This window comes from Gorilla gorilla, chromosome 9, assembly GCF_029281585.2.
Source record: "Gorilla gorilla gorilla isolate KB3781 chromosome 9, NHGRI_mGorGor1-v2.1_pri, whole genome shotgun sequence".
Lineage (NCBI taxonomy): Eukaryota > Metazoa > Chordata > Mammalia > Primates > Hominidae > Gorilla > Gorilla gorilla.
Window position 1 is genome coordinate 86,471,264 of NC_073233.2, and position 1,153,433 is coordinate 87,624,696.

A 1,153,433-nucleotide genomic window follows, 5' to 3' on the forward strand; every position below is an offset into this window, starting at 1 on the left:
CACACACACACACACACAACAACTTTAAGGGGCCCCCAAAGTTGGCACACTTTGGGCATTAAAACTATTATCTGTAATTACTGGAAACATCAAATACATAAACCTCTAAGAAATTATAAGTATTAATACTTACAAAAAGCATTTAATGGCCACTTCTAGAGATTGTTAGGACACCAATTTATTATTCTAAAAATTGGTAAATAACAGCAAAAAAACAAGCATTTGTCTGACCTTTCCTGAACTGAGTTTCAGGGTAACCAAATAGTTAATACAGTTCTTGAACCTTATTTTTCTACACTGAAGAATTCCAACTAATAAATGCAAAGGGAATGATGAAAGTAGAAAATAAGCATTTTACAATATTTAGTGAAACATCTAAGCAACAATCATCAGTGGATGCCGAAACCATTAGGACAAATAACAATAGGGAGCTTTATAAGCAATGGACCAGGCTTATAAAGCTCACTAAAAGTGTGACAATGAAACATTACAGTATATGCCTCCCAGTGTGATGCAGCAGGACATACTTAGTATACCTAGAATATGATGTGAAGTATTCTTACAAATAAAAACAAACAAACAAAAAGTAAAACTTAAATTGGATCAAGTCTTTAGATCTGGGGTGGACAAACTTTCTGTAAAAGGCCAGATAGTAAATATTTCAGGCTTTGTGGGCTACATGCAATCTTATTAAATATTCTTGTTTTTCCTTGTGTTTTAACAACTATTTAAAAATATAAAAATGTCCAATGGAACAGAATAGAAAACCCGGAAATAAATCCACCTATTTATGGTCAATTGATCTTTCATGAAGATACCAAAAACATCCCGTGGGGAAGGGAAAATCTCTTCAATAAATGGTGCTGGGAAAACTGGATATTCACATGCAGAAGTATCAAATTGGACTCTTATCTCACCCCATATACAAAAATCAACTCAAAATAGATTAAAAACTTAAATTTGAGACCTGAAACTGTAAACTACTAGAAGAAAACATAGGGAAATAGCTTTTTGACATTGGTGTTGGCAAAGATTTTAAAAATATAGCCCCAAAAGCACAGGCAACAAAAGGATGGGTACACAAATCGAACTGCATGAAACTAAAAAGCTACACAGCACAGGAAACAAGTAACAGAGTGAAGAGACAACCAAAAGAGTGGGAGAAAGTATTTGCAAAGCATACATCTGATATGGAGCTAATAGCCATAATATATAAGGAACTCAAACAATCCAATTGCGAAAAAACAACCAGATTTTAAAACGGGCAAAGTACCTCAATAGAGACGTCTCTAAAGAAGACACACAAATAGTCAATATATATATGAAAAAATGTTCAACATTCCTAATCATCAGCGACATGCAAATTAATTAAATATCACCTCACACCTGTTAGAAGAACTACTATCAGAAAGATGAAAGACAAGTCTGGAGAGGATACAGAGAAAAGGAACTCTTATACATTGCTGGTGGGAATATAAATTAATACAGTCATTATGGAAAACCAGTATGAAGATTCCTCTTCAAAAAATTAAAAATAGAACTATTATCATATGATTCAACAATTCTACTTCCGAGTATATATCCAAAGAAAATGAAAACAGTATATGAAAGACATATCTGCACTCCTATGTTCAATGAAGCGTTATTTACAATAGCCAAGACACGGAATCAATCTAAATGTTCATTAACAGATTAATGGATAAAGAAAATGTACGTGCACACAATGGAATACTATTCAGCTCTTTAAAAGAAGGAAATCCTGTCATTTGTGACAACATGAATGAACCTGGAAAACATTATGCTACGTGAAATAAGCAAGGTGTAGAAAGACAAATATTGCATGGTCTTACGACTCTAAAAACAGTCAAACTGAGATGCAGAGAGTAGAATGGTGATTACCAGGGTCTGGTTATGAGGAATGGGGAGATGCTGATAAAAAGGTACAAAGTTTCAGTTAGACACAAGTAAGTTCTGGTGATCTATTGTAAAAATGGTGACTACAGCTAATAATAATGTACTGTGTACTTGAAAATTGCTAAGAGAGGCTGGGCGTGGTGGCTCACGCCTGTAATCCCAGCACTTTGTGAGGCCAAGGCCGGCGAATCACTTGAGGTCAGGAGTTCTAGACCAGCCTGGCCAAGATGGTGATACCCCATCTCTACTAAAAATACAAAAATTAGCTGGGCATGGTGGCACGTGCCTGTGATTCCAGCTATTTGCAAGGCTGAGGTGGGAGAATTGCTTGAACCCAGGAGATGGAGGTTACAGTGAGCCAAGATCATGCCACTGCACTCCAGCCTGGGCGACAGAGCTAGACTCCATCTCAAAAAAAAGAGAGGAGACATTATGGATTAAAGGAAAAATAAAAGACATAGCAATCAAATGTAATGCATGAATGCTTACTTGGATTATGACTTAAGTCAACAGAGAAAAGATATATTTTTTAAAGACATAAAAATAGCTCAACAGCACAGAGTATTATTTTTTGAGAGTTTCTCTAAGATTGATATTATTTCCTTTTTAAGTGTTTGAATATAATTCATTGTGTAGTCATGTGGGCCTAGAGCTTCCTTCATGAGAAGGTTAAATTAAATTAAATTAATTAATTATTTTAGAGACAAGGTCTTGCTATGTTCCCCATGCTGGTCTTGAACTTCTGGGCTCAAGCAATCCCCCCTCCTCAGCCTTCCAGAGTTCTGAGATTATAGGCATAGGCCACTGCACTCGGCCTATGAGACGGTTTTGAATTACAGATTTAACATGTTTAATAAATATGATGTTGTGCAGATTTTGTATTTCTTTTTCCGTCAGTTTTTGTAAGTTGTATGTTTTGAGAAATTTATCTAAGCTGCTAAATTTCTTGGCATAAAATTGTTCCTATTATTCTTTCAGTGTCTGTAGGATCTGTAATGACGTCCTTTAATTCCTAATATTAGTTGATATTGAGGAATTATGCACAAAATACTTCGCTGTTAAAGATACAATCCTAAAGAATTTATAGGTGAATTGTGATATCTAGAATTTGGTTTTAGATATTTCAGAAAAAAAATAAAACAGTATAGATGGAATAGATGAAATAGGACTGGTAACATGTTGAAAAATATTGAAGTTGGGTAACATACACAGGAATTCATTGTACTATTCATGTTGGAGATTTTTCTATAATAAAAACGGTATGTAAAAAAGAATGGAAGAAGAGAAATTGGAGACAGGGTTTTCAAGAAGTTTTGTTGTAAGGGGAGCAGAAAAACTGAGGTGGTAACTGGTGGAAGAATGTGGTCATGAAAGAGGTCTTCTTTAATACGTGAGAAATAATAGCATGTTTGTCTGGTGATAAGAAAGATCTGCTTTTTCCATTAGAGCCCTTAGCATATTAATCACCATTGTTTTAAATTCCTGGTCTAATAATTCTAACATCTCTGCCATACCTGAGTCTGATTCTAATGCTTGCTCTGTCTCTTCAAACTGTTTTTTTTTTGTCTTTTAGTTTATCTTGTAATTTTACTTTTTTAAATCTTTATCTTTACTTTTTTTGTTGAAAGTTGGACATAATGTAGTGGATAAAAGGAACTGAGGTAAATACATCTTTATTTTCATTTATTTATTTAATTATTTTGAGATGGAGTCTCGGTCTGTTACCCAGACCGAAGTGCAGAGGCGTGATCTCGGCACACTGCAACCTCAGCCTCCTGGGTTCAGGTGATTCTCCTGCCTCAGTCTCCCAAGTAGCTGGAACTACAGGCACGAGCCATCACACCTGGGCTAATTTTTGTATTTTTAGTAGAGATGGGATTTCACCATGTTGGCCAGGCTGGTCTCAAACTCCTGACCTCAAGTGATCCACCCTCCTTGGCCTCCCAAAGTGCTGGGATTACAGGTGTGAGCCACCACACCCGGCCTGTAAATAAGTCTTCAGTGGGAAGTTTTATATTTATCTTATTTATCTAGTTAGAAGTTAGGCTGTGTTTACTGTTTGTTGTAGCTGTGGGAGTCAGAGGCAAAAATTTCCTCTGGTGTCCTTGTTTTTGACTCACCTGTTATCTTTGGATTTCCCTAGAGACTTCTTGGGAGGTCTCAGAAATAACATGCAGTTATTTCTGTTGTACTCCCTTATTATCATACAGATAAGTCCTGTTGATACAGTGGTGAGGTGTGGAGAGAGGAAGAATTCTATAGACCTGTGATTAGGTCTTAGACTTTTAGTGAGCCTGTGCTCCTGGGCTGCACCTTTCACAAGCGCTTCTCAGTTTTTTCCCGCTTTAGTTGGCGAAAAGGGGCTGGAGTTGGGTATTTTCCTTCCCCTATGATTAGTCTCTGGTAAAACCCAGTCAGCTAGCCTCTGATAACATAGTTTCCATTGAGAGCAGGCTTTGTTAAGAAGAGCTGGACACTTTGGCATATTTCGAATGGCTATTTTTCCCCTCCTCTTGCCAGAAGCATGAGGATTTTTTTTTTTTTTTTTTTTTTTTTTGCTGATCTTCACCCTGAGAACCTGGTAGGGTTCTTGGAGATAAAACTCACGAAAGTGGAGGTAAAATCCAGTATGACTGGCCACATGCCCTGGAGTTTTTAACTTTCAAACTTGTCCACACAGAGCCTCCAGCAATTCATCTATTATAGTTTGGGTTTTTCGTTCCCCAGTACTTGCTCTTGCAGAGTTTTCTGCCCCCGGGCTTCTATTCCAGTAAGTTGTGATTCTCTGTACTTACCCATTTGTCTCTCCAGTTTGGGGGACAGCAGTGTGCCCTGTTACTTCAACTGATTTTCAGTTTATTTAGCTTTTTTATTGTTGTGAAGACAGGAGTGATGACTTCCAAGCTCCTTACTTGCTAGACCAGAAACCGGAAGGGAAAGATCTAGAAGAGAGGAAAACTTGACACAGGAAAGACAGAAGAAAATTCCTAGTGCTGACGAGTTTGAATTGGTGAAAGGGGGTGTGATCTAGTGTTCAAGTGGAGGGCTAGCCTTAGCAGATAACATCATGAGCACTTTATATTAGCACAGAGAAGCTAGAGGACATGGGCGCACATGCAGATTGATGGGTATGTGGGGGTATATATGATAGTGGGAACTTGTAGAGACATCCTCTTTAATTTGCTTCTATTTCACAATGAAATAGGAAGGAAGGTTTTCTGTAGAGAAAGACAGATGGACAGACACACACACGAGAGAGAGAGAGAATGGCAAAGTAGATGTTAGAGTTTTGAAAAGAGGAAAAAGATTATGAAAGAATGATTTGGATCATTTAGGAGAGTGGGAGAGTTAATGGACTAGAGAAAGGTTGCAGGGCAGAATTGGGGCCCATCTGACGCTTATGGGTCACAGTTTTGAAGTGATGCCCCTGGACTCAGAAAACAATATTTTAAATTCATTAGAGTAAAATGTACTAGTATTATCCAATATCCATTTTCCTCCTTTTAATAACAGAAGCCCAGAATTGTAGTTGGGTACATGTCCCTCCCCCACCCCCCACAAAGACATTTCTCAGCTTCCCTTGCAGGTAGGCGTGGTCATGTAACAGTCAATTGTGTTCCGGTAAATAGAATATAGCACAAGTGGTTTGTGTAATTTCTTGAAACTGTCTTTACAAAATTGTATCAGAGAGAAAATTATGTGAATCGGGGAGATCTGATCTAGCCAACCCCCCTCTTGCCTTTAGCCTTTGGCCTGCCTTTGATTATTCCTGGGCTGGCTTTGGGAGACATCCAGTTTAAAGTTTAAGTGAAAATAACCCTTCCCCCAAAACTCAACCACCTTTATAAAGCTGAGAGGTCACCAGGCTAGGAGGATAGAGGACCCTGAATTTTGCTAAGGTGTAGACATAAATGACTGCCAGCCATTATTCCAGAGGTCATGAGATTTGCAACCTCCCCAGTTGCTCCTGCAGATAACGTCACTATTGTAGAACCTAAGATTGGCCTTTTGAGATATCCTCTCAGGTTTCCTGCATGTCTGACACCTGTGACCCCATCAGGATCCACAGACCAATGGTGGCTCCACCTGGACCTACCCACTACTCCTGTCCCACCCAGAAGCCACTTAGCATGCTGGAGGGTCATTCCTGACATGCCTATGATTGTACCCCTGAGCCAATCAGCAGCCACCCTCACCCCTTCTACCTTTGAAAAACCCTAGCCTCTGAATTCTTGGGAAGACTGATTTGGGTAATAATAAAACTCCAGTCTCCCATTCAGCCAGCTCTTCATGAATTAAATTCTTTCTCCATTGCAATTCCTCTGCCTTGGTAAATTGGCTCTATCTGGGCAGTGGGCAATAAGAACTCATTGGGCAGCTACATTCTGGGAAGAATCATTAAAGGGAGGGTTTATCACTAAGAGTGAGGATGGAGAAAGATGTAAATGATTGAAAGAGAGAAAAGCCATGAAAGTATTATCTAGGAGGGTAGAAGAGTGAACAAACTGGAGAAATGTATGATTATTAGGCAGCATTAGGAATTTCTCTTGGAAGTTAGTGGCCATGATGGAAGGACTATTTAACAGGCTATTTTATGCGAGTTGGTTGACATGGAGGAAAAAACATTTTTTTTTCCTCTGCTTTCATGCCACAGCAATCAACAAAGAAGACTTCTGTGACCTCTGGTTGTTAGAGTAGTTAGTGAGGCAGGTCAGGAGAGGCCCCCTAACCAACCCCCAGGAATGTCAGGCGACCATCACGTGATCGTCAGGCGGTTGTTAAACTGTCTCTCTAAAATGATAATTGGTCACAGCTGGCATCAGTGGACGACCGTCTCCCAAAAGATAGAAAACACCTTGAGCTGGTGATCAGCAGCTTCCACATAAGATCTCAGGAGTTGGGCAAGTGGGCTTGAGTATGTGCTCTAACTGGCGAAATATCAGATGTACGACCTTCCTTTAGGGGTGTTAGACTGGTAAAATAAAATCGCCCCTAGAGAGCATGTGCACAACCTCAGTAAATGCACTTTGCATGTGGTCACCCCCTTGAGTGCTGACTGACACCTCGCATGCAGCGGTTGAACAACAGCCTACCCCAAGGGAAAAATTAAGGGAGGAGAAAGTAAAGCCCCCAAACCATGCCAATGTATAAAACCCCAAGTCAAGGACCAAATGGGGTACTTGGATCTCTCAAGTTGCCCGCTTGTCCCTCTTCCAAGTGTACTTTGCTTCCTTTTGCTCCTTTTCTAAAACATTTTTTTTTTTAATTTGAGAGGTTTTGTTAGATGGTGGGAGTTTGAAGCTTTTAATTTTTTCTAATTTTTTTTTTACAATGAACACATACAGCTTCTGTAATCATTAAAGTAGTCATTTTAAAATGAATGATGATGGATTTTTAGAAAATTTTTTCTTAAGCACCTACAGTGAACTAGGTACTGTTTTTGATGTTTGTTCACATCACTGCATGGAGCTTAATGTTCTAGCATGGATGGAGACGATAAATAATGCTCTGTACACATAATAAACACATTATTAGGATATTAGAATCCACTGAGAACATGGAGAAAAGAAAAAGTAAAGTAGAGCAAGGGGGGTTGGGAGTGCTCAGTGGGGTGGGAATGCAGATTGCAGATTGGGCTTCATTGAGGAAAAAGCAGGAAGTCAGGAGTTGGCCCTGGGCATGTTCCAGGTAGAGGAAGCAGTGGATGCAAAGGCCCTAAGGAGGGAACACTGCTGGGGTGTTCCAGCCACAGCCAGGAGTCTGTGCTGGAGCAGTGATTGGGAAGGTCAGGTCCACAGGAAAACATGACACTTCTTGGTTTAGATGATTAAGAAAGGTTGCCTTGTTTTCTTCCTGTCTACCTGATTTGTTCTGTTTCCTCTGCAGTTAAAGTACACTTACTCCCCCTGCCCCCAACACACACACACACACACAAACACAATACATACATTAGGCCTCTAGTACCATATTAATTTGCTAGGGCTGCCATAACGAATTAGGCAAAGAGAAAGAGCTGAAAACAACAGAAATGTATTGTTTTACAGGTCTGTCGGCTAGAAGTACAAAATCAAGTTAGGGCCATGCTCCCTGTGAGACACGTCAGCAGGAAACCTTCCTTGGCTCTTCCTAGCTTCTGGTGGTTGTTGGCAATCCTCAGCGTTCCTGGGCTGCAGCTGCATTCCTCCAATCTCTGCTTCCATCATCACCCGGCATTCTCACTGTGTGTCTGTGTCTTTACATGGGTATCTTCCCTCTTCTTTTTTTTTTTAAAGGCAAATGAAGAAAGTATTTATTTATACTAACACAGTATAAAGCAATTAATCCTCGCTATTAGCCATAATTAAATTCCTCAAAATGAAGAATTTCAACTTGTGAGCTGGAGCAAATCTCCCTCTATGGCTTCCTGGGGAGGGCAGGCATCTTCTCCGGCTCCTCTCTGCACTGCCACACTGGGCTGGTGCTACTCTGTTCCTATTGATTCCAAAGAGTTCCTCAAGGTGAGAGACTGGTGAATTGACTTTGCAAGTTTTTTTTTTTTTTTTAAATTATACTTTAAGTTCTGGGATACATGTGCAGAATATGCAGGTTTGTTACATAGGAATACATATGCCATGGTGGTTTGCTGCACCCATAACCTGTCATCTACATTAGGTATTTCTCCTAATGCTATCCCTCCCCTAGCACCCCCCACCCCAAACAGGCCCCGGTGTGTGATGTTCCCCTCCCTGTGTCCATGTGTTCTCCTTGTTCAACTCTCACTTATGAGTGAGAACATGCGGTGTTTGGTTTTCTGTTCCTGTGTTAGTTTGCTGAGAATGATGGTTTTCAGCTTCATCCATGTCCCTGCAAAGAACATGAACTCATCCTTTTTTATGGCTGCATAGTATTCCTGGTGTATATGTGTCACATTTTCCTTATCCAGTCTATCACTGATGGGCATTTGGGTTGGTTCCAAGTCTTTGCTATTGTGAACAGTGCCACAATAAACATACGTGTGCATGTGTCTTTATAGCAGAATCATTTATTATCCTTTGGATATATACCCAGTAATGGGATTGCTGGGTCAAATAGTATTTCTGGTTCTAGATCCTTGAGGAATCACCACAGTGTCTTCCACAATGGTTGAACTAATTTACGCTCCCACCAACAGTGTAAAAGTGTTTCTATTTCTCCACATCCTCTCCAGCATGTTGTTTCCTGACTTTTTAATGATTGCCATTCTAACTGGCATGAGATGGTATCTCATTGTGGTTTTGATATGCATTTCTCTAATGACCAGTGATGGTGAGCATTTTTTCATATTTTTGTTGGCTACGTAAATGTCTTCTTTTGAGAAGTGTCTGTTCATATCCTTCACCCACTTTTTTGGGGTTTTTTCTTGTAAATTTGTTTAAGTTCCTTATAGATTCTGGATATTAGCCCTTTGTCAGATGGATAGATTGCAAGTTTTCTCCCATTCTGTAGGTTGCCTGTTCACCCTGATGATAGTTTCTTTTGCTGTGCAGAAGCTCTTTAGTTTAATTAGATCCCATTTGTCCATTTTGGCTTTTGTTCCCATTGCTTTTGGTGTTTTAGTCATGAATTCTTTGTCCATGCCTATGTCCTGAATGGTATTGCCTAGGTTTTCTTCTAGGGTTTTTATGATTTTAGGTCTTACATTTAAGTCTTTAATCCATCTTGAGTTAATTTTTGTATAAGGTGTAAGGAAGGGGTCCAGTTTTAGTTTTCTGCATATGGCTAGCCAGTTTTCCCAACACCATTTATTAAATAGGGAATCCTTTCCCCATTTCTTGTTTTTGTCAGGTTTGTCAAAGATCAGATAGTTGTAGATGTGTGGTGTTATTTCTGAGGCCTCTGTTCTGTTCCATTGGTCTGTATATCTGTTTTGGTACCAGTACCATGCTGTTTTGGTTACCGTAGCCTTGTAGTGTGGTTTGAAGTCAGGTAGCATGATGCCTCCAGCTTTGTTGTTTTTGCTTAGGATTGTCTCAGCTATATGGGCTCTTTTTTTGTTCCATATGAAATTTATAGTAGTTTTTTTTTTTAATTCTGTGAAGAATGTCAATGGTAGCTTGATGGGGATAGCACTGAATCTACAAGGTACTTTGGGCAGTATGGCCATTTTCATGATATTGATTCTTCCTATCCATGACCATGGAATTTTTTTTTCCATTTGTGTCATCTCTTACTTCCTTGAGCAGTGGTTTGTAGTTCTCCTTGAAGAGGTCCTTCACATCCCCTAAAAGGTGTATTCCTAGGTATTTTATTCTCTTTGTGGCATTTGTGAATGGGAGTTCACTCATGATTTGGCTCTCTATTATTGGTGTATAGGAATGCTTGTGATTTTTGCACATTGATTTTGTATCCTGAGACTTTGCTGAAGTTGCTTATCAGCTTAAGGAGACTTTGGGCTGAGACGATGGGGTTTTCTAAATATACAAACATGTCATCTCCAAACAGAGACAATTTGACTTCCTCTCTTCCTATTTGAATACGCTTTATTTCTTTCTCTTGCCTGATTGCCCTGGACAGAACTTCAATAATAGTATTCAACAATACTATGTTGAATAGGAGTGGTGAGAGAGGGCATCCTTGTCTTGTGCCAGTTTTCAAAGGGAATGCTTCCAGCTTTTCCCCATTCAGTATGATATTGGCTATGGGTTTGTCATAAATAGCTCTTATTATTTTGAGACACATTCCATCGATACCTAGTTTATTGACAGTTTTTAGCATGAAGGGGTGTTGAATTTTATTGAAGGCCTTTTCTGCATCTATTGAGATACTCATGTGGTTTTTGTCATTGGTTCTGTTTATGTGATGGATTACATTTATTGATTTGCATGTATGTTAAACCCGCCTTGCATCCCAGGGATGAAGCCCATTTGATCATGGTGGATAAGCTTTTTGATGTGCAGCTGGATTCGGTTTGCCAGTATTTTATTGAAGATTTTCACATCGATGTTCATCAGGGATATTGACCTGAAATTTTCTTTTTTTTTGTTGTGTCTCTGCCAGGTTTTGGTATCAGGATGATGCAGGCTTCATAAAATGAGTTATGGAGGAGTCCCTCTTTTTCTATTGTTTGGAATAATTTCAGAAGGAATGGTACCAGCTCCTCTTTGTACCCCTGGTAGAATTCGGCTGTGAATCCATCCAGTTCTGTTTTTTTTTTTTTTGGTTGGTAGGCTATTAATTACTGCCTCAATTTCAGAACTTGTTATTGGTCTATTTATGGATTTGACTTCTTCCTGGTTTAGTCTTGGGAGGGTGTATGTGTCCAGGATTTTATCCATTTCTTCTAGATTTTCTAGTTTATTTGCATAGAGGTGTTTATAGTATTCTCTGATGGTAGTTTGCATTTCTGTGGGATCAGTGGTGATATCCCCTTATCTTTTTTATTGTGTCTATTTGATTCTTCTCTCTTTTATATTAGTCTGGCTAGCAGTCTATCTATTTTGTTAATCTTTTCAAAAAACCAGCTCCTGGATTCATTGATTTTTTGAAGGGTTTTTCGTGTCTCTATCTCCTTCAGTTCTCCTCTGATCTTAGTTATTTCTTGTCTTCTGCTAGCTTTTGAATTTGTTTGCTCTTGCTTCTCTAGTTCTTTTCATTGTGATGTTAGGGTGTTGATTTTAGATCCTTCCTGCTTTGTCTTGCTGACATTTCATGCTGTCAATTTCCCTCTACACACTGCTTTAAATGTGTCCCAGAGATTCTGGTACATTGTGTGTTTGTTCTCATTGGTTTCAAAGAACATCTTTATTTCTGCCTCCATTTTTTATTTACCCAGTAGTCATTCAGGAGCAGGTTGTTCAGTTTCCATGTAGTTGAGTGGTTTTGAGTGAGTTTCTTATTCCTGAGTTCTAATTTGATTGCACTGTGGTCTGAGAGACCGTTTGTTATGATTTCTGTTCTTTTGCATTTGCTGAGGAGTATTCTACTTCCAATTATGTGGTCAATTTTAGAATAAGTGCAATGTGATGCTGAGAAGAATGTATATTCTGTTGATTTGGGGTGGAGAGTTCTGTAGATGTCTATTAGGTCCACTTGATTCAGAGCTGAGTTCAAGTCCTGAATATCATTGTTAATTTTCTGTCTCATTGATCTATTGTTGACAGTGGGGTGTTAAAGTCTCCCACTATTACTGTGTGGGAGTCTAGGTCTTTTTGTATGTCTCTAAGAACTTGCTTTATGAATCTAGTGCTTCTCTATTAGGTGCATATATATTTAGGATAGTTAGCTCTTCTTGTTGCATTGATCCCTTTACCATTACGTAATGCCCTTCTTTGTCCCTTTTGATCTTTGTTGGTTTAAAGTCTGTTTTATCAGAGACTAGGATTGCAACCCCTGCTTTTTTTTGCTTTCCATTTGCTTGGTAAATATTACTCCATCCCTTTATTTTGAGCCTATGTGTGTCTTTGCACGTGAGATGGGTCTCCTGAATACACCATTGGGTCTTGACTCTTTATGCAATTTGCTGGTCTGTGTCTTTTAATTGGGGCATTTAGCCCATTTACATTTAAGGTTAATATTATTATGTGTGAATTTGATCCTGTCATTATGATGCTAGCTGGTTATTTTGCCCGTTAGTTGACGCAGTTTCTTCATAGTGTTGATGGTCTTTACAATTTGGTATGTTTTTGCAGTGGCTGGTACTGGTTGTTCCTTTCCATATTTAGTGCTTCCTTCAGGAGCTCGTGTAAGGCAAGCCTGGTGGTGGCAAAATCTCTCAGCATTTGCTTGTCTGTAAAGGATTTTATTTCTCTTTCACTTATGAAGCTTAGTTTGGATGGATATGAAATTCTGGGTTGAAAATTCTTTTCTTTAAGAATGTTGAATATTGGCTCCCACTCTCTCCTGGCTTGTAGGGTTTCTGCAGAGAGATCCGCTGTTGTCTGATGGGCTTCCCTTTGTGGGTAACCCGACCTTTCTCTCTGGCTGCTGTTAACATTTTTTCATTCATTTTAACCTTGGTGAACCTGACAATTATGTGTCTTGGGGTTGCTCTTCTCGAGGAGTATCTTTGTGGTGTTCTCTGTATTTCCTGAATTTGAATGTTTGCCTGTCTTGCTAGGTTGGGGAAGTTCTCCTGGATAATATCCTGAAGAGTGTTTTCCAACTTGGTTCTGTTCTCCCTGTCACTTTCAGGCACACCAATCAAATTTACATTTGGTCTTTTCACATAGTCCCATATTTCTTGGAGGCTTTGTTCATTCCTTTTCATTCTTTTTTCTCTAATCTTGTCTTCACACTTTATTAAGTTGATCTTCAATCTCTAATATCCTTTCTTCCACTTGATTTATTTGGCTATTGATACTTGTATATGCTTCACGACATTCTTGTGCTGTGTTTTTCAGCTCCATCGGGCCATTTATGTTCTTCTTTAAACTGGTTATTCTAGTTAGCAATTCGTCTAACCTTTTTTCAAGGTTCTTAGCTTGCTTGCATTGGGTTAGAACATGCTTTTTTAGCTCGGAGAAGTTTGTTATTACCCACCTTTTGAAGCCTACTTCTGTAAATTAATCAAATTTATTCTCCGTCCAGTTTTGTTCCCTTGGTGGTGTGGAGTTGTGATCCTTTGGAGGAGAAGAGGTGTTCTTCTTTTTGGAATTTTCAGCCTTTTGCGCTGGTTTTTCCTCATCTTTGTGGATTTATCTACCTTTGGTCTTTGACGTTGGTGACCTTCAGATGGGGTTTCTGTGTGGACGTCCTTTTTGTTGATGTTGATGATATTCCCTTCTGTTTGTTAGTTTTCCTTCTAACAGTCAGGTCCCTCTGCTGCAGGTCTGCTGGAGGTCCACTCCAGACCCTTTTTGCCTGGGTACCACCAGCGGAGCCTGCAGAACAGCAAAGATTGCTGCCTGTTTCTTCCTTTGGAAGCTTCGTCCCAGAGGGGCACCTGCCAGATGCCAGCAGGAGCTCTCCTGTGTGAGGTGTCTGTCGACTCCTGCTGGGAGGTGTCTCCCAGTCAGGAGGCACGGGGGTCAGGGACCCACTTGAGGAGGCAGTCTGTCCCTTAGCAGAGCTCAAGTGCTGTGCTGGGAGATCCGCTGCTCTCTTCAGAGCCAGCATGCAGGAACATTTAAGTCTGCTGAAGCTGCGCCCACAGCTGCCCCTTCCCCCCAGGTGCTCTGTCCCAGGGAGATGGGAGTTTTATCTATAAGGTCCTGATTGAGGCTGCTGCCTTTCTTTCACAGATTCCCTGCCCAGAGAGGAGGAATCTAGAGAGGCAGTCTGGCTACCGCGGCTTTGCAGAGCTGCAGTGGGCTCTGCCCAGTTCGAACTTCCTGGCGGCTTTGTTTACACTGTGAGGGGAAAATCACCTACTCAAGTCTCAGTAATGGTGGATGCCCCTCCCTGCACCAAGTTCAAGTGTCCCAGGTTGACTTCAGACTGCTGGGCTGGCAGCAAGAATTTCAAGCCAGTGGATCTTAGCTTGCTGGGCTCCATGGGGTGGGATCTGCTGAGCTAGACCACTTGGCTCTCTGGCTTCAGCCCCCTTTCCAGGGTAGTGAATGGTTCTGTCTCACTGGCATTCCAAACACCACTGAGGTACGAAAAAAAACTCCTGCAGCTAGCTCGGTGTCTGCCCAAATTGGCTGCCCAGTTTTGTGCTTGAAACCCAGGGCCCTGATGGTGTAGGCACCCGAGGGAATCTCCTGGTCTGCGGGTTGCAAAGACTGTGGGAAAAGCATAGTGTCTTTTTCAAATGGCTTTGGAAAAAAATATTTACATGTATATAAATGATTACATGTATATAAAATGTACATATATGTGACATATATACATGTATATATAATGCATGCTTACACATAGAGACAGAGAGAAAGCATAAAAGTAAACATGGCAAAATATTAATAATTAGTGTATAATATACATCCATATGTATATGTATATGTAAAAAGAAATTTCTTTTTCCTGGGATTGTGAGTCATGTACAAAATGATGAAAAAAAAGGAAGAGACTTATTTTTACCAGTGTTATACTCTGATAGTTGAATAGTACCTGTCCTGGTTCCCGAGTAGTTTCTAAGCCTGATGTAACTGCCCAGTGGGTTCTTCTGGCCCACTGCCCAGATAGAGCCAATTTATCAAGACAGGGGAATTGCAATAAAGAAAGAGTTTTACACACATAGAGCTACTAATCAGAAGACTGGAGTTTTATTATTATTCAAATCAGCCTCCCTGAAAATTCGGAGGTTAGGGTTTTTCAAAGAGAGTTTGGGAGAAGCAGGGGACAGGGGGATGGCCAGGCAATGGGTGCTTATTACTGATTGGTTAGAGGTACAATCACAGGGGTGTGTGAAATGGTCCTCACGTGTACTGAGTTACTACTGGGTGGGGTCACAGGTTGGCATGTCCAGATGGAGCCATCTGCTCTCAGACATCCACAAAACCTGAAAAGATATCTCAAAGGCCAATCTTAGGTTCTACAATAGTGATGTTATCTGCAGGAGTAATTGGGAATGGGGAAGTTGCATATCTTGTGACCTCTGGAATAATGGCTGGCAACTGTTGATGACTACACCTTAGCAGAATTCAGGGTCCTCTATCCTCTCAGCGTGGTGACCTCTCATTAGCTTTACAAAGGCACTTGAGTTATGGAAAAAGGCTATTATCACTTAAACTAAACTCAATGTCTCCCAAAGTTAGCTTGACCCAAGCCCAGGAATAATTAAGGGCAGCTTGAAGACCAAAGGCAAGAGGAGGGGTGGCCACATCAGATCTCCATCACTGCCATAATTTTCACACTGTTATAATTTGCCATTCTTCCTTTTCGAGAGCTCCAAGTTTCTTCCAATATATTAACCCTTTTTTCTTTTTAAAATTTTTATTTGGAAATTATTTCTAAGTCGTATATATGAATAGTTCAAAGAATTCCCACATTCTTTACTCAGATTCGCTAATTATTACTATTTTGCCATGTTTACTTTATTGCTTTCTCTTTGTCTCTTTATAAATGTGTGTGCATGCATTACATATGGATGTATATTATACACTAATTGTTAATATTTTGCCATATTTACTTTTTTGCTTTCTCTCTGTCTCTATGTGTAAGCATGCATTATATATACATGTATATATGTCACATATATGTACATTTTATATACATGTAATCATTTATATACATGTAAATATTTTTTTCCAAAGTCATTTGAGAGTTTCAGACATCATGCTCCTTTACCTCCATATCCCACATTGTGTGTTTCCTAAAAGCAAGGATATTCTCTTATATAAATGCCATATAATGATCAAATTCAGAAAATATAAGATTAGCTAACACTATTTTATAAGATATAGTCCATTTTTCAGATTATGCTAATTGTTCCAATAATATCCTTTATATAAATTTCCCTCTCTGACCCAGGATCTAATCCCAGATTACACATTGCATTTTGTTGTTATGTCTTCTTTCGCCACTCAAGTTAGCCAGAGTTTATTTCTATTGCTCATAACCAAAGAATCTTAAAAATACAATTTCCTTTTGTTTATGATACAGGAGTGCTGGGAAGGGAAGAGTGTGGTCACTTTAAATGATACAGACGCAGGGAAGGGAAGTGCTGAGTAGAGGAGGGCATGGTCCCTGGCTAGGGCTCCACCCCCATGGACCTAGGTGAGGACAGGCACTCCTGCTTTTGCTCCCAAATGTTGCATTTTCCAAGACCACCCTGTCCCCTCACACCCCCATCCTGGGCCTGTAAAAACCAGAGACCCTAGCGGGCAGACACACAGGCAGCCAGATATTGAGAGGAACACTTTGGCGGAAGAAGACACGAGTGGCTGGTCGAGAGCACGCTGGTGGAAGAGCCCACCGACAGACGCCAGCATGCTGGCACACCATCAACAGGTGGGATAAGGCAGAGTTTGGCCGGGACCACCGAGCAGCCCAAATCCAGGGAAAACCATCTCCCTTCTGGCTCCCCCATTGGCGGAGAGTTACTTCCACTCAGTAAAACTTTGCAGTTATTCTCCAGGCCCACGTGTGATCCGATTCTTCCGGTACACCAAGGCAGGAACTCCGCGTACAGAAAGCCCTCTGTCCTTGCGGCAAGGTGGAGGGTCTAATTGAGCTGGTTAACACAAGCTGCCTATAGACGGCAAACTAAGAGAGAACCCTGTAACACCGTGTCCACTGGGACAAGTTGTAAACATCCACCCCTAGACACTGCTGTGGAATCGGAGACCCACAGCCTGCCCATGTGTATGCTCCTCTAGAGGTTAAGCAGCGGGGCACTGAAGAAGTGAGACACACCCCATCGCATGCCCTGGGAGGGGGACAAGGGAACCTTTCACGTTTCACTTATAACCATTCATTTATAACCTTTATGATATAGTAAATCATATCATTTAATCTTTTCTTTTTTCTTTTTGGTTGAGACAGGGTCTTGGCTTTTTCACCCAGGCTGGAGTGCAGTGGCACGATCTTGGCTCACGACAGCCTCGGACTCCTGGGATCAAGCCTTCCTCCCACCTCAGCTCCCCAAGTAGCTGGGACTACAGGCACAGGCCACAGTGCCCGGGTAATTTTTTTTTTTTTTTTGTATTTTTTTGTAGAGATGGGTTTTTGCTATATTTCCCAGGCTGGTTTTGAACTACTGAGCTCAAGCAATCCACTTGCCTCAGCCTCCCAAAGTGCTGGGATTACAGGTGTGAGTCGCTCTACCCGGCCTATTTCATTTATTCTTAATCAAGTCTTCTAGGTAGTTATTTAAATCCCTGTTTTAAAAATCAGTACTATGAGACTCAGAGAAGTTAAAAAACTTGCCCATCATGACACAGTTAAATTCTAGGGTCAGGATTTTAATCCAAGTCTTTTTTATTCTGAATTCCCTCCTTATTCCATTGCAGGCCTGGCAGATATTCGTAAACCACAATCCTTGCATCAGGAATCCTACAGGCTAGTGTGAAGTGAGACAGATAAACAGATAATGTTATTTGTTTGGCAGTAACACCTAACCACAACAGTATGTACAAGGTATAGTGGAACACAGTCAATGAACTGATTTCAAGAATGATGAGAAATATGGGCAGGGCTTCAACAGGAATAGAAGGAAATAGTATCTATTTTATTGCTTGATGCAAACTGGGTGTTTACAGATTGTATGTCTACTGTCCAAAGCATGATTAAAATAAATGCTAATCCACTAACCTCCAGCGTATGCTCAGGAAGTTCCTCGTTTAGCTGGCTAACATTGTTAACTTTGACATCTACTAATGCAACATTACCTCCTGAATGTTAGGGACTCAAATAGTTCCTATACCATTTCAATTCTTAGTTGGCTATTTTGATTAATGTTGACATTATCTAGTTCTGACATTTAGCTGAAACATATTGCTAAGATCCTAATCTGTAAACTTGCTTAAAATATGTCCTGTTTAGTTTGATAGTTTTAAAATATTGACATTATAAAAGGATTTCTGAAGGTAAAGGGTCTGATCCCTTCAAGAAATCTAGAGTCCTTTCCTTTCTTTGTGTAAAAAATCAAATGAAAAGTATTAGGAGTAGGGAAAACCAGAGTTACAAAATGAGAGCAAATAGCATCTCCCATTTTGTGGCTTTAGATCCAAACCTGGTGACAAAGAGAACATACGTAAAGGTCAGGAGCTTAGATGGCATCCAGGGAGCTGAAGCTTGAAACAGTTATGAGTAGTCTCAGAGTAATAGGAAGGTGTTAGTCCATCAATGGGCCCCTGTGCTCTGTCAGAAGTCTTAGAATTTTCTGGGGACCCTTAAAGGGACCTGAGCAGTCTAGGAAGAAGAGGAAGATCTGGATAAGTATTCATTGATAATTATCTGTTACTGATAAGAATATTTCATTTGTACTTAGTAGACAGGTCTTCTTTTAGTACTTAGCTCTCATGGTAAGTTATTCATAAGTAACATGCCTGGCAACAGTTGGTGCTCAAGTAATGTTGAATTGGATTAAGCTAAAAGTGGCTGATAAGGCCATCCACACAGATTTATCTTAGTGTGGCAGGGGCCAGGCACTCAACCACCAAAGGCAAGGTGGGAGTGGTCACCATAATAAACAGCAGAATCAAAGCAACCAGCTGAATAGTCTGACTCCTGTAGAACTACAGCATTGCTAGTTGATCATGGTGTTCCTGGAAGTGAAATATTTGGTTAGTACAAGGGTAATTTCAATTACAATTGAAAGTAATGGCAAAAAACTGGAATTACATTTGCACCAACTTAATAGATAGGAAGCCTACCAAATTTTTACCTGATCTATATAAGTTGAAAAGTTCCAGGTCAAGTGAAAAAAAAAGTCTAATCTGAATCCTAAAAACAGAGAATTATGGCCCTTAAACAATTCCCAGACTTGAGCCTGTTTATAGACCTAGAATGAAAGGAAGACCAGGTTCCCTGGAGGAAAGACCCCATATGCTACTGAATATTTATACTGTTAATCTTTCCCCTGGCCTTCCCCAAAGGGACCTACAGCCTTTTATGGAGTAACTCCGCATTGGGGAAGGGAAATAATCAGACCTTTCAGGGACTACTAGACACTGGTTCTGAACTGACACTAATTCCGGGAGACCCAAAATATCACTGTGATTCACAGTCAATGTGTGGAAGTCAGGTGATTAATGGAATTTTAGCCTAGGTCTATCTTACAGTGGTCCTGTACCTTCACAGTGTGAAAATACATAGTGGACCAGTGGGTCCCTGAACCCGTCTTGTGGTTATTTCCCCAATTCTAGAAGGCATAATTGGAATAGACATATCTAGTAGCTGACAGAAGCCTCCACATTAGTTCCCTAACCTGTGGAGTGAGGGCTATCATGGTGGGACAGACCAAATGAAAGCTATTAGGGCTGCTTCTACCTAGGAAAATAGTAAACCAAAAGCAATACTGCATTCCTGGAGGAATGGCAGAGATTAGCGCCACCATCAAAGACTTGCAAGATACGGGGGTGATGATTCCCACCACATTCTCATTCAGCTCTCGTCTTTGGCCTGTGCAGAAGACAGATGGATCTTGGAAAATGATAGTGGATTATTGTAAGTTTAACCAGGTGATGATTCCAATTGTAGTAGCTTTACCAGATGTGGTTTCATTTTTTACACAAATTAACACATCCCCTAGTACCTGGCAGACAGCTAATGAATTTGGCAGATGCCTTTTCTCCATTTCTGTTAACAAAGATTTCTAGAAGCAGTTTTCTTTCAGCTGGCAAGGCCAGTAATACCCCTTCACTCTCCTACCTTAGGAGTGCATGAACTCTCCAACTCTGTGACATACTTTTTTTATTTTTTTTTGTGATGGAGTCTGTGTCGCCCAGGCTGGAGTGCAATGGCATGATCTCGGCTCACTGCAACCTCCATCTCCCAGGTTCAAGTGATTCTCCTGCCTCAGCCTCCAGAGTAGTTGGGATTACAGGTGCCTGCCACCATGCCTGGCTAATTTTTTTATTTTTAAGTAGAGACGGGGTTTCGCCATGTTGGCCAGGCTGGTCTTGAACTCCTGACCTCAAGTGATTCACCCGCCTCGGCCTCCCAAAGTGTTGGGATTACAGGCATGAGCCACCACGCCTGGCCTGTGACATACTTTAGTTTGCAGGAATCTTGTTCATCTTTCCCTTTCTCAAGATATCACACTGGCCCATCACATTCCTGACACTATGCTAATTAGTCTTAGTAAGCAAGAAGTAGCAACTACTCTAGACTTGTTGGTAAGACATTTGTGTGTCAGAGAGTGGGAAATAAATTTGACAAAAATTCAAGAGCCTTGGTGAAATATCTAGGGGATCAATGGTATGGGACAAGTCATATCACTCTAAGGTGAATAATAAGTGTTGCATCTGGCCCCTTCAACAACCAAAAAAGACATACAATGCCTAGTGGGCCTCTTTGTATTTTGGAAGTGATATATTCCTTATTTGGGTGTCTGGCTCACTTACCCAGTGACCCAAAAAGCTGCTAATTCTGAGTGGGGCCCAGAACAAGAGAAGGCTGTTCAACAGGTCCAGGCTGCTGTGTAAGCTATGCCATTTGAGCCATATGACCAACCAGATACAATGGTGCTTGAAGTGTCAGTGGCAGAGAGGGAGGCTGTTTGGAACCTTTGGCAGGCCTCTATAGGTGAATTGCAGTGGAGGACCTTCAGATTTTGGAACAAAGCCATGCTATCCTCTTTGAATAACCACCTCCTCCTCCTCCTCCTCCTCCTCCTCCTCCTCCTCCTCCTCCTCCTCCTCCTCCTCCTCCTCCTCTCCTTCTCCTTCTTCTTCCTCCTTCTCCTTCTTCTGATGGAGTCCTGCTCTGTCGTCAGGCTGGAGTGTAGTGGTGTGATCTCAGTTCACTGCAGCCTCTGACTCCCTGGTTCAAGCGACTCTCCTGCCTCAGCCTCCGGAGTAGCTGAGATAACAGGCACGCACCACCACGCCCAGCTAATTTTTGTATTTTTAGTAGAGACAGGGTTTCTCCATGTTGGCCAGGATGGTCTCTATCTCCTGACCTTGTGATCCGCCTGCCTCCACCTCCCAAAGTGCTAGGATTACAAGCATGAAACTATTCTTCTTTTGAGTAACAGCTCTTGGCCTGATACTGGGCCTTAGAGGCTGGACACTTAACTGTAGGCCACCATAGTATCACCCACCTGAGCTGTCTATCATGAACTGGATGTTATCCAACTCACCAAGCCATAAAATTTGGCATGCACAGCACACTCCATCACCAAACGGAAGTGGTATATACATGATTGGACCTGAGCAGGCCCTGAAGTTACAAGTAAGTTATTTTATTATTATTAATTAATTTATTTATTTTTGAGACAGAGTCTTGCTCTGTCGCCCAGGCTGGAGTGCAGTGGCACGATCTCAGCTCATTGTAAGCTCCACTTCCCAGGTTCACACCATTCTCCTGCCTCCGCCTCCTGAGTAGCTGGGACTACAGGCGCCCGCCACCACGCCCGGCTAATTTTTTTTTTGGTATTTTTTTAGTAGAGATGGGGTTTCACCGTGTTAGCCAGGATGGTCTCGATCTCCTGACCTTGTGATCTGCCCGCCTTGGCCTCCCAAAGTGCTGGGATTACAGGCGTGAGCCACTGCGCCCGGTCACAGGTAAGTTATTAATACGTGAATTTGTAGCCCAAATAAATGTTCATGGTCCCGATTCCTGCTATTAGGTTGGTGCAAAAGTAATTGTGGTTTTAACCATTACTCTTAACAGCAAAAACAGCAATTACTTTTGCGTCAACCTAAATATATCATCCTCTCTTTCTTAGCCCACACCCATGAGGCCACAGGGAGTTCCCTCCAATCATTTGACAGAAGAAAATAAAAGTTTTAGGCCTGGTTTACAGATAGTTCTTTAAGATGGGCTGGAATCATATGAAAGTACACAGCTGCAGCACTGCGGTACCTTTTCTGGGACATTCCTTAAGACAGTGGTGAAGGAAAATCCTTCCAGTGGGCAGAACTCTGAGCAGTGTGCCTGGATGTTCATTTTGCTTGGGAGGAGAAATGGCCAGATATGATTATATACTAATTCATGGGCTGTAGACAATAGTTTGGCTGGATGATCTGGGACTTGGAAGGGATGTGATTAGAAAACTTTTGACAAGGAAATTTGAGGAAAAGGTATGTGAATGGACCCTCCATAATAGGCAAAAAATCATGAAGACAGTTGTGTCCCATGTGAATGCTCACCAAAGGGTGACCTCAGCAGAGGAAATTTTAATAATCACGTAGATAGAATAACTTGTTCTGTGGACACCAGTCAGCCTCTTTTCCAGCAACCCCCTATCACCTAGTGTGCTCATGAACAAAATTAACCATGTTGGCATGGCAAGGATGGAGGTTATGCACGGGCTCAGCAATATGGACTTCTACTCACCAAGGCTGACCTGGCTATGGCCACTGCTGAGTGACCCATTTGTTAGCAGCAGAGGCCAACACTGAACCCCAGATATGGCACAATTCCCTAGGGCAACAAGCCAGCTACCTGGTGGGTAGTTGGTTACACTGGACCATTTCCATCATGGAAGGGGCAGTGTTTGTTCTTACTGGAATAGACACTTACTCTGGGTATGTATTTGTCTTTCACGCAAAACGTGCTTCTGTCAAAACTACTATTGTGGACTTACAGAATACCTTATCCACTGTCATGGTATTCCATACAGCACTGTTTTATCAAATAATTTACTTTATAGCAAATGAAGTGCAGCAATGGGCCCATGAGCATGGAATTCACTGTTCTTACCATGTTCCCCACCATCCTGAAGCAGCTGGCTGAGTAGAACATTGGAATGGTCTTTTGAAGTCTCAATTACAGGGCCAGGTAGGTGTCAATACTTTGCAAGGGCAGGGCAAGGTCCTCCAGAAGGCCATATATGCTCTGAATTAGTGCCCAATATATGGTGCTATTTCTCCCAAAGCCAGAATTAATAGGTCTGGAAATTAAGGGGTAGAAATAAGAGTGGCACCACAATTACCCCTCATAACCCACTAGCAAAATTGTTGCTTCCTCTTCCTATGACTTTATGCTTGCCTGGCCTAGAAGACTTAGTCCCAAATGGAGGAATGCTTCCACAAAGAGACACAGAATGATTCCATTGAACTGGAAGTTAAGACTGTTGCCCACCCATCTTGGGCTCCTTGTGCCTCTGAATCAACAGGCAAAGAAGAGAGTTACTGTGTTGGCTGAGTGTTAATCCTGACTACCAAGGGGGAAATTGGACTACTATTTCACCATGGAGATAAGAAACAGTATGTTTGGAATACAGGATACCCCTTTAGGACATGTCTTAATGTTACCATGCCCTGTGATTTAAGTCAGTTTCAAACTACAATGAACCAGTCCAGGCAGGACTACTAATGGCCAGACCCCTTAGGAATGAAGGTCTGGGTCACCCCACCTGTCAAAAAACTGACTAGTTGAGGTGCTTGAAGGCAAAGGGAATAAGGAATGTGTACTGGAAAAAGGTAGTTATATATACCAGCTGTGACCACATGACTAGTTAAAGAAATGAAGACCTTAGTTGTCATGAGTATTTCTTCCTTATTTTGGTATGGAGGAAGTGTGTGTGTGTAGGCAAATATCTTTTTTTCTTCCCTATATCATCCCCTTATCATGTAACTAAGATGTATGACTTTATATCATAGTCTTTAAGTATTGTTAACTTTACGTAACAGTATTTAAGTTTTGAGATAGCAAGAAGATTAAACATCACTCAAGGAAAGGGGGTTAGTGTGTTTTGGTTATACACAGTATCATGTTAGGTGGAATTATGTTCTTGCTATTGACTTCGTTTGGAGATTAAGTATGCATAGGAGTGCCAAGTTGGCAAGGGTTGGACTCGTGATGGTTAATTTTGTGTGTCAACCTGATTGACCCTCAGGGTACCTAGATATTTAGTCAAACATTATTCTGAGTGTTCCTGTAATGGTGTTTTTGAATGAGATTAACATTTAATTTACCTTGGTAGATTGAGTAAGCAGATTGCCCTTCCTGACATGGGTGGGCCTCATCCAATCAATTGAAGTCCTAAGTAGAACCAAATGGCTGACATTCCTCATGTAAGAGAGAATTCCTCCTGCTGGCCTGTCTGCCTTTGAACTGGGATGTGGACTTTTCCCTGCCTTCACATTCAAACTCAAAGATAGGCTTTTCCTGGTTCCCAAACCTGCCAGTCTTTGGACTGGAACTACATCATCAGTTCTGGGTCTCAGGCCTTTGGACTCAAACCAGAACAACATAATTGGCTCTCTTGAGTCTCTAACTTCCCGACTCACCCTGCAGGTCTTGGAAATTAAGACCAGCCTGGGCAACAAAGCAAGATCTCGTCATTACAAATAATAATAACAAAGTTAGCCGGGCATGGTGGCATGCACCTGTAGTCCCAGCTACTTGGGAAGCTGAGGTGTGAGTATTGCTTGAGCCCAGGAGGCCGAGGCTGCAGTGAACTATGATTGTGCCACTGTACTTAAACCTGGGTGACCAAGTGAAACAGTGAGACCCTGTCTCAATTTTTTTTCTTTTTGTCTTTGATTTTCTGCAGTTTCAATATAATATGCCTGTGTGTAAATGTCTTGATATATATCCTGCTTGGTGTTTTCTGGGCTTCTTGGATCTGTGGTATGGTGTCTATCATTATTCTGGAAAATTCTTAGTCATTTGGAGTAATTATTTTGTTCCTTTCTTCTCCTTCTGATATTCCCTTTACATGTATGTTATACCATTTGTAATTGCCCCACATTTCTTGGCTATTACATTCTATTCCTCCCCCCCCCCCACTTGCTTCCAATTTACTTTTCATTTTGGGGTTTTTATTGACATATCTTTAAGTTCATTGATTATTTCCTCATCTGTGTCCAGTCTACTGGTGAGGCCATCAAAGGCATTCTTCATTTCTGTTATATATTTTTTTATTTTAAAAATTCCTTTTGAATTATTTTTACAGTTCCTATTTCTCTGCTTACATAACCATCTGTTTTACATGTTGGTAACATTTTCATTAGAGCTCTTAGCATATTAATTATAGTTCTTTCAAGTTTCTTGTCTGATAGTTCCAAATTTTGTGTCATACCTGAGTCTGGTTCTGAAGCTTGTTCTAGCTCTTAGACTATGTTTCTGCTTTCTAGCATGCCTTGCCATTTTTGTTCAAAGCTGGACATGATGTATTGACTAAAAGAAACTGAGTTAAATAGGCTTGTATCGTGAGGTTTTGTGTTTATCTGGCTAAAAGCTAGGTTAGGTTTACTATTTGCCATAGCTGTAGGTGTCAGAGGCTAAAACTTGCTCTAATGTCCTTGTTTCTGTCTCCCTGTTGTCTTTGGATTTTTTTCTTTCTTTTCTTTTCTCTTTTTTCCTTTCTTTTTTTTTTTTGAGACAGAGTCTTACTCTGTTGCTCAGCTGGAGTGCACTGGCGCAATGCAACTTCCGCCTCCTGGGTTCAAGCAATTCTCCTGACTCAGCCTCCCAAGTAGTTGGGGTTACAGTCATGCGCCACCACGCCCAGATAATTTTTGTATTTTTAGTAGAGATAGGGTTTCACCATGTTGGCCAGGCTAGTCTCGAACTCCTGACCTCAGGTGATCCACCTGCCTCAGCCTCCCAAAGTGCTGGGATTATAGGCAGGAGCCACCGTACCCGGCCTGTCTTTGGATTTCTTTAGAGACTCCTTCCAAAACCAGCCTGAGCCTTGAAGTTATTTCAGTTGTAATCCCCTGTTATTATGTAGGAGCCTGACTGATGTGGTGGTAAGGAGAGGTGTATTAGGATTCTCTAGAGGGTCAGCATTAATAGAATAGATATATATATGAAGGGGAGTTTATTAAGGAGTATTGACTCACACGATCACAAGGTGAGTCCCATAACAGGCAGTCTGCAAGTTGAGGAGCAAGGAAGCTAGTCCAAGTCCCAAAACCTCAAAAGTAGGGAAGTCAACAGTGCAACCTTCAGTTGTGGCTGAAGGCCCGAGATCCCCTGGCAAACCACTGGTATAAGTGCAAGAGTCCAAAAGCTGAAGAACTTGGAGTCCGATGTTCGGGGACAGGAAGTATCCAGCACAGGAGAAAGAGGAAGGCCGGAAGATTCAGTAAAGTCAAGTCCTTCCGTATTCTTCTTCTGCCTGCTTTTATCCTAGCCATGCTGGCAGTTGATTAGATGGTGCCTATCCAGATTGAGGGTGGATCTGCTTCTCCCAGTCCACCCACTCAAATGTTAACCTCCTTTGGCAATAGTCTCACAGACACACCCAGGAACAATACTTTGTATCTTTCAATCCAATGAAGTTGACACTCAATATTAACCATCACAACAGAGGAAGCATTCTATAATTCTAATGTTATGTCTTATTCTGCTAGTCTTTTATTGAGCCTATGTCCTAGGGCTATAACCTTCCCAAGTGCTTCTCAGCTCTTTTTCCTCCCTTAGGTAGGGCAAGAAGGCTAGAAGGTTTTGGAATTGGGTATTTTTCATTCTCTGGGTAGGTAAGGCTCTGGAAAATAATTTCCCTGAGGGAAGGCTTTTGTTAAGAAGAACAGAATGCTGTAGGTGTATTTCATAGTCATTGCTTTTTCCTCCCCCTGGTGGAAGCATGAAAGGATTTTTCTCTGAGAACCTGGTGGGGTTCCTAAGGACAAACTCATAAAAGTGTGGGGATCTCCCTAAAATTGAGCCCCCAGAGTTTTAACTCTCAAACTAGTCCACAGGGAGCCTCCAGTAATTTGCCAATTACAGTTTGCTTAAGCATTCCTACCACATTAACAACTTCAGTGAGATAACTTTCATGTGACTCAAAATTGAGAAGAAATGAAAGAAAATGTTGATAATTTGTGTATTAAAAATTCCTTAGCACAGCAAAACTCATTGCAAACAAAGTTAAAAGACAAATGACAGCTAGGAAAATATTTGCTACTCAAACGACAAATAAAGGCCTAAATATTTTAAAAATTGAGAAAAAAGGACAATTATTTAGAAAAGTGGACAAAAGATAGAAACATACATTTTACAGAAACAAAAGCTTTTCCATATGTGAAAACATGCTTAACCTCAGTCATGAGATATACAAATTAAAACTTGCTTATGTTGTTGATTTATCAGTTTTCATTTATCAGATTGGTAAACATCCAGAATTTCAACAACATAGTCTATTGGGAAGGCTGTATGGGAATTAGGCACTCTGGCACTCTAACACATTTCTGGGAGAATTGTGAATGACACAACTTTGGAATGGAATTTGGCAACATACTAGCAAAATTCATTTACTTTTTTATTGTTGTTTAGAGACAGGGTCACCAAGTCCCCCAGGCTGGTCCTGAACCTCTGGCCCCAAGTGATCCTCCCACCTTGACCCCACAAAGTGCTAAGACCACAGACATGAGCCACCAAGCTTGGCCTCATTTACCTTTTGACTCAGCAATCTTACTTCCAGAAGTATGGAAGTGTGATTCCAGAAGTGTGATTCCAAAGATATTATCAACAAAAATAAAATACAACTTATGCATTTCATTGTGATTTAATTTATAATAACAAATAATTGGGGATATCTCAAATGTTTGTTAATAGGGGACTAGTTGAAGAAATGATGGTACAACCACACAATGAAGTACTAGGAAGCCATGAAAACTGATGAAAAGATCACTGTATATTGATATAGAGTCATTTCTAGAATATATTGTTAGGTGGGGGAAAAATTAAGGTACAAAACAAGTTTTAGTATGCCAATTTTTGCAAAATAAAATAAAATAGAATAAAATAAAATAGCAAACCAAAATCTATTAAGGTGTTCCATGTGAAGAGAGCATGTAGAAGAACAGCATGTAGAAGATAGCCATAGTAGTGAGATTTCTGTAAATTTAGGTTATATAGTTTTGACTTTGAAACCATGTAAATGTTTTACATGCTTAAGAAAAGATTAAATGAAGAAAAAATCATACCAGTCCTTAACAATACAAAATTTCTTCAAGTGATGCAATTTTGTTTTGATACAACAAGAACAAAAAAAGCTATAAAAATCTTAAATGACATTCAGTAGTCTTATTGTCATTTTGAAACTCTAAGTTTATTGTAGAATAAAGCAAATAAGTAATTATGTTGTGTTTTGAAATCAAGGTTTTCAACATAAGAAAGAAAACTAAGTATGAAATCAAAAGAGTTTAGTAAAAACCATGTAATTTGTCCAGGCACAGTGGCTCACACCTATAATCCCAGTACTCAGGGGACCAAGATGGGAGAATTACTTGGGTCCAGGAGTTTGAAACCAGCCTGGGCAACATAGGGAGATCTTGTCTCTACCAAAAAAAAACAAAAAAAAACCCAAAAAAACATTAGTTGAGTGTGGCGATATGCACCTGTAGTAGTCCCAACTACCTAGGAGGCTGAGGTGGGTGGATAGTTTGAGCTCAGAAGTCTGAGGCTGCAGTGAGCTATGATGGTGCCACTGCACTCCAGCCTAGGCAACAGACTGAGACCCTGTCTGAAAAACAAACAAACAAAAAACTATATAATTTTATATTTAAACCAGAAATACAGTAAGAATTTTATTCCCATTAAAAAATAATTTTTCTAGTTCTGTTCACCGAAAAAGTCTGTAAGCCATGACAACCCTGTGGCAATAAGCATTCATATATTCCAGAATGTCATATATGAATACAGTTTCTCAATAAAAGGAACCAGGGATCTGATTCCAATTCTTTGGCTGTACTAATTTTCATTCTGAAATGCAGCGTATAAGGGTTTTCCTTTCCTACATCCTCAGTAACATGTGTTATTTCTGTCTTTTTGATAATGGCCATTTAAACTGGGGTGAGATGAGATCTCCTTGTGGTTTTGATTTGCATTTCTCTAATCACTAATGATGTTGAGCACTTTTTTCATATATCTGTTGGCCATTCGTATGTCTTCTTTTGATAAATATCTATTCAGATCTTTTGCCCATTTTATGTTGGATTACTTGGTTTTTGGTATTAAGGTGTTTGAGATCCTTATATATTCTGGTTATTAATGCCTTGTCGAATGAACAGTTTACAAATATTTTCTCTCATTCTTTAGACTGTCTCTTCACTTCATTGATGCTTTCCTTTGCTGTACAGAAACTTTTTATCTTGATTTGATCCCATTTGTCAAGTTTTGCTTTGGTTACCAGGGCTTTCGAGGTCTGCGATTGTTAATACTGAGTTTCAACTTGATTGGATTGAAGGATACAAAGTATTGATCCAGAATGTGTGTGTGAGGGTGTTGCCAAAGGATATTAACATTTGAGTCAGTGGGCTGGGAAAGGCAGACCCACCCTTAATCTGGGTGGGCACCATCTAATCAGCTGCCAGTGAGACTAGAATATAAGCAGGCAGAAAAATGGGAAAGGAGAGACTGGCCTAGCCTCCCAGCCTATGTCTTTCTCTTGTGCTGCACGCTTCCTGCCCTCAAACATCAGACTCCCAGTTCTTTAGATTTGGAACTTGGACTAGCTCTCCTTGCTCTTCAGCCTGCAGACAGCCTATTGTGGGACCTTGTGATCATGTGAGTTAATACTTAATAAAATCCCCTTTATATATATATCGATTCCATTAGTTGTGTCCCTCTAGAGAACCCTGACTAAGACAGATTTTGGTACCAGGAGTGGTTCTATGGGAACAGAATATTAAGGATGGAGTTCTTTCATTGGTTTTGGGGTTTCTGGAGTTGGCTGCTTAATATAATTCGACCCCCAAATGCTAAGGACTGTACTTCTAATAGTATGGAGAACACTGATAGTCCTTGGCATAAACTATTTAGAGAGTTATACAAAATAAATGCATTTGGCACTTCTGATTCACCACTTGTGAGAGGCAAAGGGTTTAGTTACTCTATACATAATACCTTTGACCATATGTGGAGAACCAAGGAACATAACAAAGCTAGTTGGTTGCTCCTAAGTTCAGTGGACAGTGATGAAAGAAAATGATGAACTCAGGGATTCTGTCTCCTGGCTTCAGCAGCAGATACTGAGCCTCAAATCTGCTAAGATTGCCCTGAGTGAGAGCCTTACCTCCTGTAGAGTAAGAGCTGAAATTGTGGAAAAACAGACACAAGCTTTTATCATGCAAGGGGCTGACCTGTAAGGAAAGGTGCATGGACAGCCTTGCCAGGTGTCTACTGTTAAAGTGAGGGCATTAATTGGAAAAGAATGGGACCCTGCAACTTGGAATGGGGGTGTGTGGGAGGACCCTGATGAAACTGGGGACACGGAGTTTGTAAACTCTGATGAACCTTTTTTGCCAGAAGAAACAGCTCCCCCACCTCCAGTAGTGGCAACATCCCCTCCCCAACCCATGCTGCCATCAGTCTTTCCACTTTTGTCTGAGGAGATAAACCCTGCACTGCCTGAGGCAACAGTGATGGCCTCCCAAGGCAATTGCCAGGCAAGATAATGTTGATTCTCCTCAGAAGCCACCCCCAACACCTGTTTGCTTCTAGACCTATGACTAAAGTCCCAGTGGGACCCTAGAGGTGAGGTTGAGCATGTGACCCATGAGGAAGTACACTTGAAAAGAACTGCTTGAGTTTTCTAATTTATATAAACAGAAATCTGGGCAACAGGCATGGGAATGGAGATTAAGGGTGTGGGATAATGGTGGAAGGAACATAGAGGTGGATCAGGCTGAAAGTATTGATTTGGGCCCACTAAATACGGATTCTGCATTTAATGTTGCAGCTTGGGGAGTTAAAAAAGTTTCTAATAGTTTGTTTGCTTGGTTAGCTGAAATATGGATTAAAAGATGGCCCACTGTGAGTGAGTTGAAAATGCCTGACCTCCCTTGGTTTAGTGTAGAGGAAGGGACCCAAAGGCTTAGGGAGATTGGGATGTGAAGTGAATTAGTCACTTTTGACCTACTCATCTCAGTTGGGAGAGTCCAGAAGTTATACACTTGATTAATGCCTTGTGAAATAGATCTGTGAGGGCAGCACCTGCATCTTTGAAGAGCCCTGTAATTGCTTTTCTCTGTATGTCAGATCTAACAGTGGGAACCACAGTCACTCAACTACAAAATTTAAATACAATGGGAATAATAGGATCCCAAGGTTGCAGGGGCCAAGAGATTGCACTCAACAATCAAAGGCAAGGTGGGCATAGCTGCCATAATGGACAGTAGAGGCAAAGTAGCAATCAGAATAGTCGGACTTGTGTAGAGCTCTCACATTGGCTAATTAATCAAGGTATTACTAGAAGTGAAATTGATAGGAAGCCTACTGTATTCTGACTTAATTTATACAAGCAGAAAATTTCTAGGTCGAATGGACAAAAGACTAATTTGAATTATAAAAACAGAATCATGGCTCCTCGATCAATTTCCAGACTTAACCCATTTTACAGACCCAGAATCCCTTGAATGAGGGGGAGGCTGGGTCCCCTTGAGGAAGGACCCACTACATTACCAACAATTTATCTGATGAATTCTTCTTCCATCCTTCCCCAAGGAGACCTCTGGCTTTTTACCAGGGTAACTGTGCACTGGGGAAAGGGAAATGATCAGACATTTCAGGGAATACTGGATATTGGCTCTGAGCTGATGTTGATTCCGGGGGACCCAAAATGTCATTGTGGTCTTCCAGTTAAAGTAGGGGCTTATGGAGGTCAGGTAATTCATGGAGTTTTAGCTCAGGTCCAACTTACAGCAGGTCCAGTGGGTCTCTGGACTCATCCTGTGGTCATTTTCCTAGTGCCAGAATGCATAATTGGCATAGACATACTTAGCAGCTGGCGGAACCCCCACAATGGCTCCCTGACTGGTAGGGTGAGGGCTGTTATGGTGGGAATGGCCAAATGGAAGCCATTAGAGCTGCCTCTATCTAGAAAAATAGTAAATCAAAAACAATATCACATCCCTGGAGGGAATGCAGAGATAGTGACACCATGAAGAACTTGAAAGACACGGGAGTGGTGATTCCCACCACATCCCCATTCAACTCTCTCATTTGGCCCATGCAGAAGACAGATGGATCTTGGAGAATGACGGTGGATTATTATAAGCTTAACCAAGTGGTGATTCCAATTGCAGCTGCTGCACCAGATGTGGTTTCATTGCTTGAGCAAATTAACACATCTCCTGGTACCTGGTGTGCAGCCATTGACTTGGCAAATGCCTTTTCCCCCAGGCCTATCCATAAGGCTCACCGGAAGCAATTTGCCTTCAGCAGGCAAGGCCAGCAATATACCTTTACTGTCCTACCTCAGGGGTATATCAACTCTCCAGTTTGTGTTATAATCTTATTTGGAGAGACCATGATCGCTTTTTGCTTCCACAAGCTATCACACTGGTCCATTACATTGATGACATTATGCTGATTAGATCCAGTGAGCAAGAAATAGCAAACACACTGGACTTATTGGTGAGATATTTGCGTGCCAGAAGATGGGAAATAAATCTGAGTAAAATTCAGGGAACTTTTACCTCAGTAGAATTTCTAGGGGTCCAGTGGTATGGGGCCTGTCAAGATATGCCTTCTAAGGTTAAGTTGCTGCACTTGGCCCCTCCTACAACCAAGAAAGAGGCACAACGCCTGGTGATCCTGTTTGGATTTTGGAGGCAACACATTCCTCATTTGGGTGTTACTTTGGCCCATTTATCGAGTGACCTGAAAAGCTTCCAGTTTTGACTGGGGTCCGGAGCAAGAGAAGGCTCTGCAACAGGTCCAGGCTGCTGTGCAAGCTGCTCTGCCACTTGGGCCATATGACCTAGAAGATCCAACGGTGCTTGAGGTGTCAGTGGGAGATAGGGATGCTGTTTAGAGTCTTTGGCAGGCCCCCATAGGTGAATCACAGTGGACACCTCTAGGATTTTGGAGCAAGTCCCTGCCATCTTCTGCAGATAAGTATTCTCCTTTTGAGAGACAGCTCTTGGCCTGTTACTGGGCTTTGGTGGAAACTGAACGTTTGATTATGGGTTATCAAGTCACCATGTGATCTGAACTGTCTATCATGAACTGGGTGCTTTCTGACTCATCTAGCCATAAAGTGGGTCATGAGTAGCAGCATTCTATCATCAAATGGAAGTGGTATATATGTGACTGGGCTCGAGCAGGTCCTGAAGGCACAAGTAAGTTACATGAAGAAGTGGCTCAAATGCCCAAGGTCTTCTCTCCTGCCACCCTGCCTTCTCTCCCCCAGCCTGCACAGATGGCCTCATGGGGAGTTCTCTATGATCAGTTGACAGAGAAAGAGAATACTAGGGCCTGGTTCACAGATGGTTCTGCATGATATGCAGGCACCACCTGAAAGTGGACAGCTGCAGCACTACAGCCCCTTTCTAGGACATCCCTGAATTACAGCAGTGAAGGAAAATCTTCCCAGTGGGCAGAACTTCGAGTGGTGCACCTGGTTGTGCACTTTGCATAGAGGGAGAAATGGCCAGATATGTGATTATATACTGATTCATGGGCTGTAGCCAATAGTTTGGCTGGATGGTCAGGGACTTGGAAAAACCACAATTGGAAAATTGGTGACAAAGAAATCTGGGGGAGAGGTACGTGGACGGACCTGAATCATCAAAAACTGTGAAGATATTTGTATCCCATGTGAGTGCTCACCAGTGGGTGACCTCAGTAGAGGAGAATTTTAATAATCAATTGGATAGAATGACCCATTCTGTGGACACCACTTAGCCTCTTTCCCCAGCCACTCCTGTCATCATGCAATGGACCCATGAACAACGTGGCCATGGTGGCAGGGATGGAGATTACGCATGGGCTCAGCAACACGGGCGTCCACTCACCAAGCCTGATCTGGCTACAGCCACTGCCGAGTGCCCAATTTGCCAGCAGCAGAGACCAACACTGAGCCCTCGATGTGGCACCATTCCTTGGGTGATCAGCCAGCTACCTGGTGGCAGGTTGATTATATTGGACCTCTTCCATCATGGAAAGGGCAGAGGTTTGTCCTCACTGGAATAGACACTTACTCTGGATATGGGTTTGCCTATCCTGCACGGAATGCTTCTGCCTAGACTACCATCCATGGACTAACAGAATGCCTTATCCACCGTCATGGTATTCCACACAGTATTGCCTCTGACGAAGGCACTCTGCTGCTAAAGAAGTGTGACAGTGGGCTCATGCTCATGGAATTCACTGATCTTACCATGTTTCCCACCATCCTGAAGCAGCTGGATTGATAGAATGGTGGAATGGCCTTTTGAAGTCACAATTACAATGCCAACTAGGTGACAGTACTTTGCAGGGCTGGGGCAAAGTTCTCCAGAAGGCTGTGTATGCCCTGAATCAGCATCCAATGTATAGCACTGCTTCTCCCATAGCCAGGATTCATGGGTCCAGGAATCAAGGGGTGGAAGTGGAAGTGGCACCACTAACCATCACCCCTAGTGATCCACAAGCAACATTTTTGGTTCCTGTTCCTGTAACATTATGTTCTGTTGGCTTAGAGGTCTTAGTTTCAGAGGGAGGAACACTGACACCAGGAGATACAACGATTCCATTAAACTGGAAGTTAAGATTGCCACCTGGACACTTTGGGCTCCTCTTACCTTCAAGTCAACAGGCTAATAAGGGAGTTACAGTGTTGGCTGGGGTGACTGACCCAGACTATCAAGATGAAATCAGTCTACTACCCCACAATGGAGGTAAGGAAGAGTATGCATGGAATACAGGAGATCCATTAGGGCACCTTAGTATTAACATTCCCTGTAATTAAGGTCAATGGGAAACTACAGCAGCCCAATCCAGGCAGGACTACAAATGGCCCAGACCCTTCAGTAATGAAGTTTTGGATCACTCCACCAGGAAAAAAACCACGACTTGCTGAGGTGCTTTCTGAAGGCAACGGGAATACAAAATGGGTAGTAGAAAAAGGTAGTCATCAATACCAGCTATGACCACATGATCAGCTGCAGAAATGAGAACTGTAATTGTCATAAGTATTTCCTCCTTCTTTTGTTAAAAACATGCTTATGCAAGTATATATTTGTACTAAGAAAATATCTTCACTTTATTTCGTTTCTCCTTTATCATATGACATAAGATTTATTGACCTCACATCAGCATTTAAATATTGTTAACTTTATGTAATAGTATTTGGGTTGGGGGCTGGTGCATTTCTGATTATACAAAGGATAGTTATATTATGTTAGAAGCAATGATGACCTTATTATTGTCTTTATTTGAAGATTATATATGACCTCAGGAGATGCATATGGGTCCGAATTGACAAGGAGTGGACTTGTGATGGTTAATGCTGAGTGTCAACTTGATTGGATTGAAGGATACAAAGTATTAACCCCAGGTGTGTGTGTGAGGGTGTTTCCAAAGGAGATTAGCATTTGAGTCAGTGGGCTAGGAAAGGCAGACCTACCCTTAATCTGGGTGAGCACAATCTAAGCAGTTGCCAGCATGACTAGAATATAAGCAGGCAGAAAAATGTGAAAAGACAGACTGGCCTAGTCTCCCAGCCTACATCTTTCTCCCGTGCTGGATGCTTGCTGCCCTCGAACGTCGGATTCCAAGATCTTCAGTTTGGGAACTCGGACTGGCTCTCCTTGCTCCTCAGCCTGCAGATAGCCTATTGTGGGACCGTGTGATCATGTGAGCTAATGCTTAATAAATTCCCCTTTATATATTTATCTATTCTATTAGTTCTGTCCCTCTAGAGAACCCTAATATGAGGTCCTACTCAAGAAATCTTTGCCCAGACAATGTACTGAAGTATTTCCTCAATGTTTTCTTCTAGCAGTTTCATAGTTTCAGGTCTTACATTTAAGTCTTTAATCCATTTCAGCTTGAGTTTTGCATATAGTAAAAGATAGGGGTCTAGTTTCATTCTTCTGCTCATGGATATCCAGTTTTCCCAGCACCATTTACTGAAGAGGGTATTCTTTCCCCAATGTACGTTCTTGGAATCTTTGTCAAAAATGAGTTGGCTATAAATACATAGATTTATTTCTGCATTCTCTATTTTGTTCCCTTGGTCTGTGTGTCTGTTTTTATGACAGTACCATGTGGTTTTGGTTACTACAGCATTGTAGTATATTTTGCAGTTAGGTAATGTGATGCCTCCAGTTTTGTTTTGTTGCTCAAGATAGCTTTGGCTATCTGGGGTCTTTTGTGATCCATACAAATTTTAGAATTGTTTTTTCTGTTTCTGTGAAGAGCGTCATTGGTATTTTGATATGGATTGCACTGAATCTGTAAATCGCTTTGGATTAAGCAGACATTTTAATAATATTAATTCTTCCAACCCATGAATATGGGATATCCTTCCATTTTTTGTGTACATTCTTTTCAATTTCTTTCATCAGTGTTTTATAGTTTTCACTGTAGAAATCTTTCACTTCCCTGTTGAGTTTATTCCTAGGGTTTTTTTGGTAACTATTGTAAATGGGATTGCTTTCTTGATTTCTTTTTTAGATTGTTTCCCGTTGGTATACAGAAATGCTATTGATTTTTGCATGTTGATTTTGTATCCTGCAACTTAACTGAATTCCTTTATCTCAATTGAAACTGTTTTTTGGTGGAAACTTTCATTTTTTCTTTTTCTTTCTTTCTTTCTTTTTTTTTTTTTTTTGAGACAGGTTCTCACTCTGTTACCTAGGCTGGAGTGCAGTGGCATGATCTCGGCTCACTGCAGCTTCCGCCTCCCAGGTTCAAGCAATTCTCCCACCCTAGCCTCCTGAGTAGCTGGGATTACAAGTGCACCACCATGCCCAGCTAATTTTTGTATTTTTAGTAGAAATGGGGTTTCACCATGTTGGCCAGGCTGGTCTTGAACTCCTGACCTCAGATGATCCACTCTCCTTAGCCTCCCAAACTGCTGAGATTACAGGCATGAGCCATCGCACCTGGCCAACTTTTGCTTTTTCTAAATATAAGATCATATCATGTGATACGATCAAACAAGGACAACTGAACTTTTTCCTTTACAATTTAGATGCCCTTTCTTTCTCTTGCCTAATTGCTTTAGCTATGACTTCTAGTACTATGTTGAGTAAAAGCGTTAAAAGTGAGCATCCTTGTCTTGTTCCAGTTCTTAAAGGAAAGGCTTTCAATTTTTCCCAATTCAGTATGATGCTAGTTGTGGGTTTGTCATATGTGGCCTTTATTGTTTTGAGGTATGTTCATTTCCTACCCAGATTGTTGAGAATTTTTATCAAAAAGAGATACTAAATTTTATCAAATGCTTTTTCAACATTTATTGAAATGATCAGTTTTATCTTTGATTATATTAATGTGATGTATAACATTTAGATTTTTTATATGTTGAACTATCTTTGCATCCCCGGAATGAATCCCACTTGATCATGATGAATGATCTTTTTAAAGTGTTGTTGAATTTGGTTTGCTAGTATTTGTTGAGGATTTTTGCATCTATTCTCATCAGGGATATTGACCTATAGTTTTCTTTTCTGTGTGTGTCCCTGTCTGGTTTTGGTATTAGGATAATATTGGCCTTGTAGAATGAATTTGGAAGTATTTCCTTTTCATCAGTTTCTTGGAACAGTTTAAGAATAGTTGGCATTAATTCTTTAAATGTATGGTAGAATTCAGCAGTGAAGCCATCTAGTCCTCAGCTTTTCTTTGTTGGGAGACTTTTTATTACTATGCCTGTCTGATTACTTGCTATTGGCCTGTTCAGGTTTTCTATTTCTTCCTGGCTCAATGTTGGTACATTTAATACATCTAGAAATTTATCCATTTCTTCTAGGTTTTTCAATTTGTTGGTATATAGTTGCTCATAATAGCCTGTAATAATCCTTTGATGTCTTTTTTTTGTCTCACATTTTGTTTATTTGGGACTTTTCTCTATTTTTCTTAGTCTAGCTAGTGGTTTATTGATTTTCTTTATCTTCTCATAAAACCAACTTTTCATTTCATTTATCATTTGTATTTTATTTTTAGTCACAATTGCATTTACGCTTGTTCTGATCTTTATTATTATTTTTTGAGACAGAGTCTTGTTCTGTCTCCCAGGCTGGAGTGCAGTGGCACAATCTTGGCTCACTGCAACCTCCGCCTCCCAGGTTCAAGCAATTCTCCTGCCTCAGCCTCCTGAGTTGCTGAGATTACAGGCACCTGGCACCATGCACAGCTAATTTTTCTATTTTTAGTAGAGATGGGGTTTCACCATGTTGGCCAGGCTGGTCTTGAACTTCTGACTTCAAGTAATTCACCTGACTCAGCCTCCCAAAGTGCTGGGATTACAGGCATGAGCCACCATGCCTGGCCCCGATGTTTAATGTTTCTTTCCTTCTATTAGTTTTGGGTTTGGTTTGTTTTTCTAATTTGTTAAGGTGCATTGTTAGGTTGTTTATGTGAAGTCTTTATACTTTTTTTCCTTTTCTTTTCCTCACCCATAGACTCAGGTCACAATCTACTTTTTTGGTGTAGGCATTTATTCCTATAATGTTCCTCTTACTACTGCTCTTTCTGTATCCCATAAATTTTACTATGTTGTGTTTCAATTTTTATTTGTTTAAATAACTATTTTTATTTCCTTCTTAATTTGTTCATTGACCCAATGGTAGTTCGTGAGAATGTCATTTAATTTCCATGTATTTGTTTAGTTTCCAAAGTTCCTCTTGTTATCGATTTCTCATTTAATTCCATTTTGGCTAGAAAAGATACTTGATATGATTTTGATAATTTTAAATTTGTTGAGATTTGTTTCGTCGTCTAATATATGGTCTATCCTGGAGAATGTTCCATGTGCTGATGAGAAGAATGTCTAGTCTGTAGTTGTTGGATGAAAGGTTAAGTGGAATTTAAGTCCAGTTGGTCTAGATTGTTAATTCTGACATTTCCTTGTTGATTTTCTGTCTGGATGATGTTTTTTGAGTGATCTATTGTTGAAAGTGGGTTTCTGAAGTTCCCTACTATTATTGTACTGCAGTCTATCGCTCCCTTTTGATTTACTAATATTTGCTTTATATGTTTGGGTGCTCTGATGTTGGTTGTGTATACATTTACAGTTGTTATATCCTCTTGCCTCTTCTTATAGTTTTGACTTCAAATCTATTTTATCTAATGTAAGTACAGATACTCCTGCTCTTTTGTGATTTCCATTTTCATGGAATACCTTTTTCTGTCCCTTTACTTTAAGTGTATGTATGTCTTTATAAATGAAATAAATGAAGTAAGTTTCTTGTAGGCAGCATATAGTTAGGTTTTTTTAAACTTTATTCAGCCACTCTATGTCTTTTAATTGGAGAATTTCATCAACTTACATTCATTGTTATTATTGATGGATAAGAACTTACTACTGACATTTTCTTATTTGTTTTCTAGTTGTTTTGTAAGTCATTCTTTTCCTTGATTACTGGCTTTGATTGTGGATAAGTGACTTTCTCTGGTAGTATGTTAGTATGTTTCAATTCCTTGTGTTTTTTTTTTGTTTGTTTTTTTGTTTTTTTTTGAGACAGAGTTTGCTCCATCATCCAGGCTGTAGTGCAGTGGTGTGATCTTGGCTCACTGCAACCTCTGCCTCCTGGGCTGAGTAGTTGGGATTACAGGCGCACGCCACCACATCCAGCTAATTTTTGTGTTTTTAGTAGAGATGGGATTTCACCATGTTGGTCAGGCTGGTCTTGAACTCCTGACCTCGTGATCTGCCCACATTGGCCTCCCAAAGTGCTGGGATTACAGGCGTGAGCCACTGCACCCTGCCCCTTTTTAAAAAATTTTTGGATACTTATTGTAAGTTTTTGCTTTGTAGTTACCATGAGGCTTGCCAAAAAACATATTATAGTTATAACAAGTTAAATTGAGGACTATGTAACATTGATCACAAAGAAAAGAAAGAAAACGAAAACTCTACACTTTAATTTCACTTCTCCACTTTTGGACTTTTTATTGTCTATCTTTTTGTATTGTCTACTGCTTAATAAATTGCTGTAGTTTTTGATAGATTTGTCTTTTAGCCTTCATACTAAAGATATCAGTGGTTTATATTCCACAATTACAGTATTAGAGTTTTATGAATTCATCTGTGTACTTATTTTTACCAATCAGTTTTATACCTTCAGATGATTTCTTGTTGCAATATTAGCATCTTTTTCTTTCAGATTGAAGAACTCTCTTCAGCATTTTTTGTAAGATAGGTGATGAATTCCCTCGGCTTTTTTTTTTTTTTTTTTTTTTGTCTTGGAAAATCTATTTCTCACTCACATTTGAAGTATAGCTTTGCTGGATACAGTATTCTTAGCTGAAAGCTTTTTTTTTTCTTCTTCTTCTTCAGCTCTTTAAATATGTCATCCCACTCCCTCCTGGCCTATAAGGTTCCCACTGAGAAGTGTGTTACCAGATGTATCAGAGCTCCTTTATAAGTTATTTGCTTCTTTCCTTTTGGTGCTTTTAGGATACTTTTGATGCTTTACCCTTGAGAGTTTTATTATTATATGCCTTGAGATAGTCTTATGTGGGTTGAATCTGCTTGGTGTTCTTTCACCTTCTTGCTCCTGGATATTCATATCTTCCTCTAGGTTTGGAAAACTCTGTGTTATTATTTCTTTGAGTAAACTTTTACCCTGATCCTTTTCTCTACATCTTCTTTAAGGCCCGTAACTCTTAGGTTTGCATGTTTGAGGTTATTTTCTAGATCTTGTAAGTGTACTTCATTATGTTTCATTCTTTTTTCTCCTTTCTGTATTTTCAAATAGGCCGACTTCAAGCTCACTAGTTGTTTCTTTTGCCTGATCAATTCCGCTAGTGAGAGAATGATGCATTTTTTAGTTCATCAACTGAATTTTTCAGCTCTAGGACTTATGTTAGAGTTTTAAAATTTCACTTTTTAAGTTTCTCTGATAGAGTTCTGAATTCCTTCTTTGTGTTATGTTGAAACTTATTGAACTTTCTCAGAACAGCTATTTTGAATTCTCTGAGAAGTCACATGTCTTCATCACTTTAGGATTGGCCACTGGTGTCTTATTTTGTCTGCTTGGTGAGATCATATTTTCTTGGGTGTTCTTATTGCTTGTGGATGTTCACTGATATTGGGTCATTGAAGAATTATGTATTTATTCTGGTCATCACAATCTGGCTTTGTTTGTACCTGTCCTTCTTCAGAGGGCTTTCCAGGAATTCAAAGGGGACTGGGTGTTAAATTACCTAAGCCTGTGGTCATTGCAGCGTTACAGCATTAAAGGGTGCTGTAAGCCCAGGTACAATGTGACTCTTGCAGACTCCTTGATACCCAGCCCTGATGGACTTGGGTAGTACAAGGGAGAATTTCCTGGGTTCTCAAGCACAGTTTCTCACTCTTTTCCCTCTCTTTGTCCCCTGTGGAAGGAATCTGTCTAATCATTAGGCTGCCTGGAGTTAGAGGGGTGATATGAACACTCTTGTGGCCACCACAGCTGGCACTGTTTTGGGTTACACATGAAGCCCATGATCTCCCAGACCAGCACAGTACTGGGGCTCACCCAAGGCCTGTAGCCACTAGTGCTAGACTGGCAGTGATGTTTATTCAAAGTCAGAGGTCACTTCAGTCAGCAGGTGGTGAAGCTTACTAGGACTCGAGTCCATTCCACCAGGGCAGCTGATTCTCTTCTGGCCTGGGGTGGACCTAGAAGCACCATCTGGGAGCAATGGCCTGAAATCAGGGGCTTCTGGATTCTATCTGGTACTATATTTTACAGTGGCTGGGCTGGTAACCAGTTGCAAGACAAAGTTTCCTGTACTTGTCCCTTCTTTCCCACAAGTGGAAGGAGCCTCTCTTTGTGTTTCACTGCCTGGAGTTGGAAGAGGGGTGATGCAGGTACTCCTATGGCTGCCACAACCAGTGTTGCATTGGGTTGCACGGCAAAACTACAGCTTCTGAGATCAGTACAGTACCAGGGCTCACCCAAAGACTGCAGTTGCTATGGCCTGCCTGCCACTAAAATTTGTAGGTGCCTCAGGCCACATTAATAAATTGCTGGTGAAGTGGGCTGAGACTTGGATTCCTCCTGCTTGGGCAGCAGATTCCCCTCTGGCCCAGTGATTTTCTAAATAATTCCTGTGTAAATACCAGTGAAATTCTTCCCAGTGCTTTATTCCACTGTGACAGAGTGAAACTGAGTTCCAATGCAAACTCCCACACTCGCTTTGCTGTGCCTTCCCTAAGCACACAGATTCTCTCCTGTGGCTGTGCTGCCTGGGGATGTAGGCTGCAGGACAGTGGCGGAGGCAATATAGGACTGCCCTTCTTACTCTCTTCAATGTGTCTTGGCTTGTTTTCATTTTCTTTCTCTCTCTCTCTCTCTTTTTTTTTTTTGATAAGGTGTGGCTCTGTGGACCAGGCTAGAGTGTAGTGGCACAATCCTGGCTCACTGCAACCTCCTCCTCCTGGGCTCAAGCCATTCTCCCACCTCAGCCCCCTGAGTAGGTGGGACTACAGGCACATTCCACCAAGCCCAGATAATTTCTGTATTTTTTTTTTTTTTTTTTGTAGAGATTGAGTTTTGCCATGTTGCCCAGGCTTGTCTTGAACTCCTGGGCTCAAGTGATCCATTTGCTTTGGACTCCCAAAGTGTTGTGATTACAGGCATGAGGCACCAGCCCATCTTTCCTTGTTATCAGGCCAAAACCAGATACTGTGAATGCTCAGCTGATATCTGGTTCTTATGAAGGTGTAGTATCTTGCAAAGATAGTTGTTTAATCCGATGTTCCTGTGACTGTTGGGGGGTAAGGGGAACGATTGCTGGAGGGTTCTATTCAGCCATCTTGCTCTTCCTCCTGAGCAATAATTCTAGTCTGAGTTCTTAAAAAAATGCCCAATTGTTTCAATACTGTTTCTTGAAAAGACTATAAATAACCATTAAATTTCTTTAGCACCTTTGTCAAAAATCAATTGACTGTGTGGGTCTATTTCTGGTCTCTGTTCCATTCCGTTATTCTTTTGTCTGTCCCTTTGCCAATACATATCATACTGTCTTGATTACTGTTGCTTTATTATAAGTCTTAAAATTAGGTAACATATGGTCATATAACTTGGTAAATTTATTAAATCATTGGATTGTATACTTGAGGTAGTTGAATCAAATAATATGAAAATGTCTCAATAAAGTTATATATTAAAAATCAGGTTGTGAACTTTTCCAACTTTGTTTTTGTTTTTAAAAATTGTTTTTGGGTAAACCATCAAGGTGACTGACTAGAGAAACCCGGCATCCACCTCCTCCACAAAGAAGGATCAAAACAGTGAGTGGTAATCACATATTGAATAGATAATTACATGTCAAACATAGAACCTAAGAAAAAATACCAGAATTCAGCAGGGAAATGATAGAGAACCTCTGAGCCACAGAAGGAGAAGGGAGAGAAGCAGCCAGCGTGGCTAGGATCAGCTCAGAGTCAGGATAAACTCCTCAGTGTGGGGAAAGGATAAATGAGAGATCCTCAGTGGTTCACATTTCCACTGTGGACTCTTGCAATGCTAGCCACAGGAGAGGCCCTCAGCCTTTGTGGGTTCCGAGACTAGTATAAGGAGCTGTGTAGTCTTTGTGATGGCATTTTTCCAGAGAGGGAGTTTATGCTGGGTCCCACGCATCTCCTTAAGGCCCAAGCAGCTGCAGCACAATTACATTTTGAGAGCCCAACCCCAACACACTACATCCTTCCCTGAGGCTTAACACCCCCTACATTTTCACATCCCTGGAGCCCTGCAGACATCCTCCCTGTATCCATCCAGAAGGCGACAATATTGTGACACCAGCTAGACAAAGCAGTATACGTTGGTCCCTAGCACTGTAGCCCATACAATGTCCTACACCCTGGGAAACTGGTGATACAGTACACTGGGGACATTTGTCCCTAGGAAAAAGGGAGCTGAAATGCATGTTCCACAGATCCTGATAGACACCTATCTGGGGAAGATTTCACGGACAGCAGCAGGGCTACCGAGTGCCAGCATGCACTTTCAGGGGCCGGAAGACAGGCCCACCTCACCCATTGCCAAGACTGCTGACCGAGAGTGCCACCCAAGGGCCTGGGGATTGACCCACCCCACGTGTCACAGCTTATGCACGCCATGGTGGGGGGTGGCTCTGAGCACAGGCCTGTCCTGCCTAGCCTGCTGCTATGACAGTCATTCTGCATGCACCACTTGGGAGCCTGGGAACTGGCCTACTCAACTCACCTGTGTCACTGCTGGCACCAGCATGTGCCACCTGGAGGCCCAAGGGGGTTGGCCTACCACTGCTACTGCCGTTGCTGATGCACACATGCCTCCTGTCCCTCTGGATAAGGTCCTGAGGACCCACTACCTCATCCCACTCTTGCAACTTCTGGCATTTGAGTAAGCCACCTGGGTGCCCAAGGGCCAGCCTGCCCAGACCTGCTACCACTGCTATTTGTGTATGCTGCTAGGGGACCCAAAGACAAACATGCTTGGCCTACTTGTGCAACCACCTACTAGTGCCCAAAGACCAGCCTGCCTAGCATCCCCAACCCCAGCAAGCCCTCATCTCAGCCTCCATTAACAACCACAGCCTAAGCCACCGAGGAACTCACTGACATCACTGATACTAATTACAGCCCAAGCAATCATATAGAGACTATGCTACTGTACCCACCCACCCACCCAGAATCAAAGCCAAAGCACCCTACCCAACCAACACTATAGATGTATCTACAGAAAATGTCTTTCCCTGTGAAAGGCAATGCACACATTTGAAAGAAGCAACTCTTACTCCACATGCATAGATATGAACATACAGACACAAGAAATGTGAAAAAACAAGAAACATGACACCTCAAAAAAAAAAAAAAAAAAAGAAACCACAAACATTCTGCAACAGATTCCAAAGAAAAAGAAAAAGACATCTATGAAATATCTGAAAAGGAATTCAAAATAATGACATTAAAGAAGCTCAGTGAGATATAAGACAACACAGATAAACAATACAAAAAAAAAACCAGTTTATAATCTGAATGAGAAATGCAACAGAGACAGATATCATTTAAAAAGTACCAAATATAAATCTGATGTCTGAAAATTCAATGAATGAAATAAAAAATAAAATAGAGAGTTTCGAGTATAGATTAGATCAAGCAGTGTAAAGACTTTCTGAACTTGAAGACAAGTCTTTTGAAATAACATAGGCAGACAAAAAAGGAAAAATACATAAATAAGAATGAAGAAAGCCTGTGTGACATATGAGATACCATAAAGCAACCCAAATTTCAAACTTGGCCAGGCGTGGTGGCTCACACCTGTAATCCCACCACTTTGGGAGGCTGAGGTGGGAGGATTGCTTGAGGCCAGGAGTTTGAGACAAGCCTGGGCAACATAGCAAGACCCTGTCTCTACAAACAATAAAAACAATTAAAGAAAGCTAAAGCACTTCTTTGACTGGGCACAGTGGCTCACATCTATAATCTTAGCACTTTGGGAGGCTGAGGCAGGACTGCTTGAGCCCAGGAGTTTGAGACTAGCCTGAGCAATATACTGAGATCCTGTTTCTATTTTTAAGAATTAAAGAAAAAAATTTTAAAAAGAAGGAAAAATCCTCAAATGTTATGTGTTTCAGGATAAGAGATGGGCAAAGTCATAGAAAACCTATTTAACAAAATAATAGCTGAAAACTATTCAAGTCTTGCAAGAGATATAGATATTCAGATACAGGAAGCTCAAGGATCTGCAAAAAGATTCAAGCCATAGTGGTCTTCTGCAGGGCACACTGTAGTCCAGCTGTCAAAAGTCAAAGACAAAGAGAGAATTCTAAAAACAGCAAGAGAAAAGCATCAAATCACATCTGAGGAAATCCCCATCAGACTAACAGTGGATTTCTCAGCAGAAACCTTATGAGCCAGGAGAGAATGGGATGATATATTCAAAGTGCTGAAATAAAATAAATTTAAAAAAACCTGCAAGGAATAATACCATACCAAAAAACCACCCTTCAGAAATGAAGAAGAGACCAGGCGCGGTGGCTCACACCTGTAATCCCAGCACTTTGGGAGGCCAAGGCGGGCAGATTGCCTGAGCTCAGGAGTTCCAGACCAGCCTGGGTAACACGGTAAAACCCCATCTCTACCAAAATACAAAAAATTAGCCGGGTGTGGTGGTGTGCACCTGTAATCTCAGCTACTCGGGAGGCTGAGGCAGGAGAATCACTTGAACCCGGGAGATGGAGGTTGCAGTGAGCCGAGATTGAGCCATGGCACTCCAACCTGAGCAACAGAGCGAGACCCCGTCTCCAAAAATTAAAAAAAAAAAAAAAAAAAAAAAGAAATGAAGAAGAAATAAAGTCTTTCCCAGACAAGAAAAACTGAGGGAATGTATCACCGCTAGACCAAACTTAAAGAAATTCTTAAGGGACTCCTAAATATGCATGCAAAAAGACAATATCTACAATCATGAAAACACATGAAAGCTTAAGACTCACTGGTAGAGCAGATGCACAAATGAGAAAGAGAAAACCCTGAAACAATACCACTATAGAAAACCACCAAACTGCAATGATAATAAGAGAGGAAGAAAAAAAGCATATACACAATAATCAGAAAAAATGAACAAAATAACAGAAATAAGTCCTGACCTATCAGTAATAACCTTGAATTTAAACTGGTTAAATTCCCCAGTTAAAAGATATAGACTAGCTGGATAGAAAAAAAGACCCAACTGTGTTACCTACACAAAACTCACTTCACCTGCAAAGACACATATAGACTGACAGTGAAGGGGTGGAAAAAGATATTCCACGCAAACCGAAACCAAAAGCAAGTGGGAGTAACTACACTCATATCAGACAAAATAGACGTTAAGTCAAAAAGTTAAAAGAGGCAAGGTCATTATATAAGGATAAAAGGGTTGATTCAACAAAAATATATAACAATTACAAATATATTTGTACCCAACACTTGAGCACCTAGATACATAAAGCAAATATCATTAGATCTAAAGGGAGAGATAGACTTCAATACAATAATAGTTGGGAACTTCACTACCACAGTCTCAGCATTGGACAGATCATCTAGACAGAAAATCAACAAAGAAATTGAATTTAAACTGAACTTTAGACCAAATGATACTAACAGACATTTACAGAACATTTCACCCAATGGCTGCAGCATACACATTCTTCCATCAGCACATGGAACATTCTCCAGATAGACTATATATGGCCACAAAACAAGTCTCATTAAAATTTTAAAAATTAAAATCATATCAATTATCTTCTTAGAATACAACGAAATAAAACTAGAAATCAATAGCAAGAGGAACTTTGGAAACTAAACAGGTACATGGAAATTAAACAACATTCTCGTGAATGACCATTGGGTCAATGAAAAAACTAAGCAGGAAGTCAAAATATTTCTTAAAACAAATGAATATGAAAACACAATATACCAAAACCTATGGGATACAGCAAAAGCAGGGCTAAGAGGGAAGTTTATAGCAATAAAAGCCTACATTAAAAAGGGAGAAAGATTTCAGATAAACAACCTAGTAATATATCTTAAAGTACTAGAAAAACAAGAAAAAGCAAACCCCAGGTTAGAAGATAAGAAATAATAAAGATCAGAGCCAAACTAAATAAAACAGAAACTAAAAAGAAAATACAAAAGATCAATAAAATGAAATGTTGGTTTTTGGAAAAGATAAACAAAATCAATAAACCACTAGTGAGACTAATGAGACAGAGAGAGATCAAATAAAATCATAAACAAAAAAGGATATATTACAATTGATGCCACAGAAATACAAAGGATCATCAGATACTATTGTCAACAACTATATGCTAATGAATTGGAAAACTCAGAGGAAATGGATGCATTTCTGGACATGTATAATAACCTACCAAGAGTGAACCAGGAACAAATAGAAAACTTCAACAGACTAGTAACAGGAAGTAAGACTGAGGCCGGGCGGGATGGCTTACGCCTGTAATCCCAGCATTTTCGGTGGCCAAGGCAGGCAGACCACCTGAGGTCAGGAGTTCATCACCAGCCTGGCCAACATGGTGAAAGCCCATCTCCACTAAAAATACAAAAATTAATTAGCCAGTAGCCAGGCGTGGTGGCATGTGCCTGTAATCCCAGCTACTTGGGAGGCTGAGGCAGAAGAATTGCTTGAACCTGTGGGGCGGAGGTTGCAGTGAGCCGAGATTGCGCCATTGCACTCGAGCCTGGGCGACAGAGCCAGACTTCATCTAAAAAAAAAAAAAAAAAAAAAAGATTGAGTTAGTAATAGAAAGTTTCCCAACAAAGAAAATTCCAGGACTGAATGGCTTTACTGCTGAACTCTACCAAACTTATAAAGAAGAATGAATGGTAATTCTTTTCAAACTCCTCCAAAAAATTGAAGAGGAGGGAATTCTTCCTATTTCATTCTTTTTTTTTTTGAAACAGAGTCTTGCTCTGTTGCCCACACTGGAGTACAGTGGCATGACCTCCACTCACTGCAACCTCTGCTTCTTGGGTTTGAACGATCCTCCTACCTTGGCCTCCTGAGAATCTGGGACTACAGCATGCACCACCACACCTAGCTCATTTTCATATTTTTTGTAGAGACTGGGTTTTTCCATGTTGTGTAGGCTGGTCTTGAACTCCTGAACTCAAGCCATCTGCCCATCTTGGCTGCCCAAAGTGTTGAGATTACAGGCGTGAGCCACTGCACCCAGCCTTCTATTTCATTCTGAGGCCAGCACTACCCTGCTACTAAAGCGAGACAAGAACATGAAAAAAACAAAAAACCAAAAACCACTACAGGACAATATCCCTGAATAACACAAAAACAAAAATTCTCAACAAAACATTAGTGAACTGAATCCAACAATACATCAAAAAGATAATCCATGATCAAGTGTGATTTTTCCTAGGGATGCAAAAATGGTTCAACCTATACAAATCAGTAAATGTGACACATCACATCGATAGAATGAAGGACAAAAACCATGTAATTATCTCAATCAATGCAGAAAAAGCATTTGATTAAATCTAACATTGCTTCATGATAAAAACTCTGAACAAACTGGCTATAAAATGAACATACCTCAAAACAATAAAGACTATATGTGACAAACCCACAACTAACATCCTACCAAACAGGGAAAAATTGAAAGTCTTTCTGAGAGGTGACAGCATGCTGGCAGCCCTTGCTCGCTCTTGGTGACTCCTCAGCCTCAGCGCCCACTCTGGCCGCGCTTGAGGAGCCCTTCAGCCCACCGCTGCACTGTGGGAGCCCCTCTCTGGGCTGGCCAAGGCCGGAGCTGCCTCCCTCTGCTTGCGGGGAGGTGTGGAGGGACAGGTGCAGGTGGGAACCGGGGCTGAGCGCGGCGCTAGCGCGCCAGCGAGAGTTCCAGGTGGGTGTGGGCTTGGCGGGCCCTGCACTTGGAGCAGCCAGCCGGCCAGTGCTGCCGGCCCAGGCAGTGAGGGGCTTAGCACCTGGGCCAGCAGCTGCGGAGTGTGCGCTGGGTCCCCCAGCAGTGCCGGCCCGCTGGCGCTGCACTCGAATTCTAGCTGGGCCTCAGCTGCCTCCCCGTGGGGCAGGGCTCAGGACCTGCAGCCCGCCATGCCCAAGCCTCCCCCCAGACCCCCCGCCATGGGCTCCTGTGTGGCCTGAGCCTCCCCGACGAGCGCTGCCCCCTGCTCCGTGGTGCCCGATCCCATGGACTGCCCAAGGGCTGAGGAGTGTGGGTGCACAGCGCAGGACTGGCGGGCGGCTCCGCCTGCAGCCCTGTGCAGGATCCACTAGGTGAAGCCAGCTGGGCTCCTGAGTCTAGAGGGGACTTGGAGAACCTTTATGTCTAGCTAAGGGATTGTAAATACACCAATCAGCACTCTGTATCTAGCTCAAGGTTTGTAAATGCACCAATCAGTACTCTGTATCTAGCTAATCTGGTGGGGACTTGGAGAAACTTTATGTCTAGCTAAGGGATTGTAAACACACCAATTGGCACTCTGTGTCTAGCTCAAGGTTTGTAAACACACCCATCAGCACCCTGTGTCTACCTCAAGGTTTGTAAATGCACCAATCAGCACTCTGTGTCTAGCTCAAGGTTTGTAAACACACCAATCAGCACTCTGTATCTAGCTAATCTGGTGGGGACTTGGAGAACCTTTATATCTAGCTAAAGGATTGTAAACACACCAATCAGCACCCTGTGTCTAGCTCAAGGTTTGTAAATGCACCAATCAGTGCTTTGTGTCTAGCTAATCTAGTGGGGACTTGGAGAACTTTTGTGTCTAGCTCAGGGATTGTAAACGCACCAATCAGAGCCCTGTCAAAATGGACCAATCAGCTCTCTGTAAAACAGACCAATCACCTCTCTGTAAAATGGACCAATCAGCAGCATGTGGGTGGGGCCAGATAAGGAAATAAAAGCAGGCTGCCCGAGCCAGCAGTGGTATCCGGCTTGGGTTGTCTTCTACGCTGTGGATGCTTTGTTGTTTTGGTCTTTGCGATAAATCTTGCTGCTGCTCACTCTTTGGGTCTACACTGCCTTTATGAGCTGTAACCCTCACTGCGAAGGTCTGCAGCTTCACTCCTGAGCCAGCAAGACCACAAACCCACCATGAGGAATGAACAACTCCAGACGCGCCACCTTAAGAGCTGTAACGCTCACCACGAAGGTCTGCAGCTTCACTCCTGAAGCCAGAGAGACCACGAGCCCACCAGAAGGACGAAACTCCGAACACGTCCGAACATCAGAAGGAACAAACTCTGGACACACCAACTTTAAGAACTGTAACACTCACTGTGAGGGTCCGCAGCTTCATTCTTGAAGTCAGTGAGACCAAGAACCCACCAATTTTGGACACATTTACTTTAAGAACTGGAACAAGACAAGGATGCTCACTTTCACCACTCTTACTCACATAATACTGAAATCTAGCCAGAGTGGTCAGGCAAGAAAAAAAAAAGGCATCCATATTAACAGGAAGTCAAATTGTCCCTCTTTGCATACAATGTTATTTTTTTATATAGTAAGACTTAAAGATTCTACCAAAAAAAAGGTAGAATGGATAAAGTCAGTAAAGTTGCAGGATACAATATCAACATACAGAAATCAGCAGCATTTCTATACGCTAATAATGAACTAGCTGTAAAAGGCATCAAGAAAGCAATCCCATTTATAATAGTTAGAAAAATTACCCAGGAGTAAATTAACTAAGGAGATGAAAGATGCTTACAAGGAAAACTACTAAACGCAGATAAAAGAACTTGAAGAGGACACAAACAAATGGAAAGGCATCTCATGCTCATGGATCAGAAGGATATGTTTTAAAAGAACATACTCTCCAAAGCAATCAACATATTCAATACAATCCCTATCAAAATACCGATGACATTTTTTATAGTAATAGAGACAACAATCCAAAAATTTCTATGGAATCACAAAGACCTGGAATAGCCAAAGCAATTCTGAGCAAAAAGCTGGAAGTATCACACTACCTGACTTCATATGTACTACAAATCAGTCTCAGCTACTCAGGAGGCTGAGTGGAAGGATCTCTTGAGCCTAGGAGTTCGAGGCTGCAGTGAGCTATGATCACACTACTGCACTGCAGCCTGGACAACAAAATGAGACCCTATCTCAAAGAACAAAAAAGAAAAGAGAAGAAAAGAATAGTTACATTTATAGAAACCATTTTATCCTGAAGGAATCTGCAACTCTTTCAATAAAACTATGAATTCAATTTATTAATAATTATTATAGTACTATGGAAGTTATTTATTCCATCTTGAGTGTTTTGGTAGCTTATAATTTCCAAAAAATTGACTTATTTCATTGAAGTTGTTGAAATTATATGTGTAGTATTGTGTGTGTAGAAATTATGTATTCATATTCTCTAATTATCTTTTAATTTCTGTTGGATTTGTAGTGATAGCCTGTTTATTCCTAATATTGGTAATTTGTGTCTTCTCCCTTTTTTGTCTTACTACAAGTTTTATAGTTTTATTCATCTTTTTAAATAACTAAGTTTCAGTATTTTTGTTGGTTTATTTGATTTCTGCTCTTTATTATTTCCTTTTTTTTCTGCTTGCTTTCTGTTAATTTTCCTCTTATTTTCTTGTTTCTTAGGGTAGAAAGTTTAGATTCTTGATTTGAGAACATACTCTTTCAATTATCTTAAAATTGTGAAAACTTATTTTATGACCCAGGATGTGGTTTATCCTGGTGAATGTTTCAGGTGCACTTGAAAAGAATGTGCGTTCTGCTGTTGTTGGGCAGAGTATTATAAAAGTGTTAAATCTAGTTGGTTGATGGTTTAGTACAGTTCTTCTATATCCTTGCTGATTTTCTGTCCATTAATTCTATGGATTACTAAAAATGGCATGTGGAACTCTCCAACTATAATTGTGGATTTGTTGATTTTTTCTTTCAGTTCTGCCAGTTTTCGCTTCATGCATTTTGAACCTCTGTTGTTAAATGCATGCACATCTAAGTTTGTTGCATCTTCTTGGTGAATTGACCCTTTTATCGTGATAATTTATCTCTGGTAATTTGCTTTGAAGTCTGCTTTGTTTGATATTAATAATCACTGTGGCTTTTTGATTAATGTTTTCACAGTATTTTTATCATTTTTCTTTTTTTTTTGAGATGGAGTCTTGCTCTGTCACCCAGGTTGGAGTGTAGTGGCATGATTTCGGCTCAGTGCAACCTCCATCTCCCAGGTTCAAGCGATTTTCCTGCCTCAGACTCCTGAGTAGCTGGGATTACAGGTGCCCACCACCATGACTGGCTAATTTTTGTATTTTCAGTAGAGACGGGGTTTCACCACGTTGGCCAGGCTGGTCTCAATCTCCTGACCTCGCGATCTGCTCGCCTCGGCCTCCCAAAGTGCTGAAATTACAGGTGCGAGCCACGGTACTAGGCCATCATTTTACTTTTAACTTATGCATAGCTTTATATTTAAGATGATTTTTAAAATACAACATATAGTTGGGTCATATATTTTTATCCTGATATCTCTTTTAGTTGATGTGCTTAAATCATTTGTATTTATTGTAATTATTGACATCTTTGTATTTACGCCTTCTATTTTATTATTTGCTTTTTCTTTGTTTTTCATTTTCTGTCTTCTTTTGGGTTCTTTGAACATTTTTTTCTTGTATTTAAATTATTGTGTTTTTACTATATGTCTTTTAGTCATTACTCGAGATTGGAATAGATGTTCTCAATTTTTTGCTCAGAAATAATAAGAAATATTCACGACTTCAAGTGGAATGTAGAAAGATTACTATTATGTAGTTCTTTTTACCCTCCCTCCTCTGTACTGAAACCTTTTGAGACTCTTTTACTTTCAGACTCTTTTACTTTCAACAATCAAACATATTTTAAAGTACTTAAGAGAAGAATAATCTGTCATGTTTACACAATTATCATTTTTTGTTGCTCTTTTCCAACTCCTGATGTTCCAAGAGTTCTGTCCAGTTATCATTTCCTTTGTCTGAAGAACTTCCCTGAGCAGTTGTTGCAGAGCTGATTGCTGATGAAAAATTCTCTTAGTTTTACTTCATTTGTGAATTCTTACTTTTACCTTCATTCCTAAAGGTTATTTTCACTGGACTTAGAATTCTGAGTTGACATTTGCTTTCTTTGAGCACTTTAGAATGTTCTGTTTTCTGGCTTTCATGGGTTTTGATGCAAAGTTCACAGTCACTTGAATCATTGTTTCCCTATAAGTAATGTGTTATTTTTTTCTGGACATTCTTTTTTTTTCTTTTGCTTTTAATTTCAGTAGTTTGGTTATAATGTCTAGGAATGAATTTCTTTGAATTTGTCTTGCTTGGAGTTTCCGGGGCTTCCTGAATCTGTAAGTTTGTTTTTCTCCAAATTTGGAAAGTTTTCAGTTTTTATTTCTGTAAGCATGTTTTCTGCACTGCACTGTCTCTTCTCTTTCTCTGACTCAAATGGCACAATTAGACATTTTCATGTGGTCCCATACATCCCTGAGGCTGTATTCATTGTTTCCAGTCTTTTTTCCTCTGTGTTGTTTAAATTGGCTATTTTAAAATGTCTGTCTTCAAGCTGATTCATTCTTTTTCTGTCATCTCCATTCTGCCATATTGAGCCCATCCAGTGAATGTTTAAACTTTTGATCATTGTGTTTTTTTAGTTGTCAGATTTTCATTTGGTTTTTCTTTATATCTTTTATTTCTTTTCTGAGACTTCATACCTTTCATTTGTTTCAAGTATGTTCCTTCTCACTTTTGGAGCACTTTTATATTAGCTGCTTTAGTCTTTCATAGATAAGGTCAACATATGTGTCATCTCAGTATTGGCTAAGATTTTCCCCATAGGCCAAGTGTCTTGACTACTTCAAATGTTATAACACTGGATCTTAATTCTATGGAGAGTTTTTTTTTTTTTTTTGCAAGCATTTGACTAGATTGGGTTCAGAACATGTTTTGACCAACCTTCTATAGATTGTGGTTTCAATGTCTGCTTGGTTTTCCAAGACACTGTCAGGCTATTCAAATCTGTTCTGCATGTGTGCCACCCAATGGGCAGTCTGGGACCAGAGCCATGGACTCTTTTCTGAGTTCACTTCTCAAAGTTTATGGCATACTGCTTAGGATCAGATCTATGCATGCGATGCTCAGGGATGAGTCTGGGCATTCACAAACGACTTTACCACTGTCTTGAGCTCCTCCATCATCACCATCTCCCTTGGTATTTTTCATTGCCCTGAGGCCCACATTTTAGGTTTTCCAGCCAGAAATCTCAGGCTTTATTTGCCTCTCTCTGACACACACTTGCTGCAACTACTGCACCTGCATCTAGGACCAATTGGTGAAAGGACAGAGAGAAAATGTAGTGGAGGTTCACCCATACTCTTGACACCCCCGCTCCTCCAATCAGAGAGAAGCTTCCCCCATGTCTACGGGCCTCCGCTGTTAATGCTGCCACTCTCAGGGGGCCCCTTCCCACTCCTCGAGGTGAAATAGAGGTTTCTTTTGGATGCACACCTCTGGACTTTCAACTACCTGAGTCAAGGCGTGGGGATACCAGAGTGGAAAAGGGAGGTGAATTCTGCCAATTCAGTGGCCCTCCAAATTTTGTTCTTCTCCAATCTGGCTGCCACTATTTGCTTTTCGGCTCCACATAGCTGCTCTATGCAGCCTGTGCAGGTTCTCTAACTGCTCCACTTACTTGGATATTTTACTTATTTAAAGAAGAGTTCCAGTTAATGAAGGAATAATAGACTAAGAAGTCAGCATTTTTTTATTTAACGTCACCAAATCTTATCACTAGAAGTAGAATAATCAAACACTATGTGTCCCCCATTAGATGTAATAGAAAGTACCTATGAGTTAGTCTTGCTTAAAATAATTGAACCTGAATTTAATTAAGCCTTTAGTGCTACATGCCAGCTTCTAGGAATTATGAGGCCTGAGAACAAGTAAAGTGACACCATGAAGAACTAGCCGCTAAATCCAGGTTGTGAGATATCCAGGAGTACAAATAACCTTTTTATTTAATAAATAAATAGCATTAAAAAGAAGGGAAAACTATTATAGAATGGAGAGACTTCAGAAACACAACACATAAAGGGGGGATAAGTAATAGTACTCATGAGATTCTTAAGATTCAGTTAGAAGAGCAATGTGAAGTGCTTTTCACAGTGCCTGGCAAATGGTCAATGGAAATGATCACTACCTTGTGCCACCTCTCAGAGTCTCAGTATCCTTTTGTTTGTAACACACTAGGAGATGACAGCCTCCCCCTGTCTTAACAGTTAAGGAATTCAGCCACCTTAGGCCTCCATCCCTCTGTACCTGGTCAAGAAGGTGGCCTTGGCAGTATTTGCTGCAGTGTGCAGAGTTGGCCGGTAGATGGCAGCTCAGGCCAGTTTATCTGGAGCCTTGGACCCAGGAAGAGCTAGTTCTGTTTTTGCTGCAAGAAGCTAGGTCCTGCTTGACCACCCACCAGACAGTATTCACCTTCTCTTCCTAGGTAGGAGGCATAAAGCTAAAGGAAGAGAATCAGTGGAGCTTTTTAGATATAATAAGGGCTAGCAGTTTGCTGAGAATTCCTTATCTGCTGGGCAGAGAGGTATACTTCAGACCCCATTAGACCAGGGCTTGGGCACTGCCTGGCCAGCTGTCCCCAAACTCTGTTTCTCATCCCGTGAGTCCCAGTGCCTGCTGCCTCATCCTGAATCACTGGTGTGCAGGTACAACCTGGCTTAGCTTCTCTTCCCACCAGACTGAGGGAATTAACACCTACACACTCATCCACACTTGGTGTAAGATGTCCTTGAGGGAAAGTTTGCAGAATGAGTAAGTAAGTGAATGCCTTATGGACCTTCAGTTATATATCTCTCTTCCCAAGTAGACCAGTAAATTCCAGGACAGTGTGTACACATTTTCTTTTTGTCTCAGCCTAGGAGGGAGTCTGGGTAGTGATGAATTGTGCAAGCCTGGAACTAGGTTGCTCAGCTTCAACTCCCAGTTCCTCCATCTGCTTGCTACCTCACATGCCCTTGGCAAGTGCCTGCCTCTCCGCCTGAAAACTGGATACTAACAGTACCTCTCTTGTTGTACTGTGGTGAGTAATAAATGAGCAAATGCATTCAAAGTGCCTAGGAAACTGCTTGACACATTGTAGGCACCCAGTACATGTTAATTGCCATCTGAAGCTTTCCTTGCAGTGGGAAAGATTTAATGAACTTACAAAAATGCATTCAAGGAAGAAGTGTAAAAGGCCTAGTGTGGTTGTCTGGTAGAGGGAATGGCTCTCAAGAAATAGCTCCTTCTCCTCCTCCTTGTTCTACTTGTTATTGCTGTTAGCATCATTGATTGTTTAAAGATGCCTAAGGTAAATCTCTCCAAGCTCCATGAGTCGTGAGTGCTGTTTTGTCCACCTTTTTCCAACCTCAGGCACAGCAGCGGCCTCTGTAGTTGTCTGTATGGTGCTGGGGGCAGCACATTCAGAACTGAAGGATCCTCTTCACATTGGCCCAGGGAGCAGAAGGAAGATAGGGACTGCTAGAGCTAATTTTCCTGCTTTTCCTTTCTGGTGTGAGAGTGTGAGGTGCTTTTAGGGCATCATCTGAGAGTCATTGCTGAACCTTGGGACTGTTGTACAGGTCGAAAGGGTTCTCGTATGGAGGTCGTCTGAACTCTAGGAAGTACAGGAGCAGGACAAGGGATGAGCATGATCTTACCTGATCTCACCCATGTTTTTCTGCCTATCAGTTTGGAGGAATGGGAAAGTGTGACAGGTGGCCACTAGGTGGCGTTATCAATGTGAAGAAATCAGGGGTGTGTTAAGTACATCACCTGTCCTGTACAGTAGAGTGGAAGAGCAGATAAACGCCTAGCTGGAGAAAATAAAGCTTCTCATATAAATGCTTCCCAGCCATCTGGCAAGATTTTGGGTGGAAATGGAGACTAACCCAGGAGAATGTGCATGGTGTGTGCATGAATATTTAAGAAAACCAGAGGAGGAGGAGGAAAAGTCAAGCCTACCTGATTGGCCTCTGCCCACCTGTTCAGCCCTAACTCTTAAGGCCCCTCCCCTGGCTCCCCCACGATATGCCAAGCCACCCGCAGGACACATTGGTACCTTAACTCTACGACACCCTCCACCTGGAATGCTCTTCTTCATTTCTTTCTCTGAACAGTCAAGGGGTTGCCTTCCTCTAGAAGCCTCTCCTGATTTATCCTCCCCTAGGCAGAACTGGTTTGTAGCTTCTTTGTGCCCCATAGTCTTTACCTGTGCTCCAAGTCTTTGCCACTTAATGGACTTAGATGTTTACCACTGAGTGGGGGTTTCCTGGCTTGGAGCTGGTGGGAAGGTCTCAGCTGGTTCTATCCAGTCCTGACCCAACATGTATGGAAGGGCTTTCCTGCCCACAGCTTCCCCACCCATTTGGGGGGCTCCAGGGCTCATCCTCTGCCTCAGGTTCTTGAGAATGTCCTAGAATGCTGAAAGTTTGTTCACACTGGGTAAGCAGTGTGGACAGGGCTGCCTCCATAACTTGCACAGCCCAGTACAAAGTGAAAACACAGGACCTTGTTCAAAAATTAAGTGTTTCAAGATGCCAACAGCAGAGCATTAAACCAAGAGTGGGCCCTGAGTGCAGGACCCTGTGTGACTACACAGGTCGCATGCCCTTGGAGCCAGCCCTAAATTTGGAGTTGAGCAAAGTCTCAGGTGAGCCTTGTGTCTGTGGATGGGTGACCTTCTGGGCACTGGAAAGGTGGTTGTCCCTCTTCAGATGTCAATGTATGAAGCCTGTCACATCAGAAACTCCCTCACTCCTGAGCTTTAAGATGTAAGATCGATAGCCTAGAACTTGGAGTTAGGTAAATCTGGACTGATTCTGATTCTATCATTTAATAGCACAAACCATCTCTGGGTCTTATAAAGCTCATCTGCAAAATGGAAGGTAATAATACCTACCATGAATTTTGCTGTAGGTTCAAATGAGATTAAATGTAGGAAGTACTGAGTCTGCAGCCCACACCGATCGTGTCTACTGAGCCACACTGCTTGTCCTCAGAAGCATCTGATTAGAGAGAACAGGGCAGACGTTGGGCCTAACAGTTGGGTGGCACTTGCTCAGTGAGGTGGGTCACCATGTGATGAAGCCCCAGTGAGCTCCTCCTGAGTGCTCTGTGGTCTCAGGCAGCATCAACTGAGTCAGGCAAGAACTGACGGGGGGAACTAGGGAGACCTGGAGAAGCTCTCAGATAACAACATCACCATGGGGAGATCCATTTATCATTTATCCAACAAACGTGTATACAAGGTTCCTGTGCCAGGTACCAGGGATACAGTGGTAAACCAAATAGGTGGGGTCCCCCCACCCCTGCGTCAGCTTTAATGCATGTGATTATTGTGTCCTGTTCTCTTGGATGCATCCTTTGCTAGCCAATAAGCAACCAGCATTTACTAGGTGCCTACTGCGGCGTAGGATATGAGATTTCAGTAGATGCTGCGAGACTCCTTCAACCCTCTTGGATGGAAATGAATGAAGCCCGTGCGCTTTCATTCCCAGCAGCTAACACCTGGGAGTCTTTGTAGGCAGTCTGTCCTCAGGCTGCCAGAGCTCATTTTGCCTGAGTGCACGGAGAGCCAGAAGTGCCTGGGTAAAGACAGTCCCAGGAGCAGCCCTTAACTGATGACTGGCAGGTGCAGAGGTGTCAAAAGCCCAGCTGCCTGCCCCCAGGGGGAAGACTCCCAGGTGTGACTTGTTATGTTTCCACAACTCTCCTGCAGGACTTAGCCAAAATTATTCTCCTGGAACTTTGCTGGATTTTCACACCCTTGATCGGCCCTATTTCCTCTCCCTCATCTCTATTTGTGTACCCATTTTCCCTGGGACCACTTCCTAATAACCTACTTTCAGACACATCCTCATCTCAGGATCTGTTTATGGGGAACTCCCTGACCCACAACAGAAAGAGGAGAAAAAAGGAGGTAGCAATTGTTCTTGGTCTTTGTGTTACTACAAACAGTGAAGCAATGGGCCAGGAGTCAGTCATTATGAATACTAAAGTACTACTTGGCAAATTATTTTTGCTATAAATTAGCATGCCTTCAGAATTGTCCCTGTAACGTGATCTTTCTCTCTCTTGCTTGCATTCTGAGATGCTTTAGGGGTGGGGGAAAAAGAAGAGGTGTTTCTGCGTGCTGGGATTTGCAGATCACCGCCACCCACATCATCGCAAATCTAGGCATACCTATGGGAGTGGGTCCTACATCAAACATCAACCATTGTGGGTTTTGCAGTGTGAAAAAAGTGGAGACATGCTGGATTGGAGCCCCAGGAAATTTTGGCTTCATGCTTACTGGACTTGGTTTCCAGAAGTGAGGCTCGGAGGCCCAGGCTCCCCCAGGTCCACATGAAAAACACACTTTCCTCTCACCTAATCTTTTCTCACTAAATCCACCTCTTCCAGGAAATTTTCTCGGGTTCCTTCCTCTCTTCACTCAGCCCTCCCTGAGTTCTCCTTTGGCACCGTGGAAAGTGGGTTTTGTTGGAGCTACTTTCTTAGCACTTGGGTACTCCCCCTCTCTCCACCCCCAAGCCAGCTGGAGGCGCTGAGTTTTTAGCCCAGATCACAGGCTGATAGAGCACATTAGGAAACTTAGCCATGGGCAGGACGTGGGGGCTGGGGCTGGTCCTGCTGTCACAGAATCATGGCTATGGGCAGGTGATGAGATTGTGTCCCCCAGAGCTTGGTTCTCCCCACCACCAAACCCATGTGAGTCGAGTGTGGACACCAGGGCACTTGTGCCCATCTCACTGCCACGTTATCACCTTGCCCTGCTTGTTCCTCTAGCCCCTCTGCCTAGACTGACACCTCCAGGGTCTGGACCAGACTCTTGGGTGTTGATGGGATTCTGCTGCCAACAGAATTCTGCTCCTGTACCATCCAGTCTGCACCCTCACACTCCGTAGTGTTGGAGCCCTGGCTGCTGTAAAACTGGCAATGTCTCAGACGCCAGACTGAGCTCGAGCTAATGGAGCCTCTTGAGTCCACTGGGTGGGCCTCAGGCCACCTCTCTGAGATTTCTGGGTTCTAGCAAGCTTGGATGCCGAGGCTTCTGGAATAGTGACACAGAGCACATGTTCCTTAGTATCACAGAGTCTGTTTTCTGAATCTTTCTAGACTCCCTGATTGAGTGGTGATGCTTATCAGCAAGGGGTCCTGTCTTACATCTTCAGGTTTTCTGAGGCTGCTTAGGCTGGGATCTTGTATATATGAAGTGCTCATTAAATGGCTGTTGACTGATTGTAATTCCTCCTCCAGGCCTTGTCAAGGGCCTGGCTGTGGTGTTTATTCATACAGTCATCCATTCTCTACTCATCCATCTACTCACTCATATAATAAATATCCAAATCTGAAAGAATGACCCCATTTCCTCTATTCTCATATCATAGGTTGTTACCCTAAGAACTTAGATATTCATCAGAAGGAATTTCAAAGCTCTACTGCGTCTTGGCCCAGGTGAGGGGTACAATTCCTAAGTCTGGTAGTCCTGGGAGTGGGCCTATTTTGAAAGCTCTACATACAATGGCAGCTTCTGACGTCCTTTGGGACAGGATGGGCTTGCAGATTACAGGGCAGATAGGAGAATGCTTCTGTTCTTCTCCTTGGGTTTAAGGCTGCATTGCTCCTGAGAAGTGATATTCGTCCTTGCAAGGTGTGTGCGTGTAACTCCACATATATGTTTTGGATTCTTGAAAGGGTGAAGAATGTATTTGCAACTCCTATTGCCCATGAGACATTGGAAGGGGGCTGGTCTGGGGGTGGGAACTGGGGCCCACCCTGGGGTTATTCCAGACTGATTAATTCAGGCTTGAGAAATTAATTGCTAGATTGCCTGACACGGGCAGGGGTGGGCCCTTGTGTATGGATGGAGTTTCCCAGGGTCTGGGGAGAGATTTCTAGTGTGAAGGTTGGAAGGAGAGCCTCCCACAGAGGTGACTATGAGGACCAGGAACAAGGTCAGGGTGGGATGTGACCAAGCGGGAAGCCCCTGTAAGATGTTTAACGTTTAACTTCTTAGACGCTTCTCTGGATATGGGAAAGAAAGAGTAGTACTCACTTTTAAGGTCTTTTTCCTCCTATGTTGTAATTTTCTCCACAGCCTCCGATGGATCAGCAAAGTCCTAATTACCCACACAACTTTGAGGGCAGGATTTTAGCGGGACCTGAGGACCTGGGGCTGGCGGGGAAGGAGAGGCCCTGGTTCTTACCTCTTCCTCCTTCCTGAGGGCCTTGCACAGCTGCAGCAGCTTTGCGAGGAGAGCGGCTGAGGTGGTGTGGGTGGGGGGCAGGGAGCGGGCAGCCCGTTCAGAGGAGGCGTGGCCTCCATTCGGAAGGGCACAGGAGACAAGGCCCTCTTTCTCAAATACATCAGAGGGAGTGGGATCTTCGAAGAAAGCAAAAGCTGACCTTAGGGTGACCCACAGCTGAGAAGCTGTTTTGGGTACTGGGAAACACACAGGAAATTAGACAGCCTCTTTGGCCTGGAGGAGCTCACATGCAAGAATTATCCAGTCCTGAAAGGGCATGTGCATGGCAGATGCTCAGGGAGCGCCTTTCCAGAGGGGAATGAGCAGCAAGAGTTTATTTCAGCTGGGCTCAAGGCAGCAGCTCGTGCAAAGGCCCATGTGGGTCAAAGTCTAGAAACAACTGTGGGCTGGTGCATGACCCATGCAGCAGACTGAGGCTATGTGGGGAAGAGAAGGGGCATTGATTGAGCGTATTGTCATTGATTCAGGGTATCTGAAGTGCCAGGCTCAGTGGCTTATTCTGTACAGTATAAAGGATAGTGTAGTTGGCAGTGGCTCTCAAGCCTGATGGGGCATCAGAATCACCTGGGAACCTGTTAGCATTGCAGATTATAAGGCTGCACCCAGAACCACTGATTGAGAAATTCTGGTGGTGGAACCTAGCAATCTGTGCTTTAATAAGACTTCTGGGTGATTTGGATGCAGCCCAAAGTTCGAGAACCACTGGTGTGGTGGAAACAGTACTAGGCTTTGGAAGGTGGGGTGGGCTGGTGAGGGAGGGAGGTGTGACGGGGACAACTCACATTGGGCACTGGAGAAAGTCTGCTGTGTTCTGAGTCATGGGCTACATTACTCGCATGTTCTTTCAAGTGCTCTAAGCAGTGACTGGGGGTGCTGGTGGGGGGTCTATATCACCATACTCTCAGCATAGATGGAAAATCCAAAGCTTAGAGGGGTTAAATGACTTGCCAAAGATCACACAGTACTAGAGCTGCATTCTGCACCAAATTTGGCTTGATTCCCAGAGCGAGATTGTCAGTGCCTATTGGGACCACTGACCCACCAACGTGCAATGGTCTGGGCAGCAAGGCCTGGAGAACCCACAGGGGCCTGGGTGGAAGGAAGAGCCCCAAAGCTTGCAGCTCCTTCCCTGAGGACCTGGTGGTGACCAGTCCTGAGGCTGATGGGCGAGAGATGAGGACTTCTATTCTAATTCCTGTCCTCAAAGGACAATTATTTGAATTTTCACAAGGTTTGCCATTCACACCAGGGAGCTGGGCTTAGCACGTGTACTCTTTCAAGAGACCAGCTGTTGTCCCTGACTCCTAGGGCTGATAGGTTCAACATGAGGTTAAGTGAGAAAAGCAGGGTGAAAAATGACCCGTATGCTGTGACGACAACACCTTAGATAAAAAACAACAACATTAAGAACACACAGAGGCGGGGAAAGCCCGAAGTAATTTTCTTCCTTTCTCATTTCCCAAGGTGTATTATGTAGTTACAATTATTTGTATGATGAATATACAGTCATTTATTTTTAAAGTGCAATGGCTCACATCCCTTGTGGAAGGCAGTGGCATGGTGGATGACTCTGTGTGCCCAGTGGTGGAGCAAGACTCCCTCCTCTGGGAGGGTTGGGTTCGTTGGCCCCTTCAGCCTGTCCCTGAACGAGGGCAGCAGTGGAATGGGGAGCCACGCTGCACTAGTGATGTCAGAGGAGCTGTGATATTTATTCCTGTCATGCAATTGCAAAGTCAAGCTTCAGGGTCTTAGAGACCCTCTGGACATCCCTCTTGACAGAGCTGCAGCCTGGAGGGATTTAGAGGGACCCTGGGGCCTGGAACTGAGTCCTCTCCCAGGTCATCCTGATAGCAGCCAGCAGGGAAGTGCAAACCCAGGATGGCTCGGGGGCTGGGACAGGCAAGAGGAAGCCTCTATCTCCAAGCAAAGGCCACCAGACACCTGTAAACACAAAATAGTCTTTATTTGTCAACGAAGGCTACACGGGATCACTTCTGGTTTTGTTTTTATGCCTTTTTTTTTTTTCTAGAAGGTATCTACATCTGCATTTATTTACAGCCTTGTTGGTATTTACACAGTCAAGATACAGTGTTAGAAACACAAAAGTGTTGAGAAAAAAACTTCTCAAAATTAGTTCCAGACTTCAGGAAAATGATTTCCACATGGTAAGGCCAGAGTCTCCAGTGTTGGTCATCCAGAGGCAGCTTGGTACAGACTCCTTTTGCCGAAGCTGCGGGTTCAGAGGTCCTCAGAACAACAGGTGGATTTAGAAAAGTGGGATTCTGGTTTTGGGTGAATCCAGGGCTGCTGGGGCACCGCCAGACACCTGAGGCTCAGCTCCTGCCAGGACGGCCGAGCGTGCTCCAGACTAGTCCTCCCTTGGCTGTTCGCCCTCAGAATAAATCACATTTTCTTGGGGACCAGGAGGTCACCTAGTACCTTGCCTTTGGCATTTCAGAGGGGGTAAGAAACACAACATTGGCCCTCGCCCGGGCCTTCCCACACTCTGATCTTCCACATTCGTAATGAAACCTAAGAGTCACCACTGTCTAGGGCAGTCAAGTACACAAGGATGGTTTTTGTGAATGTAAAGGTTGGAGAGGATAAGGTTTCTCTCTATCACCTCAGCAATGAGTCTTTAAAATGAGTTTGCTGTTTTTGGAAGGTTAAATGAAAGGGCCTTGAACTGCAGAGTTCTTTTTTAATTCCCTTTCCTCCAGTAAAATATAGACAAGTGTATAAACCTAGCTGGGAATGATGTGCCTTAAATAGAGAGGTTTTCATTCTAACAAGGACCCCAAGGGAAAGGAAAGACTGGGTTCTTTCTGGGATCCCTCAGGAGATGTGTCCCCGGGCCAGGTCTGGCTCCTGGGCTTAGTGGCTGCCGTGAGGACTGGAGAATAGCCTGGACTTTGAGCAGTGGATGCTCAAATCCCCAAGCCTGACACCCTGCTGAGAGCTTGAAAGCTCATTCCTCCTCGGCAGAAAGCTCAGCATCACCGCCCTCACCACATGGCCACCACAAATACAAGACTGCAAGTGGTAAAACTGCATTCTAAGATTTCACTTGAAATCTTAGATTCCATTTGCATAATGGAAATCCCTGCCATCTATAAAGGTGATACTTTAAAGTTGCAGCTGAGAAGATTTGTTTTTCTTCTTTTTTCAAATTCTGATTCTTTGTTCTGTGTCTACAAAACACTGCCCAGTCTGCCTTGCCATCATCTTCTGTGCCCCCTCCTGGTTATTTGGACACACACCTCCTGGCCATTCTCACCCTCAGTCAGTTCCTTAGGGATCGTTTCCAATCCTCTCTCCCTAAGTAGAAATCAGGCACTGGTGTGGTCCTTGGGTTAATTCTCAGCCAACAATTCTGAGAGATGAGGGTCAGAGGCTGACAAGGCAGTAATTTACCTGCATGCCTTCCCCTTCCTCCAGTCTGCCCTCCAGCAATGTCTGTTTGGGTGTGGGGGGTGGGATAAAAAGGAAATCTCATCCTACAAAAAAACAAAGTTGGAGAATCAGTAAAGTCCTATTTAAGGTGGTGGCAGAGGGGCTGAGGATGTAGGACCAGTTGGCAGCTGTGCGGGGTAGGAGAGAAGGCAGGAACTGTAGGATCATACACCTGGGCAGGTGAGGGAGGCCTGGTCACTCTATCAAATGAACAGATTTGGTTGGTGAGTGTCAAAAGGGCCGGTCCTCTCAGGATGGGAGTTGATGCTTGGAGCCTATTACATAGGCACGGGGTTATGCCTTCACACTCACCCTTGCCATAGGTTTGTGACTGCTGGTCTTAGCAGGAGGACAGCTTGAGGAGGGAGTCACTGAGTCACCTGCAGCCCAAATGGAAACCAACTCAAAAGGGCCAAGGCCAGAAGCACCACCTTCAATACAACAGCACCAATGTGGCAGTGAGGTGCATAACACTGCCTGTGCCACAGCTGAGATCCTTTTTCTAAAGCTTCGGGATCCTTCAACTTCTCTCCCCACAGAAGCTGGGCTGCTGTGGTGGTATGTAGCCCAGGAAAAATATAAGATCCTTTAAAGAAACAAACACTCAGTCCAGCCTCAGTGGCTCACACCTGTAACCCCAGCACTTCAGGAGGCCAAGGTGGATCGCCTGAGGCCAGGAGTTTGAGAACAGCCTGGGCAACATAGTGAGACCCCATCTCTATGAAAAAAAAGAAAAAAGAAACGAAACACCCAATAATTCTGTTTTTGATCCCTAAAAGTCCACCCTATTCCTTTGGGGAGGGAGCTGTGGAGGAGGGACAGGGCGTTCGGGAAGCGTAGGGAGCTGGTTCCCGTGGACCGCATGCCATTCCTGACCTCTGAGCAGACATCCCCAGCAGGTCTTCACTGATGTCGGGCAGCCAGGATGGGACTGATCAACTGGGCAGGAGCACTTTGCCCAAGGGCCCTTGGTATGAAGAGTACATTTTGAGAGGCATAAGTCCCTTCTGGAGGACAAAACTTGTGTTCTTCAGGCCAAACTGTTTTCCATCTCATCCAAGAATGATCCTGCCAGATGGGAGCCCCCATCTCCAGCTCATGCCTCCCACGGCAGGCCTGCAGAGCACTGTATCTGACTCAGTACAGCTCTGGATCCAGGGGCAATGGGCAACCAGTGGACAAGCAGGCCAAGGCGCACTGCTGCAGCAGGGTGACTTTTTTTTTTGGAAACAGGAAGAGCACTTAGCGAAACACATCCTCTAATCCCAGTGGGATGACGTTAAGGCGAAATCTCCTCTCCCCAAGAAGTTTTGGTTGCCTCCCTCTGCCAGGCAGAACCCAGACTACATGCTGCTCCGATCCTCATGCAGTCAGACCTTCTCAGTTTCATTAACTTGTGTAATATTCTGAAGACTCTGTGAGTAAGGCTATAGAGGTGCCATGAGCTTATCAGTCCAACAAGGTTTCCACGGGGAATAGCTCAGACTCAGAATTCATTTTCCACACTTAATGTAAATGTAACCCATAAAAGTTCCATTTTCTAAGAAGCCCAGCTTAAAAGGAAGCATTTGGCTTCCCCTCCCATCTCCCAGAGCCTCCTGTGAGTGGTAATGACAATGGTAATTAGGTGGATGAACCAGGAATGGAATCCTTGAACAAGGGGCTCCCAGCTCTGGCTGTGACTCCCCCTGCCCTCACTGCTCCCCCAGCCTGCTGGCTGCTGCCTCAGCTTGGGCGTGCTCTTCAGGTGTGGGCTGTCCCTGCTTCTGAGAGGGCTCAGGCCTCTCCCTGACGACACAGGCACAGTTCTTCACAGGAATCATGCCAGCCTGGCCTCCCAGATCTACGGGCACCCGCCTTGGGAACTGCCCTGCTCCTGGTGGGGTTGTATGATATGGGCAGGCCACACCACATCAGCTCTTCCCTCCTTTCTTCCTGTCACTAAAAAACACATTGGGTGGGCTTTTCTAGAGGGGAACCTGTTTCAGAACTTCAGGAATTTCCTGGAAGCCCAGCCTGCCCCAGTCCAGCTCTGCGATCAGCTTGTACATGGAGGCAGATGGGACTTTGGGAACTGGTTAGAAGGATGCTTAGCTTATGCCTTCCTCTCTTTGGCTGGCTTTTTTTGTTAAGCATTTTTCCAGAATCAAAGGCCACCAAGCACCTCCCTCCACATTCCTACGTCTCAGTGGTGGCGGCTGAGCGGTGGAGGGAAGATACTCAAAGTCATAGAGAGAGGGCTTTGCCTCGGAAGGCAGGCTGGTGCCCTCGCCACCACTGCCATCCCTTTGCCATGGGTGGCCTTCCGTTCTGTGGACATGGTGCCCACATTGAAGGCTTGCTGTGCAGTGCTCGTTCTCACATCTGGCTTTGGGAGAAAGGAGGAGATGAACAGGAACATCATGGAGGACCAACCAATCACAGGCATCCTGGGTGCTTTCCCTCCCGGGAGGATGGGACTCTGAGCCCAGGATGTTATGTCACTGGTCTGGGGGAAAGGACCTGGGAGACACTTTCTCTATCCCAGCATGGGGGTGGCACCGACAACTACACAGGATTTGCAAAAGTGGTAGGGGGTTTCATTTAGCATCAAAATAGAAAGCTTGAACAGGAGTTTGGGGCAGCTTAAAAAAGGTGCTGAACAACACCATGAAATTCCCTGGAGCAAGATGAAGCCATCTGTGATCCTCTGGAGGCAGAGAACAAGGTGAGAAGAAATCCACCACTCTTCTGCAGGAGCCCTGCCAAGGAGCCTCAGGTCCTACAGACCCTCCTCCCAGGCCCCCTTGGAAGGGGTGTTGTACTGGCCCATCACTCCGTTTACTCCTGCCCGACCCCAATCGAAGAAGAAAGGGTTGCACATGAGACAAGTTAGCACAGACATTCATGTCCCACATCACACTGGGTACCTAGGGACAGACGAGGACACACCCCAGGAGATGCATCTCAGAGAAGAGATACACACCCCAAACGACAAGGGAAAAATCCTCAAGGAAAAAGGGAACAAAAGACAATAAAGTTTTCATTGTGATCACACTACAGAAAAAAATACCTTCTGTTCTTTGCAAAAAATGTGCGAAGGCCAAATCTGTGTTTTTCTTTTCTAAAAAAAAGGATGTTGCATGAGTTACAATGCAACCAGTATCTTTTTGTTTCTGCACTTGTTAAAAAATCATTTTTTTTAAAGTACAACACAGTCAGGTATGCGGCCACAAAAGAGTAGCTGTCTTTGGCAAGAAGTCCAGGCCTTGGTCCTCTCTGTCACCTCCGGCCCATCTCGCTCTGTCTCATGAAGTGGATGTTGTTGGCGCTGTCTGACAGTTCTGGGTACTGCTCCACAGAGATCACGAAAAAGCCGTCGTAGCCTTGCACCCGCCCTGTGCTCAGCATCTGCTGCTTCTCCCCCTCTGTCCAGGCCCGCAGGCCTTCCTCCCCTTCCCGCAGTCTCTGCTGCTCGCGGGCCCATGCTTGGCGCACGGCTCTCTGCCGGGCCAGCTCCAGAACCCGTGCCTTCTCCTCATCCAATGTTGTCCCGTAGCGTGTGTTCAAGCACAGTGCCCCGTACTGGAGCTGGATGTCTGTGTAGCGTCTAGTCCTGCCATTAAGCACTGTGTTGATCTGGGACACAGTGACGTTGACCCCATTCTCCAGGGTTCGCCGCCCCCCACTGAGGCCCAGGATGGCCAGGTCACCTTCTGAAGGTCCTGGCTTCACAAAGTAATGGGTATCCACTCCATCAATGGTGAAGTGCAGGTTCTCTAGGTAGTGGGCGTTGTTCAAGATGGCAGCAACCCTTCGCCCATCCTCATTGGCCACACTGATGATGTCTGTGGTCACTCGGCCATCCTTCAAGGCAAACTTGACCCCCTTGCCAAAGACTGAGCCGCTGGATGCAAACTTCTTGGTCTTTGGAGCCTGCTGGCAGCTGGTGATTGTGGAGCCATAGAGCTGGTCAAACCGTTCTAAGGTGACAAAGGCCTTGAGCTGCTTCTGTACTTCACACTGTACCCCGAGGATAGACTGATGGGGGAGGAGAGTGAGAGAGAGAGTAAGACAAAGGGGAAAAAACCCTGAGAACCTGGAGAATCAGCTTAAATAATGAAGTCAAAACCACACATATTTATTAACCTGCGGCGTGTAGCTCTACCGCTGACCACCAGAACATCCAGGTGGTCGCCAGAAGGTCAGAACGTCTGCTGACCTTCATCCATCCATCCACCCACCCTTCCATTTAGAAACTGTTCAGGGGGTATCTAATCTGTGCCAGGTCCTTTTGTGAGCACTGGTGACAGAAAAATGAATCAGACATCATCCTTGCTCTTAAAGAACTCATCATTTAGTTGGGAAAGACAGATATGACAACAATAATTGCAATCAAATGTGATCACTGGTGGCCTAAGAGAGGAACTAGTAATAGCCATAGCTAACATTTCTTGATGTTTCAGCCAAATAATTACCACTCATTATCTCAGTGATCTTCACAATCACCTTATACGGTAGGTGCTGTCATTATTCCAATTTCATGTCTAAGGAAACCAAGGCTCAAAGAGGTTGTCACTGGCTCACAGTCATACAACTAATAACAAGTCAACCTGCAAGCCCAGGTCTGTCCAATTCTAGAGGTTCAGTTTCAAGGGCTGCTGGAGAAGGAAGGAGCAAACAAAGCTGAGAAGAATCTTGGCCTGAAGGTGGAGGAGGTGGGGTTTGAGGACAGGCTCAGGCTTGAGTTGGGACCTGAAGGATGGGTGGGGGTGGTGGGATGCTGTCAGATGGAGGATAGGCAAGAAATGCATTCTTGGCAAGAAGGCATAACATGGTGAGAGGCAGTGACTGTTATTAACCCTCCCACCCTGCTTCACTGCTCTCCACTGCATTTACATCTGATTTCTAACGAAGGCCTCTGCCCCACCATGCTTCCTTGGGGCTCCTGGGGTGCCCCTACTCTTGGCTGCTTTGGGGGACAGGTTGGGCCCTGCCAGCTTGGCATATCATCTACCTGTCCCTTCTGTGGCTCACAGAGCTTGGAGAAGCCACACTCAGGAAGGCTCCAGGGCCTTATCAGCAAGTTAGGGAAATGGCTTTAGCAACAGGCCCATCGGCTTCTCACTGAAATTAAGTCCTCTTTATAATTAATAGAACCCTGTCTGTGAACAATTATTTCCTAGAGTTTCACGAAAGCTGGAGTGCTCGACAACAAAGATCTCCGATGCTTGCCAAGGGCAGAAATCAATAATTCATTGACAGGCGAGGTTGGCAGACAGGCAGTCAGAGACCGGGGCTCTCTGGAGTGCAAGAGGGAGCCTGGTGAGGGAGGAGGAGCTGTGCTGCAGTGCTCAGCCCTGGGAAGAGCAAATGCCAGGATATCTGGGCGGGGCCTGGAGGTGGTGGGAACAGGAGAGGCTGGGCAGCAGAAAGACGATGGGCTCTGGGGCCAGGCTGACTTGGGTTCTCCATTGAATTCTGCTGCTTTCAAACCCTGGTCCCCTCACCTGTAAAATGGGGAAATGTCTGGGCTGTTTACTTCTTTCAGCCATTTATTTATTTAGCAAAAATGCTTCATGCACCTACTGTGTGCTATCCTGTATGCTGGGTACTAAATGAGACCCAGTACTTACCCTCTTGGGGCTCATAGTCTAGTAGCGAGACAAGAAAGAGGCATTAAAGTACAGCGTGGGAGTGCCACCAGCGTACAGGGGTGCAGAATCCCATTCTCCGGGGTCTGGTAGGAGATAGCTATGCTGAGGCCTAAAGGAATCAATCTGGAGTAAGAAATATGGATATGAAAGTTTCTGACCTCCAGCAGCAAGCCATCTGGCAACCTGCTTTCCTCCTTAGTCTGTCATCCCCTGGGCAAGCATCCCTTGAAGGCTTAGTCTCTGCCTGATTCATCCCTGCGTTCACTGGGCACAGCATGGGGCTTGGCACAGAGTCGGGTTCTCATAGAGAATTTATGAATGGATTGGGGTAGTAGGGAGGGGAGAAGTGAGCAAATGAATGCATGAAGTGAGCGGGTGGGATGAGACTGTTTTTAAAGACCTTTCCAGCTATACAATTCTGAGTCTTTGAAATTGGGTTATAAAAGCGAGACAAGAGAAAGTAAGTCTTTTTGAGCACCTACAGTATGCCAGGCACTGTACTCAGCAAGAGGATACAGAACAGGCACATCTGGGTTTGAATCCCAGCTCTACCCCTTCCTTGCCGTGTGGCACTGGGAAAGCCTCAGGCACGAGTCTGTAAAATGAGAACAATACGGCTGTGGGATCTTTGTGTGTTACATAGAATAACTCACATAAGGCCAGGTGCATTGAAGTACTCAGAAAATGTCACATTTTTATTTAGAACCCACCTTCTCTCCCTGTGCTTTTGTTCTGGATAGTGACCAAGGCTTATTATTTTTGTGGAACTCCAAACTCAGTGTAACACACAAAGCTCCTTACTGCAGCTTGTAAGCGTCTGTGTGTGGTCATGGCTGCGTCCCTAGCAGCTTCCTAGTGGTGGGTTACTAAGTAGTTGTTGAACAGTCTCTGGCAGGCACTGTGGAGGCACCGCACTGGTGTCTATCACTGGCCCATGCTTTTCTGAAAAGCTGAAGGGACCCCCTCCAGTAATGTCTGAGTGGCCTGAGGAGTGGCAGCCTCGTGCAGGAATTACCTTGCTGTTGTCCCACTCCTGCGTTTTCATCTGTGTGTGGATGAGCTCGTAGGAGGGTTCCATGGCATCCATGTCTGGTTTGGGATAACCAGGGATCACGTTGTGTAGCTGGAATCCAAAGGTGAGCAGCCAGCTGTTAACATCTGGATGGGAGGGAAGCAGAAACATCTCCGTGGAGTGAGTGGACCTCAGATGCAACCCATCCCCATCACACAGCCTACAGTTAGCTGCAGCGTGTGGTGAGGGTGTGGATTGCTGCTGGTGGGAGAGTCAACTGCTACATACACTTTTCACTCTATGAAAGCCAAATGTACTCCTGGGATCCAGCAATCCCCATCCCAAGTATATACCCAAGACTGATGACACTGAAATAGAACCCAGGTTTCCGGACTTCCTTTTCTATTTTCACTTCAACTCCCAGGACCTCTAGCTTCATACCCGGGGCAGCTGTTGACAGATGAAGATCCCTCCCTTTCACCCCAACATCCATAGGAGATACTTACAAAGTACAGCCAGACCCACCAAAAGAAAAGATTTTAATTATTGACTTGCAAAGAGACAATTCACTTAAGAAACACACTCCCCTGCTCTCCCACCCTCCTGTGCAGTGATTAGAGCTTCAGGGTCAAAGTCCCACGGGTTACAGAGATGGCCTAGGCTGCGATCAGAGTCTTCCCTCTGCTTCTACCTTTTATACTCTGACAGCCCAAGGATGCCGCAACCTCCCTGTGCCTTCATTTTCTTTCCTTTTTTTTTTTGAGATGGAGTCTTGCTCTGTCACCGAGGCTGGAGTGCAGTGGCGTGATCTTGGCTCACTGCAACCTCTGTCTCCTGGGTTCAAGCAATTTCCTGTGTCAGCCTCCCGAGTAGCTGGGATTATAGGTGCCCGCCACCATGCCCGGCTAATTTTTGTATTTTTAGTAGAGACAAGGTTTTACCATCTTGGTCAGGCTGGTCTTGAACTCCTGACCTTGTCATCCCCCTGCCTCAGCCCCCAAAGTGCTGGGATTACAGGTGTGAGCCACCATGCCCGGCCACCTTTATTTTCTAGTCTTTACATTGGGCTTGGGGATCAAGTCCCATAGGCATGGGAGTAATTGATTTGATAACATTCCTTGGGGTTACTAATTATAAAATATTAGGTGTGGGGATAGATAGGATTTTGCCATGAACATCTGGCTCACTGGAGAATGGAATCAGGAAGCCAAGACATGAGGAAATGAAGAGGACCAATCACCTGGCCCACTATTGCTGAGTATCTTCTATGTGCCCAGGACTATGCCGTTGAGACCCTCATCTCACATACAACTCTGAAGGAGAGATGAGACATGGGCATGAATAACGTTGATACAAGGAAAAAGATTAGAGGAAGGCGGAAGCCTTTCATTTAGACAGGCTGACAAGACCACATGCAGAAGGTGGCATTTAAGCCAGTTACTGAAAGCTGTGCCATTTTTCTCAGGCACTGGCAGAGATGAAGTGGGCCCTTCAGGCAAAGATGACTATACTAGGCAAGGCCTAGAGAGGGAAGGTGTGGGTACAGGGAGTGTTCAGGTAACCAGAGAGCAGCTCAGCAAGGTTGAGAAAGAGCCAGAAAGGATGACTGTGGCCGGAGCAAGAAGAGCTTCAGATGGCAGGGGGAGGTGAACTGGGGCCAGAGGGAGACAGACAGACAGACAGACAGCCTGTGTCCCAGCAGGCTCAGCCTTCCTCAGGAAGGCATAGCTGAAGATGCCAAAGCAGATGTCAATCAGAGACTAAGAATCCAAATTCTTGGGGAGGCAGGATTTTGATTTGAGCCTTAGAGCCAAGGCTGATTATGGCTTCTTTCAAGTGGAGATAGAACCCTGATCACAGAAGTCCTGTTTAGGTTCTAGGATGATATAGTTTGAATATTTGTCCCCTCCAAATCTCACGGTGAAATTTGATCCCCAATGTTGGAGGTGGCCTAATGGGAGGAGTTTGGGTCATGATGGCAGATCCTTCATGAATGGCTTGGTGCCCTCCCGAGGTAATGAGTGAATTCTTGCTCTATTAGTTCATGCAAGAGTTGGCTGTTTAAAAGCGTGTGGCACCCCTCCCTTCTCTCTTGCTACCTCTCTTGCCATGGCCACACTGGCTCCCCTTGCCTTCCGCTATGAGTAAAAGCTTCCTGACACTGAGCAGATGTGGCTGCCATGCTTATACGGCCTGCAGAACTGTGAGCTTAGTTCCTTATAAATTACCCATGAGCCTCTTTTCCTTATAAATTACCCATGCTCAGGTATTCCTCTATGGCAGCATAAAACAGACTGAGACATAGGTAGGTTTAGGCAAAATTGCCACCTGCCACCCACTGAGTTCATCCTGCTGGTGTGAGTGACTGTGTCCCTGTCACCACTGGGTTCCATGTTACCATCCCATTCAAGAACCTCATGTTTGCCTTTGTTTTTGTTTTGTTTTCGGGTTGTCTGGGGCCCCCTCTCCTGAGTGTGCAACTTGGTGGTGCTGAGGTGGAGTGGTGGTAGAAAGGGAAATTTGGAGCCCAGTTCTACTTGTTTCAGCCTTACTAGGCAAAATCATAGGAAAGAACATGGTAGCTGAAGCAAGACAAACCCAGTGTCCAAATTCTGGCTCCCCAACTTACAAACTGTGTGAACTCGGACAGTTTACTTAACCTCTTCGAGATTTAGTTTCCTTATCCGCATATTGACAATGGAAATGGTTTTAACCATACTTCTATGGAGAAGAATACAAAGTGTTACCATTTGGTGGCAGTTATCGCGTGGCAGGAGCTATTCTAAGCTTATATATAAATTACTGGATTTAATGTATTTTGATTTTTTTTTGAGACGGGATCTTGCTCTGTCACCCAGGCTGGAGTTGAGTGGCATGGGTTCAAGAGATTCTCCCACCTCAGCCTCCGGCGTAGCCAGGACCACGGGCGTGCCATCATCCCTAGCTAATTTTTTGTAGAGATGGGGTCTCACTGTGTTGCCCAGGCTGGTTTGGAACCCCCAGGCTAAGCAATCTGCCTGTCTTGGCCTTCCAAAGTACTGGGATTACAGATGTGAGCCACTGCACCTGGCAGATTTAATGTATTTTGAAGAATACAGCTCAGTACCCACTCACAGAAGATTTTCTCTATTTTCTGCCAACCCATGCTTCCACATCCCAGGACCTCCATTTTCTCCTCTCTAACAGAAGGAGCTTGGACTAACTTTTCTTCAAAGTCCCTCTTCTCACTGAGTTTTTAAGAGTCTTTGATTCTATAATCATGGCAGATGGTTCTTTGGGAAATTAAAACAAACAGAACAGGAGGAAAAAATGCCCTATAAAGCCATTTTGCCTGAGGCTAAGAACTTGCATCTGAATTTGTAGTTGCAAAGGAAAGCTTCTATAAGGAATACTGCAAATTCTCAGGAAACTAGGGGGCTGAGAAGAGGGCTGGGCCTTAATTACAAGTGACGGAAGGTGGAAAACTTTCCTATTTTGCCTTTAGGAAAAAATGCTGAAAATGAATTTATTCATAAGTTTTTCTTCAGTGCTCCTCTGAAGAGCTGGGAATTTTACTCTTCCTTCTTACCATATCAGAAGTAGATACTTCCCTCAAGTTAAAAAATTCCTCTTCACTCATCCATCCCAGAGTTTGATGTTGTCACAGGGGAGTGATGAAATGTAGGCAACAATAATCTCCTTCCTTCCTTCTTTCTTTTCTTTTCTTTCTTTCTCTTTCTTTTCTTTTTCTCTCTTTCTTTTCCTTTCTTTTTATTTTCTTTTTCTTTCTTTCTTTTCTTTTTCTTTCTCTCTCTTTTCTTTTTCATTTTTTTCCCTCTGTCTCTTTCTTTCCTTTTTTTGACAGGGTCTCACTGTCACCCAGGCTGGAGTGCAGTGGCATGATCTTGACTCACTGCAACCTCCGCATCCCAGGCTGAAGCAATCCTCCTGCCTCAGCCTCCCAAGTAGTTGGTATTACAGGTGTGCGCCACCACGCCCAGCTAAGTTTTGTATTTTTAGCAGAGACGAGATTTCGCCATGTTGGCCAGGGTGGTCTTGAACTCCTGACCTCAAGTGATCTGCCCACCTTGGCCTCCCAAAGTGTTGGGATTGCAGGCATGAGCCACGGCACCCAGCCAATAATCTCTTTCATGTGTGTGGTTTTGTTCTTTACAAAATGTATTTGAATCCAAGAATGAGGGTTTTGGAATCAGAGCAGAGTTCTAATCCAGCCTTGCCACTTCTTAGTGGGCCAGTTACTTTAGCTCTCTGAACCTCAGAACCTCACTTTTCTCCTTTGTAAATGGGGTCAGTGATCCTACCTCACAAGCATCAAGTGAAGATAGAGTGCAATGATGTACATGATATATCTGTAGTGGACATTTTTTGGTTGCCTTCCCAGCAGTCCATTCTGCCTTCTCTTTCCTTTCTGGAGTATTAGTGTAATTATAGGGAAGTTGAATCCACCTAAGGGGTTGGCATGTGACCTAGGCTAAGCCAATCAGTGCATCCTTTCCCTCTAGCCACCAGTAAGTGCTTCAGGGATTGTCCAGTGACCTAAGCCTATCTCACTGGAATGCATCTCAGGATCCTTGAAGAAATTTTTGGGAAAAAAAGAATTTTTTGTTGTTGTTGTTGCTGGATGGGAATGAAGATGCAGGTAGTCTACCTGGATGCTAAGAGGTAAGGTTTAGTGAGAAGTAATAGTATCTTGGTTCTTCGTGATTGCAAATCTTTTTAAATTTGCTAAAAACTTAACTGCTTATATGAAATCTCTTCTTTGCACACCATGGGTTTTCAAACTGTAGGATATGACCCACTATGCAATGAAATCAATTTTGTGAATCATGACCAGCATTTTTATTGAAATGGAACAGACTACATTAGAAAATGAGTGCATCACACTTAAGTATTCTTTTGCAAACCTTTTGTCTTCGTGTTTTATTGCAATGTAAAATCTTTTTCTTATGGTGGGTTCATAGTCAAAGAAATTTGAGAAAAGCTGTCTTGGACCCTCTGATCTATGAAGGTGGGTATTATACCTCACTCCTCTCTGGATCCTTAATACAGGTTTGGCAAGGAGTAAGTATAAATAATATACTCTTTGCTGGATTTAACTGACTGGAATATAGAACCTAAACTGAAAATGTTAGGTGCCCCTTGGTGGTTGGTTGCTTTGTTAAAAGCTGGATTTGGAGGCCAGCATGATTGTAGTGGAAGGTGTTCTAGAGTCAGAGAGCCCTGGATTAGAGTCCTAGCTCTGTGGTCTACATCTGTGTGACTCTGGGCAAACCCTTCATTGGAGCCTTGAATGACATTTGGAGTCTCATCTGCAGAAAGGAGATAATGATGGTGATCTCACAGTTGTTGCAAAGTTTAAAGGAGAGCATATCTGCCAAGTGCCAGATAGCATAGAGAGTTAGTCATGTTAGTGCTATTCTGGAAGGAGACCATATGTATATGGTGCTGTACAAAGGAAAAGGGGTGAGGGAGTAATATTTTGGCAAGATGCAATGATTTTTTTTGATAGAAAAGTACATTTCCTATTGCACCATATTTTTTTTCAGCTACAGTAACCTGCCAAGACATCTCACAGGAAACTCATTGGAGGGTGAGGCAGGGGGTGTGCTTAATGCAGACAGATGTAATGGAAATGTCATCTCAATCTGTCAAGTTTCTCTAGAACTAGCAGCCAAGTTGAGCATGGTGAAGGCTGTGAAACATTGTTAGCATATTCATGTTTATCCATAGGCCCCAAGTCTGTTTTCATCACACCTGTCCACCACCTTGTTCTCCCTTCTTCCCTATGCTTGGGATGCTATTCTCCCCTCTTTCCTATGCTTGGGATGCCTGCTCTCAATGTGTGACAACATGGAACTCTTCTTGAAAAAGGAATTCTTCTACTGCTGTCAGCAGAAACAGGGTCCAGGTGGGGGCTACCAAGTTTGGGAGCTGGGAAGCCACGTCTGTAAGGGGCATTCATGTGAGCTGTCATGTTGCTCCTCTACACTTTTGTATTATATGTGCTGCCTTCCCTCTCTGGAATGCCTTTCTCCCCCATTACCTGGTGAACACCAGCTCAGGAGCTGGCCTCAAATGTCAGCTACTTTGTGAAGACTTCCCAGAATGCTCTGGGCAGAGCAGGTGGCTTCTCCTCTGTGCTTCAATGGGCATCTATGCAAACCTTTGTCATGGTCCTCCCGTCTTGACAGCAGTTGCCTGTCTCTCCCCTTACAGTGAGAATTCCTGGAATGCAGGGATCATTTTTCTATCCTCAATGCCTGAAACAGTGGCTGCACAGAAGAAGCACTTGTAGAATGAAGGAAACTGCCATAAAAGAGGGCAAGAGGATTGAATCGCACGACAAAAGAGGGGAGAGACTACTGGCTTTGCAAGTTGGGATGTAACCAACTTTTGCCTATCACAAACTCTCTTATGTAAAAAGTGTGGGCTTTACCCAAACCCCCACCCACTCTCTGTGGGGTTGAGGGCCTCTGTGGCTAACCTGGGACTGGCTGCTTGCTGGGAGGGCTGTGGCTGCTGGAGACATCCCTGCCTGTGGGACCCTGGGACACTTTATACTCAAGTTGGTTTCATGGTAATGGAAGGCAGAGCTCACTTTTCAAGTCAGGGGGTAAAGGAAAGGGAACCAACACGAGCCAGGCACTGCGCTAAGTACCTCATGAAATGTATTTCATTTCACCCTTGCAACTACCCTACCAGGTAGGTGTTAGTTTCTATTGTTGCATGTGTTCCTTATTCTTTTTTTTCCCTCTTTTCCTGCCCTCTTTAGATTATTTTCTTGTCTTCCATTTTATCTCCACTGTTGACTTATTAGCTAGGACTCTTTTTTTAGTTTTTATCTTTTTAGTGGTTTCTCTAGGGTTTATAATACACATATTTAATTATAGGTAGATGTTCTAACTTCAATTTACGTATCAGGAAACTGGAATTCAGGGCAGTTAAATAATTTTTGTAACATGTCATAGCTTCAAACTGGTGGATACTTCACTCCATTCTTACATTATCCCAAATTGAGAACTAATTTTTTTTTAAAGCCATAGCTTAACCCAATCAAGGACTCATAAGCAGTTTGATTTGTGTGTCAGAAACTCCTAAAGTGCAATCCATGGGATGTATCCCATGAGATATTAGGATTTCATGGTGAAAAAAGGGCTTTTACGGTCAAATAAGTTTGAGAAATAGTGGGCAAATATATTAAATAGTTCACTTTTATAGCACTTCCCAGAGCTTATCATACACTGAAATGTACTATGAAAATGTAATAATGGTGGTGACCCTGACAAATTTATTTGATGCTGGAACCATTTTTCCAGAGTATTTTCTGAACTAGTGTTTCTTCAAATGGACTTCGGAAAATGCCGCTCTAAGAGAAAGTCAGTGTTTCCTGTTACCTTATGCCAGCTTTCTCAAAGAAGACTAAGTATTGTTAGGTAGTAAGAGCACTTTATGGGTCCTGCCCCTGAGTGAGCCGTGGTCCTTACCTGTCATGAAGCACTTGATGTCCTGGGAGTTGCTGATGGGGTTGTTGTTTTTGAACATATAGAGATTAAAAGGCATGACGTTGCTGCTACTAAGGTGCTTCCACAGCTCGTGGTCTGGGCTAGTCCAGCGTCCGGCCAGCACATCATAATCTCGCCGGCCCATGTGGACAAGCTTGGTGAGTGGATCATAGAGGCCACCATGGTAGCCTATGATGATCTGAAAGTTGGGGTTGGTATCCATGTAGATCTCCCCATAGGCTGTGTACAGGATTTGCTTGATCATCAAACCTGTTCCACTAAAGACAGCAAGAGGGGTCCCGATGTTGTCACAAGCTATGTAAAACTCGTCACCACTGCTCAGCTCCATGGCAAAGAGGTGTCCTTGCAAGTCGTAGTAGAGGGAGGTGATCTCAGAGCTGGAGTGGTTGTACAGGTGGGTGACCTTGGTGGGGTTGGTCAGGTCTGCATAGAAGAACTGCAGGTGGTGGCTGTGGCTGCTCTTGCTGGACACCCGCCGCCCCAGGCCATCGTAGCGGTACCTGACACTCCAGCTGCCAGCCCGGTTGTAGGCCTTGATGAGTAGGCCAGCTGAGTTGTACTCAAAGATATCACCGCCCCGCTGCCTCAGGAAGCCATCCTCATCCATCTTGTATTGCACGTCACCCAGCCGAGTGATGCGGTCGCGGATGTCATACCGTAGTGGTGTGAGCCGTGCACTGTTCCCAGGGCTCAGTAAGTGCAGGTTCCCATTGAGGTCATAGCTGTAGCGCCAGAGTGGCTTGTCATTGATGGAGACTGTCTGCAGCTGGCCGTCAGCATCATACTCATAGGAGTAGCGAGTGGTATTGGCGTAGGGTCCTACCTTCAGCTCTTTCTTCACTACTCGCCCCATGTTATCATACTGGACGGTCATCCAGTACATGAGTGAGCGGAAGATCTCATACTGCACTTCCTTCATCCTGCCATATGCATCAAAATGCTTGGTGTGGGTCATGACAGCTGTGGTGATGATCTGGTTAATGTCATAGTAAATGACACCAAACTTCCCAAACTGCTCTGTCTTGCCTGACACATCATCATAGCGATAGAGATCAATGGGCAGTGGGGTCTCGTTGATCACAGCCTGCATGCTGGTCACCCGGAAGCTGTTGTCATAGTTGTAGTCAAAACGGGCGTTGACCATGCCTTCCTCGGTGAAGCGGAAGATCTGTCGGTCAATCAGGGGCCCAATCTGACGGTAGCGGATGGTGCAGGTGAAGCCCTCATTCTGTAGGTTGATGGTCTTCAGCATGCCTGCCGTCTCGTCATAGGTGAAACTGACCTTGGTGGTGTCATAGAGCGTCTCTGCCAGCTTTGACAGTTTGCCATACTTGTATATCACCCTGCGGCCAGTGCCCAGGTAGAAGGTGTGGAGGAGGTGCCCATCCTCAGTGAAGTCCTGTATGACTGAGGCATTGCCCTCAGGGGGCTGATAGATGTTTCTGTAGTAGCCCACTGAGCGGATGGTCTCTAGTGTCTGCCGCGCCACGTTGGGCATCGTCACAGAAGAGAGGCGGTCATTCTTGTCGAACTCAAAGATATACTGCCTCTGGCTGTGTAGTAGCAGCACCATGGACTGGAGGGAGAGGAAAACCAAGAGATGAGAGGAGGGTGGCGAGGAGAAAGGGTAGGTCTACATACCCGAGACTTAAAGGGATGGAATGAATGTCCAAGGAGAATCCTGAGTTTCCATGGTTCTCTTGAGTTATGCTCCAACCAGAGCTCTCCAACAGGAGTGCCACGGGATACTGCAAATAGGTTACAGATGTGCCAAGATGAGGCTTTCTCTCAGCCTCATCTTAGCACAGCTTTAACCTTAGCACACCTGTAACCTACCTGGGGCCTAGGCCTCCAGGTACTCAGGCCATTTGCTGTCCTATGGTGAGCAGCCTCGTGGGTTTGCCCCTTTGTGCAGTACAGACCTGGTTACTTTTGTGCGTGGTGGGGTGTGAGAACGGCCGAGAAGCTTTGGCCTGAAGTATGTACAGCAGTCTGGCTTCCTTGCCCCGGACTTCTCAAACCAATCTTCCTATTCAGGCAAGAATGAGCTCCCCCAAACACAGTCTCACAATTTCTTTTACCTGCTAAACAGTTTCTGCTGACTCTCTGTGGCTTACAGCATGAAGACCATATTTGAGAAGGGCATTTAAGGCTTTGCACAATGACAGGTCATAAGCCTACTCTGGGATAGGGCAGGCTGTGATGGGAATGGGAGAACCTGGTTTCTAACAATAGACTCCTTCTGTGGCCCTGGGAAAGTTCTTCCCCTCTCTGGGTTTGGGTTTTCAGTATGTTGGATGACCTCCAAGGTCTCTCTCTCTCTTAGTACTAACGCAGAATGTCACTTTTGGGGGTACTCAACCAGTGGGTAGAGGAGACCCACCTCAGAGCAAGCACAGCCTATGCCCTGGACAGGTCATCAGGGTCAGGAAACAAAGCAGGGATCTGGGTACTTGAAATGGGGCATGCAGTGCACTTGTTCTCAGGAAAAGATCAGCAGATAAAAGGCCTAGAGGCTTTATGCTGCAAAGCTACCATTTTTTCCTATTTGAGACCAACTTTTGATTTTAGGTCATTTCTGATTCTTACCCCTGGGATGACATGAGTTCTGACCCTAGAGCAGAATAGATTTACTAAGGCCATGCCCAGCACTTGAAGCTCAGGAGTAAGTGCCTCCTGCCTATGTACTGATGCCTAGGCTTCTGCCTGGTTCTCCACAACTGGATTGTACCGCATGCCCTAGACCTGGGAGCAGACCCTTGGCCTGGGTCTGAACCCTGAGTCCTGCTCTGCAAATCCAGTGAGTATTTGGGCCTCTACTCTATCAGGCAGGTCTTTCATGTTCTCCTGCCCTAGGACCACCACCTGCCATGCTATCTCCCTGATCCATCCTGATGCCTCTTGGGACCCCCTGCCCTCTGTGGCAGACTTTCCTGAACATTTCCTTTTGGTGACATGGGTCAGATACAGCCCACTGAGGCCACCAGGCTGGGCTTGGCTGTGAATGATTGGCCTTCTGTATGGCAAGGCCAGTGATGCAGGGAGACAGACACCTGCCTTCTCTAAGTATGTGTAGCTCCATGTCTTCCCATCAGCGAAGATCCTGGATGTGATGCGGCCCGCCTGGTCGTATTCCATTCTTTCAGACATGATGCCCCTCTGGATGCCAGCAATGTGACCCCCAGTGGAGTATGTCACGTTGACACCATTCAGCCTGCTGCTGGGTGACCAGAGGCTGGGCCGCCCCGCCTGGTCGTACAGAATCCGAAGGGTGAACTTGCGGTGGTCATCATAGATCTTCTCTGTGCGTGTTACGCGGTCAAAGTCCAGAGATAGGAGATTTCGGTTGTGAACCTGGAGAAAGGGTTGGAAGGAAAGAGAAAATTAATCTGGACCATGAGAACTTTGGTCTGATGGGCCACGTTGCTCTCAGCTCTGCTGGGAAGCTCTTGAGTAGAGGAGGGAGCACAGTCCTGCGCAGCAACAGACATGGGTTTGAATCCTGGCTCTGTCATTTGTCAGCTCTGTGAAGTTTCCTCACCTGTAAAATGGGGACAATAATGCCAATTGCACAGGGTTGTTGTGAGGATGAAGACGATGCCTATGTTGAGAAATCAGTAGCTGTGACCAAAGAGGATCTGCAAGTTTTCTAATGTGATTCTTCTAATGAGGACACGTTTTAAAAGGCAGATCCTTCTTGACTCCCTGCTGAAAAGAGACCCACCAAGTGAGCCCAGAAAATAAACTGACCCATCTCTTCCACACCAGACACTGCGGAGACCAAAGCTCAGGGAGGTGAAGGGATTTACCCTGGATCTCATGGCTGGTGAGTGACGGAGTCTGGACTTGACTCTCACACATACAACGTGCCCCCAAACACTCAGTGGCCCTCTGAGCAATTCGTGGCCTTCTGGGGGCTCTGAACTTCCCAGCCCCTGTCGGGTGTCTCCTGCTTGCCACTACAATCAGGGCTTCTTGATTGCCACAGTCAGTACCCAAGACATATTCTTCCCAGAGGTGCTGGGAGGCAGTGAGTGTTTGTCACTGGGATGGCTTTTCTGCCTGTGGGCCAAATGGGGACACAGTCCTGGCTTTGAGGCACTTTGCTCCTGCCTTCAGGATTGGGAGTGCCTTGTATAAACTCCACCTGGACTGCTAGGCCAGCACACAGTTCAATTTCCTTTCAGAGTCAGAAAGACAGGGCTCCTACAGACGTAGTGGTAAGTTAGGGTTTTTTATATTTTAATAAAGAAATATACTTCAGGGGCCTGTTTCTGTATTTGGATCTGCCCTGTAGGCATTGGTGGCCCCTGAAATATTGCCAAGTATTCTGGAACTAAAATACTGGTTCCTGCTAATTGGTGTCTGGCCTTATGGGACATTTGGGCACATTTTCTGTCTCTTCCACTAGTCATTGCTTAAGGTTGACAAGTAATAAGGAAGACCCAAGAGGAAAGCAGATAATTAGGTCATGTGATGCAAAATGGCATGTGTGGACCGAGGCAATGAAAGGCCCTCTGGATCCCTGCGTGGTTAAAAAAAATGGGTGCAGGTCTAGGAACGAAGGCCAGGATTCTAGCTGCAACTTTGTGACCAACTTTTCTATCAACCTTGGGCAAGTGCCTTCCCCTCTCTGAGTCTCAGTTTCTTACTCTGTATAACAAGAGTTGTTGTGAAGGTTGAAGAAACTTAGTAAGTCAGTGGAGTGCTAGGCACATAGAAGGTACTGAATAGATGGTTGGAATTATTTCCATTAAATGACAGCAAACGATCGTGGTCATATCCCAGGAAGGAGAGATGTGTGTGTTTTCTCCTTCTCCCACACAAATTCTAAGGCCTTGAAAATAACGATTTATAATGATGATGCTGACTTTAGCTGTGAATGACCTGGTTATAATAAGGTTACCTTCTCTGGGGTAATCAAACACAATTGCAGATGCAAAAACAGTGTGGCAGATGATTCCCATGAAAAATCAGAGGCATTGGAGGCTGAAGCTGTGTTATTTGCAGACAGGGCACAGGAAGATACTGGGGCTGTGCCACCAACAATGACAGAGGCCTTTTTAAAGTATCTTTTGGAAGGTCCCCCTGTGACTCCCCTCAGGGTGGTGCCACCCAGCCAGCTGCCCCCCTTTCTCCCTGGAGGATCTCTAGTGAAGGGGAGCTGTACCTTTTTGGCAAAATTAATAAAATTAAACAGCTCACTGGGGAGCCGCCTAATGCGTCCTGTGCTCGGCAGTGGCGGCAATGAGATTATTTCACCTCTTTATTAAAAAAGTTCCCAGTTGTATAAAAAATGAACTCCATTATGGGGAGGCACATCCGGCTAACATTCTAATTCCACCTGCCACCACTGTGGGTGGCCATTTATTTGGGAGGACATGTAGACGTGGCCACCTGTCCCAATCTCAGGTTGGGAGAGGGACCAATTAAAGCCTGGGAAACTTTTGGTCCAGTTCACACAGCAGAGAGGAAATCCTAATCATGCTAATCGCTGCCATTTATTGGGCACCTGGAGTCTACCTGTGCTGGGCTAGGTGCGTTGATTGTATCATCTTGTTTCTGCAGAGGCACCTGAGGCTCAGAGGAGCTGCTCAAGGCTCCACATGGCACAGGCAGGAATCAAACCCAGGTCAAACTTCCCATTGAGGACACTGCCTCAGAGGCGCATGCAGGAGTCTGCGAATTCAGACGGGGGTGCTCAGTGAGGCCACAGAGAACAAAGACAGCTAGGCCTTCCTCGGGGAGCTAGTGCAAGGCTGTTTCCCACAGTAGATAGTCGCTAGAGCTCTTGGCTGTTGAGGGAACAAACGAAGCCTGGTTTTCTGGGTTCCAGTTGTGTGATATTGGATAAATCACTTACTGTTTCTGTAGCTGCTGTGGGCCTATTTTTTAGTCTTTTTTTTTTTTTTTTTTTGAGACAGAGTCTTACTCTGTCACCCAGGCTGGAGTGCAGCGGCGCGATCTTGGCTCATTGCAACCTCTGCCTCCCAGGTTCAAGCAATTATCCTGCCTCAGCCTCCTGAGTAGCTAGGATTACTGGTGTCCCCCATCATACCCAGCTAATTTTTTATATTTTTAGTAGAGATGAAGTTTCACCATGTTGGCCAGGCTGGTCTCGAACTCCTGACCTCAAGCAATCCACCTGCCTCAGCCTCCCAAAGTGCTGGGATTACAGGTATGAGCTGCTGCGCCTGGCCTATTTTCTAGTCTTTACCACCACCTCGCTATGAGACTCTGGAAAAATCGTTTACCCTCTCTGGATCTCGATTGTCTCATGTGTAAAAGAGGGGCTTCAATGAACTTTCGTTGCTGAAGGGCAGGGGACTTAAGGGAGTCTGAGCTGTGTTGCTATGAGGATGCTTCTGGAAAGTTAGGAACATGTAGCTCAGTTCTGTAGTTTGTTTCATCTCAGCAGGTATCTCCTGAGCACCCATGGTGTGCAAGGTGCTGTGCTGAAAGCCATGGCTAGTTCATTAACTTTCCCTCTGTTCATCACCTGCCTTTCTCAAGGTGGAGGAAAAAGAAGCTGGGCACTCAGGCCCTGGCAGAGGCTGTACTCTACAGAAACACAGGATGTGAGGCAGACAAGGAGCTGGCTCAGGGCATCCACATATTCAAAAGCACTCTGAATGTCAGACCATGATGCCAGCCCCAGCAGTGATGGCTCGGGTGAGGTCATTTTGGAGAATGTAGCTTAGGTTCTAAGTAGCTGAGCTGAATTTTGGGACATGCTAGCAATAGTAATAGCAATAATGGTAATAAATCATAACAATAACAATAAGAGTAGCTATTATTGACCACTTGCTATGAGCCAGACTCTAAGATGCTTAATATATTACTTCTAATCCTTGTAGCAACTTGTAAAATTGGCCTTGTCCTTCCCATTTTATAGATGATGAAATTGAGGCTCTAAGATTACTGATCTGTTCAAACTCACTCAGGGAATAATATAAGCTGGAAATTCAACTCAGACCTGTCTAACACCACAGCCAGTAGTCTTTCGACAAGTAAAAACTAAAAAGACACACAAGGGTCTCTGATCACACATGGTTCCCTGCTTCAGTTCTCCCCTTTTGCAGATGAGTGAACTGAGGTCCCAGGGAATTTCAAGAACAGAGCCCCGTTCTCCCGTTCCCCATTCTTTCCCCCCAGGACGCAGCCACCTCCAGAGGCCTCGCTCACCCGCAGCCGGCGCCCGAAGACAGTGACCTGGCCCCGAGCCTGCTCTTTGCGCTGGCGCCACTCCACCAGGTTGAGGCCGTTGTCGATGGGCAGCGTGACATTCCTCTTGCCCACGGTGGGGTTGACCGTGCCAGCCAGCAAGTGGGGCTCAGTCTGCAGCGCCACCTCCATGCCGTTGGCCAGCAGCAGCCGCAAGGAGCCATCGGCCCCGATGTAGTAGCTGTTCCGGACTTGGTCTGCAGGAGAGGACAAGCACAGACTGCTCAGAAGGAACGAAGGTGGAGGGAGGTGTGAGGACAGCAGAGGCGGTGGAGGGGACTTTAAAGGATGCTTTTCCTAACTATGAAAGCAATACATCATCACTGAAGAAAGCGAGGAAAATACATGGAGAAGACCATCCAGATTCTCCGTATCCAAAGAAAACCATTGTAAATATTTTGTATATTTGTAGATTTTAGGATATTTCCAAATGCCCTTACAGTTTAAAATAGATAAGAGTTTTAAAACAGTTATACAGTTTTTCACTGATCATTGTATTATATCATGTTACTGAATATTTTTCATAAACATTTTTCTTAATGACCATACAATATTCCACTGTATGAAAATACTTTAAGTTATTTAACCAAGCCTCAAATAGATATTCAGTTTGATTCCAGTTTTTCAGAATTATAAGTACCACTGTATATATTTAGTTTAAACATTATTCTAAGTGAAAAAGAAGTCACATGTAAAAGGCTACATATTGTTTGACTCCACTTATATGAAATGTCCAGAATAGGCAAAAATCTCTAGAGACGGTGGTTGCCAAAGGCTGAGGGGCAGGAGGGAATGTGGAGCAGCTGCGAATGGGTATGGGATTTCTCTTTGGGGTGATAAACATGTTCCAGAATTGGATCACAGTGATGATTGCACAGCTTTATAAATATACTAAAAGCCACTCAATTGTATGTTTTTAAAGAGTAAATCTTATGCTATGTGAATTCTACCTCAAAAATACTTTTTAGATAAATCAATATCCAATATCTTCATTTTAGATTTTCAAATCAAAATAGATTCCTAAAAGTAGGATTACTAGAGAAAAGGGTTGAACTTTTTTTTTTTTTTTTTGGAGACAGGGTCTTGCTCTGTTGCCCAGGCTGTAGTGCAGTAGTACAATGTGATCATAGCTCACTGTAACCTCATACTCCTCGGCCCAAGCAATCCTCCAACCTCAGCCTCCCAAGTAGCTAGGACTATAGACATGCATCACCACACCCGGCTAATTTTTGAAATATTTTGTAGAGACCAGGTTTCAATATTTGACCAGGCAGGTCTTGAACTCCTGGGCTCAAGCAATCCTTCCACCTTAGCCTCCAAAAGCAATGGGATTACAAGTGTGAGCCACCATACCTGGCAGGTTGAATATTTTTAAGGCTCTTGAATCACTCTAAGGTAAAAATGTTTTTTATAACAAGGTGAAAAATAACTTTGACACTTAAACCACTGACAGGATGACAAAAAAAATACATAAATATAAACATATTTTAAATCATTGTCACAGGCATATGACAATGATTTAAATATACATATGATTTGAAATTTTAAATTTGATTTAAAACATTTTAACTTAGATTCTTAACTAAATGAAACTTATGGTGAAAAAAGCAAATTTCAGCTGTAAAATACACATAGAGTTTCTTTCTATAGATGAAAATACTATCTCTGGATTTGTGCTGCACTCTCCTGTCTCTGGCCCTTCCTTGGCTGTTTACTCTGCACTGCCCCCGTCTTCAGTAAGTGCTGGCTTAAGACTCCCTCCAGGCTCTGCTAAAATGTCATCTCTTTCCAGAAGCTTCCCCTGTCCCACTGGCCAGAATGTATGACTCCCTGTCCTGTACACCCCTCAGCCTTTCTATGGGCCTCCTCAGTGGTCTTGCAGCTGAGGGGTGTGGGAGTCACTGCTCCGTTAATGAACAAATTCTCCAATATTTGAGTGCGTGCTGTGAGAGGCACTATGGCACAGAGATTAGGAGCTTGGCTTTGGAGCCAGGCTACTTCGGCTCAGGTTCCAGCTCTGTGGCTGCCTTGCTGTAAGACCTTGGCCAAATTCTTAACCTTCCATGCCTCTGGTACTTCATCAGTACACTAGGACAATAATTGTACCCTGCTTTGCAGGATGCTCTGAGGATTGAGTGAGATCATGAATATGAAGAGCTGAGAACTGTACTTGGCATATAGTGTTATGTAAATGTTAGCTGTCACTGGTTTTATGTGCCTGGCACTGTGCTAGTCACTGTCATGTGTGTCTCTTGTCTCTCCTCTATCTCCACCATCCCATTTCTGTCTCTCTCACAAACACACACACACACACACAGACACACACACACATATCTTGGTGAACTTCTCTAGTGCTGATCATGGTCCTGGAATAGGGCCCCTTGTCTTTAGATTGGCAGTTAAGAGAATAGGTTCTATAGAGCCTGTTTGCCTGGGTCCAAACACCCAATTAGGTGTGTGACTGGGGCAAGCTACCTAACCTCCGAGTGCCTCTCACTGCCTTCATGCAGAAAACAGAGACAATAATACTTACCTCCTAGGCATATGCGGTACTATATGAGGTACCTTATGAGGTACTGCTTAATGTAAAATGCTGAAAATATGCTTTGCAGTTAATAAGTGCTCCAAAAATGTTAGCTATCATCATCGTTAGGATTATATGTGCTCAGTAAATTTTTGCTGGATGAAACTAGTTATGTTCCAGGCTATGTCAAGCACTAAAGATAGTTATTAAGCAATAGTTTTCATGGGAAACCCTCACTGAATCTTTTCTGCTAGAATGGCATCAAACAGGCCCCCCCCCCACTCCCTCCTCTCTCCATCTTTCTCTCTCACACATGCAAAAATTCTAAAATCTGCCTCAAACTTGCTATGCATTATTCACTGACAATCTATATTTTTCTGCCTTTGAACAGTGAAAAAGCCTGTGTCAATTTATCCTTTAAAGCCGCTCCTAGCTGAATCCACATATATCCATTCATGGTGACTTGGAGGGAACAGCATCTGTAGAGGCCCATCTCAGACGATCCCATTTAATGTGGGCTGTGACTTCCCAAGGCCACTGCTCATTAGCAGCTACTTCTTATTACTTCCCGCAGTTTAAACAGAAGATGAAACCGAAAGAGCTTTTCACAAAGACTCTAGTGAGGCAGCTGCAAAACTAAGCATCTGAGCCTGGTACTCAAGAAGGATAGAGCTTGGCAGAGCTACCAAAGAGGAAAAACAGGTACCATGTTTCCTGGATTCCAAGAAGTGATTTTTCTTTTCACATTTTAATGTTTTTTTGAAATTGGAATGTGTCCACGTATGCCTTTTGAGCAGTATGACTTTTTTCCCTCGGCCTAAAAAGTTGTTATTAAATTGATGAATACATTTAAAAACTGAGGAATGTGGCACTTTCAAATTTTAAAAAGTTGCCCAAATATAAGAAAGCCCACATGAACCTTTGAGAAAAATACAGCCAGTTTAGCAGTATGGAATGGATGGATAATTCTTAATCACAGGGAACAAGACAGGCCTGAAGGACAAGGTGTCTGAGTAATTGGTGGTCCTGCAGTCCTTGGTCAGGCAAGATCTTGGCTGCCTCAGAAATTGTACCTTCTCTTGGCAATAATCCAGTCAGAGCATAAATCCCTGGGGTCTGTCCCAACCCACTTGTGATATTATGATTATATATCCACGGTTCCCAGCTCATAACTCCTATACCCCTTCTCATAGTCTTTGGTTCTAATGTTGAGGCACTTCAGGACTCAGAAGCAGGCCTTAGGAAACAATCTCTCTGCCTCTCTCTCTGACCTTCTCCTGCCCTCCTCTCCAAGGCAGGACTCTAATCTGACTGTGGGTCATAAGACGTACATTTCAGAGGGGATCCTGCTCCATACCCTGGAGGAAGGAATGAGTGCTGCACAGAGAGGCCAAGAAGAATCTGAAGAGACAGGCCTTGCTGGGTCCGATCACATTTCTACATGGTTGTCAATCATGCCTATCCAATGAAGCCTTCGTAAAAGGCCCAAGAAGACAGAGTTTGGGGAGCTGAACATACAGAGGTCCATGGAGGGGTGAGGGTGATGTGCCTGGGGAGGGTGTGAAAGCCCCACGCCCCTTACCCTATATCTTGTCATACACATCTCTTCGTCTATACCCTTGGTAATGTCCTTTATGATCAACTGGTAAATATAAGTATTTCTCTAGTCCTGTGAGCTGTTCCAGTAAATTAACTGAACCCAAAGAAGCAGTCATGAAAATCTCAACTAGAAGCCAGTCAGATAGAAGTTCCAGAGGCCCAGACTTGTGACTAGTGTCTGAAGTATGGTAGATGGGGTGGGGTTGGGGGGACAGTTTTGGGGACTGAGCCCTCAACCTGTGGGATTTGAGGCCATCTCCAGGTAGATAGTGTTGGAATTGAGTTGAAGGACACCCAGCGGGTGTCCACTGCAGAGCTGACTGCTTGCTTCATGGTGGGGAGAACCCCACCTCTGCCTATATTTGGTCACAGAAGTCTTCTGTTGATGACTATTGTGTGAGAACAGAAGAAACACTGAGTTTTCCTCAAAAACCACGGTTAAAGGTGCTTGATGAAGAAGGAATTCCAGTGTGTGGTTTCTCTTTCTTTGAGAACCTTTATTGTTCTTGGAGCTCTTTGAAAGGCAAAGGACTAAATTTGGGAATAAAAGTGGTTGTAAGAATATACAGACATTTATTTTCTCATGGTAAGTTAAACTGCTTGCTAATTAATTAATTACTTAATGAATCCAATAGTATTGCTTATTGAGCAATAGTACGTGCTTGGCTCATGCTAGTCACTACATTGTCTAAAGAGATCGACTGAGCAGCCCTGTGGGGCAGGTGTTAAAATTCAGCCCCATTTCCCAGACCCAGAGACCAAGGCTCAGAGAAGAAGAGTGACCCCAGCCAGTTCACACAGGTGGGAACTGGCATGGTGGGCACAGGGCCCCAAATTGTCCACCCAGAACCCCTGCTCTTCTCACTGCTCCACCCCATTCCACACAGCTTCAGCTTGCTTCCTTTTCCTGGAGAAGAAACCAAGGGTCACGGTGGGTGATGTGGTGGCAGAGTCAGAACTAGAACTTGGGCTTCTGACTCTTACCCTGAGGCTCCTTTCACTGCTTCGTGTGAAAGCCTTTGGAGGTACAAAGAGCCATCCAGCGGGCAGGAAAGAATCAGGCAGAGCTTTCCCTGGTGATGGCTTCTTTCTTTTCAAGTTTACTAAATCCCACAAAGCTGCAAGCCCACCTGGGTCACCATATCCCATGAGAACAATTGAGGCAGATAATTAACAGCAAGATTTCATCATTGTGAAATCTTTTTACTTGAAGCTAAAAGACCAACCCATAACAGGATGATTTGACAAATGCAAAGAAGGGTCTCTTTTCTATGAAATCCTAGAAGAAGAGGCACAAACCTTCTCACCTGGGCTTCAGGAAGGACTTCTCCATAATCAAATCCCTTTCATAATTATGCATAATTATTTTTGTCCTTTGTCCTCACCTACACTAGTGTGTGTCTGTTAATCTGGGAGTCATTAGGATGGCAGAATAGCAAGGTCACCTGGATTAGCAGCTAATGAATTCCCTACCCTTTGTTCTGATAACAGGATAGGACAATAAAATATTATTCTTAAGCTTCTGAGAGGGAATTTACTTGACTCAGGCTGGTATATTTTGCAAATTAGGTGATAATACAGAGAGTTGAAATGCTTTCCTGTTCTTGGGCAGCTCCAGCAGCAGCCTATTTCTTGTGCCATCCTCCTCCAAAGGGGTCTTCCCACCCCTCTGCCTCAAAGTCCCCTGGCCCCCACCTGACTTACCTTGCAGCAGTGTGTAGAAGGCACCTGAGGCAGACAGGTTGGTGGTTATGGTGACATCATCCTTGCTGGAGGTCTCTACCTGGACATGCACTGAACTGTCTGTATCACTTCGGAAACTGCTCACCTGGCCAGTAGGGAAGGTCACATTTGTCAGGCGGCCAAAGCTGTCGTACCTGGAAACCAAGGGGTGGCACTGAGTAGTAGAAATATAATGGTGCTCTAGCTGGAACTTGGTGCATTCTACCTCATGCCATGGTTTTGCTGTGCTCTGCTTTTCTTTCTGGCTGGATACATTCCCATGTCTCCCACATATCTTGCACAGGACCTGGTACATAGATTTCAGGATGTGACTCCACCTGCTGATATCCAGCTGCAGGAAAATAACTGACCTCTCTGAGTCTCCCTTCCCTAACCCAGTGGGGATGATACCACTGACCTGCCTACTGCCCAGGAGTACAGCTATAAACTAGAATTCAGTTGTGAGGGGGAGAGATGATGGTGGCCATAATGAGACAGCTGACCCAGAATCTTAGAACTGGGGGACTCCCCAGAAATGATGTAGTCAAGCTTGATTGATGCCTGAATACCCTCTGCAAAACCCGCAAGAACTGGTTATACAGGTTTTTCCTGAAAAACACTAGAAATGGGAGCTATTACCCAGGGGTTTCCTAGGTTTCTACACATCCTGGGGAAAGGGGATTCTGAATTCAAACCAGGACTTAGCCTAGATAAATGGTGTCTTGCCTCTTGCAACCCCTTCCATCTAGATTTTACATCTGGCACTAAGCATTTTTGTAACTGCAACTCTTAGAACCCCCACAGCTTTGCTCAGGTATGGTCTTTCTAAAGCATCATAATTGAATCTTAATCCTCTTTACTATTCTCCTGATAATAATAAAAGAAATACCTACCATCACTGAACACCTCCAATATTCGAGGCATGGTGCTAGTTGCTTTTCATGCATTTTCATGTAATCCTCATTTAATACATTTTTCATGTAATCCTCATTTAATCCTTGTCTAAAAGGTATGTATTATCTCTTTTTTGGAGAATCAGAAATTGAGGCTTGGAAAAGTGAAGTCACCTGCTCAAGGTCACACAGCTAATTAAGTGTGGGTAGAATCAAAATTCAAACTCAGATCTATTTGCTTCCAAACTGCCACCTGCCTCTCTGTCTTCAATGAACATTTCTGTACCGTCCATTTGCAAGTATTCAACACATGCGCTCCTCCCTGGCAGGAGTGGGCTATTAACATTTTAATTATTGTTTTTAATTAGGGGAGGATGAAGTGTAAAAAGGCAGGCTTAAATAGCCTTTTTGCACTTGTGTGTGAATGGGGACACAGTTCTTCCTCTACATGGCAATATTCCTGACTGACTTCCTGGACACGGTTGCCCCTGTGTACTTCAGGTCTCCCTACTGGCTTTTTTTTTTTTAAACTGTTTTGTTTTTACTTCTGGGGTAAAGCTGGCCCCTGGGTTCCTGTGAGGGTTTTCACAATGGGGCAATGAAAGGTCAGAGAGTTCAGCTCTGTCCAGGCTCTTCCTTCAGCTGGGCCTGGCTTCTTGCTGGGATTCCTGGGTCTGCAGCTCCTATGGTATCAGGGGAGACTTGGTGGGTGAGATTAGGCAGGTCTTTGCTCAGGAATTCTCTGCCCAAGGTCAGACTTGGGTGCTGCACTACAGACTCTGCCATTTGCCAACTGTTTCCGTGCCTGAGCCTGGCACAGATCACAGCACTCTACACTGAATCTAACAGTCCCTGGCACACTCTGCCACAGAGGAGGCATTGGTAGAGGTCTTCTGAATAAATCACCCCTGTTTTTGTCCTAAGACCAATTCTGGGGGAGGGGCCGGTGGCCTTTGGGGAAGTTGGATGCCTCTGCGGCTGGGGCTTTTTCAGGATGGCAGGCAGTGCTGTGGCCTCGAATACACTCCCTGGGCAGGGCTGCAGGCAAGGCTGTGGCTCTATCAGAGGCTCTCCTGTGGGTGGTTGGGGGCTTCAAAAACCCATGTCCTGCCATGATTTCTCCTTTCTCTTTCTTAGTACAGAGTCAGGTTCTGCCAGGAAAAGTTCAGTCTGGCCTAGGGGAGGCTGAAACCTGGAATGGGTGGTCAAAGCGGTGGACTGCCTCGCAGAGCTAAGTGAGCAGTAGTTCTGAGAGATGGCGGCTAGGAAGGAGGGTGTCTTGGAGTAAAGATCTGAGATGCATGTCCAGAGACTTCTCTCACATGGAGACCCTCTCAGAGCTCTGCTCCCTTCAACTGTGAGAGAGGCTGGGATTCTTTTTAACCATTTGTGGCCACTGGAAATTTGAATAGGAAGGAAACATACAAAAATATTGACAGTGGTTATCTCTGGGAGGTAGAATTACAGGTGATGTGAATTGCTTATTTATTTCCATGATTTAAAAATAATAAACATGGATTATTTTCATAATCAGAAAGTGTTGTGACAAGCAAGGTAAAACCACATGTGAGAGCTCATGAGCATGGCCATCTGGGGAGGCAGATGCCTTAAATTCCAGGCTGTGCATAGGAGTCTCACTTATAGGGCAAGTTGAAGATAACAATTTCCAGGCATTTTCAGCAAAATATTACTAGGGTACTCCAAGTTTTTGAGCTAAAAATCAAGACCCCCAAAACTGGTTTTGCCCTGGTCATCTTAACTGTATCTGTGATTCATGATTAAGCTGGGTCCAGTCAGATCCTGAGTCATCTTTTAAATCAACAGGAAGATCCATTTCAGTCCAGCAGTTTAATGGGATGGGGATGCTGTTCTAGGCTGACTCTTCGAACACCTGTAATCCCTGTACATACTCTTTAATAAAATAAGACTATTCACTTGGACTGTCTATTTTCCTGACGTAACCACATGAAAAAGATTTTTTTATACCATGCAAGACACTGCAAAGCCATTTGTGGAGTTTTATAGATAAGAATTGATAGATTGTTAATTAGGAGTCAGATGTCACTTTGACACCACTTCTACCATGGCCTCGCTCAAATGCCACCTCCTAAAGCCCTCCCTGGTTTTTCCTGTCCCTTCTCCCAGTGATATCCTGTGCACAGCTCTGTCCTAGAATGCCTCCCCTGCACTGCAGTGTTGATGTACAAGTCGTCCCCCTCTTTGGACTGTGAGTGCTTGAGGTCAGAACAGGTCTGTGGAGTCTGCGGATTGACACCACCTGGGTTCTGCCACCTGCCAGCAGCGTGACCCTGGAGGACTGGCTCTCAGTTCATCTCTGCTTCACCAGCATTGGAACTGGCATAGAGAGGACGGGCAGGGATTGCTGGCTGAACAAATAAATGAATGCAGGATTGGATGTGCAAGGCCTCTTTCCTGCTTTGTGGGAGAGGAGACACCATGATTCATTCACACATTCACTCCTACAGGACTTGGCACAAGCTGGACACACAGTAGGTACATGATAAACACTTGCTGAATGCCAAAATATGGAAAAAACAACTCTTACTAAATAACACTTTGGCAATCTCCCTAGGTATCTCACTAGAGTTTTAGTCTTGAAGACAGAAAGAGGCTTTGTATAAAGGCAGACAATTGCAATTATTATTGAAGGTAGCTTGTAAGGCATAATTAAATTGATCCTAAAGTAGATACAATGAAAAGGCCCCATGCCTTCAAGATCTGGTTTTCATTTTATATGAGAGGGTCAAAAAAACAGTAATTTCCACTCTTCACATTTTCCATTAGAAGGACTGAATGTCTTAATTAAATGAACATCATATAGAGCAACCAATTTATAAAATTTTCTTGTCTCCTATTCATTCATTGTAGTACCTTCCAGAGCTTGGGAAATGACCTGGATCTCTTTGCTGCTTGATTGATACCTGTAATTATCCCACCAGAACTGCTCCTTCTGACTGTGGATGGGAAGAAGTAGGGTTGCCAGTCCTCTGAGCCCCGCACACCTTTGCCCCGTGAGCCACCTCTACAGAACCCTTTCTTCTCCACCACAGAGCCGCCACAACAAAGTGCAGGGACCTGGAAGGGGCAGTTCTCTGAACTCTCTGGGCTCCAAGTGGCTGCCTCAAGTCCTGGCCCCATGATTAGGTGGCATCTGGACAATGGCTTAGTTACATTTGTGACAGCTTTCATTATGGGAACCCACAAAGTACTGGCAAATTTTCTTTCTTTCTAACCAAGAGGAATGAAAGGAATAGTTTTTTAAAAAGGTCTCTGGAGCTAGATAGTCTAGGCTTTGCATCCTGGCTCTACACTTGCCAGTAATGTGATCTAGAGGATGGGCACTTGGCTCTGTGTTCCTCCTAACTATCAAGTCTCCACCACAAATGATACAATTTCAGGCAGGCTATATCATATAACCTCGGTGAGCCTCTGTTTTCTCTTCTATAAATGGGGATAATGATCCTGTTTCATAGAGACACAGGAAGACCAAAAGACGTAACCTACTTAAAATGAAAGGGAAACTTCTTCCCAGGGCCCCCAGGACCCCAGGAGATCGCCCTCAGTGGAATGTCAACTCCCTGAGGGCAGGGACTTCATTTGGACCCTGCTGTATCCCTGTAGCTTAGAGTGTGTGGCATATAGCATGTGCTTCCTTGTGTCAATGAACGTTGGCTGAATGTTGGCTCCTTCCTGCCTTTCTTTCTGACTTCACCTGGAACGTCACTCTCAGCACGTTCTTCTTCTCCCTGTATCTGCTTCTAGTCCCCAAACATGCCAAAGTCAGTGCATGCTGGGGTGCTCATGCTTCCCGTTCCCTCTGCGGGAATGCTCTTCCCTCCAGTGTTGGTATGGCTTGTTCCTGTCATCAATCATGTTTCAGATCAAATGTTATCACTTCAGTGAGGTCTTCCCTGACCACCGCTTCTAAGACAGATAAGTCCCCCCAACCTTTGTATCGTATTTTCTTGTTGACCTCACTATACTTATTATTTATTTGTTCTTTGTTTTCTGTCTCCTCCTAATATCAGCTCCATGAGGACAGAGACCTTGTCTGTATTCTTAGTGCCCAGAGGAGTACCCAGCAGGTAGACAGTACTCAGTACATGTTTACTTAATGAATAAATATATAAGTAAATAATAGATATTATTGTTGATTCAAGACACGGGCTGAGAGCAACGAAGAAATTCATTTGTTTTACCTTTCCTTGTCCAAATGAGGTGGAGAAAGGTCACTAATATTCATGTGGTACCTTTTAGGTACCAAGCATCATGCTCATCATCATCTTCTGATGTAGGCATTATTATTATCATCATTTCACAAATGGTGAAGAGGAGGCTCAGAGAGGATAAGCAACTTGCCTAAGATCACACAGCTCGTAGAGGAATATAAATTCAAAGTCAGGTCTGTCTAATCTTAAATAATGTGTTTTATTCATCAAGCTTCCCATAAAAATGATGCTGTTTCAAATAAAAATCTTTGGGTTCATCACTGCGGTATATAGAAAACACTGTTTTTCCAAGTCTCAGGTGGGTCAAGAAGACTGGCAGTTGTTTTATTTTCAGGATGCTTTGCTTGCTACCACTGCAATTGACTTTGCAGTGATGCCAAGCCCCCAGTTGGGGGGTATGATAGGGATGACCAGATGACTGGCTTTTCATTATTTCCTCCCACTGATTTTTCTTCATTCCATTTATCCAAAGCATCTTTGGAGCACAGTGAAAGAAAACACATAGATTCATATAGGCCAGGCGCAGTGGCTCACGCCTGTAATCCCAGCACTTTGGGAGGCCAAGGTGGGGTGGATCACTTGAGGTCAGGAGTTCGAGACCAGCCTGGCCAACATGGTGAAACTGTGTCTCTACTAGAAATATAAAAATTAGCTATGCACGGTGGCTGGATGCCTGTAATCCCAGCTACTCGGGAGGCTGAGGCAGGAGATTTGATTGAACCCGGGAGACAGAGGTTGCCGTGAGCCGAGATCGCACCATCGCACTCCAGCCTGGGCGACAGAGTGAGACTCCATCTCAAAAAAAAAAAAAGATTCATATAGTTGCTGTGAACTTGGCTCTCAGAAGAGGATTGTCAAAGGACATCTTCACACACACTGCAAGGCTTTCTTTTTCACACTCAATACTTCATCTTGAGCCACTTACTATGCATGGCTGGCAAGGAAAACGCCGAATTGCCCTCTGATACTAAACTTTTGCTGATCTTAACTTTTTGGTTAAAAAATAAGATTTGATTTGTATGACTTTCATTTCTGATTGTTTCAAACAACACCATCACCATGTCAGGGAACTGGGCACTGTATTGTCTGTGGATAATTATGGTTCCTGGCCCAGGCACACCAATAGTTCCCCTGACCCATGTCACTGTAATAGATGTCATCACGACATCATTAGCTACTCCAAAACTGGATCAGAGCCAGAGCACTTTGTGGCTTCTGCATTAAAACCTTGTACTTGCTGTCCATTTCCTACAAAATTAAGTACCCAAAATGAATTCTAGCCCTCAGGATTCCCAAGATCTGGCCCACTCTGCCATACTGTACTTGAGGTGGTGCCTCTGGTGGGAACTGCTTAGGGTTCAGGCAGATCTGGGGCTGAACCCTGGCTTGGCGACTCATGGCTAACATGTCACACAGCCAGTCAGTCTCTGTGCTGGTTATTCTCTGTTCCCCCTACCTCCCAGATCCATTCTCTGTTCTCTCTCTGCCCAGAGCAGCTGACCCCTGCAGACTGTGTCACTGGAGCACTCTCACTGGCTCACTTCTGGTTAAGCTAAGTCCGTGGTAGGCACGGGCAAGAGACCGGAATTCAGAAGGTTTTCCTCACTCCTCACTCCTTTCCTCCAGTGCCGAATCTCTAACAGTGGCTGCGTGGATCCATGATTTCAGCTTCAACTAGGGGGCTTCTCCATCATTACAGCTCCCACTGGACTTCAGTCATGATATCCTTCAACTTTCCCACCTTGCTCTGCAGCCTGGGGGTTGGTAATGGCTATTCACTGTTTTTAGTGCCTGGGTGCCTCAGCGTCCTTTATTTTTATTTTTAGTTAATTAATTAATTTGCTTAGGGACAGGATCTCACTCTGTTGCCCAGGCTGGAGTGCAGTGGTGTAATTATCGATCACTGCAGCCTTGAACTCCTGGGCTGAAAAGTGCTCTTCCTGCCTCAACCTCCTGAGTAGCTAGGAGTGCAGGTGTGTGCCACTACATCCAGCTAATTAAAAATTTTTTTTGGTAGAGATGGGTATTGCTATGTTGCCCAGGCTATTAGCATCCTTTCTAGGTTCCCTTACCCCTCCCTATACCTCTATAACATGTCTTCATTTGAAAGATATTTTTGTTGAGTATAATATCTGAGTGGACAATTTTTTTTTTTTTTTTTTTTTTGTGAGACAGAGTTTCACTCTTGTTGCCCAGGCTGGAGTGCAATGGCACATCTCAGCTCATTGCAACCTCCACCTCCTGGATTCAAGCGATTCTCCTGCCTCAGCCTCCTGAGTAGCTGGGACTACAGGTGCGCACCACCATGCCCAGCTAATTTTGTATTTTTAGTAGAGGTGGGGTTTCACCATGTTGGCCAGGCTGGTCTCGAACTCCTGACCTCAGGTGATCCACCTGCCTTGGCCTCCCAAAGTGCTGGGATTACAGGTGTGAGCCACTGCACCTGGCTGTGGACAGTTTTTCTTTTTTTTTTTTTTCTTTCAGCACTTCTGTCTTCTGGCTTGCACAGTTTCTGATGAGAAGTCTGCTGTAATTCTTACCTTCATTCCTCTTATAAAATGCTTTTTTTTTTTTTCCTGGCTGCTTTTAAGGTTTTCTGTCTCTCCTTTTTAATTCAGCCATTTGAATATATGGCTAGAAATGTGTGTGTGTATGTGTGTGTGTGTGTATGTACTTATTCTGCTTGGTGTTTTCTGAGCTTTTTGGATCTGTGGTTTGGTGTCCATTATTAATTATGGGTAATTCTCTGCCATTATTTCCTCAAATATTTCTTCTGCCCTATTTTTTCCCTCTTCTCCTGGAATTCCAATTACATGTATATCAGACTATTGGATGTTGTCCCACAGATCTTGAATGCCATGTTCTGCATTTTCCACTCTTTTTTTTCCTCTCTGTATTTTAGTTTGGGTAATTTCTATTAACCATCTTCTTTCCTCAGCTGTGTCATGCTGTGTCCTCCGGAGAGAACAGCCCATCAAAGGCATTTCTCATCCTTATAACCGTGGTTTTCATTTCTAACAATTCCATTTGATTCTTTCTTATCGTTTCTGTCTCTCTGCTAAAATTATCCATCTGATCTTGCACATTGTTCACCTTTTCCATTAGAGCCTTTAAAATAATTATAGTTATTTTAAATTCTCTGACAGATAGTTTCAACACCTGTGTCATACCTGAACGTGATTCTGATGATTTCTTTGCCTCTCGGGAATGTGTTGCCTTTTCTTGCCCTTTTGTACGTTCAGTTGAAAGCGTGACATCTTGTGTAGCATGGTAGAGCCTGAGTGACAGGTTTATGCCTGGAAATGGGTGTGAGTTTCCTTGTGCTAGGATTTTGTGAGGGGGTTTGGGTTAACCTAGGATTTGAAGTTTGTTTATGGTTAGCCTCTGGGTATCATAGGTTTTAAATTCCCTTAGCAATTCCCTGTGTTTAGGATGTGAAACTGGTTTGCCAGAGGGTTTTTTTCCCTCAAGGTCCACAGTTCAGCCCTTGGGTCCTCCCTTTGTGCTGACTCAGAGGTGGTCTCTTTCCATGTTCCTGCCGTTCTCTAACTCCCTCCCAGCAGTCTTCTGCCCTTCACTGATGCTTTTAGCCTTTCAGCTAACTATGGTGGTGGCAAAGCCTTTGCTAGGGTTCTGACTCTCAGGTATGTGGGATTTTTTTTTTTTTTTCCATTTCTTTTCTTCCCTCATTCAGCTGAAAGGATTTTCCCCAGTGCCTAGGCAGGACAGTGTTCGCTGCCCTTCTCTTCACAGATGAAGGGTGTTGTTCCTGATGGAAGATGAGGTGAGCAGGGTCTGGGTAGAGTGGTCAGGGGTGTGTGCTCCTCCCTCAGCAGCTGCTGTGACCTTCCCCCAGGTCTACCACAAGGGACACTTTCTTCTTAAATCTTTCCTCACTCTTTTCTGTGGGAAAACTCCTGGTGGGATTTGTAGAGAAAAAAGTCCCTAAGAAGACATGGACCTGCCCAATTGCTACAGCCTCCAAGGGCTTCAGACTCTCTTGCCAGTACACACTTAGCCTTTGTAAATTCACCAGCCATCCCAGCTGAACTCTTTCTCCCCAGGGCTGGTGCATCTGCCCCAGCCAAGCCAGGGCCCACATCTTGTCTCTTTCTGCAAGACTCTGTCTCTCCTTGGATTTGACCTCAGAGAAGGAGTTCAAGGAAACACAAGAATTTACCTTTTGTCTGGCTTATTTTCATGATAAGGTTGGGAATGATGCACTTTCCAGCTTTCCTATCCCCAGGTAAAAACCAGAGGCCAGATCTCTTCATTTGACCCATTTCAGTTGAATTCTACGTCCCGTTGGGAGCACTGGCAGTGCTGGTGCTCAGACGTGAATCTAGCATTCTTCTCACTACAGCATATCTTTTCTTCCTGTCTCTATTTCCCTTCCATTCTGAATTTACGTGTCATTACAAAATATTGACTATCTGTCAGCCGACTAGTTGGCAAACCCTAAGCTTGATGCAAAGACAAATTTGTAAGGGTCTCACAGTAGTTAAGGTGAGCATAATTATAATAGGAGTTGTCACAGGGCACTGTGGGAGGCCAGAGCCCCTTCCCCTATGAAATTCAGGGAAGGGGGTTGCTCATATCCGTCCAGCAAGTCAATTCTGGAAACTGCTTCATACTTATGAGGCCATTTTCTCAGCCACCAAATGCCATCTGACCAGGAGCTAAGTCTGAGAGTAACGATGCCACACTTGGGAGACGGGGACTGCATTTCAGACTCCTTTGAGGTTCCTACCAGCAGACCTGTGGGCTGAGGGGAGGAAAGTAACCTTGATTCTCCAAAACTGTGAACTCTGTAAATCAAGGTGCTCTGAAGTGTGTGATGTTTATGTTAGGTGTACTATTTAATCTTTTAAGAGAATTGGCAAAGCTGACTTAAAACTTGTTTCAGGCCGGGTGCGGTGGCTCATGCCTGTAATCCCAGCACTTTGGGAGGCCTAGGTGGGCGGATCACTTGAGGTCAGGAGTTTGAGACCAGCCTGGCCAATATAGTGAAACCCCATCTTTACTAAAAATACAAAAATTAGCCGGGCGTCGTGGCAGATGCCTGTAATCCCAGCTATTCAGGAGGCTGAGGCAGGAGAACTGTGGAGGTTGCAGTGAGCCAAGATCGCACCATTGCACTCCAGCCTGGGCAACAGAGCGAGACTCCATTTCAAAAACCAAACCAAACCAAACCAAACCAACCAACCAACCAACCAACCAACCAACCAAACAAACAAACAAACAAATAAACAAACAGCTTGTTTCAATAATAGCCTATGTCACAGGCAAGCCTGGGCAATTTTTTTTTTAGAAAAATAGAACATTTCGGTTATAATCTACTAAACTGCCTCGTTAAGCTAAAGGTAGAAAATTCACTAGATTAATGGTTCATTGGCAAAATCTGTCCAAATCCTTGTTAAGAAACACCATAATGAAATATCTGTACACCTCTAATTCTAGACAGTCTCACAGTTTGCAAAGTATTTTTACTTTCAGTATTTATTTAGTTTTTTAGTCCTCATAATGGCCCAGAAATGGGGTAGGGCAGGGGATTATTTCTGTCTGGTTGAGACTTGGGTCTGGAGGCCAGCTAGCCTGTCCCTGAGTCACATGGCTCGCAGCCAGTGAAAATAGGTGTCTGGCACCCTTGCTTCATTCTCAGTCTGAGCTGGACCATTTTGCCTTGGGTGGCTCTGCGTGTTATTTTCCAGCCGACTTTGGATATTCTCAGGGATCTGACTTCTTTCTTAGTTCATTTCTTGATCTCTCATACTTGATTCTGCTCTTCTCACCTGACCTCTGATTCCTACCTACCTCAATTAAAACGTTTGTCTACTCTTTTGATTAGTTTACTTGCAATTGCTCCTGGGAAATACCTTTCACACCCAAACAACACTTCTGCAATTACTGGTACCGCCACTAATATTGCTTGCATTAACAACAACAACAACTGCAGCAACTATCATTTGAGTACTTATAATCAATCAGACACTGAGCTTTCCATATTTTATCTCACTGAAATTTTGAACCTCATACTATTCCTATGAAATACATAACTATTTTCATCTCTATCGTACAGATAAGTCACAAAGAATGTAGGTGACCCTAGCCAGTACAGTTGAAAGAACAGGGACTTGTGTTCTGGTTCTGCTACATACTCACTGTGTGGTTTCAGGCTTGTTATCTAATCTCTCTGTACTTCATATGTAAAAAATGTGGATGATAATTCCTGCCATCTGAGGTTGCTGTGAAGATTAAATGGGAAAGAGCCTGGCACATAGTAGGATCTCAGAAAACAAAAACAAAAACAAAAACAAACTAGTTTCCCTTTCTATTTTAGGACTTTTATCTACCACTTCTGGTTTGTGTTAACAAGGATAACCACTCTTGGGTACTGCTATGAAGTGCAGTCTTTGGAATTCCAGATGCCATTTTATAAAAAAGCAACTGTAAAAACTTTTCCTTCTTCACTAAACATCAACTATATATAGCTGTATATTTCATCAAGGAAAGAAAGGGAGGGATCTTTCCCGGTAGAAGTGTAGGAAACCGTTTTAGATTTCAGGGGTGGTGGAGCGTAACGGATGCAGTGATGTGTGAGCATTCAGTTTGGGATCTGAGGGAGTGACTTTGGGAACTAATTGAGTGCACAGACGTGCTCTGACAAAGAAACCCCTGTATTGGCTAAATAATGTATAAGAGATTTCCATCGGGCAATGGGCAAAATGGAATTATTTAGCGTATTTCCATTCCAATGAGTTAATCAAGATAATTGCTGTTTTCCTGGATCTTTGTCTTTTCTTTGTAATTAACAAGGTCCTTGTTTGGAGAAAGGAATTTAGCCAGTGAACTTTGTACAAATCACTGTGACACGTTTGTTCAAATTATATTTAAAAATCCACTACAGATCCTTTTCCTTTGGATTCTGCTAGGACTGTTAGAAACTGATGCTTGATCAAGCTTGAGAAAAACTTTAAAGAGTCAGGTTCATTTGGAATTAACAAACTCAGTGTGGCACTGGTGCGGGGGTAGGATGCAGGGAGGGCAGCACTGAGAAAGCCCAAGCTCTGGCATCAGACTTGGACTGCGATCCCTGTTCTGCCACATCTCACTATCAAACAGTGGGCAAAGGAGCCTTCAGAGCCTCAGTTTCTATGTCTGTAAAATGGATAATGTCATCCATCCTCAGAGCTGTTGTGCAGATTAAATGCAGTGGTGTAGCTCCTAGCCCACAGCTAATACTCAGCAAGGCTAGTTCCTTCCCCACCTCTCACATGTTTATCTAATGGTGACATATTCAGCAATCTCAGTCGTTTGAACCATGGCTAAGACCTCAAAAAGCAGCTTAAAAAAATCTAAGTAGAAAGAGCGATGTTAGTCCATTCATTAAAATATCTCTTAGAGGAACACCCCAGATATAGATATTTAATTGTTGCTAGGATTATAATAAGCTGAACTTCTGGTTCTCTGATCACACCTCTTAAGAAGTCCTCCACTGGATGAAGAATAGAGAAATGAGCTACTTGAGGTGGGCACTAGGACTGAAATAAATAGTGACACCACAGCACAACCCTGAGGGAGGAGGCAGAGAAACCTACCCTTTAGATACAGGGCCTAATAAAGTAATGGTTTAAAATCACTTCAGGCAGGGGCAAAGGGGTCTATATCCTCATTTCCCCACTTCCTGAAAGCTCTCTTCATATTACAGCATCATATGCAATTGTTGTTCCTTATTAATGACCCTGAATCAGAAAAAGAAAGGTTTCATTATGTCTGTGTAGTGTGTTTGAGAAGGGAGGTATGCAATACAGTTCATAAGAAAAGTCCCATGCAAAATGGTTAAAATGAAAAGGGTTTTTTTTGGAATTTGAAGACATGAGCTTCAATTATGTGGAAAATTCATCCACATGTGCCTGTTCCTTCTCCCCTTGCCACATTTGTGGACAGTGGTCATATGAAGATGCTAGCACTTCATCAGGTAAGTACTTTTCATCTACACCATCTCCCTGTGGTATGCTGGGCAGGTATCCACTGTATTCATTCTACAGATGTGGAAACTGAGGCCAAGAAGGATTAAGTCCATGGTAGAGTGGGAACTGACGCCCAGCTCCTCTGACTCCAAAGCTTATGCCTTCTCCACTAGACCATTTCCTTCCTAGGAGAAATCATGTGGAATATGAACATGTAGAATGTATTATAAGTAATAGTTTTTATCCCAAATCCTGAATTAAAATAAAATACTCGATCAATTTACCTCCAATCCTACAATGAATTAATGAAACAAAATCATCAAATGGCCCTGTTTTAGTACTTACTCATAAAATGTTGTCCATCCGTTTTCATTGCTTTTGGTTGCCAGAAGGCCAGAATTGCCATGGTATGTCATCATGGCCAACTCGTGTCCTTGTGTGGTCACACTCTTGAGTGCACTGTTGGTGCCCATGGTCACCCAGTACACCTGGCCATCTGGGACCACCAGCCAGAGGGGCATCCCAGTAGAGTCTCGGCGGACATTTACCATGTTGCCATTGTTGTCTGTGATGAGTGTGATGTCACCGTCCCCAGTGTAGGTGAAGTTGTACAGGTAGTCTCCTGTGGGCAGGCTTTGGGTGTACAGGTGCTTGCCAGTGGTATCAAACAGATAGAGCTCCTGGTCAATTGGTGAAGACAGCTCATACATATTCTGGGTGTTGAGGAAAGGCTTGTTCTTCCGGATAAACCGAATTCGGATGTTCCCAAGGTCGGCCACGTAGAGCTCCCCATCAGCACACACAGCCAAGGAAGATGGGGTATTTAACTTTGCATCCTTGGCATAACCATCGTCTCCAGAAAAACAATCACAGTTGGCATCATTTTTACAGTCACAGCCACTGGGGGCCCCAGCAACGAGTGAGATCTCTCCACTAGTGGTGACCTGCCTGATGCGGTTGATCTTTTTCTCATCAGTCTCAGCAATATACAGGACCCCATTGTGTGAAACAGCCAAAGCGGTGGCTGACTCCAGGGTTGCGTGGATGGCCACCTTGCTTAGCAGGAAGTGGTCAATGCCAGGGACCTGGCAGTGCATGGGCCTCCCGGCGACAATGCGCACCTGGTGGTTTTCAGAGATTTGCAGGACCACATTGTTGTCGAGGACATAAAGTGAGTTGTCCATTGGGTTGATGGCTAAGTCTGTGGGCCACTCCAGGTGAACCTGACAATGAAGACACCGATACTCAAATGACTGGCAAGATGCCCACCACTAATCCATCCCATAGCCCATGTAGCCCATAACAGTGTCCAAAGTGGCTTCATATACAGTCTTGCTTGATCCTCATGCAGCCTATCATCAACAATGAAGCGTCAGCCCCCTGATCACCGGGAAACCATGAAAGAGCTGCCACTGAGACATGTGATGGTCTCATTAGACTGACAAAACATGAAGAAGGAGTTAACAACAACAAAATAGTAGGCAAAAGGGTAGACTTTGGAGTCAAATAGGCCTGAGTTCAGAGCATAGTCCACTGCTTATGACTGTGGGCAAGTTACTTTGCCTCTCTGAGCTTCAATAGTCACATATGGGAAATGGGAATGACAAGAGCACAGAGTCCCTGACCCACCATAACCCACCAAATAATGGCAGCTGATGTTCTAAGATGGGAGGGAAAGGCAGAGAGAGTCTGGAGGCTGAAGTAGGAGTTGTTCAGAGGCTTAAGAAAGATTCTTCATGCATGGGTGATACGATACATGTATGATTTCTCAATTCTTTGAGTTCATGGATTAACAGCTGGCTAGCTGCTAGAGATATAAAGACAAGCTAACCATGGCCTCTGTCTGTCATAGTTCTAGACCAGTGATTCTCAAATCTGGCCTCACATTCAAATTATCTGTGGCGATTTTAGAAAATAATGGTGGGCAAACCCCACCCTTGGTGAGTGAAATCAGATCCCTGGGCTTGGAGCTTGGGCACTGGCATTATTTCGAAAAGCTTCCTGAGTGATCCTGATGTGGGCTTGAGAATCATGACTGGATCCTTGCTCCTCATGTGTGGTCATCAGCATCAGCTCACCTAGGAGCTGAGCATAAACGCAGAATGACAGGCCTCCTCCAAACCTACTGAATCAGTATCTGCACTTAAGCAAAATCCCCAGGTGATTTCTGTGCACACTAAGATTTATGAAGCCCTGCTCCAGACAGTGGTTCTAGTACCTCAGAGAACAGGTCCACCTGGAAAGGATTACTGAAGCTGGTTGTAGGAACTAGGAGTTCAGAAGTGCTGGGCCCCATGTGGAACCTCCTCTGAGCCAGGCTGGGAAACTGGCATAGGTCATGGTGAGTCTTCAAGTGGGCACCCAGGAGATTGTAGCTGGCATGGTCTGAGGGGAGGAGTGTTTTCTTCAGTGGACTTGAAGGCTGGATTGTTGGATCTATCACACTAGGAGGTATTGGCACTAAGGGGAACCCTTTGCCACCTGTGTCTCTAGGAGGTCCAGCCATGTTTTGTGTGGGCTGGAAGTGCCAACAGGTGCACCCTACTGCTGATTTTTCCACCCCACCTAAAAATTCATTGCCTTAGACTTCCTGAGCCCCCTATAAACCCTTGATATTTGGTCCAATCTGGGGTGTGCTTAAGCAAGTGTATACCTTTATTTTAATTTACTTATGTATGTATGTATGTGTATGACAGGGTCTCACTCTGTCACCCGGGCTGGAGTGAAGTGGTACAATCTTGACTCACTGCAGCCTCCACCTTCCAGGCTAAAGCGATCCTCCCACCTCAGCCTCCTGAGTAGCTGGTACTACAGGCATGTGCCACCACATATATATATATATATATATATATATATATATATATATATACACACACACACACACACACACACACATACATACATATATATAAATATATACATACATATATGTATGTATGTGTGTGTGTCTATATATATATATACACATGTGTATGTCTATGTGTATGTATGTGTGTCTATATATATATATATATATTTGTAGAGACAGGGCTTTGCTATGTTACCCAGGCTGGTATCAAACTCCTGGGCTCAAGCAATTTGCCTACCGTGGCCTTCCGAAGTACAGGGATTACAGGTGTAAGCCACTGTGTTTGGCCTAAGTGTATGCTTTTAGATAAGAAGTTTTTCTTCCAGGAATTTACTTTTGTATACCATTGTCTATAAGAGTGCTTTTAATAATGATGAAGCCATTTTTAATAATGACAAAGACCGAGAACCAACTCAAATGCCCAACAACTGAGAACTGGCTAAATAATAGTACATTTAGTTTGCTCATAAATTGGAATACTGTGTGTAGTTGTTAAAAGTGATGTTATAGATGGATATTTAATGACTTGGAGAAATGTTTGCTATATATTAAGTAGAAAGAACAGGTTACAGAACTGTAAGCACAGTGGGATACCAATTGGGGAAAAATATAAGAAGTTTAGCTAGATTATAGATAAAGAGGAGATTAAGTGCTTGAGGGATGGGATATATATCAAAATGTTAACCATAGTAAGATTAAAGGTGATTTTAATTTCCTTCTTTGTGATTTCTAATTTCTTAGATTTTCTACAATGTACATGTGGTAGTTTACCAATGTAAAAAGAAACCCCAATACATTATATACACACGAGTGAGGCCACCTCCATCTGTCCCTGCAGCTCAGGGACATTCTCAGGAGGGGGCAGGCCCTTTCTCAGTTCTTTAGAGCATGATCTTCCGGTCCTGCTTTCTAAAGTCTTCTTGTCCCCTTACTCCCAGCTCCCTCTGTCCCTGCAGAGCCAGGGAGCCTGCAAACTCGCCAGGGCCGCTGCCGGCCAGTGCTGCTGCTTCACACTCCCCTTGCTCTCTGGGCAGTGTCATGGCAGCTTTTGGCTGCATCAGGAACACAGTTTGCTCTAAAGTGACAGGGAAATTTTCAATTTCTTAAAACCCACTTCTTGTCAACTCTGGCCGCTAAATATTTTATGCCTTCTGGTCCTGTGGCACCTTGGGGACCTGCTTGTGGAGACCTTTCTGCCTGTCGTTATGATGAAAAGATGGTTCCTTGATGGGACGACTAGGGGGAGACAGAGTCAGTGGAGGGAGAGAGGAGAGGAAAGAGAGGAAGGAATGTAGAGCAAGTGCTTTCCTACACTTTCCCCTTATGCCATGTGCACAGAGGTGCCTGGGAAAGGAGAAGGGGCATTGCTCTTGGAGTCAGTCCTCACTCTGTCACACTGCCCGTGTGATGATCCTGCACCAGACCAACTACCTCAGCCTCTCTTGTTTCACCACCCTATTAGTGATGATCGTGCTGAGACTTGATTTCCCATCCCCAGAATGAATGGACTAGACTTGATAATTTCAGAGGTCTTGCAGCTCCCACGTTCTATGGTTCCAGTGTGGAATGGGACCCTCTTCCCTGTCCATCTGAGCATTCTGTGCCTTTATTAAAGCACTTGGAGCTGGCTGCCTTGTTGCAGAGTGATTTTCTTGCAAAAATGGATTGTCAAATGAATGAATGAAGGAAGGAAGGACCAGCAAATGGCATAGAGGGAGTGAGAGATTGGGGTCAGGACACCTCACTTCCTATTCCAGTTCCACAATTGCTACGTGTGTCACCTACCTCAAGTTTCTTAAACACTGAACGTCTTTCTCTATATCTAAAAGGGGATAATACATATTACATAGGGTAGTTGTAAAGCTTAAATGAGACAATGTACAAGGAAGTTATTTGTGGATTTTAAAGGGAACTAGTATTCACATCCTATTACTAGCTGCTGGGCACTGTACTAGACAATTTGTGTATATAATTTCATAAAAAAATTCATTTCCATATCTCTGATGGAACCTGGTACAGGGCTCTACATTTATAAATGCACTTTCATTCATCACACCTCAGTATTCTTATCTATAAAATGGGGTAGATCAGCTCTACCCTACGAGACTATTGTGATAGCTAAGTAAGAAAAGAGAAGTTGTACTTATCCTGTACCCCCATTTCTAACAGAGCGCCTAGCCCATACTAAGTTCTTATTTTGGATCCTAAGCATAGAGTTATTCTCTGTCGGTGGTGGCCATCTCCACTTCTTAACAGGTTGCAACAACTTCCTTCTGTTCCTTCTCTGCTCTGTGCCTCTCTCTTTAGTTTCTTTTTGGGCCTGGGTTTGTCTCCTCCCAAAGGAGCTGGTCCAAGTTCCTTGGCTCTCGCCTTCTCACTCATGCCTCTGAGCTGTGTGCTCTCCCTTGCTTACCTCCCTGCTCCCCATGGGGTGGCAGAGTAGAGAGGAAGCTCTGAGAATGAAAGCCAGTGACACCTGCACATATGTGTCTGTAAAACAGATGCCAGTATTGGAGAGTTTGGTTAAAGAAAATCCCATGCTGACATTCAGACAAAGGTAGTGAGGGCCTTTAGAGATTTCAGTCCAGGATTTCTGAATCTAAGTGTGGGTTTTAGCATTTTTTTCCCCCTCCGCCATATGCCAGTTGTCTTCCAAGCCTTTGATCCGGCTGCTTGGCAGTACCTCTATCTAAAGTTAAACAATTTTCTGATGTGTGGACTGAAAATTTTCGGCACCCTGTGCTGGCTGGTTGAGGGCCCATTTTGAGAATTGAAAATACTTGTATGCACATCCTTAGGCCATGGCTTCCTGATGGGTAATTCAAGCTTGCTCACAGACTGGAGAGGGAAACTCACTAGCCAGCAAGGGTAAGCCTGCCAAAACTGCAAAGACGAGTGGCAGAGAACAGCATCCATTCTGGAGTGTAATAATCACATTAGCTGGCGCAGAGGGAAACCATCCCAGCATGCGATGGGGAGGTGACATGAGTGCTGGGACCTCCAGCAGCATCCACAAGGCTCTGTGGAACGACTTAGCGATACATGTCAGTAACAGAGGTAGGCATGACCAGAAAGGCTGGAAGCAGGTGACACAGTCAGTGGAAAAGGGCCTGTGTGTGCAGCCTCCCCTGAAAATGAAGGGGTTTAAAAAGCTAAATGTTGCTGGAGCTGAAATCAATTTGCAATTTGATGTAACTCAATGCTTCTGATTTCCCAGGTTTTGGTAATGTTGGCAAGATTCAGCACAGGCCACTGAATCAGCATGGGCCTGGCCTAGCCAAAGGATCCAGCAACAAAGGACATACCCTTGCCAAGTCATCACAGGATGTACTAAGGACATGCTGGATAGCCAGTCACTTGTGTCTCTTTTTGACCTATAATGGGTTCCTGGTGTCCACCTGCAAATGTGCAAACTCTTTGGCATGGTACAACAGGGTCCTTCCCTTCCTGGACCCAAACCATGCTTCTTGTTTTAACTGCGGCCACCTGCTTCCAAGCACCCTATGCTATGGTTTTCAATTTTCCACTATTCTTTGAGTGTACCAGCCTCATTAACATCTTTGTGCCTTTGCACATGCTGTTTCCTTTGTGTGAAATGTCTCCTTTTCTTTCTTGCCACTCAGCAAACCCCTATTTTATTCAACCTGTAAAACTTGCATAAATGTCACCTCTTGTGTGAAAGCAGGCACTCTAACTTTTGTTCATTCATCACCTCTGAAGGGCCAAGCAATGCTAGGAGTCGTGGATGCATTGTTTCATGTATCTTCAGGGTAATCCTACTGGGCCGATGTGAATTATTTCCATTTCACAGATATAAAAAGTGAGGCTCAAAAGAAAGTTACTGAGTGAGTGAGTGGCAAAAGCTAGGATTCAATCAATCAATTAATCAATCAGCAAGTATAGACTGTGCCCAAATTTGGGTAGCCAGGCACCCTGGTTACTGACAGCATTTCTGTCCTCACATAGCTTAGAAAGAGAACAGGCAATGTACAAATACCCATCAGTGTTACCAAAGAGGAAGTTCAGGTGGCAATGGATTTAATGTCACGTGGTGTAAAGCTCTGTCTATCCTACTCTGCTGCTGTTGAGGTTTCCTTAGGGAGATTTCTTCACTGTCCCCTGGGCTTCCACTTGTTACTCCTGATGGTGAACTCCCAGGACATGGCTGTATCTTACTTGTCTTTGTGTCCTTGGTGCTCATCACAGCCTGGCACCAAGTAGGTGCTCTTTAAAGGCTTATCAGTGCAAAGATGAATGGCCAGCAGGCTGGCTGGGTGGCAGATGAGAGGATGAGTGGGCAGTCCCAGGGCTTTGGTAGATGAAGCCATCTTACCTGGGAAATATCCATGACAGAATCACAGCTGAGTGGCCGGGCTGATGTGAGATCATTAGAGCCGAGCAGGGTGGAGATGATCCCATTCTGATCGATGCGTCTGATCATGGTGCCATCCACGAAATAGATCAGCCCAAACTTGTCCACTGTAATGCCTGGGGCAGAGAAGCCAAAACAGGAACTCAGCATCAGAGATGACAATGACCCGCACATTCCTGGAGCCTTGCTAGCTGACAGAGCACCTCCTCTACATGATTGGGTTTGAGCCTCCCACGACCTTCATTCCTCTCTCAAAGAGGAGGAGTCTCAGGCTCAGAGGCCTTGAGTGACTTGTTCAAAGCAGGGATTAGAACTTTTTCAGATCTTCCAGGGCTCTGGTCCTCCCACCTTGCTGCCTCCTGAGACTTTAATCTATCACCTTAGCCATCCACTAAACCTGGATTCATAACTTCTGGGGGTTTTTAAGCACTACAGATACAGTGGTAAGGAGGATCTTTTTCAATATTAACACTGTGAATTATTTAAATTCACCTATTTCTGAAACTCTGTAATTATAATAATTAGTTCCCCTTTTTGGTAACCATTTTTCTTTTCTTTCTTTCTTTCTTTTTTTTTTTTAAAAGAGTCTCGTTCTGTCACCCAGGCTGGATAGCAGTGGCGCGATCTTGGCTCACTGCAACCTCTGCCTCCCAGGTTCAAGCAATTCTTCTGCCTTAGCCTCCCAGTTAGCTGGGACTACAGGCATGTGCCACCATGCCTGGCTAATTTTTTTTTTGTTTGTTTTAGTAGAGATGAGATTTCACCATGTTGGTCTTGAACTACTGACCTCAGGTGATCCACCCGCCTTGGCCTCCCAAAGTGCTAGGATTACAGGCGTGAGCCACCATGCCCGGCCCGTCCTTCATGCTTTTCTATTCTTATTATTTTAGTCTCACTGATCATTACAAAAGTACGGAATCTGAATAGAATCCTATGGATTTGTGTAGAGAATATTGTTGAATTGAATTTCTAAAGGCGGCACACTGAGGAGAGGAGTCAGAATCATTACTCAACATCACCTGCTCCATTCACTAGACTGTCTCACCCTGTTAACTTTCTCCCTGACCCAACTTGTGTGACCTCGGGCAAGTCACTGAGCATCTCTGTGTTTGTCTTCCCAGCTGTCAAACAATGAGATTGTTCCAAATCTTTATTTCTCACTCTTGGATGTGTATGGGAATCCCCTGGGGAGTTTTCTAAACTGCACCCCCCAGGTAGCTGCTTCAAAATATCTCAAGTGGAGTCTGAGCTACTATCTGCATTTTTGACAGCACCTTGGGTGATAATGACACAAACCAGAGTCTGAGAACCACTCCACTGTATCAGTACCTCTCAGCCTGTGATGTGCATCAGAGGCACCTGAAGAGGTTTTTCAGTATACACCTGCTGGCCTAACTCCTGGAAATACGAATTCAGCGGGTGGCTGGGACCAGGACCAGGGTGCTTTAATAGTGTTCATGGGTGATAGTAATTTCCATCCCAGGTTCAGAATCGCAAGAATCAGACATAACCATGAACTGTCGTGGGATACAGATGAGACATGGCCCTGGGCAGCACCCAGTTTAGATGGAAAGGCACAGGAATGAATCAGTACCATGTGAGCAGCACAAGAAAGGACAGACTCAAGAGGGTCATGGTAAAATACAGGAGATTCTGGTCACTTTTGTTTCACTATGTTTTCTCTGGGGAAGGCAGTGGAAGGAGGGTCAGGAAGGCTTCACCAAGGTGGAGAGACTTGAATTATAAAATTTTCTGGTCGTATTAACTTGGGCATATTACTTCACTTTGAAGTCTTCATTTTCTCATTGATAAAACAGGGATTCTAACATCTGACTTGTAGTAACTAGCCCTCAATAATTATTAATGACCATTGTAATAATGAGAAAGTGGCTGGCACTTTGTGAGTTTCAAGGCCTTTGCTCCGGGGACCCACGTGTCTCTCACTGGCCAGCAGGGTGCTTTAAGATGCCCAGGGGCCTCTGAGTGCTGAGAACCTGCTGGAGCACCAACTGTTCCTTCTTAGGCTGGTCAGGCTGGAGAGTGATTTCACACAGAGGACCAGGCAGCCTCAAGGCTGGGAAGCCTTTCTCATGGTCCTGTCGTGAATGTACATTAATTTCATTCTGTAAGTGCCAAGACAGGCGTTTTCTTGTCTGCCTAGCTATGCCCTGTCTTTCTCTTCCATCTGTTTGGACTGATGAGTGCTCCAAGAATAGTTGGGTTTCTTGTTTACAGAGTTGGCTGCACAGGCTAATAGAAGTGATCTGTACCCTGATTAATTACCTAATTTTTTCTCCTTTTGTTGTGTTAAATAGACGGACATCTTTTCTCCTCCCTGCTGCAAAGTGCCTGCATATCGTGTGGCACCCTTGTCATTTCTATGTGGGTTAATCACAGGCTTTTGGGTAAATGCACTGCCACTTCATCTGTGTGAGGGTGGGGGGCCACGAGGGCGGGGAAGAGAACACACGTGTGGAGAACAACTGAAAAGCCCTGGAGAGAATAAAAATTCTCAGAAAAAACTGTTTTAAACCTAAGAGAGTAGAATGTTGTGGCTGCAAAGGGTCTTGGGGATTATTTAGCCCAACCTGTTCATTAATTGACCAATGGGGAAACTGAGGCCCAGAGGAGGAGGTCCCAGGGCCAGCCAGTAGCGGAGGAAAACCATATAGGACTTCTAAGTGCAAGCCTAGTGTTCTTTCCACTCCTGGCTACTCTCTCAGTATTTGAAAATCATAATTAGGCAGGATTAGCCTTTGTTGATACAATATTTACCCCACACAACTACCACCTGACACTCCAGGTATGTGGTAGAGACAATGTGACTTGATATGATGTGATGTGATAGAATGGAACAACAATAATAGGAATCATCATTTATGGGATGTTTACCATGTGCGGGGTACTGCTGAGCTAAGCATTTACATTCCTAATATTCAATCTGTACCACAACTGTGCAGCATATCCCTATTACACAGATAAGGAAAATGATGCTCAGAGAACTTCAATGATTTGCCCAAAGTCACTCAGCTGTAGATGACAAAGTCTGAATTTGAATGCCTGATTTCACTAGAATCTCCTGCTTTGATTTGAAACTAGGCCCTGAAATCTGGGACTATTTAATAATACAATCACTTATAATGTTTCTACAGGTTATTATTAAACATATTAATTTTGACCATCAGAATAAACCTAGGAGGTAGACACGGATGGCATTATTACCCCCATTCAATCAGTGAGGACCCTGGGGCTGAGACACTGTAAATCACTGGCTATAGGGTTGCAACCCAGTGAACACTCCACTGAGTGTGGATAATGATGGCTTCTCCAAAAAGCTTTCCCAGTCTCCAAGGCACAGGGGTCTCTCTTGGCTCTAAACCCCCATGAACAGCTCTTTCTTCTTGCCTCTCAGAGAGCACCTCTTCCTCTCACCCATGTCACAGTGATTCACACTCAAGTCTTATTTATTCTGCTGCAACAAACTTATCTATGCAACCACTCTATGTACTTGAATATTTGCTGAATAAGAGAATAACAAATTGTGATTGTGGGCATTTAGAGGTTCAACTTTTTGAGGGACTCAGAATTGAGACCTACAGTTAACCCACCCGATAGCATATGAACATATGAAAACACGATACACTAAAATGTTTTTGTGTAACAATAACATGAGAGGCAGCATATATGTCCAATAGTAGAGGATTGGGACATCCATTTGCTGGAATACTATATAGTCATTAAAAATGAGTACACAGAAACAATTTAATGACATGGAGAAATGTTAATGACCTAGCATTTAGGGAAAAAAAGCAGTTTTCTTAATGTGATCTCATTTTGTTTGTTTTTAGTAAACACTACATACACACAAACACTTTGAAAAAAGACTAGGAGAGAAGACAGGAAATGTTAACTGGGAGTATTTCTGGCAGGTGGAATTATCACAGTTTTTACCATCCTCCATATATTTCTTGGTATTTTCCAAAAATTTTTGCAATATTAATCACGCATGTTTTTCTGAAAAGGAAAATACCCCAATAAATGTTATTGACAATGTCTCTAAGGCAAGGCCTTACCCCTGGGATTGGTGAGTGTGGCTTCTGTGGCCTTCCCACCATCCCCGCAGCGAGTGTCATCAAAGGGGAGGCACTGGTCACCTGTCCCCGCAACCACCTCAGAGTTCTTGACAAGGTCCTTCACCACCACAGTGGACTTGATTTTAAAGACCCGCCGGCTGCTGCTGTCGGAAAGGAAGACGGCCCCACTCATGGGGTCTGTGGTCAGGTAGTATTTGTGTGCTGGACTGTGACTAGAAAACAAAGACATGGCCAACTGGTGAGCATTTTCTTCTTTCCTATGAGTAGCTGGAGATGTACAGATGAACCCCTGGCCCTTTAGAATCCAAGCAAAAATATCTTATGGGGATGATGCCCCTATTTTGGGTGATGGTTCCCCAATTTTTCTGACCTCAGTCATTGGCTTAACTATCCTTCCCACCCACTATTCTTGCAAAAACCCCTTGCAATTCTTGCAAGAACCCCTTGCACTATTCTTGCAAAAACCCCTTCAAGATGAAATGATTAAGATGACCCGCTCAGTGCCATGTTTGTATCAGGTGCTAAATACATGTTTTCTTAAGAAGGTGATCACTGAGGCCTACCACTGGTGTCCCGTTCATTCAAGCTAGAAGGATGGATGCTCCTGACTTTAAAAAAACACTTCAAGAGTTCAAAAACACAAGCCCTTTTCCACAGGATCTTTACAGCAATCCCTCATCTCCATCTTGGGACTGATGGATGAAACCCTGGCTGGCTCTGACTCCCGGTCAGCAGCATCAACACCGTCTTCAGTGGATACTCATGTTACACTTATCAGGAGCCCAGGAGTCTCCCTCTGGCAGTCAGATATAAGTGAACTGCAGGATTAGTTTGTAATTTGCAGTGAAACCCAAGGAAAAAAAATAAGCAACACAGAAGAGCAGTGCTAATGATGGTTCTGTTTCTGGAAAACAGTTATAAAGATCAGGCTGTGCCAACAGAGGAGAGAGAAGCTTGACTACAGAGATGCCTTGGGGAGACAAAGCACTGCCTCTAGCCACAGGGTGAGGAAACGGCACAGGATTTGGAATCAGAACAGTCTGGGTTCCAAGTCTAGCTCTGTAATTTCCTGGTTCTGAAACTTGGGCAAGTTACCCGACCTCCTGAGCCTCGAATTGTCTTTATGTGCAAAATAGGGGTGTTAACAGCTACCTTGCTAGTATATTGGGGAAACCAGAGAGAAAATAAAAAATGCCAAGTAGCATAGTGTAGTAGATGCTCAATAATAATTATTATTTTAATTACCAATGATTGTGTCTCTTCTTGCACTTGGAGATGACTACGTAGTAGATATCTCTTATTAAGCCTGAATTTTTTTATCCCCTGGTACTGACATACAATTTCTTTCAAGTCTAGGGCACATTGGAGTTGAACTTGGTGCTTCTGAGAAGCTAATTTTAAGTTCCTGTGCATGGCCTGAACATTTGCCGGGCCCTAAAACTGCATCTCAATATTGGCAGCCCCTTCCAAGTCTCCGGAAGGTATTTTGATTCAAAGGAAGCTCTGTTTGGACCGGATGGTCTGGTGCTGGCCATTTTCACTGCACAGTGAGGCATAAACTGTGCTAAGGGACTCGGGACAGACTGAGCAGTGATGAGAGCACCAGCAGGGCCAGAGCACTGCAGACCCCCTTCAAGATGAAAGCAAGAGAATTTGAAAAGTCTAGAAAGAAGCTATTTTGCATTTATCAGGTAGGTAAGTTTGGGGTCCTTTTGAAAAGCAAAATTTTATTTTACAGATTTGTATTTTTTGAATTCCCTATGAAGGCTGGGGCACCATAATCTTTTCAGTATGTAAGTCACTGAAGGTCTTAATCTGGCCCTGGCAGGTTTGTCATTATAAATGTCTCTTGCCTTGGACAGTGTCCTTGGGGACTGGCTACCTCGAAAGGGGCCAGGCATCCAGATCCAAGGCTTTCCTTCCTTGGTTTTCTCTCCCTGAATTCAACTAACCTGATATGATTTTCTCCAACTGTCCTTCCTCTTTAACCCTAATACTACTGTCCCGTCACATCCTTCTCGAACCAAGGGGAGGTCTCTCCGCCTGTAGCCTGGGTCCTCTTCAAGCCATTCTTGATCTAACCCAAATACCAACCTGCCATTTCAATGCTTTCCCTTCAAGGATTCCTTAACTCTTACAGAGAAGTTAGGAGCTCCCTGCCCCTGCACAAATCCCAGCTTTCTGCTGTGCTGCTCCACCCTCCCATCCTCCCTCCCTACACTACACCTCCCAGATACCCTACACCTGGCCACAGACCTGTCCCTGCAGCATGCCTCAAGTCTGCCTGCACGTGCTGCTCCTGCTCTGCAGTGTGCCCCGCCCCTCCCTTTCCTACTCACCCTTCACCTGTCAGTTCAAATGCTCCCTCCTCTGCAAACCTTCCCCAGCCTTCTCCCTGTGCATGGAGATTTGCATCCATTCATTGCTGGACGATAGGACATAATGCTGTGACTGTTCTTTTATGTGTGTGCCTCCAAAACCCAATCGTCAATACTTGAAGGGAAGAGACTGGATTTTGTTCATTTCTGTTTTTCCAATGTTCTGCTTCGTGCCTTCTAGCCCATAGCAGCCACTTGTTTTAAGTAGATGGCATGTCTATTTTTAGATTACTTAAGTAGTGTTTGCATTCGCATTATTTAGCTCTTCTTTTACTTCTTTTCTGGGGTTAGCAGTAAACAGGACAGGTATCCTGTCTATTTTGAAATGTCCCCTGAGACTTACCCTATAATGTAGCACAGATTTAAGCTTCCCAGATGACATCAATTCTGGCTACATAAAATGCGGTGACCTTAGATCCTACTGTGTAATCCTGGGGCAGCCTTGATCTTTCTGCTTTTCTGATGACAGCTCTGAGGCGGGGTGATTTTTTTCATTTCTTTGCACATCACTCATGATAAACTGGTGCTATTTACCTTGGCAGAAAAGGGTCCCTGAGGGGGTATGGTGAGGAGGCCCTGTCCACTTAGATTAGCCCCCTGAGTTTCCAGCTCCTGTCTCCCTGCACTGCTCCAGAGAAGTGTCACTCATGTGGAATTTCTCAGATCAGTGAATTCCAGGACAGGGTGGCATTGGCAGGATTATCTCAGAGTCTATAAGAGCTGTGGCTGCATCTTTCAGCCCAAGGACAAATCTGAGGTCTGCTGGTAAGTTAAGCATAGGGAAAACAACAACTAGCTTTGAGCTTAGAAGGTGTAGGCTCTCATTTAGGTGAGTCACCTAAATAGTTCAAATCATAGGTCCCTTAGCTGTCGAATGACTAAGTCCCTGCTCGGCTAGGCTCACAGGCTTGTCATTGGGATCAAATGAAATTATACATCTCAACAGCCCTTTCTAGTTTGCAGAGCTCTCTGAACATTCAACTCATTTCGTCCTCCTGCCACCTGGCCCTGGGAGCTGCAGCTGCATCTATGATGCCCATCTAGACTCCACCAGGCTGCAGCGCCACCTGTCTGCAGAACAGAGCTGCAGAGATGACTACCACTGATAAGAATGCATCTGTGACCACCTAGGGATGCCCATTCTGTCCCAGACACTGCGCTAGCACTTGATGCACACATGACCTCATTTTCTTCACAACTACCATATAAGGTAGGTACTTTCCTCCCTTATATTTCAGAAAACTGAGACTGGAAGAGGTGAAGTGACTTGACTGGGACCACAGATTCCTAAGTGGCAGGATGAAATTCCAACCAAGTTCTGCTTGACTCCAAAGTCTGTGTTCTTTCTACTTCCCCACCCTGCTGCTCAGGATCTAAAAGGTTCCTCTGCCCATATTCACCTGGGAGTACCTGCTCATCTTCTGAGGTTCAGCTCATCTGTAATCCCATTCCTGAACCCCCTCTTCTTCCCCACTGGTAAAACTGGCCTCTTCCTTCATTGTGTCTCCACTAGAGCGTACAAAGTTTATACTTTTAGTATCTGTAGCACCAATTAAATTTTTCTGTTTAATTGTCTGTCTTTTGGATGAAACCTTGAACTCCTCAAGAGGAGGGACTGATTACCAGTCTCTGCTGCTTTGAACTGGGCTGATGCAGAATAAGTACTCCAGAAAGTTCTGCTGAATCAGCCTCCCTGTCTGGAGTATACATAGGAAACGCTCACTGCTAACAATCTTAGAGTGATGGTTCTCAAACATGGCTACACATCAGAATGGCCTGGAGAGATTTAAAAATAGCCTTACCCATAATGATTGAAGGGTGTGGGCATCTATACCTTTGAGATCTCTCCAAGTGACTTGGAGGCACAGCCAGATTTGGGAACCATGGCCTTCGAGCAGTTCTTTTTAAACTTTAATGTGCCACCTGAAGCCTTTGCTAAAATGCACATTTCAATTCTGTAGTTCTGGGGCGGGGAACTTGAGAGTCCACATTTCTAACAATTCCCAGAGCATGCCAATGTTGCTTGTCTGTATTTTGAGCAGCAAGGCCTTAGAATACTCTACAAATCATAAATGTCTCAGAGCATGAGACGGAAGACGGCCTTCAGTGGAGGCCTCAGGCCTGGTTGTGTGGACAGGGAGCATTTCCTGGAAACGGACCATGTCTGATTCTGATTCAATTCTGATGCCCAGTATCCTGAGCAGGGCTGGACACAGAGTAAGATCACAGCTTCATTTTCAGTTTGCTGTAGAAGTCTCTAAGGACCCACATTCTCTTCTAGTTCCTCAAACATAACCTTAGTTTCTCTGGAAGTGATGTAAAATCAAGAGGCCTTCAGGGTACTATTCCTGAAGTTAATGAGCTGAAGCCAAGCTTCACTCTGCCCTCATTCTGGATGGTGTTTGGAGTTTCCCAGTAGGACCTGGGAATCTAGGAGTCTGTAGGGACATACAGGCTCACTTGCTTCTGAGTGAGAATTCTCTTTGTCTCTAAGTAAGGTCTGCCTCATGCAAAGGAGTGTCCTTCAATGACAGCAGTTGGCAGCCCTGGCAGAATTTGATTCCCTGGTTCTCAGAACCAGTGGGAAGAGGTTGAGTGTTGGAGCCACACAGTCAAGGGTTCAAATACCAGTTCTACCATCCACTTGGCTAAGTGACCCTGGTCACATCACTTCTATAGCCTCAGTTTTCTTAAGCTGAGAAATGGGGATAGTCACACCTATTTCAAAGGATTATTTTGAGGACAAAATTGCATGAAGAATATAAACCTCTGAGCATAGTGCCTGTTCCACTAAAAAATAAAATACCCAATAAATGGCAGCTTTTAAGCAAAGCTGGTTCCTTTAGAAACTACTAGAAGATTTCGTGCATAGTGGAAACACTAAGTATGTCAGACTTTATTTTGCCCTGCTCAACCTATTTCCCGGGACAGTTAAGGGCTCTGAGTTAATATAATATGTGTAGCTGGGTTTGATGGACACTGGAGTTCAAATGTACTTCTGAAGAAAAGGCTTCAAACATCTTCCATGACCCTAGGGAAGAGCTCTGGGACGAGGCAAAGATGCTTATTTCCTGAAGGAGTCCATAGAGGAAGATGCCCCATGGATTATGGGTTTCTGTACTGAGCATGCCTGACACAGCAGGCTGGCACTGAGGCTGGAAAAGCAAAAGGCAGACATGAGTCTGCTCCGGGGAAGCACACACACAGGCTACAGTTGCCAGTCATGGGGCCAGCCGTATTACTGGGAGTGGCTGAGACAGTTAATGGAGGAAGAGATACAACTCTATCATTTTTAAAATCCATCTCCAACATTTACTGATGGGGACACTGAAGCCCAGAGAGAGGAAGAGATTTGCCAATATCCAGGTGGCAGTTAATATCAGAGCTGAACCCAGGCTCTCTGTCTTCTGGTTGTCTTTAGAAAACTGCAAGGCAGAAAGTGATTCATTTTTTCCTTTCTACTTTGGTTCATCTTAGAAAGTTTTTAGTACCGAAGAAAACAATTAATTGACGAAGGGTTTAAAGTCATACCATGGATATATAAAAAGATCACTGAACATCAGAAACAAAATGTTCCCAAACCACAAACTCTTTCAGTTTATAGATGCGACTGGAAACCAGAAACGCCAGGTAACCAGCCCAAGGCCATATGGTGAATGTGCAGCAGGGCTGGACAGCACCTGGCCTTCTGACTCTTCCCAGCTATGTCCTCCTGGGTCATGGCTGTGTCCTACGCAGCCGCCACCACTAACTGAATGTGTCAACATTAAATGCTAGGCTTTAATCCAAGACCTTCATGTGAAATGTACTTCTGTGTTTTCTGTACAACTGAAGTTGAAGGCATGGGTCATTACATAGTTCAGTATCATCCATACAAATCTCATTGAAAATCTCAGATTTCATTGTCAGGAAAAAAATTTTCTCTTCTGAGAAATGGGCATGTTTTCAATTTCTGATACCATAAAGTATGAAAATAATTATGTTTTCTTATTTACACTGGCTGCCAGGAAGCTCAGAGCTTAATCAATAAATAATCACATATATGTTTCCTCCTTTTTTCTTTTGTTACCAATTTCTATTTGATTTACTTTAATACATGTGCCTTTGGGTGTAAGAGGATTTAATTCCTTTTTGGGGAAGATGGAGACATCATAATTATCATATAATAATAATTGTTATGATAATAAATTATAATACTGTTAGCTCTATAGGATGTTATCATTATTATTACTACTACTACTATTTCTGGAGCTCCTCCCTGTGCCTAAAAGTACTGAATAGTTTACAAATATCTTCTGTGATCATTACAACAAGACTCCAAGGGAGATTTTATTAACCTTATGTTAGAAACTAAAGCTTAGAGAGATGAAGGAATTTTTTCAAGGCCACATAATTGGGGAGCTTCAGTTTTCTCATCTGTCTACTGGATATAATAATGGATATCTGCTTCACAGAGTGGTTTGGGGATAGAATGCTACAGTCCATGTAAAGGACATAACCCTCTATCTGCTACATAGTAAATGTTCTATACATGTGAATTATTAAATAATTATATTTACTACTTATATAATAAATGTTATCTTAAAATAACACATACAATTATTACATGAATAATGTAGCTACTTCAATTGAAAGAGATAGAATCATTATTAGATTCTGGGTCTGTCTGACTCTTTCCACCACCCCTAAGACTTTCTTTCATCCCAACTTAGCACCACCCTCATGCCACTTTGATCTGAGCTGCAGGTGGATAACTGAGAGCCACTTCTGTGGCCACGCAAGCTGCAGCTCTATCTGCCCATGGTTACTTTCCAAGTCACCACAATGTGTGCGAGGTCAGGGGACTCTGAGGTGACTGCTATCCAGGAGTCAGGTGAATGCCATAGTGACAGGTGATGCTGACAGGCAGACACTTCTCTTGGTGTGCCTGACTAGACCCATTTCTGTTTACTGCATGTCGCTGTGAGTCTACATGACAAACCTACTCTGGGACAAAGTTCCTATCTGGGGATTGATCTCTGCAGTTGGTTCCTGGAGTCTGCTTTCTCATTGATGGCAAGCCTTTTGGGTGGGGTTGCCTGGCATCCCCAAGCTGAGGCACCTTGAATGCCCACAGAAGTGTAAATGTGAAATCTGTCTTCTTCCAGATTGTTCACCTGATCAAGATGTTCTCAGGACTTCCTATCATGACTATCAAAGTCGCTCAATGCAGTTAGGATGACATCCTCATTTATTCTAAGGATAAGCAGGCTGTAGCATTCAAATTACTATTCCAAGGTTCAAATTCTTTCCCATATTACTTTCAGACTATCAAAGTAACTGCCTCACTTTGCAACAGATCCAAGGAGTTCAGGCTCCTGCCACCCATTCCTGCCATTATTAATGACTTCCTCCCATTGCAACTGATTACCCCAATCAATTCCAATCACACAGGATTCTTTTGCCATACAGCCATCTGAAATTGACATGTGCAGCTTACCATACAGCATGCAACAAGGCAAGGGTGAGGTAGGAAATTCTCCACTGGTTGGCTTACCTATGTCTGAAATCTTTATTTCTGACAGAAGACAGGAGAGCAGGGAATAGAAGAAAGAATGAGGTGTTAGCAGCAGGGTTAGAAGCATTATTAGCAGCCTGAAAACTTGACAGCAATGGTACTATACAATACTGTAATAAATAAAGACTTAGCAGCTGTGACACTGATGTATTTTATATTGGATATTACTTGTCAGTAAGTTCACTTACAAGCAGCTACATATCACAGAAGAGGCATGGTTTCACCTGCACCACTACTGCTGACTTTGGGGGAAGAGGACTAGGTTGACACATTCTGCTGCTTTAACAAGGGCTAAGACAGAGATTGGAATAGTGGATTCTCTCCTCTGTACAGACACATACCCAGAGATACACATGCTTACTGCTCTGTGTCTCCACATGCACACCTCCCTACAAAGAGTTACCCAAATTTGGGTCACTTCCCAGGAGCCTCCTCATAATAGAATACAGAATTGGAGACAGACTATAATTAGAAGGGAGGGTATGACACAGAAACAGGCCTAGGAAAAAAAGACTGGAAGAAAAAATATATCAAAATGATAATATACTTCTAAATTTATTTTTTTCAAATTTCACTTATATCTCCCTTCCTCACCCACTGTCATGATCTCCCCAACAACTGTGGGAGGGAGGCAGGGAAAATGGGGTCTCTTATTGGAAAGAGGTGAAAACGGAGGTCCAGGGAGGTTCAGTGATTAGTCCAAAGTTGCACAGCTTCTCTGCCGAGGCGAGCTGATTTCCTCGTCCATGGCGCTTTCTGTTGTGGTCCATATATGCAGCCGACTGACACAAATATGCTCAAAGGATCCTTCTTCCTTGACAGATGTCTGTGCCAGTCAGACTCATAATAGACAGCAGAAGGGCAGAGAATATTCCACTGGTGGTCCTCTTCTCATTCAGCCGATATCTGATTTCCTATGAACCTACCGCGTGTGTGCTTGTCTGGCCCTGTGTGTGGGGCCAATACTAACTCTTCTCTTTAGGGCTTATGGCTGTTGGCCCTGCCTTCCTTTCACGCATGCGCCTCAGAGTGAGATTCTTGCAGTAGGATCTTACCTCCAGGGAGGAACTTAACAAGGCATTAAGTCGAAGTGGCTCTCATTGGGCCAGGTGACAAGGCTTTGGTGAGGCAGAGGTGTGTAATGATCTCTGGATTCGGGTCCACCATTCTAGAAGCTGGACCTCAGGCAGGTTCTTTAAATTCCCTAAGCCTCCATCTTTTCATTTACCAAAGGGGAATAATAATAAACACCTTACAGAATTGTTATGCTTGGCAAATAGTAGGAACCCAGCAAAAGTGAGTTTTCTTTTCCCCTGCCCACTGCGGAGGAAGGCTTTCCAGCTCTAGGGCCTGTCCTGCTCACATGCACCCTGGCCCAGAAGACAGGCAGATTCCATTCCCTAAAGGAGTTGGGAGGCAGCTTGGTGCAATTCCTCTTGAAAGGGAGTGTGAGGCTCCCTTATCTCTAAAGCACAACTCTTCCATGACCCCTCAGCCCACCCTATGACAGTGCCCTGGTTCTAAAATGATCTAGGTTAGGGAGGCATAGAGAAAAATCCAACATATCAGGTCCTTCCCTGAGCTATAAGCGTGGCTGTGCTCCATCACTCAGGGTCAGGATGGGGAAAGAGGCTGACTCAGCTGCTTCTGCAGCACCTGAGGAGCAGAGAGGTCAGTTTTCTCGATATTGGTCAGTTGAAGGGAACTGCCCTTGGGCTCAAGGGATCCTCCTGCCTGAACCTCCTGAGTAGCTAGGACTACAGGCAGGTGCCACCACACCCAGCTAATTTTTTAAATTATTTTTTTGCAGATGGGGGTCTCATCAGGTTGCACAAGCTGATCTCAAACGACTGGCCTCAAGTGATCCTTCTGCTTTGGTCTTCCAAGGTGCTAGGATTACAGGTATGAGCAATGGCACCCAGCCCCTTGTTTTTATAAAAAAGGTTCATGTGACTCATTCTAATCAGTTTACTTCTAGGAAACAGAAAGAAGATTCAATGGCTTCTAAGGAGTCTAATTTTTGGCTGCTAGCAGCCTTCTATGTCACAGATGTACTCTGGATTCCAGGGACATCTCCCTGTCCTGGGTAGCTTGTCTTCACTGTAGTGCACTGGGGAAGCAGCACCTGCTTGAGCTGGGAGGTGAAAAGTCTCAGAGTCTGACAGGCAAGGCTCTGTCCTATCCCACTTCCCTGGGCTCAGCAGGTAATGTGGTGGGGCCCAAAGGATGGCAAAGGCATATTATTAGGAACTATGAAGAAAGCATCACCTTACATACCTCAGCTCTAGGATGTTGGTGACATTTCCAGAGGGGAAGATCCTTCTAATGTAGTTGAAATCACCCACATAGAGGCTCCCGTCGGAGCCACAGGTGAGGGCCACTGGGGCCAGGAGCTTGTTGCCATCAGCAAGGCCGTTGCAGCTGGGGCAGGAGATGCTTCTCCGGCGCCCATTGCCCATGATGCTCCCAATGACAGGAGGCTGCTGAGACACAAACTGGTTCTCCCCATTCCCTTTGTGCAGGATGCCTGGGACAAGGAAAGAACAGAATTGCCTATGGAGCAGGAAATGGGTATCTTTTCCTGTGGTTGACCACAGAGTCACCTGATTTTGCAAGGCATGCAAGATCTCCATCAACCATTTCCAGGATCATAGCCCAAGGCTTTGCCTCACCCCCCTAATGGAACCCAGATTGTCCTAAACAAGTCATACAGATTTAATTCACTCCATAGCTCTGTAAGATAGACACTATTATTATCCCTACTGTAACAGGGGACTGTCCAGGTAACTTAACCGACCTTACCCAAAGTCACACAGAAGATAAGTGGAAGAGCTCCAGAGTCTGGGCGCTTAGCCATTCACCTACACTGCCTCTCAGGTAGGTTGTCCATATCTCATGTACCCAGTCCATAGCTCTATGACAGCATGAATTATTTATCATACTTACTTGTTTTTCTCTTTCAATTGATACCATTTCAAGTGTGGAGACTATGTCTTTTTCCTTTCTGTATCCCCAGTGCTTAGCGCAGAGCTTGACAGAGTAGATACCAATGAACGTATATAGAAATGAATGAGTGAAACTCACAGTCTCTTCTCATCAAAGGAGAGTCAAGAAGCGACAGGATTTTACCCGGCTTTGTTATTAGTGGGCTGATCCCAGCTCCTGTATAGATCTCTTTACTGCTTTAACTGCCCTTGGGCCTGTTTCCCCACCAACAAAATGAGGGGATTGACCTCAATGATGCAAAAGCTTCTTCCCATATCCATCCTGTTTCTTTTTAGTCTGGATCCTCCTTTTTCCTCATGCACACTTCACAGCCTCCAAACTGGACCATCTGCCCGCTGCCTCACCTCTTCCATACTGAAGCCCAAGTGAGCTGTGCTCTTACAGATCATCAGGATCTTCTCCCAAACTGTTACCTGTTAGCTTTGTCAAAGCTGTCCTTTGTTCAATGGATAGCTTTAATTTTTACATACTCTAATCAATCATTTTTCTACCTTAAAGTTTGTACTTTGTTAGGTTTTAGGAAATCCTTTCCTGAGATTTTTACAAGTACTCCACTAATTAATTAATTAATTACTTTCTTTCTTTTCTTTTTCTTTCTTTCTTTCTTGCCTACCCTCCCTCCCTTCCTTTCTCCTCTCCTCTCCTTTCCTCTCTCTTCTTTTCTTTTTTCTTTCCTTTCTTCTTTTTAATTGAGACAGGGTCTCACTCTGTTGCCCAGGCTAGAGTATAGTGGCATGTTCTTGACTTACTGTAGCCTTGAACTCCTGAGCTCAAGTGATCCTCCCACCTCAGCCTCCTGAGTAGCTGGGACCACAAGCATGTGCAACCACAGCCAGCTAATTTTTTAATAACAATTATTTTAGTAGAGATGGGGTCTCACTATGTTGCCAGGCTAGTCTCAAACTCCTGGCCTCAAGCGATCCTCTCGCCTTAGCTTCCCAAAGTGCTGGGATTATAGGCATGAGCCACAGTGCCTGGCCTTTTAAATATTTTCTTCCATCAATTTTAAAGTGTTATCTTTCACATTTAGATGTTTAAGAAAACATCTGAATTTATTTTATATATAGTGTGAAGTGAGGACTTAATTTATCTCTACATATTGAGCCAATTTTCCCAATACTAAGTTCTAAAACACCCATCCATTCTCCACTGATATATGATGCTATCTCTGTCATGTTCCAAGTTCTTATATACACATGGTATGTGGCAGAAACTTCTCCTTCCTATCCACCCTTTCCTTCTTTTGCAGTTACAGAATCCCTGCTATTTAGCTGGGCACGTGACTGCCTGGAACAGACCACGATCCCTGGCTCCAAGGCAGCTACATCCACGACTAAGTTCTTGCAATGGCATGTAAGTAAAAGTGATATGGGCAGCTTCTGGGAGGTGTCCTGACAATGCAAGGGACTTGCTCTTCATCCTTGACCTCCTTCCTGCTGGCTGGAAAGTGGATGTGAAGGCTGGACCTGAAGTGGTCCCCTTGGATCATGACTTTGGAGATGAAAGCCTGAGTGGAGCACAGAGAGAGAGGAGCCTGGGTCTCAGACCCTGCAGCCCTGGATTATCTACCTCCAGACTTGCAGAGTGAGAAGTAAGGTGAGTGAGAAGCAAACTTTATTTCCAATTCAGTTATTTTGGCTTTTCTGAAACTTGGGGCCAAAGCTTAGTTTAATTACTCTTCCCAGGTCAGTTTCTGAATGCGTTCTATTCCATGGAATCAATTTATCTGTTCCTGTGCCAGCACCACACAGTTTTAGATAATATGGTTTTTCTAGGATAGCTTAATATCTGGTGGGTCCCTCTTCTTTGTTCTTAAAGGCTGCATTAGCTATTTACAAGTCTGTATTCTATCGTAAATTTTAGAATTAGTTTGTCAATTCCCCCTGAAAACATGCTGTGGCTTTGATGGGCATTCACTGCCTTTTTAGATCAGGCAGGTGATATCTGACATCATTACCATATTTAGCTGTCCCATCCCGGCTCATGGTCAGAGTGAGTTATCTATAATACAGATCTGATGGTGCCACTCGCATGCATTAGTCCCTGCAGAGGCTTGACATTTGCCATGGATGAAGTTGAAAGTCCTAATCTTCTTACCCTGGGTTCCAGCTGCTCACACCCAAGTTTTGTCTTTTGCTGTTCCCTTCATGTCATCCTCTGCTTAAATCACAATGAACCTTCTCTCTAGTAACTTTCTTTTAGCCTTCAGCGCTTTGGCACATACTGTACCTTCTGCCTAAAATGTTCTCCCTACTTGATACACAGGGCTAATCCTATAGACCCTCTGAGACTCATTTCAGGAGTTCTTGCCAGACACATTCATGAACCAAGACGCTGGGTGAGGTGCTCTTCTTCTAGCCTTCATAGTGCCCCGTGCCTCCCTCTGTGATGTCAGGGTGCATATGGCACAACATTGAAACTGCCTGGTGAGTATTTGTGTCTCACAGGCATAAAGCCTTGAGGCCATTCATTTCTACATCCCCAGTGCCTAGCACAGTGACAGGCTCAGAGGAGGTATCCAAGCACTATCTGTTGACTGAGCTCTCTGACCACATAGGAGCCTATGGGATTCAAAATGTGAATTTTTTGTTTGGCAGGGCACAAGGGATATGAGACAAGGTTCCACCCCAGCCTGGTTCAAGCAATTCTATTAATCCACTTACCACTTTGAATGTTGAGGGCATGATGTTTGTCTAGGCTCCATCCTCCAAGCTTGGACGCATCAATTTCATAGCCCTGCAGCACTGCTGTTCTTTTTTCCCACAGGATTAGATCTGGGCAGGATTCATATTCATAACCCACAGAAACTGTAGGTGACAGAATGAGGCAAAATGCATAAGTGAGCAAAGCCCACTCTTTGGCCTTTAGACCTGTAGGCAAGGCCCCTGGCTTATCTTTTGTAGAAGAGGAAAAAAGGATCATATTTCTAAGTGGCAACCAGAACGATGTGAAACACTAACACAAGGTTGCTGAGCCTTAATTATTTTTTCTTTTTTTTTGGAAGATCAATTTTACATTTGGGGAAAAGTTAAAACAAATGTACCAATTACTTTAAAAGGATCTAAGTGAATCCCTTCCAAGGAAATAATCTTTAGTACGTGATAGGGTTTGTTTCTGTGTTCCCAACCCAAATCTCACGTTTAATTGTAATCCCCAGTGTTGGAGGTGGGGCCTGGTGGGAGGTGATTGGATCATGGGGTGGATTCTCATGAATGGCTTGGCACCATCCTCTTGGTGCTGTTCTCATCACGGTGAGCAAGTTCTCCTGAGATCCAGATGTTTAAAAGTGTGTAGCACCTCCTCCCACCACCCCAGGTCCTGCTCCTGCCATGTAAGATGGCTGCTCCCGCTTTGCCTTCTGCCATGAGTCAAAGCTCCCTGAGGCCTCCCCAGAAGCAGATGCTGCCAGGCTTCCTGTACAGCCTGCAGAACCATGAGCCAATTAAACCTCTTTTCTTATAAATTACCCAGTCTCAGGTATTTATAACAACACGAGAACGGACTAATATAGTATGGAAAATACTTTGTGCACAAAAGTCTTCACCACATTACTTAATATTGGAAAGTTAGATGTAATCTAAAGGTTCAAGAGGGGTGAGAGGGTGAGCAAACCCAAGTGCATCCACCGTAGGAATACTATGACGCCACTGGAAATCACAGTGAAGAAGAATGTGGTGACCTGGGAAATGCTTATGGAGCAATGCTCAGTTGAAAAGACTGGTTATATATGGTAATTTGCATTAAAAGAAATTATGGGTTGGGCGTGGTGGCTCACGCCTGTAATCCCAGCACTTTGAGAGGCCAAGGCGGGCGGATCACGAGGTCAGGAGATGGAGACCATCCTGGCTAACATGGTGAAACCTCGTCTCTACTAAAAATACAAAAATTAGCTGGGTGTGGTGGCGGGCGCCTGTAGTCCCAGCTACTCGGGAGGCTGAGGCAGGAGAATCGCTTGAACCCAGGAGGCAGAGGTTGCAGTGAGCCACTGCATTCCATCCTGATGACAGAGCGAGACTCCGTCTCAAAAAAAAAAAAAAAAAAAGAAATTACGTATGAAAAAAGAAAACTAGTTGTATTTGTTTACAGAATCACATATGACTTTTTTCTATTTTTGTCCATTTTTCAAATTTTTATTAACGACTATGGTGTTTTTTAAATTAGGAAAAATGTTTAAAGTCATTTACAATGAACATATAGAAAAGGAACTTAGTTGGATTACTTTTAAAAAGCTGGAAGTTACTTTGAGGTTTCAAAGCTTGGAAATCCCCTGGATTTATTTTTGTTTCATAAATCCAGGACCCCTTAGAAGGTCATTGGGATGAAGGCTAAACATGACAGCCTCCCTGACCCTGGGTGTGTAAAAAGTCCTGTAACTGGACTATGGAAAGGAACCAGCAGAGACAGGAATGCTATTTCTTCCAAGCGTCTTTCTGGGCAGGCACTATTTTCCAGTGGACAATATTCTACTACATGTTCAAGACAGGAATTAACAACTGAGCAGCTCCTTAAAGTTTCTTGTAGATGCCATAAAAGACTGCTGACCATTTATGGCAACGGGGGAATGGGCTGGAAGACGTCCCTGTGACCCCTTCCCCCATGGCCTTGAGTTCCTTAAGCAGCCACTGCGGTCACTTGTGATCTTAGGAAAGTGACTGCAGCCCAGTCACTTCCCTTTTTAACTGACTGGCGGGCACTAGAAGTGCTCATTTTTTCTCAAGAGGTTATAAGGCCTCATTTTAAAAAAGATGACAGAAGTGGCTTGATCTACAGAAGGGATCATGAACAGTGAGAGATGGCACCTTTGCTCCCACTGTGCCCTTGTTTGGTAGGATTGTATGCGAACCCATAGGAAAGATCTGGAATAAATCCAGCTCTGTTCCTTTCTAGCTGTGCATCTCACTGGGAAGTCATCTCACTGGGCCTCAGCTTCTTAATGCAGAATTTGGGGGTGACAATTTTTGACTCACAGAGTATAAGGATTAATGGAGATACTAATGTACAGGGGCACACATTGCCCACAGTAGGTGCTCAAGCAACATTCTTTTATTTCCTTCCCACGTCTCTCCTCCTCTTCTTCCCCCCTCTTCCTCCCTCCCTTCCTTGCTTCTCCTCCCTCCCTCCCTTCCCTCTTCCCGCCTCCTTCCCTCCCTCTCTTCCTCTTCCTCCTTCCCTCCCTTCCTTCCCCACTTCCTTCCTTTCTAAAAACATTACTCTCTGCTTCCTCATTCTGCCTTTGCTGAATCTCTACCTTTGCTGAACCTAAGGGAATGAAATTGGAGTGGGGTTCAAGACGAGAAGGGATTTGCTGGATGGTTACTCTTAAGTGCTTGGTGGATCAGCTCCGCAGGCTTAGGCCTGCTGAGAGTCTAGCTCTGAGCCCTTCCTAGGACCTCCTCTAATCTGGAAGCAGAAATGCATACAGCCAGCCCCTGGAAGCCCAAGCGCCAAGAGAGGCTAGGACTCCAGGTGAGGCTACAGCCAACTTCTGTTTCATCTTACAAAGAGATAGCAATTACAAAAACAAAGAGATGACCTCTCTGACTGGGTAAAGAGGCCAAAAAGCATTTTTGATGGAGGAAGAATCTTAGTTACTGCACCTCAAAAAAAAAAAAAAATGAAAGAAACCATTTTTTAGCTCTCCTATTTTAATGGGTAAGTTCCCACAGGATGGCTGTGGGGTGGCCAGGCAATGTCCACCTGGCCCTGCCTTTGTGGCACATGACCTCTTTTAGCCCCTCACAAGCCAGCACAGCACTTTTCAGGGCCCTTTGGTTCTGTAGCCTCATTGTAATGGTCGGGTTTTCTACATTCAGGTCGTTCAGTTCACATTCTTTTAGGTCCTGGCCAGTCACGGACAGGTCTTAAAGGTCAATTAAGCCTTAGGTATTTTTGATCTGAGAAGAGGAAGGAAGGAAGAAGGAACTAGGGAGGTAGAAAGAGTCCTCCCTGCAAGTGCTATTCTCTGAGTCCCGCAGCCGGGAGGCTTACCAAAGGCTTCTGAAAGCCCAAACACCTTCTGGTTGTAGACGTCTGTCTTGTCCCAAATGAAATAATAGGACAGGTCTGGGGCTGCAGCGAACCACTTCCTGAAGAGGCGGCCCTCCACCGCTACCATGAGGTGCACCTTCATGAGGTTGAAGGGGATGGTCGGGTGGGTGAGGCTGATCCTCAGGACAGATTTGTAGCCAGGGGTCCGGCTGCTCAGGTAGCTCAGCCTCATCTTGCAGCCAGAGATAGAGATTTCCTCCTGCAAAGCCTAGAAAGCAGAGGCAGATCACAGCAAGGGACGGTCGTCGACTCACCCAGTGGAGGGAAGATGGTGTGGCCCCATGGACTCTGGGTGTTCAGGGGGTAGAGGGAAAGGTAGAAGGAGAGAGGAGGGGAAAAAAAGAGGAGACAGTGGAAAGAAGAGGGGAAGCAGAGGGTGAAGAGAAGCAGGAGGAGGAGGAGGAAGGGAAAAGCATAAATGAGATGGGAGAAAGATTGGGGAGGAGTAAAACATGTCAGAGGACCTGGTATCTGGGGCCAGTTTTCATGTGGTGACCCTGCAGGAGTCACCTCACCTTGCCAAGCCTCAGCCTCCTGCTCTGTACAACAGGGATGACAGCACTCATGTCACTGCAGTTTTGAGAGGAATACATAGGATATGCATATAAAATACTTAGATCACATTGCCACTGGTTCTCAAGCTGTGTTATCCTAGAAAGCTCACAGAACCTCTGCATCTCAGTCTCCTCACTGGCTTTGTGTGAGGACTGAGAAAGGTCACATAGGTAAAGTGCCTAGCACAGAAACGCTGTCAGGTGGCACGCAGTGCTGCTGCTGCTGGTGGTGGTGCTGGCAGCAGGGATGCCATGAAGACAGACTGCTGCGGCCAGCTGCCTAAGCAGGAAGGATGGTTTCTCTCTCAAAACTTTCCTCAAATGAGATCTGTTCCAAATGACTTTCTTTTCGGGAAATTAAACAGAGACTACGCGATGTTGACCAAACAAATAATTATGCAGAGTTCAGACCACAGCCTGGCAGGACCTGTGGTTCACAGCCCCAGCTCATCCACAGAGAGAGGTTGGACTGGCTGCATGGAGCTTCTGGCCACTCTGGGCCCCAGCTCCAGTGCCAGATGGACAGAGTGGGGAAGGCTATGACCCGGGGAATGCTCAGGTCACTTAGCTACTGGGTGCAATGAGCCTAGTTCTAAGTTGGAAAGTTTAAATGAATGCCAGCATGCCCAAGCAGACAGCAAAAGCAGATAACTTTATCAGCTTGATGCTCTGGGCTCTGTTTCAAGAAAGGAACATTAAATCAATTGAGGCTAATGTATCTATTCAAGGGACAATGGCTATTCTACCCTACGTTTACAGTGGATCTGGGCCTTTTTCATCCTGTCCATTTCATAGACAAGTGTGAACGTTTACCCTCACCCCATTCTCCTGAACACAGGAAATTTTAGGGATTGGGCTTAAACTAAGGCGATCTTCCTAAACTACAGCTTATAAGTTTGAGGCAAAGCAGGACTTATACCCTGGTGAGCCCCTGGCATGACTGAAGTGCCATCCTGATGCTCTCAAAAATATTTACCTTCTTTAACATACCCTTTAAAATTCATATCTCCCAGCACTTGCAAAGGCTAACCTGTGAGAGGACTGGGAAAATCCAAGAGTTTGTTTATGTGTATTTCATGAATCTGATAATAAGCAAGATTTTTGCCCTAACTGAATGTGCAGGCACCCAGCTCAGGGAGCACTGTAAAGAGGGTGTGACCTTTAACCCCATTTGTTCCAGAGTCCCTGCTCCTGGGAAAAATGTCTAGCTGGAGCTGAGCCAGGGTTGAGTAACAAATTACTTCTCTCCAGCAAGCTCTGTCTCCACTGACAACCATTTCATAAGAAAGGTCAGCCTGGTAGTTGAGACAGGAGACAGGCGCTGAATCTCTGAAAAGGAGGTTTCAACCTGTGAGTGCAATGAGAATTTCAAAATGATTGTATGTCCTTCTTGTTGGCTGGCATCGGAAGCCACTCAACAGGGTATGCACGGAAAGGTGTTTGCTCAGCCAGGCATGAAATATACACAAAAAAATGTATAAACTCCCTGCTCCACCAGCGCCCGCAATCCATTAATAGGCACATTGCCTGAGTTCTCATCAGGCAGGTGAGACAACCGGGACTTCTCCTGGGCTTCTACACTGACATCTCTCCTCTTCCTCAGGCCTTCACTGCTGCCGTTAGAAACTGGGCTGGGGACAGCGAATGAAATTCAACTGGCAGAGCTTTGTTAGGTGAAAATATCTATCTTGATTTCCATCAGATTAAAATGCATCTTTCCCAATTACTTTCTTTTAATGATAGTTAAGTAAAGCAGTTGTACGTACAGATTCGAGCCAAGGCAATCCTTAATTGGCATGAAGGCAGCGTGTGTTAAATAATCTTAATAATAATAGCTAAAATTTATTGAGTACTTATTAGGTGACAGACATTGTGCTAAGCATCTCATATACATTTTTCTCATTTAATCTTTATTATAATGCTCACTCTTCGGGATCCTTTGGCACATTCCTCTTGGTAGAACCATTTATTTTAAATAGTTTTAACAGAAATAATGAGAGAGGGACACAGGAGGCTGGGGAAAAGGAAAGTAGGCAGAAGTGAACTAACCAGGAGAGAGAATTTAGTATAAACCAGAGTGTGCCAGGCAGTTCCAGGCACTCATGTGTTTTCCATGTGTAAGAGGGGTGCCCCTCATGCCCTTACACCATGCCTGCTGTGGGGTTTGGTGGCTGGATTTTGCATAATAGGCTGATGGGACCTGACCCAAGCCCTACAGAGGTGTTTTTTCTCTTTCCACTGTCTCTGAGATCCTCCTCCACCCCCAAAATGAAATAAAAGCATGGTGGAATGCAATTAGGAAAGCTGGGTACCTGAATTTCTGGCACAATGGGGCCTTTCTCTGCACAGGAGCTGGCGAAGGACGTCAGTGGGGATGGAGAGACGACTGGGTTGGGGCGGGCAAAATTGCTCAGGTCACAGCTGGGAATCTCATTCTCCTCATGTCTCATGATGATGGTTTCCATGACAAAGAAGCGATCCCATGGCAGCCAGAGGGTGTGCTCCTGTGTGATGAAAGGTGCCCGCTCAAACCGCAGGATGATGGAGATGCCGCCATTTGTCACCAAGTCAAAGCTGTTTGGGAGGGGAAGGTTGAGAAGGGGCGGGGAGCAGGAAGAGCAGGAACCAGGATGAGAAAGAGAGAGACAAAAAAAGGGTAGAAAATTACACCAAAGGGTCTCAGCATTTCTTGAGGGAGGCTCTAATGCCTAAATATTTGACTGCAGCTCCAAACAATGGCAGTGATTTTAGAAAGCAGTTTTTTTTTTTACCCCATACAATGATTCACATAGAGAATTTGCTGAAATGAACCACTGCTATGGAGAGCCATTTTTCAGGATACACAAGAGCTGACAGTGGTGCTGCTGGTACTTAGGGCCTTTCAACCATGTCAGAGCTGAAGCCCAGTGAAAAGTCAGTGAATAAAGTGGGGCAAGCCCTGATCTGGGTGTTAGAACCCCAAGCCTGGTCCTGGCTCTGTCTTCAACTATTATGTGATCTTGGGTAAGTCACTTAGCCTCTTTGATCCTCATTTTTTTCATCTGTAAAATGCAAAGGCTCAAATGGATTATTCTTAAGTCTCTAAGATTCTATGACTCCACAGCAATCTTAGCTCTAATTGTGATAGATTACTCAACAAAGGCCTTTGCAATTACAAAATAGCTAAGCAGTTTAAAGATGGCTCAATTAGAAACACAGTATCTTACAAGTGAAAGGAGAACCAGAAGACCGAGTGCCAGCCTCCTAGTTGAGATGAGATCACTGTGACAGCATCTGGAGAGCTGGCAGCCCAGCCTCTGTTCATCAGCCTCTGAGGATGCTGGGGAGGTCTGAGGAGAAACCTGCCTTCCTAGTCCTAGTTCTGTCTTCAATGTGACACCAAATGGGTTTGCTCTATGATGGTCTCCAGGCCTTCCCTGATCCTAGATGACCCCCTGCTAAGCCCCTCTTGTTTCAGGCTTGTGGGGATTGTACAGGCAGAGTCTTCCTTGCCTCACCCCAGAATATCTTGTGCCCAAACAGGACCCAGCCAGAAACATACTGGCAGCTCTGTTTGGTGCTGGCATCTTAACTCCAATCACTTGCAGACAAACCTAGCAAGGCACTTTCCCATCCAAACCTTGGCATGCACTTTTACTTTCTGAACATTGAAGAAAACTGAGTTCCTCCCTATTTGTACACCCAATGTTTCTGACACTGCCCAGCCCCACATGGAACCTGATTTGAGGGTTCTACAGCCACATGTTTAGAAGCCAGGTGGACTCAAATTATAGATAATGGGAAAAGAGGGCCACATGTGAACCAAGGTACATCACTAATCCGGCAGGCTGGGTCTGCTGAATTAAGAAGAGGGTATAGCACGGCTGCTACTTAAAGCCCTATCATGCAATAAGACATAAGACTAGGCCAGGCATGGTGGCTCACATCTGTAATCCCAGCACTTTGGGAGGCCGAGGAGGGCGGATTACCTGAGATCAGGAGTTCGAGACCAGCCTGGTCAACATGCTAAAACCCCGTCTCTACTAAAAATACAAAAGTGATGTGAACTGAAAATACAAAAGGGAGTGATGGTGGGCGCCTGTAATCCCAGCTACTCGGGAGGCTGAGGCAGGAGAATGGCTTGAACCTGGGAGGCAGAGGTTGCAGTGAGTTGAGATTGCACCACTGCACTCCAGCCTGGGTGACAGAGTGAAACCTGTCTCAAAAAAATAAAAAATAAAAAATAAAAAGATGTAAGACTAGAATTTTGTGTCCTTTCTCTTCTTAAAACAGAAAGTTGAAATCAAGTAATAGGTGAACCACTGGAGAGGAACTTAATGGTCATCTGACCTAGCTCCCCTCCCATCTGATGCATCAGTTCCTTCTATAGAACCACCATCAAGGGCTCATTCAGTTCCTACGTATGCAATTCCAGAGATGAGGAGATTGCTATATCCACAGGAGGACTGTTCTGTTTTAGGTTAGTTCTGACTGTTAGAACTTTTTTTTTTTTTAAATTGAGTGTGGGTCCCTCTCTTTCCAGCTTCTTATTCACTGGGCCTGATGTCTATCTCCTGGGTGACTTCAAACTAGTCCATTCCTTCTGTCACACCCTGGCTGTAGTAGGCATTTTCAAAGCCTGTCTTAATTGGCTTTGTTGGATGGAGAACTCCTAAGTATCAAACTGGATAGCTCAAACTTCACCTCCCCCACACAGCCTTACCCAGTCAGAATTCCAGCTTCCTCCCTGGGTTCCACCGCCCCACACACATGGCATTGCACTGTCATTGCTTGTTGAGCTCTCTGGCCCAGGGACATCGAGTCCTCTGTCTTTTCAGAAACTAGCCCAGTGCTTGATGCTTAAAAGTTGATGCAATAAATGCATGAGTGACAGCATCAGCTGCTCCTGAACTGACATCTACTAAACACCCTACCTCCCTTCTTACTTTGGCTGTTACTGCAGTTAAATCTAAGGTTCATCTGTGCAGTTGGTGTGAGAGACCTCAATGCAGGATCTGATCTTGACTCTGATAAATCCACCATGTGGGAATGGGCCCATTGCTGCAGCTTGCTCTTCTCTCCTCCAGAGACTGCAAGGATTCCGCATGGAACCATCCTGTCCTAGTGTCAAGTTCTGCTCTTGGTAGATGGCATCCCCAGATTCGGGGCTGCAAGCTCCAAAGCCTGACTCTTCCACCCTTTGCAGGAGCTATCACCCGTTTGCCTGTTCCTCATTCACTTAGGTGAAGTTGAGTACCACCATCATTCAATGATAGAGAAACACCTGGGGTGGGGTTTATTTTGAATCAATAATTCAGGTTTTGGCTCTCCAGGAGAGTACCCATGGTTTTGGGGAAATACTCAAAGAACAATTTTTCTGTCACAGAACTGAATAGCATCTGTGCCTTGATAGAACATTTTTAACTGTCAAACAGAATTTTAGCCAGACTTATAAGCTCCCTTCATGAGAGGTTGTATGTGAGGAGGGAGGAAAGACAAACATGAAAAGACATATTCCCAAGGCAGTGAGCAAGCAGGGGGCAGCTGGCCTTGCCAAGAGCAAGTAATGAGCTGGGGCTAGGCCCGCTCCTCTGGAGGGGAAACCCTGCTTTGGACATGAATGTGAATGTGACCCCAAAGGGAAGGCCTGGTTATCATATGAAGCCCAAACAGCGCAGGGCCATTCTGAACACTACTACTTGCTCCATGGGTGAATTATATCACCTTTCCAAGCCTCAGTTTTCTCATTTGTAAAATGAAGCTGATGATCATAATCATTTGGCAGGGTTATTGATTATACACATGGGATAATAGATGGGAAAAGCACAGGGCCTCACACATTCCCTTGTCTTGGCTCCCACCCCTCCCCTCCCCTCCTCTCCTCTCCTTTCTTTTCTTCCTTTCCCCCTTTCTCCCTTTCCTTTCCCCTTTTCTCCCTTTCTCTCTTTTCTCTTTCTTTCTCTCTCTCTTTTTTTTTTTTGAGACAGGGTTTCACTCTGTCACCCAGGCTGGAGTGCAGGAGTACAGTGGGGCAATCATGGCTCACTGAAGCCTTGACCTCCCTGGGCTCAAGCAATCCTCCCACCTCTGCCTCCTGGGTTGCTGGGACTACAGGTGCATGCCACCACACCCAGCTAATTTTTGTATGTTTTTTTGATAGACACATGGTTTTGCCATGCTGCCTAGGCTGGTCTTGAACGCCCAGGCTGGTCTTGAACTCCTGTGCTCAAGTGATCCTTACGCCGTGGCCTACCAAAGTGCTGGGATTACAGATGTGAGCCACTGCACCTGGCCCCCAATTTTTAATTCAATGAGCCTAATCTACATCTCTTGCCTGCTATTCTTTTAGTTTTTCTTCATGGCCTCTATTTTCCATTTTTTAAATGATCTCTTTGGCTAACTTCTCTGCTACTGTTTTCTGTTTGTAAGCTCCTGTTAAGGTGTGAAGTCTGGGATTTCAGCAAGTGTGTGTGTGTGTGTGTGTATGTGTGTGTGTGTGTGCGCGCGCGTGCAAGCGCATGTGAGTAGGGGTGGGGGAGCTGGATGAGGGCAAGTATCATGGTGCCTTCCTGGAAAGCGAAGAATACATGTCCCTGGACTTTCAGTCCACTTGTGCACACTGTTGTTTCCAGACTATATCTCTTAGTCTTATGGTTTTTCCTACGGTACTGGAGGTAAGAAAGAAGGTGAGTTAAGGAAGGGTGGAAGGGCAGTGATAACTGTTCACATATAACAAACAGAGATTTTTGGATACTAAGAGAACAAGTGATAACTTTCCCATACATTATGCAGTGGCTGAGTTGGGAAGAAAATTTGAGCCCCAAAATGCATTGGTAAGAATTGATCTGAAATTCAAGCTGTGTTGCAGCAATTCTGGCTACGTGATGTAATTTAGGAGGATGATGCAGGAAACAGGGCTGATATTTAGCTCCATGCTCTCAGTGGGCAGTAGAAATTGTAGAGGAAGCACAAACAGGAGGAATCAGGAAGTGTCAGAGACTGAGCTTTCCCCAAAGGCCACTGAACTTATGCCAGACTCGGTGTGTTTTATGAATCTACTCTAACCAACCACAACAGGGCATAAGGACTGACGATTTGCCATCTCACAGGAGTGACTGGCAAGTTTCATGGCAAAAGTCAGCCCTGAAAGACTCCTTTTGGATGAATGTTTCACAGCAGGTAATAATGTGGTCAGAATACCTGTTGCCTAGGAGGCTCACATCTGCCACTTTCATACAGCAGGCAGCATCCTTCATGCTGTAGTGGGAGTCTTCACGAGGGCCTTCCTGGGTGGGAAGGTGTATAGGGTAGGGAACAGTGGCCTGGCCTGGCCAGTTTATCCCTGAAGACTGGCCACTAATGTCTTCCAGCTGGGCCTCTTCCTATTCACATGGAGTGAGAGGTGGGGAGGGGGCACCCCATGCCAAGCTTGCCAACCCCATCTAAGAGGCACACATGTCTACAAACAGATGAGCCTCTACTTCATTATCACCTCGGCCGGGACATGTTCACATCTGATATTGGATTAAAGAGGTGCTAAAATCAATCAAGCTGGAGCATAATTTCCAACACAGAGTGAAAATCAACCTTATGGGCCCACGCTTAGCCAGATGGACTGCCACCACCTGGTTTTATTAAAAATAGAGGACTTGTCACCACTGACAGCCTAAATATTCCACTTTCCTCCTTTTTTCCTTTTCTCCAAAATATTCTCATTGCCTGTCCTGTCACCATCACTTACTCATTCAATAATCTGCAATTTTAACAAATAGCTAATATTTATTGTATACTTACTATGTGCCAGACACTGGAAATACAGCAATGAATCGAAGTGGGGTGGGGAACTAAGATTTGTTAACCACGTACTATGCGCCAGGTGCTTCCCCATCCACCATATCTTCTAACCCTCAAAACCAATCTGTGAGATAAACAGCATTAGGACCATTTAACAGATGAAGCCAAGACACAGAGAGGTAAGGAGAGTTAGCCTAGGACACACAGCAGGTGGGAGAGCTAGGGCCATTAAGGAAGCTTTATTTCATTCTGCTGATGGTTCTTGGAGGAATTCAAAGGTCAGAATTCTGTCATTACCCAAATGGCTTGCATAGATCTAAGCAGCTGCAGGATGGAAACCACACAACAGGAATGGCTGAGATTTCTCAAGCTGTCTGTTCTGTAGAAAGTGGTTTGCATGACTGTTTTATATCATAAGTCATGGAGCAGGATATGTATAAGGTACCCTCTCCTTACTCTGAGAACCAAATGAGAAGAAACTGCTAAATCTAGAGTCAAAGGGACATAGGCCAGAGTTAGGTACCAGGTCATACAATTAGTAAGCTGCAGAGCTGGGCATTTGAATTCAGGCCCTCTGAATCCAAGACCCATCCTCTTTCCACATTATCTGTCCAGCAGCAGCTATATGGCAAGACCACAAGAGCGGGACCTTCACTGTTTCTGGCTCATAGAAGGTCTCCTACCTGCCATCTTGCCTGCTGATTGTATATCCAAAGAGAGGGTTATTGACAAAACTGATGTTCACACCAACCAGGGGGGTTCCATCCGATGTCATCACTTGGCCACGAATAACACAAGCATGCCTGTGGGAAGAGAAGAGAGAATAAACATGATACACCTTTCATGGTCAGAGCCCTGGCTGGCAGGGAACCCCGAGAGGCCAGAAGCCAGAAAATCAGTCACTCAGACACATCTTGTACCCAGGGGCTCATGGTGTTCACTCAAGATGCATAATAATCTTTAAAAAATATCACCTCAGTTTAGGGCATCAAAGTGTCCTTGAGAGAATTACTATTGGCAGGTGATTCAATGATGTCACTCGGAGGTTATTTTCTAAGGATACTGTATTATGCTGTAAGGAGATACAGCTGATCACAGAGGGCAATATCGCCTAGTCCTGTGTGTGGATGTGTAGTTCAATGATCTGGGTTCTAATCTTGGCTCTGCCACTTCCTAGCTCTCTGAACTTCAGTAGGCATGTGCCAGTTCTTTGAGGCTTTGTTTTTTCATCCTGGTATAGGGTAAGCTCCACAAATTACAATGGCTATTACTGTTACTAACAGTCTCATTGGAAGTGAACATACAAAAAAGTGAGCAGGAGAGAAGGTACTTCCTTTCATCTGACATTCGAGACAGGAGAAGGACAGATGCTAGCATGCTCTCAGAGTGAGTTTTGGAACCTGACACTTCTCCCAATATCCCTCCTCCCACTCTTACTCTATATTTTGGACAAGAAATTACCTGCTTTTCCCAAACTTGCCAGGCAAATGTTGCTTAGTGCCTCTGTCTGTGCAACGTTCTTCCATCTGCCTAAAATGTCATTCCTGCACTCCTCTCCCAACTATCTCACCCTTGAAGAGCCAACTATTAATGACACCTCTTCCTTGAAGCCTTTCTTGATGTCCCTAATCAGAACTAGTTCCTCTCTCCCACAAAACCTGATGCAGACACCTTGATACTCTACCAAACCATACACACTTCTCCCTTCCACTAGATCCTGAGCTCTTTGAGGGTAGGTCAAGATTTCTTTCTTTCTCCTCACAGTGCCTGAACTATGTCTAACAAATGCTAGGTTGCCATTGAAAATACGGTGGTTGAGCAAATAAATGGGACAACTAGAGATCATCTAGAATGGTGGCTTTTCAAACATTAAGAAACAGAAACGTTAGGGTAGATGACATTTTATAAGGACTCCAAAGTGGAAAACGAATGAAAAGATCTACCCTGGATGAAGTCGGGGTGGAGGCCTCCTCTCCCTTGGGGTGATTTTGAAGGCAACTCTGTGGAGTTTCCATGTCTGCAGAAGTCAGTTGGAAGATCCCTAAGTTAGTGGAACTTTCTTATTGTATGGAAGAGGAAACTGGTTTCCAGAGAGGTTATATTATGTGCCCAAAGCTCCATAGAAAGCAGGTGACAGAGGCAGGACTTGAACCTGGGCCTCACCACTCCGGGTCCCACTCTAACCAGTCACTTGCCACTGGCCATGGGTGGAAATGAAGGCACTGGCTGGTGCAATGTCCTCAAGGATCCACACATTGGGGAGAAAGCCCTCGCTGAAAGACATCTGAGTCAAAAACGCAGGTGCTGCGCACCACATAACCTTCTCTATTCACCTCAGGTGAGAAGGCTTTTTCTTCTGGCCTAGGGAAGAGCTACTGACGAGGCCCATGGGCATTCATTAAAAAAAGATCTCAAATTCAGTAACTGCCGTATGAAGTACCCACACCTCTACCTTCCTAGAGTGATAAACTTTTCTCTGTTGGATGAGAAAAGCAATTAACACCAGGCTTGTAAAGCATCTGGTCTCACTAGTGTCAGCTTGTCCTTTCTGAAGGCAAGAACAACTACCCACAATGCACCAGACTCCCCACCCCACCCCACCCTCCTCACCTCACTCCACACAATCTGGTTAATGCTAATTCAGTCAGTGGTTTCCTTCCGAGGCCCTTGGTCTAAATGCAATTACACAGCAAACAAGTTAAGCGGGTGAGGCTCAGCAAAGACTTTCAATTCTGCTCTGAAGGTCTTCCAATGTGTTTATGTGAAATTATCTCTCCGCTAATGGGGAAGATTTATTCCACCGATTGTATTCAGCTGGTGCTGAGAGATGTTTTCTTTAATGGAGGACAATTGAATTTCGTATTGCTGGAACTCTGTCCTTCCAGAGAATTACTGACAGATCTCATCTCCTGACGCTGGCCACCATCCAGCCTTCTCCAGACATATGTGCCTCTGGATTCTGCCTGGACAGAAACCAGTCCTGGGGGGATGGCTTCCTTTCTGGGGCTGTCCTGGCTGCTGCCCCTAATACACATGCAGGCCAGCCTCCTCTGACTGATCTCTCTTTGGGGATTTCCTGATAATTGGGAAACATTGAATCGGCACCATTTGGCTACCATGTAGCCTCCAACTCGGCAAGCCAGAGCAGATGCAAGTTTAGCCTGGGCTCCCGTGGATTGCTTTTGGATTCTGGGGAAGATTAGGTTGACTCCCTGGACGCTGATAGGCCATAGAGGCCTCTTGCCAACACAGGCATTTGGCTCAGGAATTAAATCCTGGAGAAAAACACTTCCATCCCTGTTCTGTTTTCATGATTTTCAGTTGTCAGGAAAGCCCAGATTAACATAAAGCCTTCCCTGGAACAAAGGAGATGGGAAGTCAGCTTGGTGGGGGCCTCTGAATTGTGTCTTGTGCCACATGCATTTGTCCTGGGAGGTTTGAAAAGATGTGAGTGCTGGGCTTCCCAGTGCTTGCTTTCTGCATCCATTTATTTAATGGATACTATCAGTGGGGTGCTGGCAAATGTTTAATGACCGACTTTTGAAAAAAAAAAAGAAAGAAAAAGAAAAGAAAACCAGCTTCAGTTGCAGCGTTTGCTCATTTCTGTGGTGTAAATACTCTCATCATGGCTGTTTTCAAGCTACCAATGAGATGCCACTGAACACAGAGGTGGGAAGAGACACACAGGAGGATGCCATTATGCGGTACTGCCACCGTGGAGACGCGATGGTCCTGAGTAACCTCAAGAGCAAACGTAACATCAAACATGGCAAAATAATTAGAAAGTAGTAAGTTTTGAGTATTTTTTACCTTTGTTTTTAATGTACCTTATTTAATTTTATATAATTTAATTTTTAATAATGGCTGTGTTTAACAACCAGCTTGCAGAATTTCTGAACATTTAATAATCAGTTCTTGCGAACTGGTTCAAGCTGGCTTCTGCATGCCACTGGAACACTGACCCTACACTGAGGGTTGGGCACTCGCTCAGGGCTGGAGATGTGGCTAAGAAATAGCTGCTGCTTTGAACATAGAACTCCACAATGGAAGACTGCCTTAACTGCCTTAGTGAAAAACCATTAACGTGGGAGCAAATCACTGTGACCAACTTGGCTTCCCAGCTAGCTCATATGATCCTCTATTACCAGTCCTCTATTTGACATGATTTGCTTCCTCATGGTCACTGTCTTGGTGTAATGGAGTTTTGGGCTGTTATTTTCTACTCGTCCTTAGAGTCTCATCTAAGCTGTCACCACCTCAGTAAGGTTGTCATCAACTTTTCCTGACACAATGAATCACCCCCTCCTTTGGGCTTTTATACACCTTATAAGTATCTCTCTAATATTTGATGGTCATATGTTTATGACCATCATTATATGACCATTCGCATTATATAGCCATCTCACATGTTTACGTGTGAGCCAGAGGAGGGCTGGACCACATCTCCAGAGAGGACAAGCATGGGATGCTGCTCTCAGAGTGTTTGTTAAGTGAAAAACAATCAAGTAACTGAAAGAGAGAAGAAGACTTGCTCGAGGTCACCCAGAAATGAATTCACTTGGCTGAGCTGACACTAAAGCTAGGTCTTCTTACTTCTAAGGCCTTAATCTTACTACTGTGTTATGTACCTGCAGTCACTAAAATTCCTTTAACTTCACAAAAAATCAGGCGCCTACTATGAGCCAGGCTCTGTGTTAGGTTCTGAGTTCCAGAAATGTATGAATTACGATCTCCACTTACTTGCTAGAGCTCACAAAAGCCAACGTGAAATGCCCCCGTGTAGTTTTCTCTGACACCAGTGAGTCAACACTTGGGTTTGGCATATGTCAGGCAGCTGGGATATAAAACAAGCAATTAGGCTAGGTGAACTCTGCCAGGAGGGAGCGCTTGTGCCAAGCCAAGGGTGGTGTCAAACATACTGGCATGAGTCCAACCACACACTCAGGGCCTGACTGAGGTGCCCTTGCCGACGCCAACAAGGGAGAAGATCTGCCTGACTGCTTCCTGAAGAGAGTGACAAGGTTTGGGATCAACAGAAGAATCTGCTGGAGAGACAAAACCACTCCAAAACAAAATCAAGCAAATAAAAAGCCAATCTCAACTGTTGCTCAGGGAAAAGTGGTAGGGCTGTGGTGGCAAGAGCACTAGGCTGGGAGTCATAGTTCCCAGTTCTGACTCTGGGAACTAACTGTATGATTTTGGAGTCATCTGACCTCTCTGAACCTCCATTCTCACATCTGTCAAATGCAGGCTGAAGTTTTTCCCAACCTGGTATAAAATAGAATTCAACATATGTTTAAGAATTTATAACTGTTTTAATCTCATACTACCCAATCCAGCTAAAGCAGCCCTACTGCACGTGGCTTCAGAATCTTAATGGAGCTCATGCAATACTTATACTTATCACTAAATTGTTCCCTCTATCTGGAAACTTCCACCTCTCCTAGGGCATTCACCAAGCAGTATACACCACTCTTGCTCCTTCTGGGCTACTCCTCATGAACTCTGAGTGCTGTTGCTCTGCCAGGACAATCTTTTCCCCAGCAGAACATGAGCTCCACGAAGACAGGGACCAACCACATGTCCCTTACTGCTATATTCCTAGCATTGATCATGGTTGATGGTCATTTCTGAGTGGGGAAAAGAAAACCTCCTCCAAAACAGGTGTTTGCTCTGGAATTTGAATGCAGGGCACAGAGTAATTTCTTGATAAATTATTTATGCAATGAATAAAGAGCTTATGTGCTTCTGTTACTTAAGGTGAGGGCAATGTTAGAGAACTTTGAGCTACTTGACCTTGACAGGGATATGGTTAGAGAACCTAGGGCTGGAAGTGTTGTGCCCTTTCAAGAGGCCAGCCCGCACTCTCCCTCAAGGCTTGGGTACCTTCCCCTGGAAGACTCACTTGCCTCAGCCTAGCCCTGACCCTTTGATTCTATACCCTCCTCATCTGTACCACCTGTGATTTGAAAAACTTTGAAAAAGAATACCAGAAACAAAGTTAGATTGATTATTCAATGTATACTATACAAGCAGATAAAGGAAGGCAAAGGGAGAAAAACTGCAGCTTTTATTATTTTGTGTGTGTGTTATTTTGTTATTAAGTGAAAGCAGCTACTTTGGTATTCAGGAGACGGGAATATCATTTCGGATCTAGGTGGCAAATGACAAATCTAGCCTTTCTCTCCTTTAAAGTATTTGCTAGTCTATGCCATTACTGATTATGTAAATCACTCCTTTGCATTGTGTATTTTAAACAGGTTTTTTTGCCTGACTTGTGTAAATCCTTAAACTGTTTTCTGCTAACTTCTGCTGATTGAATGGGGATCTTTCCAGCATCTACTACAATTTATCTGAAGTCTTGTAAGAACATTACCTGGGCCCAAATGAGAAGCCTCACTTCAGAGCCTGTCAAATTACTGCCACTGAAGGTGTTTCCAGTCACAGCCTGACATTGTCCTCTCTGCAGCTCCCAAGACCATCTTTCAAGCCCAGCCACCAGGCTGATCTGTAGCTCTCTCTTCCTAGTTTTCCATCTGACGCTCTGCCTCAGTTTCTTGAACCAGCTTTTCCAGCCCAACATCTTCTGCCTATATACGTATTCTTGGGAAACCCCTGATTATGAAACATTCGAGTCAGAAGAACGCTTCCTGATCACCTCTTTCAAACTTCTTTTGGTAAAGGTGAGAAAATAAAGTTCAGACAGGGAATGGACTTGCCCATTCTTGCAGACTTGTGGGGAGCCAGGACTGAATCAAATGCAGGATTCGCCATGATAACTTGGGAGAGTCACTCCACCTCTTAAGATACTTGCAGTCTGACCGACATGTACTGAAATAATTGAGAATCCCAATTTGTCTTGGCTTCACAATTCAGGGTTCACATAATTAGAGCCGGGTTCTGGAACCATTTTTGATTGCACGCCCTTTCTGTAAACATTTTTGAGCAGGCTCCTTCAATGTACTTGCATTCATTTATAAATCGCACACATGTGCTACCATCGCTGGTTCACCTTGGGAAGCGTAACATACATTTGGTGCAAGGTTTGATGAGTATTCATATTTCAAATAGCCTTCTTGATAATTTTGACTCTTTAAGTAAACTGTTAAGATTGTTGATCATTTTGAATCTCTTAGTTAACTTTTCGTTCAGTCTTGTGAAAATAATCATTTTTAACCTCATAGCGAGGTTGAGGAAAGTATTTAATATTAGGAGTAGAAGAAGTATCAGCTCTGCCATTTTTTTTGTTTGCTTGTACTTGCACTATTAGTATTATCTTCCATTTGTATTTACCTTGCAAGAAACCTTTAAAGCCACTTTACCATTTTATGAGTAGGTTTGGTTAACACTAGATTTTATACAGATACACAGACAGACACGCATACAAACAATTATGATGTAATATACTATTACATCATAATACACAATAATACACAACAAACCAGTGTGGGTCCACTGTCCCTCTTTCTTTTTTTTCTTTTTTCCTTTTTTTTTTTTTTGAGACTAAGTCTGACTCTGTTGTCCAGGCTGGAGTACAGTGGCGTGATCTCGGCTCACTGGAACCTCCACCTACTGGATTCAAGCGATTCTTGTGCCTCAGCCTCCTGAGTAGCTGGGATTAAAGGTGTGCACCACCATGGCCCAGCTAATTTTTTGTATTTTTAGTAGAGACAGGGTTTTGCCATGTTGGCCAGGCTGGTCTTGAAACTCCTGGCCTCAAGTGACCCACCTGCCTTGGCCTCTCAAAGTGGTAGGATTACAGGCATGAGCCACTGTGCCCGTCCACTGTCCCTCTTTCTGTGGAGTAGATCTTGATCTCCCTCAGAATGCCTCATGTGCTGGTCCAGACATGTAACCAAGTAACACAGAGACCAAAGGAACAAATCGGTGAGAATCCAGCATTCTATAGAAATAAACCAGTCTTGCTTTCTTATTTCTTAAGATAAAAGAAACACTGTATAGATAGAGCCCCTAAAATTTTCTTCGTGTTCTCATGGCCCACCTTCGGTATCCACCTTGGGACTATGATAGTGTGTATGTGACTTTTTTGTATACAAAATAAACTTGAATATGCTATTTATTATTATACCCCAAAGCCAACTTCTCATTGTGCTTCAATCTTTATAACTTATTTCAAAGCTCATCCTATATTTACCATGTATATTTTCCAATAGCCTTATGCCCAAACCAGTAAAACTTGATCTAGTCCCTTTTTTAATTTTTTTGAGACAGGGTCTTGCTCTGTCGCCCCAGCTGGAGTGCAGTGGCATGATCTTGGCTCACTGCAACCTCTACCTCCAGGGTTCAAGAGATTCTTCTGCCTCAGCCTCCCCAGTAGCTGGGGTTACAGGCTCCATAGTCTCCTTCAGATTGACAGGAGGGAGGAGTTTACCTTTTAAGTTACAGGGGTCTTCTGAGTGACTGAGTCCACGTTCCTCATGTACAGGTGAGGTCAGTGATATCTGAAGGTGGGGCATCCCTTCCATCACTCCTTGAGGATGGGGTACCACCAGCTCCGCCATGGTGCCATGACGCCACCTGGGGCCATCTAACAGCAAGATGGCCCAGCACTTACTAGTGTCTTCAGGGACCTGAGGCTGTGCTTCCTGCAGAGCCCAGAAACCACTGTTCTGTGGCCTCCTAGCTAAGCATGGCTGTTGAGCTCCTTCAGACACCAAGGGAGCGTAAGCTCCCAGGCTGCAGAATCAATCTGTTAAGGCTGTGGGCAGCCTGGCTGCTCAATGCTGATGCTTCAGGCTGAGTCCTCTCCCATAGGAATCTTCTGGAGTATTTTCTGCTGGCTGATAAAGGTGTACACAAGACCAGAGCCCTTGACTTGTCCACCATACTATGCTTCCAGGGAACTGAGCCCATCAACTATGGTGAGGGAGAAGCAGGACTGAGACAGTCTGGCCAGCAGGGAGCAAGGCCCTTGTCCCAGGTAAGTGGGTTGGTCATGTCTGGGGACATGGCTCAGAAATACCGTCGTTGTGCCTGGGGACATGGGATATGTGGTGCATGTTAAGATAGGCTGTTTTCTATGCTGTGTGGCCAGAAGCTTGTTTCAAAGAAGACTTTTCAGGTGATGGTTTGTGCTGTTAGAAAAATACAAGGCAGCTCTGCTAAAATGTGACTCTAGCCACAGTCTCTCAGCAGACAAGTTCATTTCATGACCATGTGTCTTGCCTTCTGTCAGGGCACAGGGCAGGTCCTGCTTCACCAGGAAAGGGGAAACTAGAATGAACCGTGATCAGACCCACTTCATGGGCAAGGGGCTGATGCCAGGCAGAAACGCAGCTAAGGGAGTCTGCACAAAGTTCAGCTCAATAGGCTGGAGCTGAGGTGTGCAGCAATACACAGCTGGCCTGTAATGGAAATAATAATTCAAAGGATGAGGGAGGAGGGGCTGACAGGAAGACAGGCATGGTGAAGGGGCTCCCAGAGGCATCTGGATGTGGACGTCCCATGTGTCACTAGGTTATCATGCCCAGGTACAGCAGGGATGGAGCTCCAGACCCAGATGTGGCAGGGATGGGAGCCTGTCAAAAGAGGGCAAGGTTTGAGTCCTTTGGTGCCAGGGCACTAGGCTGCTGAAGTCAGACACAGAAAGTGGGGCCAGGATTCAGGGACAAGGCAGAAAGCCATTTGGCACAGCTGGCAAGTCATGGGTCAGACAGACAACAGTAGGAAGGATGTGAGGTTGAGCAGCCGGGGCTGCTCTAAGCCCTTCTTCTCAGATTGGGATTGGTCCTAGAGGCCTGCAGCGTTAGACCCGCAGGGTGGACTCACATGGCCCCCACTGTGGTGGGAGGAGGAGATCCAGGCAGGGGAGGCATGAGGGGCTGGATCTCTCCCCTCTAGCAAAATGCCACACAGAGGCCGCATCCCTCCCTGTCAAGCCCCTCACTGTGGGATTTGCTTGGAGCAAACTCTTAATGCCTCTGAGATCTAATTGGAGGGCCAGTTAGACTACATGCAGAGGTGTCTGCAAGGCCTGATCCTATATTCTCTATTGAGGGCAATATTAGTAATGTGAAACATGGCTCTCTAAATATTTTAACTTCTTATTGCTTAAAATTTCTCAGTGTTGGATAAAAATGCAGAAAGTCTTTGATTTACAAACAGCAGAATTACAGTTTATAGTTTGAGATATACGAACCTTCACTTGGGACTCCAGGTTCTCTGGGACTCAGGCCTGGCTACTAACTTGCTGAGCCAGGGGCTCTCTCTGGCCTTGGAGGTTCCTCTTCCAGCACAGAGGGCTGATGGTCTGGAAGGTCCATTCACCCCTGCCATCCTAAGGTGCTAGGATATTTGCCCCAATTACACAACTACACCGATGCTTCAGGTTAAGATTCTCATTTTTCTCCCAGTTCTCAACAGTGACGCTAAAACCTGTATGTATACTAATGCTATAGCTAATGCTAATATTAACCTTACTGCTATTTAGTGACAGTGGCCACTATCACTTAAATGAATGCTTACTGCCCTAATACCTAAGGGTTTTACATGTGCTAACTTAATCCCCACAAAATCCCCATGAGATATGGATTATTATTTTCATAGTGTAGAGGAGGGAAGTGAGGCACAGAAAGATTAAGAGACTTGTCTAAGGTCACACAGCTAGCAAACAGTGAGGCTGAGAGTCCAGCCTCTGAAGTCAGTGCTCTTCAGCATGAAGCCTTACTGCACATGGGTTTTTTATGACGTAGTAGAATATTGGAGAGAAAGTCAGGGCCAGGTGGGGTGCTAGGGTTGTAGTGGCACCACAATGTATGGATTTCTGAACTGAAGATGCTGAGCAGGGAACATAAAGGACTCTGCGGAGAAGAAGACAGGCTCAGTACATGGGCTCTAGAGCCAACTGGGCTTGGCTTCCAATGATGGCTCTGCTATTACAAGCCCTATGACCATGGCCCAGATTACTTAACTTCTCAGTAGCTCAGTTTTCATTGCTTAAAACAAGGGTGATAAAGTCCCTATATCATATGGTCTGCCAGAGATTTAAAGGTGTTACTACCTATAAAATATTCCAAATAGAATATCCTTGGTAAATGTTAGGTGTTAGTACTGAACGCATGCTATGAGCCAGACATCGGGCTTCTGGGTATTTTATCTCATTTAATCTTCCAAACAACCTGGCAGGGTGGAATTAGCGACCCCACATCAGAGGGGAGGAAGTTGAGTCTCACCAGCCCAAGGTCCCATGCTCTCACTTTCCCAAGGACTTGAATCCAGGCTCTCTCCCTCTAACCCAAGTTGTTCCCGCTGCACCACAGCATCCTGGGCTAATGCTTTCTGTGATGGACAACTAGGAACAAGCTCAAGCTACAAAGCAAACAGAGATCGTAATTCGTTTTTGAAATCAATAAAGGGATGATCAAGTGGCAGAGGAGGAGTTGTTAGCTGCTCATCAGGATGATGTGAGAAGTCGTTGCCTGCATCCTGAATTGAATCACCTAGTTGCTTTATCATCATAAACATTCATTTCAATGCGGGGAGGGATTTTTAAAAAACCAACATGAATAATATATAATGGCTGACATTTTGGAGGAAGCAGGATCTTTGCCTTCTTCTATCTTCCATCAGGTAATTTATCATTGTCTTTCTTTCCTTTTTTTTTTTTTTTTTAAACTGATGGGGTACCCTGTCAGCTCAGCTTGTTCTGAAAATGCAGGAGTATAATTCAATAATAAATTCGCTCAGAGGCCAGCTGTCAGGAAGTTGGTGTTTATTTGAAGTCCATTAGATGATCTCTGCTGCTCGCCCTCTTGAGGGCTTCCTGAAGGCTGTCTAAGGCCTGGGTGGAGGTGGGGGGTGGGGAGCAAATGCTCTTCTGAAACTGCTACGCCACTGACGCTTGCATATGGCTTTAGGTTCACAGTGGGCTGATAAAAAATCATATTGCATACATGGTCATTTCTCTTTTCCATCATTTTTCACTCTTGAAAACTCTTGCTTTTAAAATTCCTGGAAGCTTTGTGCCTTTCTATAGGGTGTGAAAGGAATTCTAAGACTTAGGTGGAATCAAGGTTTTTTCACTCCTGTTTAGAGCCAGTTTTAGGTCCTGATTGAGATGAAACGCTGGAACTTGGTTAGTGAACGGGTGAGGGTCAGATCTTTCTCACTTCCTGCCCCTAACCCACTTTTCTGGCCTCACACACAGTTCCCTATGTTCTTCTTTCTCCCACATGCCCCCTTTGCTCACCATGCTCATATACCACAGATTTCCTAAGCCCATCTTGATTTCAAATGTCAGAGCACGTCTTCTGACCTTTGATGTGGAAAATAATGTCGCCATAATTATCCTCCAGACACATTAAAATTTTCTCCATTCTCTGATTGTCCTGGAAAGTTATGCTGTTGCTCACACTGGTTCTGCAGTATAGAATGCTTTCTACAATCCTGTTCAACTGAAACCCACAGTAAGCAATACAGCTTATCCAGTAGTTCATGCGTACACATACACATGTAACTGAAATAAGTTTCATGAAATACATATTCTTTTTACAGTGATGCACTGATAATTTCTATTTCCTTCTACTCCATTCCAGTTAAATTTACTTCTCTTTTTGAAAAGAATAGTTTCGACTTGCTGAATTGATTTCATAAGGTACTAATGGGTTTGTTGTGACCTGCAATTTGATAAATGATGCTCTAATGGCCAACTCTCCTGACTCAAATTTTTGTCTCAGGCTGAAGGCCATCTCCTGCCAGAAGTCTTCATTTGTTCATTTGTTTTCAACAGCAAACTTTAATATTGCCTACTCTAAGCCCGCCCTGCGTTACATGCTGGAGAAGCAAAGCTGTAGGAGAGGCAGCTCTCATGGTGTAGGCTCAGGGGGCAGACGTGCAGTGAGAGTGATGGTCTTGCCTTTGAGCTCACAGAGCACTTTTGTCTCTACTTCTCTTCAGGCACTCAGCAGGGACTGGCTAATTCATTGATTTATTCTATCATTCACTGTGGTTCACTCTGTGCCAATTCCTTTGGGTTCAATGACAAACAAGGCATGGGACCCACAAAGAGCCCCCAAAGTAATGGGGTGAGATATCTTCTTCTTCCACACCTAGTACAGAGTAGGTGCTGGTCAATATTTACCAAATGAAGCTTGTGTGTGTCTGTGTGTCTGTGTGTCTGTGTTTTGAGACAGGGTCTGGCTCTGTCACCCAGGCTGGAGTGCAATGGAGTGATCTCTGCTCTCTGCAACCTCTGCCTCCTGGGTTCAAGTGATTCTCCCACCTCAGCTTCCTGAGTAGCAGGGACCACAGGCGTGCACCACCACACCTGGCTAGTTTTTTGTATTTTTCATAGAGATGGGGTTTTGCCACATTGCCCAGGCTGGCCTTGAACTTCTGAACTCAAGCGATCCATCTGCCTCGGCCTCCCAAAATGCTGGGATTACAGGCGTGAGCCAGCATGCTTGGGCAGCTTGTGTGTTTTTCTCTGCTCTGTCCCTCGCTAAGCCTGCCCAGTCTCTCCTCCTCATAGGCTCTGACCCTCTGTATAGGATACGATTCTCTGCCTCCTTTGGGGTAAATTCTCTGGTCACCCATCCTTCCTTTTGCTAAAGTCCCCTGACTTCTTGAGCCTTTTCTCTTGGGGCTCAGTGTCTCCTGTCAGCTGAGTCTTGTAGCTCCCTGTCCACAACCATCTATTGCCTGATGGAGCCAATAACCTATCAGAATTAGAGGAACCCAGCAAGATTTGCCATCACATGATTTCTCAAATTCCCTTCCTCAAATAATGATTCAAGAATCTAAACCTGCCTCCTTTCTGGGTGGTTGTAATACTGTGTCCTCAAACCTATTCTGAATCTATATTTGAATAACCTGGGGGTGGTTCGTCAGAACCTCTTCCTGTAACTTGCTAACCTGTCCGGCATCGGCAACCTGTAACTATTCACTGAGGGGATATCTGACCCACATCCAGCCCTTTCAGTCAGAGGAGTCCTCCCCAAGAGCACAGATGCACCCAACAACGGGAAACAGCTCTGGCTCGAGTGCTTGCCCAGGAGATGTCTCACGTTGCCCTCCCTTTCCCAGCTCTCTGATCCCAAACCCCACAGTGTGTGTCCCGGACTCTTTGTATGGACAGTGCAGTTGGAGGTCCTGCAGACCTCAGAGCTCCTCCTCTCCTAAGTGTCAATAGTGGACACCCTTCACTGTATTCTCCCCATGACTCCATGGGGAGTATTCCACTAGGCAGATGGGACCCGGGCATCCAGGCCAGGAGAGAATGGTGGTATTCAAACCACTTAATCTGGTGACAGTGGTTCCGTGCCTACTCTGTCCCCTCCTACTTTAGGTCATCTCTGTCACTCTCCATCACAGCTCTGTCACTTTCTGTGGGTTTGAGGACAGCAGTGGCAGGATGTCAGATAGAGCTACTGTATTCATTAAACCTGCATTCAACACCTGCTCTGGACCCAGCACTGTGCTGGGCCCTGGGGACACAGATGAACCAGAGAGGGCCCCTCAGGGAGGCCTTCATCACTCCAGGAGATGGGGTCTGGCGTCTGAGGAAGTGAGTCTTGGGGAGAGCCCTGGGTGCTGGGGACTGGCTTGCTTGCTTTCACACCCATGGTAGGCCAGTTGGCTCCAAGCCCTGGCCTTGAATTCCCCTCCCTCCTCTGGTCCCAGCAGCTGAGGTCCCAGTGTGCCTCATACTTGAGGCTCCCTGAGGCTGACCCAGCTGGGAATCTGCAGAGAGAAGGAGCTCCACTCTGAGGCCTGCCTTTCCTTGCTGGTCTCAGAAATGCTGTTGGGTTCTGGGTGAAAACCTGCTTCCTGGAGGCTGTTAAATGAAATCTCAAACTACAAATTGTGGCACAGCACATGGGGTGCAGGAGAATATGGGGTTTCGTTGGTTGGACACAGGCCTAATTGTCATACACAGGCACCAAGTCAGGTCTGCCTCCCCATCAGAAATTCCACTCTTTGGAGAAACGCCACTGGGCTCCACTCTAACAAGGATCCCAACTGACAGCTGGCTGGCAAGAACGCCTCCTTTTCCCTTCCTCAAATAATGATTCAACAGCCTAAACTTGCCTCCTTTCTGGGTGGTCGCTGGACCTGGAGGGCAGGTTCCTCTCAAGTTTTACTTCCAATTAAGGAAGTGGATTTGGAAACTCTTTTTAATTAACATCATCATCACCGCCATGTAATTAGCAAGCAAGTTTTTGTGTGGCAGGTACTAGGTTGAGACTTTATGTACTTTTTGTTCCCATTTAATTCTCATAGCAATCCCTAGACACATAGACGTTAACACCCTAATCTTACAGATGAGCAAGTTGGAGCTCATATAAGTGAACAATTTAGGAATTTTCCTAAGGTTACAAAACTAGAAAGTGGATGCAACAGCCTTTTAATCTTGGTCTGTCAGATTCCCAGGCTTGTGCTATTTTCACTGTGATATGCGGCTGCTACAAAAGCCACCATTTACTGATCACCTAATATGTACCAAGCCCTGGGCCAGGTGCTTTATTTTAGTTTACCCTTTCAACAGCTTTCATGAAAGAGTACCATTATTGCCAATTTATAACTAGAGCCACCTACACAAAGGTTAAATCATTTCCCTGAGGTCACACACAGCTAGTGGGAGGTAAAGCCAGGATTGTAACTCTGGGCACTTGCTATTATACCAAACTCCCTCATATGACAGGACAGAAAGCAACTACTTAAACTGGGTAGTTGATTTCACTTTATCCCAGCTGTGCAAATAAGCACTGTCCTACTGGTCCAGACCAAGATCATCGAATACCAAGTAGTTAGTCTAATGAGAAAAGCATCTGCTGCCTCATGTTTCTACATTTCTAGTCACTTGGGCATATTTTACACAGGAATCTGTTTGGGGGTCCTTCCTGATAGCTGTTTCTTCTGAATCTAGATCAGTGAAGAGCTGGTACATAATGATTCTGGCAAATGTTAGGTAAAAGGAATTTTTACAGTAACTTTTTTTTTTTTTTTTTAAAGAGACAGTAACATTTTGGAAGCTTCCATTATCTATTCATTTGTAGAGCAAATACTATATCCCTGGCCCTGGCCAAAGTATTACAGGTTTGGAGAGATGAATGGTCTCTGTTTTCAAAGTGTATATAACCAACTGAAGGTGACAGATATATAAACAATGATCTGCAAAGTTGACTTCTTCTGCTTCTGTGACTAATCTGTAATGTGATTTTTAGCAGGTGATTTAACCTCTCTGGACTCTGAATCCTCAGTATAAAATTAGGTAAAATAGATAATATGTCCATCCTTCCTCCCTCCCTCAGTTCTTCCATTTCTTTATTCTTCAAGGCAATTTATATGTATATGTTTTCAGCAACTACTAAGTGCTAAAATGTGTAAGATGAAGTGTTTCCCTGGAGGACTTGGTTTAGAGGGGTTGACAGACATTTACAGGATGCACTCTATTAAGCTACTTGTCCAGAGCTATGTATCTAGAGCGGCAGAGCCAGGATCTGAAGCCCAAGTTGGCCTCTCTCTGAGGCCTGTATCTTTCCTACTGCTGAGGGGTCCATTTTCCCCAGCACAGGCTTCTCAAACTCCATACTTGGCTGGCTCCTTGAGGCCAGTCAGACCTGCTGGAGCAACAATACCGAGACCTGTGTGCAGGTCCCACAGTGGCTCATGGCGCTTAAGCAGCAGGCTCAGAAAGTGACCAGGAGGACATATAGGGGACGTGTCCCTGCTAGCATTGATCAGGCTGGCATGGCAAGGGCATCCAGTAAGCAGAACAGCCATAGGCAGCCAACAAGCCATGGCCCTAACTGGATCCAATAATGCGCCCCGTAAAGAATGACTGAGCAAGTGACAATTTCCTTGGTAGGAATACTAGCTATATCTCTAGTGGATTAAAAAACTCACGCTGTGGGAAGGCCTACAAGCATACATACAATATCACACAACTGAAGAAAATAGCAGGAAGCTTCCTACCCAGAGACAGAAGCAGCATTTCTGGCCAAGATAAATGAATAGGTTTTCTCCTCACTCCGGCTCTGCCACTTGACTAGCCTTGTGAATTTGGGAAAGTTACTTAACCTCTCAGCTTCTCAGTACTCTGGGGGTAAGTTGGAGGGTTCGGACCATTAAGTAGCTTCACCTCTAGAAAGGTGGAGGTTTGAATTCTGCCACACACTTGCTGGGCTTCCTCCATCTCACCTTTCTCATCTCGTCACGACTCCTTGCAAGGATGGGCTAGGGTGGTGGAAAGTGCAGGGGCTCTTTCCCGAGTCTGACAGACCTGCATGTCTGCATCCCGCTCCATCATGTTGCCGCAGTGAGGCCTTCTCTTTGGCTTCCCTTGTCACACTCTGGGGATGACAGCAGCTGCCTCACAGGGAGGCTCCCCATGGCTTCTTCTTCAGTCCTTGCTCTTTCCTCATTACATATTCCCCTTGAGCAAGGTTTTTTTTTCTCCCTGAGATGGGGTCTTGCTCTGTCACCCAGGCTGGAGTGCAGTGGGACGGTCTTGGCTCACTGCAGCCTCAACCTTCTGGGCTCAAGTGATCCTCCCACCTCAGCCTCCTGAGTAGCTGGGAGTATAGGTACCTGCCACCACACCCAACTAATTTTTGTTTTGTCTTTTTTGGAGAGATGGGGTTTTGCCATGTTGACCAGGCTGGTCTCGAACTCCCGGGCTCAAGTGATCTGCCCGCCTGAGCCTCCCAGGGTGTTGGGATTACAGGCATGAGCCACTGCGCCCGGCCTCCTCGGGCAACCTTTTGTGTGCTCATGGTTTCAACTGCTTGTTCATTGATGGCTCCCAAATCAAGAACTCTAAGCCCTAACTCTAAATGAGCTCCAGAATTACTAACTGCAGATGGACATTTACTCGTGGGTGGCCTACTGTGGTGTGTCCCTTTATCACCTTGCTCCCACCCTGCTCCTGCTCTCTGCTCCTCAGCCTGGTGAAAATACCACCATCTACCCAGGCATCCAAGCGGGAGACTCCTCTCTGCAGCATCCCGCAGACACAATCAGTTACCAAGTCCTGCTGATTTCCCCTTTAAATAGAGCTTGAAAATGTCCCTTACCCTTCCTACCCCCATCACTACCCCATTGTTCCCTCAGGACAGGGACCCTCTGGCACAGAAAAATGAACATACGAGGTGCACAGTGACTGCTGAATTAACCACACGGACTTTTAGAGAAAGTTCTGCACGTATGAGGCACCACTACATTGGAAGACATTCAAAAGAAATGATTATAAATCCCTGCTCTTGGATACGCTGTACTGGTTCACTGCCCTGATCTAGGGTGCAGAGATTAGAGAGCTATTTTGTGTCTCTGGGTCTTTGCATGAGCTCTTCCTTCTCCCTGGCACACTCTCTCCCTTCCTTGCCTAGTTAACCATCTCTCCTCTTTAAGACTTGATTCTAAAGCCCTGGCCTCCCTCCTACCCAGGAGTACCTCCTCTGTGCTCCAGAGTACCCTGGGGACAAAGTTCTGGCCTAATCACACTGTAACTGTCCCTTTTTTGTCCTGCTAGTGGACTGGGAGTGACCAACAATCAGGAACTGTGTTCTGCTCATCTCTGCAATCCCAGCAAAGGACCTGACACAGACCTCCATATAAAATTGTCCAATGGATGACACAACTGAAAACATGAAGATTGTATGGGTATGTGGCCTGGGATGGCAGCAGATGTACCCACCCCCTGCCTAGCAAAGTCTTCTGGATGTCTGCTTTGAGGGTGAGCAGCATCAATGCCTTTCAGTTCATCTGGAGACCACAGGATCAGTAAGAGCTGACTGCAAAGTGGGTATTGATCCAAGATTCCCCTTGGACCTTTGGTTTCTCACTGTCTTCATCTGTCACCCAGTGGGAGCAACAAAACTTTGCTCATAAAAATTCCAAACTCCTTGGAGAGTAGTTTTATAAATGTAGGTACCTGAGGCTGCTTCTCTGCCTCCCCCAACATTCCATCAGGAACCATGGATGCTCTCACTTTCCTGGCTTCCTCCCACCCCCATTCATCCAAAAGAGGCTCTAGAGTGATTCAGTTCTCCCTCAGAGAGCCCTGGCTGGAGCTGGGGCCCTCAGACTCACCCTCCATCAAAGGGGTTCTCCCCGGGGATTATGTGCGTGCTGTCCCTGCCCACGAGGAACTTGATGCGGTCATAGAAGGAGTGGAGGTTCTGCTGTGACACAGGGACCTGTGTCTCCTGGATGATGTCCAGAGGGTTAGGGGAGCCAAGGCACAGCAGGTTGATATGGCACAGGGGCTGGAGGCAGCAGTCAGGGTCCATGCAGTCCACCAGGCCATCTGCAGGAGTGACAGAGCATGTGGTTTATATTGCTATGTTCAATCAGCCATGTTTATCCAGAATGCCTTAATTCATTTCTTCTCTATTTTTCACTCATTCAAAAACTTTATTAAATGCTGATATAAGCCAAAGTCTTTGCTGGGCACCAAACAGATGCAAGTGACTCAGATGTGGTCCTAGCTCACTAGTCTAGAAGGAGAGATAGACAGTAAGTGTACAGTGTCTGTACTGTATGTTTTTCCTTCCATCGAGATAGAAGAGATTGTATGTATGAAGACCCAGAAGTGAGATAACACATGAACATTTGTGATGCTATATTCAAATGCTGATGGCCAGAAGGTGAGTGGAAGAGCACCATGTGAGGCTGCTGAGGTTGACAGGGGCACACCAGGCTGGGCCTTGCAGGCCAAGTTAGGGAGTTTGAATTTCACCCTCAGAACAACGGGAATCACCGAAGGCTTTTAAGCAGGAGGTGACTTCATCTGGTGTGCACTCCTGAAACCAAAGGGGGCCTCAGTGGAAGCTGGGAGCCAGACAGGAGAAGAGGGCATCACTGAGGTTGCGCAGGTGAAAAATAAAGGTTGCTTAGACTGCAGTAGTAAGAGTGGCAATTAAGAGAAGTAGATGGTATTGAGAGATATTTAGGAGGTAAAACTGTAAGCCCTGGTGACTGCCTGGCTTTGGGAGTGAAGGCACAGCAATTCTCAGCGTCTCTCCCAGCCTCAGTGTAAGCGTGTGGCCTGCGGCTGAATCCTCAGTCCTCTGGAGGCCTGCTCTGCTTTCTGTGAGAGGAGGCTGCAGGGATATTTGTGCTTTTTGAGTTTGCTGGACGGTTTCAGATCCCTGACAGAGTTCCCATTAGCAGGGAATTCTCTTTACCACATGGATGGGCTTCTTCAGGACTGGAACTTGTATTACAGCTCTACTATCTTCCCAAAGTACAAAGAAAGTCCACCAGATCACAGATTTTTGGCCTCATTATATCAAAGTACTTTTACAGGCACCTAATATTAATAGACCAGCTTAAAATACATAACAAAGAGATCAGCAGGTAGTGTCCAAAGTGGTGGACAGGAAAAGCCCAGGGTTACAGTCTGTGTGCTTTGTCGGCAGACAACAGTCTAACGACATGTATTCCTGCCTGGGTTCAAATTCTGGCTCTGCTGCATCTCAACTGTGTGACTTTGGCAAACTTCCTCACCACCGTGGGAGCACACAGATCTGTTCTGTGTTCCAGCACTTAGTGGAAGTGCTTAAAACATAACTGCTATACAAATAAATGAATGGGAATTGAATGAATTAACTAGTGAAGCAGGGGTTGTGACAAATGCCAGTCCATAAAAGCCAGAAAACTGTAACTTCATCCCATTGAGGTAAGCAGTGTGCTATGGTAGGAGGACCATGATGTTCAGAGACTAAAGCTCAAGACCAAGTATGGCCCCCAACAGTGACCCTGGACAAGTTCCTGTACATAGTCTCTCTGAGCCACATTTCATCAATAATGTGGGAGTAACAGTGATATACCTACTTCTCTAGTTTTCTCCATGGAGTTTACAATACAGAAGCTGCCCACCAAAGTATTGCAAATGCATTGGTTAGACTTGGTGTGCCCGATCCTCCTTGCTAGTGGTGTGGCCTCAGGTAAGCTACTTGATTGTCCTAAAACCTAGTTTTTTCCTTAATAAATTGGTAACAAAAAGCCTTTCCGTTTCTCTCCCATTTCTGCATGGTGCCCAGAAGCTTATAGTCTCCTTGAAGGCAGATAGTGATAAAGAGTATGTATTCCAGAGATAGACTGTCTGGGGTCAAATCCTGGCACTGAAACTTACTAGTGTGTGACTTTCGGCAAGTTACCTAAACTCTCTGGCCTCAGTTCCCCATATCTCCTAAAGGGGGATCATAAGAGTAAGTGTCAAACAAGTATTTGTTATATAGATAAAAAGTGCAGCATTATGTCCCCAAATCTAGCATAGTATCTGACTCATGGTATCATAGTGCTTAATTCTGGGTTAGTTTCCCTTCCCGATCCTGAACTTAGAACATGGCTCACCAACATGAAGAGCCATTCATCCTTTCTCTGCTCACCTGCTAGATTCACTCTGAGATACGGAAGGAATGCCTCCCCTCACCCCAGCATTGACCTGCATCCTAACTTGTGGCTCCTGTCCCAGCTCCCAGATACAACTGCCTAGCAAAGCACCTGTCTTCTCCAGCAGTCGGCAGGCTCCATCACACATTCTCATGCTGCCCCTGTCAGACGTTGCTTAAACACGTAATTACAGCCCAAGCTGAGGGTTATTTGCATTCTGCTATTGATGTTAGCATGACAGATTCAGCTGTTGCATCCATAACTCTGCAGAAATGCTCCATTATTCAATCCCAGTGAGCAGGGACATTGACCATTAAATCAGCTAGCACAATTGAAGGGCCGTGAAAAGTCATGGCTAATTTGAAATTTTATTAGCTCTTTCCTGGTCTTGTTTACCACCAAAGCAGTCCCTGGAAGCCTGTGTTTTACCCTTTTATAAACATTCAGCTCTGTGGCACCTGGAAAGAGCTGCTTCCTGTGAGAAGGGATGTCTGCTCTCTAGTCCTGGGGGAAGGTTAGCCAGGAATGATAGCTGTTCTTATTAATATCTATATTACAGTGATGGTGATGATGATGATGAATTGCCACATTTATTGAGTGCCAGGCATTCTGCTAAATATATTACAAGGAATGCATCATTGAATCCTCTATGAAGTAGCCACTGTTGTCACTCTCATTTTAGAGACAAGGAACCAGAGGCTCAAAGTGGTAAAGCAACTTGGTAAAGGTCATGTAGTCAGTGAAGAAGCTGACTCAGAATCTGAACTCAGTTCTTTCTGAGGCATATAATGTTCTTTAAGCTCTGGAGAGACTTTTAGGAACTATTTCTTAAGCAGAGACCATGAATTTCTGAATCTTAGTGAAACACTACTCTTCTGTGCTCTTCCAGCCTCTTGGACAACTTCCATCACAGTACGTCTCTTTCCAATATTGTAATTTTGATTTTCTCTCCGTCCCCTGACCCCCATACTCTGCAACCCAAACGATGACCTCCTAGAGATCAGGGGTTGTCTGATTCATTTCATTATCCCAGGGCCCAGACCTGGACAGGAACAGTGACTGTACTCCACAGAGGTTTGCGGGATGAATAAATGACTGACCCAGGTCAGGCCTGTCCCACTAATCCAGCATCCACGTCACAGGACAACAGAGCTCGACGGAGCCTTTTATTCTGTGATCGGTGGCCATATGGTGCTTAAGAGAGCCCTCTCTCCAGGCAAACTACCTGGATTTGGACCCCAGTTCCCAATTCTCACGCAAACTGTGTGACTTGGTCCAAGTTGCTTAACTTCTCTAAACCTCAGTTTCTTCATATGCACAATAGGGGAGAAAAAGAAGGATGGTTAATTCCTTAGACTCACCAATCTGTCTCTACAGCCAAGCGTGAAGCACAAAACTTCCCTTGGATGTCTTGTGACAATGAGACAAACTTTTTCTAGAGAGGAACTTTTAGACTGAGACTCTGTCTGCAAGCATGGGACCCAGCATGTATGCCTGCTCCACATAGGAACTGATAGGCCACACCATGGCCGTTTAATTAGTATTTGTGTCTCTCATTAGTTCTGCAAAGTTTGGTTTTGAGCTCTTTGAATATTCCCCTCTCCCTTTCTCTCTAGTCTTCAGGAAATTAACTACTAAATGCTTAGAGGATCTTCTAGCTTTCATGTCTCTCAACCTCTTCCTTAATTTCCATCTTTTTATCCGCATTCTATCCTGATTTGTTTCTTCAAATCTCTATTCTACTTCACTTATTTTCCCATCATTTGTGTCTGGTCTGCTGTTTAATTTGTTCTTTGGGTCATAAGTTGTCTTACTTTAAAATTTCTGAATAGGCTATTTGGAATTTTTCAAAATCCACCTGTTTCTTTCTTGATATTGTCTTGTTCTATGGTTTTTATACATCGTTTTCTCTCTTTAGTCATTTAAAAGTGTATTCATTGTATAGCCTTTTTCAGACTGTTAAGTTCTCAGGAGTGGTCATCCTTCTGCATGTTGTAGTTGTTGACTCTAGCTCATGGTCAATCATTTCCTATGTGTTCTATGATTCTGTTAATTCTCGGAAGGCTTGCCTTCCTATGGGAATCTTGTATGGTTGAACTAACCCTCCAGGGTGGTTTTCTTTTTTTTCTTTTTTTTTTGAGACGTTGTCTCACTCTGTTGCCCAGGCTGGAGTGCAGTGGCGTGATCTCGGCTCACTGCAAGCTCCGCCTCCTGGGTTCCCACTATTCTCCTGCCTCAGCCTCCCGAGTAGCTGGGACTACAGGCACCTGCCACCACACCCAGCTAATTTATTGTATTTTTAGTAGAGACAGGGTTTCACCGTGTTAGCCAGGATGGTCTCAATCTCCTGACCTCGTGATCTGCCTGCCTCGGCCTCCCAAAGTGCTGGGATTACAGGCGTGAGCCACTGTGCCTGGCCCAGGGTAGTTTTCTGATTACATCAGCTGGCCACCTCAAGGGTACCATTTGTCTGGGACCACTTTTCAGGTTGATTTCTTAGGTTGGGGTTCTAGGACTGCTCTAGTATGTGAGTTTAGATTTCAAGGTCTTTTGAGGTATAGGCTTGGTCTCTTAGCACACCCCCCAGCCCCGACAAGCCATGGCAGAGAAATGCCTCCATGTCATCCTTCTGGTCTAGTAGGCACTGTTTTTTTAGTCCTTTTCTCACATGACTTGCAGCCTTTGAGGATCCCGGCTTTATGCGGGGCCTCAGTTCCAACCTCCCACTGTGGATGTGCCCTGTCTGCTGACTCTGAAATTATTCTGTTCTGAGTCTTCCTGGCGCTGACGATCCTGCACGTCTCCCAGGCCTGCTGTAGCTTGGGCTCCTGTGCCTACTGCTCTGGCCCATCAGCTTCATCTTGTTTCTAGAATCCAGGGCTCCCTTGTCTCCCTTTTCTTCTTTGCTCAATTTTATATACGAACAGTTGTACCCTGTCATGAGAGAATCTCTGTATGACCTAGTTGGCCATTTTGCTGAAAATAAGAGTTCCAGCAAGAGCTCTGAGCCTCAGTTCTCCGATCTGTAAAATGAATCATCAAACTTACTTCATAGAGTTGCTGTGAGGATGAGGAGAGATCATGGATGTGAGGCACTTAGCACGATAACTAGCAACTAAGAAAGTACTTGGCAAATGATAGTTACTTAAATTAGCTCCTGCCCAGGAGCCTCCCTTGAACCACATTCTGGTAACAGGCCCTACACTGGCCCCTCCCTACACGCACATTACATGACAACCCTTTCTGGATGATGCAGTTTGGCCTTAGAGAACTGAAGTGGATAAACATGGTCATAGCAATGCACTGTAAATTAGGGTAGTAGAGGCCTCTGGGGATTTGCAGACTGGGGTCCTCTGCAATGGAAATATCACAAACTGTGCTCTTATGAGAGGCTCTGGCACTGTGGAATGTCTTACTCCATGCTTCACAGGTGGGAATGATTAATGCCTATACCTTCCTGTGGTGATGCTTCCTAATCATTTATTTAACAAATATTTGCTGAGTAGTAACTGCGGACAAAACTTCCACCAATGGAGGCAATCCTATATAAATGAGACACACAAATGAGTAGGGCTTACAGCATTCTTTTCAAAGGCTGCAGTTTACAAGACCAGCTTCTGAGTAAAACCCTCTTTTGATTTTCAAATGCAGCATATGGTGGCCTGAAACAGTGCATATGGCTGTTCTACAGTGAGGGGGAATGGCTCCCAATTTAATTTTCTTAGGCATAGATGACAAATTTTAGAAGATTCTCATTAAAAGGAAAAAAAAGCATGCTGTAGGGACAGAAATGTAATTTTGGGGATAGACTAGAAACATATTAATACACAGTTTGGGGGATTCTCTGGTTTTTGGGTGGCTTGGAAACATTTATAGTTTCCAAATACTTCATATCTCACTTAATTATATATCATACATAAGTTGGTTGACTTATAAATTCTCTGTGTTTTGTATATTTGCTATCCCCATTCAGAGACCCTCATTATCACAGCAGAAAAAGAAATCAGGAAAGCAGAGGGTTTGCTTCTATGTCCTTCAAATTTTCTGTAAAACCCTCCTAAACCCCAGCTTTTGGGAAATAACTTTTTTTCCTGGAAATTTCATTTTTCCTCATAGTTCTAAACACACACCCCCTTTACATGGTGACAGTGAAAAGAGGCAGAAGAAAATGTCAAAAAGGCCAGGCAGGCCCTGGAGGCTAGGGATGCAGCAATGCTGTACTCAAGAGTGGCCCCTGATGGGGAGTGGAGGGCAAAGAAAAGGGGGAAAAAAGAAGGGGGGCCAGCATCTGGGGGCACTCAATGAAACAATCCAAAGTGGTTCACATATTCCTGACCCTTGAACTTGAAGCTCTGTGGTGCTCACATGCTGCTGGTGCATGGAGGGCTGGCTTCTGCTAACGTTTTCATCTATGTGCTCTGGCTGGAGGATGAAGGCCCTGCCATACTCTCACTGAGATCCCTCTTTGATGCCTGCCTTGCAGGTAGGTGTCAAATGACCTGGAGAACTAGGGAAAGGGGTGTGTGGGAGAAAGAAATCCAAGCTAGATGCCTGAAGACCTAGCCTCTCCCCTGTATCTGCCCCTCTCTGGCCATGAGACCTTGGGCACATCCTTCCTATGCCCGAGATGCAATTTACTCCTGTGAAACCAGGATACTAGGCTCTGCCAACCTCTCAGGATTGCTGAAGGGCTCCAGAGTCTAAAAGAGTGAACGAGTAAGTCAACAAAAGAAATTTGAGTGTCTTTCCCATGCTGGTAGCTGTTCTCTGGAGCTCCCTCTGGAGACAGGGGCTGGGCTCAGACATAGGCCAAGTCCTCTGCTGGCCACGTGGCCCTTCTTTAAGTGAACAAGTGCAGTCCTGACTAGAAGTGGCTTCCTGTTTGTTGTGTGACCTTAATGGTGGCCAGTGACTGGTGGGCCCTTGGGCCCCTCATTTCCCTTTCTTGTGTCTGCATCCTCATCAGGGAGGCCAAGGGTACATGGGGCAGTCTCAAGGCTGTGGGCCTGCCTGATGGCCACCTCCTGGCCTTTACACACCAGAGACCCATTTCCCCTGGTGGCCAGCTTGCTGTGACTTTCACAGGAAGTAAAAGGTATGCAGGAGCGTGCTATTAAAGATGGGGGCAAGGCCAACCTTCTCACCTTTACAAATAAGGACACTGGGGCTCAGGTTACGTAATTTCCCTGACATCGTACCTTTAGTTAAAGAGCAGAACTGGGAATTCGGTCCATTATCTTTCTGTACATCGAGCTGTTAGGCACAACTCCACAGTGGACAACTCTTTACAGCAATGCTCTGGATTTTCTGGCTTCCAAGCCCTGTCGCCTCTCCACATGGGGCAGAAATTGACTTGTTTATTTCTGTATCTCAAATGCATAGCACAGTGCTTTGCACACAGTAAGCATCACAATGGTTGAATGAATGAATAAATGCATGCATTTTTTATGTGAGAATCTCAAATTAGACAGCTCCATCAGCTTGACAGGGCCCATCAAGGGCCATGGGGTGTGGTGGAAGCCATTCCCTACAGGAGGAGCTCATCCCTCTCCTTAGAAAAGAGACATAGGGAACATGCCTGTTAACGTTCACTTAGTACCCATTATGTGGCTGGCAGGACCTGTGTTAGGCACTGGATGCTCAGGAATAAAAGAGTCACGCCTCTAAAGGATTTGGCGTAGTGGGGCAGACAGAGACAATTGAGTGCTGGAGAAGAAGGAAGCAGAAGGGGCTGTGGAAGCCCAAAGGTGGGACCCCAACTCAGGCTGGGGGCTGGATTATTTCCTGGAAGACAGAATGCTTAAACTGAATCTGGAAGGATGGGCAAGGATAAAAAGGAGAATGGGGGTGTGGGCGGGGGCAAGGTGGGGCAATCTGTGGCCTAGTAAACTCTTTGTACTGTAGTTGTTTGCATGGTTCCTTAACCTCACAGCCCCATGGACAGTGTATAGGAAGCCCATCAGTCTTTTTGCAGGCTTAACTCTTCCTTGGCTTGACGACCCATTAGCCAACCATATCTCGCTCTTGTCTGCAATCTGGCCACAGAACTGTTTTACAATAGTATCTGAGGAGGCCCTGGGGGTGGAAGGTGGAATGTGTCTCCCCTTCTGTACACACTGGGGAGAAGATTTTGCCATTTGCTATAATAAATTCTGTGCCTTCTTTCAAAAGGCTTGCAAAGTCTTTATCTTCCCGTTAGAACACAAGATTTTTAAAGGTCAATTTCTCTCTTGTCTCTTATCATGAGAAATGTGGTTTAGAGATAGTTTGAAGGGTGACCAAATTCTTTGGCTTTATGTGAACTCTCCCTTCCAGCTATAAGAGATGAGGAGGAAAAGAGAAGACAGAGACCTTTGTTCTCAGTTTTCCTGAAATTTCTCCTTCTAGGTTGCATATCTCAATTATCGATTGCAACCCATGATTGTTTTTTCATGGGAACAAGAGCACCAAAAGAGATTATCATACCTTGAAGCTGCTTAAAGATCCTTTATCAGAAGAGGACTGGTTGCTTAAAATCCAGTGGAGTTTTTATCCTGGAGGCTTTTTAAAAAGCACAGGTTCCAATCTAATCCTAGCTCTCCCGCTGAGCCACTGTGTGACTTTGGGCAAATCATTTCAGTTCTCTGAGCCTTAGTTTCCCTGTATGTAAATGTGTGCCTTGCAACTTTGTTGTAAAGGCTGGAGATGATGTACGCAGAGTGTCTAGTACAGTGCCTGGCACTCAGGAATGTGCTCAAAAATGGCTGCTGTTTTCCTTTATGTACGTTTGGATTCTTTTCTAGCAAAGAGCGTGTAACAGTTTGGAATACAGACTTTAACAAAGAAAATGAAAAAGATGAAAACATATTATATAGAGAAATATACCATAATCTTAAATGAAAAAATAGAACGTAAAATTTTATAGAGGACATAATTCCAATTTTTAAAAATATTTACAAATACATATTTTATAATAAATATGTTTCCGTGATTGCAGGTGGAGAGAAGCAGGAGAAACAACTGATATCTGTAGTTGATAAACTAAGTCTTAGAGAAGTTAAGTACATCACTCAAGGTCACACAGTGAGCAAATCAGGGAGCCAGGAGTTGAATCCAGATAATCTGGGTACAGATCTTGTACTTTTAATCACTGTGCTATGTTGCCTCTCAGGGCCTTTCAATATATAACCTGTGATCCTTATAGCAGCCCTGCAAGGTGGGCATTATTATCCTCATTTTACAGTGACTTAGCATCTTTGGGACATGGTGTCACCATCTTTGAAATGGGCATGAATAAACATCCCTATAAGCGGATAAAATCAGAAGATGCATGTGTCTGTACTTAATAAGGGGCTTCTCAAAGCACACAGTATGAATGGGGTACACCTTCTTTGTCAAGTGGGGCACATAGAGACTTCACTTTGAGTAGGTGAGTTAGGGCCCCTCTGCTTGTCTACCTTCTGGTCCCTCTCAGGAGCCAGTGCCCAAGGTGACAGCATTAGGAGACTGGCAGTCATCGAGTCACATGAGGGATCTTGTTTCCATTTTTAAATCTAGCCAACAACCATACATGAAAACAAAAACAAACTAATAAAGCTGCTCCCTGGCTCAGTCATACTGTTTGGCTCCCCCCCTTTTTTTTTTTTTTGACAGAGTCCTCGTCTGTTGCCCTGGCTGGAGTGCATAGGCACAATCTCAGCTCACTGAAACCTCTGCCTCCCAAATTAAAGTGATTCTCGTGCCTCAGCCTCCTACCTAGGAAAAACACTGCTGTAGCATTCTTTATGAAACTTGAAATTCAAGTTTAATTTAAAATGTGTTGTTTTAAACCCAGCAAATTGGGAAAGAAGAGTAACCCAGAGATCTTAGATAACTTGAAGGGCTACAGGGATCTACAATGGGCCATATGTCTGAAGTCTGGACACAGTGAGAAGCTCTAATGTCGCCAAGACCTCACATACTCTGGCAGTTTCTGAGGCCGGCCAGCTCTGTGACTTCTGTGAAATAATCGCTAAGCTTCCTTTTCCTTATCATGAGGGAATAGTAAGTGCATAATAAGGCCACACATTCCTCACAGTGTTGTTGGGTGGATGCACAATTGCTTTGCAAACTGTAAAGTGACATACAAGTTATTACGCTCTCGTAAGCCTTGTGGTACTGCTGCAGCCTATTTAAATCTGAGTAAGTACTCACACTACACTTCTAGGTGGAGGATAAATCACTAGGAGAAGGCAGAAGTGCTCTAGGTCCACAAGGCCATGTGGAATGGCTGAAGAGTCTAGTCCAGGCCATGTAATGACTTTCTCTGTGATTATGATGTGTGTGATGTCACCTCTCCTCTCTGGGCTCCAGTTGTCCTGTCTGTAAACATGCAGGAGAGGGAGTTAAAGTCAATGTTCTCTGATGTCCCTTTCAATCCTGTTACTCAACATTAAACTCTGTTAATTCCTTCTCCAAGACTTGAGTCAAATCATCTAAGAACAACCACTAGTGAGACTCTAACACAATTTCCCTCCAGCCTGAATGATTTATCTTGGATTATGCTGTATACCCTATCATGGCTAAAATAAAGGCACTTATTTAATTCTGCTTCCATTAGATTGAGTCATTTGGATGACAATTTCTTACAAATGACCGTGAGCTTCTTGAGGGAGAAAGACTGGGCCATGCTCACTGGTCTTTATGTCTCCTTGGAAAGGAGCATGGTGCCTTGTACATAGCATGAGCCCTACAAAGGTGTGCTTGGCTGAACTGAAAGTAGCCCAATGCAAATACGGTTTACTCGTGTGCTCCTTTCTTCCTCTCTCCCTCCACTAAAACTGCCCCCATTTGGCCAAGGCACAGAGTAATAGAGGCCAATGAGGATAACCCTTACTACCCTGGCATTTGGGGACAGTCCACTCTCTATGGTTGTTTCATCTATGCCATCCTGCAAAGCAGGGGTCCTCAGCACCTTCCCCTTGGCTCCCGCAGTGGGTGGACAGCCCACTGAACTGAGAGGGCCCTGAGGTGAGACGTTTCCTCATTTAATAGTTGAGAACCCAAGGTCAAGGACCCTCAACAATTTGGCCTTCCCAGCTGGTTCTATTTCCAACCATGATGACCCACGGGATGTCTTCCTGGCTGTTCTGAAAGTCCCATGGGACAGAAACCACATCACAGTTCCCAGTAGGGCACCCAGGCATCTGATATCAGTTGAATGAGTGGATGCTCCTTTATCCTGGCAATTGTCCCACTGCATTGCAATTACTTGCTGTTTCTCTCTCTCTCTAGATTGTGACCTTCACAAGGGTAGGGACTGTGTTTTATTTATCGCTGAAGCCCCAGTACCCTGGACAGGGCCTGATAACAATGTAGATACTTGGTTAACATTGGTTGAGTGAGTGAATAAACTATGTGCAAGCTCATTTCAGCCCATAACATGCTCCAAAAATGCAAGTGGCATATTCTCCCACAATTGGGGATTTTCTGGTTGATCTTTTCCACTTCCTACTGGCTCATCTCTCCGAACAGCTGGAGGAGGCTCTATTCCCCTGGGGTCTGCATCAGCCCCATTTCCTATGACAAGAACCCCTCTCTCCCCCCGAGCTGTGGGCTTTGGGCTATGGTATGCCCATGCCCCATGTTACCACTGGTGCATTCTAGTGCTAGGAGGGCTGGCTCTGAAGTATGGCAAACAAAGGATACATTTGAATTGCATTTCGTGGGAGAGAATCAATGAGCCTTGTTCTATAACCTACACTTGTATGTATACTGGTAGGGAGAGAGGTGCACCCTTTCCCCACATTTCCTAAAGACATGCAGTTATTTTGCCGCCCAGATGTTCAACAGCTGTTTGAAGGCTTTGGCCAAGACTTTTGACTCATGAGAAGGGAATGGTGGCTCCTCTCTTCTTTTCTTCTATTACCTGAGTATTATTATTAGTCATTGGAATTGTGCCTACACAGGCAAACTGAAGGGGAATGCTGAGGAAATCATGCAGATAATGTAGGCTGACATCTCTTTCCTACGAAGAGCAAATATAAATACACTTTGCCTTGTCTGAAGACACGGGTGCTTGGTGCCCTTCCCTGCTTTGTCCTGGCTTGGCCCATAATGACGTCTCTGAATAGAGAGCCCTTTCCTTTCTGGGAAACCACTACCCATCCAAGTGTCACCTTCTGATGAATGCTTTCCTACTCCCACAACAACTAATATATAACTCTACAACGGCACTTATCACAGTTTATTAGCACTTAACTTTGGGTCTTTCTCCCTCATTTCTCCCTGTCCTGGCATACAGGGAGAGGACTTTCTTATCTCTATGCCTGGTATAGGGCCCAACTCTAAAATAAGAACTCTGGATATTTATGGAGCACAAAAATTAATGAACTCCACAAGTTTTAGATCGATTAAGGGATATTTCAACCCTCCAAGATCTCAGGAGAACATAGGCCTTCTGTTTCTGCCTAGCTACTGTGGCCAACCCCATAAGCTCCCTGTTGACAATTGCTCCACTGGGCCCAGGCCTGGGTACATCAGGCCCAATTACCTCCTGGATTTAGGCAGCAGGTGGAAGGGCTGAAAGCCGGCTGGCTCAAAGAACAGTGCTCTGAAACAGCCCTTTCTAGGCTGCTGAAACCCACTCAAGGCAAATAAACCACAGAAATCACAACATCACACACTTGGCCTTTTAATTCTTATGGTGCTTTGGGGTTTGAGATTCCCTCTAAATAGAAAATTCCCAAAGGTTAGGATGCTGAGTTTCTGACCTATTGATTTCCTACCCTGTGCAACATATTAGAAAGTCCTTTGGTATAAATATTAGGGAGCCACATAGACTTGTTTGGACTAAGCCAATTGTTAGGCCATCATTAGGAAGACAGGGTTAACTGTTTTGATTTTTTTCATATCTTTATCTTTTTATTCTCCTAATAACCACCTGTGAGTGGGAGAATCAGGAAGGATTGATGTATCTTCCAAGTGGGAAAGTAGAACACATTATGGTTGTATTTACCCAAGTTAATGCAACAGAAAAATGAAGGCTAATTCTACGACTAAGATAAGGACTGAAATGGTACTCATGGGCCAGCTGCCTCATTTTATAAATAGGGAGAGTGAGGCCCAGAGCCACCAAACAGCATGTGTAAGGATGCACAAGGAGTCAAAGCCAGAGCTAGAATTAGAACCCAGGTCTTCACTCTCAGCTAATGAATGTTCTAAAAGATGAGCACCTCCTTCCTTGGGCTTTGACTGTCTAGCACTTTAAAAAAACCCAAAGCAAAGGCCATTTCTATTACAAAAGGTGTCTGCTGGTGTGCAGTGGTGTGCAGTGAACCTCCAGAATCAGAGGAGAAGAGACCTTGACCAAAGGTAACTCAACCTCCTTCCCTGGGAGAAGTGTCCCTCTGCAGCTTCTGTGATAAAGAATTAGATGGTCTCTTCTTATCCATCTCCAGTGAGGGGGACCCATAACTTTGCCAGACATCTCATCCTACTGTTGAATTGTTAGAAACCTCTTTCTTCCATATGCCTTCTCTTCTATAGTGGCTGCTGGATATCAATTACTTTCATTTACATTAGTTAATTTCAATTGATTCAAATGGAACACCTGTGATATGCACTCATCCCTAAGCCACATGTGCAGTTTTTTGTTGCACCGCAGGTCCCCCTGACTGGATGACTGGTGTGTTGGTGGCCTGTTAGCTCAGTAATATCCATTCTCCACTCTGGGCCTCCCGCCCTCTGGAGCCGCCTGGAGCCCATGGGTGCCAGAGCCCTACCTCCATCATTGTCTTTGCTGTCACCGCAGGCAGTCTCCATGGAAGTGTCACAGCCAGCTCCTCTCCAGCCCAGCTGGCAGACGCAGTGCCAACCATTCAGGTCTAAGGTACATCTGCCGTTGCCATTGCACAACCCAGGGCAACCCTCTGAAAGACAAAGTACAGGGTCGAGGTCTGATCACCCAGAGTCAACTGCCATCACACACACTAACACGCTACCTGCCAACTTGCAAAATGCCTTCATATCCATCAGCACACGAATGCCCACAGCAGCCCAGGGAGACAGGTATCATTGGGAATTGCCACTTTACAGAGAAGGCAACTGAGGCTCAGAGAGGTGAAAGGACTTGCCAGGGTCGCACAGTCAGAAGTGAAAGGGACAGGGCTGAAACCCACACCTTCTGCATCTAAAAGCCCCTCTTTCAAAAGTGACCGGGATTCTGGAGCCGGAGTCAGTGGATGTCGGCCTATCAGAATCTAACCAATGGAGCTTTTTGCCTGATCCTTGCTTCTTGTTCATTCTCATGTGTTCCTCTTATCTCTGGCGGCTGTTTAGCACAAAGGAAACATCTTTCTGTTTATTCCTTGCTTCCTTCATCACTTCTGGGTATCATTCTAAAGGGTGTTACTTTTTCCAACTCTTGTAGTAGGTCAATTTTATTGGACCCTAGGCTTTTCATTTATTTTGTCTTATTTTCTCCTAAACAACTGTCTTTGCTTTGAGGAAGAGGGCTTGGGGCTTTTTCTTAACATCTTGTCTACAGCTACACTTAGAAAAGGGCCCTGCACCCAGAGGAGCTGTGATCGCCGTTGTGAAACACTAAGCAGGGCTGTCTGTGAGTGCAACGCAGGTACAGCCAGGCTGCTCTGCTCTCATTACGCTCATATGCACATCTGCCTGCCTGTCTGTCATTTATTAAGCATCTTCTTTGGGCTACCACTGGAGGTACAGAAATGAATAAGACCTATTCTTATTCATGAGGTGCATGAAGCCTATCAAAGGAGACAAATTTATGTAGGCAAAAAATTTAACTGCTAAATGCCCTAAAGGAGATGTACAAAATATGGTAGGAACTTAACACAGGTGTGGCCATCTGAGAGGGCTGTAGATGATTTGATCGAGAAGGGTCAGGCAATATTTAGATGCTGTGTTCGTTCTGCTTGGACCATATTATAAAGTGGGGAAGTTTTTAAAAAATACTATTAAAGTAGATTTGCAGGTTTTTTGATTGCCACATCTTTAAACCTCTCCGAGTTTGTGGCTCAGAAATCTTCGTTTGAGAATATGTTAAATTATGTGGTTCACTTCAGCTTCTATTGTGCCACTTGGTTTTCACTCAAGTCCTTATATTAACAATCCTGCCAACCCCCTTCTCCAAGGGGCTATCAAAAACCACCTGTCACTGGCAAGACTTCCATCTCCTCTCTGCTCCTGCTCAGTCTTGGGAGAGGTATGGATGTGAAAGCACTGTGTCAGCTATAAAGCTTCATTTGTTTTATTATTATGAGCAGCAAAGTGCTCCAAATATGGCCACAAACTGGATCTTCTGCCATGAATTAATGGGAAATTGACTCATTATTCTTAAATGGGACAACAAATGTGAAAGTGGCTGTCCAGTACAAGACCTGGGCCAAGATAGCCACTCACTAAATGGCTGATCAATCAGAATCTAAAACTTGAGTGTTCCCAGGACTTTTGATAGTTGACTGTTATTCCAAAGTAAAAGAAAATAACATGTTTATTTCCACTTGAGATGTTCCACACAACAACCAAGCAATTTGGCCACTGTGTTTTCCATTCAAAGGAAGAAACATGTAACAATTGTGTACTCCAGCCTAGGAGGGATTCCTCCAGAAGTTAGAAGTGTATGTAGACTATGGGTTTCTGTATAGCAGAAGCCTGCTGGGAAAGATGAGAGGCTACCAGCATGGCCACCCCAAAAAGTGGTTGAGAAAGAAGTTTTAAAAGCGAGCCCCAGAAGCAGAGCTGTGACACACAGGCGGCTATCCAGGCAATCTGACTTGGTTGCCAACATCAGCCACCATTAGTGATCTAAGCAATCACAGCTTTCTTTTTTCCTCAATTAGTCTCATGTCAATTTTTGTCCGTCCAGCCGGGACTTGTTTTCAATTAAGCCTCGTTTGTATTTGGAATTAGTCCTGGAGGAAATAGGGTCTGATCTTTAACAACGGTAGCTGACTGCTTTCTTTTGCTGTAAGATAAAGCCTCTTGTAAGATGCAAACAGTATCTCTTACGTAAGAGCACAAGCTTGAGAGGCATATCAAAGTTTGCCTGTACCACTCAGTGGCTGTATGACTCAGGCATGTTATTGAATTTCTTTGAGCCTCAGTCTTTTTACTTATAAAATGGGGCTTTTGGGGCGGTTAAGTAAGGTATGCATGATGCACAAAGCCTGGCATACAGCTCAAAGACAATATCTGAATCTTCTACTCACCTTTACCTTCTCTCTATTTTGGGCAGAGGGCATATAATATCATATGTTGTACCCACAACCTCAGGTGGGGCTCACAGAAAGGCAAAATAGGAAACTGAGGCAGTTATCTAGATCAGAGTCAGCAAACTTGTTCTGTAAAGACCCAGAGAATAAATAGTTTAGGCTTGTGAGCCATATGGTCTCTTGCAATTACTCAACTCTGCCGTTATAGCTTGAAAGCAGCCATACACACTTTTAAATGAATAAGCATGGCTGCGCTCCAACTAACTTGATTTACAAAAATAGGTGATGGGCCCGATTTGGTCTGTGGGCTGTAATTTGCCAACCTCTGGTTTAGATGCTTCAGGACAGTGAGACAATGACAGCTGCCACATACTGAGGGTCTACTAGGACTGGCCACTGTGCTAGGCACTTTATATAGATTTCTAAAATAAGTAACTTTTTGTTAAAAATGTTCAGATCTTGATTTTCTAGGGCAGATCCAATTTTACACCATTTAATCCTAAATTTTTAGTAAAAGCCATGTGTTGTAATAGAGCGAGGACTTTGGAGGTGGACAAACCTCAGTTCAAATCCTAGCACTATCATTTTACTTACTACCTGTGTTACAACTGGCAAATTACTTCACTCTAAGCTTCAGTTTTCTCATCTGTAAAATGGAGATAATACCTGATTCAAAGAGTATGTGAGAGTATTAAATGAGATAATATATATCAATTATTTATCACAGTGGGTAACATACATAGGGATTCAATAAATGAGAGCTGTTATTATTATTATTATTGGATTTACTTGTTTTAAGTTTGTATAACTTCACTAAGAAATTCATAAACAAGAAAATAAACCTTTGCCAGCCCACCTTGTGTAACGTTTAGGTCAAAAGCTATGGTCATTATAAATAAATCCTTGCCAAAAATGGTCAAGACAAACACTGGGCTTGCCTCATGGCTCCGTGAACATGCAGTGCAGTGGGAGGTGGCATGATGGGTTCAGGGCTGCGAGTCCCAGTGCAGGCCACCATTCATGCTTTCCTAACATATTGTACTTCTCTCAATAGCAACTGTCCCAAGGATACTGAAATGATCAATTCTGCAATTAGTTTCATTGTCTTACTTCTTCCATTAGAATGTACCAGTGCCTGCATGTAGCAGACACTCAATAGATATTTGTTAAAATAAATCAATGAGAGGGACAAGAGGCCTGAGTTCTGGCCTAATATGGGGGGAGTTGGGAAAGTTACTTTCTCTCTTTGGGCCTCAATTTCCCCATTTATAAAATAAGGATTTGGATGAGATGATCCATTAGGTCCTTCCAGCATAACTGACCCAATAGAGAAGGTCAAAACAACTTCAAGTTAGTTGATTCTGTTCTTAAATTCAATAAACTTTACTCAGTACCTGGTGGATGCTGGATTTTGTGTTAATTCACAGAGATGAGATATATCATCTGCCCTAAAAAATTTTACATTCTCTTTATTTATACCATACTTTGTTCCAGGAAGGGTTTAAAATAGGTCTTATAATCACAAACCATACTTCTTAAAGTGAACCTTGTGAAATAGTAGTTCTATGAGGTCCTCAAGAAGAAGCTCCTGCAGTCAAATAAGTTTGGAAAACGTTGCATCCTATATTCTTATTGTAGAAAGTCACACTGAATATCAATATATTAAAGACTCCAAGAAGTCTTAGAATAAAGAAAGCTGCTTATTCGATTACTAGAGCATTATCCAATTTGACCTCAGAACTCTTTCCCCCACCCAGTAAACTGTGTAATATTCCATTCCATGGAACCCCCTCTGGGAAGCCCTGCTCTAGTGAACTCCTGTAGGCACATGGCATCTTGGGCAGATAGTCCATGCTGCTCTGAGGCTGCCTGAAAATATCATCACCAGACCTTTAGTGGGATTGGGTCAATGAATCATTGAGGTGCCAGTTTGGAAGATGTGGAGCAGGTGTTCTCAGGGAGGGTTAGCTCTAGATGTGGAATCACAGAGAATCACAAATGTGGAAATCCACAGTCAATTTCTTCAAATGGACCAAGTGATACCCTGAAGATCTGCAGTATCCTATAAGTTTCAGAGGGACTTTGAGTACCTGTGGGTGGAACAAGGTTTGCTTTCATCCAGCCATTTGCTTCCGGGATAATCACACCCCCATTAGCCAGCATGAGGAAGGCTCTTCCAGGATGACTTGCTGACGTTCTTAAAGCAATATGCCCGTCCTTACCCACTGAGGCTAATTCCTCAAACCCTGAAACTCATCAATAATTCAGACAGCCCACGTGACATTAATAATCCCTTCTGGAAAGACTCACACCAGGCATTTGCTAGAGTCAAAGTAATGTAATTTTAAAGTTTTAGAGAAGGGCTAACAAAGCTTTTCAAAAGAAATGATGCCCTTTAAATGACAAGGGACCACTTTGTCTTCAATCTCCTGCTTAGGCCTATGAAGAAGTCCCCCTTGCAGCTAGCACCAGGTATGATTAGAAGACTTTCAGAATCCTTGAAGGTATTTATTTTTTAGTTAAGTGGCATGGATTCTATGCAATACACTTATCATATATCAAATGGCCCATTTCTTTATGTTTCTCTTACTGGTCCTCTTGTACTTTTTTTCTCTCTCCATATTCACTTCCCTAGACAAAGCCATCATCATCTCTTACCTAGATGAGAGCAATAGTCTGCTAATCGGTCTTCTTGTTCTCAATGGTCCCCCCTCAATTCTCCTTTCACAATACGGCCAGACTGATCTCCCAAATCACAAATGTGATCTAGTTATCATCTTGCTTTTAAAAACCTTCAGACGCTTTCTTATACCCTTATGTTAAATTCCACAATCTATAAGGCCCCAACAATCCAAGTTAGTGGGGTGGCTACTTGCTAAGTGGTAGCCTTTGGACTTCCCCTGTCATAACCCTCATCACACTTTGTTGGAATTGTTTTAGTGTCTTCTCTGCTAGACTGCAGGCACCTTGAGAGCAGGGACCATATCTGTTATGTGGTATTCATATTTCCTACCACTTAGGAGTTCAGCATATTTGTTGAGTAAACATTGTTTCTTTAGTCTCTACCAAAGCAACTGGGAAGCAATGAACAAAATCTGGCCCATCTTTGAACAGTAAAGTACTCTACTCTGACAAGACCTGAGCTTCCATGACACAGATCTCTGAATTATTTTTTTAGAATTAGTATCCATTATACCAAAATATCAGCCAGATGAGGGCTTGGGTCAGACCCTGATTTTGCCAAGAAACATTTGCCTTTTAAAACAAGTTATGATTCATTGACCTAATCCAACTAAAGTTCTGGTGATGATATTTTCTGAACTGAAGATCAGAGCAGGTGATTTGAGAAAGAATATAGGCCACTTCCCAGTAAGGGGGCCAGTTTGGAAGATGTGGTGTGGAGGAAAATATACTGGAAATTATGGACATTCTCGGTGACTTATGGTGACAGAAGATAGCATGCTGAAACATGGATAAAGTCAGGAAATGCAGAGTCCTGGTTCTGCTACTTATTAGAAGTGTGAGCCAGGATGACCCATTCAACTTCCTCAACTTCAGTTTCCTTTTTCAGTCGAATGGGTATCATTATATCTATTCCCTTAAAAAAATCACATGACTCACCTAAGACTCATGGATGTGAAAAAACTTCACATAGTAGGAAAATTTTCCATCAGATAGATGGTAACGTGATAAAATTTAGCCCACCCTGAAGAGTCCTCTGCTAATGATAATGTGTGAAATGCCTGTTTTTAAAGAGGCTAGGAAGTACTACTCTTTCTTGCTGGAATGATTTTATTGTCAGTTGAGGACCAGCACATGAAATATGAAGACCCTTGCTCTTCCTCCATCTGTTGGATCCTATGCAACACCTTTGCTGTATTTGGCAAAGCTGTCCTAGCTGAAAAGCATTTAGTCAGTTATGTTTCCCCAAAACCCTTTCCATAAGTTTTAAAACAGCTGTTGCTATCTCTTATTAAAAGCCAATTTAGCCTTTTCCTTTACAGTTTCAAAAATTAATTTAGCTAATGAAGTCCTTCTTCAAATTAAGGGTGAGAATAAGAATAAGAATATGATGATAAAGCAGTATAATTCATACTTATTGAGCATAATTCCTGCCTATATACTAAGCACTTTGTATTTGTTACTTCACTTAATCCTCATACTAGCCTTATGAGGTGGGTTCTGTTAGCAAGAGAAGAGAAGTTAAATCACTTGCCCAAGGTCACTTAGTTCCCTGAGTGTTGAAGCTGGGATTCAAACCCAAGCAGTCTGACTCTAGAATATGTGTCCCTATCTGCAGAGCACACATTTTGTACCAGGTGCTGTGTTAGGGCCTGAGAACAAAAAGATGAATATGACATGGTATTTCTCCTCAAGGAGCTTAGAGTCTTTTCAGAGCACACATATCTGATTATTCTGAGACTTATTCTTAGAGCTATGTGGCCTATTTGGAAAATCAGGTACCACCTAACTAATGTAAATGTTTAAAATGGAAGGAATTACTTTGCCTCTAGGGAACACTCTTCAAAGACAAAACTTACCAAAGTCAGGCCTTCTCTGAAAAGGAAAACAAACAAATAAACAAACAGACCATCTGCTCCCTGACGTCAGGGGTCTGTTTGTCCCCTTGTCTCCAGACCCTGGCGCAGGTGCCTAGTACACAGTGGGTGCTCCATAGATGCTTGTTGGACGAATGAACACAGTAGTACTAGAAAGTAGTCCTTAAAATTTCTTAACTTGCTCTTGGGTCTCTTCCTTTCTCAGGCCACCCACCCTGGTTGCCAGCATCTTAATTCTGGTGGACCAGGGGCCATAAGAGATGCGCAGGGTGACATGAGATGGGGTGGAAAGAGTGAAAGGTGTATGTACGTGGGGCGGGGGAAGGGAAAAACAAAAGTACAATGGTATTGTCACAAACAGATCTGAGCATCTTGTGGGGAGAATGACACTCCAGGTATATCAACCAACTTGTGACCGAAAACCCATCCCCTTTGGGCAATGGATGCTGCGACAAAACTGGGGATGCATTAGCTTCCAGACATCATGCTTATGTGGTGTATATACATTTTTATATACTCATTTCTTCTTTTATACTCATACACAAACACACACACAAAGACAACAGGAAAATAGAGGAAGGAAGACCATACCTTTAACTACCCTATCCAGATAGTGAGCTAGGGAGATAAAAGACAGGACATTTAAGGTAGGATCCAGTAAGTGCAATATCGCCTGCCACATAACCATGCCAGATGCTACAGAGACAAAGGGATTGTACCCCACGTTTGGGACAGGCCTATGCCATGGTGGGGAAAATAAAACCAAAGACAGGATGACATGAGAGAGGAGAAGGGAGAGCAAGCATTCTCCAGGGATGGCCAAAAGGAACTTCAACTCATTCTGTGATCCAGACATTTGGAAATGTGATCATAGAAACAAGAAGACATATGAATAAGGAAAACAGACAAAGAAGGATGGGAAACTCCAAAAGTGGCCACACTCCTGCTCTGCCAGCTTTGTCTGGCTTTACGGAAAACTAGAGCCTGTCCCTTTCACTACTCAGAGCAGCATCCAACCTCCCTACAGGTGAAGCAGCCATAACAAGAACAAGTGGTACCCCATCTCGGCAGAGGCCTTTCCAAGAAGTTGGAATTTAGAAATGCGCAAAATTTGAATCATCTCTGATATGCACTAGTGAAGGGGGTTGAGTCTTTGGTCAAATATACTGCTGGATTATCTGTTTGCCATTCTTGAATTTTCCATGTACACATGTGCCCACATATGCTTGAATGCAAAATGCTTAGCGTTCTAAGTAAGACGCATCCCTCCTTTGTGCATCTTACACAGACTATGAGGTGCAGGTCAATGGATGTCACTGTGAAAAACAAGACAAAGCAAAGAAAATCTGACCACTTCTCAATGCTTATTAACCCTAAAGAAAGATGTATGCTTTGTTTTCTAATGGAGGGGTTGTATCCAAGCCTTGAGTTATTTGGCCTTCTAAAGTTTTGCTTATTTGAGGATGAGTATCAAAGGTTGCTCTGAAATAAACCCCACTGTGTCTATATATGGGTGTCTGGCTGTGTGTTTAGAGCAGGGCAGGCCTCTTAATTCCCAGCATGAATCACTAATACCATTTCACCTGCCCTCCCTAGGCTGTAGTTATAGCTCTTTGAGGAGCTTCTCTTTCTCTATCTCTCCACACCTCCTACTAGTGTGTTCTGCAAAGGCCGGGTAGCTGGGCAGTCTCCTGAAGGATCTGATGCCTTCAGCCAGGCTGCACTCCAGCCCCAGCTGAATTTCACACATGAATCAAAAGTCCATCAGACAGGACCGGACTGCAACGGTGTGGCCTTATCAGGAATCTGTAGGGTTCTTTAAACATTCTTACTCTCTTCATAAAAAAACCATAAATTATATTTTTTCAATTCTCTGGATAGAACAGATATTGTTGTTCATCACTATATATTAGCCTCAAAGACTAGTGGATGAGAGGCTGTGTTCTTAGTTCAGGTATCCGTGTGGTCTCTGGTTCAAGATGAAATATGCTTCTGGAGCCTGCACAGCCAAGTGGAAAACTGGGAAGAGGAAATTTTAACTGAGGCTACATGCTTTTCTTCATTCTTACAGATGTTGTGGAGTCCATGAGATGCAGGATATAAGATAGGAACATGAAAGAGAGTACTTATTAAGTAGGGGTGAGTAAACAAAGCTATGGAATGCCAAACAATGAAAAATGGGGACAGCCCACACGAAAAATGGCCTAGGAAATATCTCTGGCTAAAGGGAAATCTTTCTTGATTCTTGGCTTATGTGTCACTTTAGTCTTAGTCAAGCTAATTTATCTAATTTTGCAAAGTGGTCTAAAATTTCTTATATCTCATCTCCCAGGATATGCTATCAAAGGGCATGAATACATAGAATCACCTGGCTCTTGTGGTTTTGTTAGCTTTCTTATCTGCAGAATTTTTTGGAGGGTCCTAATTATAAGTTCTTATAATAACTCTGAATCCAGTTATAGAAGAGGTGTAGTAAGCCTAGATTTTTTTTCCCAGGGATGGCTAGGCTGGATGAGATGCCATCACTGGGATCCAAGTGGTCATAGCTTCCACCGTGAGGGAGTTCTCTGATGAAAAAAACTTTCCTGATTGTCTCCAAACTTAATGGTAGTATAGTGGTTCTGGTGGTGAGAGAAGCTTATATCCACTCTATAGGATAATCTCCCCAGGGCCAGGGGCTGACTTAAGAGAGCTCTCTCTCTTCTAATGCCATTTCATTTTCAAGAACCATGTAACCATGAAGAGCACTATTAAGTGAAAATATGTTTTTGATACCTTTAAAAATTCTTACTAATTTCTCCAGACCACAGGTAGGAAAGAAAATCAGTGGAAATGATGGAGGCAGGCTCAGGTTACCATCAGCACTGTGAGTTTTCAGGAGACAAAAGTAGACATTCAAAACTTCAAATCCTGACTCCACAAATCAAAAGGGATTCCTTTGCTACAAAGAGCCCCCAAGCCACACTGTGAATCCAAAAGCTGGTAACAGCCAGTTAATACCAAGTCCATGAGTTTTCCGGGAATGGAATGGAGCTTCCTTGTCTCTGGCTATTGAAAATGGGAGTGACAAATGGGTCTTTGAACTTTACTACCATTTATTTATAAAAGGCATATGCGGAAGTCCATACTGTGGTTGCTTTTATTGTTTGAAAACCTTGGCACATATGCTGTTGAGTACAGTTGTTTAAAAATTCATGATTTTAAAGTACCAACTTTTAGAAAAGATGATGCAAGCTTTGCATTATGAAAGGTGGATTCAGGACTTCATCAATTCCTGCATCTTTCTCTTCAGAACTTCAGGATGAAGATGATGGCAGTAGTCATCTTTTCTCTTGGGCAACGCTTGTTTCTTTGGCATTGTACAAATGTTTCTCATACTCCTACTATGTTCCTATCTCTGTGTGAAAAGCCAGAGATAATAAAGGTACTATAGCTATTTATGCTACAGACTGAGCTTTTGGCATGAGGTTGGTCTGCACGGTCTTAGCTCTCTTTGGCCTTTCTCTGATCACCAACATAAAACTTCTTTCCTTGACTTGCCTCTACCAACAGAGGTTTCCAAAAGTTTCTCTTGGGATAATCTTAAGAATCTTCAGGGGCCCCCTATCCAAAGTTATGGAGAACATGGCAAGAGGCTTTCCATTCTTACTCTCCAGGAGCCTCAGGGCAACTCGAACGGCTGCATCATTGGTACATGTTAGGCCACAAGAAACAAGGATCACTACAGCAGGTGATGGGTTGGCGGTTCTAGTCATCCGAGCTTCTTTCGGATGGGTGACAAACCACCAAAGAGATGTTCTTGCTAAGCTCTTGGATACATCAGTGCTCTTCTCTCTTTGGATAAGTGGTCAGTGACACCCACACTGAGAGAAATTCAAAGCCAGATTCCCACCCCACCACATGTGGGCTGAAGTCTCCCAGGATCATCAGCAAATTAAACTTGTGCTCTGATAACTTGAGGTAGATCCCTGTACATTTTCTCTTTCTCCTTGTCAGCATCTGTCCTGTAAAACCACAGGTCCTGTTGTGAGTGAATGCTTTCAGGAGGGATAACCATAGCGTTATCACAGGGGCCTATACCTCATGAGTGATTTGTGGGCTCTTGGTTAAGGATTTTCTGATTATGAAAAAGAAATCTGATAGCTATCATTCAAAAGCAAACAAAGGGCCAGGTGTGGTGGCTCGTGCCTGTAGTCCCAGCACTTTGGGAGGCTGAAGCTGGTGGATCACTTGAGGTCAGGAGTTAGAGACCAGCCTGGTCAACATGGTGAAACCCCGTCTCTACTAAAAATACAAAAATTAGGCCAGGCGCGGTGGCTTATGCCTGTAATCCCAGCACTTTGGGAGGCTGAGGCAGGTGGATCACCTGAGGTCAGGAGTTTGAGATCAGCCTGACCAACATGGAGAAACTCTGTCTCTACTAAAACTACAAAATTAGCCAGGTGTGGTGGCGGGCGTCTGTGATCCCGGCTACTTGGGAGGCTGAGGCAGGAGAATCACTTGAACCCGGGAGGCAGAGGTTGCGGTCAGCCGAAATAGTGCCACTGCACTCCAGGATGGGCAACAAGAGTGAAACTCCATCTCAAAAAAACAAAAAACAAAAATTAGCTGGTGTGGTGGTGCACACCTATAGTCCCACCTACTCGGGAGGCTGAGGCAGAAGAATTGCTTGAACCTGGGAGGCGGAAGTTTCAGTGATCCGAGGTGGTGCCACTGTACTCCAGCATGTGTGACAGAGTGAGACTCTGTCTTTTTAAAAAAAAAAAAAAACTGGACAAAGCACGGAAGATTTTGTGGCTTTTCTTTATAATTTCTCTTCATTGGGAAGTCTGGTTTTGCTCACTCAAGTAATTGTATCTTCAGGGTATCATTTTGATCTTTATCCCCAGAGGAAGCTTTTGTTTAAAAATCAGGACTTCTAGGATTGGACAGCTCTCCTGAAGTCTGGTAAATAATTCTGTATATCTGGTATCTTGAACAATCACAGCTTTGGAGTCAAGCTGGAATTTTATTAATGTAATCAGAAGCTGGCATTTTCTACAGGTGTTTTCTTTACTTTAGAGACAAGCGACACTGAGGTAAATAGAAAAACCATGATAGAATTGATCCAAAATGTTAGTAGTGTTTTCAAAGAAATAGGAAAAAAATTAAACGCCTTGTTAAATTTAACTACGATTTTCAGCTTTCTCAAAGGAAATCAGAGGTCAAGCACCAGACTTCATGGATCCATAAAACTCCTTGAAAAGAACCAAAAATATGCACTTGGTGACTCTCTGTCAATCATATACTTGAGAAACAGATCCAAATCAATCCATCTTACCCTGACTTCTGGACTAGGAAAACTGGGTTTCATATATGCAAGTGGGAATATTAGTGTCATGTAAGTAACAGTAAAAATGAAGAATCCCTTTTTCTTCATGAGATATTTTTAGGAGCAGGTGACTCACTTTTGGGCTGATGGGTGTGCAGTTCTGCGGGCAGTGGAGGAAGGGGATGAAATTCTGTCACCCTTGGGGACCTACTCCAGCCACTCCATTCTGTGATTCATGGATAGAGAAACTAAAGCCTCAGGCAACTGTGTGGTCTGGCCCTGGTGCTTTTACCAAAGACCCTTCTTCAAGATGCAAAGAGACAGGTGATTCCTAACATAAGGAATTAGGATTGAATGTGAAATATTTTTGCTGTTTGACAAAAATACTGTCATTGAAGAGGATGCCACTGTCAAATTCCCTTTCATTCTGAAAACCAACCTCTCTTGGGAAGAATCATGTAGCTTCCATGAAAGATAAGGTGAGCCAAAGGCTCCAAAAGAAGATATTTAATTCCTACTATAATAATCTGCTCTGGAAAATGTCACTGGGGTAAAAAGTTCTTAATGCTGGGGACTTGGCCATAAGGGTCCCAGATTTGTCTTGTTCTTTAAATTCTGTATTCCTGCTGTAAGGTCATCAAGCCATTCCTTCCTGTTTATGCAGGGCGGCAGTATGTAAATAAACAGGCCCTCTTTTTTTTGCTTCCACTGCCTAGAGGTCTCTAAATCAGTGTCATGGATACCAGCTCTTTCTCTGGTATGGGAAATAACTATTGCAGCTAGGAGCTAGCTACACGATAATGACCTATTGTATAATAATGAAATCTGATAACAAGAGAAAATTTAACACTTTGAATTTCTAACTTTTCACATCAGCAGTTTTTTTCTTTTCCTAAATGACTCTCACAGGGAGTAAAGTTCTCTGGAAACAAGGAAATGCTTCTTGTTACCATCAAAGACTAAAAATGGATTTCCCCTTCTCATTTCTATTTCAACAAGAAAAGGATGGGACCATTGTTTCTCTACTTTGCCTCCCCTCCCCCTTCCCTTATATCCTACAGGGTTATTGAAGTGTTCCTTCAGCACGAGGGTGTTGAGTTTCTCATGGGGACGCAGCTGGCCACGGGCAGAGACCCACAGAGAGAAGGTTACCATGCAGGAAAATTAGACAAGGACGAAGAAAATGCTCACCACACAATGAGAGGTATTAATAGAATTCCCAGCCAAAGTCCTTTCAGCTGAGCCACTATGACTGGTCTATTGCTTCTTCAATGTCCTATGACATTTCTTTGGTATTTAGGACAGTCAACCTTATTCTTATATTGTGCACATTTACCTTGATGTATTTCTTATCTGGAGGGGAAAAGGTATCTGCATCCCCAAGGTGGAATCTGTTCTAGAAGAGCGACAACAGAGCATACAGGGGAGGTAGAAGTGGACGGTTTGACTTCTTGTCATCAAAATAAAAGGGACATTCTTAAGGCCAGGCTGATGAATATCCAGAAAACACTGCCTGTAAAACAGCCTGCCCACAAGCCCCGACATGAGTCATGTGTGACTAGACAAAGGGAGAGGTTCCCTAAGATGAGATGCGTTTATCTTATAACATTTTTGTCCAACATTTGCAAACGTTTTGGAGTTTGGTAAGATGAGCTGAGGACTCTGTAAGCAAGAGACAGCAAACAGAATGGGCCCTCTCTGGGCTCTGGTTTTTTTGTTTCTGTTTTTGTTTTTTTTTGTTTTTGTTTTTTAGATAGGTGTGGGCTTTCTTCTGGGCTGGGAGGTTGAAAGGTTGGTTCATCCTCAGTCATGCAGAAAAGGGAAGGTGAGGGGAAAGCAGAGTTTAAAGAAGAGGCCCCCTCAGATGACCGGGGCCACTTCTCACTAAGGGATTTCCAGGACAATTGTAAGGGAGGATGACACTGATATAAAGAAGCCATCAAGGTGCACACAGTAACATGATGCAGCACAACCTGCAGTGGCTGCTGCAGTGGCTGCCATTGTGATGGAGTGGCCCTGTTGAGGGTGGGGGCTGGGCAGATTAGGTGAGGGACTCTGAGTGCAAATGCCACGACAGGGCACAGCCTCCAGGAGGGACAGGAGCAGGTGCCTCAGTAGAAAACCAGGACTTTATTGTGCAAGCGCTGCAGAGTAAGCAGCTGGTAAGGAAAAATCAAGTGTCAAATTTCTGCTCTACATCTTTGAGGTTCCGTGACCTTAAGCCTCAGGTCCTTGAAAATGAGGAAATAATACATACTGCTTCACAGGGTGATTGTAAGGAGGATAAAATAATGCAGCTAAAGTTCTTAGTGCAGCTCTCGGCACGTTGTGAATACTTAAAGATCAGAAGCCATTATTATTATTAATATTAATAAATGTAAGGTATTCCATGGCCAAAACCCAGGGATGTTGCAGGGGCAGGGACCAAGGATATAAACTAATGTTAGGCTTCAAAACAAAAACAATGAAGACTGAAAAACCCCTCAAGGGGTAAGAGGTAGCTCTGTTTGCTCAAAATTCCTTTGTCTCTCCAAAGCTGCGGGGCTTGTCTTCCAGTTTCTCTAAGACCCAAGAGGTCACTTTCTAAGCCAGAAAGGTACCTGGAATCCTGCCTTCTAAAGCCATGTGCTCACCATCTGATCACAGACCCTTCGTTTAAAAAAAACAAAAAACAAAAAACAAAAACGGAAGGGGAAGAAGCTAAAACACACATATATACACAAACCGGTTGATTCAATAAAGAGCTTTTGGTGAGTGCTCATTCCAGGATAATAAACCAAGCAAAACGTCTGGCTGAGTTTAAAATCAACAAAACCAGCAGGAAAGGCAGAAAGAAGGGAATGAAGTGATCAGCTTGTTTTCAGAGCTGCTTCAGCAGGAGCTGGTGCCGAGGAGACCCCAAGGGAGGGGAAAGGAGACAAATGCAGACAGGATGGAAGCTGAGGACGGGGGAAGATCCCACGCCTAATGGACTCCAGATGTGGCCTTAGGGCCTGTGGGGAGCTCTCCCCAGGATTCCAGACCTCTTGGGGAATTCTGACCTAGGAGCCCAGTGGGCATGGAGGGCTCAGAGCTAAGCCCCAGCCATCCCAGCAAGATAATGCATTGGATAATAATGGCTGCATGTACTGGGCACTCCACCGTATGCCAGCCTTTGCTAAGGTCTTCACATGTATTATTATCCCCATCTTACGAGTGAGGAAACTGAGGCTCAGAAAGTTGACGGGGCTTGCCCATAGCTGCTAAGAAGTGCTCATCTGCCTCATTCCTGAACACAGAGCTCCCTGACACAGATCCATACCGCATGTAGCCTTGGAGGAGCTAAAGAGCAAGGTGTGCTAACCAGCTAACCAGGACATGGGAAATGGAAATTGGGAGTGATAAGGTTGAAAATACCAAATTGTGAGTTTAAATCCAACCGATGGCTAGGAAATGCCAGTCGTAATGCCTCCAGATGAAAGGACTTTCTTCCCCATCCCCACATGCGATGAGGGCCCAGGCTGGCCCTGAAATGCCCCAACAGACAAAGATGTCCTGCAGACCAGAGAAGGTACCCGGGGACCTCGGCCCACCATACCGATGGTGCAGTGTTCGCCATTCCAGCCAGGGCTGCACTCGCACTTGCCGTCGCGGCAGGTCCCATGCTCGGCACAGCGCGGGTGGCAGGACCGCTGGTCGCAGGCTGCCCCCATCCAGCCATCCTCGCAGCGGCAGGTGCCCCCTACGCACACGCCGTGGCCACCACAGTCAGCAGCACAGATCTCTGTGGGGAGGAGCAGAAGAAGGGAGGACACCAGGGCCAGGAGGGGAGGCAGTGGCCAGAGGGGCAGGGGAGAGAGGAGAGAGAAAAACAACAAGTATTGAGCAAGTTATTGTTGGAAACCAAAGTCACACTTGGCTACATACCTGGGCTTCTGTGACAGATCAGGATTCCAGAGGCTCGGGAGACTAATCTCCGTGGACAATGACCCTCAGATGAGAACAATTCTCTGGGCAGAAGCCTGCCCTGTGCCTGTTTCCCCACCAAAAGAGGAAGGATTGTAGGGCTCTGCTCAATTTGCTTCTCCTTCTTGCCAGCCTGTCCCTGCCTTTGTGCTTGCCCCTTCCAAAGGGGACCGGCATTCTGAACAGACATCAGGAAAAGTCAAATGTAATTAAAAACCAGTTATGTGTGAAAACAAAGTAAGGATGAGTCCCCATCGCCAAATGAAGTGCTTGTGGTCTGGCTGGGCAGGTGATGAGTTCTGGGGCCTGCATTTCATGACTGCCTGGACTCTGATTGAGGATGGGGTGCGGGAGGGAGGCTGAACCCCAACCCCATGAGTATACTCTAAGTTGTTGTCCAAAACCTGCAGTTTGTTCTGTGCTTTTGCTGGGTTTATTCTCTTTCAGCTTCCTGCTTCCTCACCCCAACTCCAAGAACCATCTAAACGGGGTTTCAGATCCAAAGCAAATGGTTTGGAGGGGGGCCCTTCATAGCCAGAGTGGAGCTGCCCGCCCTTCACAAAGGCACATCTGTGAGGTGGTGCAAAACACAGAGGGCCTGATTCACAAGCCCCTCAGGCTCCAGGCCAGCAACAGCTTCATGCTTACTGCAGGCAGAGGTGGTAAAGTCTTCCAAAATACAACTGCTCTTTAGGAAACAGGTTGAGCAACCATGTCCACTGAAGCTCTCTGCCAGGGCTCTGAGGGAGAGAGACTGACTTGATTCTCATGCCTCGTGGCCCCACATGCTTCAAATTCACATGAAAATCTCAATCCTTTTCATTTCTTTCAAACTAAATTAGCTGGCACCTCTGTCAAGGTGCATTTGCTCATCTCCCTTCCAAACTGCATGCTTAGTTTAGAAGCTGCTAATAATCTTAGCTACTTTGAAAAAGAAAACAAAATTAGGTCTCAGAGGCTCAGACCTTCCTACCAATCTACAAGACAATGAATAAAATGTTTGAGACTTTAACAAATAGTAAGAGTTACCATGTATGTTATGTTCCTGTGCCAGACATCCTGCCAAGCACATTACCTCAAAACGGAGGTATTTATTACGTGCAGTAACACATCAGATTCTTCAGCTGTAAAGTGGGAAGGGATATCTCTGACCTGGAGCCAGGGACCTGGGTCCTATGCCAGGCTCAGGAGCTTCTGAGCTGTGTGACCTGGGGCAGGTCCCTTGACTTCACTGAGCTACAGTTCCTGTCTGGAGAGTTCCTGGTCCTGTCAGACAGTTCCTTGTCTGGAGAGTGTGAGCTGCATGATGCTGCCTTGCAGCAGCCCTTTGCTGACCTAACTGGGCTCTGGTGAGCACCCAGTGAAGTGGATGACAAAAAGGCATGACAAAGATCAAGCAACTCAAGAAAGGTTTCCTGAATTGAGGTCAGCACAGTGAACTTCAGACAGGGAGTCTAGGAGGTTTGTGAGATCTATACCTGCTCAGCCACTAATCTACTGTGTGGCTTTGGGGAGGTCACTTCCTCTCTTCTGGGTGTCAGTTTCCTCATCTGTTGCAGGTGGAACCTAATGGTATTTAAGATCCCTTCAGGCTGTAAGAATGTGGGATTCTATGACAGAGCACCCTCCCTGTTAGACAGTGTAATCTACCCCCAAGACCTGGCTGAAAAGTACCCCCTCCTCTGAGAAATCTCCTGTAATTCACCCTGTGGGTTATTCACTTGTTTCTTTCCTTCCCATTTTTACATGGTAGAGTGGTTTTCTGTTTCTTTGTCTGTCTTATCATCAGACTAGGAACCCGAGGCTGGTCTAATTCCTTTGATCACCTCCATCCCTGGTACCAAGCACAGATCCTGGTATAGAATAGACCTCTTACTAAGGTTTGTTGGATGATGGATGAATTACGGTATGCCTGGGGCTATAGGTGCCTGAGAATGGTAAACATTCACCACACCCCACTTAGCCTGGCTGAAAAGTCCAACCAGGCCCACCTGTCTGTTTCTCTCTAGCGACCTGCCTGTATGAGACTGTCCCACGTGAGGACAGGGCTGCGGAGCTATGTCAAGCAGCCCCCTAGGATGTTGTTCAAGCTCTTTTCCTTTCTTGCTCACATAGACAAACACTTGGGCTTGCCTCAAGATAAAGAATGACAATCTCCAGGCCCCAGGACATCCTAGGTCCTGTCTCTGTAATTCCCACTTCTTCTGTACAACATTGAAAGGGCAATGACTTCCTGGTGACTCTGGAGGCTGGGCCTGGGGTCAGGGCTGGAACTTTCCCTTGAGGGCCCTTGGAGAGATGAAAAATCAGCTTAGTATTTGTTTGGGTTTACTCAGCACTTTTGCCAGGTGGTGGTTTATGGTGTGAAAGTAAACAGCAGAAAGCATACTATTCACTGAGGCGTGAGCCAGGAGAGGGGCGGACAATGAACTTCCAGACTTCAGGTCTTAGCTAAAACGTACTTCACTCCTTTATTAAGTCACCTGGAGACAGTACGGACAAAAGACAGTAAGACTTGGAATCAGATGTGATTCCAGATCTCAGTTTTGCCTGCTCTGTGACCTACTCAATAGCTGTAAGCTTCCTTTTCTTCCTCTGCAAAGTGGCAATGATGATGACAACCACTTCAGAGGCTTCTTCCTACCTTATATATAGTAGGTATCAATCAATTCATACTAATTCATGTATTCTTCTAATAATATCCACACATGCCTACTATATGCCAGAGACTGTACCTGGTGCTAGAAATACAGAGGTCAATAAGATATAATCTCTGCCCCCCAGGAGATCACAGTCCAGATAAAGCACAAACTAATATTGGCATTCAAAAGATTATCCAAATAACCTATAGTTATGACTCATGCCTGCACCTTTTTGCTATGTACAATGAATTAAAGAACATGGAACTTAGGGTCAGACAGGTCTGATCTGCCTATGGCTTTACCACTTACTGGCTGGGTAATCTGCAAGCTGCCAATTATGCAATTCATTGAGCCTTGCTTTCCATTTCTGTAAAATGGGGTTGATAATTCCCACTTCACCAATTTCACAGGGTTGGTGTTAGATCAAATGAGGTAATATGTGGGAAAGCCATTTTTTATTTAACTAATGCTCACATCAAGTTTTACAGTTTGCAAAGCACTCTTCATAGACAATTTCTCATTGAACTATCACAATAAGGCTGTGAGAATGCCTGGCTATTATCCTTCTCAGTGGTGTGCATACTGAGGCCCAGATAGTATGAGAACATTCTACAAGGTCATGTGATCATCTAGTGTCTTTTCATTGTTTTGACAATCCTTGGAACAGTACTTCAAGGCAGACATTTCACAGATAAGGAAACGAAGCCTCAGAACAGGCAAGGAACACTGACCTGTCACAGGTGGGCTTCCCTTTGAGGGAAACTCTCAGCTTTTCCAGCAGATCCCCACCTCCTGCCACTTCTGGCCCTGCTTATACTTTGTTATATCCAAGTCAGACCGTGATATATGTGAAATGAAATGAGGTCCTCTACACAGAGTTTTCCAGGCACTTAGTCTCACCCTTCCCATCTGGAGACTACTGCTCTGTCCATCCAAACACTCAACTTCCTTGCCAGTTTACACTAGACAAGCTCTCCTGGCATGAAGTTAAAAGTGGCCTGGTGACTGGGCACCCCTCCACCAGCCCTTTACAAGCTGGGTTGTGAGCTCTTACACATTTTAATGGAAGGGCCCTGAATAGGGCAACCTTGATGTTTATGGGGTGCTAACTGATGGTAATACAGCTTGGGAGTGCTTGGATTCTCTGCAGATGGGCCCATCTGACTGAGTGAAGAGACCCACAGACTCAAGATGAGAGTAGAAACCTGTGATGCTACTTTACCATTTGGCCTCAAGTCATAGTCCCTATTGTTTCTTTTTTTCTTATTTTCAAATACCTTGAAACAAAAGGAACTGTTTTATTTTTCCTTCTCAGATTCTGCTTTGACATTAAAGCAGATATAATTTCCTGAAGTGGCTAGTGAAAGCTAAACAGGACTATGCTAAAGAATGTCCTTTGACAGCTCATATGTCTTTTACATATTGTAAGTGGTCCTTTGTGAAATGTGGGTTACAGCTCCTCTCCTAGTCACAAGTTCCCTTATGTAAAACAGGGATGACGTCAACTACTATACTTTGGAGGATTGCTGTAGGAATTACTTTCATTTGGTTGATTTCTTGGGTGCTCCCTGTGTGCAAGCCCCACAGTGGGCACTGGAGATCCCATGGTGATTATGACAGGCATGAATTTTTCCTTGACCTCAAGGAGTTTACATTCTAGCATGGCAGACAGATATAACCTAAATCAATTTAGCATGAACAAAAGTATAGCTTCTAACATAGTGCCTGGCACATATTCAGGATATAATAAAGACACACATTTTTATAAGAAAGGAGATGTAGTGGCAAGTACACTAGATTAAACTTAGAAGATCAGATATGAATTCTGACGTTTGCAACATACCCAATAACAAGGGAGGGTTTGATAAATGCTAGTTGGCTTTCACATGACCAACATCAGAGCTTTCTGAATTAATGGTGGAGGGCTGGGGTCTGGGAGGAATCTTTTGAAGTACTAGGAGTACACAAGCCATAGGGGAGACTTGAGTTCAGATTCTGACTCCCCAGTTTCCTAGCTGTGGGTACTTGGGGAACTTAATCTCTCTGAGACATAATTCTTTACCCCTAAAATGAGGAAAGTAATAATGGTCCCCCTCTAGGATGAGTGGTGACAACTGAAGAAAATAGTTTATATGAAAAGCTCTGTGTACACTATGCTGTGTATGACTAATTGGTGAGGACCTAAGATGATTCCATCAGCACAGCTCCAAGTAACCCAGCAGAGGAATGTGTTCCTGAAGAATGAAATATTTGCTTTTCTAGTAGTGGTCTCAAACTTTGGGGCTACTACTAGAAAAGCATGCTCTTCCTCTGGTCATCTAGCATGGCATCATCAGCCAAGAGTATCAAAACCTAGGTAGAAGCCATTTGTATTTGTAGCCTGGACTTCCTCTCAAAATCAGAGGAAAATCTCCAACTGTCCAAAAATTCCTATTCCAAGCTTACAGAGTTCTTGATTGAACTGTACAGGCCCTTGGAGATGAACCTGGCAACATGTGAGCTCTTCCCCCACAGAAAGTCAAACCCATAGCACCACCCTTTCCCTACCCCACCTCTTCCCTGCCTCACCCGTGCACTGTCCTCTCTCTAGATTGGAAGCCCACCTGATGGGAAGGTCCAATGTGGTCCCCTGGCACTAGCACCAGGTGTGGCCCAGCATGGCTTTCAACAAATGTTTGTTGAAAGAATAGATGAATGAAAAAAGCTTTAATGGAAGAGGTGTATGTCGGTTGATGTGACTCTATCTCAGTGCCACGTTGTACACAGGTTATTTTGTTAAATACATTATGTAGAGGCTCAGTGTCCTTTGTGCCTAAGCTTCTTAGAAACTCATTTTCTCCAATCTCTGTGTGTGAACTCTGTAATTTAAAACAATGCCTCAGTCCTTACACCGACAGACACATCTTCTTCATGCTAATGCCCAAGTCACACCTGTTCTCTTTCTATGATGTGGAAGGGGGTGAACACACGAGGAAGAGGCGAAAGAGCAGGGAAAAGACACAAGGTTTGGCTCTTGGTTAATTATGCCAAAAAATGTATATGTACAGGAAAAGCTGCCCCAGGCTCCTCTCATTAGATGTTAATCCCCGTGCAAGCCCAGATGAAGCCTGGGACCTATCGCCGCTACGTTTTAATTTGTCTGGACTTACTTTATAATCCTGTTCATTAAAATAGCTGGTAGGGGAAGCTGTGCCTTTCTCCGAAAGGGAAAGACTTATGCACAATTTTCCCATAAAATTTCTTCTACTTGGAAAGACACTCAAAACTGATACAAGTAAGGGGTAGAAGGGCCCCCGCCCAAAGATCTGCACACCTTCCTGCTGAGCAAGGAACAGGTGCAAATGAAGCTGTTTCTAAAATTCCAGTCATGTGGAAACAGAATCTTGGCCCCCTGGGACCTCCTGGGAAGTCCTTTCATAAGTCTGCATTTAGCACTAGAAGAGGTAATAAGTACAATTGTTCTATTTTGCTGAGGACCTGAGATTCCAAGAGTGACCTTAAGAAATTTTAATAGAGGGTTAATTTTAAATGATTCCTGCCACGATTTTTTGTTTTATCACTAGCTCATCTGAGTTACTGCACAAGTGGGGGAGTTTATCAGAAATTCTGGCATACTTAAAGTCCAAGCCAAACCATTAATAGTCAGCATTTGAGGCAAAAATAAGAAAATGAAGTACCTTCAATGTTCCAGAACTGCAACTGTTGTTGTTGGAACACAAATATTAACTCATTAAATTCTCGAAATAGTCCTGCAATGATGCTTTCACTCCTATATCATAGTTGAGCAAACAGCTTGGAGACATTAAATGCTCAAAGGTACTTAGCTAGAAATGAAAGGTGACTGTGATTCACATGATTTTTGGCCTATGAGTTGTGGGATCAGGTTTAGACAATACCTCAGATGCCATATGAGTGTATCCCCTGATTGTTAATTACATCTTAGATCATAGCCCCAGCTAGACTATAAGATCTCTGGAATCAGTGTTTGAGTTTCCTTCCTCACCTCAACCCAATGCTGACTGTATTAAGCACTTTTCCTTTTGTTTGTCTGTTTATCTGTCTGTTCATCCTCCATCCATCTGTCTGCTCATCCATCAGCCCATCTATCTGTCCATCCACCCAAATGTGTGATCACCTAACCAGCTATGTGTCACCAGGTCATCTAAGTGTCCCAACTATTTCATGTTTATGTGCTGGAAAGCATCAGGGAAAGGAGGGGTTGAAGATATTGGAGGGAGCAAGGGGATGCTCAGCTGAGGTGCCTTTCAACAGGTAGAGAGGACTGTTTCCGAAGCACAATCAGAGGAACAGGCATAGTGGGTACTTCACCCACTGGGTAGAGGGATCAGACAGAGAGTCATGTGGGACACAGTCTGTATGGGAAGCAGGCAGGATAATGGGGCAGCACTAAACTATTGGCCTCAGCGTTCTCAGTGAGGTAGGAGGCAGGAATCTCCCTGGAGCAGGGTGCAGGTGAATAGACGTGAACATTTGAAACAGCCTCATGGCGAATGAGAGCGAGAACTCACAAAGTACAAGAACTGCAGCTGGGAGGGCCCAGGAGAGGCTAAAGATCATGAGCATGATGTGATTTGGCTTAGTGGCATTCAGAAGCACAGCTGTGAGATCAGAAATGGTGAATGGTTAAAATGATCCTGGGTTTTGCAAGGTGGATGTGGAATAAAGGCACAGAGACCAGGGAGCTGTGAGTGATGGACCAGCGGAAGAGCAGAAAATGTAGAAGGAGATTGAGCCAGGAGAGAACTGGCACTGGGTAGGAAGTGGCCTGGTTCTGGCCAGGAGATTTCCTTTAGGTGGATTAGTGTCAAGGGAGAAAAAGAGCAAAACTAGAGGAGCAGGCTTTATGGTTAGAAAAGAATTCTCTAGATGGGAAAACTAGGGCCCATCTAGGAAGTACCTTATCCTATGCCACACAGTGACATGCACGTCAGTACTTGAGTAGGAACCTGCTGGCTGCCTTGGCAAACAGTCAATGTAAGGGGGCAGCTGGACAAGTAGCTGCCAGATGGTGGTTGCTGCGCTCTTTGGGCCTTCTTCTGTGCTTCTGCCTGTGCCATTTCCATAGTCTGGGCTCCTTTACCGTGATCTTCATGTGTTCAAATCTAAATGTGCTTTGAGTTCTGGCTCCAATGCCACCTCCTCCTTGAAACCCCCTCCCGGCAGCTGGAAGGAGTTTCACCTTCTGCCTTCCCAAAGCACTTTTATGTGGATCTCCCTTTCTCAGGGTTATTAGTCTACCTGAGTTGTCTAGAGAACCCTGCCATCATCAAATTAATCTCTGCATTCCCTAGTGAGTCTTACACAGGAAACATGTCTTCTGACTGTATCTGTATTGCCAGATTCCAGTGGTACAGGACAGAGTGCTCACGTAACTGTTCAAGATTCTGTGATTTTTCAGAGAAGAGGCTTGGAATCAGGTAAGAGCCCGCTCTGCTACTTCCTAGCTATGTGAAACAAATACTGCACACCTTTGAGCCTTATTTTTGTCATTTATAAAATGGTGATAATGATATCTATCTATCAGAGTTTTAAAACAGATTTAAAAATATACTGAGCATCTACTATGTGACAGATAGGCCTAGGGGCTGAGGATACGAGATTATATGAAATTATTCGTATCCACAAGAAACTCAAGTCTGCCTATGTGTGTAAATGTGCACAATGCCAGCCACCATGCCCAGCACACAGTAGGCTAATTAAAAGTTAGCTTTTTCTCCCACAGACCAGATCTCCATATATTTTGTACAAATTAGCATTCTGAAAGTATGGCACCCATGCTGTCTCCCTGCCTCCCTCACTAAGTTGGACAGATGGCTTTCAGTCTCAGTGCAGGTTTCAGGAAGAAGCCAGAAGGGGAAGAAGGTACAGCAAAGGAACCTCTGACTTCCTTACAGTAATTAGTCTCCTTTAGACATTGAGGCCAAACCCAAGCTACTCTCCTGTGCTTTTCAACTTCCCTCCCTATCACCCGAGAGTCAGAGCTGCTTCAAGCCATGGCTCTGTTCCACGGATCGAGATGGCGGAAAGTTAATGAGCCTTGGAAACCACACGGCCTTTCACCTCATTCAAGGAGCTTGGAGAGCTTTCAAACCAAGCAGAAAAGTGGATTCCAGTATGTGGGTGCAGAGCAGGTCTCCACATCTATTCCCCCAGGACTAGATTTTCAAGTCTTTACAAAGCACCTACCACAGGAAGCAGTAAGCCACTGCTATTCCTCTTAATTGGAGAGTATCTGGCTTCCTGATTAGAGGAGTTCAAACCCAGCTTGGAGGAGGCCTCCAAATAGGAGCTGACTTTGCAGAAGGATAACAAGTCAGGAAAGAACTAGTGAGCAAGGAAGCCAAATAACGAGACTGGGATGTGTATTTTCGGCCAGGACTGGAACACAACCTGACCCCCACTAAAAGGGCCCAACTGGGTGAAATGAAGAGACAGCTGATGTTACACTCTCTTCCTAATGACCTCTGACCCTAATAACCTTTTGTAAAAGGCTCATTTCTCCACTCAGTCATAAGCTCATCTATCTAACTCTTTCCTGGACACTTCCACCTGGCTGTCCCCAAGAACCTCCAACTGTATGCTGACAATAGAGTAGGTTTCTAAAACCAAACCTGACCTTGTCACACCTCCGCCTAAAACTTCTCAGTGGCTCCCAAAGACAGAAAAAACCTAAACTCCTTCAAGATTATTCATGCTGGCTTTCCTCATCTTTTCCCCCTCTCACTACTGCCACAAATATCCTAAAAGCTAAGCCACTTCAAGCTACTCATCTTTCCTAGAAAATGCCTTGATCTCCCATCTTTGTATATGTTGCAAATCTTTGACTTCTACAATTGGCTGCTGCAAGGTGCTTGCCTCTTCCTTTTATCACTACCTACTCGTATCCAACCTCCACCACCACCTTGAATTCCACTTCCTCCAAGAAGCTTCCCTGACCATTGGTTGAGAGCAATTGTTCTTTTTCTGAAACCCTTGTAGTAATATTAGTACACCAAAGTCATGATCCAATTTACATGGTTCCTCTGGCAGTGTTACTAAATGAAGTGCTGTCCAAAACCTGATACCTGATTTACTGGCAGTTTCAGCACAAACCTTGGTAATAGCCAATGGCAGAGTTGTGCAGGGGATAAACATGGGCTCTGAAGCCAGAGAAGCCTGGAAGTGAATCATTGTTTTCTCAGAGTGTCTTTGAGCAAGTCACGCAAGTTCTCTGGACCCTGGTTTCCTGGGAGTAACACCATCTGCAATGTCAGAGGTTAATGTATCTGCTGTTTGAATAAATCATGAAGCACATACATGAAGGAGCTCTGTAAAATATAAAGTTTCCATTGAAAGAACAGCTTTTTTTAAGATTACAAGTTACAATAACAGCAGTTTGATTCAGGAAGACAACTAGAGATTTTGTACAAGATATCAGCTTGGGCATCCAAATAGAAACTTCATTCTGAAGCCCAATTTCAGAAGAGCTTATATTTGCATACTGAAGAGATCCAATTCTGATAGAAAACGTTCCAGGGCTGTCAGGGGAAATTCTACTAAATTACAAATCTGCCAGCTCTTGGTTTATCAACCTTTAACTCTGGCAGTATTTAGCAGCATGCTTGTCTGGGCCCAATTTTCCAGTCTTTGATTAAATGTTAGGAACTGACCATCTCATTGTGTCTAAACCGCCACGCTACCTCCCAGGCAACTGGTAGGCTCTTCCGTGCCACCCTCTGACACTTCCCTTCCTCTCTATGCCACTGTCAATCTCCTGGATATTTATTATTCTGAACTTTGATTTCAGGCTATCACTTGCTGTTGGGAAGGGGTACAGGAAATGTCAAGTCTCAATGGATATTATTCCTCTGGAGAGATTCTAACCTTGAGTTTCCCCTCCTATAACATGCCTATACAGAAATAGCCCAACTTGATTGTTTCCTTTTGATGTTTTAATTGGATGTTGGTGCTGTGCTTTCTGGGCTGAGAAGCTAATGCTTCTCAGAGAAGGAACAATTCTAGCTACACAAATGAGACTTGTAACAGGGGAGAATGCTCAATGCTGAATCTAATTTTCTCTCCCATCCAAGAACATAAGACAATTTCTCTGGCATTAAAGCATCTCACTCAGTCTTTCTGTCACTAATAAGAATTAAATTCTGTTCCCTCAAATTTAAATGTAATTATATTTTGCCTTGTAAATAAAATTGAATTTAGCTCTAGTGCAACTGCTATGTTTAGAGCTTTAATTATTTTAACCTGGTTGCTACTTTAAGCTTATTTTTGTTAAAGCATTGAGTTTATTTTGCTGTCAATTGTGACTTAATTTGATAACAGGGCTTTTCAGCGCCATATCCATCTAGTCGTTATTGTTATTATTTATGCTTTGTGATTCTCTTTCCCTTTGGGTAGGGGAGGAGATTAATAGAGAATAAACTGAAAGCTTAGAGGATCTGAGTGTGAATTCTGGAGGGTTCCACTGTGTTAAGGTAGAATCTAGGCCAGATTGAGTTGAGAGAGCCAAAGAAAGAGATCTGATGTGGAGTCTGAAAGGGAAACAGTCAATGTTCATTGACAATTATTTTAAGCCAAGATTTTTGGCACGGCATTCAGCGGGTTCCGAGGTTTGGATCCTGCCTACCTCTGGCCTTCTTTCCTGCCACCCACCCCTGCAGCTCCTATCTCCAGCCCGACTGAGGCGCGACTGTCCAGCTGACCATGCATGCTCTCTACTTGTGCACACGCTGTTCCCTTGGCCTGCACTGCCCTCTCCTCCTTGGCCACCAGGGGGCCTCCCTTCAGTCTCCTTTCAGGGTCTGGCTCACAGATCTCTGGCTGGTGACAACCTTCTCCAGTTCCTCTCCCATCCCACTACTGGCCAAGTTCACTGCTTCTGCTTTTGTGCTCCCAAACCCTACTGTACACACATCAATCAGAGCTCTGCTCATGCTGAATAATTAGGCGTCTCATTTCCTGACCAGGCTGTGGGGCTGTCTGATCCTCGGTGCCTAAAACAGTGAATGCCCAACACACAGGATAGGCCAGAAAGATTCAGTGAATGAATGCAGTGAATGTGTCAGCGTGGGAGCAGGTCTGGAGCTATTGTGGGGTGCTCTCTCTGAGGAGGTTGTGCTTTTCTCTGGAATGGACCTCAGGAAGCTTGTGATGCTGAGAGGAGGCTGACCCTAACTCCCTTGTGCTGTGGGCCACTGACCTAGTTGTTTGGGGTTAATGAGTCAGCTTTTATCTGACTCTTCATCTAGATAATGATCTAGATAATGACTCTTCATCTAGAGTCAATGACCAGTGTTGGGGCTGGGGAAAGGGGATGGTAGAGAGATTCAGAAACTGCAAGGAAACTGCGCCTCTGAGAGAGCAAGTGAGTTGTTTAAGGTTACACAGATTCAGGTCCAGGCCTTCTGGCTCCAAACCTTCACTGTATAAACTGTCCTAAGAATTACATTTGTTAGAGTCTAAGGACTGTTTGGATAATTTAAATCTAATCATGCATTCTAAAACTATATACAACTACTTCATTTATTGACTGCTTACTGAATGCAGCCACCATATACATGTTAAATCTGATTTGGAAAACAACCCTGCAAGGCAGGTGTCATTAGCCATAGTCTATGCTTAAGCTGAGTCTTTAAAATCTAGCCTGGTCCTACTCCAAATTTCATGCAATTCTTGCTGACTGCAAGCATTACCTCCAAACCTGTGCCACTGAATCTCTAAAACATCTCCACCTGTTATTCCACAAAACTCAATTGCAATCAAATGATAAGAATCATAAACCCGCAGCATGAGCATTTTACAGGCAAAATCTCTGCCATGTATTGCTTCTGTGAGCCAGCAACCCTAAGGAATAAAATATAGTGAGAGGGCCCTCTCAAATGAAAGTCATTTATGGGAGACAAGACTGGAGAGAGCTCATATAGCAGTGGAAATGAGGAATAAATTTATGAGGCTGAGGAGAGAGGCTGTGGGGGTAAGGGTGGGGAAGGAAGACCTGAGGGAGAACCAACAGGGACAAATGATGAGTCTAAGGGATGGCTTTTGAAAGCGTACCATGGAAAATGCCACAGAGGCTAAAATCTTTAGAAGCCATTAAGCTCCGAAAGAAAGGTGAGCCTTTCCAATTCTAAGGACCATCTCAAAGAGATTAAATTCTTTCCCTTTTCTGAGACAGCTCTGAGCCAAGAGGGTGAAAAGCCAACTAAAGCACAAGGAAGGGGAGATGGGAGGAGTTGTTCTGCTCAGCAGTGCTGCTGAGTGTACCCACTTTATGGAAAAGCTGATGAGGCATTCAGCCCAGCAGGCCTGCTCCCTGGGGAAGATGGCTTGAAGGAGGTGAAATGATGCCAGCTCTTGTCCAGGAGGGCTTCTGGCTGGCTGGCACTGCGCATGAAACTAACATGATCTAGGTCTGGGAAGTGACAGACAAGGAGCACAGAGATTTGGTGTTAGCCCAGCACACTGTGTGGGGAGTGGGAGGGAAGGGGTTTATGAGGAGGTGGGGAGGAGGTGGAGTCCTGAGAGAAGGGATTAGGTTAGCTGTCGGGTAGTGTGCTGGGATCTTCCTGGACAGAGCTTTCGGCTGCAGCCCCTCTCTTCCCTGTGTTCCCAGTGGGCTCTTTTTCTTTCTTTGACTATTCACTGGTTAAGTCATTCATGCAATAATCACCAAGAACCTAATGCATGTTTGGCCCTATGCTAGGGATACTTATAGGCCCTGACCTCACAGAGTTCACAGTTTGGAGAGAGAGAGAGAGAGAGAGAGAGAGAGAGAGAGAGAGAGAGAGAGAGAGAGAGATTGATTGATTAGAATACATCGGTCAATATAACATAGTGTTTAGGAGAGACCTTGGAGCCAGATCTGGTTTGAATCTGGACTCCGCCACTTACGAGTCGGGTGAGGGTTGGGGGACAAAAGGGATGCCAGAATGTAATTTAATCTTTCTGAGCTTCAGTTTCCTCATCTGGAAATGGTAATACTAGTAATACTTCCTTCCCAGGGTTCTTATGAACCTTAGCGAAGATAAGGTTGTAAAGGACTTAGTTCAGTGCCTGGTACATGCTAAATACTAAGAAATGGATGGCTCTTTGTTACTCTATCCTGTGGCTTGTCAGAAAGAAAGATAAGACTGGCAACATGAACACCTCTTTGGATAGAAAGGGGGCATGAGGCAAGAGCTGAGGACTTGGGAACAAAGGGCCTGGATTTAATTCAAATTGCCACGGGTAAGCCGAGTCACTTAGGGCCAGTCATTCCCCCCCTCCAACTCTTTTCTATCTGTTTAACAGCAACAGCAGTAGCCACCTCCCCCACCATCACTACCACCACCATGATCAGTATCATCCTCCCAAGTGACTGAGGAAGTGAAGTCCCACTGGGGCCTATGTCCTGTGCTCTTCTGGGGCATAAGAATCTGTTGCAACAGTTATGTCATGTGGTTTATCAGGAAGGAAGACCACATGCATGAGGCTGGATTGAAAGAGGAATTTCTGAGATGAGACTGGAAGCCAAGTTGCCAGGAAGCCAGGGAACTGAGTAAACACTTGTATAAAATCTGACTTCACTGTTTCCACAAACCTAACCAAAGTGCTGGGGAACTTGTCAGCTCACATTTCAATACAGGGCTGGTTGTTGAGTGCAGGGCATGTTGATTTAAGCTGCTTTCATTAAATCCTGTTCTTGGTGCCAAACAGCAAGACACTCATCTCAGGGAATAGACAGTGTTCCCTCCTAGGAGGCAGCAGGCAGCAGGGGCCCATCTCTACCAATCCAAGAACCCAGAACCAATGCTGATGGTGCAAGGATCACTTGGGATTTGTCCTTTGGCCTGCAGCTCCTGATGGAGGGACTGGGCAGTGTCTGTGCCAGCTCTGCCATGCCAGGCAGCAAGCAGCATAAGCAAGATGACTAGAGCTACCGTTTGTCTAGGGTGTGAGCTGTGCCAGATACTACAAGAACTACTTTGCCCAAATTTCCTCACCTAATCCTCACAGTGATTCCATAAAGTAATTTTACCTAAGGGAAAATTAAGGGTTAGAGGGTTAAGCCACATGATGAAGCTATTCAACGAGTGGGGAGCAACTCTTCCCCCAAAAATCCCAGTGCCTGTTCTGCTGCCCTGTAGCTAACTCCCTAAACAGAAAGATAGTTTCTTGGCTCTAGTGGATCCAGGCAACGAGGCATTCCTTGCATAGCTTCACTGCAAAAACTCAATAGCTTTAAAACAGCTTTCACTCAATGAAAGTGCCCTTGGAAGGGAGGTGGTAGAAAGACATTAAGTGCTTATTGTATGACAGACACTGCTCTACGTGCATACCAAAACGATGTACTTTAATGATTATATAACCCGCTGAGGCAGGTACTATTACTATCTCCATTTTTCAGATAAGGAAACTGAAGGCAAGAAGAGTGAGCTTTCTTGCCAAGGTCGCATGGTTAACATGTTGCAGAAGCAGGGTGGAACCCAGGCCAGCAGTTCCTGCACAGCAGGGGCTGAGGAGAGAGAACAGTTGAAATGCCCTCATTCTCCTTCAAACCAGCTTCCAGAGGCGAAGTGACAGCTGAGGAGGAACGCGGCCTGTGGGGAGTGCTGGGAAGCAGGCTGCCCCAGTGTGCGGCCAGGCCTTGACTCCCAGCTTCCTCCCTCACCAGCATGGCTCATGCAAGTCACGGCCACTCCTCTAGTCTCATCACAGGAACAGGGGCAATACCGTACCTGTCATCCCAACCTCACAGGGCTGCTGTTGCGCAGGGTGTGTGTTGCCATGTGAAACATCTTTGTATGCTATGGGACACTCAACAAACACCAATTGTTTTCACTATTACAATACTTTTAAAGCTGCCTTTTATATTCCTGGCCTTGTGGCAATCATGAGACCCTTCTAGTCATTTATAGGCTAGAGATTTAAAAATGAGAATCTATATTTCTGAAAGGGATTTCATCTTAAGTCTTATAGTCAAATGTCTTTGTTAATATCAAGTGCTCTACCAATGAGTGTTTTAATCATCATCATAACAACAGCTAACAAGTATTGAGCTCATATAATGGGCCAAATCTTTTTTTCTTTTCTTTTTTTTTTTGAGATGGAGTCTCACTCTGTTGCCTAGGCTGGAGTACAGTGGCACGATCTCAGCTCACTGCAACCTCTGCCATCCGGGTTCAAGAGATTCTCCGCCTCAGCCTCCTGAGTAGCTGGGATTACAGATGCTTGTCATTGCGCCTGGCTAATTTTTGTAGTTTTAGTGGAGACGGGGTTTCACCATCTTGGCCAGGCTGGTCTTGAACTCCTTGACGTCATGATCTACCTGCCTCGGCCTCCCAAAGTGCTGGGATTACAGGCGTGAGCTACCGTGCCCAGCCTTTCATTTTCTTAAATAATTCTCACTATAACTCCAGAAGGTAGGTACTATCATTATCTCCATTTTATAGCTTCAAAGGGTAAAGTAACTTGCCCAAAAGTATAATTAGTAAGTAGCAGGGCCAAGATTTGAAACCCCCAAAAAAAGATTTGAACCCAGGTCTGTCTGACTCAGGGACTTTCCTCATCACATGGTTCTCTCTTGCCTTTGCACATGAGGACACATACGTGTTTGACACCAGTTACGGGGAGTGGTATAGCCAGGACTGAGGAAAGGGAGATCTCATAATTCTACTCTAAGTCCCTTCTAATAGTTCGGTTGTTTCCATTTACTGAGCTAACTAAAGAATACTTAGTAATCTCATCCAAAGTTATACGTACCTCCTCAGAGGCTGTGGGGTTTCATCGGGGATTAACAGTGCAAGACGCAGTTATATACCTATCATAAATTAGCTTTGTGGCCACATAATGAACAATGCAAGCCAGCGTAGCTTTAAGAGGACCATTTATTATATCGCTATATAAAAAGAATTATTCCTAAGACCCTGCACATCTGTGCTTACAATCATGTCTTTACATGAGCTTTGCAAACAAGGATAAAAGTCCAATTTAGACTGTGTATTGAACATCAATTCTCTATTCAACAGGGAAAGGTAATTCAAAGTATCCCAAAGGCATGAATGCTGCATGGATCTCATTTTTGCCAAAGGTCTCAGCCATTTTTCTTGGTCACAACCAGAACTGTTAATACACAACATAATGAGCTAATCTGATCCTCACTTTGTTTAAACAGTGTGGAGTGCCGAGGAAAATGATTTTGAGTAAAAAAGCATAGCTGGAGATGCTATCACTTTTTAGCTTTTTGTCCCTGGGCAGGATCACTTAAAATTTTTCCAAGCCTTAGCTTCTTTATCAGTTCACTTATCTCCATTTTGTTGTTGTTGTTCCCCTCCCCTTTCCCAGAATGCACACTCTACGAAGGCAGGGACTCTTTGGTCTCCATCCTCTCTGATTAGAAGAGTGCCTGTTATACTGTAGGGGCTCAGTAAGTATTTGCTGGTTAAAGTATTATATAATTTGGTAAAACATGGATAGCTGACACCTTTCTTGTAGGGTTTTTGTGCAGATTAAAGGAGAGATGAGATGTGACCATAACCCACTATACACCTATACTGTGCTAGGTGACTCACGTATGTTCCCATTTAATCTTCACTTTGAAAGGACCTGTAAATCATAGTGTTTTCAAACAGAAGGGTGCCAACATAATTATCCTTTGTACCTTATATGTACAAACCCTGTGATGAACCAAATGCCACAATCAAGAACACATTCAATCATGTGTTCATGCATTCATTTATCACTATTTATTGAGCAGGTGCTGTGGGTCAGGCCATGCTGAGTCCTGGGGCTGCAGAGGTGAACAAGACATGTTTGCTACCCTCATGGAGCTTAGTGACTAACAGAGCATTTGGCTAGAAGGGCAGGTGGGGGCCAGATCCCAAAGAACCCTAAACACTACACTGAGTTTGGACTTCATTCTGAGAAATGGGTGAAACCGAAGGGTTTGATGGCTGGGACATTCATCCTATAAGGCCCACCCCTACAGAGCTTACCTAGGAACACTTTCCCTATGGCCTTGCCTCCAGGGATAATGTCTTAACATGAGATGAGAGTTCGGTGAAACACATCTGTAATTATAAGCTCCATTGTTAAGGGGTAGTTTTGAATCTCAGGGCCACTACTATGAAAGGAATGATGTAAGGATGTAATTTTTGAATCCTCTCTTTGTCTAAGAGTAGAGGTGTTGAAGGCTAGAGTTCAGAGAAAGAGGAAAAGCACTCAGAGGCACGGGGAATGCATTGCTACGTGATTGGGAAGAGTTACATCCCTGATCAGGACTGAATGGTGACCATGTCACAGTGGAAATCCCCTCCCTCTACACATGCTTCTTCTCCCCACCCTCCACACCCCACCCCTCATTCCTCCCCACCCCCACTCCTCCTCCACCCACCCTTCCTCCCCCTGCATTTACCGATAGAACAGTCGTGTCCAGTCCAGCTTGGGTCACAGCTGCAAAGCCCGGTGTCCGGGAGGAAGGTTCCGTGGCCTGAACACTGGTCTAAGCATGTGGCCCTGGGGGTCTCGCAGTTGGTGCCTCCCCATCCCACAGAGCAGTGGCATTCGCCTCTCACGCAGACACCCCGGCCTGAACATGTGGGGTCCATGCAGTCCACTGTGAGATGGAGGAAGGAGAACATAGGTAAGCATCTGACCAGCAAAGGTGAGGCTTCTTTAAGCAAACTACTTAGCTTTGTGGCCAAGGGGCTTCATACATTCTGGCAGAAGGATGCATAGGTCACTTAGTAAGGTGAGAGCAGTACTGTGGCAAATGGCAGACCTGGCTTCCCAACTCCACCCAGGTAGAAATCCCTACCACTTCGTTTGTGGGGCAAAGTAAGAAATGTGTCTCAAGCATCAGCATAGCACTTCATGTCTACTAGATTCTGTTTCATTCACTTCTGAATCTCCACCTCCTAGAACATTGCCTAGCACACAGGAGGTGTTTAATAAGTCTTCATAGAATGAACTTTTATTATCTCTTCATAATGCAGGTTTATTTATGTAGGCATGAGACTAAAATAGATTCCTTAATTTAAATGATAATTTATTTTTAATTAAATTCCATTAGATTTTATCATCTTCCCCAAATTCTTGAGATTGATATGAACTTTCAAACTTCACTTTCCTGGCCAGGTGTGGTGACTCACACCTGTAATCCCAGCACTTTGGGAGGTTGGGGTGGGAGGATTGCTTGAGGCCAGGGGTTTGAGACCAGCCTGGGCAACACAGCGAGATCCTGTCTCTACAAAAAATAAAAAAATAAAAAAAATTAGCTAGGCATGGTGGCACACGCCTGTAGTCCCAGCAACTTGGGAGACTGAGGCAGGAAGATTGCTTGAGTCCAGGAGGTCGAGGCTGCAATGAGCTACAACTGTGCCACTGCACTCCAGCCTCGGCAGTGAGCAAGACTCTGTCTCTAAAAAACAAACAAACAAAACAAAGACAAAAAAAATTCACTTTCCTGAGGGCAAACACTTCAATATGTGCTGACTTTGCACAGCTTCTCCTCATGTGGTAGGTGAGTCGCATAGTGGTGGCTCACAGCCAGGCAGCCCTTTAGTGCTCCCAGGGCCCAGGGTCAAAGTGGTCTCAGGAGACCAATCCAGAAAGAGGGAAGAGAGAGTAACATTGTGGGTTATCTGCTCTGTGCTTACACGCTAAGCACTTTATATACACTATCAGATTCAGTTTTCTCAGTAACCCAGTGAGATACAGATGAGGAAACTGAGGCTCTGAGAGGTAAATAATTTATGCCAGATCACACAGCTAAACTCTGCCAGAGAGGAATTCTTTTCCTGATTTCTAAAATTGTGGTAAAATACACATAACAAAAAATTTACTACCTTAGCCTCTGTTAAGTGTACAAGTCAGTGGTGTTAAGCACATGGATACTGTTGGGCAACCATCACCACTGTCTCCAGAACTCTTTTTATCTTGCAAAACTGAAACTCTGCACCCATTAAACAATTTCCTATTTCCCCTTTCCCTCAGCCCTCGACAACCACCATTCTATTTTCTATCTCTATGAATTTGACTACTCTAGGTACTTAATGTAAGTGGAATCATCCAGTATTTATCTTTTTGTGATGGCTTATTTCACTTGTCATAATGCCTTCAAGGTTCACCCATGTTGTGGCACGGCCAGAATTTCCTTCCTTTTTAAGGCTGAATAATATTCCATTATATGCTCATACCTCATTTTGTTTATCCATTCATACATCAACAGAAATTCAGGTTGCTTCCACCTTTTGGCTATTGTGAATAGGTTGCTATGAACACAGATATACAAATATCTCTTTGGGACTCTGCCTTCAATTCATTTGAGTATATGTCCAGAAAAGAAATTGCTGGATCATATGGTAAATTCTATTTTTGATTTTTTGAGGAACCATCATGCTGTCTTCCATAGTAGTTCTACCATTTTACATTCCCACCAGTAGTGCACAAGGGTTCCAATTACTCCACATCCAGAATCTGAAGACCGCTCTGTCTGATCCTGAGGCCAATATTTCTATCAGGGTCTGACTTTCCCTAATCAAAGCTTTAGTTATGGGGCTACAACAACATTAACAGAGACCTCTAATCTTCTGCAAAGCACTGCATGGAAAAGGAGAAGAGTACTGAGAATTAACTGAAGTGGCTCCAGTTCATATGGAAAGTGCAACAGGTGGCAGAGAGAAGACAGGATTGGTAAAGGAGGTCGATTCATGTTCTTTCTCTATCAAAAAGTTGTTAGGTCTATCTTTCTCTTTAGGGAGGTAGGGATGCTACTCATTTTATAATTGTGAGGGGACGGTGGTATCCTGGGGAGAAGGGGCAACATGTGGCTGTTGGAGAAAGGGTGCTGATGACACTGTGATGAGTATGGTCAGGCCCCTCCTAATAGGAACTCACTAGGGAGCCCTATGCTGCAGAAGAAAAAGCTCTCCATTTGGCCTCAAGGGTCAAGGGACAAAATGTACTGGTTCTAGGTCCATGGTCCAATTATGTAACTGCTCTGTGCTTCCCATCTATAAAGCAGGTATGGTAAAGATACTGACTACTGACTTCTCAGGTTGCTATGAGGAGCAAATGACATGATGATTTGAAAGGACTGTATAAACTGTTGCAAAGAGGTTATCTTCCTATCCTATCAGGACATTCAGTAGCATAGCTTGGGGCAAACTATGGTCAGAGCTCATTTATAATTCAGACATCCTTTAAATGTATTTATTAATTATATTTTGTAACCTGGTATATCTGACTTTTACATAAAAGACTGGGAAACCCAGGCTGGGTAGGTAAGAGTCACAGACACAAATGGGCAAAAACTTTACAAATGGCAATATTCTGGGAACATTTATTTTGAGAACTAGCTTATTAAGAAAGTTATTTTGCTATTTAGGGTCTTAAAGGTGTTCAGCCTAATAACCTAAATGATAAATAAGACGATCAGGGTTCAGGAGTGATCATTTGGTAATAACGCAGTAATGATCACAATAACAATCAACATTAACTTATTCCCTCTTCTCTGCCATATTTTGCTATTAAGCATTTCATAGACATTATCTCATTTAATCCTAACAATGTAAATATGAGGTAGCTACTTTTATTATGTTCATTTGACAGCTGAGGAAACAGAAAGCACAGAGAAGTTAAATAACTTGCCCAAGATTACACAGTAGTATGGCAAATGGAAGAATTTAAATTTGAGTCACCCTTTCCTGGTTAGGCCTCTTACCATTTCCCCTTACAATCTTACTGGTTCAGAAATACATGCATGCATATATAGTTACATAAACACAAAAAATGTCTTAAAAATAGAAATCAAAACAAGAAAAGAAATAGAGCAATGTGGAGGATTAACGAAGTCAAATGAAGGCAAAGAATCTCTTCTCCTGCAGTCTCTGGACACCATTCAAAAATGGTTAGAGCATGACCTGTTGGAATGCCTGATAATTAAAAATAATAAATGTAATAATAGTGATAAATTCTCATGACCTGCCTCAGATCTTGGAACCTCAGAAGGATTATTCTGGCCCATTAGGCTTCTATGACAATCCCCTAGACCCAGAGAGCTTTCAAATTTGACAGGAAACAACTCAGCAATTCCTATCCTGAGGCCAATAAAGGTATTTCCTTTTCTGTAAGTGCCTGAACCTCAACTTTGGGTTGAAACTGTCTCTGAGAATCCCAGGGCACCCTTGAGGTCGAACCTATAAATCTCCATCATTAGCAAGCAGGCTGGGAGGGTGCCAAGTTCAGCAAGAGGCTCTGGGTGGCACAGGCGTGTGCTTCCTTAGACGTAATGAGTCTAAGGAAGGACCTAGGAACCAGCAAAGTGAATCCTACACTCCCAGCAGATGGCCCAGGCAGAGAATAAAGATCAGAAGGAACTGATGAGAGGCTACCTCCAGGCAATTAATCTTTGCTTCTGAAGGTCAACTGGGTCAAGTTATTGTGGAGCAGGAGGGAAGTTTTAAGGAAGACTGCATCTCAGGAGGGAAGGCAGCTCCCAGAAATCTAGGCTGAACTGGCTGAGGTTCTTGCTGGGGCTGAGCAGACACTGTCCCTGTGCTCTACTGATCCTATAGGGCCAGTATCTATGCCACAATGATGCTCTGCCAAAGAGGTGGTAGGTAGACTCTGCCTCTGCCTTTGCGTTCTGGAGCCTCTGGGGTGGTGATTAAAGTTGGCTTCTTTCCATCACACTGGGACAGCTTCAGGAACAACGGTGATTTCCCAAGGAGCTGTGTGTAAAGTGGGGAGAAGTGGCCAGCTTGGGGTGGAAGGGAGTGGTGATGAAGGAGTAGGAGCAATGGTCAGGGAGGTGGGCTGGCCTTTGTCTGGTAGACAGCCTAACTTAGTTTCCTCTTAGAGATGTGCCAAACAGTTACCTTCTTTCCCCTTGCAGAGCTTGCCATTCAAGCCAAAATTTCTGGCAGAAGCATAGCCCATTAACAAAATGATGAGGCCTGCATGACCAGGCCGCGGACACAGGTCTTTCCCCCAAACATGCCATGCTTCAGTGACCACACAAGCTATTAGACACTCTGCAGGACCAAAAACACAGGGTCTCACTTTTCACTGTGAAAGGTCTAGGTTTTTTCTTTTCTGCTCCTCCCCCAACTCCTTCCCAGTGTCCTACTGGCTGCATTCAAGCTTTAAAAAATATGGGGCAATAAACTTCAGAAGAAGGAAGGGGGAGAAAAAAAGTGAGCTTGTTAGCTGATGTTTTATAAACACAGTGAAACCCGTTAGCACAGAGCAGAGGGAGGAGGGGAGGAGAAGTGTGGAGGACAAAGGCCCCGAGAAAACCCCATTATAAACACAAGGACAACGCAGTGACCCTTCAGCAGAGAAACAGAAATAATAATGGGAATCAGTACCAGATGGCCCTCCTCAGAAAAGAAAGCTGGAGTAAGAACATTTGTTTTCAAATAGATAACGTAAATCAAAGTTCCAAACATTTTTTTCTCTCTTATAAATAACACTGCAGCTCTGGGGCGCTGTGCGATGCCAGCTCTTCTGCGGAAGGACGACTGCCTTTTCCTGGCCCACACAACATGGGTGGGATTGGAGGCAGCTCACAGTTTCAAGAGGAATCTCCTCTTTGTTTCTCTTTCCTTCTCAGGGTCTTCACCTCAAGTGACTCGAATAAAAAGGGACAGCAGATGAAGGTCACCATTCTCTGGATAAGAAGGCCCAGTTCCTTTGTTAAAGGGGTTGGCGTTCCTTCTCTCTCAGACAGCCCAAAGTAATCCCCATCAAAGTTAACAGGTCTGAATCAGGACTTCCAGCCACGCTTGGGGTTTATATACAGCTTGTCTCAGAGAGGCGATGCTTTTCAGACACTAATCTCTTCTTGTTCCCCACTCTTTGAAAATGGGCCTGTTAATGTTCTGTTTTATTTTTAGAGCAAAATGATGCCTGGGAGGGGGCTCTCTGTTAAACAGTAAATGGTTTAGAAGATTGGCTCTCCTTGGAGCCTCTTCCACCCACTGGGGAAGGTGCCAGGGTGCTAGATGGCAGAGAATGGGAGGTAATGACAGGCGCACAGCATCATCCGTCAGTTTCAAACGGCAAATTCCAACCATTTAAAAAGACCTTGGATGAAGTGAGTGGGGCGAAACAGGAAATGTGCTTCAATTGTCCCCAGAATAATACTAATAACATAAAAGCTCACATTTATGGAGCGTTTACTATGTGTCAGACACTGAGCTAAGTGCTTTACATGGGTCATTTAATTCAATCCTCACAATGGCCCTCAGAGGAAGGCATTCCCATTTTATAGACAAGGGAACTGAGGCTAGTTAGTGGCAGGGCCAGGATGCAAACCTATATCTGATTCCAGAGTGTGCACTTTTAACAGCTACTTTACATTGCTTGCGAATAAGGCTTTTCCTCTCAGCTGGAAACACCATGCAGTCAAGAAGGAAGAGTCCTGGATTTGAAGTGAGACCTGGGCTGAATCCCAATTCTGCCATTAGTCAGTTCTATGACTGTGGGCAAGTCACTGCCCTTCCCTGGGCCTCAGTTTCTTCATTTGTGAGATAGAAATATTCATTTATTTCACTTGGTTGGATTTCCTAGCAAAGAACAGATGTCAGTGTTAAATCAACAGTTCACTTTTCCAGCCTCAATCTATACAGCCATATATTTATTTTATAAAGGAGAGGCATGCTCATGGGCACTGCAGAGCCATACACATGAACACACACACACACACACACACACACACACACACACACGAGTGTGATAAAAGAGGGCAGAGTTTGGAGGCCTATAATAGAATCACACTTCAGAAATGGAGATTAAAAATGAGCAGATGAGCCTAGAGGGGAGTGAAAAGAACTTGGGCTATGGAGCCAGAACGACTGGGCTCAAACTCAGCTCTGCTGTCTACTAGCCATGTGTCCTTGGGCAAGTTATTCAACCCTCTGAGTCTCAGATTCCCCAACTATAAAGTAGAGATGATTACTCCTCCCTAATAAGTTTGAATTACATGACTCGAGGCTTCTAGCACAGCCCTGTATATGGTAAGTGCTCAATACATGACATTTCTCCCCTTCACTGACCAGGACTCCGATGTGTTTGGCCTCTTCCTTTAGATTAGTTACTGTTGCTGGTAGGTGGGCTCCTGGCTTGGGGAGGTGGGGTCACAAAATGGCTCGGGAGGCTTCCCCTGCTCCCTGGTCACCCTCTTGGCACTATATGCCAGCCTCTATCTCAGAGGAAGGTGCCGGAGCTGCCACCTGCAACTCTTACCTTCCTCACAGCTCTCGCCCTTGTAGCCAGGGTTGCAGATGCAGGTGCCTGTGATGCAGGTGCCATGGTTGCTGCAGGCCACATCGATACACTGGTTGGTGGGCACATCGCACTCAGCGCCTTTCCAGCCACTGTGGCACAAGCATCTGCCCTTCATGTATTGGCCATTTCCGCTACAGAGCATGGGGCAGGAGGCTGGGGAGACAGCACCGGAAGTCTGGCATGAATCAATGTCCAGCACACCCCAACTGCCTTTGTCTCTTTCTCCTCCTGGCCTGCCTGGCTTCACCAGTAGCCTCAACTGCTCTGCCACAAACACCCATGTGTGCCCATCTGTCTTCTTCTCTTGCTTTATTTCTTTCCAGTTTAAACACATCTAGATTTGTAGGTGATAGTGCACAGTGCAGGGCCTGGCAGGGTAGGTATCCACTTAACCCCATCCCCTTCATGTTGCTGATGGGGTACAGTGGCTGCCAGGAACCTCAGACAGGAAGCTTCAGTCTGTTCCTCCGTCTCACTGGAAAAGCCAGTGGCTGAGCCTCCTGCCTGCCCTGAATCCCTCCTCCAGCGCTCTCCTCTAATAACACCCCACTTTCACTTCCCCACACCTCATCTGCAGCGCCACTTACTGTCCTCTTTAACACAGCAAATTTCAGCTTCCCTTGCCTTTCGGTCCTCCACTCCAGCCCCATACACCACTGCCCCCTTAAGAAGAGAGCAGAGCCCAACTTGGCTCTTTAAAGTATTATCTTTTCATTCTGCCTCTTAGAGTAAAGGATTTTGTGATCTTCTCTATGAAGGATACTATATAAAAATAAATTATACTGCATTGTGCTGAAAGTACTTACCAGTCTTATCAAGATCCAATAAGGCTTTTTTACACATGACTCTTAACTTTAAGTGCATATGGGACGAGACGGTAATTCTTGTTAGAAGGAATGACTCATCTCTCTCTGCACCACCTTCCCCTGGTCCCCACCTGGCTTCTTTCCTTTTTAAAGCACTCAGCAGGTAATCACTGTGTTTCCTTGGGGCTGCTAGCTTTGCTGCCTCAAACTGAGTCTGTCTCACATTAGGAAGAATAAACAGACTCTCATGGCATAGTACTTGCAGGGTGTAGTTCACGCAGCCTGGAAAATCATCTCTGCCTTCTACTTATGAACAATTTCTCAAGCCTCAGGACTCGGGTGTAGTGTCACCCTCATTTGGGAATCCTTTCCTGAAATTCATCCCTTCTACTCTCAGACTGCTCTTCCCTTCTACTCTGATAGAAGCTCCCTGTATTTAACTGTGTTATAGCGTATTTCACTTATTATCGTGCTGCTTTGCAGTTGTCTATTTACTTGTCTGTCTCTGAGACCAGACTCAGAGCTCCCAGGATTGGGTCTTGCCTAGCACAGGACCAATCCCTAAAAAGGCATGAAGCAAATGGCTACTGAATAAGGGAAAAAGGTAAAAAAACAAAACAAAAGAAGGGGCCAAGTTAGTTTCCCAGGGGAGTGCCAAATTATCAGGACTGCAGATCTCCTTGACACTTTCCTTGTTAATTATTCCAGGACAGAAATGATGGCCAAAAGCATGGGATAGATCGTGGGCAGCCTTTTAGACTATCTCCACAGTGTTTATCATGGGCACTGGCAGTGTCTAAATATCAGGCACCATTAGGGTCCTGTGTGGAAAAAAGTGACCTGGCCTCTTCAGTCCCTCCCCTTGGGGTCTTGGCTGATTCTGCCTGTGCTGTTAGAAAGTAGCAACAGAGCAGTCCTCAGGCTCCCCATTTACAGGCCAGAGAGACATCACACTAGCATGAAGATAAACTTCAAAGATGCATGGCCAGGGATGATCATTCCTATAAGAGGAAATCAACTTTTTAAAAGAACCCCCACTGCCACTCCACCTGCCCCAGCAACAGACACTGACTTCACTGTGGCCACCCCACAGTGAATTCACCCTCCCTTCCTGACCTCCCCAATCAACCACATGTGGATAACAGCAGCTGACAAGGTTATGGCTCTGCCTGCACACCTCCCTCCAAGGGCTTCTGGAGAATGGCCCTTGGAAACCCTTCTTGTGGGCATCAGAAGGTGGGCTGGATTCTGCACTTGCTCTGAGAAGTAGAAGTGAGCTGCCTGAGGGGTCTGGGAAGCAGAAATCCAGAGCTCCAATGCAGAGTTCTCACCTCTGCCACAGTCGGGGCCCAGGAAACCCAGGAAGCAGTGGCAGGTCCCAGAGATGCAGTCACCATTGCCATAGCAGTTGCTGGGGCAGTTATCCACCGACTCTGGGGACAGAAAGGAGAAGGAGAGTTGAAAACAAATTTCCTTACCCAAACAGAGAGCCCAGGAATCAAGCTTTAGGTTAACCAAGACCCACATATTTGAGCTCTTGTGGTCCCGTCACTGAAAGGAATGAATGGAGTTAAAATTCTATGTTATTTTTACTCTTATGGAAGCACAGTTCAATTGACATTAGCAGAAGTGTTCTGGAAAATGTCTGCCTGAACCAAATTTTTATAAATCAAATTTGTATCTACAAACACATTAGAGATTCTTCAGCTAAAAACACAGAGAGAACAGTTTAACCTGTTAACAGTGGTTTTCTTTGGGTGGTGTGTTATTGGGTGATTCTTATAGTCTTCTTTATACTTTTTGTATTTTATGCTTTTCTCTGAATGGGCTGATATTCCATACTTTGTTTTGATATAAAGCTACTGAGCATTTACAAATCTGTCTTTTCCCACCTCTGGCTTTTCATATATCCATGTAGGTCCCCACCGTCTCTCACTGGAGCCACTACATCAGCCTGAGGCAGGCCTTTCAGCCTTCCCTCTTGCTCCTCACCTTGATGTGTTCACCACCCATCAGCCTAAGTGATTTCTTTGAAACAAATCTGATCCTATCACTCTCCTTAAAACCCTTCAAGGGCTCCCCATTTGCTAAGATGAAAAAAATCCAAGTCCTTTCCAGAGACAAAGACGTTTTCTTTTCTGGCTGGGCGTGGTGGCTCAGGCCTTAATCCCAGCACTGTGGGAGGCTGAGGCAGGTGGATTACTTGAGGTCAGAAGTTTGAGACCAGCCTGGCCAACATGGTGAATCCCCATCTCTACTAAAAATACAAAAATTAGCCTGGCATGGTGGTGTACACCTGTAATCCCAGCTACTCAGGAGGATGAGGTGGGAGACTCACTAGAACCTGGGAGGCAGAAGGTGCAGAGAGCCGAGATTGCACTATTACACTCTAGACTGGGCAACAGAGTGAGACTCTGTCTCAAAAAAAGAAAAGTTTTCTTTCCTATTCCTTCTGCACTACTTGCATCCTCAGACACGCTCTCTGTCATGCCCCCCTTTTGCAGAGATGTTCCTTTCTCTAACTCCTCCTAGTACGTTTGTTACATGCTCTGTGTGACAGGTCAAGAAAATATAGAATCAATCTCAGAAAGATTTTAATCAAAAGTCAGGCACTGTTTTGTAGCTCCTGTTGGTAAACCTATTATCTAGAATGTGTGTTTATTTGGAACAGCTCATTTCTCAATAATGCTGGATGTGGAATGAAGCACAGAAGCAACTATATGCCAATGCCTTCTTTGTGCCATGTATTTCCACGAATTTATCTCATTTCACGGTCACCAAATCTGACAAGTACATATTGTTATTCCTATTTTACAAACAAAACAAAACAAAACAAAACAAAACAAAATCAATAGGTGGCTGAGAGAAATGAAGTGACCTGTGGAAGGCCACAGATACTAAATCAAAGAGGCAAGACTGCAAAGACTGGAACCCGAGCCTTTGGGCTCCATGCCTGGCCTTGCTGCATGACACTATGCTATCTGGATCTTGAAGGAAATTATTCCACAGCAGAATCCAGGGAAATGAGCAAGGCAGATCTATCGGTATAGGATCCCCCAACTTCCCACTTTTTTTGTGTCCTGATTGAGAAATACAGGCCTTGACCGCTCTGTGACTGACACAGCCATTAGCAACTCTTCTGCGGGCTGGAGTCCACACTGAAGCCTTGAACATTCTCAGGTACTGAAAAAGGTGTTTAGGTTGTTTTCCCAAACAGTAAAGAAACTAGCCCTGGCCTTGAGCCAAACTCCTTAAATCCCCATATAAACTCCATACCCTGGACACCTTGCTATGGAGATACCTAGGTAGAAAATCCCTTTCACTTGCTGTCTGCACGAGAATTGCTACAGCACTCTGTAAGTTCCCCTAATAAACGCTTTGGACAGATCAGCCTGGCTTTTAGTGCTTCTTTCTTTGCAATCCCAACCAGCCCTATCTTGGGATAGTTTGGGGCACCCCCTCATGGGAACACTTCCCTGCCTCTATTTTTGTGGCGACTCTAGCTATGGGTTCACTGGATGAAACAGTGGGACAGAGAAGCCCATCCTGAAGGCAGCAAAGGATCTATTTGTAGGATAGAGAATTCTATAACTTTCAGAGCTTGGAGGGATCCTAGAGACATCCAGCCCAATGATCTCATCTGATACAGAAGGAAACTGAGACCCAGAGGAAGGGCAGTGACTTGCCCGAGGTCTCAGAGGGAACCAGTAGAGTCAGATTTGAAAGTAAAGGAAAAGGTTAGTTAAGCAGGCAGTCTATTGTCTTAGCTCACAACTATAAGTCATGAAGTCAAGATCTAGGCCTGTGTTAAATGAAATGTTACTATATTAGATACAAGCCTTGCCTATAGGAAATTTGCAGCTTAACTGGGAGAACAAAATAATAAGTCAACTGTTGCATGAGGCATAGAAAAAGCTCTGCCCGGAGGTAAGAAAACTTAGTTTTGGGATCTACTCTTTTAGTACCATGATCTGTGACCTAAAGCAACTTCCTTCCCCTCTCTGGGCCTCACCTTCCTGATATGTGAAATGAAGGCAATGGTGGAGATGGTTCCCTGCAACTGCTTCCTGTTCTAAAATTCTATGAGTCTATAATTAATTAAGAGACCAAGGGTGGAGAAAAGGCATCTAGACAAGGGCATCAAAACTTAAATGCAGCATAGCACTTAAGGGTAGTACCATGGCAGCTGGAATGGGGCAAAATTAGCAGAGGGAAGGCTTCTCAGAGGACGTGGGCTTGAAAAATGGCTTGGTGATATATAGGTGGAGGTGGCGGCATTTATAGCATGATGCATTTTCAAGAAATGTCCTTCTTCAAGGTCTTAAAGTATCAACTTAAGAACTATTTTTAAAGTTTGGAAAAATGGTCCAAATGTGTGGCTCCTTTAGTAAGTGGGCAATTCCACTCACTCAGTGTTGTCTCTGCTAACACAAGCAGTGTTTTATATTAACACAGAGTTAAGAACAAGAAGGTCTAACCCAACACGTGGCCTCGTTTCAGGGCAAAATGGTCTGGGTCCCAGCAGAGCAAGGCTTAGGCTGGGGACCTGAAGATCTGTATTCTCCATTGGCTTTACTTGGAAGAATCCATCTTCCCAAGACCTTTAAGTCAGTAGTGGATTCCTAAACACTGTTTTTAGAAAGAACCATTTAGGAAGTTTCACTTTGAATATTCTTTTAAAAAATTAAAATTTTGAGTAAAGTCTAAGGCAAGATAATTTCCACTTTAAGCTACTGGGCTAATTGTACAGTTGGAGAGACAGTCCTGCCTGCAGGGCTGAGGAAGGAGTATAGAACAGAAAGGCAGACGGCCTGGCTTCCAGGCGTTGTCCTGCTACTGAGTGGTTGTGAACCCTTGGCCATGTCACATGATCTTTCGGTACCTGTCTTCTCATTATTGCACTTGCTCCTACCATAAGTTCCTGCTTGGCAACCTCTATTCCTTCTTTCAAATCCAGTTCAAATGCCACCTCCTTGGAAAGGCCTGGACATCTTAAACAGGCTAAGTTACTTCCAGAACTCTTTTCCCCTCACTCTTATTAAAATACCATATAGGTTTCATTGTTGACTGTGAACTCCTTGAGGATAGAAATTGAGTTTATTCATTTATGTATTTGCCCTGGTATTCAATCCAGAGGAGGGTCTCAATAAATATTTGTTTCTACTCCTGAAAGAATTCCACCAGATGAGCTCAGAAATCCCTCCCAGATCTAAATTTCTATGGTTCAATCCTTCTCAAACCCAATGGTATAAAGTATAGCTCCTAATAAAATTACTATAAATACAAGCTGCATTTTTAACAGGATCAACTGCAGATAAGTGTTATATACTTTGTTAGATTCTGATTTCCGGAGTCTGCAAGATACAACCTGTTTATCATCTGCCGAAAAGCCTTCATAGTGAGAAAGGGACGAAAGCATATTTTCTGTGACTGAGTGTAGTGTTGGTTGCTAAACCTGACAGCATAGAAGCCTGTTTGCTACAAAACTTGCCCCAGGCTACTGGTGTTAGAGAAGGCAGAAGTTTTGGGAGACATGAAATAATTTTAAGGTAGCAACAAGGAAATGGAAAGGAGAAATATAGAGAATGTTTTCTTTTGATAAAATGTTTATGTATATATTTTTCTTCCACTTGGAGGGATTTCAACAACTTGAGGTTCAGTTAGGATCCCACAAATAATGAATCTCCACTGACCAGGTATCTCTGTGCTACATTCTAGGGCAGAAATGATATTCTTTGGCTTGGGAAAAGTGTGAACTTTAATGTGTAAGTACTGTGGATGTTCCCAATTAGTGTTTGGTGAATTTCTTCCCCCACAGTCTCTCCTGCTTTGCTCATGTTCACACTGCAGCTGCCTTCATTTAGCAGAAGGTGTGCCTTTAGATCTGCTTGGATCCAAATTAAAAATTCAGCAGCCTATGAATAATTGATTTTCATAATTGGGTATATGGCATGTTGGAAAACGGGGCCTTTCCCCCAGCTTGTTTTTCTATCACAGCAGTGGGTCCTGGTAAAAAAAAATACATGATTTTCAGGAACTTGTTTTTCCTTTCATCTGTATTGGAATGCAGAGTTTAAGTGTTTCCTTAGCTCATTCTCTGGACATGTGTTGTGAGTGGGAGTGTTCTCTGGATATTGAACAAAATGTTGCCTGAAATACAAAGGGGCAACTGCAGAAGGAAGAAAAGACAACAGTGCTTCTTCCCAGTGGAGACATGGGAGTCAGGAACCCACAGAGGCCTCAGGGAACCCACTGCGGTGCCCGTTTTGACTGTTCACTACTACTGATTTGTTTTCAGAAACAAATCATTAGCGCTGCTATGTCAAGGTGAAAGATGATCACAGCTGATAACTAAGTTCTCCTGAGTCCAGGGTTGAGGTTGAGGAAAGCCTGCCCTCATTTGCATCCTTCTGGTTTTCCTTTCTAAAATCCTGAAGCCTCATTTTGTAGGAAACAAGGAGAGACCACAGAAGAAAATCTTATTAGGAGGACTACCTGGACAGCCCAATCGCCTCCTTAACTGTCTCACAGGGGCGGTAATATCAGTAAAGGAAAGGCAGCTTTTCTCCTCTGTCAGCTCACCATGGCATGGGCATACCTGCCTCTTGCCTTGCTCTGAGTGGGCAAACCTCTGTGGACGTGCAAGCTTGATGCTGGACTCCAGCATCAAAGACAGAAGGAACCAGCTTTGTGAATGGGGTCAAGGCCCACTCGACATTCTCATTCTCTCCTTTCTGCTCACCCCACACTTATCCCTCCCTCCCAGAAGCTCCTGTATGTCTTGTTCCCTTGTGATATGTCCAGGCTAATAGAAGCCTGCATTTACTACTAATATCTCCTTCTGTTTTTGTTGTCTCCTTAAATTATAAAAGTGGTTGTCAGGAACTCTTTGGGAACACCTGGTTGAAGTACCAAGGTATACCCATTGCCAGAGATCTAACTTCTGACTCCTCCTGGCTTCCTCAGAGGAGGATGGATGATAATGCTACAGGCAAGAAGGAGCTTGAACCCCAGGACTGCCACCTGGATACAACACTTTGACTGCAGCTGGTGACACTTATACTTCAGGTTACACCTATTTCATCCCCTTTGCTCCTGAAATAGAAGGACTGGATTTATTATTAGCAACCAAAAAGAAGAAATGGAAACTAGACAGCATAGCCGGGATTTAATTCTACAGCAACTCAAGGTTGAAGGAAGAGTCCAACAGAGACCCTCTCATTCCCTCAAATGGAACTGCAAAAAGCAAATCATATATTCTAACTTAATCTTCATAAGAATTATGAGACATAGGTACTTATGTCACCATTTTACAGTCTTAGATAGAGAATGGGAGATGAAGTCACCTTCTCAAGGTCACACAGCTGATAGGGGAAAATCTGGTAGGTGAACCTGTCCTATATGCAGCCAAAGTTTGCAGCATTTGGCCTGGACCAGAGTATGGGCTCTGGAACCCTTACTAGCTAGATGCCTTTGGACAAGCCATCTCTATACATTACTTTCCTCATTTGTGAAATGGGGTCAACAGTAACACACACCTCAGAGAGTTATTTTGAAGACCAAATAGGGTGATGCTGTGCATGTAAAGAGGTTGGCCCAGGACCTGGCAGAGCTGGTGTTTTGGTTTTAAGGAAGGGTCATACATGCCTTCCACTTATGAATTAAAAAACACTCTGACTTGGTCTAATGAATCCAAACAAGGAAATGTGGGTTTCTGGGGGGTAAACCCATGGACACATACGCACACAAGACACATGGAAACTCCCCATGGTAAAAACTGGAAAACAAACAAGCAACGCTTCTGAATGTGAAGAAGGCAGGGTGTTTGAGTAAATTTTCTCCTGGGGGAAAGTGCTGTGAAAGCAAATTAAACTTGTCTCCCAGAAGCACAAACACAGGCAGGCTCCTGCCAACATCTGAAAGAAGTTTTATCCCATTGCACTCTAGATTGGCACTGGGCAGGTGCCAGGTGCTGGAAAGCTGTTCCATGGCCTGTGAGGTGTCGGTCCCTATAGATGTCCCAGCTTTCTTTGCAGATGATGGAATTCAAAGGCCTTCAGTCTGCAACAGTCTAGGTCAATGCAATGACAAAAATTTGACAAAGCCCCTGACAGACTGGGCTTGAAGCCAGTTCTGTGCCAACATTTGAATTGGAAGATCTGTTTTCAGTCATATCCAGAAGTCCACCAACCACTAATAAGACCAGCTCTAAGGAAAGGTCTAGGAGAAAGATTGTTTCCTTATTATATACAGTCTTGGCTATTTGTTAATTATTTCTTTGGGGACAAACCAAATTTTACCAATAAGACTGTGAACTCCTTCAACACAGGCATTATATCTGGTTCTCCAAAGAGTCTTGTGATTGCTAAACACAAACCAAGAACTCAATAATATTTATTGTATTGATAAACAAAGCAGGAATACAAGGGGAAAATAGAGGAAAGAGGTCAGAGAAGTGGGGATGCCACAATAATCAGGTTCCAGAGGCGTTTGGTGGCCAAGAAACATACTGTTTCCTTTGCCTCTATTTTTTTATTACAATGCCTAGAATAAACAGTGATAGGAAGCTGAATTCCACATTGTACTCTCAGACCATATTTGGAGTTCAGCAGTTCACATCTGGGAGCCACGTTTAAGACACTGATGAGTTAAGCTAGAATGTGTTCACTGAAGAACAACCAGAAAGATGAAAGAACTTGAAACCACATTTCAAATAAAGAATTCTTGAAGGAATTGAAAATTCAGCTTACTAAGGGGGTTATGACATCTGTTTAAAATATCTGAAAGGTAATCAGGTGAAATAAGGACTGTGTTTTGTGGCCCTAATAGGTTGACCTGGGTCCAGTGAATAAGGACTATAGTCCTTGGGAAACAGACTTGGTTCAAAAGAAGAATCAACTTACTTACTTTCTAAGAGTCAGAGCTGAATACTACTTACTACATTGGGTTACGTTCTGTTTACATGTATGTATCTGCCCAAATATTGTAAACTTCTTGAAGGCAGGAAATGTGTTATTCATCTCTGGATCTCTGGCAAATAATATCCTTGACTCAAAGCAGGTAATGAATGTTTGTTAGCTGAATGACTAAAATGAATGACCTAGGTGATCTACAAAGTCATATATTTTCAGTCGCTGGATGCATTCAAGGAGAGAGCAAATTAATGACTAGTGGGGATACTGCAGGGGGTATTAAAGATGAAGTGTATGACATCTCCCAAGCCTGAAATCTTATGACTCTGTGAGTCATGGTGTAAAGGAACTTGCTTGGACTGTCTCAAGAAACTTGGGTTCTAGTCCTACTCCTGCCATCCACTTGTTAAGTGACACTGATCAAATTCTTTCCTCCTCAGGGCCTTTCTTTTCATCTACAAAATTTATAAAATTTATTCAGTAAATATTTACTGGGAATCCACTCTAGCTCAGGAAGTGTTCCAGTGAAGTGGATGGCTTAAGTGATTGGTCAGGTCTAACCTCCTGTGATCTGATGAATCAACCTGAATTGTCAGGACTTAGAAAACGATACATATAGATGAAAAAGCTGAGAAAAGAATCATCATGTTCCATGAGAACACATGGATACAGGAACGTGAACAACACACACTGGGGCCTGTTGTGGGGCGGGTGGAGGGAGAGTATCAGGATAAATAGTTAAGGCATGTGGGGCTTAATATCTAGATGACAGGTTGATAGGCGCAGCAAACCACCATGGCACACGTTTACCTATGTAACAAACCTGCACGTCGTGCACATGTACCCTGGAACTTAAGATAAAATAAAATTTTTTTTTTAAAAGAAATACAATAGACAAGAAATAGGAACTAAGGGCTGATTTACATTTTATTACTTCAACCAATACAAACTGTAAGTTAAAATTAAGAAAAAGAAGTCATCATGTTCGTGGCCGGGCAGAGGGCAGAGGGGGAGACGTTTGCTCATTTCAGGAGCTACCTTAACTTTTTAATCCTCCCTGCTGTTCCTGATGTAACAGTATCGCATTATCATCCATCCCTTGATGGGAGCCTCAAGCGGCCCCGAGGTTAGCCTCCTTCCTGGCTGTTGGCGGCAGCGCTCTCAGATGCCAGTGCGACACTCTGGGCTCTTGTTCTGCTGCGTCTCCCAGCGGTGCCCCGTGAGCATGTGCCAGAGAGATCACTGAGGCACACACCAAGTACTGGGGAGACAGCCAAGTGCCGCGCTCTTCAAGAGCACGAGGCCCTTCTGAGGAGAGGCGAGCGCTCCCGGGAAATGCCTCGTCTTCCCTCCACCCTTAACCCACAGCTGCTGCAGTGCAATGCCCCCGGCCTCAGCGCCTGCCCAGCGGTGGCCCAGGTGGAAGAGACAACACCCCGCCCCGTTCCCACTGCCCACAGCTGATTGGACCCGGCTGAGCACCTGACCCAAGCCAAGCTCAGGCACAGGCTGAACGGTGCTCTGTGACACAGCCCACTGGGCAGAGGTTCCGGGCCAATCAGAGCCCGTTCTCTAGTATTTGATCTAAAATGTACCCAGGGAACTTAGCATTCAGGAGCAGGAGCCAAAGGGTGTGATAGGAAGAGACGGGCTGGTGAGGTCCTTATGGCCAAGGTGGAACCAAAGTGAAGAGGAAGCAGTCCTGAGTGATGAGAGAAAGCTCATGAATGGAGCTGAAGCCTGGAAAGAGGCGGGAACACTGCAGCAAGACCAGCAGCGAAGCCCATGAAGGAAGAGAATGAATGAATGAAAGACCCCTGAGCTGCCCGGATTCCTAGAAGCTTCTCGGTGCCTATTTTCGTCCCCAGCAATAGGAATCTTTTAGAAACGACTTCATTGCCACATCAGCTTTTCCTTGAGATTGCTTGTGTTTTGCCCCTTGCAACGGAAAAAAACTAATTTACCTTGGCACCTCACCAGGATCTACTTCATACCTTGGAGGCTTTGATAATAGCTGATAAGTGCAGAACTTTTTGTTTTTCAAGTATTTCCACATACAGTTTTATTTCATTCTTACAACAGTTCCGTATGTAGGAAGGGAAGGTGTTCTTTCCCATTTTGTAGATGAGAACATGAAGGCACAGATACTTGCCTAAGTTGATGCCGCTAATAAGTGACAGGGCCACTATCAAAATCTGGATTTCTACTCCTACCTAACCTAGGGATTCTTCTACCATACCACAACTGCCAATCCGGTTAAAAAATAAAAGCATGCTGTATTAGTCTGTCCTCATGTTGCTATAAAGAAATACTGGAGACTGGGTAATTTATAAGAAAAGAGGCTTAAACGGCTCATGGTTCTGCAGGCTGTACAGGAAGCATAACACCGGCATCTGCTTCTGGGGAGACCACTGGAAGCTTAGAGGCATGGTGGAAGGTGAAGTGGGAGCCTGCATATCTCATGGAGCAAGAGCACAAAAGCGAGGGGGGGTAGGTGCTACACCCTTTAAAATGACCAGATCTCGGGAGAACTCACTATCATGAGGACAGTACCAAGGGGGATAGTACACACTCCCTTTTCAGAAATCTGCTCCCATGATCTAATCACCTCCTACATTGGGGATTGCATTTCTTTCTTTTTTTTTTTTTTTGGAGGCAGAGTCTCGCTCTGTTGCCCAGGCTGGAGTGCAGTGGCACGATCTCGGCTCACTGCAACCTCCGCCTCCCGGGTTCAAGCAATTCTCCTGCCTCAGCCTCCCAAGTAGCTGGGACTACAGGCGCACACCACCATGTCCGACTAATTTTTTGTATTTTTAGTAGAGATGGGGTTTCACCATGTTGCCCAGGCTAGTCTCGAACTCCTGAGCTCAGGCAATCCACCCACCTCGGCCTCCCAAAGTGTTAGGATTACAGGCGTGAGCCACCAGGGGATTACATTTCAATATGAAATTTGGATGGGGACACACATCTAAACTATATCACATGCTGATCCCATTCCTTTTGCCTGTAGATTAGTCAATTATAGAGTCAGGACTACTGCAGAGGATGTTGCCAGGGCCAGTACATTCCAACTGGTATCTATTTTGGCTTTGTTAACTGAAACACTGGTTTTCAAACATGCCTACCAGTATTCAAAAATCAAAATGCTGCTCCAGCCACTCGCAAATGTATCACACTTGGACAAAAATATTGATTTGTTGATCAAGTCTCTATTGACTCCACTGTGTTAAAGCTGTCAGGAGGGAGGATCCAAAGCATAGTCCTTATTCTCGAGGAGCACTGGGAAGGCTTTAGCCTTGAGTCACTACACCGGTCTAGGTCTGAATTCCAACCGTGTGACTTCTGAGGGTGTGATTTGGAGAAGTCACTGTATCTGAGTCTCAGTTTACTTATTAGTGAAATGAGAAAACCATTTGCCTTACACAGTTGTGAAAAATAAAACCACCATACATATGCACCTGGTACATAAAAGATACTCAGGAAATATTAGTTTACTCCTGTATAAGCTCTGTGATTTTCAAACTTTATCCTTGTCAGCCATCTGAAAGCTTGTTAAAACATGGATTGCTGGGCCCTACCCACCAGAGTTTCCAATTTAATAGGTCTGGGGTAGGGTCTCTGGTGATGATGATATCCTTGGGCTGGGGCTTTGAGAACCGCTGGTCTGGAAGAAAGACAGACTTTACACACAAGTCTGTAAAAAACAAGCCAGAGGGGGCAGAAAGATCTAAACTACCCAAGAATGCAAAAGAGCTTGTGGACCAGTTCCAAAGAGGAGGGCTTGGTCCTCCAGGAGGTAGTATTTGAATAGCTCTTAAAGAATATACAGGCTTTTGAAATGCAAAGCAGTTCTGGGCAAGATGGAGGTCAAGTAAGAGTAAGAGCCAGATCCAGAATAATCATGTCTGCTGCTCCCACGCAGTGACCAGCTGATCATAATGCCAACTTCATGTCAAGTCTGTCTCTGGGACAAATTACTTAAGAAATCAGTGTAAAACACTCAACTCAGCTGCTGGCTAGAGAGTTCCATCTAATGAGCATCACTTTGTGTTGAATTCTTCTGTGATGACAGACAATGCAGGAAAAGAAACAGGTTCTGAGGAAGTGGGGTATGGGGAGCTGCTAATTAGTCTCCAGTCATTTATCCAGGCTTGTCACCAAGCTCTCTACTACTTACAGACCAAATAGAAAACCAAATCCCCCTCCTTTTTTTTTTTTTTTTTTTGAGACGGAGTTTTGCTCTTGTTGCCCAGGCTGGAGTGCAGTGACACAATGTTGGCTCACTGCAACCTCTGCCTCCAGGGTTCAAGAGAGTCTCCTGCCTCAGCCTCCCAAGTAGCTGGGATTACAGGCATGTGCCACCACGCCTGGCTAATTTTTTGTATTTAATAGAGACGGTGTTTCACCATGTTGGTCAGGCTGGTCTTGAACTCCTGACCTTAGGTGATCCACCTTCCTTGGCCTCCCAAAGTGTTGGGATTACAGGTGTGAGCCACCATGCTCGGCCGGTCTCCTCCCTTTTAAGTCAGCATAGTCAGATATGAAAATGCACAAAACTATATAAAGATAACCTAGAGACTTACAGGTAAAAACCTCTATGTTGGCTTGGACTTTACTTGGAAAATGGAAATATCCAGGCCATGTTACTCATGGCCTGGACTGCTGCATCAGCATTCTAAGTGGACTTCTGTCTCCAGGCCTACCCCTTTGTGATGTCTACTCCAGATGATAAGGGGCAGTAGCCTTCCATAGGGTTACTGTCCCTTATCATCTGGAGTAGATATTACAAACAGGAGCCCTATGGACACTTCTGTTTATGTAGTGTTTTCAAAAATTTGAATCAGTTGCCAGAACTTTTTAAAAATGAGATCAAAGAAAAATCTTCATGTTGGCTTTCATGTATCTATTTTGATACTTAGAACTTGTTAAATACAAAAAAAAAAGTTTTTAAATTGGAAGATCCAACATGGGAATAATCTCTTCTCATTTAGGGCAGGCCCAGACCCTGTGATCAGCCACAGGCCATCTCTGTAGCTTCCTGCACTAATGTCACCTGCCTGGTTTCTAGGCATCCGAATATACCACCCAGGCCCGGAGCAGTGTTTTCTAAAAGTCACTTATTTGGGTACTGCTTTTATGCTGTTGCCATATTCACATACCATCTGTCCTATTACTCACTTAGCATTTTTTGATTCATTTATTTTCTTAACTTTATTTAACATAGAAATTCAATATCACTATGAAATAATGATTTGCTATATCTAACTATATTTTTCCAGTTTACTAAAATAAATACATAATTTTTGAAATAGAGTCTGTCTATGTATAATCTAAAATAATCTTGAGAACTATACTTTAGAAAACACTGGAGAGGAGAAAGCCCAAATTTCTGAACCAGGAGTTTAAGGATCCAATTGCCCTTTTCATGTAAGGTCTTTCTCATGCCCTCTTTGTGCTGCTGCCAAATTACTCCCCACCTGAACCCGCACTCCCTTTTCAGCCTCCCTGACTGAGCCCACTGCTCATAACTTTACCTGAAAATCCCCTTTTCCCACTTATCTGCTTGTCCAAGTCCTATCCATCCTTCAAAGCCTATTTATTTATTTATTTATTTATTTATTTGATGGAGTTTTGCTCTTGTTGGTCAGGCTGGAATGCAATCGTGCAATCTACCTCACTGAAACCTCCGCCTCCCGGGTTCAAGCAATTCTCCTGCCTCAGCCTTCTGAGCAGCTGGGAATACAGGCATGCACCACCATGCCTGGTTAATTTTGTATTTTTAGTAGAGATGGGGTTTTTCCATGTTGGTCAGGCTGGTCTCGAACTCCCAACCTCAGGTGATCTGCCTGCCTCAGCCTCCCAAAGTGCTGGGATTACAGGCGTGAGCCACTGCGCCCGGCCAAGGCCCAGTTTAAATATTACCTCTTTCGTGAAGGTCCCCCTGGCTCTTCCTAGCAAGATAGAGCTCTCATTTGAATCCTGATGGCAGTTTACTTCTGTCTTTCACTTATTACCTACTGCTGTCTACTTTGCAATCTAGTTATGTATGAGTATGGCTGTTTTCCCCTAGTAGACTGCAAATTCATTGAGAGGAAGGATCCATTTCCAATTCTCCCTCTTATCTGTGCTGCCACAGTGACTGGCACAGTGTTCTGTCTGGAGTAGCTGGGCAGTCAACACTTGTTAAATATCAAATGACAAAGTGCAATTTCTGGTTGGTTTCATGTCCTTTGGTGTGTTCTGCCTCAAATCTTAAGGCTGGGCTCTCTCTGTGGAGAATGCACCGCTTACTTCCTCGCTGATTTCTGTTTTTTCAAATTCCCTTTTTATAAATTGTTTCCAGACCTGCAGCTTCACTGTGATCTGTCTTCCTCTGGGCCTTTTATGTTTAGCTAGACGTGGTACTGGCCTCTCTTCTCCCAAAACAGCACTAACCATGTATTTGGGGAGCATGTAGTAATATCACTTTGCAGGACCCCAATTCTTTTCTCTAGCAAGAGCTGCCAAGATGGCATCTGTGAATTATGTACTTAAATTATTTCTATCAGGATATAACACAGTAAGTTGATTAGCAAGATGGATAAATTCTCAGGCTGCGGTGGATTTCTCTTCACAATAATTATAATGCATGTTGGTCAGCAGCACGATGATTTGAACAGTATTTCTTTCTTATTTATCCACTAGGTAACACTCAACATAATAACTTGGGTCTATATCTTTGAGCCAGAGGCCAAGTTGGACTTCTTCTTGACACCAAATCCTATTAGAGATCATGGTAATGTAATTATATGTTCAAGTTAAATATTTTATAGCTGCTCTAGCCACCTAGGCAGATACTTCCTCAGCCTCTAGGCAGAAACTGCCCAGTGGCAAAAGCGGTAGCTACATATCTTGCAAGAAATTGAGAAATAGTTTCTGTTGTGAAAACTTTATAGAACCTTCTGGCCATTTCTGACTCTGGCAGCAGCAGGACTTTAAGCCACCACTGGATGAAGTTATAATACAAATGTTAGCTCCAGCATGGGCCTGGCCTAAAGGGGAAGTCTCCCCAGTTCCCTGACCAATGTGACCAATGAGAGGGTGGCCTGTGGGGCCATCTGCTCTCCACCCAGTGGGAGGTTTGGAAGTGGTTTGGTGCTCCTACACTCAGCTATCTGTATGCCTAGATGAAGACAGCCTGAGGGGCCCCTCAAGCACTAGACTGCAGCCCCTCTGTCTGGCCAGCCTTCCTCCTGGGTCCCTGGTTCTTTCTACTTGTCCACTGGGCTGGTGTGTGAGTGTGACCCAGGTGTGGCCAGCATGGCCCTATCTCCCCATGTGAAGTCTCTGACCGCCCCTCAGTTCAGGGGTGGATCTTGTCTCTGGCATGTTTTGACTTGACAAGGCTGAACTCCCTGGTCCATGGCAGAGCATGGACTATGCCATCAGACAGACCTGGGTATGATTTCCAGCTCTGACTCTCACTAGTTGTGTAACCTTGGGCAAACCATTTAGTGTCTCTGAGCTCTGGTTTCCTCACTTATCTGCTTCATGTTGGGGTTGGAGGGCTCAATGAGATAATGCATGGGAGGCATTTAACGGGGCCTGCAGTAAATGTCTCATTAATAGTAGGTAAAATGAAACCTAGTCAGAACAAACCAAACAAAGCAAAACCATTGGGACATGCCAAGTCAGAGGCTGCATGGTATAATGGAGAAAGCACCAGCTTGCAGTCTTCAGAATGAGACTCTGGGGGTTCTAATTCTACTCTGCTCTCTCCTTTGTGACTTTGAACAAGTTACTTCATCTCTCTGTGTCTCAGTTTCCTTGTCTGGAAAATGGGAGTGATAAGAAAACCCCTGTCCACAGCAGGGATTATAGTATTAGCAAGGGAAAGACTGGAAATAGGGGCCTGCAGACCCTTCTGTGTGGGTTAGTTTCTAGTGGCTGTCCCCTAGCTGGCCTTAGCTCACTTCTTCTCCTTCACCAGAGGCTCCTAGCATACTGTGCATGCAGGTGCGTGTACTTTGTGACAACAGGATAAGAGGGAGCCTGGATCTTGTCCTGGAACAACAGCAATTAATGCTCCAACACCATCTCCACACAGTACTGGCTTATATCATTAAGACACAGTGAGTCCATGTGAGATGATGTTTCTTCCACCTACACCACGACACACAGGGATGTACCCACATGGACGTATTGGGGCTGCTGAATCCTCTCTTCCTTTTGGCTCATACCTCCAAGGTATGGACAAACATTTTACAGACATTACTCCCTCTTTCTGTGAAAGATGAGTTTTAAAGATCTAGCCTATTCCTAGGACCCCCCGGGGCATTTCCCATAAATTCCCATCATACTGGCCAATGTCTGGCTTCTTTCCTCCATTACTGCTCACCCTGGACACCTCGGTGGTGCCCATGACCAGGGAGGCTGTTCTGATGACTGGGCCTGATCCATCAGTACAGCCAGGGGCTGGGCCCAGCAGCCCAAGGTAGAGGGTGCACAAAGGAGAGGCCTCCGAGACCTGCTCACTGTTGGCTGTTAAACTGAGGGAGAAGTGGGGCTGAGGCTAGGCTTGCTGGTCTCAAGGCTTCTAAGGAATGTAACAGAAAGCAGGAAGAACAGATCAGCACCCTCCCAGGGAGCACACTCCCCCCTGCTGAGCCCTCCATGCCTGGCAGTGCACCAGCGTTTAGGAGGACGCAGGTGCACATCCCCTCCGGAGCAGTTGGCCTGAGGTGGCTGCTGCTTGGGTCATCTGATGGTTTTCCAGGCTACGACTTTCCGAAGGCTTGGGGAGAGCAGCTTTAATTAATGATGGCTGAGTGTAACCTCACTTTCCTCTCAGACCCTGGGGAAATCCCAACCTTCACACTCAGCCACCAGGACAGTAAATTAAGAGAGAGACTCCGGGCAGGAATACTTTCAAAAACATCCACTGAAAGTCAAAGAAGGACTAGAATATGTGACCTCTCATTCATCCCATCTAAACTTCTCTGATTTTTAGTGCAGATCCAAGTTGTTAATAATAAAGTGATGAATTTAGACATGAAATAAGGTAACAATAGTAGCCATCACCACCACCTGTTATTGAGTCCTATGTGCTAGGCACTGTGATAAACCCATTAAACTCATACATTATTTCATAACTCTTACCCCAGCATTAAAAGTTACGTATGGTTATCCCTATTTTTCAGATGAGAAAATGGAGGCCTAGAGAAGTGAAATGACTTGCAGATCCCAAAACTGTCAGGCTTCCCAAACAACTAGTCACGGAAACCCTACTATGTGCCATGTGCAGGCAATTAAGGGATTAATTGCTTTCTTCTCTGGTTCACCCACAACACTGCCCAAGTTTCATGACAGCTCAGGAAAACTGCACTGGCATTAGTCATCTCCATGTCTGCCTGCTGTACTGTAACACGAGCCTGGAGGACCAAGGTGGGACCTAACTCCCTCTGTAGCCCCAGCTCCCAGCTCCCAGCTCCTGGCCGGGTGAAGAGCAAATGCTTGGTCAGTTGTGATATGATGAAGGCATAGCCTCTGCCCTCTACTCTCACAGTCTGATGCACAAGGTGCTAAGTGCTTGTGGTAATAAATGTGTAAAGCCCAGACGATGGAGCAACATCTCAGGGAAGGCGAGGAAGGCATTGTCACTCAACCTTGGAGACTGGGCAGATATTCTCCAGGCAGAGAAGGGCACAGGGAATATTTAGAAAGAAAGAACATTACCTTCAAAGGCAGATGTTTTCAGAATTACAGGTAGTGCAGCGGAGCTGGCACACAGGAGGAGCGGCATAACTGAAGCTGCAAAGGGCGTCAGCTGACAGATGCCAGTAATGAAGGACAAAAGAGACTTCCCATAGTTTGAGCTGAAGGCTCAAAGCAGCTTTATTTTAGGCAAATCACAATGCCTACTATTGTAAATATTTCTCCTCTCTGAACAGTCTTTTGAGACTGACAATAACCAGGCTGTTGGAACTACAGGTCTGGGCCTAGGGCTCTGACTCCCTCCAGAAAGCTTCCTCATTCGAACCCCCAGCCAGTCAATATGGCCTTGCTTTGGGATTCAGACTAAAAGTACAAATTAAACAAAGTAATATGAGAGCCTGTTGCAAGTCAGGCACAGTGCTGGTGCATTGCATTGTGTCATTAATCCTTCCAAGGCTCAGGGAGGATAACTGATGTTCTCAAGGTCTCACAGCTGGGTGGCCGCAGAACCAGGATGGGAACCCCGCTCTCATTCCCAGCCAGTCTCAGGAGGTTTCCCCCATACTTCAAGCAGCTTCTCATCTTGGATTTGTGTTCAGTGCCTTTTCCTTTCCTTTCTTCCTATCCAAATCCTTCTGGGCCTTCTTGGTCCACCCTAGTCTATAATGACCCTCATGGTTGGCTTTCTCAAAATTCCCTTGACAATTCACCTTGTGCCATGTAGTACTCCCCCATTTGTTGTTTTTAATGCTGTCAACGTTAAGTCTTCTCAGGCTGTGAGAAGCTCTTAGAGGACAGGGACCTCAGACTTGCACTGCCTTTGTCTCCCTTTTGGGAGCAGCATAGTGCTTTGCGTATGCACGCACACACACAACACCAATACATATGTTCGTAAATTGATTTGCTTTTGCTTTTTATCCATATTAATAGCGTTGGGCTTTAAAAAGTAAAATCTAAATTTGGACAGTTGTGTGACTTTCATAATTGTGTGAAAGCAAATATGAAAGAGGAATTTGGAATAAAAATAATATTAACATCTATTGCACACTTAATGGGGAGCCTGCTCTGAACACTTTGCATGTGTTAACTCATGTAATCCTCGTAATAAGGGCAGGCCCTATTATTAATCCATTTCTCAACTTGTTGCCTTTGCTAAGTCTGCCCAAGGCAATGTAGCTAGTAAGAGCAGGTGGAGGAATTTGAACCTGTGTACTCAGGCTCCAGAGCTTATCCTCTGAACCCGTACAACAGTGTATGGAAAGGCTGCTAAATTGTCGACATGTTCCAATCACCACAGTATCCTTAACTCAGATTATTCTAGATAATGAATGCCTAGAAACACAGACTCTCTTCCTGGAGAGAAATAAATGCGTGCTTATTTGGGTCGAATGCTGGGTGTGGACCTTGCCCTCAAATAAGCCATCCAAATGCACGGTGCTAAGTGAGGAGATGTAGAAGAAACCCCACAGGTCTCCTACAGTTCCTACCGCTGCCTCCAATGCACATTCTTCAATGTCCTTTCTTCCTTGACCTCTGTAGCATTAAAATGTTTTCCCCCTAAATCAAGATAATATATGTAAACAGTTTAAGACGTCAAAGAATACTATGAAAGTTTATAATAAAAAATAACAGTCTTCTGCTTCACCCACATACCTGAGTGCCATTCTCTCAACTCCTTTGCTATTTCTTCCAGAATTCACTTCAACATATCTAAATAATGTGCTTATACAGCAATTTTTGATTATCATGTGATGTTCTCTACTACTTCCCTCCATTGCATTATTTGCCACTTCTGACCAGTAGAATCTAATGGAAAGGTGTCATTTTTTGCTTACTTAATTTCCTATGTTTCTATTAATACCTCCACCCAAATTAGCTGACAGAACTATAAAATCCCTCTGACATAGACTTTCCCGCATGGTCAAACACACCAGGTCATTTATCTGACCCACAGCTGTCATCTGCCCAGAGCCCTTGCTGCTGGAGCCCTCTGCCTGGCCACAGTCTGGTCAGGTTGTTTTCCAGGCCTGCTAAGCATCCATTATTTGTGACTTCTTATCACCTCCTTCTTTATTAAACCTTTTGCTTCCTGGACCCCCTTCCTTGGCTTACTTTATCATTTCAGCAGAGTGCATTTTCCAGCAGCTGTCTAAGAAAAGGTGAATTGGGGGTATGATTTTAAGATCTTGCATGGCTGACGTTATCTTTCTTTTACTCTTACACTTGATTGATAATTTGGGTATAGAATTTTAAATTGGGAATAATTTCCCCTCAGAATTCTTAAGGTTATTCATCTTCAGGCTTTTCTCTAGTGATGTCTATTGGCATCTGCTTCCTAACTCTTTGCATGTAATCTCTTCCCTTTCTGGGAGCTTTCAGGAAGATGAGTGACTTTGAAAAAGTTAACTAGGTTGGCCACTTGCAATCCTTAAGCCCATGGCCCTCAGCTATGGGAAATGTGCTTGTATCATTTCTCTGTTCTTATTAGTCAGATTTTGGACTTGCTGAATTGATCCTTTAGTTTTCTTACCTATTTTGTTCTATTTATTTTTAGCACACCTCCCCTTCCATTTATCTTTCAACCCATTTATGGGAATTTTAACTTTCCCATTTTTAATGTCCAAGAGTGCTCTCCTTTTCTCTGATCTATTCCCCTTTGTGTATATGTTCTTGTTTTACATTGACAGTAATATATTTTCTTTCATATCTTGACAGGCTATAGTTTTTTTCTCTTTGAAGTTCTCTTCTCCTATATTATTTTGTTTCCTTTGAGTTCTTTTGTTTTCCTATTTGTCTTGGTTTTTTCTTACTTGCTGGAAGGTTTCCTCAGATGTCTGATGATCCTCTGTTCATATTTAAGAGTGAGATGCCAAAAAGCTCTGTGTCAACTGCTGACTGTCATCGTAAGGTGATGGAGTGGGGACCCAGGGGTTTTGTGGAGGATCCACAGAAGGCACTACCAGAGTCTTTTGGTCCCCCCACTCTTCTGCTGATTTCTTTTCTAATCTCCTTCCTTATAGAGGAGATATGATACATTTGGCTGTCAAAAATGGGATCTAGAATGTCATTTTCAAAATTCAGTTGATACTTATTTCCTCTGTTTTTGGTATGGTGACTCTCCCTTCCCTGAATTTGGAAGCTCCTTGTTCCAGATTATCTCTATGGAACAAGCCTCCGATCCTCTGCCAGGGTGGGAGAAGAGAGTCGCTTGTCCATGTGAGATGAGGGAGGAAACTTAAGGGTTTCATTGCTGCTGCTTCCACATCACATAGACTCTGAATCCACCCATTTCCAGCTCTGTGCCTCACCCCTGCCTTTGCTGTACCTGGAGGTTTTCTGTGACTCTGCTTCTAATTGATACCTCCCTCAGCAGGGGCTCAGCATTCCGTGTCTCCACACTGCTAACTCCATCCACTCTTTTTTTCAAAAGTCTGCTGGCATCTCTTGCTGGCTCTTGTCTCTTATTCTGTTTGTCCTTGTGGGTTTATTCCTGCTTGTTTTAAATCATTACTCTTATTATAGTGGGACTCCAGGGCGGTGAGGCATGTAAGTCAACCACAAGCTCCTCTCAGTAGCATTTGACATGATTCTCTAGCTCCCCTTTGCTGAAGCTCTCTTTTCCCTCAGCTTTAAAAACAGCATAGTGGCCGGGTACAGTGGCTTATGCCTGTAATCCCAGCACTTTGAGAGGCCGAGGTGGACAGATCACAAGGTCAAGAGATCGAGACCATCCTGACCAACATGGTGAAACCCTGTCTCTACTAAAAATGCAAAAATTAGCTGGGCATGGTGGTACACACCTGTAGTCCCAGCTACTCGGGAGGCTGAGGCAGGAGAATCACTTGAACTGGGGAGGCAGAGGTTGCAGTGAGCTGGGATTGTGCCACTGCACTCTAGCCTGGTGACAGAGCAAGACTCTGTCTCAAAAAAACAAACAAACAAAAATCAAACAAACAAAAAAAGCCAGCATGCTTTCCAATAATCCTACCACTGTAGGCCCTAGTCCTCATCCTCCTTTTCTGGCTCTTCCTCTAATTATTAATTGTTGGTGATCTTCAGGCCTCTGTTTTAAACCGATCCCCCCTTCTCACCTAGCTCTCTCTATCCAATTTTTTGAGGTCTCAGCTTAGATGTCGCTGTCATGTACTTAATATAAACCTTCCCTGACTCCTACCCCAATTAGGTTAGCACCCCTTGTTGGTGCACTCCTAGGCCCCATACTTTTCCTCTGAGCTCATCACAGTCACATTACTGATCAATGTCTTTCTGGACAGACTTGAAGATTCACTAGGGCAGAGTCCCTGTCTGCTTGTTCACAACAGCAGCCACAGCCTGATCAGAGTGCAAGGCATATAGAAGGTGCAAAAGAAACACATACCGAATAAACACATTCACAAAAATACATGAATGAATGAAACAAGAGAAGCGCATTTAAATCTGGGCTTGTCACACTTGCTGTGTGATCTTGGACCAGTGAGAAAGCCTTTCAGGGTTGGGGGCAGTATGGTGGCTCATGCCTGTAATCCCAGCACTTTGGGAGGCCGAGGTGGATGGGTCACCTGAGGTCAGGAGTTCGAGAACAGCCTCACCAACATGGTGAAATCCTGTTTCTACAAAAAATTAGCTGGGCGTGGTGGCGCATGCCTGTAATCCCAGCTACTCCGGAGGCTGGGGCAGGAGACTCGCTTGAATGCAGGAGGCGGAGGTTGCAGTCAGCCGAGATTGCGCTGTTGCACTCCAGCCTGGGCAACAAGAGTGAGACTCTGTCCCAAAAAGCAAACAAAAAAACAAGAAAAAAACCTTTCAGAAAAGAGCCTTAATTTTTCTGAAACTCAGTTTGCTGTGTCTACTAAGTTGGGACAATAATCTTACCATCCTATTCAGTAGGTTGTGTGGATCAAAAAGGAAAAAAGAAAAAATGGTATGTCATTGTGTTCAGTAAGCTAAACTCTTACACAATGTAGGGGATTATTACTGTAATGGTAAACTCTGTTACACAGAAAATTCTTGTCTGTTTTGGGGATGCGGATGTAGGAAACAGAACAGCAGGCTCGAGTTTTCAAATCTCAGGATTCTTTAAAATATGCTTTCTTTCTTAAAGTGAATCCTCAGTAAGCCTTCTCTGTATTTTCTAACACTAGGCCTTCAAGATCTAGAGACCATCTGGGGTCTTTTCTTTCCTCTCAAGCAAAACTGGTTTAGAAACATGGTTGGCCTTTATGGCTAATGGTTTTAACTTAATGCAATTTCTTAAACAACAAAAGCAAACAACATTGGAAATATTTAAAATATTTATATGCATACAGGTGTGTAACAGAGCTGACAAAACCTACATGTGCCCATGTCACCGGGGCACTTAAGTAATTACACTGGCAGGAAGACTTTTGCTCAACTCAGATCCTTTTCTGGTCCTTTACATTTGTTCATTTTATCACTTGAGCTAAATGGGGAGAGGAGGAAACTCTTAGAAAATCCTAGCTCTTAGAGGTTTTAGGGTTGACAAAAGTCTTGTCTTTCTGATATGGTTTGGCTGTGTCCCCATCCAAATCTCATCTTGAATTGTAGCTTCCATAATTCCCATACGTTGTGGGAGGGACCCGGTGGGAGACAACTGAATCATGGTGACAGTTCTCCCATACTGTTCTCATGGTAGTGAATAAGTCTCATGAGATCTGATGATTTTATAAGGGGTTTCCCCTTTGGCTTGATTCTCATTCTCTCTTGTGTGCCACCAGGTAAGATGTGCTGTTTGCTGTTTGCCTTCTACCATGATTTTGAGGCCTCCCCAGTCATGTGGAACTGTTAGTCCATTAAACCTCTTTTTCTTTATAATTACCCAGTTTCAGGTATGTCTTTATGAGCAGCATGAAAACAAACTAATACATTTTCACATCCCCATCAGAATCTTTGAAGCACCACATCAGGCTCAGCTTGGTAGATCCACTGGACTCCAGTGATCAACCTGATGAGCCCTCTCCTGACCATACCCTGTAAACGGTGCCTTGGCTTCCAGGGAAGGAAGTGGGCAGGTGGAAAAAGCAATGGTCTCAGAGTTGAAAGACTTGAATTCCAGTTCAAACTCTACCTCTAAATATGTGGATTAGGCAAATTACCTTGTTATTAATACACATGTTTATATTGTAAACATAACTTCTGTTTTCTTTTTCTTGGACTGAAAATTATAAGCATTTTCCCATAGTTCAGACTTTTATGATAATTTTAATGGCTATATATTAAGTAGATATACTATATTTTATTATATGCTTTCTTATATTAGACATTTGGATTGTTTCCAAATTGCCACAATTTTAAACAATGCTGTGATAAGTGTGCAGCTTTTCCTAGGTACTGGTTTATTTCTTTAAGAGATACTTTCAGAAGCTGAACATTTTTATGGTTTAATACAAAATGCCAAATTGCTTTCCCAAAGGGTTGTACTGATTTATGATGCAACTAGTAATATATATTGGTATAGTTCCACTGCAGCCTCAATGGGATTGGATATTAACTTGAAGGATTCTAACTTATTAGGCTAAAAAAAAAATACACCATTATTTTAATTTGTACTACTTCAATTATTAGTGTAGTTAAACATATTTCATGTATGTTTATTGCGTACTATACATTTTTTAAAGCTTTTCTACACATAAGCTTTAGCCATTACCTGTAAGATCATAATGCTTTTTTTCCTCCCACAGCATCTGAGCTTTAATGTAATATACATATTAACTCTTGGTCACCCATGTTTACTGCATATATTTTCTTACTCTGTGATTTTTCTTATTTTGTAAGTTTTATAAGATGTGGAAATTTTACATATTTATGTAAACATTTCTCCATCTTTTTCTTTGTGGTTTCTTCAGTGACTTTAGTGCTTAAAAGTCCTCTTCGACCCAGAGATATGTGAATATTGGGTTTTACCCTCTTCTAGCTTGACTTTTAAATATTTACCTCTTTAATCCGTCTGAAATTTATTTTGGCATATGGTATGAGGTGAAGTCTGAATCAGAGGTTGAAAATGAAAATTCCTCTACGGGGCAGGCAGGTAAGTTAAAGGAGTAAAGCAGGCCAGGTACATGTAAGAAAAATGGAGGAGGTGGAGATGGGTGAATTATAGAGTATGAGTTCCATCCAAAGGGGGCAGGGCCTTGTTCTCACAGGAATTTTGGTCTTCTAATTTTTTAAGGGAAGCCATAAACCTGTAGTTTTATGGAGAGTCATCCAATGTTAAATAGTGGGCCAACACTGCAGGCTAAAACTCCTTCTCTGTGTCTTATCAACTGCATCCATCTCACTGAATGCCACTTTGCAGACTCAGGTTACATTTGATGCTTTTCCAAGTTATTGCAAAAACATTTATTGATCCAGCCTTCTCTTCTCCATTAATTTGTAATTCTTCATTTTTCAAATAATAAATTTTTACATGTAACTGGTAATATTTGTAGGCAAATTTACTTCACTAATCTGCTTGACTCCTATTCTCATTTATTAAGGATTTATGATATATTAAGATATTTAAAGATGAGTACCCTTTCATGATTCTTCTTCCTGTAATTTCTTCCATACTTTCATCTGTTTATTATTCCAGATGAAGTCTTTAGCCATGCAATCAAATCTCTTCAATTCCCTTTAGGATTCTGTTTGACATTCCATTAAACTTATAAATTGACATATTTAGAGTATTTCACCTTCTCATCTAGGACCATGTTATAGTTCCTAATTATTCATGTCCTGTTTTATAGCTCTCAATAAAATTTTGCAGTTTTTGTCACACAGGTCACATGTAGTCCTCATTCAGATGATACTTTAATTTTTATTGATTTTTTTGACTGGGGCATTTTTCATTATATTTCATAAGTGGTTGTTGCAGGTATATGGGAAATCTATTGACTTTTGAAAAAGCTATCTTGTGCCCCAGTTACAAGTTCTGAATTCCTATTAAGTAAAATAGTTTTTCAGTTAATGTTTTTTTTTCTCTAGGAATACAAACACACCCTTCACAAATAATGATGACTTTTTCTCAGCCTCTTGTTTCTATGTCATATCTTATCTTGGACAAAGCTTCTAAAACAATGCTAACTAATCGGTGCACCTTATTTTATTAGTGATTTTAAAGATAATTTTTCAAACATTTAACCAGGAACCATAATATTGACTTTTGACTAAAAGCTGATGTTCTTATGATGCTGTTTCTTTTTCTGTCTTTCGTTTTCAGTATTTCTATGACTTAGTATTGTCCTCAGAGGTGTTTCTGTTACTTAGTGAACACAAAAGACACATCTCAGCACGGTGCATTCAAAAGTGTTGGGGGCTTGCAAAATACATGTGAACCAGATACACCTGCTGGGGTTCCTAGCTCTGCCTCTGTCTGCCTTCAACACAACTCCCTGCCTAATCTGGAAAATGGAGATAGTAATTCTGACTGCATAAGTTGGTTATGAGAATTAAAATAAGTTAACGTAAATAAATTGTGCTTAGTGTAATATTTGGCACCTAAGAAAAGCTCAACAGATTTCACTTTCTTCCTCCATCACTTAAAAGAAAGAGATAATGGTAGAACAATCTCCCAAATGCAAGCTTTCCAAGGAATAGCTTGCACTTATAGGCCTGAGAAAACTCAAACTCTATTTATGGAAAACATCACGTTAGCCTTCTGCTTTAGTTCACAGGGCTTTTTCTCACTTTCTCAAAATTATACAGTCCATCCCTTGTACCCTGACTAGACTCTCTTGGCCTATGACACAAATGAAAATTAAAAAAAAAATCAGGCTGACATGTAATATGAACCAGGAATGAAACAAACTGGGCTTCTTTTAGCCGAGAACATGAGCATTGCTTAGATAAAGGCATGAACAAGCAGCTACTCAAACTAAAACCAGATGCTCAGAGGTTTCTGGCTTACAATTTGTTATAACCCTTCATATAACACTCATTGTGCTGGCGCTTCCACAGAAAGTTTTCTGCTCTGTTTAAGCAGCAAGAAACCAGCCCTAACCTCCCTCAAATTTGCCATCACTAAATCTTTGCTTGATTGTAAAGGAGCTCTTCCCCCAAACAGAGATTCTTGGTATATACTGTTCCGCCCAGAGAAGTGTCAGGGAGTGACAAAGCTCGCACCCTGCAGCATCCTCGGTCTGAACTGTCTTCCCAGTGCTGTATGAAAGGAAACACGGGGGTACTAAGGAACTGGGTACTGACTTGGGAGGGGCCCAGGAATGAAAGCCAGTGTGGATAGAGCATGATTCTTCAGGCAGACTGGCCTAGATTCAAATCCTGGCTCTGCTCTTACTCAATGTGTGACTGGGCAAGTTTGTTAATTTCTCGGAACCTTGTTTCATCATCTCTATAAAGAAAATAAGAGTTGTTCCTGCTTTCCCAGGTCTATTACAAACTTAAAGTTAGGTAATGCAGGTATAACACTTAGCATGCTCCTGGGACCCTGTAAGCCCTCAAAAATGTTAGTGCATGTTACTGCCAATAACAATAGTGAACACTTATATAGCACCTATTACATGCCAGGCACTGTTCTCCATATTTTACAATTAACTCATTTTAACTTCTTAATTACCTTCATGAGTTGGGTACTAATATTATTGTCATTTTTCAGATAAGGAAACTGAGGCACTGATGGGTTATCTTTCTTGCCCGAAGTCCCACTGCTATTAAGTGGCAGAGACTGTATTCAACCAGCCACCTGGCTTCAAATCCATTCTCTAACCACTAAGCCACACTGCCTCTCTTTATTGTTATATTGCACACTATTTTATTTAGTGCCACCTTGAGACTGCCTTCACACAGAAGGGAACACACACAATTTAGGCCATAAGTGGGTTACTCTGTCAGGCAATCCATTTCTGGAAAGCACTGCTGACCCTGAGATCAGTGTGAATCCTACCCTGTATCCCACTCCCCTCCACCTTCAAGGTTGATCTCATCTTCCTTGCCCTCTCCCCATCCCATGGGAAGAGGTGTGTCTCCTCCTTTCCTAGGCTCCTCCTTCTGCCTCTGCCTGCCATTCCATGCCTCCCACCTTCTCCCATTAGTCATCTCCCCTCTCTCCTGGGCCTCCAGTCTTCCCCCCTGGCTCCTTTCCCACAGCTGACAGCACGTCCAAGGCTTCCCCACCTTATATAAACCTTTACTTGAACCTGCCTCCTCCTCAGGTTACTCCCATCTGTCTCCTTCCCTGCTCTGTCTAGAAGTAACTGTTTCCACTCTATGCCTCTCATTCACTCCTGAACTCGTGGTGACCCTGCTTCTGCCTGCACCAATGGGTGGAAACTGCTCCCAATGAGGGCGCCAGTGACCTCCTAATGACCAATGCCAGCAGCTTCTTTGTAATCATCTTCCTAAGTTTTCTCTACTTTTTCCCGTCTGTCTTCTGAATGTTGGGGCTCCATCCTTAACGCCTTGCTTCTTGGCTGATACATCTCCTCAGGTACTCTAAGCTCCACCTGCTACTCTGTTACACCCACACTCATGCTGTCCACCAGGTATCTGTCTCAAATTCAGAGCTATCTCCAAGTCAAGACCTACTTATCCATCTGCCTATTAGTAACTGCCAACAACTAACTTCCACTGGGAAGTTCCATTAGCAGCTCAACAACTAACTTCCCCTCCTTATTTCCTAATGTAATTAGTGATATCACCATCCGTCTATTCTCCAAGGTCGAAACTCAATGCCTCTCCCTTACAAGGTAAAATACAAGTGGTCAATAAAACCAGCCTATAATGTCCTGGAATGTCTTCCCTCCTTTATACAAAAGCGGTGGCATTTGCTTTAGTGTAGGTTCTCTTCTCTCATCTAATCCCACTGGCTACAGAAACAGTCTTCCAATTGGTCTCCCTGTCTCATTTATATATGTTGCTGCCAGCCAAAGATACCTATACAACACCCAACTCATGCTACATCTTCACTTAAAAACCATCCTGTGCTTCCCACTGCTTTCAAAACCAGACTTCCAAGCTGGCTAGCCAACAGAGACAAAGCCTGTCCCAGGCTGGCCTGAACCTCATTTTCCAGGCTCTCCTCTGGGTATCACCCTCTCATGTACTCCTCCTACTTCCAGTCTCCTGGACATACCAGGCACTCACACAACAAGCGCATACATGAGAGAGGACATGGTGAGAAATGTGTAGATATTAGGGTCAGACAGAACTGGATTCAAACTCTAGCCCCTTCACTAACTGGGTATTTAACTTCTGCCAGTCATTTAAATATTCTGAGCTTCATTTTCCTATGGAGGGGTGGTAGGCAGAAAATATTTACTTCATATGCCTATTGTAAAGGTTTGAAATAGTTTATGTAGGCCAGGTGTGATGGCTCATGCCTGTAATCCCAGCACTTTGGGAGGCTGAGGTGGGAGGGTCACTTGAGGCCAGGAGTTCAAAACCAGTAGGGGTAACATAGAGAGGCCAGGCATAGTAGCTCACACCTATAATCCCTGCACTTTGGGAGGCCGAGGCGGGTGGATCACCTGAGCTCAGGAGTTCAAGACTAGCCTGGCCAACATGGTAAAATCCCTTCTCTACTAAAAATAAAAAATTAGCTGGGCATGGTGGTGGGCGCCTATAATCCCAGCTACTTGGGAGGCTGAGGCAAGAGAAATGCTTGAACCCAGGAGGTGGAGGTTGCAGTGAACTGAGATTGTACCACTGCATTCCAGCCTGGGTGACAAGAATGAGACTCTGTCTCAAAAACATAAAAATAAACATAGAGAGATCCTACCTCTACAAAAAATAATTTTAAAAAATTTAGTCAGGTGTGGTGGCACACATTTGCAGTCCTAGCTATTTGGGTGGCCGAGGTAGAAGGATTGCTTGAGTCCAGGAGTTCAAAGCTGCAGCGAGCTATGATTGTGCCACTGGACTCCAGCCTGGGTGACAAAGCAAGACCCTGTTGCTAAAAAACAAAAACAAACAAGAAATAGTTTATGTTAAATATCTAAGATAATACTTAGACACAGTATGCATTGAACAAACAGTAGCCAAAATTATTAATTTTGCCAAGTAGTTCCAGAGAAGAATTTGTAAAGATTGAAAAGCCCCGAAACTAGAATGGGACATTGGAGAAGTTCCTTATGAACTCTGAAGAAAGCCAAATTTATAAGAACAAATAAAAGTTAGTGCTTTGGAATGTTCTGGAACTCACATTTCCATTTTTGAGTTAAGGAGTACTGGCAAAGAAAGATGGAATCTAGCAGCCTTGGGATGCATAAAGTCCTGAGGACAGAAAGAGCCTTCCTTAGCCAGGTACCTGGCAGTGCCTTGAAAGGGTGGCTGTGCCTTCATTCCCTCAAAGCTGCCGATAAGAAGTTCATGCCCATAACAGAAGACCCTCTGATGGGGGTCTTCCATGTTCACTGTCTTGTCAGGCAGCTGGGCTCCAGGGGAAGTTACTGGAGTTGGATTCGAAGACTCGGTTTTACGTTGTTGTGTGAGCCACTGGTCACAGACTGTTTCCTCATCTTTAAAATGCAAATAATGATCCTTTCCAGCCAGTTCATCTGTGTGGTTGAGCAGAGACTGCTACTGCTACTATCTTATGGTCTTCTCAATTCCTCCTTGTTATTAACTGTGTCCCCTACCAAATTCATATGCTGAAGCCTAACCCCCACTGTGACTGTATTTGGAGATAGGGCCTATATGGAGATAACAAAGGTTAAGTGAGGCTCACAGTAGTGGGGCATTAATCTGATAGGACTTATGTCCTTATAAAAAGAGGAAAAGGCCGGGTGCGGTGGCTCATGCCTGTAATCCCAGCACTTTGGGAGGCCAAGGCAGGCAGATCACGAGTTCAGGAGATTGAGACCATCCTGGCCAACATGGTGAAACCCCGTCTCTGCTAAAAATACAAAAATTAGCTGGCTGTGGTGGCGTGTGCCTGTAATCCCAGCTACTTGGGAGGCTGAGGCAGGAGAATTGCTTGAACCAGGCAGGTGGAGTTTGCAGTGAACCAAGATTGCGCCAATGCACTCCAGCCTGGCAACAGAGTGAGACTCTGTCTAAAAAAAAAAAAGGAGGAAAAGACACCAGAGATCTCTTTCCCTCCATATATACACAGAGAAAAGCCCACATGAGGACGAGGAAAAAGCAAGAAGGCAACCGTTGCCGGCCTGGAAGAGAGGCCTCACCAGAAACCAACCCTGCCAGTACCTTGATCTTGGATGTGCAGTGTTCAGAACTGTGAGAAATAAATTTCTGTTTTAAACCACTCAGTTTGTGGTATTTTGTTATGGCAGCCCTAGCAGACTAACACACTCCTTTATTTCTTCTTTTTAGGGTGACTCTTTTCTTGTATTTTTCTTTCTGGATTCCCACTTCTGCTCTGGCCCCAAGTTGTTAATAATTATTTGTACACTGCTTTCCAGCTCACTAAGTACTCTTCTCAAAATATGTCCTTTCTGCCTCACAACTTCCTTCTACATGCCTGGCAGAGGTAGCAGCCCTCCTCTCTGCTCCCATGGAGCTCCCACAGACCCCTTTGTTGGCCCAGGCCACATTATACTAGAATTATTTATGAAAGGGTTGGTTCTCCCGATTGATTATAGGCTCTTTGAGGGCAAAGCTTCTGTTTTATTCACTGTGAAGCCTCTAGCACTCAGCAAAGTAGATGTTCAGCAAATGCTGAATACTTGACACATTTAGAAACACACTGAGTACCTACCACAAATCCCATGCTTTCACATCATTGTCAGATTCTCTAAAGTAAGTTTGATTCCCAAGGATAGATGAGTTTGGTGAGGGTAAGACTTATCCAAAATCCCACAGCTCATAACTAGTACAACCCGCATCTAAACCCAGGCTGGGTTGACTCCAAAGCCTTTGTCCTTTCCTCGGACCACACCATCTATCTGGTCAGCTCTACCCCTAACTGTACTCCTGCCTCCAACAACCTCAACTATCGACCACCAGTGCCAATTCCAGCAGAGATTCACATGTTAATTGCAGCTAGGTTATTCCTAAGAGGGTGTTACCGAACAGGCGGCCTCACATTTAATTATGTCCCACATATCAGTGGTGCTGTAAAGGGAAAGAAAAAATAATATCACTATGTGAGAACCCTCTCAAAGCTGCCGTTCTGTCAGTGGAAAAGCCAGCTGGCAAACGGGAATGAGCAACTGCCTTTAGCAACTGACAGAAAAAAAAAAGAGCTAAAAGAAAATAAAAATTTAATCATCAGTTATAAAAATTAAACCACTGCTGACAAAATATCTTCTATCAGAATCTACATCTGAATGGAGGGTAGGCGCAGGGGTTCCTTCAACAGGAGTGAGTACCAGGTTAGAGATGTTCTATAAATAAGTCAGATGAGTGGACTGCAGGCACGTGGCCAGCACACTGTGAGCCTAGGAGGTGTGAATGCCATGGTCTCTAAGACCCTATCTGTCTTGCTGATTCTCTGACTACGAGAGGGTATAAAGACACACATGGATGTCACCACTCCAGAAACTTGGATTTAGACCTGGTCACTGAGATGTAAGAGTAAGAATGTGTGTTTTGGATTGCTAACCTAACTCTGCTATTTCCTATTTATGAGATCTTGGCAATTAGCATTAGATCTCTGAGCCTCATTTCTGAATTAGGCTTCTACGTGTTTCTCTGGATTTCTTTTCTGGGACGTGTGTTTACCACTTATCATTATTTATCTTTACATATGTGTATATATATTTGATGATTGTATTTAAACTTCAGAATCCATCTCAAACTGCCTCAGACCTGTCTATGAACACCATGGAGGCAGAAAGCATGGCTATTTTACATACCAGTGACAGTACATGCCTGCTCAGAACTGGCACACGAAAGGCAATGAGTAAACACGGGTTGAATAATGAACAAATGAACAGATGCAGTGTCTAGGTCTGTCTGCAACTGGCGTCTACCACTCTGGACTTGCTCCTGCTGTCTGTCCCCGTTAAAGCATCATGCAAGGTGCTTCGAGGCATAATGGAAAACGTCCATGGTTCCTGGATGATACAAAGAGACTGAACCAAGCCATTTTCCTTCCACCTCAATTACATGGGCAGCTTCTCCTTTTTCTCAGCTTCGCTTACCCTAACTTACTAGCCCATGAGAAACCTCAAGGCCAAGTACCATGTCTGCCTCCTGGCTATACCCAATGTCCAGACAAGGGTCTGGCACACAGTAAGAGGGGGTCTCAGTTGGTCTTTGTTGAACCAAACAGACCTGATGAAGTCTGTGGCAGACACTGCTATGTGCCTACCCCATATTCATTTCCCTTCTCTCTGAGAGAACCCTAATTTTGTTGAGAGTACCAATGTAGCAAGCTAAAAATATCCCCTTCTTCAGACTTCCTTATAGCTCTGAGTGTCCAAGTGACACAGCTCTGCCAAAGAAATGTAAGCTGAACGTTTTAGGAAAAATTCTGCTTTCCTACTTCCTTATCTTTTCTTATTTTTCCTGCCTGACATGCAGACATAAGCCCTGGAACTACAGCTACCATTTTATGACCATGAGGTAGCAAGCATAAAAACAGCAGCCCATCTCCTAGACAAAAAGTGTGCACCAGAACATCAAAACTCTACTTAAATGCTACTCTAGTGGGGATTTTGGTTATCTGTATACCAAATGCCTTGCTAAGTATTTCCCACAGAAAGACAAGCCTTTATTGCTTGGTTCCTGCAGTGTCCTTGGGCTACTTTTTCTTCTTTCCTGCCCTTGCAATTCCAGGTAAAGATTCAGAAGGTTCAGCAATCGAAGGTAAGATCCCAAGGGCAGCAGAGATGCTGTGGGTGGGGACAGTGGGGAGCCCTGCCCTTCAGTGAGCAGAGACAGCTACTGGCAGGGCTAGTCTCTGAGTCTGCAGATGTAGTGCTCTGATACTCCTAGCTCTCTTCCTCTCAACAGAATTTTAGCCACAGTCTGTCTCCAATGTGCTGACCTGAGCTCCCTTGGCCTACAATTTCATTCCACTTATACCAGATTGCTCCAAATAAATCACTGTATCAGGGAGAGGTAAATTCACAGGGTGCTTTTCCAAAGAAGTGTTTCCATTAGAAATGTCACAAAGTGCTGCCAATGTCATTTACAAGAAGGTTAATTTATTACCAAGAGACCTCAATTCTTCATTGCTGTATTTATATCTTATAATATAATTCAGAGGAAGGGGACATAAGGAGAGGTAGAGAAGGGGCTTATTAAGAACCAAAAATCACTCCTCAATCATTTTTCTTAGTGTCTTCAATGAAGTAGTGCAGGTTTTTACATAAATTATGGTATACAATGTCAGAGATTTTTCTCTCCGGATCTTTGCAAATGCACTCAGAGGCAAACACCCAATCAAAGTAAGAGAAATAAAGAAATAGCACAGGCCAGTGTTCTTTGGAAAATCGTGAAGGACCCAATTTTGGTGACTCTTGGAAGATAGGAACTTAGGTGAAGTATGAGGCATACCTAGAGAAAAAGAGGAATGGATTGTAGGGAAAGCAAATGAAAAACACCACTAGCATCATTGAACAAGTCCTTTGTCCTTCCTCACTCCCTCTTTCCCTCCCTCCTTTTTTTTTTTTTCTTCTGAAGTCACTAAGTTCAATCCCAGTAACCTCCCTTGACCACATAAATTCATGAGCTCTTGTTCTGGGTCTCATCAGATAGACCTCTAGCTCTAATCATTTTATTCCCTCGCTCAAAAGCCTGCGATAGTGCCTAATACTTAAAGAATAAACTTTTTGCTTAGCGTGGCATTTAAGGCTCTCCTTGATAACTCATTTCTGCCCTTTAAGGCATCCTGGGCTCTAGTCAAACAGAACTGCTGGCTCCTTATAGCCAGCTCTTAATTTTCTGCCTACTGAACTTTCACTCATGCTGGTAGTATCTACTACCTGGAATAATTTCCTTAACACCTGCCCTCCCATTTTCCTTTTTTAAATGTAAAAATTTCACCCATTCTTTAAGGTCCAAATTAAATGTCACTTCATCCAGAAAGCCCTCCTTGACCCATCCAGCTAGGCAAGTCCTCACCTTCCTTCAACCCTCATGGGTCTTTGACCAGTGACTCCAGGAGTGGCCGTTCTTACTCTTTTCCTTGGCTTAGAGCTGTTTACCATATAAATCTTTCATTTCCCTTAATCTGGACTATGAGCTACTTTTGCCAGAAACCATGTCATACCTTCCCTGTATCCTCAGCTTGGGAAAGAGCAAGGATGCAATCCTTGCTGGATAATGGAAAGCAAAGAGGAAGGAAGGAAGGAGGAATAGAAGGAAGAAAGAAACTAAATCTGTTTCTAATCCCTGGACATAAAGAACAGACTGATTTACAGTAACCACCTGGATACGAACAAAATGACTCTTCTCTTCAATGAGCATCAGAGAGGCCAGAGCAAGTTTCTCATAAAAATTCCCAGTCCCTACATTTTCTAACAGCAATTCTCATTTCTTTTCTCTAGGTTTCTAAATCCACTGCAGGGCACCTCTGTTATGCTCCAGCCTGGCTCACATTGCCACAGTGTCAGGCTGATCTGTCCTCTATGCTTCAGCATCAGCCAAAATGAAAAGATAAGATGCTATCTGAAGAATGAAAACGAACTTGCTAGGTCTTGAGTTGCAAGCAATGCATACAAAGGTATTTTTACTTTTAAAGTTTTAGATGTGAGACTTTCCTCATGGTCTTCTTAATGACTTCTCAAGAAAACTTCTTGGGTTGATGTAATATGGTTATTAATAATTGAAGGCAAGGGGGAAATTACATTCCATATAATACAAATGGAAAAAATATTTAATAGTAACCGTGACAAATAGTGAGAGACTGTGGTATTGTGGGGACCTTAACTTTGGGCTAGTCAACCAAGCTTTCTGAGCCTTGATTTCTTCATCTGTAAAGTTGAGGTCAACATATCTATTGTCTAAACTTCTTGTGAGGATTAAATAACATAAAAAAGAGAGCTAAGCATGGTCCTCAACACACAATAGGTGTTCTGTAAATATTTGCTGAATGAATGAATGAATGAATGAATGAATGAATAGATGGAAAAGAGAAGTAAGTGATACCAAAAACAGGGGTTTGATGCTGGGAAGAAGGCAAATTGCTAAAGGAGGAGGATCATAAGCTTTGGAGTCAGACAGACGCAAATTCATGTCCTAACTTTTCTTTTAACAACCCTGAACCTTAATTTACTCATCTGCAATAGGGAGATGATAATAAAAATAAGAATAATCATCTCATGAAATTACTGCAAGTCTTAAAGAATGTATGTGAAAACCCTTTGCAAACTGCAATGAGCGAATTATAGTTCAGCTAGTGATATACATTCTCCTCCTTTATTCAACATTCTGGGGTCAGCTAGGCAGCCCACCTCGGCCCAGCCAGGACCAGGGTCAGTACCCTCAGATTCTGGATCTCCACCTGCAGGGAAAGCCTGTTGTTTCTGAAAAAAGCTTCCATGTTTTATTCTAAAACTTGCTTGGTTTCAGTGCTCTGTGTGTGTGTGTGTGTGTGTGTGCATAAATGCATCTAGTTCACTGGGAGCTCTGTCAACATCAGGTCTCTGTGCGTATATATTTGTGTGTACGGTTTGTAAAGTGCTTTTAGATTTGTTAAAGGCAAAAGTTAAACTCATTTCATTTAAAATCATCAGCTGGATTGCATTAAATGGAGGGGAAAGCAAAAACATACACAATATAGCCATTTGTGAAACAATTATTTCTCCTGTTACTTAATTACAAACAGACATAAATACTCTGGATTCTGACATCTCAGATCTTCTTAAATTCTAGATCTGCATTTTGACATATAATGAAGGAAGGGTCAGATTCCAATTCGTGTGTTAAGCAAACCCGAGAGTTACAATTATATATTGGGACCGTAATGACTTCACTAAAACAAGACCTAAACTTTTAATTAACCTGCCAAGACAAATTACGACTCATAGCTCACAGGTAATGATCACAGACAGCTGAGACTCAATGCCAGGGACTCTTGGGGAAAGAGGGATTAATAGCAACATCAGAATCAGTCTGTTTTTGTATTAGAGAAAAAAAACAGTATTCATTAAACCATCACTGTAGCTTGAAGGGACACAGACAGGTCAGAAAGGCAGCAAGAGAAAGGTGAAACGAGAAAGAGGATGGGAGAGAATATTAAAACAGCTTCCATTTATTGAGTGCTTGTGGTAGCCCAGAGCCTGTGCTAAGCACTTTCTATTTCTCTGTTTAATTTTCACGATGGGGATTGCAAAGTACTATTGTTCCATTTTCCAAACAAGAAGAATGAGGCTCAGAGAGGTGGCATGACTGTCTCTGGTCACAGAGCTAATATGTGACAGTGGGGAAGGAAGGAATGGAAAGTAGTTCTCATAAGGCATCTGTCTTCAAAGCTTCCTTGACAGAACACCAGAATCAGGATCCCCTGGGCTTTACTGCAGGCCTACTGAGTCATATTTTCTGGAGAAAAGGCCCAGGAATGTGAATGTTCCCCTGGCTTCCCAGGTGATTCTTTTATTCAACAGTATTTGAGAACCATCTGTAAAGTACTATATCTAACCCCTTGCCACTTAAAATGTGGTCCACAGCAGCTTCAGTATCACTGGGTGATGGTTGGAAATGCTGAATCTAAGGTCCACCCAGACCTGCTGAAGCAGAATCTGCATTTTATCAAGATCCTCAGGTGGTTCACTCAAGTCTGAGAAGCACGGTAAGACCTATGGGCCCTAAAATACAGGGTTAAGAGGAAGTGAAGACAGGTGTCCACATTTAGGTGAGAATGGCAGAACCAGAGGGAAAAGAAGACCGTCTCCCTAATGATGAGAAGACAGGTTAGCAAGCTCTGACAAGCCAAGGGTTGGCAAAGATGCCTCACTGTGCCTATGGTTTATTCCCCTAAGATGTGTATCCTAATTAAAAGTGGCTTTCTTCTGGGGTTTGATTAATATCCTTTCATATTTATGCTAAGTTATTAAAAATAAGGAATTCTGATTGTAAAAGCACTTAGTTTTGAACAAGCACTACTCTATGCTTCTCCGTAAACCACGCTTAAGGGAAATCAGGCCACGAGACCATGAAGCTGTAACTCAAGCACCACCACGACTTGATGATCATGTCCCTAAACTGTCGTCATCCTATCCGGAGAGAAAAAAGAATCAGGGCCTGTAGCTTCCCAAACCCTGCCAAGTGACAGCCTAACACGATGACGGCCAGACTGGGGCCTCTGATGACAGGGAACAGGCTATACTATTAGCCCTAATGTCACCAGTGACTCTGAGCTGCAGCCTCAAATACCAGAATCCTGAAAAACTAAAAGCTGGGAACCCCAAGTGATTTGTGCAAGGTCAAAACCCAAGTTTGTGCTGGAGACTGAAAATGGAGCACAATCCCTGCCACAGTTCACAAGAAGGTATCCAGGGAGGCAACCAACAGCACCACGACTGCCTGGCAGTCGCTGCCGCCAATCCTGCCAGGGGAGTTCGTTCCCTCATTCACTGCACGACACTGCACCCCACTGGGCTGGGTGCCAGGAGGCAGACTAGATCCTGTCAAAGTCCCTGCCCTCTAGGCATTCGGAGTCCAGCGGCTCAGACAGACATCTCTAAAACAAGGACTGTAAAAAGTGATAATTTCTACATCAGAGCTAGTTGCCTGAAAGCCTCCACCTCCTTCATTTTGCCAAGAGGTGAAATATTGAGCCTGTATTTAGAGCAGAAGCTTTTTAGCCACACCCTGTATTTAATGGGAGGATACTTTCTGTCTCAACACAAAGGGCAAATTTCAAGTAAGCAGGAAATGGCCTGAAAATGACTCCTGTTGTTTAGAAGTAAGAACCAGGGGCTGGGCATGGTGGCTCATGCCTGTAACCTCAGCATTTGGGGAAGTCAAAGTGGGCGGCTCACTTGAGCCGAAGAGTTTGACCAGCCTAGGCAATGTGGTGAAACCTCATCTCTACAAAACATACAAAAATTAGCTGGGCATGGTGGTGTGTGCCTGTGGTCCCAGCTATTCGGGAGGCCAAGGCAGGAGGATCACCCGAGCCCAGGAGTTCAAGGTTGCAGTGAGCCGTGATTGAGTCACTGCACTCCGGCCCAGGCAACAGAGTGAGACCTGGTCTAAAAAACAAAAAGTAAGAACCAGGGTCTTGTAAGAGTTTTGGAAACCTAGTACCAGATTCAGAGATTTTTTGGGGTTTGTTTGTTTGAGACACTGTCTCAGTCTGTCACCCAGGCTGGAGTGCAGTAGTATGATCATAGCCCACTGCAACCTCAATCTCCTGGGCTCAAGGGATCCTCCCACCTCAGCCTCCTGAGCAGCTGGGACCGCAGGCATGCACCATCGCACCTGGATAATTTTAATATTATTTTTTTTTGTAGAAATGAGGATCTTGCTATGTTGCCCAGGCAGGTCTTGAACTCCTGGCCTCAAGCAATCCTCCTGCTTCTGCCTCCCAAAGTGCTGAGATTATAGTATGAGCCACCACACCTAGCCTGGATTCAGAAACTTTTATCAAACTCCATTTTTCCATGTCAGAGAGATTCCTAGCCAACGACTGAGACAGAGTTTTCAGGTGAACTCCAGACCACATAGAACTGTTGATTAAGCAGAAACCCCATTCCAAGGTGTTCTGTTTAATGGAGTTATATTCTTCCATAACTTTTATTTTCCTGTAGGGAATTTTTATCTCCAGACTATGTCATAGTGCTTCTAATATAAACTCAGAAAAAAATATTTTCTGACCCGAACCGCCAAGACCATCGTGTCCTGCAGCACATTAGGGCAGTCTAAGAAGCAGACACATTCTGTGCAATGTATTGGTAAAGAAGAGAAACTCTTTAAATAGGGTGCCAGGCTTCCCAGACACCTACAGGCTTCTGAGCTGGCCCAGGGGCTCAGGGTGAACTGGGAGCTGAGGCCCTCTTCCACTGCGAGGGACAGTGAAGGTGTTAAGCACTCATTTATTTAGCACATCAGGGCCCACTCTTTGTCAGAGATTAGGACATCTCTGTTCTCAACAAAACCCCAGTCTGACTGATGGCATGGTTCATCCAGCCTTTTGCACTGCTGTTCTTACTCTCTCTTCAAGCCTGTATCCTCTTTTCTCATTGGCCAGGGGTTGTTGGCTCCAAAACAAAAAAGAATGAAAACCAAAACAAAACCCAAACCACAAATCAGTGAGGTGAACCAAGTGAGACTCTAAAGACAAATACGTGGGAGAGAAGTGCCAAGAAGAGACATGTTGCCTCTGTGTGACTTGTCCAGGATTCCTGTCTCACAATTCCACTCCCATCTTGAAATGCACTGCACACCAACCACAGACAGCAGGAGAGAAGCAGCTGGCGACAGCCCTGGGCTCAGAAGCCAGCTCAGAATGGCGGGCGATTCCCTGTATAGCAGGCCCAGTCAGGAGGGTCTCGTGCCAAGCTCCAGGGCCATCCACAGCTCTGACATCCCCTTGTCAGTGTCAGTCCCAGAATCTCCATGCAGCCTCTGACCAAAAGAGACAATATCCCACAGCCCCCAGAGGGTGTGGCTCCCTTACCAATGGCAGTGGTGAGAAAGGAAACCACTTCTGACTCCTTTCCGTCATTGTAAAAAGCCAAGTGCCAGATTCCTGAATCCAAATACTGGATGAAGCCTGTCTCATGGCTGGAGGGGGGCACAGTTCCCCGAGACTGGCGCGGGGTCCCCTCTAGGCTCCGCGCCTCCTGGGTTAGGAGCCTCCTGCCATCCAGCAACTCCACAAAGTCAAACTGAAAGACAGAGAAAGCACAGTTAGCAGTGGGTCTGTTCCACCATGCACCAGCGTCCTTCCCGGGGCTTCTCCTGGAGAGGACATTGGGAAACACAAATAGAGGCAAAAAGGGCCCAAAGAGGCTAAGGGTGCAGGAAGGTTGATCAATCAACTCAACTCTTCCCCAGACCCATTTTTTCATGGTGATATTCTCCCGGTTCTCCTGTGAGTGAGGCATAATTAGAGAATTATTTTTTAGTCTCATTTTGTTTTAGTTCTTTTTGTACTGGTGGTGAATCTTCCCCTGGCTGAGTCTGTACCAGGACAACCATGCTTTTTTGCAATGCTGGGTGTGTGGTTAGAAACACAGCCACTTTACAATTGGTTGAACTCCATGCAAGTCATGACAAGAATCTTGTGGGGTGGTGGAGGGGAGCAGAGGCGGGTGGCTGGGACTGGGATTGGAGCATTGGATGTGATTGGAACATCAGTCATGTGCAAATGAAAATTTGATTTATGTCTATTTTCCTTTGGTCAATGGTTCTTTCTGAATGTTCTAGTTTCAGGGAGCAAATTTAGGGGAACTAAACTGGATTAGCTCAAAACTCTATCAATAATTACATGCTGTGTCAAATACAATTGCCAGTTGATCGGAGACTGCTTGTGTGACTCCAGAAAAGTCAGTTACACTGTGTTAACAACAAGTAGGTGGTTAAGTCCTACTGGCCTATTAGCAAGCAAATTGGGTAGTTATCTAGCTAGCTAGCTAGCTTTAAAAACCAAACAAGATATTTATTCAATTTCATGAAAAACTGTCTGGAGATATGCAGGCCAGGACTAGCATACCAGTCTGCAGTCAACAGGGTCTCAAGGCTCTTCTCCTGTGATTCCTTCTTTAGCAAACATATCTGTCTTTTAGCTAAAAATCTTAAATAACTACTAGGGCTAGGAAGGCTGCATTTGGCCTAGGAATGCCTGATGAATGCCTATGATTTACATTACTCCAATTCCAGGGCTGGCAGGACCTTGCACAAGTGTCTGTTCTTCATTAATCATGATTGGTAATATGTCAGTCATCCTGGACAAGGTTTTTTCAGTGTTTCTGGTGTGCATGTGTTTGAGTCAATGTGTAACCCTGAAGGAGAGAAGGAATAAGAAAGACTAGGGAAGAATCATTTATTCTGAGCCAGGTCCTGCACTAGCTGCCTTATAAATGTTATTCTTCATTCTTCACAACAGCCTTGCCAAGTGGGTATTGTTACCGGCATCTTATAGATGAGGAAACTTGCTCTGAGAAGCTAAGTGATGGAGCCAAGGTTACAATGCTGATAACAAGAGGATTCAAACTCAGATCTGTCTGATTCTAAACTGCATGCTTTTTTCTCTAGATCACATTTCCTGGATAATTTAACTTAGGAGACTGAGTAATAGCAGAAAGGCTGTTAAGAGATTTCCTAGAATTCTTTCCTCCTAAAAAGCCCCGGTGATATAACCTTACTCATCTGAAAGGGCGGGTCTGAGAGGGACTACATGAATGAATGGGCTATAAAATATATAAATGTCCCTTCAGGCTTAAGGCTCTGGATTGGGCTTCTTAACTTTGGGTTAAGATTTGAGGTAGGAGCCCATGCAGATCAACAGGGTATGTGGGGTTCTGGTTACCTGTGTATGTGAAGGAGGGAGGCCTTTTCTGCCATAAATGCCAACCAGGGCTGCCTTTCCCAGAGACACATTGAATTTCAGATGCACAGGATGGTCTATGAACACTTGGGATCTCCAGAAAGTGCCAGGAGGAATCTTCTGGGAAGCTCGCCTTCCCACATCAATTTCTCCAGAATCTATGAAACTGTCCTCTGGAAAGAAACTACTGGGCTTTCCTACCAAGACAGAGGGAAGGGAAGACAAAGACAACTCGGTTAGCCACATGGGAAACGAGAAACCAGGGCATCTGAACACCCGGGACTCTCCTTAGCCTCACATCCTTCTCTACAATGTTCTGCTGTCAGCTTCCTCCCCACCCCGGCCCTCCCCACATGGAGGAGTAAAAAGGTCCAGAACTTTTTTTTTCCCCCCAGCGATGCTCAAATTATTCTGCTAAAAATACGCATTCTTCCAAAGCAGTATGGGTCCTCCCCAAGGGCCATCTGTTTACTGCATAATTCCACAGCTTGTTAAGATATATTTTGATCCTAAAAATAATCATTTGTGGTCACATGAAAATAGCTCTGTGATTTGGTGTGTTAAGGGGCTCACGGTAAAATAGAAAGGATGGGGGAACGAAGTGTTATTAATTTTCCAACTCAGAATGAGTCCCCCAGCAGTGGGAAGCATGACTTGATGGAGTAAGGTATTTAAAAAGCTCACTAATTTGTGTATACATTGGAAGCCAAATTCTGAGGCTGATATGTGGATGGGGGGTTGTGCTTAGGGCAGGGTTAGGGGCTGGGGAAGATGAGGAAAAGGTACTTCTGAAAAGAGGAAATATTTCTGCAAAATGTTCCTTTGTCTTTGGATGAGGGTAAATATAGTATCTGTGCTAAAATGGGTCAAGCTGAGGGAATTTCCCAAGTTCACACACCAAGCCTATGCCATACTTGGAAATTCCACCCAGGCTCCCAACCCTGTGCCAAGCATCCATGCAGGGTGTCATGAGTAAAGTCTCTTGGCCATTTCTATACTGATTAGGAGGGTGACAGCTCTCTGGGGGCACCACAAATGCAAGCAAGGAAGGCAGCTTATCAAACTCCTTCTATTTAGTAATTAAACACACTGATATGTGAAAAATACAAACCCTAACTTCCTGCCAGACATCAGCCTCCTGAAGAGTTGAGAAGGAACAGGAGAGACTCTAGGGATATTAGGAAGACCACCCTTAGCACACTGAAAGACCAGCGTCAAGTCAACAGGCTGTATTTTATTTGTTGTTATGAAGGACTTCCTGGGTATCCTGGTTCCAAGCGGTTTTTTTTGTGATGTTAGAGATGTTCGAAGAGACACTTCAGAGAACAAGAATTCATTTGTAAAGAAAACACACTTTGGAACTTTTTGTAAACAGCATTTGGGGAATAGGAAATTAAAATGTCTTTCTTTCCCCCTAGCTTTGTAAGACTCCTTACAAAGCACATTTGATGCTGAAATGAAGCCTGGCAGGGCATTGTTGTAGTCATAAAACATTTTACTGTTTTAAATAATAAAATTCAATTTAAATGTTAAACTTCTGCATATGTTATCACTCCCTTATAAACTCCTAGGCAGAAACATCAGGTTTTTAGCTTCAAACTGTTAAATGTTATTTTAATTAAAAATATGCCAACAAAAAAGTTAAAATGTGCACTATCAATAAAAGTACCCCTAGTATTCCGTCATTAGCATGGGAAAGAGTTTGCTTTTTAATTCCTTTATGGAAGGAATGTGCTTCAGACATCAAATATAGATACAAAAACCACCACGCTGTGATTCACAAAGTTCAAAGACAGAACCCAAATTCACAATGCATTGAGATGGAAGAGAATTATTTACATTCTTTCTTATCTGATTTTTGGGTTCCCAATACCACAGCCATTCTATATTCCAGGAGGAAATAGTCTGCCATCAGCTTTTAATTTTGCTAGGGAGGCAGAACTAAGAGGGAGAATGAAACAAAGCAGATGCCTTCTGAGCTTTTTCCTCCTAGAAACTGAAAAGAAATAAGCACAACACTGCTAGTTCCAAGGATGCGTTTCCTTTGTGAGTAGGTGGCAGTCTGAGCTGATGGGATTTGAGAATTGTCTGAATTCAAATAATTCCCATGTCTGAAAATAAATACTGGAAAACTGCTCCCCCATTTTAGCATGCTGCCGGAGAACCCTGCACAGTTCATTTTCTCCCTCAATGAGCGTATTTTTAGGAGACAGTGACTGTATCAGCTAGGTTTTGCAGCCTTATAAGTCAGAGGTCTGCAGGTCTCAGGCATAAATAAGTTGGCTCTTACCCCAGAGGAGGTGACAAAAGGGGACTTTTCTAGCACTTTAATATTTCACCTAGATGGGCTGGATGGGAGGGAGAAATTGTCTTGAGTGTGTATATGCTGAAAAAAAAAAGTGAACTCTGCTCTAGGGCATATCCTCTATCAGGACCTTGAGGGCCTCTGGTCACCAGTGGTCTCCAAATCCCACCACAGGGACAGGCTGGGAGCTGTTGAGGTGGAAATGCTAACAGCCTGCTGATCACCTTTACCTGAGGGGAAAGAGTCATGACATGGTCTGGGCTGAGGGTTGGGAAAGTGAAATGCCTTCCTTCTGTCTTGCTTGTTAAAAATCCTTATTGCCTTACACTTTCTAGATGCTATAAGACTTTTTGTCCTTAATTCTGAGCACAAAGCTGTGAGCACTAGGATATAAAATATCCTCCACCATGAAGCAAAAGCCACCAGTGGTGGAATCATAAGGGAGAGGAGAGGCTAGAGGCAATTGGAGGCAAAAAGTCTTGTGTATACAATTCTTCTTATCCCTACCTACACTCTGGAAGATAAAAATAGTAATAGATTTTAATGGTGGAAATAGCAATAAAGGTAGAGGTATTAGTATTACTAGTCATATTGGCTTCCACTTGATGAGCTCCAAGCACAGTGGCAGGTACCTTCATGTGTATCAGTTCATTTAATTCTCACAGCAACATTAACATCTGTATATGGAGGCTCAGAAGGCTTAAGAAACCATTTTGGGATCCCTCTTTATTTATTAAAATATGGCTTCTGAAGGGATCAAATTGATGAATGATTAATTAAAACACTACAAAGACATTCTCAGTGGTGGTGGGGTGCATTGACCTTCTTAAAGATCAAGAGTCCGATAGGATTCACAGCCCCAGCAGGCTAAATATCAGAGCTTGACCAGGTAGATCCAAGGCCCATTAAAAAACTTCCTGGTATCCTAGGGTACAAAAAGATCATTTGTATGAATTAGGAACCTACAAACAGGTCCAAAAGTTAAAGGGCAACAGTCAGGGTCTCAAAACATTCATGAGAAGGACACTCTACAATCACTGGGTGCCCCCAGAGACTTAACAAACACTGCAAAAAGCTTAGGTCACAATTAGGGCTCCCCTACAGAAAGATTAGGCTTCACAAGGCAGATTTTACAGATAATAGTCCTTTGCTTTGTAAAGCTAGATAGATTCAGGCTTCCCATAGCAATGCTGTGCAAATATGCAATCATGTCTATAAAAGAAATTTCTTAATGAATTGCTAAAATGGATAGTTCAGTCAAAAAGCAAGATTTGGAAGAACTGAAATTTCATGCACTTCTCAATCACAGCCTTTACTTTCTTGAACTGAGATCTACCTATATAGATTCTAAATTCCTAATCAACTAATGTTCTTTCTCTCCCTCCACCTTTTTCGTTCTTTTCAATGCAATAACTTGCATGAAGAATTCTTTAGTTTCCTTAGCAACTGGTTGAAATTTATTTGGTTATCAAAATAAGCTGTTCTGTTTTGGAGAGCCCAGCTGAGCCTGCGCACAGCAATTTGCATGGTTCAAACTAATGGGCAATTTTTATTTCACTGCAGAAAGAAGAAAATGCTATCCCAAGCCCACCAATTCAACCATCAGAAATGCCTGTTTATTCAATGTTTTTTTCCCTTCCCCATTAATGTGTAACACAAGTTCTTGTGGCTTTAGTTCGAAAAGCTGCTGTATTTGGTTTCTGTCCCATTACAACCCTGGAATGGTTACAGCCATTTGGAAAATATAGTATGAACTGCAGTTTCATGTTATTCTCAAGGACATGATGAACATTTACAATTCTTGGATTATCATACATTTAATTCATATAAATAAGAAATATATATTCTTTAAAATATTCAAAAATACCTCAAACCTTTGCAGAATCTGTGGCAGGGAGAGAATGTTAATTAGTCTGGACTTCTGGGATTTTAATAACTAATATGGAATGGCATGGGATTTGAGTGGATAAGAAGAAGAGAACTAATATTTGTTGAGTGCCACTTCAACATTAGGCTTTGAATGGATAGATATAGTTATCCTTGTTCTACAGATGAGGAAGGTCAAGGGAGATGCAGTAAGTGTCATAAGTTAACAGAGCCAATATAAAGCAGGGTCAGGATTAACATCCTATACTGTCTGGCTCCAAGGCCCATTTACCCCTTTCTATCACACCACATTGCTTTCTCCATCATTGTGAAGCAGAGACTCTAATCTTAATTCTGGAATCAGCTGTCTTCTTGAATATCCTCAGAAGGGACGAGAAATATGTGCTCACATCAGAGTTAAAGACTTTCTGCACTGAGATATATCTAGGGGAATGCATTTTTAACATCACAATGAAAAACATACACTGAGTAGACATTGGTTTGACCAGGGCAAAATAAAGGAAGAACATTGTGGTCTCACATAAACTATAGGAAGCTTTGTCCTCTGGTTTCCAGTCTGACGTATTTTTTTTGTCACAGTGATTGCTTCTGATGCTGACCACTTTGCAGCACAGTGCTGCATTGAAGGCATTTGCAAACAGGATTTCCATTTGCATCAGTAATGACAGATAATCCCTTTAAGCAAAAATACTCCAATTAAAATAAACCAATAATCTGATGCAATTTTATTTTATCTCTTATCTGCACCTCCAGTTCCTTACAAAAACAAAACAAAACCTAAACAACCCACAGACTAATTTCATTAGAGTGAGAGATTTCAGATAGATCCGACTCCTGTTTAAAGAACGTCTGATAGAGATCATAAAGGGAAGAAAATACGTTTTGCCAAATGAGATCCTTTACCAGTTCCTTGAGGGTTAAGCATATTTTAAATCTACATGTGTACATGCTGATCTAAAGACAGTCTTCACATTATGGTATTAACCCATGGCATCTGACACTAGAAGCTGACATGGGCACCACAAGCCAAAAGGCAGGACTATGGACAGGGCCAACATGACATTCTGAAGAGCCATCTGGTTACTTACATGATTCTGTTACTATTTTCATATGTAGAACTTACAAATTAGAATGCACCTTAGAGAGAATCTAGCTCAATATTCTCCTTTTGAAGAGGAGAAAAGGACTCCCAGAAAGTGTGTTCAAGGGATTTGCTTAAGGTGATACCACAGGTCAGTGGCTGCAGCTGGAATTGAACTCAGGGCTTCTGACTTCTAACCCAGAGCTCTTCCCAGGTCCCATTCATGATTCCTCCCTCCATATCCTATTAAGAGGCACAGAAAGTGTGCATTATTTAGCATTTTAAGACTTAAAATCTTTGCAAATGAGAGGACTGGCTTTGTCCCTCAAAATAGTGGGCAGGGGTTCTGTGTGGAAATGATCTCAGTTCCCACTTCCCTTAAAGATGACCAGAGGCCAAGAGTTGACTTTGGCCCTCAGGATCCTCATTTCAGAGGTCATGAGTAGATACTCTGACCAAGTATATGCCACCCTGTTAAACAAACTGGTGGCTGGAAGGCAAATTATTGCAAGGGCAGAGAGGCTCAGATGCTATGACCCAAAAGTCAACTGAGAGAAAAGAAGATGTAAGCAGTGAAAGTTAGAGGCAGCTATTGCCAATGTGCTGACTGAAGGGTCACAGGGAGAGAAAGCAGGCCATAGCAGGTGCAGGAGAAGGGAACGCCACACTGCCCAGAATGACAACCAGGCTGGGTTATTAGCTCAGACATCTTTCTGGGTGCCAATTTTTGTGAGTCTGTGCCACTCTTGGCTGACAATGTCCATGGCATGTTAGAAATATTTCTAAGACATTGAGAACATGTGCCTATGGATATCCCATTCAAGAATAGCAAACCCAATGCCACCACCATTTCCATCATTGATAGGAAATATCCATGTCTCATTGCACAATAGAATTTCACGCCCACATCTCCTTCAGGGCCTTGTAACCTTGGGGTAAGTCAGGTGGGGAAGCTTATGGAGATAGCGAGAGCCCTGGAGTCACAGACCTGGGCTCATATCCCAGACTCTACCATTTACTGGCTGTGTGACTCTGGCCAAATCACTTAATTAGTGCAATCCTTTGCACCAATTCTAGTTTTTATATCTAGAATAGTTATAAAATAATTATCTTACAGGATCTCTGTGGGAATTAAATGTGAAATGCTTTTGGCAAAAAGTTTTAAAACAAACATGCTGTACGAACACTAATGATTATTGTTATTATTGCGGATGCGGAAACTGAAGCTCAGGCAAATAAGTGACTTGCTCAAGGTCACACGTTTAGTAAATGACAGACCACTTGAACTGGTGTTTCTATTAAACCACAAGAGTCCAAGAATCTTTCCATTACAACACCCCATCTACCTGCCTCCCCGTACCCCACTCCCACAGATGCCCATCTGTCCCATGAGGTTTGCCCAGAAGAGCTCCTCTCACCCCACACAAAGATGGCCACCTCAGCAGTGTGAAGCCCCTAATGCTTCCCTCAAGGCATGGGATGGGATTCTGCTGTGCACCATGAGCCCTGCCTGAGCCTCCCATGAACTCTCAGTGACAAGGAACTGCAATGAAGACACAGGTGGACTGGCAGCTTGGCAGCTGGCGTGGAGTGTGGAAGGATGGAGGGAGAGCCAGAGCATGGAGCTGTGAGCCAGGCACATGATGCACGCACGTTATGGAGGGCTCTTCAGCTCAGAGGCAGACACAGAGGACTCACAACACGGACAACGCAGCAACCCTACCTTCTGTGGTTCCTTTGCCTTTCCTGTCAGGGGTCTCTAAGCCAGTGCCCCCTGAGGGGTATAGGGAGACGTCGGTTGGCACAGGCCAACTGCTGGCTGTGTCCTCCGTGATCTCATACATCTGCCCCTCCATCGGCTGCAGGTGCCAGTTTAGGCCAAACAGGTGCATGGCTGTGGTGAGCAATGAGAAAAGTCATCTTTTTCTGCTGGAGGCAGAAACGGGACTCCCAAGCCATAAGGGAAAGGTGGGCAGGGTGGGGGAACACAGGCATTCAGTTCAGTTCAACAAGTAGCCCCAAAAGGAAGCTCTTGTAGTGCCAGCCCTGCAAAGGAGACTGGGGACAGAGAGGATCAAGGTTCAGACCCTGCCCTCAAGGGGCTCACAGTCTGGTGGAACTGGGAGTAGGCAGGATCGGGGAGTCTCAGGAGGTCTTGGTCTTTGCTTCAAAAGATAAATAACAATCTGGGGGAAAAACTGCAATTGGTATGACAATGTTAATTTCCTTAACGCAAAAATAACTTGTACAAATAATAACCAAAGTCCAACAACTCAGTAGGAAAATAGGCATTGGATATGAACAGTTTACTGAATAAGAAATACAAATAGCCCATAATCATATGAAAAGACTCTTGGCATTATTCATAGCAAAAGAAATGTAAGTTAGACTCTGAAATACTATTTTTCACATATGGTTTGGCAAAGATAAAAAAGGTTGAAAATACACTATACTGGCAGAGAATGGAAAGCAAGCATTCCCATATTTTACTGGTGTGAGAATATAATGTACAAAATCTATGGAGGGCAATTTGATAAAAGCTAGCAACATTAAAATACACATACCCTTTATCCTGGGACATAAAGCTTCCAATTCTAGAAATTCCTCCTCCAGATACACTTATACATGTACTAAATGATGTACATACAAGGTTATTCACTTCAGTATAATTTGTTATAGCAAAATATTAGAAACCAGTCCATTGATAAGGGGCAAGAAAATGAAGTAATATCCACACAACAAAATTGGATGCAACCATTAAAAAGAATAAAGAGGTTCTTTATGTATTTTTGTGGAAAGATAAGTATAACATGCAGAAGTGTGTTTGATATACTACCTTTGGGTTTAAAAATTCCTGGAAATGTATAAAATATTTCTGGTAGAATATGAAAGACTGGTAACAGTAGCTGTGTCCTGTGAAGGATAGAGATACTATGGATCGGGGGGTAGGAGGGAAACTTGCTTTTCACTGTACACCTTTTGCACATTTTCATTTTGTGCCATGTGCATACATTTCTGTTCGAAAGATATTTTTCCAAGGTAGCAACTGCTAAAAAGTCTTGTACAACAATCTAGAAAGAGACCATAAGGCGCAAAAGAATGAACATTGTCCCTTGAGATATACATGCTTGAGAAGGCTGGGAAGTTCATCCCCAGTAATGTTTGTGATCTAGCACAAAATATCTGCTTAAATCCCATTTTAGGATTCCAGGCTTGGGCCTTGTCAGTGGTTCAGGCTCCTCTCTTCTGATGCCCATCTGAATTCCCCACACATGGAAGTAAGCGCTCAAGTCCCTGGACCCTCATGACACCCTGGATGTAACATTCACTCCTTTGCTTGGTGAACACTGTCTGAAAGCCCACTCCATGGCAGATTCTGGAGAGCCAGAATGAAATCAGAGAGTCCTTGCTTCAGTGAGCTCACAGCCAAGTAGGGAAGACAGACAAATAACAAAGTCTCTTCAGCAAGACCAGAAGGCCTAGAGGAGGGGGTGCCTGACCCGCTAGGGGGGCTAGAAGAACACAGGGAAGGATCTTCAGAGAGATGAAGGCCCATAGTAATTGTATTTACTGTGTGACAGGCAGTATGCGGGGGAACTTATATATATTAATCCTCACGGCAATCTCACCAGACTGAATTTACAGAGGTGCATATTAAGGCTCAGAAGGTTAATTAAAATTAAGATAGCCATAAAATTATTATTTATTGAGTACTTAATGATATGCCAGGCATTAGGCTGAGAGCATTACAAGCAATAATTCCTTTAACTCTCACAATAATCCCATGAGGTATTAATAACCCCATTTTACAGATGGAGAAACTAAGGCACAACAAGACTAATTAACACACGCAAGGTTAAATGGCTAACAGGTTGCAGAGATGAGACTATAATCCCAAACTCTTCCAATCCTGAAAACATGCATTATCAGTCTTCTCGGCATCAAGGCCCAGGCTTGCCCGCTTAGCTAGGGCACCTCTTGCTTGGTGTATCTATCAGGGTGGGCGTTACAAAGACATCCCCCTTTTGTACATCAAACAGCCTCCAAGGCTTTTAAGTCTCTTTTTAGGCAGTAACACAGGATCCTGTGAGCTAGAGAGGGAACTCTGTTACCTGGCCCCAGTGTATGAAGGTGTCACTGATGGTGGTTTTGAGGGGCTGTGTGACTGCCATCAAGACACACACAAAAAAACTACCGAGGAGACTGGAGCACAGCATACCCATTTGACTTCTAGTCTGAACACAAGCCATGGGGAACACACACAAGTCTGCTTCAGCCAGGAGGCCACGCTTGGGTGAAAGCAACGAGATCCGACACTTTGCTTTTTTCTTTGGTTACTGTGGTACAGGAGAAGGTGTGTGGGACCAGAGGAAAGAAACTAGTTTTGAATCTCAGCTGCCACTGCCTAGCTGCATTCTTCTCATCTGAGCAATGAGTATAGAAAGCTTCAAAACATTGTTGTACCTAATGAGGTAATACATGGTAAAATGCTTTGCAAACTGTACACATGTGTGATAACTATACGTGATAACCATTCATTGCATTTGTACTGTTGATGACAATGAAATGACAATAGTCACTGACATTTATTGAGCACCTTTTTTGGTACCAGGTACCAGGTGAGGTGCTTTGCACTGCTCTCCTCTACCTCCTATGTAGGTGACAATAATACTTGAACAGTTAACCTGCCTGGAAGCAGTGAATATTCTGCTATTTCCAAGGCTGGATTAGCTCAAAATTCTGTTTACCTTCTTACTTTATATATTAGCAACTCCAAAGGTAACGGAGAAATTGTTTGAGCTACAGACAAATCAGATATATGCAGCTAAGTAAGCAATGCTTCTTTCCCCATTAGAATCAATTATCTCATCTAAGTGTGCAATAGTGCTGTCTTGTTAAAAGGTCATGAGAATTAACTAATCCCAGAATGAATAGAACTCTCACAGCTTTGTGAAGAGAAACATTTTTATTGTCACAGCTTTCTTTTATATTTAACAAGATGCAAATAAGTCCTTGCTTAAAAAAAAAAAAATACGTTGTGGGTAGGGGTGGGAATAAGCCAGGGAAAAAAGTGTTGCAGGTGAAAATGATCAACAGGTCTGGGGTCCCAGGGAAGTTAATGAGGGCAGGACAGTCCACAGTTATGAGGGTGGGGGAGACATGGGGGGAGGGGTGTTGGCACCCCTTCCTCTCCACTGTGCCCCCCTGGCAATCACAGAGGCCAACACAGCTGTGAGGCTGGCCAATCGTCTCCGTGGCCTGTGGAAGATGCACTCCTGAAAACTATCTGGGAAAGCAAAGCTCTGTATTCAACTCCAACTTAGACTGAATCTCTCAGGAGATTTAACCATTCAAAAATAACTTTAGAGGCTGGTGGGTAGGGAAGGAAACCTAGGGTCACCCAACCAAGGTTGGGCTGAGAAATGGCTACCTGGAAAGTAAGGAGTAGGATGAAGCAGAGATTCAGAGACATGAAGTTCAACCAGTAATGTCATCTTTTTAAAAAAAATTTTAATTTTTGTGGGCACATAGAAGGTGTATATAATTATGGGACACATGAGATGTTTTGATAACAGGCTTGCAATGCATGATACTCATGTGATGGAAAATGGGGTATCCATCCCCTCCCTCCAGCATTTATCTTTTGTGTTACAAACAATCCAATTATACTTTTAGTTATTTTAAAATGTATTGTTTAATTGTTATTGACTATAGTCCACCCTGTTGTGCTATCAAATAGCACAGTTCTTTATTTATTCTATTTTTTTTTTGTATCCGTTAACCATGCCACCTATCTCCAAACCTCCCACTAGCCTTCCAAACCTCTGGTAACCATCCTTCTACTCTCTATCTCCATGAATTCAATTGTTTTAATTTTTAGCTCCCACAAATGAGTGAGAATACAGCAAAGTCATCTTAAAGCCAAAATAAAGGGGACATTTAATCTGTGATCCAAGATTTTAAATATAAGTCATGCTAGTGACCCTTTCATTCTTTTTTTTTTTTTTTTTTTTTTTGTGACGGAGTCTTGCTTTGTCGCCCAGGCTGGAGTGCAGTGGCGCAATCTCGGCTCACTGCAAGCTCCACCTCCCGGGTTCACGCCATTCTCCTGCCTCAGCCTCCCGAGTAGCTGGGACTACAGGTGCCCACTACCACGCCCGGCTAATTTTTTGTATTTTTAGTAGAGACGGGGTTTCACCGTGTTAGCCAGGATGGTCTCGATCTCCTGACCTCGTGATCCGCCGGCCTCGGCCTCCCAAAGTGCTGGGATTACAGGCGTGAGCCACCGCGCCCGGCCTCATTCTTTTACTGTATTGTTAGGCAGGTGGTTAATTCTATAGTTCTGGGTTATGGGAGAGGGGGAGAGGGAAGGGAGAGAAGTAGTTTGCTCTGCTCTCCTCTTTCCAAAGGACACAGCACATTCTCAGCCAGAGTCTGCCCATGAAATACATATGATCGAGTGGCCTCTCTTCTTTATCCTTTGTAATAATCAAAATCATAACACAAAAATTAGTATCATTTGAATGCACACTACATGCCAAGTGCTTTATTTATATTATTCAGTTTCATCCTTATATAAAAGTAGGTTGAAAAAACATTATTGGAGAATGGAAGTAGAATAGAAATAGAGCTATAGTGCTATATTCTGATTTACTCAGAGAAGTAAAGTAAGTTACTGGAGACCACAGAGCTGGTACAAATTTGAGGCAAGTTTAAAACTCAGGACCCTGTGCTCCCAAACCAAGCTTCTTCTTTTATATATTTTATTTTAAATACAAGATAAAATATGGGCAGCATAAAGCCAGCAGCAAATAAAATTTGAAATAAATATTTAGGGAGGTGGAGCTGATAGTGATGATAAATATTCCCTGGCCCACAGCAATCTTCATTTAAAGCTGTGTATAGCAGCTGAGTGCGTGTTATCCAAATGATTTGGAAGACAGAGCCATAGATTAAAAAAAAAAAAAAAAGCGAACAAATATAAACGGTTCTCCCCAGCCTGCTAAGGATAGACCGGGCCACTGAAACAATATAAATTATAATCACTGTATTCCATGTTCCCTGAAGAATGAATAGTAACTACTCATCATCTGTGTTACATCACAGGATTCTCTATATGATACTCTGCAGTGTGTATTTATAACTGTTGTGCAAAACCTTCCTCAAGTACACTCAAAGTGACCTAGATAAGTAACTTGATACTGGTTTTCCCGTTAGACTAGTTTGTAATTCAGTGAAAAGGTGAAAAGATGCTAAGGAGTTCAGAAAAAGGCTGTGGAAAGGTAGCTGGTTCACAAGATCACCCACGCAGAAATGTTAATGATTTCTAAAAGCCAAGAGCCAAGGTGGGGGAAGTTCTGATTCTCTTGGCTCTGGTCAATCTCATCCCAGGGCTGACATTTTCCCCGTCGCCTTTTCCTGTCCAGTGAGACATGAGAGATGGCTCAGAAAGTGCAAGCTCTATCTTGACATTTTAAAGAAAGGCTCCATAGATGTTCAGACATTGAAGGCTCCCCTCAGCACCCGGCCAGCAGGAGGCAATTAACAAAGTCATTATGCAGGAGTCACCAATATCAGCACAGGTGAGTTTCTGCTGTCACGATGCACACTTCCCTTCCAAAACTGGAATGCACAAACCCACTTGCATCTATGCATCAGCAGCTCCAGGGAGTGACTAGACACGATTATAACCACAAGGAACTGTTGATTCAAGTGGCATTTTTGGTTTCAAAAGGCAGTGGGAACCAACCCAACCACGCAGCTACCCACTTTTCTGTTTTATATTAGTGCTCAGTTTTTTTTTTTTTAAATGACTATTTCTATGAAATCAGTCACTGAGGTTCTTTGACTTATGGTCCTCTAATGGGGTGAAAAACTAAAAAGATAAAATAATAACAGAAATGACAGGCTTTCATTCCCTAGGTTATCTTCCTGGTTTTGCTACAAAGCCACCACATTTAAAAGTTCCAAACCAAGAAACTATATACACAAGATGTACATGGCAGGATAACAGAAAAAAAATTGGAAGCAAACTCGATGTCTAAAAATAGGAGAATGACTTAGCTAACTTATGGTACAGGTACAGGATGGAATATAAGGCTATCATTACGAAAAATAACTATGATAAACAGCGATGCAGGAAAATGCTTAAAACACAATGTTAGGAAAAGAAAAGGCAGGGCACCAAATTGCATGTGTTTCCTGACTGCATCTCTGCAAAACCATGTATGCATATGAAAAACGATTTGTAAAGAAATACATAAAAATGACCTCAGGATTTGAATTACAGCAGACGATTATTTCCTAGTTTCCAAACTCATTTTAGTGCATCAGCATTAAAAAGGAAGCCTACAACTTAGTGTCACAAGCAATAGGTAGAAGAGAAAGATGATACAGCATGGGGGAGGGGTCCTGACTTTGAGCTTTTGCCTTGTGTCCGACCCCAGACATGAGGAATTACATATGCTCTCTCACTCAATCTTTACATGAATCTTGAGAAACTCGTTTGACAAATGAAGAAACTGGAGGCTCAGAAAGGCTCCTCAGCTGGCCCAAAGACACACAGATAGGAAGTACTAAGGCCAAATTTGAACCCAGATCTAAAAACAGATCTGACTGGTTCCAAAGCCCAGGTTCCCCTCCTGGCACATCACACTGGTGATGAGTTACAATGCCTGAAAACTACATTACAATTTTAAAAAAAATTTTAAGACAAAGATTTCGCTGACAGCATAGCTAGATTTGCTCTTTTGAGATAGTTTGTTAAGAGGCTTTTTTCTCAGGGACAAAGCATGGGCCCCCATCCTTTCATATCCTGACTGCCTGACTAGCGACTGATCCCCACAAACAAAAACCATGTAGATGCCAGTAAGCAACTTGCCACAGGAACAGTCAGTCTGTGTTTGGGTCTTTCTATAAAAGCACTCAGAGCTTGTTGAGTTACTGGTTTTGTGACTTTGGGCAAAGTACTTAGCCTGTCTGAATCTCAGTTTCTTCACCTGTAAAATGAAGCTGATAATATCCACCTCAAAGGATTGAATGAGATAATGTAATTTGCTTAGAACTATGCCTGGTACATACCAGGAGCTCAGTAAATGGCAGTTGTATCATCACTGTCATTTTGCTATGCTGATTTCCCTAATTCCTATATCTACTGAAAACTTTAAGCCAGCTCTGTGATACCGCCTTTTTCTTCTTTCTATATGTTCCCTATTAGTTCCCTTCCATGCCAGTTGCCAATTTCTTTAAATTGAGGGCCCTCACCTGCTCCCATTAGCTGACAGACTTTGGTAATGGGAACTAGAGATATTTGTCCAATAGATGAAACATCTTTTAAAAGCATGATTGCTATAAAACTGCCTGTCAGGATCCCACTGATGACTACGTGGGGGTAATTTTTAATCAAGTAAATAAACTGCTTTTCCTCCTGTCTCTGGAAAAACTTGGCTGCAATAATCAGGGCTACTGTCTCTCACTCCCAAATTAAGTGTTTTCTGGAGAATGGATTCTGGCACAGTTAATCATTTCTCTGTGCCATGCAAAGTTATAGGGAAGGAGGCCTTTCAGCAAGGATTCATGGGTGCTGCTCAATGTTTCTGTAAATCATGGTGGAGTTGGTCCCGAGCCAGAGGATCAGGTGCAGTCAGCCACAGAGGCAGGGAACAGGTGAGCCCACCACCAATACAGAAGAGGAATGTCACCTTAACTGGAGGGCACTGAAAACTGGTGACAAGGTAAGTTGTAGGGGAACTGGAACTGAAACCTAATTTGTACAGAATAAACTGTTATTATTGCAGTAATAGAATAAGAAAGCTGTGTTTTCTGGGCACCTTTCCCCGGGTGGGCTCTACTAAGACCTCTTCCGTATATAACTAATTTAGGAGTTGGCCACCCCCCGCCAACCTTTGCACTCACCTCAGCCCAGTTATCTGACCTCTCCCTGCCAGACCTCCCACATTGTGCTGGTTCCCAAGTCAAGAAAATGGCTGTGAAGAGCAGTGGCTGTGAGCACAGCCTCTGGAGCCAGAGAGACCTGTGTTCCTTCTCTGGTTCTGATGTGACCAGCTACATGACAACTTTACTCTTTTGAGCCTCTGTTTCCCCATCTATAAGATGGTGATAATAATACCTAGCTTTGAGAGTTGTGGAGATTAAAAGAAGTGACGTGTTTTATGAGCTCCTCATGGAGCTTGGTATTTACTGACATGAACTACCAGATGGGGGCTCTCTTTGTTGGCATCAATATCATCTTCATTGTGTATCAAGGTTTTCACTGAAAAATGAAGCGAGGACATATCAGGACCTGCGGAGTGAGAAGCCTGAGTTTTGTATTAGGGGACATTGCTATGACTGACATCTCAGGTCCCAGGTACCTACCAACCCACTCACCGCACAGATGAAGAAACTCAGGCTTGATTAGCACCTTTGTGTCAGGGCCTGGGACTGAGCTAAGCCCAGTTCTTCAGACTTCTAGTTCAAAGCTCTTCCCACGAAGTGACCCTGTTATTACATTAATCACAACAGAAAATCATGTCCAGAGCAGGACAGCCATCCTCATTGCTTGTTCTTCCATCAGGCACTGCTTCCCAGGTGAAGGGAACCATCTCCTTGGGTCTAAGGTAAGGGGAATGAACCCACAGCATGGGCCATGTCAGGCCATCAAGCAGCCCTCCCTTTAGGGCAGGGATTATTCCGGTCATCTCTGCCCCCCCAGAACCTAGTCCAAAGGGGTGAAGAAGAAAGCAAGGAAAGGAAGGAGACAGAGTGAGGATTATTATTAAAGAAATAACAGCTCCTACTTATTAAAATTTTACCTTGTGAGTGATATAATACTGGAGGATTCACATTTATTATGTCATTCAAACTCACAACTCTTTAAGTTAGATAGTATTAGTAACTCCATTTTATAGATTAGGTGCCTCAAAACAGAGATAAGTAGTACATATTACTACTTTAATTTTCTATCTCTAGAAAACCGAGGATCCAGAATTGTCTACAATTGTACCATTCAACATAGCAGTGCCAAGATCCAAAAGCAGATTCCAGTGATGCCAGATATGAAGTTCTTGTCACACTGTCATCAAGGAAGCACAGGACAGGCTTCCATTTCATCCTGATCAGGATAAAAATGCAGCTTTTGTCAAATCACTATCAACAGGGCAAGCATTCTAGGAAGCGGCTCCAAACAGAAGGGGTGCTTAAACCTAGTACGATGCCTACCATCTGCCCTTCATATTCAGGCCTCACTAGTGATGCAGTGATCACTGAACCCAAAGGATCTCCTGCCTGTTCAAACTGCTCTGCTGGTGTGAGGAGTCAGCATTGCCCTTTGGGTGGTACAACACGCCACCGCCAGGTCTGGGATGGTGCCTGTTATTTCCTAAGTGTGCCATCATCACATTCCTTTCTTTGTGGCCCTTGTGTCCATGATGACACCATTCCCAGTGCTATCTGAAGTGTCTATATAAAGGTGTTCCAACTTGCAAAGGACCAGCCTCTCACCTGAGATGCATCATCCCCTCCCTCACCTGTGTTAACGATCAAATGAGGCAGGAAAGAGAAATGTGTGTTTAGTTGGTGCTTGGGAGCTCACACAAGGAGAAGGTGCTTGTTGCTATGCTCCATTTCCATAGCTACAAGAAAATGTACCGCTACTTGGCTGTATAGAGCAACCCTCCAGTCTTCTGATTTTCTTTGGTGCACCAGCCATGCAACTGATTTTCTTCATGATCAAAGTCAATTAGGAGGTGGTCCCCACTGTACCTCAAATGGAGTTTTAATTTGTGTATGTATTATTAGGAGAGGCCTTTTCCCTTTGGATCATTCACTTCAGCAAGAGGAATGAGGGCAGACAGCTTAACGTGGAGCCTGCCACCCAGATTTGTAACTTGGGATAATATTTCTTTATAATGAGAAACATTTCAAAATAGCACTTTAAAATCACACAGAACAGAGTGTTTGATGTCCCTCCTTTACTCCCTACAGCTTCCCAGTCTCCAGTCCCATGGGTATTTTCCAGCCCTTGGGGACCATATCATATTTTCCTGCCCCCCCTGCCTTTATCTGTGCACAGAGCAAGGCACTCATATGTGAGTTACCTCTGCTTCTTCTTTGATTACACACAGACCCTTGGTTTGGTTTAGTCTTTAACTAAAACTAGGAAGTTTAAGGCAGTAAGGAATTCCAGGGACCGTGATGATGATAATGTTAACAGCCATAGTCATTACTTGGAAGCTATACTGTACCAAGCACTGTGCTGAGTGTTTTAGAAACAGTATCATTTAATCCTCACAAAGCCCAATGGGGTAAGTATTGTTATTACTCTCATTTGTAAGATGAGGAAACTGAGGCTTAAAGAGGTCTATCAACTTGTCCCACGTTACCTTCTAATTAGAGGTAGAGACCAAATTCAGATCTGAGTTAAGTCCAGATGGAAACTGCCCCTAACCACTATACCACACTGCTTTTCTGATTAGGTATCAAGCTGTGAAAATGTCAAAAATGGAAAACAAAAACAAAGAAACCAACATTGCCAATCTCATTGTTATATGGACCTGCCTTTTTACTCAAATTTCATTGGCAATATTTTTCTGAAAATAGACACTTGACATGGTATCTCTTCAGAACAGAAACGATGTTAAAAGAGCATTTTAAATGTGTGTTGAACACAATATTCGATGGTCTACGTTACTTCTGCCTGCTCAGGAGTCTCACTTTGTGTGGATTTCTCTGTCTCTTGAGCCTTCCTGCCCATCTAGCCTCCATGCCTTTGCTGATACGATGCCCTCTGCTTGAACGGTCACCAACTTCTCTATTAAGAAAAAATTCCCCCATCCTTCAAGACATACTTCAAATATTGCCTCTTCTGTGAGGATTTCCACCATCACTCCCAGCCAAAAGTAGCCACTGCCCTCAGCCCTGGGCCCTTATCATTATTTCTGCCCCTCTCCCATAAACACTGCCCTCATGGTATGCATACCTGTGCTTCCTGTCCCTTGCTGATTTCTCTACCAGGCTTAGTACCCAGTGGAACAGATCTGTAGAGAGACAGTAAGGCTCCCAGCTCTGGCCCTTATCAGCTGTGCATCAACAGGGAAGTCACTTAACCAACCTGCCTCTTAGTTTTTCATCTGTGGAAATGGAAATAATAGAAAACCATCTCCCAGGCTCTTGTAAGAATTAAATTTAATGAGGATTCTTTAGAATTTAGAGATTATAAAGTATATTGAAAATATAAGGCATTATTATAATATTGCTTAATAGTTAATGAATGAAAGAACACCCAAATGTCCTAATGTAATACAGTCTGTGTTTAATATACAGACTGGTACAAAGATTTATATGTGAAACCACCCACACAGTCTCAGACCTCAACAATTAGGTGTATGTATAGTGCTATTTAACAGACTTACTGCACTACAGAAAAGTCAGAAGACATAAACAAGGTAGAAAAGAAGAATTTTCAGCTTCTAGGTAAAGAAAAGTGCTAATTATCCTAAAATTTTCATTTAAAGCTTTGTTACCCTCCTACTCCATCTCCTCTCAAATACCCTTTTTGCAAAGACAGTTGGAATCAAGTGTGTGCTTATATACACAGTGCCACACACAGGCTGAGACACACACAGGGGTCTGAGGAATATGTCTTCCTACTCAATTCTACAGATGATCTGAGTGGTAAAATTTGAGACAATGTGATGAAATGGAGGCCACACTACAATTAATGATACTGGCATTTTTTCTTTCCCACTGGAGGCTGTGAACAAAATCTAACTCTAGGCTCAAGGGCATGATCAATCTAGCTGCCTGCCACATGCCAGCAGGAAGGGCTTTCTCCAAAGTGACATGTTACGCCAGTGACAATCTACTCATGCTAGAGGAAGCCTGGAGAACAGCAGAATCAGATACTACAAGGTGCTGTTGCTCAATAAGCAATAGGTTTGAGGTCTCCTGACATTCATAACCTGGCCTCCTGTTGGCTCCAGTCCTGAAGCACTTTGGGTGCAAACCGCCGCCCCAGTCAGTGCACATGTGCATGGCAGTGCTGGCACAGTACACGGCGCAGGACAGACGGATGGATGTTCATTTTTCCTTCATAAGAAGATAAGTTAGTTTCTTTCATTTTTTTTTTTTTGTGAGACAGAGTCTCACTCTGTTGCCCAGGCTCACTGCAATCTCTGCCTCCTAGGCTCCAGTGATTCTCTTGGTTCAGCCTCTCAAGTAGTTGAGATTACATGCGTGTGCCACCATGCCCAGCTGATTTTTGTATTTTTAGTAGAGACAGGGTTCCAACATGTTGGCCAGGCTATTCTCAAACTCCTGGCCTTGAGTGATCTGCCCGCCTTGGCCTCCCAAAATGCTAGGATTACAGGTGTAAGCCACTGTGCCCAGCCTAATTTCTTTCATTAGCAAGGAGCTACTTGCATCCTCTCAGTAGTTCAGAAGGGTGAAAACCTTCCCTAAATGCCCCCCAGCATATGGGAAGGGCAGAGCCCAATGAGGAGAGGATGGGCTCTGGGTGTGAGTCCTGTCTCTTTCTCTCACTAGAGATCTGGCTTTGGACATATCATATAACCTTCGTGGCCTCAGTTTCTCATCTATGGAAATGGAAATAAAAACAGCATGGTGCCCCTGTTTGCACTTAACAAATACTTACTGGATAAGTAAGACTGTTGAAGAATATTAAATGAGGAAATACATGTAACACTCAGAATAGCACCTGCCTGGCACAAGGCAAACTCCAGATTTGTGTGTGCTGCCATATTTATGTGTGCTGTTACATCAGCTTAGGCTTTGCTGGGAGTGGCTGGGAGCAGGGGCAAAGGCAAGCTGCAGACAGAAGGGCAACGTGGCCCTCGTTTGTTCTGAGCCTCAGGTATGGGGCACAGGGACATGAGAGGAGGGCTTTTAGAGGCAGCACGGTCTGCATAGGGTTTATAGTTGGAAAACTGGATTTCTAGGTCCGGCGCTACTACTTACCAGCCATTCCAGCCGAACAAGTTATTTGACTGCAGCAGGCCTCAGTTTCCACATCTGGGGCTTGCAGGGCAAGGAAATGCAGTTAATAATTATAGAGAGTGCATTGACTGCTGGAGAGAAAAATTAAAAGGCCTTACATAAAGGCATGGTATTTATTCTGTATTTGCCTAGTGGAGCCTCTCTTCTAAGGGGAAAGGCAGCCAGTGTCTACCAGCACTTGTGATTTCTGTAGTTTCATACTGAAAGTCTTCAGTAAAACAGAATGAAAGTACAGATTGAGGCCCATAGATAGGTAAAATGCACAAATGGACACTTTAATGTGGACTCTTCTGACACAGATGCAGAAATATCCAACATTCCTATCTACTATCCTCTGCCTTTGTTTAGGCTGTTCGGTCTTCCAGAAAGCCATTCCGATCTTCTCTTTCAATATCTTACTTGATTTACAAGCTCAATGCCTTGTAATTTTTTCCTGATCCTCCCAGTTAGAATGAATTGCTGTCTCCTTTGGAATCCCACAGGGATAGGTTCAAACTCCAGTAATATACCTTTATCATCCACCTAGAATTGCCATCAGCTCCTTACACATCTGGCTGTCCAAGAAAGTATGGATGGCTCAGAGGCAGTGACGCTAGCTTATCTGGCTTTGTCTGCTCCTCACAGCCTGGGACACAGTCCAAAAGATAGGCTCAGTGAATGCTCCCCACCAGTTTAAACCTGAATTTGGGGAAGCTCCTTCTGCTTAATCACCTGAAATCCCTGCATCCAGGGATGGCTCCTGGCTGCTAAACCTGAAAGGGTTTACAATCTCCAGGTGATTCAGCTGCTGGGAAGCTGCGTTTACTCCACACCTACTATGGGTCATCCACTGGACTGGGCCCTTTGCAGATGTTCTCTTGCTTAATGCTCAAAACACCACTTAGATACTAATTGACATTTTACCAATGAGGAAACCAACATACAGAGAGGTTTGAAAATGTGTCTGAGCTGGGTTTGGAATGCAGGTCTTACTCGGCCCAGTCTGTGCTTTTGCTCTGAGATCGTATTGCTGTCTTTAGAAGGATGAAGCTGTTTAGTTCTGGTTTTGTTGTTTTACTGATAGGAAGAAGCACTGAGTGGAAGGAGAAATATTGTGGTTTTTTTAGCCTTCTCTCTTCCTCTCACTGCTCCCTTCTTCCTTCCACCCTGCTCTTCCTCCCTGCCATGAAAAGAGGCTGAGCTCTGCTCCCGCCTTGTCCCCTAAGCCTAGCAGACTTAAGTCTAGCCCCTTCCTAACTTCTCCTCCACAAGCGCTAGGTATTTACTCAGTGCAAGAATAGCCATCAGGGGGGCTGTTTTCTCTTTCTCTCTGCACTTAAGTGCAATTAAATTATGTTATTTCACAGTAATTAGTCTGGAATACAAATGAGACTTGGGGAAAATTCCTTTCCAAGAAGGCTAAAAATCTATAAAATCAACTCCTTTTCCATACTCCCTGGGCAATGTTGTAAAAGGAGCACCCAGAGATGCAGTTGGGGGTCCTTCCTGACCAACCATGGCTATGCTGCCTCCCCTGGGGGCTTTAAATTGCCCCCAGGGCCTCCAACCCCTAGGAGAGTGTGTTGTTTCCGCAGCTGCTGCTGTTATTATTAAAAATGAATATATGAGTAAATGTGGGTCCCTTCTTTTTGACACATTTCCAAACTCAGAAACTACTTGGCCCTCAAATTCAACACATCTTGTTTGCCAGGGGGAAGGGGCAGGCAGATTTCATTTATGAGTGGCTGTTAAAGGCACCTGAGAATCATTTCATCTCCACAGCAGCCTCTTATCTACATTCATGGGTCAGGAAACTGAGGTCTGGGGAGAGTACACTTCTTGCTTGAGTCATAAGTAGTTAGGAGCAGATGAGCAGTTACGGCAAAGCCAGCCTGTGCCCCGTGCCGGCTATGTTTCAGCAGCTGCCTCTGGCTTTGTCTCCTCTGGTTTTCCCTCCGCATAGTTTCGAGCAGCCATTTTTCACTCACTGATATACACTTTCCACTTTGATCTCTGTGAGAACTTGGAACCTCTATTCTTTCCTTTTTCTTTCTCCCCTCTCCATGCCTTGCAACATCTGTTGGGTTCTGATCTTGACATCCTGCCCTCCTTTCTTTCCTTGAACAAACTTTTGCTGGACACATGCAACATCATGCCAGACCCGGCACAAGAAGCTGTGGCTATGGTACTAAGTATGACAGAAATTTTTTCGGCCCTCATGGAGCTCATAATCTAATGGTGGGGACAGATATTAAACGATCCATGTCACAGCCATTTAGCAGCAATTGTGAGGAGCACCACAAGCATCATAAAGGCATAGAACTGGGTTCCTGGCTCAGCGGGAGAGGCTCACAGATGCTTCCCTGAAGTAGCGACACTTGAGCTAAGCTCTTGAGAAAGAACTGATTGGTAGAAGTGGGGTAGGAGGTGATGGGCAGCTCTCTTCAGGAATCCTTCAGCCTTTTTTGGTCTCAGAGCCACTTGTGACCCTGCGCCCACCTCCCACCAATTAAACTGGCAGACCCAAGATCAGACAGAAAGTTTTCTTCTGGCAGGACTGTGGGGAAATTGGATACCTGGATGGGAGCCCTGAAGTTCAGTCCTACCCTTCTGAAGAGGATCTAGCAGTGAGTAACAGAGCTGTTCACGCCTTGTGACCCAGGAATCCTGCTCTGGGGAATACACCCTTTCCAAAATAATCCAGATATGAAATAAGAAAACAGAGCAGAGGCACAAAGATGTTTACAGAAGTGCTACTTATAATGCCAAAGAACTGGAAACAGCTGGAATACAATGATACAGTAATGCCACAAATATAATGGCTTTTACACTTGGCAAGAATGAGAATTGTGTCAGTACTTGAAAATGTTTGCATGAAAAAATGGCCTGTGCACCACCCCGTTTGGGATGTGAGGAGCGTCTCTGCCTGGCTGCCCCATCTAGGAAGTGAGGAGCACCTCTGCCCGGCTGCCCCGAATGGGAAGTGAGGAGTGCCTTTGCCTGGCCGCCCCATCTGGGATGTGAGGAGCACCTCTGCCCGGCCACCCCGTCTGGGATGTGAGGAGCGCCTCTGCCCGGTCGCCCCATCTGGGAGGTGAGGAGCGCCTTTGCCCAGCCGCCACCCCGTCTGGGATGTGAGGAGCGCCTCTGCCTGGCCACCCCGTCTGAGAGGTGAGGAGTGCCTCTGCCTGGCAGCCGCCCTGTCTGGGAAGTGGGGAGCGCCTCTGCCCGGCCGCCCCGTCTGGGAGGTGGGGAGAGCCTCTGCCCGGCCACCCCGTCTGGGAGGTGGGGAGCGCCTCTGCCCGGCCGCCCCGTCTGGGAGGTGGGGAGCGCCTCTGCCCGGCCGCCCCGTCTGGGAGGTGGGGAGCGCCTCTGCCCGGCCGCCCCGTCTGGGAGGTGGGGAGCGCCTCTGCCCGGCCGCCCCGACTGGGAGGTGGGGAGCGCCTCTGCCCGGCCACCCCGTCTGGGATGTGGGGAGCGCCTCTGCCCGGCCGCCACCCCGTGTGGGAGGTGGGGAGCGCCTCTGCCTGGCCACCCCGTCTGGGATGTGGGGAGTGCCTCTTCCCGGCCGCCACACCATCTGGGAAGTGGGGAGCGCTTCTGCCCGGCCGCCCCGTCTGGGATGTGAGGAGCGCCTCTGCCCAGCCACCACCCCGTCTGGGAGGTGAGGAGCGCCTCTACCTGGCAGCCCCGTCTGGGAACTGAGGAGCGCCTCTGCACGGCCGCCACCCTGTCTGCGAAGTGGGGAGTGCCTCCACCCGGCCGCCCTGTCTGGGATGTGAGGAGCGCCTCTGCTCGGCCACCACCCCGTCTGGGAGGTGAGGAGCACCTCTGCCTGGCTGCCCCATCTGGGAAGTGAGGAGCGCCTCTGCCCAGCCGCCCCATCTGGGAGGTGTACCCAACAGCTCTGAAGAGACAGCGACCATCGAGAACAGGCCATGATGACGATGGCGGTTTTGTCGAAAAGAAAAGGTGGAAATGCAGGGAAAAGAAAGAGAGATCAGATTGTTACTGTGTCTGTGTAGAAAGAAGTTGACATAGGAGACTCCATTTTGTTCTGTACTAAGAAAAATTTTTCTGCCTTGGGATGCTGTTAATCTATAACCTTACCCCCAACCCCGTGCTCTCTGAAACATGTGCTGTGTCAACTCAGGGTTAAATGGATTAAGGGTGGTGCAAGATTTGCTTTGTTAAACAGATGCTTGAAGGCAGCATGCTCCTTAAGAGTCATCACCACTTCCTAATCTCAAGTACCCAGGGACACAAACACTGCGGAAGGCCGCAGGGACCTCTGCCTAGGAAAATCAGAGACCTTTGTTCACATGTTTATCTGCTGACCTTCTCTCCACTATTATCCTATGACCCTGCCACACCCCCCTCTCTGAGAAACACCCAAGAATGATCAATAAATACTAAAAAAAAAAAAAAAGAAAGAAAGAAAGAAAAAATGGCCTGTGAAAAAGGCAGAAGGACATAAAGCTGTTTATCCACACTGACTATGCTGAGGCTGTGGCTGCTGTTGTTATTAAAAATGAATATATGAGTAAATGTGGGTCCTTTCTTTTTGACACATTCCCAAACTCAGAAACTATGAGCCATGATATGGAGGTCAAGGATAACACACAGAAAACCACAGAATGTTTCTGTTGTTTGCCCCAGTATCTTGAATTCTGGATGATACCTTAAAAAATTTCTCAACAACACTGAAATATCTGAGTTTGGAGATTATTTTAGGTAATATCTGATTTTAAAGACAGTAAATAAATCACTTCTTTAATATATTTCTCAAAAACAGTGCCTGAAACTACAGAGACAGAGAATAGATAGATGAGTGATTGCCAGAGGCTGAGAATGAGAGGGGGGCTGACTTCAAAGGGGCATGAGGGAACTTTTGGGGGTGATGGAATGGTTATGTGTTTTGACTGTGGTGGTGGTCACGTAACTCTACCAGTTTGTCAAAATTCATACAGTAGTACACTTAAAATGTGTTAATTTTCTGTATGTACATTATATCTCAATAAATCTGATATGAAAGAAGTGGCCTGGGCCTGGTGGCTGAGTGGGTGCAAAGGTAAGGGACAATGTCTGAGCAGTGGCTGGAGTTTCAATCCTAGTTAGGTCCCTAAGAGCACAGTCAGAGCCCTGTGCATGGCTAGGGAAAGGAATTATGACACAGGGGAAGACAGATGTCATCCCGCTGCCTTCCACACTCACTCTCTATCCTTTTTCACCCTGCTCTGTGCCCTGGGAGGCTGGTCCACATGGCCTGGATCAATGGTTCCCTTGAGCTGTGACTTCTGGTTGGGTTCCACCACCAGGAGGAGGTTGTCAGGGTGGGAAGAGAGTGAGGTGGAGATTTCCATCCTCCGGCTCCCTCACTGCCATGCCTCTACTGAAGACCATACATCCATGTCAAGCAGCACTCTCAGCTGGCTACCTTCTCCAGGTTCTAGTAACCACTCCTTCCCCCTGGCCCTTTCATGCCCCTTCATGGTATCCTAGAACCATTAGCCAGGCGGTAGTACCATTCCTTGACACACTGCCCTCACTTTTGTACCTAGCTTCTTAAACTCTCCTCAAATTAAAAGCAAATGAATGATCAAATGACAAACCCCATAACCCGCTGCCTGAATACTTCCATTGCCAGGAAGGGCACTGTCAAACTCTTCTATCATGGGGAGGCTCTGCAAACTGGAAAACGTTCATTTTCTTCCCTCTTCAGCCCTGCAGAGCGAGTTGGTCCCTTCTCCCTTCGTCAGCATTTCAGACAACTGCAGAGAGCCATGCTGGTCTCCTAAGTCTTCCTTTTGGGGATCTGGAAGATATCTGTCTGTGGCCTGTTATAATGAGAACAATCTATATATATCTTGCTATTAGCAATTCCCACAGAGCAGCATGAAGGAATCGATCTTGGAGAGAGAAGGCGTTAATGCAGGATCCTGTATCTTTATCACTTTTTCCTCCTTCTAAAAGACCAAGTTCAATCATCTCCATTTCCCATTCTTTGGGATATAAAGTTAAATCTATGGCTCCTGTCCAAAAGGCCTGATGTGAAGTCAAAGAGAAAGGAGGGAAAATGAGCCTTATTGCACACAAATAACACCCAGGCCCAAGTGTAATAGGCTCATGCTAATGAGGCAACAGCATCTGAGATCCTGATATTGTATGAGCTGAGCCAGATGGAAATGAATGGGTGTTGGGGGGTGGATAAATTCACCCTGGCCTCTATCTGTAATTCTTTCTCTACACAGCTCATGTCCATTTCACCTGTATCTTAGCCCCAGAACATAAAATACACAGTTCGGCCACCATGCTTTTGCCCATGCTGCTCCTCTGCCTAGAGTACCCTTGGCAGACTTAACCATTTTGCAAGGCCTCTTATTCAACCAAGTCTTAATTTAGCACAGGTACCTTGTGCCAGGCTTTGTGCTAGGGATTGAGTATGTGAAAGCAGAGAGTAAGACAAGAGGAGATGGGGGAGTGAAACTCCATTAAAAAGAAGGGAAGTCTAATATGTCTTCTAACTGAATTGCTACCATACTGAAGTCCAGTTTGTATGATGAAATGTCAGAGATATTGACAGTCTATACCACGCTACGCAAATTGCACTTAATGCTCAAGTTCACCTCTATCACCATTTCCTAGATAGCCTCAAGAACTGCATGACCCAGGGTCTTCCAGACCAAGAACTGCAATATTATTCCAACAAGCAAAGCTCTCTAATAGCTGCCTTTTGAGGAGCAGCAATTAAGCATTAAGCTTAGCAACATTCTCACTTATAAATTAAACTATCACCACTTCAAGCAAGGGTTCTGATTTTTTTTTTTGTACTCCACAATCAGTCTTTCTTGTGCAGTTGAAAAATGCAAATGCAACCTAATTTAAGAAAGGATCCCTCATTGCTATTACACAAATTGGAATGTTCCACTGTGGTTACCCAGAAGATGCAGAAGCCCACATCTGAGACTCCACCCTTTATGTCCTGGTGCAATTTCCTAGAGATATAGAAATATAGACTAGGAAGGACCTTACAGGACAATCCACTCCTGCCACACTGTGGGTGAGGTCCAAGGAGGGGTAACAACCATCTCCCAAGGCGACCAGCAAGGGACATCTCCTTTATCACATGCTCTGTGTTTTTCAACATCATCTCATTTAACCTGCACAACAGCCTTATGAAAGTAATACTATTATTCCTCCCACTTTGCAGATGAGGAAACCAAGGATCAAATGGCTAAACAGCTGTAGAGTGGCAGCGCTGAGATTTCTGCGGAGGTGGTCAGGCTCCAAATCCCATCTTCTTTCCTGATGAGAACCCCATGCTGCATTAGAGAAATCACAGAAAATGGCGCCACTGCCCTGCAGGGCAGACCTGGACCTGATGATACAGCAATCAGCAACCAGTGTCCTCTCAGGTCTTCATTTAAATGTAAAGCCACTCCTCATTTTAGGTTTATTAACAAGCCTTTTTCGTCTCCTATTCCAAAGGCCTACCTGGCAAGACAGGTGCTTGAAGAATCCTCAAGTTACTAATCTGAGGCTCTTCTGCAGCACGCAGTGTCTGCGTTTTACATACAGATTCAGAACACAAGGGAAGCTGTCAGTTTTATCTGCACAGAAGCAACAGTTAGTGAATCACAAATCAAGTTTTGTCCTAGTTAGAGAAATGATGTGAGCTGCTTTGCAGGTGACGATTCTTCTTGTGGCTGCATTGCTGGAACAGTGAGACATCCCTACAAATGTTTTCTGACACGTCCCCCTGGTTGTTCTGTCAGCTGCCCTTGTGACTAACACAGGCCAGGAAGCCTGTTGGTGCTGCAGTGAGACAAGCCAGGTCCAAGTTCTCACTCAGGAGTAACTAATACTCTGTTACATGAGATGCTAATAATTCTAATAATACTTTTAACAACAGTAGTGTCTAACTTTTATTGAGTGCTCTGTGTCAGGGAGTGAGCTAGGTACTTCTTGTAAATTATCTTACAGAAATTTCACCCCAACCCTGTGAAGTAACCACTATTATAATCCTCATTTTACAGATAGGGCAACTGAGGCAGAGAGAGGTTGTGTAAACTCACCAAATGTCACAAAGCTTGGAAGCAGCAGTGCTGAGATTTAAAAGCAGGCAGCCTAATTTCAGAACCTATGCTCTCAACCATCATGCTGCTCCTGGTTCCCTCTCCTATAAAATGGGACAGTCTTTCCAGCCACTTCCATAAGGAAAGTGAAAACCAAGGTTCAGAGAGGTTAAGCAAACTGCCCAAGTTTACACCGTCAGCAAGTGATACAGCCAGGGTCTGAAGTGAGATCTTTTGATTCTACATTGTCTGTTCCAGCCCAGGGCCTATATAGCATAGTTGGCTGAAAGCATGGCCTTTGAAATCCCAAGTCTTGGTTGCATCCCAGCTATGTCATATACTGGCTATGTGACCCAGGCAAGCTGCAAACTTCTCTGAGCTTTAGTTTCCTTTTCTAGAAAATACAGAAAATCATACTCATCCCACAGAATTGTGGTGAGGGTCCAGAGAAATGATACACGTAATGGGCCTGGCCCAATACTAGGCACATAGCAAAAATTCAAAAAGCCAAATATTAAGATGGGAGAATTACAGCATACAGGTTAAAAGTGTGAGCCCAAAAGAGAAAATAATTCGAAAGCATCAGCTCAAGAGCTTGAGTGCCTGTGGTTGGGAGGATCATAGCCCTAACATTTACCATGCAACAGTGGGCAAGCTATTTAAGCTCATGGGGGCTCAGTGTTCTCATCTGTCAATTGCGAATAATAACTCATGATTGTTAGGAGATTTCAGTGAGGAAACACAAGCAACGTGCTCAGAACAGAAGGGCACGTGGACAGCATACAATCAAAACTAACTGCTCTTTATGAATGATAAACAGTAGCCAAATGTGATTTTTACTACTCTATATCACACCTTTTTTGCTAAACATGTTTTAAAAACAATTAAATGCTATACAATAAAGCATTTAATTGCTTAACAATTGGCAGTACAAGCTTCAGGGTCTGACCTAAAACTAGCATTGCCCCTTTCGACATCATCTCATGTAACCTGCACAACAGCCCCCATTGTGTTCTGCCAACAGATTTCTCCAGAAAAGAAAAGACCCGGTATTCAAATGGAGACTAACAAGGACCTGAGAACTGTACTAGGAAGAACTGGTGAATAAAGCACTGTAAACTCATCCTCAGTGGCTGTCCTTCTGAATTGGTGCCTTTGGAGACAAAAATACATATTTTCTCTCTGAAGAGATCCCACAGCTGTGTGAGGGTCCTCCCTGGATTCCCAGCTCAGGCCAGAGCAGCCAAGTAGCACTCCCAGGAGAGGAGGAGATGGCCCATGGGCAAGCCTCTGGCTTCCGCAGTCTCTGTTGGTGGTAAGTGCTGACTCCAGTGTCTCTACTTTCTCATGAAAATACCTGTAAATGTATCTGTAATTGAAATGTCACTGGTGGCACAAGTTTCTCAAGACACTTTCTAACTAAGAAATGGAACATCAGCTGGGCGTGGTGACACATACCTGTAATCCCAGCCTGTTGGGAAGCTGAGGCAGGAAGATCATTTGAGGCCAGGAGTTTATGGCAGCTTGGGCAACATATTAGACCTCATCTCTACACACACACACAAATTTAAAAAGTAGCCAGGTGCAGTGGGGCACAACTGTAGTCCCGGCTGCTCGGGAGGCTGAGGTGGAAGGATCACTGGAGCCCAGGAGTTCAAGGCTGCAGTGAGCTATGACTGTGCCAGTGCACTCCAGCTTGGGTGACAGAGTGAGACCCCCATCTCTAAACAAACAAACAAACAAACAAACAAACAAAATGTCAAATGAATCTGTCAGGATTACCAACCAGACATGACAGCCCTAGGCAGATAACAGCAAAAGAAAAATTATTTTCCACCCTCTGTTTCTGCCTCCCGCTCTGGTGGTGAGGTGATACAATTCTTATCTGGAACCTGATAGGATGTAGAAAATAATTACAAATGAAAAGGTTATTCATAATTTTTAAATGAGTTAATTAGTAAACCCAGTCAGACTCACTCATTACAGTAATTAATAATTGATTATACTTGAAATTAAACACAATTTTTCATCAAAAATCTAATTAAATATCTGTGCTTTTGCCTGTTGATTAGATCGGTTGGTCTGCTGGAAAAGGGTCTTTGTTAGGGATATTTGTGCTCGGCTGAGACAATTAATTTGATTTTTAATAATTGATAGTTCCTTCCAAGTTAGTCGTCACAGCCTGTAATTATGGCCAAGCAACAAGATGCTTATGCCTTGTCCTCAGCAGCTGCAGGAGAGCAAGCAATAAGGCTGCTACCCCCTAGCTTGTGAAGCAAGGGTGGGATGGCCTGCACACCTGCAACACGTTCACCTGCGTTGGCTTATACCAAGCTCACAAGCATCCTTCTGAGGTATGGGTTGTGCCTATTTTCTAGATGAGCAAATCAGAACTCAGAAAGAGAAATGACTTTCCCAAGGGTGAGCAGCTGCTGTGCGGTAGAGCAGGGCCTGGAATCCAGGGCTGTCATGGTAGGTCTAAGCTCTTCCCCAACCCCTTGCTGACTCTCCAGGAAACAAAGGGAATGCCCCAGGCTTGCCTCTCTGGCTTGATCCTTGTATATGAGCCCTAGCATCCAGTCCAAGTATTTCGACACAGACACAATATTATCTGTGTAGAAATATCTGTGTTATTCTTGGCAAGGACACACTATCAGTGAACTGACCATTCCTGGCTCAAGACACAAATTCTTCAAAATTGACCTTCGATCCACCTCGTCTTCTCCACCTACGTTGTCAGTGTTGTAATTGAAGCCATCAGCTTTTCCTGACTAGTTGACTGCAATAGTTTCCCAACAGGTAAGCTTCTACTCCTCCTTCCTCTACCCTTACCTTTCTAAAATAAAAATCTGTGTCCTATCACTGCTTAAAACTGTTCAGTGGTACCCCAGTTGCCCACCCAATAAGGTCCTCAACTTGTCCTCCAAGCTGATCTCCACAATCTGATGAAACACTTCTGTATTAGCTCCAACGGTGCACCCCACACTCCTCAAATGCTTCAAACACAGAAAACATCTTTGCTACCACATCATCCTCTTTCAAGTCTTTGAAAGCTCCCTTGCTTTGAAATACCCTTTCTGTATGTCTACTTCTGGCTAATGCCTACTTTAAAATTCAGCTCAAACATCACCTTTCCCAGGAAGCCTTCCCTACTCCTCTTGGCTGGGGTTGGGTATTCCCACAGCCCCTGAGCTCTGTGTAAATCAGTCACTGTTTCAGATTTGCCTGCTAACATAGCTATCTCTTCTTTTAAGCTACGAATACCTCAAGGGTAGTGACTATATATTTAACCCTGGCACTTAGCATAGAGCCTGGCTCAAAGCAGGTACTCCATATGGTTTGCTGAGTGAAAAATAAAATTCACAAAATTGTGGATTTGAAGACTGTCAATGTTGGAAGGAAAATTAAAGGTTACCCAGTGAAAACTCCCAGGCAGTGCTTGAATCTTATTCTAAGTGGTCCCTGAGCTCTATCTGTATCCTTCCTCAGACAGAGAGCTCACTAATTCCCACAGTTGCCCCTATCTTCAAATAGCTGAAGACTGATCATGTATTCTTATTAACTGGGAGAGAAAGAAGCCACGAGATGGAAAACAGGAGAGAGTTTGATTAATCATGTAAACACTTACTCTTTCTCACTGAATTAGGCTATATGATATAAACCTTAAGACTTCAACGCAAAACAAATGGATGTGTATATACAGCAAACTACTCAAATTATGACTTATGACTGCCTGTCCAGAAGTCTACTCACTTATGAAAAATAATAATGTTAGTCAAAACCAAGAGCTGTGCCAGTGGTTGGTGGTGACATACTATTCGTGGTGCCAGAAGAAACCTTCATGCCAAGTAATGGTACTGGAACTATGCAACCCTCACTGGTAACCCACTCTATATCAATGATGCACCTCACAGAGGCTGGGTAGGCCTTGACCTCTCCCAGTTTGGCTGTTTCATTTATACAATGACCCATAGCAGGATGGCAAATACTTGACACGTTATCAATATTCTCCATTTCTGTGACCATAACAGACATCACTAATCAATCACAGATAGTCTTTTACATTGAGCCTAAATATAGCCCCAGTATCTTCCTCAACACAGCATTCTAGGCAGCAGCAACTAAACAATCAGACAGAAGAAGAGATGACATGCATGCCACCTTGGCCTTGGAGCCATGAAATTGTCTAAGCCAATATTCAGAAGGGGAAAAGAGACCTGACATGCCAGAGGAGGCTTATTATAGCTTGAGATATTGAAGGGGACCTCCCTGTTTGCAGGACTATCATCTTCCTGATTACTTATTTTTATAAAATTCAAGAATCTTGAGTGGAATTGACCTTACAGCTTATGCCACTCAAACCCCATCCATGCTTGAACCACTTCTCTATCTCTTGAACATGTGATGGCCCATGTTGTATTAATCATTCTTAGTGACACCTCTTACTACTTCTCAAGACAGCCCCTGTTCAGCCACAGTGACTTTGCTAGTTACCAAGTTCTTTTTCACAGTGGGCAGCACTGTCTTTTTTGGCCTCTGCCAGTTAGTTCTATTTCTGTTTACTGGGCTTGTGCTGAAAAAGTCCCCTTTGCCTGCAGAATTATCTTAGAATTCCTTAGCATGGGTTTGAGGCCTTCTCAAGCTGGCCCAACCTACCTTGAGCCTTTGAATTACTCTAGGGTTAAGCCAATCTCCCTTCCAATGCCTTTACTAAGAGGCTGATTTATATAGAGGCAGCAGATGCTACACAACACCCACAGATCTCTTTGGATTAATATCTTTCCTGGGAAAAGACCAAAGCAAGGGGTCAGAAGTAGGAAGCCAGACTGTGTTACAAATTCATCAGAAGACTGCACAGTGGGAGCCATCTGCTGTATCAAGGCAGAGGTCGGGAGGAGCTCCTTATATCTGTGTTTGCACCCAGGGTCAGGTGAGCACTGCTCCGTGTCTGTGCGCCCTCAGCCAGCGTTCTCTGCTCTCTGTGCTGGCTGGGACCTTCTGCTTCTCAGTCAGAATGTCCCTGGGTTCCTGACCATGGTTTAACTCTGGACCTTGGTTCCCACAATACCCTCAGACTGCCTTGCCAGACATCTACCTTCAGACGTGCTTTCCTGCCAGTTTCCCTCCAAGCCCAGGGTGCTCCACCTCCTTCCTGCTCCTCACTGCAGCCACACAGTCCCAACAGGAGAGGCTACCTGCTGTTCAGCCTCTCCAACTTGTCATTTAGTTGTATTGACTCAATCCATGACACTTATGCCATAGATCCCCATCTCAAAGGCTAGTCTTACTGAGCACTCACGCCTTAATACCAGGCGCCCAACGCACAAAAGGACAGATGCCCAGCTTCCTTCCTGATATAAGTGCAGAGGGATGGAGAGGAAAGAGAGGAGGGCCCTGAAGAGCTGCCCTTGCAGTGTCAGGGGTGCAGACTGTCCAGAACTCCAGGGCTGCTTGGCTCACACTGTGTGCTTTGCCTGCCATGCTAGTAAGGAGCCTTCAGTGCCCACACGTGTCTTGGTTGCTACCCTCTGGGCCAAAGGGGAGCAAGGGAAGCTGGGGTGAAGAGGTGCTTACCCACAAAGTATGCCAGCAGGATGACCAGAGTGGCTGAGATGACGATGGCGCTCAGGGCTGCGCACTTCCAGTTACAGTACTTGGAGGGCTTCTTGAGGTTAAAAGCCGGCCGGGCGAAGGTGCTGCGGGGCAGGGGTCGGGGCGGAGGAGAGTACACTGTGCTGGACGTCAGTGGGTACCCTGGTGATGTGGTGCAGAAGAGCGGGGAGGTGCCTCCAGGCTTGAAGAGGAAGTGCCTGCAGATGGAGAGCAGCAAGAGGGTGTCAGGGGCTGCCCACAGACCAGGCACCCAGACAAACCTGGAGGCCAGAGGCAGCAGTAGAAGAAGCATGCAGAGGAGCCTGGATAGAGAGAGTCACCACAGAGACCTGGGAAAGGACAGGAACAAGGAGAGCTACGGACTAGACCATGGAACAGGGCACACAGAGACACGTTTCCACTGAACACGGATGGGACAGCCCTACCCATGGGAAAACCCACCCAAGGCAAGGCAGAAGGTGTTAACCAACTCAACAGAAGGCTGGCACTGAGATCCTCTTCCTGGGAACGGATGGGGCTGGGATACTGTTTCTTGGGGAATAAACTTCCTATTCTCTAAAATTATTACAGTAACTTGGAAAGTATCTAAAATCCTGTTGTGTCCCCTGGAGATAATGAGACTTAAAATTGTTCTTCTCCCTCCAATGCTTCTGTTGCCGGTGTATCTCAACTGAGGATTGGAATACGCTTCTTTTTAAAGGGGGTTTTATTGGTGTTGAAGCCAAGAAACCACCACTAAGTTATGCCATGGCCATTAGTCCCCTAGTGGCTGTCACACAGCCAATGGCAGCAAATGCCTTCAAAGCACTCTGTCCAGAAGCCAGACTGCTGCCTCCCAAGCCCAAGGTGAAAGCTGTGTGGGGGGACAGACAGGCAACTGCACCCTACAGCCTAGTCATGAGGGCAGTGGGGTATGGTCAAAGCACATGGTTGTGACCAAACTAGGTGTCAGGAGCTCCTCCACAGCTTGGCTTTAACCATGGCCATGGGAGGACTTGCACACAGCCTGGGAAATGGAGTGCGCTGGTTGCACTGTATCCCCCAGAAGCCTTAGGGCAAACCCACCCCTATTGGGGTACAAGGTGCCTCAGGTCACAGAATACACACTCAGGGCCAGAGTCCATACAATACAGGGCCTGTGCTGCATTAAAAATGCTATATGAGATGGTTTTTGGAATGGCAACGGCAGCCAATGAGATGCCAAGAGCTGCATATTAACAAGACTGCTGTTAATATGCTGGGGGATAGGGTATTCCAAGGATAAACTGTTGCAAGTTGAACATGGACTTGGTGATGAGCATGCCACATGGATCACCTCCCCCAGAAGATCCCAGGGAAAGGTCTCAGGGTCTGCATGCAAGTGCAGGAGCCACAAGGAGGGCACACACAGAGAGGAGAATGGGGATGTCACCTACCCGTCACTGTAAGCCCCATCATGGCGGGAGGCGCCGAGAATGTCCATCTCAATGAGGTTGTCCTGCAATGTCCCTAGGAATGGCTGCTTGCCTAGGTTTCTACGCACACATGGAGACATGAATGAAGCAATGAGTCATGCATTGATGAAGGGGGATAGTAGAGAAACACACAAAGTGGCTGTTTGGTGCAGCTGTGTGCGTAAGACCAGCGGGACACGGTTTCCAGGCAATGGGTCAGTGTGCAAGCCACATGTGCAAGGGGTCCACCTGGCACAGAGCATCCAGAGAGAATACTGTCTATACAAAAACAAGGTTTGGCAGTTGTGTGCATCAAATCACAGTTCTCACTGAAGAGGACTGACATGTGTCCGGGACTGAGCTAGGTATGCTACATCCAGCCTCTCAAATCTTCAAAATGGCTATGTGAGGAAGGCAATGTAATCCTCATTCTACAGGTGAGGAAACTGAGATGTGGAGAGGTAATGGGTCTTGCCAAGGTCACCAGCTAGCAAAGTTCAAAGCAGGAATTAGAGCTCAGGTTCCAAAGCCTGTGCTCTCTCTCTCTACTTGAGGCTGCTTACATCAGCTTAAACAGTGGCTAGAGACACTCATTTGGCTAGTCCAAAGAAAAAAAAAAGTTAGCATTTTTGGCCATTGTCTTCTAAAGCCATGGTTCTCCAACTTTCTGGAGAGCTGAGCATTGCTGAGGCCCATCCCTAGAGATTCTGTCAGCAGGTCGGGTGGGGCCTGAGGATCTGTATTTCTCCCAGGCCCCCAGGTTAATGCTGACCATGGTCAAAGGATCATCGTCCTTTAGCGGTGCAGGGACCTGGGTGATGACTGGTTAGCAAGGATGGAGCTCCACCGAAGACAAAAGAGGATGCTCTTTGTTCCCCAAGTGCATAGCATTTTGTGACTTTACCTATTTCTAACCCAGAATGAAGACAGACATACTTGCCCTTTTTGGTCTCAACCAGGTCTGCTGAGTGACATGATTCACACTCAAGTAGGCTGGAGCTTGTCTCCTGATCTTTTCAGGACAGCTATCACCTCACTTTCAGACTCTGTGGTGAATCATTTGTAACAATCCAGTGATGGCTTCAGCCTGTTGCATGCACCCAAGAAAGGAACTGACTGCAGAAAGCCAACTTTGGACCCAGCCCTGCCAAGGACCTTCTTTCTGACTTTGACCAGGTCTTAGAGCCAGTATTCCCAAATTCAAGACCCTTTTATGCCACTCTCTTCCTGTGCAACTTTGGGTATAACCCTTAACCTTTCTTTATCTTATGTTCTTCATGTAAAAAGGGATTACAGTACTGAGCTCACAAGGTTGTTATATGGATCGGCTGAGATAATGGTGGAAGAAGTATTAAGGGCTATACAAATATTATAGGAGTACTAATGCTAAGTATAATAGTTACTACCTACCCTATATCTACCACATATTATTTATTGTTCCAGAAGCTCTGCAACTATCTAATTTAAATTTTATTCCTCACAATAACCCTACAAAGTCAGTACCGTCATCTCTATTTTGTAGATTGGCAAAGCAAAGCTTGTAGAAGCAACTTTTCTAAGGCCATATCATAAACAAGTGGAAAGCCAAGCTGGAGCCCGGGGTTATCTGACCCCAGAACTCAGGCTCTCTCCATGTTATAACCCTGTCTCTCTCTGCACAGCTTTGTGGCTACTGCCCCTGGTCAGCCTCAAAGACCCAAACGAGGAGGGGCTGTAAGTACTATCTGGAAATCCCCTTTCGTTAACATCCCTTGGGACAGTGGAAGCATATGGCAACACTATTTGCAGGTAGAGTGCTGAGTATGCAGTGGTGGTGGGGACCTCCTCTTTTGATGAGTAGCGAAGCACTGTCTGGGCCAGCGGCCTGGGTGGCAGTCTGTTCTGCTGGTGTGCAAGCCCCTAAAGTCTTCCCCAGTGGCTGGGAGGAGCTTCAGGGGTGTGGACATCCCTCAGAGTGGCTCTATTTCCATCACCAGGCAGATAACCCTGCTGATGGGAGGCCTGGTGGCCCAATGGGAGGCATACAGGCCCTGAGGCCAGACAGATCTAGGTTCAGGTCCCATAATCATCATTCACTGGCCCTGGGCAGGTGACCCAATCTCTCTAAGCATCCACAGAAGGGGATAATTGTTCATTTTACAAAACCCAAAGTGTAACTTGGATCATATCACTTCTCTGCTCTGAACCCTCCAATGGCTTCATAAGCATTTTAGAATAAACCATAGTCCTTACCAGGGCCCACAAACTCCTGTAAGATCTGGCCTCTAGCACTTCTCAAGCCTCATTTTCTATGCTACAGGTACACTGGTCTCCTTGCTGTTTCTTAAACAAGCTAAACCTTGGCTTTCCTCTGCCTCCCTCAACTATCTTTATGAATCAGAACCCTCCTGAAAATATCTTCATGGAATATAACCTCCTTCCTCCCCTCCTCAACTATTAGCTTCTTACCCTAACTAAAATAGCTCCCAGCCCACTCTTCCCAATCACTCCCTGGCCCCTTGTACTGATTTTTCATGACAGGACTTCACATACACATACACACACACACACACACACACACTCCTCTCTTTCTCTCTCTCTCTTTCTGATGAAAAATAAAGCAGTACCGGAGCAAGGGGCCAGGAAGTGATTAGGAAGTGATAAACACACACACACACATATCCAATATATATATGCTTATCTGATTATTGTGCTTTTTCCTAATGCATTTTAAGTTCCACAAGGCAGAAGTCTTATCTGTTTTGTTCACTGCTATGTGCCCAGAGTCTAGAGGAATATGTGGTACATGGTAGCAGGCACTCAATAAATATGTGCTGAATACTGCTGAATTCAGGATACACAAAGGCAAGCATGCCCGGCATACAGCAGGCACATAGTCAGTGCTTCATTGAAGATGGCAGCAGACGGCATTCTGATTGTTTCCTCCATCCCTGCATTTCAGGAGGGAACTGTCCACTCTCTCTACAGCATGAGCAGGTCCAAGGAAGAACTCCTGCTGCCCCCTGGGACCTGAGGCTGGCTGCATAGCATGCTCCCTAGAAGACCTGGGAGTCTGGCTTGAGTCAGAAGGCTCAGATCCCATTTTAAGATACAGAGTCAAATTTATACCTTAAAACCATCAGAAATAAACAAAAAAAAATACATTCAGAGAAAAAGACATAAAGGATAAAGATCAAAATGTTAGTAAGGATTTTCAAGTGACTGGAAAAACAGTGATTCTTATTTTAACTTTTACAATTTAAAAATAAACAGTTATTTTTTAAAAAAGAGAGACTGGACAATTATCTTCTAAAAGTACAGATCTGTTAGGAGAGGGGAAGAGGTGATGCAACAGAGTAAAGGATTTCTAGAGTAAGAGGGTGCCCCAGTCTCCTGAAAGAGCTTCCACACTCATGCTCATGTGCATATTAATTATTTAGATCTCTCTGGAATTTGGAGAGACATGAGCACTTGCTGAAAATGTTGGCTATTGGCCAGGTGCAGTGGCTCACACTTGTAATCCCAGCACTTTGGGAGGCTGAGGCAGGTGGATAGCTTGAGTGCAGGAGTTTGACACCAGCCTGGGCAACATGGCAAAATCCCATCTCTAGAAAAAAATTCAAAAACTAGCCAGGCATGGTGCCATGTGCCTGTAGTACCAGCTACTGGGGAGGCTGAGGTGGGAGGATCACCTGAACCCGGGGAGGCTGAGGCTGCCATAAGCCTCTGCACTCCAGTCCGGTCCAACGAGACTCGGCCTTAAAAAAAAAAAAGAAGAAGAAAATTCTGGCTATTCAGAATGCTACTACTGCCTTGAAATAGTCTTGTTCTGCTGGGCGCGGTGGCTCACGCCTGTAATCCCAGCACTTTGGGAGGCCAAGGCAGGTGGATCATGAGGTCAGGAGATTGAGACCATCCTGGCTAACACGGTGAAACCCTGTCTCTTACAAAAAAATTAGCTAGGCATGGTGGCGGGTGCCTGTAATCCCAGCTACTCAGGAGGCTGAGGCAGGAGAATTGCTTGGACCCGGGAGGCAGAGGTTGCAGTGAGCCGGCGATTATGCCACTGCATTCCAGCCTGGGCGACAGAGTGAGACTCCGTCTCCAAAAAAAAAAAAGAAAAAACAAAATAGTCTTGTTCTGTACTTTTAAACTTAGTTCTGGGTCAAATTACTTGGTGTCATTTGATTGATGAGGAAACTGAGGCCCAGAGAGACATGTGCCCTGCCCTCATACCCATACCATAGCAAGTCAGTGGCAGACCTGAAACTAAAACCCAGGCACCCTGACTTCCAGTTAAAGGAACCTCCCCCCAAATCTCCTATCCACCTACTCCCCAAAACTCTAGGTGTCTAGTTCTTCTGAGAAACAAATGCCCACCTTTCTTGATGGGGACCCTAAGCTGCAGAACCCACCTTGGGTCATAGTCATGCAGGGTCTCCTGCTCACTGCTGCTAGAGCTCAAGTGTAGTCACCTGATTCACTTGACCCTCACATTGGTGGGTGCTATTACCTCATTTTACAGATATGGAAACTAAGGCCCAGAAAGGTTAAGTGCCCAGCATACAGGAAAAATTAGGTGAAGATGGGATTTAAACCAGATCTCTCTGACCTCACATCCCTGAGCTGCCTCTCAGGAAAGAGGTTCCTGAGTACTTGGAGAGGAACCTTCAGCTAAGTGGCGGGCTGTTCTTAAAGAGGGGATAGACTGGTTCCCTCTAAGCATGTGGTGAGGCCTTGGACTAGCCCCTGAACTGCCTGTAGGAGGGGCTCCCAGTCCCATGTGTCTGACTTAAGGCAGGCTGAGCTCACCTCTCAAGGGCAGAGCAAAGGGCTTTTGGGAAGGAAGTAGACAGGAAGCTGCAAAGGCCAGTAGTTCCTCAGGACCGCCCTGATCAATGGTTCACCCTCTCACAGTGAGCCCGCTGTCCTGGGCCGTGTTTCCACCCACAAAGCCATGGGACAGCCACAATTGCATCTGATTCTCACAACTACCTACTGGGGCAGGACAGGCAGGGATCACACCCCATATTCTGTAGCTGAGACCTCAAGGTGTGCAGGGGGTTAGTGACTCAGCCAAGACCACACAGAGTTAGTGATGGGGCTGGCAGCTGAACAAATGAATGGAAAAAAAAATGAACTAGGCACCAGGTCTTCCAAGCCATGGTCATCCTTCTAAAAGGCCAATCCCATAATGGCACCTTCTGATTTAAAAGCTCTTGCTAGCTATTCACCCTCATGTCTACCACCCCAGCCTCCAGGCCCACAGGGAAAAGTACAACCTCCTTTTCATGTAGCCCAAGATCCTCCATTGCTGATCTCCATTTAATCTCATCCTCAAGAGACTCTCTGTACTCCCGCTTGAGCCAAGTACTTGCCATCTCTCCAAAATGCCAAGCTGTCTCCTGGCTCTGTGCCTATCTCTCAGCTAAAAATTCCTTTCTCCCCTGCAAACTCCTACCAATTTATGCCTGGAGAAGCTATTTTGAACAATCAGGAAGACGGCACTGCATAGTGGTTAGGTGTGTGGGCCCTGGAGCCAGCCAGCCTGGGGATGGACCCTGGTTCTGCCACTTACTGGCTGTGGGACCTGAGGCAAGTTACTTAACTTGTCTGTGCTTCAGATTCTTCATCTCTAATATGGGGATGAGAATATGACTACCTACATGCGCAGAAGAGTGAAGACAGCAGCCCTGACTGCTATCCTTTGCAATGCCTTCTTATAACAGTGGCCCTGGGCTGGCATCTGGGAACTCAGGTTTCAGGAGAGTTGCCACCATTAACTGACGAGAGTGGCTGGCTCACTGTGCCTCAACAATTATGATGAATAACTGCTTTCCTTTGGGGAGTCTGGAATCCAGGTACTTGCCAGGCAGGGGGTGCCGACATGAGCACCCCCAGTAAAAACCCTGGAGCTCAGGCTTTAATGAGCCTCCCTGATTGGCAACATTTCACACGTTGTCACAACCTGTTGCTGGGGGAATGAAGTGCGTCCTGTGTGACTCCACTGAGAGAGGACCCCAGAACCTTGTGCCTGGTTTGCCCCAGAGTCTACCCCAGGCTTCTTTTCCCTTTGCTGATTCTGCTTTTCTGCCTTTCACTGTGATAAACCAGGGCTGTGAGTATAACACCTATACCCAACTATGTGTTGAGTCTTGTGAGTCCCGCTAGTAAATCATCAAACCTGGGGGTGGGGGCTTGGGGACTCCCAACACCCACCTTATGGAATAGCTGTGAAGAATGAAGTTAACATGTGCCAAGAACTTAGAACAGCACCTGGCCGTTCCCAGTAAGGGCTCTCTGTACTGCTGATCCCAAGCAGAGGGAACCACGCTCTCCTCTCTGCTCAGAGGACTGCCTCTGTCACAACATCAGTCATGGTACCTGTCCTCATTCATTTACAGGTCTGTCTCCCTCAAAAGACGGTGAGCTTCTTAATAACAGTTGGCTGTGTCTTCTGCATGTCTGTGACTGAATCACCAAATTACAAGGAAGACTGTATATCCCAATTCTCTGCAATGCTCTGGGGCTGACCTGACCTGCCAGAAGGCACTGTGTGTGCCATTATGGGAACCACACTAGGGCTGGTCTGGAGACCACCAGGGTGGCACCCATCCCTGAGGGTGGGCAGGGTTGTTCCCCAAATTCAGTGTGACCACAAAATGGACCCCAGGCTTCCCTACCAGGCTTGAGATGAGATGAGCTGGAGCCAAGGTCTGGCAGGCTTCTGCTCTGACTTCCCCTCACCCAACAGGAACCTGATAGGTTATTAATCAGACAATCCCTGTGAAATCAATTAAGTGTCTGATGCTGCAGAGTGCAAAAGAAGTGGATCAGGGTTTGGGGGACCCTAAACATATGGCTCCCTCCAGAATGGATCACAGATGCACCTATAGAAGCTTAAAGCAACATCTTACCCCAGCTCAAAGGGCGCACAGGTAGGCCCAGGCTCCTCAATGGGGGACTCAGTTAACCTTGGAGACTGCCAAAAGTATGGCAGGTGCAGAGAAAGGAGCACATTTACCAAAGCCCTCTCTCTTCTTCATCCTCCTGCTAGCCTTTCTTTTTCTGCCAGCATGAAATCTAAATCCCTCTTGGTCATTCTACCAGCTGTTATAGTATTTATTCAGCCATTAATTCTAGACTCTCAATACAGACTGAGTTTGACAATCACGGAAGGGCCTGTGACTATTTCTCTGATATCAAGAGGCTCCCATTCTGGTGGGGACTGGCAAAAGCTGTTTAGGCTCCCATTCTGGTGGGGACTGGCCCAACCTGCTCTGTTGGGCCGCTAGGCCTCTGCTCAGACTGTGCCCTCTCAGGCCCTCCTTTCTGCCCCTCCTCTGCCTGGGAGACTCCTGCTTGCTCTTCTCAGTCATGCTGTACCAGGTCTTCCAGGAAGACTTCCTTTCTCCCCACTCAAGTCTCAGGTAAGTATACATATTCATTCATTTATTTCACCTGTGTTAATAATTATCAAACAGCTACCACGTTGTGGCAAGCCCTGTGTTGTGTGCTGGGATCTCAGGGCAATTAAAAAGTAGCATTATTTCCTGTACTTTTCTTTATCAAAGCACTTATTCTATTATAGGAGTCTGTTCTCTGAAATGTCTTACCTGGTAGACACATAGTAGACAGTCAGTGAATATTTATTGAATAATAAAACACTACATAATAAGTAGTTGAGCATTTACTATATGCTAAGACATTTTCAGACATTATCTTAATCTGTTTGTTACAACAGCCTTATGAGGTGGTGTGGTGGATTAAAGATGGCCACCAATTCTTGGACACTTTTTCCACTGAGAAGTGGGGTCTGTTTCTCCTCCTCTTGAAGCTGACCAGCTTATGACTGCTTTGACTAACAGAATATGGAGGAAGTGACACTATAGCATTTTCAGGCCAAGCCTTAAAAGCATCAGTAGCTCCTGTCTCAGTGCCTTGGAGCTGCAAGCCACTGAGTATGAAGCACAATTACCCTGCTAGGAAGCCTATTTGGAGAGGCCCTTAGAGGGAGAGGATGCTATAGTTTGGATGTTTGTCCCCCGAAAGCTCATATAAAAATTTGATACCCAGTTGGGCACGGTAACTCACACCTGTAGAACCATCACTTTGGGAGGCCGAGGCAGGAGGATTGCTTGTGCCCAGGAGTTCAAGACCATCCTGATCTCTACAAAAAATAAACAAAATCAGCTGGGCGTGGGGGTGGCACATGCCTGTAGTCCCAGCTACTTGGGAGGCTAAGGTGGAAGGACTGCTTGAGTCTGGGAGGTTGAGGCTGCAGCGTGTCAGGACCATGCCACTGCACTCTGTCTCAAAAAGGGGGTGGGGGGGAGAAAAAAGAAAGAAAATTTTATACCCAATGTTAGAGGTGGGGCCTAATGGGAGGTGTTTCGGTCACGAGGGTGGATCCTGCATGAATAGACTAAAGCCCTCCTTGGGAGGAGATCAAGTTCTCATTTTTATTAGTTCCTTCCAGAGCTGGTTGTTAAAAAGAGCCTGGCACCTCCCCACCCCTCTCTCTGTTGCCATGTGATCTCTGCACACACCGGCTCGCCTTTACTTTCTGCCATGAGTGGAAGCAGCCTGAGGCTCTCACCAGAAGCAGATGCTCGTGTCATATTTCTTGTAAAGTCTGCAGAACTGTAAGCCAAATAAATCCTTTTTCTTTATAAATTACCCACCCTCAGGCATTCCTTTATAGCAACACTAAATGGACTGAGACAGAAGGGTACTGCCAAGACCAGCTTTCCAGCCATCCCCCGACAAGATGTCAATTATGTGAGTGAAGTCATCTTGGATCCTTCAAATGAGTCCAGTTGCCAGCTGAATACTACCAGTGGACCCCTGTCAACACGATGTGGAGTGGATGAATAGCTTAGCTGAGCCCTTCCTAAACTCTTGACTCACACTGTGAAGTGTAATCAACTGGATGTTTCCAAAGCCACTAAATTTTGGAGTCATTTGTTCGTTGTGCAGCAATAGATAATCACAGCAGAAAGTGACTTTTATTTTCTCCATTTTAGAGATGAAATTGAAGGTCTTGGTCCATAGCTAGTGAGCACTAGGGTGGGGTTCCTGAGGATAGGGTATGTCTGATCCTAAAACCTGTGCTTCAAACTCACTATGGTGAATGGGCCATCACTTGTACCCTCAGAACATAAGGCCAAACTTACTTCTCTGAAGTAGAGAAGAGGTAGAACCTACTATTTCCCCTCAACTCCTTTGGGGCGAGTAGGAGCTCAAGAAACTCTTTTTGAATGACATTTTTATCCACAGGATGGATATGGAGAGAAGATGTATATGAAAAAAATGGGAAATAGCTTTTAGAATGTGGTTTCTAAATGCTAGGCACTGTGCTGTGTGCTTCTTATATATCACATTTACTTCCTCCCAACCTCTTTGAGAGGCACGAATTCTTATCCCAATTTATAGATGAGGAAATCAAGGTTCAGGGATGTTAGGGAACTTGGCCAGCTAGTAAGCGTTAAAGCCAAGGCAGGTATGAAGGTCCCTCTGACTTTGAAGGCCATGTTCTGTCCACCTTGCCAAGCTGGTCAGCTTGTGATTCAGTCTGCCAGACTTGATGCTGATCCCTCCTAAACTGTGCCTTGTTAGTTTTGTGCCTTCAATCAGTTAAGGTCAGCATCAAGATCTAGAATTCTGATTGTGTATTCACTGAATTAAGCACCTTTTCCGGCTTTAGGTCATCCTTGGAGGGACAGGACTCTGGGGTCACAGAGGAAGACTTCCTCAAACATTTCAACCGGGGCTTCAAGAATAAGTAGGACTGGATAGACCACGAAGTGAGAAGGTGAGTGACTCTGGCAGAGCTCTGCAAGACTCTGTGAAAAGGCATGAAAGGGCCTCGCATTGGGGGAAATACATGTACATGCACATACATGCATATACATACACTGAATATTAAATATATATGATATATATCACAAATAATGTTATATATGTATATAGATGTATATAAAATGGTGTTATGTGAGTATATACCTACATGTTAACAATGGTTACTTTTGGTGACAAATAAAAATGATTTTCTTTTCTTCTTGCTTATTTCATTGTCTAGCTGTTTTACAATGAACATTTCTTATTTGAGTAATAAAGTATAAATAAAAAGAAAAAGCTGCATGTGTTTGAGCAATGGATGTGGGAAGATAGAACATCAGAAAGGCAGGTGAGCACAGAAAGACAGGAGACGTGAGCTGGGACCACCTTTACAACTCACACTAACCATTAGGAAAACCGCCTTGCTGCTCATCCTTTATCTTCCTTTCCTTGAAAAACCTGGAGACTCAGAATAGGAAGTTCTAACTTGATCCTAAGTGGGAAAGATGAACATCCAAGCAGAGGGAGTGGTGACTGTGGTCCATGCAGAACATCAGAACCATCGATTAGTGGCTGGCTTCTTCCAGTCATGTTCGGTTTTTCAATGAGCACATTGGAAATAATGGAGATCTGATTAAGCTACCCTGGGCAGGCTGACACACAATTATCCTACTCTGTTACTGATGAGCGCAAAGGAGGCACACAGGGAAAAATCACACACGATTTTAAAGGATGCCAACAGAAATAATATAAATTAAGAGACTGGAGGCGGGAGTGGGGAAGCTGCTTGGGCTGCATCTCTAAGAATTTTGCTTTCGGAAAAACAATTCTACAGGAGTAAAGTGGTACAAACAATGTTCATTTTCTCTTACTGGCCTCCACAAGCTCGATGTGCCATTACCATAGTTGTGTGCTAGGCAGTCACATGTCCACACTTTTCACATGCAGGTTAATTTTACTTCCTTAACTGTGGGATGACCTTTGTTCTCTTCACAGATAAAGAACAGGAGTTTGGGGAAATAAAATCTACATTTCCCACTACTTTAGGAAGTAGGGTAGAAGACAAAGTGGTTCCAGTTTTGCCAGCCTAGGACACTTCATCTACAGTTTAGAGAAAGGGAAAGGCTATGCTCCCAAAGTCAACAGCGCTTATCTCAGAGTGGTAGGATTATGGGTAAATCTTAATTTTTGTCTTCATAATTTTCTGCATTTTCTCTGGTGAGCTTGTATGGTTTTTATAATTATAAACAAACTCCATTTTGGAAAAACAGTGTGTAGGCAGAGGGAAGGAGAACAGCTATAGAACTCAAGGAGACTGAAGTCCCTGAGCTGACAAAATCATTGCCCAACAAAGCTGGAAGAAGGAACAGGGCAGAGGGATCCCGGCCAGCAGAGACGAAGAGAAGGTGGCTGGGGTGTAGGTGAAGCAGCACTGGACAGGGAGTCAGGCAACCTGAGTTCAAGTTTCAGCTGTGCCTCAGTCGCCTGTGTGAAGTGAGCTAGTGATGGATCCGCTCTGATTCTCAGCTTCCAAATTCCCAGATGGGGATTATCATCCTAATACCCACTTCATAGAGGTATGAGGATTACATAATGTCACACACAGGAAAGCCCTTGTAACCCAAAGCTGATGTATACATGCTAGGGGTTATTAGGGCTTTGGGCATAAAGGTGACAGCACAGCAGGGAAGGAGGAGAGGTGGGGAGACTGACATAGCTGAGTGCCGACGTCAGGCCAGGCAGGTCTGACACTAGGCATTGGGTGGTAGAATCATGTAGGGAAAGGCAAAGATGAGGGCCCGAGCCAAACCAGACTGAGAGCCTGCTGTTGGTCACACATCTGTGAAAGCCTCGTTCACACGTTAGCTCTCATCTCCTTTAACAGTTCCGTCCCGCAAACATCATGGCCATTGTGTAGATAAGGGAAGAGAGGCAAGGGGTTGGTGCGGGGGGTGTCTAGCAACTTGGCCAAGGTCACACCTTTGGTAATCAGCAGGCTAGCACTGCACCTTGGGTCTCTCGGGTTCCAAAGCCCATGCTGGCAGTCAGAGAACCGCATTCCTAAACCGTGCACCAAACCCCAGCTCCTCCGGCCATTCAGCCTGGGGACACTGAATGGCCCCGCCAGCCAAAGACCTTGGTCCGGGCCCCGGCTGCCCACCCCCCTCAGCCTCACCCGCCCTACCGGCCGCACACCTGGTCTCCAGGGGGATGTTGCTGTTGAGCAGCCAGTTGTCCTGGGCGTGGGCAGGCTCCTGGGCGCCGCCGGCAGGGGGCTCTCCGGAGAGCGAGTGGTCCGTGGGGGCCGGGCTGGGGTTGCTCCTCGGCGTGAAGTTGCCCCGGTTCAGGGAGTTAATGGAGGCCGCGTGGTGCTGGTTGGGGGTGTGAGCGTGCGAGAGCGGCGGCGGCGGCGTCCGGAGCCGCGCGTGGTTCTGCAGGCCGCCCGGGTGATCTAGGGCACAAACATGGCGGTCAGCGGCGGTGAGCTTGTTGCTGCCCCTCGGCTGGAAAAGCAGCCACGGAGGTCTGAGCAAGACCACAGAAGAGGGAGCCGGCAGATTATACATATTGATGCAGTCAATCAGTAATTACACGACAGATGTGTATTGAGCACCTACCATTCTAGGTGCTAGGGATACCTTAACCAACTAAACAGACAAAAATTCCCGTCCCCACTGAGCTTAAATTCTAGCAGGTGAGTGAAACAATAAACAACATAAAAAAGACTAGTTACCCATCTCAGCAACTTCACATTGTTTCATGCTTTTAGGACGTGGTTTTTAAAGTGTGGCCAGGGACCAGCAGCTTCAGCATCGTCTGGGAATTTGTTAGAGATGAAAATAAGCCCTGCCCCAGGCTGACTGAATCATGAACCCTGATAGGGCCCAGGAAACTGATTTTACAAACCCTCCAAGTGACTCTGATGTATGCTAAAATTCTAGAACCACTGATTATATATGATGGTACACAGTAAACGAAACAAACCAAGTTTTTAAAAGTAAAACGTGGCCGGTCGCGGTGGCTCAAGCCTGTAATCCCAGCACTTTGGGAGGCCGAGGTGGGCGGATCACAAGGTCAGGAGATCGAGACCATCCTGGCTAACATGGTGAAACCCTGTCTCTACTAAAAATACAAAAAATTAGCCGGGCGTGGTGGCGGGCGCCTGTAGTCCCAGCTGCTCAGGAGGCTGAGGCAGGAGAATGGCGTGAACCTGGGAGGCGGAGCTTGCAGTGAGCTGAGATTGCGCCACTGCACTCCAGCCTGGGCGACAGAGCAAGACTCTGTCTCGGAAAAAAAAAAAAAAAAAAAAAAAGTAAAACATAGAGTTTACTGAGATGGTGATAAATCTAAGAGCACATACAGCCAGGAAGGGGACTGTGGCCTGTGTATGTAAGGGCAGTGGTGAAATTTTAGATAGGGTGGCCACATAAGGAGAAAGATGACTTTTGAATAAAGTGAGCCATGCTGGGGTCCGGTGGTTAAAAACCACTCAACATTTACTGAGCACATCGAATGTGCCAGAGTCCCGTTCTGAGCCTTCTACAAGTGTAAATTCAGCTAATTCTCACAACCACCGCAGAGTAGGGACTGCTTTTATCCCCAGTTTACAGATGAGAACATTGAGATACTTTATTTATTCCCTTTAATTATTCAGAACAACAAGTATCATCACCAATTTATAGATGAAAAATGTAGACTTGGAGCAGGTAAGTAAAGTGCCCAAGGGTTTGTGGCTAAGTAGGTGTTATTGGCAAAGAAAGAAAACAAACACAATTTATGGTGATACCACAAATGAGGCAAGTTGTGGAGGTAAATCTTCACCAACCATCTAAGCTATGCTCACAGAAAGCCTAGTCTTTCAAAGCGGATGATATTATGGGGGTGGTGAAGAGGCCAAGAAATTAGATTCTAACCTAGAGTCTACCACTTATTAACCACATGGGCATGGACAAGTCATTTAACCTCTTTAAGCCTCAGTTTTCTCATCTGTAAAATAGGGGAAATAGTTTATTTGGGGGATCACAGGGCTACTGTGAGATCAAATGAGGCAATTGGTAGGAAATAAATATTTCTGAAGTATTCTGCTTCCTTTGTTCCTCATGAGAATTCTGTATTTTATAGAGGAGACTAAGAATCAGAAAGAACAGCAATATTCCAAAGGCTGAGCTCTTCCTTGGATAGGGAGAAGGCTTTTTGGAAATCATCAAGCACAGTCAAGTATGAAGCACCATTAGTGTTACGGATTTTTTTAGTGTAAGATGCATCACTCTGCTTTTTGAGTAAATCAACCTTTTATGCCAAAGAGGTATAAAGCAAATCTGGTGGGGAATTCGGGAAAGGGGAGTTAGGGGTGGAAGGGAGAAAGAAACAGAAACCCTTCTAAGTGGATCACTTCCTTATTACAAGCTGCTACTTTCAGCATAAGGCCCACACCTGACTTACTAATACAAAACCCTCCGGAATCCGATCCATGGCTGTCTTCCAGCCTCTTCTCCCATCAGCTCCATGATGCATCCTCCACTCCAGCCACATTTTTCCTCCGAGGCCAGGAGATGTACTGAGACCATCTGAATGGCCAAAACCTCAACTCCCACAAGGAGGGTCCCCAGGAAGGTGACAGAATGTGAATGGTACTCCCTGAAGATATGCAGTTCTGTAGTGCTGGACCAGAAGGGAACTAGCAGGGATGTTCCTTGCTGGGAAGGGAGAGAACCTGGCAGGCGAATACAACTTGTCCAGGCAGAGTGGTGTCCCACTCAGAGAACATGGAGTATTGGACGAGAAAGAAGGTGAGAATGTGCAGGGTCATTTGTTTTGTCCAGCTGCCCTCAGGTGGCACTTCAGTGGAGACAGACAGAGCCTGGGACAGAAGCCAGCAGCAGAAGCAGCCTCTTGGGCTGACTGAATGTTCTTCCCAGCCTTGGCCTTTCAGGCTGCTGGCAGTAGTTCACCAGAGCAGTGGGAGGCAGTGGCTGAACCACTACTGTCCAATGGTTATCAAGAGGCCAGCAGAGAAGTGTGACCCAGTCCTTGCTCTTGCTCTGGTCCTAGGAGTCAACCTCATGGCATTTTACTTAATTGATATAGTTTCTGCTATGTATTGGAGCATCTGTAATGTGTGCTTTCAAACCTTTAACTTTTCTAATGCTCACAACAACCCTTAGGGGGCAGTATTTGTATTCCCATTTTACAGATGAGGACGCTGAGGCTTATAAAACTAGTCAGTTCTCATAAACACAAAAGCCAAATTCAGTCTACCAAACCATGGTGCCTTTGCATAAAACTTAAACACCTCCTGGAATGTCTGTCCATGGCTAAATGCAGGAAAAAGGTCCTCAGTGAAGACAGTAGCATCTGATGTCTGAGGCAGGCAAGCCTACAGACATTTGCTTTGTGACTAATGGGGACAACAGGCTCTGGCTTGATAAATGTTCAGGAGAACTGTCAAAAGTCCTGCAATGATGAAATTTTAAGTAAGATCACTGGTCCAGGTCTAAAAACTAACTTCTAAAAGGAAATTCTCCTATGGGGACAAGGAATGTTTTCTATGGGGACAAGGAATGTTCTGGGCCAAATCCTTTCTATCTTTTGAGCTCTCAGCTCAACTGCCTCCCCGTCCAGAAAGACTTCCTTGATCTGTCCTTTTCCCCTTGAATGCTGACAGCAGGCAACCCAGGCCTCTCATTTTCATCTCCTCCCCAAGAGCATGCATACTGATGTCCACATGTTGCCTCCTCTGGGAGGTGTGAAAGTCCCTATCTTCTCTTCTCTGTGCTGGGTGATCACAGAGCCTAGAACTGAGCAGATGCTCAATTAAGTTTATTGAATGAATAGCCATGTGAATGGCCTGAGCTGTCAGTGCAAGCAAGCGAGGTTCATGTGGGGCAATTTGTGTGCAAAAAATCATAGTAGACCACTCTGGGCCTGCTAGACCATGGGTCTATGCAGGCCTTCACTTATTTGCCTGGAGCCAGAGTTGCAGAGGCTTGAGCTAGGCCCTTTATTTCCCTTCCCTCACCCTTTCTAGCTTGAGAATGTTAAGAAAGGGGACCTTGATGTTTCCTGGGTTCCCAAAGGAAAAGCTCTGTATTTGGGAGCTCAGCAATGGAAACCTCACTCACAAACCCCAGAAAGAAACATAAACTTCCCAAAGAGCAAATGTTTCCTCTGGTCTGAATGGACTCTTTTTTTTTTTTTTGCTCCTATGGCCAGGAGGGAAGACAGAGGTGAGAGGCTACAGAGGAGACTTCTTTTATCCCCCGACAAATATGCACCCTCGTCTTTGGAGGGAATCTCAGAATCAGTTCACCCATTCAGCATTTATTGAATGCCTATTCTGTGCCAAGTATTGTACACTAGGTATTGGGAATAAAACAGTGAACAAGATAAATATGACCTAAGAGAGAACTCTCTTATAGTTTCTATTTACTGGCTGGGTGACCTGCAACAACTCACTTCTCTTCGGTCCTTGGTCAGTGTGTCTGTGAAAGGGCACACTTTCCTACTTCACCACTTTCTGGAGGATGAAGAGCCATGGGTACCATCAACTCCTACTAAGCCCTGAGGGAAAGACCCATGTGTCATTTCTTTCCATATCCCCAGTGTCTGCACAGAGCTGTGCCTGATGCATGGTAGGCCCTCAGTAAATATTTACAGAATGTCGGGGAAAGAACAACAACTCAGGTAGTTGGGCTTTTTGCCTGCACAAGCAGTTGCTTCTCTCACGCTACCTGGGAGTACACATTGGTATACTTGCAAAGCTGTGATGGAAATTCCAATTTATACCCTCTTCTTACAGATATAGCTACCAAGTATATCTGTGAATCAAGCCCAAATATGAGTCATTTTACTGCTATTTGTGCACACCACTGCCAGTAAAGTTCACTTGCTTACCTGAGTTTTGCAAGCCTGGTTTTCCAGGAAGTTTCTTTGCTTCCTACAAGTTCTTAAATATATTTGCAGTTACTAGTGTCCTCCAACACGTTAGGCAGTTTTCATTTTAGATGCACAGAAATCCTGAACACCGAAACCTCCTGGCTGCACCTCCCCGAACCAAGATCATAGTGAGGCTCCTTTACAATGCTGGGCAGAGCCGTATGTAAGAGAAAGAGACTCGGCTTTGGTGTCAGAGAGCCCTGAGTTCAAGTTTTGGCTCTGCCACTTAGAAGCTGTGTGACTGTCATCAAGTCACTTACTTTCTCTGGAGCTTCAGTTTTCTTATCACTAAATGGAAATAACGCCCACCTTATAGGATTGTTATGAGAATTAAAAGAGATAATGTATGTGAGTACTTAGCACCATGCTTGGAATATAGGAATTCTGAAAAATGGTAACTATTAATTCCACAATTACAATAAAGTCATGTTGAATGAATAAATTGCAAAGCCCTGAATCGTCACCATGGTGATCACTCTTCAGCATTTACAACAGGGGTTCCAAAGCAAAAAACCTTGAGAGAAAAAGAGCAGAACATATCTAACAGAAGTGTGATACTATTTTATTACACTGAATCCCACTCTGGACAACCTGCTGGCTCCTAGGAGCTCTAGTCGCAGGAGGGTGCCTGTAGCTGAACTTGTAGTTCAGAAACTGATGAGAATGGCTGTAGCCCTGACACTCAGAATAAAACCAGACACATGGGCTCACCATGTATTCAAAGATGAAAGCTCCTTTCTGCATTAGACTAGCATCTCAGAGCAAACCAGGCAGGGGCTGCTACCCAAATCCATACCTCTCTGCCCTGGGTTGAAGGTGTGCCATAAGGAGAAGGCCCTAGTGTTAATCAGCCAGGAATATTAAACAGCCCCTTGTTGTATGCAGGGACTTGATGGATTAAAAGATGGGGATAAGCCTCATCCTTGACAAGTAGTCAGTGGTTGGGAGGACAGCTGGCAAAGATACAAGAGCAGAGCTCGGGGATCTCACAGACCTAGACCTTAATTCTGTCTCCTACTGGCTACATTCACCTCTATGAGCCTCTAGTCATTCATCTATAAAATGTATATATAATAGTAATGGCAATAAAAGGAAGAGAAAGAATATGGACTCCCATAGGTTGAATACATAGAGATTCAGAAATAAAACAAATATGGTCCTTGACTTTGAGATGCTTATAGTCTAGTAAAGAAAATGGATATACAAACAGGTATATACTACACAAACTGGTGATGATAAAATTATACATCACCATCATCATCGCATACATTAGTTAACATTTACTGAGTATTTACTACTTGCCGGATACTTTCTAAGTACTTTGATTATTTAATCCTTATAACAGCTCTGTAAAGAAGGTACTGTTATTACTCCCAGTTTTGTAAATGAGGAAACTGACACATAAAGGCTAAGCAATTTGCCCAGGATTTCGAAACCTTTAATTGGTGGAGCCAGAATTTGAACTCAGGCAGTCTGCCTCCATAGACCCTACTGTTAAACACTCTTTTTTGTGTGCATTCAATGAGTGAATGCAGGTAAGGTGCTTACATCAAGGCCTGCCACATACTGAGCACTTTCCAAGTGTCCACCACAATAATCCTTATCGGCATACGCCACAGCCCCAGGGAGCACCACAGGTATGGAGGGCAGCTGCCAGACTGACTGTCAGGCTCAGGAAAGGTTTCTGAGAAGTGACATGAGACCTATGTCTGAGGGGCATTCTAGGCAGAAGATAATGCATGTGCCAGGGTTCAGAAGCAAGGCCAGCTGGGGACAGTTTTATAACTAGTGTGAAATGGCTATGTGAGAACAGTGGCTACGGGTGAGGTAGAGACACTGGGGCAGGCCCATGTGGTCACTGCCTGGAGGTGCCAGGCTAAAGACCTTGGCCTTTATCCAGAGGGTGGGGGGTCACATTAGTATGTGAGGAAGATTTCTGGTGGCCACGTGGAGGATGAAGCAGCCCGGGACAGGCTATAAGAACCCCCTAGACTGATGGCAGGGTGCCTCCCTCGTGGAAAGATTCCAGTGGAGTCTACCACTATTCTTTTATAAGATCACATTCATGAGAAAAAGCCATAAACTTCCAGAGCTTTGGCTCAGGCAAGGAACTCAATCATGTCAATAGCCCTGTGATCTAAGGCCAGCTCTGGCTCCAAGAAAGGGTGCCAGGCTGAGTGCCCACATCCAGCCCTGCAAATGGCAGACAGGTGCCTGAAGGTCTCCTTGCTATGGAGCTAATGATGACCCAAGCATACACTGCAGTCATTAATCGGGTCCTAAAGATTGTCAGAAATGAAAGATGATGGTATTTAATTATCATAAAACAAAAACTCCAGCTGCCTGAGAATGCCAACAGAAAGAGTTATTTGGCTTCCATTAAAATGCCATCGACTACCACTGACATGGGATGGTGATGTAGCAGTGCTGAGAGCTTAGCTAATGAATCTTGGCCTACACGACCAATTTACGAAGGCCGGAAAGCTCTTTATCACCACAGTCAGCAGTCAGAATCTGATAGCCTGACTTCCAGTCTCAGTTCTGCCTCCTTCAAGCTGTAGAATCTCAAGCACTTTATTTAACCTGAGTTTCAGTTTCTTCACTTGTCAAATGTGTATGAAAGCACCTTGCAAACTGTAAAGTCTTGTGCAAGAGTTAGAGAAAACAATCAGTATTATTGTTACCTGAACCTAGAATGGATCAAAACCATGAAGTCCACAATGTAACCACCAGTCTGAACATGAGGCTAGGGGTCACACTTTTTGTAGTGTTTTCTCTGCCTATTCACTCCTTCTCCGGACAAAATGCTTCTGGTTCATTCTCACTTTAGTCCTATGTCACGGCCAGTGCTCAAAGCTTCTAAACAGTATTTGGCCTGAAATCCCAGATGGACTCACACACAAGGAAGGGCCCACAGAGGACAGCAGACTGTGGGGCTTCCCTGGCTCCCCTTCCAGTATTCTGATGGGGAATAAAAAATAGCACCTTGAGGTCATAATATGGCTATTTCTGCTTCCTCATTCATTTAGTCAGGACAGAACTTTCGGTGAACACTCAGATTATTAAATTACTTTGCATTTTACAAACAGTGATGAAGGGACAATGTATGAAAAAGCCTCATTGTATGATGCAGTGGTTTTTAAACAGGGGTGTATGGAAATGAGGAAGGGTGTTTTCTGGTTGTCACAATGGCTGGGAAGCACAGCTGGCCTTTGGCAGGAGGTGGCCAGGGAGGCTAGCTGCATGCAATGACTGGGACCAGTGATCCCAGGGGATATGTGCTCCAGTTACAGTAGGATGGGTAAACAGCTACTGTAAGACTTTATTCTCTGTTTGCCTCCTGCAGCCCCATCCTTAGTTCCAGACCGTTCTCTGCCTAAGGACTGCATCACCTGGGCTCTCTTACCCACTGGCTTCTGGATAGGTTTGGCTAATGGTGAGCACAGCAGGACACTGAAAGGTAGGAAGAGAGACAGGCTGGAGTAACCTTCTTGCTATGGTTTGAATGTGTACCCCAAATTTCATGTGTTGGAAACATAATATCCAAATTCATATATTGATGGCATTTGGAGGTGGGGCCTTTGGAAAGTGATTATGGTGAGATAAAACCATCAGGGTGGGGCCCCAGTGGTGGGACTGGTGGCTTTATAAGAAGAGAGACCTGGTCTGACGCACTCTTGCCCTCTCACCATGTGATGCCTTCTGCAAAGTTATGACATGCTAAGAAGGCCCTCACCAGATGTGGCCCCCTGGACTTTGGATTTCCTAGCTTCCAAATGTAAGAAGGAAATTTCTTTTCTTTAGAAATTACCCAGTCTGCTAGAGCACAGACAATGAACAAGACACTTCTTTTCCCCCAGCCCATGGCAGCTCGGCTTCCGCTCTGAGTCTCAGGCAGTAGCCACATCCCTCCAGGCTACAACAATTTACACATAGAGTGGTCTAGGAAAGCTTCTAGGAAGAGCAAGGACTTGAACTGAGCACTGAAGTAGAGGCAGGACAGAGGCAGACAAAACGGGGGCAAGAGGGCATTCTAGGTAGGGGCCTGGCATGAGTGAGCAAAGGCCCACAGGCTGAAAGGTACAGACCCCTTGTGGCAGCAGTATGGTGAGAGACCTGGGCACATGGAATAGAGATCTGGCAATGGACCACAAAGAGAGATGAGGTTGGAACCCACATTTAAGAGCCTAGAGCCAGAGGGAGTTTCAAGGGTGTTCAGAAAGAGGGCTCACCCCGACTTCCAGTGAGACAGAGTCTTGCTCTGTTGCCCAGGCTGGAGTGCAGTGGTGCGATCTCAGCTCACTGCAACCTCCGTCTCATGGGTTCAAGCAATTCTCCTGCCTCAGCCTCCCGAGTAGTTGGGATTACAGCCGCACGCTACCATGCCTGGCTAATTTTTAAATTTTTTTAGTAGAGACTGGGTTTCACCATGTTGGCCAGGCTGGTCTCAAACTCCTGACCTTGTGATTCGGCCCGCCTCGGCCTCCCAAAGTGCTGGGATTACAGGTGTGAGCCACCGCGCCTCGCCGACTTCCAAACTTTTAAAGCTAAGAGTAGTCATAAGAGTGAACCAGAACTCCCAGGCTTCATTAAAATGCACATGAGGTTCCTCAACCATCAGTGAATGTTCTCTAGGATAGGACTGGGGGAGAGTGCCCTACTGCCTTTAACTAGACAATTGAGGGAAGAACAGAGTTTTGGCATCTGCCAGAGAGAGGTGTAATCAACATTGCTCTCTATTCCTAGGGTCATGGTAATTCATAGACAAATTAAGCCAAGAGCATCAAAACCTGTCTCTTTTAAGCATGGGGCTTGCATAACTTGGCTGGGCCACCATTTGAATCCAAAAGTAGAACTCTCTCACAACATATACTCCACCAAATTTCATTCTTGCGCTTATCCCAATCAGCGGCTAATTTGCTGTGTGACCTTGGGCAAAACACTTAACCTATCTGAGCCCCAGTTTCCCCAATTGACAAACAGAAAAGGAGGTGGTGGGAGTCCATTCCAATTTTAAAATCTAAGACTATATCATTATGAACCTGTATTTGTTAATGAACATCTGCTTACAAAATATGTGCACAGCAAGTCGTGTATTATATTGTGTTGTGTGACTGGGCACCAAACAAGGCAAAACGATGGAATGAAAGAAAGGGAAACATGTGATGGTTCTTCCCTTCCTCCCTCCTTCCCTTCCTGCTTCTCTGCTTTCATTTCTTTTACAAATATCACTTTTTATATGCCTTGTCCTCGATACTGGAGACGTAGAGATGGATTAGACAAAGTTTCTGCCTGTAAAATCTGAACAGGCAGATTTTGTTGGGAAAGGCCAGCTGCAGCCGGAGGGGTGGGATCTTTTCTGGATACATGCTTTCCCCCAACTTAAAGCTGTGTCTACCTCAAGGCAGAATTTGTCCTGGGAAAGCTTTCTGGCTGTCAAGTGAGTTTTCCTTCCTTCCATTGTCACCTTCTTACCCTTTTCAAAAATGATCTGATCCATAAACAGTTAGGTCAAGTCCCAAATCAACAAGGAACCATAGTTGATGGGTAAGAGGTATGTGTGTGTGTGTGTGTGAGTGTCGGGGGTGGAATTCAGCTCAACAGGAGTCGGCAGTGTGATGGAGCAGATAAGCAGCTCATGGAAACGTAGGTAGGCTGCATTCACAGAGGAAAAGCACGAAGAACCAGGGACGGCCATGCTGTGCTGATTTGCTGGAGCGGGCCCAGAGGAGGGATACTGGATGGTGGGGTCAACTCAGTACAGTAGAGGCTGATCCTTCTCAAGGTCTCTGGAGCTAGTTAATGCTTTCCCTGGCTTCCTTGGATGGTGAAGGGTTTAGAAATTGTGTTCCTGGGGGAGTAGGGGGAGGACTGATGCTGTTAGCCTGGAGAGGAGAAGGGGAAGGGGAAGAGCTTAAAGAAGGAGTATGTGTTTAGGAGTCCAGCTGAAAAACGCTAAACGCCTTATAATATCCAAGTCTCATAGCTTATGCCCACAGAATTCATGTGCTAGGAAATAAAACACCCAATCACACGGTGTATTCGACAGTCCTAGATGGAAGAACTATTCCCAGCCTTGCCTTTAACTCACTCTGTGACTTTGGGGAAGTCCCTTTCTTTCTCTGGGCCTCAATTTGTCTATCTGAAAAAGGAAGTTCCTTCATTTTTAATCTCCTGAGTACCTTCCAGCCATTGATGGTCTAGTTCCTCTTGGCTTCCCTTGTTCCTCTCAGGGAATTTCTTGGAAAGAAGGAAATAGCGAGAATACTACTGCTGCCTTCAAACTGCCAAAGGGGTGGGAGAAGAAGTAAATCTACTCCATGGGGCTTTAGGAAGATGAATGACAACCAAGACCAGGAAGTTACCTGGAGCAGATAGCAGTTAAGCTTAAGAAAACCCTTCCTCCTGCCAAGCTCTCCAGTATTGAATGGGCTGCCTCTTAAGGTAGTGAGCTCCTTGTCAGTGAAGCAGGGCTAATATAATGAGCCTCAACCTCCTGCCTGAATGTCAAGCCTTTACTGCTCTAACTAAATGTATACACAGTTAAACTTAATGCCTCCCTGTCCCTGCAGCCCCAATTCTATACTCCCTCTCCTAATGCTCCTGATCTCAACATCACCAGCTGCTGTCAGAACCTCCCACCCAGTCAATCAGCCAGACTTCTGGGAACTGCCACTGTGTCTTCCTTCTTTTTCAGGTTCAACAACTTAACAATGTAACCAATTCCTCTAGCTGTCATCTTCCACATATCTGCTAGCTCCTCAACCACCCCTACTGCCACTACGTTAGCTCAGGTCCTCACTGGTGGAGAGTCAGGCCAGGGGCATAGCGAACATTGGTGCCCCAGCCTGCCGGCTCACCCCCTTAAATTCAGTGGCTATCCATCAGATGGAGTGAACTTCCTAAAAGGAAACTGGGTTATGTTGCTTCCCTGATTGAAAGCATTTTTGTGGCTCCCCACTGCCTACAGTACAAGACCCCCCACCATCCAGCATGAGTCCACTGCTCCAGGGTAGCACCCCATAGCTCGCCACCTCCCTCTTTAAAAAGGTGCCAAGGTTAACAGGTTAATTAGACACCACTCATGAAACTGCTCACTGCTTGTCTCATGGCCATGGCTATGCACATATTGTTTTCTGCATGGGAGGCTTTTCACACCTTTGCCTGGTTAACTCAGATTAGAAGTTTCCTCCTCCAGGAAGCCTTCTCTGACCACTCTCACTCCTAGTTTGGGCTCTCTAGCCTCCATGGCTCACTCTGAGTTATCACCATTTGTTTACGGGTCTGTCTCTTCCACCAGACTGTACGCTCCAAGGGCAGAGGTTGTATCTTAATATGTCATAGGCTGTGTGAGGCTAGAAGTGGATGATTACCCTCTCTGGGGTACCAGGTAGGTTCACATCTGTGGACTCTCTTACCTAGGAACTGTCACTGATTCTCGAGGGGCCTGAGGTGATTTGGGCACTCTGTGCATCCTCATCCTTCTCTTTAAACTTGACCTGACATTTCTCCAAACTGTACATTTAAGACAGCTGATAATTGAGATGGGCATAAACTTTTTATTTTTATCAACAGTTGGAGATGCCATGAAAAGAAAATCAAGACAATGAATCTCAAGGCTCCTGCAGGGAATAGCCTACTTTGTTGAAACTGATGGCCAGCATCAAAGGTCAAGGCAGGTTATCAGGTCATTTTCCAAATTCTAACCCCAATTCCATGGGCCCTGCAGGAGGCTAAATACCAGCACATGGAAGAGGTGAATTCTCATCCATCATGTTCATACCTTTCCCTCCACTTTGTAGCCATCAGTAATTTTGAAGAAATGACTTTCTCTTGGAAAAGACACTGAGATTCCTCAAATGAAAGGGACAGGTTGGCTAAAAGGTCACTAGAATGCACAGAGCAGTATTGCATGGTGGGTAAGCACCGTGGCTCGGGCTCAAATCTCACCTGCCCTGCATACACACTGGTCATATTACAGACCTTTTCTGGACCCCAGTTTCATGCCACAAACCTCATTCAAATAGCACAGTGGCCAGGAGGTTGAGTGCTGAATCGAATGGAACAAAGTTTGAAACCAGGGTTTACCACTTACTAGCTTTGTGGCTTTGAGTTCGTTTTTAACCTCTGAAAGCCTTGATTTCTTCATCTGTAAAATGGGGATAATAGCATAATCTACTTCTTAGCGTTGTTGTAGGAATTTAGTGAGACAGTGGATATGGAGTCCTTAGCATAGTGACCAGCCAATAGAAAGGATCAATTTAGGCTATTAATTCACTCTCATAGCTCCTTGGAATTACATCTAATTAATTTTTCCTTATGCTATAGGGTCTCCAAGGGCAGAAATCTTATTTGTTTTTCCACTTAGTGCTTGGTGGCTATAAAATGTTTGTTGAATGAAACTAAATTAAGCCTTTGTCCATGTACAGTCTTTAGGTCTGGACACTGGGAGGTTGTCAGGGAGGAAAAAAATAAATATTTATTTTTAAATTTATTTCCTTTATTTTAAAAATTCCACCATGTAGAACTAGAGAATGAATATTTATTGACACATGACAATGATCAGGGCTTTTACAAAGGTTTCCTTAGTTCATCTTCAGAGGAACAGTATAGAGTAGGACTTAATTTCTCCATTTTGCAGATGAGAAAACTGAGCCTCAGAAATCTACTCACATCTTTGTTTATGAAATTTTTCAATTTTTTTCAATGATGGGATATTTCAGGCCCTAGCATTGGGGTCAACTCTGTTAAATGTGACATCTTGATTTAAAAAGCAAACAACATACAAAACAAGAAATCTGCCCATGGTCACACTGCTGGGAAATGATAAAAGCTAAGATCCCAATACAAGCTTCTGATTGCTCTTTCTACTTTTGATGCCTCCTAGAGGCAGAAGAAGAAAAAATTAATTCTGAAGTACCTCGGCTACATGCACTGAGCAATTTATTAAATGCAAAAACCCCTCATGTATTTTTGTTATGCTTGAACAGCAACCATATCAATAGTTATGTGAATGATGTTTTGGGGACCACAAAAAGTGTTGCTGTTTGATAACACACCAGAAGGACAATCCTAAGAGATGGGTGTTATTATCCTCCTTTCACAAGTAAGAAAATGGAGACTTTGCAAGGCTACGCAGCTTGCCCAGGTGGCAGAGCCCATAAACAGAGACTCCAAATGCAGAGTCCTTCCCAGCCTTTAGAGAAGTTGCATGCAAACCCCTCTACCTTCACCGAAGAGCGGCCATCCAAATCCAGCAAGTCACAAGGCAGCATGGTGGCCTCCTACTCATGTGACCTTTACCTTCTTCCTCAGGCCCTAAAAGGCCTCACTTGGGGGAAAAGGTGGAAAGCATCTAACTAAGTGTACAAATCAGAGAGATGCTTTTCATCATTTACGACTGACCACACGTGGGTTTTTTTATTTTATTTTTTTATATCAGCTCAGGAGATCTTGGGCAGGTATTCCATCCATCAATGTCCATAAGCCAAGTCATACTAGAAACAGATAAAAGAAATTTTGTCCTCCTGAAGTCCTCTCCAAAGTGCCCAGCTCAATCCCTAGGCAACAGAAATGTAATAATAATAATACCAATGATGGCCTCAAAGTATTGAAGGCTTGCTGGGCTGCTAGTTAGTCTGCAAAGCATCTTTAGGCCACTGTCTTTCCATTTCATCTTCCCAAGAGTCCTCGGACGTAGGTTTAAGAGGAACGTAATACAGTATGGTAGGAGGGTGGCCTGGGTTTGAATCCTGGCTCTACTATTTCCTAGCTGTGGCCCTGCCCAAGTTACTTAGCTTTTCTTGTGCCCATTTTCCTGGCTTGAGATATAGAGATATTAGTCATAGGGTTGCCATGAGGATTCATGTAAAGTGCTAAGAACACGCATGACACACAGCAAGTACTCACTAAATGTTAGCTATTGTTATCTCTATCTTCCAGAAGAGAAAACTGAGGCTCGGGGAGAGAATGTGTTCACGCTCCATGGCAACTAAGTGCCAAGAAATCCAAGTCTGTCTGGCTTCGACTCCCACGCTCTTAACAGCGACAGTATAATTTCCACCCCTCACTGACCTGTACGTTTCACCTGGCATGCAGTAGGTGTTCTGAAAATAGTATTATTATTAGTATTTAAGAATGTCCTCTTAAGTGCTATGGTCCTTGTCAATGCCCTCCTACTCCTTCTCCTACCACAGCATCATGTGCTGTTTATAGAGCAGTCCCCTCACAAACCCCAGAGTCAAGGCACAAACGACGCTAACTTTATTTCAATGCAAAAGGTGTACATTCTGTGTGTGCCACCTGGGCTTATTCCCCAAGTTAATTCTTTTCTCTCAGCTGTGGAATATTTTATTTTTCCAATTTTAGAATCTACTTATGGTAAAAAAAAAAAAAAAAGGGAGAGAGAGAGAAATCCAATCAGCCCAGCTCAGGTTTGTGAAACAAATAATGCAGCCGGCATGGAACCTTAATCAAACAGTTATATTCATAACCACAGCGATCGCTGTTCTACCTAATTTACACAGCCCAGGGCATCCTGAAGAAAATGTCTCTTGACAATGTAAGATGCAATGCAGAGGTGCGCTGACACCACTGAAGGGGTGTAGATCTCCAGGCCTGGCATCCTGATGAATCTGAAGCAAACTGGGATTTGGAGGCACATCCCCAGGAATTCCACCCATGCCTGAATGTCATTCTGTATTTTCTTTTTAAATAAGGAAGTGCGAGAAATAAACTTTTACTTGGCTGCTTCCTTTGTTTTTTGGAAGAAATAAAGTAGAAAGACCAAGCTGCCTTCATGTTCTAGAGAGGACAAGTGCTTCAGAGTCCGGTTGACATGGGTTTGAATCCCAGCTCTGCCACTCACTCAGCTGTGTGGTCTAGACAAGTTACTTAGCCTCTCTGAGTGTCATCTATAAAATGAAGATAATTGTACCTACTCAGAGATTGAAGCTTAAATGAGAGAAAGTGAGTTTCCTATATGAATTTTTGTATTCCTAATGGTCCCAGCATAAGACCTACTTATTGTAAATCTAATCTAAATGTTTATTCACTATGTCTACAGTCCTGTCTATGGTTACTGAGTGAATACTATGTGCCAGAGATTGTGTTAAGTTCTTTACATGCATGAACTTATTTTATTCTAAAAACAACCCCATAAAACATGTATTATTATCCAATTTCCAGTTTGAAATAACCAAGGCTTTGAGAAGTGGGTAGACTGGTCCAATATAACACAATTAGTAAGAGGGGGAGCTATTAGAGGTGCCATGATCACAGAGGTAGAGCCAGGATCCAAACGCAGGCTTGTTGATTCTTCTTCTCTGTCCTGCCCCCTCCCTCCACATCACCCATCAAACTCCATGCTCAGCACCCTGGCTAGGGTGACTGATTCGGGCAAATATGTGACTTTGGTCAGGCCAATCAGAGGCAATCACAAGATTTTTCTGGAGCTATAGAAAAAGTGGCACTGTTTTTTTCCGTTTGGTTACAAGGCTGGTAGTAGATAAGCTTGCAGGGGTCCCTTTGTCATCATATGAGGAATGCCTGCCTGAGAATAAGGCCAAAACAAAGGGAAACAGGGTCAGGAGGGATTCATTAAGACATCTGAATGCCTAGATCTAGCTGCACTGATGGGAAAATGAGCCCCTGGACTTTCAGTAACACCACCCGTGGCATTTTCCTTTCTTAAAAACGTGAGTTGGAGTTGGGTTTCCATCCTTACAGCTGGGAGTCATGCCTAACCCGCTGTGCTATCAGCCTAGAGTGCCTTTCCTAGACCCTCCTCAATCCGTGAGGTTAGAACTCAACTCAGAGGTTGAAACACCGCGTCACTCTTCAGGCAGACCTGACCACACCCTCCTTCATGTCCCAGGAACCCAAAACCACAAGGTAGCTGTGCTTGTCCAGCTAGCACACTAACTCGTATGCATGCATATGTCCCCCACTAATTTGTGAGCCCCTCGAGATGCCTCTTATTTATCACCATGTCACTTGCACTGAGTCCAGTGCTTGTCACATAGTAGGTGCGAATGTTAGTGAACAGATGAGCAGGAATCACTCTCTCAGACCTCATCAACATCTCAGCAGATGTTCACTATTTCCTCAGACCATCGATATCAACTCAGCCAAGCACTCCTTTCTCAAATATTTTTTTCCTGGAGCACCTCTCATATGCCAGGCATTGAATCAAGCACAGAGGGCACAATGACAAACAAGAGTAGTTTTTAAAACCAGAGATGTTTTAAAATATAATGCTCTACTACTATAAAGTTCTGACTATTTCTACTTCGTAAGAAAAATGTCCTGTAATGATCTGTGGATATTAAGTAATATTAACGTCCATTTCCAGGTGGACAGACCATGACCTGTGTGGAAATGGGAGCAGCTGCACCGCTGAGCCCGGAGGCAGGAAGAGGCGTCCTCTGGGTCATAGTAACACAGCCTGCAGCTTTGTTCACGGTCTCGTCCTCTCGCTGCATTACTCCTGGACACTGTTACTAATCACACTTATTCACATTGATTTTTTTTTTCTCCCCGAGGATGAACTACCTCATCCTTCCTTAATCTAATGACTGAAATTAGGCAAAAGCAGCCATCTGATAGATGTTAGGCATCATTCCAGAGAGGAAAACATCAAACAAGATTATATATATATGTGTGTGTGTGTGTATATATATAAGCCTTTTAATGTTTCCATTCTCTTAACTGCCCATGCAAATCAGGCAGAATAATTCCAAATGGGGAAAAATGTATTTGAATCTGTGGCTGTTTTCATGACCCTTCCTTGTGTCAGGTCAACCAAAGAGTGCATTTTTGTGGCGGCCAGTCTTTCCTCGTAAGTACATGCTGAGCCTCCTGTGTGCCGGGCTCTGTGCTAGGTACTTTAAATCTGGGCTTTCTGATCTGTGTTACAGCACTGTGAAGTTTAACGCTATCAACTTCATTTCACGAATGAGGAAACTGGGTCTCAGGGAAGTGAAGGGTTAGCATGAGTCTGTCCAATAAGTGGTGGATTCAAACCAATGACTAGCTTGACTCTCCAAGCACAGGGTCTTTCTACCTCTCTCCATTGTCTACCATTGACACTGTATGTTACAGGGATCCAGAAAAGCTGGGAAGAGCCAGTCCTGTGAAGGCTGGCATTTATACGGTGTGTTGGGTCCCACCTATGGCGTGGTATTACTTAGGTCTAGAAAGTAATGGGGGAGATGCCTGGGTCTGTCATGTGTCTGGATATCCCAAGCTGAGGTCTGGAGAGGGAGTGCCACGGCACAGCAACCATGTCCAAAGACAAATGCACTGTGCCCAAGGGAACTTGAGAAATACAACTCTGTTTCTCTCTCTCTCTAGAACTCAAATGTGGCATTTAGGAATATTTCTAGATGTCGAAAGCCTCCATGAAGATACAGTCTGACTGTCCCCTTCACATACACTTGAGGTACACAGACACTTCCTTCCTGACTGTTCATATTTGCCTTGTCTGAGCCTGACTGTACAGCATAGCGGGGCTGTAGCCAAAGCAACCAGGCTCCCAGGGGAATCCTGCTCTCCCAGTAGACTGACAGGGAAGGCCTAGAGATGGAAGGTGCAGGACCAAGGCAAGGAGGGAGGTGTCAGTCCTGGGCAGCCTGGGGTCTTATTGACAGCTCAAGGCAATGTTTTGGGCTCATCACTAGACTGAAATCACACACTGCCTATCTCACTTGTGATCTCAGACTGAGGATCATGAGAATTCCCTTGGGGCCTTCAAACCCACAGACTCTCTCCCTTCTCTGCCTTCAGAGTACAGAGGCAAGTCAACCAACTTTCACTGGTACCTACTATGTCCAAGATCATGTGATAGGCATGGAGAGAGGGAATAGCATGAATGTCATCTCTACCATCAAGGCACTGAGCCTCCTGAAGGAGACAGGCTTACAGAAAACAGCCCTAACCAGATGCAGTGTGGGAACTGCTGGCACCCAGGCTGTATATTGAATGTGATGAGGCTGGAGTGACTGATGTTTTCTTGCAAAATTGGGAGACAGTGCCCAGGAGAAGGCAATAAATGCCTATCAGATGTCCATGTGCAGCAGGCGCTCTGCAGAACATTTCTATTCAAGGTCTCTGAGGTGATCTCTGGAGGCCTTGAAGGATGGACAGAATTAAATGATAGGGACAAGGTATAAAATATGCAGAGACAGCATGAGGAAAGGCAGGCAGGCAGAAAATAATAGGAGGGCAGCCTATACCTTTCAAAAGCCAATTAATTTAATTAAGCCTTGCCCTCATGATGTCTTTTTGATGACAATTTTCTTGTTAACGCCTCATGTGTTTTTGCCTAGTGTCTCCAATTAGGACAACATGTCTAAATACTTCTTTAAATCTCTGTTTCTCCCTAGAGTCCACACAGTGCTCTGTTTGCAACAAAATCTGACTTAACTCTTATGACAAAATGAGGACTACATTCCTACATGCAAAAAAAAAAAAACAGATTGGACTGACACAGACACAAATATCATTTCTGAATATCCTATCCAAAGGCAGATTTTAACTTCAAAAAGAAAACCCTTTGCATGGTGATCCAAAGACTAGCAGTGAATGAAGGCAACAGCATGAGAATCCCGGTCAAACACGTCAAACATGTGATTATAGTTCAGCAGGCATCAGCCCCAAAGGCCTAAGACCTGTGAAATATCAGGAAAGTGAGTTAAACAAAAATGTTCCTCAAGTACAAAATACAAGGAGTGGTACTCAGGAGGTTAGGTGCACCCGGAGGTAGAAGACTCTCAGGCCTGGGATGAGAATCCGCCAAGGAAGGAGGTGAGATGTATGATGCCAGCCTCCAGCCGGTGCTCAAGACATCCTCAGCATCTCCATCACTACCACTTACCACTATTTCCTCAGACCAGCGATATCAGCTCCACCAAGCACTCCTTTCTCAAATATTTTTTTCCTGGAGTACCTCTCATATGCCAGGTATTGAATCAAGCACAGAGCGCACAATGACAAACAAGAGTGGTTGGTTCTTGCCATCAAGTGGGAGGCAGAGCAGTGAACACTTAAACATTGTATGCAGCAGGCAGTCTGTGGTGAGGGCCAGATTCACGGGTGTGTGAACTCTTTAGTCACCCAGAGCCCTGCACTCAGAGGGCCCGTATTTGGTTTGATGGGCTGTCACTATCTTGAAATTCTGAAAAAATTTTGAACCAAAGGCCCTGTATTTTCATTCTGCCTGGGGCCCCATAAAAGACGTAGCCTGTCCTGGATACAATGAAAGACTTTTGCTCTCCAGCTTCCATTCTGCCTTTTCCCTTGAGTAACAACAGTGTGGTTTGGGGAACTGATCTACACTCAAGGTGCCTGAGTGACCTAAGGGTGACCTCATCCCCTGAGCCAATGAGTGTTTCAGGAATGAGCAGGTGACCCAGTTCAAGCCAGTGAAACTCCATGGGAAGATTTCCAAAGTTTCTGGAAAAAATTGTTATTTGTTTTTATTTTTATTTATTTTTATTTTTTGAGACAGGGTTTCACTCTGTCCCCCAGGCTGGAGTGTAGTGGTGCAATTTTGGCTCACTGCAACTTCTGCTTCCTGTGTTCAAGCAATTCTCCTGTCTCAGCCTCCTAAGTAGCTGGGATGACAGGCATGCACCTGGCTTTTTTTTTTTTTTTTTTTTTTTTAAAGTAGAGATGGGGTTTCACCATGTTGGCCAGGCTGGTCTCGAACTCCTGACCTCAAGTGACCTGCCCACCTCAGCCTCCCAAAGTGCTAGGATTACAAGCATGAGCCACCATACCTCGCTATTCTTTTTTTTTTTCTTTTCTTTTCCTTTTGAGACAAGAGTCTTACTCTGTTGCCCAGGCTGGAGCACAATGGTGTGATCTCAGCTTACTGCAACCTCTGCCTCCCAGGATCAAGCGATTCTCCTGCCTCAGCCTCCCAAGTAGCTGGGATTACAGGTGCCTGCCACCACGCCTGGCTTGTTTTTGTATTTTTAGTAGAGATGGGGTTTAATCATATTGGCCAGGCTTGTCTCAAACTCCTGACCTCAGGTGATCCACCTGTCTTGGCCTCCCAAAGTGCTGGGATTACAGGCATGAGCCACCATACCCAGCCTGTTCTTTGTTTTTAATACTGAGCAATGGAAGCCAGTCTGTCTTGACCATTCAGTGAACAAGCACATGGTCCACAGTGCTGCTAGCAGCCACCCTACAACAAGGGGAAACTGGCCTGAGTATGGCAGAGCAAAACCAGGATGAGAATCTGGGTCCTTGATGATACTGCTGGTCTCTGGAGCAGCCAGCCCTGAGGCCCACCCTACCTCTGGGCTTCCTTTTATGTGACACAATATATGTCCCAGTACTTGGTGTTAAGTTTTCTGCTAATTACAGCCAAAAGTATCTCCACTGACGCAGAATCAGATCAACCTCATTTTATAATAAATCTTGATTCTACCACTTACAGCAGTACATCTTTGGGGAAATCCCATTTTCTCTCCTCCACTAGAAAATAAAGGCAAGAAATTACATTGTATTAGACTGTAGTGAGTGTCAAAGGCTGTAATCTTAGTGAAGATGCCTGGAGAGTGCCTGGCACATAGCAGGGGTTCACTCAGTGATAGGTATTATGATGATGATAATGTCTGGCCCTAACAGCTGTCTGCCACTGTGTTTCTGGTGATGAGTTGGTTAGGAGCTGAATTTCCCAACTGTAAGAAAAAAACAGCAGAAATCATTTTTTAAAAAGGTGTCTCTTGGCATAAATAGCAATGTATCACTATACTAATAGAATTTAAAGAATTTGACAAGCAAATTCAATCACTTTGTATGTTACAGAAGCAGTAAGTTGGTCAGTTGCCCTCTCGGAAATCTGGACATTCCCTGGTCACCCATAACATTGGGGCTTTCCTCTTTATGAATGCTAACTGCTAGGTTCACTTACACAGGCCGAGAGGGCAAAGCTGTGATTTTGCAAAATTAAAAGTAATTTCATACACGTCACCGCTGATACAAACCCTAGTTTCTTTCTGTTCTTATTTGAGTAACCTTCTAAATCTTAATTCTTATCCTGTATTCTAACTCTGATCTCTTGACATTTCCAGCTTTTTCCCCTTCTCTCCCAATAAAACAAAACAGAGCAAAGAGCGTCAACTGAGATTTGTGTGATTTCAGCTTCGGAGCTGGATGTCTGAGTGTAGAATAAATTCTAATTCACTGGTGATGGGTAATGCACAAATTCTATCCATCAGCATTTTAGCTATTTTTACTTAAAAAAAATAAGTGTGTATGTATGTGTGTGTGTGTGTTAGTAGTAGTAGTTTTCCTGTTGCCCATAACCTGGACCTCTTTGAGACTGGATAATTCCAAGCGAATCAGGAAATTCCAGTTGGGTATACTTGTGAGATGATTTTTGCCCTTCCTTATTTTCCATATTTTCAGGGAAGGAAAATGCAGGAGAGCTGGAGTCTGTTAGTGACTTGACAAACTCCCACCCAAGTGTGGGAGTTTCCTAAAGATGACACCAGTTGTGCTGGAAAGATTGTGAAAATGCAGATGCTTTCACACACTCCTCCATGTCAGTTTAAAAACTGTTTCCATATGGACCTCTCACATAGCCATGGGAGGAATGTTCCAGAAGGTCACCTCCCTGCCCTTCCATGGCTCCGTGCTACCCTCAAGTCCAAGTTTCTTAGCCTGGCATTCAAGGTCCATTAAGATCTAGTCCCTTTTACAGCCTTGTCAGTCACCGTATCCCTTATATTAAGGATCCTGTCCTAGCTACACTGAACCACTTAAAATTTCTCCAATAAGGCAAAGAAAAAAAAAAAGCAATTAACAACTCCAAGAAAATAAATGAAGGCATGTACAAGAAAAAAAGAATAGTTACAGTGCACTATTTGGCTCAGGAGGAAAAGAAATAAAAAAAACAACAACCCCAAAGCCCATATATTACATAATTATATAACCAATGACTACCTATTTAACAAAAATGATTATAATATTATGACAGAGTTCTATGGGGGGAGGGAAAACGAGAGAGAAGGTAGTGTGGGAGTCTTCTTCTATTGCACAAAGTCAACAGATAACGTATAAAATTAATAAATGAAAAATAGCAGTACATGCATGTTATTTAGAAGCATGGAGATAAATGGCAGAAGAAACAGGTAGAAGAGATTAGAGTTCCTGTCTCCTGGGGAGTGAGACTTGGGAGTGGGGAGGGATGGGGCAAAGAACTGACTTTTTTTTTTTTTTTTTTTTTTTGAGGCAGAGTCTTTCTCTGTCGCCCAGGCTGGAGTGCAGTGGCATGATCTCGGCTCACTGCCTCTGCCTCCCGGGTTCGAGCGATTCTCCTGCCTCAGCTTCCTAAGTAGCTGGGATTACAAGTGCATGCTACCACGCCTGGCTAATTTTTGTATTTTTAGTAGAAACGGGGTTTCACCATATTGGTCGGGTTGGTTTCAAACTCCTGACCTCATGATCCGCCCGCCTCGGCCTCCCAAAGTGATGGGATTACAGGCATGAACCACTGCGCCTGGCCAGAAACGATATTTTTTATTATAAACCTTTTACTAAAATGTAACTTTTAAAATTTTGTACACATATCACTTTCATTTAGAAATAATTAAAAATAAAGGTGTTTTTTTTTTTTTTTTTGCCACAGAGGCATAGCTTTAACACGAGATTTGACGTTAATATTATAGACACTTTGAAAAAGAACACAGTAAACAGAGCTGCAGGGTGGTATTTTACAGATCAAGATAACTTGTTTTCTAATGTGGTGAACACCAGTGATAAGGCGAACCATCTGGAATCCATCAGTGACATGGGCTTTTGAAGCTTTTAGAAATGTTTATTTACCTGGCTTTGCATGATTTTCTAGGTTTGAGAGATAAAGATTAAAATCTTTATGATACTGTACATTTTTGTTGCTTGTTATAAAGCATTAATGCTGACCAAAATATGTTTTTTGTACAAACAATTAAAATGTTTTTCTTTGCTTGCTGTGCACTAATATTCAGTGAACTATTTGCTTGTAGTCCATGTATGAGCATGATGTTGGAATTCCTTCACATGGATTATTTTGCTGTATGTTTGGAGCTTGTTTCTGATGAATAATTTGCTTGCATGCATTGTGGCTACTACACAGGAACTGATTCAATGTTAAAATAGTTTGCCAGCTGCTGTGTGCCATTTTTTAACTGATATATTTTTGCTTTGTCTACATGGATTGCACAGCAATTTATTTCAGTTTATTTTCAAAGAAAAGGACCAATGATGTGTTATTTTTATATTAGAAAAAAATGCAGACAAAATTTGTAAGGAAAGTAGCTGGCTCTACTCCACCTCTTCTCTCATTTTTCTACTAAAGATAATTAAGCAGGTGTCAAGAAACATTAGAACATGGTTGGCTAAGGGATGTAAATGAGAAAAAGTTTATACAGGTCAAAAATATAAAAGAAATATCTAGGGGATGGAATGGGACTTGAAGAGTAGCTAATAGAGGCTTTTCTTACAGAAGATGTTATTCAGAATAGAGGAGGTTTCGTACCTCCCTTTGCTCAGCGTCAGGCTGGCTCCATCTCCAAGCGCTTATTCAACCCAGACACACATGGCTGACACTCATGCACCTGTGTTAAGGCAAAGGGCTCTTCACTTTGAAGCCCTAGAAGATGTGTGTAAAATTTTCTGCCAGTTTTGCTAACCATGTCCTTCAAGTCAGGAACCATGTCAAAACACAGAACCTGTCAGAGTTGGCACTCAACCAGGCTCCACTTTCTCCCTTCCATCCTAAAAGGAAGAAAAGCATCCTGTTCTCTCTCTCTCTCTTTTAATTACACTCAATCTAAAGCAATCCTCGGTGATAGCCACAGCTTCCATGTCAAACTTCCCGACAGCCCAAGGGTATGTTGTAGCCCACTAAGTCTGTCCTGCTGGGATCCCTTAAGCCTCTTCCAAGGAGACCACCAAACCCACATGTCCCTACTGCCTACTGGTTCCTGCCAACTAAAGACATAGTCCTGTGGTGGGGTCACTGTCTTCTGTGAAGCTGTCACCATTACCACCACCCATCCCTAGACTACCCCAGCAAGACCCCACCTTCCCCGTCTCCTTACTCTGCAGCTCTTTAAACAGAGCAGCCCCTGGGGGTCCCCGCTCTGACTACAGTCAGAATTTGTGTGCCCTGGAACAGTTTCCTGGAAGGAGATTAGGAGGACCAGGGCTGTCCTTCCCAGCTTGCTGGAAAGTTTTGAGAGGGCAATATCATACGTTAAGAAGCAAAAAATACACCGCCACCCCATGGTCTTAACACTACAGGTATATATAAAAGCCTGGAAGGAAAAACACCATTCTGCCACTAGTTCCTAAGGTAACAACTCTCAATATTTAAGTGTATAATAAAGCTAAATCAAAACAACAAGGAATAGGTCAAAAATCTGCAAGGTGCTTGACGGAATAGATTCCACGGCCTTGGAATACACAAGAACTCACTATATGATTAAAAAGGGATAAAGTGGGGGGGGTTACAAGTCTGGGCTTTGGAATCAGATCCACATAGGTTCAAATTCCAACTCTTCCATTTGCTAGCTGTGTGACTTTGTACATATTATATCACTTTCAAAATCTCGTTTTTCTCACAATTAAACCTAGTTTATAATTATGTAATAAATTGTTGTAAGGATCAAATAACAAAATATAAGGGACTACCAAACAAGTACTGATTGGGTGGAGCAGGCTTTAAAGTGACATGGACCTGGATTGATCTAGGTGCCATCACTTACTAGTTGGAAAGTCTCATTTCACTTTTCTCATCTGTAAAAGGGAGTTAATGGCTACATTTATGAAAGGGGAGATCTGTGAAGGTGGCATGAGCCACTTCCTACAGTTTTGTGTCTGCATCTTGCAGAATGAAAAACGCACTGGCAGAATGAACGAGAGCAGAGTGAATTGTGAACCTCATGGCTGGGCCCGGAGTCTCCGGAAACCCACCGCATCTGTGCTCTGGCAGGTACCTCCCTGCACCTGCAGCTGGGCAGCTCACCATGCAGAGAAGGGAAGTCCATCTCACCCTCAGAATGCTCATTATCCACCCTTTGGCCCCATTTGCCTATAAATCTGGACCCATCAAAGGTTGCCTATAAATTCAGATCACCTTGCCTTCTGCTAGGATATTCCAGACACTCAAGGAGGGTGAACACGGCTGTCAGCTGAGGTTGAAATAGGACAAAGAAACAGCAATCAAACTGCTTCCGTGTGCGGCAGGTAATTACAGAATCGGCTACATTACAGTGATTATGCATTGCCAAGGAGAAGTCAAAAGAAGTCTCCAGCAACTTCAGAGGTGGGAGGGGGAAAGTTTAATTAAACAGCTCTTTGCAACTGATTTAATCTCTCTCTCAGAAAAACTCACAGGTTCAGAAGAGAGACAAGAAGGAGAGAGGGCTAGGGAAGGGGAGCCAGGGAAATCCTCCTACAATGGGGCTGCCTAGGTCTTTAAATGGTTCTTGGGGACTACAGGATGAAATGGGAGCTGGTGGCCTTTATTATGGAAATGTAAGACTTAAGCTAAGGATCAGGGCCCCCGGGGGAGATGGTAAAGAGGGAACCTGGTTATAATGGTTTTTAATATCCTGCTGGGGCTGGGTCCATTTGCATAAATACAGCCAAGCCAAGCTTCAGGTGGCTGTAGATTTTCTCTTCAAGGATTTATTCTCTTGTGTCAAAAGTTCACCACCTCCAGACTCTGTCATTTTGGTGCAAAATGTGCCTTTTTTAGCCACCAAACATTGAAAACAAAGCCTTCTCTGCTGGGAGCCTATTTTACCAGCAAAAGTTTCTTTGAAGACTAATTAAATTAAGATTCTGGACAGAACAGAACCCCTTGCAATTGTGGGGTGGAGGACAGAGGACTGAACAATTTAAACTGCTTGGGGCAGCTCTGTGCCTCCGTCCTAAATGAATTTCGATTTTACCATGGGTGCTTTACAGAGAGGATGGGCTTCTGCAGACTAGAGTTTGCTGCTGGGCTCGTGGTCCCCAAGGGAAAATGGTGCTCAGACTATAGTTAATGTCCTGGTTAAATGCTAAGCTTGTGACCTTGGGCAGCTTGTAAAACTTTTGTGGGTCTCATTTTCCACATCAGTACAAGTGCATACTTGCTCTGGGTACCTTACATTATTTTGATATGATGGAGTAATATTGAGATTAAATGTGAATGACTTAGAAAGGAAGAGAAGCTAACTGATCAATGTTCCGAAAGCTCTGTTTATGCCATTATCCTACTCAGAAACCTTCTGTGGCTCCTCATTGTCCACTGAATATGGTCAAGTTTCCCCTTGATTAGAGAGTTAGCTGTAGTGTAGTAAAAAGGGAAAGGAACTTGGAGTTAGTCTTGCACACATAGCAGGTCCCTCCACCTGAAACAGTTTTCCTCCCTTCTCCAAAGGGCTAAGTGTTACTCATCCATTAGCTGTGTGTGATCTTGACAACGACTTATCCTATCTGAGCCTCGGTACGCTCACCTATAAATGAGGAAAATACAAAGCCTCAATGTCAGGATCCTGGGGAAGATGAAATTCACCCACCCATGTGAACTGGCCCGGGCCACAACGGGTTCTCAATGGAAGTTTGCTGAATGTGACAAAGGTCACACTGCAGATTACCAGGCAAAGGACAGGAAATCTTATCCAAAAAATTTTGATTGTAACCTCAAAGAACATTTCAGATATTTTAAAAAGTAAGCGGTGTGGATAAGAGCCCTTTCTTCTGACTGTGGCAATGATTAAAACCAGGCCCTGAGCAAAGAAAAATTCGACACACTCTAACCCTTCAGAGGCAGGAAGCTATCGTTAAAAGGTCATCTTTTGGGCCCAGACTTCATACGGTCCAGGGGAAGGGTTCCAAATGGTTATGCTTTTCATTTTGCTGTGTAGCCAAGAGGATTGAGAATCCACAGGGCCTCATCTGTTGTTCCTTAAGCAAACATCTAATGTAATTTGAAATTTCACTTCATCATGTTGATGGCCGCCAGCAACTCTTCCCCGGCCTGTTAACTCTCCCTTTTAGGTAGACTAGGGCACTTTTTGAGCAGCCAAAAAGGTGCCAGCTTGCTATGAATTCTCATGAGGAAAATAACAAAACAGGCTGTGGAGAAGTGCCCTGTCCATGATTTCCCCATGTGCCTTGCAAGGTTTCTCTCAATCTCTCTTTCTTTCCCTCAAAGCCAGCATTTTTAAAAGACATGCTACGTCTGAGTCCTAACTGCAGCCCCATATTAAAAAGAAAGGATATCCACAGCCTTGAAAGGAGGCTCAGCAAGAAGGGAGTTGGCTGGGCCCTGCGGTTTGTCTAACTCTAAAATACACAGCCTAAAGCACTGGTGTTTTCAGTTGTTGAATGCAAAAGAGGTGCAGTAGAAAATAAGCGGTAGGTATAACATTTGCATCAAAGCATCTAAAAGTGAAGTCAGTAAATATTTACTTGCCACTGATCTCATAAGGAAGGAAACACCTTTATCAGCATCCACTGGCTTTTGGCAAATTGTCATCTTATTTAATCCTGACAAAATCAAGTGAAGTAGGTGTTATTGTTTCCGTGATAGAGTATCTGGTTAAGTGGCTGTCCTAGGCTCACTAAGCTGCTATGGGGTAGAGTCACAGTATGGAATGGTAAAGAGTACTAGTGGTTCTGAAATCAGACAGATCAGGATTTCCACCGGGGCTAGATGTGAATTCCATTCTTTAGTGACCTTCAACCGGTTAATGAAACGCTGTGCTTTAGTTGCTTCATTTAAAAATGGCAATAAACCAGCTGTGGTGGTACATGCCTGTAGTCCCAGCTACTTGGGAGACTGAGGCAGGAGGCTCACTTGAGCCTACGAATTTGAGGCTGCAGTGAGCCATGATTGCACCACTGCACTCCAGCCTGCGCCACAGAGCAAAGCTTCATCTCTAACAACAACAGAAAAAGGTAGTAATGGCTACTTCATAGGGTTATGGAAGGATTTGGCAGTCTTGTAAAGCACTTAGTAGGCTGCCTGGCACATGGTAAACACTTGATAAATGTTAGCCATTGTTGTCATTACTGTGAAGTAACTAGATGGCATTGCTAGAGGACGTTCTCACTGTAGGCTTCAACTAAACTTCCTGTAGCTGTCTGTCAAAGTCCCAGATCTTTGCAAAACACAATAAACAAGTCAGAAAAACAACAATAACCCCCTCACCACCACCCCCAGGTTGTAGGAGCTCCAGCCCTATGAGATGATGGGCTAATTCCCCATGACAGGAGTTCTGCACATCAGTTCAGGGGACAGCAGATACAGGTCACTCAGTCTGATGATGCTGTGGCCTCCGATTTGCCCTCTGGTGGGAGATGGCTCTGTGAGCATGAGATGGGATTAGGGGGAGGCCAGAAGGGTTCTGGAAGTGTTCCGAGAAGATCTCTGACTACTCTCTGGATTATCTCACTTGATGGGGGGAGAGCTGGTATTGAAAAGGAAGCACTAACACTGATGTGTGACCAAGCTAAGCTAAAAAATTCTCTGTTGCAGTTTCCTTATCTGCATAAACTGGGATGGGGAGACTTACTTTACTGCAGTGGTCCCCAACCCTTTTGGAACCAGGGGCCAGTCTCACGGAAGACAATTTTTCCATGGACCAGTGGCAGGTGGGGATGGGGGTTTGGGATGAAACTGTTCCACCTCAGATCATCAGGCTTTAGATTATCATAAGGAGCATGCAACATAGATCCCTCGCATGCGCAGTTCAAAATAGGGTTCGAGTTCCTATGAGAATCTAATGCCACTGCTGATCTGACAGGAGGCGGAGCTCAGGCGGTAATGCCTCCTGTCATCTCCTGCTGTGCGGCCTGGTTCCTAACAGGCCACGGTCTGGTACAGGTTCGCGGCCCAGGGTTGGGGACTCTTGCTTTACAGAACTGTTGGGCTGGACTTCAATATCTTTGTCACAGAGCTGTTCCACAGGGGAGACTGATGTACCCTGGAGGCTAGGCTGGGAGCAGGACCCGAACTCAGCTCCTGTTCTCCAGGCACCACACTCCACAGGCAGCACAACCTATAAATTTGAAGCTAGATTTGACTGTGGAATAGGCTTCCTGGCTGCTTCTGAGGTAAAAGGCTGCCCAGTGCTTCTCCTTGGGACAAGTGTGAATCGGTTTTCTCATTGGTAAGGAGGGGATAATATCTCCTCTAAAGAGTTGAGGAGAGAAATAAAATAGAAATAATATAAAGGGCTTCACAGGGTAACTGGCACCCAGCTGGGGCTCAGGAAACGGCAGCAATAATTATTACAACACACGTGAAGGAGTGGGGAAATTAAAATGCTGCATAAACTCAACATATTATTATTAGTCTTCCTATATCTACTTCATAGATCCTCAATTAAGGCATAATTAAAGATTAGCTAAGGTTACAAGGTTGGCTGCCCACATTTTCATTCTTGGTTTGGTCTTCAGTGCTGCTTGTAACTTTTATTCAGGCCCCAGGCAAGACATAAAAATACACTCAAACACCCAGCCACGTTAAATGCCAATGAGATTCTGCAACATCTAAACCTGGAGAACACTGCTGCAGATTTGCTAAGTTTCAATCTCAGAAGCGTTCAGGAGGCCAAGGAGGTTCACTCTGGGGAGGCAGTGCAAGGTAGTTGCACTGGAAGGCAGCCAGCCACGTGTAAGCTGGGGGTCTCACTCGGCATCCCAGGACCTCTGTTTCTGTAGTGTGAGGGTAAGAATACCTGCCTCTGGAGAAGAAAGAACATATGTTGCTCCTGGCAGGTGCTCAATAAATGTGAGCACCTCTCTCCCCTTCTGTGCTTTGTAAAGAGCTCAGGGCCTTATATTTGGCTATTTCTGTCCACCAACTGCAGATACAAATTAAAAATACCTTCCTGGGGAAAGGGTGGGACAAGAGGACAATTTCTCATGGGGATTCTAGCACAAGGGTGCACTGGGAATTAGAGATACTGTTAGGAATTTTAAAATACCCCTCAAATGGGCAAGTACTCAGGGCAGTATTTTTGCCAGGGAAAGGAGCATGGTCATCCAGTTGACAAAAATAAAGACCAATAAAGGGGGACTGAGGGAATGCTGCGTGGGGAGATCCTGCAGAAAGACAGAGTGGGGCTGTAGTCACAATATTGGGGCTTTGATGCAGGCTCTGTTTATTCACGCATTCATTTGTTCATCTTTTGCAATCCTAGAGAATCAGAGAGGCAATTAAACCTGACATGCTTATCTTAAAAGGAAGAAAAGGAACCATAAAACAAAGGCACAAACACAAACCCTCAGCAAGATCTCAGTTATTGTCCTGCATTGTTTTGCTATGTGATGAGCGAAGGATTCTCAGGGAAACATGAATCATGTGGGATCTTTCCCCAACTCTGTGTGTCTTGGGGACATCTCAGGTGTTCTCTAGGCCTTAGTTTCTTTATCTTTCACGGGTTAGACTGGTGGACCTGGAAGGTCCTTCCAGTGCTAAAGCCTTGACTCTCTGAGTCTATGAAATCCACAGTGCTATTAGGAGTGCTTATGTACATCACAGAAAGGCGTTCTCTCTTCCCAGAGTGAATTTAAAACAATTGCTTCACACGAGGTCAAATTTCATATACTTCAGGGATTCAGCCATTACCTAGAGCGAGCTCACCTGACCTGCTTTTATATGCGTTCATAAAGTAGGCGGTGGGAGATGTGTTAATAGTTTTCATGAGGCGCTATGGCCCAAGATCTGGAGATGATATGAATTATGCTTTGTGTTAAAGCTGTCTTTATTCTCCTGGGAGGAAGAAACTAGACATACTATATGCAAGTTTTTTTTTTTTTTTTTTTTTTTTTTTTTTTAGAGTAGAGGAACTTTTGATTTACTATGCAGGAGGGGGTTGTGTTTCATGACCAACACTTATTTTGGTTCTACTTCATTATTTCTGTGCATTTTGTGAGTGAGGAAGTATGCAACTTTTAAGTTTCTTGAACACTTGGAAAAAAGGAAGGGGAAGAAGGGCGCTAAACACCTATTAAGTTCCAGGCACCTTTTATTCCTTGTACTCCAATAACTTTACTCCAGTAACTTATGAGATAGGTTATTGTACTCTGCCCATTTTACAGGTGAGGAAATGGGCTCAGAGAAATAAAGTAATTGTACCAAAGCTAATCGGCCAAATGAATCTGTTTAACTATACAGTTCCCACAGTTTGCGCAATTTTGGGTTGGGTTGGAAATGACCTAATAAGCTTGGGTAACAGGAAGCTGTTTGGGCCACAGAGTAAGGAACAGAGTATCAAATACACATTTAAGAAAGTTCAAAGTCATTGCTATGTTCTAGTGCTGTGTTATAATGCTGATAACAATGATACCAAGACATGCAGAAAAATATGAGGTAGGAACCATCAACTTGACATAAATTCCAAAGAAATATGTACTCTATTGAAGAAAATGGTTAACTTATTTTTAAAATCCCAGGCAGGAAGTCGAAGGAGCTGGATTCTAGTTTCGGTTTCGCAACCGTTGAATGGAGCCACCTTGAGCAGATCACCCAGTGTCCCTGAGCTAGCATTTCTTCCCCTTGAAATAATAGGGTTGTACAGTGAGATCTGTAAGGGCCCTCTGAGTTAAAGCTTCGTGATTCCATCTGTAAAATTCACTTAATATAACAGTTCATTCCCCAGTGAGGGATAAATGAGGTGTTACAGGTCTGCCTTGTAAGTTTCATGCATACGTTTCATCTCCTTCAACTAGAAGGTGAGTTCTTGCAGGGCTGGAATGCATCTTATGGCACCCAGCACATGTCAATAACTGTTGAGTTAACTGGAAGAGTGAAAGAAGGAATGAGTCTTATCATTCCTTGTGCTAAAGAACATGGACTTGGGAAACAGGAAGATGTGCATTTTAATATAGCTTGAGTCTGAGCCTCATTTTCTTCATTTATAAAATGGGAGCAATATCACCTACCTCACTGGGTTGTTTACAGTTTATTATTATTGCCAAGTTCAGTGTTTTTATTGAGAGAAAGGCAAAAGAGAAAGAATAAATAAAAATCTTAAAGGGTGCAATTAACTCCTTAACTAATATCTTTATTAGACTAATGGCAGCTGTGTGCATGTACCTGTGTTCACTCAAGTATTTCTGAGGAACCGTTAACTGCAAAGTATAATGCTAATCACTGGAAAAGAGGCCATCAGAAAGAGTATTTACCAAGTACCTAAATATACTATGTGCCTAGCACTTTTCTGCACTAGCTATGGGAAGTAGGAACTGCTCTTCCCATACTGAGGATAAGAAAAGCAATGCTCAGAGAGGTTAACTAGCTAGCTGATGGTCAAACAACTTGTAGAAACCAGCAGAAGTGACAAGATCAGAGGGTTCAATGAACTAAAATAAAATAGTAAATAACTTGTACATTTCAATAATCATCCTGTACTATTGCTAACGACAAGGTAGTGTGTTAGAATGAGAAGGTGGGTGGGGAAGGAGGAGAGGCTGCCCTAAGTAATTATAGCACATAGGTCAAAATCAAGGTGGGGTTCACTTATAAGGGGGGTAAGGAACTTAAAACTACATGTATTTGTACTGAAATGCAAAAAAGGGTTAATTAAGGAACTTGATTGAAAAGTGACACTTAAAGAATCCTTCAAAAATGCTTCCCTTCTCAGAAACACATCAAATTATTTATCATTGTTGCAATTAAAAAAAATTGGGTTGGAAATGTGTCCTAGGCATCTGTGATGTTATTGTTTCTTTGCTGTTAACAAACCCACAGAAGAGCCTTCTGTGCATGGGGAAGGGCAGTGATCCTGGAGGCTCAGACAGCTGGGGAAGGAAAGAGAGGGTCTGGTAGACACCCACTCTCCCAGTGCAAAGGGTTCCATATGCGTTTAGGCCATGGTTTCTAGTTTGCAGGATACAGAAAGAGAGATTGTGCTACAAATACCTCTCCAATTCAGTGCCAGCATGTATTTCTCAGAGGGTGCTTTTCTGAACACAAGTCCTATGAGAAGTTCCTGAGAAGGTTCCATGTTCAAAAAGGTTTGGGAAACCCTACATATTGTCTCTTCTGCTTAGACAATCACAGTGCACATTAGCTAACAAGTTAATGCTGCTGAGAACTCCTGTAGTAAGGAATCTCTTCCACCTTAACATTTCCCAAATGTATTTGTCCATGGAACCCCTATTTCAAATAGCTCCTATTAACAACCTGCAGAGCTAGTTCTCTTAGGTGTTAAATAAAATTTATAGGAGGCCATTGGTTTGGACTGAGCTCTTGCACTAGGCCCAACAGAGCAAACCAAAATGGAGTCACTCATGCAGAAATTCCACTACCAAGCCAAAACGAAGCTGTTTATCTGGCCTTCTAAGAAATCAGGAGAGAGAGAGATGATAGTCATATTCCCAAACAGGCCAGTTTTAGCCAGCATGATAAGGAAGTCCCCTCTGCTGTAATTTAAACAACGAATGCACTTTTTGGTCTCTGTTTCTGTTTTCCTTTTCTGTCTACAAAGCTAACCTCCTCTGCTCAGCTTATTGGAAAATGAGTATTGCCCAATTCTAGAATCCCAAAAAAAGCCAATTAAGATCTAAATTTGTTGTAATTTCGTCTTTTGACATAGGGATACTTTTAAAGACCATCCTTTCCCATTGAGGTTATTTTAACAACCCCCAGGCTCACTTCTCTATAATCATCCTTCACCCTGATAATTGAGTGATTGTTCTAGTAGGAAATCTGACTATGTTTGGGTCTTAATCAAAAACTTTCCATGGCTTCACACTATCTACAGAATAAAGTGTGAACTCTTTAGCCTGATATTCAAGATTCTTCCTGCTGCAGCTTTAAATGACAACGCCATGCTACTCCTTTCTATATTCTGCCTGCTGGCACCCTGCCATTCACCCTAGGTGCTGGCCTTTTTTATTTTGAAATAATTTTAGATTCACCTAAAACTTGCAAAAATAGTACAAAGAGTTCCTATGCACTTTTCACCCAGCATCTCTCAGTGATAACATCCAGCCTTTTCCAAATGATACTCATCATTTACCACTCAGAGCATCTATCTTAAGGAACATGTCCATGTTTGATTCTTCTTTGCATTCCTCCTAGCACCTGGCACTAAGTACAGATCAACAAAGTATAGGCTCCGTGGTGCCCAGATTTGCATTTCATAGTCAATTTTTTTTTAAGTTGAGAACAAAAATAACAAAAGAAAAATATGCCCTCTACTTATCATTACTTCATTGAAAAAATAATATTTTAATAGGAAGGGCAATGTTAGAGTAAGAAACAATCCTGATGAACAACTGCCCACATTATTCTGCTTGTCTCATTTGTTGCAAGCAGAACCCTTGTGGCCAAGCAGAGCAGACCATCATCTGGTAGGCCAAAAGCTTGGCAAACAAACCAAGGAGGGTTACATTGGCTTTCTAGCACTTTGTCAGATTTATGGTGAGGGGTTTGGGGACTTGTATACTAAATGCAGCTCCAAACAAGCTTGGAGTATAGGCACTTATAGCATGGTCACACAAGACTTTCCTTTGTTCTTACGGCAAAAACCGAAGAGATTTGGACTAACGAAGCCCAGAAATTGCATGCAAGACCAAAAGTCCATTTGGAATTCCCAAATCTCTCTTCTGGTGGTAACACCTTTTCTTGGTCTGGGTAGTAAACACATTTCTGTGCACATACAGCTCCCATCTGGGGGCTTGATTCCACACGGCTGCAGTGACTTTCTACAAGCAGATAAGGGTAATGGAAATCACACATTTCTGTGGCCTCCCGTTGTTTCCTTTCTCCTTCTCTGCTACTTCAGCTGGAACGGAGATGAATTTTCCTGCAACACTCAGTCTCCCGAGGAACACTTCTCTCTCCACATACGGCTGAGCTTTTCACAGTGTTTCAGAAGCCCAGAATGATCTTTCTCCAAGGCAGAGCTGACCATGTCAGAGCTCCTTGATGGCTCACTGCTGCCTAATATAATCACGCTCAAACTTTACAGCGTGATCTTCTATGCCCTTCATAAACTGGCCCTGAAGGCCCTTCTAGCTTCTCACTGGAGAGGAAGGAACATGGTATTAGCAATTTCACAACAATGTCTTGTTCTTTCATTCCTTGGTATCTTTGTGCATGGTATTGCCTGTACCCAAAAAACTCTTTCTTGCTCTGTCCGCTTGGAGAACTCACATTTATCCTGAAAGAATTAGCAGATGTACCAATTCTTCGCTGCAGCCTTCTTGACCCCCACATAGAGAATTAATCTCTCCATTCTCTATGTTCCCATAGCAGCCTGTACAAACTATTAGTAAAATGGGTTAAAAGCCACCTACCTACTTCATGGAACTGCAATGTTTAAGTGCAAGTACACATAAAGCCCTTAGAACAATCCATAGCACTTAACAAATGTGTAGGTATAATCACTGTTATTGTTGTTAAAAACAACGTATTTTTGTTATCTGCTTGTATATTTTTAAACAAGTTAGGCTATGAGCTCATGAAGGACAGAGACTAGGTTCTTCAGATAAATCTCTTATCCCCAGCACCTAGCACAATGCTAGCTATATAGTAGGAATGAAATAAATTAATTTGTAAGAAATTAATTTCCTCTAGACTCTAAAGTAACATGTTTTCCCTAGAAAATATATAAAAGAAAAAAGTACAAAGGAAAAAAATGTATAAAAGAAAAAAGTACAAAGGAAAAAAAACAAAACCCAGTCACAGCTACAACAGTAATAACTGCTGTTAATGCTCCCTGGTATATATATATTTCCTCCTAGTCTTTTCTTTTACATATTTAAGCATATGTTTATCAAATTAGGTTCATACTGTATGTACAGTTTATATCCAATCTCCACTTAACATTATACTATGAGAGTTTTCTTTTATCTTTCAAATATTATTTGAAAACATGATTTTAATGACTACCTAAAATTTCATCAAATGGACAGAAGATGTTATTTTACCAACCTCCTACTATTAGACATCTAAGTCATTTTCAGTTTTTCTGTTTTTGAAAATATTTCTTGACTTGAATCATAAGTTCTGCCAAGGGGTAGGCTAAGTCCCACGTTAAACAGAGGACCCCCATCCCCACTTAGGAGTGATGATGGTCTGGTCTAGAAGAGCAGAGGATGAATTCCTCTTTCCTAGGGATGGTTTTAAGTGTCTCTTGGAAGGACTAGCAGACATTCACGGATGAGCTCACTCAAGAGGCTGACAGGGGAGCAGGCTCAGACTGAAGTCAGTCTCTTCTTCCTCCCAGCCCCCCTCCATTCTCCATCCCATTAACATTCCTCCTGGGAGATGGCAGTTCCAAAGGACAAACAGGCATTGTTGGGACTCAAGGACCCTGAGAATGGGCCCTGTAACCTGAGCCCCACCGGCTTGGATATGCTTGGGCAGGTCACCCTGGGGACGCCATGGTGACAGATGAAAGTGCATCTCAGGGCCTGGATTGTGTTTCCAGGGCACAGGTGTGGGGAGATTATCTTTCTGACAAGCCAAGCACTTACCCCAATCTCTACAGCTGCTTTCTCTTCTCTCCCTTATCCTAGGCCTACCAGAAATAGCACCCTCAAGCCATTCTGTTAAAGCCAAGAGCTGTCTTCACCTGAGCCTTTTTGCCTGAAAAGTTACCAAAAGAACCTGACAAATTGCCTCACTTTGTCAAGTGAAAGAGTGAACAAACATCCTGCATTTTGAATGCCCAAGCAGGCATGTCCCCCGCAAGCCATTGGAGCCTTAAAGCTCTTCCAGGGAGCTCATAGCCTGGCGGGTGCAAAGACTGTCAGCTCTAGCACCGGATCCCCGTGGGCTTGACACTTGCTAGCTGCCTGACCTTTGGCAAATTGCATGATCTCTCTGAGCCTCGGTTGCCTCACTTGTGAAAAGGGGACAATGCTGGTGTCTTAGAACTGCTGTGAAGATGAAATGAGACCAGAGACATAAAAGCACTTAGCACCTTACGTGCCTAGCAAAGGTGTTCCTGTGGAAAACTGCAGAGCTGTGAAGGCACCAGGTGTGTTTGAGAAACAGGAAGTGGCACATGGGGCTGGCAGGTGGGCCTATAGGTGAAGGCCTAGGGACTTGCCTAAAGCATTTGGCCAAGCTGCCGAGGGAGGGTGGGGGAAGGGGTGCCCAAGCAGGGAAAGGCTGTTCTGTTCAGGCCTCAGCAACACCCATTCAGATGTGACTTGGAAGCAGCCTGACCTCTAGCTTGGAGGCAGGAAGGCAAGCCCTGGCACGGCGCTGGGGCGGGCGGGTGTCCCACAAGCAGCAGGTGCTGGGGCAGGGCAGATGTGGGAACAGGAACCCTTTGGCTCTCAGCGCCCACCCCAACGTGTTGTAGAATCCAGAGCAGACTCTCCCTGCAGCCCGAGGCTGCCTGGACTCACTCTCACCTCACAAAGCTGTGTCTGAAATGGGCAGAGAGCTGACTCTGACACAACACAGGCTGCATTCTTGGCCTGTCTTTAATCAGATTTCTCTTTTGTAAGATTCAACATTTTCTGAGCACCTACTGTGTGCCAGGCACTTTTGTACACAGGCTCTCTTTGGCTCCCATGACAGTCCTGGGGAACTATGGGGCTAGACACACTGAGGACAGCATGTAGTGCTGGGGTGGACCAGGGCTCACTGCTGGCTTTCCTCTAGGGCAGGGGTGTCCAATCTTTTGGCTTTCCCTGGGCCATACTGGAAGAAAAATTGTCTTGGGCCACATACAAAATACATTAACACTAATGACAGCTGATGAGCTAAAAAAAAAAAAAAAAAAAAAATCACTTCTGGGTGTGGTGGCTCATGCCTGTAATCCCAGCACTTTGGGAGGCCCAGTTGGGTAGATGGCCTGAGCTCAGGAGTTTGAGACCAGCCTGGTGCAACATGGTGAAACCCATCTCTACAAAATACACCAAAAAAAAAAAAAAAAAAAAAAAAAAAAGCTGGGCATGGTGGCATGCGCCTGTAGTTCTAATAATTGGATGGCTGAGTGGGAGGATCACCTGAGCCTGGGAGATCAAGGCTGCAGTGAGCTGAGATCATGCCACTGCACTCCAGCCTGGGTGACAGCACAAGACCCTGTCTCAAAAAAAAAAAAAAAAAAATTGCAAATAAGGTCTCATAATTTTTTAAGAAAGTTGACTAATTTGTGTTGGGCCACATTCAAAAGCCATCCGGGGCTGCAGGCAGCCTGTGGGCCATGGGTTGGACAAGTTTGCTCTAGGGCAAAGGCTGACCGACCTCCCACTCCTCTGAGCCCGTAGTCATTCCTAAGTGCAAGCTCTGTGGGCAACACGAGACAGAATCTATCCCAGAGGAGCCAGTGGGCAAAAGGATGGACTTGTTCTTGTGCCTTGCATGTGCCAAGCTTCCTGCTTAACTTTTCACAAATACTACCTCATTTGCCTCCCTCTCCCTCTCCTAGGTAAAATTTATTATCCTTATTTCATGACAGACAAAAAAAAAAAGGCTCAGTGAGGGAGGTAAATTGCCCAAATACTCTGCGGTCACAAATTGGAGAAATGGTGATCTGAAGCCAGTTCTGGCTGACTCCAAAGTCTGTGCCCTTCCACGGTACTGTGTCTTTCCAAAAGAAGCCCTGTCAGGCCGGAAGTGCTCAGAATTCTGGCCAGATTTTCAAATCCAATGAAACTCTCCCTCAAGAGTCGGTGCCTGGTCCTGCGAGGGTCTTTAGGACAGACTCTTTCTCCCCAGCCCAGAAATGTGCATCTGCTATTAGCTCCAGAGAAGAGGACTTCAACTTGATATCCTTAATGAATGTGCACCTTTGAGACAAGACGTGCTGAGTTTGCTCATACAGCAAACGCAGTCTGTAGGTGGCAACCCCCAAGCTAGGGCAGGAGGCCCTGGAGGAAGGGGGAGATTTCACACCCCAACTTCTAGGAAATTTTCCAGTCCTAAAGGAAGTATGTTCTGAAGCTTGAGTTATGTTCCAAGAAGGATCTTGACTCTTGGAAGAAGTGAGACAGAAGAAAAAAAGGATGCCTTGGTGTGGGGGCAAGGGGTGGGCGTCAGTGTGAGCAGCAGACTCTTATCCTGAGGAATGTGGAGAGTGGAAATGTCTGACCCATTGTGCAAATGAGCAGGAAACAAGTCTGGTCCCTTCCTACCTTCTGCCCCTCTTTATATATTACTTTCTCTGCTTCATCAGGAGAAATTCACATTCAACAAATATACATACATCATTTAATTGCCTGTCATAAATTCTCATCTGTCCAGAGGGATAGAAATTTTCAAGGCATATTTAAAAACCATTTTTTTTTCTAGTAGGGAAATGTACCTAGATCTTTAGTGATACTGTAGACAACCTGTTTGAAAATCTTTATAATCCAGGTGTGCTACTTTAATGTGCAAAAATACACCGTCAAGAATCTTGATGACAAAATCAGAATAAATTAAAAGTAGTATGTGGTAAGTAAATGTTAGTTTTCTCCATCTCCTATTCTGTCCTTAAAATGCTTCTATTTATTAAAGATTCTATTTACCATGTATTTTAGTAACAACAAATTCTGTTTGGGTATAGCCTTTTGGGAAAACGCCTGTTGCACAAAGGTGTGTGTATAACGTGCCTGCCTCACTGCAGAGTGCGTGGTGAGGACTGCCTTTCTGTTCCCCACCTTGGGAGCACTCATACTTTCACATGCCTTATCTCACAGAGGCCATATGACAGGCTAAAGAGGCCAGCAGAGCAGCTGGTTTTCTTCTTTCCTTAGAGATAAGCAAAGTGAGGGCCAAGGAGGCAGAGTGACTCTCCAGTGTCATCACTAGTGAGAGGCAGAACTGGGACTGGAAGCAGAAATCTGCCTGGGATGAACCAGCTGACATGTGGTGACTCCATTGAAAATGCTCAACCTCTGCAGAAGCAGTCTGGGGTTCATAGTCCTGACTCAGGCAGAAAAAAAAAACAAAGAACCTGATTCTGGTCCACACTTTCCTACCCATCCCTAGTACGTTTGCCAAAAGAAAAAGGCTGATGAAGATCATTTTCCCTACCTGACCACATGTCTGGGAACCTAGGCTCTGAAAAAACCAGGTTGCCTTATCTGAAGGAGCTGCCTTACTTTGAAAAAACAAATTGAGGTTTCTTCTCATCCTCAGTGTCCTCCCAGCCCATCAAATCCCTAGTAGCTTGAAGGGCTAGGCTAAGAGACAGCTTCAAAAGGGCAGAAATCACAGTGCATTTTCATCATCCATTTGAAGATCTGCAGGTCAGGGCTTTTGATGTCAGCTGGCTTCCCTTGGTCTGTCATTCCTGGTGCCCAAGAACAATACTTGAGAGACAGGTCTGGATATCAGGAGCGTTCCTGCTCTTCTCAGATTCGGTACTAATTGTAGCTCTGTTCATTAAATGCTTTCTATTTGCTAGGTACTGGGCTAAGAGCTTTTCACAAAGCACATTGTATCTTCACTTCCCTTTGCTGGGTCAGTATTATTATGCCTTATTTTACAGATGAAGCCACTGAGGCTCAGAATGGATTATTAATCTGTCTGGGTCACTCTGCCAGTAAGTGGCATGGCTGGGATTTGAATTGAGGTCTATCTGACTTCAAAGCTTCTCCCGCCCTTCTACTAAAAACTCTTAATAAAAGGATAAAATCAAATTATTTTCCTGTGATTTTCCACATTATTTCTCTTCCATTAAGGACTGTACTTTGGCTATCTTTTAGATGAAAGCAAGAGTAATTTTGGAAAAACTTCTGTTCATAATCAAAACAACGATTCTCTATAGATATCTACATAAGGGCATTCCTTGTTTTATTTCACTTCGCTGTAGCGCATTTTGCAGATACCATATTTTTACAAATTGAAGGTTTGTGGCAACCCTGAGTCAAGCAAGCCCATTGGTGCCATTTTTCCAACAGCACGTGCCCACCTCATGTTTCTGTTTCTCATTTTGGTAATTGTTGTAACATTTCAAATGTTTAAACTATTATTATCTCTGTTATGGTGATCTGTGATCAGTGATCTTTGGTGTTACTATTGTAATTGTTCTGAGATGCCACAAACTGTGTCTGGTGTAAGATGGCAAACCTAGTGATAAAGGTTTGTGTTCTGACTGCTCCACTGACTGGCCATTCCCTGTTTTTCTCCCTCTCCTCCGGCCTTTCTATTACCTGAGACATAATGATATTGAAATTAGGCCAATTAATAACCCTACAATGTCCAAGTGAAAGAGTTGTATGCCTCTCACTTTAAATCTAAAGCTAGAAATAATTAAACTCAGTGAGGAAGTCATGTCAGAAGCTGAGACAGGCTGAAGGCTAGGTCTCTTGAGCCAAAGAGTTAGCCACATTGTGAATGCAACGGAAAAGTTCTTGAAGGAAATGAAAATTGCGACTCCATTGAACACACAAACGATAAGAAGGCAAAACAGCCTTTTTGCTGTTTTATGTTTTATGGAGAAAGTATTAGCGGTCTGGATAAAAGACCAAACCAGCCACAACACTCCCTTAAACCAAAGCCTAATCCAGAGCAAAGGCCCTAACTCTTTTCAATTCTGTGAAGTCTGAGAGAGGCATGGAAGCTGTCTAAGAAAAGTTTCAAGCAAGCAGAGGTTGGTTCATGAGGTTTAAGGAAAGAAGCAGCCTCCATAACATAAAAGTGCAAGGTGAAGCAGCACGTGCTGATGGGAGAAACTGCAGCAAGTTATCCAGAAAATCTAGCTAAGATTGTTGATGAAGGTGGCTACACTAAACAGCAGATTTTCAACATAGACAAAACAGCCTTCTATTGGAAGAAGATGCCATCTAGGACTTTCATAGTTAGAGAGGAAAAGTCAATGCTTGGCTTGAAGCTTCAAAGGATAGGCTGACTCTCTTGTCAGGGGCTAATGCAGCTGGTGACTTGAAGTTGAAGGCAGTGCTCATTTATCATTCCAAAAATCCCAGTGCCCTTAAGAATGATGCTAAATCTACTCTGCCTGTGCTCTTTAAATGTAATGACAAAGACTGGATGATGGCACATCTGTTTACAACGTGGTTTACTGAATGTTTTAAGCCCATTGTTGAGAGCTACTGCTCAGAAGAAAAGATTTCTTTCAAAATATTACCACTTACTGACAATGCACCGGGTCACCCAAGAGCTCTGATGGAGATAACTAAGGAGATGAATGTTGTTTTCATGCCTGCTAATGTAACACCCATTCTTCAGCTCATGGATCAAAAAGTAATTTTGTCTTTCAAATCGTATTGTTTAAGAAACACATTTTGTAAGACTATAGCTGCCATAGATAGTGATTCCTCTGATGGATCTGGGCAAAGCAAATTGAAAACTTTCTGGAAAGGATTTACCATTCTAAATACCATTAAGAATGCTCAAGATTCATAGGAGAGGGGTGAAATATTAACAAGAGTTTGGAAGAAACTGATTCCAGCTCTCATGGGTGACTTTGAGAAATTCAGGACTTCAGTGGAGGAAGTAACTGCAGGTGTGTTGGTAGTAGCAAGAAAAATAGAAGTGGAGCCTCAAGATGTAACTGAATTGCTGCCATCTCATGATAAAACTTTTATGGATGAGGAGTTGCTTCTTATGGATGAGCAAAGAGAGTGGTTTCTTGTGATGGAAACTACTCTTGATGAAGATGCTGTGAACATTGTTGAAATGACTACAAAGAATTTAGAATATCATATCAACATAGTTGATAAGGCAGAAGCAGGGTTTGAGAGGACCGACTCCAGTTTTGAAAGAAATTCTACTGTGGGTAAAATGCTGTCAAACAACATTCCATTGTACAGAGAAATCTTTCAGGAAAGGAAGAATCCATACATGAGGCAAACTTCATTGTTTACAGAGTACCCACTGTGTGCACCGGTCTCATGTACACAGTGACCACACACCTGTATGGTCTGGATAACCCTGTAATAAATATTGTCCATAAATAACCAAGAGGCTGAAGCTTAGAGAGGGGACTCAACTTGCCCAAGGCCACACAGCTTCAAGGCTTAGTTTCAGAAACAAAGACTCCCTGGTCACAACAGAACCCTCCAACTATAGGATGCAGCAGCTTCTGTGTGTGACTGGATTGTGGTCTAGGCTTGAGGTAGGGAGTGGGGTGGGGGCAGGGTGTGTGGGGACCTGGCCAAGGACTGGAAAATCAGAAGGAGACAGACAAGATTTTATTCCTAAACACTGCCTCCTCAGAAAACTTTAAAAAGAGAAGTTTGTTTACCTTTGCAATCTAGAGGAGGTTTTCATGTTTCAGCTCATGCTGAATTGTTTTATGCCTTAGCTATAAACCTCCGACAGAGAGAGTGCGGGGGCAAGGCTGACCCAACTTTAAGTATGGCTGTGCTGCTGTAAAGCTCAGGTTACGAGGATCACTTCTGGTGCCAAGGCAGTTTAACAAGTATGAATGTGCATAATTCATTCCAGTTTTCCTGCCTCGGCACAGAAGGGCTATTTCTGGGGTGGAGCTCCCTACACTCCCGCCAATGTGGTTCCCATTACTGGATCCGGTGCCTTGCTGAAGTTCCCTCCATGCCCAGGAAGGGCCTGTTTTATCACAACTGCCAAACCATTCGTTCTCTGTAAAGGTTTGGAGGGGTTCTGTATTCCAAGAGGCGAAGTCAGTGCTTGGCGTAAAGCATTGCTTGGTTGTGAGGGTGGGCTCTCATGAAAAAAAGCACCCAGTCTCACCCGTCCCAAGAAATCTTTCCAAAACCCAATTGCTATTGTCCAGTCTCTAGGCAATCTAAGTACAGGCACTCCCATTTTCTATTTTGAAAAATCTCAACCTTATGGAAAAGTTGAAAGAATAGTGCAGAAAAGCCCATATACTCTTCATCTAAATCTGTCAGTTAATATATTGCCACATTACTTCATCTCGATGCATAAAAAGTTTTTCTGAATCATCTGAAAGTTGTAGACTTCAGTACACTTTATATCAGCACACATCTCCTAAGAATAAGAACATTCTATCATCTAACCACAATATGACTATTAATGAATAATTATTCCATATCACCTAACATACATACTATAGTTTAAAATTTCTCCAATTCTTCCCAACTGTTTTTTTTTTTTTTTTTTTTTTGAGATGGAGTCTTGCTCTGTCGCCCAGGCTGGAATGCAGTGGCAGTGATCTCGGCTCACTGCAAGCTCCACCTCCCGGGTTCATGCCAGTCTCCTGCCTTAGCCTCCCAGTAGCTGGACTACAGGCACCCGCCACCGCACCTGGCTAATTTTTGTATTTTTAGTAGAGACGGGGTCTCACAGTGTTAGCCAGGATGGTCTCGATCTCCTGACCTCATGATCTGCCTGCCTTGGCCTCCCAAAGTGCTGGGATTACAGGCGTGAGCCACTGCGCCCGGCCCCCAACTGTCTTTTTTATAGCATTTAGAAAAACAGGATTCAATCACTTGTAAGAGTCAAGTTTTTGGCTGATTTCTTTAGTCTCTTTTAATCTACCAGAGCCTCCTATCCACCCAAATACTCGTCAGTCCTTTTGTTCATGGTATTAGCCTTTTTGAAAGTCCAGGCCAGTTATTCTGTAAAATGTCCTGCATTCTGGATGTGTCTGATTGTTTTCTCATAATTGGATTCAGGTTACATATTTTTGGCAAGTGTACCTCATGTGTGATGAGACGTACATCTTACTGCGTCATATTAGGATGGCTCACTAATGGAGTGCTAAGTTTGGTCACTTGCTTAAGGTGGTGATTCCTAATCTCCCCACTATAAAGTAACTCTCTTCCCTTTGTAATTAGTAAGTAATTTGTGACACAAAGCCCAGTCTCTTTAGATCATTTACTTAAACTGCCTCCGCCAGCTCCCCTCCCATCTATCCTCCTCTGGTTTTAGCCTCCACATTCTGAAAATGCCCTTACCAAAGTCGCCAGTGGTCACATGGATGCCAAAGTCAATAGGCATTTTCATATTTGCGTTTTGAAACCTCAGCAGGACTGGATGTTAATGCTCAGGCCCTTCCTTGAGGGCAGGAGCACTGTCTTATATATGTCAGTACTCTAGGGACCAGCTCAGTATTTGACACACAGTAGGTGTGCTAGAAATCTTTGTGTAATGAATAAATGAATACATACATTGAGAGGAAGTCAAGATTGGGAATCAGAAGGCGTGGATTTGAATCCCAGCTCTGCAACTTTCCATAAAATAAAAGGGTTGATCTAAATCAGTGGGTTTCAAACTTGGAAAAAATTCTAATATTAGAAGTTATCTTTAAATAGGATCTTTATTAAGAAGCAAATGTAGGAAACTGATCAAAGGGAGCAAGCTGCTTTTGTTGAAGCAGGCAGCAGAGGCTAAATGGTGTTGCTCACAAGACTAGGGGCTTGGGGAAGGATCAGAGGGGCTCAAGAAGTAGGGAAAGGGTGAATTCTGTTAGGCCATGGCTGCCAGGTGAAGTTGGAACTGAAATCTGCAGCATTAGGTTTCAGCAATGAAAGGAACAGCTGGGAAAAACAGCCTGGTCTGGTTAGTTGTGGGCCTGCTGCATTTGGAGAAAGAAACAAGCCAAGCTAGGAAAGCACAGTGCAGAACTGGGTGCAGGGGGAGGTGGGAAGTCAGGAATGATCACTGTCCTCTCTCTGTCTCAGTTTCCTCCTCTGAAGTCCTTTGTCATTTGAATGCTCTTTGATTCTCTCTCTCCATTATTCCAGTGTTCCCCTTTGGTTGGCGGGGCGGGGGGTGCATCAATGGGTGATGAGCAGGGTCAGCAGAGGCCTCCTGTGTTCTGAGGGGGCTCTAAGGGACTCAGGGCCACTCCACTGAGTGATGTGATGACCTGAGAAGCCTGCCCATTGTCCAGGCCTTAAAGGGCCACTGCCCCTTACCATTAACCCATCTCAGGACAAAGGCCATCACCAGCTCAGACAAATAAGCTGCTTAGCCAGACCTCATGCATCATCTTGTCATCCACACAGGGCCCAATAGGGGCATCTGAACAGAGCAGAGAGCCGGAGTGCAACTCAGCGGTTTCCATTCAGGGGCCTCTGGCCAGGGGTCATAAACTGCTCCCAAAATGTGCATGCAGCTTTATCCTCTGTGCAGCAGGGTAGGGTATAGTGCAGGGCGAGGGGAGAATAAATCTCTGATCTGCTTTAGAGGTTCCCTTAGACCCTATGGCTGCCTGAGGGTTGTCAAGAAAGGGAGAGATGGCTGTTAGATATGGGAGGCAGTCTGGTGGGAGTGAGAAAAGATTGTGAAGAGCCAGGCACACCTGGGATGCAAAAATGCCACTTACTATCTCTGTGACCTTGGGCAAGTTATTGTATCTTTCTGAGGCTCTGTTGAGTAAAACACTAACCAGAAAAATGACAACAATGATAGAAATTTCCATTTATTAAGACTGTACAATAACTGGGCACTTTGCTAAGTACTTCACATATATTATTTCACATTGAATTCTAATACCACCAATGATGTAGATATTATTAATATTATCCCTGTTTTACACATAAGGGAAAAATGAAAACTCCGAGGTTAAAAGCATTTGCTAAAGATCACAGCTAATAATGTCAGAGCCAACATTCAAACCCACACTCTTAGCTCTTCTGCTCTAGAGCCTCCCAGCTGAGCAGACTCAACGGAATGAGAAAGGCGAAGCCCCTGGCACCCTGTAGGTGCTCAGGAATGGGATTTGCTCATCTGTTCTGCTGTCCAAAGGTGTGATCAGGCCCTCCTTGGTTCCAGCACACCTGCCTGCAGGTTATGTTGCTTGTCTCCTCCCACATCAAACCCCGGGAAAATGCAGCGTGCTCAAGGGCTGCTCCCTGAGAGCTGGAAGGGGATGGATGGAGAGTGGGCTGTAAAGCTGGCCTTTGCCATGGCAGCCCTTCCTTCCTAGAAAGGAAGAGAGCCTTGCCTTGTCCCCCTGTCTGCGCAGAGGACTGCAGTGCTTCCTTCATGTGTGCCCAATGCACATGGCTGCCCATGGTGGGCACAGATGAGGTCTGACCAGAGTTCACTCTCCAGCACAGGACCCCACACAGAGCACACACCAGGAAGAGTCTGCTAAATGAATGGACAGATGAATGAATGAATGAATGGAGGAAATAAACACTTCCAGACCCCACAATTAGGTTGGGAGCATTTGGTTACACACAAATAACAGACATGCAAAGTCTGTATGTCTAGGCTCATCCTTATACCAGAGCTCTGGTCTCAGTCGGCTTAGGCTGCTGTACCAAAATTCCATAGACTAGGTGGCTTAAATAATAGAAATTTATTTTCCCATAGTTCTGAAGGCTGGAAAGTCCAAGATCAAGGTTCTGATGGGATTCAGTTTCTGGTGAGGGCTCTCTTCGTGGCTTGTAGATGGCCACTTTCTTGCTGTGTCTCACATGGAGGAGAGAGAGCTCTTTGGGGTCTCTTCCTCTTTTATAAGCACACTGGTTCTATCTGATCAGTGCTCTACCCTTATGACCTTATTTAATCTTAATCACCTCCTTAAAGGCCTTATCTCTGATGCCATCACATAGAGAGTTAGAGCTTCAACACATGAATTTTAGGGTGGTGAATGTTGATGGTGAACACAATTCAGTCCATAGGAGCCCTATAGATACATAAAAGTAAAGTTCACTTCCAGATGAGCCTGAATGTGCAAACTTGCCTGTGTTCCTCAGTAGTTAGCACCTTTCTCTAGGAAGTTCCCCCAACCTCCCAGTTTGCATTACACCTCTGTAGCCCCACACACCCTGGCACACTCCGTCACCAGTTCCCCTTACTAGTGGCTGCTTCAGGGCAAGCTGTTTAGTGTGTTTCTGTCTCCCCAGCAGGGGTGAGCTGACTGCTTTCTATCCTCCATGGGCCCTGGCACACAGTAGGTCCTTAACAAAAAATTTGCTGAGTTGAATTGGTTCTGAGGGTCAACAAGCCTCATTTTTCCTCCACATCACTCGAAATCAGAAAGACCTTCCCTGTTTTCACTCTAATTAGTGAGGCTTTGGCCTTTTCTGCCGACATCACCAGACACTGACCAGAGGCTGTGTTGAATCTGCATGAAAGTAATAAACTCAAGGAAGGATAGGGCTCTGGGAAGAAGGGCTGGGGCTGCCCTGCTAAGGATCAGGACCCGAGCTGCCAGCAGCGGGAAACCCAGGGAGGGCACTAGCAGGGGCTCTTTGAGAGGTAACACCTGGAACAATGTGAGGGATGGATTAAAGGGAGAGACAGGGGCAGGGAGGCCAGAAGGATGCTACTGACGTGGTCCAGGAGAAAGGAGACATACTAGGAATGTTTTGGCTAAGAGGAGCAGCATTTTGTAAAACTAACAAATAGACAGGGATCATCTCCACTTCCATTTTTGCTCCTTCTCAGGATAATAGCAGACTGGTGACCACAACTTTAGTTTTGATGAGATAACCTCCTTATCCCCTAAAAATGGTCTCTATTATTTTCCAAGAGAAGACCAGTAAACACTAAACACCTGCCTTGATCTCAGTGTCTTAGATGTTTTCCTGTTTCTCCTTTATCCTAGCAAACTCCCCAGGTTGCTATTCTTATTCCCATTTTATAGATGGGCAACTGGGTAAGAGAGGTAAGCTTGGTGAGGTCACTGAGATAGTGGGGAAAGGAGCTTGGTTCACATCAGGTATGCCTTCCCCCAAGGTTCCACTGGGGCATCTGAAGAAGGGTTTCTGGAAGTGCAAATATAGGTACTGTTGTTGTTAGCTGGTTAGCAGCTTCCCAGAGTTATTTATAGAAATAGGATCCACCAGGAAAGAGGGAGTGGAGCATAAATGAATTACCAGTCATTTTCCTTTCCTTTCAACTCTGGGGGAAGGCCAGCTGACCAGAAGGAAAAAGCATCACAGCGTTTCATCTGGTATCAAACATCAGCACTCCATTGCTGGAACTATGGGGACTGGAAACAGCATACGGGCTCCAGCAAGAGCATCTGAGGCTTTGTCTCTGAGACTACATGCTATGTTTGTTTAGCTGGTGCCTTGGGCTTACTCTCCCACCCGAAATCTCTGGAAATCACCCAGGAGGGGGAGGGGGATTAAAGATCATGACTCCCAGGCTGAGCTGTTAATTGCTGGGGCTCTTCCAAGCCAGGAGGGGTAAGAGTGTAGGAATCGGCTTGCCTCCCAGGAATATCTGGCCAAAAACTTTTGGGGTCCAGAAAGGGAATAAGGAAACTGACATTCATTGGGCATCTATTATATAGCAATCACTGTGAGAGAAGCCTTATCCATATTTTCTCATTTATACCACAATTTTGTGAAGTACAACTGCCCCTCCAAATCCATGGACTCAACCAATGGTTGACTGAATATCAAAAGTAGTAAGAAAAAAAAGTATAAAATTTAAAAATACAATATAACAACTATTTACATAGCATTCACATTGTTAAGTATTATAAGTAATATAGAGATGATTAAATTATACAAGAGGATGTCTGTAAGTTATATGCAAATACTATGCCATTTTATATCAGGGCTTGAGCATCTGTAGATTTTAGTATCCCTGGAGGTTGCAGTTGCGGGGAGGGTCCTGGAACCAATCCCCTGTGGATCAAGAGAGAAGACTGTACTATTCTCCATTTTACAGATGAGACTGAGGCCCAGAGAGGTTAAGCAAATTGCCCAAGACTACACAGCACAGACCTGTAAACCTCCACAACCTATTTTTCCCTGCCATTGCTCCACATTGTGCCATTTCTGTTTTTCTTCTGGCTTCAGTCCTTTTAGGCCTTATAAAGCAGAGGGAATTTTTTTTAGTTGTTTAATCTCAAACACCTATATAAATAATGGCAGTTCAGAAGGAGAGGAAGGGAAGGGAGAAAAGGAAGCCACAAAGTTTCCTGGTTTAAACTGGGAGCCATTAACCAGTAATGGGGGATCCAGCTGAGCTCAAAGCACCCAGCTCAGACATGATGACAGGGGCAGAGGGCAGGGGCCTGCCTGGGGAAGGGTGGGAACAGATGGCTCCCAAAGACCACGTTTAGGAAATGGAAGAAGGATGGGCCTGAGAGCAGTGAGAGATGTTTATTCTCAAGGTGAGCAGGCTGTGTGGGGGCAGCATTAAAATCCTACAGAGTACTGGAAAAAGCCACAGAGCTGTGTACCCAAGGGATGTGATTTCAGGTGATTACAGTGAGAACAAACATTAAATAACACCGAGTCACATGCAGAATAGCTTCTATTTTCTTTCAATCCTTTGGATGATGTCAAAGAGGAAGTCTAAGTTGGGAACTAGTGTGTTTTCACCACCTATCAGTTGCCAATGTCCTTGTTTAATGCAGAGAGGCAAATCTCTCCTCAGTGTCCTTGAGCAGACATTCTCTCACCAGAATGGGATAACCTGCTTTCATAGTATTTATTTTTACAGTTACCTTCTATTTATGGCAAGTCATACACTTGCCATATGGCAAGTGGAATGCAGCAGTAATATACAATTTCCTTTTGAAATAAAAAAATTCACTAAAGGAGAAAAAGTTTGGAAAAGGCAGCAGTTTAAAGGAACATAAATAACCATTTAGGTGGGCACACCACTGTGGCACAGACTAAGACAGTGACACAGAAATGAATATGGTTTGGGAAATGCTGGTTTCATCCAGTTCTCTCACTGCTCAGACTAGAAAGCTGAAGAACCAACAGATGAGCCTTTTGCAAGGTGACACAGCAGGCTAGAGGCAGAACTGGGATCAAAGCAGTTCTCCTGCTTCCAGGCCTGTGCCTCTCTGTAAGCAGGTTTTCATGATGAGGCTTCTCCAGATGAAGTTTGTAACTGGGAAACTGAGCTCACATGATAGCAGTGGGCCTCACATGATGGCAGTGAGCCTCACATGTTGGACTGACCATCCATGAACAAAGCCCAAACTAGTTCCAAGCCTTGTGGCCAAGGGGCAGCTCTGTGCTAAGCTGCATCTCCCTGAGCCTGTTTCTCACGTGGACACAGTGTTCACCCTCCTTCACATTTCTCCAATCTCACAGGACTTTTCTGTGGATCCAGTGAGATGACAGAAGAGAACGAGCTTCGGGAATGAGAGGGTACACAAATGTTAGTTCTACTAATCTCCCACACTCTCCTTGGCCTCCTTCCAGGTGCCTCTTCAACGGTCTGGGCCCTAAAGTTTCAGGAGATGGTTTAAAATGTGGTCTGGTGTCCACAAGGGATCCATGGAGCAGACCATGACCATTTCAACAGGGTCACAAACCAGGCTTAGTTTCCAGATGGAGAAAACCTGGACACATAGCTAATGTGCCTTCCTCGGGGAGTGGTCTAGGAATTCCTAGGTCCAATCAAGCCATACATGAAAAATGTTATTTTTGTACCTTTTAATGCAGTGGTATTTGGGGAAATTAGTGGAAAAGGAACTGCAAAGAGTCTACAATGAGTGACTAATTAGAGGGCCCTGGTTCTCCCAGGATGTTCAGTTACATTAATTCAAAATGTGACCTGTTTATTTTGCAAGGTCAGGAAGAAGCCTTACCTCCTAGAAAGCCAATGTGGCAATTAAATTAGAGTCACCAGAGTTTCCTCGAGGTAATGTATGAAAAAAGGCTTTGTCAACAGTATAAAAACAGAAGTGACCCCTGTGAGGTTGTCACCACTGCCCTCAATGCGGGGGCATAATGGTCTGCCCCAGGTGGGAGGCCATAGGTGAGAGCTTGTCTAATTAAGGGAGGCACCTGGTAGAGTGGAAAGAACACTGGAGTCTGGGGCCATGCTTTGCATCTTGACTCTGTACCTAGACAAATCGCTTCATCTCTGTGACTCTCCACAGCTGTATCATGGATGTGCCTCAGTGCCCCGTTCCTAGGGTTATTGCTGTGCATGTGTGTAGACGGGGTGCTGGTGGAAAGAAGGAAGAAAGGAAATCAGCACTTTTTTTTTCAATTTTGATTTTGGCACATACACATACACGGGGCACTGTGCTCAGCCCTGGAGATAGTGTACACAAGGCCTACCTCTAGGAACTGGGAGTTGCACGAGGGAACCAGACATGTGAATAACTAGGTCCCAGACTGTTAGGGAGGAGTGAGTACAGAAGACAGTGGGGCATCAAAGAAAGGGGGCCAGACAGCAGACGGTCTATCAGGAAATGCTCCTTATCAACTCAGAGTTGCCAAGTTCTAGGCTTCTGACCACTTGGCTTCTTTCCTGCTGAATTTCCAGGCCTGAGAGCCACCCAGCCTGCTGGTGTTGGCCTCCTGAACTCTCATTTCTATAGCAGAGCGGCTAGGCCTTTCTAATCAGTGATTACGGATAAACAGTAAGCACATCTATGGAGCTTCCTGGTCAGCAACTTGTACCTGTATCATGCTGTCTAGTTTTCAAGTTATCTAGTTATCTCTACAACCATGAGCAAGTTGCTAAATCTTTCTGAGCTCTGCTTCCCTCATTTTTAAGAAGACACAATTCAGGATCACCATCTATTAGCCATCATTCTGAAACCCCAAAACTCTGAGACTAAATGTTTAACCAAAACTCATTTAGAGGCAAAACCTGACCCGAACTGACATGAGGCTTGGAGTCATTTTAAAATCCCGTGAGTATAAGTATTCATGTTTCACGGCAGAAATAGTGATGTGTTTGATTACTGCAGGAGTGTTAGGAGAAATACAAAATATGTACTCCATTTTCTTTCTTAAATCTGAACATTTCCAAATTCTAAAGTGCTTCTGATTCCAAGGGTTTCATTTAAGGAATTTTAACCAAATAAATTAAATACCAATTTTAAAGGGTCTCTCTGTTTAGAATACCCTTCATCCCTCATCTCTCTGGAAAACATCCACAAACATTTAAAATGTCATCATGAATGAATGAATAAAGGAAGAAATCAATTTGTCTTGCCAACAGGAGTTAGGTACTTAACTTTGTTACATAGCTGGTGTAGTAAGAATTTATTTACCAACGAGGGTCTTTTGCTGCAAGAAAGTTGAGAGAAGTGGTGAACAAAACTGATGAAAACTTTACCTACCCCAGTGTTCTACACCCTCAGAACTAGGTAGAGAAGCACATCCAAGTAACTGCAGTTGGCATGAAACAACAGCAACAAAAACGACAACAAAAACCCAGGCTCCACGAAATTCATAGTGAAAGAAGACAAAAATCTCACTGGACCTTCCTTTCAACTGTTAGAAACAGGCACAATTTTGCTTTCTGATTTCACAAACTGACTTAAAAGGACCTTGGTTGACACCCCCAGGGACTCTGAATAGGTTCTCAATTAAGTTGAATTTTTTGTTTTAAGAAAACACTTTTAGAAGGAGCTTACAAACATGGCAGTGTTTCCCATTTAGAAAGAAAAATAAACACTCCTCCACTGGATTGCTAGTCAAAACAAAATAATCCCAGCTGCTTAAGACCTGAGAAAGTCAATGAAACTGCCAAACAACAGTGATGCTGACCAGTGAGAAATTTGTAAGGCAAGGCAGTAAGGACCCAGTGCTGAAAAAAGAAAAGAGCCATGGACGGCCTAGCATCCAAAGTTTGGCTCTGAGGAAGCTGCACCAAAATTTAGTGCCCAGTCATCTGGTCTGATTCATCTCATATAACAGGGGCTTCATAAAGGTTTGTGAGGTAACAGGAATCCAACAACTTGGAATTCTCTTAAAACCAGCTTTTCTTTGGTGGAATTCCTCTTATCTTCTTCAAACTCCTACTAAGGAGAAGACAAAAATAACAGGATCTGATATTTGAAACAAAACAAAAAAAACAACAGAAGGAAAAAAAAATGGGGCTCTAGAGTCAAACAGGCTTGGGTCTGAATCTTTTCCATGCCCTTATGACCAATGACTAATGGGCAAGTCACTGCCCCTTATTGAGCCTCAGTTTCCTAAACAGTGAAAGGGACATAAATTGAGACACAAGTACGATAATGCATGTTTTATAGAAAGACTTCGAGCACATAGAAAGTCCTTATTAAATGTAAATTCTCCCACCCACCCACTACCTTACCTAGGCTTTGAGAAACTGACACATTTCTCAGAGCTATTTTATTTATTCCCTGACCCTCTTAAATATTAACCGCCAAGTTTTTAAAGCCCCTTTGCTTTAGAATTTAGATGAGAACAATTCATGAAACATTTAATATTTATTCTGAAAAGTTTCTATGGGGTAGGGACGAATACCTACTTAATCCTAACCACTTCCTTTGCTTTTTCAACTGTGACTAGTTGATATTTTAGTGAAATCTTTCTTTATATATATCAGTGATTTCTGGATGATTACCCTTGGGGAAGGATTAGGATTTTGATAAGAGAAAAAGCTACTTCCCCTGTTTCCTTCTCCACAGGGACAATGAGCTGTTCTGTGATACCCCACGGTCCTCTTTGCACTTTACATGGGGATTTTAGCAGGGCAGCTCTGAGGCCTACCAGATCTGGGATGGCAGCTCAGGCTGGAGTTGACACAGCTGTGGGCAGAGGGCCTCTGGGGGTGATGCTGGAGAGTCCAGCACAAGCTCCCGGGAAGGCTGGCTCCAACAGCCTCAGCTCCCACCATAGGAAACTGTCTCATTTTCACCCTTTAGGAGCCAAAGAGGCATTCTTTGTCATTTAAAATATAATCTGAATGCAGTCTCAGCTGGCCCTAAAGCAATTGCTCTGTTGAGGGTGGTCTCCAAGGTCTCAGATTGGTGGAAGGAGATGGGGGTGTGGAGAAAGGGAAGAGAGATAGAAAAGTTTTATCAGCTTTAACTTTTTTAAATACCATAACAACCTTGGAAGGTTTTCTCCCATTTCACAGATGGAGCAACCAATGCTTTCAGAGGTTGGAAGCATTGCCTAGAGTTGCACATCTGGGATCCAATTTCAGGCTTGTCTCTAGAGCAATGGCTATAGCTCTCTGCTACACTGTGGTCCTTAAGCATTGCTTGCTCATTGGTTCATTCACTCACTCATTAAATGAACACTAAATTAAAAGTCTCTGAAAGACCATGCACCAAACTGTTAAACGTAGTTATATCTGGGAGGAAGGATTATAAGAGAACTTAATATTTTACCTTTCCATATTATTTGAATGTTAACAAGCATTGCTACTTTTATAATTGGCAGAAACAATAAAGATAATTCCATTAAAATAATTTCACATTTTTTCCATGAAAAAAATCAAATTAAAAACCATAAAAGCATTTATCATGCCTGCTACGTCTATGTACCAGGGTCCTCTCATCTTCACTCACTAGTGCTGAGTCCACACCAGTACCAGCATGTCCTTTGGCTCATAGAAGATCCCTGGTTTTGGGTTTCAGGAGAGAGGAAGGCAGTAGGCAGGGTCCAGCCATGGCAGAGACTCATTGAGCTCTCTCATGATCCCAACCCCAGAGCAACAGACCAGTAAGGACCCAGACTCTTCCTTCAGGCATGAGACATGCTTATTACCAACTTTTAGAGTGACATTCAGAGCAAGGGCCTGGGGAAGGGATCCAAAGTGAGAAGGTCCCCTGGGGTGCAGGAGCATGGAGGAGCAGCAATGAGCAGACAGCTGCAGGCTAAAGTCCCCCATCTCCTTCCCTGCACATCAATAATGCAATAATGTCATCAATTTGCCTTAGAACTTGCAACAAAGTGATTGCTCTTGTTCGCTAATTTGCAAAGGAAGAAATTAAGGACTTTAATCTCTTGCCTTCTCTTCTACGTGTAAGGCTTACTCAGAAATGAACAAAGAACATCATCACACATATATACACACACACACATATATATATATTTCCCCCCTACCCCATAAGCTTAAGAAGGCTACTGGCAGGAATAACTCGTGACACTCCTAAAATCAGGGTACCTTAGAAATTGCTCCATCACTGGCAAAATGGGGAAACTGAGGCTTAGAAAGACAGTGATTTGCCAAGGATAAATAGCCAGTGAGCCACAGAGCTGGGTCTGGAACCAAGTCTCCTTGCTCCCAGCCCAGGGTTCCTGTGTTTCTGTGCATCATTTGAAACACAGGCAGCTAAAAGGCATAGAGGAGTAGGGACATTGAACCACCAAGAAAAACAACCCCACCCCAGGGAGCACTGAGAAAAAAGGAGGTTTGGGTCTTGGTCATGGAGAATGCAGGGTGTAAAATCCTGTCAGAAGAGAATCATCAAGGACAAAGATCTCTCTGATTTTCAAAGACTGAGGAAGCGGGGAGGTCCTAGCTAGAAAAGGAGGGTAGGTAATGACCGCCCTTCATTGTCATTTGGTGGGGGAACTCAAGCCAGTTCTCAGAAGAGCTCAGGTGACTTTCACCACATGGCCTTCCATACCCTTCCAAGGTTCACACCTATTTACAGCCCAGTCTCTCAGGTTTAAAAGAACTGGGGCAGGCTTCCCACGTCCCCACCTCAAGTTCTTTGTCCGTGTGTTCCCTCTGCCCAGAACACCCTTGGTAATCTCTGTCTGGCACACCTCACTAATTTCTTCAAGTCCTGTAAGTGCCTCCTTTAGGAGGCATTTCCTAATTCTCTCAGGCAGAGTAGAGGCTTCTTCCTCAGTCACAGAACATACTAGGTTCCTACCACCTTTGCCACCTTCGGCTATAATGATGTACTCCCAAGAGAAAAGATGGCATCTGACATTTCTTGGAGCATCCCCAAGTGCCAAGCAGTGTGCTGGGAGCTTTCACAGACAGGCTGTCTGTAAATCCCCTAGAGGCAGGTGGAGGGGACCAGGCAATGACTAACATTTACCACACTCCTTCTGTGATCCAGGCACTGTGATGGGTGCTCATCATGAGGTGGGCACTACAATGCCCACTTGACCCTTGAAGAAATAAGCCTGGAGAGGCAATGTGACTTATCTAATGTCCCACAGCAATAAAGCTTGTATGTAATTCAAAGCTGTTTGGTTCCAGAGCCCATAGACTGTCTTATCCCTCTTTGAACCTCTGCCTCCTTTTTCAGAATCTGGCCTGGAATTTAGTACCACACAAGCACTTATAAATAAATGTTTGCCAAATCAACACACAACCTACAGTGTTATTTGTGGGGAAACAGTTTCATTTCCTCTCTTCTCCAAACATCAGGAAATCCTGGGGCTATTAAGGTGATCCTAGGTTACCTCATGTTCATCCTACCCCACCTCTTAGAGGTTTGAATTCCTTCCTGGGTTTCCTTGCAAAGAAGCTGACTGGCCTCTGCTGGACAGAGAGGGCAAGCACCTTGGCTCAAGTCTAACAGCACCTGATCAGGGGATACAAGCTGGTCACTCTGGAGCTCTTCCGCCATACCCCACCTCCCACCTTAAGAACACCAGGACGGAGCTCAGAATAAGAGAGCTTGCAGATCCATGCTTAAACCCAGTGGCTCTCTCTGCAGCCCGCATTTAGCCCTGCAGCTGGCTGGGGCTTCAGGGCCTCCTGTCTCCAGGCTCTGTGAATGTGGAGAACTTTTAAAGCCAGCGCTGTTTTATGGGTAATGGGGTAATCCTTCTCAGTTTTTCCAGTGAAAATGGGGACACTAAAATACTGAGTCTCTGGGCATGGTTGTGACAGTGCCTGGCACAGTCCCTGGCACAGAGTAGGTAGTTGGTTGGTGTTGCCTATGTCTTAACCTTTTTTTTTTTCTGTCTGTGTCAATCTTTGTCTCTACCTTTACCTGTCTGGGCCTTCACCTCATGTTTCCTTCTCGTGATGTCTGTCTGTGCATCTTTGTCGGTACATCTGCCTGTCCCATGTCTCTCATGGGGGTTGGGGACAGAAGCAGCCCCCCAACTCTTGCACACTCCAGTGGCGCCGCGGGGCAAGAGCGGGGCTGCCTGACCCCGCGGAGCCACGTCAGGCCCCCAACTCCCCCGGATCCCACCATGCACCAGGCCCCTCCGCCCGGCAAGTGGCCCAAGCAGGCATCCGCGACGAAAGGACAATTTTAAAAACAAACCCTCAAAAGTAGGAAGAGAGAGGGACTTACCGTTCGCCGCGACCCCCAGGCTGGCGGAGCCACTTTTAACTAAGAATGAATTAGGGACAAACTCTTCCTCAGAGTCTGAGTCCGGGGTTGGCTGGGCCACACCGTTGCCTAGCAACCGCCTCTGGCTCTCATTGGCCGGAGGGGAGGGGGGCGGGGAGGGGGACTGCTCAATAGGGGTTGATGAAGCGGATGAACAATGCAAGGGAGCACCTGCGAACCACAAAGACAAACACAGACAGAAAAAATAATGAAAATTGATTTTGAGGCACACGGGGAGGGGGAGGGAGCAAAATAAAACATGCATCAACGGGAAGGGGGGGGCTCCCAACACGGGGCGATCTACTGCACACGTGGGCCGGGGGCGGGGCTGATGCCTCCACAGAGAAAGTTGCCGCAAACTCCTTCTGAAGAGCTGGGGCCTCAGTGCAGGCTGGCAAAGAGGGAATCTCGGAAGCACACGGAAAGCCTTTTCTGTTCTGCCTATTCTTTAAGACATACCTGAAAACCCGGGGTCTAGTCCTGACAGGGCTATGTGATCTATCAAACAGCTGCCCCTCTCTGGGCCTCAGTGGCCTCGCTGATAAAAGCAGCAGTGGGGACTGGGTGATCCCTGAGCCCCTATAAGCTGGCCATTCTGTGATGTCACCGAACTGAAATGATGTTCTTATTACTGAGATTTTATTCCGACCTGCCTGGAACAGGCCCTAGGCCTCGTAAAAAGGTAGAGAGAGCTGGAGAGAATGATTCAAGGCTTCACCTTTGGCAGTCTAGGATTTCAACACAGCAATGTTTCATTTTTCTAAGAATCTCACATTTTATGATTCTTAAATTCTGACATTCTCTGGAACCTGCCTGAAAGCAAGACCCTTAGGAAATTTTGTTCATGTCTTTATATTCAGAATCTAACATAGTGCCTGGCACATAGTAGGCATTGTAGAAGTATTTGTTGACTAGCTTAATTCTAGGGGGTCTCACATACCAGGATTCTTAAGTTCTGATGTTCAAAGATTAGAACATGCTATAATTTTAGGACACTCACATTCTGTGAGTTCCAAGATGTTGTAAATCAGTCAGTCTGACCCCAAGTTTCTATCATGCCACGGTTCTAAAACCCCAGCTTTCTATAGTTCTATGAGCAAACTCCCAACTCTTCAGAAGGAGGAGGCGATGGCTTGGGACAAGAACTTTGAGCTCAGACAATTTGCAGTCTTATCTGTGGCTGACCTTTCAACATGTGCAGTACATCGTCTGTAAGAGAGCTAACATAAGCACAGACATATAAAAGTATACAGTACAAGACAATGCAACCACTTACAGCAAGGGCTGCTCATTTTCTCCCACCTTGAGTGACAGAAGGTTTATAACATAGTCATATCCATCCAGCTTTTCAAACAGACTGAACCTTAGGAAAAATAATGCAGACCCAGTGCGCCATCTTAAGGTTCAGTGGGGCTCTAAGGGGGAGGTGGCACAGAGAGCGGCTGATTATTTGCAGGGTAGGGTGGGAAGCTTTTTGTGGTCTGTCCACACAAGAGCAGCCCACTTGGTTCACAGTCACCAATTCCTGTAGGATTTTGCAGGTTCCATGACTCTTTTTTTTTTGTTTTTTTTTGTTTTTTTTGAGACAGAGTCTCACTCTGTCACCCAGGCTGGAGTGCAGTGGCACAATCTTGGCTCACTGCAACCTCTGCCTCCCAGGTTCAAGTGATTCTCCTGCCTCAGCCTCACAAGCAGCTGGGATTACAGGCGCCTGCCACCTGCCTTTTTATCTTTTTTTTTTTTGTATTTTTTGTTGAGACGGGGTTTCACTATGTTGGCCAGGCTGGTCTCGAACTCCTGACCTTGTGATCCGCCCACCTCAGCCTCCCAAAGTGCTAGGATTACAGGTGTGAGCCACCACACCCAGACTTTTTTTTTTTTTTTCCTAGATGGAGTCTTGCTCTGTCGCCAGGCTGGAGAGCAGTGGTGTGATCTTGGCTCACTGTGTCGTCTGCCTTCCAGGTTCAAGCGATTCTCCTGCCTCAGCCTCCTGAGTAGCTGGGACTACGGGTGTGCACCACCACACCCAGCTAATTTTTGTATTTTTAGTAGAGACAGGGTTTCACCATGTTGGCCAGGATGGTCTCAATCTCTTGACCTCGTGATCTGCCCACCTCGACCTCCCAAAGTACTGGGATTACAGGTGTGAGCCACCGTGCCTGGCCCCAGGTTCCATGACTCTTAAGGTTAACCCCTGAGCTTAACTTTATGTGACAACATTTTACAGAGTTGATGTGTGTGCCACTTGGCTGGTTGATATTAGAAATTCAGCAAGAAGAATTGAAGCAGCAGAAATAAATGACCAAGGTACAACCTCTGGGTGGCTTCTTCCTCTGTGTTTTGGTTTCTTTACCTAAAAATTCAGGCTATGATTCACCGTACAATCTTTTAAGCCAGCATTCCCGATTCACCTTGAGAGCCTGCCTTCCCTGACACCACTGACTCCCAGTACTAGAGGGCTGAACATTCTGCATTCCTTTCTCTGAATTAACCTTGTCTTCAGTTCTGATATATCTGCTCTGCTATATTTCTATTTATCTGTATCTGTCTCCTACATGAAAGTATATAGTATATTCTTGGGGTACAGTGCATTTGTGGGATGAGCTTTGGAGTTCAACAGAATTGGGGTTTGTATCACAGACTTACCTCCTATTAGTTTTATGATATTAGGAAAAATACTTCCAGCTCCTCATTTGTAATTTTTTATTTTTTTTTGACAGGGTCTCTGTCACCCAGTCTGGAGTGCAGTAGTGTGATCTTGGCTCACTGCAACCTCCATCTCCCGGGTTCAAGTGATTCTCCTGCCTCAGCCTCCCCAGTAGCTGGGATTTCAGGTGTGCACTACCATGCCTGGCTAATTTTTGTATTTTTAGTAGAGACGGGGTTTCACCATTTTGGCCAGGCTGGTCTCGAACTCCTGACCTCAAAAGATCTGCTCACTTCGGCCTCCCAAAGTGCAGGGATTACAGGGGTGAGCCACCACGCCCGGCCCCTCATTTGTAATTTGTCCACCCACCACCCCTACCTTTTATATAGCTGCTGTGAGGACTAAAGATAATGTATGTGAGTACACAATATGCATGAGCAAGTGGTTAGTGTTCACCAAATGTCTATTAAAGGTAACAGAACCGCCCCACCAAGAACCACATTCATGACTCCCCCTACGGTTCCAGTTTTGGAAAAGTTCTGTCTACCAGGCCACATGTATTAAGCCAATATACATTGATTTCCTCATCTTTTATTAACCAAAGACACAATATAATCTTCAATCGGAGCTTCTAATGAGCTTGAGATAACCAGTCCATGCTGAGTTGTTAGAATTTCACACAAAAATTAAGAAACATGATATGTTGTTTCAGGTTGTTTGCTACAGCCTCTTCCTGAGTAAATCTGTCAAGCTTTACGAAATAAATAGTTCCAGAACTAAGTAAATTGTTCCATCATAAACTTCAGAAGCCCTGGGGTGAGAACGGCAGAACAGCTCTGCGCCCTCCCAGGCCTCATCCCTGTCTCTTCTTTCTCCTACGCATTCCCTGGTCTCTCCTCAGGCCTCTGGGTTGCTCTGAATATTCATAGCTAACATACAGGAGCCCCTAACAAGTTGCCAGGCCCTTAGTAGGTGTGCAGAGTTTCTGTGAAGTACAGTTATTATTGGAAACAAGTTAATTTCCTTCCTCTTAGTCATTGGCAACTTTGAATTTAAGTGGTTTCCAAGGTAGGGTATGCAGAACTATTTCCTAAGATGTAAGAAAACATTTTAACTCATCTATTTCAAATTTCTATTTAGTATGTTTTTTAACGTACGTAATACACGAGTGCTTGGAATATGTGTATGAAAATGCACTGCTGTACCAATCCAGCATGTACCGGAGCAGGGTAGGGTCACATTGAGAGTATGGCTCTGGAGCCAGATTGCCTACATTTGAAATCCAGTTCCATTACCTGCCAGCTCAGTGACTTTGGGTAAATTACTTCACCCTTTGCACCTCGGTTTCTACACCTTTATAAAGGAAAATTTAAAAAAAAAAAAAAAAGAGTGCCTACTCATTTCTGGGTTGCTCTGAGGATGAAAGAAAATAAGTAACATGTTGAGAACTGTGTGTGGCAGCCAGTAAATACCTATAATAAATGTTAGATGCTGCTATGCATAAATATGTACATGTAAAGTGAGGACTAGCTGTCTTCACGTTTTCTTTTTTATAAAACAGTGTATGATCACGAAAGTATGGCAAATCCTGTTTCATTCCACAAACATTTCCTAAACACTCAGTGATTGGGCTAGAAGGTGAGGGAGATACAATTAGGAAGCACAGCTGCAAGGGAGCTGGAAGGAGGGGAGGGAGAGTGCACAAGGAGGTCTCAGCAGGGCAGAGGTAGTACCTGTCAGAACAGAACCACAGCCCAGTGCAAGGAGCTGGGGGGCTCATTTCAACTGGAGGAACTGAGAAACGCTTCACTGAGCCTTGGAGGATTTCAATGAGAAAAGATAGGAGCATTAGTATCTGCGGCAGAGGGAGGATACTCTGGCCTAAAGCCTTCATCCTTCACCTGGTCTTCAGCAATCTGTCTCCCCACCTGTCCCCTTACCTCCCAAGTCTCATTGTTACCATTAGCTTCTCCTTACCAAGTCCACTGAGACTTGCTGAGACATGCTGGCCTGCTCTCATTTCCATGGACTCAGTGCTCTCTCTTTTGCCAAGTTTGCAGAGCTCTAGGGCACTTTTTGCATTAAATCTATCTGAACGGCAACCCATGGAGCACAACCACAAAAGTTTTGCCTCTGAGCTTTTGCACAAGCTTGTTCCTTCTCCCTGGGGCACTTCCTTTCCTCTTCCTTCCTCCTCACAACTACCACCCTATATGTCTCTTAGCTTCCACTCATCCTTAGGGTTTAACTTCATGACCTCCTCCCTCAAGAAGCTTTCCTGATGCTTCAAGCCTGCATTTGGCACCCCCTCTAGGTGCTTCCACAACCCCCTGGACTCTCCCTCTTGCAACATTTCTCACCCTGCAGTATTTACTTGTCTGTGTCCACCGACTAGCTTGCCTTGCCATTACCATATGTGCCTAGTGCAGTGTCTTGCACATAGAACACAGTAGTAAATATTTGTTAGGTGAATAAAGGATAGAAGGAAGGTAGGAAGGAAGGAGAGTACCTTGATTATGGCACAAAAGTCTATCTCAAGAGAGCAGTGAGAAATAAGACAGGAATGAGAACACCAGAAAAAGGAAATCAGACCTTAACTGGGGAGTCATGGAAATTTTTAAAGCAGGAAAGTGACAAGACTGGGGCTGTACTGTAGAAGGATCTGCTCTTTAAACATAAGGCACCTGCTCAGTCACCTAGATCTCCTTTCTAATTGGCTCAGCTCGGGCAGGATGTTGAAAATCCAGATGATCTGAGCCTGCTTTTTGGGTGGGGCTCAGATGTATGTTCACGTGGGCAAATAAGGATGCCTGATTCCATGGGACTGGGGTGTAGGTGTGCCTTCCCACATGTCCTGGTTATCAGCTGAAGGGAACCTGGCATTGCAGATGCTTCTACTGTGTTTGTAGTAAAAAAGAGTGGGATGACTGAAATGAAACTCCTCACACCCGACTCCAACAACCAAGAGGACCAGTGAAGGTGGAGGGGAACCATCCAGGTTTCTAGAGAGGCAGTCTCAATGAGCCCAGCTCTGGCTTATAGGAGATGAAGATGGAGAAAGAAGGAAACAAAGTGAGTGATACAGTTTGGATACCTGTCCCCTCCAAATCTCATGTTGGAATGTGATCCGCAGTGTTGGAGGTGGCACCTGGTGGGAAGTGTTGGATCACAGGGGTGGATCTTTATGAACGACGTGGTGCCCTCCCCATGGAAATGAATCAGTTCTTGCTCTGTTAGTTCACTTGAGATCTGGTTGTTAAAGAGTCTGGGACCTCCCCCCTCTCTCTGGCTCTCTATACTCATGCTGTTTGCCTTGCCAGGTGACACACATGCTCTCCCTTTGCCTTCTGCGATAAGTAAAAGCTTCCTGGGGCCTCACCAGAAGCAGAGCAGTTGCTGGTGCTGTGCTTGTATAGCCTATAACACCATGAGCCAAATAAACCTATTTTCTTTTGTTTGAGATGGGGTCTTAGTCTGTCACCCAGGCTGGAGTGTCATGGAACAATCTTGGCTCACTGCAACTTCCATCTCCTAGGCTCAAGCGATCCTCCCACCTTGGCCTCCTGAGTAGCTGGGAGCACAGGTGTGTGCGACCATGCCTAGCTAATTTTTTGTATTTTGGGGACAGACGAGGTTTCGCCAGGTTGCCCAGACTGCTATTTTCTTTATAAAGAAACTCAGCCTCAGGAGTTCTTTTATAGCAATGCAAAATGGGCTAACACAGTTAGGGAGTGCAGACACCTGTATGGTTGAGATTGGCAGAGGGGTGGGGCATTTACAGAGCTTCTCCTGGAGGCCAGGAATGGGCCCAGATTCTTCACAAGATTTTTTCCTTAAAACATTCTCACTAGGAAAATTCATCTCCATTTTTCAGGTGAAGAAACAGAGGCTTAGAGAAGTGAAGTAAATTGTCTGTGGTCGTAAGGCCCAGATGACAACCCATAACTTCAATGCTGTTTCCAAGAGGTGGTGAGAGTGAAATTCATCAGCTCTGGTTTGGATTTTCCACCAGGCATAGGGAAAGGGAGAGGCCTGTCTATCAGGGAAATACAGCTAAAGCAGAAAGACCATGAACTTCCTATTGGGCAAACCAAGGATCAAAGCCTAATGTCGCTGCTGGCTGTGTGACCTTTGATAAGTCACTTTACTTCTCTTAGTGTTAATTTTCTCCTTAGAAAAAAAGGAGTAATGATACCCACTGAAAACAGTTGCTGAAGGACTGGTGATCTTATGCTCACCACAAGCCCAGCAGTCTGCTTGCTCACTGTAAAGGCTCAGCCAATATTGATTTCATCTGCCATCTCTCCAGCTGTAGGTCTGTCATAGAGAGAACACGGTGGTTTTGGGAAAGAAGCAATGACAGATTTGCAAGCCTGCCAATTACACTTTTATCAATGTGTTATTTGATGATATCAAAAAAAGGGGCAATGTGTTAGGGAAACTGTCCTAATACATAAAGAGAACATAGGACAAGGGAATCCTAAGATCTGCAGAAACAATTTCTGTTACTCACATCCTTGTGTGAATCGGTGATGGTAACTTTCTCTTGCATTTGAAATCTAACCTATAAATAGAGCAAGCTAGTTGTCCAAGAAGAACATTCAACCATTCTGGATTCTTAATGTATCTTTGGAATATACCACGAGACTAAAATTATGAGGGCTAGCTGATGAACAAGTTTATTACTCTGTCAAAAAGAAAGACCATTAACAAAATATACTTTTTAACACTTTGCTCAGCAGTCCTGAGAAATCCATCTCAATGCCCAAATGGAATCTTATTGGTCTATGATAAAACCCCATCTAGTCTATGGTAGGAAAATTCATGTGAGCTTACACAATGGAAAAGTGTGAGTCCTCAACAGTAACATGAGCACTAGCTGTGGGCTGCAGGGAAGGCACTTTTTTCCCTGGTAATTCCCTGGATTATCGGAAGAGCTTCCTAACAACTTTTTAACTGGAAGCCCTGTAATTTAGAGGCTTGTATGTAAAACACTTAGCCCAACACACAGCCATTACTCAATAAATGACACCTAGAAAGAAAATAAAACAAAATCCTTAGACCTAAGCAGGTACCTCATCTCAGTGGCACACTGCCCTGAGGGATTCAACCTTTCCAGAAACATTTTAGTTTCTTCACTTAAAACCAAATGCATTCTTTTTCTTCTCATGTGCTAGCCATAGGGCATTCAGTTGCTTCACTGAATAAGTGAAATTATACTCAGTTCTGAGCAGAGGATGGGGCACTGAAGAAAACTGAAGTTTCCTTCTGATAGAAAGGTCTGCGGCTCGTGGAGGGTCAGGAATTCTAATGCAGTGGTATCATGCCCTGCTTTTTATTCCAGTGAGTTATGTTCTTGTCTACTGCTTGAATAGACTATCCTGCCAAAGAGGGACCACGTATTGCTCACCTATGTGTTCTGGTCTTACTCAGAGTCTCAGCTCAGCAAAGAGAGGCAGAGCTGGTTTCCCTAGTTATTTGAAATGGATTGGAATCCACTTTTGAAAGCATTTCAAAGAGCTGGAAATCTGAAAATCTAGAGTGACTATTCGTTCAGGTTTGTCAGTGACAGCCCCGATTTACATCTGTTATCCTGCATTGATTAATAATAGTTTCCCCTTACTGTAAAAATGTATTGATTTGGTCAATTAATTACATGGCCACCCTGTTTTAGGGCAGTAAAGTACATATTCAGTTCCACATCAGAGGCTGCAGTCTGTAGCAATGGAATAGTGGTCCAGATAGCTGGGTGCAGGTCAACAAAGCAGTCCAAGATCGTGGGCAAAGCAGTCCAAGATCCTTTCCTCTCTGTTGGATGGATATTCTCTAAGGTTCCTTTATGGTCCAACAAAAGACAGCAGTAGCCGTAGTCTACACCTCAAGAGGTTGCTCTGAGGGTTAAAGGAGACTATGGAAAAAATGCAGGATATAAATGACTTAATTTACAATGGAGAGTCAGATTCCTCCAACATAGCAGATACTTAAAAATAGTTATGGAACAAATAAATTTGTATAAATGTACAGGAAAAAAGATTGGTTAAAAATAAACAAAAACCACATTAACAACGGTTATCACTGTTATGGGCAACAGAAAATTTTTAATATGCTTTTATATCTTCAAAATTTTCTACAATTAGCATATATAGTTCTTTTTATTTTATTTATTTAAAAAATTTATTTTAGAGCTGAGATCTGTCTATGTTGCCCAGGCTAGAATGTAGTGGCTATTCACAGGCACAATCACAGGGTACTGTGGCCTTGAACTCCCGGGTTGAGGTGATCCTCCTGACTCAGCCTCCCGAGTAGTTGGGATCATAGGTGTGAGCCAAGTTCTTTTTACACTTTTAAAGATTTTTTCAAAAACCTCATGAGAAAATGAAATAATAAATGTGAAAATATCTGGCATCTAGTAGGTATTCATAGATGTTGATTTTTAAATAAGATTTTTTTTGTTTTGTTTTGTTTTGTTTTTAGAGACAGAGTCTTGCTCTGTCACCCAGGCTGGAGTGCAGGGGCGCAATCTCGGCTCACTGCAACCTCTGCCTCCCAGGTTCAAGTGATTCTCCTGCCTCAGCCTCCCAAGTAGCTGGGACTATAGGTGCGCGCCACCATGCCTAGCTAATTTTTGTATTTTTAATAGAGATGGGGTTTCACCATGTTGGCCAGGATAGTCTCAATCTCTTGACCTTATGATCCACCCACCTTGGCCTCCCAAAGTGCTGGGATTACAGGCATGAGCCACTGCACCTGGCCCCTTAAATAAGATTTTTTATACATTAATATTAGTAGTATAATTTAGTATAAACTGATTTTTAAAATGTGAAAGCTTTTCAATTGAGCAATTCCACTTTTAGGAATTTATCCCTAAAATTATGATGTCTCAGAAGATTTACACTAAGGATATTTATCACAACATCATTTGTAATAGATCTGTAATAGTAAAAAGTAAAACATTAAAAAATGTTAAAAAGGAAAAACATCCTAAATGTTAAAAATTAAATGCTTCCTTGTGTAATGAAGGGATAATGCTGATATCACACAGATATTGTAAGATATGTTTATAAAGAATATTAAGTGACGTGGGAAATAGGATATAAAAAGAGCATGATGCAAAACTGCGTAAAAAGTAATTCTGACTTTTGTTGAATTATGTATGGGTGCAATCTGTATAAAAATGTTAAGACCAGTAATCTTAGGGCAGTAAATTAGAAATAATTGTTTTCCTGATTTTTTAAATATATTCTAATTTTTTCAAGTAACACATTGTGAATATGAGATTTTTTAAAAAAACAATAAACATTATTTTTAACAGAATTAGACACACATACAGAAAAGTCAGCCATGATGACAGTTGCTTCCTTGGGTCCCTAATGGGAGGAGCTCAGCAGACCCACAGCCTCCCAGGTCTTTTCCAGCCTATTAAATCTTGTGGGTCTTACTCCCCTGGTCCGGCAGCTCCCACTAAGTCAACTCTCCTCGACAATGGTTATTTTCAGGAGCGGGTCCCGGGCCATTTGTCTCTGTGAGTTATGTTGGAAAAATGGTCTTTAAAAAACAGGACGCAGTAAATTTCTCAGGCTTGTCATTTGATCTCTAGCTTTCCTCCTCACAGGTTTCTCGGGGACTTTAAAAAAAATTTTTTTTAAAGTGTTTGTCAGGAACAGACCTCTGTTTCACCCGCCTGCCTGGGAAGCTGGTCTCCTGAATATCAAGAAGAAAGCCCTTTAGGTTCCTCTGGTTTTCACACAGGGATGGCCTGCCAGCTAGTCTGCTTGTTTGACGCAGGTATATTTGATGAGGACTTTCACTGAGTTTTTAAAAATATCAGCTTTATTGATGCATAAATCACACACCATACAGGCCACTCATCTAAAGTGTTCAATCCAATGGGTTTTAGTATATTCACAGAGTATTGCAACCATCACCACAATCCATTTTAGAACATTTCATCACCCTAAAGAGAAACTCCACACTCATTAGCAGTCACTCCCTATTGTCCTCCAATTCCCTGCAGCCTAGGCAATCACTCATCTACTTTCTGTCTCTATGGATTTGCCTATTCTGAGCATTTCATAAAAATGGGATCATATAATATGTGCTCTTTTGTGACTTCTTGCACTTAGCAAAATATTTTCTCAAGGGTTCATCCAAATTGAAGCAATGATTAGGATTTCATTTCATTTCACTGACAAATAACATTGCATTGTATGGATATGCCACATTTTGTTATCCATTATGAAACTTGGGTTGATTCAAACTTTGGTTGTTTTCACTTTTTGGCTATTATCCATAATGCTGCTGCAAACCTTTGTGTATACATTTTTGTGTGAGAGTATGTTTTTACCTCTTTTGGGTATATACCTAGGAGTGGAATTGCTGAATTGTATGCTTAACCTTTTAAGGAACTGCCAGATTGTCTTCCAAAGTGGCTATGTCATTTTAAATGCCCACTGGCAGTGTATGAGGGTGCCAATTTCTCCACATCCTTGCCAACACTTGTTATTATCTGACTTTTTTATTCCAGCCACTATAGTGGGTATGAAGCAGTATCTCACTGTGGTTTGATCTGCATTTCCCCTAATGGCAAATGATGCTTGGCATATTTTCATGTCCTTATTTGCCATTTGTACATCTTCTTTGGAGAAATGTCTATTCAGATCCGTTGCCCAATTTTTAACTTGATTTATCTTTTTATTACTAAAGTGTAAGTACTGCTTTTTTTCCCCAAGGATTTGTTTTGTGCTTACTCTGTCAGGCAGTGTTCTAGGCATCACTGACAGACAAAGACGACAAAGCCCTTGCTCTCAGAAGCTTACATTCTAGTGAAAGAAAACATCAATGAACAAGTAAGCAAATAACTGTATAGAACAAGATCAGGTATGATAAATATTAGGCTGGTGCAAAAGTAATTGTGGTTTTTGCCATTAAATATAATAGCAAAAACCGTAATTACTTTTGCACCAACTTAATACAAAGTTGATGGCATGGGCGTGTTATTTTAAATAGCATGGTCAGGGAAGCCCTCCCTGAGGAGGTGACATTTAAGCAGAGATTTGAAGTAAGTGAAGGAGTGAGCCAAGCGGACACCCGGGGGAAGAGCTTTTAGGCAGAGAGCCCCACAACTGCAAAGTCCCTGCAGCAGGACCAAGTTCATCTAAGGGACAGCAAGGAAGCTAACAGGACTAGAGAAGCATAACAATGAGGTAAATGCTAGGAAATCAGCCTTGAGACATTGTCAGGGGCCAGGTTAAAGATGTGCAAATACTGCAAACTAAAGGTCAGGATGCCTGGGTGTTCTTGTTGGCAAGTTCCCTGAGGGTGGGGGCTGGTTTATTCATATGGCCACAGGCCACATGGTAATTCCACATATAGTGGGTACTCACTACATATTACAACCGATTTTGACCTAATGACCTCCTAAGAAAAACAACATTTACATGTGAGTAGTATTTATTGTACATTTTACACAGGATTTTCACAGCCATGATCTCATGTGATCCTTACCACATCCAGGAGGGTAATAGCCATCACCCTCATTTTATAGATAAAGAAACTGAGGCTAGGAGAGGTGATATGACTTGTGCAGGGACACACAACTTTTAAGGGGCCAAGTGGGGCTCCAACCCAGGAGACAGGCAGCAAGTAAGATCTGGATTTAAAACTGATTATTTTGATTTTAGGCAGATTGTTTGATCTTTTAGAGCTGGGGAGCCTCAGGATGTGGTCCTACCTTACAGGAGTCCTGTGCAGAGTAAATGCATAAAAGCATGCATGTCTGGGGCCTACCATGGGCCTGACATAGAGCAGGCACTCAAAAAGTGGAAGTGGTAGCTCTCCCATACCTCCCTTTCTTTTTCTTTTCTTTCTGTTTTTCTTTCCTTTTCTTTTTCTTTTTTTTTTGTTTTTTGAGACAGAGTCCCAGACTGGAGGGCAGTGACGTGAGTGCCTGGGCTCAAGTGATTCCTGTGCCTCAGCCACCTAAGTAGCTGGGATTATAGGCATGCCACCATGCCTGGCTAATTTTTATATTTTTAGTAAAGACTGGGTTTTGCCATTTTGGCCAGGCTAGTCTCAAACCCCTGACCTTATATAATCTGCCCACCTTGGCTTCCCAAAGTGCTGGGATTACAGGGGTGAGCAACCACGCCTGGCCTGCGCCCCCCTTTCATCACCAGCCCCAGCTATACATCCAGGCAACCTCTCTGTGTGAAGCCTTAAGTGGGCACTAGAGACATAGAACTAAGTCTACTCCTTGCCCTAGAGAGGCATGCAGCCTCATGGGTGAAGGAGACAAGCAGGAATGGCTCAAGAGGGAGAAAAGCTGTGAGGGAGGTATTGGGGTATGGGGGTAGGGTGGGTGGGGCGACAACTGGAAGACTCACTGAGCTCCATGTGTCAGCTGCAGCTCCTGGTGTCTCACAGATTGTTCTAACCTTGCCCACGCGCTGCCTCCAGAGGGGTGTGAGATGGTTCATTCACACCTCTGGAGGCTGAAATTGGGCTGATGGAAAGGCCAGTTTCCATGGGATGTGGGAGAGAGGAAACGCACAAAGCAAGCTGGATTATCTCTGACTGTCAAAATCTGCTGGCCAACGTGACCAAGGAGTCACTGAAATTTATGGCAGACCTTGAATAATCTGTGGTCACAGAGTGCTCTCTTCAACAGGGAGGCTTGGGCTTTGCACTTTGGTACTGAGATTTGACTAAGAAAGTCCTTCCAAATAGCTGTTTTCAAGTCATTTATTACTTCCTTGGGATACACACACACACACACACACACACACACATATATATATGTTTTCCTCCCTCCATTCAATTTATACAGTGGCAAAATTCCAGGCCTCAAGATGGAGTAAGACCACAATCTAATAGTCCAGCCTCCTACTCAGATACTGGAGGAATGATGGGGGTATTAGGTACAAAGGAAAGGGGCAAGAGATAGGAAGATTCTGAGGGAAACCAGCAACTGTGGGAGGGTGGGAGGGTAGGGATATTAATTGGGTACCTACTATGTGTCCAGCATTGTGGAAGGCCCTTGATGTAAATTATCTTAATCAACCCTCATGCCCCTTGAAAGTGTGAAGACTTCTCCAGCTGACAGAGACAGACTTGGAGGCTCAAACAGAGGTGGCTTAAGGTCACCCAGCCGGTGGGTACCAGTCTGGGTGCTGAATCTTGGTCTGCTGAACCCTATGCCCACATGCTTCCGACTAAAATAACCTTAATAAATAATAGTAATAAACATAATAATGTACATTTATAAATTTATGAGTTTACTTCCTTGATCTTTCATCAGCCCTGGGAAGAGGACAATAATGTTCAAAGTGAAGCCATTTGCTCAAAGCTACAGACCTAGTGACGTGTGGATCTGGGCTTCCAGCCTAGGCCTCCTGAGCCTACAGCTAAAGCTCCTTCCATAGCATCTTAGAGTGACAGTCAGGGATTCGTGTAACCAATGAACCAGGCAAAAAACCAACCAGTGGGGAAGAAAACCCAAAGCATATAAAATAAAACCAGAGCTGTGTATTTATCATTTGTGGAGTTTCTGAATATCTGTTATATTTCAATAAAAAGTTTAAAAAAAAAATAGAAAGCCATGTGGTGTGGATATAAGCATATACTAAGAGATATTTTTCTAAAACAGCTTTTCCCCAGTAAATGCCCTGATTCGAAACAGCTTTCCATGAACTTGATCACTGCGCCAAGGCCTCTTGCTTGCATTAGATTTCTATAAAGATTTGTGAAACTTTTTTGGGGAAAGCACAAACATAATGAGGACCAAGAGTTCTAGAAATTCCTCTACTGTCACTCCAAGAAATCTTGAAAATCGAGGAAGGCGGCTGGGTGAGAGTGGACATGTAGAGAAATGGCTTCCCAACCTTGCTCCTGAGTGACCAGGTCTGGTTCTTAAAGCAGGAACCCTTCAGGCAGCTTTAGGTCCAAATTAGAAGAAAAACAACCTTTTTTTTTGATCCTAAAGTGCACTCTGTACAGAAAGGAGCCTTTGAGATAAGTGAAGAGAAAGGAATAAGCATTTGCCAAATACCTTTTGTGTCTGGCACTGCACTAAGCACTTGCCATGTGCTTTCCAACATAGTTCCAAAACAGGAATCACTCTCTCACTCAGCAATATTACTTGACATTTAATATGCAATAGAAATTCATTGTCTCATGGTTCTGGAGGGCAGAAGTCTGAAATAATGATATGGACAAGGGCCATGCTCTCTCTGAACCCTGTAGGCGAATGCTTCTTTGCCTCTTCCTAGCGCTAGTGGGTTGCTGCCATCTCTGGCATTCCCTGGCTTGCAGCTGCATCACTCCAGTCTCTGCCTTTATCATCACATGTGTGCTCCCTGCGTGGCGCTGCCTTCTTCTACGAACACCAGTCATAGTGGAATATGTTCCCACCCTCCTCTACTATGACCTCATCTCAATTAATTACATCTGCAACAACACTGTTTTCACATATGGTCACCGTCTGACGTACTGGTGATTAGGACTTCAATATACCTTTCTGCAGGGCTGGGTGGTGGGTCAATAGTGCTCAACACATAACACTGTCCTTGTGGAACTTACACTATAAAAGTCCCCTTTTACAGATGAATACATTGAGGCACAGAGAGCCCAAGTGATTTGCTCAGGATCTACTGGCAGTAAACTGCAAATCCAGGTCTGACTCCAGAGCCCATTTTCTGTCTACTAGACTACCTTGTCTAGCCTACACAGGTTCTCCTCAGCAGGTGGTCATTTGTAGAAAAGGAGCTTTACTCATCATTACTGATCATTAGAGAAATGCAAATCAAAACCATAATGAAATACCATCTCACGCCAGTTAGAATGGCGATCATGAAAAAGTCAGGAAACAACAGATGCTGGAGAGGATGTGGAGAAAGAGGAAGGCTTTTACACTGTTGGTGGGAGTGTAAATTAGTTCAAACATTGTGGAAGACAGTGTGGCGATTCCTCAAGGATCAAGAACCAGAAATACCATTTGACCCAACAATTCCATTACTGGATATATACCCAAAGGATTATAAATCATTCTACTATAAAGACACATGCATACATATGTTTATTGCAGCACGGTTCACAATAGCGAAGACTTGGAGCCAACCCAAATGCTCATCAATGATAGACTGGATAAAGATAATGTGGCACATATACGCCATGGAATACTATGCAGCCATGAAAAAGGATGAGTTCATGTCCTTCGCAGGGACATGGAGGAAGCTGGAAACCGTCATTCTCAGCAAACTAACACAGGAACAGAAAACCAAACATCCATGTTCTCACTCTTAAGTGAGGGTTGAACAATGATAACACATGGACACAGGGAGGGGAAAAACATACACTGCAGCCTGTTGGGGGATGGGGGGCTAGGGGAGGGATAGCATTAGGAGAAATACCTAATGTAGATGACAGGTTGATAAGTGCAGTAAACCACCATGGCACATGCATACCTATGTAACAAACCTGCACGTTCTACACATGTACCCCAGAACTTAAAGTATAAAAAGAAAAGAAAAGAAAAGAAAAGGAGCCTTAGCATAAACGATCCATTTAGTCCTTGGAACACTTTTACAAGATAGGTATTATTGTTTCCATTTTACTGATGAAATGAGCTCCAGACAGACTAAAGTTAGTTGGTTCATAAGAGGAGAAGCAGGAATGAACCAAAGTGGGCAGGTTCTCTACCCATCCTTTTTTTTCCTGCAACCACACCAAACGGACTAATGGCATTGTCAAGGGGGAAGTGGACACCAGGACGGAAAGAGAAATCAACTAATAAAAAGGCTGGTCACTCTGACCAAGGGCACTAGATTGGGAAAAAAAATTAGAGGTTTGAATGTTTTTGTTTCTTGTAACCAAAAAAGCTTATCTGGAGAGAAAAGAGTTCATACTTTGGAGATTAAGGGTATTCACCATCCAAAGCTCAGAAGTTCAGATCTTGCCCTACTCTGGAGAGCAGAGTCCGACTGCTGCTAACAAAACAGGGTTTCTTGCTTTCTGGAGTGGAGGGCACTGAGTGAAGCTTGTGTACAAAGCTTCTCGGTGTTTCTTGGGCAGATCGTGAGAAGCAGCATTCCTGTGACTTTAGTGCTGGCGCACATGGGCTGCATGTGCCTTGGATTTCATGGGATTGGGGAAATGAGGGAAGAGAAAGGTGCCTGTAGGGTAAGAAATGCATTCAGAATGTTTCTGCAAGCCAAATTCTCAGTGTCCAGTGGTCTGTGAGGCTGGGAGGGGTGGCTGGTTCTGTGTGATTTGTCACAGGTCCCTGAGCTAGCCGGAGGAGGGCAGTGCCAGCCACTTGAGGAAGAAGGCCAAGCATCCCTCTGGGGTGTCCTGCCACTGAAATCCTGCCTGCTTAGTTCTCAGCCCTCCCAAGGGAGGGACTCCAACCAGCACCCCAATTTAGTCATAGAGGGGAAGTCGATTAGGTCCTTCACCTGCCTTTGGGAAGTTCCCAGTTTAGTGGCTGAGCAAACCCGGAATATGCAATTCCCCTACAGTGCTGTGAGAGGCAAACACAAAGATCAAGGCCTTAATTGATGGAGCCTTGGGGCTCAGTGGCCCCTTGCTAGAGAAAGGGAAGTTTAAACAGAAGCCTAAAGGTGAACCAGGAGTTGGCCAGGTTAAGAAAGCATTGTGGGCATGCATGTGTGCTGTGCATGCACATATGTGTTGTACATGCATGTGTGTCTACAGCAGTGGGCTGGTTAGAGTGTCGCAGGCAGAGAGAACAGCTTATGCCAAGGCTCACAGGGAGAAAAGAGCACAATACAGCTAGGGAACTCCAAGTACTAAGAGTTGAGTAAGTTGGGAGCAGAGATAGGGATGGTGGTAAACAAACGACTGAGGAGAGAGGCCATGTTCAAATCCTATAAAGGCTTCTGGTAGAATCCAGGGTTTGTCCCAACTCCCTGGGCTCTAGATCCATCATCAGTTATCAGCTTGTCTGTACCACCTGAATTGAGTCACCAAACTTCTCTGGGTCTGAAATTTAGCTGAAAATTACCATGGTTACATGAGTTCCCTTCTAAGCTCCCTTAGAGTTCCAATAATAAAACTAGCAAGACTGATTTGTGCTATTCCACTTAATCCTCATATTAAACTCTCTGAGTTACCATCACTCCCATTTAGTAGATGAGAGAAGATAAATTTAAAGAAGGTTAAGTGATTATATTCTGTAAGTCTATGATTTTCTGAAAGAAACTGCCCTCAAGCTTTCTGGCTGAATAACTGAGTCCTTTGCTGTCAGAAGAACTTTATTCAGAGAAGAGGAAGATGACTTGCTAATAACAACAATGATAATAATTGTTGTTACTATTGATCGAGCACTTTCTCTTTGCCAGACATTGCATTCATGCTGTGTATAGACATGCATCCATTTTTAATTGTCACAGCAATCTTAAGAGGTAGGGACTTTCATTATCCCCATTTCAGAGATAAGGAAAACAGTGGTCAATCAACATGGCCAATGTCACATAGCCACTGGTAAGGCGAGAGCCAGGACGTGGCCCCAGGTGGATGACTCCACTCTGAACTCCTAATCACTTCTCTGTGACGCTTAAAAGGAGCAAAGCTCTATAAGCTCAAGCTGTGGAATTGCACATGAGGAAGTTGAGGCCTGGAAGGTGACAGAATGAGCCCAAGGTCCTATAGGAAGGCAGCAGTGGAACTGGTTTTGTGCCATTAATATCAACAATAGTAACAGTAGCGAAGTCTGGCTTAGTAGGGTGGTCAGAACATGAACTCATGTCTGAGTCTGAATCCTAGCTCCACCACTTACTAACCGTACAACCGTGGGCAAAGTTTTAGTTTTCTGAGCCTCAGTTACTTTATTTATAGAAAAGGGATAATAGTACCTACCTCACAAGGTTGTACAGGGGCTTAAAGAGTTCTATGAGAGCTCTACTGAAGTGTTTGCTGTCATTGATTTGCTACCTGCTCTGTGCCAGGTATGGTGTTGATATACTTTAATTCTCACAGAAACCTTTGGACAGAGATTATTATTCCTGTTTTCTAGATGGAGAAATAAGCTTAGAGAAATTAAATAATGTATCTAAAGTTACATGGCATGAAAGGTGTAGAAGCTGGATTGGAACCTGTGACTGATTTCCAAATCTATGTTGTATCCCACAATAATCTCTCCCCCATGTATACGGCTTTGCAGAGAGCACTGACATCCATAACCTCATTACTATGAAGTATCTGGCTTATTTTTAAATGCTGATGATTTTTATATCTCTATGACAGGTGTGTGTATGCGAGGAGGGGATGATGAACAAGAAAGCACACCACAAGCAGGATGGATGACTGCATTCAAGTGTCATCTATTATTCTATAATAGAAATATAATTATTCTATAAGGATAGTAACAACCCATCCCATGTGCAGAACACTCTATGATTCAGAAAATCCTTTTACACCCATTATCTCATTGCATCCCCACGACAGTCCTGTGGTGGGGGAAGTAGAGCTAATTATATTATCTTCCATTTGTAGCAGCCACTCTTGGTTGCATAGCAATACCTACTGCCCTCCTAACAGAATCCTGACTTCGCTCAGCTAGCCACACTGTGGTTATATGTCTCAGTTGGAAGATCCTGACTGGCAAGTTACAAAAGTCCCCTTCCTCATGAGGGAATCTGGACCACCGGCCAATCCGATATGAGGAGAGGTCTGGGGGTTCCCTGGATGGGGAATCATCCGGACACAATGCCTGGGACTGTAGCAGTGGAAGCCAAGAAGCTGAATCTGAGCCTTGATGAACATGCCTGGAATTGCCCTATCTCTGGACTTCTTGCTAAATGAGATAATAAATGTTGAAGCTAACGATAATCATTGAAGCCGGTTTGAGTTGCGGTTTTGCATAAGGCATCCTAAGATCTCCTACCTCACTGTAGACAGAGTCTTCATAAAAACCCACTCCCACTGCTTTCATTTCCACCCTTATTGTTGAGCCATGTCCTTTGCTAAGTAAGACTGTGCTGCTCTCATTGAGTTGCCAGCAACCCCCAGCTCAGTTTTTTGGTTCCCTCTCCACCACCGTGCACATCTCCTGCATGCCCCGTGTCTGTCCCCAGGTCAGGACTTGCCACAGGGTAGGCATAAAGGAATCACACCTGCAAGAAGCCTGATCAGTTTGGTTGCATAATGATTCCGAGGCTTTTGCTTCTTCAACTGATAAGTAGGATAATAATATCCGCTTTGCAAACTGCTTGTGGGGCAGGGAGAGGGTGGCATCCTCAGTCTCCCTCCAAGGAAATGCCACTTGCCTTAATCAGTAATAATCCTTGCATCTTCTGGTTGGCAAGTACCATGTGCCAGGCACTGGGACCCAGTGGTGAGCGAGCAGAGCCACCCCTGTTCTTGTGACACTCCTTGTCTAACAAGGCAGATATAATACATGCTTGGAGGCCTTGTCCCACATTAGCTCCAGGTCCACTCGCGGCTGTGGCCTCCTCTGAAAACCAGTAATCAGGAGTTGTCCTCTTCCTCAGGGATGAGGCCAGAGTCCATGGACTCACCCTGGGCTCCTGTTTCCTGTCTGCTTAAGTGATTGACAAGTGGCTGACACCCTGGGTGCAAGTCTCAGAGGGTCCCCTGCAGTGAGTCTGGGAATCACAGCATCTCAAGTGGTCATGCTGGGCCCTGCCCCTCTGGATCTCCTCACACCCCCAATAGGCCCTGTGGCCCAGGGATGCATTCACACTCACTGGAAAGTTGTTCCTCTTCTTGCTGCCAATTTTCCACCCAGTTGCAACATCCAACAATCCAGCCAGGCCTGTGCTTATGCACATCCCTCAGAAGGGCTTATACAAAGCGCAACAGATGGCTCTCCACGTCAAAAATTATTTCCTGATGCCCAGCTGAGACGTCCCAGACCCTGCAGTGCCCATTAGTGCTAAATCCCTGCTTCTCCTGCCCTTTGGAAACTTGTTATTCTCTGAGATGCTCTGGCAAAGTCTCTGAGCTCAGCCTTTTTAAAGCAGCCCTGAGCACTGTCCTTGCTGGTCCCCTGCAAGGGTCTCCAGGGCAGCTCTCGCAGTTACTGACTGCACAGTGGCCTGGGTCTGAGGAGTTAGCTCCCTGTGACCTTTCCCAAGGCACTTGGCACTTTCCTGGCCTCTGGACTTTGCTTGACTATTTCTTTGACCTTCAATACCCTTGCCGGTATCTTTTCTTGAAGGCTCGGTTCAAATGCCACATTCATAGGAGGAGGAAAAATAATTCACACTTTTTGAGCACCTAGTGTATAAAATGTTCTCAAAATCTCACAGTCTATTCACATTTGTTAGTCATTCATGCATTCACTCACTCATTCAACAAGTATTTATAGAAAGCCATGCTTGTGTCAGGCCTTGGGTCGGGAACTGGTGATAGACCAGTGATATTGCCCTCAGGAAACTTACCAATGAGTGGGTTGCCCACTCTATGTCAAACACTCTTAGTGCCTTATTTTACAACAAATCTGTTAGATATTTTAATATCTGTTTGCAGATGATGAAAACTGCTGCTATTGTCACAAGTCAGCTAAACTGTGCCCTAGTCTGTGCTTTTGTTTGTCATCCATTCGACGACACATTCCTGATGCTCATGGTATCCTGCCTTGGGCTCTAGGGACACAGATGCATGGGTCATGGCTCTATGGGGGTTCTGATGAAAAACCGACTGGCTTTTGCACAGTGTGGTACATACTGGAGACTAGCAGCTTCCTGAAGGCAGGGAGAGGCCTTGCCTGGCATGTGCCAAGCCTGGCAGTGGGGACACGCTGCCCCCAGGTCATGCCTACCAACTGTGGAGAGGAATCAGAAGACACGGCAGGGCCTGTCACCCTCCTCTAGAGGCCTTTGAGGCCAAGCCTCTCTCCTGAGTGCTGTCCTATCCTGTGGGGGTGGGGCTGGGTGGGCTCAGTGGGGTGGCAGCTCATGAGAGGGAGGCAGGAGCCCTGGCTTTTGGCCTCTGGGTCTCGCTTTCTTTGTGACCTTGAGCAAATCACTAACCTAAACAGGACTTCATTTTCTCAGCTATAAAATGGAGGCCTCAGGGAATGTTCTAGAGAAAATGGATGGTCATCTGTCTGTCAAGGGTCATGTGGAGAGGATTCCAGGAGTGAGGAGGAGTGGAAGGCAGGCAGGAAAAAGCCCTGGGCTCTTCGGACTCTGGCTTTCTCTGGGCCACCAGTTTCTTCTCTGAAAAATGAGGGAAGCAGGCTAGAGACTCAGGAAGGTTTAAGTTCAAACCCCATCTCTACGTCTTACTTTGTAATCTGTAATAGGTGACTTAATCTCTCTGAGCCTTAGATTCCTCCAAAAGCAAAATGGGGATTTACAACCTCTGCCTTGTTACACTCATGTAAGGCTTAGAGTATCCTAAATGAAGCCTAGTAAAGTATTTGGCACAGAACAAATATCCAGTAAATGTTAATTCCCCCTTCTCTGAAGGGCTAGATACCCTTGAGAGTTCTTGAAAGGAAAAGTTTTGGTGACATAGTTTCCCCCCTGAGGTGTCAGTGAGATGAGTGTGGATTGCATTCGCCATTTGGGATCAGAGTCCCACTGATGAACTAAACTTTGAAAATCAGTAACTCTCCAACCTCTTACTGTTATCCGCCCTGTTACTCTGCCCAAATCCAGTGCCTGAATCCCATCTACAATGCGGTTGCTGCTGACATGACAAGGGACTCACTACTCACTCCAGAGGCAACCTATTTCAGTTGCATTGAGCTCTGATTGCCATAATGTCCTTCCTTCTAATGCACCAAAATACTGTCATTACTGCTGCTGCTATGCTACCTCTACTACCAGTAACCACAGCCAATATGGCATAGTGATTAAGCATGGATTCTAGAGCTGTGCTGTCCAATATGGTAGCGATTTTAACTATAAATTTTAATATTTAATATTATTTAATTATTTAAATATTTAATATTATAAGAACAAGTCTCAGCTCCTCAGGCATCATAGCAACATTTCAAGCGATCAGTGGTTCCATGCAGCTAGTGGCTACCGTATTGGACAGTACAAGTTCTAGACCATTTCTGTTACAGCAGTGAGTTCTACTGGAGAGTGCTGCTGTAGTGCTAGCATGTCAAGGGCGGAATCCTGGCCCTACCACTTAAGGTGTGATCTTATTCAAGTCACTTAACTTCTCTGTACTTCAGTTTCCTCATCTGTAAAATGGGGATAAAAATGGTATCTGCCTCACAAGGCTGCTTGTGAGAATTAAATGAGTTAATACATGCCAAGTGCTTAAGACTGTGGTGGCTTTACAATGCTCGCTTATTCATAAAAACCACCACCAGTTTGGTACCTACTCCATGCCATGTCCTATGTATTATCTGATGTACACATGCCATACAGATTTTTTTTTTGATCATACTGGAATGAGTATCTTTGCAAGCTAAAAGACAAATTGCTGGGCCAAAAAATTAATATTTAAAAAATTTAAAAGATAATGCCAAATTACTTTCCAAAAGAGAATGTATAGATTTTATACTCTTACTAATAATGTGTGTTTCTCCACAACCTAAGCAACCCTGGGTAGTCTTAACTTTTTAAATCCTTACTGACCTGATAGGCGTAAAATAGTTTAAAGCCATTTTGATATTCATTACTTTAACTATTACTGAGTTTGAGCATTTTTCTATGTTTACCAGATGTTATAATATTTACTCATCCAAGAATTGCCATACTTATCTTTGTACATTATTTGTGTTGTTTATTTTATCTATTTATTGATTGGTAGGGCTTTCTGTACGTTAAAGAAGTTAACCTATCTTATAAAATGCATATATTTTCCTTGTTTCCTTTGACATAGCTTTGTTTTTTGTTCTTTTTTTATTTTCTTTTATTGCCATGCAGAAATGCTTAACCTGTCTGTCTCAGTCATTTTCTTTATGGCTGCTGGGTTCAATGAAGGTCAGCCAAGTTACTGAGCTACTTCCTGCCATCAGCTTTGCCCAGGCTCCCCCTCTGGGTCTACAGGCAGCACAGAAGCTCAGAGACAAAATAGAGGCACCACTCCGTGCCCTCCCGTGTGCATTCAGGAGGCCCTATGCATCTAATGGAGCCTTTTCTTCCTTTCAAATCCCTGGTGTCCCTCCAAGGTGTATCAAGAGATGAAGCACAATGTCTTTAGAACATTGATTTTCATTTAGAATATACTAGGAGCAATTCCCTTTTTTTCTACTGGGCTCCTCTTACTCCTAGAATGGAGAAGCAGGGATGCTGGGGTAGATAAAATGTGATACAAATTTGCAGTTTCCAAGGAAATTCTAACTTGGGCGTTGGCTGAAGGAGTGAAGTGAGATTTCTGAAAGTTCTATAACTCAGAGAAACATCTCTGAAATTAAGAATTTTTAATTTGGCAGAAGGAAGAAAATGGATATTAATCAAACACATACTGTATTCCAGACACTGAGCTAAGTGATTTTATATCTTATTTTCATAAAAGCTTTTCCCCTTCTGTGGTTTTTAGTACAACCCTCCCCGCTTTCAGATGAGTGAACTGTAGCTTGGGGAGATTACATGGGAACCTGCCATATTGTAAGTGGATGAGGTGGCTTTTGCCCAGGTTCTCTGACCCCTGGCATAGTAGTTAAAGGCTGTAGGAGCCAAATGGGCAAATTTTATCTTGGTTCTTTGGGTGATTGCCAATTTGGCTTTTGTTGTTGTTTTTTGAGACAGAGTCTCGCTCTGTCGTCCACCTAGAGTGCAGTGGTGTGATCTCGGCTCACTGCAACCTCCGCCTCCCTCCACCTCCCGAGTTCAAGCTATTCTCCTGCCTCAGCCTCCTGAGTAGCTGGGAATACAGGCATCTGCCATGATGCCTGGCTAATTTTCGTATTTTTAGTAGAGATGGGGTTTTGCCATGTTGGCCAGGCTGGTCTTGAACTCCTGACCTCAGGTGATCCATCCACCTTGGCCTCCCAAAGTGCTGGGATTGCAGGCGTGAGTGACCCCACTCGGCTGGTCATTGTCATTTTCATCGTAAGCAAATCACTTAACCTCTCTGAGTCCAGTTTCCTCAACTGTCAAATGAAGATAATAATATTCCCTTATACAGATTCCACGAGGGTTAAATAGGAAAAGGAATATATAAACACATAGTCTAATGTCTGGCCCACAGAAAAGGCTTAATACATTTTAGGTATAATAATAATAACAGCAGCAGCAACAACTATTTTATTGCTTCCTCCCCATCATATTATTTCTCTATCAATCATAGTTTTCCAGCTGGGTACTTTCGTATTCTCAGTCTACTTGGTGGTGCTGATGATATAATAACAGTGATGTTCATAGCAGCTTTATTCATAATAGTCTGGAAACATTCCAAATGCCCATCAACAGGTGAACTGATACATAAATTGTAGTATATTCATACAATGAGAAGCTTCACAGCAATTAAAAAAAACTATTTATAAATGCAACAGCATGGATGCATCTCACAGATTCTTTTTCACAGATTCACTCATGTTGAGTGAAAGAAGCCAGATGCAAGAGTCCACACTGCATGATTCTGTTTCTATACAACTTAATTTGAAAACTAAGCAATACTTAGAGAAGTGAGAATAGTAGTTGTCTCAGGGTAGGTGAGTGCATGAAGGAATCTTATACGTTTGCTAAAAATGTTTTATATCTTGATTTGGGCTATGGCTGCAGGGAAGGATACATCGCAAAATATCATTGTACATGTAAGTGTACTTTATACACTGTAATGCATGCATGTTATTCCTTGAAATTCTTAAGGGAGGGCAAATAAAATGTAAATCTAAAAAATGATAAATGTGAAGGTGCTACATTCAAATAATAAAAATAGTAGTTACCATTATAGCTACTTTCTATCTTGTAGGCACTGTGGACGACCTTATTTATTCTATCTCATCTAATCTTCATTACAACTCAGAGAAGTAGGTACTACTCTTATTTCTATTTGATAGATGAAGAAACTGATGGTAAGGCAGGTTACTTTTTTTCCCCCAGGCCATTCACCCACACAGGGCCAGGACTCAGGGCTGGCTCTGTCTAGGCTGGTGCTATTACCTCTTGACAACACAAGGGACTCTCATGTAAGGTGTAGCCAGGTCGAAGATGGCTGCTGCTGAGCTTCACTTTCTGATATTCACGCCCTTGTATAATTCAGCTCAGTAGAGCGGACCTGTGATACCAATAGGATATTGTGGAAATAGAGAGTTTGACTTCCAAGGCTAGCACATAGAAGATATTGTGGTTTACTCCCTAGGTTTGCTCAGATAACTTGCTCTGGAAGAAACCAGCTGCCATGTTGTGAGGATACTCAAGTAGCTATGGAGGGGTCCATGTGTAACAAACTGAGGCCTCCTGCCAACAGCCAGTATCAGTTCGTCAACTGTGTGAGTGAGCTACCTTAGTGACCAATGGTCCAGCCCTGGTCAGGTCTTCAGATGGCTGTAACCCTGGCTGACACAAAAAGTCAGATCACTGCCTGTGGCTGCCTGTGGATTCCTGACTCTCAGAAACTGTGTAAAATAATAAATGTTGTTGTGCTAAGCAGCTACATTTTGGGGCAATTTGTTATGTAGCAATTGAAAACTAATGCATAAGGGCTATTTGAATTCAATGGTAAGCAGCTCTCACTGATGAGCTTATATCTTAAAGAAGTCACACATACACACAAAAAGAAATCACAAGACCAATAATCTGTGCCCCACCTCAGAGCTCAGATGCAGGTAGCTGTTTCTCAATGTGTAGCCTGGGTTTTAAATTGTTCCTTGGTTTTCACAATCCCCCCACTCCCTTTTTGTAAAGACAGGATCTTATTCTGTCCTGTCACCTAGGCTAGACTGCAGTGGCATAATCACAGCTCACTGCAGCCTCCACCTTCCAGGCTCAAGCAATCCTCTCACCTCAGCCCCCTGAGTAGCTGGGACTACAGGCACGTGCCACCATACCCGGCTAATTTGTTTTACTTTTTGTGGAGACAGGGTCCCACTATGTTGCCTAGGCTGGTCTCACACTCCTGAGCTCAAGTGATCCTCCTGCCTTGGCTTTCCAAAGTGCTAGGATTGCTGGCTTGAGCCACTGCATGAGGCCACGATTCCCTTTATATTTTTATTTTTGTGCTCTGTCCACACAGCTAAGGTCCAGACCTCAGCCACTGCACACTTTAGCTGGATCCTCACAACCCTGATCCTATAGGCCTGAATAATGTCAAATCTTACAGAGAAGAAATAAAAATTTGCAACTTGTTTATTAATAAGTTAGTCCTATTGAAGGCCAAAAACAGTTCAGCTGTGTTTGTTATCAACTCTCCTCCTTACACGTTATTATTATTATGTTCTATTAACATTAACCAGAGGTTACGTTTTGGTCAGAACTTAGAAATTAAAGACTGAAAGAGTCACAGGATGTGGGAAAGCATCTAGAAATATTTTTGGTCCAGTCCTTCTGTCTGAGGCAGATGTTTTAGCTATGTTCAAATACAATCCAGAGTTAGAGAGCCACATAATATTTTTTGGTGGCAACTTCTGCTGTTTACTTTTTGTTTAATCCCAGTAATCAAATAAATGTCTTCTCCATTTCACACTAATTTCTACTGCTTTCATTTCAGTTCCTTTTCTTCTGCTTCATCTTCTGAGAACATGAAGAACAAGTGTTAAGAACTCTCTTTAGAGAAACCCTTCATAGATTCACAGAGATTAATTAAATCACAGTTCAGCCATCTCATCTTCAAGTTAAGCAGCTCTAGTTCCTCTGCGCTAACTCATGGGGGTTTTTCCATTCCTTTCGTCCCAGGTAGAGCCGTCCCTGGATGCTCTCTCTCTTCGAAGCAGCAGTGCTTAATGAATGCAGCAATGGCCTAGCGTGGAGTATAAAAATGATGGTTTAGGTTGGGCACTATGGCTCACGCCTGTAATCCTAGCACTTTGGGAGGCTGAGGCAGGCAGATCACTTGAGCCCAGGAGTTTGAGACCAACCTGGGCAACATAACGAAACCCCATCTCTACTAAAAGAAAAAAAAATACAAAAAATTAGCCAAGTGTGGTGGCATATAATTGTAGTCCCCGTTACTCAGGAGGCTAAGGTGGGAGAGTCACCTGAGCCCGGGGAAGTCGAGGCTGCTGTGAGCATGATTGCACCACCACACTCCAGCCTGGGTGACAGGAGTGAGGCTTTGTTTAAAAAAAAAAAAAAAAAAAAAAGATGATTTGGCATTTTGGCCTCCTTTATTGGGTCCCAGGGTCACTTTAGAACTTATTTTAAGTTTTAGACTCACAGATATGTTAGAGGTACAGGAGTCACTTTGTTCTAACCCATAATTTTATAGCTGAAGAAGCATGGGTCAAAGAAGACAGCTCAAGGTTACTCAGAGTGGCTGAGCTGTATTTGGAACCCAGGTGTTCTGACTTCGCATCATAAGTCTCCAGTCTCTTCTGCTCAGCTTGGGGTCGCCTGGCTGTGGCCTCCCACCTGCTCTGAATGTCTGTCCTCAAATTCCCACTGAGAACAATAGGACCGGAGCACCCTGCCGCTGGCACAGAGGACAATCTCCATGGCAGCACTGTTTGAAACAGGGAAGACAGAAAACGCCGGGGCACCCTATGCCATGGACTATTCTGAAGCTGTTAAAAAGAATGAGGATGATCTAAATATACTGCGAGGGAGTAATCCACGAGATATACTGTTCAGTGGAAAAAAAACTTGCAGAGCAGCAAATAAAGTATAAGATTCCATGTGTGTTTGAAAGGAGTACACAAACACACAGATAGGAGTCTGTATAGAAATTCCGAGAAAGATACATATAAAACTGTGAACGACAGGATGGGTGTTGATGCTAAAGACCTTTACTTTTCATTTTACACCCTTTAGCAGCGCTTGAATTTTTAACCATGTGATTTTATTACTTTTATAATAAAAATCATATAAATATTTAAAATGTTCATACCGGGGATTTTCAGTTTGTTTTACTTGTCATGCTTCTCTGTTCTTTGACTTTTTCAACTACCATGTGTTAACTTGCATAATTAGAAAAAGTATATTAAAAAGAAATACACATGAGCAATAATGTTCTGCATCTGAATACTTGTTTTATAGCAGTGCTGTTAGGACACAGGACCCAGAGAGATGATAAATGCTGCATAGGTGAGATCAGACAGTAACCTGGCAGTGATTTCTCAGATGGGGCATGGGGTGTCTGTGTGTGTGCCTGTGTATGTGGAGCTGTGTGCAGCTTGTTTTTGGTAGTCACAATGACTAAGATGGCTGCCACCGGCACTGAATACACTGAAGCTGAGAATGCTAAGACTGTCCTGCCCAAAATCCCAGGGTAGCCCTCCTGAGAAACACTGGTAGAATATTTAAAATAAGAGTTTTAGAATGTCTCTATCTAGTCCCTTATTTGAACTTCACGTCCCTTTTGAGGTTAAAAAAAAAAGGATTCATTATTGCCTCTCGTTGATAGGAAGGAAACATCTGAGAGGTAGGTTACCCGAAGGTCTCAGAAAGGGAGCTTTCTCTGAGAAAGAAAGGCAGGATGGTAGCAAGATTGTACCAAGCAACCAAGAGGCAAGAGCACTTGTTGAATGCTTGTGCATATAAATACTGTACCACAACTGTGACATCCCTTACCACAGTTAATAGGGTGGTATTCTCCCTATTTTACAGGTGAGTAAACTGAAGCCTTGAATTAGACCACCAGCCCTAGGGCACTTGGCTAGTAAGTGGCTCAGCTCAAACCTGGGTCTGTAGGAGGTTTCTAAAGCCCTTGCTCGTCACATTTCCCCATGTGGCCTCTCTCACAGCCATGCAGGGAGACCAGGTGGCACCTGGAAGCAATTTCTCCCTTGGTTTTCCCCATGGACCCATGCTACTTTGGTAGGGAATTCGCAGTAGGAAATTAACCTCTGTCTGCAAGGGCCAATTATACAGTCTAGGATTAAAAGAGAAATGTGGGCCCAGACCCAGGCAAAACACTGGCTTCCTCACCCTGTGCTGCTGCCGGTGGAGGCGGCTGGGATGGGAACAGGAGGGGTGGCAGGAAACCCCATTCTATTTTGAGAAAATAGTTGTGTTTGATTATCCAATAATACCAAGCTATAAAGCTGGGACAACTATGGATTTTCCCTAAATTTGAAAAATAGTGACTCATTAACTTCCCACTCTGAAGGTAGATCTATTCAAAAGAAATTTAATTCCCTGTAACAAGCACTAAGGAGGAGTCAGAGTTACTGCAGAGGCAGACTTCTTTTAGGAAAAGGAGTTCAGACCTGAGAGCACCTGCTGGTGCACAGCAAAGGAGAATGAGCAGCTTCTAAGAGGACTTCCTGCCATCCCACTGACCCTGGCTTCTCTCACTGTGTCCTCTAATGCAGGCACACGGACTTTTTGTTGCATCTGTATTTTACACTTTGTCCAGTTCTCATATCCTTAAGACTCATGTCAGGCATGACCTCTTCCGGGAAGTCCTCACTGAGTAATCTAGTTGGTTCAGGGACCCCCAAACCCCTAGTATTGCCTTCTCTCTTGTACTGATCTCATTTGACCAAGGATTCTTTCTCTGATTACACTGTGCATTGCTTTAGGTTAGAAGACATAGCTCATTCATCTCAGGATTCTATGGCTTAAAAGAGCATGGGCACTCAGACCTGCCTTTTGGATTTGTGGTGGTATGTGAACTCATTTTTCCTGCCTAAGATAGTTTTGATGTGGATCTTGAGAAAGAATGGGACTTCACCAGGTGGGTGAGAGAAAGGCAGAAGAAATAACATGGACAAAAGAAAGCATAGAGCTATGGGAATATATGATTAAGAAATAGGTTGTGAGTAGGAAGTAGAGAAGGTGTTTTGTCCAGCTTTTGAAATCAATCTTGTGGGGATAACCTACAATCTCACTTACTATCTGCGCGACCGGAGGCAATTTACTTAGCTCTTTGCCCTTTGCTTTTCTCATTATAAGACTTTAATTAGGTGTATATAAATGGCTTACCACAGCACCAGGCATTCAGTGGGCACTCAATAAATTGTGGTTTTAAATATTATTATTCTGAAAGGGGAGGCATAATTCTCTTGTGGGATGACCTGGGTTCCACTGCTTCTTGGTGTTGTTTGCTTAGAAGTCCAGGATTTCATAACCAACCTGTGCTATTATCTTTATTCATTCAGGTACTTAATTCACCCATTTAATTGATTATTGAACAACTACTATTGGCAACATGTTGTAATACGCCGTGATAGCCTCGATGCAAGATGAATTCCCAGCCATTAAAAAGTTCAAAATCTTTCAAGGGGCATGAAGCATAGACCCAAAGCTATGATCAAGACAGAGTCAAAGGGGAGTTGAGGAAAAGGTGCTAAGGGAGCCTGGAGGGAGAGGGGGCATTACTAGAAAGAGAAATTCACTTATGAAAAAGGGGAATTTATGTCTTTTTCTGGTTGCTTTTTAAGATTTTCTCTTTATAATTGATTTTCAGCAATTTTATTATGGTTTTGTGTTTATTCCTGTGATTTGTTGAGTTTCCTGGATCTGTGGGCTTAATTGACATCAAATTTGAAAAAATTTCAGCTATTATTTTTACTGTTTTCCTCTCTCTCTTCTCTTTGTGGGACTCTAATTACATGTTAGACCCCTTGACATTGTCCCTCAGGTCACTGAAGTTCTGTTCATTTTTTTCAGCCTTTATTCTTCTCTCTTTCTGCTTCAGTTTGGATAGTTTTTATTGCCCTGTATTCAAGTTCATGAAACTTTTTATTCCACAGTGTACAATCTGCTGTTAAACCCATCAGTGAACTTTTTATTTCAGATACTACATTTTTCAATTCAAGAATTTCAATTTGGTTCCATTTCTCTATGAAGATGTTCTGTTTGCTCACTCATTATATTCATATTTTTCTCTAATTCCTTGAACAGATTTATAGTAGCTATTTTCAAAGTCCTTATTTGCTAATTCCATAATTCCTGTAATCTATGTTTCTACTGAGTAATCTTTCTCTTGGTTATGAGTTCCCTATCCTTCTTCTATGCACACATAATTTTTTATTGTATACTGCACATTATGGATATTAAGATGTTTGGGGTCTGGATTTTGCTGTCTTCCCTAAAAAAATGTTGAGTTTTTGCTTAGGTAGGCAGTTAATTTACTTGCAGATTAGTATGATCATTTCAAGGCTTATTTTAATCACCATTAGATTAGGCCTAAAGTAGCCTTGACTCTATAACTAGATTAACCCTATTCCTAAAGCATGGCCTTTCTCCAGTGTGTAGTGGAAGCCTAGGAAGTTCAACAAGGTCCTTCCCTTCTGGGTAGTTGGAACGGAAACATCTCTCAGCCTGGTGTGAATGTCAGCATGCAGCTGCTTGGTAGTTGTTTTATTTCCTGGCAGTTGTTCTTTCCCCAGTAGATGTTCTTTGACCAGCCACATGAAGTTTTTCCTTGCATATGTGAAGCTTGGCATTTAATCAAAGGCTCATGAGGACCTCAATGCAGATTTCTGTAGCCTTTTCTCTCTAGTACCCTATCCTACAAATTCCAGATTTGTCAATGGCCCTAAACTAGTAGGATGGTTGTGTTCTATCTGAACTCCACTACTTTGGAGTTTTATAAAGTTCTTCTAAGCTGAAAGCTGGAACGACCATGTAACTTGTGTAGTTTTCTACCTCTTGGAAGCCATAGCTTTGTGCTGTCTTTTATCTAAAATCAGAAAATAGTAATTTCATACACTGTGTTCATTTTTACAATCGCTTACGGTAGGATGGCTAGTCCAATTCCAGTTATTCTATTATGGCCAGAGTGGAAGGGTGGGAAATGGAGAATCGGAAGAGTTGTTTGAAGACTAGGGAAGATACAGACATAAGGCAATAAATGAAGAGACACCTCTCAGAAAGAGTATCAATCTCTGTTTTGTGTTAGGCACAGGGGATTTTGTGGTGAATAAGACAAACAGAGACTTGTCCTAATGGAGTTTATAGCTTGTTCTGATCTGTGTTCATTTCCACCGTTCCCCGGATGCCTATTCTGTGCAAAACACTGGGCTGTGCAAGAAGTTGGTATTACAAAGAAGAATAAAATGCAATTCTGGTCTTCAGGGAGTTCATGTCTTTTGGGAGATATGAACTAAGAGATAAATAAAGAGTTTCAACATAAAGTAGTGAGTGAGGTGACAAAGTTATGCCAAGGGTGCTATCGGCTAAGGGAGATGGACTTGTAAGTCTAGCCTCCTCTATGATATATGCACTATATTTCCTAGAATGAGTAAGAGTTAACCAGGAGTGGAAGGAATAGAGTGAGGCCCTCTAGAAAATAGCAACAAGATAATCAAAAGCACAGAGACACACCGTACTGGCTGAAAACTGTAAGCATCTCAGTGTGATAGGATGAGATAAGACTGGAGAGGCAGATCAGCCCTTAAAGGGGTTTGCATGCCATGTCAAGAGTTTAGATTTTGTCCTGAGGGCAATGGGGGAGCCATGGAAAGCTTTGAAGCAGAGGAGTGACGTCCTGAAAACTCCTGTCCTTGACATGTCCCAGCTGGCAGGAAAAGTACTGAGTACTCAAAAGGGGATTTATGGGACTGGGGAGGGCTTAGAAGTCAATTACCTTCTACCAGGAATCTGAAGGGCCCTTTCATAAGAGCCATTTGGATTTCTAAAAAATAGTATAAGACACTTACAAACAAATCCTATGGGTCAAAATCTTGTCAACAGAGATACAGAAAAGTAGCAAATGCAGCAGGAGAAGATGTGCTTCTTCAGGTAAGTGGTGGGTGGAAAAGAATTATAAAATTTTAAAGTTAGAATGGGCCTTGAACATCATTGCTTTTTTTTTCTTAATATATGACATTGGAGGCAACTAAGATTCAGAGAGATGAGATGCAGAGTGAGGGTGGCAAGAAAGGCTTTGGAGTTAGGCTGACCTGAGTTTGAATCCTGGATTGACAATTTTACTAGCTGTAACCTTGCATCGATCACTTAAGCTCTCTGAATTTTAGTTTCTTCACCTGCACAATGGGGGATAAGAAAACCTACCTGGCTGAATTGCAGTAAGACTCATAAGAGATCAGTGGAGTGGTTCCCATTGAGCCTAAACTGAGATTGCTTATGTAAGGTCATCAGCTCCTTAGCTGCTCCTTTTCTCAGCTGATTTACATGGAGAGAAGAAAGCCGCAAGGAGGACTGTTTCCTTAGGAATAGCCTTAAAAACTAGGGGGAATGGTAGTGGATTTTAAAGATGGCTGCAAATTCTTTGTCACTAACCTCATCATGAGCTAGGGCTTATTTTCTTTCCCCTTGAATCCTGGCTGGCACTGTGACTACTTTAACTAATTGAATGCAGTAGATCCTAGCTCTGGGCCCACACCCTAAGAGAACCAGTAACCTATGCTTCCTCCTTATTGGAACACTCTTGAGATCCAACTATCATGAAAAGAAGTCTAAGTTAGCTAAGTGAAAAAACCACATGGAGAGACAGCGGTGCCAGCCTTCCAACTGACCCTGTGAAGGCACAGAACACATGAGTAAAGCCATCTTGGATGTTTTAGCCCCAGCCAAGAGCTCCAGCCACCATGCGACTACAGCCTCATAAGAGACCCTGAGCAGAACTGACAGAGCTGCCCAGTCAACCAACAGAATTATGAAAAATAACACATGGTTATTATTTTAAGCCTTTAAGTTTTAGGATAGTTTGTTACACAGCAAAGGATACCCAGAAGAGATAGGAAGGTTTGCTCTCCTCCCTGGGCCCAGGGTCAGCTCTGAGCCTTATTGGGAAGCTGAAGAGGCTATTAAATAGCGGACCCAAGCAGTGCTGCTTTGGGGCCTAGGAATCAAGGTTAGCATGGAGTCAAGGTGAGGCTCCTTCTCTTCCCTTCGCTAGGAAACAGCATGTTTATGGTACACTGTAGACAGTGCAGTGATTAAGGGTTTGCAGCTTTGGGATGACCCTGGGGCAGAAGAATGGTGGTCTTGTGGAGGGCTCCAGCTGTAAGGGTAGGGGCACGGTTCCACCTTCCCAGTGGCTTGTAGTCAGAGAGAATATTAACAAGGGGTGCGATGTGAAGGTGCCAAAGAAGAGTTCTTCTCAAACACATGGGAGGCCTCTGGAGGCTTCCAGAAAGCCCCAAGGGGGGACCTTCAAGTAAGCTGTAGGTCCTGTGCAAGTTGTTGGGGCGGGGGTAGGGTGGGTGTAGGAATACAGGAAATTTGGATTATTTCCATCAAAGTGACCACAGGCTGCTGAGGCCCAGAAACATTCATGTTTTGTGTATAAAGCTCCTAAGATAGTGTTTGGTACATGGTAAATGCTCAATAACTGACAGACTTCATCATTAGGAAAGTGGCCCTAAAATTCAGAGCAGTCCAGCATGTCCTCTCCATGAGACTGTGACCTCTGCAAAGAGCTCACACTATTCTCTGGAGACTCAGGCAAATCCCATCAGTCTCCGAAGTTTACATATGTCCTTGTTTTGGCACAGAAGATAATACTCTGATTTGAGGGGTTATGACTCTGAATCTTAAAGCAAATGTTACCTTTCTTTGCTAAACCATTTAACAAAGAAAGTTGGAAAAAATAAAATGACTGTTACAACTTCAAGACTGGTTAAAATACGTGCCATAGTTATAATTCAGGAGCTACCCACATACAAAGCACAGTGCCTCTCAGTAGGATGGCTGCAGGAGAAAGGACGTCCCACCATCACCTCTTAGCTCAACGGTGAGAAGAAGAAAGGCCCTGAGCTTCAGCATCCACAACTGGAATTTATCCATTCTTTCTTTCCCCCTGAAGTTTGGCTTTGATGAATATGAAGACCCAGTGAAACTCTACAGGCCTCAAGTCAGCAAGAGAAAGCTAAGTTCTGGGCTGGCGTCTGTTATGGGTTGAATGTATGTGCCCCTTTAGAATTTACATGTTGAAGCCCTACCCATGATGTGATGGCATTGGAAGGCAGAGCCTTTTTAGGAGGTAATTAGGTTTAGATGAGGTAATGAAGGTGGGACCGTCATGACAGGATCAGTGCCCTTATAAGAGGAGGACAAGAGAAGTCTTCTCTCTCTCTTCTGTCTTTCCTTGGTATATACACACCGAGGAAAGGCCATGTGAACACACAGTGAAAAGGCTGCTGCTGTCTATTAGCCAGGACGTATGCCCTCACCAAAAACCAAATCTGCTGGCACCTTGATCTTGGACTTCCCAGCTTCAAGAAATGTGAGACATAACTGTCTTTGTTCAAGCCACTAGTCTATGGTATTTTGTTATAGCACCCCAAGCTGACTAAGGTAGCTTATCTGCTCAGTGGTCAATGGAACCACACCCAGGCTTCATGGTACAGTAGAAAAGCACTGAAAGACAGAAATCCAGGCTGAAAACCTGGCTCAGTCAGTTTCAAGCTGGAGGACACTGGGCAAATCACTTAACCTCTCTGAGCTTCACTTTCTTTATCTTTGAAATGGCACTAACAACATTGCTGTGTCAGTCTCACCTAGACATTGTTAGAATCAAAAGAGATTTAAGAGGACTTTAGAAAATATAGGGGGGATTTTGGCCTATGGCCAAATGAGGAGGTTGACAAATCATCTCCTCTCAAAAGGAAATGTAAAGTTTGACAAAACTGACAAAAATAACTATTTTAATTTTCTGGAAATTGACAAAAGGCATATAATGATCTCCGAAGTGATTATGTTTGAAAAACTGCTATATTTTAGGTTAAGAACAGTGGGACTCAGTGGTGTTATCATCTTGGGCTTGTTCTGTCCACCACGCCTTGGCCAGCACAGTTCTGCCAGGGTGAGGTTGCTATGAGGATTGGCAACTTGGCTTACAAGGTCAGTGGGAGCAGCAGCTGATGCCCATGGCTGGTGGCATTGTCAGTAAAAGTAGTGACTCTTGGCAGCAGGTAAGTGGGGAGGGCCAATGGTTCTGGTAGCATGAGGTCATAGTGGGGCAAGCATATTCTTGGCTGAGATGTGAATGAATAGTGGAGTCCAGAGAGGTTCCAGACTATTCTCATACTTCTGGCCAACCCTGAGGATGCATAAATGAATGCATGCATACATACAGGAGATGTAAAAGGACCCAGTGGAAATCAAAAGCCAGGCAGGTTTTAAAACGACCTAAACTTTGAATGTATTTCCCTTCATCTCACATCTCCATTGGCAGAACATCTGGCTCAAACACATGGAAGTGTTTTGAGCACAGTCTCTGTCCATTCATGGGTTGATCACTAAGCTATGTAGTCAGAAGCTGAAAAGTGACAAGAAAAAAATCAAGTGATTAGGGACACCAGTGGTCACACTGTGGGAGAGAAACATTTCACAGATTTAGCCCAGACATGTTCTAAACAAATATAAACAATGGGCTGGGCGGGGTGGCTCATGCCTATAATCCTAGCACTTTGGGAGGCTGAGGTGGGCGGATCACGAGGTCAGGAGATTGAGACCATCCTGGCTAACATGGTGAAACCCTGTCTCTACTAAAAAATACAACAGAAATTAGCCAGGTGTGGTGGTGTGCGCCTGTAGTCCCAGCTACTCGGGAGGCTGAGGCAGGAGAATGGCATGAACCCGGGAGATGGAGCTTGTAGTGAGCCAAGATCGCACCACTGCACTTCAGCTTGGGAGACAGAGCGGGACACCATCTCAAAAAACAAAACAAAACAAAACAAAAAAACCACCAAAGATAAACAATAAATAAAAAGAGAACAGTAACAACAATCTTCATAAGTGAAAATTAGAATCCAGAGTTGCTACAGTATAGTAACTGAAGTGTCCAGTTTTCAACAACAAAATCAAAATTACAAGACATGCATACAAAGAAACAGGAAAGTGTGACCCATACTTAGGAAGGAAAGCAGTCAATAGAAACTGACTGAGAGTGGGACAACATTAAGCCCAACAACAAACATATAATAAAGGCTCCAGGAGAGGAGAAAGAGAGAAACCAGAGAAAGAGGAGAGAGGTGCAGAGGAAATATCTGAAGAAATAATTACTAAAACTTACCCTTATTTGATGAAAAACATTAATCTATACATCCAAGAAGCAAAATGAACCCCTAGTAAGATAAATGTGAAGAGATCCATACAGAGACACATCATAAACTGTTGAAAGCCAAAGATGCAGAGAAAATTTTGAAAATTGGTAAGAGAAAAATGACTCATTGTTTATAGGAAAGCATCAATACAATTAATGGCTGACTCCTCATCTTAAACAATGGAGGGCATATCAGAGCTCTTAGAGAAATAACTGTCAATGAACAATTTTATATCCAGCAAAACTATCCTTAAAAAGTGAAGGTAAAACAAAGACATTCTCAGATAAACAAAGACTGAGAGAATTTACTGCTAGGAGACCTGCCTTACGTGTCTAAATCAAGTCTTTCAAGCTGAAAGGGAATAATATTGAGATATACTCAAATCCACAGGAAGAAATGAAAAGCATCAGAAATGGAAAATACACACATTAATAAAAATAAACCTATCAATATAAATGTTCTCATTTCTTCTCTTAATATCTTTCAAAAATATAAGATTGAGTGAAACAATAATTATAACACTGTATAGTTAGGTTTATAATATATATATATGTGTGTGACAAAAAATAGCAAAAGAAAGAAGAAAGGAATACAGTCATCTTGGAGCATAGTTTTCAGGTTTTAGTGAAATTGGTAGTGACAAAATGGATTGTGACAAATTAAAATGCATTTTGTATTCCCTAGAGCAACTGCTAAAAAAAAATCCTCAAAATATAGTTAAAAAAATCAACAAAGGTATTACAATGCTACATAAAAACTTTATTTAACATACAAAAGGTAGTAAAATAGAAACAGAGAAATAAAAAAGACAGGGAAGTTATCAAAAGCAAATAGGAAGGGCCGGGTGCAGCAGCTCACGCCTGTAATCCCAGCACTTTGGGAGGCTGAGGCAGGTGGATCACTTGAGGTCAGGAGTTTGAGACCAGCCTGGCCAACATGGTAAAACCCTGTCTCTACTAAAAATACAATAATTAGCCAGGCCTGGTGGCATATGCCTGTAGTCCCAGCTACTTGGGAGGCTGAGGCAGGAGAATCACTTAAACCCAGGAAGTGGAGGTTGCAGTGAGCTGAGATTGCACCACTGCACTTCAGCCTGGGTGACAAATTGAGACTCCATCTCAAAAAAAGGAAAGTAGCAAATGTAAATCTAATCATATAAATAATGACAGTAAATATGGCCTAAATGACCCAATCAAAAGGCTGATATTGTGACAGCAGATAAAAAAGCAAGATCCAATGATATATTGTCTATAGGAAACATACTTTAGATTGTAAGACACAAACAGCTTCAAAGTAAAAGAATGGAGCCAGGAGAAATGTCTGCCACTGAGAGGCTGGGACATCAGGAAGACTGATACATTCTAAGTAGATCTTTAAAGGGAAGACATTGATAGTGGATGAAGGAAGGATGCAGATGCTGGGCTGAAGGGGGAGGAAGCTGGGAACCCTGCATGGGGCTACTGAGCACCAGCCTGGCCCTCAGCAACTCCTGGGGAAGGGGTGGGTTGAACAGGCAAGGAATGGCATGCTCTTGCCATGAACTTCCAGAATCCTGGCAGCAGGAGACCCCCCCAAATCCCATGGACACTTGAGCTGTCAAGGAGAGATGCTTATAGAGGTTGTAGGAGCAGGGCTCCAGCCTGTGCAGAGCCCAAAGGGTTTGGTGCAGGAACATCTGCAGTAGAGCATGGCCAGGGATGGCCATTCTCCATGGCTTACTATTCTCCTTTAGGAGATTTTAGCCTTGAGGGGGACTACTGAAGCTGGACAGAGCAGGGTGGTCTTACTTGTGAGATACAGCCAGTCTGAACGAATTGCCCCCCTGTATGTTGGCCTCTCCTGGGACCCGAGTTTGGCCATGCCTACTTGCAATGCAGCCTTGGATGCCCAACCAGGGTGCATCCTGGGGGCTCTCACCATAGCTCCTTTGTCAGCAAACCATGCCTGACCATTGGAGAGCTCCAGCAGAACATCCCCTTTCAATGTGCACCAACTCACCTGTATTCTTCCCCCAATGCCTGCAGCCTCCCTCCACTGTTTTGCTGTCATGCATTCGCCCATAGCTCCCCATCTCCCCTGCTTTTCTGATGCATCCAGGGTGCACCTGGCTTCCCCACCCCCACCAGCACATGTGTGCAAGCATACCCCACTGCACTAGCTGGCATGAGCACACCCTGCCATCCCCACCCCCCAACTGATACATGGGTACCTGGTTGTGCTGCCCTTGCTGGCATGAAAGCATATATGGACACTAGTGGCCCTGCAACTCCCCTTCTGTAAACGTGTGCACAAAAGCCAGCAGCTTTGCGCCTGCCATCACCTCACTCCTGCCAGTGCAAATGCACACAGGAATGTTGGGGTTCACTCCTGTGAGTACTCTGCCCCAGCCAACACATGGGTACCCTGCCATGCTGCTACAGCTACTGACATGTGCAAGTGAACATGGATCCTGCTGCCACTTCCCTGATGAGGTGCTCTGGCTGGCACCACCCATTGGAGTGTTGTGGCCAGTGAACTGGGAACACCTCAGCCCCTCCAATGCAGCAGGTTCCTAACCTCTAGAGCAAAGGCAGGGGCCCAGTACTAGTTTCCAAGAGTTACAGCACACAGCCCAAAAGTGCCAAGCTGAGTCTTGGCCCTCTAAAATCTTCAAGAAACAAGGCTAGTTGAGTGAATCCACCTTATACCAAAATCAAACCCCCAAGGGCGTCAAACAAGATAAAATCAAGAAAACCCATTGGAAAGATAGCAACTTGAAAGACTGAAGGAACATCAGCCCACACAGATGAGAAAGAACTAGTGCAATAACTTTGAGATTTCAAAAAGCCAAGGGGTCTTCTCATCTCCAATTGACTGCACTAGTTCCCCAGCAATGATTCTTAACCAGGCTGAAATGTCCAAAACTAAAGAAACAGAATTTACAATATGCATAGGAGCAAAGATCATCAGGATTCAGAAGAAACCTAATCCAAGGATTCTAAGGAATACAATAGAACAATATAGGAGATGAAAGATAAAATGGCCATTTTAAGAAAGAACCAAACTGATCTGATAGAGCTGATTTGATACAGCTGAGAAATTCACTTCAAGAATTTCATAATACAATTGTAAGTATTAACAGTAGAATTAACCAAGCTGAGAAAACAGAGCTTGAAGACCAGTTCCCCAAAATAACTCAGTCAGACAAAAATAAAGAAAAAAGAAGAAAGAAGAATGAACAAAGCCTTTAAGAAATATGGAATTGTGTAAAGAGGCCAAATCTGTAAGTCACTGGCATCCCTCAAAGAGAGGAAGAGAAAGCAAGCAACTTGGAAAACATATTTGAGGATATCACACAGGAAAATTTCCCCAACCTTGCTAGAGAGGCCAACATTTAAACTCAGAAAATGTAGACAACCCCTGTGAGATACTGTACAAGATGGCCATCCCCAAGACACACAGCCTTCATATTCTCCAAGGTCAAAATGAAAAAAAAAAAAAAGTTAATGGCAGCTAAAGGGAAGGGGAAGGTCTCCTACAAAAAGAACTCCATCAGGCTAACAGCAGAACTTTCAGCAGAAATCCCATAAGCCTGAAATTGGGGGCCTATATTCAGCATTCTTTAAGAAAAGAAATTTCAACCAAGAATTTCATATCCAGCCAAACTAAGCTTCATAAGCAAAGAAGAAATAAAATACTTTTCAGACAAGCAAATGGTAAGGGAATTTGCTACCATGAGACCTGCCTTACAAAAGGTCTGCAAGGGAGTGCTAAATATGGAAAGACAAGATGGTTACTGGACTTCAGTAACTGCTAGATACTGTACAAGATGACCATCCCCAAAGGTCTATGTACACACATAAGTACATAGACCATTGACACTATAAAGTGACAACACAATAAAGTCTGCATAATAACCAGCTAACAACACAGTGACAGGATCAAATCTGCACATATCAACTCGGATAAAGAAGCAAGACCCAACTGTATGTTGTCTTCAAGAGACCATCTCACATGCTATGGCACCCACAGGCTTAAAATAAAGGAATGGAGAAAAATCTAGCAAGCAAAAAGCAAACAGAAAAACACAGGGGTTGCTATTCTAATTTCAGAAAAAAAAAACAGACTTTAAACCAACAAAGATCAAAAAAGACAAAGAAGGGCATTACTTAATGGTAAAGGGTTCAATCCAACAAGAAGGTCTAGCTATCCTAAATATGTATTCATCCAACACAGGAGAACTCAGATTCATAAAGCAAGTTCTTAGAGATCTAGAAAGGGAGTTGGGTAACCAGATAATAATAGTGGGAGCTGTCAATGTCCCACTGACGGTATGAGATAGATCACCAAGGCAGAAAACTAGCAAAGAGATTAAGGATCTGAATTCAATGCTTGACCAAATGGACCTAACAGATATCTACAGAACTCTCCACCCCAAACCAACAGAATATAAATTCTTATCATCTGCACAAGGCACACACTTTAAATTGACAACACAATCATCGGCAAATTAAAAGATACCAACCACGCTCTTGGACCACAGCACAATAAAAATAGAAATCAATACTAAGAAAATTGCACAAAACCATACAATTACATGGAATTAAACGGAAATTAAACAACCTTTTGTGTAAAGTATGAAACTAAGGCAGAAATCAAGAAATTCTTTGAAATTAATGAGAACAAAGATACAACATATCAGGATCTCTAAAGCATTGTTAAGATGAAAGACTATAGCGCTAAACAGTCACATCAAAAAGTTAGAAAGATCTCAAATTAACAACCGAACATCACACCTACACTAACTAGAGAAACAAGAGCAAACCAACTCCAAAGCTAGTAGAAGACAAGAAATAACCAACATCAGAGCTGAATGGAAGGAAATTGAGACGCAAAAAACCATAAGAAAGATCAATGAATCCAGGAGTTGGTTTTTTGATACAAGTAAGACTGACAGACTGCTAGCTAGGCTAATAAAGAAAAAAAGAGAGAAGATCCAAATAAACACAATCAGAAATGACAAAGGTGACATTATTACTGATCCCATAGAAATACCAAAAAAAAAAAAAAAACCTCTGACTACTATGAATACCTCTATGTACACAAACTAGAAAACTAAGTAGGAATTGATAAATTCCTCAAAACATACAATGTCCCCAGATTGAACCAGGAAGAAATTGAATCCCTGAATGTACCAATAATGAATCCTGAAATTGAATCAGTAATAAAAAGCCTACCCACCAGAGAAAAACCAGGACCAGCTGGATTCACAGCTGAATTCTACCAGATGTATAAAGAAGAGTTGGTCCATTCCTACTGAAACTATTCCAAAAAATTTGGGAGGAGGTACTCCTCCCTAACTCATTCCATGAGGCCAGCATTATCCTGATACCAAAACCTGGCAGAGAAAAAGAGAAAACTTTAGGCAATATCCTTGATCAATATAGTTGCAAAAATCCTCAACAACGTATTAGCAAGTCAAATCCAGGAGCACATCAGAAAGGTAATCCACCACGATCAATTAGGCTTATCCCTGGAATGCAAGGTTTGTTCAATATATGCAAGTCAATAAATGTGATTTATCACATAAACAAAACTAAAAACAAAAACCACATGATCATCTCAAAGAGGCAGAAAAGGCTTTCAATAAAATTCAACATTGCTTCATGTTAAAAACCCTCAACAAACTAGGCATTGAAGGAATATATACCTCAAAATAATAACAGCCATCTATGACAAACCCATTACACTGAATGGGCAAAAACTTGAAGCATTTCCCCTGAGAGCAAGAAAAAGAAAAGGATACCCACTCTCACCACTCCTATCCAACATAGTCCTTGAAGTCCTAGCCAAAGCAATCAAGAAAAAGAAATAAATAAAAGGCATACAAAGAGGAAGACAGGAAATCAAACTATCCTTGTTTTCAGATAACATGATTCAATACCTAGAAAACTCCACAGTTTCTACCCAAAAGCTCCTAGATCTGATAAATAACTTCAGCCGAGTTTCAGGATACAAAATCAGTGTACAAAAATCAGTAGCATTTCTATACACTAACAACGCCTAAGCTGAGAGCTAAGTCAAGAAAAAGTCTGAAATCACACAAAGTATTTTTTTCACCACAACAGAATTATATTAGAAATCACCAACAAAAAGAAATGTAGGAACTCTACCTGCTTTCTGGTTCAGCAAAACATGGCCTACAGTAGCCAGGTGATGGGAAGCTATCCCTTTCCTGGGAGGGGAATACTTGCTTTTTGAGGCAGTCATAATGTTTTCCTCACCACTTCTCTTTTCCCCTCCCTAATCAGTACCTCCTTTTCTACCCCCTATTCAGTACCTCCCTTTCTACCTTCAGTTAGAAGTTGCAACCCCAAGAAAATGGGTGGCACCTTACCTATTGGGATACCTTTAAGTTGGTTGATGGTCAGTGTCAGAAACTATAAAGATGGAGTATTCATTTTCATGACCCCAAACACACAATAGGACAGCTATGATATACGCAGATCTAAATGTGATGCTCTAGCAATACTAAGAAGGCAGGAAAGTACAGGGCAGGCTCATTTACTGAGTTCAGAACCTTGGTCAGGTATCACACAAGGCATTTTAATATCTGATTCCTGTGAATCTTCACCAAAACTCTATGAGGTGTAGGCATGATTCTCTTATTTAACACACTAGATAACTGAGGCTCAGATAGGTTAAGTCAATCACCACCCAAACCCACATAGGGTGCATCAGGCCTGGGATATATATCCACCAAATTTAGATATATAGGCACAGGCCTTAAGGCCTACATTAGAAACTTTGCTATCTTTTGTTACAAAGAATAGAGTTGCAGAAAACTCTGAATGTGAAAAAGCACATAGAACATTGAATTTTCTTAGAAGCTTAAAAGATGAGTTCTTGTGATGGTTAATTTTTATGTGTCAACTTGGCTGGACCACAGAGCACAGATATTTGGTCAAACATTATTCTGGATGTTTCTGTGAAGGTGTTTTTGAACAAGAATAACATTTAAATTGGTGGACTTCGAGCAGAGCAGATTGCCCTCCTTCATGTAGGTGGCCTTCATTCACTCAGTTGAAGGCCTGAATAAAACAGAAGACTGAACCTCCCCCAAAGACGAGGAAACCCTGCAGCAGATGGCCTTTGGACTTGGATGGCAACATTGGCTCTTCCCAGGTCACAAGCTTGCCAGCCTACCCTGCAGATTTTGGGCTTTCATAATCATGTGAGCCAATTCTTTAAAATAAGCCTCTTTCTATGTATACAGACATCCTGTTGGTAGTATTTCTCCGGAGAACCCTAATACTGTGCCTAAATGCTATTTGAATGGTTTTACTTGACTGGAGTATGGAAATATTCTGTGATAATATTTTAATAAAATGGGTAGAAAGAGTGTGGGGGGTTGGAGCAGGGAGCAGTAGTAGGGGGAAGATGGGAGTTTATTGTCGTCACTCTCCGAATGAGAAAACCAGAGCTGAGAGAGAGACTATGTGAGTGATTTCCCTTGGGTGACAAAGCTGACTGGGGGCTAAGCAGGGTGTAGAACACAGGCCTCTTGGAGCCCGTTTAGTGTGGAAAGCAGTGGCTGTGTCAGGCATCCACTGGGGCACTGCAAGCGGTATGCAGGCAATGGACTCCTGACCCATCCTTAGGTCTGGTCGCTGCTAAGAGGCTGCGGAGACCTTTTCCTGAGACAAGGAGTAACGCAGGCTCCTTCCAGAGGGCTGTGGGTGTCCACTAGCTGGGGCCTCCTCCCCACCTGTCTAGGGGCAGACAGGGAAAGAGCACTCCAGCCAAAGTGGCTCCTCCTCCAACACCCTTCACAACCCCTTTTTCTTCTTGAAGGACAGCCATCTTTTCTAAATCCTCTCCCTTGCTTGGCCAAATCCGTGTACCTTTCTGAAAGAACAGTGGGAAGTTGGCTCTTTATCATGACTATGCACTGCACACTCGGCACAGGCCCATTTCTTCCTTTTTTTCCACCATTTCTGCCCTGGATCCCTGTCTTGACTTGATGCATGGAGTTCTACCAGGCGTCACTTAGCAATGTGCCAAGCCACTGGGTTTAAAACAGCAGGGGACTTGAGAGTTTCAGACCCGCAGGTCTTGGTCGGTGAATGGGATTTTTATGAGGCCGCCGGAATCAGTCTTGCATGCAGGGTGCTAAAAATTTTTATGGCTGGCTGGGATTCGTTGGAAGCGCCAAGCTGGAACGTGATGGAGTTACCCATTAGAGAATGTCCCCAGGAAAGTGGGCTTGCATGGTTCCCTGGTACTCAGAGGTGTCAGAGAGCTGGTTTTATGGAAAGCAATTTCCTCAGTAAAGAAAAAATATGCTCCAGAGACAGAGCGATTTCAGCACAGGGGCTCTGCCACCCCGGGTTTAACGAGCTTCCTTAGCAGGCGGTCCCTGGTGATTGCAAAGACAAATGGGTCCTACTCGTTCTGGCTGCCAGCAAACTGTTACTTCCCTTCTTTAGAAACATGTATTTTAAACATAGAATAATAAAAATTTAGAAAAAAAGGAAAATGAACTGTAGTGACATCATTCACTCAACACTATTAACATTTTGTTATATATACACATATTTTTGACATAGTTTTGACATAGCTATGATACAGTTTTATACCTTTTGCTTAACATTTTATGATAAACACTTTGAAGCCATGAAAGCCTCTTTGTAGAACTCATTTTAAGTGACTTTATAATATTACATTAGCTTGTATGCCATAAAGTGGTAGTACTATTTTCCATACTGTGGGATATGGAGCTGGTTTCTGATTTTTTTTTTTTTGTGATTATAAATAATGACATCATGAACATCTGGTAACATAAAGCTTTGGTCCTATTTCGAATGAGATCCTTGGAATAGATTTCTAGAAACACAATAATGGGGCCTAGGGATGGACATATTTTAAAGTGTCCTGTTATATATTGCCAACTTGCTTTCCATAAAGGTGATCAGTTCACACTTCCATCCACCCTCCATGAGAGTGTCTATATCACCACGCCCTTGCCAACACTGAAATCTTTAATATAAACATATCTTCTATGTAATTTGCTAAGTAAAAAATGCCATCTCTTAGTGTTTTAGTTTGCATTTTTGGATTAATAGCAAAGGTGAACATTTTGCTCATTTGTGTATCATCTGTCTGCATTTCTTCTGTTCTATTGGAGTCTTAGTGCTTTCCTGTTTACTATACAAAGGACTGTCTGCCATATTTGTTACAAAAATATTTTTACCAATTTGTTATTCCTGGAAAACTTTTCAAGCCCAACCTGAACACTAAACCTTACCCTAACCAAGCTGGACACACGTGGGTTTTTAGTTACTCATGTTTAGTTGTACAATGCTTACACCAAGGTTATCTCAGGTCCCAGCTTTTGGAGGTTTGGTGTTTAACCTTTGGTTAGGTATGTGGGGTACATAGACTGGGCCCAAATTCAGCTTCAGACACTCAAGCAAGTATTTTATTGTTCTTATGAGCCTCACCCCATGTGCCCAGAACCTGGGGATGTGGAGATGAGAAAGGCACAGACCCTTTATGAGCTTGCAGCCTACCTGGAAATAAAACAAGTACACCTGCGACTAGAGTCCAAGGAAGGGGGTAATAAATGCCATTTGTGAGGGGTTTGGCCCAACACCTGAGATTCAGGTTCTTTAATTCTACAGAGCATTATGGTCAGTTTTTGGATCCTGGGACCCTGACTTTTAGGCCATAGGATCACTTAGTGTTGTTGAGAGGATCCTAGCAATCATTTGCTGAACATCTCCATTTTGTGGATGAGGAAACTGAGGCTCAGAGAGGGCAGGGACTTGACCAATGTCTTGGGGAAAGTTAGTGGCAGGGCTAGTCTGGCATCCAAGCCTCCTGCTTCCCAGTGTAAGCTTTCCCCCGAACACTTCAATTTCTTTATATTCCAGTGATATGGTTTGGCTCTGTGTCCCCACCCAAATCTCACTTTGAATTGTAATGATCCCCACACGTCATGGGAGGGACCCTGTGGGAGGTAATTCAGTCATGGGGGTGGGTTTTTCTCATGCTGTTCTTGTGATAGTGATAAGTCTCATGAGATCTGACAGTTTTATATAGGAGAGTTCCCCTGCACATGCCCTCTTGCCTGCTGCCATGTAAGATCCGACTTTTTCCTCATTCACCTTCCTCCATGATTGTAAGGACTCCCCAGCCATATGGAACTGTGAGTCAATTAAACCTCTTTCCCTTATAAATTACCCAGTTTTGGGTATGTCTTTATTAGCAGTGTGAGAACAGACTAATAGACCCAGTCTTTCCTGTCCTTCTCCTTACCTACCTGCCTACGTTTACATGATACTTTTCATGTGCCAAGCACTAGGACATGGAATTAAAAATATGGTTTCTGCTGCAAAGGAACTCACAGTTTGTGGGGAGAAGGGCTGTGAAGGGGGCAGTGTAAGTACTCTGAGGAATACAGAGTAAGTACTTTGGGCCACTGGGGCTCAGAGGAGACTTGGGGAGGCCGGGGAGGCCAGGGAGGCCGGAAGTCTTCATTGGGCTTCCATTGCTCTGGGGGAGTTTTCCTTAGGGTATTAGTCTGTTATCATGCTGCTAATAAAGACACAACCAAGACTGGGTAACTTATAAAGAAAAAGAGGTTTAATGGACTCACAGTTCCACATGGCTGGGGAGGCCTCACAATTATGGTGGAAAGCAAGGAGGAGCAAGTCACATCTTACATGGATGGCAGCAGGCAAAGAAGAGCTGTGCAGGGAAACTCCCCCTTATTAAACCTTCAGATCTTGTGAGACTTACTATCACGGGAACAGCAGGAGAAAGACCTGCCCCCATGATTCAATTACCTCCCACCAGGTCCCTCCAACAACATGTGGGAATTCAAGATGAGATTTGGGTGGGGACACAGCCAAACCATATCAAGGTTCTAGGGGACAGGAAACCAAGGGAAGGCCAGAGCAAAGGTCCCAGCAGAAAGCCCCTCTTTAGCACCTGTCCACAATGTTTAGGAGAAAGAAGACAGGCTTTAGAGTCAGACTCTGCCCCTTACTAGCTGTGGGTCCTGGAGCAAGTTACTTTATTCTCTGGGCCTTAGTTTTCTGATCTTTAGAATGGGCCACTGGGTTATATGTGAGAAATAAACAAAACACATAGTAGAATGTTTGATGTGTAGTAGGTGTGTTCCCTTCTCTAGTCATCCTTATTAAGCCCTGCTAGAATATTTTCTTTTTGAAACCTACCCTGAATCTATGCTTTAGAAAAGGAAAAACAAAAAACCTTCCCTGAATCCAGAACAGATGGGCCCACCCATGGGCTCTGCCCCACCCTCCCAAGAGGGTGCTCGCTCAGCTTTCTGCTTGCTCCCTTATTGGCTGGGCACTGTTCTGATTCTAGCTCCCTGTTAAGTTGATGTCTGGGCCTCTGAGTTATTCTCTGAGTCAGAATCACAGCAGGGACTGTGTCCTTTCAGGTATCTGCATTTTTCCAAGGCTCTTACATGGGAATTTCGGAGTCCCAGTTCCTAGACCTGTCTTGGCCTTGGTCCTGTTTCTGGGTGCCTGTTCTAGTTGCCTGCCCAAGACTCTCCTAAGCAAGTATTGCCTTGCTTCTGTAAGACCCTCTTCCAAGACTGACCTCCCTGAGGTTCTTGGCTTAGATGCCCAGGTTCCTGAGTGTGGGATGTGGGGCCAGATCCTCTGCCTACACTCTTCCTCCTCTCCAGGAACTGGCTGCTGGTTGGAACCCCAACAGGGGTCTGCACCCCCGCTGGCTTGGCAGCTCCTATCCAGCTTCATGGAGTTGGCTTATGCCTGCTGCCATCTTTTCCCCACTGCCCCACCTGGTGGGAGAAACTTATGGCCTGAAATAATGTAATTTAGAGGAATATTACAACTGGAATCACTAGCACAGTCATCAAGCATAAAGAACAGTGTGAAATTTCCTCATTAGGGGAGCCTGCCCATCTCTTCTTACTTTTCAAAAATCCAATGACTCTGTCATTCTGATTCAGACTAAATACCGATACAGTTCCTTCCTCAGTTCCTTTCTTTAGATGAAACCCCCTTTTTCCTGGATGGAGCCCCCAGCTTATTTCCCAACTCCATGCATCTTTGTGTAAAAGTTGGTGGGCAGCAGCCAAGTGGCCTGCTAGAACCCTTGGGACAAACTGCAATCCACGTTGCCAGCCCTGGGAGGATCAAGGAGGAACAAACGCCCAAAGCACATGCCTCCAGAAAAATGAGACCGGCTCCTCTGTCCTGGGGGACGCAAAGTTGAATTTGATCAGCACAATTTCCAGATATTTGAGTTAGAAAGACTCAGAAAAGTCACCACGAGAGTGGCCTCTATTTTTAAGCCGTGTGTATTTGGCTTTTCCCCGATGGCCTCATGTCTGCAATTAGATTCTTTGCCTTGTGGTAGGGCAAGGTTTTCCAAAGTCAAGGTCCTGAAGAAAACAGGAGGTTGCCAGACCATCCTATCTACTCTTAGGATCTCGCCTGGAAAAGCTTGAAAGATGGGAAGATGGGTGTTGGTGCTTACTGAGCACCTACCACGTGCCAGGCAGTTCCCTCATTTGATCCTTGTAATAACCCTGAGCCCAGGGGAGTACCCTTGTTTCCAGAGGAGAAAATTGAGGCAGTTTTCTCACTGTCTGACACAAAGTGAGTGCTTAATAAATGCTCAATCTGAACTTATCTCCAAGTTCTTGAGAAATGATAAAGTTTTCTGAAAACATGAAGGATTATAATTCTTATTACCAAGGTAGTTTGCTGTGCTGAACGAGATATAGGAGGAGGTACACGATGATGTTTACTGAGTTTACAGCATATTCACCAGGGATAGGTGCTCACTGGCCACCACAGGTATGCTCTTCCCTCCAGACACTGACCTGGGGCTGAAAGTGGCTGCTCAGCGAGGACGACCTTTCCCAGCTCCCCTGGCAGCTCCATGGCACCAGTGCACTCCATCTCACAGAACTACCAGAAGGTGTGATTGTTCTCATCCAAGATGGCTAAAAAGTAGCCTTCACCCTTGATCCCTCTTTTGCAGATGACACTGAGGCTCCAGGGGATGGAAGACCAAAGAGAGGAGTCCAGGTTTTTCAGTGATCCCCAACATAAAGAAATGTCTGCTATCAGGAACACTACACCAGACTGATACACGGACAAGATTTATGTAGTCCTTGGAAATGGCTTTCCTACTAATGACTGGCATTATCCTAATATACTCAATGTGGCTGATATTATGGTGCCTCTTTCAGACATTCGGGAAATGGCAACATTCAGGGGGCTTGAGAGCTGGTTAAGTGCTTCCTGGTATTTCCTGACTTAGATCCTTCACCAACACCAGCCACCAGACTATCCTCCACCCATTTCCACCTCCCGCATTCCTTGCAATGTCTTCTCAGGCTCTTCCTTGTTAATATCCTACCTATCTTTCCAGATATCCTCCAATTTGCCCCCTCTGGGAAGCTCTGTGTGCCCCTCTCCCAGGCAGAATTAATCCCCTTAAGTCTTTCTATGCTGCTTATCAGACTTGTCCTGTTGTTAGATTTTGAAGCTCCTTCCCCCAACCCCCTTCACTGTGTTCTCTGGGCAGGCACCAGGCCCACTGCCTTTCCATCTGCCTCATGGATGCAGGCCTGGCGCAGCCCAGCAGCCCAGTCATGGGGTGGGGAAGTGACTGGAATCTCACACTTCCTCTGGAGCGCCAACAGGGAGGGACTGGTAGAGCTCCTGGAAGGCTGGATGAACAAGATTCCAAGGCCAAATCAGGCTCATGGGAAAGATGGTTATGATCACCCAAGGGTGCAGGAGAAGGTAGCTGCTCCTTGCCTGCCATGAGTCAGCCATTCCAGATCCAACACATACTAAAATTACAGACCAGGAAGTCCTAGAGGAAGTATAACAACTACTCTGCTGGGCACCCTCCAAAGGCTCTTCAACTGCATCCCAGCCAGAGCCCAGGCCCTCACAGTGGCCCTCAAGGCCCTCAGAGATCCAGCTGAGTCACTTTTCTAACCACTCTTTAAAATTGCACCCTCCCTCCCTGCTCACTCCCCATCTTATATTCCCGATTTGCCCCTCTTCTTACTTAATTTTTTCTCTATAGTCACTTTTTGACTACCTAACAAAGTCTATGACATTCTTATTGATTTGTTTTCTCTGGGCAGGAACTCTTGTTGTCTATATCCTCAGAGCCCGGCACAGTCTGTGGCACACAGTAGGCAGTCCACAAATATTCATTAAAAGAATAGATAACAGAGAAGTGAGTGAGCCTGGGACTCATGTCCTGTGCCATTTCGACTATAACGAACAGCTGCCCTTTTCCTCAGCATCTAACTTAGATGTTGTCATCATGATGCTTGAGCCAAGAGAACCTTAGGAACCATGGCCCAGGCACAGCCAGCTCCCTCTTCCACCCCACACCTCCCTGGTGATAGAGAGGAAGCCTCTTTCTTAATGCTAACGCTGGCACAAGGGTAGGAGAGGCCACCAGAACTTTGGAATCCATTTATCTATTAATTTATTATCTAATTAAGGCTCACAATGACAGTGCTATTTGTTCCAAAATGCCCTCAGACGAAACCAATACAGCATATGCACATTCTAATCAATTAAAATGGTTCTCCTTAATGTCTGCCTTCAGCAGCCAGTAACTGTTGCACTCCTGGGTCCAGGGCACAAAATACCTTTGCACTTCATTAGGCCCCAAATGGTCTTCATGCACAGAGGCCACCAGGGCTCTTCTGCTTAGAGAGGAGGCAGCTGTTCCAGGATCCTGGGTGATGCATGAACAGGATTCTTTTCAGGGAGAACTGCCTTTCACTTGCCGTTTGCAAATCAAGTTATAACCACAGAGAAAGCCGGCTCTGGGAGACAAGAAGATGGGCAAAAGTGGGCAAGAGTGCCTTAATCTACCACGCCTATAGCCTTGGCCAGGGGCGGTGATTTTTATAACCAGGAAGGCTAAGTGAAGTGGATTTGCAGATAGGCCTCCATGGGATTAATGCTCTCCTGCCTGGACATGCCTCTGCCCCTGCACTAACTTCATTGTTTCACTCTACACAGTTGTACAGTGTTCCTAAGAATTTGGGAGTCCCTTTAGGATCCACTCATCCCTGTATCTCCAGGCCCTGGCAGAGGGGCACAGGAAGTGTTAGTTGAACTAAACTGAAACATAAATATCTCATAAGGCCATTGGGAAAAAAAGTCTCTGTAAGAAGCGCAGCACAGTAATGATGCTAGTGATCACTAAGGACTTACTGCCTGCCAGGCCCTGTGTGTTAACACATGGAATCCTCACAACAACCATAGAAGGTGGGCATTGCTTTTTATCAACTCATTGTAGGGATGAAGAATTGAATCAGAGCTGGGATTGGTACCCAGGAAGTCTGGCTCCAAGTTCATGGTCTAAGCCACTGCAATCTCAAACACCTTTGCTGCACTGAGTGACGCAGGAATGATTCTCAAATGATGCTCTACTGCCTCCTTAGGTATGAGGAATGCTAGAGGACACCTCTTTCCATTTCATACTGTGGATCACTAACCTATAGAGAAAAACTACACTGCTGATTTCATAAGAAAAAAAGTCATTTAGTGTGTGTGTGTGTGTATGTATTCTAAGAAACATTTTTATTGTTCAACTCTCCCACAGTGCAAAACCTATTCAATTAAAACAACGGGTAATAAAAATTATATTGCAGCTTTCTAGTAAAGCCTATTACATGGAAGAACCAGAGAAAGGCGAAAAAATAATTCCACAGTACTTGAGAGTCTGCTGCACTATGTGTCTGGCACTATGCTTACTGCTGGAGGTACCACAATGCATGAAAAAGACATGGTTTCTGCTCTGATGGAGCTTCTAGTCTGGTGAAGAGACAGACAATAAACACAAACAAAACAACCAAAAAGGAATGGTCATAAGTGCTCTGTCAGGTATAAATAAGTAGGACGCCTTGAGAGAGGATACCAAGGCATGAATTCTGATAAGGTGGTCAGAAAAGGCCCCTCAGGAGAGTGAGTTAGATTGGACCTAAAGAATGTCAAAAGTGGATGGAAGAGCATTCCAGGAAGGGGAAGAGCATATGTGTAAAAGCCAAAGGCAAGGGCGAGCCTGATGAGACAAGGTACTGAGAGTGTGGCTGCGGCATGGTGAGTAGAAGAGTAGGAAGTGAGCTAGAGTGGATCCCAGACAAGGGAGTATTGTAGACATGGTCAAAGCTCTGGATTTTATTTTAGGAATAAAAAGAAGGTTTTAAGTGGAACACAATGATGCTCTCAAAGATCTATTGTATAGGGGGCAAGAGTGGCAACAAGGAGAAATGTAAACTGGGTATCCCAGCAGCTCAGAGGGGAGATGCTGGGGACTTGACTTAAGGTTATGAGTAGAGAGAAAAGTGAAACTGGGAGACATTTTTGGAGGTGGAACCAACAGGACTTGTTGGTGATTTAGACACAGAAGATGAAGAAAAGGCGAGAATCAAAGATGACACTAGTTTCTAACTTGGGCGAGTGGGTAGATCACTCCATTTACTGAGATGGGGAAGACTTTGGAAAGATAATGGATTTGGGGTCATGATTATGAGTTTTGTTTTAGTTATGTTACATTTGAGAGGCTACACTTTCAAGCAGAGATATCAACAAATGGTTGGAAATAGAAGTTTATAATTTGGAGGAGAAGTCTGGGCTAAAGATACACATTCGGTTGATATTTAAAGCATGGAAATGAGATTACCTTGAAAGTCAAGGTGGAAACTCTTAAATAACATAACAGGTAATAAAAGAAACAGCATTCATCATGCCCAAGAAAAACTACCCAAATGAAAGTTCATAGTTAATAGCATGTGTGTGAGGAAGTCTTTGGGGGAAGCATTCAGCTTTCAGTCCCATTATTTAGTTCATCAAAAGACCCCAAAGAGATCGAGAGGGGAGGTGAGACTGTGGACTTGTTAAGAGCATGGTTTGGAGTTAGACAAACCTTGGTTTGAATCCTTTCAACATTTACTTGCTGGGTGACTTTTTGTACGTTACTTTACCTCTCTGACCTTGAGATGCCTCATCTGTAAAGGAGGGACTATAAGACCTATCTCCCAGAGTTGTCATGAGGCTCAATGTGATGTTTATAGATACATAGCATGGTTCCTGGCACAGAGTCAATTTCCAGTGGAACTATAATTATCATTAAGTGGGCTGCATTGAGGTCAGGTGACGAGAATGATGGAGGAGATCAATTTTTTCTGCTCTGAGCAGAGCAGCCCACCTTTGGTGGGTCAACTGGCCAGCTCTGGGCCTCACACATTCAGAAAGTTGCAAATAGGATCAGTTTAGACATCACAGTCTGTGAGGAATGGCTGAAGGAATAGTCTAGATAAAAGAGGCGGAGGCTGGAGGAAGTGGAGTAGGTGGGAGTTTAGTCTCTGCTTTTATATTTCTGCAGGGCTTTTCCAGGGAAGAAATGGCCTTGTTCCAAAGGTGGTGAGAAGAGTGGGTGGCTACTGTCCTGGATACCAGGAAGCAAGTTCTGATGCAGGGCACAGAAGACCTGTTTAGTATGCAACCTCTGAATTTTAAAAAAGGGAAAAAGGCAAAAATATAGACTTCTATTTGCAGAAAGAAACCCTGAGAGGATACACAAAAAAACACAAAGTGGTTATCTACGGGAAGGGGATAAGGGATGTTGGGAATGGTGGGGGGAGAAGTGGAACTAACACTTTTTAACTACATAGCACTTTATGTTGTTTAACTTTTGAGCCAAGTGAGCATATTACACATTCAAGATATTAAATTAAAAATATAATTGAGGCAAACCTGCAAGCAAGCAGGCAGAAGGCAGGCAGGAAGGAAAGTACATTCTGAGTCTGTGCTCTTGAAATGCGGCACAGGCTGCCTAGGGAGCAGGTCCGGCCTCATGGGCACAGGCCCTGTGTACAGGGCTCAGGCTCAGAAGGGCCTCATCCTTAATTCTAGTGCTCTACTGTCACTGTCTTGAAATTCTTAAGTCTTTGAACGTGGAGTCCTGCATTTTCATTTTACACTGGGTTCCACAAATGATGTAACAGGTCCTGCTGGACAGGAAAGGTGGTCCTCCCACTTGGGGATGTAAGCTGGGGCTGGAAAACCATTTGGCTGCCTGCTGCGGGATAGTGTCTCAAGCTGGGGAGGAGGGCTGGGGGATGAGGGCTGGGGGATGAAGCCACTTCTCCATCTGAAATAAAATCTTGTTGCCCAACTGAATGCAAGCACCTCTTAATCCTAGGTGTTTGTTACCCTGGAACCCTGAGGCTGGGATGACCACATGTTCCAGTTGGCCCAGGATGATACTGGTTTGTGCCTGTTCTTCCAGTGTAATTATTAGCAGCGATCCCATTCATTCTGAGCCATGTCCTGGTTTGAACAACATATTATCCGGCTACCCTAACCTGAGGTTCTCTTGCCAGCAGCTGGCTCCTTGGTCTGATAGGCCAGGGGTAATCTCATTTCTCTGGGCTGCTTAAGGATCAAGGTTGCTTCCTGGCTCCTGTCCACTATCTCCAGAACCACCACTCTCACACACATGCACACACACACACACACACACATCCCCCCACACACATCCCTACCTCACATGCCTGGCCTAGCTCACCAGTAAGCTGATTATTTATAATGTGGCAGAAGATAGTTTTAAGATAAAGAAATGGAACTTGGGCCTGATTGAAACAATGTGCTTATCTCTGTCTCGGGAGGAAAGAGTGGTCAGAGAGAGATTACTCAGAAGAGGTTTACTTACTTCCCGGAGACCTCTCCCCCACGCTTATTTTCAAAATGGGTTTAATATGTGCATTGTGATTTGAGCCAGGCAGGGAGGGAGAAATGGAAGTGATTCACTCTGGCCATGCTGATCTACATGTTATTCACTGACATTTTTTTAGCCAGACTTTTAAATGAGCAGTCTTAGAATGATAGGGCTGGCAAAGATCATTAAGATTATTTTAGAGACGAGCTAGTACAACTTATTCATTTCACAGAGGGGAAAGCTGAGGACCAGAGAGGAGAGGAGGCTTGCCCCACAGTCTTACAGCTTGAAGCCTTGGCTCCCAGCCCCTCCACCCACCCTCCGTCTCTTGGGTTTCTTCTGGGGGACTCCCTATTCCATGGTAGTGGTTTGAATGTCCACTCATGGGGAAGCAAAGCAAAGACTCTGCAAAAAATACCCAGAGGCACTTCCGGACAACTAACTTCTCCTCCACACTTCCATGCCTCTGTGAAAGCCACTCCTTCACATGAAATGACATTGCCTGTTTGTACTGAAGACAGTTAATTCCTCCAGGGCCTGGACCTATTACTAGTTTCCTAGAGCCTGGACCAGATCTAGGTAGAGGACGGCAGCAAGGCAGAAGCAAAGATGGAAGTTAGTGCAGGAGCACGGTCACTAACCTGAGCATCCCACTAGACCTTCATTCTCTTACTTCTTTGGGAATGGGGGAAGGAAAAATGGCTACAGTGGAGGTCACACAGTAGAACAGCCCATCCTCTCCAAAGCCCAACTCCTCTACCTCTATAACCACCCAGGGTGCCATTTCCCCTCAACTAGCCATAATAGCTGACTCTGCTGAAAAGGCAGAATCATTGTCCCTATCTTTCAGGTTTCTATTTGAATGTCATATCTTCCAGAAAGCCCTCTAAAAGCTAGCTCTTCCTTTACTTTGCTCTCTAAGTACTTTTCCCACATTCTAATTTATTATTTCAGTGAATATTTATTCATCACCCACTATGCACTGTGTTCTATACCATGTACAGGCTCTGTGCTAGAAGTTGAGACTACAAAGGCAAATAAGATGCCATCATTATCTTCAAGTTTGCAGTCTTGTGAGAGGGGGGTTGAGGAAGTGGAGACACAGACACTATGACATTAGACAGTGAAATTAGAAGGCAGCATTGGGAGTTAAGGGAACATCCCCTCCAAGCAAGATTCCTAGGAGAAACAAGACTTGAATTGCATCTTGAAAGGTAAGCCTGGAGCCTGGGGGTGGGGAATAAAGGTGAAAGTGAAAGACAGGTGCCAAGGCCTTCAGGCACCTGAGTACCTGGTATTCTGTTGCTATTACTTTTCTCAATATCCCACCACCCTGCCAGCCTGTTAGCTTTGTGGAGACTGCCACGGCTCATTCATTTTCTTATCCCCACAATCCCTCGCCCCTTCCCAAAACTCATCACTTCTTTGTTAAATAGAACAGATCAACAATGGCCCTCGCTCAGGGTAAAACAAAGCTTCTTGTCTTCTGGCACAGACAATGTTAGTGTGTGTTACTGATCCAGAGAAATCAAGAGAGCCCCCTTGCTGGAGAGCAGGGCAACTGGGACCAGCCTTAGCCATCAATTAACACTACGGCAAGATCAACACCAAACACTAATTTTGCAGACATAAAAAGCACTATTAGAAATTTATTTCCAAATGTTGAGCTCATGTCGCTAATTCTGTTTTAATATTAACTATCTCATTTGGCAATTCTATTTCAATAATGAAAAGGTTATCTCTACTGTAAGATAAATAATGGGGAAGACTCACTGGCTTTGACTTGATCATTCAAATTTATGTGCCATTGGAGCTGTATTCTCTATTATGACCCAACAAGCTGATTAAATATCAGCCAAGCATGAACAATAGCTTGCAGCTCTAATTCCTCCTTCCCATTCCACCTCTGAAAGCCTTTAAACCCTGGAATGTAAATGCGATTTTTTTTTTCCTGGCATTAAAAAAAACATGAAAAAAATTGTATTTTTGACTCTGTTGTCTACTGTTGCTGACAATGTTCAAACCACTTGGGCCTTATTTCTCGTCTGAGATCAGTGATCTTTGGGGAAAGGTGTTTCCTAGTTGGGCAAAGGAATCATGGGGTCAGAGGCTTCTTCCTCTTCCCCTGAACTGCTCAGTTCAATTCAACCAACATCGCTGAGCACCTACTCTATGCCAAGCCCTGACCTAGACCTAAGGCCCTAAAGAGAATTCCACAGGGAAAGAAAAACAACTGTTGGTGAACACATGCCTTACTCTTTGGAGTCCCCACAGTACCCTCTGCAGCTGCACACCTAATAGAATGCACAGTGTTGAAATGCCCTTTCCTGAGTGCTTCAGGGATAGAGGATGTGCCTTATTCATCTTTGCATCCCTGCTGGGCCAGCTCAGAGTCTAGCATACAATAGACACTCAACAAATGTTTGGTGGATTTTAATGAATTGCCTGAAATTTTGTATACCTTACTGAGTCCTCACAGCCAACCAGAAGGTGACTCTTTATTCTACCCAGCCCTCATCACAACTAAACTTGAGGGTTTCTAAGTCTCTTCTCAAGAATATAAGCATCTGAAAGCAGGAGCCATTTACCATTCATTCACGGGTTCTCAGGAAACTTTTGTTGGATGAATGGCCATGTCTTTTTCAGTGGTTTCTCTTCTATCTAGGACTAGTTTCCTACTGTTTGGGTTCCCTCAGGAGCTAACCCTAAAAAAAGGATTCAAATGCAAGTAGCATCTGAGAGTAAAGTACTTATAGGCAAAGGAGTGGGGATGTGAGATAGGGAAGGGAAGGCCCCTAAGAATGGGTGTGTTGCAGAATTGTGCCATCTGATGGTGGGTGGGGGAGCTGGGGTATTTATATGCCTGCCCATCAATTATTTGTTGGGGGCTGCTTCCAGGGGGGTGTTCCTACCATTTCACTTCTGATCTGCTCCATGTATGGGCAAAGCTGCCTTTAGAGGCCAGAAAGAGCTTCAGGAGAAGAAAGTAGACTTGGAAGTTGGGCTGGCTGTACTGAAATGGTCAGAGGGTATAAATGGGGTGCCCACTGCCGCAGCTGCAGGTGAGGAATTGTGATCACATGATGATGTGGGATGCCTCCAGAACATTCAAAGGGAAAGTGAGACACTCATAGGTCTGGAGGTTAGATAAGAGGACATCAGAGATTCCTTACAGTACAAACATTCTAGAATGCCATGACTTCAGCATACTGGCTTTTAAAGTACAAATCATCTTCAGAAGAAAATCCCTTTGTCTTTGGGTTGAGCAAGTAAAAGACCCAGGGAGAGGTGTGTGTGTGGCATGAGGGTGGCAGAGGATATGCAGACAATTTGGCCCAATCGCGCTGTCTCTAGAGAAACCAAGGGACATTGATGGTGAGATAACCCATAGTCATGGAGAGATGGATGGCTTAAGTCCTAACATAAGCGTTAGGGAAGTCCAATCACCTTGCTGGCCTCCACCAAATAATCTGATGTTTTACCAACCACCTATTTCACATCAGGCACTGTGTTTCACTCTTCACATATATTAATTTGTATTATTTAATCTTCACAGCAACCTTGGAAGATGTTATAAAGATACCATTTTGCAGATGATGAAACTGAGGTTCAGAGAGGCCCAATAGTCGACACAAAACCAAGGTGGGAATGTGAATCTGTTTTTCATTCCGTGACCCTGTGGTGCCCTTCTCTACAGCTGTTCATCCACAGACCTTCAAAGGATGTGCCACCAGTCTCAGCTATGCAGTAAACAGTCCCGGCAAAGGATCTTTGTGCATATTTGTGATTAAAGGCAAACAAGATAATCAGTCCCAGGACCAGGGGAGAGCAGTCCTCACTCTCATGCATTCCTCAATTCACACGGCCCTGGAAACCTTTCAGTGTGGCAGTGGCTGTGGCAATCACTCTGCCAACTGCAGAATAAAGGATCCTGTCTGGAAATGCAATTATTTCCAAATAAAAGGTTTTTAAAAGACACACACGATAGCATTTTTGGTTTTCAGAAACTGATATTCCCAATAAGGACAAAAATTAACTTTGTAAAAAATGAAGATGATGAAGACAATGAAGACATGGTGATGATGATGATGGATGAAGATTGTGGTGATAAGCATGATGAATATATTGAGAAGGTGAAGATGATGAAGATGAAGATGGTGATGATGATGGTATCAGCAACCATCATTTTCTGAGCACATAAATGTGCCACTCACTATGTGGGCTACTCTATAGACATTATCTCTAATTATTACAATAACCCTGTAAGACAAAGTTTAGCACCTCCATTTAACACATGAGAAACTGAAGCTCAGAGAAGTGAAGTAACCTGCCTGAGGTCACAACCTTAGGCATGAAAAAGGATTGACAGAGATTACTGCTTGAATTATTACTCCAAATCCTGTGCCTATAACCACTAACATAACCACTTCATTTGTTTACTCCTTCATTTATTTAAAAAATTTATTCATCTATTGAATGAATGTTTACTTGGTCTCAGATATACCTATGATACCTGCTAGACCTTCCTAATCCCCATTTGTCAAGAAAATGCCACCATCCTCACATTAGGGATAAATGAAAATGAGGGTGAATTATATTCAAATCAAGATTTATCAGCCTGGCGCGGTGGCTCATGCCTGTAATCCCAGCACTTTGGGAGGCTGAGGTGGGAGGATCACCTGAGGTCAGGAGTTCAAGACCAGCCTGGCCAACATGGCAAAACCCCGTCTGTACTAAAAAAATACAAAAATTAGCCAGGCGCAGTGGTGTGCACCTGTAATCCCAACTACTCAGGAGGCTGAGGCAGGAGAATCGCTTGAACCTGGGAGGTGGAGGTTGTGGTGAGCCGAGATCATGCCACTGCACTCCAGCCTGGGTGACAGATAAAGGCTCTGTCTCAAAAAAAAAAAAAAAAAAAAAAAAACATGATGACTGTTTCTACAACTAGTGTGAAAAGAGCTATCAATTATTTTTCAGCTCCTATAAGCTAATGACAATTATCTGCTTCACTGTTAATTAATGTGGCAGTAAAAAGCTATGTAGTAACTGGTTGATAAAGAGAAGCCTGTGCTCTAGGCAGGGGGCCCAGTGGACCAGGGTGGGTGGATACCAGGAAGAGCTCCTGAAGGCTCTTAGTGTGGGCCAATACTGGGGAACAAACATGGCTGGACAGTTGGGCAGTACTCACTACCTGGCTATTCCCTGACGTGGCTTGATAGGCAGGGGTGGGCCTCATTCTTTGGCATTTACTAAGTGTCACTACCAGATACGATGGCACCTACCATGAAAGAAACATTAAGCATTGCTAGAACTATTTCACAGTTCAGAGAAGTTAAATAACTTCTTTAAGTTCATTCAGTTAGAAAGTAGGGTAATTAAGATTCAACCTGATCTATGAGGTTTGTAAGTTTTCCCTTAGAGTTGCCATAAATAGAGACATCCTTCCCATCCCCTGTGTAGTGGGAAGGACAAAGATAATGAACGACTTGGAGAAAGTCTGGAAAAGGTCTGGTGGCCAGGGCACCTGGCCCAGTTCTACCACTGACTTAGAATGTCCACCTGCCTGTAACACCTCTGTTGGCTGTGCCTCAGGATCTTTACCTAGAATGAAAAGTGATTGGCCTGTGGTCTGTCTCAGTTCCATTCCAGCCTCCCTAGACTTCCAAGACCCTGGTTTACAGTTTGCTCAACTATTCTTTAACACATCTGATCATAAGAACTACTCTGGCAGAGAGGTGGGGAAGCATGGGTGGTTTATGTACTTTACATGGAAGGACTTATGATATTCTAAAGCTATTCACATCCAAGAAAACACATCTCTGGAGTAAGCATGTAACTCAATGGAAAAGTCAGATTTAATATACAGAAAATTGGTTTACACCATAAAATCAGATATATGGCCTTGTACTCTCTCATTCCCTGCCTAGATCATCTGTGTACATTTTTTTCTCCTCAATAAGAAGGTGAGCGGATTGAGAGTATTGCTTCTTTTGCATCCTCCATAGACTCTAGCATAGCCCTGGGCATGGAAAGGGATTGACACACATTGTTGCTTGAATTATTACAAAGAGTAATGTTTCAGCTCGTGTGTATGGTGCCTTTATGTATTACTGCAGAGTTCACCTTGAGCAATACTGAGAATACTATCCTCATTTTCTACAGAAGGAAATGGGGGCTCAGAGGAGCCAAACAGCTTGGCCAAGGGCCACACACCAGAAAGCAATGGGTCTAGGCCTCTTGATTCTTACCCAGGGCTCTTGTCACCAGCATCTTAGAGAGAGACCAATTCCTCCCTCAGAAGAAGGGGGAAGATGTTAGGAAATGCCTCTCTTGAAGACAGCAACATCCCTTGAAAAACCTGCCGGAGGCAGCATTTTGAGAATTGGCATGCTCCTTTGGGAACCCCTGGAGGATGCCAGGGGAGGAAGGAAAGGGATGGGGAGACTCTTTCAGTTCAAAGAACCCCCACTTCTTGCCATAAGATTTGGCTAAGTGCCCCTCTGTCTCTCACACTAGCCTGAGAATTCCCTGAGACAGGGTAGGGGTCATATTCATGTCTATTTCCCCTACCCCTATCACATCCAGGAAGACTTGGCATAACACTGGAATGAATGAATGAATGAATGAATGAGTGATTCAGTCTGCCAGAAGGGGACATCTAGAGGCTTTCAAATAGGTGTGGCCTAACAGGCCCTAAGAACGGTTCTGTGTTTTTTAATAATAATTAATAATAATAGACATCCCCCTAGCTCCGTGAAGTTTTGTAAACACTTCTGTAGGACAAGGATTATTATCTCAGTTTGGGAGATTTGCCCAAGGCCACAGAGACAGCATAAGTAGCTATCATTTAATGAGCTTCCTGGTAATAGCTCATTTAGCCTTTGGCAAGGATAGATACTCTGTGGTAGGTATTATTATTATCTCTATTCTCTGGATGAGGAAACTGAGGTTGCAGAAAGTAGCCTGAGTAAGGTCTCATGGGCAGTCATTTTATGTAAAGCCAAAAGGATCTGGCTCCCCAGTGTGGGCATCTGCTCTTTACGGCTAATCTGCCTGAATCAACATTCCTGAAGCTTGGAGTGGGACGTCCGAATGAGGTGCTGTCAGGCTGACAACTCTCTGCTGAATGGAGGCTAATCGGGAATTTTACAGGAACAACAGAAACAAACCCGATCTCTCTCGATTACAATGAATGTGAGTCTGTGTGTGTGCTACGGGGCTGGCTCCGGGACACATGCACTCTGCTTGTGAGTGTCTGTGGGGGAGTGTTGTGTATGCATGTCTACTTGTCTTCCCTGAGGAAAAAATACAACAGACCCATCCAGTTCTCTTTTCTTAAATATTCCTAGATGCTATAAGCCTTCAATTCTCTGTGCTCCAACGAGGGCAATGATGTCAGTGATCACAGCATGTGTGAGCAGGATTCAGGGCAGTGCCTGGCCAGGTGTGAACACGAGGGCAAATGTCCCAGTTCTGAAAGGAATTACAGGTGGTATAGTCGATTTAGTTATGTATAACATTCATTAAGGGTATTCTACCAGCCCTCCATGACCCTGGGTGTGAGGCCAGAAATAGTTAAAGATGTAACAGTGATTACAGTAAAACCAACTTGAAAGGGTTGTTCAACCAGGCACTGTTATCTCAGGGAGAAACAAAAGCAAACGTGTGCAGATGGAATTCAAGGCAGAGCTCTTTCTGACAGTGATCAGGTAGCAGGGAACTAACAATTGCCCAAGGAAGCGAGTGGAAGGAAGGCTTAACAAGAGCACCATGGACACAGTGCATAGGACTATTTTTACCAAAGGCATCTGGTAGGAAAAGGAATTGAGCAGGGAGGACATCTTCCAGCCCTTCAAAGTCAAACTTTGGAGAGATCAGACGTCCTAGAACCTAATCAGTGGTGTTAGAAGTAGTACTTTTAGTGCTTTTTTGAATATCTATTTTGGGTCAGGCACCGTTGGGTCCTTTCTATGAATTATTTCAGCTACTTCTCACAACAACCAAGAAAGGGGATTATTAGTCCAGCTTCGCAGAGAAGGGATTCAATCACTCCTTTTTAGGTTGAATGAAGTACTGGGTGGTCGGATCCCCAAACCTTACAGAGTGGCTTCCTTCACAAAATGAATTAATCAAGATGATCATGCAGCAGAAAAGCCAGCTTCTTGGACTCTGGTAAAAGGGCGAAACAAATAAATTTCCTGGGATCCTTCCATCCAAACAACCCTGTGCAAAGCTGGCCACTCTATATAGATTCTAACAGAGAGAGAGAGTTCATGTGAGTAAATGAGTAGGCTAGGGAGGCAGTGAGATCTGTGAATCAGTATTCTGGGTATTCTAATACTTCCTACTGAGGTCCTACACACTCCCATGTGTAATTTAAGGGGTTAAGTGCTGAGCGTGGAGGCAGAGAAGGAGTAAATGTGGGTTGAACAAGAGACTTAAACTTGGAATTATCCAGACTTAAAAGTTCTAAAAAGGAATGCTGTAAAATTTAGGGGAAGAGGATAGGGCAGAAAATGCTTCTAACAGTAGGTTTGTGGTTTGTGGCTTCCCTTCTGAAACCACAGAGGGCTAGCACTTCAACCCAAATTAGAGCCCAAAGATTCATGCAGTCACCAAGTTTCTGACCTGGTAGAGTCTTGGAGATCCTAAGTCCTGATTCCCATCTACATTTCTAAATGAGGCTGAAATTGGGGAATGTGGACTTTCCCTGGATCACACAACTCTTCTGTGGCAGAGCCAGGATAAGATGCTCTTTGAGTCAAAGTCTAGTAGTTTTTGGCTGAGAGAGACATAGGTTAGGTGGCCACAGGGCCTAGACCCTAGCAGACCATCCTTTGTCACTGCGCCAGAAACTGGCATTCTCAGCTGCATCCTTAGTTTCCTGCCTTCCCAAAAGCTCTGAGCAGCTGAGACTTGTGCATTGGTGCAAATGATTTTTTCCTTTGCTCAGTCTTGTTCAACACAGTCACCTCCTCTCAAACCCATATCTCTCATTTCCTTGGACATTTCTTCTCTGGCCTTCTGTGAACACCAGCCAGCTTAGGGCTTTCCATAGGAGACATATTTCATTCAGGCATTCCCTGAAAAGTGTTCACCGGAGACCTGTCAAGACTCCACAATAGCTAGACCTATCTGTTCACCTGGTGCCTGTTGGGCTACAGGCATGTGTTAGATTCTTAACACCAACTGAGCCTCAATTCAGCCCCCTAACACGCTTGCAATGTAGGTACTATGAAGCCCATTTTACAGGTTAGGAAACTGAAGCTCAGTTGGGTTCACTCACAGGAAGGTCATAAAGCTAGCACATGGAAGAACCTCAAATAAACCCTGAGAAGTCATAGATTGTAGTGGTTAAAGGTCTGTTAGGCCAGACAGTATGGATTTGAAACCCAACTCTGCCACTGTGTGACTATGTGACCCTCAGCAAGTTGCTTAAGTTTCCTGTACCTCAGTTTCCTCACTTGTGAAGTGGGGATAAGTAACAGAGTAGTTGTAAAGATTTAGGGAGAAGATAAATATAAAGCACTGAAAACACTGTAAGAGCCCAATAAATATGAGTTGCCATTATTATTATATTATCTCAAGACTATGTACTTTCCACTGTTTAATGCTGCTCAAACCCATCTGAAGTATGCTTGCTTGTCCTAGGTCAGGTTCCCTGGGAAATAAACTCTGAAATGGAGATTTGCTGGCAGGAGGCTTCTTGCTCTCATCAGCAACCCCTGTAAGGGAAGGAGAAAAGCAGAACTGGGCAGAGGGAGAACTTGAGCTACAATGCGGCTGCAACACGGGCCTCAGCCAATCTTTTCAAGAGCTCTGGAGCTGGGCTGGCCTTTCAGAGTTGTCTCAAATTGGGTCAAGAAGGTTGGGTCTTTGTAATCCTAACTCCTACTCCCACCTTTCCCATGGAGGACTCACTGGTGACAAGCTGCCTCCAGGGATGGGTCTTAACCTTGGGCTGGGCAAGGCAGCTCCTTTCAGGGGAAGACAATTCTCAGAGAATGAAGTAGCTGTGGGCTGTGAACTGCTGGTCTTGGGTAGAATCTGGGTGATACACCACAGCATCCACTATAATCCTGAATAGCAGAAGGGTAGGTATTACCCGCTCTCCAAGGCAAGGTTGGTGTTAGTATAGTTGCAAAGATATTGTGTGGGGCACTAGTTAACATGAGATTTTTTGAGTTCAATTTTAGAAGTACTGTTAGTCATAATTTCTGGGTAGAAGGCTCAGGACTCTGAGTTTAACAAGCACACTAAGTGGTATGTGTGCACCATTAAGATTGAGAACCAGTGCCCTAAAGAGTCTTGAGAAATTGGCCATAAGTGGTCATTTCAATAAATTCTCATCTTAAGAATTTACTCACATTTTGCATCCTTTCAAAATATATTTTTTAATACAAAAATATTTTTCCCCTCACATCTTCAGAAATACAGGCCATCGTTACCTTTCTGTCAATCTCTGCACAGGCCAGAGAATACTCTCATCGCAGTTTGAGAAGGCTGGCTGCCTCTTTTTGACTATCTTTACTATCTGCTGGGGATGCAAACAAAGTAAGATCCAGCCTCTGCTCTTAAGGAGCTCAAAGTCTAGCGGAGAGCTAATACACAAGGCATCTTCCAGAACTGCAATCTTTCCCCTGGCCTCCTCTGCCTGCTAGATTCACCTGCTTTCAAATTTGTTTTCTGGGAGCTGAATAACCAATGCTCTTATGGAGTTAGCAAATTTGTTTTTCCCAGGACTGCCACCTCCCCACCCTCAATCAATTTCTTTGTGTCTGAGGGCAGTGTATGGCTGGTTTAGTTTCTCCTGTGTCCATGTTCTCTACTTTCTGAATCATTAAATCATTCTCGTCCAAATACAGCAATCTATTTCATCTTAGAAGCTTGGCTGTCTTGGAAACCCAAGAGCCCCTGGGGGAGTGGAAGGCCCAAGAGAACTGAGTGATTTAGAACTCCTCAAAACCAGGCCTCAACATTTCTCAGTCTCATTCCCAGAGGGGCCTTCGCAGTTGGAGTCTTAATTCAGAAAGTGCCTTCCAAGTTGGAAGGCAAAAGAAACAGGGGGAGGGCATAAAACGGGACAAGAGTGACTTGGTATTTGTGACAAGTAGCTTTCTCTATCCAGGTGGGCTCTTCTCCAGGAAGCCCTATTAATAACATATTCACTTCGGTAACAGCTTCTATTTTGAGAAATCCCCGGGTCCTTTATGGGGAGAAATCATATCACCCGACAATGAACTTGATCTGCTGAACAGGGTAAGTTAACAGCTGTTAAACAGCTGCATTGCTCTAGCCCAGGGAAAGGGAGGTTTAGGGCCTTGAAAGGATCTAGGGAAAGGTAATAGGCAGAACCCCACCCAGTTCAATGGGAGGCAATCGGAATCCGCCCTGGATTAAAAGCAAGATTCCTGTCTACTTTTCATTCAGAAATCAGGCATGTAATCAGAGGAAGAGACTAGGAAGCTGAGAGGAACTTGGGGCCAGAGCTGGTGTTGACTGAGCTTTTCATGTACCAGGTACTGTGCTAAGCCACTTACATGGATTATTTGATTCCTCACACTGATGGGAGGATGTAGCTTCTGATATTATCCTCATATATATAAAGGGAAATTGAGCCTCGAAGAAGTGAAGGGACCAGCTCAGGTTTACCTGGTGGGTAAGGGGAGCCCAGGTTGGGTTCCCAAGTCCTCACTTGAAATCAGGAAGTCTCAGAAGCCCTCTCTCACTGCCTTGGCTGAGATGCTAGGTTGGGAGCCACCCTAGCTTCATTCTATGGGAAGGCTGTGCTGCTATCAAAAAGCTAGAGTCATTTCGGCTGGACATACCACCAGTGAAACTCGGCAGCAGGCGGGGAGGAGAGACAGCTCCCCACTGGGTATCTGGCAGCCTGTCCTTCTCAGGGTGTCAGTCCTCTCCAATTTTAGAAATTTCCTCGAGCTGCATGCCAAGCAGAGTGAAGCCGTGTGCTGCTCAGGCAGGACGCTTGGTGGATGATTTATGGGCCCCGTATCCTTCCACAATCCCCTGGAAGGAGTGATCCTTCTTACATACTGCCCAGCCCAGCCAACTCCTGTCAAACAGCCTCGGCAGACCTCCTTAAACGACAGTAATTCTCCTACCAGGAGGAAGCCAGGGTGACAGATTTCTGACCAAGATCCAGCACCCCTGAGAAGCCTCTCAGCAGGCCCCTGCCAAGGCCCTGCTGGATATAGATGGGGCGTAGGATGGAAAGCACCAGAGAGACCCAGGAGACAGAGGCAAAAAGAGGAGCGAGACAGAGAGAAAGTGGGGGGAAGGCAGAGAAGGACAGAGAAAGGAGACACGAAGGTGGATAAAGGGACATATATGTGGGTGATTGATTATTTGATGAAAGCCTGCCCCTCCCACTGCATTGTAGGGACCACGTCTTGTTTTGCTTACTCTTGCATCCGCAGCACCCAGCACAGCGCCTGACACGGAGGAGGTGCTCATAAGTACTTAGCAAATGATGTCACAGATAAAGAGATGTAAGAATACAGACAGCACAAATCCTGGCACATTAGAGGAGCTCAGCAAAGGCTTGCTGACTGACAAAATGCCTACATACAGATAATGTATTTGGGGCAGGGGAGATACCCAATTTTCAGGACAGGAGCCCAAGTAGATTCAATAGGGAAAAGAAGTAATGAGAGATGAAGGCTCATAGGCAACAGCTGCACCCAACAGAGGGTCCAGGCTAGGGTCTGAACCTGGGAATTTAAAGCCAGGGTGGGGAGTCAGCAGGGAAAGGAGCTTTCTCATAGGCACCGGGAAGCCAGAAGCACACCTTCAATCTCAAGATCAGAGAAGGAGAAGGGCAATCAGTGGTAGGGTAGAGAGCTCACCGCTGCTGTCTCAGAATCCAGCACCGATCCAGGCATGCAACAGGCATGCAGCAGAAGTTTGCTTAATTAGTGAATGAGTACAGAATTGTGGGATGAGAAGGTCAAGGTGAGGGGTTTAGGACTGTACCTGTGGAAGGACAGTGTGACTTGTGAGGTGGGCACAGAGGCTTAAAGGGGCATGCTGGGCTGGACATGCCCTCCCTTAAGACTTGGTGCCTCTAGGCAAACGTGAGTGAACGTTGCTTCTACTTTCATGCTAGGGCATTGGTTCTTAACAGGAGCAATTTTGCTATCCAGGGGGGCATACAGCAATGTTTGGAGACATTTTGGACTGCCACAACTTGGGGAAAGGGTTACTGGCATCTAATGGGGCAGAGCCAGGGATGCCACTAAACATCCTACAATGCACAAGACAGACTCCACAACAAAGGGTTGCCTGGCTCCAAATGTGAGGGTTGAAAAGCCCTTTTCTACAGCCTATGGGAGTACCACTGCTCCCTTGATCCTGAATCTCAGGCCTCATTTAGATGTATTTTAGTCACCATAATTAAGATTACTACCATCAGTAAAGATTTATTGAGTACTGACACATATAAGCAGATAACTACCATCTTGTACTTTTGTTCCTTAAAACCGATGACAGTGGTTTGGGATTCAGAGAAGGCCAGTGGGAACACAATCCATTGTACAGTCCAGCTGGAGATGTGAGATCACAGCAGTATCACCCTGAGGTGGGGGCACCAGGCCAGGGACTTCCCTTTAGCCTTCTGGAATTTGTAACCCTGGATGTAGACCTGGAAGGGTGCATAGGAGCCTCTTGTCCCCCTGCTTTATCTTACAGGTGAAGCAGCTGAAGTCTGAGAAGAAAATGGCTGTCCAGGGTCACAAGGCAAGTACAGGCCTGGAAGCACAGATCTCCGGACTGCCAGCCTAGTGCTTTTTCTATGAGAAAGAGCCTCTGGTGATGTAAGTTTCTAAAAGGCACCTCCTGCAGTGAGAAGTGTGTGATAGGCATGAATGACTTGAAAGCCTTTCAAATGTCCAGGTAATCAGGCGCCGTTCCCCTTAGACTGACCACTGCTTAGGGAGCCAGAGCCTAATAGAAGGTTCTGGTGGGAGTCTGTGGCTCATTCACCTTCAACAGAAAGATAATTGCTTGAAGATACTGTATTTAAGCCGTCATGGGGGATCCCCCCAAGATCCAAAGAACAACATGACTTTAAAATAGTTACAATACTTCTCTCCTAATGTCCCAAGGAAAGGCGATACTAATAAATGAAAAGATGAGCACCACAAATAGGGACTGATTTTTTTTCCCCATTCCTCAGGCCCCTGAGAATTATTTTCATGACAAAAAGTTGTTATTCACTTGTCCAGGGAGAACATGCTGGTGACTGGCTTATTTGGAGTGGAAATTAAAGACCACAGGCTCAGCCAGAAAAGTGGGGTCATCTAACAAGTCACAGAGCAGTAAAATTCCCTCTGCTCCTCAACCTCCCTCCACCTGGAGACTGTTCCTGCAGCATCCACCCTCTAAGGCATTTTTATCCCCACTCCTCAGGGAAGAACTAAATCTGTACCACTTGATGACCTACTAGATATCTATGCAAAGACCCCAATATGTAATGAATTTGTTTATTGGGTCACCCTTCTTCCCCTCTAGACTGCGAGATCCATCCCTAGTGCTTGGCACAGGGACAGCCATACAGCAGGTGCCCAATAAGTATTTGTTGATTTGTCAAAACTAGGTCCCTGGAGGTCAAGTTCCTAGGGGAAAATGTGCATACCAGAGGAGAAATGGGGTATGTGTGCTGGGAAGGAAGAATTAAGTTCTGTTTTCATGTCCTGCTTGTACCCAAGAAGGAAGGATACTAGTATTTCCTGATCTCCTACTCTGCACAAGGCACTTACACTCACAGGGTTAGTCCTCCCGACAATGCTGTGAACAAAGTATTATGGTCCCTGGTTCACTGATAATGAAATGGCTACTAGACAGCTGGGATTACATGGTGCCAAAGCACAAGTTTTCCTGGTCCATCCACCAAGCTGTGTCTTGCACCATAAACAGTCTCTTTCCAGTGCGTCAATAAAACCTGATGATGCCTACTTGGACAGGTGGGAATTTGTCCCATAAGAGCTTCAGTCCATGGATGTTCTCATATTTAACATGGACACTAGTAAAAGTAGCTGGTTTTGCTATCAGAGCACTAGAAGTCTATTTTCTAAGCAAATATAAATAAATAAATAGACTTGATTTGATTTGTGAAATTAAAATGTATTAAGTGATTTATTTGGAAGGTCCTAAAAAGATACAAATAAACTACATTTTGCTAAGCACTTAATGAACTGACTTTCGTGTTTAAATTCCCTGAAATCAGCTCTATTTCAAAAAATCTAGGGCTTACCACAATCATTAACCATAGGAGGCATTTAGCGTAATGGAAACAATACAGGATGGAGCATGAAAAGAGCAGGGTTGGGTCACCATGCTGCCTTTTAGGAGCTAATTGTCAGTTTCCTTATCTGTAAAATGGGAGTAATAACATGCAGCTCACTCAGGTCTATTTTGAGGACAAGGAGGTGAAAGCATTTTTGCAAACTGCAGAGCGACATACAAGCATTTTTACAGTTGTAGAAATTTCAGCATTTTATGCCCACTTATGAAGGCTCAATTTCAAAGAAGCTTTCATCGTGTACATGGAAAAAGTTAAAAACTACCACCCTGAAGTGTGTACAGTGGTTGGACCACTTCTGCATGTCAGTTTCTGAGTTCACTGTCTTTCCTTTCCCACTGCATGCTGGGGCTGAGAGGGCCTTGTAATTTGTAGCATCCTTAACTAGCGTAACCACAAATGCTATTCTGCTGCCTTATGAAGGCGCAATCCTTATTAACCTCCAGCACTCAGAGGCACACGCTGGAGATCCTGCTCTTGTTGTGAGGATAATTACAGACATTTTTAGCTTTCTAGGAATTTTTTTTAAAGAACAAAATGTTCTGAAGAAATCTGAAACCACCATGTAGAAAATATTGTGGAAGTTTAATTAACATTTTTTTTTTAATTAGGTATCTATGGGGCCTAAAAAGCATCTCAAAACTGTCTTTTGGAACACTCTATCTGTAAGATGCTAACGGGTGCTCCATAGAAAGCTGTCTGTGGTCAGATGGGCCTGGAAAATGCCTGGATAACAAGGTGAGCACATGGCTGTGGGACTGGCATACGTGGACCATGATGATATGCACGGACCTCTAAGAGCAGACATGGTGAGCGAAGGGTCTCAAACTTACCTGGAAACCTTTATTCCTCAGGACATCTGGGGAACTAGTTTTCATAGAACTTTCAGAACCTCTGCTCAAAACTGGTTTTCACACTGTGCTCAACAGGATCCCAGAGGCTACTGGAGGGGGTCTGAGAAGCTACAGAGGGCTGGGGCTAAGGTCCCCTTGTCCCTTGCAGAGCACATCCCCTAAAAACTTGAAAAAGTACTGCTCTAGAACAGGCAAGGACATGAGGCCTTTGAGTTGGCCTAAACCTTATTGTTAATCTTCAGACCATAACATTGCCTCTGCTATTCTGAGCCAAGCAGTGCAGAGGACAGTCACAAGATGAGGTCTGCATCCGGGTTCACTCCTCCCTTAACCTTGGGCAAGTTCCTTGACCTCCCCAGCCTCTGCTGCTCGGCTGTGCAATGGCCATGGTGCTCATCTTGCAGAATCCACAGGGGACACGGCTGGCGCTCAGCAGAGGCTCAAGAAATAACACCCCCTGTATCCCAAACATTACCTTGTTGATTTTATTTTTTATTTTATTTTAAAATTCTCAGCTCACCATCAGTGAAGCCATTTGCACCCTACAGCTCTGTGTCACTCTGCTGGGCCTGTGGTAACTTACGTCTCTTCATCCTGCCTTTGTCATTCCTCCTTAAAACAGTTTTGGTCTATTTTTCTCATCACACAAGGGATATACATTCCTTGTAGAAGATTTAAAAAAATTCAGACAAGAAAAAAAAAAAAGAAGGAAAACAAAGCAAGACAAAATCGCCCATAATTCCACCACTTGGAGCTATCTTGTTAACACAAAAACATATTCCTTTTCAATTTAAGCTCATCTCAGAAATGCCTGTGAAGCTTCCTGGGTTTATTCTATGCTGTGTTGTTAAACTTACATTTACCCAAATCTCCCATTCTTCTTCTTTACTTTTATCTTTCCTACTTTTTGTTTCAAAAATAATTCTAGCATATTCACATTTGAATTCCAACAATACAGAACAAGCTGAACACAAATATAAATCCTCCTTCCCTCCTTCCACCTCACCCATCCCACTCATCTCCCAAGGAAACCACCGTTAAATGTTGTATTTACAGACATTTTCCTATTTATTTTCATATTATAGTCAGTCTTGATGCTTAAAAACATAAAAGATGATCTTAGATCTACTGTTTTATTTCCCAAGCCTCTTGAATCATCTTTTTAGTGTGTCTGGCCTTAAAACTAAACCTAGTATTTTCCCTGAGATAACGTTCTTCAAAGTCTAGGGCATCGCTGCTCGACTTCAGGGTGTATGAGGTGCTTGGAGAACTTGTTAAAAAGCAGAATCTGAGTCAGTGGGGTCTGGAGTCGGGCTGAGATTCTGCATTTCTCATCAGCTTATGCTGTAGGTTCCCTGGAGCACTTTGAGGAGCAAGGCTCCAGGACACTCATCCACCCAAGGCAGGCATCCTTCTCCTTTGCTTATATAAACTCCACGATGAGTGTTGTTCCTGTGTATCTCAGGCACCTGCATCACCAGCTGTCTTTGATTGGCCAGACTTAAGCCCAATGCACAAGTCTCCCTCAAGATTTGGGATAGCTGGTGGTATGGAGTTCCCTGGAGTTCTGGATTCCCAAATAAAAGGGAACTCGGTGTTCAGGCATCTTCTGCATGGGGCAAACATCCAGAGGAGCAGCAGACATCATGACCAGTGTACCACACTCCTGAGAGTGTGGCATGGTACTGGACCAAAAGACAGCCAAGGGAGCAGTAGTGAGGGGCTTTAGCCCTAAGTGGGGAAAAAAGCCCAAAGAAGCACAGCAAGACGCAGACACCCAAGTTTAGCCAAAGTGGTCAAGTACTTGTCGGCAACTGAGTTGAAGTTGTAGGTGGAGCCTGAGAAGTGGAGATGGGTGAGTCAGAGAAAGAATATACACTCGGCCAGGCGCAGTGGCTCACGCCTGTAGTCCCAGCACTTTGGGAGGCCAAGGCAGGAGGATCACAAGGTCAGGAGATCAAGACCATCCTGGCTAACGTGGTGAAACCTTGTCTCTACTAAAAATACAAAAAATTAGCTGGGCATGGTGGCGGTCGCCTGTATTCCCAGCTACTCGGGAGGCTGAGGCAGGAGAATGGCGTGAACCTGGAAGGCAGAGCTTGCAGTGAGCGGAGATTGCATTGTGCCACTGCACTCCAGCCTGGGCAACAGAACAAGACTCCGTCTCAAAAAAAAGAAAAAAAAGAAGAAAAAAAAGAAAATACACTCAAGATGTATTGTGACAAAGGACATCTGGGGTGAGGATGAGTGCAGGTAGGAAAGGGGCAATTGTATTACAACATCATCCAGGACAGGAGGGACAGCGTGGAGCGGTGCTATGCACATGGGCCAGCTGCCTGCTCCTCTAACCTCAAATGTGGTCCCTTTAGGAGGCTCTCTTGCTGTCAGCTGCTGCACATGTGAGGCAGCCCTCAACTACATGGCAAGTTTCATCCAGCACAGTTCTTAAACCACAGCCCTTTGGCACTTCATAGTGACCCTGGCCTTGGGTTGAGGTGCTGGGGGCAGAGCCTTAGGAGTTAATCCGATGGCCAGATTTCTTATGCATCTGGAGGGTCTAAAGAGAATCTCCTTCTACTGCTATATTCCGAGAATGAAAGAGCTGGGATTTCTGATTGGTTAGTGATCAAATAATGAGAGCCTAGAAAACAAATTCCTTACAGTTTTCACAGTTAAGCACATCATATTTCATTTGGCTTCATTTTTTTAAGCTGTTGGTTACTAGAGCTTAAGTCCATACACTTTGGGAGAAATCCTTCCCTAATCAACCACCATGTCTCAAATTTTCTTTGCTGATGTGTAAGAGACTTTTCTCCATGATTTGTCTATTAATATCTTTTCTCCCAAATAACCGAAACCTGCCCAAGAAAGCCAGTGGACGCTTATTTGCACAGTTTTCATTCAAATCCATCAGGATATCCACAACAAAGAATGTAACAGGCAAGGGAACTAAATATATGTATTTCTAATAAACTTTCATGAATTTGACCTGCATGAGAATCATCAGAAAGACTCCTTCCCTAATCAAATCAGAATCAAGTACTAGAAAATGATTGCTATTGTGGAACAGAGAGAAGGGCTTGCACTCAGAACCAATGCTTGACAGTCAGCCTCTGCTCTAAGATGCCTTCTTTTTATGAAACATCTCCAGGGAAAGCATAATAGGGACATTTGGCCAGACCATCCTACCCAGAGGTCCTGCAAAGTCAAAGCTGGACAAAGGAAGCCGGAGACAACCATCGCTTGAGACATCTGTTTTGTTCATCATTGTATTCCCAATATCCAGCATAGGGCCTGCCTAGAGTAGGTACTGTACACATTTCCCTTGCCTGGGTGAATGAATGGATACATGGATGAGAGAACAATCACCTCTAAATCAATATCTCCAGGACCTCTTACTCAGCTCCAGGTGTCTGGTAATCATGTCTACTTAGATGCCTCCCAGGTGCTTCAAACTCATCACATCTGAAATTCTAACTCATCAAGTGCCACCTGCTGTCCCTGCAAACTGCTCCTTTGGGACTCTGGAATTTCAATGCCATCTTTAACTGTGTGTACTTCTCCTTCTTACCTTCTTCATCTACCAAACTCCCAGTACAAATGTTACCTTTTCCCCAATGCCTTCCTTGGCCACATCTTGCCTGCCCCTCTTCACCGGCCTTCTTTCTTATTTAAAAATAGATTTGAGTTTGAGGTGATGACTTTGACTTTTTGTGAACAGGGAAGGGAGGCTGAGCAACACACAGGCAGTTGAGCTCCCTCTGAAGGGCAGAAACTCCTTTTTTTTCTCTTCCATTTCATCTCTCTCTGTTGCTTTTCTAGCTGCAATAGGACAGAACCCTATTTGGGGGAAGCAGAGAAAGCCAAGACCTCTGGGCACTAACTGCAGAAGTTCAAATCCTGGCTTAGGAAAAAACCATCTTAAAACTATGCAAGAGTTTAACTTGGCAGGTAGGTTGCAAGAAGCCTAGCCTCATAGAAGAGAAAGAGCCAGGGAAGGGAAAAAGCTTTCATACTGATGGTTCTGCTTTCAGGTGTCACAATGGAAAAGTAAGGTTTGAAACTTCTGATGAAGTCCACTGACTGCCCAAAGACCACCAGGATTACGTCTAGAGTGATAAATAAATGTATTTAGCATGTTGAAGCAAGGGAGAATGTACCCCAGGGGGGCCTCAGGCACTTGGTGGTGGTAGGGGCTTGTGTTGGAGCATTCTAAAGAGAATGCAGAAAGTTCTCTTGGAACTTGGGGCCCCATTCTTCCGGCTTAAATAGCTGTTACCTGCTTTTTAAGCCCTGTCCCCTTTGCCCAATTTTCTAGCTAGGTGAAGAAACAACCCTTAAGCCCTATCCAGAGCAAAAATGATTTTGTGATTTGCAGCATCTGTGCCTGGTGCTCTGCTGAGTCATGCCCACTTGCCTCACAGCCTCAAAGGGTTTCTGGTGTTGTGGTGATGGCAGAGTGAATGCCACCGACAGAGGACAAATCCCAGCCCCACACTTGCTGTACGTCAGCACCGCTGTCAGCCTGGCTCACATTTCAGAATCTTTCAGGAAGCTGTGAGACGCAGAAAGAAGCCAGTTTTAGGCTCTGTGGGCAAGAAGATACCTTTTGACTTATAAACTGCAGATCTTCAGATGTGGATGTTGTCATAGGAGTGAGTGTGTTGGTCGTGCACATGGTCCCCAGTAGAACTCCTCTACAGAAAAGAACCCTTTTATCAGCAGATGGGCAGGAACCCCTCAGAGGGAGAGGTAGACACTCAAGCTTTCACTTAAGACATCTATAATAAGGGGAGGGAGAGCATTAGGACAAATATCTAATACATGTGGGGCTTAAAACCTAGATGACGGGTTGAAAGGTGCAGCAAATCACCATGGCACGTGTATACCTATGTAACAAACCTGCATGTTCAGCACATGTATCTCAGAACTTAAAGTAAAATAAAATAAAACAACAAACAAACAAAATAATACCTCCTATAAACTGTGAAAGAATGAAATGAGATGGAAATGTATCTAAAGCATTCAACACAGTGTCAGACATGTATTCAGTGCTTGCTAATGCTAGCTTATATTATTCTGATGAATCATATTAGCAAATGAAAATTCACCTATTCACTGAATCTTTTGGGGACCACTACTATATTCTCGGCTAAATAAAAGAGGCAAAATGATTTAAAAAAAAAAAAAAGACTTCTATAAAAAGCCACCAGCCAGCTAGAGCAACCAGAACAGAACCTCTTCGTGTCTCTATTCTCTTTTTCCTCCCTCCTAACCCTGGAAGTCTTTCCTGAGGACTGAGTGCAGACCCGGTGCAAGGATGTTGGGAAGTAACTTTGTCTCTGAGCTTCAGTTTCTTTTTTTGTAACATGGGAGTCATAACATTGACCTAAAAGAGTTGTGTGCAATTGAAGAGACAAAGAATGTAAAACATAGTCTGTGAACCTACAAAAGGTGCTCGCTCAGCTCAGTTTCAACCACGATTCCCCTCTCCTTCTTCCTCACTGACTGCCTTTGTCCAGCCTCCAGGAGCAGCCAGCCTCCAGCCTCCTGCCTCCTTTCTGTGCCAGCCCAGCAACCTGAGTCACACTCTGGATTCAGTCCCAGTCTGCTTGGCTGAAGTCTGGTGTTTGCTGCACTTACTATTCCAGGCACCCTGTGATTTACTTTTCTAGTGAGTTAATTGCAAAATCCATATGGAGTGGAGAGAAAACATCAACCCAAGCTTGCCATGAAAAGCAGGGGAACAGAGGAAGTTTTCCATCTTGGCCAGCACAGCCTGGAGAGCAGGCAAAGAGGGAGGATGATGCTGCTGCCCCACTTGCCAAGCTCAAGGCAAGTCACATGGTGTTCAGGCCTCTTTACTCCCCCTTTGTTTATTCTCTCATCTAATTAGACAAAAATTTAAGTTTTAGAAACCCACTGTGGGTATAAACTATAGGTGATCAAATCTCAATGTGCATAAGAAGCACCTGGGAAGTTTATTTAAAATGCAGATTCCCAAGCTTCTCCCTCCAGAGTTTCATCCAATAAGTCTAGGCACAACCCCAGAACTTGCATCCTGCTTGTGCCCAATGCAGGTAATCCACAGACCAAGGGTTAAGAAACGAAAATACAAAGGGAAGAGCAGTGCAGTAACTCGGGAGTTAGAAGAATTTAAGATTGGTTCTTGGACAAGTCATTTGCCATTCTCCTCTTTTTTTTTTTTTGAGACAGAGTCTCACTCTGTCACCTTGGCTGGCGTGCAGTGGCACAATCTTAGCTCAATGCAACCTCCGCCTCCCGGGTTCAAGTGATTCTCCTGCCTCAGCCTCCCGAGTAGCTGGGACTACAGGCATCTGCCACTGCACCTGGCTAATTTTTGTATTTTTAGTAGAGATGGGGTTTCGCTATGTTGGCCAGGCTGGTCTCAAACTCCTGACCTCAGATGATCCGCCAGCCTCAGCCTTCCAAAGTGCTGGGATTACAGGCATGAGCCATCATGCCCGGCCTCATTTGTCTCTTGAAGCCCCAGATTTCTTATCTCTATAGCAGGAATGAGAATACCTACCTCACAGGACCATTGAGAGAATGACAGATATTGAAATCCCTTAACACAACTCTTGGCACATTGGAGGCATTCAAAAAAAAAAAAATTGAAGAAACAATTTACTTTTCTTTCCTGGAGAAGATTCTTTTTAAAACTGGCCCAAGGCATCTTTGCTCATGAATGTGAATACATTTTTGTATCTGTTTACGATTTACAACATCCAAAGAGTGGCCTTTGGGGAAGCAGGCTCTTGTTTTGAAATCACTTTGAAGATGAAAAGGTGTCAAATCCTCCAGTCTTGGTTGGTGGAAGTTAAAACAAATATTTAATTTGGTGAGTTATAATTTATTAAAGCCTTTTGGAAAATGAAAGTACTATTTATGTTGTCACAAGGGACCCAACAGTTTTGAATAGTTTGTAGTTAATTCACTCATTTTGTTTAAGAAACATTTACTGAACACCGGGGTGCCAGCCCTCTCAGGGCTCAGGGTCTGAACAATGATAGTAACTTGGTTCTGACCACGACGGGGGCTATAGAAGCCCAGGGAGCAGTGACTTCCCTTAGCCGGAGGGTCTGGGCCTTAGGAAGGTGATCGGCAGGAAATGACTCCATTTTGAAAGCACCCAGATTTATACACAATAGACCTGGTACCAATAGATGTGTAACTTAAAATCCCTGGAGGAAAGAACTACTTTCCCCAAAGGTTACCCCTACACCTTTAATTTCTTAGACACTTGGGAAGGGTAGGCTGACTCTCTTCTAAGCTTTCAGGCCCTAATATCCAAGTGCTTTAAGACACCTGGATTTAGAGGTTCCACAGGTATACAGACTCAACAATGTCTAGCACTCAGCTTATTACTTCTCTCTACAATCCTGCTCCAGCATTTCCTTGCTGCATCCACACAGTTACCCTGCTATGGTCTGAATGTTTGTGTCCCCCACAAATTCATATGCTAATACCTAAACCCCGAATGTGATGGTATTAAGGAGGTGGGGCCTTTGGGAGATGATTAGGCCAAGAGGGCTCTTCCCTTATGAATGGGATTAGTGACCTTACAAAAGAGGCTTAAGGGAGCTTGTTTGCTCCTTCTACCACGGGAGGACACAGAAGGCACCATCTGTGAAGCAGAGTGCAAGCCCTCACCAGAAACTGAATCTGTTGGTGCCTTGATCTTGGACTTCCCAGCCTCCAGAACTGTGAGCAATAAATTTCTGTGGCTTGTAATTTACCCAGTCTAGGATATTTTGTTATAGCAGCCTGAAGGGATTAAGACATGCCCCAGTCAAAATTCAGGCCACAAACCTGTGTCCATTTCCTTTCCCCCAACCCACATCTATTTAGTTACCAAATTTTAATCACTTCTTTCTGCTAAGTACCTCTTGAATCTGTCTGCATGATTACTATTCAGATTCCGGGGGCCACAATCTGTCTCTATCTCTCCTCTGTCAGGTAGAACCAGGGTGATCTTCCTAAAATATATAGGATCATATCCTTTCCTAGAAAGCTTTTTAGTAGCTTTCCCTACCTACAGAATAAGGTTCCAACACCTACATGTGGTGCCCAAGCACGTCTTGCCACAAAAGCCACCTGCGCTGAGCTCCCTCAGTCATACAGTACATGCGCGTATGAGCATGCCATGACATTTCCTGGCTAGACTGCCAGCAATCCCACCCCACTCTGGGATATTCCAGTAAATGGCTCCCTCCTCTCAGAGCTAACAGCACAATTCCTCTTCCCCCTCTCCAACACATTTTTGGATTCCCTCAGCTGTTAGTTAAGTCTGTTCACTTGTCTCTTTTGCTAGATGGAAACACCTCAGAGGATAATGTTCTATTGTGTTCATACCTCAGATCTTTTTATTCTATGTTGTGTAGAGACTTTGGGTACTCATTGTGTCTGGTTCTCTTCTGCTTCTGGCGCATGGAAGGTGCACGTTTCCCTGCTCCTTTGTAGTTAAGTGGGGCCATATGAGTAATTCAGGCCTATGGGCTGTGAGAAGCAGCCAAAAAGGCTATTTGCTCCAGAGTGGGTAGCTCCACAAGATGGTGGAGCTTCTGTCACCCTGGGTCCATGAGAGACTGTGTGGAACAAAGTCTCCCCCCAGCCCCAAAGCATGTTGGGTACACGAGAAATAAACTCTGTTAAGCCACTCATATATTAGGGTTGTTTGTCACTGCACCATAAATTAACCCTTTGTTGTTAATTTAGCTGTTAACCTATGCTGACTAATACAGAAACCTTATTTTTGTCTATAATCACTAAAACAGGACATGGAAATATCAGGTTCTCTATAAACATCTGATGAATGAATGAATGGCTGAATGAACAAATAAGCCTAGAAAAATGAACATGAGATCTGGAGTCAAAAGAAAATAGCTTTTAACAACCACCCCCATCTCTTGCCCCACAGTGCTATTCTTATCTCCATTTGGCCTCAGAGGCAGGATTCAACCTGTTGATTCTGCTCTCTGAAGTATCTCTGTACTGATGCCAACCCAAACTGCATGCAGACCATGGTTTATGGCTCACTGTCTAGAGGAGGGGAACTGGTGACATATTTTGCCGGTTTTACACCAAGCCATAATCCCACTGACTTTGAACTTCATGCTTCCAGGGTTACATCTGGACTTGGTCCCAAGGATGGGGATTCCTGAGCTCCCTGAACCAAAGGCTGCTAATTCTAACAGCTCTCCCAACCCCATCAGATTAAAGAATGGCCTCATTAGACCAAATATATGTTTACATGTGGGGAAAATATTCAATAATTATCCTTAAATCTTTCAACACGTTTCAGTTAAACACAAAAGCAGGGCTGTGAATTTTGGATGAATTCTACATATTTTCAAAAACAAACACAAACATAAAGAATGTCATTCCAAAGTCACAGGTTCGTGAAATTACTGCTTGGCAAGAAGGTCAGGGCACTAATAAAAACGTCTAGCAGGCCGAATCCAGCTAATCAGGTCAGAGGGATCCCTGTGCAGCAGTGCTGAGAAGGGAATAGGGTGGGGCGCCTAGGAGGTGGCAGGACTGGGTAGGAAAGATGGTAGAGTCTTCAGCCAAAGGATGCAGAGGAACTGTCCTTAGCCAAGGTCTGTTTTGCTAATATGTCAGTAATACATGGTTTCTGTAACCTCTAGCTGTGCTATGCTTAAGTTAGCTTGTGAGTGCTGGGCCTGAAACTATTATGGAGGAAACACATCGTACTAAACGCAGGGCGGGTTCATATCCTATTACATTCCTTAAGAGCTGTGTGGCTTTGGATAAGTCTCCTGTTTTTGTGATTTTTAGTTTTCCCGTGTATAAAGTAGGGGTGAATATAACAACATCTCAGTGATTTGAGGATTACACAGACTACTTGGGTTAAAACGGAAAACACATTTCAGCAGCATATTAGTCTGCATCCCCTAACCCCAAACACATTTGTATCCCCGGGGCCTGATCCTACAGATGCACTCAGTAAATGAATGCTGAAGTGAATAAAGCGAATAAGGTGCCCTGGGTTGTTTTTTTAAAGTATGTTTATTATAGAAAAGTATACATAAAACTCATCATTTTAACCATTTAAAAGCATGTAATTCAGTGGCATTTAGTATACATCCAATGTTGTGCAACCCTCGTGACTACCTAGTTCTAGAACATTTTCGTCACTCCCCAGAGAAACCCCCATACCCATTAAGCAGTTATTCTCTTTCCACATCCCCAAGTCTATGATGATTTTAGCTAAAATCAATACTTTAAAACATGGCTGGAGGATATTGCGTTGGTGAGAAAGTTGGCAGGAGCTGGTCAGGCAAGAATTGATTTCCTGAGTGTCCACTGCGTGCTCCTCTCTGTGGGAGGCACAGGTAGATGCATGATCACAGCTCCACTGGGCATGTGCAACACTATGAAGGAGGTTGTGTTCCGGGAATGTGAAGAAGCACAGTGGAGTTGGAAGCTGAATTAAGGGAGAGTGGTGAGACACGGGGTCAGTGGGGTCAGAAGGGGTTGGATCAGGAAGGGGCTTGGTGCAGTAAGATTGGGATTTAAGCCCATGAGTCGATGACTAGAGGCTCAGCCCTTTCCTCTCCTACCTAGTGTGGTTTGAGGATGCTTTTAGGAGGAGAGAGACGAAGAGATATGCACCCCACCCCCTTACTGACAGGTCTGCAGTGGAGGGCCCTGGCCTGGCTGCTACTGGAGCTCAGGCTGCAGAGGAGCCCGGCTTGGAGGCAGGCAGCCACGGACAGTTAATGAGTGATTTATTGGTGCTGCTGCAGAAGCAGCTTCTCTGGGACCTGTTCCTAATTAACAACCACTAACTGGATGACGCCTTTTTTTTTTTTTAAATTAGAAAAAGCCCCCAAAGCCCTTCTTCCTTATCTTAGTGGGAAGAAAGACTTCACCTTTGCCTGATGGTTAATTCTAAAATACAACAGGTATTTGGCAGAAATCCCCACCCACTCCTTCACTCCTGTGCAGACACGCACAAACACACCCTCATGTGGAGTCAAACCCACACATTCTTGCTCACGTGTTCCCCAGTCACACATTTGTTCCTGCGCTAATGTAATTGCACTGACACTGTCACACACTCCCACTCATATGGTGTCGAGAGCATCTGCACTTTGCACTTGCAGTCACTCTTACACGTGCATTCCCACACAGCCACATCTCCTGCTGTTCTAGGCAAGGCCACAGGGACACACATGGTCTCAGGCAGGAATCTTCCCTGTGGCATCATGCCTCCGGTGAAGGGGCTGACTCACTTAGAAGGGGCTTAAGATTGTGTGTCCTGGCCCAGCCTGGTCAGCTGTGAGATGCTGTGAGCCAGGGAGATGGGGAGGGAGTTGCAGCCAGGCCTCAGGGGCCCAGCATGGAGAGTGGCAACTGCTCCATCGTTCAGAACAAAACGGTTTCTTCTGTTACAGTTCATGGAGCACCAAAAAGCTGCAAATTTAAAACCCAGCCTTCTGAGGGGTGGGGAGTTAAAAGAGCCTGTCATAGTGCCTGGCAACTAATGGGGTGTGTCTGGCATCTGTTATGGGATGAACTCTCCCCCCACAAAAAAAGACAAGTTGAAGTGCTGACCCCTAGAACTTCCAAATGTGACCTTATTTGGAAATAGAGTTGTTGCAGATGTAATTAGTTAAGATGAGGTCATAGCCGAGTAGGGTGGGAACCTACTCCAATATGACTGGTGTTCTTATAAGACAGCAGCCATGTGAAGACAGCACCCATGTGAAGACAGCACCATGCAGGGAGAATGAAACCGTGTCACAATCCAGGCAGAGACTGGAGTGATGCAGCTGCAAGCCAGGGAATACCAGAGATGGTGGCAACCCACTGGAGCTAGGAAGAGGCAGGCAAAGATTCACCTACAGGGTTCAGAGTGAGCATGGCCCCGTCTATACCACCCAGAACCACGAGACAATGAATTTCAGTTGTTTTGAGGCACCTGGTTTGTGGTACTTCGTGACAGCACCCTAGGAAATGAATACAACACCCAATAAATATGAGTTCTATTCTCTTGTTTCTTCTTTCTGGGCCTCCATCTAGCATTCAGAAACATGGGCTTGATGATTCATCAAGACACGATGAGAACCCATTCTAATCTATACATATTTATGGAATTTTATGTGCCAGGCCCTGATTACACAGAGATAGATAAACCATGGCTTTGCCAAGATTGACACAGATCTGTGAAAAGGTTTTACGGCATTACCTTGAAATAATACTTAATTAAAAGTAATGGCAAAACCCGCAATTACTTTGCGCCAACCTAATGTAAAGTGGACCACTGAAGAAAAATAATACCTCTGACCAAGAGACAGACTTAAAAAGGACTTTGAATTCCCCCTCCCTCCACAAAACAATGCTGGACCTCTGACAGGGATGACGAGGTCACCCATCAGATCTACTTAAAAGGTTTCACCCCAGCTTTTGAGCTCTAGATATTGAGTTTCATGAAGACACTGTTGTGGTGGAATACAAAGCTAATCAATAGTGGGCAGCTCTTTTTCATATTAATTAGCCAGCTGTGCAGGAATAAAAAATACATCAAGCTCACTCGTGCTCTCTGGGGATGCTCACTTTGCTGGTGCAATGACAGCAGCTCCTGGGAACCACCACACTCTGCCAGGGACTGGGCTTCTGCGGGCTGTGACAGTCTGTGGTCCTGGAAGTGCTCTGTCTGTGAACACACTTCGGATTTGTCTCAGAGCTCTTAGGCTCCTTGGACTAAGACCAGTCTCAGCTAACAGCTCGGCAGCACTTCTCCTTCAGTGCCCATGTGTCAAGGGGGCCTAGGGTAGTGGGAGGATGCAGGTTTGGAGTCAGGCGGGTATCTGTGTTTGAATTCAGCCTTATTAGGCAGGTGGCCTGACAGCTGGCACTTAATTTGTTTGAGCCCCTATTTCTGTAGCTGCAAAAAAAGAAAATACCAATTTTATAGAGATTTTAAGAGGAGAATGAAATGAGATAGTGTATTTGAATAGGCTTATGTAATATCTGACCTGTAATAAGTACTAAATGATAATTATTAAATAATTATTGAAGAGCACTTAATTAATATAATAACACCTCTTAAGTTATTTTATTATTTTTCCTAGACACAGATTTATCATGGCCACAGGTCACTGAAGGCTCTTGAAGCCCTGTCATACCTGGTACAATTTTTCTTTTAATTTGTCTTTTGATTTGGGATAAAAAAGGAAAAATTAGTCCCTGACAGCCAGGAGCTGGCCTGGCACTCACAGTGAGGTGATGGCATTCACCTGTTGAACATCAACAGTTTCACATACCAACCTCAGACAAGGCAACTCTGACTGTAATGGATCAAGACAAAAATAAGGTCACTCTACAGTCATGTCTGAACTCAGACAAAAAACACAAGAACATTGTTCAAGCCACACAATGACCAAACACTCCCTATCCTGCCTAACATGAGTGACTGCCACCTTTTTTCCAGTGACCACTTTAACTTCACATCATTCTTCCTGCCTTCTACATAAGATTTATGAAGATACCCCGGCAGAAAATTGCCCATTCCCTGACAGTATGCGGTCTAGAGCAAAGCCCTGATCCTGGACCCCACCCCCAAATCATGTGACACAAGGGCCAATCCTGCACATCCTTTCTAACACCCTCTACCGAGACCCTAATGGCTCTGCATGGTGTGGTGCTTCTGTGCTGCAAAGAGTCTGTGATCGCGTCTTGGTTCAACCAACTGTATGTGAGTTTCTGGTAGTCTTTGGCCGGATTGTATTAACAGAGGTTTCAGTGATACCCTGACCTAGCAGGAAGACTGATTCGGGGTAGCAACACATCTGGGCCTTTTCTGTACCTGGATACCAGGTAAAGCTTTCTCCCTAGCCTACTTTCTCTATCAAACGGGGATCCTGACTCCACAACCTTTAAGTTGCCTCTTTTGCCACTGGAACTCCTGAAAACCACGTTACAGGACGGGCAGGGGCCATTCTGGTGGGCATTCTTCTGTCTGTGGTCCCATCCCAGATCTCCCTTGGTCGGTGCTTAGAACTTTAGAGGACCTTAGGCATCATTTTATCCAGTTGCCCAAGCAGAGCTGGATTTCTTCTGCTGATTCTCTGGCTGATGGTTACCCAGAAGAGTCCCCAGCACTGATGTACGCCTAGGTAGGTGTCTGTCTTCTGTATACCATGAGCCCCTGGGGTAGAGACCACGTCAGGTCCAGTTAGCCTTCCTGCAGCCAGGCAGCACTAGCACCTTGCCTGGCACAGATTGCTGAATGGGAGCAGCACACAGACAGTCACTGGGCAGCACGATTCCCTCCCCCAGTCCCCAGTTCATCAATACAACTATGGACCAAGTAGCACTGGCCCACTGTGAGAGTCGTTTGGACATGGCTTTTTCCCCCCTACTCAGGATGCATCATTTCATTTTTCTCTCCACTTTCATTATCAGCACTAGCAGTGCGCTTTAACAGAATTTCTCATAAAGTTTACAATCACTCTCTAAGAGTTATTGCATGAAGGATGATGACTAGAGAAAGAACTACAAGGCCGTCCTGAGAAGTATACACTAGGGGGATCTGCTAGGGCCACTCACTAATCAAACAGGAGGGCAGTCCAAGAGGCAGCGGGCAGAAAGGAGTTAACATAGCAGGCCGAAGCCTGCATCCTTAGAAAGCTCTGCTTGCAAAGCTGGCCTTGGGCTGGTGCCTGAGAACCTGGCTGGTAAACAGTTGCCTAGGTCCTAAATGGTAGGAGGGGCTATCTGTGCCTAGATTGTATTATGCCTAGATTGTACCAATAATGAGTGTATGTTAAACACCTTATTTCCTTCTGGGAGTTTGGAATTTGGTGCATGCTAGGCAGAGGGCACCTATGTGACTAGCACCTGATCAACACTTGGGGCCCTGAGTCTTGAGCTTCCATGGTAAACAGCACTTTGTAGGTGTCATCACAGCTCCCGGCTGTAGGAACGGAGCACTTCCCGCACGACTCTGCTGAGAGAAAAACTCTTGGAAGCTTTTGCCCGGCTTCCTCCGAACTTTGTCCCATGAACCTTTTCCCTTTGCTGATTTGCTTTTTTTTCCCTTTTGCTGTAACAAATATTGTGAGCCCCACTCTATGTTGTGTCCTGTAAATGCTTTTAGTGACTTATTGAACCTTGGGCACATCCGGACCCAGGCTCCAAGGCCAAAGGGCCACTGTCAGCATTTAAAGCCAGGGTATGGGCTCAGGTGCCCTGGACTGGGGAGATGATGTCATGACTTATGAAATGGCAGGTATTAAAGGGCATTATGAGCTATTATGCACTCCCTAAATGTGAATAATAATGGCCAGGCTGCCAGAGCAGACTCTTGAGGAGCTTTTGAAATCTGGGGAAAAAAGTGACACAATCTTTTTTCAAAATAAAATCCATCTTTTAGCACTAGCTCTAGTGCTGGGGTTATAAATTATTGAAGGCTGTGGATGCAGGTAGAGAGAAGGGCAAATCCTTTGGGCTTAAGCGGTTTCCCTCTTTTTGCTACCAGGTGAGGCCGCATGCAGAGTGAGAGAGAGAAGCCTGGAGGCACCTCACTTCTAATTGCTGTCTAACTTCTGACTTAGCCCATTTGGTTCCCATTTGAAGCACCTTCTTTTGCACTTTCATAGCCCACTTCACACCCATGAGGGCTCTTCTCTCCTCCCTCTTGCATCTTTACAAGCAGCTGGAATTGCAAACAATTTCCCTTTGTTTATACCATGCTTTGAACCTGGTTTGTTCCATACACTTATTTCCTTTTTGGAGGCACATTCAGGAAAGCAATTTGTTTTGTAGTTAAGGTACTACACAAACTAAGTACAGCAAACTCATTTAGAAGCCAGGCTGCCGAGCAATGGCAGAAAGAAAATCCCTCTTCGGTGTTTGGGACCAAAAGGATTTGGCTATTTATTTGAGGGAGAGTTTCTTCCAGAAGAAGGATTCTTCTCACAGAGCAAACTGGGAGAAAGTGGCCTGAAGAAAATCAGGCTGACTGGAGCCTTTCACACTTGGTCCTGGTACCTAGGGAATCATCTCTGGCAGTTAGAGCCAGGCTGACCAGCTGCCAGAGAGAGTTATGAACAGCTGTGCATGCGTGTGGAGTCAGACAGACCTGGGGTTGAATCCCATCTCCACCATGGGCCAGCTGCATGATCTCAAGAGCACTTCCAAATGAGAATGAGGCCGATATCTACCTCAAAGCTTGTCACAAATGTTAAACAAAATATGAAAACACTTTGTAAATCATGAAGTGCAATGCATTTAACAACATACACTTAAATAGCACTTCCTGTGTGCCAGACACGATTCTAAGTGCTTTAACTTTCTTACCTCATTTAATCCTTACAACCACACTGTGAGAGAGATACCAGAATTATCCCCATTTTACGGGTGAGAAGACCAAGGCATGGAGAGATGAAGAGACCTGCCTTGTTTAACACAAGGTAACACAGCTAATAAGTGGAAGTGCTAGGCCAACCCAGGCAGCCTGGCTCCAGAGTATGTGCTTATAAGTTGGAGTCACCAAGTGTGTGTTTGCAGGGGCTAGTCTGATACATCAACACCTTTTTAACCTGTAAAATTACTGGCAGTCATTCACTCAGGTAGTTCTATATTCCTGTCTCCATCAGGTAATATGACTAGGGTAAGAGCTTTGGATTTGGATAGCCCTGGGTTAGCTATCAGCTTTGTAACTGGCTAGCTGGCAAGTTACTTATGCTTTCGAGGCTTCAATTTCATCAGCTCTAAAATGGGAATAACAACCCCTGCTTTTCTTCTTCAACTTTTAAGTTCAGGGGTATATGTGCCAGATGTGCAGGTTTGTCACATAAATAAATGTGTGTCATGGTTAGCTATTCTTCCTGATGCTCTCCCTCCCCATTGCACCAACCTCCAACAGACCCCAGTATGTGTTGTTGCCCGCGATGTGTCCATGTGTTCTCAGCATTCAGCTCCCACTTATAAGTGAGAACATGCAGTGTCTGATTTTCCATTTCTGCATTAGTTTGCTAAGGATGATGGCTTCCAGCTCCATCCATGTCCCTGCAAAGGACATGATCTTGTTCCTTTTTATGGCTGCACAGTATTCCATGGTGTATATGTACCACATTTTCTTTATCCAGTCTAACATTGATGGACATTTAGGTTGATTCCATGTTTTTGCTATTGTAAATAGTGCTGCAGTGAACATAGGTGTGCATGTATCTTTATAACAGAGTGATTTATATTCCTTTGGGTATATACCCAGTAATGGGATTGCTGGGTCAAATGATATTTCTGCCTCTAGGTCTTTGAGGAATTGCCACGCTGTCTTCCAAAATGGTTCAACTAATTTACACTCCCACCAACAGTGCAAAAGCATTCCTTTTTCTCTGTAAACTTGCCAGCATCTGTTGTTTTTTGACTTTTTAGTCATAGCCATTCTGACTGGTGAGAGATGACATCTCATTGTGGTTTTGATTTGCATTTCTCTGATGATCAGTGATGGTGAGCTTTCTTTCGTATGTTTGTTGGCCGCATGTATATCTTCTTTTGAGAAGTATCTGTTCGTGTCCTTCGCCCACTTTTAAATGGGGAACAACCCTTGTTTTATAGGCTGATCATGGTAATGAAATGAAGTAATGCATGCACACTATCTGGTTCACTGTAAGTATATAATAAATAGTGAGCATTACTCCTGTAATTATTGACAGGTAGAGTTTATGAGTAAAAAGAAATAAAGAAAGGAGCATGGGGGATGTGGCGAAGGAGGGAGGGTGGGAGGAAGAAGCAGTTAACAGCAGCATCCATCACAGCTTATGCACCCTTTCAGAGTCTCTTGGGGCTGCCATCTGCTGGCCCCTCAGCCAATGGCAGCACTTCAGCTGCCACTGTGGCCAGCTGGTCCATTGAATTCTGCTGCCTAGCACCCATTAACCGCTTGTCTTGCCTTCCTCCCACAGACTATTCTGGAGAGTAGACTGCTATGTAGAGCCTGCCTGAGAGCCTTCTCAGGAGGCATTCCTGCTTAGAGACCAGATATGTCTCCTTGCAGCTTGTTGTGAGGCACTGGCAAGCATGGTAACACATCACCTTTCTTTGCTTCTCATCTTTCTTTGTCTCATCTTCCTGAGTTGACTTCTCCTAAATAAAGCATCAGCTTTTAATCTTTGCCTCAGCTCTGCTTTCTAGGAAACTCAGACTAAATCAGGTTTATTAAGACAAGAAGATAGTAATTATATATACAAACAAACTCTTTATAAACAAAATCTGATAACCAGTTGGGCACCCTCTAAAGGATTCTTAAAGTCAAAATTTGGCAGAGGCGAGACTTGAGGTTCTTGACAAGTTCATGGTTAGTTAGTTATTCAGGGCAAATGCATTATGAATGTGGGTTCCAGCCTGACCTGCAGCTTTATTTATTTAAACTGCTAGTAATTCAAAGCTAAAGGCAATTGTAGTCTTCTCAAGAACAAGATCACTCTAGATGTCATGTCTGTTCTTATCTGAATCAGAGAAGGCATTTGTCACCTTTAACTTCTCCCTGCTTAAAATTTCCCTGTGGTTCCTATCACCTTCAGGACAAAGGCTGAACCCTTGAGCCAGCAATTCAGAACCATCCCCTGCTATGATGCAACCCAGCTCTCCTCTCTGGCCTCATCTTTTCTTAATCTCACAGACTTTAGCCATAATAGATATTTGCTATTTCCTAAACAGTCTCCACCAGCCAGAAGTCAGACCCACGTTCTCTGTCTGCAGTCCAATGCCCCTTTTCCTGATTGCTGCTGCTTCCCACCATCAGAGGAAGCCGGGCTTGTCACTTTGGGGAGAGTTTTGGGAAGGTCTGGTCATCCCTAAGGGCTCTTCCTGAAAGAGGTATTTTGTGGGGTATGGGTAATTGCTGCCTCCTGGGCTTCATGTATCAAACCCATATAAACTCCTGGAGTCCCTCTTCATCCATTGCTTCCTATGCTCCCTTCCAGACTGAAGTCAAAGGAAAGCAACCAATTACTATACAGTGCTCTGTCCATCTGCCTGGGTTGATTAGTGTGAAATTAAATTTGTGGTAAGGATCTATGGGTTCGGAGAAGCCAGATTTCTCTTGACATGCTAGTTTCATGTTGTGCCCATTGCTATCTGCTCTGGGTTCCTCTCCAGTTGCCTTTGTGGTCAGTGGAGAGATCCAGGGGGGTGGGTGAACCCAGCTTATGCCTCATCTAGCCCCTGTATCTTCCTAAGTCAGCTCTCCCTGTTTGGGGATGCTTTTCCTGCTGTCCTCACAGCCCATAGCTACTCTACGGCTTATTAATCATCCCAATGACCATTTACATAGGAGGGAACTGGGAGAGGAGAGAGGAGAGATGTACAGGTTCTACAAATTAGGGATTCCAGCTTTATCACTGTACAAGCTGTGTGACCTTGATTAAGTCTCTGATCCCGGAGTCAATCTTCTTTCAGCTGAATCATGAGCCCCTGCCCAGACACTTAGTCATTCTCAGAAAGGGGATCCTAGAAATACTAGGCTAACAGTTTTTGACCAAGACTTTTACATCATGAATCATGGAATTTTTGAGCTAAGGGGTCCTTGAAGGAAGGGAATTAACATTCACAAGGTCCAGCCATATTCCAGGTACCATCTTTTTTTTTTTTTTTTTTTTTTTTTTTTTTGAGACAGGGTCTTGTTCTGCTGCCCAGGCTAGAGTTCAGTGGTGTAATCATAGCTCACTGCAGCCTCAGTCACCCAGGCCCCTACCTCAGTCTTCTGAGTATCTGGGACTTCAGAAGCACACCATCATCCTTGGCTATTTTTTGTTGTTGTTATTTTTAGTTCAAGCGATCCTCCCACCTTGGCCTCCCAAAGTGCTGAGATTACAGCCATGAGTCATGGTGCTTGGCCCCCAGTTACCATCTTTTAAGCTTGTTTTTACTAAAACCTATAATAATAAATACATTTTACATGACAGTTGACTACATGTATTGTGTGTAAAGTGTAACTGACTGGCTGGGCGCAGTGGCTCATGCCTCTAACACCAGCACTTTGTGAGGCTGAGGTGGGTGGATCATCTGAGGTCAGGAGTTCGAGACCAGCCTGGCCAATCTGGTGAAAGCTCATCTCTACTAAACAAACAATTAGCCAGGCGTGGTGGCAGAACCTGTAATCCCAGGTACTTGGGAGGCTGAGGCAGGAGGATCGCTTGAACCCAGGATGCAGAGGTTGCAGTGAGCCAAGATTGTGCCACTGCACTCCAGCCTGGAAAACAAGAGTGAAACTCCATCTCAAAAAAAAAAAAAAGTGTAACTGGAATAAAAAGTTTACAAAATAATACTTATCTTCTATGTGCCATACACTTTATTCTGCTTCTCTCTATTCTATTTATTATATTATTATTATTACTAATTTATTTATTTTGAGATGCAGTCTCACTCTGTTGTCTAGGCTGGTGTGCGGTGGCATGATCTTGGCTCACAGCAACTTCTGCCTCCCAGATTCAAGTGATCCTCCCACCTCAGCTTCCTGAGTAGCTGGGACTACAGGCACGCACCACCACACCCAGCTAATTTTTGTATTTTTAGTAGAGTAGGGGTTTCACCATGTTGGCCAGGCTGGTCTTGAACTCCTGACCTCAAGTGATCCGCCTGTCTCGGCCTCCCAAAGTGCTGGGATTATGGGCGTGAGCCACTGTGCCCAGACTATTTATTATTATTTTAAATGATGTTGCTGAGCTATAAAATTTATTTCATGATTGGTTGACCCATAGTTTTGAAAACACTGCCCTGCTCTTTCACATGCATGATCACCTTCCATCCTTATTACAACCTTAGGAGGTAGACAGTTATTCATTCCCAGGTTGCAGATGAAGAAACTGAGTTTCTCCGTTTCTTCATCTCAGTGAGATCTAGTAATTCACACAAAGTCACTCAATTCCTAAGTAGCTGAGTTGGGATTCCAAGTTTGACTCCAAAGCCTATCCTCCTTCCAAGTTATCTCACTGTCTGAGATTCCACTGACATTTTTGGATGATGGGGAAACTATGATAATGCTCAGAGAGAAGTGACTAGGTCAAAGTCACACTAGGACTAGTGACACAGCCTAAAATTGAAACCAGATTCATCCCTGGACTCCACACATCTGGCACTGGAACTAGGCTCCCATAGGCAGGAAGCTCCTTTCCCAATGTTGGTTATACTCTTTCTTCCTTGAAGTCATCCTGGGTCAGATGAAGTTCAAGCAGCCTCAGAAACCACTCTCCTTGGACAAAGCTGAGCTTACTGACAGGGAAAAATGCTTCTGAAACATCTTTTGGTAGGAAGTTTGTCATCATGCATGTCGTTGCCTCCACTGGAATTGAAAATCGTGTTGTCTCAAATTAAAAACAAAACTCTCATTTGCTGTACCTCTCTGCACACTCAGCAGGTCTCAACCCAGTTTCGGGAATGCAATCTGTCTTAATTTACCATGGCTCTGAGCCTTCCTTTTCCTCCCTTTCCCTTTCAGAAGCAAGGTGCTGTTGTGTTAGTATGTGCTGCCACCAGGGAGAGTCACAGAGCTTGCCAGCAGGAAGCGGTTATGGGGTGCATTTAATCTGGGCCAGGACTTCTTAAAGGGACTCCTAAGAACAACAAAGCTAGTAGCTGTCAGTGTTGGCTCCCAGATCACAGGCAATTCCAGCCAATTTGGTGCTATGCGGAGGAGGCCCCAGGTCAAACTTCACTAAGGCAGCTTGAGGCAACCAAGCAGAAGGAAAGGCTAAAAATATGGCTTAAAGGGAAGTTGAGATTGTATCAAAAAATGATGGTTCCAAGAGTCTCATGTGGAAGATAAGGCAAGGCTGGGTGAGGGAGTCAGGCACCAAGGTCAGAAACCAAGATGATCTGCAGCAGGATGGAGCGTGGTGGGAGGAGTGGGCAAGGGATATGGCTCATCACCAAAGCTGTGGACTAAGAACAAGAAAGCACAGGGTATGGCATGGGACAGGCCATGGCTAAAGGACCCTGAACTGGGCCAAGGTAGCTGTGAGGCTGGGAGAAGGATCAGGGGCAAGCCCCCCGTCCTTACAGTACTGGCAAGCCATTTTGGTCACAGAATTTAAGAGTCTTGAAGTCATCCTCAATGCTAACAAGATGGTGGGGAGGAGCAGGGAAGAGAAAGTTCTATCCCCGTCCACAGGTACAGGTACTACCCTCACTGCCGCACCTCAGTGAACTACATCCCTTGCCCATTCCTCACCTATGGCTCACTCTGACCTGAGCACCTGTTGTCTCTCTCCTGGATGACTGCAATAGCTGCCTACTTCGGCCTTTGCCTGTTAGTCTACTCTCAACACAGCTTCCAGAATCATCCCGTTCAAGTATTAGTCAGACCTCATCACTTCTCCACTCAGAACCCTCCGTGGCTCCCCTGCACTGGCCTGCACACACCCCTACTCCCTCCCCTCTTTGGCCTCCTCTACCATCTAGCCACTCTGGCCTCCTTGCTGCTTTTCAAACTAGCCACACACACACTCCTGCCTTAAGGCCCTAGCACCTGCCCTTCCCTCTGCCAAGATTGTTTTTCTTCCAGACATCCTCACAGCCTGCTCCCTCACCTACCGCAAGGCTATGTTCAGACGTCACCTTCTCTGTGAAGCCTTCTCTGGCTACCATCTTTACAACTGCACCTCCCCCCGACACTGCCCAGACTCACCCTGGGGACTCACTGTCCCCCTTTCCATAACAACTATTATAGAGAAACATCCTATGTTATTTATTTTTTACCTTGTTCATCATTAATTTTCCCACTAGAATGTATCTCCATGAGAGGGGGCAGTTTTGTCTGCTTTGGTCATTGCTGGAACCCCAGTATTTAAAACAGTGCCTGGTACATAGTAGGTGCTCAACAAATAGTTGTGGAATGACAGACAATCCAGCTAACTTGCAAACCTTACCTCCTAGTACACTCTGCCACCCTATTCCCAGTTGCACGTGCTTATGTCCTAGCCTCATATGACAAACCTTCTCTTGGTTTACCCCCAAGCTTTGCCCACATAGAATGTCCCCTCTTACCCCTCTTTGCCTGTTACAGTCCTTTCCAGCCCTCAAAACCTAGGAGCCAGCGCTTCTTCCATAAAGCTTTCTCAGATATCTTCTGGTGGGATATTTCTCTTAATCCTCTAAAACATGTACTTCAAATGTCATTTTTCTAGCGTGTCATAATTTGAGAGTGGCCCAGTATGATCTCTGGGTCCTGATCATTTCTAATAGGTTATGGGTTCAATTTCTTTTCTGGAAGTTTCTAATATTGACAAAGAAGTTTATATTCTGGATATAGCTAGAAGCATCTCTAGCATCTATATTTTTTGGGTTGAGCTAACATGAACGTGTCTCTATAAAACAAAAAAGACTGTAGAACACGGTGGTCAAGAAGGATAATGGGCCAGGTGCGGTGGCTTATGCCTGTAATCCCAGCACTTTGGGAGGCTGAGACGGGCAGATCATAAGGTCAGGAGATTGAGACCATCCTGGCTAACACAGTGAAACCCTGTCTCTACTAAACATACAAAAACATTAGCCAGGTGTGGTGGTGGGCGCCTGTAGTCCCAGCTACTGGGGAGGCTGAGGCAGGAGAATGGCATGAACCCTGAAGGCAGAGTTGCAGTGAGCTGAGATCGTGCCACTGCACTCCAGCCTGGACGACAGAGTGAGACTCCGTCTCAAAAAAAAAAAAAAAAACGAAAAAAAGGATAATGGACACTGTAGTAGGATGGATCTGGATTCACACCCTGGCTCTGACATTTACTAGCTGTGCACCCTTCAATGAGATAACCTAACTGCTCCAAATCTCTGTGCCCTTGGCTAGAAAATGAGGGAAGGTTAAGAGTTGGTGGGCTTGTTGTCTCCAAGGTTCTTTCTAGCTCACAGATTCCGAGAGGCTCAGAGGCTCTGGCTCTACCAGGCTCTCCTCAGTCCTCTTGGGAGCCTGGGGGCAAGCAGCAGAGTAATCAAATGTGGGGCCCAATCCCTACCCTAGTGGATGGGACCTAACTTCCCATTCTAGAAGATGGTGTTCCATTGTACAATGAGTTGGGTTGCTGCAGTATTTTGACCACTCTGGGACTTAATGATAGATATTCTTATAGATTTTTAAAACCAAGTCTCATGGGTATGGGGCCAAGGAGAGCAGAGGATAAATGGAGTTAATTGGTAATGAGTTCCTTTCTCACTGTGCTTTGGAGATGCTCACCTAATCTACTGACTCTGAATGAGCAATTTGGCTGCCTAATTAGGTTAACCAATAATTTCCCTTTTGACACCAGGCTGCTTGACAATTTGGGGCAGGGGTAACTGTGATTCTGTTTCATTGTTTCCTTTCAAAGTAGATTTCTTAATTTGCCTCTGGGATTAAATCACGTACATTCTTACTCTTCCCCAGACCCATCATGCTTCTGCATGCCTCCAAGCCTTGGCTCATGCAATTGTCTCTATTGGGAATGCCTCTCTCAGATCCCTCACAGTCAGTGAAATCCTACTAGGCTTTCAAGCCCCATGCATAACATGAGTGGAATGAAGGAATGAGCCTCTGCACCCTCAGGGCAAAATGAACTGCTCCTTTATTGTCATCATCCAGCTTTTTAAAAAATTAATATTAATAGCTCCCATGAATTAAGGCCCAACAGACCTGACGCTTCACAAATGCTGTAGTACAGGCTCACGGCAACACTTCAAGGAAGGAAGATGGCATGCTGTTTTTGTATTTTTTTAATCATGTGAAAAATACATAACATTTAATCTTTTTAATCATTTTGAGGAATAGAGGTCGGTGGCATTAGTGTAGTCACATGGTTGCGCATCCATTACTCTTATCTCTGAACTTTTTCATTATCCCAAACTGAAAATCTGTACCCATTAAACAATAACTCCCCAACAGCCTCTTCTTAGTCCCTGGTAACCACTGACGCACTCTTTTTAAAATGACAAAACTGTGGCTCCAAGAGGTGAAATGACTTGCCCAAGATCTCAGAGCTTAGACTGGGGCAACCAGGACTTGAGGCCAGGTCTCCTCATTGGACTCTGAAACTAGCATTCTTTTTCCACTCTGCAACACTGCCTGCTGCACCTCTATTAAAGAGCTGCAAGGTGGTCACAGCCCTGCCTCCCTCACCGGTCATCTAGAGTCCACATCCTAGAATCATGCTGCACACTGAAGGAGCTCAGCATAGCTGTGGGACAAATTACAGAATGAACCCACAAAAGACACTGTGTCAGCTTGACCCAGTGCTTGGGAGCGAAGCTTGAATTGCAATCTCTGCTTTCTAAAAAACATCTATTGCATGCCGACTGTTCCTGACAGGCCAGTTTCTCACTGCCCCCCCACCCCCAGCCTGTTGGCCTCTCACGGCAGGAGAGGAGAGGCCTGAGGGCTGGCTCTGCCTGAAGGCCCCGAGTAGGAAGATTTGTGTTTACATTACCCAGTCAATTCTGTATTTATTTTAGATACGAAGCAGTGACATAAAAGCTGCTGACATTAACCTTCAGGGGCAGAAATTGTCTTTAATGGACCCCATAAAAGTTATTATTGATGGCAGCTTCATGCAGCATCAGTGTGACCTCAGCAAAAGCCTCTACCGCTATCAATACTGTTGACAATTACTATTGACTAATGCAAGGCCGGGTGTGGAGGCAGAGTAAATGTTCCTGTGGCTGGAGGTTGCTGGGGGTTATGCTTCACATTTTACATTTATCTGGTAAGGATCTCTGAGAACTTGGTTGCACATTTTTGGTGGCCTCAACTGAGAGCTGAGGACACCTGCAGACTCAAATGGAGGCAGGCAAAGGACTCAGAGAGACCAGACTTCAAATATAAGCTCTGCCAACTTGCTGACTCGCGGGCTATTGTGTCTCAGTTTGGAGCCTCAGGTTTCCCATTTGGCAAATGGGAATGCCACTGAGTTGCCAGGGAGATTAAGGGCAATTGCAGATGCACAGTGGTAGGCCCATAGCATGAGGTTGCTGCCTTTGCTCTACCCCTGAGAAGTGACCACACTGTGATGTGTTCACTGACAGGTCCAGTGGAACTGAGCCCTGTTCTGATGGTGAGATCCGAGTTCTCATCACAAGAAAAGGAGAGCTCTGGCTGGGGCCCAGGGGTTTGATGAGGTCAGGGGGAACTAGAGAAAGATGGGAGAAGGGGAAGGTAAAAGAAAAGGGAGAGACAGGGTAAAAGGAACCAAGACTTTTGTCGTAGAGCCTGGCTCCAGCTCAACTAGATATGTGGCCCTGTGCACAGCCTTTAATCTCTCTGTGCCTCAGTTTCCTCCGCTATAAGTTGGGGAGATAATAGTGTAAGAGGAACGTGAACTTAATCAGTGAATAAAAGGGAGCCATTCCCATGATTGCTGTCATTATTTAGATCTGAGTACCGCATAACGAAGCTGTTAATGTAACTTCCCAACCAGGAGCAAGTAGACAGCCTTTGTGCACCTATGGGGAGTCTAGGTTTAGGGAGTCCAGGCTTGGAAAGGATGTGGGAAACAGAAGCCCTTTAGTAGATTCATCTGCCTACCTCCTCTGCCCACCCGTCTACCCTGAGTACAGTGAGGCTTTGAGTTCTGTGGCCAGTGTGGAAATGGGTGATCATAAAGAAATGACAACATGGCCAAGGGAGCAGGCAGCCATTTCTCAGTCCCATTATCAAAGGCTGAAACTCTTCAGGCTTGATTAATATGTCATTATCACCCAACAGAGGCTTAATTCAGCTGTAATTCAGCTCTCAAGGAATATACAATAATGTGGGCAAGTGTGCACCTCTTTCTGTCATGACTTTATGGAAAGTGATCATTTGTCACCATGGCAAGAAGGCTTCAAAAGAACAAATAACCCAAGTATTTTGCTACAGAGGGAACTCACTGTAACTAGGGCTGTAAGAGTAAAGATTTTAGAGTCATGTAGGCTTGAGTTCCAATCTCATTTTGCTAGCTGTGTGACTTATGCAGATTTCTTAACTTCTCTGGGCTGCGGTTTCCTTACTGTGTGCAATGGGGATAATAAAACCTTCTTTAAAGGGTTGTAGGGGGAGTAAATGAGATAATATAGCTAAAGCAGTTAGCACTGTGCTTAGGTTGAGATAATCGGTGGCAACTATTTTTTTTTTTTTTTTTTTTGACAGAGTCTAGCTCTGTTGCCCAGGCTGGAGTGCAGTGGTGCAATCTTGGCTCACGGCAACCTCTGCCTCTGGGGTTCCAGTGATTCTCCTGCCTCAGCCTCCTGAGTAGCTGGGATTACAAGTGTGCACCACCATGCCTGGCTAATTTTTGTATTTTTAATAGAGATGGGGTTTTGCCATGTTGCCCAGGCTGGTCTTGGACTCCTGGCCTCAAGCAATCCATCCACCCCAGCCTCTGAAAGTGCTAGGATTACAGGCCTGAACTACCATGCCCAGCCATACAACTATTAAGTATTAATGCTGTTATTATTATCATTTTCCTCTTGCACACCTTCATCTTGTGCATGCAATTAGAATCCAAGAATTCTACATCTAGAAGGGCCTACAGGTCATTTAGCTCAGCTAGACCCAAAAAGCGTTTATTAGAATACCAGTCCCACCAGATGCTCTGACAATAAAAGAGTTCTGTGGTCAAATTGATTTGGGGAATGCTGCATACATCCCCCCTTGGTAATTTATCCATTAGCATGCACATTAACATCTTAAAAACTCTAAGAAGCCCTGCAGTAAAGAAAGTGGTTTAAGTTTGTTTGATTCAGTGTTTCCTACATTATTTGACCACAGAACAGCCCCCTACCCCATCTAAGAACTAACATTCTCAGATCAGGGAATGCTAATTTCATTTAAACTATTTATTTTATAGATGAGGAAACTGAGGTCCCAAGAAAGGTTGCAATTTACCCAATGCCACACCCTAGACCAGTAATAGAACTGAGGCTCCCTGCCTGCTGTGGTGTGGTGGCACAGACCCTATTCTCTTTGTGCCAGGCCCTGCACTGTCCTTCAATGTAATGCTCAAGTTCAGTGCTTGGTCGGGGTGGGGAGAAGCAGGGTTGCTGGCTGGGTATGGCCTTGGGAAGGTGGGTGAGGGAGTGTGGGTGGTTTCCCATCAGAGAGAGGGAAACTCCTCTGGTACTGAGGTCATCGGCCCGTTCTCAGGGCTGGCTGGGGACCAACGGAGAGTGACACTGCCAAGCCACTACCCAGTACCCAAGCCATTGCCACCCTCCCACCCCTAGACAAGTACACAGGCTCCCTAGGCGAACATGCTAGTCCTCTGGGAGGGGTGGCAGGATGCACCTTTGGAACTCTGCCACATGGGACTCTGGACCCTAAGGGGATACATTTCCCCCACCTGACCCTGACCGTGCGTGGTCTCCTGCCCATCCCCAATCTGGGGATCAATCTTGGTTTTGCACCACTCAGTTGGAGCCTCCTCTTCAGAGACTAACCCCTCTAAGCCTCATCTCTGACCTGGTCCCTGCCCTGATCCAGGGGAATCCCGGGCAGGAATCACGAGGATCTACATTTGAAGCTAGAAGCCAGCAGGGGGCACTGGCACCAGGCTAGGTGCTTCCTGTTCTATTAATAATTCAGACTGCCCTCCCCTTACCCTTTTGCTGGCTCTGGTGTGGAAGCACCAGCGGGCCTCCTCTTCACTGGGCTTCCCAGAAACAGCCCTCCAGGTGCTGGGGCTGTTCCTGGGCTCTGCCACTCTTTCCTTTGCTGCCAGAACCCGGCAGGACCCACCTTGGTGCTGACCTGGCTCAGCAAAGCTGCCCAAGGGATGGTAGGGCATAAAATATATAGAAGGGAAGATTTCCCCCAGGCAATAGTCTCCACGCAGGACCACGTTCGACTCAGAGCCCCTCAGAATTCTGCCAGCAAGGTCCCAAGGGAGAAAGAGGAAGACGCTGAAACTGGGCCCCCTTTCCTCCACCATGAAAAGGAGGTGTGTGAACCAGGTGTCATCTTTTCCTCCCACAGCCTCTCTCAGGCCTTGGGAACGAGCCTCAGGGAAGAGAGTGGAATAATGAGTGTGCAGCTGGCACGTCCTGGGATCAGGGGGAAGCTGCAGCAAAGCCTCAAGGTTTAATCGTTAAAGTTTATTTTTTGTCTTTTCACTTTCTTTTTATTTTTAATAGACACAATAATTGTATATATTTATAGGGCACAATATGATGTTTTGATACCTAAATACACTGTGGAACGATTAAATCAAGTTAATTAACATATCCCTCATCTCACATACTTATTTTTTTGTGGTGAGAATATTTAAAAATCTACTCTTTTAGCAACTCTGAAATATATAATGCATTATTATTAACTATAGTCACCATGCTGTGCAATGGATTTCAAAAACTTATTCCTCCTAACTGAAACGCTGTACCCTTTGACAACATCTTCCCTAAACCTCAAGTTTTAAGTTATCCCCAAATGACAGTTTTTGTTTGGAAGCCATCCTCTGAGCAACATAAGATGCTGATGTGGGACAGCGTTCCTAGAGGTTGCCCAGGACTGCTGAGCACCTGGAGCTAGAGATGGCACGAGCAGGATTCAGGCAGGACCAGGCCTTGCTGATTTGATGGAGGATAAACTATGGGGAATCTGTTACCACTGCCCCATGCCCTTTCTGCTCCCCTGCACACAGGCACCTTATAAGCAATGACCCAGAGACTTAGGCGCCTCCCTAATCCGGAAGGAAAGAGCAGCGACCCAATCTCTGGCATGTCACTCATGGGTGGGCATTTCACGTGACTCTCCAAGAGACTCTGACATTTGACCCCTGAGAGTAAAGCAATTTTTCACCAACTTCACCAGAGCCCCGGCAGTGGAGCAGGAAATCAATATTGTAAATAAAACCCCAGCCCCACCACCCAGGCACCTGGCACAGACCAAACCAGCCACTCACCAGTCTCAGTGTTTTCGTGCTCGGTGTCGGTGAGTGTGAGATTGGAATTGGCCCGGCTGGACAGGCAGGAGCTGCGCCCTGACCGTGTGCTCCGGCCCCACAGACGCACGGGGTGCTCAGGGGACAGCACTGTGTCAGCCTCCATGTCGGCATCAGAGCCAGCCCCCATGGAGTAGCCGCAGTGGGGGAGGCCAATGTCTGTCCGGTACAGGGTCCCGTGAGGGGGCGTTACTTCTTCCAGCCCCAGCTCCCGCAGGGTGAAGTTGGCACCTGGGAGGAAACACAGGTGAACTTGGTTAGGGTACTGAGATGAGGTCTGCGTCTGCCTCTGCCTCTGCCTCTGCCTGAAGCCTGGCCTTCTTACCCCAGGGCTCACTGTCGTTCTTTGAACTTGCTGTGGCATTCTATGCCCATGCCTTTGCTCAAGTGATTGCCTCTGCCTGGAGGGCTTTTTCTGCCCCCTCTTCATCAGCCTGAACCCTCCATTTCCCTTAAGCCTCAACTCAAATGGCACCTGCTCTGTGAAGTCTACCCCTGTGCAGAATTCATTTTCACTTTCTCCAAGCTCCTTCCAGAGTTGTTGGTCCTGGTCATACTGCACAGTAGAGTTGTTTAAGGGTCTACCCCTCTGCTGGAGGTGACCTCAGCAAGGGCAGGCACCATGTTTTGCTTATGCTTATTCTTAAATCTCTGTTCCTAGAACAAAAATGCAGTACTCAGAAGGGGCTCAATAAATGCTTGTTAAAATGAATTGAGGGCTTCAGGTCTCGTTTTCCAGGGAGGACTTTTCAGCAAGTCCTGAGCAGGGCAGAAGCCCAGTCGATGAGATCTAAACGTCTCCCTTGGGGCCAGAAGTTCCTTTCTGGCCAGGTCAAGAAAGCCTGAAGCTTGAGAGTGAAGAAGATGGGGACTGGCAGAGAAAAGTCAGCCTCACACCAGGAAAAAGGCTCTGCCTGCTGCTTCCTTATCCCAAGTGGGTCTGTGATGGGGAACTGGCAGAGACAGGTCTCTTGAGGGCTTGGGCAGGCCTGGCAATGCCTAGGACAGAGGCTGGGGAGGACATGGGTAAGAGAAGGTCACCTAGGAGTAGTACCTGAGTGACAAAGAGAATGCTGACTTCATGGAAAACTAGCCTCCCTGTCACTCCTGCATGTGAATTCAATGTCTATTCAGGGACAGCTTCTCCTGTACTTCTAGTATTTCCAGGAATGTGTTACAGGGAAAAGGAAGAGGGAGTATACAAAGTCAGTAAGGGTCAGATCCCACTTAACGTGATGATCTGGAGAACTGGAGTTATAATCAGGCAGAACCCACGTTTAAACCAATTCATGCCGGCCCTGGGCCTATACTGAGATACAGCAGTGAATAGGATACAGTACCCAACTTTACAGAACTCTCTGGCGGGTAGGAGAGACACAACCAAACACATGATTAAGTGTGCAAGTTCAAAATGGGGAGATCCACAGAGTGCTCTGGGAGCGCAGGAGCAGAAGGTAGGATATTGGGGTGAGGAGCTTAGAGGAGAGGTTTGCGATGAGAGTGAATGTGGAGAATGACAAGTTAGAAGGCAGAAGAGGTGGATGGCCAAGCTTTAAAGGCCTCCTTGGCTAGGACTGAATAGGACAAGCCTGCAAAGGAAAGCAAGAAAGAACTGCCGGAGGGGTAGGAGGCGAGCCAGCAGAGACGCCATCTTATTATAATGGTGTGTCTCACTCTTACAGATAACCTTGTGCTCCACTGGTGTGTCCTAATTATCTGAATCCAACACCTATCACACCTGCTGCAGAGTAGGTGCCCTGTAAACGTTAGGTAACCACACACATGCAGACACACACAGACGTGCGCGCGCACACACACACGCACACAAACACACACACGCGCGTGCACACACACGAACACACAATTGCACACACATGTGCAAACATGCACATGCGCACACACGCACACACACGCACACTCCAGCACACACGCACACACACGCGTGCACACACATGCGCGCGCACACGCACGCACATGCACACACGCACGCACAAGCACGCACACACACACGCACATACTCTGGCAGTACTCTGGACAACAGATAAGGGGACAAGGAAGCGGGGAGGAGAGACCAGCTGGGGCGCTGCTGAAATGCAAGCTGCTATGCTAGGCTGTGGTGGTGGGTGGAGGTGTATCTCAGGCCTCCTACTCAGCTGGCTCAGGCTGGGACAGCCTTGATGCCAGGTTACAGTCATGAAGTACTTCCACACAGCTTGGTAAATAACTTGTGCCAAGCCACCTCAGTGCCTCCTTCCACACCCAGTGCCTTTCGGCCTCTGCTCTGGCTGTTCCAGCCCCTTCCCAATACCCCCAATCTCCTCATAATCCAGTTACTAAACAAAGGGTTAATGTCCGCGGACCAGGCATAAAAGAAGCCTGTAGGCTCTGCTCAGTGGCCAGGCAGACATTCTGATTGGTTAGAGGCTGGGCCAACCAGATGTTAAGTATTTTGCATACCACTCCTCTGTGCCCTACTCCAGTCTGCCCTCCGATTTTGCTCTCCTTCTAAGAGAAAGAAAATGCCAAATTAGAGCCTAAATTCCTCAGTCCGCTTCCTGCTCTCCCTGCGTATCACACTCCCTGGCCGCTCTCTGATCTACACTCCTCTCTCCTGTCCTGCTCTCGCCCCCTGTCCCCATCCACAGTTCTATCTGTGCTCTGTTCGGCCGGCCTCTCAAAGAGAAGCCACTCACACGTTATGAAGAATGACTCTTACATTAAGTGAAAAATCAAATTTATTTGCAACGAACAGCCTGGGCTGCATTGATTTCCATCTGGCTTGTCCTGCATGCCCTTTTAAGCAGCCAGACTCAGCATCAATACAAGTGAGTTAAGACATCTCGGGACTAGGGAAATGCAAGGTAAGGGCTCACTCTAAGGGTTCCATGATCCTGTTGAGCCAGTCAGCTCCTCTGATGTGTGAGTTTGGAAGATTTACTTCATCCAATTTAAGAAGTCCTCATGGTTTACTTGCTTTATATCCTTTTTGGCCTCTTTTCTGAGGCCCGGGGCACGAGTTGACATCCCATCTCACTCAACATCTAGCTGTGCAATCTTGGGCTTGTGATCACCTGAGCTTCAATGTTCTTGTCTTTAAAATGGGATGATAATCTATGACCTGCTACCTTCAAAGGATTTTTGAGGATCCAGGGTGATAATTTGAAGGAGAGTACTTTGTAAACTGCTACGCACATGCCTGCCTATGAGATGAGAATGCTTATTTGTTATTTACAAAGACAAGGAGCTGCCCCTTCCCTGAGCCTCATGTGCTAGGTCCAAGCCAACCGGGGCTCACTGAGCTCTGTCACTTACGGACAGGACGGAGCAAAAGAAAAGCTTTCAGAGACCATTTTATCTCTTCTTTTCAGTGAGATCCAGAGATGACAATTAATAACAGGCAGCATTTCTGAAGCATCTGTTCTGTGCCAGGTACTGGTGTCAAGTGTTTCATTTACAGTTCTCATCAATCCTCACCACCTATTAGGTACTGTTTATCCCTTTGCACAGGTAAAGTAGCTGAGAATACTAAAAATGGCAGAGCCACAATTCAAATCTAGGTCTGTTTGATGCCAGAGTTGGAGCCTTAACCATAAGCTGGGAAAGGGACTGCTCATTTTTCAAGCCTCACAGGCAGAACAGGTCAGCTTTCACATGGATACAGGCCTGTGGGAGAGAATGGAAATGAAGAGGTCATAGGTGTGCTCTGTGTGTGTGTGGCCAGCTCCTCTTACCTCTGTGATCTTGGGCAAATGATTCACCCTGGGGTTGTTATGAGAATTAAATAACATTGTCAAAATGCATATAAATTACATAGCACAGTGCTCAGCTGACCCTGTCTGTGAAGGGGGAGAAGGGCAGAGCAAAATCAGGGTGGGCTGCACAAATTGTCAGGCATTGGTCATGACCCAACAGGCATCAAAGAGGGCTCAAGCCTCTGCAGGCAGAAAAACAGGAATCACCGAGGCACCAGGGTAGGAAAGAAATATCATGGCAGGTCTGGAAACCTGAGCAGTTCAGCAGGGCTGGCCCATGAGTGGTGGAGTGTGGAGAGTTAGGGGACAAAAAAAGTCTAGAAAAACGAAACAGATTTGGGGAAAGAGTTCTATGCTAGGGGGAGCTCAGTTTAAGGGCAACAGGGAGTCACCCCCAAGCTTCATCTGGCTGCAGTACAGAGAATGGCTAGAGGCAGGCAGCTCTGGGTGAAGGGGGGGTGGTTGTGGTTAATCCTCCAAGAAAAATGATAATGGTTTGCACTGGGAAGTATCAGAGGGAATGGCTAAGAAGAATGGATTTGAATACTGGGGCAGGATGGATAGGCTTTGGGGACTACTGTAGGTAGAAAGTTCAGGAGAGGGAGCCAGGCACTAGAATATCCTACAAATTACTGTTTTCATGTCTAACCATCTCAGGAAGGTCTTCCTCTCAAGGTCACACAGGGCTTGACACAAAGAAACTGCTAAATACGTTTGTTGAATGAATAGCAAAACTAGGAACTAACATTTATTCAGCGCTTACTTGGTATTATCAGGCTTACCACTTAAAGGCCATCTCATTAAGTCCTCAGGACAATTCAGTGCACTAGGGAGGCTTCTCACGGCCATGTAACAGTTGAGGACTGAGGCTTAGAGGGGAGCCTAACTCAACTCCAGGCAGGTAGACAAACACTGGAGCCCAGCTCCTAACCACCTCACTATGCCAGGGAAGTGGGTGAGCGAGAAAATAAATGAACTAAGAATGAACTACAGGGCAGGCTTTTTACCAGGTCCAAGTGCCCAAATGGCAGAAACTTGCTGTTGATACGGCACCCCAACTGGTGTTCCAGCTCATCTGTGCCACGCCCACCTGTGCCACGCCCACCTGCGCCACGCCCACCCGAGCCCATGCCTACCTGAGCCAAGCTCACCTGCGCCTGGGCCCCGCCCCCTCGGCCTTGTCCTCACCTGTGCGGCAGAATTCCTCGGCCTCCTGCGGCACGATGTCCTTGACGCGGCTGCCATAGGCTAGGCGGGCGTCCTGGTCGTATGCCTTCAGGGTCTCGCTGGAGCTGTACGATTTCTGCGGGGCTTTGCCCTCCTCGCTGTCCGCGGACGAGCTGGTGTAGCGGCGCTCGGCGTCGCGGCGCCGGGTCAGCGAGCGGTAAGGCTTCCTCTCCTTCACGTCCATGGCCTCCGGCCCGCGCTCCTCCACATCCACAAACAGGGTCCTCGCCGCACTCAGGGCCGAGTGGTCTAGAGCCAAGGAAACCAAAGATAGGGCGTGAGAGGCAGAGAACATTCCCGGGTTCATCCTGGTCCTGGATTCACCCTTGCAGCCGTGTGGACAGAGAACCCCAGGCAGTGGAGGAGAGGGTACCGCTCCACCACTACGCAGCCCACAAGTGGCAAAGGAAAGTCACACCCAGGACCTCTAATTACAAATCCTGGCCCTTTCTGCTACTTAGCCTATTCACCTTGAGGAGGCCTCCTCCAGTGATGGGCACCGAGGAAGCTGACAGCAAAGGCCAGAGGGCACTGGTGGTTAGTAATATTCCTAGGTAGGAACCAAGCCTGTTTGGTTCCCATCACATCCCACATGGAGCAGGGCCTGACCCAGCTCTGGCCCAGGGCTCCTTAAAAATCTGTGAGATGAATGATTGCATGCAAGCACTGGGGTAAGCACTTTGCATATATTATCTTAGTAAATCTTGATATCTTCTGAGATGTTATTACTCTCTCCAACCTCTTTTGGAAACGAGCTAAGGTATAAACAACCAACCCACACTTACCACTACCAGATGATTATATAATTATTTGCTTTTTGCCCATCTCCTTCTGCTAGTCTGTAAGCTCTGTGAGAACAGAAACTTTACCTGTACTGCTCACTCCTGGTCTCTAGCACCTTGAACAAGGGCTGGTACACAGTAGGCGCATAATAAAGATGTGTTTAATTAACCAGCTAACCATCCCCATCTGACAGATGAGAAAACTGAGACTCGGAACCCCCTCCAAGGTCACTTAGGTGTCAAGTAAAAAAGCCAGGATTGGAACTCAGATCTGTTTGGCTCTAAAGCCTGCATTTTTCCTATTCCATTCTGCCTCCCTGAGACATCTCCCTCCTACTCTTAGTACACAAAAGTGCCCTTCCAATTACTCAGAGGATGTCCCTCACCTCCAGACTTGCCCATCTCCTCAGTGCCACCATCAGCACTGGGCAGCACAGTGTCTGCCCCATCCATCTGGGTGTTGCTAGAAGGTCTGACTGGTGGGAAGCTCCTAATAGCCCTTTCTCCTCTTTTCCCCATCTTGACCCTTCTGCCCTACACTGACACCCCTGGATTTTTAAGTTGTGATAGCACCCTCTTTCTCCCTCCAAATGTCTTCTTTGAGCTCTGGGGTAGCAAACACAACCATACAGGGCCAGGAGCTCAATACAGAAGGAAAGCAGAATATCCTCCGCAGAGACATAGGGCATCACTTAGTTTTTATGAAACACAACCTGCTCAGTTCTGGCTTTCCATTGCTCCATCTTTCAGAGCAGCATGGGTACACAAGACATTCCCCTGCTTCACTATCCAATTAGAGAGACAGCAGAGTAATAGCTGTGATAAATGCTGCCAACATCAGATCTCAGTGTCCAGGGTGGGGCCTTGACAGCTGGGAGAGTGGGTCTGTCCAAGTGCTTGCCTGTGCTGCAAAGTGGGAGTGTGGGTGGGAGTGTCTGGGGGGTGGGGGTGTCTTGTGAATTTTTAAGACAAGCTGGAAATTTGGAGTTAGATATAAAAGGTATGACTTTAAAATGTTGATCCATTATTATTATTTAATTTTAATACTTTGCAGGACAAACAAAACAGACTTCTGAGTTGAATTTGCTCTGAGGCTCGCAGTTTCCAAATTCTGCCTTTGACCATGGACATCAGAGGTAGCTCTTTGGCCCGTTTTTCCAACAGTGCAAACATTTGTGATTTTATTGGTGCCTCACAATAACTGTGAAGTAGAGATTACAATTATTTTCATCCCCATATTATAGATGAAGCTACAGTGACCCAGGGCCATATAGTCTCCTGCCTAAGGCCACATGGTGAGTTAGTTGCAAAGCTGGCACTAACTACATAGACTGCAATGCCTCGGGATTATACCTAGATCCAATTAAGATGAATAGTTGACACTATTTTGGTTCCTGATTCTCAAAATATCCCTGGAAATTAATGCTGGGGCAAGGGGTGTAACTCGAGACACACAGAAATCAAATTATATTACTGAGGCTCAAACCCAGAGCTCTGAGCTCTGCCATCCTGATGCTCAGTCTCCCAATAGCTGGCAAGATGATAGTCCTCTGAGTGTCTGAGAAGCAGGACCACAAGGGAAGATCAGTGATAGTACCTTCTACTCCAGGGTTTTAAAAACTTTCTGGACTGCAGTCCATAATTAGAAAAACATATTATGGCCAGGCATGGGGTAGCTCACATCTGTCATCCCAGCATTTTAGGAGGTGAAGTGGAAGGATCGCTACAGGCCAGGAGTCCGAGACCAGCCTGGGCACAGCAAGGCCCTGTTTCTACAAACAAACAAACAAAAATTTAGCCAGGCGTGGTGGCACATGCCTATAGTCTCAGCTACTCAGGAGGCTGAAACGGGAGGATAGCTTGGGCCCAGGAGGTCAAGGCTATAGTGAGCTGTGATGGTACCACTGTACTCCCCACTGGGCAAGAGTGAGACCCTGTCTCAAAAAAAAAAAAATTACAATATCTTACATAATGGCCCACTACACACATTGATGTTTGTGAATGTGTGTGTTTATATGTATAAAAGAGAAGCAAAAGATTCACAAAAGCTATTGCACGATGAGAAATGCACTCTGATATGTTCTATCTCATTCTCTTTCATTTTTAAAAAATGACTGATTATAACTCTAAATTGATATCACGACCCAATACTGGCTTTCAACGCAAAGCACTATTCTGGTATAATTTGAATGAGGATTTATGGCAACTGCTGCCTCTGCCTGTTTACTTCTAACCCCTGAGTGAAAATAATGATGATGATAATAATAAGCAAAAGTACTCCATAATGTTAGCCATTATTAATATGACTCACTAATAACTCATATTAATAACTCATAATATTAATAATGGTTTGAACAATATAGGTAAATAGTAGCTAATATTTAATTATTGCTTGCTTTTACTATGATTATATATAACATCTTTAATCTTCACCCCAACCCTGTGATATAGGTATTATGATTCTCTGCAAACTGCAGATGAGAAATTGTGAGGTTAAGTATGCTGCCCAAGGTTACATGGCCCTGGCATGGTGGAGAAAAAATTGTGATCCTGAGGTTGAACTCAGCAAATGGGTATAACTGCTGTATGGGCTGTGCCAGGGGAATTTTTGAGGCCCAGGTCATGCTATTGTCCTGCTTATGCCGTCTAGCAGCCCTGCTGAGCCTTTGGGGTCAATTCTGGCTTCCTGGTCAAAATGAAGGCTCTTGTCAATCTGGCTCACCTCGCTTCCATCTTGCTGAGCCACTCACGCTTTCCTGGATGTGAATTCTGTGGCCTCTCTGACTTTGTGCATGATGTTTCATCACTGCACATGCAGCCCACTAGATGATCTTTGTTTCACGTCTGCCTCTCCCCTTGACTACGGTTCCTTGAGGGTAGGTAGGCTTGGTATCCGGTGCTCACAAAATGCCTGTTGAGTGCATGCATGAATGAAACTACTTGGCAGCTACTTCATGTCTTCTTATTAAGCCTCAATAACATAAAATATTAGTAGTTCACTACCAATTAAGTAAAGTATTACGTAAATCTAAGGCTGAATTAGAGGCGTTGCTCAGATGTATTCTTTTTTTAAATTTCAAAGGTAGCTGGGGCTTGAGGTATGCATCCCCCACTGACCGGCTGAATGACCTTGGGCCAGTTATTTAACCTCTCTGTGCTTCAGCTTTCTCATCTGTGAAACATCTTAGGGTTGTTTTGAGGATTAAATGAGTTAATATGTGCCCCTAGCATATACAGCCCCTGATACACAATGAGTGCTCAATAGATGTTAGCTATTATTATAATCAGAAAAAACAAACACATTTTCTGTTTAAAAGGCATAGTGTAGAAAGCTACGGGTAAGTGTCAGTTATAACTGGGGAAGGGGCATCCCCTCAGAAGCATATGTTAATAAGCCTGAGAAACGTTTTAGGCTGTTAAATTGGTGGGTGACTATTTCCTCTTATCAGTGTGTGCCTGTTGACTGAAGACATTGGCATCAAGGCAAAGGCTCAGTAACCACAAATTATTAAGAACATACACACCTAACGCACAGCTTCCCTGTCACAAAGCTGAGGCAGGGAGAACATTCGCCTGGTTCTCATTTCCTTAAAATTTTTTTTTCACATTTTAGGCTTAATATAGTAATTCAGCAAATATTTACTGTTTTTGAACAGATGGGAGGTCAGTTATGGTTCACACTCAAATTGGCATTTAACAGAGCGAGAAAGAAGAGGTTGGGGTGAAAGAAGAGTGACAGTGGAGAAATGCTCCCTTTGGAGCAAGGGACTTCAGCACAGTGACCTGGAGCCGCCCGGCAGAAGGACAGAAGGAATGCTGGGGAAGGGGCCCACCTCAGACCCTGCAACCCCCAGACACAGGTTCGGGGACAGAAGCACATGGCACATATCCATGCCTAAACATGTTCGCTCCCTCCTTACCCACCAACCTCTAGGTTCCCCATAAAACCCATGAGCGTGACATCCAAGGCTTCTGGAGATCTGAACTTTCCTTGTCTCTCTCTGCTTCCTCTGGCTGCCACAGAGCAACCTGTCTCCCGCAGACTCATATGCTCCATTTCAGTCATGCAGAACTGCCTGCCATTTTCCAGACATCCCATACTCTTTAACATTGCTGAGCCTCTACAAGTGGTGTTGGGTGGACTCACCTAAGGGCGGCACCAGGAGGAGATGGGGGCAGGGTCACATTACGTGAGAGGCCAGAGTGTGTCTTCCCTGCCCCCTCTAGCTCTCTAGTCCTCTGTCCATGCCTTCTCTGACAGGTAGCCCCTCCTCCAGGCCTCCACTTCATACTGGGCTCTGCTAACATCTTCCCCTACCCTCATCTGTGCAGGACCAGGGATGTGCCAGTTTCTTGCTGTTGCTACAGCCCAGGCGTCTCACCATCAGGGCTGGCTCTCAGACCCTGCTGCACCTCTGTCTCTTCATTAAAGTCTGCTCCTCTAAGCCATCTAGAGTGAACTGTTCCCTGTTAGGATCCTGACCAATGATACAGCTTCACCCCTTACTTTCTGTTGGCTTTCAGCAATCATCATCATCATTGAACTAATGATAACACCAGCCACCACTTACTCAGGGTTTGCCATAGGCCAGGCACCGGTCAAGTACTTGAGATGATTTCATTTAGTTCTCACCATTTCTACCTCTGTGAATTGGTCCCATTTTACTGATGAAGAGCCTGTGGCTTAGAGAAGTAAAATAACTGGCTTGCAGTCACACAGGAAGAGACTCAAGAGCTGGATGTGTCCAACTGCAAACCTTCTTTCCAGAACCCTCTATCCTGACAGTGATAGAATGAGCTCCAGGCTAGGAGTAAGGCCTGTCCTGGCCACCTCCTAGCTGTGTGGCCCTGGGCACAGGACATTTAACTTACTCCAAGAGGCTGAGTTTGTTAGATGTTTTGTAAACTGTAATGTACTAAATTGGTATAAGGGATTGGAAAATCATTACTGTCAATGCCATCATCATTATTGTGTTGTTATTTCTAAACAACAAATTATGTAACTACTTTAAACCTAGACCAAATTAGGCAGGTGAGAATGTTTTGGGATGCTCAAGTAGCAAATATATAACTAAGGACCAAACTAGTAGCTCAGTCATTGTAGGCCTCAGGCTAAACAAAGAGGCTCCAATCAAGACAAAGAGCATGTGGCCCCCAGGTGAGCACATTGCCACTGACCCCATCTGTGAGATGTGTAAGACCCTGGCAGGGACTCGGCCTGTCAGCCTGCTCCAGAGATGGCGCAGTGTTCTGAAACTCTTCTCCAAGCAAAACCTGAGTACCACAAAGGTGCCTTAGAGAAGAATTCATTTTCACAAACTGTTGCAGACCAGTCTAGTGCTGGGCACTGGAGGTTCCAAAGAGGAGCGGGTCACAAGCCCTCCAGTGACAGCTCACCATCTCTCTGGTGTGTCAGCCCTAGGGACCATCACCATCAGTGACAAATGCTTTGATAAAGTATAAACTGCAGTTTTATAAGCTTGTTCTTATGCTAACGTGGGTCTTGGTTTTGGTGCATCTGTGGAGAAGGAGAGTAGGCCCAGAGGAGAGGAGGGAAGAAGACATATGTATCGAGCACAGTGCTTTTCACATACCCCCATGAAAGCCATAATTATTTCTCGTTTTTGAGGCCAGGCTAAAAGATCCAGTTATTTGATCAAGTTCACACAGCCAGTAAAGGACAGGGCCGAGACCTGAACCCAGACCTTCTGAATCTAAAATCCACGTTTGGGTGGTTGTATGAGTTCGTTTTCATGCTACTGATAAAGACATACCTGAGACTGGGTACTTTATACAGGAAAAGGGATTTAATGGACTTACAGTTCCACGTGGCTGGGGAGGCCTCACAGTCATGGTAGAAGGTGAAAGGCACATCTCACATGGTGGCAGACAACAGAAGAGAGAACTTGTGCAGGGAAACTCCCCCTTATAGAACCATCAGATCTTGTGAGACTTATTCATTACCACGAGAACAGCATGGGAAAAACCGGCCCCCATGATTCAATTACCTCCCACAACACGTGGGAATTCAAGATGAGATATGGGTGGGGCCACAGCCAAACCATATCAGTATTTTTTTTGTTTTTGTCTTTTTCCTTTATGTGAAGCTGGGCTTGGATGGATCTGGAAGGTTTCAATAGGGACGTGAATGTGGGGAGGCCTGGGAGCCCCCTGGTGGTGATGGTGATCAGGGGATCACTGAAGACAGGAAAAGAAAGGGCTAGTAACAGTAAGATAACTACTGTTAATTGAACACCTCCTCATGTGCTTGGTACTGTGTAAATTATTTCAAATCCCTATAATAACTTGGTAAGTTAGGTATTATTCTTTTATTCTTTATTTTCTCTTATTTACTCTTATTTTATCAATGAGATAACAAGCCCAGAGATTAACTGGCTTGCTCTAGATCACATGGCTTCCAAGTGTCAGGGTCTAGATTTGAAACTGAAGAAAATGTTTGAACCTCAAGAAAAGGATCAAAAACCTAGTTCCACAGGCTCATTCATTTGGTAATCATTGCTAAGTCCCTTTTCTGTCCTAAGTGCTGCAAAAGATCCAAGGAGGCGTCACAGGAGACTCCCTTCTTCTCTCCTCCCCCAACTCCCAGTTCCTACCCTCCTGTGCCAAGCCTTATTGGAGGCATCAGAGGACAAGACAGATGTGCTTCTGACTCCTAGATGCTTCTATACACTGGGCAAGTCAGACAGAGGGAGAGGCAGGGAAGGACACCACAGGGGCCTGCCTCACACCCAGGCCAAGGTGGGTCAAAGGTGGAGAGACCATCAGGGACCGCTCCCCAGAAACAGTGACATCTAAATGAAAACCAAAGAATGTCAAGTAAAAGACGGTTTTGAGGTAAGGAGAGAAAAAAGTCTAGATCTGTGGCTTTCAAATTTCTCTTGCCTGCAGTAAAAATACGCTTATATTGCAATCCGGGATACACACATCTACAATTTTTTTAACTAAAACAAAAATTTCATGAAAATATGCTGAACCTTACTGCAAGGGTGAAATCTGATATTTTCTTCTCTACTTAACTAGAATTATGAATGAGATGCCAATCTACAGTCTGAAAAACACTGTCCTAGATCACAGCATGGAAAAATGAACCTGGCACAGACAAAGGCCCAGTTATATTCCGAGAGTTCAGACTCTGGGGAGGGAAAGAGGTTGGAGAGAAAGCTTGAGAAGTGAGGAGGGAGCAGCCTGGTAGAAGAAATAAAGCAACATCCCTACATGGTAAATGTAAGTGGACAGTAAAATGCAAAATGCATGTGGCAGGGAGAGCCTGCCCTCGGAGGACCTGGTAGGGAGCGTGCCCTGCAGCTAGTTTTCAGAGGCCCTGCTGCCTTGGGAGGCTGGAGCTGGTCTGGAAGAATGGCAAGAGTGTGGGGCCCGGGAGAAGGGGAGATATGGGAAATAAAGCTTTTGGTGTTTGAGGAGAAATTCAAGAAACAAACCTGGCCCCTTCACATGGGTTCCAGCAATATTTATGAAGGGGCAGGAGCCTGGAGCATTCGCAGAGAGACTTCCACAGACAGTACAGTGCTCCAAAAAACCTCTGCCCCTGCCAAAACCCGCAGGGAAATGGGGGCTGTTATCACCCCGGGTTACCTCGCAGCCTCAGATACAGCCAGAAACGAGCCAGGAAATTGACTGAATTCCTACTGGACTAAAGTTTTATAAGTTTTCCTTAACATAAGCACAGGGTGATATTTTTAGTTCTTTGTGTGTCAAAAAGGGCCCATAAATATTTCAGAGCTAAAATGTGTTCCACAAAATATAAGTCCTGGGTAGCATCTGTGTGTGTGTGTGTGTGTGTGTGTGTGTATGTGTAAAATCGTGAATTTTACTTTTCTTATTCTTTCAAAGTGTGGTCTTTGAGTCCTTTATTTTAAAGTGGGGGTGGGGAGGATGGCTTGTGGTGGTACCTGTTCTTGTACCAAGTATTGTGTTGGGCTTTGTGCAAACCAGAGAAGGAGGCACTCCTATCCCCACTTTACTGATTTAGAAACTGAGAGTAGCAAAGTGATGCTCAAGTTCACACAACACACCAGGACTGGAATACGGGAGCTCTGCTTCTGAGGTCTGTACTCTCTGTTGTAGCACCCAGAGCATATTTCTCTGGCACTGTCACTTTGGGGAATCCCTGGCCTTTTTCAACAGTGAGACAGTGATTATAATAATGGTGGCTAAAAGCAAGGTCTTTATATGCATTACCTCACTGAGTTCTCACCACACCCAAAACCATCCCCATTTTATCGACAAAGAAACCAGGATTTAGGGAGGTTAAGTATCCTGCCTGGAAGGCCACAACAAAAAAGTGACAGAGCTAGGATTCAAACCTGTGTCTGTCTGACCCCAAGGTTCAAGCTTTTAATCATAACCTACACTGCTTCCTGCATAGGTCATTCTATATTCTAATTGGCTTAAATGTTCTATTTGTTCTTTCACCTTTTTTAAAAAACATTATTAATTCTTCTGATGAACTGAGTCAGCACCTGGCCTGGACTCCTGGGAGAAGAGCTTTTACAGCTGCTGCTTGGTACGTGCCCTGTACAGAAAGAGAACTGTCGGGACAGAGACAGGGCTTTCCTGGGAGCGTGGTGGAGTGTGGCTGTGTGCCCAGCCTGGCTACAGGGACATCCCTAATCAGTGGCTGGCAGGCAGGTGACAGATGGTGCCGCTGTCTACAGAAGCCATCTTGCCCTTCTGTTAGAGAGCTTGTCAGAGGCCAGGTATCAAAGGGCAGACAGCTGCTGTATGGGCACTGCTTCTCTGATCCTGAGCTGCGGAGCTGGGAGGGCTCCCCCCAGAGCTGCCTGACCCCCTAGAGGGCTGGGCATGTGCAGGGCCTAGGACACAACAGGCCTTCCATCAACAGATGGTATTATGGTAGCTGTGTCTTCCAGATTCCTTTGGTCTACATCCTTCCTGCCCCCAAAGTCACGTAGGAGCCAATGATTCCCTTTGACAAATGGTGGCATCTTAGAGTCAGAAAATGTGTTAGGCTGGGCACGGTGGCTCACGCCTGTAATCCCAGCACTTTGGGAGGCCAAGGAGGGCAGATCACTTGAGGCTGGGAGTTTGTGACCAGCCTGGCCAATGTGGTGAAACCCATCTCTACGAAATATACAAGAATTAGCTGGGTGTGGTGGCCCACACCTGTAGTCCCAGTTACTCAGGAGGCTGAGGCATGAGAATTGCTTGAATCTGAGAGTTGGAGGAGGTTGCAGTGAGCTGACATCAAGCCGCTGCACTCCAGTCTGAGCAACAGAGTGACACTTTGTTTCAAAAAAAAAAAAGAAGAAGAAAGAAAATGTGTTCGGATTGAAAACAACATCAAAGGTCAGCTGATTCAAGCCCCATCAGGTGCCTGAACCCTCCTCAGTCCCATCTCTACTGAGTGGTCACACCAGCTCCAAAGCTGGGGACTTTACTACCTCAGGGGGCTGAAACCTGCCTCCTTTTAGCTTCCTTCCACAGGCCTCAGCTCTACTCCTTGGGGTCTCAGGAAATAAGCCTAATGCCTTTGCCTCAGCAATAGCTCTTCCGGACTGAAGACCGGGCTGGTCTGGGTGTCTGCATCCTCTCTTCAGATCTAACATGTCTCCCACAGTTTTCAAGCCCTCACCTTTCTGGTGACCTTTTCCTTGGGTTTGTCCAACCTCGTTCCCTCTTTCCCATCCAACAAGGCTTTATGAGATCCTAGGGTAGACCCAGGGACAAGGGGTTGGAGCGGATGCAGTCTTGATCCTCGAAGAGCCCACAGGAATGTCAGAAGGACAAACACGTCTACAGGTGATTCCAGCACAAAGGATGCAAAAGAGCAACTGACACAGACACCCGGGGTAGGGGGGCACTGCATCAGGTGGGGTGGGCAGCAGAGGCTGCCTGAAGGAGGAATCCCTGGGCTGGGTCTGAAAAGCCGAGCAGGGGTTAACAGGGCAGGGAGAGGAAGATGATCCGGTTTGCTGGCCTGCCTCTCCCATTGTGTTGACTGGAATCCACTGGGAGCCTCTTGGTGCAGCCTGAATGTCCCCCCTGCACCCCTTTCTCCTGTATCCGACACATGTTGCCTTGGGGCACTCAGTCCCATGTGGCTTTCTTGGAAGCCAGACCCACTGGGGCCCCAAGTACAGCTGGCTGTTAGGACTCTGAGTTTCCTTGTAAGCAGCACTTTGGGAAATTGCCAGTCTCTTCTGTACTTCAGGCCCCAGGGAAAAATACTTCCTTCCTTCTCCCTAGAAAAACCCTTTTCCTAGAAAACCCCTTCAAGGGTCAAGCCTGAAACCCAGTTTATTGGATTGCCAATTCTCTGTAAAAACATTTTTTTCCTGACTTTCTCTGGGTTTATTCTGGGACCACACTAGGAAGCAGAGGGAAGAGGGAGAGAGGCTGATTAATCACACGTCCCCTACTGTGTCCAATCTTAACCTGTAATTACCTGGGTGCCCTATTAGGCCTCTACTCTGTGAGGTGAGAGAGGAGAGAGACAGAAGGGAAACCAACATCCCAGAAAGGCAGGCATCAGTTGAAGGATTCTGGAAATGGTGAAACTCTTAGTTTTAACACAAAGGCCTCCTCAGCCTGAAGGAAGTTCTTGGTTGAACACAACAGCTGGAGGAAGGGGTTAGTCCCTCTTTTCCTCTGTCTTCTCAGCCAGACGCTGGGCCTGAGTTCATACAGCTTTGGGTCTGTGGGTAAGGGAGGATTTAGAGACATCCTTTCTGCTCTTTAGGCCCAGAGAAGATGCTCTGTTGAGCAGGGAAGGAATATCACAATGGCTTCTCCGGGTGCCATCAAGATACCTTGTGTGCACAATAGCTTCTTGTCTTATAAAACTCCAGGTCCAGACACATGTAGTCTATGCCCTGGGCATACCTGACACTGATGCTAAGCTGAAAGGATAGAAATCTAGAGGTCACCATCAGCCTCTGATCACAGCTGGGAGGACAGCAGGGATTACCCAGGCTGTCGTTCCTGTCAGAGGTGGTGTGTGTGTGTGTGTGTGTGTGTGTGTGCATGCACACATGCTTAATGGCTGCTGGCCCACTGCTGTGATTGTTCAGAAACCAAAGGCTCTATTGTAACTCTGCTCACCAGGCCTTTTGCTATTGAGCCCTGGGGATGGAACTGGATCAAGCTCAGAACTGCTGCCCAATGGGTGTGGGCTCGGAGTGCTCGTGGCTGACACAGGTTTCAATATTGCTGGTGGGGCAGGGGCAGGGCGGGCCTAGAGGAAGAAAATCCCTGTTTTTATCCCCCCAGCTCTTATATTTCCTCCTCAGTTACTATGACTCAGGCCGTCCCTCAACTCGTGATGACTGAAGCCCACACAATAGCGGTTTGAAAGTGACCTCAGAACAGTCCTTCCCTCCCTCAGCTGGTGCTCACATGGGTTCTTAGAGCAGGTGGGTTGTCCTTGGGAAAGTCCCTGCATTGCTCTGTGCCTCGATTTCATCATCTGTTAGGAAAACGCCCACACACCTGGATCATTAACTTCATTGGTACTTATAACATCTTGATTCCTCCCCAATGCCAAGAACAGCTTAGAGGTACATCCAGGGTTTGCTGGGTTGAACCAAAGTGAATAAAAATATACAACTCTCCATATGCCACCTCAAAGGTCCTTCTAGGTGCAAAGCTCTCTGACTTTCTCTTTGCCTAATTAAAGCCCCAAAGTTGGAAACCTTTGCGAGCCAACCCTCTCCCTTGGCATCCTCTAAGTGGCTCTTTTTCGGTAGCACAAATCCACTCCCTCGGCCCCACACAAGCTCCCCAGGTTTGTGAAGGGGTCAACTGATTGTGCCCTCCTGATGCTGCTTGAAATTTTGTTTTTAGAGAGGCGGGAGCTAAGGCTTGGGGGGTTGTGACTGGTAGTCAGCCGCATCCCAGCAAGTGAAGAGCCAGAAGCTGTCAGCTCCATCCTGCTTCCTTCCATGGCCTCAGTTTTCTCTTCTGCAAAATGGGTTGGTGTGGGGTGTCACATTTAATCTATGCCTGAGAACTGCCCTGATACCCCAGAAAAATGCACATATGTGTGCACCCACGTGTGCACACACACACACACACAGGAATTTAAAATGTTCCATCTAGGGCTCCAAGTTCTGTGAGATGCAGTGATTGCAAAGGCCCTTGGGGAGGTGTGACTATGGGTCCTCACAGCAGGAAACGTGGATTAGTAAAGGCATCTTGGAAAGGATGCTATGTAGAAAGCAAGGGAGAGATGTAGTTTTGGCAGAATTTCACTGACATCTCTGGGTATCCAAGCCTCAAAGGAGTGGAGGAAAAGGCCCATAATGATAGGAAAACCCTAACTGCCTGAAGCTGCCTCCATCTCTAATAATTAAAGGCAGACTTAATAGATATTAAGGCCCTCTTTCCAGCAGCTGGGTGGCCAGGCAACTTTTATTTCAATAATTAGCTGCTGTAAGTAACACAGAACTGGAGACAGATAAAGGCAGGGCCAGTCTCTCATGGAGCTAATTGTGCCCAGAGTTCTACACGCCTAATCAAGCCTCGTGCTGCTCCCATTCCTTTCATCCAAGGCCTCAAAGGACTTTGCCGTTGGTAATTAAGTCTTATAAGTGCCGTAAAGAAAGGGATTCTCCAGGGCAGTCTGAATGGAGAAGAGGATGCTGGGGTGGAGGTGGGGCAGGCAGTGTGCAGCTGCCTCCAAGATGGGGACAGGGATCCAGGAATAGGTCCCAGCCTCACAGCCTGTGCCATCGCAAGCCTTCAGCCTCCGTGCATTCTGTCCCTAGACAAGATAATGGCAGACTGGGTGGCTTCAGCTGGCCACCTCCTCTTGAGACTGGTTCGGTTTTGTCACCCAAAGCCTTTATACATTTCTCAACCCGGGGGATATATTTGTTAAAAACTCCCATTCAGGCAGGGCTAATTCAAAAACTACACTCCCAAATTCTTAGTTAAAAGGGAACATGAGGGATACAGTTGCCCAAGCCCCATCTGATGCTTGAATTCCTTCTGCGAGTCCACGTGGATAGCAGTCAGCGCTTGTCTGAGCTCCCGTGACAGGGAGCTTACTCCTAACACATTTCATTCTCTAAACTTGGCCTTGGACAATTCATTCTGATAGTGAGCTGAAACTTGCCTCCTGTGAGAGCCTTCCTGGCGGCCCTAACTCCATATGCCTTAGAACCTCACAAGCAAGCCAAAGACCTCCTCCCAAACCAAGACCTCTCTTCTCCAGGCTCTGGGAAGCAGTGGAGCACCATGGTTAAAAACACAGGCTTTACATGAAAGGCATGATCAAAAAAGGAAAATTTGATAAATGGAATCTAACCAAAATTGAAAACTTGTGCTCTGAAAATACCCTTAAAAGGAGGAAAAGGCAAGCTACAGGTAGGAGAAAATTTTTGCAAACCACATACTAACAAAGGAAGGCCTAGTATCTAGAATATATATATACATATGTGTGTGTGTGTGTATACACATATATATATATATATGTGTGTGTGTGTATACACATATATATATGAAACTTTCAAAATGCAACAGTGAGAAACAAACAATCCAATTAGAAAATGGCCAGAAGACGTGATCCAATATTTCACCAAAAAGGATATATACACATGGCAAATAAGCACATGAAAAGATATTCACCATCGTTAGCCATCGGAGAAATTCAAATTAAACCACAGTGAGCTATCACCATACACCTATCAGAATGACTGAAATAAAAAATAGTGACAACACTAAATGCTGGCAAGGATGCAGAGAAACTGTATTACCCACACATTGCTGGTAGGAATATAAAAGTGTACAGCTCCTCTGGAAAGCAGGTTGGCAGTTTCTTAGAACACTAAATATGCAATTACTGTACAACCTAGCGCTTGTATTCTTGGGCATTTATCCCTCAGACATAAAAGCTTATGTTCACACAAAAAGCTGTACAATGATGTTCATAAAAGCTTTATTCATAATAGCCGAGAAATGGAAACAACCTAGATATCCTTCAACAGGTAAACAGTTAAATCAATGACAGAATGCCATGGAATATGACTCCATGATAAAAAACAATGAACTAATGATACCAATAAATCACCAGGGAATTATGCTGAGTCAACACATAGCCAATCACCAAAGGTTTCATCCTACATTATTCCATTTATATAACATGTTTAAAATAAAAATGATAAAACTTTAGCAATGGAGAACAGATTGGTGGTAGTTAGGGGGTTAGGGATGGGGTAGGGGTGGGAGGGAGGTGGGTGTGGCTATAAAAGGGGACTGCGAAGGAAACTTACGGTGATGGAAATGTTCGTTGTCTTGACTGCATATACTCACCTACACATGTGATAAAATAGTACGGAAGTAAACACGCACATGCATGCACACACACTCATTCAGATAAATACAAGTAAAATGGGGAATCTGAATAAGATGAGTGTATTGTATCAACGTCAACATCCTGCTTGTGTTATCTGTTCTTTTGCTATAGTTTTGTAAAATGTTACTATTAGGAGGGACTGAGTAAAGGGTACACAGGCTATCTCTTGTTATTTCTTATAATTGCATGTGAACTATAATGTTCCCAAAAATTTCAATGTAGAGAAAAGGGTTTTTTTTTGGCCGGGTGTAGTGGCTCATGCCTGTAATCCCAGCACTTTGGGAGGCCAAGGCGGGTGGATCATGAGGTCAGGAGATCGAGACCATCCTGGCTAACATGGTGAAACCCCATCTTTACTAAAAATACAAAAAAAAAAAATTAGCGGGGTGTGGTGGTGGGCACCTGTAGTTCCAGTTACTCAGGAGGCTGAGGCAGGAGAATGGCGTGAACCCGGGAGGCGGAGCTTGCAGTAAGCTGAGATCGTGCCACTGCACTCCAGCCTGGGCGAAAGAGCGAGACTCTGTCTCAAAAAAAAAAAAAAAAAAAAAAGGGTTTTTTTTTTGGGTCAGGCTTTTTTGAGTCAGGCAGACCTTGATTTGAACCCTGAATCTCTTACATACTTCTCGTACAACTTTGGATGATAAACTCTCTAAGCCTCAATTTCCTTATCTGTAAAATGGGGATAGTATACACCACCTTACAGGGTTGTCTTGAGGCTCAAATGAGGTGATGCATAGAAAGGCTCAATCCTATGCTTGGCACTTAATAAAGACTCAGTCAATAGGTGTAAATGTTGCCTTGTTATCCAGGAGAAGTATTTATTTGCCTTCCCCTGATTCAGTCTTCACTCATGTTGTCTCCATCCTGGCCATTCTTCTCTGAAAAAGTTTCTTTTGGCTAATGTCACTCTTTAAAACACCAAGGTTGAAAATTGAAGTCAGATGCAGTCTTATTACCTGAAACTGCTCTGCATATACCCATAACCGCACACTTCACATGCTGTTTTGGCCAATTGCTTGCCACTTATTTCCTGTGTAATGCCACTTTTCCTTAATAAGGTAGCAAGCTGTTCAGATTCATACTGACCGACCAATTCTTAAACATCTACTATGTACAGTCACCAATATTCATACAAACACCACAAGCACAGCATCCTGTATTTATTACTAAGTCACCAGAACGACTCTGGAAGTGAGGCATGGTGGTAGACTGCCATACTAACGGCTCCCAAGGAATCATACCTCCCTGTTTCCAAACTCTTGTGTAGTCCCCCACACTAACTCTGGGGTTGGCCACATGACTTGCATTGGTCAGTGGGCCAAGCGGATATTAGCAAACTTGAATCAGAGGCATGAAAAACACTTGAGCATTTGGGATTGCCTTCTCCCCCTGCTTTTGAAAAACAGCTGTCATATAAAGAGGCCCAGGCTAGCCTACTTGTTGCTGGAGCCACAGGGCTGAGCCAACCAACACCCGGTAGATTATAGCCACACGGGTGAACCCAGGGGAGACTAGCTGAACCACCTAGCTTTGCCCAGCCCAAATAACTGACTCTTGGAAACAGGAACCAACATGCGGTCATTTTAAGCCACTGCATTTTAGGGTGATATGTTATATAGCAAAGGCTGGCTGACATAGGTATTTTTATAATTCCCATATTACTGGGGAGGAAACTGAGGATCAGATCATTAAGGTATTTTAAAAATAAGAGGAACTGGGTCAGGTCTGGTGGCTCATGCCTGTAATCCCAGCACTTTGGGAGGCTGAGGTGGGCAGATCACTTGAGGTCAGGAGTTTAAGACCAGCCTGGCCAACATGGTGAAACCTCATCTCTACTAAAAATAGAAAAATTAGCCGGGTGTGGTGGCTCACGCCTGTAGTCCCAGCTACTTGGGAAGCTGAGGCAGTGGGATCGCTTGAACCTGAAAGGCAGAGGTTGCAGTGAGCCAGGATCATGCCATTGCACTCCAGCCTGGGTGACAGAGCAAGACTCCGTCTCAGAAAAAAAAAAAAAAAAGGAAATATTATGAGGGTAATAAGGATAATGCTGCCTAGTGTTTAAATAGTACTTTAGAACTTATACATTTCTAACACATTTTAATGTGATTTAATCTACCATTCTGTACCTTTTTTTGATAACTTACCAAAATTATATTTAAGTAGTTGCTTAATTATATGCTCTAAGCTCTACAGAGTTGGGGACTGTGTCTCTCTTGTTCGGCATAAAACCCAAGCTTCTGTCCTTGCAAATGTAGGCACTTAATAAATAATGGCTAATTGAACAAATGAACAAATGTTTCTGAGTAGCTATGATCCTGTATTAAATAGAGAACTGAAGCTTAGAGAGCCAAAGTGCCTTGTTTCCAAGTCACACTGCTAGCAAAAAGCAGGAACCAGGACTTAGATAAAGCCCAATTCTTTTGACTCTGTGTGCAGAGGTATGTCCTTAACTTTTCCATGCATTCCAAGGGTGAGACAGACAAGGAAATGATTAACTACCCCCCAGTTAGAAGGGAATGTCGTTGGATGAATTCCATATGTTTGAGGAATGCCAGTCCCCATGCTAAGAGGATTCTGATCAAACCAAGCTCCCCGCTGGAGCAGAAACATGCTGCATGGGAACCCTATTGCTTGGGATCAGAGATCGCTGTTAGCACAAGTCCTGCATGAACTTGTACCATCCAGCCTCAAATCCCTACAAGGCTTCCAAATCAAACAAAAAACCACCTAACAAACACAGAAGCGCTGAAAAGATCTGTCCTCGGCCCTGGGCCCAGTCGCGTGTTCCTTAGTGAGGGATCAAGGGATGTTAGCTCTGAGCTCTGCATTCTCCTGTTTCAGATGCCCCCTTCCCTTTACAAGGTCCTTCCTGCAGCTCACTGTACAGAGGTGACATTCTCAGAATGTCCTTAATCACTCTGCACTGGGGGTGAAGGAGGGGCCCCTGACTCTAGCTGAGGAGGCCCTGTTTGCCTTCCTAGCAGTCACCAGTGTATACAGGACAAATGCTGTGCTCCTCTACAGCCTCCAGGCTGCACATGCACTACAGTGGGCTCTTGTGGGCTGAGCAGAGCCTCCCTCAGCAACTGTGGCTGCCTCTCTACCTTCCAGGAGGGCCCCAGGCTGTTCTTTCCGTGGGGAAGCTCTGGCCCTTGGCCCCGCAGCTGGCTAATGTTACACCTGGGTCACTGGAGTCTGGCTTCCCAGGGCCAGATCCTCACTTTGTTCTCTTGATTGTAGTTCTAAATTTGTTTTCATTAAGACACTCTGCCTGTCACTCCATCGGTTCTGCTTTTATGGGTCTTTAATCTCAGTTGTGAAATGTACCAGTCTTGGAGGCTCCTCCAGCTGGAGTGGGGCTGCTTGCTCTCTCCAGGGCTGAAACCCAGAGGGTGATGGTATCTAGGGCCCAGCCTGGCCTCTGCTGGCCGGCAGTGGTCCAGATTGTCTAGTATGGTGTTGCTAATGGAAAGCTCCTTCACATCTCGTGTCACTGAGACCCTGTAGTGCAGGGAGACAGGGAGGGTGAAGGTCATCACCATCTGAACCTCACAGAGGAAGACATTCCTGTTAGAAAGAAAGGGGTGCATAGCAGCCAAGACATTGGCTCTGCAGTCAGGAAGCCAAGGTTCGACTCCCAGCTCTGTGCGCCCCAGCTGTGTGCCAGGCACAATTCACTTAACCTCTTTATTCCTCTATATCATCTTTGAAGTGGAGATAATTGACCTAACCAATAGGGTTGTTGGGGGGACTGAGTGAGTTAGAAGGAGCTTAGAACAGGCTTAGCACTTGGCTGTTTATTATGACTACTATTGCTAAGTATTATCAAGTATTTAATACTTCACTCTGGCCCAGATGCAGTTCTGGATTTCTCCAGCCCGTTCACACTATTGCATTAAGACGAATGTTCCTGTTCAGCATTATTTGTTTATTCAGTCATCACTGAACAAATATTTACTAGAAACCTACTATAGGCCCCATCTGTGCTGGGATTGAAGGTGACAAGGGTTTGGTTCTTGTCCTAGAAAGACAGAGCAGGCACCAGTTTTGAGCAGGTATGTTGCAGTTTGAATCTCGGCCCTGCATAGCCATCCCAGGCCTCACTTTCCTCATCTGTAAGATGGACAGTTGTTTATATCCCTGCCATCCTGCCTCTCCTGCAGACCCACATGGTCATCTGGGGGCCTGGAGTGGGAAAATGTGATGGAGCCTTCCCAGACAAAGCCCTGGTCTTCCTCCAGCTCTGGCCAGCAGGGAGGAGAGGAGAGCAATCCTTGAAACAATTACCTCGGGTCACTGTGCAGGCCTGTGCTCTCTGGGAAACCTGAACCACCTTCAAAGAGAGGGTTTTAATTGGCTTCGGCTCTGTGCCTGCTCCAAGGGAGCATCACAAAGGGGATTAGCCCCCAAGAGGGCCAGGCCCCACAACAGGCTAGATGGCTGGAAACTGGCCCTTTTTGCCTTGATCTTCCCAAGCTGTGCCTGCTTTGGCCTGCTAGCTTCCTTCTCTTCCCATTCCACGAGCGCAAGGAAAGGGTGTTTAAGTCAGAGCCTGGTGCTAAACAGGAAATAGGAAGGGCCCAGAGAATGATTTTTAGCATAATCTAAAACAAAAAGTCTGGGCTTATAATTTGGTCTATAACAAGTAATTGGATCTACCTCACCAGAGGGAAGTGCCCGGTCCTTACCTGGACCTGGCACTTCATGATGTACACAGCACTGCCAATCACACTGCCCCAGCTAACCCAAAGAAGCAGGTTTCATATCCTCATCCCAATGGTTCAGTGAGCGAATAGCAAGTAGTATGCTTGCTACTTAACGTTTGGCCCACAGACTAGTAGCATTCCAATGGCCGCAGGCAAGAGTGTGGGGTCCGGCTCAAGAGAGCTGACTTTGAGACCTGGCTTTGTGATGCTAGACGAATGACACTAATACACCAATAACAAGTACACACAGTGGTTGTCATTTGCTGGGCTCCCACTAGGTGTCTGGTGATATTTGTGTGCTGTTGTGTTGCCATTTTATATAAACTGAGAATCACAGAGGGCAAGGATTTGCTCTACATCACAGCACTTCTTGAGGGAGCTGAGATTCAAAGCCCCAGACAGAGAGCCTCCATTTTTTTAGCTATATCATGGAGGTGATAAAGGTCAGCTACATTTAGATGGAAATGTCACAGGGGCAGGCAGATGTGGCTTTGAAGCTGTGAAGCACTATACAAATATATGTTTTTCTTGTTGAGGAAATTAAGCCTGCACCAGGAGAAGTGACTTGTCCAAGGTCACCTAGCTGGCAAGGAGCAGAGCTCGGACTCTGCTACAGTGTTCTGATGCCCAATGTCCCTTCCACAAGGCTGCAGCTGCCGTCTGCAAGAGGATTTCCCTGGTGCAGGACAAGGGCTATGAATCTGCAGGAACAATCAGGCTGATGTTATTTAAATACTTGGCTATTTGAAAAATATAACAACAAGCAGTTGAGAATAAATGCCAAACCTCTAATTGGTTACAAACACCACCTGAGGGCACAGATATTTGTCAGCGTGACTGATGCTTCCTGCTTAAATGCAACACGCAGATACCCGTGCAGAAGAAAGGCAGGTGGCGAGCTGCCTATGGCAGCAAGTGAAGAGGGCTGCACTGTTTAGAAGGCATGGCTTGCATCTGGCAACTCATTCGTTCTGCATTGCATTCCACTGAAGGGAGAGTTGTTACAGTCCTGTTACTGATGAGAAGCCAAGGCACAGAGACGCTCAGGACTCAGCCAAAGTTGTACAGTCAGTAAGTGCCTGGGCTGGGATTTGAACCCCGAACTGTTATACTCTAAAATCTCAACTCCATCCCCTGTGCACCTCTGCCTCCCATACTACTTTTGGCACTTAAGAGGTAAGAGGTAATATGTTTGGGGTTTTGGGAACTCAAGCCCTGGCCTTGGGACTTGGTGGCTCACCACTCCATCTCTGCCCATCATCCTTTCCTAAGTTCCCTATTCAACTGACGTCCCTGTGTTGGGCATGAGGCTGCCAAGATGGGTCTTTTATGGTCCTATCTTGTGGGACTTCATTGTCTAGTGGGAGAAACTGAGCCAGAAACAGATAATCCCCATCCCAGATCCTGCCGAAGGGCTGCCTCCCTCACCCATTCTGGGGTTGTGGGGGAGTCAGGCTGGCTTTTTGGGGTGGCTGATACTTGTGAGAGTCTGGAGGTACAGTGGGAAATGTCAGACGCTGGCAGTCAGGAGAAAGGGGAAGGAGTAGGTTGTTAGGTTTCAGAGCTCTTACTCCCGGGCCAGCCTAGGCGCTTAATTATTTTTTATGTGATTCACATATTGGGCTTCCATTTCAAGTTTCATTTAAGCAATCAGATCTTTGTCTAAAAACAAGCTAGAAAAACCACTGCCTTAAGACCTATTCTCTATTTGGACTGGCCTGAATGAATGATTTATAAAGTATCGGCTTGTCAGCCTGGGATAACTTGATTCATTCATTCTTCCTGTTTCCTCATTTAAGAAGTCTGTCATAAATGGCTAATTTATTCCTTTTACATATATCTATTGATTATCTGTTATGAGCCAGACACCATTCTAGGTGTTGGAGATATAAAAAAAATAAATCTCTCATCCGGCCTGCATTCCTCTACCCTGCGGAGGAAGCTTCTCTGCAGTCTTCAGCGTCATTTTTCTAAAAAGCAAATCAGACCACAATCCTGTCCCTGCTCAGAACCTTCAATGGTTCTCTACTGCCTAAAGTCTTGCTACTCAAGGTGTGACACGTAGACTAGTAGCATCAGCATTACTATGCTTGTTAAAAATACAGAATCACAGGCTCTCCCCAAGACCTACTCAATCAGAATCTGCAATTAGATCCCCAGGTGACTCCTATGACACTGAGGTCTGAAAAACATGGGACTGTAGGATGCCAACACAGACCTTCACATCCTCACACCTGATGTGACCTCTCCTATTTCATCTCCACCCTCTTTTTTCAAATATACTTAGTGCCACTCTGGCCTGCACACCTGTCATCTCCTGCATCCAAACCTTTGTACGCATGCTGCCCTCCCCTAGAATAACCTTCCCCTCATGGCTGCCAGCTGTAATTCCTTCCTAACTTGGGAGTCACGCTTAAATCCTCCAAGAGCTTCCTTAGATGCCCTCCCACCTGCCCCCTGACTTCATCGCCTCATCGTCCCTCACTTCCCCAACCCAGTGCTCCTGGATTCTGTTGGAGAGCTCAGTGCTCTGCAATTTGTCTATTATTTAGGTGGGTGTTGGTCTCATTCAAAATATGGTGAGCCCTGGAGGCAAGGGGCAGGCCTTTTTTTCTTTACATCCCTCCATTCCAACTCCATCTCTGCTGCCAGGCACTGGGGATGCAGATGGGATTTAGAGCCTGCCTTGGGGAGCGCCCAGTCTGGTGGGGCAGACTGACTTTCAAAGTAATGAGTGTACATACATGTTCTTGACACAGGTTTGTGGCAATGCATGAGATGTTTACTGAGCTGAACCATTTTCAAGGCTGAAGGAGCCAAGCGAATGATCACTGACTCCCCCCCTCATGCACCTTTCCCAGCAGATCTTCCATTCTCCCCTGATGGAGACCCCGACTCCTAGGCCAATTTCTCGGGAGACTGAGTCATTCGCATGGACCCAGCTTTTTCCCCCATCACATCCTGGCCATCAGTGGACCTTCTAATTGTGGCCTCTATCTTCTCACGTGGCTAGCAGAGTGTGCACAACTGTTAGGAAATGAAATGCTCACAGCCAGACAGGCCTGGAAAGGGTTCATGCTGCTTATTTTAACTAAAGAGTAGGTGGCCAGTCCTCATCATTCCTATCCCCTGCTCTATGAGTCAAGTTAATACATTAACAAAGTAATGCATTAATTAATAGATCCATCAAACATTTACTGAACACCTATTTTGTGCCAGGCCATAGAGGCAGATGTTTAGAATACAAAGATAAATGGCTTCTGGTTGCTGCTCCCAGCTGAGGCTTTTCTCCTGGCTCGTAGGAGGAGGCTCTAGAATCTGGAGAGCTGGCTGCTAGCCCTGGATCCCTTGTTTCCTGAGGTAAGTTACTCTAATTCTCAGAGCCTCATTTTCCTTATCTGCAGTATGAGGATTGTAACCACTGAGCTGTCTCGCAAGCTTGAGAGGCTCAAACAGAGTTACATGTCAAGAGTACTCGGTAAGTTGCACAATGCTATACTAATTGTGCAATGGTTATTGAGACAGGTGGTGTTAGTGACTTAACCCAAGAATCATTCTCTACCCCATTTTCCAGGCTAACACAAGCCAAATTTTGCTGGAGAAAGCAACACACTTAGCCCTGGGGCAATGACTCATAATTTGGCTAAGGCAATCAAGACAAGTCTGTTTCCTCTTTGCCAGATACTCAACTTCCCAGCCTCCCTTGCAGCTAGTGGTAATCATGTGACCCACTTCTGGCCAGTAAGATGAAAAAGGAAGTTCACTGGACTGGCAGAGGGAGCTTGGGAGGGCTTTTGCTGATGCCACTTGTTCTTCTTGCCATAAAGGTGAGCTCTGCTGGCCATCTTGGGATCGGAAAGTGACAGGCATGAGGACTACGAGTCACCTTTAAGGATGGTGGAGTAGAGCAACTTTCCCTTTCTACTTCCCCCATTCCTAGGGCCCCACTCAAGGCACCATCCTCTCCTGGGTGGAGGCTACAGCCTCTGATCATCTGCTGTATGATGATTCACTGTGATGGAAAAGTGGGAGGAGATGCTGATCCTGAAAACAGCATTTATGGTCCAGTGTGGGAAGTCCTTGGGGCAAAGAAAGCACTAGACACAGTGGGAACAAAGGAGGGGGAGGCCCAATCCAGAGTGGGGATGGCTTAGAGGTCGGAAATGCTGGGGGAGGCGTTGGAATGCATCCCCTTGTCTCTGTCTCATAGGTGCAAATCTCATCCACGCAACAGGACCATTCCAGGGCTTACGTCTTCTCCTCCTGGAGCCTCCATTGCTCTCAACTCAATAAACACTAAATAAGACTTGCCCAAGGCCATGTACCTTGAGCCAATGCCAAGCCAAGTCTTCACATCCCATCTTTACGGTTTAGGCTTATGCTGTCCAATATGGCAGGCACCAGCCAGGCACAGGTAGCTGACTTTAAGTTTCTAATTAAAATCAAAGTTACAAATTGAGTTCCTTAGTCATACTAGGTACAATTTCAAAAGTACAATAGCCACATGTGGCTAGTGGCTACTGCATTAGAGACTGTAGACATAGCCCATCTCCATCACGGCGGAAGCTTCCACTGGACAGAGCTGGTCCAGAAGCTTGAGATAATCAGAAAATAACTCACAGATCCCTGACTAGAGAGCACAGGACTGCACAGCAAGCATGGGTTTTGGGGCCAGACAGCCTGAGTATTTGGATGGAGTAAGGAAAAAGGAGGGGAGAGAACACTTCCTGAGTGCCTGTGATGGGCCAATCACTGTGCAGTATGCTTTATATGTGCTGGCCCATTTATCCCTCACAGCAGCTCTGTGCAAGTGCCATTTTTAAATTCCATGTGACAGATGAAGACATGGCTCAAGGGTGTGAAAAGAGTTGTCCAAGACCCCACACCTAGGAAACAGTAGGGCTGGGATATGGATCAAGATCTGACTCCGAGCCCATATTCGTCTACCATGCCTCTTTTCCAGGATGTCAGGTTTGGAGGTGTTTCCTCCCCTCACTCCCTTGTGAAAGAAAGGGGTGAATCAGTGAGAAGTGTCAAATTCCAGTAGGCATTAGGGGGTGGGGGATATTGTCCACACAGGCCCAGAGGGAGGTAGTCCTCCCTTCAGCTCTGACTGTCTCCCCAGCCTAGGAGGCTAGGTCACAGGGCAAAATCATTCTTTCCTGGGCCTCTTCTCCCAGGCTGGGCTGTTGCTATTAGAGGCCTCCGTAAATCAGGCCCCAGTCGCCCCTGGAGAATCCAGACCAGTGGGGGAGGAGCTCCTACTGCAAGAAGATCAAGGTGCTAGGGCTCTCCCAGGGAGTTTGCGGAAGATTCAAAGGCTGGGGCCTGATTTACGAGGCTGCCTGTGGCTCCAGGCTGTCCCAGATCAATGCCTGCATCATCCTTAAACTCTGAATTAGTCTAGAGATGTGTCAAAGGATCTGAGGCCAGACCCAGGACAGGGGCAGATCTGTCCCTTCTCCCCTGCAAGGAGGCTTGGAGTCAGCCATGCCTGGCAGGAGATGTGTCCATGTCCAAGATCTTGCATTAGCCTGGGCATTTTTGGCTCTGCCTGATAGGGGTGGGGAGAGGGGGGTGAAGGAGCAGGAGCAGGCCCCTCTTGGAAATGGGGTCCAGGCTGCAGTCAGGAAGCTCTGCCCACAGAAATAGCCCTAGAGCCAGCCTTCACTCCTCATGGCAACCCTTTCAGGGAGGGAGGACTCTCCCTTTTTCATATGGGGAAATGGAAGCTCTGAGAGGGCAAGTGCCTCGCCCAGGTGGTAAGCAGCAGGGCAGGATTTGAACCCAGTTCTGACACTGAAATCTCTGCTTCTTGCCCTCTGCCTCCTTGCACAGTACCCCACACTTAGCAAGTCTTTCTCCACCAACTCCAAAGACAAAACTTACAAGCCATATCATTAATAGCACGTATATATTCCTCTGTACTCTTCCAAGCTCTTCCATAGCCCTAATGAGTGATGAGAGGACACTGCATTATCTTTCCTGGGAAGTTTATAAAACGGGATGGACTCCCTTACCAAGGCTGACATCCAGGCCAGCAACCTGCCAGGAGAGCCAGGGACCCGGTGACCTCCAGAGGCCCTTCCAGTTTGAGGCCCCTCTGGTGACTAACCTGGTCCTCCTACCAGGAAGGAAGCAGACTCCCCAGTGCTCATTGAAGCCATAACGTTCTCAGTTCTTAGCCATTGTAGTACTAGCTTCCATTTAAAGACACATGCCCAAGAGGTGCTGGGTCACTCAGTCATCAGTATTTCTTTCAGTAATCTGGCAAAGTAAGTATTTTAAATGTGATTTGCAGAAGCTCATAGGAGTTAATGCCTCACAGATAGTAAGTAGCAGAGTTAGGGGTCAGCCTGGCTTCATTTAGTTCCCACACCCTGTGTTCCCATGGCAGCACCTGGCCTCTAACAGCAGGCCAGGCTGGGAGAACCCAGTGAGGGTCTCTCATGTGCCATCCGATTGCCATCTCTTTGTTCCTCTGCCAAGATGGTGTCTCACTTCCAGGCAACAATGCACACAGAAGTTACGAGTGTGGATACTAGAGTCAGAGCCTGGATTCCAATGCTGCTTCTTAACAGCTGTGTGACTTTCCACAAGTAATGCAACATCTCTGGGTCTCTGTTTCCTGTTCTGCAAAATGGGGATACTGTCTACTTGCCCCAGGGAACTGCTGTGCTGAGTATCATTCCCAGGAAGTGCCTAGCACCATGCTGGGTCCTGGCAAGGCACTGACAAACGTTCACTGTCACAATGGCCCTGCTTCCTCTGGTGCTCGGCACCAGGCTGACATCGAGTACACAGTCAATGAAGAAACAAGGAGACTCTGCAAGGAGATACATTAGGATGATGTACTGACAAAGCCTTGGGAAAACTGCTGGTGCCTTTGCTGGGGGGAAGATTTCCAGATGGAGCTCCTCAGGATGGCCTGCCAATCCAATAAACTCAGGTTCCTAGAAAGTCTCCCCCACCCCACCCCACCCCCACTCTGTAAGCCCCACCCAAACCAGGACAGCAGCAATTCTCCCCTTCCCCTGGTGTGCCTTCCCTGGTGGTCTGTTTCTTTAGGACAGGAATGCAGCTGTCTGGAAGGCACCCAGGGAAGCCATTCTTTGGGACATGTCCCCTGACCCACCCCTGGCAAGGCTGGGATGACAGAAGGACAAACCCAGCCAAACATATGGACCCGTGGCCCAGGATAGGCAACAGCTGGGCCACTGCCTGACTTTTCTTCTGTTCCTTGGAATATTCTGGCAACGAGAAGACATAGTCTTAGCAACTTATAGACATTTTCCCAGGAAATCCTAACCGCTAAGGGAAAAATTTGCTCCATTCTCACACATTTCAATCTACTTATTTGGAAGACCAATCCTTGCGTGGGCATGCACGCACACGTGCACACACACACACACACACATACACCCATCATGTGGTCTCATGTATAAGTACACAAACCTGATAATAGCAACCACTAATATTTAGTATATGCTAAGTAATAAAAGTAGCTACTATAGTCATCATCTCATATAGTCCTCACAACAAGCATTGAGACAGGGGCTCTATCCACATTTCACAGATGAGGACACAGAGGTGGGCTGCCTTTCAGAGAACAAGCTGCTAGCCATGCTGGGGCTGGCATCAGAGCCCAGGTCTAAGAACTCTGGTACAAGGAATCCACTCCCTTTCCCGGATTTGCCTCCTCCACCTGTGCTTAAGGAGTTAACCCTGTCGGAGAGGTTTTCTTTCCTTGGTTATGTCTTCTATTCTTTGGGTAAGTTTGACAAAGTGGAGTTCTTTTTCATCGCCAGAGTTTGTGTCCCTGGAGGCTCAGGAAGGAACCAGAAGTTGCACTTTCCAACATGGATCGCCTGCTAATTTTCCAAGGCAGCTCAGCCCCTGCCAGCGTCGCCTCCCTCCTTTGGGCTGAGGGCCCAGGAACCCAGCCTCAAAGTTCAGCTTGCTTCCTCCAGCACGCACATTTGGAAATTGAAATTTCCCACATTTTCACCACACAAAAGCCAGGTTGTATTTTTGTTCTCTTCAAAATATGCCAAAGGAATTTTTCCTACCCCTTGAACTTTCTCCAAAAATAAGTAGAAAAAGTCAAGACCATTTTGCCCTGTAAGCTGAGAATAGAAAAATCAACATGCAGGGTGCCATTTCCAGGATGTTACGAAACAGCGAACATGTGAATCCGTCTCAACACCATTTGGCAACTTTGGGGATACAGTAGACGATATTTCTCACCCACAAACTCCTCACTGAGTTTATATTAACATTTTGCTTTTTTTTTTTTTTTTTAAAAAAAAGATTCTGAAAAAGGTAAGAAGCCTTGATAAATTACCACCACCTGGGTTAAAATTCAGAGTCAGCACACTGACCAACAGCAAATAAAACATGGAACTATACAGATAACTTAGTAAAACAAAAAATGATAGTGGCCCAAGATAAATTAAACTTGCAGCATAAAGGTTGAAGCCAAGAAAGGAAGGGAAGTATTTATCCCATAACTAATGAAGACTGCAAAGAACTAAGTATAATCGTAAAAGTACATGGATTATTCTCAACTCACCGAATCATCCATTCCCAGGATTGTCTGCGATCCTGGTCTGGGCTTCCCAGGCCCTTGTATCTGCTGCCTTCAAAACCCTGCATGCGGGTCTCTTGTGTCTCCCCCGCCCCATCTCCCAGCTCAGTGAGAATCATCTTTCACAGTTTGATCACATCACTCCCAGCTCTGCTTATCTCTCCTGGCTTCCCTTCTCAAAGCCAAACAGCTAGCTCTGCCCCCAGGGCCCTTCTCCCGACCCCTGGCTCCTGGCAGCCTCCTCCCCAACCCTTGCTCATCACTTCCCAGGAATTTGCTTTAAGCAAGGGACCTGCCTGTGCACTGGCCTCCACTCAGCACGAGTCTGAGAGAGTCCAAGTAGAAAACAGGACACTTAGCTACCATCTACTCCCAACCTCTCTCCTGAGGAGGACTCACCCTAAAGGTAAGCTGGCTGAGTCCACCAGAATTTGCTCCCATGCCTTGAGTAACCGGGAGCTCATGCACACCTGTACGGAAGAAAAGCAGACAGAGGACAAGGCTTGCAGACGAAAAGTCTACATCCAAACCCATCTCTCCCAGCTACCAGCTGTGCCATACTGGGCAAGCGATGGGTCTTCTCTGGGGCTCAGACCTTCCGTCTGGAAAATGAGGCTAATGAGTCCTACCTCATAGCCATCAACAACATCAGGAACACCATCATCATCATCCCTGGACAATTTCCGTGTGAAAGGAATGTGGTATTGCAGCTAGTAAGACCTGAATTGGAATCCCAGCTCCAGAACTTGGGGAAATGAGTGAACTTCTCTGACCTTCACTTTCCCCATCTATAAAGTAGGGATAAAAAGGTCTCCCTCAAAGGGTGACTGTCTAGATTGAATAAGATGACACATGTAAAAATGGCTTTGCAAACTGTTTAATTGGAATAAATATATGCATTTTTTTCTGCTGAGCTAAAACCTGACTTACGGTAACTCACCTGGGAACTTTGGTACACAGAGATGTTCCTGCCACAGGGACCTCTGAGCCTTCCCTCCTCCTGTTGGAGGAGCCCCATTCCTTAGTCATTCCTGGGGGTCTCTGGTTTGCCTTGGGCACCACCTGGATTCCCCTCCTGCCAGGGGTGCATCTGAGGGAGTGCTGCTGGGATTTCCTTCTGTGGGGATCTAGCCCCAGTGCCTTTGCTCCAGACCCTCTCTCCTTTGCAGCCCCCCCATATAGTCTTCTGTGGAACATCCCATCCCATTGCTCATGTCCTTTTCCCTGTCGTTCTCATGGTGTGAATTTAAGGTCCCATGGGGAGAGGTCAGAGTCATGGTGTCCTCTTTGCCTCTGTGGTCCTGAACTAGTCATTTCCCCTCCCAAAGCACTTGCTCCCCTGGGTCTATAACAAAGAGGTGGATGATATCATCATCAGGTCTACTAATTGCAATGATCATCAAAACTATTTCATGCAGATTTTCCCAAAATGAATTTGACCTTGAATACTCCCCCACTTTCCCCTTTAATTTTTCAGTAGAGCTTCTCAGGGATTGTTTAGGAAGGACTGGGACTACAGCTCTTCAATGCTGACACCCTATACATCTGTATGCTCTTTAAGGCAAGATCCCCAGAGACCTTTTTGTAATCCTCACCACAAGGAACATAAAAGTTGGCCATAGCCATGATTGCTTCTTGATTGACAGAGAGAGCACAGCAAGCTCTGCTGTCACCACGCGGCTCTTGTTAATCTGTACCCATCTATCTGCCCAGCAAACACTTGTACTGCAACCTTCATGGGTGCCCATGGGGGTTTTAATAACTGTGGAGCTTTTTGTTTCTCATGCATTTGTGCAGCCATTTGCTGCCCCAAGTATGGGGAGATGCTGTTCATAGCAGTTTAGCAGCAGTCAAGGGCTGTCTGGTTGAGCACTTTCACACCAGGGCCGTTTTTAGCATCTTTAGCAATCTTTGCCTGGTACTCTCAGGTGGAGGAGGGGAGACAACCACTTATATCCCTCCCCTGAGCACGTTTCCTTGTCTGTAAAATGGGTATAAGGATATGCAAATCATAGGGTTTCTGTAAACATCAAATGCTATAACAAATACATGGAGAACAGCATATAGCACACTGTAAGCAGTTATTTCGCACTTTTCTCAACTTAAAAAGCTCATCACCCTTAGGTCCCCGCCCCCTCCTACACATCACTGACATCTAGTGGCAGACCTGGGTAACTACAGGTGTGAGTACCCAAAGCTCCAGCCTCTTCCGTGCCCAGTGGACCTCGTTTCAGGGATTGTGGGGTGTCTTCTAAGTAGTGTCAGCCAAGACCTGCCTCTAATTTCCCAGGCACTTCCATATTTATCATCTAATTTCATCCCCACCTCAACCTTTAATGGTGAATAGCTTACAATGACAAAGGGAGGATCATAGCTAGTTGTGGGGCAGGACTGAGGCCTGCCCTCGATGGTAAATTCCTTGAGGTCAGGGAATTTGTCTGTCTCATTTCCCACGACATCATCCCCTGTACCTATGGCACTGCTTGGCACACAGTAAGTGCTCAGTAAATATCTGTAGAAGCAATGACAATTTTAGGAAACCCCAGTCTGTGCCAGTCCCCCTCCAGTTTAGAAGTCCATATGGTGAAGGGACTTGCTCCAAGTGACAAGTGGCAACCTGCTCCAGGAATAAACTTATAAGGAAGCCCCTCCCTCTCTCCTCCCAATGTGTTTTCAAGTGGACAAAAGGTATTTAGCAGGGGTGTTCTTAACCTTCCACTCCCCTTATCTGGAAAGGAGTCTGCCTGTGTCCTCTGTCCATTTTCTCCAGGCCCTTTCCCATCCCCCAGAAAAGGTCACACCAGACTGGGGTAGGGAAAGAAGCAAAAATGGAAGCTGCAGAGGCGTGTGGGCTGGACTGGGGAGAGTGCTTCTCTGGGGGAGGGTTGCAAAGCATCCAGGATTATAAAGAAAAGCAAGAGAATAAGTGTAGGAGGGCAGCTACCTGGGAAGAGGGGATGGGATTGGGGGCCATCCCCAGGGTTTCAAAGGTAGCATCATGTTCTGTTTCTTAAGCTAGCTGGTGGGGCCATGAGAGTTTCTCATTATTGTTTACACTGAACATATTTGTTATAAACACTCTCTGTAGAATATAAAAAATTTTCATAAAAAATATTTTAAAAGAGATATAGGAGAAGCTGATGTCACTAAATGCAGTAGAGGGCAGAGAGAAAAGGCAGATTTTAAGCAGTTTTTCTGTGGATTTGGTGTTTCTTGATAACTTCTGAGAAATATTAGGTGGAAGTCTGAGTTATTCAGATGTTATTTCTGATTGTTGGGCCATGTCTTGACCTTGGCATGCTCCAGGACTAGCACACAGGGTCCTGGCTTTACAGCCCTTACTTTGGCTTGACTTTGAAATGGATTGACGTGGCGGAGAGGCTCTTGATTGATAGAAGCAGAATTAAGAAACCGTCGCGTCCTGGAGGGCTGAGTAATCCTGCACAGTGCTTTACTTCTCTGGGTTCCTTGTGTTACGTGGGTAAATGATGCTCTGCGCCTCACTTTCCTCTCAGGGCTGGTGTGAGGATTTAATGAGAACATGCAAATGAGGGTGCTTTATAAACCAGAAAACATGCTGTAACTGTGGGACGACTATTACCATAAGCACTGCTGGCAGAAAAGTACTCTGAAAATGACATAAAGTGCCCCCCAAATGTGAGGCATTTATGTTATAACTGGGCATAACTTTCAGCCAAGGTTTCCTGGAACAGAATCAAGTTTTCATACCACTCCAGCCAAAACAGGTGGAAAGTGCACTTGGCAGCTGTCTTCTAGTTCCAGAAGATTTATGATGAGAGACTGGATAGTGCCAGGGCTAGGAACCAGGCTCCAGGGCCAGATCGTGTGAGTTTGAGTCCTAGCAACACTTTCTACTGGCTTGGGCAAAGTATGACCTTGGGAAATTTCTTAACTTCTCCATGCCCCAGTCTCCTGATGTATAACATGGGCAAAACAATGGTAGCTAGAGCATAGAGCTCTTCTGAGAATTAAATGAGTTGGTATGTACAGTGATCAGGACAGTGTCTGACAAGGAGGGAGCTGCCGTCAAGTACAGCAGTTATCAATGTTAGTACAATATAGGCTCCATTTTCTGAGGGAAAAATAAACAGAAGGAATAGGCATCTGTTGCAGTCATACATTGGAAAGCTGGGTTAGACACTTGGAAGAACTTCCTGAGAAGGTCACCCAGTGCTCATCATGAAATTTGGGGGATCCCCAGGGAGCTCCCTCTTGTTCAACCATGGGCTGGTGCAATGGTAAAGCTGAAGCTCCAACACTCCTCAGACACCCTTCGAAAAATATAAGAATATACTCTGGCTCCTGGAGAAGCCAGCGCTGAGCTAGGTAAATAATCGGGAAATGCTGAAAAATGACCCACAGCCTTGTCCCTGCTCCCAAAGCTCCTGGTACCTGGTGGACATCTGTGAGATGTTATGAGGGTTCAAGGAACAGCACATGTGAAGCCCTTGGCATGGTGCCTTGCACACGGTAAGCACCACGGTCACTGCTATCGCTTTTTGTCTGTCCATCCATCTATCCACCCATCCTCAAGTGATCTTTCCAAAGCAACTCTGTCCAAAAAGGACTTTCTGTCACAATACACACATTCTGTATCTGCACTGTCCATGTGGCCAGCTAGCCACCTGTGGCTGTTGAGCACTTGAGATGTGACTAGTGTGACTGAGGAATTGAGTTTTTCATTTAACTTTTTTTTCCAGATGTTCTTAGGGATTTTTTTTAAAATCACTTTTAATTAATTTAAATAGCTGCCTGTGGCTTGTGGCTACCATATTAGACAGCATAGGTCTAAAGCCAAAACATAGCCATGTCACTTCTTGGTGTCAAGTCTTTCCAAGTCTCTAGTCCCTTTGATATGCATCCAAGACCCAGTACAACCTCCAGATGAGGGGTGTTCCCTGTGCTCATCCTGCCTTGAAGCCAGATGGAACAGCTCACTGCTCCCTGAATACACTGGCGGTGCCACTGTCCCTCTGCTTCCAATGCCCTTTCTGCCTTGTCTGCCTGGTAACCTCTTCAGGAAGCTTTCTTAGGCTCTCCCCACAATCCAAGGAGGGTTGGGATGCCCCCTTGGATGGCTCCCCCAACCTCCAGGACTCTCCCCTCCCCTGGGATTTACCCAGCATGGATCAAATGCATATTAGAATAAAATAATGTTGTATGATTATAGAAATAACACATTGTTATTGCACATAATTCTGATTGCTCCCTGAAGGATGACCAGGGCCATGTTGTAAGCATTTCTGTGGCTGGTGCTCTGGGGTGCATAGAGATCTAGAAGACTCAGTCCACTCTTGTGGGCCCACAGTGCATCCCCTTTAGGTGGAATCATGGACTTCCACCAAGGCCCTTCCACTTCCCAAGGGCCGTCCTCTTAGCATCACTCGCATACATTACTGCAATTCATCAATCCTAAGATGCCAGCAATTGCAAGATGCACCATCGATTCAGTAATAGGCTTTCTGAGACAAGAAAACAAACAAAGCACTATCTTAATGTACACATTGATTGTAAGATACTTTCCAATTTCATAAATGTCAAAATGTAAAGAAAAAAATTGCTGAAAATCAAGGAAAGTGAGGCAAACTATGAGCTGGCCTCTTGGGAGATGCCCCTTCTAGAGACTCATTCTGCAGTGGGCCCTTGAAGGGCACCTTCCTCTGCTCCCCACTCGCTGTCTTAGGCGAACTGCTATCTGATTGGGCCTCCGGAATGGAAGGATTCAGATGGGTCCTATGGTTTTTTGAATGGACCAAATGAATATTAGAATAAAAATTTTTCTGGATCATAGAAATAATACGTCATAATGGCACCTAATTCTCTTTCATCCAGGGCGTTTGTGTTAGCTGTTTCTTCTTAGAACACTCCTATCCCAGATTTCATTTGGGTCTCTCTTCCCTATTTTTCTCAATTAAATGCCCCTCTAAAGAGTGGTCTTCCCTTCCTAGCTGAAATTGGTCTCACCTCCCCCTGCTCTGTCAGTTTTTCTCAAATTAACCATCTCATTTTCTTCCCAGCAGTTATCAGCATTTGGAATTAATTGTCTAATTATTTATTCCTTGTCTTTCCCCAGCAAGATAGTAAGCTTCTGAAAAGTAAGGATTTTGTCTCATAGGTATTCAAGAAATTTTTGTGAGTAACTGAAAGTACAGAAAAGAATAAAGAAAATAATAAGGACTCCCTGTGTCCTCACTACTCAGAATCACAATTAACATCTTAGCGCACAGCTATCCTTCTAGACATTTTCTGCATCTACATATGCTTATACAATCACGTTTTTAACATTAGAGATGTGGCCTTTCTATTTAGACTGCTTTCTAATCTGCTTTCCCACCTCACTTACTATACCATGAGTATCTTTCACATCCATATCACAGCTGGGCCTCACTGGTTTTAAAGGAGGCATGCTATTTCCCCATATGGAGTAACCCTCATTGATTTAACCGGACCCTGCAGTTGGACACTTAGGTTGCTCCAGGTCTTCCCATTATGATAAGCAATGCTGCCAATGAGCATCTTGCTGCAAATGCCTTTGCATGATGTTCTGCTTATTTCCATTAAAACGTTATTAGTGGGTCAAAGAGTATATGATATTACTAGGCTTTGGCTAAGTAGTGAGAATGGGGCCATTTCACAGGTGAGGGATCCTACTGTACACAAAGCACTTTACAAGGCTCCAAGGGGGTTGAGAAGGAGATAGGAGGTGGGCTCATCTCCATCCCTTGGGCAAATACTGTCCAGCACCCTTGTGAAGGTTCTAAGCCTCAACTGAACGGCTGCTTGGAGCTAGTGACTTAGCCATTAGAGGTTTTAGACATAGACGTTATTTTTACAAAAATGATTTTAAAAGGTTTTAGAATACATAAATACATTCATGCATGTGCCAGAAAGATGCAATTTACAATTAAGTTCTATAATCACACCTGACCAAACCCACAACTCAATATAGCACAGGTGTGAGCCACCAACGAACCCCAATTTCAGTTTGAAAGGGTGAAATCATTATTTTCACCCTCTCAACATATTTAATAGTTGTTGTAAAACCAATGAATATAATTTGGCTTCATTTGGAATTCCCTTTTCTGTTATTGCTTCCTTGCAATTCTAGTTGAGCTGAAATCTATTAAATACAACAACTTCCCATCACCTGTGTGCTCAAGCAAATCCAGTCTGACACTGGGTGAAAAACTACAGTTTGGAAACACAGGAGCAAAGGATGTGTGGAAACACTGACTTCTCATCCTCTGGGGTTCACATAATTCAAATCTAATTCTCCCCAGCCCTCCCAGCTCTGCCCTCCCTGCCTTCATTGAGGTCAGATAGCAGAGTGATGCTGATACTTCATATAAAAACAGCACATCACAAGCTATAATATAAGTTCCACCTTTGTTGCTCCTGATGCTGGGAAGGTTGGCTGAGAAAACAAGGGCTCACTTTGCAGATGAGGCTCAGGTCAGGGAAAGGTGGAGCTGGTAGGGGCCTGCCAAATGAGGCAGGCTGGTCAGTGCCTATGTCTTTCCCCCTTCCCCAAGCTGGTTTCAGCCCCATGGTTTGAAGTAAAGAAGTCCCCAAACTTCAATGTGGCAGCTATTGCCCTAAACCAGATGACTAAAGGGCTGACTCTGAGCAGCAGTTTGCAAGAGCAAGGTAACTGTGTTGCTGGCTGGTTGAGAGAACCAGCTTATGCCGGGTGAACTCTACTTAGTATTATGAATTAATGGTGCTAGGAGATGCTAATTATGTTCTAAAGGCTTACCTAGTAAAACATAATGTTGGAAACTTTTATTTTGACATTTTGCTTTTCCATGAAATCTTAAAATCAGAACCACTGATTCATACAACCACAAACAAGAAGTTATATTATTTTTAACAAATTACCTAGATTCTAGTCACCATGCTAATGTTTCACACATGCTCTCTTCAAGCCTCAAGATAATCATATGAAGTGGAAATCATTATCTCCTTTTTATAGACCAGGAAACTGAAGCCCAGAAAGTAACATTATTTGCTCCAAGTCACAGAGTGGAGAAGTGGCAAAGCCAGGATCCTAACTCAAGTCTAGCGCCAAAGCATAGCTACCTAGATGAGGGAAGGAGGGCAGGAATCTCCCCAGCATAGCTGGGTAATGATGCTTTTATTCATGGATCACACCTTTGCAGAATACCTTCTGGGAGGAAGCCCAGCCTAGTGCAAAAAAGCTGCTTAGGGACAGGCAGTCCCAGGCTGGGGTCCTGGTGTGCCCCCTACCAGCAAAGTGACCAGCTGGCTGCTTAACCTCTCAGGGCTTCAGTGTCTCCAAGTGTAATGCAAAAATACGCTATCTTCCTGTTGTGTTGCTGGGAGGACTACAGGAAGAAGCATGTGAGGAAAGAGCTAAGCAGTGCCTGCCACATAGTAGGTGCTTGACAGACATCGGTCCTCTTGCCTGTCCCTGAAGGGAAGCCACTGAGCAAGTCACCAACACTCAGGGCTTAGGGTTGGATGTGCTCTTTGATGTCAGCTGGCTCAACTCTCCCACTTTACAGATGGGAAAACCGAGGTTCAGAAAGGAATGGCAACTTGTCCAAGATCACAGTGCAGGGCAATGGCAGAGATGGGACAAGAACTCATCTGCTGACTCGCATCTTCTGCTTTTTCTACAACAGCCTGTTGGTAACTTTACCTCTTTATGGCAGCTGCCAAGTGAGCTATAATGTAAGTAGATTAGAGATGAAGAACAGCATGAATATTTTGATGGGTTAGTGAAAGGAAAACAATAACTATTTGACCAAAGAGTAACTGTCTAGAATATACTTTCTTATTTATCAAATAAGTATGCAGCACTTACTCTGCACCTGCCCGGAACTGTTCTAAGTCCTTCACAAACATGAGCTTGCTTCATCATCAGTACAGTCCTAGGAGGAAGTTACTCTTTCTATCATCCCCATTTTATGGATGAGGAACAGATGGCACAGAGAGGTTAACTTGCTCACGGTTCTATTTCTAGTAAATGGGCAGAGCTGGGATCTGAATCCAGGCAGCATGGCTACAGGGTCCATATCATAATCACTATGGCAGGCTGCTTCTCACAAGGAATAATGAATTTATTTTTACTGTATACAAGACTGCACATTACTTGAGAATACTAATCATAATCATAATCATAGTGGCATCAATAGGAGAAAATACAAACAGACGATCCCCTCTGTGAGTTTCTTTGGAAACTTAATGGTACCTCCCCAAGTTTCCAAAATTCTCCTTCCCCATCTCTCCACCCACCTCTGTGGCACATCCCATTCCCCCCACCTGGAAATATTTTCCTTCCTTGTCTGACTTCCAGTCTTATCCTTCAAGACTCAGCTAGGATATCACTAGCTTTGGGAAAGCCTTTCCAACACTGTCTCAATCACAGAGGGTCAATGTTCCCTGAGTCAGCAGGGTTTGACCTTGTGTCCATGATGAGAATGGCTAAAAAAGATAATGACTTTCATCAAAGAACCTTCCCAGTGGTCTCAGATCACTCCGCTCATCAATGATGCCCAGGAGTAAGATCATAGTCACTTCACTGAGGCATGGATGTGTCTAATGCCCTTGATGCCACATGCATTTATGGGATGGCTTCTTTGCACCTGGCATTTTCACACGTTATTGCATTTAATGAACATTCCAAGCTTTGAGGCAAGTACTGTCAACCCTATTTGAGCAAGAAGGACCCTGGATTGGGAAAATCAGATAACTTGTCTGAGGCCACACAGCCAGCTAAGTGATAGCACTGGGATCTGAAGCCAGGTTCCCAAATCCCTTCTCCAAGAGAAAGCTATTTATGTAACTGTCACAGTAAAAATTGATCCTGGCAAGAACTAGCAATAGATGCTTAATTCATGGGGAAAAGGTTGGACTACTTACATAGTCTTGAAGTTGTCTCCCTCCAAAATTCGTATTACAAAAAGAAAATGATAATGGGAGGAACTGGAGACCATCTGGGATGCTTAGTTTTGTGTCAATGTGGCCAGGCCTTAGTGCCCAGTTATTTAGTCCAATGCAACTCTAGGTGTTGCTGTGAAGATACTTTGCAGATGTGGTTAATATCTACAGTCAATTGACTTTAGGTAAAGGAGATGACTTGATAATATGAGTGGCCTCATCCAATGAGTTGAAAGGCCTTAAGAGCAAAAACTGAGGTTTCTCAGAAAGAAAGATGTTCTACTTCAAGACTGCAGCATCAACTCCCGCCTGAATTTCCAGGCTGCTGGCCTAGCTGACACATTTCAGACTTGCCAGCCCCACCATCACGTGAGCCAATTCCTTAAAATAATATGTATGTATATATTAAGAGATTACACATATGTATACTGTGTGTGTGTATATATATATATATGTAGAACATATATATGTGGGTATACATAATATTCCATTAGCTCTATTATCCTGGAGGTGGCTGACTAATATGCCATCTTAACCAACTCACCAAAATTAGCATCACCAATGAGCATAATAAACCTCCAGATGTTATACCCTGAGAAGGAGACAACATCATTCAGGTAGTATTAACATTTGTAATTGAAAAAAGATAAAAATATTAATGAAAAAGAGCTATCCTCCTCCCTCCATGGCTCACAGGCCAGCAATAGTAGTGGCCACTGGACCTAGTGATCCTGGGTGCCCCTGACCTGGAAACGGTGGAAAATTTAGCCAAGGATCTCCTGGACTCCTGCCCAGTTCCCTGTCTGCTTTCCCTTCTCTCAGCCCCTTTCCTCCTTCCCTTCCGCTCTCTCCCCTTCCCCCTTCCCCACACAAACACACACCGACTCACAAACACCTACCGCTTGAAATTTTCTCTCTGCCGCCCAGAAGGCCTGGGATAATTCCATCTCCTCGATTTTATGAAGCCAGAGTATGCAGTGAGTCACTTTGCACACATCTGTGGATTCCCCTCAGAGCTGGTTGTCTGCCTACAGAGGGATGTTAACATTTACGGCCGTGAGCAGGGACATGTGACACTTCAAGGAAGCAAGGTGCCAGCTACCTTTCCAAGCTGCAGGTGGTTTTTAATGGAAGCAGAATATTGCTACTTATTATTTATTTCACTTCTTATTTTTAAAATGTGATTAATATAGCTCACCAATAAATCTAGCCAAGTACAAGCACTCATGAAGCACCCTTGGAGGGCTTGGTGTGACAAGGCCTAATAGCTGTGAGGGCAGAGGCAGCCAGGTGAGGGGAGCTTCCTTCAGCCTGAACATGAACAGTCTTTTTTGTGTGTGCCTTTGAAGCAGTGGTTCTCCTTGTGAGGTGCCCAGGGGACAAGCCAAGGAGGCCTTCTAGCAAGCAGGCCAAGGTGCAGGAGACAGATAGAAGTGAGAGGCTGGTTCTGCGGTTGCCATGCAGGGGAGAGGGTTTTGGAGCCAGGCAGGCAGGCCAAGGTTCAAATCCCAGCCCATGCAAGCGAGCCAGGCAAGCTGGAGAACCCCTCTAAGCTTATGTTCCCGCATGTAAAATAGCTATGAAGTGTCAAAGGGTTGCCGAGTAGGTAACGAGTACATGTTTGGAAAGTTCTGAACCCACTGCCTTCCAAATCACAGACACTCAGATATCTTTAGCCTAGTGTTTACAAAGACAGTGGACAATGGAACAAGAACAGTTTGGTTTTGAATCCTACCTCTGTCATTCACTAGCCATGTGACTCTGGGCAATTCTGAACCTCTCTGTGCCTCAGTTCTCTTGGCTGTGTAATGGGGCTACCAACAGGGTTGTAGTAAGCATTAACTGAGATAATCCACACCTGGCACTCTGTGAATGCTAATGCAGCTATTGTTGCTTTCGTGACTCCTTCCTTTACTTTCTACCCACCTTCTTCCATGGTCTGATCCCAAATGACAATTCCTGCTGGCACATTCCTACTTATTCACCAAAACCTAGTTTAAATATCATCCCTTCTATAAAGTCTTCCCTCACCCTTTTCGTAGAAACAATACCCTCCTCCCTCTCTGTTGCCAGGAAACTTTGTGCAACTCCATCATCGTCATAACACAGACTGCCACCCACCTGATTATAAGGGGACCCTTGCTCCTGCATCCCCTTTAAGGTAGGACCAGGTTTTATCCATTGCCATAAGCCTGCTATACAGCCCAACCCTTAACAGCTCACAGCACACAGAGAAGCTGGTGCTGTTTGTCTCACACTGCAGCCCCCTCCCTAGCCACCCTGAAGCAGAAGGGGTTGAGAGCTGTGCTCCCCTGTAATGGCACTCATAGCACTCTGGGGACTCACAGCACCCCGGGCACTGCAGCTGGACAGCTGCAGCCTGGTACCTAGAGTCCATAGCCCAGGAGGTGGAGAGGAATGCATGCTCGTGAAGGAAAGATGGGTCATGAGGATTTTCTCACCAGCTGCCTCCTCTCCCTGCCAACATTTTTGACAGGTGACAGTGCTGGCCTAGGAGGGAAAGAAGTCTCTGGAGTTCCTGGATCTGTAAGTTGAAGCAGAGCCCATAGACCAGCCAGGTCCACAGAAACGTGCATGTCAGGTAAGTTCCAAAGCTCAGGGCAAAAAAGAGGTCAGTTTGTGGCACAGGCTCCCACCTGGGAGGATGGATGGCATGGGTCTGCTTTGGAAAGGGGGACACTGGCACCTGGGACATGGTATCTGAGAGATAGGCCCTTTGCCGGTAAAGCACCCGACCCTGCTCTCCCCGGCTAACTTGGACACTTTCCTGGGCTCTGCACTATGCAAGATCTTTGTTCCTCTTTCAGGGCTAACTCATTCACTAAAAGAGTATCAATAGCTCCACTCAACAACAACCATTCCTGGAACCTCCTTGATATGGTTTGGCTGTGTCCCCACCCAAATCTCATCTTGAATTGTACCTCTCATAATTTCCATGAGTTGTGGGAGGGAGCCGGTGGGAGACAATTGAATCATGGGGGTGGTTTCCCCCATACTGTTCTCGTGGCAGTGAGTAAGTCTAACAAGATCTAATGGTTTTATAAGGGGAAACCCCTTTCGCTTGCTCCCATTCTCTCTTGCCTGCTGCCAGGTAAGATGTGCCTTTCGCCTTCCACCATAATTGTGAGGCCTCCCCAGCCATGTAAAACTGTGAGTCCATCAAACCTCTTTTTCTGGCCAGGCGCGGTGGCTCACACCTGTAATCCCAGAACTTTGGGAGGCCGAGGCGGGTGGATTACAAGGTCAGGAGATCGAGACCATCCTGGCTAACATGGTGAAACCGCATCTCTACTAAAAATACAAAAGATGAGCTGGGCATGATGGCGGGCACCTGTAGTCTCAGCTACTTGGGAGGCTGAGGCAGGAGAATGTTGTGAACCCGGGAGGCGGAGCTTGCAGTGAGCCGAGATGGCGCCGCTGCACTCCAGCCTGGGCAACAGAGCTAGACTCTGTCTCAACAACAACAACAACAACAACGACAAAAAAACAAAAACAAAACCCCTCTTTTTCTTTATAAATTACCCAGTCTCGGGTATGTCTTTGTCAGAAGTGTGAAAACAAACTGATATACTCCTTAATGGACCAGAACCTGTGCTGGGCACAGGGGACAGAGACAGGTGAGGCCATGGGCCTGCCCTCGGGAGCCCACATGCTAGTAAGAGAGGCTGCCATGGAAACTCAAATATGATACGGCAGCACACACACCACAGAAGAACATGGGTCATACAGAGAAAGGAGGTGGGAGGGGGGTGGTCAAGAAGGGTCTCAGAGAGGAGACGTGGGTGAATCCTGGCTTGAAAGAATTTATTAGATGAAGAGCAGTGTGAGAAAAGCACTTCAGGCAGAGGGATCAACACAAAGATATGGAGTTACAAAAAAAAAAATCTGTGTGGGGCACTCTACATTCACTGCAGGAGGGCAAGGTGGGGACAGAGAGAGGAAGGGTGATGAAGAGGCTGCACAAGTCAGCTGGAAGCTGCCTCATTGGTCGTGTAGGGTGCAGAGGAGGTGGTCTTCTCTGCCCAGCCATGAGCACGTTCCGCCATCAGCAGTGCCATCTTTGGACACTTGAAAGAGATGCACGTGTGTGCACACACACATGCATATACCCGTGTCTGTAAATTTATATATGCTTGTGTATAAGTAATATGCACAACCAAATTCTAGAATGTGGGATGTTAAGCTCTGAGATGTAAAGATTCTCAGAAATCCAGGTAGAATTCAGTGTGGTGGAGCATATGGCATGGTTGGGGGCACAGAGAGTGTAAACTGAGAAAAAGAGAGACCTGGTTGTAAGCCCTGCTCAGGGCTGCTGCATATGGTTGGGCAGGTTGTTCACTGCTCAAGCACACAGCTAAGCGGGGTGATTCAGGACTGTGTTTATGGGAAGGGGGCTGGGGTGGAGTTAGGGTGAGAGGTAGGTGGGTGGGAGATGGACAGGGAGGTTGTCTGAGGGGAACCACTGGTTAGTTCAGGTCAGGCCAGTGTCAGGCTGGCTGTGGTGCGGTAGAGACCCTTCTTTTAAATAGAAGCTCTGGCTTCAGTGACTTCCCAAGTCCTTTACAGCACAAACACACCCATACACTCAAGTAGGTTGACCTGGTTTCCTCATTGGTCAAGGAGCATCATTCCTAGGGGATTGTTCCCATCTAGCCAGGCTGGACTCCCTGCTGTTCCACTTTCCTTCTCCAAGGATCCCACTAGGGTCTTCCTCTTTCTTCAAGGCAGAGCCCCACCTCCTCCAGGAAGTCTTCCTCCCATCCTCTCCCCACCCTTCACTTCCTGGTCACTTATACTTCAAATGTCCTCTCTGCACCAACAAGCCATTCATATTGACAAAGGCAGAAAAGATCAGTTCTCACTTCCATCAAGCACTAACTTGTCCTAGGAGGAAGAGACACCAAAATGGGAATTCTTACACCCTTGCTGGTTTCAGCAATTTTCAGGCCTCTATTCAAAGTGAAGGACCCTCTCAGATGGGAGAATAGGCTGGCTGAGATGGTAATGAAACACACTTGACAGCTGCACAAAAGCAAAGATGAAAATCTACTCTTTGTTTTATCATCCCTTCAAGTGAGAAAGCAGCCAGCCCTGGGGGTCAGAGTCAGCTGAGGGTCAGGGATATAAGCTGGACTTCATTCAGGAAAGGGAGGAGGAAGAGAAGCAAGAGAGGGAGGGGGAGAGGGGAAGGGCTGTCTTGGAGTGGATCCAAGACCCAGGGAGGGAAAGCATGAAGAAAATTCATATCCTTCATATCCTGAATCTCTGAACTTCATGGGATTCTGTCTGAGTTACTCCCCCGCCTATTGGATTGGTGTGTGTGTGTGTGTGTGTGTGTGTGTGTGTGTGTTGTGTGTGAGAGAGAGAGAAAGAGAGGGGGTGCTTCAGATTTCACAAAATCCATTTTAATCACCCTCTGCAATCCACAACACTCTGTAATTACAAGTCTCTTACTCTCAAGGACAAAAAAACTCACCGAGAAAGCAACATTAAGCTTGCAAGCGGAAACATGAAAATTCATGAAACGCACAATTAAGGATCCAATGACAATGTTAACTCTCCCCTTTGCCAGCCTAGGCACTGGAGATTAACCAACAAAATGGCAATTCTCAATCCTGAGGTGTGTGTGGTGGACATTGGGAACCCTGGCCCTGCCATGCCTGCTCTGTCTCTGGATTCCTATTTGCTGCCCTCAGAGGCTGTGCTGGGGCCCAGCATTTAGTGTCTGACCCTTACAGGAGTGGAGAAGGGCAGGCCTAACCTTAGAAGGAAGGAGACCAAGACTTGTGTTTGAGAAATGACTCTCAATGCTTGTTGTTGCCTGCACAGCTCCTGAAAGACGTGACCAGACCTTGAGACTCTTTCCCATGAGTTAAGGGAATTCATGAAGGGTGGAGGTTGTGATCATTCTCCCATCAGAGTGGTTTCAGCTCCCAAACGATCTCTCCACTCCCACTTCTAACCCCTTAGTCCAGGACCTCCTCTGTTCTCTGTTCCAGAGCCCTAACTCTGCCTCTATCTCAACGCCTTGCTGCCAACCCTGTACCAGCAATTCACTCTATGAGCTCATGTTCAGGCCAATCTCCCTCAACATGTATTTTAAAGCCCCTCCCTCCTCTCTCAGTGTCTTGTGAATAAAGCAGGATACAAAGTTGTAGCTGAAGTACAATCTTAACTATGTTACATAGAAAAAAAATAAACTTGGAAAGACAGAAGGAAATCAGCCAAGTGTCCACTGGCTACTTTTGCATTTGGTGTCTGCAAGGCAAGAGGTAGGAAAGGGAGGAGATTAATACCTTATACCTTATAATTGTATACCTTTCTGCCCTTGTGCAAATTTTCTGCAATAAGTATGACTTACAGTCAGGAAACAGTGAAACTTTAAAAGTCCCCTCTCTTCAAAATCCTTCTGTAGTTTTTTATTTTCTACATGACAAAATATAAATCTGGAGCCTGGTATTTACAGCCCGCTAAGATCTGGTCCCCATCAGAAGGGCTTCATGGGTGTGTGACCTGTGCAGTCACAGAGGGCCAACACTCAGAAGCAGCCACGCTTGGTTGAATGCTCTGCCATGACTGTCTTGAAATTCTTTATTTTTGAACAAGGGGCTCCACATTTTTATGTTACACAATTTATGTAACTGATCCAGTTCATCAGACTGTCTTCATGCAGATAAATAATTATCCAATTATACAGGACAGAGCAACACAGAAGCCCTCTGGATTGTTGTGTCTGGGTAAGGATCTCCAAGGCATTGGCCAGGATAGATAGGAAACCCTGCCATATGTGCAGACTCAGAGAGAATAAGGGGTGTTCAGTCTGGGGATGCGAAGAGGCAGGGGATATTTAGCACATGTTTATTAAGCATCTTGAGCACTCTTCTAGGCTCTAGGAATATAGCTGTGAATAAAGCAGATCAAGTCTGTCCCTGCTATACTGAGCTTAAGGGCTAGTCAGGGAGACTGATAATAACTAAACAATTATCTATGTATGGAGGGCTATGAAGAAAAATAAAGTAGGAAAGGGAGATAGTGAGGGCTGGTATGGGAGGCAAACTATTTGAGTTAGGACCTGTAAGGAAGTGAATAAGCACTTGGATGACGGAAACTTGGAAAATGTCAACATGTACACAGACAATTACTATACATGGTGGGGTTTGCCATGCAGACACTTGGTGGGACCATAAATAAGAAGCAACCTGCCCAGCCTGGGGTGGGCAGAGGAGAGGGCTGGGGAGGACCTTGGATTTAATCAATGTCAAATTATCTCTCTTTATCTCTTTTCACCAACTCTCAAATCAGCAGAAACCATATTCTACTGACTATACCTTAGTAATTCTTTTTCCATTCCCACTACCATGGACTAGCTCAGGTCTTCATTTCCCCAGAATCACTACAATAAAGTCAGTTTGTTCTTTTCTTCTGATGCTCTACCCTCCCCTGAGTGATCACATCTCCTCCTGGGTTTTCACCCTGAATCTTATCCTCTAGCCTGACCTCTTTCTTGAGCTCCAGACGTGAGTATCCAACTGTCTTTATTCCTGTGGATTCTGAGCATCTGAATGAGGGTGAGGCTTCTTAATGTTCCATGCTGGCCTCAGATGCTGTCCCTATTTGGGCATTCCAAAGTGCTTGTCCAAGACATCAGAACCCTGCAAGCAAGGTGAGGAAACTGAGGCACAGATGAGTGAAGAGGGCTGCCCAAGGGCCTTCAGTAGCAAATTCTGCTCTTCCTGTCATATCAGCCAGGCACCTCACCTATCCCTCACAGGCCAAGCTATGTCCTGCTATGTAATCTCCAAGGTCTGCTCTGACTCGAAGAGTCTAGGTTTCTCTACTCTGATGAGGCCCCGGATGGGCAGACAGGAGAGGCAGAATCTGGGGGAATTTTCTCTGCCTTGGAGTCAGGACAATAACTTGGCCCTTTCAGAAACCCAAATTTATCAGCACCCCAATGGCAATAGGACCTGAAGACACTTGAAAAGTTCCTGTGAGACTGAAGCACAAAGCAGAATAACAATATATTAATTGACACTGAGAAACAAAATTGTCCACATTGGTCTTACCATAGGTTTCTATAAAGAATAAGCCACATTATCCTCAGAATGTTGTTGGGTGGGCATAGTAAATCATAAATGGCATTTCTCACTTATTCAGTGACACTTTGGAACAGAACTTAACATTCATTATGTACAGTTATTCTGCCCACTTCACAGATGAAGAAAATGAGTCTCAGAAATGCTAAGTAGCTTGCTCAAACTCACAGCTAGTAAGGAGTAAAGCTGGGGTTCAAATTCAGGACTTCGGCACCACAGCCTGCTTGTTTAACCACTGACAGATGCCAAATACATGCTGTTGCCACAGAGAAAAAGAGTGATAAGTTTTTGTCTAAGTCAAGTTGACATTGAACATAATACCCGTGACGGTGCTGTGAAATAGTATTGCAGCCTTACAGATGGGAAGGATTATTGTTGAAAATGCTCTCCCCCAAATGAATCTTTATAATCAGGGTTTTATGTTGAATACACTAGGTGATAGTTACTTTTTAAAGGACTCTTCCTATACAGCAAGTAAATGATTTTGTTTCTGAAAATGAATCATCAACCCTGATTTACTTACTGTTTAGCAAATCTGCGGGAGTCAGAAATATATCGCCTGGGGCCAGGTAGACCTCAGATTCCAATTCTGGATCAACATCAGCCATGTTGCATTGGACACATGAGTCATCTGCTCAGTCTTCCTTATTTGCAAAGCAAATAATACTATCTACCCCACAGGGCTTTTTAAAGAGAAATGGGGGGAAAGGTGTATAACATGCTTAGCATGGATCCTGCATAGGGTAAGCACAAGTTTTACTTTTTATTTTTCAGGGTAATCCAATTTACTCTCCAGTTCAGTTATTCAAGTTGCCTGTGTCATTCTTACCACAGCTACTATCACCATCATTATCATCATTATTATCATTTTTATTCAGCTACCCAATGTGGCTGTTCAATTCACTGTGATGATGGTATTGATAATGCACTTATTCAATATGCTGTCCAATTCAACTCACACATTTGTAATAAACGCCTAACCCTGATGTTGACTTTAGCAGTAACCACCCCACTGGGCCCTGATCACACTGTGCCCATGTGATTTTCCCCTTCATCAGCTCTCTTTACGTCAGAGCCAGGCACATAATGGCCATGCTAGGAGGGAAATCGGAATTCTTTTTGTATTCAAGGGGCATGCATCTTTCTTGGTTGGCCTACATAGGCAGGAGGCTATTTTCAAGCCTGATTTGAAGCCCATCTCATGTCAAACAATCCCAGTCTCTAGAAGAGGCTGTCCTTTAAATGTTGTGATCATGGCAGAGCCTTGCCTAATAGTAGCTGGGACTGGAAGGGCTATCAGGGGCTGGGCTCTGAGCACCTGCCAGGTGATGGGGCGGGGGCCAAACATGACTTTGGCTTCATCAAGTCTCCACTTCCCCTAAGGATTCTGGGGAATACCCTTCAACAAACTTCTCATTGCCTCAAATGATGTTCAAGCCAGTTCCAAGCGTAGCTCCTGGCACATTCTCCCTGGAGAGCAGCAGCCACTGTCCACAACCATCTGTAGGCAAACCTGCTTGACAGGGTGTGGTAAGGCCAGCTGATCCTTGCTCTTCCTTGTCTTAGTTTCGTGATCTCAGGCAAGTCATTTAACCTTTCTACACATCAGTCTCTTCATCAATAAAATGAGAATACCCACTTTCCACAGGTAAATGAGGGTTGAATGGAATAACTCCTAATTAGCCATCAACACACACTAGTTCCCTTTCCCTCTTCCCTTCAGACATATCTGTGCAGGGAACACACATAAGAAGACCCAGGGAAGAGAATGGCTATGAAAAGGCTTGGCAAATGGCAAAGGGAAGAGAAAGAAATGCTTTTGGGGCATTCACTGTGTGTCAGGCACTGTGTTAGTTAGATACTTTGCAGATGATATTTTATGCCACATTGTTTTTCATAGCAGCTACATCATTTTGCTGAATCCATTTTAAAAAATGATAAAATTGAGGTTCAGAGGCTAAGCAATAGGCATGAGACCACACATTTAGGAAGTGGCAGTAAGTGGCAGTCAGACATCATTCTGAGTCCTGTATGCCATCACTGAGTAGTAATAAGAATATGGTTATGAAAGGACTTGGCAAATGATAAAGAGAAGAGAAAGAAACACTGTCAGGCACTGTATTAGGCTCTTTACAGATGACATTTTATGTCATTCTCAGAATTACTCTGGAAAGAAGATATTACCTAATCCCCTTTTAAAACATTGAGGTAAAATACACATAATATAAAATTTACCATTTTAACCCTTTTCAAGTCTATACTTCAATGGCATTGAGTACATTCACACTACTGTGCTGCCATCACCATCATCCCTGTACAGAACTCTTCATCTTTCAAAATTGAAACTCTATACCCATTAGACAATAAAGCCCTATTCCCCCTTCCCTCCAGACCCTGGCAACCACCCTTCTACTTTCTGTCTCCATGAATTTGACTACTCTAGGTACCTCTTAAAAGTGGAATCATACATCGTATGTCTTGTTGTGACTGGCTTATTTCACTTACATAATATTCTTGAGGTTGATCCATGTTGTAGCATGTGTCAGAATTCCCTTTCTTTTTCAAGGCTGAATAATATTTCATTGCATATATATATGCTACATCTTATTGATCCATTCATCTGCCAATGGATACCCAGGTGGTTTGCACCTTTTTTGGCTATTGCAAATAATGCTGCTATGTCCATGGACATACAGACCTCTCTTTGAGACCCTGCTTTTAATTCTTTTGGGTTCCACTCAGAAGTACAATTGCTGGATCTATAGTAATTTCATTTTTAACTTTTTGAGGAATTGCCATACTGTTTTTCATAGTAGCTACAACGTTTTACCTAATCCATTTTTAAAGATAATAAAATTGAGGTTCAGAGGCTAAGCAATAGGTATGAGATCACACATTTAGGAAGTGGTAGTCAGACATCATTCTAGGTCCTGGGTGCCCTCACTAAATAGCACTTCCCAAAGCCAGGGCTCAGCCAAGTACATTAGAATCATCTAGCACACCTGTTAAGCAAATAAATTCCTGGGCCTCCATCCAGGTCTAGGGAAATAGAATTACTAGGGATGGGGCCTAGTAGTCTGTATTTTCAAAACAACAACAAAAAATAAGCTAAACAACCAACAAATGTCTGGGTATTTCTGGTGAGCATCTAGGTTTGATAATCATTATTATTCTGATAATCATTATCATTATTGTCCTTGTTGTTATAAAAATCATTGTCATAACAATTCCATACCCACTTCAGGTCATTGATTTATAACTATCTGGAAACAGTGGGAATGCAAGGATCATCAAGGAAAGAAAGTCTCAGAACTGGCTTTGCTCTCCAGCAACTGCTGGCTTTCAAAGGGGGACACATTTAGTATTCTAATCATCAAGGCATCAGCCAGGCGCCTGCCCAGACCTTTCTTAGATTCCTAACACTCATTAAGCAGTTCAAACCAATGTGTTCCTAAGTAAGTGTGCGCAGAGGCAGGCTGTTGGCATTTTAATCTCATTAGTGAACTGAAGCCCTAAGAGGAAGTAGCCACAACAGCCTCTTGCTCCAATGGGGTAAGACTCTTCACACCCTGAGACTGGCAGCCCGCCCCTCTACTCTCTCCCATCTATCCTCTCCAGATGTCCATCCTCTCCTGATCCTGGAGCAAAAGGCTCTGGTAAACTAGAGCTTGATGGCTTGCAGGGCAGTGGCTGCAAATAGCTGGATAACCAGCTCAGGTAACCAGGCTGTCTATATCCCAGAATAGACATTGAATTATCTACCCCAGCCTGACATATTCCGTTGGCACCAGGCCACAGGCACTGCTCCCTGAATCCAACTGTCTGGGTCCCCTCCCCCATCAATACCCTTGATAGAAGCCAGACGAGGCTTTGAGGCCTTGGGAAAGAAGCATCCACAGGCATCTTCCCAGTACAAAGCCCTCATTGTTGGATGAGGAAGGCATGGGAGTAGAAGAGGGAGTGCTTGTCTATTGTCAACGCAGGACAGCTGAAAGGACTTCAGTGAAAAATGACCTTATAAACCAACAGATGAGGGAATATTCAAAATATGTAACTAGGACCATCTACTTCCCTAAGATAGAGATAGCTGAGGCTTTCTCTGCAAATGCTCATAGAAAAACACACAGTAACACCTGTACTCACTTATTCTGCTGAAATTAAATCAAGAGGCAAATGTAAAACAGATCCATCCATCCATCCGTCCGTCTGTCTGTCCAGTTAATTGTTTTGTTCAATAAAACACTAACTTAGTGCCCACCATGGGCATGAACTAGGCTGGAAGGAACAACAGTAATCAAAATCAGATGTTTCTAACTAGGGACACATTGTTACTGGTAGGATTTGGGCAGTAACAATGCTGAGGTCTCACCAAGCATTGTCTATAACTGAGTCCATGTCTTATGCAACATATGTAGGAGCTGTTATGATGAATACTCATTCAGTTAAAACATTGCTGAATCCACAGCAGCTTGTTGTCATTACATATTTTCCCAACAATAAAAGTGAAAAATATAAATACTAAATACTGGGAGATTTTGGACATGCTCTAGGCAGATAAAAGTGCAGAATCACAAAGTATGGTTTCATGAATGGAGATGATCACAACCAAAACCACTACCATAATAACTTACTATTATATAACAACAAATAAATAACTTACTATTTGTTGGGCATTATTCTAACTGCTTTACTTGTTAACCCCCACAGCAAATCTATGAGATAGACATTACTGTTATCCCATTTTGCAGATGATAAAACTGAGGCCTTGGGAGCTTATATAACTTGCCCAAGGTCACACATTAGTAATGGGAGAGCTTGGATTTAAACTCAGCTCTAGAGCGATTGCTTTTAACTATCTTTGTAATGGTAGTTGTGATCATGTTGTCCAAAACACTCTTAGATGGGGAGACAGAGACTTAGAGAGGCCATGTGACATGCCCAAAGCCACACAATGAGTTCTGGAGGAGCTAGGGCTTTCCTGTCTTCCATTCTAGTTTTCTTGTTTACATAGGGTTTCTTGTTTACATAGGCTTTCTAGGAGCTTTCCTGTCTTCCATTCTAGTTTTCTTGTTTACACAGGCCAGACTTCACACCAAAGTGGAAGTCAAAATAATCTGGGCTTGAGGACAAAGGAAAGGCAAGACAGACCATAAAGTTCAAGGTAAAACAAATGCTGTCTTTTTGTATAATCTGGAACATGGTTTTCTTTTCCTGGGTTGTTGCTTTGTCTAGGATTTCCTTGGGAGAAACCCCTGACACATGGGAAGGAAGACTCAGGCTGTGCTGAAAAGACTCTGGGTTCCCAGCCAAGTAGCTTTATTTTAGGCATAAAGGACCATGCGGCGGAGTAGTCCAGCTCTTCCCTGGCCCACACAAGACTTCATTTCTCTCTAATTAGCATCTCACAGTTGCACAGCCAGGAAGCCCTAGGAATGAGGGCCCTGTTCCTCTGAGCGAGTAGTGTCCAATTACATCCCAGTGATCTGTCTGTGGCCACTGCAGCCATGCCAGACTGCACAGTTGGCTCAGGAACCCATCGTTTGCTGGAGGACAGGTCTTAGGGAGGCAGCAGGTGGTGGTGGAAAGAGTTTGGAGTTTAACAATGCTGGATAGGAATTCTGGACCCACTGCACACTGGCTGTCTGACCATGGACAAGTTTCCTCACTATTCTACGATCAGTTTCTGAATCTATAAAATGAGGATAATACCTTTCCTGTTTATGAGTGAACATATGCAAAGCACCTGGCACAGTTTTGCTCCGAAAAATGAGAATATAAGAATAGATCGATGTTGTCCAAACCTTTTATCATAGAATAACCACTTTTTGTTTCCCCACCGCTCAAAAAAATTACTAAGGTAAAATTTCAATGTCTAACAGAGATTCAGGATTGCTGCTGGTTGGTGAGGGGTTTGTGGGGTTCAGGGTTCTGCTTAAAAATGTGTCTCCTTTCTTCCTGCAGTGGGCCTTGAGGTTCCTCTAGGGAATGCAATTTGACCAGGTGATTGCTAGTCCCCTTTTAATGTTAATTAATAAAAATAATGCAAGGAAATAAGGAAGGAAGGAGGGAAAGAAAGGAGGAAGGGAAAGCACTCTTTTCTTTTATCACTGGGAGATTTATATTTGTCGGGCACTGTTACTAAGAAGAGAATGGAGCTAATGGTCCAGTAGAGAAGTTGGAGCCTGGACAGCCCATTTAAAGATTAAAAGGTGATTTTTAAAAAGGGGGGTTCTATGGGAACACAAAGCAGGGGGTCTGATTGAGTTTAGCAATCAAGGAAGCTGAGACTTGGAAGATGAGAGATGTCCACTGGGACTAGCTTAGCAATGGCGGTACAGGGAGGGGACTGGATTCATGACCTTTTGGAGATAGCATCTCTAGGCCTTGGTGACTGACTGGATATGGGGTCATGACAGTAAAGGGTGCTACCAAAAAATGATACCCAGGTTTCTGGCCTGTAAGCCAGGTTTGAAGCTGAAAGTAGGGCATAAAAAGAACAAGAGTCCACTGCCTCCATGATCAGATCCAACAAGATCCAACTGGTACCCCTTGTCCACTGCCCACACAACTGTCCATCCTTCCCCCATGAAAGGGACTGATTCCCACCACACCCTGTGAAAAGCATTAAGGTCAGGAGAACTCTACACAGTCTAGAAAACATCTGTAGGCAGAGGTATTTCTGGAAAGTACAGCAACTGCTTGCAGTAAATTAATAATAGATGTGCTGGACTCCCTCAGAAATATTTACCCAGCCTGCATGGTTAAGCACCAATAACCGGGAAGGGAACCTGAGCCTTACCTCAAACAGCCCTGACTACTGGAAATGAAGCAACGTCATCCTGGCTCTTCCTGATGCCAGTGGGGGCAGAAAACAAATTTGCAGAGTGCCTCACTCAGGAATATGAGAATCTTCAGTCTGATGGGAAACGTTGGGAAAGGGAACTGAGACCCTGGGAGGCAAGCACTGGAATAAGACAATAGATGAGGACTGTCTCATGTATCTTATGCTTACATAGTGCTTACCATGGGCCAGGACCAAACCTATATTAACACATTTAATCCTGGGCGTTATTGAGCTGGACACTAAATAGTTATAGCACTATTTTTAGGCCCATTTTACAGCTGATTTTCACAGTATTTTACTGAGACATTGAAAAGTTAAGACAACTTTCCCAAGGAACTAGCTAGGAAGTGATGGAGCTGGGATTCAACCCAGGTAGTCTGGCCCCAAGGTATATGCCCTAAACCATTTTGCTTTGGCTGCCCCTTGTTGCCTTTTCCCAGTAGTCAAGAGAGGGGGTCAAGTAAGAGGAAAAAGGCCCTACATTAAACTGCCAAAAGTGCACTTGGACGACACCCTGCTACATGCATCCTCTCTGTCTCCAGCCTCTGTTGAGAACTCTGGACTCTTCTCACCAGACAAACGCAGTAGCCGCTTTTTTTTTTTTTTTAAGTAAGAATTTACTGAGCACTCACTGGGGGCCAGAGACTGTGCTAGGCTTGGACTGGGCCTTGTGCAATGCACACAAAATGTCCCTTTTCGGGGAAGCCCCATCCTGTCTCCTTCCTTAGAGCTCTAACCTAGCCTTCAGGCCATTCTCTAGGATGAACTGAAGAACACAGGGGTTTGAATAAACATGCAAAAGGGATTCTGGGGCAAATAAGTTTGGGAAACATGAGGCTAGCACCCTCACTGCAGGCCTTCTCAGAGCCTTTAGTGTGCTAGTGGCCCTGAGATCAACCAAGAGGAGTTAGTGTACAGGGCTTCTCAGATCACTCAACAAGGAAACTTTCTTTTTCTTCTTCTTCTTTTTTTAAACCCATTTTATAGGGCTGATGTATCATAGAACACAGCTTGGGAGCCTGGGATATTTTGTCCTACAATAATACCTACTATGTCAAATTCATATTGGGTTTTGACTGTGGGTCCGTTGGCAGGACTCTGAGGCTGGGTACTTTGTCCTGCATCTCTGCCAAGCTCCTGCCTTCAGCCAGGCCTAAATCAGAAGAGTTCTCTGCAAGTTTTCTTCCACAATGGTGTGATGGTTAATACTGAGTGCCAACTTGATTGGATTGAAGGATACAAAGTATTATTCCTGGGTGTGTGTGTGTGAGGGTGTTGCCAAAGGAGATTAACATTTGAGTCAGTGGGCTGGGAAAGGCAGACCCACCCTTAATATGGATTGGCAAAATCTAATCAGCTTCCTGGCTAGAATATAAGCAGGCAGAAAAATGTGAAAGGAGGGACTGGCCTAGCCTCCCAGCCTACATCTTTCTCCTGTGCTGGATGCTTCCTGGCCTCAAAAATCGGACTCCAGGTTCTTCAGTTTTGGAAGCTGGACTGGCTCTCTTTGCTCCTCAGCCTGCAGACAGCCTATTGTGGGATCTTGTTACAGTGTGAGTTAATACTTAATAGACTACCCTTATCATATATATATGTGTGTGTGTGTATATATACATACATATGCACGTATATATATATATATGTGTGTGTGTGTGTGTGTGTGTGTGTGTATACATACATATATATATCTAGAACCACTCCTGGTACCAAAATCTGTATTAGGGTTCTCTAGAGGGACAGAACTAATCAAATATATATATATATATATATATACACATATATATATGTGTATATATATGTATATGTATGTGTATATATATGTATATGTATGTGTATATATGTATATGTATGTGTATATATGTATATGTATGTGTATATATGTATATGTGTGTGTGTATATACACATATGTATATATATACACATATGTATATATATGTATATGTATGTGTATATATACATATGTATATATGTATATGTATGTGTATATATGTATATGTATATGTGTGTGTGTGTGTGTGTGTATATATGTATATATATATATTTGATTAGTTCTGTCCCTCTAGAGAACCCTAATACAGATTTTGGTACCAGGAGTGGTTCTAGAGAAATAGAATATTAAGGATGGAGTATTTTGGTGGTTTCAGAGTTTCTGGAATTGGTTGCTTAATATGATTAGACCCCAAAATGCTAAGGACTCTACTTCTAATCCTGTGGAGAACACTGATAGTCCTTGGTGTGAACTGTTTACAGACTTATGCAAAATAAATCCATTTGACACTCCTGATTCATTGCTCCTGAGAAGCAAGGGGTTTAGTGACTCTATACCTAATACTTTTGAACATATGTGGAGAGCTAAGGAACATAATGAAGCTGGTTGGTTGCTCTTAAGTTCAGGAGACAAAGTGATGAAAGAAAGTAATGAACTCAGGGATTCCATCTCTTGGCTTCAGAAGCAGATAGTGAGCCTCAAATCTGTTAAGACTGCCCTGAATGAGAGTCTTATCTCCTGCAGGGAAAGAGCTGAAATTGTGGAAAAACAGACACAAGCTCCTATCATGTGAGTGGCTGACCTGCAACGAAAGGTGCATGCACAGCCTCACCAGGTGTCTACGGTTAAAGTGAAGGCATTGATTGAAAAAGAATGGGACCCTGCAACTTGGAATGGGGGTGTGTGGGATGACCCTGATGAAGCTGGGGATTCTGAGTTTGTAAACTCTGATGAACCTTTTTTGCCAGAAGAAACAGCTTCCCCATCCCCAGTAGTGGCAACATTCCCTCCCTGACCCATGCTGCCCCGTCAGCCTTTCCATCTTTGTCTGAGGACATAAACCCTGAGCTGCCTGAGGCAACAGTGATGGCTTCCCCTGAGGCAGTTGCCAGGCAAGATAAGGTTGACTCTCTTCAGGAGCCACCCCCAACACCCCAGTTTGCTTCTAGACCTATAACTAAAGTCCCAGCGAGCCCCTAGAGGTGAGGTTGAGAGTGTGACCCATGAGGAAGTGCGCTACACTCAAAAAGAACTGCTTGAGTTTTCTAATTTATATAAACAGAAATCTGGAGAACAGGCCTGGGAATGGATATTAAGGGTGTGGGATAATGGTAGAAGAAACAGAGTTTAATCAGGCTGAATTTATTGATTTGGGCCCACTAAGTAGGGAATCTGCATTTAATGTTGCAGCTTGGAGAATTAAAAAAGGTTCTAATAGTTTATTTGCTTGGTTAGCTGAAATACGGATTAAAAGATGGCCCACTGTGAGTTAGCTGGAAATGCTTGATCTCCCTTGGTTTAATGTAGAGGAAGGGATCCAAAGGCTTAGGGAGATTGGGATGGTGGAGTGAATTAGTCACTTTAGACCTACTCATCCCAGTTGGGAGGGTTCAAAAGATATACCCTTGACCAATGCCTTGTGAAATAGATTTGTGAGGGCAGCACCTGCATCTTTAAAGAGCCCTGTAATTGCTCATCTCTGTATGTCAGATCTAACAGTGGGAACCACAGTCACTCAACTACAAAATTTAAATATAATGGGAATAATTGGATCCCAAGGTGGCAGGGGCCAAGTGGCGGCACTCAACTGTCAAAGGCAAGGTGGGCATTGCTACCTTAATGGACAGCAGAGGCAAAGTGGAAATCAGAATAGTCTGATTTGTGTAGAGCTCTGGCATTGGCTAATTTATCATGGTGTTACTAGAAGTGAAACTGATAGGAAGCCTACTGCATTCCTACGTAATTTATACAAGCAGAAAAATTCTAGGTCGAATGGACAAAAGACTAATTTGAATAATAAAAACAGAGAATCATGGCCCCTCAATCAATTTCCAGTCTTGTGCCAGTTTACAGACCCTGACCCCTTGAATGAAGGGGGAGGCCAGGTCTGCTTGAGGAAGGACCCTACTACATTATCAACAATTTATCCCGTGAATCTTTCTCCCATCCTTCCCCAAGGAGACATCTGGCCTTTTACTACAGTAATTGTGCACTGGAGAAAGGGAAATGATCAGACATTTTGGGGACTACTGGACACTGTCTCTGAGCTGATGCTGACTCCAGGGGACCCAAAACATCATTGTGATCCTCCAGTTAAAGTAGGCGCTTATGGAGGTCAGATAATTAATGGAGTTTTAGCTCAGATCTGACTTATAGTGGGTCCAGTGGGTTCCCCCACTCATCCTGTTGCCATTTCCCCAGTGCTAGAATGCATAATTGGCATAGACAAACTTAGTAGCTAGCAGAACTCCCACATTGGCTCCCTGACTGGTAGTGTGAGGGCTATTATGGTAGGAAAGGCCAAATGGAAGCCATTAGAGCTGTCTCTACCTAGAAAAACAGTAAATCAAAAATAATATCACATCCCTGCAGGGATTGCAGAGATTAGTGACACCATCAAGGACTTGAAAGATGCAGGGGTGGTGATTCCCACCACATTCCTGTTCAACTCTCTCATTTGGCATGTGCAGAAGACAGATGGATCTTGGAGAATGATAGTGGATTATTGTAAACTTAACCAAGTAGTGACTCCAATTGCAGCTGCTGCACCAGATGTGGTTTTGTTGCTGGAGTAAATTCACACATCTCCTGGTACCTTGTATGCAGCCATTGACTTGGCAAATACTTTTTTTTTCCATTCCTGTCCATAAGCCCCAACAGAAGCAATTTGCCTTCAGCTGGCAAGGCCAGCAATATACTTTTACTGTCCTACCTCAGGGGTATATCAGCTCTCCAGCTTTGTTTCATAATCTTATTCGGGGAGACCTTGATCACTTTTTGCTTCAGCAGGATATCACACTGGTCCATTACATTGATGACCTTATGCTGATTGGATCCAGTGGGCAAGAAGTAGGAAACATGCTGGACTTATTGGTGAGACATTTGCGTGCCAGAGAATGGGAAATAAATCCAACTAAAATTCAGTGACCTTCTACATCAGTAAAATTTCTAGGAGTCCAGTGGTATGGGGCCTGTCAAGATATTCCTTCAAGGTGAAGGATAAGTTGCTGCATTTGACCCCTCCTACAACCAAGAAAGAGGCACAATGCCTAGTGGGCCTATTTGGATTTTGGAGGCAAGACATTCCTCATCTGGGTGTGTTACTCCAGCCCATTTATTGAGTGACCCAAAAGGCTGCCAGTTTTGAGTGGGGTCCAGAAAAGAAGGGTCTGCAACAGGTCCAGGCTGCTGTGCAAGCTGGGCCATATGACCCAGCAGATCCAATGGTGCTTGAGGTGTCAGTGGCAGATAGGGATGATGTTTGGAGCCTTTGGCAGGCCCTCATAAGTAAATCACAGCAGAGGCCTCTAGGATTTTAGAGCAAAGCCCTGGCATCTTCTGCAGATAATTACTCTCCTTTTGAGAGACAGCTCTTGGCCTGTTACTGGGCTTTGGTGGAAACTGAACATTTGACTATGGGTCATCAAGTCACCATGAAACCTGTACTGTCTATCATGAACTGGGTGCTTTCGGACCCATCTATCCATAAAGTGGCTCATGTACAGCAGCATTCCATCATCAAATGGAAATGGTATATACGTGATTGGGCTTGAGCAGGTCCTGAAGGCACAAATAAGTTACATGAGGAAGTGGCTCAAATGCTCACGGTCTCCACTCCAGCCACCCTGCCTTCTCTCCCCCAGCCTGCACCAGTGGCCTCATGGGGAGTTAGTTCCCTATGATCAGTTGACAGAAGAAGAGAAGACTAGGGCCTGGTTCACTGATGATTCTGCATGATATGCATGCACCACCTGAAAGTGGACAGCTGCAGCACTACAGCCCCTTTTGAAAGGATATCCCTGAAGGACAGCAGTGAAGGGAAATCTTCCCAGTGGGCAGAACTTCGAGCAGTGCACCTAAACAGTATGCACTTTGCATGGAAGGAGAAATGACCAGATGTGTGATTATATATGATTCATGGGGTGTAGCAAATGGTCTGGCTGGATGGTCAGGGACTTGGAAGAAGCATGATTGGAAAATTGGTGACAAAAAAATTTGAGGGACTCAAATGGACAGAGCAGTATGCAGAGGCTTGCACTGTGAACTTTAGCTCCAGATTGACTACAAGAACAAATCAGCAATCCTGAGAGGATCCACAAACCCTCTGAAGGAAGCAGACAGCTCCTGCAGGACCTAGGAGATACCCCAAATACTGTGAGTGCCCCAACTGCAGAAGGGGGAAAGGGAGAGCCTCCTCTCCTGAACACATACCCCCACTGGAGAAACTGAAGTTCTGTTTGTGGGAGAAGTTTCTGACCTTACCTGGAACTAAGCCAATTTAGAGAGCTGAGCAAAATACAGGGGTAGAGGAAGCAGCAGAAAGGCCCTGGGAGCTTGCTGGGAGCCCAAGCAGGCCATTCCTGCCTGGCACCAGAGGGATCCATTGAGAGGGTGGCCAGAGGTGGCGGGGTGGGTTGGGGGAACTCCACAGGGAGAAGGAAATCTCCAGCTGAACTCTATAACAATTTGAACGGGGTGAGAAGGCTCCTGGCCAGAACTTGGGGGAAGGCACAAATCTGGTGTGCAGACTCCACAGGCGGAGGAAGAACCAAGCCCTTTTCTTTTGCAGCTGGGAAGTGGGTAGCCTGGGGCAAGTTTTCAAGCCCAGCTCGCCCACCACCTGGAAACAGACTCGGTGCTGTTTGTTGGGGGGTAGAGGTAGCATGGTGGGAGTGAGACTGGCCCTTGGGTTTGCATGGGAGCTGGGTGAGGCCTGTGATTGCTGGCTTTCCCCAGCTTCCCTGACAACTTGCATGGCTCAGCAGGGGCAGCCATAGTCCGCTCAGGTACACAACTCCAGTGACTTGGGAATCTCACCCCCATCCCCTGCAGCAGCCACAGCAAGACCCACCCAAGGAGAGTCTGAGCTCAAACATGCCTAGCCCTGCCCCTGACCTGATGGTCCTTTCGTACCCATCCTGGTAGTGGAAGACAAAGAGCATTTAATTGTGGGAGTTCTAGGGCCCCACCCACTGCTGGTTCCTCATCATACTACCACAGCTGAGGCTCTCTGGAAAGTGTCACCTCCTGGCAGAAGGCCAAAAACCACCAAAATACAGCATTAAACTACCAAAGCTAAGAACCCTCAGAGTCCATTGCAACCCCCTGCCACCTCCACTGGAAGAGGCGCTGGTATACACCACTGAGAGACCCATAGATAGTTCATATCACAAGACTCTTTGCAGAAAACTCCCAGTACCAGCCTGGAGCCGGGTAGACTTGCTGGGTGGCTAGACCCAGAAGAGAGACAACAATCATTGCAGTTCGGCTTACAGGAGCGCACATCCATAGGAAAAGGGGGAGAGTACTATATCAAGGGAACACCCTGTGGGACAAAAGAATCTGAACAACAGCCTCCAGCCCAAGATCTTCCCTCTAACAGAGGCTACCCAAATGAGAAGGAACCAGAAAACCAACTCTGATAATATGACAAAACAATGATCTTTAACACCCCCCAAAAATCACACGAGTTCACCAGCAATGGATCTAAACCAAGAAGAAATCCCTGATATACCTGAAAAAGAAGTCAGGAGGTTAGTCATTAAGCTAATCCAGGGAGGGACCAGAGAAAGGCAAAGCCCAATGCAAAGGAAAAAAAAAATACAAGAAGTGAAGGGAGAAATATTCAAGGAAACAGACAGCTTAAAAGAAAAACAGTCCAGGTGCAGTGGCTCATGCCTGTAATCCCAGCACTTTGGGAGGCCAAGGCGGGTGGATCACGAGGTCAGGAGATCGAGACCATCCTGGCTAACATGGTGAAACACCGTCTCTACTAAAAATACAAAAAAAATGAGCCGGGCGCGGTGGTGGGTGCCTGTAGTCCCAGCTACTCAGGAGGCTGAGGCAGGAGAATAGCGTGAACCTGGGAGGCGGAGCTTGCAGTGAGCTGAGATAGCGCCACTGCAGTCTGGCCTGGGAGAAAGAGCAAGACTCCAACTCAAAAAAAAAAAAAAAAAAAAAAAGAGAAATGAGATAGACAGCAACACAATAATAGTGGGGGACTTCAATACTCCACTGACAGCACTAGACAGGTCATCAAGACAGAAAGTCAGCAAAGAAGCAATGGATTTAAACTATACCTTGGAACAAATGGACTGAACAGTTATATACAGAACATTTCATCCAACAACCACAGAATACACATTCTATTCAACAGCACATGGAACTTTCTCCAAGATAAGCCACATGATAGGCCATAAAATGAGCCTCAATAAATTTAAGAAAATTTAAATTATATCGAGCTTTGTCTCAGACCGCAGTGGAATAAAATTGGAAATCAACTCCAAAAGGAAACTTTAAAACCATGAAAAAAACATGGAAATTAAATAACCTGCTCCAGAATGAGCACTGAGTCAAAAATGAAATCAAGATGGAAATTTAAAAATTCTTCGAACTTAACGACAATAATGACACAACCTATCAACACCTCTGGGATATGACAAAGGTGGTGCTAAGAGGAAAGTTCATAGCCCTAAACACCTACATCAAAAAACACTGAAAGAGCACAAACTGACATTCTAAGGTCATACCTCAAGGAACTAGAGAAACAAGAACAAATCAAACCCAAACTCAGCATAAGTAAGGAAATAACCAAGATCAGAACAGAACTAAATGAAATTGAAACAAACAAACAAAAAATACAAAAGATAAATGAAACAAAAAGCTTATTTTTGAAAAGATAAAGAAAATTGATAGACCTCTAACAAGATTAACCAAGAAAAGAAGAGAGAAAATCCAAATAACCTCACTAAGAAACAAAACAGGAGATATTACAACTGACACCACTGAAATACAAAAGATCATCCAAGGCTATTGTGAACAGCTTTATGCACTTAAACTAGAAAACCTAGAAGAGATAAATAAATTCCTGGAAAAATGCAACCCTCCCAGCTTAAATCAGAAAGAACTGGCTATCCTGAACAGACCAATAACAAGTAGCGAAATTGCAATGATAATTAAAAAATTACCAACAACAAAACAGTCCAGCACCAGATGGATTCACAGCAGAATTCTACCAGACAGTCAAAGAAGAATAGGTACCAATCCTTTTGACACTATTCCACAAGATTGAGAAAGAAGGAACCCTCCCTAATTCATTCTATGAAGCCAGCACCACCCTAACCCAAAATCAGGAAAGGACATAACCAAAAAAGAAAACTATGGACCAATAATCTTAATGAACATAGATGCTAAAATCCTTAATAAAATACTAGCTAACCAAATCCAACAACATATGAAAAAAAAATAATTCACCTTGATCAAGTGGGTTTCACACCAGGGATGCAGGGATGGTTTAACATAAGCAAGTCAATAAATGTGCTACACCATGTAAACAGAATTAAAAATCACATGATCATTTCAATAGATGCAGAAAAAGCATTTGACAAACTTCAGCATCCCTTTATGATTAAAACACTCAGCAAAATCAGCATACAAGGGAGATACCTCAATGTAATAAAAGCCATCTATGACAAACCCACAGACAACATAATATTGAATAGGGAAAAGTTGAAAGCATTCCTTCTGAGAACTGGAATAAGACAAAGAAGCCCACTCTCATCACTCTTCTTCAACACAACACTGGAATTCCTAGCCAGAGCAATCAGTCAAGAGAGAGAAATAAAGGGCTTCCAAATCAGTAAAGAGAAAGCCAAACTCTCACTGTTTGCTGAAGATATGATTGTTTACCTTGAAAGCCCTAAAGACTCCTCCAGAAAGCTCCTAGAACTGATAAAAGAATTCAGCAAAGTTTCCAGATAGAAGATTAATATATACAAATCAGTAGCTCTTCTATACACCAACAGCGACCAAGTGGAGAATAAAATCAGGAACTCAACTCCTTTTACAATAGCTGCAAAAAAATAACATACTTAGGAATCTGCCTAACCAAGGAGTCAAAAGATTTCTACAAGGAAAACTACACAACACTGCTGAAAGAAATCATAGATGACACAAATAAATGGAAACACATCCCATGCTCATGAATGGGGAAAATCAATATTGTGAAAATGATCATACTGCCAAAAGCAATCTAAAAATTCAACCCAATTTCCATCAAAATACTACCACCATTCTTCACAGAACTAGAAAAAACAATTCTAAAATTCATATGGAACAGAAAAAGAGCCCGCATAGCCAAAGCAAGACTAAGCAAAAAGAACAAATCTGGAGGCATCACACTGCCTGATTTCAAACTATATTATAAGGCCATAGTCACCAAAACAGTGTGGAACTGGTATAAAAATAGGCACATAGACCAATGGAACAGAATAGAGAACCCAGAAATAAACCCAAATACTTACAGCTAACTGATCTTCAACAAAGCAAACAAATATAAAGTGGAGAAAGGACACCCTATTCAACACATGGTGCTGGGATAATTGGCTAGCAACATGTAGGAGAATGAAACTGGGTCCTCATCTCTCACTTATACAAAAATCAACTCAAGATGGATTAAGGACTTAAATCTAAGACCTAAAACTATAAAAATTCTAGAAGATAACATTGGAAAAACCCTTCTAGAAATTGGCTTAGGCAAGGATTTCATGACCAAGAACCCAAAAGCAAATATAGTAAAAACAAAGATAAATAGCTGGGACCTAATTAAACTAAACAGCTTTTGCACAGCAAAAGGAACAGTCAGCAGAGTAAACAGACAACTCACAGAGTGGGAGAAAATCTTCACCATCTGTACACCTGACAAAGGACTAATATCCAGAATCTACAATGAACTTAAACAAATCAGTAAGCAAAAAACAAACAATCCTATCAAAAAGTGGGCTAAGGACACGAACAGGCAATTCTCAAAAGAAGATATATAAAGGGCCAACAAACATATGAAAAAATGCTCAATATCGCTAGTGATCAGGGAAATGCAAATCAAAACCACAATGTGATACCACCTTACTCCTGCAAGAATGGCCATAATCAAAAAATAAAAAAAAAACCCAGTAGATATTGGTGTGGATGTGGTGATCAGGGAACACTTCTACACTGCTGGTGGGAATGTAAACTAGTACAGCCACTATGGAAAACAGTGTGGAGATTCCTTAAAGAACTAAAAGTAGAACTACCATTTGACCAATGAATCCCACTAGTGGGTATCTACCCAGAGGAAAATAAGTCATTATACAAAAAAGATACTTGCACATGCATGTTTATAGCAGCACAATTCACAATTGCAAAATTGTAGAACCAGCCCAAATGCCCATCAATCAACCAGTGGATAAAGTAACTGTGATATACATATCATATATATATACACACATATATGATACATGTATCATCATATATGTATGATATATATGATACATCATACATATATGATCATACATATATGATATATACATCATCATATATACATATATGTATATATCATCATATACACATATATATGGTATATATCATCATATATGTATGATATATATATTCCATCATATATATCATATATATGATGGAATACAACTCAGCATTAAAAAAATGAATTAACAGCATTTGCAGAAATCTGGATGAGATTGGAGACTATTATTCTAAGTGAAGAAACTCAGGAATGGAAAACCAAACATTGTATGTTCTCACTGATATGTGGGAGCTAAGCTATGAGGATTCAAAGGCATAACAATGATACTATGGATTTTGGGAACTTATGGGGAAGAGTGGGTTGGGGGCAAGGGATAAAAGGCTACAAATATAGTGCAGTATATACTGGTTGGGTGATGAGTGCACCAAAATCTCACAAATCACCACTAAAGAACTTATTCATGTAACCAAATACTAGCTGTACCCCAATAACTTATTGAAATATAATAATAATAAAAACAAATTTGGGGAAGAGGTATGTGATGGACCTCTTTGAGTGATCAAAAGCTGTGAAGATATCTGCATCCCATGTAAGTGCTCACCAATGGGTGACCTCAGCAGAGGAGGATTTTAATAATCAAGTGGATAGGATGATCCATTCTATGAACACCACTCAGCCTTTTTCTCCAGCCACCCCTGTCATTGCCCAGTGGGCCCATGAACAATGTGGCCATGGTGGCAGGGATGGAGGTTATGCATGAGCTCAGCAACATGTACTTACACTCACCAAGAGTGGCTACAGCCACTGCTGAGTGCCCAATTTCCCAGCAGCAGAGAACAACACTGAGCTCTCGATATGGCACCATTCCTCAGGATTATTAGCCAGCTACCTAGTAGCGGGTTGATTATACTGGACCTCTTCCATCATGGAAAAGGCAGAGGTTTGTTCTCACTGGAACAGATACTTGCTCCAGATATGGGTTTGCCTATCCTTCACGCAATGCTTCTGCCAAGACTACCATCCATGGATTCACAGAATGCCTTATCCACTGTCATGGTATTCCACTCAGCATTGCCTCTGACCAAGGCACTCACTTTATGGCTAAAGAAGTGTGACAGTGGGCTCATGCTCATGGAATTCACTGGTCTTACCATGCTCCCTATCATCCTAAAGCAGCTGGATTGATAGAATGGTGGAATGGCCTTTTGAAGTCACAATTACAAAGCCAACTAGGTGACAATACTTTGCAGGGCTGGGGCAAAGTTCTGCAGAAGGCCGTGTATGCTCTGAATCAGCATCCAATCTATGGCACTGTTTCTCCCATAGCCAGGATTCATGTTTCCAGGAATCAGGGGGTGGAAGTGGCACCACTCACCATTACCCCTGGTGATCCACTAGCAAAAATTTTACTTCCTGTTCCTGTGACATTATGTTCTGCTGGCCTAGAGGTTTTAGTTCCAGAGGGAGGAGCACTGCTATCAAAAGACACAACGATTCCATTAAACTGGAAGTTAAGATTGCCACCTGGACATTTTGAGCTCCTTCCACCTTTAAGTCAACAGGCTAAGAAGGGAGTTACAGTGTTGGCTGGGGTGACTGACCTGGATTATCAAGATGAAATCAGTCTGCTACTCCACAACGGAGGTAAGGAAGAGTATGCATGGAATACAGGAGATCCATTAGGGCATCTCTTAGTATTACTCTGCCCTGTAATTAAGGTCAATGGAAAACTACAACAGACCAATCCAGGCAGGACTACAAATGAACCAGACCCCTCAGGAATGAAGGTTTGGATCACGCCACCAGGCAAAAAAACCCACGAGGTGCTTGCTGAAGGCAAAGGGAATACAGAATGTGTAGTAGAAGAAGGTTGTCATTAATACCAGTTACAACCGCATGACCAGCTGCCGAAATGAGGACTGTAATTGTTGTGAGTATTTCCTCTTTCTTTTGTTAAAAACACGTCTGCGCATATATACACTTGTACTAAGAAAATACTTTCATTTTATTTCCTTTCTCCTTTATCATGTGACATAAGATTTATTAACTTCACGTCAACATTTAAGTGTTGTTAACTTTATGTAATAGCATTTGGGTTGGGGATTGGTGCGTCTCCAGTTGTACGAAGGATTGTTGTTTTATGTTAGGCATAATTATGACCTTATTATTGTCTTTATTTGAAGATTATGTATGATCTCAAGAGATGTGCATGGGTTCAGGTTGACAAGGGGTGGACTTGTGATTGTTAATACTGAGTGTCAACTTGATTGGATTGAAGGATACAAAGTACTGATCCTGGGTGTGTGTGTGAGGGTGTTGCCAAAGGGGGTTAATATTTGAATCAGTGGGCTGGGAAAGGCAGACCCACACTTAATCTGGGTGGGCACAATCTAATCAGTTGCCAGCATGGCTAGAATATAAGCAGGCAGAAAAATGTAAAAAGAGAGACTGGCCTAGTCTCCCAGCCTACATCTTTCATGCTGGATGCTTCCTGCCCTCAAATATCGGACTCCAAATTCTTCAGTTTTGGAACTTGGACTGGCTCGCTTTGCTCTTCAGCCTGCAGATGGCCTATTGTGGGACCTTGTGATGGTGTGAGTTAATACTTAATAAACTCCCCTTTATATATATATATATTATATATATATAAAACATATATTATATTATATATAAATATATATTATATTTATATATAATATATTTTAATATATTATATACAAATAATATGTATTTATATATAATACATTAAAATATATTATATTTATACATAATATATTAAAATATGTTATATTTATATATTATATATATTTATATATTATATATAATATATATTTATATATAATATATAAATATATATATTTATATATTATATATATATTTATATATTATATATAAATATATATTTATATATTATATAAATATATATTTATATAATATATAAATATATATTTATATAATATATAAATATATATTTATATAATATATAAATATATATTTATATATAAACATATAATATATGTTTATATATATAAATGTATATATATAATATAATTTATATATATAAATGTTTATAAATATAAACATATAATATATATCATATTTATATAAACATATAATATATATATTTATATAAACATATAATATATATCATATTTATATAAACATATAATATATATCATATTTATATAAACATATAATATATATCATATTTATATAAATATATAAAATATGTATCATATTTATATAAATATATAATATGTATCATATTTATATAAATATAAAATATGTATCATATTTATATAAATATATAAAATATGTATCATATTTATATAAATATATAAAATATGTATCATATTTATATAAATATATAAAATATGTATCATATTTATATAAATATATAAAATATGTATCATATTTATATAAATATATAAAATATGTATCATATTTATATAAATATATAAAATATGTATCATATTTATATAAATATATAAAATATGTATCATATTTATATAAATATATAAAATATGTATCATATTTATATAAATATATAAAATATGTATCATATTTATATAAATATAATATATATTATATTTATATAAATATATAAAATATGTATCATATTTATATAAATATAATATATATTATATTTATATAAATATATAAAATATATATTTTGTTTATATATAATACATAGATTATGTAATATATATGTATTTTCCATTAGTTCTGTCCCTCTAGAGAACGCTGAGTAATACAGATGGCATAAGTGAGTGCTATAAAACAAAATTCGAAGATGGAACCAACATTCCTTATGTCCACTTACATCTTTTATTCTGTCTCCTAGGTGACAGGCATTTCTTGCCTAGATGACTCTCAGGCATGGTCTCTTATTCACTCTGGACACTCCTTGTCAGGGCACAGAGCCCTTCACATCTGCCCCTGCCAATGTCTTCTGGATCGTCTCCCATCTCTCCCTATATGCCTCCTCAACTTCAACTCCCCAGAATCATAGGCAGTTCCGGAGTGCAACATGGCTTCCTTTAGACCAGGTTCCCACCTGCTAGCCAGTCCTCAGCAACCTCTGCTGTGTGGTTTCCCTTTCTTTAATCCTTTGCTCAAGCCTCTTGAAATTTGAAACCTTCTTTGAAGACATACCATCCCCTTCCCTCCAGGCTCCCTACACACAAGGTTGGGCTAAATGCCCTTACTTTGATGGTCTGGACTGGTCAGTCCTAAGCCTCACCTATTTACCTGAGTGGGTGGGGATGTGTCCTAAGTTGATATCCCACGTCTTTTGTGCTGTGGGTCATAGTCAAAATAGTCAGCAAGCCACTGATCTTATTTACCCTCCTGTTTAAGATGCTTCCAAGTCTTGTGGGAGGCTCAGACTGAGCCTTTAAAATCCCCACATTTCCCTTTTCTGGGCTGCTCTGCCTGGCAGAAACAGGGCTACATCTTGTTCTTGTACTCTCGAAGCCTGGTAGCACTGTCTGACCACCACAGAAGAAGTCTGCTTAATGGACTCACATTTTTGTAATAAAATAAAAGCACCAAGCCAGAATAGAAGCCTTCGTTGTCAGATCTTATTCTCCAAATGTATTTTCTTCACAGTTTTCTAACTTCTAAAACCATCAAACAGCTTTGGCATGACAGTCGTCTTCCACAAATGAAAACAGGATTTAGTGCAGTGGCGTTTCCGCTGCTCTGAGGGAAGCTGATTTAGACAGAAGAGGCAGGAAGGAAGAGGGAGGGGATCTGTGGACCTGGAGCCAGGCCCCTGCAGAGGTAGCTGGGCCTCTGACTCTACTGTCTGTGGGTGGAAAAACAATCTTTCCCCTTGGACCAAAAGTACCAGGCTGCCTCCCTGAGATTAAGGTGCTAGATGGAGCCTATTAATGTGAATATACCATTCAAGGCAGTGAAAACAGGCTTAACACAGAATCATCAGCAGCAGGAGACCTAGAGACTTCTTCCTAGCTCTGTCTTCCTCCTACCTCTGCTCCTAATTCCCTTCTTCTCTGGGCCTCAGATTCCTCACCTAAAAATGGAAGGATTAGATTAAATCAGTGGCTCTTATTTTCTGACTGTGACTCAACATTAAGAAATACATTTGAAGACTAAGAAACAGAGAAGACCCAAATAAAATCAGAGATGAAAAAGGAGACATTACAACTGACACTGCATAAATTCAAAGGAATATTAGAGACTACTATGAGCAACTGTATGCCAATAAATTGGAAAACCTAGAAGAAATGGATAAATTCCTAGACATACACATCCTACAAAGATTAAACCATGAAGAAATCCAAAACCTGAACAGACTAATGACAAGTAATGAGACTGAAGCCATAATAAAAAGTCTCTCAGCAAAGAAAAGCCTGGGACCTGATGGCTTCACTGCTGAATTTCACCAAATATTTTAAAAAGAACTAATACCAATTCTACTCAAACTATCCTGAAAAATAGAGGAGGAGGAATACTTCCAAACTCATTCTACAAGGCCAATATAACCCTGATACCCAAGCCAGACAAAGATGCATCAAACAAATAAACAAAACCAAACAAACAAAACCAGGCCAATATGATTGATGAACATCAATGGAACAAAACACTAGAAAACTGAATTCAACAACTCATTAAAAAGATCACTCATCATAACCAAGTGGAATTTATTCCCAGATGCAAGGATGGTTCAACATACAAAAATCAATCAATGTGATATATCATATTAATAGAATGAAGAATGAAAATCATATAATCATTTCAATTGATGCTGAAAAGGCATTTGACAAAATTCTTTTATGATAAAAATTCTAAAAAACTTGGTATAGAAAGAACATACCTCAACACAATAAAAGCCATATGTAACAGATTCACAGCTGGAATCATATTGAGTGGGGAAAAACTAAAAGCCTTTCCTCTAAGATGTGGAACGTAACAATGATGCCCACTCTTGCCACTGTTATTTAACATAGTACTGGAGCTAGAGCAATCAGACAAGAGAAAGAAATAAAGGGCATCCAAATTGGAAAGGAAGAAGTCAAATTATCCTTGTTTGCAGATGATGTGACCTTATATTTGGAAAAAGCTAAAGACTCCATCAAAAAATTTTCAGAACTGATAAACAAATTCAGTAAAGTTGCAGGGTACAAAATCAATGTAAAAATATCAGTAGGATTTCTATATGCCAACAGCAAACAATCAGAAAAAAAATTAAGAGTGTAATCCCATTTATAACATCTATAAATAAAGTTAAATACCTAGGAATAAAATTTACCATAGAAATAAAAGATCTCTACAATGAAAACTGTAAAACATTGACAAGAAATTGAAGAGGACACCAAAAAATAGAAAGATATTTCTTGTTTATGGATTGGAAGAATCAATATTGTTTAAATACCCATGCTACCAAAAGGAATCCACAGATTGAATGCAATTCCTATTAAAATACCAAAGACATTCTTCACAGCAATAGAAAAAACAATCCTAACTTTTAGATGGAGCCACAAAAGACCTGGAATAGGCAAAGCTATCCAAAGCAAAAAGAACACATCTAGAGGAATCACATTACCTGACTTCAAATTATACTACAGAGCTATAGTAACCAAAACAGCATGGTACTGGTATAAAAACAGACACATAGACCAATGGAACAGAATAGAGAACTCAGAAACAAATCTGCATACTTACAGTGAACTCATTTACAACAAAGGTACCAAGAACACACACTGGGGAAAGGACACTCTCTTCAATAAATGGTGCTGGGACATGAAAAAATGCTCATCATCACTGGCCATCAGAGAAATGCAAATCAAAACCACAATGAGATACCATCTCACACCAGTTAGAATGGCAATCATTAAAAAGTCAGGAAACAACAGGTGCTGGAGAGGATGTGGAGAAATAGGAACACTTTTACGCTGTTGGTGGGAGTGTAAACTAGTTCAACCATTGTGGAAGACAGTGCGGCGATTCCTCAGGGATCTAGAACTAGAAATACCATTTGACCCAGCGATCCCATTACTGGCTATATACCCAAAGGATTATAAATCATGCTACTATAAAGACACATGCACACGTATGTTTATTGTGGCACTATTCACAATAGCAAAGACTTGGAACCAACCCAAATGCCCATCAATGATAGACTGGATTAAGAAAATGTGGCACATATACACCATGGAATACTATGCAGCCATAAAAAATGATGAGTTCATGTCCTTTGTAGGGACATGGATGAAGCTGGAAACCATCATTCTGAGCAAACTATCGCAAGGACAGAAAACCAAACACTGCATGTTCTCACTCATAGGTCGGAATTTAACAATGAGAACACTTGGACACAGGGTGGGAAACATCACACACTGGAGCCTGTTGTGGGGTGGAGGGAGTGGGGAGGGATAGCATTAGGATAAATAACCTAATGTAAACGATGAGCTAATGGGTGCAGCACAGCAACATGGCACATGTATACATATGTAACAAACCTGCATGTTGTGCACATGTATCCTAGAACTTAAAGTATAATAAAAATAAATAAATAAAATAAAAAATAAAAATAAATAAATAAATGGTGCTGGGAAAACAAGGTATCCATATGCAGAAGAATGAAACTAGATCCCTACCTCTCACCATGTAAAAACATCAATCAAAGTGGATTAATGACTTAAATGTAAGACCTGAAACTATGAAACTACTAAAAGAAAACATTAGAGAAACTCTCCAGGACACTGGACTAGGCAAAGATTTTCCAAGTAAAACTCACAAGCACAGACAACCAAAGGAAAAATGGATAAATTGGATCACATCAAGTTGAAAAGCCTCTGCACAGCAAAGAAAAACAATATCAACAAAGTAAAGAGACAACCCACAGAATGGGAGAAAATGTTTACCAACTATTCATCTGACGACGCATTAATAATCAGAATATATAAGGACCTAAGGCAACTCGGCAGGAAAAAAATATAACAATTTGATTAAAAAGTAAACAAAAGATCTGAATAGAAGAATGTCAAAAGAAGACATATGGATGGCAAACAGGTAGATGAAAAAGTGCTCAACATCATTGATTATCAGAGAAAAGCAAATCAAAACTACATGAGACATCATTTCATCCCATTTAAAATGGCTTTTATCCAAAAAGCAGGCAATAATGAATGCTGGCGAGGAGGTGGAGAAAAGGGAACACTCATACACTGTTAGTGGGAGTGAAAATTAGTACAACCGCTATGGAGAACAGCTTGGAGGTTCCTCAAAAATAAAAATTAAACTACCATATGATCTGGCAATTCTATTACTAGGTACATACCCCAAAGAAAGGAAATCAGTATATTGAAGAGATATCTGCACTTCCATGTGTATCGTGGCACTACTTACAATAGGCAAAATTTGGAAGCAGTCTAAGTGTCCATCAACAGATGAATGGATAAAGAAAATATGGAACATATTCACAATGGAGTAATATTCAGCCGTAAAAAATAAAGAGATCCTGTCATTTGCAACAACATGGATGGAACTGGAGGATATTATGTTAAGCAAAATAAGCTGGGCACAGAAAGACAAACTTTGCTTGTTCTCACTCATCTGTGGGAACTAAAAATTAAAACAATTGAACTCATGGAGATAAAGAATGTAAGGATGATTACCAGAGGTTGGGAAGGGTAGTGAGCATGGGGAAGTGGGGATGGCTAATGGGTACAAAAAATATAGTTAGAAAGAATAAATAAAATTTAGTATTTGATAGCATAACAGGTTGATTACAGTCAACAATAATTTATTGTACATTTAAAAATAACAAACTGTATAATTTCAATATTTATAACAAAAATAAATGATAAATGCTTGAGGTGACGGATACCCCATTTAACCTGATATGATCAGCATGCATTGTATGCCTGTATCAAAATATCTCACGTGCCCCATAAATATATATACCTACTATGAACCCATAAAAACTAAAAATTAAAAAAAATTTAAAAAAGAAATACATTTCATACCTCAACTTGGTCTATACACACATATTTAGAGGGACATGTAACTGAAGTTTCACTTAATGATGTTTGTCCTTATGACCTGCTATATTTTCTCCTCAGTTATGCTCATTTTATAAACTTTTATTGAAGTATGACTTAAGTACAGTAGAGGGTACATATCATAAATGAATAGCTTGATGCATTTCTAAAAATTGACAACACCCATTTAACCTGCCCTCCTACCTCTGAATCAAAAGGCAGAATGTGACTAGAGAGCCCCTTTGCACTCCTTCCCATTTACCAACTCCTCCCTCGGGGGCAACCACCATCCAGACTTCTGAAAACACAGAGTAGTTTTACCTGGCTTTGTACTTTTTTAAAGTGCAGTCATAAAGTTTCTTTGTGCCTGCTTCTTTCTTTCACCTTCATGCTTCTGAAGTTCATCAATATTGCTATGTGCAATATTCCACTATGTGAATATGCTACCCTTGATCCATTCCAGGGCTGATGGCCATGTGTTTTGGTGGATATCTGTGTACATATCTCAGGGGTATATTCCAAGGAGTGAAAGTGCTGGTATATATATGTTCAGCTTTAGCTGATGTTGCCAAACAGTTTTCCAGTGTCATCAAACCAATTACATTTCAGCTAACAGTGTGTAAGTTTCAGTTGTTTCACATGTTTGCCAACACTAGATAGAGTCTATATTTTTTATTTCAGCCATTCTGATGAGTACATAGTAGTATTTCATTATGGTTTTAATTTATCATTCCCTGAAGACTAAAACTGTTATGTGCTTTTTTGGTTATTTGGACATCTTCTTTTATGAAGTATCTGAGTCTTTTGCCCATTTTTCTATTAGGCTGTCTGTCTCTCCTTACTGATTTATAGGAGTTTCTTCTTTTTTTCTACCATATATATTTGGATGTGAGACCTTTGTTGAGTATATGGAGTGCAAATACACAATATCTTTACCCACTCTGTGGGTTACTAGGTTACTCTGTTTTTACTTTAATAAATGCTGATCTTGAGCCACCAAATTAATTTCATGACCTGTTACTGGACTACAACCCACAATTTGAAGCACCCTGTGATACACAATTATGCAGTCTTTCCTGGGTCTGAATAGCCCAGAAAGGGGCATTTCCAGCCTGTGGCATCCACACCAACATTGGCCTGGATCAACACCTCTGTATCTACTGTGAGCCACTGTCTGGAGAACAAGGATGTTAGCTATATTTAATTTCCAAATTTAAAGAAAATACTTTGTCCTATACCTTGAGTGATAACAGTTTCCAATTCTTCTGAATTTAATAATTGCCAGCCCCATGGCCAAGACTGAGGGAAGAGACTCAGAAGGATGGCCAAGGTGTGGAAACACCTCTGAAATTAGCCCTTTCAACAGGTACTAGAGGGTACGTTTTCCTACACAGTCTCTCTAGCCACCGAGGTACCTAGGTCTTCAGGGGCATGGTCTTATGGAACCAAAGATACCTTCAGAGGTTCCTTTTATCTAACGAGTTAACGCAACATTCCCTAAACTCTGAAAAAAACAAACAAAAAAAAGCCACTAACCAAGGGAGAAAGACTCTCCCATATCCTAAGCACTTTCTTGGTGTGAGAGATACATCCTATGCTGCATCCTCCCAGCTCCTGAGAGTAGCCCTATCCACAGACTTTCAGCTCCAGGAAGGCGAAAACCGTACCACTCTTATCAAATAATGTGACCAAGACCACATAACTCGTAAGTTATAGAGCTAGGCTGACTGACACCATAGCCTGTGTTTTCATTCCTCTGTTATACTCCTTAGAGGCAGCCAGTCACTGGATAAAGAGTGGTGACTACCTCCAAAGGGTCAAAGATTCACACACATATGCACAAACACACATGTGTGCATACACACACGTGTGCATGCACACACATGCATAGACGTGTGTATACAGATATGTACATGCATGCATACGTATATGCTATTTCACTCAGAAATCAGTGGGGCTGGACTCTACAGGTTCATTACACAGTCAGCTCATCTGAGTTCCCCCCTTTCTTCTGATTTGCAAAGTATTGACACAGTCCATAATACATGAATCACACAAAGGCACATATATGTGTAGGAAACTTTACAGTTTACAAAACACTCAATCTCTCATCCAACACTCACCACCAGCCTTCTGAACATACATAAATATTTGATGATTTGCAGGCCTCCCAGTCTGTGTGTTTAAGGACCTTCATTCTGGGGGGCTCTAATCCTTACCATCTAGGACCGGGGCTATGGCATCAGTGAGAGATTGGCAGGATTTGTGCAGCTTCTCGGACCCACTCTAAAATTTCCCTTTTAACTGTATATTTCCATAGCAACCCATCATCCTTGTCTGACTCTGAGAAGTAGAGTTTTAACCTCATGAATTTTCTGGGGTTGGGCTTATGTTTGCATGAGAGTTTATGAGATGCGAACACTACTGTATCCCTTATGAGTATGCCCGTTCTTTTCTCTCCTTATGAGAGTCTCTAGCACCTCCTATCTTCTCCTCTGGCTAAAGGTAAGTAGTTCTGCCATTACTTATAATCATACTAGCAACTGCCATGTTTTGAACACTTTCTATGTACCATGTACTAGGTGCTTTATGCACATTATCTCAGTACATCCTCACGCATCCCTTTGCAACATTTATTGGCATCCTCATTTAACAAATGAGGAAATAGATGATCAGAGATGAGAAATGGCAGTCTATGGCCACATAGTCAGCAAGTGATAGGGCTTGGATTGGACCCAGATTCCATGGATTCCCAAGACCTGGCCCATTCCAGTGCCTGAGATGGTAAGAAGCAGCAACTTCTTTACTCTGAGTCAGCAAAACGATCCAAGTGGAGGTCAGAGGCATGGTAGTGACTATCTCCTCCTACCTTCGTTGTTTTCACCAAGCTCAGAATGATGAAGTGACTTTCCTGAAAACACAACAAGAGTAGAACTGGGGCTGAACCCAGGCCTGCTCTTTGGGTTTACCCTGCTTTGATTCTCATCCATATACTGGGCAAAGATCACTGGAGGTGCTCTGTCTGTATTCCAAGTGACCAGGGTGGGAGCTGCTCTTGAAACCAACTTATGAGAAATGATTGGAGGAACAAAGAACAAGAAAAGATCTTGAGGAGGGACATGCTGTTTACATTCACCTATTTTAGGATGTCTAGTAGAGAAGAAAGAGACTTGGCAAGACATGGAGTGGATCTCAAGTCCAGATTATGGGAGAGCTCTACAAAAATCCTAAGTGTGGGGAGATACCAACCTCCATACCAGTCCCTGCAAGTTTCCAAGAACAGGCCAGGGATCTATAGAGATGCTGTTGTGGGTTTCCCAGCATCCAGGAGGGAATGGTCCATACCTCTAAAACCCTTTTATCTCTAAGATTCCACAAGCCTTTGAAACATATAAAAATCTTGCAGGGAAGGCAAGCAGTAATCCTGCACTCTTTGTTCATTGTTCTTAGGGAAAAAAAAATCTTTATTGTAAAATAAATGAAGATAAAGTCTACCTATTAACGCATATTTAAGAGGTAGAGAAAAAAAGAACCCATAACATTAACTTAAATCATGAATACTCTCTGAAGTGTAAAAAAAATCAACTCACTTTTCTTTAAATCTTCTTAAAAGGGTCTAAGAATAGTCCTTCAAATAATCCTTGAAGTATGCAATTTTAATTTGGACACATGGTAATTTCAGTCTACCTGTTGAAAGAGACAAGAGACAAATCAGTCATTTTTGATGAGGATGCTGTTCTGACAAGCAGCAGAGAAGATTCTGGCAGCTTGGGAGGTGGGGGTGAGACGTGGGCATGGGCATTAGTAGCAGCAGTATGAGCTTTGGTCCCAGGCTGAAGGCTAGTGTTTGAACACTCAGAGGAAAGATGCAACTAAAGTAGCTACTAGCACAGTGCCTGGCACATGGCAAATGCTCATTAAGTAGTTGATGGACAAGTAAAAGGATGGCTGAGAAAATGAGTGGGATTTATCATCAAGCTTTCATGCAGGAAGTTACTTTGTAGCCTCATCTCTTCAACTCTTAGGGAGAGAGAATCTCCAGGTACTGGGCATATAATGGAAAGCAGCACAGAGAAAGGTACCAGTGGAGTAAAGAGAGTGAGGGATTTGAGCCAGCCATAGCTATGCCCAAATCCTGGCCCCACCACTTCTGACTGCAGAACTCTGGGCTGGTTTATTTACTTATATTTGCTGTTGTTCCTAAATTGGATACTTAGCCCATTCATTAATTTTCAGCTCTTCTTCTTTTTTAATATAAGCATTTAAGGTGATAAATTTCTCTCTAAGTGCTGTCTTGGCTATATTCCACAACTTTCGATATTTAATATTTCTTTGGTCATTCATTTATAATCATTTTATAATTTCTGTTATCATTTCTTTTTGATCTGAGAGTTAGTTGGAAGTATTTTTATAAATATATCTCAATATAGGTTTTTAAAAAAACGTCTCATCTTTCTGTTACTGATTTCTAACTTAATTGCACTGTGGTAGGTGAATATGGTCTGTAGGATACTGACTCCTTGAAATTTACTGGGATGTATTTTATGGCCTAGGATACAGTCCACTTTCGTGAGTGTTTTATATGCGCTTAGAAAGAGTGTGCATTCTCTGGCTGTCGGGTTGATCTTGGGCTGGCTTTCTTTAAATGTTTCTGCATCTCAATTTCCTCACCTGTAATAAGGTATGTGAGCAATACACATTAGTTCCCTCACACCATTTAAAATTATACTCACTGATAAAGACACAGTGCACAAGGAAAGATCAAGGTATGCTCTTTTTTCTTTATAACAGTATCACTAACAATGCCCTACACTGATAAAGTACTTAAAAGTTTCTAAACAATGACCACGTCTGTTATTTGGTCTTAAACCTGTATAATGTCGCCTAGGCAGGTAGAGGTGGGAACCACAAAGAGAAAGGACACACACCAGTTGGTGCAGTGATTTATTCAGTCCTCAATGCCAGAACCCCAGGATCCCTCTGACTTGCCTCTGCCCCTCACTCCTCACTCCTGCTCTGTTCAGTCTTCTTACCATCTTTCAAATCCATCCTTGTTATGACCTACAATGCCTCCATCATTTCTTACCTGCTTGGTTCTAACAGATCATTAAATTCCTACTGTTTTAAAAATACAACACAGAAAGTAAATCCTGACAAAATCCTCCTGGCAGATGTGGCTCTCAAATAAGGCTGGTGTTAGGTCTTGGGTGCCAGAACATCAGTCTTGCAGTGGAGAGTGATGTTTATGTCTATCAAAGCAGGCATGAGTTTAGAAAGGTCAAGAAACACTGTGTTGAGTTCAAATTTCTTCATCTAGCAAACAGCCCTTCCCATGACCTTGTCCCCTGTCCTGCCCCCAAGTTCCTTTTCTCCTTTTCAGAGAGATTTCCTGAAAGAGTCATCTAGACCACCACTTCCTCCGCTCCCACGCTCTTCACAAATCATTGCCTTGTGGCTTTCAGCCTCTTTCTTTAAGATCATAGGGATGTTGTCACTGCATATTCCAGACACTTCTTCTCAATCTGCAGTGGCCTCTCTGGGTCATTTGCTAGCAGGGACCCCTTCCCTCTAGAAATTCCTGCCTCCATATCAGCAACACCAGTTTCTCCTGGTTCTTCTCCTTTCCCCCCAAGGATTTTCTCTGACTCCTTCACAAATTCTGTGGTTTGAATGGGCATTTTCATAATTTAATTAGAAGTGTTTTTTATAAAATAATAACCATAAACTACATACACTTTATTAAGGGCATGCCAATCACTGTGCTAAACATTATTTTATTCTACTTAATCTTCACAATAACCACACGAGGTAGACATTATTAATATTCCTATTTTACAGATGAGAAAATAGAAGCTTGGAAAAGTTACCTAATTTGCCCAGGATCACTCAGCTACTATGTGGCAGAACAGGGATTCAAACCGCAGTCCATCCAATCATAGCCTGTGCTCTCAGCCACTACATTAACTCATCCTGCCTTCCTATACCATGGCTTCTGTGACTCACCATTCTTCCACGATGTCATGGATTTCATGCTCTCATTTTGCTTCCCTCTGAAGGGAAGGCCTTTATCCATACTGTGTGCTGAGAAAATTCTGTTTATTGTTTAAAGCTCAGCTCTTCCCACAAAGCTATTAGCAAGCCAAACCAGTTTCACTGCTTCCATCTCTTTGCTGTGGCAGCTCTACAATGATATGAAACCATCCATTCATCCATCTGACCATGTGTCCATCTCTCCACCCAAGAATTATACAAATATAGTAGAAGATTGCTTATCTAGAAGTCTAAACACAAGAAGCATCCAGACAAAGGAATTGTTCCAAAGGATTTTTTATGTTGACTCTTTGAAAAAATAATCATACTATGGTCAAAATTGAAGAAAACGTGCTAGAAGTTGTGGTGTTTGGGGAAGAGATGTGCTCTGTGTGTCATGTGTTAATGACTGGTCAAGGATAGTCATCCATGGGACCTGGCCAGGGCTCTTTCCGAGGTTACTAAACTAGATCTGTCCAATTTCCCTTACCCAATCCCCACATTTTAAAATCATATTTACATATCATCCCTGGCTCAAATACCTCATTATCCCTGAAGTCTTCCCTGATTCTCCTCCCCCAACAGGCACAGATGAACCTAGACACCCCCCCTACCCCTCACAATGTATCTCTCTGTGTTCTCTCTGCTGGCACTTGGTATTTAATCATTCATAGATAATAGTGCATTTCAAAAAGCACTTCAACATTTTCATTGCATGCTTTATCTCCACCTCTTGTCTCCTTGGAGGTAAGAGATGCGTCTAATTTACCCTAGATATTTTCAGAACCAACCCCAGTGGCTGGCACACAGATGTCAATGAGTGACTGATTGATTAAAATTAGATGACATTGTCCTTGAATGGAGAAGGCCATCCAAATATCACTCAAATGCAAGCACCAAGCAGTGTATTATGCAAAGAGTACGTGCTAAATAAACATAAAATCCTTCCGTCCTCTCTCCACTCCTCAAAATTGAGGACTAGAAAAGAAACGCAATGTGTCCATTGAGCCTGAGGTTTCTGAAGATCTGTGTTCCATGGTTCACAAATATTAATATGTTGGTGTGGTGGCTTTTGATATTCTCCATAATCAACCAGGAACTGAAAACCCATGTTTGGCTACATTCTACTTTGCTCAGTCAGAAAATGAGAGTTAGAGCTTTGAAGATAGACAAGACCTTCAAAGTGAACTACTACAACCACTTTCTTTTACAGAGGAGAACCAGAGAGGTTCATCGTCTCCAGGTCATAGGCCAAGAAAGGTTGTGCAGATGCATTTTCCCTGTTCCCTCCTAGACTTGCAAATGAAGCCTCTAGGAAACTGAGTGCTTTCTGAATGGCTAAAAATAAACTCCCAGAAACTTCATCTAGATATATCATGGCTGTAATTTACAGCGTCTAGAACTTTAGCATGGTATAATTAGCAAATGGATTACAATAATCTATTTTTGGTTTAAAAGCTCGAATGAACACAACCTTCCAGTGGAATGGGAAAACAAGGGGCTGGGAGCCAGCTGCATTCCTCCAACCCCTTCCAATGCCACAGTGTTTGTGCTGGCTGGCAGCCCTCTACTGATGTCCAGTGGATATGCAAAGACAAGGAACTGCAATTCTGAGCTCTGGGCTCCCTGAAGCATGACTTCCTGGACATAGCCTCCCAAAATGGTCAATGCTTATCCTTTTAGGGAGCAGGAAGATGTCCAAACTCACCTTTTCAATGCACAGGAAAACCCAATGGCATTCATCAAGAGGACAGAAGAGCTGCCAACCTTAAACTGACGCAGAAGAAAGGTATACACTGAACGAAACATACCAAAGACTAATTACATGGACGTTTTTTCTTCTAAAGATTCTGGGCACATTTTTAGAATGGTTTTCCATCACTTGCCTTACCTCGGGGAAAGTTTGTTGTGATGTCTCTGAATAGGCAGTACTAAAGGATGATACCAAGATAGACACTTGTCACGAAGCTAGAAGATGACTAGACTGGGGTCAGAGAGGACCTGTGCTCAGGTTTTGGTTTGTTATGTGTGCCATGAATAACAACCGATTCAAAACCCTTTTATAAAATGTCAGTAATGAGTAACTACCTCACAAGATTGTTATGGGGATTAAATGAGAAAAATGTATGAAAAGGATTTTGTAAATGAATATTAGATGATTCTTCTTGAGTGAATACATGTCCAAAGTAGATCATTCTGATGAGGACTTTTTCTGACCAAAGCACTGTAGAACATTGCAGCAAGGGCCAGGGGCAGAGCAGCAGAAATCCTGGGAAATTGTCTTCTCATGTTTCCCTGCACGGTGTCTGGGCAGAGGCAAGTCACCCAGCAGAACAATCAGAGCTAGGAAAGATGGATCCCGACTTGGGTAAGGAGCACAACACAACCTGTCTCCCTTCTCTCACACCCCTACCAAAACCAAGTATCTGCCCAAACACCCCTTAACCTAGAAGGTGGCATGATGGTGGCCAGGCAGTGTGGGAAACCGAAGCAGTGGTTCTTGTGGCTGAAAGAAGGGGAAGGGTAGTTTTCTGAGCATCTGCCATGTACGAGGCACAGTGCTGGGTCCTTTCACGCTGGGGCTCTTCTCCAAACCTTGCAAGGTTCCCCTGACACCATGTTATACCATTGCTCATGCTGTGTGTGGGTCTACGAAGCCCCCTTTCTTCTCTCTGATTCTTCAACCAGCCCCTGAGCAGGAAGACTTAGACCCTCATCCTCTCACTCGTTCAATTCTTAGTGATCTTAGATAAGGTAAGTCATCCATTTTGGAAGGACTTCAGTTTTCTGATCTGTCAGGTTAGGACAAAAACCCCAAATTCACTGCCTTACCAGATTGCTTTCAGACTCAAAAACATTGGGTGTGAAAAGTTTTAAAAACAGTGCAAAAACCTGAAGGCTTATGTCACCCCTTGTTCAAGCTCCTCAAGAGCTTCCTCTTGCTGCTTGTGCTAGGTGGCTTTTGTGTTGCTATAAAGGAATACTTGATGTTGGGTAATTAAAAAAAAAAGAGGTTTAATTGGCTCATGGTTCTGCAGGCTGTACAGGAAGCATAGTGTTGGCATCTGCTTCTGGTGAGGGCCTCAGGAAGCTTCCAATCATTGGGGAAGGAGAAAGGGAGCCAACACATCACATGGCAAGAGAGGGAGTGAGAGAGAGAGAGGAGGTGCCATGTTCTTCTAAACAACCAGATCTCACATAAACTCAGAGTGAGAACTCACTCATTACCATGAGGAGAGCACCAAACCATTCATGACAGATCTGTCCCCATGTCCCAAACACCTCCCACTAGGCCCACCTCCAACACTGGAGGTCACATTTCAACATGAGATTTGGAGGGAACAAAACATCCAAACCATGCCACTCTTAAATACACATTACATGTCTACTTTGTCCTCTGACCCCCTGCTGATGTTATGTTCCCATCAGGGCCCCTTGTTCCCCCAGCTCCATCCAAACCAGGCATCTTTCAGGTAATTATGCTCAAGGAGTAAGTGCCGTCCCCAAGGCTGGGAGTCCCCTCCTCCCCTTCAGCTCTCAGCTTAGTCTTAGTCACTTGCAGGAGAGCTCCTTGGCCCCTCAGAGGAGGGAGTTTCCTCTACTCTACATTCTCAGAGCCCTTGTGATCACACTTACCAGAGTGATGATCTGATTAATGCCTATCTCCCCAACTAGAATATAAGCCCTCTGAAGCAGGCCCACCTGTATGTTGTCCACCGGGGTGTCCTCAGGGGGCCAAGCATGCAGTAGACCCTTACCTATTTTGTTCACTGCTCTGGACTAGGGCAGGGCACATAGTAGGTACTCAAAAAATACTTGTTGAATGAGTGCATTTCCATGCAGTTCAAATCTGAAGCTGGGTCAGCTCGACCCTCCCTTCTCTGCTCTCCACGAGCTCTCCCTTCCTTTCCCCTGCACTCAGGGCCCTTTCCTGTACTGTTTGCTACCAGGACCTCACCATTATCCAAGTGAGTAGCTTGTCTCCCCTGAGACCACAACAGCCCCAAGGAAGGCCTAGAGAGGCAAACCCTAGCGGGACCCAGAAAAGGGACAGATCCGGAGTATCTGGGCAAATGGAGGTGGGGCACACAGTAGGGGCTCCTGTGGAACCCACATTTGACCTACTCTGAACTTCTGCTTCACAACCTGTTTCTAGGGCAAAGCTTCCAGCCTTGAGCTTTTGCCTCATGGGCTAAAAAATGTCTCTCTCTCTCTTTTTTTTTTTTTTTGGCTTGAAATAAATGGTTGGCCATTATGATGTAAAATGCAGCTGTCACAGTCCATAGAACAACAGACAGGTTAATATGGGTTTTTAAGAATGCCATTTCCTCATATTAACCCCAGAGCAACGGCAACCTATCAAGATAGACTCCAGAGTGCTCCGGAAACCTGCTGTTTTTGTTCTTTAATAATATTTGATGTTTAAATAATAGTTGATGTTTGTTTCCAAGTAGTTTAATGGTCCGCCTTTCCCTCCCTCCCTCCCTCCCTTCCATCCTTCCTTCCCTCCCTCCCTTCCTTTTTACCTTCCTTCTTTCCCTCCCTCTCCCCCTCCCCTCCTTTCCTCCTTTCCTCCCTCCCTCCCTCTGTCCCTTCCTTCTCTTCCTTCTCTTCCTCCCTGCCTCCTTTCTCTTCTTCCTCATTCCCACTCTAAGAGTATCCTGGCCTAGTCTTTCTCCCTGAGATCTGGGATATAAACATGAAGATGTGTATCTGGGTTATGTCTGGAATTCTGAAGCCTCCTGACTGGGTTCCTTGACCCTCATTTCTTCCTTTTATCCCCCTACCCTTCCCACCTGCCAGCCATCCCATCCTTCCTACATGTTGTCTACTATAGAACTAATTTAACTTCAAAAATATTTAAACTTTAAATAAAGTGTTTAAGTTATTCCCTAAGAGAGGTGAGCTTCAGTTACATAGAAAATGTCAACGGTTAGGACTGGCCTCTCCCAGCAGAAGTGAAGGCACACTGTGTTCTCCTGCCTAGAGGGAAGACTGGGTGGTGTTAAAGGTATCCAGGAAACTCCAGAGGGACAGGTCTGGGCTTGCACTGTTGCTCCGGCCACTTGGCAGCCTGGGGAAGTGACTGTAGAGTCTGTCCTGCACAGACCATTGTAGCTCCTGCCCAAGTTGGCAGCCCAGCACCAATCAATAAGTCCTGCATGGAAGAGTGATGTGCGAGGTGCTTGTCAGCGTGGATAGATTGATTCCTCTCTGGTCCCTGTTCATGTTGTGTGTAACGCATACCCCACCAGGGAGTCTTGGAGGGAAGAGGTGAAGGGCGAGATTCTGGCATCACCAGAAATCACTTGCAGATCCTGAAATGGGCAAGGCTTTCTCAGGCCTCCAGCACTTTGTACATGCTGTTTCCTTAGTCTCAGTCACCCTCATCTTTCCCTGAGTAACTCCTTGTCCTTGAAGACTCAGTGGAAGACTCAGGCCTCCTCCTGAAAGCCTTCCTCACCCTCTGTCTAGATCAGAGGTCCATCCTGAGCTTCCAGCACCCTCCTTTTCTTTCTCCCCTGCTGGTGCAATTGTCCCCTTTGTGCAATGCTCTGCTTATTTGACTGTCTCCAATAAATGTCTCCTGTGAATGCCTACCAGTCTAAGGTGCTCTGGGACAAAGAAAAAATAATCAATACACTAATTAATCTATGCATTTACTCTCTGCCTTGCTCCAAAAATAATTTAAGGAAGCACAAGGATCAAATATGCCCCCAAGTAACTTTGAGTCTGGTGAGACAGCAGACAACATAAGCATTTTAAAAATATATGATAAAGGCTGACAATGTGATCAAGTTGAGAGGTTGGGCAGGAGTGGGGAACCCTCTCTCTGATCTCCTGCAGGACCAAGCATGACACGCAAGGATGCTCAGTGAATGTTTGCGGAATGAATGAGATGGGTTGAGAAGGAGGACCTGAAGGGGACTTGGAGATCACTTATTTCAAGGGAGGAAATTGCAGTCAGAGAGGAGATGGGACAGTGCAGGAGCTCCCCAGTTAGTAGCAGTGCAGGACACAGAGCCCAGGACTATATGACATTAGTTGGTCATTCTAAGTCCCATTTATTGGATATGCAATAAGACAAGCCATAACTGAGGCTCTCTCTGAGCCTCAGTTTCTGTCCTGTAAAAGAAAGACGTTGAAGTTTCTCATCTTTGAAGCTGTTCCAGTTCAGGGATCCCATGAGACTAAGGTTACCACAGAGGGCTGAACAGTGACCAGGTCATGGTCCTGTGACACAGCCTCTGCTGTCTTATTCTGATACTAATTCAAGAAGCTATTCAAAGACAGAAATCCTTCATTCATCTATTCAAAACATATGTACTGTAAGCCAGACACAGACCTGGTCATAACCACAGGACACCCAGAGATCCAATACATCTTTGTGCACCTATTCCCTTCATACAGGTCTTTAACACCCTGGGCGGCTGTCCTCAATAATCTGTGCTACAACGTGGAGTAAATCTCTGACTTCTTTTCCTTCCCTTCTGTTGCTTTCTCTCTTTCTTTCATACCTTCACTCACTTACTCATGCACTCAGCGAATGTGAGCTGAGTCCCTACAGCATGCCTGGCTCTGTGCTCTATGTGCTACAGCTACAGTGGTAAAGAAGACCCAGGTCTTGCCTTCTGTAACTCAGTACTCTCCTAGTACTCACCCAGGCAGTTTTCAGAGCTACAGTTTCTTCACTGTGCATTGTCCTTCTATTCCTCCACAATTCTGTTCCTGCTGTGTGTCTGCCTGGAACATCCTGTCTACTGATCTCCACACTTCTACTCCTCTTCTAAGGCCTTGTCCACAAGCTGCCTCCTCTGTAAAACCTCCCCTGAGGGTTCTATACCTCCCTGCTTTCTACCATAATGCTACTGTACTGTATTGGTAAATTCTGTCTGTTGGTCCCACTACTGTGAACTCCAGAAGGCCTTGGACAGTGTATTTTTACCATTGTATCTACAGCAGTAGGGAACCAGCAAATGCTCAGGAAACCTTGGCTGAAATGGCTGAACTTCCTGACCAGCATGTTCTAACTAGTCTGGGGAGTTCTAACCTCTGGGGAGAGGGCAGAATCGTCCTCATTCCACTACACGTCCTACCTGCAAAGCTAGCACAATTATGCTGTGCAGCTTACCTCTGCTCTCAGAAGTCGATCCCAGCTTGCCCAGGACCCAGGGACCCTGCTCCTGCACTCTGGGCTGCTTGCCCCTGCATCCTTGTGTGTCCCACCTAGTCTCTGCTTAGGACTTTCCGCAGATTTGCTGGGGAATGTGCATAATCCAAAGTAAGAAAATCTACTTTTGTAACATTTCCACAAATAAAAAATACTCATAGACACTTAAGCTTTTCTGGCCACACCAGAACATTTTGGTAAAGATCTTTAAGGAAGAAAGAATGATCTCCCCCTGCAAAGTTGTAGTCATACTAGCCAAGGCATAGGAGACTGCAGACACAGGCAAGACCCTGCCTTGGAATAAGATGGCTGGGGTTGAGCCTGGCTCTGTCATGATAGCTACAAGGTCTCAGCAACTTATTTCTTCTCCCTGAGAAGCCTCCAGGTCCTTACCTGTAAATCAGAGTTAATAGCACAACACTTGCATTGGTGCAATGAAGATTAAATTAGGAGGTAAGACTCTTGACATACTGACTGTAACACTGTACTCAGTAAGGATTAGTACTCTCATGAAGGAATGGGGAAGGTGAGTAGAATGAGAAGAATATCATTTCTCATTGTAGTTTATACTTCTGAAATTGATTCTACATACATTGTCACATTTACGCCTCATTCAACATGTGATATATGCATTATATTATTCTTTTCTTATAGAGAAGGTATCTGAGGCTTAGGGATGTTGAATAATTTGCACAGGATCATACAGGCAGGATAGATGGATTCACCAATTCTCTGACTCTAAATCTGGAGTTTCAATGGCCACCAGCCACTGAGGAAGCTGCTAGCATGGGTCTACAGCTGGAGAAGTATTCCTCCTCAGATCATCACCTCTATTGGACCAGGATCACAAGCCCCAAATAACCCTAGTATATGGTAGACATGGTCAGTGCTCACTGAAAAGCCCCTGTTCTTCGCAGCCAATATCCACTTTCCTTACAGAGAGGTTGAAGTGAGTGGCATGGAGATGTGTAATTTCCAGGCCAAGAAACAATGAGCCCCTCTGTACTGTTCCTCTTCTGTGCTGGTGACCCTCAAAGCCATGATTTCCAGAATGCAGAGCTATAAGAGGGGGGCTCTACATGGCCCTCATCTGTGATATTAGCAGGAAACGCATCTTTGTTGAGTCAACATCACTGGGTTTGGGGGTTCTTTGCTGTTATATCTTATCTGAGTCTACCCGGACTGCTGTGTCTGGGTTCAAACTATCGACTGATCACCAAATAAACACCACAGGGAATAACAGTTGGCATGTAGTATCTGATTTAATCTTACCCTATGCACTAGGTAGCATCACCCTTATTTTGCAAATACAGAAACTGAAATCTAAGGATTAAATTTAAAAATGAAATAAAAAGAATAAATTGCCCAAGATAACACGGCTAGCCTGTTTTCAAATGTCTTGTTTTCAAGCTTTTTGTCATTCCTTTTGTCCTTAGTTTTCGCATCTGTAAAAAGGGGGATGGGGCTGGACCAGATGCTTTTAACATTTATCCCACCTCTCATAATTATAATTATATGATTCTTCCAGCTTCGCCTGCCCTCCTGGCCTCCTAATGTGTGGCTGACCCAGATGTTGAGCCTCTAGGTAGATCGAGCTCCAGTCCTTCTCTACAACCCCAGTCTTGCTGCCGATCGCATCTGTCCAGAAAAGAAGAGTGATTTGACTACTGGTTCACTCACTCGTTCACTCAATCAATTATTCTATTATTTATTCATTTCTACTTAACACTGACTCACTCATTCATTTACAGATGCCTTCCACTTCCTCTTCCATCACCTGCTGGCCAAAGCTCATATTCAGTTCCCCCAATTTTCACTCATTTATTTCCTCAAAATCACACTTGTTCACTCATTCACTTGTTAGCTTCTTCATTTATTTACTTGTTGATTTATTTATTCACAAATTCATTTTTTACTTATTTATTTCTTCATTTATTCATTCATTAAATCATTCATTTACCATTTTCATTCTTTCTATCCTTCATTCACTCCCTTCTCCATGCACTCACTCACTCATTCCCTACTCTCCTTCCTCCCTATTCCCCAGTGCAGCATCCTCCCAGGAAGCAGAGCCTTCATCATGGCTGGGGCCATTAGTCCTCCCTCCCAGAACACTCTCTTCCATTTTAACATCCTGCTTGTTGATCTGTGCAGGCATATCTCCTGGTGTGCAGGGGATATGCTTTCCACTCAGAAACAGATGTTCTTGTAATTACTGTTTTGACTTTCACCCTCTAATGACAGAAAATTCTTTCCACAAACTCCTCCAGTATCCAGGAAGGCAACCATGCAGAATGGGCAAGGCATGCAGTGCCTGGGGGTTCAGATTCCAGAACGCAGGGTATTCCTGGCAGTCACAGCTCGGGGGACTTGGGGAGAGCCTCTCTTCTCCAGGACTTTGCAACCTGGGGTCCAGGGCTGAGCTGGAGATGGGGGCATCTCGGAGAGCAGCAGACTTGGGGAGCCAGGTAAAGGAGTGTGAAGAAAAAGCGGCCCATCTCAAGACTGTGGAGTCATAATCTGTCTGTACTTGGGTTACTACAGTGACAGGTGCCAGGGTAAGGGGTGAATATAGAGGCTTATCAGCATGTCACCAGTGAGAATAAGTTGTCAGCAATATCATGGCAGAAGATCAACATTACAATTTACTGACCTCTTACCCTGTATCAGGTATTTCTCATACCGTACTCTAGTTGTCCCTCAATGATCAATCTCCCCATCTTTCATTTAGAAATTTAATCCTTTGAGTTTTAGCTGGTTCCATGACTTCTCAGCCAAAGACTAGATTTCCCGGATTCCCTTGCAGTGAGGCATGACTGTCTAAGTTTGGGCCAATGGGTGTGAGCAGAGGTGTTATTTGCAACTTTTTGCTTGCACTTTTAGAAAAAAGCCGGATGCCTTCCACTTCCTCTTCCACCACCTGCTGGCTAAAGCATGGCCCTTTTTAGTGAGCCATCTTTATCTCTGGGGTTAAGGGCATCTTGAACAGCATGTTAGAACAAGATAAAAGAAGCCCTGAAGAACCTTGTGAAGTAGAACATCTCTATCCCCCTGGCTGAGATTTTATGTGCAAGAGAAACAAGCTTCTGTTATGCTTTGGCCACCACTGTTCTGATCTCTGTTAAAGCTGCCACGCCAGTGTCTACTAATCCCAGGAGGAAACCTCTTTGCCCACATTATGTCTTCTTGAGGATAAACTTCCCTTATGGGAACACTCTTGCCTTACCTTATTCCCTTACTAATTTCTCCTTTTCATGGTTGAAACGTGTCCCTTCAAAATTCATGTCCACTGAAAATCTCTCAATGTAATCTTATTTGGAAACATGGTTTTGCAGATGTAATTAAAAGATTGATATAAGACCACACTGGATTAGGGTGGGCTCTAAATCCAACGAGGGGTTCCTTACAAGACAGAAAGGACACACAAAGACACAGAGGGGAAGGCCACGTGAAGTGGGGGTGGAGACTGCAGTGATGTGTGTCCCCAAGCCAAGGAGTGCTATGGAGTGCTGATAGCCGCCATAGCTAGGAGAGGAGCATGGAGTGGATTCTCTCAGAGCCTCCAGAAGGAGCCACTTTGCCAATACCTGGACTGCAGACTTTTAGCCTGTCCAACTGTGATAGCATATGTTTCTGTTGTTTTAAGTCAGCAACAACTTGTTCTCTGTGAAAGGAGTTCAACCTTTATCTTGTGGTCAGTGGGGACCCATTGAAGGGTTTGCAGTAGAGAAGAGATGATAACAAGAATGGCTAACATGGGTTGAGTACTAACTCTGTACCAGAAAATGTCCCAAGTGCGCACTTAGACATACCACCTCAACTAATCCACAGCACAACATGGACATAGGTACCATCATTACCCCCAGTCACAAATTAGCAAGTCTGTGGTAATCTGAATGACAATGATTGGGTTGGTGGGTTTGGGAGAGAGAACCGGACCTGCCTCACCCAGTACCCCCTGTATGGCCTACGAAGTGGCCTGTGGAAAGCACAGCTCTTCTCCTCTCCTTGACGGGATGGCCAAGTCTGTCTAACTATAGGTCGAAGTGTTAGCAAGACCCTGTGTGCAGATCTAAAGCTGCCCTATGGGCTTTCCATGGTAATTGGTGGAGGGCAGTGGTCAAGATCATGGCCTTGGGAGCCAGACCACCTGGCATTAAATCCTAGTCTTCCAGTTACTAGTTCTGTGATATGGGGAAAATTAATTAAACTTTCAGTGCCTTGGTTTCTTCATCCATAAAATGGGGCTAAGAATAGTACCTATCTTATAGAAATGTTGTATTAGTTAACATCATAAAGGGCTTAGAACAGAGTTTGACAAATAGGAAATACTAAATAAGTATTAATGCTTAACTAGTGGTCATGATGCTATAAAAGTATTTGCTGTTATTATTTATTTATTTATTTATTATTATTGTTATCTGTCTGACTCCTCTATGTCTTAATTAATTTTGATTTTAGGCCAGGAAGATAAGTATTATTTTCTAGCTCCACCGGAATCCCAAAACTTATTTAATTTTCTTTAGCCTGATTTTGCAGATGAGGAAACTAGGTCTGAGGGAGATGAAATGGCAAGCTCTGGACAGCCTTCGAGTCCTCCTCCACATTCCCTGGCTGCCCAGTCACCCATCTGGTCTAGTTGTTGGGTTTGCGGCTCACCCCTCCCTGGCACCAGGTGGCAGGCCCTGGAAGGTCTCCCTCCTGGCTCCCAGGCAGTGTGCAGGAGCCCATTGGGAACTCCCTGGGCCAGCTGTTCATCTGCTGCACAGCATGCTGAGCCATGCAGCCTGGTCAAGTGGACATGGGCCCATATGAGGATCCATAGTCCATGTTCATACAAGGCTGGCTGACTCTTCATCTCTGAGGGAGCTATTTCTGCAGGCCCAAGCTGCGCTGCAGGGAAAGCAGGTTGCACATACATGCATAAACATGGTCCTTCTGCCTAAAAGGTCCCTAGACCTTGTCCCTGAGTGAAGGCAGCATGTTTAATGTAGAGAACCAGCCTGCTTACCAGACACCTGACCCCACATACCAGTTCATTGGGAGGACAGAATTTCCCTCTGCCCAATGGCACAGATGATCTGAGAGGACAGGGGTGAGAGGGAGAGTGAGAGAAGGAAAGGGGAAAGGACATTTGTTGAGCATTTACTGCAGGCCAGGCACTATTCTAGTTGCTTCACGTTTGTATGAATATAACAATTGTTATATTCATAAAAATCCTATGCTATAAACTCATTTTAACAGGTGTGGAAACTGAAGCCCAACAAGCTGAAAACACTTGTACAGGCCACATAGCCAAGAAACACTGGAGGCCTGCCGAACTTTTTTTTTAATAGTTTTTTTGGGGGAACAGGTGGTTCTTGGTTAGATGAATAAGTTTTTTAACGGAGATTTTGGTGCACCCATCACCCGAGCAGTGCACCCTATACCCAATGTGTAGTCTTTTATTCCTCACACCCCTCCTACCCTTTCCCCTGAGTCCCCAAAGTCCATCGTACCATTCTTATGCCTTTGCGTCCTCATAGCTTAGCTCCCATTGTGAGTGAGAACATATGATGTCTGGTTTTCCATTCCTGAGTTACTTCACTTAGAATAATGGTCTCTAACTCCATCCAGGTTGCTGCAAATAGCATTATTTCATTTCTTTTTATGGCTGAGTAATACTCCATGGTATGTGTATATATATATACACACATACATATATATATACACACACATATATATACACATACATATACACACATATATATACACATATATATGCATGTATGTGTACATATATATTATATATACATATATACACACTTATATACACATATATGTACATATATTATATATATGGATATATATCATATATAGGTATATATCCATATATATCATATATATCTGTATAGTATCTATATAGTACTATATATCTATATAGTACTATATATCTATATATCTATATATAGTGTATATATAGTATATATAGTATAGTATATATAGTATATATATACTATATATACTATGTATATATAGTATATATGTATATATACTATATATACTATGTATATATAGTATATATGTATATATACTATATATACTATGTATATATAGTATATATGTATATATACAGTATATATAGTACATAGTATATATGGTATATTATATATAGTGTATATATATACTATATATAGTGTATAGTATATAGTATACTATATACTATATATAGTATATAGTATACTATACTATATATAGTATATAGTATACTATACTATATATAGTGTATAGTATACTATATACTATATATAGTATATAGTATACTATACACTATATATAGTATATAGTATACTATACTATATATAGTATATATATAGTGTATAGTATATATAGTATATAGATATACTAGTATATATAGTATATAGATATACTAGTATATATACTATATCTATATATACTATATACTATATATACTATATATAATATATAGTATATATACTATATAGATACACTAGAATATATATAGTATATAGTATATAGATATATATGTACTATATAGTATATATAGTATATAGATATATATGTACTATATAGTATATATAGTGTATATATAGTGTATACATATAGTGTATATATACACTATATATACTATATATACTATATAGTACTATATATCTATATACTATATATACTATATACTATATATAGACATATATACTATATATAGATATATATACTATATATATCTATATAGTATGGTTTGGCTGTGTCCCCACCCAAATCTCAACTTGACTTGTATCTCCCAGAATTCCCATGTGTTATGGGAGGGACACAGGGGGAGGTATTTGAATCATGGGGGCTGATCTTTCCCATGCTATTCTCATGATAGTCAATAAGTCTCACAAGATCTGATGGGTTTATCAGGGGTTTCTGTTTTTGCTTCTTCATCATTTTCTCTTGCTGCCACCAGGTAAGAAGTGCCTTTCACCTCGTGCCATGATTCTGAGGCCTCCCTAGCCATGTGGAACGGTAAGTCCAAATAAACTCTTTTTGTTCCCAGTCTTGGGTATGACTTTATCAGCAACATGAAAATGGACTAATACTATATATATGTGTGTGTGTGTGTGTGTGTGTGTGTATACATATATATACATGCACCACGTTTTCCTTATCCACTCATTGACTGATGAGCATTTGAGCTGGTTTCATATTTTTGAAATTGTGAATTGTGCTCTTATAAACATGCTTGTACAAGTATCTTTTTCATATAATGACTTCTTTTTCTCTGGGTATCTACCCAGGACTGGGATTGCTGGATCAAATGGTAGTTCTACTTTTAGTTCTTTAAGGAATCTCCACACTATTTTCCATACTGGTTATACTAGTTTACTTTCCCACCAGCAGCACAAAAGTGTTCCCTTTTCACCACATCCATGCCAATATCTATTACTTTTTGATGTTTTGATTACGGACATTCTTGCAGGAGTGAGACAGTATTGTGTTGTGGTTTTGATTTGCATTTCCCTGATCATTAGTGATGTTGAGCAGCTTTTCATATCTTTGTTGGCCCTTTGTATATCTTCTTTTGAGAACTGTCTATTCATGTTCTTAGCCTACTTTTTGATGAAATTGTTTGTTTTGTTCTTGCTGATTTGTTAGAATTCCTTGAAGATTCTGAGTATTAGTCCTTTGTAGGATGTATAGTTGAGGAGATTTTCTCCTACTCTGTGGGTTGTTTGTTTATTCTGTTATTTCTTTTTCTGTGCAAAAACCTTTTGGTATAATTAGGTCCCATCTACTTATCTTTGTTTTTGTTGCATTTGCTTTCGGGTTCTTGATCATAAAGTCTTTGTCTAAGCCAGTATCTAGAAGGGTTTTTCCAATGTTATCTTCGAGAATTTTTATTGTTTCAGGTCTTAGGCTGAAGTCTTTGATCTATCTTGTGTTGATTTTTGTATAAGGTGAGAGATGAGGATCCAGTTTCATTCTTCTACATGTGGCTTGACAATTATCCAAGTACCATTTGTTGAATAGGGTGTCCTTTCCCCACTTTATGTTGTTGTTTGCTTTGTTGAAGATCACTTGACTGTAAGTATTTGGCTTTATTTCTGGGTTCTCTATTCTGTTCCATTGGTCTATATGAGGCCTGCCTAACTTTTTCTCTGACACCACATTAGACTTACCTTCATTCTGAATAGGGAGTGTCCTTAAGGTCCAGAAGAGACCCAGAGCAGGTTCTACTGCATGTCTCAGCCACTAATCATCACCGCCAGCAGCAGTGTTGTGGGCAGCACTGAATCACACTTGACACTCCATGGGGGTCTTTTACTTGTATTATCTCTTTGGACTTGATGTAAGTCAAGACATGCTCTGCTAGTGATTGTACTAAGAAAGTTCCATAGCAGAAAGATGGAGCTATTTTGTCTTCTGGACCCCACTGGCTCCATTTCTGGAAATGCCAAGAGCATAGAGCATGTTCTCTTTTTAAGAAGCTTTCATCAGCAAATTCAGCCATCATTTCCCAATGCCCATTTGGTGCCAGGTACTATGCTTGGGTAGGGGATTCAGAGATGAATCATACAATCCCTGCCCCTGAAAGGTTTATGCACAAGTGGGAATTATACATCTGGAAGCTTAAGAATATCCATGATGAGGATGATAATAAACACTTATTGACTGCTTACTATTGGCTATTCTAAGTTATTGACCCTTATTACCTTATTTCATCTTCATAAAACCCTGTTATTTGCTTCATTTAATTCAGGAGGAAACTGAGGCACAGAGAGAATGGAATTACTAATAAGTGGCAGAAGTGGGAACTGCATTCAGTTGGTCTAGCTCAATTTTGTAGGCATGCGGTGATTAATTTGCCCAGAATGGGTGAAGAGGTCAGTTACAGCTTCATAGAGAGGCAGAATCAGTGCAGGGTTTTGAAGCACAGGCGTTTGCCAGGCAGAAAACAGCTGACAGTGCACTAGGAAGTTCCAAACAGAAGAAGAATGAAAAAGCATGAACAATGGTTGAGAGGCACAAAACTATGGTGTGCAGAAGAATTTCCATGGAGTTCAGTGTGGCTAGAACATAAAGCAGGGGAGTGGAGGGTGGGGTATAGTTTCAGAAATGAGGCTGCAGAGGGAACAGGAACTTTTAGAGGCTCATGAATGCCAGGCAGAGAAGCCAGAACATTTTATTCACCCACTGAACAAGTGGAGTTTATTTGTTGCATATGAGTAGTCTGGGGAGAGGCGGTTCAGGCTGGCACGGCAGTTCTACAGAGTTATCAAAGCCCAGGCTCCTTTCACATTTGAACTCTGCCATACTTAGCATTTTCTGCCTGGTTGTGAGGTGGCTGCCACACCTCCAAGCATTATATCTGAGTTCACAGTGGGAAGAAGGGAAAAGGATAAAGAACAATGGCCTGGTCTTTGTGACAGGAGTTCAACCTTTATCTTATGGCCAGTGGGGACCTGTTGAAGGGTCTGAGGTAGGACAGAGATGATAACAAGGATGGCTAACATATATTGAGCAACTAACTCTGCACCAGAGAATATTCTAAGTGCACACTTATACATATCACCTCAACTAATCCATAAAGCAACCTAGATACAGAAACTATCATTATCCCTAGTTACAAATAAAGAAAATAAGGAGACACAGAAAAGTTAAGAAAATTGCCCAAGGCTGCCTAGCCAGGAGCAGCAGAAACTGGGTAGTCTGCCTCCTGGGTCTTGCTGCTGATCACCACATTCTCGTGTATTTAGAAAGGTCCACTCTGACTGCCAGAAGGCTCCAGGTGAAGGGGATGGGGCTTGAGCAGGGTTGGTAGCCCAGTTGGAGGTGAAGGTGGCAGGGTAGGAGGGGAAGAGTCAGGACACAGAGAGAGACTTGGTGTGGGGTTGAGGGTGAGGGACGAGTGGAGGACACCCCCAGGTCTATCTGACCCTCCCGTCTCTAAACCAGGCTCCTTCTGTGTCCACAGGGCCTGCAAAACTGTGGCTGGGGCACCTACCCTGGATGCATGTAGAGATTTAAAAAAATGAGTCATACCCTTGTAGCAGGCACAACCTGACTCTGGCTTGACATCCACACTGACACCCACATCATTAACATGGTTCCCTGTGCAGACTCTCACCCTAGACAGTGCCAAGGATGGAAAAAGCATCAGCTGGTTTGCAGAACTGGGGCCATGGTTAGATCATTGTCTTGTGCCTGGCAGGCAGGAGCAGGGTGATGCTGATGTCTGCTGCTGGCAGGAGCCTGAGATGGGCTCTGGGTCTGAGTAGAGGGGATAGAACAAAGATTTTGGGACTTCCATTCCAGCTGGACCTCAGGCCATCCCTCAGCAATCTCCTAAGCACCTATATGTGGCAGAGCTTCAGTGGGGTGCTGGGGTACAGAAACAAATCTGATTATCTCCCAAGTCAAGGAGCTCCCAGTCCTCACAATGTCAGTACCTGGTGGTGGGTGCTGTGATATAGGAAAGCACAGAGGGTTGCGGGAGAATGACATGGTGATCCAGGGGTGTGGGGGGATGCCAAACCAGTCTGGAGGTCAGGGTGGGCTTCCTGGAGGAAGGGACTGCAAGCTACTTTCCCAAAGTGAAAAGTTGGCTGGGCAAAGAGTGGAACTGTATTTACTGGGACCACATGGACTAAAGGGAGAGGAGAGAAAGCTAGGCACATAGAGGAGCATCTGTTACATCATCACACTCTGGCTCCTGGCATCTTGGTAGCTGGTTGATATGGCATCTGACTGCTGCAGAAAGCAAAGCTCTTTGTGCTTGCAGTAGATTCACTGCAAAATGAACACAATTCTTCCCCCCTTATATCCACACCCCTTTGCAATGTGACTCTGTAGCTCCTCCCATAGGAGGTGGAGTCCATTTCCCCACCTGTTAAATGTGGGCTCATCCTGTGACTTGCTTTGATCAATAGGATGAGGCAAAGTTGTGATATGTGAGTTCTGAGCCCAGGCTTCAAGAAACCTTGCTCATCCCTGCCTGTTCTCTTGGAACTTTGCTCAGCTGCCCAGGTGAACAAGCCCAGGCTAGTTTACTGGATGACATGAGACACATGGCCCAGTCTACCCCCACCCACGCCATCTCAGTCCTTCATCTCAGGTAACAATCAGCCTTCAGCTGAACCACCAGCTGACCTAGGGTGACCAACTCATCCCCTTTCACCCAGGACCTTTCCTAACTTTAAAACTGGAAGTCCAATACCCCAGGAACCTCTTCAGTCCCAGGCAAATGGGGATGGCTGGTCACCCAGACCCACTTCAGATGCATGAATGAGCCTAGCCAAGCTTTATCTAGATTAACAGAATTGCCCAGCTGACCACACACTCAGAAGTAATAATACACAGTTGTTTTGAAACACCAAGTTTTGGGTAGTTTGTTACACAGCAATAGATGAGGGATACCCTGGCACATCTGTGAATTAAGCCCAGACTTGTGGCCTCAGTAGCAGTTGGGAACTGACCAGATCCCTCTCCTTGAGCATGCCATTGAGTGATTGCAAGAGGGAGGGCAGTGGAACTTGGGGAGGCTACGCAACCTGTCTGGGATCTCAGAGCCAGGGCATATTGGCAGTGGGAACAGACTCAGGTCTTGGAATCCTTCCTCTTCCCCCAAGCTGCCTCTTTAACTAGGACTTTTGTGCTGCAGTAACTCAAGCTCCCCCGGAGACTGTTGATTGAACAAATCTCTGGTCATGCTCAGGCTCTTTGACACAGTTTTCTTGACAAGATCCAGTGTCAGACTGTGTGATGTGACCCCCTCCCCCCAAAAAATGATGAGACCAATACTTAACCACAAGCCACCACCAATTCTGCTGTGGCCAGAGACTAGGGCAAAGACAAACACTTATCAGTCAGCAAAAGAGATATGTTCAGAACTTTCTGATGCACAGGTTGAAAAGCCACACAGGTTTTGAGCATGAATAAGGAGCTGGCAGACAGAGATCTTAGCAGGGTCTTCCCTGGGGAACTTAACTTGTGTTTCCTTTTTTGTGGATAGAGTAAGAAATCTCTCTAGCCATCTTGGGGAGGGCAGGGGACCCTGACAGATTAATTTGGAAAAAATGTTAGTTTGTTCCCTATTCCAAAGACAAATAGGACGGGGCTTTTCTTTCTGGTGCCTGGGCATCTTTGCCCCTAAAGAGAGCTGGCTGGCTTTTTGGGCTTTTTGACATTCCCATGAGCTCTTTCCTGTCCAGCTGCTCTGAACCCTGTGATATGTTGGGACCTTGGGGTTTTTGGAGGATGATGGTACTAAGGGGACCTGGTGGTCTCAGTGGCCTAATGGGGATCACCAGAGGCAAAATATAGCACTGAGAAGACTCCTTTCCTTCCAAGTTCATGAAGGCTTGGGTGGGAAGTTGGGAACATAAGACTGTCACATCAGGAGCCCAGCACTGGACAGCTTGCCATGGGCCAGCAGCTGCCTATGATGCAAAATGGCAGTAACCACAGCAGTGGATTGAACAATAACAGAGACTTTCCATACTTGAGAGGTGTTATAGGTCAAACAGCATTGCCCAAAATTGATATGTTGAAGTCCTAACCCCTAGTACCTTAGAATGTGACCTTATTTGGAAATAGGGGCATTGCAAATGTAATTAGTTTAGTTAGGATGGGGTTATACTGAAGTAGGGCAGGCCCCTAATCCAATATGACTCGTGTTCTCCTAAGCAGTGGAAATTGGGACACAGACATGCACACAGGGAGAACGTCATGTGAAGATGAAGGCAGAGACTGGGGGATGCCTCTATATACGAAGGAATGCCCAAGGTTGCCAGCAAACCCCCAGAAGCTAATGGAGAGGCATGGAACAAGTCTTTCTCACAGCTCTTGGAAGGAAGCAACCTGCTGACACCTGGCTTTCAGACTTCTAGCCTCCAGACGGGACACTATATTGTTTAAGCCACCCAGTTTGTGGTACAGTCTTATGGAACCTAGCTAACTAATACAGGAGTAGGAGCCTGAGAGACCTTTTTATGCGGGAGAGGATTGTATACATTTCCTTGGTTCTAGGACAAGGTGGGGAAGAGGAAGTAGGGAAAGGGATCATAAGAGAACCATCCGGACATGCCCCAATCTCTGTGTGAAAGCTCAAGTCAGTTTAAATTTGACTTGAGAAAGAGAGGACTGTGCTATAACTCCCCCAGCCCCATGAGTATGATGTTGAAGCATCTTTTCCCATTACATGAAGGACATAAGCACAGAGGTAGAAGCACACAAAGGTCAGAGAGGCATCTTCTCCTATTTTACCTGTGAGAAGATAAAAGCCCAGAGAGGGGAAGAATTTGTGTCAGAGTCCCACAGAAGGGAAGGGTAGAGAGGGCCTAGAACCTTGGTATCTACAAATGTCCTTCTCCAAATACCAGCATGCCTCACCCAGTATATGGTATTTGTGTGAAATGCTAATGCCTCTGTGGGCACTACTGCATATTTAGACATCCTTAAGAAGGAAAGGCAGCTGGAAAGTGGATCTTTGCATTTCACAAAGTATTTCAGAGCCAGGATGAGTGAGGATTATCTTCCAAGACTGTGCCTTCCTAGAGAGAAACCCAGCCATGGAAACGCTGTGGAGTAGAAAGTAAGGGGTTAGTGCCTAAACAAAAGCTTTGATCTATGAAACGATTAACCGTTGGGTTCCTTTAAATAGAGAGTCCCCATAGACTGATTAAATATGGTGTTTTAGAAATCCTTAACAACTGGGGAAGGAGAGAGGAAGAGGATCTGGGAAATAGAGTTCCATTCTAGGGTTGGGAGCCACATGTCTTGGAAGACAATCAGACAGGGAGATTGGTTGAATAAATGGATAAGAATTTATCTTATCCATTTATTGCTTGCTGTAGAACGTAGCCTAAAGTAATTGTGTAAGTTAATGAGCAAAGAAGAGTCAGCTTTTGGACAAATCTTCATTAACATAGCTAATGCTGATTGACATTTTCCATTTATTGTTTTTCACATTTCAAAGCACTTCCCCAACAATTCTCTAACAAGCTAAAATTCTCTAAGCTGGGGTAACCAAGTACTTTGCCATCCAAAGCAGGTCACTTTTGAGGGTGAAAGGAAGCATTCTTTGATTGTTGTTTGCTTGTTTGAGACAAGGTCTTGCTCTGTTACTTAGGCTGCAGTGCAGTGATGTGATCATAGCGCATTATAACTTTGAATTCCTGGACTTAAGGGATCCTTTCACCTCAGCTTTCTGAGTAGCTGGGACTACAGGCACGTGCCACCACACCTGACTAATTTTTATTTATTTCTTGTAGAGACAGGGTCTTACTATGTTTCCCAGGCTGGTCTGAAACCCCTGGCTCAAACGATCCTCCAGCCTCGGCCTCCCAAAATGCTGGGATCACAGGCATGAGTCAATGCACCTAGTCAGCACTCTTAATAATTACGCTGGATCAGCAGATGTAAACCAGGGCTGTCCTAGGCAAACGGGGGCATGATCAGCCCACTACAGCCTCCTAAAGAGACTGGGTGACCAGGGACACCGTTATTCATTCACTTATCCATTTATTCAACCAATCCCCCAAACCAGCCCCTTCTACTTTACCCCTATCCATTCAGTTACTCAAATAAAAATATAGGTCATTCTCAATTCTTTGCTTTCCCTCACAGACCATGTTCCTCCCCAATTCCAATCCATCAGCAAATCCTGCTAACTCTATCTGCAAAGTTATATCCCATGTGGCCTTCTCCTTTGTGTCCTTCTCTGATTTCATCCCTGACTTAGGCATCATCAATTCTTGCTTAGACAACAGCAGGAGTGTTCTAATTCATCTTTTCTTTTCCTTTTTTTTTTTTTTTTTTTTTTGAGTCAGGGTCTCTATCTGTCACCCAGGCTGGAGTGTTGTAGTGTGATCTTGGCTCACTGCAACCTCTGCCTCAACCTCCAGAGTAGCTGGGATTACAAGTGTGCACCACCACGCCCAGCTAAGTTTTTTGTATTTTTAGTAGAGACGGGGTTTCTCCGTGTTGGCCAGGCTGGTCTCCAACTCCTGACCTCAACTGATTCGCCCGCCTCGGCCCCCCAAAGTGCTGGGATTACAGGCATGAGCCACCGTGCCTGGCCCTCGTCTCTCCATTTTCATACTTGTCCTTCTTATAATCCATTATTCAAGAAGCAATCAGAGTAATTTTTCCAAAATGTAAATCTCATCATATCTTTTCCTTGCTCAGAATTTTCTAGCAGCTCTCTACTGTACCAAGAATCAAAAACTAAACTTATTTTGGCCCTAACTTTGTTCAATAAGTATTTGTTAAATAAATGAACACACAGTCAACGTGTATTTATTGAGTACATTTTATCGACCAGGCTCAGTCAAGGCACATTTTTAGCTTCTGTCACACTTCTGTAACTGTTGGAAGGAAAACTTCATCTTTATTCCTGATAGCTATTTCCATGGGAAGGGAGCCCCATTAGTGTTCTTGTGAGCCATCTTGCCCCTTTGATCACAGGTAGTGGTATGAGTTACATGAATGGTAAACTGAGGAAGAATATGGTTATTCTCGGTTGAGTCTCAATTTTCTTCCTCTTGGCAGTTGGCAACATTTTTTTATGTTCCTCCAGGAGCTGGCTTATCCTCTGCCTCATCCAACGTGGCCTATCACCAGGTGGGTCAGTCTGCCTAATTCTGGGTCCAATTATCAAGCCTATTTAGCTGTTACACTAAGCTAAATTATTCATTATCAATAATAAACATGGTATTTTGGCTTTCATCTGCTATCTTCCATTTATTTCTCAACATGCCTAGGACTCAGGTGGAGAAGGGTTGCTACTTATTGGGCTGCCTCAAAGACCTCAGATACCCTTGCGAAACAGGAGAAGCCAGTTGCATAAAGCCTGGTGCAGAGCTGCTGGCAACCCAAGGGTATAGCAATCTGGGACTCGAGAAGTGAAAGCTGTAATAGTGCAGTTGCCGCCTGAGCAAGGATCATGTGGGACTCACAGTGAAAACTGAAGTACAAATTTAGCAGCCGCATTTAGCCCAGAAGAATGTCTTCGGGAATGAATCACAAAGGGAATGTTGTCATTTGTGCAAAGAGACAGAGGGTTATAAGGGAAAAGGTGGCTAGAGAGTCTCATTTATGTTTATGAAAACAGATGGCCTTTTTGAAAAACAGAAAGCCAAAACAAAAGCATCATTTATTCCAGGAGTTTAGAGATTCTTCTATTGACATCACATAAAAAACCCATCTCTTAAGCTTTTTAACCCCCTGGGGAATTCATAAATAGCACTTCTTAACATAAAAGCAAAATGAGTTTTCATAAAGATGTAAGTTACATAAGACTACCTTGGTCTCCCCGCCCCCACAGCTTATCCTCTCTTTGTCTGTTCTTTGCCCAGGTGCTTCTGAAAACCAACACTCTGCTGGGAGGGGTTTGCAAGAGGTGGCAAAGGTGAAACATTGTACATGATGCTCTCGGGGGAGAGATGTACTGACTCATACCTCCCTATGTCTCAGATACCCCTACAGCAAGTGAAAGACTGGGCTGGAATTTTGATTTTGTTTCCTCACTATCTTTAATTTTTTTTTCTCCAACCCATTCTTCCCTTTGTCTTCAGACTGATTTTAAATGAAAAAATCGATGCCTGTGCTTACAGCTACAGCTGTGCCTAGTGCATGTCTTTCATCTGCTCTTCCAGATCCACTGCTCTCCTTTTCCAGCCTGTTCCGTGCCCTGCAAGGCTGCTCTTTAACCACTGGGTCAACTGGGTTCTCTCTGGCTTGCAGCTGGGTTCAGCCAATGGGAGACTCTGGCAGGAGGTGTGAGGAGGTTGGGAGAAGAATGAGGTTAGGGTTTCTATTCTCCAGATGACCTCCCTGCTGGGAAATTGCTGTGTTGCTATGTAGGAAGGCACAACTCCTTTGGGCAGCCTTTTGCTACAGCTATCATATTGCTATACTTCTCTCTAAGTTGCAGGGACTTCTCCTTCACCTTGCTCATCAGGTCTAGGAGTGACAGCTCCCAGCTGTTGTTAGCCTCAGGGTACTTTGCCAACCTTAGTGGTTGTCCTTAATCCTGCTCATACTTTTAAAATAATCCCTTCACTACACTCTCCTCAGCTACCCCATATGACAATGCCACTGTTTCTTGCCAGGATCCTAAGTAATATACTATCTATCTCTATATCAATATCTCTATCTATACATCTGTCTTTATTTGACTTCAAATAGAGCTCTATTTCTTTCTTTGCTGTCCCCATCAGACTTCTTGAACAAGTACCCCAGAAAGTTTGAGTTCAGCAGGGCATATTGGACCGTCAAACCTGGTGTTAACTAGTACAGGTTTTTTAGAGGTTAACTTGCCAAAGTATAGCAAAAACCTGTAAAAATATCCAATGCCTATAGCTGAGAAATTATAATAATTCTAAAAAATATCCCAAGCAAGCCATGGATTTATATAAAATTTTTTTCCACGGGTGATAGTAAAAACATTTAATGACTGGTATGGGCACTCACTAGTTGAAGTGGGGCAGGTTGTATTAATTTGTCAATGCCAACTGAATATCAGTGCTGGGTACTCATTGTAGTATTGAATAGAAGAATAAATAAAAGGAGGAAACAACCTAAATGTCTAACAGCTAGAGAAATGGGAATAAACTCTGGCATTCCACAGGATGCAATACAATGCAGCCTTACAAAATAAGCCTAAGAGATGAATATTTAATGACATGGAAAGGTAGACTATATGTCGTTAAATGAAAAAGAAGATCACAAAATTTAATGTGGAATGCAGTCCTATTTTTAGAAATTAAAGGCAAACTTGTGTGTATATTTACAGAGCTCAACGGTATTTATTTTAGTGTGGTATGATAATAGCTACTTTTAAAGTTTTCTTCCATTCTCGTATCTATAATTTCTAAATTTTCAAGAAAAAATAAGTATAATTTACTGATGAGGAAATATCACAATAAAATATGTTCGTAAAAATAGTCAGGCTGGGTGTGGTGGCTGCAATCCCAGCATTTTGGGAGGCCAAGGTAGGAAGATCACTTGAGCCCAGGAGTTTGAGACCAGCCTGGGCAACACAAGGAGACCATGTCTCTACAAAAAATTAAAAAATTTGCTGGGTGGCACTAATGGTGGCACACACCTGTGGTCCCAGCTACTCGGGAGGAAGAGGTGGGAGGATCACCTGAGCCCAGGAGGTCGAGGCTGCGGTGAGCCATGATCACACCACCGCACTCCAGCCTGGGTGACAGAGGAAGACCCTGCCTCAAAATAAATAAATAAATAAATCACCCAACCAAGTTTTAGAGATGTGCTACTCAGATGTTCATAAAATATTTGTTGGGAATCTCTGATTACAAACTGTTTACTCAATGTACTGCCCATAGGGTCAGTCATTTAACTGATGACTTCTGGTCTCATTAAAGGTGGTTACATTTCCAAACAGTGAGATGCTGATCCAACAGGGTCCTTGGGCCATCTTCTATACTCCATTTACTCCAGTTCTGCTCAATGGCCACTGACTCCTTGCCAAGAAAAAGATGCGTTCCACAGTGAATCTGTTGCCTGAATCCTTAGCAATTCTTTTCAGATGTTCTATCTCCTGAACACTTAATATATTCCTAACAGATTGACTACATGTTATTAATAACTATATTGTCTGTCAATCAACACCATCTTCTGAGAGAAACTTTCCAAGTCAGTCATATTAAAAACCCAATTTAAAAAACTATTTAAAAGGCATTCTTTCTCAATAGTACTTTTAATTACTTGACACCTAATTATTTACTCCTTCATTTTTTAGTCTGCCTCCTTTTCCAAAGGACTCAGTGAAACTAATTAGCCAACATGAAGCTGTATGCATATTCATGTGTATGACAAGATATGTTCCTTTTAATACAGTATTTAGTATATAGTAATATATGTTATATAGTGTATAGTCAGTGATAATAATATGGTATTTAGCACATGTAAATACAATCATTTTATTCACAAAGAGAAAGCACAGACCAAAGAATGCATCTAACATCGGTCTGAAGAACAGAGAAAGAAATGGGAATTTACTGAGGTTCCTGTAGGAGACCGGTCAGGGTGGGGGCAGGTTCCTTTGGTTTTCTGATTGAAAGGATAACATTGCTTTTACCTCTTGTCCAGCTAGATTCTCTGCTCTGGTTTCACCCCTTCTCCACTAACCATACCCCTGACAGACTAAACTTCACAATATGCAGACATGACCATGCCACTTATCTGTTCTAAGCCCTAACATGGTGACCCGTGGCCTAGAACAGTTGTTTTAAACGAATTGTTTAAACCTTTTTTTTTTCAAAGCAGTGGAAACTTTTCCTCCAAAATAAAATTTATATTGGTATTCCATATATAAACAGATAGAAGAACTGTTCTCATTAAAGCAGGGGTGAAGGGTTGGAGCCCCCTTGGTTTTCAAACCTAGTGCACCCATCATCCTGCGTGTAATTACTTTAGTGCTCCTCCACCAGACTGGGTCTCTTTTCTCTTTTCTTTCTCCTTTCCTCTCCCTTCCCCTCCCCTCCGTTCCTCTCCTTTTCTTTTTTTTTTCTTTTCTTTCCTTTTCCTTTTCCCTTTCCTTTTCTTTTCTTTTCTTTCTTCTCCCCCTCCATATTTGAAGCCTCTCTGAGCACCCATAGGTATTGCTCTACATTCGGGGATCAAGAATAAACAGACAAAGCCCCTACTTCAATGTTAGAGTCTAAGGTGGAAGTCAGATAACAAACAAAACTCTGACATGTTAGGTGATGATCAATATTATGGAGGAAAGTAGAGTGGGATAAGGAGGAAGGAGGGTATGGTTAGGGCGGGAATGTCTCTCTGATAAGGTGGCATTAGGTAGGGACCTGAAGAGAATGGGGCAGCTATCCCTGCAGGCAGCTAGGACAATAAAGGTCCAGAGGTGCAAGGGTGCCTGGCATGTAGGAGGGGCAGCAAGGAGGTGGGTGTGGCTAGACTAAGGTGAGCCAAGGACAGAGGGAGGAGATGGGAGCACAGCATCAGGGTGGGCCCTGCTGTGACAGATGTGTAGAGCCCCGTGGGACATGATTGCAATTTTAGCTTTTCCTCTGAGATGGGGAATCTTTAGAAGGTTTTAGGCAGAGGAGTGATGTGAACAGATTGAAGAAGAGCAAAGAGGAAGCAGGAAGAACAGGTAGGAGGCTCCTGGAATAACCCAGGAGAGAGATGGCCAAGGTGAGGGTGTGAAGGTGAAAGGAAGTAGTCCGATCATATACTTCACATACTTTTGAAGGCAGAACTGAAGATATCTGCTGATGGGTTGGATGTGGGATGTGAGAGAAAGGGGAGACAAAGAAACTCTAAGGTGTTTTGCTTGAGTGAAGCAAGGAATAGAACTAACACAGGAAGAGCAGGTTGGCAAGCAGGTGGGAAAAAATCAGGGAACAGGCTTTGTGCATGTTAGGTTTGAGAAGAGCTGTTGCCTGTTTAGAGGGATATATAAATTGGAGTTTAGGACAGAGGTCCAGACTAGAGATATAAATCTGGGAGTCATTGATAGATAGATGGATTTAAACCTGGAGGTTGTATAAGATCTCCCAGGGAGTGTAGAACAGAAAGAAGAGCCCTGGGGCACCCCTGCATTTAGAGGATTCATGAGGAGGAAGAACCAGTGAAAGAGGTGGAAGAAGTAGTGAGTATTGTGGTGAGGCAGAACCAGGGGAGAGCAGAGACCCTCAGCAAACAAAAAGGAAATGCTCCAGAAGGAGTGTGAAATCAACCATGTAAATAGTTTGAGTCATATGAGGACTGAGCAAGGACCACTGCATATAGCAACATGCAGGTCCTGGGGCCCTTGACAGGAGCAGTGTTGGAAGGATAGCGGGGAGAAAGATTGACTGGAGTTCCTCAAGGGCAGAGGCCACCTCTCATTCACTCCTGTCTCCCCCACACCCACCCACAGGGTCCAGCACAGTCACAGTATCTGGCACACAGTAGGCAATAAGAAATACCCGTCAGTGGGTGAGGCATCACCCTCATGAAGCCACCAAACTTTTATTTTTCCCTGTTCATAGGATACACTAATTTCATAGAAATGATACAGTCTTTTCATATGTGTATGTATCTGGCTAGAAGAAAGTAGCAGAGGAAATCAAATAAAAAATTGTATCTTGCTTCCAGAGAGTCAGTGAGGGCTGCCCTTATTTTCAAAAGACTCCATATTATTTCTGCAGAGTAAGGCTGGTACAAGGACGTCAGTACCTTTAATCGCCTATGCGTGGAAAATGTTCTAATGTTAGCAACAACAATGATGATGATGATGATATACTATATTTTGTACATTTTGGAAGAAGCTATCATATGCATCACCTCACTTCTCCTCCTTGCCAACTACCTCACAATGTTTGCAAGAGCTGCTGGCCTTATGTAGTCTGCTAAGGGAGCTTTGTATTTAAAGAGCACAGCAAACTCTCTTAGGTCAGAGGTCTGCAAACTGAAAATGATGGCCCAGCACATGTTTTTTAAATAAAGTTTTCTTGGAACACAGCCACAACCATTTATTTGCATACTGTCTATATCTGCTTTCATACCAGAACAGCAGAGTTGAGTAGTTGTGACAGAGTCCCAACAAAGTCAGAAATCTTCACTATCCAGCTCTTTACAGAAAAAGTTTACTAATACACTGTTTTAGATAAGCTAAACTGGAGGCCTTCAAAACAAGATGATTAAGATAGTCCATTGAAATTTGGGATAAAATATTTGAACATCTCTCTCTTTTTAATTTTAAGAAAGGAAGCATTAAACTTACCTAATATTTAGTATATGGATTGAGAATGAGTCATGGATGTAATTTATAAATAAAATTGCAAATACTGAGGATGTGTACTCAAAAAACATTTATTGTTAAGGACAGATGATAAAAAGTTTGAAGACCAAGCGAGTGATTCAATAAAGAGTTTGACATGTAGAAGGTGCTCAAAATGGTTTAGAATAACATTAGTTAACATTTACTGAATATCTAGCCTGTTTTAAGAGCAGAGCTATGGGCTTTACAAGCATTTTTCTCATTTAAATCAACAACTGTCCGATGAAAATGGTATTATATCCCTGTTCCATTTTACAGATTAAGAAACTGAGGCTTAGCAAGATTAAAGATCTCCTTACCATGGGACAGTGAGAAAACGGTAGCTTTGGGAATGGAATCATGATCTCTCTGTCTCCAAAACCTAAGGTCTGGGCTTGCAAATTGCCCTGCAGTTTTAATGGTGCTATTTTATATAAATATGTTTTAGGTACAGGCTTAAAATTAACCAAAGCAATGAGGAAAGGGAAAACATTGACTTTGCATCTTAAGCTTATTAACAAGGTTCTAAAAATGCATTTTGGCAAAAAGGAAAGAAAAAAACCCAAGGTGAGAGCAGATCCCTGGAACCTCCCCCGTATTTATGATTCACCCTCCACTCTCAAGTGTCTGAGTGTGGAGCTTCTGTAACTACCATACTAGGTATATGGCCATGAGGTAGACAGTCAAAGCCTGGAATTAGACATGGGTTTCCTCACAGAAACCTTATGGCACATACGATCTATAGATTCCAAAGGTTGAAGAAGCATCATAGTGCAGTGTTCAACAGCCAAGTAGTCAGGCAAAATTGGATTTTGCTCCATTATGAACTAGAAGTGTTGCCTTGGTCAAGTCCTTTAATCTCTCTAAGCATCAGCGTTCTCATTTATACAGTGAGAACAATACTGCGCACTCGGCAAGTTTGGAGACCTTCTGAAACACTTAGTAATTGTGCGTGGGGTTAATCATAACTATACTTATATATATATTTTTATATTTGTTTTTAGTAATTTGTGTTGTCTGAATATTTTTGTAACAATGCAGTTAAACATAAATAAGACTGGCTGGGCATAGTGGTGTGCACCTGTAATTTCAGCTACTTGGGATGCTGAGGCACGAGGATCCCTTGAGCCTAAGAGCTCAAGACCAGCCTGGACAACAGAGTGAGACCACATCTCAAAAATAAGTAAAGAAGACAAATAGATTATCTGACTAGCCATATATATACACACACACATATATATGTATATCTAAACATATATATGTATGTGTATATATGTATATACATATATAAAAGAAATTGTATTAATCATTAATAATCTTCCAAAAAATAAAGTACCAGGCCCACATGTGTTTACTGGTGAATTCTACCAAACACGTATGGAAGAAACTATACCAATTATCTACAATGTCTTCTAGGAGACAGAAGCAGAGTCAGTTCTTCCTAACTCATTCCATGAGGCCAGCATTACCCTAATGACAAAACCAGCAAAGACATTACAAGAAAAGAAAACTACAGGCCACTATCTCTCAGGAGCACAGATACCAAAATCTTCAACAAAATATTAGCAAATAAAATCCAACAATGTATATAAAAAACTACACACCATGACTAAATGGAATTTATCCCAGGTATGCAAGGCTGGTTCAACATTCAAAAACTGATTAATATAATCCATCACATCAACAGGCTAACAAAGAAAAATCAAATAATTATATCAATAGATGCAGAAAAAGCATTTCACAAAATTCAACACTAATTTATGACAAAACCTCTCAGTAAACGAGGAATAGAAGGGAACTTCCTCAACTTCATAAACAGCATCTACAAAAAATCTACTGGTAATATCATATTTAATGGAGAGAAATTCAAAGCTTTTCTGCTAAAAATCAGGAAGAAAGCCAGGGTGTCTGTCCCTTCACACCACTACTTTTTAATATTTTACTGGATGTCCTAGCTAAAACAATAAGACAAGAAAAGGAAATAAAAGGTATATAGATTGGGAAGAAAGAAATAAAACTTTGTTCACAAAATAATATAATTGCCTATGTAAAAGTCCTGAAAGAACTGATTAAAAAAAAAAAAAAAAAGAAAGTCCTGGAACTAATAAGCAATTATAGCAAGGTTGCAGGATACAAAGTTAACATACAAAAGTCAATCACTTTCCTATGCATCAGCAATGAACAAGTTGAATTTAAAATTAAAAACACATTACCGTTTACATTAGCACCACCCAAATGAAATACTTAGGTATAAACCTGACAAAATACTTACAATATCTATATGAGGAAAACTACAAAATTCTGATGAAAGATCAAAGAACTAAAAAAAAAAAAAACTGTTCCACGTTTATAAACAGGAAGACTCAAAATTGTCAAGATGTCAGTTCTTCCCAAATTTATCTATAGACTCAATGCAATCCCAGTCAAAATCCCAGCAAGTTATTTTGTGATTGTTGACAAAATGAGTCTATACTTGATATAGACAGCAAAAGATCCATAATAGCCAACTCAACCTTGGAGAAGAATAAAGACAGAGGACTGACATTACTGAACTTCCAGACTTACTATAAAGCTACAATAATCAAGACAGCATGGTATTGGAAAAAGCAAACATAAATACATCAACGGAACAGAATAGAGAACCCAGAAATAAATCTACATAAATACAGTCAACTGATTTTTGACAACAGAGCAAAGGCAATTTAATGGCACAAACATAATATTTTCAACAAATGGTGTAGGGACAATTGGACATCCAAATATCAAAAAATTTATCTAGACTTAGACCTCATTCCCTTCACAAGAATTAACTCGAAATGTAAAATGCAAAACTACAAAACACCAAGTAAATAACATAGGAAAAAATCTAGGTGATCTTGGATACGGTGATAATTTTTAGATGAAATGCCAAAAGCACAATTCTTGAAAGAAATAATTGATAAGCTAGATATTAAAATTAAAAACTTATGCTCTCTGGAAAATGATATGATGAGAATGAGAAGACGAGCCATAGACTGAGAGAAAAATATTTGCAAAAGACTATCTAGTGAAGGACTGTTAGCCAAAATATCCAAAAAACTCTTAAAGTTCAACAATAAGAAAACAACCTGATTTAAAATTGGGCAAAAGGTCTGAACAGATGTCACATCAAAGGAGATATTCAGATGGCAATTAAACATATAAAATGATGTTCAGCATCATATGCCAGTAGAGAACTGCAAATTAAAACAATACTAATACTAACCTATTAGAATGGCAAAAATCCAAAACGCTGACATCAAATGCTAGTGAGGATGTGGAGCAGCAGGAATTTTCATTCATTGCTCATGGGAATGCATAATGGTACAGCTACTTTGGAAGACAGTTTGGCAGTTTCTTAAGAAACTAAACACATTCTTATTGTATGATCCAGCAGCTGCACTCCTTGGTATTTACCCAAATGAATTGAAAACTTATGTCCAGAAAAAAACCAGCACATGAATGTGTATAGTACTTTTATTAATAATTGCCAAAACTTGGAAGCAACCAAGATGTCTTTAAGTAGATAAATAAATAAATAAACTATGGTACATCCAGACAATGGAATATTATTTAACACTAAAGTAAATGAGCTATCAAGCCATGAAAAGACATGGAGGAAACTTAAATGCTCATTAAGTGAAGGAAGTCAATCCGAAAAGTCTACATCCTGCATGATTCCCATTGACATTCTGGAAAAAGCAAGACTTTGGAGACAGTGAAAAGATCAGTGGTTGCCAGGGATTGGAGGGAGGAAGGATGAATAGGCAGAACACAGAGGATTTTTTAGAATAGTGAAACTATTCTGTACTACAATGGCAGATACATGACATTGTATACATTTGTCAAAACTCATAGAATGTACAATACCAAGATTGAACACCAATGTGAGCTATGGACTTTGGGTGATAATGATGTGTCAATGTAGGTCCATCAGTGGTAACAAATGTACCACTCTGATTTGGGATATTGATGTGGCAAGGTTGTGTGTGTGTGGGCACAGAAGACACAAGGGGACTCTTGTTTTCCACTCAATTTTGCTGTGAACCTAAGACTTCTCTTGAAAATAAAGTTTCTTAATTTTCAAAAATAAAGAAATAAAATGAATGAACGAATGACTCAAAAAGAGAGAAATAAAATGAATGAATGAATGAATGACTCACTCTATACTTCATGTGCATTAGGATGGCTTATCAAAAAAACAGAAAATAACAAGCATTGGCAAAAATGTAGAAAAATTGGAACCCTTGTGCATTACTGGTGGGAATGTAAAATAGTGTTGCTGCTGTGGAAAAATGCATGGTAATTCCTCAATTTAATTAAAAAAGAATGATCTTATGATCCAACTATTCTATTTTTGAATATATACCCAAAAGAACTGAGAGCAGGGACTTGAACAGATGTTTGTACATCTATGTTCACAGGAGCATTACTGACAACAGTCAAAAGAGGAATCAATCCTCGAGTCCATGGTCAGATAACTGGATAATGTGATCTATGCATACAATGTAATATTATTCAGCCTTATAAAGGGAGGAAATTCTGACACATGTTATAATATGGATGGACCTAGAGCAGCAGCCCCCAACCTTTTTGGTACCTGGGACTGGTTTCATGGAAGACAATCTTTCCACAGATAGTGGAGGAGGATGGTTTCAGGATGAATCTGCTTGATGTCAGATCATCAGACACTAGATCCTCATAAGGAATGTGCAACCTAGATCCCTCCATGCTCAGTTAACAATAGGGTTCGCACTCTTAAGAGAATTTAATGCCCCCACTGATCTGATAGGAGGCAGAGCTCAGGCAGTATTGCTCTCGCTGGGCCTGCTGCTCACCTCCTGCTGTGCAGCTAGGTTCCTAACCACTTACTGGTACTGGTCCATGGCATGGGGTAGGGGTGTGGGGGTGGGGGTTAGGGGGGATGGGAACTCCTAACCCAGGGGACATTATGCTAAGGGAAAGAAGCCAATCACAAAAGGACAAATACCGTATGATTCCACTTATGTGAGGTACCTAGAGCCGTCAAATTCCCAGAGACAGAGAGTAGAATGGGAGTTGCCAGGGCCTGGAGGGAAGGCAGCAGGGAAAGTTATTGTTTAATGGGCATAGAGTTTCAGTTTGGAAGATGAAAAGAGTTCTGGAGATGGACGGTTGTACAACAATGTGAATGTATTTAACGCCCCTGAACTGTACACTTAAAAATGGTCAAAATGTTAAATTTTATGTTAGATGTATTTCACCACAATTTTAGAAATTTAAACAAGTAAGACTCTCAATATCCCATACTAAACAAATGACAGATACAGCTTATATCTTATATTCTGATCAAAACAAACAGTACATTTCTTTGAAACATAAAAAAGAAATGTTTAGCTGGGCACAGTGGCTCATGCCTGTAATCCCAGCACTTTGGGAGGCTGATGGGGAGGATCGCTTGAGCCCAGGAGTTTGAGAATAGCCTGGGCAACATGGCAAAACCCTGCCTCTAAAAAACATTTAAAAATTAGCTGGATGTGGTGGCACATGCCTGCAGTCCCATCTACTTGAGAGGCTGAGGTGGGGGGATTGTTTGAGCCCTGAGTGTTGAGGCTGCAGTGAGCTGAGATCGTACCACTGCACTCTCCAGCTTGGGTGACAGAGCGAGTCCCTGTCTCACAAAAAACAACAACAACAATAACAACAACAACAACAACAACAACAACAACAACAAAAACCCGCAAAACAAAAAACAGCAACAACAAAAACCCTCAAATGTTTAAAATGCAAGAAAAAAAGTCCTTTGCTTCTTAGTCCATGACTTTGAAAAGTGACAGACTAGAAGATTATAGTCTCATATCTGAGGCAGCATCCAACAGGATAATTGGGCCCAGTTAAATCACCAGCCAATTTTCATATTGTATCACCAGCGAATGGCATGGCGCCATTTGACTCTTGGTGCCAGGAGGAGACAATCAATGTGGAATTTTCCACAGAATGCTATTTACCATGAGTATTGGCATATACCATTTAACTTTCACATTGCTTGGACCACATGAAAGCTGAAAAATCATTGCCCAAGTTTGGAGGTACAATTGTCTATGCCTACCCCCAAATTCTTCATTCTGATGAAATCATAAACCTTAGCAGTCCTTAGAAAAAGTACATTGGCCTAGGAAGAAAAATATCATTTACCCTGCAGAGAGTCTTTCCCTTTTCAAAATTCCTTCTGATATAGTTTCCTAAAATCTCCAGAAACATCTGCCAAAGAGGTAATGTTCATAACGACAATGATGATGATAATGCAGTTATCCCCAAGTCTGAGTGCCATTTCTGTGCCAGGGACAGAGTGTGGCATTTTACATGCATAGAAGGGTTAGTTTCATTGTCCCAATAATCTTTCCAAGCAAATATTTTTCATCTAGCTTTTAAAGATGAAAAAATTGAGTTTCAAAGAAATGAAGTAATGTGTCCAAGGTAAGGTGGCAAAGCTAGGATTTAAATCCAGATCTCTCTAACTGCAAAAACTATATTCTTTCCTTTATACTATGCTACCTTTACTAATATTCCTATATCTTGGATGAATACCACCACCTTGCCATGTCTTATGCTTGTCATTGGCTAAGCTAGTGACCAGGCTGGGAGTTATGGCTCAGAATGGAGGTGCCCTCAGTAAGAGAAATGAGACAGGAATCCACCATACAGCCTCCCGCCCTGAGCACTTCTTCCAACACTCTAAGCCATCAACAGGGCCTTGTAGCAACAATTGCATCTGTTTATCAAGCAACTGTTGTACCAGGCACTACAGCGGAGCCTTTACATGCTTTATCTCTAAGCCTTATAGCAATTCCAGAAAGCAGGTATGTTATCCTCATTTTATAGATGAGGCTGAGAAAGGTAAATGACATGCAAAACAAAACAGCTAGTCAGTGGCTAACTTTCCTCTTCTTACTGTAATGCCTAATGGCAGTAACCCAGAGCAAGTTTACGGAGAAAAGCAGAGGGTGGTGCGATGATAAATTAGGCTATCACCCATGAGACAGGCAATCTGGAGGAATTAAATATTGGGGGATTGGGTAGGATGATGAGGGCGAAGAGACCCTTGCCATCTTGAATTTTTTAAAGAAATTGCCTAAGTTTTCTAGACCTATGCAAATAAATACCGTGTGTTATTGTTCCTGGAATAAACTGCTTTGAATCTATACTTGAATGCACTGAGATTATTGATTCACCTGCTTCCAGTGTATATTATTATGCGCACAGCTGTAATTTACTGCATCTGAAACAGCCCCTCGGAGCCCGATTCTCTGGCCATTGGCTTTGGTGAAAGATTCTTCTCAGATCATGTATTTACATTGCAGGTGATATTATAGAAAAGGTTTTGTTAAGAAACTCTCACAGGAGAGTAGAGTAACTTATACAAGATATTTGGACATCCTCCTTAGCCCCATCACCCAACCCCTTCCCATTCCTCCCCTTCATTCTTGTTCTGAATGTTAAACTTTTACACACACTGCTCTAATGATATGATAATGCTTTGGGGTTAATATGTTTTTGCTGTTGAACTCCAGGGCAACGACTTGAGCCTCATCTATTAATTTGACTATGAGACGGGTTCAAGATAGAGTAGTTACAATAATCCTTTCCACTGGGGATAAAGGGAAAAGTGCAAGACTAAGAATAGCAGCACACATAAATAAAACACAGTTTCTTCCTATCTGTCAGGAAGACGAGGCAACCACTGGGCTGGCTACTTGCTAACATGGTGTCCACAACTCCTGCTCAACCCATGCATGGGTCCTTAATAATTATCCTGGACCCACTCAGCCAGAAAGTGCTTCCTAAATAACCTTTTGTCAATAGTGGTTTGAATTAAGACCAAGTTCTAGATGCAATAGTGTTCAATGGATAGGCTTTATTCTCACCCTCCTCCCATGACTGCCTCTCTAGGCAGGACACTAGTGAGACTCTACAAGGAAAGGAATTTTACTCAATTTGTTATGAGATGAATGGTGCCTCCCACTAGTTCCTATGTTGAAGTCCTAACCCCCAGTACCTCAGAATCTGATTGTATTTGGAGACAGGGCCTTAAAAAAGTTAATTAAGGTAAAATGAGGTCATATGATTGGGCCCTACCCCAGTACAATCGGTGTCCTTATAAGAAGAGACTAGGACACAGATACACAGAGGAAAGACCATGTGAGGACATGGTGGGAAGACAGCCATTTGCAAGCCAAGGAAGGCCTCAGAAGAAACCAACCCTGCAGGCACCTTGATCTTGGACTTCCAGCCTCCAGAATGGAATGCAATTAATTTCTGTTGTTTAAACCACCCAGTCTGTGCTACTTTGTTATGGCAGCCTAGCAGACTATATATAATTCTACTCATCTGCAAAGAACAGTGTTTCAGTAGAGCTTGGGAGGGAGAAAAACTCACTGTTGTTTAGCTTTGCCTGCATGCCAAACACTCACTCGTGAGACCTCATTTAATCCACACAACTGCTGGGACATTCGCACTTTCCAACCAGTGAGCTCTCTTTACGAAGGGCTTCTGTGAACTTACTTTCTCCACAGCTGCAAATTTTAAAGTCAATTGTAGATAAACTATGACTCTCACTTGTCATGGGAATTTGGGGAAACAAGAAGCCGAAGACTAGGAATTGAGAAGAGAAGTGGGAGATCCAAGTCTAGAAATCTGAGGATCTGGTAAAAGCTATAAAACTTCTCCCTGGCAAAAGACATTCATGGCCATGAATCCAGAATGCTGACTTCAATTTCAAGGGTTAATGCACACTTGGAAACTCACTCACAGACTCTGCAGGATTCATAGACCCCAGCTTATGAACCCTAGAGTAGAGAGTTTCAGTGAAGTCCTAGTAGAGAGGAGATGATGGAGGTGAGGAAAAGGGAAAAGAGAGGAGGAGAGGAAGAAGGAGGGAAGGAGAGGAGAGATGAGGGGAGAAGGAAGGGAGAATGGAGGAGTGAGGAGAGGAGAATGGAGGAGAAAAGCAAAGAAGAAGGAAGGGAAGAATAAAGGAGAAGGGGAGCGAGCAGAAGAGAAGTGAGGATGGGGATGGGGAAGAGGAGAAAAGAGAGAGAGGAGGGAAGGGGGAGACGAGGAGCAGTAGAAAAGGGAGGAGGGGATGAGAAGGGGCTGGGGTCTGTCCACACTTGTCCAGGCAGGGCTAAAGCCAAGGATAGGGTGTGGTGATTGCAAATCCAAGTCTTGACCTCAGAAAGGCAGTCAGTACTGGGGGACTAGATGTGGGGAAATCTTCGCACATGTTACCTGCAAGCACGCATAATAAACATTTAAACATGTCACTGAAATCATGAAAGAGGGAACCTAAGGAATTCCTAGTCCTCATGGAAATTATTAGTATGAAATTCACAGGTACTAAAACAGGTGTAACTGGCACAGTTCCTTAGGTGGGATGCCTTTCTTGTTGAATTTTAGGGAACGTAAAAACATGGGTAAGGGCTTAGCAAGTCATTTAAAATACTATTTTGTATGAATGTAAACACAGATACGGTATGGCACAGAATGCAAAATTTCATGTCGTCATAATACATGATCTTGAATAAGGTACTTTAATAGTTTCAATTCCTACATTCATAAAAAAAATCTAAGAGGAACTAAGAAGTGATGTAACACATGTAAACCCTCAGCATTTAGTAGGTATTTGGCAAATACAAGATCCCTTCCCTTTTTCAGAGGCAGTTAGCCACCATCTCTCTGTGTTCCCACCACAGTCTCCTGCTCCTCCATCACACAAGCATTTATCATAATTATATGATTTATGTCTGTTTCTCGAGTGAAGGAGTATGCTTCCTAAGAGTACGGACTGTGTCCTGTTCTTTTCTGGTTCCCAGGCCTTAGCACCATGTCAGCATACAGTAGGTGTTCATCAAACACTGCAAATGAATCAAACATACCTTTTTTAAACACTCTTGTGATGTCCTGTGACAGCTCTTCCCATGTCATTTAGCACTACTCTCTCTCCTAGAATGAGAGCCCCTTGAAGTCCAAAGCTAGGTCTTAATCGTCTTTTTATGCTCTGGATATGTAGTGCCTGTGTAAGGTGTTGTAGGGCCTCCATAAGTATTTGCCAAGTGGATTTTCCTTTGATTTGAAATGGAACCAAAGCTAATATTGACCGACCACAGCTGGCAAGAATAATAGAAGAGAGGCCTGAGAGCGCAACATCAGAAGTTGCCCAGTCCTGCTAGTTTTGCCAACTCAGACTTGCCTGCGCAGCCTCCGTTGATGGCCCCACTCCTGTTGTCAGATCATAGAGCACTCTGGGATCTCTACGCCACTGATGGTTAGAAGAAATGCTTCAGAGGCAGTCACCTGTAGGCTTAGAGGTTGCTTTTCCACATGTAGCAGGATTTAGATAGAGATGACTCCCATTCTATTTAAAGGGGGAGCCTTCTGGAACCTTCAGTCCAAGCAACGTGAATCTCTCCCTTCTCTGTGCTCCTACTGCAGCTTGAAAGGAAAAAAGAAATCCTCTAACTTTATCCCCATTACAGGGTACTCCCCTATTTGCCTGTTTGTCTTACTTGGTAGACCTCACCACCACGGCATTTTAAAAGATGGTCACATTTTTCGCTTAGACACAAACTCCCGTGGCTGCCTCTTGCCAGCTACCAGTTAAATTGCCCTGGGCACTGTGTTTATGTCTCAAGTCTCAGCTTCCTCATAAGTAAAATGGGCATAAGAAGGCCTGTGTCACCCTTGGTAAGAGGCTTAAGTGAGATCACACGTGTAAATATGTGGCCTTGCACCTTGTAAATGGCAAATGTCTTTCTTTTTCCTCTCTGCCCTCTTTGGAAGGCAGGACTAAGTCTTATTTTTCTTTAAGACCTTCAAGACCTGGCACAGGACTTGGCAAAGGACAGATCCTCAGTATTTACTTTTAGAATAAATGAATGAGAGTCAAAAATAGTACAACAGTATCCCCTATTCCCTCAAGAAGCATCATGAAGACCCTAATACAGGCAGCCCATTCAAACAGACATACAGGTTCTGGCCGAATAAATGTGGAAGGAATCACATAAAAATGTAAATAGTCAATATGAATAGGTGATGCAAGTCAAGAAATGTGTGGTTTTGTTAATGTTGCAAAGCAGTTTTCATTATAATTGCAGTTTAAAAAATATTTTCAGCACAGAGTCTGTATCAGTATCTTGAGCATATTAGAAAAAGTTTTCAAGAATAACCTAGACGATATGATTATTTTCCCTACAGGGATTGTGTGGTGACAGCCTTTTCTGGCCAACAGCTCAAAGCTGCTTGCTTGTGACTCTGTTCCCAGCAAGGTTGTAGGCAGGGGATGTGGCAGAAGATAGAGGAGTAACTCAAGCAGCCTCACAAGTTCCTCTTGGTTCTTCCCCTTCCTCTCCAGCCTCCCAACGCCCAGGACCCCTGCCTGAGCAGTGAGAGGCCCTGATTGATGCCCAGGACAGCAAGCTTTCCCACCAGCCTCACCTCCACCAGCACCAACCTCACCATTTTCTTTCAGTATTTGAGGACTGAAAAGAAGGCTTCATAATGAGGGGTACCATTTCTGGAGCAGCTCACTAAGGTCCCTGTTCTAGAATTTTACTCATCCTCTTCCTCATTTTACAGATTTGGAACCTGGGCCTCAGATGGCTATGACCTGCCCAAGACCTCACAGGTAGTGAGGTGGGCAGGGCAGCTGGAACTCAGGTGTCAGTGAGGGAATACTGATGTTCTTTCCATGTGAAATGCTGCCTCCCATCAGGATGACTTACATTTTAGGGGTTTCATGTGGTGGGATCATTTTTGACTTTAGTCTCTTGTATTCCGCTTTTCCCTAGGTCCTACGGCACTGTCTGGTGCATTGGACTGAGAATCAGGAGACAAAGCTTGTGGCCCGGCCGGTCATACTCTGAGTTGCTGCAAGTCATGGTCTCTTTTTGTCATTCACCTGCTGAGTGACGAGTTGGGCTGGATGGCTTCTGTAGGAAACTCCCCACAGACTGACACATCTGATCCTACAAGTGTCCATCCACGTAGCAGGGGCCCTGACACTTACCAAACAGTGAAGCACAGTGCCAGGGACACGGTGGCCTCACTCATTCTCACAGTAGGTGGGCAGATGGGTTCTTCTCTCCCACCTTGCAGGGAAATAAAATGAAAATGAAAGCTCACAGAGGTCAGGTGATAGTCAACCTGCCCAAGGTCACACAGCTAGAAAATGGCAACTGTGTTGGGTTTCAGGAGGGGTATGAAGGATGGGAGTGTTTGGAGGTTGGGGGCAGCCCAGCTGCTGAGACATCCAGACAGGGCCATGGGAGTGGAGAGCAGGGGTAATATGGTTTGGCTGTGTCTCCACCCAAATCTCAGTTTGAATTGTATCTCCCAGAATTCCCACCTGTTGTGGGAGGGACTCAGGGGGAGGTAATTGAATCATGGGGGCCGGTCTTTCCTGTGCTATTTTCATGACAGTGAATAAGCCTCACGAGATCTGATGAGTTTATCAGGGGGTTTTTGCTTTTACTTCATTTTTCTCTTGCTGCCGCCATGTTAGAAGCGCCTTTTGCCTCCCACCATGATTCTGAGGCCTCCCCAGACATGTGGAACTGTAAGTCCAATTAAACCTCTTCTTGTTCCCAGTTTTGGATATGTCTTTATCAACAGCATGAAAACGGACTAATATAGTAAATTAGTACAAGCAGAATAGGGCATTGCTGAAAAGATACCTGAAAATGTGGAAGCAGCTTTGGAACTATGTAACAGGCAGAGATTGGAACAGTTTGAAGAGCTCAGAAGAAGATAGGAAAATGTGGGAAAGTTTGGAACCTCATGGAGACTTGTTGAATGGCTTTGACAAAAATGCTGATAGTGATATGATCAATAAGGTCCAGGCTGAGGTGGTCTCCAGTGGAGATGAGGAAATATTGGGAACTGGAGCAAAGGTGACTGTTGTTATGTTTTGGCAAGGACACTGGAATCATATTGCCCCTGCCCTAGAGATTTGTGGAACTTTGAACTTGAGAGAGATGATTTAGGGTATCTGGTGGAAGAAATTTCTAAGCAGCAAAGCATTCAAGAGGTGACTTGGGTACTGTTAAAGGCATTCAGTTTTATAAGGGAAACAGAGCATAAAAGTTTGGGAAATCTGCAGCCTATGTGACAGAAAAGAAAATTTCATTTTCTGGGGAGAAATCCAAGCCAGCTGCAGAAACTTGCATAAGTAGAAAGGAGCCTAATATTAATCCCCAAGACCATGGGAAAAATATCTCCAGGCCATGTCAGAGACCTTCACAGCAGCCCCTCCCATCACAGCCCTGGAGGCCCAGGAGGAAAAAGTGGTTTTGTAGGCTGGGCCCAAGGTCCCCGTGCTGTGTGCAGCCTAGGGACTTGGTGCCCTGTGTCCCAGCCACTCCAGCCATGCCTGAAAGGGGCCAACATAGAGTTCAGGCTGTGGCTTCACAGGCTGGAAGCCCCAAGCCTTGGCAGTCTCCACATGGTGTTGAGCCTGTGGGTACACAGAGTCAATAATTGAGGTTTGGGAACCTCTGCCTAGATTTCAGAAGATGTATGGAAATGTCTGGATGCTGAGGCAAAAGTCTGCTGCAGGAGTGGGGCTTTCATTGAGAACCTCTGCTAGGGCAGTATAGAAGGGAAATGTGAGGTCAGAGCCCCCATAGAGAGTCCCTACTGGGGTACTGCCTACTGGAGCTGTGAGAAGAGGGACACCATCCTCCAGACACCAGAATGGTAGGTCCATTGACAGTTTGCACCATGCACCTGCAAAAGCCGCAGAAATTCAACAACAGCCCGTGAAAGCAGCTGGGAGGAAGGCTGTACCCTGCAAAGCCACAGAGGTGGAGCTGCCCAAGACCATGGGAACCCAGCTCTTGCATCAGTGTGACCTAGATGTGAGATCTGGAGTCAAAGGAGATCATTTTGGAGCTTCAAAATTTGACTGCCGCTGGATTTTGGACTTTCATGGGCCCTGTAACCCCTTTGTTTTGGCCAATTTCTCCCATTTGGAATGGCTGTATTTACCAAATATCTGTACTCTCATTGTATCTAGGAAGTAACTAGCTTGCTTTTGATTTTACAGGCTCATAGGTGGAAGGGACTTGCCTTGTCTCAGATGAGACTTTGGACTGTGGACTTTTGGGTTGATGCTAAAATGAATTAAGACTTTGGGGGACTGTTGGGAAGGCATGATTGGTTTTGAAATGTGAGGACATGAGATTTGGAGGGGCCAGGAGTGGAATTATATGGTTTGGCTGCATCCCCACACAAATCTCAACTTGAATTGTATCTTCCAGAATTCCCATGTGTTGTGGGAGAGACCAGCGGGAGGTAATTGAATCATGGGGGCTGGTCTTTCCCATGTTATTCTCATGATAGTGAATAAGCCTCACGAGATCTGATGGGTTTATCAGGGGTTTCCATTTTTGCTTCTTCCTCATTTTTGTCTTGCTGCCGCCATGTTAGAAGTGCCTTTCACCTCCCACCATGATTCTGAGGCCTCCCCAGACATGTGGAACTATAAGTCCAGTTAAACTTCTTTTTGTTCCCAGTTTCGGGTATGTCTTTATCGGCAGCGTGAAAACAGACTAATGCAAGAGGGCATCTCACAAGCCTGGACTGAGGGGAGATAGCACCAACCTGAGCCCAACAGGCCTGGCTGTGAGTCCAGGCCCTGCTGCTCCTTAGCTGTGTGACACTGGAGAATTCACCGTGTGTCTCTGAGCCTGTTTCTCCACCTTGGCTCATCTCGTAGGCTTGTTGAGAAGATCAAATGGGAAAACAGGTCTGAAAGCTACTATGGAAGTCCACAGCCTCAGCCTCAGCACTGACTGGTTCTATGTCCCCTTAAGCCTCAGTGTCTCTGTCTGTGAAACTGGGGTCCTAACCCGACCTATCGGGGTGTTGTGGAGAGTAGTGCCTGTGTCTGAGGAGTCAGCCCCCGGCTGGTGCTGTTGATGGTAGCCGTTTGCCATTCCTTTCATGGACAAGGTCTGTACAGGTGTGTGTTCAGATCAGACACTGTTCCCCACGTTTCCTGAGGACATTTCCAGGGGGTGCATTCTCTTCTTAACAGGGCCTCAGTCACACTTGTTCTCAGGCTTCTGGCCCCATTGTGCTGCTCATCAAACAGAACATTCTAGAGGCTGGAAGCCTCATTTTCTCTCCTCTTCCAGGCCTGGAGACTTGTCTCTCAGCTGTGACAGGCCTGAGAGCCCACCTGACCCACATTTCTAGAACTTTCCAACCAGCCTCACTGACAGAGCCTTGTAGCAGTAGCCTCAGCATGAGGAGGCAACAAGCTGCCTCCCTCAGCAAGGCTTACGGATGCGTGTTCAGCAGATGGCGCCTGGTCATGCCCAGGGTTAAGAGGTTTTCAGCAAAAAGCAACAAGGCTCTGAGTCCTCAATATTCCACGCCGGACTGGGGCCCTTTTCCCCCATGCTTTCATTTTACCTGAGCCAACTAGAAAGTAGGGCTGGCACTGGTTTCTCTTGGAGGCAAAGGTGTGACTGGAAACAGGCTGGGATGTTCCCACTGACTCACCACAGGTTACTGAGAGCAGTTCGTCTTGCTGGAAGGGACTGGGGATTGTTTCTTCAAGTGGTATCATGCCCATCTGAGCGGGGAGAAAACTCAGAATGAGAGGGGAGACAATGAAGGGAAAGGAGGAATTAAGCTGAGCTTCCCAACCCTGGCTGCTCATTAGAATCACCTGGAAGTTTTTTTTTTTAAAAAAGCCCCTGCTTGGGCCCAACCCCAGCTCAGTGGAACCAGAACCAAAAGCTGCTCAGGACCTTTTGCCGGAGAGGTACCTTGTTTGCAGTTAATCCTAAAGCCATGTCAGCATGGGAGCATTAGTCCCAGGCTGGATTGAACCAGGTCCATCTGACCCACAAGTTCACAAGTACCCAGAATTCCAGTTTAACACTCTCCCCACACATCAACAGCAAACTTCCCACCTAATCCTTTCCACTTCCATCCTCCTGTGATTTCATGTTCCCATTTGGCATTTTATTTTGATGTTCAGGGCATAAAGGGCCAATAGCTTTCCCCAAGTTATTTCTCCTCTGAAGCAGTGAAATAAGTTAGCAATTTTGGAGCCATTTAAAATGCATTGTTTTGCTGGGAGACGTGGTGGGGGGAAACCTGGCTTTCTCTTCTCCTGAACCCTAGCACAGAATGTAGCAGGCTTCCAATCAAGAATTTTTTTTTCAGAGTCTTGTTAGTCATGAAGGTAGAAGCCTTTCTGCACACACTGTGCTCCCGGTGGAAGGAAAGGAGACTCAAACACCTGCAGGCCGTGCAGGCCACTGCTGGAACACAGGCTCAGGGCATAGAGGCCCAAGTTCATACCTGGCCTCTCCCACTCCTCCATGTGTGATCTTAACCTGGGCATCCTCTTTTGTATGATGGCAACACCATCAACCACCTAACAGGCATTCATCAGGATTAGGTAAGAGGCCTAGCACATTGTTTACTCAACAAATAAATAGTAACTATTATTATTAAATGATGAGGATGATAATTATTGTTGAACCACTGCCCTAATCTTTAGCTTCTGTGAGGACAGCCTCCTTGATTAGGCCGCCACTGTGTGAAGAACCACTGAGTGGGGAGGACTGGTCTGGGTTTCCTAACAAAGGCTCTTGTCTTCTCTCTGATGGCCTGGTCTCCCAAATACAATCTATGAGGACCAGGCCACATAAACTAAACAAGTGTCCAAGCTCAGGCACCACCCACAGAAGTTCAGATTCCACTGGCCTGGGGAGGCGCCAGGCCTGGGCTTTCAACACCCGCCAGGTGATTCTAATGAGCAGTCAGCCAGGTTGGGGAGCTCTGCCTGATTCCTCCTTCCCCCTCCTTCCACCACTCTCTCCTTCACAGTCTTTATTTCCTCCCCTCTAAAATGAGAGAGAAGAAGTTATGTGAAGAAACAATTCCCAGCACCACACATGTGCTCTCAGGAAACTGGTGAGTTGGTGGGAATAGACCCAGCCTGCTTCCAGAGACACCGTGGCCTTCAAGAAAAACAGGTGCCAACCCTGCTTTCTAGCCCTGCTTCCATGCACTTAATTGACAAATATGTATTGGGGACCTACTCTGTGTCAGGCACTGAGCAGGAAGCTGGGGACGCAGAGGGAGGACAGTGGCACTGTCCTGCCCTTGGGGAGCTTTCCTTCTGAGTGTGTTGAGTAGGGAGATGATGGCACTTGAAGAAGGAGCACGGAGACTAGGAGAAAGATTAAAAGAGGTGGCTGACCTGATCTGCCTGGTCTGGGGAAATCAGAGCAGCCCTCTCTCAGGAAGCAACAAGAATTGAAACCTAAGGAATGACCAAGAGGTGGCCAGGAAAAGAAGGGATGGAGTCTGGAGGAGTCCCTGATGTTAGACGCTGCAAGTTAGCAGAACTGGAAGATGGCCAGTGTGGGTGGAGCAAAGAGAGGGAGAAGAATGAGTCAAGATGTGAGTAGAGAGGTCAGATGTTCATTATACAAATACTCGTGGAAAGGTAGAATAATATGGCCAGGGCAGTTAGGAGCAAGCCCACTGTACCCGGTGTGTCTGGATTCAAATCTTGCCTCTCTGTCCTCCTCTCCAAATTGGAGATGATGATAATACTACCTACTTCAAAGGGTTTTTGTGAAGATTAAATTTGCTAATTCATGTAAACCATGTAAAAGAGTGGCTGGAATACAGTAAGCTGTATAAACATTTGCTGTCGTTACTATTATGTGCTAGGCATTCATTGTTTCAGCTGCCTCATCTGCAAGATAAGAATAATAATGTCCCTGACTCAGAATGTGAAGAGTGAATGAGAAGGCACAGGTGGAATACTTCCATTACCTGATACGTGGTGAGCCTGCAATACAAGTTCATTGTCATTATTTATCCTTAATCGTTATGTATGCTGAGTAGAGGATATGGGACTTTTTGGAACAAACTTGCAAGCAATCAAATACCCAGAAATGGGTGGAGCTCTCTCAGGGAATGCCCTTCCATTACAGATATGCAGTCCTGGGGCTGGACAGCTCACTTAAGCAGGGTGGCTGGATGTGGTGCCCTTGTAGTCTAAGAATCCACAATTCTACTCATCTGTAATCTCTATTGATTTCCACCCATCTCTAAAATTTTTCAGGAACATGTCCCGGAGGGTTTAGTCCCAGACAGTAATCCTCTGCTGCCTGTTTTCCTGCTGTGGTTGGGAGACATTCAATCCAGACAACTCCTCCTCCACAGCAGCTGACAATGGCTGTAAGAAGTGTGCCACACAAGGGTGAAAAGTGGTTCCCTGGGGTTGGCACCCAGCATTCTCTGCCCTTGCAGCATACAGGACAGCAGTGGCCTCACCATACCAACCAAGGTCACGGTGAGGCTGATAAGCAACTTCCCAGGCAGACACCCTGGAAAAAACTGACTGAGATCCAGCTCAGGACCTGCAGCATCTCTAGAAGCATCCAGTCACTCTTCTCGCCTTCTCTCCTGGGGTGCCGTTCATTGCTGCCCTCTAAAAATAGCAGTGGTTATTCAGGGAAATGCACCGTGCTCTGTCTCTAGGGATGCCAACGCAGGCCTCTTTCAAAAATAGAACCCCAATCAGTTGTGCTTCCTAGCTGTCTCTTCCTCCAGTCTCAGAATCCTTCAGAAGGACCCAGAGGCAGGGCAGCAGTCCGATGCTGGGCATCACATAGTGGGGAGAGCTAGAGCTGGGGCTTCTCACCCAGGTTTATCTCCTTCTAAATATCTCCACTTTTAAAAGTCCACTTTACCTTACTCCGCATTGAATCTAGTGTCCCCCAGGACATGCCATAGGTTCCTTCATCAGTGCTGGAAGGGACCTCAGAGATTTACTCCCAGAGCAAACTTGGCCCAGGAAGGGCAAGGGTCATCCAAAGTCACACATCAGAGAAATGCAGGCTGGGCCTTCCAGGCTTACTCCTCATCACTGTGTGGCCATGCCTGGTGCCCTTAAGGGACACGGGCATCCATTAAAACACTAGAGGCAGCTGCTATTTTCATCCCATCTCTCTTTGGCTCAGCTGACACATGGATGCCTTTCAATTCCAGGCTGATCGTTCTTGACAGAACATTTCAAAGTCAAGGCACGGGCAGGAGAGGACAAAGCTGTTGCTCCAGGCACAAGCACAGCCTCTGAACCTTTTGCCTGTCACTAGTAGTTTCTGTCCATACTAGGGGATTATTATGCCCTGGAAATACTTCTACCTGGGGCATTACAAGTGACTCATACTCTGGTTGCCTTAATACCCAGAGTCATCCAGGAGAGATGCTTGTCAGACCTTGTTTAATCAGTCCCAGCAGAAAGTATGCTTGAAGGATGAACACTATTATAATTATGCCCCACACAGCTTTCTGACATTATTGAAAAAGTTCGTGCTGCAGAGGGTCTGCAGGAAGAATCTTTTGTTCCAACTGGTACAGCGGGGCCCATCATTAGGACTCATGGACATTAGTAATTCCAGAAGTAGGACATCACACAACACAGAGAATATGATCTTGGCTGGAAGAAGGCAGTTGGGAAGTTTGGGCTTGGCCTCATGCTATTCCATCATCTTGTGAGTAGGGCCTGAAAACTGCGTTTCTAACAGTAGTGTTTCTAACAGTAGTATTGACACTGGTGGTCCAGGGACTGCACTTTGAGAACCACAGAAATAGCCACCTGCCTTGCTTTCCTCATGGGATTCTAGTGATGCCTCCTTTGGAAGAGCTGTGGCTAGTCCAGCTCTGCCATATGCCTGCTGTGCAGGACCCTCAGACCATCACTTATCATCTCTGAGTCTTGGGTTTCCTACTTTTAAATGGAAATAACTCCTACCACGTGTACTTCAGAGTGGCGAAGATCAAAAGAGAAATAACCAGGCAAAAAAAAAATTCTGAAAATCATAAAGATTATTCAAATAACACACATTTATTGGGTACCTACCATAAGTCAGAAGCTCTGTTAGATGCAGGGGATACTCGCATGAATCAACCAGAATTCCTGCCCTTAGGGAGCCCAGGGGAGAATGGGGAAGAGGAAAAATGAACCACTGATATAGTCCCATGCAGTAACAGAGACTCACAGAAGCATGAAGGAGGGGTAGGTCAAGTGGCTGAAAGCCCTCTGATTTCATCTTTAGGGTGAAGGGAAACCATTGTAGGGTTTTCAGGTAAAGTGACCCAATCTCATTTGTTTTATGGGAAGATCAGTGTGGGCTGGGGAATGAATCATCAAGAGGTGCTAGGCTAGAGGCAGAGAGGCAGGGAGACACTGGGGAGGCTGCTGCAGTGATCCAAGAGTGAATGAATGGAGAGAACTTGATACGTTTGAGAGATATGCAGGATAGGATTCACACGGCTTTGTGACTGGTCAGGTGTGCGAGACAAAGAAGGAGGCAGAACCAGGGTGGCACCCAAGTTTCTGGTCCACTGACTAAGATGGGAAGGACTGGGGAAGTGGGTGGGGGAGGAGATGATGTGAGTCTGTTTGGGGCATGATGAGCCTGAGGTGTCTTTGCTGCCTCCTGTAGACACTGGTCACAGCACTGCCATGAACAGGACCTCATCCCATAAACCACTGCCACTCTGACTGCCAGGTCTTCCCCGCTGTGAGGGACTTTTCCCCTTCCACCCTACCCATGCTCTGGCTTTACAGAGCTGCTGTTCTCTGCCTCTTCCACATGCAGCTGTGCCTTTCTCATCCAGAGGCAGCTCCAAAATGAACAACAGTAGCAATCAGAGAGTAATCATCTTTTTTTTCCCTCCTATACAATGTCTGGGTGTGCAGATGATGTTTGTGATTGTTGCAAAAATGATGGCATGAAAAATTTGGCTCCTGCCAAAGAAAGGAAGGAAAAGAAAACCAATTTAAATAAACTCACATAGTTCAGACCCGATTTGAAGCTTCTTAACCTGGAGCCTGCAAAGGTTCTCTGTCCCTCTGTTCCCTGTGGTGTTTGTTTGGTGGTTGAGTTTGGGGGTGGCTTGTAAGAACCTGCCAGGTTGGGACAGTCCAGTGGTGGCCCCTGGGGACTCTGAGAGTCAAGGTGATGGTGGATCTGCTCTAACTTCCACTATGAGTGCTGGACATTCATGAAGAGCAGTGCTCTGGGCTTTTCACTCACACACAGCTTAGCTCCCAGACAACTAAAAGGAGGTGTTCATGGCAGTTCTAGGTGGCTTCATGAGCACCCTAGACAGAAAGACCATGGACTAGAGGAGGCCCATAATGACAAACTGTCCCTGTTACTCTGTTCCCAGGACATGCAAATGGCATCCCACACTGTGCTAAAGGCTTTACCATTGTCTTGGTTTAATTTGTCCTCACAATTGTCCTACAAAGTGGGTATTAATAATCTCATTTTACAGAGGAAAAAAAGGTAGGGAAAAGTTAATTATGATACTGCAGCTAGTAAAGAGGAAAACTGGGATTCTAACCCAGGTTGCCTGATTCAAAAACCCATGATTGAGCTATAATTAAAAAAGACATATAATAACAAATATTGATGAAGATGTGGAGAAACTGGAACCCTCATACACTGCTGGTGGAAATGTGAAATGCCACAGCCTCTAGAAAACATTCTGGAAGTTCTTCAAACAGTTAAACATACCATATGATCCAGCAATTCAACACCTGGGTATTTGCTCAAGAGAAATGAAAACATATCCACAAGAACAAGTGTTTATAGCAACATTATTCATAATAGCATAAAGGTGAAAACAACCCAAATGTCCATCAGCTAAGAAATGGGTAAATAGAATATGATATGTGCACACAATGGAATATTGTAGTTTTCTCCCTTTATCCACAGAGGATACATTCCAAGGCCCCCAGTGGATGCCTGAAATTAAGGATAGTACCAAACCCTGTATATACTATGCTTTTTTCTATACATACATACCTATAATAAAGTTTAATTTATAAATTAGGCACAATCAGAGATTAGCAATAATAAACAGAGAAATTATAACAATATACAGTCAGATGTCTGTATCATGGGGGATTGATTCCAGGACCCCCTGCAGGTATCCAAATCCAAGAATCTTCAACTCCCTTATATAAAGTGGCATAGTACAGTCTGTAATTGTGGGTTTCTATCTGCAGTTGGTTGAATCCATGGATGCAAAACCTGTATGTCCAAAGGGCTGACTGTACTATAATAAAAGTTATGTGACTATCATTTCTCTCCCAAAATATCTTATTGTGCTGTATTCACAGGAAAATGAAATTGTGGAAAGTGAAAGTGCTATATTTGGCAAGAAAAAGGAATGAAGTACTAACACATACTACAACCTAGATAAACCTTGAAAACATGCTAAGTGAAAGAAGCCAGCCACAAAAAAACACGTGTTGTTTTATTTCATTTATACAATAACATTTCCAGAATAGACAAATCCACAGGTGCAGAAAAGAGATTTGTGGTTGCCTAGACCTGGCCAGAGCAGGGATGGGAATAAGGTGGTGCAGGGTGTGGAGGCATTAGGTTAGGAAGAAATCTGGAGTGACTGTTAATGGGTATGGGTTCTTTTGGGGAGAATAATGAAAATTTTCTAAAACGGATTGTGGTGATGGTTTCTCGACTCTGCAAATAGTAAAAAGCACTGAATTGTACACTTTAAATGACTGTAGGTATATTTCAATTATGTCTAAATAAAGCTGCTATTTTTAAAAAGCGATGGTTAAATATTTAAAAAGAAAAGATGAAGAAAAAGCAACTATAATCCTTCCAAGTAAAAGCATCTGGAATTATTATTTTTTATTCATTCAACAAATCTTGAGCCCCTACTATGGCCTGGGCACCTATCTCTGGGAGCTGTGACTAGAAGTTTCTAGTCTGGTTGGGGAGATACAATGTGGGCACAGAACCATGCTTCATGGTAGAAGAAGCCAAGGGAATTGAAACAGTAGGATACCATTTCACACCCACTAGACTGGCAAAAACTAACTTCTGATATTACCACAATGGCAAAAATGCAGAGCCATAGATAGGCTGATATACTGCTTGAGGGAGAATAAATAGGTATAGTTTGGAAGGAAATTTGGCAGTGTTTAGTAGAGCTGCAGATGCGCCTGCCCTGTGTCCTAGCCATCCTATGCACTCCTAGGGTATAGTGGGGAGAGTCTTACACATGTGCACAAGAGGATATCAGCAAAAACCTTCACGGCAGCACGGCTCATGCTGGATGACTGGAAACAAACAACCAAGTCCAGCAACAAGTGAAAGGATAAATGAGCTCTATTACAGTCACACAACGGGTTATACACAGTGGTAAGTTCCAACAAAACCCAATATATATCAAGTTTGAAGATATACCAAACAATAGCATCCATTGTCTGTGGATACTGTACATACACATGTAGTAAAAGTACAGAATTGTGTGGGAATGAGCAATACTAAATTCCAGATACTTGTTGCCTCTTAGGAAGGAGAGGAATGAGATTGGGGGGCACACCGTCATCTTCAGTTGTACCTATTATGTTTCTTTTAAAGTTACTTGCAATATCTTTCTTTTTTTAAATTGATATTTGTATTGAGATAATTAAGGGTTCACATGCAGTTTTAAGAAACAAGAGAGAGGTCCCTTTTACACTCTGCCCAGCTTCCCCAATGGTAACATTTTGCAAAAGTATAAAATACTGTCATAGCCAAGATATGGATATAGACACAGTCTACCAATCATATTCAAATGTCCCATTTTACTGGTACTCATGTGTGTATGGGTTAAGTTCTATACAATTTTACCACTCACATAGGTTTGTGTGTCCATCACCACAGTCGAGATACAGAATGTCTCCACAGGCAAGGATCCTCATGTGTCCTTTTATCTCCATACCCACCTCCCTTCCACCCCCAGCCCAGGTCCTCAACTCCATCAACCACTCACCTCATTTCTAAAATTTTGTCATTTCAAAAATCAGCGAAATCAGACAGTAGTTAAGTTTCTCAGATAGCTTTATTCTCACTCAGTGTAATTCCCTGGCGATTCATCCAAATTGTTATACATAAGATAGTTCATTCCTTGTTAGTGCTGAGTAGCATTCCATAGCATGAATGGACCACAGTTCACTGTTCACCTGTTGAAGGACATCTAGGCTAATTCCAGTTTTGGCTATTATAATACCTAGAATATTTTAATTCTTGGACTGGGTGGTAGGTATACAGATTTTCACTGTATTCTTTATTCTACTTTTTGATACAAGGAACACTTTACAATTGAAATGAAGGAAGAGAGAAAGGAGGCACTACTAATGTTGAACCAACTCCATGCAGCCACCGTGCTGAGAAGAGGGCAGCTCAGAGTACAGAACTCAGGGTGAATGCTAAGGCCAAGGCCATGGGCCACTGACAGGTCTGGTGTTCAGGAACAGGGCCAGGATGCCCACTTGCTTCAAGGTTCTAGGCCTTATAGGGAGCAATGAAGCCTGTCCAAGTCCTTTAGCCTCTGGGCAAGTGCTTAGGGAACCTCCCCTACGGTAGAGCTCTTTCCCATGCCTGGGTGTCTGGGTGTGCTGCCCTGAAGTGGGAAAATCAAAAAGAAGGCAGAAGAAAAGAGCTCCCAGTCAGGACATCTAGAAATGCCCCTATGTTCCCAGAGAAGGCAGAAGAAAAAGCCAAGGGGACAGAATGAAATCTGGCATCTCCTGAAGGCCTTGAGAGAGATCTAGAATTGCAGGAAAGTGGCTGCCTGAACAGTGCTGGAACAGAGAATGCCTGTTGGAAGGAACTGAGAGCTTTCTTCTAATTTGAGGTCAAAGCTATGTGGGGCTTTTGTTGCCAGTGGTAGATAATGAGGCCCTCCCTGATTCTCTGTGACACTCAGGTGCAGGGGACACAGGTGTAGCCCTGGCTTCCTGTGTACTTCTTACACTCTGATATGGTTTGGCTGTGTCCCCACCCAAATGTCAACTTGAATTGTATCTCCCAGAATTCCCACGTGTTGTGGGAGGGACCCAGGGGGAAGTAAATGAATCCTGGGGGCTGGTCTTTCCCGTGCTATTCTCATGAATAAGTCTCACGAGATCTGATGGGTTTATCAGGGATTTCCACTTTTGCTTCTTCCTCATTTTCTCTTGCCACTGCCATGTAAGAAGTGCCTTCCACCTCCGGCCATGATTCTGAGGCCTCCCCAGCCATGTGGAACAATTAAATCTCTTCTTGTTTCCAGTTTCAGGTGTCTTTATCAGCAGTGTGAAAATGGACTAATACACGCTCCTCACCATGTAGCTTTAACCTTCTTTGCCTAAATCCCTGCAAACACCAATTATGAATTTCTTAGTCCTGGGCAGGACTAAGAATGGGACAGTGACAAATTCATGATATAAACATTTACTGGGGGCCTTCGTGGTGCTCAGACATCTCCCTGACCTCAAGAGCTCCCAGTCAGGACATCTAGAAATGCCCCCATGTGCCCAGAGAATGGTGATATATGCTGGGAAGGCCACAGAGACTATCGGCTGTGGGACACGGGCAGAAGCAAGGCAATGAGCCTGTGGGGTCGGGGCAAGCTGCCTGCAAGTTCACCTCCAGGGGGACCTGGGAGAATGAGCAGGAGTTTGCCAGGCTCAAAGTATCCAAAGGGCTGCACATGCTGAGAGAAGAGCTTTGTAAAGGTGCAAAGGCCAGGAAGCACTGCTATTAAAGCTACAACTACTGCTGCTGTTGCCAAGAATAATAATATCCCAACTAACACGGAGTGAGAGTGTTAACCATGTGCCAGGTGGTGTCCCAAGTGCTTTATGTGTATTATCTTATTTGACCCTAACAACAACATTATTTTGTTATTACTACTATATCAATTACACACATAAAGTTCCAGAAGCACAGTGTGGCTAGGTAACTTGCTTTAGGAGATGGACATACTTTGAAAGTAGAAAAGCCCAGATTTGAAACCACAGCCTGAGCTCCCTGCCATCTGTGATAAACTCTTGGGAAAAGGGATAATACAGGTGGCCGGGTGTGGTGGCTCACACCTGTAATCCCAGCACTTTGGGAGGCCGAGGCGGGTGGATAGCTTGAGCTCAGGAGTTTGAGACCAGCCTGAGTAACATGGTGAAACCCTGTCTCTACAGAAAAATACAAAAATTAGCCAGGTATGGTGGCATGCCCCTGTAGTCCCAGCTACTCAGGAGGCTGAGGTAGGAGGATCGCTTGAGCCCAGGAAGCAGAGGTTGCAGTGAACAGAGATTGTGTCACTGTACTCCAGCCTGGGTGACAGAGCCAGACTCTGTCTCAAAAAAAAAAAAAAAAAAAAAGTGGGGGATAATTTAGGGCCTCCTATGATACAGTGAAAAGTCTGGGCTTCCTCTGGAGAGCAACGGGAAGCCACTGAAAATCACTAACTAGAGAGAGTCACAAGCCCACCTCTGATAGGAATGCTATTCCAGAGCCTGCTCTCTGTCACTGTACCATATGGCCTTCTAACATGCTTGCCTCTTAACATCCTGGAATTCTTGCTCTAGAATTCCTAGAGCAGGAGTCCCTATCAGGAGTCTCTCAGAGCACGGGGCATCGGCATCTCAATGGCCAGCAGAGGCTAACAGCAACCAGAATACCCATTCCAGTGGGGCAGACAGAACACCATGAAATTAATGATCAATTGCTACATAGTATTAAGCACATCTATGAGTAAGGCCTTTGCCTATTATAGAAAAGTGCTATTTATGACAGAGCAACAAACAGTGACAGATTGCTGAGGCTTGCCTTCTGAAGACCCAATTTTGGAGAATTATTCATCTTGAAAGTACTTCTCTCCACCCTGGTTTTCTCATGTGTAAAATGGGGGTGATAAGAATACCTACTATCACTGGGTTGTTGTAAAGATTAAATGAGCTAATACTACTCAGGCAGATACTGACCATGCTACAAATGGTAGTTCTTGATGTTGTTGTTCTTGTGATTATTTTCAACCCAGTGGGAAGAAGCTTGGCTTCATAGCAGATGACCTTGATCCAATTCCAGACTCCCTTACTTCCTAGCTGTGTGACTTAAAGTCATTGACCCTCTCTGAGGCTCTGTGGCCCCAGCTGTGTATCAGAAATAACAATGCTTACCTCACTGGGTAGTTGAGAGTGTTAAATGGACTGTGAAATGCCTAGCACGGTGGCTGACATCTAATAGGCGCTCAACAAATGTCTGTTCTCACCCCTGGAGTGTTTTCTGCATACTTGGCTTTTCCACTATGGCCAGAATCCAAAGAGGCAAAGGTTTATGTGCTTCTCATTGCACCTTTCTACCAGGGGAATTTTCACAAAGGCAATGGGAGGTGGAAGACGTCTAAAGACATCCATTTCCCAGCGGGTAAGTCAAGGCAGTACAGCGACAGAGGTCCACAGCCTTGCAAACAACCCTCGGGCCACTACCTCAGTGGCTTTGGATAAACTGACCACCGAGGTGTGCAGCCGCAGATGCAATTAGCAACAGGAAGCGAGCCTGATGTTTGGAAGGATTTGGTAATTGAATCCACCAAGGATAATGACACTGACCTTCCCATTTGGAAATAAACTAGCATTTGGCTTGTAAATGGCTCTGCAATCTTTCTGACTACACACCCAGCACTGTGCAGCTTCCCTACTCCGAGGATGCAGGATAGGTAAAAAAGGATTGCATCAAAGGGGTTTTGGAAGAGCACCAACATCCACAGCAGTGGCTGAGTTCACTCTGCTAACCCCAACCCGGCCGGCCTTGGGAAAGGGCAGAATTCCACACTTAGCTTCTGTGGCTGTCTGGTGCTCCTTCCCAAAGCATGGAAGTCCTGGGCCAGAAGGCATTCCCTCACAGTATTCCTTTTTTAAGCAAATCGGGAACTCCTGGGTTTCCAGCACAATCTGTGGCACCTTTTAAATTTCATCTTAGGTTCACTGCTCCTTCTTCTTCCCTAAGCCTATTCAGGTGTTCAGTTAGTCCACCAGGAATAGTAATGAAGCTAACACTGGGTGCTGGAAGACAATGGTGGTATGGGGAGGCCGCGGGCATCCTGAGTGCTCTCAGTGGAGACTGGAGGTGTAATCACAGGGAAGCAGAAGAAGCCTAGGAAGATAGACATGGTCTGGAAAGAAAGAGCTGAAACCAGCATGAGATTATCAGTGGCCACTGCAGCACTGCTAAGGACCTCTCCAACCTCACCAGTCAGTGCATGGCACCCTGCCAGAACCAGCCTCAGCATTTCTCCCTGTGTGGGGAAAGTATGGTATTTCCAAAGGACAAGACAGGCAGGCCTGGCTTCAAACTCCAGCTTTACCAGGTATCAGCTATATGTCCTTCTCTGCATTGCAGTTTGATTACTGGAAATGGGGACATTTCTATCTCTTAGAACCAAAAATATATAGGTTTTTATAGTGAAGATAAAACATACAATATGCCTAGCATAGATACCAAGCCATAGTAAGAGTTCAGTAAATGTTTATTTATCCTTACTTAACAGACATAATTGGCACCATATGGGACAATATACTCTTAGCCTCATAAGGTTTGTCTTGCTTTACTCAATATTTACATAGGAAGTACGGTGTCCTCTTTAGGATTATTTCTTCAGTCTGACCCTGAGAAAAAATGCACTGTCCTAACTCCTTTGACTTCCCAGTTCTCATCGCCAGCCAGGATGAACAGGGCCTGACCATGTAATAATCTCTGTTACCAGTACCTGTATTTAATAGCAACATGGGGTTTACATCTTAATCGTCATGTCTTCCATGAAAAGCAAGCAACACGAAAGCAGGGATTATGGATTGTCTGCTGCGTGCATGGGAACTGTCATGGTAGACTCCAATTGGGTGGACCAAAGGAGCATATTGGTGTCCCTGTTCAATTTTCCAAGAACTGAAAAATATGTCTGGAAAGATACAACAGAAACACATCTTTAAAAGAGCAGCAGTACGTAGCAGTAAACACTGAAGGCCAAGCAAACAGTGCCAAGCAAGCGTGGAAAAGCGGTCATGGGCCTTGAAAGAGGCTGATGGGAGTCTGCAGTTTGAATCCCAGCTCTGGCTTTTACTAGCAAGGTATCCTGGGGAGCCCGGAGGGGAGAAAAATCTGCTTATCCATCTGAAAATGGGGAAAACACCGCCAACTGCTGCGATGATGACAGGAAGAATGCCTGGCACATAGTGAGTGCTCATTTCGCTGCTGGTTTCTTTCCTCCTCCTTTTTCTCATTTCCCCCTCTCTTCTAGATAACTGGCATTACTTTATTTGCTAATGAATTAGAATTAGTAGTGGATGACTTTTATCTGCCTATTGGTGACCATAGCCCTCTGTATACATACATTTGTACACTATCAAGAAGTTGCTTATAAAAACATTTTCAATGGCTTCTTACTTTTTAAACAACAATCACAAAAAGCCCCACCTCCTTGGCCTGGCATCCAAACCTTTCCCCGGTATGCACCGACCCCAACCTGGAACCCCACCTGCAACCACTCTTTTGCTTAAATGCTCACCCACCAGGGTTCTGGGTGAGGTGGGGAGTGCAGTTCAGCCTTGGGTTTGGAAAGATGGTAAGAAAGGCAATCTGAAGGCAGTTACACCAACTTGACCTTAAAGCACCAAGAAGATTCTGCTAAACAGACTAAGTTGGGAAAAGCATTCTAGGCCAAGAAAATACCATGTGCAAAGGCCTAAGGTCTCCCTACAGCAGCGAGGCGTCATTCCAGGAGAACTCCTGTCCCCTCTGTACTGAGACTGTTCCCACTTCCCGTCTTCTCTTTACTAGATTCACGGTTGACTTCCTCCTCACTCCCCGCTGGACTCGGGAGTATCTCACCTTTTATACCCACAGTTTTCAAAGTGTGCGCCAGGGATCCCTGAGGGTCCCTAAAACCTTTCAGGAAGTCTGTGAGGTCAAAACTATTTATAACAATGCTACAACATCATTTTCCCTTTTCATTCTGGCTTTCTTATGAACTCACGGTGGAGTTTTCGAGGTTGAATGCAGAAGCAGATACCTCTATATAGCCAAACGTTGAAGGGATTTGCCAAAATGTAAAACAATGCCACTCCATTCATTTCTGTTTCTTTTGGAAAAGTCATTATTCATAAAAATATGTTATTTATGTTAAAGTAAGGGTTTATTATTGTTAATTTAAATAAGTGATAAATAACAATTTTAACATCTTTCAGTATTAATTAATGATATGTCAAATTTTGACAGATATAATCCACATAAATGAAAACACTTTGGGGTCTTCAATAACATTGAAGAGTAAAACAGAATGCTGAAATGAGAGAGTTTGAGCACAGGTGCTTTAGGGCATGCTGTGAAGAAGGCAGGAAGGCAGGGGAGGACAAGCTATATTAGTGTTCTTGGGCAGCCTCCTCAGGCAGCAATTTCTGCCCATGACTGGGATCCATTTTGAGTTAATTTTTGTATATGGTGTGAGGAAAGAGTCCAACTTCATGTTTTTGCATGTGGACATTTAGTGCCCCAGCACCGTTTCCTAAACAGACGACTCAGTCTCTCTGTGCCTTGGTAGCCATAACTCTAATGTGAACTTTAAAAGACCACCTTGCAAGGTCTTGTGACATTTAATGAGACAGAGGGAGAAAAACATGATGTGGGTTCCCTGGCATGTAGCAGATGGTCAATGCTTATAACTGAAAACATGGACCATGGATCTGAAAGTGCTCTGAGGCATGGGCCATCATGATTACCACATGACCAGAGCTGTTCCATCCTTAAAGGTCTTTAGCACCCATTTTCTTGTCTCCAAGGCCTGTGCCATCCTCAAGACACTGATTTGCAACCCCTTTCCAGGAACCCCTGTTTCTGAGTGGTCCTGAGAATCTCTTTTTCTTCTCCTCTTCCCTTTTCTGTCCCTTACTTTCTACCCTAAGCTTTTTATTAAATGTTCTTGGACTTAATTACTTAATTTTAAATTGTTAACCTACTCAAATCCTTTTTGGAAAGGGAGTGGGAAGGCATGACTGAATGAATGAGTCAGTCAACTAAAAGACCCCTAATTTGAAGACTGAAAAGTGAAGGGCCTGCAGCTAAAGTGACTCACAGGGGTCATCCCACTGCAGGTGTGAGAGGTGAGGCCGTGTGAAGCTAACTCCAGGGCTCTCCACAGTCCCCATTTCCTCCTCCCACCCTGGAAACATCCTTTTAAATCACGTCTCCCTCCTCCACAGTGTTTGCAACACCTCCCGATTTAGTTTTCTCTCTGAATTTCATTAGTGTCCCATTTACCTCCTCCTCCTGATCTCCCAGCCGTTAAGCAGGAGGAGGCTAAGTTGGCAACAAGTCTCCGCCTCCTGACCGAGGGAGACGGGAACTCACAGAGGAGGAAAGGGGCCTCTGGGCTGCAATGCCAGATGCTGTTCTGGTCCACTGGGCTCGAGACAACAGACAGTAACTGGGTCCTATCTGTGTGTCAGGCACTGAGGGCTCAATGAGGAGCTATTCTTGCCTCCAGGAAATCCCCAGGCTCATGGGGATGAATGGATAACGTCTGTGCCATGTGGTGAAGGGACCTCACCCTCCTGGGCAGGCAGAGTGAGTGCATGAAAAGTGAGCTAGTGGTGGGAGGAGAAAGGCAGTGGGGACATTCCAGGAGGGAGGAACAGTGTATGTGGAGGCTGGATGGCTTGAATAGTAGCATGTAAGCAAGTCACAATATGGAACCTGTTCAATGATTTGTTCTTACGCTCCCATTTTGAATCTTTACAAAGTGCCTGCCATGTGCCAGGCATCTTTGCAGGCAGAAGAACACTGCAGGGGCCAACAAAGTAGGTCCCTGCCCTTGTGGAGCTTGTGTTCTAATAGAAGAAGACAGAAAACAGGCAATTAAACTTGTCTAGTAATATACACACCAGGTAGAGACAGATGCTATGGAGAAAGGTTTAAGCAGAAGAGGGGCCCAGAAAGAACTGGCCTGGGAGGACTGCTCCATCCTGCTAGACTCAGATTCTTGCAGCCTAGTATTTTTGCAAAACGTCTTTCCTCCTCCAGTTTAGATGAGTTTGATGGGACCAACTACGTGGAAGGCCCCCATGTGGGGATGAGCAGCCGAGTCTCTTGGGCTGGGCGTTGGGGAACCAGGGAGAGAAAGTCCCCGGTGAGAGAGGGGTTGACGAGGAGGAAGAGGAGACCACACTTCAGGTTTAGATGGGGTGGAGATCTAGATTCAATGACTTTTAAGTTTTAACTTTCATGTCACTATTACAAGTGAGTATGGTGAGGTTGAAGAGTTCAGCTTTTATCTTACTATGCTGAGTGAGCATTGGTTTTCTTATCTTAAAAAATGGGGTCATAAGAATACCTTATGGGGTTGTGGGAGTCAAATGAGATGCATCATTCAACTACTTGGCACAGTGCCTCAGTAAATGTGACCCCACTTTACCTGTCCCTCTAAAGAAAGCAAAAAATAAATTTTTTTTTTTTGAGACGGAGTCTCTCTCTGTCTGTCACCCAGGCTGGAATGCAGTGGCACAATCTTGGCTCACTGCAACTTCTGCCTCCAGAGTTCAAGTGATTTTTCTGCCTCAGCCTCCCGAGTAGCTGGGACTACAGGCACCTGCCACCACGCCTGGCTAATATTTTTTTTACTTTTAGTAGAGATGGGGTTTTACCATGTTGGTCAGGCTGGTCTCGAACTCCTGACCTCAAGTGATCTACCCGTCTTGGCCTCCCAAAGTGCTGGGATTACAGGCTTGAGCCATCAAGCCTGGCCAAAAAGCAAAAAAATAGTAATGGAGCTCCTCAGAGAACCTATGTCTCTACTGCAGAGCATTGATCTCAGTTTGTAGTTATACACTTGTCAGGGTGAGGGAAGAGCCTACCTTTGTTTTTATTCCTTGTGATATCCCCAGAGCTTAACATAGTGCTGCACTCATGGTAAATCTTCCATATGTCTTTGTCGAATAACTAAATAATTGATTAATCAGAAGTTATGTAAGGTCCAGACTCCAGCACTTTTTATTTGGAAGACCTTTGACAAGACAATTTCTCTAAGCCTCAATTCCTTTCCTGTAAAATGTAAATCATATCTACTGTGGCAGAGGAAGTTACTGCTCCTAAAATATCCATGTCTTCCCACACCTCCTGGAATCCCAGAAATCAGGCAGGACCACAGGGCTAGTTCTGGCCAATGGGTGGTGTGTCACTTCAGGACCAATGCATTTAAGAGTCAATGTTCAACCTTCCAGTGATTTCCTCCTCTGCTACAGAGACCAAAGTGGCCAATCATCCAGGTCATACCCCTAAAATATGGGAGAGATTTCATCAGCCTGGTCGCTAAGTCACTAGGTAGAGCAAAGCTTTCTACCAACCTTGGATGGATGCGTAGCATGAGAAAGAAATAAACTTCCGCTATGTTAAGCCACTAGGATTCTGGAGTTAATTTATTACTGCAGCATAACTAAGCCTAAAAAGACTCATATTTCTATCTTGAAAGATTGCTGGAAGGATAAGAAAAAGTGCTTGGTACCTAGTAGGTTCACAGTGGGCTTTCAATAAAGGCCACACTCCCTCTTCCCTGGATCCTTCCTCTGTGTCCTCAGCCTCCCTCAATGTGACCAGTTTTCACTTACAATTTCACTCCTCTCTGTACCATGTTCCTTCTCTAGCTTGAAACATCTTCCACTTTTCCCATAGAATCCAGGAGTTTCCTGCTGTTTTTTTCATTGCTTTTCTGCACAGCAATATGAGGAAATGCTTCTAGAGAGCCATCTTAGGCACTAGACCTGGCCTCCAGACCACCTGCCTTCTGGACAGCCTTCCACTCACCTCCCCGTATCCTATTCCCCACCGTGCCTCTGATCTCACTCCAGTTCAGCTCAACACATAGCCACCAGACTCTGGGCCCTGCACCCTGGTCTCCTGTACCCAAGAATGACCTTGATTGGCATTGCTGCCTCTCTGGTCCTAGACCGACATGTGACCTCCTTGCTGCCAGCACCCCCATCACATACCTGCTGGATGCCCGATCCTTGCCCACCTTGCCCTTCCACCAAGCTGGCTGCCAGCTTGGTTTCCAGCAACCGTTGCCACCTACCAGTCCTACTGCATCTGTTCCCGGAGAAGGCTACCTTTACTCTGGCCAGAACTCCTCTACTTTCTATGCTGCCAAGTCGTAAAAGCCTCCAACCAAAAAACATGCAAATGTTCAGAGTCTGAGATTGCATTTCTCATCAAGGCCACAAATTTGCAGCTAATGACAGAAAATCAGAGCAGACAAGGGGACTGACCTGGCTCCATGTCAGCACGTTCTGAAGAGTCAGCAATGTCCGTGGGCCCTGCAGCCCTCTCTCCAAGGCCATTGGATCCTGGAGGATGGTGCGGGATCTTTTCTGTTGAAGCAGAGAACACAGATCCAACTGAGTGAGGTGGCAAGATGCCCCAATCCTTTCTCACAGACCCTCCGCTCCAGCAGTCATTGCAAACACACACTATGGGAAAATGAGGCTTGTTCCTGGTCCCACAGCAATGAAGAGAAGAAAGTGGGGTCCTGGCACCCTGCAAATCCCACACAGATGCTTCCTCTATGCAGCCTTCCTGAGAGGCTCGAATGTACCTTCCTCTGTTCTCCCATCTCATCTTGTGCTATGGGAGTAATGGTCTTGCCTTAAAATAATTGTTTACACACCTTTCCTTGAGTGAACTGAAGCTTGCAGGACAAGGACTGAAGATCTGCCCTTGATACAACCCAAGCACCCAGCACAGGGCTTGGAGAAAAGTAGGAACTGAGTGTTATTTGCACAAAGGATTGACTGCATACTGTGATGGGAGTAGACAAGGAATGCAACATGGGGTTAAGGTCTAGGGTTAGTGGCCAGTGGCCCCCGTTAACAGTTCTGTCACAGATTCACCAGAAAAATAAGTCACTGGCCTTCTCTAAATCTTACTCTCTTGCTGCTATGGTCTGAGTGTGTTCCTCAAAAGTGTTGGAACCTAAATTCCTCAATGTGGTAGTGTTGGGAGGTAGGGATTAATGGAGGTGCCTGGATTGTGATGGCTCTGCCTTGATGAATGGATTAATGCATTCTCATAGCAGTGAATGAGTTATCTCAATCATGGGTTGTTATAAAGCAAGGCTGGCCCCTCATGCTTGTCTCTCTTTCACATGTGTTCACTTGCCCTTCTGCCTTTTCCCCTGGGATGAAGCAGCAGGAGGCCTTTACCAGATGCCAGCACCATGCTCTTGGATTTCTCAGCCTCCAGAACTGTGAGCTAAATAAATTTCTTTTCTTTATAAACTACCCAGTCTGTGGCATTCTGTTACAGCAGCAGAAAATGGACTAAGGCACTTGATCTGTGGAATGGGTCGATCTTCCTGTAATATACCACATGGGAGTGTTGGAGTCACCTGGGCAGAGGTCCTTACGCAGAAGAGTCCCGGTTCTGGCCCAGCTGCTGATTGCAACCTCTGGCTAATGACTTCCCCCCTCAAAGCCTCAGTTCCCTCATCTGAAAGAAGGAAATTCTGAACTGGGGGACATGTGAGGTCCTTTCTGGCCATAGAATCCTATGACTATAAATTTGATTTTCAGGACTCTGGGACAAAGGAGATACCCGTACAAAATAAAGGTTTTTCCAAATGAAGAAAAGAAATTCTACCCTACTCAAAAGAAGGGTAAGGGGAGGTGCTAAGGTTTTAGGTCATTTGCCTCAGGTCATTCCAAGAGAAGGAATAGGAATTTGAATATAGGCCCTCAAAGATTCAAGGTCCCTGTACTTTTCCTGCCCCACACTGCCACACTCACCCATAAAAAATACTACAAAATGCCTTATTATACAAGAGACCTACTAGGCTAAAGAATAAGGCATGAAGGATACACTTAGGCATAGGAGGTTAACCCCCAAAAAGCCATTATTTGAGAAGTTCCCTGAATTCATTTTTCCCAAATAGATCTAGGATCCTGGCTTAAAAAACATTGCTGTTTATTATAAGGTGAGGAATTGCTGGGAATTCCCATGAAAAACAAAATCCACTTAATAGTAAAATTTTGTTGTCTTCTTCTACATTTACTATGTTTCTTTATGGCAAATTATTTTAAATAAAGAGTAACTCTATTAGGCAGGAACATTCAGCAGCCTCTGGCCAAGTACAGAGTATCCCGTTGGTACTCTCCAGAGACTGGCTCTTGAACTACCTTCAGGGTAGAATTTTTCTTTTTTTTTTGACATGAGGATTTTGCTCTTGTGGCCCAGGCTGGAGTGCAGTGGCATGATCTCAGCTCACTGCAACCTCCGCCTCCCAGGTTCAAGTGATTCTCCAGCCACAGCCTCCTGAGTAGCTGGGATTACAGGTGCCCACCACCACTGCTGGCTAATTTTTGTATTTAGACGGGGTTTCGCCATGTTGGCCAGGCTGGTCTTGGACTCCTGACTTCAGGTGATCCACCTGCCTCAGCCTCCCAAAGTGCTAGGATTACAGGTGTGAGCCACCATGCCTGGCCAGGGTAGGAAAATTAATGGGCAAGTAAAGTTAACAAGAGTTTGGGAGTAAACCTAGAAAAATCCTTATAAATCATTATATTCATTAAGATTAAAAATAGGCAGTACACTAAGTAGAATATGACTATTATTTTATGCATTTCAAATAGGCAATAATGGCTATTATATCTTTAATTTTTATTACCCTGCCTTGTTCATTAGAAGTTTACCCCCTGCCCCCGCTTCCCCGCACACACACACAACCCCACCCCAAGTTCCAAAGACAGCAGGAAATTGGCTTCCTTGGCTACAACAATGGGCAAGGGAAAAGGTACTTCCTCTGGTTTTGGGGCCTCTCCCCAAGTGCCAAATGTCTGGTGGCTTTTAGGACACAGAGCTGTTAGCTTTGTCCCCAAGGGTCCTGCTGGGGTCCTAGTCATGTAAGTGATATGTACGTTTTATGCTTGGATGAAACACTCAAATTTCTTTCTCAAGCTCCCTTTTTTGTGTCTGGGTTATAAAACTCCATCATCTCTCCCTTCCCCTCACAGCTTCAGGCCAAAGCTTGTGACTTGGCTTCTCACCTGTGCCTTATGGTCCCTCCCCTCTTGAAGAAGCTGCAGAGCTACAGTTTTTACTCCTCTTTTGCCCTCATCCTTGCCAAGGCTTCAGGGAAAACCTCAACTCTTTGTCTTCAATCTTTCAATCTGTTTATTTCCTTTTCAAATCCCATCCCTAAATTCCCTTTTTTTTTCAGAGTACCTCCAGTAGACAAAACAAAGACAGTTAATGAAACTAAAATGCTCATTTGTTGCTGGAAAGGTTTTAAAAGTATTTATATGCTAGCATTCCGTTGAGGGGAAATTGAGTTAGGAAGGGATTATGGCATTATTCATTCATTCACATATTCACTCATTCATTCATATACTGAGGATTGTTGCTGGATAGAATACAATAATGATTCAGAAGCAAATCCTGCTTTTGGGAAGCTCATAGGCTGGCAAGAAAAACAAGACATAGCCACGGAGAACTATAATGTTTGGCAGTTTTGTAAGAGAGATGCAGACAGAACCTAATGTGTGGACAGAGGATGGAGAGATCGCCATGGCTGACAAATCATGGAAGACTGCCTTGCAGCAGACTTTGTATAAGGTAGGGGACACGGAGACAGGGCAGGTACTCCACATAAGGGAGGAGAGGCATGGGAGGTAAAAGCATGACAAAGAACAAGTGTAGAGCTCAGCTTTCCAGCATGTGTAAGCTGTGCAGAGGGAAGTGGAGGACATCACACCCAACAAGAGATGTGGGCCTCAACAGGCTGGGGAATGTGGTCATTGTTCAGTGAGTAATAGGGAGCCTCTGAGTGCTGTTGAGCAGAGATGTGACATAATTGGAGATCTGCTCTAGGAAGATGAATGTGGCAAGCCTTGCACAATATGAATTGGAAGTGGAGTTGCCTGGGGCAGGGAGCTCCTAATTGTGTGCCAGGCACTGGGCAGGCTATTAGGTGCTTTGATGTTATTTAGCCTTCTAAATAACTGCAGGAGGCAAGCATTATCCTTCCAGACTTGCAGATGAAGAAAGGAGACTCTGGGGAATCTAAGCTGCTTGCTCCAAATCCCCTAGTGAGGAAGCAAGGGAGACAAGATCCAAACCCTGTTCTTTTCCTCTCTAGGCAAGTCATAAAGCAAGCTGTAACCCTGTGCATGACACCATGTACCTGACACTACCGTCTTTCTTCTCCCAGTGCATCTCCTGCCTGTCCACCGGTATGTGGAGCTTGATTATTTCCTGGGCTGCCTTTCAGGAAGGCCCAGGTGGAATTAAATGCACAGTGCCTCTGCTTCTCTTGGATTCCCTCAAAGTGACCACAGACCAAGGAGATAAGATGATGCCTTGAGTTAAGTCAGGTTCCAAAACAACAACTCTGACTGCAGAGAACTGCAAAGGTAGCAGGAAACCACCCTCCTCTCTGGCAAGGAGTGTTAGTTTTTGTCTTTCCCTTCTCGGCTAAGCCGTGGTACCTGGAGCAGTGGACATAGAAACCCGGGAGAAAATCTTCTGGATACCCAGGAATCTGCTGGGTCCCTGAAGAATGTCAGTGAGAAACTCAGCATTCCTGTGCCCTGGGCTGACCCCCTGTTTAGGGAAAGCAGCCCAGAGGGCTCCTCATGCACTCAGAACTGTATCATCGCACCTGCAGCCCGGAGGAGATGACCTCCCATCAAGATGCCTGCTATTAAAACTTTGTTTAAGGAAAATAAAAAGATATCCTCATTCTAAACATGGGACACAGTGATAGGTGTGTTCTATACTTGACAATCAAGGGTTCAGGTTTGCTGAGAGGAAGCCTGGCACAGTGGCAAGAGGTGGAGCTTTGGAAGCAGAGTGGGGCTGAATCACAACTCACCCAGTCACCAGCTGTGCAGCGTTGGCCAAACCACTTAGTTTTTTACATTTCTTTATTATTAAATAGGAATAAAAATAATGGACTAGAGAGAATAAGTACCTGACCCTTAGTATATACATACTAATGTAGAATAATTTCTTCTAGTCTTAAATGTTCAACATCATGGGCATTGCTTTCTCAGGGAGGTAGCTTTCCTCCTCACAAATTTACCAATTGAAGGAATGAATCTTTAGAGAAAAAATGCTGAAACTACAGCAAGCTATTCCTGTCCTTCAGCTAGCTCTTATGACCAGTGTCTTATAATTATTCATCTTTACAACTTTCTTTTCCACCAGACTGGGAGCTCCTTGAAGACAGTGACCACTATGTCTTCAATTCTCAGCACATAGTCCGGTCTCTTTCTACCTCAGCTACCTTATTTTGAGATCTGTACAAACTACAGAGTCTGTAGTTCTTCTGGGATTTTTATGCTCCCAGCCTGGTTTGAAGAGTGACTTTAAGCAACACCTTTAGGAGCACATCCAATCTTCTGAAAACCATCTCATTATCACGTAAATTATTAGCACAAAATACTTCACCTTGTTACTCTGCTAAGAGCTTTGGTTTCTAATCCAAGCCGATTATATGTGCCAACATTTTCAATAACATCTTAATAATGCCAATCCTCCCAGGCCTCTGGACAGAATCAGACCAGGTGGAGAGATCCAGAGTTCAAAGGCATCCTGAAGGGGCAGGGCAGCGGGGGAAGAAAATGAAGCATCAAAATTGGATTCAAATCCTGGCCGTGCAGTTGGGACAAGCCAGCATAGTGCCTAGGATCGGGATAAATGCTCAGTAAAGGTTAATACCCTTCTCCTGACTCCTGAGAAAAGTAAAGAAATAAAACTTGTTGCAAATAAACAGGGAGAGAAGATCCACCACATTCCTGAGTCCATTTAGAATATGGATTTTTTTTAAGCCTTTCTAAGGACTGGATGAAGCAGGTTATTTCATTTTAATTATGGCAGCTGCAGCTGCTGCCTGTGGACTCAAAGACCAATTTTCACATTAAAAAGGAAAAAAAAAAAAAACCATCCACACCCACACACAAACTCACTGAGAAACTTCACTGCATACACAGAAGAGCATCTCCTTCAGAGAGCACGTCAGTGAGGTGGAAAAATCTGGAATGCCCTGCTCTAGACACTCAGAGCCAAGTGGAAATCCCTGTGTGTGCTCACCCCTGCCTCTCCTCCCACCTTGCCTCCTCTCTGTCCTGAACGTCAAAGAGCAGCTCGTGAGCCACACAGTGTAATGGAATGTTTCGCGGTGAGCAGCTGCACATTTTTAATGCACACAAGGGGAAATAAAGGCAGCAGATGGTTTTATGTAATCTTCCTATGAATTTTGAACTGAGAGTCCTCATTCATGAAGACCTGAAAAGGTTTTGTTGTTTTTTTTTCTTTTTTTACATGTCCTCTGTGGGTCAAGCCAAACAGCTCTGGACATGCCCTGGTGAGGCTGTGTGTGTTTGCCTCCGCCAGGGCAGGGAAGCTGAGAGGAGCCTGCTTGCCTTCTTCTGGCCTGGTTTCCACTCCATGTTCTTTCTTGTGGTTCTTTGTCTGTGAACACACAAGTGGTTCTCAACGTTCTCAATGTTCATAATGGAAAACTCAAGGCAAACTCATGAATCCTTCATAGGCGTAGGTGTGCTGTGAAAATCTGAACCTTATGTTCAGTCTTATGTTTGAAACGACTGAGGATCTGTGCTATGCCAGGGACATCTGTCAGCGAGAGGGTCAAGGGGAACAGGTGGGGCAGATGCGCCAGTGTAAGAGAAAAGATAACAGTTCCCACTTTTAAGTGAGAGCATGCAGTGTTTGGTTTTCTGTTCCTGTGTTAGTTTGCTGAGGATAATGGCTTCCAGCTCCATCCGTGTTCCTGTAAAGGACATTATCTCGTTCCTTTTTTATGGCTGCATAGTATTCCATGGTGTATATGTACAACATTTTTTTCATCCAGTCTATCATTGATGGGCATTTGGGTTGGTTCCGCGTCTTTGCTATTGTGAATAGTGCTGCAATAAACATACGTGTGCATGTATCTTTATAATAGAATGATTTATATTCCTATGGGTATATACTCAGTAATGGGTTTGTTGGGTCAGATGGTGTTTCTTGTTCTAGATCCTTGAAGAATTGCCACACTGTCTTCCACAATGGTTGAACCAAGTTACATTCCCACCAACAATGTAAAAGCATTCCTATTTCTCCATAGCCTTGCCAGAATCTGTTGTTCTTGACATTTTAATAACTGCCGTCTGACTGGTGTGAGATGGTATCTCATTGGGATTTTGATTTGCATTTCTCTAATGATCAGTGATGTTGAGCTTTTTTTATACATTTGCTGGCTGCATAAATGTCTTCTTCTGAGAAGTGTCTGTTCATGTCCTTTGCACACTTTTTGATAGGGTTGTTTTTTTCTTGTAAATTTGTTGAAGTTCCTTGTAGGTTCTGGATATTAGGCCTTTGTCAGATGGGTAGATTGGGAGCTGAACAATGAGAATACATGAACACAGGGAGGGAAACAACATACATTGGGGCCTGTCAGGGGGTTTGGGGAGGGAGGGCATCAGGATAAATAGCTAATGCATGCGGGGATTCATACCTAGGTGATGGGTTGACAGGTGCAGCACACCACCATGGCACACGTCTACCTGTGTAACAAACCTGCACATCCTGCACATGTATCCCAGAACTTAAATAAAATTAAATATAGAAAAAAAACATAACAGGCTCTCATCTGAGAAAGATCGTGTGTTTAGAGGATATGCAAGAACTGCCTGTAAAAATGGCCTAACAAGAAGCACTGGCAGGGGAGAAAACTGTTCTCAAATAGCCACAAGTGCTAAAAAGCAGCCTGATGAAGTTTATGCTATCTGTGGAGAATTTTATCAATTTTCTGAAACTTGCTTTTATTTAAGTAATGTCCACCTTTAACCCCTTCAAGCACATCATCAAAAATTCTGGGATTTAAAAGTGCAGGACTAACACAAAGTCTAGTTCTCAACCACTGGAGTTGTCCCAGACCTCTGGGCCTCTGCTCTGCTGTGTCCTCGGCCTGCAAAGCCTTCCCTCCTTCCACAGCCACCAGACCCTCTTTTCTCTATCCTTCAAGAGCCAATGCAGACACAAACATTTCCATGAAGCCATCTCTGTTTTGCCCAGCAAACCCAACTGTACTCCCATGCCAAAGAGTCACCAGGCTAGCTGATTCCACCATTAAGTCCTAGGGGTGACCTGACCTCTGCCTAGGTCTAGGGCTCTTTGATTTCTTCCTACATATTATACTGTCAGTGCTATTTCTAAAATGCAAACCTGACCCTCCTGTTCCCGGCTCAAAGCCCTTATTGCTCCCATATTGTCACTGGGGGAGAAGAAATCCAAACTCTCCCCTATAGCAAGCAGTTCTTTTCACTGTCCAGCCTGGCCACCTTTCCAGCCCAGTCCCTGGCCATTCTCACCCCAGACCCTGTACGCTCCAGCTAAACCACAGTGTTTTTAACACCCCACTGTCTTCCATGGCTCTTCCTTTGGCCTCGGATGCCCCTGTAGTGCTTGTCCACTAGTTTCCCCGGGCAGCACCCCGTCATATTCTGGTGAAGCATCTCCCCTCTCCTGGGAACCCTTTTTCCCACTGCTCCCACCACGTGGGTTGTGACAGTCATAGGTGCTGTGCGTCAATTATTTCTGGCTCTCTACTTTCCAGGTACACGGTGAGAATGTCCACCCCGATAGGGCCATGTCACTAACTGTGGTGTCAGTTGTGAGCAGAAGTGTACCACTTTCAGGTGTTAGATTTAACTGCCAATACAAGACCCTCCAGAGCTCTCTTTCAGCACAGTTGGGATGGCTTGTCAGTCTGGGTCCCTGGGGACTACAATAAGCAGAAACCCCTCTCCTCTCACCATCTCTATTGCCCATAGAAGATGTGGAGTGTAAGACAGGATGAACTCCTTGTTGCTATCAATTCTCTATGATTTAGAGGATGATTTGTACCCAGCATGGACTGGCTGATCTGACACATTCATGGGTCCCATGACGATTGTCATGGTCTTAAACAATCCTGCCTCACTGGCTGTCATTGATTGGTTCAGGGCTGGGCACCTTAACAACGCCGAGTTAGTCATCGTTCCAGACCGCGTTTCTTCCCTTGAGGAGACCAGAACCTGATCAGAGATGAACCAATTAGAATTCTTCCCTGGGATTTCTGAAATCAGTAAGTGAAGAAAGAATGTAGTATCTAGTAGTGCAAATGGTAAGATGCAAAAACTGAGAGCTGTTGGTGGCCATGTGGGTGCTATGGGTTGAATTGTATCCTCAAAAAAGAAAATATGCTGGAGTCCAAACCCCCAGTACTGCAGAATGGGGCCTTATTTGGAGATAAGGTCTTTATAGAGGCAATCAAGTTAAAATGAGGTCATTAGGGCAGGCCCTAATCTAATATGACTAGTGTCCTTATAAAAAGGGGAAAATTGGCCAGGTGGATGGCTCACGCCTGTAATCCCAACACTTTGGGAGGCGGAGGCAGGTTGATCATTTGAGCTCTGAAGTTGGAGACCAGCCTGGCCAACATGGCGAAACCCTGCCTCTACTGAAAATATAAAAATTAGTCAGGCATGGTGGCGCATGCCTATAATCTCAGCTACTCGGGAGGCTGAGACAGGAGAATCACTTGAACTTGGAAGGCAGAGGATGCAGTGAGCAAAGATTGTGCCATTGCACTCCAGCCTGGGCAACAAGAGCCAGACTCTGTCTAAAAAAAAGGGGAGGGGGGAAATTAGGATACAGAGACAGATACACACACAGGGAAGATGCCAGGTGAAGATGGGATTCACGCTGTCCCAAGCCAAAGAAACAGCAGAAAGAAAAGCCCAGGACAGATTCTTCCCTGGCACCTTCAGAGGAGCACGGTCCTGCTGACACCTTGATCTCACACTTTAAGCTTCCAGAACTATGAGACAATACGTTTCCAGTGTTTAAGTCACTCAGTTTGTAGCACTTTGTTCCATCAGCCCTAGGAAATCCACAGAGTGAGGAAAGCAGGTCTGCAGTGAGAGAAGGAAGCTTACATGCCTAAGAAAAGCAGACTGGAGCAGCAGAAAGGGTCAGAAAAAATCTAAACAGAATTAGAGTTCCAATTACAATTCTCCTGCATCTCTGCCTTTTCTCTGGCTGGAGGGTTCATCTGCTTCTTGGATTCTTGAGATGGTATTATGTCCACCTGCTTTTTTTAAGACTGGGTCTCCCATGACTCCCAGACTAGAGTGTGGTGCCATGATCTTAGCTCACTGCAGCCTCTGCCTCCTGAGGCTCAAGCAAGTCTCCCACCTCAGCCTCCTGAGTAGCTGATGTGTACCACCATGCTGGCTACTTTTTTTGTAATTTTAGTAGACATGAGGTCTCTACTAAAGACCAGAGGCATACACCACCGTGCTGGCTATTTTTTTGTAGTTTTAGTAGAGATGAGGTCTTGCCACATTGCCCAGGCTGGTCTCGAACTCCTGAGCTCAAGCAATCCACCTGTCTCGGCCTCCCAAAGTGCTAGGATTACAGGCGTGAGCCACCATGCTCAGTCCTTTCTGTTTTGAGTATGATGGTTTGGAGGGATGATGGTTCTGTGACTTCAAGCCAAGAATCCTAATGAACATTTTTATAATATTTAATAATGATCATGATCATCACCTTAAAGTTACGAAAATGAGTAATATGAATGGATCCATGTACTGGTGAATTGACTAGACCGGTAGCTGAGGGACAAACAGGCCCACTGCTTCTAAATGCTGTCCAAACATGTCCCCAGAAGACAGAGACAAGGTCCCTCCTGTCTGGCTGCAATAGCCTTCATACATTCACACGGTTTGATCCTCCTGGTGTTTTCCTTAATCTAGTAACAGTCAGAATAAAACCTGAAAAGGATTTTCTTCTGCACAGTTATGCCTTTCTTCCCAATCCAAACACAACTGCATGCCTGGCCCCTTGAAATGCTCCAAAACAAAACAAGAAAGCCCAGCCAAATCCCTCATTGTGTTTTATGTTATTTTCTTGGCTGTACAAACTTAGGAACCCTTTGTTTCTTCTGCTCCATCCTTGGACTTTTCCTTCCCACATTTGCCTCTGTCCAGAGCTGCTATATCAGCAGCAAGGGCTCCCAGCTAGCAGAGGGGGAGAGGGGTACTCTGAGGGAAGGCAAGCTGGAACTGATTAACCATCTCAGACTTGAGCTGAAGGCCCCCTGAAGCAATTTACCAGCCTCCTGGAATAACCATTGAACACAGGCCCTCACGGGAAGAATGTGGCTGGATAACAGGGTGTGGATTATAGGTTTGGTCTTGCAGAGCAGAAGATCATTGTTCAAGGTACATTTGAGCCTCTGGGACAACCACCATAGTATCAATGAACAGCATCATTATACCTTGATGATCTGTAAAAGGCAAGATCCTAGCTCTTCTCTGAAGGACTAGGGACAGCAATGATACTCCTGAGCAAGATTTGATGACTACAGTGTTGTAGACTTCACCGCCCCCTCCCCAAAGTAAAACAGGCTCTTGATTTTTCCTCATTTATTCTATTCAGGAGACCTTATAAAACATGATGGTTTTATCAAGCTGCCAGCTGGCTGATCAGAGAAATTAGAAAAGAGCAAGAGTTTTCTAGAACAGGTGGGGGCCAACTCAGCTTTGAACAAAAGTGGGTGGGTGGGAGTGGGCAGGCTGAATGGACTCTTTGCCAGACACTTGTCTATTTGCTCCCAGATCCACTCCCCACACTGGCCTGCTCTGCTGTGTTCTGCAGGGAGCTACATTTCTCAGGTTCCCTTGCTGACTGGCTTCTGGGCAGGTTGGGCTAAAGAAAGTCCCTGACAGAAGATTGGAGATGAGCAGACAGCAGCCAGGGTATCTTCACCTCTTACTTTGTCTTCGACAACATCCCTGGCAGTGGCCACATAACCCCCGTGGCTTCAGGTCCTGACAGTCACCCTACAAAATGATTCTAGCTCCTGCTGGATTATCCCAGCTTCTGGGATCTGGAACTATCACCTCCTCTTATTGTCCCTCCAGCCTTGGTTGCTGTTGTTGGTGATTTCTGGGCTGAAACACGTACTGTTTAGCTTCTTAGCTGTTTTGTCAACTGTTTGACCAGTTCTTTACATTAAATTCTCTCAATGGAAAGGTCGAGAGGGGTTTCTTTTTTCCTGCCTAAACTCTGACTGATAAACGTGCTGAGAAAGACTCTGCAGACAGGAGCGTCACTCTGTAGCCTCCAGGACAGTGAATGTGCAAAGACTCTCAGTGCTTGGGCTGGGATAAAGAGCCCCTTACAGCACTGACTGCTGCACTGAAGCCGAAGAGGGAAGAGTGATAGGTGGGGCCCCTGTGAGACTGGGGAGGCAGCCCTGGAAGGAGAAATGGGGGACACAAAAGCAGGTTTTTGCTTCTTTCCCCCGTAAGTCCAGTCAGCTTGCATGGGACTTTTTTTGCTGTTGGTTGATAAACTAATGTGGGAGAGGCCATCAGTAAGTCAGTGAATGCCAAGGAGCCTGGCTGTGACACTTCAGAAAGCTTGGTCAGGTTAGGGTGTTTGAGGCACTGCAGGAAAGCTGGAGTCTAATGAAACTGAGGCAGACCAAGAAAGACACCTGTCAGTAGATTGGTGAAACACTGACATCTTAATGGGATGTGACTTTCTTTAGTCATGTCTGTGTAGCTACCTGCAACTGTAGAGGGTAGCATTGTCCTTCTAAACCCAGTGGGTGGGGAAAGTCATTCTTTATTGAGAGAAGAAGGGGTCAGGAATACAATGAGAACACATTTTAGTGACTGCTGAGAGACAGGGCATCCTTTGTCAGTGAGAAAGAATTTGGATGTGAAAAAAAGTATCTATAAACAGACCGACACAGGCTGGGACTGAGAAAGAGACAAGGGCAAAATAAAGCCCACTAGAAATGAAGGGACAAAGACTTGCAAGCTCTCCATGGAGCAGGCCCCTCGGGTGGTGGGCCAGCTTCCCGGCAGAGGTCAGCTTCCCACTGTCAGAACAGGGGACTCTGGAATCCCAGAGCCAGGACACATTTGCTTTTTGCTTCTGCTCAGGCCCTTGTCACAGGTGGCCTTTTATTGACTGACCCAAGTGTCCCAGACCAATGTCGCCCACAGGAACTGAAAGGACCACCAGGTGCAGAACAGCAGGGCTGTTAATGAACTGCCGCATGCCTCACCTCCCAGGAAACCTCTCTTGGTTCCAGGGAGGAAACCAATGCTGAGACTCCAGTGCAGACTTGGTTGCCACCTCGCCATCCCCACCCACCTTCTCAGACCTCACGTGCCCACCCACGCAGACACACGTGCTTATTTCTACTTTGGTGAAGCTGAACGCATTTGTCAGGGGAGAAGCCAAGTTGGAAAACAAAGAGTCCTTTCTAGAGACGAAAAAAAACAAGAAAATTTGGAGGTTACATATGTTCCCCCACTTCATTTTTTTCTAATTTTAAAAAAGTCTCATGTTTTTTAATAAAAATTTTAAACCAGTTAGAGATTATAGAAAAATTGCCATGATAGCACAGACCTGCTATACCTAACACCTAGTTTTCCCCATATTAACACCTTACATTAGTATGGTTCATTTGTTATAATGAATGAACCAATATTGAAACATTATTATTAAATGAAGTCCATGATTTATTCAGAAGTCTTTCGTTTTTCCCTAATGTCTTTTTCTGCTCTGGAATCCCATGCAGGACACATTACATTTGGTCATCATGTGTCCTCAGGCTCCTCTTGGCTATGACCATTTTTTAGATGTTCTTTGTTTTTGATGGCCTTGACCGTTAGTGTGAGTATTGGAAAGGTTTTTGTAGGATGCCCCACTACTGGAATTTGTCTAATGTTCTTCTCATGATAAGACCGGGGTTATGAACTATTGGGATGAACCATCCCTTATGTTTTTAACCATTTTTTGGTTGCAAAAGCCATGACTGTACTCCTACTGGCCCCCTGGCCAAAAGCTCAGGGAGCAACCTTGGTAGACAGGTTCTGCCATCCTGACAGCATCTACGCAGTCTCTGCTAGCTTCCACCCTCAGAAGACCAAAAAGCCCTCATAGTCTGTCCACAACCTACTTCTCCAGCATCAAGTCCTGAATTTTCTTTCTATCTTCCATACCAGATTTGCTTGCAGTTTTCCAAACATGCCCATATCCTTTCATAGTTTCATTTCTATACTTTTGCTGTTTCTTCTGCCAAAAATGCCATTCTTCCCCTTGGCTAACTTAAAACTCCCCTGAGAAGTCAGAGCCTAGCACAAAATCCTCCTCTTGGGAGCCTTCTTTGATCCACCACTCCAAATGTAATTGAACCCTGTCTTCTCTGTGCCAACACTGCACATTCCTGTCCATTCTTAACCACCCTGCTTACCACCCTAGCACCCTTCAGCATTGGACATTGTATGTTCATTAACTTGTTTATTGTTTGTCTCCTCTGCCAGAATAGAAGCCTCATGACATTGGTCTGTTTTGTTTATTGCTACATTGAAATGACAGTGCTTGACACACAGCAGGCACTCAATTATTAATATTTGCTGAATGAATGAGTGATACTGCTGTAGCATTTCCTACACTTTTTTTTTTTTTTTAACAGACAAAGTCTTGCTCTTTAATCCAGGCTGGAGTGTAGTGGTGTGATCACAGCTCACTGCAGCCTGGAACTCCTGGGCTCACGTGATCCTCCTGCCTTAGCCTCCCAAGTTGCTGCAACTACAGCTGCATATCACCATGTTTGGCTAACTTTTTTTTTTTTTTTTTTGTAGTAGAGATGGCATCTTGCTATGTTTCCCAGGCTGGTTCTACATCCTTTACAGTTATTTGGGCATGTATCTGTTTCTTCAGGTAGACTATGAACTTCTTGAGGAAGGACCAGATATAGATCCTGTTTAATGAAGGAAGGCTTGACAAAGAAGCTGGCATTTTAGCCACACCTTGAAGACCAATTCAGGACACGCTGGTCATCCTTAGCCACTGTTCCTTCTTTCAGGACATCACCCCACACTCTCTGGAGGAGTATCTCCATGTGGCTGGAAGAGACATACGGTGTATTATGCAAGGTCTTCTCCAGAAGTTTAGAATCTAAGAGCTTCGAAGCAGTGGCAAGGCCCCTGTCTTTCTAGACTAGACTCCCGACCTTGAACACTGCCCCTGCTCTATTACTGGGTGGTCAGGGCCATCTCCAAGAACCGTCCCCAATAACTAATTTGATAAGGCAGAAACAGCAGCAGCTCTGAAACCCAAGGAGTGGGGTCCAGCCTCTGCCTGTGGCTAGCTTGGGAACCATGGACAACCTCTCTGAGCCTTAGTTCCTTCACCAGATAATGGAAATAATATTAAGACTTACAATGCTATTAGAGGCTTACTGTGAGGACCTACTGAAAAACAAATAGCAAATCACTTTATAAAATTCAAGTGTGATCTAAGGCATTTTTTTACTGTCATCAGCAGCAAGTATCCCAGGCCTCATATTTTCTGAGCCCTGTGACATTTGGCCAATGACAATGGAGACAGGCAGTGGGCAGGGAGATGAGAGCTACCAGGTAGAGTTTTAAAGGCAAGTTACTGGGCCTTTGGACTAAGATCAAAATCAAGTGTGTAATACACACATATAAGCCAACCACATGTTTATGGTACAATAGCTTTGTCTTCCGGCTGCCTAACAAGAGCCCTCAGGCTAAGGGCTGCACATCCACCTTGGATGTTTCTTTCAGCCCACCGGACTCACTGGGGTTGGGGAAAAGGTACATGTTACCTGGGGAAACCCACTTCCAACCTTGGCTGGGGATTCTGCATGCTGATTCTATAACTTAACAAAAATGGAAATTAATTTTATTTTATAATTCTGCATAACATAAAAGAAAGAAAATAAAGTAAAAGGGACATGGAACTGGCAAAATATTTGTAGCATGGAAGATAGAAGAGGGTTAATATTCATTTGATAAATATTTGGTGCAAATTGATGAGGGAAAAAAATTCAGGACCACAGCAAATAAATTGCAAACAGACATGGCTGGGTTATTCAAGAAATATGTTAAGTGAATGCACACATGGAAATAATGTTCAGTTTCTCTAGTAATCAAAGAAATACAAATTAGAGCAAAAATAAAATACCATTACACCTAAATTAGTAATTTTTTTTTTTTAATTTAAAGGGCTGAGATGATGGGGAAAGGTCAGTGTGCATTGAAGGCAGTCATTGAAGAGTATTTACTTATCAGCTATCATGTACCACCCATGACTTCAGGCATTCTGGATAAAATAATCAGACATGATCCTTAGCAGCAGGGGGCTTACATCCAGGGCATCTACTTTCTGGCTGCGTGACCTCAGCCAAGTTATTCAACATCTCTGCGCTTCTGATGTCCTTATCTGTCAAATACAGATCATGATACCCACCCTCAGAGCAGTTGTGGCAATTTGTGACAATTATAAATCTTCTTCACCTGCTAACTCATTTGATTCACCCAGCTCTGAAGCCTAAGTTAGGCAGGGAACATTAGTCCTGAGTGCAACTGAATGTGAAAATGAATACTCCAAGAGGGGGCCAGGCGTGGTGGCTCATGCCTCATAATCCCAGCACTTTGGGAGGCTGAGGCAGGGAGATCACTTGAGGTCAGGAGTTCAAGACCAGCCTGGCCAACATGGTGAAACCCCGTCTCTACTAAAAATAGAAAAATTAGCCAGGCGTGGTAGCACATGCTTTTAATTCCAGCTACTTGGGAAGCTGAGGCAGGAGAATTGCTTGAACCCAGGAGGTGGAGATTGCAGTGAGACAAGATCATACCACTGCACTCCAGTTTGAGGGACAGGGTGAGACTGTCTGGAAAAGAAAAAAGAAAAAGCAAACAAAACAAAACAAACAAAAAAATAAATAAAACCCCAATACTCCAAGAGGGGAAGTTACTGGTCCAAGGTCATAGAGCCAAGGGTCCCAACCCAGTTCTTCAGGGTTCTGGGTCATGCTTTCTGTGGAGTCAGTAATGTGTAAGGGGCCCTGAAGTGAAGCTGGTGAGGACTGTTTCAGATAGTACAGAGGCTAGCAGGACGCATGAAGAAAGGGCAGGTTAAGGCCAAGAGAGCATGCTGGGGCAGAGTCTTCAGGCGCAGAAACCCTGCACGGGCAGCCCCAGCCTGTGCCCCTCCTTTTCCTTACTTCTGAACCCAACATGCACTGACCCCATCTGCATTCAGCAGTGACTGCGAGTGAGTTTTCCATTTCTTTGACAGATGATTAGAAAAGCAGGAGGTGGCAGCTGGCCCATTTATTATCTGCTCCTACCAGGCACTCCAGGATGATGGGCAGATGTGGTGAGGCAGGAGCTGCTGAGTGCATCCCAAAACAATTCGCCATCCACACACTCAACAGGCACCAGTCCAGTGAATTGTGCTAATATTCAAGACACACTGTGTCCAGAACAGAGGGAGAATATAAAGGAATTTCTCCAAGGGTGATTCCGAACTCTTGTGGGTGAGCAGTGTCTGGGAGAATAAAATTGCTGTTTGGATAGATCCTCAGTCAGCCAGAAAAGGAGGTGAATCAGTGATCTGGTTGGAGGTTGGAACCTGGGCAAAAGCTCACCAGGACACCCAAGTGAGGTCAGGAGAGTGGAGTGGTTTAGAGCTCCCTGCCCATGGCACTCCCTTGGTTAAAACTGTCCGGGGTGTACCATTGCCAACAGGTGAAATTCCAGATTCACAGCACAAAGCACTTCATGGTTTGGTCTCTGCCTTCCCAGGAACCACCCTTCCCTCTAGGCTTGTTGGGCATTTTTAGCTCCCCACATGGGCAATGCAGGGTCAAGCCTTTGTATATGCACAGTTGCCCTGACCCCATGCCAGCCCCTCTAGAAGCCTCTGCTGAGGCTGCCAGACTGAGTCAGACGCCATGCCTTGGGTTTCCCTTCCCAAACAATGTTATTTACTAACATATCTCTCTCCACCACTACAGACTGGTCTATTTCTTATCTAGCTCTGCATCCCAAGTTTAGCATGAACTCTGACACATAGCAAATATGCATATATTCAGTAAACATGTATTGGACAGATGGAAGGTTGGGTGGCTGGTTGGATGGTTAAAGTACATGTTTGACAAAGCTCATCTATAATTATACAGAAGATGGGGGCAGAAAGGGAGCTATGAAGACCAGGGAGGAGGCTGCTGCAAAGGTCTAGATTGTGGAAGAGGCAGGGGGACGGGAAGGAGGAGGGGACTTGAGTGAGGATGGTAGATGAACTTAATAAAACCTGGTAAGTGATGGCACAGAAAGGGGGAGAGAGCTGTGCCTGAGGCTGACCCCTGGTTTCCAGATGGAGCAGAATGTGAGGCACTTAGGCAAGACAGGGAGACACGGACCCAGGTGTTAGTACTTCATATTGGCGGGGCAAGGCGGGGGGCTGTGAATGGGGAGAGGAGATCGCCAGTTGGGGTAGAAGCAGGCCTGTGGGCCAGTAGAGCCCTGGTATGTATTCCTACCCCACCTCCAGGTGGCCCTTTGTGAACTTTCAGTGGGCAAACCTTGGTTAAGATGGCTCAGAAATAGAGTTTACATGATTCCAGCAAATAGAAGGCTCTTCTGACTTAGCCATGGTCTGGATCCTTCCAATGAGCGAAAAGGAAGAGGCCCTTTCAATAGGTTGTACTGAAGGGTGACATCCCTGAACTCACCTCCCACATGGCTGTGTGAGGGGAAGCATGCAGTTACCTCTGCAGTGTGATGGATCCCAAGGGAGGTTGTTCAATGTAGTGCAAAGAGCACAGAGTTCGGACTCAGGCAGACCTGGGTTCAAATATGGGGTTTGCTACTCAACAGCCAAGTAGCCTTGGGCAAGTCCTTTCGCTTCTCTGAGACTTGTTTCCCTATCTGTAAAAGCAATAAAACCCACTTTGTACTGTAAATGTTAATTGAAATAAGCTTGCATATGCCTGGCACTTTCTTCCCTTTGACCTTCTTTTCCTCTGAATGCTTCATTCATCATTTGAACAATGCGGAGAAAATTGCTATAAAGAAGCCTGTCAAGTACTTATTGGGTATTTGATGTGTGCTGGGCACCCTGAAAGCTAGAGAAAAAGCGAAGGGAAGGTTTGGCCCTCTATGGACCTGAAATGATGAATGATATCGGCATGCATTCCCTGTATAGGCATGTGCATCTTGTGTCAGTTCTTACTGGCTAAGAGGCCTCGGGCAATTCACTACATGGGGCTGAGCTCAATTTCTCCATTAGCTCACAAAGGGCCTGTTAACCTCTGTACCAAGGGCTGCCCTCAGGCTGGGATGAGATCACTTATGGGAAAGCATGGTGGGTGGAGGGTGAGGGCAAGGAAATGCTCAGGGAAGGTCCCATGTGCTCCCTTCTTCCACCTCTGCAGAGTGGCTTTCCTGGGAGTTCTCAGCGGCTCCTTTCTGCTTTCTCATTTAAACACTTAATGGGTCTTACCCTTTTAAGTGACACCTGCTGGAACTGTAATTGTGCACATAATTGCTACGTGGGAATGGAGGTGGGTTTATTTCCCAGCGCTAGCGCTTCCCTTAGGAAAAGAAACAGTGTACCCATGAATACGTTGCCTGTGTCCTTGGAGTGGGGCCCGCAGTGAGCCTTTTCCCTGGATGCGGGGCACCTGGCTTGCGGGGTCTGGCAAGGTAAGAAGAAAATATCTACTGAAGCATTGAACTTTCCAGAAACCAAATATCTGGCATTGGGCTCAGTGAAGCCACAGGGCCTTGTTAAAATACCAAGAGGGAAGACTAAAAATCCCATCAGAAGTCTCCCTGACTGGCCAGGCGCAGTGACTCATGCCTGCAATCCCAGCACACTTTGGGAGGCTGAGGCGGGTGGATCATGAGGTCAGGAGATAGAGACCATCCTGGCTAACACGGTGAAACCCTGTCTCTACTAAAAATACAAAAAATTAGCCAGGCATGGTGGTGTGTGCCTGTAATCCCAGCTACTCGGGAGGCTGAGGCAGGAGAATCGCTTGAACCTGGGAGGCAGAGGTTGCAGTGAGCCAAGATATCGTGCCACTGCACTCCAGCCTAGGTGACAAGGTGAGACTCCGTCTCCAAAAAAAAAAATGAAGTCTCCCTGACAAGCATTTCAGTTAAATTCTGAGAGACAGGGTGGCCCCCCTGTAGAGTACAAAGTGAGAGATGCAGGGTTGAGACCTGGGACGGATGAAGCTCCTGCTGCTCTCTTCCCTAGTCATGCGGCCTGATACAGGGGAGGTGCTCAAGATAGGGACCCTAGGACCTTTGTAATAACACTAATGATAATCGTTAGCATTGTTGGCAAGACTCTTGTTAATGATTGATCAAATGGAACTCAAGACAGGAAAGTTTGGGAAGGCAGAGAAATGGGAACTAAAAGCTGGACCAGGGGACAAGAAAACAGGCCTTAGTGTCAGCCTCCACATAGCTATAAATACATCAATATATGACTATAAATAGTTATACCAGTGCATAAATGTATTTTGAGCTTTTCAGGTTCAAAAACTGATCACTGGTCTGTGGCTCTATGGAAACGACTCTTTTCCTCATAATGAACACTCCCTTCTCCAGGCCCCCTTGCCCTCCTTTCTTTGAGCTTTCCTAGATTTATCTGAACTCTGGTAAGAATGAGGACTTTTTTTTTTTTTTTTTTTTAGCTGAACTTGTTTGCTTGTTTAGATGGATTCCTTTGTGCCCTGATGCCTGAGGTTCAAGCTCTTCCTTCTCTGCATTCATACAATGCATAGGAGAAAGCCGCTGCTGCCCTGTAAACAATGCGCTCCTCTTCCAAAAGTGTCTGCATTTCTGTTTTCGGGAGACTTGATTCCTGTAGGAAGGATACTCAGGGTTCATGGTCCCTGGCCTACATGGTACTCATTTGGGGAGTGAGAGGCCTCTGATGCTGCCATGAAACCTCCATTACCTGATACCGTATGGAAAAAAGGTATATAATCAATAATAACACAGAGTACATGAGTCCCCAGATTTCCACGTCTCAGTCCTGTAGCACAAATTATAAAGGGAAAGTGCACCTCGTTATTTGTGGAAATCCTTCGGAAGCCTGTTTGAGACATTCCTGCCTTCTAGTCGAAGTCTCCTGAATGCAATCTAAACTTTCCTTGATGGCTAAGGATCACGCACAGCTATTATTTTTACTCTGCTCTATTACGCTGATGCCCTTTGTGACTACCTTCTGCAGGGTTATTTGCTCCTAAATGAAATGGCCCCAGCATCATTTCATGCTTTTGAAGTTTCTGCGCTCTCTCTTTCTTGCGCTGTGATCTTCTCCCTGACTGTCAGCACTCCAGTATCACTTTGTGCTCCCTTTGTTGTGCTTGTGTCGGATGGTGAGCGAGCCCTCAGAACACAACTCTACAGCAGGACTTGGCTCACTGGACTCTCATTATCTGGCCACATCTGCAGCAGATACCAAATACCGGCTTTCTCAACACCCACTTCAACCTCCTTCCAGTGTGCTTTCTTTTCCACAAGCCTAGACAGCTGGAAACAATATACTGACTCCCTTGCGGCGAGACCCAAGTTCTATGGAGCAAATGCACCCACAGGATTGTAGAGGGCGGATGTTGTTACAGGAGGTGGTGACTATGCTCGGGTGCATTGGATCTTCCCACCCACACAGTGGTGGAGGTGTTTGTTTATCTGGACAGCTGTGGCATAGGCTCTGCTGTCTGGTTCCCGGAATGTTGAGTCCCAAGGAGTGAGACAAAGGGGATTCCACTAAAGGAGCCCTATGCCATGCCAGGTACTTCTCTGGTTCTCTGGCAGCCAAGCTTGAGTCCCTGGCATTCCTGAAAGGTTTGCAGGCCATCTAATATCCTGTATTAAATCCTTTTCTGTTTAAACTAGACAGAATAGATTCTGTTGTCTGAAACTAAGAACCTTGACTGAGCCAACACCCGTCTGCCCCAAAACTGTAAGCTCCTTAAAGAGATTTTTTTATGTGTCTTTATCTCCCCTATGCCCCAAACATACTTTGCGCCTTAAAGACCTGTATTAACTGGATGACTGGACTAAGACAGGGTGGAGAGACAAGCTCCTCCGGAGGCCCCACCCACCACTGCCCTGATGCCCTGCTACAGTTCTGCTAATGCCTGGGAAATCAGATCACCTGGCTTATTAAACTCTGGTATAAAGTAAACATAGGGCCTGGCATGGTGGCTCATGCCTATAATCCCAGCACATTGGGAGGCCGAGGCAGGCGGATCACCTGAGTTCAGGAGTTTGACACTAGCCTGGCCAACATGGTAAAACCCCGTCTCTACTAAAAATACAAACATTAGCTGGGTGTGGTGGCGGGCACCTGTAATCCCAGCTACTTGGGAGGCTGAGGCAGGAGAATCACTTGAACCCGGGAGGTGGAGGTTGCAGTGAGCCAAGTTCGTACCACTGCACTCCAGCCTGGGCAACAGAGCGAGACTCCATCTCAAAAAAATAAAAAAATAAAGTAAGCACAAACAAATCAGTTGTGAGTGTGGGTTGAGAGGATTTCGTATCACAAAAATCTGAAGACTGCAGTGCACCGCCAAATAGAAATGTGTTTTGTCGGCTCAGAGGCTCTTTTTCGTTTCCTGCTTGGCTAGCTCTCTGCTGCATTCCAAATAGCTGAGGGACTTCCAGATAATCAAAGTTCTCTAACCATACACACTGTTAGTAACTCCTTTCAGCCCCCTTCCTGTCCAGATGTACAAAGAGAATAGCAAAGGGAAAAAAGTCCAACACTTCCTCGCTACAGCCACCGAGCTGCTAAATCTCAGCAGTTCTGAATCATCAAATCTTGCATTTCTCATTAACTGCCCCTCATATGCAGCATTTTCAATTAAGCTGGGAGCACTGCTGTACTAATTATGTTATGATATTAGTCCCCGCAGATTAATATGCACTCACGGTTTGGGAGTGCTGTCTGAATTGTATTTCTCTATTTACCTGTAAGGAAGCCCTTCCTTGACTTGTCCAGCTGTCCTGGACTTGGGGACTCAGGGGGATGGGACCTGTGAGGGTTAATTTCATGTGTCAAGTTGACAGGGCTGAGGAATGCCCAGATATCTGGTTAAACATTATTTCTGGTTGTGTCTGTGAGGGTGTTTCTGGGAGAGATTGGAGACCCCCCTCAACAATGTGTGTGGGCAGCACTCCGATCCCTTGAGGACCTGAATAGAACAAAAAGGCAGAGGGAGGGTGAATTTGCTCTGTGCTTGTGCTGGGAGATCCATCTCCTCCTGCCTTTGGACATGAGAACTCCTGGTTCTCGAGCCTTGCAACTTAAACTGGGACATATTCCACTGGCTCCCCTGGTTCTCAGGCCTTAGGGTTTGGGCCAGAACTACACCACTGGCTTTCCTGGGCCTCCTGGAAGGTGGCAGATCACGGGTCTTCCAAGCCCTCATAATTGCCAAACCTTCATAATAAATCTCTCTCTCTCTCTCCTGTTGGTTCTGTTTTTCTGAAGAACCCAGACTAATACAGGACTCAAGAATTAGGTGCAGGCCAGGCACAGTGGCTCACACCTGTAATCTAACACTTTGTGAGGCTGAGGTGGGTGGATCACCTTAGGTCAGGAGTTCAAGACCAGCTTGGCGATCGTGGTGAAACCCCGTTTTTCCTAAAAATACAAAAATTAGTTAGGTGTGGTGGCACATGCCTGTAATCCCAGCTATTCAGGAGGCTGAGGCATGAGAATCGCTTAAACCTGGAAGGCAGGGGTTGCAGTGAGCCAAAATTGTGCCATTCCACTCCAGCCTCAGTAACAGAGCAAGACTCTATCTCAAACAAACAAACAAACAAACAAACAAACACGCAAAAAGAATTAGGTGCTCTCAGTTGAGCTCTGTCTGCAGAGACAGCTGTGGTTGCAGAAGGACATGATACCATCAAGTCACAGGTGAAACATCACAGGGCCCTCTAGGTGGGGCCACATTTTATGTTTCCTCTGCATCTCCACAGAGCCTTGTGCACATCAGATATGCTCAGTTAACACTTTCTCATCAAACCAGTCTTGAAAAGTCCTACTGAAGAAACACGACAGGAAGCAATATGCTTTTTATCAAAAATATGTCTCTCATCCACGAAAAATACAACCAGAAGGAAAAGGAAGTCATATTTGCTGCTGTATATTCTGAGTCAGACACTTCCAAAATACCTTGGCTCATTTAATCTTCCCAAGTATCTTGTGAGGCAGGTGTTACCCTCATTTTATAGATGAGATGAACCGAGGTTCAGGAAGGTTAATTGCAGAGTGTGGGACCAACTTAGGAGATGGCAGAGACCTGGATGCATTAACTCAAGGGCCCATGCTCTGTCCAGTGCACCATCATTCATTAACTCTGGGATGATGGTGCATTGATAGGGATGGTGCATCACAGAGAAATACAAGACATGTGTCCCTGTGCTCAAGAAGAACAAAAGAAACTAACAGTCATTTGCTACTAATAATCACTAATCATTGACATTCATTCAGCACCTACTATTCCTGGGGCACTCTGCTGAGTGTTCTACATGTTTTGTTCTCATCCTAGACCTGTGGGCTAAACATCATTACCCCATCCCAGGAATGAGAAAACTGAGGCATGGGCACTCAGGTATAAAGATAGGAAAGACCACGCGCAGAGCTAAGGGACCACGTGACTTTGGGTAAGTCACTTCAGAACTCTCCAGGCCTGTTTCCTCCTTTGAAAGGTAAGAACAACCGATTGTTGCAGCAATCAAATGAGCAGACATATGTGACGTTATACTGCTGATTGTCAAAGCCTTTCCAAATGCAAGGTACTCGTCACAGAAAACTATGGTGGTAAAGTGCTCTAGAGCCAGGCTGCCTGAGTTTCGATCCTGGCTTTGCTATTTAATAGCTGTGTGACCCTGGGTGAGGCACTCTCTGTGACTGGCTTTAGCTTAGTTTTCTCGTCCCTCAGGAGGGTGATAACAGTACCTACCTCACAGGGTCATTATGAGGACTGAATGACTGCTGCCTATAGAATTTAATGCTGCTGTGCCCATGTCAAGAAGCAACAATGGGACTTGTGGATTCTCAGCACTTCCATGACATGGACTCTACCCTAACATTGGCTGGGCAACTTATAAGTCCATCCCTTGACTGTAACAGGTCTGAGCAATAATGTGGAAAGGCTACTGGTAGCCACTGCCAAAAAATCAAATCCATCATAGGCCACCTCCTCCAGAAAGCCCACCTGGACTATGCTGTCTTATTGTGACTACTTCCTTGGCTGAATTTCTATGGAATTTGAAATTCAGAGAAATTAAGTAACTCATCCAAGGTCACACAACTAATAAATGGTAAACTGGTTTACCATTTAGTAACAAGTTTACTAGTAACCATTTACTGGTAAATGGTAAAGCAGGATTTCAGTCCGGCCATCTGACCCCAAAGCTTGTCTGCTATGCAAGCATGGGAATCTTATGTTTTTTGCTACCTGGAAAGTTTCAGCATTAAATCATCTTAGCCTGGGGTCTTTTAAAAATAAATGATTCCATTAAAACCTTTCTCAACGGGCCCTTTGCATATAATTTTTTTTCTTTCAAGTTTTTCTACTTTTTGGGGAGTCAGTTTGACTAATTTACATTTTCCCGGAAAGTCACCTATCTTGCAGAGATTTTCAGATGTATTAGAGTGCCACAGCACCTTGTATTGGTGCAATTTTAAATCACATCAGTTGCTTTATTTCTTTTTTCATATATTCTCTTCATTTTAATATTAGAAGTCTTCCAGCGCTGTATTTATTTTGCAGCATACAGAGCAATAAGAAGCACACACACAAAGTAGTTTTAAAATGCTGGCCCCAGTGATGCTGAGTGGCTTGAAAAGAAGGCAGAATGTATCTTTGATAAAGCACTCTTTTTTTTTTCAAGGAAAAATACCATGATGAGTTTGTTTGGATATGAAAGGGAAGGCCTCCTGGGTTTAGACAAAGAAGAGTTATATTGTTCTGTCTAAGAAAGCAATGAATGAATCTGACAGTAGACTGCTGGAAGAGGGGTTTTGTGTGTGGGAGGGAGAAACCTAAAAGGAGGAAGACAGGGAAGGAGGGCCAGGCAGCAAGGTGGCAAGCAGGGACGGGCTGGCAGTGTGACTTGGAGAGAGTGGGAGGGCCTCAGCATCCTGTAGCCTGTGTGTTGGGGCCTGCATGGCTGGCTTTTAACATTAAGAGAATTGGTCACTCCGAAGTTGGAGGGGACCCCAGTGAGACCACCAGGCTCACTCCCGAAATCATAGGAGCTGCACATGCCAGTAGACGGAAGAATGTTTGAGTCTGCCACACTCTAAAGTGAGGCTTGATAGTACTTAAATCACAGAGTCGTCATGGGAATTAAACAAGGTAAAGCACTTTAGAGACTTAGCATGGTGCCCACTCATTGTAGCCTGTCACTACAAGCTGCATGCATTTGTGCAGAGGGACAGAATCAATGATGATGTGTTCACATTGTGAGCGTGTGTGTGTGTGTGCATGTGTGTGGTGGGGGGCGGAGGTTGGTAGGGTTAAGGAGCGAATGCTCAGCCACCAGCCTTAAGAATCCCCTCAAGCCCAGATAGTCTCAAATCAACCCCCACTCATCCCTGAGCTGGTAAAAAACTAGCAAGGGGGTGGCAGGACCCTGGAGTCTTACATGGAAGGTGGCAGGTGGAATCTGGAACTGAGAAGTAACTCCAGTTAGCTCCTCTGTGACCTGGGATTGTGCAGAGTCTCTTTGGCAGCCCAGCCATAAGGCAACCAGCCCGAATTTCATTTCTGATCCTTGCATTTGGGCCCCATCTCAATTAAGATCAGTTAGAAGTCAATTTCACAGTGGCTGCTTTTTTAAGATCCCTGAAAAATGATAAGCTGGAAGCAGGCGATGGCTTCTTTTAGGAGCAGAGGTCTTCCTCGACAGGGGCTCAGATGCTTTATTTATTTTGATTTGATTTTAATTTGGTAAATAATGTTTATTTAATTTTTTCTCTGATTTCAAAAGCAATGTATGTTCAGGAGGGAAAAACAGCTGTCATATCCCTCGCCAGGCCTCAGACTAATGGTGATGTTTTTTTCCTTCATTGCCTGTGAGGCTTAAATAAATACCCAACACCGATGACCAATAGTTTCCAAATACAGAAAAAAATAAAAATAAAAAACCAGAAAGGTGGAAAGAAAAGAAGAAAAATCATCCACAATCCTACCACTCAGAGACAACTACTGTTAACAGTTTGTGTGTGTGTTTTTCCTTCCTGTTATTTTTCTGTAATTGTTTTACATGGCTGAGATCACACCGTGTGTGATTTTACATCTTGCAAAAGACAGGGTATAAAATCACCATAAGCATACCATAAGCATTTCCCCATGTCATTAAAAGCTCTATAAACATCATTTTTAACGGCTACAAAATATTCCACTCTATGAATGAACCATAATTTACCTAACCAATTCCCTAAAGTGGAGAATTTAGTGGTTTCCAATTTTTCACTCACATAAATAAAGCTGTAGTGAACACCCGTGTGGATTCATTTTTGTCTGCATTTCATATTATTTTCTTAGGACAGATTCCCAGAAGCAAAATTACTGGGTCAAGGCATGTAGACTTTTTTGAGGCTCTTGAGTCTTATTGCCAAACTTTAGTTCCCAAATCTGCCCCTTCCACATTGTGTGAGGTATCCCTCCATGCAGGCCTTGATCTGATGCATTTTTAAACTCTGTACCCTGGGGAGGGAGATTGCCACTTGTTCGGGGCCTGGGGGCTAGGAAGGGTTTTCATTCCTCTAGTGCCCCTTGGGAGCTCCAGGAAGGGTCAGTGGATTTCCATCCCCCTTTCTGCTCCCCTTCCCTTGTCTGGGGCTCCCCTTTTGTTCCTGGCTTCAGTGACTTTCATCGGGGCACTGAGGGGGCCTTGTGTGCTCCTTGTCCCCATCACAAATTCATGACACAGTAGGAGGCAGGGAACAGGGGAGGAGGTGTCTGTGTTTCAGGGGTCATTTTTAGCACTTTTCAGTCACTTATCAGACTCCAGGTATTCTGTTTTCTCCTTTTGTGAGGCACCACGGTGTGCATGGGCTGTCTTATCGTTGTACTCGGACACATCTCAGCACAGTGGATTTTGCGGTCCATTTTGAATGGCACTGGAGCACCTCTCTTTCTGAATTTGTGCTATAAAGTCACTGGATGTGCCCCAATCAGAGGGCAATGCTGAATTTAAACAAACAAACAAAAAATGAAACACTTCAAAGGGGAAACCCTGTGAGCTTTCCAAGAGTAAAACAGAAAATGACAACAAAACGCTGCAGGAGATATTGAATCATGAGAATCAAACAGAAACACAAGAGGAGGGAGGGCTGCAAGAACACAGCCACTGTCTCCAGGGTGGGCCAGTGTCAGAGGGGGCAGAAGGTCACCCGCTCACCAGGGACAGGCAGGAAGAACAGTGCCGAGAGCCTCCCGTGGAGCCGGGAATGTGGGAGGCATTTTCCTAAACCAGGAGAGCAAATATTTCCAATGCACTAATGCAGGGCTCTAACCAAGACGCTGAGGCTCAGATAAGTCATGTGCCAGCCAAGAGCAGGCGGCAACTGAGAGGCAGAGCAAGGACTCAACTCAGGACCAGAGGTGGCCCATGTCCCGCGGTGCCTGCAGCAGTGTTCCTCAAAGTTAATGTGGACGAGATTCAACTGGGAGTCTTGTTAAAATGCAGACTGTGATCCAGCAGGCCTTGGGTGGAGCCTGAGAGTCTGCATTTCCAACAAGCTCCCGTGATGCTGATGCTGCCGGTCCCAGGACCGCCCTTTGAACAAGTCCTATGATCAGTGGTTCTTAAACCTTAGCAAGCAACAGAATCGCCCTGGAGAGCCCCTTAGAACACAAGTTGCTGGGTCCCACCCCCAGAGTTTGTGACTCAGAAGGTGTTGGATGGGCCTGAGAACTTGCATTTTATAAAAGTCCCAGGCGAGGCTAATGCTCCTGGCTCGGGGAAAACGTTCCAAGAATCATTGCCCTACTAGACTGTGGCTCCACCGGGGGTGAGCAGGGAGCAGTTCTCGGCCTGCTCCAGTGCAGCTGCTTAGGCCTTTCTGTGTTCTGAAGAAGGAGTTAGGGCCTTGTTCTTGAGAGGGTCTGGAAGTGGGATTCTTCTTGTCCAGAGACCCTCATCTTTTGGACGTTGCATTAGGAGGGACAGGGCTGTATGTGTCTATGTGTGTGTGTGTGTGTCTGTGTGGTGTGACGAGTCTCCAAAGCCCTTTTAATCTCCCTGCAGAACCAGGTGGTGATAGGAGAGGCCAGAGAATTTCTGAAGCAGCTTGAGGACTCACCCATAAAAAAGCCGCTTGCAGTACATCAGTTATATTATGTTGTCGAACAGAGCTTCCTGCTTGTTGGGTCTTGGAGTTTAATAAAAAAATATATTATGACTCAGTCCAAACTTACAAAAGTCCTTGGGGAATCTGAAATGAATCATGTTAAGCTCTTGTTATAAAACAAACAGTCATTTCTTTCACAAGCCTGTATCCACAGCAGACTAGCTGTAGAGGTGGGAGAAAGGGAAGGTGGGGAAAAGACTCAGGGCAAGGGGTGAAATTTTTGCCCGGGGTTTTCTTAAACAACCAGAGACCTTCAGGCTGAAGGAAGACAGAGCCCAAAGAGGCTGTGTGTGGGGGAAAATGCTTCTTTAACGGTGGGCTCACCCTCTAACAGCAGAAGGTAGCTAAGGAAGTAAGGATTTAGAGGTTACCTCCTTCAGAAAGCCTTCCTTGATTTCTCCAGGAAGAATGGCTCTAAACTTCGCAGCCCTTTATCTTTGTCACTGAGCACAGAAACCCAGCTCTGTACATGCCAACTGTTTATGGCCATGGTGCTCTCCTACTGGACTGAATCTTCTGAGCTGACTGAATGCAGGCACACCTTATCTCCCGAGTTGCCATCCTGCACGTGGAAGCCTGTGAGAGGTAGCAGAAGCCCTGCAGCCATTGCATGTTTGATTGACTGATTGACTTGACAAAGTTTCTCAGTCTCCCTATCTTTCTTCTCATACTGAAGGAAGAAACTTCATATGTTGTCAGAGCCCAGATTACAGTAACAAAACTTGAACTAGGACGTGGATCAGTGTGCAGTTGTCAATAGGGCATTAGCCAGCATCAAAATATATCTTTTCATGTAGAGTCCTGGCTGAGTGCCCTCCCTAGAGGGAAAAGTGAGTATATCATCCCTGGCTCCACTACCTACTTAACTGGGGGACCTCAGACTGTCACTTTCCTTCTCTGTGCCTTAGTTTCTTCACCTGAAAAGCAGGGATAATAATGGAACCAACATTGTGGCATTTTGAAAAGGTTAAATGAGATGTCACGTGAAAAGTACCTAGCATAGAACACTTTATAGAAAAAGAAAGGAAGACAGAAAAAGAAAACAATTGGCCGGGTGCAGTGGCTCACGCTTGTAATCCCAGCACTTTGGGAGGCTGAGGTGGGCAGATCACCTGAGGTCAGGAGTTCGAGACCAGCCTGGCCAACACGGTGAAACCCTGTCTCTACTACAAATACAAAAATTAGCCAGCCATGGTGACGGGCACCTGTAATCCCAGCTACTCGGGAGGTTGAGACAGGAGAATTGCTTGAACCAGGGAAGTGGAGTTTGCAGTGAGCCGAGATTGTGCCACTGCACTCCAGCCTGAGTGACAGAGAGAGACTTTGTCTAAAAAAAAAAAAAAAAAAAGAAAGAAAAGAAAAGGAAAGCAAAACAGGAGATCCTAAATCTAAAAGAGAGAGTGAGTGAGAGAGAAAAAGAGAGAGAGAAAGACAAACAGTGCAAGTGGTAACGTCCTCATATAATTTCAGGCTGAAATTCCAGGATATATGCACTGAAAGGGGAAATGAGGGGGCCAGAAGCATGGCCTACATTTATAGAGTGCTCAATAAGTGTTAGCTGTTATTAAGACCCTATTCTGTGCTAGATATATGCTAAGCACATAAACGTCATTTCACTCCATCTTTATAAAACCTTGGGATATGACTTATTTCTCAGATTTTATAGGTGAGGAAACTGGGGCCTCCCTAGACCAGACTGGCAGAGTTGTTTCCCTACAGCATAAGTTAATGAAAAGACAAGTCAGCAAACTTTGGAAAATAATTTGGCATTATCTAGCAAAGCTAGAGATACCAGGCCTATGAACCTGTAATTCCTTTCTGAGGTATATACCCAACAGATCAGCATTCTCAAAAGACTTGTACAAAAATGTCCATAGCACCATCATTTGTAACAGTCAAACACTGGAAATAACCCAAACCCCTCTCAACAGTAGAATCGATAACTTCTGGATACCTGGATGACGGGGTATCACAAAGGAACACACTGGAACTATCCACAATTTGGATGACTCTTAAAAAGATGACATTGAGCAAAGAGGGTCAGATACAGAGAGATATGTATTGGATGATTCTATTTGTATGAAAAATGAAAACAGGCAAAACAGCTGGATTGTCTGGATACATATACTTAGATGCCAAACAATAAAGGAAAGGAATGATGAGGTTCTCCGCGACATGAGTGTGTTATTACGAGGTGGAGGTGAGGGAAGAGGGAGAGGGTTGTTTCTTGGGAGGAGCCCAAGAAAGCTTTGGGAATATTACCGGTGTTCTATTTTTGCCCTGAGTAGTGGTAACATGATGTTCACATTGCAATTATTTGTTGGACAGTACATGTATGTGTTGTGCCCTTTTCTGGATGAATATTGTATTTCACACACAAAAAACACCCCCCCACCCCCAAAACAAAACCAAAATGATAAGGCTTCTCTTCTAGAGGGAACTCCTGAATATCCCCAGAGTCTAAAGCTGAGACAATTAAGAACAGGACAGATGGAATTCAGTGTATAAGAAGAATGTGCTGGCCAGGTGAGGTAGCTCACGCCTGTAATCCCAGCACTTTGGGAAGCTAAGGTGGGCAGATTACCTGAGGTCAGGAGACTGAGACTAGCCTGGCCAACATGGTGAAACCCCATCTCTACTAAAAATACAAAAATTAGCTGGGCATGGTGGCAAGTGCCTGTGATCCCAGCCACTCAGGAGGCTGAGGCAGGAGAATCGCTTGAATCTGGGAGGCGGAAGTTGCAGTGAGCTGAGATCGCGCCACTGCATTCCAGCCTGCACAAAAGAGTGAGACTCTGTCTCAAAAAAAAAAAAAAAAGAAGAAGAAGAACATGCTGATTCCAAGCCTTGTGTAATGACCTGGAGGCGGGGCCTTCCCTTTCCGACTGCAGAAAGGGTCTTCATCCACAGCCACTGCTTATTGAGGACCCAGCAGTTCCAGACCCCGTGTTGGGAGTTTACCTTCATTATCCCTATTCCTCACAACAGCACTGCAATGCAACCATTAATAATTTATTCTACAGCAACAGAAATATGTGAACATCCTCAAGGGCTCCCAGCCAGGAAGTGATGGAACTGGCATTTTACCCATGTCTGTCCCAGGACAGTGCTGCTAGTGACTACATGCTCTCCTTCTATACTAGACTTACCTTCTGCAGTAAGGTTTTTTAAAACCAAAAGACAACTCAGTTGAAGGAATTTTCTGGACTTCCAAAGCATTTGAGCACTGCCTTAGAGTTATATGTTCTTTCCTTTGCTGTTTTTACAGGAGAAGGAGAAACCGGGGGAAACCGAGGTAAAGGGCAATACACATAGAGTAGCCCTTGCCTGTGGCCAGATCTTTGTAGGAGGGCATGGAAGCCCTGTCTACCCTGATGGCTTGTCCTCTGGTCCCTTATAAACACGCAGGGCTGGCCATCCATCTGGTGGAAGGTGGAAGAGCCCAAGATGACATGGCTCATTGGGAGCTTTGTGGTGGCCTGCCTTAACTTAATGTCCCCATGTGTCCTCAGCTCCTCTGAGGCTCAGGCCCCTCAGAATGAAGAGACTGCGACTACCTTCAGAAGTAGGTGAGATACCTGTGCAAAGCTCCCCACAAGGTACCTGGCACAGGCAAGGCATGGGATACATAAAGACTGGCTGACAGAGTGTTCACTCAATGGCCTACATGATTCAGGAGTTAGAAAAGAGGTCCTGCAAACCTCTCCTTCCTGAAGGTTCACACAGTTCTGGGCGTTAGAGTGAGTGAACCCCTTCCTTGTTGGCTAGGGACCACAGTATTACAGAATTCCCATTAGTGCCAGAAAGCAACATTTTGCTGGCCACACAGAGTAAATGTATGGAGAATCTTTCATAAGTGTCCTCCACACTTTGGGGAACGTCTATTTTGGGCATCTCAACTGTGTCTATAATTTCATCCCTAAAGTCATTTTGCACATCTTCCCAACGATTCAAAAATAAAACTCTGTCCCATAAAGGCAGTAAAAGGATTTTCAGGGGGAAAAAGTCTTCAAATGCTATTTTTAAAAAACCATACACACCTTTCTGCCTTCTCCTCCTGCATCTTCACAAGAGACCTTTGAGTTATGAAGTGCACTTAACACCATTAATTGCCATGGAAACTACAGCATCTTCTGCTCAATATGGTCAACTTTTTCTGCAGAGACTTTTGTTTCCCCTAGCAGAGACTTTGAATAATGGGCTGTTTTTGCTCCATTTGAGGGAAGACAAAGCTTCCCTCCCCCACCCATTCCTTGTAATGTGTTACTTCCTCTGGCCACATTAGTGACAGCAGACACTGGTTACCAGGTTTCTAGAAGGCCAGGAAAGAGGAAGAGGAAGAGAGGAAGAAGAATATTTTCTGAATTTCAGCTTTCCGATGACACTACCTGTGGGATCCAGGTGTTTTCACCTGATCTTCAGCAATAATTTGGTCTTCAATTTTTATTTAGCATCATTGACACAACCCTAGTAGCATGCAGTAACAATTACTAATAATTCTTATTTGTTTGAGTGCTTACAATAAAAAATAATAGCTTTTATCTAGTACTTACTACCTACAGGGACTATTCTAAGTGCACTGTACGTGTTAACTTATTAAATCCTCACATAAACTATAGAGATATTCATCATTCCCATTCTGCAGGTGAGGAAACTGAGGCACAGAAATATTTAACCTACCTACCCATGGGCACAGAGCTAGTAAGCACAAAAGCCGAGATTTGAACATAGGTCCCTGTAATTCCAAATCTAGCCCATGCATTTTCCATCATGCTTCTAGTCTACCTTTTAAAAGGTATGACAGCATAACCCCTCACCAGCAAGTAAATCATTAATGAATAGATTGAATCATAAATATTTATTAGGCCTCTGCTATGTGCCAGGGACAGTGCTGGGTTCTATTTCAAATTCATTTACCCACCAAACTCAGCCATCTGAAACTTTTCTGAGAAACAGGAATTATGCCAAAAAGCCTCTCAGCAACCCAAAGGTATCGCAATATTCACACGCCGTATTTATGTGAGAAATACTACACCAACTCCTTTACTTTCTCTATACACAATGTTAATAAGCTGGTCATTTAAAACCAGACACTTGGATTTGAATTCCAGATCTGTCACTCCCTAGCTATGTGGCCTTGGGATTTATCTATCAACTCTCTGCTGGTTTCCCCATATTTAAAATAGGAGCAATCTCAGGAAGTTTTGAAGATTAAGTCAGAAGATGTACGTAAGGTGACTATTCCAGTAACTGGCACCAAATAGGAGCTGAACAGGCAATTTCTATGAGCAGTAGTGGCGGCATTACTCATTTATTACGTAAACTTTTATTGTGCATCAGTGATTCCCAGCACACTGCCTATTTGTGCCCTGCACTAATTTTCTTTCCTTTTTTTAGATGGAGTCTTGCTCTGTTGCCCAGGCTGGAGTGCAATGGCGTGATCTCAGCTCACTTCAACCTCTGTCTCCCCTGTTCAAGCAATTCTCCTGCCTCAGCCTCTTGAGTAGCTGGGATTACAGGTGCGCACCACCATGCCCGGCTGATTTTTGTATTTTTAGTAGAGACAGGGTTTCACCACGTTGGCCAGGCTGGTCTCAAACTTCTGGTCTCAAGTGATCTGCCTGCCTCAGTCTCCCAAAGTGCTGGGATTACAGGCGTGAACCACCACGCCTGGCCGGCACTAATTTTCTTTTAACAGAGTGCCTAGAAAGTCAATTGTGAGGCTAAATGAGATAATCCACATATAAGGCAAAGCAGGATGCCAGGCTCAGGTCAGGCATAGGTAGGAAGTGGCAGAGCTAGAATTTGAACACACATCTAGTGACTTTGAATCCTGCACCTGGGAATGATTAGACTGAAGACATTTGTCCCAAATGGGGAAGAAAGCCACACATTCTCAATCACTGAAGGCCAACCCCACTGTTCTATGCACCTTTAAAAAAATATTTCAAAAGTTCTGCTGTAACTTTTGCTATTCTAATGGAGGATGCCTGGTTTCCAGGCCTTAAAAAAAGGAGCGATCCTAGCAAATATTGCCTTCTATTAACCCAACATTAGACACAATTCAATGTCTTAATGGCATTTATAATCATCCCATGCTTCTAATTAAAAATTAATAATTGAAATTCTGATTATCACAGATGTCCACGGAAGGCAAATTTAGACAGCAACTTGCTAGGCGAAGCTTAAACTTTCAATTGCTTTTTAAATCAAATAGGTGTCTGGCTATACAATTACTTAACAAACATGCATTTCTTTGGGCTGTATCCTTGAAAGAGGTTTAAAATGAAAGGATCCACTAGTGGTGCTTCAAGAAGCTATAAGTGTTGAATTTCTGTTTCTGGCAACATAGTAGACTGGTTTTATGGATCTCTCTTCCCATCAAAACTATATAGAAATGTGGTTCAAAATGAATTGGGAAAAAAAGCAATTAAGAAACATTTAACCAAAGCTTTAAGTGAAAGAGCTGAAGACATAGTAGGCCAGAAGTATATGAGACACAGGCACACATCTTAATAGCTAGAGGCTAGAGTTTTAACATCCACGTGGGGGAAAAAGATGTAGCTCTGGGCCATGTGAGGCAGAGTTGAAACTAAACTCTGACACCCTGAATAAGGTCTGGACCTTGGAAGGGTTTCCTCCCTCCATGTATGAGATGTTTGCCCATCCAGCTGCATAGGAAACCAAGAAGCTTCATTCTGCTCAGGGCTTTGGACAGAAAAATAAATAGCCTATGATGTATAAAAACTCAAACCTGCACCACATGCAAGCATGAAGTTCAAATTTATATCACCTATGGGTTGCTAAAATCCTAAACCAAGAAATTAATGTAAAAACTGTCCTAGGACAAGTAGGACCTCTAAGTTGCTTGCTCAAATCAGGCACGAAATAGCTCTTTAGACTCTGTAGGGTCACTTTTATCACCTTGAATGCAGGGAAATCCCACTGGAAAAATAAAACAAAACAATATCACAAACTACATCACCTGAAAATGAGATTACAAAAAAATTAGAAATCACCCAAGAAAACACTCTACCAGCAGAGCAACCAGAAGGTTTGACACCCTTGACATACTAAAATACTCTGATAGATTATACATGTATTTAAATTACTAAAAAGATAAAGGAATAAAAATCATGTTAAAATAATAAAACTATGAGAAAATATAAGAAAGCTTGAAAAATAAGCAAATAAAACTCGAAAAAATGAAAAAAAAACATTATCACTAAAATTAAAATTCAGAAGCTGAATGAAACAGCAGATTAAGTACAGCTAAAGAGATATTTAGTAAAATAAAAAATAGGCTTGAGGAAATTTCCCATAATGCAGCACAGGGAAATAGATGGAAAATATGACTGATCTGTCAAAACAAAAGAGGGCAAATCAGAAGATCTAACATACAACTAATGGAAATTTCAAAAGGAGAAAATGAGGGAGAGGAAACTAAACTATGGAATAAAAAGGGCAAAGAAAAAATTGTAAAAGCTCTCTGAGTGTTGGTTTTCTTTTGCTTTCTGAAGGTGGCCAATCTTTGGAAGGCTGAGGAATTATGAAATAAACAGAATCTGTGAATTGAAAACAGCACAAGATTTAACAGTCATCCATGGGGAAAAGGATGCTGTGAAGCAGTTCTATTTTTTTTTTTTTTTTGAGACTGAGTCTTGCTCTGTCGCCCAGGCTGGAGTGCAGTGGCGCGATCTTGGCTCACTGCAAGCTCTGCCTCGCGCGTTCACGCCATTCTCCTGCTTCAGCCTTCCGAGTAGCTGGGACTACAAGCGCCCGCCACCACACCCGGCTAATTTTTCTTTTTTTGTTAAGTAGAGACGGGGTTGCACTATGTTGATCAGGCTGGCCTCGAACTCCTGACCTCGTGATCCACCCGCCTCGGCCTCCCAAAGTGCTGGGATTACAGGCGTGAGCCACCACGCCTGGCTGAAGCAGTTCTACTCTCTAGTTTGTCGGCCAGAAAACTAGGTCAACTACTGGGTACTGTGAACTATCTATAGTGGAAGATTGAATCATTGCTCCTAATTCTTCACCCTTCTCCTCATGCCCTTTGCCCTGGACTTTTCAGTACTTCCTACTACAGGTGGAGTGCATTTCCCTACCCACTAGGGAGCTTGACCTCTCCCTTCTGCTGCCATGAAAAGAATGTGCCCCAGCTGTCCTGTGGGTCCAAGGAGGATGAGAGACTCATGGAGCAGACCCGGATCCACCTGCTGATTGGAGTTAAACCCCCCAGAGCCCAGTTTAGATCAGCTGACCCCAGCTCACTCCCAGACAGACGAGTAAGAGTCAATGATTGTTTTAAGCTACTGAATTTTCAAGTGGCTTGTTAATGCAGCATGATTGTGACAGTACAGTTGCTTAATACACATATTATATCAACAGATTTTAGAATTCTGAGATAGACATTGTTACCTCCATTTTACGGTGAAGAAAAGACAAAGGCTCCAAGAAGGAATGCAACTTACCCAGTGTCACATGAGAGTAAACTCAAGAACTAAGGCTTATTCTGTCTGTGAAGCCCCAACTTTTAACTTCTGTACCAAATTGCTTCTCAGCAAATGCTTGTTGGATTAATGGATGAACAGACAAAGGAATAACAGCCCATCCACTGGGGCCAAAAACATAAACTGCACTCACTCAAACTCACACTCAGGGCCTGACCACCGTAAGGCCTGAGCAAACTCATCAATGTTCCCAAAGAGGCTATTTTCCTTTTATGAGGTGTCTGCTGCACAAAGAGCTTGCCGGGAAAACAAATCCCCTTCATGCCAGGAAACAAACAAACACTGCACTGGAGTGGAAAATAATCGCAGCCTGTCAGACTCCTTGGCATGCTGATGATCTTCATGGTCCAGCAGATGGTGTCAAGGATGTGACCTCCGGAGGCTCACAATACGCAGTCGAGGAAGCCCTCATCTAAATGGATGACACAGAGTCCCACAGCTGATCCGCGTCTTAGTGCCTGGTACTTTAGCAGCTGCTGGGGAACTGTCTGATTGGTACAGCTTCTCCTCTGAACCAATGGGATCCTAAATAATTAATTGCCCTGTTTTCTGTGGGGTGGGAATGGGCAGACCGTCCAAGAGGCTACAGAGGTTTCCCTGTTTAAGTAAGAGAGGATGAAGACGTTTAGAACTTCATCCCTCCCCATTTGATTCAGAATCTCAAAATAAACTGGAATAAAATTGATGATGAACTTCTTTTGGTTTCATAAAAGTACCAAACTTATCTCTAATCCAGTAGAAAAAAATAGACAAAGAATATGAATATTCTATTTACAGGAGAACAAATACGAACAGCTAGTAAACATATGAAAAGACACTTGGTCACACTGATAGTTAAAGAAATGCAGATCAAAATAACAATGAAATTACATTCTTTTCCCTATCAGGTTGGTGAAAATGGAAAAGCTTGATAATTTTCCAGTGTTTACCCACAGGAAAGGGGCATCCTCATATGCTGTCGATGGGGGTGTCCACTGGTGAAACTATTTTGTAGGTCAATTTGGCAATCAATACCTATCAAAATTTAAAACTTTTTGGCTCATTTATTCTATTATTAGAAATTTACTCTCCACTTACACCCATCCCCCAAAACATATGCCAATATAGGCATATGTCACAGCAAAAAACTAGAAAAACGTAAGTGTCTTTGAGCAGAGACTGAGGTAAACGATGTATGGCACATTCAACAATGGAAAAATATGCAGGAGTTAACAAGAGTAATTAGTTTTGTAAGGACTGATAGTGAAACATCTCCTAGGTACGTTGTCAAAGGGAAAACCCAAGAACAGAGGATAAATGAGCTCTTTGGTATAAATAAAATATGAGCCTACACTTTCTTTTATGGAAGAATAGCAGAAAACTCTTTTGCTGTGGCCACCCTTGGAGAGAGGCAGCTAAGGAGCTGAGACAAGTCACGCATTCTTTTCTGTCTTTCTGGACTCTGTACTTTCTGATCATGCACATCCAATTTTTTAAAGTCAACAGGAGTTACTGGGGCAATGAGATTAAAGGCCATTTTGTTTTCCTTACCCTTGCACACATCAAAAATCATTTATATTAAGTGCTGCAACTGAATATAATATTAAGTGTTAATATTATATAATGTGTTCAATGCCACGCTGGTGAGGTGAGAGTGGAGGAGAGTCACATACACAAGCGGCTGGTGTACAGGAAAGGATCTGGAGGGAAAGATAGTGTCAATCACCCCAGTGGGTTTCTTTGACAAGCTTGAGTTGTTCTTCCCTGGGAATAATCAGAAAAATAAGAAACTGGGGCTTGGGAGGTGGAAGGAGACAGTGGAGGTCGGGTAGAATGGAAGATTTTCCATGCATCCTTGAGAGCCATGGAGGGGACAGAAGAAAAGTCTTCCCAGTTCTGGAAGGGCGTCATATGCCTTGCAGATGATGGGGAGCCCAAAGTGAGAAGGTCCCACTGGGCTTGCGGGGGCATGGGCAGCAGCCCCGCTGGGTGACCAGAAAGGTCTGGAATTCACCGCAGAATTGGGGGCATGGTGCAAATCTCCCCATAGTTAGGGAGGTTGAAGAGGAAAAATAAAGATGCCTATTTTTCCATCTCAAGTGTCCAAGTTTATTTTCCTGTGGGACTAAGCTGCAGAGTACAGGTGACCCCTCTGTCTCCTTTACACTCTGCACCCAGCATGGTGCCCAGTGCACAGAAGGACCTGTGTGTGAAATGCATGGGATGCTGACACAGTCTTTTCAATCCAGCCTCTCATGTTCCTAACGCCTCCGTGTCTTACATAGATCCTGCAAGACTGCAGCCAGGTATCCTTTAGAGCCTAGAGTCGGCTGGCAGAAGATATTTATACATGCAAAGAAGCTCAAAGAACTCCTCTTGGAAAGCCTGACCTATTTCACCAGTTAGTGATATCTGAACAATAAAGATTCATTTGACTTTATTAGATCAAATGTAAAACTGAAATTAAAATTAATTAAAAATGATGGCATACAGCTCCTTACAAAAACACCTTTGATGTGCATTCAACACATTGAATAGCTAAAGTTAGGGAAGCCAATGAGTTTTCAATTATCCCAGCTACTGGCAGAAAGAGATAACATGGATAAAAGAAATCCACAGATAATCAAAATTAAAAATCCATTATTCTTTCTTTCCATTTCAACTTTTGTCCCTAACACAATCTTGTTAAGACTCTTAAGGAAAGCTCAGGTTTGTTCAATCTTCTCTTCTGTCCCTTTTTCTATTGAAGTAGAGATGTAAATAAGGTAAGAGAAAGTGGCCTGTCCTGAGAAAGCACTGTGTGTCAGAGCAGAGCTGGGCTGGACAGTCTTTGCTCCTCCAGCTCTTTTCTCTACCCTTCGCTGCCCTTTTCTGTGCCCCAGGAGGCTGAGCTTTTGGGGCGATATCAATGGTATTCCTTTCCCTTTGACTTCCGGTTAGGGTTAGGCAATTGGAGCCACCAGCCTCAGAGGACAGAAAAGAGAGAGGCTGGGTTGTTTATTCCCCCAACTCTTCCCTGCTAGGCTATAGTTGTTAGTAGTGGCTTCTTTCTTCTACCTAAGGCATGGCTGCTGTCCAGCATCTTCTCCTGTAGCCATAGCTCTCAGTAACTACTCCTGCCCTTTCCTATTTAGGCCTAGGGGGTAGTAACAGTTTCCTGGTGTTGCTAATCCTGGGGTGCTGCGCTATCTCACTGGCTTTCTGAAACCCTGCTCCTCACTCAACCCTCCTCAGTTACTCCATTTGAGAGCCTATCAGTTCCCCACACTTGCCATGTATTGTAGCATTTCATGTCCTCATTTTCCAGGGAAGTGGAGAGCCTGAAAGAGGGTAACTGCTTTGCCTAAGGCCACATCACCAGGAACTGGCAGAACCAGAATCCCAAGCCAGGACTGCCCAGTGCCAAAGCTTGGAGATCTGACAACTCGATTTCACCAGTGGGAAACCAAAGCAATCAGTGAGAATCTGCAAAATGGTGTCACCTACAGGAGAACCATTTGAGTTTCCATCTCAGAGTTGAAAGGGTTCAGAGGCTGGATCTTTAAGACTGTCCATGTCAGGTTTGTCTGGACCTGTTAGGAATCCTGCTGTTTATCAATGACTTTGTCTCTTGGATTTTAACTTTTAAAGGTCCTGTCTCATTTGTGGCTCCTGGACTCTGAGCCTCACACAGGAGACTTTCAGATTTCAGGCTTTCATTGGGTGATAGGGCTTTCTGGGAATAGGGCTTGAGAGTGAGGTGGAAACTCAGTTAGGTTACTAATCATGTCCTCATTCATCCATCCATCTGGTCACTGTGCAATTACTAAGGGCCTGTGGAGTGACCAAGATGAGCAAGACATAACAGATGGCTCCTCATCTAGTCAGGATCAGTGACAAAGGCTTCCTGTAGAAAGCAACCACTGAGCTGCAATTTAAAGGATAAGCACTCGGGCATGGTGTGGATATGAGAGACAGAGCAGTGAATGAAGGAAGGCAGGAGCATTCCAGGCAGAAGAGGTGGCCTGAGCACAGGTTGCATGCAAGTGGTAGGAGATGGGCTGGAGGGGCACACATGGACCAATCATGGTGGGCATTGTTCAGTGTACTAAGGAACTAGGCCTCAAGTATCAGACTGGGGCCCAAGGTCTGGGCCAGCCTAGTAGCCTCTCAATCTGAATGTTGTGTCCCAAAGGGCTGTTATGCCACTCCTTAAAGAATTAAAAAAAAATTTCCCAAACCTATTTAGAAGTAGAGATAACAGTTCAATGAACTCCTACAGACTCAGCATTCAGGATGCTGTTCCTTAATCACCTCCAGTTTCAGGTAAAGACTGAATCTAGTGCCAGGAGCTCACCAAGGCTGTGGTGCAAATGTCATCAGCTAGAGGGAGAGGACACCAGCCAGAGGTGCTCCTTGAGCCTAATAGAAACAATGGCCAGCAAATACTGATCCACTTGCTTCTTTTCATCTGCATCTTGGAAGGGTGGAGGGTGGAGGGGCCCACAGCTAATGCAACAAAGGTATTAAACTAGAAATAGTTGACACGTGTCTTTGACACACAGGCTGCCAAACCATCTGCCAGGCAGGTTGAGAGCCTCCTCTAGTAGAGGTTTCTGGAGTAAAAAGGAATACACAGGCTATCAGAGCAGGTCACACAGAATCTCACACTGGCCCATTATTAAGGCCACCACATTGCTGCTCAGAAGGGGAAATTTCAAACTGAACTTGAGACCAAAGAGCATCCTGACTCCACAAATGCTATCATTAAGGATCATCATAGATAATGTGGTTTTAATTAGAAGGGCTGAGGTACTGGCAAGTGTTCAAAAGACTTGTCATGTGAGAATCCACCAGCACCATGGTGAAAACAGCCTGCAGAATGAGAGTCTGCTCAGGTGCAAGAGTTTAAGCCTTCTTCCTGCAAACACCTGCGAGGTGAGGGGTTCACTCAATCCATGGTACAGACTGGTTGGGTGGAAAACTTGGTGTTATCCCCCTTACATTAATGAGAAGAGGAGAGGGGTTTGGTGTCTTGTCATGTGCTGAGATGGAAAGGGTTTTAGAGTCAGACAAATAGGCCTTTGGAGTCAGATAAATAGGCCTCTCTATTAGTTACGATGATGAGACCTTGGACAAGATGCACAATCTTTCTGAGCCTTGATTTCATGTGTAAAATGGAGACAACTGCATCTACATTCTGCAGGGCTAACCAAAGGTTTAAGTGAATTAATGCATCTCCACACTGGTACAGGTGACTATTATACAATGGATGGTCAGAAAGCATTACTTTCTTCCCTTTTCCAGCCTCCCCAAGCTAGTAGGCAGTGGGGCCTCCATTCAAACTCAAGTCTTTGTGAATTCTAAGGCTGGCCCCTTTCAATAACTCTATACAACTTCTCATCCTTCCTTGGTAAGGGCCAGGACAGGGCTTTATTTCACAAGGGTCAAGTGTGCAGTAAGTGAAAGTGGCCTTGACTTGTAATACACCAGTTTCCAAATGTGAGAAGTTTCCTGCCTGCATCTCTAAATCCTATCAGCCTCCTGCACCAGGGAATCTTTACTGACAGTGAATGCATTAAATACAAATAGATGGCTGGGCTTCTGAGCACATCACATAATCCTTGTCTGCTAACAGAGCCAGGGGCTTAAGCGGATGCAGTTATTTCAACCAGGGAGGCTCAGGAAAAGCTGTTTGTCTCTTTTTAAGCAAGTGCTCCCCCACCGGCTCCCTGGCTCACTAGAATGATGTGTCTGTCATTTATTCATGCAAGCCGCCCACCTCTCTGGGCAGGCAAATCATCATTATGCTCATCTGAAGAAAAACATGCCCGAGATGAGCAATCTGAAGCTGAGTTTCAGTCCTGGCCCCTCCACCTACTAGCTGTATGGCCAGGGATAGTTTCTTCATTCTTCTGGTCCATTCCAAAATAGTGAAGATCACACATATTTGGTTCACAATGCAGAGAATTACAGTGCACTAGGTCATGTGCTCAGTGTTGGATTAGCTCGTATTTCTCAAAGGAGTTGGAGGGTGTTCCTAGGACAGAAGTAGGTATGCCATAATGAGAATATTGCTTGGCCAAAAGGAGGGTTTCATCAGTTATGTACCTACGCAGACTACTTTGCACAGCTTGGTCAAGGATCAAATAAGATATAGAATGTAAAGTGTAAAGTACTGTTCAAAAGTAAACTAGTATGAATTCATCTATCTGTGCATCTACGCATTCATACACTCTTTCCTCCACCTATCCATCTAATTCAACAATAAATATTTACTATCTGTTACATGTTAAGTCCTAGGCATTGGACATACATCAATGAAAAAAATATGTAAAAATTCCTTCCTTCCTAGAACATACATTCTAATGAAATCTACCTATCTTCATCTACCCAGCCATCTATCCATCCATCCATCTATCCATGCATCCATCCATTCATCCATCCATCCATCCATCCACCCACCTACCTACCCATATACTCACTCACCCATCCACTCATCCATGCATCTATCCACTCATCCATCCACCTATCCATCCATCCATCCCTCCACCCATTCAGTCCCCCATCCATCCATCCATCTATCCATCCATCCATCCATCCATCCATCCATCCATCCATCCATCCATCCATGCACACCCATCCATCCATCCCTATACCCATGAACTCAATCACCAAGTATCCATTAAACATCTACTATGTACTCACTATGGCGCTAGGTACCAGCAAGCAATTAAAAGAGAAAAAATCTCAACAACTCTCTTTTGTTGTCATTTACTGTAGTCACACAAGATGGGTCAATATCACATCACTTGCTGACAAGATCCCTGGGCTCTGAGCATCTTATTATGGCCACTTCTCAGACCTACCAGTTAAAGAGCTATGTGATGCAGGAAACTGTTAAGAATCAACTTAGTGGGATACAGTGAGCACTGCCACCTGGAGGGCTGTGGGTGGTGGAGAGAAGTGGCTTTATATGGAGGTTACAATTTTTTTTGTTGAATGAACAAACATTGTGCCTCAAACATAGTTGTACATCTGTTTCTCATGTGAGAATAGATATTGTTGTGACAAAATATAACTTCATTTAAGGGCATCGGTGAGCCGATAGTCACTTTCAATCATTACTTAACATCAGAGTTGTGACTAGGGTAAGGTGAGCGAGGCACCAAGGGTAAAAATTTTCAGGAGGCACTGAGTGCTGACCCTGTGATGGCTCCACCCTGATTGCGAGTGCTTCCTTAATTTCTACCCCAGGATGCCTCACCTACATCTTATCAGCAGTATAGTAAGAACATCCCTTTAATGAACACATTCCATATGTCTGGATATGTGCTATGTATACTTGGCATATATTATCTTACTTAGCTTTTACAATCACCTTAAAAAATAGAGATTGTTAGCTCCACTTTACAGAAGAGTAAGCTGAGGCTAAAGAAGGCATATGATTTACTTCAGGTAAGGGAACCAGGGAACCTAGGTCTGTCTGTTTTCTGACCAGAGAACTTTCCAGGGGCAGGAGATCTGCCTTGTTCTTCCCTGTTGCCCAGTATGTGGTAGAGGGACTCAGTGGACTCCTGACTGTGGACTCCATAAATTACCATTTGCTTTAATTCAACTCCCTTCTTCCTCCTCAGGCAGCACGCCTCCGGTGCCAACTCAAGGCTCTCCAAGGCTGTACCTCATTACTGCCAAAAGGGCCCTCCCACTTGCCCAGTATTCCCTACTCCTGACACAGACTGGCCTGAGGTTCTTCCGGGGATCCAACCCCAGATAATGCCAAGTCTTCCCCCAACCCACTTCATTCCCCTCTCTCACAACTCCTTGACCAAAGAGACAACTAGGCTATGAAAACGATGTTTCCTGAGCTCGGAATTTCTTCTTGGAAACAGAGCAAAAGAAATAGAAGAAAATGAGGCAATTTAGAGAGATCAGCCAAGTCAATTTGTAATAACCTGGGTTCTAAAGTGGCCATAATTGAGTGACAATTTGCCATGAGGCACAGGGGGCAGTATTCCTATTTGCCTTGACCTGGCAGGTTGGAGAGGGAGGCTGTCTAGTGGGTAATTTCTGACCTGAGCCATGGAGACTGGACCTTTTGTGTGGAAAGTTCACTGGGAAGTACGACCCCCTGACCCTGGGTCCAGACATAATTTCATACCTGGAGATCGACCTCTGCAGAAAAACTGAGCTGAACTAGCAGGGTGGCCTCCACGCTTCTGTGTGGGGAAAGCTGATAGATCTGACCCCACAAACCTGTACCAAACCCTGCACCAGGGGCTGTGGAATGGACATTCATTAGACACAAACTCTGTTCCTGATCCCATGCTAGGCCTGTTCCTGTGAATTCCTTCAAGAAATGCTTGCTGTGATTCCATGAAATGCTGGGGGAAGGGTCCTGGTTTCTTTTGGGGATGATGGAAATGTCCTAAAATAGATTGGCTTGGCTTGGGAATGAGCCCCCACAGTATCTTCGGCTCTATATGGAACCCCACACCACGAATCCCTGGGGACAGCTCTTCCCGCCCTCCTTGGGTCTGGAGGCTGGGCTGGGAATATACAGAGAAAGCGAGCTGTGGGTTCTGTAGGACGTGATGGCTTCTACAATTTTTTTGGTTTGCTTTTCTTTAGGAGGAGGAGCGCTATGGGTTTGGAGATGAAACCATTTAAAAAGCACAGATCTTGACAAAACAAAGCCAGTGCCTTCTTCCTCTGCAGCCTCTCAAATTTCTTTCCTGACCCCCAGAGACAAATACTGGGGCAGGCCTCTGAGTCCCTCCAAAGAAAGATGTTATGCTGCCAACATTTGGTTTCTTATAACCTCTGGATGGATGAAAGCAAGTCATATGCATGGTCCATGGGGATGCCAAAGGGGCCTGCGGAGGAACATGAGATCACAGCCCTGTAAGGATTTTCTTATATTTTGAAGAAATAGCCTTCGGGATAGATTACTTTTCTTGAGGCAGAGACCATAAGATGGAAGACAAACGCCTCAGAGCTAGGAGTCTGAAGTTTCAATGGTGTGTGAGTACCCATCACGTGCCAGGTGCCACCTGCATCTTCTGAGACACGATGGGTCCCAGCTCTGCACTGGACCCAGGAAAGTCTTGGAGGCTCAGTTTTCTCACCCACAAAATGGGGTCAATAATGACGCCTGCCTCACTGGGCTGCTGTGAGAGGGCATGGAAAGGCTGAGAGGTTGCAAAGTGCTGTGTAGTGCACAGTTTATGGGTGCTTTTCCTGTGTTCTTTCACAGGCTCTATTCACGGAGCCCAGCCATTGATCTGACACTCCAATCTGGACTTTTCTTTGAAAATTACCAGATTCAACAAAAAACATCTGGCTCAGGGTAGGGAGCCCCAAAGGAAGTGGACGCCAGTCTTGATGATTAAATTACTACTAGCCCTTGCTAGAACTGAAAACAAATTTTATAAGTGTAAACTGCTCGTTCCATCCATTTCCCCTAGTCTTTGAAGATCCGTCTCTTTCCCAACCCCATTTCCTCACTACAGCAAGAAGAGATGCTTCGGAAATGAGACCTCAAGATGTAACTCTGAAAACAATTTAAAAAGGAATGTGTGACCCAGCAAGTGGCAGAAGTGCTTGGAGAAGCAGCTTGGTGTATTAGGTTTAAAGAACAAGACTTAGAGTCAAATCCCGGCTAAGCCTTAGGCTGGCTGTGTGATCCTAGACACATTTCTTAATATCTCTGAGTCTTTTAAGTATCTCACCTGTAAAGTGAGGATAATGACAATTACATGGAAGGATATCTTCGAGGAAAAAAATGAGATGATACATATAGGTGACTAATAGAGGCAGTGCTTAATAAATATTCCCTGAATTGAGTCGAATTGAATCAGTGCATGCTATCTCTCCCCCTTCCCTAACACCTTTGCTGAAAGCTCAGCTTTTGTAGCTCTCCCTGACCACCTGCCCAGCACAACATTCTTTTCCAATGGGCTCAGTGGCGAGAGGAAGATGTAAAGCATTTGGCCAGAACGCAGACCTCATTAACTCCCGTGTCTCTCCATCTGCTATCTATCAGGAACCCAATGCATGGAGGCAGGTGACCAATAAAAGCCCTCCCGTTTCCCTTTGTCTCTGGGCCAGTGCATGACAGTGCAAAGCTGTCCACAACTGTGGGCCCCGTCAGGGCTCTGCTCTGGCCTTGTGACTCCTAGCAAGAGCAGAGACTTTGCTGGGCTGAGAAGAAGGAAGCTGAGTTCACAGCCAACTCAGAGGCAGCAGCTGGGCCCACCTGGCCTTGTCTGTAAGTCAAGGGGGAGTCTGAAAAACCAGCAAATGGCACCGCAAACATGGTGAAGTAAGGAGGTCATTATGTACAGCACACAAATCTACGATTCAAATGAGTTTCTTTATTTCCCAAGGGCATTGAGAACATTGCTTGTTTTACAAAAGTGAGACGTGCACTCTAGTTTTTCCAGAAACATGGAGTTTGCAGAAAGAAAGGTGCAAAGAGCCCATGTAGACAATAAATGCTCAGTAAAATGTGAGCTGTTGTTACTACAGAAAATGTCTGCTGAGAACTCCTTCACACTTGTTGCAGGTGGTATGCAGGTTTGCCCCTAAATGTCCAGGTAGCCAATGGAAAGTAGTAAACATGATTAGTTTTAATCAGTATCACAATTTCCAATGTCTAACAGTAACCCTAGTAACCCAGGACTAGCACCACTGTTAATGCTACTAAAACCAGGGACGAATACACCTCTCCCTTGGTATATATGGGAGACTGATTCCAACACACGCTCCAGTTTATTGAAATCTGTGCAAACTTAACCGCATATGAGAAAAGTGGGCCTAGACCTCCCTATGCATGGCCTACGGGGCTTCGCATCCCTTGAATATGGTATTTTCCATCAACATTTGGTTTAAAAATAATCTGTGTATTAAGTGGACCTATGCAGTTCAAACCCACATTGATCTAGAGTCAACTGTAGTATCTTCCTCAGGTCTTCCAGAACGGACATTGTGTAATGAGAAAAAAGAGATGTTCAAGTAGGAACCGCAAGCGCTGTTTTGCTGATGCTGACCATTGCTCTTACTTATCAGTGTCCGACTGTGAAGAAACCAGGCTATCCTTCTCACTGAGATACCACGGGAGCAGTGAAAACATGGCCGGCACGGGTGCTTTACAATCCCAAGCCACCCGGGCTCAACATCTATCTTTTGGCCTTCCTGTTTTGTCACTAGTGGAATTAGAGTATTATTAATCAACCAATCAGCCAAATAAGGCTCATTACCATTAAAGAAGAGAAAGTAAGCTTTATTTATGCAATTATAAGGCATTTACAAAACAAAAGGATTACTATTAATACTTGAGCCTGGCAATCTTCCCAGAGTGGTAAACCGACAAGGGCTTTGTTCTTGAAGAGGCAACACAGCAGTAACCTGCTCTAAGCTCTGGGTGTGTGGCAATACCTCCTGAATATTCAAGGAAGGTTCTGAGGGCCTCCTCTTCCCCTCAGTGTTGTTTGGGGAAAACATCAGTGGGTTGGGATTAGGAGGCTGGTGTACTACGTGACCCCAGCCCAAACAAACAGAATCTCTGGGCCGTGGTTTCCCAGCAGTTACACGTTGGAAATGGGACTAAAATCACAGGGTAGGACTTGTAGAAAATACTTGGATCCCATTCCCATTTCAAACCAACAGAATCAGAATCTCCGAGGGTGGGGTCCCAAAATAGTATGTTCAAAAAGTGTTCTAGGTGATTCTAGGACATAAGCAGGGGCTGCAAACCATGACTTGGATGCCCTCTAAGTCCATTCTGTTTATACCTCTGGTCTTGTCAACACTTAGGATTTCTCAGAGACACCTGTTCCTGGGTTATCAGAGGCAAATGTCTGCAGAGGGTCTGCAGGCAACCTAATGAGTGGAGGCAGCCAGGTGCAGAGCCAAAGGTGTTCAGCTGCCTGTAGATGAAGCATAACACCTGCCTGGGTAGATTGTTTTTTCAGATACAGTACAGGAAAAATCAAACGGCACACACAGCCTACAGCCCTCAGTTTGAGACCCCGGACAAACTGACAGATCTCAGTTCCTTTTAGATGGCTAGCTCACTGCCTTGTAATGCATAAAACCGCATGCTCCCTGGTGACACAGGCCATTTCTTGTTTGACTTTATATCAGAAGCCCTAGGCACATGAATGAAGGGGTGAGTGGGTGGGTCTCAGACATTCCTTGGTTCTTCAGTTTCACATTGCGTGATAAAGACTTTAGGAGTCTAGGCCTGCACTGTTCAATACTGCAGCCATTGGCCATATGTGGCTATGGAGCCCTTGAAACGCGGCTAGTCCAAAGTGTAAAATACATATCACATTTCAAAGACTTAGAGTGAAAACAAGAATTTACATTTTTCTTAAATTTTTAAACAAATTACATGTCGAAATGATATTTTGAATAGATTGTGTTACATGTATGATTAAAATTAATTTCCCGTTTCTGTTCATTTTTTTAAATGCAACTACTAGAAAATTAAAAATATTATATTTCCATTGGAGTGTGCGGCTCTGAGCCATTTTGCTTTCATCTACTTTTCACATATATATCCATGTCATCCTTGTGTGTGATTTTTTTTTTTAACATTTCTCTCCTATCAATAAACTCTATCTTTCTCGCTTCTCATCTTCTGGTAGGATTATAATAAAACAGCATGAGAGATGGGGAGGAAACAGGGCTTTGGATTAAAAATCTAGTCCTTCTCTCAGCCTAGGAGGTTATGCTATCTGTTCCCATCTCTCACCTTCTACCCAGGGTATTTTCTTGTAAATGACCATGGCAACTGTCTCAGCTCCCTCCCACAAAGATTTCCTCTCTCTGATGCCTTTCTTCTCATTTCCTACTCTCGGAACTCTTACTCATCCTTCAAGACCCAGATTAAATGCTACCTCCTTCTGGGAAGCCCTATCTGATTTCCCAGGTGGAGTAAGTAGCACTCCCGCTTGCCTCTCCGGCACTCAGCTCTTACTGCTGTTGTAACACTTCTCCCAGGAATGACTGTGATCCTTTGACCAGCTGGCCTACTTCATAAGACTTACTGAGTGCAGGGCTGATCTATTCTGTGTTCCCAAGGTCTGACTCAAGATTCGACATGTGCTCAGTAAATGTCAGATGAATGGATAGATCTCACGCATCAAGGGAAGTATCTTTATACATTCCTTAATCTTCTCAACAAATATCTACTGCATACCTACTAAGTGTCAACCATACCAAGCACACTCTAGGCACAGGGAATACTGCAATGAGCAAAATAGTCAAAAATGCCTGCTTTTATGGAGCTTTCCTGCTTCTGCTAAAAAGTACCTTGCATCATCCTAATGCCCAGATGTTCAATAAATATTCACTAATGCTGATGTTGAAGAAGAGGAATGATACAGGCAGGAGGAGCTCCTGTGCCCCAGAGCCCATCCTTCTGAAAGGCACAGGCCCTTATCTTTGCTACTGGTGTCAGTAGGCCCTTATCTTTGCTACTAGTATCAGTAGAGGCTCCCTTAACAGAGTCTTTACAACCTTCCACTTACGCTGTGCACTAAAGAGTTTAAGAGGTGCAATAACATTGTAACAGCAGGTATTTATTGGTTTTGATAGAGACAGAGGCAGCTCTGAATTGGCCAAAGCATGGCTTTTGCTTTTTTTAGAGGCACACCAGTAGTGACCAAGGAGACTGATAAGACTTTCAGAATTGTCTAGAAGAGTAACCATAAAAAACAAATTGAAGCCATTGCATGCATTAAACAAAGGATCATTAAACAGAAGGATCTCTGCCCTTCAGTACCACAGAGTTTTATGGGAGAGACAGGCATATACATAAATTATGAGATACAAAACACGTTGGGATAAAGGTTACCACATTCACAAGTGAGCATTTTGGATATCTTATAGGAGTTTCATTCTTCACCCACCCAAAACAAAGCTCCTCATCTTCTCTCCACAATTGCTTCTTCTCTGGTCTCATGATTGGCCCCACCATCTACCTAGTTACTCCAGCCACAAAGTGAGACCTGTTTGTCACCTTCCTCTCCCTTTCTCACCATCCACATGTAATCAAGAACTGAATCTTGTCAGTTCTAATTCTAATCATCTCTACAACCTACACATGCCTCTCCAAACTCACTACCGGCACCAGAGTCCAGCCCATCATCATCACATACTTGGACTATTGCAAAGCCTTCTTGTCAATCTCCATATGTCTACTCTTGACATAGTCCCTGCACCTGCCCTGCCCCACTGTTCTGTGGAGGCCATTTACCCTGTTCAAATCCAAATATGAATGTCCTAATATGAGAAGAATGCCAGAAATGCCTCACTGCTCAGCCCATAGTTCTAATTCTGAGATTTGGAAAGATAAAGGTTGATGCTAGGTAAACTGTATAGAATAATGGAGTATATAGTAGGGACTAAGGTTTAGAGTCAGACACACCTGGCTTTAAATTAGAAATCTCCTATTTCCTTGCTTTGTGACCTAGACAAATTAAAACATCTCTGGTCCTTCATTTCCTCATCTGTAAAAGAGGATAATCATCTTTACCTCCATAGTATAGACTCTCTTAACCTATACAATATATTCCTTAGAGAATAAATTATATAAGGTATGACTAGCACTTAAGGCCAGTATCTGGCACATAATAAATTCTTGATAAACTGTAGTTTGTTGAAAACAAAAAGATTATTCACAGAAAGTAGGTATTTGTCTCATTAGAGAAAACTATGATTCTTACAGAGCCCAGGTCCTGCCCCAGATGTACCACTTCATTACTGAAAAATTCCAGACACCTGTATCACCTATAAATTGTTTGAGTTTTTGACTGTGCCAAAACAATCTAACATCCTGCTAGTGTAACCAAAATGGAAGATCCTTTCTGTTCCTATCAAGCGAGTGCTAGGAATCTGCAGTTTTACTAGGCTTTAAACTTCTTAACATCAGTGTAAAGAAGGAAATATAATCAGGTATAAAATTCCCAGTGTTCAAGAGGGAAAGACAAATTGCCAGGGAAAAGCACAAACAATTCTGGTATTGAGACCAAAGAGAACTTTCTCAACTGTGAACTCAAAGAGAAAATCTGGAGTACTACAGGAGTCAACAAACTTTTCCCTAAAGGGCTGGGCTGTAAATAATTTAAGCTTTGTGGGCTATATGATCTCTGTTGCAACTACTCAGCTCTGCCATTGTAGCTCAAAAGCAGCTACATAGACAATATGTATATGAATAGACTGTGTTTCAGTAAAACTTTGTTTACAAAACAGGCAACAGGCCTGTGGGCTGTAGTTAACTGACCCAAGTATAATATAATGAACCACATTTCAGCTATCTGACACTGGACAAGTCACTTCTTCTCTTTAAATCTTACTTTCTTATATCAAAACATGAGAGTTTTGGGCATGAGTGAGATGTAAATGAAATAAGGTAGAGTCAGTCCTTATTATTCATGGACTACCTATTCACAAAAATGTATTTGTGAATTTTGCTATTCCCAGAAATGTACCTGTAACCCCAAACTCAACACTATCATGGTCATTTGTGGACCATGCATAAAGAGGTGAAAAATTTGACTCATCAGGTGCAAAGTTCCCAGCTGAGGTTAAACAAAACAACACTCTGCCTTCTTGTCCCAACTCTCATAATGTAAAAAGTTTCCTTTTTGCAATCTATTTAGTACTACACGTTTCACATTTTTGTGCTGTGCTTTTTGTTGGTGATTTCATTGCTTGAAATGTCCACCAAGCATAGTGCTGAAGTGCTAGCTGGTGTTCCTAAGTGCAAGAAGGCTGTAATATGTGTTATATACAAAATGTATGTGCTAGATAAGCTTCATTCAGGCATGAGTTATAGGACTGCTGGCTGAGAGTTCAATGTCAAGGAATCAAAAACATATATTAGGTAAGATGTCTTTAAATAGAACACACATGAAACCAGATGATGTATTAATGAGCTGACAAAAATGTTTTGATCAGAGGCTTACAGGAACCTAACCCTGTATTTCCCTTAGGAGCAAAGGTTCCATATTCACTAATTCAGGATTCCCACCTACTTTATATAACATAACTACTGTAAAAAATGAGAATCACCTGTACATGAACATGCTGTTCAAAGTAGTAGCTAAAATTACTGTTACAAAATTCTTAGTTAATAACTATGCTGTGATACTCTTATCTCCTAATGCTGCAATAAAGCTATAACTAATTCACCATTTTCGTTTTATTCTGTTTGTATTATTTAACAAGAGTGCTGTGTTACTGCTATTAAGTGGTTGTATCCAAAGTTAGCCAGAGAATGTGTCTACTTTTTCATTTTCCCATGGCTTCCTGAAGAGAATAAAAACAAAAATAAAGCCTTCCTACAGACTGTCTCCCAGGGGCTTCTACAGACAGAAAGCAGAAATAAAGCACTCTCTAGAGCCACAATTTTAGGCAAAGATGAGAGCAGCATCTTCCAGGAGGGGAACAGGGAGCTGCGTGGGTGGGGACTCGAGGCTGCACCCCTATCTGGGAGAGAGCAGGGCTCCTCAGGGCTCCTCAGGGCCCTCGCCTGCCCCGATGGCCAGGCGGACTCTGAAAAGCAGTGCCCCTGGCTCCTTGCTGCCCTAGTTAAAATGCCAGCCTGGCATTTATTTGTTTTCTCCCAGACAGATGCCAATTACAGGGGGCTGGGGAAAGAGATAATGGCCCAGATCTGATTGACAATGGCTGCTGAACAAGGGGCCTCTGTGGCATGCTTAATGAAAAGGCAACTGTGGTTTTATTTCATCTATTTGATTTTAGAGTGTCTTTTATAAAAACAATTCAACCAGCAGGATTAACTACTTCTGGGCTTTCTCTTCTCCCTCTGGCTCTGTAGATGTCCTGCTATCCCCGACTTCCCCTCTTCCTCCCTCCACTCCCAGCAGGTTCCTTTCCAGGGCCTCGCAGAGAAGCACAGGCCTGCATGCAGCCCCACTCCACCAAGACTCCTCAGTGATTGCTGGATTTGTCCCCAGGTTCCCATCTCCCTAGCACCACAGTCCTTTCGCCCAGCATCTCCTCCTGCCTGGCCACCTGCAGGAGCCTTGAGGCTTAGCTCCCTCTGTTGTTCTTTCCTCCCTGGAGGCTTTGGAAGTGTGTGGAGCCAGTTTGGGTTGTTAACAATGAGGGTGTAACTGGCACTTACACTTATGGGTGTGCACAACAAGGCATGTGCCATCCAAAATGATCCCCAGTGATTTTATTCCCTTGGCCACTTTGTAGCCAAAGTGACTTTGCCTCTAGTCCCACAACCTAATTACCAAATTGTATGGCATGTGAATTATATTCAAACAAATCTGCTATATAAAATTTTAAAAATCTAATTACCATAATTATCTACTGAAAACTCCTAAATGATTTGGGATCATCTGTACTGGATCAAATTCAAACTCCTCACATGGTACCTAAGGGTTTCTCAGACCTCTGGGCCCTCATATCTCTCCCATGTATCTCCTCTCACTGCTTCTCACTAACCATGGCTCTCACCCCCATCCCAATGAACTTTTCATTTCTATTCCAGCTCTGCTTGCTGTTCTTATTCTCTCTATCTAGAGCACCCTCCACTTCACTTCCTTCCATGACAAATGCTACTCAACTTTCAAAGCTCTATGTTGGCATCACCTCCTTCAGGAAGCCCACCATGACTCCCCCCAGCCTCAGGCTGCCTCTCTGTGTTTCCCTTGTATAATTTGCAGGGCAGTTACTCAACTATACGGCCCCACGATGGCAGGGAACAGGCTGAATTCAGTCCTTAGCAGAAGGCTGGGCTCACAGAAGAGCAAATCAGGTGGGAGAACAGCTCCCCTCCTCCCAACCAGAAGCAGCTTTGCCTCTTCTGTTCTATGTATTAGGACACCACAAAAGACTGAAGAAAATTCCCACAGTCACAAAAGGTTTGGAAACTCTGATCTAGGTCATTGAGTTTGTCTGCTGGGGAAATTGATGACTTCTGAAGTCATTTTTCATGATGACTTCTGAAGGCTAAGAATGGAATTAGTCAGTCTGGGGGTAAAAGACCAACAGGTACTTGTATGCCTTTCTGACCCCAGTGAAGATCTCAAGATCTAGGGTAAAAGCAAGCTGCAAGGGGAACATTCAAACTGAACTCAACAGCCAGCATTCCTGAGCCGCCCGATAAAGCTTCTTCCCCAAAGTGTTATGTCTTTGAAGAGATCATCGAATGCTAATCGGAAAGACAAAGATGATTACAGAGACTTTTTCTTGTCTTTCTAAAGGGCTTTAGAGACGGCAAAGCCACTTGCTCCTCTAGGTTCTCTTGCCATTTATTCGCACTTTTCATACCAATCTGGAGTGTTCTATTTATAGGTCCATAATCCATAAGAGACCATGGCCCCTCCATGATGGGTCTGAATCGTATTTGCATTTGTGTCCCCAGGGCCACAGTGGGTAAACAGTCTGTGTTTGCTGAGCTTATCTCCTTACCTTCCCTCATGAGGGGAAAGGCAGGGCCAGCCCTCCTGAGGGCCTTACCTAAGGCACCAGCTGTTTAATGGTGGGGCTGGGTGGAGCCCAGGTCTTCACCTTCCACTCTTCAGCCACAACACTGAACTTGCCAGAGTGGTCCCGGCACGGGCTCTTCAGCCCACATACTCCCCCAGCTCTCTCCCACAGGGTCCTGGGGTGGCAGTAGAGGAAGTGGTGGCCTCTGGCCTGGGACTACATCTTGGCAAGACCACCAAGTAATGAGGGCTTTTTGTTCTTTAAGTGATCAAACTCTCCCACTCCAGGAAAGGAGAGAAGGGGAAGCAAACATATTTCCCATGCACTGAGCACCTGCTGTGTACCAGAGACTATGTCAGCCACACACACAGAGCTCATAGTTAAATAAAATGAGAACATAGATGATCTCATTTGGTTCCTGTAACAACCCTAGGAGGTAGTGATGTCTGCCTCCATTTTCCAGATGACAAAGTCAAATTAAGAGTAAATGGCAAAATAGGGATTTTCAGCCTCAGGCCTTTGTGACTCCAAAGTCACAAAGTGCTTTTTCCACCTCCCACCTCCCAGAGGGACTCAACCAGTCCTGGATTCCACTCTAGCATTCTCACAAGTTTCTAGCTGCTGCAAGCTCCTTTCCATTCAACAGTCATTGCCTGGAAGCCGAGTGTATGTGGCTAGAGGGATTGTTTAGATCATAACTGTTTTCAGAACAGTTCAGATCTGAAACCTGTGTGATTTTAAATTTTCTAGTAGCCACATTTAAAAAGCAAAAAGAAAAAAATGACAACAATTTTAATGATGTTACATTTATTTCATCTATAAAGAAATTTTATTTATCTAAAATATTATAATGTTGCTACCTAATATAGAAAAAGCACTCATGGGACATTTTATATTCTTTTATTTTTGCTCCCAAGTCTCTGAAATCCAGGGCACATCTTGTATTATATCTATGGTACATATTAATTCAGACTAGCCACATTCCAAGTCCTCAATAGTCACACGTGGCTGTTGGCTACCATATTGGTAGTGCAAAGCTGGATCTTTCAGTTTCTCCAACCAAGCCACACACACTCTGGCCTCTCCTCACATGTTCTTCCCTCTGCTTGGGGCATGCTCCTCACCACCCCAAACCCACTTTGCTGGGCTAACTTTCAAATCAGAGGTCACTTCCTCCTGGAAGCTTCCCCTGGCCTGAGTTAAGGGCCCCCTCACATGCTGCCATGGCATTCCATATTAAATGGATTGTAATTGCTTGGGTTTCTTGGACTTTAACTCCATCTATATCGTGTTTACCACTGAGCCTCCAATGCCTAGGATGTACCTTGTACATAGCAGACACCCAGTAATGTATGCAATTTTGCTTGCTAAAATAAAACATCCTTTAGGCCCTGGACATTGATCTGCTCAGGGATGGTCCTAAGAAGCAAAGAGAAACCAGCCTCTCTCTTTACACTTACCCAAAAGAGCACAGGCTTTGGAGTCAGTCAGGCCTTGGTTCAAATTCTGATTCTACCGCTTAACAAATCTGTGTCCTGGCCAAGTTCCTTTACCTCTCAGAGCCTTAGTTTCTCCATCTGTAAAATGGGGCTATCAATCTGCCATGCATAATTGTTGCACTGAGAAAAGGGAACAATAACCTCCAATGACAATGCCAGGTGAACTATGACATGCCTTCAACTGTAAGAAGCATCCTAATTTCAGAGATGTTAAAAAGTTAAAGTAACCATCTTAAACTCAATGACATTTGATAAGTGATTCTCCCCTCCTCTTTCTCCCTGGAGAGTTACTGGACAGAACTCTTAGGTAGAGGATGCTGACCTCTGACCTGTGTCACATCACATGGAGTCATGGGACTTGGGTTTCATGAGGTGCTCTAGAAACGATAAAGAAAGAAATGGCTATTTAATGAATTCCCACCACAGGCCAACCACTTTCCTTACATTATTTCAATTGCTTTGCAAAGCAATCTTATTTGGTATATTTCTCATTTTTAAGAGAGGTTAAGTTGTGTAGCTAGTTCAAAGAGGTTAAGTTGTGTAGCTAGTACATGGTGGAGCCGGGCCTGGAACCAGGGCCCATGTCATGCACTGCCCCACTGCCTCCAGAAAACCCAGTTTCTAAAGGCCTGAGATCTCGAGGTTGGCTGGCTGTTCTGAAAGCCTCGTTAGCAGCATCCTGTAAATGCGCTGTAAATGCCCTGAACTCCTAAAACAAGCTCTGGATCAAACCATCAGCCCTGAGCTTATTAGATTTAATGTCAGGAACAAACCTTGAAACAACAGGTTAAGGAGACCCCTGCAAAGATCTGAGGGAGAAGCAGAGCCTGGCCCTCCAGGGGCAGCGGGCTGGCAAGACAAGGCTGTGCACAGCTTGCCAGATCCAATATCAGTGAGAGGGAAGAATGCCGGCCTCCTCAGCATCTGCAAGCTTCAGCACTCCTCCACGGCACCCCACTGTGCGAGGGGGAAATGAGGAAGGGCCTGAGATGCTGAAATGGCCAGGGGTGCAGGGGTGGTAAATGTGGAGCAGGAGGATGTTAGGAGGGAAGTCCTAATGTGGGAAAGTTACCCAAGCTTGTAAGTGCCTGCAACATAAACATCAAATGTAAACACCTAGATGGGTGGCAGGGACTAAGGACAGAAGGCAGAAGTTCCCTTTGGTTACATATTGGCGACCAAATTTGCTCACAAATTCTTGTGAAGGTCTTTTGCAGAATGCATCCCGTTTTTCACTCTCAGATTTGCAAAGGCTGAGATGACACGCTGGTCCTGCAATAAATTAAGATACAGGAATTTCCTTACAAAGTTCAGTGTCTTTCCACAAAATCAACTAAATCAAGTTGCTGATTTGATCATCTGAGGAAGTTTATACTTCATGGGAGTTTCTCCAGCTTCTTCTTTGTTTAAAGTAGCTCCCTGCATCTTCTTTATATTTTCCAGATGAAATCTTGGTAAAATGGTTAAGAGAAGACCTAGTCTGGTGAAGTGGAAGGCAGGGCTCACCAGGCCACCCCTCCTCTCCTATCCCCTGGTGAAACCCCAGCATTGGGCAGAAGAGAGATTAAAAACCACGGAGCAGGCACTTCCAGCCATGGCATTTGATGAGTCTGCTATAAATTGGGGGGGGAAAAGGCTTAAACATGTAACAGTGGAAGCCTGTTGTAGTAGAGAGGATGCTGGTTTGGTTCACCAAGAAAGCAGCATTTTCAACTTAGTTTGGCTGTGAAATGAGTTTCCCCAGGGTTTGGCTTTGGCATGGGTGCTGGGCCCCACCCTTCACTTGCCATGTGACCTTAGCCAGAAGACTTCTCCCCAGGCCTCAGTTTCCTGCAGGGAGTTGGGATTGCTCAGTGGCTCTCGCACAGTGCTCAGGGGAATCCTGGAAGCAACCCTCCCTCACTTCACCACTTTATCCAGAACATCTCTGCTTTTCTGTATTTTATACACTTTGGATCCCTGTAAAACTTCCTTTGAAGATGTCTTTGTGGTCAGTAAAAGTTGGAACTCCGACAGACTGAATAATCTCCTACATTCCTTCCAGCCCTGACATTCCCTGACTCTAAAAATCACCAAGTTAAAGTCTATTCATGGGAATAAACAATCCTCAAAGAAGTTAGAAGGTGCTGGGTATGTGTGAGCGGGGTGTGTGTGTGTGTGTGTGTGTGTGTGTGCATGCGGGCATGTGTTTGTGTGTGTTTAATCCTTCAACATTTATGTGTGTATGCCTGTGCTTCTCAGACGCAAGCCACATGCAAACATTTCCCCTGCAAAGTTTGGTGCTTTCAAGTTATTTATGTGCAAAAGATGCCTGTAGGCAAAGCAGGGCAAGCATGTTTCTGTGCCAGCCCAGAAATGTGCTTTGCACTCTGCAGGTGAGAAGACACTGCTGCCCTGCGGCCTGCAAACAAGCAAACCAATTGAGAGCAACACAACTCCACCAGGCAGGTACTCACATCCTTGGTTTCCTCATTTTCCTGCTAGCCTTGTCTCCACTCCCCAGGCCTTCCCTGATTCCTGCCCATCTCTCCAAGATAGAAAAAGGAAGACAGAAAATGCAGCCCAGTAACCGTTTCAAAACAGTGACATGATGCTAGAAAACAGTCATTAAGTCCACTGCAGACTTGTTCAAGTTTCCCAAGTCTTGTTGGATTAAACTTCCAGACCCATCATATGGCCATATGGTGTGGCCATCATAGTGCCACAGCTGCAGATGCAGCTTGAGGGCAAATAGAAGTTGGTTCTCCCTGGGTGACAGGTAATCCTTAGCATCCTGTATAGACAGGCCTCCTGGTCCAGCCTAAGACCCTAGCAGAAGGGAGCAGATAACAGCAACATCAGACCATGAATAAATCAAAAGTAATTTCCATTTCTCTTTGGATCATATGGGTTTTATGTGGGGGGAAGGTAGAGCACACATGCTTTTCTGATTATATCTTCATTATGCCACCTAAAAACGAGCAGATAAATAGACTGTAAAGCTGAAAGAGACCCTGGAGGGCATCTCACCCACCCTCCTCATTTTAAGGGCAGGAAAATCAAGACCTGGTATGGGAAGGATCCTTACTGAGAATCATCCTGCTATACTACCTAGGAGACTGGACCTCAGGCCGCTGGCCATTTCATTCAGCCCCAAAGCTGTCGCCAAGTATACTTATACAGTATGCTGTGGCCTTCACTTGCTAATGGCATACTGTATAAGAGATGAGGACAGGAGGGACCTCAAAGCCAGCTCACACTCTGCTCACCCAGCCTTGTGCCCCAGTGCCGGGCTATGTCTGCCTGGAGGAAGGGCATTGTCTTCTAATCTGCACAGAAGGGCTAGCAGGGTCTCCAGGAGGCAGGAAGTGTTCACAGAGGGGGACACTGGAGCCCCAAGATGAGTTTAAGAGCAGAGAAAGAAAGTGCAGATGTTTGGAGGGGGGTGGGAGAATGTGCAAAGAGCTGCTGCTAGGGATACATCCGGCATGCATCTTTCTCCTAGCGCAGGCCCAGCGCCCCCTGATGCCTGGGCCTTTATCCAAGGCCTCTCCAGGAAGACACAGCCAGAAACATGCTCTTTGGATCCCATCTTGGAGTAGAAGGTTACAGAACCCACCCCTCCAGGCCTCTCTACAGCTAGGTTCCAATGGCCCTGTCATCCTTACAGGAGACTTTGGGGGCCTCTACCACTTTCATACTCCTTGCTGCTTTGGGGGTACCCTTTGCAGCCTCCCCTCTCCCTCCCAGCAGCCTTTTTCCTCTGCCACCCACATCCTGGAGAGAAGGAAATCACCCAACAGAGAGAAGGGGAGACCTAGCCCAGCTACTCTGCCCAATCCTGGCAATAACCCCTTCCCCCATCCCCCCAACTTCTGCTGCCTCAGGAAAGGGCTGAAGACATAGATTCCAAATATAGGTACGCCCCCACCCCCAATCCTCCTGCCCAGCTAATATTAGCCCTTTTGTAGAATCCACTGACAGCATTATTCTGTTTTTTTGGCTGTGCTGGTGGGAATTCTTCTGCTTACAGTAAGGAGTGAGGCAGTCTGAGCCAGCAAAAGACTGCAGAACACACTGAGCCAGATACAGAGAGAGCTCTGCTACCAGGGGCTGTGCCAGGTGATTTATGGAGCTCCTTTTCAGACACGAGATTTATGATTCTGCAAACAGGGAGTTTTGGGAAATGGGCAGGGCACTGGGATGAGGATGGGTGGTTCTGGTTAATTGAATTTGTCAGCTTCCGGATAGAGGGGGCACTAACAGTTGTTGACGATTTACTCTGAGCCAGGAACACTGCTAAGGATTTCGTGTACATGATTTCATTGTATCTTTACAATAACCCTATGAGAGGGGTAGAATTATCCCTATTTTACAGATGACGCATTGAGGCTCAAAGAAGTGAAAGTAACTTGCCCCCTGACAATGTCTAATCAACGCAAAGATGGGATTTGAACCCAGGTCTTTGTGACTCCAAAGCCCTGGCTTTTCACCATGTCATCAGGCCTGTTTGTTTCAACACTGGCAGAAAATCTTTTGAAAATGGTGTGAGTGTGCTACTTCTGCATGGTCCAGAGTTAGGGGCAGGGAAGCAAAGTGCTGATTTTGGAGTGAGGGGATGTGAACTGGGGGCCTGCTGCTGTCAGGCAGACTTGGAGTAACTTATTAGGCCTGTCTGAGCCTTGGTTTTTCCACCTAGAAAATAGGGGTGCAGACAGAGAAACCCCAAAGGTGCTTTTGGCCCTGACTCTTGGAGTCTGCGTAGTTTTCTGAGGGTCTTCTTTATTTTGATGGCTAGTTCTCACCATCTCGGCCCAGAAATGCAGCTTGAAATGAGCACAGTGGCATGAGGTGAGGGCAGAGAGCAAATTGAACATGTACTGACCAGAAGGCCCCCTAAGCAGCCTTCCTGCTGAGATCTCACTGTCTTGCAACTCCTTTCTACAAAGTGCAAGAGAACAGAAAAGCTAATTCTGCCTGAGGCAGCATAGCAAAAACAAGGTCCTCCTGGTTTCTCAAGTTCACTCAGAGAAGAAAGAGAAAGCAGATTTGAGAGAGAGCGTATAGATCTGGAGTGACTGGTAATACATGGGGGAAACAGTAGGTATTGATTTCATTCCATTGCTTATTTTCCCACCTTGTTCCGATGACGATTCAAGGCAGGGGGACTTAGGAGTTGGTGATGCCTAAGGGGTTCACAAGGCCATTCACTGAGAAAGGAATAGACTCAATGAATATAGCTGATTGAGTCTAGAAACACAACGTTATAAGCTTGTCTCCATCAGGAAAATGAGACTGGCCAGACAAATGGACTGATTTGTCAATTTGACGGCTGTCCTACTGGCTTAATTTTTGGCACCTGGAGAAATGCAGCCTTTGGGGCAGTCCACCTTGCTGTCAGCATTGTGATTAAAGGCTCAGGAGGAAAGACCTGGGCCTGCTTGCAATGGGGAAGCCAGCGGGAGCCGCTGAGAACCTCTTGTAAGAACTCTCTTCTCAGACTCCAGACGTCGGAAGAGCTTTCCCATCAAAGCAGCATCAGCAGAAGCACCCGAATTCTTGCCACTTCATCTTTGTTGTATTTTATTACGTTAAACTGATACTGAAATTTCATTTCCAGAAACCTTTCCTGGACCATTTCTCTGAGGAAGGAAGCCAGCCCATTAGTGAGCCACTCAAGTGGCCCGTGGCAGTCTCTCAGGAATTCTCAGAGCTTGCGGCTCCCAAGTGGTGCTGGGTATGTGTGTACATGTGCACGAGTGACAGACAAGCGCAATGACATTGTCACTATCAGGAAATCACAAACAACAGGATTGTTTTCAAGGTGAGGCCTGGGCTCTTCATCCTCCAGAAACCAACAGAGCCTAAAGGGAAATCTCACAGGCACGGCCACGTGTCCAGACCCAGACAAGCGCACAGGGCCCATGACACAGAAGCACCCAACATGCACTTCTGAGCCCAGACACACGTCTGCTTGCAGGCACGTGAACAGGTGTTTACACCTTTAGATGCCTGCAGAGTCCTCACATCCCAGACACACAGGCACACTCTGGGGCCATGGAGGGTGGTCTCTACAAGCTGAAAGTTTACCACATTAGGGACTCCTTGGTTGAGCACCAGCTGTGGAGGATTTCCAATCTGATGATCTCAGAACTCCCTAAAGTGTCAATATGTTCATTTTCACAGCTGTTTCTTCATCACCTTCTTCCCAGAAGGCCTTGGAGAGAGTACTCCAGGCAGAAGATGAGTAACACAGTCCTTTGGGAGCTTACAATCTTCTGAGAGTAGCAACAGGTAAGATGGTGTTAAGGAGAGAGGCAGGCAGGCAGGGAGACGAAGTGTAAACTTTCTCAGGGTCAAGTCTGACTTCTTTACTGTTGGATATCCAGAGCCCAGCAAGGTGGGAGCACCTAGTATAGCTTCATAAATAATTATGTAATGAATCGATTCAGGGCTATTGCAGGCCAACCTTACTTGGTCTCTCTATATGCCTCTCTGCCACCCAGAGTACCATGTCCACACTCCTTATAGCCTGCCTTCCAGGATCAGAACCTGTCTTCCCACCTCATGTCCTATCCCGCTGCCCCATAGCTGCCTCTCTACTCTTTATTCCTGTTCCACTGAGCCTCTCCCCATTTCTCCAGGACTCCAGGGCCTTCCAGGTCTCAGGGCCTTTATGAAAACTTTCCCTCTGCATACTTTTCTGTCTGGGGAGCTCTTTTTCACCCTTTCAGATGCATATCAAATATCCTCTTGCTATGGTTTGAATGTGTCCTCTCCAAAATTCACTTTGAAACTTGATCCCCAATGCAACAGTATTAAGAGGTGTGACCTTTGGGAGGTGGTTAGGTTATGAGAGCTCTACCCCTGTGAATAGATTAGTGCCTTATAAAAGGGGTGGAGGGAACTAGCTCGGCCCCCTTTTGTTGCCTCTTCTGTTCCCTCTGCCATTTGAGGACACAATGCTCCTCCCCTCTGGAGGATGTGGCAGCAAAAAGTGCCATTTTGAAAGCAGAGACCAAGCCCTCACCAAAAATCAAACCTGTTTCATCTTGATCTTAGACTTCCAGTCTCTAGAACTGTGAGAAATAGATTTGTTCTTTATAAATTACCCAACCTCAAGTATTTTGTTACAGCATTATTAATAGCTGAAGATACCAGTCTTCTGTAGTTTCCACAGCTTTTCCTTCTCCTTCCCTCTCTTCTCAAGTCAGAGTTCACTGCAGCCTCCAAAAGGCTCCAAAAGGCCTACCTTCCTCCTTTTGTGGCCATCTCCCCACAGCAAGTGGCTCCAGCGGGCAGGCACATCCCACTCTTTCCAGAGCCTGCCACCCACTAAGTGAAGTTGCTGGAGACCTAGCAAGGTGCCACCACAGCTCCAGGGCCTGGCTCTGGGCTTTGTAAGTCCCTTAGCTGGGCCCCTCCCATTTGAGTGGGAACAGGAGAAGCAGTGGATGCCACACATGGGAACCACATGGGGAAGGAAGCGAGCCGGAGCACAGACTATACTACACCTGCTTTAGGGCTGCTGCAATCACCCACGCCTGGCCCCGGGACACATAGGAGGCTGTGATTCCCATCTCTCCGTGTCCCTGCCTCGGAGCCTGTGGCTCCTGTAGTCACCTGTCCCAATTAACCCTCCTGAAGCTCTTTTCTTAAGAGGCCCCGGGATATGAAACATCATTAAGGACATATCTCTCCCAGGTTAAACTCCCCAGTGCAAAAGAGATGCTGGTCTACCTTTCAGCTGGAAAATCTGGGACAGCCAGGCTGGGTTAGTGGGAGCAGGAGCTGTGGGCCCTGCCTGCTCCCTTAGGGAAGCCCAAACTAATTAATACCTGGTTGGCCCACTCAGCAAAATAAACACATAAAATGAGGTGGTTTAACATCTTTTTCCTTCATTGATTTATTTAGATTTCTAAAAGGTCACAGTCAATTCGTTTTTCCACTGGACAGAAACCTGGAATGAGTAAAGGGTTGAGAGCTGCAAATGAATTCAACTACAAAAACACTGGGCTGTCTTTAGGCGTCAAATGATGGTGTTACGCTCTGCACATAGAGATGAAGGAGATGCACCTCAGCCTTCCGGGAGCTTCCTTGTTCACATTCAGACTCAAAGGCAACTCCTAAGCACCTTTGATATGCCCAGGAACAGCACAGTGATTATTATACTTACTCCTCTCAGCAATCCCCATAGGGAGGTATTATGATCATTTTTATTTCACAGAGGAGGAGATGGAGACTCAGAAAGTTCACTGATTTGTCTACGGTCAAGCAGCCATTGGGAGAGTTGGGCTTTGAACCCAGGTCTGTGTAGCTCCCAACATTGATAGTCTTACTTTCATAAGAGATGGGTCCATCTTTAGTCCAGTGGAGATTGTTGAAAGTTTTTGGAGAATGCTTTTTTAGTTTTAATTTATCACGACAACCCTAGGAAGTAGGCATCAAGGTCCTTATTTTATCACTGAGAAAGTGAAATTCAGAGTTATCCGCCCCAGCTTGGAAATCATAGTCAAGATCAGAATTAAAAACTTTTAGTTTGACCTCTTGGTGATGTGGGATGGCTCTCTGTAGGGCCATGGAGGGAAAATAAGGCCCCTAGCGGGGGTATGCTTGATGACAAGTCCCCAGGAGGCCTGCATCCCATCTAAGGACAATTCTGCAGGGGCTACAATGGCCTTTGTCACCAAATCTCATATCAATTCTGCCTCTCTGGCATAACTGGGTTCTAGAAAAAGGTCCCAAACCATTAAAACCTTTAATGTCCCAGGATAAAGTTCAGACTCCTTCACAAAGCAGGTCCTTTAAGGTCCGCCTTCTGGGGCCTCTCCAATTCAGCACTGTACCTTTGAGCCCTTGTGAATGTCTCTGAATGTGCAGTTAGACTTCTCACTGAACTGCTGGTTCTGCTTTGGCCTGGAAGGCCCTGTCCCACAGGCCCACTAGGCAGATTCCTATGCATCTTTCATGATTCCATGTGGATCACATTTCCTCTGACATTCCTCTGAACATGTAAAGATGCTGAATATCATTCATCATTAGGGAAATCCAAATCAAAGCCACAATGAGATACCACTTCAAACCCACAAGGAAACAAAAAAGACATTAAAAAGTATTGAAAAGGATGTAAAATGATCTCTCCTTTCTCTACATTTCTGTGGCCCCCTTTATGCCTACATTATAGTCTTGATCATGTTTGGTAGCAATTGTTTGTATAGAGTCCAATATCCCTCATCAGATTGGGTGGCCCTTAGGAGCAGAGACCCAGATGGATTTCTTTCTGTGTGACCAGACACTCCAGTACAGGGCCTGGCACATGAAAGGAGCTTCATAAATCGTTGCTGAATGAATTAATGAAGTGACTGCTGAATAAATGAATGGCCACAATTCAAAACTCTCTCTTTTAGACATGTTCAGGGACTCACATCATTATCTTTACTGCAGAGAAACTGCTGGCTTCCAGGGTGAAATCTCATACTCTTGCTTCTCTGTTCTAACCAATTTCAGCCAGTAACATTCTTTCCTGATTTTTACGTGTTAAAAAACAACAAAAACAAACACTCGATTCTTTTGTTAACCTGAATGGCAAACTATTAATACTTGTGGATATTTTGATTTTCTAGGAGGACAGGATGGATTCTAGGGGAGATAATGGTGTAAGCATTGGTCTTGTTCAGCATGTTGTCCAGAGGCCAATCTCTTATCTGTTATGAAGGAGAAAGTTTTGCTTCAATGGAGTATTTATTCAGGCAGTTGTGTGGAAATATTTAAAATTGGAAAAAAAAAAAACTGCAGGAAAAAGGCAGGAATTATAGCATTCTGTCCCAGGCTGGGTCCCCAGTATTAAGCACCTTGCCTGGCATAATGGCCAGAGACTCACTGCCCTGCCCATAAGGAAATTTTCAGGCTTCACTGCAGTGTTGTTTCTGGCATTTGTAGGATGTTGTTGTTGTTGTTTTTCTGACACAAGCACATGATAAGGCATGACTGTTAGCTGTAGTAAGCCTTGTTCTTATCACCACCTTTTAAAGTTTTCCAAAATACAGTCAAGATTAACACAAATTCTTTATAAAACTCTTACAAGAAATACAAAAGGAGGGAATCCTTCCCAACTCATTCTATGAGACCAGCATTATTCTGATAGTAAAATCAAACAAAGACATCACACACACACACACACACACACACACACACACACACACACACACACACACACAAGTACAGATGAATATCTCCCAAAAATAGAAAAATACAAATTTTTATAAAAATATAAAAATCTTCAATAAGATAACATTAAATTGAATCCAACAACACGTAAAAAGAACTATACACCATGACCAAGTGGGATTTATTAAGGAATTCAAGGTCGGTTTAACATACAAAAACCAATCAATGTAATAGACCACATTAAGACCATAAAAGACAAAAACCACACGATTATGTCATTAGACATGGAAAAAGCATTTCACAAAATCCAACATTCTTTTGTGACAAAAAACCCAACAAACTATAAATAGAGGAAATCCTTAACTTGATAGAGGTCATCTACAAAAAACTCACATCTAACATTGTACTTAATGGTGAAAGACTAAAAGCTTTCCCCCTAAGATTAGAAACAAGGCAAGATGACTGCTCTCATCACTTCTTTGAATACTGTACTGGAGGTTCTAACCAGGAAAATTAGTTAACAAAAAGAAATAAAGACATTCAGATTGGAGAAATGAAGAAATAAAACTATCTCTACTCACCTATAACAAGGTCTTATATATAGAAAATCCTAAGGAATCCACAAAAGAGCTATTAGAATAAACAAGTTCAGTAAGTTTGAAGGATACCAGATCAATGTACAATCAGTTGTATTTCTATACACTAGCAATGAACAATCCAAAAATGCAATGAAGAAAATAATTCCATTTATAATAGCATCAAAAAGAATAAAGTATTTAAGAATAAATTTAAAAAAAGAAGTGAAAGACTTGTATACTAAATATTATAAAACAGATTAAAAAGAAATTAAAGCAGCCTTGAATAAATGGGAAGACATCTCATGTTTGTGGATTGGGAGATTTAATATTGTTTGGATAAAAATAGTCCCCAAATTTATTTATAGATTTAATGTATTCCCTACCAAAATCTCAGCTGGATTCTCTTTTGTAGAAATTTACTAGTGTGTCCTGAAATTTATATGGAAATGCAAGGAACACAGAATATTCACATAATCCTTAAAAAGAAGAACAAAGTTGGAGGAACCCCACATCTCAATGTCAAAATTTACTATGAAGCTACAGTATTCAAGATAATGTGGTACTGGCATATGAGTAGATATATAGATCAATGGAATCAAATTTAGAGTCTTGAAATAAACCCTCACATTTATAGTCATTTGATTTTTGACAAGAGTACCAAGACAATTCAATAAGGAAAGAAAGTCTTGTCAGGAAATGATGCCAAGATAACTGAATATCCACATGCGAAAGAATGAAGTTTGCTCCAGACCTCACACAAAATACAAGGATTAACTCAAAGTGGATCATAGATCCATGTGTAAATCTAAAAATATAAAACTCTTAATAGAAAACAGGAATAAATTTTCATTACTTTAGATTAAGCTATGGTTTCTTAGATGTGACACCAAAAGCACAAGTGACAAAAGAAAAAATGTAGATACATTGGACTCTTTCAAAATGAAAAAGTTTTGTTCTTCAAAGAACATTATCAAGAAAGTAAAAAGATAACTCACAGAATGGGAAAAAATTGCAAATCATATATCAGCAATTGTATCCAGAATATATAAAGAACTCTTATAACTCAACAATAAACAACATAAAACCCAAATTAAAAAATAGGCAAAGGACTTGAATAAATATTTCTCCAAAGAAGACAAGAAAAAATTGCCATAAGAACATGTAAAGATGGTGAATATTGGCCAGGCACGGTGGCTCACGCCTTTAATCCCAGCATACTTTGGGAGGCAGAGGTGAGCAGATCACCAGGTCAAGAGATCAAGACCATCCTGGCCAACATGGTGAAACACTGTCTCTACTAAAAATACAAAAATTAGCTGGGCATGGTGGTGGGCATCTGTAGTCCCAGCTACTTGGGAGGATGAGGCAGGAGAATTGCTTTAACCTGGGAGGCAGAGGTTGCAGTGAGCCAAGATCTTGTCACTGCACTCTAGCCTGGCAACAGAGAAAGACTCAGTTTCAAAAAAATAAATAAATAAATAAATAAAAGAGATGCTGAGTATCATTCATCATTAGGGAAATCCAAATCAAAGCCACAATAACATACCACTTCAAACCCACAAGGAAATAAAAAAGACATAAAAAGTATTGAAAAGGATGTAAAAAAATTGGAAATGACATACATTGCTGGTGGTATTGTGAAATGGTGTAGCTATATTTGAAAATAGGTTGGCAGTTGCTAAAAATGTTAATCATAGTGTTGCCATATGACCTAGCAATATCACTGCTAGATATATACCCCAAAGAACTGAAATTTATGTCCACATAAAAACTTGTCCATGAATGTTCATAGCATCATTATTCATAATAGTTAAAAATGGAACTAACCCTAATGCCCATCAACTGATAAATGGATAAACAAAATGTGGTATGTGTGTGTGTGGGTGGGTATGGGTGTTGGTGTATCAAGAATAAAGTATTGATTCGTGCCTAACATGGATAAACCTTGAAGACATTATGCTAAGTGAAAAAAAAACAAAAAAAACAGACACAAAGGCAACATCTTGTATGATTCCATTTATATAAAATGTTCAGAACAGGCAAGTCCATAAAGAGGGAGAAAGTAGATTAGTGGAGTGGTTGGCAAGGGCTAGGGGGAGCAGGGTATGGGGAATGACTGCTAATGAGCAAAGGGTTTCTTTTTTGGGGTGATGAAATGTTCTAAAGTTAGATTGTGGTGATGGTTGCACAACTCTGTGAATAGACTAAAAAAACACTGAAATGTTACTTTAAAAGGGTAAATTTTATAGCACGTGAATTATATCTCGATAATGCTGCTATAGAAAACGTATGCAAGAAAGAGGCTATAGGGAATGTGGAAAAAATGGAAACAGCTGACTTGCTAGAAGTGGTGCATTGAAAGGTGATTGTATTTCTGTTTTCTTTTATTATTGTTTCCATGTTGTTTGCACAATAATAATGTGAAAAAAAGAGAAAGGGAGCAAGAGAAAATGAAGTAGAGAATATAAGCACTCGCTTTGGAGTCCAGGAGTCTAAGGCCATCACCCCTTGCTCTACTAGTTACTATGTATTCTGGGTAAGCGGCTTCACATTTGACCTCAATTTTTGTTTTCTATAAGTAGAAATAGGATGGGCACGGTGGCTCATACCTGTAATTCTAGCACTTTGGGAGGTGGAGGCAGGGGGATCACCTGAGGTCAGAAGTTTGAGACCAGCCTGGCCAACATGGTGAAACCCCGTCTCTACTAAAAATCCAAAAAAAAAAAAAAAAAAAAAAAAAATTAGCTGGGTGTGGTGGTGGACACCTGTAATCCCAGCTGCTTGGGAGACTGAGGCAGGAGAATTGATTGAACCCAGAAGGCAGAGGTTGCGGTGAGCCAGAATCGTGCCACGGCACTCCAGCCTGGGCAACAAGAGCAAAACTCCGTCTCAAAAAAAATATTTTTTTTTTAAATAGAAGTGGAAATAACACAAACCTTTAGGACTGGCGTGAGGATTACATAAGCAGATATGAAGCAGGTACCCATCATTCTAATTTTCTTTCATCTTCATTTATTTCCTCAAACAATTATGGAGCATCTATTACATAATTGGGAAATAGATGAATTAAGATTGGACCTCATTCTTAAACATCTTAGAATTTAGAGAGGAAAACAAACACATAAATAAATTTTAAAAGTTCATCAGGAAACTTGATAGCCACAAATAGCATGTTGGATAAGCTGTCTGCATAGACCACATACATTCAGGAACTTGTGTTGGGAGCTATTGGTGAAGGGGCCAGACCAAGAAATAAAAACTCATAGGAGATAGAATTTTACATTGGCATATGTTTGTTGCGAAGTGTGCTTTCATGTGTATTATCACATGCAATTCTCAGAGAATGCTACTAAGGAAAGTAGTATTGCCCTACTTTATAAATGAGAAGACTAAGTCTTGGAGAGGTCATGAGAGTGTTCTCGTTTTATAAAACCAGCACATGGGGCAGGATGCCTTTCACTCTGCCCTGGTGGCCTCTTCTGAACATTCTTGGTTACATGCCATTAGAAAGGAAGATGGAATAGGTGAAGTACCAGAAAATGAAGAGGAATCTTCTCCACATCATGGCTGGTAGAAAGTATTGGGTACGGAACCTAGTCTCCTCAGGGTCCAGTGAGAAAGCATGCCAGATGATGATCCCCAGACCCATCCAGCCCTGGGTCATCCAACAAAGATTTAACGTAGTCCTTGAGAAAATATCCATGTTCTGTAGATCATGAATGTCTAGTAAACACTTCTCCAGAGACCTCACTAAGTAATGAGTTGGGGGTGAGGAAGGGAAACATGCATCATTTATAGAGCACCTATATTATACTCCTGGTTCCCCAACAAGTAGGGTGCTTGATGCGTTATAATGGCCATTTTCAACACTGACACTGAGGTAACACTGAGGACCAGAAAGGTCAAATGACTGTCTAAGATCACATAGCAAATCTGTAGCAAAAAAGAGAGTGAGGACTCAAATCAGCCCATCTTTTCACTCATCATGAGGATTCTAGATTCTTCCCTAGGCAAAAAAGTAATTGTCTCAAGGGCAGAGGGTAGAATCAACAAACTGTCAGAGCTCAGAAGTCACACTGCATCAGGAAGCTGTGGGGCCCATGTCTGCTATTTAAGCAACACCAAAAACACATCAGCCCACACCTTAAGGGTGAAGGAGTGGGATGCTTAGCTGAATATCTGGTACAGAATAGGGGCCTCAGTGGGAACCCCAACAGCCTAATTGATCTTTGGTTTCAATGGAACTGGCCCTCAGCTAAAAGCAAAAGACCTCTCTTTACCAAATACCTCTTCCTTGAAGGAGAAGGATGGTAGATATAGGCACAGGCATTCAGCACAGAAACCCAGGTTGGTCCCCTTGTGAAACTGCTAGGCTTTTGGCACCTGGCCAGCTGGACTGGTCACAGTTCTCATTTATCAAAAGCCATAACCAGCCCATTACTTGGCTTCAGTGTCTCCCCAACCCTTAGACCCTGACAGTGAGTTTGTGATCCCAAAGTCTCCTTACCACTGGAATATCTTCAGAAGTAAATGAAACAGTAAGCTAGTAGACTTAAAAGCCAGGCTGTGCCTAGCACTCTATACTCCGTTCAGTGAAAGCAGAAATGTCCCCAACTCACCCACTGGGGTGAAGTAACTCTTATCACTCTGCAGTTATTCACAATGACCTGCGGGATTGACAATCAAAGTATGTAGACTTCTCCGCTGATTCCACAGGGAACTCTGGCAAAGCTCAGTAAAGAGAATCTGGATTCATGAAGAGATCATCCCAACAAATATTTCAAAGGCACGGAAGAAAGAGCACAGGCTTTGGGAGACAACAGACCTACAATAAATCCCAGCTTATCTTCAGACCCATGATAACGCCCGGCTCTGTCTCTTGCAAGACGTTACATGTTCTAAAAGCATCTTGAGAGAGCTAAGCGTCAGCTTCTTTACTGGCTAATGTGAATGTAATTTGCTGTTTGTATGGAGGCTAGAGAGGCTAAGCAGGTGGACAGATTTAGTGGATGATTGGAAATATAAAACTAGGGGGAAGGAGGGATGTCTAAGGTGGGCTGCTGGTTGAAATAAGAATGGGTGAGATGACAAGAGAGTGTGTGGTAAATTAAAAAAGAGAAAAAAAAATGAACCATAGGGAAAACTGCATTTACTAGGGTAAGGGGAAAATAAGTCAGAGCTTGAATGAAGTGTGGTGAGAGGCCATCATAAGGAAAAATAAGAGAAAATCTTGTCTCCCAGGAGACATACAGGGAATTGTCTAAGGTTTGCCAACTGTTTGATCTTGAAAGAGCAATCATAACACTCAAGACTTATTATGACACCATCAATAAATGTTTCCTACACGTGTAGAGGGCAAAGGTAGCAAATAGGATCCTTTTTCATGAGCAAATTCCAGGTGATTGATAATGTTTATCTAAAGTATTGTGTTTGAAAAAGTTCTGAGCCCTCATCTGAATGCAGTGGTAAAGAGTTGTTTCAACAGTGGTGTTTGCAGGGGAGTGGGAGAAAAGAATGGCAGCTCACAGGCCAAATGTAGTTAATGCTGTGATGTGCCACCCTGACTACCTTCTTTGGGACTGAGACACTCATTCCTCCAGCTGCAGGGACTGTTGCTGTTGGCTGCTGACAGGTATCAGTTGAGTCTCCAAGAATGGCCTTCAGCCCAAGAGAGCTGTCACCTGTGGGCAGTCCACAGCTGTCACTGCAATGGGCAACAAGGCCAACTCCCTTTGGCTCAATGTGAGACATCTGAAGACCATCCCAGCTCCAGAGTTCCCTGTGGAATCAGCTGACATTTTTGCGTGATTGCTTTGCAGCTCAACTCCTCCCTTTCTTCCCTTACTCCCTCACAGGTGCTGATCCTAAGAGCATGCTCCAATAAACTTTCTGCATGCAAATCTCTGTCCTAGAGTCTGGTTTTGGCGAATTCAACCTCATACATCAAGTATTTGCCATTCCTGCACAACCTATACCTCTCTCTGCTTAGCTAATAGCTTGTCATCTGTGTTTACTTACTCCTCAACAAAGGAAGACTCAACGTTAACCAAGGGGAATAATTTGTAATCCATTAGCTTTCTCTTTTTCCCTTGGTGGCAAGGTAATTCAAAGATAAGTTATCAATTCTTTCTTCCCTTTTGCCTAGGTTAGAGGTAAGTTTCTACCTTTTTTCTTTTTTCTTTTTTTTTTTAAGTAGAGATGGGGTTTTGCCATGTCAGCCAGGCGGGTCTTGAACTCCTGACCTCAGGTGATCTGCCCACCTCAGCCTCCCAAAGGGTTGGGATTACAGGCATGAGCCACTGCTCCCAGCAGTTTCTACTTTAGTTAGGCTTGGAGGCTCTCTAATCTATAAATGATGGGTTGGCTCTATTCCTCTCATTCTCAGTCAGTTCTCCTCCCAGACTCCAACTCTAGAAGAGATAGCATTTATCCGTGACTCACTTTTTAAAATCATTATAGATCAAAGGTATCAGTAGGAGGATGAAGAATATGTGCTAATAACTCTCATTGGCATAATGCTTTCAATTTGTTTGTATGTAATATTTTATAAACATAGCAACTCTTTAAGGTTATTGTTATTTCTTTTCAGCAAAAGGAACTGAAAGGCTAAATGATTTCCCAAGTCACCTAGAAGACTTATTGCAGAACCTAGACTAGAATCTGGGTTTTTTGGCATCCGATCAATCCAGTCACAGGCAGAAAGTGTCTACCTCTGCTGCTTTCTTAGAAATCAGCGTGTGATTTCTAGAAAACAATGGAAGTGGCTTGGGAACTCCCCTCACCATCCCTCCCTTTGTACCACTGCAGTATCCGGGGATCTCGGTGGTGATCAGATCCTGGAACAAGCACTGATGAGCATCCTGTAATCCAGAGGATGATCTAACTGTCCAGTGCTAGAATCCCTAATACCATCACAACAAATGACTGTCTTCTTCCTCTTTGGACCATTTTATTGATGGGAAACTCATTATTGAGAAAGTGGCTTATTCTGTGTTCCCTCATCTGTGCAACTGGAATGACACCAAACAGGGAAAGATGTGACATTTAAATGAGAGAATGAATGCAAAGTACATAGTAGGTACTCATAAGGAATCCTCCCAGAAAAGCTGGCACATCCTGCTCATTTAGAGCTGTTCGTTTGTTTGTAAAGGCACAGCTGAGTGAATCTGGGAGCCAGGTCCACAGGCAGGCAATGAAGCATGCTATCTGCCTCCTAAAGAGACATGCCAGGGGCTGGGATGGAAAAGACAAACTCCAGCTTTCAGATCTGCCACTGCAAGAAAACCAGGGTTTTTGCTGTGGTGGCTCTGGGTGGAGTGGTGATGGTGGTGGGGGCAGATGGGCAGTAAACAAATAGCCAAACCCCACATAGCCATGTGGATTGGTGACATCCAGGTGACTCTGTGACCCTAGGATGCATGGGGAAGCACAGAAAACCCTTTTCAAAGACAACAAAACTGCTTTAGTTCTGTGTAGCAGTGGCTTGAAGGTTGATCACTGGTATGATGTGCCTAAGTTAGGATGCAGCTGGCGTGGAACAGCATGGTTTTCCTCTGTCCAAAGAAGGTTTGCAAACAAGAGTGAAATTCAAAACATTTAATAATTGCTGTGGTACAGGCACACTGCCAATGAGAATGGACATCGGCTACAATCAAACAGCATGGTCATGGGGGTGTGTGCCAGCCAAACATCCACCCTAGCAACAAGGAAGCCCACCCTGCAAATAGGGAGAAGAGGATCTGCAGGGTGAGGGCCTAGAAGTCAGCAGAAAATCTGCCTATCTCCTATGGAAATCCCAGAGAGGATTTCATTAACCTCTCAGGGCTCTGCAGAGCATGATTTAAAAGCCATTGCTGGGCCGAGGGGGTGGAGGTGGGGAAGTAAGTGCCTTCAGTGTCCAGCTTCCAGGCGCAGTATTATTACTCCAGTGTACAGGGCCAGCCTCGAAAAGGGCAAAGCCCTGGTTCCACCCAAAGACAAGTCCATGAAGGCTCTGACAGGTCATCGTGCTGTTAATCAGCATACTTCTCCCTCTGCCAATGAGTATTCATATGTAGTCTCCCCAAGCACTTGTTCCTGTTCTAGCTTTTATAGATGAGGGCACTAGCACCCCTCACTGCAGTCCCAGGACTTAGAACACAGCCTTGATTCATGCAAATTGAGCCCTGGTGCTGGCAGGAGTCAGGGATCAGAATCCTAGTCCTGCCCAGGTCGTCCAGAGCCACTCCAAGCCCCTCTCTTTCCCAGCTCAAATGTGTCTCCCAGCTGCTGCTCTTTCACTAAGAGCACATGTTGCTGCTGCCTTCTGGATGAAGTCACAAGGGGTCAATTATCTTGCAGCAATGAAACCGACATACTGTTTCTTCAGCTTGCATAAGATGAAGCTCCACATGACGAAACAAGTCAACGGTCCATGAGGTCTTGGGGGAAGGCACTAGAAACAAAAGCCCTCCCTTGAGAGCAATGCACCAAGACCTCCCCTTTCTCCTGCCCTCGACCACCAATGAGCATGCTGTAGTGGACTTGCCAAACTCAAGAAATACTCCCAGTAAATGCCACTGAAACATTTCCCCACTGTTTTCCATGGAGCTCAAACGACTGTACCTCTTGAGGCTGATTTTGCCCCTACTTGTGTCTTACAAATTGGGTTTGTTCCCCAGGAAGTCACCCTTTTCTTGCTAATTCTATCAGTGGCTTTTCATGCTGTCTTTCACACATAACTACAGCTTCACAGCCTTCACCAGCTTTGTCTCTTCTAAATGGAAACCTCTCATAGCCCTGCATTAGAAGGCAATGGATTTGAATGACAGCTTCCCAGTAATTCTCTGAAGGGGCCATGGGCATTGGCTGTGGCTAGGGCACATGCAGGAACACCTGCAGGAGGCCAGTATATCTGGGTGAGACATTAAGCACCAAGCTTTCACGTCAGTCAAGCTGGGTCCCATTCCCAGCTCAGCCACTTACCAGCTATGCAACCTGGGAAAGTTATTCAAAACTCTTTAAGGTCTTTTCTTTAGTGTAAAATGGTTTTAATAATAGTATCTATCTTATAGGGTTGCTTTGAGAATTAAAATAATATATATAAGGCACTTAGCACTATGCCTAGCAAATAGCCATGTAGCCATTTTCAATATTGTTAGTCATTCACTTATCAATCAGCTGCTATAAACCCTGTACCCTGTTAAAGGCTGAGACTCCCAGTTTCTGCCCTCAGAAACCTCACAGTCCAATGGGAAAGGACCACAGGAGAACCAGCAGTTAGGATGCAGGATGGTAAGTACTTTATTAATAATCACTTTTTAAAACACTATCACTAATGGGTGACAACCATTTTTTGCTAGCCACTGTGTGCTACATGCTTTATGTAAGTCAAGTACATAAGCTTTCTAGTCTAAATATGTGAGTTCAAATCCCAGCATTACCACTGAATAATTATGAAATCTTTGGCATATTTATTAACTCTTTGACACTTGGTTATTCATCTTGTAAATAGGTACAGAAGTCAGAAAAAATAGGATGGGCATGGTGGGTCACACTTGGCAACACAGTGAAACCCCATCTCTACTAAAAATAAAACAATTAGCCAGGCATGGTGGTATATGCCTGTGGTCCTAGCTACTCGGGAGGCTGAGGCAGGAAGATCACTTGAGCCCAGATGTTTGAGGCTGCAGTGAGCTGTGATCACATTATTGAGCTCCAGCCTGGGTGACAGAGCAAAACACTGTCCCTTAAAAAAAAAAAAAGAAAAAAAAAAAAGAAAAAAAGTGTTGGGAAAAAATTGTATGTAAGATGTCACCAGAGTGTCTTGTATATGGTAGGTGCTTCATAAATGTCTGTTGGCTAGAGTTGAAGTGCAGCGACTAAGGGGTGTTTGGAAAATGCATGCGAGATGGCTATTGTTCCCCATCCCTAGAGAGTCTGTCTGGGTGGCTTTGAAGGCCCAGGCAACATGTCCACCTAGGCTGTGAGGCAGGACTCTGATGCTCAATGGCTTACCCGGTTTGGACCCCGTTCTGAGCCAATGACTGCAGCCACAGGGACCAGAGGCTGGCACACCAATGGGGTTTCTGGCAAGAACCAGGCAGAATGTTCTAAATAGGGCAGGCCCTCCAGGACCAAGGTAGATAATGGGCATGGACCTGTAGGCAGAAAGAGGTTCTGAGCTCTCCCAGGCATCCCCAGTTTTGCATACCCTGACCTCACATCATTGCCAGGGTGGCTTATGCTGTCTCCAGGTCAGGCCTTCAGGGGCTGACAGTAGGCAAGTCACATCATATTTCTCTTTGTCCCAGAGAGAGCAATCCTAGTCCTGTCTTTAATGCATGGCTAATGAAATAATCAAATACAAAAGAACCTTGCAAAATATAAAGTACTACAAAAATAAGGCATTATCATTACTGACATTATTACTACTACTACTGCTGCTACAATTACAGCTACTAATGACCACTATGATTTATCAGTCTCTATGTGTCACTTATACTTTATGGATAATCACAAATCATCCCTAAAGCCTATTTAGATAAATGATGAAGAAATTGAGGCTGAAAGAAACAAGGCTACTACCAGCCCCGTTATTGACTTTACCTGAATTTGAAAAAGATGTCTCTTCTTCTGGGCAGATGTAGCCCCTCTGGGACACATGGCTTGGCAGGTGGAATGCAGGCTGGTTTTTAGGCTCCACTAGCCCTTGAATAAGCAGGCTTGTGCAGGATACACCCTCAACATCAGTTTTCTGCAATCTCACAGAGAATGTGAGTAGGCTGGTTCAGTAAGAAGCTAAGTTGGGGGCCAGGCGCGGTGGCTTGTGCCTGTAATCCCAGCACTTTGGGAGGATGAGGTGGGCAGATCATCTGAGATCAGGAGTTTGAGACAAGCCTGGCCAACATAGTGAAACCCTGTCTCTACTAAAAATACAAAAATTAGCTGGGGGTGGTGGCGGTTGCATGTAATCCCAGCTGCTTGGGAGGCTGAGGCAGGAGAATCATTTGAACCTGGGAGGTAGAGGTTGCAGTGAGCCAAGAACCCTTCACTGCACTCCAGCCTGGGTGACAAGAGTGAAACTCTGTCTCAAAAAAAAAAAAAGAAGCTAAGTCAAGACTTATATGCAGGTGTGTTCCATTATACAAAGCATGGGTACCCCAAGTGGGCATTTGCTGCCTGGAGCCAGCATCTTCTATGTAGACCACAAACACTGGCTGGCCCTCTGCACACTCATCCCCGTGCTGCTACTGTGGGATGCACAAGGATGATGCAGACAGGAGCCCATACCCCAGGGAGTGCATTGCCTCTGAGAAGCAGCAGAGGTACTCCTGCTCAGAACACACCAGCCCCAGAACTGAGACGGCGCCCAGAGAGGAACAAAAACGCACAAACCCAGTCCTGTTTAGGCGAATGAACATTCTTGTAGCAGGGCTTGATAAGCCTGTTGCTAAGCCTACCTTTCTTCCTGTCACTGAGCACCTGGCTCTTGGCTCAGGAAAGATAATCACTCTGGGAACCAGCTCTCCTCAGGAGACCTGGCAGAATGCTGGCAGTCCAGAGCAAAACCTGCCTTTCAACAGAGCTTCGCCTCCTCCCATGTCAGACAAGGGGAAACTCAACCTGTAAAGGAAAGGGTTTGCACACACACAATTCTGCTGAGAGCCTGCAGTAGTAAGTGACCCCCGCCCCGGGAAAGGAAGGAGCCCCAGCTCTCCCAGCTCAAAGTGCTTCCTAAACAAAGACCCTAAGTGTCCTGCCGCGACAACTGAAGACACGGGACACTCAGGTTCCAGGAGCACCTGCAGCTATCATCTGTCAGTCCCGACACCAGCACTGTCTGTGCTGAGGTTGAAGCAAAGAGATCAGACAAGCACTGGGGTGGGAGTGGGGGCTGCAGAGGGCAGGTGAAGGGGAAAAGGCTTTGGAGAGACCAATATGAATAGCAGGCATTTTTGTCTGACCCCAAAGAAGAGGGCAAGGGAGAGCTGTGATCTGAGCCAAGATGAAAGAGTGATTGGCCTCCCCTAGTAATCAAAGAGTTTAATGAGGCTTATTAAAAGCCCATTTCTAGGTCTTGTTGAAAAATTACACCCGTAAGTGTTTTTTTTTTTAATAAGAATTGCCTCCTAGGGATTAAACACACACACACACACACTCCCCCAAAATCCCATACCCCACACATTCACAGTCACATTCCCACAAAAGCTGCGTATCATGTACATTACAGCATTCTAGGTGCATCTACATCAACCATGGTCACAATTCGCAACATACACATATATTGTAAGACAGAAAAGCCAGATCACTGAGGTCATTCGTCCACCTTTTGAAATTCCAGACATTGAGGGAACCCTAGAGCTTCATCCTCAAGAAGTTGTGATCCACATAAACAAAGAGCATAGCCTCTAATCCACAGCATTCTCTGTGTCTTGCTTGAGACAAGACAACTCAGCAAAAGCAGAAGCTACCATGCTTGGAGTCCAGGATCATTAAGCTTTGGTAAAAAAGCAGCAGTTTTACAGCAAGGTCACTGCACAAGAAGGGGGCTGGGGGGCTGTGTCACTCCTTCTACCCATGGTGAATTCTCTTTTGATATGCTAAATCCCAGCCACTTGGTAGAGCCAGCCCCGGGCCTGGAGCAGGTTTCCCTTGGTTCTCAGCTTACTGCGAGCTCACAGCTGCCTTCACTCTCAGGCGGAGAAAACATTGCTTTCTAGAACAATCAGCTAGATGCAGAAAAGAATCCCTTGCAGAAAATTATCCCACCACCAGAGTGCTGCTAATCTCCCCAACATGATACTCACTGCCAAGGGGTAGAATGCAACAACGACCATTCAGATGCTACAACTACCAGGTGGAACAGTCTGCTGTTATTAGAAACAAATGTTTTAGATTTAGTAAATCTGGGTTTCAAGCCTAGCTCTAACTCTTACTCAAGGTATGTCTTTGGCCCACTCTTTCAGCCATCGTTTTCTCCTTTGCAAAATGGCAGGAACAACTTCCTTCTACATTATAGAGTTGTGGGAAAGATCACAAAGTACCCTTCAAACTGTATACCCCAAAGCAGATGCTAGAAAGTCTCATAATGAGACAATAATGGGAAAATGGAGGAACTCACTGATTGGGTTGTGAACTCCTCAAAGGCCTATGTGGTATTTATCTTGTTCTCAGTGCCCAGCGCCGAGGCTGGGACTAAATACCCTGGGAAAAACAGTGTGAAAGAAAGAAAGCAGAATGAGTGAATCTGTGAGTTAAGTGGCTTGCCTAAGGTCACAGAGCAGGTCATTGCAGGACTTGAGCCCAGAACTCTTGACCACACTAGTCCAGAGCTCTCTGTTCTTGACGTACCAAACAGTTGGGTTTATTGAAGGGAGAGTGAGTGTCACAACAACTGCAGCATGGACCAGTTTTCAATAAGTCCCACTATTCCCAGAGAAAGACCCAATGTTGGCCATGTATGGCCTAAAAGGACTTCACAGACTCACCTGTTAAACATGTCAACTCCACAATGGGAGCAAACAGAAGCCACAAGTGCAAGTAATACTCAAATGCCTCAAACTGGCTCATCTTATTTACTGACTCGTGCAATACTGACTTGAATTGCATGAAACAGAAAAGTCACAAGCCTGGGACAATGGGTCTGGCAGGGGTTCGGTTGTGCAGACTAGAAGCATATCTTGTTTTGGGTTCACTTTCAGCATCATTACTTACCTACTGACCAAGTGTCTGAGAGATCACTAGCCCTCTCTGATTCTCAGTTTTTCCATCTGCAAAACAAGAAGACAAACACAATTAATTCCTTGAGATCGCTGGACTAAAACGCATCATCGGTTTTATGCCTAGAATTGGTTACCAACTACTTATGATTCCAGGTAACTGGGAAAACTGTGAGTGGTCAGGGGCTGCAAAATAACTAACAAATGAAGTGCAGTAATAAATTAAGCATGATAATTAATAGTTATGTGTCAAGCAGGACGCTCGCTGATGGTGCCCAACTCTCAGCACAGAAAATTCAGCCTTCCAATCATTTGGGCACTTTTTATTTTTCATAGATGTCAAAATATAAAAGACCATTAAAAATACCAGGAGAAATAAAGCAAAGAAAAGGGCCACAATCTCAACACATTCATGTCCAACAATTTGGGTTTTTTTTTTCTTTTTTTTTTCCTTCTATACATAGAGTTTACCATTTTTCAGAGCAGAGGCTATCAAGATATACCATATTAAAAAGCACCACGCCAGTCATGATTTTCCTCTCTTGCCACCTGTGTTAGGCCGTGACAGTTGACCATTGCCCTTATTAACTCATTTTCCTTCCCATCCTTTTCATCAGTTTCCCCAAGGCCTTTCCAGGTGTGTGGTCAGGTCTCTGACAGGCACTGTCCATACCTGAGCCCAGAAGAGTGAGAAGTGAGCAACTTTTGGAGCCCTCAGACTGGTCTTTCCCTAGTCTAGGTCCAGTTACCTCATATGAAAAACAGGGAAACTGGACCGGCTGGTCACAGATACCCTTTTTAACTTGAAAAAGCAAGGCTAAGGAAAAGACAAGGAAACTCATATATTTGAGTCCCTACTATGTGACAGCTATTGAGCTAATAATATCTACAGATACGATTTCATGATCCTTATAACCACCCTGGGAGAGTTTACAGGGAAGAAAACTGCAGCTCAGCAAGGCTCAGTGAGCCGTCTAAGGCCTGATGCTGTAATTTTGGTACCCCATTCATATTTTTGCCATATCCATGTGTCACCTCTACTATCATTTACTAATTTTTCCAAATCAATTCATATTTTTTCTTAACTATATTTTTAAATAATTTTCAAAAAATGTTTCTGCAGCTCTCTATTTCTGCCCTTTCTCTCCTATGAAAAGCAACCTTGCAACTAAGATAGGTTCTGTAACAACGTTGCTAACGACGTAAAGGAATTTGTCATTGAAACCATTCGGACAATATCTAGGAGGTCATAGGTGTGAGGTGCTGTATCCACACACACACACACACACACACATACACACATACACACACACAATTTATTAAAATAAATTAGTTTTGGAGTTGAAAATGCTCATCCATGTACTATGCCAACTCCCAGTGGTGCCCCTGCTACACTTTGGGGAGCTGGTCTGAAGTCCTTCAATGCACTGTGACTTCAGAACTGAAGTCTTTCATCTTTCAAAGCTGAAATCGTAAAAATGCCTAACACTTAGTCTATGTCAAGAAAGTCACTAGGGTCACACAGCTAGTAACTGAAGGAGACGGGACCAGGCCTCTGCTTGCCGGCTTCTAACCCACCCCAGTGCCCCAGGAGCGCACTCAGTTTCTGTCCCCATCCTCAGACCCCAGATATGCAATTCTGTGCCATCTGGCCACCAATTAAGTTGTTTTCAAATCCAGGCAGGGTCATCCTGTTTTGTTACATTGTCCTCAGCTTTTCCGTAAAGTGACTAGATTATATTGATACTTATTTACATTCCCAAAAGAACGCTTTGGTATAAAACTGCATAATTTCTAAAACCACATTTTGAAAATATGAACTGAACGTGATTCTTTCTTCAACGATCCAAAATAGTAACTGAGGAAATAGAAAAGGCTGAAAACCTAATACCCAGGAATGCCATTGCCACTGCAAATGAGTATAAAATCCCAACCCAGTCAGGGGAAGTGGGAGAAAGTGGCAAAGTGACTATACTGGACACTAATCAAAGCTGTTGTCTAGTGTCTTTCTAAAGCTCTAAGCTTCCATTTCCTGTCATCTGGTTTTAAATTAATTGGCATGAATTTTTTATGACCAGAGAGGAAACAGGTTGAATGTCCCATAGAACTGGGTTGGGCTTGCTTTCTGCTGAGCTCCCCATTTCTGCACTGAATATGAGCTACAAACTATGCAGAAACAGGAACACAAATGGACCCCTGACTATTCATTCTCTGTCCAATGACACCTCTTCCAGGAAGGCTTCTCCCACCAACCTGAGTCAGAATTAGTCCCCCCTCCTCTGGCTTCCCTCAGGGCAACACTTTTTGCAGACTCTGTTACACTGCAGTCATGCATTGTTTTCTTTTTTTAAAAAAAGTATTTTCTTTCTGACTATTCACTAAATACAATAAAAACTCACCTAACACCATCAATATGATTTTAGATATATTTCCTTTTAAGCTTTTTTGTATGAATACTCACACAGACATCCACACAATGTACATTCAGATGCTTTACAAGGTGGGATCATACCATACAAGCTAATTTTAATCTATCTTTAATTTAGTAAAATAGCATGCTTTTAAATGGTTACGTAGATTTATAATTAATCTCCTACTGATGGACATAGCATTGTTTCTAATTTTTCACTAGTGTAAATACTCTAATATCTTTGTACATATTTCTTGTAGAGTTGTTTGATTATATGCTTATACTGTATTGCTTAACATTTTAAAAAATTATAGCTGCTCCTCACCCGAGTGTATCACTTGTCATTTTTACCAGCAGTACATGAGCATGCCAATTCCTCTCACTCCCATAAATATTAGGCATTAGCATACTTTAAAAAATCTCTATTGATGTGATAGGTAAATGGTACCTAATTATTTTAATCTGCCTCTCTTGAATATCAGTTAAACATCTTTCTCTCGGTTTCTTGGTCATCACACTTCTTCTTTGGGAACTGCATGTTCGTTATGCTTTACTCATTTTGGGTGTTAATCTCTTTCTGGTTGCTGCATAAGGGTTTGCTATTTGTCTTTTACCCTGATTATTTTTAGCTTGCTTCCAGCATGTCTAATCACAGAAAAGGGCACCACCAGAAATCTGGGTACCTGTTTCCTACCAGAAATCTGGGTACCCGTTTTGACACCCCCCCGCATGTCACTACTCACAGCCAATCAATCACCAAGTCCTATCAGTTCTACCTCCTAAATACACCTTAATTTGGCTCCTTTCCCTCCCTCTCCATCTCCATGCCCTCATTCATGACACCATCATCTCTCTGGGGGACTTCTGCAGTGGCCTCCCAGTAGTCTCCTACATCTTCTACTCCAATTCTCTCACCACCTGAAGCCAGAAGTATTTTTTAAATGCAAATTGGGTTATCTGTTCTGCCTAAAACTTTCTGACAGTTTCCTATTCTACTAAAGATAAAATCCAAAGTCCTTCATGTGTTGCTTTGCCTCACAAGGCTGCTTCCAGAACCTGGCTTCTGTACTGCTCGGGTATTGCAGATACATCCATCTGCCCCACAGTCTCTGTAATTGAGCCACACTGGCCCCCTTTCAGGTTTGCAAATATCAAGACCCTGGGTGCTGCTCCCTCGGGCTGAAAGGTTGTTTGCTTTCCTCTCTGCCTGGCTGACCCAAATGAACTCTTCAGGCTTCTCAACTCCAATGCCATCTCCTCTGAGAAGCCCTGAGCCCCTAAGTTAAATAAGCCCCTCTGACTATTTACTAGGGTTTCCTTTGCAGCACATCTCACAACTGTACTTAAGCACTGTTTGGCACGGTTGGTTTAATGAGAACCAGGCTGTATGCTCTATGAATGACATGGTTTGGATCTGAGTCCTCACCCAAATCTCATGTCGTATTGTAATCCCCAATGCCACAGGCGGGGCCTAGTGAAAGGTGATTGGATCATGGGGTGGATTCTCTTGAATGGTTTAACACTATCCTCTTAGTACTGTTCTCTTGATGACAAGTGAGTTCTCTTGGCATCACCCCCCTTGCTCCCTCTTCTTCCTCCTGCTCCAGTCATGTGAAGTATCGGCTTCCCCTTTGCCTTCCGCCATGATGGTAAGTTTCCTGAGGTCTCCCCAGAAGCCCAGCAGATGCTGTCATGCTTCCTGTACTGCCTGCAGAATGTGAGTCAATTAAACCTCTTTTCTTTATAAATTACGCAGTCTCAGGTATTTCTTTGTAGCAGTGCGAGAACGGACTAATACAATCAGGACAGAGACTTGGTCTCTCCTGTCTACCACTGTCTATCCAGAATTTAGCATGGTACTTGGCACATTCTAGGCACTCAATAAATACTTACTGGATTACTTTCTTTAAAAATATATATTAAAAATATTTAAATAACCTATCTATTTCAAGGATCAAGCAAATCACCTCTAGGTTTTCATAAGAAATTAACACAGGTCTTCACACAGAAAGCAGCTCCAGTGACAAACCAGTCCTGTCTTCAAATGTGCAGGGTCTAATTTAAGCCTATTCAAGAAGGACTGTTCCTTTTCTCTCCATGTACAAAACTCAAAGCTCTGGCTTGGGCAGCCGCAAGTACACTAGGGTGAAAGTATCTCAAAAAGTCCGTGTCTCATGCTTTTCTGCAGCTCCTTCCTCTCTCCACCCTATGTTTTGCCTCCATTCAGTGAATGCCTCTTAAGTGGACTTAATTTCAAATTATATATTATATCTAATATAGTATACCAAATTATATCTAATTCACTGCCTTCTCTCTCAACATTTTAAAACCAATTTGCATTACTAGCATTATTGACTTGATGGTTCTCTATAGATCAATAGCTATATTTATGAATATTTTCTTAAGTTACTTTCTTGAATTGATTGTTGGTCAGAGAGGCTCAGTACTTCTCTAGCCACATATCTTCCCTGTTCCCTGAGTTCACCTTGTCCTCAATTCAGCATTTAGTTCACCGAATTAACTGAAATTGTATTTCCCCACTTTCCTATAGGGTCTCCAGGATGTAAGTCAGAGATCAGGCTGCGGTGTAGAGCCACCATTTCCTTGACTTAATTTGGACTCTTCTCAAACTCACCAAAAAGCACCTTAGGCATAATGATCAGTTGCATGTAAGGTGTTGATGCCCTCACTTTGGTCATCTTAGGCCACTAACATACTAGTTCAAGGAGTAGAAGGAGGTCAGCAGGTCAGATATTTGCTGGGGCCTATTATGGAGGGCTTAGGAACTCATTCATGCCAAGGAGGCACAGGATAAGAATAAAAGCTCATTTCCTGCCCTGGAAGAAATTAGGTTTTAGTTGGCAAGACAAGACCAATAGGCAGTAAATGGTCTTGGCCTTGCCTGTGTCTGAAGCCTCCTCTCTTCAAGATTCTGCTTCAAGAATCTGCTTCAAGATTCCTTTTATTTAAGCATCCCTCTATATAGCTAAAGATTCCAGGAAGAGGAACTGGAATAACTGGTGAGGTCTACTAGGTCTTTGTTAAATGTTGCATTGGCTGTGGAATCAGAGTTTGGGTTTTACCCCTGGTTCTATTTCCTCCTCTCTGGGTGAACTTGGGTGGCATATTTAACCTCCCTAAGCCTCTGTGTTTTCATTTGACATGTGGGGATAGTAAAAGTACCTACCCCTGGGTTGCTGCAGTGCTTATGTGTCTATGACCTAGTAAAGGCTCAACAAATGTTGGTGAATATTATTCTAATTGCTAGACTGTGATAATCTTAGCTAACAATAAAGTATTTACTGTGTGCCAGACATTGTCCTAAGCACTTTACAAATATTAACTCATTTAACCCTTATAAATAATTCCATGAGTTAAGTACTATTATTTGCCTCATATTATAGATAGAAACTGGGGGTAGTGAGAGGCTAACAAAATTGCCTGAAGTCGCAAAATAAATGTTGGAGCCAGGAATTTGAACCCAGGAAGTTTGGCTCCAGAAGTCATGCTCTAAACCATTAGACTATCAATCATCATAATAATCATTTAATGAGTTACTATAAATTTTAGTTACTAATAATCACGATTTATTTTTATTAATGATGGATGGCTGGCCTACTCAAATAGGTCCCCAGGCAGCTGGGGTGATTGGGATGGGGTTTGGGCTGGTAGCGTGTTAAGAAGCCATCCAAGCTCACTGAAGTTCAAAAGAGTCTTCCAGTTCCAGGCAGGAACCAAGGATCTGAACAGGAAACCAGGGCAGAAGCCCAGTTGTGTGTGTTGGGCTAATATGGTAGGAGTGGGAATGGAATATGAGATAGCCTGGTAAGCCCTGGGTACTTTGGGAAAAGGGTTGGAAGAAGGGCATCTGAACCTCGAGGCTTCACCTACCAGGAGGGCTGAGGCTTCCACTGGGTGTCTCACTGTATCAAGGTGGACTCTAGGGCTAAGTGGGTCACAACCTGCAAGGGAAAGGTCCCAGTAACTTAGCAAAGAAGGGCTAGAGAAGGTGCAAGCTAATGTCTTCTTTCTGGAAGTCTCTGCTGTCCCTGCTCACAAAGTTCCAGGAATCCTAAGGCTCAGAGATGCTTCTTGAGCTGGAAGTATGGCTCAGAGATCCTTCTTGAGATGGAAGTATCTACTCTTGAGGTGCGAAAGCCAATCTCAGGAAAGTCTGTTGATCTAAGCTGAGTTGCTTGCATTGCCACTGGATGTCTGAGTAAAGATGAGCTCTCCTCCAGGGACCATGGTCTGTCAATTCCAGCTTTATCATTAATTATCAGGCCTTGGATTTTCCCCCCTGGACATCCACTGCTGATCAGGTCCTTGAAACATGCTCACTTTGGTTTTCTTCAGAGTCAAAGATTTTGTCCTTTCTCCCTCCCTCTTGTTTAGGTATCATTTTTGAGAGCAGTCATGGTGGTGTGAAGCAATATAGGATGGGAACACTGTACTGCAGCCACAGGACCTCAGCCTCAACAACCTACCAACCTACCGTGGCTTAGTGGGGCCAAAAGTGAAGTCCTAATGTATTAACTGGCCTCCAAAGACCAGCTGTATCCTCCTCTGGGTGCTCTCATCACAGCTGCCTCCTCTGCAGGTGCTCCCCAGCTGAAGACATTCTGCATCAACTTCCTTTCAGAGTGAGATGGTTTTCTGTGTTGTGCAGCAGAAATAACAGATTTTCTTATTTACCTAAAAACATGGAAAGTCTAAGAACAATCTAAGAGGTTGCCTCATACTGTCACTTCTTTTCAACCAGGCCCACAGAACCATGTGAGAAAGCCTTTTTAGTAGAAAAACAAAAACAAGGAAGTCAGCTCTTCTTGAAAGAGAAAATTCTCCACTCAGCAACTTTCTACTCACCCTCTTCCATTTAACAAGCAATGTTGATTGCTTACTGTGAACGTCAGACTCAGATTACAATTGGTGGCTGGGAAGAGTGAAAAGAGCATGGGCCTGATCCATGGTCAAATCCCAGCTCTGACTCATGTAAGTTGTGTGACACTGAGAAAGTTACTTAAGTCCTCTGAGCATCAGCTTCTTTATCTGCAAAGTGAAGATCTTTATCCCAGCCTTTCAGAGCTGATGTGAGAATTAGCATTTCTCAAACATCTAGCTGAGGCCTTCAAGTCAGTCCTTAAGAATACTCACTGCTTTTACCATTTCTACTACTAATCATGGTTAATAAGACATGCTCACTGTACTAAAAAGGTCCAAAGTGTTACTGGTGGATGGGAAGCCTGTTATCTATAGTGGGATCCAGTGAGGAAGAGGTCAACTCTACCGGGATGGAATGGGCAAGACAGACTTCAAGGGAGACTCATGAGCACAATCTTTTCAAAACAAAAGGTCTGTGGCAAGAGGCTTAACACGTAGATACATCCTGAGAAGTACAAGCTTTAGAAGGAGATGCGGAACCTCTGACCGAGCACAGGGACTACAAAGGGCTCAGGGGCCAGCTTCTAGCAATGCGGTCATCCACCAAAGGCTTTTAAGCTGGGTAAAGAGAAGGCCAGATTTGTCCTTGAGATAATCACTCTGGCTGCATTCGAGACAGACTAGAGGGATGAGGCTAGGAGGGAAGCTGGGACAGAGCTGCAGAGCCGAGGCTGATCTAGGCCCAAGGAAAGGGTCCCCAACTTCATTTGTGAAGCCACTGGTCACCCTTGCCGGCAACTTCTAGCATCCTGGCCACAGCAGCCCAATTCCTGAAGGCTGTGGGCCTGGCTACCTCAGAGCCGACCTGCGGAGGGTCCTTTCAGGAACCAACTGCAAAACCATCCACCCAAGCTGTTCCTCTCTGACTCTGCTGGCGCAGGGGCTCCTCTGCTTCAGGCCCTCTGATCCCTGTACCACTCGAGTCTGGAGCCACGGACAGGGTGACTGAGCTGCTGCCCTAGCCTGTACCAGTTCAATTAATTCAATTCCATGCAGTTAAATGATGTTTTTGTGTGGATCCTGTGCTCATCTTTGAGGGTTGTATGACACTGTAAGAGACAAGGCACACGAGCTTTATAGTAAAAGAGACACAGCTGTTCTGTAACCCAAAGCTGAGCGCTGGAAAGTGCTCAAGAGAGGGCTGAGTGACAGTGTTCCACTCAGGGATATGGGAGACAGGGCCAGGGATCCTCCTTGGCAGCATCAGAAAAGCTTTATAGGAGAAGAGCACACTTTCCTGGGCCTGGAGACTAAGAAGGCCCTTGATAGTCAAAGGATGAGAAAGGGGCATTTAGGCCGAGGGAAGGTGTGTGGGGAAAGTGCTGTTGCCTGTGGTGGCTAGACCACAGGAAGGAAAGGAGGTGAGAGAAGACCAGGGCAAGATAGGTGGGCTGAGGTCGTGCTGGGAAGGGCCTGAGGTCACTTTCTATTTTCTTCCCTAAGGCAAGAAATGGTCACATAAGGAGCAAGACAGTAATTTTCATTCAGTACCAACTATGCCCCTGGTAATGTGCATTATATGAACTCTACATGCACCCATTTAGTCTGCATTTTATAACCATCCTCAGAAGCAAATATTATCACCATGCCCATTTACAACCAAAGAAACCAAGGCTTAGAGGGATTATGTGGCCTACATGAGGCCGCTGAGGCAGAAATGGAACTCAAATATATGCATTCCAGCCCAATGATGCCCCCCCTGTATAATACTAACTCCCTAAATGGTGGAGGCAGATGTATGTCCTTCATTCAAACAGCCAAGAAAACCTAGACTCATCATCACCACCACTGCTGCCATAGTCGTGGACTCCAAATTTTATTTCATAAGGGAGAAAATGTACCAGATGTGCCTCTTTGTAACAGGATCTTTTAAGATTCCTGAGGATATATGTTTAAGTAAAATCAACCACTATTGGACCACCTGTGCTCACTGATGACTTACAATGTGCAAGGTGCTTCCACTCCATGTTCATAATAACCATCACAACAACCCTATAAAGTCGGTTTTACTCCCCCAGTTTTATAGTTGAGGACATGGAGGCTCAGAGAGGCAATGTGAATTGCCCCAGATGCACAGAGTGGCAGCGGGAACTAGAAGCACGTGTTGTGGTGCTTGGGCCCACTTGTTCACCTCAAACTCAGAGCGCCAACAACCCAATCCTCACGGTTTCTCTCCAAAGGGCCCTCTTCTGCTGATCCCCATCTCAATAAGTGATGCCATCTTCCACCGGCCGCACAAGCTAGAAACCTAGGTCACTCCTGACACCCCTCTCTCCTGCACTGAACCCCCTAGATCTAAGCCATCTTTGAGTCCTGCTGGTTCTAACTCCTCAATCTCTCCCAATTCTGTCCACTTCTCACCATCTCTGTTTCTACTACCCTATTCAAGCCATAGTCATCTCTCACCTGAGCTTCCACAATGGCCTCCCAACAAGTCTCCCTGCACTCGTCCTCATAGAAGATGTGACCCCAGCCCTGGTGACAGGCCCCAGCATGGCTCAGCCACTCTCAGCAGCCCCATTTCCTTTTGCTCTGCCATTCTTTCCTTTCCTCAAACACTCCATTCTGCGTGACCCTGGGCTTTTTGCTCTCTCTGTGTCTCAGCTGCCTTCTCTGCAAAAGAACAAGAATTGCCCAGGCCCCCCAGATCCAAGATTCCCCACCAAGGATCTGCCAGGTGGGGAGGATGAAAACTGAGAGGATATGGAGACCTAGAGATCTGAGCAGCACCGTGCTGTCCCACACGGGAGACCTCAACTTGGAGCCAAGGCCAGTGGGACGGCAGGAGCCTGCACTCCCTCTCTTCCTACCCCATCCTGGGCTTCTCAGACAGCTTCAGCCACCAACAATTGGGAGATGTTGGTCTGATGTAACTGAATGCCAACCAGGCTGCACAGGGCCCAGGGAATTGCCTCAGAAGCTGCTACTGGTAAGAAGGTGGCTCAGGCTGGGTGGAGAGGCCGGAGGCAGAGCTTGGCACTGAATGAGGAGCCACGGGCCTAATCCTCAAGGAGTCTGGAGTCCCAGGAGTTTGGGCAGCCTAGAGATCAAGGGCCTTCGCCTTTTTTTCCCATGGACCTTTTGAAACTTACAAACCCTTTCTCAGAGAAATGTTTCTAAATTCATAAAATGAAAATAAGATTACAAAGAAAACCGATTATATTCAAATAGCTATCAAAATGTTAAAATGAGAAATCTGTGAGACAGTTAGATTTTTCTTCCTTTTTTTTCAGTCATAACAAGATCTAACGGCAGGTCTATTAACTATCATAACCTTGAGGTAGTGATGAGTGTAAGTGATATTTTGAGGTATCTGCAACAACTATAATGGGATACAAAAATATCTGATTCCTCCTGGTAACAAAGTCCCAGAGATTGCTAATGCTATTGTGGTTTATTAACCATATTCACAGTGGGAGAAAATGGTAACTTTCAGTTATTTTTTCCCAGCCACATGCTCACATTACCAACCTCTAATTGACAGCAGTGACCTCACTTTACAGAAGAGGAAACTTGAACTCCCAAAGGGGCAGGGGCTTGCACAGGGCTACACGGCACGTTAGAGTTAACTCGAGGCTAGCACAGGCCCCTGCTGCCTCCCAGGCCATGCCACCCACTCTGCAGAGCCACCTCCTGAGTGCGAGACCCACAGAACAATCATTTCACTTCTCTGGGCCTTAGTTTCCTCACCCATAAAATGGGAATAACCACACCCACTTTTGCAAGCTGCTGTGAGGGCGGAATGAGAAAAGGAGCAGGAAAGGGCCTTGTTACCTGGACAGTGCTCTGTACTTGGGTATATCAGTAACAGGCAAGTAATTATTATGCACTATCTGATGAGAAACCAAAGGATATGAAGCTCAGAGTGGCAAAGCAGAATGCCTATAGAGATAAGACAATAAGGAGGGGTGGCGACTATGGTAAACTCTAGAACTCATGCCCTTCTGAAAAGAGGGGCATCCACTCACCACCAGTGGAGGATGGCGAGCCCAGTGTTAACAAATCTGACTTTCTAAGAGATGGTGGAAGTCCACATGTTTGGTAAAATGTCCTTGTTTCTATATTAAATTCTTTGGTATTAAAAACAGAATGTGAGCCCCAAAACATATCTATATGCTGTCAGTTTGCAGCCCCTTGGGTTTACAGGTAGGCAAATTTCATTGCCTTGGGAAGGAAAAGATGAAGCAGGTCAGTGTTTTTCCCATACAGGCCAAGAGGGTCCTCATCCCATCCTGGCCCTGGAGGTCAGATGGGGCCCATACAGGGTGGGCATTCTTGTGATAGCCACCAAGGCCTCCCAGACAAGAAAGTTAGCCACACATTTGTGCTCCAGCCCTTGGCTTCTGGGGGATTGCCTGGTTTTATTAATAACCCTGGATCGTGCTCATAGCACATCAAGGTAAACAGAGACATTCCCAGGGTGTGTACTGTAGGCAATTCTAACAGATGAAGAAGAAGCAGGTTTCCAAATATAAATAGGAAGATAAGATAAGCAGGCAGAGATCCAAGTCGGCTTCATACTGAGTTGCAGGCTGTGAGCCATAGACTTAGAGAATCGTGGCTCACTGGGGCTGGAAGGGGCCCTCATTTGGAGGATAGAGAAACAGGCCCAGAGAAAAGACAAGACTTCCCAAGATTCATTAGATACTTCTGATTTCTTATAGCATCGGTTTCCTCACCTGAAGAAGCTCACAAATCCACTCACAGTTTCCAGAATGTGCCATCCTCTCCCCAACCCAGTGCTGCTGCCCATGCTGTTCCCCCATCTCTGGCCATGTCAGACTTGACTGCCAAGATAATCTGGGTCTGCCTGTGGGAGCCCGTCCTGACCCTTCCAGGCAGGGGTGGATGTGGTGCTGCTCAGCACCTCAGCCCCTGTGTCTCCGGCTCCAGCAACACATGCCACATGGAATTACCACTGTCGGTGTGTCTGCCACTCCCAAACCCCTGACGCAGGGTCCTGCCTTAGCCAGCTCAGTCTACCCAGGGCCCAGCACAGGCCCCGGCACAAAGGAGGTACTCTAGAAACAGATGCCAAATGAAACAGAGGCCAAATAAAATGAAGAACAATGCCTGATGTCAGTTCCCTCTCTCAGTGGCATAAGGAGGTTGCAAGCAAAGACTGCCATGGAATAGCTCACCAGACACCATCTTGATATTAAGTTAACATGTCAAATGGTCCCAAGTCTAAGATAATAAGACTTTGGCCTATCATACCAAAGGCCAGCCAAAACTCTGATAAGGATGATATCTATCTTGTGAATAAAGGAGAGCAGCAAAATAAGTTGTTTTGGGGGTCCAATAGGTGCCAGGCTCTAGCCTGAATAAGCACTCATATGGCCTCCCTGAATTCCCTAGCTTCTGAAGAAGATACGATACGCCTGTTTTACAGGTGGCTGAATAACACCCATGGCCAGAAGAAGAGAAGAGAAGGCAGGACTGAATCTAAGCCACATAACTTCAGAGTTCTTTCCACTCAATCAAAGTTGCCCTGTAGTTAACAATGGGCAGCTTTCATCCTGCCTGTTCTAGACCATGGCTTGTCCCAGGCATAGAGCAGCTGAGGCAGGGGAGCTTGGAATAAATTATTTCCCCATCCCCCTCACTCTGAGTCCTGTTTTTCCAGCCCTGCCACTGACACAGGTCTGGGGCTTGGGAAGAGGGGATGATTATGGGGGATGGCTGATGCTTTCTAGGAAAAGAAATAAAATGCAAAAACAGAGAAGCCTGAAGCCCCCACTCACTACAGCAACTAAGTGGGCAGGAGAGGGTTCTGTTCAGCCTTTTTTAAAAAATAAATTATTATTTAAACATTAGTTACATTTCTGTGTTACCCCTAGAAAACTTTGGTTTAGAGAGTGAGTGCTTGGAGATGAAAGTCTTCAGGTTAATTCATTCCTTCATCAGCCTAATACTAACGATTCAAATAGCAGCAAGATGGGACAAGACGGGTCTTGCGAATGTCACGGCTAACACAATGGAAACCATTCTGACTGCTCAGAGTGTACATAGGGCATTTCTAGCTTCTGACTGGACAAAATCCTGCATCCAACAATAATTAGTACACTGAATTCCCTTGTATCCTAAATGGATGAGGCAGAGGCTTGGAGTCAGAGAGAATGAAATCTCAAACCCACCTAACCTCTCTGATGCTTGGTTTCTGTGCCTATGCCTCACAGGACTTCTGCGATGACGGTGACACAGGTCAGGTAGCCAGCACAGTGTCTGCCCATTAAATGCTGGTCTCCCTGGTTCCCTATGGCACTCACCTCAGAGCCATTGGAGGCTAAGTGCTGGGGGCAGCTGGGGCATTGAAGGGAACAGACACAGCGGATGTGCTACTTGTTTCCTCAGGCTTTGCCTCCGTCGTACTTTGTGAATCCTAGTTTGCAGATTGGGCTGATATTTTACAAGCCCACAATATACAGTTTTTTATGAGTCCATAAAAATCTTCAAAGCGAAATCAAATTTATGTGCCTCTTTCTGGTTTACAGACTAAAGCCCAGCCCTTGAGCTTAACCTTCATGACTCTCCTATGAACCTCCCTCCTAGTGTGTACATGGTGGCCTCCACACACATCTGCTCACCCTTCTCTAGACAGGTTCTGCCCATCCCTGCCTCTACACCTTTGCTCATGCTGTTCCTCTTTTAGAGCAATCCAAATCCTTCCAGGTTCTACCCCTGCCCACCTGTGTGAAACATTGCCCTGCAACTTAAGCCCTTGCAGCCTTCTTGGAATTCCGTGATGTTCAGATAAGTGGCCACAATTTTGATTTTCTTTTTCCCTGGGATGGTTTTATTTGCTGCAGGGTCCTGAATGAGTCTCTGAACCGTTCAAGGCCTCCACATACTCACAAGGAGGAGAGCCTCCAAGGCAGGGCTGGTGCAGACCCTCACCCTGCTATCTTCATGTGAGGAATTCCTCCTAGCCTTCAAAACCCACAGGAAGAGCTCCCTCCTCCAGGAAAGCTTCTCTATTAAGCTGGCCTTGTTCTCTCCCATCTACAGCTCCCCACAGGACTCCATCTGAATCATTCTCAGAGGACATATCACTTCCTGCCACGTAGAGTAGTCATTTATGTGGCTTGCCCCTCAACACTGTGAGCCAAGGAGGGAACGGACCATGTCTGCTCACTGCCATGGCCCTGGCATCCAGCAAAGGGCTCGACATAAGGGAGATTTCAGTAAATATTTGCCTAATTCATAAAAATAATTGCAGAAAAAACCAGGTATATAATGCTTACTATGTATCAGGCATTATTGCAAATGCTTTGCATGCATTAGCTTACTTAATACCTTACATATATTAGCATATTTAAGGTGCACAGCCTCCCTATGAAAGTATGTCCTATAATGATTCCCATTCTTCAGATGAAGAAGTCAAGTCATAGAGAGGTCAGGTGACACATCCAAGGTTGAGCAAGTGACAGAGCTTCTGCTTGAATCCAGACCATGTTGTTCTAGCAACCGTGTTCTTAACCACTGAGCAATAAATACCACCTCTGAATTCATTCACCTTTATAGCCTCAGTGCCTAGCAAAGAACCAGGCAGCTAGCAAGCACTCAATTAGCATGTGTTCCCAACACTTCTTGGTTGGAAGGCTGCCACCAGTCGTGGTGAGATGCAAGATGGAATGGGCGCCTGCAGAGTGGATCCAACCCCTGCCAAGCCTGCCACTAGGATATTCTGAAGTGGGCTGTTCCTTTCTCTTAATGAGATGCACAATCTCCACTCCACAGAGCCTTCCCTGCCAGGGCAAGCTACTCACTCCATTCTTAGTAGTAAGCTGACACGGGAAGGCTGTGTGCTTTGTTTCCATCAGGATTCGCTGCCCACCTAATTCTACATTCATTAAGGCTTCCAGGAAACCCCATCCCTAGTCACTGTCAGAAATAATCAGCTTGTCTGTCTGGTGATGCTCCCTGACCTAAAAACAGAAGGCAAGGAAGTACATCTTGCATCATACTTCTCCGACTTCAGTTGTTTTTACTACTCTAAGACCCACTTTCAGGCATGCAACATTCACTTTTCCTCAGATTACAAAATGGAAGGGAGTTTCTAGTGTTTGAGAATGCTATTCCAAAGCCAAGTGAAATTAATCCTTTCACTTATTTATTCCCAGACCTTGTGCAAAGGGAGCAGGGCTGCAGACAAAGACAACTCCAGCTGAGGGTTCTGAAGATTCCGATCCAGGTCTCCCCAACAAAGCATGCCAAAACACATGCATCAGACTCTCCTTTCCTGCCAAAATACATCCCATGTCATGTTCTCCAAAAGGATAATCCTTTGCTAAATCCTACACAATCATTTCCAATGTTTGCTGGTAATGGACACCAGAAAGCTAGTGAACTTTCCTTAGCTCTAAATACACTTGCTAATAACTCTTTCACAGAAAGAGCTCCATTCCTGCTGATTTCAAGGATCTGGAAATCAGACTGCTAACAAATTTCCTTTGACTTTGCTTCACATAATCCTGCTTCTGTCTGCTTCACGCTCTTCTCCAAGTGTGTTGGGTCCCAGCAGGCCATTGTCCTCCATGAATGATGGCTTCAGGCTCAACAAATGGCCTCCATCTATCATCACCGAGCTCCAGCGGTGACAACAGAGGCTCTTCTGTTTCCCTCTGCAAGCAGGCAGAGTAATGGCCCTGCCTCGGACTCATCTCCCCACTGTCTTGGGACAGATACTAAGATTACTGGAGTTCTGGGGAGGGGAGTAAAGGCAGGGCCATTTCCAGTTTCGACGTGAAATCCTTCTGGTCTGTGGAGACTCCATTTATGTTCTCTACTCCCCGGTGGCCAATCCTTTCTCCCATCCATCCTCCACTCTGCAGCCCAAGCCTTTCTTCTAAACCCATCATTCATCTCCCTGTTGAGCTCTGAGAATCTAATGAGATAATCATGTTTGCAAGTACAGAATGTGCAGAGCTGTTAAGGAGGACTGGATTTGCAGTCATGAAGGCCTGGGTTCAAATCCAGCTCAGCCACTTTCAGAATGTGTGGCCTTGCAAGAGCTACTTAGCCTCTCTAAGCCTCCATTTTCTCATCTGCAAAGTAGGAATGATAATGCCTGCCTCGTGGTGTCACCATGAAACTCAAGTGAATAATAAAGGCAATGGGTACTAATCACTAAGCATAGTGCCTGGCAAACAGAAGGCATTTAACTGGGGCTGCTGTTATTTTTAGAAATGTATGCTATAATAATATTAATAAGAGTTTTATGTCTTCCCTGCAACTCTAGAAAAATGGATGGTGGAGATAAATGAATTGAGTTTACCTGTGGTGTTGAGTCTCACTGACCGGAAGTTGGGGCCGGGAAGTCTGGTGGTGCCAGTTCCAACCAGCTCCAGCACAACCCTGGATCTAGCGCAGACCCCAACAGGGGAAAATAAGATCTACCTCACAGTTCTGTTGTGAGTACTCGTGGTTACACAGATAAATGTCAGTCTTTGGTTCCCGGCATACAATAGGTGCCAGAGAAAGTTTGGCTAGTCATATTAGTTACTTATTTGTTAGATGCTTTATGGGAGTCTAGGACATTTTGCAAGGTGCTAGATGACTTTTGGAGGAGGAAGAGGAAGAGGGGTAGAAAAGGGGAGTAAGACATAATCCATATGCTCATGGAGCTCACAGGGTAATGCAGTGATTCTCAGCCTTGGCTACACATCACAGTCACTTAGAAAACTTTAAAAAATACTGGTGCCCTGGCTCCATACCCAGAAACTCTGATTTAACTGGTCTGTGTGAGGCCTGGGTTTCAGTATTTGGCAGAAACTTCTCAGGTGATTCTAATGTGGCCAGGGCCAAGAACAGCTGGCTGATTTTTGGGAAGACATAAACACATAGATGTTTTTAATAATATATATGCTTAGGGTTCTAACAGAGTTATGCACAGAGGGTGGTAGGAACACAGATGAAGGCACAGATAACGCCTTATTATTTAAGCTGAGTAATAGCGTGGGAGTAGGAGTTTACTAGAAAAAAGGATCTGCGAGAAGGGCATTCTGAGCCTTTACTGTAAGGCCCCAAATAAAGGCAGAGCTGCAGTGAGTCACCAGGCAGGAACTGGAGCAAACCAGGGCACTCAAGAGGGAAATGAGAAGAGCTGGACTGATTCTCACGAGCAGAGCTCCCTGGATCCTGTACCTGTCCCCTACTCCTCAGCTGGGGCCCTGCTCCCAGAGGTTCACCGCTCAAGACCAGAAGGCCCCCTCTGTGTAGAAAAGAGAAAAAGAGCATTCTGCAACATCACATGGCCCCTGGAAAGTTCCTTTGCTTCCTCATCAACTGTTGCCACATGTCTTGCAGAGAGGTCAAACACAGGGTGAGGCATAGGTTTGTTGTTTGGCTGGGGATAGGGGAGCAGGCACAGGTTTGCCTCCTGTCCATGGTGCTGAACAATCCTTGTGCTGGAGAACAGGGGGGCTCAAAGTGTGGTCTGTAGACACACGGCATCAGGATCCCATGGGAGCTTGTTAGACATGCAGAATCGTGGGTCCCACCCAGGACTTACAGAATCAGAATCTGCCACTTATCAGCATCCCAAGGTGATTTGTGTGCACACATTAAAGTCCAAGATGCACTGCTCAAAGCCAGTGTTTTGAAACTGTAAGTTGCATCCCCTTCATGAGCTGTGAAATTAATTTAGAACATCCAAAAGAGAATTTTGAAATAAAATAATGAAATAAAATGAAATACAACAGAAAAGAATAACAAATATTAGAGTTCATCACACTTATTAGGCTGGTGCAAAAGTAATTGCACTTTCTGCTATTACATTTAATGCATTACTTTTCCTGCCATTACGTTTAATGGCCGAAACTGCAATTACTTTTGCACCAACCTAATAGTAAGAGCAAGTATTGTTACTATATATATGAGTGTTCTAAGCAGAACCTAAAAAGTATTCATTATTAGGAATTGCATTTTCAACAATGTCTGAAAGGCACTGCTTGTTTTTTCCTAATTCTGGGACACTGGTGATTTTTATCCAGTATCTCCCAGGATTCTGAGACAGGAGAGGAAGCAGATAGTGGGAGAAATGAGGGTTATAGGTTGATACAAAAAAGAGAATGAAAGATATAAAAAGAGATTGAGAATTGATATAAAAAAACAATGAGAGTGATACTGAGCCTCCAGGTGATGTATTCACTGAGAGAACAATGGGGAAGGAAAAATATAAACAAGGCTGGTTTCGACATCTTTTACCAGTTACTACAAAAGAAACAACAGCCAACCATAGCTCAATGATTGAATGAATATCAAATGATGGAAGGAATATGGGTACAGCTTGGCGAATATAGGTATGGACAAGTGAGTCTGTGTGGGCTAACAAGCGTACCCCGTTGTACAGAGAAGACTGGGTTGAGTATTATTGTCTGCAGAGTTACTTTAAAGTGCTCTTGACTTTCTTTTTTATTTCAATGAAATTTTGTAACAATTTACATCACCCTTAAAACAAGTATTGCAGTGAGTTTATATGTTTCGATGTATGTTGCTGATTTCATATACTGAGAATTCCCTAATATTTCTGATGGTTTGCTTCCCCAGCCCCAGGAGCAGTGGTAGAAGTGCAGGCGGGCAGGCAAGAGTGCCTGTGGATTATAGTCAATAGCCCTGGTGTTTTGCTCCTCACCACAGGCAGATTTCTTAGGTTTCTCACTGCCCACCACCAACCAAAAAATTCAGAGGCAAAACTCTACAGAACTTTGGAAAGAAATAAGCAGAGGTCTCTTTAAAATGCACAAAGATGCTTTGTTTGCTTCAAGGGGTGACAGAACAAAATGTCAAGAGTAGAAGTGACTCTGTGATTTTTCTTCCTTTCAGAACCGGGCAATGGGAGTTATTAACCTCTTGCCACACGTCTGTTATTTCATTTATACAACACTGTCCTACATTTGATTCTGCCTAGGAAATTGGTGTCTAATGGAAGATGACAAAAAGAATGACTTTTAAAATAATTTTCTTCCAGGCTAGTAGTTTATAAAATACTGAGCTCAATATTCCCACTTTGGGAAATTCTCCATAGAGGGAATGTTATGAGACAAAAAGTTTGTTAACACTCACACACGGTTTCAGCTTCAAGGAAGACACAACTCCATGTATCCAAACGTGTTTGTTCTACAAAATGGCAGAATGAAGACCAGCCTATCCTCCATAATGAGCCATGAAGTCAGCTTGGACACTTTTACTTTAATAAAAAATGACCAAGTGATATATCTGTAATCTATAAAGGTAATTTTTTTCTGGGAAGGCGGGGGAGGGGGCAGGGTGCAGACAGGCTATCTAATTTTTAGGGCCCTGTTAAGTTCCTCGGAACCCTAAGTTAGTTGTCATGATGCTTGATATGATGAGCAGAGTGGCTGCCTCTTACTGGTAGCTATTATGTTCCTGGACTTTTATATCTTTATTAAATTCATTTGACAAACAATAGGGTGAGTATTACAATCTTTATTTTCAGAGATCGTAAAATGAAAGGTGAGAGAGGTTTTGTGACCTGCTCAAGGTCATATGGCATATCAGAATGCCACAAACAGAATCTGAACTGCAGCATGTCTGACCTCAAAACTCCAACCAAGTTGACCAAGAGTCAACTCATTGAACTGCCTTTCTGCCTAAGTTTCAAAAGCCCCAATGTCCCAAAATAACCTCTTTCCTGTGGGCTTCTGGCTGTTTTCCCAACTTGGTGCTTTCATTTCTCCGGGTCTTGCATCTGAGTAGGCTGACATTTCCCACTGCTTTTGTCTGTCACTGAGGAATTGTCCTGTGTGGGTGGATGGTCACTCACAGAGAGGGGTCTTCTGGAAGCCAACTAGCTTTCCATGGTGGCCCAAAATGACATGTGTTTCTCTATTCAGCCAGTGATTGTAAGAAACAGCCTATACTCAAAGAGGGAGAAATTCAGTCAAATTCAGCTTTGAAGCTGGATTTCTTTAATATCACAATTTAAGCATTTCTGACACTGGTTGATGCTTAGAGCGAAATAGTGCGCTCTGAGAAATGACGATTTAAAAATCTTGATCTGAATACAAAGACAGTCAATACAAATACAGCAACTCTTTCCCCAGGGCCTACCGTGTTCCCCACACTGTGAACAGGGGGGATAAAAAGGCACCAAGGAACTATCCTAAACCATGACATTTATTTACCAGTGAGAAAACAAACTCACTGAAAATTCTAACTAGAATTCAAGCTAGGAAGAGACACATTTCAGCTCAATATAATGAAGGATTTTCTTCCCATCAACATTTGTCCAAAAACGAAACAGCCAACCTTATTAATGAATTTTACCCATGGATATGCTGGTAAATATTTGACAACTGGCTTTCCAGAAGAGGGGGGAAAAAAGGCTTGATTTGTAGTGTTTGCTGATTTCCATGGTGTAAATACTCCAACCATGGCTGGTTTCAAGCTACCAAGTTGACATCATTGAAGGTGGAGTTGGAAAGAGATGAGTGATAACAGCCATCATATAGCATTTCCACCTATTTACCTGTTTTACACAGGTAAAAGAGACATCAGTAACCTCTGGGGTAGAGTACAATGTAGTAAAATAACCAGAAACTGGTGAGTGTCAAGTACTTAGTCCCTTTGTTTTTAACATAATTTAAGTGTGAATTTATGCAACTTAATTTTTAATAATGGCTGATTAATAACTAGCTCACAGAATTCCTGAAAAATTAACACTTGGTTCTCATGAGCCAGTGTGAGGGTCCCCAAAACTCCATAGAAGAAAACTCCTCTCCATGTTTGGGAGAGGAGGTGGGTGATCTGAATGGATGGCTGTCATGGATGTGATTCCCTGTCTTTAAGCTGGTCCAATCCAGCCATCAGCCACAGCTATAGCTGCATTATCACTGCTGGTGGCACTTCAGAGCCAACCATGTGCCAGTGAGAGTGCCGAAAGCTTTGCCTGCATTACCTCATTTATCTTGATGAAGGCCCCATAAGGCAGATTGGGATTAACAGCAACCCCATTTTACAGATGAAGAAACGGAGGCTTAGACAAATTAAGTAGCTAGCCTAGAGTTATAGAACAGTAAGTGGCAGTGTTCTCGAAATGTTTGACTCCAAATCCTTTTTCCTTAAACCAGGACATTACACTTATATAATAAGAAATGCAGTATAGCTACTGGTTCATGTACCTCCATTATCCTTCAGTCAAACTCATTTGTAAAGTACAAAAAAAAGAAGACAGTCTATTTCCAGTTACAGGTTTCGGAAAAGGAAATCTGCTCACCCTTATGAATCCAGAAACTTAAATTGAACTCAGAGCACATAAGGGAAGTGTTTAAATGAACAGCATGCTCCTTTTTTTGTTTAATAATAAACAGAAAAAACCCTAAAATCTTAAATAGATTCGTATAAAATCACCATCTTTGTAAGAAGAAATATAAAGTCAAGTATGTGCAACTTAATGTTGTTCCACCAAATGGATGATCCTGGGCATGCTGGAAGGACTGCCAGCAACGCGCAGCCTGATCTGAAGCCTTGAGTATCGATGCTAACAGATAACAAATGCTTTTCCTTTATCCAGAGGATAGCAAAGGGGTGAGAAATATGAGCAAACTAGATACCTAACGTGAGCAGGACAACATTATCTCTGTGTTGAAAGATGCAAGTGGGTACAGAAGTTTTGTCCCAGTACCTGCCACCACCTTCTCTACTGTGCAGTGAAGAGGAGGATCCCATGCTAAGCCAGCAGCCCTCCAACCTGCCCGGTCCTGAAGCTCCATCCCTAGTCCCCTTAAGTCCACACTAGGTGACCACCCCAACTGGGCTTGTAGTTGGTTGACAAGATTTTCTTATTAGGTAGAGGCTCTACCAGTGATTAATTTGGCTGCAGTGTACCTCCCTCCCTTCATGTGTTTCTCACCTACCTTCTACTGCAGTGGAGGTTCCTGGCAGGGCAGGAGAACGTAGCTCATCGTAGAGCATGGAGAGCCCAGAGCGCATACTCAAGGCACAGTTCATGGGCTCCCCTTCCTCTTCCCTTCTGCACCCTCTGACTCCTGAAAACATCCCCAGGAGTGAAACTGGATGCAAGTGTTTGCACTCAGTGTTTACCTGTGGAAGTTTCGGTCACCCACTTAACCAAGATCCCTGAGCTGTGCATGTTAGTTGCTTTTTCATCATGTCTCCATAGCATGGAATTACTGAGGTACAGCTGCATGATGCAAACTATCTAAATTGTGGGCAATGGCTCCTGTAGCGACAAACACAGGGTGTGAGGAGGGCTGCCCAGCTTTGGTTGGAGGAATCTTACTTTAAAATCAATCAAAATAGCAGTTGAGAAAGAAACAATGACTGTTGTAAATTTTTTACATAAATGATGTGACAGGTGAGTTATTTCTAGTCCTCACGAGCAGCTCCTCAGGGTAACTATTGCTATCCCACTTCTTGGATGTGGTAAACTAAGTCTCAGGAAAGTTGAGAAGCTTGTCCAATGTTACACTGCCAGTAAATGGCAGAGCCAGGTTTTAAACTCATGTTTGTTTATATCCAGAACCCGCATTTTAGCCATATTGCAACTCTGTCTACATAAAAGTGGAAAAAATAATTACTAAGGGCTTATTCTGTGCTGATAATGATGATAAGAATGAAGATAATGATGATGATAATAATGAAAATAGCTAACACTTACATAGTGATTACAGTGCTCCAGGCACTGCTGAAATTCAGGCTTTCAAATTCTCCCTATAGCTTTCATTTTAGGGATGAGGAAATTGAGGCTCAGAGAGGCTATACAACCTGCCAAGGCCACAGGGCTAAAAACTGAGCTAGGTGTCTCTGCATAAATGCTTCTCTTAGCATCCTCTTCTCAATCTTGACAAAAAGGTGGAAGCACCCCTGATTCACAGCTGAGGAAACCGAGGTTTGGAGAAGGTAAGAGATGTGCATTTATCCTAGCAATTATTCTATCTCAGAAGTAGAAGGAGGCCTAGCTTCAGGGTTAGTGTACCACTTGCTGGCTTTACAACATTAGACAAGTCCCTTGGCCTCTCTGTGCCTCAGTTTACTCATGAGGACAGTGAGGGGCTTTAATCAGGACATCCTTCTCATCTCATCCAGCCTGGACACACCAGGACTCCTGGATACCAAAACAACTAATGAGATGTTCCCTACACTAACAGGAGGAGAAAAGTGCTGCCTTCAGACTCAACACATGCATCCCCCACCACCCCGGCTGCTACACTTTCAGGCAAATAAACAGTCTCAAACGCTTCCCAAATTGCTGCTTAATGCTTCTCCTCAGAGCATGATCTCATTTATGAATCTGCAGAAAGCGTTTACAGCAACGCTGTTGATGGTTCGATGTCCCAAATGATTCATCTGAAAAGGTGATGTAAAAGAGCAGCAAGAAATCACAGGAAAGTGGGGAGGGGGCTAACTACCCAATTCTTTCTGGGAAGGAAAGAGGCAGACATTACCAGAGGAAGCAGGCGATCTCAGTTCAAACAACTCGTCACTGGGTGCCTGTGATGACTTTCTGCACAAGCAGGAAATTACCAAAAAAAAAAAAAAGAGAGAGAGAATTTGGGACATGCCAAAGGGGCTGACAGAATTTCACGGAGCTTGGTGACATCTCAAAGCATAACAAAGATGCAAATGCTGAGTGCAAAACATATTTCAGAGCCATCCCTATCTTAGCTAGTTTGGGTCAGACAAAAGCTTGAGGTATCAGGAGGGCTATGTATAGATCTCACATTATCAATGACTGTTTGGCCTGTCCCTGTGCATTGTGGGAATATCAAGCTACTTGGAAGAGAAGGCAGAGGTCAGATGCAACAGGGCAGATGAGGATGTACCATGTCTGGGCCAAAATGGGATTATATAGGGCCTGGAAATCAATGTGAGATCAGTTTCATGTGGACCTTCTGGGACTGGAATTGATGTAAATGACAGGAAACAGGGCGGGCTCACCTTGCCTTAACTTCCCTGCACCACCTCCTGCTACATCCCCTCTTGTGACTTACTACATATCCCTATGTCTTAGTACTAGCGGTTCCCTCTGTCCAGATGGCCCCTCTGCTGGGCTCCACTGGCAAAGTCTTACTCTTCCCTTCAGCTTTTTCTAGTGACACCTGACTCAGGAAGCCTCTTTCCCTATGAGGAATGGATTCAGGGCCATGCTAATCCACACAGCTGCACAAGGCTAGAGGCTTAAAAGAGCCCTATGCCTGGCTTAATATTCTACTGTTGCTGTCATTAAATTCTTAATTTTTGAAAATGATACTCTGCATTTCCACTTTGCAATGAGTCCTGCAAATTATGTGGCTGGCCCTGCTCCTACCCATTGAGGCTGTGGTCTCACAGCACCTCATAGGCTCCTTTAGTATAGGAGGTGTCACTGTTCTTAGTTATTTGTCTGTATCTTTCCACCCTGCTCTAGTGCCAAGAAAAGAGAGAGATTAAACAGTTAAAAGGAATTCTACACTCTCCCCAAAACACAACACAACAAAAAGCAATTTGGCATAAACTGGTAGTAGATGAGAAAGGGAAAAAAAAGACAAGCAGGTAATCAAAATTGAGCTTTGAATTAGTTTAATTCTCTTAACATGTAGACCTTGGTTTCTACTGTATATTCCCTAGAAGTCTACAAGGACAATGAAATGTTATTGTTCACACGATTCCATGTTTACTGCATAAAAATAAATCAACTTCTCTGGAGAGGCATATTTATTCTTAAAATTGAGAAGAGATACAATTTCTCTTGAGAATCCTCATAAAAAGGACCTTGTAAACCAGAGGGTTTTAACCTAGTACCTTCACCTCCTGAAATAGCCTACAACATTCAGTGTCTCTTGGGGTGAACACAGTTCTGGAGAAAGCTCCATGGCTGGTGCTGGATTCTCAAATGGTCCTAAGACTCAAAAAGAATTAAGATTCACTGTGCTGTAATCATGGGCACTCACAGTAGACACTTTGTCATAATGACCTTTAATCCAGGTTAATGTTTCCACAAAGCACAGTTCCACACAACAAGTCTTATTGATTTGGTACTGGAAAATTGCTATAATGAAATTATTTGTGTATGGGCCCCTCTTGAGGCAGACACCTTTTTCTTCTAAATCGTGATCCCAGAATGCCTAACCCAACACTCAACATATAATCAGCATATAGTAAAATTGGCTAGGCAGCTGGATGAAAGGACAGGTGAATAAGTGAACCAAACTTCTAATAATCTACCTGCTCTTCTTTCTACTACAGCATGATGAGGACTGAACACTTGCTCAGAAACGTTGACCCAGTCTCTAGCTACATATCTGGTGATAATTCCCTGGGTTGGGGGACTCAGCAGCAAACTGGGCCTTTCCCAGACCCTTGAGCTTCCTAAAAAAGGTGATGCACCCTCTAGGTCAAGACTTCTCAAGGACTGTGGTGGTTAATTTTGTGAGTCAACTTGATTAAACTATGGTACCCAATCGCTTGGTCAAACACTAGTCTAGATGTTGCTGTGAAGGTATTTGTGGATGTGATTAACATTCACAATCACCTGACTTTAAGTAAAGCAGATTATCTTCCATAATGTGGGTAGATTTCATCCAACTAGGACTTAAAAGACTAAGATTTCCCAAGGAAGATGCAATTCTGCCTCAAACTTCAACTTAGAAATCCTTCCTGGGTTTCTAGCTTGCTTGCCCTGCACTGCAGATTTTGGACTTGCCAGTTCCTACAATCGTGTGAGTCAATTCCATAAAATCAATCAATCTCTTTTTCTCCATCCCTACACACACACACACACACACACACAGACATACATACAGATACACATACATACATAAAGCTACATATACACAGCCATTGTCCTTCAGTATCCTTGGGGGATTGGTTGCAGGAACACTTCGCAGATACCAAGACCTGTGGATGCTCAAGTCCCTTATATAAAATGGCATAGTTTTTGCATATAACCTACACACATCTTCCTGTATACTTCAAATCACCTATAGATTATTTATAATGCCTAATATGATGTAAATACTATGTAGTTTTTATACTGTATTTTTTACTCATTATTTTTATTGTTGTGTTATTTCTTATTCCTTTTCCTTTATTTAAAATTTATTATTATTGTTTTTAGAGACAGGGTCTCACTCTGTCACCCAGGCTGGAGTGCAGTGGTGAAATCATAGCTCAGTGCAGCCTCAAATTCCTAGGCTCAAGCAATCCTCCTGCCTTTGTATCCCAAGTAGCCAGGACTATAAGTACATACCACTATGCCCAGCTAATTTAAAAAAAATGTAGAGATCAGGTCTCACTATATTGACCAGGCTGGTTGGTCTCAAATTCCTTGCCTCAAGTGATCCTCCTGCCTTGGCTGCACAAAATGCTGAGATTACAGGCATGAGCCACTGTGCCTGGCTTGTTTCTTTTTTCAAATATTTTTTGATCCACAGTTGGTTGAGGAACCCATGGATGCATGGAATCCATGGATACAGATGGCCAACTGTATGGATATGGATATAGATATAGATATAGAAAATCACAAATACACATATATATGTGTATATATATGTAGATGTATATATAGATATATAGAGAAAGACACATTCTATTGGTTCTGTTTCCCTGGAGAACCCTCTACAGGGGCTAAGAACTCTTGATTATTCTGGGTAGATGACACTGCTGCTGTCCCCCGGAGGCCATCTCCATCAAGGGTTCATAGCAGAGGACACAGAGAATATCTAAAACGGAGTTTCCAGAACCAAAATGAGTATTATAAATCAGCTGCTCTGCCTTAGGAGTCAGGTGAAATGGAAGTCAGAAGGGACCACTCCCAAGAGGCAGGCCCCACCTCTCTGTGCCTTCAGTCCCTTTCAGGGAAATGCCAATGGCCACTCAGCCAGGGACAGGTTTTTCTGAGAAGGAGGATACTGAAAGGCTCTAGTGGCCCTCCCCCATCTACCAGGATTCAAATAAATTGTTGGAATATTCCAACATTGGCACATGGAAGAGAGAGAGAGAGGAAGGATGTTTTAGGGAAAGGCTGGCAATGGCATCTTTTAACTGGCTCTGCCCATTCCTGAGAAGTGAGTTCTAACCTGGGCTGGAGGTGTGGGGTCCCCAACCTCCACACTTTTAATGACTCTTCAAGTGCAGCTGACATCTAGAGGCCTAACACGGGCCATACATAGGCTACCTTCATCCGGTCAAGTGCACTATAAAGGAGGAATGACCATATCCATTTTGAGGGAACTTGGAGAAGTGAAGTGGCCAATATGGAATTAGAACTCACAGCTGTTTGAATGAAAAGACCCCAAAATTTCCCCTCTGCCTTGTCTGCTGTTTGTGTTGTGCTCTGAAAGGAATGCCCCACTGGTATAACCTTGGCTTCACCAGTTACTAGCTGTGTGAGCATGTGAGCATGGGCAGGTAACACAATGTCTCCAAACAGCTGCATCCTCCCCTGTCAAATGCCTCTCTGTCGAGATTAACTGTTAATTGAGATCAGGCTACCCAGTACTCGCTCAGGAAGGCATTTAGGCAGTGTTTACTATGAGCAAAGGCTCAATGTAGGAAAGTACCCAGTACCCAGTACTCTACCCAGGCACTCAGTGAACAGAGGTTATTGTGATCAGTTTATAATTCACTGGGTCAAAGATACAGATGATTCACCAGATCTCTATCATGTCTCCACGAGAACACACCCAAATGGCTCCTTAACCCCAGCAGCAGAAGTTACACCACCACACTCTGCTGCTCCTACCATCCTTAAGAGAGCATGAAACACCAGCTCCATCAGGAAATTTCGCACCAGGGTGGGAGAGCAGGGAAATGTGAAAATTAGGAACCAAAATCACTTTGTGAACTCATTAAACATGAGCCTGCTCGCATCTCTGCGTGCGTCTCCTGTTCCCGCTTTGGGTTGCATGCCTATTATTAACCACCACCCCCAGAGAGCAAACGTGCGCCTTATCCCAGGAACATATTGTGGGGAAAGAGATTTCCTAATATAGTGTGATCAACAAGTTGTTTAAAAAGTCCCACCTCTCTGAAGTAGAACCTGACTCAAAAACCCTCTTGGGCCCCCCACGGCCTGTAGAATGAAGTACAAGCTTCTAGACAGTCGTGGAAGACCTTTATCATAAGTCCCTAACCCCCTTTCCCCTTGGCTTCCATTTCTCCTATACACATCAACCCAGCCCTGCCAGGCCACCCAAGGTCAACTCAATGACCTTTCCTACACTGAGCCTTTGCTCATAGTGAACACTGCCTAAATGCCTTCCTTGCCTGTATCTTTGCTCCTCAAGTGCTCAAGACACTTCTCAAAGGCTTCCTTTTCTGCAAAGCAAGCATGGGCTCCCCATTCCAAACTAACCTCCCCCTCACCTAAAGACCCACAGCTCCTCACTCATTTGTCTCTTGCAACACCTGTTGTATTGCATGGCAAACTGTCACTTTCTTGTATCTTTCCAATATCTTCTTCCTGTCCTGCTCACCACCAGATTCAGGTTGGATTCTCCAATAGCAACCAGGAACTAGGTTGGGATTAATAAGCAACCTCTCTCCCCTGAGAATCGCCATATTCTGACACAGAACCATGAAGCTTGGTGTTCCACACTCAGTTCCCATTTAACTGAGTCTCTTTGTCCCGTTCCCTAGAGCTTTTTCATGTTCATGGCTGTCTCCTAAGCTAGGCAGACACCTTCTTTTGGGAAGGAACCAGGTCTATTTATCTCTGTCTCCACACTCCAGTGCCAGGCATATGGTGCATTTTGGTAAATATCTATTCACCGTTACATAAATTAGGAAACAGACTAACAAATGAGTAAAAAAGAAAGAAAAAACTTGATCAGAAGCTCCTTACGGGCAGGGCCTCATGTCACTTATTTTTCTCTCTCCCTTTAATGCTCTGGCTACAGAAAGAGCTCAATTAAATATATGGTTTGCCCTGAACTGAGTGATACTCAGGACTTGATTCTTAAAACAGAACACTAATCTCCAGAAACGCTCAGACATTTTTCCCCCAGCCTTAGTAAAGTGAGGTTATATAAGTCAGCCAGAAGGTGAAGCAAAAAGACTGTGTTGACAATTTTAAGTGCCATAGAAATAGATAATTTTAATGGATACAGTATTTCTACAAAAATAAAACACTATAATTGAGACAGTGGCCCCGGGTTTCATCGCTAGATGATAGTGAATTTTAAATTTGAATCAATGAGGAAGGTCTACAAGTCAATTACCTTTCATTTCACTCCTTTGCAACAAATGAAGGTTTAGGGCCAATAGCAAAAGTACATTGGAAAGGACCATTTTACAGTTTCTCAATTCATACATCACTACCACAACAGATGTTCTCTCTAAAAGACATCCATATTTATTAGCTCATTGAATTTAAGTCAGTCTTAAAGTTCATAGTGAGTTATGCAACACAGTGACTTAAGTTTCATTAACATTCCCATTTTCCAGATAAGAAAACTGAGTCTTAGTGACTTGTGCATGTTGCCCCACATCACTTATAGCTAGATAAAGCAGAGTCAGAATTGGAAAGCTTTTTTTTTTTTAACCTCCAAGTCCTGTACCCTTTGCCCCAAACCAGACCTACTAAGGAAACCAATGGAAAAACGTAGTGGCAAAAAGAAATCTAAGTCCAGTGATCTGAATCCTGGTACCTCAGAGTCCTCTGTGGGTGTCCTGAAAGAGGCAACTCCACCATTGTCTTTTAAATGCCAGTAAAATGGGACAGTGCCTGAGAACTAAAGATTTTCAAGCCCTGACCATGAACTATGAAAAGGAATGTTTCCAGGGCACAATTTAGGGAACAGATGCGTCATTGCACTTAACGACAGCCCCACAACCTGATCAAGTCCCTTCTGCCACCTTAAGGGACCCAAGGGTACATAAGCATGGGGAGATTATTTGAAAAGTTTCCTTTGAAAGGCATCTCTTTCTTTTGTTTTCTGGAAGTCAAAACATTTCTCTTTCAGACCCATCCTAACATTTAGCCATCAGCTCTATTGAAGTTAAGAAAAAGGTGAAGGAAGAGAATGAACATTTAGGCTCAGTATTTTGCATAGACAATCACCTTCTCTTTCTATGGTCCTACTTGGATGTGATGGTTCTCATTCAACTAATGAGGATGCTATGGCTCAGAAAGATCAAGTGACTTACCCAGGAACCAAGAAGAAAGTGGCAGGTCCTAAACTCCAACCCATGTTTCTGGGTCTCTAACATTGTTCTTCTTCCTTCCCCAAGCTGGGAAGAGAGTGCTTTGTCTTTGTAACCCACAGAAGCCTCAGAAAATCACAGCAGCTGGAAAGACAGAGTCTGTCTCTCAGGTATTGCAGACTGCCCAGCTGACTCCAAGCAAGCCCCTCTATCCTCATGCTAAGTGGCTTCTTGTTCCTGTGACAGCAAACCCCACAACTGTGACCCTGCAGCTGCCACAGGGTCCAGTTCCGTATGCCTGGTAAGAGGTGGTGGTGGTGGTGGTGTGGGGACCGAGGGAGGCGGGGACACAGAAAGAGTGTGGGAAAAAGCCTGTAAACAATGATGCGGTAGATGAGGGGATCATCTTCTACAACGTGCCCACTTCTGTCCTGAGTTGGAGAATTGAGGGAGAAATATAACATTTACTGAACACCTACTATGTACCATGCCTGATGTTAAGCATGCATATATATATATGTAAGCACAGGTAGGTAACATAGCACCTCACAGTTTCTTCTTCTTCCCAGAAGAACAAACAGGTTCCTAGGGGCTCAGGGACTTACCCAGCATTCCAGAGCTGACGTAGCCCAAGGCTGGGCTGACTCCAGAGATTCTTTGGAAATAACATAAAAGTTTCCCATAGGAAAAGCTACAGTCTCTACAAAACTGTCCTTCCAGCTGGCAGAGAACCATCCCAACTGACCTGTCCCAGTGAACCATGTGACTAGGCACCGACCTCTTAGACACCATTCAAAAGCAGCTAAGCTGTTCAAAAGCCATGGAGAATTCTGGGCAAGTGGAAGCCTTCACTAGATGAGCATTTTTGTTTTCTCCTCAATATATTTTTCCTTTTCCCTCATGGCACGTGGATTTCTGTTCCATAGTCTCCAAATCTGGCGCTACCTCCACAGTTGGCACAAGGGTGGGAATAGAAGAAGTTCTTCAGAGCAGAGCTGGGTTCTTTAAGGATTCAAAGAGACTGAGGCTCAGCAGTGATGGGAGAGGCCTTCGCTGGGAACATCTTCTCTTGGAGAGAGACTTTCATTCATTCATCAAATATTTGCTAGGCACCTCCAACATCCCAACCTCAGTTACTGGCAATATAGAGCTTTTGTTTTGGTGGAGAGATGGCAAATTAAGCAGCAAACATAAAAGACATGAGGAGCTATGATAGAAAGTGGCTTTGAGCAGGAGCAGAGGTAAGTAGACATGAGGACTTGTCTGTGCTGGGGGTGGTAGTCAAGGAAGACTTCTCTGAGAAGGTGGTATTTGGTCGAGGATCAAGATAACTAGAAGAAGCCAGCCATGCAAAGACCTGGGGCAAAGCAGTCCCAGCAGGAGAAGCACAAAGCCCTGAGGCAGGAAGATGTCAGCTTTTTCCAGGAATACGAAGAAGGCCAGTGCATCAGAGGCTGGGTTAGCAGGGAAGGGAAGATGAGATCAGAAGTTGGCAGGGCAGGTAGAGTAGGCTGTGCAGGTCTCAGCAAGGAGTTTGGTTCTTATTCTGAGTGTTCTGGGAAGCCACGGGAAGGTTTTTAAGAAGGGAATGACAGCAGCTGATTTACATTTGTAAAATATCTCTCCAGCTGCCTGGTAAGGAATGGATCACAGAAGCGTGAGCAGCAAGGCTGAGCAGAACCTGCTGAGAAGAGGGGAAAGTGGCATTGACTAAAATGGTAGAAGTGGAAATAAAGAGCAGTGGAGAGAGACCCGGGCAATGGTGTGTTGTTAAATGCTTAATGACTGGCTCTCTAGGGGAAAAGCCCTGTTTGCCTATTTCCATGGTATAAACACTCTTACTGTGGCAGACTTTAAGCTAGCAACGTGGCACCACTGAAAGCAGAACTGGGAAGAATGGTATACAAGCAACTCTTGAAGCTGGTGTGAGCTGCCAATTCCAGCACACAACCAGGTTCAGGGGTAGACTTGATGGGCCTTGCTAATGCACTGGCCATGGGAGTGAGGAAAACGGAGGAATTGACGGGGACTCCTAGGACTGGGACTTGAGTGATGCGAAGCACAGAGAAGCCACTTCCTGAATCGCTGGCCTCTGCTCAGTCCCTACCTTCTAGAATCCTGAAAGGCAGGGGGCTATGGGGAAAAAGCACACCCACTAAGCCCTAGGCTCTCTGAGAGTTGATCACAGGCCTTAATCCTCCCTCTTTCTCACCCAGCACTCAGCCTGGTGCACAGACAGAACTTAATAAAGGGCAAATGCAAGAACAAATGAGTGACCTCAGCTTCCTCATCTGTAAAACGGAATGGCCACATTAACACCCTCCAAGGGTAACTGTGAGAATAAAATGGGAAATAATATAACAGCCAGCAGAGTCGAGAGCTATGTGGTTCACAGGCATGACATCAGGATCCGCAAATTAACCCTGTGAAATTTTACTATCCCTCCTGGCAGATGAGGAAAGGAGGTTCGGAGCCATTAAGCAATGTGCCCAAACCCATCCAGCTAATGTGCAGCAGAGCTGGGATTCAAACAGCCCCAGTGTCAGATGACATTCTCAGCGCCTGGGGCCACCGCAGACAAGGCCAAGGGCTGGCCAGTTTCTGCTTTCTTACCAGGAGCAACAGAGACACGTGGGGTCATGAGGATATGTCGGCCATCCCTGCCTCGCCAAGATCTGCAGATGAAACAACACGAATAAAGTGAAACTCAGGCAAGAGTTGGGAACCAGACGTTTCCCTCTCCTGGCCAGGAAGGAGGGAAAGAGAGGTCTTCCCTGGGGGCAGAAGAGGATTTGCTTCCTCTCTTTAGCATGAATGATTCAGAGTTAGAGAACTGTGTAGGGACGGAGGCATGGCTGCCTCGCTGAGAAAAGCCCTGGTTGTGCTCAGCATAATGGCGACCGTGTTCCCCTTGTGGAGACGGGCTGACCTGTCCCTGACTGATAAGTGGACTTTTTTTTTACCCGTTTGCAGAGCCAGCATTTTTTCCCAGGCTGATATAGATGGAGGAGCCCAGGCCTTGGAGTAAGAGTCTTGAGTTTAGACTCCACTCCCACTACTCACAGCTGTGTGATCCTCAGCTAATGGCTCATATAAGCAACCTGCACCTCTGTTGTTGCCTTATCTGCAAAATAAAGGCACAACAGAGTCCTTGTCTCAGTGGGTTGCAGGGAGGCCTGGGTGGTGCTCACAGGGTGCATTAAGAGGACAGCTGGGGCGCCAACCACAGTGACCATGCCTTTCCACTCGGTGGAGGGGCATGCCTATGCTCCCCAACATCTACTGGATACAGTGTCCCCAGCATCTACTGGATACAGTGTAAGGAGACTGTGGGAGGAAAACAAAGAGCAGGAGGGAAAGCATCCCCTCAACTCACTTCTAAGTTTTATACAAATGTAAGTGACACATTAGCTCCCTCTCACCCCGGGAAGGCTATAAATTGTCGAGCCTAATGGCCCTGGTAAGTCACAGTGCTTCCTGCAACCCCAGGCAGGGGAGCCTCTCAGGGGCTGAGAGCTCAGCCTGCCAGCCTTTCTATTCAGGTGGGGGCTCCAGACAGCATCCTTGCTTTGTCATGTAATGGCTCTAGTTCCAGCAGCCTCTGCTACTCATGCAGAAAGGACACTTGTTCTGAAATCACAGTTGTCAAAGCCTGTCAGGTTTTGGTGCTCAGATGCACCGCAGCACAAATCTAATCAGCCAGAGGAGACAATGATTTGCATTACAAGAGGATGCTTTGCTTTAATAATAATAGATGCTGTTCACCGAGCATGTACTCAATGTCAGGCACAACTCTGATCCTCACACAACCTGTAAAGTAGTTTTGATTATTATCCCCATTTTATAGCAGAGAAAACTGAAACCAGAAAGGTGATGAAAGTTACCAGCTAGAAAGCAGCAGAACTGGGACATGAGCCAAGGTAGCCCAATGCCAGAAGGCAAACCTTCAGCTATAACTCCAGGCTGCCATTTCAGTCCCCCAGTGCAGGAGTGGTTTATTTCCAGATTACAGGCTGGAATGTAAGGCTAAAATCCTAGAATTTAGCATGAAAGACTAAGGCCACAAACCAAATGGCTTCAGAGGCCAGAAGGCAGGTCTGTTCTCAGTCTCAGCTCCATGTGGCCAGGTGAAAATGAGGGCCCAGTCATCATATCTTTCATCCTTCTTTGTAATTAAGTTGAACAACTTGAACTGTCACATGAAATCTCTTTTGAAAAAAAAATAAGGCCAATCTTATGCTGCCCCACCGAAATCCATCTGGGGGCTAATTGTGGCCATGGGGTAGCAGTTTGCAACCTCTGCTCTTTGCAACCTCACAGTTTATAAGCACTCTTCCCATCTCACCCATTGCTTCATTTTGTTTGGATATCCAATGTTGTTGTTCCCCCACTTCTCAGATAAATAAACTGAGACTAAGAGCTTAAGTAGACTATTTATCTTTCCATGAATGATCATTACAAATTACTGAATATTAAGGACCTTGAATATACAGTCTGCACCTCTACGTTGTCCTGGCTAAGCATCTCACAGCTTCTGCTTGCTCACCTCCTCTGGTGCCAGGGATCTGACTCCTATGATAGCAATGTGAATCATTTTTAAATTGTTCTAGTCTTTAGAAAGTCACCTAAACTTCAACCCGCCTGTCTCACTCTGAAACTCTGGAGGTATACCCAATTCCCCTTCTACATGACAGGATTTGTCAACCTTCAACAGTGAATATAGCAGGGGAACAAGGGAGAAATTTCACTGAACACCTCCAAGGCAGGAAGTTCAGTGTTGAGTCCTTACCATACTTTTTATCACTGAATCCCTAGAAGAGCATAACACAGCAGTCTTCCCTATCCCCATTTGCAATGATGTTCGGGGAGACTGAGTACCATCCCCAAAGTCAAAGTTAATATATGATAAGGAGAACATCCAAAACAAGGTCTGTCAGATTTCATGGCCTGCCCATTCATCCATCCATCCATCTATCCATCCATCCACCCGTCCATCCAACAAACATTCACTGAGAACCTACTATGTGCCAGACACTGCTCTGGACACTGAAATATAGATCCAACTTCCCCTCTACTTTGCCATCATCTTCTTTTTTAGGCAAAAATACCTGGGGTCTTTCATTTAATATTTATGTGGTTGGTTTCCATACCATTCCTCTTTCCCAGCTTGTTTGAATGAACATGTGTCAACATCCCTATTACCCAGAATGGAAAGTGATCTTTGAGCAGAGCCCAGACAGGCATGTGGCTAGGAGTGACCCATCCCTAACTTAGGGCTCTCTCCTTTTACTGACAGAGCCTATGCACATAGTAGTTTCTGGCGGCCTTCCCACAAGCAACTTTTCAACCAAAACCATAACAATTGTTTTCACAGCTGCTGCTACTAAACCATGTCTGGTTTTCAGATATTGGGTTTGAAGGCCTAAGAAAAGTGAAACTACACCTAATATCTACTAAGCCAATTGTACGTAGTAAAGATTTTATCAACATCTTACATTTTGTATTACTATTTGCATTTTCCAGCAATTAAAAAGTAAGACTCAAAGAGGTGAAGTGACTTGTCTACGATCATCTAGCCAGTAAGTCATGGAGCTGAGATGTGAGCTCACGGCTGTCTGGCTCTAGAGCCTGTTTTTTCCCTAATGGGTTTCACACTTGTACCTGTTCAATTTCCTCTCCCTTGAAAAGAGCTATTGCTCTGGACTATTGTCTTTGATCTAATAAGCTGACAACACATTCTGCCTTTTCTAGCACACAGAATGGTCGTCTAAGTCATCTGTAGTTCATGAGAACAGCAACACCGAGCATGACAAACATCATTGAATACCTAACTGGGCTTGTGGGACAAAGTAAACGGAATGAGAGCCCCAACAAAAACAAGCAACAGAATCAAAGAGCAGGTCCCAGCTGCCTTCCAGGTAAAGAACTGCTGCTGAGCAGGTGAATGCCTTAGAGTGTCGCATATAGTCTGGCAGGACTCAGCTGGACCTCAGAGTGGGCCCATCTGGAGATCCTCAATGATGTCTCTGAATGTGATCACCCTGGATTGAGGCTGAGTGCCCTGACCTAGGCCAGGTGCCAGGAGATGCCTGTACATCCACAGCAAGAGATACCAAAGAGCAACTTTCACAGCAGCCTTCAACCTAGAATTTCAGTCTGCAGTCTCCCCTCCCTGACCCACCATTTCACTATTCCCTGAGCACTTTCTAACACAGGATCCTGCAAAAACCTTTCCATGGCTGCCCAGCACTGTCAGGGTAAAATCCCATTCTCACTTCAGGCTGCTAGAGGCTCCTCACAGCTGACAGGGTCATCCCTTGCCTATCTCCAACCATTCCCAGGAAAAAACCCTCTCTGTAGCTTAGCATTTTGCAAGATAGGTTCAAAGAAATCCTACTCCTAAAAGATAGTCTAAGTGTCCTGAGACATCAGTAAGTCTAGGAAATGCTGCCAACAATCTTATGATCTTGAACAATCACAATGAACATTAGCATGTTGCATATGACTGAGAAATCCTGTCATAAAGAGATCTGTTTCATTTTAAGCCTGAATTTCTTATTCTATAACAGAACTCCTAATCTGAATAACACCTAAGGGAAAGAGGTTTGGATTAGTCAGTGATGTCACCAACTTCCCATGATTTCTTTCATGCCTTTGGGGTCCTGCATCATACCGTGCCCTCCAACAAATGTGTTATTCTTCTTTCGCCACCTACAAAACTTATATTCATTCAAAGCCTAGCTCAGCTTACAACTCCTCTGAAAAATATTCCTGAAAACTCCAGGCTTGATTTTGTTCTTGCCTTGATAACAACACTTATCACAGGGTTTGTTACAATCCTATTTCCTTTTCGAGTGGGAGCTCCCAGGGGACAAGGATTGGGCCTGATTGTTTTCTAGAAGTACAAGTATATGGCATAGTTCCAGGTTGATGTGGTTCAAGCTGGTTCTGCTACAGAACCTGACAGGTCTCCCGCCACCATGACCGGGGAAAGCCCCCTTCCCTTGGCAAGGCAACATGATCTCAAGGCAATAACTGCCATGCTCAAAGAGAGCCAATAGGTCACTTCAAGAACATTCAAAATAGATGCCATCCTGCTACATCACTTGGCATTGCAAGGAAACAGCTAGTTTGCTATAAGGCAGGTTGATTAGCATTGCGGAGAAGACATAAACTAAGAAATGGCTGTATCTTCTCAACCTGCCCAAACCATCCATCGGTACATTTGTATCAATTTTTTGCATCAACTTCCTACTCAGCTTAGGGGGAAAGGCAAAGTTTGAAGTCAGGATTGAAGACTGCAGATCCTTCTCAGAAGACACCAGAGTACCTCTGATGTATGGGAGTGACTCTATAAGCACTGAGACCAGAAAGGGACAGGATTAATTCATGAGGTCTGTTCCACCTCAGTCTTTCACATAAGGCCTATGTGCATCTTGGCTCAGGAGAAGCCTAGAGGGGACATGGTCTGGGAAAATGTTTTGCACAAAGAGGAGAGACTGCCGACTCCCCTGACTGAGTTATAGGAGCCCGCAGCTTGCAGTGACTAATTCTGCCTGAAAGATAAGGAGAGGTTGCCTAGGGGTCTCAAAGGGTAACTGGGAATCACCAGACTAGTATGGGATGAGCTCTTACAGACAGCAGACCGCTCCCTCCCTTTCAAGTGGGCCATCTGGGGACCACTTCCTCTAAGCAGCTCTCTTTGCTGATTCCCTGTCTAAGCTCCCTGAGCAGTGTGCTAGATGCTTTCATGGAGGTTATCACTGTTTATAGATGAGGAAGCTAAAGCTCAGGGTGATCACCCTATGAATCAGTGGCAGGCCTGGACTTGAATCCAGGCCTGACTAACACATGTGCCATGAAGTCAGCTAGATCTGAACTAAATGGGAAAAAAAAAATGTAATTTTTAATCTTTGAATATTTTCCCCCCTCCAAGATGGAAGAGTGTCTTGAGGGGTGGGAAGGAGGTATGGTTTGGTCCATAGTGCCCAAATCATGTAGTCAGGGCATCCGATTCCACATTTGCTCCACCACTAACTAGCTGCATTGCTTTGAGCAAATCCCTGTCCTCCTCCAGGCCTCTAGCTTCTGATCGGTTAAATGGGAGTAACAACAGCCATCTTGCATACTTACTTCCCTAGGTATTAGATGACAGAGGAAAAAGAGTATTAAATGATAGAGGTATTAGATGACAGAGGAAAAAGGGTCTGTTATAAAAGGTATAACAGACTATGCAATAGTCAGCACATAGTAGGTGTTCATAAAGAATCGGCTGGTTATGTGCTTATAAGCTATTACCACAATGCAATAAGGAAACTAGAGAGCCAGGATTGGGCTCCATTTGCTTTCTATCACTTTGGGCAAATTACTTAAACTCTCTAAGCCTCATTACTTCTATCTGTAAAATGGGAATTACAATGCCACTTTGAAAATATTGCTATGAACATGCAATAATTAAGGTATGTAAAGACCCAGCCCAAAAGGATGTAACATATTTGAGTTTCTCTCTACCCCTCTGCCCTTTTTCTAGAACCATTAGAAGGCAGAGGCATCCTGCTAGCTGTCTGTCACTCCTGCTGGTCAGTGGCCCAGGAGGCCCCCAGCTGCTGGGATTGGGCAGTGTTCACATTGACATTTACTGAATTGTGTCCTGCAGGATGAGACAAACTGTAATTTCCAAGGCTGAGACCCAGCCCCACTCAGGGGCACAGCATGGAGCCACTTTGAGAAATCCACATGCAAGGCACAGTCTCCCCAGGCCCCAGGGAAATGCAATAGCCGAGGGGACAAGGAGGTTACCAAGCTAACTGTTCCTGATTAAAGCAACTGGCCTAGAGCCAGCAAAGCTAGCCTTTGAAAAGTTTAAGTTTTGTCAGCAATTATTGCATCTTGCATCCACGTAGCAACTTACAATTTACCAAAGCCTTCTGTAAACAGCAATCACTCAATAAATCCTTTCAATATACAAGGAATCGGCCTGCCAGAGGCTTTTTAGAAAACCCCACATTGCATTGGTCAGGGCAGACTGGGAGGAGCAGATGTTTGATGGCAGCTGCATAACAACATTATCTTGTAAGAGAAACTGTTCCATCCACAGCCCAGCCATGTGTATACCATGTGATCATGCCTCACTGTGATCACAGCTGATTAGGTCAGAAGTGGGTACTTGTCCCTTGGAAGGTCCAACCTTTGGCTGTCCAGTGACCTGTGATTTGTCTCAATTAGGTTCTTCCTTTGAGGATTTGAAATTGGAATTGAGGAGCAGAGACTGGGGTAGTTACCAGAGGGGAGAATAGCCAGAAAGGGTTGCTAAGAGTTGTAGGTTATTGAGAAGGCCAGGGTAGGCAGGACGGACCTTCACAAGGTAAAGCTCTGTGGACCATAACCTATGAAAAAGCAAAGGAAATGGGGAAACTGGGGAAACAGAGCCACATGGACTCCCTGGTTTCTAGCAACTTCCAATTTTTTGTTTTGGTGGGGCCATGCTACATTGGAGTTCTCACCTTTGGACTCTCAAAAAGATCTCTGAGACCTTATCACAGCCATCCTTGACAGAGTGGGTTTCTGCCCCATGCCATCGAAGGCCTTGCCAAGGACAGGGGCAAAGTGGGTATCGCTATCCACACTCTGCAGACAAGGAACCTGCAGCTGGGGTGGTGCCTAGACTTGCTGGCATCTCACAGCCAGATCAGGGTCCTTCCTCCATGGCCCCTCACTGCTTTTGAGACTGTGAGAAGTTGTATGACTATCCACCAAGTCTCAGAGGAAGAGAGGGTCCTGCGCAAGCACGTATTTGGGATGACTGCTTCTCAATTGTCTCTTCCCCTAGAATGTGAGTGCTGTGAAGACAGGATCATGCCAGCTTGGTGACTGCTGCACCCCCACAGGCTAGAGCAGGGCTTGCCCCAGAACAGATGCTTAAATATATTTGTGAAATGAATGACTGAATCGATTAAGCAGTCCCAGCATGTTCCAACCACAATAAAAACCAGGGAGGTTTGCATGTCCTCACCTATAGACAACAAGAAGAGCTGCTGCATTTGGGATTCCAGATTCTAGTGGGGCAAATTTTCATTTCCTTCTCCCTTGGGAATTGTTTCTGAAAAGCAGCTGCTGTCAGCTTGGGTTCAATTCCTGTTCAGCACTGGGAAGTAAGCAAACCATCTAATCCTTGAAACGGGATGGCCCCTGACTGCCACCCAAACAGCAGATTTGGAATTCCCTCCTTGGCACCTCCAAGTGACCTCTGCCCTTGCCCAAATTGTCCAAGGGACCTGAGGTCATCCCTTCCATCACTGGGCAGCCAGAGCAGGTGGAAAGTTGACTTTACACTAATTGTAACTTCTTTCACCTTAGCCCTGGCTCTAGGCCTGAGGGTCTCACAGAAGCTCCCCAAACTATCCTAAATAGAGTATGGAATGAAAAATGTTCTGGAATGCAGCCTAGGGAGACAAGAATTCCAAATTTTCTGGGTGACCTTGAGCCAGTCGCTTGATATTCCTGAGGCCAAAAGGCCTGAAGTCTTTGGCTGGACCTAGGTTCAAAGTCCCAGCTGAACCTTGGAGAAGTCACACTCACGGAGCCTCAGTTTCCTCAACTGTGGAGGAGAATGCTGCCATCCAGCTGAGAGTAATGTCTGCTCAGGGCATCCAAATGGGCTTTGACTCAAGACCAACATGGAAGTTGAGTCTACTCTGGAGATTGACTCAGTTCACTTTGGGGCTAGAAACCCAAAGGCTGAGCCTTGAAGCGGGAGATGATGGAGCTGTGTTGGCAATGCCTGCTCAAACCTCAAACACAACACAGTCACAAAGCTGGGGCTCTGAGTGCCAGGAAGATCCAGCAGAAAGTGGTTTTCCCTGTACTCCAACTCCAGCATCAGGAGAGTGGCAGGCCAAGCAGGGGATTGTTGGACGGGGCTGTCCTTTGGTGTCCCATTCCGTGATCCAGTGAGAAAAGAACAACAGAATCAATAGGCAGATGACACAAGTGCAGATGACAGAACACCAGACAAATCACTCGAATTCTGTGAGCATAGGTCCTCATCTATAGAGCCGGCTAGGATACCTGCTCTATCTCCATCAAAGTGTTGTCATGGAGATCAAACTTGGTAATAGGTCAGGAAAGTCCTGGTAAACTGAAAAGTGTTGTGTCTTTGAAAAGTATCACACTGCACAGTTTGGTTGCAGTACTGCATCCTTCTTTATTTTATGAAACAGAGCCAAGGTCAGGGGCTCCTGTGCAGAGCTGGCAGGCCCAGCACTTGCTCCCTGCTCCTGTGCATATCCCTCTCTCCCTACTATTACTATGGAATCCTCATCATCCCAGTGAGATGTGCCTTATTATGCCCATTTTACAGATGAAGAAGCTGAGGCCCAGAAAGATCGAGTAACCTGCTGGGTCCCATGGTTAAGTGATAGCTATAATCCCAGGGCAAGAGTCACAGGGAGAGAAGGAAGAGACATGAAGGAGCAAGAGAGGGAAAAAAAATGGGAAAAATGCAATATCAAAAGAGAAAGATGGAGGAGAAAAGGGAGGAGAGGGAAAGAGAGGAGGAGGGATGAAGGAGAAAGAGTAAAGAATGAGAATAAATCAGCCCTGCTGGGGGCACAGAGGGGACAGCGTGGGAAGCTGCCAAGCTGCTCCCCGTAGTTGGGTGCAGGATGTGGGGTAGGCAGACCAGGCATGGGTGGGGGCCACAGGCAGCCACATGAGGAAGTGACAGGTCAGCAGAGCCATTCAGCTGAGCTACAAAAGCCTTCTGCCAGGGTGGTGAAAAAAATATTAAACGAGACTTCCTCGAGCTTTAGAAATTGCTGAAATACCGAGGCCGCAATGGAAGATAAAGTGTCCTACAAAGGGAGCTTCGAATGGAATCAATTTCCCTGGGCCGACTTTCATGTCCTATTACAAGAAATTGAAAAATTATTTCAGTGGAAATGTCACTTTGCTGGTCTACCTCTCCTGAAGATATTGAGAAGGAAAATGGCTTCCAATAAAGAGGCATTGGGTCTTGTCTTCCATCACTGGAGTTGATCCTCTAGGTGCTGTGTCTTGGGAGCCCAGCCCAGGGAGGTGGGGTCAGGGGGAGTCTGGAGGGCCCTTCTGTCAGAGCTTTGGTGCTGGCGGAGAAGGCAAAAAAATGGAGACAAATGTGACAGCCCCAGGGACCACCAGCTCTTGATGGCCAGACATACATACTACAAGCTGGAAAATGATACTCTTGAGGCTGGCTGGACTGGGCCAGGGTGGAATGTCAAGATTTCCTGCACGGGACGTCATACCGCAGAGAGGACTCTGGCAGCTGCTGCCATAGCACACATGTTTGCTTCTAGAGTCACAGCATAAAAGGCCTTCCCGCCCATCATTCCTTCTCTCATATCCACTTTTTCCCATTGCCACGAACTCCTTACCTTTCTCTATCCATGGCAGGCTTTCCTTCTATGCCTTGGTGCTCTTGCTCTGTTTGAAAGACCCATTCCTGCACATGCATCTGGCAAACTCCTACTCATTCTTCAAGACCCATCTGAAATGTGCCTCCTTAGGAAATTGTCCCTGCACTCCCTCCCCTGGTGTGGTAGGCTGAAAAATGAGCCTCCCCACCAACAAAAAAAATGCTTATGTCCTAATCCCCAGAGTCTATAAATATGTTACCTTACATGGTAAAAGGGACTGTGCAGAGGTGATTGAGTATCTTGAGATGGGGAGGTTATCCAGGTGGGCCCAGTGTAATCACAAGGGTTCTTATAAGAGGACAGTGAGAGACTCGGAGTTAGTGTAGGATCTGTGAAGCAGGCGGTTGGAGTGAGGCTGGGGAGAGACCACAAACCACAGAACGCAGGCACCTCTAGAAGTTGACAGAAGTGAGAAAATGTATTCTCCCTTTGGAGCCTCCAGAAGGAACCAGCCCTGCCAACGCCTTTACCCCAGTGAGACTGTGGTTGAATTTCCGATCTCAGGAACTATAAGAGAATAAACCTGTGTAGTTAGGAGGCACTCAGTTTGTGGGAATGTGTCATAGCAGCGATGGGAAACAGATCTGTCAGCAGGGTTCCCTCTGCCTCCTCTGGGATCCCTTGCAACTCCATGCCCATGCTGCAGCTCCTCATGACCAGCACTTATCCAGTGCCCTCCACGTGCCATGCCTATCCTGAGTGCCACACAGGCATTATCACACTCAATCTTACTGCAATGCAGCTGGGCAGGTACTAGATCCCAGTTTACAGAGGAGGAAAGTGAAGAGCACAGAAGTGAAGCAACTTGACCCAAGAAAGTCATACAGGTCATGAACGTGACAGAGCTAGAACTTGAACTCAGCACACACTGTACAGTGATTATGTATGTAAGCGTTGGTCTCTTCCACCAGAAAGTAGGGTAAAAGGGTAGATGTTTGGCCTCCAACAACTGTAGAATGAGCAGACCTCTGAACTGGGGCCTCTCTGTGCTCTCTGAGAGGTTCAGTTAATTCTTGTGTGAAGGATGTAAAAAATGGAATGTCTGCCCTTGGAAACTAGAACTTTTCATCAAACTAGATTATTTGTAACAATGACCTAAAGCACCTTATTTCACATTCTCTATGACATTTCCTTATGAGTGGTGTGGTAAAGTAGAAGTCCAGGACTTATAGTGCAGACTATAACTCTGGGTGAGTTCCAGCAAATATACCCTAAGCCTCAATTTCTTCATCTGTAAAATGGATATAAGAATCCTACTGCCAGAAGAAGCCCTGGTGAGGACAAACGAGAATGTGCACACAGAAGCATTGGGTGCAATGTGAATGCTGCTCTTGTTCTCTCTGGGCCATGAACAAAGCTGTGCAGCACACTGGGTGGGTGGTCTTTCCCCACAATCACAGAGGACACTGAGACCCCACAGGCAGCTATTGCACCCCACTAGAAAGTATAAAGCTGCCTGGCCCAAGTACCAGGGGGGCTGTCCAAGCTCTGTGCCTCCAGAATGCAGATATGGAGAGGTCATTTTGGGCTGACATGAGGAGAGTTGACCAGAGAAGCCAGCCTGTGATTGTCAAAGGTAGGTGTGACTGCATGGACCGCGATGAGATGAGGAGAGGGCTTCGCAATAGCGCACATAGGTGAGCAGAGGCACGGAAGAGGTAAAGTCCCATGGGGAAGGCAGGCTCTGAAAATGTGGAACATGGACTTTGTGGCTAAGACCACAGAGCCAGTGGGCAGGAGGAGGCGAAGAGGGTGGGAGGGATGGTGGCTGGGAGTACAGTGGGCCACACAGAAATAAGGAACTGCGTGGCCTCCCTCTTTCAGTCTCTTGTGTGTCTAGGAGCTGAACATCCAAGGGGCTCCAAACCCATCATCTAGGCAGGGGTTCTCAGTCCTGGCTGCACAGAGAATCACTTGGGGGAGTTTTACAAAATCCCAGTGCCCAGGCTGCACTCCAAACCACTTAACCCAAAGTCATCAGGAGTGGGACCCAGGCATGAGTATATTTTGAAGCTCCCTAGGTGATTCCAAAGTCCAGGTGAGGCTGAGAAATTCTGCTCTAAGCCTTGGCTCCAGGGCCAGGAAGCCAGCCTGGCGTCATCTGGATTCCAGTTGGGCTCATTACCTTCAGCAGTTCTCAGTGCAGTTCCCTTCCCCCTGCCTGCGTCCCTGGCGCCCTGCAGCTTTGCATGAATGTGATACTTCACTTCCTGTCCTTGTCCAAAACTGGGCCTCTGGGGGGTGTTTGCGCAGTTGTTTGAGGATAAGTCCACCACACTCATTTTTCTGTGGTGGCCAGACTGACTCTCCATGGCCTGGTGGCCCTGCCCTGAAGCGTGGTGGGCTTCCGAGGCACTGGCACATGCAGCTCACCCTGAGCATCAGTAAGCCTTCTCTGCAGCCGACCCCTAGCATGGACAGCTTGGGCACAAGGGGATGGGAATGAGGAGCTTCCTCTGCCTGACCCCTGGAAGAGGGAGAAGAGAGCATTTACTGATCACTAAGTGCTCTGTGCCCAGCATGGGAGCAGGTGCTTCACATGCATTATGGTTAAGTGATCCTTATCACTTTTCACCTTATGATGCAGATATTTGAAATCATTCTATTTTACAGATGAGAACACAGAGGCTCAGGAAAGTGAAGCAGCTTGGCCTACGGTTTCACAAATGGAAAATGTTAGAGCTGGGTCACACACAGAGGTCTGCTGGCTCCAGAGCCTGAGCTTTGGCTTTCAGGGTCTCAGTTTCTCACTTATAAAATGGGTATGACAAAAAAAAATCCCTCCTTCACAGTGTTCTTGTGAGCATTAAAAAAGTAGCAATGTTAACCTATATAAAGCAGATAGTAGAGTGTTGGGAATTCAGCTGATGCTTGATAAAAATGGCCCTGACTCACCTTTTTAAAAAGGACTCCAATGCTTAATATGGTCTAAAGAAAATACAGTGTAGCTAAGTTTCAAAAAAAAAAAAAAATAGGTTGAGACCACAGCATTATTTCCATCCCCACTTTCTTCTCTGTGCTCTCTGAAAAACGAACGAGCTTGTTACCAGTACTAATTAGTTCTTGTCCTGGCACCCAATCAACAAGATGGTGAAGGTCAGCCATCTGGGGTCCTTTGGGTGAACTCTGAGAGCTGAGGCAGGGCTGCTTCCCCAGGCTCATGCCTGGGTCTGCAGGAGCCTGGATCTGCAGGGGCTTGTGTCTGCCAGGGTGGACATCCCCTTAGCTGGCACAAAGAACATAGATGAGGTCTTGGAAATCCCAGATACTTCTCAGCTGCATTCACAGAGATGCTGCTTTTAGCATTTCTCCCTTTCAGATATCAGTGTTTTCTCCCTATTTTAAAGCATTCTCCTATCAATGAAGCATCCCAGATCACACAATGAGGAAATGCATTCCATCTACTCCCAGACCTAGGTGGGACAGTGCCTGGTACGCAGTAGGCACTTAATAAATATTTGTTGAATAAATGAATGAGCATATGGAAACTCACTCATACTGCCCGAGTCTCCCAATTTCCAGGCTAAGTACTCCTGAGTTTTTCAACCATTACTCACACAGGTGGCAGAGGGGGGTGCTCAAAGCATGAGGCTTTAGCGAACCAGAGGCTGAGGGAAGATACGCCTCTTCCCTATGGGCTAGGGGAGGTGAGGTGAGGAAGTCAGAGAAGGGAGTCTGACCTGGGCATGCACTCGCTACTCGGGCAGAGAGGGAAGAGCCAGAGAATGAGAAAGACACAGGCCCATGAGGAGATCTCATACCCATGAAACTGCCCCAGCCAAGCTGGTTTGGAGCTATGGAACTTACAGAAAGAGAGTACATGACACCCCCAGAAGGGGTCTGCATGCACCTGACCAGGCAGACTGGCACTGGAGTCTTTGAAAACAAAACTTCTCTTTGACCAACATGCAAGAGTGCAGACCATTTTGAAAGTCTCAGAATCCTTCCCTGTCTTCTTCCATCTCACGCTGGGCCCTTCCTTTTGACCCTTTCAGAATGACAATATTTCATTTTACTCAGGAAAAACCAGCAGTGCAAAGAAGGAAGCAAAGTAATCAGGCCATCTGCCCAATTTTACCTAAATTTTCTACCTAAATTGCCAAGACAAATATTTCAGGAAACTGCACTTGGCTGGAATGGTTAGGTAATTCATCTTATTTACCATCTAAATGCACTTGAGAGCTGAGATAGATTCACTCATGTTGTCGCTTCTTAGTCAGATGCAATTCACAGTAGAAATCGCTGCCATCCAAAGCTTCCATAACTTCCAAAGGGTAATGGATTTTTTTTCAGCCCATCTTTCTTCCCCACTCATATTTGCTTGAGAATTCCAAATGGATTCTATTTACTGTAATTACTGTTCTAACTGCAGCTCACTTGCAATGCATCAGGTTAATGTTAACAAGATACCCAGCGGATGCTGGTAATGTGTATTCATTGTTCAAACTCTTTACCCACCCCCTTTGGTGTTGTCTCAATTCTATTCTCTGAACCCAAAGGGGAGGGAGCAAAGCCAAGAAACACGGGTGGATTTTTTTCTGTTTTATTCTTCTCTAATGTCATGGGCTTTTTCTCAATGGATATTCATTGTTCTTGGGTTTTCCTATTCCTGAATTTACGTGGCATTATTACAAATGTTATGCTTTGCTTAAATACTGATTTACACACTTCCCTCTCTCATTTTTCCATGCTACTAGTGTCATTAAATTCCATGTTATTTGATTACTAATAACAAAAATTAACATCAACAAAGTCCTGACAATTTGCAAGACACGTTTCACCTATGTTATCTCTATAACAAGCGAAATAATGGCCAAGTGTATCAAGAGGCTTAATCTCTCACTTATGGGGTAGTTTATATTCACAATTTGAATCTACGGAAAAAGCACACACTTCAGAGGGGCAAAGACTAGGGTTCATATTCTAGTTTCACCATTTAGCTATAGGAGTTCAGGTAAGCTTATCTCTCTGAACTTCAGTTTCCTTATCTGTAAACAGACAAAACTATAACCTACTTCATACATTATTGAGAAGTTCCTTGCAAATCACAGGTGCTTAATAAATTATCTGTTATTATACCTTACCGATAATTTCAATTATCTGGCCACATCTGAGGACCCAGCACACACAGGTGGGAATATATTTTAATAGGACTTCCAAGTGAACAGTTTTTGAGCTATGAGGAGCTTGGAGATGAGACCCTTACTACTCAAAGTGTGGTTCACAAACCATCAGCATCATTATTTGGGAACTTATTGAAATAGATTCTCAGGTCTTTCTTCAGAAAGAAAAATGTGTAATTATCACATGTCTCCATAGAGTTGACAGAAAAATAGACTATCCCTTCAGTCCTGACGACCTGATTTCAGTCTGAAAAGCATAAGATGGCTGAAGAGGAGACATTCCCAAATAAAACTCCGAAGTCCATTCTAGCTCATTCCACTATGCAGCAGCTGTAATCCCCCAGAGAACATTTGACTCTCCTCCTCGTGGTGATGATCATTAAGCATGATGAATACAAATGCCATTTGTTGATTCAGGTGCTAAGAGTCTGAGCCACACAGCTTCGATGTCAGCCGGACAGTACCTCAGTGTCTGGGTAAGTCTCTTCTCCTTTCCACCTAGGTTACCTCATCTATAAAATGAGAATTACAATACCTGCCTTTGGGGGTGTTTGAGAATTAATGCAGACAGATGTTTACCATGCTGTCTGGCACACCGTAGGCACTCATTTTCAGCTGCAGCAGCGGTAGCCTTAGGAATAGTAATAAACATGTGTTTATTGAACACACATTGAAACTGCTGCTTCAACCCCCACCTCCCACCCCATACACACGTTTATTCTGTTATGAGTAATTAGTAATTATTATTTATTACTGTTATTGACATCTCTGCAAAAAGAGCTACCATGTCCCTGTTCCCAAAGCCAAGTTCTTGGTGTCAGTCACCTGCTTTCATTATAGGGAAGCAAAGGAGAGCTGGAGCTGGAATTCTAAAAATCTGCTTCATTTTCCTTCTCCTGGTAACTTTCTTGGGAAAGCCACTTAAGCCCTGACAATCACACTTTCCTCATCTGTAAAATGGGCATAAACCATTTTCCCCCAACTGCCTCAAGGCCAAAGTGAAGAGCTCAGAAAATGAAGTATCTGAAAGTGATTTGCAACCATACAGTATTAGTTGAACAAATGTAAAAGATCCCTGTGATCTCTGCTTTCTCTTAGGTCCTGATCTCATGGTTCGGGGTTTCTCTCCTTTTCCCACCAAACCACTGCCTTTGCAGAAGCCTCCATTACCACACAGGTCCCCTCCAAGCTCTATCCTGGGTTTCACTTTCCCCTTTCAGACCAATTTGCTCATCACTAGGGATGCATCTTACTTAGAAACTGTTCTTTCGCTTCCAAAATCAAAGGTGGCATTATTAAGGGTTGGGGAAGAGTGGTGTTTTAGCTTCCATGTAAACTTCACTAGTGCCAGCTCCCACCAAATAAACATGCAGGCCATGTCAAAAGTGTGTCTGCTACATAAATAAAGCTTCCAGGCAGGTCCTTCAGCCTCTTACCCCCATACCCCACTAGTCACCACCACGGTGCCTTTACACTGGTCCTGTAGGGAGACTCTAGAGCCGCCTTATACCAAACCCTCATGGCTTCCTCTGCATTTTCTTAACCATTCAAGGAACTCCTAATAGGCCATGGACCTCAGGACAAGGCTATAAGGCTGGCTGAATTATTTTCCCCATGATGAACTCAAAGATGATGGAGACCCACTTGACTCACTTTAGGGCCAGGGTTCTTTCCCCACTAGAGGAGGTATAAGGTGGGGGCTCAGTGCCTCCCCAGGGAGGACCTCATTCTCTTGGCACTTTGGTATTACACTGTTTGCAGTGGGGCCCCGCAGACAGCCACACTCTCCAGACATCTGTGTGACCTTTGGCAAGCCGCTTCTCTGCTGCTTAGCATAGGGACCTATGCTTCCTTCAGCCTCCATTTCCCTGTCTATAAAAACAGGAACATGCAGCTGGAGTAATGTAGTATAAATCATATGTTTAATTATATCTATCCTCTCACTTCTTTTGATAAGACTCAAGAGGCCCCATTTCCCAGGATACCTGGACAAAACCATTTTTTGAGCCTTTTGTGCCCAACCATAGTCATTAGTCTTTTAACAGAGCCATTTGTTCATTTATGTAATAGACACTGATTGAATATCTTTCACGTTCTGGTATAAGGCTACACCGAGGATATAGTGGTGTGCAGTACTGCCATGGTGCCCAATTACACGGAGGTGGCACTCATAGCAAACACCGGTTGCCTCCCAAAGAACTTTTCCAGCACAGCAGAATCTCCTTCACTGGTATCCCATATCAAAACACAGGGATCATACAAGATGCCTCAGAGTCAAAATTCCAGCTACTGATCACAGTTAAGTTTTGGTTCTATCACTTGCTAGCTATGCAATAGTTACAGACAGAATGATTGCATCTTCACAAAATTCATTGTTGAATTAACCCCCACTGTGATGGTATTTGGACACTAGCCTATTGGAAAGTAATTAGGGTTAGATTAGGTCATGAGGGTGAGACACTCATGATGGTATTAGTGGTTTCATAAGAAGAGGAAGAGAGAAAGGCCATCTGCAAGCTGGGGAGAAGGTCTTCAGTGGGAACCCAATTGGCTGGCACCTTGATCTTGGACTTCCAACCTCCAAAACTGTGAAAAATAAATGTCTGTTGTTTAAGCCACCCAATTTATGGTATTTTGTTATGGCAGCCCATGTGAACAGTGACCTCATCTTCTCTATGCCTCAGTTTCCTCATCCAGTAAATGAGGATAATTATAATCCTATCTTACAGATTTAAAATTAGGATTAGATGGAATATTACAATAAAGTGCTTCACACAGGGACTTGCCCAATCAATGATCGTTTTTATCGAAGTGCCTAACTGGAAATGCCAATCATAGAATGCTAGAGCTGGAAGGGATCTTGCCAAGCCCCTTCACTGTATGGAGGAAAGGAGGCTCAAAGGGGAATGGCTTGCCCAGGACTACGATACCAGGGTCCCGACTCCTGCTTTAGGTTTGTTCCCCTCCACCAGCTGGGGAGGGTCTCATCCTTCTTCCTGTCACCTGTCTCATCCCTGACACTTAGCACACCCACTTGAAATTGTCACCCCATTTACCTGGTGAGCAGCTCCTATGTGAGGTTGCTAAGAGATGAGGATCCATCACTGAATTCCACACCTAGGAAGTCTCTTAAATTAGGTTGTCAGAATTCTTCTTTTTGAAGAAAACCCAAATAGAAAAAAAAAATTTCACCGACGTTTCCTTGGAAAATGCTGTGGGAGGAGTTAAAACTATGCTAAAGTGTGCAGCAGATTTATAATAATAGCTGAACACCTTTCATTTGCTTTGCCCTTTGTGGTTTGCAAAGCACATTTCTACATATTGTTGAGTCCTCACAATCAATCAATCAATCATTCCTTCGTTCATAAATACATATTTAGCACTTTCTATGTAGCACACACCATTCCAGGTGCCAGAGGTTTAGCAGTGAATAAGACAGAAAAAAACCTCTGCTTTTATGGGGTTTATGCTCTAGCAGGCAATAAATGCAACACACACATGTACACCTACAGACAATGTTTTCAGATACTGGCAGGTATTGTGGAAAAAATAAGGCAGGGAAAGGGGAGAGAGAGTTAGGGGACTTGTTTTGAGTGGCCAGGAAAGCTTTCTCTGGAATGCAATCCAGGCAGAGATTATTAATATTGCTGAATAAATATCTGAAACCTCAATTTATAGATATAGAAACACAGCCCAGACTCACACAGCAGTTAGATAGTAGGGCCTAGAGGAGAATTCATACTCTCTCTATCCCAGCCTGTGATAATGCCAAGTCTCATGTCTGGATCCAGGAAGCCAGACCGGAGGACGAGGAGAGTGCGTGGAGATCAAGTTCTTGTGTCCCATTCTATCGCATTGCCCACCTGCTATCGCTTACTGTGTGCTGGCCCATGGGCTGGGCACTGGGACTAATGGGATAAAGCAGACATAGTCCCTGCCCTCAGGAAACTTCCAGACGAGTGAGGAATATGAGACAAGTTCACACATAACTGTGCCTCCTGTTAGAAATCCCAAGTCTTCAGAATGGGGCTTCAGAACGGGGCTGCTTCTCCAGTACACACTAAGAAAAAGGTCTCCAACCTCCCAGATTTTCTTCTTTTTAATCAACAATCATGAATTAGCTGCCAACTCCATACTGACCACTGCTAGGGATCACCTTTGTCTTTCCCACCCAGGCACCTCATACGCAAATTCCAGCCACCTCTACTGCTAACACCTTAGTCCATGCTGTCATCACCTCTTGCCCAGAATACTGTCACAGCCCTCTTTATTTTCCTTTCTTGGTTTTTTTTTTTTTTTCTTCCTGAGACAGGGTCTCACCCTGTCACCTAGGCTACAGTGCAGTGGCACAATCACAGCTCACTGCAGCCTCGAACATCTGGACTTCAGTGATCCTCCCATCTCAGCCTCTTGAGTAGCTAAGACTACAGGTGTGCACCACCATACCTGGCTAATTTTTTCTTTTTTTTTTTCCTTGGTAGAGATGGGGGTCTCACTATGTCACCCAGGCTGGTCTCGAACTCCTGGCCTCGAGTGGTCCTCTCACCTCAGCTTCCCAAAGTGCCGGAATTACACGCATGAGTCACCACTCCTGGCCCTGTCACAGTCTTCTAACTTCTAATTTCTGATGCTGCTCTTGCTCCCAACTACCACGCCCTTCAGGGTGTTCTCAACCCAGCAGTCAGAGTGATTTTTTAAAAAGTGTATCAATCATGTCATTCTTCTGCTCAGAACCCTCCAACTACCCCCTATGCTCTCTGAGTAAAAGCTAAATCCTCACATTGGCCTCCAAGATTCTATGTGGCCTGACCCCTCCCCTACCCCCCTCAGACCTCACTGCCTTCCTACTCGCCTCCTTGCTTGACCTCCCCGGCCATACTCTCCTTCCTTTTCGCTTTCTTCCTGTGCACCAGTCATGGGCCTACCTCAAGGCTGTATACTTGCTGTTGTGGGCCAGCAATGATGTTCCCGCAGGTATTTTTAAGGTTTTCCCCCTGAAAGGAGATATCCTTTAAGGCTTTGTTCAAATCTTAGCCTCTTTTAATTTGCAATAGACATGCCTTCCTCATCACAACCTTCCTTATTTCCTGGTTTTTCTTCCTATCACTCTTGCCTTCTCATATATGGTATCATCTACTCACTGATTGTGTTGCTGTCTGCCTTCCCTTACTAGAATGCAAGCTCCACAAGGACACAGACTTTTGTCTGATTTATTTAGTGTCTATCCCACTGCCTGGGAGAGTGCCAGCCATAGAGGGGATACTCAGTAAATCTCTGTTGAGGCCAGGCAAGTTGGCTCACACCTGTAATCCCAGAACTTTGGAAGGCTGAGGCGGGCAGATCACTTGAGATCAGGAGTTTGAGACCAGCCTGGCCAGCATGGTGAAACCTCATCTCTACTAAAAATACAAAAATTAGCCAGGCATGATTGGCAGGCATCTGTAATCCCAGCTGCTCAGAAGGCTGAGGCACAAGATTGCTTGAACCCAGGAGGCGAAGGTTGCAGTGAGCCGAGATTGCGCCACTGCACTCCAGCCTGGGTGACAGAGCGAGACTCCATCTCAAATAAATAAATAAATAAATAAATAAATAAATAAATAAATAAATAAATCTATCTCTGTGGAATAAACATCCAGACCAATCATCTTCTCCATCCCAAACTTGTTTCTCCTCTGACATCCCTTTTTTCTGTTGAGGGCATGATCATCTACCTAATCACTTGTGACTCAGTGCAATAGTTCAACAAGCCTAGATTGGAGCCAAGGAGGTGAAGAGCCCCGTGCTGGGTGCCATGGAAACAAATGAAACTGGGAGTCACTTCTAGTTCCTGATTTCCTGAGCCCCCTCAAATCCAAACTAAACATCAGTTTTCTGATTTGTAAAATCAAGATAATAATACCTATTTCATAAAATGAAAAGAGATAACATGTATAAAATATTCAGGAAACATATGTGCTGCATAGTAAATACCTAAGAAAAAATAATTCTGCTGGCACTGAATTCTGGAGTCTTGTTCCTGAATATCTCCAAAACATGCCAATGTCTCACCCTTTCCCTGTCCTGCTGCTGCCAGGATGAATTAGAAGGCAGGAAGGAGCAGAGAGCACTGAGGGCTACAAAGAAGAGGCATACGGTTAGGGGTGACCCTGACTGCCAGCCAGCTCTTGGTTTCAGCTGAATGCCTGACCCAAACACAATCACCAGTCACATAGGCAAGGGTAAGACCGCAACCGTCTAGAGCCACAGAGGCTTTGGGTTCCCATGGAACCAAGAGTGACCTCCCCTCTGCTGCCCCAATCATGCCCAGCCCCCACCCAATAGACCTGCTCCTTCCAAATGGGCTCCTCACACCACTGCCTGGGTGACATCGTGGGAACAGAGAGAGCCACGGAGCATGACTGCCTGCAGCAAATTGATTTGTGCCAGTTGCTGACAGAAGGATGTGCATGACCCCCATGGAAGATTAGGAGTGGGACATTCCCAACAGACAGGCCTGGGCAGGCCAGAGAGGCAAGGGGAAAATTCTGCCCTTTGCTCTCTCTGCTGGCCAGCTGTGGAGTCCCATAGCAGCCTCCTCTCTGGCCTCTGTGCATTTATTCCAAAGGGAAGAAAAAGGAGACAGAGAAGAAGGGAGGAAGAGAGCGGGAGACAAATAGGCAGACAGATGGGAGACACAAAAAGAGACGCAACAAATTATGGTTTTTGAGGACTTTCTGTGCACCAGGCCCAAGTTCTTTCTTAGGAAGTAGAAAATAAAAAGGCAGTGTGAGGGAAAGAGAGGTGAGCCGGAGAAAGAGGCAGGGGCAGAAAAATGACAGAGAGACACAGGCAGATGGGTACCCTCATTGGCAAGGCTGGCAATTTATGAACAAGATCACTTCTTAAATGTTGGGATAAAGCTGTCTCCCAGGTAGGGGGACAGGCAGGGGGAAAGGATGTAGGGCTCTTTGGGCCCTAAATACTTTTACCTTATGGGGCAGGAAAACAAAGCTTAACCAGCACGAGGCACCAGTGAGAAATACTTGCTGAGGGCTGGAGGAAGATGGCCATCTGCCTCCTGGACCAGATCGGCATTGACATTCCATGACCTTATGTCTTAGTTGAGTTGAGATTGTTTTCTTTGGGGGGTTTTCCTTCCCTTCAAATCTATCTGATAAAACAGATCTTACAGGGAAAGCCCAGCTTCTGGTTGATAATTTGTAGAGAGGGAGAGACTACATCCTGATGGTCAAGTCCAGGAAGGCTTTCTGACCTAAGCAATCTCATTTCTGGACTGTCTTTTAACATGGTTTTTGGGGAAAAAAATAGTTTTCGCCTTGAACCTGACAAGCCAGACTCTGAATTGCTTAGACTTCCTAAGCCTCATCTGTCACCCCACAAACATGCCATCCTAGAAGTGTGACGATCTCTAATGTATCATGGTTTATAAATGAGTCTGACGTGACGCTTGGTACATGAAAAACACTTATAATCAATCAAGCAAATCAGAAAAGCTGTAAAAATAGCTTATAGCTTATATATCCACTGCCAAGAAAGGCTACAAAGGATATACTCATGATCAACCAGCCAGAGATATGTGATTAAAATAGAAGAAAAAGGAGGAAAAAAAAAAAAAGGAGGCTTTACCATTGGGGTCAGCAAACTCAAGCCTGCAGGCCAAATCCAGTTGGCCAGGTTTTGTTTATTTATGTAGTTTTATTGGTACACAGCCACGTCCATTTATCTGCATAGCCTCTATGGCTGCTTTCCACTATAAGACAGAGCTGAGTCATTGTGACAAAATCTATATGACCTGCAAAACCCAAAATATTTACTTTGTGAGTCTTACAGAAGAATTTTGCCAATCTTTGGGGCAAAACATAGACTCACCACTTTTCATCTGCAGAGACTAAATGCAGACCTATTGTTTATTTTTGTTGTGACCTTGGTTTTTCCACTTACAAAGTCAGTTTATAACATTGCCCAGATAGAGAATAAAGTTAAAAAGTGAAAGCTACATAAAAGTCCTTAACACTCTGCCTGGCACATAGTAAGCCCTCACTGAATGGCATCCTTGTATTATAAACGTTATTTTAAGTTGACGTTGTTTCCAGGACAGGACACGGAGATCTTCGGGGAAGGCAGAGCTGGCTGATGAACCCTACCCAGTGTCCTGATTAATGCATTACAGGGAATCTTGAAGTAAGTCAAGGGAAATGAACATTTGGTGAGTGGCACTCTATTGCAAGTTCTTTGATTGTCATAAGGACTTGGTGCCATTTAACAAGGGAGAATGGATGTCAAGGCTCAAAGAGGTCACACAAAGATACAAAAAGCCTAGGAATGCAAGCACAGGTCTGTCTGCTTCAAAGCTTAAATTTATATTTTTCTCTACCTTAAAATAAGTAATGTGGTTGAAGGAGCTGGTGATTTTTACTTAGAAAAGAAAGACTCAGTGGTGACCCATCAGCCTGCCTCCAAATACTTAAGTGTTCCTATGTACCAAAGAGGTCTGAAATACAGTAGCTTCAGAGGACAAAACAAAGACCCTCAATCCATCCCTTTTCTGATTATGTGTTGCTGAAAAATTAAAGTTGCACAGATATGTGATAATTCTCCCTACGTCATATGCAAAGAAGCTCCAAAACAATAACAAAAAAAAAAAAAAGAATTTGAAGTCTGAAAAGTTTAAGTCTATCCTAAAGATAAGCTGGCATGAATAAAATAATATTCTATGTGTGCAGTGTGTTGGTAGGTTATGAAGAATTTCCATATGTATGATTTTATTTGATGTTGTGAACAAATGTGAACCTGAAAGAGCTAATCCTTCAAGATGGATCCCTAGTGGCTAACTGGGTCTACATTTAAAATAGAGCCAAGAAGCCATTTGTTGACAAGAGTTCCCTAAAAACCAAAACCAAACCTTTTTAACTTTGAGAATTTCAGAGTTCACTTGAACCAACTAGAGCTCACCTGCCTTTACCAATCAGGGCTCAGCCATGTTGACCAATCAAAACTCAGCAAGTTTGAATCCTTCATTTGCATGAACAGACTTGATTGTGAACTTAGGTGAGAACTTTTGCTATAAAACTTGAACCCTCAGCCAGTCATGGTGACTCACACCTGCAATCCCAGCACTTTGGGAGGCCGAGGCAGGCAGATCACCTGAGGTCAGGAGTTCAAGACCAGCCTGGCCAACATGGTAAAACCTGGTCTCTACTAAAAATACAAAAATCAGCCAGCCGTGGTGGTGGGCACCTGTAATCCCAGCTACTCAGGAGGCTGAGGCAAGAGAATTGCTTGAACCTGGGAAGCAGAGGTTGCAGTGAACCGAGATCACGCCACTACACTCCAGCCTGGGTGACAGAGCGAGACTCCATCTCCAAACAAACAAACAAACCAAACACTTGAACCCTCTCTGTTCTCTGGAACACACCTTCTTCTGTTTACACCAAAGGCCATGTCTTCCCATTATACAAACTGTTCACTGGAATAAAGTCTCTTTCCCTCAAATTCCTTTTCAGAGAACCTTCGTTCACAGTCTGCAGCAAAATCATGTGAGCATGGTGAGACACATGTCACAGCCTCCCATTTTACAGAAGAGGAAAACTGAGACTAGAAAAGTAAGTACCTCAGCCAAAGTCATATAGCTAGCTGGCTTTAATAGAGCTGCAGCTCACCCTGACACATGAGACCACAGTGACAAATTACGGAACCTCAGTGGAACAAATTTATGCAATACAGTATTTGTCAAGATATTAGAAATGAAAATTACTCTGATCTTCTTATGGGAGCACATTTCCTATCCCAGGGGTTTGAGGGGCCCAAGGCAGAACTTCTTTCATATTACTTAGGTCTACTGCCTCGAGGGCCCACAGACTCACCCCAGGCAGTAGCACTGTGAGCCACCCAGTGGTGGATCTCATCAGTGGTCAGGATGATGACCATCACCTGGGCAAGATGAATGCAAGGTGTAGGTGCCCATCAGCAGATCCCTGCCTTGCATCTGGACATGAATCCAAGGAGAGGACCTAGAACTTCTCTCCCTTCTATATTTAAACCTCTTCTGCAAGAGTGTGGGGTAGTGGTCAAGAGGGGAGCCCTGGATCAAGTCCCCCCAACTAGTTGGGTAGCCTTAGGCAAGTGACAACCTTCTCCTCCCTCAAGTTCCTCATCTACTAAAAAGGGATACTAATTGAATCTGCCTCCTGGCTGGCTGTAAGGATCAAACAAGCACATTCATGTGAAATGTTTGTCCCAGTGCCTGGTGCAGAGTCATCACCACTACTACTACAGTGTGGGGCTAGGTTATAGCACAGTTTAGGAGGAAGACCACTTCTGGAATTGTTCAGGCTTCTAGCTTGACTCTATTCTCCATTTGACCCTGGTTAAGCCACAGAAGCCCTCTGGGCTTACAGTTTCTCCTTTATCACATGGAAATAACTAGCCCTGTAATATCTATCTAGTGGGGTCATTCAGAGGATCAAGAAAGATAATAGATAATGAAAGGGCTTTGTAAAAAATGGTGTTCACAAATGAGTCAAGGTCATTATCATCATCATCATCACTATTATGAGTCCTAAATGATGGAAGTGTTATTGTATTGGGTAAAAAAAAAAATCTGCAGAATGATTCCTATTCATTTTTATATCTAATGGAATAATGCCATTTTTTGGTCCTTTGTCTTTGATCTGGTGCTTGCTCTCAGCAATCATTTCCATACTATATATCCATAATGAATATTATAATATGAGAGATTTCCTTTTTTTGATGCCTACCATATTCTAGTAAGAGAATCTACTTCTCAGACCTCAGTATGCTGCTGGAGGGAATTGGGTGGGAAGGTATTATCTTAATTTTACCAACAAGACAAATCTGTCCCAGGCCAGAGACCCTCTTCTCTTCTTTCACTCTGCCCCCAACAAAAGGCTAGGAGACAGAGCAAATGAGGTGCTGGTGCCACATTCCACATGGTGCAAGATGCTTCATTGAGTGACTGTGGGCAGCCTCCTTTTAAATGGTCCACTAAACACGGCAGTAACTGGCACATGCCTTGTCTGAGGACTGGAGACTTGCCTGGAAGTTCCCAAAGCAATGGCATGATCTCCAATGCTACACATTCTTTTAGGTTGTCCCCAAAGATGCCTGTGTTGCAGATTTGGTTCAGAATATTTCTCCTTCTGTCCTGAGGCCACTTTCATAGCCAACTCTTACATCAGCCTGACTTGCTGTGAGAGCATTCTGTTTGTAAAACCTAACCTGGGGACAATCCCTATCCAGTTTTCTAGGGAATCGCTTGAGCCATTCTGAATTCACCTGGGGGTGTTGTCCACTCCCACCTAGCATTCCGCCTCAATCCAACTATGATGATGTGGGGTTTTGCAAATGTGACTTTGTCAAAATTCCTGCTCTTGAACATGGTGGTACCCCAACCTGATCATAACCCATTGACTTTGCAGTTCTCAAAGCATGTTTAAAGGCCAAATTTTAAACAGGCAAGTCATATTGGAAGACAGTATTGCCCATAGTACAGCAGGTACTAAATCATTTCAAAAACAATCACCATTCACCAACTTCTTCCAACCTTCCAAAATAAAGATGGGGGAGACAAATATAATTGATGACAATTTATTTTTTGGTTAAATGTATGCCTTTGGTTGATAACCCCTAAATTATCTTGCCCACTTGTAGCAACAACTATCCAAGTGTGGCGTATGTTTATAGGTAAATAAGGACTGTAAAACATACCACAAGAACACTCAATTCCTGGAACATCAAAACAGCTCAAGTGTATCACTATGCATTAGGCTAACTGAGAGATGGAAATAGATTAAATGGAATGGAAATGTTTCCACTTTGAAATATTAACGTCTTAATTACCATGCCCTGAGCTTTATTTACCATGCTCTAGGGCTACCCCCCAAAATATCACTCCTTTACAGCACTCTCCTCCTAAAGTCTTCTGGGCTCTGGTAAAATCAGGGCTATCATCACAGCAGTCCTGCTAGATGAGGAATCCACCCAGGTGCCTTAGAATTATTAGCTCTTCATCCACATAGTAAGCTGCCCCCTTCCCCAAACATAGGATTGACAATTTCAGGAAATTAAATGATAAATATTACTAAAATGACCTTTAGCACAGTGCCAGCTGAGTAAATGCCAATATTACATCTTGTTGATCAGAAGCCTGGAAAGCCATGATTATCAGGCGGCTTATGAGGTGGTATCCCCAGAGATCTCTAGGCAAGACAGGGATGCTCAGGACCCAAAGCAGAGGCAGGAAGCTCTGTCAATCATTCATGGGCCTGATGGAAAAATGCTTATGTCACCATGTGGGGAAAGCAGGACACAAACTGTATGCATAGCGTGATCACAGAGTACCAAATTATGCCTTTGTAAGAAGCTGCATTCAAAAAACTAATGTGGGTAGTGAGGCTAAGCGTTCCTTCCCTCCTTCCCCTCCTCCCTTCCTGCCTGCCTGCCTTCCTTCCCTCCTGCCTGCCTTCCTTCTTTCTTCCCTTCTCCTTCCCTCCCTCCCTTGCCTCCCTTGCCTCCCTCCCTCTCTCCCTCCTTCCCTCTTCCTTCCCTCTTCCTTTCCTTTCCTTTTTTTCCTTCCTGACCTCTAACTTCCTAACTTCTTAGCTGCCTCTCTCCCTCCTTCCTGCCATTCATTCAATAAATACTAACTGAACAACCACTATGGGCCAGGCACCGAGCTAGATACTGATGATAGCATAGTAAAAACGAAAAACACCTTTATTTTTTATTATATTTCTGCAAACTTTTTTTTAAGTAAAAAGGCATTTTTTTTTTGGCATAAGAATAAATCTATGGCTAGGCATGGTGGCTCATGCCTGTAATCTCAGCACTTTGGGAGGTGAGTGGAAGGATCACTTGAGGCCAATAGTTCAAGACCAGTCTGGGCATCATAGCAAGACCCCATCTGTACAAAGAAAAAATAAATTAGCTGTGCATGGTGGTGCATACCTGTAGTCCTAGCTACTTGGGAGGCTGAGGCAGGAGGATTCTTTGAACTTAGGAAGTTGAGGTTGCAGTAAGCTATGATTGCACCACTGCACTCCAGCCTGGGTGATAGACTAAGGCACTAAAAAAAGAATGAATCTAGTATTAAACATAACTGGTTGTAAAACTCTACAGGATAATATGAACAGCAATTGGATAACTGATGCTATTAAGGAATTCTTACACATCATCCAGATTTTGTTTTTTTTTAAAAGGTGGGGAAATCTTTTTTTGAGATACACACTAAAGTATTTACAGATGAAATAATAGGATGTCTTGGAATTTGACTCAAAATAATCCAATGACCAGATATTGATCATTGTTGAAGCTGGGTGGTGAATACATGAGGAGGTTATTATAGTCACTTCTAGTTTTGCATAAGCTTGAAATTTTCTAATAAAAGTAAAACAAAACAAAAGCATAAAAGTCTCATAAAAATTAATAGGACAAGTCTGCTGGGAAGTGCTGAGGTCGAAGGGGGGAGGGTGAGAATAGGGGCAATGGGTAAAGAAAAGCAGGGCAGTTACCTAGAGAGAAGGAAAACTGCAGATCAGACTTTTAAAAAACTTTTAAAAGTTACATCTTGTTGATCAGAGGCCTGGAAAGCCATGATTATCAGGCAGCTTATGAGGTGGTATCCCCAGAGAGCTCTGGGCCAGACAGGGATGCTCTGGGCCAGACAGGGATGCTCAGGACCTGAAGCAGAGGCAGGAAGCTCTGTCAATCGTTCATGGGCCTGATGAAAAATGCTTATGTCACCATGTGGGGAAAGCAGGACACAAACCGTACGCATAGCATGTACAGTTGATAACCTCCAACTGTATCCTTACTTAGATAAAAGTTATCATCAGCATCAAAGTCTCTTCAAACAGAAAGAACATCCCTCCTCTATTCATTACAGAGCCACAGCCTCTTCCTCAGTGGGTCCCTATGGTACTTTGTGCAGTTGGATAATATTTATTCTGCTTTATTATAGTTCATTTATGTGTCTGACTTCTCCATTAATTCCATGAGCAAGAGCTACATATTCTGATTTCCAAATCCCAGTTTCTCATACTGGGCTGGGCATACAACAAATGCTTGTTAAACTGATTTCAAAAATTTCTTGTACAATTCATAAGTTTCAGAATGTTTTCCCTAAAATCCTAATAATGTATGTGATCAGGCAGAAAGAAAGAATATATGAATGAAATAGAAAGGCACATGACATTTCTTCCCACTCAGGATCAGCGTGTTGATTCTGTTCACATAGGGAACCTCTCCCTCCTCAGTTGGAGTAGGAATTTATCTTTGATCAAGCTTGTCATCAATGGTATGACCAAGAAGCACGCAAGATGGTGCTGCACCAACCATATTCCTTCCTTCAAAATCAAGGATATAAAATCAGGCTGAAAATTGTCATTTGTGCCAGGAGATATCACTTCAACTACAAAAGCATATCCCAGAGACAATGATGGAGTTAAATGCCTCTGTTTGGTATTTTAATAGACTGTCAGATTTTTAGCCGTGTGAATTACCAATTCTCTTGAGACTTTATTTAAGGGTAACTTTATGGATGAGCAGGCTATAAATAAGACCTTCTTGTTACATACTGAGCGATCATCTTAAAGTGAAGAGGGGAATTTCTTAAATTTAACCCACAACTACAATGCAAAATGTGTTGTAGAAATATCAACCCATCATGTCTCAGAACGTACTAAAAACTGTCTCTGAATGATCTCTTCCTGCCCTGCCCACAATGCTCTAAGCCTGTGATACAGCAGACCAAATGTGCATTATTGCAGACTGGTCGTATTACAGAGCTCCATGTGACTGTCCATGCCTGATGCCTAGCAATTATCATGCAACCTGTGACAATGTAGTGAGATGATGCTGGTAGCATTGGCCTTAGAACCCAGATGTCAGGTCCAGATGATATTTAAGAGGATTATGCTAGACTTTTGGAATGACATGGGTGAAGGTATGAGATCCAGCAGGCATAGTATCAGTGCCACCCCTCTGCAGAAATTGGGGAAGTTTGAGAGGCTGAACTCAGGGATCATCCCCCGATCTCTGGTGTCTTTAGCTGGAAAGGGATCCTTTGTGCTTATTGCAGTAAACGTAACTTGTGTCAGATTCATGATTTTAGAGTGTTCATTCTTACCAGCCTCAAATACAGTTCTCTGCTGGACTAGTTCACGTCCCTACCACAATGTGAGATAATTATTTTTTAAGTATGAACTAAATTCATCATCAGCTCCAAACCCTTCAATGAATCCTCATCCATCGAGCAAGTTTTCCTAGGTTCTAATACGTGTATCTTCTCTTCACCCCTTAGACTTAGTTTTGTCACAACTCCCAGTGTTGCTAGTCTCTGGGGGCTTCAGCACTGCTTCTTGAGTCCCTGTCCTTATCCACACCTTTGTAAATAGTCCATTCATTGAACTCTTCAGTCACCCCTTTTGAGAGTGCTGTCTATTTCCTGCAGAGACCCTGACTGGCACAAATAGACTACTTTGAAAAGAAGAAGAAAGAAAGTACAGTTGCTTTTCCAGATAGCAAGATATGTTATTTAAACCGTGTGATATAGATGGAAAATAAATATCGCAACAGAAAAAAAATATACAGAGACTATGTATCTGTGGGATTTCAAATATGCTGGAAGTGGCAGTCAAATCAATAGGAGGAAAGAATAGACTATTCAGTAAATGGTGTCAGGACAATTTGGTTAGTCACCTAGAAGAATAAAACCTGTATCATAGAAATGCAAGTAACATATGTTTACTTACAAGTCCAGTCTAAAAACTAGGCCCTGTGTGCCTCAACACAGCACATATTTGTGACAAGTATCAGATGTTAGAGCAATATCATATGTATCTCGGGAGGCCTTCTGGATGAGATTCTTGCATCCAGGTAGGAAAAAGGGTTGTTCCAATTGAGAGATGAAGAAATAGAGACCAAGACTGATAAAATGGCTTGTCCAAGTTCATATAAGTAGCAAAAGAGATACAATCAGTAGAACCTGGTCTTACACATCTTTAAGCTTGAAGGTAAGATGTGTAACTGCTGAGTTTTGCACCATTTCACCTCACTTCCCAATTTCAGGTGCAGAGGCTTGAACACAATGAGTGTAGACAGCTGCTGCGTGTCAGCAGAGGGGGAAATAATACCTGTTCATCAGGGAGCTAATTCTGCAAAATGCACCATCTAATAGGTAGCGTATACACGGAAATAGGATGCTCTAATCAGTGGGAAGGCAGGAACTGCAATCTATCCCTCATGGACCTAAAATATAATGGAGCTAAATTGAAGGTTTTATGACGCACAGAGCACTTTACTTGGAAGACTGATGCTTTTCCAGGCAAGGTGTTCATTTCCAGAACAAGTTCCCACACTCTCTGACATCCATTCCTGGGGAACAACGGGAACTGAACAAAGCAATGCCTGGGGCAGCTCATCAGTATTTACAGAGCCTGTGGGAGACAGTACAGCGCAGAGGCTAAGAGCACAGATTTAGAAGCCAGCCAGACCTAGGTTCGAGTCCTACTCTGCTATTTTTGTAGCTCTGTGACCCTGGGTAAGTCTCTCAACCTCTCTGAACCTGTTCTTTCACCAGTAAGAGAAGCATGATAGTGTACCATGGGAGTGTTAGAGGATTAAATGAAATTAACATAGACAAAATGCTTACAAATACGTAGCAGTCAATGAGCTTTAACCGTTATTTTTAGACTGATTTTCTGGTGTGGCCCACCTTCTTGTTCCAAAGAATATTCCTGGGAGAGAGCTCTAAGATGTCAGCAGTGGCAATAATGTTGGAACGAGCACATTGCCTGACTGGCGATTAGTCTGACGTGGATGACAAGCAGATCATTGGACACTGACTCACACAGGTGGATTGCAACTCCTGATATGTTTTGTTGGCTAGTACAGTTGCTTTTTTCTTTTAATTAAATTAACTGAAAATATATTAAAATAATAAAACTTTACATTAAAAATCTAGATTTCCAGTTTCTCTTGGAACAATAAAAGGTATAATGACAAAACACTCACCTTCCTTTCTGACCACAAGGTGCTGCAGTTCAGCGGCAGCTGCCCCTTTTAGGGCAATTGCTGTGTGTTCTCCATTCCCATCCAGCCCACTTGCTCTACCTGCCCAATTCCTACAGGCATTTAAGTTTAGAACTCATCCTTGGGAGGCTTTCTCCCAACCAGAAGGTAAAAAAATGTGGAACTGGGAAAGGTATTACATTATCAGAAAATAACCTGCGATGTAATAACTATGGAATTTGACTAACCTGAGTTTGACTTGTGGCTGTGCCACTTCCCAACTGTGTGGTATCGGTGCAGTTTGTTGTGACTATCCGCTGTCTCTGAAACTCATGTTTCCTCATCTGATAAATGGGGATGAAACACTTATCTCCCAGAGGCAATGTGAGGGTTACATGAGACAATGGGTGTAAAGTGTCCAGCACAGAGTCTGGCCATTGCAGATTTTCATATGATATAATTATCATAGTAATTCTTTTGGAAAAGATCGAGCTGGGGGACCAAAGTTATGAATAAACTAATAAAATTTCTTCATGTTGTTTTACTAAATGATACTAAAAATAATAGATTGCACATACTTAGGAAAAAATCTATTTTATCCATCTAATTTTTATGTAATATATCCTATACATTTCATCTCATACACCAGTCTTTGCTACTTAGAAGCACTTTGGGATTTCCTTCCTTTATTGTTTCAGTGAAATGACCATGACTTTGTTGGCTTGGTTGCAAGTGACGCATAAGCTGAAAGAATTTTTTCTGGGTCTGGTCCTTCAACGTAATGTTCAATTACTTTGATGCTTTCACTTGGAGCTGTTGGCTCTCACCTTCTGAATGCCATCATATTCCCAGAGATGAATGGTTACTTTGCTGATCGAGATGGAAAAATGCTTTGGGTGACCCTTATTTTACCTAAGTTACATCATTGAGGAGATACTGTCTATGAAAAGAAAAGATGAGTAATCTTAGCTCTGTCATGGAAACTATTCATTAAACACACACATGCTCCATAACTGCATGAGCCTGAGCCTGTACCTGATGGGCACTGGAGAGGAAGCAGTGAATACGACAGACACATGCACCTTCCTTAAATCTCAGCACCCCCCGGCCCAATGGGCCTGCCATGGATGACAAGGCCTGGGGGAAAGAGTTCCTCTGTAGTCTCTCTCTCCTCTTGTTCCCTCATAATCTCACTATTTTTTCCCTGCCCAAGTGTGATTCCCTTTCCCCAAAACCCCCAGATGTCTCCATCAGAAGGTGGCTCCAAAATTCATGTAGCTCTACCTAAAATCTCCGTAGGTATGGGAAAGCTATGGTAAAAATCTGAATGAGGCCAATTTATTGGTGGGCAATGAAATATTATATGATATTATTTAACAACGAAAACAAAAAATAATGAGCACTTATTAAACATCTGTTACATGACATCTGCACTATCTAATTTAATCCAGTAACTCTTTGAAGTATTTTCATCCCAACTTTACAACAAGAAAACTGAGGCTTCTATCACACTGAGGCCCCAAGTTACACATCTGTAAATGCCACAGTGACAGTTTAACCCCAGCCCAGTCTAACACTCATGTCAGTGGTCCTGTCTACTGTACTAATTGTCCTGTATTTGCTTTAAATATCAGTCTTCGTAATTTACCACTTTGTAAATCTCTTTTCTCAAGTGCATTTGATAGGGATAATCAAAATTAGCTAGAGGAATTTACAGTACAACAGATACATTGCTTTTTCTTTAAAATTTAGTTGTTTTTATGAAGAAAGCAAAAACTGTTGGGAGACATGTTTCAAAATCTTACTAATGAGGTATTTACCTGATAATCCACAATGGCTTTGATTGCGAGGATAAATATGGGATTGCCACTCAGACTTTCAGGAAAATATATGTAATTACAAGGATTTAGCAAAGTATAAATAGAAAATTGTTTTCCAACTCCTGGCACTAAAAATTGCAGCCCCAAGAGGCTTTGAGCTGGGATAAGCACTATATCTGCCCCAAAATACCCATTACACATTAGGTAAGTGTCCCTTTGTTGTGACAACTTTCTTCCTAAAGAACAAAGAGTTTGCTGGTCTTTGATGAAGGAAAATCCCAGCCCATGGGCCCTTCCTCCTCCTTAGGCCCATCATAGCCCCTAAATAATCAGACAGCCGAAAAGCTCCCAGTAGCAACTGTATTATGAATGATTCCAGGATCTTTTAATTGGGAGGTTCTGAAATCAAGAGATTTTTAAAATAACCAAGTCCCTGGGTGTTAAAATCCTACCAGAGACAGAAGGCAAATACCCACAAGAGGCTGACCCCTGCTGCCTTCTGACCAGCCTTCTCTAAATCCCATTGTCTATTCCAGAAACATTTTTGCCAAGCTCTGGGCCAGGCGCTGAGGACACAATGATGAACATGACAGCCACAGCTACTGCCCTTTGGAGCTTACACTGCAGTGGGGAGACAGGCATGAGCATCTGACTGCTGCATAGGTTAGTGTTCTACCATGACAGCAACAGGCACAGAGGGAAGCAGGAGGAGCTAAGCCCAAGGACAAGGGCAGCTCCACCAGATCTCAGGGGGTCTGGGAGGTTCCATGGAGGAAGTGACATTGGAGAAACCCAGTATGATTGAGGAACATGCAGATGCCCAGTGCGGGTAGAGGCAAGGGTAGAAAAAAACCTGTGGTGGGGTAAGGCATTAGGAGCTGGATCATATAAGGTCTGAAAATGTTAAGGACTTTAAACTTTACTTTGAAATCAATAGGAAGACACTGATGGGCTCTAAGCAAGAGAGCCCATGCTTAGGTCAAAGGTCATGCTTCAAGTGATCAAGAGCCACAGTAAGCTAGTGGCTATCATGCTAGATCCTTTAAATTACTAACCTGTCTAATCCTTAAAACAGTCTGCAAAACAGGCACTCTGTGGCCATTTTATAGGTTGTATTCTTTCCACGAGACCTCCCCACAACTGTTTTATCCCCAGCTCTGATGCTGTGAAACGGTTTCCACCGATGACTCAGGGCAGCATTAGCGGAGGTGCAGAGCCTTCCAGTCCTTCCCCAAGACTCTTCTCAGGAATGCCCTCTTTGCGTCACCTTCTTGAGGAAGACCCAGGCTGGTTGGGCTCCTAAAGGCCCTTGGAATAAACTTTACTACGGCATTTGCCAAGCTGCAAGGGAAATGTGCGTCATAGGTGTGTGTTCCTTAAGCAACTGCTACTATACAGTTTGTAGGAGGTGGCAGACAGAGTGATTCACAGGTTTAAGGGCTTACTAGCCCCTGCAGCCAGTGCGCAGGCTGTGGATTAGGGGATGTCCTGAGGAAGTATGATGGGGACTGGGTGCTCCTCTCACAGTGTGATCTCTCTGCTTCAGGGGCAATTCATGGAGTTCCAAAGGTAATGTAACCAATAGGTAATTTTCTCTTTGGGCACTAACATTAGGTGTTAATTCCCTGGTGCTGCTCCACTGTACGGTGCCTGGCAGTCAACTTCCCTGTCTCTGCCATTTTCATTGTGAGCTCCTTGAGGCCTGGGAAGGTACTATATTCCTTCTTGTGTTTCTAGGCCCAGTAGGGTAGCCAGAAGTTAAAATAGATCTAAACACAGGAGAAATCACATCACAATAAACAGTGGATGAATCAATGAATGAATGAGTGATACAAGTCATTATAGAAAAGTTCCTATCATTCATTTTATAGCTGTGCCAGAAGGCTATATATCAGTGAAAGCCTAGTCACCCATTCACAGCTCTCATTTGAGACTTATCAATATTTTCTTCCTCCTTGGATGAGAAAATAATAATACAATAGGTATCATTTACATATCTTGGGCAAAAATGTGCTACAAAAGATGAACACTAAACTTTGGAATTATTTGAATCTGGATTCACATCCTCATTCTTATACAAATTGGCTGGATCACTTTCGACAAGACTTTTCTTGGGCCTTTGGCTCCATTTCCTTATCTGTAAAATTGGGAAACTAAGGGCTAATTCACATGGCAAAATTGAGAAGATGAAGTGAATCTATGGGTGAACACCTACAAAGGTAAACCTACTCAATACGTGCTGTTTTCTCTTTCTTACCTTCTGACCTTATATGCATGGCTGCTAGAATCCCCGATACTCTCATTGGAGGATTCCTTTACAAGAAGCTACCACCCGTGAGTCAGCCAGAAAGATTATTTTTATTTCTCTCTCTTCTTCTGTCCCTCCCCTTCCTCTCCCTCTTCTTTTCCCTCTCCAGGAGAGTCTATGAAAATGATTCCTTTAAATTCCTATTCCTTCTGCCAAGAGTTAATACATATCACACCTTCTCTGATGCACATATGTTATTGATTAGGTACAATGAAAGAATTGCCATCATTTTGTCCATAGCTACTTGTGAAAGGAAAAAATATATAATTATTTACTTGCTTATAGTTGTCTTGGCAATATGAAGGAGCTTCAGAAATAACTGACTTATGCTAATCCAATGTGTCAACAACCTGCTGAAACTACCTAAAAATAGAGCAGTTTTATCATCATTTTGACTCAAATTATTGGAAGAAAAGAAAGAGAGACAGAACAAATGTGACATTCAAATGGCCTGCTTTGACCAAAAAACACAACTTCTTCCTTGAAGCCTTCAAAAAGCAACAATTTGCAAAGTTATTGATCTTTCTTTTGGCAGGGTGGTGGGGTCTTTTATTTCTTAGGATCAAGAGTTTCAAGCCTCCTTTGTGTCAGATTAATAGCAATAATAAGTGATAATCACTTGCTACATCTAAATCTGACTAAAGCAGGTGGAGGCTGCTGTTTCTTTAGTCAAAAGGAAACCAGCATGGGGTTGAAAGAGGCAAAGTCCTGCCATGTGAGTTCGCTGTGGCCCTTGGGGATTCGGGGCAGGAAGGCACCAACGCCAGAGTCCCACCCCAAGACTAGGGACTCCTCCAGGGCAGGACTGGGTCAGTCTCATCACTGTGCTCATTGGTCTCCCACCACAGAGAAGCCAAGAGCAGCCACTCAGTTTGTTGAATCACTGCTCATTCAACAGACCAAGCCTCCAGGAATTATTTTATATGTTTAATGAAATAAGCCAGCAAGTGAAACCATGTAGCTTAAAAAGTGGCCCAGAGCCACAGTTAGCATTTGTGATCCTGGGCAGATCAACTGACCTCTCTGAGCTTCAGTGTCCACCAACCTCGACAGAGACAGTGAGAATTAAATACGCAGTAACATCAACCAAGTACACAGGCCACCCTTGGCCAACATTCCATACATGCTCACCTGTAATACTATTTATATCAGTATGAGATGGGACAGCCAGGTGTGGCTGAAAGGGCAAGGATGTTTAAACTATGTCAGTCTTGCTTTCCAACTTCCATCCTAGTGGTTAAAAGCACAGGTTCTGCAGGCAATCTGCTTACATTTGAACCCCAGTCCTGCCATTTACCAGCTAAGGAGCAAGTTATTTTATCTATCTAGGCCTGATTTTCCTCATCTGAAGAATGTCGATCATAACAGCACCTACCCCACAGGGTTATTGTGAGGAGTGAATAATGCAGATAAGGAGTTTATAATAGTCTCTGCCATATAAATATAAGCTTTTATCACCATCGTCATCATTGTTGTCATCATCGTGTGGGCAAATTAATTAGCCTAATTTCTCCACATAACAACAGCTGTCTCACGGAGATGTGTGGAGTCAATACGTTCAGGAATGACAGGTACTTGGTACACAGTAAATGTCAAATAAATGTTAGTTTTCTCCCTTTTCTTTCCTGATTCCAGTAATGATGAAGCCTTGTTGAGTGGGCTTTGGTGGTTGCAACGTACACAAGCCCATTCTTGTCTGCTTTTATTTCTTTGCAGAATCTCCTCCCCACTCTCTTTTCCCTTAACAGTCTCCGGTCCCCAGACAACAAAAGAACAGACCACATCCTAGCTGAGAATGAAATCATTTTTTTTTAAACTGGGAACTGTCCCTGCAGCTGGCAGGGCCAGGAGTCACTCCAAATGACACCACCAAATTACCAACCAGTCTCAGAGGTTTCCGAGAGATGCTTAAGAGCCTGGGCAAGGGTTTGCAGCACTTAACCTGCCAAAGCCTCTTCAATTGCAGCCTGTCACCCCCGAGTTAAGTAGCGGATGAAATCAGCATGTATAATTTCTCATCTTCCAAGGTTCAGAGGGGCGCATTACATTTCAGCATGATTAACACTGCTTTCACTTTTTTTTTCTTTTGCATTTACCCTTCCCAAGGACCAGTGATAGGGTTCAAAGAAATGGAGAGGAACAGAGGTGGGCACTTCAATAGAACAGGTGCTCAACTTTAAGTGAAACACTCAAACAATTGATAGCCAGGGAAAGAGATCTTCCTTTCCTCATTCTCTGCCAGATTTAGCAATTTACCAGCAAGCTTTCACAGACTAAGAGAGAGGACAGGGTGAAGAAATAGGGAACCTCTTAAATTCAGGCTCATGTCACTCATCCAACCATCCCTCTGTCCATCCTACAAGCTCTTCCCTCTCTACCAGCTTAACTTTTATTCATCTGTAGACCTTGGCCCATATCCTTCCAGAACCTTCTCTCAACTATGACTGGGTCAAATTCCCCCAAGATTTCACAACTCTGAGTAGATTCACTTAAAGTACTGACCATGGTGGCAAACATCACCTTTATTTGTGAAATTATTTAATGAATGGCTCTTAGAGCTAGGTTCAAACCCAGGACTGTCTGTCTCCAAAGTCCAGGATTTTTCCAGGTGAAGCAGCTGGAGCCCTGGCCCTGGGTCTCTAGCCCACAAACCATGCAATTTTCCGTAAGCTGCTTCCTCATTCTGGGTCTGTTTCCTCATCAGTAAGAAAAAGGGTGACATTCAAACTCCCCCTGCCCTGCTTTAATTTTCTAGAATTCATCATCATGTAGGAGTGATGTGTTCAAGGGATGGCCCCAGGAAGCAAAGCCCCGCCAAGAATAGAGGCCCCAGGTTCCCTGAGCCAGGCTCCTGCTCACAGGCCATGGAGGCCAACCCTTCACATGGGCCCCCTATGACGGAGGCCAGGGCCCTCCATACCATGACATTATCATGACAGCACAGGCTGTCACCTTCTTCCTTTCCACTGTCTTCCAACTTCACAGGTGCCTCTGCGCCTGACACCACAGCTTATCAGACTGGAGTAGAGATGGGGGCTGCTGGCCGCCTCATCTCAAGCCGTTGTGGTGGCAGCCCTCCTGGGGGAAACCTGCACTCATTAACTATTCCCTCCATCATGCGAAGTATGAGCACCCCTGAAGTTCAGAAAAATTAAAAAATAGAAAATTTAATTAAAGCCCTCTCTGCCTAGTTGCCTTCCCCTTGGCTTATGAGGTCCTCTGAAGGAGAAAAAACAAAACTCTTTATCCTCCATGTCCATCTGCAATTCCTAAAGCGTGGGGCTTCTGTTGGGAGGAACCTGAGCCTCATGCTCCTGTCCTGTCTGTGAGTTATTAGAAAACAACATAGAAGAATATCTTTGTGACCTGGAGGTCACTTCTTAAATAACTTCTTAAAACTCCTAAATAACTTCTTAAAACTCCTAAAGGCACAACTCCTATGGTAAAAAGAAAAAAAGTGATAAATTTGGTAATCCCAGAATTAACGTTTTTGCTTAAAAAATTAATAGATATACATAGTTTGGGAAAAGATACTTACCTAAAAGTGACAAGGGATTGGTATTTATAATACACTAGGAACTCCTTCCAATTGACAAGAAAATGTCAGGAACTCTAACTGATAAATGGACAAAGGATGTGGAGAAGTAATTCAATGAAGAGAAACCCAAAAAGCCAACAAATTTATGTAAATACTCAAACTTATGTAGTGTCAAAGAAAGGATAAAACAAAAACAATTAAACAATAAGCTATGTGTGTACCCAGCAGATTGGCAAAAATAGAGAGCTCTGTCCCAAGTGTCAGAAGCTATGCAGGGATAGAGGATACAGGTGGCTTCATGTCAGTGTGAGTGCAGATTGGGGTAGCACTGGAGGAAAGCAATGTGGCACTACCTAGTCAAGGTAAGTACACATGTGCTTTCTGTCCCAGGTGCACAGCCTACAGCAATTCCCACTCAGGCCCATTAGGAGGCACTGGGTGATGCCTACTGCAGCTGGAGAAGAGTTTGGCTTGCTTCTGGTCACCGGCTGGGAGTGTTGTGGGCTTGGTTCTAGGACTCTGACATGTAGAAAAAAAATCACCTCTACCAGTTTGGGATATGGGCCAAGACAAGATCCTAACAAGCCCTGAAACACAGTGCTCACCATTGGCTTTAGTTCTCCAAGGAATCCTCACAGCCCCCATGGGCTTCCTTATCACATATTCTAGAAGGAGAAAATCTGCCTGAAGAGTTTGCCCTTCACAACATCCCAGATCTCTTTGCTTCTCTTCCCCTAGCCATGCCCCTCCCCAGGTGTGCTTTCAGACAAGCTAGGGAACTGTGGTTCCCAAATTCCACGAGTTCCTTGAGAAAATTCACAAAGGAAATAAGATCTGTTGTTAATATGATAATTGTTGTTACTAGTGAAGTCAAGAAACCCCCTGGGGAATGCACATAGCAAATATGATCACCTACATCACCAGCCCCCTGTAATTCTGAAGAAAGGAGACTTTATTTTACTTCCTGAGCTCAGAGCTACCTTTTATCCTGATGATTGGGGCAAATGGTCCCCAAACACCATTTACAAAGTGAACAGAGATAAGAGGTAGGTGTGAATGGCAGCTGCGATGAACTGAGGAAGAGAGCCCAAGGTGTCAGGGATAGAATTTGGAGTAGGAAATGAAAGAAATCCTTTGAGAGCCCAAACAGCAGTGCTCCTGCCCTGCCTCTATCCCCCTCGTGTATAGATGAACTTCATGAGCTTTTAGAAGGGTCACCAGAAGTTTGGAATAGAAAGATTGACTTTTGTATCATTACCCCAGCTTGTGATATATATTTTGAGTGGTGATTTTATTTTTATTTTTTCCAATCTCAGTCTCAAAGGGTCAATCCAATACTTATTAGATGGACATCCCAGGGTTTACAATACAGTCAAGACCCGTATGATGGGATTTGGATGGCAGAACCATTTTCTTTTGCAGTAAAATGTAATAAGAGAATCTGCAAGAAAGGGAGTTTAAAATTATATGTTTACAGAAGTGAATGACTTTGCTGTGTCAGAACCATACAAGCCCCTGTTCCTTTAGAAGAACCAGGGCTCTCCCTTTCCAGAGTTTCTACAGAAAATCAGCAAGGATGTGGGGTAGGGAGATGGAGCTTATCTCTCAGCTGCTATCCTTACTAATGTGTGAAACCAGAAACTGATCCTTTGCTCAGAGCCAATAATGTCAGCAGAGAGGACTTGTAACAGAATCTGGTAGAACTAGGTGTGAATGCTGGTCTGCAACAACCAGGCTTTGAGAATGTGGACAAGTCATTTGACTTCTCTAAGCATCACTTTCCTCTTCTGTAAAATGGGAGGGGAGGGGGGAATCTTGTTTGGAAGGATATATGAGCTCATGAAGATATGGGGCTTGGCATGCAGTAGGCACTCAATAAATATCAGGTTCTACATTACTCTCCTCCTTCTTTCAAATTAACTTAGAGAACTACACATAAGGGAGATGGATGGCAAGCCTTGGCATTGTGGATATAGCTGACTTGGACAAGGTGACTTGGGCAAGGCATTGTGGACACAAATGGACTCCACAGCCTGCTGGGGAATCAACCGTGCAGCCAATAAAGTGTATTATTGGAGCTGTATTCAAACTGCAGATAAGAGACAACGAAATGCTTAGGATAGGAAGTTTGGGCCTGTTTTGTTCGTTAGGGCAGAGTTTTTCTTAATTATGAAAAATATGTATATCTAAAGACATTAAATATATGTAAAGAAAAAGAATCTTGTCTTTTTCACTGCTGTATCTGATACAACAGTACCTGATAAACAGTAGATACTCAACACCTGTTAGATGCATGCATGGATGGATGGATAGATGCATGGGTGGGTTGATGCTTGGCTGGCTGGCTGACTGGATAGACGGATGAATGAATAAAGGTGTAGATGGATGCATGGGTGGATAGATGGCTGGCTGGCTGGCTGGCTGGCTGGATGGATGGATGGATGGATGGATCGATAAATGAATGAAGGTGTGAATGGATGCATGGGTGGATAGTTACCTGGCTGGCTGGGTGACTGGCTGGCTGGCTGGATGAATGGATGGATGGCTTGTTGAAAGGTTGGCTGGCTGGCTGGTTGGATAAATGGGTGGATAGGTGAATGAATTCATGGGTAGATACATGGATGGGTGGGTGGATGGATAGTCAGGAGGCATTTCAAAGAGAAGGTGAGAAGAGAATCAGCAAATAAACGCAGTGAAGGAAAGAAGAAGGAGGTAGAAAGATCATACGAAATTATCAAATTCCTGTACCTTCTCCAGCAATACAAATTATCATTTTAAAAAATGAAAATGTTTTTCTTAATCTAAAAGGTAACATATGGTGAGGTAGTTGATTTAAAAAATGAAAATTAAAAACCTTATATGAAATGTTATATAAAATATATTTGTTTTCTATAAAGGCCTGACTCACCATAGAGTCAAAAGTAAGCTCCAAGATATCATTAAGTCAAAGGCAAATATATTTATTTCAAAGCTCAAGGGCCTGATTACTAGAGATTACTTTCATTTTCATGCATTCCCAGGCAGAGGAAAGCAAGTGTTCCAGGACAATTGGGGTGAGGGCCATCCAAGGCTGGGGCAGGAAAGCAGGTAGGAGAGGGGGGCATGCAGGCAAGCCTGGGGTGATGGACAAGGAACAATCAATACTTATCCACATAGCTCAACAAGTAAAAGAGGAGATGACAATTTTCATGAATTCAAGCCAGCACGAAGGGTCATCTGATGATTTACCAAAATAAAATTCAAGACACTCTTTGAGGACCGAAATCTTCAAAGATCAATCTTCCCATGCTATGGCCACAATGACCCCTCCAAATCGCCTCCAACACACATGGCTATTAATACATAATTAATAGCAATACCTGTACTTTTGCAGGGATTGAGGTGGGTGTGGGGAGGACATCTGTGTCCCTATGTGGCAAAGTCATTTGTCGCCTCAATCTTTATACATAAATTTGCACATACCCACACATCGACATAGAAACTAAGGCGATAAACATTTTACATACTGACTCCTGTTATTTAAAACTAGCATTTCAAATGGTTGCATTTAGCCCACTGAGTAAGCACAATTACTGGAAAGCCCATTTCCTTAGTGTCAGATATTAATTTCACCTTGTTTCCAACTATATATATCTATATCTATATATCTATATATAGATATATAGATATAGATATATCTACACATAAACCTTGGATTATATCCTGAAGAGTTCAAAAATGATATCACTAAGTCATGGTATAAGCTTGGTCAAAAAGTTTTCTAAAATTTGTTTTATATGAGGATCCTAGTTTTTTCACAGGCTCACTAATATAAATTATTACTAAGCTTTACTCTTGGTAGTTTAAGAGAAAAAAATGATAATGGGTTAATTTCTAAAATAGTTATAGTCTAGAGAAAGGCATTACTACAGTGAAGTTTTAACGGAGTCCCAAAGTGCTTACGAAGCAGGCGAATGCGGTTGCAAGCCGGGGGTAATTAGTAAACACACACGCACTTCATGGGAGTTCTGCTCTGGCTGCAATGATGGGCACGCCTTGAACTCCTTCTCCTTTCAAAGACTCTAATGCCACTTTGCCCTTTTTTCTGGGCATTAGTCCCTGTGGGAATTCCATGAGAAAGACTGGAAAGAAATGAGAGAGAGGGATTTCAAATATTTCCTTTGTCCAGCCCATAATAAGGATTATTCTAAATCTTTTGTCTAACACACAGAAGATATCATGACAGTTAATGAACAAGTTGATTGGTTAAATCATTTTAGTGGGGGCCTCCAATTCATTCCTAGTGAGCCTGTAATGTGTGTAAAAGATTCAAGCTGCATTTGAGGAAGGACCAAGACAGCAGATGGCTCAAAGGAGCCTCACTGATACTTTATTTTTATTACAGAAGTCATATGTTCTTATTTAAAAAATTTGGAAAAAAGAAAAAAGTAGGACAAAAACAACAGTCATCCTATAGCTTCACAATCCATAGCCAATATTTTGATAGATTTTCAAGTGAATATACATGAATTTTATAAACTTGAAATTAGACTGTGCATAGCTCTTTATCCTTTTTCCATTCAATATAATAAACTTTTCTAATTTAAAAAATGCACTGAAAACTTATTTAATGGTTAAAGAATATTACCTAGAGTGAATGTATGATTATCCTCCTGTTAAGTATTTTACTTCTGAAATTTTATTTGATTCTGTTATTATTATTTCTTTCACTCAACATATATCTAATACATACCTGCCACCTAGGATAGACGGAGTCAACAAAATAATCATAGACCCCTGCCCTTCGGAAGAAAAATGTGAAGCAATTAAGACATACACATATTTAATCAAAGCTGTATAAATGCAATAAAAGAAGTGACCTTTAAGTGGAGACCTGAAGGCCATAGGATTTGATGGGGTCGGAATGGGAGTAAGAGTGTCGCAGATGAGGGGTATATGTATGCAAAAACCCAAGGCATTCTAGAAGGGGGCGGTGTGGCTGGCAGTAGGAAGTTTAGCATTGTGGGATCACCGCAGTGGGAGGGGAGGAAAACAGCTCTGCTTTCTATCCTAAGGGCATTGAAAAACTACTCAGTGAGAAACACAGGATGCACTTTTACATTCTAAAGGAAAAGGTGTGTTAACACCAAGAACACTGGGGGACTGGATTCCTTAGACCTGACAAGCCTTTAATTAGCAGACAGTTTGCATTCAGACTTCACTGCTGGCCAGTCTGCCCGAATGCACACTACTGGCCACATGTCCAGTACCACAGGGAACGCATCCAATGGAAGACAAGCCCTGTCAGCTGCAGAGACTTGCAGAAGCTCTCCCTTCTCCTTTGGTGGGTTTCACCTATATGGAGGGAGGGATATGAGGCACAAAGATAGTAGGTGAACTCAAAACAAGATCAAATACCTGTCTCTTGATGTCCTCACCCAAGATTTGTCTCAGCCCGAAAATGAACGATTGGGCAACCTCAGCATGTAGAAAACAGGTTCAGTCTTGATCACATAGCTTTGCTAATGCTGCTCTGCTAAAGTGTCCTTTCTCTGTCTTGAGGCTACCTGCCTCACTCCTACTTATCTTACAGTCTCAGTTTAAGCCTGGCCTGCTACTGGAAGACTTCCCTTCTTGATAGCACATTTCTCTATCCCAGCACTTGCTACAGTCTATATAATAGTCCCTTGACCTATCTACGAGCTCCTGAGGGCTAGGTACAGGATATCTGCTCAATAACTTTTTGATGAATGAATGAATGAATGAACGAACAGTGGTCCCAACATCTCCAATTTAATTCTTGTTAGAAGCTGGGCAATGTGTGTGTCCCTCCCCCAGGACAAGAATGGCACCGCTGCTAACTGCCTATCCTGCCCTTGCCAGGGTGGTATGTCCCCTCAGAGTGGCTCACACTCAGCCCCTCCTCCTTCCTCTCCACATGTACTCTCAGAATCTCAGGATCTGTGCTTATTCTCTATGCAGCCCCTAGTGCTGGTGTAGTCGGCTGAATAATGGCCCCCAATGATAGCAGATACTATCCCTTGGAACAGGGACATGTTATCCTATTTGGTAAAAGGATCTTTGCTGATGATAAAGTTGAGAATCTTAAAATGAAGAGATTGTCCTGGATTCGCTGGTTGGAGACTAAATGCCATCATAAGTGTCCCTATATGAAAGAGGCAGAGGGAGATTTGCCTCCCTCTGCGATAACAGAGGGAGATGTGTCGCCTGCGACACACAGGCTATAACATGGAGATGGAGGCAAAGTTTGGAGTACTGTGGCCACAAGCCAAGGAATGCTGTCAGCCACCAGAAACTGGAAGAGGCAGAAACAGATTCTCCCCGGAGCCGCCAGCACAGCCCTGTTGAAAGCTTGTTTTAGCCCACTGATACTGATATTGAACTCCTGGCTTCCAGAACTGTGAGAGAAGAGATTTCTATTGTTCTACGTCACCAAGTTTGTGGTAATTTGTTATAGCAGCCACAGGAAACCAATGCAGCTGGCTAGTGGATGGTTCTGAGGCTCCAGACACCCAGCATGTCATCCCAGCTCTGAAACTCTCTCTCTCAGAACTAGAATTCTCATCCAGGCTTCATCTCATTCACAGCTAACCCTGAGCAAGTCCCTTCTCTCTGGCCTTTTTTTCCCTAGCTGATAAGATGGGAGAATAACAGTTCGCACCTGCAGAGTGGTGGGGAGGATTAAGAGGGACACATACATGCAATCCCTAGTATAATGACAGTCGCTCCATGTAAATTACTTCTGTTCTCCCTTTTTTGTTATGCAAATAAGTGTCAGTGCTAACCTAGTGCTCACTATGTGCCAGTCACCAAGCTAAGCCTTCACTTGCAAGGGAAGTACTGGACAGCATTCCCAAGAGGGAAGTTGGATGGGTTAAATGTGGCCCTAAAAGAAAAGTGTTCTGTACTCCCTAGAAAGTGGAGATGTGATTTACTGGAAAGCTATAATGTCCTAGAAAGAAACACAAGCCAAAAAAACAAAACAAAATACAATTAAAAAAAATAGAGATATTTTACTCTGCCAAGGGCACCTTTCCCATCCTTTTGTAACCAGCCGAGGATATTTTCCCAGTAAGTGTGTCTTTCCCATAACACAGAGGTAAGGCTCAAACACTAAACACAGTTGAACATCCTCTCATTTCATCATCTTTACTCTCCGTGCCTTCCTTGAGAATTGACTTTTCTAGACCCACTGGTCCAAAATTTTTATTTTAAAAAAAGGCAAATTAAAGTACAAAGCTGCTGGTACCACCTGAAAATGTCAAGGTTAGAAAGGCAACTGTTTCTCCCCAGGAACTAATGCTTTTCTGTCTCATAGGAACTCTTGTGCATGCCTGGATCTTGGGCACTGGAGACCTGTCGCCACCCAGATCTGTCCTGCACCTGTAGGGGCCAATGGAGTAGGGGGCCTGGGGCCCTTCTCTGGCTCTTTATCCTGGTCCCTGCCAAGGCCTTAGTCTGGATGTGGGGATCACGCTCCTGACAGGGCAACTGGGGAAGAACAGGGGAAAGAAGATGATGAAAATGAGCAAGACTGGTGGAGAAGGAACATTGCATGGCTGCCCAGCTAAGTGAGGAGCATGGGAGGAATAATCTAGGTCTTTCTTGTGGAATCCTGGTCCAGACTGTCACCTGGGGGCATGCCTTGCTCTGAACCACTTCCGCACTCCACCTCATGTCCAGACTGGGCTTCCACTCACACAGGATGCGGAGAAGGGGCAGGTGCAGGCTCCAGACTGCTGGGGGTTGAATCCTCGAACCACCACTAATGAACTGGGAGGCACAGGGAATATGTCTTAACCTTCCCTGCCTCAGCAGCCTCACCTGTAAAATATGGATAATAGAAAGAAGATGAGAGCCAGGCATGGTTGTGTGCACCTGTTGTCCCAGATACTCAGGAGGCTGAGGTGGAAGGACCGTTTCAGCCCAGGAAGTCGAGGCTGTAGTGAGCTATGATTGCACCACTGCACTCCAGCCTGCGTGACAGAATGAGGCCCTGTCTGTTAAAAAAAAAAAAAAAAAAAGGAAAGAAAGAAAATGAGGAAAGTGTGGCTCAGGAAACCTGTAACACAGTCCTTCTTTATTCCTTCTTCTGCATTCTTTCTGCAGACACACTGGTAAGCCCAAGCCTCTGCCCTCATAGAGGTTACAGTGCTTGTAGGGGTAAGAAAATAAGACAATGAGAGTGTGAGGAAATGCACATTTTGCTGGCAGAGACAGGCCCAGGGGAAGGCCTTTATAAGCGAGGATGCTGGACGGGTTAGCAATAGGTAGCAGCATATGCAAGGCCAGGAGGAGAGAAAGGCTCGTGGGTTCAAGGACAGAGCAGAGGTCAGAGTGCCTGGAGCAGTGGACTAGTTTGAGAACAGCACAAGGAAAGTCAAAGAGCTACCTCCCAGGCCAGGTCAGGCCTGAGTTGTTTAAGTTTTATTTTAATTGTGATGCTAAACCTACTTTGAGGGTTTTTATGCAGGGGAGTGAGGCTGTTGTTATAGCCGTGTTGTCGGAAGACCTCTCTGGATGCTGTGTGGAGACTGTACTAGCGTAGAGTGGAAACAGGACCCCTTTTAGATACGATTGACATGGTTCAGGGAGAGATGACAATGGACTGGATCAGGGTGGTCCAATTTGAGATGGAGAGATGGATGGGTTCAAGGAGTACTGTGATATCTGACGTTCACTTGAGTGCTGTTTGGCACTGTACAAAGCACTGAGCATTCACTATTTTATATGCTCCTTCTGACAGCCATATGAAGTCAGTACTCATGTTATCTCCAGGTGAGAAAATTAAGGACCAGAGAGGTTAGGTGATTTCCCTCAGACCACACAGTGAGTAAGTGGCAGAGGCAGGATCTGGACCAAGGCCATCCTGTTCCAGAGCCCATACACCACACTGCTCTTCCTTGAACAGGCCTTGACAGTGGATGGGCTGAGGGTGGTGAGGGAGAGGAAAAATGAGACAGCTTCTAGGGTTTAGGCTTAAGGAACTGGGCCAATGGTGGTGCTGTTTACAGATGGGGATTAGCTGAGGGACAGACTGGCTTGTCAGGGGCTGGGGGATCAAGAGCTCTGCTTTAGACATGTTGAGTTCCAGCCACTTTCGTCTGCTCTTCAGCCCTTTTCTGTCTCCACAGGGCAGTCAATAATGGGGGTGAAAGTGAGGGCAGGGCTGGTGGGACAGAAAGAAGCAGGACAATTGTTCTCTGTCTACAGAACCTCCTTCCCCCAACACATGCAGCTATGAGCCTCCCAATGTCCTTTTATAAAAGGAGGTGTGATGGCAACATCTCCAGAAATGCAGCAAACGTTGAATGAGAAAAGCAAAGCAAGATTGTCTAAACACCTTTTGTTTGCCTTCAAGATTTCTCATAAGTTATCAATAGTTCTTGGGAGTGGCACACATGGGCATTTTCCACATCAAGACAGTGTAGGGAAAAAAAAAAAAGAAGAGAGGAAGAGAATGAATGACAACACAAGGCTGCACTATGCTTCTGAATGCTGGAGGCGGGAATCCAATGCTATTTCAGGGACTGGGGTGGTATCATCGGAGAATCTCCATCCTTGGGGGCCCACTTGCTGAGTCAGGTCTTGGGAACAGGCTGATTGATCTATTTCAGTGTTAACTGAAGAGTCATTTGGCTCTGTAGGATGTTAATAAGCATTAACAAAGCAAAGATTCCTTGTCGCATAAGCTTGGGAAAAGCTGGCTTATTGTAGCTTCTTTACTGCAGGACTTCTCCGAATCTTGAACTTGGGAATGCACACTGTGAACCTCCAAGAAGGAGGGGAATTTCCCAAATGTGTTTAATCACAGAACGCTTTTGTAGCTAAGCACTCCAAGGATGCTTGTTCCAGGAAATAGATTTTGGGAAATGTTCATCAAATTCCTTTCATTCTTACGGAAAGGCAATAGACCCATTACTCAGAATTGAATGTTGGAGGTTCCTGGATGTGCAGACTGGAAAACCAAGCCAGAAGCTTTGTAAGGAAGATCGAAGAATAGAGGCTGTGTAGTAAGGCTTGGGGCTGTGTGACCATAAGCCATTCTCAATCTTGGTTTCTCAACTGTCTGGTGAGAATGAGAATAACTGCCCTGTAGAATTCTTGGAGGATTAGTGGAGATAACTCACACTAAGGCCCCAAATGCAGCAGCCTAGTACACAACAGGCCTCTCTAGATCCTCCGAGGCCTCTGGCAGGCTCCTTGTAGCCCTGACTCTTGAGTGCGTGATCTGTGCAGGTCAGATAGCCCTTCTGACCTCCTTGCTACACCAGCTTGCTTTTTTCCTTGGCAACATTGCTCCCCAGGTAGCCCAATTCCCTGCCATTATCAGGCTTCTCAAGTGGTCAATCAAGGGTAGCCAAGTCCAGCCTGGAACTTCTAAACAAGTACCCCCTCAGGAAAGCAGTCTTTATAGCCAATGATGCAATTATGTCCCACAGCTCAAATGGCCTGGAAAAAAAAAAAATCCAGGAGGAAAGAACCAGTGTGCACAGCTTTCTAAATGCATCAGGTTTCTAAAATGCTCCAAGGCTCCTTGTCTGTTGTAACCATGGCTTCTGCAGTGGCTCACACACAGGACCTAGCCCTGTGTTTCAAGAGTCCCCAATGTTTGCTCACCACTCAAGCGTTCATTCAACCCGTTGACTGATGCCCTCTCTGGACCGAATTTGGGGCCAGGTATTAGGGTGCAAATGAGCAGCCCATCTAGTGTGCAAGGTAGACAGTGAGTCAGTAAGCATTGGGATACTTGAATAGGATGGGTTCAAGGAGTACTGTGATATCCGACGTTCACTTGAGCGCTGTTTGGTACGGTACAAAGCTCTGAGCATTCACTATTTCATATGTTCCTCCTAACAGCCATATGAAGTCAGTACTCATGTTATCTCCAGGTGAGAAAATTGAGGACCAGAGAGGTTAGGTGATTTCCCTCAGACCACACAGTGAGTAAGTGGCAGAGGCAGGATCTGGACCAAGGCCATCCTGTTCCAGAGCCCACACACCACACTGCTCTTCCTTGAACAGGCCTTGACAGTGGACGGGCTATACACAAATTTCAATGACAACAAGAAGGTCCAGGCTTTGGTTCATTCCAAGGTGGGGTTTCAAACTAGGTCACATTTAGGGAGCATTTGGCATGTGCCAGATATGGTGGTAGAATATTTTTGCATAAATTATCTCAACTTAGACATAATTACAACACAATTTTCCAAAGGAGAAAATAGCAGATCAGATAGGTACAGGGAGTTGCCCAAGGACACACAGCTCATTAGGGGGAGGGCCAAGATTCAAATGTAACACATCTGGCCGGGCAGCCTTCATCCAGCCACACCTGAGCCAAATCAACTGAGGGAATTGGCAGTGGCCATGCCAGAGGGTTCTCTGGGGATTAGAGGTGGTGGTCTCTGTGAACACCCTTCCTTAACCTGGGGGCTTCAGACACATGCTCTTTTGTTCCTTCTGTCTTGTGTTTCTTTTCCTCTGCCTCGTGCAGGCTTCGCTTTCGGTGGAATGAAAGCCTCCTACTTATGTACATGCCACTCTCAGTCCAGAATTTAGTCAAAATGAGCAAACATGGAGTTCTCAAGAAAGTTTTTACCAGCATCTGCAATCCCCCATGCCCTGCAGAGATCAGCCTCAGGAACTCTACTGGCAGAAATCCTGGAATACTTCCTGAAGGAAGCCTCCTATGTGGCAGAATCCAAGCAATTATGAAGTCCAGAGCATCTTGTAAACATGGAGACCTGAGTCCTCAGTGAAGCAGGGAAAAGGGATGGAGGGTAGGGAGGGGGAGGAGGACACTGGGGAAGGGGTGCTACCGTGAGATTTGTTTCCCGAGAAGAGGCTGGAAGCCTCTTCTTCAAAGGCTCAGAGCTGGCTTCAAGCCTGAGAAATGAAACCACTCCTCTCTATGGGGAGAATCCTTGGAAGAATATTTATGAGACATTAAAACCACTGCCATCAACCCTTTAAAAAATTCCTGTACATGTAATTATGGGTCCAGGGATGAGATTCCTGGATATGGTATTAATTACTTCCCTGAAGCACACAGCCCCCAGGGGCTGCGAGCAGGCACGCTCTGCCTGTGGCCTCCTGGGTCTCCCTCTGCCCCTACAGACCCTTCCCTTCATGAGTGTGCTGTGGCTTCTCCAACTGCACCCTGGCCCCGCCATCCATCTTCTGCCTTTCTGCCCTGCTCTGTGCCCAGGAGGCTGGTCAAGTGGGTGTACCCTCTGAGTCCCCTTTCTGGCCACCCCTCACTGGCTTTGGCCAACAGAAAGCACTAGCAGGAGAGGGGAGAGAAGGAGGGGAAGAGCCTTGCCTCCGCCTTGCTTCAGTGCTGCCTAGCACTACAATGCCAGCTCCTGCCCACAGCAGCCTCTCCATCAGGCCTTGCTCTCTTTCGGCTTCAGAAATACCACTTTCTCTCCTTGCCTTGCCCCTTTAGACCTGGGTGGTTTGGTTCCACCCCCAGGTGCCCTCAACATCTCTTATTTGTTCCCTTAACCCTGACTGCTCCACTTCCACAAAACACTTCCTTCATTCAAGTCTCTTTATTTGGACCATCTGGGATGAATTCTATTTTCTGATGAGAATCTGACAAGAAGCAAATCAGGAAGGGAGCTGCGATATTTCAGGCCCATGGCCACAAACTCAGTAAGGAGTAAACCTGCTCAATCACCACCTCACTGGTGTGTCTTCATGTTCTGTGCCAGGTGTGGGTGCTGGAGATGCAAGCTGTGGGCCAGGGAGGGTGCTCATGGCCGGTGGGGAGCTCCTGATCCTGTTTCTCTCCCTCTTGACCCCTCCCACTCCCCACTATATATACATGTGTTTCTATTTTTTTTACTGTAGTCTAAAACAAAACACCACATTACTGACATCCTTGATCAACAAAATATTAGAATAATAGAGATTTTTCAATTCATCATTCATGCACCAAACCTGCCCTGCTTTCTGTGTGTCAAGCCTTGAACAAGAAACCATGGCACAGAAATGAATGTTCACGTAAGGCACGTCCCTGCCCTTCAGCACTGCCAGAATATTGAGCCCCATATTTCTATGAAGCAACCAAGGAAACCTTCTGCACTAGAATCAAGATAACCTGCCCCCCCTTCCTTTCTTCCCCATGGGTTCATCTGCTAGAACACAGCTAACCAGCCAGCCAGCCAAACAGCCAGCCAGACAGACAGGCACACATGCCAGCCTGATGACCAGGAATTTCATTCAGTGCCACAGCAGTGTTAATTTACAGTGTTTTAGACCCAGCTTGTGGAGGAATGAATAGAAACTGAACATAGCAGAGGGCCTGAATCCATACAATTCCTTCATTTTCCTCAATAGGACCTAATCAGTATTTCTTTTGCGAAATGAAGAGTAACATTGATAGTAATAACACGATGCTGTGCAGGCATGCTCCTTGTTTTCATTCAACAACAGTCATGGAGCACTGGTCTGCGTCCAGCCTTGCACTTGATCTGTGGGCTTCAGAGCATCCCCATTTGGTGTCCTTCCCTCCAGTCAGGGACACCCACTTCCCCATGCTGCTCATCATCCTCACCCCTCTGCTGACTGTGCCAGATTCTGAGCTCCTGGTCTGAGATGCGGGGGGCGTTGAATTTCAGTCCCAGTCTATCACTGACTCACCTGCTGCATGAACATGCACAAACTACTTCTTCCTTCTGACTCTCGGATTTCCCACCTGCACAGTGAGGCATTAAAATGGATGGTCAGCTTAACAATAACCCACAAAACTCAGAGCACGCAGTGGCTCATGCCTGTAATCCCAGCACTTTGGGAGGCTGAGGCGGGCAAATCACTTGAGGTCAGGAGTTCAAGACCAGCCTGGCCAACATGATGAAACCCTGTCTCTACTAAAAATATAAAAATTAGCTGGGAGTGGTGGCGGGTGCCTATAATCCAAGCTACTCGGGAGGCTAAGGCAGGAGAATCGCTTAAACCCAGGAGGCAGAAGTTGCAGTGAGCCGAGATGGCGCCACTGCACTCCAGCCTGGGCAACAGAGCAAGACTCCGTCTCAAAAAATAAAATTAAAATAAAATAAAATAAAATAAAATAAAATGGATGGTCAGGAGCCACCCTTTCATGAAAAATCACTGCACATTCTAAAGCCTGTGGTCACCGAGCAATGATGTGGGCTGCACAACATAGGGTTGCAGCCCAAAGTGGCATTGGAGAGAAAGAAAGTCTAGTTCCATGAGATTGAATTAACTCTCTCTAGGCCAGTGGCTTTCACCTTGGATCCATGTTATAATCACCTAAAGGGCTTTTAAGAATCCAGATGCCCAGATTGCTGCCAAGACCAATCAAATCAGAACCTCTGGGGCTGTCACCCAAGCATCAGTATTTTTTTCAAAGCTCCCTTCATGGTGTGCAGCCAAGATTGAGAACCACTAATCTAAGTTCACTGTCAACATTTTGGGTAATTTCCACCAGATGGTCAATAATGTTCATTCAGATCACATATTTTAGATCAGGAGATTTTTCAATCATAGAAGACTGAAAGAAGCTAGGTTATTAAACACTCTATTTGTGCCTCATCTACAAAAAAGTAATCCCCTGTTAAGATAAGAGTATATATGGATTAACTTCTATAATCAAAAATGCAATTAATTACCCAGTTAGAACAAGATTTTGAAGAGCTAATAATGCCTAAGTACAAATTATGTACCCTCATTAAAATCTAACTGTTACAAATTCTTATTCAAAAAATAACCCCTTTTCTAAAGTAAATTTGCTTTACTTTACAGCTATAGAAAATATAGAAAGATTTGTGAGATTTATCCATGTTATTCCGTGAAAAACATATTTTTCCCCTATCCTTTGGGAATCCCCAGAGCTTTTCAAAGGTCCTGGTTCACAGTTTCAGCCTGTTGGCAGCACTTTTCCTAACACCATCTCTCTTAGTCTGTGGACACAGGATCCCTGTGCCCTTCCTCCCTCCAAGTTACCACACACCTGCACCCTCCAAACCCCACTTGCCATTTGAGACTTTGAGTACCTGTTGTGTCTCTATTAAACAGCACAGAACAATCCCCCTCAAAAAAACAGCATATTATGTTCTTTCATCCTTAGATTGTTCCAAAATCATTTACTCAAATTCTTTCTATTATAGAATAATGAAAAGAAGATACACTTTAGAATCAGATAGCCCTGGCCTGAAACTTTAACTGCAGGAGTCCAGAAGCAGACCCACAAATGATCAGCCACCTGATCTGTGGCAAAGATGACCCTGTGGTACCGTGGGGAAAGAGTGGTCTTTACAATAGACGTTGGTAGGTCTATTGGTTATCCATATGCAAAACAATGAACCTTGACCACGATTTCATACTACACACAAAAATCAATTCCAAATGGGCCACAAACCTAAATCTAAATGGTAAAACAATAAAGATTTTGCAAGAAAATGTAGAATGTCTTCTTGACCTTGCAGCAGGCAAAGCTTTCTTAAACAAGACATAAAATGTGCTAATCAGAAAGGAAAAAAGTTAATAAACTGAACTTCATTAAAATTAGGAACTTATCTTCACCAAATGACACCACTGAGAAAATAAAAAGGCCATAGAATGGGAGAAGATATTAACAATATCTGGCAAATGATTGATGCCAGAATATATAAAGAATTCCCACAAATAATTAAGAAAAAAGCAGACAACCTGATCTGGAAAAAAGACTTGAACAGGCATTTCACAAAAGAAGACATCCAAACAGCCAGTAAACATATGAAAAGGTGCTCTATTTCAGTAGATACTAGGGAAGTGCAAGTTAAACCATAATGAGACACAACCATACAACCACCAGAATGGCTAAAATGAACATGGCCATTGTGTTAATTTTTTTTTTTTTTTTTTAGTGAGCAAAAAAATTGTTTTTTATTTTTTCAGTGAGCAAAAATATCAGAACTCTCATGCACTTCTGGGTATTTGCTACAATCACTTTGGAAAATTGGCAGTACTTACTAAATCAAAACAGATATATATCCTATAACCCAGAAACTCCACCCCAAGACCAAATTAGTACCAAAAGACATGCATAAGAGTGTTCACCGAAGCACCATTTGTAACAGCCCCAAACTGGAAAGTAACCGAATGTCCAGCAAGAGCAGAGTGAATAAATAGATTATGTTTACTCACAAACAGCAATACTATGCAGCAATGAAATGAATAAACTCCGACTCTATGGAGCAACGTGGATAAATCTCACAGACACAATGTTGAGTAAAAGAAGCAGACAAAAAAGAGTATATGCTCTGTGACTCCATATACATTAAATTATAAAATGGGCAAACCAAATCTATAGTATTCTAAGTCTGGATAGCAGTTAACTTTGCAAGAAGTAAGGGGAAAGATAGAGACTGGGAGGGGGGATCACATTATATTTCATGTTCTATTTAAAGTTCTGGTTACATTGGTATGTTAATTTTATGAAAAATCCACTGAGCTATACACTTAGGAGTTGGGCAGTTTTCTTTATGCTATATTATGTCCATAAAAAGTTTATACACACAAACTTGGCTGTTCCACCTTTTAACTGTGTATGACCTTGGGCAAGGCATTTAATCTACCCAGCATTGTTTCCTCTTCTGTAATAGTTGGAAGTATAATACCACATATATTGCAAGGTTGTTGCAGGATGACAGTGGGGGAAGCTTGTACCCACACTTACATATGGAACACACACAGCATGTACTTCATAAATGAGTTTCACTTCCCTTCCCTTCCCTTCCCTATTGAAACTCTCTAATATCCTCTTATGACCTGAGACCTAGTCTCTTCCCCTTATGAACATTAGAAAATAAACAAACAGGCTGGGTGTGGTGGCTCATGCCTGTAATCCCAGCACTTTGGGAGGCCAAGGCAGGTGGATCACTTAAGCCCAGGAGTTCAAGACCAGCCCAGGCAACATGGTGAAACTCCATCTCTAGAAATAATACAAAAATTAGCCAGGTGTGGTGGCATGTGCTTGTGGTCCCAGCTCCTTGTGTGGCTGAGGTGGAAGGATTGCTTGAGCCCAAGAGGCTGAGGCTGCAGTCAGCCATGATCATGCCTGGGTGACAATAAGACCCTGTCTCAGAAAATAAAACAAAATAAACAAAGAAACTCAAAACATGAATAAACAGAAGATGTTTTGAGGGTGAAAGGTGGTACAGGGCCTTTCACAAATAGTCTTGAAATGTTCTGGGAGTTTCTATATGGAAGGAGACAGTTGCCACCTTCACTGAGGTTAGAGCCAGGCCTGGGCCCCTGCAACAGAGATGTGAGTTCAACACAAGGATCGACCCCAGAGCAAGGCTGGTTCAGAAACAGTGACAGTGGGGACTGCACTAAAATTACAGAAAGAATGCAGTGGGATGCTGCATGCCAATATAGCAACCATACTTTCTTTCCTTTTAACCACACAGGGACTCAGTTTTTCAGCAGAAAAATTCTTCACAGACCAAAAACAAAACAAAACAAAAAACCAAAAAATTCAAGGGAAACCACTTTGTTGCTTTACAAGTGCCAAGTCACAATGTGAGAAAATGCAAGTTACAGAAAACATGAGATTCCCAGAAAATAAACTGGTGATTATTGTACCAGGAATAGGAAACCAACCACTGCCTGCCATACCTTCATTCCCACCCCCACTACATCTGGCTCCTTTGGGCGTAAGAGTGGGGCCTCATGCACACAGGCAGGAGTTCCTCCCAGGCTACTTAGTTTGTGCCTAATCCTTTTATTCCTCTGGCAAACGTTTACTGAGCACCACTCGATGGGATGCCAGCTATAAAGCATCCAAGAAGAATGAGATGTGGCCACCGCCCTCATGGAGCTCACAGTCATGGAGGGTTCCAAGAGGTAAATGAGCAATTCCATGCACAGTGTGGCATGCTAAAGCATGACAAAATACAAGTGACTCCAAAACTGGAGAGGAGAGGGCATCTTCCTGGAGAAGAGGAGGACTCCGGAGCTAAAGCTTAATGGAGGAAAACTGGGATGCGTGCATTCCCAGAGGGAACAGTGTGAGCCAAACCCAGAAATAAAAAAGTACCACTTGGTGTTGCTGGACAAAGGCTGGACACAAGAAGAGCCAGGAAAAGAGGTTGGAGAGGTTGGCAGCACCAGATCAGGGAAGGTTCTTGGCCTCTGTCCTATAGGCCAGCAGTGCTCAGTACTGGCTGCAGGTCAGAATTATGAAGCATCTTTCAAATCATACTGATATCTTGCCCTCATGCCCAGAGACGAGTGGGGTTTTTTTAGTCTGTTTGTTTGCTCGTTTGAGAAGGTCTCACTCCATCCCTCAGGCTGGAGTGCAGTGGTAAAATCATGGCTCACTGCAGCCTTGACTTCCTGGGTTCAAGCCATCCTCCTGCCTCAGTCTCCTGAGTAGCTGAGATTATAGGCATGTGCCACCACGCTTGACTAATTTTTAATTTTTTTTGTAGAGAAGGGTCTTGCTATGTTGACCAGTCTGGTTTCAAACTCCTGGCCTCAAGCAATCCTTCTGCCTTGGCCTCCCAAAATGCTGGGATTACAGGTGTGAGCCACTGTGCCCAGCACAGAGATAAGTGTTTAATGGGCCTAGGCCCCGAGTCCCATCATCAGTGTTTCTTAGAAGCACCCTAGGTGATTCTAGCATACAGCCAATGTTGAGAAGCATTGCTATAGTCCAGGCATCTGCAAACTATGGGCCTCAGACCAAATCCATTTCTGTATGGCCTGAGAACTAAGAATGGTTTTTACAGATCAATATTTGCAATCAATTTCATTGTAGGGAGCATGAACTCCAATTAAGCAAACTCCAATTTGAACTCCAATTAGGCAAAATGTTATCCCCCACAAAAAGAAGTTCCATTTTTCCCATCAGTAGACCTGTGTCACAAAAAAGTACTCAGTTATTATTATATTTTGAATGTCATCAATACAGATTTGTGAAATGTGTTTTCTCTCTTATTAGGTAAGTACTCACATAATAGACTCAATTTCACCCCTTGGATTGTAAAGCCTAAAATATTTACTACCTGGCCCTTTCCAGAAAACGTTTGCTGACTCCTGCTATAGTTGATGGAAAAGTAACATGGTGGGTTTTTGTTAAGAGGAGGACTATGGCAGCTGTGTGCGGATAGATTTGAGGAAGAGAGACTGGGGACAGGGAGGCCAGGGAAGCAGCCATCGTTTAGTCTTGGCTTGGGCAAGTGAGGCCTAACACAGAGCAGTGGAATGAAGGTGGGGTGGGAAATGCAGACCTCAGAGGTTAAAGGAAGAGGAAATAGTGCAGGGGTTGGCAGCCAATGGGCATAGGAGGTCAGGGCAAGAGAGGGGTCCAGGAGACCTTTTTGGGACCACCAAAGACCAGACAGAGCCACCAGCACCATCCCTTCCCTGTCTTGGGGGAGGGGTACTCCAAGGCCTGTGCCAGCACAGTTAATGGGAAAGGGCTAGAGTCCCTTCCCCTTCTGCTCTTCTTCCAAAAGATGCCATTTGCTCTCTACAGTACTTGGATATAGTTCCCTTCCTGGCACCTCTGTGCATAGACAAGAGAACAGAAAGAACCAAATTGTGCTTTAATATCCTTTAGCTCCCTGAATCACAAGTATCACCCACTATGACAGTTAGGGCAGGTACTGCTATCCTCATTTTTCAGAAGCTGGGGCCCACAGAGAAAGTGAAACTGACCAAGAACACAGGGTCAGGAAAGAGAGGCCGATTCAGAGTCTTTCTAGTCCTCCTCAACATGCTGGCATATAACCTAGAGATCGGTCTGGCTCCAGCTGTTCTCAGAATGCCACATTAGTCCCTGGGCTTCCATGTAAGCTCCTGAAGGCCAGCATCTGTGACCTCACTCCAAGATCCTTGGCTCCAGGCCAATGTGTCCTGGGTTTGAATCCTGCCCCACATGTCCTCCACTGCTGAGCCTCAGGTCCTTCACCTGGGAAGTGGGGGATGAAACTCTACTTTATATAGTTATTTAGAGGCTTAAGTAGAATAATACAAAGTGCTGAGTATAGAGCCTAGCACACAGTATGAATTCAATAATGCATATTATTTTATTAGGGAGGTTCATTCTTGCCAGTCTAACTCTTGTTTGCTTGAGCCTGGCTTTAGTGGACATGGTTTTTACATAAGAGGCAGTGTTATTAAAAGTGTGAACTCAGAAGCCAAAATGCTGGGGTGCCAAGCCCGGCTCTGCCACTTACTATGTGAACCTGGGGGAGTCATTTCTAAAAATAGTTGCCACCTGATAGTGTAGTCATGAAAATTCAGTGAGTTAAAATATGTAGGGCATTTGGAACAATGCCTGGCAATAGTAAGAGTTCTACAAGGGTGAGCTATTGCTATTGTTTTATAGTTCCTTTTTTTTTCCATCATAATTTCAACAGTAGGCCAGTTCCTGGGACCCAACAGACCTTGTGCCAACAGTGAGCCTGCAGACGCATTTACTCACCCAATGTTTCTCAGTTCCCTCCTCAGGGCCTGATCTGTGCTAGCCTGTGGGATGCCAAGTGGAACCAGGCTCCCCTAGGGTACCTGAGGTCCACATGTCTTTGGGAACTACTGAAAATTGATTTATGCAGTCTCATACAGGCAATCTTCATCTCTCTATGAATTTATATAGTAAAGTAGCAAATATTAATCAGAGAGCCACAGGCCCTTATCAATCCTGACACTCAAAAAATTCTAAAACCAAAAGGTTGGGTTTTTTTTATAACTCATTGGGTGAAAAACCTGACATGAAGTAATGTGAAGCTATTTACTGTCTTTATCTTTCCTACTTAGTGTGTACAATCATACATTTTGCTGCAGAGAAATTAATGGCTTTGATTATGGAGCACAGCCTCAGACGTATCACATAATATACAGTATATGCACCCTATTTCCTTTCAAAAATCTAAAAACATACCAAATTCTGAAACACACCTCACCCCAAGGGCTTTCAATGATGGACTGTGGACATGCATTTATTATTTCTATGGGACAGCTGTGAGCACTCCTATTGTTCCCCTCCACCAAAAGACACAGAAAATTGGTTTGGCATAGCCAAATGATTTTTTATTTCTCTTTGAAAAAAAAATCAATATATTATTGGGATCCAAGAAATAAAATTGGCTTTCCTCTTTCATGCAGTTGATATTACAGAAAACATTTACTTATAACCAACACAGACTCCATCAGCCTGTTCTCAGACAGAAAAATCCAGTTCTGAGGTCAAGGACAGCCAACATCCACAGTGGCTTAGCCCCAGGAACTCTGCAGGATGCGTTTGGAGATGGAGCTGGGTCTCAGAGCGGAAACCTTAATCCCCTGTCTTACATCCCAAGATAACCCTTTCCTTATGATGTTTGCTCACAGGGAAGTTCTGGGCAGACACAGAAGACATGAGCTGAAGCTGAGCAGGAGAGAACATATTGTGAACTTGGAGGCAGAGGGAGCAAGGGAAACGGAACAGTTACTTCATTGGCTAATTAGGAGATACGCACGTTGTGAATTGCTGATGGCCTTGGGGCATTGAAGTGACAGGTTACATTAGCAGCCAGGATGGCTGGGTTGCTTACTAGTGAAAGTCCCTTTAGAAAAGGAAAGTCGCGGGGAGAATATACACCCACATGTTTCTTTGTGTGCTCCTGGATCACAAGGATCTGGGGTAAGGAAACCAGGATATAGGCAATCAACCACAGGTCCCGGCTTCCCAGATTGGGCTGCCTGGGCCCTGCCCCTTCTGTCCTGCATCGCTATGACACAGCAGGGATAAATAGGTCCTGGGAAACAGGTGTCCTAATCTCTGCTATCTACTTGCTGTGCAACTCTGGGCAAGCTACAGAGCCCCTCTGAATGTCATCTTCCAGACTTATAAAGCATGACACAGGGTTTAAGGTCTTCCTAAACATGTTTTCCTTCTTGGGCTGCTTCAATCACCCATCCTGCCCTTTATATCTCCCTTTCTCTCCGTTTGACCAAAATGACACATGAATTTCCCAGCATGTTAACATTCCGAAGGGACAGAGAGATCCACATACAGCAAGGGAGTGAAGACACAACTAAGAATTTAGTGAGAAATCTATTTTGGCTCCTATCTTGGACACCAAATATTGAGCACTATCAGGCCCTAGTGTCATTCCCCAAACCCCCCACAGTGCCTGATAACTCCCCTTTTCGTGCCTCTTCTGCACCCTCCAGGCTCCTGACCTCTTTTCCTTGTAGCTATTTTTCTGTCACGGTTTTCCCTTCTTTCCACTCTGAAATCCAGCTACAGTCAACTGAGTGCTTACTGTATGCCAGGTAGATTACTGGGTTTAGACCTTGAAACAGCCTTGTGGAATATAAGAGGAGTCTCAGAGATCCTCCTTTTAAAAAAGAAGAGGCTCTGACATCAAGAAATTTGCCCAAAACTACATGACTGGCAGCTGGTGGAAGCGATATTCAAACTCAGCTCGTTGGGCAAGTTCCTAGACAGATATCTCTCTGGGTCTCCATTTCCTCATCTTCACACTAAGTTAATCCTAGCACCTTCACAGGATGCTTTTAAAGACAAAATGGGACAACAGCAAAGCCATCCTTCAGTCCTCAGTGGCTGTCAGAGTGGCTTCTTACAGCCTAACAAGGGGCAAAAGCACACCTGCTCTTTCCCACTTCTGAAGTCTTAAACTGATGGGACTGCGTCAGCCCTCTGGTAAGCTCCTTTATTTTAACAATGGCAAATGAGATTGAAATGCAAAAAAGCCAGGCTGAGGAAACAGGGATTTCAGAGAGCTTGCCCAGAGGAGCAGAGGCGGGCACTCCACGATGCATATGAGCACCATTGAAGAGCCAAGTCTTACTGAAGGGACTCGGTATGTTTCACAATTTGTGTCATACACAAATGTGAGGGTATGTTCCAATAGGTGGTGCTGCCAGAGGATGCAGTGCCTGCTACAGTCAGCAGGAGTCTGGACTTTGCCCTGGGGCCATCAGAGACACGGGGGAGTGAGGAGCAGATGGCTGTCTGGCTCTGGCAGTGGGGGGTTGGAGGATGCATCAGAGTAAGAACAGGCCTGGAGGAAGAGGGTGACACTGAAGGAGGGAGGGGAGCAGACGAGAGGGGAGAAGAAGCCTTGGCAGGGGCCTCAGGCTTGTTCTCTGAAAGGAAGAAAGTGAGAATTGAACCCTGGCTCCCCGCAGCTTGGAATGAGGTACAGTGAATTCAACACCTCACCTGCGGAAATGCCCACAGACTCACTAAACCCTAGTTCTCTCAAAATTTGGCTTACACTCTCTGACATGTTCAGTAAAAGTCATTGTTTGCTACCCTTGAAGGTTCTCTCCAGAGCAAGGGTGAGCTTCTGAATGCAATTCAAGCCAACAAGTATTACAGAGCACCTGGTTCTCCTCAAGCATCCTGTGAGCCCTGTGGGGATGTGAGGAGGGTGGCATGCCTACCCCCACATCCCAGCAGCTCCCAAGGTCAGAAGCACAAGGGGAGAGAACAATATATGAGTTGGAAGTCCCAGCTTCAGGTCCTCCTCCTTCTGTCAGTTCTACACTGTATAATTTTGAGCAAATCGCTTTTTGAACCTCAGTTTCAGAATATATAATAGGGCTGATTATGCCAGCTACCCTTAGGGTTAGTGTGAGAATTTAATGCAATCATCACTGTCGCATGACCCATAAAACACCATATAGAAGTATTATTTTGTTTAACACTAATATGTGATAACGAACTACTGAGAGTTGAATCATGTTCCTCCAAAAGCTATATTGAAATCCTAATTTCTGGTACCTGTGGATACTACCTTATTTAGAAACAAGGTCTTTGTGAATGTAATCAAGATGTAAGTTAAGGTGTAGTCCTAATGGAATAGGGCAGGCCCTTCATCCAGTATGACTGATGTCCTTATAGGAAGAGGAGGAGACACAAGCAGGCACACAGAGTGGGGAAACCACCCTGTGAAGACATGAAGATATAGAGAGAAGATAGCCATGTGAGGGCGGAGGCAGACACTGGACTTATCAGCTGCAAGCCAAGGAGCACCAAGGAGTGTCACAATCACCAGAAGCCAGGAACCAGACAGAGGCATGGAACAGATTCCGCCCCTGGAGCCCCCAAGAAGGAGCCAACATTGCCAACACCTGGATTTCAGACTTCTAGCTTCCAGAACTGTGAGAAAATAAATTTCTGTTGTTTTAAACCATTCCATTTGTGGTACTTTGCAATGGCAGCTGTAGGAAGCTAATATGCCAATCAAGACAGGGAGAAAGTGCCCAAACAGATGAGCCAAGTGTTGCAACACAGAGAAAAAAACAACTAATTCCTCCCTGAATGCCTACATCTCCTGCCATCTCTTCACATCAGCTATTTTCCTTCTAATCCCTTGCTGTCAGCAAGACGCCTCTGGAAATGATCTGTATAGGTACCAACCATCGTTTTCTAAAATTGACACATCAGGTGATAGTTGAGTGCCTCCTATATTCCAGGGCCAGGCATTGAGGATCCAGGGGTGAATCACACAGACTCTATTCCTGACTGCACAGAGTTCACAGTCTAGATGGAGGATACTTTGGACAAGAACTTGCCACCAGGAACACATTCCTGAAGAGGACCGGGCATACAGGGTGCTCTGAGGAAACGCAGCAAGAGGATAAAACATGACCCACTCAATCGGTCACCAGCTCCGTGTTGTTGTTGACAAATTCGCCCAAGTTCCAAAAGGCCACAGGCATCAGATTACTCAGCCCAGGGGCTTTCTATGGCTCCCAGAAGGTATAGCATCAGGTCCTACCTCTTGGGTTTTATTCAGAATTCCCCTCAATCCTCTCTGGACATTTACTGCCCACTCCTCTTTTCGAAACACTTTCATACTCACTCCAATAACTGGATAACACAGGCCTTGGGGGATTTTGAATTTGAATCCTGGCTCTGCTTTATGGCGTTTAATATTCGTGAATATTTATCAGAGGCCTGTTCTGGAACTCTGTACTCAGGATACAGAGATAAGTAAGACATATTTGTCCCTGTTCTTGAGCAGCCAAAGAGCTAGTTGGAGCTCCTTGGCCTCAGTTTACTCATCTGTAAAATGGAGGCAATAATATTAGTCTTAGTTTATAGTTGGTAGGCATACCAAGTGTCTAGCTCTCAGCAGGTGTGCAACAAACATCAAGTCCTCATGCATTTATTTTCCTGGATGCACCTTTGCTCAGACCTTCCCCCTGCCTATGTCCTTCCCATCCATCTCTAGTATTTCATGGCCAACACATTTTTAAGACTCAGATGAAAGCTTGATCCTTCTGTAAGCTTTTCTTGACCAGCCTAATGGCTTCTTAGAATTCCAACCACTCCAACTGTATGAGTCTTAATATTCTCCCCCACTGTATGGTCCAATTAGGCATTTTTTAAATTTGTGTCTTACCCCATCCTAGCTTCTTGTCTCTCATGGTTCTTTGTATCATGCTTTATATCTAGTTCTTGTTCAAGGAGTAGCTATAGATTGGTTTGCTGATTACTTTATTATTGCAAGTCCCAGAAAGTAGGAGGTAAAAATATAACACAAAATTGGGCCATTCAGGGTTCAGTCCCTCCTAAAAGTTGAGACAAGAGGACCATTCTTAACAGAAGCCCAGTGATCCCCAGACCTAAATGGTCACTTCTGCCTTCCTGGCTCCCAAAGCAGCCCAACTGTTCATACCTTTGCAGGGACCCCTTCCACCCCAGGGCAAGGAAATGGCTGCCAAATTGCAGCCATAATTGGGAGGCCGGCAAAGGAATGGCTAGAGGCATAATAGCGCTCCAGCGGCCAAGCCAAAGCGTCCACTTCCCTTTCTTTTGTATGACGCATGCATGGTTCTCCCCTCTAACCTTCAGGTATGGTGGCCACTGGGTCTTCCAAGACCTCTCTCCTCTCTGGTTCACACTCCATAGGACCATTTAGTCTCTCAGGGGCAGAGAAAATAGAGTGGCTTGAATAGCTTTATGAGTCACAACCAAAGCCAAGAAAGACAGAATCAAATGAAAATACTGTCTGAGTCGGTTTGCCAAGGCAAAGGTTGAGGGAGCCTGGGCCGCTGTCATTGATACAAGGGACTCTGCCTTTCATTTCCTCTTTGAATGAGTTTCTCCTGACCACTGTGTCAACGGGGCTTCAGAACCCAGTCAAGGATGCAGGTGCAGGGACTCTATAGGTCAGATGGCAGACCTCTGGGCCTCAGAAGAGGAAGTCACAGAATTTGGCTTGACGTGTTAGGGCAGAACACTCAAAGGGATGAGATTCAAGGAAAAGCAGGAGCTAAGGAGGAAAAGGCCATTCCAGCTAGTCATGGCTGAGGACAGAAAATTCATGGTAGCCCACTATGTACCAGGCAGTGTTCTCATTGATTTTTGTACATCATTTTATTTCATCCTCAACATAGCCCCATAGTTATAGGTATTACTGTTATTAACATCCCCATTTTGTAAGTAAAGAAACTGAAGCCCAGGGGGCTGAGTAACTGGAACAAAGCTGGAAAACCAGTAAGCCACAGAATCAGGATTCTAACCCAGTTCTGAGTGACTCAAAGCCTGCCCCCTCCAACTATGTGCTACATGGCTACCCAGGAACCCCACAGATGTGTCACTCCTGCTTCTTCTCTGGATACCATTTCCTGAGTTAACTGGCTATCTCCAAATTTTTGGCATCTGAATAATTCCTTTACAGGCCAGAGGCAACTGCCACTCATGGTCAAAAAGAAAGGATACCCCAGCAACCAGATACAGAATAAGAGTAAGTAGAGAATGCAAAGGGTTAGGAGGCTTTGTGAGCCAGGAAGGCAAAAGCCAGGAAGGGCACTCAGGTCTGGGGGATCACAGTACTTCTATTGGCAATGTTTCTCTTATCTCAGAATTTTTAGGGAGGGCTGGCTGCTGAGTGGCCCAAAACTTAGGGCAGTTTGTATGATTTTTCCCCCTCCTTTCTTCTGGGGCTTGTGAGCAATCAGCAAACCAGTCCACAGATACTGTCAAATAGAGGTTGCATGGTAGAAAGTTAGAAAGAAAACAGTCTGGAAATGCCAGCTCTGTCACCATGCAAGGCCCATTTATATGAGTTTTCTCATTAAATTTGTGTGACATCCTTGCACAAAAGACATTATCATTCCCACTGAGGAAAAATTAAGGTTCAGAAAGATTATTTTTTAAATGAATGAATTTACATATGTGTGCTTGTTTCTATTTATCCCAATTTGTGCAAGACAAATTATAAGGAATCCAGTGCAGACAGGAGGTAGAAAATGTAGCATGTGGCCCAAGGTTGCTACACATTCTGTGCTTTACTTTTTTTTTTCCTAGGCTTTGCAACTCCCCACCTCATCTTTCCTTTAATCTGGGACAACCCCCAGCACCGTGAGTTCAAAATAGAATCCAATAAGAAGAGGCTCAATTTACCTGTGAATCTTCAGGAGCAGCAGACAAGTAGGGGTGGGCGCATCTCACCTGGCTGAGTGGTCAGGTGCTTTTAACAGTCAGCAATGTTCATCCAGCCTTACTTCTCAGGGTCCTGAGAGAGAGCTGGGCTGTGGGCCACTGCAACTTACAAACTGCATGACCCTGGGCAGACCATCTAACCTCTCTATGCTTTGGTTTTCTCATATATTCACATTATGGAAATACTAACAGTGGTAGCTCCTCTTCACTGAATGGGGACAGGAATATAAACCACTTGTAATCAGAAACTGCTGCACAAACAAGTGGCTTAGTTTTAGTCCTACCTGGGTTAGGCTACTAAATAGTATGGACCCAATAGAACTTAACATGATCAGGGATGATCACAGAATATATTCAACTGTATTCAATAAATATATTTTGAGTACCTGGCCCTGTGAGAGAAGATAGTCAGATGCTCTAAAAAAAAAAAAAAAAAAAGAGTGCCACAGTGTGTTAGGTTCTAGAACTGAGGAGATGGAAGACAGATAAGGTATGCTGTGGGCCCAAGTAGAGGCTGGTAGAGTGGACCTAGGGCAGATGGGAAAGCACTGCCTGCCCTCGAGGGGACACTGGAACAGAGGCTTGAAGAATAGGTAGGAATTGGCTAAGTGGACACAGTGAAGGCATTCCAAGCAGAAGGAACAGCACAGCCGAGGCACAGAGGCCTGAGCAGGATGGTGTGCAGAGGGAAGTGTGCTAGGCCTGGCTGCCATGCTTCATTACAAAAGAACAGGATTTATTCAGCAGGGAGATGTCACTGTAACTACCCTGTATCATGACTTTCCATAGGCAGAAACATAAAGACAGCCCCAGATCTCACCCACCCACATGATTCCCAGCATTTTTTGTGCCATTTCTCACTCTGATTAGCGAGCAATTTCCTGAGCAAGCCAGTCCACCAGGCACAGAATATGAGTTCCAACTCTTTCAATGAGCAGAAATCTACTGGTTCCATATTCTTCTCTGGGGAAGGAGAATCAGCTGAAATGAGTAGGCGTTTCCCATATTTACATGGGTACTTTCTTCTTATTTGAAATGCTTATGGACAAGGACTAATCTGTTAGGAAGGCAGAGAAAAATTGTGGTCCCTGCTACCATAGCCAAGGAAGAAGAACTGGGGAGTGGGAGAGCAATAAGTTTTTATCAGAAAAATTTAAAACTGATTGTTTGGAATTTGAGAGGAGACCCTAAAATTAGAGAGGAACCTGGAGGCGATCTTGTCCAAGATGCTACTCAAAGCTAGGCTCCCTGATAATACAGCCTGGCTAATTAACAGCATCAAGTCTTGCTTGAATACATTTGTTTATTAATTTGATAATTTGATGGATCTTAGTTCTGGTGGAAACACATACATTCACATCAAAAAAAAAAAGAGAGAAACAGGAACATGTGGAATCTTGGAAACAGACGTAGAGTCAAATTTGGCTCCTCTACTTACATAGATTGAATTACTATGACCTTAGGCAAGACATTCAAACCCTCTGAGTTCCTTCGCTGTAAAGAATGGGTTATAAAACCTTCCTTGTCGGTGTTGTTGTGCGGATTAAGTGGAATCATGTATATAAAGTGCCCAGCAGAGTTGGCTGGCACACAACCAACACTCAATAAATGGCAATTATTATTATCTCATTAGCCCAAACTCCCACCCAAGGCAGAAATCCTTCTTTAAACAACCCTGACAAACCAGAGAGCTATCAAGTCTCTGCTAGAATAAATATTTGTTGATTGATTTGGTAATCAGTTGATTCTAAATACCTGGGAGACACATAAACACACACCACACACACACACACACACACACACACACACACACACACACACACACCCTCCAGGATTATTTCTCCAAGTCTTGTGTGAGGGAGATGCTTTATCAACAAGACCATATCCCATATCCATCCTGTTGGGTGACATTCAATGGTTAAATTTGAAGCCTGGAGCCAGAATCCAGTCACTGCAACTTTCTCCTTCATGGTCCGCTTCCTTAACCATTTTTTTTTTTTTTTTAACCACACAGACTCCTTTGAAGACCTTCCCAGACAATGCACATACCTGGAACAAATTGCCTACAACTTCAGGAGTATCACAGACTTTGTGAAGGGCTTTGTGCCTTCCGGGCTAAACTCTATGCTGGCACATCCCCAAACAAGGCTCTGAAATTGCAAACACTGCTCCTTTCTCCCGACAGGCATCTCTCTTGCCCTCTCCTCCCTGTGCTCTTCCTGGAACTTCAGAAGAGGGATGCAGTGCTGGACTTAACCTCTGCAATCAGTGCAAATTCCAGTTTCCCCATCTAATGCATCTTTAAGCCTCAGTTTCCTTGCCTACAAAATGGCAATTGTAATAGTGCCTGTGTCACAGAGCTGCTGTGAGGGCTGAGGGGACAGTGCGTGTTGATGCATAGCACAGGGCCTGCACAGAGGAAACACACAATTGAAGTTTGCAATTGTCACTTCTCTTCTTATCTGTTCCCTTGCTCTCCTCCTCCCACAGACATTGCAGTTTGCCATTGTTCCACTTTAAAAGAAGCTCCAGAAGGTACACTCAGCTCCAGAGGAGAACTGGAGATAGCCCTGCATGCCATGACCTAGGTGTCAGGCAGGGGGCACTCTGCCCAAGTCAGACTTGGGACAGCAGGTGACATATGCCAGACTTGGCCCTGAGAAGCTCTGATTGGGATTTATAAGGCCTATGATTACTAAAAGACAGAAAAATTCAAACTACTGAGTGAAAAATCAGTGGTACAGTAGATTCAAAAGCTTAATAAACAAAGGATCTTGGGGACAGGAAATAATACAAGGGATCCATGGAGGTATAACATTTGAGAATTCTGGTGTCCTTCCCCTTTTTGTTTTCCTGCCCCCTTCCCTCCCTCTCTTCCTTTAAAGAACAAGCATGTATTGAGCAGTTATGTATGCAAGCCTTGTGCTAGGCACTGGAAATGAGAGATGAATAACCATGATTCCTGCCCTCTCGGAGCTCACAGACTAATGGAAGAGCTGACTTACAGAAAGAACACAGTGCAACAAGTTCCCCAACAGGGTAAGCACACGTGCTGAGGCTGTGTAACCCTGGAGCCTCAGACTCTTTGAGATGCAAAGGAATAAACGATAATTCCCAGAAAAGGTGACACTCAAATGGAGACCTGTCAATCATTTTTATTAGGCATTTTTGCTGGTTACAAAAGTAATAAATACTTTTTGCAGGAGATTTGGAAAGCACAAGGGTGTCAGAAAAAGAAAACGTCAATCATTGTTTCACCATTAGAGGCAACCACTAATACATTCTGAAGCATTTCTCTTTCCATCTATGTACTTAACATCAATGAGTTCATCATGTCTATACATTTGATAGGCTCCCCAGTTTACTTAACATTGAAACATAAGCACTTTTCCATCAAGCTCAGTCCAGATGAGTGACCCCTGGATCTTTGATCTGGGGGACCAAGTCCAGGAGCCTGGAAGCCAGGGCTGGCCCAGAGGAGAGATGACAAGCTGGGTTTTGGTGAGCAGGTTGAGTTGGCAGTGCTGTGGAGCATTCCACCCGTGGAGGAACACTGAAGATGCTGGAGAGCTGGGTGTGGCACTCAGGAGACAATTCAGGCCTAGAGGGTCCTCAGGTGGTGGTTGACGCCATGGGGATGGATGAGATCCCTCAGGGAGGGTGTGCAGGGTGAGAAGAGAGATGACTAGGGTAAGGTCCCTGCCCTCTAGAAGCTCACAGTCTAGTTGTGTTCATGTGCAAGTCATTTACCCCCAGCTAGATTGTAAGCTCCTTGAGGGCAGTTACCATTTCACACACAGCAGTCCCTCGCCAACCATGGGGGTTAGGTTTCTGAAAACCCCTGGGGCAGGAGAAGTCAGGCTTGAGGAATTTAGGACCTTATTGGGGAAAAAATAGGGTTAGGGGAATGAAGTCACCAGTGAACTTGTAAAATTATTATATTTTTACATAATGAGAAATGACAATGACAACATATTCAAAACACTGAATATCAGTGACACAAATTATCAACATACTCTTCAATTAACAACATAAATTTTACAACTTATTTTCATGTATCATCTATCCCTTTAGTAGAGCTTGCCCCTTCACAGCTACAACAATATGCTTGTAAATTCACTTTTGCATTGCTGGAAAAAATACACTTGCCAAGAGTCCTTTTCTTATGTGTGTTTTCCCATCCAATTATTCAATGCATTTTGGTTTTTATAACTCCAGGCTACTGACACCTGTCTCTTGGTCCCACCCACAAGTGCAAGCACACACCTACATCCTAACAGGTAGGAGTGTGTTTCTGAGGTCTGATCCACCCCCTCCCACTATCCTCTCTTCCCCAATTTTACTACAAACACCTCTCCTCTGCAGCCATTTCACCTACTTCCCTCTTCCCCAACCTCTGGGCAGATTTCATCAGTTCCCCCATAGGAATGAGCAAAGACTCCTGACCTTGGGATTCTCCAAGGCTTCTGACAAAGTATGCAAACATGAACTTGTCAATATTAGAATTTGGTGTCTTTCTTTGGTAGACACTAGCATATCATTCACTCACTAGCTCATAGTAGGTACTCAATGAATTCTTGTTGAACTGAGCAATTTCCAAAGTAAAGGATGTGGACTTTTTTTTCTCTTTCCCCATTCACTGCTCCAAATGAATATTAAACCTTCACACAACATAAATATCGAAATATTTGTAGGCACATTTTATTTTCCCTTCTGGCAGGTCATGATGACAAGAGGCAGCTAATAGATGCAATCTATCTGCATTCACGAAGGCAGTTTTGAGTTCCACACGACATGCTGTCAATAGAGTCAAAAGATATGGCCCTTTAGTGAAGGAATTCTCCATATTTTCCAGCTCAGACCACTTGGATAAAGGAAAACACCTACTAACCAACGATTCTCCCATGCACATGTATGACAAAAAGGTTGTCGCCATGACTAAATGGGAGGACTAGCACTATTTTTCATGAGATATCAACAAAACCATGTCTTTTAAATGAAACAATAATCAGTTACATTTATACAGCACTTTACATTTTACAAATGCTTTCAGGTACACTTTTATCTCACTTTTTCTTCACAGCAACTCTGCGAGGTAGTCAGAGAAGGCACTGATAGTTCCATTTTGCAGATGAAGAAACTGAGGCTTACTCTAAGGAAGGGACCAAAAGGGGCAACTCACTAGTCAAATTTGATACCCTTTCCATCTCCCATCACTGTTCTGTTGCCAGTTGGGTTACAATGAAAAACACAAAACTAAATTGCAATGCTGTTCCACTGTCATATAATTGCCAGTGCCCAAGAGGTAGCCCACCCCTCGACACTCACACTCTCCCATTCCTCCCATCCCCAGTTGTCTTCCCTCAACCACTATCCACTCCACAAGTCAGTATCCAGCCTGGCACATGAAGACATCTGAGTCAGTACCAGAAATGGCATTCAGCACTTCATGCATAGAAGCAAAGCTATGAGGCCAAAAAATCCGGGGGGTTAAGAGGGGTGGTGGGGGTGGTTCACCAGTCTTATCTCATTTAATCCTCTGCAAAATACTCACAATGAACACCCTTTCAAAGATGCAGAAACTGAGGCTCATCATGTGTATTAGCTTGGCCATGGTCACATGCCCAGAGAATGACAGAGTCAGCATTTGAACCCAGCTTCAGTTCCTGGACAGCAGGGCAGTCCCAAGAAAGCACTTCACTGGCTCAGAGCCACATGTGTTCCATTTCAGCCACCCAGCTCAGAAGGACCTTGACCCTCCGCTGAAGCTGCTGCCCTCACGGCAAAGCTTCTTACAAAGCGTCCTCATCTGAACTAAAGCTGGATCACCTGACATAATAATTAAGCCCCAAACAGTCCCAAATCCTTTGTGGAAAAGAAAATCTGCTTTTTAAATGAATTCACACAGACATTTTGGTTTCAATTGCAAAGAACCTAAAATTTCCAAACAAGGAAGTGGGGATTCAATCCACTTATTCATTTCACAGGATCTTTAACCAAATGGCAAAGGGGAAAAAGCTCAATGAGCACCAACTAAGAAAACATAAGGGTTAAATTTTATGTGTGGCTGCAGAGAAATTTAAAAGCCAAGTTGCAGAGAGAGAAAGTAGACTAGAGGCTGCCAGGGGATTGGGGAAGGGGAAATGGGGAATGACTGCTGAATAGGTACAGTTTCCTTTTGCTGTGATGCAATGCCTTGGACCTAGATAGAGGCGATGGTTGCACAACACTGTGAATGTTTTAAACACCACTAAATTGTACACTTTAGAATGACTAGTGGTTAACTTTATGTTCTGTGAATTTTACCTCATTTTTTTTAGAAAAAGAAAATAAAAAGAATGTTGCATGTGCTGAGCAAAGAGTCTGACAGATAAAAGATGCCTCAGGAAGTGTTTATATGCACAAATGATTGGAACACACCCACCTGCTCAACATTAAGACAAGAGTTAGTTATGAAATCCCAGGACAAAATACTGTATATCTATTCAAAATGATATATATGGAGAATTGTAGAGTGGTAGAGAAATGTTTATGGTACAATAGAAGACAGCGGGGGGTGGGGGAATAGTAGACAAAATAGTAGACAAAGAGGACCAGATGAAGCTGGTCCTCTTGTTCCTGAACCTGTGGATATGGAGACTCCTAGCACAGGGAGTGTGCAGCACCAGAGAAGACTGTGTGCACATGTGCATTTGTTGACTTATGTCACTCTGCATGCCTGCGTGTGTTTATGCAACAGGCAGAGGGGAGGAACTTCAGAATTACATTTTTTACAGCTTGACTCTTTGGTTTAGTAAATTGTTATGCCTTCCAAATTCACTAGTAGTAATAATGAGGAAAACAATAACAACAATAACATTATTATTATTATTAACATTATTATTATGGCAGGTACTATTTCTTCGGAGACTTATGAGCTAGGCACCCTCATAAGTGTCTCTCGTGCATCATCTCACTTACTGCTCACAGCAACCCATGAGAAAGGAACTCTTCCCAATTTTCAGTGGGGGAAACTGAGGATCACAAAGTTAAGGACTTCTCCAAGGTCACACATTAGTCAAGACAGAAACAGGATTTTAATTAGGTCTGATTGATGCTCGTCATTTGACAGGAAAGGGAGAGCATAGTCAACATTTAGAATTGTAGAAGAAGGCTTAGAATGTAAAAAAAAAAAAAAAAAAAAAGCATTTTTTGAAAGACACATAATCACTTTAGCTAGAAATAACAACCAGTAACACTCTAACATGTTTACTTGTAATTGTTTCTATGTCTTTTACATAGTTGAAATAAAGCTATAGATGCAATTTTGTCTACTATTCCTCCCACCTTCCATTGTACCATAAACGTTTCTCTACATCTCTACAGTTCCCCATACGTATCATTTTGAATAGATATACAATATTTTGTCCAGGGATTTCATAACTAACTCTTATCTTAATGTTGAGCAGGTAGGTGTGTTCCAATGATTTACGCATATAAAAATGATGTGGTAAACATTTTTGTCCATCTAATTTCTCTGAATGCCTCGTGATTTCAAAAAAAAAAAAAAAAAAAACTAGCTCCTAGATGTGCTCTTAACTGCATGTCCTTATCTGGAACTCCGGATGGGGGAGAACCCCATCTATGGAGGTGTCTACAAATGCACACATCTGGCCCTGCCCCAGAGCTGGGACCAGAATCTCTACGGTGATCTCCAGGTTGGAGTGGGGGCTCGCTTTGGTGGTTCCAGCCTTAACCACCGCACCAGGGCTGATGTTTCTTGGCCTGACTGTGCAGACATACAATCTTGACCAAAGACAAGATTCTGTTCTCCCTACACTGTAGCACCTGAGACTTGCTGACAGTCACTGTGGCATGAGGCTCCTTCCACCTTTTGGATTTCTGCCACACCCCCAGCCTATCTGCTCTATTATTAACCTAGTGCATTTTTTCTTCACATTCAACTGACTCTTTGTTTCTGGAATCAATTTATTTTAAAAGGAAAATGTATCTCATTATCTTAAGTGAAAAAAACACCATCTTTTCATGAATAGAAAAAAAAAGGTTAAAAAATGAATACGATGAACAAAACAAGGTGAATACTGTTGCCTCCTCATCCAAACTCAGGTCTCTGTTAAACAGGGAGATGAACAAGCATTGGCGAGGTATTAAATACCTACCAGTGCCAAAATCAGGCTTTCTCCTCCACTAAATCAGAAAGATTAAAGAGGAAGTGAAACAAGACTTTCTCACCATGTGATCCAATGTTACTTAACACCGTGCTTAGGTAACACACACAACCATTTGGTCCCAGTTCCCCGTGGAAAACACCTATCTAGTCCAGCCTTCTCCATTTACACAGGAATAAAAGAACCCAAGAGTTAAGCGTCAGGCCTTTGTCACATCTAAGCCTGGCAGCAAAGCAGAATGGAGAATCTAGGTCTCCTGGCTCCTAAGTCTTATTTGATAGCTCTTTAAAAACTTTATTTTTAAAAAAATATGGGCAGCAGAGTATACAGGGAGAGAAATATATATTTACTTTGATCTTTCCTTATCAGATCCCAAAGCATATTATGATAGAAGAGGTTAAGGAAACAAAGCATATCTGTATCAAAAGGAAAGCAAAAAAATTTGATCATCAAGTAATTATTGACAATCTACTTCTGTGCCAGGCTCTATGCTCTGTGCTGGGCCCATCAACAGAGAACAAGAGACAGTTTCCTGCCCCTGACCCCCAACCTGTCAGTGTACGGGGCCAATATTTGGACTAGAAGTGGCCTGTGTGGACTGATCATTCACTCAATTCATTGCTCCACAAACATGTATGAGCACCTACTACGTGTCAGATTTCCATAAATAATTTTTACGGGAATATTGATGGTCTCTCCCAGACAGTTACTCTGATCATTCTACTTACTGCTAAGAGTCAAACATAAGAATGGCAGGATTTAAAAGTTAGGCCAGTTATAGAAAACTGTTTTATAAAACTGATGCTGGACGTCTTAATGAGGGATATAATTTAAAAGCATTAAACAGTTTAGAAACTGTTACTAATAATAGCTAACAAGCAAACCAATCATGTAATTAGTAATAATCAGCTAATATTTGTTAGATACTTATGATATGCTTGATATCATGCTAAGCACTTTCGCAGATCCTGACTCAATACTCACAAGAATCCTGCTCATCTGCAATACACAGACTCAGAACCAAGGCTTACAGAGGTTAAGTAACTTTCCCAAGATCCTGCTGCTAATAAGTAGCGAGACCTAGATACAAATCAGGATAGGTGACAGAAAGTTAAAACCTCCCAAAATGTAAAAGACATGCTTTCTAGAAGAAAAATACACATTTGTTGAAATTTGTATCACTTTAATTACATTCACAAAGAAGAGGGGAAAATTTTAACCTCCTTCAAAGTTCATCCACTAGTTGAACTCTTTATCAGTAGTTAACAAATGGGTGAAGATAGTGTTTCCCAAACTTTTCTGTGCTAAGAATCACCTGGAGGGCTGGTTAACAGGAATTGCTGGGCCTCATCCCCAGGGTTTCTCATTCAGTAGTTCTAGGGTGGAACCTGAAGATTTGCATTTTTTCTTTTTCTTTTCTTTTTTTTTTCTTTTTAAGAGAGTCTTGCTCTGTCTCACAGGCTGGGGTGCAGGAGCATGATCTTGGCTCACTGCAACTTCTGTCTCCCAGGTTCAAGTGATTCTTCTGCCTCAGCCTCCCAAGTAGCTGGGATTACAGGCACCGGTCACCACGCCCAGCAAATTTTTGTATTTTTAGTAGAGACATGGTTTCATCATTTTGGCCAGGCTGGTATCGAACTCCTGACCTCAAGTGATCCGCCCACCTTGGCCTTCCAAAGTGCCAGGATTACAGGTGTAAGCCACCATGCCGGGCCAACCACTGCGCCCAGCCATCTTTCCTTTTCTTTTCCTTTTGGTTAAAATCCTAGAGAAAAACTTAGGAAAAACTCTACTGGATGCTGGCCAAGATTTGCATTTCTAACAAGCTCCCAGGTGAAGCTGATGCTGCTGGTCCGGAGACCACACTTAGAGAAATGCCAGGTTATGAGTTCGTGGGCTTTAGAATTAGACAGACTTGGGTCGGAACCTTGATTTTTCCATTTGCTTTATGTGCAAGTCACAGAGGCAGAGCTACTTATCTAAAAAAGAGAATATCACTATTGAATAAAATCGTTTTGAGGATTACATTAAACAAGAATATGTAACCTCTGTAATAATCTCCCAAATACCTGGCATATACAGGTATTCAACACACTGGCTTTGTTAATATTATTGACAAACAATCCACTAGGAAAAATGTCTAATAACTTTTCCACTACATGCTTTATTGGAGATGGAAAGGAAGAAAATTGCATTTTGGGGGATTGTGATATTTCCTCCCAATAAGTTTGTCTTTTTTATGCATAAAGATGTTAGAAAATGGTGGCTGATGAAAAAGGAAGGCATATGCAGTGGAAACCCATCAAAGCCAAATGCCAGGAGTTGAGAAGGGCAGCTGTTTTCCCAGCACCCATCAGGTGGTACAGAAGGACTTGTAGGCAAAATTAGAGGTGCTTGATGGGATCTGGGCTCAGTGGAAGCTCATAGCAGAATTAATAATTATCACATAATATAATTGCATGGCCTTTTTAAGGCACTTTACTGTTGAATGGAATAAATAAGAAGTATTAAGTTCTCCTTTTGGTCTTCCTTTGCCTGAATTATAAAGTGTTGTCTATGAGGGATATTTTGTGTGTGTGTGTGTGTGTGTGTGTGCGTGTGCACACGCGCGCACACGCGTGAGAGTTAGTGGTTTTAGAATAAGCTGTAGAGATAAATTTTGTTGTGAGCTTCTCTTCCAGAAAAAAAAAAAAAAAAGATTATACTAAGGAATAGAAATTGGCATTGGAGCTAAAAATAGCTGTGTGGTAGAGTGGTGGGAACACTTGGGCACATTTTAGAGCTGTTTAGGAGTGTTTAAAGCATTTAAAGGTAGATTCTGGTGCATAGAGCAGGACTGAAATCATCTGATGAGGCATACATTTCTAAGGCTATTCACAGGTTCGTAAGAGTGAGGCATATTTGTGTGACCCAGTGCAGAAGGGTCAAAATGGAATGAGGGGCGGCAGGAATCCAGAGTGGCTAGGGAATTTCATCAGCTGGGCCTTTGCTGATGCACTTTAACTCCTGGAGCTGCAGGTTCCCATGAAGGAGGGTGGAAGAATAGCCCCCCAGGAACCATTCTGGCTGCTCCATAGCTGCCCCCTCTAGTCCAGGTCTCAGCTCAAATGCAGTCTGCCTGACCACGCACACCAGCTGTAGCAGACACTACGGATGCCCTCAACCCACCTGCAGCCTCCATAGACTGCTTCCACTCCATAAATGCTTCCTAACTCAAGTCAGACACATATTTCTCTGCTTTGGGACCCTCTGGAGGTGGAGGCTCCACAACCAATGAGGAACATCTGTAGGTGGATACATACCCCAGCTTTCTTGGCCCCTGATGGAACAATAGTCCAGCAAATGTGTCAGTGTCCCTCTGAAGGTCCCAGCAGGAATGAGCTCTAGTTGTCCACAGTGGTAACCTAATCATTAAATTACCCTCTGTTTACAGGGGTATCCAATCTTTTGGCTTCCTTGATCCACACTGGAAGAAGAACTGTCTTGGGCCACACATAAAATACACTAAAATGATAGCTGATGATCTAAAAAAAAAATAGCAAAAAAACCCATAGTTTTTAAAAAGTTTACGAATTTGTGTTGGGCCGCATTCAAAACCATCCTGGGCTTCATGGAGCCTGCAGGCTGCGGGTTGGACAAGCTTGCTCTATTAGCTTCCCTCCCTTTCCCATTTCACTTCCTTACTTCCTCAGCAGGCTTCCTGGAATCACCTTGCAAATTGTTACCTACACTCAAATCTTTTTCTCAGGGCTTTAGGAAGAACCCAAACTAAGACAATATCTAAGGTCGCCAGCACCTCCCCAGTGCTCCATCATACCACACTGTTTAATTTCCTCTCTGATCACTTTCTGAACTTACTTGTTTCCTCTTCTCAGTTCTCCACAAGGGCAGAGAGACTGGTTCTACTGCATCCCCACCACCTAGAACTGTGCCTGACTGGGGCTCAACACATATTAACTGACTAAATGACCACTTTGCAATGGCTTCCTCCTACAATTGTTTCTATAAACAGGAATTACACTATTATCACTTGATATCAACTCCATCTTTTTCCCAGAATATAGTCCTGTCCTAACACATATGTATGAACAGGCAGAGAAGTGTATATGAAAAGAGTTTTGGAATTCAAAGAGCTGTGACTTTGGGCAATTTATTTGCCTTCTCTGACCTTTCCTGAGGCCATCTCAAAACTAGGAATAGTATTGCCTGCCTGATGGGTTTACAGTGAAGGCTAGGAGCTTAGGAGACGTGAAGTGCCTGGTACGTGGTAGGCATTTCGTAAGTGTGAGTTTCTTGCTTGCCCGTTTCTTTCACTTACCTTCTCTCTAAACCTCCATAGTAAGTCCTGTACTCTACAGGGAGGGTTCTTTGAGAACCTTTCTCCATGTCGGGCCTACCTCTGTCCTTGTTAATCATCCCTGTGCCCCTCTACACACACATACACACACACATACAAACACACTCAAGTGGATATGGTCACTCATTACAGGGCTAGCACCCATATTCTCTACTAGCTTGTACTTTCTGCTTCCATGTGGTAGATCCTGGCCCTTCCACCCAGGCTACTTGGCCATTTCACAGATAGGAAAAGTGAGGCTCAGAGAGGGTAAGCTCAAAGCTTCTGGGCTAGTAGGACACACAGCCTGCCTGACTCCTGAACCCTTGATCTTCCCCAGGCCATGGTATTTTCATTAGGGTCCCTAGAAATCTAGAGGCCACAGTGGCTGTGACTGAGTATTGTCCTAAAAGCCTGCTGAGATGTGTAGCAATATAAACCCTTGTGCTAAATGGCTCTCCCCTTGCTTTTGTTTGATGATAACTAAAACAATGCCCTAGGCACTATCCCACACAAACTCTTCCAAGGGGTATTATTAGCCCATTTTACAGTTGAGAAAACTGAGACTCAGAACATGATAGAAGCGATTTGCTCTCCATCATGAAGCAAGTAAGCAGTAGAAGCAAGAATCAGGACTAGGTCTGTAAAGCCTATGCTGCACTTAGACTACACCACCCTCCTGGCCTTGCGCTGCAGCCTTCCTCTCTTCCCCTTTGTCATTTATTGCATCTTCTTGGTGCTCTTCTGCTACAGCCCTTCTCCCTCCAGTCTTTCTTTCCATCAAAAGCTGGAAAGAGGGGCATCCAACAGATTGCAAGCTCCTTGAGGTTTTGGGGTTTTTGGTTTTTGGTTTCCTCTATCTCATCTCCAGGCATAGTTGTAAGCTCAGGAAGAATTTGTTCAATGGAAGTGATCAAAGCCTTAACAGAGTGGATGGGATGTTTCACTTCTCTTCCAACTCTAGAAGGCTATTCCTCTGATAGTCCTATTTCAGCTCTGTCAATGTGTGAAGACAAGTATTGGGCAGCAATTCAAACCACTGAACAACATTATTAAACATCAACAAATGCTCATCTTCAAGAGGAAATTCTATGGTAGTGGGAGCCGATATCCCTGACTCCAGCTTCACAAAGGAGTCTAGCAGACCACTGATGCTTGGCTCAGCCACAACAACAGAGCTGAACTAGCTCAGCCTTCCTGTTAGAAGTCAGGCCCTGGTGGCCAGGCCTGGCATGGACTGGGTGCCACCACCAGGACAGCTCAGGAGCCCTCCCGAACACCCCAAGAGGACACAGCCTTCCCAGCTCTGCTAGCAAATTAGCCGGTTGGTAAAGCCCAAGAGCATTCTCAAGAAGCATCCGCATCACTGAAAGCCTGCCACGCAAGGATAACCAACAGGCTGTGAGATGTCAGGCCCCAGGAATGGCAAAGATGTCCAGCTCCCTCACGATGGCCCAGCTGGGTGACAGACCCTCTGTTGTCTGTAAGCCCAGGACAGCCTTAGCGACAGCCCTCGTAAGACAATTGGGGTCCACCAGTTACCAAGTGATTTCCCTGACTTTGGAACACCCAACCCCACTCCACACAGAGTGAGGTGGCTAACAGTAGACTCTGGAGCTGAATTATCTGGAATCAAGTCCCAGCTCCAACTTACTACCCATGTGACCTTGGATAAGTCACCTAACCTGTCTATGCTTTGGTTTCCTCACATACGAGGTAGGAAAAGTAACAGTCCTTACTTCCTAGGTTTGTAAGAAAATTAAATTCATTATTTATAAAGTGATTAAAACAGCACTATGGCATAAAAATACTTTATAAATATGTATCAAATAAATACTTATCCCATCTCCCAGTAACTTCCAACTACTAACCTCTTGGAAAACATTCCTGATTATCATGTTTTCGTGCATGCATCCATTCATTCATTTATTTTTTCTTCTCCTATCTGCTCCCATAACATTCTGTCTTACAACTCTGGATCACTGCAGCCTATTCCATGAGCATCTTCTTTGCACCACAGCCAGGCACTGTGTCAGCATTAAGAATGGAACTAGACAACACTCAGTCCAGAAAGGAAGGCAGACACAGATATGAGTCACTACATAACAAAGGCAAGGGCAGGTGCTAGAGGCACCGATGGTGGGTACCTTTGTGAAGCATTAGTTACAGCATGTCCTAATGATGTGGTAATAACTAAAGGCCATCAAATCAGGCTACTGCAAATAAAAACCTATTTATTTATGTCCACAAGGGCAGGTTCATTTTCAAACGGCTGTAACCAAAAAATAGAATAAGAATCAGAAAATGAAGTCAGAGTAAAAACACACATTCTGGGCATCTTGTGTTCCCAATCTGCCCTCATTTCATCACATAGGATTCCCAAATCTCCCAGCAATTGTCCCCAGTTCCCAAGATGTCTACAGGCTCACACTCCAGGCTGCTCACCACTCCTTTGGAAAAACTCCCTGCTTCCTAAGAAGCTGGCTGTGGACTGCAGGTTTCAGCTCCTTGGACTCCATAGCCTTTTCCAGCAAGAAGCTAGGCAGCTCTCCCTTTCCCTTTCCCCGCCTCCCTGGCACGCTCCATCCTGACACAGAGAGTCCAGCTCCTCCTACTGATTGGTCAGCAGACATGAGAGAGAAGACACAAGGTTCCCATGAGACCTTCATGGCCAGCCCCTAACAGCTGCCTCAGCTGGAGAGGGTTGTTTCACTCTAATTTGGAGATGATTCTAGCTCATGAAAACTGCTTATTAGGAATGTTGGTTCAACATACCAACCAAATGTAATGCATAAATCTTGTTTGTATCCTAGTTTAGGAGAAAAAAAAGCCATAAAAACATTTTTGAACAATTGGGGCAATCTGAATATGGACTAGAAGTTAGATGATAACTGTAAATTATTATTACTTTTCTTAGGAATAAACATCATATTGTGGTTATGTAGAAGAATGTCCTTGCTTTTAGAAGTGGCACGCTAAAGTATGTAAAAAAGAATCATGTCTGCAAAAAAAAGGAGAAAAATATATATCTACACATATGCATGCACACACTGATAAGTCATAGACAGCAAATATTTTAAGAAAAAGAAAGATCAATTCCTTGTGGCTCTGCATGGAGCTTATTCATGTACCCTATATTAAGAACAGGAAAAAAAAGAGTAACAGAAACACAAGATACATATAATTTATCTCTATACCTCAAAATTCAACTTGGCTTTGCTCTCAAAGGGAGACAGATCTCTTGGTCCTGCCCTGCAACTCCACTCACACACACATGAACACATATACACACATGTGTACAGACACACACACACACACGCACACACAAACATGCACATGCACGCACTGGAAAAGCACTTCCTTCAAAGTCAAAGCCCTAAGAGACATCCCAGAATAGCTGGCCTGGAATAGTAAAAAGAGCTTTCGACTCTGCACTGGAAGACCCGGATTCAACCTCTGCTGCAGAGTAGCTGGTGATCTTGAGAAGCCACTGAACTAACCTGAGTCTCACTTTCCACACTGTGACAAGGGACTGTAATCATCCTGCCTCCCAATCCCAGAGTATTGGTCCAAGGACCAGAAGAAAGAGTGGCTATAGAGATGCCATCTGAACATGCCTTATTACCGCCTATGCTGACAAGTAAAACATGCCAACTCAAACTCGAGAAGGGTATCAACCTGCTGCCGAAAGCTTCTTCTGTGCCAGTCTTCTGGAATTGGGCCTCTAAGAATGGACTGTTCCAAGTTGCTGGCTACTGGAAACAGATGTAACTCTTTGAGCCGTATATGTTATGGCAGAAGCAAAAAAAACACAACTTGCTTTTTCATTTTTTTAAAACAGTAATTCCCAAAGCTGTCTTATATAAATGGATCTGAAACACAGATCACAGAGAGAGGGTCTGAGTAGAGACATGGAACCCAACCAAGCAGCCCTGCCTGAATCATGGGCAAAAAATGTCAAAACCTTGGCCGGGTGCCTCCTGAGCTCCTTGAACCTAAAACTCGGGCAGAAAACCTCATTCATTCAGAATCCATTAATTCTGATCATTTAGACACGGCCTCAGCTGACCTTGCCACCGTTCTATCTGTGGAAAGCGGCCTGGCTTAGGGGAGAGGCCTCGTGGTGCAGGGGCAAGCATGCTGACTGGGGCCAGGAGGCCGGTTCCCTCCTCACCCCACCACTTTGCAGCCCTGGACAAGGCACCTTTCTTCCTCAGCCTCCGTTTCCATGTCTGTAAGATGACAGGGTTGCATTAAGACTGTCTCTCTCTTGTCCGATTCCAAGATTCTATGATCAGTCACTTCCTTTGGGAAGTCCTTCCAATCCTCAAAGAATGTCTGCTGAACAGAACTGGGATCTGTGAAATTAAAGCATGTTTAATCAACCAAAAAGAACAAACTGTTTCAGAGCACTTTGGAAGCACTCATGTCTATGCCCCCAAGGAAGTAAAGTGCATTTTGGTTTTCACCCAGGTTGACTCACATGAATTTTCATTCGTTTACAGGTGGTTTAGGGTATTTAAGTATTCCGCATACCTGAAAATAATAAATAATGCTATCATTATAGACATGCATTTGGGTCATCCACTATAGGTCAGACTCGGTGCTCAGGGCTTTATGTATATTAACTCCTTCAAAGGCCCCAGGAATGATGTGATGTAGGTTTACCATCTCCACTTTCATATGGAAAAGCTGCAGCTCAGAGAGCTTAAGTAGCTTGCCCAAGGTGACAGTGAGTGCTGGGGCTGGGAGTCAAACTCCACTCACTGTGGTGGCATCTGAAGAGAACTCATCATCTTGTAAACAAACTCCAGCATGAGGATGTGATTTGTCTTTCCTTGTACTGAATATTAACTTGAACATACTTTACTGAGCTATACTTGATATACAATAAACTGTACATGTTTAAATTGCACAACCTGATGAGTTTTGATATCAGTATACAACTGTGAAAACACCACTACAATCAAAATAGTAACCATATTCACATCATTCCCCAAATTTCCCCATCCCCCTTGATAATCCCTCCCACCCCTTCACCCTCTCCAGGCAACCCCTGACCTGCTTCCTATCACAATAGATTACTCTGCAATTTGTGAAATTTAACATAAAAAGAATCATACAGTATACATGCTTTTGAGTCTGGCTTTTTCCACTCAGTATAATTATTTTGAGATTGATCCATGTTGTTGGGCTAATCAAGAATTTATTCCTTTTTTACTGCTGATTAACATTCCATTTTATGGATATACCACAATGTATTTATCCATTCACCTGTTGATGGACATTTGGGTGACTTACAATTTTTGGCTATTACAAATAGAGGTGCCTCAAACATTCTTGTACAGGTCTTTGTATCTAAATACGCTTTCACTTCCCTGGGGTAAATACCTAGGAGTGGAATGGCTGGGTCACAAGGTCGGTATGTATTTATGGTTTTAAGAAGCTGCCAAGCTGTTCTCTGAAGTAGTAGTCTCCTTTTACATTTCTGTTGCTCCATATCCTCACCAACACGTGTATGGTCAGTCTTTTCAATTTTAGACATTCGAGTGGGTTTGAAGTGGTATCTCGTGGTGGTTTTAATTTTCATTTCTCTAATGACTAATGATACTGAGCATTCTTTCATGTGCCTCTTTTTTGACAAAAGAAACTCTTTAGCTATAACAGAAAAATTTGGTAAAATTAACATTACTAGTTTCTGTTTATTAAGGTATAACCCTACTATGTGACAGATATGATGCTAAGAGTTTTACATGCACTGTATCATCTCACCCTCATAACAACCTAACGAGATGGTATTAAGATCCGGGTTTCCAGATGGGGAAACTGAGGCTTAACAAGGTCAGGTAATTTGCCTCAAGTCACAAATTAATTGGTGGCAGGCTCAGGGTTTCTCTCCAGGTCTCTGCTCCAAATCCTGTAGGGTATGCCTGCTACTAACACTGCTTTTGCGCAAAGCTTGCGTCTTCTATCTCAGGTACAGTTAGGATTTTGGTACATAACCAGACAATGGCAAAAAAAAAAAAAAAAAAAAAAAAGACAGACACTACAGGCAACTGTAACATCAACGCTTTCTTGCCACTCACACAGTCATTCCTTGTTTGCTAGAAACCTAGGACAGTTTAGCCAAGATACACTGTGGCTGAGGTCCTGATCAATATTTCAATACTGTATAACATTAAGGGCAAAACAGATAATCTGGAAAGTAGTTAACTGAGAGTCTCAAATCTAAGGGCTGGCATAAGAATGTCAATGTTTAGCACATTTATGTTGTGCTGAAGAAATGGCTTAAAAGAACCTTACTTTTGCTCTTTAAAGGCAGGTGTGTTTCACGCGTTGACTCTTACGTAAGCACTGAAAACATGTCTAGAGTTTCCTTTAGCTCAGAGACTAAGTTCTGGCACCAAGGGCAAGGCAGTGTAGTGCAAGGGAAAGCTCAGCAGCTTTGAGCAGGTCAGCCAGCCTCTTTGGACTTCAGCGTCTTCCTCTGGGCTGTTTGTTGATGGCTCAAAGGGGACTGGTCCCTCTTATCCTTTTTTGTGCCCAGATGCCGTTGTTTGGACTTAAAGATTTACAGGAAATACCAACCACAAGAGTGGTTGGTAAACATGACCACAGTGGTAGTAAACATTACCACATAGCAAAGAGAGCTGTACCTGAGTAGAAGAAGTTTCAACTTTGCATTCTGCCTTTAAAAGCTTGGCTTTGAACCATGGTGTTTATGCCCCATGTCCAAAGAATTACATTGTCCTTTGAAGAACACTATGTATGTCTCCTGTAGTCCTGGATAATGCTCATGACATCCCTGCTCATACTTGCAATGTGACATCATCTATGTAAAGTGTCCTTGCTTCATCAGAATAGAATCCAAGCTCCTTGTGGCCTTCTTTCTTCCTGAGGTCGCCTCATCCCACTCCATATCCCCCAGGTATGTGCTTTTCTGGAACCTCCACACCTTTTCTCATGCTCTCTCCTCCACATTTCCCTACTCAGAGATTGCCGAAACCCTCAGAGCCCAGTAATAAGAAGTTCTGTCCTCTTGAAAGCCTTTCTTACTGACCTCCAGGCAGATCTTGTCACTGTTTAATTGCACTCTTCCTGGCTGGGGTGCAGGCTTCAAGGAAGGCCCTTTTCCTACAGTATACTTTAAACGGTGTATGTATCAGTAGTGGGATTGTCTGTCTCCTCGCACTAGACTAGTACTGCCTAATAGAAAGCAAACATAAATATGACAAACAAGGATGCATAATAAGTAACATAAATTATATATGATACAAATACAATTTAAAATTCTATTCTAGCCACATTTCAAGGGTCCAACAGTTGCATCTGACCAATGGCTACCCTATTGGAGGACAGAGATGCAGGACATTCCCATCATTACAGAAACCTCTACTGAAAAGCACCTACCTAGAATCTCTCTTTGGGGATTTCTTATCAACTTGCTTCTTTAGGGTATAATGGATTTCCCTAAACAAGCAAAAACACTGAAACTACAGTATGCAGGACATGAAAACAACAAGAATACTGATACTAATGGTTGCAAGATGCCACTTCTATCTGTTGAGTCATAGCCAATCATGTGGCTTACAAGCTGGCTCTAAACGCCAATTCTGGCTCTTATGAATCCCACCAATCCATTCTCCCTCATATGGCTCCACCACCCAACACAACATCCTCTGCTCTAGCCCAACTGAAACATGATTTCTCATTTTCCTGTGGATGTGCATATGCTAGTCCCTGCAACTGGAATGTCCTCTCTGGTCACCCTGGTGAACTCTGATCACCCTTCAGTACAGTTAGTTCATGCTTCACCTCTTCTGTGAGACCCTGCCTGACTGCCCCCATGCAGAGGTGGCTCTTGTATGTCCCCTGTACATTTACACCCCACTCCAATTACTCCATTATGCGGCTGTGTCTTCCAACAGGTTGTCATCTCTTTGAAGGCAGGGGTTGGCTTTCCTCTGACTTTGCCCAGCACTCTTTCAGTGCCTGGAAATTGGACACTCTTAACAGATATTAGTTGAATGACTGAACTCCCAAATTCCCAAAGAGGCATACAGCCTTGTGTTTAGCAATGGTGGCATCACTTGAATAAATGTATGGCCTCTCCAGGTGCCACCTCTGAAGGAAGTCAAACTCATTGGATTGTTTATATTCCAGATCACATCTAGAATAGGCTTAGCTCATACTTGTTTGAAGCATAGGATTGACAGAAGCCCACAAGGGCAGCTGAGCCATTTCCCTGACTCCAGGACAAACTCGCATCTAAAGTGGTGAAGGAGATGAAAAGCCTACCTGGCTTTTCAAAAACACATGGAAGGATCAAAAACCACTCCCAGCAAGTCATGGCAATGTTGAATCAAGAACTGAGGGCACCTCCCTCTACCCGCTGAGTCAGTGGCCTTTGTCTGCTTTGTGACTCACCTCACTGCTTATAAACCACCAGAGCACTTGGGAATGGGGTAGTCGAGCTGTTCACACCCACAGGTAAGAGGTCAGCTCCCTTCCTCCATGTTCCCAATGGCACCCTTAGCACCCATGGCACAGGGATGGATGTGTTCCCTCTTGACGCATCAGAAGGTAACTGGGTGGATACCTTGCTCTGTCTAGTAAGTCAGGGATGGATAGTGGATGAGATGGTTAAATTAGATTGGCAAAAAGGAAACTCACATTCTGGACTTGACAGTGTGATATGTACTTTGTATGGGCTCAAATCCCACTATGAGGCCAGTTACCAGCCATGGGTCACGTTGCTTGACATTTCCTAGTTTCATTTCCTCAGCTTTAATGAAGATAACACCCATAACCTGGTTGGTTGTAAGGAGGTAAAGAGATTAGGTCTGCTACACAGTAGGGGTGCAAAGCATGTCAGACATCATCCACATCTCCACTCCTTGGCCTGATGTCCCATGAACTGGCTTCGTGGGTTGGCGCAAACTCCTTCCCTTCTCTGGGCCTTCAGTTTCCCCAGCTACCTAGGTGAGCCAAATTATTCCTTAGTTCCTTCAAGATACAAGGTGGGTGCGGGGAGGGAGTTTGAGTATGAGACTTCCTATGTGATATTTTACGTGTATGTGCATGTGTGTGTGAGTGAGAGAGAGAATGAATGAGAAACCATTTATTTTAAAGTTCCCTTAATGGAATAAGACAGATTTAAATATTTTGAATCCAACCCACTGTGTTCTCTTTGTTCCATGTATGTATTTTAAAAGCTTATCTTTGTCTTTTAGCTCCTTCAAGGATGCAAATCCTTCCCAATCTACAGTAAAGGTTTTCTCCCTCCTGATCATTTGAAATACAATTTTTAACATGTTAAATCCTTACTCTTTGTATTTAAATGCTTTGATGTTTTCCATAAAATAGGTTGGGAAGGGTTAGAACAAAAACGCATTTCATTTATCTGAACGACTAAGATGTCAGAAAGAGAGGCAGCTTGCAGCCTCCCAAGAGGGAAACACTCAGCCCCTGCAGGACTCTCCAAGCTTCCTGCTTGGACCATATCACTAAGACAGGAACCATAATCATAACCCTACAGATTCAGAAATCCACAAAGTTAGCACTTCCCAAAGAGCTTCTGAAGAAACCCTACTCTTGTGAGAGTGCTAAAAATGGTTTTGCTTTGGAAAAAAAAAACTCATATTAGAAGTTTGGGAACTCTTATGTGCTATTTATGCCTCTCTTGGAGATTCACATAAGCATAGTGAAGACTCTGAGACTTTCTGCAGCATGAAAATACATTAACCTCTCTAATTTGGCATTTATCAAACTTATTTGGACACAAACCAGTTTTTTTGGGGGGTGGGGGGATGGTTATTTGCTTCCATGGTGAAAAGGAAAAAAGAAAAAACTATTACCCCTCCACATGCTCACACATCCACACAGTATGCAAAAAATATTTGAAACCTAGTCCCTGGAGCTGGGATGGGACAGAGGTAGGAGCAGTCACTCCAGAGTCAGATAAACCCAGGTTCAATGCTAATTCCACCAGCAGTGTAGCCTCAGGGATGATATTTCAACTTCCAGAGGTTTCCAAAGCTTTCCACACCTTCCAAAGCTTTCACCTAGCTTTGCTGTAAGTGAAAACCAGGCTTCTAGAGTGCTTGTGTGTGCATTAGATGAGTCGAGGAGTGCACAAAGGTACCTGGTAGGGAGTATTTTTTAAATGTGTAAACTATTTCATAAACGTGACTCTCCCTACTCTCCCTTTGCTTTCCTCTTTGCAAAATCACAAGTAGAGGCATTTGAAAACACACTAGTCAATTCTTGCAATGCTTATAAAGCTTTAAATCAAATTATTTCACATAAGAGGCTATCTTGGAATATCATTCCATTACCTTGTCTATATGTTTTCATAAATAAAGTCACCCTCCCAAAAAAAAAGGTAGGGCCACTTTCATCCATATGTATGTGAAGGAGAACCTAGTATTTCATACAGCTATCTGAAATTTAATATCAAGGAATTTACCTGTGTCAAATATTACTTTATTTAAAGGAATGTGATATCGCTTGATATAGTCATAAAGTGCACTCCTATCAAAATACAGCTGTTATTAACATTACTAACAACTGCTTTACCCCAGTGAATTTTATTGAAACTATAACGATGGGCACTTTTGAAATAAGTGTCCCTAGCTAATTTGCAGAGGCCTATCTCCCAGAGAGAGTTCATATTATAATTCTAACGGGGTTTTCACACAAGGTAGAATGAGGAGTTTAAAATGCTTGAAAGAGAGTCATCTCGAGGTCACCAATAATTAAATAGGAGCTAAAGGAACGGAACTAGGAAAATGTGTAATCTTCCCTGGCTCTGAAATAAAAAAAAAAAAAAAACAGTTATCAGCAAGACAGTGCTTCTGCAGGGAGGCTGATCTCGATCTACAGTAGGATTCCTTTCAAACCAGGATGTCTATTTCAAAATGCCCATTAAAAGTCTATGATGGACTTTAATTATGAGAGGCAGCAGATAAGAGTCCAGTTCATTGCCTCCTGTTGTCGGGGTGGTTTAGAGCTGCCAATCATCACCCCCTTCAATGAGGCCCAAGGTGCAGATACCCCTTTCAAGAGGGTGGCTAGACTGTGAGGGAAGGGCTCTTAACCCACACCCCACACGTGGCGCCTGTGAAGTGCAATGAAGGGACCTCCTGCTAGGGCTGCGACAATCTTCCCATTCCCCCAGGATGCAATAACCAAGGGAACCACATCCCTGCTTCTCAGTGCTCAACCTTCTGAGGCTCATCTTCTCAACTCTGTTCACCTCCACAGTGTCTGTGGGTGATTTGATCTGGTACTCCTTAAGCTAATGGTGACAGGAGCCTGTTAGCTTAAGGAGTACCATATTAAATCACCCACATGGTTCTTACACACACACACACACACACACACACACACACACACACACACACACACAGAGTAAAGGACAGAGCAGCAGCAGTCCAGCTCAGTAGAAGCAGCACCAGCTCTACAGTAAGAAAGACCAGAGTTTGAATCCTGACTCCTTCACTTCCTGCTGTGTGGTCTTGGGCAAGTTACTTACCATCTCTGTTTGTAACATGGAGACTAGATACCTGTCATCGATAATACCTGTCACCTATGTTTAATATGAGGCCCCTAATTAATAATAGGATACCTAAGAATGTCATTCCCCAAAAAAAGCAGAGGCCCCGCAGTCAATGTTTGTCTGCCTCCATGAGTGCCTAAAAAACAGCTCCCTCCACCCCAAGAGAGAAACTCGCTGGAGAGGCCAGCTGAGAAAGAAAAATGTTAAATAATTCAGAAGCACTAACATCAAGTCTGATGTAGGTATAAAAATAGTTACAAAACACCACACTCCTCTTGTTTTCCTTACAGCAACCTTGGCTCCCTGGTAGAACAGAGGGAGGGAGGGTCTGACCCAAGGCTGGGTCTGGGCCTGGGGCAGGGACTATGGCCCAGGAGCCTCTCTGGGCTTCTATTTTGGCTCTTCTAATCACTCCTCTTTGTACAAAGGTAAGGCAGGCATTTGCTTGTCACCTCTACATTTTAAAACAGCCTTCTGATAGGCCGACTTATTTTTAAACTGAAAGTATGCTCAGCTGGGCCATTTGAATCAGAGGGAATTCTTTACATCCTGTCTTCTAAAGTAGACCAACTGGTGAGCCTTCCAAGGATGCCGGGCCCAATCCCAAAGCTTAAGTTAAAAGGAGAAGGCCGGGAGGCTGTCCTAAACCCAATCCCCCAAGGAGTCCCATGCCATTGGCCTGTGTCATCCAGAAAGACTATGCTGTCCCTAAAAGCACAGATACTGGGAAGAGAACAGGAAGATTCCAACTGAAGAGGTAACATTGACTAAGCACCTACCATGTGCCAGGCACCCTGCCAGATCCTTTACCTATATTATCTCCTGAAGCCCTCACAATATATCCCAAATCAGTTGCAACCCCCACCCCCGCCATTGTACAGATGAAGAAACCGAGGCCCAGGGAAGTGAAGACACTTCCTACGGCAAAGTTCCACTAAAGAGTCAGGGCTAAAACTGAGTTAGTCTGACTCGTAGCCTGTGCTCTCTCCCCCATACCATCCACAAGAGCAGAGCATATGGTTTGAAAGGGTCTTCATGAAATATTCAACTGCATTTGTAGCTCCTGTCTTGTTCAAGCCAGCTCTGAATGCTTACAAGTGCATTTTTTTTTTTTTTTTTTTTTTTTTGCAAGGAAACTGCATGGGTACAAATTTCCAATTCATACTTAACAAGGTGGGGAAACAGGTCATTCTTGGCCTGCTCCAGAACAAGGGGCGAGTCTATGCACTCCTGGAGCAGCAGGCGCAGGAAGGGTTAAATGTGAGGCCAGAACCAAATCTCGTGTTTCCAGGAGCTAAGGATTTAGAAGAGTCTCTTTGGTTGATTTTTACAGGAGAGAAGAAGGAGTGACCAGCAAGTGAGAGGAGGCCTGCAAGGGTAGAGGAAGGAGGAGGAATAATAATAATCACAATACTTCTAGTCCTTTTGGAAAATATGTTCTCATCCTTCAAGTCTGACGTCAAATGCTTCCCACTTTTTGAAGCTTCCCTGCCTCCCCCACTAACCTGGGTGTGAAGGTTCTTTCTCAGATGTGTCTGTCTACTTTGTGCCAGGCTCCCCGGTAGAAGCTTGATTAATGCTATTTCATTTCATTCTTACAGCAGGTATTGTTGTCATACATTAAAAAAGATGGAACTAATACCAAGAGTTTAGTTTGTCTGCCAAAAGTCATACAAGCTAGTCCAGTGGCTTCCAACCAGGGACGGACAATCATGGCAATTCTTTGCTCAGTGAACTTTTGGCAATGTCTGTCAACATTTTTTGGTTGTCACAAATGGCAGGGAAGGCACTGGAATCTAGTAGATAGAGGCCAGGGATGCTGCTCAACACCCGTGATTCACAGAACACCCCCTACAACAAAGAATTATCTGGTCATTTGTGGCAAAGTTGGCCAGGTGCAGTAGCTCACACCTACAATGCCAGCACTTTGGGAAGGCTGAGACAGGAGGATCACTTAAACTCATGAGTTCGAGACCAGCCTGGACAACATGGCAAAACCTCCTCTCTACAAAACAAAACAAAACAAAAATTAGCCAGGTATGATGGCTGGATGCCTGTAGTCCCAGCTCTTATACTTGGGGGACTGAGGTGGGAGAATCATTTAAGCTCAGGAGAATCAATTATGCCCAGGAGGTCAAGGCTGCAGTGAGCCCTAATCACATCACTGCACTCCAGCCTGGGCAATAGAACCAGACCCTGTCTCCAAAAAAAAGAAAAAGGCCGGCACAGAGGCTCACGCCTGTAATCCCAACACTTTGGGAGGCCGAGGCGGGCAGATCATGAGGTCAGGATATCGAGACCACCCTGGTTAACACGGTGAAATCCCATCTCTACTAAAAATACAAAAAATTAGCCAGGCGTGGTGGCGGGCGCCTATTGTCCCAGTTACACGGGAAGCTAAGGCAGGAGAATGGCATAAACCTGGGAGGCAGAGCTTGCAGTGAGCCGAGATCACACCACTGCACTCCAGCCTGGGAGACAGAATGAGACTCCATTTCACACACACACACACACACACACACACACAAACGTCAGGGGTGCCGAAGTTGAGAAAGCCTGGTCTAGCTGTGGCTCAGCCCAGATTTAAACTTAGGTCAGTCTGACTCTTCAGCTGATAATGTCTTAATAGTACCTTTAACTGGATCCTAAGTGCCTTGAGATCTGAGTGGCGTACCCTCCTGCTTTTCTGTCTTGAATCACATCTACTCCAGAGCCCAGCTCGCTCAGCAGGCCCTTACTGATTGGATTAATCAGTATACTTAATAACGGTGCTAAGGATCAAGGTGAGGAGTCCGCCAAAGGGACCCAGCCTTTCTGTAGCTGAACCTTTCAGGAGGACATTGAGTCCAATTTCTCACCCCCTGCAGGAAGCTTCCTAATAGACTTGACAGCACTGCTTGCCCTCCTCCAATGACAGGGCGCTCACTCCGTCCACAAGCTATCTAATCCCTTCTGGGATGTTCTGGCTGATGCTGAACTAAAGCCAGCTCTCCCCACATCCCTAGCGTATCTCAGTGTCTGGAGCCTTTGGGGAAAGACTCCCGGTTAGCTACTAAGAGACTAGCCCTAAACTCCTGGCCATGTTCTCCTGAGTCCTAGAAAAGTGAAGTAGAACACAGACTTGGAGCCAGACTGATCCAAATTCAAATCCTGGCAACACTACTCATATAGTCAGTGATGGAGCATAACAAGACTGTTGGCAGAGTTGCTGTGCTCAGCACACAGTAGGTGCCTCTTAGCACACAGTAGGGGCACAAATGGCCCATCTATCTGAGGTGGCAGGACCTGCTCATGTGGACCTGGCTCCCATCCCTCTGGTATAAGCTCTGTGACATCTCTTTGGTCTCTGCCTGCCTGCCTGCCTCTGGGGTCCACTTCTGAACAAGTGAATTTAATTCCATGATTATTGAGGGGAAAGAACAGTGAGACATGTGACGACAACAGATCAAGAAATAACAACCATAAGAGTGAACAAGGCAACATTTTAACTTGAAAAGTTCTAGGAATGTGCTGTAAATTATAGGTGTGTGCCCACACACCTGTGCACAAACACGTGCCGAAATGTAGGGGTCTTTCAGAAACCTACTTTGAGGCCTTGAGACCATCACCCACACTCTGGTCTAGAATGAATTTCCCCACACTATTTCCCACCTTCAGGGGTAGGCTATGAAGGGAGTATCTCCTTCCAAAATTAATTCTTGATACAAGGCTTTGTTCATCAGTGCAGGCAGATGTGAGAAGAGGATACACATCTTCTATTAAAAATGTTAGCTAACAAGTTCAGACGACATCAAAAGATGGTGTGTATCTTGTTCCTCCCACCAGGTATAAGATATTCAAGTTCCCCATCCCCTCCATGGCTCATGAACTTACAACCAGCACCTCCTGGAGAGGAAAACTTGCTTTACGGCCAGGTGGATGTCTGTAGAGGACCCTGGCTCCCTGACTCACTGGTAGACTGACCTCAGGCAAGATGTCTAACCTCATTGAGTCCCTGTTGCCCCTCTGGAAAATGGGAACTAACAAGACCTTACTCAGCTCCATGTGAATAAACGCGATAATATAGGCCAAATGCCTCACACAATTCAACAAAGAGGATCCTGTGATCATCCAGATGAGAGAAGATCGGGGTGAACCCAGGTGGTAGCAGTGGAGAGCATGAAGAGTGGTCCGCTGTGAGGTTATGGCTGGAAAGCAGAGCCAATATGATTTCCTGACGGCTGAGCTATAAGGTATGAAAACAAAAACAGGAGTCAAAGATGACTCCAAAATTTGAGGCCTGTGAACCAGAAGGACGGAGTTACCATTAGCTGAGCTAGGAAGGATTGCCAGTAAAGCAGGTCTTTCAGGGAAGATGAGTTTCGGATGTGTTAGGTGTGAGACGCATATGAGATTATTCAAATGAAAATATCAAGGAGGCAGTTGGATATATGAATCTAGAATTTGATAGACACAGTATTGGTACCTTTCATTCCCCTTTTCTTCTCTCCTTTAAAACTGCAGATACCTTCACAGATCCAGGAAGCAAGATATGGTCTAGATCAATCTCAATGACCTAGTGACCTAGTGACCATCTACCCCTGTGTGATGCAGTTCAGCACACATGAACCAGGAGGTGAAGTGGCAGAGGGGACTGTCTGCTCAGGGCTTCTCCAGTGCCACCATGGTACCCTGGTGACACAAAATGGGAATGATGAAACTCCCTGCACAACACAAGGATGATGAAAACTTCCCTGGTCAAACTACTACCAGACTAGAGGGACCCTGGTCTTGGTTCCATGCTTCCACAGGCCCATCATGGATCAGCACATTGTCAGAAGCTTTAAAAAGCTGCATTACCTTTGACCTAGAAATTTCAAGTAAAGAAATTGGACTGAAGAAAATAAACAGACAAGTACATGAAAATGTTGATTCCAGCATTATTTATGGTGGTGAGAAATGGAAAACAACAGTAGAAAATTAGTTAAATAAATAATGGTATATCCTTATGAGGGAACACTACATAGCTATTAAACATCATGTTGGAGGAAAAATTAATGGAACGGGGAAACGATCGTGATAGATTAAGGTTGCAAAACAATGTGTGTAATGTGCTCCACATTATGGTGGGAGAGGGTAGTGGTGAGAATTAGGATTTTACATAGAAACAATACTGAAAAGAAAATCAAAAGATTAGGAGAAACTACCTCTCCATGGCAAGATTATGGGTCCTTTTTCTTGTTCTCTGTGTTATCTTAGGTTTCCTAAATTTTCTGTTGTTTATATGCATTATTGTCATAATCAGAAGAAAACCACATTAAACAAAAACATAATAAATGTTATAAAATTTTCAAAGTAACACTTATCCTAGTAATAAAAATCACTGCCTATTCCACAATGTGCCATGAGGCTTAATGTGCTTGAAGATATAAAAGAAGCCTGGAGAGTATAACATAATACGTGGAACAGGAATCTTTCCACGGCATGATGATAATGGCCACTATTTACTCTGTCTACTTCACACTACAATTGCCTCCACTGAGGCTACAACAATACTGACAAACAGTTGCACAAAATGGACAGATTCCATTCACTCAATGACAGTCTGCATCCGATGCTCCTGGACCTAAGAAGACAAAAGGAGAAAGCAGAGGCAGGAAGGAAGACCAAGGTCTTAGAGCTCTGCTAAGCCAAGTGTGGCCTTAGACTGGCGGCATCAACATCTCCTGGAAGCTTGTAAGAAATGCAGGAGCTGAGGCCCATGCTCCCACTCACTGAATCAGAACTTGCATTTCAATAAGTTCTCAGATGGTACCTATGCACATTAAATGTTAAAAGCCCTCTCCAAAATACAACACATTTCCCCAGTTTGAGGTGGGTTTGAGAAGATCTCAAGAAAAAATCAGACCGCTGAGTAGAAGTACTTCTCAACCAAAAATTTATTGTCTAAGAGATGTAAAATCACCAAATCATGCATAAGTGAAGAGCCTCCAGGCCTTTGGGTCATGCTAAGTCTCTGTCACTAACCCTGGAAAGCTATTATCATCTGATAAGCATTTTATAGGATGCGGACAGAAATCAAGCATTCCCTCTTCCACTTGAAGAATGCTGAGGCCTTGCCAGCTTGGTGGAGGGTTGTGCATGAATGGTTAATGGGGCACAGCCCAGAAGTGAACAGAAAAGAAACAAAAGTAGGTCAAAGGACTATCATGACATCTCCAGGCAAGGGCCAGGCATTTCCCAGCACTCAGAAGGCAGCTGTGTTGGAATGAGAAGAGGACAGGCTGAGTAAGAAGGCCACTTTTCTGACCCAAATGCCCCAGTTTGCCAAAAACGAGGGCAGGGGTGGGAAAGAAACCTTGATTACCACATCTGCAGTCCCATGGCTCAAACAAATTAGGTCACTCAACTCGTACATAAATTACTCAATATAAGATCCCTTTATGCTGCTTTGAAAACGGAGGAGACTAACATTTAGTAAGGCTCTATTCTATGCAGCATTTCTCAACCCTGCTGTACCTTAGAATCACCTGGGCAGCTTTACAGAGTTCTGATGACTAGTTCCCACCTGGAACAGTTGTAGAGCAATCTGTGGTGGGGGCATGGTGCTAGTCTTTGGTAAAAAGCACCTAGGTGATTCTAATGCACAGCCAGGGTCAAGTAACTCTAAATCTAGTGCCTGACAGCAGCTCAGAGAAACAGGTGGAATATCATTCTCATTTTTAACATGATCAAGCTGGTGCAAGGTGGCAAAGAAACAGAGCTGGAATTTGAGCCAGGATCTGCTGTCTCAATCTAGAGCCCTTTGGTTTTTCTATGTCTACAGGCAACTTTATTTTCAGGGGACAAGGAAGCTAGGGGTCCTCTCAGAGTCTGACCTGAAATAATAGACTCCTAGAGACCCTCCCTCTATTCACATCCTTCCCCCTCCCGCCTCCTCCCCAGTAAACACCTGCACTCGCCACCGGACTGTGCTGACAGGGTCCAGAAGCAGGAGCCAGCGGACCAGCAGCTGAGAGGTGGGGAGATAGTGGGGAAAAGAGCAATGCCAGGAGCTACCATTCACATAGACAGTGATTATCAGGCACTACCCAAGCTACTTCATGAATCCCACAACAACCCTTGGAGGTAGACACTTCTATTTTCTAACTGAAAAAAAAAAAAATGATGGAAGCATAGACAATCCAAGGAACTTGCTTGAATGCATACAGCTAGTAGGTAGCAAAGCAGAGAATTCAACCCAAAACCTGTTGGCATTTTTTCACTGTCTTATATGGCCTTAGTCTTATATGGACTTAACTGCAATATATGGGAGAACAATCAGTAGCAGAGAAAAATGAAGCAGTGACTTAGTGGTACCTCAATAAATTACTTCTAAAGCTTTGGAAATAATGGTGCTGATTCAAGGATGGCAAGGACTCACAACACTCACAAAAATTACTGCATGATAATCCTACCAACAACCCTGCCAAAGACTTATTATTATCCCAATGTTATGGACAAGAAAACTATGGCACACAGACATTAAGTAATTTGACCAAGGTCCCACAGATAGAAAGTGTGAGAACTGGGAGTTGTAGCTGATGACAAATTTAGTGCCTCTTTCAAGCCACCAAGGGGTGAAATTTGGGAGGAGACCTTGTTTCAAGGTGGCAAAAAGTGAGCTGAACCACTAGTGAGCAGTTTACATTCTTCCTGGAATGTGGCTTGGCTGCTGTCACTTAGCAGCGTTGGGCTACTTTTTTAGTTAGGCATGGTTGTTTCAATCATTCAACCTGCAAAAAAAAAAAAAAAAAGGAAAAAAAAGGAAAGTCTGCTTTATTTATTCCTTGAGAGGAACAAGTAGCAAGGCTGGGAAATGTTGAGGGGTTAATGGCACCACAATGAAGTGCAGCCCAGGGAAACCAATAAGCAAAATACAATGGCCCAGATGGGAACAGAACTTCCAAACCTGTACCAGAGAGAGCACAAGACTCGGAGTCAGCCAGACATCTGTCCAGGTCCTGGGCCTGCCATTCACAAGCCCTTATGGCAGGGGTCATGTTGAGTAACCACATGATGCCTACTCTCCCTCTTCTGGAGAGTGATGATCCTACAATCTCAAGAGAGTGGCACAAGCACAAAAGGAGTGTACATTCTAAAGGGTGCTGCACCCCAGGCATGGAAGACATTTGCATTTTTATTTACCCATATGTGCCAGATGTCCCACTGAAGTGAGCACAATACACACAGCCATGAGATATGGGGTAGATTCTATTGCATCCCTCCTTATAGATGAGGACATTGAGGAACAGCAGGGTCGCCCAAGGTCCCATGGCAAGGAGGTGATGATGGTTCAGGGTCTGAATCTAGTTCTTTCCATCTTTGAAGTTGATGTCTTTTGCAATACCCCATGCTGCTCAGTCAGAATCACCTACTACATGTAGAAATGTACTTAAATGGCCATAAAGAGAATTAAGTTTTAACATTAGAAAGAACATCTAGGCCTTGAAGGCAGACAAACTCTAGAATAGATAAGCCAGAAGTTCCAAACATGCTAGAAAAAACAGATTAGGAGCAGCTAGGAGTCTCTGAGGCATTCTATAGCAGAAAGAGCACAGGGACGCACCGTTACCAATTTCCTTAGGTTAGTTCAGTTAATAAATTAAATAAATAAATAAAACACAAAACTTAATAAAGAAAAAAGTCAAAACAATCTTCCCCAAACCATCAAAAATTCTATTAATTCATAAGCTACTACTCAGTACTTTATTTCTCTAGTCCTGCTTCAACAAATATCTACTTTTAAAAATACTTTTGGGGTTTAGCAGTATAGTGTTTAGTATTTTTTAAACATAATTTTTATCATGGCATTTTCCCTTGTCACAAAACACATTTTCAAAACAACACGTAATCTTTGAATAATATTCCGCTGTTAGGCTTGGCCACACTTTACTTATTCCATCCAATTGTTTACCTTTTTCCTCTGTTTTATAAATAACACTGCAATGAACATTTTTATTCTTAAATTTTCTCTGCCCATCTCTGATTATTTTCTTTGGCTAGATTCCTAGAATCAGAATACTGGACTACAGGGAATAAGTGTTCCGAAGTCTACTGACAGTTACTGCCAAATTGCTTTCCTAAAAGGGTATATTCATTTGCATTTCAACCAGCAGCAAAGGAGAGTACCTGTCTCCCAGCACCCTCTCCAGGATCCAACACTGCCTTAAAAATAATCTCAGCTAGTAAGACAAGTGAAAAATAGCAGCATGAATCAGCATAGAGCATTCAAATAGTCTGCCTGTAGTCATGCATCATTTAAATAGTCATCTACCTGTAGTCATACATTCAGTACGTGGCATACCCAGGAAATGAACTCAGTCCTCTAGCTCCAGAAGCCGGGTCCCTAACCATTAGCCCAAAGAACTTAACCACAACTTGAATTACTCAGTAGTTGCCATGTGTCAGCTATTGTTTTAGGAAATTTTACATTGGAGTTCATAATGGCAAGGATCCTTGCATTTTTTTTTTAATCCCAACCTTAATCGAATGTCTTACAATGATAGAAATGTTCTATAACTGCACTGTCGAGTATGGCAGCCACTAACCACATGTGGCTGTTGAGCACTTGAAATCTGGCTAGTGCAACCAAGGAAATAAATGATTAGTTTTGTTTCATTTTAATTAAATTTAGTTTAAAATGTTGACTAGTGACTACTATATTGCATAGAATAGCTCTAGATTATCTAGTGCATTGCTCAATAAATATTTATGAAGTAAAAAACTTACGTGGTCTTCTAATTCCACCTACTTCTACCACATTTCTTTCAAGGTAAGAGCTGCCTTCTTCCTCCCTCATCTCTGTGTGTCCATTTGTTTTCTCCAATGCAACATGAATGCTATTTATCTGTCATGTGGGATGATGTGAGGGTCAGCTAATTAATGTTTGCAAAGAGCTGCATTGCTGACTGGTTCTCAGAATAATTGCACGTTAATAAAACGTTTAAATGATCAGTTCTCATCCTGAGGTCAAAGCAGAGCTGGGTTTATTTAGTAAAAAGCTGGTTTCTCTGACTCACCCTGAACTGGATCCTTTCACTGTGGACCTCATCAATACAAGCCCTTCACATTTAAAAGTTTTACCGAACAGAAGATACTGAAATTTACCTTCACAATAGTTTTGATGTCACAATTTGATGAGTAAATTAATAATACAAACAAGATTGGGGAGGGTGGATATTTAACCAACTTGAACAAATTGCTTTTAAGCTCTTAAGCACTTTAATTGCTTGCATGATAATGATGCAAATTTTTACATGTCTTGATCCACTTTCAAAGTAGGCCCAGAAAAAGGACCTCTAAAGGGAAACACTTTGCTAAATTATCAGTTTGAATTACATGGCATATTCTTTAAAATTACAAAGTTGCCATTCTCGGAGAAACAAGGATTTAGGAGCCAGAGAGGCCTACCATCAAATGCTAGTTCCAGTGGTGTGACCCTGTGCTCAGCCTTACTGAGCTTCAGTTTCTCTGACACACAGAAAGCATTGAGTATGTGTTCGTTTTGTTCTTGCCTCATTTTCCATCTCCTATAGGATCACAGGATGAGAGGACTGATGCCGCCCCTCTGCACTTTATTTCCACTGTTTGTGGAAATAAAGATTATTCCCCAAATCTAAAATGAAAGAATGGACACATCCCTTTATAGTGCCATTCTACAAATATAAGCAACTCCTCTTGACATCCAGGGGTCATGATTATGACTTTCTGAAATAAAGTCAGAGCAGTAGATAGCTTGAAATCTTGCTACTCCATGTGTGGACAATGGACCAGGAGCATGGCAGCACCTGGGAGCTGGCGAGAAATGCAGATTCTTGGGCCCCTCCCCAGACCAAATGAAGTAGAATCTGCATCTTAACAAGATCCCAGAACTAGGGGTGTGCACATTAGAGTTTGAGATTGCACTAACTTAACAAGACATGGAAACCACTCTCTTCTCCCAAACCAATTTTATAGTGAGGAAAACTGACATCAGGAATTGGCAAGGTTTACCCCAGGCCATAAATGTACTAACTGCAACCCTTTTGTTTGACTTTCAAGGGGTGCAAGACCAGCCTTTCAGAAATCAACACTCATCCCACAGCGAGAAAAATCGACTTTCAAAGAAAAACATTCTTAAAACCTAATGTTCTTAAGGATTTTAATGATTAACCAATTGCCTCTGATACCCTTTTGCACTATTGGGTGAGGCTACAGTGATGCCATTGTGTAAAGCCAGTGCAGAACACACAGGAAAAGGGAACCGGGGTGCTGACCACTGCTCTGGAGATCCCATATGGCCTGTTTCCTTTCTGTTTTCCAAATGAAAGAAAAGCTCTGATTTGATGTTCAGAACATGACAAAGAACAGAAACACCCCTTCACCTTCCCTAGTGAAACCGGAGTGGCATAAGTATCAAAGCAGCATCTAAACCGTTGTCTGAAGTCAGAGTCAGCAACCAACAGAGCGGGCTCCCTCTGTGGTGACCACACCGTGAAACAATCCTGAGGTGACCTCTCTACCTGATCTAAAGGAACTCCTCATGTCTCCTGCTGAGCATGGGGGCACCTTGGAAATGGGAGGACTGGACTTCCCCCACTGGTTCCACTGAATTCTTTGTCAGATGACTAGCTATCTAACTACAGGGAACACATCTTTTCTGGTCACAGAAATCCCACACTTGAGAAGGGGTAACGGCAAAAGCACCCTCTGATTGGATTGAACCATGCAAGGAGGGGACAAGATGCCTCACAATTTCCACTTTCAAAATAGCATGTAGGCATGTTGATTGATTGATTGATTGATTGGGCCCTGGAACTGTGAAGGGAGACTCCGTTGGGTTGATTTTTCCCAGTAAAATGCCATACAGCAAGTGGAGATAAGCTTGCTGTGGGATAGAGTCTCAACTGTTTGCTTTGTAAGATCTCCCAGGCCAGTTTAAGGCCTCTGAACCAAAGGGAAGGAGAAAGGTGGGAGGGGGAAATCCACAGCCTCAGCAAATGCTGAAGACACACACTCTTCTCGGAGGAACCATTTATCATTCACCATGGAGCCAGCCCCACCTACAACGCTGAGGAACATATTTACATATTTCAACTCCATTGCTGGCTGAAGCACTCCAGAAAGTGATGATTCCAAGAGCCAGGGAAGAAAAATGTTCTTGGAAAAAGAATTTGTGTATCAGTTCAGCAGAACAGCTCAAAATTATGCAAATTCCCTGCTTGAAGTTTGACTGTCACCCCTGCCTTCTACCACCTGGGCTTCCAAGCCTGTAAGGGACTGCAAAATAAATAGCCATATTCTGGTTAAAAAGATGAAAGAGACATCATGGTTTACCTAACTGCTTTTCATGTGTGACAGAAGCTTTAGTATGGTATCTGCCTTTAACCCTGAAATGCTACTTTCTAGGAATTCATCTTAAGGAAATACTAAAACTGCACAGTATGTACAAGGATGGTTACTACAGTCTTGTTATGATAATAAAAAAATGAAAAATAAACACAAAGTCAAAAATTAGGTACTCATTAAATTATATCTGTCATACTATAACATTGGCGGTCTATGTAGCATTACAAATGTCACCGCAGGAGGAAAAGAGAGCATGAAAAGTTTTGCATGCTTTATCATTAGATGAAAATAAGCATTCAAAACACTATACTAGGATCTCATCATTTTTTCTACATTCATAAAGTCACAAGGTACAACCTAAAATGTGGTGGAACATTTTGGCTTTGCTTTTCTCTGTAATGCCTGAATTTGCTACACTGAGCACATATTACTTTGGTCATTAGAATAAAGACTGTAAAAGAAAAAAAAAGTAATAAATATATAACCCCGGAAGCAATAGGCACATATATTTACATGGCTTCATTAGACATTTTCCATACAGAGAACATTCAGGGATCCATGTTTGCTTGGCTCCCTGAGAACTGGGGCATATTACTTTCAAAGTGGCCCCCACAGCCCATCTGTCAGTGCAAAGCAAAGATGGAGTGATTCAGCTTTCAGTTACAATAAAAGCCAAGCTGACAGACCATGTAAGAAGGCAGGTAAAAATCGGCCCCTTAGATCTAGAATTGACATTGATTTACCCTGCTAGGCTCTTGGAATCAAATCTCCAAGAAGGTGATTTAAATCCTATTCTTCTTTTGTTTAACTTTTTAGATTAATGGATGTGGGAGAAGTTACTGGGACAGGAACTACAAAAGGTTTGGGCTGGGGCTGTGTAGCTGTTTGTTAGACCAGGACAGGGGCTGAGAACCCCGGGCGGAGACTTGCACCACTGGTGCTTATCAAATCTCATTTTCCTTCAACCTCTAGCACAATTAGAGTGTGAGCTGGCATCTTAAATTGAGTCTTTTGCTTGTGTTGCCCAACAATCTTTAATTCCTAATCACCTTCTTTTCCCTTATTTGTAACTTTTGATTTGGAAATATCGGGTTATGTAACATGTCAATCTGCATGAGGATGCAACTCTGTCAGAAAAAAGGACTCAATGAAGCACAAATTCTAACAAAACTGGAAATGACTTTCCTAAGAAAAGCAAAGAAATTTTCATTTCATGCATTTGAAGCTGGTTTTAAATAGGCTGGATGCAAGGTTGGTGGTTCTTTTGGGGCTGTTGATTTCTCTGCCCAATCTCCACCCAACAAATGCAGGATGCTTTCTGGAAGGGGATAAGGAGGTAGAAAGGAACAAGCATCTGTGAAGGGGCCACAGTATGCCAGAGGCCTTATCGATGTTAAAACTGACAGTGTTCAATAATATGAATGATTTAAAAAGATGAGGAAATGTTCTAGGTTAAAAGAGTTTAAAGAGACATGAAAAGCTGAATGAACTCATAAGCCAGCATTTTCTATTGCTATAACGGACGTTATTGGGACAATTGGAAAAATCTGAATAAAGTTTATAGACTGGATCATAAAAAAAAAATGACAGTACTGCAAACTAAGTAATATTGTGCCATTTTACAGGGGAGAGGACTGAAGCTCCAAAGACAATTTGCCTAAGGCCACAGAGCCATGATTCCAACCCAATAGTTAAGAGATTAAAGTCACATCCTATCACCTTACTCCCACAAAACCACAAAAGATTGAGGAGACTATACCAAATAGAATCAGATTCTACTGGAGGAGAGTCCGTGGGAACCCATTACTCTAACACCTAGCCTTCTACCTCATATTCCAGGCCACTCTACTCACTATAGAACTATCCTTTGATGGTTCTTGTTCAGACCAAGCACTAGTTCTGTCCGTTGGCGTCCGCACTGGTCAAGGCCGGTCTATTAGGGTGGCTGATCCGCTTACCGCACCACTCTACCTCCACCCCCAAACAGAGGCCTTGATGAAAACAAGATGAGAGCAGAGGAAGAACCCAAGAACTCTTTCTAGAAAACCAAAGCTCTCCGTCCCTGATCCCTTCCCCCACCACAGAAGATGGCAATTCCACAAGCCCTCCGCACCCTGCCCTCCCCTCAGTTCAAGACACATGCTGGAAATAAAAGCTTCCCCGAATTAGCCCCCTAAAAGCACACAAACATCTATGCCCTAAGTCCTGGCTGAATATCTTGAGGACTTTCAGTTCCCCAAACATTTCCAAGGACCTACGGCACACAGGTGCCGCTAAAGGAGACACCCGTTCACTCCAGGCAATCAGCTCCAACAGGTCCAGTTCCACTAAGTGGAAGGGCTTCCCGTCAACACCCTCAGCGGAGAAAACGGATTCCTCCTCAGCATTCCCTTATAACACCTGGAAAGGGGAAACCTGTTTTTTGTGCTATATGTGACTTCGCTGCAAATCTCTCTGCTCCCCAACACATACACACACAAATGCACACAGACACAGGCGCGCAGAAAACTAGTTCCCAGTCACCACCAGTGAAAACACCCCTCGTAACTTTGACGACAAGGGCTCCCACGCTGAAAGCCTAACTGCAGAGCGCCCGGAGCGCGCTGTGAGTCCGCAGGAACGCGGCCGGGCGGGGGAGGGGAGAAAGGCGCGGCCGGGACCCTGCACTGTGCCGCGCGGCGCTTGCGGCTGGAAGTTGGCCTGGAACGCGGTCTTCTCGGCTCCAGTTTCCCGCCCAGGCCCCGCCCACCCGGCCGCCCCGCTGGTTCGCACCGCTGCTCCGGCCACCGAGGAGCCCAAAGTTGGCGGCGTCCCGCGGACTCCGGCGGAGAGCGCGAGGGAGTCGCGGCCGACTCCCGTACCCCGAAGACAACTGGAGGCCGGCGGGGGAGGCGGGCCGCGAGGGGCTGGGGCGAGGGAGCTGGGATGCGCGGGCCCCGCTCGCCGGGAAACAGGTTGCCGCGGAGTCCCGTCCCCTCCCCCTCTGCGGTCCCCGCCGCGACCCGATTCCCGCCCTGCCCGGGGAGCTAACCCAGCCGCCTCCGGGGCGCCCTCCTTCTTCCTGGATTCCCACGGCTGGACCAGAGCCCCTCTGGCAGCCGGGTTAAAGGCTCCTTCAGCAAGGTCAAGGCGCGGCCGGCTGGCACCTGGGGATTTTTTTCCAGCCGAGCACTGCCTTTTCAATCGCATTGTTAAGGATCATGGCAGCGGCAGGAAATCCGAAGGGCCCCACAGGTCTGCAGGAGGGAGGATTTATTTTACAGCAAGGAACAGATTCAGACAGATCGGGGATTTCAGTGGGAGGGGACGAGAGGTTTCAGGACGCTGGAATGTGGCAAAAACAAAACACTCCCCACCCATGCACATCACCATCTCCTGACTGCGGGCTGGGGGGAAGGGAGTTCAGGGCCAATGTGTCCCAGACTTCAGCGTTCCCCACGGCTGTGTCAGGGCTGGGGTGGCTTATCCCTCTACAGACGAAAATCAAGATTTAAAAGCATACTCTTACTGTGGTTTCTCTATCAAAGCCCATCAACGTGATACACAGGCTGCGGCGCTGGAGGGAAGCGGCGAAACGGGGAGAATAAACGCAACAGAAGCAAACTGCTGTCTGCAGAGGCGAGAGGCGAAGGAACGGAAGCCATACCCGACCCCAGCCCCATCCCGTCCCCATCAGCGCCGGGCTAGCGCAGGAAACCAGGAATAGGTGTAGGTAAGGGTGGCAGCCCGGCAGAGCCAGCGTTCCACTCCCTCTAACCCCTCGCCAGCGTGGGCCTGGATGTCTGGGCTGCCTGGGCATCTCCAAGGGGGACCAGGCACCGCGGGCAGGTTTCTAAACACGTGAAGGGCACAGGGCGTGAAAGACAAGGAGGGGCGCCCAGGAAGGGCGGAAAAGAGGGGCTTTGGGGCTCCCCAGGACACCAAGTCAGTTTCTGAAAACGGCGTTCCCTGGAAGGCCTTCCAACACCTCCGAGAGAAGACTTAGAGCTCTGAAGACCCAATGAAACCTCAGTTCTGACTGACTCCTCCTCTGCGATCAATTCCGGATGCCCCCACCTAGTCCCTGCCTCGGTAACCGGTTCTTTGGGGACAGCAGCATCAGCACCCGACGCCCATCGCACAAGTGGGCGCCGTGGTGCGAGGCGTATCCTAGCTACCCAGGCCGGGGTGGGGGCGCCCCGGTACTTACAATCCCCAAGCAGGCAAACTTTCAGGCTTGTCTTTCCAGAACCGGGAGCTCGCATCACAGTTCCGGGTAATCACCGAGGCAGCTTATGTAATTGCCCGCGATGCCGCTCAGCGGAATCTCTCAGCAGATCTCTCTCCTCACACGGCCTCAGAGCTCAGTACATGGGCACCCTCTTCCCCCCACCCCGGCGATCGGAATCCCGAGCTTGCCCTACCACCGCCTTCTACAAAGCAGCGGGGTGATCTCGTGTGCTACAAACACCAAGCCAGTATGCAGGTTCCGGCAAAACTCTGGCTGCCTCCCTGCGCCCCTTTCACTGCGTCGATGGTTTACGGATAACTGCATTTCTATAAACCCTCTCTCCACGGTTAGGGGGTGGGAGGGAGTTAGAGATCGGGTGGGGGCTTGGCGCGGTACTGTTGAGGGCTCTGCACCCAACTGAGCAGTAATACACTCATCCACATGGACGCGGGTGCATAAATCGCCTTAACATTTTGCCCTGAAAGCGGAGCCAATTTCCAAACTTAAGGACCACGCAGCTGAATTTCCAGTACTTTCCAACCTCGCCTAGGCGGGGGCAGGCAGAGAAGGGGCGGGCAGCGGGCAGCTAACTCGCCCGACCCCCCCGCCAAGAAGGACTCACTAGGTGAACCCCCCGCCCTTCACCCAAGTAGTTGGTTGTGTATTCCTCGGTTGCGTGTGTGTGTACACACACACACACACACACACACGCCGCCCCACTACCTTCCTGTCTGCTCCTCCAATGTAACGACCGCATTTAAAAATGGCAATTAAAATGACTAAGGAGCTCGGTGATCACATTTCAACCCAGAGCACATTTCCCGAAGCTGGGGGTGAGAGTAGTCATACAGTCACACTCACACCCGGGAGCCCTCCAAGCGTCCATCTGGCGGCTGCAGCCTCAGTTGGCTCCTAGACGAACATCAATACCGCGGCCGGGCGCCCGGTGAGGAGAGGCGGGCGCCCCGCGGGTTGCAGAGGGCGAGGAGCTGGGGTCGCATCTCCAGGATCTGAGCTCCAACCACCGCCCGTGCGGGGCTGCTGCAGCCGGCACTTGCCCCGCAGGGCAGGCTGCAGCCGCTGAAGCCCGGCGCCGCCTCGCGGGCTCCTCCAGCGCCCGACGGGGGCCTGGGGCGAGCTAGTCTGCAGAGGGGCTGCAGGCGACCGGGCCGGGGCGGGGAACGGGATCCGGGAGAGGCAGACGAACCTGGGGCGCGCCGCCTCCCTCCCACCCGTTTCCCACCTCCCTGCCCTCCCCCAACCCTTGCTCCCAGGCTCCAGTCCGCGGCGGGCTCCGGGGGCTGCGGCGGCTCCAGGCTCCAGAACAGCTTGCCTCTTCGGCCACCCGCGCCCTAGCCTCCCTCCTCCTGGGCCAGGGGAGCAAGCAAACATCTCCCGGAGCCCTCGGCAGCCGCGTGAGCTACCCGAACCCTGCCCCGGCCAGCAGTGCAGAGGGCGATGGAGCTGGCGAGGCGTCGCCGCGGTCCCCAAGGCGCTTTTCCGTAGAGCGGATCACGCCGCCTTACCGTGGCTGCAGGCTGCTACCGCCAGGGAAGCGGGGAGGACGGCGGCAGGGAGGCAAGGCGCCGCGCCGGTGGCTCCTCTCTCTCTCGGCGGCGCGGCTCCTCTGCTCCGCGAGCCGGAGCGGGGCGCCCAGGAAGGAGCAGGTCCGGGCTCTGCGCTCAGCTCCAGCGAGACCAACAATAGCTCCCGCGGGGAGCGGAGCCCCAGCGAGCCTCCCGCCGCGCGCGCACGCCCGGCTCCCGCTCCCGGCCGCTCCCGGCCGGCGTCCCTGCCAGCACTGCTGCCCCACATGAAACAGCTGCAATCCCGAGGCTTCTGGGGGGTTGGGGCGGGTGTGTGCGCGCGCGTGTGTGAGTGTGTGTGTGTTTAATAGCTTCCCTTCTCTTCTTCCCCTCCCTGCCTGCTCGCCTGCCTGCCTCCGTCCCCCACCCTCGCTCTCTTACACACAGAAAGAGAGGGCGAGCGAGAGAGAGACACACACACACGCACACGCACACGCAGGTTACATGAATGGGAGGCGGTAGCCAATCCTACGAGGCCGGCGAGCCGCGCGGCGCACTGCCGCTGGGAGCAGGGCCGCACTCCGGCGCGGGGGGGCGCCACGCAGGTGATGGGCGCCTCTCCGGGGGCCACGCGCGGCCGCTCCGTCACCCCAGTCTCGGTTCCTCTGTCTCCTTCCCCCTTCCTCTCCGCCGCCTTCTCCATCTTCTCTCCTTTTACCTCCTTTGCTTTCTCGAGTTCTCCGAGCTCTCTCAGTTCGGTATCTTTCTGGTCTCTTTCTTCTTTTACCCTCCTTGCTTCTCTTCCCCTTTCTGAAACTTTCTCTTTTCCTTTCTGGACTTTCTTGTACTTCCTCTCCTCTTGCCTTTTGTTCTTTCCTCCTCCTTTGGCTTTCTCTCCAGGCTCCCCGTAGCACGGTCTCGTCCCCTCTCCCTTCTCTTCGCCTTTCCCTGGGTCTCTCTGGCGCCCAGGGCCTCCCTTCTGCCTGCTCGCTGGATGTTACTCCACACCCCCCACCCCAACACTTTTCTAGGGACGGTCTCTTTCAAGTTGCTACTGCAGCACAATCAGAGTAATTAAGAGCTGAGATCTTGAGTTCCTTCTTCAGGCATGCAAGATGCCCAAAGAAAGGCCCTCCTTCCTCGGACAACTTCCCCAAAACCATGGTAACAGCTACTGAGTCGTGATAACAATCACTTAAAAAATAGCAGTGATTGCTGTCCAAGAGATTTCTGTCCCTCGAATGTTTGGATCGTGATGGCAAGCACATTTCCAAGAGAAGGGCATTTTTATGTGATGAGAGCGGTAGTTTGACTGAGTGGCAACTTGGAAGGGCTTTGGGGAAGAGACTGGAGGAATTCCCACTCCAGCCCTGCTGCCTGCTGGCTATAGGACTTAGTGCAAGCCATTTCCCCTTACCCGGCTTCAGTTTTCTCATCTATAAAATGGATGATACCGACTTCACCAGTTTTGGTGAGGATTAAAAGAGAGAACAATGGAAAGAAAGCACTGGGTGTATATGAGATGCTTAATTCATGTTAGTTTCCTTCTTTAAGACAACTTCCTTCATGATCTTCTGCTACAGTGTGTCTCTCTGATCTAAAGTAGTCAATGAAGGAGGAAATGTGACAATGCTAATTTCACATAAATGTGAAAGGAGGGGTAGGCTATTTTGAAAACTCTTCTGTGTGGTGAGGAGACTGTCTAGCCAGTTGCCATATGCTGATTATAAAGGCATCACAGATTATAAACGTGGGGTGCTGGAATGCCCCTTCAACATCTCATAACTAGGGCATCTCAGAAAGGCAGGGATGGGTTGGGGTGGGTGGGAAGTTTCCACACAATCTGTCCAATCTATTTTTAAAATCTTTATGATAAGTGTACAGTGACCAGTGACAAAGCCTCTGAGATTAACTAAAATGTCAAGTCTCTGCCTTTGAATAGCATTTATCAACTTTGTGTCCTCACTGCAGACATCAAATGCTGGGCATCAGCTGTGATTGGCAGTTAGATTTAGTCCTTCAACAAATAATTTGTTGACCACCTACTTTGTGGCAGGTGCTGTGACAGGTCTCGGCATTCAGTGGTGAGACAAACAGGCCCTGTTTTCTGAGCTTACAGCTCAGTAGGCATGTTTCATGAATGTATACTGAGAAAATGAGACACATGTACCTGAAGGAGTAACATTGGTTTGGTGGACAAATTCTTTCATTACAGAAGATCCAAGACAGGGAGTATAAGAAAGGGATCTTTGAGAGTGATAATTTTGCAAATCACTTTCAGTCTATGCATTTCATTTGACCAGTGAGAAAAATGAGACCCAGATGCTAAAAGTAGTGGGTGAAAGTATGTTGAGAAACAAAAAATATATATAGGTTCAAAGTATCTGCCCACATGATACTGATTAATTTCAAAGGGGAAAATAGTAACTTTTCAATAGAAAACCTGAAAGACTCCACCTTGAGTGATTAAAATCAGTATTAGCAGAAATGTGACAAATAGACATCATGTGGCCCCTGATATAGTGCACTGGGAAGGACATATCACTTCTGTGATATTCCTGGTAGACATGAATAACCTGAATCTAATCATGAGGGATGCCCAGTGGAATTGTTGGGAGTAAGGGAAGACTTCCCATAGGAGATGACAGGTTCTCACTCTGTCACCCAGGCTGGAGTGCAGTGGTGCCATCTTGGTTCACTGAAGCCTCAACCTCCTGAGCTCAGGTGATCCTCCCACCTCAGCCTCTTGAGTAGCTGGGACCACAGGCATGTGACACCACACCACGCCAAACTAATTTTGTTTGTTTGTTTGTTTTACAGATGAGGTCTCACTGTGTTGCCCAGGCTGATCTCAAATACCATCAATCCTCTGGCCTAGGCTTCCCAGAGTGCTGGGATTATAGGTGTGAGCCACCATACCTGGCCTTGAGCTGAGTTTTGAAGGCAAGGAATTAGCTAGACCGTGAAAGGAGGGGAGATGCTTTTAGGTACAGGCAATAGTATGATGACATGGACAAAAGTATGAGACACTCATAGCAGAGTTGGACATATTGGGGGAGGGTCTTGGAGGAGTCTAGATGAGTCCTAGAGTCTGGGATTGGATTTTGACAGGGCCTGAAGGAGGCTAAGGATCCAAACATCCTGAAAGTTCAGGTACTGGGGCAGAAGGAGGGTAGACAGTTAATAAAGGCTTTTAAGAAGAGGAAGGATGTGATCTTGAGTGTGTTTTTAAAAGATGATTTGGCAGCAGTGTAGAGAAATGGATTAACTGGGGTGACTTAGGAAGACTAGAGGCAGGAAAAAGTAGGTCATTTAGGGAAACTAAGGCAGTTGCAATGAAGCCAGAAAAGGGAGGAGAGATTTGAGAGAGATTGAGGATGATTTTGATTTCTGATTGGATGGGGGTAGCAAGGAGAAGCCCAAAGTGACACTCAGTTTTCAAGCTTGGGTATCTCAGTGGAAGGTGGTACTACTCATTGTGATGTCAAGAGTATTCAGGAGGAAGTAGAATTCAGGGAGAATTTTAGAGTGGGAAAAAAGGTCAGTTGCTACCATGTTATAATCTAACTCTATAGCTAATCTGAGATTCTCCTATATGGCTGCTCTGTGCCATATGAAACACTAGTTGTAAAATTCAGCCTAAGACCTCCAAACAGCCAGCTCTATGTATTACCCAGAAAAACAAGAGATTGGATATAATGACAGTACATTATTTGTAATAATGGGAAAAAAATTGAAGCAGGCTAAATGGTCAAATAAAATAAGTAAACTGGAGGACAGCCTTTGTTGGAATATTATGCAGCTACTCGAAAGTGTTTTTGCAGTTTTTCGTGCCATAAAAAAGTTAGTATTGTCATATATAATATTTTAAAAGAGAATTCAAAATTGTTAGCTACATAAAAACCCTCTTGCAGAAAAGTCTGAAGAAAAAAATGCCAAATATTAACCATGTTTTCTTCTGGGTGATGGGGTTATGAGTAATATATGTTTTCTTCTTTATACTTTTTCTGGTATTTTATAATCTTTCTACTATAAACATTCATTATTCCATTATAAAAACTTTTTAAAGCTGCCATTAAAAAAACACAAAGACATGTCTATGATCATTCCCCCTCCCCTGACTTTATCCCTTTTCAATCCACCGTTCCCACTCCCCCTGAAGAGTAACTGCGTTTTGAGTTTTATCTCTGAGAGTGAAATAAGGAGGCATTTAACGAATCAGGGGAAATTAGCAGCTGGGCTAGAGAGGGGGAGAGGGCATTCTTATGGAGGCAGATACATTATGAGAGCTGTTGAAACTGTATATATTAAAGATGTTTGCATTGCCCTTATTGATTCTGTGATATGTTACAAGCAAAAGAAAACATATAGTGGGGTCAAGAAAATGTGAGTCTTTAAAGGGCAAATGTTAATTAGCAAATGTATTTATTTGCAAAAAAATCCTTCCCTTCAGAGTCCAGTAGTTACTATAAAATTGTTTCATGGAGTAAGTACTTCAAAGCAAGAAGACACTGAGGAGCAAGAGGCAATGCCTCATGCCTGTTGTCTGACACCACATCAAATATGCAAGTTGGTTACTTAGGATTTGGACACCTACTGATAAATGCCATCAAACTTCCATAATTAGAGGGTGAGAAAAGTGCCTGCCAGAGGATAGTCTCGGTCTTTGGAAAAGTTGCTGTAAATAGTTCCCTGGTGAGGTTACATCTGCATCTCTGATTTTCGTCTCACAGAAATATTTACCCTGTGGGTAATTTCCCCAACCTAATAATAATAACACCTTACACAGCATAGCCCTTTCACCTTTTCAAAGGGCCTCCGCATCTGTTGATTGACTCAATCCTTGTACCCACGCCTGCTGGAATCCTACTTCCAGTGTGCACCAAGAAGAAGAGGGACCCAGAGAGGTTCAAACAAAGAGGCAGAGCAGGGGCTAGAACTAAAAGAAGGAATAAGAGACATTCTTGAAGAGCCTTCTGTGTGGCCCTGGAGCTTCCACGGTGTGTTATCACATAGAATTGTGATAACTAGAGAGGGAGAGTGAACACACTGAGGCTTGTGAGGTTCTGGCTCAGCCGAATCAGAATCAGAATCCAGCTCTCCAGAACTCCCAAGCCACTTGCCTTTCCCAGCATAGCCCGATTTTTAAAAGCCAAGAGGTGAGGCTGGTGGTGATTTTCTGTCTGACTGACTCCATTTAATCTGCGAGCTGTCTTTCTATGAGGTTTGTCTAACCTGTGAGTTGTCTTTCTGTCTTATAGGAATTAGAAGCTAGTGTTTGGGGATTTGGTGATTAACAATGACTTTTGAATCATCTCATAGAAAATAAGGGGAAAGCTTCTGCTTGGGTTCACCATACATATTCCCTAAAAGGGAAATGATTGGAGCTTGTCCTCCATTTCACCCCTCATCCTGAAATGTTTAGCAAAGTACTGGCACTTACAGGTTCTTAGTAAATATTCCTTCACTGAGTGAAGAAATGAATGCTAATAACAACAATAGCTAGCATGCATTGAGCATTTTGCCAGGGGATGAGCAAAAGGCATTATCTTATTTAAATTGTAATGCTATACTTTGTGGTAGATATAATTATTATCCCTAATCCATGGGTCAGAAAACTGAGAAGTTAAGCAAATTATACAGTCACATAACTAATAAATGGCAAGGCCAAAGTCCACCTTGGATTGTTCTCAGCTACCACACTGTATTGGATGGATGGATGGATGGATGGACAGATACAATTAATAATGCCAGCAGTGCACCGGGCATGGTGGCTCAGGTCTGTAATCCCAGCACTTTGGGAGGCTGAGGTGGGTGGATCACCTGAGGTCAGGAGTTCGAGACCAGCCTGACCAACATGGAGAAACACCATCTCTACTAAAAACGCAAAATTAGCCAGGTGTGGTGGCCCACGCCTATAATCCCAGCTACTCAGGAGGCTGAGGCAGGAGAATCTCTTGAACCTGGGAGGCAGAGGTTGTGGTGAGCCAAGACTGTGCCATTGCACTCCAGCCTGGGCAACAAGAGCGAAACTCCATCTCAAATAATAATAATAATAATACTAGCAGTGAAGTGAGCTCTGCATGAACGGCAATACATTTTATGGTATGGCTAATCTTGTCCATTATTCTATATGGTTGCACCCTGTTTATTTCCTTCATGGTATATTTTAGAAGCTGCAGTTACTTGTTTCTGCGTTCATTTTACTTTTTAAATCTGCCCAACTGCAATCAATATGAGTTTCATAAGTGGAGTGACCAGGAGTATCTTGTTCACTGTTGTGATCCCCAGCACCTAGCACAGTGCTTGCCACAAAGTAAGGGTTCAATAAATATTTCTAAAATGAATGAATGAATGTGGGCTCCCCTCCTTCCTAAGCAGTGGAATGCCTGTGAACATATATATACCTATGCACTGTTGATAGGGGGTATTTTACACAAATTTACTCCATCTCCATGCCAACGGTATACTTTCTGCCTTTGAGGGCATATGGTTTGGGCAGTGGGGCTCAAATTCAGATGAGCCTGTAATGGTTCTGATGTCAGATTGTACTCCTCCACTGACATTTGCTCCCAGATAGCAGGGAAAACACTGATCAGAAAATAGCAGCATCTGTTGTGGTCAAAGGTAACAAGCTGGCAAAACTCCGTGGTGGAAGCATCCCCCTGATTAGGTCAGCCTCCACTCTCACAACAGAGAGGCAGTGTATCAGCTGACATTGCTTGCATAATGTTTCTTTCTGAGGGCTGGTCTCCTCAAAAAGAGCTCTCCTAAAGCATTCTCCTGCATGCTTAATGCCATGTGATGCTCTCCAAAAGGGATGCGCCAATTTTTTGTCCTATCTCTTCCCATCATTTGCCTAACAGACTTCCTTGCCACTCATGTGGATTTGCCTTTTTCATGCATCAGGTGACAGGTGCTAGTCTTCTGCAAAAGTAAATTACATCCATTTCTTAGTCTTACAATTCTGCAGCCTTCATTAGATCTGCATATTCGTCCAGACGACCATGGGTGAGGTAATCAAGAATGAAACAGACAGAATAAACAAAAGAGCCTCCACTAAATGACCAAAGTCTCTGTAGGGTGATTCTAATGATGGTCATGTAAATGACGTGTCAGACACTGATCTAAAGCCTTACACATATTCATACATTTAATCCTTACAACAACCCTAGAAAATCAATTCTTTACTACTCCCAAACCAGACTGCAATTCAGTACTTCAAGGCCTTATCAATCTGTAGGACAATTAGGACTTATACACTGTTCCGTTTTGCACATTATATTTTTCATGTATAATATATCTTAAAAATAGATCTATCCATCTAAACATAAATAGGTGTATATATGTGTATAATACCTTGGAAATTGGTGTATTACTTTTCATACTTGCATATGTTTTAAAAGACATTTGACTTTTTCATCGATTCATAATAATTGTACATATTTATGGAGAACATGTGATATTTTGATACATGCATGCAATATGTGATGATCAAATCAGGGTATTTAGGATAATTCATCACGTCATTTAGTCATTTATCATTTATTTGTGTTGAGAACATTTCAGATCTTCTAGCTATTTTGAAATATAAACTCAATGGGCTGAGTGCAGTGGCTCACACCTATAATCCCAGCACTTTGGGAGGCTGAGGAGGGTGGATCACTTGAGGCCAAGAGTTCAAGAGCAGCCTGGCCAACATGGCAAAACCCCATCTCTACTAAAAATAAAAAAATTAGCTAGGCGTGGTGGTGGGTGCCTGTAGTCCCAGCTACTCAGGAGGCTGAGGCAGGAGAATTGCTTGAGGGAGGCAGATAATGCAGTGAGCTGAGATCATGCCTCTGCACTCCAGTCTGGGCAACTGAGTGAGACTCTGTCTCAAAAAACAGAAAAGAAAAGAAATCTACACGAAATTATGGTTTACTATAGCCACCCTACTGTGCTATGAAGCACTGGAATTTATTACTTCTATCTAACCGTATGTTTGTATCTATCAACCAGCCTCTCTTCACCCCAACCTCCAATGCTTCCCAGACTCTAGTAACTATTGTTCTACTTTCTGCCTCCACGAGATCATTTTTTTAGTTCCTACATATGAATGAGAACATGAGACATTTGTTTTTCTGGGCCTGGTTTATTTTACTTAACATAATGATCTCCAGTTCCATCCACATTGCTGCTAAATGACAGGATTTCATTCTTTTTTATGACTGAATAGTATTCCATTGTGTATATATACCACATTTTCTTTACCTGTTCATCTGTGGATGGAGAGATAAGTTGATTTCATGTTTTGGCTATTGTGAATAGTGCTGCAATACACATGGGGGTGCAGGCATTCATTTGATATGCTGATTTCTTTTTCTTTGGAGAAATACCCAGTAGTGGGATTGCTGGATCATATGGTAATTCTATTTTTAGTTTTGTTGAGAAACCTCCATACTGTTGTCAACGCAAGCTAAATATGGTCTGAGAAGGACTCCATACCTCTATATTTGAGTCCTCATGGACGAACATAACCTAACTTAACAGGTAGACAAGATTGAAAGCCTAACTTAGGAGTAAGCGCCTATAGCAATAGCTGAGTCTTGGCAAATCCCAGCAGCCACACTTCAACCACTCATACACAGCTGAATGTTCAAACTGTGTTCAAATAAGACAAACTCAAAACTGTAACCAATCCAGCTGTTTCTGTACCTCACTTCTGATTTCTGTAGGTCACTTCCCTTTTTTTGGTCTATAAATTTGTTCTGACCACGAGGCACCTATGCAGTCTCTCTGAATCTGCTGTGATTCTGGGGCCTGCCCGATTTGCAAATCATTCATTGCTCAATTAAACTCCTTTAAATTTAAAGTTTTTCTTTTAACACTGTTTTTCATAATGGCTGTACTAAGTTGCATACTATTTTATTATATAGACATAGCATATGAATTTAATCACAGAGATCACAGTGATTATGATATATTTACTTAAATAAATCTCAAGCAAGTAAACAAGGTAAGACACATAGTAGCTGCTCACAAAAGTTAAATTATATTATCACTATCAAGTCTGTTGACTATTAAAGTAACCCAGAGGAAATTGAAGTTTCAAATTAGTTTCACAAGATACACATTTTAATTGATGTATTGAGGTAACTGACAAACCATTGGGAGAGGGCTATAGTATGTCTTTAAAAATGTTCACACTGAATGTAAAAAAGGAAAATATGAAAAGAAAACATAGGTGACAATGTATATGATTTTGGATGTGAAGAAGGAAGACCTTTTAAAATGTAAGATGATAAAGAAGATATTGTAAAGAAAAATGTCAGTGTATAAAAAAATAAAATGTTTGTATATTTTAAAATCCAAGATAAAAATCAACAAAGAACAAAATTCTGGGGGAAGTATTTGAAACATACATGAAAATGTGCTACTGTTCTTAATATATAATAAGGTCTTATGAATTTATAAGAAAAAAGTGCACAAAGAAAACCCTGTCTCTACTAAAAATAGAAAAATTAGCCAGGCATGGTGGCAGGCGCCTGTAATCCCAGCTACTGAGGAGGCTGAGGCAAGAGAATCACCGGTGGGAGGTGATGGTTGCAGTGAGCCAAGATCGCACCACTGCACTCCAGCCTGGGTGATGGAGTGAGACTGTCTTAAAAAAAAAAAAAAAGCACAAAGGACATAAAAAGCTAATTTACCATAAACATATATAGCTAGGCATGTAACATATATTTAAATCATTAATAACTCCAAGAAATGCAAGAAACAAAAACATTGAGTTTTTCTGTTTTGTTTTTGCTTATCAAATGAGAAAATGTAAGAGAAGAATAACACGTACAGAAAACAGTTAACTTTACCTACACCGCCAATTGGGTATATATTGGTACAATCTTTCCAAAAAATAATATGGCAATATACACTCAAAACCTTTTATTGTGTGGAGCTTTTGACCTAGGTATCTATGTCTACATTTAATGAAGTTAATTCATGGAAAATAATGATGGGTGGACCCCCAAAATTATATAAAGGGGTTTCATCAGTGTTAGTAGCAATAGAGGCCAATTGGGAACAATTTAAATGTCAAGAAACTACTAAATGATCAAATGTATTATGGTACACCATTGTATGATGAAGTATTATACAGTCATTATAGATCATGTTATAGAAGAATTTTTAATGAATCTGGAAAGGAGTCATAATATTTTTGTGACCTTTCTTTAATGTATTATGAAAAATTTCCCCCAAAATAAAAAAATCCATAAATTGATTATAGCAATTATTTAGCTTCAATTATTGTCAATTCATGTCCAATCTTGTTTTATCTACACCCTTCCCTACCCCCATTATTTTGAAGGAATTTCCCTGATTGTTTCATAAATTTCTCTTTTTTTCGTTTGTTTGCATCAGGATCCAAACAAACTCCATGTGTTACAACTGGTTGATTTATCTCTTAAGTCTCTATCTATAGGTTTTCAGCCATCTATTCTTTTCCCTGCTTATACATTACTTTTTTTTTTCTGAGAATGCTTCTGTCTAGTTTTTATTTTTTATTTTTTTATTTTTTTATTATTATTATACTTTAAGTTTTAGGGTACATGTGCACAATGTGCAGGTTAGTTACATATGTATACATGTGTCATGCTGGTGCGCTGCACCCATTGTACATTACTTTTAAAGAGATTGGGTTGTTTGTCCTGTAGAGTTTCCTGCAATCCAGGTTATTGACTGCAGCCTTCTAGTGTGGTTTAACATGTTCTTCTATGTCTTATATTTCCTGTAAACTTGTAATTTATTCTAGAGGCTCAATCCAATTCAGAGTTAATTTTTTTTGCAAGACTGCTTTATAGATTGTACTGTGTACTTTCACAAGTCTTTGTATTGTTAGCAGCCTTTGACGCTCATTTCCTAAATTCATCATCTCACTAGAGTTTGAAAACTGATGATATTCTATCATTGCTTCCTTACTTTTAACAGGAATACTTCAATAAAAAGAAACTTCCTCTCATCAACTATTTGGTTACCCAAAAGGACAGGATAAATGTTTGATTTTTTCATTTTATTTGCCAGATTTCCAAAGAACGAGTTGGTTCCTTAGAATCTTCCAGAGGTGGTCCCACCCACCTGTTAATGAATCCTGCATACAACAGCCAGATTAATCCTCCTAAACATGACCTTCATCATCCTCTCTACTCAAAAACCTTCACTGGCTTTCTAACGGCCTGTAGAATAATCCAAAATACTTGTGGGACGTTAAAGGTGTGGTATAAGGTGTGCTCCTCCTCCTCCAATCATATTTCTCACTGTCTCTTTACAGCAGTGTTTCTCACCTCAGCTGGACATTTTGGTCCTGACAATTATGGACATTTTGGACCTGACGATTTATTGTCGGCCACTCTCAGGCATGTGGTAGAACTTTCGGCAGCATCCCTGGCCTCTACTCACTACATGCCAGTAGCACCCCCTTACCCAAATTATGACAAACAAAAATGTCTTCCAACATTGCCAAATGTCCCCTCTGGGGGGTAAAATCACCCCAGCTGAGAGCCACCAGTCTATAGGAAGGTCAACTCTGTTCTCCCACCCCCAAAATAATAATAAAAACAGACATTCATTCATTCAAAAAAAAAAAGAATCTTCCAGAGGCAAGCAATGTGTGTGTGTGTTTCTATTTTATAAATCAGTAATGAGCTCATGTATTTAAATATGTTTAATATATTTTCATTTATATATTGATGTCCAAATTGTCCCATCTTTGGTCTGTGGCAAACATCTTCATATTGATTCTCAAGTGTTTGATAGCCTTCTTTCTTTCTTTCTGGAAAAGATGTTCTAGGCTAATCTTATATCTTTCCTAAGCCAGACGTGAAATTGTCCAGGACCTCCTCCTTTCTTTTTAAATGGGAAATGGTTTTTAGAAACCACAGTCTTGTTACTAGGAGTTGCTCATCGCCACTGGGTTGGTATTGTTTCTAGCCTTTCTCTATTGGAATGGCTAGGATATATGTAATTTTTTGAAAAGAAAATTTGCTATGAGTTTATACAAAACTTATAACTCAGTTTTTACTTAACCTATCAGTCTTCTATCTATTGCTCCTTTCTTCCGTCACAAATAATAAATGATGCTGTAGAAAAATATGTAATTTGGGGAAATAGTCATAATATATATTTCAGTGGAAAATAATCTTATATATATATCAAATGTATAATACCAGTAGTTATTTCTTAATAAGATTAAAATGAATTTTTAGTTTCTTTTTTTTTTTGCTTTTTAGTATTTAAACATTTCCATAAGGAATTCATTTTATTTTTGCTATAAGAAAAGTTTTGCTAAAAAAAACAAAAATAAGCCAGATGGTATAAATTATAATATAGTAAACTGTCTGCCAATCTTATACGTAGGTAGAATAATGATAATCCATTACATCTGTGGAGTGCTTTACAATTTACAAAGCATTTTACATCTATTATCTTTCATGATCATCACAACAGCATTGTGAGGAAGATCGAATAGAAATACTGTTTTATAGATAAGAAAATTGAGGTTTGAAAGGATCACATATGATGGAATCAGGGCTAGAACTCAGGGCTCCTGATTTGGTCAGTGTTCTCTCCCTTACCTCTCTATCTGTAGATGATTCTTACTATGTTTTCTCTCGTTTTTCAGGAAGACAAGAAGACCCAGTAATGTTCTGCCTGCTACTTCCATTGCTATCCTTAGAGCCCTCTTTCTTCAACATAAGACTTGGAGGCCCAAAATGCCAGTACTTCTTTTTCAACTTTATTTTTGTCAAAGTTATTCATAAACATAATTTTAAAAGCTAAATATCACACAAGGATTTAATGCAAAACAGAGTCCACTGACCTACAATTCACCATCCAACTACACCTAATATTCCCTCTCCCCCAAGGCAACCATTTTAACTATTTGAGCTGTTTCTTCTAAATTTTATTTCCATATTTCTAAATATTCTGCTTCTACTATATTCTTGATTCTTTAATTGTTAGAAACTATCAGTATACTTCCTACTATTGAAGATGATCATTTAACTTTTTCCTCTTTATAGACACTTCCGTTTTCCCTATATCTTCAATGCACTTACATCAGAATTTTTCTTAATGTTAGTATTGTCATTATTATGTGTGAAAAATTACTCTCAACTAAGCCATGTAGTGTACTATTATGTACTATATTGTTTTAATTTTTGTTTTCCCTTGAGTTAATAATTGCCTCTTTTCCTTTCATATTTGCTTAGTGTTTTAGGTACCTATCGCTATTTCATCCCCAAACTACCAAATTATAAATCTTCTCTCAGTACATTGCAATATATCAATCTATCTCCTCCCCTCCCCTCCCTTACCATCCCCTCCCCTCTCTTCCCCTTCCCTTTCTCACAGAAATTTTATTTCCTTTTGTCTAAACTGTTCCCAATATAGGCTCCTTACTTTCTAGTCCTGCTGCATAGTTCTTGTTTTAGGATCCCTTGCCACCGTATTCCTAGGGATTTTATTGGATCTCTCTCTTGTATTTGTACCTTTTGTTTCCAGGATCCTGTATCTTCCTCTTTGTTTTTTTCCTCTTTATGCTGAGAACAAGTGTATGGAAGGTAAAGTTTTTGAGACCTGCTTTGGCTGGTTATAGAATTCTAGATTGAAAGTACATTCTTTATTATTTTAATGACCTTGATGGTTTTATTGTCTCTTGCTTTCAGTGTTGCTTATTAAAACTGACGGAATTTTGTCTCTTTCTCCTCTTTGGGTGGCCTTTTTATTTTTCCTGCTCTCTGCAAATTTTTAGGATGGTCTCCTTTTCCCAGGGTTCAAAATTATATGAGAATCGGTGTGGGTCTTCCTTCATCCAATGTGCTGAACTGTGGCTGAGTTCTTCTACTCTAGAAACTCTGAGAAATTTGTTTATTTCATTGATAATTTCTTTGTTCTCTAGTTCCAAAGTCATCTTATTCAGATATTGAATAAGATATTGAACCTCTCAGACTGTTCCTAATTTTTTAATCTTCTCTTTCCTATTTTCTACATTTTTGTCTCTTTGTTTTACTTTTGGGAGATTTTCTCAGCTTTGCCTACCAATCCTTCTGTAGACATTTTTATTTCTGCTGTCATATTTTTAATTTTCAGAAGCTTGTTTTAGTTTTTTGTTTTGTTTTTGAAATGAGGTCTTGCTCTGTTGCCCAGGCTGGAGTGCAGTGGTGTGGTCACAGTTCACTGTAGCCTCCACCTTCCCAGCTCAAGTGATTCCCCCGCTCCTCAGTTTCCTGAGTAGCTGAGACTATCACCATTGGGAGATAGTCTCACCACTTCTATACAGATTTCATTTACTTCTCCTGTTCCTTTTTTTAAGCACAGTATATCTACCTTTAGCTGAGCTGTTTTCCAGAAGTCCAGACTTTCTCAGGCTCACTTACCATAGTCAGTAAATCTCCAGTCCTCTCCTTGGGGGTTGACAGTGCAGGCACTCAGGAAAACAAAACGGAGAAGGGAACCTTAAGACAAACAACCAATTTTCCTTTTTTCCAACCCCACCCAGGCCCCTACTTTCAGAAATGCCTGAGACTTCCCATTTCTGAGGTTTCCTAGTGCTCTGCAATGAAAATCAGACCCCTTCTGGATGTTTTCCACTGATAGCTTAGGTTTCACTTTCTCAGGTCTGCCTGTCAATTATTTCTTGTCCATCTGCTTTATAGTTCCAAAATGCTATTGTCTTCTCTTTGGTTCTTTTTTCCTTTGTAGTTTTCTGCTTTCTTATCATTTCTCTGTCATTTTAGTAGGTGTTAGGGAAAGAACGGGGGTAGAAGTGTGTTTCTTCTTCTGTGTGTAACTGAAGTTCAAACTCTTCTTCCAGGCCAGTACTTTAAGAGGTATTCAACCCATACAAGGGTCTTGAGCTCTTTCTCTGAGAAGCACTGTGGCTCCACTGTTTACAGGATTATAGATGAATCCGGGAGCCAGAGTGGCATCATCTTTAAAATATAGTTAATAACATCTGCCTAACTGGTTATTGTAAGGATAACTGGGATGATGTTTGATCTGTAGTTTTAGATTCTAATAATTTGAAGAATATCAATAAATAGCAGCTATGCTGTTTTTAATATTATAATTACTGGCAGACTGTGTTGGGGTGGACAGCTCATTGAGTTACTAAGGGAAGTGGTAAGGCAACAGTAGGGAACTAGAAAATCCTCTTCTACAAATGCTTCGGTAAGAAGTCCTGGATTGCAGAAAGTAATAATTGATGATAGTAGCTAATATTTACTAAGCGCTTATTGTACCTCAATTACTGTGCTTTACAGGTTATCTCAATTAAGCATCACGACAACACTATAAATAAAAACCATTATTATCTTCATTTTAGAAATGAGCAAATTGAGGTATGGTGATGTTAAATCACTTGGTCAATATCACACAACAAAGATGTGGCAGGTCTTAGATTAGAACCCACAGTTTGCTTTAGAGCTGTTACTCCTAATACCGAGGCCAGAGCTTCTCAAACCTTACTGTCATCACAAATCACCAGGGGATCCTGTTACACAGCGCAGCTCTGGCTCAGTAGCTCTGGTGTGGGGCTGCAATTCTGCGTTTCTAACAAGCTCCCAGGTGATGCTGATGCTGCTGGTCCCAGGACCACACTTCGAGTAGTGCCCAGACTGTACTCTCTATGCTGGCCACATCATATGGAACCTAATTTGTCCCAGGTACAAATGGGACCACAAGAACAGTGATGGTACCCATCACACTGTCGTCCTGCCCTATGTGCATAATATGCATAAACAGAACCTCAGAAATCATTTCTCCTACTGCACACTCTCCCCAGGAGCCCAGGCATGTCTCACACACTTAGCCTTCTCTGTTGCTTTGACTGCAAGATCCTCGCTACTTTCCACCACCTTTGAAGTCAAAGGTAGACCCTCACTGTTACCTGCTTCTACGGCCTTCTCTGAGCACACCATGCCTGGAGTTTTAACTCTGGGTATTCTGAAATATGCAAGAGCCTTAAGGTGTGGAAAGACATCGAGTTCCTTCCCTCCAGCCCTCAGCAGGGTTGTGCTGTGTTCACTGCAAAAAAAACAAGAAGCCCCTCTTCCACTCAGGGCTGCCTGGGCCCCAGGCAGCATTACTTGTGCTCTCGATCTCACAGGTTCCCTTGTGAACACAGCGCTGTCAGCTGCTGCCTGTAGCCTTACTGTCCTGGGAAAATATGCTGTCTTCCTGCCTCCCTTTTTCTCTCACTAGCTGAAAAAATGCTGTCGTCCTGCCTCCCTTTTTCTCTCACTAGCCTCTGCTTCAGCTCTCTTAGAATTCACCACCCTGAAAGCAAGTTAACTCAGGCCAACTTCCAACTTGGGTGGGAGGGGTGAATCTCAGCTTAGGCTCAACTAGAACCATATTCTGGGTATGACACAAGGCATAGGAAAGGAGACATTGGAGAGGCACTTCAAAGATTCAGAGTTCATAATGAGGCAAGGGAAACTACTGGAATAAAGCTGAGTCTGAGGTGGGAGACCCACTTCTGCCCCAACTTAGCTGTGTGACCTTAGGCGTTTTAGCAACCCTCTCTGATTGTTCCAAAACTATAAGGAGAAAGAGGCTCTAGATGACCTTCAATGTGTACCTTCCAATTCTATGTGATGTTCTGTTATCTTCTAATAGCACCTAGTGGTTTAGATAAGTCTATAAGAAATTATTCCTACTTACCAAACATCTGTTCTACTAAATAGAAATTAGAGCAGTGCTCAATAGAGAGTTAAAATGTAAAGCCAGGTCGGGCACAGTGACTCATACCTGTAATTCCAGCACTTTGGGAGCCCAAGGCGGCGGATCACCTGAGGTCAGGAGTTCAAGACCAGCCTGGCCAACATGGTGAAATCCCATCTCTACAAAAATACAAAAATTAGCCAGGCTTGATAGGTGGTGACTGTAATCCCAGTTACTCGGGAGGCGGAGGTGGGAGAATTGCTTGAACCCAGGAGATGGAGGTTGTAGTGAGCCCAGATCACACCATTGCACTCCAACCTGGGGTACAGAGCAAGACTCTGTCTCACAAATAATAATAATAATAATAATAATAATAATTAGCCAGGCATGGTGGCACACACCTGTAATCCCAGCTACTTGGGAGGCTAAGGCACAAGAATCACTTGAACTCAGGAAGTGGAGGCTGCAGTGAGCTGAGATCATGCCTCTGTACTCCAGCCTGGGCAACAGAGGAAGACTCTGTCTCAAAATAATAATTAATTGATTAAAAATAAACAAATAAATGAAATGTAAAGGCAAATAGCTTAGGCTCCCCAATCACTAGCCCTGTAATCTTACTTAAATGTCACCCTTCCTTTCAACTCTTTAGTTTTCTCACTGTAAAGTGAAGGCGTTATACCAGCTGAATTAATAATAATAAAGGCTTCAAACTAGAGGCTCTTGGGCTTCATTCAGTCTACACACATGCTTTGCTTAATCAATAGAGTATTTTAAAATTTTTCAATCAGTTACTAACATTTAAAAATTAGGAGATTTTACCTAAAAATCTGGTTTTCTGACTTTTCTTGAAAGATCAGAAAATCTAGGCAACATGGGTCAACCATTACTACAAAGCCACTATTGGCTGAGCTGCACTGCGGCAATCTTTTTTAAAAGGGGGATGTGCCCTCTGCACTGTCACAGCTCCTACTGGTTCCACATTATTCATTTATATTACTCAAGTCCTATAAGTATTTGAGTTTGTGATCCCTGGACAGCTATCATACTGACGAGCTGTGTAATATCAGGGGAGTACTTATCCTTTTTAAGACTCAGTATCCAAATTATAGAATGGGAATAATAAAATTTTCACATCATTGCATGGGCTGTATTAATGAGACAGAGCAGGGATCAGCAGCCTTTTCTGTAAAAAAAGAGAAAGTAAATATTTTAGGCTTTGCAGGCCATATAAGATCTGTGTTACATATTCTTCTTCTATCTATTATTTCTCTTCTCTCCTTTTTTTAAACAATCTTCTAAAAATGCAAACATTCTTAGCTCTCAAGCTGTACAAAAACAGGCTGCAGGTGGATTTGGCCTATGGGTCATAGTTTGCTAACCCCCTGAAATAAAGTATTTGGAGCACATACAATAATGCCTGGCATGCAGTGAGTATCAATAAATGTTAATTCTCATTATTTCAGTATCAGATCTCTCATTCTCTTACTCTCAGACATGAATGGACTCTGCAGTACCCATCAGAACTCTCCACTGCCATTTCAATTCTCTTCTGACAACACAGAGGGGGAACAACATTTTGTCTGTTGAGACATGTTCTTCTAAATAGAAAGCGCTGCATGGTACATAAAGAGCTCCAAAGCAGCAAGACAAATACAGTGCAACTGTGTCATCACCATGAAATCGAAACCATTGTTTAAGCCATTTGCTAAACCACATCCCCATTCCAGTTATTCTGTCTGAAACGTTACTGAACAATCACAACTGGACGGAGAGCTGGAGGTCCTGAAAAATCTGATTATAGGTCCTCTGTTCTCATAGCTTTCCTCCTTTGTTTTGGTCCTTTAACTCTCCTCCTCCCTAAACACCTTGTGCTGTATAATTTATTATTTAACTTGAATGCCAGGGATGCAGCTTGAGATGAAAGGCACTTGACAAAATAAAATTGCATTGTGTTGTAGGACTCTCATACATGCAGCTTGGCATAATTAAAATAAGAGAGGCATGATATTGTTTGTTCATTCAAAGAATGTGTTGACTGAATCTAAAGAAATGTCAGTTATTTTCTATGGTATCCAAGGAACCCAAGGAGAACATGCATTTAAATAAAAGAGCCAAGGAGCACATCAAGAGATTGTCCAAAAGTTACACACACTTTTTTTCCTCTTACTGGTAATTCACCAAGAAATGGAACAAAATCATATGTGGGGCATAAGCCAAGTTCCTAGAATGGCATTGACCCAAGTTTCCTTGATCTGGGCCCTGTGCATCATGGTTATGAGGATTCACCATAATTGCAGTAATTTAGCAAATATTATATGAGCACCTACTGTGTGCCAAACCCTGTGCTAAGTGCTAGAAATGGAGGGATGAGTAAATTGAGGGTCTCATGTTAAGCACATAATTCCAATCTAAATATAAAGTATTAATTAGTGGTATGATAGCAAGAGCCAACACTTATTAAGCATATACTCATGCTGAGCATTGTTTTAAGTGCTTTTTAGTTGATGAATTTATTTAGTCCTCTCAACAATCTTAAGGGTTATATGCTATTATAAATTTCCATTTTGCAGATGGGGAAGTGGAGGCCAGAGGCTAATTTAATTATTTAAGGCCACACAGCTAGTAAGTGGAAGAGCTTTGATTCAAATCCAAGGAGCCTGACTTCAGGGCCAAATCCCTTAGAAGGCACTAAACAGCCTCTTAATAAAAGGGCTTGAATCATGTTCTGGGAACACAGCGCAGCAAAGACCCTAATTCTGCTTTGGGGGTCAGGGAACACATGGGACAACATGTTTGTCTCCAAGATTCCTTTCACAGGGAAGCCAAGCCAGACATTCTAGGCAAAGAAAGAGCATATGTCCAGAAAATGGTATTTGTAACAGCCTCAGAAAAAGAGAATATTTAATTTTGACTGTTATACTTGCCTTTAAAGAAAATAACATTCAGCATTGCCAGTAGCTGCTTATTCAATATTAGTCTTCCCTGCAGTTCCACAAACTTCAGGAAGGCAGATGCCTGTCTTATTGACTACTGTGTGTCTAATGCCTAGCACATGCTTAATAAATAAATTTTGAGACACGTGAACAAATCTAGTCAAGGTAGAACAGTAGGATAACGATGAATCTAATATTATCTGCCATGGACAAGGGTTAATGCTCAGCTTTATTTGATACCCATATTAGCATTTTAAAATTCTAATTTCACACTGCTCTTTACTAGACATGATGATGGTATTCCTAAAAGGCTTTAAAAGCATAATGTTATAAAAACTCCCATTACTATATGTATCAATAACATTTTGTATATGTATCTGTAGTAATTATCCTATGCACAGAATTCTAAGCAGAATGCTGTACTTAACCCATGGTAGCCATTAATTAGATAAAATGAAATGATGTTCAGTTGCTTGCAGCACACTTTAAAGTGAAAACCCACGTGTGACAATAAATGAATTTTCTTTTTATCTCCTGTAGAAGAAAACCAATGGCTAATGTAGAAACTTCCCAAACATGCTTTCCTAGTGAAGCTAGCAGAGCTATCTAAAGAAAAGAACTATTTTGACTTTGCTAGTTAGATCAACAAATATATCTAAGGCTGGGGGTAAAAGGGGAAAAAATGGAATCTATTTGCCAGAGGGTAGAGCTGGAGGAAGTTTGGTGATTTGATTATTTCCTCTTAAGATGTCTTTGGAAGTATCAAATTGAGAACAGCATCTATTTAGAAGACTTGTCACAGATTTTGTTAAGTGCAGGGGCGGGGCTTAGTAAATTTTTTCTAACAATAAATATTTTTATTAGAAAATTATTGCAGTAGAATGATTCAGATGTTTAAGACAGGTATTTGAATTTTCCCTAAAATAATTTCCCAAGACTGGGCCACGGAGAATTGTTTACCTACAACCAACCAAAATAATGCATGATTATAATTCCTAACTATCTAGAGTAAGCCAGAGTACTGAAATCCAAGAGTAGTGTTCATTTTTGCCTCCAGTGGGCACTGTGCTCATAAATGAAGGCAGCCAGTTCTGGCACCTACTCTGTGTTGGGCTTCCTCTGGCAAGAGTTGAACTTTCAGGTTGTTAAATGCATTCATGAAAGAAGAAAAGAGGAGAGTTTTGTGTTAACCTGACCTGAGTTCCACTTCTGTCTGAACTACTCAGTAGCTGTATGTCTGGGCAAATCATGAGGCTGGCATGGAACAGTATTCCCTCCCCTCTCTGATTACATTTCCAAATCTGAGCGTGGAAAAGAAATGAAGAAACAGCCATTGAGAGATAAAACAAGTAATAACTTGCCTAATCCTGAATTGGAGAGATTTACAGTTGGAAACAACATATTACCTGACCCTGCCCTGAGTTCTGAGACAATATGTAACATAACAATCATCATATGTATATGTATATGTGTGTGTGTGTGTACATATATATTTGTGGTGTATTTACAACATACCAATGACTGTGCTAAGGAATGAGGATCCATGTAGAGCAAATGTAGACATGGTCCCTTTGGAGTGGTTCACAGTTAGCAGATTCTTCCATATGCATATCTCAGCAATGTGAAATAGGAGTTGTTGATGACCCAATATTACAGATGACAAAACAGAAGCCAAGAGCCAGAAAATCTGAATGTAACACAAGGAACTGGAATCAAGAGTGACTGTCAGAAAGTCTGGCTCTAAAGCTAGTTCTCTGCACTGTACTTGTGGACTCTCCGCTTTATAACAACAACAGCATAGATATCTGTTTAATCTTGGACAGGTGGCCAAGTGCTTTTTGCTGACTCAATTTCATTTAATTCTGTGATGTAGATATTTTTACTATTATCTCCACAATTCATTGATAAAATTGAGACCCAGAGGGATGTGGTGGCTGGTCCAAGATCACTCAATTAGCTAGATTCAGAGAGCAGAGACTAGATTCCAGTGTTTCTGATGCCAAACTGTCCGCCATACGTGGACTCCCAGTTTAAATATTTCTAAATTCAGAATCATTGAGCCTTATTTTCATGGTCGAGGATTATTTCCATGATCTATGTAAATTATAATTAAATCCATGCTAATAGGCCATTTTGTGGCAAAACCTCAATAAGCAGTGAGCTGAGGCCTGCAGGCTTGCAAAATTATTTATGGTGAACTCCGAGGGCTGCTATTACTCAATCTATATGTGCTGCAACAAAGTGTTTACTACTCTATGCAAGCTGGCTACTCAACTACATTTTTCTTCATTCCCCCTCAGCAAAATTGGGGAACCCAGCCTCTAGCATATGGAAGCATTTCTATGCTGCTAGATTTTCTGATGAGGGTGGGATAGGGATGGTGGAAGTATGAATTGAAACGATGTGTTGGAAGAAACATATATTTCTGAGCGAGGTTGATTGGACTAGATTCCATGTGGCAAAAGTTGTGTCCAGAAAAGACGTTTTTTCTTCCACTTTACCCCCACTTCAACATTTGTTAAAATCAGTGATTTCTGAATCTGCTTGACACTTGTGAGAACACAAAATCCAGAAGATCCAGGCTTTTTTTTTTTTTTTTTTTCCTATAATGCTGGCGCTTTCTGGTGGGCTCAGGTTTCTGCAAACTGCTCCCAAATGGCCACAGACAAGGAGCTGAGGACTTCCTTCAGGTGTTCGTGACCACACTGAAGATTTTTTAAAGTAAATTAAATTACTAAATGTGTAAACACTGTGTGAATAGATGGCACCTTTAAACTTAGTATGCCTAACATGCTAATTTTATGAGTAAACCTATACATAATACATTATTCTATTCTCAGATGAACAAAGGGCTTCTCCAGCTGCCAAGGGCGTGGAAACAATGTGACATATATCTTTAGTGTTCTAAGAAATATCCATTTTTTTCCTCCTTCAAATGATACTTTTCCCTTTATTTAGACTCAAATTTGTTTATGGCGCTGGTCTACTGCATCAGGTAAAGATCTGTCAACCACATAGGAGCTTCGTCTACCTCATTTGCTATTTAGAAATGCACAGAAACATAAAAAAACTAGATGCTTTTGCATGACTTGGAAGGACTCATGGATAATTTGAAACCAGAGTATTTGATGTGTGCCAAGGACCCTATCCCCTGCTTTGTCGTTTTAACAATGCCTTAAGTGTACGTGCGTTTGCAGCTCTCTTCTCAAGGATCTCTCACAGACATCCTCTCATTTGTTCCTCCCAGCATCCCTGGATGTCTGTCTTCAGGGATTTTTATTATCCCTGTTTTCAAATGACAAAACTCAGGATCTGAGAGGACATGTAACTTCTTGTAGGTTACACAGAGTGAACGGGTGGAGTTCAGGTCTCGGCTCTTCACAGCCTCCCCACCCACTTGCTGCAGGCATATGGGTATCAAGGGTGCTCTTCCCAGGATTGGAGTGAGGAGCACTGGGAGTCTGGGGACAGAGACTTCCCGGGCACCCTGGCTCCTGCATTAATAGAGTAAGGGGGCTGACCTGGGTACCATCCCTATGGCTTCCTTCTTTGACACTCTGAAGTTCTGGTACTTTCAAAGATCTAAACCTTGAGGCGGTGACTCAAAAGGTCTTGGATTTGGGTTTTTAAATTTATGTACTGCCTCTCACATGTGTCATATAATTCAAATTCATAAATACTTAAGGGTAATAATGCTATTTCTTAAAGTGCTCAAAAGGAGGTGGAGGGATTGAAGTTTTACTTGGATCTGACATCACCATTGAGATATTCACATTTATATGTTTCTCCCCAATAACTGAACTCCCAATGGCAAAGCTGATGGATTTGGTGCCATTGTACTCCCTTCCTGCTACCATCTCCACACCCTCCTTTTTCTGTCTCAGGAACTAGCACAGTGCCTGGTGCCTAGCTAGCTACTCAATAAAGAGCTGCAGTTTAGCTTTGCCATTATTTTATTCTTATTTAATTCTACCTAATATATAAAGCCACAGAGATTTTTAAACATAAGTTTAAGGAAGTGATAATAAATGCCTCCCAAAATAAAGTAACTCTTTATAGCAACTTATTGAATCAGTATTATCACATGTGCAAGCTATACTCAGATAATATGCAGGTCAATTAAAAACAGGGCTACCTTCTAAGAAGGTTTGAAGAGTTTCCAATGTGAAAGGCACTGAATGCTGTGTATGAAGGCATGCCTGATTTTCTGGGACACTTCTTTTTTTCCTGTAATTTTACTTTTTTCAATTATTTTATTAAATGTACAACTGGATATAATTCTACCTTTAAACCATTGTTAGATTTTCATATAAGTTCATCAATTTGAAGCAAACAAATCCTTTTTCAGGCCAAAATCAGGTCTCTTGATTTTTATCTTGGAGAAATTAAGTCCCTGTAGTTTGGTGGCACATGAGAACCCTCTTGGGTGGACTGGCAAACACGATCCTCTGCTTTTTTAACCTAGGACTCACAAGACACTCTCAAATCAATTAGTTTTCAAAGCACCCATGCGTTGAGAGTACGCTATATGTGAGGCATTGTACTGTTCGCAGTAACCACGAAGGCTGACTCTGATTGTCTCCAACTTATAGGAAAGGAAACTAAGGCTCAAAGCCACATGGCTAGGAGCTGGCAGAGCAAAGTGTTAGACTCTGGTCTGTAGAGCTCCAAAGCCCGTATTCTTTCTACCACCTCCCTCTAATCTACTGGTCTGGGACTCTGATCTCTTCCTCTATGCAGAATTCACTGTTGACAGAGCTCCGAGCTAAAAACCATTGCCTCAAAATGACAGAGGAAAATCGAGTTGTCAGATGTGACCCAGAGCAAAGCTCTAATTCAGAATCATTTAATTTCATATCTGCCACCTGAGACCACAGCCACGTTTCTCCTTTCTCACTGAAGGAGAACACACAGACATACTTTCTCAGACTTACTTTTTAGGACCCGCTTCTGCGGAGGCCCTGCTGCCATGGGACTTCCCAGTCACTAACATTTAGAATTACACTTGCTACATGATGGTTGAAACCCCCATGCCTACTTACTTAAAAAAAATTCCTGTTCTGGATTTTTAGCAGATCCCAGCTTGCTACTCTGTCCTGTGGCTGTATCTCCAGACCCACTGGGCACCATGGAAAGCCAATGCTCAGTTTCTTCTAATGACGCAAGAGGTAGAAAAAGCCTCTTGAAGCCCTAGTTACTTGACAAAATTCACAGAATTTTGTCCCTTGCCACAGGTCACACCCTATTTTAATATTACAAACAAACAAACTCAAAAATGCTGAAAGTGAGTTTCTGATCTCTGAATAAGGAGGTACTTCTAAGGATGATAAGTGGAAGAAAACGTCATGAAAGATACTAATAGATTGACTATGTAAGGCTTAAATTTCTGTGTACCAAAACATTCATTAAAAAATAAAAGGCAAATAACACTGAGAAAATATTTTTTAATAGAGTGGCAAAGACCTAATATCTTTCATAAAGATTGATCTTTTATGAAATGATGAAAAAATCAGTAGGAAAATGGACAAAGGGCATAAACAGAAAATTCATAAAAGAGTAAAGACAAACAGCTAATAAATATGAAAGAGTTTTATCTCACTAATAATCAAAGAAATGAAAATTAAAACAATATTAAAGAACTAGTTTTTGTATATCAATATGTCAAAGGTGAAAAAGAAAAATAATTCCTAATGTTTGTATTGTGAGAAATGTTTTTTCAGTTTGATATACACAAATTCACCTCTCATTACTGTTCAACTTTGCATTTCTTTGACTATAAAAAGTTTTTAAAATATTGAAGTTCCTTGACTTATTGATTCCAATTCTAGTAATCTATGCTAAGGAAATAATCAAAGACAGAAACATTAATTATATATGTTTATCACAGCATTATTTACATTAACAAAAGTTGGAATGGTAGAGAACTGAAATGTCCAGGAAAAAGAATTGGTTCACTAAATAATGGTACATGTATTACTATGCTTGCACAAAAATTGTTGTAAAAAATAGTTGTAATGACATTAGAAAACATGACATATGTATACATACATAGGCACACACACGTATATACAATATAATCTTAGCTGCTTAAAATGTCTCCTATAAACATACCCACAAAAAGGAAGGAAGTTCATAAGTGTGCAACAGTGATTATTTCTTGGTGGAGGAAATACGGTATTGTGGGTGTTTTATTTTCTTCTTTCCATTTAACTTCAATGTTTTCTATAATGAACGTGCATTGCCTTAATAATCAGAAAAGAATTCCAACAAATGTTATTAATAAATAAGAAAAAAAATATCTGGGCAGCTTGTGTTGAAGGCCCACCAAGAAAGTCTAAACACAGAGTCCTTCCCTGAACAACTCTGCACACAAGAGTCCATCACATAGTTTAGCTGCTGAGTCAGAGTCTGGGGATATGAACCTCCTAGAATTAAGCCTGAACGCAGAGCTAAAGTTAAGCTAAGCCAATCAGAGCGTGCCTGGTTATTGTCAGCATACCATGAAAGTAGTAAACTGTAAAATGCATTTTGAATACTTGCTTAAAAGTCAGGTATGATGCACATGAGACATTTGCCACCACAAAAGTGAAATGTTAGTTACTATTTGGATGAGTAGAAACATGCTGTTCTAAAAAAGCACCTTTACTTTATATAACAATTCTTTTAAAAATATGAAAATATTTTTCTTAAATATAATGTCTGTATATCATGGAAAATTTAGAAAATATGGAAAAGTAGAGATAAGAAAATGATAGTTCTACCGGGTTAAAGATGACCACAATTCAAATTTTATAGTATTTCTACCCTTAGAATGGTATTTTTATTTATCTGTTTTTGGTCCTATTTCCTCCTCAAAATTGAGATCATAACATATTTTGTTTCTAAAGAAATAACTTTTTTTTTTTTTGAGACAGTCTCACTCTGCTGCTCAGACTGAAGTGCAGTGGCACGATCTCAGCTCACAGCAACCTCTGCCTCCCAGGTTCAAGTGATTCTCTTGCCCCAGCCTCCTGAGTGGCTGGTATTACAGGCATACACCACCATGCCTGGCTAATTTTTGTATTTTTAGTAGAGACGCAGTCTCACCATGATGGCCAGGCTGGTCTCGAACTCCTGGCTTCAAGTGATCCATCCACCTCAGCCTCCCAAAGTGCTGGGATTACAGGTGTGAGCCACCACACCCAGCTAAGAAATAACCTAAACTGTTGTTCCTTAATGTTTTTGCATTGGAGGAAAAATCAACATAATATAAGGGATTTGTAATTCACTGAGTGAGTGAGTGAGTGAGTGGGTTTGGGGGAAGCACACAATACTGTCTCCTTGCACATGAAGGAAGAAGCGACTCCTACTAGAGGTTCACAGAGAAATCCACAGGACAGAATTGATGAGCAAATACTATTGCAAGTGCATTTGAAAATAATGTACCAGGCAGAGGTATTTTTATCACCTAACTTTGATAAGTATATTTTAAAATATTTTAGAACATCTTATACTCTCTTTTTGGAAACTCTGGCTTAATCTGTATGCACAGGAACTCATATCCTTGGGCTTTGAAATGAGGCATAGAATCTAACCATTAGTTTGAGACTCTGAAGGCATCTTATTGGATCTATTTCAACACTAATAGAAATGAGAATGAGTCCAATCATGGCCTGTATTTTTAAAGGATTTGTGGTTCTCATTTGTATTATCAAATACTTTGTAAGACTTCTTTGGGCCTAAAATTGCCATACTTCACAGTCACAGCCAGCTGTGTCTTGTCAGCCAGAGACAGTTCACCCCCAAATCTCGCTGCTCTCTGGCAAGGAGATTCTGTTGCTGAAATGAGCAGTAACATTTGGGGATAGTGTTTGCAAAACAATTTAAAGCCTTGAGAAATTTGTAATACTTGAGTAAAATCTAGATAATATTTTCAGTTATCTCCACCCATCACTTTAGAAAACAATGAGTGAATGAGTAAATGAAAGAAGACAGGCACTGAGAAACTTCCTTGTGGAGAAAACAGAACCCAAGTCTCAAGGAAGTTATGTTAAAAACAGCGTTAGGTTTTGTTTATACTTTGATCTGTATTTTCTAAATCAGGGATTTCAAATAATGTCAGCATAACAACTGGCACCATTTATCTAGTGCCTCAAGCACTGTGTGAAAGCTCTTTTGTAGATATTACAAGTAACTCTTCAACAGTTCTTGGTCATTATTCCCCCGTTTCACAGATGATGAAACTGGTGCATAGTGGAAAAGGTAAAAGTGGAATGCCAGTGCTTTTTTGTTTGTTGTTTGTTTTTCTGGGTTTTTTGCTGTGCCTATCTTTTTAATGTAGTCCTTGATTGGATCTACTCTGCAGTTACAAAGGGATCATTTTGGTCTTTGATAATAATTAGTTGGAATTTATTATTTACTTCTGTGACCGTTCCTGTAAGTCTCAGCAGTAGGACACTGTTAAAATCTGTTGTGTTCCTCAGGACCAGAAACAAAATACCACATGTTCTCACTTACAAGCTGGAGCTAAACACTGAGTCCGCATGGACACAAAGAAGGGAACAACAGACACTGGGGCCTTCTTGAGGGTGGAGGGAGGGAGGGAGGATGGAGAGGATCGAAAAACTACTTATCGGGTACTATGCTTATTACCTGGGTGGTGAAAGCCCCACGACACACAATTTACCTATAGAACAAACCTGCGCCTGTACCGCTAAACCTAAAATAAGAGTTAAAAAAAAGAGTACTTAACAGAAAGTAGTTTTCTTTACCCCCTTTTGTAGCATCAAAAGCTAGCATGTATCTGTGGTGGAGGCCCTGTGTTCACTATTTGGCATGTACTACTGTGTATTATATTCTCACCACAACTCTACTGATGGAAGAAAGACCAATCAACCAACACATTAACCAAAAACTTATTTTTCAAATGAGGAATCGGAAGCATAGGAAGGCTAAGTGACCTGCCTACAACATACACCTAGTAAGCGACAAACAAAGTTTGCCTCCCTCTCAGTCTAGGCCCCATCTTTATCCACTGAGCTGTGATCTCCACTAGTCAATAAGAATCCCTCATCATACAATCGCAGAATTTAGAGGAATAAGGTCTTAAGAAGCTCCTTATAAGAAAGTACATGGAGGCCAGGCACAGTGGCTCACGCTTGTAATCCCAGCACTTTGGGAGGCTGAAGTGGGTGGATCACTTGGGGTCAGGAGTTCGAGACCATCCTGGCCAACATGGTGAAACCCCGTCTCTACTAAAAATAGAAAAATCAGCCAGGCGTGGTGGCAGGCTTCTGTAATCTCAGCTACTCTGGAGGCTGAGGCAGGGAAACTGCTTGAATCCAGGAAGGGGAGGTTGCAGTGAGCCGAGATCGTGCCACTGCACTCCAGCCTGGGCGACAGAGCAAGACCTAGTGAAAAGAAAGTACATGGGCAAAGGGATGCAAAGCCCAGAGAAGCCAATGATTTGCCTTGGGTTACACAGTGAAGGAATGGCAGTGAAGACTGTAGGCTTCCAATTCAGTGTCTTAAGAGTAATCACATTATCAATTGGTAAACATTTATAGTCACAGGTGAGTTTTGTTGGTAGCTTCTTGACCGTCAATTTTTCATCTTCTAAGAGCTCTGTGTAGATTGCTCAGCATCTTACTCTTACTAATTCTTTCATGTCAAAGACCCCCAGCAAGGGTGCAGTGTCAAGTGCTTTCCAAAGGGACAGAGGCCCTGGCTGTTCTACACTCTCCTTTCATATCCTTGTCCAAGGCCCAGGGATAGACAGAACCACAGGTCCATTTAGTAGCACCAAACACCCCACTTCTACTAATGACAGGCATCTCTTGAACCACTGAGCCAAGGTGGGGCTTCCATTTTCTCCCATTTCTCCTCCCCTGCAGCATGCTTTTATGAATTCCCAGCTCCTGCAGGGATCACCCCACCTGTGACAGGGGCTCAGTACTTAGAATCCCTGGGTTGGAGCACAAGAAAAGGAAAACCAGAAATAGGTCTAGACTTCAGAGTGCTCTGTTTAGCACAGTCCTGAGCATTGCTGTTAATAATGAAGGTCTAACATCCACATTTGCAACTTTGCATGGCTCCAGAAGTCCCTTCACACCCACCCCAGGCATTTCCCCAAGTGACAGAGAACAGCAATGAACCACAGCTTGGCCTTTCTGTTCAGCCCCTTGGCTGGGCTTCAGGAAGTCTGTCTCCTTTAGTGCTTGCTAGAATTGGCTAGAGAGCAGTCCTTGACTCAAATAACTGAAAAATACACTTAACACCACATTGATTTTCCATATAATTTTATAAGCACAAACATTCTCTTTCATTTCCTGACAAACAACCATATTCCCCAAAGTGTCCAATAAAAATCAGTAATTTGCACATCACTGTTTTTGTCAGTGGCTGTGGTTTGGAGTTAGTCACCAAGACCAACGTCTTTCTCCTGACGCCTTTATCCCTCTGTACCCCCTTCCCCAAACAAATCCCAAAGTTGAACTCGGGAATAAGGGTGGATAGCTATGTAGACCTTCCTGGTGCTGTGTTCAAAGCCCTTTTTGAAAAAAAAATACATAATTTTTAAGCAATTCTTCATGGAAAAAGGAAACCAGAGGCAGAGATGAAACATGCTACACTAAACACAGCACTGTCTCCGCAATTCTGAGATAGCGCATAGGCTGCACAGGTCCCCTCCCCTCCAGCTCATCCCCAGCTGCGAGCAGGGACAAAACCTTCTGGTGCAAGTGGAAAGCTGGGATGATTAATTCAATGGCTGACAAACGCCTCAGGCCAAAAAGGCACCCCAACGTCCAGTGGCAAGTGTTACTCTAAGGTTGCATCATAAGACAAGCAATGACAAGAGTGAAAATTGAAAACGGTAAGTTGTCATTCCTAGGAATCTTCATGTTGCTCCCTCTCCCCCTAGCAGCAGGAACACAGCATAGTGTGTTCATTTTTATGTGCCATTCCTAACTTCCAGGACAGCCTTTCCTCCCAACCAACCTCTCCTCTCTTTGAAACAGCGACCTATGCTGAATGTGGCAGCAAAGAAACAAAGAGGAAGGTGTGGATGCTCACCCAGAAGTCTTGTCTCCTCGTAGTCCCTTAGAAGCTCAATCCTCAGGAGACAGGGCACTGGGGGTTGCCAAAGGGACCTGAAATACCGGTTTGCCACAATCCTGACCAAATCGGCTCCCAGGGCTGAGAAGGGAGAAGGTGTCAGTCATTCAAAACCCATCGTGGCTGATTCTGAAGTGGAAAAAGAAAAAAAGAAGCAAAGAAAAGCATTGCTCAGCAATGGGCAGGAAGAAGAGTTAAGAGGCTGAGCTCTTCGGCAAGAAATGCTATAGCTCTTTCAACTTGGACAGAGCCAGGACCACAGGCTGGTTGTGTCAGAAAGTGTGTGTTCTTGCTTAGTGCTTAGGTTTTGTTGTTTTTCCTCCCTCTTTCCCTGAGCCCTGGCACTGGGGAGCATGGAATGGCTCAACCTGTTGTAATCAAACATGTGGGTTGCTGCTTGTTGCAAAGATATTGCAGCAGCCTCTTCATTAAAGGAGGCTGTTCTTAGATGCTAAGAATTAATTTCCTCGTCTGTGGTTGCCTGCTTGTGCTCTGGCCTTGTTGTGGAGTGGGGCGCTGGGTGGGAATATAGAGAGTAGGACAAAGGGAACACTGGGTAGAGTAGGACTCCCTGGGCCTGGAGGCTCCCTGGAGGAATGACCCATAATTCTCACTTGCTGGAGCCAGTGGGCGCCTCACAACCACCTCCATGTCTGGTTCTTAGGAGATGTGGCAGATACTACAGGGAACTCCAGCACATGCAGTCTATGCACAGTTGGGCCCTAATCTTTAATCCCACCCCAGACCTCTAGCACCAACTTGAATACTGTCTCCTGGAATCTCAGTCGGCCCTCTGAATCCTGTGCTTAGCGGGTGGTGTCATCTGGGAAAATAGAGAGGGCTTTCATTCACCCATTTGTTGGCTCATTCACTCAGCTATTCGTTCATTGCTGCATGTGTGCATTCGTCAGTCCATTCATGTGTTTATTCATTCATTCCTCCTTGCATGAGTGTATTTACCTATTAATTTATCCATTCACTCTCATGTGTTCATTTGCCCACTTAATATTACTCATTCATATATGTATTTATTGACTCATTAATTTGCACGTTCATTTACATTATTATTAATTGACATATTCATTCATTTGCCTATTACTACACCCATGCAATCCATGCACTTGATTAACGTGCATGCACTCATTTTTGCCTATGTGAGAAAAACTTATTTACTTTTTCTTCTTACAAGTGCTTGTTCCTCCATCCATCCATCCATTTATCCCCACATCCAGTCAACCACTTCTAACTTCGTTTATTCATAGATATGTTGTCTGTTAGCTTATATGTTCATTTATTTATGCACTCATTTATTTAACTCTTCATCGGTTCATGTTCCACACACATCCTAAGTGCCTACGACGTGCTTGGCACTGTGGGGGAAAGAAAATAAAGAATCAGGCACCTCTCCTGTCCTGAACAAGTCAAAGACAGAAGACCTGTCTGTCCTCAAGGAATCTAATGAAAGAACGTGATGGATGCCCTAAGAGAGGGGCAGAGGAATATGAGGTGGGAGATTGTAGGGAGAGCTGAGGTCCCAGGCTGCAGCTGGGAACATTGGAAAGAACACTGGGCTTGGCTTCAGTCTCACTGACATGGCCTCAAAGCTCGCTCCGCCACTTGGCGCTGGTTAATTAACCTTTCTGAATCTCAGTCTCCTCCAATGATGTAGACCACACTGGGGGGTTGGGAAGACTAAGTGAGTTCACCGACATGAGATTAACAAAGGCGGCATGGGGCTCTGTAATGTCCACTTTTTTCCTCCTCCTCCTCTACATTTATTTTCTAAACTTTGTCAGCAAGTCTGCCTTTACTTACTCTGGCGGTGGAGCAGGAAAGAAGGGGTGAAGCCCAGGGGTGAATCTCCCTCGGCTCACAGGGAGCTAGTTGGAGGGGCTGAGGAAGCAGAAGTTAATCTCTGAGAGGTTTCCAGACCCTCCGCTGGGCCCCCTGAGAAAGGCTGAGGGAAGCTGTCAGTCTTTCAAATGTAAAACCTGCCAAGTGAATTGGTCAAAGGAATCTATTAACATAGGATTTGCACAAACCCTCTTCACTGGGTGAAAGTGGATGAAGGATTTTATCAAGAACAGAAGGAGATCAGGGCCCAGGTGCCACTTTGGGGATGGGATGAAAGGAGGGGGTCTGACTGGTGGGAGTGTACACCTCTCTGAAGTCCTGTGGTTCCAGGGGGAAAGGGAAGGGAGCCTCCATTTCTTGAGCCACCCACTGTATTGTCCAGACCTTGTGTGGATGCTGGGTGTACATTATCTCACTTGTTTCTTACAGTGGCCACATGAGCCCGGTATTATTATAAATGAGGAAACTAAAAGGTTCAGCAGTTTGCTCAAGGTCACATAATTAATAAGAAGCAGAAGCAGAATTTAAATGCAGGCCTGTCTGATTCCAAAATCTCTGCTTTGATCCGCGATAACACGCTTCCTCATGAAGGTTTTCCACACTCTGTAGTCTTTTCTAAAAGCTCATGTGAATAGGCTATGAATGGTCATTGTCCAAATATTTTTTTACTGTCTTTACTAACTGAATCCTAAAATGTAACAGAAGTAGGCCAAATCTTCAAGGGAACAAATGAGAATTTTTATTTTAGAGTCATATACAATATATGTGTACAGTATATATTGTTTTCATTTTATTTTAAAATATTTTTAGCAGTTGGGACATAAAAATATGACATGAAACACAAACAGCTTCATGCTTTCCCATTATGCTTCAAGGCAGGGGGCCTGGGGCTGTGGCTGTCTTGGCAGGACTGGCTTCATAGCCCAGGCTTGCAGTGAGAAATTAAGAATGTGACAGGTTCAGAGCTGCTATTCCAGATATGTGAGTACAAGTATGGTGGGGACATGAGGCAATGAGAGTCCTAGGCCCGAATCACAGAAGGCCAGTGTTACAGGCTGAACTGTGACCCCTCCAAATTCATGTGTTGAATCCGTAACCTCCAGTATCTCAGAATGTGACTATTTGGAAATAGAGCCTTGAAAGGGGCAATTAAGGTAAAATGAGGCCCTCAGAATGGGCTCTAATCCAATCTTACTGGTGGCCTTATAAGAGGAGATTAGGACACACAGTGGGACACCACGGGTGGGCATGTGCACAGGCAGGACCATGCAAAGAGGCAGCAAGAGGTCAGTCATCTTCTAGCCAAGGAGAGAAGCCTCAGCCAAAACCAACCAAGCTTGTACCTTGATCTTGGACTGCTGGCCTCCAGAAGTGAGAAAATACTTTTCTGTTCTTTGAGCCACTCAGTCTATGGCATTTTGTTATGGCAGCCCTAGCAAACTAATCCAGCCAGGGAGCATCTGCGGTGGCCAGAGGAACTTGGGGGGATTAGAAACAGTGGCTTTTCATACTCAACAGGGAGGCACTTCAGTATTTTAACAATGACTACAACCATTTTGGGGCATACTGCTGCATTGGCTCTGAGCAAGTGTGGCCTAAATAAAGGGGAAGGGCTGTAGGTGGGGTGACCCTGTTCAGAAGAAACATTCCCAAGTAAGTGGAGAGGCAGTGTGGCATTGTGAGAGAGACAGGTGGAGGAGGTGTGAGCATAAACTACCCCAGAAGATCCCCTGGGACCCAGAATCAGGTGGAAGGAAGTATGGAGACTTCTAAGACACAATCTGATGAAGACAGGGAGAATGGGAGAGAAGATAATAGCAGCATTTGAGCAGGTGACAGTAGACTGTAGAAAGCCCAATTCTGAGTCAGTGGTGGGGAAAGCCAATAATCATCCTAATTTCTACTGCCAAGCCTGCAAATGGCTCAGGAATTAGCAGCTTCAGGTATATCTGGAACTGAGGGGAGGAGAGCAGTCAGATCTCTAGAACCCTCCCTTGCTTCATGTTTCTGGAAGATTGGTCCTTCCCCACCTGGGGAAAGCTGGAGATTTATTGTCTGGAGAGGGTGAGTATATTAGTCTGTTCTCACACTGATAATAAAGACATACCTGAGACTGGGTTATTTATTTATTTATTTATTTTGAGATGGAGTCTCACTCAGTCGCCCAGGCTGGGGTGCAGTCGTGCGATCTTGGCTCATTGCAACCTCTGCCTCCCAGGTTCACAACATTCTCCTGCCTCAGCCTCCCGAGTAGCTGGGACTACAGGCGCCCACCACTATGCCTGGCTAATTTTTTTGTATTTTTAGTAGAGACGGGGTTTCACCATGTTAGCCAGGATGGTCTTGATCTCCTGACCTCGTGATCCACCCGTCTTGGCCTCCCAAAGTGCTGGGATTACAGGTGTGCGCCACTGCGCCCAGCGAGACTGGGTAATTTGTAAAGGAAAGAGGTTTAACTGACTCACAGTTCAGTACGGCTGGGGAAGCCCCACAATCATGGCAGAAAGCAAATGAGGAGGAAAGTCACATCTTACATGGTGGCATGCAAAAAGAACTTGTGCAGAAGAACTCCCATTTATAAAACCATCAGATCTTGTGAAACTAATTCACAACTATGAGAACAGTATGGGGGAAACCACCCCTATGATTCAATTATATCCACCTGGCTCCACCCTTAACACATGGGGATTATTATAATTCAAGGTCAGGTTTGGGTGGGGAAACAGCCAAACCATATCAGTGAGCAATAGAATTTCTCTGGGCTGAAGGACACCAGGTACAGTTGAGGCAAGGCACCTGATATAATTAGGATCTGTGTCCCCACCCAAATCTTATGTTGAATTGTAATCCCCAGTATTAGAGGTGGAGCCTGGTGGGAGGTGATTGGATCAAGGGGGTGGAGTTCTTATGAATGGTTTAGCACTGTCCCCTCTGTGCTGTTCTCAGGATAGTGGGTGAGTAAGTTATCATGAGATATGGTTGTTTAAAAGTGTGTAGCTCCTGCTCTGGCCAGATAAGACAAGCCTGCTTTCCCTCTATATTCTGCCTTAATTGTAAGTTTCCGGAGGCCTCCCCAGAAGCCTAGCAGATGCCAGCATTATGCGTCCTGTACAGTCTGAAGAACCATGAACCAATTAACCCTCTTTTCTTTATAAATTACCCAGTCTTAGGTATTTATTTATAGTAGTGCAAGAATGGACTAATACAGCACCCCACTGAACAAAGGATGTGTGTATATATCTGCATGTAGAAAGCCAAGACCATCCCACTGCCAGCTCCCAGCCACAGGCTGTATGAGGTTTCTACTGCTGTTGTAATGTCCACAAGCTTAGTGACTTCTCTTTATTATCTTACAGTTCTGGAGGTTACAAGTCCAAAATCAGTTTTAATGACTAAAGTCAAGGTGTTGGTAGAGCTGTCTCTTCTGGAGGCCCTGAGGGAGAACCTGTTTCCTTGCCTTTTCCTGCTTCTGGAGGATGCCCACATTCCTTGGCTCATGACACTTCATCATTTCAATCTCTGCTTCTGTAATCACATCTTTCACTTGGAGCCTCTTTCTTCCTTTTTTTTTTTTTTTTTGAGACGGAGTCTTGCTATGTCACCCAGGCTGGAGAACAGTGGCACAATCTCGGCTCACTGCAAGCTCCACCTCTCAGGTTCACGCCATTCTCCTGCCTCAGCCTCCTGAGTAGCTGGGACTACAGGTGCCCGCTACCACACCCGGCTAATTTTTTTTTTTTTGGTATTTTTAGTAGAGATGGGGTTTCACCGTGTTAGCCAGGATGGTCTCGATCTCTTGATCTCATGATCCGCCTGCCTCGACGTCCCAAAGTGCTGGGATTACAGGTGTGAGCCACCCTGCCCGGCCACTCTTTCTTCCTTCTTGTAAGAGCCTTTGTGATTACAGTGGATGATCCAGCCCACTGGATAATCCAGAATAATATCCCCATCTCAAGAGCCTTAACTTAATGACATCTGCAAAGCCCCCTTTGACATGTTAAGTAACATATTCACAGGTTCTAAGGATTAGGACATGGACCTTTTTGGGGACCATTATTCTTCCTACCACACAGGGTATTGGAAGGATCTTCTCTGAAAATCTAGTTTATCTGACTTATTCCAAGAAGACCCAAAGGGACTGACATTGGGTGTTCCCAGCACTGGCTTGGTTGGCTCTTCTGCAGTGACATTCACTGTAATAAGCCCCACCTACAAGCTCAACCAGCTTCTCATCCCCAGTTCTTAAATATGGGCAGATATCTGAAGAGAGCCACTAGCATGGAAGACAGAGACCAAAATAGAGAAAGGAGACTTGGGGAAGATGGAATCCATGCAGGGAGTAGGACAGTGAAAAGAAAAACTTTCAGGGAAATTATACCCATTAGAAGGATTGGAAGATGAGGTTGAGATCTCTTATTAAACCAAAATACAAAACAAAACCAAGGAAGTGAAAAGTATGAGAGAAAAGATAAGTAAGAGAGAAGACTGATGTAGGAGATTCTATATCTAAATAATAGGAGTTCCGGAAAGGAAAACAGAAAATGAGTAAAGAAATCATTAATAAAATAATTCAAAAATGTTTCCAGAACTGAATGGTGTGAGTTCTGAGATGTAAGGGCCCACTGAGTGCCTAGAATAGTGGATAAAAATACACCCACCCAAGACACATCATTGTGAGATTTCACAACTCTGGGGACAAAGAAAAGAGTTTAGAAGTTTCCCGAGACGAGTAAGCTCAGACAAGAGCTGAGGAATCTGAAAGTCTTCCAGTTGCTCAGTGGTAACACTAGAAACTGAGACAGAGGAGTAATACTTTAAAAATTCTGAAGAAATGACTTCCAACTCAGAATTCTATGCGTGAGGTGGGATAAAAACATTTTGAGATATTCAAGGTTTCAAAAATTTTTACCTCTCATATATCTTGTTTCAGAAAGCTTTTGGAGAATGTCTTCCCCCGCAAACAAGGAAGTAAACCATGAAAAAGCAAATGACGTGAAACTGGTAATATGGAATTGACTGATTGATTGATTGATTGATTTTGAGACACAGTCTCACTCTGTTGTCCAGGCTACAGTGCAGTAGTACGATCTCGGTTCACTGCAACCTCTATCTCCCGGGCTTAAGAAATCCTCCCACCTCAGCAGCTGGGACCACAGACATGTGCCACTGCACCTGGCTAATTTTTTTTTTTTTGTATTTTTGGTAGAGATGGGGTTTCACCATGTTCCCCAGGGCTGGTCTCAAACTCCTGAGCTCAAGCGATCTGCCCACCTCAGTCTCCCAAAGTGCTGGGATTACAGGCGAGAGCCACTGTGCCCAGCCCAGTATGGGATTTAATACAGGAGAGAGGAGAAGCCAAGGCCAGGTAGGCAGGTGTGCTTCAGGCATGGAGGGCATCAGTCCAGATGGAGATGGTCAGAAGGTTCCAGAGGGAGTCTGGACCCTGCTGTCAGCTCTCCAGGCCAGGGGGCTAAAGGAGACTTCTCTCCACCAGTAGAAGAGTCTACAGCTGCTTTTGTTGGCAAAGATATAGATTGCCTAGATTCTAGGCAATCTTCTTTTTATTGATCTGACTCAGTGTCCCCTTCAGCATTCTAGATCCCTGATTTCCCATACCCTACACATTGCCTGGGACATCACCTCCCTGACATGCCACCAGCCGTTGCCTATTTTTTTCCCCAGGGAGTAGCTAGAGGCTGCTTCTTGAGCTCTCAGCCGTGTGTGGATAGCTCACTGGGGACTGTGATATTGCTGCTTGGGGCTGAGGTTTCCACAGGCTCATTCACCTACTTGCCTATCTCTTATCCTGAGGTGGCCCCTCTTTGGCCAACACACACTGGACTGGGAGTTCTCCATTCCTCAGGATTCTCCTCCACAGACAGTCTTCCCCCAGCGCTACTCTGCAGTGCTCAGGCCTCTTCCCTCATTCCACTAACCCAGGGTGAGCGGGTGAGTGGGGACAGTGTAGCCCACGACGTTTCATGCCAGAATCTCTTGGCGTAGAACATCACTGCCTTTTGATGTTGAGATCCTCTTTCTGCCAGCTCCAAAACCAGAAACCAAGACTTGAAGATAAGGTTAAGTGGGGGAAATAAAGAGATTCAGCCTGTTGTTGCCTGGCTATCCGTTTACCCTTTGCCTTCCTCCAAAACAAAACAAAACAAAAAACCCTTTGAACACTCAAGAGCAAGAGTGACATTTATCATAGTAGTCATGAATCTACTCTAATTTGAAGAGTAAATCATTAGCAACATCAAGCAGATGGTGTTATAAGCTAGTATAAGTAAAAATTACACACACGTCACTACTGATGGTGACATACCAATGTAAATGGCAGACAATCACAGGTTTTGGGAGGAGGCCAAACATCCCTCTTTCTTTAATCCTTTCTTCCATGGTCTTTCCAGAAAGACACCCATCACTTGGAGAGAGGGTGGGGATTGTAGAGTGATATTCAAAACTGCTAGTGGAAGTCAGTTTCAAGGAACATTCATTGCCCATCTATTATGCACCAGACATTGAACTGCTTTAAAATACTCCATGTGATTAAGTCATGGAAATGGGGACACGCGAAATTATTATCATCAATTATAGCAATGGATAAGTGTGCATTATGGGAGACTCCCTCAGTCATCCTCTTTTTTGCATCTGTAAAGTGGGGGTGACATTTTCCATCCCAGCCAACTCTATGAGGTAGAAGAGCCTATAACTCTGACTGAACTCTAAAGTTTAGTCTCACAAGTGTTGCTGCTGAAATTACTCTTTCTGGAACAGAACTTTACAGGTTTTAAAACATCTCAAATTCATTATGTGTTTTCATCCTCTCAGCATTCCAAGGAAGTAGGCTGGAATTAGAACTTTTCTAGCAGTTTTTGGCAATACCATCAGAAAGGGGAAAGTACAGTGTCATCCGAATGTCATTAGCACTTTGAATCTACCAGGCAGGCATGTGTCGAGGCTTTCCAGTGTGAATGTTCTCATTGAAACAGTGTTCTGTATTTTGATACTAAACCACGAACAGGCCTGGTCTGCTCTGTTTGGCAGAGTACGAGCTCCCTACAAATGACTGTGCCTTTCTCAGTTCAGGTTTAGCACCTGGGAAAGAAGAAGAGCTCTGGAAGTGTTCATTGACTGACTGACTGAGTGAATGGATGGGTGGGTGGATGGATGGATGAATGAATAAATGGGGGAAGGCACAGGAGATTTGACTAATGGGTAGAAGAAAACTGAGATCACAAAGATCTGGGACTAAGATCCTTAAAATGTGATGAATATAAGATAAGAAGTTCCCAACATAAAAACTAAAATTGTAAACTGAGAAAAGAATAGATTAAAATATATATGAAATTTTAAAATGTGAACATATGTTGTATTTAATTAAGATCAACAATAAGCAAATGAGAAGCTTGTGTCTATGTTGACGTTTCAATTCTCACCATGATTTTTGGTTAGCTTATATTTATTTATGATTTTTGGCACATTAAAGGGCTTTTTTTAAAAAAAAGAAAGGGAAGAAATCCTGAGAATCAGCTTTGAAAGTAAAACAATAAACACAAACACAATTTTCCACTTTACTAAATTTAAATGATATCCTTCTTAACCAACTAAAGAGAAATCAACTGTTATTAATTAAATGCTCAATCATGGAATGACCACTAGCATGATCAACAGAGACTCATCTCCTACACCACTGGTAGCTAACAAGCCTTTTTATGTGATTGACATTAGCAACCATACAGCAAACAAAAGGAATGTCCAGTAAGGCCTGGAGGCTAAAAGTGATTGTGCTCTGGATTGTTGGTAGACGATTAACTAAAGATACACACACACACACACACACACACACCCCAGGTAAAGCCTTTTATAAACTATATATTTTTTATCTATTAAATAGCAACACATATAATTCAACTTTATGGGCAGTAAGAAGTCACTCGTTTAACATAGTCATTGGCCTGGCAATAACTATGTGCCAGGCAGTAGGTGTGGTGTATGTAATGACTATGTGCCAGGCAATAGGTGTGGTGTACGTATTGACTAGGTGCCAGTCAATATTTATATGTAATAACTATGTGCTAGACAATACGTATATGTAATAATTATGTGCCAGGGAAAAACTATGTGCCAGGCAATACATATATGTAATAACTATGGGCCAGGCAATATGTATATGTAACAACTATGTGCCAGGCAATATACATATGTAATAACTATGAGCCAGCAATACATATGTGTAATAACTATGTGCCAGGCAACAACTGTATGTCAGGTAGTATGCATAAGAAACAACTGTGTGCCAGGCAATACGCTTGATGCTGGGGATACAAAAGCAGACAAACTCTAAACTGAAAGTGCTCACAGTCAAGAAGTGAAAACAGACCTGGAAATCAAAGGAAAACAACTTGGTTTGATGTAAAAACAAGAAGAACAAAAAGTGGGGCAGCCCAGAGGAGGAAGGGAGAAATTGACTTTCTTAGATATAAATTCTTGTTTTTTAAAAAAACTCCTTTGAACCTGGTGCTCCGTGGGTCATGTCTACTTCACACTGTAGCCAGAGAGCTCTTTCCCAAATGAGAATTGGTGATCATGTTGCTCTTCTCCTTAAAAAGCTCCAGTGCTAATGTCCATCTCTTTGACTAGACTCTCAGTTTCAGGAGGGCAGAGACTGGGTTTGTTTTGCTTGCTGCTCAATACTTCACATTAATCATGAGTTCCATGCAAAGTAGGTACTTAAGTTTATTTGTTGAATGAGTGAACTGGAGACACCAAAACATGATCATAAAGTTTCAAGAAGTTTTCTTCCTTCTCTTTCTACGTCAGTGTGTTCTGGTGGTTAGGGTTTGTAGGAGCTTCCCATGCAGAACAGTGTAGGGTTAAGAGCATGAACTTTGGACCCCATGAGACACAATTCCAAATCTTGACTTCCCCTTTTCCTGTCTGTATGACCTTGAACAAATGATTGAAACTCTCTCAACTTTAGTTTCCCCATCTGCAAAACACGAGTAATAACAATAATGATATCTGCATGAAAGGATAGCTATGAGGATTATACATTTACAGGAGATGCCTGGCAGACTCCCCTAGGTGTACTGTGTTCAGCAAATGTGGACATTATTTTTGAAATTCTCCCCTAAGCAAAAAATCAAATTCCCAAGCTTTTACCATTGCTCAAAATGCTGGGGGTTTTCCTTTGGGACAAGCTTCCAGGGTGCTCATTTCTGAGTCTCAGAAGAGCCTCCAGAGCGGGCAGAATCTGGAGGAACTCAAGGAGAATTCAGTGTCTCCCACTTGGCCACTCAGTATGTTCATCAGATTCGTCCCCAAAAGACTCAGGATTATTTCCAAATTTCAATTGAAAAAGCTAAAGACTTTTCCCCATTGAGAAGTCCAGAACCAATGTTGTTTTGTGGACAACCTGGGGGTGGAGGACAGAAGGGAGTACTTTCAAGAAGGAAGCTCTCCTGATCACTGGTTAAAAGGGGCTGCCTCTTTAACTTAACCTTGTGCCCACCTTAGAAAAGCTAATTTTGTTTGTTTTGTCTGTTTGTTCTTATAGTACATTTCTGCAGGGGAAAAAAATAATGGCAACAAAGGGTCCTGGAAGGTTGGATAAGTGGAAAAGACTCAATCTTTTTGGTATTTGACATCTGATATTTGCATATTTCATTTTAGGAGTCAGATTTAGATAAGTGGATATATACAAATCACCAAGGGACAGCACGAGGAATACACACACTTACCCCAATTTAAAACAGGGTCTCTGTCGAGGTCTCTGAGATTTCAATAGTCTGATTTTATAATTTTGAAGCAGTCTTGTAATTAGACATTGTCTATATGTGGGTGGCATGCTGGAAAGGAAGTGAGAAGGGAGCTGGGAGGCCCAGATTCTAGTCCTTTGTCTGCCTTTCTGTGGTGCTGTCTTTGGGTACATGAGTTCCTCTTTCTATACGTTAGTTGAATCATATTTGTAAATAATGACATCCTTGGTATCTTTTTCACTATGAAGGATCTACTTTTCACTGTTTTCCCCACAGGACCCAACTTTTTGTAAGACTTCGTCTACTGAACAAATAAGAATGGGAAGCCTATTAATAATGGGCTTGTGCAAGGGATACTAGAGGCAGGCAAAGTATCTATAAGGCAAATTATCAAATTAGCCACTGGAGAGCAATTCTCTCCCAACAGCAGGGATATTCCTGATAATAATTTGAATTGTATTAACTACAATCATTTATTGGAAGCTTACTGTGTGCTAGACACTCTATATACATTATCTAACTTAACCCTTACCACAAAGAAGGAGGAAGATGCCATTATTTCTGCATTTTACAGATCAGGAAACTGAGGCCAGGGGAGGTGCAGTAGCTTGTCTAAGGTCACACAGCTAGTAAAGGTCCGACGAGCTACTCAATTCAGGTCTGTGTGATTCCACAGCTCAAACCCTTAATCACTAGAGTCAACTGCCTCTCAATTCCAATAGAATAATGTCATCTGTTTAGGGCTTACATTAAAAAATCAGGAAATATGTATAAAATTGCATAGAGCATCATTGCCCTCAAGACCTCTCTAAAGCTATATAGCGTGGCAAGACGTTTACATTAAAAAATTGAGACCAAATAGAGAAAAAGCATCATGTACCCCACTTCAGGCCTGCTCTGGGGCACATCTCGTTGGCAGAAAGATAGGCAGAATTGCTGCCCTATTTCAAATCTTTATATTATGTATCATTTTTCTTTTTCACTTACTCCATTTTTTCCTCCTCCTTTCCTTTATTGAATGATTTTAGTAAAAATTACTTATATTAGTTTTGTATTGCTGCCATAACAAATTATCACCAATTTAATGGCTTCAAACAATAGCAATTTATTATCTTACAGTTTTGGAGATCAAAAGTCTAAAAGAGGTCTCATTGGGCTAAAACAAGGTGTTGGCAGGGCTGTGCCAGGGGAGAGTCCATTTCCTTGTGTTTACCAGCTTGTAGGAGTTGCCTATATTCTGTGGCTCTGGGTCCCCTCCACCTTCAAGGGCAGCAAGTTGCCTGCTCAGACCTCTGTTTCCACTTCACATCTCCTCTGACTCTCCTCTTTCACTTATTACACCTCTTGTGATTAAGTCAGGCCCACCTGGATAATCCCGGATAAAATGTCCCATCTCCATAGCCTCGATTGAATCACACTTGCAAAGTTGCTTTTGCCATAAAAGGCAACATATTCACAGGTATGGGTATTAGGACATAGACATCTTTGGGGGCTCTTTTCTGCCTACCACACTGCTTAAGTTAAATGCATGCATACTGAGAGGCCATGGTATTAAAAATATGTTCCATGTAAAAGCTCCCAAGCGCTTCTACCCTTGTGTTCCCGGAGGGCAGAATCCCAGGACACTTAGTCATTGGATCCCTAGTACCCAACACAGTGTTTACAGTAGGTGCTCAGTAAATGTTTGTTGCATAAAGAAATAAATGAGGCCGGGTGCTGTGGCTCACGCATGTAATCCTAGCATTTTGGGAGGCTGAGGTGGGCAGATTACCTGAGGTCAGGAGTTCGAGACCAGCCTGGCCAGTGTGGTGAAACCCTGTCTCTATGAAAAATACAAAAATTAGCCGGGTGCGGTGGCGAATGCCCGTAGTCCCAGGTACTTGGGAGGCTGAGGCAGGAGAATCTCTTGAACCTGGGAGGCAGAGGTTGCAGTGAGCCGAGATTGGCCACCGCACTCCAGCTGGGGCAACACAGCGAGACTCTGTCTCAAAAAATAAAATAATAACAAAAAAAGAATGAATGAACTAACACCTTTTTTCTCTTTTTTTATTTGATATGGACTTTCTTTTCTTTCAAGAAACTTCAAAACTACAGTGAATAATATAACAAGTGCCCATTGATGCACCATCCAACACTGACTATTTTTAACACTGTGGTTTATATACACCTTCTTTCTTTAGAAAATGAAATACTTCTTGTGAGATTATGTTAAAATTTTGCTGAATGAGCCATTTTTGACTCTGCTCTGCTCAGTTTTGGGCTGTTTTGTAACAGAGATTAACAAAGGACTCTTCATGTCTTTGTTTCTGCTAAAACATTTTGAGAAAGGGTGTCCAATACTCCCAGTTATCAAGTAAGGTATAAGACCAATAGGGCTGATTGGTCAGACATACTGTTCACAGACCCCTGCCTTTAAAAGAATTCAGTGGTCTAGGAAAATTTGGAGGGGATTCTTGAGGGAGCCATCAGTGAGCTTTGGGCTCCAGCTTTGCCCCCAGAGATAGGTGATGTCCTTCCCTCATTGTGCCTAGGGACAAGGCTTCCATGAGCCCACTCAGAGAACTCCATATGTCTCTGCGGTGCTTGGGCACTCTTTACTCTGATGTTCAACTCACATCTGAGAAATCTAAAGGGCAAGAGATTGTGGCTGGCTACTGAGCAGACAGGAGCAAAGAGACGGTGCTGGACCAAGGGGGCACCTGCCTTCCCAGAATTTCTCAGCACCAGGTATATGGGCTACCTGAGAAAGAGAGCAGGGTGGTCCCACGTACTGACAATGAGGGGCACCACGAGGAGCTAGGGACAAGCAGAAGGAAGCAAAAGATGACACCTAGGGACTGAGAAAAGAGTCCTAAATGATCAGCCAGGGGAGGGGTCTTTGTCTGGCTTAAGAGAATCGTGGGTGACCCTTCCTAGCACTGAGGGCTCAGAAGCAGCCAAGAATGTGCCCTCTGAGAGGCTGGCCAGCCGGGATGTGCCTTCAGAGCCTGCAAGAGTACCAGTCAGGCAAGAACTGTGCTGCCCCTCCCTCTCCTTCCTTCAGCTACAACCAGAACACCACCTTTCAAATGCAGAGGGCCACCAGGGAGCAGGCTCAAGCCAGGGGATGGAGAAGCTTTCACTTTAAATGGATTTGGACACTGTAACAATTACATGGGGCGCTTTATGCTGATTACTGAACTGAGCCTTTTTTGGTGGGGAAAGTGACTGGAGGACTTTTTGTTACCCGATGGAACTTGCCTTAGATTTTATCCGAGGGGACAGGGTAGATCTAGCCATACAGAGCACATTGAGTAAAGTTGTTTTTGGATCACACCCCAGACATCCTGCTCAGACAATGTAATGATGGTGATTGTGCATTTTGAGTCTCAGAACGGAGCCTTCCTTATCCCCAAGTTCTTACAGGTATCCAAACTTCCTCCCCCGTGTGTTCCCTCAGCATCCCCAGAAGTAATTTGGATTTTCTTGGTTTTCTTCCTTATAGTGTCTGCAGCTTAAGAACAGTTCCTCTCCAGTCTTTGGTCTTTGATCTTACTGCCTTTGCTTTCACTTTGTCTAAAGGGCCATCACAGGTGTGAGCATCTGCAAGCTAACTGGGAGGGGCTTAGTCATGTAGGGAAATGACATTTCCTGGCTGGATCCTGGTGACTTTGGGAATGCGCTCGTCATTCATGAGCTTTCACAACAGCAGTGTCTGGGAACTTGCCTGAAAGCTGTCCTCGTGGCCTTTTCAAATAAGCTGAAGATGAAAGGGCCTAAATACTTGAAGGAAAATAAAAGTGGGCTCACTCTCTTCTCCAGGGGCAAAGTCTCTCTCTCTGAGGCACAGTGGATGTGCCTTTGGTTGGAGAAGTCAGGGAATCTCAGTGAGTGAGGAACAAGAGGAAACTATTTGAGGTGTTGAGTCGAATTATTGAAATTAACAAGGCCTGAAGAGGTTATGACTAGATCAAGGTCACACGACTGGTAAGAGCCACAGCCAGTACTGAAATCCAGGTCTGCCTGGTGGCAAAGTCTGCAGCCTTGCTACTACACCCTGTTCCCTCCTGTCACAGGACTTGGAGGGAACTTCCAAAATAATCACCCCAATCCTTTCTTTAAGTGAGTGAGGAAACAGAGCTCAGGAAGGATAAGTGCTTTTCCCAAGGCTGTACACAAAGTCATTGGCAAGGTCTAGAAACTAGATCTGCCTGTTCTCAGGGTGGTGCTCCCCTTACTCCTGCGTGCCAGGATGAAGCCACATCTCTCCTCAGAGGAGGTGGGAGGAACAAGTGAATTTTAATGCTATGTGCTCCCCTACTCTATCCTCTCATATAATGTCTGTTTGGATTGTCTTATAGCTATAGACACCTACATGGGCACCCTAACTATAATCTCATCCTCCACTGTGTAGTCAGATTGCTTTCTTTTTTTCCCTCCCTCCTTCTTTCTTTTCCTTCCTTTCTTTACATTTGCATTGGGTTTTATATTAAATAATCACTCCAATATAGGAGGCAGGATAGGATAGTGAAAAGAATGTGGATTTTGCAGTCAATGATAATACATAATAATAGTAACAGCCAACACATACCGTATGGCAGGCACTGTTCTAAGAATTTTACATACTGCGATAGACTGAATTGTGTCCCTGGAAAATTTATATGTTGAAGCCCTAATCCCTAATGTGATGACACTTGGAGATGGGTTCCCTGGGAGATAATTAGGGTTAGATGAGGTCATGAGGGTAGGCATTGATGATGAAATTAGTGGCTTTATAAGAAGAAGAAGAAAGAAAGAGGGCTTCCCCTCCGCCATGTGAGGCACAGTGAGAAGGTGGCCTTCTGCAAGCCAGGAAGAGGACCCTCAACAGTAATTGAATCTGCAAGCACCTTGATCTTGATCTTCCAGCTTTCAGAACTGTGAGATATAAACGTCTATTGTTTAAGCCATCCAGTCTATGGTATTTTGTTATGGTAGTCCAGGCTGACTAATACACATATAGAAACTCATTTAGTCTTCTAACAACAGTATAAGGTAGGCACAGGTATTGTCTCCCTTCAACAGGTGAAGAAACTGAGGCTTAGAGAAGTGCTGTGCTAGGTACTTAGATGGCCACTAGGAATATGAAGATTAATGCTTTGGGTTCCAGGAAATAATCCAGTCCAGTGAGTTCAATTCAGCTTGGCCTTTAGGGCTGTACCCTGGTGCCCCAAAACAGGACTATATCCATTTGGCAGAACATGTTTTGCTTGCTTAACAATTGGCCTCAATCATGTAAAGCCATGCTTTAATGCCACTTTGGGAAACTCTACTTCTAGAAGTTTCCTCAGTCATCAAGAAACATCTTTCCTGAGAAGGGACAGAAAGAGGTCTGACTTCCATTCTTTTGTGATCTTTGGCAAGTTACTTGACCTTTCTGAGTTTCAGTTTTCTCATTTGTGCAATGGGTATAATAACAACTATTTCATAAAGTTAATGTGAGGATTTGATAAAATTGAGATGTGAAAAATGCCAGCTATGCCACAAATACCTTAAAGAGATTCTGGCAGCCACCAAGGACCAGCCCTCTCCCCATGGAACCATGACTTAGCCAAGCGGGGGAGAGCAATCTAACCCTTGCTCCAAAATCTCTAGGTAAGCTACATTTCACAACTTCCCGGAGGAGGACCGTCTGTTGGCCCAGACCCAGCTCCCAGGCGCTTTCCCAACACTGCCTGCTGACTTTAACCTCATTTCCCGTCCTGGAATAATTAAAAGAATTGTAAATGTGTTATGTATGGATTGACTTACATACATTCCTTATTCCTTAAAATCATTCCTTATTCCACAAAAAGAACTGAGGGGTCTCCATTTGCATGGCGATGACCCGCCACTGAAGAGAATTCACATCACTGTATCCTTTAATTCTCACAACATCTTTATTTCACTTATACAGAGACTGGGGATCAGAGAGGTTGTGTGACTTGCCCAGGTCACTCAGTTAGAAAATGCCACAGCTGGAAATTTGAAACTGGCTGATTGGGATACCAACTTGTTTTTTCTTCTAGTACTCCACTCTTAAGGGAGCAACAAATCTTCAGTCTCAAAAATGAGGAGGATAATATAGTGGCCATCTTGCTACCTCTCCCACCAGCATGATCAATAGTATCGGCTGCTGATGAGGGACAGGCCAACAAAAACGCTAACAGAACGACCCTCACATCACGAGCCCTGTTCGTGGGCTTCTTATGCTGCTCTGCAAACGCAGGGATTGCTATCAGCGGCATGCTATGGAGAATACAGTCAGACCCTGTAAAACTTTCAAGCCTCTGTCCCATGTCTCAGAAACATTAGGTCCTGGCATGCCTGGGTCACCAAGCTTAACTGTTGCATCATCTAATGTTATAGTTTCTTAATTTATGTTTTATATAATTTTTCCTCAAGATTCCAAGATTAGGTGGATTTTTGATGTGCTTTTAAGATATCTATGTAAAAGCTTTTTTTTTTTTTTTAAAAAAACTTTTTGGTTCAGGGGTACATGTGCAGGCTTGTTATGTAGGTAAACTGTATGTCACAGTGGTTTGGTGTACAGATTATTTTGTTACCCAGGTAGTAAGCATATTATCCCATAGGTAGTTTTTCAATCCTCAACCTCCTCCCTCACTCCACCCTCAAGTAGGCCCCAGTGTCTGTGGTTCCCTTCCTTGTGTCCATGTGGACTCAATATTTAGCTCCTGCTTATAAGTGAGAACATTAGATATTTGGTTTTCTGGTTCCTGTGTTAGTTCATAAAAGCTTTCTCTTTTTTTTTTTTTTTTTTTTTTTGCTACTTATATTTTATTTTTGCCTCAATTTTCCTGGCTATCTATAGAAAAAGTTTCTTTTTTATTTTCAAATTTTAAAATGTATATAAATCCCTCTGGTATTTACATTTTCATATTTCAAAATTTCTAAAATACAAATAAAATAAAACATAAACCAATGTTACATTAGAATTATCTTAAGAAAAGGTGGATAAAGCCAGATGTTGGAACATGGTGGCTTATAAACTAATCTTTAATAAGTTTTTTAAAAGTATGCATAAATCATAGTCATTTGGTGGAGTTCTTAATTAATACCTGGTGGCACAGAGCTTGAGATTGGGCAGGTGCCACATAAATGTAGTATTTAATTCTAGATTGTTCCTATTTTATGGCTGTGCAAACTGAGGTCTATGAAAATTAAATGACTTCTTTCACATAAAAGAACAAAGCATTATTTTCTTTGACAACAAGTCAAAGACAACACAAGTTGTCTTGGAAAAAATACGGCTAGAATTGCAAAACTGAGCTAGATGAGATTTGAGGGCCACAATCTAGCATGGAGATAAATAGCTGTCCTTTTAGACCACTAACTGCTCTCCAAGGGGGGTTATGTGTCTCTGGCAATTTCCACTCTTGGAAAGCAAGGGTCTTAGCTTATACAATCTCACTTTTGGGGGGAAGGGTGGGGTGAGGTCTAAATCTTAGCATTTTAGGAACTTGGGTAGAGGTTACATAGGTTTCCTTCAATATTTTCCCCAGGAGTTTCTATGTCCTTTATGCAAACAGGATTCTTGGCCTGCTCTGAGTTCCCCCGGGTGAAAATATCTTATGAAGCAACCAGCCACTCACACATTAGTATGATTTAATCATCTCTAAAGAGATAGCTCTCTGAAGCTAAGACTCTGCAAAGGAGTAGAGGTGGGAGGTGAAGAAAATAATGTTTTGTTCTTTTATCTCTGTACTATTAAGTCTTCTTTGTCTTTCAAGATCTCATTCAAGTGCCATTTCTTCTAAGAAGCCTTCCTTAATCTCTCTAGTTAGACAGATTGCTTCCTTCCTGTTCCTTCAATAATACCTTTTTCTTTATGCTCTACACCAGTACTTCTTACAATCTCTTCCATACATTTACTTATTGGTGTGTTCATCTTGTATTCCCCCTGCACTGGTAGTCCCTTGAGGGCGGGGATACTTTTGATTTACTTTCTTACCCCTATGTGTTGTCTAGCTCAGAGAAGGTAAGGTTATCTTCTGATATCTTAAAACTCTGAAATTACTTGGAAGTGAGATGCAGGGTGTCTGTCCAGTTTTGCACAGGCTCCCCTAGCTCCTGCACCATTCCCCTACAGCAAAGTTTGGGCCACTCGGAAAGAAACCTTGAATCTCCTCTGTACTCTCATAGTCTTGGTGCAGAACCAGTGGTTCCCACCCACTGTTCACTGCCTGCCAACCTGCTCTGGTTTCAGAAAACACAAGGTAGATTCCTAGCTGAGGAACTTTCTCACTTTGTTGTGACCTTGAGTAATGTATATCATCTTTCTCTTCAGTTTCTTCTTTTATAAAATAGGCATTATTCTTGCCTCTTATGGCTGTTGTTCTGAGGACTGGATACAACACCTTCTGTATTTGACACAATACTTTGCACATAGTAACCTCAATAAATAGTAGCAATTTTTTTTCAATAAAGAACAAAAATGTTTAAGACATTGCCTGGTATATAGTAGGGACTGTAAGAGCTGTGTGTAAGCATTTTAATTCTTATTTTAGGAAAGCAATAAAATGTAGTAAGAAGAGCAGGAGCTTTGGAATCTACTTGGGTTCAAACTCTTGCTCTGCTAATTGCTTGTTGAGATGTGTTGGGTAAATTGCTTAACTTTTCTAAGATCAGATTCTTCATCCCTAAAATGGGGGATAATTCTACCTTATACAATTGTGGTGCTGATTAGAGAGAAAAAAGTATTTTAAGAGTTTTAGTGGATTGTATTTACCAAAGATGGCCACATTAATATGTCTCATCTGACATCCTCTTCTAGAACTTTGCTGTCCTCCCTCCCCATCAAGAGCTGGACTTGAATTTCTCTGTCCTTGAATCTCGGTGGGTTGGTAGGACACTTGTGATTAACAGAATGCACTGGTTGTGATACTAGGTACCTTCCTAAGCTAGGCCATAAGATGCCATGTGGCTTCCATCTTGTTGCCACTTGCCTATGGAGTCCTGAATGGAAGAAAGCCATTATGGGGTAGTGCATAGTAAAGACCAGATGAGACAAAATAAGAGCATTTATTGTTAGAGCAATTATTAGAATTATTACCATCTCGCAGGGTATGTCTACATGGCCCCAGTATGCAGGAGAACTCAGCCCCCCAGGCTTCTGCCCCACCCCCAATCTCTCAGTCCATGAAAATTTAGCTTGTGAGCCCCTCTCCACGCCTGCCACATGGTTCTGGGGGCACAGGAGGCCGAGAGGATGTGGGAAGTGGTTCTGTTGGCGTCTTGAGTCACAAACTGTGGGGATGTTAGGGGACCCTTCTTACTTGTTTTGGTGCAGCTTTCTTCCCTACTGAGGACGGGGAGTGACCTTTTGTGTAAAACTGGCTGGCCCTGCCTGTGTGAGGACATCTCCTTAATCTCCTGTCCTCTGGCACTTTTACATATTGACTGGACAGAGGTCAGCTTCATGGGACACATTCTTTGTTGCAGTTAAGCCAAGCCCTTCAGGTCTTAGAATTGGTTTAAACCTGATTAACTCACAAGGAAAAGGGAAATTTACATTTTCGGACTGGAGAATAAGATATTTAAGCCACTCTTAATAAATGTTTTCCATCTTGCTACTTTCAAAGCCACATGCTCTCTCTCTCTCTCTCTCTGAGTCTCTCTCACTTTTACTCCTCTAGCTTTCAAACTGGGTTTTTCTCTCTTCTCTTTTTCTCTCCTTCCTCTTTTCACCTCCTCTCCATTATTTGCGCTTTCTTTCCTATTCTCCAAATTCTACCCTCTCTGCCTTCTCTCATCCTTTGTCTGTCTCTCCACGTTTCTCTCTGCTTTGCTCTTCCCAACTTTGATATCTGTCACTTTCAGCAACTTTGTTCCTGAAGGGGTGACACATGCAGCTGTCATTGAAGATGACAGTATCGTCACCAAACGGTTACAGAGGGAGGTTGGAATTCTGGAACTTCCGCAGTTAGCTTTGCTTATATTCTGAGCAGTCTTGGTGGAGACAGTACCCAGCAATGTGTTTCAGGTCTAACGGGCCAGATCTCCGTCAACAGAGAGGCTGGTGGGAGCCAGACTGTGGGGTTGATGGTCCATTCACTAGGCTTACCGGGATGTCTCCCATGCTGGACAGCTCAGGGCAGGCAGAGATCTGAGGGTGATTAAGCCTCTCTCTGAAGACTTTGGAAAAAGCCTTGGACTTGGGGTAAAGATCTCAGGCCCCCACCAGCTGTGTGATCTCAGGCCAATCACTGTACCTCTGTGAGCCTGTTTCTAATCCATGAAATGGAATAATGATAGTCATCTTGCCTTCCTCAGGGAGCTATTATGAGGCTCACACGAGCTAATGAATGAGAAAGCATTTTGTAAAGTAGAAAGTGCTGTACGAATTTAAATCCTTTTTTATTATTGTTGTTATCATGATCATAATTTTTATGTCCTACTAATGTTCATCTTACAACTCATCATTATTAAGAAGAATACGCTCTAAGTGGAACAAAATCTTGTTTCTCCGTCGTGCATGAATGTATGGCATACTTGTGGGAAATAAATATTACTGTTTTGTGGGGCCTTTATCAAGTCCCCTGCTTCTGCCTCACCCCCATCCTGTTCACTTAAGCCTAGCCGACCCTCTCTGCAAGAGGGTGCTAGGAAAGCCAGGGTTGACCTTACAGGCCTGGACAAGCTTGGCGGGATGTGCTCTCAAACCGGCACCTTGCATCCTTGCATCCTATCCCGTTCCTGCATCTGCCCACTGTGGTGTAAGCCCGGTCCTGGTCTTTGCGCCTGAGACAGAGTAGCTTCTCTGAGGGCAACCCCAGTGTGCCCCAGGACTCAGGCAGCCACCTTCCCAGGTAGTCCTTGGTACCTCCGTCTCCCCACCTGGCTTCGGCCAACCTCTGCTTAGTCTCTTGGGCTCCCCCTTGTGGTAGGCTTTAGCCAAGCCCGCCTCCCTGACCCTCCAGCAGGTCCTGCAATCCAAGAAGAAATAAGCCTCCCATCTAGGGAACTGTGGCTCCTGGAACCGCAGATTTCTCCATCCTTTCAGGCTGCTGAGACCACTGACCTCCGGTGCTTCCGGGAGGAGCAAAGGCAGCTCTGGGGAGCTGTATCCACTTCACCACCTGCGCTTGGCTTGGAAATTTGATTGCTGTTAAAACCAGTCATGGTCATCTTATTCCAACCTGAGTCAGTATTCTTACCAATCTTCAAGCCTGCATCAGATATATGCTCCCAAGAGTTGAGGAGAGGCTTACAAAGGGTAACAGGAAAGAGGTGGCAAGTGCATTCAGTGGAGAGTTTGGTTCCACTCACCTCTTGGGCCTCATCCCCCGGGTCTGTGCCAACCCATCCAGCCTCACCCTGGATCTGTCCTAGTGCTCCTGGCTCCTGACTCAGTGCACTGCCCATCCTTGCTCCTCCATAGGCCTTCCTCTCCCCTCTCTGAATCTTGGGGTGGCCTTCTACTTGGTCTCTCAATCCCAACCCCATTTTGGCTCCCACAACTACTCCAAGAGAAGCTCTCATTGCATTTTACGGATGAGGAAACTGAGGTTTAGGATGTTAAATCACTTGTCTGAGGTCCGAGGGTTCTTGGGGTGGGGGAACCAGAAGCCGACCAGAGTGAAAGCTCATTCCATTACAATATGCTGCCTCCTCTGAGGTTTTAGAAAAATGATTAGGGCTTAGCCTCTGCCTTCAAGGAGCTCAGGGCCTAAAGGAACAGACAGAGTCACATAGACAAATGCTTGCTATCAGCTAAGGCACTAGTGCAATAAGGGAGACTACCCATAGCTCTCAAAATTCAGAAGAGCTATTTAGTTATTAATTTGGCCCAAAGAACTAGTGGTGGTGGTGGGTTGTGTGTGTATGTGTTAACACTTTCAGAAGAGGGGCTGTCATTAAGTGACATTGTCAGTATTTTCCCCAGAAGTCTGGAGAGCAAATATTAGTGTTTCATGCTGCCATTTCCCCAACCTTGCCCATGGCAGATACTGATGATCAGTCTTCTCTAGTGAATCCAGATATGGCTTCAGAATCTTTGCCACAAAATGCCCAGATGATTATAGCTTTTGATTGAGGCTGGCAAGCAAAAGAGCATTTTTTGTTTGTTTGTTTTTTGTTTTTTGCTACTCTGCAATCTTAGATAAACACTTGTGCTTTCTACAAGAGAAAACAGGCTCAGAGAAGGAAATGACTCCTGTACATCACTATGGAACAACAGCAACAACAGCATCTCTGATTCCACCAGGATTTGCTTCTCTGAATGATTTTCCTATCTCTTGGACATTACTTAGTTCTTGCTAAACATTCGTTGAGTTCGATTCTGCGGCATGGATAGGAAATATTAACCTGCATTACCTCTCATTCTCACAGCTACCTGTGAGGTAGTCATGATTATTGCCACTTTACAAAAGAGTAAACTGAGGCCCAGAAATGTAAATAACTTGTTCAAGGTCACACGGCCAAGAAGCAGTGGAACCAATATTTGGTCTCAGGTCTGCCTCCAGAGTCTATTTATTTTTTAATTCTTCTAAATGTGTTACAAAATGTTCAAAAAATCTAAAAAGGTTTAAGATGAATACAGTGAATACCCTTGTCCCCACTCCCCAGTTAGAAACAAAACAAAGCCTGTTTCATCTTTGCAGAATACCATACTGCCCTTCATAACACATAATAAAATGAGATTTAATAATGTAATTGAGCCATGTTGAACATTTCTCAATGAAGCCTGCTTTTAGTGGCGTTTTAAAATGACTTTTCTTTATAAATTGAAATAATGTCTTTGGATATTTGAGAGATTGCAGCAAGGAAAGTCTGCTGTTCACAGACCTGGTCATTGGAGGAGTAATTAATTTAATGCCATAGAGGTAGATTTCTCCTTTTACCTTTTATCAGTTCTAACAAGTCAGATGGTCATTGCAAACGGGTCCTCCAGCATCTCCCTTTTCTGCCTTGGCCACTCTCAGGGGACTTATTTGAATTTGGTTCCCTGTAACAATCTTTTTTTTTCTTTTCTTTTTTAGAGACAGGGTCTTGCTGTGTTGCCCAAGTTGGTTCTGAACTTCCGGAGTTAAGTGATCCTTCTACCTTGGCCTCCCAAAGTGGTGGGATTATAGGCATGAGCCACCACGTCCAGCCCCTATAATAATCTTACACCATTCATTTCTTTCCCTGCCACCATTTGGGTCACTCCCTAATAGTCATAACTCTATCTTCTCTAGTTTCCCCAGTTGGAATGAACCTTTTCTTCATTATAGTCTCCCTCAGCACCCCATAACCCTACTAAAGCATACATATGCCTTGTATTAGTTATTTATGTAAGTAATTTCCCCATTAGACCCAGCCTTGCTCATCTATAATCCATGTAACAGTAATTATCATAACTGAAGACTTTGCATTTTCTGAGTGCTTTTCCTAGTCATAATCTTATTTAATTTGTACAATATCTGAGGAATGCATTTTTAAATCATATTCAATTATACAGATATGACCACAGCAACTCAGAAAGGTGAGGTGACTTGCCTAAAGTCACAGCTAGCTAGTTGCAAAGTTCAGAGAAAATTTAGTGTGCCTGTCCTCCTCTTATTAGAATACACAGTATTCTGCCAGGCATAGTGGCTCAAGCCTATAATCCCAGCACTTTGGGAGGCCAAGGTGGGTGGATCACGAGGTCAGCAGTTCAAGACCAGCCTGGCCAACATGCTGAAACCCCGTCTTTACTAAAAATACAAAAATTAGCCAGGCGTGGTGGTGTGCACCTGTAATCCCAGCTACTCAGGAAGCTGAGGCAGGAGAATCGCTTGAACCTGGGAGGCAGAGGTTGCAGTGAGTTGAGACTGCACTATTGCACTCCAGCCAGGGTGACAGAGCGAGACTCTGTCTCAAAAAAAAAAAAAGTATATATATATATAATATATATATAATATATATATAATATATATTATATATATTATATATTATATATAATATAATATATATTATATAATATATAATATATAATATATATATATATACAGTATTCTATATGTGACTTAAAACCTGAAATTTGTTGTAGTTTTACTCAAACTACCAACTATCAATTGCTTTATTCTGTAAATACCTACCAAGCACATATTATATGCCAGGAATTATGTGGGGTTCTAGGGAAACAGCAGTGAATAGGACAAAGAAGGCCCTTATCTCATGAAGCTTACAGTGTAGTAGTTAGATAATTAACAAGTAAGCAAAGAAATGAACAAGGTGTGGTAGGTAAATGGTGATCCACCTGCTCAAAGATGTCCACATCATTATCCCTGGAACCTGTAAAGTTTACCTTACATAGCAACAGGCACTTCACAGATATGATTAAATTAAGGGTCTTTTGATGGAGGGATTAACCTGATTTTAGCTAGGGAGGCCCAATGTAATGAACCTTTAGGAAAGGTAGTCAGTAAGATCAGAGTTAAAGAATAAGACATGAAGAGGGAAGCAGAGGTCAGACTGATTTGATTGACAGCTTTGAATATGAGAGGGGGCCATAAGCCAAGTAAAGAAGGCAGGCTCTGGATGCTGGGAAAGACAAGTAAATGATTCTCCCCTAGGGCCTTCAGAAAAAGTGCAGCTCCACTGACCCGTTTTAGACTTCTGACTTTCAGAACTATAACAGAATAAATTGATGTTGCTTTCAGCTGCTAAGTTTGTGGTAATTTGTTATAGTTGCAACAAGAAACTAATATACAAGGCACAGCCTGGGTAACATAGCAAGACCCCTGTCCCTACAAAAAATGAAAGAAAAAAAAAATAGCTTGGTGTGGGGGCATGTGCCTGTGATCCCAGCTACTTAGGAGGCTGGGACAAGAGGATTGCTTGAGCCCAGGTGTTTGAGGCTTCAGTGAGCTATGATTGCACCACTGCACGCTAGCCTGGATGACATAGTGAGATCTGTTTTTGAAAAAAAAAAAAAAAAAGTAAAATATACAAGGCAATTACAGATTATGATCAAAATTCCAAATAAAAGAGATATTTTGATGAGATAACAACTGGGGCAGCCTTCTCTGAAGAGAGGATGAGAGTGAACCAGTCCAAGGAAAAGCACTCCAGGCAGAGGGAACAGCAGCTGCAAAGGCCCAGAGGACACAATGTGATGAGTGGCAAAGACAGGGCCAGTGCAGCTAGACTTTAGAGAAAGAGCAGAGGGTGGGGTGAAGTGAGGTTGGAAAGTTAGGCCAGAGTCAGATCCTATTAGACCTTTTAGTCCATAGTGAGGGGTTCAGATTTTGTACTAAAAGAAAAGGGAAGCTCTTGAAGAATTTTAAACCAGGTGAGAAGTAAATTGCTACTGCATTGCCCGAAGTTCCTAGCATGATGAAAACCCTTTCTTGGGGCATGGGAAAAACTTAAACTCAGTCAAGACCAACCCACCCTCCAAATGAGCTCTCCTGTGCTGTACCAGGTTTGTAGAATATGTCCAGTCTTCACTAGGAAGTGTGGGGTTCTCTGCCAACCTGGCACTCCAATTCTGTAAGGGCGGGTACCTCTGATGTAAGCCATCAGCAGGAGACAGTGCTCTTACCTATAATTTCCCACAGAGAGACATGGAGGGAAACTGGGCATTACTGTGCTCAGAAATGCCCCTGCCAAGGGGTCGAACTTACCATCTACTACACAAATATCTTGCTTCATATTTGCTCTGTCTTGAGATAGTAAACTCTGTGAAATTAGAGACGATCTGTACTTTTGTCCTTGTGTTTCTAGTTTTAGCATTTAGTACATGTTCAATAGGCACTTGTTGAAAGCATGGATAACTGGAGGGAAGGGACATAAGTAATTTAGTGCTCTGTTTTGTAGGAAGCAGAAACAGTAAGATAGCTAACAAGCGGGAAAATACAAATATTGAAACACCCTGTCAGTTTTGCTATAATGCTTGTTTTGAAACTATGAATTTGTTCTAATGCAATTTATACTAGGGAACGACGTGAATATAAGACAATTTCCCCCCTTGAAAAACACTAGGTGAATGCCAAAAACCCAGCTGAACAGACCTGTGTAATACACAAAATGCACACACACATACACATCAAACATTCACAGTAACTTTAGATCACTGTACGTGTGAGGCTCCACACCCATCCACATCTGGTGTTCCAACTCTGTCCAATTTCAGATGATTCTCCTCCCACCACCTCACAATTACTCATGGTCTTCCTGACGCCCACTTCCACAAGCAAACTGCAGATCTTTATCAATGTCAAGTGCCATATTTATTACAGTACTTATATTTTTAACTATTAAATATGTTTAAGACAGGGCTGCTATTTTTATTGGGCTCCTATTTTTTTTTTAAATGTGTCACTGGTGAAGTTTCTGAGTGTTATGCCCCTAATCCCATTTGCCCTGTAAACATGTGTTTTTTAGTGGGTAAATTTGCACAGTACAGTGATTTTTTTAGAACACGAATGTGGCTCTCCCTCTCCCTCCTCTGCCTCTGCCTCTCCCTCCCCTTTGCACGGTCCTCGTCTCTCCTTTCCATGGTCTCCCTCTGATGCCGAGCCGAGGCTGGACTGTACTGCCGCCTCCCTGCCTGATTCTCCTGCCTCAGCCTGCTGAGTGCCTGGGATTGCAGGTGCGCGCCGCCACACCTGAGTGGTTTTCGTATTTTTTGGTGGAGACGGGGTTTCCCCGTGTTGGCCGAGCTGGTCTCCAGCTCCTGACCACGAGTGGTCTGCCAGCCTCGGCCTCCTGAGGTGCTGGGATTGCAGACAGAGTCTCGCTCACTCAGTGCTCAATGTTGCCCAGGCTGGAGTGCAGTGGCGTGATCTCGGATCGCTACAACCTCCACCTCCCAGCCGCCTGCCTTGGCCTCCCAAAGTGCCGAGATTGCAGCCTCTGCCCGGCCGCCACCCCGTCTAGGAAGTGAGGAGCGTCTCTGCCTGGCCGCCCATCGTCTGGGATGTGAGGAGCCCCTCTGCCTGGCCGCCCAGTCTGGGAAGTGAGGAGCGCCTCTTCCCGGTTGCCACCCCGTCTAGGAAGTGAGGAGCGTCTCTGCCTGGCCGCCCATCGTCTGGGATGTGGGGAGCCCCTCTGCCTGGCCGCCCAGTCTGGGAAGTGAGGAGCGCCTCTTCCCGGTTGCCACCCCGTCTAGGAAGTGAGGAGCGTCTCTGCCTGGCCGCCCATCGTCTGGGATGTGAGGAGCCCCTCTGCCTGGCCGCCCAGTCTGGGAAGTGAGGAGCGCCTCTTCCCGGCCGTCATCTAGGAAGTGAGGAGTGTCTCTGCCCGGCCGCCCATCATCTGGGATGTGGGGAGCGCCTCTGCCCCGCTGCCCCGTCTGAGATGTGAAGAGCGCTTCTGCCCGGCGGCGACCCCGTCTGGGAACTGAGGAGTGTCTCTGACCTGCCGCCCTGTCTGAGAAGTGAGGAGCCCCTCCGCCCGGCAGCCGCCCCATCCGGGAAGTGAGGAGCGTCTCCACCCGGCAGCCGCCCCGTCTGGGAGGTGGGGGGGGGGCCCCTCTGCCCGGCAGCCCCGTCTGGGAGGTGAGGAGCCCCTCTGCCCGGCCACCACCCCGTCTGGGAGGTGTACCCAACAGCTCATTGAGAAGGGGCAATGATGACAATGGCAGTTTTGTCGAATAGAAAAGGGGGAAATGTGGGGAAAAGAAAGAGAGATCAGATTGTTATTGTGTCTGCGTAGAAAGAAGTAGACATAGGAGACTCCATTTTGTTCTGTACCAGGAAGAATTCTTCTGCCTTGGGATGCTGTTAATCTATAACCTTACCCCCAACCCCGTGCTCTCTGAAACATGTGCTGTGTCCACTAAGGGTTAAATGGATTAAGGGAGGTGCAAGATGTGCTTTGTTAAACAGATGCTTGAAGGCAGCATGCTCCTTAAGATTCATCACCACTCCCTAATCTCAAGTACCCAGGGACACAAACACTGCAGAAGGCTGCAGGGCCCTCTGCCTAGGAAAACCAGAGACCTTTGTTCACATGTTTATCTGCTGACCTTTACTCCACTATTGTCCTATGACCCTGCCAAATCCCCCTCTCCGAGAGAAACACCCAAGAATGATCAATAAATACTAAAAAACAAACAAACAAACAAACAAACAAACAAAACCACGAATCACGAATGTGGCATTATAGCAGAACTGACTGTACTTTCTTCTGTCTGCAACACCAGGCAAACAAGAAAAGACACACGGTGATTAGTGAAAAAGTGAAATCAAACCAATAAAGTACTAAGAATGCTTCATGATGTCCTTCTGGTGTATAGGACAATCTTCCTGCTATTTATTCATTTTTTCATCCATCCTTTCTTCCATTTATTTATTTATTCTATCAAATACCTACTATGTGTCAGGTCCTGAGAAAGGCCCTAGTGAACAAAATTAGAGTCTTAGAAAGCCTTAGGATTAGGAGAAAATAATATATGAACAGAAAATGATAGTTCATCTTTATTATAGGCTTACTACGTATCAGGCACTATGATCAGCACTTTACCCATTTTACTTAATCCTTTTAATAACCTGGTGGTTATTGGTAGATATTACCAATAAGTGAGGTATTAGTATTCTTCCCATTCTTCAGATGAGGATACTGAGGCTTAGCAATACTTACACCCAGGCAGTCTGACTCTAGAGCCTTTGTTCTTGAATGATATTGTTGAGGTCTGGCCGCCCTGCTTCTGTTTGCTTATCTCTAGTGGGGAAAACACTGCTTCTCCTTTTTTGGAGAATGGGGAGCAGCCTGTTCCATTTTTGGCAGTATATCAAAGGAGTGAAAAAATATATTTTAACAGCTGGCACCAGAGTTCACGGTAGAGGGAGAGTTGTATTTATTTAAGAAAATACACTAGGAGGCCACTTCCTTCGGGGGTGCAGAAGAATCTGAGGGAAAATCTGAAAGGACCAAGCTATACTGTTTTGCATAAGATTTTAGTAGGAAATTTTGGATTGGGACAGAGTAGAGGAGGATGAAGACAGAGAAGGGACTGTGCATCCTGGCAGAGCACTGGTGCCCGCGGGGAATGGTGGTAAGGGAGGATATCCCTGAACAGGACTGGCCACAGGCTTTCAAATGCTGGGGAGCCCTTTGACATTGTTCCCTTGGACATTATTTGCTTTACTGTGATGTAAACATTCTCATCACTCAGACCTCCATAAAGTATACAGCACACTGTGGGGAAAACCAAAGCTCAAGAGTCATGTCTGAAACTGGGCTAGAATGGAGCACACCTGGGGAGGAAAGGCCCCCCCAAGCACATGCCCATTAAGTGATGGCCAATCACTGCTGATCTTCCCCTGCCTGCCAAGGCAAGCAGAGCCATTGCTGGGACCGGAGGATATCAGGGCCAGCTGTGAAGTAGGGGCATCTGGAGAGGGCTCAGGTATAAATGAGGGGCATTCAGGTCCATTTCTGTGTAGTTCCTACAGGACTAACTAATGGACTTCAGATGGCCTTTGGGTTACAGTTGTTAGGAGTAGGACTGTCAAGTCAGAGAAACCTGGGTTTGAATCCCAGTTGGGCCATTACGGGTGACCTTGAACAATGTACTTAGCCTGCCTGTACCTCTGCTTTCTTCATCTACAACATGGAGATGACCTTTCCTACTTTGAGTGGTTATTTAGAGAACCGAATGGATGTAAAATGTTTAACACAATGGCTGGCAAAATAATCAAACGATGATTGTTGTTACAACTAACTCCAATGGTGGAGTGCTAATGGCATAGGCTTTTTACTTGGTAGGATCAGGGATCGAAATCCATTTTCACTACTTACTAGGTCTGTCTACCTGAGCATGTGACTAAACTCTGGCTGTTAGCAAAATGGGGAAATAAGACCTACCTGGGAGGGCTGAGGTGAGGATTAAATGAGAGAACAGAACATACCTAACAGTCTTCCAGGTACACAGTATATATCCAATGATCAGGGCCAAGTCTAATCCATAGATTACCTTTTGTGAATTAGGTAAAGTTACCCCTTCTTTTAAGCGACCCAGTTTGCAGGTTTCAGCCTCACTTACCACCCTGGCCTGGGTACCTTGGTGATGTGCACAACGTGCGCATCTATAGGACATGGCCTACCAGTGATGGGTGGCTGGTAGGACCGTGCTAATTAGCATTCTCCTCCCTCTGACTCGTCCGCTTTGTTCTGGCTTAAGACTGTTCTTGGTTTGGAAGAAAGCACCTAGGCTCCTTAATTTTCTCTCTTCTGGCCCCAGCTCCCTTTCTTCTTGTGACCTGGTTTCTCCACCCACCTCCCCCACTTCCACCCCCAGTCTTCTTACAGACAGGATGCTGGCCAACCTCTGGCTGTGCAGCTGGCCTGGAGACCACTCAGCGGGGAGGCTGGATCAGTGGCCTCCCTCGTGACTCGCAGGTTCAGCCTGGGTTCTGGAACAGCCTCTGCCGAGATAATCTGTGCTTTAATTGCCAATGGCAGTCAGAAGGAAGCTGATGATCACCGCCCATAAAGGGCGAGAGTCTTTGGTGGGGAACTCTGCTGGCTGCAGAGCCATTGCAGGCTATTTTTAGTGCTTGGCCACAGAAGTGCAAGGAGAAAATGCCAAGCTGGAAGGCAGCCTTCCCACAGAGGACTGGGCTCCCAGGGGGCTGTCTGTGACTTTCAACCCCAGCCCTTTGTGCTTCCTTTCCCTTCATGGTGAGGATTCCAGGCATTGCTAATAGCAGCAGCCATCCCTCTGCTGGAAGCTAAAAAAGCCCGGGAGGGACAGCAGTCACTGGTTCCTGGGCTGGCTGCATGAGCTGGTGTTTAACCCGCTGGCAATTCTTAGCACCAGGGAACTCAGCTCTCGTGGTGTTCCTATTTTATAAATGAGGACAGTGGGCCTCAGAGGTATGAAATAACTTCCTTAAGGTCATTATTCCAGTAAGTTCTCATCACAGTTGTCTTTGTCATTGCTTCCTTAGGAGCATCTGTTCAGCAGAGTGGTGGAAAAGTACAACCAGAGTCCCTGCGTTTGCCTCCCAGCCTCTCACTAGCTGTGTGATCTTGGACAAATTACTTACCCTCTCTGAGTCCCAGTTTCCCATCTGTAAAGTAGGGGTAAGAAAAGTGCCACCACATAACTGTTGACAATTAAGTGAGAAAAAAACCTGGAAGACGCTTATAAATGTGCTTGGCCTGTAGGAAGTACTCAATCAACGTCAGCTGTTGATGTTCTGCTGCTGGGCCATCTGCTGACTCTTGGCAGGCATCTTAGCTAACCCCACAACAACTCAGCGAGGCATTATCAGCCCCATTTTTCAGATGGGGAAACTGAGTCCCAGAGAGATGAATTGAATTCCTAAGGGCACATGGCTAGGAAGGGCAGGAGGTGGACCTCAAACCCAGGGCTCTGACCTTCCAGGTCCAAGATCTTTCTCCTATGTAAGGCATTTCCTGTGTGCTGTGCCCCTTGGAAATTTGAGCAGAGGGAACAGGTGTAGGTGTCGAGAAGGTGATAAAGACAAGGTGAGGGTGTATGTGTAACATGTTAGAAAGTTTGGTGGGCACGAAAAGAAAAACAGCTGTGACCCAGTGCTCAGGTTAGCAAAGATCTAGCTCCTCTCTCCTTCCTCATGGCTTCCAGGGTGTCCTTGAGACAAATTATGTGAGAAGGAGCCTCAGAGTCATCTTGAGTGACCTCCCCTGAGGTCCTACATGAGATTACTCTCCAGTCCTGCTATAATCAGTGGCATGGCTGTGTGAAACCCAGAGGCTGTCCCTTCAGGGTTAGGTTTGCTAGAATCAATATGGCCTCTATAGTCTGGTGTTGGGGTAGGTCTCCCTCAGCCTGGCCTGCTTTGCTCTCTCCTAGACCATTCTGTCTTCCAAATAACTCTTGTATGTACTCTTTCCTCTCCAGCCCACTGCCATCACCCTGATTTCAACCTTCTTCCCCCAGCAGGACCATTGCCACAGCCCTCTAATTGGTCTAGGCCCCATCTCCAATCCACGGGGGCTGCCTGAGAGGGCGGCCTTCTCAAATGTGAACTTCATGGGGTCACTTCCCTTCTTACATCCTTAGGAGCTTCCCAGGGCCAGAAAGATCAACCTTTTGAGCTTCTAGCTCCCCCACCCCAAATACCCCGGGGGTGAAGCCCAAGAGTTCTCAAAGGTGTGTCCCTAGAAAGTATGCCTTTAGATTCTTAGTAGGTGGGGGCAGCATTCCATGGGGAAATTATTATGGGAAAAATACTGAATGAGGTTCTGCAGGTTTATTGGTTGTGGGACTTCTTAGAACTTCTATTATGCTAACTTCTGATACAAAACCACAGGCAAGGCTGCCTGGAAAACAGTACGTACCAAAGGTGCTGAATGAGAAGGAAAAAAAAGGAAACAGTATGGACTCCTGGTTTGAGCAACAGCTGACAGTAACATAGCACTTACTTCTGTTGTGTGCTTTGTTTCTGTTGACTCATTTAGTCCCCATAGTTCTAGGAGGCAGGCACTATCATTATCCTCATTTTGTGGATGGGGAAACTGAAGCACAGAGAAGTTAAGCGGGTTACCTAGGTTCACCAAGCTAGTTAGCAGTGGAGCTAAGATTCCAACCCAGACATTCTGGCTCTGAAATCTGCACTCACAGCCACTACACTAGAGCCACACTTTGAGGACTCCATATGTACCTGGCATTGTGATAAGCACCCTATATGCATTATTTCCTTGATCCTCACAACAACCCCACACTTATTATCTTCATCCTTTTTGTTAGGGAAACAGAAATACAGTGCACATTGAGCTAAGAGGTGCCTAAGCTGAGGTTTGAACCCAGGTCTTTCTGTGATTTGTGAATCTCCAGCCTGTCTTGTTCTGAACAGAACAAGGGAGTCCTTTACCAAGGAGCATCTTGCAGTGTGTAAAATATACACTAGAAAAGCTTCCTTAGCTATCTGGAAATAGTCACTGCCAAATTATATCATCCTGTTTCCCGACGCCAGGACTTTGCTTGTACTGTTCCCTTGGCCTGGAGTGCCATCTTCCTGCTCAGTCCTCCTAACACCAAGGAAGAACTAAAATAAGGTCCCATCTCTTTAGTTTTCCCAGACTTTCCCCTTTCAAGCAGCTGTTCCCTATCTGTGCTTGCATGGAACTCTGTGAAAAAATTATGCACCAATGGCCTGCTACAGTATAGATTCTTTCATTTATTCATTCTCTCCCTCATTCATTCGTTCATGCATTTACTTAACAAGTATTTATTGAGCAACTCCTAAGTACCAGCATTGTTTTAGGTCCTAGGGATACAGCAGTGAAGAAAACAGACACAAATGTAGACCCTCATGGAACTTAGACTGTAGTGGGAGAAAAGGGATAATTAAATAAGTGAACAAATATAACATTTTTGAAGGTGAAGGGGGATAGGGAGGGATTGATTAAGAAAGGGTTGCACTTTTAAATAGAGAGTTAGATAGCCTGGTGTGGTGGTATGCCCCTGTAATCCCAGCTACTCAGGAAGCTGAGGCAAGAGAATATCTTGAACCTGGAGGCAGAGGCTGCAGTGAGCCAAGGTTGTGCTACTGCACTCCAGCCTGGGTGACAGAGCGAGACTCTGTCTCAAATAAAAAAAAAACAAACATAAATAAATAACTAAATAGGGGGTTAGAGAAGGCCAACCTGAGGTTGTGACCTTTGAGCAAGGACCCAAAGGAACTGGCACGTTCCCAGGTCAGGGTGGAGCCACCTTGGCTGCCTTGGGGCGAGTGAGGAGAGAGTAGCTGCAGATGCTCAACAAAGGTTTCTTTCTTTCTTTTTTTTTTCTCTTGAGATAGAGTTTCACTCTTATTGCCCCGGCTGGAGTGCAATGGTGCGATTTTGGCTCACTACAACCTCCACCTCCCAGGTTCAAGCGATTCTCCTGCCTCCGCCTCCCAAGTAGCTGGGATTACAGACATGCACAACCACACCCAGCTAATTTTGTATTTTTAGTAGAGCGGAGTTTCTCCGTGTTGGTCAGGCTGGTCTCGAACTCCCGACTGTTAAGGACAAACTGCCCCAAAAAGCTTCTTGGTACCGCCGACACTCCCTGCAAACCTCTCCTTGCTGCTCACCCTTCCCCCAAGCCTCTTTACATTTCTAAGCCCTTATCTAGGTTCCACAGTGAACCCAGCAGACTTCACTTATCAGACCTTGCTATGATAAACAAACCCCAATTACAAACCATCCAGATCGCACAGGGGGAGGTCGTGGGAAGCATAAACAAACTACCTACACCCTCCTGTTATAAACATCACAAGGTGATATGTGGCAAAATTAACCAGCAAACAACCCCAGGATAGGCCCTACCAAAGAACTCCCTCAAACTCTCTTCCCCAATATAAACCCCTCATTCTGTAAGCTTGCTGCTGCCTCCTCTGTCTGTGGTGGAGCAGCTGGTAGGCTAATATACTCACTTGCCTGACTTTGGGTCTATTCTTCCTTTCTCTCGGCTGACCTTACACCGATCTTAGGTGACCTACCTGCCTCGGCCTCCCGAAGTGCTGGGATTACAAACATGAGCCACCGTGCCCGGCCCAACAAAGGTTTCTCAATTTGAGTTGCTTAACAAAAGTTTCAGACTTTCTCAATGGTATTATCCTCAAACTTTTCATTAGCATTTTTAGAAGAAATAATTTAATGATGAGCTAAAATACATGTGACCACTGAGCATATAACCAGCATCTGAAAATCTGGGGATCACTGAAAGCCTGGGACAGAGAGTTAGGGACCTGCTTTAACCTTGACCTCGGCAATCCCCTTCTATCTTGGCCACTGTTTTGTCCCATGTATAAGGGACCCAAGGATGTCTCAGGTCCCTTCCAGTTCTGGCTTCATGATATTTCAGAAGACTCAGTCTCCTTTTCTGTGAAATGGGGGTTATAACACCTGCTCCAGTCTCTCTTCTGGTTGTTGTGTCAAATCAGGCAATGAATATGCCTTTTTTTCTACCAGATAAAATGTGGAGTCCAAAGTAGATAAAGGCTAGTGTTAACAGGAACTCTATTATTACGTGTTGGTAACCAAATCTGCCGTTGATGTGTGCTTGTGAGCATTTCCTCCGGTTAATCCCAACAGTCACTCTACGACTTGAACATCACCAGTTCTGTTTTATGGCTGAGGAAACTGCCTTAGAGAAGCACATTCACTTGCTTGAGGGCAGAGAACGTGTGAGAGGAGGACCCAGGATTCAAATTCCAGAATGTGTCAGGGCTTGTACTGGCTTCCCAGTACACACAGAGGCCCGGTTGAGGTCAAAGCTAAGCCTACAGGTAGGGACAAAACAGAACCAAAGGCAACGGGAAACCAAACAAATTCTCAGCCCTTACAGTTGCTCCTAGCCTGGAACAAGGTGAAAAAAAGTGGGATGGTGGGGTGAACCATCTGAGTGGCCTATGGGGGTGAACCGTAGGGGCACCAGGAGGAACCAAGCTGTGGATTGAGGCTTCGGGCCAGCTCAGGAAGGGAGGTGACATGGAGAAGCCACCAGCCAGTCCCGGCTGCAGCCACAACCCATGGTGGACTGCGAGGCATGTGCTCAGCCCCCTTACAAGGGGTCTGTATGTAGCAAAGGGCCCAAGGGGTCAGCCTTGGCCACTGTTATGTTAATATTAAAGATATTAACACACATATCAAGGACTCTACAAAACAAGAGAAAAGAATGGGGAAGAAAGAACAGAAAATCATTTCATACATATTTAATAAATAAAAGACCTAAACAAAACTCTTTATTAATATTTCCATACTAGTGATAAGACAGATAGATTGGAATTAGATATGGAAAAATGTAATATTCTACAAAAGAAACTCTAGGGAGACCCAGGGAGTTATGAAGGTCACTTCTCATTAAGGGTGAACTTTTCTGTCCTTTCTGCCACTGCCTTTATCCTAAGCCTCTGCCAGAGTTGGCAATTTCCCACTCCCTTTTTGTGTTGGAGACAGACGGTGCCACCAAATGCCCCCCTTGGCTAGTCACTGTGAGGCTATTTTTAGTTTTCCAAGCAATTAATGAAATTGTCCGTTTGTGGGTAGTTTTTTTTTTTATTGGCTGTTTCAGCTGCTCTGAAGTATAAGCAGTGTATTATTAATAATTCTGTAACTCTTAAGACACCTAGAATGGGGGACATGGCTTTCCCTTGACTTGGGTTATAGGAAAAAGCAAAGATTCCTAAATTTTGGAGGTGGCAGCTACCTTGGGAGGACTGTAGGCTTTAAGGTAGACCTGAATTTCCAAGACATAGACTCCTTGGCTGTAAAATGCACATCACAGTACCACCCTGTAGGTTGTGTTGCTGTCTTTGAAGTGCCTATAATGGAGTCTGGAACAGTCAAGGAAGAAATATTTGTTCAAGGAGTCGGTGAATGCATGAGATCACATTGGTGTGGCTTCCACTAGAGCAAATGCTTATTGACTAAGTGAAACAGGGTATGTATGTGTAGCACTTAGCAGAGCAGATTATTGTTGGGGAGTGTTATGGGTTGAATTGTGTCCCCCCAAAAAGAAATGTGGAGTCCTCATCCCCAGTACTTCAGAATGTGACCTTATTTGGAGATAGAGTCTTTAGAGAGGTAATCAATTTAAAATGAGGCCATCAGGATGGTCCTCATTCAATATGACTAATGTCCTTATAAGAGGTGGAAATTTGGACATACAGACACATGCAGGGAGAATGCCATATGAAAATAAAGGCAGAGATTAGGGTGATACATCTACAACCCAAAGAATGCCAAAGAAGGCAAGCAACCTGCCAGAAGCTAGGAGAGGCGCATGGAATAGATTCTTCCTCCCAACCCTCACAAGGAACTAACTCTGATTACACCTTGACCTCAGGTTTCTAGCTCATAGAACAGTAAGACAATACATTTCTGCTGTTTAAGTCACTCAAGTTTGTGATATTTTGTTATGGCATCCCTAAAGAATGAATACAGGGAGTGCTATGGTCTGAATGTTTGTGTCCCCTCCAAATTCATATGTTGAAACCCAACCCCAATGTGAGAGCATGAAGAGGTGGACCCTTTTGGGAGGTGATTAGGTCATGAAGGCAGAGCTCTCACAAATGGGATTAGTGACCTTATAAAAGAGTACTGAGGAGAATCGCTTGAACCTGGGAGGCAGAGGTTGCAGTGAGCCAAGACTGCACCATTGCCCTTCAGCCTGGGTGACAGAGTGAGACTCTGTCTCAAAAAAAAAAAAAAAGCGTCCTGAGGGAGCATGCTGGCCCCTTTTCCGTGTGAGAACAATGCTAGAAGGCGCTATTGCTGTCTTTGAAGCACAGAACAGCCCTCACCAGACACTGAATCTACTGGCACCTTGATCTTGAACTTATCAGTCTCCAGAACTGTGAGCAATAAATTCACACTGCTTCTAAATTACCCAGTCTAAGGTATTTTGTTATAGCAGCCTGAATGCACTAAGATAGGGAGCATTAGTGGGATTCCATATGCTGTAAATCCCTGGCTCCAGCCTGCCGTAGAGTATACCCTCAATAAGTGCTTGTAAAAATGAATCAGTGAGATAACACAGAGCAAATACCTCACTCAGTGTCTAATATGTAGTAGGTGCTGTTAACACTTGTTAAATGAATGATGAGCAAGGCTATCCATGAAGCTTGTATTCCAAAGCTTGGCATACAGGCAGATAGATGTTGGGTGAAGATTTCCTAACTGGATGGCCAGCAGAGCTAACATTTGTATAACACTTACTATGAGCCAGGCAGTACTCTGAATGATTGACGTGTATGTAATCCTCTTTTAATCCTCACAACCACTGTATTATTTATCCCATTTTAAAGATGGGGACACTGAGATGCATAGGGGTCAAATAACTTTCCCAAATTCACCTGGCTAATGAGCAGAGTTGGCTGTTGGATCTGGTTTGTCTAGGACGAGGTGCCTACTCTGAACCACTATTTGGAATCATGTATGTGAAGAGCCTCACACGTCATAGGTGACCAATTCCAAACCAGCGAGTGGACGGGAGTGCCTGGACAAAGTCGTGGGCACAAGGCCCTGCCCCAGTGGCCTTACAGTAGAGGCAGCCCCATTGCTCTATTCCTTTCTCTCTTAAGTTCTCCCTCATTCAGCCTCTGTCTCCACAGACCTCTGGGGCTTTGTGCTTCTCAGGGGCAGAAGGGCAGCTGCTTGGGCCCAGCCAGAATTAGCATGGCCTGTCTCTGAGTGGAGACCCTCATATGTCAGTCCCCTCTTCCTACTCCTGGTCCTTCAGCTGGGCGAAGAGGAAGCCGACTTGATGCTGAAGAGGGAAGCGGAGCAGAGGGGGTGTCAACACCTCCTGCTGTCCATCAGCAAAGCAGCTTCTGCTGTCAGAGGGCTGGTGGCACCGAGTGTCCTGCCTCTTCTCCATAATTCATCCCAAACCAAGTGAGGAGCGCTGACTCGGCACTTCTGGTTGCAGGGCCTGGCTGTTCATAGGCTTTCCCAGACGCTTCTGGGCTCCGCCACATACCAGCAATGGCAGTGATTTACGGTATCACAGGCCAGTGTCCTCTACCCTGACCACTGCTCTCAGCCACAGGTTTAATTATTTAAACAGATTTTACATTTTACGAGCATGCCCTCAGGCCTGGCAGAGGAAAGAAAGCCTTTGGAGAGAAAAAACAAAAACAAAAACAAAAGCAAAAAAACCTTTGCTTGAAACATTAAATTGAAATATGGAAGGACAGGGTACAGGAAACATCCCTGATTCTTCAGTGTGTGGTATTCAAGGCCTTCTGAACTTGTCCCATTTTACCTGTTCCTTCCCTTGTTTCTATCTCACTGTAGAAAAAAGTAATACTTGACCATCCTGTGCAAATGAGTGAGAGAGCAAACAAGAAAGTGAACCAGGAAATGCTGGAGTAGAGAGAACGTACAGGAGATTCCCTTGTTTGCAAGTTCACAATTTTGTTTTTGCTAACTAGCCTGTCTGTGATGCATGTGTACTCTACACACACACACATACACACACACACATACACACACACACACATACATATTCACTCATAGGGTTTTACTATGTACCTGGTACTAAGGTAGGACTCGGAATGCCTTAGTGAACAAAACACACAAAAATCCCTGCCCTCATGGAATTTCCATTCCGTGGCAGGAGGTATCGTTACCTCATCATTGGAGCTCCTGCTCTTTCATGAGGGTCAGGCTAAAATGCTACTTTTCCTCCTCTCCTGACCTTCCAGGAGAAATTAATGGCTTACGTGACACTCTAATTGTCTATCAGAGCCAAACTCACTCTGCCATAACTGTCGGTAAACTTGAAGCTCCTTTTCTTAGTCTGAGAACTCCTTGAAGGTGAGGACTGTCAAATTTTGCTTCTCTCTGAGCACCTAGCACAGTGCTTGCAGCACGGTAGATGCTTGTCATGTGGATGGCCATTGGAAGACTCCTCTGCCGCTCTTTTCTGGCAAAGGGAGTCTCCTCGTGTGTTCTTTTCACTCTGACATTTTCTGGTTTGTTTTGTTGTTTGTTCTCTCACTTCCTCCCTCAATCACTCATTCATTTAGTGAACATATATTTAGTGAGCACCACTCCATAGGAAGCCCTGTTTTAGGTGCTGGGGATATGTTGACAAAGACAGAGAGGGCTCCTGACCTTGGTGTGCTTGCATCATAGCTGTAGAGGGAGGGAGGAAGCAGCTGTTCTATGGTTCTTTGTATATCAGTTTCTCAAACTGCCATAGGCAGTCATTGGCCCTCAGTGCCATGGCACACCCAGGCTGGGCCTGGGATGACCCATCCTAAACGCAGGTGGTGAGGTGTCTGTGTTTTCCCTGCTTGGTTCAGAGAATAAGGCTGAAGTAAATGAATCTCACCAATCTCCCTCTTCCAAGCTCTTCACCTCTGTGTAAACTGAAGATAACAGAGTCCAAGGCTATTAAAATAATAATGCAAATAATCCATATTTTTCATTTTAAAAGCACTTCTGGAGCATCCTATTAATCTTCTCAGTACCCTTGTGTGTAGATAAGTACAAGGTTTTGCTTTTAGATGAAGGAACTGAAACATGAGGTGATTAAACTATTGGCCTGAGGCTATAGTGAAAGCAAGGTTTTGAGTGGGGATTGGATTCATCAGTCCTCAGTTACTTTGAGCAACTGCAGACTTCAAGGGCCATGTCCCATGGGCAGCTGCAGGGATTGCAGCCAATCTGCCTTGGTGGGGGCAGTGCAGAGCGGTGGGGAAGAGCTGAAGCTCTGCAGGCCCACAGGCACCACCATGCAGGGCTGTGCGACCTTTGGCAAGTGGTTTGAGCTCCCTGCACTCCAGATTCCTCATCTATTACATGGAGATAATCACTTTGTTGCAGGGTTATGAGAGTGAAAATAACTGAGATTATGTTTGTAGAGTGCTTAGTGTGGTGCAGGATACCTTTTTCTTAAAGTTTTCCAGAGACAGAAGCATTTGAAATGGGCAAAGTGCTTAGAGCTACGAATCACCATCATCATTATCATCCAGCATCTTTTGGGCATTTGGTGTATTCCAGACATAAAGGTGCATTAGCATAACTTCATTAAATGCTAAGTGTCTTGTTATGATCATCAGTCAGGTGCGACACCTATGTCATGTCATTTATCTGATTTCTTTCTCCACGAACAAATGCCAGGCATCTGTCCTGTATGCTGCAGGGGATACAGAATTGCCTTGAATATGGACCCTGCCCCCTGAGAGATCCAGCTGGGGAAGCATCAGTCCAGTTAGTCATGAAGGGCCTGGGTCTACATCCTCAGCATCACCCAGGGTCTGGTTACCTGAAAGCCTTTTTGGCTCCAGCAGGGAAAGTTGCAATTAGCTTTGCTATATAAATAGCTCACATTCTAGATATGCCCTGCATGGCACCAGGCACATAACATGCATTCTTTTATCTAATCCTCATAACAATCCTGGGAGGCAAGAACAATTATCACTTGGATTTTGTAGATGAGGAAACTGAGGTGCAGAGAGAGAAATCACTTTTGTGAGGTTTCATAACCAAACACATAGTTGGCCAATCCTCAGTTTGGTATGTCTGAGAGGAGATTTGTGTCTGAAGACAGAATAGAGAGGTATAAATTAAAGCCAGATTCATAATCCAGCTCATCATAACCTGCTATTTGGACTTTCAGGCTGTCACCCAGTTTTCTAGGCAACTTTAGTAAATCACCAAGGATTTATATGATCTCTGTTATTGGCCCAAATTGTGGATGTTACAAGAGCAGTAGAGAATACCTTTTATTCTTGAAGATATTTGAGATGAAAGCATTTGAATTGGACAGGGTGTTTGGACATGCTCATCATCATCATCACCATCTTTATTATCACCTTCCAATATCTTTTGGGCATTTGGCACATTCTAGATATAAAGGTGTCTGGCATAGACTACCCTACTGAATCCCCCCAAAATCTTTATGACTAGGTATTATTTAACCTATTTTAAAAATGAGAAAACAGGCATGCTAGAAAGCTCACAGATGTTAAGTAACTAGCCCAAGGCCACAGAGCTAGCAAATATGAGAGCTAGATTTAAATCATGCAGGGTTGCAGGAGGGAGTGCTGCCAGTCCTGGTATGGTCCTGTTTGAGAAGCCTCCTGTCCTGTCTCCTCTTTCAGTGCTCCAGAAAGCTTTCTCCTCCAGTAAGAATGAGAATTAATAACTTTAAAGTTGGAAGAGTCACTCTTGGTTTGCCCACTTTTACGAGGCTTCCTTGGGAGTATGTTTAACCTCTGTCTGCACCTCTGTTTCCTCATTGCTCTCATGTGCCTGCCTCCTGGGGTGTGTCTGCATTATTAATGATGGCAAAGTGATGTGAGTACACTGCACCGAGGTAGATTCATGAGAGTGCAAACTATGATTAATCTCGAGAACCATCCAATTGGGCCACATGGAGCTGAAGGACATGGGTACCCTCCATTTTGCAGGGCCTGGACTTAAGTGTGTTCACATCGCTCTCACATCGGATTTTCCCTAAGACTCTGCAGGAGGCTGCATGGCAGACAGACGAAAGAGTATTAGGGCCACAGAGACCCATAGGATTACTGGAGAGAGAAAAGAGCATTGGGCCAAGGAGAAATTTGTGGCACAGAACTGCTAGTGCTCACCATTATCATGGCTATGCTAGTTTTTTAGCTTCCTTGCAGTTAGGTGTGCCCATGTGACTGAATCTGGCCAATGGCATGCAAGTGGATGGGGTATGTGCCACTTTCAGGTGTGGCTCCTAGAATTTCCCCCTTGGGACCTTGCTAGAGGACTTAAATGATGGTGGAGCCACAAGATGGACAGAGCCTGGGTCCCTGAATGATGGCTGCTTTTGCTTGCCAACTCAGACTGAGCTGTGACGTAAAAAAAAGCTTTTGCCATGTTAAGTCACTAAAATATTGGGGTTTATCTGTTGCATTCACTAGCATTATTTACCTGATAAGCAATAATAAAGATATGACTTTTACAGCATTTGTGGTTTTCCAATCACTTTCATATACTATAATTTGGAGGATCTTCAGGAGACCTTTGTGTTTTTAGTATCACAGATGGTTGTGTTTCTGGAGGGAACTATTTGTGTTCAACCTTATGGATATCTTGTGGGTTAAACATCTTTTCTTCTGTCACCCTGCCTTTTAGAAGGCTCATAGACATTGTGGCCTTGTGATTATGGCTGCATGACATGCTGCTTAAGTACCAATTTCATTTCTGTGCCATCTTGCCTCCTAAGTGATTCACTTTCTTCAAACCTCAGTTGCCCCCTCTGTAAAATGGGGATAGACAAAGAGCCAACTTGGTTAGATGTGGCTAGACTTTCATCCATCTGAGTAGCTCACACCCAACTCTGCTGCAGAGTTATTTCCCAAAGCCTGATTCCCAGAATATGGAATGCAGGAGGAGGCTCAGCAATGCCCACTCTGACCTTTCATTCAGTGCTTCTCAAACTGCTGGGGATTGTTAGTGGTCTGCCAGGAGATGAATGAAGCCAGAGAATAAATATGGCATAATTTTGCTATAAATGTGCAGAAACAAAACTTTTCAATTTTGATATGGCATATGCTTAAGCAATATCAGGAGATGTTTTCTTTCCATGTTATCGAAGCTAAAGGTCCTCCCTTCTCCCCATCCCCCCAAATCCTGGACAGTAGAAAATTCTTATTTGCCTGACTGAAAGGACAGTTTCATTGGCTGGCTGCCATGGTAACCCCTGCATGCCCTCCCTGAGTTGCTCTGCAGGTCCAAGCCTTTGGGTTTTAGCAAAACTCCCAGGGAGCAGCCTCTTGCATTATCTTTTCACACTTGCAGATCACTTCCTAAATTCCTAATGTGCCCTACATCAGGAATTTCTCTCTGAGTTTTGTATAGGAAAAGCATCACTTTCCCAAGGAATGGTCACTTGTTCTCCTGCTGTGATAAGGAGTCCTACAGAAATCATCACATTCCTCCTTGATCCTTGGCAGCCTGAAAGCCCAGGTGCCAGGTTTTGCACATATTTGTTTTCTCCTATTTCATTTAAAGAAATTGTTATTTCTCTCCACCTCCATCCCTTTCCTTATTATTTTATTAAGTCTATTGTAAATATCCGTTTTTTGTAATTCTCCTCAAGTCCTTCCCAGGGTGAGGCAGAATGGAAATCAATTCAAGAAATTACAAATACCTAAATACACCAGCATTTCTAACACTCTAAGGGGGCCAGATTTTTTTGTTTGTTTGTTTTCCATTCCCTCTGCCTTCTCCCACCCATGTGGTCACTGGACAACCCTCATTCCTTGCCTAAACTCCCCTCCCCTCCCACCTTCTTGAGTCCTTATCCTTTATTACCCAGATAAATAATCCTGGCAAAGCTACACAATAAAAAGAACTAGTAGTTTTAATAAAGCAAAAGGACATTCAAAGCTCCCCTTGAATGCCAGCCTCAACTTCTGACTACAGTGGAGATGTTGTAGAGCAATTATGATGAGGAGCTGCAAATAGGACCTAGGGTGGGGGGACTCACAGGAAGCCACCAAGGTAGAAGGAGTGATAATGTGGGGTAGGGGGTGGGGGGAGAGCTGATGGGTGGAAACACATGGGTTAATGCAGGGAGGAGGAAGAGAATGGCTAGATGTGTTGACAGTGCCCAGGCGAGGAGCTGGTGTGATTACTTTCAAGTTGGCTACAAAAAAAAAAAAAAAAAAAAAAAAAAAAGGCTTTTTCCCTCTGTGTTGGATGTTTTAAAAAGTTGTAATACCAGAAAGTTGTGCTTAAAACAAGACCACTAAAAACAGAACCCAGGAATTTAGTTGCTAACCACCAAACATTAGAAATCACTTTGGACTTAAGTAAATCATTTGCTAGCCTTAAATGCTTTTAATATATATGTTTAAAAGCTCCTGCCCTCTTTTGCTTTTTTATTTTTTAATGGCTGTCTGCCTGCCTCCCAACTGTAACATCTCAAGTGTTTTCTTCTTTTTTTTGGGGAATAACCAAATCATAGTTTCTTTTGACCAGGTTCACTGTCAGGTCTCTTCTTCCTCAGTAGTTAGAGACCAAGGGTGGGTAGTGAGGAGCCTGACATAATTACTACAGGGGCATTCCTGCAGAGTCTTGCTAGACTCCAGAAGTCTGCAGAAAACAATTCCTGCCTGTTTTGATTCTGGAAACAATGAAATGGGGCACAGATGCCCCTCCATGCGATTCAACACATGTGGACTGGCACCTTCTTAGGAACTGAGGGAACTATCCAAGACATGTAGCTCAACTTCTTAAATTGAGAGAGGAAAGATAGAGTCCAGAGAGGTGAGGTGACTACCCCATATTAGTCTGTTCTCTTGTGGCTAATGAAGACGTACTGGAGACTGGGTAATTTATGAAGGAAAGAGGTTTAATGGACTCACAGTTCCACATGGCTGGGGAGGCCACATAATCATGGCAGAAGATGAAGGAAGAACAAAGGGATGTCTTACATGGCGGCTGGCAACAGCGGTTGTGGAGGGGAACTCCCCTTTATAAAACTATCAGAGCTCATGAGACTTATTCACTGTCACGAGAACGGCATGGGAAAAACCCAGCCCCATGATTCAATTATCTCCCACTGGGTCCCTCCCACAATACGTGGGGATTATTACAATTCAAGGTGAGATTTGGGTGGGGACACAAAGCCAAACCATATCAACCCCTAATGTCACAGTGCCAGTATGAGGTACAGTTAGTACTAGAATCCAGGCCTTCAGACTCTCTACTTGCAGAAATCATGGAGTCTTGGTCCCAGGAGAAGACATAGGAGAAATAACATTTATGATGCACCTAGTATCTGCCTGGCACTACCTTAGGCATTTTACTCCATTACTATACAACCACTGAAAATGTCAGCTATTGCTTATTGAATACCTGCTACATGCTAACTATGCCATGCTAAACACGCACGTATATTTTTTCTCATCCTTACAAAATACATGAGGCAAATATTACTCCCATTTTTACACATGGGCAGGCAGCCTAAAATAGCTAAGTTACCCAAGGACACACAGCTAGGGAATATGGGAACTGGGACATGACTCTAAACCTATGTTCCTTCCTGAATCCCTATCCTTTTCCCCCAGTGGCAGTTCTCACTCAACTGGCTCAGCCTTTGCAAAGTCCCATGGTAGGTGTTTGTGACTCAGGGAGTGGGTATAAGGTGTCCCTTTCTGGGATGTTTCCTTTTCCTCCCCTTCCCACTGTGTTTCCTGCTCTTCTGAGGCAGATGCACATACCTGGAGAAATACAGCATGGCAAAATGGAAAGAACACTTCAACGTCAGCTCAGTTCCTGCTACAATTCTACATGCCATGATATTGGGTGAGTTCCCTGACTTCTGTGAGCCTCGTTCTCCTCATCTTTTGAAATGGAAATAATAATATCTATGCCTAAGGGTTGAAATCCAACATATGAAGTGTCTGACTCATAAGTGTTTAGGAGTGATAGCTGTAAGCTGTGGCCAGTTCTGGAAGGTTCCATGCCAGTTTTCAAAGTTCCCTGAAAAGCCCTAGGAGACCTGGCCTATCTTTTCCCCTCCTGTATCTGATCTTGGGCCTGGAAGTTCTGGGAGAGCAGGGCTGAGTGAGCATCTATGTAGGGCCATTCTGGGTCATGAACCATTGCCAATGGTGGAAACTGTTGGGTTCATCAGACTCATTGTCCAGTGCATAATTCCTACATTCATCACAGGGTAATGCAAAATATACTTGTTCTACATATACTATGGAGAAGAAGAAAAATATCTCCATACTATTGTTTATGAGGAGGAGGAGTCCCCAGAGGTGAATACCAACAGCTTCTTGCAGACATTGAGGCAGGGCAGTAAATAAGAGATAAGCAGATTGGTGATGGAAGCTTTTCTGGTACATACATGTGTGCATGTGTGCACATATTTGCATGACCTTCGTTTGAGCGATTCTATATTTATGTGACAGGTCTCTAGTTCTGTCAAGGTGCAATAGGCTTGTTTTGTCCAGGTCTGTTGGAGATACACACAGGTGTATGAGGTGGTTCCTCATTACTAGGAGGAGCAATGAGGGCTAGTATTGTGGTTCCCAAGCCCAGCTATGCTTTAGGACCTGGGGAGCTTGCAAACAACCCTGCAGAGTCCCAAGCCCCACCTCTAGAGAGCTTGATACAGCCTGGGTAGGAATGAGGTACCAATTTGTATTTTTAAAAGGCTTTCCCTGTACTCCTGATGAATAGCCAGGTTGGGAACCATGGAGACAGTAGACAGGTCATGGTGTATGATCCAGATTGGGTCTGAATTCCTTTCCAATATGGACTAACTAGAGACCCACAGCTCTGATGGATCATCTCATTTGCTTCTCAGAGTCCCTCTGTGTTCCTGTGGCATCATCCCCCTCTCAGAGAGAAGGAGAAAGCCTTCAAGAAGTCACCCAGCTAGGAAGGGCCTCACTTTGGATTAGTGCATTTTTCTCATCATAGCAATATCCATGGACATAGGTATCTGGCACTAAGCACACTGGGCGGGGGGTCCCACACTGGGTAGCCAGTGTCATTGGTACACACCTCTCTGGGCAACAGTTGCTATTTACTTAAAAAAGTAGGTTACAATTGGCACATTTTCTGTTTGCAATAATAAAAAATAATTCCTCTTCCTTGCGCACAAAGCCTCCAATTATTATTTAATTCAATTCCGATTAACTATGCTTTGATGGCATTTCCATTACATAAAAAATAAAATGTATTAGCCAAGCATAATGTGTTTTGACTATAGTTCTGATGCTAATAAGGAGGCTGCTTGGCGGCTATGATCCCACACTTAATTCCACAGTTGCAAAGAACGAGAGGGAAAAAATGAGGCAGATAACTGAGAGATCCCACATGAGGAGCATCGTGGTTTGGGGGTGGAACGGGGGCTACCAGCCTATGCCTGGTGTTCTCAGGTTTGGTTCTCACAGCCTCTACTTAAGGTGTTTCTAGATGTGCATTGGGCAGGAAGCAATGGCTATCCCGCCTCCTGTCTTAGGTAGGGGTGGGGTGGGGGAGAGGTATGAAGATGGAGCTGACTGCACACCTGCTCCCGTGAGTCGCCAGACCAGTCAGGCTTGTTCCCACCACATCAAGGGGAACAACACTCCTCCTGCCTCCCAGTCTCTCTCCCAGTTTGAGTAATCTGAGCCTCCTGGCCCCTGCTCACCTGGTCTCCCACTAGACAATGCTTGAGATGGCCAGTTTCCCCACCTCCCCATGTCCTTGATGTGTACATATAGTTAGTAACCCTTCCTTAGGCCCTAACTGGTATCCTTCCATCTCTGAAGAAGGGGCTGACCTGGGTGAGCCTCTGTCCTGACACTTGCTCTACAGCTGTGATTTTGCCAACAAAATCAGTTTCCTGTCTATGAAAGAGGAAACTGGTGGATCTGGGCCTGTGTGCTCTTGGATTCGTCTCTTGACACTTTCTCTCGTCTCTTCTGTTTGGCAGGGGCTGACCTCTGACCCCAGCCTCCTGGCTTCCCCTGGATTTGGCCAGTGGAGGGCACTGGCTGGAGGAGGAAGGCAGAGGCTGCCTTACTCTGTGGGACGTCTCCCATGTAGGGACCACTCCTTAGGGACTCCTCTTGACCTTAGAGGGGGATCTTCTGCTTCTGGCTGTTGTTAATCTTTGAGTTGCCTCATTCTTCCCTGTTGGCTTCTCAGCTTTCCAGCTCACATGTAACCAAATCTTTACCATCCAGGTTTAAAAACCGTGTATACTGATTAAATCTTTCTGTTTGCATTTTATGCGTGCTCGCGTGCGTGCACACACACACATGCATGCTGTGCATATACATGAATAATCAAAACATGAATGGGTCATATTACACATGTTGTTTGATCTACTGTTTATTATGTTATTAAAATTTTATTTTCTTATTTAATTTCTAAAATATATTTAATACTTTAATATTCTGTCATAAGATCTATTATAATTTATTTAGCATCCTGTTATTGAGTACTTTGATACTTTACTTTTTAACTTATATAAATAATTACATGGAACTTCTAACTAACGGAGCAAAATAAAGCCAGCTGAACAATTGCTGTCACTTAGTTTTTGACTAAATGAACAGTAGATAATTAAAAGTCTGCTCATCTCTTTCCCTGCAATCATCAGTAGCACCAGATAAAAAAAGGTTTACAACTTAATGCCATAAACCTCAAGAAAAGATTTTGACCCTGCTGGTGTTGTTCTTAACTCTATCAGGTCAGAAGCCAGAGTGGGGAGAAGGAGTGACTCAGAAAAATGCTGAGGTCTCTCACTAATCATCCCACATCTGGAGGGGACCAGAATGAGAATGTGGGATGTGAGCAGGCTGTCCAGAGGAAAGCCTCACGGCCTCTACTTACTATCCCTTAAGCCAAGGAGCTAGTCTTCCCTGATTCACGATTTTTCTGGGACATTATGCTCATGTTGTGAAACATTGGGAAGCACTGCCTGAGACCACCAAAAAGTTCTTAATCTTGTAATACTACAGCTATTGATATAGAGTTCAAGAAGAGCAGATATCAGATATAATGAGAAGAGAGTCAAGAAAAATTTAACCACATTGCATAGAAACAGAAAGAAATAAAAACAAATAAAAATTGTCCATGTCCAGACAGATGAAAAGAAATCATGTGGCAACTAAGCAAACATATAAACCCCACCCCATCCGACCCCCAAAGAAAGAAAGAAAGGAAAGAAAGGCTGGAAGAAATAAACAAAAGAGACTATTGTTTGCAAAAGACAAATGAAAAACCTAACCTGAACGAAAATATATCCCAAGGAAAAGAGAAATTACATTGTGTATTTTGCAGTACAGAAGAACTTAATAAAAATCTGAATTCCATGAAACAAGGACTCAGTGATGAGAAATGAGATGACAACTCAATGATAAGAAAATTGAGGACTCAAACTATACTATTACAGAAATAATAAACTATAAACAAAAATAACCAAACCAGACAGCTAAAAATTATATCTCTGACATAGAGAAAAGGTTTGCTAGAATATTGATGAAAGCTGAGAAAAAAGACATCGATTAAGGCAGTTGGAAAGAAGATAATATACATGAAGGACAAAATTGATTCAAAAGTAAGAATAATTGGTCTCTCTGCTGAAGAGAACTCCAACAAGTGCAGTAGAAAATACATTTCATCCTGTTTTTTAACGATTGAAAGGGCATACCATATTCCAGAAAAAAAATATTCAGAATGATAAGCAAGAGAGAATATCCTGTTACTTCCAAGGTTGAATAATGAAGGAAAAATTCTTCTGGTGCCTAAATAGAGAAAAAAAAGTGATCTTTGAGAGGAGAGTAAAGCTCACTTCAAACTTCTCCACAAAGGTGTTCAATGCCAGAAGGTAATAATGCCTAAAAAGTTGTGAGGGAAAGTCAGAGGGAGTAAACCTTATCATACGTGACCAAATTACTGTGGAAGCACAAAGGCAAAAGAAGACATTCAAAAAGAAATATAAGGACTCAGCATCCATGAACCCTTCCAGAGAAAATGACTCAACAGAAATCTAGCTGTGGATGGCTGGAATGGAGAAGACAGGGAAGAAAGGCTCATGCCACACTCAAAGGCAGAAAGTGGTAGAACAGCATTTATATGATCCGGGGGGAAAGTGTGATCCAAAATTGCTATCTTCAGCCAAATTGCCCTGTATACGTAGGTGCAACAAAGGAATACTCCATTTTCAAGCTCTTAGGAACTTGGAGATTATAATTCTGAACTCTCTGTTAAAAAAAAAAAAAAGCTGTTTGATGATGAAATTCAGCCACCATAAGATGAACCAATACAAAGAATTCTAGAATGGATATGCTTTGGTAAAGGACTGTAGGTTAACATTCAATTTTTTAAACATTAAAATAAACCAAAAAATAAGGAAAAACACTTTAAAATTATTTCAATATAATATTTCAAACAAAAGCTAAACAACTATAGAAGTCATTGTTGTATTATAGAATTTAAATATTACAAATCCTGCCAAAGTAAAATTTCCCAAAATATTGGAAAATAAGGCTGGGGGTGGGGGGGTGGGTGGGAGAAGGATTATAAAAATGCTATTTTTTTTCATCTTTAGCAGCAAAGGGTCAAATTGGACCATGGAGTCAAAAACATAATGACTCAAACTTCTCAAGAATTTTTTAGGATTTTTTTTCTTAAAAAAGATTTTTTATTTGATATATATATTTATCATGGGTTGAATTGTGTCCCTCTAAATAGAGACACTGGAGTCCTAACACTCAGCACCTCAGAAGGTGGTTCTATTGGAGATGGGTTTTTACAGAGTTAATCAAGTTAAAATGAGGTCTTAAGGGTAGATGCTAATCCAGTATAACCGGTGTCTTTACAAAAAGGAAAAATATTGGGCACAGACTTGGATGCAGTGACAAGATGGCCATCAGAAGAACAAAAACCCCAAAACAAACAAAAAACTGAGGCTACCAGAAACTAGGAGAGAGGCCTGGAACAGACCTTCCCAGGCACCCTCAGAGAGTCAGGCCGACACTTTAATTTCAGATCTCTGACCTCCAAGATCGTGGGACAATAGATTTCTATTGCCCTAAGCCACCTCGTTTGAGGCAGTTTATTATAGCAGCCCTAGGAAATGAACACGGTATTTTAAAGGGGATTGTTAGAAATGAAATCTCTTGTACATAAACACTTATCTGAAGTTTAGTAATCTCCCAGATTTATTTCAATTTCTATTCTTTTCTGTACATCAACTAAAATAAGTGAAATAGTTTATTTTCCTGATTATAGCATTAGATAAGGCTATTTTATAAGATCATTTCCATCTATCCAAACACCAAACAAATTCAACCACCTATTTTTCTGTATGCAGGTTCAAAAAAGAATTTGAAATGTTGTCACTTTTTTTTTTTTTTTTTTTTTTTTTTTGAGATGGAGTCTCGCTCTGTCACCCAGGCTGGAGTGCAGTGGTGCGATCTCGGCTCGCTGCAAGCTTCGCCTCCCGAGTTCACGCCATTCTCCTGCCTCAGCCTCCAGAGTAGATGGGACTACAGGCGCCTGCCACCACGCCCAGATAATTTTTTTGTATTTTTAGTAGAGACGGGGTTTCACCGTGTTAGCCAGGATGGTCTCGATCTCCTGACCTCGTGATCTGCCTGCCTCGGCCGCCTCCCAAAGTGCTGGGATTACAGGCGTGAGCCACGGCGCCCGGCCTTGTCATCTTATTTTAATGATGGCTATTTATTTTAATGATGGTCATAAGTTTTTGGCTGGGGCTGGGCGCAGTGACTCATGCCTGTAATCCCTGCACTTTGGGAGGCTGACGCAGTTGGATCACTTGAGCCCAGGAGTCTGAGGCCAGCCTGAGCAACATGGCGAAACCTCATCTCTACTAAAAATATAAAAATTAGCTGGGCATGGTGGTGCACACCTGTGGTCCCAGCTACTCAGGAGGCTGAGGTGGGAGGATCACTTGAGCCTGGTAAGTTGAGGCTTCAGTGAGCCATAATCATGTCCCTGCACTCCAGCCTGGGCGAGAGAGTGAGACCCTGTCTCAAAAATTTTTTAAAAAAAGAAAAAGATTTTGGTTGGTTGGTGGTTTTGTTCACTTTTTCTGTACTTGTTATTGCTTGAAAGTTTTTCAGTAAGTATGAATACTTTATTTAAAAATAATAATATTGCAATGAAAAATCCTTGTGTTTTAGTCCATATTTACATATCTCATTTTAAAAAAGCTATTGATTGCATCTTGGAGTTTGAATATTTTTAGGCTTATGATAACTATGGTTAAATTCCTTTTTGTATTATAAAGTTTATAGTCATACAAACAGTGTATTATGATGCCTGCCTTATTATACTATTGCAGCATTATTATTACAATAGCAGTTTGATGAACTAAAAATGGCATCTTGTTCTAATTTGCCTTTTTTTAATTACAAGAGAAAGGTTGAACATCTTTCACAAATCTACAGCCTTCTTGTATTTTTTTGTTCTGTTCATGCTTTTATGCATTTTCTACGGTTGTTTTTTGCTTATTTATGAGTACATCATACACACACAATCACCTGTCTTGTTTGTGGCTAATATTCTTAGTCTATGCTTAGCTTTCTAATTTTGTTCCTGAATTGCTCATACATTTTTTTATATTTCAGCCAGAGATTTTATTTTCCTCTGATTTCTCTCATGGATTTTGACTGATGACTTTTTTGTCATGACTAATCCTTTTTTATGTACATATCACAGCCTCCCAACTGTTCTGGCATTTCCTTGTGGGTAGTATCTTCTACCTCTCCTCATCCTATCAGTGCATTTTTTTTTTCTCACCACTTTAAAGATTTTAAAGTGGAAAATTCAGTGGCTTTTAGTATGTTTACAATGTTGTCCAACATCATTATTATCTAATTTGAGAGCTCTTACATTACACCAAAAACAAACCCATATCCATCAAGCAGTCATCTCCCATTTTCCCCTCCCCCTCAGCCTTTGGCAACCACGAATTTGCTTTCCATCTCTATGAATTTACCTATTCTGGACATCTCACAGAAACGGAATCATACAATATGCTGCCGTTTGTGTGTGGCTTTTTTCATTTAGTGTAATGTTTTCAAGGTTTATCCGTATTGTACCATGTATCAGTAGTTTGTGTGGTGGAATACTCTTCCATTGTATTGACATACCACATTTTGCTTATCCATTCACTAGTAGGTGGACAATTGGATTCCTTCCACTTTTTGCCTTTTATGAATAATGCTGCTCTGAAAATTTGTGTGCATGTTTTTGCTTGAACACCTGTTTTCAATTCTCTTGGGTCTATAGCTAGGAAGGGAATTACTTGCTTACATAATAATTCAATAATATGTTTTTGAGAAAATTCCAAACTATTTTTCACAGCAGCAGAACCATTTTCCATTTCCATCAGCAAAGTATGAGGTTTCAATTTCATCACATCCTTTGCAACATTTTTCTTTAAAAAAGTTGATAACCATCCTAGTGGGTGTGTAGTGGTATCTCATAGTGGTTTTGATTTGCATTTCCCTAATGACTAGTAATGTCGAACATCTTTTTATGTGATTTGGGGTCATCTGTATGTCTTCTTTGGAGAAATGTCTATCCACAGTCTTTGCCCATTATATAAATTGGGTTGTTTGTCATTCTGTTGTTGAGTCGTAAGAGTTCTTCATGTAATCTGGATACTAAATGCTTATCAAATACACGGTTTGCAAATATGTTCTCCCATTCTGTAGGTTGTCTTTTCACTTCGATGAATAAAAGCTTTTACTTTTGTTGAAGCCAGTTTTATCTGTTTTTTTCTCTATTGCTAGTGCTTTTTTAAATCATATCTAAGAATCCCTTGGCAAACCTGAGATCATGAAGATTTACTGCTATGTTTTCTTTTAAGAGTTTTTTAGTATTAGATCTCACATTTAGGTTTTTGATTCATTTTAAGTTAATTTTTATATATGGTGTGAAGTAAAGATCCAACTTCATTTTTTTTTTCAAAATGTGGCCATCCAGTAGCCCCAGCACCAATTGTTGAAAAGATCATTATTTCTCCCATTGAGTGATCTTGCTACCCTTGCTAAAAATCAGTTGACCATAGACTCATGATTTATTCCTGGATTCTTGATTCCATTCCAATGATCTAAATGTCTACCCTTGTGATAGTACCACACTATCATGATTACCATTGCTTTGTAGTAAGTTTTGAAATGGGAAGTTGTGAATTCTTCTACTTTTCTTTTTTAAACATCGCTTTGGCGATTCTGGGTCTCTTGCAATTCCATATAAATTTTAGGATCAGCTTGTCAATTTCTGCAAAACAGTGAGCTGGAATTCTGTTAGAGAATGTGTAAATTCATACATCAATTTAAGGAGTATTGTCATCCTAACAAAATTAAGTCTTCTGTCCATGAATATGATCCCATTTATCTAGATCTTTTAAAATTTCTTTCAGCAATGTTTTGTAGTTCTCAGAGTATACTTCTTTTGTTAAATTTCTCCTATATATTTTATTCCTTTTGATTCTATTTTAATGAAATTGTTTTTAACTTAATTTTTGGATTTTTCATGGCAAGTTGTATGGAAATGCAATTGATTTTTGTACACTGATCTTGTCAGGATTGTGGTTGCTCTTTATCAGAGTGACAAAGTTCCCTTCTGCTCATAGTTGGTTGAATTTTTTTAATCATGAAAGGTTATTAGATTTTTATCATATGCTTTTTCATATGTTGAATCGGTCTTGCATTCCTGGGATAAATCACATGTAGTCATGGAGTAGAATCCTTTTAATATGCCTCTGTATGCTGATGGTTGGAATTTTGTGTTTGTTTTCAGAAGGGATGTTGGTCTTTTCTTGTGATATCCTTGCCAGGCTTTAGTATTAGGAGGTCTCGAGGAGACTATTGTGATTGATGTAGGGACTGTACTGGCATTCAAAGTTTCAGGCTTTTATCCACTACACTCTTAATTCTATCTTAGATTTGTATGGTTTTGTAGGTCTAATTGTTGGGCATCAAGCTATTCCTTCCACCTGAAACCGTTTTCTTACTCTCCCAGATACATTTGTCAAAAGTCTATCAAGACTCATATCAGAGGCCACTAGTTCTGGGAGAACAGTTCTAGCTCTTTAACTGGAAGCAATCACATTAGTCTTGGGCTCCCATAGAACGTTATGCAGAGCTTCCTTACTTGCATCTATTGCCTTTTTTTTTTTCATAAACAGTGAACAGCTGGTGAATCAGCAATTGCATATGACCTATTTTATCCATGTCCTAGTCCACCGAGTGGTACTGATAATCTGTTCACAATTACACATTACTGTAATGTTTGTGAGATATAATTTTTGTAGTTAATTTTTTAAAGAAATTTTCCTCACCATTTTTTGGTAGTTTTATAAACATTTGGTTACTTCAGGGATGGGCAGGGGTGAGGGATTAGGGATTTACCTATGTGAACATGATCTTTTGTGGTGGAGGAAGAACGAAAAGCCCTTCACTGGAACGTGAGCTCTGGGCCCTGGATCCTGACTTTATCATGACTATGTTTTCAGCCCTTTGGCACCCTAGGCACAAAATATACACACTCTGGGAATGTTGGTGAGTTAAATATATCCCATTTCCATGAATAGCTCTTTTCTGTATGATCCTTGTCTGTCTGACTTTTAGCATCATTTCTTTGAGTCAGATCTTCATATCTCAGTACATTAGAAAAGTCTTTCTTATTCCTCTTCTTTTCCTTTGCTCTTTCTTCTATTGGCATTGAAATATCTTGTTTCCATAATAAATACAGAAATATCAGTTTGAAGGGATTGCATGTCAGGTAAAAATTAAGTTAGTTCTATATGGGATCTTAAACCACCTTCCTCCACCAGCTTTCACTCTAGCCCAGTCCCCAAGGTTAACTTATCTTGAGGGAAACCTGGTGCGGGGAGCCAAGTAGAACTTGTTCGCTGAGATGCAGCGTTCTCCCTCTAGGAAAAGGCCAGATGGTACAGGTGGTACATAGGACCAACTATTGTCAGAGTGCTGCTAAGGTGAAAAAAACCACATGCTTTGGAGTTTTAAACAGCCTTACATTCAAATTCTCATTGTTTAAACCTATGATTTAGATTTTTTGGGCAAGTTTTTTTCTGAGCCTCAGGATCTTCACTGTAAAGCAGGAGTCATAAAAGCTACCACATAGGATAATGAAGAGGATAAAGTGGGGTGCATGTGTTTGCTGAACATTACGTTCAACTTGATGAGTGGATAAATGATGTATGATGCCCACCATCAAACTACAGTTGGCCTAAAATCATTGACTTAGGCAATGGCTTTCTAAGGAGGGAATATGGTAGGAGTAGAGGTTTCCTGAGTATTTTTATCACTGACATTGTTTAGGATTTCCAGAATAATATGGAGACTAAAAAAAAGCATTCTTACTTTTGATTGTTATCACTGCTTTTAAATTCCCTGCAGACAGTGGACCCCTTTATTGCTTATACCCCAAATGTACTGCTCTCTTATTCTCCCTAACCCCACTTCCCTGAATGTCTCTTCAATGGAGATGGGACTTGAGGATTATGGAAGAAATACTTGACCCTGTCTGTTCCCGTGGGTCCTTGCTTGTAGACTCTGAGTTATTTCTGAAACTCTTTGCTTGTTCAATCTGAAAAGTAGTTTGCAATGGAAATTTTTCCCCCTTGAAATCCTTGTTAATCTAATTGCAATTGAAATGCATAAATGAAATGACAAAAGATGCATTTTATCAGCAATTATAGTAATTTTCTTTTATTTACTGGAGTCTGACCTCTGCTGTATTGATGAATTGCACTTTTTCAAGGTCTATTTTCCCATCAGCAAAGTCAGGTTGTTTATAAAATGATTGGCATAAAATGTTGTTCTCCCCTCACCTGTTCTTTTCCTTCATATTTTAAAAATGTGTTCTGGGTTTGAAGAAATTGACTAGGAATTTATGGAGCCCGTACATCTCTATCTGAGTGGATATTTTTTACATGGAGCTTTAAAGCATCCAACAACACTCTTTTCAATGCTGAAATCTGAAAAACAAGCAGCATTTAACATCTCAAGTCTCTGTCTTCTTTTGAGTCCTTATAGATTTGATTTGTAAAATTTCCATCTATTATATTTTCAATCTTTCATCTGATTGCTCTTTTCCAAGGTGACATTGTCAGGAAGTCACCATGGGAAGCTTGAGATGAATGAGGGGCCTTGTACCCCTCCCCACGTTCAGGCAGTTACCAAGCCCTGCCAACACTACCTCCTTGGATCCTTCTTTCTCTCCATCTTGACTGCTACCACCCTGGTTCAGACTTTCATCTGCTCTCCCCTGGACCACTGCATCAGCCTCCACACTGGCGTCTCTGCCTTCAGCCTTAATTATTTTCCTTGCTTCTTTTACAACCACCATACAGCTGCTAGAACGATCTAATGCACCCCATCATCTACAGGAACACATCTTATCTCTTGAGGATAACTCATGGGGCTGTAAGTGATGGAAGTGTGAATCCCTCCACTTGTCCATGTCATGGTCTACCTGCCCTACTTCTTGCCCTAAACTTCAAGGACTCAGAGCTGGTTCCAATCTTCATGCCACAGGGTGACTGCAGTTTTTGCTGTTCATACGCTTGGAAAGCCTCTTCCTTTTTTTTTTAGATAGAGTCTCATTGCATCACGCAGGCTGGAGTGCAGTGGCGTGATCTCAGCTCACTGTAACCTCCACCTCCCGGGTTCAAGTGATTCTCATGCTTCAGCCTCCCAAGTAGCTGAAATTACAGGTGCATACCACTATGCCCACTAATTTTCGTATTTTTAGTAGAGATGGGGTTTCACTATGTTGTTGGTCAGGCTGCTGTTGAATGCCTGACCTCAAGTGATCCGCCGATATCCACCTCCCAAAGTGCTGGGATTACAGGCATGAGCCACCTTGCCCAGAAGCCTCTTCCTTCTTCTTGGCTCTTCACCTGGCCAAGCTTTACAAGAATGTATCTGTCACCTTCTCTGTGAAGCCTTCTTGATTACTCTGATGTATGTTATTTATCTATTTATCAAAGTTCTCAGTTCCTTGTATTGAATGACTTATCTTCCTTCTGTGCTTCCCTATCAGACTGGGTAACAGGTTCCCTGAGTGTAGGAAGTGTAGCGTGATCAGCTCCCTGCAGACAGTGGACAGTATCTCTGGTGCCTAGCTCACGTGGCCACTAACATATGATTTGTTGAATAAATTATACTGTCTAATATTTGCTCAATAATTCCCAGTTTCCTTGTCTTTTCACCTTATTCCTCAAAGTACCAATTTCTTTATATGTAAACTGTGTATAAAGTTACTTTTCTTGCCTAGCTGCATGCATTGCTCTGAGGGTCAAATGAGCTATTGGCTATAAATCTGCAATATAGACTTGAATACTTGAAAGCATTTTCTAATGTTAATTTTTTTTGCCCTTTTTTGGCACTTTCATCTAACACCCAATCATACCCCACCATCCCTATGAACAACCCTGACTGAATATAATATTTCAGATGGAGATCCGAAGCCCCCAGACAAACCAAATATGATAAATCAAACCAAAGCCAAACACATAATGAAGTGGACCCTGACTAAGGTATGCAATGAACTCATATTAGGGGTTTATTCAATTTTTGCCCCCTTCCCGTCAAATCATATGATGTCCAGGCTTCAGATAGCTGCCTCACATTGTACACTGTGGATCTCAATTCCTTTTTCATGGATGACCTTGTAGTCTAAGCAAACGATAGTTAACATTGTTAATGAGAGTTGATATTAGCATTCACCATATGCCAAATGGTAAACTGCTAAACTGAATGGATTGTCTCATTTAATTCTCGCCAGATCCTTGGAGGTGCATACTGTTATTTTCTTCATGTACAGATGGGGAGACTTCAGACTCTTCAGAAGCTGCCCAGTTGGTAAGAGGTAGAAGGGAGTTGAGAGGCTACAGACTTAACCCTCATGTTCTAGGGCCTTTCAGGACTGTGTGTCTGGTTCTCCCTCTGCACTGTGGTCTCCTGACTAGGGTCTTTTAGGTGGCAGGAGCTTGGCCTACGGTATGCTTGCTCCTCCAGACTTCTAGGAAACATTCTGAAGTGGAAATACTCCCAGTGGAAGCATTGCAGTGTGAGCAAAAATGTTCTGTTGAGACACAAGGTCTAGATTAAAAATTGTGGCTTCCTGGCTTTAAAAATGAGCCTCTTTTCCACTTCTGGAAGATGCGAAGAAAAAAAAATCAACCTCATAGACCTGACAGGAAATGGAATGAGATATTATAAGTGTGCAACACTTAGACAATGCCTTAGTCAGCGGGATACTTGGTGAATACTAGTTTGAGCCTCCTGGAGCTTTAGTTTTGCCATTCATGAAAATGTTTTTTTTTTGGATGGTATCATATTAAAGCTTGGCATCAATTCTGTGTGGTGTTTGGATGTGTGTGGATGAGTGTGTATACGTGTGAGTGTGTGCGTGTGTGGGTGTGTGGGACTGTGTGTGCATATGCGTATGTCTTAGTGTGTATGTACGAGTGTGTGTGTGAGTGTGATTGCCACTTCTCATCTTATGAAGGAGGAAACAGGCACAGAGAAAGGTTGTGAGCTGGTCTCCCCTAGATAAATGGCTCCTGATTTGAGAAGCACAGTGACCAAGGCATGCCATGGGTCACCTAAGAACTTACTGCCATTATCAGGTTTGCTCAAGTCAATTCGGATGACTTTCCCTCTATTTGCACTGTGCCCAGTCTGGTGAAGAATAAATGTTTCTGTTGCACCATGTGTCTCAAAAGTTCCTCAGTCAAGAATGTAAGATATGTGGCTTACCAGGCAGAGTTAGGCCTTTGACCTAAAAACAACCTCTTGGATCTCATTCTGTTGTCCTTTGCTGATTTTTTTTTTCCAAGCTGATCATTATACCTTAAATGTCTTTGGCTGTAAGGGTGCTGCCTGTGCCATCCAGGACTGAGCCCCTCCAGCACAGAGAGAAGAGTAGGTTCTTACCTCAGGGAGGTCCTGGACGTTGGGGAAACCAATGCTTAAACCAGGACTCCAGAAGAGTTACACAGAATTCTCTAGAACACACACTTGGTATGCTCTGTGGCTGGAAGTCTCACACAGTGGATCTGGAGCTTGTCCTTGAAAAGCCTGGTATTGCTTACCAGGATGAGAAAGTGGGAAAAAGTGGTTGGGTGGAAGGACATGTGGGCAAAGGCATACAACCACAAAGGCCCATTGCACAGAATCACCCTCTTTCTAGAATGTGCTAGAGTCAAGCCCACATTAAATCTTGAATCTGCAAAGCAACAGTTGGGTAAGTATTTCAATCGTGGCTCCCTAGCCAGGAGAAAACAGTACCCAACAGTCCTGGCCCTTCCCTTTCCCGGCAACTTATTTCTATACTCATCATTTTAGCTCTACCAAATATTTAAAGTGTGAATAATGGTGATCCGTGGTAAGGGAATCCAAGTCTGATATTTCTCTTCATGGAGATTAATAATTATAATTTTCCCTGTGGTTGGGGGGAGAAGTGGGGAGAGTTGTATAAGAAGAATGGTCTACCCCACGAGGAGTTTAGGTCTCAAACAAGGCTTAACTGGACAATTACAGCTTTGCATGCTGTTCACAGAGGAGTTTGATGCAGCAGAAATTACCCCAGGGCATGGATGGCCTCATGGGTAGCCCAAGACAGCTAAGTGTCATTCTGGGATCTCAGCTGACCTGTGCCCAGCCCAGTATACCTTTCTAAAGCCCAGTTCTGTAGCTGCTCTTGTGCCCTGAACAGTGCCCTACACATGTGACACATAATTGATAAACTCTGCATAAAAATGAGACAAAGAATCTATAGCATAGCAGTTAAGAGCAAGGATAGTAGAGCTAGGTAGAGGCAGAACAAATCATGGCCAGTCACTCCCTAGTTGTGTGAACCTGGGAGAGGTAATTCACTTCTCTGAGCCTCTGTCTTCCTCATCTGTTGGATGAAGGTGTTGTGAGGATATATATGATGCACTTGAAGCATAGTAGAAGCTTAGTAAATGCAGGGCCATTTTCTTCTTCTTTCTTCTTCCTTTTTTTTTTTTGAGACAGACTCTTGTTTTGTCACCCAGGTTGGAGTGCAATGGCACGATCTTGGCTCACTGCAAACTCCACCTCCCGTGTTCAAGTGATTCTCATGCTTCAGCCTCCTGTGTAGCTGGGATTACAGGCACCCATCATCATGCCTGGCTAATTTCTGTATTTTTGTAGAGATGGGGTTTCATCATGTTGGCCAGGCTGGTCTTGAACTCTCCTGACCTCAGGTGATCTGCCCACCTCGGCCTCCCAAAGTGCTGGGATTACAAGCATGAGCCACTGTGCCCTGCCCATTTTCTTCTTTTCTCTAGATTTGTCTACCCTACTATTGTACATGTCCTGTTCAGAAAAAGAAAATGTGAAAATAAGGTGTTCAGGGGCGTTTAGCATTTTTCTGAGTGTGTTCTTCACCTGGTGACAGTGGCTACTTCCAGAGGATGGGATGAACTAAGCCCTGACTGACCAACAAGACAAGGTAGTATCATGGTTAAGAATATCACTGCCAGTGCAGAGAGCTGTGTGTTCAAATCCTATCCTTGACTTTCTAGCTTAGTGTCCTTGAGCAAGGAATTTTGCATCTCTGAGCCTCAGTTTTCTCATCTGTTAGATGGAGATGATAATAAAACCTGCCTTAGTGAACTATGAGCTTATTAACATACGTAAAGTTCTTGGGTTCTCAGAATAGCGCCTTGTGCATAGTAAATACTACATCAACATTTGCTGTCAGCCTTTCCTTTTATTGATTCTTGTCCTAAGAGTTTTTTGTTTTCTAATTGATTGTTATCAATATTTCATCATTTCCCCTTCTTGGAAGAATTGTGCATCTCTGTCTTTCTGTCCTTCTTGCTCTCATCTTGGATTATGTGTCTTGAAATGCCAGGGCAGTGAAGGGAAGGTAATTTTGTATGTGTGGATATTGATCATTTCAGGTTATGACTGTTGCTTTAAATGTGTCTGAATGCTTCTTGTAGTACCTGTCCTTTTCTTTCACGTTGTGGGAACCTTGCCACATTGCTGAAAAGTTGAAAAGAAAGAAGAGAGGGGAGTCTACCTTTGACAAAAGAGGAAACCAAGGCAACCCCCACCCGCTCAGAGTCTCTGCTTTCACATCTGGAAACCAAGGAGTTTCAAATAGATGGTCTCTCAGGGCTCTCGCAGCTCAAAATTTCAACACTAAGACAGTATGAATTTAATTCATCTGATAGCACAAAAGAGGTTGAGGGCATAGGGCAAGATCTATTTCACGTAAGAATAATGCATTCTCAAAAGCAATGGTATATTCATGTGGTTACTTCAAAACTATGAGACAATTCTGTATCACCCTGCTTTAACAAAATAAAAAATCAAGTTGCTATGTAAGTTGGAGCATGACTTTGGTAATCTTCCTGACAATTAAAATCCTAAAATGAATTGTTCAGGATTCTCGCATGAGTGTTATTGCTAAATAATCTTGGGATATTCCAAAGAGGAGGGATGTCTCCTATAGAAATGACAACAGTCTCATTCAATACAGGGCATGTATTATTTTAATTAATTTCTTGTTACTGTCTTTCTGCCCAGGCTACAGTTGGAAATGCACATCATTAATTCAGAGGAACAATCCTTCTTCATTTCTGGTAGGGGGAGTAGAGGGACCTCTCCATCCCATGATTGATGGCAGTTTTAAATAATTTCTGGTTCCATTTTACTAATAGAAAGTAAATAATCTTTGGCAATGACTCCTGTAATGGTTTAAAAAAATCAGTCCTTGTAAAGTGACACGTGAGTGTCTCTCTTCTGGTCACATTGTTGTTAGAGATAGCCATTTCCTAACACCCAGCATAACAGGTCAAGTTTGGTCTAAAGCCTCCGTTCTCAATAAACCATCTCACCAAGGCATTTGGAGGCAGTATATAAAATACTGTAGAGGACTTTATATTGCTCTCTGATGTGATCACACAGTTATTTCTGGCATAATGGAATCATGATGCAGGGGTAAGGATGCTTAGACTCAGATTCAGGTTTTACTAATGACTTTGCTGTGGGGCTTTTCCCTAAAGCACTTAACCTCTCTGAACCTTAGTGACTTCAACTAAAAAATAGGAAAAACCCAGTCTTCCCCCCTTTTTCCTCCCACAGTTATTTTGAATATCACAAGATAAGGATCTGAATGTACTTTTTAAAATTTTAAACTTTTATAGGTAAGTAATTAATTAAGGAATAGTGATATTCCTTAATTATTATTATCGATTACCAGTCAACATAATATTGCTTAAAAAGAAGTATCCAGTAATAACTCTTTGAAATATTATTTGTATACGGTTTTCTTAACATGAAAGGTCATTGGCAGAGTGAAAACTGCTGATTATATATTGACCAATCAATCAAAAGGTAGGGAAAAAGCACCTACTACGTGTGCCTTGCCCAATTCTGCTAGGTTCTGTTGGGGAATGTACAGTGGGAACAAGACTTGCCTTCTTCCCGCAGCTGTTGTGAGGGTTAAATGACCTCATATATGGCATATTATTTACCTTATTTTCTCCCTCTCTTCCTCCTTCTGTGCCTCTCTTCCTCTAACAGGTATTTAGTGAACACTCAGTGCATGACTCACTGCTCACATGATGATGATAGAGCAGTGCACATAACAGAAAGAGTCCCTGCCCTTGGGGAGCTTAAATTTTAGTGGGGATGATGAACAGATAAATACATATGATTTGGTAGAGACAAATGCTCAGGAAAAAAATCAAATGGGGTAAAGGGATGGAGAGTGTTGGGAGGCTATGTTAGAGTATTTGGGGAAGGCCTCTGTGAGGGGGAAACCCAGATGAATGGAGGAAGTGAGCCATCTCAGTATCTGAAGCTTGTTCTGTGCAGAGGGAACAGCAGTGCAGAAACTTTGGAGGATGGGAACAGGGAACGTCATTATCTGCTTTGATTTTGGATGGCTCACTCTGGCTGCTGGATGGAGAGCAGACTGGGTGGCAGGAGAGTGAAGCCAGGCCGACCAGTTACAGGGGAGATTTGTTGGGGACAGGAGAGTGCTGATGGTGGCTCCAACTAGACTGGCAGTGCTGGAGGAGGTGAGAAGTGGTTAGATTCTAGGTATGTGTAGAAGGAAGAACCAACAGGAAGTACTGATGGAGGATATGGGGAGTGAGAGAAAGAGAGGAACCAAAGGTAGCTCCTATGTTTTTGGCCTGAGCCACTAGACCGAGACAGCTTCCCATTCAGCAAGATGGGAGACTATGGGAGGACCAGGTTTGTGGGCAGGGGGTAAAAGTCACAAGTTCACTTTTGGAGATATTAATTTATGGATGCCTTTCAGATATTTGAACAGAGATGTCACATACACCATCATATTTTTAAGTTAGGAGGGAGATTGGAGCTAGAGGTGCTGTATTTATTCAAGCATTCACTAAATACTTGCAATGTGTCACAGAGGTTTAGTCTGATCACATATTTAGCCTTCAATGATTGCTTAGTACAGTACAGTGCGGCTTAGTATAGTACAGTGCTTTGCTCTGAGGCCAGTTAAGTTTCCAATCCATGTTTCCTTTGGCCCATCAACCTCAGGGTTGAGAATGCGTAGGCCAAAGTAGGGAGTCCCTGTGAACTCCTTCACGGATGCTGGCCACTTGCTGCTACTCAGTGCCCTCAGGAATCTTAAGAGAGGCAGGGCTCTCTGACAGTCTTGACTTTACATGCAGGAGAAGGAAATACTGATCATCCTGCTTATTCTGGTTTCTAATCATAAACCCCAGGCTCGACTCAAGTACGGAGTCACAGATTGCACACCAGGATCCCCATCAGTCTCCCCCTGGTTTCCGGGCTTCTTGCTGGGAGTGCGATGTGTTTTGCCTGAAGCTGTGGCCACGTGTCGGGAACTCACATTTGCGGGAAATTAAGAAGTCACAGCAAACAACTACTGCTGGTTCATTAGCTGGCTGGAAGCTATCACCAGGTAATCCCTTCAGACTGAGAGAAACGGGGCTGCTTTAGGGTAGGGGAGAATGTCAGCCCACTTCGTCACTACCCAGATTGAAGAGAACTCCATGCTGGTCACGTCGAGGCCAGAACAGCAGCCAGGGCTGTGGAAGGAGCCCTGCACTGAAGGTCAGGTGGCTGTAGCTCTAGTCCTGCCACCAGCTCTGTTGTGATGTGTTATATCAGGTGAGTCACATTTCCTGTCTGTTTCTTTATCTGTTTTTAAAGAGGTTGACTTTTAGAACATCTTAGGTGTAGGTCCTTTCAGCTATAAAATACAATGAGAGGCAGACAGACTCTGTGGTAGAGTCAGAGGTGACTTGACCATTGTCCTTTCCTCTGCAGAGGCTTTTCCGCACTTCCTAAGTGTTGGGCTTCCTCATTTGAGGTTTCTGTTGCCTTTCTTCCCTCTCTGTATGCTTAGGATGGGTGTGTACCTTCCCTGCCAAGGCGTGAGCTACCACTCATGTGCTGATGGCTTCAATGCCACTAGCTCTAGAGCCAATGTCCCCCTGGGCATCTTCATCCCCAGCTCTTCCGTGGACCCCCTCATGTCAAGATGCTTAAAACTGACCTTATTACCTTCCCTTCCAAAACTGTCTTTCCCTCTTGAGTTTTGTGCCTTCATTAATGACATTTAGTCTTCCAGTTTAGAAATATGGAGGCCATCCTAGCTATGTTCCTTTCATCCACTCAATCACCAAGTCCTGACAGTTCTACATCATTGTTATCTAGTCTCTCCACCCTAGCTTCCCATCCTCCTTGCCAGTGTCTTAGCCTGATGACATCTGCATCTTCTCCCAGCCTTTCAGCCTCTGGCTGCCTTTAGGAGTAGTCTTGCAGCACAAGGCCTGACATTAATTTCTTGCTTGAAACCTCCCGTGACTTTCTATTGCCTGGTGAAAAAAATCAGCACGTTGAGTAACTGATCAATGTCTGTTCAAGGAATTAATTGTTGTTCAAAAATGAAATTTCAATACAAAATACCAATAGTTACTGTTTATTGTATTGGGCTCAAAACTTTATTTTCATTTTCTTATTAAATCTGCATAGCAACCCTATGTGGAGGACATTTTAATTCCCATTTTGTAGCTGATATTGAGTCTTTAAGAAGTTGAGCAACTTTTGTGAAGAACTCCACTGGCAAGTGGCAGAAGTAGAAATGAAATGCAGGTGGGGTCAGACATGCATGGTCTTGTCATCATCTCTGTCTTGCTCCAGCAAGCAGGAGCCTCACAAACGGGCTCAGCTGAGTCTTTCCTTTCCCATTGATCTCTTCATCTCCTCCTATCATATACCATGTGTTTGTTTTTACTACAACTCAAATCCACCCCGACTTTCATATCATGACGCCTTTGCTACTTTCTCTGCCTCAGATGTTATTTACACCCAACAAATTCCTACTTCTATTGGAGGCCCCATTCCAATAGCACCTCTGTAAAAACTCTTCTCTGTAGTAGGCAGAGTCCATCATATTATCTTTTCTGCCAAAGCATCATACTTTGCTACCTTCCATACCACCCAGCATGCTATGATTTGAATGGCAGGTGACTGTCAATACACCAGAATATTCCAAGCTCCCTGATGGCAGGGACTGTATCTTATTCCACTTTGTAGCAGTTTGTAGCTGTCTTCAGTTCTAGGCTAGTGACTGATGCAAAGGAACTGCTCAGTAAGTGGCTGTTGAATTAAATGGAGCCCAACCTCAAATATTGTGATGGCATTGCTGGTAATGTCAGTGTTAGAACAGTAATGTATTTTGAGTTATCACACTCCACAGTTTTATTGATCATTACTTGTGCATTCTGCTCTGCACTATAAATTTTGGAGGACACTGAAGATAGAAAAGCAGTTATCATATTGGCTAACATTAATTGGGCACTTACTATGTTTCTGGCTGTGTAGTTTCTCATTTAATCCTCATGCCAATCATGAGTTACAAAGTGTTTTATTCCTATTTGTAAGTAAGAAAGAGTGTTAAACCTGACTGAATTCACACATTAAAACATAAATGATAATGCGTACTCTCATACTGGGAGATGCAGCAGAGGTACAGGAAAATGCAATGGACTGGAGATAAGGACCTGTGTCCTAGATAAGAACCCTATTTAGAGTGTGACTTTGAGATCTCCAGTTTTTTTCCCTCTATGAAACCCATACCAGGTCACACAGAGGAAATTTTTGTGGGTCATAAAATCTCAAAGAGACTCGTAGTGGTCCACCACTACCATCTTCAATGTTTGCTGTGCATTTGGAACTTCCTAAACAGGTATTGCCTTGTATTCTGGGTTGAATAGTGTTTCCCCAAAATCCATGTCCACCTAAATCTGTGTATGGGATCTTATCTGGAATTAGGGTCCTTGAAAAATGCAATCTCATTAAGATGAGGTCTGACTGGATTAGGGTAGGTCATAATCCAATGACTGGTGTCCTTTTGAGAAGAAGGAAGTTCAGATGCACACAAACACAGAGGACAGCACTATGTAAGGTGGAGGCAGAGACTGGTATGATACATCTACAAGCCAAAAACACTAAGGATTACTGGCAACCACTAGACAGTAGGAGAGAGGCATGGAAGAGATTCTCCTGCAGAACCTCCAAAACAGAACCGACACTGCTAACACCTTGATTTCAGACTCTGAGCTTCCAAAACTGTGAGAGAATACATTTCTGTTGCTTCACCCAATTTGCAGTACTTTATGGTAGCCCTAGGAAGCTAATATACCTTGGATGATAATGATGATTTTTTTATGATGATGGTAGCAATAATTTAATAATAATCGAAAAAAATTGAATTGAATTTATTTCTGTGGGAGTGTTACTGCATAACTTTAAAGTGCCTGCATGAGGTTTGATCAGTTTGTTTGGGATGGTCTGGCTTAAAATATAAGGCTTGACATGGACTTGGCTGCCTTTGAAGATTCCTCAAAGCAACTGACAGTCACCCTCCAGGAAAACCCCATTCCCATGCTGCCTGTGTGGGAAAGGTATGTCAGACATCTGAAGACACCTTGTACAGAGAAAACAAACAGTAGTTTATAATATTAGGGCCAAATAGAAATGCCCAAGGGCAGACCCTAATTTGTGATGGAGTAGTTTCTCACAAGGGCGACCCTCTATACCTGTCTTCCAGGTGAGCAGCAGCCGGGAGTTGCTTATTTAACTGTGGCTAATGATCTTCAGCCTAACCCTGGGGAGGCCAGCTGGTGCTGCAGAAAAACCAGCCCTCGGGGATTACTTACTGTATGCAGAATACTTTGTGAACCACGTTACATCATCTCATTTAATGCTCAGAATCATAATCACCCACATCTGACTGAGGTTTAGAAAACTCAAACAACTTGGCTCAGGGCACAGGACTTTGACTTTGACAAACTGGGACTCTGAATTTGGAGCCTGAATTCTGAACCATGAACTTCACTAGTTGAATGTTCCCCATTTCTCTGAAGGGAGAGAACTGCCAAAAACTGGCCACTAGGCTTCTTGGTTAAAGGCCTAACTGTCCCGTCCACACATCTCATGGTCTAGGATGAGTGAAGGGCTTCTTCTAGCAAGTTGTATTTAGCATGTTGCATTTAGCCTGGCATGGTGGCACATGCCTGTAGTCCCAATTTTTGGGGTAGGGGGACAAGTAGATGGCTTGAGCCCAGGAGTTTGAGGTTGTAGTGAGCTATGATTGTGCCACTGCACTCCAGCCTGGGTGACAAAGCAAGACCCTGTCTCTAAACACAAACAAACAAACAAACAAAAAACCGAAGTATGTTGTGTGCCTTTTTCTTTAGCACACACTTCACTCTGGTCTACATTCTAGTTGATTTTATACATAACCCAAGAGCCAGTTGCCGTTCTCTGTCTTTGACATTCAAAATAAGTTGGCTCAAACCCCATCCATGGCAATGGCAGCCCCATATCCCTTCCAGCTCCCTGATGACTTTAAGTGTGTGTGTGAGAGACAGAAGAGAGAATGTGGATTTCTCAGTCTTTTCTGCTGCCAAGGTTCTGTTTCTGCTTAATAAGTTCAGTGAATAGATCATGTAAACCAAAAATAAAATTCTAAGCCCCCTGACTGAGGGACCCTCCCCTTGGCTGGGGGCATTCCAAATTATCCTGATAAACTAGTTCAAGCTATGATGGGAAGTGGGGGTCAGATATGCCTCATAAACATCAACATAGAGACCTTAAGTCTGATAGAACAGACTTTTTAAGTCTGATAAGAAACATTCACAATCTATTCTCTCTGAAGCCTGCTACCTGGAGGTTTCATCTGAATAATAAAACCTTGGTCTCCACAATTCCTTATCGTAATGCAGACATTCCTTTCTATTTGATCCTAGGTCTTTAGATAATAACTCTTTCAACCAAATGCCAATGAGAAAAATCTTTAAATCTACCTATGACTTGGAAGCCCCTGCTTCAAGTTGTCCCACCTTTCCAGACCAAACCAATGTACATCTTTCATGTATTGATTGATGTCTCATGTCTCCCTGAAGGTAAAACCAGCTGTACCCCCACCACTTTGGGCACATGTCATCAGGACCTCCTAAGGTTGTGTCACAGCCATGTCCTTAACCTTGGAAAAATAAACTTTCTAAATTAATTGAGACCTGTCTCAGATACTTTAGGTTTACCATCATCTCATCATTAATTGGTTCTTTCTCTATTCTCCAGATGGAGAACAGAACCTCCTTTCACTTGATTTTCCCTTAAATCATTGCTCACAAGGCATTTGTGAGTATAGCAAACTTTGCAGGTTGGAAGTGATGAAAGGGTTTATTCCTTCAGGTGGCTTTGCTTCCTTCAGCTCTCCTCTCCTCTCCTCTCCCCCTCTCCCACCTTGAAAGACTCACCTTGCCCAGTCTTGCCCAAAGATTCAATAATATGCTCTGCTAAATAATGGGCCATTTACTCCAGGCTAATCATGTAGCAGAAACAAAAAGTTGGCAAGGACTTCGGAATTTGTGTTCATGCCTCTCCTCCTATTTCAGCAAGGGCAAAGAAGAAATTTAGAAATGAGATAATCCTGATATAAATAAATTAAATTGGGATCCACCCAATTAGAAAGCAAAAGTGGCTACTGTTAATGTAAACTGTAATTTGCAGTAATTCCTTTTTTCTCCTCTTGGTCACTTGTCTGACTTCTCTGTTAGATCACATACTTCCTTAGGGGAGACACTCCGTAACACCATTCCTGGGTCCCTCTGAGGACCTGCCATGGTGCCTACCAGAGCATAAGGACCAGAGAGAGCTGGTGGAGCTGAATTGCTTCTCTTGGTCATCATTTTCTGTGGAGGTCACCTTCAGAGACTGCAATTTCTTGGCTTAGACTGTTAAAACATGGGAGGAAAAATGTATATACCTGGGAGAGTGTCAAATGCAGAAGTATTTTAGGGAACACTCCCAGGATTATTAGAACTGGCTCTTATCTCTGCATTTGCAGGCCCCAGCATCCAACTCCTTTGTAGGGAACACTGCTTGATCAGGGTGCCTTATTTGGATCGGTGGGGATTCTTGACTGTGCAGAGGAACTCATTCCCTGCAACCCCAGGCAGGCCTGAGTCAGGCACAGTGGGGCACAGGGCAGGCAGCTCCCTTGCTGTGAGGTCTCCATGTTAAATGTCCAACTAATTAACAGTGCTCAGTGGAGGCACATCCCTTTGATTAATCACAACTTGCAGAGAATTCAGAGACTGAAAAAGCAGCACCTTTGCTTATTTGCTTACTTATGGACTAGGCACCTATATTAAAACTTTCACTTTGTCTCTAAATTAAGACATCTGCATCTGTTTTTGAGGCAATTATACAAAAGTTCTTTGTCTTTAAAAAGCCTATTTAGAAAGTTGTGAATAATAATGGTCACAACTTTATTGACCATTTCTCAATAAAAGCCTACAAGAAAGAGAGAAAGTCTCCTAGAAAGGGAGACAAAACCAACCAAACTTAGAAGAAGATGGAATTTGGGGCTTCAAATATAAGAGTATCTGGGTTCAGTCCCCAGCTCCCTTATATCTGTAACATACTCTTTAGACTAAACCTGGAACCAGACCAAGCACATAGTAGGTATTAATTGAATGATTACATGGAAGAATAAATAAGACAAGATGTTGAGAGGCTTATCCCTTCAGCACTGAGCACACAGTATGTGCACACACAAGTAGAGGGAGGTCCAGTAATGTTTCAGAAACACAGCACCCTTTTGTCAACAGAGCATGTCCACGCCATCTTGAATTAGGTATAATTTTTAATTGCTGATATTCTTTTACCAATCAAAATATGCCTTATTTCTTCTAAAATGCACAGATCTTAAAGAAGCATTGTGCCACAGTTTAACTGGTGGAGTTTTTTTCTTTAATAATGTACATACATGCATGAATTTGGTGGTAATAGTGGTGAGGCTTATATTGGTGTCATTTTAGATTTGATGAAATATAGTATGTGGGAATTTCTGTTAAATTCCATTTAACAGAATCAATTAAACCATTGATTGTTTGGTTATTGTCTAAGTAATGCTTTGTTCTGTTTTTGTTATTTTTGCTCTCTTAATTCTTTGTTATTTCTGAGTTCTTTTTCATTATAGGAAAGAGATAGAGATAAGATATTTAGTTGGGATATAGTGAGTTGTGACTGACATTAGTGTCCTCTGGTCAAAAGAAATTTGAGGATTTCTGCCCCAGACCAGGGTCGGTACACAAAGAGCCTGTGCCATCTCTCCGCATCCCTGCACCCATGTCAGACATCACTAACTGATTGCCACACTCTTTCCTGTTGGACTCAGATAAGGGCTCCTGATCCTCACTACAGTGCCTTGGGCGGTCACTACTGATGATCTGGGCTTGGTATTAAAGATAAGACCTATCTGACATCACAGGCATTCTTCGTTCTGTTTCTGGATCAAATCAAACCATTAAAAAGCTTTGCATTTGTATCTTATTTCCTTTGCATTTGGCAGCTATGCTGTAGGCTTTTATTGAGAAATGATACAAAAATTGCCTTACAAAACTGTTTTCTGCATTTTTGCAAGGAAGCTCTTAAAGTCATTATTCACTACATCGCTTGGTGCACCTCATAAGGATTTTTTAAAAAAACCTATAAGCTGCTAGGAAATATATACTTTCTGTCTCTTGAGAAACGATTCTGTTTCTTTCTCAGATGACTAGAACTATATAGCTAACTGGGTCTCTCTTTTGGTTTTGGCTGCCAAGAAGCTCACAGCCAGATCTGAGAGATCTTTATAGATTCATTTAGCATTTATATTTGTGTTCTTCCTCCAGCCCCAATTTTTGACTTTTAGCCTTTATATATGTTACAGATTACTTTATATTTTATCATGCACTCATTTCCACTGTATAGTATGTATTCTTATTGTAAGACTTTTGTAGACCAAGCTGCAGTAAAATAAGAGTGCAACTGAATGGCTTGGCCTATAAGACCAACAGGAGTTCAGGCCAAAGTTTTTACGGAGGAAAACAGGCATGCTCATAATGTGATGTAAATGATAACCTTCAGATCTGGGTGACTGTGGGAGGCAGCTTCTCAAATGGCTCTCAATGATCCTTGCCCTCTGTTTTTCACCCTATGTGTAAATCCCCTTTGCTTTGTTATGGCCTGTGAGAGACCCTGAGACAGAGGACTTCATTAAGCCACAGAAACTATGAGATAATAAACCTTGTTGCTTCAAGCCAATAAGTCGGGTGGTGATTTTTTGTGCAGCAATCGATAAACTAAAACAAGAAGACATCCCAGCTTATGCAAACTTCTCATTTGATTCATATGTCAACATTAATGGCTAGGTGTTATCCTCACTCCTGGTACATAGAAGGGCAACTGAGCTCTGGAGCTCAGAGAGGAGCAGTTTCACAGGGAAGTTCACTCAGATAATGGCAGAGAACTTCAGATCGCGTTGTTGGATTCCAAGCTCAGTGTTCTTTCCTCTACAACAGAGACTTCTTAACTCGGGCTGATATGAGCATTGTTGATGGCAACCGATTAACTAGTTAAATTGATGGAACTTGATAACTTTCACCTATATTCTCATGTGGAAGCTATAGGAACATATTTTATTGAATGTCTGGAGTGCTGTACATTTTGTTGATTGTCTCATTTGCTGGAGTTTTAGTCTTCATGTACAAAGCAGGCTGCACAGTGAATATTTAGTAATTATAATTTTACAACAAGCATGGAGGCAACATCTGTGTGTCAGTTACTTTTTAATCTAGCTAATTCAATGTATACCATTTGAACCTCACAGCTGATCAATGAGGTAAGTTATAGATAAGGAGGACTGAGGCTCATAGAGGTTGAATGATTTGCCCTAGATTACCTAGAAATAAGGCCCAAAGACAGAGTTTAAACCCAGCTCTATCCAAGCTAAAACCCAAGGTTTCTTCACCACAAATTGGATTCTTTTTTTCTGTAACTAGATCAATTCTAGAAAACTGGCAAGTGTTGAAGTGGGGTGAAGTTTCCTTCTAAAGTTTTGTCTTTGTATTAGTGGAAAGGAGTCTTTTTGAAAACCACTAAAATGCTAAAGAACAAATCCTAACACCTACTCATACTACTTTTAAAATTTGGGATTCAGCATCCCACAAATCCCTACTGTATTAAAGGACATTTTCTTGTCCCCAAAGAAAAAAAGAATAAAGACATTTTGAAATTGGTATCAGTTTCACTTTAACAGACCCTTCTCAAGGACTTTTACATGTAAACAAGATCGTTAAACACTTAATGTGACATTTATTACCTTTAAATATTCATAAGCCACTGAGTACCGGGAAACACCTACTGCATCGTTCAAGCTGGCTGAGTCTCTCAAAATATGATGTGCACGTGAAGTACTTTGAGGAACCTTAGGAAACTTCAGGGTACGGCTTCCTCCTCTGAAACCTTAATGGCACTCACTAAGTTTATGAACCGTCTTGTTTGCAAACAAGGCAGTAAACCCAATAAAGCAATCTGTGTCTATTTCCTTACACGTGTGAGCAAAATTATGCTTTCCTTTAAAGAAGCCAGCAGGAAAACATGCGCATTTTGTCTGGACTTGTTCTACCAGGCTGTTCCCTTGCCCAGGGTTAAACAACCAAACCCTAGAAGGATGAAGGCTACCTTCTTTTCAGCCCTGATCATTGTGACCAGTATTTGGCATCAGTTCTAGGATGTGAGATAGGAAACATGGACCAATGGCAGTGAGAAGAAAATGCATTTTTATTTTGTTGCAAACATTGTCCTATGTAGATGGGAAATAAATCTACCCCCAGACACAGCGATGAAACTCTGTCTGTGCATGACTTTTCCCTCTCTATCTCAGGAAAGCAAAAAATATTACTTAGGTATAAAGTCAGAGCAGTAAGAATCTGGAGATTGCAGGGATGGGCAGAAGAGAGAAAGATCTCTTCTCACCTTTTATTCCCTCTATGGCAAAGTCTTGTGATGCTGTCAATTCCACCGTTGTCAGTATTGAATCTCTTTCATGTTGATAGCAATCATATTAATGATTATCATACCCACTTTATAGGCAAGAAAACTGAGGTTCAGGGATTTTGAATGATTAGTTCAGAGTTGCACAGCTGGGACTCAAAGTGCTATTTTAACCCTAAATTTAGGACTGTCTACTACAAACACCTAATTTTACAAGTTCTGCTCCTGTCCATTTGGATTTCCCAGCATCCCTTGAAAGAACTGGATATTAAAAGCATGAATCAGAGAAGGCCAAGGAGAGATGTGGTTTCTGTCTTCAAGTAGATGGTCATATGAGAAAGGAATTAAGGCTGTTCTGTGTGGTTTGTAGATAACGGAATGAGATCAATTGGTAGAAATTCAAGGGAATAGATAAAAGAATTTTCTAACCATCAACACTAACCAACTTTAAAACAGACAATAATATTAGGTGGTGAGTGTCTTGTCCTAAAAATGTTCCAATAGCATCTGGCTGACCCTCTGACTGGGACTCTGTGACTGGGATTCCCGTATTGGGGAGTATTCCGTAGTATGCTTGATTGCTGAGTATTGAGGGCTCTGCTATAGCTCAGCCTGATGCTCAACTAAGTGTACTAACATACGACTAACTTAAAAACCTCAGTATTCCACAGAGATGCTGCAGGGTTCCACAAGTGCCTGATTTGAATTTGAAGTTTTGTGTTTTCTTATACAACAAGAAAAAAAAAAAAAACCTAAACATATGTTTTTTTGGTTTTGTTGGTTTTTTTTTTTTTTTGAGACACGGTCTAATTTTGTCACTCGGGCTGGAGTTCAGTGGCACCATCAAGGCTCACCTCAGCAACCTGAGTAGCTGGTACTACAGGTATGCACCACCATGCCTTGCTAACTTCTTTATTTTTTGTAGAAAGGGAGTCTTGCTACGTTGCTCAGGCTTGTCTTGAACTCCTGAGCTCAGGTGATCCTTTTGCCTTGGCCTCTCAAAGTGCTAGGATTACAAGTGTGAGCCAATGCATCCAGTCTTCATAAATGATCAAAGATGGCAGTTAAAAAGAAATAAAATTTTCAATAAATATTGCTGGGACAAATGCCTAGTTATTAGGACAAAAGTAAAGCTGGACCTTTCCCTCATTCCTTTTGTGAAAATAAATTCCAGCTTAATCAAATATTTAAACCCTAAAAATAAATATTAGAAGATATATGTGAGGGTAGCCACACGCATACACACAGACGTGCAGCACATGTGAAGGATGAAGGGCTGATTTCCTGGTCTGCAGAGTCTTATAGTGCATATTCCAAAGTTCTTGCACACATGTCATTGATCAGGCAGTTATATCCCTGAATTTTTTGTTTTTAAAAGTCATGCTTGTGCATGTTGCCCATGTGAGTTGGTTCACCCCTATCGCATGGGGTGTGCTGAAGAGAGTTGTGTGATCTATTCCTAGCAAAACCCGGGTGCCTCTATTCTTGGCATTCTCCTGTAATAACAAAATGGACAGCAGAGTAAAAATAGCAAGCACATTTCAAATGTTTTGTTGTGTGCTATTATTGAATTAGGAATCTTTTTGTTTTCATTGGAACTTTTGGGTGATCCTTTTCTGTCCTTCATATTCATGTGAAAAATATATACAGGTGTCGTTGGAGGTCATCAGTGATTCAACTTTGAAAAGAAACTTTCCTTCGGCTCCTCTTTGAAGTTTGCGGATCAGTAGATTTGAGGGGCAGCCGGAGATCGTGAGGCAAGCTATGAAAAATGTGCCATTTGCAGCTACTTATCTGTGCAAATAAGGACATTCTCAAGACTGGCAAAGCCACACGGTGCAGGAAAATCAAATGAATGCTGAGTTTGATTTAAGGTTGTAGCTTCACAACCTCATTGTTCTCTTTGACTTAATAAGTCAATGCTACATTTTGAACTTAAAAAATACATTGGAGCTAAATAGGCTTTTTTTTTGTTGTTGGGGCGCTTGGTATGGTGTTGTTATGGATAAAAAGTTTTCACTATTGAAAAGTTTGAAAATCAGTGACTTAAGATGTATTTTTTTCTGGAAAAAGAAGTCTTCTTTGATTATTATTGCTTTTCCTTTACTCTTTTGGCCTTGACTGTCAAGGTAATACAGAACTATGATATGTTTTCAACTGTAATAGTGTCCATACCTTAAGTTTTCTATGATAATTATTTCCCTTCTTTTTCCATCATTACTTCTTTTAAAGATATTCGTTTTTCTACTATCTGTCAATTGGCCTTTTTAAAAAAAAATTAAAACTACTTCTTATTCTGGAGGCAGGTGGGATATATTTGGTCAACAAATATTTAATGTAATGGATATTTATTTCCTGTCTACTATATTTCAGGTACATTTCTAGGTGCGGAGAAATTAGATAACAAAGGAGAGTCTCCAGCCTCATGGAGTTTGCTTTCTAATAGGTTGACATAGACAATAAACAAATGTATACTTTGTCAGGAAATGATGAGGGCTAAGCAAGCTAAGGATGCAGAGTGAGGGCTGGAGGATGGATGTGCCATTTTAAGCCACAGTTGGCCTCTCGGAAAAAAATATGATTTGAACAGAGACTTGAATGAAGTGAGGAAGAAAGGCATAATGACATCTGAGGGCAGAAGTGACCTGTCTGAAGAATCCAGAAAGGGCATGAGGTGGAGCCTTGGACACCATGCATGTAAATTTAGAAAATGAGAATGAGGGAGGCGAGTGCATTTCTCCCTTTGTCAGCGGAAATGAGTTGGGACAGGGGACTGCCGATAGCATTCCCTAACACGCCTGCCCCTCTGTCCACTCACTACTGTGGACACTTGTTCCCAGGGCTCAGCCAGTCTTTCTAGAGAGCTCAGGAGACACTGAAATCTTACTACCATATTCCTCAGGTTCTGCCTTCTTTAGTGCCACTTTTCTATGGACACCGACATCTATAGCATTCTGGCTCAGCCTGTAGCTCCCAAGCTATTCCTAGTCAACAGCTGACCTACCAGGGGGGTTAACCTTGCCAGTTAGGCCAGGCACCTTGACTGCCAAATAATGATGACGGTGATGGTGGTGGTGGTGGTGGTGGTGGTGGTGATGATCGCAGCACCTACCACTTATTAAGCACTCACTCTAAAGGAGTGTCAACAATCTTTCAGGGCAGCTAATATTTTCAATCTGCAAATGAGGAAACTGAGGCTTAGAGAGGACAAATGCATGGCTTTAGGCCTCACAGGTTGGGAGAGATAAGCTGGTGTTTGAACCCAGGTCTATCTGACTCCAGAGAATGAGTTCCTTCTACTACTAGGTGCTCCTGAGGGTCAATGCAGGTTGCTGTGTAGTCATTAAGAAGCAGCCCACACCAAATGCATGCCTTTTGGCCATGTATCAAGGATTGAGCTTCTTTCATGGTTCCTAATTAATGCTCCAGTCACTTGTTGAGAGGACACATTGACTGGTATTTTCCAGAACCTTGCCCAGAATGGTGGTCCCTGTCCAGCATTACCTGAGAATCCACAGAAACAGGTCCTCCATAAACCATATGAACAACCCTGGACATCAGTGCTGATAGGCATTTTGGCTGCCATGCCTCAGCTGTCATGGAGCAGCCCCAGATTTGCCACCTTTTAAAGAATTCCATATAATTTAAATTTCTTGTTACCTGCTTCAGGGACCAGTCCTTTCAGTGAATGGTTTTCTTTAGACTGAGTCCCAGACGGATACTGCCTGGCTTACTCTTCTTTCTGAGTTTGCCTGGGCTATAATCCTTTTCCTTGATGTGAGAACATGTTCCACAAATGCAGAACTATAATGAGCATTTTTGCCAAGATTTTATCCTCTATATGCTCACTTTTTTGGGATATGTTCCAAAACAATTTTTTTTAACAGGATAATTTCTGGGGAGAAAGCTTACTGTGTTTAAAACCTGATATTTCAAGGGCAGATGAAAGATTTTTTTCAAGAATTAAGAAAACACTTCATCATTTATTTCTTTGGCAGAGTATCTGCATGTGTTTCTTTTGAAATCCTCAGAAATTAAGGCCATACTGCATTCATTTTCAAATTACAGAAAATAAAGAAGAAATGAACAGAAGAGAAGAAAGACACGCTTTGCTAAAAGCCATGTTTTCTTAAATCGCTTGGTCACATGAATTCATTTATTTGTCTAATGTAGAAATTGGCAAACTTTATTTGTAAAGGGCCACACAGTATAAGTATTTTAGGCTGTTTGGCCATATAACCACTCTCACAAGAACTCAACTCTACCATACTTGAAAACAGCCATAGACAATGTGCAACTAAGTGAATGTGACTGTCTTCCTATAAAACTATTTCCAAAAACAGATGGCAAGCCAGATTTGGTCTGTAGGCCATAGTTTGTTCACTCCTTGTCTAGTAGAAGAATACTTACTATATGGCCCCTTATGCCAGCAACAAGGCAGGCACAAAGCTGGTCAGAACTAGAAGGATGCTTATAGGTGATCTATTCTAATTCCTTCATTTTATCTTTGAGGATTTGTTGATACTCAAGGTTACACACGTTGTTATCAGCAGCATCAAAAAAAGAATTAACATTTATTGAATGTGTTCATATTCATGACAAAAATTGCTAGTTTTCTCTAATATCCATTCTCCCCAACTTTTTTAGTAATGGAACCCCAGATTTTTATTTGGTTATATGGCCACTGGAATTAAGACTATATTTCCCAGACTCTGTTGTCTTTGGGTGTGGCTGTGTAACTAAGTTCCTCTCAATATTTGTGTGCTACTTAAAGGAAGTACTCTAAAAGAAAGGGAATGTGCCATTTTTCCTCTCTCTTTTCTTCAGACTGGAACGTGGATGTGTTAGCTGAAGCCTGAGTAGGCACCTTGCACTGTGGTGGAAGCACTGTGCTGACAGTGGTGAATCAATAAGAGATAAAGTGCTCAGATGCCTGATGCTATGTAGCACCACAACTGAACTGTGCTGCCTTCTGACTTCTTTTATTTCAGCAGATTCAAGATGTTATTCTTTGCTTTCTGATCTGGATTGCTTCTGATGAGAAGTCTGCAGTAATTCTTATCTTTGTTCCTCTCTATGGAGTGTGCCATTTTCTTTCACTGCTCTTAAAATTTTCTCTTTATTGTTGATTTTTAGCAATTTGATTATGATGTGCAATGGTATGGTTTGTATTTCTCCTTCTTTAGTGTGTAGACTTCTTGGATCTGGAAAATTTAAAGCCATCATGATCTCAAGTTTTCTTAGTTCCCTCCTCCCCCTTCACACATTGTTTATGGGATTTCAATTAAATGCATGTTAAATTGGCTTATATCATCCTACAGGTCACTAAAGCTCTGTATTATTTTTCCAGTCTTCATTCTCTCTGTAATTCAGTTTAGAGAGTTTCTATTGTCTTACCTTAAAGTTCACTGATTTTTTTTTTTAATTTTCTGTTAAATCCAATCAGCTGGTAAGCCTATTCAGTAAACTCTTTCAAGATGATATAGCTGGGGAGGAGGCAAGATGGCCGAATAGGAACAGCTCCGATCTACAGCTCCCAGCCTGAGCGACACAGAAGATGGGTGATTTCTGCATTTCCATCTGAGGTACCAGGTTCATCTCACTAGGGAGTGCCAGACAGTGGGTGCAGGTCAGTGGGTGTGCGCACCGTGCGCGAGCTGAAGCAGGGTGAGGCATTGCCTCACTCGGGAAGCGCAAGGGGCCAGGGAGTTGCCTTTCCTAGTCAAAGAAAGGGGTGATGGATGGCACCTGGAAAATCGGGTCACTCCCACCCGAATACTGCGCTTTTCCGATGGGCTTAAAAAATGGCGCACCACGAGATTGTATCCCGCACCCGGCTTGGAGGGTCCTAGCCCACAGAGTCTCACTGATTGCTAGCACAGCAGTCTGAGATCAAACTGCAAGGCGGCAGCGAGGCTGGGGGAGGGGCGCCCGCCATTGCCCAGGCTTGCTTAGGTAAACAAAGCAGCCCGGAAGCTCGAACTGGGTGGAGCCCACCACAGCTAAGGAGGCCTGCCTGCCTCTGTAGGCTCCACCTCTGGGGGCAGGGCACAGACAAACAAAAAGACAGCAGTAACCTCTGCAGACTTAAATGTCCCTGTCTGACAGCTTTGAAGAGAGCAGTGGTTCTCCCAGTACGCAGCTGGAGATCTGAGAACGGGCAGACTGCCTCCTCAAGTGGATCCCTGACCTCTGACCCCCGAGCAGCCTAACTGGGAGGCACCCCCCAGCAGGGGCACACTGACACCTCACATGGCAGGGTACTCCAACAGACCTGCAGCTGAGGGTCCTGTCTGTTAGAAGGAAAACTAACAAACAGAAAGGACATCCACACCAAAAACCCATCTGTACATCACCATCATCAAAGACCAAAAGTAGATAAAACCACAAAGACGGGGAAAAAACAGAACAGAAAAACTGGAAACTCTAAAAACGCAGAGCGCCTCTCCTCCTCCAAAGGAATGCAGTTCCTCACCAGCAATGGAACAAAGCTGGATGGAGAATGACTTTGACGAGCTGAGAGAAGAAGGCTTCAGACGATCAAATTACTCTGAGCTACGGGAGGACATTCAAACCAAAGGCAAAGAAGTTGAAAACTTTGGAAAAAATTTAGAAGAATGTATAACTAGAATAACCAATACAGAGAAGTGCTTAAAGGAGCTGATGGAGCTGAAAACCAAGGCTCGAGAACTACGTGAAGAATGCAGAAGCCTCAGGAGCCAACGCAATCAACTGGAAGAAAGGGTATCAGCGATGGAAGATGAAATGAATGAAATGAAGTGAGAAGGGAAGTTTAGAGAAAAAAGAATAAAAAGAAATAAGCAAAGCCTCCAAGAAATATGGGACTATGTGAAAAGACCAAATCTACGTCTGATTGGTGTACCTGAAAGTGATGGAGAGAATGGAACCAAGTTGGAAAACACTCTGCAGGATATTATCCAGGAGAACTTCCCCAACCTAGCAAGGCAGGCCAACGTTCAGATTCAGGAAATACAGAGAACGCCACAAAGATACTCCTCAAGAAGAGCAACTCCAAGACACATAATTGTCAGATTCACCAAAGTTGAAATGAAGGAAAAAATGTTAAGGGCAGCCAGAGAGAAAGGTCGGGTTACCCTCAAAGGGAAGCCCATCAGACTAACAGCGGATCTCTCGGCAGAAACCCTACAAGCCAGAAGAGAGTGGGGGCCAATATTCAACATTCTTAAAGAAAAGAATTTTCAACCCAGAATTTCATATCCAGCCAAACTAAGCTTCATAAGTGAAGGAGAAATAAAATACTTTACAGACAAGCAAATGCTGAGAGATTTTGTCACCACCAGGCCTGCCCTAAAAGAGCTCCTGAAGGAAGCGCTAAACATGGAAAGGAACAACCGGTACCAGCCGCTGCAAAATCATGCCAAAATGTAAAGACCATCGAGACTAGGAAGAAACTGCGTCAACTAACGAGCAAAATAACCAGCTAACATCATCATGACAGGATCAAATTCACACATAACAATATTAACTTTAAATGTAAATGGACTAAATGCTCCAATTAAAAGACACAGACTAGCAAGTTGGATAAAGAGTCAAGACCCATCAGTGTGCTGTATTCAGGAAACCCATCTCACGTGCAGAGACACACATAGGCTCAAAATAAAAGGATGGAGGAAGATCTACCAAGCAAATGGAAAACAAAAAAAGGCAGGGGTTGCAATCCTAGTCTCTGATAAAACAGACTTTAAACCAACAAAGATCAAAAGAGACAAAGAAGGCCATTACATAATGGTAAAGGAATCAATTCAACAAGAAGAGCTAACTATCCTAAATATATATGCACCCAATACAGGAGCACCCAGATTCATAAAGCAAGTCCTGAGTGACCTACAAAGAGACTTAGACTCCCACACATTAATAATGGGAGACTTTAACACCCCACTGTCAACATTAGATCAACGAGACAGAAAGTCAACAAGGATACCCAGGAATTGAACTCAGCTCTGCACCAAGCAGACCTGATAGACATCTACAGAACTCTCCACCCCAAATCAACAGAATATACATTTTATTCAGCACCACACCACACCTATTCCAAAATTGACCACATAGTTGGAAGTAAAGCTCTCCTCAGCAAATGTAAAAGAACAGAGATTATAACAAACTATCTCTCAGACCACAGTGCAATCAAACTAGAACTCAGGATTAAGAATCTCACTCAAAGCCGCTCAACTACATGGAAACTGAACAACCTGCTCCTGAATGACTACTGGGTACATAACGAAATGAAGGCAGAAATAAAGATGTTCTTTGAAACCAACGAGAACAAAGACACAACATACCAGAATCTCTGGGATGCATTCAAAGCAGTGTGTAGAGGGAAATTTATAGCACTAAATGCCCACAAGAGAAAGCAGGAAAGATCCAAAATTGACACCCTAACATAACAATTAAAAGAACAAGAAAAGCAAGAGCAAACACATTCAAAAGCTAGCAGAAGGCAAGAAATAACTAAAATCAGAGCAGAACTGAAGGAAATAGAGACACAAAAAACCCTTCAAAAAATTAGTGAATCCAGGAGCTGGTTTTTTGAAAGGATCAACAAAATAGATAGACCGCTAGCAAGATTAATAAAGAAAAAAAGAGAGAAGAATCAAATAGACGCAATAAAAAATGATAAAGGGGATATCACCACCGATCCCACAGAAATACAAACTACCATCAGAGAATACTACAAACACCTCTACGCAAATAAACTAGAAAATCCAGAAAAAATGGATAAATTCCTTGACACATACACTCTCCCAAGACTACACCAGGAAGAAGTTGAATCTCTGAATAGACCAATAACAGGATCTGAAATTGTGGCAATAATCAATAGCTTACCAACCAAAAAGAGTCCAGGACCAGATGGATTCACAGCCGAATTCTACCTCTACAAGGAGGAACTGGTACCATTCCTTCTGAAACTATTCCAATCAATAGAAAAAGAGGGAATCCTCCCTAACTCATTTTATGAGGCCAGCATCATTCTGATACCAAAGCCTGGCAGACACACAACCAAAAAAGAGAATTTTAGACCAATATCCTTGATGAACATTGATGCAAAAATCCTCAATAAAATACTGGCAAAACGAATCCAGCAGCACATCAAAAAGCTTATCCACCATGATCAAGTGGGCTTCATCCCTGGGATACAAGGCTGGTTCAATATATGCAAATCAATAAATGTAATCCAACATATAAACAGAACCAAAGACAAAAACCACATGATTATCTCAATAGATGCAGAAAAGGCCTTTGACAAAATTCAACAACCTTCATGCTAAAAACTCTCAATAAATTAGGTATTGATGGGACATATTTCAAAATAATAAGAGCTATCTATGACAATCCCACAGCCAATATCATACTGAATGGGCAAAAACTGGAAGCATTCTCTTTGAAAACTGGCACAAGACAGGGATGCCCTCTCTCACCACTCCTATTCAACATAGTGTTGGAAGTTCTGGCCAGGGCAATTAGGCAGGAGAAGGAAATAAAGGGTATTCAATTAGGAAAAGAGGAAGTCAAATTGTCCCTGTTTGCAGATGACATGATTGTATATCAGAAAACCCCATTGTCTCAGCCCAAAATCTCCTTAAGCTGATAAGCAACTTCAGCAAAGTCTCAGGATACAAAATCAATGTACAAAAATCACAGGCATTCTTATACACCAACAACAGACAAACAGAGAGCCAAATCATGAGTGAACTCCCATTCACAATTGCTTCAAAGAGAATAAAATACCTAGGAATCCAACTTACAAGGGATGTGAAGGACCTCTTCAAGGAGAACTACAAACCACTGCTCAAGGAAATAAAAGAGGATACAAACAAATGGAAGAACATTCCATGCTCATGGGTAGGAAGAATCAATATCATGAAAATGGCCATACTGCCCAAGGTAATTTACAGATTCAATGCCATCCCCATCAAGCTACCAATGACTTTCTTCACAGAATTGGAAAAAACTATTTTAAAGTTCATATGGAACCAAAAAAGAGCCCGCATTGCCAAGTCAATCCTAAGCCAAAAGAACAAAGCTGGAGGCTTCACACTACCTGACTTCAAACTATACTACAAGGCTACAGTAACCAAAACAGCATGGTACTGGTACCAAAACAGAGATATAGATCAATGGAATAGAACAGAGCCCTCAGAAATAACGCCACATATCTACAACTATCTGATCTTTGACAAACCTGAGAAAAACAAGCAATGGGGAAAGGATTCCCTATTTCATAAATGGTGCTGGGAAAACTGGCTAGCCATATGTAGAAAGCTGAAACTGGATCCCTTCCTTACACCTTATAGAAAAATCAATTCAAGATAGATTAAAGACTTAAACGTTAGACCTAAAACCATAAAAACCCTAGAAGAAAACCTAGGCAATACCATTCAGGACATAGGCATGGGCAAGGACTTCATGTCTAAAACACCAAAAGCAATGGCAACAAAAGCCAAAATCGACAAATGGGATCTAATTAAACTAAAAAGCTTCTGTACAGCAAAAGAAACTACCATCAGAGTGAACAAGCAACCTACAAAATGGGAGAAAATTTTCTGAACCTACTCATCTGACAAAGGGCTAATATCCAGAATCTACAATGAACTTAAACAAATTTACAAGAAAAAAACAAACAACCCCATCAAAAAGTGGGCGAAGGACATGAACAGACACTTCTCAAAAGAAGACATTTATGCAGCCAAAAAACACATGAAAAAATGCTCATGATCACTGGCCATCAGAGAAATGCAAATCAAAACCACAATGAGATACCATCTCACACCAGTTAGAATGGCAATCATTAAAAAGTCAGGAAACAACAGGTGCTGGAGAGGATGTGGAGAAATAGGAACACTTTTACACTGTTGGTGGGACTGTAAACTAGTTCAACCATTGTGGAAGTCAGTGTGGCGATTCCTCAGGGATCTAGAACTAGAAATACCATTTGATCCAGCCATCCCATTACTGGGTATATACCCAAAGGACTATAAATCATGCTGCTATAAAGACACATGCACACGTATGTTTATTGCGGCACTATTCACAATAGCAAAGTCTTGGAACCAACCCAAATGTCCAGCAATGATAGACTGGATTAAGAAAACGTGGCACATATACACCATGGAATACTATGCAGCCATAAAAATGGTGAGTTCATGTTCTTTGTAGGGACATGGATGAAATTGGAAATCATCATTCTCAGTAAACTATCGCAAGAACAAAAAACCAAACACCGCATATTCTCACTCATAGGTGGGAATTGAACAATGAGATCACATGGACACAGGAAGGGGAACATCACACTCTGGGGACTGTTGTGGGGTGGGGGGAGGGGGGAGGGATAGCTTTGGGAGATATACCTAATGCTAGATGACGAGTTAGTGGGTGCAGCACACCAGCATGGCACATGTATACATATGTAACTAACCTGCACAATGTGCACATGTACCCTAAAACGTAAAGTATAATAATAAAAAAAAGAAAAAAAAAAAAGAAAAATTCAGGAAGCATTGACACCAAGGAATGAATAAATTTAGTAAAGATCTTTACTCTTATTTGTTTTGAAAAAAAAAAAAAAAGACGTTATAGCTTTCAGCTCTGGAAGTTCTATTTGTTTTTCTTTTCAATAGTTTCCATTTCTCTTTTCATTATGTTCATATTTTCCCTAAAATCCTTGAAAATATTTATAATGGTGTTATTAAAAGCCCTTCTCTGTTAATTCCAAAATATTTGTAAATTCTCTGTCTGTTCCTATTGATTGATTTGACTCCTGGCTATGGGTTACATTTTCCTGTTTGTTTACATGTCTGATAAGTTTTATTGGGTGCTGGATATTATGCATGTTATGCATTGAGTTCAATATTGGCAAGCAATTAATTTATGTATAAATTAGCTTGATCCTTTGAGTCTGAAAAATTTTGTTGTGGCAGATCAAGAGTAGCATTTACTCTCTAAGGATAGTCTGGCTCTCTAAGGTGTGATCTTTTTAGAGTCTCTACTGAATATTTACTAAGTGTTCAATGACCTTCAGACTCTGGGAGATGTTCAGCTGATAGCTTTTCCCATAGTTATTTTCTTTTTGTTCATTGTTCTTTGCCTTGCCTTGTGGAATCTCATTCTACATTTGTGTCGCTTAGTATTAAGCCAAAAATTCAAGGGGATCCCTATGTTGAGTTTTTAGTGTTTTCTTTGCATAGCTTCTTTTTCTCTGGTACAGCGCTCTGAAAATTTCAGCTGCCTTAGACTCCCTAAACTTCATTTTTACAAAGATGTTGTACTCTGCTTGGGTTCCCCATCTCTGTTCCAGGGAGAAAGATTTCAGGCATAAATCTGGGAAAATCATTAGTCTCACTTTCTTTGTTTCCCTTATTTCAAGGATTACAGTCATGCACAGCCTTTGTCCAATGACTGAAAATAGTTGCTTCATATAGTTTTTTTGGTTTTCTAGTTGCTTACTGAAAGAAGACTAGTCTAGTACTAGCAATTACATCATAGTTGAAAGTGAGGAATACTCATGTTTAAAAGAAAGGGAATAAGAAATTTCTACTTGTAACTTGTTTAAGTCCCTGTAATTTTCATTTTTTCAGTTACTTGCTGCCAAACCCAGTCTTAAATACTCCACTTCAAAATGCCAACTGCTAAGCTAGGTGTTTCATATACATTATTTCATAGGCTTCATTTTAGCTACATAAAAGTCCTATAAAGTTGTAGTTACTGTTATTCTCACTTTACAGATGAAGAAAACTGAACTACAGGGGAAAAGAAAATGGAATCAAGGCAGCTCCTAAAAAGTCCATTGGGTAGTTAACAAGGTCCTGCATTTGAGTGATCGCAGAGAGAATGAAAAATAAGGTACCTGAATGACACTGGGTAGATAGAATTAAGTGACATCAATAAGTGATTTATATGGAAAAAGAGAAAAAATCTGTGAGTGTTGGTATCTAGAATAATAGCAGTACTATGAACACATACAGGAAAGATTCAGTGATACTCACTGCATTTACTAAGGCAGGAAAGATATTGGTGTTGTGGTATAAAGAAGTTCAAAACTTAGGGCAAAATATGGTACTTTTGTTATTAAATCATTTTCGGAAACTCACAATTTTTATTTTTTCCTCATGTATAACTGAGTTTTGCTTTTTGGGATTTCTGGCCATCCAAGAGGGCTGCACAGGAGCCACTGCTGCTGGAGTGGCTTCCTCTCCACCTGTAGGTAGAGTGCAATCACCATAGGGTGGAAAGGCCTTTTCCTGGACTAAGTTTACAGACTGGATGCCTCTGGGGCCTTGCCCCAACATCTTCTGGCCCAATTTCTTACACCAGTCACTGCCCTGGTGACCAATTTCCTGCAGGCTTTGGCAGCTTTGCATAGGTATGATTGGACAGCATTTCACCTTAGGACCCATGCCACCTACCTTTCTTTCCTTCCCTGGGACTTCTTGGATACTATGGAACAGGATATCTTATAAAACCTGCTCTATTTACATATATGCAGCTAGGAACTTCAGAGAAGTTAACACTTGTGGGGCCATCCTTGATGAATATGGGAGAGAGGACCCAATGGATAAATGCTACTTCCCCTTAAGTCTCAGGGCAGGTAATTCTGATTTGTAATTTATAAGGCTTCTGGGAAGTTCCTGGCAGGATTGAGAACCAGTTGCTTTAGTAGTGATTAAGCAATGATCACATTTTAATTTTAATTTCTCCTTCTCCCTTCTCTTGCATTTCTGCTCCCTGGGATCACATTCCCAGATAAATTACCTGCGTGAAGATCATGGCCTTAGTCTTTGCTTTGGGAGAAACTTAGCCTATGACACTTTGTGAAATAGAACAACTCAGGGAGTAAGTCTGAGAGCGTCATAGGTCAATGTTTTAGGGTTGACCTAAACCCTAGAGAGGAAGGCACTGTAGGGACTAGAAGGATAAAGACAGAGATATAAAAAATGAGAGAAAATTTGTTGAAGAAACAACAGGTAATGTCATCTATCATAGAAAAACCTGGTCACAGAGTTAAGAGACATGTGAACTCTTCAATTTTTTCCTGACCAGTTGTCTAACAACCAGCTTGGCTTTGTGAACAGAAATTGGACAACATCAATTTAATTTCATCTTAAGATATAAGGTTAGAAATGACAGAAATTGTTCTATAGAATCTTGTTTGTAGAGACTTGATTTCTTGGATCTGCAGGGTCAGGGACAAGAGGGGAAGTTGAACCAAACTTTTGATGTAAAGTTGACTAAACAGTGCTACTACAATGGCTTTTTAACTGGATTTACCACCTCCTGCCTCTTTGTACTGCCTGCAATCAATTCTATTCAACAGCAGCCAGATAACTGTTTCTAGAGCTCAGCAGCAGGGAGACCAGATCTTCTCCTCACAGACCTTCAGTGGCTCCCTATTGCTTAGTTTAGCTTTCAAGGCCTTCTACAGTCTGTTTCCAATTTATCTAAAATTCCAGTTAAATTGGACTACTGCCATTCCTTGAATGCATGCCATACTCTCCTGTCCTCAGGCTATCTCTTTCACCTGGAATATCCTTGCTTAACTCTGCCTGTTGAAGTCATACCTATCTTTTGAGAACATCCCCCAAGTGCTACTTTCTTCAGGCAGCCCAAACAACACTTCCTGCTCTGAACCCCATGGTCTCTTGTACTTGGTCTCTAGGGCTTATTATAAGTTTTCTAGTATTAGAGACATTTGTGAAAATGCCAGTATCACCTTTAGAATATAGAATGCTCTTCTCCATTCATAGGTGTTGAACTGAACTATTAAATGGATATATACCCAAAAGAGGTACTTGGAGAACTACAAAATAAGAATTCTCATTCTTCTGACTTATATAGGGTTGGTGAATATGGAAGTAGGAGAGTAAGGGAAAGAGAATTGACTTTTATGGAGGAACCACTGTGTGCCAAGTGCTTTCCATAGTTTGCGCATTTTTGGAATATGTATAATACCCTAGAAAACATGTAGTATTGAACTCATTTTACAGAAGGAGAATGTGAAGCTCAGAAGGGTTGAGTGAATTACCCTCGATGTACAGCTAGTAAGTGGTAGAGCCAGGATTTAAGCTCAGGTCTCTGTGACTCCAAGATACTTCCTTATTCCATAATAAATAGGTGACCATTTAATTTATTGCCCTGATTGGAACACTTTTGAAAACGAAAGGGCATGCTATTAAAAATTATACTGGGACAACTTGGGTAAACTGGGACTCTCCTGGCTAAACTGTGTCCTATGATCACCCTAATTGTAAATCACCATTGCCTCCTTGCCTCTTGAGTATTGACTGGTCTGAACCAGAAAACTAAACTAAACCTTCTCTTGAGATTGTAATTCTCTCAGACAGGGTAACTTTGGAAGAAATAATTTGGCATTTTAGGAATTTTCTTTTGCTGATAATTGGAAAGAAATCCATGTTATCCAATGGAATGAGTGAGAAATCTTCTCAAGTTCTTTTCAGAACAATCCTCCCACGTTGGTGATATGGTTTGACTGTCCCCATCCAAACCTCATCTTGAATTGTAACTCCCATAATTGTCACATGTTGTGAGAGGGGTCTGGTGGGAAATAATTGAATCATGGGGGTGGGTCTTTCCTGTGCTGTTCTCTTGATAGTGAATAAGTCTCATGAGATCTGATGGTTTTAAAAAGGGGAGTTTCCCTGCACAATTCTCTTCTCTTGTCTACTGCCGTGTGAGTCATGCCTTTCACCTTCTGCCATGATTGTGAGGCCTCCCAGCCACGTGGAACTGTGAGTCCATTACACCTCTTTCTTTTGTAAATTGTCCAGTCTTGGGTATGTCTTTATCAGCTATGTGAAAACGGACTAATACACTTAGCCTCCAAAATCCTTCTTCCATTTTATTGCCTTTTTTCTTTTCATTGGGGTCTTACTCTGTTGGCCAGGCTGGGGTGCAGTGGTGCCATTATGACTCACTGCAGTTTCAACCTCCTGGGCTCAAGTGATCCTCCCTGCTCAGCCTTTCAAACATCTGGGATTACAGGCATGTGCCACCATGCCCAGCTATTTTTTTATATTTTTTGTAGAGACAAGGTCTCCTATGTTTCCGAGCTGATCTTGAACTCCTGGCCTCAAACAATCCCCCCGCCTCAGCCTCCCAAAGTGCTGGGTTTACAGGCATGAGCCACCACACCCAGACTTTTATTACCTTTTCTAAAAGGGTTGGTGGTTGAAAAAACCACCTGCTGAGGCCACGCTGAATGAGTTTGCCAGAGTCAGGCATACTGGGCCCAAATCTAGCTTACCTGCTTATGAAATGGATAATAACAATAGCAATAATAGCAGCTATCTTCATCGAGTTCTTACTAGGTACCAGGTCTTTTATAGGCATAATCTCATGTGTTTCCTATTATATATTATCTCATTTATTCCTTATAACAACCCTATAAATTGGATCCTATTTCTATTCCCATTTTACACATGAAGAAACTGAAGCAGAGAGGGGGACCAGCTGAGTTACTTAAAACCACCCACTTATTTTTGCAGTGGAACCCAGATTGTCTGATTGCAAAACCCAACTCCTAAATAGTGAGCTATGTGGCCTTCCATAAGGAGATCATGGTATCAAACCAATGGGGTTGCTAAGATTAAACAGTAGGACATTTGCAAAAATGCCTATAGGTAGGCATTCAATAAATGGCATATGCTGTGATTATTTACAAGCTTCACCTTCCAAGAAAAACATGCTAAATGCCTGTTAGCACCCTATGTCTCTCTCTAACACGTCTCTGATTCTACCGTAGAACCATAGGTTAGAAATGAAAATAAATTTCACCATTTATCAAGCCAGTGTCAGGTCTTGGAGGCAGAAAATCCCCAGGGTTCTTCCTTGATAAAATCACACTCTAGCAAAAAGGACTGACATCTAGTATATTCAAAAACTCCAGGTTATAAAACAAAGGTATGCCCAAGATGCCACAGGATCATTCGCTCCAGAAACACTTGGCCCATATTGTTCTAGGCCTTGGAGAAACACAGACTATGGAAGTATAGGGAATAAGGGATTAGTTTTACTCACGGAAGTGGGAGAGTCAAAAAATTAAAAAAAAAAAAAAAGAATTATTTCACAGAGAGAATATTCAAGGTGGGATTTTAAAGACAAAAAGCAGTTTGTTATGGTGGGAGGGGCATTCCAAGGTAAAGGAACAGTCAATGTAAAGGCATGAAGGAAGGAAAGTCTACAGAGTGTCTGGGGAGTAGAGAAGTTAGGTGTGGCTCGGGGTGTGGAGGTGCTTGTGGGCTGGCTGAGCAGATGGCAGTAGGGCTGGTTGCAGGAAGGGAATTACTATCCACCAAGAGTCCTCCAGGAACCAGTACTGTGCTGAATGCTTTATGAACAATGCACTTGACCTTCAGAGGAGCCAAGTGTAGTGGGTACTAGTAGGTTAAACAATGTGGCCAAGGACCCTTCCTAGTCAGAAATGAAGCCAGGATGTGAAACATATCAAGCACCCTCTGGGCCCTGCTGCCTCTCAGGTAGCAAATGAGGGACACCATGGGGCCAAACAGCCTCCTCCGACATGCCATTTTGGCTGGTCGTGCCACCTCTGCATGGGTGCCCATTCGCTGGGGGGTTGTGGCATTTTGCCCTCACCATTTACCTAGCTCTTGGCCAAGCATTAGAAATGTGTGATTTGGGACTGCACCTCTCAACACATCATGGGAATAAGTGACATTTGACTTTCCTTTGTGTTGGGAGTGTTTGGCATTTCACAATTAAGACTTATAAAAATTGCATCACACTCTTTATATTGGTGTCTGGGCATGGCTCTCTGTGGTAGCACTTTCATGATAGCTTTCTGCCTTTTCTTTTCAGCTTCCACATGCCTGTTGTCAATATTCAAATGTAAGAAGAGCTTTTTTGATTGGGGAACATACAACATATAAATGCCCCAACCTATGAAAGAACTCAGTTGAGGGTGGGAAAGACTTTTCCAGAAGCCAGTAAATGAATGTTGGAAGATGTTAAAATAAGCAGACTTTTAATTCCTAGTTCTGTGGAAATCAGCCTCAAGAGGCATTGTAAATTTAAGGAAGTTCTTTGGATTATGGTTGAAGCAAACAAGAGAGAATCTCATTGAGCATAAGCTACATGCTCATCACTGTGTTGGGTGAAAAGGCTCAGCTCATGGAACATTTACTGAGGGTCTATATGAGATGTTAAGGGCTGAACTGTGGCCTCTGCAAATTCGTATGCTGAAATCCTAAACTTCTGTATCTCAGAATGTGACTGCGTATGGAGATAGGGTCTTTAATCCCTAGTTCTGTGGAAATCAGCCTCAAGAGGCTTTGTAAATTTAAGGAAGCTTTGTAAATTAAGCAAGTGGTAATTAAGTTAATATGAGGTCATTAGGTTGGCCTCTAATCCAATATGATTGGTATCTTTATAAGAAGAGGAGACTAGGATAAAGACATGCACAGAGGGAAGATCATATGAACATAGGGAGAAGAACCCCATCTACAAGCCAAGGAGGGAGGCCTCAGAAGAAGCCAACCCTGCCAACACCTGGATCTTGGCTATCTGGCCTCCAAAACTGTGAGGAAATACATTTCTGTTGTTTAAACCACCTTGTCTGTAGTACTTTATGGCAGTCCTGCCAATCTAATGCACCAGAGATTAGCAAACTCTTTTAAAATTAATTTTAATTTTTGATTTTTTGAGGCAGGGTCTCACTCTGGCATCCAGGCTGGAGTGTAGTGGTGCGATCATGGCTCACTGCAGTGTTGACCTCCTGGGCTCAAATGATCCTTCCTCCTCAGCCTCCCTAGTAGCTGGGATCAGTGCTACCATGCCTGGATAATAGCAAACTTTTTCTTAAAGGGCTAGATAATAAGTGTTTTAGCTTTTGTGGGCAAATGGTCACTGTTGCAAATGATCAGTTCTGCTGTTGTGCAAAACCAGCCATAAATGAAATGTAAACAAATGGTCATAGCTGTATGCCAACACAATTTTATTTACATAACCAGGCGCTGGCCAAATATGGCCTGCAGGCGATAGTTTGCTGAGCCCTGATCTATACTGACCAGGTTCTGTGCTGGGAGAATGAAGCCTCACTCAGCCTGAAGGAGTGCACAGTGTGGTGTGGAAGACAAACAGTGAAACAATTCTACACAGGATGGTTAGTGTAGAGTGGGAAACTCAGGACAGTGAGGGGAACAAGGGAGGGGTGTGTGTTCTAACTTGGGGGTGGCTGGGTAAGGATGGGGATAGTCTCCTTGGAAGAAGTGAATGCGTGAGCTATGTATGGACTGAGACACATTTTACTTGATAATTCCTTTTTATCCTCCGCAATGAACTTATGGTCCTCCAGGCCTCAGGTTAAGGTCTTGAGCCTGCTGGCTGGAGTCTCTCCAAGGGTAAGGTGACTGTGTCAGTGGTCTCCAAGGTGCTTCTGGCTCAGTCAGACAAGGACCCTGGGGGATGTTGCCCTCTCAGTGTGGGGTCCAGTCCCCTTCCTGAGCTTTCTCATTCTGCGGCCCACTGAGCTCATACAGTGACCTGGATACCCTGGACCCAGGATACCACCTCCCTAGCTGCTGCATTCCATGGCTGTGCTTCCCAGCTAGCCTGCCCGCATCCAAGTCGTTGAAGGATGACATACCAGAGAAGCCCCTGTGATCATCAAGGCTGAATGGCTGGAGGCTGAGGGTGGCTCACACTTTGGGTTTGGGTCTTTCAAGCAGCACTGCTTTTCTACAAGATGCTGGAGTGAGGAAGAACCTTAGAACTCAGAAAATTCAGCTTCCTTATTTTGCAGATCTGGGGAAAGTGGCCCAGACAAGGCAGCGGCTTGCCTAGGCTTCAAATGGGCCAGGAAAGAATTCAGACTTCCTGCCTCCGGGGCTGAAGGAAGGGGTTGCCTCTTTCAACCACTCATAGGGTAGCCTGTGGGAAGCTCAGCTCTCAGAAGACATTACCCTTTTCCACAGTCTTCATCTCTATTTTTTCAGCTGGGGACATTATATTTTTTCTGGCAATAAAATTAATATATATTAATTGCAGAATATTTCAAAACTATACAGAGGTGTTAATAAACAGAAACATTCATTTATGATGTTACCTCTCTGAAATGATCACTATGGACACATTGGCATATTTCCTTTAAGTTACTTTGCCATTTTTTTAAACCATAATTGAATTCTGATTTTTAATACAATTTTGATACTTACTTTTTGTGCTTTAATCTTTTAAGCATTTTCCTTGCCATCAAAAATCCCCAACCATCATCTTCCTTTCCCCTTGCTGAGCTTGAATCTACTTGATTCGAGCTTTCTCTGAGCAACAAGATATTTATGAGCCAAACAGGATGGAAGGAGCCCTTGGGATGGCATCAAGAGCTGGAGTTCTGTCCTGCCTCTGCTGTTGACTTGGTGGTGAAGAGAATCTGGTCTCACCCATTGACTGGTCCTCATTTTTTTCATTTTTATGTAAGAGGGCTCGTCCGAATGCCCAGGGTAACTTCTGGCTCCAGAATGCTGCTCTATGTATTGCTTTTTTCTGTTAATGTGCTCAGATAGATTTGCTGACAGGTAGTTAAGAAAACTTTCAAACTAGCTTTGCTTAAACACAACATGACTCTAAATTCACTGCATCAGGAAGAAGACAGATTGCTCCATAGGGACAAACAGCTGAATGTATAAATTGGAGATCATATTTCAATTCATGGCACTATTTAACAATAGTTTGAAGATGGGGAAGGTAGGAGGAGTGAATGGTGGGAAATCAGTCTCACTTCAGAGGGTCTGCAGATAACACTTCTCTTTCTAACCTTCTTTCTGACCCTTTCCCTCCTTTGTGGTTCTTGAGGCTCAACCCTGGTCTTTTCCTCTTTCTCTGGTAGAACTGAGAGTGAGTAAGCTTTCTTTTATACTATACTCCTGTGTGTGTGATGACTGGGGTGGTATACTTTGGATTTTATCATAAAGCTAGAAGGAAATCAAAGCTGAAGGGTTTTGATTTGTGTAAGTGTTTCATGGGCTTTGGAGGTGAACTGACCTGGTTATGAAGCTTGGGTCTGGCATTTTTACTTTGGGCAACTGCTCTGAGTCTCAGTCTCCTAATCTGAAAAATGGAGATGGTAATGTCTAGTACAACAGAATTATTGAAGGGAATACATGAAACAACATTTATAACATACCTAGTATATTTAGGAACACTATAAGGCATACTATAATTATTATAATGTACTAGGCTTGCACGTGTGAATAATTTATATATTAGTTGTAAAGAGTGTGCTAGCTAACACTTTCAGACATAATTCTCAAGACACGCTACCTGTAGCCTCTAGCATGAATGTGTGCATTCTCTGTGTACAGAATGCATAGCAAATGAAATTCCTTTATAATCATCTGATAATTTTTCCTTGAGCAATGACAGAATTTTAAAACCTTTCTCTAGGAGAGATTTTGATAAGAGCTTTAGGTTGATTACTTTTTATATCCCATGTCCTGTTTGGCTGATAAGCTCCCAATCTCTGCATTTCACATTGTTTTTATCTTCCTGGGCTGTACCCACCTTGTGACTGTCATCTTTTCAGTTGTCAGAATAAAATTGAAGGAAGACAGAGCGGGAGTGAGGCATTGGGAAGGGGTGGCTACATCCCCAGGCAAGGGTGACAGGTCAGTGCTTCCTTAGAAAAGGCTGTTCTGGTCGCAGGCATTAAACATAATCTCTAGGACACAGGTCCTTTTACTAATTTGGTACACAAAGTGTGGCTCTCTTATTATGTTGAAGCTGTAGGCTTCCTCTTCCTTGAGCTAATGAAATCCTGGATTTCCACAATAGCTGTTTCAGTTCAATGTACCTTTTAACCCCATTATTTCTTGGGAGCCAATATATTATGAGAGTCAGAATTTTACAGTGGAAAGGGACCTCGGAAAATACTCAGTTCAGACTTTTCCTTGTCAAGAGGGAGCCAAGGCTAAGGGAAGACAAGAGACTTTCCCAAGTCACTCATCAGGTTAGCGATAGCAGCACAGAATGTTAGTGCAGCTTCCTGTCTAAGGGTTTCATAGGGGCCTTACTGTAGATGGGTTTGCCTTTGAGTTATTCATAATTGCACTGACATATTTATGGTTAAGTGATCTATTCTGGGTAGCTCCTTTCATAGTATGGTTTCAGTTATCAATAATTACTTGAGCTTACAAAGCCTTGATTTTACAGAGCTCCTTCAGATGCTGTTGGGAGAGAGATTCAAACAATTTTGGAACCATTATGCTGGATCCTCATTTGGAAAGCCTATAAAACTAGCACTTCTTATGGAATGGAGCCCAAACAGAACCTGTTCCTGATTGAGAACTATTATGGATGGAATATTTGTGTTCCAATTCGTGTGTCAAAATCCTAATCCCTAGTGTGAAAGTATGAAAAAGTTTGGACTTTTGGGGGTGATTAGGTCATGAGGGTGGGGCCCTCATGAATGAGATTAGTGCCCTTACAAGAAGGAAGGGCTAGGAGAGCTTCCTCTTCTTTTTCCTCCCTGCTATGTGAGGATACAACATGAATACAGCTGTCAGCAAACCAGTAAGTGTCCTCACCCAGGACACTGGATCTGTCAGCACCTTGATTTTGGACTTGTCAGCTTCCATAATTGTGAGAAATAAATGTTTGTTGTTTAAGTCACCCAGTCTATGGTAATTTGTTATAGCAGCCTGAACTGACTGAGACAATGACTGTGATGGACACTGGTTTGCTCAACATCCATTTCAATCTCCTTCTATCATGCCTTCTTATAATATGGATCTTGGAAAGCTACAAACTACATTCCTCAGACTGCCTGTGGCTGGATCTCCACCATTAAGATACATCTATACAAGGGTGGAATGTTATACAAACGGGCTTCTATTATTATTATTATTATTATTATTATTATTATTATTATTATTTGCTGGCAAGGATAGTCATAGAGGCATTTGATTTTTTCTGTGGCTACAGCAGATGTCCCTAGTGGGACATCTGTTTGAATCATAGCAAAGGTAGAGTACATTCTGGAGCCAGCACAGGCAGTGGTGGCTTCCTCCTCTCTTAGGCAACTTCCTGTTTCTACATCTTCCTGATTATAGTAGGGGCAGCCACTTTCTTAGAAGCTCAATTCTGCTGTAAGATTTTAAGAATTATTCCTGGAAGCTAAGCCTAGGTTCAGTTTCTTCAGCTCTTAGTAATTCTGCAAGCCGGGGGTTGGCAAACGTTTTCTGTAAGAGACCAGACAGTAACTGTTTTAAGTTTTGCTTGCCATATGTTCTCTGTAATAACCCTTTAACTCTGACATTGTAGAAAGAAAGCAGCCTTAGACAATGTATAAATACATGTGTACAACTGTGTTACAATAAAACTTTATTTATAAAAGCAGGCAGATTTGGTCTGTGTCCTGCAGTTTGCTGACCCTTGTATAATACATCCCTTTCTGCTTTCCAGCTAGAGTGAATTCTTCTTCTACCGTTGAACACTGACCAATGCAGAGATCTCCAAATCCAAGAATGGATGAAGTATGAGAAAGGACGAAAGGGAGTTTATGCCACAGATTTCTGGTTCAGGGGCTAATAAGGACATAAAGTATGCATAAAGCTAGGTGTAAGCTTTACAATGATCTTTTTCTATTGTACTGTGCCTTTCTTTTTCAAAGTGTTTTCATGTGCAATATTTCATTTGACCTTCACAACACCTTGTGAAGGTCAGGGATATGAGCAGCTATAGTTGGAAAATCTTGGAAATGCTCAGAAAGGTTATAACTTTCTCAAGGCCACCTGGCTTATAAAAAAGTGAGGTAGAACTTGAAACCAGGTTTACTGCCTCCCAGTCCAGTGCTTCTTCCAGGGATCTATTCTGGTATTAGGAGCTTGCTACTGAAGCTGGAATGACTTCAGATGAAGAGCCTGACAACATTTGGGATGCCACTTGTGGAAGTTTTGACAGTATTAAGAAACTTTGTGTAGAAAGGCCTGGTAGGAACTGTCTACACTTCTGCTAGTCAATTTGTGGCCTATGGCCAGCAGCACTTGGGAGCTTGTTATAAACGCAGACTCTTAGGCTTCATGTCAGATCTACTGAATTAGAATCTGCTTTTAAACAAGATCTCCAAATGATTCACATACATGATAAAGTTTGAGAAGTATGGGTAGACTATTCTTCAAAAAGAAGTGCTTACAATTGAATTGCCAAGGATCAGGAGATATAGTGTGCACAGCACAGTCAGAACCCAAGGCCATGGGAAGTTAAGTAGTACTAAGAGGAGATATTAAGATGTTACTGTTATGCTATTTCGCCAGGAGACCTGGGGATATCTGAACCTCCCTTGACCAGCCATTGCTCCTTTTCAGGGGGAGATGTATGCTCAAGGAGGAAAAACAAAGTAAAATAAATCCTAAGATAGAAATGGAGTGAGCATGTTCCACAAAAAATATTTTTTTATGGTTGCATTTTCTTATTTAATATTGCCTCAACAATCCTGTAATATAGGTGTGGTTATTTTGTTTTCCATTTGAGGTGTATCATCATCATCATCATCATCATCACTGCCACAAACCCTGCATAGCTTGTAATACTGTTCTAAGTCCTTCATACATATAATAGACTTCATCCTTAGGATAATTTTATGAAGCAGCTTTACTTTCCAGATGGGAAGACTGAGGCACAGAAAATTTAAGTAACTTGCCCAAGGTCACACAACTAGTATGTGATAGGGCTCGGATTCAAGCCCAGGCAATTGGTCTTCAGAGTACATTCTTATAATTCCTATACCACATCCTTTTGCTGAGCAGAATGGCCAACTTGCTTGAGATCACACAGCTAACAAATGGTGAAGGCAAGGCTTATACCCAGCATAGTCTCACTCCAGACTTGGTCTCTTTACCACAACACAGTGTTCTCAAACAGGGAGAGACTCCTGGAATCCAACTTGGACTTCCTGCATCTGCTATATAATTAAAAAAAAACAAACAAACCCAGAGTTGATTCTATTGCCCAGCTCTGGTCAAGCTGCATGGTACTATCCTATTCTGCCTTTTTGCTCAGTTAGACATCTTTTTAATTTCTACTGGATTGTTAGTTCATTAAAGACATATTGTGTGTTTTATTTATCTCTATGTCTCCAGTGCTTAGTTCAAGACTTGTCTCACAGTAGGTCCCCTATCAATGTTTGTGATTAGAAGTGACCTGATTACTGCCCAAAGACCCCTTACTTTGGGGCAGTGGTTCTCAAACATGAGCATGCATCACCTGGAATATTTGTTAAAACAGCAATTACTGGGCCCCACCTCCAGAGTTTCTGATTCAGTAGGGCTTAAACATTTGCATTTCTAACAAGTTGCCAGGAGATGCTGATGCTGCTGGCCTGGGGACCAAACTTTGAGAACCATGGGCCTAAGAAAACTTTAGAGAGGAAAAAAATTGGGCAGGGCCTTGAAGCTTTCACAGGGAACACAGACAAGTGAGGAATGTTATTGTTATACTATTTAAAGTGCATGTTTCAAGAGATAACTCACTATAGCTTTTTACGAATACCTGACCCCATAGATCAATATGAGAAAATATGACATATGATAATATTCATATTGAGACAATTGTGTCTTTAATTTTATCATATTCAGTTATGTGGAAAAGTGCAGATGTAGACTTTAGTAATCATCAACTAATTGGGAATGCACGGTCAATCTTTTAATTTTCTAAAAATCTGTCATTATTAGAAATTCATCATTACAAGGTAGAGTGCATTTACTTGGTATTGATTTGAATGTAAAACATTTCATTAAGACATATTTGAGTTAGAAATTAGAAAAGGAAATCTTATTTAAAACATAAATGGACAAAATAGATGGGCAAAAGGCTACATGCTATTATTTGCTCCTACTGATTCCTAGCAGAGTGGAGACAGTTGGTCATTGAGGCCAATAGTGCATGTGTAGAGCAAACTAGCATATAACCTAGGAGATCTGAGATCCCTTTAGTCTTCTTTGTTTGAGCATTTTATCCCAGAAAAAGGGATAGGAGGTGGAGCAAGAGATGTTTCTCTTTGACAGTCTTTCTCCTTTCTAATCAGATTCTCCCAGGAATCACATCCTGAGAAAAATGTAGATAACCTGGAGCTACCCAGAGGATGACGTCCAGTCTGGAAAATTACAGGTAGGAAGGAAGCAGAAGTTCCTCCTAGAGAAGGAAGCAGCCTTTATATCTTTTCTGAAATTTCTAAACACTCTTGGTGTGTTGCTGTCTGACAGAGCACATTGTAATCTATGAATTTGCTAACTTATCTCTCTCTCCTGTCTCACCACTGAGTTCCTTGATAGATGGGATTAGGTCTTATTTACCCCTAAATCTCTAGCATCAAACATAAATCTTTGAATAGTATGAGACCTCAATAAATGTTTGTTGACTTTAAATATTGGAATGTTGTCTTGGGAATAGGCAGTGCACTTGGTCTGTGTGACCCCACATGACAGAACTGGTTGAGAGTGGATATGAAGAGGGAAATGTATTTTGGTCCTATTCAATCAGTTTTTACATCTGCATTTATATGAATAATAATGGTACTTGTGAAGAGTAAATGAGATGATTTTGTAACAGGATTGCACAGTACCTGGAGCATAGTAAATATTCAAAGTTTTCTATTATTATTACCATTATCAAATAGCCCCTTAAATTTCCATAGCTTAAATTCTAAGTTTTCATGGACATCATGGTTTTGGGCAAAATTTCCATTCCTCCTTTTCCCTTCTCTTCTTCCTCCCTTTCCTTCTTCTTTCAACTATGATTCATCCTATCTTTCTACTAATCTATCTATCCAACTGCCTAATTGCCCATCCACTCATTCTCTCATCTACGCTTTCATCCATTCACACCTCTATTTAATTACTTACTTACTTAACCTAGCCATTCATCTTTAATTGCATGGCTGTGCTGTAGTGGAAAGTGTCTGAATACAGCCATATCACACCCTATTAGTTGAATCCTTGAACAGTGTTGGCTGTAATAGACAGTGGGGGACATTGATATTGGTATTTAGTATGGCTGAGAGGTAGACTGTGGACCCTGTCCAAGTGACATTTCATGGCATTTCTGAGAGCTTTTGAGGTCTGCGGTCCCCATCAGGGCACTCTGGGAAGCCACTCAAAACAGCAGTATCTGAGCTGTGATGTGCACATTTAAAATTAGATGGTATTATTCATCATAGTAATATTTTATTTAAAGAAACCAATAAAGCAGATGGAGACTGCTGAAGATGTGACTATTTTAGCTGGCATGTTTGTTCAGCAACTGGCACAATAACAGAGATGCAGAAAGGAAGATGAGATGGGAAACACCGATTATTTTTTCTTGGAGAGGGGAACTGAGATCACAGTTTTGACCTTCACAAAGCTTAAAATTATCTGGATTCTAGTAATTTCAAGATGATCATGAGATACTTGGCAGAGTGGGAAAAAAAATAAGGCTGTGGCTTTTACATTTGATTCCCTTGTGCAGCTGAATTAATTGAAGTGTAATATCTAGAGCAAGTCCAATGATCCTAAAAATGTAGCAGAAAGAGCATGGGTTTGGTGTTGTTCAGATCTGGGTAGGGATTCCTGCTCTTCTGCTTGCCAGCTGTGTGTCCTTGGGCAAGTCATTTAATCTTTCTGAGCTTCAATTTCCTTATAGGTAAATGAGATATAATAATACCATTATATTATTCAATGAAGATTAATGTGAAATAATGTTGATAAAGCAGATGACAGAATGCTAGATGCAGCTCAATATATATTGGTTCCAACACTACATGCTAATCAGGTCACACGTGGAATATTGTGTGCTTTTCTGCACAAATGCTATAGTAGTTTAGTGTGTGCCCTGAAGAGTGACCAGGATGATGAGGGACTTGAATTCACGTCCTGTGTCCAGTTGAAAGGGGATGAAATATCTAATCTGAAGAGGATAAACTTGAGAGAGGCAATACTGAGGTCTTTAACTATTAAAGTTGTTGGAGAAAGAGGGTATAGACTTATTGTAGATATTTCCCCCAAGAGACAGATGAGTGAAAGCTACAGGCAGATACATTTCAGCTCAAATATGAAATAAATACTCCAACAAGAAAACAACTTGTACAAGTGAGTACAACAGAAGGGAAGGGAAGAGGCTGCCTGGAAGAAGAGATGAGCACTCTAGATCTTGAGAGTGCAGTGGTGTCCCAGACAGCCTGGGGACATTGGCAGTGTTGGATTATCCTGGGCAGGGAAACATGAGATGTGAAGGCTTGGTGAACTGGAACAGCACAATGTACCTAGGGAGCCACACTCTGTTGGCAAACTCTTGAACTTGGATGAGGTGGGGTTGAGGCAAGGGGCAGAATGTGATAGGTATTGAGGGATCAGGAATATTTGAGTTTAGAGATATTTCTGAGATAATGGAAGGTTTTTAGCTGGAGAATAGTATGTTCGGATTTATCTATCATAACAGAAAAAAAAGTCACAAACAGGACAGACACAACAGCCACTTCCAGCTCTACCATTCAGTGTGTAATCTTGGGCAAGTCATTTTAGGCCTCTAAGAAACACATGTAAAATGGAGTTCATAATTCTGCATTGCTTTTGGGGGGCACAGGGGTGCTGACATAAAAACTGAATGCATGATGGATGTTGAAACACATGAGAAGACTGCACAGTGCCCTGACCAGTTAAAGGATGATTATCTTCTTGCTATTTTCCCTGACTCCTGGTGAAGATAAGGAATGGGACAAAGGTCTGAGAAGAGTCATCTCTAAAGATCTTGGTTCCTTTTTTGCAATTTTTTTTTTTTAACTTTGACCAGCTCAAACCAACCATGGTGATATCCTGATTCCCTATCTCATTTCATAGAGCCAAGGGGAATCAAAAATGTTCTGGCTCTTCCTTGTGGTCTCTGCCAACACTTGCTGTGCAGCCAGATGTTGGGGTGTCTGAGCTGTGTAAATTGCAAAGTGCTGTTGCATAGGAAGATGCTGTATCCACATCTCACATCTGTATTAAAGCATCAGTCTCATGGTATTATAAGATGAAGCCTGAGAAAGATTATAGTGTGCTATGGTTCCTAGATCCTCCATCTAAAAATTGGGAGTCAAATTCCTGACACCCAAGGCTATTATAAGGATCAAATGAGATTTAATAAAGTACCTGGTATATAGCATATATAATTAAAAACAACAAGAAGAAAAACAAGAATACAAACTATAAGAAACAGTGATCATTTAATGGGATATACAAATTAACATAAATATATAGTTTAAATATATGTATATGTAGTATGTAGCCAGGTACTTTTGTTGTTTGAATTAGAAATAAAATCAAGAAAAAAAAGGACTGAATAAGCCTGTGTGAATATGTTTCTTCAACACTAAGACAAGACTCGCACTTTGCATTAGAATGTTCTCCAGCCCAGAGCGTGATTGTGTCTCAGCCAATCTACAGAACAATTCTGGAGGCACAACCTCTACAAAGGCATGGAGGTGGGCCCTGTAGCCCAAGGAACATCAATACAGACTTCAATTACGGCTCCTGGGTACTGGTGACAGCCACAGCTTTGAATGGCTCTTCACAGCTCTTCCACCTTATTGAGCTCTCGATTGCTTTATTTCCTTGGAAAGCTGTTGTATCTTCTCTACTTGCTCCCATTGTGGACTGAACCTGCACCCACTCTCCAGGTGCCTGCCTTTTTAAATGGAGTCTGAAATTCTACTTTTCCATGGAATGGCTCCTTATCTCTCTGGAAGAGGCTCCTGGGTGGTCCTACCAGAGGTAGAGGACTGGCCCTGGTAGCTATGACAGAGCTCTCTGAGTTCTGCTTATGAGTGGCTGTGGGACAGGAGCAGGGACGTTCTTAGGATGATCACTGACTGCTTGCTTTCTCAAGGTGGCTTCCAGAGTATCCTCAACTTCAGCTCACAGAAATGAATTTTGGGGAATCCCCAACATCAACCTGGATACATTCTTACCATTTTTGGAAGGATTTTTCCTCATACCATCTGGAATTTGACAGTATTTATAAGAGGTCATAGCGTTCTCTTCAATATTATATAGTAGCAGTATTATACAGTAGAAACATTTTGGTACTTAAAGTTAGACCATCACTAGAGTTTGAGTCTGGGATCTACTCCTTATTAACTTATTCTAGGAAATTCTTTCAAACTTTTATACCTCAGTTTCCACATGTTAGAAGTGGGAATGATAACCAACTTTTTAGAGTTATGATTTCTGAAAGATAATGTAACTTGCCTGAAACCTAACCCCATTCAATGTTATATTTCAAATATCAAAGTAATTGACAAGCCATTTAGCTCTTTGTCAAATACTCTCTCAAATACATGAAGTGCAGGATATATTTACAACAAACAACAAACTTTATTGAAACATTTCTTTCTCCATCACTCTATTTCTCAATATCTTTCACACATCACCATTTCTCCAAGACTTTCTCCTTCTGTACACCATTGTGTCCAGAGTCTCTCATAAAAAACAGCTTGTGAAACCTCCCTGGTCTCACTTTTCTCCTATTTCTGCCTTTCTTGGCTTTGCCCCAAAAAAGGAGGGCCCTGGAACTAATATTACAAACCTGAATCCTTCTACCATAGGAAAGGGAAAGGGAGGGTGAGGTACAATCACAAACACTTACAACCTGAATAACTGAATGGGGAGTGAAGAATTGGCTACCAGAACCCAAAGCTAGAAGCAAAGGGATGATGAGTGCCACATTCTAAGGAAAATTTGTGGTGGGCACACATCACACATTCCAACCTGACCTCCTCCCCCACTCACCCTGCCAGCTGTTTAGAAAGACTAGGGAGACAGAGGGAAGTCCTTCAACTGTGTCGTTAGCCTAGCCCATGCACAGGGTGAAAGAATCCTCTGTAAAGACTGGGGGTATGAGAAAGAAGCAGAGACACATTTCTCCTTCTCTAGCTGTGAGTCTGTTTCACTGCAGAAACAGACTTAGAACTAGTGAAGTCTTTCACTGGTGTACTACATGCCCATCTGAGCAGGAGGTACAGACAATTGGAGAGGGATGGAGTCAACAGTAGAACAGGGAAGGGGTAGCAGCTGGGCAGCTTACACTCTCCGTGCGTGGAATGGTAAGGAGGGGTGAGTTTTCTCAGAGTCAAGGGTCTACCATGGAAAGCCAATCTACAGCCATCTGGTATGTCTTATCTAAAAGACTGGCTGCTGGGAGTGAGGACTGGCTATAATAGTCTGTGGGGGTAGATCACATTGGATGGAAGCTGGGGCAGAAGGGCAGGTTTCGAAGAGGTTGGCCAAGGTGTGAGCTTCCTTCCTCACCAGAGGCCCCTGCTGGCTCCTGAATAACTCTCACCTGTGTCCACAGAAGCTCCAGTGTTTGGACACCTGCCATCTACAGGACATTGTGCCCAGCCTGAGAAGCTCACAACAGAAGCCAGATAAGTAACAGAAACTTGTTTCCTTCCATCTTCCGTTATGGGCATGCTTACCTCCCTGTTATCTCCATGACAAGTTGGTTAGGCCAAGGCCTGGCTAGCCCTTGTGGGGAGAGGATGAGATAAGCATTAAATAGGAGATTAGATTGAAGTTTAAAATGAGGCTGGGCACTTTTAGACCTGAAAGAAACGAGGAAAGTATGAAATCTGCCTCAGGTGTCATTAAGGGGTGAGAAAGGAAGATTTGACAACATGGTTGAAGGTGGTGATTAGAGAAAATATAAAACCTGTTTATATTTGTGGCCTGCTGAGTTCAGACTGTTCAATAAGCCAGTTGCATGTGATGAATTTTCTTTTATCTCTGATACAATATAGATGAAAATTTTCTGTAAACTGGGATGTACTATACAAATATTAGTTATGATTAATAATCGTTATAAGAGTAGAGAAATAACATGAAGGTTTTCTTGACTTTCTCAATATTATTTTAGAAATCCAAAGCATAATTCCTGGTCTGGAGTGAGGTAGAGTTAACCTAGCACATGGCCATGGGGGAGCAGGACAAGTGAAGTTCTTTTGATACAAGAGCTGTTTGGCTCAGGATTCTGTCTGGGCAGGGGGTATCTAATTCCACATTCTCCTTGATGACATCACCGTTTCTTGCAGACATTGAAGATTCTTTGAATATCTCTCCTACTCTTATCTCTTCAAGCTGTAGCTAAAATTTTAAATTCTACTTCTGAAATGCTTTCATTACCAATCCTCTCTCTCTACCTCTATTTACAAAATACAAACCACTCAATGAGTGTCAGGTACTGTATAGTCGTGCTCCTTCATGCCTCACAGCAGCTCCATGAGGTATGTACTACATCATCTCCAATATACAGATGAGAAGACTGAAACTCTGAGAGGGGAAATAACAGACCCACACTCAGATGGCTAGCAGGTGGCAGGTGGCAGAAGGGAATCTTAACCAAGAGACTTACCTTAGCCTAAGTGGTTCCCCATGTGTATTAGTCCATTTTCATACTGCTGTGAAGAAATACCTGAGACTGGGTAATTAATTAAAAAAAAGAGGTTTAGTGAACTCATAGTTCCACATGGCTGGGGAGGCCTCACAATCATGGCAGAAGGCAAAGGAGGAGCAAAGGCATGTCTTACATGGTGGCAGGCAAGAGAGCTTGTGCAGGGGAACTGTCCTTTATAAAACCATCAGATCTCATGAGACTTATTCATGATCATGAGAACAGCATGGGAAAAACCTGCCCCATGATTCAGTTACCTCCCACGGGGTCCCTCCCATGATATGTGGGGATTATGGGAGCTACAATTCAAGATGAGATTTGGGTGGGGACACAGCCAAACCATATCACCATGTGAATTCTCTCCATTTCTAACCATCCTCCACACTGCTGCCAGAGTGCTCTTTCCAAGTCTGCTGGTGCCATTGTCCTGATTAAAACCCCTAAAGGATGTTTTAATGTCTTTGGGCATATTCCACAATCTCAGCTTCATGTGTGCCCTCTCCATGAGCCAGCTCTAGCCTCTCTCAGGCTCTCTACTCCACAGAGCTCCTGGACCACATCACAGCATCGCAGTCATGGAATACCTCTGCTTTTTTTTTTTTTTCTTCCAACTTGCTTTTTCTGCCTGGATACCTGATGGTCATTCTCTGTCCTTCTTCAAGTACTGGAGAAGGACTGTCCAAGCACAGCCTGATGCACATACTTCACTCCACTAGAGGCAGTTATGTGTGATGGCCAAAGCAGAGGCTCCGGAGAAAGACAGAGCTGAGTTAAGCCTCTTCCTAGCTACATGAACTAGGATACTTCGTGGAAGAAAATTTTTCCATGGGGTGGGGAGCAGGGGGATAGTTTTGGGATGAAACTTCCACTTCAGATCATCAGGCATTAGTTAGATTCTTATAAGGAGCATGCAATAGAGATCCCTCACATGCACAGTTCACAATAGGGTCCATGCTCCTATGAGAATCTAAAGCCACCACTGATCTAACAGGAGACAGAGCTCAGGTGGTAATTCTCGCTCACCTCCTGCTGTGCAGCCTGGTTTGTAACAGGCCAGAGACCCATATTTGTCCATGGCCCAGGGGTTGGAGACCCCTGCTTTATAAGACAATGAAGGGAGACCTGAGCTGCCACACTCAGCCTCCTCATATGGGATGCCCTGTGCCACCTCAGGACCCTGCAGAGAGTCCCCACCAGCAAGAAGGCCTTCACCAGATGCGCCTCTTTAACCGTGGAATTCTCAGCCTCCAGAGCTGTAAGAAATACATTCCTTTTCTTTATAAATTACCCTATTTCAGGTATTTTGTTATAAGCAACAGAAAATGGACTAAGACCTTTTGCACCTTCCGAGAGCATTTCCTGAGATGTGGCTGGGGGGTATGGGAGTTATACTATCTTTTATAATATGTAATCCTGAGGGGTAGGCATTCTACAATTGAGGAAACCAAGGCCTGGAGCAATTAGGAGATTAGGATTAGCCTCAACCTTTCAGGATTCGCCAGGCAATAAGGAGTTGAAGACAAATCTGGAACAAGATTCATTTAAATTCAAACACAAAATTCTTTCTTCTATACCAACCTGCCTTGTATGGTGGATGAGATACTTGACTACTCCTAAAGAGACTTTCTAATCTCTTGCTCTCAAATGCTGAGATGATTAAGTGAATGAATAAATGAATGAGTAATAAAGCATTAATTGGTTAAAAGTAAACAAGAAGACCTCGCAAGGTAGCAAAGGAGAGTATGACTTTAAGTGCAAGTATTCAGAGCTAGCAGAGGCCCTTCCCAGATCCCTTAGTGGTAGGATGCAGACTTAGGCTATTCAGAACTCAAGTATTTAAGTGTGTTGGTGTCTTCAGAATAAATGGACAAATATTTTAACTTTTGCGAGTTAGTTCCTAAGGAGTTAAAAATAAAGATGTGGCTTTGTCCCACCTCCCCACTATCTAGACCCAATCAAAGCAATACTGCTGTTATCAAGTTCATACTTGGGGTCTCATTAAATATTCCTTTATAAATAAGGATTCTGTGCTTTAAAAAAATAGTTGGAAACCACAGCTCTAAGTGATCAGCTGCCACAAGATGGCTTGGGAAGATCTCCAGAGCAGGGGAGGGAGGGATGGTTGACAGATACTGTTTAGCCAAATGCCACTATTCCTCCCCCACTTCCAATCTCTTTTTACTCAAACACATGCCTGGCTGATGTTCATAGCTTACAAAGACCTTTCACACACATTATTTCAGCTGATTCCAACAATGACTCTGAAGATTACACAGGAGTGTGTCCCCTCCAATTTAAAGATGAGAAAACTAAGGTTGGAAACAGTGAGTAGCTACAAAGTGGCAGAGCCTGGGCTGGGACATCCATGTTCATCTCTCTCTGATTTTGTCGGTCAGTCTTTGTGGTAACTTTTCGCTAAGCAGATCCAATTTTGCTATAAAGTTATTTAGAAGAAATACAAGCCAGAAGTTTTGCCTGGTCTAAATTCGGCATCCTCTACTCTCAAAAGCATGTGTCTAATTTGGGGATGGGGCCTTAGAAGGAGAAGAGTGCCACCAGACTTGGAGCTCAGGGAGAACTGCATTTCAGAAATGTAACCCCATATGTGTAAAATTTCTTGCATCTCTGCTGGTCACAGTAACTTGGAGGGGGAGGGGGAGGGTCTAACCCACTGAGGAATGTGGCATCTCTTGGGTACTTTTCTGTCCAGGCAACCTGGCATTTGTTACAGCTTTTTCCACAATAATCCAATGGACCAACTCCCTCCTAACAAAATATAGGCACAATGCAGAAAAAGCACTGGATGTGAGTTGCGGTATCTTGTTCCCACCTGGCCTCTACCATTAAATGCTTGGTATTCTTGGATGGTCACATTCCTTCCCAGAATCTTCTTTGTCATTTATAACCGAGGTGTCCACTCTAACAGTCTATGACTGCAGCAGCCTCTTACTTCCTTCTAAGCTCTGCTTCTCTTGGCTGTGATTGCCAGACTCCAGTATCTTTGATCTGAGCTAGGTAACAACTGGCCTCTCTTGGTCCTTGACAACGTATGGAATATGTCTGGATCTAAACTTAGTCATGTTTCACAGAGATATTTGATGGAGGTCCTTGGAAGGCCACTTGAATAATTTTCTATATGTCCAATGAGTTTCTTCATTCCCTGCTCCTGAGCTAATAGGAAGTCATGTGACCTCCCTGTTCAGAAGGTGACCACCACTCATCACTGCCCCAGACCATTTCCTACATGCACGATCAAATGGAGCTACTACAAATCACCTCAACAGTCTCTCTCTTTTTCTCATGAGGGCTTGGCACTGAGCTCAAAGCCATGACGAACTTTAGGGATCAAATTCCTGCTGCTAGGAGGTTAATTAAAATTCCAGGGCCTGAGGTAGCTTTACTTTCCCTGCTGGGTTGGAGGAGAAGGGTCTAATTGCAATCAATGCAGCCTCCCTTCTATTCCCTCCCCAGGTTGCTCTGACCTGGAAGATAGCTTTAGAGGATGAGAAAGAGGTAACAGGGTAAACAGGTGAAGTTAAGAGGAGGAGAGAGAAAATAAACACAAAGTGACCAATGCAGATAGACAGTTCCCGCATACTCTGTTGGTAGAGTCTACACGGTGGCATCACTTAGAAAAGAACCTGACCTTGAATAGCAAGAGCCTTAAATGTGTTCATGCCATTTGACCCAGTAATTCCACTTCTACAAATCTGTCCTAAGGACCTGATCAGAAATACAAATAAAGCTTTATGCACAGGCATGCTTATCACAGGGCTGTTCAGTATAAATGAATACTGGAAATAATCTAAGTGTCTGATCTGGGATTGGTTATGTAAATTGTGACTCATCTATATAGGATGGAACATTCTGTAGCAATTTAAAATGATGTTAAGGAAGGCATTTTTATGGCATGGTTAAATGCTTATGATGTAATGTTAAGCAAAATCAGGCAGAACAATTTTTAGAAAGAAATTATCAATAATATTATATGCAGATAAAAAAGTGCTTAAGTATCCTGGAAAGAAATATACCAACATGTTAACAGTGGTTGAATTATCAGATGGGATAAAATTTGCTTGAATTTTCCAAATTCTTATAATGATCATGTAATTTTTTTATAATTAAAAAGGAAGATAAAATTAAAGAGAACTAAAGAGCTATTTTCTCCCTTGAAATCATGAATGTTTTGGACCAACCTCTATTGCAATGGCTGTTGCGTCTATAAGCTTAGCCTTAAGCCAGTAGGCTATTTGTTCTATCAACAACCAAATCAAAAAACCCTGTTTGAAGGCTAAAGATTACGTCTGGCGTGGGTGATATTCTGAAAGCTGAAGAATCATCTTCTCTGAGGAGCCTTTCCTGGCTCATGTCAGGCACCTCTCCATGTTCCCAGGTCCTTCATATAGACCATCTGTGCTTTACCATTTAAAGGATTTTGTGGTGTTTAGGGATGGGAGGGATCTTAGAGATGATTTAGTTCATATATTATTTCTTTTATTCATGTATTCACTCATTCATTATAAATAACATTTCTTGAGTTCTGAGTTAGGCACTAAGGATCATAATACATGGCCTTTACCTTAGAGCCTCTGACAGTGCAGTGGGTGGGGGCCAGGATGGCCAGCACAGAGTGGGAAACAGGTAATGATAATGAAGTGTGGGAGAGTTTATTCATCCTCTCTGGCACATAGTGCCCACTAAATGTTTAATGAATGGATGAATTGTGCACTGAGAGGGGTCACAAAGGGTGCTATGTGACTTTGAGGGAAAGATACTCAACACAGTTCAGGGCTGGTAGTATTCAAAAAATAACTACTGCAGGGGTATCCCATCTTACTAATGAGGTCCATATATTATACAACTTGATAAAGGTTCAAAGTGCTTTGGTGACAGGGCTGAGCTTTGAATTCAAGTTTTAGAACTCTCAGTTCTTCCAACTATACAGAAGTCTGGATTCACCTTCAGGACTTAGCTCAGGGGTTCCCTTATCTGGGGATCCTGTCATGACTTCTTCCCAGATGGTCAGGTGGCCCCCATCAGGGATCCCACAGCCCCCTGTCCTCACTGCATCATAGCACTGCATGTCCAAGTTGGAATTGTTGTTGACTTACCTGCCCCTCTCCCCAAAACACATTTCTTCAGTGCAGGACTCTGTCTTGTTTGCCACTGTATACTTAATGCCATGCCCGGAGCCAGAGCTCGGTAAGTATTTTATGAAACACTTCTAATTGTTCCTAATTAGCGCCAATAAAATAAACATCCTAACTATCCTGGGTGTTGTCTTAAAGCTTAGTTTTCAGGCAAATTGCCCCATTGGTGCTGACTCAGGTCTTGCTGGCTTCTGAGGCTCACTCATCCCTCATCACTTCCAAGTTTTTGCCCTGAGAGCCAACTGTCACCCTGGCTTCCAGTGGTCACACTTTAATGGCAAAACTCAACTTCTTCCTCATGTTCTTGCCACATTTGTTCCTTTCCCAACTCTGCTTTTCTGTGGTAGATGCCGGGGTCACATGTGCCAGGGATATGAGAGATGATAGAGCTGTCCATGCTTGGAGCACCTGGAGGGGTGTGTTTCTTTCATTCTATCCTCCTTCTCTAGTTTAGCTTGGGCTGCCCTATCTCCTCATCAGCACGGTTCTTATCATCACTCTTGCTCCAACACTTACATAAACCTCTGTCTCACACCTAGACCCAACTTGGTGGCCAAAAGTTTGCCTGGGACAAGTAGCTGAGGAAAGAGTAGAATATGGGCAGAGTGGGGGCTTGGAGTCAGGCAAGCTAAGTTTGAATCTCCTTTCAGCTGTGAGAAAGAGACTGCTGTGCAGCTGTGGTTTTTGCCAAGTGGCTTCCATTTACCTTCTTTTTTGGTAATGGTCCCTTGGCATTTCCCTGGGGAATTGCTCTCTCTCACACTGGTCTTCCAGGGTGCAGCACATGACCAAGCCTAGCAGCACAGAGCCTTCGTCTGGCCACAGTGATGGGCTCAGGGAGGTGCAAGTGGCATGCTCAGAACCAATAAGAGGAAATGAGAGTTCTGATGATACTTTCGGGAAAGAGAATCTCATTTTTTTTTCCTATGGGTTCTGAAACTAAGAGAATTGCATGGGGCTGCAGCTGTTGTTACCATGCTGAAACTTAAAACCGAGCAATGGGCCGGGTGTGGTGGCTCACACCTGTAATCCCAGCACTTTGGGAGGCCGAGGTGGGCGGATCACCTGAGGTCAGGAGTTAGAGACCAGCCTGGCCAACATGGTGAAACCCTGTCTCTACTAAAAATACAAAAAATTAGCTGGGTTTGGTGGTGGGCACCAGTAATCCCACTTACTTGGGGGGCTGAGACAGGAGAATCACTTGAATTCGGCAGGTGGAGGTTGCAGTGAGCCGAGACTGCACCACTGCATTCCAAAAAACAAAAAAAACAAAAAAACAAAAAAACACTGAGCAATTTCCGTTCCAAGAATGGCCGAATAGGAACAGCTCCATTCCGCAGCTCCCATTGTGATCAACACAGAAGACAGATGAGGTACCTGGTTCCATTTCCAACTGAGGTACCTGGTTCATCTCACTGGGACTGGTTGGACAGTGGATGCAGCCCACGGAAGGCAAGCTGAAGCAGGGTGGGGCATCACCTCACCGAGGAAGTGCAAGGGGTTGGGGGATTTTCATTTCTTAGCCAAGGGAAGCCGTGACAGACTGTACCTGGAAAAACGGGACACTCCGCCCAAATACTGCGCTTTTCCAAGTCTTAGCAAATGGCACACCAGGAAATTATATCCCCTGCATGGCTTGGTGGGTCCCATGCCCACGGAGCCTTGCTCACTGCTAGCACAGCAGTCTGAGATCCACCTGCAAGGCAGCAGCCTGGCAGGGGGAGGGGCGTTCCCCCATTGCTGAGGCTTGAGTAGATAAAGTGGCTGGAGAAACTCAAACTGGGCAGAGCCCACTGCAGCTCAGCAAGGCCTGCTGCCTCTGTAGACTCCACCTCTGGGAGCAGGGCATAACTGAAAAAAAGGCAGCAGAAACTTCTGTAGACTTAAATATCCCTGTCTGGCAGCTCTGAAGAGAGCAGTGGTTCTTCCAGCACGGTGTTTGAGCTCTGAGAACGGACAGACTGCCTCCTCAAGTTGGTCCCTGACCCCCGTGTAGCCTAACTGGGAGACACCTCCCAGTAGGGGCTGACTGACACCTCATACAGGCAGGTGTCCCTCTTAGACGAAACTTCCAGAGGAAGGATCAGGCAGCAGTATTTGCTGTTCTGCAATATTCATTGTTCTGTAGACTTCGCTGGTGATACCCAGGCAAACAGGGTCTGGAGTCGACTTCCAGAAAACTCCAAAAGACCTGCAGCTGAGGGACCTGACTGTTAGAAGGAAAACTAACAAATAGAAAGGAATAGCATCAACATCAACAAAAAGGACATCCACACCAAAACCCCATCTGTAGATCACCAATATCAAAGACCAAAGGAAGATAAAAACCACAAAGTTGGGGAGAAACCAGAGCAGAAAAGCAGAATATTCTAAAAACCAGAGCACCTCTTCTCCTCCAAAGGATTGCAGCTCCTCACCAGCAATGGAAGAAAGCTGGATGGAGAATGACTTTGATGAGCTGACAGAAGTAGGCTTCAGGAGGATGGTAATAACAAACTTCTCTGAGCTAAAGGAGGATGTTTGAACCCATTGCAAGGAAGCAAAAACCTTGAAAAAAGATTAGACGAATGGCTAACAAGAATAAACAGCATAAAGAAGACCTTAAATGACCTGATGGAGCTGAAAACCATGGCATGAGAACTATGTGACACACGCACAAGCTTCAATAGCCGATTTGATCAAGTGGAAGAAAGGGTATCAGTGATTGAAGATCAAAGTAATGAAATAAAGTGAGAAGAGAAGTTTGGAGAAAAAAGAGTAAAAAGAAATGAACAAAGCCTCCATGAAATATGGGACTATGTGAAAAGACCACAACTACATTTGATTGGTGTACCTGAAAGTGATGGGGAGAATGGAACCAAGTTGGAAAACACTCTGCAGGATATTATCCAGGAGAACTTCCCCAATCTAGCAAGGCAGGCCAACATTCACATTCAGGAAACACAGAGAACACCACAAAGATACTCCTCAAGAAGAGCAAATCCAAGACACATAATTGTCAGATTCATCAATGTTGAAATGAAGGAAAAAATGTTAAGGGCAGCCAGAGAGAAAGGTTGGGTTACCCACAAAGGGAAGCCCATCAGACTAACAGCACATCTCTTGGCAGAAACTCTACAAGCCAGAAGAGAGGGGGGCCAATATTCAACATTCTGAAATAAAAGAATTTTCAACCCAGAATTTCATATCCAGCCAAACTAAGCTTCCTAAGTGAAGGATAAATAAAATCCTTTAGAGACAAGGAAGTGCTGAGAGATTTTGTCACCACCAGGCCTGCCCTAAAATAGCTCCTGAAGGAAGCACTAAACATGGAAAGGAAAAACTGGTAGCAGTCACTGCAAAAAACATGCCAAATTGTAAAGACCATCAATGCCAGGAAGAAACTGCATTAAATAACAGGCAAAATAACCAGCTAACATCATAATGACAGCATCAAATTCACACATAACAATATTAACCTTAAATGTAAATGGGCTAAATGCCCCAATTAAAAGACACAGACTGGCAAATTGGATAAAGAGTCAGGACCCATCAGCGTGCTGTATTCAAGAGACCCATCTCATGTGCAGAGACACACATAGGCTCAAAATAAAAGGATGGAGGAAGATCTACCAACCAAATGGAAAGCAAAAAAAAAAAAAAAAAAAAAAAAAAAAAAAAAGCAGGGGTTGCAATCCTAGTCTCTGATAAAACAGACTTTAAACCAACAAAGATCAAAAAAGACAAAGAAGGCCATTACATAATGGTAAATGGATCAATTCAACAAGAAGATATAAGTATCCTAAATATATATGCACCCAATACAGGAGCACCCAAATGCATAAAGCAAGTCCTTGGAGACCTGCAAAGAGACTTAGACTCCCACACAATAAAAGTGGGAGACTTTAACACCCCACTATCAATTTTAGACAGATCAACAAGACAGAAGGTTAACAAGGATATCCAGGACTTGAACTCAGCTCTGCACCAAGCAGACCTAATAGACATCTACAGAACTCTTCAACCCAAATCAACAGAATTTACATTCTTCTCAGCACCACATCGCACTTATTCCAAAACTGACCACATAGTTGGAAGTAAAGCACTCTTCAGCAAACGTAAAAGAACAGAAATCACAACAAACTGTCTCTCAGATCACCGTGCAATCAAATTAGAACTCAGGATTTAGAAACTCACTCAAAACTGCACAACTACATGGAAACTGAACAACCTGCTCCTGAATGACTACCGGGTAAATAATGAAATGAAGGCAGAAATAAAGATGTTCTTTGAAACCAATGAGAACAAAGACACAATGTACCAGAATCTCTGGGACACATTTAAAGCAGTGTATAGAGGGAAATTTATAGCACTAAATGCCCACAAGCAGGAAAGATCTAAAATCGACACCCTAACATCACAATTAAAAGAACTAGAGAAGCAAGAGCAAACACATTCAAAAGCTAGCAGAAGGCAAGAAATAACTAAGCTCAGAGCAGAATTGAAGGAGATAGAGACATCAGAAACTCTTCAAAAAATCAATGAATCCAGGAGATGGTGTTTTGAAAAGATCAACAAAATTGATAGACTGTTAGCAAGACTAATAAAGAAGAAAAGAGAGAAGAATCAAATAGATGCAATAAAAAATGATAAAGAGGATATCACCACCGATCCCACAGAAATACAAACTACCATCAGAGAATACTATAAACACCTCTATGCAAATAAACTAGAAAATCTAGAAGAAATAGATAAATTCCTGGACACATATGCCCTGCCAAGACTAAACCAGGAAGAAGTTGAATCCCTGAATAGACCAGTAACAGGCTCTGAAATTGAGGCAATAATTAATAGCCTACAAACCAGAAAAAGTCCAGGACCAGACGGATTCACAACCGAATTCTACCAGAGGTACAAACAGGAGCTGGTACCATTCCTTCTGAAATTATTCCAATCAATAGAAAAAGAGGGAATCCTCCCTAACTCATTTTATGAGGCCAGCATCATCCTGATACCAAAGCCTGGCAGAGACACAGCAAAAAAAGAGAATTTTAGACCAATATCCCTGATGAACATCAATGCAAAAATCCTCAATAGAATACTGGCAAACTGAATCCAACAGCACATCAAAAAGCTTATTCACCACGATCAGGTTGGCTTCATCCCTGGGATGCAAGGCTGGCTAAACATATGCAAATCAATAAACATAATCCATCACATAAACAGAACCAATGACAAAAATCACATGATTATCTCAATAGATGCAGAAAACGCCTTTGACAAAATTCAACAGCCCTTCATGCTAAAAACTCTCAATAAACTAGGTATTGATGGAACGTATCTCAAAATATTAAGAGCTATTTATGACAAACCCACAGCCAATATCATACTGAATGGGCAAAAACTGGAAGCATTCTCTTTGAAAACTGGCACAAGACAGGGATGCCCTCTCTCACCACTCCTATTCAACATAGTGTTGGAAGTTCTGGCCAGGGCAATCAGGCAAGAGAGAAATAAAGAGTATCAATTAGGAAAAGAGGAAATCAAATTGTTCCTGTTTGCAGATGACGTATTTAGAAAACCCCATCATCTCAGCCCAAAATCTCCTCAAGCTGACAAGCAACTTCAGCAAAGTCTCAGGATACAAAATCAATGTGCAAAAAATCACAAGCATTCCTATACACCAAGAACAGACAAACAGAGAGCCAAATCATGAGTGAACTCCCATTCACAATAGCTACAAAGAGAATAAAATACCTAGGAATCCAACTTACAAGGGATGTGAAGGACCTCTTCAAGGAGAACAACAAACCACTGCTCAACGAAATTAAAGAGGACACAAACAAATGGAAGAACATTCCATGCTCATGGATAGGAAGAATCAATATAGCGAAAATGGCCATGCTACCCAAGGTATAGAAGGAACAACCTGCTCAAGGTAATTTATAGATTCAATGCCATCCCCATCAAGCTACCTATGACTTTCTTCACACAATTGGAAAAAACTACTTTAAAGTTCATATAGAACCAAAAAAGAGCCCACATTGCCAAGACAATCCTAAGCAAAAAGAACAAAGCTGGAGGCATCATGCTACCTGACTTCAAACTATACTACAAAGCTATAGTAACCAAAGCAGCATGGTACTGGTACCAAAACAGAGATATAGACCAACGGAACAGAACAGAGCCCTCAGAAATAATACCAGACATCTACAACCATCTGATCTTTGACAAACCTGACAAAAACAAGAAATGGGGAAAGGATTCCCTATTTAATAAATGGTGCTGGGAAAACAGGCTAGCCATGTGTAGAAAGCTGAAACTGGATCCCTTCCTTACACCTTATACAAAAATTAACTCAAGATGGATTAATCAAGAGGGCCATTTTGAGGGAAACAGTGACCTTGGATTCAGGGACACTGGAGGGAAGGAGCCAGGGAAATAAATATCCTGACTTCAGATTGCTCCTTCCTCCAGGATTCTGTTGGAGATTCTCATTGGCCAAACCCAACCAGAAGTCAGAGGCTGTGAAAGCCCTGTTGATGGGGCCTGGACAATGTGGGCTCCCCAGACAGTGCAGGGAGAAGAAGGGTTGCAAGCAGATCTGGACAGGCAAAAAGAAAAGATCTGGCACAATTCCTGAATCCAGTCTGCCCCTAGAATGTTCAGATTACTTGAGCCTGTAAATTTTCTTTTTTTCTTTTGAGACAAAGTCTCACTTTGTCATCCAGGCTGGAGTGCAGTGGCACAATCTTGGCTCACTGCAGCCTCTGCCTCCCGGGTTCAAGTGATTATTCCACCTCAGCTCCCGGAGTAGCTGGGACTACAGGCATGTGCCATCATGCCTGGATGATTTTCTGTATTTTTAGTAGAGACCGGGTTTCACCATGTTGGCCAGGCTGGTCTCAAACTCCTGACCTTCAAGTGATCCACCTGCCTCGGCCTTCCAAAGTATTGGGATTACAGTGCTGGGACTTGGCCAGCATGCCCAGCTGAATTTTCCCTTTTTGTAAGTCAGTTGGGTTGCATCTTCTGTCATTGGCAGTCAGTTGAATCTCAGGTGACAGTGGCTTAACTGAGCTTGTTTCTTCTGTTGCATTTTTCAAAAATGTTCTTTAATTGTGATAAAATGTATCTAACATAAAACATGCCATTTTAACTCTTTTTAAGTGTACAATTCTGTGCTACTGATTACATCTACAATATTATGCAACCATTATGGCTATTTATTTCTAAAATTCGTTCATCACCCCAAACAAAAACTCTGTACCCATTAACCAAGAACCTCTCAATTTTCCTTCTTCTCAGCTCCTGGTAATCTCTAATATACCTTCTGTCTTTATAAATTTACTTATTCTAGATATCTCATGTTAGTGGAATCATACAATATCTGAACTTTTGTTCCTGGTTTATTTCACTTAGCATACTATTTTCAAGGTTCATTCATGTTGTAGTATGCATCAGAATTTCATTCTTTTGTGTGACTGAAAAATATTCCATTGTGTGTGTGTGTGTCTGTCTGTCTCACACAATTTGTTTATCCATCTATCTGTTGATGGATATGAGTCGTTTCCACCTTTTGTCTCTCATAAATTGTGCTGCTATGAGCTCTTGCTCTGTATTTTAAATACCTACACTACAAGAAGACCAGAGGAGAAAAGGAGCTGATGGTAATAAGATGCATAGTGTCTTGTGGAGGGGACTCACAGATGGTGGTCAGAGCTATTGCAATTGAGTGTCAGAGCACACTGCTCACTCAGGGGCCAGTCTCTTGTCAGAAGCACAGGGGGTGAAGGGGAGAAGCCATTGATGTCTGGAGTGTGGAGGGCTACTGACTTAGGGTGTTGTTTTTGAAAATACCAGAAGCCCATAGTAACCTAGTAATTAGACTGGCACTGTCGCCGACGTTTGTTTAATGGTTGAGTGATCAGAAGTTTTCTTTCATTTTTTTTCTTTCTCCTGTCAACTCTGGCTCATTAGAAAGGCATGTGAATCTTTCCTTAGACATAATTTTCCAACTCTGAAGTGAGAAATTGAACTGAACTCAATTACAGCAGCTGATCTAATGTACTTAATTGCACACAGGAGCTGAGAATTTGGAGGGTTCTTTGGGATATGGGGGTGAACAAAGTGGACTTGGAGTTATTGATGTCACCTCTACCTGTGAGTATGCACATGGTCTCTAGGCCACCTCTCCCCCGTCCCTAGCACACATTTGTGTGTACACATAGAGGAAATGCAGATGCTGTAACATCATGTCCTCTGAGGTGGTGGCACTTCCTCTTATGGTTTGGCTTATGAATTTACAATTGCTTTCAAATACTAATTCAGAAGTGTGCATAAGTTTTTTAAAAATATGTTTCCCCGCTGAACAACTGCAGCAAAACTAATGAAAAAAAGTTATGCAAAGAAGGAAAGTTGACTGGAGGGCAGAGCTTCTCTCCAAAGGAAACATAGTAAACAGGACAGGTTGGAATCCTGCTGCTTCTCAGCAGAGCACACAGCAGCATTGTGGGGTCTGTGAAAGCCGGCGTCCTGTAATCAATACAGCCACCTTGGCCCTAGGGAGCTCATCATCCTCATAGTGATGACCATGCACTGAGCACTGGATCTGTGCTGGGTACTTTGTCCTTGCTTTTCATACCTTAACTTCAGTCTTTAAGACACTCCTGTGCAGCAGATAAAAGTGGCATTCCTGTTTTACAGATGGGGACAGTGAGGTTCGGAGGGAACAAAGATTCCCTTGAGTGAGTAACAGCATGGGGTTGAATATCTGGTCTGAGCCAAAGCCAGGGGTTGTTGCATTATGTCCCAGCGCCACACCAAAGCTTCCGAATCCAAGGCACAGAGAGGGCCAGGCAAAACAGAAACTGTCATCTGCCCCTCCTTCCTCCTTGACCCTTCCCTGCCTTCTGCTTCCGTTGTCACTTTCTGTACTCCTCATCCTTCACTTTCCCTTCTCCCTCAGTTCCATCCTTCCTCCTGAAGTCATCCTCCATTCTTTTTCCTTCCTCTCCATTCTCACCAATCTTTCATCAATAATTGGTCATGCAGTTGTCACTCTGAAAACCAAAAAGGGGCCCTAGGCAAGAAAACTTTTCAACATAATTGTGAGGTGCAAGGTTGGCAGGAGCCACTGAGATTGAGCCATGACACTCTGAAGGGCAGCAATGAGCAGCCTAAACATGAAGAAACCCTTGACCTACACCAGGGGCCTGTGACCAGGCACCAGTCCTCTGGCCTGGGCTGTTGCTCCAAAATAGGCCAGAGAAATGTCTTTAACTTTCATTGGTGGGTGCTGTCCAAATCCAGGAGCTATGCAGAATTGACCATCAGATTGTGAGAAAGGAATTGAATTGGCTTGGTTAAGAAGGAGGGGAGCCGGCCGGGCGCAGTGGCTCACACCTGTAATCCCAGCACTTTGGGAGGCCAAGATGGATGGATCATTAAGGAGACTGAGACCATCCTGGCCAACATGGTGAAACCCTATCTCTACTAAAAATACAAAAATTAGCTGGGCATGGTGGCGCGTGCCTGTAATCTCAGCTACTCGGGAGGCTGAGGTCGGAGAATTGCTTAAAACAGGGAGTCGGAGGCGTGCTGCCAGTGACCAGTTCTGATGTGTCTCGCTTTCCTTGGCAAGGGGTATGGCAGACCCAAGCCATTTGAAGCCTGGGAAGAGGGTTACCATTATCTGCTCTTTGGCTGGCATCGCTATTTTCTACTCTTAGGTTTTGTACATTTCAGATCCACTTTGGTGAGTCTGATCATGAGGTCAACCAAGGCAAGGACCAACTCTATGATTATCCCATGTTTATAAATGACAAAACGGAGAGTTGAGTTGAAAGATAAAGGATCTTCTTCAAGGTTGCAGAACTGGGAAGTGGAAAAGCTGGGATGATAAACACAGAAATTCTTTCCACTTATTCACGCTGCTTGATACCCTGTTTGAAGGCCAGGCAGAATGGTATTTGGAGACGAGAATAGGAGTTGAAGTCAGCGGAATCCTGTTCTGAATCTTGACTTCACAACTTACAAGCCAAGTATTTCCACTCTACATGTTTTTCCACTACACAAAACTCTCTTGGTTTGTCTTGTGGTCTGCTTTATACAAGTAACTGCAACAGAATTCACAGAGGGGAACTGCTCTGTGGTGCTTAATGTCTGGTCCCTGTTAGTTGCTCTGAGTACACAGAAGGCAGCCTGACAGCATGACTCTCCTGGGAGGGAAGCCTGGCAGAGCCTAATTACGCCCAGAGAACAACTTTCACCTGGTGGGATCGGGGTGATGGGGATGTGTGCTAAAAAGCATTTTCCAAGTGAGAACTTGGATGCTGTAAAAACAAAATGGAATGATTAGGGAGGCGCTGGACCATGGGAGTGTTTTCCTTGAGCAAGTCTTTTAACCTTGCTGTGAAGCTGACCCTCGCTCAGGCACTGACAGCCTTTTTGGAACAGAGGAAACAAGTTAAGTTCTTTTTAATGTATAGTAAATTGAGCTTGTCAACCTTGACAAGGTCCCTTTAAGGAGATGGTCACTAAGAGGACAGCTTGCCCAGAAGACATGCAGCTTGGGAAGCTTTGTAGATGGCATTTTCTCTCATGATTTAAGTGGAACAAAATCTCACTCTTTTCTTCCCTGTCTTCTTTTCCACTTTTTTTTTTTTTTTTTTTTTTTGGGACAGTTTCTTGCTCTGTCATTCAGTTTGGAGTGCAGTGGCATGATCATAATTCACTGCAACCTCGACCTCCTGGGCTCCAGTGATCCTCCTGCCTCAGCCTCCTGAGTAGCTAGGACTACAGGCACCCACCACTGTGCCCAGCTTAATTTAAATTTTTTTGTGTGTGGAGATGGGGTCTTGCTATGCTGTCCAGTGTGGGTTCAGGCAATATTCCTGCCAAAATGCTCAGCCTCCCAAAATGCTGAGATTACAGGTTTAAGCCACCATGCCCAGCCCGTTTCATCCTCCTTTAACAAGTCTATCATTGATTAGTAATTACAATGGGCCAAAACCCATGCTAAGCACTTTTTACATGTATTCTCTGATGTAATCCTCCTAACACTCCTATGAAAAAGGTTTAATTTTATCCTCATTTTACAGCAAAGGAAAGTAAGGATCAAAGACATGCTGTATCACAGTTGATGGCTTTCAATAGGTGAGTCTGACTTCTACACTTAGATTCTTAATATCTTTGGATAATATTATTTGAACAAGTCAAACTGTTTTCTTTTGCTATGTGTCCTTCCAGATCTTGCCCACGCATGCACATGATTTTTACATAACTGTAACGTTACTTTATAGCAATTATTTGTATTCTTTTAAGATAATTATTTGTATTCTTATAAGATTAAGTCACTAAGGCTGGGCACAGTGGCTCACACCTGTAATCCCAGCACTTTGGGAGGCTGAGGCGGGTAGTTTGCTTGAGCTCAGGAGTTTGAGACCAGCCTGGACAACATGGTGAAACCCTGTCTCTACCGAAAATACAAAAAAATAGCTGGGCATGGTGGCACATGCCTGTAGTCCCAGCTACTCCAGAGGCTGAGGTGGGAGGATCACCTAAGCCCGGGAGATCAAGGCTGCAGTGAGCTGAGATTGTACCACTGCACTCCAGCCTGGGTGACAGGACAATGCCCCATCTCAAAAAAAAAAAAAAAAAGAAAAGACTAAGTCTCATCAAAGTAATATATATATATTTTTACAAGTCAAATAGTATAAAACATATGCCTTAGAAAACACAAATCCCTGTTCTTTGTCTCTTCTAACTGTTGCTCTTGGTATTGATCTCCAAATTGCTAAATAACGTGTTTATATTGCTGTTTTATAATTTATAAGCTTTATATATTGACTTCCTTGAGTGTTAGATGAGAATGAGCTCTCTTCCCCCACTTCCTTTTCACACCATCCACATGATTATAAGATAGTTTAATTCCTAAGTCACAAATATTTCTATTATGACATTATGATCATCCTGCGAGCCAAGTTGTGCTTCTTTTCTTGTATTAAACTTTTTTTCTTAAAGGTAATAATTGCCGTTTTATTTGCATACTTTAAACTAGCTCTAATTTCTTTCACATGTTCTAATAACTCTGTCACTTACCTATCAGTAATTTTTCTATAAACTCAAACATATCAATTTCACTTTTTCCCCTGAAGATTATCCCTTTGGATCCATGTGTCTTGTTTCATCTTGAACTGTTTGTTTTCGAGGGTGGCTACCCAGCAGGTATTTGGGGTCTTTTTCTGACCATCATCCTAGGAAGGCCTTTTGTGGCTCTCATGTGTTGGTTTCTCCATCTTCTGTAGCCCAAAGCTTTCTATGATATAATTTAATGTTTGATTTACTTTCCTAAGAAAGGGTGTTTGAGTTAATTTTTTTTGAGTTTTTGATAGTCTGGTTTTTCATTTAAACTTACATGATAATTTTAGCATAAATTTCTAGCTTGAAAATGATTTTCTTTCAGAGTATTAAAAGCAATTCTCCATTGTCATCCAACTACTGGTTTTCCCATTAAGTCTGAGGCCAATTTGATTCCACATTCTTTGTATGTGGTCTTTTATTCACTCTGGAAACATTAAGATGATATTCTCTTTATTCTTTGAGTTCAGGAATTATATGATGATATGATTCAATATAGGTCTTTTTGCATTCTTTGCACTCAGAACCTGGTGGGTTCTTAAGAAAATTCTGGCAAATTTTCTAGTCTTACAGTAATTTACAATGGGAAGATTATCTAAAGTTTGACCTATTCTGTTTTATTGAACATGGAAGAAAGGAAATTAATGTTTACTGAACAACTAGTATGTGCCAGACATTGAAATAGAGACTTTTTACATGTGCTGTTTATTTCATCCTTATAGAAAACCTCCAAAAGATTTCTACTCTACATGGTTTTCCACTACATGAAACTCTCTTGGTTTGTCTTGTGGTCTGCTTTATACAAGTAAATGCAACAGAATTCACAGAGGGGGAGCTGCTCCTTGGTGCTTGAATGTCTGGTCCCTGTTAGTTGCTCTAAGTACACAGAAGGCAGCCTGACAGCATGACTCTCCTCCAAAACGTTTTCTATAAGGATGAAACAGCTGTTGACATTACCACCATATAGGTGAGAACCCTGGGACTCTGAGCAATTAAAAATTTTGTCCGTATATACCCAGCTATTAAACACCACAGTGAGAATTCAATCCAGTCCCCTAAATAAGCAATTCCCTAACTATGTATTTGGGGACACTAGTGTTTTATATGTTTCTGTAGTCTATCATGTTAGGGAAATGCTGAGATAAATAAATGTCTCAGTTACAGGATTTCTCAGAGTTGTTGATATCCTAATGTGCATTGTGAATCTGTTAGTAAGAGACTGTGTAATTCATCCTTTCCCAAAGTAGATGAATGTGATATTGAAGCTACTCCTTGAAGGGTGAGTAGAATTTGAGTATGAGACTTTTGATCTGGTTGCTGACTGGCTGGCCAAAAGGACAACCAACTGACCATAATACTTTGTTTTTCTCCATTTTGCTCCTCCCTTTCTAATCCGCCCTGGCCCACCTTGCTCAATGAGCACCAATCACAGTGCCCTTTTCTTTCCCCTCAAGTTCTTAATTACTCAACAACCATACTGGCTGTCTTTCATATCAATGTAAGCCCCTTTCTGCCTTGGAAATTTATAATATACTGCTCTTTCTGCCTGGACTACCTTTCACCTCCATCACCTAACTCACACTCGTCTTTCAGAGCTCAGCCTAAAGGCAGCTACCTGGGGGAAAACATTCCTAAGCGCTCTAATTAGGTCAGATCTCCCTTTGTTATGTTCTCAAGGTATGTTGTATTTGTGTATCATATCAAGCATAATATGTATCATTTGCATGTGATGTGCAACATATCAATTGCAATCATATATGTATTTTTATTTGTTTATTGTCTGTCTTCTTTCTGTAGACTCCAAGTTCCTTTTGGGGTAAGGACTATGTCTGTTTTGCTTATCACCATATGCTTAGAACTGAGCATGGTACCTAATACTTGCTAGATGCTCAGTAAACATTTGCTAAGTTATTGTATGAATGATCAAATGGATGAATGAAAAAGATGATTTAATTTGTTATCATCATTAATGATAAAGCTAATTAATAAATTTTGCTTAAAATGGTGGCTCTTGTTAGAATTCCAACAGCTCAATTCTGCATCACAGGTCTGCAATGAGACAAGAAAATAATGCAAAAACATAGCCTCAAATGTGATAAATATTCCATGAAACAAAATCATAATTTAAAAAAAATTGTTTCCATTCTGTGCATGAATTATTTTGCCAACAGGTATCTCAGCATGAAACTGCCTTCACCTCAAAAATACCCAGCCTCAAAAGCATATTCAAGCAGTTCTTCATGACTCCCGTAAATCAAGCTCTCATCATTGAGCCATGGGAGCAAATGAATATTCTCTTTTAAAGAGTGAACAAGCAAATGCTTGGAATAAAAAGAAAGAATTACATTGAATCTTTTAAAAGACTCAGTTTTCCAACCTTGGCTGGCTAAGCAGGTAAGCCTGACCTAGAGTCCTGGGCCAATGTTTCCATCTTCTGTGAAATTTGTTGGCCACTGAGACGGGATATTTTGGTAGCTGTGCCTTTTGTTTTACCATAGAGGACTTCTGGGAAGAGTAAATAGCATAACATCCCCCAAACATCTAGCACAATGCCTGCCCATACATTATATGCCAGTTCCCTTGCCCTTTCTGTTCTTCTTCTAGCTTGTTCTGACCTTAATTTATTGATTTATTAATTAGCTCTTCCTGTGGGTACCTCCACTCTAGACAGTGGACACTTTAAATGTGGTGATAATGTCTTATTCATCCCTGCATCCCTAGTCTTTCTACAATGTCTGGTACACATGGGACACTAAACAAATGTTAGTTAATGAAGGAATGAATGATCTCATCCACAGTCTGCAAAGTGAGTGTGGGACCTTTTATGATCTCCTGTTACACAGTGGAAGAAATGGAAGCTCAGACAGTTCAGGTGACTTACTTGTCTGGGGATCCAACTGATGACCCACAATCTGTGCAAACCCTCAGTTAAGGCTGGCATTCAAAGCCTTCGCAATGGTCTGAATGTTAGTGTCCACCCCCAACATTCATATGTTGAAATCCTACCTTCTAGGGTGATAGTATTAAGAGGTCTGGCCTTTGGTAGGTAATTAGATCATGAGGATGGAGCCCACACAAATAAGATTAGTGCCCTTATAAAAGGGGCCTCTGAAAGCTGCCTTGCCTTTTCTATCATATGAGGACACAGTAAGAAGGTATCATTTATGACCCAGTAAACCAGCTGTCAATAGACAACAATGTTTCTGGTGCCTCCATCTTGGACTTTTCAGCCTCCAGAGCTGTGAGAAATAAATTTCTGTTGTTTATAAGCCATCCAGTATGGGGTATTATTATTATTTTTTTTTTACAGCAGCCTGAAGGAACTAAGACAGCCCTGCATGACCTGGCCGCTGCCTACTATTCCAGGATTCTCTCCTGCAGCTTCTCGCCTCGTTGTTTATTCTCTAGTAATGCAGAATAGCATGTGTCTCTACCCATGTTCTGACAGACTGAATAAATACTGAAAGAATGCTTTTTTTGTGTATGTCTGGGCCTTTGTTCGTTTTGCTCCCTCAGTCTGGCAGGTCCTTATTCAATTTACCTTTCAATTCTCTGTTGAGGCATCTCCTCCTCCTGGAAGCCTTCCGTGGATAGCACTTCCCTGCTCTGAGATGAATGTCCCCCACTCCACATAATTAGAGGGTCCTGTGCTTAGCACAGCACTTGCAACATTGTATGCTGGTTACTTTCTGGCTTACCTCCCCACCTGGAGTGTGAGCTCTTCCAGGGTAGGGGCCAGGGCCACCTGAGGTTAACGCAAGATGTGTTATAGACTAGAGCTTAAATGTTTATAAAAAAACAACAAGGAATGCACTCGCAGTCCAGTGCTCTTTCCCAGACACCACGTTGCTTCATAGATCACATAATGTGAGCATCAGGAGAAAAAAAATAGATCAAATGGCAACACAAACCCAAATTGGCAGCCATCCTCAAGATGCTGAGAGGCCGCCCATCTGCTCTCCTCACATTCTAAATCCACAGTTGTGCCCTCCATGCTGAGAGAGCCGGCAGCAGCTGGCCCCCTGCTGCGAGTGAGGAGAGGAACGATTTATGACAAATGGCCCTCTCTGAATCAATCTTCGAATCAGCCCCGGCCTCTAGGAGCATAGGCAGCTTGCGGGCCCTGTCCTCTCCCTGCTGCTGCTGCCTCTGCATTCCAACTGCATTTGGCCAAAGCCTCACCAGGGCTTGAAGAAGATGGCTGATATTCATTTCCAGGAGCAATTTTGGAGAATCCGATATTACAACATTTGATTCTCTTCAAAACAGATGGGTGTACTGCTGGCATGTCCCAAGGCTGCAGACCCCATGGCTGGCTGGCATCTGGGTGATATACATGATGCTGGGCAAAGGTTTCTGGCCAATGAGGTCTTTCATGAAACTAGTTTCCATGGCTGATGTGTCTGCTTACCTAATGATGTCTCTGGCAGCCACATCTGGGAACATCTCTTATTTGGGAATCACTTACCATATTCTTTTTGTTTTTTAAACATGGGTTTCACTCTGTTGCCCAGGCTGGAGTATAGTGGTACAATCTCGGCTCACTGCAACTTCCATCTCCTGGGCTCAGGTGATCCTCCCACCTAAGCCTCCTGAGTAGCTAGGACTACAGGCGTGTGTCACCACAGCCAGATAATTTTTGTATTTTTTTTCTGTAGAGATGGGGTTTTGCCATGCTGCCCAGGATGGTCTTGAACTCCTGGACTCAAGTGATGCTTCCCAATGCGCTGGGATTACAGGCATGAGCCACTGCACTTGGCCTCCATATTCTTATTCTCAGAGTTGGAGCTTGCAAGTTGAACCTGGGATATAGTCCTCTGTAGTATGTTAGCCTGAAGTTGGAGGAGGAAGTCAGTCCTGATGACTCAACATGGATCTTTTCTAGAGGTCAGATCTGCTCTGCTTAGAGCCCAGGCTGAAGATGTTGGCCCTCTGCACCCCTGAGTTATACATAGGATCCTGTCCTCTGGATGGTGCTGTTTGAAATAATCAAGAGTAGGGAATTCACAGGCTTGTGCATGACCCATTAGCCATTCTGATGCTAAGCTGGGCCAGTACCATTTACTCTCTTGAGAATGTGAACTAAGGAGCCCCCAGGGAATGAGGTTGTTTGTGATGACAAGAGCTGAAGCCGAGCGTTCAGATGGAAAGATGAGAGAGGTGTGGACAGCCACACACAAGCAGAAGTTAGGCAGACACAAAACAATAAGTGAGCTGAAGCCATGGTGTAAATACATGTGGGCGGGCTCAGTGGGAAGGGAGGTTGGGAGCAGATGTGTGGAGAAGGGAGGCATCATCCTGAGAGAGACTATAGAGCCCTGCAGGCGTTCAGGCTGCACTCCAGTTCTCATGCCCAGTGCAGGTAACTTGAAGGGATGTCTGTTCCTTGAACCACAAAAGCTCCATTTATGCGTTTGCTCATTAAACAGGGTTCAACTAAACCCTGGGCTAATTGCTGCTGGGGGAAAGGACTGGGATGATTGGTGGAAGGCCCTTTGTCTTAAGGAGCTCACGGTCCTGTGGGAGAGAGAGAAAAGGGTAACCCAACAAGGACACAGCTCAGCAATGGGTGATAAAACGCATAAATGTAAAAAGTAAAATGGAAACGAGGAAGGAGCACTTGAGTTTGTCACAAGATGTCAAGGCAAGCTTTCCAGCCAGGTTGAGGAGGGGTGGGTAAAAATCCTAGGTAGCTGAAATAGATGGATTAAAAGTCTGAGAGGGAGCACAGCATAATCGGAGCTCTAAAGACACTGGGAACTGCTGGAACATAAAAGGAATATTCATGCAGAGGAGAAAGTGTAAAAATAGATATCATGACAAGAATATTCAATAATCAAGCATTGGTGAGTGAGCTTTCAGAAGCAACAATTATAAAATGATGGAGATGAAAAGAACCTTAGAGATCATCTAGTTTATTTTACCAGAGGGGAAACTGAGGCCCAGAGAGAGGGCATCACCTTCATGCTTCCATGAGGCTTTCTGGAATTTCCCAAGGATATAGGGGGCAGGACGAGGACTAGATGCGGGACTCATGAGTACTGGCTCCAGCCTCTGACTAAAGGACAGGTGGTTGGAGTGACTTGATAGCTTTTCCACTTCAGCCTGATGCTTGATGGGGAAGGAGAATCCAACCAACTGCTCCCGAACAGAAGCACTGAGAACCCAGAGCAGCGAACAGTGAAAGAGCACATATTTACTCTATGAATAAAGGAATAAAGGAGAATGCTTGCCTTCAATGCATACTGCTAACCTGGAATGCTTTCTTTGTCTTCTCCAAATCCTGTTTTCCTTTCAATATTTGGTTTAACTCCCTCCTCCTCCAGGAAGCCTTCTGTGAACACTCAGAACCCACAGTTTGGAGGCTTTCTCTCTCCTATGGCCCCTCAGGGTTTACCTCCACAGCGAACTCACATGACTTGTCTGTTGTTGTGAGTTTCCTGCTTGTCTATGGAGTCCTTTCTTCAACTGGAAGTTCCTGCTCTGTGGAGGGGCTACCTTTGATATTTTCTTATATCTACAGCACAGTCCCATGCCTGGTACGAGGAAATACGGACGGATTCTGCTAGGTTTTGCAAAATGATTTTTTTCTGCCTTCCCTCTCAACCTTCCAAAGCTAATTGGACTTCGTATTATTGTCTAGTTTCTATTATTGCCTGCCAGAGTTTCCTCATTTTTTTCACAACACTGAATGCTGATTTTCACATCTCTTTATGTTCATAGTGGGCTTCATAGTTGACAAATACACTCATATATGTGGAGACTAAAGGTTAGGAAAATTAACTGACCCTCTAGGTTTTGGGGGTGATGCTGGTCAAGGTGATAAATGAGTTCAAAGTCACAGTTACATGAATTGAGGGCTGGCAGGAGGTTAAGGAGAACTGCTGATTTAAAAATCTTCAGGTAGTGAGAGTGTTGGAATAGCACAGGCTATTCTTCTGCATTTCAGAGTCCTCATGTATGATGTGACTGATGCAGACAAGATTAGGAATCTGACCTCTGGCTGTCTATGATAATGCAATAGTTGCTTTGTGGGTTTCACACTCATTGTCCTATTATTAAACCCATCTATTTGACCTACCTGGTGTTTATTGTGTTTTGACAGATAATGAGATGCGTTTTCTCATTCTCTTTTACTTTTCTCTTTTTCTTACATCATTCTTCTCTTAATTTGTTGCGTATTCAACCTCTGGCCCAATCGCATTAATTGTATGCCCAGTATATGTTAAAGGACGTTACTAGGCTGAACCTTTTTCATTTGACTCCCAGATCCAGTTTCACTTTTCTCCACCCTGCCTGTACTCATGGAGGTTGCCCCTCTGTGGACTGCAGCAGTGGGCTCTCTTGCCCTGTGGTGTCTGATTGGCCTTGGCTTGGCCAGTGGGAGGCAACGACAGGAGGGTGAAGGGTAGGGGTGAAGTCGAGGTCAGAGTGTCTTTGCCCTGGCTGTCACTCTGCTGGTCACTGGGCACTGGCTGCAGCCTTTTAGGAAGGGCTCAGCTCTTGTCAGGGGCCCTCTCCACATAGCCATATTTTCTGGGTCCCCTTAACTGTTCCTTTAGTCTTAGGGTTGGAAACAGCGCTCTGCTCTTGCTAGTCATATGATTCATATCCTCCCTTGTAGTTTTCTTAAACCTGTCCAAATCTTTGCACATATGCCTTTCTTAAATTCACCACAATTACCCAATTTGAGTGTGCCATCTGTTTCTTCCTGGGACCTTGACTGATAGTCACCACAAAAGTACAAAAAAGGAATGATTCCACTTATATCATGTACCTAGAAGAGTCAAATTCATAAAGACATAAGGTAGAATGGTGTTTACCAGGGACTGGAGGAAGGGAAAATGGGGGGTTCTTGTTTAATAGGTACAGAGTTTCAGTTTGGGATGATGAAAAAGTTCTGGAGATGGTTAGTGGTGATGATCACACAAAAATGTAAATGTATTTACTGTCACTGAACTGTACATTTAAAAATTGTTAAAGTGGGAAATCTTATGTTATATATATTTTATCACAATGAAAACAATAAATAAAGGAAAAATAGATGCCAATTGTTTATTAATGCCTTATAGGCTAGAGCCAAAACAATATCTTTTTTCATTTTCCATATTCCAGTGGAGGGACCATTTTGGGTCAGCCCATGCATTTACTGGAAAGTTTTTTTCCTGCCGAACTATTCATCATGTTCAGAATGCTACTTAATTTATTTGGGCAAATAGATGTGTGTCCGTCTTGGTCTGGAAAAAAAAAATAGCCCTGGTATACAATACTGATAGATAGTATCCTCTAGTCTTGTCCTTACTTCAAAGCCTAGCTCATCTCCTCATATTCCATGAGGATTTCCAAAATTGCTACAATGTGTTTTGTCATTCTTCTTCCTGCCTCTGAACTCCAACAGTACTGTGAACTTCCTGTCTCCGAACTCCAGCAGTACTCTGTAGAAGTTAGTCCATTATTTTACTTCTGGTTCTAATCTCAGACAGTTGTCTCCCAAATATTCAGTGTTTCTTGAGGACAAGGATCATAGCCTTATTGCGATGTACCATATTACAATATATACTATATTATATAATATTATAATTATATTGTATTATTGCCATAGTTGCCCCATTTACCTAGATTGATGTTGAATGGTCTTCAATACATGCTTGATGATTGATTACAACCTTACATAAATGATATTGTGCAATTTACATAATAAAATATACTGCAAAACAGAATGTTTCTCTCTGACTCTGATTTCTATTTCTAGGAAGACTAATTTTCTCAAACTTACACACAGCCCAGACTCTTGACAGCAATCTGGCATCCAGGAACCATGGGGTGGTTTGGTGGTTTGGGTGTTTTTTTTTTTTTTTTCCTTCAGTTTCTCATGCCCTCTAAGCCAGAATTTTAAAGAAAACACTTAAAATCTTTAAGACAGCATGAGCTCCACTCCAGGAACTGTGGAAGTGGGCAGCAGCAGACCTTCCATTTCACCAAAGAATAGACATTTGTTCTGCTGGAATTGTTCTTAGACTACTTGTGGTTTCCTCCTTTGCTTCTCTCTCTTTTTGAGTAGCAAATTATGTGACTTATTTATATCATGATCCTTGTGTCATCTTAAGCATGGCTTTTTCCATGGAAGAAGGAATTTGGTTTTATTCAGAATATAAAAACTGCTAGTAATTTCCAGTTCCATATATGAGAATTGCTCAAATTAGCTGATATGTTAGAGACTCAGGGAGGTGAGCCCTAATAGCCCTAAGGCTTACTTTTGTCCTGTTCTCTGAATTGAATACTGGAATGGAATACTGGAGTCCTGAAATTGGAATATGACAATAAATTAGAATATTAGTGTGTTCAAGTCCTTGGCTCTTTTATCTATTATGATCTGTGTTTATTTTATTTTATTTATTTTACTTTCAGTTCTGGGATCCATGTGCTGAACATGCAGGTTTGTTACATAAGTATACATGTGCCATGGTGGTCTGCTGTACCTGTCAATCTGTCATCCAGGTTTTAAGACCTGCATGCATTAGGTATTTGTCCTAATCCCTCCCCTTTCCCCCTATCCCCCGACAGGCCCCAGTATGTGATGCTCCCCTCCCTGTGTCCACATGTTCTCATTGTTCACCTCCCACTATGAGTGAGAACATGTGGTGTTTGGTTTCCTGTTCATGTGTTAGTTTGCTGAGGATGATGGTTTCCAGCTTTATCCATGTCCCTGCAAAGGACATGAACTCATTCATTTTTATGGCTGCATAGTATTCCATGGTGTATACGTGCCACATTTTCTTTATCTAGTCTATCATTGATGGGCATTTGGGTTAGTTCCAAGTCTTTGCTCTTGTAAATAGTACTGCAATAAACAAACGTGTGCATGCTTCTTTATAGTAGAATGATTTACAATTCTTTGGGTATATACCCAGTAATGGGACTGCTGGGTCAAATGGTATTTCTGGTTCTAGATCCTTGAGGAATTACCACACTGTCTTCCACAATGGTTGAACTACTTTACACTCCCAAGATGATCTGCATTTCTTGTTGATTTGTATAAATGATTTCTATATTAAAGATAGCCTGCCATATTTTATATTTATCACATTTTAAATTAGTTCATTGTCTGTCTCTTAATTTTACTGTGGCACTTATGTAAACTTTTCACTTTTATGTAATTCTTATGAATTAGTACTTGACTGGTTGGGTATCTCATCCCATTGAATTGTCTATTTTTATGTTAGTACTGCATTTGATGCTAATGAGCTAAGTGGCTTTTCATACCTTTTTCTGTGAAAATATAATTGGTGAAACTATTCAGGAAAAGCAATTTTCCAATAGATTTCAAGAGCCTGAAAAAACATGTTCATATCCTTTGACCCAATAATTCCCCATCTAGGAATCCATACTAAAGATAGAATGTAAAATAGTGTATGCAGTATGATCTCAACAATGTGAATAATCTACAAAGAAAGGTTAGAAGAAAATTAAGAGTGGTTACCTCAGGTTAGCAAAATTATGAGTGAGTCCTTACTCTGCTGCATATTTTTGAAAAAAAATTATTGTGATAAGAACACTTAACATTAAATCTACACTCTTAACATATTTTCTTCCATGAGTTTTACAGTTTCATGTCTTAGGTTTAAATCTTCAATTCATTCTGAGTTGATTTTTGTTTAAGGTGTAATAAGTTATCCAATAAAGATAATTGTCGAACTTCATTCTTTCTGCATGTTGATATCCAATTTTCTAAGCACCATGTATTGAAGAGACTATACTTTCCCCATTGCATATTCTTGTCACCCTTGTTGAAGATTAGTTGACCATAAATGTGATATTTCTGGGCCCTCTATTCTGTTCCATTGAGCTATATGTCCGTTTCATGTCAGTGCCATGCTGTCTTAATTACTGTAGCTTTGTAATATTAAAATCAGGAAGTGTGGTGCTTGTAGTTTTCAGTGTATAAATCCTTCAGTTTCTTAGTTTGGTTTATTTCATTCCTTCTGATGCTATTGTAAATAGGATTGTTTTCATAATTCCCTTTTTGGTTAGCTTTTTGGTAGTGTATTGGAATACAACCAATTTTTGTAAGTTGACTTTGTATGCTGCAACTTTACTGGATTAGTTTATCGGTTCTAACAATTTTTGTGGAGTCTTTAAGGGTTTTCTATATTTAAAATCCAGTCATTGGCAAACAGGGACCATTTTACTTCTTATTTTTCATTTTAGACACTCTTATTTCTTTTTCTTGCCTAATTGTTCTAGCTAGGACTTCCAGCCCCATGTTCAGTAGAAGTGGAAAGAGCAGGCATCTATGTGATCACCCTTCTAGTCCATTCTACACATGGTAGCCAGGGTTATCTTTTCAAATTGCCAATGAGTTCGTGTCACCCATCTGATTATAACCTCCAGTGGTTTTCCAGTTTTCTTAGAACAAGATCAAAACCATATGGGTTGTGTGCCCTGAAGCACCTGCCCCTAACCCCCACCCTACTCTATTCTCCCCAGAAACCCCTCTCTTTATGCCTTTCTGGGCTCTGGCCCCACTTTCAGTTCCTTGACCGTGTCATGCTCTTTCCTTCAACGGGGCTTTTTGGTACATGCCACAGTGCTTAATGCTGCCATCCTCACACTCTACAAAGCCCCTCCCAATCCCCTCTCCTGCTAGCTCAAGCATCACTTCCTCAGGGAGTCTTTGCTGACACCCGCTCTAAGGTGGCCAGGTCCACTGTCATGTTCTCTCAGTAAACCATGTCCCTTTCATTTAGACCACTCATCCTAATTTGAAGTATTTGTATAGTTATTTGAAGAAATACAACTTTTCTCCCAAATGGCATCATGATAACAGGAGCCATATCTTTCATTCTTCATGATTATATTCCCAGTATCTGCCACGGAGCTTGGTAGTTGTGTATTGAAAGTCTTTTAAATAAATGACTGAGTAAGATATAACTTCCTCTGTGCAACCTTCCAGACTGTGCTGTGTGGAGTTCATAACCAACTCCTGTCTTTATGCTCATCTGGCACCCATATCCAACTATGGCTTTCCCCATCTGTAAAATGGGGCTAACCACATGTCACAGTGTTGAATAGAAAGTGAACTTTGATGATGGACACGCTCATTGCAATGGCTGTCATTCAGAGAGTGCTCAAAAAAGTGCTTGTTTTCTTTACAATCACACTTAGTTCTTTTAAGCATGAGCACTCTAAAGGAAACAGGCCTCACCTCTCTCATTTCATTAGCCCTCAAAAAGCCTTGCACATAGTAAGTGAGCCCCCAAGAGTGCTCCATGTCTGAATGATGGAACTGAGACATTAGTTGACACTCTCCCTGGCTGTCTTTTCTAAGACTAAATCCTTAATTGCCTCATCTTCCTGTGAAGCATCTTTTCTGATCACATAACTCTTGGCACTCCCTGGCTAATTCATTTTTATCAGCTGGATTGCTCTACAGTTAAATTCCAGTGCACTGCAGCCTCTGGAGTTCTCCTCAGCACTGGAAGGCAGTTTGGCTCATTTGAACAAATTGCTTAAGATGTTAAATTAGATTTAATCGTATTTAGGAAGAAGAATTAAAAAAAAGGAAGGATATCAATTGTCCTCATATCTACAATCTTCCCAAATGGCCTTATTTTATTACTGACAGTTCCCAAGGCATGTTTTGCATTGTGACTGTGACTTGTCCTGAGTAGGAGGTTTTAAGTAACTTTTACTGTCATCAGCCAAATCACTGAGAATGTACTAGATGTTTGGCACTGTGCTCACAGCACAGTAGAACTATTCCTGACCTCAAGATATGTACACCGTGGTATTCCCCTTCCTGTGTCCATGTGATCTCATTGTTCAATTCCCACCTATGAATGAGAATATGCGGTGTTTGGTTTTTTGTTCTTGCCATAGTTTACTGAGAATGATGATTTCCAATTTCATCCATGTCCCTACAAAGGACATGAACTCATCATTTTTTATGGCTGCATAGTATTCCATGGTGTATATGTGCCACATTTTCTTAATCCAGTCTATCATTGTTGGACATTTGGGTTGGTTCCAAGTCTTTGCTATTGTGAATAATGCCGCAATAAACATACGTGTGCATGTGTCTTTATAGCAGCATGAATTATAGTACCCTAAAACTTAAAGTATAATAAAAATAAATAAATAAAAAAAAAAGAAAGGCAAAAAAAAAAAAAAAAAAGATATGTACACCGTGGTTGGGGTAGTCCATTAATTGACTGTTAACATCATTACTTTGTCTACTCATGCTTTTCCCTTTCACCTACCCCAATCCACTGTGCACCTAATGAAATCCTATTTATTCTCTAAAACCCAGCTCAGACATCCTCTCTTCCCAGAAATGTCTCTATTATTTCACAAAAAATTAATGACTCCTTCAATTGGATTAAATCTGTATTGTGAACATACTTCTATTTTTATACTCAACAGTCTGTGTTATTTTGTTAAATATTTCTCTCCCTTTTGGGAGTGTAAGATTCTTTAAGGTAGGGGAATAATTAAATCGTCTGCACTTAATACGGTGATTAGAATATAGTACATACTCAATAAATGCTTGTTGAACTGAATTGACAAATTTATTTGACTAAAAAAAATTTATTGTACATCTACTGTGTGTTAGGTGCTATGGACACAGATATGAATAATATCTATACCCTGCTTTTAGGAGCTTGTGTTATGTGGGTTTTTTTTGGTGTGTGTGTGTGGAATGACAGATACATATAGAAAACATCAACAAAGTGTCATAAATGGAATCACAGAAGTGTATGTGAAGTGCTATGGAAGCCCAGAGGGGAGTGGCTAACACATAAACTGGAAATAGACAGGTAACAGTGAGACTGTGAGTAAATACTTAGAAATGCACCACTAATAATTTAGAGGAGGCAATTGGTGTGACTGGGATGATCAAGGCAAGGTTTGGCCTAATTCTTTGATATTCTAGGCATAATCTGACTTACATAAGCAGAAGTTCCTTTTATCACAATCATGCCAATGTTGCAAATTAAAATATACAATATTTGTCCACACTAAAGAGGATGAATCTAGGTGTAAGCGTGTTTGAAGCCTGGCGGAGCTGACAGCTGGATGGTTCTGGGCCAATTTAGCAACATGAGAGTACTATCAGGGCTTGCCTCTGAAACTGTTGTTTGAGGTTTACAGCTTGAACATTAAAGAATACATAACTAAATAAAAAGGAAAGAGTTCATTCTGGAATTAAACTCTGAATGATAGAACCTGGTTTTGCTGGTTCCCCCAACGTGATGAGGCATGCACCCACTAGGAACCAGGCAGGGGAAATTTCCTTCGTCCAGGAGTGGCTGCCATGCGGAGAGGAACAAGAATGAGAATGGCTCAGGCCCCTGGCCTCCTGCTGGAGAGCTGGTGCATTCGCATCGGGCAGCAAGTGGGGGCTGGCACCCTGTCTTTGATTCGGGAAAGGAGGTTCAATAGGAATTTGCCACTGCAACCATAACAAATGGGCTTTGTGGGCTTGGTTGGTGGGGGTCAGGTGGCCCTGGGAGGTTCTGAGCACTCTGTGCAGGCCAACACGCAGAGAGACACACCCCGGCCAAACATACACATGCATGGATGCTCCTCTTCTGTAAAATGATGGCGTTGGCAAGTGGCAAGTGCTGAAACAGCATCATGTAGTGGAAAAATCAAAAATGGAAAATAAGGAGGTGCAGGCCTAAGTCCCACCACAACCTGATAATGTGGGCTGAACCATGCGTGACTTTCAAATGCTCCTCAGGCATCTGTTGCTTAAGGTCTGCAATAGAGGAAGGGATAGAAGCCCATTCATTATGAAACCACTTTCCTCTAACCTGTGCCACCTTTGGGTCACTTCTGACCTTACAAAGGCATATAGACTTCTTGGTAGGGGAAAGTGTTTGGGTAAGATGGCCCAATCCTTTTCCTCCAAGACCTACTTCAGAGCCACTTAATCCTCTAAGCCTTCTGCATTTCCCTTCTCCTGTTCTCCCTCTGGCTCTTGGGAGGGGAAACCCTGTGTCCATCTTCCCCTGCCAGCTGCAGTTGGGGGCATTAGACAATCAGGAAGAGGAGGCATGGTAGGGAAGACAGTGGTAGCTTTGGTCCAGTTCCTTTTATTACCCCTTTCCTCCTTTCCTTGAAAGGCTCACCTTGTTTCCAGACCCCTGATTGTATGTGCCTGCATGGGTCATTTCAGGGCTCTTCTCTGGAGGGTGGAAGAGGCCTTGGAGTCGCCCAGAGGCTGGGCTGTGCTGCCAACGAGATTGATGTTGAGGCAGAGTGTGGGAGGAAAACTGCAGGGCACAGAAGAGCAGCAGCTGGCTTGTCTTCCATGAAGCATTTGCTGAGCATTTGGTAGAGATCAAATGACTTTTTAATCCTCATAACCTTCCCAAAAAGATAGTATTAGCATTACCTTACAGATATGAAAATGGAGTGGTCAAGAAGTGAACTTAGTTGCTGGGTTTACCCCTTTACTGGGATCAGCTTGCTTGATTGCTTTAAGGAAGATACCAAAAATAGGTCTTTGTGCATAAACCCATGTGTTATGCATGACCTGAAATGGAGCCAGAAGCTGGCAGAAATAAAGGTACCTGCAGGGAGTAGGCTTTCTGACTTTTTGTTTCTCTTTTGTGGAGACTTCCATGCTCTCGGCTTGCCTGCTTCAGTCTTCCCTTGTGCTGACTGGCCAGGTCTCCCTACTTCCCTAGTCCATACCCAAAGGGGCAAGTGAGAATGGTTTGCTCATCTTCACTTCCCCAGGAAGGCAGAGCTCAGCTGCTAGGATACCTCACCGGCCCTTGAAAACGGTGATGTCTACATTTGAAAAAAATTATTTTTTTCATTGTAAAAAAGCATGTATTATAACTAGTTGCATGTATACATGCATGTCATAAGGTAAAGCTGTAAATTCACACACATAGCAGACACAAACACACAGATATACAATCACACACACCCACATATATATAAACACATTTTAGAAACATATATAACTGAAAAACTTTTTATGAAACAATGTTACATTCAAAGTACTCTGATATTTTCCATTCTTTTCTATCCAATTAGAAGTACTGCTCATTATCCACCAAAGTGATTTCATAATCCACTAATGAGTTGAAACCCTTGCATGGAAGAACGCTGATCTCCCTGTTGGAAGGGCCTCGGGGCTCAGTCCTTGGCCCTCTCCCATTCTTTCTCTCACTCCCTTTTGATGATCTCATCCAGTTTTATGATTTAAACATCATATATACTGATGACTCCCAAATTTACACCTCCAGCCAGGGCCTCCTCCCACATCTCCATCCTCACATATCCAACAGCCTGTTCTTAAAGTCCAGTGGCAGCTCAAACTAGATCCTGACCCTCACCCCCACACCTATGCTTCCTTCAACCCACCTCAGCAAATGGCACTTCCATTCCTCCAGATGCTCAGGCTAAATCACTTGGAGAGATTTCCCTGATCCCACACCATATCCAATCCACTTTCAGATGCTCTTGGCTTCACACTACATCTAGAAATCAACAACTGTTCACCAACTCCACCACCTCCACTCTGCTTCAAGCACCATCATCTCTCTGTCAGGTCATTCTAACAGCCTCTTAGCCAACCCCCTTGCTTTCACCTCTGCCAGAGACCTTTAAACATATGTCAGATCATGTTGTTCCTCTGCTCAAAACCCTTCAGGGAATCCTCATCTTATGCAGAGTGGAACTCAGTCTTCCCTACGGCCTTCGTGGACCTCCACCATTGGGTTCCTGTGACTCTCCGGCCTTGTCCTTTGTTGCTTTCCACATCTCCCACGCACTCCCCCCAGCAATTCCCCACCCACAACAGCCCACACCTGCCTCTCGATATTTGCTCTTACTATCTCCACTGCCTGAATCGCTCCTCTAATTACCCACATGGGTCACAACATTAGTCAGGTTCTCCAGAGAAACAAAACCAACAGGATGTATGAATAGAGAGAAGGAGATGTTTGGTAAGTAATTGGCTCATGCAATTATGAAGACTGACAAGTCCCAGTATGTGGTCAGCAAGCTGGAGATGCAGAAGAGCTGATGTTTCAGTTCAGCTCTGCAGGCAAGAAAAACTGATTCCCCACCTCAAAGGCAGTCAGGCAGGAGGAAGTTTCTGTTACTGGGGGAGGCTCAGCCCTTGTGTTCCATTCAGGCCTTCAACTGATTGGATGTGGCTCACCTGCATTAGAGAGGGCAATCTGCTTTACTCAGTCTACTGACTCAAATGTTAACTCATCAAAAAACACTCTCATAGAAATATCCAGAATAATGTTTGACCAAATATCTGGGTACCCCATACCCCAGTCAAGTTGACAGACAAAATTATCATGCTCACTTCTTCATCTCCTTTAGGTTTCTGCTCAAATGTTGGTTTATGAGAGAGGCTTTCTCTGGCCATTTAGATATAATGGTATCCTTCTTCCCTCCCACGAGCCTTTAAATCCCTTACTCTGCTTTCTCTTTTTCCAAAGTACTTAGAATTAATGTATTATAAATGTATTATTATTTTTGTTTATTGCAGTCTACTCAAGACTGTAAACTCCAAGAAGGAAGAGATCCTGTTCTGTTTGCAGCTATATTTCCAGTGTCTAGAAAAAGATACATTACTACATGATGGACATACAATAACCACTCAAATAATATTTATTGAATGAATGAATGACTCTCTAGCTGGACAATGAGCAAGCGGTTCTTGGGTTAGATACTTGCTCTGATCCAGCCAGTGGCTACCTCTTGTAAAAAATAGCTGACTTTGTTCCCTGAACTGGGTCAGTCCCTGGCAGGACTGTTAGCCAGGAGGGGCCCCTGGGCATAGTAAGTCCACATTCATTGAATTGCATGTAAAATAAACCACATCTTTTATTTCCTTGGCATGGACTATCACTGTTTTTGTGTTCTTTGTTAAGTTCCATGAAAAACAAAGTTACAAGAGCCACAAGAAACTTGAAGATGGTATGCACATCAGAGAAGGGAGAGACTGAATCCAGCTAGTGGAACAGTGTCTCCTTGTGCAGAAGGGGTATCTTAACTGAGCCCTGATAGAAGGATTCGGGACTGGGGTGGGTCTGAGCAGAAAGGGCACGTCAGGCCAAGAAATAAATATAAGCATAGACAAAGGGGTGAGGACGTGCACTTGTATGTGAAAAACAGTGAGTAGTGCTGCTTAATGGAGCATTTTGTAAGTACCAATTAAAGATAAATCATGAGTGTCAGATCAACAGGAAAATTCCGGTGAGACATAACTCAAGCCCCCAAGTTTTATTTTCCAATGAGGTAGTTTTATGTCCTGGCTTACCCAGATCCTTGCTTCTCCTCACCATTTTGGTAAGCTCTACATCAAGGCAGGCAAAAGCTTAGAAATCTTTGCCTCTTCTGTTTAGGACACCTTTGATGTTCAGCAGGTCCAGGTGAGATCATGGTAACTCCGAGAAGTAATGGGAGCCTGCATTTGCAAAATGCTTGTCTTCACAGTTCTGAGTGTTTAATTAGTTGATTCTCACATCTTCAACTGCACAAGGGCACCTGAATAATGCTCACCGCAGCATCGGCTTTCTCTATGAGGTACAGAGGGCAAGTGTTTGAACAATTTTCAGAGTGACAAAGCCACAATTTCCCTCTCGGTGTTCAGTGATTTCACTACTTCTTCAAATTTATCCAGACTTGCTAAAGAACTGCACAAGCAGTTGGTATCATATTATTTTTCATTCTCCTCTTCCTAAAAATTACCAAATTTTCATCATTTTAAGGACCTCCCGGAAGAAAAGAGATTAAAAGATGTTCTTAGCTTACAGACCTCTTTCTCTATATTTTTTCTTTCTGTCTTTACTCCTCTGCTTGTCTCTATTTCTGTGTTTGTTTCTTTGCCTGTCTCTATCTCTGTTCACTTTTCTCCACTCAGGATCTCTGAGACGTGATGAAGTGGACTGCATAGGAAAGAATACTTGAGAGACAATGAGGAGGGCTGAGATCTAGGTGCCAGCGCCAGCTTTGCCACTTAATAATTGGACATCACCAGAGAAGTTGCTTAGCCTTTCTGAACGCTGTTTTTCCTGAATGTACAGCAGAGTTGCCCACAGATTAGGGAGGCAGGGTGACGTCATGAAGAGCAAGAAATTCTAGTTGGGATCCAAAGACCTAGGTTGTCCTGTGGTCCCTGTCAAAGCAACCTTGTGGCCCTGAGCAAGTTCTTAAACCTCCTGGCATCTCAAGTTTCTCACCTGATAGAAAGAGGGTAACACAAAGCTCTAGAGAGAGAAAAGAGGGAGTAATCAAGCACGGAGCATCACGGCTTTGCATTCAGGCAGGCTGGGGTTCAATTCCCACTCATTACTAGCCATGTGTTCTTGGGTAAGTTACTTAACGATAATAGTTAATATTCCTCTTGCATGTTTCACATACCAGACACTATCCTAAACATTTCTTTGGATTATCTCAGTGATCCTTCCTAATTTGATGAGGAGGATGATATGATTTTATTTATTTTATATATAAGGGAATGGGGCTCCGGGAGGCTTGGGTACCTGCACAAGCTCAAAGAACTAGGCCGTGGCAGAGCAGGGATGCAAGTCTAGCTCTTCTCACTCCAGAGCCCACACACTTTGCCACTGGGCTATCATGACTGTAAGTCTCTGTTTGGGCATGGCAAGTCCACAAGTAAAATTACTTGTATAATAAGTGCTAAATAATTACACGGTTATTGTGAGGATTGAGATGCTACATACAAATGATTTACCACGTGTCTCATATAATTCTGTAGTAAATGTCAGTATGTATATATATTCCACCTTAAATATTTAACTTTGGAACATAATGGGGTAAAATGTGTACATTGCAGGTATGTGAATAAGTGGTTTGCAACATTTTACGTGCTCTGCAAGGCACTGTCGTGATGACACTCTCTAATACTCCTTCCAGCTCTTCATTCAGACCTTTGTGACTCATTTTCTCTAGGTTATCAGCCCCAGCGGAAGTTCCCAGGCCACTTTATGCAGTGATGATGAGTGTTTCCAGAGCACTTTGACTTCTGTATTAAGTAAATGTGAGAAAACATAGATCTCCATGGAAAGACACCTCTGTGGTTTCTTTTTAAACTCTGTACTTCCACCATACCTTGCAGCTATACCACTCAGAACAACCTGCATACAGTATTCTATTTATCTTCAGAATCATGAGTCACAGACTAGTTATTGAAGTTGGGTCATATGTTCTGAAAAGGAAAGATGTATCTTGAGAAGAAAGGGAGGAGAAAAGTGAGTCAAGAGGCTTTGAATAATTTGTTCAAAGGTCACAAGTACAAGGCCAACATTTACCCACGTATTCCTTCACCAAATACTTATTAAGCCCTTATGCAATACTAAGCACTGGAGAAACAAAGTCAGATATGCCTTGCTTCCTGTCCTGGAGGAGGGGAAGAGAAAGGGTTCCCAATTTATTGCTTGCTTGTTTTGGGTTGAGCACTGGGCTAGGAGTTAGTTGGGGTGACAGGCCAAAATTGTTACCAAATGGAATGACAGCTTCTGGAATTTCAGTCCTGCAGTACATGTGCGGCCAGCAGGGAAAGTGTCCCAACAGCTATTGTCAGATCTTTCATTGCCAGCCTTAGAGAGGAGGATGATCAAGTTTTCTGCTTCCTGTGTTGCCTTAATCCATGTGTGTGTATCTGTTCAATTCAATGGCTAAAAGCTCAGGAAATCTTAAAGGTCTAGAGTGTAGAGCCACCTCGAAGGCTGCCACAGGTGCTAAAACCTGGCAGACCTGGCCTTCCTCACGCAGATGCAGGAAGGACTCTCTGCAGCAGCCCTGGCTTGGCTGACAAATTGTAGGACAGACTTTCAGGACAGGCTGCCCACAGTATTCCTAAACGTGGGTCTCACCACATTGCCCCTCTGCCTAAAACCCTTCCATAACTCCCCTGGCATACAAAAGAGGCAATGTCCTGAGATGGGTCTTGAGGCTGTCCTCTGTGGGGTGGCCCTAATCTGTCTTTGTAACATCCTTTATCACTCAACCACCGGTCCCTGACAACTCCAGCCATGCCTCATCCCACTTCCTCTTTTCAGGAATTTTTTTTGCTTTTGCTCACTCAGTTTCTCCAATCAGCTAAGGCTTAACTCAAATGCCTACTGTTCCAGGAGACCTCAGATCTTCCCAAGTGGAATGAATCAGTCTCTCCTCTCCCTTCTCACAGCACTTTGCTGACACTTCTGAAATAGCACAAAGCACAGCCTGCCTTTGATTATGCCTGGTCATGAAGGCACATTCCTCAAGTACGAGACTTGGTCCTTGTGGACTCCTCCTCAGGAATAGAGCCTTGCTCATGATGTGTACTAATAAGGGTTTGTGGAATTGACTAGCAAACTGTGAAGTGTGTACGGGGGCTCCAGTGCCTGTGTGGTCATTGGCTTGTGCACCTTCAGAATCATTCTCCTGCTCTGCTCTGGATTGCAGAGGTCTGATCTTTGCAAACCATGCTTTCCAGGCTCCTTTGCAAACCACATTTCCCAGGGTCCTGGCTCACGTTCTGAGATCATATCATATAGGCATCAGGAAACCTAGATGCTAATTCTGGTTCTGACCTTAAGTATCTTTAGGTAACTCACAAAATTTCTTTGGGTTTTAGGTGGCTCTTTAATAAAATGAAAATGCTGAATTGATATTCTATAAGAGCCTGAGCATCTGTCTATCTATTCTTTTGTCCATATACTCATGAAACATGTACCGAGCCCTTCCCCTGTGCCAGGTGACAGAGACACAGAGGTAAGCACAGCATGGCTTCTACCCTCAGTAAGCTCACCCTGGAGCAACAGAAGTACTTTTAGAAGGAAAACGATGTAAGTGGGCATATTCTTTAGACTAAATGTGTTCTTTAGTCTGCTGCGGGAGGGGGGGTGGCAGGGGGACAACAGGAGCCAATTTCCCAAGGGCAGAACAAAAGCTATGGATAGAAGTCAGAGAAAGACAGATTTCATCTCAGGATGACAGGGTGGATTTTCTAACAGTTAGAGGAACTCCACACTGCATTATAAGGTAGTGATGTCCCTGTCAGCAAACATATTCAAGAATGAGCTGGATGAAGCCCTAGCAGGTAGCAGAGAAGCACTTTCCTGCTTTGGGAAGATAGAATAGATAGTTCTTAAGACATTTTCTTAATTCTAGGTTATTCTATGATTCTAAAAGTCAATGTTTCCATGCTTCAAATGTGTTTGACATCCTTTTAAAAAAGTAGGAAGATCTTATCTTTTATTTAAAGATAAGATCTTTATAAAACCACTAAAATTGAAGTTACTGTGGTTAACGTGCAGGGACCCACTCTCTTAACCTTCCCCTCAGTTCCTACAAAAAATACAGCTCCAGCCCCCCATGTCCTCCTGTCTCCCTGGCCTTGCAGCCTGCACATGCAGTCCCCTTCTGCCCTCTCTGCCCTTGGCCGAGAGAGGTTAAGGATCCAGCTTGATGCCATGGGACTCTGCAGCATATGGCCCTGACTCCAGGGCTGGCTCTGACTTTGTCATGCTCTGGTGCTGGGCTGCCAGCAACTGCCTCAGCCTCCTCATCTCCACCTTCCTGACTCTTAGTGGCCTGCAGTCTCTATCAAGGCACCAGATCACTTCTCTTCCTTCCTCATCCTCCCCGACCCCATCCTCTTCTTTTTCCCCAGCCCTGAAGGCCTTCATTATTGTGCAGGAACTCACATTTGCTATGTCCTCTGAGCCAGGCTTAATGCTCATGTTTGATCCTCACATCAAAGCTGAGAGTCCAGCATTAATACCTGTACCTATGTCACAAATTTAGCTTCAGAGAGGGCAAGTGACTTGCTCACAGTCACTCAGCTGGGAAGCAGCTGAGTTGAGTTCAAACGATCTGGCTCTGCCCGACCCTGGAGCCTATGTTCATTCCACACTCAGTGGCAAGCTGGTCCCTCTGGAGCCTGGGCCCTGCCTTGCTCTTCCTGGGTGTCCTTTCAGGTGGCAAGACCTCTCATTGCTCCAAGACGAATTTCCCACCTAGTTTTCTTGAGTTTCAGCTCTGAATTCCATTTTATCTTAATTTACTTATATACTCTGACATTTATTAAGCCCTCACTCTATACTAGGAATGGTTTTAAGCACTTTACATGCATTAACTTATGTAATCCTTTTGAAAGACCTGTAAGGTAGGCATAATTGTTCACTTATTTTACAGATAACAAAACTGAGGCCCAGTGAGGTTGAGTAACATGGTTACACAACTATAAAAGGGCAGAGCCAATCCACACCTGGGCATCTGGCTCTAGAGCCTGATTTCCTAATAACTAAGTCACTGTATACAGAATTTTACCTGGCTGACTTATGTCCTTTCCACCACCAGCAGCTGAGATGGTAAGATTCAGTAACACTGGGACTCCATCTGACTTAGTGACTGCCCCTCCCTGAAGGTGTCAAAGTTGTAACTACTCTACATAGCTGCTTTGACATGGGGACATTTTTTATTCAGGCTGATAAATAAATAAACAGTGAAGCAGGTGTGTGTGTGTGTTTGTATTTGATGGAATGGAGAACGGGGTATCTCTGCATCCATTACTTGGTAAGACACAATTTTTTCCATTTCCACCTAGCCATATCAGAATGTCTTGCTTTGCTTCAGTGAATGGCTGAAGGTATAGGCTAACAAATAGATTTAATCTCTTGTTCCAAGTTTGGTTGATTTATGGTGGCTGCTTGGAGCCACGAGTTGGGAAGGATTCTGAGGTCACATTTGGTCTCAGCAGGAAAGAGAGCCATGATCCATTAATAATGTCTGCCATGAGCAAGAGAGGTGAAGGTGATGCATACAAGTTGTTTATCTGACATTCATGAACTGATTTATTATCCTGACTTCCTGGCTTTTCCTTGTCTGTTATATCCTTAATCAGTTAAGTGTGGCCAACCCCATTCTTATTCTAAGATGTGACCTGAGTTTTGCCAGGATCTCCATCCAGTTCCTACATGGATGGCTTTGATATGAATATGGTGTAGAATGGGGAGATAAGAAGATGGGGATAAAAGCATTCTTTGGGTAGTATATTTTGTCTTGGCATTCTTTCATAATTCAAACAGAACATAGAAGTTTTCATTAATAGCTTGGAGAATCAGTAAAGATCTTTCTCCTCAATTATTGGAGACATGGTTATGAGATTCTTCCCTATAGCACTGTTCTGTATCCTATCCTGCCAGGAGTCATAGCAACAACAACAGCAGCTCCACAGTTTGCTCTGGACTCCGTTTCTTCCCAATGCTCTTGAACAGGTCCTGGTGGGTTGTGTGATCTGCATTGTTCTTCCCTCAGGTCTTCTCAAAGCTGAGTTTCCCTTATCTTTCAAGTCTGAATCCCCATGACGCTACCTTAACCATGCTTCCCTTCAGCACCCTACCAAATGATGTCTTCCTCGGTCATTCTCTATCATACTACCTTATTGTATTTTATTCTATTCCTATCTTGCATCATTGGCTTGACTTATTTTTCTCACTGATTTGCTTACTTACTAGGTGTCTGCTCCTTCATGTTTGTAATGCAAGCAAGCCCTGTTTTAAATTTTCTTGTTCACCCCTCTTTTCTAGTGGTTTTGACCATCTGGCATAAGCAAGACAATGTTCTCTTGCAGTAAAATGGATCTTTAAAATTTCTTATAATTCAAATGCTTCTCTGCTTTTGAAGATCTTTTCCCGTGATGTGTACTCACCTGGCCTCCAGCCTAAGTTTTCCAACAGATCTGTCACATGCTGGAAATATCAGGTCTATGGTAGTATACTTTCTGAGAGTGAATTGTAGCTCTTCACTCAGGCAAACTTCATGAACAAAGCCTAGGAGTTCCATGAAGGCAGGAGCCCTTGTGCCCAATGTTGTCCACACTGACTTTCTCGATACACTCCTTTGGTCATATCTCTTCCATATCCTTTCCAAAATCTTCAGTGACTGCTCATTGCCCAGAGACTAAAAGTCTAAGGTCTTTAGACTAGGCACTTAAGGCTTTTCAGATCTTCCTAGCTCTTGCTCTTTCGACTCAACACAGGAATAAACCTTGGCTTGTTCCTTGAACATGCCTGGCATGCATTCTCTCCTCCATGAGGTTCTTGCTCGAGCATCATTCCTTAGGCAGTCTGCCTTAGTTTCCCTTATCTTAGAATGGATGACTGTCCTACGGGCCCCTTGCAGCCTGACATTCCTGCACACTCACACATGATTTTGAAATATACTGTTTATGTGCATTATCCTAAATAATAAGCCTCTTGGGGACAAGTATTATTTCTAATTTACTTTTGTATCCTAGTAATTAGCAGAGTGTCTAGCCCAAATTACAGAAGTATGAATAGAATCACTCCATCATTTTTTACAAATAAAGAAACTAAAGTGCAGAGTGTAAGTGTGTCTTGCCCAAATCCACATAGCTAGTTGCCAGGGGAATCAAGACTTGAACATCAATTTTTTATACTTAGAGAGTACACACTCAAATGTCAAAAGGGGCTGATTACATAAGGGCTAAAGCATATGAATAAAATAGAATTGAAAGTGGGGGTCCTGTCTATCTAGGAGAAGCCGCCCATCAGCTCCAGAGGACAATGTTCAGGTGGGCATATTGGTCCAGCTCTTCCACATAATCAGGTTCCAAGGAAAAAGTAGAAAATATTATTTGTGTGTGACATCTCACAAAATTTTTCATTTTTCCAACTAGCTGTAATGAAAACTACTTCATGGTCTAAGCACATTCCCTCTGTGAGCCAGATGAAGCTTCAGCCTGCCAATTAGTGACCTGTGCTCATTTCTATAGGGCTCCCTTGAATACAGTATCATGGGTCAAGGAGCTCAGACCTGTAGAATGAGAGAGAAGTTCCAACTTCCTTTGTGGCTGACTTATTTAAAGCCGCTGATATTGGGCTGATCTTAGAGCCTTCAAGGTGAGTGGGACGAACACCCTCGAGTTTCACTTGAATGCTCTGGAGCTGTGTCAACTCCAAATGACAGTTTTCCTGGTCATTAAAAATGACCAAGAGTGCGAATGATGGTCTGCAAATGGGCTTTGCTGTGGATAAATGCAAATCAATACAAATTATGAAAGGGGCCCTGTGATGGATTGGCTGGCTGTCAAGAAAGATGAAACGCTGAAGAATTATTGTGTGTGTGTGAAGGGGGGCATATTTCTCTGAAGGCCTGGCTCTTTGGAAATGGAGTGGAGGGTGATGTTCAGCCTTAGAGGAAATGATCAGCTCTGCCTTAATGTAGGTACTGAGAGCAAGGCAATGGGAGTTTTGGCCACATTGACTTGAACATTCATTTATTATGATGAAATGAGCTAGTATTGACCTGGAGAACCTAATGCATAGTATCAGCATATTAATAACAGGTCATTACAGGCTATGTCTAACTGCTAGGGTTGAAATGATTGCTGTCCTTTCAAATATCAAGGAAATGGTGTCATTTAGATTTGCAATTATTGCTCCCAGGTTATCACGACTACTTTCAAATTAGAGTTCAGGGAGTAAAGGAGAACAGCATGGAGTCAGCATGGGTTTATATCATAAGTTCTCTATTATGAGACTTATATCCTTGGGTATATAGCTTAAACCATCTTCGGTCTCAAGTTTATAATTTGTAAAATGGGGATAACATTTTCTTCTTAGGTGTGTTGGCAGATGGCATTTGTAAATATACCTTGCACAATGCCTGGTAAAAACTTGATGTTGAATGTATGTTCATTTCCCTTCCTCTATCAATTCCCACAGCACTCTGTCTGAGCCATGTTTAGGACTTCGTTGGCTTTCTACCTGAATTTCTCTAGTCACTTCTGTCCATATAATCCTTTGTTAGGCAATGAATTATCTCACAGCTGAGTTTTTAAAAATGTTTTATCTTTTCATCTTCCACAGGGTCTGCCCACAGTAGGTACCCAATTAATATTTGTGGCATTAATGGATCCACGACTAAAGGCACAAGGGCTGTGGAAGTCTTGGTCAGCATTTTCCCTGCCAGTCATTTGTGCCATGAAGTTGCTCTACTATAGCAGGCCAAATGAATCAGGAAAAGCAGGTGCATCTGCTGCTCCTGGTGCATGTAAGCTTTCCTAACTCATCACCTGTTCTAAGTGTGGACTAATGGTGGCTGAGATGCAAGTAGAAGCTATAATTTCTGTGACTAAGAGTGGAAGATAGAACATAGTAAACTTCCTTGAATAAATGACTTCTGAGCTGGGCCACATAATATCAGGGAGATTTTTCTAGGTAGAAAATAAGAAATGACATTCTAGGCAAAAGAAACAGTCAGTGCAAGGGTAGGAGGTATGAAAACAGAGGATGTGTAGTTAGAGGAGCAAGGGAACTGGAATTTTTTGAGCACCTACTATATGCCAAGTGCTTTTTTTTCTGTTACCATATTTCATTCTCTAACTCATCTTGCTTGGGAAGCATTGTCCCTCCTATTTTAAGGGGAGAAAAAAAACTGTGCTAAATGTTTAGGAATTTGTTGAGACCACATAGCACAAAAGTGGCTGAGCTGGATTTTGAACCTAGGCCTGTCTTACCATAACCTTTTCCTTCCCATGATATGTGGTGAAGGACAGGAATAGAGGGCTAAGGGACTAGAATTAACTGACAATTCCCCAACATACTATTGTCAACTTCAACCCTGAAGATAAGAACAGGTGTCTGCTCCTCTAAAACTGTATTCTTTTCCAGTTTTGAAAATTTCCCATTGGTTTGAAAAGTGATCCTCAAATTTTCAGAAAGGAATGAGATCGGGCATGTGAGGAAAGAGATCTATTTTCATACACGGGGCTTGTTTCACTTTGCAAGTTGTAGCCAAATTGCCTGAACTATTTTCATACTTGGATTTCAGACAACTTGCTGAGATCCATATTATCTGATTCAGGGTGTCTTTGTGCAAAGTCTTTTTATTTTATCAGGTGCATTTCACTCCATCAAAGCCCAGGCTATTTGCCCTGGTGATGCCTTGAAAAACTGGGTTTGCAGTTTGAATCGGAGCTGGAGAAAGGCACTTCCGCAGGTCATGTAAGTCCACATGCATAACGGCTCCTGATAGAGCATCTCTGGGGACTGATTTGGGGGACCATCTTTTATCTGATGTAATGATCTTTTGGATTACATAGGCCCCCAAGTTCTAACGGCAAACTGAATTGTCACACTATCTTTTTCTTAAGTTAAGCTCACTGCTTGGAGTGACTTTATTAAATTAGATGTAGAGATTTCATTCAATAAGGGCAGGTAAATAAATGGATACTCAGCAAAGCATATAAAGTCAACAGAGCGCCTACCCTTTTCAGGAGAGCAGACTTTAAGGACAGACAAACTGAACTTAGAATTCTTCTTCTCCCCTTTCTAATGTGTGACAATGGGTGAACATTTCAACCACTATACAGCTTTGTCTCATCAACAAAAATATAGGATTAATAATACCTTCCTGTGAGATTTACATATAATAGCATTTCTGAAGCTCTAAGTACATTTCCTGGTATATACTGCCCCCACACCCCAATCCCTATTTGGGAAAAAAGTAAGTTAACAAGAAATAAAGTGTTATTTTTATATCAAAACAAAGACATGCTTTATGCAGTAGATATCAAAATTTACATGACATTTTAGCTTAAATAAAAGAAAAAAACAAATTTCAAGCTTGCAGCCATTGCTTTGAGCTAAGCCTCAAGACCTCTAGAGAGAGAGAGTTTTGTCTTTTGAAGGGATTTGGTGGAAGAGTTCAAGTGCAGCTATGGTCCAGTCTTCCAACCATTGATGGAAGAGTTTAATTTGTGGCCTCTGATTCTGTTTACACATTTAGGTATCCTTTTCCTAGATGGAATGTTAAAATTGTCTCTATGAATAGTTACACAACCACTTCATTGAATCACAGGATTACACAGAACTCAAAGGAAGCTTTTATCACACCAGATGCATTTTACTCTACCTGCCACACGCCATAATGGGCTCAGATAAGTTCTGGAAATTGGTCTGCTGCTTGGCAAGAGACCCAGAGACAAGCATTTCCACAGGTAACCATAGTTCAGGCACGAGGTGGAACTTGTTTAGGGTCTAATGGCAGGAATAGATACAATGAAATTTGTGACAATCTCGCTGAAAATGTGCTTTCCACAGAATTTAGATGGGCTTTTGAGCCAGTCTCATATTAATGTTAAGGGGCAGGGGACCCATAGGTGATCTGTTGGTCACACAAATGTTTGATATAATAATTAAATGTGGAGACTCAGGAGTCTATGTTGGATTCCATATTTTGGTTTGGAAATATTGGCAAGTTACTTAACCACTCTGAACCTCTGTTTTCTCCTCTGTAAGACAGGGCTTATATTAGTAGTTACTTCATCAGGCTGTGGTGAGGATGAGGTAGGAGAAGAACAGAGCTCTCAGCATGGAGAGTGGTCCGTGACAAGCACTCAACAAATAGTAACATACCTCCCCACACCCCCCAACTACTAATACTTCATCTAACCATAACAACAACATATGGCTGATGGTATTCCTCCACATCTGCAGCACTCTTTACTCAAGTCTCTCTTAAGATTCTTGTTGTATTCTCCTTTGAACGAGCGGTGTCCATGTCCTGTCTTCTCCAAGCCACCTTGAGCACAGTGACCTCAGCCAATTTTTCACTGTGCACTTCCAGCACTGGGCTATCCTGTTTGGGGACTCTGGACAAACCCCTTTTGCTACCTGTGTCCTCACCCCCAGACAAAGAGCACTTGGCCATGGCACTTCCTTTCTCTGGCCACCAGTTGCTTCTTAGTTGAACCTGTAGACCTAACACTTGATGCTGATGTAACAGATTATATTTCAGCCTTTCCAATTTAGGCAAAGCATGTTTTGAAATGTGAGTGAGAAAATGACTTTAGTTCTCTATTTTAGTATGGTTAGTGGTTTATACTTGTATCTGGGTCATTCAGTCCTGACACATGGATACTTTTACTAAGATCAAATCCACACCCAGATCACTCATGAATTTTTCTCTGCAGCCTGAGCCACAAGGCATGCACCAGATCTGAGCTCTGGCAGTAGCATTCAAGATGGGTTTCAGAAATGCCGTTTCCTTCCTGTTGATGAGACGGGGCTGGTTTCTTGGGGAACTCCAGGCTGCCAGGACATCTCCACAGCCCCTTTTCTATCATTAGAGTGGGCAGTTTGTGTCATGAGGAGTGAGAAGTGGAACCCTTAGCTCTATGTTCTGGCTAAAGATCCTCCTTTTCTTCTTTTTAGGGCCTGAGGAGGGAAGGAGGCGCCTGTAAAGCTGTGTTCTCTGTATAAAGCCCTTCACTTGGAGGAAAAAGAACCTGCACCTGGGCCTCTTTCTGGAACTCAAAGGTTAATCTCTGATGGACTCACTAGGTCACCTGCAGGAAAGGTCCTGGCATGCAGCAGGAACTCAGAGAATGGCAGCTTTTAATGATCAGTGCTGATTCTCATTGGTAACCCTTCAAAGTTGAAATAATACTATAGGCCGGGCGCGGTGGCTCACGCCTGTAATCCCAGCACTTTGGGAGGCCAAGGCGGGCGGATCACGAGGTCAGGAAATCGAGACCATCCTGGCTAACATGGTGAAACCCCGTCTCTACTAAAAATACAAAAAATTAGCCGGGCGTGGTGGCAGGCGCCTGTAGTCCCAGCTACTCGGGAGGCTGAGGCAGGAGAATGGCGTGAACCCGGGAGGCGGAGCTTGCAGTGAGCTGAGATTGCGCCACTGCACTCCAGCCTGGGCGACAGAGCCAGACTCCGTCTCAAAAAAAAAAAAAAAAAGAAATAATATTATAATTCCATTTTACACATAAGGAAATGAAAGTGCATTTTAAACATTAATTATTATAAAAATACTTATCACTACAATGATTACTTTTCAATGTTTGGAAACCAATCAGAACTAGTTTATACACATTTTGTATTCCCTTTCTTCAATAACAGTCACATGAAACTTAATAAATTAAGCATAGTTATTAGCAACAGACACTTCATTGCAACCAATGAGAAATCAGCAGAGAGTTCACCTATATGGGGTGCTGTCAGAATCCACCATGCACAATCCCTTTCAGGCGTGTGTGCTGCCCTGAGGGACTTCTGGCTGCTCAGGAGCTCAGTCCTTATCAGTGTGGCTTTTCCAGCTTCCTCCATAAAAAGTAGTAAGTGACAAGCCTGCTGGGGCAGGAAATAGTTTTGCGCTAATGAGTTTGTGCTTCACTGACGCTTTCCCATTAAAATCATGTTAACTGTGCCCCCCCGTTAATCATCCCAAAATCAGTTTATTAATTAACTCATTTTGGGAAATCGCAATTTAGTCAGATCTCTCCAGCTTATTAGCATGTTACCACGACAGAGAAAATAGATGTCATTGAAATCCCTCCTTGCATGTTTAGCTCACTGGGGCACTGAGTCTTCTTCAGTCTTGTTGGTTTGTTCTTCCATTAACTCATTTGACAAAGAATTATTGCATATGTCCTAGGTGCCTGACTCTGCACTTGGTTTGGGGATAAGAGATGGCAGGCCCAGCCTCTGCCTCAAGAATATCAGACAGTTGGGGAAGCAAGATTTGTGAACTGTAAACAAGTGATAGGAGAGAAGAGCATGGGCTGGTTTTGATTCTAGCACTTTTTAGACCCTTTATCTTTGTACCAGGTGTTGTCTCAGAAGCTGGAATTGCCTTACAAAGTCACATCTGAGTCAGTGAAAACTGGCTAAATGCATTTGTCTAAGGAACTCTGAGGTTTTCCAGCCAAATCTCCAGTTGTATAATAATATTACAAACAATAAGAACTAATATTAATTGAATAATTACTGTGTTACAGGCACTGTCCTAACTGCTTTACATATAACTTATTTAATTAATAACAGAGCTTTAATAACTTATTTAAACAATAATAATGTTGATGAGTTAGTAATTCATTTTGTCTTCATGATAGCCCTATAAGGTAGGAACTATTAGTATCTCCATTTACAGATGAAGAAACTGAGGCATCTTGCATAGATCTGAATACCGGCAGTTTGACTCCAGAATCAGGTAAGAGAATGAGACCCAGGAAAGGAAGTGGCTTGTCCCAAGTCACATAGAGAGCAGTGAGAACAGAACTCAGCCCTCCCCAATGGCCAAATCAGCACTCTTTCTACCATTCCCTCCTATCTGTTTCTAGAAATTCCCGCCTCTGGATCACAGCACCATCTCCTGAAGGTTTCTCATAAAATGTAATACAAAGCCTGTGCTCTTTGGGGGTAGGGTCCAGAAATAAAGGTTTGTGGTAGATTTTTTTCTGGGGTCTCTATTCTGTCCCAATGATCTATGTGTCTGTTTTCATGACAGTACCATGCTGATTAGATTACTATATCTTTGTAGTATATTTTGAAGCCAGGTGGTGAAATGCTTGAAGCTTTTTTTTTCCCTTTGGATATTTGGGGTCCTTTGTGGTTCCATACAAATTTTATAATTGTTATTTCTATTTTTGTGAAGAAAGTCATTGGTATTTTGGTGGATATTGCATTGAATCTGCAGATTGTTTGGGTAATATGAACATTTTAACAATATTATTCTTCCAATCCATGAACATGGAATATCTTTTTATTTATTTGTGTCCTTTTCAATTTCTTTAATTAATGTTTTATAGTTTTCATCGTAGAGGAAGACTACCCTACTTACATCAGATACCATAAAAAGGTATGTGTAATGAGCCACTGAGGTTTGGGGGATATTTTTTATTGCAATAAAAGTTGACCTATTTTAATTAATTCAGATAAGTTCTATTGTAATCATATTTTACAGATTATAAAATCAAGGCCTACTGAGGTGAAAAAGCTAGTAAAGGGGCAGACTCAGGATCCAAACCGAGGTTGGCATGATGTCACGGCTTGTGGTTTTTATATTATATCACAATTATGAGATAAAGGGAGAGAGGTAAGACAGAGAAACAGCAAGGAACTACAAGACATGGATTACACTGTGTACCTTTGGGTAGGGCTCTTTAGCTCCCTGAGTTCTGTGTGCTGGCCTATGAAAGGGAAAGCTAAACATTTCTCACCCCCTCTTCCCATCATCTTTGGATGTTGGCCAAGAAATTGAGTGGTGGTGAGGAAAACAGCAGCGGACTAGGGGTCATGAGGTACCAAACAAGGCACCGTGATACCCATCAGGCCTTTGAGGGCTGATGAAATGAGGGCTTTCTGTTAGGCTCCCACCTTAACATTTTCTTAAGAAACCAGTGATTCAGTAGCATCTCCTCCTTCCTTAGATATAAGTGACATGTGGGATATTGACCCCATCCCCCAGCTGCAATTATGAAAACCCACTTGAGTGGCAAATTAATATGCAATTATGATTTTGGCAAGCATTCCAAGGAAAACCAAAAGGGCTTAATTGACTGGCACTTTCACATGTGCCCATCCCCAAGCAAATGGCACAAAACACTTTCAGATGTGCCTCTGGCCCCTGAAAGCACAGGGGAGGCTTTTGTGATCTCAGGAGGAGAAGGGTGCTGACATCTTAAACGTGGTGATGGGAATTCAACCCAACAAGTATTTGCTATTTGGGTTTGCTATGCTTCAGTGGGAAATCACACCATTAAGAAACTTACAATGTAGAGGAGAGAATAGAAAAAAAATCCTACCACAATTAAAATAAAATGTCATAAGTCTTCCCCAATGGGATTCTTTCGGATCTAGTCAAAGGCTAGGGATTCAACCTATGTGGGGGAAGGTTGAGAAATCTGGGTCCAGCTCAGGGTTTTGAACTTGAGCTGGGCAGCATGGAAGGCAGAGGCAAGACTCAGGGATGAGATGGTAGGAAGGCAGTTTGGGGCTCAACCCCAGCAAGCAATATGACTGTGAAATCTCCTACTTCATACCATGTATGGTGCATTACAAATGCATTAAAGATTTAAATAGGACTGGGCGCAGTGGCTCACACCTGTAATCCCAGCACTTTGGGAGGCCGAGGTGGGTGGATCACGAGGTCAGGAGATACAGACCATCCTGGCTAACACGGTGAAACCCCATATCTACTGAAAATACAAAAAATTAGCCAGGCGTGGTGACAGAGGCCTGTAGTCCAAGCTACTCGGGAGGCTGAGGCAGGAGAATGGCGTGAACCCGGGAGGCGGAGCTTGCAGTGAGCCCAGATGGCACCGCTGCACTCCAGCCTGGGAAACAGACTCGGTTTCAAAAAAAAAAAAAAAAAAAAAAAAAAAGACTTAAATAAAAAAGGAAAGAAAATTAGTAGAATATTTTTACAACCTTGGGAGTTATGGGAAACTTCCTAAGCATTACAAGAAATTCAGAAGCTTAAAGGAAATTATAAATATATTTAAGTGCATAAACATTTAAAATTTTGTAATGTGACCAAACTATGAACAAAGGGCAAAAACTCAAAACAAATGATAGTCTGGAAGAATATTTGTAACACCTATGAAATAAGGTTATAGGGACCTAAGTTAATGTGCCTATGTACAAAATGATCTCATGAATTGACAGGAGAAAATCAAATTAATTTTTAAAAATAGGCAAAAGTTATGCACAAGCAATTCATGGAAGAGATCATCTAAATGGCCAATAAGCATGTGAAGGATCATTTTGACTTGCCAGGAAAATAAAAATTAAAGCAACAATATATACCACTTTTCACTACCTAGATTGGCAAACATTGTTGACAGCAAAAATATCTGCTTATAGGGAGAATGAAGGGCAACAGGTAGTCTCATACACTGCTGGTGGGAGGAGGAATTAGTAACAGTTTTGTAAAGTTACCTAACAATATCTTTTAAAATTAATATTACACATATCATTTGACCCCAGATGTGGGTCCATCCTACATTAAAAAATACCAGCATGCAAAGATTTATGTATAATAAAATTTATTACAGCAAACAGCACAAAACAACAAAAGAAACTTGAAAACGATTTGACAATCATTATTCTGGGAATCATGAGTAAATAGTAGTATATTTATATGTATTATGGAATAATATGTAGCTATTATATGAGTTAGTTTTATATCTTCTTGTAAATTTTGACCTGGAGCATTCTTGCAAGATACTGCTAAATGAGAAAAGCAAAAGTAATGCATATTGTGATTTTGAAGGTAAAAACAAATAAGAGCAACAACACTTTGTACACATATGTATATTTTTATGGTGTAAGGTGTTGAAACGGGAGTGAGATGAAGGGTAAATATTAGATTTTTACTTATTCATTTTTCATTAGAATGCATATAAATTGCTTCTGTAATTACAAACTTAAATAATGGGAATACAGAAAGAGAACCCCTGAGAATGAATAAATTATAACAGTTATTAAACAGACAAAGATAATGAAATCTTCATCACAGGGAGAACTCTGGAAGAGGCTAGTGGACTATACGTTGGGATGATATGAAAGGGATTCCTGCTCTGGGTGGGAGGGAGTTTCATTTCCAGACATTTAAAATCCCATCTAGTTCTAAGAATCTTTGGTTGGGTTAGAGGACAATGCAGGGTCACAGCAAATCAATGAAGGGGCGATGTTCGACGGGGTGGAGTGACTCAGGTAGAGGTGATTCCACAGTGAAGTCAGTGAGGGTGAGGCTACACACTCTCATATTTCATGAGCAGTAGTTTGCTGGTGGCCTTTAAAGGAGCGGCCTCAGCAGGTCTGTAGCAACAGAAACAGGATTGAAGGGAATGTAGGAATGAGGAGGGCAAAGGGGAAAGAGTAAGTTAAGGTCAGCAAGCTTTGGACTGGAAGGAAGGAAGGTGAGAGAAGGCTGCTAACTGGAGAGGGGGCAAGACAGGGGGAAGGTTAGGCTTGGCTAGACCTGAGAGTGTTTGTGGAAGGGGCACCCATGTGAGCAGATAATCTATTAAATGAGGTCTATGAGGGCCTGGGTTGGGTTACAGTGCAAGGGAGGGGTGCTCGGGTCTGCCTTGTGGGGAGAGCCCTTGCTCCCTAAAACAGGAGGGTGGGAAAATGTCAAGATCAAGGACTTTGGATGGTTTAGTCTTTGGAGATAAGCAGATCTTCAGTTTGGAACTCAAGTTACTAGCTCCGTGGTTTTACCTGTCCAAGCCTTAGTTGTACTCTTGTTAAGTGGAAATACTTAATTTCTCAGGCTTGTTGTATTAGGGAAAAATACTTAATTTCTCAAGCTTGTTGTATTACGGAAAAAACACACACATTGTGTGTGGCCCATAGTTGTCACTGATTAAATGACAACTGTGGCTATTGCTTAAGAGGCAGCAGAGCATAGAGGAGAGGAGGTACGCTTTGGAGTTAGACAGACTGGGGTTGACTGGAATCCAGGACTACACATTTAATATTTGATGACCATAGATATCCTAATTAAGGCTGTATTCTTCATCTATCAATTGGAGCTATGGACATAAGGCTGTTGGGAGGTTCAGAGATAATGTTTGGCAAGTACCATGCCTGGAACAAAGAAACTGCTTACTGCAAAGAAGATTGTTATTGTTTCAATAAGCTCTTATTGAAGCTGTTATTTTTCACCTTTTCATAGGTGAGGTCATGGGATGACAGTCTTTGCAACAGATTAGGAACAGTCTGAGAGGTAAATAAACAGTTTTCCAAGTAGCAGAGAGGCCCTGCTCAATTAATATGGTATTCTCCGGCTGTTCCTGGCTTCCTGGAATTGGGATTGGGGAAGGGCGATAGAAGGTGGCAGTCAGAGTAAAGGAATAGGTACCCCCGACTGGACCACCTAACTAAGCCTCTATTTGAGCATTTCTGTTTTGTAATTATTTCTTTGCATATCTGTGATATTTCATGGGGAGAAGCAGGAAACAAATCCAGGTGGACCTACAATTTGATCACTTGCTTGTTGGGTGATACTGGGCAAGGTGTTTTATGAGCTTCAGATTCCTATCTGTAAGATAGTAATAACTCCTTCATCAGGATTCGATAAGCATTCGTTGATACAGAGCTGGGCGTAGGGTGGATGCTCAGTACATACGAAGTTTGTTTCCCTTGGATGCTAATGAGGGCCCTTGTCTCATTCATCTCCCATTTTTCACAACCTACCATGAGAACTGACTCTAACAAAGCACATTTCATAAATAAATGGATAAATGAATGAACAAATGAACTAATGAACACTGGTGGGGGCAATGTCAAAATGGATGATCCTGCAAATATAGGTCCACTGCATGTAATAGAGCCATGTGGTTCTAGCCTCAGGAAGTACAGGACATAAGAGACCTTTCTTCCTGCCATCAGAGATAGTGATAAAACAATAAATTACCTTACAGCCAACAGTAATTAGACAAGAGGGTTGTTGCAGTCTCTCTCTCTTTCAGCTCTCCAGGAACATTTATGGGGCTCCGAGGGCAGCCATTTCCTACCGCCCCTGCATCTATGTTAGTTCCTGCATTCATGGGCCTAATGGACCCAGAGTTGGGGGAGAAGGTACATGCAAGGCTGGTGCAGGGTTGGCTGTCATTGCCTACTCTGGAGATTTCAGGCTGACTGGAGGATGTGGGCAGGGTTCTGAGGTCCCTTTGCAACAAGTCCCATTCTTTCTCCTTTTTTTTTTTTTTGAGACAGAGTCTCACTCTGCCACCCAGGCTGGCATGCAGTGGCACAATCTCAGCTCACTGCAACCTCCTTCTCCCGGATTCAAGCGATTCTCATGCCTCAGCCCCCTAAATAGCTGGCATTACAGGTGTGTGCCACCATGCTCAGCTAATTTTTGTATTTTTAGTAGAGATCTGGTTTCATCATGTTGGGTAGGCTGGTCTTGAACTCCTGACCTCGAGTGATCTGCCCACCTTGGCCTCCCAAAATGCTAGGATTACAGGCATGAGCCACAGCGCCCAGCCCTCATTCTCTTTCTTGTTCTTGGTTCTCTCTTCTATAAAGTGGGAAGTTTACGTTAAATGACTGACAACGCTCTTTCCAATTTTGAAATCTGATGCCTACATTGATCATTTTGAATCGAGTATTTAGCTTGACTTCAGGTTCAGGGATATCCACAAGAGTGAACACCTGTGTAGGGTTTCTGCAGGTCCATTCTGTAGTCCCCACATACTTACAGATGCTGCACAAACTTTAAGATGCTCATTTGGTAATTAAGATTGCTTATGTAAGAGCTAATTCTAAAAGGATCCTTCTAGTCTAGAGCTTACACTGGCTTTGTTATCATTCCTAAATACTTAAAGTCCCCTATTATCTATACATTCTGATTTACTGATTCTCATTGCTGATCTCTTCCTCAAGGCATTTGAGTTTGTGACTCTTGAAAGTCAAGCCTTTTCATTTTATATACAAATCATTAACTCAGAAGGAGGGGATGTGACTTGTCCAAAGCCCCTCAGCTGAGAGTTCAACAAGAACTTCTGACTCAACCGTGAGCTGCTTTTTCCACAGCAATCTAGAGAGAGGTTCAAGTTCAAGGCCACAGGGAAGGGCAGTCCTTTGACATAAGCGCCTTAGGGGTGTCTGATAGTGGAGACTTCCCTGAAGCAGATTTTAAAGAGAAGAACAGATAAATGTTTCAGATGATATTGGCCTCAGTTTTCTCATTTATAAGAAGTATGGTGCTCCCTGCCTTGAGGAGTTTTGAGGGTTTTAAGTGAAATAGTGCCTGAGAAGGAGACTATAGGTGTCAGGATATTATATAGCTACCTTTTCTCTGAGAATTTCCTGAATATGGGTGAGAGATTGACTGGGCCTTATTCTCCTGATCTCCCAAATATAATAATCACATGCATTTTTGCTTTTTGTTCCACAAAAGTGAAGATTTGCATAAAAATGCATAAGAAGGCCTTGAGAGACTTGGGAGTGCCAAGGCCCAAGCCCTGAGGGCAACCTCAACACGTACCTTCCCTTCTGTGGTCCAAGTGTCTGAGGCCAGCTCCTGCTAGGATGGACCATGGACCTCACCCAATTTCCCTGAGTTTGCATAATGCAAAAAAGCATTTACTTTAATAGTCCCACCCTCTCTAGGCTGAGATGTGTTTTCCTTTCCTGAAAATATCCCAGTGCAGATACATCACATTTCTGACAACATATTCTCTCACCCAACGGATAGGAATGATCATTTAAAAGCTCTGAGTGAAAGCTCGAGCTTCTGATTGATCCGATAATATTGTCTCATTCCCATTTTAAACTACCTGTTCCTTAAATTGCATATAAAAATACAGACCATGCAATATTAATACACTAATGAATAATACACTAACAATTTGAAGCATGCCAACCCACCCAAGGATTTTTCATCTCCTGCATGTTTCATCAGAGACACTTGGTATATACTGAATAATCGTTAGGATGATGAAAATGATAATAATAATGAAATAAATATGGAGCAGTTTTACTGTGGTGGGGAAAAACATGAAAGGTAATTTTCAATTATAAGTGAGAAATGGACACCTGTGATCCACGGATTGGCCTCTGCTTTTGATGTATCACAGGTAAGGGCAGCTGCAGCTGCGTGTGAGGGTATGTATAACACAGTCTCATCTGTCTAGTGCTGTCACAGAAGGTGTGATTGTACAAAAGTGGGATTTCTAGGTATCAGAAGTGAAGTGGTTTGAGAGAAAAGGCATGGACTTTGGAGACAGCTGGCTCTGGATTCAAATGCTGGTTCCCCCACTTCCCTGCCCTGTGAATTCTTTCTGCTTTGTATTTTCTATCTGGAAAAGAGGATGATAACTGCCCCACGGGATTATAGTGAAGATTAAATCAGATCACGTATATGAGAATGTCTGGGCCAGGGCCTGAAACCTGAGGGGTATCCACCAAATGATTTCCTTTCCCAAAGCACAGTGGACACTACCTGTAGTGGCTTCATAAATGTTAGTCCCTTCCACCTACACCTTAATAAACTTTGAGGCAGCTCGCTCAAAAATTCACAGGCTTTTTCTTCTTATCTGTGGATTTGGGAATACACTCAGGCTACTGGAGTTTTAGGGTCCCAGATCTGCAAATCAGAGAGGTGTTATGGCACATCTATATCCAATTATGGATGTGTAAGCATGGATGGTATGCCAAATGCTCATCAGGAAGATACAATCTATAGGTGTATATAAGCTTTCTTTTAAACATGAAGGTTTATGGGGGAAATAATATCTATTATTTTTGGAAAAGCATTTTATGCATGTACTTTTGTTTTAGAGACAGGGTCTCACCCTGTCACCCAGGCTGGAGTACAGTGGTACAATCATAGCTCACTGCAGCCTCAAGCTCCTGGGCTCAAGTGATCCTCCCATCTCAGCCTCCCTAGTATCTGGGACTACAGGCGTGAGCCGCTGCGCCTAGCTAATTTTGGCCTTTTTTTTTTTTTTTTTTGTAGAGATGGGGTCTCACTATGTTGCCCAGGCTGGTCTCAAACTCCTGGGCTCAAGCAATCCTCCTGCTTTGGCCTTTCAAAGTGCTGGGATTACAGGGGTGAGCCACTGCACCCACAGGGAAAAGCATTTTAAATGGGATTTATTTTGTAAAGTTTTGTGAGTTTTTTCTTAAAATTGAAAATAGATGCTTTTATTCGTTCATTCATTCATTCACTCATCAGTCCTTTACTGAGTGTTGACAGTGAGCTAGTCACTATGCTGTAAACACTGAAGATGCAAAGACATGATCCAAGGAGATGACAGGCCCATGAACAGTGACTAGTTAAGTGGAATGAAAAATGCTAAAATGGGATACAAAACACTGTGGACATAGCATACAGCCAGAACCAAGAAAAGTGGTAAGTGTTGCAGGGTAGTGGATATACAGGTTGACTATCCCTTATCCCAAATGCTTAGGACCTAAAGTGTTTTGGATTTTGGATTTTTCTGGATTTGGAATATTTATGTATACATAATTAGATATCTTGGGGATGGGACTCAAATCTAAACATGAAATTCATTTATGTTTCATATATACCTTAAATACATAGCCTGGAGATAATTGTATACAGTATTTTTAATAATTTTGTGCAGGAAACAATGTTTGACTGCACGTTGACTGCTGCTGTCACGTGAGGTCAGGTGTGGAATTTTCCACTTATGGTGTTGTGTCAGCACTCAAAAAGTCTTAGATTTTGGAGCATTTTGAATTTCAGATTTCAAATTTAAGGATGCTCAACCTGTATAGAGTATGTGACGTGTTGTGTGCATATATGTGTACCAGGGTACTCGAGGGGTATGATGCTAACCCTCAAGCTGGCCGCTATTAGTCATTGATTGCTGAATGTGTTCTAACCCACTTTGCAAAGCACTTACTCATGTTTTCTCATTTGGTCTTAACAACTCTGCAGGCTATGCATGGTTGTCCCCATTTCACCCTTGAAGAAACTGAAATTCAGAGAAGAATAACCAGACAGTACATACTCTGAGTTTTATTTTGTCTTTGTAGCTCAAAGGCTATGTTTGAGCTCTGCTAAACTCCAAGCCTTTGCCTGAACGGAGATGCAGAAGAGAGTAAGAAAAGACCTTGCACCTAAAAAGCTAGTTGTGAGACTAAGACTTAAATGGGAACTAAAGTTTTAAGATTTTAGGCAAAATATGATCAGTCCCAACCTGGAGGGAAGTGAGCTGCCAAGTTCATGGCTGGGGTGAAGTTTAATAGAGGAGGAGCTTTTTGAGTTAAGTCTTGAAGTAGGAATAGGACTTTGAGAAGCTGAAAAGAGGAAAGGGCACTGCAGTCAAGGGGAACTAGAGATTCTGGAAAGCACACACCTAATGCTGGAATTAGAACAAAATAAAGAGAAGGAGGATGTGCCAGGGGTAGAAGAAGTTAAAAAAGAGTTTTCAACTTGTCTTCAGGATACCAAGATTTTTGTGCCATTTCCTTTTCTGACTAAATGTGACAACTTAGGCAAGGCTTTTAACTTTTGAAATTTTAATATTTTTCCCCCATATGTCAAAAGTCATCCAAGGAACTATCATGAGAAAAAATGTCATACTATGAAAAAGCCATCAGGAGTCCTTGATAGAAAAGTGCTCTGTAAATACAGGAAATTAGATTGTAATGGACAACAAGGACCTGGCCCAGAACAGTAGACCACCACGGTAGGAGGAGAGGAGCTGACTCTCACCTGCCTATCAGAGTCACTTCCTCCCTCAGGCAGATGATGTCTTCTGCCCCACCCTAAAAGTCAGCTCAAACTCCTTAAACTGCCACTGTTTAAGCTTTTAACCATCTGGGGAGAATTGTAGACACGTAATAGTAACAGACTACTTTTTGACCAAAGCAACCAGAGGATATGCCACTACTTGTGCTATACAACACAGGTAATACCATTTCACCAACCTGGACCTCAGTTCCCCATCCGTAAAATGAGGAAGTAGGAGTAGATGTTCCCCAAGGTTGTCTCCAGATGTAATGTTCCATAGCAATGAAAGATGACAATTCATCCAGAGTGCTTGGGATGCTAATATGTATCAACTAAAAGTCAAAATAAAACAAAAACCAACCAACAAAAGCAGACAAGAAAAACAATAAGGAGGGAAGGATTCTATGGTCAAATTTTGTTCAAAAAATTAAACACAGCTCATTACTGAAAGCCTTCAGTGAGTTGAAATGCATTGATAATCTAAAGGAGGATAAGATATAGAACTCCTCCAACACTTACTTGTCCACATAGTTGTTTTTTCCCAGATATATTGTCCATTGGATTATACTTTTAAAAAAATTACACTAGGTTTGGCCTAATCAGTTCAAACCCAAGGCAGTTCTCTCCTAGGCTCAGGAGAGAAGGTTAGTACGTAGAGAAAGCCCTGGATTAGGGCTGTCCAGACCAGGAATACTCATGTTTTAAGGCCACTTCTGTCCTCTTTCTTACAGTGTGACCCTGGACAAGTCATTGCTTTTCTTTTACCTCATAATTAAAACAGTTTGGATAAAGTGGTCTCCAAAGTATCTTCTGGTTCTAATAATATTTTATGAATACATAATTTTCTGTAGCTTGTTCATTCATTCAGCAAATATGCACAGAGGAGAAGTTGTGTGCCAGCAACTATAAGGAGACTGAAAGAAAAATCGAATATGTGCCATGTGGGAAGTCTCAGGCCAGTAAGAAAGATAGACACATGCACAGTGACAAATGAGTGTGATCAGTGCTTGTGTCCAAGCGTGGCTCAAAGAGGGCATCTCACCATTCTGGGGAAGGGGATGGTTAGGAATGGCTTGTTGGAGGCAATACTGGTGGAAGGATGAATAGGAATTAACATGGTGGTAAAAGAGCTCTGGGTGAAGAAACGTCATGGATAGAGATAACACTGAATGCAATGTATCTGGGAACCATAACAACATCAACAGCAAGAACAACAGTAATGATGGCATCAGCGGCTATGATAGCTCCAGCAAATATTAGGTGTTAGATCAGAGCTAAGGGCTTTACATTCATTAATCTCTAATTTCTACAACCCTATAAAGTAGTTATTATCCTGATTTTATAGTTGAGGCAGTAACAGCCAATTCATTATGTTTTGGGGGATTTTTCCTTGAATACAATTAACTTTCAGCTAACCCTAAATAATCTATCTACTTAATCTATTACTCATATCATTTTCAGTCTGAGATTTTTTTTTCCCCCTTTAATTCAAGTTCCTTCTGGCTGCTTCTGATCAACTCCAGTGAGGGCATGAAATGGAAACTCCTTTCAGTATTGGCTTAGGCAAAATATTAGGAGGTGCAAACGTCATGATGCATTTTAAACAAAAAATGAGTGATTTTTAGAAATTTCCATGACCATTTCTCCCCTCCTTTGGGGTGAATTATTGTGATTAGGACTAATTAATTCAGTTGTCCTTCCTGACTTTGGAAAGTCTTGAACATTTTTTTATATTAATGCATTAATTCATCAATCATTTATTGAAAACCAATCCCATGCCAGACACTGAATAAAACACTTTGGGGATTACCTTGAATACCACATGACTCAGTGGAGGTGGTACCTCTTCCAGGAAGTCTTTCTGGCTTTACACCTTCACATGTGCAACAAGCTGGGTCAAATGACTTTGTCTGCTCCCAAACTGCTCTGCACCTTGATTAATCATAACACTTTGTTCATTGTAGCACAATTGTCAATTTGCTTATTTGTAATTTTTGATTTGGTATCTTGATTATGTCTATGAGGGCGGAGATGGTCTGTGCTGTTAACTGCTGTATTTCCAATGCCTAATATACCACTTGGCTGCATAATAGGTCCAGCACATGGTTGTGTTTTGAATGGATGGACTTTCAGTTTTTTGAATACAGAGATCTATCTAACATTTTAAAAATCCAAAGTGCTTATCAAAATGCCTCAACATAGTAGGGGTGCCTTAGAAATTTGTTGAATGAAATGAATAAATAAAAGATGACAGGCATAGTCTCTGTCTCAAGAAGCCTACAATCTAGCAAGGGAGATAGGTTACTTGTGGACCAGCTTCTACCCTTTCTACTGAGCAAGAGAACTCCATCTTTCTCTATTCATGGGCCATGTGGCTTGCATGGGGCTCCACCCACAGGTAGGACAGAGAAGATCGCTCCAGAAATTGATTCAGAGGTGGCCACCTGATCCAACCAATTCTTGCCAGAGAGAACATATGAATCCCAGGTCTTGGAATTGAAGAGATCTTGGTTTCCACTGGTGTTGGAAGTAAGGATATAAAGCTTGGAGCTTTTGCAAACAACTGGCTACTATGAGGGAAGCAATCTGAGAGTGGAGCCAGCCCAATGGAAGGAAAGCTGAGAGACTGCCTATTGGTCAATATATTTCCTTTTATCACTGTATGAGTTGGAGTTATCAGATATTTGTAATAGATCAATTTAACTGATATAGGCATGGGCCCATAACATTGTAAAGGAAGAGAGTTCCCAATAATTTAGAGAACTCAAAAGAGAGATTTGTCATTTCAATGAAGAACTCAGGAGAGAGGTGGAAATGTTTTATCCAGGCCATTAATGCAGGTGATTACTTGAATTCTCAGGTAAAAGTTAAGTGGAAGTGCTTGAATTAGGCCTTGAGAGATGAAAAGGATCTATCTATTAATGTAGGTGAAGCACTTCCAAAAGAGGAAGCAATGGGAGCAATGTGATGAGGCCCAAACATAGGGAACACTTAGGAATAAATGCCTGGCTGGAATCTGAGTTCCATCTTAGGCAATGACAGGAGAGAAGCAAGGACAGGTGGGTAGGATGGAAGACCTTGAACACCAGGCACTGCAGTATGGGATCTGTAGCAAATGTGCATCTCCCTTCCTGGGAGGTAGGGTGTGGAGTGGAACTGTCCATCGAATGCCCACCAGATGGCAACCCCTAGGTCTACCGTAGACTTTTGGGATCAGAAGCTGAGCCCGCCTTTCTGCTTTATGAAAGATGCCTTAGGATCTCCCCTCATTCATGATTATTTCCTTACACCATCTGCAGATTTTTAACTGGCTATTTATAGGGAAAGGGAGAGAAGAAGAGAATAGAGAGGCACCAGCGATAGGCCCTTTGGAAGCTTCAGGTCTCAATATGAAAACTGCATCCCAAAGACACATCTCCTCACAATGGGAGTGAAAGGAGAGGTGAAGGAAAGTATCAGAAAAACAGTAACATGAAGTTCCTCTTCATTTGCCAGGGCCATAGCAAGAAAGAATGGGGCCTTGGTAAGAGACATTTCCAAATTGACAACCAGGGTTTTATATGGGATTTTACACTCCTCTAAGGCGGAGGGCAGGTGTTCACCTTCCATCCTCTCTGCTGCCAAGACCAAAGTGGGTGTTTCAGGCTAATTCTGCTCTACTCAAATCAGCTGAAAACTTAGGCAAAATAAGCTTTCTATGTAGGTCTGGCTTCATGAGCATGCGATCTATTTAGCTGCATGAAGCGTCCATGCTTAGGGGGGCCCAAAGCTAGATTTAATGCTCTTCTGCCATCATTAAAATTTTTACTATTTTTTGAACAAAAGTCTCCGTAATTTCATTTTGCACTGGAACTTGCAAATTATGTAGCTGGTCCTGCTTCTATGTCTCAGGGAGTGGAGGGAAAAAGTCAAAGGTCACTTAAATTACTAAGATTTGGCTGCTTTCCTTTGGCCATCTCGTGGTGGTAACTTGCCTTACCTGGTAGGTTGTTGCATACGTCCCACAGCTTCTGAACCTCTCTCCCCTGTCTCCTACTTTACCACTTTAGAAAGTGCAGCCTCTACTTCCATCAGTGTGAGTCCCATCTGCCTCTCAGGAGCAGGCAGAAATGATTCCCATCCCTTCATTATATTTTCCCTGATTCTTCCTGTTAAAGGTATTTCCTTTTTTCTGTCATCTTACATTGAACTTTTATCACTTTTGTATTGTATCATGGTTACTTTCGCCATGTAAGATGGAGCCAGCATAAGCTTTTAGAGAGAAGAACCTAGATTGAATGCACAGCTTTGGAAATACAAACTCTCTGAACCTCAAGGTCATTATTGGTTAAAATGGGAGGAAAAACTACTTATCATTTAGGGTCACTGAAAACATTAATTGAGATACAGCTAGTGAGTCAAATCTTTTGGTTTGCCCAGGACAATCCTGGCCTATGCCTATTAGCCAAACATTATTATTAATATAGCCCCCTTTTAACTTCAAAGCATCCTGGTTTGAATAAAAAGTTATATGGCTCTCAAATTTCATATTTTAAAATGCCCAGGAAGGCATCTGACACATAGTAGGTGCTTGAGACATGTTTGCTGAATCAGAAGCTCTTTTTTTTTTTCTTACAAGAAATTTTCTTAGCTGTGCATGGGTGTTACACCTATAGTTCTAGCTATTCAGGAAGCTGAGGATGGAGAATCACTTGAGTCCGGGAGGTCAAGGATGCAGTCAGCCATAATTGTACCACTGTACTCCAGCCTGGGTGACAGAGGGAGAGAGGGAGGGAGGGAGGAAGGGAGGGAAGCAAGGAAGGAAGGAAGGAAGGAAGGGCAGGAGGGAGGGCTGGAGGGAAGAAAGGAAGGAAGGTAGGGAAGAGGGAGGGAGGAAGGCAGAAAGAGAGGAAAGAAAGAAAGAAGGGGGGAAGGAAGGAAGGAAGGGCGGGCAGGAGGAAGGGAGGGAAGAAAGTAAGGAAGGGAGGGAAGAGGGAGGGAGGAAAGGAGGGAGGCAGGAAGGGAGAAAGAGAGGAAAGAAAGAAAGGAAGGGAGGGAGGGAAGGAAGGAAGGAAGAAAGAGAAAGGAATTTTTCCTTCTCTTTTGAGGGGCATGTGCATACATTTTTATATCTCTACCAAACTTTACAGATTTATAATTAATGACAAAGTATGCAGAAGTTAAAAAAAACCACTGTGTGATGGAAAAAAATGACAAAACCACCACTTTCATCATGCCTCTGATTCTTCAAGGGCTGCGATGATGGCTCTTTTGCCCTTTGTGTGGCTTCATGGGAGGGAACAGGGCATGCTGCTCTTTTGTTTTATTGCTATTCCAGTGGTGTGCAGGTACGCAGAGGTGCAGGGACAGTGGAGTGCTTTTAGTTTTACATTTACACTGAATAAAGCACATTCATGGCATCCCCATCTCCTTTGAGGAGGAGCGCGAGTCTGGGGAGGGGGGAGCTCTGACCTATCAGTATTGAGGGAGTATCTACTATGTGATGAGTGCCAAGGCCAACCCTTTATATCAATTGCAGTGGGGTCGGTGTCTGCTCATGAGCATCCCTGGAGTAATTGGCTTCATGGAATCTTGCTTTGGCTGGCACAGTTTCCTCTCACAGTCTGGGGAACCTCTGAACTGTGGAGTTGATTGTCATGACTTGCCCAGCTCCCCGGCCAGACACCTCACTCAATATCACAATAGCACAGATGCATTGGAAAACATGGCATCTTGATCTTGTTGTTTGGGTCATAACACTTTGCCCTCACTGTTTTGATCACACTTGGATCTCTTCTCCATCAGCAGTGGGGGCAATTAATCTGTGGTATGCAGAGCGGTTGGAATTATGGATTAGAAATACAATGTGGCCAACCTGGACATAAGTATGATCCTGAAATGTCTGCCAGGTAGACAGTAATGAGTAATATTGTTAATTCATTAGTTATGAATTAACAACAAAAAAGCTTAGTTTCATTATCTAGTTCATAATGAATATTACTGGTAAAAAGACAAACTTGAAATAAAACTGATGGCCATCAAAACTGAACTCCCCACAGACTAGGTGCTCCTTTTTTGCACTCCCTTAAAACTTGGTGCTTGTCTCTACCTCGCCAGGGGTCACACTGTTCTCTAATGTGTAGGTGTATTAGTCTATTCTCACACTGCTATACAGAACTGCCTGAGACTGGGTAATTTATGAAGAAAATAGGTTTAATGAACTCACAGTTCTACAGGCTTAACAGGAAGCATGATTGGGAGGCCTCAGGAAACTTACAATCATGGCGGAAGGCGAACGGGAAGCAAGCATGTCTTATCGTGGTGAAGCAGGAGAGAGAGAGCAAAGAAAGCCACATACTTTTAAATCATTAGATCTTGTGAGAACTCACCCACTATCAGAGGAACAGCAAGGGGGAAATCCATCCCCATGATCCAATCACCTCCTACCAGGCCCCTCCCCTGACACATGGGGATTACAATTTGACATGAGAGTTGGGTGGGGAGACAGAGTCAAACCATATTAGTGGGCTGATGTGTTTTTCTTGCTGACAAGACTGGAAACTTGTTGAGAGCAAAAATGATCTTCTTCATGCCTGTGTCAAGCAGCAGTCCAGTTCAGACCAGTATTTGTCCAGAAATCTAGCACTTGCCTCACATAGGAAAAATGAAGCAGCTTGGCCATCAGTACCTTCACCCTCATTTTAAAGTGTGCTTTGTTTGTGGAGGAGACACTGAAAGTCATTGTAAGGCCATTGGCTGAATTTTAGTTGGATTTAGTTGGGACCCCTTGGAGAGACTTGGGCAGAGGAATGACATAATCTGACTTAGGCTTTAAAAAGATCGCTCTGGCTGCTGGGTCAAGAACAGATTGTGAGGGATGGAGGTTCAGGAGACTGGCTGGGAGGCTACATCAGCCACCTAGGTGAAATACAAAGTAGGGCTTGAACCAGGGCAGAAGCAGGTGTATGGTGCCATATTTTGAACATGACGCTGATGGGTTTGGCTCATGAAGCAGATGTAGGGAGTGAGGGAAAGAAAGAGGAGGCAAGGATGACTCCAGTGCTTTTGGTCTGAGTAATGGAAGACTGGAGTTATTATTCATTGAGTTGAGGAAGGGTGGGGCTGGGAGCAGATTTGGAATACTATCCACTGTAGGAAGGGAGACTGTCACTGGGCTTGTCCCCAGCCTCTCCCAACTCCCCATTCCTGCCTTTGGGAAACCCCAGTCCTGCCCAGGCCCCGGTCTTGCTCCCATAGCACCAGCTTCTGACCTCCGCCTCCTTCAGCATCCTTTTATGTGCTGCTCGTTCCCTAGGATATCCTCATGTCTGTCAGATGCAGCGGGAAGGAAAATCAGGTTCTACCCAATTAGCTCATCTTAAGTGGATTTCACTGTGCATTTAATTAAACCTTTTATAATCTTGAAGGGTATTTTGATACATGGCACTTGATACAGAGTAATTAGACTACTGTGGGCATGCACATAAATAACTCTGGGCTGAGGTTTAAGCTGGGCTCTGCTGCTATGGGTTTGTACCAGCTACCTTGCCAATAATTTCAAAGCCAATAATGTTTACACACTCTAGTTTGCAGCCTTCTTAGTCCTTCTGGCTGGTGGATCGATTGCAAGGTCATCTGGTTATACTTTGCTCTGGCATAGAAGAAGCATTCCTGATCTTGTCACTCCCACTCAAATGAATTTATTTTAAAAAAATTGACACATAATAATTGTACATATCTATGAGTTACATAGTGATGTTTCCATACATAAAATGTATGTATCAGATCAGGGCAATTAGCATATGCATCATCTCAAATATTTATCATTTCTTTGTGTTGGGAACATTCAATATCATTCTTCTAGTTATTTGAAACTATATATTATTACCTACAGAGCTATAGAACACTAGAGCTTACTCCTCCTATCTAGCTGTATCCTTTGACAAATATCTCCCCATGCTCCTTTCCCCTACTGTAAAAACTCCTTGAGTGTGCATTCTTGGCCATGCAAAATTTTGGTGGCCCATTACTTTTCCAGTATATACTCAGTCCTCAAAACTTTATTCTACTGGACAACTATATCTCAATCTGCCTCCAAAACTTTGCTTCAGCCACTTCCTCTGCATTGAGTTTCCTTTGTCTTTCGTTTATTCTGTGTTTGTCAGAACAGGATAGATTATGCCGCAGTAACAAATGACCCCGACATTTCAGTGGCTTACTGTACCAAAGGGTTTTATTTTTCTTTCTCTCTCTCAGTCCTTCTGTACAACCACTGCAGGTCAAGTGCAGCTCAGCTCTATGCTGATTATTAGGGCAGAGGTAAAAGAGAACATGGGTAATCATATACTGGGTCTTCAAGCTTCTACTCAGAAATGGCATATTCATTTCCAATAACATTTCCTTGGTTAAATAAATCACATGACTCAGCCTGCCATTCATGGGGCAGGGAAGTATAATCCTCCCCTGGACAGACCGTGAATGTTGTGAACAATAATATGGTCTGAAGTTGCACTATGAATCTTTCCAAGATAACTCCTCATTTTTATTTCCAAAGCAGGGGTCATTCTGTACTTTCCATTAGAGTTTCAAAAGTCTGTGCTTTTCTCCTTTAACAGATATGGAGCTGGCAGACAGGGCAGTGCTTTTGGTATCTTTCTCACCGAAGGTGTCTAGTAGACACACATTAAATGTTATATGAATAAAGGTGGCCTTTCCAATTGTGTACTACCCAGGAGGCAACATTAAGAAGCAGAAAAGCCTGAGAAAGCTAGAACTGCTCCCCTTAGAAGCACATATGGTTTTGTTCAGTAATAGCTTTATCTCATTCTATCCTTATGACAACCTTAGGGGACATAGGTAGTATTTTTACCCCCATTATATATATGAGAACACAGAGGCCCAGAGAGACACAAAGATGCTCACTTTCAGGGTGAATTAAATTATTGTCAGTTTAGCACTACCTTTGAACTTAAAGTGATGTTTAAAAATGAGGATTACTGTTTCATGGCCAAAAGGATAGGCTCAAGCCTTCTGTCTAACAGGAGCATGCCTTTGCTAATACATATGCCCTCCAGAGAGTAGGGATGGGTTGCGTAGGAGAAAATCACTGGGTTACCCAACAAGATTCAGATAGACTCACTTAATTGCTGGAGTTTATGCTTTCATGAATTATTACATTAGGCTATTGTGTTAGGGAGAGCCAGGGATTTAAAATCGATTCCTTGGAATGAGTGGAGTGGATTAGTATTTACCCAATACTTGTACCGCATCGTATTAGGAAGTAATCAGCTTACTTTTGATTTTACAGGATCATAGGCAGAAGGGACTTGCCTTGTCTCAGGTAAGACTTTGGACTGTGGACTTCTGGGTTAAAGCTGAAATGAGTTAAGACTATGGGGGACTGTTGGGAAGGTATGGTTAGTTTCGAAATGTGAGTACATGTATTTGGAGGGGCCAGGGGCAGAATGATATGGTTTGGCTGTGTCCCCACCCAAATCTCATCTTGAACTGTACTCCCATAATTCTCACGTGTTATAGGAGGGACCCAGTGGGAGATCATATGAATCATGGGGGCGGTTTCCCCCATACTGTTCTCATGGTAGTTAATAAGTCTGATGAGATCTGATTGTTTTATCACAGGTTGCTGTTTTTGCATCCTCCTTATTTTTCTGTTACCATGGTCATGTAAGAAGTGCCTTTTGCCTCCCGCCATGATTCTGAGGCCTCCCAGCCATATGGAACTGTAAGTCCAATTAAACCTCTTTTTCTTCCCAGTCTTGGGTATATCATTATCAGCAGCATGAAAATGGACCAATACACCATCTCTACAAAAAAATTAAAAAATTGGCTGAGTACCGTGGGACATGCCTATGGTCCCAGCTACTCAGGAGGCTGAGGTGGGTCAAAGATCGCCTGAGCCCAGGAGGTTAAGGCTGAAGTGAGCCAAGATTGTACCACTGGACTCCAGCCTGGGGAACAGAGTGAGTGAGGTCCTGTCTCCAAAGCAAACAAAAGCCCAATATATATAAAAATATATACAATGGAAGGAACAAACTCATTTGTGGAGACAATAAAAATGTATGCTTAAAAAGTCGTCATTATGTTAGTTCATTATACAGAGCTATTCATTGCCAATACCTATGCTAAGTATTGGAGAAACAGAGATGGAAAAGAACTAGTTCCTGGACAGGTGTGGTGGCTCTTGTCTGTAATCCCAGGACACTGGGATGCCGAGGTGGGTGGATTGGTTGAGTCCAGGAATTAGAGACCAGACTGGGCAACAGGGCAAAACCCCATCTTTAGTAAAAGTGCAAAAAATTAGCCGGGTGTGTGGCATACGCCTGTAGTTCCAGCTATTCGAGAGGCTGAGGTCAGAGAATCACCTGAGGCTATAGTGAGCCAAGATCACGCCCCTGCACTCCAACCTGGGCAACCAGAATGAGAACCTGTCTCAAAAAACAAACAAAAACAGAAACAAAAAAGAAAACAAACAAACAAACAAACAAACAAAACTAGCTCCTGCCCTTGAAGAAACCTCATACCTAGGAGAGGAAGCATCTTCCATTGCAAGGCAGACTAATAACCGTCAGGTAGGAGGCACAAACCAAATATTTGGGAGCACAGAGAAAGAGAAGGGGAAGGCAATACCGGAGGGAAAGCTGCTGATCCCAGCAGTATTACTCTAGTCCAGGTGGCTTATTAACCAGATTGTCAATAATGTCATGGTAAATGTTTCTAATGTTTTTTTAAAAGCCTCCAAGCATTTTATTGCATTTGACCCTTCATCTAATAAAGCTATCTGCCTACACCAAGTGGTGTCAGCATGTCACTTAACATGAACGGCCAAGTCCATTCCAAGGTCCACAAGGGAGAGGGGCTCCTTATGAAAGCAGTTCTTCCTCCCCGCATGCCTGATCCAACTCACACCCTCCACTATAAATTCCACCCAGGCCATGTCTGATCTGTGTTCTCGAGTATGTGTGTATGTACCCTAGTTCTGCTCCAGACTCTGGCAAGTATTTCTACCATGGAGGCTAAATAGCATCAGCTAGGAGTCAGGGCTCTCAAAGCAGCCAGTATGTCTGGATTCACATCCTGGCTCCATCACTGAGCCGTAAGCCCATAGTGAGGATCAGTTTTCTCATCTTTAAAACAGGAATTATGAACATCTGCTTTGCTGACATCCTGTGGATATTGTGAATGCTTTAACAATTCCCTATTATTAGCCCTGCCACCACCACCAATACCTAACATATACTAAAAATGTCATTTGTGCCAAGCCCTAGGCTCAGCATTTTGTGTGCAACATCCTATTTAACCCTTACAGTCCTCCGAGGTTAACCATGTATTTATCTCCATTGTAGAGATGAGGTGACTATGGCTCAGTTACCTCAAGCAACCTGCCCAATATTATGTAGCTATGGAGTGCCTGGGACAAGACTTGAACCCAGGTTAATCATGCTACCAAGGTAAACCCTTTCCGACCACATTCTACTCACAAAGGAAGTGGAAACACGGTGCCCAAGTCAGGGTATAAGAATTACTTAGAAAAGACACACCTGGCCAGATGCGGTGGCTCACGCCTCTAATCCCAGCACTTTGGGAGGCTGAGGCGGGTGGATCACAAGGTCAAGAGATCAAGACCATCCTGGCCAACATGGTGAAATCTCGTCTCTACTAAAAATACAAAAATTAGCTGGGCATGGTGTCACGCACCTGTAGTCCCAGCTACTCAGGAGGCTGAGGCAGGAGAATCTCTTGAACCCGGGAGGCAGACGTTGCAGTGAGCTGAAATTGCGCCACTGCACTCCAGCCTGGTGACAGAGTGACAGTTGGCCAGGCACAGTGGCTTATACCTATAATCCCAGTGCTCTGAGTGGCTGAGGCAGGAGGATCATTTGAACCTAGGAGTTTGAGACCAGCTTGGGCAACATAGCAAGACTCCATCTCTTAAAAAATTAAAAAATTATTTGGGTGTAGTGGTAGGTGCCTGCAGTCTCAGCTACTCAGGAGGCTAATGCTGGAGGATTGCTTGGCCCCAGGAAGTCCAGGCTGCACTGAGCTATGCTCCCACCACTATACTCCAGCCTGGAAGACAGAAGAAGACCCTGCCTCTATTTAAAAAAAAAAAAAAAAAAAGATACACTGCAACATACCACAGCACAAACACACACCACAACACACACACACATACACACACACACACACACACACACACACACACACACACACACACACACACACACACACACAGTCCCTGGTTCTGCTTCAGCAGATTCTGGTTCAGTGCATCTGGGGCTAGGGAAATTATGTATTTTTTTAAAAAGCAAATGGCCTAGATAATTTTGATATAGCTGGCTCTCAGAAAGACTTTTGGGACCTCACTTTGAATTAAAGGATGTCTCATTCTGCTCTTCTCTGGTACTTGAATCTGGTCTACATCCTCAGACTTTTCAAACTAGTTAGAAAGCCATCCATCCATCCACTGACTCCACGTACCTGTGTGCTCGCCATCAGTGACAGAGACCAATGTAAGGCGCAATTCCCAATTTGGAGGAGCTCACGGCTTCAGTTCTCATCTTCACTGGAACTCTGCCTCCTTTCTGCTTCTGTGAATTAATTCTAGCCATACATTCTGGAGGCCTTGTGGAGAAAGCTCTCCTTCGCCCCTAGCCCTTCTTTGGTCCTTCTTCTTCTTCCTCCTTCTTCCTTCTTCCTCGTTCTCCTTCTCCTCCTCCTCCTCCTTCCTTCTTCTTCTTCCTCCTTCTTCCTTCTTCTCCTTCTCCTTCTCCTCCTCCTCCTCCTTCCTTCTTCTTCTTCTTCCTTCTTCCTTCTTCTCCTTCTCCTTCTCCTACTCCTCCTCCTTCTTTCTTCTTCTTCTTCCTCCTGCTCCTCCTCCTCCTCCTTCTTCTTTCTCTCCCTCTTCTTCCTTTTTCTTCTTCTTCTTCTTTTTTTTTTTTTTTTTTTTTGGTGACAGAGTCTTGCTCTGTTGCTCAGGCTGAAGTGCAGTGGTGTGTGATCTCGGCTCACAGCAGCCTCCGCCTCCTGCGTTCAAGGGCTTCTCCTGCCTCAGCCTCCTGAGTAGCTGGGACTACAGGTGCATGCCACCATGCCCAGCCAATTTTTGTATTTTTAGTAGAATCAGCATTTCACCATGTTGACCAGGATGGTCTCGATCTCCTGACCTCGTGATCCACACATCTTGGCCTCCCAAAGTGCTGGGATTACAGGCGTGAGCCACCACACCCGGCTTCTTTGTCTTATTGTGTGTATTTAAGGTGTACAACATGATATTTTGATATACATATATGTAGTGAAATGATTATTATAGTCAAGAAAATTAATGTATCCATTATCACATATGGTTACTTTACTATACTCCTCTTGCAGTCTGTTAGATCTCTACATCTTACATGACTGCAACTCTGTACTGTCTCACTTACATGCCCCATTTCCTGTTCTCTCTTCTTTTGTCACAATACCTCTGAAGGAGAGGATGGAGAAAAGAGTGCTTTGTAAAGGTGTGTTAGGTCTCACAGGACTTGCTAGCTCACACTCTCTCTCTCTCTCTCCCTCCCTCTCTCTCTCTTTCTCTCTCTTGGTCCCCCTCCCTAATAGCCAGTTTGGCACATACCTGTGGTTGCTCTGTCTACCTTCCTGTTGTATCCCAGTAGATCCCCAAAATAAGCATCAGCAGCCACATTGGGACCCTACCCTCCACAATGAGGAAGAGGTTGAGAGGTTTGGAGACAGGACAGGGAGGCAGGCAGGGTCAAACCAAAGGTTCCCCTGGAGAATTATGAGTGGGTTTTACAGGGGTCAATGAACCCTTGAAATTGTACACGTATCCCTTGTATGTATTGTGTGTGTGTGCAGTGGTGGTGGTAGGAGAGCTCATGACTGTCCCTGAGTTTGCAAAGTGTTTGTGACTCACAAAAGGTTGAGAGTGACAGCTATCCATTACTTCAAAGGGGGTAAATAGTTATCTTCAGAGAAGAACTTTCATGAGGGCCCACACATTCCCTTAATTTCTTACCCAAGAGTCTTATTTGATTTTCGACACAATCATGTAGAGTAGTTATTAGTTTCACTTAATGATTTGAGAAACTGAGATCCTGCTAGGTAAAATAACTTGGCCCAAGCCCCATAGTTACCAAGTGGCAGAGGCACAGCCCACACCCAGATCATTCCACTAGAAGAAACAAAAAGTTCTCATTCGCTCTCAGGAAAAGTTAGGGAATTAACCAGTTTTAATTGGTAATGAGAATTCAATACTCGCTTCTGAGTATCTACTATATGCTAGTCAAACACATATACACACACGTGTGCACGCACATGCACACACACACACACACACACACACACACACACATATATATATTTCACAAGAGCCCTGAAAATCCAGGCAAGATTTTTGTTCTACAAATGAGGAAGATTAATCCCAGAGAGGCTAGATTAAATTGTTCAAACTTCCACCACTGGCAAGTGAGGATTTAAACCCTGGTCTACTGAAGTCGTCAGTTTTGTCTCTTTTGATATCTTTCTCACCTCCCTGGGTAATTTGCAGAATCTTTGTGGGAATTGCCTGGCTGCTGGCTGAGGCAGAGTTGAGGGAAGGGAAAGGAAATGATACACTGCTAAATATCTCTGAACCTCAGTTTTTTCATCTATGGAATGGGAGAAAGTCATATTTTAAAAGGAAACTGTGAAGATCAAATGAGATAATGTATTTAAGTGCCTGACATGTGGCAAGGCCTTGCTACATTTAGCTGTTATTATCTGACTGAAAAGAGAAGGACACGCTGCCACGGTGGGACTGTCTCCCTCCTCAGGGCTCTGCTGTTCAGCAATGCCTTAGTGGCCTTCTGTGAGGTGGAACCAGCTTTATTAAAGAGTTTCTCTTTTTCATCCTGCCAGGAGATTTGAGGAGTTCAAAACCATTTTTCAAAATATGTTTTGACATTTAATTATATACATCCTCCTCTTCGGTTATAACTTCCCTTGCCATGTCTGCAACAAACAGGGATTTTTGATGTACTAGTATAGTTCCTATCCCTCCATAATCAGTTTCCTGCCTTTAACAATTAGTAATCTGAACATCGAAGTTCAAACACCCAGGTAACTTAATTATTTCTCTTTCTACTTCCCTTAACCAGGAAGAACCAGCAAATGACACATTGGTTTATCCAGCATTTTTAAAAATGTGACTTTAGACTGCACACTGGAACCAGTGACCCTTCTCTCAGACCACATTCAATTAATATGCAAATGAATTAGACCTTCTGGGTCAGCACTGAAGTTTAGAATCAAAGGAAATCCAGGGGCAGAGGAGGGAGGAATTAACTACTTAGAGGAGTAGTTCAGAGAGTACAGGATTTGGAATTAGATCAAACAGTGTTTGAATCCTAGCTCTACCATTTACGTGCTTTTAACTATGGTCATGAGCAACTCATTAGCTCTCAATAGCTACCTCTAAGCAAGCTCTGGGGACGTGAGTGTCCATCTCAGTTCTATAAGCAAGATTTCCTAAACAAAGAAAAAGCACTGTGTTCCCTGAGATGAGATCCCAGATTGCAGCATGGGGGAGAGGACTGCAGACCTCCAGAGAGCAACCTTAGGACCCGGAACCCACTTCTAGCCCTACCACGGGGTAATTGTGTGGAAAGGTCACTGGAGAGGCTTGTGTCTTGGCACTTTCATTTGCATGATAGAAATAATAACAAACACCTCCCACTATCCTCCCTCCTTCCCTCTCAGATATAGTAGAAGATCTAACAATAACTCAACAGCATTTTCTGAGTGCCTGCCCTGGGTTAGGCCATGTGGAAGAAGCTGAAGATACTCAGATGAATGAGACCATCCTTGTTTTCAAGGCATTCAGAGCCTGATGGGGAAACACACACTAATGACCATTTGTCTTAGAATAAGGTGATTGAACCACAGGATAAATGGACTAGGACAGTGGGAAGGAGGAGGAAGGGGCCTCTAAGCCCTCTTGGGATAAAGAGTTCAGGACATGTGACATAAAGAAAAATAATTTTTATTGGTGGGGTGACAGAACTAGTAAATGTCTTTTCTCAAACATCTGTGATGTTGTAGAAAGGTACTAGAATTTCATTTGCTTTGTTTACTGCTTATTCATTTATTTATTCATTCAACACATTTCCTGAGTGCCTACCATGTATCTGTTTCTGTGCTAGGAACTTAAGTTTCACTCTCTCACTTTATATGACGATAGATCAATCTGTCTGTCATTTCCAGTCAATGAGATGGTATTTGTATTTTTCAGCCCCTAGTTGGGGCCATTGAATATTTGCTGAAAGTGAGCAAACAAAGGAACACATGTTTGATGCAGTCTAAAAACCTTAGAATTGACTTCTAAATGTCTTTGAAAGGATAAATCTTTTGTGATTCTACTAATGAACTTGGGTCAGCTTCTGTCAAATGCACTGTGTTTGGGAAGCACTTGGGCGTTCAGAACTCTTCAGTTCCTGGGGCTTTGAAAAGAATACTTTGACTATGTGATCAGTTTACCATCTACTTAATCAACTTTTGCCTGGAAAAGACTTAGGATACACAGAGCAACTTAGAAAAGTGGTACCCAGTATTGGCAACCTTTTCTTCCCTGCTCTGTTTTTCTAATCTTGCTTCAGTGGGGGAAGGAATATCATGTTCATTTTGGCCGAGGGAATCAGTATTGTGTTTTAATAGGCAATAAGGTATGTCTCCCCGCATTCTGGAGCCAGGTGGAGCTCCCAGCAAAGTGGAAGAGAAAAGGCACAGGGCCAGGGAACTATGGGGTGGGGACTGAGGACTGGAGAGGAGAGCTGGGAAAGGTGTGAACTAGCAGTGATTCAACCTGAGACTGTGGGCACCTAGAACTTTGTGCAGATGTTCAAGACATGTTAGGTATAACAGGATGGCTTTCTTCTTGACCACAAAGCAAAGCCTTCATCCATCCATCTACCCACCCACTCACTCCTCCCTTTCCCCACTGACCCATCCACTTGTCCAGTCAACCAGTCTCTACAGGCAGGCTCATTTCTAGCCACGAAGTATACAGAGATGAATGAGGAAATACAGACACATGAACAAGCAAATTAGGATACACTGTATCCACAGCAATAGAGACATGAGGGAGCTGCTGAGAAAATCCAGCAGCTAATAACTAACTCGCTCAGCAGGAATCATGGACGGCTCCCCAGAGAAAGTGCCAACAGAGCCTGGAAGAATAAATCTGAGATTGCCAGAACAGGTAATGTGGAGAGTTGTACCAGGAGGTGTTAAGAGCAATCTCAAGGTCATGGAGGCAAGAAAGGAATATTCTGGGGAGTGGGAGAAGTTGAAAGTGTGGCTAGAATGCAAGTTTGTGGCATTTGCAACGCATTTTGCAGGATGGTTGGTTTCTAATTTGCTGAGTTTTCAAGAGCTCACCTTAGATGGCATCAGCCTTGAAGACATATGAATGCATTTTAATATCAAACAAGATTAGGTTAAATATACTGGCTCTATGCTCTCATATGTGTATCTACTGTATGTCCCCAGTTGAAATGCCCATTATACATCATTCATTCTTCTGTTCATTCATTTAAAAAAACAAATGTTTATTGAGAAACTACTCTGGGCCAACAAAGGCACAGAGAGGTGAGTTTTTCCACATTTACCCAGCTAAGTTCATCATAGCAACTGATAGAGGAGAACTCAACTCCCAAAGCCCACACTACCTCTGCTTACACCAGGCATTATACAACATGAATTTCTCTTTGGAGAATAAAGAAAGGAGCTAGCTGTTCATGGAAACTGAATTATTTGAACTCTGAGTTTTGCTTGGCTTTGGTAATAAACATTACTAAGGAAGTGTCTCTTCCTGGGTCACTTCTGCCTGTTTATATCAGAAGGCTTCATCAATGAGCAAAACAGATGAAGACTCCTGTCCTTGGGAAGCTTACTGTACAGTGTGATTACTTGGAATTACCTGTTCAAAATGGCTTTGCCTTCCAGACAGTAAGCACAATGAAGCCTAGAGTTATGTCTGTCTTGTTTGATGATGGACTTATTACAGTGCCTGGCACATAGTAGAACCATATATATGTATTTTTTTACCTTTCCAATCTGCATCCATCATCCCAGAAGTAAATGACAACTGGCAAGCTATTCCTTGCAAGCTAATCTCATGTCCTTTGAGAGGGCTCTTAATGGATTCCACACTCATATAGCAGCCGCAGTCATAAATGCGCTTAAAAATAAACAGAACTTTGTTCTGCCAGGCCTTATGAATGCCATGATTACATGGGCAGAAGTGACCCATGAGGAGAGACTTCCTTGGTAGCATTTACCACCAGGGCAAAGTGAGGCTCAGAGCTGTAGGAACTCATGTTCCATGCATAGCTAGTACTTTACATTCTTTCCTTCATCTATCTAAGGAGAAATTCACGCTGTATGATGCCGAGCCATAAGTGGAAGAAACATGGGTTTGGGGGTTGGTGCTCTCTTCTTTCATTTGCTACGATGAATGTGGCCAGACACACGTGGAAAAATTAATCTCTTTGTGCCTTTGCTCTCTCATCTGTAAAATGCCTGACTTGAAGCTCAGGTGAGAGCATTGAATGAAATAATACATTGAAAGCATCTGGCCCAGTACACCTAGCCCAGCATCAGCCTGTAAAATGATCATTATCATTACTGTGGTTCAGACTTTTGGGGAGATGTGTTAGGCTGTTTGGGTTTTGTAGGAAGAATCTAGGACCTAGAGACAGGGAACTTAAGTTCTCATCCTGGCTGTGTCACCTGTGAGCTGTGTGATATCAGCTTAGTTACTCAGCCTCTCTGGGCCTTGACTCCTTATCTCTTAAAAAAAGAAGTTGGTCCAATAATTTCTACTTATAATTTTTTCTTAGCAAAGTGCCCTCCTCTCAATCCCTACTTGCTAATGGCATCATTCAGCCTCTCTTGGATAACAACTGCCAAGCCTCTATAGCTACCAAATTAGAACATGGTGATCCATCTGGGCAAATTGGAAGGAGCTGCATTTCCTCTGGGTAGACCCAGCCCCATGCTGGAGCTGCCTGGGGAGCTATTTGGGGGCTGGATTTTGGTCCCATTTTCTCCCAGCCAGGGACTATAGTGCAGTGTACAACCTGACCCACCATACGCCGTGGCCCTGGCCTCCTCACTGGCCTCCAGACACACCTGTCCTATTTCAGTCCTTCTTCCACACTACTCCTAGGAATCACTTCCACTCTGAACCCTAAGCAGGATTCACTCTCCTTCCTGCACAAACCCTTCATTGGCCCCTCTTGGCTTCGGCATAAAACCAAGCCACTTTGCTAGGCCTCATACAAGATTTTCCTCTCCCAGTGGGGCACCATAAGTGCACACATGCACCGTAAGTCTGCAGTTCCCTGGACATACAATGCTTTTCCTCACTGCAGAACCTGTGCACACAAGGCCCTCTCAGCTCAGAATGCCTTCTTCAAGTTCCTCCTCTGTACTCTTCACCCATGCTAATGCCCAGACACCCGTCAAGACTCAGCTTTGTGTCAACTCTTCCAGCAATCTTTCTGTAACCCCAACCCTTAAGACAGACTGGGAGCCCCTGTACTGAGCCTTCATTCTTAGCACAAAGCTACCTCTTCTAGTGAAGGGCCTCATGTTATAATTGAGGAAACTGAGGCCTAGACAAGAATCACAAGACCAGCAACTGGCACTTATTGACAGCTGTGTGCCAGGTGCTGACAGCTACTCTAGGATGTGGGTATTGGCATTTCTAGTTTACAGCTGGGAAGGCTGAGGTTCTGAGTAGCATCTAGTCTCTGTTGCAGCGGTTCTCAAAGTACAGTCTCAGTCCTGCAACAGAAGCATCAGCATCAGCGGGGAACGTGGGAGAAATGCAGACTCTCCAGCTGACTCCAGACATATTCAATCAGAAATTCTTCGGGTGGGCCCAACCATATGCGTTTAAAGAGCCCTCCAGGTAATTCTGATGAATGCCAAAATTTGATTAAAGTTTGCAAACTACCGGCCTAATATTATCCAGCTGGTCATGGCTGGATCTGGGATTTAGAACCATAGGACAGATAGTTAAAAAAATTAATAAGCTTATGCTTTTAACTTTTATGCTGTGTCTACCTATGGGTTTTTCTCAGTGAGGCCTCCCCTGGTCGCCCGATTTAAAATCACTTCTCCCCTCCTAGCATCCACTGCTAAGCATTTCCTATCTCCTGCCCTTTCTTTTACTCAATAATACTTCCCAGTTGGCATACTACACATTTTAAACATCAGTTTACAATTTACTATTTGTCTTAGTAAGATTGCGCTGCCATAACAAAGTAGTATAGACTGGGTGGCTTAAACAACAGAGATTTGGTTTTTCACAGTCCCAGAGCCTGGAACTCTGAGATCAAGGTTCCAGCATGGCCAGGTTCTGGCGTGAGCCCTTTATCTGGTTTGCAGACAGGTGGGTACCTTCTCCCTGAGTGTTTATATGGCTGAGTGAGAGGGCAAACAAGCTCTCTGATGTCTTTGCCTAAAAGGGCACAAATCCCATGATGAGGGCCTTGTCCTCACGACCTCAGCTCATACTAATTACCTTCTAAAGTCTCCGTCTCCATATGCTGTCACATTGGGGTTTAGAGCTTCAATGTATGCAGGGGGTACACAAACACTCAGTCCACAATGATCTTCTATCTGAATGTAAGCCCCAGCTGGGCAGGCATTTGTCTGTGTAGTTCACTTGCTAACTGCTAAATCCTTAGTGCCTAGAACACTGCCTTACACACAGTAGGTACTCAGTGTATACTTAGAAATAAATGGTTACATAGCTGGTTGGTGACACAGAAGGGAAACTCACTGAGGTCTACTTATTCACAGTTCAATACATTCCCTATGCCTCCTCAAATCTTTGCCTCCTTTTTAGTGATCTCCTGATAGCAGCTCTCTCCTTCCCAGAGAGGTCATTTTCCAGTATCATTCTTTTACCAATCATCACTTGCAGGAAGAGGGTTTTTTTCCAGCAAGCCCTGCAGAGCGGTTACCCTAGGCATGATTTAGCTAATTTACTCAGCGCTTTGTCTTAATGGTTCACCAAGTGGAAATTTTTTTCAGTAATGACAGTAAATGCATTTGAAATGTAGATATCGACCCAGGCGATGCTGTATATTCGGCTCATCAAATTTTCATGTTAAAATTAAAATTCTTTTTTTTTTTTTTTTTGGTGGGAAGGGAAAAGCTGAAGTGTTGATTCACTGTGGCATACATTTTTCCAAATGAAAAGAGAAGGCTTTAATCTTACATACTTCCATGGCTACTGCCACATAATGGGAGATGATAGCAAGAGAGAGGGAAAGAAACCAGACTCCTTTTGGAGCTATAATGTTCCACTCATGGCCCTCGGCTATACACAAAAATGTGCATGGGATACTTTGCTCCACCACCCTCAGCCAAAAGAAATGTCATCATCATTCCATTATTTCTCTCAAAATCTTTCCAGAGTTCCCAGCTGCCTCAGTCATCATCAGAGATTCTCCAACTTCTGCTACAAGATTAAAACAATCCCCACTGTTTTTCACTTGATTTATCACCTCCTCAGTGGTGCTTCCCTGACCACCCTATCCAAGTAGGCATCCCATGTTCTTCTCTATTATCATCCTGGTTCTACTTCCTAGTACTTATTATAGTCCATAACTCTTCATTCATTTCTTTTTACTAGTTTATTTTTTACTGGTTTGTTGTCCACCCTTAGATGAGCCAAGACTTGTAGAGCCATAGCTAGTCTTTCCTTCCTGGAGCAGAGATGGGGGAAGAAATATCAATTTATTTCATATTAATTTACCTGCTACACACACTGACCCGATTTACTGTTCGCAACAATTCCATGAGGTGGGGAATGGCACCACTACTTTGTCAATAAGGCCACTGAGGTCAGAACAGTTAAAGGATTTGGCTTGCAAAACATCAGATAGGTGAAGGGTCTTTAGTTAACAATCAGTTCTGCCCATCTCCAAAGTAGAGCTAAGCAGCAAAGCCTATAGTACTTGGAAGCCAGCTGAACTCTGTTCAAATTCTGGCTCTGACCCCTACCAGCTCTGTGGCCTTGGATGAGTTATTTAACTTGTTTTAGTTTCTCCACTTGTGAAATGGGAATAATAATAGGACCTACTTAATGGGGAGGTAAAATTTGAAGAATTAAAAATATAAAGGATGTTGAACAATGTCTGGCACATGACAGTTATACATTTTAGCTAGTGTTTCAACTTCATCATGTTGGCAATTCATAATTTCTCACATCTGAGTAGGTTTTACAACACACTCTACTTTAAGACAATATTGGCAACAACCCCCACCCCCACTCTTAATACACACACACACTATTTCCCCCATTTTCCAGATGAGGAAACTAAGGACCAGAGATTTTCTGCCACTTGCTCAAGGTCAGAGAGCTAAGAAACTGGCAGAGTGAGGACGAGGTCCAGGACCCCTGGCTCCTTCTCCAGTGGTCTGCCTCCTCAGGCCAGAATTTATATGGGATCTATGCTTCGAGGTTGCATTTGTGGCCTTAGGCTGCCAAGCCTTTTCCAATTCCTTGAAGGAACTGACCTAACAAACAAACAAAGACTATTAAACGCAGTAAGTCATTTATCTGCCAAAACAATGTGGTGAAAGAGAGATCCAAAAAAGAGGGGCTGATGAGCAGATCAGAGTATGGAGACCTGAGCACCCTGTACACTCTCCCAAGTGGGCAAGTGAGGTTCTTTTGGGCCCTGCTGGCATCTCCCCATTGGCTTTCTGTTATCCTTCATTGCAGGACCTTTGTGTATGGGCAGCAAGACTGATGGCTTCCTGAACAGTGTGATTGGAAAAATTCTGCCTTTATCTTTAACACAGTATGTCCAAAATAATCTCCTCAATCAGACTGTCAATTCCACCATTCAAGACACAGTCAGGATAAACACTGCCCCTCAATTATCTTGCCCATGGGGCAAGAGAAAGTTTTCATTCTCACTTTTGAAAGGTGGCCTGCCTATTGGTGGCTTTCCTTCACTGTATTTGCCAAGTAATCCAACAAAGTGAAAGGGAAAGAGACTTATGTTTTACTTTGGGCAATTTCTATGTTCCAGGGACAGGTAGAGCGTTTTGTGTATATTGCTGTATATCATTTAACCCTATGTCGACACTGAGATATTAGTAGTATTGTTTCTTTTTGATGCATAAAGAAACAAACTCAGAAAGATTAAAGAATTTGCCAGGGGTTACATAGCTCATATTAATGGGTCTAAAATTCAAACCCAGGCATGCCCAGCTCTGGAGTCTGTGCTGCTTCCATGACAACAAAAATGACAGATCATGAGCTTAGCAGTTTGGCTTTCTGTGTGACTATGCAGGTATACATGCAGCCTTTTCTTCCTTATTGGGCCACTCAAGATGGTGCAGTTGGAAACCTCTGTTTAGACCTTGAGTCTGTTTACTTGGAGGCTGGGCATTATACTTAATTTCTAAATATCTGCTCTCCTGACACCTAGAATGCAGAAGGGCTCAAGCTGGAAGTCCTGACTTGTTTTGACTCCATGTGACAGTTTGTTTCTACTAAAACTCATGTCATGTGTGTATCACCGTCAATGATTTTGAACTATTCAGCCCTAAGGTGGGGCCACAGGAGCAATTTTCTGGGTCCTCCCTTTTGAGTGTAAAATGATCTAGAGAAAAATGTGTCTGTGGTCCTCCTAGCATCCCAGAGGCTACTGGGGGCTCTGCTATGGCTGGACCATGTGCCCGTTCTGGGTTCTATATCAGGGATTCCTGTCCATGAGCAGGCAGCATCCTCAGAGCTCATTCCTACATCACTATCACCTCTGAGTCTTTCTTTTATCCACAACCCAAATGCCTTACCTCATACTTCTACTGACACTGTGTAGACACCAGCTTTTTAACACCCTGAGTCCCTCCATCTCTTTCCTTAGCATTTTCTTCTTCCTCCTTTTTTAAAAATAATATTTCTTTCCACTGTCATATTATAGTCATGCTTCTCAGCCCACCAAAGCCTTGAAATAGTATTTGACTCCCAGTTGTGCACTCTTGACTTTTGTGCCCTATCTCTACTCTCAACAGCAAGCCGTAGACATCTGCAGCCATACGTAAAGTTCTGAGCAGTCTTCTCGTCTCCCTCATGCTATCCAACATAAAGCCTCACAATGTAAATCCTGTAAATCTGATCTCTCTGGAAGTCAAATGAAGTGTCCTGAACATCAATCATATGTCAGGCACCTGCTTTCCCTTAGGCTATCTTAATTGTGCCTCAGTACAACCCAGAGAGGTAGGAATTTTTGTACCCATTACATAGATTAGAAAATTGAGACTCAGAGAGGTTGAATAATATGGCCTCACTCACACTCCTGAGGGTCACAGTTAGGGCTATGACGTTTCTTTGTCTAATTTGAAGGTCAGGTCTTTCTATGACAAAGTACTGGCTAGCATTCAAGACCTTCATACTATCCTGTCTTGTTCTGCTTTCTTGAAGAGCCAAGTATTACAACATGCTATTCTTTGCCGTGTTGTGACCAGGTTAAAAATTAAAGCAAGGTATGTCAACTTTATACCTCAGCAGTCACTCTATAAAGCAGCATGAAACCACACATAGCCACAGATACACATTTAAAATGAACCATAACTTTATAAGAGACATTTTAGAACTTACAATCAAAAAGCCATTTATTAACAGTTCTATCCACATTCACCAATTAGATGGCCCTGTCATTTATCTGCTTGAACATCAAGCAGTTCTACAACTATTATTTTAATTAATTAATTCAGCCCTTTTATCCCTAGGGTGGGCCCTGGGAGACACCTGGCTTATTTTCACAGCAGTCCCTGATGCTCAGCTGTCAAGCCGCATCATGACTGGCACTCCGAGCTTCATGCAAGGCCAAGCACTTAATCTCTTTAACAGAGACCTGTCATCACTTGCTTTCACTCCAGCACAGCCCCAGTCTGTGTTGAGACACAATGTCTCATGCACCTGTCCCTGCCTTCCCATTGTAACAGCCACCATATGGGTTCAGACCCTTCTCAATTCCTCTCTGCATCATTGTTCCCACAATTCATTGAGAGCCTGCTTTGTGCCAGGCACCATGCTACGCATTTCATATTCCTCTTCTCTCATCCACAAAACCACTAAGCAAAATAGGACTATCATCCCCATATCCCCCAAGAGGAAATGGAGTCTTAGAAATGTAAAGTGACTTGTGCAAGATCCCTCAGCTAGGAAGCTGTTAAGCCAGGATTGGAAGTGAGCTCTATATTGACTTCGATGATTGCGTTTCTTCCACTCTTCTGCATTGTTAGAATCTTGCCTTTAATATCTAAGATCTAGGAATGAAAGACAGAATCTAGCTAGGCTATATACTATATAAAGGGGTAAAATGGAAAAGAGGGTCTTCAGAAAAAGCATGGCAGAGGGCCTGCTAAGGGGAAATAAGACATATCAAAAAAACAAAAACCTGTTGAGCAGTCTTCTGTGGATGTACTGTGTACATTCTCTTTACTCTCTCCTTTGTGGACTTTTCAGTAAATTGTTTCGTTCCTGATATTTATATACGGTGTATTTATTTGGTGGTGGTTGTAGAACAGGTGTTCAGGGCTAGCAGGAGAAGGAAGAGATAGTGGACAGTTGGATTATACGTTGATTTAAAACAGCATATGATTATTGGCCATATGTATGTCTTCTTACATGTGGGCAACAATAATGAAAAAAATATCAATATCACTGATGATTAGAGAAATGCAAATCAAAACTATGATGAGATACCATCTCACACCAGTCAGAGTGGCTATTATTTGAAAGACAAAAGGTAACAGATGTTGGTGAGGTTGTGGAGAAATAGGAACACTTACACACTGTTGGTGGGAGTATAAATTAGTTCAGCCATTGCGGAAGACAGTGTGGCAATTCCTCAAAGACCTAAAGACAGAAATACCATTCAACCCAGCAATCCCATTACTGTGCATATACCCAAAGAAGTATAAATCATTCTATTATAAAGACAAATGCATGCATGTTCACTGCAGCACTATTCACAATAGCAAAGACATGGAATCAACCTAAATGCTCATCAATGACAGACTGGATGAAGAAAATATGGTACCTATACACCATGGAATACTATGTAGCCATAACAAGGAACAAGATCATGTCCTTTTCAAGGAAATGGAAGGAGCTGAAGGCCATTATCCTTAGCAAACTAACGCAGAAAGAGTAAACCAAATACTGCATTTTCTCACTTATAGGTGGGAGCTAAATGATGAGAACATATGAACGCAGAGAGGGGGAGAAACATACACTGGGACCTATTGGAGGGTGGGGGATGTAGGGTGGGAGAAGGGACAGGATCAGGGAAAATAACTAATGGGTACTAAGCTTAATACCTGGGTGATGAAATATCTATACAATAATCCCCATGATACAAGTTTACCTATGTAAGAAACCTGCACTTGTACCCCTAAACATAAAATAAAAGTTAAAAAAATAGCAGGTGAAAGAGGGTGATGGTTGCAGGGGGCAGGAGGGGGGAGTTGCCACACCTGGATGAGGAAGGAGGGCATTTCAAGAGAGGATACAGTTTGTGCAAAAGCCCAGAGCTGTGATGAGTATCACACTTCCCAGCCACATATGTTCCTGGGAATATGACGGTTTTGGTTTTCAGAAGGATCCTTTTTGCACGGAAGATACTGAACTTATCTGCTTGCATTCAAAAGGCTATATAGGCCTTTCATAGTAATTTCTGACCAGCTTTCATTCCCAAGTGGTAGCTTTACAAGTTCTGCCTTTTACATTTCCCCGATGCTGTTTAAGCCTTAAAAAAAAAATGTAGAAAAAAAAAAAAAAGGAAATCCAGCCATTTTGAGTCCATTGCCTCTTAGCCTCTTAGCTGCCCTAGGGGGTGCCACCTCTAAGCTGAAATCTTCTGTAATTGTTTGGGGCTTATTGGGCCTCCCAATGACACCTTCATTTAATGCCATTACAGTGTGGCTCCAGGTTCTTAAAACTTGGTACCTGTGCTCTTTACTTCTGCTGCCAGAAGGAATTGCTTTTAAAAGCTATCCTTTATGCTACTAAATTAGTTCTCACTATTGCTTTGTGTATCCAGGTAAGATGGAACAGTCGAATCCTTCATTCTCTGGGTTGTGGAGGCAGTCTGAAGCATGTCTCAGAGTGTTTCCCAAAGCATGTCCTATAGAACATTGAGCCCATGATACCAGCTTCCAAATGCAAGTTTAGTAGTCAAATATTCTTGGGAGATGTGGTGCAATGCATCCCAGTCTGAGAGATTCCTAATGCATACTGGCAGATTAAAGGCATGGAGAAAAGGCCTACAAGAAAAAAATCTTTTTAACCCAGTGTTTCCTAAACTTACCACCAAATAGGGAATCCTATTTTTGCATTATTTCTACACCCTTTGGTAAGTGCTGCTCTAGGGAATAACAACGCCTTCCAGGTGCATGGTATCTAATATTTTACATTCTGTTAGAGCAATACTATGAGGAAAGCGGCATGATTCGTATTTTGTGAGTGATGACATTGAAGGGCAAAGATGTTAGTGACTTGTGCTAGGGAATACATCTGGTAGGAGGCAGTTGAAAATTAGGGTCTCTGTTTTGTAGGGTAGGGGGTCTTTGTCATCAAGCAACAGGGCCTTTTTGTGGAGCCCATTTGCACCCTTCAAGGTTGGTCTAGACCATATACACACATATACACACATGCATGCGTACACATACACCCACCCAAAATGTGCTTTATAAATAGTCAAGTTATTATTGCTTTAAAAAATCCCACTATGGGGTAGGTGGGGAGAGCTAAATAAAGAAATTCTTATTTGGGGGAGGAGCCAAGATGGCCGAATAGGAACAGCTCCGGTCTACAGCTCCCAGCGTGAGTGACGCAGAAGAAGGGTGATTTCTGCATTTCCATCTGAGGTACCGGTTTCATCTCACTAGGCAGTGCCAGACAGTGGGTGCAGTTCAGTGGGTGCGTGCACCGTGCTCGAGCTGAAGCAGGGCGAGGCATTGCCTCACTTGCGAAGTGCAAGGGGTCAGGGAGTTCCCTTTCTGAGTCAAAGAAAGGGGTGACGGACAGCACCTGGGAAATCCGATCATTCCCACCTGAATACTGCGCTTTTCCGACGGGCTTAAAAAACGGCGCACCATGAGATTATATCCCGCACCTGGCTCGGAGGGTCGTACGCCCATGGAGTCTCGCTGATTGCTAGCACAGCAGTCTGAGATCAAACTGCAAGGCGGCAGCGAGGCTGGGGGAGGGGTGCCCGCCATTGCCCAGGCTTGCTTAGGTAAACAAAGCAGCCGGGAAGCTCGAACTGGGTGGAGCCCACCACAGCTCAAGGAGGCCTGCCTGCCTCTGTAGGCTGCACCTCTGGGGCAGGGCACAGACAAACAAAAAGACAGCAGTAACCTCTGCAGACTTAAATGTCCCTGTCTGACAGCTTTGAAGAGAGCAGTGGTTCTCCCAGTACGCAGCTGGAGATCTGAGAACAGGCAGACTGCCTCCTCAAGTGGGTCCCTGACCCCTGACCCCCATGCAGCCTAACTGGGAGGCACCCCCCAGCAGGGGCACACTGACACCTCACACGGCAGGGTACTCGAACAGACCTGCAGCTGAGGGTCCTGTCTGTTAGAAGGAAAACTAACAAACAGAAAGGACATCCACACCAAAAACCCATCTCTACATCACCGTCATCAAAGACCAAAAGTAGATAAAACCACAAAGACGGGGAAAAAACAGAACAGAAAAACTGGAAACTCTAAAAAGCAGAGCACCTCTCCTCCTCCAAAGGAATGCAGTTCCTCACCAGCAACGGAACAAAGCTGGATGGAGAATGACTTTGACGAGCTGAGAGAAGAAGGCTTCAGACGATCAAATTACTCTGAGCTACGGGAGGACATTCAGACCAAAGGCAAAAAAGTTGAAAACTTTGAAAAAAATTTAGAAGAATGTATAACTAGAATAACCAATACAGAGAAGTGCTTAAAGGAGCTGATGGAGCTGAAAACCAAGGCTCGAGAACTACGTGAAGAATGCAGAAGCCTCAGGAGCCAATGCGATCAACTGGAAGAAAGGGTATCAGCAATGGAAGATGAAATGAATGAAATGAAGTGAGAAGGGAAGTTTAGAGAAAAAAGAATAAAAAGAAATGAGCAAAGCCTCCAAGAAATATGGGACTATGTGAAAAGACCAAATCTACATCTGACTGGTGTACCTGAAAGTGATGGGGAGAATGGAACCAAGTTGGAAAACACTCTGCAGGATATTATCCAGGAGAACTTCCCCAATCTAGCAAGGCAGGCCAACGTTCAGATTCAGGAAATACAGAGAATGCCACAAAGATACTCCTCGAGAAGAGCAACTCCAAGACAACTAATTGTCAGATTCACCAAAGCAGAAATGAAGGAAAAAATGTTAAGGGCAGCCAGAGAGAAAGATCGGGTTTCCCTCAAAGGGAAGCCGATCAGACTAACAGCGGATCTCTCGGCAGAAACCCTACAAGCCAGAAGAGAGTGGGGGCCAATATTCAACATTCTTAAAGAAAAGAATTTTCAACCCAGAATTTCATATCCAACCAAACTAAGCTTCATAAGTGAAGGAGAAATAAAATACTTTACAGACAAGCAAATGCTGAGAGATTTTGTCACCACCAGGCCTGCCCTAAAAGAGCTCCTGAAGGAAGCGCTAAACATGGAAAGGAACAACCGGTACCAGCCACTGCAAAATCATGCCAAAATGTAAAGACCATCAAAACTAGGAAGAAACTGCATCAATCACGGAGCAAAATAACCAGCTAACATCATAATGACAGGATCAGATTCACACATAACAATATTAACTTTAAATGTAAATGGACTAAATGCTGCAATTAAAAGACACAGACTGGCAAATTGGATAAAGAGTCAAGACCCAGCAGTGTGCTGTATTCAGGAAACCCATCTCACGTGCAGAGACACACATAGGCTCAAAATAAAAGGTTGGAGGAAGATCTACCAAGCAAATGGAAAACAAAAAAAGGCAGGGGTTGCAATCCTAGTCTCTGATAAAACAGACTTTAAACCAACAAAGATCAAAAGAGACAAAGAAGGCCATTACATAATGGTAAAGGGATCAATTCAACAACAAGAGCTAACTATCCTAAATATATATGCACCCAATACAGGAGCACCCAGATTCATAAAGCAAGTCCTGAGTGACCTACAAAGAGACTTAGACTCCCACACATTAATAATGGGAGACTTTAACACCCCACTGTCAACATTAGACAGATCAACGAGACAGTAAGTCAACAAGGATACCCAGGAATTGAACTCAGCTCTGCACCAAGCAGACCTAATAGACATCTACAGAACTCTCCACCTCAAATCAACAGAATATACATTTTTTTTGAGCACCACACCACACCTATTCCAAAATTGACCACATAGTTGGAAGTAAAGCTCTCCTCAGCAAATGTAAAAGAACAGAGATTATAACAAACTATCTCTCAGACCACAGTGCAATCAAACTAGAACTCAGGATTAAGAATCTCACTCAAAACTGCTCAACTACATGGAAACTGAACAACCTGCTCCTGAATGACTACTGGGTACATAACGAAATGAAGGCAGAAATAAAGATGTTCTTTGAAACCAACGAGAACAAAGACACAACATACCAGAATCTCTGGGATGCATTCAAAGCAGTGTGTAGAGGGAAATTTATAGCACTAAATGCCCACAAGAGAAAGCAGGAAAGATCCAAAATTGACACCCTAACATCACAATTAAAAGAACTAGAAAAGCAAGAGCAAACACATTCAAAAGCTAGCAGAAGGCAAGAAATAACTAAAATCAGAGCAGAACTGAAGGAAATAGAGACACAAAAAACCCTTCAAAAAATTAATGAATCCAGGAGCTGGTTTTTTGAAAAGATCAACAAAATTGATAGACCACTAGCAAGACTAATAAAGAAAAAAGAGAGAAGAATCAAATAGATGCAATAAAAAATGATAAAGGGGATATCACCACCGATCCCACAAAATACAAACTACCATCAGAGAATACTATAAACACCTCTACGCAAATAAACTAGAAAATCCAGAAAAAATGGATAAATTCCTCGACACATACACTCTCCCAAGACTAAACCAGGAAGAAGTTGAATCTCTGAATAGACCAATAACAGGATCTGAAATTGTGGCAATAATCAATAGCTTACCAACCAAAAAGGGTCCAGGACCAGATGGATTCACAGCCAAATTCTACCAGAGGTACAAGGAGGAACTGGTACCATTCCTTCTGAAACTATTCCAATCAATAGAAAAAGAGGGAATCCTCCCTAACTCATTTTATGAGGCCAGCATCATTCTGATAACAAAGCTGGGCAGAGACACAACCAAAAAAGAGAATTTTAGAGCAATATCCTTGATGAACATTGATGCAAAAATCCTCAATAAAATACTGGCAAAACGAATCCAGCAGCACATCAAAAAGCTTATCCACCATGATCAAGTGGGCTTCATCCCTGGGATGCAAGGCTGGTTCAATATACGCAAATCAATAAATGTAATCCAGCATATAAACAGAGCCAAAGACAAAAAACCACATGATTATCTCAATAGATGCAGAAAAAGCCTTTGACAAAATTCAACAACCTTCATGCTAAAAACTCTCAATAAATTAGGTATTGATGGGATGTATTTCAAAATAATAAGAGCTATCTATGACAAACCCACAGCCAATATCATAATGAATGGGCAAAAACTGGAAGCATTCCCTTTGAAAACTGGCACAAGAGAGGGATGCCCTCTCTCACCACTCCTGTTCAACATAGTGTTGGAAGTTCTGGCCAGGGCAATTAGGCAGGAGAAGGAAATAAAGGGTATTCAATTAGGAAAAGAGGAAGTCAAATTGTCCCTGTTTGCAGATGACATGATTGTATATCTAGAAAACCCCATTGTCTCAGCCCCAAATCTCCTTAAGCTGATAAGCAACTTCAGCAAAGTCTCAGGATACAAAATCAATGTACAAAAATCACAAGCATTCTTATACACCAACAACAGACAGAGAGCCAAATCATGAGTGAACTCCCATTCACAATTGCTTCAAAGAGAATAAAATACCTAGGAATCCAACTTACATGGGATGTGAAGGACCTCTTCAAGGAGAACTACAAACCACTGCTCAAGGAAATAAAAGAGGATACAAACAAATGGAAGAACATTCCATGCTCATGGGTGGGAAGAATCAATATTGTGAAAATGGCCATACTGCCCAAGGTAATTTACAGATTCAATGTCATCCCCATCAAGCTACCAATGACTTTCTTCACAGAATTGGAAAAAACTACTTTAAAGTTCATATGGAACCAAAAAAGAGCCCGCATCGCCAAGGCAATCCTAAGCCAAAAGAACAAAGCTGGAGGCATCACACTACCTGACTTCAAACTATACTACAAGGCTACAGTAACCAAAACAGCATGGTACTGGTACCAAAACAGAGATATAGATCAATGGAACAGAACAGAGCGCTCAGAAATAACGCCGCATATCTACAACTATCTGATCTTTGACAAACCTGAGAAAAACAAGCAATGGGGAAAGGATTCCCTATTTTATAAATGGTGCTGGGAAAACTGGCTAGCCATATGTAGAAAGCTGAAACTGGATCCCTTCCTTACACCTTATACAAAAATCAATTCAAGATGGATTAAAGACTTACATGTTAGAACTAAAACCATAAAAACCCTAGAAGAAAACCTAGGCATTACCATTCAGGACATAGGCATGGGCAAGGAGTTCATGTCCAAAACACCAAAAGCAATGGCAACAAAAGCCAAAATTGACAAATGGGATCTAATTAAACTAAAGAGCTTCTGCACAGCAAAAGAAACTACCATCAGAGTGAACAGGCAACCTACAAAATGGGAGAAAATGTTTGCAATCTACTCATCTGACAAAGGGCTAATATCCAGAATCTGCAATGAACTCAAACAGATTTACAAGAAAAAAACAAACAACCCCATCAAAAAGTGGGGGAAGGACATGAACAGACACTTCTCAAAAGAAGACATTTATGCAGCCAAAAAACACATGAAAAAATGCTCATGATCACTGGCCATCAGAGAAATGCAAATCAAAACCACAATGAGATACCATCTGACACCAGTTAGAATGGCAGTCATTAAAAAGTCAGGAAACAACAGGTGCTGGAGAGGATGTGGAGAAATAGGAACACTTTTACACTGTTGGTGGGACTGTAAACTAGTTCAACCATTGTGGAAGTCAGTATGGCGATTCCTCAGGGATCTAGAACTAGAAATACCATTTGACCCAGCCATCCCATTACTGGGTATATACCCAAAGGACTATAAATCATGTTGCTATAAAGACACATGCACACGTATGTTTACTGCGGCATTATTCACAATAGCAAAGACTTGGAACCAACCCAAATGCCCAACAATGATAGACTGGATTAAGAAAATGTGGCACATATACACCATGGAATACTATGCAGCCATAAAAAATGATGAGTTCATGTCCTTTGTAGGGACATGGATGAAATTGGAAAGCATCATTCTCAGTAAACTATTGCAAGAACAAAAAACCAAACACCGCATATTCTCACTCACAGGTGGGAATTGAATAATGAGATCACATGGACACAGGAAGGGGAATATCACACTCTGGGGACTGTGGTGGGGTGGGGGGAGGGGGGAGGGATAGCATTGGGAGATATACCTAATGCTAGATGATGAGTTAGTGGGTGCAGCGCACCAGCATGGCACACGTATACATATGTAACTAACCTGAACAATGTGCACATGTACCCTAAAACTTAAAGTATAATAAAAAAAATAAAAAATAAAAAATAAAGAAATTCTTATTTAATGCAAAGGAAGCTGGGTGCTTCATATACATTACGTCATAAATTTTTGAACTAATCATGAGAGGTAAATATCTGTATCCCTGTTTTATAGAGAAACACACCAAGGCTCAGGGAAATTAGGTAACTTTCTCGGTGTCACAGAATACCAAAATGCTCAGCCAAGCTTTACATTTATATTTGATTCCAAAACCCATTCTCTGTCCTCATCCTACTAACTTTTGCTAGTGAATGTCACTATTCCTCCTAGCCTAGAACCTAACAGAGGAAGCTAGATTTACCCAGTTGCCTCTGCAGAGTGACACGATGTGTGTTCCAACAGGTGGTTTAGATAAGGCTGGCTTTTCCTGGTGCTTTGAGAAAAATAAGAGTATTGAGAATTAGTAACTCTGCCCTAAAAGGAGATCAAAGGGAACTGAAGCTTAAATGGTTTGACAGTGTTATGCCCCACCCTGGAAGGTGGATTTGGGACTTTATCCCTTAAACAAAAAGAATAGTTGGAGCCTTATTAGGGAACTGAGCAAAACTAACCAATATAAGGGCTCGGACACTGCTCAGGCCAACAAGTTGCCAAGCTGTATGGAAAAGCAGCTCATAGCTAGGAGAGGCCAAGGCCAAGTTGTATGGAAAAAGCCAAGTCAAGAGGTAGAAAGGCTGAGGTTTCTAGCCTGGGCTGTGCATCCATAGAGTGTGGGATCTTGGTAAATCTCTTAACTCCTCTTGGCCTTAGTTTCTCATATTTAAAATAAAGGGGTGTGAAAAGATGCCCAGAGATGGTAATTACTATGGGGAAGGGGAATCAGGTTTCTGCCTGGAGGCCAGAGGAACCCATTGTCTGCTCTGGATTGTCTCCTCTGGCCTCATTCTGGAAAGAGGCCTCATTTTAGGTCCCCCAGAGGGGAGAAGGTTTGGTGACCTCAGCCTCCTGAAATGAACACAGAGGGGACTCCCATACCTCACGTTTAGCACAGAGGGCACTGGGAACAACAGACCAGGGACCATAAGGAGGCTCAGCTCATGGGAGGTTGGGGGCTTTCCCCCATTGGTTACTTGGTTACCTAAGTTTATGTCCTAGGTGGAAAATCTGCAGAGTTTGCTTGCTGTTTGTCTATTTGGGGTATGGTTTGTGTGGAAGTGCAGGATACGTTGCTTTGGATCCTGCATCCTACTATCGAGCTAAGTGGGTTGTGGTCACACTAAAGAGGGAGGGAAGCAGGATGAGGCCCTGGGACTGTGAGGGGAAGGGAAGGCGGGGTTGCCAGCATGGGCCTGGGAAAGGACTCTAGGCTTGAGCAACAGAAACTTTCAGAGGCCCCCACAATGAGTGACTGGATTAAATGATTTCTCAGCCGCATCCCAGCTCACACATAAAGTGTTGATTTCATTTCCCTACCTTCCTCGAGCAATGCAGCAAACATTGGCACCACAGATGTGCTCAGACTTGAGCCTGACTCACGGAAGAGAGTCTGGGGCTGCCAGGTCTCAGACACCAGATTATAATCAGCTTCTTCCCAGGTGCTGCACACATGAGGCGGATGCCATGGGCAAACAGTGCCCAGGGGTGGTTCAGGCCCTGCAGAGACCATGGACAGTTCACCTGACAGGAAAGAAGATCGGGAGGAACTCACTTCACAGATCCCTCAACAGAGCTAACAGTGTTCTTTGGGCCCCTGTTACTATTTAGGTGAGAGTTGCAAAGGCAGCCTCTCCTAGATTACAAAGTGTGGGTGGAAGTCATCAATACTTCAATAGTACCAGCTGTCAGGACCTACCCTCAGGCCTCTCCTACACCCTCCCTGCCAGGCTCCTAGCCTTCCCACAAGGGAGAGTTGGCAAGTGCTTTTGCCTTGGGGCTGGAGGTTGGAAATACTGTCAGCAGTGCTGTCAAGGTGAAGCTAAAATACGGCATCTCCAGGGGACACCCAGGCTGTGGGCCATGGCTAAGGCTGCAGCGTGGAGGTCAGCGTGCAGGCTCTGAGGGGGCAGATATGGGCCCAGTGGAGTCCCCACCACCCAGTAGTTCCTTAATTGTGAATGTTTGATTGGTGTGGAGAGGTGGTGAAGGAGGGGTCACTGAGTGGGTCTTAGAGTACGATGGGAGAGATTGGGGAAGCAGAGGTCTTTGGAATTTGGTTTTAGAGAATTAAGGATGAATTAAGGAAGGAATAATTTCTGAGTGCCTACTCTGGGGGACCCACGTGATTGACACCTCACATGAGTTACTCTCCTTAAATCCTAAACAAGAATTATTATTATCCCTCTTTATGAGCTGAGGTTTGAGAGGCTAAGTGAATGACCCAGAGACAAATCATTTCCAAGTGAAAAAGGCAGGATTCAAATCTAGATCTTCTGATTTATCTGCCTTCATATAGTAAGGTTATTATTTTCTCCATTTTATAGAGAAGACTGAGGCCCAGAAAAGCAACTCAGAGCTAGGAGAGGGCAAAATGGAGACTAAAATCCAGGAATCTGGCTTGACAGCTTTGCTCCATTCATGGACTGCTTGATGTTCTCCGGGGACATCCAGGTCTCCCTCACGCAGGTCAGCACTGAGTGTACTCAGCAGCTTGTCCTGTTCCCGTGGGGGCTGGGACTTACCCCACCCTGCAGTCCTCATCTTCTCCCTCATTTGTTCAGGCAGCCCCTTTGGGGAGGGCAGACATCTGGCTCACAGCTGGCCTGAGTGAGGCTCATGCAACTCTATACCGAAGAATGTGGGCTTCATGTGTGTTTTTCTTTTCTCTGTTGTAACAAAATTGGATAATGAGTCTGGTGAATGAGGCCCCAGCTCTGCCATGCTGTGCCATTGGGTTACCCTCTCTGGGTCCTGGTGTCCCCATTTGTAACAATGTGGGTTTATGCAAAATGACACCCAAGCTCTTCTCCTGGTACTGACTTTCTAGAACTCTATGTAAAACAGTTACTACACATATACCAGGAGAGTTAAGCATTCTTCCTTGCCCATGTAGTGAAATCTAAAACTAAACATGCGTAAAATATTTTGATGTTTAAATCAAACCTTGGCATTTTCTATTCCCTTTACTTTTTACCCTTGTATAAATTTTTAAAAAATAGTCTTCACTTTATGAGAAAAAGATATTTTCCCTTAAAAGTGCATAGAATTTCAAACTCTTTTTGTTGTTCTTATGCATTCTTTCTTAAAACCTTAACTAAAAACAAAGAAAAAAGGACATAAAGTGCCTAAATATAAAAAACTTTCTGGGGTTCCTGTTTATTTACATCTTAAAATAGTTAAGATTTGTGTCAACCTGGCTAGGCTATGATGTCCAGGTGTTTGGCCAAACACTAGTCTAGATGCTGCTGTGAATGTATTTGTGGGTATGATTAACACTTACCATCAGTTGCCTTTAAGTAAAGCAGATTACACACCATGACGTGGGTGGAACTCATCCAATCAATTGAAGGCTTTAAGAACAAAAGCAGGTTTCCCGGAAAAGGAGGAATTCTGCCTCAAGATTCAATGTGTAAATGCTACGTGAGTTTGAGTTTCCAGCATGCCCTGTGAGTTTCCATACGTTCCCTATGAACTTTGGACTTGCTAGCTCTGACAATTCTGTTAGCCAATTTCTTAAAACAAATCTCTATTTCTGGCCTGGTTGTGGTAGCTCACACCTGTAATGCCAGTGCTTTGGGAGGCTAAGGTGGGTGGACACCTTCAGGCTAGGAGTTTCAGACCAGTCTGGGCAACATAGTGAGACCCCATCTCTACAAAAAACTTTAAAGTTAGCTAGGTATGGTGGCACATGCCTGTAGTGCTAGCTACTGGGGAGGCTGAAGCAGGAGGATCGCTAGTGCCCAGGAGTCTGAGGTTACAGTGAGCTATGACTGCGTCACTGCACTTCAGCCTAGGTGGCAGAGTGAGACACTGTCTCAAAAAAAAAAAAAAAAAAAAAAAAGAAAGTCTTGATCTCATCTATCTCTCTATCATGTATGTATGTATCTATCTATCCTTTTTTTTTTTTTTTTGAGACGGGGTCTTGCTCTGTTGCCCAGGCTGGAGTGCAGTGGTGCGATCTCAGCTCACTGCAAGCTCCGCCTCCCAGGTTCACGCCATGCTCCTGCCTCAGCCTCCCAAGTAGCTGGGACTACGGGCACCCGCCACCACGCCCGGCTAATTTTTGTATTTTTAGTAGAGACGGAGTTTCTTTCATCTTGTTAGCCAGGATGGTCTTGATCTCCTGACTTCACAATCTGCCCCCCTTGGCCTCCCAAAGTGCTGGGATTACAGGCGTGAGCCACTGCGCCCGGCCGTATGTATCTATCTATCTATATCCTATTGGTTCTGTTTCTCTGGGAAGCCCTGGCATACACATCTGCTAGACTGGAAGACTGTTTCCACTGGAAATGTCATAGGATCCATGGTTCTTAGAAACTTTCCAGGAGTGCTGTCTTCACTTTCTGGCTGCGTCATATTGTGGCTCGTGAGTTTGGGACTCAAGTGACCTGGGTGTGAAGCCAACTTCACTGCTTACTAGCTATGAGGCCTGGTGTAGGCAGCACGCCCCCTGGGCCTCAGTTCCCTCATATCTGGAGCAGGCGGTGGGGAATGGGGTGTGTGATGATAACGCCTTGCTCGGGGTTGTTGGGAGGGTCAGGGGGGACAATGCATTAAATCACCTGACACAGAACGTGACCTCCAGGAAGAGTAAACACTACCCATATTATTCCTATAACTCCTCCTCCTCTGATTCCTCCTCCTTCTCCTTCTATCATAATTATTAACTGGACTCAGACAACATTTACAGAGCACTGCCTGGTTGCCAAGCCCTATACTGGGGAGCCAGTGATGGCAGATGAAAGTCAACATCTTTACCCTTCAGGAGCTGAGTCAATTGAGAGGAGAAAGCTCCACATGCTCTGTGAGTCACAAGACAAGATGATATAAATCAAAGCTCTCCTAAGCCTTCAAGGCCCAACCCAAATCCTATCTCCTTCACAAAACCTTTCCAGATCCCCCTATTGAAAATTAATCTCCTGACTCCCATGTCCCCAGGGCCTTTGGCTTGTACCTTTCCTACGGTCCTTACCACTATTTACCTTGTATTAGAGTGATTTATGCACATGTCAGCCTCTGCCACTAGAATGTGAATTCCTGAGGACAGAAATATTTATGAAGGGCTTTTCTATGACTTTGACTACTCTATGAAGGACCAACATAACAACATCAATAACCCACTTCACATTTTAAGATGATTTTATGACAAAATAATTAAAATTAAATGTAATTAAAACATTTTCACATATTCATTCTCATAGCCAATAGTGTTTTTTGTGTCCATTTTATAGATGCTGCACAGGAGGCAGAGCTGGCCGTGACCTGTACAAGGTCAGAGAACTAGTTAACAGCAGGGCTAAGCCCAGAACTTGGCCCATCTGTGCTCAGCAGTCTAAGTCTGGCACTTAACTGATGTGGCTGCGTTGCATATTCCTAGTTCCATTAAATCACCCTTAGCGAGCAATTCTGTATTCTGCCATGCATAAGCAGTTTGGCTTCCTTGTCATGAGTGTGGTTTAGTAAGTTCTCTCCCTGTTTAGACATAAAACCAAGCCAGTTGAAACAAATTGCATCTTTTAAGTGCCTTTCCAGACTGGTTGTGACTCTTGCCCTGACATTTTTTAGGTCTGCAGAGGCTCCTCTGTAGCAGTTTTCCCCACAAAAACCTTGTGGCTTCAGAGTGATTAGAGTTGGGTGTGCTTGAACACTGATCTTTCCACTCTTCCTCCCTCAAACTTCTCAAGGCTTTGTGACAACATTGATAGGCTCAGTGATCTGCCTTTGACAAATGAGGCAATTGAGGCTCTGAGAGGTGGAGTGACTTATGTGCCCGAGGCTGCTACTGTCAGAATTCAAACCCACGTCTGTTCAGATGCTAAAGACTTTCCATTATGCCCACATTGAATTCTTTTCCCTAATGGGGAGGGACTGGGAAAGAAGGGCCTGACTCTCTTATCTCTAGCAACCAACTTCATTTGTAAGATGTCAATTACAGGACTGATTTTTCTGGGAGACTTAGAATCATTAGATAATGACCATGAGCCAAAGATTCACTTTTGAGTTTGGTACGCACTGCTTGAAGGCTGGGTATGACGATATGATTGTTTTTTTTTTTCTCTCCCAGTTTGAACACATTAATTGGCAGAAGTTTCCCCTGTGATCTTCCAGTACAACATTCTTCCTGCAGCCACACCTGACCAGTGGGAGGACTGACTAAATTCTTCATCCTCTCCATCCCATGCCTTTACGTCTGCTGTGTCTCCCACGTGGTGAGTCTTTTCTTTACACTTCTAACTAGGCTCCCATCTGTCAAGATCCCACTGGACTGGGCACATGAACTGGCTGAATTGAGTTGATTTGTACTTTGGCAAGACCAGTCTTCATGCAATAAACATTAGGGGACAAGTCAAAAGTAGAAGGTAACTAATAATGGAAGGAAAGGAAGGAGAGTTGGTGAGGGCCAGATTTGGCTCAGAAACTTGAACTTCTTTTATTGGGCAGTGGGGAGCCATGGAGGTTTTTGAGCAGAGAAGCGGGCCACATGATGTAACTTATATTTTAGGAAGGTAGATCTGGTAGGAGAAAGTAAAAGTATGAAGGCTGCTTAGTAGATTCTTAGAATAGTCTAATTACGATGTGATGAGGGCCTGAGGCAGGTAAGTATCCGTGGACTGGAGAGCAGTGATAGTTGGGAGGTATTTTGAATGGGGTAGACTGGAGTCATTTTCTAATGGGGTCTCACAAAAAATGTGGCACAACACAGAAGAAAGCATACAGGCTTTGGAATGAATCAACCTGGGTTATGAATCTCAGCTCAGTCACCTGCAGGTGTGTGACCTTGGGCAAGTCATGTAAACTTGCTGAGTTTCAGTTTTCATCTGTCAAATAGTAATACTTGACAGTTCAGACCTGTTGTGAAAATCAATAGAAGTGACAAACATGCAAAGCTAGTCACATTGCAGAGGATCAGTCAGTGATCACCATCATAAAGGGAGGTGGGAATGTATCCTAGCTAAGGGCAGGCCTAGAAGCATTGCGCTTCTGCCCCTTTGCAGCTGTTTGAACTTGGGAAAATGACTGAACCTGGGTGAATCTTGGTAACATGGGAATAATAATAGCTCTCCCACAGATCTTTTGTAATGAATATCATATTAAATTAGATAAATGTATGGGAAGTGATTAGCTTATGATGGGCACATAGGAAGCCCTTAGGTAAGGAATAGTTGCTAATATTATCATTATTAGAGCCTGATGGATACTGCTGATTGGCTGAACCAGCTTCCATTTCTACCCCATTTTCTCTTTTCTGCTTATACTATAGAATTTCTAAATACTGTCTTTCCTAGCCTCCTTTGCAGCTTGGAGTGGCCACGTGACACAGTTCAGGCCAATAAGACATGAGCACATGTCTGCTGGGGGATGCGGGAAATGCTTTTAAACTCAAGATTAAAGGAAGAGCCCCAGTCAGTGTGGTCCAATTTCATTCTGCCCCTTATTCCTGCCTTAAGTTCGTGGATCATGCCTGAGGCTGGGACAGACAACTCACAACCATGAAGAAAAGGCAAAGAGAATCACAAAGATGCCAGCCCAACGCTGGGAAGCTACTAGCCTACACCAATGCTAACAACCATCCATTTATGACTTCTTGTCATGTGAGGAGAATGAACCTTCTGTGTGTAAGTTACTGTATTTGTGTTTTCTGCATACTTGTAGCTGAATGCAGTCTTAATCGATAAAAGAGGTAAAGGAAGGAGAACAGAGAAAGGTCACTAGGTGCTTCAAGCATCAACATTCCAGCTAAAGGAAACTGCTCCATGTTTTCCATACAGGATCACTGTTTTCCTTCTTACAGGGATCTCCCTGACTGGAACCCTCACTCTCCCCTCAGCCCCTCCAGCCCCCATCTCTGTGCACATAAATCCTTTAAGGCTCGGTCTAGGGTCACCTCACCTATGAACTATCTTAATCTCTCCATGTAGAATCAATCTTTCCTCTTTTAATTTCTGTTATAAATACTTACAATAATCATATTCGCAAATGGCTACGTAGTGTGTTATTGGTATTCATGGCTTACTTCTACTAGCAGAAACTAAGTTCCTTTAGATATATTATTTCTGAATAAGACACACACAATCTTACAAAAAATATTAATTATTATTATTTTGTTAAGTATTTGGTCTACTCATTCAGTGAATGTGTACTATGAATCTACTATGTGTACCATTAGGGTTAATAACTTAAACTCTAATGACAAACAGTTTGGGCTCTCTCTATGGACTAATTTACTGTTTCTTTGTCTTTCAGATAGGGATAATGGTAAAAATAGAGATTTTATGAATAATAACTGAGTTAATATCTGTAAAATACAGAGAACAGTATCTAGAATACAGAAAATACTCAGGAAATATCTATTGTTAATATTATTATTATTATTGTTGTTGTTTACCAAGCTATTAGTTTCTAGGCATCTACTTGTTTTCTACCATACAGCAAATTTTGAATGAATAACTCGTGAATAACTTGTGTATGTGTACCTCTGAAATGTTTAAAAAACTCCAAATGAAACTAATTTAAATTCATATATACTTAAGTATGTTAATGTTCATGAATAATTCACATGAACAAATATGTGTTTTTCAATTGATTTTCTTTGGAGATTGCATTGAGAATTTCACAACAGCTCTTGAAGTAATTGGAGAAGCAGTGGCAACTACCACAAAGCCAGAAACAGGAATGGCTTAAGTCAATTAGAAAATTCATTTGCTTTTAAATTCAACAGTTGTCTACTCTCTGCCTGCTCTGGTTTAGCACCTAGAGAGCCTTCTACCACGTGAGCCTCCAGAGTGAAAGGTGACCCTTTCCTCTGACCCAAAGGAACCCCCCATAGTCTGAGCCCAACATACAGCAGCAGCTTCATTTCCAACCCTTGCTAAGAGCCTGGGTACTGCAATCAGAAGGTCTTTGTTTAGATTCTTGTTCTGACGCTTGCTAGGTGTGTAATCCTTCTGGGCCTTAGTTTACCATGTACAAAATAGAACAATAAGGATATTCCTCATACTGAGTTATTGTGAAGCTTGGTTGTGTAATAATCCAGGCGAAGTGCTTAGCACAGAGCTGAACACATGGTACATGATCAGTAAGTGTGATTCATCATGTCATCCCAGTTCACCTAACAGTCTAGGCACATTGTCTTCTTAACGGAGCTTCTTCAACACTACACAATTTTGCACCTGCTCTTCATACCACACAGTCCTTTTTCATGTCTTCTATTTTATTTATTAATTTTTTTTGAGACCGAGTCTCTGTCACTCAGGCTGGAGTGCAGTGGTGCAATCGTGGCTCACTGTAGTCTCAATCTCCTTGGCTCAAGCGATCCTCCCACCTCAGCCTCCAGAGTAGCTGGGACTACAGTCACATGCCACCACACCCAGCTAATTTTTTTTATTTTTTGTAGAAACAGGGTCTTCCTATGTTGCTCAGGCTGGTCTCAAACTCCTGGGCTCAAGGGATCCTCCCGCCTCAGCCTCCGAAAATGCTGGGATTACAGATGTAAGCCACCACGCCTGGCCTGGATAAAATTCTGTTTATTCATCAAGAGTCATCACAGATAACACCCTAATGAGATATATGACATGACATAATCATGCATTCTGAGTTTATTTTCTTTTTGGGGAGACAAACAAGTAAACAATAGTACTAACAACAACAGAGAACACTATGAGTGAATTACGTAGAGGACCCTTTACCAAGCACCCATATATTTTACTAGCCTGGAATATTTGACATGTCTTTCCGTCTACCATTCAATCTAAGTGAGCCCATTATTAACAAAGACCCTGAGAAGAGAATCCTATTCTCTTAAATTGAGGTGGAATGTCAGATCATTGCTGAGTCAAGGAGGGACTGATATTTGTTAAGTATCTACCATCTGTTGGTACTTAAGTATGAGGGCCTTATATGTCCTCATCTTTAGTCCTTACTACAACCCTAGGAGGTAGATAGTGGTATTGATTTTACACAGGAGGAAACTGAGGGACAGAGATGCTGTGTTACTTGCTTGCGGTTATACAGTGGATATGTAGTGGCTTTGGGATTTGAACTCAGGTCTCTCTGCTGACAAAGTCTGTGTGTTTCTCTAGGTTTTGCTGGAGAGGAGCTAGAGCAGTATGGAGTTAGGGGGTGGATAGAACATACAGTGAGGAGTTGGGGCAGGCAGGAAAGCCAAACTTTTTATCTTTGCCAATCTTATAAAGGGCTGATCCTGACTAAAACTCTGCCAGGTGTACATTAATAATAGAAAAACATTTCTGTGTAGACTCATTTTGTTTGCAGAATGGAAATTGCTACGTCATGGTCACACACACAAAAACGTGTTTTATTTGGAAACCAAGAACTTTGATCATCTTGTGAATTCATATTGAATTACACCTGGCATGTTGGAAAGCCTGTTTTAGACCTAGTCATTCCTAAATTAGAATCCAGATTCTGACACATGAGTTGTCAGGCTTGAGGCCAATGACTTAATGGAGCCTCAGTTGCCTCATCTGATATGAAGTTATTGATGGTATGAACTCACAGGTCTATAAAATGAAGTGTGGTTAGGAATGCATATATAATTTATCATTTAAACAGGAACATGTGAGAAGTAGGTTGGGGGTATTGGTCCTGTTAAGAATCTTACTGGGACAAGTGTAAACTGATACTGAACAAATTAGATTGTATTGTCACACCAGGTATGATCTGTAAGAAGTGTCTAGCCCAGTATTTTCTACCTTGTTAAGTGCCAGCAAATGCTCTTCCTTGAAAGTATTTTAAGCACAATCCCAAAATTAAGCAACTTTGTCCTGTTTAAAATTTTCTGAATGTGTTATACTCACAGGCAGGGTTCTATTAGTTATTCAGATTCTCAAGTGTGACAGACCAGTGAACGTGTAGAGACTAATCAGAACAATGAAAGAGGCTTCTCAGTGCAGTTAGAAGAAGACAAGAGGATTCATTCAAAGGGAAGAAAAAAGAAGTATGCATTGTAATCTTTTTAGAAACAAAAAGAGAACATACCAGCTTCAGATCAGAAGATGGGAGGGGGGATGTAAAGGAACAAAAGGCAGTAAGTTAGAGCAGTCCATTTATTAACCAACATCCACGAAGGAGTGAAGGTGGAGAGGCCAGACTACCCCAGCAAGCTGAGGCACCTTCAGCAACTGCTAAACAATACCCTGGCAGATCCAGCAGGGGATAAAGGTAGACTAAATACTAGGAGTTTGTTGTTCCTGACAGTAGATACTTAACAAATGTTAGTTTCCTTTCTTTCACTTCATTTGTGGTAAGGATTGATAAAATAATCTGAGAAGCTGGTTTATATTTTATACCCATAGCCTAATAGCTGCTGAATGGAGTAGAAGTTGATGATCACTAATGCCTACCTAATCATTAGATCTCCATTCCTTTCTCCCTTCCCTTACCTTCTTCTTCTCTATCCTCCTTTCCTTCCCCCTCTCCCCTCACCTCTTCCTCTCTTCCTTCCTTCCATCCTCAGCCATTTATTGAGCCAGGAACAGAGGATATGGTGGTGAATAGAAAGGCCTGCAATTTTTCAGGAAGACAGACACTGAGCAGATAATTAACTGCAGTGGTGTCAGGTATCTTGAGATCTGAGTCCACTCCTCACTTTGGGCCCTTCATTTTTGATATGTGTTTGACATGTCCGTGTGGCTATTCGCAAAGCATCTCAAACACAACATGTCCAACACTAAACTCGTGACCTTCCCCTCACATCCAGATCTTCCTGATTTACCTGTCAGAGGTGATGGTATCACTTGGTCAACCCAAGCCAGGAGAAGCCTCAGGGTTACTTTTGACTCTTTCCTCTCAATTCCTTTAATTCTATGTATTACTTTTATTTATTTATTTATTATTATTATTATTTTTGGCACAGGGTCTCACTCTGTCACCCAGGCTGGAGTGTAGTAGTGCAATCTTGGCTCACTGCAACCACTGCTTCCCAGGTTCAAGTGATTCTCCAGCCTCAGCCTCCTGAGTAGCTGGGACTACAGGTGCCCACCACCACACCCAGCTAATTTTTGTATTTTTCGTAGAGGCAGGGCTTTGCCACACTGCCCAGCCTCTTCTCGAACTCTTGAGCTCAAAGCAATCTGCCTGCCTCAGCTCCACAAAATGCTAGGATTACAGGCATGAGCCACTGCACCTGGCCAGTCTATGTGTTATTAAGACTTGGGTTCTCCTACTGTATTTTGTCCTTTTGTTTTTGTTGATGATGAAGATGACAAGTCAGTGGGGAGGGTGGCTACAGAGGGGAAGGGAAGCTATCTGTTCACCCTGCTTTATTGGAATAAGAGTGACTTATTTGCTAATTTTCTTCAGTCAATGACAAGAAAATCAACAACACATCCACCAGGACACACTTCACCCTTCATCCCTTCACCCCGCCATATCTATCATCGATTTACCATTGGAGTAATGAGAGGAATAAGCAGCTTCATAATTAATCTCATTTTCCCTGAGTGTTTGGAGTTAAAAATCATTTGCATTTCCACAGTGGTCCAGCAATCCCTTATCCCATCCATCAGTTGGAATGGTAAAATTGGCTGCCCAGTTTCCATCTGATCTTTAATTGAATAACTGCATGTCATCATCACAAATTTGCAGTTTGGCCTAGAGCTTGTTTTGGAGGGGCTTTGCTTCTTTACTAAAGTGTTTCCAATTTTAACTTTATGTTATATCCAAGTACAGGGTGTGACAGTGTGTGTGTGGACAGAGAGAGGGAGAGAAGTAGCTGGGGGTGGCAGTGGGAAAGATGTAGAAATGAAGGTGTTGGAACTGCAGACGCACACACACCACTAATTAAAATGGGGAAATAGCATTCTTTCACTTGCAGCCACAGGCAATGAACGTTCCTTGAAAAAAAAACCTGGAGCCTCTAATACTCAGACATTTGCAACTGGATAATAACTTTGCAAAATGTGACTGACAGTTACCAGATTATCTCCTTAATCACACTTTTGTTTCCGTTAAGCAGGGCTTATGCTCCCAGCAGGTTTCAAACATGTGTTAATGTTGAACATCCCATGGAAGAATCAAAGAGCTGTAGGGACTGGAGCTTTGTGGAGGGACTCTACAAACAGAAAGATTCTGGGGTGAGGGTCAGGAAAACCAGTGTGGAGCAAAAATAGCTTCAGCCTGCTCTGCACTGGTTTCACTAAATTCACCCCCTGCCCCCCACTTCTATGATGTCTCAGAAAGTCAGGAGCATCAGTGAAAGTTGATAGAAATGTAGGGGAAAGCATGAAAATCAGTAAACCCTGCAGAAATTTTGTTGTCTTTTTGTCTTAAAAAAAATCTTGGGATTCCAAAAGTCAGTTGTTTTAATGGACTAATTCTCAGAGATTTAATATATCATTTTATTGAGTCTTCTTTGTTTCACTCCAAATGTCTAACAACTCTGAATAGTTAACCTGGCTATAAACCCTCTGAAAGAGAGGAAAATGATCAGAGTACCAGTCTTTGTGGTTTAAAACAGAGCCCCCAATAAGATCCAGGGTACCTTAGGAGTTACTAGAGCCTCTTTGTAGAAGTTTGCAAAGGGTGGATACTGGGAAATTAACACTAGCTAGGAGTCTATACTAGGTGCAGTGTGTATACTAACTTGGCCAATCTGTACTCTGGAATCTATTATTATCCTGTGTTGGAGATGAGGAAACTGAGCCTCAGATCCATTAACTTGCTCAAGGAACCACATTGAGGAAATCATGTTGTCAGAATTTGCACCCAGATCCTCCTGGAGCAAAGTGCACAGGAGTTGTTATTGGAGGGTTTCTCTCTAGATCCCAACTTAAAAGATTCTCCTTTCCCCTTCCCCGTACCTCGCCTTTCTCTTTCTTCTCCTCCTTTTTCTTCTTGCTTTTAAAATTTTCTTCCAATTTCCAAATGTGTGGGTATTTTCCACTAGCTTCTCCACATCCATTTCCCACCCTGATTTGTGCCTCATAAAATAGCCACCCTTGCTTTCTGGCTTTGAATTATGTTTGGCCAATAGGAGGCGCTGTCAGTGGACTGGACGGAGGGAATTTATTTCCCCGGCTCCCTCCCTACCTTCCCTGCTGTGGTGGTTGCCCATGTCCTGTCAGGTGGTGTCTTCTACATCAGCTCCAAATTCCCAACATTTCCCAAATGTTTTGATGTCAGGATCCCTTCATGCTTTTAAAAATGGTTGAGGAACCCCAAAGAGCTTTTGTTTAATTTTCTTGATGTTTACTGTATTAGAAATTAAGACTGAGAAATTCTCAAACACAAGAATACACAGATGTATATTCCATTAGCCATGAGAGCAATGACATCATCACAAGTCAGGTAGTGTCTGAAAAACTTCACTATGTACTCGTGAGAGGATGAGAGCGAAGAAGGCAAATGATGTCTTAGTATTATTATGAAATAGTTTTGGCCTTGGGGACACCTAGTGGAGTCTCAGGAACACCCCAGAGGTTCACCCTTCCCAAACTGCTCCTTCAGGGTTGCTCTGGGTTGCTTTTCCATCTCTTGTTGACTCTCCTTACTCTGCCTAAAACTCCTTATTACTCTCTTGATGCAATTCTCCTCGATTTCTCCATTTGAGCGTGGGATCTGTTTCCCTAGGAGACTTGACTCCTCACTGGCTGACATATGGCTGGGATTTTACCTTGGAGGAAGGGTCAGGTCTGAAGCAGCTCAGAAGTGCTGGGGGCAAAGAAAAACATTTCTTCCACTGGCAATTACCTTTATTCTGCAAATTTCAATTCATATTGTATTATGTATTGTAAGTAATCTAGAGGCGATTTAAAGTATACACGAGGAAGTACATAGGGTTATATGCAAATACTATGCCATTTTATATAAAGTGCTTGAACATCCATGGATTTTGGTATCTGTGGGGGAAAGGGGGTTGGTAGCATTTCCTGGATCCAATCCCCTACAAGTACAAAGGGATGACTGTATTTATAATTTCCTCATAGATCAAAGGTAGTGTCTAGAATCAGAGCGATAACCACTTCTTTGTGCCTGACCCTGGCCAGGACATAAGAGATCTGTTTCTTTTTAGAGTGGTAGACAAACCAAAGCATTTTCAGAGGAGGACAGGTAGGATTCCAGAAACCAAATTCATCAGGAAGAGTTGAAGGAATAGTTTCCTCTGAAGGAAAGAAGCCTCAGGGGAACTTGGCCATTTTCATATACCTCTTCCTCAGCCTTTCTTTTTCTTTTTTTTTTCTTTTTTGAGACTGAGTCTCGCTCTTGTTTTCCAGGTGCCAAGGCTGGAGTGCAATGGCATGATCTCAGCTCACTGCAACCTCCTCCTCCCCAGTTTAAGCAATTTTCCTGCCTCAGCCTCCCGAGTAGCTGGGATTACAGGCGCCCGCCATCATGCCCAGCTATTTTTCTGTATTTTTAGTAGAGACAGGGTTTCACATGTTGGCAGGGCTGGTCTCGAACTCCTGAACTCTGGTGATCCACCCGCCTCGGCCTCCCAAAGTGCTGGGATTACAGGCATGAGCCACCGCGCCCGGACTTCAGCTAGCCTTTCTTGTCCCAGGGAATGCTCAGATCGAGTGGGTTGGACTAGAAGAGTGGATTCCACCTTGTGTGTATGGTTCTCCATCTCAGGGTGTCATTGAAGGGGTGTGGTGATCCACACAGACACCAAGTATTGTTGGCCACCTAAAAAATTAGTATCCCTGGCTTATATCTGAGCTATGTTTTCATATATATGGAGATGCGGTTATAAGTGATAAAATACAAGATTAATGCAGTTTTGAATTTGTTGTATCTATTTTTCCTTTTTTTTCTAACCAAGAGATAATAACATCATCTGATGTGGTATGTTATGACATTAAAAGAAACACTTATTCTTGGCAAAATTGGGTATCACTGAACCTCAAGTCTTGGTTTTGATTCTGAAGCCTGTGGCTCTGGTGAAGAGAGAAAAGACAGGGAAGTTTATCTAACCTGTAGATATGAAGGGCTTTACTAACCATGGTAGTGAACACTGAGTTAGGTAATATGCAGCAAAAGCCAATGAACATATTTTCTAATTTTCTATTTTTTTCCTTCTTCACAGATAGTATCCATGACATAAGTACAAGTTCCCATATTATAAGAAGAGTATGAAAGTATTTAAACAGTATAGAGGCAATGCTTTTTCCCCTAAACATTGAGAAATCATTACTTGCTCTCATCTTGGATAAAAGATCTTTATCTGTTATCATCATTCAAAAATATTTTAGAAACCTATTTCCTCTAAAAGATGAGACAGATTTGGGGGAAAATTCAAGCTACTGAACAACACACCTTAGAAGCCACTAAACAGATTAAAATAAATTTGTCAATTTTCAGGGATATTTACAAAAGCCCAATTTGAGGAACTCAGTAGCAATTGAATGGGAATTTTCAGTTCCTAGAACTAATGAATGAAAGAGCAATGCTTTAAAATTTTTCAGTAATATTTATTTCTATATTTTTCTATTTATCATACTTATCCATTGTAGAATTTGGATTCCCCTTCCTTTAATTTTCATTTCCAAAGAAAATATGTTAATGTTAATCTACATGCGGTATTGTATATGCTTGCATATAGCTCTATTTCCATATTTATAAATTTAAAATTGTTTTGTATCATTCACACTATTTGATGACTTGCTGATATGGTTTGGCTCTGTGTCCCCACCCAAATCTTATCTTCAATTGTAATACCCATGCCAAGGGAGGGACCTGGTGGGGGGTGATTTGATCATGGGGGGTGGGTTTCTCCAGGCTGTTCTCATGATAGTGAGTGAGTTCTCATGTGATCTGATGGTTTAAAGCAATGTAGCAGTCCTCCCAAGCCCTCCTGCTTCCATGTAAGACATTTCTTGCTTTCCCTTCACCACAATTGTAAGTTTCCTGAGGCCTCCCCAGCCAGGTGGAACTGTGAGTCAATTAAACCCCTTTTCTTTGTAAATTACCCAGTCTCAGGTAGTTCTTTGTAGGAGTGTGAGAATGGACTAATATATTTGCTTTCTCTTAAATTTTTTTATTAGACAGTATGAACTCTCATAAAGAACTGTAGGTAAGGTATATGTAAATTATAAAGCATGATAATAAAATTTTGAATCACATAATCTTATAATAATGTTTTCTCACTGTAAGTTTTTTTGTGAGATTTTTATTCAATTTTACATTTATAAGATTCATCCAAGTTATTATACATACTGTATTTGAAAATTTTTATTGCTGTATACTATTCAATTGTGTGAGGTTACTGTACTTTATCTAGACTCCTGTTGATGGGCATTTGAGTTATTTAAATTTTTTTGTTTTTCTTTTTTATTTCAAAAAAATTCTACCAGGAAATTTTTATGTTTCCTGATGCAAGTGTGTAGGAATTGTCTGGTAGTCTACTAGTAGTGGACTAGGTCATAGGTATATACGTATAATACCAATTTGTTTTCCATATTAGTTGTACTCCACAATCAGTATATGAATAAGCCTCCATTTCCTTACATCTTTGGCAATATTAGATATTTCCCATTTGGCACTGCTTATATAGATCTCATTGTGGTTTCAATTTGCATTTTCTTAATTACTTAAATATTTGCCATTTGTTTTTCTTTCTCTGTGACATACCTATTCAAGTCTTCTGTTCATTAGTCTATTGTTTTGACTTTCTTTTATTGGCATCTAGCTAACTATTGATTATTAGTAAAGGGAAATTATTTTACTGTTACAGTATTTATGGCTGACATCTTAATTGACCAAGCAGAAGCTGTTTCTAACCTCTTTTCCTGTTGCTTCCTCATACTGTTGAAGTTTCAAAGCCAAACAGTAATTTTCCCAGAGTCTCTCGCAAGTAGGAGTAGCATGTGAGTCATTTCTGGGGCCATGACATGCAAGCATACATCTTCTGTGGATGTATCTGAGAGAGCTTTGGCTTTCCTGATAAAATGACACAGATGCAGCTGTCATAACCTTGTGCCATCCCCTTACTTGATTCTGACTTGAATGCAGATGAAATGCTGGGAGCTACAAAAGCCATAAGATGAGCTTGAGGGAAAAGCTAAGAAATTTGTAAAAATTCTGCCCTTGACAATTCTTATTCATCTCCAAATTTCTGGTTATGTGACTTTTTAAAAATATGGTTTGCTTAGATAGTATAAATCCAATTTTCTTTTAATTAGAGTGGAATACATCTTGACTTACATGCCATCTTATCCACTAAGTCCTCAAACTAGATTCTCATATCCAGCAGTGTCCAAAAAGGTAGTAAAGAAATTCCATAAGCAATTTTGTTAATTCAGAACACAAAATTTTTAACAGGGCTGATATGATCTGGCTGCTCCCTTTCTTTTATCTTTAGGGTGCACTACTTGTCCTGTCGCTCATTGGCTTCACCCACCTTCCCCTTCATCATTTCCAAGAGAGTATGGAATTCTTTCCTACTTATGGCCTTCAATCATCCCATTTCATTTGCCTGGATTCCCTTTCCTTTAACTTTCATTTCCTTTCTAAATTATTCTCACCTGGTATTTCCTTTTCATAAAGCAGATCACGATTTGTTTTCTTCACTAGGTTTTGAGTTCCGCCAGAGAATACTCTATGTCAGTTTCCTTCTTAATTTTATACCCAGCATAGCCTCACCCTGCACGAGAGACAGGAAGCACTCAAAAACATTTTGTTAAGTGAACAGATGAATATCTTGTATGTTAACCAAGTGCCAAACAACACCTACTTAGTTTCTCTTTAACTTTATAAGCCTCAGGTTTTTCACTTTTGGGATGAGATAAGAATTCCTCCACCTCTCAGTGTGGTTTTAAGATTAAATGTGATAACTGTGTGTATGTGCTTGGAATAAGGTCGGGATCATTCATCTCTGAGAAGGGGAATAATTATTTACCAATTAGCAAATTTTTCTTTCAACTTCTGTTCTTTGGACTTTAAAAGTAATACTTGATATGATTATTAATCATTATTTAATCTAACATCTGTTGAGTATGTGCTTGTGTACTTTATACACACCAAGCACTTTACACACATTATCTTATTCATTTTTACGAGGTAGCCTCTGTTGTTATCCCCTTTTTATAGGTGAGGAAACAGGCTGAAGAAGGATAACTACAAGCCTTGTGAGGTACTCTACCATTACTTGTAGACATACATGATGAAATTGTGGTGGATCAGTTACTGTCTAATCAGACTCTGCTATTTATGGGAAATGCTCTCTGCACTTGCTTCATTTTGTTCTTTTCCTGAGACAAAGGAAAAGCAGAATAAAACATGCTGATATCAGGTTTTAAGAAAAGCAGCTTCCAAACACTGCTCTGAGGTCAATACAGATTTTCATTCCAATCTTCTCTCCTCCTAGATCCACAGACTCTGAAATGAAAATTGACACTCAATCTGGTGACCCTAGGAAAGATCCTCAGCCAGAAACAATGGCTGAGTCCTGCTTGGGCAGCATACTTTTGAGGTTCCAAAAAGTAGATTAATGTACATTACAGAAATTTTGCTGCACAGATTGAAACCAGAAGCATTTATTTTAACCAGAGCTCCTAGTTTAGTAGTTCACGTGTAGGGGGTTCTTAATAAATGCTGGTTGAAATGCATTCCATGAGCATGATGATATAGTGCGATTTTATTATAATGTTCAGTGCTCAATGTAGTTTATCTTAAGTGCCACTCAATGCATGAATTGATGTTCTTCAGAATTTGCCCCAATTTACCATTACAGTTTTTTCTCTTAACTTTCTACCCCTGCCTATAGTTCTAACCACACCAGAGTACTGTTTTCTGTACACACCCTAACGTTTCTGTACCTTTGCCTGTGCTGTGTGCTTCCTAGAATTCCTGCACCACCGCCCCCTTTAAAAAAAACAGGCCAACTCATTCTGTATTTCTTTGCTAGACTGACTTCATTCAGCCTGTCCAAGCTAAGACATATCTACACACATGCGCTTCCAAATCTTTTAGATAGAACTATGGCAGCCTTTTTCATTTTGTGGCATAACAGGGCAGGTGGATAAAGCATAGACTTTAAAGTTGGAAATATCTGGGCACAAATCCCAACTCTGCCACGTAAAAATCACGCACCCAGTGCAAATTTACCTAAACATGAGCTTCCATTTTTTTTTTTTGAAGATGGAGCTATTATTATCTGTTGATTAGGGCTGTTGTGAGGAATAAGTAAGAAAACATGCAAAATATTCAGCTCAGAGTCTGACACATGGTCAGCCTCTGCCTTGTTCTGCTGATTCAGGTTCTCAGCTCAAATACGATTTCTTGAGAAACGCCCCTGTTTAATATCCCACACGTCTTCTCCAGTCTCTTTTTAAAGCTCTGGACCCAGGCTGTTGTGTTCAGTTCCAACTCTACCATTTATTAGCTTGGGTAAGTTTGAGCAAGTTACTTAACTTTCTTGCCTCGTTTTTCTCACACGTAAAATGGGGCTAATAATAATTGCCTCATAGACATGTTACAGGGATCATTTAAATCTTAAAACAGTGCCAGACACAGAGGAAATTCTGGCTGTTGCTGCGTTGTTCTTCCTCTTTCCCCAGGGTCTACGTTAATTTGTGACTCAAGAAGGTACTCATTTCATATGTGCGGAACAATTGAATGTGTACGCTCTGGTTCCCTTCTCCTTCTCTTGCATACGTGGCTCTCCGTAGCGTGTGGGGTCCTCTAGGGGCAGGAAAGGACATCGTTATTATGTGCCCAGGATAGGGTCTGGCACCAGGTGATGCTCAGTTTTATAGGGTGGAAAGGAAATTTTTCAGTTTTGTAATCCTGCCAAGTGACCCCCTGGAAAGGAGTTCATAAACATCAGAACAGTCAGTGCTCTACCCACCACTCAGCAACTCCTCGCCACCACATACTCAAGTTCACTTAGCAGAGGATGACTCAAGTGTAAAAAGTCACTTCCTCCCTGGCACAGCAAAGGCCCAGACCATTGTCTTTCTTGCCTGGGTACAAGATTTACCTTGTCCTGCAGGCAGATTTATTGGTCAATGTCCTATTTGGCTGGCAGTAAGATGACTCTTTTCTTTTTTGTGGGTCTAATCTCCTGAATCAATATTTGTTTCCACTTCCCTCTGTCTACAGGCAGAGACTACTAAGCTGATAGGACATTTCTAAAGCAAGAGGATAGCATGGCCATGAGAAGGGGTTTGGGGAAAGACAAGGAAGGGCTCATCCTGATGGCATCTCAATAGGTCAGGTACTTTGCTTTTCAGTAAAACCAGCCACTTATGGGGTGAATTTGTTTAACCTCTTTGCAAGCCTCTAAAAAGAGGTGGCATGAAAAGCATGGGTGATGCAGCCAATTAAAATTCAGTCCCAACCAACCAGGAGAAGTAGGCCATGGCTGGCTAACAGAGAGGCATTGACAGAAAGAGGCTCAGGCACTGGGAGCCCACATTACTTGAATGTTCTTTTCTTCCAAAACAAGAAACCCTCCCAAAGCATAGAGTTGTATTGTCCATGTTTGGGTTTATAAAATGTGGGATTCTCTCGTATAGTGCCCACAGCACAATCCCTTTGGCTTGCTTTATATTTTCCCCCTTCATCTCTATAGGACACAGACGATGCTTGTCCATTTTCATCACAGAGTTTTCTTCCTATTGCCAGATATACTATCTGCATGTATCCTGCAGGCAGGTTCTGAGTGTGCTACCAGACAGATGCCATCTCATAATAAATTCACTCCTTGTGCCAACATGAGAGTCTTTCCCCAAGTTCTCTGCTGGCTGATCACTTTTTAGGTCAGGGGAGAGGAGAGAGAGAGGAAGAGGGAAAGGGAGAAAGACTGAGGAAGCCAAGGGTGTATGGAATTTGAAATTTGGGGCCTTCAAGCCAGATGTGATCAGAGGTCACCCGAGAAAACAGCATACCCTACATCTGTTGCAGGTCCTTGAAAACGGGTGTGAAATCTGAAGCAAGAGAATGTTAATCAAAAAACTTGCAAAATAAGAACATTCTCTTAACAGCTAAAAGTCATTAAATTCACTAATTTATCTTACTTTTTAGACATAACTTTTGATATATAGTCCTTTTATTTTGTACATGACCTCGAATTTGGCTCTTCTCTTGCACAACTGAGCACACAGTTGGCAGGTTTAAGTCTAAAATTGTCCAACTGAGGTCAGACATGACTTTTACACAGGCTTAAAATTAGTCCTTCAATCAGTTATATTAAGGTGTCAAAGCCTGGTTTTACTTTCTATAGCTGTCACATGAACTATGATAACTATCATACCGTTATTCTCATCACAGATGAGGAAGCGGCCACCACTGTTGTTTGGGAGGCAGCATCTTCATGTTCACAGTGTGCATTTCATTAATGGAATGCAGCATAAAGTAGAAAAGTTCTGGTTGCTAAAAAATCACATGTTATGTAGTCACGAGCTAGCTGTGGTAGGCAAGAACATGGGCTTTTTAAATAAGAGAGGACTTGAATCCTGGTTGCTGAGTCTGAAACTCAATGATTTCTGGGGTCTGATTTTTCAAGGTCAGTGTTAAAAATATCAACATTATAATGAACTAAAATCTGATAATGGAAGAAATAAAGAGTCAAATAAGTCATATTGTTAACTAATAGAGAAATGTACTTGCTCTTGAGGGACTGGACCAGTTTTAGCACTTGGCAACTCTTTCATTGTAGCTAACCCAAAGCTGCCCAAGCTAAGCTTTCCTTCTGTTACAGCAGGGAAAGAATGAAAGTCATGGGCTTTAGAATCTGAGAAACTCACCTTCTGTATGAACTTGGGTACCTTAATTACACCCTCTATAATTTCATTTCACCTATGAAATGGGGATAGTACTACTTACTTAATATTAACTCATAGGATTATTATGAGGCCATGTCTCAATGTTCAAGACATTATCACAGCTGTGGTAGGGGTCAGGGGAGAATAGATGCTACTGGATTCTAATGAATGTCAGCATGATCTAAATACGCTACATTTTACAGGACAGTCTTCTACAGTAAGGAATTATCTGTCCCAAAATAGTGTCAAGACTTAGAAACCCTGGCTAAATAAACAGTAGCCACTATGTGTCAGATATATTCCTGTACTTAACTGATCTCTTTCAACTGTACACATTCCAAAATGTGGATGCTGAACTTTCAGGCTGATAGTAATGACAACACTTTCTCATTTACAAAAAGCTTCCACATATCATCTCATTTAATTTTCACAGAAACTGTTTCTAAGAATGATTGATGCAATCTTCATTTCACAGTTGGAAAAACGAAGGCTCAGAGACCCTGGATCACCCAGTGAGTAAACAGCATGCCCAGGTCTAGCATACCATTCTCCTGCTTTCAGCTCTTGTATGCTATCCACATGCTTACAGCATGCCTGGACAATGCAGAAACTCAGCTTCGGTACTTTGGGTAATCTGTTCATCTGAGAAATGGGATAACTCATGCTGATCTACGGACAACAATAACTGTAAGGATGACATGAAATGATGCAGACAGCAGGCACTCAAAAAACAGAGCTCTATCGACATTCCTGCTTCCTCTCAATGACTGGCACTGAACAGTCCTTAACACCCCATTTCTAAGCCAAGAGATTCTTCAAGACCAAGCCAAGCCTGCCGTGCCACTGTCCCCCGCAGGAGCCTCTGGCTTCATCAAGCCCACAGATCCACAGTTGCTTTGTTCGCTGAGTGACATATCTATCAGGCACCACCTTGGGCTGGTCACAGAAACTTTGTAGGAGCCATCAGTCCTGGAGCTCAGTACCCCGGGGTTGACACCTTGACAACTGTGTCACTGCTCTCTTATTACCTATCTGAAGGGTCACCTTTCTGACAAACAGCTTTGAAAATTCTTTATTAAGCTTTTTTTTTTTTTTAGTAGAAAAGACAGATTATAGTTCTGACATGCTCTACTTACTATGACATGAAACACTGTTCTTATTTCTTTTGCTTGGGGATGTTGAACTGCTGGCCTTGGCCCATGTGGGGTGTCAACATGATGTATTAGTTATTAGGTCAGACTTTCCATAACCTTTACGTATTCATTCATTCACTCACTCACTCACTTACTCACTCACTCACCTATACATTTGAAAGTCTACTGTGAACTGGGTCTAACAGAGGTTAGACATTTAGTGGATTACACACAAAAAAAAACATTTACCCTCAGTCTTTGACCTGAGGATGTCCCAGTTTAATAGGCAATGCAAGGGGGCAAAAAAGATAAAATTTTACCGCCGTGGTAAGTGAAATAAAAGACCTATGTGTTGTACTTGGTAACATAACTTTGGCAGGATGGAAACCAGAATTGGTAGGGTGTCTGTAGAGTGGGGTGCCTGGTTCACTCTGGATGATGACAGGTGGTATAGCAGCCGAGGCTGAAGACTAGATTTTGTTGGAATACTCTATAATCTGTGTATGGGAGAAGGAAGAGGAGCTGATCATTCACAGCTGAAATAAGCTGGTGACAGGTACTCCTCTCCAAAAGAAGGCCTGGGTGCCAGATTTTGGGCTCAGAGTGACTTAATAGTCCTGATATACATTTGATAAATAATATCACAAAGGCACCACTGAACATCTGAATATATGAACAGAGAGCTATGAAAAAGGTAGTGACTAACCCTGCCAGGGGAGGTGTAGGAAGTGCCCCAGAAAATATGATATTTGAAGAGGGCATTAAGCATCCACGGGAAGCGGAAGTATGGCATCTGAGCAGAGCAAAGGTGAAGGTGACATGCTCTGAGAAGGATGAGGATTTCTTCAGAACAAAGTATGATTGGGGGCTGGGGTGGGAGGTGAAGCTCAGGGCACGTTGGGACCATTTTAACACCAGGTCATGGAGTCCAGGCTCTCTCTTCAGTAGGACTTGCTGGGCTGGTGGCTGGTTTATGCAGAGGAGTGTTATGAGAGACTCTGGAGTGCAGACAAATCTCTCTGTGGGCAGTATGGGTTTATGGGAGGGTAGACTGAAAGCTCAGAGACACAAGGCAAAGAAACAGGTCAGGTGGCTGCTACAACCACCCAAAAAGAGAAGCTGGGAGACCTTCCCTCAGGTTTCAATCCAGCTAAGGCCAATAAAACCCATGTGTTCATTTAGGAGACTCTTGTATATTTATTAAATAAATAAACAAAAGAGAAAAGGCCAGGGATCAATGAGTTTCTTAAACAAAAATTTAAAAGGCAAAACTAAGATATGTTAAATAACACCTAGTAGAATTTAAAGTGTACATCTTTGTGGAATAAATGCATAAAGACATCAGAAATAATCAAGTATGGAATAAGGGTATGGGTCTAGTGAAACAGGGCACTGAAAAAGCTGTAAACTTCCCAGGCAGAAACCTCTGCTCTCATCCTGAGTCTGTTTTCATTTATGTATCATGTGATCTCATGTATCATGTGCAATACATGTGATTAGTAATTTGACTCACCCCCTCAGTAAAAGTCACAGTTCCTGTTTACCGAGCACCTGCTAGGCTTAATCAGGCACAATGCTCAGGATACCACCTATATTATCTCAGCCAATCTGAACAACAATGGCAAAGCAGGCTTTACCAGGCCTGAGGTTCAGAGAGTTTAGGGATTTACCCAAGGTTGCGGAGCAGTCGGCAGAATTGAGATTTGACCCTGATCTATCCAGCTGTGGAAAGATTCTCTGCGACAGTACATCCTCTGCGATGGTGCGCCCTAGTGAGTATAAAATTTCCATCATTGTAGAATGAGAAATGCCTGAAAGCTGTTAATATCACCTTCCTTTCTGGACTCTTATTCTGATTCTGTCTCTTTAAAACACGATGTGGACAGAAAAATCAGAAAATTTGGGGTGAGAAAGGAAATAATGAGGAAAAAGAGAAGAAAATCTCTGCCTCCAACTTTTGCTTTGGTCTTGTGTAAACCTGTTATCATCTTTGGATCGGAGATTTCTCTTCAATAAAATAAAATAGATGAACTAAATCAAATGTAAGATGCACTTTGCCTTAATACTCCTAGAATCGTATGCCCTGAGCTGAGCTTGTTATATAGTAGAAAGCAAGGTTGTAAAATGTAAAATGTGTTCAGTTTTTTAAACCAGCCTAAAGATAAAGCAAGAAATTACTGTGTTCAGTTTCAGAAGATAATGGAAACATTATAAACCTTATAGCATTCCCAGATTTAGCAAATAAAAATGTAGGGTGTTCAGTTAAATTTGGATGTCAGATAAGGAACAAATATTTTCTTAGTATAAATATGTGCCATGCAATATTTGGGACATAGTTATTCTAAAGATTATTCATTGTTTATGTGAACTTCAAATTTAACTGGGCATCCTGAATATCACTTGGCAACCCTGAAACCTTGACAAAGTAAAAATAATAGCACAGGTGATTAAATTCAGAAGGAAAGATTGAGGAAACCATAGAAGAACTGGTTTCCTTATTTCACAGACTGGTGAATCAACTGATTCTAGCTAAAATGAGAATTAAAGAAAGTTTTAAGTTTAGTATTTGCAGTCATAAAGTTAACAACTAGCAAAACTGACTAGAAAATATAGTAACAACAATAAAAACCTCAGGAGGTTGGGAGGATATGTAGAAGGAAATACAGGTATACCAAATTCCTCTTTTAAAGGAAACAGCCCAAGGCACAGTCTACAGAGGATGAATCATCAAATAAAACCATAAAGAAAAAACATTATTTAGCATTATGGTTATAATTATCAAAGAACCAAAAACAAAAAAATTAAAAAATGTTTTTTCTTGGTAGTGGGGTTATAAAAGTGGGTAGAGAGTTACTTTTTATTTTATTCTACCCTTATTAGACTTTTACATCTATGCCATGTGTAAAACTAGATTAAAAACAAAATAATTATATTAATCATTGTTGCCACCAACCATCATTCAGCAAACTGTTAAGCTTTTGCTGAAGTATCCTCTCATGTTCTCAGTCTCAGGCTTATTTTATTTGCCTCTACCAACTTCATTTGGGTGTAAAAATATTAGCAATCAGATTTACAAACCCAAAAGATGCACAGATATTTGCTATTGCTTTGCCATGTATGGCAAAAATATTTCCAGGTGTTCTAGAATGAAAAAACATAAAAACCTTCAGATAAATCAACATGGTTCATTTAATTTAAAACAAATATTTGAGAGTCACTCTCCTAACATGCCTTCGATTGTGAGTAGCAACTCACATAGCAATGCATTACTCTTAGCACATACTTGCAAATGAATTATGCTTTCACAAGCAGAAATTAAACATTTCTCCAGAGAAATGTTTGGTTGATTTTTTCAGGGTTTGATTGATCTAACTTAGAAATATATGAATTTCACTCAACACTTCTATTGTTTTGGAAGGGAGACACAAGAGTTGTCTGGCGTATCAAAAAAATCACGAATTAAGAAGTCACTTGGCATGGAAGCCTGATTCTGTGAGAGGTGTTTGTATGTATCTGTGTGTGTGTGTGTGTGTGTGTGTGTGTGCATGCGCGTGCGTTAGAGATAGCTTGAGTTATAGACAGATGGTTTGGACTATAAAAAAGTCGCTGATCCTAAGGTGAAGTCCCATTAGGAGAATGCTTAAGTACTATAAAAACATAGAGCTGTAGCTTGTGATTAATGGCGCTTCCACCCAAAACATTACTAATGCACCCTGTATCCCGCAAACCCCGTCATCTTACTTCAGACCCATCTTTATAGTCATTGAACTCTGCCGTCATCACCAACTTGTTGTAGTTCTTTAATACAAACTTTATAATGTGTTGAAGTGCATCATATTTATAATGGCATTAAAGGTCATTGACAAGCTTGCTAGATCTTTCAGGATGGAGACCAAGAGCCAAACCTTATACCTAGGCCTTTGTGTTAGTCCATTTTACACTACTATAAAGGGATACCCAAGGCTGGGTAATTTATAAAGAAAAGAGGTTTAATTGGCTCACAGTTCTGCAGGGTGTACAGGAATGGCACCGGCATCTGCTTGGCTTCTGGTGAGGATCTCAGGAAGCTTCCACTCACAGAGAAGGCAAAGGGGAACAGGTGTGTCATATGGTGAGAGGGGGAACAACAGAGATCGTGGAGGTGCCAGGCAATTTAAACAACCAGCTCTTTCATAAACTCATTACCACAGGGAGGGCACCAAGCCAATCATGGGGGATTCACCCCCATAATAAAAATACCTCCCACTAGGTCCCACCTTTAACACTAAGGATTACATTTCAACATGAGATTTGGAGGTGACACACATCCAAACCATATCAGCTCTACTGCCTGTGGACTTTGAAGGGAGATCTGCAGCAACAACCCTTTTGTCTAGCTCTCCTTCTCACTTTGTCCTGCCATGAAATCAAATTCCTTCTTCATGAGCTGGCACAAAGGCCATCTCTTCCAGGAGGAACTTCTGCCTGTCCCAACATGAAGCACTATTTCCCTTTCACAGTTATAGTGAAGAATAAATAAGGTAATAATGAAGTCTTATGACTGAGCTAAGGAACTAATCATTGATCATATGTAGAAGGAGAAAGCCAAGGCCTATCTGGTACTGGTGCAAAAGAAATAATTATATAACAACAAAAACAGTCACATCAACTATTGCCACCATTTCCACCATTTATTGAGTGCATTATAGGTATATTAGGAATTTTATTTAATTCTCACCACAGGTTGAGGCATTATGATTCCTCATTTTGAAGTGAGGCAAATAAGGCACAGAAAGATTAAGTAACCAGACCAGAATCACAAAGCAAAGAACCTGCAAAGCCATAGCTCAAATACAGGTTAGTTTCAGTGTGAATCATATGCTATAAATTAGTCCACAAAATTGCCTGTCTGGGCTTTAGTAAGAAGGCTAAAGGAGAAATTGGTACAAATAGCAGAAATATATTCCAAATAAGCTTGAGAAATTTTGTGTGTAATCTATGTCAGCTACTTTTTTTTTTTTTTTTTTTTGAGATGGAGTCTTGCTCTGTCACCCAGGCTGCAGTGGAGTGGCGTGATCTCTGCTCACTGCAACCTCCGCCTCCTGGTTTCAAGCGATTCTCCTGCCTCAGCCTCCTGAGCAGCTGGAACTACAGGCATGTGACATCACGCTCAGCTAATTTTTCTATTTTTAGTAGAGGTGGAGTTTCACCGTATTGGCCAGACCGGTCTCGAACTCCTGACCTTGTGATCCACCCACCTCGGCCTTGCAAAGTGCTGGGATTACAGGCATGAGCAACTGCTTCTGGGCTATGTCAGCTATTTTAAGTCACATGCCTAGTATCCCACTCAGAAGTTTTAAGGAATGCGTAAGCATGCACTGAATATGGTGTGCAAGCTATGCATGATGGCGTGTTGCTGGCATTGTGACTATAGGAATAAAGCAGGGAAAAGGTATGGCTGTCCACAAATTAGAAGGCCATCGGGTTATATAGCTCTGTGTAGCCCCTGAGCACCAGTTCGCCTTGCCAGGTAACACAGCTTGCTGCCTTGACCATACTGAACCAGGTAACAAATGAAGCTGATCAGATACACCTTGGATGTCTGCTGCTATGGGGACTCCTGGGAGGTTGTGACCACCTGAGAAGGGGTTCTAATTACAATAAGGGATTTAAGAGCATTAAAGAGCTTCTGAAGAAATTGGCAGACATCATTTGTTCCAGAGAGATACTGTCTGTCTCAGACTGCAGCTCAGACTTTCCTGGCCCTATGGCTGGCCCCAGCAATAGTGGATAGGCGGCCTCCGGGCTAGATGAGAGGATGCCTCAAGGTTAAAGTGTGCCCATTGGTGTGGGGTAGCCCTGGGCTTCTGTCTTGCTCAACTCTCTGTTCTTCTCATTCCTGTGGAGTTCCTGGACCCTGTTGCAATGATCTTAGTTTAACTGCATTTTCTGACTCTGTCTTTGTCTTATCCGTACCTCCATTTCTTCCTTTTTCCCTTAGCACAGAATTTTCTGCACTGCACCCAATGCAGGAAACAGAGAAGATGAAGGACTGTTTCTCAAGGGCCTGACATCACCATACAGAAAAAAACCCATATATATATATATATAAACCCATATATAATGCAAACCCATATATATATAAACCCATATATATATGTAAACCCATATATATATATATAAACCCATATATATATATATATCATTTTCAAACTTATCAAGTAGGCACTTGGTAGGTCCTGCTTTCTAAACTTTGATCTCCATTCTTTGAGTTAATATTTATGATGTGCCTACTATGTGCCAAGCACTGAACTGGACCTTGGGCATATAGACTTTAATCAAACAGGCAAAATTCATGCACTTATGAAGCTTACTTATACATATATATAACTATTATATAAGATACAGTGTCATTCTTAAGGTGTTTTTTTATTCAGGGAATAGTTTTTTTTTTTTTAATTTTTTACCTAATTACCAAGCATTGTGCTAGACAGAGTTAAAACTCTTTGAAAATTTAAAGAAGGAAGCAGTTACTTCTGGCTAGCCGTTTGCAGCTAAGAGGGCAGTACAAGGGAGACCAGGAGGGCAATGTTGGGGAAAAGAGAATATTTGTCAAACATCAACAGGTATATTTAATAGCGTGGAATTTATTTTTATATTAAGTGAAATAGTAGATACAAAACCTTATACTATGACCTCAACTGCATAAAAATGTGTTGTCAGAGAAAAAGTATGAAAAGGAAGGATTCATGTTTACTGTGCTTATCTGGGTGGTGGCATTTTCTGTTGATTTATCTATATTGATCTGAATTTCCCTAAAATTATGTTAGGCTGTTGTAAGAAAGCCGTATTCCTTTATATGTAGTCCTATTTTGGCCAAGAAGATAGAAACTTCTGCTACTTTGGTCTTTCAGGAAAATACCTTCTCTCCATTCCCTTCTTTTATTATTCATGGATGTAGGTACCATTGTACCATGTATGCGGGCACACACGTGCACATCCTCTCCTCCCCTCTATTTTTCTTATCCCTTTGTTCCCGCCCTTGTGTTTTTCTGATGTCCTGTCTTCTTTCCCTTTTCTCCTCTGTTTAGCTCAAATATTTCTGGCAGCTTTAGTTTCTGTGAGTAGCACTGAGTACTTTGAGTAGTGCCTTAGCTCAGAATGTTTGCTGACCTCAAAGTGCTCAGCAGTGATGAGAGCAAAATTTTGTGAGCAAGCTAAATGTTTAATGTCAGGTTGTTGGTTATGTGAATTATTGTTCATGAATTTCACAGTGTTATAAGCGTCACTTTCACCAGGACTTTGCTGAAATCGTCACCTCCTCAGATACACTTTCCTTCAAACAACACACTGGTCCCTCACCCCACCCTAGTGTTCTTCACTGTACTTATAGCCATAGTCATTTACTCACTGTGTGTCTCCTGCTCTACAGGGTAAGCTCAGAGCTTACCTTAGAGGACAGAGGTTTTGTCCTCGCTGCTAGACATCTGCAGTGAGTGATGCATAGCAGGCCATCAACCAAGATTTTTCTTGACTGAATAATTACAGGCATTATAATTATATACATTTATATTTAATAACATGGAATTTCTTTTTATATTAAGTGAAATAGTAGACACAAAACTCTTGTACCATGATCTCAACTGCATAAAAATATGTTGTCAGAGAAAAAGTATGGAAAGGAAGGATTAATGTTTACTGTGCTTATCTGGGTGGCGGTATTTTCTGTTGATTTATCTATATTGATCTGAATTTCCCTAATCTCTTACAACAAGCAAATATTTTTTAAAATGTAGACTGCTTCAAAAAAGGGTTAATGCTACTGGCTCAGTGCAAAGATTTTGTGGCTGGGACAGCTTGAGGGGATGTGAGAGTGACAGAGAAATCAGTGCCGTGGTTGGGAAAATAACCCATATTGAGCTGACTCATCACCCTAACCAACAGTTGACAATTCCTTTGATTGCTAGTGATATGTTTAAAGTGAAAATTTTGATGACATAAGTGAAAATGAAGAAGTAGAATCAATAGGCTTAAGATTATTTTTTAGGGTGTCAGGGCTGAAACATGAAAGAAAGTGAGGGTTTGGCAAAGCCCATATTTTTGTGGTGCCAAGCCACAAATGATCCAAAACTGCTTCAAGATGGGGATGAGACCTCAAGCAGACGCTGCACACAGGCCCTCATACAGCATCCATGTTTTCCAGCCCTGGGACAAGCTGAGGCAGAAGATATATCCTCTGGCTAAGCTGAGCTGATGGATGGAAGCTCTGTGGAGGAGTTGGTCTGCCCTTTCCAGCTTTTTCCATTGCTGCTACTGGTCACCTGTCCTACTCACAGACTCAGCTGTCTCCTTTTCTGAGGCAGAAAAGCATTTTCAAACTTATCAGCAAGTAGGCACTTGGTGGATCCTGCTTTCTAAACTTTGATCTCCATTCTTTGAGTTAATATTTGTGATGTGCCTACTATGTGCCAACCACTGGACTGGACCTTGGGGATATAGACATTACTCAAACAGGCAAAATTCATGCATTTAGGAAGCTTACTTTTAAGTAGGGAGCCTGTAGTCTAGCCTTGAGTGCCTGAAGCCCCAGTCTTCTCTTAAAGCTCTTTGAAAAATTTCTAGACTAGTCCTATCTTTACAATTAGATGGCTACATCAGTTTCCACAGTAGGACTAGTTGCCCTGCAAACAAACTTAGCTATGATCCTGACTCCCTGCCTTGCTCTTTAGGGATGATCTCCTGAGGAATCTGGACTTGCCTCTCTCTGAACACTTAGAGTCACCTCGAGTTTGGCTATGAGACAAATAGTTAACCACAATAGTCACTTTGCCAACTACTCATATTCCAGTAGCAGTAGTGTAGTAATAATAGCTGCTACTTCTTGATCATTTACTATGCGTTAGAAATGCGCCAAGCTCTTTTTTTCATGTTTTATTTACTAACCATGATATACATAGGTTTTGGTTTCCAGTGCAGCTAACCAAACTCCTACCAGATCTTATCCTTCCATAGATAGCAACTGTAAACTGTGGATAAATATAAAAACAAAAATGAAAATACAACAATGAACTAAGGTACTGAAAAATGACAAAGAAATTACAAGTAGATTCTGGAGGGAAATAGTTTGGAAGAAGGTAGTAGCATGTGGTATGCTTTTTTCATTTTTACAGCTTTTATCCTGAGGATAGACCAAATAAGTTATGCAGAATTAGTAAACCTATGATACAAAACCCACAGTCTTTCCAGCGTAAGGAACCAAATGACAGAGTTCAGGCTAACCACAGCCACTGAAACATGAGGAAGGAATCCTGGAAAAGACATGGAGCTGACTTCTGTTTCTAAACTCTTTCCAAGTCTCTGGCTTACCCCTGCATGTGTGGGGCAGACTGGAAGCAGTTTGTATCTAAGGCTTAAAGAACACACACCAACTGCCAGTGTGAATGTTTGCAGTGGGTGAGTCTGACCAAGTGTGATGGTTAGTGTTATGTATCAGCTTGGCTAACCCATAGTATGCAGTTGTTTGAACAAATACTAATGTACAGATAATGTGAAGGTATTTTGTAGATATGGTTAACATGTAAAATAGGTTCACTTCAAGTAAAGGACATTACCTTTGATGATGTGGGTGGGCTTCGTGCACTAGTTGAAGATCTTAAGAGCAAAAACTGGTGTTTCCTGAAGAAGAATTAATTCTGCCTCAAGAGTGCAATATCAAATCCTGCCTGCATTTCCAGCTTCCAGCCTATCCTACAGATTTCAGATTTGACAATTCCACAATGTGTGAACCAATTCCTTAAAGTAAAACTTTTATTATAATATGTGAGTGTGTGAATCCTATGTATATATCTCATATATATCCTATTAGTTATCTGAGTTCTCTGGAGAACCCTGACTGAAACACAAAGTTAATTGCCTGCCAAAACAAAAATGCCAATACTCTTGCAGACTATAACAGAATCTAGAGGCTCCACAATATAATATTCACAATGTCCAAGATAAAATCCAAAATTACTTTATGTACCAAAAATTAGGAGATTGTGACCCAGGTGCAAGAGAAAAGATAATCAACTGAGAATGACCCTGAAATTACTCCAGTGTTGGAATGAGAAAATAAGGATTTTAAATCAGTTATTTTAACTATGCTCAATGAAGTAAAGGAAAATATGCTGTGCTGAATAGAGAAACAAAATCTCAACAAAGAAAGAGAAACTACCAAAAATAACCAAATGGATATAGTCTTGTGCCCACCAGCACTCTGCGCCCATGCTAATACCACCACTGGTGTGAATGTGTGCACAAGTGCTGGCAGGGGCCCACTGAACCCCTAAGCTATGCTGCCACAGCCACTGCTGCAAATGCCAGCATGGAGAATGGCACTCAGGCATCTGCTAGCATCTTGCCACAGCATTCAGGCATCTGGCACTCAGGCATCTGCTAGCATCCTGTCACAGCCAACAAGCATGCATGCCACTGTGCTGCCACTGCTGCTGATGCTGGCATGTGAGGACAAGGATGGATCCCACTGCCACTGCCCTGTGAAGTGCTTTAACTAGCACCACCAATCAGAGTGTTGTGACCAGTGGTCCAAGAGCACTTTGGCTGCTTCAGCACAGCAGGTTCCTAACATTGAAGAGCCACAGGACAAAAATGGGGCCCAATATTAGTCCCTCAGAGTTAGAGCACACAGTCCAGGAGTTGGGAGCTGAGCCTTGGCCCCATAAAATCCTCCAGAAATGAAGCCACTTGACTGAACCCACCTTATACCACAATCAAACCTCCAAGGTCATCAAATAGGATAAAAGAAAAAAAGAACATCCAAAGGACAGCAACTTCAAAGACTGAAGGAATGAAGATGAGAAAGAACCAGTGCAACAACTCTGACAACTCAAAAAACCAGAGTGTCTTATTTCCTCCAAATGACCAAATACTAGTTCTCTAGCAAGGGTTCTTAACCAGCCTGAGATGCCTGAAATGACAAAATTAGAATTCAGAATATGGGTAGAAACAAACATCATCAAGATTCAGGAGAACATGGAAACCCAATCTAAAGGAGCTAAGAATCACAATAAAAGGATACAGGAGCCGAAAGACAAAATAGCCAGTATAGAAAACAATATAACCAATCTGATATAGCTGAAAGACACACTACAAGAATTTTGTAATGCAATCACAAATATTAACAGTAGAACAGACCAAGCTGAAAAAGTCTCAAGGCTTGAAGACTGGCTATCTGAAATAAGACAGACAAGAATAAAGAAAAGAAACGTTAAAAAGAATGAGCAAAAGCTCCATGAAATATGGGATTATGTAAAGAGACCAAACCTATGAATCCTTGGCATCTCTGAAAGAGACAGAGAGAATGGAAGCAACTTGGAAAACATATTTCGGATATTATCAATGAGAAATTCCTCAACCTAGCTAGACGGGCTAGGTTCAAATTCAGGAAATGCAGAGAACTCCTACAAATACTTCACAAGATCATCCCATGACACATAATCATCAGATTCTCCAAGGTCAAAATGAAAGAAAATGCTAAAGGCCACTAGAGAGAAAAGATAGGTCACTTACAAAAAGAAGCCCATCGGACTAACAGCAGACCTCTTGGCAGAAACCCTAAAAGCCAGAAGAGATTGGGGGCCTATATTCAACATTCTAATTTATTTTTATTTTTATTTTGTTTATTTAATTATTTTGAGACAGAGTCTCACTCTGTCACCCAGGCTAGAGTGCAGTGGCACAATCTTGGCTTACCACAATCTTCACCCCCCAGGCTAAAGTGACTCTCGTGCCTCAGTCTCCTGAGTAGCTAGGATTACAGCCATGTGTCACCATGCCTGGCTAATTTTTGTATTTTTTTGTAGAGATGAGGTTTTGCTATGTTGCCCAGGCTGGTCTTGAACTCCTGGCGACAAGTGATGGCCTGCCTAAGCCTATCAAAATGCTGGAATTGCAGGCATGAGCCACTGCACCCAGCCTTCAACATTCTTAAAGAAAAGAAATTCCAACTCAGAATTTCATATCCAGCCGAACTAAGCTTCATAAGCAGGGAAAAATAAGAGCCTTTTCAGAAAAGCAAATACTGCGGGAATTCGTTGTCACCAGACTTGCCTTACATCAGAGCCTAAACAAGCACTAAACATGGAAAGATCATTACCAGCCACTACAAAAACACACTTAAGTACCTACACCTGTGACACTATAAAGCAACTGCCTAAGTAAGTCAGCATAATAACAAGCTAACAACACAACGGCAGGATCAAATCCACACATATCAATACTAACCTTTAAAGTAAATAGGCAAAATATCCCAATTAAAAGGCACAGAGTGGCAAACTGGATAAAGGAGCAAGAGCCAATGGTATGCTGTCTTCAAGAGACCAATCTCACATGCGGTGACACCCACAGGCTCAAAATAAAGGGATAGAGAAAAACCTACCAAGCAAATGGAAACCAGAAAAAAACAGGGTTTGCAATCCTAATTTCAGACAAAACAGACTTTAAATCAACAAAGATTAAAAAAAACATAAAAAGGGCATTACATAATGTAAAGGATTCAATTCAACATGAAGACAGAACTATCCTAAATATATATGCACCTAACACAGAAGCACCCAGGTTCATAAAACAAGTTTCTAAAGACCTTCAAAGAGACTTAGACTCCCACACAATAACAGTAGGAGACTTCAACACCCTACTGACAGTATTAGAGAGATCACTGAGGCAGAAAATTAATGAAGATATTCAGAACCTGAACTCAATACTAGACTAAATGGACCTGATAGATATCTACAGAACTGTTTACCCCCAAACAACTGAATATACATTCTTTGCATTGCCACATGCCAATACTCTCTAAAATTGACCACACAATTAGACATAAAACAATCCTTAGCAAATGCAAAAGAACTAAAATCATACCAACCACTCTCTTGCACCACAGTGCAATAAAAACAGAATTCAAGACTAAGAAAATTGCTCAAAACCATATGATTACATCAAAATTAAATCAATTGCCCCTGAATGACTTTTGGGTAAATGATGAAACAATGGCAGCAATTAAGAAGTTCTTTGAAATGAATGAGAAAAAAGATGCAACATGTATGAATCTCTGCAATACAGCTAAGCTAGCACAAAGAGGGAAATTTATAGCACTAAATGCCCACATCAAAAAATTAGAAAGATCTCAAGTTAACAATCTAACATCACAACTAAAAGAAGTAGAGAAGCAAGAGCAAACCAACGCCAAAGCTAATAGAAGACAAAAAAAAATTACCAAAATCAGAGCTGAACTGAAGGAGACTGAGACACACACAAGAAATTCAAAATACCAGTGAATCCAGGAGCTGGTCTTTTGAAATACTAATAAGATATATAAAACTAAATAGACTAATAAGAGAAGAGAGAAGATTCAAATACACATGATTAAAAATGACAGAGTGAAAATAACTACTGACCCCGCAGAAATACAAATAACCATCAGAGACTATTATGAACACCAGCATAGGCTCAAAGTAGAAAATCTAGAAGAAACAGATAAATTCTGGGACATATACACCCACCCAAGACTGAACCAGGAAGAAACTGAATCCCTAAACAGACCAATGACGAGTTCCAAAATTGAATCAGTAATAAAAAAAAAAGCCAGAAAAAGCCCAGGACCAGAAGGATTCACAGCTGAATTCTACCAGATGTGTAAAGAAGAGCTGGTACCATTCCTGCTTAAACTATTCCAGAAAACCAAGGAGGTGGAACTCCTGTTCAACTCATTCTATGAGGCCAGCACCATCCCAATATTAACACCTGGCAGAGATTCAACAGTAACAAAACTTCAGGCCAATATACTTGATGAACACTGATGCAAAAATCTTTAACAAAATACTAGCAAACTGACTCCAGCAGTCCATCAAAAAAGCTAATCCATCATGATCAAGTAGGCTTTATCATTGGGATGCAAGGTTGGTTAAACCTATACAAATCAATAAATGTGATTCATCACATAAAGAGAACTAAAGACAAAAATTACATGATCGTTTCAACAGATACAGAAAAGGCTTTCAAGAAAATACAACACCCCTTTATGTTAAAAGCTCTCAACAAACCAGGTATTGATAGAACAGACCTCACACTAATACAAGCCATCGATGACAAACCCACAACCAACATCATACTAAATGGGCAAAAGCTGGAAACATTCCCCTTGAACACCAGCATATGACAAGGATGCCCTCTTCCACCACTCCTACTCAACATAGGAGTTTTATTGGAAGTCCTGGCCAGAGCAATTAGGCAAGAGAAAGAGATAAAGACATACAAATAGGAAGAGAGGAAGTCAAACTATCCCTGTCTGTAGATAACATGATCCTTTATCTAGAAAATCCCATAGTCTTGGTCCCAAAGCTCCTTAAGCTGATAAACAATTTCAGCGATGTTTCAGGATACAAAATCAATGTATAAAAATTACTAGCATTTCTATACACAAACAACAGCCAAGACAAGAGCCAAATCAGGAATGCAATCCCATTCACAATTGCCACAAAAAGTAAAATATCTAGGAATATAGCTAACCAGGGAAGTGAAAGATCTCTAAAATGAGAATGACAAAACACTGCTGAAAGAAATCCAAGATGACACAACAAATGGAAAAACATTCCATGCTCATAAATAAGAAGAAACAATATCACTAAAATGGCCACACTGTCCAAAGCAATCTACAGATTCAATGCGATTCCTACCAAACTACCAATGACATTCTTCACAGAACTAGAAAAAAAAAATTCTAGTTTCATATGGAGGCAAAGAAAAGGCCCAAATAGCCAAGGCAGTCGTAAGTAAAAAGAGTAGGGGGGGAAAAAAGCAAAACAGAGGCATCATGCTGCCTGACTTTATACTACAGGGCTACAGTAGCCAGAACAGCATCATACTGATACAAAAACAGACATATAGACCAATGAACATAATAGAGAGCCCAGACATAAGGCCACACATCTACAACCATCTGATCTTCTACGAAGCTGACAAAAGCAATGTGGAAAGGACTCCCTATGTAAAAAATGGTGCTGGGATAACTGGCCAGCCACACGCACAAGATTGAAACTGGACCCCTTCCTTACAGCATATAGAAAAGTCAACACAAGATGGATTAAGGATGTAAAACAAAAAACTGCAAAACTCTGGAGGACACTGTATGCAGTATCATTTTTAACGTAGGACCTGGCAAACATTTCATGATGAAGATGCTAAAAGCAGTCCCAACAAAAGCAAAAATTGACAAATGATATCCCATTAAAGTAAATGAGTTCTACACAGCAAGAGAAACTATCAACAGAGTAAATAGACGATGTACAGAATGGGAGAAAATGTTTGCAAACTATGCATCTGATAAAGGTCTAATATGCAGCATCTGTAAGAAACTTAAACAAATTTATAAGAAAAAACCAACCCCATTACAAAGTGGGCACAGGACATGAACAGACACTTCAAAAGAAGACATACATACAGCCAACAAGTATATGAAAAAAACTCAACATCACTGATCATTAGAGAAATGCAAATAAAAACCATCATGAGATACCATCTCACATCTTTTTAATAATAGCCATTCTGACCATGAGATGGTAATTATCAAACATTTATTTTTGTTAAATTTTTAAATATCAAATTAAAAATTTATTTCTATTAAAATATTATGTTTTATTTTATTAAATATTTATTATTTTTAATATTAGCCATCTCACAGACATAATGGCTATTATTAAAAAGTCAAAAAATAACAGATGCTGGCGAGGTTACAGAGAAAAACACGTACATGCTGTTGATGGGACTGTGGATTAGTTCAGCCTCTGTGGAAAGCAGTGTGGTGATTCCTCAAAGAGCTGAAAACAAAACTACCATTTGACACAGCAATCCCATTGCTAGGTATATACCCAAAAGAATATAAAGCATTCTATCATTAAAACAGATGCAAGCATATGCTCATTGCAGCACTATTCACAATAGCAAAGACGTGGAATCAACCTAAATGCCTATCAATGGCAGACTGGATAAAGAAAATATGGTACATATATAACATAGAATACTATGCAGCCATAAAAAAGAATAAGATAATGGATGGAGCTTGAGGCTGTTATCCTTAACAAACTAACATATGTACAGAAAACCAAATACCACATGTTCTCACTCATAAGTGGGAGCAAAAGGATGAGAACAAATGGACACAAGAGGAACAGACACTGGGGCTTACCTAAGGATGAAGGGTGGGAGGAGAGAGAGGAGCAGAAAAAATAACTATTGAGTACTAAGATTAGTACTAAGTGAGGAAATAATATATACAATAAACCTCTGTGACATAAGTTTACCCACGTAACAAACCTGCACATGTACCCCTGAACCTAAAAGTTTATTTAAAAAGTGATGTGAAATTTGATAGTGGTAGTGGTTGCACAACTCAGTGAATGTGCTAAAAAAACTACTGGATTGTGTGCTTATAAAGGGTGAATCTTATGGTCTGTGAATTATATCTCAGTATAACTGTGATTTTTACAAAATTAACAGTCTCAAAAAAATAAAAATAAAACAAGAAAATATTCAAAAGAAATAATGTGGACCTCTAGGATGTGTCTGCCAAAAAAAAAAAAAAAAAGAAAATTGTGTAAAAATAAAAAGAACAAAATGAAAATGATCAAACTGAAGAGTATAATATGTGCAATAATTATTCACTGCATGCGCTTAACAGTAGATTGCAGATAACGGAGGAAACTGTAGATATTATGCAAACTAAAGAGGAGAGAGTAAAAATATTATTGAAGAAGTGAGAGGAGACTTGAGGAACTATGGGAAAATAACAAAAGGTCTCCTGGACATTCAGAAGAAGGTGAAAGAAATAAGGAATAAAAATTGTTGAAAGGGTTAGTGGCTAAAATTTCCCAAACTTTGGAGAAGACATAAATTTACAAATTCAAGAATTCAGAGAATGCCAAGCAGGATAGATATAAAGAAATTCATATCTAGGGAAATCACAGTCAAATTATTAAAAACCAAAAATAAAGAGAAACCTTTGGAGCACCCAGAGAGAAATGACACATTACATAAAGGGCAATAATAACTCAAAATCTTGCTGATTTCTTATCAGTAAATATGGAGTCCAGAGAGTCATGCAATTATCTTTAAAGTATTAAAAAAATACCCAGAATAAAAATAACCAATGATATTTTCGTTCAAGAATAAAGGTGAAAATAAAGATATCTTACGACAAAACAGGCCAGGCACAGTGGCTCATGTCTGTAATCCCAGCGCTTTGGCAGACCAAGGCAGGAGGATTATTTGAGCCTAGAACTTTGAGGCTGCAGTAAGCTATGATTGCACCACTGCATTCCACCCTGGGTGACAGAGTGAGACCCCATCTCAAATAAAAGAACCCCCCACAACAATTAAACCAAAAAGATAAAATCAACATAATTTATTGTCAGAAGATCTGCATGACACGAAATAATGAAGTGTTTCAGATTCAAGGAAAATGATACCAGATAGAAACATCTGTCCTTAGGAAGGAATAAAAGGCATTGGAAATTTTAAGTATCTGGATAAACATAACATACTAGATTTTCTTAATTTATTTAAAATAAAGCAAAAATTGTAGCATTGTCTTAGGACTGTAATATTTTCAGTTATTATATTACGGCAGCTAAAACATAAGCGAAGGGGTGATAAATGAGTATATGGGGTTACAAGGTTTCTACATTTTATGATGTGTTACGCTATTAACTCTTAAGTAGAGATAAAAGTTAAGGACATAAATTGTAATCCCCAGAGCAATCACTAAAAGATTTCTTTTAGAAAAAGAAAATAATGCAAAGAGAACTAAAAAAACCAAAAGATAAAATAAATAGAATTCTAAAAATTATTTTAAAAACCAGGCAGTAAAGAAGAAAGACAGAAGCAAAAAGAGAGGAGACAAACAGAAAACAAACTAAACTAGCAGACCTAAATTCAGCCATGACAATAGTTACAATAAATGTGAATGGACTAAATACTTCAATTAAAACCCAGAAATTAACAGAATTTATTTTTTTAAAAAAGCAAGAAGCAAAGCAACTATATCCTACCTAAAAGAAATGCCTGTAAGTAAGTGGATGGAAAAAGATAACCACGTAAACAGTAAACATAAACAGCTGGACTTGCTGATTTTGTAGCAAACAGATTACTGCTTTCGCCAGTTATCAATTTTATTGTTTCCCAGCTCCAAATCCATCCTCCTTTGGCCTGCTTTATGGTACTGTAGGTGGACTTTAAATATTTCACCATTGCCAACTTTGTTACGTTATGTCAGTAGAGGGTGCTGCAGGGACACGGTAGGAGGAAAGGGCTTTTCTTTCCGGTTTGGTGTACTTTTCTTCTTTCTCCCAGGCATGAGTGGCCAGTAGTGTGTGTGCAAGACATCCAGTGGTGCTCGCTTCCCATTGACTTTTAGTGGCAACTTTCTGGGCAGCTTTCTAGCCAGTTTGCACCAGCTGACATTCCAATGACTCTTTCGGGTGCCTCAGTAGGTGCCTTTCCAGTGAGTTCCAGCGACACCTCAGTGAGTAGTTTCCTAGTGAATTTTGTCAGGACCCTACTGTACTGCCAGTTCCAGTTTGTACCTCCATGAACTTCTCTGCCATCCAATGTGCCAAACTCACATTTCCAACCAGGTCTGAGTCTCATGCTTCCGGCCCTGTTCAAAATGTGTTTCTTCCTTAGGTACTGTTCCTTAGCCCCAGAGGTAGTAGCTGCTCTCTGTACCTGCCATTCATCATTCATGGTAGAGCTTGCTCTGCCCCTTAGTAATTAATCCCCTGTTACTACCGAACAATTCCTTAGATTAAATTTGCCCTTTTCCACTTCTGTGTGATTTCTGGACCTTGACTGATATAGATCTCAAGACAAAGAGCTTTATTAAGGACAAAAAAATAAAATAATTATAAAATAAAAAATAAAAAGCCCCTTTATGGATTGCTGGAGCTTAGGAGTTCTGGTCTTCAGTGAGCTATGACAGCAAAACTGCACACCAGTCTGGGAAACAGAATGAGACCCTGTCTCAGAAAAAAAATCAAACAAAAACAAAAACAAAAATAAAAACAAAAAACAGACCAAAAAAGCCCCTATGAAATGATAAAAGGTCTCATCAAGAAGACATTTAGAATTGACAAAAAGGAACAAATGGATCATTACAGTAGTAACTGGAGACTTTAACATCCTTCTCTCAGAAATTAGAAAAAATAAAAGACATAAATGTTCTGAACACAACTATCAAACACTTTAACCTAATTAATATGTATAGGACACTATGCTGTAACTAGAAGATACTCATTCTTTTCAAGTACATTTGTTCATCAGAGTGATTATGTTTTCAGCTACAAATTAAAGAAATTAAAACAATTAAAAAGGATTAAATTTATATAAAGTATGTTCTCTGATCTCAATGGAATTAATTTGAAGTCAATAATAACAATAAGATACCTTGAAATATCACAATATTTGATAATAAATATACTTCTAAATAATACATGGATAAAAGAAATCATGCAGAAAATTAGAAAACATTTTGATCTAAATTCGAATAAAAATACAACATATCAGAATTTGCAAGATAGAACAACAGCAATGTTTAGAGAGAGTTATTGCTCTGAACAATGATCCCTGAGACTACTGTAAGAAGCCACCAAAAGAACACCAAAATAAATGCAAAATTAGAAAAAAGAAAGTAATAAAAATAATATCTCTAAGATAAAGTGTATAGAAAATGGCAAATAATTTTTAAAATTAGTAAAGCCCAAAGGTGAGTTTTTTGAAGACTCAGAAACTTAGTAAAACTCTAGCTAGACTGATTAAGGAAAAGGATGAGAAAATACAAATTATCAATATCAAACATAAGAAAAGGGATTATTATTTTGGATACTACAGATACTTAAATGATATTAAAAGAATATTATTAATAACTTACGTCACATATTCAACAACATATTCAACACATTATTTGAAAAATACTGTTTACCAAAACTGACATAAGAAAAAACAGAAAATTTGAATAGCCCTATTTCTAATAAGAAATTAAATCGTTATCAAATCCTCTCACAAAGAAAACTTCTGGTCTAGAAGGCTTTACTGGTTCTATCAGACAACAAAAAAAGAAACAAAATTGGCTGGATGCAGTGGCTCATGCCTGTAATCCCAGCACTTTGGGAGGCCGAGGCGGGCGGATCATGAGGTCAGGAGGTTGAGAGCATCCTGGCCAACATGGTGAAACCCTGTCTCTACTAAAATACAAAAAATTAGCTGGGCATGGTGGCACGTGCCTGTAGTCCCAGCTACTTGGGAGGCTGAGGCAGGGGAATCACTTGTACCTGGGAGGTGAAGGTTGCAGTGAGCTGGAGGTTGCAGTGGGCCAAGATCGAGCCACTGCACTCCAGCTTGGTGACAGAGCAAGACTCCAACTCAAAAAAATAAGTAAATAAATAAATAAAATTAAATCTTATCAAATCCTATCAGACATTAAAGAAAGAACTGAAACCAATCTTACATAAATAATTTCACAAAACAGAGAAGAAAAACTTCCCAACTTGTTTTATGAAGCCAGCATAACCATAATGCCAAAATCTGACAAAATATTAAAAGTAAATAAGGCTAATATCCCCTATGAACATACATGCAAAAATACCTAACAAGATTAGCAAGTTGAATCAGTAATAGAAAAAAAGAATAATATATCATAATCATGTAAGTTTTAATCCCACCATGCTAAACTTAATTAATGCTATTTGCTATATTAATATAGAAGAAAAATCAGATAATCACTTCAATAGATGCAGCAAAAGAAATTTACAAAATTTAAAATCCATTCATGTTAAAGAAAGTCCCAGAAAACTAAAAATAGATGAACATTTCTATAAGCCAATAAAGGACTCCACCAGAAACCCTGTAGCAATTATTATACCTAATGGTGAAATACTGAATACTTTTCCTAGGTTGAAAATACTGAATACTTTTTCTAGGTTGTGTCTCCTAGATAGGAAATGAGGAAAGGATCCAACAAATAAAAATACTGGAAAGTTAATAAAGTGGATGAAGTAAAACTGTTTCTATCTGTAGCTAATATAATCATTTACATAGAAAATCCATAGGAAACTGCAATACATATATTAGACCTAATAAGTAAATTTAGCAAAATAGTAGGGTACAATGTTAACATGTAAAAATCACTAAAAATTTATAGCAGTAAATATGTAAATAGTTTCATTTACATGTTATAAAACATAAAATATTTTGGAATAAATTTAACAAAGATGTAGAGAACCTTTACACTGAAAGCTACAAAATGTTATTGAGCAAAACTAAAATAGATCTGAATAAATGGAAGGATATATTGTGTTCAATTTCTTAAGATATCAACTCAACTTAAATTGATCTATAGATTCAATACAATCCAAGTAAATTCAATACAATAAATCCAAGAAAGCTTTTTTCCCCTAGTATCTCTGACCTGGCCAAACTTCCTTTGCCTGATCTATTGTCTACTAATAGCAGGTATGAAGTAGGAACTTTCAGGAACTTTATAATCTGGGCCCTGACTATATTTGCAGCATCATCTCCTGTGACCCCACCCCTACTGTGTACTTCTGGCATGCCAAACTACAAACAACTCTCCCAAAGTGTCATTATATTTCTTTTTGTTTTTCACTTTTATTTTAGGTCCAGGGGTACATGTGCATGTTTGTTATACAGGTAAATTTTGTGTCATGGTGGTTTTGTGTACAGATTATTTCATCACTGAGGTAATCAGCATGGTACTTGACAGGTAGTTTTTGATCCTCCCCTTGCCTCCTCTGACCCTCCAACTTAAATAGGCCTTGGTGTCTGTTGTTCTTTTCTTTGTATCCATATATACTCAATGTTTAGCTCTCATTTTATATAGGAGAACATGTGGTATTTGGTTTTCTGTATGCATTAGTTTGCTTAGGATAATGGCTTCCAGCTCCATCCATGTTGCTACAAAGGACATTATCTCATTCTTTTTTATGGTTGCATAGTATTCCATGATGTATATGTACCACATTTTCTTTATCCAATCTACCATTGATGGGCATTTAGGTTAATTTCATGTCTTTGCTATTGTGAATAGTGCTGTGATGCACATATGTGTGTATGTCTTTATGGTAGAATGATTTACATTCTTTTGTGCATATACCCAATAATGGGATTGCTGAGTTGAAGGGTAATTCAGTTTTAAGTTCTTTTAGAAACCACTACACTGCTTTCCACAATGACTGAACTAATTTACATTCCCACCAGCAGTGTATAAGTGTTCTCTTTGCTCCACAGCCTTGCCAGCATCTGTTATTTTTTGATATTTTAATAATAGCCATTCTAACTGCTGTGAGATGGTATCTCATGATGGTTTTGATTTTTATTTATTAATGATCAGTGATGTTGAGCTTTTTTTCATACACTGGTTGGCTGCATGCATGTTTTCTTTTGAAAAGTGCCTGTTCATGTCCTTTGCCCACTTTTTAATGGGATTGTTTGTTGTTTACTTGTAAGTTTGTTTAAATTTCTTATAGTTGCTGGTTATTAGATATTTGGCAGATGTATAGTTTACAAATATTTTCTTCCATTCTGTAGTTTGTTCACTTTGCTCATTGTTCCTCTTCCTGTTCAGAAACTCTTTAGTTTAATTAGGTTCCATTTATCAGTTTTTGTTTTTGTTGGAATTGCTTTTGGCATCTTCATCATGAAATGTTTGTCAGGTTCTATGTCCAGAATGGTATTTCCTTGTTTATTTTCTGAGGTTTGTATAGTTTTAGGTTTTACATTTAATTCTTTAATCTATCTTGAGTTGATTTTTTTATGAGGTATAAGGAAGGAGTTCAGTTTCAGTCTTGTGCATATGGCTAGCCAGTTATCCCCTACCATTTATCGAACAGGGAGTCCTTTCCCCATTGCTTGTTTTTTGTTGATTTTGTCAAACATCAGATTGTTGTAGGTGTGTTGCATTATTTCTGGCTTCCTATTCTGTTTCAGTGGTCAATGTGTTTTTGTATCAGTACCATGATGTTTTGTCCACTTTAACCTTGTAGTATAGTTTGAGGCTGAGTAATGTGATGCCTCCAGCTTTGTTCTTTTTGCTTAATATTGCCTTGGTTATTCAGGCTTTTTGGTTCCATTTAAATTTTAAAATAGTTTTTTCTAATTCTATGAGGAATATCACTGGTAGTTTGATAGGAATAGCATTAAATTTGTAAATTGTTTTGGGCAGTATAGCCATTTTAATATTGATTCTTCCTATCCATGAACATGGAATGTTTTTCCATTTGTTTGTGTCATCTCTGATTTCTTTGAGCAGTGTTTTGTAATTCTGTTTACAGAGGTTTATAATCTCCTTGGCTAGTGGTATTCTTAGGTATTTTATTCTTTTTGTGGCAGTTGTGAGTGGGATTGCATTCTTAATTTGGCTCTCAGCTTGGATGTTGTTGGTATATGGGAATGCTACTCGTTTTTGTAAATTAATTTTGTATCCTAAAATTGCTGAAGTTGTTTATCAGCTTAAAGAGTTTTGGGTGAGATTATCGGGTTTTCAAAATGTAGATCATGTTGTGTGCAAACAGGGATAGTTGGACTTCCTGTTTTTCTATTTAGATGCCCTTTTTTTCTCTCTCTTGTTTGATTGCTCTGGCCAGGACTTCCAATACTATGTTGAACAGGAATGGTGAAAGAAGGCATCCTTGTCTTGTGCCAGTTTTCAAGGGAAATTCTTGCAGCTTTTCCTCATTTAGTATGATGTTGGCTGTGGGTTTGTCATAGATGGCTCATATTATTTTGAGGTCTGTTCTTTCAGTGCCTAGTTTGTTGAGAGTTTTTAATATGAAGGGATGCTACATTTTATCAGAAGCCATTTCTGCATTTATTGAGAAGATCATGTAGTTTGTGTTTTTAGTTCTGTTTATGGGATGAACCACATTTATTGATTTGTATATATTGCACCAACCTTGCATACAGTGGTAAAGTGTACTTGATCATGGTGGATTAGCTTTTTGATGTACTGCTAGCTTTGGTTTGCCAGTATTTTGTTGCAGATTTTTGCATCAATGTTCATCAAGGATACTGGCCTAAAGTTTATTTTTGTTGTTGTTATTGTTGTTGTGTTTCTGCCAGGTTTTGGTATCAGGATGGTGCTGGCCTCATAGAATGAGTTGGACAGGAGTTCTACCTCCTCAATTTTTTTGGAATAGTTTCAGAGGAATAGTACCAGCTCTTCTGTATACATCTGGTAGATTTCAGCTTGAATCCTTCTGGTTTTTGTATTTTTTTGGCTGGCAGGCTATTTATTACTGATTCAATTTTGGAACTCATTATTGGTCTGTTCAGATATTTAATCTCTTCTTGGTTCAATCTTGAAATGTTTTATTTTTCTAGGAATTTATCAATTTCTTCTAGATTTTCTGTGCATAGAGGTGTTCATAATAGTCTCTGAGGGTTTTTGTATTTTTGTGGGGTCAGTGATAATGTTTCCTTTGTCATTTCTGATTGTGTTTATTTGGGTTTTCCCTCTCTCTTTTCTTATTAGTCTAGCTAGCAGTTTATCTATCTTATTAATTCTTTCAAGCTAGCAGTTTATCTATCTTATTAATTCTTTCAAAGAACTAACTCTTGAATTCATTGATCTTTTGTATGGTTTTCTCGTCTCCATTTTCTTCAGTTCAGCTTCGATTTACGTTTTCTTGTGTTCTGCTAGCGTTGGGGTTAGCTCATTTCTCTAGTTCTTCTCATTGTGATGTTAAGTTGTTAATTTGAAATTTTTCTGACTTTTTGATGTGAAATTGACAAGCCAATTCTAAAATTTACATGGAAATGCAAGGGTATCCAAAGAAAGCTTGAAAGAACAAAGTTACGTGGTTAACGCTACCTGATTTCAAAATTTACTATACACCCATAGTATTCAAGATAGTGTGATACTACATAATGATCAAGAAATAGATCAATGGTATAGAATAAAAAACATGGACTAGACCCTCATTTATGCTGTCATTTTATTTCTTAAGACAACAAATCAATCCAGTAGGAAAACAAACATTTTTTCCAAAATGTGGTTATTGTGGTAAAATTCGTATAAAAAAATTACTATCTTAACCACCTAAAATTAACTATTTGATGGCATTACATATATTTATATTGCTGTGCAACGATTACTGCCATCTTTCTCCATAACTCTTCATCTTATAAAACTAAAACTCTGTATACATTAAATCATAACTCCCCATCCCCTCCCCTAGGCCTTGGCAACCACTGTTCTACTTTCTGTCTCTATGATTTTGATTATTCCAAGTTCCTCATATAAGTGGTATCACATAGTATTTGTCATTTTGTGACTGGTTTATGTTACTTGGCATAATGTCATCAAGGTTCATCTATGTTGTAGCATACATCAGAACTTCATTTCTTTTTTAATAAAGCTGAATAACATTTTGTTATACATATATACCACATTTTGCTTATCCATTCTTCTGTCTTTGGACACTGTGTTGCTTCCATATTTTAATTATTGTAATAATGCTGATAATAAACATGGATGTACAAATATCTCTTTGAGATCCAGATTTTAATTATTTTGAGTATATACTCAGAAGTTGAATTTTGGATCATATAGTAATTCTGTTTTGAATTAAAAAAAAAGGACTTCCATAGTGTTTACCACAGGGGTGTTACCATTTTACATTCCCACCAATGGTAAACGGGGTTTCAATTCTTCCACATCCTCCCCAATTTGTTATTTTTAGGGCTTTTAGTTAATAGCCAAAAAATTTGTTATTTTTTAACAAATATGCCACAACTCAATATCTGCACCAAAAACAAAAACAAAAAATCATAACAATAAATCTGTACCTAATATACAAAATTAATTTGAATAAACCATTTAACTCTCTCTCTCAGTAGTCTTGTTCATTCCCACTAGGGAAGCTGAGAACTCCTGCAAGATTATACTATGTAAATGGTAAAGTCAGGCTTTGAAGCCAGATTTCTCTGTCTTCTATACCTGTGCTGTTTGTTGACTTTTGTTTCATCCTTGAGTTCTATCTCATCATCTTTTTCATCACTGAACCACCAGGAACCCTGTAAATACTGGTTGAACAGAGGATTGAATGGCTTCTAGAACTCCCTGCTGCCTGCACACAATCCTTTCCACAAAATGCAGCACACTCCTAGTAATCAATCTGTGGTCTCCTTCTCTATGGAACTTGGTTTTAAAGTCTCATGTTTAGAAGGCATAACCAAATTATGAGAGAGAGAGAAAAAAAAGAAGATCATTAAAAGCCTGCACACTGGAATAAGGGCCATTTGTACCTAAAGAGCTAGTGACATATGATTAAGAATAAAATTTAAAAAATTGGTTCAAAATCAACATAATATTTCCTCTGATTCCATTTAGAGACAGTTTAAAATATTCAGTTTGCTTATCTTTAAAATTAAGAGGCAAAGAGTGGGGTCATCAACTTGTATCTAAAGTACAGTACAATTATTGATGAGAGAGGGCCTGAAGGAGGCTAGGCAGTACTGGAAGACAAAATGGGGGAAAAATGTGGAAGGAAGATTGGGGAAAGAGGAGGCAAATGCAGAGGGCAAGACAGTAAGGGAACATTCTCCTTGTTACACAATACACAGAACCTGCCACAGTTTTAAAGTATCTAGATAGAAGGACTCTGTCCTGGAAAGTCTTGCCTTCCCCTTGGGGTTGGGATTTCTAATGCTCCCAAGGTGAACCAGTTCCCAAGACTATGACGTTCTGCTTTTAAAATCTAGCCTCAGGGTAGAGAAAGGTCTTTGTGGCATAGTGGAGAGCCTCTGAGCTCTCAAAATAACATTGCCAAGCACTGAGAAAAACACCAAAGGAATAGAATGAGAAAAATAGAGGCACCCAAGTGACTGTGATATTCATTAAAAACAGATTTCTGACCCTACAAGGGTTAAACTTGAGCCCCACAGGGCTGGTGCACAACCAAGGACTCCCTGCCTGGCTTCCTGCCTTCTCAGTTTAAGGCCTGCCTCCTTACTGCTTCTATTTACCTTATTTCTTGCCAGTAGGTCTGTCTGCAAGAGTCCTTGTCACCTTCCCAGCTAAGGTCCCCTAACCCCTTCTTCAGTTTCCTTGGGTAACTTATACTCAGTTTGTTTCTTCATTTTCCAACATGAGGAAAATTATACTTCCACAGTCTTCAGCTGCTTGTGTTGATGGACATAAGGACTTCATAGTCACTTGCTCAGCTGGAAGTATTTTGTGATTGGTTTGTGACTCTTAATCATTCATGGAATTTATCAACCAAATCAGGACACTTTTAGAGCTGAAGAGAGTCCTGTTCATAATTACATGGAAACAAGAGTTGTACATGGACTGTCCTGGGATAAAGGTATGGTCATCCCAGTGATAGACTCACAGTAAAGAGATACTACCATTCTAAGCAATCGTATTATACCTTGTAATGAAAATTATCACAAAAACAGTAACAATTCTATTTTCTCTCAGAAAGATAAACAGGGAGTGAGGCATACATGTACAACTATTCAGGAGAGTGAGAGGGAGAAAGGAAATCAAAGAGGATAAGGATGAGAACAAAAGAGAGGAAGAGACTTAGGTGACACCTCTGAAGGTACTAGAGTGAATGTTGATAGCTTAAGTCCATTTTTATGTTTATACAGGAGATACTGGTCCTTTGAAATGTTAACTGCTCTATTTCCTTAATTCTAAGAGAAACACCTTTTCACATTTTAATTATTCTGAAGTCGGAATGCATATTACAAGGGATGTCAGAAAATAACTCTTTAGCTCCTAGGAAGAGGAATAATTTCTGACAGAGTTGTTATTGCCTATACATGTATGAACTTGGCAATGCGCAGCAGGTAGATCTGTTCAGACTAACAGCTGAGTTGATATATTTGCATTGGTAGCACCATATGTGGTTAAATTTTACATTAAATCTAGACGTATAATAATTGCTCAAAATGGCTTCAGCAAGACTGCATTGTGATGTCACGTTTTAGCAAAAATTTAATGCCTGCAGAGGACAACTGGCACATTCCAAGCAATGCAATTAAAGGCATTGGAAAGCACCAAGTACCTTCGAGTACTTCATAGAATTTTCAAGTCTAGTAAAGGTAAATGTGGATAAGCAATGTTTCAAGAACTACAACTTAAGTGCCTATGATATCTGGTAGAAGGTTAGGCTGAAACAGAAATTTTTTAATCTCTAGAGATAACTAGTTTAATTAAGGGAATAACAAAAAGGAGCCATGAGTTTAACCATATAGCTAATCTAGATCAAATTGTGGTCTTCCTCCGTTTGCCTTGAAATTGCACTGTCGGGCCGGACGCGGTGGCTTATGTCTGTAATCCTAGCACTTTGGGAGGCCGAGGCGGGTGGATTACGAGGCCAGGAGATCGAGACCATCCTGGCTGACACAGTGAAACCCCATCTCTACTAAAAGTACAAAAAAATTAGCTGGGCGTGGTGGCGGATGCCTGTAGTCCCAGCTACTCGGGAGGCTGAGGCAGGTGAATGGCGTGAACCTGGGAGGCGGAGCTTGCAGTGAGCCGAGATCGTGCCACTGCACTCCAGCCTGGGCGACAGAGCGAGACTCCACCTCAGAAAAAAAAAAAAAAAAAGAAATTGCACTGTCAATTGCAAAGGTGTTAAAGAGGACAAGAGATGTAAATTAGGCTCAGCCCCTGATGCAATGCCTAACTGCAGATGGCCAAAAGGGATTCCGAAGAATTCTAAGTGTTAAGAAGGATTAGATTCAAATTTTGATCATGACACTTAAAATAAATGATGGGTTTATGGGTAAATTAATGTTGTAGAGCAGGAGTTTTTTTAGCTAATTTTCACATTTATTTCACTCCCTTACCTGCCAATGACTGCCCCACCATTATTGAATTAATGGTCTGTTTCACAATTGACTTTGTTTTAAAGTTAAGCAAGTTGAATACTTGTCAGTCCACAACTTCCTTAATATTCATCTTTGGAGGCTCCACCATCAAATGAGTAACCCAATTTTCCTAGCCTGATGGGCAAAGGTAATAACTAGAACACTATATTTTCCAGAACTGAACCAGAAGATTTCTGGTTTAAATTGGTTAAACTGACAAAGAATCAGGTTTAGCACTAAGGAGAAAGATGTGTACTTCTGATATTATTATACATTTTAATACATATAGTAGTAGCTCAATTCCTGAATTAAGAAAAATGTAGAATGTGATACTGATACCACTAAAGGATAATATAAAATTATTTAATTTTGACAGCTTTCATGTCACATCAATGCAGAAATTTTAAAAATTAACCAGATATGAATTATGAAGTAGCTATTAGAATATTTAACATTAAAGGTGAATACCAGATGAGAAAATGTATTTTTTTAAAAATCCAGAATTAGAAACTTTAGCCTCAACGTAAAATGAAACATTCACTGACTGTGCTTCTTAGATTACTTCTTTTAGATTTTAAGTGTCTCACTTTGGAAAGCTAGAATTTACTAGACCATTCAAAAAGCTAAGGAAAAAAGAGCAAAACACATCAGCTAAAAGGGTAATCACTCGTGTGTTGAGAACACTATTTTCTTTCTATTTTTAATAGAGTATTGGCAGAAACATTTTTGTTCAGATTACAGACAAATCATTCTCTCTCACTTACCAAAAAGTAAAAACTGATTTCAAATGAGGAAATAAAATATTATTTCCCAGTTACATACATAATTGTACTGACCATTTATTTGCTGCTCTGTTCTATATTAATGTTTGCAATTGAACCAGATTAAACAGTATGGTAAGGGTGTAAATAATTTCCTGCAGGTGTGCTGAGGAACACAACTAAAATATTCCTTGCAACTTATTTCAGGTGGCATTTTGGGATTTTAAGATGTGCACAATATGTTTTTCAAAGGTAATTGAAATTCTGATTTTGTTTTTTATGCTGTTAAAAAATGAAAAGGATTTGAGTATACCAATGTTTTCAACAATGTGCTGACAATCCAAAAGTGATTACATTGTACTTGGATGGGAGAAATAGAAATGGAATTGGCTTAGAACCAAAAATAAAAATAGTAAAGAATTTGTGATATGTGCTGATGGGAATGTGGGAAGGGATGGAGTAAAATGCGGAGAGGTTGCTAGAGGACATATACAGACATTATGTTCTCAACCAAAATCACAAGGTTTGTTACTGCAAATGTAACAGTGAAAACAATAGGATAGAAAATCATGGCTGCCTCAGAAAAATCCAAAAATTGTCCTTCCAAGAGTGTATAAAGAGGTAGTAAAACATTGACAAAGGTGTTAGTATGGGGAAAACTATAAATAAGAAACCAATTACTGTAAAGTGAATTATATTTTTTGGACTTGTTTCTGTTTTCCCCAAATTATTGCTAGTTGTACAAGGCAAAATGTGTGGGTATGAAAAAAAATGTGTTATGTTAACTGTGCCTTCTGAGTACATTTATTATTTCCAATCTGCATTTATGCATCCAGAAATGTGTTGTGCTAAAAACAAGAAACAACTCAGTCTCCAGTCTCCAGAATCAACTCTTTTTTTTATAGAAACAAAAAACCAGCTTATCACACAACTCTAGGTATTGTGCCTCCCAATAAACAAAACTCCAAATCAACCTTTCCCTCACACAAAAAAGAACAATATCCCATACAAAAACAACAAAACATGCTCTGAAGAAGAGACTAGAATAGATAACATGTCTGGAAATATATTCCATTCTTCCACTAGAATGCAGCTTATGTGAAGGTCAGAAATCTTTTCAGAAAGTTTTAAAATATCTCGTTTAATGTCTGCCCTTTGATTTATTTTCCAATCTGGGGTAAGCTTTTCATCTTGTCACCAGCATTTCAATAACATATCAAACCAAAGGAGTTACAGAAGCAAAATTTCATTATTGAACATCAGGTATATTTGCAACGTGAATAAATGATCAGTTTTTGAACAAGACAAAAAAGTGATTTTTTTTCAGATATATTTGTCACTTTGTAACAGGATTCCTTCAAACACAAAAGCTTTCTAGGGGATTTACATGTTATATATGCTTCATGAACATTTGGTTTATACACAACTCTTCCACAATGCAACTATGACCCAAGGGAAGTATACCTCTAAAGGTGTATGTTATAACTATATATCCAGTGTAATATACTAGGTACAGGTGTGGGCAGAACTCTGAAGACTTTGGGGTAGATTTGAAAATTATGAATAAAAATGACCCAAGAATAGAGAAAATTAATCAAATCAAGTTTTCACCATAACTTGGCTTATGACAAAAAGCGACAAATGAGAAGTGAAGAACCATATAACTCACCAATATGACCAATGTTTGTCACCAGAGACCCATGACAAATCCAAGCTCCATTGAACATTGATCTATAAAGATAAGGAAGAAAAGAGTTATCACTTTTGTGGAGATGAAAATATTTGTGTGCAAGGGGTACAGTTTGGACACATTCTGATAGAACCATATTTCAAGGCAGGCTTGGGTATAGGGTACAGAGAGAAACAGTGTGTATTACAATTGTCTTGCTTTTACTTCTTCAGCTACAACTTCATACATATATTATACAGGTATATTTTCTGGTGAGTAGAGACCAATACTAGCCCTCAGTAAAAGTAACTAATAAAAGTTGAATGAAAACCCTCTATTGGAATATTAAATACCTTTTTTTCTTCCTGTTTCTAAAAAGCACATCTCATCAAATTACTTCTTTGCTTGAAGAGGCTTCCCACTTTGAGAGTCAAGGCAAGACATCTTAACAGGATTTATAATGCTCTTCAGGACCTGATCCCAGCTTCCTTTCCACCCCAACTTGGTGTCTCCACCCAGACATACTAATTCATTTGCATCTCTAGAAATTCACACATTTTACCATCACCCATAGGCCTGTGAGTATGAGGATCTCTCTGCCTAGAAAAACATGCCTCCCCTGTTCTTACAAAAATCTCTTGCCTGCCTGACTTCGTTCATGCTCAGGATTCACGCAATTATCGTCTCCTCTAGAAAGCTCCTTGGGCAACCAAAGGCTCACTCAGGTGCACACCCACCAGCCTCTTGCAGCATCTAATTTCTAATTTTACCTAGCATTTAGAAGTTTAGGTTGTGACAGTTTACTAAATGGTGTCAGGTTACTGTTTGATATTTTTATATATCTTATTGTTTTAATTTTCAGTAACTAGTAGAGTTTCTGACTTATAGTAAGTGCTCAATAAATGTCTGATGCATTACTATATGGACTGAATGAATCAGCATAAGACAGAACAAGTGAATAATTTAATCATGATCAAGCATTTTTATGCCAGGGACCTAGCTAAATTCATTACAAATAATTGCTCTGCATTTTTTGGCCCAGAGTCTGTCTTCTTGTGATGTAAACTGCTTTTCTGAATTCTCTAAACCCATTCCATTCTCAAGATTGTTTATTCTTCAGTCTTCTAGCTTGAGTTTCTGGTGTTTAATGATCAAAAATTATTTTGCTAGATAAGACCTGTTTGAGCTGACTTTCTTGAACTTGACTCTTAACTCATGTTAGAAGTCTGCCATAAACAATTGGAAAAGAAACCATGAAAGTAATCCCATTTACAATAGCTAGAAATAAAATAAAGTACCTAGAAATAAACTTTTAAAAAGTGAAATATTTCAATAATAAATACTACAACACATTCATAAAAGAAATTGAAGAGGATACAAAACATGAAAAGATATTCCACGTTCATGGATTTGGAGAATCAATATTGTAAAAATGCTTATACTACCCAAAGCAATCTACAGATTCAGTACAATCCCTACAAAAATATTAATTACATTCTTCACAGAAATAGGAAAAAAAAATCCTAAGATTTATATAAAACCAATAAAGGGCCAGAATGGCCAAAGAAATGCTGAGCAAAAAGAATGCTGGAGGCACCACACTACCTGACTTCAAAATAAATTACAAGGTATGTAATCAAACCAGCATGGTATTAGCATAAAAACGAATACATGTATACCAATGAAACAGAAGACAGAACCCAGAAAGAAATCTACTCATTTAAAGTCAACTCTTTTTGACAAAGGTGTCAAGAATGTGCATTGAAGAAAGGACAGTCTCTTCAATAAATGGTGCTAGGAAAACTGGATATCCATACAGAGAAGAAAAAAACTAGACCTCTATCAGAAAACAGCCTAAAAAGGCAAATCTAAGATTTATTGGTCTTAAAGAGGAGGTAGAGAAAGAGACAGGGGTAGAAAGTTTACTCAAAGGGATAATAACAGAGAACTTCCCACACCTAGAGAAAGATATCAGTACACAAGTACAAGAAGGTTATAGAACACCAAATGGATTTAACCCAAAGAAGACTATCTCAAGGTATTTAACAATCAAACTTCCAAAGGTCAATGATCAAGAAAGAATTTGAAAAGACACAAGAGAAAAGAAACAAGTAACATACAATGGAGCTCCAATATGTTGGCAGCAGGCTTTTCAGTGGACACCTTACAGACCAGGAGAGACTGACATGACATATTTAAAGTGCTGAAGGAAAATGAAACCTTTTATTCTAGAAAAGTATATGTAGAAAGATACCCTTTAAACATGAAGGAGAAATAAAGACTTTCCCAGACAAACAAAAGCTGAGGAATTTCATTAATACCAGACCTGTCCTATAAGAAATACTAAAGGGAGTTCTTCAATTTGAAAGAAAAGAATGTTGATGAATAACAAGAAATCATCTGAAGGTTCAAAAATCACTGGTAATAGTAAGTACACAGAGAAACAGAGAATATTTGATATTGTTTGGCTCTGTGTCCCCACCCAAGTCTCATCTTGAATTGTACTCCCATAATTCCCACGTGTTATGAGAGGGACCCGGTGGGAGATCATTTGAATCATGGGGGAGAACCCATACTGTTCTCGTGGTACTGAACAAGTCTCATGAGATCTGATGGGTTTATCAAGGGTTTCTGCTTTTGCATCTCACTCATTTTCTCTTGCTGCCACCATGCAAGAAGTACCTTTCACCTCCTGCCATGATTCTGAGGCCTCCCCAGCCATGTGGAACTGTAAGTCCAATTAAACCTCTTTTTCTTCCCAGTCTTGAGTATGTCTTTATCAGCAGCATGAAAACGGCCTAATACAATATTATAATATTGTATTATATATATTGTATTATATATATTGTATTATATATTGTATTATATATATTGTATTATATATATTGTATTATATATATTGTATTATTGTATACAGTTTAAAATAATGGGTTATAAGATAGTATTTACAAGCCTCATGGTAACCTCAAATCAAAAAGCATACAATAGATATACAAAATATGAAAAGCAAGAAACTAAATCATATCACCAGAGAAAATCACCTTCACTAAATGGCAGATGGGAATAAAAGAAAGATGAAAGAGAAGACCACAAAACAATCAAAAATAAGTAACAAAATGGCAGGACAAAGTCCTAACTTATCAATAATAACACTGAATATAAATGGACTAAACTCTCCAATCAAAAGGCACAGAGTCCAAAAACAACAAAAGTCACAGAGTGGTGAATGGATAAGAAAACAAACCCAATGCTGTGTTGCCTATGGGAAACATACTTCACCCATAAAGACAGAGACTGAAAATAAAGGGATGGAAAAAGAAAAAGATATTCCATGCAAATAGAAAAAAAGAAAGAACTGCAGAAGCTATATTTTTTTTTTCTTTTTGAGATGGAGTCTTGCTCTTCTGCCCAAGCTGGAGTGCAGTGGTGCAAGCTTGGCTCGCTGCAACCTCCACCTCCTGGGTTCCAACTATTCTCCTGCCTCAGCCTCCCGAGTAGCTGAGATTACAGGTGCACGTCTCCATGCCCATGTAATTTTTGTATTTTTAGTAGAGAAGGGGTTTGACCTTGTTGGCCAGGCTTGTCTCGAACTCCTGACCTTGTGATCTGCCTGGCTTGGCCTCCCAAAATGTTGTGATTACCGGCGTGAACCACCACGCCCAGCCAGAAGCTCTACTTATAGCAGACAAAATAGATTTCAAGACAAAAACTATAAAAAGAGACAAAGAAGTTCAAAAGTATCAAATCAGCAAGAAGATGTAACAACTATAAATATGTACCTAACACTGGTGAACCAAAATATATAAAGCAAATATTATTAGAGCCAAAGAGAGATAGACCTCAATACAATAATAGCTAGAGACATCAATGCCCCATTTTAAGAACTGAACAGATCATCCAGACAAAATCAACAAACATCAGACTTAATCTGCACTATAGACTAAATGGACCTAATAGATATATTTACAGAACATTTCATCTGATGACTGCAGAATACACATTCTTCTCCTCAGCACATGGATCATCCTCAAGGATACACCATATGTTAGGGTACAAAACTAGTGTTAAAAATTCAAAATAATTGAAAGTATATCAAGTATCTTCTCTGACCACAATGGAATATAACTAGAAATCAGTAACAAGAGGAATTTTGGAGTTCTTGAGACCACTAAACCTCAGAGCTAAAAGGGACCTTAAAGGTCTTTATCCTCTGCTGTTCAGTCCTTCATTTCTTTTTTTACAACATTCTCATCTCTGCAGACTCATACTGTGCATCTCTACTGATGAGGTACTTAATCTCCCCAGAGGCAGCACAGCTCTTATGTTGAAATTGATCAGACAAGAGCTTCAATTCATTGGTCATAATTCTTTCCCATGTGACCCTACAAGCCAGTATCCTCCCTTTTCTTCATAGCAACTCTAGAGCAATTTACTTCTTAACATGTAAGTTCAGGGGTACATGTGCAGGTTTATTATATAGGGAAACCCATGTCAGTGGGGTTTGTTTATAGATTATTTCATCACTCAGGTATTATGTCTAGTATCCATTAGTTATTTTTCCTTATCCTCTCCCTCTTCCCACTTTCCACTCTTTGATAGGCCCCAGTTTCTATTTTTCCCTTTTATGTTTTCATGTGTTCATAATTTAGCTCCCACTTATAAGTGAGAACATGCAGTATTTGGTTTTCTGTTCCTGCATTAGTTTGCCTAGGATAATAGCCTCCAGCCGCGTCCATGTTCCCACAAAAGAAATGATCTCGTTCTTTTTTATGGTTGCATAGTATTTTGTGGTGTATATGTGCCACATTTTCCTTACCCAGTCCACCATGGATATGTATTTAGGTTGGTTTCATGTCTTTGCTATTGTGAATAGTGCCTGAATGAACACACATATGCATGTCTTTATAATAGAATGATTCATATTCCTTTGGGTATATACCCAGTAATGGGATTGCTGTGTCCCATGGTAGTTCTGTTTTTAGGTTTTTGAGGTATAGCCACATTGTTTTTCACAAAGATTGAACTAATTTACACTTCCACTAACACTGTAAAAGTGTTGCTTTTTCTCCACAACCTTGCCAGCACCTGCTTCTTTTTATTTTCTGACTTTTAAATAATAGACATTCTGACTGATGTGAGATGGTATTTCATTGTGGTTTTGATTTGCATTTCTCTAATGATCAGTGATGTTGAGCTTCTTTTCATATGCATGTATGTCTTCTTTGGGAAATTGCTTGTTCATGTCCTTTGCCCACTTTTTTATGGGGTTGTTTCTTTCTTGTAAATTTAAGTTTCTTATAGATAGTAGTTTGATCTTTGAAGTTGCTGACCTTTGGATAGTCTTTTTTTTTCTTCCTTTATCCTATTTGGTGACCTTAAGGGTTTGATTGTGGTACAGGGTGGATTCAGACGACTAGCTTCATTTCTGGAAGATTTTAGGGGGCCAATGCTCAGCTCCTAGTTCCTGGACTGTGTGGTCTAAGAAACTTGTTTCGTGCCCCAACTTTGTCTTCTTGGCCAAGGTGCTCCCTGACTACTGGTCACTATTCTGATGTGTGGTGTCAGCCAAAGCATTTCATAGAGTGGTGGCAGTGGGATCCATCTTCACTTGCATGTGTGAGAAGCAGCAGTGGCAGCACGGTGAGGTGCATGCTTCTCAGCCACTGCAGGGTACTAGCGGGTACTGGTGTGCCTGCTTCCGTGTAGGTTCACCACAGTGGCAGAACCAGCTTGCGGGGTTGGGAGACCCCTGCTGGCAACTATGCATGTGGTCACGCTGGTGGTGGTGTCAGCAAAGGGGCAGAACACTGTTAGGCATAGGTCTGGGTGCACTGTCTTTGTGCCACAGGCCGTGGTGGTCTCTCAGGGTGGGGAGTACCCACCGTTCTCTGGGCCTTGTTTTACTCCAATGGCAGTGTTGACACAAGGGCAGAGTGCTAACATGGCTGTGGCTGGTTGCCGCTCCCTGGCTCCTCGCCCACCAAGGCTCTGACTGCAGTGGTGGTCCAGTGGGGAGTGGGGGCAAAGTGCACTCCCACAACAGCAGTGGCAGGGCAGGGCATATGCACACTGGCTGGGTGAGAAAGCTAAAACCTGTCCACACACATACATGCTGGAAAAGTGATGTGGATGGTTGCTGTGGGCCCCAGGGATGCTGCAGTGTGGGAGGGAGCAGGCGGGCTGGTATTTGACCGTGGGGGCTGCCCTGCTAGATCTTTCTGCCTATCAAGGACAATCTTCCCATGCAGGAGCTGTGATGTAGCCCCTAGGAGACCCAAAGCTGCCCTGCAAGCAGGTGCTGCAAGGCTGGGCCCCCAGAAGAGGCCAGTGGATCAAAGGGTGCTCAAGTCGGACTGACCCCATCTGGTGGGCAAGATTGCCCTACAGAGTTCAGGTCCATCAGTGTCCCTAGGGCTAATGTCTCCTATGGCTAATGTCTCCAAGTTGAGCCTAGGGAGATGGACCTTCCTGGTGGTGCTGTGCTACAGGTGCTCTTGCACCAAACCCTCTAGGCTCCACATCAGCTATGTGCTGCCCCTATGAGTTCTCTAAGCAGCTCTCTGCATCAATGAGTGGCCATGGTGGTCAAGGGGTCTCCTCTTGATTGGATTCCAGAGGCAGGTGGTGAGAGCAGGTTGCTGTTGGCCAGTTCAACTCACCCATTCCCTGGGAGTTGTTCGGGGCCAGGAATGAGTCCTAGTGAATGGTAGCCTCTTTCAGGTTCCCAGCTTCCTCCCCCTTGAGCCTAGCTCCTGTGTCCTCCCTCCATCCACTCTCGGTGCCTTCCCTCTGAAGATCTGTTAGGAGTGAGCCAGTCATCTTGGTCCCTCAGTGGCAGCTGTTCCACTTGGCTGCATCTAGTCAGCCATCTTGCCCTCTCCCTCTAGAGCAATTTAAATCCCTGAGTTTTCTCTTTTTCAGTTGAATATCCCCAGTTCCTCCAGTTTATTATTTCTGAATCCCAGACCATCTTTTATGCCTTCTTTGAATAAACTCCAGTTGATTCATGTTTCAAGTGTAGTTTGTTTCAAGGTAGAGTGGCACCATCATCTTCCTATTTTAGATGTTGTGCTTCTATGGAAGCGCATGAGATGAATGTTAAACTAGGGTTAATTGTCCTCCCGTTGATCACAGCTCTTTAACATCTCCTCCTCAGTCTGACCACATGTTACAGCTCTAACCTGTGGTTGCATGTTATCTTGTTCTCTTTGCCACACACACTTAAATCCTTTATCTTTAAAAGCAAATAAAGTGCTTGACATTGGGCACTAGCTCTTTATTCTTCCTTCTGGTTGAACTTTTGCTGGCATTATTTATCTAATATTTTGTTTTCAGTTATGCTAAATGACATTACCAGACCAGAAATATAGAAAATAGAAGAAAGAAAGAAAACAGGTCTGTTAGTCCTGATGCAATTCGTATTGACATTTTGATACGTTTCTTTCAGCCTTAGTTCATGTGTAAGTATATGGGATTGTGGAGTGAGCACGGTACTGTGTAAGTTCCATGTTTTTACATAGTTTTCAAAATTATAATTTTATATCACCTTATATTCTCTCTGGAAAATACATTGAATTCATGTGACCTTTGGTTTGATGTTGAATGCTTTGGTTATTTTCTTAATTCCCTTGTTTATAAACAATGACACAATAAGATTGTTTTGTTTCTGTTTTCCCACAAGTCATTCTCATACTTAGGACTACTTCTTAGATTTGCTTCCTAGGAATGTTTCTCCTAAATAGTTTAGGAGAAAAAGTTCTCAACTTTTTGGTTAAAAAATTGCAATATAATAGCACATAAGCATATTCTAGAGATCACTGACTTCAGTCTCATTTGTAGGAATGTCACTTGACTAAGAACAAATAACAACAAAAGAACTCGCCTACTTTCCTTCTAACTAAAGGATGTGTTTATTATTTCCCCTTTCTAACACCACACTCCACAGAACTACTTATCTACATTTATTTAACAAGGCACATAACTTACAGGTGAGTACAGTGTATACCTTACAAATAGACACAGTGATTAATAAAAATAAAAAGTAAAACAATTGAAGAACCTCTAAGAAAACAACAAATTATCCACTCAGGTATGTGTTTATAATTGACAATATTTCCATCTCAATGATCTAGATTGCTATAGGAAATAATGCGATAGGTGTAAATTTTTAGAACATGAAGTTTTCTATAGTGAAGATAGTCTTTACTTATAGCTCATGGAATTGTTCACTGTTTTCCAGTCTTCCCATATGAGACAGGTTTTCCATTGCAAACCTACATTCTTTAATATACAGAGCTTCCTGTATTATGTACAGGATTTGCCTCAACAGCCATAAAAAGACTCCTCCAATCACTGATGCCACTTTCAAAATACCAGACACTAAAAATGCTTATCCAGTCCCCTCTTGGAGCAGGGCAGGTGCTACGTGTCACTCTTATCAATCCAATGCTATCTCCAAAATGTTAACATGGGAAATACTTCTTTCTCACCTTTTTCTTCATTCTTACTCTTCTTTCCCACCATTTAGGAGGTATGATGAACACTGCTTTTCCCTTGAAGTTTACATATCATTTAACAAACAGTTCTCTCATTTTCACTGGGTGCCAGCTACCAAGTTGGACATAAGAACACAGCTATGGGCAGAAAGATGTGGCCCTGCCCTCATTCTACAACATTCTCACCCTGCCAAGTCCCCATGGTAGCCACTGCAAATTGCCATTTTGGTCTTCAAGTCTCTGATTCTGGATTCACCCTTCTCATTGTCAGGAGACTTCTCAGAAAATGGATAACTTAATTAGAAGAAGTAGTGGACCTATTTCAGAGTCTGCTCAGTTTACAATGATCTCTCCTGCCCCCTGCTTCCATAGTATAGGCTTATGGCCACCTCTTTCAGCAAGAATACTTTCTTCCTGGCCACAGCTGCTTAGACTAGATGTTGCCATCATGTCCATTCAGAGTTCTTTCCCCATAAATTTGGAAGTTAGACCAACAAAATTAGTATTTATTTATTTATTTATTTTTAGATGGTTGGATTGTCATAGATGCATTTGGGAGCTGGAAATAATTATGCCTTTTTCCATGTGGATCAGAGACCAAAGTAAGCCAGCTCTCACAGGGAGAAGAATGAAGTGGCCACATAGAAAGAGGCAGAGATCAGAGTTGGAGAGTCCAGATAGTTTTCTCATCCTCATCTGCATTTCTGACCTTGTTTGTCATAAGATGTATTTTCTTCTTTCTTATAATAAGTCCCACTTTCTTTGCTTAACCTACCTCAGGCTGGTTCCTGTAACTTAAAATCAAGTGGCCTGATTAATATGCTGGGGGTGCAGAGGTGGGCAAAAAGGGAAGATGTGCCACTTCAAGAAACCCAGGCATGATGGTCCCACAGAGAGGGTGGCGGGGTTCTTATGGGAAATGCTGCTACTTAGCCATCATCAGGTGAAGGGGGTGTTCTTGATACCAGTCAAAAGAAAAAATGAAAGATAATCAAAATTCAGTGCTCTCAAAATTCAGGAGTTAGCGCAAAGGGTCTTTCTAATCAGAGAGGAAGAGAAAGGGCCTTGGAGATATAATTTAAATAAAAAATGCAAGTAAATGTTAGGTATATGATAGAAGATTGAACACCGGCTTTGCATTTGAAGTAATGAGACCAATTATTTTAGCAGAAGGCACAGAATTTGAACATAAAAATCATTTCAGTCTTATTAAAATGATAACCTAAAAAGCCAGGGTTCTTATTCCCACAGCGCTGTGTAAACCAATCCCAAAATGATAGAGCACATGTTGAACGGCTAAAGTCAACGTCACACAGACTTGTCTGTGTGACGTTAGGAAAGTCACCAAATTTCTACAGGCCTTAATTCATCTGAAAAATGGGGCAGTGTATACACAATTCAGAAGACTGCAGTGAGAATAAATGAGACAGTGTAAGTGGCACAGGAGCTGGTATAAAATCTGACAACACGTTAGTTCTCTTTATCTTTGACTTCTGGTGATACACTTACGTTTTTAGTCAAGCCAAAAGGCATTTGGAAAAAAGTTTAGTAAATATGGTCAAGATGAGAAATAGTGTTTAAAACAAGGTAGCATTGTCTAACAAGTGTTTATTTAGCATCTGCTGTTTTCTGAGTATAATGACAAACTGTAGGGTAATGAGGCAGATTCTCAAGCATGATTCAGGCTGTGATCCTGGAGTTGGTGCTCAAGCCCCAGTCCAGATGACTCTTAGACTCTGGCACACCGAGGGTGACAGAATCCTACACTGGGATAGGGACTCAAGTCTGTGGGGTTAAAAGGTCACCCATATTAACTTCATACCTGCTACTAAGTTCTAATTTCTTAATCTTAATTGACACTGTGTATGAACACATGATATTGAGTAGAGCACAACTATTCTATACCAACTGGAAATGAGAAATTCTTATTCCTATGCCTTATGTCCTGAAATGACGAAACGAATGAACAAACAAACAAGCCCTCTTTTTCTGTTTGTTTTGTTTTGTTTTGTTTTTTTGAGACAAAGTCTGGCTGTGTCACCCAGGCTGGAATGCAGTGGTGTAATCTCGGCTCACTGCAACTTCCGCCTTTTGGGTTCAAGCGATTCTCCTGCCTCAGCCTCCTGAGTAGCTGAGATTACAGGCACCCACCACCATGCCTGGCTAATTTTTGTATTTTAGTAGAGACAGGGTCTCACCATGTTGGCCAGGTGGGTTTTGAGCTCCTGACCTCAGGTGATTCACCCACCTTGGCCTCCCAAAGTGCTGGGATTACAGGTGTGAACGACCACGCCCAGCCCAAATAGGCCCTCTTTCAGCACACGGTGTTGTAATTGTCTGGCTACTTGTCTGAGGGCCTAGCTAGGCTGACTATGAACTTTGTAAGCTAAAGAACTTTGTGTCTAATCTATTCCTGCCTGATTAAACTCCCAATTCTGAGCACACTGCCTGATATACAATAGGTGCCGTAGGAAAGAAGGAAGGAACGAAGACAGCAAAGCAGGAAGGCAGGCAGGAAGAAAAACATCTATAAAATCAGGGTATGGATTGAATAATCTTTGAGGATTTTCTATCGTCAACACTCTAAGACTCTGTAAATCTATTTCTAGAAGATGTATAGTGGCAAAGGACCTCCTAGACTTTTACCCTGGCACACCTGCTGGGACAGTGACACACAGAGGCCAGTGCTTTTTCTAACCCACCAGCTAAGAAACTAAACATTTTCCCCAGGGAGCTAAATTCAGAGAAGCCCTAGTTGTGAGTTGAAGCAGAAAAGACGAGGACTCAACTGCAGAGGTCCAAGTCCACTATGGCAAGTGAATAGATACAACCCCAGGGTGGGAGTCAAGGACTGTGAGGAAAAAGCTCATGGGCAACAAAATGCCCAGGGCAAAGGCACCATCCTCCACCCACATATCTGCCCACAAAGGTAGGTGAGCACACTTAACTGGTTGGGCAGATTTAATTTTGTGTTAGATAGAAAAGAGAGATTGGTGATCGAGGTTCTAGGATGCAACTTTGATACTGATTCTCTGCAAAATATGATTCTCTGATTCATTTGTTTACATATATTCAGCGCTTTATTCAACCAATGTTTACTGATTGGGAAAGCCAAGTTATATGAGAGGACATAGAGGGAACCACCATTCTGGTCTTAGAGAATTTAGGGAGGCAACATAAAAGGTTAGGAGGCAACAGAGAGGATGAAAGAATTGATGAGTGTGAGTTGGCCAGCTGAAGAGTAGGAAAAAGGAAATTCCAGTTGCAAACATCTGGCCATTAGAGGGAACATGCTGTATTTGGAGAAACTACAAGGAATTCAGTATGGCTGTGGCATAAGCAAAGAAGGGAAAGACTAGAGGTGAGGCTGGTATCTGGAAACGGCCAGGCTTGAAATATTTTGCAAACCATGCTAATCAGTGTGTACTTTTTCTGTAGGGCAGTAGAAACCACAGAAGAAAGCCAGAAAACCAGCCAGATAGATGACAGCTGAAACAATTCAAGAGAGACATGATGATCTACTATAATGGCGGTGGGGAACAGATAGAAGTGAGTAAATTAAGAGATAATTAGGAGGCAGGAATTTTCAATATATCTTTGTTTTAAAGATGTAGACCATAAGGTTCTCTGCAGTTTGGATCCCTCCTCACAAGACTGGGTGTAAACTAAGTACTTAACAAAAGAGTCAGCGTACATTGGTGCTAACATATTGTCATCACTTTTGAATGCTGGTCAGGGTCTGGTCTTTACGGTGTGATATGAGCCAACTAACACGTGTAGCTTGGGGAGTATTTTTTATTTTTTAGTTTGTCAGCACCCAAGGTCAGAGATTCCATCTGCTTCACTTCCATGAAACTATAAAACCACAATGCAGCTAACGTAACACAATAGAGCAAAGAATGACCCCAATTTCCTCATTGGTCTGAAGGCCCTGAGGTCAGCTCTTCTCAGGGCTCCCAGGGATCAAGCTTTAACAGAGAGAGGGACCTCTGCACTTTGGTACCACCTCTGCCACATGCATGCCACAGTTAAATGTGCAATTTCAAGAGAAACGAAATTGAGTTCAGAAAGCAGTTGCTGAGGCTGCAGGTATTTGATCATGCTCCTTGAGAATCTGTGGGTGCGCTAAAGGGTCATGGTAGACATGTATAGTCTTAGATTCCAGCTCAGTCTGTGTAATCTTGCAGCCCCAGGGATTCAGATTCCTGTCTTTGCCCCAGCTTCTCGAAGTGTATATATTATTTGTTTAGTTTATTGTCTATCTCCTCACCCCTCCCAACAGAATGTAAGCACCATGTAGGGAGAGGTTTTTGTTACTGTAGCCACAATAATTGGAACAGAGCAGGTGCTTAATTAATGTTTTTTGAATAATTAAATTAGCTGAATGAACTTGGGATAAATTATTTCAGGTCAGACTTTGGGTTTATCCATATTTCAAATGGGACTGATTGTATATGTTTTACTCTACCTTCAGGATTCTTTCAAAGCTATAATGAGAAAATAAAAGATCCCTAGCTGGATGTTCAGCTATCATCTTTTATATTTTAGCTAGTTTATAGTGGCTTTCTATCTAGCTGGTCATTCATCCAGCCATCAATTCATTCATTCACTCATCATCTCTAGTTTAGCATCTGCTGTGTACCTTTGTAGAGCCTTTAACACCATTCCATACCGAGGATTATGCTAGATACCATATTCATCATCTCTAGTGTTTGTGTGGATTTTGCAAAGTGATTGCTATATATATATTTTTTATATAAATGAGAGAACTGAGGCTCAGCAACTTCACACAGATGTAAAGCAGCAGGGCATGAATTCACATCACAGGTGTGCCCGATTTCTTTTTTTCTTTCCTAGATGGAATCTTGCTCTGTCCCCCAAGCTGGAGTGCAGTGGCATGATCTTGGCTCACTGCAACCTCCGCCTCCCGGGTTCAAGAGGTTCTCCTGCCTCAGCCTCCCAAGTAGCTGAGACTGCAGGCACCTGCCACCACACCCAGATAATTTTTGTATTTTTAATAGAGATGAGGTGTCACCATGTTGGTTGGCTCGAATCCTGACCTCAGGTGATTGCCTGCCTCAGCCTCCCAAAATTCTGGGATTACAGGCGTGCGCTGCTGCGCCAAGCTCAGGTGTATCCAATTTGCTTTTGACTCCCAGATCTTCCAGTTCCTAACTATAGTTTTCTCACCTGTGAAATAGGCACTAAAATGCCTACCTCACAGGCTCCTCTACTTGAGCCTGGCATAGACGCAGTAAATTTGTTGAAGCACTTAGATAACACCTCACCCTTGCTGCTGTCACAGGTATTTCCATGGGGGTGCCCCACTGACGATCATCATGGCAAATCACACTCACTACCCTTTTTTGATTACCCTCATGTCCTTCATTATTCATGGTTGTTTTAGCAGGAAAACCACATTGATATTGCCCACTCCTTCTCATTGCTAGCATACAGTGGCATGTAGGTTTCCTGTCTCTGTGCTTCTATTGCCTTCCCAGCTCTTTTCAGTCTCCTCTCCTGGGGAAACTCTCACTCCTGAATGCAGACACAGGCCCTCACTGGGGAAGTTCCAGATGTCTCTTTATGGTTCCTTACTAGTCCCCTTCTATTCAATTCCCTCAGAAAGCCTCTCCTAAAGAGTCATTTCAGTGAACAAAATAAAATTTGACGGTAGCAGTAAAAGTATTTCTCCACGTATTATTTTGTACAAAACTTAGAAAACAATATTAAATACTAAAAAGAATACAAATATTTCATTTCCCCCTACTAAATGTGGCATTTTGGGGCAGTTTCTTGCAATATTGGGCATCGGGGCCTTGTCGAATTATGTAAAGTGGTGTTTTGATAGAGTCAGAAGATACAGGCCCCAATCCAAACCCTAGCTCCTTGTGTTTTTATTTATATGTATTTGTTTGTTTGCCTGCTGTGTCACTATGTCTTGACCACAAGGTAATGCAACCTTGGCCACTGACAGTCTGTTTATTTGCTTCTGTTTAATCATTGCAAAGAGAACGATATTTGAGCATTATACTGACTACTCCCTTACTCAGCTCACAGAGGAGTAGAGGGCTAAGAGGTGAGTTTCCAAATGCCTGCAGTGAGCCAGGCAATGGACTAGGTGCTGTACATATATTGCATATTATTAAATGTTCACAGTTCTTCAAGGCATGTGTTCCCATGTTGTAGATGTATAGCCTGGAGCTCAGAAATATAAGAAAATTGTCCAAGTCATACAGGTTTGAAACTGGAAATTGAACGTACGTCTCTCTGACTCCAAAGCCACTACTTTTCCACTCCACTCTCACACTTAGCACAGCCCAGTTTTACTTCATCTCTACCATGTATTATTTGTACATATGCATGGCTCTTAGTTTTCTTTGAAAGTAGAAGTAATGTCTTCTATCTTTTTCTCCTTATTTTTTCATCAAGACTTCTAGTGCTTAGTGAAATATAAATGCTCAATATGTGCTTCTTTAAAAACAACATAGGTGAACATGTTTTGTTTTAATGATTAGCTATTAACTCCACGCACCAGACATGAGCATAAGAACCAGACTTTTTCATCTCACATTTTTTCTGATGGCTTTTCTTGTGGCCATCCATGCTTAGAACTGTCTGCAGATTTTGCCCTTGAAGCTTAGAACTGTCTGCAGATTTTCCCCTTGAAAAATGAAACTTTTTATTCCTTTAGTTAAAAAAGTATAATAAAAATCCCCAAACTAATAATGCTTTGATGTTTTTTTGTTACTTGCCTTTTTAAAAACTCCTGTTGCTTATATAAAAATGGAAAACTGCCTTTTTCATTGCTTCAGATTACTTTTGTTAAAATACTTCTGGGTGGCTAAATTTCAACCTGAAGCCAATGTTTGTATCCAAATCACAAATAGGAATGAGAAATATGTTTGGGTTCTTTCCCCCCACTCTCATTTTTACTTCCTCAATCTAAACTTTCCTTTATGTTAACTGTTAACAGAAGTGTTACTTCTGTTAATACTTGAAGACATTGAGATAAAAGTATTTCTTTCTTATTATTGCATCTGGAAAGAGTTTGACTCTGCTTTTATTTATATGAAGTTCAATGGAAGCCAAAGGAAAAAAAAATAAAGACAAGCAACACTGCAGTGTACTCATATGGAACAAGAGGTCTGCATGGTACCAGCAAGATCAATGATACTGGTCACAAAGCAATGCTTTGGTGACTCAAAGCTCCCTTCTCAAATCAGAAATAATCCTCTAGAAAGAGAAATACAGATTAGAGATAAAATGGCAACCACAAGGAGAAAATCAAACTATCATATTAATGGGCAGAATTTTTTGACAGTAGAAACAAAAAGTTATCTCATCATGATTTTCTTTTTATTCCATGCTGGGAGGAAACATGTGTGGGGAGTACCAATTTCTTCAAGGGTGCTACTCCTTTCAGCTTTGAAAGGTAATGGGGGAAATGTGGTGGGGTTCAAAGGAGGAAAATGGAGAAATTGATTCTGTTTCTACTTTAGGCTGTAAACTGAAGAGACATTAGATGTCCTTAGTATTTCCTCCCCCTTGAGATCTTACTCAGATTGCCAGGATGGTATATGAGATAGGGCCTGGGTCTGAAACCTTTTTTTTTTTTTTTAAATGAGGGGTCTTTATGCATATACAGGAAACAAGCATGGCTGCAGGAAGTGGCTGGAAAGGGTCGCATCTTGGGTATCCCTTCTTTGGAGACTATAGCTAACAACTTGATTTATTTGGCTCTTGATTTCTTTCATTATAATAAATACGTAGGTATTACTATCTTGTGATACATTAATTGAGTCAGATGATGGATGTCAGATTGCTTTACTAAGGCTGTATTGCTCTGAAGTTAGATTGTTGGAGTTTAAATCCCAGTTCCACCATTTACTAGCTGTGTGGCCTTGAGCAAAATACTTAACCTCTCCGTGCCTTGGTTTCCTCTCCTACCAAATGGTTATAAATTTGTGAGAATTAAATGAGTTAGTAAACACAAAGCACTTAGAAGTCTGTTTGACATTCAGTAAACATGCAGTAATGTAGCTTTATCATTGTTTAAGTTTAGGCTACTTAAATAGCATATCCTTATCTAGTATTGCCAATGACCAGGGATATGCAAGACTTATGTGGGGTAAGAGAGCAATTTCTATACTTATTAGAAACATGAGTCCTGGATTCATTTATTCTTTTAACAGACATTTTATGAACATCACATATGCCAAGCACTGAGTTCGATACTGAAGATTCAAAGACATATCAGACACAGCCACTGTTGGCAAGGAATTCTGAGCCTAGGGGAGAGAGAGAGAGACAAACAGGAATTATGACAGCAATTATGAGAGTGAGCATTCCTGGCTGGCTGGCTATAGGAACGTGGTGGAGAAAGTACCTAACTCAGAGTGTTCGGGAGCTGGAAGGGTTTCGGAGAAGGAGTAATGCTTGAGCAGCAAGTTGAAGGAGTTCCTGGGGAAACTGTGTTTCAGGCAAGGGGAAGAGTAGTTGCAATGGCCAAGAGGTGAGAGAAAGCATGGTGTATGTGGGTGGCGAGAGGGAAGGACAGAGAGAAAGGTGGAGGAAGAGAAGGAGAATGAGGAGGAGAAGAAAAAGGGAAGGAGGGAAGGAGAAGGGGAAGGAGACGGAAAAGGGATTCCTTGTGGTCACCCCAGCTACTAGGCCTGTGGTCCTTAATCTCCAACTCCATCCCCAGATAGTCTGGTCCCTTTGAGGATCCCAGAAAGTGAGGTAGGGTCATGGAAACATGTGGTAGGGTGGGGGAAATGGAGGTTATCCTCTCTTCATTCTGCTTCTCCTGCCTTTCCTGAAAGCCTTCTGTATCCTCATTTTTCATCTCTTCCCTTCCCATTCTGCATTATCCACACTGAGCTTCACCCAGGCTCTGGAGCACTCACTGAACTTTCTGCCCAGAGTCTTTCCTTGTCTACATCTTGTACTATCTGTCTGCAACACTCTCCCTCCTCCTTCTCATTTCATCTAGTTCATTTCAACTCATCCTTCAGGTATCTCTTAGACACCGCTTCCTCTCTGCTTCCATGACCCTTTCTCTCTCTCTATCCTAACATTTGTCTTTGAGCTTTACTGCTGTCCTCAGCCCCCAGCACAGGGTCTGGCACATAGTTAGCAGCTAGAGAATACTTGCTGAACAAGACATTGAAGGACAAGGAGTTGTCTTTATATACATCCCTGACTAGTTCCCCTTCCTTGCTGGCCAAATGCAGTGGTCACCAAGCTCTATTCTCCCGGATGTTCCCCCGCTTGTCTCTGCACTTGCCCTCTCTTGCCTGGATAAAGACAAGAACCTTCTTATGGCTCCAAAGGCATTCTTGCAATTGGATCCTACCAGTCCTCACTTAAAATTATGCTGTGACTCCCTGTTGCCCCCAATTAACATCCAGAGTCCTTGGTTAGCAGTCGAAGCCTTTCCCATTGTAATAAATAGGCCTCCATCTCTGTCCTTCTATGAGGCTCTGAGGTCTTTAAGAGCTTGTCCTGCATCTCTCCATGTCCAACATCCAGTCAAGCACGTGGAACACAGTATGTGTCCAGTAAATGTGAAAAAATACATCAGGGTCACATGAATCTCGAGTAGAAAAATATTGTTTTGTGTATTTGAAAAGTATGGACTAAAAAACTGTTTAGCAGGGCACTTAGTTTTAAGAGAAGTGTCCCAACCAGGAAACGGAGTTAAATTCAGCACAGCTGATTGCTTCATGGTGCCATTCAAGGATATAAATGAAGTTAACTTCTCTTGTCACATTTACGAACAGGGCTGGTGAGCAGGTGCTCAGGGAGTCTGTCTTCTATGGTTATAGAGAATGCTCCTGCAATGGTCCTGGAAAGCACGCACAGCTAAACCCAGGTGTGCTGAACTTCTAAAGTTTATTCCTTGCTGACCAGCTGGCATTGTGTGACTTTCTTTGGGAGCATAACTTACCTTTCCTCTATTTCTTTCTCCTGCACCTATGGCCCACCCCTCATTTCTTTTGTAGAAGACACATAATCATGGCAAGGGACTTAAATTTTTTGAAAATCAATTTCTTTCTTTGAAAATCATCACCTTCTTGAGACTCTTGTTGTGAAGCATAAGAGTGCCAATGTCATTATCATCAGCAGCGATAATATGAATGTCTAACATTTGTCCTACTGCATACTATATGCCAGGCACTATGCTAAGTACATTTGCTGGGTACTTTTACATGGATAATCTCATTTAAATTAAAGAGATAACTAACCTCATGTCCCTTAACTCTTAGCACAGTACCTTGCATAGAAGAAATTCTTAATGTTAGTCATTATTATAATTCTGTGAATCCTAATAACCATATTCTCAGGTCAGTATTACTATGAATTTTTTTTGTGTGTGTTTTAACAGATGAGGAGACTGAGGCTTTCAGAGTATAACAATATTTAAGAGTGGAGCTGGCATTCAAGCCTGAGCTGCCTGTCTACCAAGGCTGTGTAATGTAAGAGATGTGAAAGCGCTTTGTGAGACACAGGGCTCATGTGTTAGTTACTATCCCCACATATAGGCGTTGAGTAGGTGAGGGATCAGCACCGATAAATAGGTAGGTGAGGCAGTTAAACATAACTGAAGCAAAATTCTCATCAAATGAGAAATGTCTTAGGTCAGAAGGAAGTGTGCATGTGTATGTCTGTGTGTCTATATGTGTCTAGAAGCAATTTTTTTTTGGGGGAAAGATAGTTTTAAGGACCCAAAAGGCTAAGTTTACAGGCTTTCCTTTGAGCTCATGAGGTTTGCTCTAGAGAAAGGTCATGAGTGGAGACAAGCAAGGATGAGTTCCTCTTTATGACTCCCAGCAGTCCTTGCAGTGTTTGGTGAAGTACATACTGCAGAGATTCTCTCCATTTTACAAATGCAGAAACTGACAAGCAGGAGACCTGCCTGTTGCCTTCTGATATGGTTTGGCTCTGTTTCCCCACTTAAATCTCATGTTGAATTATTATCTTCATTGTTGGAGGAGGAACCTGGTGGGAGGTGATTGGATCATGGAGGTGGATTTCCCCCTTGCTGTTCTCATGATAGTGAGTGCGATCTCAAAAGATCTGTTTGTTGAAAAGTGTGTAGCCCTTCCCCCTTCACACTCTCTCCTGCCACCATCAGAAGACATGGTGCCTTCACCCTTCTCCCATGATTGTAAGTTTCCTGAGGCCTCCCAGCCATGCCTCTTGTAAATCCTGTGGAATTGTGAGTCAACTAACCTCTTTTCTTTATTAATTACCCAGCCTCGGGTAGTTCTTTATAGCAGTATGAGAATGAACTAATACACCTTCCTATTTACTATTCTAGTGTTTCTGGCTCAGTTTTCTGATTTCAAGTAGCATGGACTTTCTTCTATAAAACACTTAAAAATTCTCAACAAACCAAAGTTCAAATCAACTGCATCAGACTCCTCCCCCCAAATTTTCTAAGGACGTAGGAGCACTGAATAGGTACTCAAGAAGTTCAGGTCTCAGTGCCAGCTCTCCCATAACCTTCTCCATGACTTTAATCAAGCCCCTCTCTGGCTCTTAGTTTCAGCATCTGTGGAATGGACAGTTTGAGCCCAGTGACTGTGATTTCCAGCTGGAAAAGAACAAGATCCTACTGCATTCAAAACATACTTTTAGGCACATGTTGTTAGACACTAACATTCATATCTTATCCAGAATAAAGTTCAAATGGATTTTTTTCTTTAATGTTGCTGCTGCTACTTCTCTTCTTTCTCTTTGTCTTCCTCCTTCTTTTTAAATAAGCCACATTCCCTTGTAGTTGTCTTTCTCCCAAAAGGCATTAAGATGCTGACCCAGGCAATTTGACTCTGGAGGGTTCCTGATGGCTCAAGGCCTGGTTAACCGAGGGCCTGCTTAATAAGCAGCAGGCCACAGCTCTTGCTCTGTCCTGGAGCTGCATATGCCTCAACTGTGGGGTGTGGGTGGGGGCTGCTGCACCACCCAGGCCTCCCAGTAATGAAGGAGTACCAACACACTCAATGACCATCTGTCTTATGCCACTAACTTAGCAGAGTACTCAACTTCATAATCACTCCCTTAGAGCCCTGTGCATGCTTTCCCTACCAAGCTGAAAACATACAAAAAATCTTGGCAATAGTCCAAGGCAGCATTTATCACTTGCTGTATCACCCCCGACGGAATCCCCTTCCCCTCTGTGAAGCCAGACTGGTTTCCATACAAGGGAGCTTACTCTAGTTCAGGGCACGCATTTCCTGGAGTTGTTTCACGTAGGAATGAAAATGTACACTCAGAGCCCCCATCCTGTGTTCATGTATATGTTCCTGAAAAAGAGGCAAAACTAGTCTTGAAGACGGGCAAAAATTTCAGGTCTCTGAGTGTTGGATCTGCGTTGCTATGAATCAGCTGATGAGGTCTTGGATGTATCAATGGAGGCATAGTGATCTGAATGAGAGGTGCAAAATGAAACACCTCTTCTGTCTGTTGCACTGACCACACCATGCCAGGAATAGTGTGCAAAGCCCTTGGTAGCATGCTCTACATACAATGAGATCCATAATCTTCATTTTTTAGAAATCATACATTCCAGGGGATAGATTTTATATTTGTATGCATGCATATTTACAAAGACATACATGTCTGGCTGATATATAGTTGCACACATTGGTATGATACATCAGTTGTTCCATTCAGTGCTTCAGGATGTTCTTATATCCTCCTCCTCACCACTGTGTCTGCTCCAATCCCTCCCTTGAAGCTTCAGACCTCCCCATGTGGTAGCAACTAAAGGGTTAACACTGGACCATCAGGGTTACCCTGCTCTAGCCCCCAAACACATGCCTGTTCTGAACAGTCAGTGCTCGTGTCATCTGAGTTCCTATGATTTTAATATTGTGATTGGTCTGATGAATTAGGTGCATTATAAACAAACACAAAAAATAGTAACAAAAAAGGTTATACAAAAGGAGCAAAGAGAAGTTCTCATATTTTCTTATGCCATTGCAGTGGATCAGTTCAGTGTGTTTTGAAGACCACTGATTTAAATGTTATTATTTTTTAAGTCCAGCCTCTCTCTTCTTTATTCCTCTTATAGCCTTAGTTCAATCATCATCACTTCTCACATATATATAACCATCTAGTTGATTCTCCTGTATCCAGACTTTCTATCCTTAAACCTAGTCTTCACTAAAAATCAAGGGAGATATTTTCTGTTACCATAACCCTGACTTGAGACTTCTCTGCTAAAACCTTTCATACCACCCCAGCACAGAAAGATGAGGACTTTCCAAGTACAGTGTCTAGCAAAACAACACTTTTGGGGAAGTGAAAAGACACACAATGAAAGCAGTTTTACTTGCTCAAGTAAGTCGGGAAAACATCAGGTTGTAGACATTTAATTTTTCTTTCTTTTTTTGAGACAGGGTCTCCTTCTGTCACCCAGGCTAGAGTGTAGGCATCGTATAATCATGACTCACTGCAGCCTCCATCTCTTGGGCTCAGATGATTTTCCCACCTCAACCCCTGAGTAGATGGGACTAAAAGCATGTCGCACCATGCCCAGCTATTTAAAAATTTTTTTTGTAGAGACAGGATTTCACTATGTTGCCTGGGCTGGTCTCCAACTCCTCAGCTTAAGAGATCCTCCCGCCTCGGCTTCCGAAAGTGCTGAGATTATAGGCATAAGCCCTCGTATTCAAGCCAATTTTTTGTTTTTTATTTTTTAAATTTTATAATTTCTTTTGCTTATTTTATGTTTTTCTTTCCCTTTTTACTCTCTTTTCTTTCTCTGCTTTGTGCATGAAGTTTTTTTTTTTTAATTTTTAATTGTAGGATTCCTAGAAGCCTTGAAAGTGGTCTGTGAACTGTGCATCTTACAAAGGGACCCAGTGTATACAATTTCCCAAACTTTTTGGTTATTAAGCATCTTTTTCAGCACATTGCTACTAATATCATTCAGAACAATGTTTTATTGAACACCAGTGTGGGGAACATTGACCTTTAGGATCAAATCTCAACATCTCAGTAGGCCAACAAATGTCCTTCCTCATCTACCCCTAAATACCAGTCCAGCTTCATTTCTTTGGTATTCTCTCTTCTTATGGTCCTCCCACTCCTACCCCTTGGTTTAGCACAGTGGTTCTCAAAGTGTGTTCCAGGGATTTCTGCAGGTCACCAAGATTCTTTTAAGAGGTCCACGAGGTCAAACCTGTTATTTTCTTAATAATATTATGATGCTACTTGCCTTTTCACTCCCATAGTCTCATGGATTTACAGAGTTTTCCAGAGGCTATGTGATGTGTACTTTTTGCAACAGACTCAGTGCAGTAGCTGCTATGATAATCCGGCTGTCTTTTATTAAGTGATATTAAAGGGACTTGAAAAATTATAAAATAACTTTTGTTTTGAAAAAAATAATATCTTTTTATGAAGCATGTTATTTATGTGAACATGTAAGAGGCTTATTGTTATTTTAAATGACTGATAAATTTTTTAAAGTTTCTTTGTTTTAATTTCTTAAATGGTAAATGTTACTGGATATAACCCACATAAACAATTCATAATAAATTTTAAGAGTATAAAAGGGTCTTGAGGCCAAAAATTTGAGGACCACTGTCCTGGTCACACTGAACTATTGACAGCTAGGAGTCTATGCAAATCAGTCTTTCTTTCCTTCCTGCCTGCCAGGCCCTGGGACACACTGTGCTCTTTACGTAGAATTTTTTCCCTGCTAGTTGAGTAAAATGTATTGGGCATCTCTCATGTGCTTGGCATTGTGCTAAGTGTATTTAAAATAATCTTGGAAAAATCAATACTATCTCATTTTCTAAGAGGGAACCAAATCTCAGGAAAGTAAGGTATCTTGACATGGCATCTAGGTTAACACTGACCTATATCCAGTGCTGTGCTTCCTACAGCTGACTATCCTCTGACTCACTCAGCCAAGTCTTCTGACTTTCTTCTGACCCATGTAATCTTGATTCTTTCATTATTATAAAAGACTATTCTTGTTGCTCATGAATTCTGGGATATTCACCATAACTTCTAAAAAACATCACATCAGAGTGGCCTTCCTAATTCTCTAGTGGTGAAGCCATTGTCTTCAGGCTCCTTAGGTTTTGTCCTTGCCATCCTAGTTCAGAGGAGAATAAGATTTCTTTCTTTCTCCCAGAACGCCAGATCAAAACCTGGCATGCTGCACAAGGGTGTGTTTAATAGGTGGGTTCTGAATATGGAATGTTATGTCTACATGTCAGCTGCTTTGCTTTTAGTCCATTTCTGTATTGCCTTATGCACTGTCTACACCTGAATCAAGCTCGTCACCTAGTTTCTGAATTGGGGGAAAATGCTCTAACCATTTGCCTCACTTCCAGTCATACTCTCATCTCCAGCTCTTTTACTTCTCTGAAGTGGAGGGATGGCTATTGTTTTTATCTACTCAGAATGTTCCTTTCCCTGCTAACAGCTCTTCAATTCTCAGATGGGAACTGCTTTTTCCCAGTGTTCGAGCCCTGGTTGGTCTGTTGGTTCAAGAGAGTCAGCTGTAGGAAGCACAGCCCTGGACTTAGATTACAGTAAGCCTAGATGCCGTGTCGAGATATTTTACTTTTCTGAGGTGCCCAGTTTTCTCCTGGACAGAGTGTGCACAAGATGGGCCTTATGCAAACTAGATACTCTTTCCTGGGAATTTTAACTTAAGCAGAGTGATTCAAAGGCTGAAAAGCAGTAGTTGTTCATTCAACCCAGCTGTAGCATCCTGAAGAGACCATCCACTGCTTCCTGATACGTAGCTCTCTGGAGTATCTCAGGTTCTTCAACTTTCTGAGACCTGGTTCTTCAAAGTAAGAACCATCATTTTCCTTCTCCATGCCTACCCTCCCCACTAAAAAAAAATATTGTTTAATAAAGGAAACTTTTATTTCCTACATTTAATAATACACATCTTTGTATATATCCTTCCGATGCTCTGAAGTCATTTGTTCACCACCGCCCACATGATAAAGTCTAAAAGTTTGCTCGACTTCATGGTCCTGAGTGTCTATTAATCAGTCTCCACAGACCACCACTTTATTCCTGATTTCACCGATTTTCTCAAATACACTTGTATCCATTGTTTTAGAAGAATTAAAAGCAGGAGAACCTGATTTTGAGATCCAGTCTTGGCATTTCCTAGCTGTGTCATATTGATAAGGATGATGTTGATAGTAACAGCTTCCTTGTGTTAAGCAATTACTATATGCAAGAAACTTCATATATATTATTTGTAATACTTACAATAACCCAGTAGCTTTCTACTGGGGCCAATTTTGCCATCCAGAGGGTTTTTGGCAATGTCTGGGGACATTGTTGATCTCGCTAACTTAGGATGGAGTGGTGTTAC

At 43.4% G+C, this 1,153,433-nt stretch overlaps 1 protein-coding gene and 2 long non-coding RNA genes across 4 annotated transcripts; 2 read left to right on the forward strand and 1 right to left on the reverse strand.

The window, feature by feature from the left end:
- Window positions 1-64,000: 64,000 nt before the first annotated feature.
- TENM4 (teneurin transmembrane protein 4) lies at window positions 64,001-841,096 on the reverse strand. 2 transcript variants are annotated; one of them, XM_063693427.1, is made up of 34 exons: window positions 839,439-840,643; window positions 698,677-698,732; window positions 616,803-616,904; window positions 473,977-474,264; window positions 468,998-469,267; window positions 366,487-366,696; window positions 307,958-308,213; window positions 295,925-296,023; window positions 294,471-294,706; window positions 267,551-267,721; window positions 260,537-260,751; window positions 258,683-258,893; window positions 218,929-219,030; window positions 216,750-216,944; window positions 209,914-210,114; window positions 191,498-191,683; window positions 183,201-183,227; window positions 175,591-175,737; window positions 161,543-161,759; window positions 143,176-143,295; window positions 137,032-137,293; window positions 134,106-134,373; window positions 130,781-130,924; window positions 127,389-127,638; window positions 125,091-125,111; window positions 117,156-117,388; window positions 113,044-113,198; window positions 106,208-107,085; window positions 92,732-92,904; window positions 86,866-87,101; window positions 82,738-83,034; window positions 79,642-81,256; window positions 72,161-72,303; window positions 64,001-69,529 (listed from the first exon to the last, which is right to left on the reverse strand). In XM_063693427.1, the coding sequence occupies exons 3-34, from the start codon at window positions 616,810-616,812 to the stop codon at window positions 68,771-68,773; spliced, it is 8,595 nt and encodes a 2,864-aa protein (XP_063549497.1). In that variant the 5' UTR covers window positions 616,813-616,904; window positions 698,677-698,732; window positions 839,439-840,643; the 3' UTR covers window positions 64,001-68,770. The 2 variants fall into 2 exon arrangements, with proteins under 2 accessions (XP_063549497.1, XP_055212870.2); XM_055356895.2 differs by lacking the exons at window positions 125,091-125,111; window positions 183,201-183,227; window positions 839,439-840,643 and adding an exon at window positions 840,986-841,096.
- Window positions 228,064-235,949, forward strand: LOC129525615 (uncharacterized). Its single transcript, XR_008670023.2, has 3 exons — window positions 228,064-228,999; window positions 233,194-233,284; window positions 235,689-235,949. It is a non-coding gene; the product is annotated as an uncharacterized lncRNA (long non-coding RNA).
- On the forward strand, window positions 322,644-325,350 carry LOC129525616 (uncharacterized). The gene is made up of 2 exons (XR_008670024.2): window positions 322,644-322,773; window positions 325,050-325,350. It is a non-coding gene; the product is annotated as an uncharacterized lncRNA (long non-coding RNA).
- Window positions 841,097-1,153,433: the final 312,337 nt, after the last annotated feature.

What these genes read in the sequence shown, in the direction of transcription:
- TENM4 (XM_063693427.1), bottom strand. An exon ending in CTTTCTCACCACTGCCATTG is followed by an intron (nt 219,031 to 258,682) that starts GTAAGGGAGCCA and finishes TTCTGTCCCCAG; the next exon opens with AGTCGGTGGATAACTGCCCC. An exon ending in GGGCGAGAGCTGTGAGGAAG is followed by an intron (nt 210,115 to 216,749) that starts GTAAGAGTTGCA and finishes TCCATCTCACAG; the next exon opens with TGGACTGCATGGACCCCACA.